Source organism: Pelodiscus sinensis, chromosome 6 (assembly GCF_049634645.1).
Source record: "Pelodiscus sinensis isolate JC-2024 chromosome 6, ASM4963464v1, whole genome shotgun sequence".
Classification (NCBI taxonomy): Eukaryota; Metazoa; Chordata; order Testudines; family Trionychidae; genus Pelodiscus; species Pelodiscus sinensis.
Genome location: NC_134716.1, coordinates 126,108,882 through 126,947,942, shown reverse-complemented (window position 1 = coordinate 126,947,942; position 839,061 = coordinate 126,108,882). Strand labels below are relative to the sequence as shown.

Below are 839,061 nucleotides of genomic sequence, written 5' to 3'. Positions count from 1 at the left end.
AGGCACTGCAGGGCCGAGAGAGAGCAAACGGAGGAATTGACAGGCGGTGGAAAGGAACAGCAGGTTGGAGCGGGAGGGAGTAGCTTGCGGGGCGGTTTTTCTGCGCCCGTGGCGACTGACGGCGTAAATTAAAACTTGCCTCCTTCTCTGGGCTGTCGGGCTCTCTCGTCGCGCTTCTGCCAAGCCTGTGCCGGGTGTGGCTGCTGTGCCGGAGAAGTCAGTTGGCCGTGACGCCGGCGGTTTGTTCTACTCAGCACTTGTGGGCTGCTGCCGGGTGGCGAGCGCTTTAATCAAAGTGAACTTTCCTTGCTCTGACCCGGACTTCCCCTCAGAGCCGACATCACGACTCAGGAGTGTTGTTTTCTTTCCCCTGGCCCTGTATAAACAGAACGGGGTATGTAGATGGCCAGGCAGGCCCGGAGGGGTGAGGGCATTGGTTAAATTGTGACACAGAAGCCTAGTGGAGGGGAGTAACTGGAAAGGTCCGTCGGGCGGGGGGGGGGGGTATGAGTGCGTGTCACGAGCTCACACCGTGCTGAGTCCACGACTCCCGTCCAAGTCTGTCAGTGGCTGGTGCTCAGGATTAGTCACTTTCTGTGGGGTGTGCCCCTCGTGGAAGGCAGGAGGGCAAAGTGCAGCGAGGGGCAGCCTAGGCGAGTGAGTGGGGCGCATGAGGGCCCCCCCTTCATCTCAGTGGGCCGCAAGGTTGTCGTAACCAAGACAGACTCCCGGGACTGAGCAACCTGCACGGACAAAAGCCAACAGAATCCAGCCACCCGGCGCATGGCCAACAGGAAACAAAATGTCTCCTGGGCCCCGCGTAGACTCCCGAAGAGCCATGGGCTGCGCACCCGTGGTGTAGTGGCACTGTGGGAGAGCCACGCAGAAGCACCGCCTCTTTGTCAATTTCACTCAGTGGTTTCCTGTGGCGGGGGGTTTGCCTCAGACTTCGAACTGCATCTCATCAGACAAGCCTGCCTCCGTTACCCGAGGCGTGGGTGTGAGCCTGGCAGGGCCACGCTCCTGGCCAGACACACCCAGAGCCAGAAGAGCAGGTGCCTTAGCCGAAAAGTGACTTCGCATCCCAGCGACAAGCTAACAGGGGAGCATCTCAGCTGCGCAGGGTGCGGGCTTCCCTTCTTTTCAGTGAGGCTCCATGCGGGCAGCGGGTGGAAGCTGGCACCTGACCCTCAAGTGTTGGCCCATTTCTTCGTGCTGTGCAAGAGAAGGTGCAAAAAATCTAAAGCCAGGACTCTCTGGGGTGACCCTAACAGCCTCCAGTCCTAAATGTTCCCCAAATCACCTGCCCTGTAGTGTCCTTTGCATCCGGGTGACAATTGGTTGGGGTCCCAAAATTATGAACTACTGTGTTACCCCTCTGAAGAGTCTGGCTATCACTAAGCGGTGTGCCAGCAAACTCTTCCAGACTCTGCCAATTCAAACCTGGCCTTGCTGGGAACAGCCATGCACCCGAGTTCCCTAGAGACGTTCCCCTGCATTGTCCAGCTCTCTCGTTGGATGCCTACTGATGGTATTAAGTTCTTTGCTCTTTTAAAGAGACAACGGACTGCAGCCCATCAGTGTAACTCTTCTTTCAATCACAGCACTCCATCGGATTCTAGCTGAAGTAAAACACATTTTATGAAGCCAAAAGTCATAGGGATCCGTGTTACAAGCCAACAAAAGGCAAAATACGCTTCTGGGACTAAAACGTAACTTCCTCAAGTTACAGATCTCAGCTGCTTTGGCCAAACGACCCCCCATTCTGTGATTTCAGGCACTCTGGCCCTTTAATCCCTCAAATGGTGGCAACCGGAAAGACTTTTTGCTTCCTCCTCCTCCTGGCCCTGCTGTAAGGTGGAACAGCTCCATGCTGTTCTTCCCTTCCAGTTGACTTCTCATCCCCAGGCTGATTCCGATGTAAACAGGCCGCCTAGTGTTTGGATTCTGTAAGACTTAATTTGCATTGGGGATAGGCAGATATTTTCCCTCCTGTTTGGGAGAAACCCTGTCTCTCTCCCTGTGTGTGGTCGCAGACGTTAAAGGGTAACGGCAGTGAGTGTCCACAGTTCCTCACGTAGTGCTAATGAATACATTTCACGGTGAGGTTAGGCACCAGTGTGCCACGAGCCTTGGTGAAAGACCTCGCTTGCTACACTTTTATAATACACATGGGACACTTTCAAGCAATCAGAGCCACATTTCTCTGGAGCAGGCGTGGCTCAGGCATTGCTTGCACATACATGGTAAGAACACGCCTGTAGCATGTCTGTAAAGTCCTTGATGGATTTATTGCGCATACTCCAATAGGCCTCTGTGTCCGTGTCTCCCCTCTGAACCCATCTCGGGGGTATCTCAGAGTCTGCGCTGTCAGTAGGACAGTAGTACCCAAACTGTCCAACTCCGCATGTCCTTGGCAGCTGGCTGGAACGCCAAAGGCCTGCCAGCCGATTGGGATTCCGCGAAGCAGATTGCTACGGCCTGTACAGGCTGCTAATACCAGCAGGAATCCAGCGTTGGGCTGGAATATCGCTCATGGGAACACCTGGGATGTCCCGGGGGCTGCCCTGCTGTACCGAAGGGAAGGCACCTGGGACACAGTGTAGAACATTAGCACTTCAGGGCTGCAGGCTGCATTTTGGCTGCTCCGTGTGGCCACCTTGCCCTCACTGTGGGTCACAGCCTTCCCCGGCAGCCGCAGGAGGCAGTTCCTCCCAGGAGCTCCCAGCCTGCGGCGGCTAGCGACGGGTCCAATTCCATCTTTTCCCCTGGTGCGTTCGTGAAAGATGGCTGTGCCTGAGGAACCAGTGCGTCTTGCTGCCGGTCCCTTGGTCGTGATGCGGCCATTTCCATAGTAACAAATTACGATCTAAGCAGTAGAATTACATCGAGGCAGGGAGAGGCACAGAGCCGCCTTCATTGGCTGTCTCAAACACGTAACCGGGAACCATCGCCACAGGCGCCAGGAAAACAACCCTTCTCCCGGGCAATGCGGCGCAGCGACCGTTCCCATTCCCTTTAGAGAGGCTTGGTCTCAGAGTTGCATTTTCTTCCCCGCTTATTCATTTGATTCTGCTCTTTGCTGACACAGCGTTGTTCTGACAAGAATTCCTGCGCTCCATCCTGGTGAGCTGCGTCTCTCTGCCTGAGTGTCGATTCCAGCCCATGTGCATTTTGGGCTTTTCTTATCCCCCACCTCGTAGCTGTCTCTGCTCAGCTTGTGGCAAATCATGTGTATTGCAAAGTTCTCACGCGTCATGGCTCAGGTGCCTGGACGCCTATTCCCTTGGGGGCTTGGCCAACTCCGGCAGTTGGCCATCAAGGCAAAGCCTAGTGAGCATTAGGCCAGAGGCAGAGCCTGCAAACAAACTTGAGTGGCAGGAACAAGCTTTGATTTCCTCCCAGCAAACTCGGTCCCCTTGGGCTGTCTCCTGTGGCGAACCAAAAATCAGCCTCTCTCGCCCACGCAGTAAGGCAGAGCCACCGCTGGCTTTAGAGAAGCCATGTTGACTTCCCCATCTAGAAGAGGAGCTGAGCATTCACACAGACCTTGCTGGGGTCTCTGCAGCCACTAGGCCCGGCAGTCAGAGCTCACGCTCCGCGTGAGACGGGTCCAAGCTTCACAGGACTAAGCCGGATCCGCATTCCTCAGTGTGCAGGGGGATTTGGATCCAGCGCTTGCCATGGGCACCTCCCTGCTTCTCTCTCATAACAAGAAATTCTCGCTGTCTAATTGCACCCTGGATTACGGTGTCATCCTTCAGGCTAAGGTTTTTTTCTGCAGGGGAGATGTTTCCTCCTTGTTTCTCGCTTTCCGCCCAGCCCCAAAGGCTGTGCCATGAGAACACCCTCTGGGCAGAAGAGCTGTGCCTCTCTTCCTTCCAGGCTGTAAATCCGAGACACCGCTAGAGCAATCCCGGGAGCTTCCTCTAGTGGGCGCTGCCGCTCATGAGCCAAGTCCCAAGTATAGGTTCCAGGCAGGCGTGCACAAACATCTGCAGAAGGTTAAAGGATCAAACTGCAGCGTGTTACTTTTCTGCAGCATGGCAGCCGTCAGCTCTCAAACGCGGATCAAAATGGACACCTTAAAGGGACAAAAAGCCTTTCAACTTCGAGGGTGTTGACAAGCAAATGGGAGGGGGGTTGCTTGCTTTTAAGCAATCCCGGAGACAGGTCTGCACAGAGCACAGGATCCAATGCCCTTTGGAGTCAGAGGCCGATTGACCGGAGATCTCCACTCCCAGAGTCAGACCCACCTCTCACTGTAGTACTCAGGGTGTTCGCGTGGCTTCATGGGTCCTGCGTGGGAGATGCATGGTGAATCGTCAGCCAGTTAGCCACTTGCTAGGTCATATCCCATCTTGATGTGCCCCGCACGGAAAGCAAACTTCCTGGCACAATAGTAGTTTTATGGTTAGAAGGATTCCATGAAATCTCTTACGTTGCTCTAGAGGAGAGGTGGAAAGGTTTCTTGCACATTTTAACCATTTTTACTCCTTCCGCGGGGGTGACTGAGAACACAAGAATATAACAACATGAGCCTTCGGTTTATCAAAGAAGGGAACAAACTGCCACTTTAATAGCATCTCCTTGCATGCGATGTCGTTCTGTGTGCTAACACGCTCCTTGCAAAACTCCTTGTACATACTGTAGATGAGTCGCCTTGTGCTCTGCATAGGGGCGGGAGCAGGAGATACACTGCTGGCCGCCTTGTCAAACAGCTTCAGCTTCCCCAAACCAGAGACTCAGAGGAGGAACCGGGTGGGCGGGGAGAAAACAGCAGCAGTAGTAAAAGTATAACTCGTTGTAACCGGTAAACGTTGGTATCCGTGTCCAGTGGTTAGCTCTAGAATTGCAAGCCTGGTTACATTGCACACACCCTGCAGTCACACCTTTTTCCAGAGTTGCCGTAATTGTTTTCTTCCTGTGAACTAGTGAGGAACGACATAGGCTGTTGTATCAAAATGACTCTCAGACCAGTTCTGCTCCCTTCCCCCACCCAAATCCAAGATAGCGAGGAATTGTTGACCATCACTAGTTTTGGTTTATTCGTTGTGGTTTTTTCTCCCCTCTATTTTTAAGCTTCTTTATCTGAACACACATAGTCCATCTTCTTCAAGTACTTTAAAGGGATGGTGTAGGAGTCTCTTGCCATCTTCCAGAAGGCTCACCGGCACCTTGCAGACACGTGCCGTACTAGAAATGTATTTGGTCCATGTAGGTGAAATCTGGCTACAGTTAATGAGGCTCCACACATAGGAGCTGGCAGAAGATGGCTACTGCCCCTTTTTATTATGAGGAGGGAGAAGGGAATTTTTTTGCACTAAGATTATTTGTTAACCGCATAATGGCCAACTTGCAGGGTTCATTAAAACCCAGGATGGATCTGCCATGGCAGAGTTCTACCCATGCAGGGATAGAGGCCAAATGCCAAGGCTGTATCTGTACAGTGAGTCACAGAGGTTGTAGGGATTTTTGTTCCTTCTGTGGGATTAAACTGGCCTCTGCTATCAGGAGTGGGATATTGATCTGTCATTGAGGAGTATGGAAGCACAGGAGACCTGAACTCTGGTGTCCAGACCCAGCTTAAAGGGTCTTTTCATCTCTTGTGCTCTGCATTCAAAACCAAGCCAAAGCATTTCCAAGGTATCAATTCACTGCATGAGGTCCGAGGCGGTGGAGAGCAGGAGGTGTTTGTGGGTCACTGCACTTGAGAACTTTTGGGGATCCGTTAAATGGAATTTCCTTCTCGGGGTGAGAACTCCCGACCTCTCTGTCGGTCTCAGTCCGAGAGATGAATTTCCCTCCCCCACTGGCTCTCAGGTGTACTGAGGTGGAGCTGAAACTGCCAAATACAAAATCGCGTTAAGGATAGGGTTCGGCCTAACCAATCATTTAATTAGGAAGAAGAGATGATTTTCATAGCTTGGCCTTGCTCCACGTTAAGAAACTGCGCGTCATTTGGCACAGCAAGGCATATTAATGCCACACTTCACTTGGCCATTTGGTTTCTTTTTGGTTTGGGTTTCTTTCCACTCTGGAAGTGTCAGCCTGTATCTTCTAACAACTGGGTTTTAATTTTCCTTTCCTGGTCAGAACATGTAGCACTCTGTTGTACTTCCACTCCCGTCTGTGTAGAGTATTGCCTTAAACAGATCGGCCGTGTTGTGTTTTGGGGTTTTTTTACTGTCCGTTTTATGCATTAATTTATTTTCAAAGGTGTTTTTTGGAAAACATGAACCGTGTATAATATTTTTTTAACATTTCCATTGCAGTATTTATCATTGTTCCTGGTTGTGTGTAGTGTAACAAAATTAACGATATTAAAACGCATACATATGAAACTTGCGTGCTTCTTTGGAAATAATAGTGCTGGTTCTTGGAGAGACGGAGGGGCTTTCTATTGCAACAGCAGTCAGGACAAGCATGTTTCTTTCAAACAACACTAGCGTCCCTGGGGTGCCCACCACCATTAGCAATGGCTGGCACCTGGTTTTGGTGATGCTGAGAATCCAGAATTCCTACAGAAGTCTGAGGCCTCTATGGAAAAATCAGACCCCAAAAGCTGTAGTCAGAGCATTCTTTGGAGTGCAGGGTTTCCAAGGGGGGATGTGACCAATGGGACTAGATCTCTAGCCATGGAGATGCTCGCTCATAAATTCTGGTGGGGTCCAGACTCTGGATTCAGAAGGAACTTCCCCCAGGGGTATATTGGCAAGGACCTCAGAATTGTCACTTTCTTCTGCAGCACTGTCACAGGGCAGGCCTCACCGCCACAGCGCCTCTTCTGGTAACGCTGGGAATTAGCTCTGAGTCCGCAGGGCGCCTCCCTCCGGTGGGTGTCTCCCCCAGTCCTTGCTCCATGCTCCAGTTCCGGACCCGCGTCGCTCCCTAGCCACGGCGTCCTCTGCAGGACACTCCTCCGGCCGTGCCCCCTCCAGCGGGGTCTCATCCCCCTTCCAGAGGTGATCGGTCTTTCATGCAGTGCTGCCACCGTGGCCAAGTGCAGCCTGAATCTAGCCCCTCCCTTCAGGAACCAGCCACAGTCCTTCCAAGCCACACGACCATGGCGGCTAGACATGCTGCAAGGAGGAAGGGGGAAGCACCCAGGCCCGCCCACTCCTCTAGGTCCCAACCCAAGGACCCTCTGGCAGCTGCCTTGTCCTGCCCTCCTGTACTCCCCTCTCCTGCCGCTCATTCCCTGGGCCACTTCCCCTGGGACCCTTTGCACCCTCCTGATCCTTGTGACAAGGCCACAGCCTGGCCAGGATCAGGCGGGAGCCTCCCCTTCTATCCCCCCACCTCGAGCCTGCCCAGTAATGCTCCCCAGAAGGTGCTTCTCTGGGAACCCAGTCCTGCACTTTCCCTGGCCAGGGCCTAACTGACTCTTTCTGCTGGGCCACTCCTTATATGCAGAGCTGCCCCAGCAAGCCACACCCTGATTGGCTACTAAAAAAGCCTCTCCCTCATTGGCCAGGGCTCTGCGCAGGCTCCCTCCAGCCTGCATTAACCCCTTCCAGCCAGTGTGGGGCAGTCGCCCCACTGCAAGCACCTGGTGAGAATCCATGGTTGGGATGCAGTGGGTCTATCTCACAGGGTCAGTTTCCCACATGGTAGAGGGCTTTGGGGATGTCAGTGCTTCCCAAGAAGCAATGGGCTTAAACTGCAGCAAGGGAGGTTTAGGTTGGACATTAGGAAAAAGTTCCTGCCTGTCAGGGTGGTGAAACCCTGGAATAAATTGCCCAGGGAGGTTGTGGAATCCCCATCTCTGGAGATATTTAAGAACAGGTTAGATAAATGTCTATCAGGGATGGTCTAGACAGTACTGGGTCCTGCCATGAGGGCACAGGACTGGACTCGATGACTCTCGAGATCCCTGCCAGTCCTAGTATTCTAGGATTCTATGATTCACAGGCTGCCTCTCTGGAGAAGGCTTAACCAAAAATACCGAACACACACCCACGCCCAAAAAAAAAACACCCCACCAGGGAAAAAATTCTGTTGCGAAAAAAGAAGGGGGGAGGGACCAAAGTTGTTGAGCAAAAAAAAAAAGGACCCCGAGAGTTGTTAAGCAAAAAACGTAAAAAAAAAAAAAATTTAAAAACCCAGTGTGGCCCCTTTAAGAAATGCGTTTGAGGCTAACAGGCTGCCATCTTGTCTCCCTGCTCCGGGCCAGACAGCTCCCCTACGGAACCAGGGAAGCACCCGAGATTTTCGCCTCCTGGCCTGGAAGAATACCAGACAATACCGGACATTTTAGGTGTATTTTTACCAGACAGGAGGCGAAAATACCGGACTGTCCGGGTCACTACCGGACTGTCCGGGTCACTACCGGACACCTGGCAACCCTACCACCATGTCGCTGTCTTTCCCTAGGATGCATCCCTCAGCTTACCTGGATCCAGTCCCTGAGGCTCAGCCCCCACCCCCAGCATTGTGGAGCCCGCGGTAGAGCTCCAGGCCTCCTGCTGCCCCCTGGGGGCTGGAGCGTACAACTCTACTAGGCTGGGTCCCCTAGGCTCTAGGGTGAGAGGGGAATGTGGGGAGTCTCTCCTCAGTCAGGGCCGAAGTGAGGGGTTTTTCCCACGTCTCACTTGTGTGCGGCCTCCGACTGATTTTTTGTGGGTCAGTGACCCCCTGACTCAAAAATGTCCCATCTCCCCTCCCCCCCGACCCTGGGCAGACACAGGTTGTACGTTGTGGCGTTTAGCAAGACGTTTGGCCCAGCAGGGGAAGTCACTGCCACTTACCTCCCCGGCAGGCTACATTTGCCGAGCCACCGTCTTCTGGCACACTTCAGGCAAAACACACGGCCTCTCCCTAGAAAGGAGAGGGAGATGCGGTTCCTTAGCATGACGGCACGTTGGGGTGCCCCCCGAGCCTGCACCCCCGAAGCAGCCAGAACAGTCTCCACCAGCCAGCAGACTAGAGGGGGGTTTATTGTTTTTCCAGAAGACAGCCCAGCATAGATGTGAGGTGGCAATAGGCGGGGGGCTAGGGTGCCCCAGACCCCTTTAGGCAGGATGCCTGAGGCCCGAGTCTCCAAGCTCCCTCCCTAGGCAGTCTCCATCATGTTTCCAGCCCCAGACTAACTCTTCCTCACCCCACGTACTTCCTTTGTTCCAACCTCCTTCCCTCTCCCCAGTCAGAACCGGTCGGGGCAGCGTCCGGCCCCCCTGCTGGGCCGTGCTCACAGACAGGGCCAGTGGGGGACAGCCCAAACCTAGCGACCAGCAAGACCCCTCACTACATCACACTTAGTCCCAGTTCTGGTTCGAAACAGGGACGGGATTCGTTCTCTTCGCTTCACGCCCCAAATTGGCCCCCACGACCAGCACAAAAAAAAAAAAACTAGAGCAACTCTGCTCTTCTCTGCAGCGTTGCCGTAGGCAGGTTGGTCCCAGGACGTAAGAGACGAGGTAGGCAGGGTGATATCCTCCACTGAAGAGGCTTCCTGACCCACCTTGTCTTCCTAAACACCGTAATCCAGCTGAATACACGCCCAGCGCCTGCTCTTCCAAGGGCAAACCCAGCTAACCCCTCAGCATCTGCAAGCGGCGCGTTGTTGGTGCGACCTCCAACAACGTCTCACTCTGCATCACGGAGGTCGTTAATGTGTGACTAGCTAACCAGTGGTCCTCGTGGTGAGTGTCCTTCACGGGGGCGGTGCAAAGACCCGGGTTTGGGTCTAAACCTAGGGTAGAATTTTCAAAGTTTCCCAGTCCCACTTTCCCAAGGGACTTAGACACGAAAAAGCCAATGGGATTTAGGCACTCCTGCAAATGCTACTCCCTGTCTCTTTCTCGAGCAGCAGGAAATGGGAATATTATGGCAGCGCTCTGGGGCCAACGTTAAGGTGGGACTGGGGGGTTATCCTGAGTAAACTAGGCTGTTTCCCTCGCCAAGGTAATATTGAACCACACCGCCATTGGGATGAGAAACCCAAACTCATTTTACATCCCAGCAAACTAACAATTAACTGTCCTGATGGCCGTAGCAAATGATCTGGCCTTGCGAAGTGACGAATAGCATTAGAAAGCTGCTGTTTGGAAGGGCGCTAAATGGCCCGGCCATTCCTGTCCAGCTGCGGCCTTGAAACGGCCTCAACAGCCCTTTCCCCAGTGATTGTGTGACTGTTTCTCAGAAAGCACCAGCGGAATGAGCACCGACTGTGACCCTCTTCTCAGCACTCCGTCGAAGCCAAGGACTGAAAACCCAGAGACTGACCCTCATCCTTAGGGCCGGCCTGTGTAGGTCAGGGAAAGAGCACAGGTTGGAGAAGCTGATGGTGCAACTTCCTGTACCGTGCGTGTCCTGCCGTGTCTCACATGGAGGACTTCAGGCTGGAGGGTTGTTTTTCCAGTACCTTTCACAGGTACTCACCTCATTTAGGATGAAATTCAGCTCGAGGGCTCGTTAAAATGCCATCCGTTTGCATTAGCGAGCTCACGTCAGTCGCCATGGATTTATTTGTCTGAAACCTGAGTGGAAGTCTCGAGGAGGCTGAAAAGGAGTCGATAATTATTGCATTTCCCTCCCCCTTTCCTCTTGCTTGGATTGCTTGGTACAGACGTTTTGCTTCCACTCAGTGACAGATGGTTTAGCAGCCAACAGTGATAAATGGATCTGGGCCCGGCACCGGGTCGGGCCAGGCGAATGTCCAGTAATACTGTATCGATAACATTGACTCTGGCTTTCGTTCCAGCCTCTGAGGTAAAACCCAGAGGGGATGATTCGGCTTTAAAGTGAAATCTGCTCTGCCTAAAATTTGCACTTTGGGGAAAAGTCAGTCTAAGCTTCACAATTTGAGTGAAGTTAGTAACGTAACTCCAGTCAGCACAGGGCTACTTACCAGGGGGCCCACCCTAGCCCGGGAGAAACTCTCCCTTCAGCTCCTCTTACTCATCTCATTCTGGTGGTCAGTTGTGGCTAGGGTTGCCAGGGTCCGGTTTTTGCCCGGACAGTTTGGTATTTTGGCCTTCTGTCCGGTTAAAAAAACCCCAGAGAATACCAGACGTAAAATGTCGAGTATTTTCTGTTTTCCTCGGACAGATGGCCAGCGGCATCTGCAAGGGTGGGGGGAGTGAGGAGCATGGTACTTTAAAGGCACAGTGGCCTTTTTTTTCCTGAAAAAGATGGCCAGCATCATCTGTCAGGGCAGGGGGAGTGAGGAGCGTGGAAATTTAAAGGTGCAACGACCTCTTTTTTTTTTCTCAATTTTTCCCTGCCAGTTCGGGATTTTTTGTGAAGGTATCTGGCCACCCTGGTCGTGGCAACATCGATCCTGGCTGTCGAGGAGACGAGCCCTAAGCCACATTCCTTCCCACGGCCCTCCTCTTCATCACCTGCTAGTGTGGACTCCGGAATCTCTATTAACGTTAAACACACCGTTTGGCACTGCAGGTCAGCTAGACATGAGGCCTACCGGGGCCTGTCATGAGCAGAGAGATGATCCCTCAGCACCGGTTGAACACAGGGCCGGCCGCCCCAAAGAGCAGCAGCTCCAGCTGTAGCTAAGGAAGTGACTCTGGAGTTTCCATTTGTCGGCTGCTGGCTGTAGTTCCTGGTGCCAGCCATTAGAGGGAGACAGGTTGGCACCCAGTAGGCCAGTGAGTTATGGGACTTCCTAGGGAAACCGACACGGGGCTCCCAGTCCTGGGCTTGACAGGACATTTAACAAGCCAACTAATAAGTGGGAGGAAGAGAGGTGTGTGGCCGCTGCTTCCCGCAGCTCCCATTGGCTAGCAAGGGTGATCTGCAGCCAATGGGAGCAGCGAGTGGCTATGGCTGTGGACACTGGTAAACGAACCCTCTGGCGGCCCACCAGCTGTTCACCTTGACAAACTGCATGTGGCCACAAGCTGGAGGTTCCCCAACTTTGGCTGAGAAGCATAGAACCCTAAAACTGGCAGGGACCTCGAGAGGGCATCACGTCCAGTCCCCTGCCCTCCCGGCAGGACCAAGCACCCCTAGACCCATGGGCTACATCTACACTGGCCCCTTCTTCGGAAGGGGCATGCTAATTTTGAAAGTGGGAATAGGGAAATCCGCGGGGGATTTAAATAAACATGGCCGCCGCTTTTCTTCCGGCTTTGGGAAAAGCCGGAAAAAAGTGTCTAGACTGGCCCGATCCTCCAGAATAAAGCCCTATTCCGGAGGATCTCTTATTCCTACTTTTCAAAGTAGCCACACATTCAAAGTAGGAATAAGAGATCCTCCGGAATAGGGCTTTATTCCGGAGGATCGGGCCAGTCTAGACGCTTTTTTCCGGCTTTTCCCAAAGCCGGAAAAAAAGCGGCGGCCATGTTTATTTAAATCCCGCGGGGGATATTTAAATCCCCCGCAGATTTCCCTATTCCCACTTTCAAAATTAGCATGCCCCTTCCGAAGAAGGGGCCAGTGTAGATGTAGCCATGGAGTCCAGCACTCTGGCCGTTAGTCATGTGGCTGTTTGGCTGGCTGAGTGTGGCTATTTGACCCGTTGAGTGTGGCTAGTTCACTATAGCAGCTACTAACGTGGCTTCTGTTTCAGAACCGGTTGGATCTAGACCATCCCTGACAGATGTTTGTCTGCCCTGCTCTGAAAAATCTCCAAGGATGGAGATTCCAAAACCTCAAAGCTCCTATCGCAGCCAGTGGAAGTTAAGAGAGTTCCCAGCACCTTCTACCTCCCCCCAAACCTCAAGTTCCCCTAAATAAAAAGTCCACTGAGGACTCCTTTGAGGCCTCTCTATTTTCCCTGGGAGTTGGTCAGATGCTAAGATGATGGGCAGCAATGCAAACCCGGAGGGCATGTCTACCCTAGGAAATTATTTTGAAATAAGTGGTTTTGAAATACCTCCTGAAATAAGAATTTTGAAAAAAGTGTCATTCCCCATGACAAGCAGGACTTGCCATTTCCAGATAACGAGCTGGGTGGTGTGGACACTCTGCTTGTCATTACAACGTAAGGGGAGTTCTTTTGAAATAACTCCCTAGTGTAGACCAGGGCTGAGAGCGCTAAACCTCCCGCTGCGGGGGCTGGCCCTGCCGATTTGTGGTGTGCTGCACACGGGGGTACAGGATAACCCTCAGAGCTTCCGAATTCCCCCTTTAACACAGTGGCCCGGTGCATAGCTCATTGCTAAGGGCACTGGCCTCGTCCCCCTCCTCTCTCTCTCGGTCCGTCAGACGGGGAGCCCTGCCCCGCTGCCTGGGGAGGCCTCTCCGTCGACGAGAGCAGCAGCCCACGCGGGAACGCCGCCCCCATGGATGTGTGCGCAGGCGGAGGGTTTGACGGGCCTGATCAATGCTCCGACACCGCGACAAAGGAGAGAGGCCCAGCTGGACCACAGGCGCGGCAGCCAGACAGGAACGCACGGCGATCAGCGCCGACCTCCCTTCGCTGTTAATTCCTGCCACGCTGCTCCCCTACTTTCGTCTGCACTGCTCCCTGGCCACGGAGGAACCTTCTGGGCTCAGTTTGCTGCCTTTCCTCGTGCACGTGGTTCCTAAGTCCCAGCTGCTGCCAGGCCCATCAGGAGCGAGTCAGCAGGTAACGTGTTCACGTAATGCCCCATATCATCAAATTCCCAGAAGTGCTGTCGCACCGGCAGAACTGGGCTTTCTGGAGTTGAATGCAGGGCGTGTTACAGTACGAGCTAAAAGTCCCCGCGCTCTTAGCCAATGGTGCAGCTGATCCTCAGTCTCTAGCTTGACGTGGGCGATCACTTTTCCTGGGGCTACTCGAGGAATTGGGGGAAGTCATTGGGGACTGGTTCCACAGTCCTGGAGGGGGCGGAGCCCCAGGTGGAAGAGGCGGGGCTGGGAGCTGGAGAATGTCTATATGAGTGAGAGATTGTGTGTGGGATGTGACACAGATGTTGTGTATGGCCCAGCAGCTGAGAGAGTGTGGGGACCAGCGTGTGTGTGTCTGTGCACAGTGACTCTGTGTGTGTGTGTGAGGCACAGAGGCTGTGGTGGGAGGGGGGGTGCACAGAGACTGGGTGTGTGACTGGTGTGGGTGTGTAACACCATGTGTGAGAGAGAGAGATGGCTGCTAGAGAAATCTTAGGAACAGGGCACGGCCTGTGGGAGAAGTATTCATCTCGGGCCCCATTCATACCTCAGACTGGAGCTGCTCTCTGCAGAGGTGGGGCACAGGGGCAGGGGGAGACCCCAGCTTCAGCACTCCCCTCCCCTGTACTCTCCCTTCCCCCACCCCACCCAGCTAGCAGGAGGGTCCTAGAAGCTGCAGGATGGAGCAGCAAGGTGGGAGGGATGCCATGCCGGCTGTAAGTATGTTCCCTCTGCTAATCAGCTGCAGGGTGGATAGAAACCTGGGTCGGGATGGGTTTTGCCCAGCCCTGCTCTAGCTGCCACTAGAGGGACCAGAGAGTCACCGCAAGCAGGACTGGGTCCGATAGCCACTCCAGGTCTCCCCGGACATTCTGCCTTTTAGAGAACATAAGAACGGCCGCACTGGGCCAGACCAAAGGTCCATCTAGCCCAGTATCCTGTCTGCCCACAGTGGCCAGCACCAGGTGCCCCAGAGAGGGTGGACCAAAGACAATGATCAAGCGATTTGTCTCCTGCCACCCTTCTCCAGCCTCTGACAAACAGAGGCCAAGGACACCATTTTATCCCCTGGCTAATAGCCTTTTATGGACCTAACCTCCATGAATTTATCCAGCTTCTCTTTAAACTCTGTTATAGTCCTAGCCTTCAGAGCCTCCTCTGGCAAGGAGTTCCACAGGTTGACAACATGTTGTGTGAAGAAGAACTTCCTTTTATTAGTTTTAAACCTGCTACCCATTAATTTCATTTGGTGTCCTCTAGTTCTTCTATTATGGGAACTAATAAATAACTTTTCTTTATCAGCCCTCTCCACACCACTCATGATTTTATAGACCTCTATCACATCCCCCCTCCGTCTCTTTTCTAAACTGAAAAGCCCCAGTCACCTTAACCTCTCTTCATATGGGACCCGTTCCAAACCCCGAATCATTTTAGTTGCCCTTTTCTGAACCCTTTCCAAGGCCAAAGTATCTTTTCTGAGGTGAGGAGACCACATCTGTACACAGTATTCAAGATGTGGGCGTACCATAGTTTTATACAGGGGCAGTAAGATGTTCTGGGTCTTATTTTCTATCCCTTTCCTAACAATTCCTAGCATCCTATTTGCCTTTTTGACCGCCGCTGCACTCTGTGTGGAAGTTTTCAGAGAACTACCCACGATAACTCCAAGATCTCTTTCCTGATTTGTCGTAGCCAGATTAGCCCCCATCATGCTGTATAGGGCACACTCTTTGAGGCAGGGATGGTCTTATTTCTTGCATCCTTGCGCAGTGCTCAGCACCATCCCGGTGTTTAACTAGCCACCATGACTCTGGATCAAAGGTGAACGGGCGCAAACGGGAGATGCAGTGACTCTGCTTTCTCTGTGGGGAAGGCTGCCTCAGAGCCCCGCCCTCTTCTTTAAGTGGGAGGGACTTGGCTGGAGGACCTTGCTAAGACAGTTGGAGGATCCTGAATGGGGCAACAAAATGGTGAGGAGCTTGGAAGGGGTGTCACATGAAGAGAGATTAAAAAGACAGGGACTTTTCAGCATAAAAAAGAGAAGACTAAGGGGGGATAGGATAGAGGTCTGTAAAATCATGACTGGTGGGGGAAAAGTGAATAAGATATTTACTTGTTCCCATAACACAAGAACTAGGGGTCACCATATGAAATGAATAGGTAGCTGGTTTAAAACAAACAAAAGAAAGTATTTTTTTCATACAACACAACGTCAACCTGTGGAACTCCTCGCCAGAGGATGTTGTGAAAGCCAGGATTTTAATAGGGTTCAAAAAAGAGCTAAATAAATGCATGGAGGTTAGGTCCATCAATGGTTATTAGCCAGCAAGTGCAGGGAGGATGTCCCTGGCCTCTGTTTGTCAGACACTGGGAATGGACAACAGGAGAGGGATCACTTGATGATTCCCTGTTTTCTTTACTCCCTCTGGGGCACCTGGCATTGGCTGCTGTCGGCAGACAGGACACTGGGCTAGATGGACCTTTGGTCTGATCCAACATGGCCGTACTTATGATGCCCCATCAGGCAGTGGGCAGAGCCATGCCAACCTGTGGGAGGATGGAAAATGCCGAATCGAAGATGGCCAGCTCCTAGACATCTTCCATGTTGGGTGCACAGTGAAATAACCGGTGATGTTATCCCAGGAAGAGCTACCTTCCCCAACGTGCAGGCAATGCCGGGGAACCGCAGCTTAGATGAACTGGTTCTGTCCTGTGAGCCAATGAAGAAGTGTAACCAGGTTTGTATTGTGGAAAAAGAATCCTAGAGACAGGACGCGGCCCCACCTCTCAGCAAAGTGACTTCTTTGCCATTGTGCTCGGATTAACGTGGCCACAAGGCAAAACAGACGAATGTGCCAAGCAGAAGAACAAACAGAGACAAGGGGACACCCTGCTCCTACGGGCAAGGGGAAGGCCCAATTCGGCCTTTGCCTGAGCAATCACAACTCCTCTCATAGCCAATGGGAGTGAAGATATTGATGTCGTACCCGAAGGTCTCAGCCAATGTGGGGCCCATAGGAGTGCTGGAACCTGTGTAGGAATGCCCGGCTCCTCCTATTCCCCCCAAGGTCCCATCCCCTGTCCAGGCTGGAAGCCCTTCTGCCATGCAGACATGAAGGAAAATGTAACTGTGCAGCCACACCAGGTGCCTGTTCCCCGCCCAAGCCGTACTCCTAAGGGTAGAGAGACGATCGCTCATGTGGGAAATCGATACAAACTGAATTAACGAACCTCTTCCATCTGCCGGTTTCCTTGCTGAGTGTGTCAGGATCTTATTAACCCCGGAAGCTGCTCCCCTGGGGCCCGTGCTCGGTACATCCAGTGCGGACTGAGACACGCTCTGTGTCGGAGCAGCAGAGATGCTCTCCCTGTCCTGCAGTGCCTGGCCGGCTGTGAACCCCTTCTCCAGCCTTTGGAGATCTCAGCTGAGCAGGAGGAGCAGGACCAGGCACAGGACTGGGGAAGGCCATGGCCTCCCGGATAGCAGTGCAAATAGCAGTGCGCTGCAGGACAAACTCGTCCACTCTGCCTCTGCCTGCATCCTTTGGTTAAATGTGTCCTGCATCCCTTGCAGGACCGAGATGTGCTGGCGCACCAGGTCCACATACGTGCGCCAGTGCCGACGGGTTCCCTGCAGCCGTCTGGGTGGTGGGGCAGGCGTGGCGCTCCCCTGCTGGTCAGCTGGTCCGGCTGTGGAGGACAAGAGGGAAAGTCGTCAGTCGTGCATGCTCACGCTTTCCCTGAGAGGGCCTGCCCTCCTTCTCATCAGGCAGTGCCTGTCCGAGGGTCAGGGGATGCTCATGTGCGTCTCAGGAAGGCATGGTGTGGCCTGGCCAGCAGCCACGGCCTCCCTGCTGCCCAGAAGGTGTGCAGGCCACCATCCTGCCCCCCCTCACACTCACCCTATGGCTGAGCAGCACAGACGAGTGTCAGGCCACGGTTGGGATTCCTGCAGAGAGCTGAGAGGCCTGAAGCAGTGTGGCAATCCCAGCGTCCCCAGCCCATGCCTGCACCTGTCATCACTGCCTGCAGGAGCAGGTGGTGCCGCGCAGCCGTGCAGAGGTAAGGCAACCCTCCCTGAGGTTGGCCATGTGTGTGCTCCCCCCCCAGGCTGTGATCAGCGTGACATGTCACAGCACTGCGCCATCCACTTTGCTCCCGCCTGCCCTGCCCTGTGCGTGTTGGACCCTCACGGCACTCCCCTGATGTTCTCTCCCCGGTGTCCGAAGATGTCTGGGACATCTTCCCCATGACACCCACGTGCTTCCAGAGAAATTGGAGCTGGCATGCAGTACTGGGATTCCTACTCCCTCCCCCCCCAACCCAATCCCCCTCTCCACCCTTCCCCCAGAGCCCAAGCCTCCCCCGCTCTAACCCAATCTCCCTCCCCCCACAACCATATGCCCGGGTCCCGGAGCCAGGCCACTGCCACCACTGCTACAGCCACGTGCGTCTCCCTCGTGGCACTGGGGCACGTGCGCTGAGCGGCCAGCTTTGAGCATGTGCTGGCCGGGACGCCATGCACACCTCCCCCCACACCCAATCCCCCTCCCTTCCTCTAGAGCCAGGCATCTCCCCACTGCCCCTGCTCTAACCCAGTTCCTCTCCCCCCCTTCTAACCTTATGCCCAAGTCCCAGAACCGGAGCCACGGCCGCATCTGGAGCCGGAACCGCCGCCACCGCCACCTGCATTCAGCAGTTGGCTGCTAGCACATGCAGGCTGGATGCTGAGTGCACTCGGAGCCGTGAGCAGAACGGCGCGGGCCTTGAGCACGCATGCAGCTCAGAGCGGCCCGGCCGTGAGACCAGCTGATTTGAACAGTTCTAGGTTTGTCCTGGTTCTGTCAGGAGCCACAATCTTTTTCTTGCAGCTCATGAGCCCCTGATTGGCCACCACTGCCCTACAGGTTTTTGTATATTACCATTCCTGATGTCTGATTTGTGTCCGTTGATTCTTTTACGGAGGGACTATCCAATTGCACGGATGTATATGGCAGAGGGGCACATCTTGGCGTAGATGACATTGGTAGATGTGCAGGTGAGTGAACCCGTGATGGTGTGGCTGATGTGGTTAGGTCCTGTGATGGTATCACTGGTGTAGATATGCGGGCAGAGTTGGCACCGAGGTTCGTTGCAGGGATTGGTTCCTGAGTTAGAATTACTGTGGTGAGGTGCATTTGCCATTCTTTAAAACCTTTAAACTAAAAACAGAACTTCCTGATTTAAATAAAAGCCCTGTCAATAACCAAAGTAATTCCGGAGAGAATGCAGGCACAGCAGAGCGGTGGCGATCCTGTTTAGTGCACTCAATGTAGCATATATGATTACCCGCCCTACGGACGGGTGACGTAGGTGTGCATTCGGTGCAAGGAGCTCCTGGCCTTCAGAGACTGCATATGAGCTTTGGAGTCCAGGGCAGCTGAACTGGAGGAGCTGAGGGAGGCTGAAAGGTTCGTAGATGAGGCTTTCTGGGAAACTGTAAAACTATCCCACCACCGGTCAGACAGCCCCTGGAGGATGAAAGGCTCAGGGAAGGAGAACAGTCAACTGGAGCAGAGGGAAATGATCCCGTAGATGGGACCCTCCTTCCAGAGGATGTTGGGGGATCCTCTCGCACTGAGGTTACATCCCCAGGGGAGGGAAGTCCAGTCGTTTGGAAAAGGCAGGTGTTAGTAATGGGGCATTCGATCATTAGAAACATAGATAGCTGGGTTTGTGATGAGCGGGAGAACCGTATGGCGACTTGCCTGCCTGGTGCGAAGGTTGTGGATCTCTCGAGACATCTAGATAGACTTCTGTGTCGTGCTGGGGAGGAGCCGGTGGTCGCGGTACATGTAGGTACCAATGACCTAGGGAAGGGTAGGAGAGAGATACTGGAGGTCAAATTCGGGCTGCTAGCAAGGAGATTGAAATCCAAGACCTCTATGGTAGCATTCTCTGAAATGCTTCCAGTTCTACATGCAGGGTCAGGTAGGCAGGCAGAGCCTCAGCGTCTCAATGCGTGGATGAGACGATGGTGCAGAGGGGTTTTGTTTATAAGAACCTGGGGAAACTTTTGGGATAGGGGGAGCCTATAAAGGAAGGATGGGCTCCACCTAAACCAAAATGAAACCAGATACTCCTGGTACTTAACATTAAAAAGGTTGTAGAGCAGTTTTTAAACTAAGGCCTGGGGGAAAGCTGACAGGTGCAGAGGAGCTCATGGATTAGACAGAGACATCTCGTAGGGGAGGTTCTATTAGTAGAGATGCTCTATGTTCTAGTCAGGAGGAGAGGATGGAAGTACGGGTGAGACACAAATGAGTAGTACAAATGAGAGACAACCAAATGAAAAGAGTGTAACACATTAGGAAATGGCAGACAGATAAACAGTGACAAATTATTAACGTGCTTATACACAAATGCTAGAAGTCTAAATAGTAAAATGGCTGAACTAGAGTGCCAAGTTTGAAAGGAGGACATTGATGGAATGAGGACAATCAATGGGACACAGTCATATCAGGGTACAAAATATATCGGAAGGACAGAGCAGGTCGTGCTGGTAGGGGAGTGGCATTATACCTGAAAGAAAATGTAGAATCAAATGAAGTAAAAAAATCTTAAATGAGCCAAAATGGTCCATAGAATCTCTATGGATAGTAATTCCAGGCTCCATTAATAAGAATAGCAGTAGGGATACATTATCGACCACCTGATCAGGACAGTGATAGTGACTATGAAATGCTCAGGGAGTTTACAGAGCTATCAAATTGAAGAACTCAATAATAATGGGGGATTTCAACTATCCCCTTATTGCCTGGGTACACATCACTTCAGGACTGGATGAAGAAATACAATTTCTTGATACCTTAAATGACTGCTTCTTAGAGCAACTGATTCTGGAACTGATAAGGGGAGAGGCTATTCTTGATAAAATCCTAAATGGAGCCCAGGATCTGGTTCAAGAAGTAAATATAACTGCACCGCTTGGAAATAGTGACCACAATGTAATAAAATGTAACATCGCTGTGGTGGGAAAAACACCTCAGCAGCCTGACACTGTGGCATTTAATTTCAGAAAGGGGAACTACACAAAACTGAGGAAGTTAGTTAGGCAGAAATGAAAAGGTACAGTGACAAAAGTAAAGTCTCTGCAACCTCCATGGAAACTTTTCAAAGACACCGTAATAGACATCCAACCTAAATGTATGCCTCACATTTAAAAACACAGTAAGAGAATCAAGTAAGTGCCACCATCGCTTAACAACCAGGTAAAAGAAGCAGTGACAGATAAAAAGAATATTGGGGAGATTCCCAAACCTGAGCCATTCTTTTTAGGAGACAAATCTGAGGACTTGTCCCAGATTGAGGTATCATTAGAGGAGGTTTTGGAACAAAGTGATAAACTTAACAATAACAACTCAAATACGAAATTGCAGAACTATTAACTGTGCGTTGTAACCTACCCTTCAAATCAGCTTCCATACGTAATGACTGGAAGATAACTACTATCATGTCAATACTTCAAAAGAGATCTAGAGGTGATCCTGGCAATTACAGACATGTAAGTCTGACGTCCATAGCGGGAAAATTAGTTGAAACTATACTAAAAATAAAATGTCAGACACATGGATGAACACAATTTGTTGGGGGAAAGTCAAGATGGTTTCTGTAAAGGGAAATCATGCCTTACTAATCTGATAGAGTTCTTCGAGGGGGTCAACAAATATGTGGACAAGTGGGATCAAGTGTATATAGTGTACTTTGACTTCCAGAAAGCCTTTGACAAGGTCCCTCACCAAAGGCTCTTAAGTTGTCATGGGATAAGAGGGAGGGTCATTTTGTGGATTAGTAACTGGTTAAAAGGCAGGAAACAAAGGGTAGAAATAAATGGTAAGTCTTCAGAATGGAGAGAGGTAATTGGTGTGTTCCTCCTATGATCTGCCTGGGGCCCATCCTATTCAATGTATTTATAAATAATCTAGAGAAAGGGGTAAACAGTGAGGTGGCAAAATGTGCAGATGATACCAAACTGTTCAAGATAGGTAAGACCAAAGCAGACTGTGAAGAGCTTCAAAAAGATCTCGCCAAATGAGGTGATTGGACAACAAAATGCCAAATGAAGTTTTATGTTGATAAATGTAAAATAATGCACATTGGAAAATGGAGTCCCATCTATAGATACAATGAAATGGGAACAAATATGGCTACAGCTATTCAAGAGAGAGATCTTAGAGTCATTGTGGAGAATTCTCTGAAAACATCCACTCAGTGTGCAGCAGCAGTCAAAAAAAGCAAACAGAATGTTAGGATTCATTAGAAAAGGGATAGAGAATAAGAATATCTTATTGCCTCTATATAAAACCATGGGATGTCCATATCTTGAAAACTGTGTCCGCTTTTTTTACAAAAGAGAAAACGCTCTGTTTCAGAAGCCCTTGTATTCCTTGTTCTACGAGGAAGAAGTGGGATTCCGAAACACGTTTTTTTTCTGACATTTCGGACAGTCTAAAACGGGCTTCAAAAAAGCTTCTTCTGATAAAAGAATCAGAAAAATGTACGCAACATGCAAAGAGCATGTTGCGTACCTTTTTCCAACAAAAACATGTAGTCTAGCTCTACCTTGCAGGGGGATGTGATAGAGGGCTATAAAATTATGACAGGTATGGAAAAAGTGAATGAGGAAAAGTTATTTACTTATTCCAACAACAGAAGAACTAGGGGGTCACTAAATGAAATGAATAGGCAGCAGGTTTAAAACAAACAAAAGGAAGTGTTTCTTCACGCAGCGCATAGTCAACCTGTGGAACTCCTTGCCAGAGGATGTGGTGAAGGCTAGAACTTTAACAAGGTTAGATAGATTCACAGAGGTTAGATCCATCAATGGCCATTATCCAGGATGAACAGGAATGGTATCCCTAGCCTCTGTTTCTCTGGAAGGGGAAGAAAGGGGAGGGATCACATGAGGATTACCTGTTGGGATCCCTCCATCTGGGGCATCTGGTATTGGCCACTGTGGACAGACAGGACACTGGGCTAGATGGACTTTTTGGTCTGACCCAATTTGGCCTTTCTTATATTCTGTTTTCCTTTGGGGGGGGGTTCCAAGACAGTAGCCAGTCACCCCTTCTAGGACAGTAGCCAATCTGCAACCACAACCAACATTCCTTAAGTGCCCCCTCCCCCCTGCAAAATTGATTGCTCAACCCCTCTGCTAGATGGTATCACAGAGCCAGATGAATAAATTCATCAGCATGAAGATGAAATCTCTGCCACAGAAAATCCAGATTTCCCACGCACCACACCCTGCTTTGTACACTGTGTTGCATATCTTCATGACTGAAACAACCAACCGAACAATGGAGGTGCTCGATGTTCTTATCACTTCTTGTAACTACTTGAACCATCTACTCACTCCCTTCTTTTTTTCTCCCTTTGCTCCTTCCTGCCCCTCCCTTATTTATTCTTGGAACAGGACTTCTAATACTCCAGGCATCTGAAGAAGTGGGCTGTGCCCATGAGAGCACATGACGCCATCTAAACGTTTTGTTAGTCTTTAAGGTACTGCTAGTCTATTCGTGGGTTTTTAAGATTTTCCTGTTAGAAAATCTTAGAGACTAACTCGGTTCCCTCTCTGAAGCTCTTGAATAAGCCACCACCTCCCTGTCAGACTCAGCCACCCAGAAATGGGAATCTTCCCCCTCAGGTAGGTTTTCTGGATGTCCCGCAGGTCGTCCTCATAGACTCGCTGGCTGTGTCTACACTGGGCCACTTATTCCGGAAAATCACCCGCTTTTCCGGAATAAGCTGCGAACTGTCTACACTGGCCCCTTGAATTTCCGGAAAAGCACTGACTGTAAGAAATCAGCTACTTTTCCGGAAAAACTATGCTGCTCCCGCTCAGGCAAAAGTTGTTATTCCAGAAAACTGTTCCGGAAAAGGGCCAGTGTAGACAGCACAGTAGTGTTTTCCGCAAAAAAACCCTGATCACGAAAATGACGATCGGGGCTTTTTTCCGGAAAAGCGCGTCTACATTGGCCATGGATGCTTTTCTGGAAAAAGGGCTTTTCCAGAAAAGCAGCCTGCCAATGTAGATGCTCTTTTTCCGGAAATACTTATAACGGAAAACTGTTCCGTTTTAAGCATTTCCGGAAATTCATGCCAGTGTAGACGTAGCCATAGACTTTAATGTCAGAAGGGACCATTGTGATCATCTAGTCTGATCCCCTGAATAGTGCAGACCACAGAATCTCACCCACCCCTCTTAGAATAATCCTCTCATCTAGATCTCAGATATTGAAGCCTTCAAATACTTCAAAGACCCCAAGATGCAGAGAATCCTCCAGCTGTGATCTGTGCCCCATGCTACAGAGGAAGGCAAAAAACCTCCAGGGCCTCTGCCAATCTACCCTGGAGGAAAATTCCTTCCCGACCCCAAATATGGCGATCAGCTAAACCCTGAGCATGTGGGCAATAGTAAGAGTCCAGCAGGCGGCAGCTAAGAGGGCAGGGGCAGCCAGCGGGGTGAGGAGCAGGGAGTCGGAGCTCAGGAACACCACGTCGCTCACAGCAAGCAGGCCCAGGAGAGTGCGTGGGCGCGTCAGCACATGCCGGTAGCACTTGGGGATGTAATCGCACATGCCGGCCACAAACAAATGCCTCACCGCCTGCCGGTCGCTGTCGTGGTAATCCCGAATGCAGTAACCCGCCGTGGCTCCTGGCATGCTGCCGTCCTAAGGAAACCAACCGTTAATTGGGCTGCTCCTCCGACAGGTCTAATGTTCACACCACTCCCTCCGCAAGCGCCCGCCCCTGCAGGACACAGGAAGCCAAACTCCCCCATACTGCAGATGCTACTCACCTCGGCCATCTGAAGTGGGAGGACAGCGGTTAGGTCTGGGCCAGATGTCTGTCCTGCTGCGCACCTTCGAGGCTCCTCCCAGTCCCAAGGTACCAGCAGGCCATGTTGGTTTGGACGTTCGGATTGTCACTTCCCCCATCTGAGCACTGGGGACATGACTAGGGACATGGGGCGTCATTCACAGAGCCTCCCTCAGCCTTCCCTCGTGACAGACGACCAGGCAGGACTCCTGCAGGTCACTGATTTGTTCATCGTTCGTCAGTCCCCCTCGAGGCCGGGCATGGGTCCTCCGACCACCCAAAGCTCTTGATGCTGCAAATTTCATGTGCCACTGCTCGGGATCAAGCCCTGGTTGGAAACTCACACTTGGAAGCCGGCGTCTGAAGGTTTCTGGCGTCATGTCTAGGGCATCGAGCATCGCAGCCTTTACTTGCCCATAATCTTTGGCTTCCTCGATGGGGAGCCCTCGGTACACTATCTGAGCCAGTCCAACCAAGTAGGGTGCTAAGAGCATCGCCCACTGCTCCCATGGCCAGCCCATCACCATCGACTCACGCTCAAAAGACTCTAAGAACGCTTCAGTGTCATCGTCAGCTCCCATTTTGGAGAGGTGGACCGGGGCGGTGAGGCCCAGGGGATCCTCTGCCTCCTAAGGGCTGCCCACCAGGCCGGGACCAGAGGGAAGCCAGCTGCAGAAAGCCCTGCCTTTGCAGTTCCTGTTGTTGAGTGGCCATTTGTCGTAGCTGTTGCCCATCCGCTGCATTAGCTCCTCCTGCTGTTCATGCTGGACGCTCAGCTGATGGATCCACCGCTCGTGTTGGCTTTGCTGGCTCTCGGTTAGATGCTGAACAGTTTTTTCTATATCCATGGCTGCCCCCCGGCCAGGGCGGTGACGAGGCCCCTTCCGTCAGGGGTTGGACCGTGCCCACATTCTCCACCAAATGGTGCCCAGTGAGGTGCGCCCTAGGGGAAGAGGGGTGTCCCCCTCGGGGTCAGTGGGTGGCCACTGAAACCCACTACACACAGTCTCGGAGCGGGGCTGCCGCACTAGCAGTTTCTGGCCCAGCCCCAGCGCAGTGCTGGGCGGGGCGGCCGTAAACGAGCAGGCAAACCAATGCACCACAAGTAAACACGAGCAGATCGTCTATCTCCTTGTTCAGGAGGGGTCCAGGCACCCGGCCTGTGGCAGCAGGGAGCAAGAGGGAGGGGAGACTACCACCCCATTTGTGGGCGATAGGAGATGCAGGTCCTGCCTTCACCACCCAGTCCAGGGCCCTAACTGCAGCTGAGCTGTCGGCTGCTGGGTGAGCAGGGATCTGTATCCAAAACACTCTGACCTTTCGTTGCTGGGCCAGCGTGTGCCTGTATCGCAGCCCGCTGACCCTCTGCCAGACCAGGGTCGGCTACGCCTGCGCCGGTTCCATTCCCCCCCGACCCCGAGACGTATCTGGCTCCTGGGCAGGTCCTCTGGGCAGTGAGGGTTGGAGTGCACCGGCCACATGTGCAGACTCACCAAGCAGTCCTCCGGCAGTTGGTCCAGGCCAGTCGTCAGCGCCCCCCGGCTCTGGTTCCTCACTGGGTTGGGCTGGGAAGGCTTCTGGCTCCCTTACTGGAGAGGTTCTGATTAGGCTTGCAGACCGGCCTTTAACGTCCCTGGCCCTGCCTCTGCACCCTGGCTCTCTCCCAGGTGAGCCCCCTGGGGGATTGTCTCCTTGACCCCATTCTACCCTCAGGTCCCCCTCCCTGTCCCGATCCCCCCATCATACCTGTTTAACCTCTCGGTCCCGATCCCACCCTTGTTTATGAGCCTCTTTCCAGCCCCGAGTCCACTCCCTTTCCTGACCCCTCTCCCTCCACCATCCTCATCCCCACCTCTGTTCTGACCTATTGTCCAGCCCTGATCCTACCCCCCTCCTGCTCCCACTGCGATGCCTGCTCCCCCTCCACCGTCCCCCCACATCGCACTGTTATTGCCACCCCCACGGGGTCCGTCACGCTCCCGCCAGCTGTGGGTGGCCCTCAGGGGGTGGTATTCGTGTCCCCCATTCCCGGTTCCCTAGGGGATGCCTTGTTCCCTCCGCCGCCCCCTCCCTCACTGGGGATGAGGATGAGCAGTCCAGCGCAATGGTTTCTGGCACTGCACCGGGGATTGGATCCCTGCCTGCCAGTTCGTTGCGGACACCTGCAGGGCCAAGGGTAATGTGCAGCTCGCCCTTCAGAGCTGGGGGGACTTTGACCGCGTTCTCGGGGCCACGAGGGCCCTGTTGCAGGAGGGAAGGGGGACCAAAAGGCAGGACATCACGGCCTACCACCAGACCCGCAAATTCCAGGACGCTCTTTTCATGGCTGATTCCCCACTCTGGCATGATGAATGTAGAAGTGGGGACCCGCGAAAGTACCCCAAAACCTTCTCTTTCCGGGCTTTGGTATAAAACTTCCCCCAAAATCCTAAACACCTAGATTTTGAGAATAAAAATCCGCTGCCACCATCAAGTGCTTTTGAACCCACAAACGGGGTGGACACTTGAAACCAACCCCAGGGCACCCTACACTCTGTTCCCCAAAGAGCTTGAAAAAGAAAAGAGAAAATGCAAACTTCAGTCTGTGGCTGCTAACCCCTGGTCAGAGGCATGCGGATCCCACAGACAGATTTCCCAGGACACAGAACTAAACCGACACCAGGTTAATAAAAAAGAAAGAACTTTTATTCTCAGAACAATAGTCCTGTTACAAGCATAGCTGGATTGGCTAGATGGTAAGAGCCACCAAATAAAAAACTCATGGGGAATTTTCCCATGGAAACAAAACTTGGTTATAAAAGAGAGGAAAACCCATTTCTAAATGCACAGACATCAGAGTCCCATTCCCAAACCATAAAACAATAAAACCTATCAGATTTATCTAGACTTTGCCCTACTCACAGATGGAGTCTTTTCTTGGAGAGGGACATGTTGTCTGTACCCCTCAGTATCTTGAGAGTCTGCTGCCCAGGGACAAAGGAGGGAAAAACCAAAAATTCCTTTGTCTCAGTTTGAAATCCCTATCTGCATTTCTATTGGCTGACTGCTACCTGGCTAGGTACAGTTAAGCCCTTAGCCCCCAGGCTACCTGCCTATCCCTCATGGTCATGACAGCTCTCCTGGCTTTCAGGTCCGGGAACGGCCTGTTGCGGGACCTGCGGGGGGGGGGCCGACGATCACCCTGCCCATGAGAATCCACCCCAGCCCTCATCATGAGAGATACCAACATCTCCACCTTAAATGCCCAGGGCTGTAGGGCGGGTCTCTGCAGGATCCGGGTGCTCACCTTCCTCCAGGACCGGGGATACTCGGTGGTTTTCCTGCAGGAGACCCACACGACTCCATCCGTCGAGGCTGGCTGGAGTGGGGGGGGACAGGGTGTACTACAGCCACCTCAGAGTTCAAGCGGCTGGGGCGGTCACCCTGTTCTCCCCAGCCCTGAGGCCTGAGGTGCTGGGGGTCACCAAAGTCATCCCAGGTCACCTGCTGCAAGTCCGGGTCCTCATGGAGGGGCAGACATTGAGCCTGGTCAACGTCTATGCCCCAAACATGGGCCCAGACTGGGTAACCTTTTATCAGCATATGGCCACCTTCCTCAGCACCCTGGAGGACCAGGACTATGCAGGACTCAAGAACTGACAGGTCACAGCAGGTGTCCTCAGGAAGAACATGGACCATCTCTCCCTGGTGGACATCTGGCATGACCACCGCCTGGACAACAGCAGCACCTTCACATTTGTCCAGGTGAGGGACAATCGGTCGAGCCGCTCCCAACTGGACCACATTTATCTATCTTGCTTCCATCTAGCACGAACCCACTCCTCCAGCGTTCGGCCAGCCCCACGCACGAAGCACCATTTGGTGGCCATGAAAGCCTCTCAGTGCGGAGAGGCTGGGTCCAGCCAATTGGATCTTTAACAATTGCCTACTGGAGGACTTAGACTTTGTGGCGTCCTTCCGGGAGTTTTGGCTGGCCTGGCGGGGGCAGTGGCCCGCCTTTCCCTCAGCTGGGCGATGGTGGGATGTGGGGAAGGTGTGCGCCCGGCTCGTCTGCCGCGACTACTCTCGGGGCACCAGCCGGCGGAGGGATGCAGTGATAGAGCAGCTGGAGCGGGAGGTTTTGAAGCCTGAGATGCACCTGGTATCTGACCCCAAGGATTCACCCCTCCACGAGGCGTACCGGGAAAAGCAAGAGGAACTCCAGGCCCTTGAGGACCACCGAGGTGCCTTCGTTCGATCCCACATCCGTCTCCTTTGGGAGATAGATCGCGGCTCCCACTTCTTCTATGCCCTGGAGAAAAGAGGGGGGCTAAAAAGCACGTCACCTGCCTTTTGGCAGAGGACGGTACCCCCCTCAAGGAGCTGGAGGAGATGCGTGGAAGGGCCAAAGCCTTCTATACCAGTTTGTTCTCCCCGGATCCAACCAAAGCCAACGCTTGCAGCGTGCTCTGGACTGAGCTACCAACTGTCAGCACGGGTGACTGAGACTAGCTACAGCTGCCTCTCACTCTGGCCGAGTTCTCGGAAACCCTCTGTCTTATGCCCACCAACAAAACCTCGGGCATGGACGGGCTGACCGTGCAGTTTTATCGCGTATTCTGGGATATCCCCTGGAGGATGAAAGGCTCAGGGTAGGAGAATAGTCAACTAGAACAGAGGGAAATGATCCCATAGTTTGGACCCTCCTTAGAGAGGATGTTGGGGTATCCTCTCGCACTGAGGTTACATCTCTGGGGGAGGGAACTCCAGTTGTTAGGAAAAGGCAGGTGTTAGTAATTGGGGGATTTGATCATTAAAAACATAGATAGCTGGGTTTGTGATGAGCAGGAGAACCGTACGGCAACTTGCTTGCCTGGTGCGAAGGTGGCGGATCTCTCGAGACATCTAGATCAGTGGTCCCAAACGCGGTGACTGTGGGTGCCATGGCATCCTCTGGGGCATTTATGTGTGCCCACTGAAACATCTGGGCTGGCCCCGCTCCCAGCGCACGGCACATGCATGGTGCCGGCCCTGGGCTCAGTGCGCATGGGCAGCTCCCATCCCAGGGCGCATGGCGCACGTGTGTCCCCACCCCCGGAAGTTTGGTGCGTGAGAGGCCCCACTCCCGGACACCAGCACATGAGCAGCCCCGCCCGTGGGCACCCGGGAGCCACGAAAGTTTGGGGACCACTGGTCTAGATAGTCTTCTGTGTAGTGCTGGGGAGGAGCCGGTGGTCGTGGTACATGTAGGTACCAATGACCTAGGGAAGGGTAGGACAGAGATACTGGAGGCCAAATTTAGGCTGCTATGAATGAGATTGAAATCCAAAATGGTAGCGTTCTCTGAAATGCTTCCAGTTCCATGTCCATGGCCAGATAGGCAGGCAGAGCTTCAGAGTTTTAGTGTGGGGATAAGACGATGGTACAGAGAGGAGAGGTTTAGATTTATTAGGAACTGGGGAAACTTTTGGGATAGGGGGAGCCTATACAGGAAAGATGGGCTCAACCTAAACCAAAATGGAACCAAACTGCTGGCACTTAACATTAATAAGGTCATAGGGCAGTTTTTAAACTGAGGCCTAGGGGAAACCCAATGGGTGCAGAGGAGCACATGGATCGGACAGAGACTTCTATTAGGGGAGGTTCTATTAATAGAGAAGCTCTATGTTCTAGTCAGGGGGAGTAAATGGAAGTACGGGTTGGATCATATGAGACACAATCAAATGAAAAAAAGTCTAACATCAGGAAATGGCAGAGAGATAAACAGTGAAAAACTATTAAAGTGCTTATACACAAATGCTAGAAGTCTAAATAGTAAAGAGGCAGAACTAGAGTGCCCAGTTTTAAAGGAGAACATTGATGGAATGAGGGCAATCAATGGGACACAGTCATACCAGGGTACAAAATATATCGGAAGGACAGAGCAGGTCATGCTGGTGGGGATGGGGCACTTTACATGAAAGAAAATGTAGAATCAAATGAAGTAAAAATCTGAAATGAGCCAAAACGTTCCAAAGAGTCTCTATGAACAATAATTCCATGCTGCAATAGTAAGAATATAGCAGTAGGGATACATTATCGACCATCTGATCAGAACAGTGATAGTGACTATGAAATGCTCAGGGAGATTAGAGAGGCTATCAAATTTTAAAACTCAATAATAGTGGGGGATTTCAACTACCCCTGTATTGATTGGGTACACGTCACCTCAGGACGATGTGCAGAGATAAAATGTCTTGATACCTTAAATGACTGTTTCTTGGAGCAGCTGGTTCTGGAACCCACAAGGGAAGAGGCTATTCTTGATTTACTCTTACGTGGAGCACTCGATCTGGTTCCAGAAGAAAATATAACTGCACCGCTTGGAAATAGTGACCATAATGTAATAAAATGTAACATCGCTGTGGTGGGAAAACACCTCCACAGCCCAGCATTGTGGCATTTAATTTCAGAAAGGGGAACTACACAAAACCGAGGAAGTTAGTTAAACAGAAATGAAAAGGTACAGTGACAAAAGTAGAATCTCTGCAAGCTCCATGGAAATAGACGTCCAGCCTAAAGGTATACCCCAAATTAAAAAACACAGTAAGAGAACTAAAAAATGACACCGTGGCTTAACAACCAGATAGAAGAAGCAAGTGACAGATAAAAAGGTATCTTGTAAAAAGTGAAAGTCAAATCCTAGTGAGAAAAATAGAAAGGACCATAAACGTGGTCAAATTTAATGGAACAAAATAATAAAAAAGCCAAAAAGGAGTTGGAAAAACAGCTAGCCAAATATGCAAAAAGTATTAGCAAATCATATTTTAAGTACATCAGAAGCAGGAAGCAGGCTAAACAATCAGCGGGGCCTTGGATGATCAAGATGCTGAAGGAGAACACAAAGATGATAACGTCATAGCGGAGAAGCTAAACAAATTCCTTGCGTTTATCTTCACTGCTGAAGATATTAGGATTCCCAAACCTGAGCCTTTTTTTTAGGTGACAAATCTGAGGAATTGTTCCAGATTGAGGCGTCATTAGAGGAGGTTTTAGAACACATTGATAAATTTCACAGTAACAAGTCACTGGGTCCAGATGGTATTCACCCAAGAGTTCTGAAGAACTCACATGGGAAATTGCAGAACTATTAACTGTGGATTGTAACCTAGCCTTTAAATCAGCTTCCATACCTAACGGCTGGAAGGTTGCTAATGTCATGCCAATATTAAAAAAGGGCTCTAGAGGTGATCTTGGCAATTACAGAATGATGTCCCTACCGGGCAAATTAGTTGAAACTATAATAAGGGATGATGTTGTCAGACACGTGGATGAATAGAATTTGTTGGGGGAAAGTCAAGATGGTTTCTGTAAGGAAAAATCATGCTGTAGAAATCTGCTAGAGTTCTTTGAAGGGGTCAACAAATATGTGGAGAAGGAGGATCAAGTGGATATAGCATACTTAGATTCCCAGAAAGCCTATGACAAGGTCCCACAGCACTGGCTATTAAGTAAAGTAAGTTGTCATGGGATAAGAGGGAAGGTTCTTTTGCAGATTAGTAACTGGTTAAAAGACAGGAATGAAAAGGTAGAAATAAATGGTAACTTTTCAGAATGGAAAGAGGTAACTAGTGGGGTCCCCCTAAGGTCTGTCAATTTATTTATAAATGATCTAGAGAAAGGGGTAAATAGTGAGATGGCAAAATATGCAGGTGATGCCAAACGGTTCAAGATAGTTAAGACCAAAGCAGACTGTGAATAGCTTTAAAAAGATCTCAGCAAACTAAGTGATTGGATAACAAAACGGCAAATGAAATTTTATGTTGGTATATGAAAAGTAATGCACATTGGAAAACAGAGTCCCATCTATAGATACAATACGATGGGGACAAAGTTGGCTACAGCTATTCAAGAGAGAGATCATGGAGTCACTGTGTTTAGTTCTCGGAAAACATCCACTCCGTGTGCAGCGGCAGTCAAAAAAGCAAGTAGAATGTGAGGAGTCATTAAAAAAGGGATTGAGAATAAGACAGTCTGGGGTACTAGAGATAGTCTGAAAAAACTCTGCCACGTCCAGCGAACGCGTTTGCTCTTCCTCATGACTTAACCAAGTAACCAACCAACCAACGGAGGTGCTTTTTCTTCTTATCAGCCGCTTGTAACTACTTGAACCATCTACTCACTCTCTCCTTTTTTTCTCCCCTGCTCCTTCATGCCCCTTCCCTTATTTATTCTTGGATCTAGACTTCTAATACTCCAGTCATCTGAAGAAGTGGATTGTGCCCATGAAAGCTCATGACGCCATCTACATGTTTTGTTAGTCTTTAAGGTGCTGCTGGACTATTCGTGTTTTTTTAAGTTTTTCCTGGAAGGGTATGTCTACACTACAGCACTATTTCGAAATAGTTAATTCAAATTAAGCTAATTTGAAAGAAGACATCTATACACAAAACCTATTTTGAAATAGCACATCCACACTGAATGGACCATGAACCGAAGTTAAGGCTGGCCAAAACCAGTGCCGGCAGAACAGCAGGTTAGGACGTAGTGTGCGGCACTAACTGAGCTCTGTGCTTAAAGGGACCCTACCCCCACCCCGGACAGACAGTTCTCAGGGTTCCCCGCTTGCTTGTCTGCCTCAATGAAGGACAGCAAAGCAGTCCTGTCTTGGAGTGCTCGGAGTGCCCGCACTCAGGACACCACAGCACTCGGCCACATGGAGCCAGAGCTGCCCCTGGGCACACTGGTGCATCTCGTGGGGTTGTTGCCATCAGCCTGGCTGCACTTGCTGCAGGCTCCCATCCGGGGGGTCCATCGAGGGGCTGTCAGGATCCAGGAGGCCCTGAGGGACAGCGTCCACCCCTCAGAGCCCTCAGAGCCTCCCCGGTCCTCCCCACCGGTGGCTCGTGCCCCATTCCTCCTTCACGTCCTTCCACTTACCCCTCTCTAGCCCCCCTTCCTGATGTCAAACAAACGACACGTATGTTCAAAAATAGAAACTAGGTTTATTGAACAAAACTGGAGGGGGGGGGATGAACCTCTGGGGAGCCTGGGAAAAGGAGGCAGGAGAGGGGAAGAGAGAGAGTGGGAGAGGAGGGGGGGAAACCTGGGAGGGGGGAGCTGGAAGGGGGAAGCAATGGGAAAAGGGGGAGGGGAAGCTCAGGCTTGGGGGGTCTCGCTGGACCAACTTGACTTTCATGCAAACCTGCTCCTGGGTTCGCATGTGGCCTTTGGTGGCCAGGCTGGCAGCTATCCTGCCATAGACGGCCATGTTCCTCTGTCTAGTGTGGAGATCATGGACGTTGGGGGCATCCCCCCCAAACCTGAATAAGGTCCATGATTTCCGCACTAGATGGAGGAACATGGCCGTCTATGGCAGGATAGCTGCCAGCCTGGCCACCAAAGGCCACATGCGAACCCCTAACAGGCTCCTGGGAGCTGGCAGACTGCTCCTGGGGAGCAGTGGAGGGCTGGCTGACAGGGACTTGCTGGCTCATGTTTGGGGCCACTGGGTCAGGGACCCACTGCTGGCTCTGAGCTGGCAGGCTTGGAGCTGGCACAGGCACTGTGGCCAGGGTCTACTCCTTTAATACCTCCAGGGCTGAGGAAGAGGAGAATAACTTTTCCTAGTTGTGCCCAGAGTGGCCACTAGGGCTCCCTGGGAAGGCTGGAGGCCCCCTGTTTTGAAATAAGTGTCTACACAGCATTTAATTTAATTCGAAATAGCTATTTCGAATTTGGCGTTACTCCTTGTAGAATGAGGTTTACCAAATTCGAATTTAATTCGAAATAGCGGTTTGCATGTATAAACGCTATTAAAGTACATTCGAAATAACGGCCGCTATTTCAAATTAACTTTGCAGTGTAGACATGCCCTTAGGATATGGGCTAATCCGCACTAATTCGAACTAACTTAATTCGATTTAGTAAATTCCAACTAAGCTAATTCGAATTAGTTTTTAGGTCTAGATGCACTAATTTGAATTAGTGTTTTGCTAATTCGAAATAGCGCGTCCACATTGAGTGGACCCTGAACCGGGGTTAAGGCTGGCCGGAAGCAGTGCCGGCAGGGCATCAGGTTAGGACTTAGAGCGTGGAGCTGCTGTCTCAGGCTAGCCGAGGGCTGTGCTTAAAGGGACCCGACCCCCACCCCGGACAGACAGTTCTCAGGGTTCCCCACTTGCTTGTCTAACTCGATGAGGGACAGCAAAGCAGTCCTGGCTTGGAGTGCCCTGAGTGCCCACACTCGGCACAACACAGCACTCGGCCATCAGCCCGGCTGCACTTGCCGCAGGCTGCCATCCGGAGGAGTCAATCGGGGCTGTCAGGATCCAGGAGACACTGCAGGAGAGCTTCCACCCTGAGGAGCCCGCAGAGCCACCCCAGTCCTCCCCATCAGGGGCTCATGCCCCATTCCTCCCTCACCTCCTTCCACTTACCCCTCCCTAGCCCCCCTTCCTGATGTAAAAAATAAAGGACACGTGTGTCCTAAAATAGAAACTCTCTTTATTTAACAAAACTGGGAGTGGAGGGGGAGATTAACCTCTGGGGAGACTGGGAAAAGGAGGTGGGAGAAGGGAAGAAAGAGGGTGGGAGAGGGGAGGTGGAAACCTGGGAGGAGGGAGCTGGAACAGGGAAGCCAGGGGAAGAAGGAGGAGGGGAAGTATCATGAGTGGTGTGGAGAGGGTGAATAAAGAAAAGTTCTTCATTAGTTCCCATAATAGAAGGATTAGAGGACACCAAATGAAATGAATGGAGAGCAGGTTTAAAACTAATAAGCGAAAGTTCTTTACACAGCACATGGTCAACCTGTGGAACTCCTTGCTGCAGGAGGCTGTGAAGGCTAGAACTAGAACAGAGTTTAAAGAGAAGCGAGTTAAAGTCATGGAGGTTGGGTCAATGGAGTGCTATTAGCCAGAGGGCAGGAACGCTGTCCCTGGCCTCTGTGGAAGGCTGGAGATGTATGGCACGAGACAAATCACTTGGTCATTGTCTTCAGTCCATCTCCTCTGGGGTACCTGGTGTTGGCTGCTGTCGGCAGACAGGCTACTGGGATAGATGGACCTTTCGTCTGACCCAGTACAGCCATTCTTATGTTCTAAGCTCAGGGCTGGGGGGTCTCACTGGACCAACTTGATTTTCATGCAAACCTGCTCCATGTGGCCTTTGGTGGCCAGACTGGCAGCTATCCTGCCCTAGATGGCCACATTCCTGTGCCTAGTGCAGAGGTCGTGGACGTTGGAGGCCTCCCCCCAAACCTGGATGAGGTCCACGATCTCCGCACTAGACCAGGCGGGTGCCCACCTCTTGTTACCCCGGGCAGGCTCGTGGGAGCCACCAGCCTGGTCCTGGGAAGAGGCGGAGGTATGGGTGGCAGCGGGTGGCTAGCTCGTGCCGTGCCAGGTGCAGGGTCTGCTGGCTGGGTGCTGGCAGACTTGCACCTGGCATGGGCACTGTGGCCAGCCCGTGCCCCTTTAAGGGATCCGTAGCCTGGAGGGTGCAGAAAAGTTTCCCTGGTTTAGCCCAGAGTGGCTACCAGGGAAAGCTGGGGAGGGCTAGCCTCCCACTAGTTCGAATTAAGTGGCTACACAGCCCTTAATTCGAGCTACTTAATTCGAACTAGGTGTTAGTCCTTGTAGAATGAGGTTTACCTAGTTCGAATTAAGTTCGAACTAGCAGTTTGTATGTGTAGCGCCTATGAAAATTAATTCGAACTAACGGCTGTTAGTTTGAATTAACTTTGTAGTGTAGACATATCCTTAGGGTATGTCTACACTGCCACCCTAGTTTGAACTAGAGAGGCTAATGTAGGCAATCAAAGTTGTAAATGAAGCCCGGGATTTAAATATCCCGGGCTTCATTTGCATCTTGCCGGGCGCCGCCATTTTTAAATCCCCCTTAGTGCGGACTCCGTGCCTGCGGCTACATGTGGCATGGAGTAGGAACGAGGTGTACCAGTAGTTCGAATTAGACAGCCTAATTCGAATTACCTACTCTGTGCCGCATGTAGCCACAGGCATGGAGTCTGCACTAACGGGGATTTAAAAATGGCGTCACCCAGCAGGATGCAAATGAAGCCCAGGATATTTAAATCCCGGGCTTCATTTGCAACTTCGAATGCCTACATTAGCCACTCTAGTTCGAACAAGGGTGGCAGTGTAAACATACCCTTAGAGACTAACTCGTTTCCCTCTCTGAAGCTCTTGAATAAGTGACGTTCTCGGGCATTCGCCCACCTGACTCCATATCAACTCAGCTGCTCCCAGCTGGGCTGTCATACCGGTAACAAAGAAAAACGTCCTCGAATATCTTTCCCACTAGCTCCTTGGGAGAGATGCGGTCGATCTCTCTAAACCCCAGGCTCCTGTACAGCCTCTTGCCCTCTGGATTCCAAATTCCCACAGTCAGGGTCACCCCCTTGTAGCCGCGCAGCTGGGCAAAGCGAAGGACTGCCCTGCACAGAGCTCTGGCAATGCCCCTCTTCCGATGGCTCCGTCTGACCGACAGCCGGGTCAAGCTCAGCGTGCGCTCTCCATCTCCAGAAGGGGCAGAGGGCTTGGCACCGACTGTGGCTACCACCTCCCCGTCAGACTCAGCCACCCAGAAATGGGAATCTTCCCCCTCCAGGTAGGTTTTCTGGATGTCCTGCAGGTCGTCCTCCAAACACAGCTGGATGAACCGACCATAGTAAGAGTCCAGCAGGCGCCAGGCAGCAGCTAACAGGACAGGGGCAGCCAGCATGGCGAGGAGCAGGGAGCCGGAGCTCAGGAACAGCGCGACGCTCACAGCGAGGAGGCCCAGGAGAGTGCGTGGGCGCGTCAGCACATGCCGGTAGCACTTGGGGATGTAATCGCGCATGCCGGTCACGAACAAACTCCTCACCGCCTGCCGGTCGCTGTCGTGGTAATCCCGAATGCAGTAACCCGCCGTGGCTCCTGGCATGCTGCTGTCCTAAGGAAACCAACTGTTAATTGGACTGCTCCTCTGACAGGCCTAATGTTCACACCACTCCCTCCGCAAGCGCCCGCCCCGCAGGACACAGGCAGCCAAACTCCCCCCCTGCAGACCCTGCTCACCTCGGCCACCTGAAGAGGGGGGACAGCTGTTAGGCCTGGGTCAGATGTCTGTCCTGCTGCGCACCTCTGAGTCTCCTCCCAGTCCCAAGGTACCGGCAAGCCCTCTTTGTTTGGAGGCTCAGACTGTTGTTCCCCCCCCCCCCCGAGCACTGGGGACATGACTGGGGACTTAGTGTGTCATTCAGAGCCCGCCTTAGCCTTCCCTCCTGACAGATGACCAAGCAGGACTCCTGCAGGTCACTGATTTGTTCATCGTTCGTCAGTCCCCCTCGATTTTGGTGCTGCAAATTTCATGTACTACTGCTCGGGGTCAAGCCCTGGTTGGAAACACAAACTGGGAAGCCGGCATCTGAAGGTTTCTGGCGTCATGTCTAGGGCATTGAGCATCGCAGCCTTTACTTGCCCATAATCTTTGGCTTTCTCGATGGGGAGCCTTCGGTACGCCGTCTGAGCCGGTCAGGCCAAGTAGAGTGCTAAGAGCATGGCCCACTGCTCCCATGGCCAGCCCATCACCGTCAACTCACGCTCAAAAGACTCTAAGAACGCTTCAGTGTCATCGTCAGCTCCCATTTTGGAGAGGCGGACCGGGGCAGTGAGGCCCAGGGGATCCTCTGCCTCCTAAGGGCTGCCCACCAGGCCGGGACCAGAGGGAAGCCAGCTGCAGAAAGCCCTGCCTTTGCAGTTCCTGTTGTTGAGTGGCCATTTGTTGTAGCCATTGCCCATCCGCTGCACCAGCTCCTCTTGCTGTTCATGCTGGGCGCTCAGCTGATGGATCCACCACTCGTGTTGGTTTTGCTGGCTCTCGGTTAGATGCTGAACAGTTTTTTCTATATCCATGGCTGCCCCCCGGCCAGGGCGGTGACGAGGCCCCTTCCGTCAGGGGTTGGACCGTGCCCACATTCTCCACCAAATGGTGCCCAGTGAGGTGCGCCCTAGGGGAAGAGGGGTGTCCCCCTCGGGGTCAGTGGGTGGCCACTGAAACCCACTACACACAGTCTCGGAGCGGGGCTGCCACACTAGCAGTTTCTGGCCCAGCCCCAGCGCAGTGCTGGGCGGGGCGGCCGTAATCGAGCTGGCAAACCAATTCACCACAAGTAAACACGAGCAGATCATCTATCTCCTTGTTCAGGAGGGGTTCCGGCACCCGGCCTGTGGCAGCAGGAAGCAAGAGGGATTTGTGCCATCTGATTTGTGGGTGGGTGGTAGGGGGGTAGAAGATGCAGGTCCTGCCTACACCACCCAGCCCGGGGCTTTAACAGCAGCCGAGCTGTCGGCTGCTGGGTTAGAAGGGATCTGTATCCAAAACACTCTGATCTTTCATTGCTGAGCCAGCGGGGGCCCGTACCGCAGCCCGCTGACCCTCTGCCAGACCAGGGTTGGCTACCCCTGCGCCGGTTCCATTCCCCCCCGACCCTGAGATGTACCTGGCTCCTGGGCAGGTCCTCTGGGCAGTGAGGATTGGAGTGCACCGGCCAGGTGCGCAGACCCACCAAGCAGTCCTCCCGCAGCTGGCCCAGGCCAGTCGTCAGCGCCCCCCGGCTCTAGTTCCTCACTGGGTTGGGCTGGGAAGGATTCTGGCTCCCTTGCCAGCTGGGCTCCGAATGTGCTTGCAGACCGGCCTTATTTCCCTGGTCCTGCCCCCTGGCTTCCTCCCAGGTGATTCATTAGAGTCCCGGGCTGCCCATCACGGCTCTGGGAGGGGCATTTCCCCCTCCGGGTTTGTGGGTGGCCACCCAGATCCATTCCAGAGGAGGAAGGTGTGGCTGCCGCTTTCCTGGCTCTCCCCACCATGCTGCTCCTGTGCCAGCTGGAGCTCTCCTGGCCCAACCACCACCCGCCAGCTGAGGCTCCTGCTGGTTCTGCAGCTTCTTCCCCCTGGACACCGCTGCTGCTTCCTTCCACCAACTGCTGCTACCTGAAGGGGGTGGGGACTGCCGGCCTGCCCCCCACCCACCGCTCCAGAGGGAGAGGAAGAGGACCCCAGCACCACCAGCATCCACCATCTGGGGTCCCCTGCCTCAGTTGGCCGCAACCCGCCTGCTGCGGCAGCAACACCACCTGCCCCCCGTCGAGGAGCGGAAGAGGAGGAGAGGCCAGCACCACCCGGACCAGCTGGACGTGTGGAGGGGGCTTCCAAAGACTGAGCTTTTTCACCTGCTCGCCTGGGGTGGTGGTGAGTTGAGTCGCTAAAAGGGGGGGGCCGAGGGAAAGACGCGGAGCCCTACTCCCAGCCCCGCTGCCCCCCTTCCTGCTGCCACTACCCCCATTGGCCCCTCCACCACCGCTTAACACCTGGTGTGCCCTTGGAATCTGGAAGGTGGGCGGGCATTAGCCCGTTCACATCTAAAGGACTTCTCCGCAGACTATGAGGAGGGTCCACTGAGCCCAGGAAATCAAGTAATTACTTGGGACAAATAAAAGGAAAACAGGGATGGGTATGAGGGTCAAAGGGCTGAAACGAGGGGACTGGATGAGGACACCGAGCAGAGAGCCCCAGACAGCACCCACTGCCCCCCGAAAGTCATGAGAGAGACAGCGGACGCCGCCCAGTGGAATTCTGCCCAGACACGTGAGCGGATGCAGGAACGGAAATAGTCCCCACAGTCGCAGGCCCCTCCCTCGGCCAGCCTCTGCTCCCTGGTCTTATAAATTACCATCTTGGCGATAGCCAGGAGGAGGTTGACCAGGAGGTCCCGCGACTTTGTGGCGCCTCGGATGGGGTGTGTGTAAATTAACAGGTGAGGGGAGAAGTGCAGCCAGAACCACAACAAAAGGTTCTGGAGAAGCCGAAAAAGGGGCTGTAACCTGGCGCACCCAAGGTAAACGTGCACCAGGTTCTCCCTCTCACCACAGAAGGGGCACGTGTCGGGGGTGGGGGTGAACCGCACCAAATACACGCCCGTGCTCACAGCTCCGTGCAGAATTCTCCAGCCGATGTCCCCGGTGGGCCGTGGAACCAAGGTCGAATAGAGGCTGGCCCACCGGGGCTCTCCACCCTCTATTAGTGGTAGGAGGTCCCATCGCTTGGTGTCTGGGCGGGACACGAGGGTGGGGAAGTGGAGTGTGTGAAGCATGAGCGTGTACAGGTGACTATTTGGAGCGGTTCGGAAGGGGATCGGCTGCAATGTGTGCAGCCGGCTCGAGTGACGAGGGGGAGGTTGTCGGGGAGGTACGCGGGGCTTAGGGCTGATGGATAGATCGGGTGGGCCGGGGATGAGGGACGGGCGGGGTGCACCCTCTCACCGGACCTTGTCGAGATAAACCCGAGTAGTGGGCGGCAAAGCGTCCTTCACCTCCAGAAGAACATGCCAGGGAGTACGTAGGGTGGAGAGCCCCATGCACTGGGCGAGCGCCCGAGGTTCCACCCAGTCTCCCCGGTCATAGTCCAAGAGGTCTCCGATCCTTCTGACTTCTGCCAGGACCAACCTCCGGTGCACCGAGGGGGACTCCACCGCCTGCACCCGTAGATGGGGGTTGTGTAGCAGGGGCTCCGCGAGGCGGTCTGCCCCCACAGTGGGTCCCAAGGACCTGGTCACCTCTAGCAGTTTCCAGGCCCGGAGGAGGTCCTGGTAGAAGGCCAGTAGCTCGGAGAAGTCTTGCAGAAGACCTCTCAAATAAAGGAGCTGCCGGTCATATCAGAGCCCTCAGAAGCGGCGAAGGAAGGCGTGCGCAAGCGTGCTCCACGCTGGACTACCTGCATCAAATAGAAGCCTCTGCAGGGCCCAGAGGTGGAGGATGTGAACCCGCATGTGCAAACACGTCAGGCCCTGCCCTCCCTCCTCCAGGGGGAGATGGAGAACCTCTGCAGAGACCCAATGCATTCCTGGCCAGAAGAACCGCAGCATTAGCTGCTGGATACGGGCCAGGAAATCCGGGGGCGGGACCAGGGTGTTGAGATAGTGCCAGAGCATGGACAGCACCAATTGGTTAAGTACTAGTACCCTCCCGTGCAGGGAGAGGCACCGGAGCAATCCCGTCCACCTCTGCAACCGCTCAACCACCTTGGCCTCTAAACCTTGCCAGTTTTCCGGCGGAGAGGGATGCGTGGCAGAAAGAAAAACGCCGAGATAGAGCAGCGGACCTGCACTCCACCTGATGGCCTGAAGCGCAGGTGGGAGGGGAGCCCACCTGCCACTCGGCCCCTACCACCAGGCCAGAGCTCTTGACCCAGTTGACCCGGGCGGAGGAGGCCGCCGAGTAGACGGCTTGGCAAGCCTCCACCTGCGCCAGGTCTCCCGGGTCCTGGACCATGAGGAGCACATCGTCGGCGTACGCCGACAGGACCAGCCTCATCTCCGGCTCATGGAGCACCAACCCTGTCAACCTATTGCGAAGGAGACGGAGAAAGGGCTCCATGACCAGAGCATACAGCTGGCCTGACAGTGGACAGCCTTGACGTACTCCCCGCCCGAAGCTGACCGGTGCGGTCAGGGTCCAGTTGAGCTTGACCAAGCACTCTGCGGAGGCATACAGCACCTGGAGAAACCCCACAAAATGGGGCCCAAAGCCGAAGGTCCGCAGGGTGCTCAGGAGGTACCCGTGGTCCATCCGGTCGAACGCCTTCTCCTGATCCACGGACAGGAGGACAAACGACAGACCATCCCTACACCTGAGCTCTAAGAGATCCCGGACCAGAAAAAGGTTGTCGAAGATGGTTCGGCCCGGGACGGTGTAGATCTGGTCTGGAGATTGAGATAGACCTGTGTTTGAGAGTGAGGTTTTTTTTTTTTTCCCTTCCCCCCTCCCCTTGATAGAGTTTGTGCTGTGATTGGTAGGGGCTGTGATTGGCAGGTGGAAACTGTTGGCTTCTAATTAAGTTTGAATTGTAGAAGCCTCTGCTGATTGGCTGAGCCTTGGTAGGGGGAGGGGCTTTATAAGGCAGTGGGCAAGCGACCAAGGAGCTTGTGAACAGGTGATTGCTAACAGGGAGTTTTGAGAGGGAGTTCTCCAGGTGAAGGAGAAGCAGATACAGGACTCTTGAGGGAAGTGTGTTTTGTTATTGGGGCTTTCTCAGTGTGTGCAGAGCTTGTGTTTGTTTGGTGTGTGGTGGTTTGTGGTTTTTTTTTTTCCCCTCCTCCCCCCCTGTTTGAGTGAGGCTTTAGAGGGAGAGTTCTCCAGGTAGAGGAGAAGTAGATACAGGAGTCTTGGGAGAAGTGTGTTTTGTTATTGGGGCTTTCTTGCTGTATGCTGAGCTTGTGTTTGTGAGTGAGGGTTGTGGGTGTTCTTGTTTGTTTGTTTGTTTGTTTGTTTGTTTATTTTCCCCTGTGTTTGAGAGTGAGGTTTTTTTTTTTTTTTTTTTTTTTCCCCTTCCCTCCTCCCCTTGATAGAGTTTGTGCTGTGATTGGCAGGTGGAAACTGTTGGCTTCTAATTAAGTTTGAATTGTAGAAGCCTCTGCTGATTGGCTGAGCCTTGGTAGGGGGAGGGGCTTTATAAGGCAGTGGGCAAGCGACCAAGGAGCTTGCAAACAGGTGATTGCTAACAGGGAGTTTTGAGAGGGAGTTCTGAAGGGGAGAGGGAAGGGCGGGAGGTTCTCTTGTCTTTCTTTTTAAATCCCTTCTCCAGGACAGCAGCGATGGTTGATGATGCGTCTGCTGCTGTTGTTACCTGCACGGCGTGTGCCATGTTTGTCTTCCTCCCGGAAGAAAGAACGGATTTCATCTGCACCAAGTGCAAGCTGGTCGAGATTTTGGAAGAAAAAATTAGAGGACTGGAGGCCCAAGTGTCGACCTTACGCTTGATCAGAGAGGATGAAGACTTCCTCGATAGAAGGCAGCAATTGATCCTTCAAGCACGGCAGGCAGAGGAGCCAGTGAGGGCAGTACGCGACCAAGAGGAGAACTGGCAGCATGTAACTTCTAGAAGGGGAAAAAGGCCAGCACGGGATTCCCCCGATGCTATAGAGGTAAGCAATTGCTTTCAAGCTCTCTCCACAGGCTCTGCAGTGCTGAATGCTCTGGAAGGGACCTCACAAGGTAGAAACCAGAAGGGAGCACCATCTACTGAAAGGCATGGGATGCGTAGTCCTAGGGATGGGGGTTCCACGGCCACCACCCCCAAAAGGAAACGACGGGTGGTGGTGGTCGGGGACTCCCTCCTAAGAGGGACTGAGCCATCCCTCTGCCGTCCGGACCTGGAATCTCGAGAGATGTGCTGCTTACCGGGAGCTCGCATTCGGGATGTCACTGAGAGGCTTAGCAAGCTGATCAAACCTTCAGATCGCTACCCCTTCCTGCTTCTCCATGTAGGAACGAATGATACGGCCAAGAATGACCTTGAGCGGGTTGCTGCGGATTATGTAGCACTGGGAAGAAGGATCCAAGACTTTGGAGCGCAAGTGGTGTTCTCGTCCATCCTCCCTGTTGAAGGGAAAGGACTGGGCAGGGATCGTCGAATTGAGGACGTAAATGCGTGGTTGCGCAGGTGGTGTCGCAGAGAGGGCTTTGGTTTCTTCGACCATGGGACTCTGTTCCGGGCGGAAGGATTGTTAGGAAGAGATGGGATCCACCTAACGAAGAGAGGAAGGAGCATCTTCGCGGGCAGGCTTGCGAACCTAGTGAGGAGGGCTTTAAACTAGGTTCGTCGGGGGATGGTGACCAAAACCCTGAGGGGAGTGGGAAAGTCAGATACCGGGAAGAAATGCATAGAGCAAGGAGCAAGAAAGGAGGACCCCAGTTTCGAATGGAGAAGATAGTGCAATCAACTGGTTACCTGAAGTGTTTGTACACTAATGCGAGAAGCCTGGGCAACAAGCAGGAAGAACTGGAGGCCCTGGCCCAGGCCAAGAAATATGATTTAATTGGGATAACAGAGACTTGGTGGGATGACTCGCATGACTGGAGCGCTGTCATGGAAGGGTATAGACTGTTCAGGAAGAATAGGCAGGGGAGAAAAGGAGGAGGAGTTGCACTATATGTAAGAGCACTATGATTGCTCTGAACTCCAGTATAAAGAGGGAGAAAAACTTGTTGAAAGTCTATGGGTCAGGTTTAAAGGAGCAAACAGCAGTGATGTTGTGGTTGGTGTCTGCTACAGGCCACCGAACCAGGTGGATGAGGTAGATGAGGCTTTCTTCGAACAACTGAGCGAAGCTTCCAGATCGCAGGCCCTGGTTCTCATGGGGGACTTTAATCACCCTGACATCTGTTGGGAAACCAATACGGCAGTACACAGGCAATCCAGGAAGTTTTTGGAGAATGTTGGGGATAACTTCTTGGTACAAGTGCTGAAGGATCCGACCAGGGGCCGTGCACAGCTTGACCTTCTCCTCACAAACAGGGAGGAACTAATAGGGGACGTAGAGGTGGGTGACAACCTGGGGAGCAGTGATCATGAGATGGTAGATTTCAGGATCCTGACCAAAGGAAGAAAAGAGAGTAGTAAAATACACACCTTGGACTTCAAAAAAGCAGATTTTGACTCCCTCAGAGACCTGATGGGCAGAATCCCCTGGGATGTTAACATGAAGGGGAAAGGAGTCCAGGACAGCTGGCAGTATTTTAAAGAAGCCTTATTGAAGGCACAGAAAGAAACCATCCCGACACGTAGCAAGAGAGGCAAACCTGGTAGGAGACCGGATTGGCTTACAGGGGAAATCCTTGGTGTACTTAAGCACAAAAAGGAAGCTTACAGAAAGTGGAAACTTGGACAAATGACTAGGGAGGAGCTTAAATGTATAGTTCGAGAATGCCGGGGGGTTATCAGGAAGGCGAAAGCGCAAATGGAGTTGCGACTGGCTAAGGATGTGAAGGATAACAAGAAAGGTTTCTACAGGCATGTCAACAAAAAGAAGGTGATCAGAGAGGGTGTGCGGCCCCTACTGGATGAAGGAGGTAACCTAGTGACAGAGGATGTGGGGAAAGCTGAAGTACTCAATGCTTTCTTTGCTTCTGTATTCACGGACAAGGTCGGCTCCTGGACTCCTGTGCTAAGCGACGCAAGATGGGAAGAAGATGGACAGCCCTTGGTGGGTAAAGAACAGGTTAGGAACTATTTAGAAAAACTAAACGTACACAAATCCATGGGTCCAGACTTAATGCACCCAAGGGTACTGAAGGAGTTGGCAAATGTCATTGAGGAGCCTTTGGCCATTATCTTTGAAAAGTCGTGGAGATCGGGCGAAATCCCGGATGATTGGAAAAAGGCAAATGTAGTGCCCATCTTCAAAAAAGGGAAGAAGGACGATCCAGGGAACTATAGGCCGGTCAGTCTTACCTCGGTTCCTGGAAAAATCATGGAAGGGATCCTAAAGGAATCCATTTTGAGACACTTGAATGAGAGGAAAGTGATCAGGAATAGTCAGCATGGATTCACAAAGGGCAAGTCGTGCTTGACCAATCTGATTAGCTTCTATGATGAGGTAACTGGCTCAGTGGACATGGGAAAGTCAGTGGATGTTATATACCTTGACTTTAGCAAGGCTTTTGATACGGTCTCCCACAATATTCTTGCCAGCAAGTTAAGGGAATGTGGATTGGATAAATGGACGGTAAGATGGATAGAAAGCTGGCTAGAAGGCCGGGCCCAGCGGGTAGTGATCAACGGTTCGATGTCAGGATGGCGGTCGGTTTCTAGTGGAGTGCCCCAAGGTTCGGTTCTAGGACCGGTTTTGTTCAATATCTTTATTAATGACCTGGATGAGGGGATAGATTGCACCCTCAGCAAGTTTGCAGATGACACTAAGCTAGGGGGAGAGGTAGATACGCTTAAGGGCAGAGATAGGGTCCAGAGTGACTTAGACAAATTGGAGGATTGGGACACTAGAAATCTCACGAGATTCAACAAAGACAAGTGTAGAGTCCTGCACTTGGGACGGAAGAATCCCAAGCATAGTTACAGGCTGGGGACCAACCAGTTAAGTAGTAGTTCTGCAGAAAAGGACCTGGGGGTTACAGTGGATGAGAAGCTAGATATGAGTCAACAGTGTGCCCTTGTAGCCAAGAAGGCTAATGGCATATTAGGATGCATTAAGAGGAGCATTGCCAGCAGATCCAGAGATGTCATTATTCCCCTTTATTCGGCTTTGGTGAGGCCACATCTGGAGTACTGTGTCCAGTTCTGGGCCCCCCACTACAAAAAGGATGCGGAAGCATTGGAGAGGGTCCAGCGGAGGGCAACCAAAATGATTAGGGGTCTGGAGCATATGACCTACGAGGAGAGGCTGAGGGACTTGGGTCTGTTTAGTCTGCAGAAGCGAAGAGTGAGGGGGGACTTGATAGTAGCCTTCAACTTCCTGAAGGGAGGTTCCAAAGAGGATGGAGAGAGGCTGTTCTCAGTAGTGACAGATGGCAGAACAAGGAGCAATGGTCTCAAGTTGTGGTGGGAGAGGTCCAGATTGGATATTAGGAAAAACTATTTTACTAGGAGGGTAGTGAAGCATTGGAATGGGTTACCTAGGGAAGTAGTGGAGTCTCCATCCCTAGAGGTGTTTAAGTCTCGGCTTGACAAAGCCCTGGCCGGGTTGATTTAGATGGGATTGGTCCTGCCTAGAGCGGAGGGCTGGACTTGACGACCTTCTGAGGTCTCTTCCAGTTCTGATTCTATGATAAGGGGATGGTTGGATGAAATAACATGATCTTGGTAACTAATTGACCATTCATTTCCAGTTGGAAATAGGTCAATGGAGGGATGATAGGAGTTGCTATAGGGAACTTTCTGGGTGTCTGGCTGGTGAGTCTTGCCCACATGCTCAGGGTTTAGCTGATCGCCATATTTGGGGTCAGGAAGGAATTTTCCTCCAGGGTAGATTGGCAGAGGCCCTGGAGGTTTTTCGCCTTCCTCTGTAGCATTGGGCACAGATCACAGCTGAAGGACTCTCTGCATGTTGGGGCCTTCAAAGTATTGGAAGGCTTCAATATCTGAGACATAGGTGAGAGGATTATTCTAAGAGGGGTGGGTGAGATTCTGTGGCCTGCACTGTGCAGGGGGTCAGACTAGATGATCATAATGGTCCCTTCTGACCTTAAAGTCTATGAGTCTATGAGTCTATGGGATGAACCACGTCCACCACCATGGACTTCAGCCTTAGGGAGATGGCTTTGGCGATGATTTTATAGTCCGTGCTGAGGAGCGAGATGGGACACCACTTCCTCAGATCGCGCAGGTCCCCCTTCTTGGGCAACAAGGCAATCACGGCTCGCCTGCACGATAAAGGGAGGACCCCACTCTTCAAGGACTCGGCCCAGACGCTAGTGAGGTCCGGGCCGAGGACGTCCCAGAACATGCGGTAGAATTCCACGGTCAGCCCATCCATGCCCGGGGATTTAATGGTGGGTATGAGACGGAGGGCTTCCGAGAACTCGGCCAGGGAGAGAGGCAGCTCTAGCCGGTCCCTGTCGCCCATGCTGACTGTCGGGAGTTTGTTCCAGAGAACCCTGCGGGCATCAGCGTCGGTCGGATCCGGGGAGAAGAGAGAGGTGTAGAAGGCACGAGCCCTCTCGCGCATCTCCACCGGATCCATGAGGGGGGTGCTGTCCTGTGCCAGAAGGCAGACGATGTGCCTTTTAGCTCCCCTCTTTTTCTCCAGGGTATAGAAGAAGCGGGAACCTCAATCCATCTCCCAAAGGAGATGGATACGAGAACGAACAAAGGCACCCCGGGATCGAAGGTCCTCAAGGGCCTGGAGTTCCTCCCGCTTCTCCTGGTATGCTCTGCAGAGGGGTGGATCCTCGGGGCCAGCGGCCAGCCTCCTCTCTAGCTCTAAAACCTCCCGTTCCAACTGCTCTATTGCCACATCCCTCCACCGGCTGGCCCCCCGGGTGTAGTCCTGGCAGGAAAGCTGCGTGCGCACCTTCCCTACATCCCACCACCGCCGTGCTGAGGGAAAGGCACACCGCCACCCACGCCAGGCCAGCCAGAACTCCCGGAAGGACGCTACAAAGCCCACGTCCTCCACCAGGCTGTTATTGAAATGACAGTGGGCCGGCCCCGGCCTCTCTGAAGAAAGAGAGGCCTTCATGGCCACTAAATGGTGGTCTGAGAACGGGGCCGGCCAAATGCTGGAGGAGTGGGCCCGGAAGAGATGATGATGAGACAGATAAATGCGGTCCAACTGGGAGTGGAAAGACGGATGACCCACCACCTGGACGTAGGTAGATACCGTTTCCTCGCCCAGGTGGAGGTCTCGCCAGATGTCCACCAGGGAGTGATGGTCTATTATCTCCCTGAGGACGTCCGCGACAGCTGAGCACTGCTCGAGCCCCGTATGGTCCCGGTCCTTGAGGGTGCAATTGAGGTCCCCACCTAGGACCAGGCACTCGCGAGGATCCAGAGGACTGAGGAAGGCAGACACCTGCCAATAGAAGCCAAAGTCAGGAGATAGAGCAGGGGTGATACTGCAGGTTAAGAGCTCGAGGGAAGGGGAAAGAGGCAGAGAGAGACAGAAATCCTAGCTAATTAGGGGCAGCCGAGATAGGGCGGCTGCAAAATCAAGTAAGGCCCAGGTGAAACTAATTGGGGCTGCCTGGAGGCCTATTTAAGAACTCTCCCTATGAGTGAGGGGGAGGAGAGCCGAGGAGGAGTGTGGAGAGAATTGAGAAGGAGTTTGGAGAATGGAGGAGGAGTTGGGAGAGAGGAAGACACCGGAGGAGCCAAGAGAACAGCATCAACTTTGTTAAAGTCTACAGGGAGACAACAAATCTCAAACCAAGGTGAGTGAGTCATATACTGTGACTCCTAGATTGTGGGACAGTGGGCTGAACAGGGGTCAGGGGCCCAGGAGTGGGACTGACCCTGCCACACTGGACGTTCTCCTCGCCCCTCAACGGGGCGGCTGCTCTGCCCACATCTCCAGCTGGGACTGTTCTACGGCAGCAGCGGGCAAGGACTGAGCCCCCACAAGTGCTTATGGGCATGCTCTCCCCCCCCCCCCCATTCCCTTGGACTTGGCCCTTCTCCCTCAGCTACATTGGGCTGGGGGGCCTCCCTCACCCTGTTCACCCTGCCCTATCCCCCACCACAGCAGTTTGTCTCCCTCCCTGCTGTCTGCCCCCTGTCCCCGTTAGCCAGTTTTCTTTTTCCCGCTCTCCCTGAGTTTGCTTGCCTGCCCCGTCCAGCCCCAGAGAGTTTGTTTATCTGCCCCGCCCCCACCCTGGTTAGCCTGCTGTGGTGTGTCCTGCCTTCCCAGAAACAGCTTTGCCCCCACCCCACCCTGCCTTCTGCTCACTCAGCACTATCCTTTTCCCCCAGCCTCCCGTTAGCCCTCTGCCACTGCCCTGTGCGACCTGGCCCCCTCCCTGATCGGTTGTGTCCCTCCCCTCCCCTTTTAGTTACTCCCATACACTGCACCCCCCCTTTAATGGCCCCATAGTTCCCCCTTGTTAGGCCCTAGATGTATAGGCCATGATGTATAGTTGGCCAGGTATGCATGGGTATTAGAGGTTTCTAACTAATAAAGGGGGGTTGGTTGCTTGGGCAAATAGTCTATGACGCGACGGAACTGTCTATATAAGCCTACCTGTAAATGAAATCGGGGCTGGTTCTCTTTGAAGACGGGCCGCTCTCTATTGTTGTGTGCACCATTCAATAAAGAGCTTGTGATTAAATCTTGCTGGTGTTGCCTGTCTCTTTGCGGTCAGACAACGAACAAAGGCCGTCCGGGTTCAAGTCCCCGACAAATTTGGCACCCCAGATGGGACGCGTCTGACTCTCCGGTGCAGAGGATCGGACTCCGAAGCAACGCAGCGCGCATCCTCCGGTTTTGAGGAGCCTTGCCAGGTGGCCTGATCCCTGCTCCGGCGATAAGGCGTGTCCTGTGAACCAGCTGAGGCCCGCAGAAATCCAGCAACATCACCTACCCGTTGTGTAGGATCTAGGACCTCAGGGTTAAAGTCCCTGAAGTATTCGGGGTTAAAGTCCCTGGAGAGGTAAGCGAGCGCTCGGCATTGAGAAATTGGGTTAAGGATCCTTTGGCTGGTAAAGATGGGACAGGGCGGCAGTAAGTGCCCGGGGGACGCCCCGTTGACCCTGATCCTAAGGGATTGGAAAGACATTTATGGAACGGCCGGTCAAGCAAAATCTAAAATGAAGGATTTGTGTCAAACACAATGGCCTTCACTCACTGCTAATTTGTCCCCGGATAATGATTGGCCAGACTGCGGGATGTTTTCCGTAGAAAGAATGAATGCCCTAAAGGACATACTGGTCAATCTTAGACCCGGACAAATAAAATATTTATTTGTATGGTATAATTACAAACCAAAGGAATTTGAAAGGGCTCTGCAGGCTGTGTGTGTAGAAAAATCTGTTAAACTTCTCCCACCCTATGCCCCAGAGGTGGTTAAAAAAAAAAAAAAAAAAAAAAAACATTCCATACCATTTTCTCTATCCATCTGCCAACCTGGGCTAATGTAAACCAATTGTTAAATACACTCCTCACGGAAAATGAGCATCAAAAGGTTAAAGAAAAGGCTGTAGCATATCACCAGAATCAAGCTTGGAGAGGTATGCCCACCGCTGAGCCTAACTAAGATCCAAATTCGGATGGGATGCAAGGGAAAAGTTTACCTGAAGTGGTTAGCATTGTGACGCGGGTGTACAATGAGAAAGAGAAGAGAGAGAAAAAAAGAAGGAATTAAGCGATTGTTGTTATATATGAAGGGAAACCTGCTTTAAAAATGACTCCTTGTTTCTTGCAGCCTCTTTTAATTATCTAGGCAAAGAAACAATAAAGTTTAAACATTTGGCTACAGACACTTTGTTAAACTTATTAAAGAAAAATAAGGAATTCTACTGAAACTTAATTGGTTAACTGCATAAAAAAATAAAATCTATACATTGTAAATTTGTAAAACCTGCACCCTAAGGGTTAAATGTGTCTTCCAAAAAAACTAATTATTGTTTTAAAGAAATCCAAGCCCAGAAACTTCACTGTTTTTCTGTTCAAAGCTAAGTTGATAGCACTTTTGGCTTGCTTTCAGATCCAAGGTTGTGTGTGTCTGCAAACTGCCTGTCTGTTCTAAAAAGGGGGAGCATGTCCCCCATAAGTAAGCCTGAAACATTGTATATAATTCTTTTCAGGAAAAAAAAACCTTTTTGCTTGCTGAAATATTAACTAGCAAGGGTCTTGTTCTAAAAAAAAGTTTCTGTGGCAGTAAATTATTTGAAGCTTCACACATTAAAGGAAAAAAAAAAGCCTGGTCTGCAGTACAAGAAGGAAACTAAGGCATGTCATCTTTAACTTAATAATTAAACAATAAAGTAATTTACTCAAACCCTCTGAAGCTAGTGTGCAAAACAAAAGCATACCATTAGGTAACAGCAGGCTAATCAAAAATTAGCAAAAAACATTGGTAAAAAAAAAAAAAGTATTCTAAAATATAATGCACAACCCCAGTGTGGGTAAAAATGTTTTCTTTGTCTTTCAGATTATCAAAAAGCACTAATATTAGCTAAAAAGTAACTAAAGAAAAAAAAAACATGGTTCTGTGTCATGACATAGTAAGTTTGTGTTCTGTGTTCTATCCAAATTTGTCTTGTGTGTCCTAATTGTGATATATGTATTTAAAACATTGTTGTGTGTACAATATTGTTGTTTTAATAAAAGAATAATTTAAATCCCTTAAATAATTTTAACTTTGTGCTTTACACAGATGGTTTTTGCTTTTCTAATTCTAGTGGAGTTTTAGTATCAGACTATGCAGTTTGTACTGTCTGGAATGTAGAGGAATCTGCTCCTCTACCTGCTGTTTTTTCCCTTCTCTCCTATGATTACCAGCTCCTTTGCCATCTCTTTCGGAACTGGCCCTCCTGCAAGACCACGCCCCAGAATCGGGAAAGCAGAAGTGGAGACTGGCAGGGTGCACCTTGCGCCCAGACCACTACTGGTGCAGCTCTGATGGCCACATTGTTGCCCCAGTGGTCTTGCTACTTCACCTTGCCTCTGTGCTCCATGGATTGTTACACGTTGGCAAAGGTAAAACAAAATTGGTTTGCTCCCAAATTCTCCCAAGCAGCCAAAAATTATTGTCTGGCTTGCCCTGTCTGCCAAGCCCACAACGTGGGTAAACCTGTAAAGACAGTTCCGGCAACCAGACCTCTGCCTTTGGGACCATGTCTAAATTTACAAATAAACTTTATTCAATTGCCTAAATGTCAATCTTTTGAATATGTGTTGGTTATTGTTTGCTTGTTTTTAAGATGGGTAAAAGCTTATTCCCTGCAGGAAAGCAGATGCCATCACAGTGGCAAAAAAACTTCTAAATCATTACATCCCATCATAGGGAATACATTTTGTAATTTCCAGTGATAAAGGTACCCACTTTACTGAACAAATTGTTTAAAAACTGGCAAAGTACTACTCTATCAGACAAGCACCGCACTGCGCATGACACCTGAAGAGCGCAGGAGCAGGAAAGAAATGAAACGGAATTTTAAAGAACAAACTTGCAAAAATATGTAAGAACTCTGGCTTAACATGGGTAGAAGCACTCCCGATTGCCCTAACGAGCATGAAAGTGACTCCTAATCGGAAAACTGAACTCAGTCCACATGAAATTGCATGTGGCCGACCTATAAAATTGTTAAGCAGCCAAAAAATTAACCTGGCTGATGCAACACTTATTAAAGAAAGCATAGTCAAGTATTGTCAGGAACTTATAAGGTGTGTACAGTCTTATCATTCTCAGGTTAAGGACGCCTTCCAGGAGGTCCTGACTGTGCCGTGCCATAAACTACAACCAGAAGATTAGGTTTGCGTGAAGGTTCACCAGTGGAAGACTGCCCTGGAACCCAGGTGAAAGGGTCCCTACCAAGTCCTTCTGACCACCCATACTGCTGTAAAGTGTAAGGAATTGTCCGCCTGAATTCACGCCTCCCACCGCTAACCGGTTCCAGTGCCTACACAAGTTGGCCCCAACAAAGAGCACTGCAGACCTGGTACCAGAAACCCAGGTCCAGAAGTAGAAGGGGATCAGCGCAGGCCTAGTACTGGCAATCCAGGTCCAGAAGCAGACGACGTCGGACTTCAAAGGAGCCACGTACGTTCACCCCACCGCGAACCAGGTAAACCAAAAGCAAACAACATCTGTGCCTAGGGCAAATGAACTGCTACCCCTTTGGGCGACCTGAAGCTTCAACTTTAACTGAAGAAACCTTAGACTGGTGGTGTCCTTTCCCGGAAGGAAGGCCTCGTTTTCTAACCTGGGTTCTTATGTTTTTACTATTATTATTTGTTATCTTTCTCTTTTGGTGGTATGGAATATAAAGGCTGTAAAAACTAACAGCTCTAACACCTTTATTCATCTTGCACATGAGCTAAAAGCTCGAATGCCAAAATTACATAATACGTCATGTTGGGTGTGTTCCCTAGTCCCAGTGGATAGTCAAAGAAGTCTGCTTAAGGTTCCCATTTCCCTTTGTGCAATAAACATGACATGGACCCCATCTTAAAAGAATTCCTCAGAAAATCTAAACATTACTTGGAAAAAGACTAAGATTAAAAATAAAGAATTCCTAAATGTATGGAAAAAACCGGACATTAGTGCCTATTAAAAAGGTCATTTACTAATTCTGGTATGCTTGTCGGAATCAGTCAGTGCACTTAACATTTCTCACGTCGGGTCTGCTTATACTCTAACTGAAAATAAATACCAAATTATCAATGGTACAGCTGACTTTCTGATCCCTAGGTAAATAAAAGTAAATATATCGTCCTGCGTACCTTCCTTCACACACACCCATTATAACTGTTCCTCTCTAAATTGTACTCAGCGCTCTCCTGGACCTAGCAACAAGTCTCTCTGTTTATGCTTTTATCCAAATGGTCCAACCCTACCCATTGGACCGGTAGGATAAAGTCTGTGAAACCAACCCTTATTTAAAGTGTACTGAGTGTGCGATAACAAAGCATATTTGACCCTTCCTCCTTCATGAAGTAAATCCTTCTACTTGGCCTGGTTGAAGCCACCTGTTGTTTACCGCCCTCATCTCCCTACTGGAAAGATTAGGAATATGAGGAACGCTAAAACAGATGCTAAAAAATCTCGCCCTCTTACTTGGCGGGCTGTAAATAATTGGACAGGTGTTTGTGCAGCATTTCCCAATGCTTGTGGAGGGGCCTTTTATCGAATAGGAGAAGGAGTAATAAGGCTTCAAGAAATCTTGGAAATAATGGCTAATACCACTGCTGATGCTTTAACTGATCTGGCTACCGAGCAAAAAAAAATCCGGCAAATGGTTCTCCAGAATCGCTTAGCACTAGACATTCTACTGGCCTCTCAAGGAGGAACATGCGCCTTGATAGGACAAGAGTGTTGTGTGTATATTCCCGACGTTTATAACGCCACTTGGGAAAGAGCGCATCATCTTATGCAGGTAGCAAAAGATCATGGAGGAAAGAAAGGGGATTCTTGGTGGAGCGACCTGTTTAGCTGGTTTCCAAATGTTGGTGGTTGGCTCCATAACTTACTTCGTAGCGCTGTCATTGTTATTTGTGGTTTGGTAGTTCTCTATGTCCTAATTCGTTGTGAATGTTAGATAGGCACTAAGGTGTGTTCCACCAAGCAGTAAATTGTTACAATGTGTCCCAAGAGTCCCTTCACGGTACTCTAGGGACAAAGGGGGGACTGTTAGGCCCTAGAAAAAATAGGCCTAGTGCAGTTATGCTAAAGCAAATGTAACAAAGGTTTCTGGGTAGTCCCTGGACAGAACTGGAGATAAGTTCAAGCAGGGATGCACCCTACACGCTTGCTCAAGTTGGCAAAATAAGATAAGCAAAAAGCTGCATTTTTGTAACTGCTGTAATAAGGAACAGTTTGTTTTAAAAACTAATAAGAAAACTCCCTGTTTCTGCTCTCCCCATTTGTTCCAAACTCCCTGTTTCTGTTCTCCTTTGGCCATAACGAACTGTCTCCTTATTGCCCAGTACCTGTCTTTTGGGCTAATAAAAAATTGCTGATGCATTATAAATTGCTTAAGGCCATAATGTATGCATGGGTATGCATGGGTATTAAAGGTTTCTAACTAATAAAGGGGGGTTGGTTGCTTGGGCAAATAGTCTATAACGCAACGGAACTGTCTATATAAGCCTACCTGTTAATAAAATCGGGGCTGGTTCTCTTTGAAGACGGGCCGCTCTCTATTGTTGTGTGCACCATTCAATAAAGAGCTTGTGATTAAATCTTGCTGGTGTTGCCTGTCTCTTTGCGGTCAGACAACGAACAAAGGCCGTCCGGGTTCGAGTCCCCGACACCCTGTACCCCAGTGCATCCAGAAGAGCCAGCCTCCGCCCAGCACCCGCTACTGCATCCCCTGCCTCATCCTACTAGTGCCCTTATTCTCTGTCTCCAGCATTGCAAGGAGGAGCCGTTGCTTCCCCTGACTCCCCAGTCGCACACACACACCCCCTCACGTCCCCTCCTGAGGCAGGGCGGTCGCCTTCCCTCCCTGTTGGGGGCCCGACAGACAACATCCCTCCACCCAACGACGTAGCTGCAGACGTAGCTGCCCAGCCATCTGAGCCCAGCGTCAGTGCGGGACCCCTCCCTACTCCTGTTCCCCTAGCCCCCATTTGGGAGGTGCCACAGCCCGGTGGCCCCCTGGGGGATTGTTTCCTTGACCCCATTCTACCCTCGAGTCCCCCTCCCTGTCCCGATCCCCCTGTCATCCCCATTCAACCTCTCGGTCCCGATCCCACCCTTGTTTATGAGCCTCTTTCCAGCCCCGAGTCCACTCCCTTTCCTGACCCCTCTCCCTCCACCATCCTCATCCCCACCTCTGTTCTGACCTATTGTCCAGCCCTGATCCTACCCCCCTCCTGCTCCCACTGCGATACCTGCTCCCCCTCCACCGTCCCCCCACATCGCACTGTTATTGCCACCCCCACGGGGTCCGTCACGCTCCCGCCAGCTGTGGGTGGCCCTCAGGGAGTGGTATTCGTGTCCCTCATTCCCGGTTCCCTAGGGGATGCCTTGTTCCCTCCGCCGCCCCCTCCCTCACTGGGGATGAGGATGGGCTTCTGGCACTGCACTGAGGATTGGATCCCTGCCTGCCAGTTCCTCGTGGACACCCAAGGGTAATGTGCAGCTCGCCCTTGAGAGCTGGGGGGACTTTGACCACATTCTCGGGGCCACGAGGGCCCTGTTGCAGGAGCAAAGAGGGACCATGAGGGAGGACATCATGGCCTACTGCCAGACCCGCAAATTCCGGGATGCTCTTGTCATGGCTGATTCCCCACTCTGGCATGATGAATGCAGAAGTGGGGACCCACGAAAGTACCCCAAAACCTTCTCTTTCCGGGCTTTGGAATAAAACTTCCCCCCAAAATCCTAAAGACTTAGATTTTTGGGGATAAAAATCCGCTGCCACCATCAAGTGCTTTTGAACCCACAAACGGGGTGGACACTTGAAACCAACCCCAGGGCACCCTACACTCTGTTCCCCAAAGAGCTTGAAAAAGAAAAGAGAAAATGCAAACTTCAGTCTGTGGCTGCTAACCCCTGGTCAGAGGCATGCGGATCCCACAGACAGATTTCCCAGGACACAGAACTGAACTGACACCAGGTTAATAAAAAAGAAAGAACTTTTATTCTCAGAACAATCCTCCTGTTACAAGCATAGCTGGATTGGCTAGAATGGTAAGAGCTGACTGCTACCTGGCTAGGTACAGTTAACCTCTTATTCCCCAGGCTACTGCCCATCCCTCATGGTCATGACTCTTGAGGGAAGTGTGTGTTGTGTTTGGGGCTGAGCTTGTGTTTGTGAGTGAGTGAGGATTGGTGTGTGTTTTTGTTTTGTTTGGTTTTTTCCCCTGTGTTTGTGAGGCACTTTTTTTTTTTTCTTTCCACTTCCCCTTTGCCCTCCCCCTCCCCTTCATGGAGTGTGTGCTGTGATTGGCAGGTGGAAACTGTTGGCTTCTAATTAAAGTTTGAATTCTAGAAGCCTCTGCTGATTGGCTGAGCCTTGGTAGGGGGAGGGACTTTCAGGCACTCCAGGCTCTTTATAAGGCAGTGGGCAAGCGACCAAAGAGCTTGCGAACAGGTGAGTGCTAACAGGGAGTTTAGAGAGGGAGTTGGGAAGGGGAGAGGGAAGGGCGCGAGGTTCTCTTGCCTTTCTTTTTAAACCCCTTCTCCAGGACAGCAGTGTTGGATGGTGATAGGTCTGCTGTTGTTACCTGCACAGCGTGTGCCATGTTTGTCTTCCTTCTGGAAGAACGAACGGATTTCATCTGCACGAAGTGCAAGCTGGTCGACATTTTGGAAGAAAAAGTTAGAGGACTGGAGGCCCAAGTGTCGACCCTGCACTTGATCAGAGAGGACGAAGACTTCCTCGATAGAAGGCAGCGTTTAATCCTTCAAGCACGGCAGGCAGAGGAGCCAGAGAGGGCAGTAAGTGACCAGGAAGAGAACTGGTAGCATGTAACTTCTAGGAGGGGGAAAAGGCCAGCATGGGAATCCCCCAATGCTATAGAGGTAAGTAATCGCTTTCAGGCTCTCTCCACAGGCTCTACAGTGCTGAATGCTTTGGAAGGGACCTCACAAGGAAGAAACCAGAAGGGAACACTATCTACTAGAAGGCATTGGATGCATAGTGCTAGGGATGGGGTTTCCATGGCCACCACCCACAAAAGAAAACGACGGGTAGTGGTGGTCGGGGATTCCCTCCTAAGAGGGACTGAGCCATCCATCTGCCGTCCAGACCTGGAATCTCGAGAGGCAGGGGTGGATATAGGGCAAGGCAAGCGGGGAAGTTGCCCCGGGCCCCACACTTCAAGAAGCCCCGTGCATGCGTCGTGGCACCACCGTGCATGCGCGTGGCGCCACTGCGCATGCACTGTGGCAAAGGGGGGCCCTGCGAAATTGTGTTGCCCTGGGCCCCACAAAATGGTCTTCTGCCCCTGTCGAGAGGTGTGCTGCTTACCGGGAGCTCGCATTCAGGATGTGACTGAGAGGCTTACCAAACCGATCAAATCTTCAGATCGCTACCCCTTCCTGCTTCTCCATGTGGGAACTAACAATATGGCCAAGAATGACCTTGAGCGGGTTACTGCGGATTATGTAGCGCTGGGAAGGAGGATCCAAGAATTTGGAGCGCAAGTGGTATTCTCCTCCATCCTCCTGTTGAAGGGAAAGGACTGGGCAGGGATCGTCGAATTGAGGACGTAAATGAGTGGTTGCACAGATGGTGTCGCAGAGAGGGCTTTGGTTTCTTCAACCATAGGACTCTGTTCCGGGCGCAAGGATTGTTAGGAAGAGATGGGATCCACCTAATGAAGAGAAGAAGGAGCATCTTCGCGGGCAGGCTTGCGAACCTAGTGAGGAGGGCTTTAAACTAGTTTCGTCGGGGGATGGTGACCAAAACCCTGAGGGGAGTGGGGAAGTCGGATACCGGGAAGAAATGCAGAGAGGAACGAGCAAGAAAGGAGGACCCCTGATTCGAATGGAGAATAAAGGGCGATCAACTGGTTACCTGAGGTGTTTGTACACTAATGCGAGAAGCCTGGGCAACAAGCAGGAAGAACTGGAGGCCCTGGCCCAATCCGAGAAATATGATTTAATTGGGATAACAGAGACTTGGTGGGATGACTCGCATGACTGGAGCGCTGTCATGGAAGGGTATAGACTGTTCAGGAACAACAGGCAGGGGAGAAAAGGAGGAGGAGTTGCACTATATGTAAGAGAGCACTACGATTGCTCTGAACTCCAGTATAAAGAGGGAGAAAAACCTGTTGAGAGTCTGGGTTAAGTTTAAAGGAGCAAACAACAGCCTTGATGTTGTGGTTGGTGTCTGCTACAGGCCACCGAATCAGGTGGATGAGGTAGATGAGGCTTACTTCAGACAACTGAGAGAAGCTTCCAGATCGCAGGCCCTGGTTCTCGTGGGGGAATTTAATCACCCTGACATCTGATGGGAAACCAATACGGCAGTACACAGGCAATCCAGGAAGTTTTTGGAGAATGTTGGGGATAACTTCTTGACACAAGTGCTGAAGGATCCGACGAGGGGCCGTGCGCAGCTTGACCTTCTGCTCACAAACAGGGAGGAACTAGTAGGGGAAGTAGAGGTGGGTGACAACCTGGGAAGCACTGATCATGAGATGGTAGATTTCAGGATCCTGACCAAAGGAAGAAAAGAGAGTAGTAAAATACACACCTTGGACTTCAAAAAAGCTGATTTTGACTCCCTCAGAGATCTGATGGGCAGAATCCCCTGGGATGTTAACATAAAGGGGAAAGGAGTCCAGGACAGCTGGCAGTATTTTAAAGAAGCCTTATTGAAGGCACAGAAAGAAACCATCCCGACGCGTAGCAAGAGGCAAACATGGTAAGAGACCGGATTGGCTTATAGGGGAAATCTTTGGTGAACTTAAGCACAAAAAGGAAGCTTACAAAGAGTGGAAACTTGGACAAATGACCAGGGAGGAGTTTAAAGGTATAGCTCGAGAATGCCGGGGGGTTATCAGGAAGGTGAAAGCGCAATTGGAATTGCGACTGGCTAAGGATGTGAAGGGTAACAAGAAAGGTTTCTACAGGCATGTTAACAAGAAGAAGGTGATCAGAGAGGGTGTGCGGCCCCTACTGGATGAAGGAGGTCACCTAGTGTCAGATGATGTGGGGAAAGCTGAAGTACTCAATGCTTTCTTTGCCTCTGTATTCACGGACAAGGTGGGCTCCTGGACTTCTGCGCTAAGTGACGCAAGATGGGATGAAGATGGACAGCCCGTGGTGGGTAAAGAACAGGTTAGGAACTATTTAGAAAAGCTAAACGTACACAAATCTATGGGTCCGGACTTAATGCATCTGAGGATGCTGAGGGAGTTGGCAAATGTCATTGAGGAGCCTTTGGCCATTATCTTTGAAAAGTCATGGAGATCGGGAAAAATCACAGATAATTGGAAAAAGGCAAATGTAGTGCCCATCTTCAAAAAAGGGAAGAAGGACGATCCAGGGAACTATAGGCCGGTCAGTCTTACCTCGGTTCCTGGAAAAATCATGGAAGGGTTCCTTAAGGAATCCATTTTGAGGCACTTGAAAGAGAGGAAAGTAATTAGGAATAGTCAGAATGGATTCACAAAGGGCAAGTCATGCCTGACCAATCTGATTAGCTTCTATGATGAGGTAACTGGCTCTATGGAAGTGGGAAAGTCAGTGGATGTGATATACCTTGACTTTACCAAGGCTTTTGATACGGTCTCCCACAATATTCTTGCCAGCAAGTTAAGGGAATGTGGATTGGATAAATGGACGGTAAGATGGATAGGAAGCTGGCTAGAAGGCCAGGCCCAGCGGGTAGTGATCAACAGCTCGATGTCAGGATGGCAGTCGATTTCTAGTAGAGTGCCCCAAGGTTCAGTTCCGGGACCGGTTTTGTTTGACCAGCACAATTGAGGTAATGGATTTCAGGAAGGCAGATTTTGATAAGCTCAGAGAACTTGTAGGTAAGGTCCCATGGGAAGCAAGACTGAAGGGAAAAACAACTGAGGAGAGTTGGAAGTATTTCAAAGGGACGTTGTTAAGGGCCCAAAAGCAAATAATTCCGCTGTGTAGGAAAGACAGAAAATATGGCAAAAGACCAGCTTGGCTTAACAAGGAGATCTTGCATGATCTCAAAATAAAAAAGGAGTCCTATAAAAAATGGAAACTAGGACAAATAAGAAAGGATGAATATAGGCAAGCAACACGGGAATGCAGGGGCAAGATTAGAAAGGCAAAGGCACAAAATGAGATCAAACTAGCTACAGGCATAAAGGGAAACAAGAAGACCTTTTATAAATACATTAGAAGCAAGAGGAAGACCAAGGACAGGGTAGGCCCACTGCTCAGTGAGGAGGGAGAAGCAGTAACAGGAAACTTGGAAATGGCGGAGATGCTCAATGACTTCTTTGTTTCGGTCTTCACTGAGAAGTCTGGAGGTGTGCCTAACGTAGTGAATACAAGCAGAGAGAGGGTACCAGAGTCACCAGGTCCTGATGAAATGCATCCCAGGATACTCAAGGAGCTGATAGAGGAGGTATCTGAGCCTTTAGCTATGATCTTTGAAAAATCATGGAAGACAGGGGAGATTCCAGAAGACTGGAAAAGGGCAAATATTGTGCCCATCTATAAAAAGGGGAATAAGAACAACCCAGGAAACTACAGACCGGTCAGTTTAACGTCTGTCCCAGGGAAGATAATGGAGCAGGTAATTAAGGAAATCATATGCAAACACTTGGAAGGTAATAAAGTGATAGGGAATAGCCAGCATGGGTTTGTGAAGAACAAGTCATGCCAAACTAATCTGATAGCTTTCTTTGATAAGATAACGAGCCTTGTGGATAAGGGAGAAGCGGTGGATGTCATATACCTAGACTTTAGTAAGGCATTTGATACGGTCTCGCATGATATTCTTATTGATAAACTAGGCAAATATAACTTAGATAGGGCCACGATAAGGTGGGTGCATAATTGGCTGGATAACCGTAGTCAGAGAGTTGTTAACGGTGCTAAATCCTGCTGGAAAGGGATAACAAGTGGAGTTCCGCAAGGGTCTGTTTTGGGACCCGTACTGTTCAATATCTTCATCAATGATGTAGATATTGGGATAGAGAGTACGCTTATTAAGTTTGCAGATGATACCAAACTGGGTGGGGTTGCGACTTCTTTGGAGGATAGGGACATAATTCAAAATGACCTTAGCAAGTTAGAGAAATGGTCAGAGGTAAACAGGATGAGGTTTAATAAAGAGAAATGCAAAGTGCTCCACTTAGGAAGGAACAATCAGTTCCATACATATAAGATGGGAAGCGACTGTCTAGGAAGGAGCATGGCGGAAAGGGATCTAGGGGTCATAGTGGACCACAAGTTGAATATGAGCCAACAGTGTGATGCTGTTGCAAAAAAAGCAAATATGATTCTAGGTTGTATCAACAGGTGTGTTGTAAGCAAAACTCGTGAAGTCATTCTGCCGCTCTACTCTGCACTAGTTAGGCCTCAGCTGGAGTACTGTGTCCAGTTCTGGGCGCCACATTTCAAGAAAGATGTGGAGAAATTGGAAAGGGTACAGAGAAGAGCGACAAGAATGATTAAAGGCTTAGAGAACATGACCTATGAAGCCAGGCTTCATGAACTGGGCTTGTTTAGTTTGGAAAAAAGAAGATTAAGGGGGGACATGATAGCGGTTTTCAAATATCTAAAAGGGTGTCACAAGGAGGAAGGAGAAAATTTGTTCCTCTTGGTTTCTGAGGACAGGACAAGGAGTAATGGGCTTAAAGTGCAGCAGGGGAGGTTTAGATTGGACATTAGGAAAAAATTCCTAACTGTCAGGGTGGTCAAATATTGGAATAAATTGCCAAGGGAGGTGGTGGAATCTCCCTCTCTGGAGATATTTAAGAACAGGTTAGATAGACATCTGTCAGGGATGGTGTAGACGGAGCTTGATCCTGCCTTGAGGGCGGGGGGCTGGACTCGATGACCTCTCGAGGTCCCTTCCAGTCCTATTATTCTATGATTCTATGATTGATTTGGACCAAAGTTGGTCCAGTAAAAGATATTACTTCATCCACCTTGTCTCTCTACATTTCTGAATACTAGCAGTTATGTTGCACAGGTAAGAGCTAAAATCTTGGCTATGGAATACGAATTGTGACTTAAGGATTTCTTGTTACAGTTCTCTACCAGCTGAGGTGAGGACAAGTAAAACTTTTATTCCACACTTGAGAGAATGAGTATGCGTGACATTGTTTTTACTAATCAAATTCGGGGTGTTCTGGGTGACAAGGAGTCAGCTTTACAAAGGACAAGAGCATCCAGTGTGTGTCACTCGAAAAGAAATATTAACTCCTCTCACTACCTTAAATTACACCTTTAATACCTGCTTCTTAGAGCAGCTGATTCTGGAGCTTGCAAGAGGAGAGACAGTTCTTAATTTTCTCCTAAGTGGAGTGCAGGATCTGGTCCAAGAGATGAATAGAGTTGGAATGCTTGGAAATAGTAGCCATAATATAATTAAATTTAACATGCCTGTGATGGGAAAAACACCATAGCAGCCCAGTACTGTAGCATTTAATTTCAGAAAGGGAAGCTACACAAAAATGAGGAAGTTAATTATACAGACATTAAAAGGCACAGCAACAAAAGTAAAATCCCTGCAAGCTGCATGGAAACTTTTCAAAGACACCGTAATAGAGGTCCAACTTAAATGAACACCCCCAAATTAAAAAACACAGTGAGTGAGCCAAAAAAGTACCACTGCGACTTAACAGCCAAGTAAAAGAAGCAGTGAGAGATAAAAAGACATCTTTTAAAAAGTGGAAGTCAAATCCTAGTGAGGAAAATAGAAAGGAGGGACTCGAGGTCCCTTCCAGTCCTATGATTCTAATATCTTTATTAATGACCTGGAGGAGGGGATGGATTGCACCCTCAGCAAGTTTGCGGATGACACTAAGCAAGGGGGAAAGGTAGATACGTTTGAGGGCAGAGATAGGGTCCAGAGTGACTTAGAGAAATTGGAGGATTGGGCCACAAGAAATCTGATGAGGTTCAACAAGGACAAGTGTAGAGATCTGCACCTGGGACAGAAGAATCCCAAGCATTGTTACAAGCTGGGGACCAACCAGTTAAGTAGAACTTCTGCAGAAAAGGACCTGGGGGTTACAGTGGATGAGAAGCTGGAGATGAGTCAACAGTGTGCCCACTGTTAGGCCACAGAAAATTGGGCCTAGGGCGGATAAGCTAAGACAGACGGAGAAGAGTCCAGCAAAGAGTTCTGGGTAGTCCCTGAACAAAATTTGAGACATGAGTTGAGCAAGGGCATGAGATAAGCGAACAGCTGCATTTTTGTACTTGCTGAGCTGAACTGCTTGCTTAAGAAATTGATAAGAAAACTCCCTGTCTCCTCATTGTCTGGTACTTACTTTCTGTCTTAATAAGAAAGTTGCTAATGTATCGAGGCCACCTTGTATAGTTGGCAAGGTATGCACCCATGCTAGAAGTTTCTAACTAACAAAGGAGGGTAGGTTGCTTAAGTAAATAGTCTATGACGCGATGGAACTGTCTATATAACCCTACTTGCTATAGAAATCGGGGGCTGGTTCTTGGTAGAGAGGGCTGCTCTCTATTGTCGTGTGCACTCTTCAATAAAGAGCTTTGTGATTAGACCTTGCTGGTGTTGCCTGTCTCTTTGCGGTCAGACAACGAACTGAAGCCGTCTGGGTTCGAGTCCCCGACACCTTGTAGCCAAGAAGGCAAATGGCATATTAGGTTGCATTAAGAGGAGCATTGCCAGCAGATCCAGAGAGGTCATTATTCCCCTTTATTCGGCTCTGGTGAGGCCACATCTGGAGTATTGTGTCCAGTTCTGGGCCCCCCACTACAAAAAGGATGTGGACACATTGGAGAGGGTCCAGCGGAGGGCAACCAAAATGAGGTGTTTACGTCTCGGCTTGACAAAGCCCTAGCTGGGTTGATTTAGTTGGGATTGGTCCTGCCTAGAGCAGGGGGCTGGACTTGATGACCTCCAGAGGTCTCTTCCAGCTCTATGGTTCTATGATTCTATGACCGCTCTCTTGGCCTTTGGGTCAGGGAATGGCCTGTTGCAGGGCCTGCGGGGGGTGCCGATCACCCTGCCTGCGAGAATCCACCCCAGCCCTCATCATGAGAGATACCAACATCTCCACCTTAAATGCCCAGGGCTGTAGGGCGGGTCTCTGCAGGAGCAGGGTGCTCACCTTCCTCCAGGAGCAGGGATACTCAGTGGTTTTCCTGCAGGAGAACCACACGACGCCATCCATCGAGGCTGGCTGGCGGCTGGAATGGGGGGACGAGGTGTACTACAGCCACCTCGGAGCTCAGACAGCGGGGGCGGTCACCCTGTTGTCTCCTGCCCAGCGGCCTGAGGTGCTGGGGGTCGCCTGCTGCACGTTCGGGTCCACGTGGAGGGGCTGACGTTGAACCTGGTCAACGTCTATGCCTCAAACTCGGGCGTGGACTGGGTAACCTTTTATCGGCAGACGGCCACCTTCCTCAACACCCTGTATCCTGATGAGTGTTTGCTCCTGAGCAGGGATTTCAACACCGCCCTTGAAGACCGGGACCATGCAGCACTCAAGAACTGCCAGGGCACAGCAGGCGTCCTCAGGAAGATCTTGGACCATCACTCCCTGGTGCACATCTGGCGCGACCACCACCTAGACAACACCACCACCTTCACATTTGTCCGGGTGGGGAACGATCGGTCGAGCCACTCCCGGTTGAACTGCATTTATCCATCTCGCTTCCATCTACCACGAACCCACTCCTCCAGCGTTCGGCCAGTCCCACGCACGAAGCACCATTTGGTGGCCGTGAAAGCCTCTCAGTGCGGAGAGGCTGGGACCAGCCTATTGGCTCTTTAACAATTGCCTACTGGAGGACTTGGGCTTTGTGCCATCCTTCCAGGCTCCCTCTCGGGGGGTATGTCTACACTACAAAGTTAATTCGAACTAACGGACGTTAGTTCGAATTAACTTTGATAGGCGCTACACTAGTGCTCCGCTAGTTCAAACTTAATTCGAACTAGCGGAGCGCTTAGTTCGAACTAGGTAAACCTCATTCTACGAGGACTAAGCCTAGTTCGAACTTACTAGTTCGAATTAAGGGGTGTGTAGCCCCTTAATTTGAACTAGTGGGAGGCTAGCCCTCCCCAGCTTGCCCTGGTGGCCACTCTGGCCAACACCAGGGAAACTCGTCTGCCCCCCTCCCGGCCCCGGACTCCTTAAAGGGGCACGGGCTAGCTACGGTGCCCGTGCCAGGTGCAAGCCTGCCAGCACCCAGCCAGAAGACCCTGCACCTGGCACGGCTCGAGCCAGCCACCAGATGCCCCCCAGCCCTCCCCCTCTTCCCAGGACCAGGCTGGCGGCTCCCGGGAGCTTGCCCAGCACCACAAGAGGCGGGCACCCGCCTGGTCCAGTGCAGACATCGTGGACCTCGTCCACAACCTCCGCACTAGGCACAGGAAAGTGGCCAGCTAGGGCAGGAGAGCTGCCAGCCTGGCCAACCAGGAGCAGGTTTGCATTAAAATCAAGGTGGTCCACTGAGACCCCTGACTCTGAGCCCTGAGCTTAGAATGGCCGTACTGGGTCAGACCAAAGGTCCATCTAGTCCAGTAGCCTGTCTGCCGACAGCGGCCAACCCTAGGGACCCTGGAGGGGATGGACCGAAGACAGTGACCAAGACATTTGTCTCGTGCCATCCCTCTCCAGCCTTCCACAAACTTTGGGCAGGGACACCACTCCTACCCCCTGGCTAATACCACTCCATGGACCCAACCTCCATCACTTTATCTCACTTCCCTTTAAACGCTGTTCTAGTTCTAGCCTTCACAGCCTCCTGCAGCAAGGAGTTCCACAGGTTGACTATTTGCTTTCTGAAGAAGAACAACTTTCTCTTACTAGTTTGAAGCCTGCTACCCATTCCTTTCCTTTGGTGTCCTCTAGTCCTTCTATTATGGGAACTAATGAAGAACTTTTCTTTATGCACCCTCTCCACCCCACTCATGCTTTTATAGACCTCTATCCTATCCCTCCTCAGTCTCCTCTTTTCTAAACTGAAAAGTCCCAGTCTCTTTAGCCTCTCTTCATATGGGACCTGTTCCAAACCTCTGATCATTTTAGTTGCCCTCCCCTCTCCCACCCTCTCTCTTCGCCTCTCCCACCTCCTTTTCCCAGTCTCCCCCAGTTTTGTTCAATAAAGACAGAGTCAATGTTGGAAGAAACGTTATCTTTATTTTGTACATCAATAAGAAGGGGGGCTAGGGAAGGGTAAGTGGAAGGAGGTGAGGGAGGAATGGGGTACGAGCCCCCGATGGGGAGGACTGGGCTGGCTCTGCGGGCTTCTGGGGGTGGAACCTCTCCTGCAGCCCCCCGATTACCCCCTCTCTCCAGATGGCAGCCTGCGGCAAGTGCAGCCGGTCTGATGGACGAGTGCTGTGATGTGCCCAGTGTGGGTACTCCGGGCAATCCAAGCCAAAACTGCTTTGCAAGCGGGGCACCCCTGAGAACTGTGTGTCCGGGGTGGGGGTCGGGTCCCTTTAAGCACAGCCCTCGGCTAGCCTGAGACAGCATCTCCACGCTCTAAGTCCTCATCTGATGCCCTGCCGGCACTGCTTCTGGCCATCCTTAACCCCGGTTCAGGGTCCACTCAATGTGGACATGCTAGTTTGAATTAGCAAAACACTAATTCGAACTAGTTTTTTAGTCTGGATCCGTTAGTTCGAATTAGCTTAGTTCGAATTAACTAATTCGAACTAAGTTAGTTTGAATTACCGCTGTAGTGTAGACATACCCTGAAGCTCTTGAATAAGTGACATTCTCGGGCATTTGCCCACCTGACTCCATATCGACTCAGCTGCTCCCAGCTGGGCTGTCATACCGGTAACAAAGAATAACGTCCTCGCATATTTTCCCCACTAGGTCCTTGGGAGAGATGCGGTCGATCTCTCTAAACCCCAGACTCCCGTACAGCCTCCGGCCCTCCCAATTCCAAATGCCACATCCAGAGTCACCCCCCTTGTAGCCACGCTGTTGGGCGAAGCGAAGGACTGTCCTGCACAGAGCTCTGGCAATGCCCCTCTTCCGATGGCTCCGTCTGACCGACAGCCGGGCCAGGCCCAGAGTGCGCTCGCCATCCCCAGAAGGGGCAGAGGGCTTGGCCCCGCCTGTGGCCACCACCTCCCCATCAGACTCAGCCACCCAGAAATGGGAATCTTCCCCCTCCAGGTAGGTTTTCTGGATGTCCTGCAGGTCGTCCTCCAAACACAGCCGGATGAACTGACCATAGTAAGAGTCCAGCAGGCACCAGGCGGCAGCTAAGAGGGCAGGGGCAGCCAGCAGGGCGAGGAGCAGGGAGCCGGAGCTCAGGAACAGCGCGACGCTCACAGCGAGGAGGCCCAGGAGAGTGCGTGGGTGCGTCAGCACATTCCAGTAGCACCTGGGGATGTAATCGCGCACGCCAGCCACGAACAAACTCCTCACCGCCTGCCGGTCGCTGTCGTGGGAATCCCGAATGCAGTAACCCGCCGTGGCTCCTGGCATGCTGCTGTCCTAAGGAAACCAACTGTTAATTGGACTGCTCCTCTGACAGGCCTAATGTTCACGCCACAAGCACCCACCCGTGCAGGACGCAGGCAGCCAAACTCCCCCCCCGCAGACCCTGCACACCTCAGCTGTCTGAAGAAGGGGGGACAGTGGTTGGGGTCCTCCATCTGGGTGGCCTGAGACCAGTGGGGCCCAACTCTCATGTAGGTGCCTCTTCTCTTGCCCCTGGGTAACAGCAGCGCATTCCCTCTCCTTCTCACAGTGACTTACTTGCCCCGTTCAGTTCCTCAGCTCCGTTGACGGCTCCGGCTGGTGCCCAGTGCTCCACGCTCACCAGGGTTCTCCTTCTGGCTCTGGGTCTCGCATCTCCTGCGTTTGTTGTCAAACCAAGACATTTTATACCTGCTGACCTTGTGTGCTCGTCAGGTCCTTGGCTCAGCTTTTCCTTTGCCCCTGCCAAGGCTGGGCAGCCAAGCAAGCAGCGGCTCGGAGCGTTGGGCACATAGCCAGTTCCCAGGCTCAGCAGGGAACTGACCCGACCCCTCATCCCGGACAGACAGTTCTCAGGGTTCTCTGCTTGCTGGTCTACCTCGCTGAGGGACAGCAAAGCATTTGTGTCTCGGAGTGCTCTGCTTGCCCTCACTTGGGACACCACGGCACTCTGCAACATGGAACCAGACCTGCCCCCGGGGACTCTGCTGCATCTTGTGGACACGGTGCCGGCAGCCTGGCTGCACTGTCTGCAGGCTGCCATCCGGGAGCACCATCGAGGGGATGTCAGGATCCAGGGGGCCCTGCGGGAGAGCTTCCACCCTGAGGAGCACTAACAGTCTCTCCGGTCTGCCCCACTGGGGGCTTGTGCCCCATTCCTCCCTCTCATCCTTCCACTTACCCTTTCCTAGCCCCCCGCTTCCTGGTGTCAAATAAAATACATGTATTTTCAAAAATAGAAACTGTCTTTATTTAACACAGCTGGGGCGGGAGATGAACCTCTAGGGAGACTGGGAAAAGGAGGTGGGAAAGGGCAGAAGAGAGGGTGGGTGAGGGGAGGGGGAAAGCTGGGAGGAGGGAGCTGGAAGGGGGAAGCAAGGGGACGAAGGGGGAGGGGAAGCTCTGAGCTCACGCTTGGGTTGCTTGCCGGGCCACATGTCTCCCAGCACGGCGGGTGCAGGAGCCTCGACATCCCCGTGGGGATGGGGAGGAGGGTGTGGAGGGTGAGGTGGGGGGTGTGGAGACTGAGGAGGAGAGTGTGGAGGTTGAAGAGGCAGAGGCGGGAGGGGGAGAAAGAGTGGGAGGAGGTGTTGGAGTTGCGGGGGGCAGCAGGTGCAGGACTGGCACGGGGCAGCACGCTCTGCACCAGGGCCTGCAGATGGTGACAGATGGCACGACCCTGGGCAAGCAGCTCCCGCTGGAACTCCCGTTCTCCCTGCGCCTGCTGCTCCATGACGCGGGTCTGGTCTCGCAGGGCCGCCAGGTGCCGCTCATGGTACCCCTGCAGTGTTGCGGAGGTCCGGCGGAGCCCTCAGGTGCGGGAGAAGTGGTCAGTTCTCCCTGGGAACACAGTGGATGATGCCCAGCCCCCCTGCGAGGTGAGGGCGACCGTTCCCTGCACCGTCAGAGCTGATGTGCTTGCACAGAGGCCATGGTCGGCATATCCGGCTCTGCCCGGGAGTGGGAACTGCCCCCAGACCGCACCCATGCCCCTGAGCTGTGTATAGTGTGGACGGAGTGGAGGGGGAGCTGTCCCCTGCCACTGTGAAGAGGGGGCGTGTGAAGGGAGGGCATCCTGCTGTGTCCTGCCCCGAAATTGGGAGCGTGTCGGGTCTCTTCACACACGTGTGACTATCGGGCCATGGCCCCTGTGTGGCAGGCAGCTCGAGACACCTGCCCAGGGGTGGCACAGCACGTGTCCGCACGTGCACAGGTGGCTGCGTGATCTGTGGGAGGTATGGCCCGTGCGTGTGGTCCCTGGTCTCCCTCCCCGCCTCCCCGCCGGGTAGGGAACAGTGCTGGCACTTACCTGGCATGGCCTCCCAGGATGACCCTGTGGACTCCAGTGCCAGGTGGTGGTGTCCCCTCTGGTGCACCCGGATCAGGGCCCTCAGCTCCCAGCTCACTGTTCCCCAGGCTGGCGCGGACCGCCCCATCTCCCAGGATTCGGTCAAGGGCAGGGAATTAGGGGCAGGTGGCAGCCCCTGCTGCAGCACTGCCCCGGTGGCCCTGGCGTACACCTGACGCAGCTTCTTCACTTTGAGACGAACCTGCTCCTGGGTGCACCTGTGTCCCTTGCAGGCCATGGTGGCTGCTATGCGGCTGTAGACGGCCGCATTCCTCCTCCTAGTGTGGAGATCATGGACGTTGAGGGACTCCCCCCAAACCTCAAGGAGGTCCATGATCTCCGCACTAGTCCAGGCAGGCGCACGCCACCTACAGCCCCTGGCTGGCCCTTGGGTGCTGGGGGACAGGCCGGGGGAAGGCTGGCTGCCACTGTCTGCCATTGTGCGGCCACTGCGTGAGGGTCTGTGGCTGCTGGCAGGCCTGGCTCTGGCACGTGCTCAGTGGCCGGAAGCTACCCCTTTAAGGGCCCCGTGGCTGGGGGAGAGGAGAGGAGTTTTCCTGGTTGTGCCGAAAGTGGCCACCAGGGGGAACTGGGGAGGGCTGGATGCCCCCAATTCGAAATAAGTATCAACACAGCACTTAATTCGAAATAGCTATTTCGAAGTTGGCATTATTCCTCATAGAATGAGGTTTACCAAATTCAAAATAAGCACTCTGCTATTTCGAATTAAATTCGAAATAGCGGTTTCCATTTGTAGACACTATTGAAGTTAATTTGAAATAACTGCTGTTATTTCGAATTAACATTATAGTGTAGACATACCCTTAACTCTTGCAAACCAGCCTACACGGCCACCTCCTTTTATCCCAAACCAACATACGCAGTTTTGATCCACCACCGACGTCTTCCCAAACCCATCAGACTGTGAGAATCCAAGACTCCTTTGCTCTAGCCTGAGAGACTACAGCTCCCATGAGCCCTTGGGAAAAAGAAGGGAAACTCTGGCTCTCTTCCAGGCAGTGCAGGGAGAGAGCTGGGGGGCTCCAAATTGGAGGAAGGAGCCAGATCGCTGGTGTGGAGCCTTTTCCAGTCCAGGAGCCGCTGTTGGAAGCTAGAGCCGGCGGGGGCTGGGATCTAGCATGCTGCTTCGGGTCCGTGGGTAATCGTCCTTGGAGGGAGAGACCCTCTTGTGCCTGGGGCTGAGAAGGGCCTGGCTAGAAGGTGCTGTGAGTAACTGTGGCTGTTTGGGAAAGAGCTGCCTGCACAGAAAACAGACTGGCTCTGGGTCCACAGAGAGGCCGAGTGATCTTCCAGGGAACCAGAGCTGCTGGCAGTTGGTGGGCCCTGCTCCAGTGGCAGAGGGATTTTGCAGGTGTTGCTGCCTGGACTCACACGCGAGCACTCAGCAGGGACCCAGGGCTGTCTCCACTCCGGCAGCAGACCTGCAAGCCACTAGCAGTGAGAGGGTGCTACTAGGGGGACTCCCCAGGGACCTGTGTAGGCATGGAAGGGTGCTGGGACCTGAGAGCACAGAGATGGGCTCCCAGAGAGCTAGGAGGGCACTGAGCAGGGCTGGGATCTGGGAGCACAGGGAGGGAACTAGCTGGGACAAGGCTAAGGCTGGTTGCTAACATCAGGACTGAAATGTGTGTACCAGTGTCCCAAAAGAGAAGTCGCAGGATGGAGGGACATTCTATGGTGGTCCGTCTCCAGGGGACGGTGTCCTGTCCTGTGATGCTGACAGACCCGGTACCACTGCAATGGGCATACAGGTTGTCATGAATAGGAGCTGCAAAGGAGAGTCTGACTTACCTGGAGAGTGAGGAAAGGGTTAAGCAACTCTGGAGATGTACCTGAGGGAGGGGACTTCGGGCATTCAGCCAATGAAATGCAGATAAGGAATTTAAAACTGAGAGTTTTTTTCTCTTCCTTTGTTTTGGATCAGAGCCGTTTTTCCCTAGCTAGCAGGAGAGACAGACTCCCCTTGGAACAGATTCCTTGAAATGTGTCAGTAGGCAAAAGTTTAGATAATCCGTCAGGTTTTATTGTTTTCTTGCAAATTATGTCTGAGCGGGCTAATTGTTTTTCTCTTTTGTAACTAAGGCTTACAGTCCAGGGATTCTCCCTGAGTCTATTTCACTCCATGGCTTTTAACATGCAGTCATTTACTATGCTTGAAACAGTAGTCTTGTTTTAATAATAAAAGTGTTTTCTTTTTGTTTTGGTTAACTAATATTGGTTGATTTTTGTGTTCTTAAGCCTTCCTGCTTAAGGGTGTGTCTAGACTACAGGGTTTTGTAGACAAAGGTGGACTTTTGTCGACAAAACTATACCTGAGTGTACACTGGTGCTGAGTTTTGTTGACAGAACGTCGACAGAACTCGGCAGTTTTGTCGACGGCTGTAAACCTCATTCTATGAGGAATAATGAGAGTTCTGTCAACAGAGGGCGTTATTGCATCTACTCTATCCTTTGTGTCTACACTGTCATGTTGACAAAGCAGCTTGCTTTGTCATCAGAACTGGATGTAGTCTAGACACTCTTTGTTGACAGAAGTTTTGTCGACAGTATCTGTTGACAAAACTTCTGTCGACAAAAGCCTGTAGTCTAGACATACCCTAAGTTACATGGGATGAGCAGAACCCCATTGTTCTCTGCAGATTATCTTTGTTTTCCCAACTCCAAGCAAAGTGGAGGTTGGGAAAGCGGGGAGAGCTTTGCCGCAGAGAGGAGATTCCCAATGATCTTGTCTGTGGAAAAGGTCTTATTTTAAATTTTGATTCATATTTGGTGGTGGGAGAAAACTGAATGTCTTTCTTTTTGGGTCTCAGGGAAATTGAGACAATTGAGACAATTGAGACAATTTGTCCCTGGGAGTTACAGAGACAGAGACCTGCCTGTCAGCAAAGTGTCTTCTTTTCCATTACCCTCGGATTAACGTGGCCAGAAGGCAAAACAGACTTGCAAAGTTGTGCCAAGAAGAACTAAGAAATACAAGGGGACAACCTGCTCCTACGGGCAAGGGGAAGGCCCAATTTTCAGCCCTTGCCTGAGCAATCACAGCTCCTCTCGTAGCCAATGGGAGTGAAGATATTGATGTCATGCCCAAGGACCTCAGCCAATGTGGGGCCCATAGGAGTGCTGGAACCTGTGTAAAAATACCCGACTCCTCCTATTGCCCCCAAGGTTCTGTCCCCTGTCCAGGCTGGAAGCCCTTCTCCTGCCATGTGGACATGAAGGAAAATGTAACTGTGCAGCCACGCCAGGTGCATGTTCCCCCCCAAAGCCTTACTCCTAAGGGTAGAGAGACAATCGCTCACATGCAAAATCGATACAATCTGAATTAACGAACATCTTCCATCTGCCGGTTTCCTTGCTGAGTGTGTCGGGAACTTATTAACCCCGAAAGCTGCTCCCCCGGGGCCCGTGCTCGGTACATCCAGTGCGGACTGAGACACGCTCTGTGTCAGAGCAGCACAGATGCTCTCCGTGTCCTGTAGTGCCTGGCCAACTGTGAACCCCTTCCCCAGCCTCTGAAGATTTCAGCTCAAGAATGCAAAGTTGCCCTTTGCGAACAGGGGCAACTCACAGGGAGTTTTGAAAGGGAGTTCTCCAGGTGAAGGAGGGGTGACTGCGGGACCCTTGAGTTCAGTGGCTGTCTGTAGTGTGTGTGTGTGGGGGGGGGGTTTGGGGGGTTACTTGCTAGTTGCCTGAAAAACTGTGTGCTGAGCTTGTGTGTGTTTGTCTGTCTTGTTTGTTTAAATATCCCGCACTTCATTAACATGATCTCGCCGCCGTGCTAGTTCGAATCACAGGTGATTCGAACCAGGAAGTGCGCACCGGGACGCGTTAGTACGGTCTAAAGCCCTTAGTCCAAACTAACATTATTCCTCAAAAAATGAGTAACGTTAGTTCGGACTAAGGTCTTTAGTCAGAACTAACACATCCTGGCGTGCACTTCCTGGTTTGAATCAGCTGTGATTCAAACTAGCGCGCCGGCGAGATCATGTTAATGAAGCGCAGGATATAGTTTATTAAGAACTGGGGACACTTTTGGGATAGGGGGAGTGTGACGGGCTAGCCCCATCTCTCTTTCCGTGCACGGGCGGGCTAGCCGCCCGCACCGAGAATGGGTGTGATGGGCTAGCCCCGTCCCCCTTTCCGTGCACAGGCAGGCTGGCCGCCCACACTGAGAATGGGGAGCCAGGCAATCTCCATCAGTGCTGCTGCGCATGTGCTGAAAGCCAGCGGCTGCATTTAAACGTGGCACCAGCTCACCTGGTGGGGGGAGAGTGTCCACGCCATGGAGGGAAGAGCAGAGGATGCCGAAGCAAGGGCAGGGCAGCCCCGTCCCAAGGGGGGAAGAAAGGGGCTGCGGGAGAGGCTGGCAGCAGGGCAGAACCAGCCAGCGACTGAGACAGACCGGCTGGCTCTGAGGAAGAAGTCGGGCAGGCAACGGTGAGTGACGCCGACCCCGGGCCAGAATCAGAGAGCCGAGCACATAGAAGCCTGGGCAGCGGTGGTCTGGAGTCCGAGAGCCATAAGGGGGTTCACCCCCCCTGGTACGTAGGAACCCTACACTGACCGGAAGGCCTAGAGTAAACCATCAGCAGGCAGGGTGGGACCCCTCCCTGAAATCAATGCGGGTTCGTCCCTGCCCCACAAGCCTTTGAGACTGGGGGGGGGGGGGTTAACCCCTTGACAGAGAGCCTTGACAGGAAGGATGGGCTCCACCTAAACCAAAATGGAACCAGAGTGCTGGCACTTAACATTGAAAAGGTCGTAGAGCCATTTTTAAACTAAGGCCTGGGGGAAAGCCAACGGGTGCAGAGGAGCACCTGGATTGGTCAGAGACATCTCTTGGGGGAGGGTGTATTAATAGAGATGTTTTATGTTCTAGACAGGAGGAGAGGATGCAAGTACAGGTCGGAACAAATGAGACACAATCAAATGAAAAAGAGTCTAACATGAGGAAATGGCAAACAGATAAATAGTGACAAATTATTAAAGTGCTTGTACACAAATGCTAGAAGTCTAAATAGTAAAGTGGCTGAACTAGAGTGCCCAGTTTTGATAGAATAGGCATCATGGAAACTTGGTGGAATGAGGACAATCAATGGGACATAGACATACCAGAGTACAAAAGTGATAGAAATGTAGCCGTGTTAGTCTGGGGTAGCTGAAGCAAAATGCAGGACAATGTAGCACTTTAAAGACTAACAAGATGGTTTATTAGATGATGAGCTTTCGTGGGCCAGACCCACTTCCTCAGATCAAATAGTGGAAGAAAATAGTCACAACCATATATACCAAAGGATACAATTAAAAAAAATGAACACATATGAAAAGGACAAATCACATTTCAGAACAGGAGGGGGATGCAGGGGGGGGGAGGAAGGAAGGTAAGTGTCTGTGAATTGATGATATTAGAGGTGGGGAGAGTGGGATGTCTGTGAGCTAATGGTATTAGAGGTGATTATTGGGGAAGCTATCTTGGTAATGGGTAAGATAGCTTGAGTGTTTGTTCATTCCTTTTTGGAAGGTGTAGAATTTTAATATGAATGACAGTTCAGAGGATTCCCTTTCAAGTGCAGATGTAAAAGGTCTTCGTAGCAGAATGCAGGTGGTTAAGTCATTGAGAGAGTGTCCTTTCTGGTTAAAATGGCAAGAAACTGTTTTTTCTTTGTGATCTTGTCTGATATCTGTTTTGTGGGCATTAATCCTTTGGCGAAGTGTCTGAGATGTTTGTCCAATGTACATAGCAGACGGACACTATGTACCTAGAGTTAAGTCACGGACACTATGTCCGTCTGCTATCAAATTTTAAAACTCAATAATAGTGGGGGATTTCAACTATCCCCGTATTGATTGGGTACACGTCACCTCAGGACGGTGTGCAGAGATAAAATGTCTTGATACTTTAAATGACTGCTTCTTGGAGCAGCTGGTTCTGGAACCCACAAGGGGAGAGGCTATTCTTGATTTAGTTCTAAGTGGAGCACACTATCTGGTTCAAGAAGAAAATGTAACTCCACTGCTTAGAGATAGTGACCATAGTGTAATAATGTATAATAAAATATAACATGCCTGTGGTGGGAAAAACTCCTCAACAACCCAACACTGCGGCATTTAATTTCAGGAAGGAGAACTACATAAAAATGAGGAAGTTAGTTAAATAGAAATGAAACGCTACAGTGACAAAAGTAAAATCTCTGCAAGCTCCATGGAAACTTTTCAAAGACACCATAATAGACGTCCAGCCTAAAGGTATGCCCCAAATTAAAAAACACAGTAAGAGAACTAAAAAATGACACTGTGGCTTAACAACCAGGTAAAATAAGCAAGTGACAGATAAAAAGGTATCTTTTAAAAGGTGGAAGTCAAATCCTAGTGAGGAAAATAGAAAGGACCATAAACTTGGTCAAATTAAGTGCAACAATATAATAAAAAAGTAAAAAAGCAGTTTGAAGAACAGTTAGCCAAAAACGCAAAAAGTAACAGCAAAATGTTTTTAAGTACATCAGAAGCAGGAAGCCTGCTAAACATCTAGTGGGGCCACTGGACAATCGAGATGCTAAAGGAGCACTCAAAGATGATAAAGTCATAGCCGAGAAGCTACATTAATTCTTTCTTTTGTCTTCACAGCTGAAGATATTGGAGAGATTCCCAAACCCGAGCCATTTTTTTAGGTGACAAATCTGAGGAATTGCCCCAGATTGAGGTGTCATTAAAGGAGGTTTTGGAACAAATGGATAAACTTAACAGTAACAAGCCACCGGGACCAGATGGCATTCACCCAAGAGTTGTGCAAAAACTGCAATGGGAAATTGCAGAACTATTAACTGTGCTTTGTAACCTATCCTTTAAATCAGCGTCCATACCTAACAACTGGAAGATTGCTAACGTCAAGCCAATACTTAAAAATGGCTCTAGAGGTGATCCTGGCAATTCCAGATTGGTAAGTCTGACCTCTGTATCGGGCAAACTACACTAAAGAATAAAATTGTCAGACACATGGATGAATATAATTTGTTGGGGGAAAGTCAGGATGGTTTCTGTAAGGGGAAATCATGCTGTAGAAATCTGCTAGAGTTCTTTGAAGGGGTTAACAAATATGTGGACAAGGGGAATCAAGTGGATATAGTGCACTTAGATTTCCAGGAAGCCTTGGACAAGGTCCCTCACCAAAGGCTCTTAAGTAAAGTAAGTTGTCATGGGATAAGAGGGAAGGTCCTTTCGTGGATTAGTAGCTGGTTAAAAAACAGGAAACAAAGAGTAGGAATAAATGGTAAGTTTTCAGAGTGGGGACAGTTAAGTAGTGGGGTCCCCCAAAGGTCTGTCCTAGGACCCACCCTATTCAATTTATTTATAAATGATCTAGAGAAAGGGGTAAACAGTGAGGTGGCAAAATTTGCAGGTGATACCAAACTGCTCAAGATAGTTAAGACCAAAGCAGACTGTGAGGAGCTTCAAAAAGATCTCGCCGAACTAAGGGTATGTCTACACTACAGCGCTAATTCGAACTTAGTTAATTCGAACTAAGCTAATTCGAACTAACGGATCCAGACTAAAAAACTAGTTCGAATTAGCGTTTTGCTAATTTGAACTAGCATGTCCACGTTAAGTGGACCCTGAACCAGGGTTAAGGATGGCCGGAAGCAGTGCCGGCAGGGCATCAGATGAGGACTTAGAGCGTGGAGCTGCTGCCTCAGGCTAGCCGAGGGCTGTGCTTGAAGGGACCCGACCCCCACCCCGGACACACAGTTCTCAGGGGTGCCCCGCTTGCAAAGCAGTCCTGGCTTGGAGTGCCCACACTGGGTACATCACAGCACTCGGCCATCAGACCGGCTGCACTTGCCGCAGGCTGCCATCTGGGGAGAGGGAGCAATTGGGGGGCTGCAGGAAAGCTTCCATCCCCAGAAGCCTGCAGAGCCAGCCCAGTCCTCCCCATCGGGGGCTCGTACCCCATTCCTCCCTCACCTCCTTCCACTTACCCTTCCCTAGCCCCCCTTCCTGATGTACAAAATAAAGAAAATATGTGGTCAAAAATAGAATCTCTCTTTACTGAACAAAACTGGGGGAGACTGGGAAAAGGAGGTGGGAGAGGCGAAGAGAGAGGGTGGGAGAGGGGAGGGCAACTAAAATGATCAGAGGTTTGGAACAGGTCCCATATGAAGAGAGGCTAAAGAGACTAGGACTTCTCAGCTTAGAAAAGAGGAGACGGCGGGGGGATATGATAGAGGTCTATAAAAGCATGAGTGGGGTGGAGAGGGTGCATCAAGAAAAGTTCTTCATTAGTTCCCATAATAGAAGGACTAGAGGACACCAAAGGAAAGGAATGGGTAGCAGGCTTCAAACTAGTAACAGAAAGTTGTTCTTCACAAAGCAAAGAGTCAACCTGTGGAACTCCTTGCGGCAGGAGGCTGTGAAGGCTAGAACTGGAACAGAGTTTAAAGGGAAGTGAGATCAAGTCATGGAGGTTGGGTCCATGGAGTGGTATTAGCCGGGGGTAGGAGTGGTGTCCCTGCCCAAGGTTTGTGGCATGCTGGAGAGGGACGGCACGAGACAAATGGCTTGGTCACTGTCTTCGGTCTATCCCCTCCAGGATCCCTAGGGTTGGCCACTGTCGGCAGACAGGCTACTGGGCTAGATGGACCTTTGATCTGACCCAGGATGGCCATTGTAAGCTCAGGGCTCAGGGTCGGGGGTCTCAGTGGACCCCCTTGATTCTCTTGCACACCTGCTCCTGGGTGGCCAGGCTGGAAGCTATCCTGCCCAAGCCGGCCACTTTCCTGTGCCTAGTGCGGAGATCGTGGACGAGGTCCACGATGTCCGCACTAGCCCAGGCAGGTGCCCGACTCTTGCGGTCCCGGGCAAGCTCCCGGGAGCCGCCAGCCTGGTCCCGGGAAGAGGGGGAGAGCTGGGGGGCATCGGGTGGGTGGCTCGAGCCGTGCCAGGTGCAGGGTCTTCTGGCTGGGTGCTGGCAGGCTTGCACCTGGCACGGGCACCGTAGCCAGACCGTGCCCCTTTAAGAGGTCCGGGGCCGGGAGGGGGGCAGACGAGTTTCCCTGGTGTTGGCCAAAGTGGCCACCAGGGAAACCTGGGGAGGGCTAGCCTCCCACTAATTCGAATTAAGGGGCTACACACCCCTTAATTCGAACTAGCTAGTTCGAACTAGGCTTAATCCTCGTGGAATGAGGATTACCTAGTTCGAACTAAGCGCTCCGCTAGTTCGAATTAAATTCGAACTAATGGAGCGCTAGTGTAGCGCCTATGAAAGTTAGTTCGAACTAACATCCGTTAGTTCGAACTAACTTTGGGTATGTCTACACTACAAGGTTAGTTCGAACTAACGGACGTTAGTTCGAACTAACTTTAGTAGGTGCTACACTAGCGCTCCGCTAGTTCGAATTTGAATCGAACTAGCGGAGCGCTTAGTTCGAACTAGGTAAACCTCATTTTACGAGGACTAACGCCTAGTTCGAACTAGCTAGTTCGAATTAAGGGGTGTGTAGCCCCTTAATTCAAACTAGTGGGAGGCTAGCCCTCCCCAGCTTGCCCTGGTGGCCACTCTGGCCAACACCAGGGAAACTCTATGCCCCCCTCCCGGCCCCGGACCCCTTAAAGGGGCACGGGCTGCCTACGGTGCCCGTGCCAGGTGCAAGCCTGCCAGCACCCAGCTAGCAGACCCTGCACCTGGCACGGCACAGAGCCACCCACCCGATGCCCCCCAGCCCACCCCCTCTTGCCGGGACCAGGCTGGCGGCTCCCGGGAGCTTGCCCTGGACCGCAAGAGGCGGGCACCTTCCTGGGCTAGTGCGGACATCGTGGACCTCGTCCACGATCTCCGCACTAGGCACAGGAAAGTGGCCGTCTAGGGCAGGAGAGCTGCCAGCCTGGCCACCCAGGAGCAGGTGTGCATGAAAATCAAGGGGGTCCACTGAGACCCCCGACACTGAGCCCTGAGCTTACAATGGCCATCCTGGGTCAGACCAAAGGTCCATCTAGCCCAGTAGCCTGTCTGCCGACAGCGGCCAACCCTAGGGACCCTGGAAGGGATGGACCGAAGACAGTGACCAAGCCATTTGTCTCGTGCCATCCCTCTCCAGCCTTCCACAAACTTTGGGCAGGGACACCACTCCTACCCCCTGGCTAAGACCACTCCATGGACCCAACCTCCATGACTTGAACTCACTTCCCTTTCAACTCTGTTCTAGTTGTAGCCTTCACAGCCTCCTGCAGCAAGGAGTTCCACAGGTTAACTATTTGCTTTGTCAACAACAACAACTTTCTCTTACTAGTTTCAAGCCTGCTACCCATTCCTTTCCTTTGGTGTCCTCTAGTCCTTCTTTATGGGAACTCAGGAACAACTTTTCTGAATGCACCCTCTCCACCCAACCCCTGCTTTTAGAGACCTCTATCCTGTCCCCCCTCCGTCTCCTCTTTTCTAAGCTGAACAGTCCCAGTCTCTGTAGCCTTTCTTCATCTGGGACCTGTTCCCAACCCCTGATCATCTTAGTTGCCCTCCCTTCTCCCAGCCTTTCTCTTCCCCTCTCCCACCTCCTTTTCCCAGTCTCCCCCAGTTTTGTTCAATAAAGACAGAGTCAATGTTGGAAGAAACGTTATCTTTATTTTGTACATCAAGAAGAGGGGCTAGGGAAGGGTAAGTGGAAGGAGGTGAGGGAGGAATGGGGTACGAGCCCCCGATGGGTAGGACTGGGCTGGCTCTGCGGTCTTCTGGGGGTGGAAGCTCTCCTGCAGCCCCCCAATTACCCCCTCTCCCCAGATGGCAGCCTGCGGCAAGTGCAGCCGGGCTGATGGCCGAGTGGTGTGATGTGCCCAGTGTGGGTACTCCGGGCACTCCAAGCCAGAACTTCTTTGCAAGCAGGGCACCCCTGAGAACTGTCTGTCCGGGGTGGAGGTCGGGACCCTTTAAGCGCAGCCCTCGGCTAGCCTGAGACAGCATCTCCACACTCTAAGTCCTCCTCTGATGCCCTGCCAGCACTGCTTCCGGCCATCCTTAAGCCCTGTTCAGAGTCCACTCAATGTGGACTTGCTAGTTCGAATTAGCAAAACGCTAATTCAAACTAGTTTTTAGTTCTAGACGCGTTAGTTCGAATTAGCTTAGTTCGAATTAACTAATTCGAACTAAGTTAGTTCGAACTAGCGCTGTAGTGTAGACGTACCCTTAGTGATTAGGCAACAAAATGGCAAATTAAATGTGATGTTGATAAATGTAAAGTAATTCACATTGGAAAACATAATCCTATTGGGGATTACTGTGGGTGCGGGGAGTTGGCCGATGCACCCACAGATGCAAAGGCCTCGGATGTAAGATCAGGGAGGGCAAGATCCGGCCCGTGGGCCACACCCAGCCCACCAAGGCATTTGATCCGGTCCACAACTCAGCCTGCCGCTTCACCGCTCTCAGGCCAATCAAGTGCTGGAAGCGGGGGAGAATGCAAAGTCATTCCCCGTCCATCATCACATGCGGCACCCAGAGGGATCAGCCCCTTTCTGCCTAAGGTCCCACTTTTTGTGCCCGATGCCCGGCCCCTTCCTGGACAGTAGCCAGCTGGCAAACACAACCAACATTCATGAAGTGCCCCCCCCCCACCCCTGCAAAATTGATTGCCCAACCCCTCTGCTAGATGCTGTCACAGAGCCAGATGAATAAATTCGTTGGCATGAAGATGAAATCTCCCCTGCAGAAAATCCAAATTTCCCACTCCCCGCACCGCCCCCTTTTCTAAGTGAATCTTGAATAAATAACAATTTTAAAAACAACAAATAGTCCAGCAGCACATTAAAGACTAACAAAACGTGTAGATGGCGTCATGAGCTTTCATGGGCACAGCCCACTTCTTCAGATGACTGGAGTATTAGAAGTCCAGATTCAAGAATAAATAAGGGAAGTGGGGAAAGGAGGAGAGGAAAAAAAGGAGACAGTAGCAGATTGTTCAAGTAGTTACAAGAGGCTGACACCTCATTGTGTTGGGTGGTTGGTTAAGTCATGGGATGTGGAACACTGTAACCTGCCCAGGGACTCATTAATGAATCTCGAAACCGAGTTTTTTCAGGTCAATTTCACAAGCCAAACACACAGGGAAGGGTTAGAATTTATCTTCATTTACAAGTTTGATTCTTATCAGAATGGAATGAACAGGGACATCTCCTGGGTTGCACCCTTCCTTGCACATCCTCATGACATAACCAACCACTTCCCTTTCTTATTCTTGGATCTGGACTTCTAATACTCCAGTAATCTGAAGAAGTGGGCTGTGCCCATGAAAGCTCATGACGCCATCTACACGTTTTGTTAGTCTTTAAGGTGCTGCTGGACTATTCGTGTTTTTTTAAGTTTTTCCTGTTAGAGACTAACTCGTCTCCCTCTCTGAAGCTCGTGAATAAGTGACGTTCTCGGGCATTCGCCCACCTGACTCCATATCAACTCAGCTGCTCCCAGCTAGGCTGTCATACCGGTAACAAAGAAAAATGTCCTCAAATATCTTCCCCACTAGCTTCTTGGGAGAGATGCGGTCGATCTCTCTAAACCCCAGGCTCCTGTACAGCCTCTTGCCCTCCGGATTCCAAATTCCCACAGTCAGGGTCACCCCCTTGTAGCCGCGCTCCTGGGCGAAGCAAAGGACTGCCCTGCACAGAGCTCTGGCAATGCCCCTCTTCCGATGGCTCCGTCTGACCGACAGCCGGGCCAGGCCCAGAGTGCGCTCGCCATCCCCGGAAGGGGTAGAGGGTTTGGCACCGACTGTGGCCACCACCTCCCCGTCAGACTCAGCCACCCAGAAATGGGAATCTTCCCCCTCCAGGTAGGTTTTCTGGATGTCCTGCAGGTCGTCTTCCAAACACAGCTGGATGAACCGACCATAGTAAGAGTCCAGCAGGCGCCAGGCGGCAGCTAAGAGGGCAGGGGCAGCCAGCAGGGTGAGGAGCAGGGAGCCGGAGCTCAGGAACAGCGCGACGCTCACAGCGAGGAGGCCCAGGAGAGTGCGTGGGTGCGTCAGCACATGCCGGTAGCACTTGGGGATGTAATCGCGCACGCCAGCCATGAACAAACTCCTCACCGCCTGCCGGTCGCTGTCGTGGTAATCCCGAATGCAGTAACCCGCCGTGGCTCCTGGCATGCTGCTGTCCTAAGGAAACCAACTGTTAATTGGACTGCTTCTCCGACAGGCCTAATGTTCACGCCACTCCCTCCGCAAGCGCCCACCCCGCAGGACACAGGCAGCCAAACTCCCCCCCTGCAGACCCTACAAACCTCGGCCGTCTAAAGAAGGGGGGACAGTGGTTAGGGGGCCTCCATCTGGGTGGCCTGAGACCAGTGGGGCCCAACTCTCATGTAGGTGCCTCTGCTCTTGCCCCTGGGTAACAGCAGCGCATTCCCTCTCCTTCTCACAGTGACTTACTTGCCCCGTTCAGTTCCTCAGCTCCGTTGACGGCTCCGGCTGGTGCCCAGTCCTCCACGCTCACCAGGGTTCTCCTTCTGGCTCTGGGTCTCGCATCTCCTGCGTTTGTTGTCAAACCAAGACATTTTATACGTTCTGACCTTGCCCGCTTGTCAGGTCATTGGCTCAGCTTTTCCTTTGCCCCTGCCAAGTCTGGGCAGTCACACAAGCAGCGGCTCGGAGCGTTGGGCACATAGCCAGTTCCCGAGCTCAGCAGGGGTGGCAGCCGTCTGGCTGCTTTCTCCATTGGGCAATGGGTCACTAGGGCACCAGTCCTCACACAGGATGCTGCAAATCACTTAGGGCATGTCTACACTACAGCGCTATTTTGAATTAACTTATTTCGAAGTAGTTCATTCAAATTAAGCTAATTCGAAATAACGCATCTAGACACATAAACTAATTCGAATTAGCATTTTTCTAATTCGAAATAGCGCGTCCATATTGAGTGGAGCCTGAATCGAAGGGAAGGCTGGCCGGAACCAGTGCTGGCAGGGCATCAGGGTCGGACTTAGTGTGTGGGGCTGCTGCCTCAGGCTAGCCGAGGGCTGTGCTTAAAGGGACCCGAACTCCCATCTCAAACAGACAGTTCTCAGGTTTCTCTGCTTGCTGGTCTACCTCGCTGAGGGACAGCAAAGCATTTGTGTCTCAGAGTGCTCTGCTTGCCCTCACTCGGGGCACCCCAGCATTCTGCAACATGGAACCAGACCTGCCCCTGGGGACTCTGCTGCGTCTTGTGGACACGTTGCCGGCAGCCTGGCTGCACTGTCTGCACGCTGCCATCCGGGAGCACCATCGAGGGGATGTCAGGATCCAGGGAGCCCTGTGGGAGAGCTTCCACCCTGAGGAGCGCTAACAGTCTCCCCGGTCTGCCCCACTGGGTGCTTGTGCCCCATTCCTCCCTCTCATCCTTCCACTTACCCTTCCCTAGCCCCCCTGTCACGTTGCTGGATCTTGAGAGGAGCAGCCAGATCACTGCTGCACCCATAGGTGGGGGTGCTGGCCCCAAAAATGGTATAGAAGGAGGCCATCTGAGGTATTGAATAGAAGCTTATTATCTGATAAGCCTATGTAAGCTATTTATGTGGTTGTATAATGTCTGTGTGTGTAGTTAGGAATCTGTAGTCTGTGTGGATACTGAATATTTCTCTGCATGTGGTTGAGCATTGGGCAGAGCCTGGGCCTGTGGACATGCTAATTAGCGAGGCCCTGTGGGACAATGGCTCTCAATGGGCCAAGGACACACCTAAAGCAGGAGGGCGGACACCTAAGAGCGGCCAGCAGAGAGAGGCTGAGGACCAGGTGACCTGCTACATACAAGAAGAGGCCAGGAAGGAGGTATAAAGAGGCCATGTGGTCGATGCCATTTTGTTCTCAGCTCAGCACTTCATCCCAGAGGCAGCATTGCAGGGATCGAAGAGCCCGGAAGACCTGTGAACCCATCCTGATGCTAGGATGTGCAACAAGGACTTTTAAACCAGCAGCTGTAACATCTCTGCTAGAGCCTGCATCGAGGACTGGGAGATTCGGTGCATGTAACGTACTATTCTTTAACAACCTTACTCTCATGCTTTTCTTTCTTGTGATGATAAACCTTTAGATATAGATGCTAAAGGATTGGCCCAGCGTGATTTGTGGGTAAGGTCCAGAGGGTAAATTGACCAGGGATCTGTGGCTGGTTTCTTTGAACTGGACAGAACTTGTTCAGGGTAGGTGGGATTGGGTGCTAGGACCCTCCCACCTGTGTATAGGCCCGGATATTGCTGGGGTGTCAGAGGGGTTTTGCTCGTGAGGCTTCAGGCAGGCAGCTGAAGCGCTCTGTGAGACTGGTTTGAGGCCTATTTGGAGAGGTCACCAGTCTGGGGGCTGTAAGGAGCCCCGGATTTGAGCAATTCGCCCTGAGCAGACGCCCTCAGTTGTGCCCGGATAAGGCCCGGTCCGTCATACCCCCCCCCCCCCCCCCCCCCGATGTCAAATAAAATACACGTATTTTAAAAAATAGAAACTGTCTTTATTTAACACAGCTGGGGCGGGGGATGAACCTCTCGGGAGACTGGGGAAAGGAGGCAGGAGAGGGCAGGAGAGAGGGTGGGTGAGGGGAGGGGGAAAACTGAGAGAAGGGAGCTGGAAGGGGGAAGCAAGAGGACGAAGGGGGAGGGGAAGCTCAGGGCTCACGGTTGGGGGGCTCACCGGGCCACATGTCTCCCAGCACAGTGGGTGCAGGGGCCTCAACATCCCTGGGGGGATGAGGGGAGGATTTGGGGGGGTGGGGAGGAGGGTGTGGAGGTTGAGGAGGGAGAGGCGGGAGGGGGAGAAAGAGTGGGAGGAGGAGTGGGAGATGGGGGGGCAGTAAGTGTAGGACTGGCACAGGGCAGCACGCTCTGCACCAGGGCCTGCAGATGGTGACAGATGGTACGACCCTGGGCAAGCAGCTCCCGCTGGAACTCCTGCTCTTCCTGCGCCTGCTGCTCCATGATGCGGGTCTGGTCTCGCAGGGCTGCCAGGTGCCGCTTGTGGTACCCCTGCAGTGTTGCGGTTTGTCCTGCGGAGCCCTCAGGTGCGGGAGCATGTCCCAGGTGGGGTGGTGCACCCTGCACAAGCAGCTGGTGCAGCTGTGGAGAAAGAAGAGGCTTGATCAGTTCTCCCTGGGGACACAGTGGATGATGCCCAGCCCCCCCACGAGATGAGGGCGACTGTGCCCTGCATTGTCAGAGCCAATGTGCTTGCACAGAGGCCATGGTCAGCATGTCCGGCTCTGCCCGGGAGTGGGAGCTGCCCCGAAACCACACCCATGCCCCTGTGCTGTGTATAGTGTGGATGGGGCGGAGGGGGAGATGGGGAGATGGGATCTGGGTGCACAGGGAGGGAACTAGCAGGTACAAGGATGAGGCTAGTTGCTAACATCAGGACTGAAATGTGTGTACCAGTGTCCCAAAAGAGAAATCTCAGGATAGAGGAACAGTCTATGGTGGCCCGTCTGCAGGGGACGGTGTCCTGTCCTGTGATGCTGACAGACCCGGTACCACTGCCATGAGCATACAGGTTGTCATGAATAGGAGCTGCAAAGAAGAGTCTGACTTACCTGGAGAGTGTGGAAAGGGCAGCACGCTCTGCACCAGGGCCTGCAGATGGTGACAGATGGTACGACCCTGGGCAAGCACCTGGGGGAGGGGACTTTGGGCATTCAGCCAATGAAATGCAGATAAGGAATTTCAACCGGAGAGATTTTTTTCTCTGCATTTGTTTTGGATCAGCTAGCAGGAGAGAGAGACTCCCCCAGGAACAGATTCCTTGAAATGTGCAAAAAGGGAAAAGTTTAGATAGTCCGTCAGGTTTTATTGTTTTCCTTCTTTGGGGGTTTGCAAATCATGTCTGAGCTGGCTAATTGTTTTTCTCTTTTGTAACTAAGGCATACAGTCCAGGGATTTCTCCTTGGGTGTGTCTAGATTACAGGGTTTTTTCGAAAAAAGTGGCCTTTTTTCGAAAAAACTTCCCCTGCATCTAGACTGCTGCCGCATTCTTTTGAAAGTAAATCAAAAGTACACAGCTATTTTTTCGTCCGCGGAAAACCTCATTTTATGAGGAAGAACGCCTTTTTTCCAAAGTGCTCTTTCGAAAAAAGGCTCTATGGAATGCAAACTGTGCTTTTTCAAGAGAGAGTATCCAGACTGCCTGGGTTCTCTCTTTTGAAAAAGTGGCTTGCTTTTTTGAAAGAAGTGGTTGCAAACTAGACTCTCTCTTTCGAAAAAGGCTTTTTCAAAAGATTGTTTCAAAAATGACTCTTTCAAAAGAGGTTTGTCATCTAGACGTAGCCCTTGTGTCTATTTCACTCCTTAGCTTTTAACACTCAGTCATTTACTATGCTTGCAACAGTAGTCTTGTTTTAATAATAAAAGTGGGGGTTTTTGTTTTGGTTAACTGGTATTAGTTGAGTTTTGTGTTCTTAAACCTTCCTGCCTAAATTACCGGGGAGGAACAGAACCCCATTGTTTTCCACGGATTATCTCTGTTTGTTTTCCCAACTCCAAGTAAAACAGAGCTTGGGGAACGGGGGAGAGCTTTGTCTCAGGGAGGAGATTCCCAGTGGTGTCGTCCCTGGAAAAGGGCTTATTTTAAATTTTGATTCATACTTGGTGGTGGCATAAAACCGATTGTCTTTCTCTTGGGGTCTCAGGGAAATTGAAACTGGACAAGTTTGTCTCTGGGAGTTACAGAGACAGGGTCTTACAGAGCTTATTCTGCTAGCCGGCCCCCATATCTACACTCAAAGTGCCAGGTTAAGGAATTGAGCCATGACATAGGTGTTCTGTGACTGTAGCTCCAACGGGGCACAAGTACCGAGCGTGGTCAGCGATAAACCTGACCGAGCATCGTCGCCACCAAACCGCGCCAGTAGCTTTTCTTCACCAATGCCATTGAGGTTGGCTGCCTCAACACACTGCCCTGTCTGCTAGGGTGCTCGCAACATCGCCGCCTTCATGATGCTCCGCAGCAAGAACCCCAAGTCCATTTCCAGGCCTTTTCAAAAAGCGTTTCACTGCGGCCAACCTAGGAGCTCCTGTATGTGGAACCCAGATTAATGAATGTTCAGTGTTCCTGTTCCGTTCGAGAGAGCACGCACTGTGCACTCATTAGCACAACAATCATTTCTTGCACACAATGTGCACTGCTGACAGCACGCCAGCGGGTCAATAGCCGTTGGAATGTCATGGCCAACTTTTAAACAAAAGCAATTCGCCAGTAAACCCACAGGGGTGCCGTATGCAGCCTGTCTCCCTTGCCTTTCTCTTACACGCTTTCTAATGCACGATTTCAGCCTCGCAGCCCCTACACTTCAGCACACGCAGCAGGACATGTTCCCCACTAAGTTCTCTCAGCGGTGGCTTCTCAGTGTGGATGGCCAGGCCTAGGGAGGGCAAGTACATCGCCTGTGCTGGTCAGAGTTTGTAAAACGGCAGCGTCTTCAAGCACGTCAGCCGCCTTGACAGTGGACTGTTCTGCTCAGTTGCTGGCCACACAGAAATCTGTCATCTACCTCCGAGCGGTGTAGGGATCAGGGCCCGGGCCTCCTATCAAACACATCGCTTGGGTCTGCATTGGTGAGTGGTGGAGGCCGCAGCCAGGCTGGCTGTAACTCCAGTGTAGGTTGATCATATTGCCCAATGGGAAAATGGAGCACCAGGAGGGGCTAGCCTGAGGTATCACCTCCCCCACATGGGGCTAGTCTCAGGCGCTCACAAGAGGGCCACCTGCCCTTCCTCCATGAGGCTGGGGTAGCTATTTGCTCGAGTCCTGTGCTGGAAGAGAACGGCCGCTGCCAATCCCCCCTCTCACAATGCTCTGCACCCTGCTTGTTGTTGTCGTTGTTGACAAAAACGGGCATTTATCCCATTTGCTCTTGCTCGCTCATCAAGCTGTACGTGAAGACCAGCCCTGTGTCCCCTCCCCCCTGCTTCTTTCTCCCCTCCCCCACAGAGACGCATGGTCAAATGCTGCAGAATACGTTGTGTGATGAGCTTCATTTTGTCACTTTTCTGTTGTAGGAAACTGTCCAAAAACGGGGCTTTCCAGGGCTGCCTCTTTGCTCCTGCTGTCGTGAGTCGTCTCTTGGCAATGGTCCCTCGTGCATGCTAACATGGGCGCTGCTCCACACCGCCCTCCATTAACGTGCACCCAGGAACCATTGGTGTATGGCAGCGGGGTCTACACAGCCTCAATAATGCAGGGCTGGCTTTACCATGAGGCGGACTGAGGCGGCCACCTCAGGTGCCAGACTGGGGGGGGGGGCACTAGGACCCAGAGTGTAGAAAATTGTGTCTGCTGCTGATCAGAGCAGTCCCATGAGAGTAGACCAGGAAGGCGGCAGAATTGAGACCTTTCAAAGTTTTGGCCCAAGCAAGAGGGTTTGGGGCGTCATTTGAGCTCCCCACCTCAGGTGCCAAAATTTTGTAGGCCAGCCCTGCGATAATGGGCACTCCCTTCCTCAGGGCCGCCCCGAGCCCTTTTGGGGGCCAGCACTGTGGGAGCTGGGTGCGCGGCGCCTGATGGCAGCTATAAGAGACACCACGTGCCCCTTACAGCTGCCATCAGGTGCCCCCAATCGGTTGGCGCCCCGGCAGCTGCCCGGCTCGCCCATGCCTCACTCCGGCCCTGCCCTTCCTGCACTTTAGCAACCACCCGCCCTAGTCTGCATGACAGCTCCATGCAGACCAGCTGTTCATACTTATTACCAGTGTTTCTTGTAAGCTGGGCTCTTGGGTGGCCGCGGAGGAGAAAGTCAAATGCTGCCCAGCTGATTAACACAGCACAGACAGCTAGGTTTTGGGTTTCTAGTGGTGGTGCACATTCACACATGATTTGGTGCACACTGAAAAAATATTCCATTGGTGGAAAAAAATCTGCACATGGGTGGCAAAGATTAGAGAGAACATTGCACATAACTCTTTCCGGTGTTTTTACAATGTTTATTGGCTAGACGCTACTTTAACTTTTTTGCAGGGGGGGATGTTTATAGGTTAAAACCTAAAATTAAACCTGTTGGTATAATGCGTGTGGGTTCCAATTCGCTTCCTCCTCTGACATAGAATCATAGAACACTAGAACTGGACGGGACCTTGAGAGATAATCAAGTCGAGTCCCCTGCCCTCATGGCAGGACCAAGCAGCAACTCCTCATGGAACGAGGTGTACCGGTAGTTCGAATTAGAGATCCTAATTCGAAATACCTACTCCATGCTGCGTGTAGCCGTGGGCATGGAGTTTGGACTAAGGGGGATTTAAAAATGGCGGCGCCCGGGAAGATGCAAATGAAGCCCGGGATATTTAAATCCCGGGCTTCATTTGCAACCCCAGTTGCCCTCATTTGCCTACCTAGCTCGAACTAACGAGCTCGCGTAGACATACCCCCTGACAGGTAGGAAATTTTTCCTAATGTCCAATATAAACCTCCCTTGCTGCAATTTAAGCCCACTGCTTCTTGTCCTGTCATCAGAGGCCAAGGAGAACAATTGTCCCCCCTTCTTCCTGTGACACCCTTTTAGATACCACTATCAAATCCCCTCTCAGTCTTCTCTTTTCTAACTAAACAAGACCAGTTCTTTCAGTCTTCCCTTGTAACTCCTGTTTTCTAGATCTTTCATCATGTTTACTGCTCTTCTCTGGACCCTCTCCAATTTCTCCACATCTTTCTTGAAATGCAGTGCCCAGAACTGGACACAATATTCCAAATGAGGCCTAATCAGCACAGAGCAGAGCGAAAGAATGACTGCTCGTGTCTTGCTCGCACACCTGTTAATGAATCCCAGAATCATGTTTGCAACAGCGTCACACCGTTGACTCATGTTTAACTTGTGGTCCACTATAACCCCTAGATCCCTTTCTGCCGTACTCCTTCCTAGACAGTCACTTCCCATTCTCTGTGTGTGAAACTGATTGTTCCTTCTTAACTGGAGCCCTTTGCATTTGTCCTTATTCAACTTCATCCTGTTGACCTCAGACCATCTCTCCTGTTTGTCCAGATCATTTTGAATTATGACCCTATTATGACATGTCAAATCACCTCCCAGTCCAATGTACCAAGCTTGGGGTGGCCCAAGGTGGGTTGTGGCAGCTGGTGCCCCAGGTGGAACGTGCCATCGGCGCCCCCACCTGCATGGCCCTCAATGACGTGACGTCATCATTGGGCGCCCCATTGAAGGCGGCGCCCTAGGCGATGGCCGAGTCGGCCTATACTCACCGGCCGCCCGTGACCAAGCTCCAATTCTTGCGCCCCCTTTTCCCCTATCCCAGAGTTTCCCAACCTACGGGTTGTGACCCAAATATGGGTCGCCAAGCGTCTCCCCAGGTGCATTCACATATTTGAAACGATCCCCTGCTGGGCGGCCCTGCAGCTGGCTTAGTCTTAAGGAGCCATTCACCTGAAGTGGCACTCAACTTAACTGCGACAAGGAGTCCTGTGGCACCTTACAGACTAACAGATGTATTGGAGCATAAGCTGTCGTGGGCAAAGACCCACTTCGTCAGATGCATGTTAAACCAATCAGTTGAATTGAATACCATTTCAGTGACTGTGTTTGGGAGCCGGGGGGGAGAGGCTGGGACTGCGCTGGAGGGGGGACTGGAGGGTGCCTGGCTCTGGGGTAGGAGAGAGGCTGTTTTTAGTAAATTTTGTGAGATCCCATTAATTTAAGTTCAAGTGAAACTGTTCCGTAAAATACTAAATTTTCCTTGGTTTTTTTGGATACTGGTTATGTTGCTAATATTTTTGTAACACCTGTGAGACTCCCAGGCCCAGCGTGTGTGATTCCCAGCCCCTCCAGCCCCCGAGTGTTACTCTCTGTGATTCCCAGCCCCGCCAGCCCCTGAGTGTTACTGTCTGTGATACTCAGCCCCGCCAGCCCCCGAGTGTTACTCTCTGTGGGTATGTCTACACTACCCTCCTAATTACACTACCCTCTGAAAACTTCTACGCAGTGTGCAGCGGCAGTCAAAAAGGCAAATAGGATGCTAGGAATTATTAAGAAAGGGATAGAAAATAAGACCCAGAATATCTTACTGCCCCTGTATAAAACTATGGTACGCCCACATCTTGAATACTGTGTACAGATGTGGTCTCCTCACCTCAAAAAAGATATTTTGGCTTTGGAAAGGGTTCAGAAAAGGGCAACTAAAATGATTAGGGGTTTGGAACGGGTCCCATATGAGGAGAGGTTAAAGCGACTGGGACTTTTCAGTTTAGAAAAGAGGAGACTGAGGGGGGATATGATAGAGGTCTATAAAATCATGAGTGATGTAGAGAGGGCTGATAAAGAAAAGTTATTTATTAGTTCCCATAATAGAAGAACTAGAGGACACCAAATGAAATTAATGGGTAGCAGGTTTAAAACTAATAAAAGAAAGTTCTTCTTCACACAGCGTGTAGTCAACCTATGGAACTCCTTGCCAGAGGAGGCTGTGAAGGCTAGGACTATAATAGAGTTTAAAGAGAAGCTGGATAAATTCATGGAGGTTAGGTCCATAAAAGGCTATTAGCCAGGGGATAAAATGGTGTCCTTGGCCTCTGTTTGTCAGAGGCTGGAGAGGGATGGCAGGAGACAAATCGCTTGATCATTGTCTTCGGTCCACCCTCTCTGGGGCACCTGGTGCTGGCCACTGTCGGCAGACAGGATACTGGGCTAGATGGACCTTTGGTCTGACCCAGTACGGCCGTTCTTATGTTCTTATGTTATGTTCTTATGTTCTTAATTCGAACTAGGAGGGTAATGTAGGCATACCGCACTTGCAAATGAAGCCCGGGATTTGAATTTCCCGGGCTTCATTTGCATAAGCCGGGCGCCGCCATTTTTAAATCCCGGCTGGTTCGAACCCCGTGCCGCGCGGCTACACGCGGCACGAACTAGGTAGTTCAAACTAGGCTTCCTAGTTCGAACTACCGTTACTCCTCGTGGAATGAGGAGTAACGGTAGTTCGAACTAGGAAGCCTAGTTCGAACTACCTAGTTCGTGCCGCGTGTAGCCGCGCGGCACGGGGTTCGAACCAGCCGGGATTTAAAAATGGCAGCACCCGGTTTATGCAAATGAAGCCCAGGAAATTCAAATCCCGGGCTTCATTTGCAATTGCGGTATGCCTACATTACCCTCCTATTTCGAAATAGGAGGGTAGTGTAGACATACCCTGTGATTCTCAGCCTCGCCAGCCCTTGAGTGTTACTCTCTGTGATACTCAGCCCCTCCAGCCCCCGAGTGTTACTCTCTGTGATTCTCAGCCCCGCCAGCCCTTGAGTGTTACTCTCTGTGATTCTCAGCCCCGCCAGCCCTTGAGTGTTACCATAAATATGAAAACAGGAGGGGGCACAATTTTATATTCTTGCCGCAGGCGCAAAATTAGCTAGTGACGGCACTGCCTGTCCCTCCTCCCCGCCGTTTTTGAATTGCCTTGGGTCACCAAGTCTTCCTGAACTGTCAAAATGGGTCCCCACCTGGAAAAGGTTGGGAACTGCTGTCCTAGCCCCAGAAAAACTGACACACGCCACATTCCTTCTCCGCAAGGGGGGAGAAAATACTCAGTGTGCAGCGGCAGCCAAAAAAGCAAACGGAATGCTAGGAAAAAGGGATAGAGAATAAGACAGAGAATATCTTTTTGCCTCTAAATAAATCCATGGTGCACCCCCATCTTGAATACTGTATCAAAAAAGATATATTGGCACTGGAAAAGGTTCAGAAAAGGGCAACAAAAATGATGAGTGTTTTGGAACAGGTACTATATGAAGAGAGATAAAAAAGACCAGGACTTTTCAACTTAGAAAAGAGGAGACTAAGTGGGGATATGAGAAAGGTCTATAAAATCATGACAGGTATGGAGAAAGTGAAAAAGGAAAAGTTATGTAATTGTTCCCATAACATAAGAACTAGGGTCACCAAATGAAATGAATAGGTAGCTGGTTTAAAACAAACAAAAGGAAGTATTTTTCCCACAATGCAGTGTCAACCGGTGGAACTCCTTGCCAGAGGATGTTGTGAAGACTAGAACTTTAACAGGGTTCAAAAAAGAGCTAGTGTAGCTGCAGCCCCCCTAGACTCATGCTCTGGGAATGCGCCAAAAGTGTCCCACAACCCGACTCTTTCAGGCCTCCGGGGAGCCAGGTTTTCCAGCCCTGCACAGCAAATAAAGGGCTAGCGCAGCCGCATTTGGGCAAGGTGCAAGGAAGTCTGCAAGGTGGGTGTTGGACTCAGGCTGGCATAATACAGTGCGGGTACTGAAGCCCCAGGGTTAAATAATTCCTAACCTGGGGTTACAGCTGAGTGAGGACATGACGCGAGCCAGGCTGTGCTAACTCACCTTCTATTAACCCTGGGCTTATATTGCACGGTGGCCAGACCCTACGGCACCGATCCTGCCACCTGCTCACATGGGTGCAGGCTCCACCCACCCAGAGAAATTCGCATAATCAGAGCCTCCGATTGCAAACGTCTTTGTGCAAGAGAAGTTTTCATTCATGTCGGGCGTGAGACCAAGCACGTGGCCGGGGACGTCCTAGGGATGTTAAATATCGATTCATTGAATAATCGAGTAACCTCGTGAAATTTGATCAGTTGGTCGACTTTTCTATAGTCCCCGAGGGCAGGGGTGGCAGGCACTGTATCAGAGGCAGCAGCGCAGGTGGGAGCTGGTCCGCGAGGGGAGCCAGTTTAAAAACCAGAGAAAGAGGCAGCAGCGTGGGGTGGCAGCAGCCCCTGTCTAGCAGGCGGTCTCAGCTCCTGGACCGAGCGCAAGCCAGAACTGAGCTGGGCTGCCTGCCTGCCCGGCTCCTAATACACTTTAAATGCAGAGCTGCAGCAGCGGTAGGTCCCGGACCCATCGCAAGCCAGGACTGAGTCAGCCTGCTGCAAAACGTACTGGCAGGGAGAGGGAAATGCCTGTCGTCTATAGGTTAATCATCAGAGGAGTAGCCACGTTAGTCTGGATCTGCAAAAGCGGCGAGGAGTCCTGGGGTACCTTAGGGTATAGCTACACTACCCCGCTAATTCGAACTAGCAGGGTAATGTAGGCATACCGCAATTGCAAATGAAGCCCGGGATTTGAATTTCCCGGGCTTCATTTGCATAAGCCGGGCGCCGCCATTTTAAAATCCCGGCTGGTTCGAACCCCGTGCCGCGCGGCTACACGCAGCACGAACTAGGTAGTTCGAACTAGGCTTCCTAGTTCGAACTACCGTTACTCCTCGTGGAATGCCTAGTTCGTGTCGCGTGTAGCCGCGCTGCACGGGGTTCGAACCAGACGGGATTTAAAAATGGCGGCGCCCGGCTTATGCAAATGAAGCCTGGGAAATTCAAATCCCGGGCTTCATTTGCAATTGCGGTATGCCTACATTACCCCGCTAGTTCGAATTAGCGGGGTAGTGTAGACATACCCTTACAGACTAACAGATGTGTTAGAGCATAAGCTGTCGTGGGCAAAGACCCACTTCGTCAGATGCATGTAGTGGAAATTCCAGGGGCAGGTATAAATATGCAGGCATAAGAAAAGAGTGCCAGTCAAGAGTGAGGCTGGAGATAACAAGGTCAATTCAGTCAGGGAGGATGAGGCCCACTTCTAGTAGCTGATCTGGAGGTGTGAACACCAAGAGAGGAGAAACTGCTTTTGTAGTTGACTAGCCATTCACAGTCTTTGTTTAATCCTAAACTGATGGGCTACGTCTACATTGGTCCCTTTTCCGGAAGGGGCATGTTAATTTCAGCGATCGTAATAGGGAAATCCGCGGGGGATTTAAATATCCCCCGCGGCATTTAAATAAAAATGTCCGCCGCTTTTTTCCGGCTTTTAGAAAAGCCGGAAAAGAGCGTCTACACTGGCCCCGATCCTCCGGAAAAAGCGCCCTTTTCCGGAGGATCTTATTCCTACTTCAAAGTCTTATTCAAAGTATTCCCTATTACGATCGCTGAAATTAACATGCCCCTTCCGGAAAAGGGGCCAATGTAGACGAGCCCATGGTGTCATAAGAACATAAGAATGGCCGTACTGGGTCAGATGAAAGGTCCATCTAGCCCAGTAGCCTGTCTGCCCACAGTGGCCAGCACCAGATGCCCAGAGGGAGTGGATTGAAGACAATGATCAAGCAATTTGTCTCATGCCATCCGTCTCCAGCCTGACAAACAGAGGCGAGGGACACCATTCCTACCCCCTGGCTAATAGCCTTTTATGGCCCTAACCTCCATGAATTTATCTAGCTTCTCTTTAAACTCTGTTACAGTTCTAGCCTTCACAGCCTCCTCTGGCAAGGAGTTCCACAGGTTAAATTTCCACAGTGTCAAATTTGCAGATGAACTGTAGCTCAGCAGTTTCTCTTTGAAGTCTGTTCTTGAAGTTTTTTTGTTGCAGCATGGCTACCTTTAAATCTGCTACTGTTTGTCCAGGGATACTGAAGCGTTCTGCAGGTTTTTGTGTATTGCCATTCCTGATATCTGATTTATGTCCATTTATTCTTTCAGGTAGGGACTGTCCAGTTTGGCCGACGTATATAGCAGAGGGGCATTGCTGGCACACGATGGCGTAGATTACATTGGTAGATGTGCAGGTGAATGAACCCGTGATGGTATGGCTGATCTGGTTAGGTCCCATGATGGTGTTGCTGGTGTAGATATGTGGGCAGAGTTGGCACCGAGGTTTGTTGCAAGGATTGCTTCCTGACCCATCAGTTTAGGAATAAACAAAGACTGTGAATGGCTAGCCAACTACAAAAGCAGTTTCTCCTCTCTTGGTGTTCACACCTCCACATCAGCTGCTAGAAGTGGGCCTCATCCTCCCTGATTGAATTGACCTCGTTATCTCCAGCCTCACTCTTGATTGGCACTCTTTTCTTATGCCTGCATATTTATACCTGCCCCTGGAATTTCCACTACATGCATCTGACGAAGTGGGTCCTTGCCCACAAAAGCTTATGCTCCGATAAATTATTAGTCTATAAGGTGCCACTGGACTCCTCGTCGCTTTTATAGGTTAATCAGTTGACCGACTCCACTTTCACATCCCTAGTACGTACCGAAGAATGGGAGTCAGAGAGCTCTGCTCCCGCGAAGGGCAAGCGAGCCGAAGGCATTCAGCAAGGCCACGTCACTTGCACCAGAATGTGGCAGACCCCTGGGGGAAAGGGACCCGCCCTAGGGCTGGGATTTTCTCGTGTGAATGGCAGCAGAGTGCGCTACACACAGGTTGGAGCCAGCACAAGGGCACTGACTCTGGAGGGGATGAATGTCCCGGCGCGTTTACTGTGACATCATCGGTGATGCAAGCGGGGCTGGTGAGTGGGGGAGGCTGTCACATTCAAGGAACACGCCAGGCTGGCACCCCAGCATGCAGAGCCCCTCTCCCCTCCCCAGCAGCCACAGACGTTCAAGGGGGCGGGGAATCCTAATCTAATGACGTTGAGGCACAAGAGCCTTTGGCCCATGACGTTGACCCCCCCAGGTGCCCCTGTGACCTGTGGAGCCGCTGAGCGCATTTGAAGAAGGATTCCCCCTCGCGGGCGTGTTTCAAGATGTTCCTCTTCGCCCGTAAAACCAAGACCCCCATCAGCACCTACACGGACTGCTACCGACCTCCCAATTCCATGCGAAAAACCTTCCAGGAGGCGCCGATGACCCTGTGGAAAGAGAACAAGTTTGTGACAGAGGTAAAGCTCCCCCCGTCGCAGGCAGCGTGCTCAGGGGAGCGCTGTCTGTAACACGCCAGAGCTCGGCGTCCGTGCGGCCCTGTCGCGCCTCAGCTTCCGAAGAGCTCCGCACGCCCCTCACATGCTGATTTCTCTGGCGTTTCGGGTGTCCTCATAAAACGAGGGCTGCCCTTGCCACCGAGTGCTTTGGCTGTGCGGGTGCGGTGGTATCAGTACCCCTAACGGTGCAGCTGGTGAGCAAGATGCAGGCTGTGGTGGTCCTAGATCATCCCTGATAGATGTTTGTCTAACTAGCTCTTAAATATCTCCAGTGAGGGAGATTCGGCAACCTCCCTGGGCAATTTATTCCAGTGCTTAACTACCCTGACCATTAGCAAATGTTTCCTAATGTCCAACCTAAACCTCCCTTGCTGCAGTTTAAGCCCATTGCTTCATGCCCCGTCCTCAGAGGCCAAGGAGACTGGGTTTTTTCCACAGACTTTTAACAACCTTTCAGGTATTTGAAAGCTCTTGTTATCATGTCCCCTCTCGGTCTTCTCTTTTCTAAACAAAACAAGCCCAATTCTTTCAATCTTCCCTCCTTGCTCATGTTTTCTAGGCCTTTAACCATTTTTGTTGCTCTTCTCTGGACCTTCTCCAATTTCTCCACATCTTTCCTGAAATGTGATGCCCAGAACTGGACACAGTCCTCCAACTGAGGCCTAATAGCACAGAGCAGAGAGGAAGAATGACTTCTCGTACCTTGCTCACAACACGCCTGTTAATGAATCCCAGAATCATGTTTGCTTTTTTTGCAACAGTGTCACATGGTTGACTCATGTTTAACTTGTCATCCACGCTGATCCCTAGATCCCTTTCTGCAGTACTCCTTCCGAGACAATCATTTCCCATTCTGTGTGTGTGAAACGGATTGTTCCTTCCTAAGTGGAGCACTTTGCATTTGTCCTTATTAAACTTCATCCTGTTTACCTCAGTCCATTTCTCCAGTTTGTGCAGATCATTTTGAATTTTGACCCTATCTTCCAAAGCACTTGCAACCCTTCCCTGCTTGGCATCATCTGCAAACTTAATAATCTTACTCTGTATGCCAATATCTAAATCATTGATAATACAAGTCCCAAAACACACCCCTGCAGAACTCTCCTTGTTATGCCCTTCCAGAATGACTGTGAACCGTTGATAGCTACCCTCTGGGTATGTCTAGACTATATGGCTCCGTCGACGGAGCCCCGTAGATTAGTTTACTAGACATAGGAAAAAGAAGCGGCGGTTTAAATAATCGCCGCTTCATTTACATCAAAATGGCTGCCGCGCTGTGCTGATCAGCTGTTTGGTGGCACAGCGCGGTAGTCTGGATGCTCCGTGGTCGATAAGGGAAGCCCTTTTTGACCACCCCGGTAAACCTCGTTCCACAAGGCATAACGGGGTGGCTTCCCTTGTCGACCACGGAGCGTCCAGACTACTACACTGTGCCACCAAACAGCTGATCGGCACAGCGCGGCAGCCATTTTGAAGTAAATGAAGCGGCGATTATTTAAATCGCCGCTTCATTTTCCTATGTCTAGAAACCTCATCTACACGGCTCTGTCAACGTCTCCCTCTGAGAACAGTTATCCAACAAGTTATACACCCACCTTATAGTAGCCCCATCTAGGTTGTATTTCCCAAATTTATTAATGAGAAGGCCATGCAAGATTATATCTAAAGCCTTACTGAAATCTAGATATACCATATCTCCTGCTTCCCCCTTATCCACACACCTTGTTATTCTGCCACAGAAGACTAACAAGGTGGTTTGATACAGTCTGTTCTTGACAAATCCATGTTGATTATTTCTTACCACCTTATTATCTTCTAGATGATTGCAAATGGACTCCTTCATTATTTGCTCCTTATCTTTCCTGGCACAGAATTCAACCTGTCTATCATTCCCTGGGCTTTCCCTATTTCCCTTTAATAGATGGGCATTATATTTGCCCCTTTTCAGTCTTCTGGAATCTCTCCTGTCTTCCATGACTTTTCAAAGATGGTAGCTAAAGGCTCAGCTATCTCCTCAGTCAGCTCCTTAAAGACCTAGTGACTTGAAGACATCTAATTTCTCTATGTAATTTTGTACTTGTTCTTTCCCTATTTTAGCTTCTGATCCTGCCCCATTTTCTCTGCCATTCATTATGTTATGCAGTCAATCACCACCAACCTTCTTAGGCTAGGTCTACACTGCAATGTTAAATCGGAAAAAGGAACGCAATTTGTACGCAAATTGAGTATCGTTTTCTGATTTACTTTCAAAAGAGGCTTTTCCAAAATTTGGTGCATCTACATAGTGCCAAATTTTGGGGAAAAGTGCTCTTTCAACACATCCCTTATTCCTCATAGAACCAGGTTAACAGGAATGGTGAAAGAACATGTCCACTTTTTCGAAAATGTTTTCAAAAAAGTGGACACGTTCCTTGGATGCGGTGTTCCTTTTCTGGGATACAGGAAAAGCAATGCAGTCTAGATGTAGCCTTAGTGAAAAACAAGGAAGTCATTAAGTACCTGTGCCATTTCCACATTTCCTGTTAATCAGTGCAGCTAATGTGTCTATGGCAGTTCTAATAGGAAGTCAGTATCATTCTGGCCATTTTAAGATGGGGAAACTGAGGCAATGAGCAGAGAAGTGATTTGACCAAGGTCCTCCAGAAGATCAGTGGCAGAGATGGAAACAGAACTCAGCTTTCCAACAGCCAAAGCTAGTCCCTGAGCCAGTTGGCCACGTCTTTATTTGTTTACCTTCCTCTGTGCAAGGGGGTGCTGCATGCCAGACCCAGACACAAAGCTTTTGTTTACAACAGCCTGTACTAGACTCCAGTGTCCTTTAGATCAGCCAAAGTGTGAACCAGATGTTTCCCTTGCAAGTGGTGCCCTCCTCTTCAATAGCTATTAGAAGCCAGGATTTCATTGGTCACTCTGAGAAGCACCTGGCTGTCGGTGCTATTATAGATCGATCCATCCCCTGCCTACTCCTAGCTTCTGGGGTGAGCTGGAGCATGAGTTTGTGTCCCTGAGCATTGTTAGATTGCACTGTCACAGCACATGCTGGGCCCTACGGTTCCCCCTTAGCTTTACCTGAATGAGGAGCCGACATTTGGGGGCACTTTGTAACCAACCCTGGTTACGGACACTCCAGAGGCAGATCGCAAGCTGGACTCTCCTGCCTTGTCTCTCACTGGTGAGTTTCCTTGCTGCTGAGGCTCTGTGCCTAGCCAAGCCACGATTGGCCTTTCGGAAGGTTCCCAGTTGTAGAGGCCTGCACAATCCAGCGCCGTGATGCTGTTGTCAGACGCCGTCTGAGTTGGATCTATGGATAAAAGCCCTGCAGCCCAGCCTCCGAGCAAATGTAGGATGAATTCATGCCAGCTGGTAACGTACAAAAGTTCCTTACGTTCAGCATGTTCGCCGCCGACAGGGCATAGGAGTCGCCAGACAGCTTCTGTCTCTACGCATGAACTTTCCACTGCCTCCCCCGATGCGTCTGTCCTTTGGCTGGGACACGGTACGGTACGGTACGGTACGCAACGCCCTCTGCTGTCGCAGAATGGTGAATGCCTCCATGAGAAACTGATTCAGAGCTGAGGCATAGAGAGAGAGCATCTTAAAATAGGGAGGCTAAACAATCAGCGCAACTCTTTTGGGGTATTGCAGGCCCAGCCCGCGCACTCAGTATGGGGCATATGACACACAGCCAAGCGGCACTGGCAGGATTTTGCCGTCGGCCGCATTGCCTATGACGCTAGCAGCTGAAGCACACGGCAAGGGGCAGCGCATGCTGCTGTATTCCAGGAGAGGCTAATTATTAACGATCTAATCCACTTCCCATTGCCCATAATCTAATCACTCATATTAGCGGAAGGCCTAGGACATGCCATGAACACAGCAAAGATGGTGACAGAGAGGCTGGCTCCAAAGCGCAGGCAGTCGTGGGCAGAAAGATCTGACAAGCCGTCTCCTTGGACAGACGCAGCGGTGGGGAGGAGAGAGGACCTGGGAGCAGGGGTCCAGGCCATATGGAGATTTATCAGCCTTCCAGGAGCTGGCGCTGGGCTCATTAGCTGGAGAAGGCTCTGGTCTGATTTCTACTGGCAACAATCCAGGCAGGGCGTCACGCTGCAATTTTGGGGTGACCCTCCCCGCTGGGACCCGTCCCAGGCTGGCCCGAGGCCCTGCCCAGCTCAGAGGTTAGGTGCTGGGATGGGGTAACTGCTGGTGCTTGCATAGTGCCCGGAGAGTCTCCTCAGTGCAAGTGCCTGAATGTCAATCAGTCGGTTTGCACACTGGACACGCTGCGTTGCTCCCCAGCTGGCCAGTCATCTAGGAGGTGGCAGGGTGCAGACCTCTCCTGCCAGCTGGCTCCTTACATAAGGGGGCGCTGCACTGGCCCTTTAAGGGTGTGTCTGTTCCACCCTGGCCCTATCCAGGGTTAAACCCAGCCCCGAGAGAGGGCGGATCCCACAGCTGAGGCAGACAGCCAATTAGGGCCAAGCTGGAGGCTATATAAAGAAGGGCTCCTAAAGGGATGGAGACAGACTCACTCTGGCTATGGAGCAGGAGGGACCTGGCTGCCAGGGAAGCTGGGGGCTTCCTGAGACAGAGCAGGGCTGGGAAGAGGCTGGCAGAGCTGGGGAGGGCCTGAAGCAAGGCCCGAGGGTACTAGGGCTGCCGAGAGGCAGGCAAAGGCAGCAGGTCCACACCCCCTTGCCTGTGCTGAGTGGCCATGTCAGAAGCAGTTTGCCCCCGAGGCAGGGGCTAGATGAGGACTGGCCGTGGGTCCGAGGGGATTTGGGGGTTCCCTGGGAGGACCCCAGAGTGCCGGGGCACTGACATTGGACAGTTCTAGGGGGAAAGGGCACCGTGGGCAGGAAGGGACACGGAGCGGAATCAGCAGAAGACCGACTGGGACACCGACCAGCAGAGGGTTCTCTGAGGAGGGAGCACTGATTCCCCTAACTAGCAGCAGGAGGCGCCGTGGGGCTGGGTGCCGGCCCTGTGACCGGGGCCGAGGAGAAAGAGGTTCCCTCAGGAGGCTCTCCGATATCCTGGCGCCAGCCCCGGCTGGAGAGAGAGAAAGGCAGTGGGAGCCATTTTGACTAGGTGGCTAGGAAATCGCTGAAGGTGGCAGATGAGAAACGCCAGGGAATAGCACCAACTCTGTGGGTGCTCCGGGACTGGAGCATCCACGGGGGGGAACCACTAGGATGCTCAGCATCCCCCAGCCCTGCCGATCAGCTCCTCCCTCCTGCAGGTCATACAGCAAGGGCGGGGCACGCTTAGGGAAGGGGAACGGGTGCAACTTTGGGGAAGGGGTACAGTTGGGGTGAAGCCTGCCCCCCCGTAGATCAGCAAGTCGATGCCTCCACACCAGGGCGACATTCCGGCCCGTCCTTCCCCACCCAGTCCTGCAGGGATCCCGCCTTTCTATTTTAGCTACAATGCGGCTGAGCCAAGCGACTGTGACATCACCGGTGATGCGCGCAGGGCTGGTGACTGCGGGATACGGTCAGATTTGGGAGACAGACTTGTCGCTTGCTACGCTACGCCCAGGAGTCTTGCTCACGGTCTCGCCGTTCAGCGCAGCTCGTGGCAGCCTCCGGAAATTAACGTCAGGCCCAAGTCCTTCCTGTCTCTCAGGGACCGGCGGAGACTTCATTGAGACTGAAGGTGGAATCCCGTCCCCGGGTCCGTGCGAGAGATGTTCCTCTTTGCGCACAAAACGAAGACGCCCATCAGCACCTACACGGAATCTTACCGACAGCCTTGTACCGTCAAACAGTCTTACAAGGAGCAGCCCTTTATGTTGCTGGAAGACAACAAGTTTATTACCTCGGTAAATCTTCCAATTCGATGGCTCGGTTAGCAGGATGGCTCCTGATGGTCTGTGAGTGTGGCACCCGGGGCTTGGGCTGTGTTAGAGGACATGGGCCCAAGATTGGGGCGTGCCTTCTGGGGGACATGAGGGGATGTCCTGGGGGGGCAGAGGGACCCAGGCCAGCCCCCCCGGGAGCACCACTCAGCTCTGTGCCAGCCCTATCACCAGCCTAGGTCCCTTAATGCAGCCCAGCCGTAGCTCTGCACTGGGCACCGCTTCTGATCCTGGCCCTGGCATCACCCCTAGCCTCAGTCCTGACTCCCACTGTGGCCCTGTCTGACAGTAAGAAGCACAATCCATAAATCCTGGCTGAGAATCACGATTGTCTAGGATTTATTTTATGTTCTATTGAATCCAAGGTTGAGTCTCCCCACGGGGGCAGAATAGGGCCCCACTGCATCTGCTCCAGAAAGCATGCCCTGTAAATATCACCCGGCCAATCCGGTTCAAACCGCCGCGCCCGGGGCAGAGAGTTGCGTGTCTGTGCATGTTTTGAGTGGTTTATGGTTGAAGAAGTGGTTCAGAGAAGAGGTGAGGGTTAGGGGCAATTTGCATGCAACGAGGACTCTTTCTGCGCTCGCTGCAGTCTCTGGCTAATGGGGCTTTTTTGGGCACTTAAGGCGGAGGGTGTGGATGGGAATTTGGCCTGTTAAGCGGGTGACCTCCTTGTGCTCGCCGAACGCCTTCATCTTTCTGAGATCAACCTGCGTACTCTGGTGAGTGCTTTTATTCCTATTCATCTTTCCCCAGTGTGGAGAGGGTGTGTCTAGACTACAGGGTTTTGTCGACAAAAGTGGCCTTTTGTCAACAAAACTACACCTGCGTCTACACTACCGCCGTGTTCTGTTGACAGTAAGTCGACAGAACGCCGCAGTTTTTGTCGCCGGTGGTAAACCTCGTTTTACGAGGAAGAACGCCTTTTTTTTCGAAAGTACTCTTTCGAAAAAAGGCGCTATTGCATGCAAACTGTGCTTTTTCGGAAGAGCGTCTACACTCTCTTTCGAAAAAGCGGCTTGCTTTTTCAACAGAACTGGCTGTAATCTAGACGCTCTTTTTTGACAGAGGCTGTGTCGACAGTATCTGTCAACAAAACCTCTGTCGAAAAAGGCGTGCAGTCTATACGTAGCCCCACTGTGCTGGGTGGTGTGCACTTAAACAATCCCTGCCCTTAACGAGCTCAATCAACGGGACAGGAGGGAAGGGAAATAGACATGATTTTAGTGGATTTGAACCCAGCTCTCCTTTAGCGTGGTGCCCTAGCCAGTAGGCAACCCTACCGTCTCTGAAGTGGCGACCTGTAGATAGCTCCAGGGATGGTGAAATGGCACCAGGTTTCATGGCGATGGGACAGTATTTTGCTGCAGCATCGTGTGTTGCAGGATTCCAAAGCAGTATCTACCTGTAAGCATTAACCCGTAGCCTACCAGAGTAGCCCTAAAACATCCAGAAGAAACCCGAGCAATGGCTGAGTTCTAGTGAGCTTTTTAATCAGCCCTTTTACAGGCCCTGGCTCTGGTCTGCGTTGCTGTGCGTATGTTAAATGAGTAAGCAGTCATGTGTGCTCAGACAGGACCGTTGGGAATCCATAAGTGAACGGAAGATGGGCTGTTTTCTGCCCATGTAAATATTACGACAGTTGCACGGTCTAGGGTCAGACTGGAAGCTAGGAATTTCTAAATGCTAACCCTGGCAGTACACCAATTCCTCCTTTTCAGCGTCAGATCCATCCCCTGCCTAAATAAAAGGGAACCTACCTCCGCAAAGCACTTTGATACCAAGAGATAAAAGAACCATGTTAGCAAGAGGTGATGCCATTCTATACTTTGAAGAAGAAGAGTATTAATATTTGCAAACTGAACTGCTAACAGGTGTACGGCACAGCTGCCTTCTACTGGCTGTATCCAGAACTGCTCCGCTGTGTGTCATAGGCCCTATATGGCTCACCACTGACTTTGATTTTCCTTATACTCAAGTGCAAGGGCTTTCAGAGAGTGAGCCTTTCGGCTCCAGCCCAGCGCTTGTAACATTCCGGGTGGCCGTGGTGATGCGCATATTAACAGCCGGGACATGCCTTGATGCCATGGACTCCCCCGTTCAATGCAGGCTTGCATTTAATTAGCTTCATCCCAACCAGCCCGGAATTCGCAAAGAGCAAACATTGATCTGATTTCATCCCCAATTCTCTGTTGTCTTTAGGGGTTAAAGATGCCCAGAGTAGAAAATCAAGTGAACCAAGCTCACCTGGAGAAGATGATTAAGCATGCGGTGCAGGAATACTCCTATAAGAACACGATAGAACCGACAGCCTACAGGCCGGAAAAGTACTGGGTAACCAGGCCGGAAGGTATTGCTGGATTATTTCAATCGCCTGCCCCCCAGCCCTGCTCTCTGTCCTTTTCTTCCGGCCGGTCTGTAGCCTGCTCCTGCCCAGTGACGGGGCTTGAAACGGGGGGGCTTAGGGGGGTCGCACACGGAGACTGCAGTACAAGCAAAGGCTGCTGGGAGCAGGCACAGTTCACATCCTCTCCGTCTCTCCTGCAAGAAACGCCACCCAGTCCTGTCCCACCCCCCGCACACACACAGACCCCTCCTCCCCAGTAGCGATACGGATGGGAGAGCCGCTTGCTTGCTGCAGGGCTCAACATCCGTGTGGTTCTCTGTCCCGGGGGTGGTCAGTCGGGCCCCGCCCACAAACCACTCACCAGTCAGGCCGGGATGCACCCAGACTCCAGCTGCAGGGGTCGGGATAGTCCGAGCTGGCCATGAGAACAAAAGGGATTCCAGCGTGCAGCCTGCCGCTTGCCCTGGGGCTTGGGTCTGTAAGTGCCTGCCCCTCCCCACAACACACGCCCATTGCATGGTGCTCTCCTCTTCCCCCCCCCCCCCACATCTTCTGCCTCCACATTACTACCCACAGGAGATGAGTGTGGGGAAGGGTCCCTTGCTGGGGGAAGCCAGCAGCCCAGCTGGCATGATGGGAAACCGGCCAGCTGAGCACCCCCGGTCTCTGTGAAGGGCCCCGAGCTGGCTCCCTTGCCGTGGCTCTCCTCCTGGCTGGCCCTTTGCTCTGCGGCCAGGAGGGAAAGGAAAATGGCCAGGGGCGGTGGGTATGCTAGGCAAGGGGAGGCGTTGCCTTCCCAAACTGCCAGCCTGGCCCCGCCCCCAGAACACCTGATATAGGCACATTGGGGGACCTGTGCTCTGGGCCGGGGAGGCTGGAGCCACGTGCCTGCCCCATGCTGGGGGGGGCAGCATGTTTCCCTGCTTCCCCATGAGGTGGGGGGGCAGGGAAGCAGCTTGGCTCCCGTGGGGGGCAGGCCTTTGGCAGAAGGGGAGGCTGGGGGGGCATTGGGGGCTTACCTCCCCCCGCCCTAGCTTCGCCCACCGCCCATGAAAATAGGACTGGCTGTGGCCCACTCCTGCCAGCCGCAGGGCAGCTGACATGGGACAGAGGCCTGCTCCCCTGACGTCTGCGGGTGCCGGGGGAAGCAGGAGCGGGCAGGGCGGCCGGCCCTGCCTTGGGAGGCTCCTCTTCGTGCTAGAGAGAGGCAAAGGGCTAGTGGGGAGGGAGGGTGATTTGAAAAGCCCGGCCGGGCCCCTCTCACCCTCAGGGCAAGACCAGGCGCACCCGGGCAGGGTCCCTCGCCCCTCCTGGCGCCCCCCAAGGGCTGCTCCGCAGCACAGGGCAGTTGGATGGTGCTGTTGTACCTAGGCCAAGAGTTCCCAGAACAGGAGCCCACTGTCAGGCCCCTAAATCCTTTATATTTTAGTGCCTGATTTTCCAAAGTGCTGGGGGCCAAGCGTGGGCGTAGCCATGAGTGGGCCTGAGTGGGCCATGGCTACAGCCATGAATCCAGGCTCACGTCGTATCCAGGCCCACCTCCCCCAGCTCTCCAGCCAGAAAGTACAGCTAGGACGCCAGGGCTCACGCACTCCAGCCCGGCGATCCAGCCGGGGAGTAGGGCCAGGGCTTACCTCACTCCACCCAGCGCCCGAGCCAGGGAGCGGGGCCGGAGCCTCAGGGCTTACCTCACTCCGCCCGGCGCCCGAGCCAAGGAGCGGGGCCGGAGCCTCAGGCCTTACCTCACTCCGCCTGGCGCCCGAGCCATGGAGCGGGGCCGGAGCCTCAGGGCTTACCTCACTCTGCCTGGCGCCCGAGCCATGGAGCGGGGCCGGAGCCTCAAGGCTTACCTCACTCCGCCCAGCGCCCGAGCCATGGAGCGGGGCCGGAGCCTCAAGGCTTACCTCACTCCGCCCAGTACCTGAGCCATGGAGCGGGGCCGGAGCCTCAGGGCTTACCTCACTCCGCCCGGCGCCCGAGCCATGGAGCGGGGCCGGAGCCTCAAGGCTTACCTCACTCCGCCCAGCGCCCGAGCCATGGAGCGGGGCCGGAGCCTCAAGGCTTACCTCACTCCGCCCGGCGCCCGAGCCAGGGAGCGGGGCCGGAGCCTCAGGCCTTACCTCACTCCGCCCGGCGCCCGAGCCATGGAGCGGGGCCGGAGCCTCAGGGCTTACCTCACTTCGCCCGGTGCCTGAGCCAGGGAGCGGGGCTGAAGCCTCAAGGCTTACCTCACTCCGCCCAGTACCTGAGCCAGGGAGCGGAGCCGGAGCCTCAGGGCTTACCTCACTCCGTCCGGCACCGCCAGCTAGGAAGAGGGCCAGGGCAGTGGGGATTGCCCCGCATCCCTCCTGTCCCACTCCCCCCACTCCATTGTTGCCCACCCACCAAAGTTGCCTCTGGCGCCCGGTGCTCCCACTGACGTCAGCTTCACGCCACTAACATCGGAGACTAAAGAAGGGCGTGTGAGGCTCGCTGCAGGCGCCTTCTGTTGCAAATCTTGCCCTCGTTTCTCCATCCCTGCTCACCCCCGCACCACGGCACTTTCCGCTGTGGTGCCGGCAGCCGGCTGCGGCGTGGGAGGCCCACGCTGCCAAGGAGGGTGCAGAGCCAGTGCTATTGGCAAGTCCACGTCCGACCTGTCCCAGAGACACGACGGTTATTTCTCTCTCTGAGACTCAGACGTAACGGCAGCAGTCGCAGGTGCCCTGTTCCCATGGGGCCTTCCAGCCCCCATGTCCTTCGTCACTGTAACTAACTGCTGCGCAAACTCCACCCGGGGCTCACTTCACAGCAGCCGCCTCGGGTGAGGAACGCGGCTCCTGGGGAACAAGGTACGGGGATAGTAGACTATAGAGTAGGATGGAAAGTGAGGAGGAAGCCGCTTGAAACTGAAGCGAGCGTTCAGGTGGGCAGAAGGCATTCCCTGCGATGTAATTCGGCCAGGACACTGGGGTTCGCATCCCTACAAACAGCGCCAGCAGGGCCATGAAGGGTTAGGGGGTCTTAGCTGTCAGTCGCATCCACAAGAGGGTACCTCCAGCATCCCAGAATCCCGTGCACCATGCTGTGGAACCGATGAATGTCTATGATTCTATGACCGGTGCCTCCAGCGTGCTGAGATTCCCCCGTGCACGATGGCCGGGCTGGAGCCCAGTTGCGTTGGATGGCAGGGCTGACACTGTGCATGGCAGGCTGTTTGCCTGAGGGTTTTTTAAACTCAGCCGCCACCCGGCAGCTTCAGCGAGCTACGTGGCACGGTTTGCTGGGGTCAAAAAGGTGATTCTGGGCTGCAAAAAGGGAGGGACCTTTGGAGGAGTGAATAGAGGCAGGGAGGTGACTTGGTCTCTGTTTGCAGCACTGGCGAGACTGTTCCTGGAACACGGGGTCCCACTCTGGTACCCACACGGTGAGACGGGTGTTGAGAACTCAGGCTACGTCTACACGGCAAGGCTTTTGCGCAAAAATGGGCCTTTTTGCATAAACACCTGTGAAGCATCCACACCTCAAATGCCCGTGTGGGCAAGTAAATCAGCAGTAAAATGGCAGAACGGAGGGCTTTCACGGTGTAGGTAACCCTCCTCCTACGATGCATAACTCCCTTTTGCGCGTCAGCTATTGCGCAAAAAGGCAAGTGTGGATGCTCCAGAAAGAAACCTCTATTGGAAGAAGCACAGGTGCTCTGATGACCATTCTGTGAGTGGCCACGAGAGCTTTCTTGTGCACGAGCGTCCACGCAGCGTGGATGCGCTCTTGTGCAAAAGCACATCACTTTTGTGATGCGCTCTGAGGGGTGGGAGGTGCTCTTGCACAAGAAGCATGCAGTGTAGATGTAGCCAGAGATAAAATGCTGCAAAAAGCCACCAGTGTGATTCCAGGGTTGGCATGGGTGATTGGCACAGCTGGGGCGTGGAGGAGGCAGGCCCCCAACCCCGCCCCCTCTGCAGAGGCCCCACCCTCCACTACGGGGAGGGGAAGAGACAGGAGGGGGCAAGTGTGTGTCCCAGACTCCGCAGTCCCCAGAGCACCACAGAGGGAGGAGGCCAAGCACAGAGGAGGGTGGGCACTGGGGGGCAGCACACGCCACCCCCAGAATCAGTAGGGATTCTAGGGGTGGAGAGGGGGCAGGGCTATGCCTGGTGGTTTGGGAAGGCAGAACCTCCCCCTGCCTAGCCAACCTAGCCAACCATGCGGGTTGGAAATAAAAGAAGCCTTTGAGGGAGAGGTGCTCAGCTTACGGAAAAGAAGCTGGTGCTGTTGAGTTACTGCATCTACAGACCTGCCCCAGGAGGAAATGGATGGGCTCTTTAATGGAGATGGCCTCTCTCCCACAACTGGAAGGGACCTTCATCAAGTCCAGTCCCCTGCCTTCACAGCAGGACCAACTACCATCCCTGACAAATTTTTGCCCCAAATGGCTTCTGCAAGGATTGAACTCACAACCCTGGGTTTAGCAGGCCAATGCTCAGAACACTGAGCTATCCTTCCCCCCTTTCATCTTGTGGCATCCGGCAAAGCAAGCAGCAGCAGCTGGAAGTTCCAGCCAGACACACGCCCGTTAGAAATGGCAGACGTGGGTGGCGACTGGAACAAACTGCCGAGGGTGGCAGCGGGTTCTCCATCGCTTGACGCCTTCTGATGCAGACTGGGAGCTTTTCTGGAGGAGAGGCTCTACGGTCTGGGGTTCCCTCCAGGAGCAACTGGGGGGAATTCCCTGGCCCATGTACTAGAGGTCCGGGTAGATGGCTCGTTTCTCACCTTGATGTCTAAGACGCCGCTCTTCGTCCCTGGGAGGAAACGTTTTTCTGTCTGTTCATTTCCTTTTCAGAAAAGTACAATCCAGTTTTTGTCAGTGGAGACAAGTACGCAACATGGCGGACAGGCCCCTACAACAGCGCGGGGTGGAATAAATACACCACCTACCTCCCCAGGCTTCCAAAGGTAAACCACGGGCCTCCAGCACACCCCTGCTTCTCTTCCCTAGGGAGGGGCTGGCGGACGGCGAGGGAAGGGCTAGGGAGGGGCTGGCGGACGGCGAGGGAAGGGGCTAGACTTTCAAAACTGCTTATGGCATCAGAAATGATGAGGGGTTTGGCACGGCTGCCATACGAAGAGAGATTAAAAAGACTGGGACTTTTCAGCTTAGAAAAGAGGAGACTAAGGGGGGATATGATAGAGGTCTATACCATCAAAACAGGGGTGGAGAAAGTGAATAAGGAAAAGTTATTGACTTGTTCCCATAACACAAGAACGAGGGGTCACTAAATGAAATTAATAGGCAGCAGGTTTAAAACAAAAGGAAGGTTTTCTTCACTCAGCGCACAGTCAACCTGTGGAACTCCTTGCCAAAGGATGTGGTGAAGACCAGGACTTTAACAGGGTTCAAAAAAGAACTAGATAAATTCATGGAGGTTAGGTCCATCGAGACTTATTAGCCAGGATGGGTCAGGATGATGTTTCTAGGCTCTGTTTGTCAGAGGCTGGGAATGGGCGACAGGGGACGTATCACTTGATAATTCCCTAATCTGTTCCCTCCCTCTGTGGCATCTGACATTGTCCACTGCCGGCAGACAGGACACTGGGCTAGATGGACCTTTGGTCTGACCCAGTCTGGCCGATCTTATGTTCTTATGACATCTCAGCCCCTGTGCCGCCACCTGCCGCCAGAGAAGGCCTGTACAGCTGGTTTGAAAATGTAACGCTCAATAACCCAGGTCAAAAGCCAGCATGACCCTTCTCTGAGCTTGCATAGCGCCTTCCCGCTGCTAAACTCTGCAAAATGGAGTCGGTCACGCCTCCCTCCACCCCGCGTGGTAAGCAAGGGCTTGCCTTCATCTGGCTCTCGGCCACCTTCTGTGAGGTGCTGCTCCCGCTACAAGATGGCTCCCCCCTCAGCGGGGAGAGCTGTGTTTCCAGACAGGGCTCAGCCCCGGCAAATACCAGGAGCTAGAGTCCGGGGTCGGTTTCCTGGCTGCGTAGTTCTGTGCAATAGAACCAGAAGGAGACGCTGAAGGTGCCCCGGGTTCTGTGGAGACTGGAATGACACAGATGTTGGCCCAGTTCCCAGTGGGCAAGTGTCCATGTCGGAAACGCCACCCGCTCACTAAGCAGCATAGAATCCGAGAATCCCAGGGCGGGAAGAGACCTCAGGAGTCACCGAGTCCAGCCCCCCGCCCAAAGCAGGATCAACCCCAACTCAACCATCCCAGCCAGGGCTTGGTCAAGCTGGGACTTAAACCCCTCTAGGGATGGAGATTCCACCCCCTCCCTAGGGAACCCAGCCCAGCGCTTCCCACCTGCCTAGGGAAATAGTTTTTCCTAATATCCAACCTGACCTCCCCCACTGCAACCTGAGCCCATTGCTCCTTGTTCTGCTACCTGCCCCCATTGAGAACAGCCTCTCTCCGGCCTCTTCAACCCCCTTCAGGGAGTTGCAGGCTGCTCTCAAATCCCCCCCCACTCTGCTCTTCTGCAGACTAAACAAACCCAAATCCCTCAGCCTCTCCTCATAGGTCATGTGCTCCAGCCCCCGAATCATTTTGGTTGCCCTCCGCTGGACCCTCTCCAATGCGTCCACATCCCAACTTGCTGAGGGTGCCACCCATCCCCTCCGCCAGGGCGTTAAGAAAGATGCTGAACCAAACCGGCCCCAGAACCGACCCTTGGGGCGACGAGGCTGGCGGGCTCAGCAAAGAGGCCCAGGACAGAAAGGAAGTTGCCTTCACATCCCAGGGCCAAGGGCAGGGCAGGGTGAGGGGAGCTCGAACTTTCCTGGCCCCTGCACGACGGGGAGGTTGCCGGCTGCTGGATTCTGCCACCTTTCCTTGCAGGAAGCCGGGATGGAGACCATCCTGCGCGGGATGCCCATGCAATACCCCCCGAAGCCTGACCGACTCAATAACTACGGTAATTACACTGGGTTCTCCGCTCGCCTGACCCGGGAGGGCAGGGATTCCGGGGAGCCAGGGGTCTGAGACCCTCTCTGGCTGGAGACAGGCGTCCCGCGGAGATTTCCTTGGGAGGTTTTTACATGCAGCCTTTCTGAGCCCTTCCAGCAAGCCCCGGGGTCCATTCCAGCGTAAGGCTCTGCTGTTGCTGCAGTGTGGGGCTGGGAAGGCGCTGCCCGGACTTGCCAGTTAACTGCCCTCCTCACCAACCCCACACGGCAGGGCCCCCGAGGTGATGAAGCAGAGGCAAGGAGGACGTGGCGAACACCCTCGGCTAGGAGCTTATGGCACTGCTAAGGCTTTTCATCCTGGAGGCTGGGGGGCGCTTTCGTAAACGGTCACTCCCCATGGGATGTTCTGGCCAGTCCCTTGTGCATTGACTCCCCTGCCCGGTTCGCCTGCAGGACCCTCCTGCAGCCAAGCACACACCTTTGCCGCTAGAGCAATGCAGTAGCTGGCAGCAGTAGTAGGTTGTTGTCCTGCCGGTGGACCAGCCCCTAGAGCAGAGGTGGGCAAGCTATGGCCCATGGGCTGGATCTGGCCCGCCAAGCCATTTCATTTGGCCCGTGGCCTCTACCCTCCTTCACCCACACCCCCAAGCCTGTGGGGGGGAGCGTACGAAGTCTCCTCCCCTGCCAGGGCTGCGCAGCACCAGAGGGAACCGGCAGCTGTTCAGAACGGCTGACGGTTCTGTCCAGGCGCCATGCGCCCCAGGCAGGGCAGGGCGGGGGCGAGAGACGTCTCATGCTCCCCCACCCCATGGGGGAGCACGCAAAGACTCCTCCCCCCACCGCCAGGGCCACGCGGTGCCTAGAGAGCACCGCCCCTTCCTTCCAAGGCCCCACCCCTTTTGCCTAAGGCCCCGCCCCTTCCCAGGCTGGTCTGCCTCCACTACCGCAAAATTCCCCTACAAAAATTATTGCCCACCCCTGCACCCGAGGGAGCTGTGGCACGCACACACAAGCGTGGTATGTTTGCTCTAGCCACTAGACCACACTCCCTGCCCCGTTCGGAGTCTGGGGCGTGGCTGTCCCTAGTGGCCGTGGGCTCGGTGCCCAGCATGCGGGAGGGCCCGGCGGGCTGTCCAGGGTGGCGAATGCCGGGCTCTCACAGCCGGGGGGCCGACCCCTCTCGTTTCAGAAAGGGAAGTGGTGGTCAACATGTTGAACAGCTTATCCCGCAACCAGCTGCCCTCCGTCCAGCACCAGACGGTCCTGCCCGGGCGCAAGCCCTTCCAAGGCTACTACAGTCCCTGCACCGGGCGCCACTACTGCCTGCGCGGGATGGATTACTACGTGGACGGCGCCCCCTGCAACGAGAGGCAGCTCAACCAGCTAGTGGAGAAGATTGTAAGGTTCGGAGGGCTACGCACTGCACGTCCCGCTTCCCGCTGGGCCCCGGGGCGGGGCAGAACCAGGTGGCCTTCCCCTTTGCTGGGCTCTGCCGGGTGCCCGGGGGTCGGCTCTTGGGCCCTGGCCCTGCCCGTCCCCCCCCAATGCTCCTCCGGGCGGGAGAGGGGGTGGCTCTCGGTTCCGGCAGACGGGCACTTTGGGAAGGGAAAGGCAGCGGTCAGGGGACACGGGCATTCTTGGCCCTGAGCCCAGGCAACGGACCGGAACCGGAGAGATGCTCGGGGGAGGGGAGATCTGGTGTGCGCCTTGATTTGCCTTCTGCTCCGGAGCCCGTGGGGGTGCCAGGGTCACGGTCTCCACCTCCAGGCGGGCTAGAAACCACCTTCCCAGTCGCACAGCGGCCCCGCTCCCAGGCCTGGGCGCTCGTGACAGGGAGCTGGCAGCGCCGGCATCTTCCCGGCAGCCTCCCTCCCTCTCCTGCCCCTTGCTCAGCCCCTTGGGTTTGCCCTGGGGGGGGTTCATTTGTCATTCCCTTTTGCCTCCATGCTCCCTCCCCATCCCCACTCTCTCCTCTTCCCTCCCCCCGCCCTCACCTGCCCTGTTCTCCCCTCTCCCCTTCCTGCTCTCTCCTCTTCCCTCCCCCCGCCCTCACCTGCCCTGCTCTCTCCTCTCCGCTCCCCCCACCCTTACCTGCCCAGCTCTCTCCTCCCCCTCCCTGCTCTCTCCTCTCCGCTCCCCCCACCCTTACCTGCCCAGCTCTCTCCTCCCCCTCCCTGCTCTCTCCCCTCCCCCCACCCTTACCTGCCCAGCTCTCCCCTCTCCCCTCCCCCCGTTCTCCCCTGCCCCCTCCCCCGCCCTCACCTGCCCAGCTCTCTCCTCCCGCCCTCACCTGCCCTGTTCTCCCTTCTCCCTCCCCCGCCCTCACTTGCCCTGCTCTCCCCTCTGCCCTCCTCCGCCCTCACCTACCCAGCTCTCTCCTCCCCCTCCCTGCTCGCTCTTCTCCCTTCCCCCCACCCTCACCTGCCCTGTTCTCCCCTCTTCCCTCCCCCGCCCTCACCTGCCCTGTTCTCCTCTCTCCCCTCCCCTCCCCCAGCCCCACCTGCCCTGCTCTCCCCTCTCCCCTCCTCCGCCCTCACCTGCCCTGTTCTCCTCTCTCCCCTCCCCCGCCCTCACCGGCCCAGCTCTCCCCTCTCCCCTCCGCCGTTCTCCCCTCCCCCTACCCCACCCTCACCTGCCCTGCTCTCCCCTCCCCCAGCCCCACCTGCCCTGCTCTCCCCTCTCCCCTCCCCCAGCCCCACCTGCCCAGCTCTCTCCTCCTGCCCTCATCTGCCCTGTTCTCCCCTCTCCCTTCCCCGCCCTCACCCCCCTCCAGCTCTTCCCTCCCCTGCCCAGCTCGCTCCTCCCCCTCCTCCGCCCGCTGGATACAACCCCGCCTCTGGCAGCCTCCCTTCGTGGGGGCAGTAGTGGCCTGAACTCAAAGCTGAGACGCGCCGGGATCCGGTTTCCCCTGCAGTTAAAAGTCTGGGGGCTCGGTGCCCCCACTATCTGCCCTTAGGAGTTCAGTGCCTGTGCAGTGAACAGTCACCTCCTTGTTACCACTGCCCCCCCCCCCCAGCGTCCACCCCGGCGCCTCTGACCCCACGCGGGCGGAGAGAGGGAGTCCCCGGCGCCCCAGCATGGAGGGAGCAGAGATCAGCAAGTGCGGGTGCCTAGTACCGTCGCTCACCTTGCCCCTTGCGGGTTTTTCCAGGAATATCCCATACTGCGACTGCAGCCAAGAGACGATGGGCTATGCACCCACGCACAGCTCGCCGCAATCTTTCCCGTATATGAACCTTAGGTAAGAAAGTTAACGCTGGGCTCAGTGGGACGAGGGGTCGGGGGCACAGCTCTAGAAAACAATATTTTACGCTGGGCAGAACAGCCTGGGACTCTTCCCGGCACCTGGATCTCTCCCCATTGGGGTGTCAAGCAAATCGTGCCGCATTGCCGCATGTCTTAGAGCAGCCTCTGAAGCATGGACTGGGGAAGGCAAGCCCCTAACCCCGCCCCCAGCCCCGCCCCTTTTACTGAGGCCCCACCCACATGGGACCCAAGATGACTCCTCACCCCCCACCAGGGGGAAGCGGGCCAGTGGGCCACCACCGCTGCCCCCCACAGCACAGGGAGGACAGGCGCACAGCCCCCCCCCAGAGCACAGGGAGGGCGGGCATTGGGGGCAGCAAGACTCCACCCCCTGGTACACCTACAGTAAGCGTTCTGGGGGGCAGCGTGTGGGCGGGGCCAGGCTGGCCGTTTGGGAAGGCAGCGCCTCCCCCTGCCTCGCACGCCCGCCGCCCCTGCTTCCCGGACTATAGAGAGATGAGGTGACGTACCAAAGGTCACAAGTGGCAGAGTTTGCGGGGGAAGGGGGGTAGTTGATTTTTAAGGGACAGCCCCATGTTGCTGTTCGTGCTACAAAACAAGGGGTAGGTAGGGACCAAGCAAAGGATGGGGGTTTGCTCTGCCCACCCTGGGGACCCCAGCTGAGGGCAAGAGCAGCTGTTGGGAAGTGGTTGCAAGAAGCCAGGGTGATGTAAAGAAACCCTGCAGGAGCTTGGGGTGGTGACTTGGGCTCAGTCCCAGCAGAGAGATCCCTCAGGACTACGAACGCATCGAAGAGTATTTAAAGGAGGCCGAAAAACGATTGCCTCCATGAGTTTGTTCCCTTTCCGTTAGACTTTCCTACGCACACAGGACACGTACGGTACTTCTCCTGTGCCTCAGTGCCCCAGCTGCAGGACACGGGAAGCCATTCCCAGCCTCCTCTACCGGAGTGGCGGCTGAAGGCCCAGCTGGGAAAGGCTGCCGAAGCCCCGCCCCTTCCACCCGAAGCCACACCCCTTCCCTGAGACCATGCCCTGCCCAACCCCAGCTGAGGTCCCGAGCTGCCGTGCGGCGCAGCCCCAGCCGCCGACCTGCTGCACGGTGCAGCCTCAGCCCCTCCTGGGCAGTGTAGACAGTTTTGGGAAGGTAATGCCTTCCCTTGCCTGCATTACCTGCCGCCCATGCTGGGCAGGCTTGTGAGCGGGTATTTACGAGTTAATGTCTCTCTTATGCTTTGAACTCACAAAGCCCCGGGCGAGTATTTGAAATTCCAGCACACGGACTCACAACACCACGGAGACAGGGAGTTAAGTTTTCGTTCCACTTTAACAGGTCCCCATGTCTACATTGTCTACTGCCCAGCACCTGGGTTATCCGGTGTCCCTCTTTCAGCACGCTGTTCTCGGCAGGGTAATCTGGCTGCGTCCTCTACCTGGTGCCTCTTCTTTGCTGCCCGTTTACTTTTAGGGTCCTGCCGCTGACGAGGCCCAAACCAGCAGGAATTAGGGTCTGGGGTGCAGGGGCTGTTTGACCAGATTTACCCTGGCTGTTGTCAGCCCTGCTCAATGCCAGGCAGCCCAAAATCACCGGTTGGCTTTTCTCGCTCCTGCCACACCCAGAGACCCGCTGCCCCAGATCCCAGGACCTGGCATTTGCTGGGGGCAGAATGCACGTGGAAGCATCGCTCTGTAGGAAAGTGACCCCCCCCCCCAGACTTAGGTAATCAAGCCCTACTTATTGCAATCGCCCCTAGCAAGAACTTGGGAAAGTGGATTTCCTGCATGCATGAAGAACATAAGAACGGCCAGACTGGGTCAGACCAAAGGTCCATCTAACCCAGTATCCTGTCTGCCAACAGTAGCCAGTGCCGGGTGCCCCAGAGGGGGTGGACCGAAGACAATGATGAAGTGATTGGTCTCCTGCCATCCCTCTCCAGCCTCTGACAAACAGAGGTCGGGGCACCATTCCTACCCCCCGGCTAAAAGCCTTTTATGGACCTAACCTCCATGAATGTATCTAGCTCTTTTTTAAACTCTGTTATAGTCCATATGCATGAGGCTTACGATCCCTCTGTCTTTCCTCCTTGCCCAGGTGGGACACGAGTCACTTCCAGAAGGCCGGTGGGCCGCAGAAGGATAGCTACGTCATTCATCCCGAGTTCGTGTCGGAGTCTTACCCCACTTCGCCGTGTTGGTAGAGAGCAGGGCCGGGCGCCCATTAAAATGGGCCTTGCCAACCGGGGCGTGCTCGTTCCTTGGGGTGCCGACTGGGGAACGTCCCCGCCTCCTGGCAGTAGCTTCGGGCAAGACGCAAAGGGAGCTAAGAGGAGGGTGGCCCGCAGCCTGCATCTCGCAAAGAGGAAATGGCAGCCTCAGGACCGAGACAGACTCAACCCCCAGGAGCATGGGACCCACACGGGGGCAGCAGGCGAAGGCGCGCAGGGAGTCTGTCTTTGCTCTGAGGTGTCCGTCAGGCCCTTCTCTGGCAGGGTTGGGAGCTTTTTATATGCTGCTCAGAGACCGGATTAATTAGCAGTTGCAGAGCTGAGCTCACCACACCTCCCCTGCCCCCAGAGGAAACGTACTGAGCAGCACAGCTGCTCTTACCCCCAACCCCCTTACTGCCTCTCCAGGGCTGGCAACGTTGCTGCTCGAGATGGTTGGGAGGGAAACAGGATTGGGGGCGTTCTGAGGATCTGGGGAAGCCAACAGGGTCTCTCTGGTGTCCCGGGGATCTGGGGAAGCCAATGGGGTCTCTCTGGTGTCCTGGGGATCCAGGGAAGCCGACAGAGTCTCTCTGGTGTCCTGGGGATCTGGGGAAGCCGATGGGGTCTCTCTGGTGTCCTGGGGATCCGGGGAAGCCGACGGGGTCTCTCTGATGCCCTGGGGATCTGGGGAAGCCGATGGGGTCTCTCTGGTGTCCTGGGGATCCGGGGAAGCCAACGGGGTCTCTCTGATGCCCTGGGGATCTGGGGAAGCTGTATTTGTCTACAATTCTCTAATTGCTGCTTCTCCAAAAGCCTTCCCTCTCCTGCTGCAAGTGCCGCTCTGCATACGTGTTGTAACACGGCAGGCACAGAGTGAGAGCTTCACAGCCGTTCCTGCACCACTTTCTGTAGCCACGTGGAAAGGTTCGAACTCAGGCCCTCCTGCTGTGAGTTTACAGGCCTCCCCACGCTGCTGCTTGAGCTGAATGAGAGTCTTCATGTTTGCAATATAGGGTATATGACACACAGTTGAGCAGTGCTGATTCCCTTCAGAAGAGGTCAGTGGTAAGTTCACAGCCTTGCCAGTTCATGACTGCATTTTGCTTTTCATTGCTTAAATATCAGTGTGATGGGTAACCATTTAGTAACAACGGTGCCAAAAGACCTACAATAGTTGATTTGTAACCAACTTTTAAAATGTGTCTCCTGGCTTGTATCTTCATTTCCTTCTCCCCCGACCCTGAACCCCAGACTAGTAGAGACAGCCTCTGTTAGTCCGAACTAGTTAAACAACCTTAACTCTGCCCCTGTATTCCTGGCTATGTTCTGCTCCTTCATATCTCACTCCCACCCAGCACATAAGAACTGATGCCCCTTCCTCTGCATAAAAGACTTTTATCACAAGCCGGCTGTGAGCTAGGGTGGTATTAATCCCATTGAACTGAGGCATGCAGCAGGAGGAGTGACTACTCCATCAGGACCGGAGTCCTGATCCCGAGCCCAGCATTCAAGTCAGCCTTGATGAGGGATGAGTAACTAAAAGAGGATGGCTAAGATTCCCATTTATTAAGGGCTTGATTCACACCAGGGCTGAGCTCTCTAATCAGCCTGCGGGATGTGGGGGGCAGGGACAAGTGGAGGCCTATCAGCTTACAGCCCTTAAGAACCAATACAAGAAAGTGCCAGGCCTGTCCAGAGTTTAGACAGGTAGAGAACATGTCTGGCATAAGAAGACTAAGCCCACAGAGCAAGCAGCTCACCCCACTAGTCCTGCTGGCCCATTCCTCCCTGGCGGCCAAGGAAGCCAGACTGTCGCACTGCGGCATCAGCCTTCTGCGTGGCTGGGCGTTTTTGGGAAGGCTGAGCCTTCCCTTGCCTACATTATCAGCTGCCCATGTTAACGGCCCTGCAGAGATGAGCAGGGCAGCACCTAAACCCCTTTAAAATCTGGGCTTTGAGCCCTGCGGCCTCTGTTCCCCATAAGCGGGGATCCTGTACCTCACAGGGGGCTTGTAAGGAGAAATCTATTAAATATTTGGAGGTTCTAGCCAACATTTCTCCACTGCAGCAAAAGGATCACTGGCTCCCGTCGGGTGAGCCCAGCCAGCCCTCTGGAAGTAACATCTTCCTCCCGCTGCTGACCTGGGCTGCATCTGTTCTGTAGCAAACCCCCTGCAAGCAAAAGTCCCCGGAGCCGCCTGTAGAAAAACACGCCATGGGCCCAGCCCAGTGACACAGCCAGAAATAGAAGTGATAATGACACCGGCCCGACAGATATTAAACCCATTCATCACTTCCCGCCAGGGCTGTTTAGAACGCTCCCGCGTTTGCCAAGTTCGCCTCTGCGAGCCGCACAGCTGCAGTGGGCTAAGGAGAGTCGGGTTGCGGGACGGCTTAGCGTTCCCTAGGGTAAAAAAGCCCTTCGGAGCTAAGATCAGGAGGCCAAGGAGCACCAGGGTATGCTTTGGTGTTTTAACCAGCTACAATTATAAACTCCCCCCAAAGAGTTGCTCCTGGAAATCTTCCCCGATCCTTTAAGCACCATGCCGGAGTGCACTACAAATCAGCTAGGAACATAAGTCAACATGTGCATGTGAGGTGCAGAAGGAGGGAGGCAGTAGGGCGAAGGAAACATTTTCCAGCATCATCCGCAACAGTCCCATGCCAAAATCTGCTTCAGGAATGTTTCTGACTGAGCAGCTCAGAGGCGCCTGCTGAACTACATCTTCCAGAGTGCACTTGTCTTTTCTGCTCTTGCTAGACCAGTGTTTCTTAAACTTTTTAAGACCGAGGAACACCAAACAATATTTTTTTTTATGCAGAACCCCAAGGATTTTTTCCTTGAGGAAAAAAAGAGGGCGCGGGGTTATTGAGCAGAGCAAAAAAAAAAAAAAAAAAAGGTCACCTGGCCCTTTAAGAGTGGCCATTTTGAACTCTATTTTCCACGGCACGCTAGTGTGACACAATTTAAGAAACACTGTCCTAGACCAAAGCCCGTTCAAAGCTCTGGAGTGTATTTTCACAGAATCAAATAGACTTTGGCCCCCAAATTCTCATGCCCAACAGGGTCTGGATTCTAGCTTAGAAATTAAGAACGGCCAGACTGGGTCAGATCAAAGGTCCATCTAGCTAGTATCCTGTCTGCTGACAGTGGCCTATGCCAGGTGCCCCGGAGGGAGTGAACAAAACAGGGAATCATCAAGTGATCCCTCCCATTGCCCATTCCCAGCTTCTGACAAATAGAGGCTAGAGACACCATTCCTACCCAGCCTGGCTAATCGCCATTGATTGACCTAACCTCTATGAATTTATCCAGTTCTTTTCTGAACCCTGTTAAAGTCCTGGTCTTTACAACATCCTCTGGCAAGGAGTTCCACAGGTTGACAGTGCGCTGCATGAAGAAAAACTTCCTTTTGGTTATTTTAAACCTGTTGCCTATTCATTTCATTTGATGACCCCCAAGTTCGTATCTTATGGGAGCAAGTAAATCGCTCTTCCTTACTCACTTTCCCCACATCTTGTTTTTGTAAATTACCTGCCTCTCTTTTGTCCCTCCTCTTAGACCCACGCTTGACTCCCTTCCGCTTCTGCCTCATGTCTTGCTTTCATTCCTGCAATTCAAGGGTTTGGGGAACAGTGAAACATGAAGATGAGGTTGAATCCTTCCCGCGTCAAGCATCACATTGGACCCAAACCAAGGCCCCTCCAAGCTGGCTATCCTGGGTCGCTCAGTGCCTGTCCCTGGTGTTAAGTCCTGTACCTTTCCTCTCTCTGAGTACAGTGATACGGAGCAATTCTTTAGGCTGTCTCATTGGTGTATGGCTCCAGGGGCCTGATAAATCCCCTGCCACAGCAGACGCTCTCCCTTCCGTCTTACCGCATCCCAGATTTCCGTATTCTCTTCTGGGTAACGTTTGAGAGAAGGGCTGGCTGCAGTCCCTGGCACATCTTGGCCTTGGTCATCACTTCACGCCACTCGACAGCTCGGATTTTCCCGAGGCATTTGCTTTGGAAGGGGAGGGGTGTTCAGAGGCTGCCTGTACCAGGGGCCAGCCTGCCACAGAGCCAGTCTCCTGGCAACCCAATGAGCGCAGCTGGCCCTGGTAGAAGCTGTCTGATTGACTGCGCTCTCTGACCTACACTCAGCAGCAATGGCAATTCAGTGGGCAGCTGCGCTTGTTTGTGTCCCTGTTCCAGCCCCAGCACCCGGCTCTGTCTAGGCTTCTGACCCTCAGCTACGCCTCCTGACCAATGTTCCCTCTAACTTTTTCCATCCATGTGCAGAATAAATGTTGTGTGCACCAAGACCTGTGTAGACGTGCACTACCAGTAAAACACATGCTGCTGGTAGTGAGCATTCTGCTAATCAGAAGGACGGCATTTGAATCTCACCTGGGTGCTTAGCTTACAGGGAACACTGCCCTGTCCTGCCCTGACAATGACAGCAGCTTTCCCTTCGGCTTTGGCTTCCGGCACTTGGCTCCGAGCTAGACTTTTGTCAGGAAAAACACTTGGTTTTGGCAACAAAAATCTTCCACCCCTGTGAGAGACTTTTGTCTTTTTCCCTCCCTTTATTGTCCACAGAATGCCATTATGAATTTTGCTGTCTGTTTGTTGACAGAAATTGCTTCTGCCTGTATTGCACAGGGCCGGCCCTGATGGCTGTGCTCAGTGTTTTGTGATCTCTGCTGCCCTGCAGGCAAAGCTCCGGGAAGTATCTGACAGCTGAGTGAGCTGCTCCCTTTGGGGAACAAACAAAGAGCAAATCATTGACATGCTCCTGTTCTGCCCTGCTGGGAACACAGCGGCAGGCAGGCTGTGCTGCTTTGCCATTCCCCAGCACACAGAGCTCGCAGAGCTAGTCATGGTGCTGCTCCTAACAGCTGAGGAGTCTGTGGGAGAACTCAGAAGGAATCCCAAGAAGCGCAGGGATCAGCCCAGCCTTCCCACCACTCTGCACTGAGGGATGCTTACCCACAATGCTTTGCTCTGTCTGCTGACAGAGTGCTACCAATGTGGCCATGACATGTCGACAACGGAAGGCAGGGAAAACAGTTTGACCGGTTTTCACTTTTGCCGACTTTTGCCTGTCGACAGCACTTTTGTCGCCAAACTTTCCCAGTGTCGACACAGCCTTGTCTACGGCATTTCCATCCGCTGTGCCATGGCCTCCACTCCCCTGCCTGTGAAGCTGGAGAGCTGCTCTCGCCGGCCACACCCTGTAAAGATGTTCACTGGTGGTAGGTTTTCAGGGCCGCAACCCGACAACATCCAAGTGTCAATGTCACACCAGCTCCATGTGTTATGGCCAGGCTCCTTCTGCGTCTCCACCCTGCTGTGTGCTAATGCATAGCCAGTGGGAGCTCTGCCTGTTGTTTGTACTCAGGCGGAGCGTGTGATGGCATGTTTACCTGGGGAGGAGTCTACCATCCTCCAGGACAGGCCCCTGGAGGCCAGATGGCAGGATGCAGCTCTGCTGTGAAGCAACGGGGCAGTAAGCATGCATCAGTCAGCCTGGGAGCTCTGGCCTAGCCACGTGGACCTCACAGTGAGGAAGCCATTGTTGGCATCTTCTGCCTTGTTCCCACTGACGTTAACATAAACATAAGAACGGCCAGACTAGGTCAGACCAATGGTCCATCCAGCCCAGTGTCCTGTCTGCCGACAGTGGCCAGCGCCAGGTGCCCCAGAGGGAGTAAACAGAACAGGGAATCGTCACGTGATCCCTCCCCTGTTGCCCATTTCCAGCCTCTGACACACAGAGGCTAACGACACCATCCCTACCCATCCTGGCTAATAAGTATTGATGGACCTAACCTCCATGAATGTATCTAGGGTTTTTTTGAGCCCAAGTCTTGGCCTTCACAACATCACCTGGCAAGGAGTTCCACAGGTTAACTGTGCGATGCCTGAAGAAAAACGTCCTTTTGTTTGCTTTAAACTGCTTTTGATGACGGGTCTGATCCTGCAAGGTGCTGCGAGATCTTCACCTCCACTGCAGGCACGATGGATCTTGGCAGCCGCGGGCCTTTAGGCAGTAAGGTCTTCAGAAGAAGGACTGCATCTTGTTAATGGGCACCCCTATGGCACCAGCGTCAGAACTGTACTGACAACTTCCCATGTATGTTAATGGGAGTTGCAGGTGCCCGTCTCCAGATCAGGCAGCTAATCTGCCTATGTCATTTGCATATATTTAAATAGACTCTAAACTTCTTGTACGAAGATTCTCCTAGTGGCCACTAAGATCTCAGTCTTTGCCTGGGTTCCTCTATATTTAATCATGCTTCATTAGGCAGCCTCCAGCCTGCAAAACAGGCCTCCCTGTGGTAAGTGGCAATTTGTCTGTATTATTGTCGTCCCTAGGGGCACCAGACGCGGCCCAGGCCTGCATTGTATCCGGCCCCAAAGAGCTAACCTTTTAAGACACGAGACACCAGAGGGATCCCGAGAGACAAGGACGAGAATGACACAACAGAGTCAGCATGACAGGCCGTGGTCTCAGCATTTCCATCAGACACAGACAGCAATCGATGGCTGATTTTTTTTTCCTGGTAACTCACAAAACCCACAGCTGCCGCTGACCGGCTTTGTCGACTCCAAGGTCAAAGAGGGAGTCTCTGGAAGAGCCAGGATTTGACCCTGCAGTGTTTTAACCACAAGCCTGTCCTCAGATTTGCTGCCCACTTCCCACTGGGAAATCAACCTTTCCATTTATAGGAGCGACTGATGCCTGCAACGTGTTGCAGCAGCCTCTGTGGATTCCACAAGCTGTTCTTTTACAAATTCTTGTTACAAAGCACATAGGAAGCCCTGCTCCACTGGGTCACACTGGGGTAGTCCAGGAAGACGGTGGGGAGGAAATTGGTCACATGTGTTGCCCACACTGAAAATATATTTCACTCTCGGAACGGGAACCAGGTGTATGTGGCCCAGTGGGTAGGGCCGCGTGAGGTCTGTAATTGACACAAGAATATTTCCAGGGGCGTGTATCAAAAAGATATTTATTCAAACATGTGCGCCACCCTCCTCCCCACATGAAAGTCCCTCCTCCATGTTCACTGCTTTGCGATGTTCAGCGAATGAACTGGTCCCATTCCGGGCCAAACCCTCAGCTGACATAAAGCAGTTTACCTTCATAGAAGTTAATAGGGGTATGTCTACACTACCCCCCCTAGTTCGAACTAGGGGGGGTAATGTAGTCATATGGAGTTGCAAATGAAGCCCGGGATTTGAATTTCCTGGGCTTCATTTGCATAAAGCCGGCCGGCGTTCCACGAGGCGTACAGCTAGTTCGGATAGGAAGCCTAATCCGAACTAGCTAGTTCGTGCCACGTGTAGCCGCGCGGCACGCAGTCCGAACTAGCCGGCATTTAAAAATGGCGCCGGCTGGCTTTATGCAAATGAAGCCCGGGAAATTCAAATCCCGGGCTTCATTTGCAACTCCGTATGACTACATTACCGCCCTTAGTTCGAACTAGGGGGGTAGTGTAGACATACCCTAAGTTCCTAAATTGGAGGAGCAGCCCTGGGATCTTTGGGCCAAATTTTCAGCAGGCGTAAGTTGGCGCAACTCCGCTGAAGTCACTGGATCAGATCCTCAATTCGCCTAAAGCACCCCAGTGCCACGGAGCTCAGGCCACTTCCTGGCACGGATTGGCTAAGGACCCGACCCACTATAAGAATCCTTTGAAAAATCCCACTCTGATCTATTTCTTCCACTGCATCCCACTTCCTCTGGTTTAACGCCTTTGAGCTGTGAGACTTCGCACCGGGTCTCTGCCGGACTGGATCCGTGCCCCTGCCGATAGCAATCAAATAGAGGAAATCATACAGCACACGCCCAGTCTTTCTGAATGCTTTCTGACCAATGCTGTCCCTGTGGGCAGACAGTGGACCCGCCAGGAAACCCCCCACCACATACACTGGGTCAGTCCGGGGGCTGCCGGTGTTTCCCCTGGGGTTTCCCATATTTCCTATCCTTGGTGCAGGGACTATTGCAAATACCGGGGTGATGCGGTCGAAGCCCAAACTGGAGCGTGCTGCTCTCTGGACTCGCATTGTCCGTACCTCCAACGCACCCAAGGACTTTGGAAAAGGGGCTGGCTCTGTAGTATTTCATAGCATCCCAGGGTGGGAAGAGACCTCAGCAGGTCACCGAGTCCAGCCCCCTGCCCAAAGTAGGACCAACCCTCATTTCAAATGTGTTTTCAGGCAGGAAGCCTGCTGGTTTGGATTGCCTGGGATCTGTGCACTGGCAGCTGTGTTGGGACTACAGTAAAACTCCAATAGTCCAGCATCCAATAGTCCGGCACTCCTGATAGTCCGGCATCAAAATGGCAAGAGCCTAGTGAGTGAGCTTCAGCAAAAAATGAGTCACAAGGTAACAGCGGCAGCAGCTGAACTGAGCAAAAAGGCTTAAAAAAACTAAAATATTACAGTATACTCTATACAGTATGTACAATAAAAAGGTACAATTAAGAACACTTTATATACAGTATATAATGTATACAGTATATATATATAACCATTTTATAGTACCTCCTGATAGTCCGGCATATCTGATAATCCGGCATCACCTAGGTCCCATAGGTTCCGGATTATCGGAAGTCTACTGTATCTGGCAAGGGGCTCACAAAAGGAGAAGTCGGGAGGGTGTTACCATAGTGCCTCAGCTTCATTTAATCCCTGGTCAGCAGCTCAGACCACTGCAGGGCGGCCTTGTGGGGTGAGCAGAGCTAGATCACAGGAGCAGCCCTGCTAGGAAAATGGAGTGAAATCGGGGCTGGAGTCCCTGGCGAATATTTATTCAGGGTCTGGCCCCGTTCCTGCTGCAGTGGATCCAGGCCAGCGGGTTACACAGGGTAATGGTTAACTCGCGCTTTCTGAGTGGTTTGCAACTTTTCCTCACTTCCTGAGCCTGGGGAGCGACTGCCCTGCCTTCCTGCATAGGGCTCCCCACCCTTTCTGGATCAGGTCCTTGAGAAAAGAGAGAAGCGGCTGAAGGCTACGTGTCCGTCTACCGACGGGCTGGCCAGCACCGCTGCTAAGCAGGCTGGGTGGGAGGGTCCCTCTCTCCGCACCGGAGAACACAGCACAGGCAGGTAGAACCAACAGGGACCAAGCGTTAATGTGCCCCCACAGGGCGTCACTCAGCTACAGAGCTGGGCTAGGGTGCCAGGTCCTGGAGTCCTGTGAATCTGAGGGGGGAACAGGACAGATGCCAACCCTAGCAACTGGACGCTAAAACTCAACAACGGGACCTTGCTGCTACCGGCACTTGGGTCTGCAGAGAGCCTGGGTCAGTGGTTGCGAGAGGGGGGAGCTGCCGGGAGCATAACAAACACAGTGAAGACTTTGTGGGGAGTCAGACGCCATCACCCTAGGAGGGGAAAATGTCCCAATTATCTCTCTGGGCTGCTAGATCCAAGACCCATTGCCTCAATTCCCGGTGAGCTGAGCAGACTAGGGAGGTGAAGGGTTAACCCGTGGGGGCTGGCGCAGCTCCCCATCTGCCATGGGCAGGGGGCTGCTCCAGCCCCACGGGTGGCCCACTGTGGACAGCGGCTGCTCCGGTCCTTTGGGGCAGTAAGCCCAGGCCCCCTATGGGCAGGAGGCCACTCCAGCCCAGCAATTAACCAATTACACAGGAGTTTACATCCCTAGTGGGGACATGCAGTAGCTGGGGGAGAACGTCTCCCCGCCACCGCCAGCCCCAATCTTGTCCAAACCCCTGTCCCAATCCAGGCCCTAGTAGGGGGAGTGGAGCAGGCTGATCCTGCCGTGTCCGGGATAGCCCAGCACCAATCCAGCTCTGACCCTGAAGTACTCCGGGTGGCCTTGAGTCAGAGACCCCTCCCACGGCCCCAATCAGAGCCCACACCCCAACCTCTGCCCCAGCCCTGAGCCCTTCAACTCCCGCCGCACCCTGGAGCCTGCACCCCCCGCCAGAGCCCCCACATCCCTGCACCCCAACCTCTGCCCCAGCCCTGAGCCCTTCAACTCCCGCCGCACCCTGGAGCCTGCACCCCCCGCCAGAGCCCTCACATCCCTGCACCCCAACCTCTGCCCCAGCCCTGAGCCCCCCCCACACTCAGAATCCCTTGGCCCCAGCCCTGAGCCCCCCCCCCCCACACTCAGAATCCCTTGGCCCCAGCCCTGAGCCCCCCCACACTCAGAATCCCTTGGCCCCAGCCCTGAGCCTCCCACCCCCACACTCAGAATCCCTTGGTCCCAGCCCTGAGCCCCCCCCCCCCACACTCAGAATCCCTTGGCCCCAGCCCTGAGCCTCCCACCCCCACACTCAGAATCCCTTGGTCCCAGTCCTGAGCCCCCCCCCCCACACTCAGAATCCCTTGGCCCCAGCCCTGAGCCTCCCCCCACACTCAGAATCCCTTGGCCCCAGCCCTGAGCCCCCCCCCACTCAGAATCCCTTGGCCCCAGCCCTGAGCCCCCCCCACACTCAGAATCCCTTGGTCCCAGCCCTGAGCCCCCCCCACTCAGAATCCCTTGGCCCCAGCCCTGAGCCCCCCACCCGCACACTCAGAATCCCTTGGTCCCAGCCCTGTGCCCCCCCCCCCACACTCAGAATCCCTTGGCCCCAGCCCTGAGCCCCCCACCCGCACACTCAGAATCCCTTGGCCCCAGCCCTGAGCCCCCCCCCACACTCAGAATCCCTTGGCCCCAGCCCTGAGCCCCCCCCCCACACTCAGAATCCCTTGGCCCCAGCCCTGAGCCCCCCACCCCCACACTCAGAATCCCTTGGCCCCAGCCCTGACCCCCCCCCACACTCAGAATCCCTTGGCCCCTGCCCTGATCCCCCCCCACACTCAGAATCCCTTGGCCCCAGCCCTGATCCCCCCCCACACTCAGAATCCCTTGGCCCCAGCCCTGATCTCCCCCCCACACTCAGAATCCCTTGGCCCCAGCCCTGAGCCCCCTCCCACACTCAGAATCCCTTGGCCCCAGCCCTGAGCCCCCCCCCACACTCAGAATCCCTTGGCCCCTGCCCTGATCCCCCCCCACACTCAGAATCCCTTGGCCCCAGCCCTGATCCCCCCCCACACTCAGAATCCCTTGGCCCCAGCCCTGATCCCCCCCCCCCACACTCAGAATCCCTTGGCCCCAACCCTGAGCCCCCCCCCCCACACTCAGAATCCCTTGGCCCCTGCCCTGGGCCCCCCCCCCCCCACACTCAGAATCCCTTGGCCCCAGCCCTGAGGCCCCCCCCCCTCCCACACTCAGAATCCCTTGGCCCCTGCCTGCATAGGCAGGAAACTAAGAGGATGGGGAGGGCTGCAGCACCCCCAGGCTCCCAGGCTCGCAGCCCCTGCCCCATGCGTGTGCCGGGGTCCCAGCTGCCATCCCCACACCCAGTCACGGCTGCCCCCCCCCGCACAGGTTGGCTCTGCTGCCCGCCTCAAGCACCAGGGGGTCCTGCTGCCAGTCCAGGATCCTGGCTACTAGCCCAGGGCACTGGGGCTCTGCTCCTGCCCTCAGCTGGGGGGAGGGGGGATGGGTAGAGGAAAGGGGGCTGGATTTCACCCCCCTTCCCGCACGCCACAGCCTGCCTGTTCACTTGCCACACTCCCTGCTGCAGTGGCTCCTCCACTCCCTCCGCCCCGCCCCTGTTTGCTCAAAAGACTCACCCGCCAACCAGGCCTTTCCTTGCTACGCTCAGAGCCCTGCCCCGGCCACAATGGGGGCGAGCTACAGGAAAATCTCCCTTCTCCGGGAGCAGTAGAGGGCTCATGACACACAGCGGGGCGCTCATGATGCACAGGGCCCAGTTTACCCCACTGCCCCCCCTTCCCCTGCACTATCATCAGCTCACCCCGGGGGGGTTCCCGGGCCTGGGGGGGCTGGGACCCTACGTGTGTCCCTGGGTGTGGGGCAGCTCCCCCTCCCCCGGCCTCGCCCCCACTGCGGGGGGGCCTGCTTGGGGCGGGGTTCTGGGCCAGGCCGCTGGGCGGCTCCCAGGCACCTGGCAGGGGACCGGGCTGCTCCCCGCGCGCAGCATCCCCCCCCCCCCCCCGCCGGGCCCGCGAACTACATCTCCCAGCATCCCCCGGGCCCCGCGGCCCCGCCCCCCGCCCACACCCCTGAGGAGCAGCCGAGGGAGCCAATGAGGAGCCAGGCAGCGCAGCCCCCAAAAGCCGGGCGGGGCCGCGCGCGCCCCAGTCACCCTGCAGCGGGGCTGAGCCGCGGTGAGTCTCCGGAGGGTCCCGGCGGGGGGGCAGGCGCTGGGCTCTGCTGGGGGGGGGGGGGAGCTGGGGAAAGGGGCCCCCCCAGCCGCACCCCAGGGGCTGCAAAGGGGCCACCTGCGCCAGCTGGGACGAGCCGCTGCAAGGAGGCTGCAGCCGGCTGGGCGCCCCCCCCCTCCAGCCCCAGCTGGGCACGGCGGGGGGGTCACCCGCACCCCCAGAGAGACCTGTCTGGTTTCTGCAGGGAGACTCCAGCCGGGGCTGGTGCGCCCCCCCCCCCATGCGGGACCTGCCCCCCCCCAGCCCCAGCTGGGCAAGAGCGGACCCCCCCCGGCAGACACTTTCCTGGCTTGCTGGGGCTTGCTCGCGTCTCAGCTGCGTCTCTGGTGCCCCCGCCGCCAGAAAGCGCGTTGCGAAATAGGACACACACACACACACACAGCCCCACTCCCCTCTCTCACTCTCACACACACACACACACACACACACACACACACAGCCCCACTCCCCTCTCTCACTCACACACACACACACACACACACATGGTCGGAGCCCCCCCCACACACACACCCTCCTCCCCCCCCCCACACACACACACGGTCGGAGCCCCCCTCCCACTCCCCTCTCTCTCTCACACACACACACACACACACACACACACACACTCTGTCGGAGCCCCCCCCACACACACCCTCCTCCCCCCCCACACACACACATGGTCGGAGCCCCCCTCCCACTCCCCTCTCTCTCTCTCTCACACACACACACACACACACACATGGTCGGAGCCCCCCCCCACACACACCCTCCCCCCCCCACACACACACACACGGTCGGAGCCCCCCTCCCACTCCCCTCTCTCTCTCTCACACACACACACACACACACACACACACTGTCAGAGCCCCCCACACACACACCGTCCTCCCCCCCTACACACACACACACACACACACTGTCAGAGCCCCCCACACACACACCGTCCTCCCCCCCTACACACACACACACACACACACACACACACACACACACACACACACCCTCCTCCCCCCCCCACACACACCCCCTCCTCCCCCCCACACACACACGGTCGGAGGGCCCCCCCCACACACACACGGTCGGAGGGCCCCTCCACACACACATGGTCAGAGCCCCCCTCCCACTCCCCCCTCCCCCCCACACACACACCCTCCCTCCCCCCACACACACATGGTCGGAGGGCGCCCCCCCCCACACACACACACACAGACGCCCGCACGGTCGGAGAGCGAGTTTCCAGTTCCCACGGCCAGAGCGTGGCCGGCTCCTTGCAGTTCGCTGCCGCTTGCCCCCGCCCCGGGAGAAGCTGTGGGCGCCTTTGGTCACTGGCTAATGCGCGTCTGTCCTCGGCGGGTGCCTCGCCCAGAGCGATTTCTTTAAATCTGGCCCGATCCCCACGCCCCGTGGAATCCTGCCACCCGCGTGGGAGCCGGCACTGAGTGGGGACAAGAGAATCCATAAAGGCCATTATTCGTGGGTGGGGGGCGCACTGGTGTGGCTTAGAGCAGTGTTTCTCGACTTTTTTTTTATAAAGTACCCTTTTCCAAAAAAATATTATAAGTACCCTCCTACTTACAGTTTTCAGACACACACAGGCTACGTCTAGACTGGCGTGACTTTCCGCAAAAAAGTTTTTCCGTTAATAGCATTTGCGGAAAAGAGCGTCTAGATTGGGACGGACGCTTTTCCGCAAAAGCACTTTTTGCGGAAAAGCGTCCGTGCCAATCTAGACGCGGTTTTGCGCAAATAAGCCCCGATCGCCATTTTCATGATCGGGGCTTTTTTGCACAAAACAATACTGAGTTGTATCAACACTGGCCCTCTTGCGCAAAAGCAAGGGCTTTTGCCCAAACGGGAGCAACATAGTATTTCCGTAAGAACACTGACAATCTTACATGAGATCGTCAGTGTTCTTGCGGAAATTCAAGTGGCCAGTGTAGACAGCTGGCAAGTTTTTCCGCAAAAGCAGCTGCTTTTGCAGAAAAACTTGCCAGTCTAGATGCAGCCACAATGTTCTTCTACCATTGCAACACATTTGGTTAAACAATTGAATCGTAGCCAGGCGGGCAACAAAATTTTTGGGTGTAAAAAGTGCAACAGTAATAAAGCACTGTAAAACTTCAAACAAAAATTCCGTTTTCTCCAAAATGCAGTTGTTGACGTACCCCCCAGATATCTCTCGAGTTCTCCTAAGGGTTCTCATACCACTGGTTAAGAAGCACTGGCTTAGAGCATTTGACTCGATCTCCGGAGGTCCCTTCCCGTTCTAGTCCCCTGCCCCCTCGGCAGGACCAAACACTGTCTAGACCATCTGTGATGGATGTCTGTCTAACCTACTCTTAAATATCTCCAGCGATGGGGATTCCACAACCTCCCCAGGCAATTTATTCCAGTGTTTCACCACCCTGACAGGCAGGAAGGTTTTCCTAATATTCAACGTAAACCTCCCTTGCTGCAATTTATACAGAACTCTAGAATTAGCGGCTTTTTGGCTCAGGAACCAGTGACTGGAGTGTGTAATTATTAAAACAACTTTTGATGAGGGGGGATGTGCTCTAGTCTCTCAGGCCAAGATGCCTTTTCCAGATGTACCTGGCTTGTTACTAATTAGCTGTGCATTTAGGACTATAATTACCAAATAAGTGGCTATAAAACATGCCCTGGCTGAAGGATGGAAGGAAAACAGAAACCCATTTGGCTGCCTTGCAGTATGCTTGATCTGGAGTCGGGGGGGAGTTAGCGCAATCTTGTTTGTTGTTGGCTTTGCAATATTAGGGAATCCTTGATGATGCTAATGGTTGTGAATTATGGTTGGATATTGTAGAGGTGGGAGCATCCAACACAGTTGTGAGGCCCTGGACTAAATACCATGTCTGTGTGGCTTTGGGAAGGCAGGGCGGAGAGCTGAGTCTGCAACCTTGGTGTATAATCCTTCTGAGTTGGTAAGTGCTGGAGCTGTGCTAATTTTCCATTGCAACTGTGACTGATAGCTAATCTAACTTGGACTGCAAACCCCTGAGGCCAGGGAATGTGCCCCTGTCTAAGCGGCCCAGCATGGCCTCCCGGCACTATAGAGTTGTGTTTTGCAAAGGCAGTATTGTGCAACCCTGAATGCTTGGCGTGGGAGTAGCTGGCTGTTGTAGCTAATCACCTGGTTTGCAGGTGTGAGTGTTCCCTGGGGCCAGGTTAGCTGGTGCTCTTTAGGAGACACAAGAATCTCTTTCCTCTCTCCCATTTACTGCTGCCTCTTGGGTCATAAACCAGCCGGCAGGTCTCCAGAGGGCTGGGAACAAGGGACACGATTCCCTGTATCCAGCCCAATGCCTTTATATGAGCACGTTGCGGACCTTTGGTGCTCCAGGGAGGGTTTTGGAGAGCTCGCAGCTGGAAGAAGCGGGTGCTGTGGCCGTTAGGCCGTAAACCAGTTGTCCGGCTGTGCTCTTTGAGGATCCTTCATTAAGTCTTTGAAGCTAGGAAGCTCCTGAATTTTTGGAGACCGCTGTGGCGAGCAACACCGCAGAATTAAGAGCGGAAAACCCTGCTCTGGAACTCTGAACCACAAGCAGCATCACATCTCCTCCCCCCCCACATTTGTGGGGGGCTTGGATTTGAGAATTGCTCCTCTTGCAGCATGCTGAACGTGGGGGGTGAAATCAGACGACCTAGTTGGTGCTGAGCTGGAAGCTCAGCTCTGCTTACATGCTGGTACCTGCGTCCGAGCCTGCATCCCTATTGAGGCACACCCTTCCAGAAGGGTCGGCCGGACATATCCTGCAGCGCTGCTGTAGCTACTGCTTGCTTCGTGTCCTTGACGAAGGAAAGAAGGAAGTTTGTTTGTGCCACCTAGAATATGCCTTGTCTTAACTTGCCCTCAAGGCCATGTTTCAGATAGTGAAGTCTTGTCAATTTCACAATCGAGGTATAATGTGCACAGCAACACTAAAACGCTGAGCATAGGTCTGTTGATGCCAGCAAACCTCCCAGTGGAGACGCAGCGTATACTGGCAAACAGATGCTTTTGCTGGTTTAATCTTAATCCAGTTCCCTGAGTGATACAAGCTATTTTGGTTTTTTTGCCAGTATAATTGCATCTACACTAGGGCTTGTGCTGGTATAGAGATGCAACTTTTTGGCAACATTTTTATCCGCTAATACTATGCCGGCAAGCTTCTAGTGTAACCCTGGCATTAGCATCAATGGCTTTTGCATACGATGATCATGCTGTCCAATTGGCCATCAGGTCGGCAGTAACACTGAAGAGGATGCCATGAGAGGAGATCGCAGTTGCATATTTTTTTGTTTTCTCCTTTGGCAGAAGTTTAAAGGGACTCTGTCAGCGCCTCATAAAACCAGATCTTGAATAGAAATGCTTCTGTTGGGAGTCTCAAAAAAGTGTGCAAATGTGGAAATAATGTAGGGAAATGTTATTTCTCCCCTATCTGCTGTTTTCTGCCAAATGCACTAGCAACTGGTCTAAAAATAGTTAAAAGTTGACCATTTACACTGAATCTTTGTACTTTGTTCAGTCTTGGGGAATGACACAGTCTTGCCAATCCCAAGCATTCAACAATGGAGATTTGCTTAAATATTAAAAGTCGTCATGATTTGGGCTGTTTTTCCTTCTGGTTTGAGCTTCTTGGAGTCCTGTTTTCGAGTTTTGCTCCATACTCGGGAGCATTGGAACTAACTAGGTCAGTGAAATCTGAAATTCTCAAATAGCATCCCAGCAGGAGATAGGGGGGTGTAAGAAAAACTGTGAGATGAAAATGCTGGGAGTTGGCAATGCTGCTTAGGGCATTTATTGGCAAAAAGCGTAATCTGTCCTTACAACTCAGTTTTAATAACTCCAAGTGACTGTAACTGCTCTGAGTAGGAACTCGAAGTCTCTCTCTCAAATTTCCCTTCAAGTTTTGCTGTTGCAGAGTTAACTCCTTTAAATAACTGAACCTGTATAGAAGTGCAAGATGAGACCATACAGGTCACATGAATTCCTATGATCTAGGTAGGCTTTTTGTCATCTTATCGAGGTGACGCTGCAGCGCTTCAAATATGTCATCTGTCCGTGCAGACTTAGTTAAGTGCCAGCAGAGACATGGAAGGAAGGAACCTTTTGGACCTCAGGAGGACATGGCTGCTGGCTTGTGTGTCTTTATTTAGCACCGAGTATGTTGTCCCTGTTTAGTAACTGGCTGACACCTTGGTAAATGCTTGTTTCCCATACGCCCAAGCTGCCATGAGCTCCGTCTTGCCAGCTGTGAGCTCAAAAAGCCAGGTGCTAGACCCCCAAAATTGTAAGTTGTTTTTAAAAGTGCCTTTTAATTCGCCTGACTCTCTTAGGACACACCCCCATGTTTTTCTCCAAGCCCATGAGAGCTAGATGTTTTTAAGTGAAAGCTGAGATTCTCAGCTAACCACACGACTGCAGGATTTACCAAAACGGTCAATACCGCAAGAGCTGGCAACCCTGCTCTGTCATTTAGATTCTTATGATGTATGGGAAAGAAGAAGAAAATAAATCAAGTCTTGAAGGGAGAGAATGAGTCGGGTGAATTGCATTTTGTCCCCAGGAGGTTGTCTGTGTAAAGAAACTTTTTAAGGTGCCATACCCTGAAAATAAGCTAATGTCACGAGCTGCTGCAAAACAACCTGCCTCCCCTCTCTTCCCAATACATGCTCTCTGTCGGTACTGAAGTCTTTCTTGCTTGGGATTTTTGCCAGTACATAGCAGTTGATCACACTTGCTTATCAGTGATCACAAAGAGGAGAGGCTGCTCAGCCCCGTGAAATGGGAATCTTAGCCGGGTTTATCTTTAAACTGGTTTAAGATGTGCACGAACATCCCTAATTTCTGTGACTATTTAACCAGTTAACCTTACCCTTAATGGGTGGGGCTTACCAGTTAAGGTTAATCAGTAGGTGCTGGAGCAGCTCCACGCCTGCCGCAAGCAGGGACTAGGATCCCAGAACAGCCCCTCCCCATGGTAGTGGGGAGGTCCAGCCCAGTGGCAGGTGGCTGGAGCTGCCCCTTTGCCCACCCACCCCTCTAAATCAGTTAACCAGTTAAAAGTATTGTTAGGCAACTACACGGAATTTTCCGTCCCTATTAGAAATGTAGAGGTAGGATCATTGCTAGACCCCGCAAGTTAGAGGGACACTTTTAAAGGGCAAGTACCAAGCTGCGTGGCTTGTGCTGCGGTTTCATGGGGCACATGAGGTGTCCCCAGGAGCCTGGTGGCATATAAATAGCAGGCGGCGGTGACTAGCTGAGTCACTCCTGCAGTGCAAGGGAGTCCAGCTTTGCATGCAGGAGGCAAGGTGCAGGGAGACGGAAAAAGCTGGGGCAATCCGTACGGGGCCGTGGGCGCTAGGGCTGGTTAATAACGAAGCCCCGTTCGGAAAGGCGGTGTTTCTGCTGCGTGCCTGGAGCAGCCACTACTTGGCAATCGCCTGGAAATCAGCATCCCCACGTGGGATTGGAGCGCCAAGCCTGCTCCTCCCCCTGCTTAATCAGGCTTGTTGCGGGTAGGGATATCTGTGGTTAACCGGTTAAAATCACCCTTATCAGGTGATGGTTACTGGTGGCCCTGGGTGAGCTGGAGCGCCCCTCCCCCTGCCTTCCATAACGTTTAACTGATTAAGCAGGCTTTTACATCCCTACTGGCCGGTTGCTTGAGCCCTGGCTGTTCAGTTGAAGTTGTACTAGGTGGCTCTTGTGGGAAATCAAAAGATCCAGGCATGATTCACTGGCTTGGCCTTTCTCTGGTGGCTGATCCCAGCTTGGTCCTCCTAGTTAACCGTTTTACTGCACGTGGCCGTGGCTTGTAGCGTCTTTGGGGCTGAGGTCCTTCCTTGCTCCTGCCAACCACAGTGGCCCTGGCAGAGGTGAGCATGTGGGAAATCGAGCCGATTAGAATAACCACTTCGGGACCTCTTGGCTCTTGCACACGTGCGCTTCAGCACCCCGGCGCCAGTTCTCGCGCAGCGGGCGAGAGGGGGCATTCGCGAGGCTTGTGTTTTGAACGCTCAAGTGAGGCAGCCTTTTGGGGACCGGTCCTCTTTCACAGGGATCATTTAATCTGAGTGAATGAGCAGGAGCCGTGACTGTTTGAAACGTCTGGAGTTCTAGGCACGGGGTGTGGAGTCTGTGGAGTTTACTTGCTGCTTTGTCGGTGAAGCTTTGTGTTGCTTACTTGAAACTATTGCTACATAGTCATGGGGTGGAATTCTTGTTTGCCTCGCCGGTGTCTTATGTTTAAAAAAATCTTTCTGTACAGAAGAGATCCCTGTCTCCTGAGCGGTTGAGACCTGATTTATCCTACCTTGCTGATAAAGACAAGTTGCATGTCTGATGTCTGTCTTTAAAATGACCTAATTACCAAACTGCAGTAAAACCAGTGCAGCTGCTGTGGTTAGACTAGTTTCCATTAATAAAAATGATTAGAAATCAAATTTTCTGTCTTGTGGAAATAATCTTGACGTCTGAATTATCTTTGTCCCAAGTCCAAAACAAAATGAGCAAAACTTGATTTTTTTGGCTTGAGCAAAACCATTTTTGTTTGAATAAATTCAAAATGTTTCATTTTGATTTCAGCCCCTTTAAAATGGCTTAAGTACATTTGGACCAAGACTTTGTCTGAAAATGGCAAAATGGGGTGTTCTGACACTTTGAAAGGTTTTGTTTTGTTTTTTCACATGAAATTTTATCAGATACGGTTTTGCAAACTACACTGGCATTTTCCAACCAAAAACTTTTCGGATGAAAACTTTCCAGTAAGCGCTAGGTAGAGCCTGCTTCAGTCAGAAGAAATCTAATCCAGGTTTTAACTTTAACCAGTGCTTTGTACTCTTGGCCACAGGTGGCATCAGACAAATATAAAGCACATCTTTGATCTGCGACAGAAATACATCCGCCAGGAAGGCTTGGTGCAGATTTTTTCTTTTGTGTTTGTTTTGATCCAGTGAAAAATAAATGGGCGCTATGCTATTGTTGGGACAAAAGCAAATTCTGCATTTCAAACGCTGGCACTATCAAAGCAAACTGTGATGGCAAAGTTGTGCGTCCATGGACAGCATCTCGTTCGTTTGCCTGTTCTTGTTTCTTCCCATACATAGAGCAACCCTGTGCTTGGTCGAAATGACTCCTAGAATAATGACACCAGACTACTTCTGGGGAAACAAATGATGATGATCTTCAATCTTCCCAGAGAGCACGCTGTGGTCAACAAGCCTCTTTAGTCGGTGACGGGTGCAGGAGATAAATGGCCTGTTTGCGTCCTTCTAAAATAAAACTAAGAGCATCCGCTGCTTGGATGCAAAGGCCAGAATTCTCAAAAGTAGGAGCCTAATTCCCCAGCTAGGCAGCCTCACTGGTGAGAGCTGCTGGGTGCTCAAGAAGCGAGTATCTCCCGTCAAGGAAACGAGACGAAAGGTCAGGACACAGTCTCTTGCAATGTGAAACACGCAAGCTCCGAAACAGAGGGGTGAGCTTTGGCAAAGCTCTCCACCTTGGCCTAGCTCCGCTCCCAGCGACGTTGATGGCAAACATCGCAGTGGCTTCGATAGGACTAGAGTTAGGCTAACGCGGCGCGTTCTTGAGAAGCCTTCGCTCTCTTGATGAGTGTCACCCAGAGTGTCTGTGTTGCAAAAGACGAAGGCTTTGCTCTCAGTCTGACATTACTAGGAATGGAACAGAGGGCTAACTTGCAGGACGGAGCCATGTAAAGCCTATAATGGCTATTGCAGTGCTCCCTGCTTTTGGCTGCCATCTCCATACACGTCAAACCCCTCCGTCAGACATGCTGTAAGTGGGGGGGAGAGATAGCTCGGTGGTTTGAACACTGGCCTGCTAAACCCAGGGTTGTGAGTTCAATCCTTGAGGGGGGCCACTTGAAGATTTGGGGCAAATCTGTCAGGGATGGTACTTGGTCCTGCCATGAGGGTAGGGGACTCGACTCAACCTCTCAAGGTCCCTTCCATGAGATATATTATTTTGACCTAGCAAACTGCTGTCAGGTTTGTGTGGCCAAATCTCCCTGCATTGCATAGGCCCCTTGCCTTCTCTGTGTGTGTGTGGAGGTGGGGGTAGGGGGGTGTGGTTGTCAGCAGTGAAATGCTTTACGTTTTGCAGGTGCTGACTTCTGGTGATGGCCAAATTTAATGTGGAGGTAGATTGGAAAGTGCTGTGTAAATGCTTATGACAAATGTCTACACCCCAGACTCCTGTAATTGTCAGAAGTGAACTGAACTAGAAAGTCAGTCGCCCAGATCCCTGCTCTTTGGAAAAGAAGTCACTGAGTTTAAACTCCTCCCATCTCTTCCCCCAAAAAAACTTCCTGGTCACAAGAGACTCTGAAAAGCACACAAGCTCTCTGGCTTTGGGAACTGCATTCATGCTCCGTTGCCTTTGTTTATTGCTTGTGTCCCAATGATCTATTAACGTGAGCGCTGGGTTAATAGCGGATCATCGATGGTTTTGGTGGATTCTCTGTCATTGACTGTAAAATCTACGCTGGATTTTTTTCTCCCCCCTAAAAGAGCTGCTCTGTGAATTGTTCTGGGGAAGTTTTACAGCTTGCACGGCACAGCAGATTAGAATAGGAGGTGATCATGATGGTCTTTCCTGTGGCTTTGGAATCGTTGAAATCCATGCCTAAGACTTGAAGAGAAAACGACCTCTTGCATCCCTTGTGAGTGTAAAGTGTGTTTTTTGTTTGCTTCTCTGTCTCCATCTTACTGTTACCACCTTCTCCCCCACCCTCCTGTTTCATTCGGTCTAATGCCGTTTGAGTGCTGGGAAGCATGGGCTGCTAGCTGTTACATGTCTGTACAGTGCTTTGTCGTTTGGAGCCCAGCTCCTTAATTAAGATTCCTAGGTACTGCCTAATATGAATGATTTAGAGTAAAGGGTTCTGTTTCCAGACAGAGTTGCACCGAGGCAGGATCTGTTGCTTTAATTTGCAGCTGCTGTGTGAGTTGCATTTTTATTACCTCTGTTGCACAAGTCTGGCTTTTTATAGTGGCTTCTCTAGCCACCGTGAGGTTCATTTGAATGGGGCCTGTCGGTCTCTAATTTGAGAGATCCTACTGACACCTTATCACTCTCCTATCCCATGGCTCGCAGCTGCTGCATGGTGCGCTGAGCGAGGGTCGCGTTAAAGCAGAGAGATGCCAGTTCTTCTGCAATGAACGCTGCTGGCAAGGTTTCTAATGGATTTCACCGGGTGCTGCTGTCCTCTTTGGGCTGATGGGAAACAAAACTGCCCCGTACACCTATCTCAGAGCTGGAAGGGAGAGGTCATCGAGTCCAGTCCCCTGCCCTCACGGCAAGATCAAGCACCATCCCTAACAGAATTGCCCCAGTTCCCTAAATGGCTTCCTCAAGAATTGAACTCACAACCCTGCCTTTAATAGGCCAGTGCGCAAACCACTGAGCTATCCCTCCTCCTGTAACTATATGGAGATATACCTATCTCATAGAACTGGAAGGCAACTGCAGTGACGAGCCACGGCAGGTGCTTGGACTGTGTGTGGGGGAGGCTTTTCTGTTCCTTACAGATTATGGGGAAATGGAAAGAAGGAAAAAAGCCAAGTGCGTGCGTAACCTACACACCTACTGGGTGTGGTTCACTGTCCCGTGGAGTGACACTTAGGCCGCTTACAGAGAGACACAATGAGTTTGCTCTACACGCTCCAAGCCAGCTGGCTTTTACTCAAGCTAGAGGAGGGATGGGCAGTAATTTTTCGCCGGGGGCCACTTCTGAAATCTTGGAGGTGGCCCTGGGCTGCACTGGAAGGGGCGGGGCTTCAAGCAGAAGGGGCGGGGCCAGGATACGTTCCTGCTTCCCCACCCACAGACCCCAGCTGTTCCCCCTAGAAGAACATACCCCCGGTGGTGAGAGGAGACTTGGCACGCTTCCCCCTTCTGGCCCCAGGTCAATCAGGGCCTGGGGGTGGGAGGAATGCGCAAAGTCTCCTCCCACCCTACCAGGAGCATGTGGCGCCTCTAAGCGCCACATGCTCCTTGCAGGGTGGAGGAAAATTCGTGCCCTCCCCCGTCCCAAGGCCCTAATTGGCCTGGGGGCAGAGGAGGGACAGGGCCTCTGCCGGCTTGGTGGGCCGCATCCGGCCCATGGTAGCCATTTTGCCCACCCCTGAGCTAGAGGCTCCTGTGCTAAGCTCCAGAGGTCCCAGGTTCGGTTCCGCCTGTAGGTGTTACTTGCTCACAGAAATAACGTGAGCCCCTCTGTTTTGAGCTGCGTGCCTTCAATGCCCACGGAGGGACAGCGATGAATGCAGGGATCTCCGCGGATTCGAAAGTAAGACTACTGCAAGCACGGCCAGCATCTGTACCAAAACTGTAGCAGGAAGCAAGGCAGGATGTGGGGAAGGCTGTAGGCAGAAGCTGTGCCGTGAAACAGGAAGGGTAGCCTCCTGGTTATCGTGTTGCATGCAGCGTTGTAGCCACGTTGTCCCAGGATATTAGATGTCCTCCTGTCTGGGAAAGACCCTCTTTGTCGTAGCTTAGCAGAAGCCCACGTTGGATCCCTTAGCACGTGGCTAAGGGATCGTTCAAGATGAGGTAGCCCGTTAATCCCCCCTGTGGTCATAGGACCAAAAGGGGCTACAGCTTTCCCGGGTGAGTATTTTGCAGATTTTGGCTAGTTCCCATCGTCTTGACCGTGACCCTTGTGGGATATAGAAGTGAGTGATCCCAGAAAAGATATTTCCTCACCCATCTTGTCTCTCTTCTGTGCTCCTTATTCTAACCAGGTTCCTTGTGTGTCGTTGGAAGAAAGCATTGCTTCGTGGGATTCCTCTGCACTGTAGCATGACTGATCCCATGAGGTTTCTAGTTAACGGGAGGGGCATTCGCCACGGGCAGCCAACAGTAAAATAAACTTCCAGAGGTGATCAAGGGCGTTCCGGATCTGACCACCTTGAGGAAACTCTGCAAAAGTTTCCTCTTGAACCAGACTTTCCACCACTGAATAGCTCCTGCCACTCTGGTCCCTACTTTTCTATTCAGTAAACCCCAGTCAGCCAAAGAAAACCCCTACGGGGAAGACAAATTTTAAACCAAACCTTTACCCTGAAAAGGGGAACCATTCCACGGAGTCCACGGCTGTGAAGTCTGCTCCATTATAAATTCTACTATCCCACCAAATGATGTTAGCGTTTTAATTGCTGACTAGATTATAGCATGGGAGGAAGTGATACTCTGGAAAGGAGATGGTGGTGGCCAAGCTACCACTGACTGGGTTTTGGGGGCTTTTTTAAATTTAATAGATCAGGTTTTCACTTCTTCTGGAAAGTTCAGAACCCCCCCTCTCCTGCCCCAAATTTTCTGGTTTCGGTGGAAACCCAACACTCCTTTTGTGAATGTTTCCCCTAAACGCAGCATAAAATTTAACCCAGTGTTCAATTCCCGTTTTGATATCATAATTCAGCATTTTGGTTTTGCTTAAATAAATAAAATGACCAATCCTCTCCATTAGGACAAGCCTGTGATTTTAATGTCTCCCCTCCAGGCTGCTCCCTGGGTATTGAGTTCCCCAAAACATTGGGAACCTTTGCTCCTTGTTCAAGGCCTTGCCACAAATCTTTTCCCTCTTTTCAATGATCATTCCCTTGCCAATCAGCTCCGTCTCTGCGCACAACACCCATGCAGTCACTATAATGCTTGTTGGAAAAATCAGGTTTTGTCTTGAAACTAGAACCAGTAGGCTTGTGGGGCAAAGTCAGTGTCCTACTGTCGTGATCTTATCTCAAACTTCACCCACAATGCATCTCTGGCTGTAAGCACTCTGACTTTCCAAACACGTAGCTTTTAATTCTCTCGCATGGACTGCTCACGTAAACAAAGTTCTGCCTGCAGGATTAGGGCCTTGGACAATATTTTCTTCAGGGAAGGTTTCTTATCCTAGCTTGGTAAACAGTAGTCCTGTAAAACACCCTGCATGCCCTTGAGATTACGTGAGCAACACTCTTCAGCTAACTTCTAACGGTAAAAGCACTCCAGCAGTAGGAGGTAGCAAGTTTACTCCTGGGGGAAATTCTGGATCAAAACCACTAATTTCTGGGCAGGATATTTTAAATTTCTGGGCATGATGGCCCCAGCCCCATGCATGGTAGGACTGTGTCAGCCATGGTGGGACTTTGCATGGCTGACAATGGGAGATTACAGATTCTGCGGGGAAGAAATAAAATTCTGTGGGGAATCTGGATTCTGCATGGCTCAGAGGTGCAGAATTTCCCCAACAGTAGAAGGTGCCCTGCCTCAAATGACAAGGGTGCCTAAGAAAGACGGGGGATTTGCTTTAGCAGCACCAACTGCTCCCTGTTGTTTTCCAGTCCTAAATCCAGCAATGGAATGTTTGCCCCATCGAGGGAGTGGAGAAATCACTATAGGGCTAACCTAAGGGTAAGGCCCCGTCCTACAATGACTGGGGACCCACAGAATATTCCGTGTTGTAGAGAAGAGCATCCGATCCTGACTACCCACAAAATATTCTCTGCGGTTTAACCAGTGAATTGATTAAAGTGCAGCTACCTGATGCTACAAACCCCTTTTCTCTTTACCATCATGCTTGAGGAATGAAGGAACCCAGAGCTCTGTGGATCTTGGCTGATGGACAGCTTGTTTAATTAACCTATCGCCCACCTGGGCTAATCCCCCCTTCGTTCCCCAACAATCCTATTATTAAAGCACCTGAAAGGCTAGAAAGCTAAAGGTCTGTGCCCCAGGTTGGGGGGGATTTCTCTAGCCCAGACTTGACTGGTGCTTTTCCTTCCAATCCATCTCAAAGCAGAGTTCGTGATCCTTCATTTTCTCTCAGACCCTGGCTTCTCACCTGCTCCTGAATCACTCACTTTCCCTCTTGCTGCTTCTCCGCTCTCAAGTTGCTGCTGACTCACGACATCTCTGTGCAATAATGTTCCTATTGTTTTTCCGTGAGCTGGCTGTGCCAACCTGACTGCATTGCTAATGTTACCGGAGATGGGCTCGCAGCCTGTAAGGAGAGGGACGTGGGCCAAACATAGACTGGAAGGCTGACGTGGGAGGGGGAGTACGGCATAGTGGACAGAACTACGCTAAGCCAGTTGAAATGGACGCAGTTCCTAGCTCTGCTACAGATTGCCTGTGTGGCCTTGGCCAAGGCACTTAATCTCCCCAATGCCATCTCGCAGCAAAAGCTAAAATTCCCCTATCTCACATGTTCCATTAATAATCCCAAGGGGGATAGATAATTGCTTGTCGGGAGTGCCATGGAAATCGATGAAATCCATTGTGACACTGTCTCCTTTGCATTTTAAATATCTCCTGTACATCTCTGGACTCTGTAAACATGACTTCAGCCTCACATGGCCTGGACTCTGGCGCCCAAGGGGTTAATTTGAGCTCCATGCCGATGTGCTCCATGAAAGGCTTTAACCTCTCTGCTTTGGGAGGGTTGGGTTCAGCCCGGGGGTGTAGAACTAGTTAGAACTGCAGGCTCAGCCATTCTTTAACGCTTATTTATTACTGGAAATGCTGTTTCCATATGGGCCGTCTTTGCAGACTGCGGCTGTGTTCTGTTTTCTCGGTGTAGTTGTTTGAGCACTTTGCAGTCACTAACTTCCCGGGAGCTGGGTGTGTGTGTGTGTGTGTGTGTGTGTTCGTTCGTCCAGTTTTAGAGATGGGGAAACTGAGGCACAGGAAGGTGAAATTTATCCAAAGTCACACAGCAGGTCAGTGGCAGAGCTGGAAATAAAACCCAGGAGTCCAAGCTCACAGATGCATATGCTAGCCATTAGGCAACACTTCTCCCCTCAAACACACAAGGGACTGAATTGATGAAGTGCAGTTCTCCTCAGGCTGTCTGTGAAAGGCTAATAATGAAAGCCAGCACAGAAGATGACCTTACCTACTGTATGGGGTGCCCACAGGTCAAAGCACAGTGAGCTGGGAGAATCCACATAGATGTACTCACGCCACATTTAACACAAGCATAACATTGCTGAGATGAAATTTTGTCGTCTCCCCCCCCCCCCCGCCCCCCCCCGAATTTAAGGACAAAGCTCTTGCTGAATCCTATGGAGCCAGGACTTTTACCAGATTCCAAGTTCCAGGGTGAAATAGTGGCCCGAGAAAAGGGGAGGGCTGCCAGCCCTGGGGGTGGGTGGGAAGCTTACGTCCACTCCTTCCCCCTGCTGCCCCAGTGGGGTTATAACTGTCCTGGTCCCTATTTTTAACCCCTTGCTGCCCCCTGTGGTCATTACCCTCCTTTTCCTTGTTATGGAACACAGTCGCTTTCCAGGCACATCCCATTGTCCTGGCACAACCAAACCCCGACTTTGCTTTAAGTTGTGATCAAGGGAAGCTGCCTACCGAATTTGGTGGGCCTACCTGTTACCATTTAGGAGGAGTTCCTGAACAAACAGACTCGCTCAAATCTGTAGTAGACCAAGACAAGAAAAAACGTTTCACCAAAACCCTTCTTTGTAGGAGAACATTTTGATGAGCCCTAATGGTCAAAGATCTTCTGAGGTAAAACTTGAGCAAGGAGGGGTAAGTGCATATAAGAGGCATATGACCCTCAGGTAAATAGACAGTTGGCTGATGCTTTCTCATGTGTTCAGCTGCCGTGCTTTTGTGCTTCTTCCCGACGTTCTCTCCCCCTTCCTGTGCCCTCTCCCGTTCTCACATTGCACTTTCTATTCTTGCGCTCCCTGGCTGTGCTAAGCGAGCTGGCGGCCAAGTGAAAGCCACGAGGATCTTGGCATATCCATGCCTCAAAATGGGATTGTAATAACCCTCCCTTGGCAGCTGCCGCATAACATAACTGGCTGGAGCAGAGCGTCCGGCAGGAGCAGCATAGATTGGCTTTTGCTCATTAAAGGAAGCCTTTGATAGGGAGTCACCAGCACTCATTAGCAAAACAACAATCCTTTCCCCACTCGCCTGAGCTGGGGGTGAAGGGAAACTTGGTTTGTCCAAATCTAAGGACACTACAGTGGCTCATAAGCCTCCCACTAGCTATGACTTGTCTTCATTGCAGAGGGAACTCTAGTTTCATCTGTCACCGTTCCGAGCAACAGCATCTGTATTTCCTCTCCAGGGTCCAGAAAGGACACCCACACGCTAGCACCCAGATCCCCAGCTGTCCCTTCTCTCAGGTGGAGACCTACATCTCTCTCTCTCTCTCTCTCTGCACAGATCCTTTGTCAGCACTGGGGATACGTGTAGACTGCAAGCTTTTTTCGAAAGAGAGCGTCCACACCTCAAAACTGGATCGAAAAAGCGATCTGCTTTTTCGAAAGAGCGTCCAGACTGCACGGATGCTCTCTCGAAAGAAAGCCCTGATTGCGATTCACAGAATGCCGCCAGGGCACTTGTGCTTTGTTTGATTGCCTCTTCTTTCGAAAAATGTCCCTCTTCTGCGTCCACGCATGCCGTTTTTTGAAAGAGCTCTTTTGAAAAAGGCGTTCTTCCTTGTAATTTGAGGTTTACCAATATAAAAAAAACCCTGCATTCTTTTGATTTTAATTGTGAAAGAACGTGATTGCAGAGTGGACGCAGGTGAAGTTTTATCGAAAAAAGGGCAGGTGTTTTGAAAAAAACAATGTGGTCTAGACATACCCTGAGTTCCCCAGAGAAGTCAGGTTGCTTAAACAGGCCTGTTGTGGTGGTCTCCTCAGAGGTTGTAAACCGTGTATTTGCTGGAGTTATAAACTTACCACCCGGTTCTAAGCAAGCACCTTTATTCTTAAGGTGAAAGCATTGGAGAGAACACATTAAAATGACAAAGAAGCCACACAAATGCTAATAGGCTTACCAGAGACCACTAGCACCAACAAGGGCTGTGGCCTGTGAACCACAAAGTGTTGTTTGTTTTTTTGGGGGGTCCCCTGTTCATAACAGCTGTTAGCTCCAAATAAGCACACCCATCAATCTGTGAGTCCCTCCCTTAATCTAGTTTGGACCTCTGATCTTGTCCTCATAACCTGATGTGCAGACAAAGTGTTTCTTCGCACAGCTTCAAAGGATAAGTCTGTACTTAGGTAATTTGCATTCTCCTTCCTTTGGAAATTTCCTAGGAGAGTCACTGAACTGTTCAGTTTTGTCTGGCGTGTTTTAAGAGTCCTTTGAAGCCAGTAACACTTCCCAGGGTTTACCTTAGTCTTGTCTCTTGTGAAATAAATTACATACAGTCCCTCCAGTAAAATATAAACAGTTACATTTTTTAAAACAATGAACTCATGCGAAACTTAATTCTTCACGGTTTATCCAGGATATTCCTCCCTCCACCTACACCCCCCCCCCACACACACACCCTTTAATTCAAGTATTGTGCAGCCCTGCAAGTCAGCAGCTATCTGATACATATCCAGGGTTTGGTTTTTTTTGGGGGGGGGGGGGAAGGAGGGGAGATGCAAAATTCTGTATCCATGCAGGGCACTGGGGACTGGTGAACACTTGACAAACTGTGCTCACTCAGCTGCCTGTCCAACTACTCAGCAGTTTGAGTGGTGTTTCACAGCAAGGCTGCTCTCACTGGAGGTGTTAACTATAAAGTTGTTAGTTGAGTGACGATAAGTTTAAACCCTTCTCCCAGCCCTCCCCCATCGCCGGACCTGCATAGATAAAACTAAGTTTGGTTGCTTGGAGATCATTGCCTGGTTACTCTTGTGGGTGTAATGAGCATTGCCCAATCAAGATGTTTCCAGTTCAGCATTTAGTCTTTGGCAAGCGAATGTCTGGCAAGCTAATCCAGACTTTTAAAACGAAGGCCTCACACACTGTTTCTGTGTTCCCTTCAAGACACATGCAATCTGGCTATTGTTAAACGAGAAAACTGGGATTTCCATTTTCCAGGAAATTCTAGTATTTCAACATTTGTTTTCCCATCCAGTTTGGGGTTGACTGTTGAATGGAAAAAAACTTTATTTCCATGAGACTTTCTGAATCAAAACATTTGGGTAATTGTAACAGGGTGGAACTCACCACATCGGTGCCTCCTACTGGTCGTGCTGGGAATTAGCTCTCAGACCACTAAGGCATCTTCTACAGCCTCTCTCCAACTTACAAACCGGCTACGGACCAAGCAGTTGGTTGTAACTTGGTTCGTTCATAAGTCGGACTCCATTGAGTTACATGCGACCGCCCAGTTCGTAAGCGCGGATCACATTTGTAACTCGGGGTCTGCCATTTATGGTCGCTTTGGTCGTCATAACTGTGAACGGTTGTAAGTCAACCGTTCGCAACTCGGGGACCGGCTGTACTAGCAGCCAACTGCAGTCCCTAGCCTAGCCTGAATAGGATGAAGTTTAATAAGGACAAATGCAAAGTACTCCATGTAAGAAGGAACAATCAGTTTCACACATACATAATGGGAAGTGACTGCCTAGAAGAGAACTAGGGGTCATAGTGGACCACAAGTTAAACGCGGGTCAGCAGTGTGACGCAGTTGCAAAAAAAGCAAACCTGATTCTGGGCTGCATGAACAGGAGTGTTGTGAGCAAGACATGAGAAGTCATTCTTCCGCTCTACTCTGCACTGATTAGGCTTCAGTTGGAGTATTGTGTCCAGTTCTGGGCAGCACGTTTCAGGAAAGATTTGGAGAAGGTCCAGAAAAGAGTAACAAAAATGATTTAAGGTCTAGAGAATTAACTATGAGGCAAAACTGAAGGAATTGGGCTTGTTTAATTTGGAAAAGAGAAGACTGAGGGTATGTCTACACTACCACCCTAGTTCGAACTAGGGTGGTTAATGTAGGCAACCGAAGTTGCAAATGAAGCCCGGGATTTGAATTTCCCGGGCTTCATTTGCATCTTGCCGGGCGCCGCCATTTTTAAATGCCCGTTAGTGCAGACTCCGTAGCTCAGATTAGGCTTCCTATTCCGAACTATTGGAACGTGGAACGAGGTTACCAGTAGTTCGGAATAGAGAGCTAATCTGAACTACCTACTCTGTGCCGCGTGTAGCCGCGGGCACGGAGTCCGCGCTAACGGGCATTTAAAAATGGCGGCGCCCGGCAAGATGCAAATGAAGCCCGGGAAATTCAAATCCCAGGCTTCATTTGCAACTTCGGTTGCCTACATTAACCACCCTAGTTCAAACTAGGGTGGTAGTGTAGACCTACCCTGAGAGGGGACATGATAGTGGTTTTCAAGTATCTGAAAGCATGTTACAAGGAGAGAGGAAAAATTGTTCTGCTTGGCCTCTGAGGATAGGACAAGAAGCAATGGGCTAAAATTGCAGCAAGGGAGGTTTAGGTTGGACATTAGGAAAAAGTTCCTGCCTGTCAGGGTGGTCAAACACTGGAATAAATTGCCCAGGGAGGTTGTGGAATCCCCATCACTGGAGTTATTTAAGAAAAGGTTGGATAGACATCTGCCAGTGATGATCTAGACCAGGGCTACTTAACAACGGCCCATGGACCGCATGCATGGCCCGTCTGTTTGTGGTTCGCAATGCAGTTTGGGTTTACGTGGGGCTCAACATGCGGCCGGCGAATGGGAGCCAAAACAAAAAAGTAGTCAATAGAATGCTCTTCCATTCATCTGCGTTTTAGTAATTAAATCCCCGGACAGTTATTGCTCATTAAAAGTGAAATGGAAATGGGGTAAATACTGCGTTTTATTAATATCGGCAGAAGTGACTGACATGGGGCCTGCGTGTTGTGTGCTCTTGCCTTAATCTTTGTATTCATGCTTGTCAGTGTGAAATAAACTCTTTGCATATATTTGCATATATATTTGCATGCCTAAGCAACCACACTTAAGTTGCGGCCCTCGGCATGTGCTGTGAGTATCGTTGTGGCTGCCGGGGCTTCCACAGTTGAGTGACCCTGGTCTAGACGGCGCTGGGTCCTGCCGTGAGGGCAGGGGACTGGACTCGATGACTCTTGAGGTCCCTTCCAGTTCTAGTGTGCTTTGATTCTAGCTTTTGACTCCAGGGTCTAACTGCAATCTGGATTGGTCATCCTCATTGGCATGTAGGGGCAAAGGGGGGAGGTGGACCTAGGCCCACCCACTGCTCTGGGTCCTGGCCCAGGAACGTTGCAGCTAGCAGCCATTTGCTGACCCTCCATCTGTTCCCCCGGCTTGCCTTCCCTGAGCCACTTCTCCCCTGCATAACCCTCGCACCTTCTCTGCTCTTCATCAGTACCTCGGCCAGTCCCCTCGCTCTCCTTCCCAGCACTGCTCAATCAGAGGTGCTCCTTAGCACCTAGTCCTTGTCCCTCACTCTCCGGAGAGAGACTGCCCTCTGCTCAGCAATCCTTTATATATCCGCTGCTCCAGCAAGCCTTCCCTTGATTGGCTCTCTCAAGAAGCCCTTTTCTAATTGGCTGGAGTTCTGTGCGGCCTCTCTGAAAGCCAGTGGTGGGCAGCCTGTGGCCCATCTTGGTAATCTGCTGGTGGGCCGTGACACTTTTGCTGCCGTTGACCCTCTGCAGACTCGTCCCCTCTCCCCAGCTGCCAGTGGCCGCTACTCCAGGCCAGTGGGAGCTGCAGGAAACGGTGAGCCACAGGGACATACACGTCACCGCTTCCAGCAGTTCCCACTGGCCAGGCACAGTGGTGACCACGGGGAGTGGCAGGGGGCCATGCCTGTGGATGGCTAATGTCAGCAAAATGTGTCTCGGCCCGCCTGCAGATCACCCCACTGGGCCGCAGGCCCTGTTCTAGGGATGTTAAATATCGGTTATGGAATAGTCGAGTAATCTCACGAATTCTGATTGGTTACTTGACTATTTTCTCATCCCCGGGGGCGGGACCAGTGCACTCCGGCCTCACTCCCGAGGAGCCCCCTGCCACTGTATCAGAGGCGGCAGGGTGGGGCGTTTGGGAGCTGGTCTGCAGGGGGGAGCCAGTTTAAAAACCAGCTCCCCTCACAGGCCATCTGCCTGTTGCCTCTTGCTGCCTCTGCTACAAAGGCAGTAGCGCAGGTTGGCAGCCGCACTTGTCTGAGCTCCCCGACCTGGCGAGGGCTGGAACGGAGTCGGGCTGCCTGCCCGCCGGACTCCTAATACGCTTTAAATGCAGAGCTGCAGCAGGGGTCGGTCCTGGAACCTGGCACAAGCCGCGAGCGAGGTGGGCTGCTGTCTGGCCTGCTAAAAACGTCGTGGGGCCGGGAAGGAGTGTGTCGTCTATTGCATTCATTAGAAGCTTTTGCTTATCAGTGAATCGACTACGCTGACATTCCTCCCCTGTTGTAACCCCTTCCTCCTTGAGTGGCGCAGCCCCCCACAAGGTCTGGACAACTTTTGGGAATTTTTTTGGCAAACTTTTTGACAGTCCTGGATCGAAAAATTGTTTTGGTCTGTGGGACCGAATGGGCGTGCTGCATTTTGGGTCCGTCGGACACGAAAACGGCATCTGCCTACAGCAGGCGTCCGTGAAGTTTTCCCTCGTGCCTCCTTTTGCTCCGGCCATGCCCCCATCTCCGCGCCTGGGAGTGGGGCCATGATTAGAGCTGCAGACGTGGCAGGGGAGTGGCCCAACTTCACCCCTGCTCCCAGTGCTGCCCCCAGCTGCAGCCGGTCTTAGGCCTCGACTTCTGGCTCCAGGCCTAGCTGCAAATCCAGCCCATGCCTCAGCCCCTGGGCCAGGACTGGGACGGGGCCCGGAGCTGAGCCATAGCCCATTGGAGCTGGGGTAGAGCTGAGGGTGGAGCACGGCTGGGGGGTGCCCCCCCATAAGGGTTAGCCCAGGCTCTGTTGTGCCTCCCCCATTCTCCTCTGTGCCCCCACTCTTTGGGGACCGCTGCGTTAGCCAGTAGAAGTAGCTAAAGCCAGGGACCTTTGGCCAGGCAATGCCTTTTCTAAAGTTCTGACTGGTCTTCATCCTCTCTGTGCTGATTGTTTGCTCATCCTTTATGCCACCCTCCATAGACTTTGCATCTCTACTTCACTCGGCATCTTGCCCTCTTTTCCCCAGCCCTGTACCCCTTTATCAGAGTCCCCTCACTATGCCCTTTGCTTTCCATTTAGCTGATCCCTCCTTCCCCCTGTAGATCCCCTCTAACATGCCATTTCCTTCCACCACATTCACTCTGCTTGTGTGTGCGACTCTTGCTCAACCCTGTTTACCTTGTCTGGTTAGCTTGTTTGTGCTGCAGAAATGGCAGTGCATGGGGGGGAGGGTGGGGTGGTTCTGCGGGAGCCCGTGTTCATTAAGCTGCTTCCCTCCTCTCCCCCCACCCTGTTCATGTAAACATGTAACCAGTGAAATTTACAGCAGTTACATGTTTATTTAAAAAAATGCTTAACATCCCTAGTGCAAAGAGGCCCCATGATGGTTTGGTCTCTAAGATCTCCTGTAATGTATTTGTTACAGGTTACTTACTTACATGTATTTTTCCTCTTTCAGACACCAGCGTTCAGGGCTTGAAGGGATATAGGGAAGAAATGACAGCTGCATAAACATCTCTTCCTTTCCTTTTTTGAGAGTCCGAACAGAACTCTGCCAAAAGTAACTCAGCTTTTCCAGCTTGTAGAAAACCAGCCGTCGGCTTATTTAGGAGAGCGCCTTCAGAAAGGAAAGCAGCATGTACACGTTCCTGCCTGAAAACTTCACCCCGGTGAAGCCGAAGCCGTCCAAGGAGCTGAAACCCATGATCGGTGCAATAGTTGTGGGGCTCATCCTACTCATCGCGGCGGTGGTGGCCTGGTGCTATTACACGGCGTCACTGAGGAAGGCGGAGCGGCTCAAGACGGAGCTGATGGACCTGCGGAAGGATGGGTTCGTCATCAAAAACCAGCATGGAGAGGTGGTCTTCAGACTGGCCTTCCAGTCGGGCAGCCTCGACCTGGAGTCCTGCTCGAAAGAAGGGGAGATTTTAACCTGCACCAGGTCGGACAAAGGGAAGCTGAATTTCTTCATTCAGACGGTCAAGCCCAAGGACACGGTGATGTGCTACCGCGTCCGCTGGGAGGAGTTTGTGGCGGACACGGCGGTGGAGCACACCATGTTCTGGGAGGACGCTCACTGGTACGGGGGCTGCGAAATGAGCGTCCAGCACTGGCCGATCAGGCTCCCCGGGTACCAGGAGCCCACGCCCTTTGTGACGAGCGACGTGTATTCCTTCAGGGACAGCTTTGGAGGCATCTTGGAGAGGTACTGGCTGTCCTCGAAAGCAGCGGCCATCAAGATCAACGACTCGGTGCCCTTCCACCTGGGGTTCAACGCCAGCGAGCGGTCGCTCTTCTTTCAGGCCAGGTATAAGGATTCTCCCTACAAACCTCCCTTGGGCCAGCAGCCTTTCCCGGAGCTGAGCTACCGCGTCTGCGTCGGCTCGGACGTGACTTCCATTCACAAATACATGGTGCGGAGGTACTTTAACAAGCCTTCCAAGATCCCGTCGGAAATCGCCTTCCGCTATCCCATCTGGTCCACGTGGGCGCTCTACAAAAACGATATTGACCAGGATAAGCTGTTGCGTTTTGCAGAAAAGATTAAAAAGTACCGGTTTAATTGCAGCCACATTGAAATCGACGACACCTACACACAGACTTACGGAGACTTCGACTTTGACCCAGTCAAATTCCCTAATGTGACTGAAATGTTCAAGACGCTGAAAAAAGAGGGATTTAAAGTTACCCTGTGGACGCATCCCTTTATAAACTACAATTCCTCCAATTTTGGCGTGGGAATAGAGCGGCAGCTCTTCATCAAGGAGCCGACGGGGAAACTGCCCGCCATGGTGAAGTGGTGGAACGGCATTGGGGCCATCTTGGATTTTACCAATCCCGCGGCCAGGGAGTGGTTTCAGAGCCAGCTGAAACAGCTGCGGTCCAAGTACGGCATCGCGTCCTTTAAGTTTGACGCCGGGGAGGTCAGCTACCTCCCGAAGCAGTTCAGCACTTTCCGGCCCTTGTCGGACCCCAATATCTGGTCCAGACGGTACACGGAAATGGCCGTTCCGTTCTATGAGCTCGCCGAAGTGCGGGTCGGCTACCAGTCCCAAAACATCTCGTGCTTCTTCCGCATCATCGACCGGGACTCTGTTTGGGGATATGAGCTTGGCCTCAAGTCTCTGATCCCTACCGTGCTCACCATTAGCATGCTGGGATACCCTTTCATTTCAGCTGATATGATTGGTGGGAATTTTTTCCCCAACAAGACGGAAGGGGCTGTTGAAATCCCAGACCAAGAGTTGTACATCCGCTGGCTGGAGCTGTCGGCCTTCATGCCCTCCATGCAGTTCTCAATACCCCCCTGGCTCTATGACAAGGAAGTGATCGAGATTGCACAGAAGTTCACAGAGCTGCATGAGTCGCTGGTCGCCCCTCTCCTGTTGGAACTGGCTGGGGAGGTCACCGACACAGGAGACCCCATCATACGGCCCATCTGGTGGATTTCTCCCAACGACAGATCCACCCATGAAATTGACTCCCAATTCCTCATTGGGGACACCCTCATGGTGGCCCCTGTCCTGGAGCTGGGCAAGCAAGAACGCGATGTGTACCTCCCGGCCGGCAAATGGCGCAGTTACAAAGGGGAGCTGTTTGAGAAGACCCCGGTCCTGCTAACAGACTATCCTGTGGACTTGGATGAAGTTGCCTATTTCCTCTGGGTCTCTTAACCGACAACTCCATCAGCTCTAAACTTTGTGACAACCATGCCTTACTTCAGGATCTGAAAACTAACCATTCTAAACGCACAGTACGTGCCTGGGAGGGGCTAGTGTGGGAATGGGAAACTAACAGGACTGTGGTTTTTAAATATCCTATATCTTGTCAACGAGACTTCCAGTTTGAGCTGGGGGTGGGTGTGTATAATTGCAGAAGGAATAATATCACCCGGTGCATCTAGGAACCCAACGCCTTTTCAGATCTCTGAATTGAAGAGGTAGACGCAGCCTTGGGCTTGTCGTGGCGTAGGCGGTAGTGATTTTTTTTCTCCTTCAGAAACGCGGCTCCTAGGGGAGGGGGCAGGGCTACAATATTAGCCACGGCCCCTTCCCCCCTTTCTACATGCAGCCTATGAATCCAAATCCCATAGTGCAATGCTCCATCTTGAGCGCCATGAAATGAAGCAATGCATGCTGGGGCCTGGCGTCCTTGGCCCCCGCCTCTCCCCAGAGCGAGTGTCGTTGCTGCGGTCCGCACGGTGTTAATGCGAAGGACGTGTCGTCCTGGAGTTGTTGCCAGTTTCATGGCTGGTCTGCAGCTGATCAAAGGAAAGACAGCCCTGATCCCAGGGATGAAAGATGAGTTGGAAGGGAACAGGAAGCACAGGACAGTGGGTTACTACAGCACAGCGGCCTTATATTTGATAATGTGGCAAGTATTATTTACAAGACTTTTTTTAAGGGATAAATCGATATATTTTTCCTTAGCACTGGACTGGACGTCAAATACCCAGTCCCCTTATTCTCTCGAGTCCTAGGCGGGCCAGGCTACTCGACTTACTGCACATATTTTAACTGTACGTCATGTATCAGGGCACGTTGCATTATCTCGTACTAGCCTGTGGCTAATACCTCCTGGAAGAATCTCTCTCCCCTACCGAGCAGCATTTGTCCTGTGTATCTTCTTTCACGGGAGTAAACTGGAGTTCTTTGTTGCACATTTATCCTGCAGATACTTTTTCCCTTTTAAAGAGGTGCTGGCGGCTTGGTTATTTGGTAGAGAATTGTCAGAAGCCAAGTAACGGCTCAAAAGCTGCATGTGCCACTCCCCAGAGACGGCAGGTGCCTACCCGCCGCACCCAAACGGATCCAATGGTTTTGCTGCTGCTCAACTTATCAGTATGGAAATTGATGACGTTTGCACTGAACAGGGCTGTGCTCATCCATTGTTTCCAAGGGGAGGTTATGGTACTGGAGGTCTAATTAAGCTAATATTGCACTGCAGTCTCTTTAGTGGTCTCAATTTTGTCTAATGTCTCTTGGGCCAGCTTTTCTCTGTGTTGCTATTTCTAACGAGCCCCGTGCTCAGGAGCTCCCATGCAGGCACCTGAATGAAGGGCCCATGGAAGCTGTTGGGTACCGAGCGCTTCAGAAAACATGGCCCCCAGAAGTAGGCACTCTGAAGTTTTGGCCCGAAGGTCAGATGGGATTGTGATGGTTTGTTCACTGGGACCCTCTTGGGACTGTCCCTTGCTGTGCTGGAATACCACTGTGCACCGCCCCTTCCTGCCCTCCTCGGTGCCCCTCAACTCTGTCCTGCTGAGCCAGGCCCTCGGGTCTGCTCCAGCCCAGACAGGGATAGGGGCACGGCCCTTGCCAGTGTAATCTAGACACTGAGATCAGCCGAGATAAAGGCTCAGCCTCCGCTCCCATCTGCACAGCCCCAGTGGGCCATGAACCCCAGATAAACCTGTCTTGCTCTGCGTAAAATGTTAAGCTTTTGTTAGCTCTTTTTCTCATGGTAAAGAGAGGGGCACAGCTGCTTGCTCCCTCCAGCTAACGGTTATTTACACTGGGTTTACTAATAAAGAAGTGATTTTTATTAAGTATAAAAAATAGGATTGAAGTGGCCAGAAGAGCTGGCACCCAGGACAAAGTAGGTTACTAAATACAATAAAACAGAACATGCCAGCTAAGCTTAATACAACATGTAACTAGCTTCTTTAGTGTATCTCCCCCTCAAAGTGGTTTTCATAAGCTGCTTTCATGGACTGGAACGTCTCCCCTTCTAGCCCCAATCCTCCCCCCCCCCCCCGTTCAATCTTTCATGTTTCCAGCATTTGTCTGGGTGAGGGAGAACTGATAACCTTGCTTACCTCACTCCCACCCTTAAACACGGTTTGCAGAAGGTGGGAATCTCTTGTTGAAGTTTGACCCTCCCCACTCCTCTCCTCTCCCCCCCCCCCCCCCCCCCGCTATTCGTGGGAAAGTACATGCTTCAAGATGGATTCCGGTATCAGGTGACATGGTCCTAGGTCTCAGCAAGACCCAGTCTCTATTGTTCATGGGCTGACCACTTGCCTGCAGGGCAGTTAAGCTTCAATCTCTTGGCTAATGAGCCATTATAGCCTTGAAATACCATTGATGGCCATCAATTAGCATGACTATAGTAACACAGGTCCATACACCCTATTCCTAACTTGCTCTACAAAGATGCTACATGCATACAAATGGGAAAGTCAGGCTGATCTCTTACAGCAGGGAGTTGCATGAAGCACATTCTAGCAATGTCATTCCTAATCATATTTTCATAAAGCATATGGAATGCCTCATGACAGCAATTATAACCTACCGCTGTGCGTGTTCCAGCCTCTGTAGAGCAAAGAATGAATGATTCTACCACTGCCTCTCCTACGAAGCCTCTCTCAAGCTGTAGAAATATACGGGGGGGGTTGCTCTGGAAGCCCCTGGTTCAGTGCCTGGTGTTGGCTGAGCTCTCAAGCCCCTAGAAAGACAGTGGCTGCTCTTGCACCATTGAAGTCAATGAGAGTTATGTCTCTGCCTTCATTTTCAGTAGGGTTTGGCTCTGGAACTGTAAGGCCAGGTCAGCTGGGGCATTCCAGCCGCCACCCATTTCTAGTCTCCTACCAAGGAAGATGCAGGGGCAAGCGCATGCCCTGTGCTTGGGCTCTAATTCAAGTGGTTCAAGCATAAATGTGCAGAGGAGAAACCCAGCCTGGGGGGAAGGATAGCTCAGTGGTTTGAGCATGGGCCTGCTAAACCCAGGGCTGTGAGTTCAATCCTCAAGGGGGCCATTTAGGGATCTGGGGCAAATCTGTCAGGGCTATGTTAGCAACATTCTCTTGCAAAGTGAGGCTGCCCTGGGCTACACCCTGTTGCTTGATAGTGCAGCTGGGCATGCAACAAATGGTTTAAGCCAAAGCTACTCCACCTGCAGCCTGTCTATTTGAGGCCCGTTTGGGTTTACGCAGGGCTCAACACACGGCCTGCAGGTGGGAGCCAGAACAAAAAAGCAGTCAATGTAATGGTCTGTTGCTACGCATTTGAGTAGTTAAATTCCTTGACTATCATTGCTCATTAAAAGTGCTGTCACATGGGTGGAAGTTGGGTAAATATTCCATTTTTAGGAAGATCAGCAGAACTGACTTAAGTGGGGCCTGTGTGTTGTGCGGTCTTGTCTTGCCTTAATCTTTGTATTCATGCCTGTCCGTGTGAAATAAATGATTTGCATATATTTGCATATACATTTGCATATACATTTGCATGTCTATGCAACCACACTTAGGTTGCGGCCCTCGGCACATGCTGTGAGTATCGTTGTGGCTCTCAGGGCTTCCAAAGTTGAATAGCCCTGGTTTAAGCACTGAAAATACATCACTTCTGCTTTTTGGGGGACTAACCCCCTCATTTTCAACTCTTGCTTTCCGCCCACCCCCCCACCACCCCCCTTAGATGTATCCATCTCAGGAGCAGTCCTGGGGTGCTTGGCTTTGCTCCCACAGCTGGATAAGGCCAGAGAGCAGCAGTACAGGCCATAAAGTCTGTGTCCACAGCAACGCGCTAACTGCGGATAGCTCTGTGCCTTTCTCCGCTGACCAGAGCAGCCTTGCCCCATTAATCTCTTGGCCCCGTGGGCGGCGGGCATGCTAGGCAGGGGAAGGCGCTGCCTGGCCCCGCTCAGACTCCGTGCCTAGTATGTCTACAGTAAGCGGAGTGCCTGCCCTCCCTGTGCTCCAGGGCTGGGGAGACTTGAGCTGTGCACTGCCTGCATTCCCTGTGATACTAGGGAAGGTGGGGGCTTGGCTCCCATGAGGCTGGGCCTGTTCAGAAGGGGTGGGGTTAGTGGCTTGCCTCCCCCTGCCCTACCTTCACCACCACCTATGCCAGGCATCAGCTGCTAGCATAGGGTTTGGCTATACTGCCTGGTGAAACGAGCCAATCCTCCCTTTATTTGAGAGGACGGTGATGGGTGTGACAGCATCCCTACAAAACAGCTGTCTCCAGGGCAGACAAGCTGGGGTACGGGAGGGAGGCAGGGACTCAGAGGGAGCCCATGCCTGGCTGTGCTTTCGGGATGAACTTTAACACTTGAGTTGCACAAAGCCAGAGATTTTCCCGTCGGAACTTCAAGTCCAAGTTTTCCTGGGTGGTGGCGGGAAACATTTGACCCTCTCCATAAGATTGTTGCATTTTTCGTTGCCTGCCCCGGAATGCCAGGAATGAAGCAGTGGGGTCACAGAAATGCGACAAAGTAGAACTAAGGCCTCTGTGTTGTCGGTTACTTGACTTAACCACAGGCTGCTCCCGAAGGCGGGGCACTCAGAAACCACTAGCAGCTGGAACTCTAGAGTGCTTTATAACTTGCTCTTGGTTGTGCAGAGGTTGACTAGGGCATGAGACTGCATAATGGTGCTGGAGCCTAGTGGGGGTGCAAAGATATTGCATTACAGATTGAGCCACTCTCATCCCGGCACCCTCGGGACCTGACCAGTGCCAAACCAGAGAAGTTGCTGGACCACCGGAGGTCAATATTGTCTAGAAGCGTTGCCAACACTTCCACTGCACACTGGGCTCTTAGACGTTGAGGGGTAAATTAGAGCGAAATGACAGCACCGAACACTGAGAGCCATGGCAGGTGGCTGCGAACAAACTTTACGGGACCACAGGAAACGTGGTCACACCCACGATAAGTGCACATCCGGCAAACTCAAATCATGCCAGACTATGGATGTTGCCAGATCAGAGCGTGCCGGACTAGAGAGGTTCAACCTATAGAAGCTGATTTGGGCCATTGTTGTGAAGGCCACAAAGAAACTCGGCCAGAAGACTCACCACTAGGCTACATCCAAGTGCTTGAAAAGGAAAGAATTTTATTATTGAATGTTTAACTATTTGGCTACATCTAGACTGGCATGATTTTCTGCAAATGCTTTTAACGGAAAAGTGTTTCCGTTAAAAGCATTTGCGGAAAAGAGCGTCTAGATTGGCACGGATGCTTTTCCGCAAAAGCACTTTTTGCGGAAAAGCGTCCGTGCCAATCTAGACGCGGTTTTGTGCAAGAAAGTCCCGATCGCCATTTTCGCCATCGGGGCTTTTTTGCGCAAAACAGTTTTCCGCTGTTTACACTGGCCCTTTTGCGCAAAAGCATTTCCGGAAAAGGGCTTTTTGCCCAAACGGGAATGTCAAAGCATTTGCGCAAGAAGCACTGATTTCGGACAGTAGAACATCAGTGCTTTTGCGCAAAATCAAGCGGCCAGTGTAGGCAGCTGGCAAGTTTTTCCGCAAAAGCATTTGCTGTTGCGGAAAAACTTGCCCGTCTAGATGCAGCCTTTGATTAGGAAGAAATTTTCTAAACACAAGAGCCTTTTCCACCAAACGCCATAGCCGTGGTGGCTGCTTGTCTCCCTGCAAGGAGAAAAATGAAATAGCTGCTTGGAAGCTGCAGAGGAAATGGTTGAACAGGAGCCGCGGCATTGCTATGTAGAATTTTTATCATATACAGTCTCCTACCACCCGAAAACAAGATGCCACGTGGCTCAGCTCCTTGATACTGAGCAACCCAATAGGGGCCAAAAAGGCATTGATCTTGAAGTTCCCCATCTCTACTCTTTCCAAGGAGGGATTGGGAATGGGCTGATTTTGTATCCTTTCAGAGCCCACGGGTTCCACGCTAAAATGTTCTGTGACTTGAGTTCTACTTATGGTACCCCTAAAAGGGATGAAGTGACCTAGATTGTGCTTGGTTTGTCAGGTGGGTAAGTGCACAAAATCCAGGGCTGGCTTCACAAGTCAAGGAAATAGCTGTGAAGATCGAGTTGGGTAGATGGGTTCTGACGTGCCACCCAACCTCTGTCTGTCTAACCCTGCCCCTGGGAATGGCTGAGCTACCGTTGGTTCAGATGATTTTTGTACTGGTATTTTATTTTAATCCGGCACTATTGTATTGGTTCGCACAATGCTGTAAATCCGCACATGCCTTCACGAGTCAGCTTCTAATGTTTGGTTTTTAACCAGTTGTCTAACTCTTAATTGCCGGGGGAGGGGAGGGGAACAACACAACTCTCATGTTAACTGAAACAGTTGTGGGAGGATAATGGGAATGTTAACTCGCTAGGTCCATCAGCAACAATTTGGTGGGAACAACTGCAGCAGCGGTGATGAATGTAGATCGGTTACTTTCATGGCCAACATTCTATACAAGTAAATCTGAGGGCAGGTTTACACTATGGGGTTAAGTTGACCTTCGTTAAGCAGCTCCTGCTACATGAATAACATACCTGCAGTGGACATAGCTTAGGATGACTTACTGCGGTGTCTACACCGTGCTGGGTCCACAGGACAAACTCTCCGGTCAACTTGTCTTTATGCTTGTTTCGGTGAATACCAGAGTCAGTGGAGAGCAATCCGGTGGGGGTGGGTTTTTTGTTGTTGTTTTTTTAAAGCAGGTCTTAACTAGACCTGTTAAATCAACATCCCACTACTACGCTGGTGGATCGATTGCCACACCATCGATCTCCCATGAGCGGAGACAAGCCCTGAGGCGGGAGATCTTTTTTTTTAATTGCTGTTTTTTGCACAAAAGCAGCAGTCAAGCCTGATTTCTGTTCTGTTGCTCTTTAAATCTCAAAGGTAGAAAGGTCCATCCTAAAACACAGCTCTGTTTGGATTGCTGGAGCGTGTGTGTCATTCATGTGATCTCTATTGTCAAGAGACACATTTAGGGCTGGGCTGGAGAAAAGCTTTCTCCCACAGGATAAGGGGAGACTCCATGTGCCAGTCTCGTTTTGGAAGACCAACAGAGCGAAGGGAAAGAGCCAGTTTTGCTCCCATGTCCATAGTTTGACTCTGGAATATCCTGGCTGATGTTGGAGTGGTACAGCTCTGGTCAAAGTGAGAGCAGGCCAGAAAATGCCCCATGTCCAGAATTCAGAAAGGCAATACAGTGTGTACTTCTGTTTCGTGGGGCTAGTTATTGGCTTAAAGCTAGGTCCAGGCTAAAATACCTTGCTCGTATTTCTGGTCAAGAAAAATAGGGTATTTTTTTGGTCCACAATATAGTAGCCCGGAAAATCAGCTGGGGCCCTAACCACTGGCTATTTAGAGCACAGGGTGTGTTTTCTATTTTAACATGACTGGTTTCACTTACAGCTGACTGCTGGGAAAAGACCCTGGCATGTATCTGAAGTTTCAGGACCAGACTGGTGCGAAATACAATTCACTTCTGCCTCCAATCCAGCCCCAATATGTCCGGTCGTGCTGGAATTCTGGCTGCCACATTTCAAAACTTTCTCTAACGTGAAGAGTAGAGGATTTAAACTTTCAGGGCCTGTCCATGGCTGCTTCTAGACTGGCATGATTTTGCGCAAATACTTTTAACGAAAAAGTTTTTCCGTTAAAAGTATTTGCGGAAGAGAGCATCTACACTGGCATGTGCCTTTGCACAAAAGATTTGCTTTTGCACAAAAGCATCCGTGCCAGAGTAGACGCTCTCTTGCGCAAGAAAGCTCCGATGGCCATTTTAGCCATCAGGCTTTCTTGCGCAAGAAATTAATTTGTCTGTCTACACTGGCCCTCTTGAGCAAAAATACTTGCACAAGAGGGCTTATCCCTGAACGGGAGCGTCAGAGTATTTGCGCAAGAAGCACTGATTTTGTACAATACAAAGTCAGTGTTCTTGCACAAATACTCGCGGCCGGTCTAGACAGGCGGCAAGATTTTGCGCAAAAGCAGTTGCTTTGGCACAAAATCTTGCCAGTCCAGATGCACCCCATGTGTCCCTTGCTGCAACTAGTGTTTCCTTCCAGCCTTTTCTTACTTTTCAGGGGAGTATGAAAGTTAGCCCTGGCTAGATCCAAATGGACATCACTCATGCTAACCAAAACCAGAGAGAAATGTCTTTGTTTAAAGTTGAGTGGTGGGTGGAAGGGGGGGGGGTCACATGATCAATGTTGTATCATGTTTCAAACAATTCATTTTTTAATAAAATAAACTTGCAGCCTCTTTGGTTTTGTCGTCTTCCTTCATGGGCAGTGGCACCGTACACCCAGACCGACTGCTATTATACTGAGAAGGGTAACGCTGTAGCCAGCTGCATGTCTTACACAAACTGCCATACAATCTCCCAGCTGGATCTCTTCCATGAGAAGAATGACTCTGGGCAGCAAAGGTGCTGAGACGCAGGGCGGTAAATTACACAGGGTGTTGAATGACGAGGTGGCGCAGAATTGAGGGGCGTAGTGTGGGGCTGGGTATATGGCGTGGAGCTGGGAATGAGGCCTACGCTGTCTGGAGTTGGTCTAGTTAAACCTGTTAGAATTACAGTACCGCAGTGAGGCCCCGGTTGGGAAGAGGGGTTATAGTGCTGTTCAAATGCAGATCCTGAGAAAACACCCTCTCCCTCAAAGAGCTGGCAGGGTGAATCGATGAGGGAGACTCAGGGTGAGCACAGAGAGGCAAGGGGGCCTTGCCATGGTCACTCTGTGGGACAGTAGCAGAGCTGGTAGCAGAATTGGGATCTTCTGAATCCCAGCTCTGTGCCCTACTCCATAGCCCCGGCTGTCTCTCCCAGTAGGGGCAGGAAAGGAGTTCAGGCTATGTCTACACTGGGGGGGGGGGTTATCCCGGAAAAACTCCACCACGTCCAGGGAATGCATCTGCTCTTCTGCCAAAAAAAGTGGAAGAGCAGACGTGCTCTTTCGGAAGCCCTGTCTGCCTCCTCCCATGAGGAAGAGGGGATCTTCCAAAAGAAGAGGCTTTTTCAAAATTTGGCCCAGTTGGGCCAAGTTTTGGAAAAGCCTCTTAGAATCATAGAATAATAGGACTGGAAGGGACCTCAAGAGGTCATCGAGTCCAGCCCCCCGCCCTCAAGGCAGGACCAAGCTCCGTCTACACCATCCCTGACAGATGTCTATCTAACCTGTTCTTAAATATCTCCAGAGAGGGAGATTCCACCACCTCCCTTGGCAATTTATTCCAATATTTGACCACCCTGACAGTTAGGAATTTTTTCCTAATGTCCAATCTAAACCTCCCCTGCTGCACTTTAAGCCCATTACTCCTTGTCCTGTCCTCAGAAACCAAGAGGAACAAATTTTCTCCTTCCTCCTTGTGACACCCTTCCTTCCGAAAAAACTGTTGGAAAAAGGAATGCAAATTGCGGCGCACAATTTTTGTACCGTTTTTTTCATCAGTGTAGCATAGACATAGCCTCAGAGCACAGCCCAAGCCAGCAGGAACGGACTCGCGCTGCAAGGTTAGAAGGGCTGCATCGGGGTACCTGGTTGTGGAGAGGGTGGCTAACGCCCTGATTCACCAGCACTTGTTCCCGTGCTTGTTGACTTCATTCGCAGCATTCCTGGGCGCCGGGGAGATAATCCCCATTGGTAAATATTTGAAGGCTGCAAAGGTTGGAGAATGGGAATTGCTGTTGCAGGGGCTTCTAACTGGGGACGACAGGGTGAGGTTACGAAAGGGGACAATGGAGGTGGAGTATGAAGGGAAAGCGAGACCCAGGTTGTGACTCGGTCTCCCTGGGGCGGAGGTGGAAATCCCATTGCTTGGAAGATTTAAATGGAGGGCATGCCCAACAGGGAAGGATCCTGCCTTGAGCCCCAGAGGAGTGGGAGAGCCTTCAGCCAAAGGCCCGTCCCTTCTCTAGCAGCTGCATGGCAGAGGGCTGCTTTCCCATCCAAGGCTTCCGTGTTTCTACAACTCAGCCGTACAGCGTGAGACGCCTGCAGGATGATCAGTGCAACATCCGGAGCACACAAGAAGACCCAGGCCCGGCTGCTAGGAACTTACAAATCGGCATGGACACGATCAATTCAGCACTGAAATATCAGCTGCTGCCTTTGACTACTCCATGCTGCTAGCGCCCAGCTATTGGCTCTTGCCTTGGACCTAAATTGTAAGCTCTTTGGGGCAGGAGCCGTGTAGCACAGTAGAAGGCTGGTCACTGAGGAGGGCCCCTAAGAGGTGTGGTAACAGCAAACCATCCAGGCAGGGCCGCATTATGACTTTCGTGGGCCCCTTCCTCCATTAAAAAAGAAATATATTAAAAATTATTTTTGATATAACTTTAAATACTTCAACGTTTTTTTTTTCTGTTCTAGGCAAAATTGAATAGATTTTTGTGGGCCCTAAAAGTTTCATTTTTTTCTGATGCGAGGAAAAAAATTAAAACATTTTCTTGGACCCTAAAAGTTCATTTTTTTTTCTTCTGATTTTAAAAGAAATTAAAACCTTTTTGTGGGCCCCTAAAAGTATCGTAGGCCCTAGGCACTGTGCCTAATGGATGTCAGCCCTGCACCCAGGCGGGAAAGCCAGGGGAGGATGCCCAGGGCTGACAGCAGGGTCTGCGAGGCCTCGAGGGGAAGGCTTGTGTCGCCCGTGATCGGGAGAGGGCGACTCCTTATGCGAAGGGCAGATGGTCGCAAGGTGCCCGACAGCTCTGGGAAGCGTGTCTGCATGCGAGCTCCCCTACCTGGAACACGGCTGGGAAATGGGGGTTACAATCCCTGCTCTTGCAGACCGTGCTCGGAGATCTTCAATAACCACCGACGGCCAGGTGCTCCGTTTTATGTCACTGCCAGCAGCGGGCGTGTCCGTTCCTGACGTGGCAGCAGCATGTGAGGGGACGGGGAGGCCAAGCGCTGCACAAGCACACCGTAAGCCACTCCCTGTCCTGGAGAACTTGCAACCTAAATAGCCAAGACCCACACGGGGAGGGAGGAGTCAGAAAGTGGGGAAGTGACATGCTCAAGGCCCTAGAGTAGGTTAGTGGCAGAGCCAGGAGATCTTCTGTGTGTTGGTCCAGCTCCCTACACGCTAGACCTGTCCAGCAGCCAGCCCGTCCTAACCCCAGGGTGGCCCAATATTCCATCAGGTTTGCACATAAACCACTTTCACGTGACTGAAACACCCCCAGGCCTGCCCCTTTAGCACGGCGGAGCCACACTGGTGGAACTTGAACAACTTGTCCTGAGAAACGCCTGCTGAGACCATCTCTGCGCCCGGCGGTGAAAGGCCGGGAGTCCCTTCTTTGACGACCGGGGCCCAGGAGCTTTCAGCCCAGAACTTTGCCCTGGTGCTGCTTTGCTTTCAGGGCCTCCGAGTAAAGGCTTCTCTTCGCTGGGCATTTTGGGGCATTTTTCTCTGGGTTAGCGGCGAGGAGTCCTGTGGCACCTTATAGACTAACTGAAGTGTAGGAGCATAAGCTTTCGTGGCAAAGACCCACTTTGTTTTTCATCAGTGGCCAGAAAAAACATTTTCCCCCTTTGCTCTGTGCTGCCCTTTCCAGCCCCCACCCAACAGCCCGTGGGTGTCTGTGCAGCACCTAGCACACTGGGGCCTAGGCATTACCACAGTGCAAATAACACAGCAGCCTCACCCCTACCTGGGGCACCAGGACTGCTTCCCCTCTGGCTGGAGGAGAGCAGTCAAAGCAAAGCCTGAGCAAGGCGAGGCAGAAGCACCTTAAAAATGGTGGGGGGCCACCTCCCATGCCATGCTCCCCCCCATCTGCTTCCCTGTTCTGCCCCTTTTCCCTGAGCCCCTCCCCGCCCACTGCCAATTCCCCTGTGGCCTTGCCTTCATGTCTCCCTTGCGCACGCCCCTGCTCAAGCCTCCCCACACTGCTGACCGTCACAGCAAGTAGAAAGTGAGGGAGCCACGGCCCCCTACCCTGCACCTGACTTGTGTCTGAGCAGCCCGGGAGAGAGAGAATAGTTTCTAGGCCAGAAGAGAGGCGCATGGTGCGCATGTTGCGTTCCCAGCCCTGCTGCATGGCTCAGCCTCTCTCCTCTTCCTATCCCTGTCTGGCCAGTCCTGAAGGCTTCCACAACAGGCTGTGGCAGGTTTTCCCAGAGCACTAGAATTGGAAGGGACCTTGAGAGGGCATCAAGTCCAGTCCCCGGCCCTCACGGCAGGACCAAGCACCGTCTAGACCATCCCTGACAGGTGTCTGTCCAACCTGCTCTTAAATATCTCCAGAGATGGGGATTCCACAACCTCCCTGGGCAATTTATTCCAGTGTTTCACCACCCTGACAGGCAGGAAGTTTTTCCTAATGTCCAACCTAAACCTCCCTTGCTGCAGTTTAAGCCCATTGCTTCTTGTCCTGTCCTGAGAGGCCAAGGAGAACAATTTTTCTCTCTCCTCCTCGTAACATCCATTTAGATACTTGAAAATCACTATCATGTCCCCTCTCGGTCGTCTCTTTTCCAAAATAAACAAGCCCAATGCCTTCGGTCTTCCCTCCTAGGTCACTTACACCACTTGAACCCGGCTCAGATCATTTCTGCCACCGCGTGCAAAGACACCTCCGCCCACAGGCCAGCCTGCAACTCGCCTAGCTGTGCACTGGGCCCTCCTTTCAGACTGGGTCTAGACCACCAAAATCGGAGTCTCTAGGGAGCCTGGACCACTGGCATGGCAAGGTATCTGCAACGTGACTCAGACTGGTGACTCTTCCCCACACTTGGCTCTATTACCTGAAAAGTGAAAAGCCTTTGGGCTCATCAGCCCTAGTAGCGTCACACTGGCCCGCCCACCATCCCATGATTTCAAATAGGTAGTAGCGTCACACTGAACCTGGGAAAGCACCAGCACGTGGTAATGAAGCCAGTTGACAGGCCTGACTCTGCTGGCCAAAAGAGTGGTGCATCACTGTCATAGAATCATAGAACCATAGAACTGGAAGAGACCTCAGAAGGTCAAGTCCAGCCCCCTGCTCTAGGCAGGACCAATTCCAACTGAATCAACCCGGCCAGGGCTTTGTCAAGCTGAGACTTAAACACCTCTAGGGATGGCGACTCCACTACTTCCCTAGGTAACCCATTCCAGTACAACAGGACCGTAGCTTCAAATGTGCTTTACGTGTTTCTTTAGTGGGTTGCTGCAGTTCATAACATCGCAGCTCTAAAAATTCCTTGCGTAGATTTTTAAGATGCACAAGCTGTGTGTTCCGCTTGCCCCTTAAATGCTTGGCTCGCCAGCCACACAGTTTTTAAAATAAATTCTGCAAAAGAGCCCCCTTAGCTAAAATACACAGTTTAACTCTAGTGACTAGGGTATACAAAACTCGCTTCCAAAGTCTTCCCATTCTAAGCCATTATGGGGGCAGATAGCTGGACAAATACGTTTCCCTTTTTTTACTGTTGTTTGCTGAACTAGTTTTTAAAAGAATCCTCCACCAAAATCAGTATTTTATTAAGATATAAAATCCTTTGTTATGCCTAAAATCGTTGGCAACAGCTGGTGACGTTTCATAAACATGTCTATCATTAGGGCGATGACACACACTAAATTAGTGTTCCCTTTTTCTAATAACAATGAACTTTGTTATGCACACACTAAACCTCTGTGACTGATTCATTTAACATCATATTTTGGATTCAGTGTGTTAATGTGGAATGAATAAATCTCTCGCAGTCTTCAGGGTATATCAAAAACCCGTGACAGACATTTTTTATTCCCAAATCTAGGGCTTTTAATTAGGTACCTTCTGCATGTTCAGATTCACAATCTGGAAAACATGCTCCATTTGCTCTACAAAGCAATTTTGGAAAAGTGGGTGCTTTTTTTTCAAAAATTTGCTACATTTGGGTTCTGGGGTTTGGCTGAAAGGGGTGAACAGAGAGGGGGAGGGAAGAGAAGAGGAAAACAGTGGGGGGGGAGCTGGACAGGGTTAGGGGCACTGTGACCAATGGGAGCTGTGGGAGCTCGTTCTCGTCATGGGCCCTGGAGACTTGCCAGGCACCACGGAGAGGAGCATGGACAGCGGCGAAAGTTTTAAACCCAGCTGCCGCAGTGGATTGCTCTGGCCTCGCTAGGCCAACGTTTTCGGCCGTGGGCGGCACTTCCAAGGTGATGGCTACACATGGCCACAGGTCTGGAGTGGCGGGCAATCCATGGGGGATTTGGGTTAGGAGCCTGGTCTGAAGGACAGGAGGGACGAGCTGCATTTCAGACCTGCAGTAAAGCCACTCTCAAAAGAGCAAGAAACAGGAGTCAGCATCTGCTCAACATCATGAGGATGGCTCCAAAAATCCTGTGATTTAAAAAGCAATAAGGTTACATTGTGGTTGTGGGCCTGTCTTCTGATTTTTACCTCCTGCGTTTTTTGTGTGTGTGTGTCTGTGTCTGTGTGTGTCTGAGAGAGAGAATGAGTGTGGCTCACCGTCTCTACATCTGCCCAGCAATTAATTCTGCCTCTAGTCAATCCTGCCCCCTTCTCACAGCAGTTCTGCCCCCCGCAGGCCTCACCAGCCCTCTCCCTGTTCTGCCCCATAGCAGTTCTGCCCAGCCCCACCCCCCATCAGGTCAGCACACCTACTCCGTTTGGTTGTACCCCTCACAGCTCCACCTCTGGGGTTCTTCCCCCCAGCCCCACGGAGGTTGCAGTGGGGCCCCATTCCAGGATTCCGGAGGCAGCTCCAGGGGCTTTTCATTCTCCCTACCATGCCCGGCCAGCACCAGTGCAGATGTAATGCCACCCTTACATCTGCCATGCTGTCAGATGACCGTGACATTGACCAGCATAGACTGTGAATTGGGTAGGGCCGTAACCGTTGACAGGGCAGTCTGTTTACCTGGTGAGTTCAGAAACCTGCCTCACTTTTGCAATAACAGATTTTACTTACTATTTTTTTTTCAGAAATAACAAAATCGAAGCCGGAGGGACGTTACCATGTGAGGGTAGCAATGGAACCAGCGGGAAAGGAGAAAGCTCTTTGCTCCCTCTCCTGGTGAAAAGAGAAAAGGGCTGCCATCCAGAGCTTTATTTGCATTGGTTACCTACCGCAGTTCCTTACATGACACTTGGGAGGTCACCATAAACTTGGATTTTCGGGGGGGACGATGGCTTCCCGGATAGGCTGGCAGACAGGACAGAGTTTTTGCCTTGTAACAAGGAGCAGATTTCTAAGGAAGCAGGGTTTGCTGCTAGGTCTAAGGCACCAGGCTCCCCTCCGATGGAATCTTAGGTGAGAGATGATGTAGGTGGAGAACTTTGGTGCATGAGCCAGCTGTTGTAAGACAGTAGTGAGGCCCTGCCTATCCAGCCCCTTAATAAAACGGACTCACGAAGCTGGGTTCAGAGGTGGGAAGACTCTTGATCTGCAGCGTCTTGCAGAGCCAAGCCACAGGTGCGGCGTGGTGGGTGAGTGAAATGGTTTGTCTGTTTCTGGTGGGATATTCTCACTGGTGGATGGGAAGGGAGTTAAATGAGTCCTGCTGAGTTTATTGGGCAGGTGCGGGGAAGACGGGGGGGGTTTCACGCTTTACGAATTCCTGGCGCTTGGGCGGTCAGATCATTCTGCCCATTTTACAGACAGGGAAACTTAGGAAGAGAAGTGACCTACCAAGGTCACCCAGCAGGCCAGCGGCAAATCCAGGCCCAAAATCTCGGTCTCCTGCATTCTTCGCCAGTGCCCTCTCTCTAATCAAAACCCAGCAAAATAGGAAAAGCTCCTTCAAAGCACTCAAGGACTGCAGTGGCTTCAGGATTTCATTCTTGGGGTCAATGGGCTTTAAGCATGTGTTGAACTGGGGCCCGAGCTAGGTGAGTGTAGGTTTAGTGAAGACAACAGTCACTAATATTTCCTGGGGAGGGAAGCCATTGCCATACTGTTACTGAGCGCACCTGTTTGTGCTACTGCCTCCAACCCCATCCCGTGCGGTCATGGCAAGGACTCAACAGACCCTGCAGAAGTATCACAAGCTCCTTTTCAAAGCACTGCTCCGCGCTGAGCAATTCCTCAGCCAGCAACAAAGCAATTTGAAAATAAAATAAAAATATTGGCGCCACAGAGTCAGTGGCTAATAAAGGAAACCATCGAACGGCCCCTTTAAAAAAGAGCATCAAGGTTACATAGGGCTGGGAAGTAGCCCAAGTAGAGCACTGATGGTGTAGCGGTTAGCATGGCCGCCGTGCAAACAGCCTCTCTTGGTTTGATACCCAGCCAACGCAAGGTGTGTCTCAGCTCTTCCCTTTCTTTAGACCCGGTGAAAGCCAGGACTACCAGATAAATTCATGGAGGTTAGGTCCATCAATGGCTATTAGCCAGGATGGACAGGAATGAAGTCCCTAGCCTCTGTTTGTCAGAAGCTGGGAACGGTTCACTGGATGATTCCCTCTTCTGTTGATTCCCTCTGGGGTCACCTGGCACTGGCCGCTGTTGGTAGACGGGCCTTTGGTCTGACCCAGCGTGGACGTGCCGATGTTCTTAGACTGTGTTTCTATATATCTAAAAATGAAACCACAACCAAGCAGTCAAGCTTTGGACCTGGACCTTTTGACGGACAAACTGCATACCAAGATATTTTACATGTCCTATTTCTTACCCCACGAGAATAATAATCTGCCATTGGAATCACGATCGCCACTGAGAGCCGCATAGCGAGGCATGTTTATCTCAGACACCAATCGCTCCTAGTTTTTCAATCCATGGCCCGTACACAAAGCTGAAAACTGATGGATCCAGTTGTTACAAGACCCAGAGGAAATAGGCAACTTCATCCAAGTCCACGGGATAGTCCGTTAGCAGGACCGGGGTCTTCTCAAACAGCTCCCCTTTGTAACTGCGCCATTTGCCGGCCGGGAGGTACACATCGCGCTCTTGCTTGCCCAGCTCCAGGACGGGGGCCACCATGAGGGTGTCCCCAATGAGGAATTGGGAGTCAATTTCATGGGTGGATCTGTCGTTGGGAGAAATCCACCAGATGGGCCGTATGATGGGGTCTCCTGTGTCGGTGACCTCCCCAGCCAGTTCCAACAGGAGAGGGGCGACCAGCGACTCATGCAGCTCTGTGAACTTCTGTGCAATCTCGATCACTTCCTTGTCATAGAGCCAGGGGGGTATTGAGAACTGCATGGAGGGCATGAAGGCCGACAGCTCCAGCCAGCGGATGTACAACTCCCGGTCTGGGATTTCAACAGCCCCTTCTGTCTTGTCGGGGAGAAAGTTTCCTCCAATCATGTCAGGTAGTATGAAAGGGTATCCCAGCATGCTAATGGTGAGCACGGTAGGGATCAGGGACTTGAGGCCAAGCTCATATCCCCAAACAGAGTCCCGGTCGATGATGCGGAAGAAGCACGAGATGTTTTGGGACTGGTAGCCGACCCGCACTTCGGCGAGCTCGTAGAACGGAACGGCCATTTCTGTGTACCGTCTGGACCAGATGTTGGGGTCCGTCAAGGGCTGGAAGGTGCTGAACTGCTTCGGGAGGTAGCTGACCTCCCCGGCGTCAAACTTAAAGGACGCGATGCCGTACTTGGACCGCAGCTGTTTCAGCTGGCTCTGAAACCACTCCCTGGCTGCGGGACTGGTAAAATCCAAGATGGCCCCAATGCCATTCCACCACTTCACCATGGCGGGCAGTTTCCCCGTCGGCTCCTTGATGAAGAGCTGCCGCTCTATTCCCACGCCAAAATTGGAGGAATTGTAGTTTATAAAGGGATGCGTCCACAGGGTAACTTTAAATCCCTCTTTTTTCAGCGTCTTGAACATTTCAGTCACATTAGGGAACTTGACCGGATCAAAGTCAAAGTCTCCATAACTTTGTGTGTACTTGTCGTCGATTTCAATGTGGCTGCAATTAAACTGGTACTTTTTAATCTTTTCTGCAAAACGCAACAGCTTATCCTGGTCAATATCGTTTTTGTAGAGCGCCCACGTGGACCAGATGGGATAGCGGAAGGCGATTTCCGACGGAATCTTGGAAGGCTTGTTAAAGTACCTCCGCACCATGTATTTGTGAATGGAAGTCACGTCCGAGCCGACGCAGACGCGGTAGCTCAGCTCCGGGAAAGGCTGCTGCCCCAAGGGAGGTTTGTAGGGAGAATCCTTATACCTGGCCTGAAAGAAGAGCGACCGCTCGCTGGCGTTGAACCCCAGGTGGAAGGGCACCGAGTCGTTGATCTTGATGGCCGCTGCTTTCGAGGACAGCCAGTACCTCTCCAAGATGCCTCCAAAGCTGTCCCTGAAGGAATACACGTCGCTCGTCACAAAGGGCGTGGGCTCCTGGTACCCAGGGAGCCTGATTGGCCAGTGCTGGACGCTCATTTCGCAGCCCCCGTACCAGTGAGCATCCTCCCAGAACATGGTGTGCTCCACCGCCGTGTCCGCCACAAACTCCTCCCAGCGGACGCGGTAGCACATCACCGTGTCCTTGGGCTTGACCATCTGAATGAAGAAATTCAGCTTCCCTTTGTCCGACCTGGTGCAGGTTAAAATCTCCCCTTCTTTCGAGCAGGACTCCAGGTCGAGGCTGCCCGACTGGAAGGCCAGTCTGAAGACCACCTCTCCGTGCTGGTTTTTGATGACGAACCCATCCTTCCGCAGGTCCATCAGCTCCGTCTTGAGCCGCTCCGCCTTCCTCAGTGACGCCGTGTAATAGCACCAGGCCACCACCGCCGCGATGAGTAGGATGAGCCCCACGACTATTGCACCGATCATGGGTTTCAGCTCCTTGGACGGCTTCGGCTTCACCGGGGGGGAGTTTTCAGGTGGGAGAGTTCCCACAACAGTCTCCTTTCTCGAGCTGCTCTTTCTGAAACGATGAACGGGCGGCGTGTCCATGGGACCTTGAAGCTGGACTTTGTGGCTGGACGCTTTGTTTCGTACCGTGCTGCTCGTCTCTGGTCGGGGGGCGGGGGAAGAAGAGGACAATCAGTCGGCGTGTCCCCTCTTACATTCTGTTCACTAGCAGCCGCGTGAAGGGTATTCTTATGCCGCTCCGCCACACGTGGATATGCCTTGATTCCTAGGAGAGTCTCTTGGTTGCAATTTGGCAGCTGAGCCAAGCTGGGAGGAGGGGAGGCAAGTTAAGCGATAGCGCTGGGCAGAAGCAGACAGGACTCTGCAGACAAACAAGGATGAGCAGCGGAGAATGCAGGCTGGCAGCTCTGTCATGTTCTCTCGCTTGTCGTTTTTTCAGTCAAATAGATTCCTGGCTGTATTTCCCCCACTCTCCCGGTAGGTTTCTGACCTCCGCGCTGTGCTAACTGTGAGCATGCAGGCAGCTAGACATCCGCTTCTCTGGATCAGTGACAAAGTGAGGAATGAGCAAGAGGGCTATTTATAGCCTCACCGTGTAGGCCCTGATTCAGCAAAGCACTTAAGCAGGAGGGTTGTAGGACACCAAGAGGTCGCGTCGATCAGAGGGAGGGTGCTGAGGCTTGCTGGCTGTGGACAGGGTCCGTTTGCTGAACGGCGGAATCGCAGACGGCACTGGAGCGTTCAGCCACATAGGCACTGAGTGGTGTGTGGCTCCATTGGCGCTGGAGGCAGGTCTCCACCCATTCACTCTGCTACCTGCAGGGGAGTGGCTCCCAGGTTACATCAGGATAGAGAGCTTGACAGACACCTTGAAGGGCCAATAGAGCAGAGTTGGTGGGAACCTTTCTGGGGAAAGCATTCTTGGATTTTTAACTGGGATTGAAGGAACGTGTTAAAAGTAGGACTGCAAGGGGCCTGGAACATAACATAAAGAATGGCCACAAAGGTCGATCTAGCCCAGTGTCCCGTATTCTAACAGTGGCCAATGCTAGTTACCACCAGAAGGAATGAACAGAACAGGGAATCATCATGTGATCCCTTCCCTCTCACCGATTCCCAGCTTCTGACAAACAAGAGGTTAGGGACACCTTTCCTACCAATCCTGGCAAAAAGCCATGGATAGACCTATCCCCCATGAATTTATCTTCCAGCTCTTTTTGAACCCTGTTTAAATCCTGGCCTTCTCAACATCCTCTGGCAAGGAGTTCCACAGGTTGACTCTGCACTGCGTGAATAAAATCTTCCATTTGTTTGTTTGAAACCTGCTACCTATGAATATTATTTGGTGACAGAGCAAAGGCCTACAGGGAGAAACCACTGGGAGTTGAACTCAGGATCTCCTGTTTATTAGGTAAGTGCATTAGCCAGCTAAACCATAGTGCCCTTCTCAAATCTGCGGTTCATTTAGTCCTGCTCCCTGCACTGAGACAGGGTCAAGTAAATCTTCACTAGTGGTTCTCAACCTTTCTGGGCTCAGGCCCCATGGTAAATGCTTTCAGCCTGTCATGACCCAGTATTTAGTCTGGGGGTGGGGCCCTGCCTATCACTTGCACCTCAGTGGGTGCTCCATCAGCTCTGAGCTGTGGAGCTGGCTGGGCTTGGCTCTCTGCTCCCAGCGGTGCAAGCCAGACCCGGACCATCCCTGACAGGTGTTTGTCCAACCAACTCTTAAAAATCTCCACAGAAAGAGATTCTGCCACTTCCCTAGGCAGCCTCTTAAAGTGCTCCTAATCATAACCTACATCTCCCTGGCTGCAGAGTAAACCCATTCCTTCTTTTCCACCTTCACTGGACATGGAGAGCAATCGCTCACCATCCTCTTTAGAAGAGCCTCAAGACCCGGAGTTACTAACTAACTAACTAGCACAATGGGTACTGGACTATGATCAGAGCTCTCAGGTGCTACTGCTATACAACTAACTAACTAAGGGTACATCTAGACTACATGCCTCCGTCGACGGAGGCATGTAGATTAGACAGGTCGGCAGAGGGAAATGAAGCCGCGATTAAAATAATCGCGGCTTCATTTAAATTTAAATGGCTGCCCCGCTCTGCCGATCAGCTGTTTGTCGGCAGATCGGGGCAGTCTGGGCGTTCCCCTGTCACCAGAAAACCCTTTTGTCGACCGCCCCATTATGCCTCGTGGGTCTAACTGGAGTGGGATGAGGCATAACGGGGCGGTCGACAAAAGGGTTTTCTGGCGACAGGGGAACGTCCAGACTGCCCCGATCTGCCGACAAACAGCTGATCGGCAGAGCGGGGCAGCCATTTAAATTTAAATGAAGCCGCGATTATTTTAATCGCGGCTTCATTTCCCTCTGCCGATCTGTCTAATCTACATGCCTCCGTCGACGGAGGCATGTAGTCTAGACGTACCCTATGTTAACTAAGTTAGGGCTACTCCAGTTAGACATAAATTATTTTTTGCTCAGTGCTGATCTTTTTTCCATTTCAGGCCCTGTCATGGCAAAGCAAAAGATCCGCCAGAATGTTTTCTGAGCTCTTATTAGAAACACAGCAAGTCATTTAGGTTAGTTAGTTAGTTAGTTAGTTGTATTGAGGTAACACCTGAGAGTGCCGGTTATAGTCCAGCATCCACTATGCTTGGTGCTGCACAAATACAAGGAACAAAAGCGTCCCTACCCCAAAGAGTTTACAATCTAGGTATTTTCTATAGTTGCAAAGTAACAAACAAAAGAAAATGGGGAGCAGGAAATAAACACACAGGCTCAGGAATTTTAGCACCAATCATAGCAAGTAAAAAGACAGCATACATAGGCCTGGCCAATAGGAAAGGATAAAAATCTATCAGCACCCCACGCCTTCCAGCTTCCTTTAGACTAGTGCTGGCTGGAAGTTTTCAAATGAAAACTTTTTTGGTTTTGTTGTTGAAAACCAGCATTTTTTTTTCAAAACTGGACATTTTTTGTTAAAATATTTTGGATTTTTTCCCCCCAATTTTTTTTCTATTTTTTTCCCTCCGTGAAACAAGGAAACACAACAAATAATAGTTTTTTCTTTTCTTGTATTTTTTCAGTTTGTCTTTTTGTTTAATGCACTCGGCCCCTGTTTTCAGGGGCAAAGTGGGGGAAGGGTGAGAAAAGGGAGGCAGAAAGAAAAAAGGGGAGGGGGGAAATTAAGACTTTCAAAACAAGTTTTCAGTAAAACGCTGAGAAAGTGAAAACTTGTCCCCCTTTCAAAACCTGCAGAACAAACATAAAAGTTTCACAATTTTCAATTGTTCCCCCTCCCCACTTCCACTTTTCAACCAGCCCCTTTCACAACTGAGCCTTATAGCATCCTCTCTGCTGTGAGTGAGAGGGGCAAGGCAGTAGGGGGCACAGTGCCACAGGAGTGCCCGTTGCGTGTGGCTACATACTGCCCCCTGCAGTTCTCAGTTAATATCACAATTTCTCGAGGCAACGATAGAAGGTGTAGACTAGGACGCTGGGACCAGCAGTGAGGTCTCAGGGAAGGAGGAAAGCAAAAGGGAGGAGCAGGGAGGCGCGTAGAGAGAAAGAGACAGAGGGTGCCTCACTTGCCAGGTCCAGCTTCAGTGATATGAACGGAGTCACTGGTTCTCTGGATTTGCACCAGTGCACATGGGGTCAGAGTCAGACCCAATGTGCATGAGGGAGCCCGGGGCAGGTCCAAGCTGGAAAAGTCCCCCCTTTCGTCTGTATTACAGGACTGCCGAGCACCATCCCCCATCCTGAGGGGCCTTGTTCTTTCAGGCTAGCCCTGAAAAGAGCTGCCTTGGCCCGGGGAGTTTGCAATTTGTCTTTTTTCTGTGTCCTTGAAACCTTCCAAAAGTCCTTCCATTGCAGGAGGGAAGGGAAGGGGGGTGGCAGCTGGCAGAGAGCTCTGCAGGGGCAGAAGACAGGCCCATCCCTCTTCCACACTGACAGCGCCAACCACGCACGTGACAGCCCTGACCATCTCCCCACAGCAGCTGTGCCCGTCCGTCAGCAGGGATCCAGATGCTAGCGCTCTCCGGAGGCGGCTGCTGTCACGGGGTGGAACATCTCGGCTGACTGGCAGATTTCGGCAGCAGCTGCTGGAATCCATCATCCTGTGGCAGAGCAGCAGAGGCAGGAGGGGAGGAGGGGCAATGCAGCAGCTGACGGGGGGCTCATTGCTGCTGAAGAGGGATAGCTCAGTGGTTTGAGCATTGGTCTGCTACACCTAGGGTTGTGAGTTCAATCCTTGAGGAGGCCATTTAGGGATCTGGGGCAAAATCTGTCTGGGATGGTAATTAGTCCTGCTGTGAAGGCAGGGGACTGGACTTGATGACCTCTTGAAGTTCCTTCCAGCTCTAGGAGATAGGCATCCCCATTCATTTACAAGTGCTCTGAACAAATGTGGGTGAGGAGCAGAATGCAGACTCAGCACCTTTCAAACCAGCATGCTTGGCTAGCAGGGCTAGCAGCAAGAGCAATGCCCCCTCTGCAGGCACCCTTCCCTTCAGAAACCCACGGGGCCTTGCAAACATGACCCTGTCCCAGAACTGGGATACCAAGAGACCAGAGGTTCCAATCCAGCCCCAGCTGGCAGCGACCCTCTGATGGCTATTTAGCACAAGCGAAATAAGTTCAGTGGGTCTCAGGTCTCGGCCTGCCTCCCAGGCTGGAGGTGTCCACATCACCAAACCTCTCCTTCTGGCATCACAGACTGGGCAGAATCTTTCAGGCTTGTCCAGAACCAGATTAGATGCAGAGCGCTGAGCTGACAGATGGAAACTCTCCACTAGGAGGCGCTACAGGGGCTATAAGAAAATTATCCATCTGTGGGACCCTGTAACGATTTATCATGTTATCATGTATTAAAACGGTTATAATTAGCCCTTTATCAACTAGTTTTAGTTGAAACCGTAATACAAAGCAAAGAGCACACAACACGTTCCCACAGCAGTCTGGCAAATAGGGTACCTGTGGCTGGCACGTAACTTCCTATGAGGGGGTTTATTAGTGAAGGAATCTGGGAGCACGTTTGTTTTCTAGAGGTACAGCAGACATGATAAAACAGGCATCAGCTACCGCTCCGGACTGGGGAGAGCTCCATTTCTCCCAACAGATGCTGACAGGCTACCAAGCCGATGTAGCTTCCCATGGGCAAGCGATAAATCACAGGGTGGATACAGAGAGTGCCGTGACATTCACAAGGACTCTCGATGAGCTGTCAGGATGGTGATCACAGCCACCTACCTCCCTGTTCAGAACAATACGGAGCACTCCTCGAGCACTCTGCCACGTCAAAGCTGGGTGTGAGCATTAACTAACCATGGCCACAGCGTACCCGGGCAGCTGCTAAGGGGCAGCTTTGTCTCTAAGGATGCAGCTGTGCTCGCACCTGCCAGAATGCTGGGAGATTTCTTGTTCCCCTTAGACCTCTCCGAGACGTCTCAGTGCTGGAGAGATGTGCCTGGCTAACAGCACTAGAGATTCACACCTGTGTCCGTCCGGAGCAGTGCAGACGTTCACAGCCTCCCTGCCAATGTGCTTCCCTGATGTCTTACGATGATCACTGCTCTATCCAGAGGGGAAATGCAAATCCAGGCTCCTTGCACCAGGCAGTCCTTGGCCTCTTTGCCCAGGTGCAAAGTGCCACTTGTGTTGTGGATACTTAATACTGAAACCACCAGCTCTGTTCACAGAGAACTCTTACCTGGTCCAATCCCATCTCAGAGTGGAAAGGCTTGATGTCCCTTTACCGAGGGCTTGCGTCCTCCAATTGCCCTTTGCAGGGCTAAGAACAAAACTGCCCTTCTAATGAATTACATGTAAGCTTATGAATTGCAGACCGCTTGTTATGAATGGAATTTTATAAATGAAACAGCGTGAACCACTTTTGGATGAATTTGTCCGTAGCCTGTTAAGAACTGCCTTTGAAGGAGCTGCTGCTGTAGCTTTATTTTAAATATATATTGTAACTAAAGGGACTCCATATTGTAACCAAAATCCCTTTTTAAATGTTGTGCTACCTTAACTCTGTTTAAAGTTGTGGGGGTGAAATGAAATCAGTCCCGAATGCCAGCCTGTCTCAGTAACCAGCTGTCAGCACCATCTTGATGGCCAAAGGACAATGCAGGTGAGCCCTGCAAAAGAACCCTCGCAAGCAAGAGAGACACAAAAGCCCCCTCAAAAAAGATCAAAGTCCCATCTGCCATTAAGAGATGGCTCATGGTCTTCCAGGGTGTGTCTACACAGCACCGTAACTCGAAATAAGATATGCAACTTGAGCTATGCAAATTGCGTATCTTATTTCGATGCTATTTGGAAATAGCTTATTTCATCATTCAGCACCGTGTACCCAGCGCCAAATTTCAAAGTAAAACGCTATTCTGAAACGTCCTTTACTCCTCGTAGAACGAGGTTTACAGGGACGTCGGAATAGCAAGCCCAAAATTATGGGCTTGCTGTGGAGACTCAGGATAGCTATTTTGGGATACTCCGGTATCCCGAAATAGCGTTGCAATGTAGACATACCCACCAGGCCCTGGGGCAGTGGGACAGAACAGGATCTATGAACTTGTGGCCAGACAGCCTGCCTCCATATCATCCATCTTATTTGCCTCTCTGAAGCACAGGGCAGAGAAGGAGCAATAATATCAGCATAGTCTATGCTGGCTCATCTGATCCTGAGAAGCTGAAACACAGATATGTGGATAGAGAAGCAGCTAAGTCAATAAGCTGGCCTCGAGGCTGCGGCTGGCATCTATGTTGATTCGAACACACACAGTCCCAGGAAGAGGAATTTCCCACTGAGAAAACAATGTCCTGTACTTCAAAATTTAATCATCTCAAATCTCTCTTACAAGTGTAATTTAAGTTCACAACTCCCTTGTAAGAACTGGTCTCACAGCAGACAGACCAGCATCAATTGGCAATTAAGATAAGAAAGAGAAATACGTGACCCCATGATTATAAAAGATGGGCCCAGCACACACTCACTTTGAGTGTCATTCTACCCTCTACCTGCTGGTCGGGTTAGGTGTTTGACCTCCCGAGGTTCTATGGGGACGCCCACCTCGTATTTTCGTCTTTCCTAGGAATTGAGGGACCGGCCCTGGCCTGACATGCTGGAGTCGAGAGGCACAGAAGGGGGTAAAAATGGTACCTGGATGTGGTCCTCTGTCTTAAGTGTACACATAGAAAGAGTAAGCTGTTACTTGGTACCATTATTTCTATTTTTCTATCTTTATCTTCTTTGTAACCATTTTTAAGACCTATATTTTGCTAATAGTTAAGAAATAGAGCAATAGCCATTGTAACCATATGATTTATAAGCTTCCTCAATAAACCTGTAACTGTTTAAGCTTTAACCTGACTCCTTCAGTTGCTGTAACAGAACCAAGCACAATTTAAAAGAACTTCAGCCGGTCATAAAGGGACAGATATAGGGAGAGCTTGGGCGTTTGGATCTGTGTCACTCCCAGGTGACAGGACCCACTGGGGCATCTTTCAGTCTTTCCTCAAGGCTGCCCGCTGCGAAGGAATTATGGAATTCTAGCAGCTGAAATCTAAGATGTAATAAGCTCTTCCTATATAACGGGGCGTCTGTTGGCCTGCTGGCCACCCTCTGCGATGGGACCCCGGTCCTAGCAGTAAAGGCACGGACGTTAAACCTTTTCTCGGAAACATACACACACACACTGCCCTGACCGTCGGATGACAGAATTGGCGTAGTCGGCAGGATTGTGCTACTGGTTCACATACAGCAACATGAAGCCTGTCATGATAGACATGGAGTTTAGTGGTATAGAGAAAGGGTTTGCCCAGGAAGGCTGGGGCAACCCAAAATGGGATAGAGAAATGTTAGGAAAGGATTGGGGAAATCCTGAGGATTTGTGGGTGCAGTTCTGTAAGGATAGAACTGCCTGCAAGCTAAAGAATGGGACAAATCCTGAGTCTGTGGAAAGGAGCCACTTTCCATTTAGCAAGGAAAACAGGATCAGGCCCAGGCAAGCAGGCAGAAAAAGGAAAACAGGATCAGGCCCAGACAAGCAGGCAGGTAACAGATAAGATTGAAAGCCTTGTGGTAGAACTGAGAAAAAGGCTGTAAGTACTGGAAATCTAAATCCTTAAGCATACTTACAAGAGTAATATCTGAAACAAGGCCAGTTTTTATTTTAGAGATAAGAAAGTGTTTTAAGAAAAGAAAAGAGAAACAGAGAATTTAAACTCTGCAGAGAATGGAGAGCAAATGCAGTTGTGCAAATGCTAAAATGGTGTAGATAGAAAACTGTGGTTTCTTTACAGTCATTCTGAAGGAAAAATGGGCCCTTTTTCCAAAGGAATGTCTGTAAATAATCCAGGCAAATTTGATTCAAATCTGTACATTTGATTAGAGAGACTGCTAAAAGAACTCTAAAGAGAGGGGGTTCTATTGGAACTGAACTACCCCAATGAATAAAAAGGGAATGTAATTGTTGTACAGCTATGTAGAAATAGTGTAAGAAAGGTTCAGAGAGAATGTATGTGTATCTGTGTGTAGATATATATATATATATATAGTGTAAGTAATAAATGAAGTTTTAAGGTCCAGTAATCTTGTTTGTTTGTAGGTTTAAAACAAATTGGTTTGGTAAGACCATTCTAGTCCAAGTTGTTTAATGAAGGTACAGGAAAACTGTAAGCATAAAGAAAGAGTTACACTATATGCAAAGTTTAATGTGGCTAAGTAGTGTTGTAAACAAAGATTGCACATTTTCCTGTAAACTATAGAATGAGCAAAGAAAAACTGCAAACAAACTAAAATGCTGTGAAAGCTCCAAGAGCCACAACAGGTTGTGATTTCCTTTGGGATGTAAATGACCTAGCTGGCAGCACAAAGAAGCTTTGCAGGTAATAGAGAACAGAAAGTTCAAATTGTAGCCCTCCTAAAAAGGAAAGAAAAAGGAGGTATTGGTATTGCTATTTTAGTCCCAATAGGAGGTTGGGTATACTAGGAAAAGTTTAAATGTAAGCAGTCTTTTAAGAAGGCAGAGAGAAGACTGAGACAATTGGCATTTGTAAAAGATGTTACCCCTTGTGAACAAAATCTTGCAAAGGTTCGGGCATAGCCCTTGGTCTGATCAAGTGTTAATTGCTATCCATACAATTTCAGACCTACAAAACAAATTGGCTAACTGCTTGTGTATATGTAAACCCTCAACTTCAAAGGAGAGGGAAACAGCTGCAGCTTTTGTCTTCTGTGGAAAACCTGTAAAGAGGTGTTCTTCAAAATTGGCTGATACCTCTGCTGCAGACTTAGAGAGGTAGAAATGCATGTCCCTCAGTACCCAGACAAAGCTAGATTCCCTTAAGGATGGGTGCTGAGAGTTAAAGCAACTCAGATTTATTTTTTGTTTTTCTTCCCTCAGGAATATGTTTAAGAAAAGGACCAGGAGGTATGAGGTTTAGTGAACAAGCTCACCCTCCTTACCAAATTAATAGTAGACAAACCTGTCTCATTGGGAAAAGTCATTTAGCAGGAATAAGGAAAGTAGAGCAGACATTGGAAAGTTACTAGGAATGAGACATTTTCTTTGAAAGGACAAAGCAAGTGATTTGAGGGAATGTGAAGATAAAAGGTGGACTCTGTGGGAGTGTGGAAGGAATTAAGTGATGGTTGTAATAGGTGAAGGGAAATCTTGTTTTAAGAATGACACCTTGTTTCTTTGCAGCCTCTTCCTTAAGCACTGTGCAAACGATCTATGCAAAGAAACAATCAAATGTAAACATTTTGTCTATGAACACCTTTGTTAAATCTGCAAAGGAAAATTAGGGATTCTACTGAAACTTAATTGGTTAACTGCATAAAGGAATGAGCTCTCTATATTGTAACTATATTTTGTGGATTTCAAATGAACTAGTTTATTTTGTTTTGGATAATGTCCTCTTGCTTAAAATTGCAAACAGACAAGGCACAAATTAGTTAGTGCTTGTGTTGGGCATTCAACTCTTAAGGACATTTAACTTTCTAGAAACCAAATTATTAGTTTAGAAACTCGAGCTTTGAAACTTAACTGTTTTTTTTTCAAGGCTGACTTGATAACACTTTTGGCTATTTCAAAGGAAAGTGGACAGGGAAGGCTGTTGCTGTTTCAGCAGACACATCCATTGCACCCCTGACCACAAACATAGAAAGAACAGCTCAGCTTGCAGAGCTGGCAGCAATCAATTAGCTTGTGAGGCAGGGGCCAGTACCATCTACACTAATTCCTATGCTGTATGGGCTGGAGCCACCCAGTGGATAACTAATTGGAAGAATAATAACTGGGAAATAGGAAAGCCTGTTTGGAGATTGGAATATTGGAAATGGATATACCAGCATGCAAACCCACATGCCTTAAGCATAAGTCATGTGTCCAAAAGAATAATACTCTAGCTGCACAGTTAAATAACCTAGCAGATGCAGCAGTACAAATTTTTGCTGCCCAGGTGGATTGGGAACGCCTGTACATTTGGCTACATGAAACCTTGGGATACACAGAAAGCGATGAGCTGGTGCGGCAGGCACATGCCAGGGGGTGGCCTATCACCCACAAACAAGCCAGAGATCTGGTACAAGCTTGCACCCTATGTGCTGAACTCAGGAAACATGTAACAGAAGGGCAATGGTTTGCCAGACTAAGAGATGGAAAAGCACTATGGGCAACCTGGCAAGTAGACTATATTGGTACACTACCCACCAGTAAGCAAAGGTGGAAGTATGTTTTAACTGGAGTGAAAATTGTTTCAGGAATTGGTTTTACTTACTCAACCCCAGTGGCAACAGGGTTGTTTACAGTCATGGGACTAAATGGCTTAATAGCCCTGTCCCAACACCCCAGTTTGGGAACACAAACCCATGTACTGCACTCCTACAAAGGAAAAGGAGTCTGGACCACTGCAGACGCTGGGCTAACACCAATAACCATTACTGAGGCTTGGATTGTATCCAAGACCGGCGAACCTTATGTTTTATCACAGGAAACTGAGGCAATGACCCTGAACAGTGCTCCAGTGGGATGGATCCCTCCCAATGCTGGTTGGATCCGGGAAACCACCATGAACTTTTGTATATATATATACCACTTGCTGTTGTAGCGCTTGCAACCACTGTTGTTAGGTACAGACTATTGAAATGAGACATGGCACTCCAATTCGCCATGGTCTTCTTCCTCATCCCAACTGCTACTGCTGTACCAGAACACCTTACTTAACTCCTCCACTGGACTGGGAATCGAGTTTGTCCCTCTCAACCCAAATGACTGGTGAAACAAGAGTGACATCTTCAGATGGGGACCAGTATGGTTCGATGACAGCGACTACCGCAGTCCTCAAAATAACTTTGGGGGGAGGCAAGGGAAGTGGCAATGAACGGAATGGGATAAGACATGCTGTAACTAAGAATGTAAATAACTCATGGCTAAATTGGTTAGCCCAACAGCTAGAACTTTCCTTAACTCCTTTCCTACACTCTATTATGACCACTGTTTTAATTGTTTTGATTGTTGTACTCCTTTTCTGCATAACCCTATGTATTGTGCAATACCTAGTTAATGTAGCTATCTCTTGTGTGCACATTTGATACAGCACCAGGAAAGATCCCTAGTCAATTCCTAATTCCTAAACCCTCTAATCAGGCCATTGGGTACTTTTAAATTCCTCCAAGGTGGGCAAGAGGCACTGGCAAGCCACCATCTTGCATTCCTGGGATGTGGTGTGTCGTATCAGGGGGTGGAATGTGGCCAGACAGCCTGCCTCCATATCATCCATCTTATTTGCCTCTCTGAAGCACAGGGCAGAGAAGGAGCAATAATATCAGCATAGTCTATGCTGGCTCATCTGATCCTGAGAAGCTGAAACACAGATATGTGGATAGAGAAGCAGCTAAGTCAATAAGCTGGCCTCGAGGCTGCGGCTGGCATCTATGTTGATTCGAACACACACAGTCCCAGGAAGAGGAATTTCCCACTGAGAAAACAATGTCCTGTACTTCAAAATTTAATCATCTCAAATCTCTCTTACAAGTGTAATTTAAGTTCACAACTCCCTTGTAAGAACTGGTCTCACAGCAGACAGACCAGCATCAATTGGCAATTAAGATAAGAAAGAGAAATACGTGACCCCATGATTATAAAAGATGGGCCCAGCACACACTCACTTTGAGTGTCATTCTACCCTCTACCTGCTGGTCGGGTTAGGTGTTTGACCTCCCGAGGTTCTATGGGGACGCCCACCTCGTATTTTCGTCTTTCCTAGGAATTGAGGGACCGGCCCTGGCCTGACATGCTGGAGTCGAGAGGCACAGAAGGGGGTAAAAATGGTACCTGGATGTGGTCCTCTGTCTTAAGTGTACACATAGAAAGAGTAAGCTGTTACTTGGTACCATTATTTCTATTTTTCTATCTTTATCTTCTTTGTAACCATTTTTAAGACCTATATTTTGCTAATAGTTAAGAAATAGAGCAATAGCCATTGTAACCATATGATTTATAAGCTTCCTCAATAAACCTGTAACTGTTTAAGCTTTAACCTGACTCCTTCAGTTGCTGTAACAGAACCAAGCACAATTTAAAAGAACTTCAGCCGGTCATAAAGGGACAGATATAGGGAGAGCTTGGGCGTTTGGATCTGTGTCACTCCCAGGTGACAGGACCCACTGGGGCATCTTTCAGTCTTTCCTCAAGGCTGCCCGCTGCGAAGGAATTATGGAATTCTAGCAGCTGAAATCTAAGATGTAATAAGCTCTTCCTATATAACGGGGCGTCTGTTGGCCTGCTGGCCACCCTCTGCGATGGGACCCCGGTCCTAGCAGTAAAGGCACGGACGTTAAACCTTTTCTCGGAAACATACACACACACACTGCCCTGACCGTCGGCTGACAGAACTAAACCAGTTTAAAAGGTGGGCGCAAAACTACAGGGTCAGGTCTTTTGGTTCTACAATCATTCTCCAAGAGCATCGTGTGGACCGACACGACCTGGCTCCCCTCCTCATGTCTAGATCATCTGGCCAGTAGATTAGCATGAGCGACTGAGGCTGGTAATTACAGCCCGTCTGTAGAACTGTGTGTATGAGGGGTGGATAATTTTAATAAGTAGGGACAGTAAATGAATGCTGCATTGACAATAAATGTGGCATATTGCCTTGTCCCCCAAATGGGATTCTGCTAGTTCCGTTTCTCTTCAACTGTCGCTTTATGGGAATGGAACCTCCTTCTTGATCCAAAGTCCACTCGCCAAGGAATTACAAAACCAACATCTTCCCCCATGTCTGGCTATGGGTGCAAGCAGTCCAGGCAGCCTTTTGATGTCTCACCTGAATGAGGGCACCTCGGGCATCTCCTCATGCCATTGTCAGACGATGCTTGAGCATAGAGCACCCCCTGCCGGCTGGATCCTGGCCACCCATGCCCTTCCAGCAGCAAGTGGCAGAGAGGAAAAAGTGTCACTGGCTGATTGACCAGCACACCGTCCAGCAGCCCAGTGCCTTAGCAAACACTGGGAGATTGAATTCAGCCCTGAGGTTAGCCAGGAGCTCGATCTACAGTGGTGATGCTACAGCTGATGAAGTGGACCAGTGAGCCATGCTGGGCTTCTCCAGAGCCTTGTGCTCATAAAAGCAGCACACAGGTTGCAACAGAGAGCTCCCTGCAAAATCACCAGGGTGGGTTTTGGGCTGGGCAGCTTGGCGGTCGTGGCTCTCATCACGTTTTATCAGCTCACAGTGTCCCGTATGTTCTTTGCCATCAAGGCCCCATCTTTGTCAGAGGATCCCGGGGGCTGAGACAGCCGGTACGTGGAAGATGCTGGGAACAGGCAAAGAGCCGAAACATCCTGCTCCCCCCAGCTCCAAAGAAGGATGAAAGGGAGTGTCAGGCCTCAGCGGACATTGTGTTCAACGGGCGGGAAGAAAGGCAGTCCATGAAAAAAACCCACCGGCTTTTCATTCAGGCTGCTTTGAATTCAGGTCAACAGCCTGGGCTCTCGCCATCCTGAGAACGACAACCAGGAAGCAAAATGGGTCTCATCTGTGCTGGAAATAAATCTAATGGAAAATCTTTCGTCAACAAAGCTGCCCTTGAAAACCACAGAAAGACGCCGCAGCTCGGGTGCTCAGGGCCCGTGCCACGGGGCTTCAGGGATTCCCACGCTCCACACAGCGCTGCCTATTCTCCCAGGAGAGTGGCGCGTGGCTTGCCTGCTAGTGTCTAAAGCCCCCAATAGTGTAGGACAGGTCCCCTTGAAAGACTTCGGGTCCTCGTGCTTCTGCTTTTAAGCCCGGCTCAGGAATGTATGGATTAGGATGAGATCTGAATGAGAAGCAGGTTGACCCCCATCTGCCTTCTGCTGGGTTTCTTTCACCTTTCCCTGAAGTGTCTAGAGCTGCCATATTGGATATAAGACACTGAGCAAGATGGGCCTCCGCTATGATACAGGCTGGTCTTTGCTATGCCGAGGTGCTGCATCCCACCCAAACAGCTGAGAGAAGCAGGATTAAAAAGGACAGCTGCATAAACCACGGGATCTATGCAACAGTCCATCCATGTGCGGAATATTTTGTATGTGCACTGAGGCATGTGCAAATGTGCACCACCAGTAGAAACAAAACCTAGCCGTGGGTGCTCTGCTAATCAGCTGGGCGGCATTGGACTGTCTCCTGAGCAGCCGCACACGTGCATGTACACTCGCCCCGTGTGAACATGCCAGTTTTAAACCAACCCAGACTCTGCTCTGGGGGATCCATGCATGACCATATCCTGCTTCTGCCCCACTGCCCTCTCCTCTAGGATAAGGAGACACACATCCAGGGCTGGGACAGAGAGCTGCTTCTGGGGACAACCTACAAATGGCCTGAGTTTGGCTTCCGGAAAGTGTATCTGTTTTTCCTGCCCGGAGCAGTGTTAGGAAAGGGTTTGTCTGAAGTGACACAGGATCATAGAATCATAGAATACTAGGACTGGAAGGGACCTTGAGAGGTCATCGAGTCCAGTCCCCTGCCCTCTTGGCAGGACCAAGTACTGTCTAGACCATCGCTGACAGACTTTTATCTAGCCTGCTCTTAAATACCGTATTTTCCGGCGTATAGGGCGACTGGGTGTATAAGACGACCCCCTATCTTTTTAATTAAAAGATAGGGTTTCATCTTATACCCCAGCGCCCCTCCGCCTCCTTTGCTCCCGGTGTCCCTGGTCTGCTGGAGATGGTCCCCAGCAGACCAGAGGCACCGGGAGCAAAGCCGCCAGGAGCGCCTGGGCTGCCCTCCCCCCCCGCCGGAGCCCCTCCGCGGCTTTGAAAGCCTCGGGGGAAGCCGGCGGGGGGGCAGCCCAGGCGCGCATGGGCTGCCCCCCCGCCGGAGCCCCTCCGCGGCTTTGAAAGCCTCGGGGGAAGCCGGCGGGGGGGCATCCCAGGCGCGCATGGGCTGCCCCCCCGCCGGAGCCCCTCCGCGGCTTTGAAAGCCTCGGGGGAAGCCGGCGGGGGGGCATCCCAGGCGCGCATGGGCTGCCCCCCCGCCGGCTTCCCCCGAGGCTTTCAAAGCCGCGGAGGGGCTCCGGCGGGGGCGCAGCCCATGCGCGCCTGGGATGCCCCGCCGCCGGCTTCCCCCCCAGGCTTTCAAAGCCGCGGAGGGGCTCCGGCGGGGGGGCAGCCCATGCGCGCCTGGGATGCCCCGCCGCCGGCTTCCCCCGAGGCTTTCAAAGCCGCGGAGGGGCTCCGGCGGCGGGGCATCCGGCGTACAAGACGACCCCCGATTTTTGGGGGATGTTTTTTAACATCAGAGGTCGTCTTGTACGCCGGAATATACGGTATCTCCAGAGATGGGGATTCCACAACCTCCCTGGGCAATTTATTCAGGTGTTTAACCACCCTGACAGTTAGGAACTTTTTCCTAATGTCCAACCTAAACCTCCCTTGCTGCAGTTTAAGCCCATTGCTTCTTGTTCTATCCTCAGAGGCCAGGAAGAACAAGTTTTCTCCCTCCTCCTTATGACACCCTTTTAGATACCTGCAAACGGCTCTCATGTCCCCCCTCAATCTTCTCCTTTCTAAACTAAACAAGCCCAATTCTTTCAGTCTTCCTTCATAGGTCATGTTCTCTAGACCTTTCATCATTCTTGTTGCTCTTCTCTGGACCCTCTCCAATTTCTCCACATCTTTCTTGAAATGCCCTGCCCTGAGCACCTGCTCCACACTCCTATTGGCCAGAAACCAGCCAATAGGAGCTGGGGAGGGTCAGTGCCTGCAGGTAAGTGCCATGCAGCATGGTCCAAGGTGCCAAGATAGGCAGGAAGCTGCCTTCACACCCCTACTGAAGAGAAGCCATGGCAGGTAAGCCTGTGACCCAATCCCGTCCCAGCCCTGACCCCCTCCAAACCCAGTGTCTCCTGCACCCTAAATCCCTCATTCGTGGCTCCATCTCACAGCCTTATTCACTTTTTCCGCACCAGTCATGATTTTATAGACCTCTGTCCAATCCTCCCCATGTTGTGGTGATCATCGCAGCAGTGGCAATGTGACTCCAGGTTTTGTATCTGGTGTTGCAGCAGGGTCTGGTGCTACGTTGAGTTGGCGTCTACTGCAAACAAAATAAGCCGTACGGAGAAAATCCCAGCACCTAGAACTCTTGTGGCATCCCTGACAAATATCCATCTATAAGGCCATAGCCTGTCTTCGACATCAGTAAGCATCTCACAACCACAGGCAGCTTTGCCGTGGAGTTCAATCAACAGTGCGCTGCTGCTGTGAAGAGCTTTTATTTGTGCCGTCTCTTTAACATCCAGTAGATGGCAGCTCAAGGCAAGCATCTACACTCTGAAAGGATTGGATTTAATACAGCTCCTCCTAGTCTCTGGTAGCCTAGCAGATATTTCCTGTGGAGCAGAGGCCAGTGGATGTAAGTGGGGCTCAGACAATGACTAGCTGAAGAGACATGTAGGGGGAACGGAAGGAAAAAACGGCACCGTCTCACTTAGAATTATGAATAAAGCTCAGTGCAGAGAGAAAGTTCCCCCGGCATGATGTGATCGCAGGATCGGGGCCTTGGTTTGAAAATATTCTATGGTGGGGAGATGGGGAACCAAGGGGAAACTAAATCTCTAGAGCTACCACATAAAAGAAATCAAACTACCGTTCATCAGCAGGGGCAAGATTTTCTTCAGCTGGGACAAGAGAAAGAAAGTTTGAAAATTGCTGGTGTATAGGGTCTGAAAGCCCAGCATGTCATCTGCTTGATGATTTCTTCTGCCATCAGGTCTGCCCCGGTTGCAATGCAGCTGGGCTTTGGTTGCACTGCTGGAGATGCCCGCACTGTCCCTGGTTGGAAATGCACACGCTCGGACACTCCGGCACATCTGCATCCAGAGACCCAGACCTTTAATCTCTAACTCTGCCTCCTCTAGATATGCCAATCGCATCTGAACTGGCAAGAGAGGGAGGAAGTGATGAGGAGGATGGAGGAGATGTTAAGGCTCTGTCTATTACACATGTGCAAAGCAGAATGAATTCATGGCCTTGGATACAGCATTAAACACACACACACACCCCATCACCAACTGAGCCCCAAGGTGTATGTAAGTACCCGGCTTGATTGGAGCCAGCCACTAGAGGAAGTCCTTGTCATGCATACTAAGCATCCAGGCCAAAAGTATCCTGGCAGATCAGTGCAAATGCTTTCAGGGTCATAACATTTTCTAAGTATTGGCCCCGGGGGAAAACATTTCACTCCCTGCTCCAAAGGAGCTATTTCCTCTTTGCTTGGTGACACCGATGTCTCTGCATATGCAACTCCAAATTCAGTTTGTCTCCTTTTGCTGCCATGTCCTATTTGCAAGGCTCGGAAAGCTCTATATTTCTGAATGGCAATGAGCAACATCTGCAGCGACCTCCAGCTCAGATAAAGAGTTCTGGAGCTGATTTCGGGAAGCTTTCCTGAAACCTCTCTGTACCACGCACAGTTGGCCTGGTGCATACGGCAAGGAGGAACCACCTTCCTATAATGCCGCTGCTGAAGGCAGTTTAATGCACTAGAGAGCCCAACAGAAAGGAAGGATGGTCCAGTGATTAGGGCTGTGACTCCTGAGTTTAGTTCCTTGCTCTGCCACATATGTTTTATTTGGCCTTGGGCAAGTCACTTAATCTCTCTGTGGCTGGGAATGGTGTGGAGAAACACATTAAGATTATGAAGTATTCTCAGACCTTATGGTAATTGGGGCTGTATTCTACCCAAGATGGATGGAATAGTCAAGGACGATTCCTACAAAAATGGCCTGTACTAGCTTCCTGCTGTCCCAGGAAGAGGGATGAGACTGAGTACTTTCTCACTGAAACAAACACCCTGTTTCAGATGAGGGAGGTGAAACCACTAAGTAAACAAACGGATTTCCATTTGGCTAGGAATGTTTAGTCTTTGTTTCTGAGAAGAAGCTGATTAGGTTAAAAGGAACAGCGGGGAGAACGGTTTTAAGGAGAAATGAAATTCCTTCATGGCCATGTCTCAAAAATGCCTGACATCATCTGGTGCAATCTGACCCATGTCAATGGAATACGAAACAAAACTGAGCACATAAGAATGACCATACTCGGTCAGCCCAAAAGTCCATCTAGCTCAGTATCCTGTCTTCTGTCTGTGTCTGGTGGCAAGTACCCCAGAGGGCGTGAACAGAACAGGAAATCATCCAGTGATCCCTCTCCTGACAAGCCATTGGTCTTATGTATTTGTATGAGCTCACATCATCTGACAGGAATAAGTCTGCAGAGCTGGGGTGACTCCATCCAGGAAAGGAAATTGCCTCTAGTCTCCCTTCAGTTTGGCGACCGAATTTTAACAAGGAGGCACCTTCTGATCGCATCGACACTTGATGGCGATGAATAGTCCATTCTGGTGATAGTGACCCCTGTGATCTCGTGGATAAGTAAGATTGCCAAGACCGCTGTCCTTGTGGGTCCCATTTGATCAGTGGGTCACAGTAACAAGCACAGGAAAAATTGTGTGGTAGCAACCTGCATGGAACTTGAAGCAAGAAGCACCGGTTGCAGGTGGGAAGCATTTGGAGGAGACATTAGGAAGCCAGTCTGTGTGCACATGGCTGGAATGCTACCTCCAGTTGCAGCATTTCTATAAATAGTTCACTTAGTAAAGAGCCATTTTAGTTTTAAAAGTATGGTGTCCCCTTATGTTATTACTCAGCACATGGTACATGAAACGTGGTAGCAAGGCCTAGTGAGACCCACAACAAATAGCATATAGTGTGATGAACAGGCAAGCCAAGCAGCATCTAGACACAGTGCAAAAAGTCAGCCTGGAGTGACTCAGACAAACACGAATGCTGGACGTCCAGGTGTACAAAAGCCTTGCATGTGCATGGAAGCAAAATCTGCATCTGTAACCAGCTCTGGCACTGGGGCTGTAAAAATGAAGGTGAAGCTTTTTGACTCTTTCATGGGGGGCGGGAGGGAGTGGATGAGACACTAGTGCCAGGATTGATGCCCCACACGTGTGAACAGCTGATGACGGAGTTTGATCAATACTGTGACTCCAGACAAAATGAGACCATAGAGAAATAATGTGGGTTCTTTTAACTAAGAAGCAGAAAGGGGAGTAGCTGCTAATGTTAGATAGCTGAGAACTGTGCCATCCACTTGGAACTTTGGTGCCGCTAAAAAGTCTCTAATTTAAAATAAGATCCTTTGTGAGGCGTGATTTCAGCTCGCAGGAATGATCAGATGGAGACAGAGCATGGAGTGGAGAACCACAAGTGCATATCCAGTCAGACCAGCACACTTCCTCCAGATGTATACTCCCACCCCGGGCTAAAAGTCTCCCACCTCAGGAGAGGGAAAGGCACAAGGCCTGACACTAGAGGGCAGGCACTCAGAGACAGACATAGGTGCAGCTAGCCCTGCAGCTCATGTTCCCTGTAAGCTGGTAGCTCGTGCAGCTGCTCAGGAGAGATTCAATGCCACCCAGCTGATCAGCAGAGCGCCCACAGCTAGGTTTTGTTTCTATGGGTGGTGCCCATTTGCACATGCCTTGGTGCACAGCAAAAAAATTATTCCACCCATAGTTGGAAAAAAAAGTCTGCCCATAGATGGAAAAAGTTAGAGGGAACATTGCCTGCACCCATGACACTAGGCACTGTCTGAGGATGGGTGAACCCCTGATCAAAAGCATCATGGTAGCCTTTGCCGTGTGTCTCGTTTCATAGCCCCTGCTGAGACCGATGCCAGCAGCACAGGGAAAGGGGAAGATATACCTCTATATCCCTGAAGAACACAGGGAACATCTATTTAGTTCAATGGTTTTCAACTGGTTTTATTTGCAGGCCCCAAAAGCAGTGGCTTTCACACTTGTTTCTCGTGCCCTAGTTGAAGAAAACCATTGATGCTCGTGACACAACATAATTATAGCTTTTGACTAGAGTGTGGTCTCTGTCGTGGGGTAGCAATGAGGGATCTGTGTGCAGGATGGGGCTCTGGGTTGGGTGGTGCTCAGGGCTGGAGTTTGGTACTCATGGCTGGGCATGGGCTCACTTCCACAGGCTCTCGGTCAGTGGTGCAGTGGGGGTGCTAAGGCAGCATCCTGCCTCTCCTGGCACCACGGGTCACGCTGTGTCCCAGTAGCTCTGGCTCCAAGGTGGAGGCACACAAGCAGTTCTGCACACTGCCCTCTCCCCACCCTAACCGCCATTGGCTGGGAATTGGCCAATGGGAGTGTGGCGCCCGTGCTCGGGGGGGCGGGGCAGCGCACAGAGCCCCGTGTCCCTCCCCCCCCACCTAGGAGCCCGACCTGCTGCTGGCCACGTCTGGGATGCAGCGTGATCTACAGGACCAGGACAGGCAAGAAGCTGCCTTCGCTTCCTCGCTAGGTCCCCCGACGGCAGGTCCCCCGACGGCACCAGGTCCCCCGACGGCACCAGGTCCCCGACGGCACCAGGTCCCCTGACGGCAGGTCCCCCGACGGTACCAGGTCCCCCGATGGCACCAGGTCCCCCGACGGTACCAGGTCCCCCGATGGCACCAGGTCCCCCAACGGCACCAGGTCCCCTGAAGGCAGATCCCCCGATGGCACCAGGTCCCCTGAAGGCACCAGGTCCCCCAATGGCAGGTCCCCCGATGGCACCAGGTCCCCCAATGGCAAGGCGACCCAGTGCCTGATATTGTGCCACCCACGGCTGGTTGTGCCCCATTGGTTGCGCACGCCCTGAAGTATTTCGAATGGACGTGTGGACCCCTTTGGAAATCTTAGGCATAGTCTGCGAACCCTCCAGTTGAAACCCCCTGTTCTATGGTAATAACAGCCTTTCACTGGCCCCTTAGACATGGTCAGGGTCCACAGACCACAGGCTGAAAACCACCAGTCCTGCCAAAGTACTTCTGTCCCACCCTCCGCTTGCCCACAGCATCCGAACACCTCACAATCTTCAATGCATTTCTCCTCACAGCACCACGGCAGGGAGGTGCTGCTACCTGCTTTTACCGATGGGAGACTGAGGCACAAAGAAAGTGACTTGCCCAAGGTGAGCTAAAACAGCTGTGGCAGAGTGCAGACGTGAACCCAGAGCTCTGGTTAGTCCCCTCCCCACTGGACCCAGCTACCTCCATCAGCTTTCTACTGACCTCTGGCCTGACTTATGGGAAATCTGCTGTGTTTGCCGACAGCCCCTTTTTCGAAGCACTGTAATTCAGCACTTACAAAAGCCACCTCTGATCAGCCCAGGCTCTGCTAGGACTTGCAAACTCAAACAGCCAGCGCCAAGCTGCTCTAACCTCGCTGTGTAGCATTAACAGACTCACTCCCTGTCCTGAGTACCGGGAAACCGGCTGCTCCTGCAACTTTGCCAGCACTTCCCTTTCTACCCCTAAGCATGCCTCCGGATCAGTGGCCAGCCCGGCCTCGTTAGCATTCTCGCCTCATCACTCACAAAGCAGCTCTAGCCATAGAGGAGCTGAACTGTGCAGCCTCGGACTGCATGGCTGGTGTTTTCCCTGGTCTGAATTCCCTTTCCCCTATGGGAGCAGCAATTCCTGCTGGGCGTGGAGCAGGAACCCCCTGTGCACAGCAGCCGGCTTCTCTGGGAGGCAGGAGCTGAGCAGTGTGTCTGGAAGCTGGTTCGTTGCTGGCTCGCCTGCTGCCAATTCCACAGTGCTACAAAAAAAAAAAAAGTTGGGGATTTTTTTCCTCGTACTTTTCCTTTTGCATTCATTGTGAATGAAAGCGAGGGTGAGAAGAAGAAACCAGCTCCTACTCTGCAGGCTAGTCTTTCTTTTCAGGGCCTTCTCTTCCTCCTTTGTTGCTGGGAAACAATGGAGCTTTTCACGTGGAGTCTGAGTTGGATATGCCTTCTTCCTTGGCTACAGGGTAAGTGTTTCCCCTTCGTGGTAGCTGAATAAGACCCCCTTTGCCCGGTAGACCTGAGTCCAGTTTGTTGCTACTGTCGTCTGCATTTGTTTTCTTGTAAAGCTCCTAATCCACTGGCAGTGAGATGTGATATTCTGCAGATGCGCCGCCACATCGCTTTTCACAACAGCTGGGTTAAATTACAGAAAGCCACCGTTTCTACCTGTAAACAGGCAGGCATCGCATGGGACCAGAGAGCACTAACGATGGGGTCTCAGGTGCTCTGGGTGTTAAGAGGCTTTGCTGGCTAGTGGCTTGCAGTCAGAGCTCGTACTTTCTGACCTTGGGTAATTCACTTAACCGTCCCGTGCCTCAGTTTCCCCACCTGAAAAATTTGTCAGAATGAAAAGACTTAGTATAAGTGTTCAGGGAGTGCTGGGCAAGATGCAGAGTTGCTGGAGTTTGAACAGCTCCAGCTCTCATTGCTCATGAGGGATGCTTTTCTTTAATTCGTCCGTTTTTGAGACAGCAGACAGAAATCACAGTTGTTTGCAGAGATGAGACAAGCCGGAGCTTAGGGGAGACTCCAATCCAAGCCAAACCAGCTTTTGGTCTGCAGGGTCACAGCCTGCCTAACAAGATTTTCCAAAGCCACAAGGAAAGCTATCTGCATAGCATGCTCCTCGGGGTCGAGATCCTTCCCTGCTGTCACTTAGTACCGCAGCAATGGGCCCAAAGGGGTCCTGTCCCCCGGTCAGAGAGGGCCACCAAATGTGTCATGGTAGGCAGCAGCAGAGTTAAACTTGGGAGGAACCCAATGTTATGTCCCTCCTTAAAAAGTCACTAGCAAAACAAGCAGGGACAGATTCACCTATTGGGGAAGAAAAATCCTGTTTAAAAAGTTACCGTATTTTCCGGCGTATAAGGCTACTGGGCGTATAAGACAACCCCCTAATTTTTTAGTTAAAAGATAGGGTTTCGTCTTATACCCCAGCGCCCCTCCGCCTCCCGGCTTTGCTCCCGGTGTCCCTGGTCTGCTGGAGACGGTCCCCAGCAGACCAGGGACACCGGGAGCAAAGCCTCTGAGGACGCCCCGGCAGCAGGACAGCCCAGGCGCGCCAGGGCTGCCCCGCCGCCGGAGCCCCTCCGCGGCTTTGCAAAGCCTCGGGGGAAGCCGGCGGCGGGGCATCCCAGGCGCGCCTGGGCTGCCCTGCCGCCGGACCCCCTCCGTGGCTTTGCAAAGCTGCAAAGCTGTATACCCGGCGTATAAGACGACCCCCGATTTTTGGGGGATGTTTTTTAACATCAAAAGTCGTGTTATACGCCAGAAAATACGGTAACTATACATTTAACCGGTTAATCGGGATCCCAAGGCAGGGGGCTGCTCCAGCCGGGCCAGACCACCTGTTAACCAGTTACCCTGCTAAGCATGCCTAGAAGGTGCTTCCTTCTGGGCAACCAGTTAACCAGTTAACCCTTTACATCCCGAACAGCTATAAGTCAACTGAAGGGCTCTGGGTTCTGATGGATGAACCTCTCCAGCCGTTTGCACAATGCACGTCGCTGTCAAACTCCGATGCCTTTTGCCCTGCGTAAGCCCCACCTGGATTTCCCCCTCCATCTGGAGCAGGCTGAAATCCAGGCAGGTTGCTCTCCAGCTTGTGATGTGACACCACAGGATGAGAGCTGCGCTCTGCTTCCTGAGCTCGGAAGCGACAGTCACATGAACTGCCAGGAGATAAAGGACGTTTTCCCCTTTCTCCTGGTCCTGGCTGGGTAGCGTCACAGCAACCCCCTTTCCATTTTCACCACTTCCAATTTTCATTGTTAGAAAGGAAGCTCTATTCACGTTTACACTAACACCAGCCCTCAGTACATGCCCCAGTGCCCGACACCTTCTCTATAGGCCACCGTTGTTGGATGACTAAAGAAAAGAAGCAGCAAAAGCATTGCTTTCTTCTAACACTGACCAAGGCACTTTATTGGAATAAAGAAAAACAAAACCATCCCTAATTGCTTCTGTCTCTCTCTCTCTCTTTCTCTCTCTCTGTAAAGAAACTACACACACCCTTATCCTTCCACAGGAACTACCCCAGCTGACAGGAGAGCAAGTTGTGGAGACGGCATCACTGACACTTGGGGCTGAGAAAGCCTTCACTGAATAGCTTTGCAGTGGGCCTCATATACTTGAAGGCTGTGTCTACACTGGGCCACTTATTCCGGAAAATCAGCCGCTTTTCCGGAATAAGCTGCGAGCTGTCTACACTGGCCCTTGAATTTCCGGAAAAGCAACGATGCTCTACTGTACAAAATCAGCCACTATTACAGAAAAACTATTCTGCTCCCGCTCAGGCATAAGTCCTTATTCCGGAACACTGTTCTGGAAAAGGGCCAGTGTAGACAGCCCTGTAGTCTTTTCCGGAAAAAGCCCCGATCGCGAAAATGACGATCGGGGCTCTTTTCCGGAAAAACGCATCTACATTGGCCACAGATGCTTTTCCGGAAAAAGGGCTTTTCCGGAAAAGCAGCCTGCCAATGTAGATGCTCTTTTTCCGGAAAAACTTATAACGAAAACTATTCTGTTTTAAGCATTTCCGGAAATTCATGCCAGTGTAGACACAGCCGAACTGTTTCTGGTTCTAGGTGCCCAAAATCAGCACAGGAAAGAACAAAAGTAAAGTTTCTGTGGCAGAGCACAGGGTGATCAGCATTGGTGTCCCTGGCGGTAGCCGCCGGCTGCTGATCCAGAGAGTTCTGCGTACACCGCATCCTTAAGAAGAACGTAGGGTAGGGGAATCAAAAGGCATCACAGGAGTAGCTGCCAGTTACAGGTTTGGCCTGATTCAGCAAAAGTTCAAACCATCTAAAGATCACTGGTCTACAGCATTGGGCGCAAAGTCTCGGAAGAACAGATTTTGATACGGGCAATTTCGGATGCAGCTCTTCCTGCCGCTACAGGACTATGTCTACACTGGCAGCTTCTTGTGCAAGAACATCTTGTGCAAGAGTTCTTGTGCAAGAAGTCTTGCGCAAGAAATGTCCGCACTGCCAGGTGCGCGCTGTGCTTTTGCGCAAGAGCTCCCATGGCAGTGTGGACGCTCTCTTGCACAAGAAAGCTCTGATGACCATTTTAGCCATGGGGTTTTCTTGCGCAAGAAATCCCTGCTGAGCATCCACACTGCCCTCTTGTGCAAGAGCTCCTGCGCAAGAGGGCTTACAGCTGATAAAAAAGAGCGTAGCTCTTGCGCAAGGAGACCTCTCTTACCACGCCGTGCTGTAAATTTACTTGCGCAAGAGCAGGCAGGCAGTGTGGATGCTCTGCAGATTCTTGCACAAGAACGGCCGTCCTTGCGCAAGAAGCCGCGAGTGTAGACATAGCCTAGGGGCAGAAAAATTGCAGGTGGGACGTGGAGGCTCAGAGGCGGCAGCAGAAAGAAAAAGAAAAGGAAATGAACTCCTTGGCTGAGTGCTGGTGGGGCAGGCCGGGGTCTGAGCTGCTTTTTATCTGAACTGTTTCTCTGCAGCCACCACTGTTTAGATATGAGGATAATTCTCACAGGGGTGCCTCACACTCTTTAGAATACCGGCGCATTACGCCCGGCCTAAACCAGAGGAATGAGCCAGGTTAAAGCCGCTCAAACGTCTGTCTGTAAACCACTCAGCAGCCGCACGTGCAAATGCTCTACTGAGCTACCACAGATGATCTTTCATCAGGTTGAAGAACCAGCTGCATCTTAACTAGCTCATTCTGAACCGGTTCAGCACCAGTGTGGCCACAGATAGGCTGGAACAGATCAGTTAGTTTTACGGCTGTCCTTTTTGAAATGCAAAAAATTCAACACCGCGCCCCCGCCTCCCCCTCCCCCCAGCAACCACAAGCCTGCCCCCTTCAATCGCCGGTTGTAGTGATTCAAACCCTCTCCCACACACACATGCTGTCGGGTTGTCGACAGACTTTGCTGGGCCCTGGGCAAGGTGGGGAAGAGGGTGGCTCCCAGAAAGTGCAGAGTGTCAGGCAGAAGGGGCAGGGCTGAGGGCTAGCCTCCCCCAACCAGTTCTTCCATGCCACCCGGGGCGCCAGTGGTGATTTAAAGGGCCCAGGGATCCGGCCACCACTGCTGTAGCAGCGGGAGCAGCCAGGGGCTCTGAGTTCTTTTAAATCACCAGGTCCCAAGACAGCCCCCAATTAGGGTTGCCAGGTGTCCGGTATTCACCCGGACAGTCCGGCATTTTCGCCTCCTGTCCGGTAAAAAACATGCAGAGAATACCGGACACCTAAAATGTTCGGTATTTTCTGAATTTTTCCCCAGCCAGCAGGCAAAAATGCCGGGCACCTGGCAACCCTACAAATACTCAGTGCCCGGCCTCCCCTCCTGCCCCCCCGAACCCTCTCCTGGCCCCCAACATCCCCAGCCCCCATGCTTACCTGGTTCCCTAAGGCTGCTGGTATAAAATGGCTGCCGGCCAAAAGACATAGGGGAACCAGGGTCTTAGTGCTCAACTGCCCCCCGTTTCTATCCCTGCACTAACTCTTAAAGGGGACATGCTTTTAATGCTGTTTTATTTTAATTTTTTTGTTTGGCTTACTTGGAGACCTTTTTTTTTTTTTGCTTAACAACTTTGGACTCCCCCCCCCCTTTTTTTCCCCCCTTCAACAGAATTTTTTCCCATTTTGGGCTGGGGTGGGCTGTTCGGTATTTTTGTTTCAACCATCTGGCAACCCTACCCCCAATGGCGCCATTTACCCCTCCTGAGTTTGAACCTCCTGGATTTCCTACTTGGGGTCTGCTTACAGCTGCATGACCTGACTCCAGCGGCAATTCTTAAATGCAACAGAGTTTGAGCGGCTTGCAGCTTTGCCTTTGGGACAAGGAGTTTGTTTTAAAAAGAGGAAGGCAGGATGATTAAGAATAACAAAGGGTTGGGCATTCCAGTCATTGAAGGAACATTAGATCATCATGAAAACATTGCCGGGTACTCCACTTAAAAAACAGGGTGAAAAAAGAGTAGGAGTGAGCGTTGTGCTGCTGGGATTTGCATTTGGATCACTGTGTTAAATGTACAAATGTTCTTGACAAAGGGGTGAACAGGGACCAGTGCTTTTTTTGTGACAGTACCGGCACCTCCAGACGCAGTACCAGCACCTCCAGTCAGGGCTTATCTGGAAAGAACGGAGTGTACCAGCCCCTCTGTATGCAAATATCTGACAGTCGACTGAGCTGTGTGTCTTAAAGGGGCTGTGTTTCTTAAAAGGGCAATGCTGGCCCCAACCCGGCTTCTTTTTTTTTTTTTTTTGCTCAACAACTTTTCCCTTGGAGTACCGGGCACCTTTACAAAAAAAGCAGCACTTTTTTGTTTGTTTGTTTGTTTACAAAAAAAGCACTGACAGGGACTAATCCAAAGCTGACAAAGGGATTTAAAAAAAACTGGGTGACTGGGCAACGCAAAGGCAGTGCTGATAAGTGCAAAGTAATGCACGTGGAAAAATAGAAAACTAACGATAGATACAAAATAGCTGTTACCACTCAAGAAAGAGATCTTGGAATCATTGTGGATAGTTCCCTGAAAACTTCTGCTCAATGTGCAGTGGGAAGCTAAAAACCAAAAAGCTCACAGAATATTGGGAATCATTAGTAAAGGAATAGATAATCAGACAAAATACCATATTGCCTCTACATAAAGTCATTGTATGCCCACATCTTGAATACTGTATGCAGATCTGTTCACCCATCTAAAAAAGGATATTGGATTTGGATAAAAGATACAGAAAGGGCAACCGGAATGATTGCGGGTAAGGAACAGCTTCCATATGAGGCTAGATTAACAAGGCTAGGACTTTTCAGCTTGGAAAAGAAATGTCTAAAGGGTGGGGTGGTACATTGGTCGTCTAGAAAGTCACGACTGGTGTGGAAAACCAGAATAAGGAAATGTTATTTACTCCTTGACTAACATAACACAAGAAGCTGACCCAATTAAATATATCGGCGGCAGATTTAAACCAAACAAAATAAATTATTTTTTCATAATCAACGTGTAGAACTCTTTGCCAGGAGATGGTGGAAAGGCCCAAACTGTATCACTGTTCCAATATGAATAAAATAAGTTCAAGGAGGGTAGGAAGATCAATGGTTACTAGCAAGGCTCGACAAATATACTCGCCCGCTCGCCCGTGGCGAGTAGATTTTACCAGCTGGCGAGTGCAGGGGCGGACTGGCCCGGTGGGCCGTTGTGACGGGCTGGCCGAAGCCCACACTACGGGCGGCGCGGCCCCATCCAATCCGCCGGCTGGCGGAGGAGCAGAGCGCCGCCGGGAAGGGGGAAGTGCAGCGATTCTTGCCACTGGGCTGCCTGTGTGCAGCTCCAGCGCAAGAAAGTGGGGCAAGAGCCAGAGGGTGGGATGCTGGCAGACGCTAGGACGCTGGCATGACATGGCCCCGCCGATTTTAAAGGGCTGCGGCAGCTCGGCACTGGCCGCGTGTCCCTGGGAGCTGGCTGCGGCACGTGGCATGGCCAGGCCCCACCCTGCCGGCTCCAGTCCTGCCACGGCTCCAGCCCCCTCGCCAGCAACAGACCGCTCCCTGTCGACCGCCCAGCTCGCTACACCTGCCCCATGCCCCTTTGTCTCTGCGCCGCCTGTTCCCCCCGCCACCCCTGCTCCCCTGCACCCCGAACCCTCTGCTCTCCCTCTTCCCTGCGACTCTCTGGCTTTGCGCCGCCCTTGCACCCCGCACCCTGCTCCCCCCGATCCCTGCCCTCCCCAACTCTGTGCTGCCCATTCCCTGCACTGCCCCTAGACCCCGATCCCTCTGCCCCTCCCGTTCCCTGCGTCCCATTCCCCGTGCCTCCACCACACCCCGCACCCTGCTCCCCCCGATCCCTGCATCCCTCTGGCTCTGTGCCTCCCGTTCCCCACGCCACCCCTGTGCCCCCCCCACTGTTCCCTGCACCCCTCTGGCTCTGTGCTGTCCCTGCACCCTGTTTCCCCTGTGGGTCGGGAGTGAGGGGTGCTTGGCCATAGGGAGGGGCTGGACAGGCCAGGGAAAAGGCTGCTGTGACCCAGCAGCGAGTGAAAGGGGAGTTCACTTGAAGCGCCTTTGCCTTTATGGAAAAAACGAATGAAAATGCGATTTGCTATTTATAGGGCTAAAATGTGGGAACAAAAACGAAAACAAACAAACAAAATCCATTGCAAAATGCAAACATGTGTAAAAGACAACAACAAAAGGGGAGGAGGGGGTGGCTAAAAAATGTTTTGCTTGGGGGCAGGAAAAAGCCTAGAGCTGGCCCTGGGGGAGGGGAAGGGGCTGGGCTGGGCTGTGGTGGGGGGGGGGAGGGAAGGGAAGGGGCAGGGAAAAATATGGGGAAGGGGCTTGTGCTGAGGGGAGGGGGGAGGAGGTCAGGAGAAGAAGACAAAGAACAGGAAGGTACCAAGGGACAGGGTGCAGGAGAGACAAATCCCAGGGGGCCAAGTGCAGACAATGAGGAAAAGGGCAGGAGGGGAGGTGTCAGGGGGAGGGGGGAACAGGGTGATGCTGGGAGAGGAGAGGGTAAGGGCACTGGGGGCTAGAGGGGGGAGGGGGAGGTGCTGGGAGAAGACTTGAAAGAAGGGGTGGGCATAAGGAAGGTGGGGATGGAGCAAGGCATGTGTGAGGGCACAGGGTCATGAGGGGAATGGGGGCAGAGGCTGCTGAGGGGGTGGGTATCAGGGAAAAAGAGGGCAAAGGGGACAGGGGCAGTGAGGGAAGGAGGAGGCACCAGGAGGGTGCAGGTACCAGGGGATTGTGGGGATGAAGCAGAAGGCAGACACCTGCAGGGGACGAACCAGCACCAGAGGAGAGAGGCAGGGCAGGTGTGTAGAGGGAGGTGTTAGGAGAGGGGATGAGGAGGGGTAGCTCACATGATCAGAGTGGGGCTACTGGAGGAGTGGGCACAGGGGGGAGAGAAGGGCTGGCGGAGGGGGGGCAGGTCTCAGGAGGGCTGAGGGCAGTGAGAAGGGCAGGAGTCAGGACAGCAGAGGAGGGTGAGGGGTTGGGGGGCAGCAGGCACCAGGGGAGCTGATGGAGCATGGGGAGGAGACAGGGCAGCAGAGGGAAAAGGTAAAGGTTTATAAGATATTTATTAATAACGTATTAGTAATTACTGTTCTTATTGTTATTAGGAATTTATGCCATTAAAAAAACACTTTTTGGGGGGGAGGGTGGCGAGTCCCTTTTTTGTCTGGCGAGTAGGGTTTTCCATAACTTGTCGAGCCCTGGTTACTAGCCAGAATGGGCAGAGATGGTGTTCCTAGCTTGTTTTCCAGAACTGGGAATGGGCAACAGGAGATGGATCATGATGATGGCCTCTTCTGTTTATTCCTTCTGAAGCACGTGGCATTGGCCACGGTTGGAAGACAGGATACTGGGCTAGAAGGACCATTGGTCTAACCCATTAGGGCCATTCTGATTTTCTTATATAGAGCTAAAATGTATCTGTTCCCTGCTGTAACCCACTAGACCCCACACCCTTCCAAAGCTGAGACAGAGCTCAAGAGTCCTAGCGGGGTCTCTCTCTCTCTCTCTCTCTCCACAGAGTTAGTAACAAAGTAACAATATACATTAAAAATGTAAGGCTAGCCAGTGTCTCTTAAGTGACTTGCCACAAGATCTTCAGTGGTGCAGCTGAGTTAGTCTGTAACTGGAAAAATTTAAAAAATAACAAGTAGTCCAGCAGCACCTTGAAGACTAACAAAACACGTCAATGATAACATGAGCTTTCGTGGGCATAGCCCACTTCTTCAGATGAAACAAGAGTTAGTGTTAGAGCTGAGTGGGTCTAACATGTATTTTGTTTTCTTTCTTTTATATAGGAATTAGATACAGTGCTCCTGTCATCTAACTGCTAAGTTGTCTGCCAGACAAAGTAGAGTTTTTCAGAGCCTTGGTAGCATGTGGGGCGGGGGGATGAGGTTGGTTACCCCCTTCCTATTTGGCGGTTGGCTTGTATTGGGCATGCTCAGGAAAGCTAAACGTACATAAATCCATGGGTCCAGACTTAGTGCATCCGAGGGTACTGAGGGAGTTGGCAAATGTCATTGTGGAGCCTTTGGCTATTATCTTTGAAAAGTCGTGGAGATCGGGAGAAATCCCGGATGACTGGAAAAAGGCAAATGTAGTGCCCATCTTCAAAAAAGGGAAGAAGGATGATCCTGGGAACTATAGGCCGGTCAGTCTTACCTCGGTTCCTGGAAAAATCATGGAAGGGATCCTTAAAGAATCCATATTGAGGCACTTGGATGAGAGGAAAGTGATTAGGAATAGTCAGCATGGATTCACAAAGGGCAAGTCGTGCCTGACCAATCTGATTAGCTTCGGGAAGTCAGTGGATGTTATATACCTTGACTTTAGCAAGGCTTTTGATACGGTCTCCCACAATATTCTTGCCAGCAAGTTAAGGGATTGTGGATTGAATAAATGGATGGTAAGATGGATAGGAAGATGGCTAGAAGGCCGGGCCCAGCGGGTAGTGATCAATGGCTCGATGTCAGGATGGCGGTCGGTTTCTAGCAGAGTGCCCCAAGGTTCGGTTCTAGGACCGGTTTTGTTCAATATCTTTATTAATGATCTGGATGAGGGGATGGATTGCACCCTCAGCAAGTTTGCGGATGACACTAAGCTGGGGGGAGAGGTAGATACGCTTAAGGGCAGAGATAGGGTACAGAATGACTTAGACAAATTGGAGGATTGGGCCACAAGAAATCTGATGAGGTTCAACAAGGACAAGTGTAGAGTCCTGCACTTGGGACGGAAGAATCCCAAGCATAGTTACAAGCTGGGGACCAACCGGTTAAGTAGTAGTTCTGCAGAAAAGGACCTGGGGGTTACAGTGGATGAGAAGCTAGATATGAGTCAACAGTGTGCCCTTGTAGCCAAGAAGGCTAATGGCATATTAGGTTGCATTAAGAGGAACATTGCCTGCAGATCCAGAGATGTCATCATTCCCCTTTATTCGGCTTTGGTGAGGCCGCATCTGGAGTATTGTGTCCAGTTCTGGCCCCCCCCACTACAAAAAGGATGTGGACGCATTGGAGAGGGTCCAGCGGAGGGCAACCAAAATGATTAGGGGGCTGGAGCATATGACTTATGAGGAGAGGCTGAGGGACTTGGGTCTGTTTAGTCTGCAGAAGCGAAGAGTGAGGGGGGATTTGATAGCAGCCTTCAACTTCCTGAAGGGAGGTTCCAAAGAGGATGGAGAGAGGCTGTTCTCAGTAGTGACAGATGGCAGAACAAGGAGCAATGGTCTCAAGTTGTGGTGGGAGAGGTCCAGCTTGGATATTAGGAAAAACTGTTTCACTAGGAGGGTGGGGAAGCACTGGGATGGGTTACCCTAGGGAAGTAGTGGAGTCGCCATCCCTAGAGGTGTTTAAGTCTCGGCTCGACAAAGCCCTGGCCGGGTTGATTTAGTTGGAATTGGTCCTGCCTAGAGCAGGGGGCTGGACTTGACCTTCTGAGGTCTCTCCCAGTTCTATGATTCTATGATTCTATGAACACTGCTGAAGCCTCTGTCCTCAGTCAGCCCCCTATGCTTTCACTCTCCCCTCCCCCACATCATGGGATGCACAGGTTGCTCCCCCCCCCAACTCCACCAAAATCTGAAATGATGCCCCTGAGCTGCCCCCTTTGCCTCGCAGTCAGCGGGCCTGCGCGCCGTGTTCTGGCATATTGGTTGGCAGACAGCTGCTGTGTTTTCACCAGGTTTGATCCGCTATTGCTTAAACTGTGGCAGTGGGAACACTGCAGCTTCTTTCGCTGGACACTGACATTTTGAACAATTAGCTACCCCGCAAAATTGTGATAATAATGCAAATCTTTAGACACACATAAAATACTCCAGCAATTTCAATTATTTTTTCTGGCAACTGGCAAACCCATTAAAAAAAAACTCAGCTAAGGGCTGGCTGAACACCGGCCAGGTGGGAGCCCTAGTTAGTTCTCCGAAGGCTGTCCAATAATGCCAGAATATCTTCCAGAACGCATTGCTTCTCAGCACTGGGTACCCAGAAGGTGATTCAACCAAAACACTCCGTTCTGTAGTGTAAACAAGGCCTAGACGTTTCCACTAGGCTAACAGCTGCCTATTTATTGTATTTATTTCTCCCCCACCCTTCCAACAGTCCTGGCCTGCTCGTATCTTGAAATTCTTCCCAGCCTGAAGCAAAGGAAATGCTGTTTGTTCTCCAGAACTCTCAGTGCGCTCACATTCTCTGCTGGCGTGGAATCAATGGAGTTACGCCAGCAGAGAATTTTGGGTCACTGTTTTTCATTGGAAATTCCCTGCAGTAAATCTGAGCTCTGGGTCTGGGTGCAGACTTTTTCTTAACATGAGGAAACTCTTGTTTGTAATTCGGTGACAAGCTCGCTGCTGCGAATGGGGTTTGTTCATTATCCTCACTCGGCTCCTACTGAAGCCAGTAATAAAATTCCCCCTTACTGTGCTGAGTAGCTGAATTGGTGCTCTTGAAATAACCCTTGCAGAGCTCGGTTGTGCTTAAGGTGGGCATTCCCAGGCTAGCTCCAATCTAGCTAGCCTGGCTAACCATAAGAGCAAAGACAGCGGTGCAGGCTTCATGCAGCACCCATACACGCCTGCCAGGAACCTTGGGTACATACACTGAGGGCTACGCAGGGATATGCAATTGCTCAGCCCTTTGAAAACCCTACCACTTCGTTATCTCTTTGGCTGTGTCTAGATTGGCCAGTTTTTCCGGGAAATCAGCCGCTTTTCTGGAAAAACTTGCCAGCTGTCTACACTGGCCGCTTGAATTTCCGCAAAAGCACTGACGATCTCATGTAAGATTGTCAGTGTTCTTGCGGAAATACTATGCTGCTCCCGTTCGGGCAAAAGTCCTTTTGCGCAAAACTTTTGCGGAAAAGGGCCCATGTAGACAGCTCAGATTTGTTTTCTGCAAAAAAGCCCCGATCGCAAAAATGGCGATCGGGGCTTTTTGGCAGAAAAGCGCGTCTAGATTGGCATGGATGCATTTCTGCAAAAAGTGCTTTTGCGGAAAAGTGTCCATGCCAATCTAGATGCTCTGTTCCGAAAATGCATTTAACGGAAAACTTTTCCGTTAAAAGCATTTCCGGAAAATCATGCCAGTCTAGACGTAGCCTATATGTCTTAGGCTACTAATTTTAGTCCCTTCTTAATTGCTCAGTGCCTCTCTGACCTCTCTCTACAAGTAAAAGCTCTTCTTTCCAACCCCTTTACCATATGCAAAGTGCTAGGATACATTGAGATGTGGAGCAGTAGACAGGACCATAGGTGCCTCACTTCAGGCTTCTGGGCAGTGCCTTAGGAGATACGCTCCTCAGGGTGCCTTTTGAGGGACCGCATGCAGGAACGTCAGACTGGTGCTATGCCGAGGCCTGAATTACCTGGGGGCAGGGAGTAAGAGGTTTGCTGGTCAGAGGCTAATCGTGCAACCCTGTCTGACTCAGTCCCGCCAGGTGCTCACTTCCGGTTAGAAGCAGGATCCTGCTGCATAGCCTTAGTAGAGAGATGCCTGGCCATTGTATCATCCCCGGGGGGTCCTCGCTGTAGCCTTGACTTGTGTGATCAGCACCCTCCTTAGCCTCGCCATATCCCTAGGGCCCCAAAGGCATGTCTACACTAGGAAATTTTTCAAAACTATTTCGAAATAGTGTGTCCACACTACAGGGAAGCCTCAACATGAGTCTGAGGCAGGCTCCCTTCCTGTGGACGTGCTACCGTGACTGAGAGCCCCAGGAAGCACTGGGGAGTAATTACTTCGAATGACCCTGGGGAGTCGTTATTTTGAAATAGCAGCAATGGAGCATCCACACCTCTGCAATTTTGAAATAGCTATTTTGAAATAAGGGTTCTTCCTCGTGGAAAGCAGGACTGGTTATTTCGAAATAATGGGCTTCGTTGCAAGGACGCACCGAAAATAACTCCCTCATGTAGACCCGGGCTCAGGCTGCACTAAGCTGAGCCACTCGATGGTTCTTTCCTAGTGAATTGAGGGGGGACGTGTCTATCCACCTGGCTGGAGGAGGGGTTGTGGGAAGGCGTTGGATTACTACCAGCACCTGTGTGATTTAGTCTGAGTCTGCACTGCAAAGTGGGTTGCTATCTGAGGGCTCAAACCCAACACCCCCAGCCATGCTGCCGAACCTGAGTTGAAAGCACCATTACCTCAGGTGAGAGGCGTTCTGTGTGTGGACAGGAGTAGAGTTAGGGTAACACCCAGGTAAGAGCCTAGCTAACTGCAGGGAAGAGTTATGCCGATTTAACTTCTGCTTCCTTTCCCCATTTCTCTGCTCCATGCCTGGCTTTTAGACCAGCAGCCTGTACTGAAAAAATAGTTTCAATAAATAGCGGAGAGCTGTCTGAACATCCACATCGGGGGGGGGGGGGGGGTGAAACTGACCTCCATGTAGGGGACCAGTAGACAGCCTATCCACCACTCAACATCCTCAAAATAGGCCCTAATCCCCCATAAACCTTGTGCTGAACTTGGCACAGTGACACATTTGAGGCGCTGTGAGAGATAGACCCACAGACCCACCTATGGCCTAAGGAGCTGTCATCAGCAAATGGCAGCCCTGCAGTATTTTTCAGGGATGGTATTAACCCCCAAAGCCTTTGATGGCGATGAATGTTTCAGGCTGATTCTGTCCTGGTTATTTTTAGTAAAAGTCACGGACAGGTCACAGGCTATAAACAAAACTTCACAGGAACCTGCGACCGATGACTTTACTAAAAATAAGTGGGGGACAGGGCTAGCTAGGGAGAAAGGAATGACAGCTGGGGTCCCATGGGGGGGGGGAGCTGACAGGCAGAAACCCCCTCCAGGAAGGGGTACAGCTCTGGCTCCAGTGGCTGCAGACATACGGGGGACACATTCCCACAGCAGGGTATATAGCCCTTTCTCCATAGCCGACTGCCACGGCAGGGCAATAACACATGGTCCTGGCTCCATCCCCAGCCATAGGCACATGGCCCCAGCTGCAGGGAGGGGCATGGCCCTGGGAAGCCACAAGAGGGACACATGGCCCTCTCTAGAGCCCCAGCTAGGGAGGAGGGGCACAGAGCCCCAGATGTGCCCCCAGCGGAAGCTGTGGGACAGGGTTCCACAACAACGCTGGTTCCAGCCTCCACTGCAAGGCAGGCGTACATGGCAGGGCTAGGCACAAAGTCCCACCTGCAGCCTGAAGAAGCTCAGGAGGTTCAGTGAAGCCACAGAATCTGTGACAACCGGCACCTCCATGATTAACGTGTCGCTTTATTAACAATTAACCAGAAGCTGGGTTTTTCTTCGGATGTACTTTGTGACTGTGTCTGGGCTGGAAAACATGAACAGGCAGACACATTTATTAAAACCCGGCGGTGTGCGCAGCCCTGCTGCAGGAAGAGGAACCACCCAACCCGTACCTTTACCTCCGGCAGGGGCTGCGACAGGGGTATTTTAGTTCTTGACACTATGCTCCTTCCTCTCCTTCCTGGCAGGCTTTGACAAGCAGTGAAATAATGACACTGCTCATTAAAAGCCTCACCATTGCCTCTGCCTCCAGTGCCGTGGATGGGACAGATCCCACTGCCTCGCTGCTGTTTCAGGCTCTCTTGCAAACTCACTTGCAGTCGCATTCTGAAGGTTTTCTCTGCCACCATAAGCGTTAGAGACTCCTTTTTTCTTTTAAACAAAAGCTGAGAGGCTGGAGAAGAGATGAAAGGCCTGTCAGAGCCTCTTCCGGCAGCTAGTGTTTCCTCAAGAGAACAAACATGTCCTGTGCTTTGGACAATGCTGGTGTGCTGGTGTTCTGTGGTCACACAGAAGTACAGTTTTTCCTTTGGGTTTGAGATTTGGAACCTACTGCTCTTTGTTGTTATATCTTCTTTCCGTCTCTTGTCTGCAGCCTCATCGCTCAGCATTAAAGGGTAACATTGCCCCTGTTCAGGGAGCATGAACATACCCCAGGTAGCACTGGCCTCATGCCTTAAAGGGGTTTGAAATCTGGATCCAAATTTCTCTGCTCTCTAATTCCTACTATTTAACCTCCCCCCTCCTCCCCACACACACACATGCACCTGTATTATTAACCTTCAGGCTCTGAGCTTTAGGAATCTGCTTTTGCGTTTACATCCATTTGGAACAGGACTTTCCACTGCTGTCTTCCAGACTGAGTCGCTTTACAAACAAAACCCTCCTCACCTGGCAAAATGCCCTTTGACTTTGCAGTGCGTTTAATCTAAGAACTGTTGTGCTAAGGCCCAAAGGACAGCTACCAAACCAGCCATCCAGCAATACTGCCACTTTCTCACTCCTTGCTGATCCCTTTGCTGATTGCCTGCGTGACGGCGCGTTGGGGTCCCCCGTCTCCTGCACCCCGAAATGGCACAAACAGACTGCACCAGCCGGTGGAACAGAGGAAGTTTATTGCCTCTCCAGGATACAGCACAGCACAGATGTAATCTGGTCACAGAGCTGGGCTAGGATGCCTCAGGCCCCCTTGAGATGGGGGGAGACTGGGCCCCTAAACTCCAGCCCCTTTCCCTAGGCTGTCTCCTCCATGCTCCCAGACAGCCACTACCCAACACTCTTCCAGCCCTGCCCCCCAGCCAGGGCAGCATTCCACCTTCCTTTGTTCCTCTCCATGGGGGGTGTCTGGCCATACCGGTTGAGAGGTCCCTTTGCATAGTGACTCATCCTGTTTTGCTGGGTCGTGGTACCCACGGCAGCCAGTGGGGGTTACCCCAGAGCCAGCAGCATAGAAACCAGCCAGGTACCCCCACTATGTCATAGTCTGTGACCAGGTATGATTTCCATGGAGCGGTGCTGCGTTAAAACAACTGAGAATCTGTCCCAAGAATTGCTTGCTGTCTTTGACACCCCCTGGTAGCACGGGGAGAGCGAGCTGGATTCATTCTGCCACACGCGTCAGCCGCAAACTTGCCATGGCATTTCCGCTGCCATGTCTTCATTGCCAGGTGTGATGGAAGAGGCAGGAAGACATAGGGGTGGATTCACCTCTGAGCTGACAGAGGGGAGGCTGTTTGAATGTTCCATTCAGCCGCTCCGGCTAGTAGATTCATGAGGCATGATTTCCCTTTACAGAAACTATGTTGATTTGCCCCCAGCAAATTATGTTCATCTACGTGTCTGGCCATTCTGTTCTTTGCTATAGTTTCAATCATTTTCCCTGGTATTGAAGTTAGACTTACTGGCCTGTAATTGCCAAGATCACCTCTAGAGATCTTTTTAAAAATTGACATCACATTAGCTATCTTCAATCATTTGGTAAATATGATGATTTAAAGGATAGGCTACAAACCACAGTTAATAATTCTGCAATTTCACATTTGAGTACTTTCAGAACTCTTAGGTAAATGCCATCTGGTGCCGATGACTTGTTACTGTTTAGTTTATCCGTTTGTTCCAAAACCTCCGGTAATGACACTTCAGTCTGGGACAGTTCCTCAGATTTGTCACCTAAAAAGAATGGCTGAGGTTTGGGAACCTCCCTCAGATTCCTTTGTCTTAGCCTTTCATCTTTTGATGATAAAAAAAATCGAAGATAGCAACAATTATGGTGGTGGAGGGAGAATCATAGAATCACAGAACCATAGAGCTGGAAGAGACCTCAGAAGGTCATCAAGTCCAGCCCCCTGCTCTAGGCAGGACCAATCCCAACTAAATCAACCCGGCCAGGGCTTTGTCAAGCCGAGACTTAAACATCTCTAGGGATGGAGACTCCACTACTTCCCTAGGTAACCCATTCCAGTGCTTCACCACCCTCCTAGTGAAATAGTTTTTCCTAATATCCAACCTGGACCTCTCCCACCACAACTTGAGACCATTGCTCCTTGTTCTGCCATCTGTCACTATTGAGAACAGCCTCTCTCCATCCTCTTTGGAACCTCCCTTCAGGAAGTTGAAGGCTGCTCTCAAATCCCCCCTCACTCTTCGCTTCTGCAGACTAAACAAACCCAACTCTCTCGGCCTCTCCTCATAAGTGATATGCTCCAGCCCCCTCATCATTTTGGTTGCCCTCCACTGCACCCTCTCCAATGCGTCCACATCCTTTTTGTAGTGGGGGGCCCAGAACGGGACACAATACTCGAGACTGGACACAATACTCCAGATAGATGATCCTAGACAATGAGTTTATGTCTTCTCTGATATTGCTTAAGAGCTGCAAACCCACCTCAAAAAGTTCCTCATGTTAATAGCAGAGGTTATAGGTGGATCCATCCTATGAGTTTATGAGACATAGCATTGTCCTGTGTCATGTCCTTGTAGCAGCTGTGGACTGGCTACAGAGCTTTTTTCTTAGCTAAGTACACACACAATATGTTTGTCATAGGGTCCTAATTTCCAGCCAGACGTGACTGAGGTTAGCTTAAGTATTTTAATATACAGCACCACCTAGTGGCTAAGCAGTGTAATACAGAAAAAAACAACCAATGGTCTGGTAGCACTTTATAGACTCACAAAAATATATAAACAGTATCATGAGCTTTCGTGGGCACAGCCCACTTCTTCAGATGACCAAGTGGGCTGTGCCCACGAAAGCTCATGATCCCATCTACATGTTTTGTTAGTCTATAAAGTGCTACCAGACCATTGGTTGTTTTTTTCTGTAACAGACTAACTCGACTATGCACTGACGCTCCAGTGTAATACAGTTTAGCATTCCATTACATCCCCTTCTCAGTTCTACATTCCCACCATCTATGTCATCTGAAGAAGTGGGTTGTGCCCACGAAAGCTCATGATACTGTTTATATATTTTTGTTAGCCTCTAAGAGTATGTCTAGACTGAATCCCTCTGTCGGCAGAGGGATGCAGATTAGGCCGGTAGACATTGCAAATGAGACAAGGATTTAAATATCCCACACCTAATTTGCATAAAAATGGCCACCACGTTTTTCCCAACTCAGCACTTTGTCGGCAAAAAGTGGCAGTCTAGAGAGGGATCTGTCAAGAAAGAAAGCCGTTTTTGACAGATCCCTTATGCCTCCTCCAAGGAGGTTTGCAAGATCTGTCAAAAAAGGCTTTCTTTCTCGACAGATCCCCTTCTAGACTGCCACTTTTTGCCGACAAAGTGCTGACTCGGCAAAACGCGACAGCTGTTTTTATGCAAATTAGGCACGGGATATTTAAATCCCTGCTTCATTTGCAATGTCGACCTGCCTAAATCTGCATCCCTCTGCAGAAAGAGGGATGCAGTCTAGACATACTCTAACGTGCTACAGGACCATTGTTGTTTTTTAAGTTTATTTACTTATAGACTAACACGGCTACTCCTCTGAGACATTATCACACTGTGTTTGAAGTTCAGTCTCTTAAATATCTCTGAATCACATGGTTTTCTAATTACACAACCCCAATGTATAACCGCTTAGTCATCTGGCTGCCCAGATGCCATAGCTGGCCATGGCCGTCCTAGAATCCTTGAGTCATAGTTATCTTGTTTTGCATCTGTCATCTGTTGATTGTTCTTTCTGAGGAACAAACTATAAATGTCAGTGGTTTCTGCTGAACTCTTCACTGTTGGTCTCGATCACATATGACCAGGGTGCTGAATTATTTTTCTTTATAACCGTTGAAAATGTCCCTCCTCTTTCTCCATCGAGTTAGACACGAACACAGTCTCCAAGTTCTAAACCTGGCATTTCTGAGAGACGTCTGTTGTAAAAATATTCATAAGCTCTTCTAGACCTTTTATCCCACTTGTCTGCTTTCGGGTTGGCCACTTTGAAGATAGAACCTTTTCCAAAGTTGGAACCATATCTCTGAGTTGTCTTCCCATCAGGAACTGTGCTAGACTATAGCAAGTAGCCACAGTTGGTGTTGATCTGTAATTCAGAAGAGCAGGGGATGAATCTTCCTTCTGTAGGGTATTCTTGGCTGTCGGTACAATTTTCTCAGCCTCTTCATTCACTTGTGGGTTTGGTGAGCTACCAGTTATATGATCAAAATTATATTTTGTTTAGAATGACATACTCTGCTCAACTGAATTGTGGTCCATGGTGTCATTATCTGTGCTGGAATATCAACATGAGCAAAAGTGTCATTCAGTTTCTTGATAACATTGCAACATGTTATGTCTTTCAAGTACATTATTTCTGTATCCCTGAAAAAGCAGTCCATGACAACTACATAATGACGTGAATTTGCATAAATCTGCAGCTAGTGTCTTCGTAGGTCTGTCTAGTAGGGTTGTTGTTAAATTCTTTGTATTGTGTTGCTCTGTTAGTTCTACAATGTTCACATGCAGATACTTTATGTTCTTGCTGATGCCTGGGCATTACACTGATTGGTTGGCCTGTTCACAGCATTTAATTAATCTTCAATGTCCATAATGGATGAGGTTTAGGATTTCTCCTCTCAGTTCATTTGGAATTATGATGCACCTTTAATCACAAGTCCATTTGATTTGCTTAATTGTCCACACAACACAAAGTAGTCTGTTGTCACTTCCTTAGTGTCCTCTAAACACCTGGGCCAGCCGTTCCAGTGTTAGAACTTCCTGAAGTTGTATGACTGTTGAGGTTGCTTTTTGTAGCTGGCTTAGCTTCTGTTCTGACAGTGGGCAGTATGTGTTCACAGCAGGCATGCACACCTTTCTCTTTGAAATCACAGGTAATGAGAGTGTGACATCGTATCTGCTGCTATCAGTTTTTTCCCAGGAACATATTTAGCAATTTGGTTAAATCACATTGATCTTATCGGTTGACATTGGCATCTCAGGGATGCTTGATCCAGGGCTTTTCCTTTGATGAGGGTTGTAAGTGGTTGATGGTCTGTATCCGTGTAAACAAATCCCATCCACACAAATATCTGTAAAAGTTCTCCCATGCCCATATGCTCTCCAGGCGCTGCCTTTCAATCTGTGTATATTGCTTTTTGGCTTCTGTGAACGCTCGAGAGCAAAAGTGGATTCCACGCAGAGCCATGTTTTTTCAACAATACGTCAACCAGGCCATAGCAGCTTGTTCTGCGCTAATCATTGCAGATTTGTTCAAATTGTACTAATTAAGAACTAGAGTTTCTGAGATTGTTTCTTTTATCTTTGTGAAGGCAACATCATGACGTGGCTTCCATAACCAAGTTGTGTTGGATTGCGCAATTCATTTCGTGGTTTTATCTCTTTAGAAAAATATTGTAGGTATTGGCTGAGATAATGGACCATCCCTAGTACACATCTCAGTTCCTGTACATTCAATTCATAGAATCATAGAACTGGAAGGGACCTTGAGAGGTCATCAAGTCCAGTCCCCTGCCCTCGCAACAGGACCTAGCACCACCCAGGTCATCCCTGGGCAATTTATTCCAGTGTTTCACCACCCTGACAGTTAGGAACTTTTTCCTAATGCCCAACCTAAACCTGCCTTGCTGCAATTTAAGCCCATTGCTTCTTGTCCTATCTTCAGAGGCCAAGGAGAACAAATTTGCTCCCTCCTCCTTGTAACACCCTTTTAGACACTTGAAAACCGCTCTCATGTCCCCTCTCAGTCTTCTCTTTTCCAAATTAAACAAGCCCAATTCTTTCAGTCTTCCCTCATAGGTCATGTTTTCTAGACTTCTAATCATTTTTGGTGCTTTTCTCTGGACCCCTTCCAATTTCTCCACATCTTTCTTGAAATGTGGTGCCCAGAACTGGACACAGTACTCCAACTGAGGACTAACCAGCTCCCTCCTCCTTGTAACACCCTTTTAGACACTTGAAAACCGCTCTCATGTCCCCTCTCAGTCTTCTCTTTTCCAAATTAAACAAGCCCAATTCTTTCAGTCTTCCCTCATAGGTCATGTTTTCTAGACTTCTAATCATTTTTGGTGCTTTTCTCTGGACCCCTTCCAATTTCTCCACATCTTTCTTGAAATGTGGTGCCCAGAACTGGACACAGTACTCCAACTGAGGACTAACCAGCGCAGAGTAGAGCGGAAGAATGACTTCTCATGTCTTGCTCACAGCACACCTGTTAATACACCCCAGAATCATGTTTGCTTTCTTTGCAACGGCATCACACTGCTGACTCGTATTTAACTTGTGGTCCACTATAACCCCTGGATCCCTTTCTGCCGTACTCCTTCCCAAACTGTCGCTTCCCATTCTGTACGTGTGAAACTGATTGTTCCTTCCTAAGTGGAGCACTTTGCATTTGTCCTTATTAAACTTCATCCTATTTATCTCAGACCATTTCTCCAATTTGTCCAGGTCATTTTGAATTATGACCCTATCCTCCAGATTAGTTGCGATCCCTCCCAGCTTGGTATCATCTGCAAACTTAATAAGCGTACTTTCTATACCAATATCTAAATTGTTGATGAAGATATTGAACAGAGCCAGTCCCAAAACAGACCCCTACAGAACCCCACTTCTTATGCCTTTCCTGCAGGATTGTGAACCATTAATAATATTTACCCAACCTTTACTCCAGATCACTCTGTCTGAATTTAAGCCCAGGATGTAATTTTTTCCCCACATCTTGTGCATGCAGCCTGGAATATGTCCCACTTATCCTGGGAATTACAAGGAGGAGGGAGAAAAATTAACTTCTAGTGATAGGACAAGAAGCAATGGGCTTAACTTGCAGCAAGGGAGGATTAGGTTGGACATTAGGAAAAACTTCCTACCTGTCAGGGTGGTGAAACACTGGAATAAATTGCCTAGGGAGGTTGTGGAATCTCCATCACTGGAGATATTTAAAAGCAGGTTCAGTAAACATCTATCAGGGATAATCTAAACAGCGCTTGGTCCTGCCATGAGTGCAGGGGACTGGACTCGATGACCTCTTGACGTCCCTTCCAGTCCTAGTGCTCTAGGATTCCATTTTACCTCTGGCTCATTCTCTTGTTCTTACATAACCTTGTGTGGGCAAAGCCCCACTTTGTCAGATGCTTACGCCCAAACAAATCTGTCTGGGTATGTCTACACTACCCCGCTAGTTCGAACTAGCGGGGTAATGTATGCATACCGCACTTGCTAATGAAGCCCGGGATTTGAATTTCCCGGGCTTCATTAGCATAAGCGGGGAGCCGCCATTTTTAAATCCCCGCTGCTTCGAACCCCGTGTAGCGCGGCTACACGGGGCTCGAACTAGGTAGTTCGGACTAGGGTCCTATTCTGAACTACCGGTACTCCTCGTGAAACGAGGTGTACCGGTAGTTCGGAATAGGCACCCTAGTCCGAACTACCTAGTTCGAGCCCCGTGTAGCCGCGCTACACGGGGTTCGAAGCAGCGGGGATTTAAAAATGGCGGCTCCCCGCTTATGCTAATGAAGCCCGGGAAATTCAAATCCCGGGCTTCATTAGCAAGTGCGGTATGCATACATTACCCTCCTAGTTCGAACTAGGAGGGTAGTGTAGACATACCCTTATTCTTTAAGGTGCCACAGGACTCCTTGTTGCTGTGGCGGATTCATGGCCATCCCTCTGCCTCTTGCCGGTGGAACCTGAGTATAACGTGGCAGTGATACAGGGGCAAGCCACAGTCCCTCTCAACCATGCTACACTGTGGCAAGGTGCAGTGCAAGGAAGGGGGGACCCACACCTACCCTCTAGTCTGGGTCCAAACCCAGGAACCCTCTGACGGCAGCTATTTGTAGCCCTCCTTCACTCCCCTTGTCTGCCAATATTCCCTGGGCTACTTCCCTGGAGCCCTTGCACCTTCTTAGCCCATTGTAACAGGGGCCAGAGCCTGAGAGGTGTCAGAGTTTAGCTTCCTTCTCTCTGCTCCCCTGACCCCGCCCAGCACTGCTCCATCCAAGATGCTGTGTCTTCCCTGGGAACTAGTCCTGCATCCTCGCTGGTCAGGGCCCAATTGGCTTCTGCCCTGCTGAGCAGTTCTTTATATCTGAGTTGCCCCAGCAAGCTGCCTCCTCATTGGCTCCTAATAAGCCTATCCCTTATTGGCTGGGTTCTTTCTAGCCTGTTTTAACCCTCATCTTCCAAAGTGGGGCAGCCGCCCCACTACAGATACAAATATTTAATGATGACAAGATTGCTGTTTCCAATACTGATGATCCCTCCAGGTCACAGCTGAAGCACATTTGCAGAGATGGAAGTAGAGACTCTTAGAGCTCTACAAATCTGTAGGTAGACTGTTTATATCCACGTATCATGTTTGTGGATCATGGATCGGAGGTGGATACAAATTTTGTATCTGTGCAGGGCTCTAGAGATACTTACTCTGCTGTTGCCCATACTTCAGGCTTAGCACTTCACTGTCCAAGCCTCTCTAACCGTCCTTGTTCACCAGCATTAAGCATTTCATTTATTAATATTTACATGACATAACATTTTAGAAGCTGGAAGTGCACTTTACCCATTCTCTTTTCAGTAGGTTCTGGGGCAGCCAGAAAGTCCCTTAGGCAATGTTTTCCCTGAATTAATAATAAAGTCTAGCAGGCACCTGGAGTTTCCTACAAACAAACCTAAGAGTTCTTTAATCTATTGTTTCCCTTGCATCCAGCTGTGCCCGGAGTTCTGTTTGCATGGTCGCTCTGTCCCTTCACATATTGAGCCAGTGACTTGGTGCTAATGAAAAGTATTGTTCTTTATGCCAAGAGGGGAAATTCCACAGAGATGGGTGTAAAGATTATTATCCAGCTTTCTAAGGCCATCCTTCAGCGTCCTTCTTGCTCTTTACATTCCAGAATTTTTCCATCAGGCTTTACAGGTTTTAACTGGCAGGCAAAGGTGGGAATTTTTCGCTCCTGGGGGAATAAATGAGCAAATTCTTAAAGCTACAAATATTTTAAATAAGCTAGGGGAAATGGGATGAAAATCTGAGAAGTATGTTTCCGTTCTTCTTTCTTTAAAACCAAATTATTGTTCAAACACATTATTGTGTAATTATTGTTACACAGCAGGAGCGACACATTTATTAGAGATATATAGTAGAGGGCTCAAGGGATATTTCAGGGTGCTCATTGGTTCAGAATAACAGTTGATTTTGGAATGAATACAATGACAATCCTTTCAGTTGAACGGCTGGTACGTATCCCTTAAGGATCCCGGAACCGTTGGTGCTCCCAGCAAAAAAACGATCGTTACAGAAGCTCAAAAGCTAATATTATTGATACTTGGACTGCCTTTCTAGTTTTGAAAGGATTAAGGGCAGTTAGCTTAGCTCTATGGACCATCACCAGGTGTATCACCCAGTTGCCAGGGTCTTGTTGGGTCTGGAACCCTGACATCTGTATTCAATCTGTATAATTGATTGACTAGTTGTGTCACCTTATCTAATCATTTCCAATGTTTTTAAGGCTGACTGGTTTATTCCCATTGTTGCCACGGGAATCATAGAATCCCAGAGCTGGAAGAGACCTCAGGAGTCATCGAGTCCAGCCCCCTGCCCAAAGCAGGACCAACCCCAACTCAATCATCCCAGCCAGGGCTTTGTCAAACCGGGACTTAAAAACCTCTAGGGGTGGAGATTCTAACACCTCCCTAAGTAACCCATTCCAGTGCTTCCCAACCCTCCTAATGAAATAGTTTTTCCTAATATCCAACCTAGACCTCCACCATTGTAATTTGAGACCATTGTTCCTTGTTCTGCCATCCATCACTATGAGAACAGCCTCTCCCCATCCTCTTTGGAACCTCCCTTCAGGAAGTTGAAGGCTGCTATCAAATCCCCCCTCACTCTTCTCTTCTGCAGACTAAATAAACCCAGATCTCTCAGCCTCTCCTCGTAGGTCATGTGCTCCAGACCCCAAATTGTTTTGGTTGCCCTCCGCTGGACCCTCTCCAATGCATCCACATGTTTTCTATTGTGGGGAGCCCAGAACGGGACACAATACTCCAGATGTGGCCTCACCAGTGCCGAATAAAGGGGAATAATCACTTCTCTAGATCTGCTGGAAATGCTCCTCCTAATGCACCCTAATATGCAGGGGCGGTCCGTGACTATAGGCCAACTCAGCCGTCGTCTAGGGCACCACCTTCAATGGGGCGCCCGATGATGACATCACTCCGTTGACATCCGTGCAGGAGGGGGCGTCGATCGTGCATTCTGCCTGGGGCGTCAGCTGCCGCAGCCCGCCTCAGGCCACTCCTGATAATATGCCATTAGCCTTCTTGGCTACCAGGGCATACTGTTGACTCCTATCCAGCTTCTCATCCACTATAATTCCCAGGTCCTTTTCTGCTGAACTGCTGCTTAGTCAGTCTGTCCCCAGCCTGTAGCAATGCTTAGGATTCTTCTGTCCCAAGTGCAGGACTTTGCACGTGTCCTTGTTGCACCACATCAGATTTCTTTTGGCCCAATCCTCCAATTTGTCTAGGTCATTCTGGACCCTATCCCTGCCCTTCTGCATATCTACCTCTCCCCCTACCTTAGTGTCATCTGCAAATTGCTGGAAGTAGTCACAGAGTCAAGCATAGTGACCCAAAGTGAGATTAACTGAGCTTGTCAACATTTGTTGAATTTCTATGAAATTTTTCATAGGAAAAACGTAATTCTGATAGGGAAAATATCAACTGATTTGTGTGCGGTTTCTCATTGACTCTATAGCTGGCTGAAAATTTCCAGCTTTTTCTTTTTAATCCTTACAAAAATTTAAAAAAATCAAAAAATGGCTGTGCAAATTGTCATGATTTTTTCTATTGGCTTTATATATTATTGACAATATTATTACTTCTTTCCACCTTGGTTCTGGGTACCAATGCACCATGCCTTCCTCTAAGAAATGCAACCCTAGGAAACTAAAACGTTAGAGGGAAGCTATTTTTTCTTTTGTATGTAGAATATGAAAATGCAGCAAGAAGTGGGGAGACTAAGAGTCTCTTTTCGTAGGCATTAGCTAACGACTGATGCTCTGCTGACCTGTGTTTGCTGTATGCATGTAAGGTACTAAACTGTGCTTTGATTGTACTGCAGTATCAGAGGGGCAAAGCTTCCTTATTAAGAACATCCGGCTGGAAAAGTGCATGCAAGTCACCCACCATGACAGCGACCAGATCAGCCTGGCTGATTGCAAACTGCACTCCCAGCAACAGCAGTGGAGGTGGGACCCCAGCACAAAGTCTATCGTCAGCCTTAAAACCAAACAGTGCCTGACTGCTCACAAGCCACAGGCGTTGACAGCCGCCCACCTGGAGCCATGTGGGAACAGGGAGCGCCAAACATGGGCTTGCAGCAAGAAGGGACACGTGACCTTGCATGGCCTGGGCTTGCATCTTAACGTGAAGCAAGGCCACACGGTCGTTGTGTCCCGGGAGAAAGATAAGTTCAGCAAGTGGAAGACCTTGTCAGATGAAACCATCTGTGCTGTCAACCCCACGGCGGCTCCCTGGAATGGCAACCTCATGGCGGAAGCTGCAGATGCATCGATGTGGGTTCATGAAAGTAAGAAGTGGATGTAACATTAGCAACCCACTTAACTTTTGGGATCCATCACCTAGAATCCATCTAACACCTGCGCTTAACAGGCTTGTAGCTCACGCAAATTCATTCTCATACATGATTGTTCCGACCCTCATCCTGTGGGATACTGAGGAGCTCTAGCAACATCCCAAACATCCTCAGCTAACCACTAATATCAGTGGGAAATGACAGTTGCTGAGCCCCACACAAGAGGTGGTGCTATATCTCTCCATATATATTTTAGATTGTTTGAGCATCTATCTGTCCGTCTGTCTGTGAGTCGGTTTGCTCAAGAACTCCTCCTAAACGGTAAAAGCTCGGACCACCAAATTTAGTTCGCAGCTTCCTCCTTCCCTAACTTAAAGCACGGTCAAGGTTTGGGTGGTGCCAGGATAATGGGATGTGCCTGAAATCCGATTGTTTTCCACAACACAGAAAGGGAAGGGTCTGATAGGAGGGACAGTTATGCTCCGCAGTGACCAGAGCAGGCAGCAAACGGGGGACAATTATACTGAATAGCGACCAGAGAGGGGCAGTCACACCAGGAAGAGCTGAGACAGAAGCTCTCCATATTGCTGGTCACTGGCCCAGATAAGTAGACATCTGACATATTTGGTGTGCATTGCCGTGATAAAATACTGGCACTTCTACCAGGAATCAAACAGTTTCTTGCTCAGAAATCTCCAAGGTACTCAGAGTTAGAAGATGAAAACTGGATTTTGGATGTGGCTTTTCTCATTGACATCACTGTTCACCTGAACAAGTTGAACGACATGTTGCAGGAGGGGAAATCAACTCTTGCCTACACTAATTGCTAGCATCAGAAAATTCATGCTACACCTGAAGTTAATGTCAGCTCAGTTTTAAAAAAAAGAAATGAAGGCTCAGGTTCCATGATTCTACATACTGGAACTTTAAGAAAAACACCAGCAATCGCAAGACGTGTGAGGAAATTGAAAGAACCGGCAATGCTGTTGGGAGATTTTTCTTTTTGTTTTCAAACAAAGTGTAACCTCCTGGCTATGAGTTCATAGCTCTGCTGCCCTGGTTCTACCTGCAGGAGCTGGGAAGTGCAGCTCCTGCAGTAGACAGAGTTAATTTCTAGGAAGGAGAAACTAGTGTGGAATCCAGGGCCAACCTGCAAAAAAACTAGAAAAATCCTTTTGCGTCCCTTGGCATCACCATTCTTATTAGAGACTGGGGGGGTAATGTGGTCTACTGGCCTGAGCACAGGTGTGAGAAGCAGGAACACCTTGGTTCTAAATTTGACTCTGCTCTGGTACCTTTGGGCCAGTCACTTCTCTTCCCTGTGCTTCCATTTCCTCATCTGTAAAATGGGAGCTACGCTTTTAAGTGACCGTTGCCATCTTAGTCAGAGAGGTTAAAACAGGTTAGACAAACATCTGTCGGGATAGTCTATCTAATACTTCGTCCTGCCACAGGGCAGGGGACTGGACTGAATGGCCTCTCTGGGTCCCATCCCGACCTACATTTCTATGATTCTATACTTTCACTAGTTCCAGTGTCTAAACTCTAGGGCTGTGTCTACACTGGGCCACTTATTCCGGAAAATCAGCCGCTTTTCCGGAATAAGCTGCGAGCTGTCTACACTGGCCCCTTGAATTTCCAGAAAAGCAACGACGCTCTACTGTACAAAATCAGCCGCTATTCCGGAAAAACTATTCTGCTCCCGCTCAGGCATAAGTCCTTATCCCGGAACACTGTTCCGGAAAAGGGCCAGTGTAGACAGCCCAGTAGTCTTTTCCAGAAGAAAGCCCCGATCGCAAAAATGGCGACCGGGGCTCTTTTCTGGAAAAGCGCGTCTACATTGGCCACAGACGCTTTTCCAGAAAAAGGGCTTTTCCGGAAAAGCAGCCTGCCAATGTAGACGCTCCTTTTCCGGAAAAACTGAAAACGGAATAGTATTCCGTTTTAAGCATTTCCGGAAAAAGGTGCCAGTGTAGACACAGCTATAATGGGTATGTCTAGACTACATGCCTCTGGCGACAGAGGCATGTAAATTAGACTACCCGACATAGTCGACGAAGCAGGGATTTAAATAAACCCCGCTTCATTAAAATAAAAATGGCCACCGCGCTGTGCCACTCAGCTGATTGTCGGCACAGCGCGGCAGTCAAGACACAGATCGTTCGGCAAGGAAAGCCTTTGCTGACTGATCCTGTAAACCTCGTTTCACGAGGCATAAGGAATCGGTCGACAAAGGCGTTCCCTGCCAACTGATCCGCATCTTGGCTGCCGCGCTGTGCTGACAATCAACTGAGCCAGCACAGTGCAGCAGCCATTTTTATTTTAATTAAGTGGGGTTTATTTAAATCCCCGCTTCATTGACTATGTCAGGTAGTCTAATTTACATGCCTCTGTCGCCAGAGGCATGTAGTCTACACAGCAGGGCAAAAGTCAAATTAAGCCACACAGCTTGAGCTACGTCAATTGTGTAGCTTAAGTTGAAATAGCTTGATTTGTCTTGATTTGTCGCCATCCAATCAGATTCATCCCTCCTTTCAACCCGTCTAGGTTATAAACTGGGAGGTGAGCTCATGATAAGAACTTTTCCCTTACAAAGTTGTCAACACCTGGAGCTCACATTTGTTCCTGACTCTTCTGTTCCGAAGACCAGAAAAGGATCAGGACATGCAGTGAATTGTACAGTGCTCTCTGTAAGTGGTCCATGTACTGTACTGGGATTTCCATCGCTTCCCTCAGGGGCATTATTTCACCCTTGCAAAGATTTTACTGATATTGAAGCTTCACTCTTCTCTTGGGTTGTTCGAATTGCTTGATAAATTAGTCCCTTGCTTCCCACAAGCCACAAGCCAAAATTTAGAGCCACTGGGCACCCCCAGCTTTTCATTCAGACGATGAAGCAGTCACTCCTGGAGTGCAGGTCTCCTTTTATTCCTTACACTTTTGGGTGTAACAGCGTCACTCCTGGTTACACACACACACACACACACACACACACACACACACACACACAAGCTGGCATTGCACCTCCACTCCTGCAGAAGTCTAGTGGACCGACTGCATCTCAGAGGACCTCCTCTACTTCTGCTACCCAATGTAGACTGACAGCATCAAGATCAGGAGAAGGGAACTCTGATTTGCTGCTGTCGTTAAGGATGTATCCTTACACTGCCACAGGCAGCATGCTAGTCCTATAGCCCCAGAGCACCTAAATAACTTCCCTGGTCTTTGTTACTTAATGCTTTCGGCTTCCTAATCGCCAGCGTTTGATAACCAAAAAGCTTGTGCCTAATTCATTTGTCAATTTTTCATTTATTTGGCCATGGCCACTCATTTAACATGGCAGGAAGGGGCGGGTGTATCTCAGCTCTGACTCCACCTGAATCCTCCGTCGTGTTTTTAACCGTTTGTTTGTATAGCACCCGTCCTCTTTAGACTAGATAGTCCTTGGAACGGGGACCTTGTTGAACCACGGATCAAAATCTGCCCTGTCTACCAGGCTGATCGTGCAAGGTGCTGAACACTCCCCGTTGCGTTTGATATCCATGCAAATTGAGGGCCACACCGGATCCGGCCATTGCCTACCACACAATCCAAATTGGGGGGCTGCAGGAGCAATCAGCCAGGGCAGGCTTTGTCCCCATGTGGTTTGCCGAGGGCCAAGCAGGCCCAAGTGTGCTGCATAGTGAATAAACAATAACCGTCGACAACTTTGTTTTTTTCTTTCTAAGCTAAAACCATCAGTACCTCAGCAAAGGTCCACACCAGTTCTAGGGGCTCTGCCCTGGAGTACCCTGCCTTCACGCTGGCTGAGTTTAACAGCACGGTGCCTCTGCCACAGAGCAATCAGATGACTCCAGCAACAGAGAAGGGTGGGTACTCTGTCTTCCTGAACGCACGTGTCCAAAAAGCAGCAGCAGCTTAGTGTGGTGGCCTCGGCACACGAGCACGGCCCTGTCACGTCTCACCGCTGTGAGGCTTGCCTCAGCAATGGGTAGCGGTGCACTGATGAGGATCTGTGGCTGCCCCACAGGTGCTACAGTTAGAGCTAGAGCAGCATGCAGGCATTCTTGGTGCTACAGCAGGGCCCCTGTGCTCTTCCCCATCTGAGAGCAAGGGCAAACCCAGCCACTAAAGGGTAGTCCTTGGCTATGTCTACACTCACAGCTTCTTGCGCGAGTAATATGCAAATGAGGCTAAGCGTGGACTATCGCTGAGGCTCATTTGCATACCTAATGAGCCACCATTTTTTTTCAGAAGAGGCTCTTGCGCATGAAGAAGCGTCTGCACTGCCCCTTCTTGCGCAAGAAAAACCCTCTTGCGCAATGCTGTTACACCTATTACTTGAGTAAGAGCCTCTTCTGAAAAAAAGGTGGCTCATTAGGTATGCAAATGAGGCTCAGCGATATTCCATGCTTAGCCTCATTTGCATATTACTCGTGCAAGAAGCCGCAAGTGTAGACAAAGCCCTAAAGAGGAAGGATAATGCAGCACAATGTGCCCCCTCTGTTTGTCAAGACAGCCTCCTAATACGTGCCTCTCTGCTCCTTCGCCCCTGCAGAGATGACTGCCCAGTTTAGATCTCAACCTGGACACCGAGGGAAAAATGCTGGGGCCAGGCCTGTAGGTATGTTGGGAAAAAAATGGGAAAAGGGAAAAGATAGGGTGGAGTGAGGGTTGCCAATTTCCTTCCTTTCCCTGCAAACAGGAAAGTGTTCCTGTGGGATGTGCCCTTACTCCGTGCCCACCAGTGCTGTCTGATGCTGCACTCCACACTTCATTCAACTGACTGCAGTATGTCCTAGGGGAGACATTCCTCCTGGGGATCACCTGTACTGCCGGCTTGCGAGTGTTGCCATGGCTGAGCACTGAAGCCCATTCCACCCTGAACTTAGTGCTGGTATCGAACGGCCATTGTCCCTTGCCCTGCCACCCCTTGCATCCTGAAACTTCGGTTGCAGGGCAGAGAATTCTGAATATTTGTTATCCTCTGAGAAAGGGAAGGGAGGAACCTGCAAAGAATAGGCTGTAAAAATGCAGCCATGATAATATGGCAAAGCTGGCACCTGACCTTATGAACAAGGAGTGCACAAAGTAAGTCATCTCCCCCACCTACATCCTCTGCTACTTTTGATGGGCTGGAACGACTCATTTTAGTTTGGAACAATGTTACAGGTGTCTGTCTTGAAAGAATAACACAGGAAAATGTTGTGTGATTATGCAATTTGGTTCCATTCCAGCCACCAACTGGAAGACAGCCATGCTGGTCCTCAGCCCCCTGGCATTTATACTGGGGCTGATCATACTGACGCTGAACGTTCGTTACAACAAGTAAGTGCAATGAAGTTTCTCCCTTAGCTGCTTTACTGTTGTCACAGCTCTGCAGTTAAAGGCCTGGATGCCACAAGGGTACTAGCATGTCAACCTCCAGGCCACAGGCAGGCTCTTGCCACATCCTGTTACTATGTCTAGAGCCCTGCATACCCATGAAGATCCACATCATATCTGCAGATAGTGGAGAGGATACCCATGCAAGGCTCTGCCCACCACCCTGCAAGGGGGGTGTCAGGGCAGGGAAAGGATGCAAGAAGCTGCATCCTAAATCTCCTTGCAGGATGGCCCAAGTGCCAGCCCTGCCTGGCCCCCCTTCCTCCTTCTGCCCCCACCTAGTAAGCACTGACCTGCAGAGCTCCTGGCACACTGTTAAAAAGGACAGCAGCCTCTACCAGTGTGGGTATTCAATAAGTAGCTCCAGATACGCCCCTCCCCCCTGCCCTCTTTCTGTATCTAGGAACAGAAATGGCAGCACTCAAGAGACTAATAATAAAATAGAACGTGACAACCCGCCTAGTTACACACACACACACACACACACTCTCTCTCTCTCCGCACTGCTGCCTACCTCTTCCCTGCACAACCCTGCCCTCATCTGTGATCCTTCCCCCTCTCTCCTCCAGATTTATTGTGCGGATGCAAGTAAAATCTGTAGCACGGATTGTGGATCGGATGGGGAGTTGAGCTTGGCGGAAGCGGATCCACGTTTTTGTATCCGTGCAGGGCTCTCTGTTCCCTCCCCTTCCCACCTCCAAAAGTTTTGTCCGTGTTCTGGTCATCTATTCCCCTTTGACTGCAGTAGACCTTCGGAGTTTCGAACACGTCAGGAATGGAGGATGTTTGGAACTCTGGACAAAACGTTTGGGTGTTCTTTCAAAATATTTCAGCTGAACAAGTGACTTAATACAGCTTTGAGACTTTACTGTGCAGAAGGAAAATGCCACTTTTTACCATCTTAAATGAAACACGCCCAAAGGTTTTTCGCCTGGTCAAATCTCTTTTGAAACTACTGAAAAATAAAGGGAAAGTTTAACAGGGTCTCATACTGCTTTGGCTTTTGGTTGTCTCTGCTGCTGCCTGATTTCATACTTCTGCTTCTGAATGAGCTGTGTGGTTAACTGGTCAGTTTGTAACTCTGGGGTTTGTAACTCTGAGGTTGCTGCAATGGTGGTCAACCCGCGGTTTGCAGGAATATGAGGGAAAGGGTGGGGAGAGGGTGGGACCTGGAGGGTCCAGCAGCCCCAGGCAAATGAGGATTGACGTGTATTTAAAGAAAGGACACGTGTGAGAAGCATCCGGATTGCACACAACATTGTGAGAGCCATGCGCTCCCTTCCCTTGTTACTTTTGCCAGTCATTTAATTTGCCCCTCATCATGAATCACTTTGTGCTGAAAAGGCATGATAAAGAAAAAGCAAGTGCAAAACCAAAAAACGTAGTAGTAGCAGCCAAAAAAAAAGGGAAGTCATTGACGAGGACAGGATGGCAAAAGAAAGTTCGGAGCAAGATGATTTTGTTACTGAACAGATGAGGCAGCCATTTTGTTTAATTTGCACCAAGGTGACATTGGTTCCAAAAAATACATTAGCAGACATTATGAAACCCGCCATTCTACTCTCAGCAAAATTTCCAGTAGTTTCTGCCACTGTGCTTGATAGCTTTCCAAGCTGAAGGAAGTCCTAGAAATGCAGAAGTGACTACTTAAACAAGCATTAGATGAGAGTGACACAGTGACATTGGCTAACTGTTGTACTGCTTGGTTGCTTGCAAAAAAGGGAAAGCCATTCTCAGATGGCGAGCGGGTGAAACAACGAATCATTGAATCCTCAGAGGTTTCATTGGATGGGTTTAAAAACCAAGTGTTCAAAGTGCAAGATGAACTTGCAAAGTGCAAAACAGAGCTGCTCATCTGTCAGAGCAGCTTTTCAGAACTGTACATTCCAGTGTAACTAACAGGGTAGTGCTGGAATACAAAAATATTAATGGTCTTGCTCAGCTCTGCATATGGGTTCGTTGTGTTGACAGTGACCTGAATGTGACAGAAGAATGTTTAGATCTCACAGGAATACACGGGCAAGCACAGGGCTCAGCATTTTTTTGCAGCATTTACCAATTATTTCAAAGAGCATGAGCTACCCTTTGGAAAAAATTGTATCAGTTACAAGTACAACTGATAGGTGCCCCTCCCTGTCAGGAAAACACCGTGGATTTGTGGGTTTGGTGAAAGCTTGTGTATAGGACATCTTCTCCCATTTTAATCACATTATACCCAAAAGGGGGTGATCTGCATGAGAAACTTGCTGCTGCTGCCATCCACATCCTACTTGTATGGATAAAGGCATTCACCCTCCAGGACTACTGATCCAGCAGTACGTTCAAATGGGAAAGCAAGTAGTAGACAGACCCCATTACTAAATGTGATGGGAAGGGCCTTGTTCACCTCGGATATAAATGACATTTGAAGTGAAATAATTGATTTTTTTGGTCCCGCTTTTTTCATCCTTCTAGGAAGAAGAAGCTCCTGTCTGCTTTGAAGAGCTACCCAGAGAGCTGTGGTAGAGCTGGCTTACAGGAGCACTCTCCATTAACAGTGACGGCAGGAAGCTGGCCACGCAGCATTGCAGCCTCTCATGCCCCTTCCTTGCAGCACGGGGAAATACTGATTGAGTGGAAGGATGGGACCATCACGCCCCTTTTTGATCATGCTAACTTTTAGATGGGCTACCTCAGAAGTCACTGAGCCCACTGCTTCTATGCTGTAGTGCTCTCTGATAAGATACTTCCACTGGGAACAAATAGCTTAATGTTTTATTAGGAACCAACACACACTGCTTAACACTTCAGAACAATTGCGTGATGCGACACAAAGTTGTAGCAGGCAGAGCAGATTGTGTTATGTTTGTGGTGCTTAAACTTTCTCAAGGGTTCTGATTGATTCTGTAAGATCTATATGTAACCACAAAGTGCCTTTGCTGGTTGCTAACTTTCCTCCGAGTCACATGGAAAGGTGAATAAACCAAACTCGGTAGGGTTAGTTTTGACTTCAAAGTAGAAAATTGGATTCCCAAGCCAGCTACAGAGTGCTCTTAAAAAAATCCTCAGTGATTTTGGCCATAAGAGAATCTGTGACTTATCAGCTCCACCATCAGCAGCCAAAAGCAAAATGACTGTCCCTGACATTCTCCAGCCATTTGCTGAAGTTTCCCCTCCCTAAAATACAGATTCTGTAAGAAAAGTTTTTTTTAAATAAAAAGACTTTGTATTCTACATTTTCATCCTGCAAAACAGCTGATGGCCGCACAGCTGACTCACCAAGAGTTTTATATTCCTGGTACACAACTCCACAGCACTCCAAATCATAAAGCAATTATTGAATGCAACATATGCAGTGCCATTAAGATGCAGCTACCAACCTTGGCTTCAGCTAATAAAATGTTTTGTTTTGGCCAATGGCTGTTCATTACTGTTGACTGGGTAGAAAGGTTACTTGAAAATGGCTCTATATTTTTGTTTTATATTCTTGCACTTAAAGCAATACCATATTTTTTACTTTGTTGATTAGGCAGAAGCTGAAAACAACAATGAAAATACGACTGTGAAACAGAACACATTGTTAGGTATTTTCTCTCTTGCTTGCTTACTGATTGCTGTTTTCAATCTTGCATCTTTATTGTTCTGAACGTTACTTACACAAACACCCTCCCTGCTTGCTCTCCGTCACTCCCTGGCATCACCCATAAACAATGGTTTGAAACAGTGTTCATAATAAAGCTGAGTTTAAAACAAAAATCAGGGAGGTTGAAATCATTTCTGTTAGTAAGGCACAATGCGCCGCTGTATCTATGCAATTCATTCTGTCACAATAAAATGGTCCCAAACCTACCAGGAGCTGAGCCCTCTCAACCCCAACTGATGTCAGTGGGCACTAAAGGTGTTCAGTGGCTTATACCTTGTGAGTTAAGGCCCAGACAAGAGTTCATTAGAACCCTCACCTCTAACGATCTAGCTTGTGTGTGTGCAGCAATGCCGGCTATTGCAGAGAATGCCAGATGTGCTCAATGGAGAGTGAACACATTGCCCGTTAGAGACTGCAACCCACAGGGAAAAGGAATATTAATGCTATCACAGCTACTGCAGAGTCAGCATTAGCTTAGCTTGCTGCCGCAGGAGGTTCTCAGCTCAATGTAGGCACAGACTCATTATGCCCCCTAGACCAAGTCTATTATATACTGACCTTCAACACGTTAAACAGCCCAAAATGAGACAACAGAAATAGCCGAGGGAGTTGGAAATTTTTGACTATATTTTGTTCATCTCTAACATCTTCTCTCCTAGGCTCCCCAAGCATTTTGCAAACATTAAACATACAGGATAAGGAAATACAATTCACATGACAACTGGGAAAGATGAAGCACTTTAACCAAGTTACCAGAAGCTGGGAATAGAGCCCAGCAGTTCTGGCAACTGCTTGAAATTCAGGGTCTAATTTTTTTAACTGTGTTTTATTATTAAAATTCGCCTTCTGCTCCCTTTCTCAACACTGTCCTTCCAGCATGAAGGGAGGTGAAGGATTTGATTTTCTCAGCCCTTCAATGCTTAAGAGACCTGACAAAAGCAACACAAGGGAGTAGTCATCAGTGCAGGATCTAATCTCCTTGCTCTCTTAGATCAGCCCACGCTTCTCTGTGGGAGCTAGGATAACCTAGGGGAGATGACCACACAGCGGGATGATATACAATTTGCATTTCTGTGCAACCCCTGTTGCATTCTTGCTAAAAGAGCAACCCAGGTTTCTTTTAAAATCCCCAGTTTCCTCCATGAAAGGATTTATGCTTTGGAACAGAGAAACTGATGCACATCCCTGAATGCAGCCTGCATCTCCTTATACCTGGCACATCGGCAGGCCTCTTCCAACTTCAGCCAACGAAACGCCTGGTGCTCATCTGAGAGCTTGATCTCTGTGTTATAGTCATTCATTTCTGCCAGCCAGTAAATGACAGTTTTGGGCTTGCTTCTGACAATGTATTGCAGTTCTTTCTTAAACCCTTCAATGAGTGTGAACTGATTGGAATTGAGTCCGGCTTCTTCCTGCGTCTCCCGCAGGGCTGTCTGCAGGTCATCTTCACCTGGATCCACATGGCCTGCCAAGAGAGGGAGGAAAATAAGTCTCTGAGAAGAAAACAATGTTCTCATTGTGTTTGTTAAATTGGCAATAGGGAAAACACATCTGCAGTATCTGATTTGCCACAAACAATAGCCCTCGTGTCCTGTCTTCTACAGCCATCTGCTTTAGAGATTGGAGAACACAAATTGCATTTCAAAACTTTTTGTGCCCAGCTCAAGCACTTCCTTCCTTTTAGGATTTTAGGAATAGTGTTCATCACACGTATGCTGACGTTGCCAATCAGCACCCAGTGCCCTATCTGTGCTAGAAGTCTCCTCCTGAATTATTCTCCTTTCCAGTTCTGTGCTCCTATCTGCAAAGTCCCATATGAAAAGACCATATTTCTGTCTAAAAGGAGAACAGGAGTCATCCATGTTGTACCTTAAGTGGCTTGGGGCTTGATTCTGCACCTCTTAAGCAAGCAAGCCTAACAAAGTCAGTGGGAAATCTCACATCAATACACAGTACTCATCAAAAGAGCTGCAGAAGCAAGCCCACAGGCACCAAGGAGGAGGAAGTCAAGCTTGATGCTCATGAAGGACATGCACCAAGCACTTGATCATCAGTTTTCATATGCAATCATGAAATCTTTGGAGTAGTGAATAAAACTCGGCTTCCCTTCCCACCCAGAGCCTCTAAGCAGTCAGGCCCCAAGACTGCTTCACAGCCTGGCAAAAGGGAGACTGATGAAGGAAGAAGGCTGCAATATCATCTTATGAGATGCCCCAAGCCACGCTGGTCTGGACCAGGTCAATGCTTGGGTGAAAGATCTCTAAGGAACACACGGCTTCGTGGGTCTATAGGACGTGCTTTCCTCTGAATGAGTAGTGAGCCAACGGTCTGCCAGGGCACTATGCGCAGGAAGTGCCATCCTTCATCCGAGACATTAATGCATTGGCCTGAGCCCTTACAATCATTAGCGCCTGGCATTTTTAATAAGGGAAGGGAGCTAACCCCACAGTCCAGGACCAACACAGCTACATTCTGCCTACTGACACTTCCCCAGGCACTTAGAATCAGACTTGGCATTCATCTTCACTTGTCCCAATTTTGGGGGTGTGTTAGTACAAAATAATGAATATCAGCGTAGTAATATTTCTAAGATGGTTTGGATGGAAGATGACACACAGCTGTAAGACTAATATCACTGCAGTGTTCTCTACTGGAGCAGCAGTACTGCAGGATGCAGTAGCTTAGAGTCAGCTTATTTCTCTTTCTCTCTACAAGCCCAGCCTCTAGCCAGACATGTTACTATTCTAGTTCTTTCCATTCACTCTGGATTCCTCAGCATCACAACCGTTATTTCATATCGGTATAAATATAACAGTCTCAAGTTGTTTTTACTTTCCCTGAGAAAAGCCAGATTTAGTTTTCTCATGAAAACTCCAGACAGGAACACAAATAGAACAAACCAGGCAAGCGCTCAGAAAAGCACAAGCAACTTGGAGTCAAAGTAACTGTCTGAAGGAAAACACTGTTATGGACTTCATTCATTTATGGTTTAACTCTGTTGGTTTCAATAGAGGACTGGAAGGGGATGTGACTTCAGAATTGTTGCTCTACTTTTGCCTGGGTTCTGACAGTGTTTGAAATCACCACCATTAGTAGAGCTGGGCTGCAGGGAAAATGCGGTATTCCTCTGCACACTTGCTCCTTGTCTCTATGTCAGGAAAGAAAACAGCTCTTACATCTGGAGCACAGGTGCCAACTTTCTTCTTTAGAGGTGGGTGCTTCACCCCGAGCCCCATTCTCATCCCTTTCCCCAAAACCCCACCCATCTCTTCCTGCCCCCACTGCACCTCTGACCCGGATGTTCTTGCCCTTGCTTTACTCGCTTCCCCAACTACTCTCTGCCCTTGCTTTACCCCTTCTTGCCTCCCTCCCCCTTCACAGCACCTGCTGCCAAGCAGCTGACTTTTTTTCCCAGGAGTGGTCCACCTCCAGAACACCTGCAGAATAGGTGCCTACGATTTGGAGTCAATTCAGTTTTATAGCATGGATCTATTCTGAAAAGTGACTAAAAATCAAAGAATTCCACTCTTGCAAGTTAATAACCCAGTGATTCCAGTTCAAACATGTTCAATTAATAAAGCAATAGATTCCTCCTCTAACTCCCAGCTGCATTTTTCTGGACAGGACCAAGGGCATTTTGGCAGCTGGAACTGAGTTAATAATGGTATTGATGTATGAGGCAGAAGAGAATCTGGGTTCTGGCTGTATGAACTCTGCAAGGCCAAGAAGAGATGCCGTACAGAACATGTGACAATGGGTAAACAGTTGGCCACTAGAAAAAGCAGTGGGTGCTACTTATTATGCAAACCATCATCATTATTGGTCCAAGATGAGTGATGAAGAACAGATTACACAGATTCAGTTTTCATTTCAGGGGATCCTGGCTGTAGCCTTCCCTCCCAGCCAGCTATGGAGGGAAAGGCTCATTTCCTACCTGTGTTTTTAACCACAAGGTTAGAAAGGTTCCCAGGATGGTATGGACCTAAAAAAGTCCTAAATGGCTCCTGGCTATCGGAGATGCTTACATTTCCCTTTGTGAGACTGTGGCACCTAGAGTCAGCTGGAACGCTCGTGGCTAGCATCAGGGCTTTCTCAGTGAGGAACACTCAACCATGGAACTTTCTTTATGCAGTGGATGGTCACAGTCCACCTGTGTTGCCTTTCCAGCACACTACAAATTCTACTTACCCATGGTTTTGGCTCAGAAGATATGGGGACCAGTTTGCATATCGGTTTCATTATATGAAGCATAGTTGCCAGACAAGTGCTAGCATTGTAAGTCCTCTTTATTTACTGCATATATGCTATGAGGGAGTTTTCAATAGTGCACTGTACAAAATAAATAATTCATAGAATCATAGAACACTAGAACTGGAAGGAACCTTGAGAGGTCATCGCGTCCAGTCCCCTGCCCTCATGGCAGGACCCAGTGCCGTCTAGACCATCCCTGATAGGAACTGATCTATGTGTGGTCAGCATGTGTAGGATGGTGTCTTCTGTCTGGGAGAGCCAGGAACTACCAAGACAAGTTGCATGGGCAGAGAGAGAGAGGGAATAAAATCTGACAGTTCAAAATGATTTCTGCACTGAATGCTCCCTCGCCAGGGTCTGAGGGAGGAACAACCAAATGCCTTCTCTGTCATTCACCTTGGGTGATGAGTAAGGTTACGATTTGGTCACGGCAGCCATGGATTCCACGACGTTACTGGACCTCTGTGACTTCTTCGGGTTCAGCAGCTAAAGCTGGCGCTAGAGGTGGGCCTGGCTCCTCCCCCCACCTTGTGGCCAAGGCTACAGTGGAGGCCGTGGATCCCTTCCCTCCCTGGCCCCAGCCATGGCTACGTGACTGTGGCTGGACTGCACATCATTATCCTGCAGCTGCAGCCAGCTCCAGAGCGAGGGCTGTGACCTCGCTGCAGCTACAGGAGCTGTGACCCCACCATGGCAGGAGGGTTCTGCCTGCCCTTCCTCCCCACACCTAGCCCTGTCCCTCCCCCTGGTTATTTTTAGTGATGTCACAGCTCCTGTGAATTTCTGCTTAGTGTCCCATACTCATTCATGACTTACCTAAAATAACTGTGACAACATCTTAAGCTTAGTGATGAGCCTCTGTCCTACGTCTCAAGGCATGGCCAGTGCCTGTGTTCCATTTAATCATGCATGCTCTATTTGCCATAGAGCTTGGGCTAATTGCAAACCCAAGTCTGGCCACTGCCCAAGCTTCAATGCAGAATCAGGTGCATGGAGTGGAGTAAATCGTGGGTGACACAGCTGTGGGGCTAACACAGTTAACTGTCTGAACAGCCCCAAAAGACTGGTAGCCATTAAATTATTTGCTCTTAGAGGTCTTTACATTCTCTAATGTCTCTGGTTCCTCGATACAGTGAACATTAGTGTTGCTCTCTTAGCATCATGGGAACATCACCTTTTGGCGGGGTCCAGTGATGAGTGCCATAAGATGTCTGCAGAAGAAGATATTCAATATTGTCACCAATTTTTGAAGAGGAGGATCCTGGCTGTAGCTTTCTGTAGATTATCAAGCCACACGCTCTTAGTGCCATGGTCCTCCTGCTAATTGCAACGAGAGCAAATATGAATGCAGAGGATTAATTGTTACAAACAGGAATAACAGCATTGTAATGTAGCTTCTATGGAGGAAAGTGCACTAGATATGAAGTTTGTGATGGGATACAGCCCTAATAGAAGTGAGAGAGAGCAAGGATTTGCTAAACAAACAAAAGATAACTTCCCCAATTATCACCCCTAGTATCATTACCTCCTAGATACCAGCCTTTCCCCTCACCCTCCTTCTGTTCTAAATCTGATGTGTCAGTTTTAGAATGTGTTCACTTTTTTTCATTGTATTCCTTTGATATATATATGGTCATGCCAATTCTCTTCCAGAATTTGATCTGAGGAAGTGGGTCTGGCCCACTAAAGCTCATCACCTGATAAACCATCTTGTGAGTCTTTAAAGTGCTGCACAATCCTCTCTTTTGTTTCAGCAAGGTCAAACTAACACGGCTACATCTCTATTACTCATTACCCAAAGGGGAGAGACTTCCTTTCTGTACAGAATTCTAGGTAGGGAAGCCCTCTATAGAGCTCTTGTCTTCACCTCAGCTAGAGTCATAATTTTAGGACCAGTCATCTAGAGGAGATGCAGGTTGCACAGGTAAAAGCAGAGTAACTTTTCTACAGTGCTTTGAAGGAGTAGCCTGGGTCAGTGGCAGAGCAGGGAAGAAAACTCTGCCAATGTGATTTTATTATGACTCTTGTACAACGTGGTGTGATTTTTAAAAGCTGCATGGAAATGTAAGATTCTCTGTGTTCATTCAAAAATTAAAATATAAGGCTATGTATACACTCGGGGCTTCTTGCGCAAGTAATATGCAAATGAGGCTAAGCATAGAATATCACCGAGCCTCATTTGCATACCTAATGAGCCACTATTTTTTTCAGAAGAGGCTCTTGCGCAAGAAGAACCCTCTTGCGCAATGCCATTACACCTATTACTTTTCAGGAAGAACAGTGTTGCACAAGAGGGTTTTTCTTGTGCAAGAAGGGGCACTGTAGATGCTCCTTCTTGCCCTAGAGCCTCTTCTGAAAAAAATGGTGGCTCATTAGGTATGCAAATGAGGCTCAGCAATATTCCACGCTTAGCCTCATTTGCATATTACTTGCACAAGAAGCCAGGAGTGTAGACATAGCCTAAGTGTCTAATCCTGTTAAAACAAAAGGAAAAACTATGTAGCATTTTAAAGACTAACAAGATGATTTAATAGGTGGTGAGCTTTTGTGGGCCAGACCCACTTCCTCACATCATATTCTGGAAGAGAATTGGCATGACCATATATACCAAGGAAAAAGGTTGGCTTAATCTTTGTATTCATACCTGTCAGTGTGAAAGAAGCTATTTGCATGTATATGCAACCGCACTTAAGTTGCGGTCCACGGCATGCACTGTATCATTGTGGCCCCTAGGGCTTCCAAAGTTGAGTAGCACTGCTCTAAGGGCATGTTTACACAGTAGGGCTAAAGCCGAATTAAGCTACTTAAGTTGAAATAGCTTATTTTGGCTTTTGGCTCTGGCTACACAGCAGGAAGTCCAAGAAAAAGCACACTTCCTCTGTCTTCTCTTACTCATCCCCCCAACTCCTCCCAGGGCCCCCCTTTCTCCCCTCCCGTCCCTCCAACCACTCCCAGGGCCCCCCTTCCTCCCCTCCAACCTCTCCCAGCCCCCCCTTCTCCCCTTCCATCCCCCAGCCCCCCCTTTCTCCCCTCCCATCTCCCAGCCCCCCCTTCTCCCCTCCCATCTCCCAGCCCCCCCTTTCTCCCCTCCCATCTCCCAGCCCCCCCTTCTCCCCTCCCATCTCCCAGCCCCCCCTTCTCCCCTCCCATCCCCCAGCCCCCCTTCTCCTCTCCCATCTCCCAGACCCCCCCTTCTCCCCTCCCATCCCCCAGCCCCTCCCAGACCCCCCCTTCCATTCCCCAGCCCCTCCTCTCCTCCCCTCCCCTCCCCTCCCGTCTCGTCTCGTCTCGTCTCCCCAACCCAACCCAACCCAACCCCGCCCCGCCCCGCCCCGCCGGCCAGGTCCCGCTCTCACCTGACTCTGGGTCTGGCTCTTGCTCTTCCGGGAAAAAGGGAACCAGAGCTAAGGGGCGTGGCTGATACTGACCGAAAGCGGCCTCGGCCAATCACACGTTCAGGGGCGAGCCAATGGCCGGGCTCGACTTGAGACGCTTTGGCTGGGATTTGGCAGCTCGCGGTCCGTCGGACAGCCCTGGCTTCCAATTGGCCAGTATTGGAAGCTCCGCCCCTTCCTTTGCGCCCCATTCGCTTGTTCCGGGCGCGGGCGGCGCCAGATTAGGCGCGAGCGTTCGAACAGGGCAGGCGGCGTTGCTATGGGGACGCGGCCTAGCCGCTGCTGTCGGAGCCTGCGTGGGGTGGGAGTCACGAGTCGGCCGGGCCGTACCCCCGGGGAAGGCGGGAGCGGGGCTGCCCGCAGGTAAGCAGCGCAGGGGCACCCGAAGGGAGGGGACGGGTCGGGCGCAGTTACCATGGAGACGATGGGTCTAGTGGAGCCTGACTTGTTTCGGTTCCGGGCGTCACCATGGAGACAGCGGGGCCCGGTGGGCGCTGCCCAATCGACCCGAGCATCGTGCGGGCCCGGTGGGGGCCTTGTGGGGGGCACGTCGCCGTGCAGAGGGCGGGCCCGGCTGCAGCGTTGGCAGGTGTTGGGGGAGGTCTCCAGCGGGCCCCGCGCTGCCCCGGCCAGGAGCCCAGAGGCCGCAGATCTGTAACGTGTTGGGTGGCGTCCAGAACGGGTCCAGCCCCTCGCCCCCTGCCTGAGGCTCTGGGAGGGAGGTGGGGGCAGGGGAGAGTCTGGGGGCAGGCTCTGGGAGGGAGGTGGGGGGCAGGGGGGAGTCTGGGGGCAGGCTCTGGGAGGGAGGTGGGGGGCAGGGGGGAGTCTGGGGGCAGGCTCTGGGAGGGAGGTGGGGGGCAGGGGGGAGTCTGGGGGCAGGCTCTGGGAGGGAGGTGGGGGGCAGGGGGGAGTCTGGGGGCAGGCTCTGGGAGGGAGTCTGGGGGGCAGGCTCTGGGAGGGAGTCTGGGGGGCAGGCTCTGGGAGGGAGTCTGGGGGGCAGGCTCTGGGAGGGAGTCTGGGGGCAGGGGGAGTCTGGGGGGCAGGCTCTGGGAGGGAGTCTGGGGGCAGGCTCTGGGAGGGAGTCTGGGGGCAGGCTCTGGGAGGGAGTCTGGGGGCAGGGGGAGTCTGGGGGGCAGGCTCTGGGAGGGAGTCTGGGGGGCAGGCTCTGGGAGGGAGTCTGGGGGCAGGCTCTGGGAGGGAGGTGGGGGGCAGGGGGAGTCTGGGGGGCAGGCTCTGGGAGGGAGTCTGGGGGCAGGGGGAGTCTGGGGGCAGGCTCTGGGAGGGAGTCTGGGGGCAGGCTCTGGGAGGGAGGTGGGGGGCAGGGGGAGTCTGGGGGGCAGGCTCTGGGAGGGAGTCTGGGGGCAGGGGGAGTCTGGGGGCAGGCTCTGGGAGGGAGTCTGGGGGCAGGCTCTGGGAGGGAGCTGGGGGGCAGGGGAGAGTCTGGGGGACAGGCGCTGGGAGGGAGTTGGGGGCAGGGGGAGTCTGGGGGCAGGCTCTGGGAGGGAGTCTGGGGGCAGGTGGGAGTCTCAGGTGCAGGTGGGAGTCTGGGAGCAGGCTCTGGGAGAAAGTTGGGGTGCAGGTGGGAGTCTGGGGGACAGGTGCTGGGAGGGAGTTGGGGTGCAGGTGGGAGTCTGGAGGCAGGCTCTGGGAGGAAGTTGGGGGGCAGGGGGAAGTCTGGGGGGCAGACTGGGCAGAAGTTGGGGTGCAGGGGGAGTCTGGGGCCAGGAGCTGGGAGGGAGTTGGGGGGCAGGTGAGAGTGGGGGGCAGGTGCTGGGAGGGAGTTGGGGTGCAGGGGGGAGTCTGGGACCAAGTGCTGGGAGGGAGTCAGTGTGCAGGTGGGAGTCTGGGGGTTTGGGGTGCAGCTGGGAGCCTGGGGGGCAGGTGCTGGGAGGGAGTTTGGGTGCAGGTAGACATCAGGGAGCAAGTGCTGGGTGCAGGCTCCATCTGGGACAGGGTATTGGCTTGCAAGAGAGGGTTTGGGTGCACTGGTGCTCATACAGTAGAGAATGAAGTGAGATACATCCAGATAATCCTGGCAAGTGATCCCCTCTACACTGATCTGAGCACAGCCACAAATGTGACAGTCCCAGCATACATTGCCTCATTCTCATTTGAACACTGGTGTTGAGAAAATGGATTCTAGTGGGCACAAACTCATCATGATTCAAGGGCCACCAGAGAGCTGCCAGGTGTCTTTGGGAAGTACCCTATCTTGGCTCTCAGCCAATTAATCTCATCAGGTCCTCCACCTTCTCTCACTGTGAATATTGTCCTGTGGACACAGGATCTCAACATTGCCCACAGAGATGATGGGTACCAGTGGGCACTGCCCCATCTCAGTCTGAGCTTTGCCTGAGAGGTGACCAGTCCTTATGGATGTTGCCCATTGTCTGTTGCAGTTTGAGTGTCACCAAGGATGTAACTGGACCCAGCATGGAATGTTCTGCCTCGGTCCCCTTGGTTACCCTGACCTTGTATTATGGCTCCTGCAATCTCAGGTGGGCTGCCACCTCTCATAACTATTAAGAAAACCAGGTTGGCTGTAATTTGTTCTACTTTATGCAAATGAGGTCAGACCCATGGATTCCTTCCAAATTATGAATATGACACCTAGCACGGGCCAGTTGCCTACTCAGATTTATATTCAGCTCATCATGACAAAATGCTTATTTAGATTGTGAATACTTTGGGGTAGGCGATGTCTCTCTTTCTTCTGTTTAGGCCAGGCTGGAGACCCTAAGGCCTGGGGGGCCAAATCTGGCCACTGATTTGCCTGGATTCTGCCCCGAAGACTCAGAGCTCCCCCACCTCCAGCATTGGGGAGCCCACACTGGAGCTCCAGCCCCTTGGCTCCCCTGCAGGGCTGGAGCGCAAGCACCAGCTCTCCATTGCGAGGAGAGACGGGAACCCCAAGTCGCATGGTCCGGAGACAGGCAAGTCAGAGCTGGATCTGAACCATAGGCTGTGCCTGATGGGGAACAAGGAAGCAGCTCTCTGCGTCGTCTTTCCTCCTCCCCGCGGATGGTGCAGCAAAGCACTTCCTGGAGGCTTTTCCCTCACCGCTTCAATTGGCTGTTATCATGGCTAATAGGAGCAGCAGGGGGTCATGCCTGGGAACAGTGGGGGACACAGAGCCACGTGCATCCCCGGGGAGCTGTGCCAAGTAAGCACCCCGCATGGCCCAGATCCTGTACCCTCACCCTGCTCCTGCACTCTACCTCCTGCCCAGACTCCATCCTCAAGCCTTCTTCCTGGCAATCCCCTCTCATACCCTGAACCCCGCATTTTTGGCCCCAACCCAAAGCCTAGGAGTGAACCACAAAATCTACTAGCTCAGCCCCCACCCGCAAAGGCTCTGGTGTGCGAGGTGAATGAGGGGACGTGTATTTCTGCTTCTTAGTTGGGGGGCCACGTCAGTGAGGTGTGGATTTTTTTCTTTGCTTCTCACTTTTGTGTGGCCTCCGATTTATTTTTCTGTCGGTCATTGGCTCCCAACCCAAAAGGTTCCCCACCCTTGGTTTAGGCAATACCTGGCACAATGGAGTCCTGGTCCATGGTAGGCTGTGAGGCACCACAATAGTATAAATTAGAACAATAATAATAAGTAGGAATAATAATAGAGATAAAAGGTTTTTTGCCTCCATGCATCTGGCCCACGGATACACACCCAGGAATCACTGAAATGAAGCTTGCTGACGGGAGAGGCCCAGTAGATGTTGGAAATAAATCTACTTCTGTGGCCCACACCAAGTCTGAGTGCCTGGCCCTTTCTCTTTGAGTGCATTTGTGGTAGTGACCTGAACATGTACCTCTCTGAAAACCATATGCCCTCTTTCCCATTCGCTCTGTAAGAGCACATTGTAAGGAGATGAACTGCTCATAACTGTGTGACCGAGAACAACTACATGTCAAAGCCTAAACGGAGTCTAATTTTTCTTCTCCATTGAGCTGGAAAATCTAAGCAATTGGTGAATGTGGGGGCTTTTGAGTTAGGGAAACTATAAATACAGAGGAAGCTGGTTGCCATGAGACTTAACCCAGTAAACACATACACAGAGTGAACAGATAACTATAAACATACAGCAACTTGTTCTTATGTAGTTACAAAATGAAACAAATATTCAAAACCATTTGGAAGAGTTGCCTATAAGAGGAGATCAGGCACAATTTTCAAATAATCAGCATCCTAATATAACTCACAGATTATTTTTCATTAGCATGTGGTTAAATATTAGACATTTCCCATCTCCATTCAGCTGTTGTTTTAAGCAGTTGTTGAGTATCAGCTGTGGAATGGAGTCTCTTCTGCTGAGGTCATCAGCCTATAATTAATATGAGAGAGTGATTATAATAATTAGCAGACTTTTAAAAGTTTAAAAAACCCTAAAATTATTTCAAAAGAAAAAAATTAGTGTTTGGTAGTAGTTCTTCAATCCATTTCAGATCACACTTCAGTTAGTAGTAGTCCATTTACCAGATGGGGGCGTGATCGTTAATATATAAGTAACGTAAGAATCAGAAACTGCTCTGCTCCTCTTCCAAATGCTTGTCTCATACTTGAATCTGTAAGCAGTTGTCCTTTTCCAGTGTTCAGCTTTCTTCCCTGTGTCTTAAAAATGGGCTTGTGTAATTCTTGTTCCAGCAGTAAGTCAGCAGTATATAAGTACACAGTGAATTACTCTGCTTTGGTAAATATTTTGTAGCTACAAATCCCATAACTAATTCATGGACAATTGTGGTTGTATTACTGTTACCCCATTCCCTTTCACATTTTTGCACCTGTTTGTTTCTCCTGCCCCCCCTCTCCCCCCCACACACACCTGTTGCATTCACTGTAGTTGTGAGCTCTTTGGTAGAGGTACTGTTTTTTACTATAGGTACAGTGGGTAGCACAATAGAGCCTTGCCATAAATGGCACCCCCTTGTGATGTAATACAGATAATAATGATAGGCAGCTACAAAGGGTCAGAGAAGTGTAAAATATCTTGCAGAGTGTTGTGCGATAATGCAGTTGCTCAGTGGTGCGCAAACTTTTCCAGTTAAACTCTCCCTTACCAATAATGGAATTTGTCTGTACCCCACCCCTCTTCCCATTACTGCACAATGAAGGCTTCCTCAGCAGTTGAGCTTGGGCTGAGGGTGGATCTGGGGGTAGACTTGGGGATGGGAGAGGAGCTGGGGCTAGTGGTGGGGCTGGTCTGTGGGTGGAACAGAGGGGAGGAGTGGGGCTGGGGATGGGTCTGGCATGAAGGTGGAGCTAGGCCGGGAGAGAAAGCAGGAGAGAGAGGCTGAATGAGGTCAGAGACAGAGCTGGTCTGGAGGCAGTGGGGGGCTGGAAGCGTGGCACTCCCTTTCTGCCCCTGTGGGGACTGGCATGGGCCCTTGCAAATGTCTCTCTGACATTCCTCTGAGCCCCTGTAAGTATCCCTCACACTTGCCTTTCACCTCTAGAATCCAGAGTTCATATTCAGCCTTGGGCCACAGCTAAAAATCAGTTTGGAGTTCAAATAAGCTAGAGATGGAGTAAGATCTATGAGGTAATATAGTTTATCTCCAGTCTGGCACCCTAGGCTAGTGCAGAATTGTCTGGCTAGATTGGTCTCATTCTAGTCCCCTATTTATACACATCATAAAACCACCAAGAACTTTGGCATAATTGGTAGTCAGTGCTTGGAGGTTCAGGGCTGGAGTAGTATTGTTGTAGATGACAAGTGAGATGTGTTGCTAGAACTGTGATCTGGAGTGGTAATATGCATAGGACGTGCATGTTCTGTCTCTCCTAGTTCCTCACTTTCATGAGCCAAGAATACTGCAGTGATAGACATCATGGTAAACAAGGTGCTCTCATGGTGTAGGACAGGGGTCTCCAAACTACGGCCCGCGGGCCGGATGCGGCCCGCGAGGCCCTCTCATCCGGCCCGTGGAGACCTTTTGGCATCCAGGAAACAATTTCACCATTCACACTAATACAGGTGTTCATGTGTAGTGTATCAATGTGTTATTAAATAATAACTGAATAAAATAATATTAAATAAATAATTAAAAACAACATCCATGTTTTGATTGTTTTTTATTTGGACCTCAAGTGTGTAGTCGGCCCCCGAACTGCTGTTTGATAGTTAATGCGGCCCTCGGGCTGAAAAGTTTGGAGACCCCTGGTGTAGGACATAGATCACCAACTATTAGTTCACCTTGTCTGACATCAGCTAAAATCACCACGAGTAAAACATTAACAATTAAACTAGGCATGTTAAATGGCATTTAATCAGCTAATTGACTAGTCAGTGGAATTTCCATTGACTAGTCGATTAGTTGATGGGAGGGGACGGGGACTGCAGACCCCGGGAGCTAACCCCACTGTGGCTCTGCCTTTTAAATGTATTAAGAGCTAGACTCTTAATACATTTAAAAAGCTGAAGTGCAGAGGGGGCAAGCTGGGAATCAACTAGCCTGGCTCCCACCCTGTCCCCTGCTACACCTCTGCCTCCCTTGCTCCCCTGCAAAGACGGTGCTGGGAGGGAACCGGCTTTTAAGCGGGCTGTCCCCAGCACTAGCTCCCGCTTCCCCCCTTGTTGCATGTCTCTGATAGAGGCAGCAAGAGGAGGGGAAAGCGACTAGTCGAGTCACTAGTCGACTATGCGATAAGCATATGCTTATCGCATAGTCGACTAGTCGCTTACATCCCTAAATTAAACTGTCATTAAGATTTAGAGAGACAAGGTGACAAGGTGAGTGAAATGTTATCTTTTATTTGACCAGTTTCTGTTGGTGAAAGAGAGAGGCTTTCTAATACCTTGGGATCGACATAGCTAGCACAACATGTTATACGTTAATCTTTAGAGTTAATGCCCCACTGACTTGAAGGCAGACATTTCATGCTTCCCTTCCATCTGTTGATTTGAAAGGCATTGTTGCATTGGTTCGCATTTTTATAGTTGTCACCATTTTATACCTCCATTTCCTTATGCCTGGCCTGGGAATAAAGATACTTTGGTTTGTAAAGTACTTTGAGAGCTGTGGATGGAAAGGACTATAAGAGCTAATTTATTAGTATGCTTATTTTTAGAAACATTTTAAAATAATGGCTCTGATCCTAGACCATAGTTTTGGGGCAAGAGGTGGATTGTCTAGCAAATTCCCTGGATTCAGAAGGTACAAAGTTTCCATTGGCATCCACTGCTGTTGTTCAGCTTTTCTCTATCTGTATGTCTATTTTTCCAAAAGCAAAAATCTAATGCCACACACTGGAATTCTTTTCTGATGACAAACCTTTTATGATGTGATCTTATGGTTAGGAGGCCACGATGATGTAAAACTAAAGAATTGTTACATCGTTATTTATCTGTTGTTTCATATATATGTATATGAGCTGTCTGTTCATAAGAACGTCCATACAGGGTCAGACCAAAAGTTCATCTAGCCCAGTATTCTGTCTGCCGACAGTGGCCAACACAAATGCCCCAGAGGGAGGGAACACAACAAGTAATCCTCACCGTGATCCCTCTCCTGTCATCCATTTCCAGACAAACAGAGGCTAGGGACACCATTCCTACCCATCCTGGCTAATAGCCATTGATGGACCTAACCTCCATGAAGTTATACTTGCACTGTTCAAGCAAGTATAACAGGCACAGAATTGTCTGAAGATTAGTTCTTAGTATAAGAAAGCATGTAGCACTTTACACTACTCCTTTGCATCTAGGTTATGATTATATTGCTTTTCAAATTATATGTATTGGCACTGAAATGAGGCCCAGTAGTTACTGGCACACACCCTTGCGTTCTGTGTGTGTAACATGTTACCCAAGGACATTCCAGCAAGCCCCTTATATACCCAAATGCCATGATATTTTTAATGACATACACAATAGTCAGACCGTCCCTTTTTAACATCTTGTCTGAAAGACCCCAAAATATAGAAAGCAAATTGCATGGAACTCATCTTACCGTTCATGTAAGGATAACAGGCTGAGCTGTCTCTAAGCTAGAGATCCTAGGTGTTTCAAATCTGAGACTTAGATGAGTCAATAACTATTCCTCTGTCAGGCTGCATGTATATTAATATCTAGAGTGTAGTAGGTAACAGACATAATGTACTTCATTTTTTTGGTATGACAGGCCTGCTTCAGTGTCCAAAGGACTGTCACTTTGCATGAGAAGAATGTGAGCATTACAAAACAGCTGAATCTTTGTGCCATCTATGAACTGCAGAGTTGCAAAGCGCCCGGTGTTTCTATGAAGAATAAACATCTATCAAATGGAGTGACAAATTGCTCCCTTTACCTAATATGGCTTGAGCTTATAAATATGTTTCCGTAAAGAACTCTGCTTGCACAGAACCAGATCCCCCTTTTCCAAAATGTATGTCATGGTCAAGTGTTTTAACAGCTCCTGGATTTGTGGCTCAGTCCTGTTCCCCCTGAAACTAACAGAGTTGTGCCTTTGACTTCATTTGGCAGCAAGATCAAGCTTTGATATTAAACTATTGTAATGAAGTATGTTTTAGATTTTTGCTTGAGAGAATATCATTGCCTCGTGTACAAAATGAATGTACTTGCACCCTGATAAAAGTTCAGAATTGATTGATGATTATTTATGATAGGAGAATTAGGGTAGTTTTCTTCCCCAGCAGATGGCACTGGAGCTAAGAATGTAGTGTTTCTGGAAACATGTAAATCACTGGGCTTGCCCACCACAAGAAATGGACAAAAAGCAATTTTCTTGAAGAATTGAATTTAAAAAAAAAATAATACTCTTTTTGCTGCCTAAAAATACTACATATATTAAATTATCCTTTTGTGGGGAAGAGCCATTCAATATTTTGTGCACTTAATCATGGAATATCTCTATATAAATATTAGGTATGTTAGTGTGTAGTTGTTTACACAATTAACCAATAAGCCTGGGCTTTTTGGTTAATCCTAATGACCAGGGCTCAACAAATCGCTATATCTACTCGCCCGTGGCGAGTAGATTTCAGCCGGTCAGCCCGGTCACTGGCGCTGCGCGCATGCGCAGCACCGGTCTGGCGCATGCGTGGTGCGGGGCTGGCAAGTAGATCTTGCCGTGGTTCGTCGAGCCCTGCTAATGACTATACCCCACCACTTGCTGCCTCTGTATCAGAGGCAGCAACAAGGCTATGGGAGCTGGCTCCCTGAGCCTGCTAGCTCTCATGTCGTTCCCCCCGTCCCCTCCACTCTGCTGCCTCTGATAAGAGGCAGCAGCGCAGGGGGGTATCCACAAGGCAGCAGCTCAAGTAGCAGGAATGAGCGGGTGCTCGGAGGAGCCAGGTTAAAAGCACTAGCTCTTGCAGAGCTGCCTGCCTCTGATAGAAAGGCAGATATAAAGTGGTGGGGGGGGGGGCGGCAGGCAAGAGTCTGTACACATGGGAAGCTGCTTTCAAGGTGGCTCCCCATGCATATTGACTCCCATGGAGCCACCTGCCCCTTGTACTGCTGCCTCTTTATCGCTGGCTCCCCGTGAGCACCAGCTCCTGCCTGCCCTCCCTGCCTGCATGTAAATGTGTAACCACTTAAAAATCCAGTGGTTACACATTTACAAAAATACACATTACTTAATATGCCTAATAAATACCATGATTTTTTATAGAATCTTGGAATTTAAAACTCTTAAATTCTGTACCCAGGGCAGTCTGCCTATTTTCCCTTCTTCTTCCACTCTCTATAAAACTGAACCTAGTTCAGTTATATGGGAGTAAATATTGTAACTGTTTGTTGTGCTGTTGTTGCTGTGCTTGTGTTTAATATTCTATATATTATAAAGATGGTAAATCTAATCTAGGACATAATCCTGCACTGGCCGAAAGGGGAATGGACAACATGGGATGTAACAGTTCATTTCCTTCTTAAACCTCTGTGATGCTTGGCATCTGAAATTAGTTTGCCAGCCCTGTGCTCCATTTATGCTTTTCATCACACAGACACAGTCATCTGTACCAGTAAGTGGGATCCTAACTGGAATTACTGTTCAAACATGTCGGCTGGGACAATGATGTCTTAAGTCTTCTCCCATTGACTTCAAAATACAGTAGTAGAGTTAGCAGAATGCTGAGTGCTTTTGAACTTCCCACCCATACTGTATGTGGTGGCTAGACTACTTGAGCTATTGGATTTCTCACAACTTTTAATTCTCTATTCATTTTTCCCCGCGGGAACTAATAGCACTCTATCTTTACTTGGCATTTCCCACAGAAGTATTGATTAGGACTCACTAATTAACAGTGGTTTTGCCTTCAAGCTTGATAAGTTTTATTGCTCAGCCACTGGAAATTTTATTCTGGTTGATCCTTCTTTTTAAATCAGACTCCTGCTTCTAAGTCTAATGAGGCTTTTAATTTTCTGTAATATCCTATTCAGTGAGCATATTATTAGACAGAAGGTATATTTTTATTAGACAGACATAGTTTGCCATTGATTTTTAATGATAGCAGATGAAGATTTGGTTTGTTTTTTCCAGAAAATTTATATTCTTAAGCAATATATTACTGTGGAAATGAATGTAATCAGCATTACTAGAAGAAAAAGGCTTTTAGTAACATGCAATTTCTTATTTGTAGGATGATGTTTTCAATCAAAAGTCTTTAGTCAGGATTGATGCCCCATTGATTTTAGATATATTTTCACATATTCTATAGACAAAGGATATAAGTAGTGTTAGCATTTGTTTATCTTATAAAACAAATATGAATTTTTGAAGACATTAATCATGCTAGAAATAATTAAATACACAATACACCATGGTAGGAAGACAGAGGTTTGAGAACTGAGAATTATTTTCAGTGAATTAAACTACAATTCTGGATATTTTTTGAATATTTCCAGAAAACTTGAGTATGGAGTTCCAATAACTTACATAGATTTGGAGAAGTACAATACATTTGATGAATAATACATTTCCATCAAATACATCTGAGAAAATCCACATGGTACACAGGAAATCTAAATTTAAAAAAGAAAGCATGTAACTATACCTATGCTCTAGCGTGTGTATGTATTCTATATATAATCCACATAATATAATAATCCTTTTCCTTTCTGGCTGAACTTTAAATGTGTCTTTATCCATTTCTTATACTTTTGTTAATTAACCGTGGATATCAGTAAGACCACATGCCTAGACATTAAGTTGAGTATCTAAAATTAGGCATGTTACATTCTGTAGTTGGTGGACTGGGTTTCAATACTCTGGTATTCATTGAGGAGACACCACAAGCACAGGGAGACTGCAGCAGTAAGTGACTGTAGATACATGTATATCTCTAGATGCAGGGTTTTTTTGTATGTATAGAAATAATTTGCTTGCCCTTTATTTGGTGTGTTTTTTCCATTTACTACATTTCAAAATGTTAGTCAGTCCAATCTGGCAGCCTGGATTTTAACTTATGCCTATCCTAATTGTAGATAATAACATCTATAGATAGGTAGAGAAAAGCTGTTTTTTCCCTTCGTTATCTTTGTCAGTTTCGACAGTTTTGTATGGGTCTAATGTTTCTTTTGTTTGATTTCTAATAGAGCTTAAAACGAAGATGGCATCGTATCTGTATGAATGCCTTTGTGAGGCAGAACTTGAAAAATATTATCCTCAGTTTGTTGCTCTTGGTCTTCAGAGGATAGATGAACTAGCCAAGATTGCCATGAAAGATTATACCAAACTAGGGGTCCATAACATGAATGATCGCAAACGCCTCTTTCAGCTCATTAGAATTATCAAAATTATGCAGGAAGAAGAAGAAAGAGTAGACATGACCAAACAAGATTTGCAACCATGTGACCTCTATGTCCAACCTCAGGTGACCAGGGCAGGTCCTCGTAGACAGCTACGTTTTGAGTCTCTCTTTGAGAAAAAGGATGGAACAATTAAAGACTGTGAACTTGCATTGCACAGTTTGCCTGAGATTTGTGCTAATGAAGAGAAGGAAAGTTTGGTGGAAATGTTAGGACATGTTCTGCCAGAGGACTCCAAGGACAATAAAATAACCAGAAGAGACATCCTGAATGCTCCAGGAATGTGCACGCAAAATGAACTGGGCTGTCCTACAACATATTCCTCAAATAATATTGCCCCTCTGTTGGGAGATTCTGAAGCTTCCGTCATACAAAGAGTAACTCATATTTCCGGATATAATTATGGACTACCTCATTCTTGTGTCAGGTAATAACCATTAACTTTTATTTCACTATGTTTGGAGTCAATTGATAAGGTTAATCACTTCTTTAGGAGTTTGAAAAAGAAGCTTCTTCATAATTCTAAAGGAGCATTATGTATAACTAGAAACAAACAATGTACAACTTCTGCAAGGGTGATGTAAAATCCTGGGGAGAAGGAAACATTTACTAACACATGGGACTTTCCAACATGGGTGGAAGGATTCAATTCAATTCACCAGCTACTGTTTACTGGAATTGGTTAAGAATAAGCTTTAGTATCTTTCAATGCTTATGCTTTTGTTTTGCATTTCTTCTGGTCAGTTTCTGATATTTTTCAGTATAAACCATCTTACATAATTAACTGTTTTTCACAAAATATTGCACTCCAGGCTGATATCAAATTGTCACAAGTTTTCCCTAAAAAAAGCGACCTACATTACAGTGGATATAGTTTTTGGTAAAAGAGCTCCCAAGCTATCACTTTTAAAAGACACTGAATAAATGTAATGTTTATGAAAATAAGAACTAGTTGTATTTGCTTAGGCTGGGCAGAGTGCAGGTAAGTACTGTATAAACATCACTAGCATGGAGACCTGCTGATGAACTTCCCTGCTGAACTGCAGCACTCCCAAGTTAATTCTTATCCTGCTCAGCAAGTACACCACTGTACTAAGTTACGGACCATCTCCCCTCTGTTTCAATCTAGAGAATTTCTTGAGCCTTGGACATTTTATGATGTGAATAGATAAGACTAGAGGAAACCAACAAAGTCATTTTCATTTGTGAACTAAATTAGAATTTGAAGCAGAGTTTCTAGAGGTGAATACGGACTGCATATATTGCCTCTGTATGACCCAAAGACAATTGCATTCTACAGGAAATACAGCTGAAAACTTGTTAGCATTTTCTTATATTTGCTTGGACTATTTCCATGCACACAAATCCATGTTAAGCCCAAAAGCACTATTTTATAGCCTAGATAATGTTTTTGAAAATATTTTTATGGGCTTGGTAAATTCTACAATGACATGATGTTTATAAGCCACCCAAGACTAAATTGCTGTCAAAAGCTAGTTTTATAACTGTACTTCTGAAAAATGATGTGAAATGTACTTTGGCATGGAGAATTTTTAATCCACATCATATTTGAATCTATTTTTCTTATAAACGGGTTTTATAAATAGAAAATTACATAATATACATTATCAGTTGTATTACTACGCAGTATTTAGACGCCTAAGTCAAAGATTAGGATCACATTGTTCTAGGTGTTACACGAACACAGAACAAAAAGACAAAAAGAGTTTATAGTCCGAGACAAGAGGCAACAGATGGATATATAGAGAGAAGAGTCTAAGGAAACAATGAGACAATATAGATCAGCATAGCAAGCAGTGGAATCAGTACAACAGCAGCCTAAACATTAAGAGTTTTAAGGAGGGATGAAAGGTGAATAATGAGGTTGCTTTGTGGATATTTATGGGAAGCTCCTCCTAAAGGTAAGGAGCATCATGACAGAAAGCTCAGAGATACTGGTTTGAAAATCTAATAATGGTTGATAGAAGCTGGCATCTTGGGCCAAACAGAAGTGGGAGTTGACATTTTGATAGTGAATGAGAGAGAATAGGTTGGATGGGGCTAGATAGTGAAAGCAAATAATATTACATTCTCAGCTATCATTCTCAGTTCAGCTACTGTAGAATGATGTCATAAAACTAAGGATACAGAAACATAAATAGCTCTTGTTACCATGTTTTACTATGTGTTTCGCTTACTCATAGCAAATAATTTGATGTTAATGATAGTAGAGAGGGTCATTTGTAAGCTTCTGCCCTTATCGCCTCAGCCAGGTTCCAAATTACCTCTCTTCTTTTGAAAATAATATAAAATATAGCTCTGTGTTCTCAGGTGGCATAATTATTTGTTTAGATTTCCTATAAAGCTGTCTTAAATGCCAAGTGTAGTTTAGAGCATGGAATTAAAACGGATATTTTGATCTGGTACAAAATATATATAAATAATAAAATGTGTGTCTCAACAAGACAAATTCTAAAAATTCGTTCTCTAACATCAATAAGGTTTTCATTGAAGCTTCAGGCACACCTTTTCACCAACCCCTCACTACTTCTCCTTACTTCCTGACTGCCTAGGAAAAGCCAAGGAGAAGAGGCTCTGACTCCTTCATTCTGTTCTGACATTCATCAAATCCAGGTTCCAGTGAAATGAGCTGGGAAGAAAGTTCCAGAATCGGTGACCCTTCACTGAGAAAATCTGGCCCCTATCATTATCCTGCTTAGGGCAGGAGGGGGACTTTCTCTAAAGCATATCACAATGATCTCAATTGCTATGTTCTCTCATAGGTTAAGAGGGTTTCAAAGGTGAAGAAGGTTCCATGCAAATATAGAGACTATAATCTGTATTCATGGGAGAAGTTCTTCTGAGATAGATTGTTGGGAATACATGTTTGACTAATAGCTATAGGATCAAGCCCTGTATTTGAATGGAATCATCTTTTCCCCTTGAGACAGCTGCTCTGAACATTTACCAGGAACTATAGTTAGATGAATCAAAACTGGAAATACAATAGCAGTGAAATAAACAAGCCTATGGTCCCAGTAAAAATGGAAGAACTGGTACAAATCCCCTTCTTTCATTGTTGTTTTTTATATACCAGAAGTCTAGCGCGTATATGCTTTAAAGTACAGGTTGAACCTCTCTCATCCGGCACCCTTGGGACCAGACCAGTTCCAAACGAGAGAGTTTTCTGAGCCACAGGGATTTAGTGTTTTCTAGCAGCATTATCAACACTTCTAACTGCTTACTGTACTTTTAGAAAACATTTAGGGGTAAATTAGAGCTAAATAACAGCACAGAACACAGAGCCAGGACTGGTGACTGTAAACAAACTTTATGGAGCCACAGAAAAATTGGCCACACCCATGAAAAGTGGTCATCTGGCTAACTAAAATCATTCTGGATGACAGATGTTTCTGGATAAGAGAGTTCTGGGTGAGAGAGGTGCAACTAGTAGTGCATTAACAGATTTTGAAAGAGCTTTCGTATATGAGGAAAGAAATTTTACTTTCAGGGAAGGCAAGGATTTGATTAAAGTGGTAGTTGATTCTAATTCACATTCTGAGCCAGGTGGAAAAGTGCTTGAAAATAGAAAATTGGAAATGACACGCTTTATTTTAATGACAGCATTGTATTTCAAGATGTTTTACACAGTAGTTAATCAGCTAGAGAAGAAATGATTTACTGTCTCCGAGGATGGTGGGAAGATTTGAAGGATTGACAGGCAGCACAAATGAACTTATATTCATTGTACTCCTCTCCTGCAGTCTTTGTTCTTCTTAGACTGAGCATTTCAAGTTACAATGTCTCATGATTGGTTTATGCAGCATCTAGCACATTGCGGGTGCTACTGTCCTACTACAACTAGTTATTTAAGAATTTAAGGGTCAGAGAAGTCTGAATTCTAGCAACACCATAAGGATGGTAATAGGCAGATTTACAGTCAAAGAAAATGTGGGAAGAAACAATCATCTATAATCAAGTTGGACTGAGATTTCTAGCCTTGGAATATAGGTTAAAGGTGAATTATGGAGTGTGAGAGAAATCAGAGGTGTGGGAGTAATAAGAAGTTTATGGTGTAGCTAGAAGCTGACAAAATAGTCACACAGACAGATGGAAAGGAAAAGGATCAGTGGGTATGTTGAAAAATATATAATGCTGGATGCCAACCACACAAGTTGTGTCCACATTTGAAATGGGCAGTCAGACAAAAAAAAAAGTGCTAATGGAAGAAGTTTGTGGTATTCCACTATGAAGGGAATAGTGGGAAGGTACATGCCTCTACCCAAATTGAAAAGGAATGGTTAGAAGACTAGGATTCAGAAAAAGAAGAGACTGCAAGAGCCATGGGATGCTTAATGGAAGTATTCAAGAAGGACAAAAGCAGATATTAATGAACACTGTGTAGAGATCTCTTGAGAGAGCTTGGTCTGTTATCACAAAGAATGTCATCTCCTGGGGAAGAATCTTATACAGAGTCCAAAGAAATTCCTGATGAGAACAAGCTCTAGAAAATGGAACTTTATGTTGCATTATTTTGGGTCATCGGTTTGTGGATACCTGAAGTTATGTTGGATCAGCAGTAGGCTCAGAGTTATAGGGAAAATATATATATATATATATATATATATAAATCAATGCTGTCACTTTAACAAAAGTACACAAAATAATTGCATCAAAATAATTGAAACTACAGAAACAGTCACGTTTATAATACCCAATTCTTGGAGATCTTGCAAAATGAGAGAAACAGCTGTCTTCACTGAATAGTAAGGGTACATCTACACTGCACCGTTATTTCAACATAGCTAGCGTTATTTTGAAATAACAATGTGAGCAGCTACACAGCCATTCCATAATTTTGAAATAATGGACAACTTATTCCAAAATCTGTATGCCTCATTCTATGAGAAATAACGCCTACTCCGAAATAGCTATTTCGAAATAAAGTGTGTGTAGATGCTCCACTGCTGCTATTTCGAAATAGTCCCTCACCAGGACCATTCTAAGTTATTCCTCCCCGGTGCCTCCTAGGGCTCTAAATCAAGACAGCATGTCTACATTAGGAAAGCCTGCCTTGGACTAATTTTGAGGCTTCCCTGTAGTATAGACACGCTGTTCCAAAATAAGCTATTTTGGAATAACTATTCTGGAATAGCTTATTTCGAAATAAGCGTGCAGTGTAGACATACCGTAACAGTTAACACTTGCGTTTATGGCCAAGTCCATGAATATTTTAAATTGTCTAGCATCCTTTTTTTTTTTTTTTTTTTTTTTTTTTTTTTCCAAACAAATTTGTGATTCTGTGTTCTAGATCTAATACCTTTGAGAAGGAGATGCCATGGACAGCGACTGACAAAATCCGAGTATGTGTCCGAAAACGCCCGCTGGGCCTGAGAGAGGAGCGGCGAGGGGAAGTTAATATCATCACAGTGGAAGATAAAGAAACTCTTCTTCTCCATGAGAAGAAGGAGGCAGTTGATCTTACCCAGTATGTTTTGCAGGTAATTTGTGCTCATTTTGCTCTTAGAACCTCTTTCCATTTAAAATACATAGTACAGGTTGGAACTTCCTGGTCCGGCACCCTGGGGACCTGATTGGTCCCGGATGAGGGATTTTACCAAACCAGTGGAGGTTATTTCTTGCCGCATTCCCTGCCCTGCCGCCCCACTGGGCTTCCCGGCTCTTCCAAGCAGCTCAATTGGGTCGCATGCTGGACTCCCACACCCTCTGTCCTGCATAATGCCAGGATCCCAAGGCCCCCTATCTCCCATAGTGTGCTAGGACTCTCTGATCCTGCAACATCTGACCACGGATGTTGCCAGACCAGAGAGTCCCAATTTATAGAAATGCAACCTGTAGTGTGCTTGTGGTGGAGTGACAGTGTAATGCATTAACAGTCCAGTATCAAATGAAAACAGGCTTGGGGTGTCAATAATGGAAATAGAAAAAAGATCTATCTTTCTTCTTCACATTAAGCACAAAAGTCTGTGTTCTTCTCTCACCCCCATATAAATCCATTGGAATCACTCCTGATTTACATCTATATGTGAGAGGAGAATTGAGTCTGAAAATTTAATTCCCAATAAATTGTTTTTAAACTATAATTTGCTCCCTGTCTACCTTGCTCCTTAAAACCTGAGCATTCCTTTTCTGAGGCTTGGATGCCAAAAGAGGATCCTTTGCCAAAAGCAGGGATAGAATGCTGTTGCCCGCTTGGTTCCCTGTTGCCACTTTCCACTGGACTTCAGCGCAGCAATTCTGTTTTCATGAGTCACACACACCCCTCTCCTTCTTTTCTAGTCTTCCCTCTCACTGCAGGCAAATACTTTACAAAGTGCAGTTCTCATTTGGTCTTTGTTCCTAAATCCTGGGCACCTTGTGCTGCCATAGTTCAAATTCTCATTCTGACTGACAGCACCAAGAACAGAACTGATTTCTAGAGAGCAGCAAGATATGCTGGCCTTACTGTGTGTTATTTTTATAATCCAAGGACTGGCAACACCTGTTCAGGGTCATAAAATTAACTTTGCTTACTTTCTCAGGCCCCATTCATATAACGCCTTGTACAGTCAGATACTTCCCCCTCAGTCTCCATGTAGGCGATCTTAGGCCTTTATATAGCAACTTTTGCCTTGGCAACTAAATGCTGGAATAAAGCTCCCCAATTAAATTATATTCTGGCAATACTATCAAAACAAATCTTGATATAAACCTCTGTAGTGCAAGTAGAAATATTACATAGCATTACTAAAACTGTTTTAGATTTGCATGTATGTTTGTATGGATCATTTATGCATACTTCATGTTGTCCTCAGTTCTGCAACACTTCTCTTTGAGATTGTCCAGCACTGTTTTGTTTGTACTATACTGAGGTATATTGTTATAGAAGCTGTCCCACTGGGACTTTCACTGAAGTGAGACAAGTGTCTTATAATGCTGTCCCAATAAGCAAAATATTAAAATCTGTAAGGGGCTGATCCAAACCCTGTTGAAATCAACAAATATCTTTTCATAGACTCCAGTGGGCTTTGGATCCGGCTGGCCCTACGTGCAGGAATTGTTCTCCTTCTCAGAGAGTAAAATCCAGTTTTGCATTCAAATACTTTGGTCCTCTCTAGCACATAGCATAGTACGTGTGTGGCATAGATACTGTAGATTACACTGGAATTGAAGATCATACCTGATTTTGATCCTGTCTGCTATATAATCATATTGTGTTGCTGTAGGTCAGTTCATTTTAGCAATAGATTAATTTTCTTTTTAAGTCACTCTCTTGCTTTTGTTTCTTATGGCTGCTATACATTCTGCTTGAAGATAAAGGTAGTGGTAGGAGACAGAATCTGCTCTTAATTTTCTCTTTGCATGTTTTGTTTCTTGGCGGGTTTTAGCTGCATGCTGCTAAAAAGTGAGTTTTACCTGGTCTCTCTGGACCCCCCCTTCAAAGCCTCCTGAAGTCAGTGGCAAGACTTCTGTTGACTTTAATTAGCATTGGTCCAGGGCCACAGCATGTGCTACACGTTATGGGGTAAATTCCTTTTTGTGTTTTTAAAAAAAAAATCACATTTATTTTTCAGCATGTTTTTTATTTTGATGAAGTCTTTGGGGAGGCATGTACCAATCAGGATGTGTATATGAAGACTGCTCATCCTCTCATACAGCACATTTTTAACGGGTAGGGTGCCATTAATTCCTTTTATCCTTTTCATTTTCATTTTTCATGTACGACTTTGGTTTGTAACTTTTAAGTTTTCTCTAAGAAACATTAATTTCACTTTTTCCACTCTATCCTGCTTTTTTGCAGTGTGTGTACAAAATATAGAAAAATGTCTGTGTATGCAATTTTGACAAGCTAAGGGCCTTAACCTGAAGTCCTTATTTAGGCAAAACTCCCCCTGTGTTTCATGGGAGATTTGTCTGCAGAAGGAGCGCACAGTCAGACACCAAGGCTTACTAGGGAGTAATTAGAATGAGAGATTTGCTCTAATTAGAATGAGAGATTTGGTGTCAGGATTCCAGGATCCCAATTCTCTGCTCTGTCGGACTTCCTTGTGATTTAGAGTAAGTCACACAGAACTCAGTTGTTCAGTTTGCCCATCCTTGAAAGGGAAATAAAAAACCTTCATGGGTCAGTTGTGAGAATGTTTGTAAAGCACTCTGAGATGTACTTATATAGCTCACAGTAATATAAAGGAATTGTAAACTTTTATCAATAACAAGAAAAATTAACCAGATGACACTTGGCGTGCGTCTTGATAACAAGTATCAGAGGGGTAGCCGTGTTAGTCTGAATCTGCAAAAGCGGCGAGGAGTCCTGTGGCACCTTATAGACTAATTGAAGTGTAGGAGCATAAGCTTTCGTGGGCATGCATCTGACGAAGTGGGTGTTTGCTCACGAAAGCTTATGCTCCTACACTTCAGTTAGTCTATAAGGTGCCACAGGACTGATAACAGAAAGCTTAATCAGTTGGGCAAGAATTCTACCTCCAGTCTTCTCATTGTGGGGTTTTCATGAATCAGGCGCTTGGGGGAAAGGGAAGGGAAATCTAAGAAGGGAGAGTAACCTGCTGGATAGTACAAGTTACAGATAATGAATTTGCATTTTATGGACTTTGTTCAGATAAGATTAAAGTGACACCCCCATAGATAAAACTACAGCAACTGACGTAAACAAACTTCAATGTGCAAAGTGTTGTGCTCGGTTTGTTACGCTTTTTTCATTGAATGGACCATGTTACTATAGGAGTAGCTTCATGGACAGCCTACTCCTTGCTTTCATAATCATGCAGACCCTCTCTCCTTCCATTCACAATCAATCCCTTCCCCCATTCATAATCCCATAACATCCCTATGGGAGCTACAATTGTTTACATGGAAAAGTAATACTGCAAAAGTATTTTAATGCATTTTTAGTTTCTTTTAATATGATTTATGCATCTGGAAACAAGGACAAGAGCCAGCACTGTGGTTCTACTCCACTCTCCAGCACGATTTGGGAATTTCTGATACAACGGATTATATTTTTCAGGATCCCAGAAGGATATGCATGATAAAGTCCCATCGCTGAGGATCAGCAGTATGTGTAGATGTTAATATTGTAGAATCTCTTTTAATAGATCTCCAATGCATTGGATGTGGTACTAAACATTTAAAAAAAAATCTTTACAGAGGCAACGCCACTTGCTTTGCATATGGACAGACAGGTGCTGGTAAGACCTACACTATGATAGGGAGTCACCAGAATCCAGGACTGTATGCACTGGCTGCTAAAGACATCTTTAGACAACTAGAGGCATCCCAATCAAGGAGAGAGCTCCATGTATGGATCAGTTTTTATGAGATCTACTGTGGACAGCTTTATGATCTGCTAAATGGAAGGAGAAGGTATTTAAATAAGACACATTTCTGTTAAAAAGGATGATAAATCAGTGTTATTTCATTATGTAGTTGGATTGCTCAATGGGAGTAGGCATGATAGAATCTCACCCTACATTTTGTAACATCAATAGATACACCCTCCTGTGTTTATTTCTACATGAATAAAATAAATGAAGCTAAGACACACATCTGAGATATGAGCTCTATATTATATGTGCTCCTCCAGGCTCCGCCTCTTGTGATGGATAGTGATAAGACAGTATCCTATGGCACAGTCACATTAGCTTTTCACTTTTCTTTAGCAAGATAACTGGAGACAGAACTGGAACTTTACACAGTCTAGGAGTAGTTGACTAGTACAGAGTAGTTGAAGATAAGCAGAATAAATTATTGATAGGTGTCCCATCAGGAAAAAATGCAAACTTCTCCTCAGTCTTCTTCCAACCCTGGAAGTGCAGAGGGACCCCCGACTCCCTAATATGGCTATTTACTAATCTCTTTTCTGAAGAGGGGTGTGACTTAGAATGTGGATATTAATAATTCTGTAGCAAAAGTGTCTGGGTGCTGTACAGTAGCACTAAACCCAAGGAAAATCAAAACAACTCAAGATGGTCAGGAGTAGAAGTCGTGAAATGTGATCTTCCTGATGCTGGAGCCAGCCTGAAACAAAAGCTGTAAGAGAGGTGTGATCTCTGAAATCTAAAGATGACAATTTAAATGCCATCGTTAATTATTTCAGTGCTGATCCATTTTAAAATGGAGGAGCATCCAGATAAAATTTAAATATATATATATAGAGAGAGAGCATGTGTGCATGCTATACCTATCTCATAGAGCTGGAAGGGACCTTGAGAGGTCATCAAGTCCAGTCTCCTGCCCTCACGGCAGGACCAAGTATCATCCCTGACTGATTTGTCCCAGATCCCTAAGTGGCCCCCTTGAGGATTGAATTCATAATCCTGGGTTTAGCAGGCCAGTGCTCAAACCACTGAGCTATCCCTCCCTCCAATGGTGCACTACCAATGACCCTTTAACAGTGAATTTTGAAAAATGAATTATACATCACAGATGGTATGTTAATGACAGCCTGAAGTGTAGCTTTGCTAATCATTCATCGCAGTTCTTCTCTAGAGCAGTGGTTTTCAAACTGTGGGGCCAGCTGCCACAGTGGGCAGAAAGGGAGTGCCACGCTTCCAGACCAGCACTGTTTCCAACCCTGTTCTGCCTCCAGGTCCAGCTCTGTCCTCACTCCATTTCCACCCCCAGACCAGCTCCAGCCACAGGTCCACTCTATCCCCTGCTCCAGCCTCAGCCCAGTCTGCCTTCATTTCCTGTATGTCCCCAGAGCACTTCTGTCTCTAATTCAAGTTCCTACCCCATTCCCAGTTACTTACTTACACACACACACACACACACACACACACACACTTCTGCCTTCACCCCAAGCTCCTCTGCTGAGAAGGCATTGGCTGTGCAGTCTTGGAGGGGGCACAGACAGATTCCATTACCGTTAAGTGGGCGGCGTGACTGAAAAAGTTTGAGTACCATTACATAGCACTGTGTAGGCAGAATCATTACTGTATAAAGCTGTCTTTAGAATTACCCTTTCTTACTAAACTCTGTTTCCACTGCAGACTTTTTGCAAGAGAAGATAGTAAGCATGTTGTACAAATAGTTGGCCTGCGTGAGATTCAAGTGGATGCTGTAGACCTATTATTAGAGGTAATTTGATGATCTATCCTTATTGTATCTTCTAAAGCCCCTGTTGTACTAACTCATCAAATGGGTTTTGGTGGAGTGGAGAAGGTCATTTCTGGCATATGCAGGTGTTGCTGTTCCAGATTGTGTAATGTGCACACTGGCATTCCATTCTTGGTTTCCAAAAGAGCAACAAAACAAGTTTGAACAGCTTGGTGGCCACAACAGAGCACTTTCAAAACTGCCTTTCATGAGCGTGTGTGCAGTTAAGTTACAATGACACACTTGGGGTTGTCACTTCAATAGCTACGCCTCAGGTGGAATCTTTGCCAGGAGGTTGAATGAAGCAGCCAAGAAATGGCAATATGCCAGCAAAACAAGCTTTGAAATACCTTAGAATAGTAAAAAAAAGCCATGTCCATATTTGCACAAGAGATTACTGCAGTAACCGTACATTACAAAAATAGATGCAAAAGGAAAATGGAAATAAATTTTTACAAACTGGCATGTACTGCCTTTGGCAAACAAGTCAAGACACAGATGGATGATCTGAAAACTTGACTTGTGCAATGTCCAATTTAAACTACTGTAAAATCTCAAGTATAATGCGCACCTATGCATAATGTGCACTTACCTTTTAAACATCAGAAACCCTGAATAAACTGAACTCTTATCTATAGCGCGCACCCCAACTTTGCCATATTTTGTCTTGCCTTTTTGTATTGCCGGGTAATCATGCATGAGCGCACAAGTATATAGTGCGCGGTGTTCCATGCTCTCTTTGGGATGCCATGAGTTGTTGGCGATCTTACACGACCGCTGAAAAACTGAAAGTTGTTAACTATGCTGAGGCTCATGGCAACAGAGCTGCCAGCCGTGAATATGATGACATAGCAGAGTCTAACATTTGGCTTTGGAGACGGCAGAAAGAGCGCCTGCAAGCACTGCCTAGGATGAAGATGGCTGAGCGAGGTAAAAACGCTGCATATCCTGAGTTGGAGGCCAAGCTGGTTGAATGGATTACTGAGTGTAGACAGCAAGGCGGTGGTGTTAGCATTGCTGAGGTTAGAATGAAGGCTTTGATCATTGCCAAAACGTGCGCTAACACAGCCCGGTTTAAAGCTTCATATGGCTGGGGCGATCGGTTTATGAATCGTCATGGCCTATCGGTCCGATGCCAAACAACAATCGCACCGAAGCTACTCATGGACTCAGACACCAAGTTACTGCAGCTCCAAAAGTTTATCATAAAGCTGCAGAAGCAGACCTTTCATTAATTGGTAACGCAGATCAGACACCATTAAATTGATAATCCCTACGACAGAACACTTGAACTGAAAGGTGCCAAGATCATCTCCATTGCTACCACAGGCCATGAAAAGTCTAGATTTACCGTAATGCTTGCTTGCATGGCCGACGGAACGAAGCTGCCTCCTTATATTGTGTTTAAGCGCAAGACAATGCCAAGGAATGTAATCTTCCCGAACACCATTCACATGCGTGTTCACCCTAAAGGCTGGATTGATGAAGCTTTAATGCTTGATTGGCTACGGATGGTTTGGGCGAAGTGGCTGGGTGGACTTATGAGAAAGCGATCTCTAAGTTTTGGATGCATTTCGGTGTCATCGTATGTCATCTGTTAAGAAAATGCTTCAGCAGGACAAAACAGACTTGGCAATTATTCCTGCTGGAATGACCAAAATGTTGCAGCTGCTTGATGTGACAGTTAAGAAGCCAATGAAAGATGCACTATGCAGGAAATGGAACCCCTGGTTGTTGGAAGGTGAACATACATTTACTGCAGGTAGATGTATGCAAACACCAACACTGCAAGATATTACCCAGTGGATAGCGGATGTCTGGCTTGAACTTGATCCCGCTATGATAAGGAAAGGGTTTCTGAAATGCAGCATCTCTAATGCTATGGAGGGCAGCGAGGATGATGCCCTGTGGATGGATCCGAGCGACAATGAATCGGCCGAGGGCGAATTACCGGTATGCGAAGATGACTATTTGTATTTCCTAGATTAAGATATCGAGGGCTATACCCTGGAAGATATTGCTCAACTGTTCTAGGAAGATTCTAACAAAAGCGAATTCGAGGACTTCGAAGATGAATAGACGATCAATTAACATACTGGTAATGGACACAAATCAGATATTAGGAATGGCAACATACAAAAACCTGTAGGGGAACACTTCAATCTCCCTGGACACACAATTGCAGATCTAAAGGTAGCCATCCTGCAGCAAAAAAACTTCAGGACCAGACTTCAAAGAGAAACTGCTGAGCTACAGTTCATCTTCAAGTTTGACACAATCAACTCTGGATTAAACAAAGACTGTGCTCGCTAACTACAAAAGCAGCTTCTCCTCTCTTGGAATTCACAACTCCAGATCAGCGACTAGAAGTGGGCCTCATCCTCCCTGATTGGATCCACCTTGTCATCTCCAGCCTGATTCTGGCCTGCATATTTAAACCTGCCTCTGGAAATTTCCACTACATGCATCTGATGAAGTGGGTCTTTGCCCACAAAATCTTATGCTCCTACACTTCAGTTAGTCTATAAGGTGCCACAGGACTCCTCGCCACTTTTGGTATTTGCTTGTTTGCGCTGCAGTATTGATTTCATTTGTTTAACTTACCTTTTTGAAACTGTCTATATAGTTGCTTGTCGATGCTAATAAAAATCACCTTAATCAATTGCAGGACACCAGAGGTTAATTGCCACGGAACCGCCAAATGAAAACTTAAAAAAAAAAAAAAAAAAACTATGGATAATGCGCGCCCTGGCTTTAACTCTTAAAAAAAAAAAAACAGGATAAAAGTGCGCATTATACTCGAGATTTTACGGTATAAAGGCAACAATGTCAGAAATAGCAAGGATGTAGGGACAGAATTACATCAAGAAGATCAAGTGGTTGCTTAATTTATTTTTCATTTGCCTTCATGGGTCCAGGTTTTTCTCTGAAGAGGCTTTCTCTAACTCCTATAGCTGTTTCATTTTAATCTCTTCCTTCTGTATTTTTGGTTGTGAGGGGCTTGTGAAAATTTGAAAATAAAGTTGATATAGAAATTTTGAAAAATTGGATTCTTCAGAATTATGATTGAAATACCGTGTGGAGTAACTAACTGGGCTGGCTGCTGCTTTTTAAAGGTACCTTTTTTCTGTTGATAAACAGCTGATGCTCAGCACAAACAGCGCGTCAGTCTTTCTTCTTTACTCAGCTGAGTAAGACATGGGTACAAGCTAGTTCTCTATGGTGTCGTGTACTGAGCAAGCTGAGGCTGAATCCAGTTGCCTATGGGATTTGTGTTTCATTTTTTCTCTGTAAGGAACTGAAAACTAGATCTGTACCTGATATTGTAGTTGTCTTATTATTTAAAACTTGGGACAGTACTACCCATTTAAATATCACTCAGACACTGTCTTCTGGGGTTTTGTTTTTCCATTTACTCTGAGCACAAGGTTTGCTGGAGACATTTCTGCAAATGTGAGTGCAGATCTGGTGTATAGTTGATAAATATATTCCTCTATATCATCATATCCTGCATCCGGAAGAGTTATTACCTGCTTTTGTTCAACGGTGTCTTTCCAAAACAGCTAATTTTGTATTGTCTATAGGCTCTTTTGAACACAGAGCCTTTAGACTGATTTGATAGTCTTGAGTCGCATGCTACCAATGTATTAGAGACTTCAATGCACACCTCAGGATTGTTTGATACTTACTGATGCACTGTCCTCTGTTCACAAACTGTCTTGCATTTAGTTCTGGTTTAACAGATATTCAGGAGCTACAGCAGCCAGCCAGATTGCTGATTTAGAGTGGCTCTCTCGTAGAAGGCAGTACTGTATATTTATACTAGAAGATTTACCTGGCATTGCTCGGGTCCTTAATTCAATTAATTTTTGTTTTTTTGGAAAATAAAATGCAAATGTCCCTGCTTCATTGAAATCATTGCTCGGGGGCGGGGTTGAGGGGGTCAGGGTGCAGGTTGTCCTGGAGAGGGGACTACCCAAGCCCTCTCCCATCATAGCAGCTTCGGGCCAGGTGATAAAGGGGAACAGGCAACATACGAATCAGAGTGGAGGGAAACTTGAGGTCTCCCCCGTTTAAAGAGCTGGCCAGTCCCAGACCGGGGTCACACTACATTACATGACTTTTAGGTTTTTGGCTGACTACACCTTTCAATGAGATTAGAACATGAATTTTAAAAAATATCATCCAGCTCACAAATTCTCAGGGGTAACTTCTGAAGCCTCAGTTTGTTGTTTTCATTTCTACCATGCGTTTATCCCACTTGATTTTGTATTGTAGTAATTTAACAAATAGGAATGAAAGTTCAATTCACTGACAGTCTTAGCTGTGATAATCTCACTTTATAAACATTTTGTCAGCCACGCTCAGTACCATTATATGGGGTTCTGAACCAATACACTGTATACGAAGACGGTGCATGTATTGTCTGTATAATTTACCTTTGTTTTGTCCTGATTGTTTTTCAGGTAATTTTGAAGGGTGGGAAGGAACGTAGCACTGGGGCGACTGGAGTCAACTCAGATTCCTCCCGTTCTCATGCTATCATCCAGATTCAGATTAAAGACACTGCAAACAGAATGTTTGGGAGGTGAGCTTGGAAGCTGAAATATTGGCTTTGATAGAGACATTTCAATTTCATTCTTTTAGCTTTAAATGAAACCAGGCACATCTGCAATGACAGGACAGCCATAGCTACTTAGTGAGTGATAGTGAAGAAGTCGAGTGCAAGGACTGTCAGGATGCAAACTGTGACTTGAAAGAGTGTTTGCTGAGCTCCTAGGTTGTGTAAAACAGTGACCCAATACCGGAGGCCATTACAGATTGGCCTCTGGTTGCAACAATAAACGGGTATCCCTCTCACCTAGTCAAAGAAAAGATGATCAACTGCCTGTTATGTCTGGATGTCTAAACATGTAGTAAGTATCAGAGGGGTAGCTGTGTTAGTCTAAATCTGCAAAAGCGGCGAGGAGTCCTGTGGCAACTTATAGACTAACTGAAGTGTTGGAGCATAAGCTTTCGTGGGCAAAGACCCACTTTGTCAGATGCATGTAGTGGAAATTTCCAGAGGCAGGTATAAATATGCAGGCCAGAATCAGGCTGGAGATGACGAGGTGGATCCAATCCAAAAGGCTCGCTAACTACAAAAGCAGCTTCTGCTCTCTTGGAATTCACACCTCCAGATCAGCTACTAGAAGTGGGCCTCATCCTCCCTGATTGGATCCACCTCGTCATTTCCAGCCTGATTCTGGCCTGCATATTTATACCTGCCTCTGGAAAGTTCCACTACATGCATTTGACAAAGTGGGTCTTTGCCCACGAAAGCTTATGCTCCAACACTTCGGTTAGTCTGTAAGGTGCTACAGGACTCCTTGCTGCTTAAACATGTAGTAGTCACCTTCCAAACAAATAAAATACAATCTTTATCCCAAAAAGCTTATTCTAATTTTAAGGCAAGACAGCAAGTCTAAACAACTAATAATGGGAAGATAGGGAAGGAAGGAAAGAGGATGAGTGCATAAGGTTACAAATACAGGATAGGTGGTTATGTAGGTGTGTCATGTTTTTAGTTGTTGAAAGAGTGATGAAACTGGGGTGAGAGAAAGGATGGATGCATGTGATTGTGGGAGAAGATGGGGAAATTATGGAAGGGAGAGGGAGAAATGACAGATTGGTAGAATAGCTAGCATCCAAAGAGGAAAGTTGGGGAAGAATAGGAGAACAAATGGAGATCTTGAGGGGAAAAAAGACTAGCAGGAAGCCATCTGACAGTTCATGGCATCTGTTGCTTCCCTTTGAATACATTTCATACACTACACTGCATTTCTGTCTGATTAGGACAGACAACATTGGAATGAATCATCTGTCTTAGCAGGAAGGAGACCCAAAAAGTTATTCTTTTTTTAAGTGATCTGTGTTCTCTCTCAAATTGCTGGCATTGTGATCATCTAGAGATGTGAATGCAGTACACTTGAAATAGGTATTCCATTAAACTGTGGAGCACTCTCATCACAAGTAATTAGACTTCTTGTTATGACTGCTTGTTACAGTGCCAGAATGCTCTGACTCTGTTCCAGTAGCTGCTGGTATTTCATTAATGGGATGCTTCTGAGACACTAACAGTGGGCATTTCACCCTTCTTTATGGTAGTGTGTTGTTGCTACCAGCTTTAAAAAATCTAAAGTAAAAGCATCTTTTGTTTTTTCTAGGATCTCTTTCATTGACCTGGCTGGCAGCGAGAGGGCAGCTGATGCCAGAGACTCAGACAAACAAACAAAAATGGAAGGAGCAGAAATAAACCAAAGCCTTTTAGCTGTAGGTTACTCACATTTGTAGGGAAGGTTTTAGTAATTATTGTTCTTTAGCCTGGTTCTTAGACTGACAGAAAACAAGTAACCTATGGATGGATCCCAGTGGAAAAGAACACGATATTAAATGTTGACAATTAAATTGCTCTCTAGTCGTGAGTCAGATCAGAAGAAAAAGACTTCGTGAGGAAAAATAACTTTTAAAACATTCTTACAGCCAGATAAATATAGCACTGAAAAATCAGATACTGTATAAGAAGTCCGTGTCATATTTTCTATAGCAGATTAATATTCTCTTTTTCTGTGAGACTTAATACAGGTTTGCAAAAACACTAAGATCCACTACTTAAAATTGAAGCGTATTTATCATTTATTATTATGGTGATGTTCTCAACTCTTAATTGTGTGCATATAAACACCATCTAATACCTAAGAACAAGTGGGTGGAACCATTGTGCACTAATATACCACAAAAATGTTAAAGGACAAATAAATCATACAATTTAGATCCAGGAGTCCTAAAACAACCTTATTTCCATCCACTTGAATCATATATGCAGGTAAATATTTTACATTTCACACTGATACGTGATTTTTATGTGGTGGACCCTATTGTAATATTTGTGTACAACACATTTATTTTGACATTTGAATGCAAAATTATGCCCTTGAAAAGTGAGAGGATGAAAACCATTCCCCTGACTGCCTCTGATCTCATACAGTAGAACCTCAGACTTATAAACTGATCAGTTAGCAACACACCTCATTTGGAATTGGAAGTACATAATCCAGCAGCAACAGAGACAAAAAGTGGAGAGATGAGGGGGTGGAAGCTAGTACAGTACTGTATAAAACTACTAAAAAAGGGAAAGTAACGGTTTTCTTGTGTATATTAACTTTTCAAAGCTGTATTATGTCAGTGTTCAGTTGTAAACTTTTGAAAGATCAACCATAATGTTTTATTCAGTGTTACAAACAGCCTCTGAAGCCTTTGTAACTGAGGTTCTATGGTAATTCCAAAAAATCTGAATGAATTGTTATCATTCTTTCTAGAAAATGTCCCTTTTAGCTAAGGAAAAAGCATGAGACTTCTCATGCTGAAAGGAAATATTATGAAGACATTTATAAGCTCATTGAAACAAGTGTTTAAAGAGATAATCAACTTGATATTAGTGAGTTTCAAAAAGAAGTCTGTTAAAAGAAGTAAAGCCCACCTTTCTACTTCTGTGGTTTTAGAATCAGATTTTTCTCTTTCTCCTGCTGTGTGAATAACCCACACAAATTAGAGGAAATTTGTGACTATACAAGACAGAGTGAAACTGATTAAGTACTTCGTTCACTACAACACAATTGGAGCATAACTTGAAAAGTGATTTTTTTTTTTCTTGAATCTTCCCTTCAAAATGTGATCACAGGGGTCTCCCATTGAACCCTGCCCTGAAGAAGAGTTTTTTCCTCAAAAAAGGGAGAAATACTATAGATCTTTAAGAGTAATTTACCACTAACAACGTACTCAGGGCCGGGATAGATTCTCCATCCCGTGAACTCTTTAAATCAAGGCTATGTATCTTGTCAAAAGATACATTATAGCTTACACAGAAGTTTGTGGGCTCCATGCAGAAACTCTGGCCTATACTGATAGCAACTTAGGCTAGGTGATTGTAAAGTTCTCTTTTGGCTTTAAAATCTATGACATTCACTAGAGACTTTGACGTTGATTTCATGTGGAAATGCTCAGATAATAGTCATGGTCAGCATTATAAAACCCTAAAACAAATATATAATCTCTTTCAGTTAGAGTCCTCTTAGGTGTAATTTCTAACACTAATTAAAATACATTCAGAAAAAAAAGTGTTTTGAAATGGATAGTGTCTCATTAAGAATGCAATGCCTGTTTCAAGCTAGAATTACTACCATTGTATTGTAATCTAAAGATATTTTCTCCTCTCACTCCTTGCGCTCGTAATGGCTTGCCTCGATGGGCGCACAGTCCATTTCCTCCATTGGAGAAAGTATCACTCCGGTACGGATTGTGACACTCTTCAGATTGTGCTGGTGCATGGTAAAAAGACACAGACATTTGAAAATGTCAGTCTTTTAATAGGCAACTAATAAATCAAGAGGCAGATGTTTCTCCAAGATTACGTGCTGTTCTTGCTGTTGATTATTAATGCGAAAATAGATGGTGGGTATATTTTGCAGGAAGGCACACTTGCATTTATCTGCTCCTGTCGCTTTAATTTTAATGGGAATTTTATAGCTCCAGTTCATCCTGTGTTGAAAATGTAGCCCTAATGTTTTATGTGTGTCAATTATGAAGCTGTCCAAGGGTGACTATCTTCTTATGAGATGGCAAAATAATCACTCAGACTTTGAGACTGCAAGTGTTACTGTGCATATGTTTAACTGTGGCTCTCCAGAAACTGGCAACACTCCTTAGCATAAGGAAAAGCATTCTGCTGTCTGTTCTAAGGATAGCAGGATGATAGGTGCTATTGCCAGATGGGGAAATGGGGAATGCTCATAGGTTTGTTTTGGGTGCAAGTTCAAACTCTCCTTTTATTGTGTGACTGATACACTTTCTCTCTCTCGTTTGTAGCTAAAAGAATGTATTCGAGCTCTGGATCAGGAACATGCTCATACTCCTTTCAGGCAAAGCAAATTAACTCAGGTAAAACAAAAAACCAAGCCAGTGGTTGACACGGCACTGAACAGAGCTGAAATGAAATAAGCCATGACTCTGCAACTGTGTATTGTTAACCCCTTACAGATTGGACACGTCCATAGCTTCCCAAGCATTCATTCTGATCATAGAGGAAGCAGCATTACTGCAGCTGACAACAAAAGCTATAGGCATTTACTTTTTGGGGAACAGTGTGGGGGAGAGTTTCCTAAACTCCAGGTTAAAGTTATTTTATTTCTGCATGAAGTTCTATATGGACACTCATGTAGATCTACTCCTTCTGAGATGTTCATATGGCGGACAACCACTTAAAGAGATAGTCTAGTGACTTCTTTGTGGTAACTATCATTCAAGCTTTTGTCCATATTGTGATACTCCAGTTGTAACGTGCTTTATTTTTGTAAACACTCATGCACTTTTGGGGTACCCAGTAAGAAAATGGGCTTGTTTAAAGGACAGATTCAACATTTGAATTTATCGTGATTTGTCATGTAAGATTTAAAATGGAGACAAGTTGTTCAGGCTGGAGAAGCGAGGGGCACTTGGTTCTAAGCTATTCAACTAGATTGTTTAAAAGAAATACATTAATTGCTAAGAATCTTAAGCTACATTTCTCCTCCTCCTCCAAGGTACTAAAAGATTCTTTCATTGGAAATTCTAAGACGTGTATGATCGCTAATGTGTCACCTAGCCACATAGCTACGGAACACACTCTGAACACGTTACGATACGCTGACAGGTAAGGGACTTAAATTTTCCAGATCAAGTGTCAAAAGAGTAATGGATAATTGGTTTGGTATGAACAATATTGGGATTGCATCAGAAGTGGTGAGCTCTAAGGACTAAGAACACAAATATTCAATGTACAATGCACTTATATACCCTTCATCTGCTCTGCTATTATATTGGGGCATCTGATTCTCTGGATCTTTTAAATTCTTCTTTCAGATAATTTGTGTCCTAACAGCTTGTAGTAATTAAAATCTCAGGGTACTCCTCATAATGGTAAGGTTGACAACCCAACATCCTTGACAAACTCCAGTATTATTTGTATTATGGTACTTCCCAGAATGTGTTAGATGCTGTCCCTATGCAGAGGAAGATGGATTTTGAACTCTACAGGGCAAGGACTCTGAATGTAAGCAACACAGAAGAGGGTGGAGGGGAAAGATAAGAGAATCAAAAATGTTCTTAATGTCAGATACCACTAAATGCCTTGTTAGTTGATTAATTTCCAATAGACATCAAGATAGAGGTGGGTCTTGAGGAAGGATTTGGAGGAGAGAAGAAGCAGATCAATTAAAACGGAAGGAAATTGTGTCAGTGGTATTCTTCACTTCCTAACTGTTGTGTATTGCTGTCATTCCCCATTCAAACTGCTGTTACAAATCTCCATAGATGTAACTGCATTTCAGTAGCAGATGATGCGATTCCTCCATGGATTAGCCAGCAATTCAAAGCCAAATTGTGACATGGAAGTCAATAACTTAATGTACCAATATATTTATTTACTTTCATGAGGTTGTAAATCATTAGAAAGCATTTAATTTTCTAATGTACAGCCCTTATTTTCAGGGTAAAAGAACTGAAGAAAGGGATTAAATGTTGTACCCCTGTCACAAACAGACGTCGGATAGCTGGAAATGTATCTCCAAAACGCATCCAAAACTCTCCTTCCGTGCAGGCAGGAGATAAGAGCTCTCCAAAAAAAGTAAAACTAGGGCTCCATCATCCTTTAAGTTCTTTGAGAATAAAGGCATCCCCTTCAGTGTTCCATCCAACCAATGTCCCATTTTCCTCTACACCAAAAGGAGCCAAGGGTCATACCCACAAAGGAAATCTGAGCTCACCGTGGCTCAGCCACAGCAGTCCGATTAAAGGAATGCTAAAGACAGGGCATCCCATGAAGAAAAAGACTGATGAGCTGACAGTACCATCTGAAAAGCATCATACCACAAGAGATTTTGTTGCCACAACTTCTGCAGTCTCAGAAACAAAAGAAAGTGGCCAAGGAGACCATTGTACTCCAAACAAACAGGCTGTCAGATGCCTGAAGGTACAGACGGTGCAACCTGTCCAAAAGCAGCTCATTTCCAGAGACGGCTTTTCCTTTGGAGATGGAAATCACCCATCAGACGGCAGTCAGCGCTGTGCAAATGTTTTTACTAAACAGTGCATTGAAACCTGGGCAAATCTCCCGCCACATCAGAAAGAAAGGGAACAACATTTGCGCCTTTATCACCAGCAGTTTCAACAGCCACCTATTCTACAACAGAAGTTGACCTATCAGCCACTTGAGAAGTTTTTAGCCCAATACAAACCCCAAGAAATTAGAGTTAAGCAAGAGCAAAGCCTCCCTCCCACTGACTCTCAATGCAAAGAGGGAATGCTGCTGGAAGAACTGGACGACAGTGATTTCAGTGAAGACTCTTTCTCCCCTATATCCAACCAAAGGAAGGTTAAAAGAAACACCAATGAGAGTAACCAACTTTCATTTTTCCTTCATCAGCGGGAAGAAGGAAGTGAGGAGGAGAGGAGCCAAGAGAGACAGGGTTTATTTTTTGAACATGCAACACGTACACAAGAGCATGGACTGAATGACAGCTGGGACTATGGGAGGGACTCTGCATTTCCAGAACTGGGGGAGTCTGTTCTAGATGGAGAGAGCAGTAAGACCCAACCCAACTGGAGCACAGAAGAGGACTTCACTATTGATACTTTTGTAAACAATAATACTGCAGAAAAACCTTGTTGCTTGCAGGAAGATGTTGTTCATAACTGGAAAAACAGCATAGATTTACCAGCTGATGCTAAACGATACAAATCTGAAAACAGACATCTAATTTCTCCTGGTGAAAGCTCCTCGTTCCCAGATAACAGGACACACAGTACACATGTTCCCTGCATATTGGATTCAGGGACTACAAAATACAACAAGATCAGCCTTCCACATTCACCAAGGGAAGAATCCATCAAAGATGGATTAACACCAGAGTCAGGAAACCTAGAAGGAAAGAAACTAAAAAATGGATCTAGCCCTGGTGGAGCTTCTAATATTTCCTCCGAATTCGCTTCTGAACAGATGGCCCCTCTGACCATGTCTCTCCTTGACAATGAGGAGGCGGCAGATCCAGAGAACATCCTTTCTGAGCAGGAAAAGGCTCTCCAAGTGAAACCGATGTTGGAAAGGAAAAGCTGTAGTCCCAACAAAAGATTAGAGGGAGAGGCCAGGCAGTTTCTTAAAAATAAAGCCTCACCAATGGGCAGTATGCCTGAGCTGGGTGAACAAATCTACCCATGTGAAACAAAGTCCTCTCTGCAGCACACCCCACAAACTGAGAACAAGCGGCTCTCCCAAGCCTGTCGGGGTGCAAAGCCTTCGTGTAACCTTGGAAGTTCATCTCCCTGGAATGCACAAAATTCTATGAAAGGTTTATTGGTTGGAGATGAACACTTGACAGAAGCATCTGCCAGGTGTGCCGGTGGAGAGAAAGATGGATTGTTTCTTCGTAACGTCAAGTGCAGAGAATCCTTAGATAACAGCAGGCATTACGATGCGGATGCTGAGAATACCACTGACAACCTGTTGAATGGCCCAGAAAAATCTAGCACGAGTAAAGGACCCAATGCTGTGCCCATGTCTCAGACTGCACATGCAGATTTGCTTGAAAAGGTTTATTTTTCATGTGCGCCATCTATTCTGAATGCAGGAAGAGGGGAGAGTATAACCTCCTCCCCCTCTAGAGAAAGCAGCCCGCTGCAGTCCAGATCAGAATTCAAGACCCAGGGCTTTAACCATTCAGAAGGTACCTTCAAGTTGTCATTCAGTGGCGAGGAAATAGGGCAGCTGAAGAATAAACTGATGCAAAGTATTTTTACACAAGACCATTCTGATGCTGCAGAACACGCTTCAAGATCCGTTACCAAAGAGATCAGATCATTAGCAAATCAGACCTCTTGCCCAAATCCATCCATCATTAGTGCTCAGATCAATCTGTCGGAAACATCGAACCAGCACAGAGAAGACCTGGGAAAGGCACAGTAAGTTTGTATCTACTACTCTATCTTACGCCATGTAGATTAGAGACAGGGAACAAACACATTGTACCTATGTTTTACTGTTTTTAGATAGTGCTATATGTACTATATAAACACACACACACTTTTTTGGAATCAAATATATAGAGAAGTTGTTAAATAACTACTACATCCCACAGGTAACAAATAGGAAACAGCCAGCCCAGCTAACCAGATAGTGAAATCAGATGCATAAAATCAAGCTAACCATTGCCCTCCCATTAGCTAACACAGTGTTTCTCAACCAGTGGTACGAGTACTAAGAGTATTCGAGAGACGTCTGGGGGGTAAGTCAACACAACTGAAATTTGGAGAAAATTGAATTTTTGTTTTAAGTTTTACAGCGCTTTATTACTTTTGTACTTTTTACACCCAAAAATTTCATCGCCCACCTGGCTACGATTAAGTTGTTTAAACAAATGTGTTGCAATGGTAGAGAAAAATTGTGGGCATCTGAAAACTGTAGGTACTGGGGGTACTTATATATTTTTTAAAGGGGTACTGTATAAAAAAAGGTGAGAAACACTGAGCTAACAGCTATGGACCCAGATGCACTGGATGTGATGCACCATTTCAGACAGCAGCAGTGCTTACTGACAAAAAGACGCATTCAGAGCAGTGGATCTCAGTGTGATCTGCGACTTGTCGGTGGGCTGTGGGCTCACCCTCCTCCCCCACAGCGGGCACTGGTGCACCAGCTCCGCTTCCCCACCGCACGGTTAGCACACCAGTGCCAGCTTCCCGGTGCAGGTGGGGGAGGGAGCCTCACGGCCCGGATCTAGCTTGTGGGAGAAGGGAGCAGCTCTGTGTGCTGCCGATGCCCCTCTCCCTGGCCGGGGCAATGGCAGTGCAGGAGCCTCCCTGCTGCTCCCATTGGCCAGAATCACAGCTAGCGGGAGCCATCGGCAGCTGGCTTTAAGCCGGCTCTCCACAAGCACCAGATCCGCCTTTTCCCCCTCCCCCACTCCCTTGCTAATAGAGAGGAAGCAACACAGAGGGTGGGGGGGCAGGCAGGAGCCGATTCTCTGCACATGCCAGCTCCAAGGACCTTCCTCTCCCCTCCTTGCTGCCTCCTACAGAGGCAACGGGAGGGGTAGGCAAGAGCTGGTGCCACCTCCCTCCCCGATGCTGCTGCCTCTGTTAGAAGCAGCAGTGCCGGGTGGGGGAGAGGCAGGGGAAGCAGCTGCGAAGAAGCAGGCCCAGGCTTGCCGCAGACAGAGGCTGTAAATTAGCAATAGGCCATTGGAGTCAACGGAGCAACATCCGTGTATGCAACATGAAGACCCTGTCGAGTATGTTCAGTGGCAGGGCTCTCCCAGCTGAGGCCCTCCCCTTAGAAGTGTCAGAGCTCACCAGTAACCGGGGCAGGCGGAATGGAGGGCTATGTAACCGCTGCTCTTTTTGTTAATTAGGCAGGTTGTGATTCAGGCCCATCGAGAGCAGCTGGATGAAATGGCATCCCTGTGTTTCAAGGAAGAGACCCTGATCAATCAGATGTCAGCAGCAGTAAGTGTTTGCAATGACGACCTCAGTGCCCGTTGAACGTCAGTAAGAACCCTAAAGAGCATTATTCTGAACTAGTGGCATCCTACCATCTATTCCTGTCCACAGCCTTCTTCCCCTTTTGGAGCCTAACTTGATCTGTTCCCGAGTCCGATTGCTAGGAGACTGCTCAGTTCCAAGGCTTGTTGTGCCTTGGCTGATCTCCACTCTGCCTGATACTTGGCTAGAGACTGAGAATGACACATTGACTGTGAACATCTTTTTCCTCTCTCACCAGTCTGCAGGGATATCACAGCATTCAAAACGCTACGTCCCCCTGCAGCGTGGCTCAGATGACAGTGAATAGCACAGACAGTCCCCACCCTGCAGACGCATGATGTCTGCTTGCACACGTCAGCCTCTCAGCTAGCGCACCCCAGATTTGCCGAGACCCGCACTGGTGGTGTGATCACAAGGCCCGTGTCTGCCTGGCGTGGCGTCAGGGCACAAGCTTTCCTGGATGCTTGGGCTTGTGTTTTTAAAAGGCATGGGCCTATCCCCCACCCACTGCCTTACCCACAGGACCACCAAGTGTCAGTTGGGATTGAGTCTGAGCTTCCTTACCAAGCCCACAAGTTCCTAACATGCCCCAGTGGATTCCGTTCAGCTCACAGTATAGAGGAACTCCTGGCAGCAGCCCACCCCACCACCTCCCCTGCCCCCCAAAATCACATGACCAAGCCCAACCGAGGGGGCCTAAGATTGAATGGGCAGCGGAAGCTGTCGCAGTGCCGATCCCCACCCGGTCAGGCGTGGGGCGCAGGGATAGGAATGGCCTGGCATTGCCTCTTTCCTGTAGATTGGAGACATGAGGGTGGGATTGTTGAACTGGAGAATGGCAAGAACAGAGCCCACTCTAATTGTACTTTTCCTACTACTGTATTTGGCACCCAGTAAATACAGTAATTGGGACTGTTACCAGCCCGATCAGTCTTCTAGCCCTCTTGGCCAGGAATAACTAGGCTGAAAGAAAAAAGTACAAGGGGAGCAGTAGCGTGGCCGACAGTGAAGAAGCCATTAAACATCAGTAGCTGCGGCCCTGAGACTTGCAAAAAGAGCTGTGCTGGTTTTCAAGGTCAAGCCTTTAACAAGCGACTATTGAATGTATTGGGGAACCTGGGAGCAGAATGCAAACCATGGTGTTTACTGCCTCCGAGGAGCAGCTCTTTTCCTTGCGACTCACTCTGTGCATGCTATGTGTTCCCCCTCCGCCAGCCAGCATTCATCTTGTCCATCTTGTTTTCCACCCTAGGACTTTGCAAGCTACGTGATCAAACTGGACGAAATCCTGGTACTAAAATCCAAGTGTATCCAAAGCATGCGAGCCCAACTTCAGCTCTATTTAACCTGTCCTGGCACAGAGTCTGCGCTGCAAAGAACGACAGCTCATTAGTCCTCTGGGATGAACAGTGACTAGTCACAGAAGCAAGTGCTCACTATTTCTCCACCTTAGATAGCCCTGCAGCAAGGGAGGTAGTTAGGGTAAGGTTTGGCGTGTAGGATTAGCATATTTTAGATAAATGTAAGTAAAGGAGAAATCTGTAGCGATCTGCTTGGAAGCCGGAGGCTCTGTTGTCTTAGGTGGCATCCTTTACAATAGGAAACAGGTGCTTTGAAGCAGTAATTCTGTCGGCTTCAAATGTACACTGCAGCAGCAGGTGTCTGTGCTGTTCACACTAGTTCCTCTCATTAAAGGCACTTGTGTGCTGCTGGCAAAGTGACGCAGCAAGGAAAACAGATTGAAACCATCAAAGGCTCTGAAAAGAGATGTTCCAAAGCTGCACGAGAAGTGTTTTAAGGAGGGAGGGAGGAAACGCAGGGGAACAGCTGTTTGCTGCAGTAAAATAACCGGGCAGATGTTGAATGAAAATCTCCTTAGAGCCACACTGGTTTATATTTTCAGAAGAACCAAGGAAGTAGCTACAGCCATTCTGGGTCTTCTTCTAACAGTGCAAATCTGTTGTCAGGAGGCGCTAAGAGATGGACAATACGTGACTTATGCGAAGGGCTCATCTGCAAAAAAAACTTCCACTCAAATTTGACATCACGTGCTGTATTGATTTGACATTGGTGCCAGCTACTGAGAGGGTCTTAGCCCAGTGGGAGGTGGGATGTGTGTGAGTCTCCCCACTGCTACAATGTATGCAGTAGCACAGTTCTCCCATTCAGATGCAGCTACAGAACTGATTTCCCCTCTGAGCCAGCTGCAAAATCTCTCCAGCTTGTGGTGGTTGGGTTTAGGTACTTGTTAGCCTCACCATTTCCTGAGCCACATAGATCAGAGCCATCAACTGGATCCCTGTACAGCTGCTACGGCCAGGTCTCTCCTGTCCCACATGTGCGCCGCACAGGAGTATACCAGCTTAAGCCATAGGTGACCTTGTAGAATGTACAGTTTAGATCATGTGCTCCAGAAACTGATCGTATTCTAAAGTCTGCTCTGAATATGCCTAGCACAGAGGGATCTGAGTTTATAAGGAACGTTGATAGAGCTAAAGGGGCTTGATCGAAATATTGCAGTCAGTCATAAATATCAGAGGTGAAATAAGCGTGTCCTTTGAGATTCAGAATTTCCAGGCTGCAACCTGCACTGAAGAGCCTGGATTTGTGGCAGGCATTGGTACGGTAACCTTCCAGCGTATTAGCCACGGGATTGGGGCTTTGCAAAGATAACATCCCAGTGCACATGTAACAACTTCAAACAAATGCTCAGGAACAGAATTCTAAGGCGAGAAATATGCGAAGCAACCTTAATTTCACAAGTGATCTTTCTAAGTCCTCTGACTTCCCTCGCTGTCAGGACTCCCTCTTCCATCCAGCTGGCTTGTCGCTGGCAGCAGAGAGCTGTTTTTTCCCCAAGAACTGAATGATAGCTGAGGGTTTTCCTGTGTTCAGATTACAAGCCAGCATCAAATCACACTGGAAACCAGCAGCTCCAGGAAACCAGCCAGCTTGCTGTTGCCTCTTAGAATGCAGCTTTCACATTTCAGGGAAATGAGGCATTCGGCCGTGGAGAGAGAAAGTACCTGTTTTATATCCTTCAAGCATGATACCTTGGGCATGTGCCAAGGCAGATATGTTTGATAGTCAACAGCCACGAAGAAAACCGTGGGGGAATGTGGATTACGTCACACTGGTCCCGAGGAGAGGTGGATGGTTCTAATTACTGGGTGGTAAGAGGAGATGTGATACAGAGTTTCTTTGGGAATTTTCGGTTAAAACACAATTGCTGGAAAGCCCCTGCCCTCCCACTCCGTCCCTTGTGCGTCAAGACCAGTTTCAGAACCCAGGAGTGGGGCCAAGATACAGCAGGCAGCCACCTGGCATTTTGCAATAGTCCTGCTTAGCCTTCTCCTGGCATAATTACAGAAGACAGCTAGGCACAGTGCAGGTTAGGAGTGGGGAGGGGAGGGTGTGCAGAAGTCACTGGAAATGGAAAGGGTTGCTCTGGGCAGATGGTTATATGCAGAGTGGGAAGTGAGCGCCTGCCAAGGCGAAGAATAGAAACAAGTGGCAGGACTCAGTGTCTGTGAGAAGCCGGGGGGGGGCCCAAAGGCAGGCAGGAGCACAGGTGAGTGACACTACCTCCATATGCAGGGAGAAATTTTAAAGGTTCGGCAAAGCAAAAGGCCGAAAGTTCAGAGGCAGAATGGTTGGGCGCGTCCCGGGTTATTTCACATGCCCGTTTCTCAGGGCTTGGCCTGAAGAACCCATTGATCTTACCATGCTCTAGGCTGTATCAGTGACACTGGATGAGCGAACCAGCCATCTGCCCAGGTGGTGAGAGCCAGAGTGATGCAGGGGGTTTACACCGGAGCTGAACCACCAGTGTAAGTCTGGAATGTGCTCAGTGCTCATAGCTAGAACTGGTACATTTCAGCTTTGCAGACTCATTTCACGGAGTTCACTGAGCAGTGCACGATTATCCCTGTGAATTTTAAGTTAAAGGGCAGCCGATTATTTCCTTGTCAAAACTGCCTAAATTTGAAGTTAAGTCCTTTTGGGTATTTCATGTGGCCTTCACCGGAGGTGACAATTTTTTGCTTTAAAATATTTTTTCTCCTGGTATTGTGTAAGAGACTCTCATAAACAGGAGCAGAAACTAAGGCACCAACCTTGGCAACACTTGCGTTGATTGACATTAAGCACAGCAGTGTATTACACACCCACTTGGTCAGAGAATTGGGTTCTGAGAATAGAGAGGAAACAGTAATATTAACTACTCCCGGTGCGGTCAGATGCACTAACAATATTTGTCTCCTCCAGTCATTGTGTTCTGTCACTTGGATGTTACTTTAACTCAGGTGTTCCACTTGGCATCCCTGCACTGGCTGTTGACAGCCGGGAAGTCTGTTAGAGGATTGCTGAATAGAGAGCGCACAGAGACTTTTCAAACACGTTTTGTTCTACGAAGCACCTGCCCACATAAAATCACGTACATGAAGAGCTAAAGTGAATTTGCTTTTGAATGTGAGTGCAGTGAGTGGATGTCAGGGTGTACGGCCGGCTTTTGTGTTGTGCTTAAAAGTACTGTATTTAAATTAAAATTCTATTGATTACAAAAGGCTCGTGTACATTACCCAAGACTAAACCGATTGTTGATCTAACCCAAGTAAACTGTGAAAGATGATACTCAGCGGGGGGAAGTACAGACACCACTTCCCCACACACAAGCCCAATGCTTCCTCTGACATCTTGGTACAGAAGCATCGTGCCAGTAACATGTCCAGCTGTGCAGTTGGAGGTGCTGCCGTCCATGTAGTATCAGGCAGAGGTTGCAGAGAGCACACCGGAAATCGATGGCTGAACAAATCGAAGGGTGTGAAGTTTAATAATGTGCCCTAGTATAACAAGCACCAGGATAGGCTGCCCTGGCAACCTGGTGCTTGTTTCAGCTCCACAGATGAGCAGAGGATGCTGAGGCAGAGTCACAGTGTTGCACTATGGAATGCAACGGCACAGAGCAGCAGCTGCCAACACCTCGCCCAGAGCCTGAAGTTTGGACCGCCTTCAAGCCATTCTCCATTAAAACTGGTGGCAGCCATATGGTTCTCTCTCAGCTAAAAGGCAAGATATGATTAGGATTGTGCAGCCTTGTCATTTTAACCCTGTGCCATTTGGAAGGCAAATAGGCCGTGTCTAGACTTGAAGGGAAAAGGACGTAAATTAGACACTTCCAAATTGCAAATGAAGCTGGGATTTAAATTTCCCTCACTTCATTTGCATAACAGCAGCCGCGGTTTTTTCCGAAACAGGGCTTTGAAAGAAAAATGGCTGTTTAGATGCGGATTATTTGAAAATAAATCCTATACAGGATCTTTTGAAAAGGGTTTTATTTTCGAGTGATCCCCATCTAAGCAGCCGTTTTTCTTTCAAAAAGCCCCATTTCAAAAAAAAAAAAATGTGGCCGCCATTATTCAAATGAAGTGCAGGAAATTTAAATCCTGGCTTCATTTGCAATTTCAACGTGTCTAATTTACGTCCCTTTTTCCCTTCAAGAAAAGGGATGTAGTCTAGACTCAGCCGTAGATTCTGAGGCCAGGAGCAACCACTGAGATCATAGTCTGAGCCCTGTAGAATACAAACAAACTAGAGACCTTCCCCAAAATATTTCCTAGAGCAGATTTTAGAAAACACCCAACCTTGATTTAAAAAAAAAAAAAGTTCAGTGATGAAGAATCCATCACAACCCTTGGTAGATTGTTCCAGTGATTAATTACTCTCTTCCTTATTGCTGGCCTGAATTTGTCTGGCTTCAACCTCCTGCCATGGGTTGGTGTTACACCTTTCTCCGCTGGCTTGGGGAGCCCATTATTTAACTTCAGTCACTTCAAATTAACACCCTCTTGTGAAACCGATAGAATGGAAAGTGTTTACGTTAGACTAAATCAACTGTCTTCAACTACAGAACAAATATTGAACATTTCTGGATAAATCTATCATTTCCATGTACGAATGGACCAGATACCATTGTCAGCATTCTTTTGTTTTAAAACTCCCTTGTCCTTAACACAGCTGGCCATACATTTCTCCTTGTGGCCCTTGATTTCCTTTTATCGCTTATCTACAATTCCTGATTTATATTCTGTACGATCAAGCTCACATTTCTACCATCTACTGTATCTTTTAGAAACTTTGCGTGCCCATCTGTCCATTTGTTCCAGAACTAAACAACAAGAGCTGTGGCCACCAACTGTAGCAACGTCCTCTTAACTTAAAGCAAGATCAGGATGTGGTTGTGTCAAGGCAATGGAATGCGTGTGGAAGCCATGCAGAAAGCAGCAAGCATCTCAGCCCTGGGGAGCATACACTGGCCAGCATCATGGTGCCTGCTGCCTCAGACTGCTCCCAGGGAGCAGCCACCAACTCTGCCCTACCCCTGGTAGAAACTGAAGAGCAGCCACCATGCTCCCCTTTCCCAGCCCAGGCCCAGAGAGAAGCAGGCCGACAGCCTGTACGGCATCCCCGTCACCCCCAAGCCAGTCCCAGGAAGAAGCCAGTAGGTTGGCTGCACAGCCCCCCTCTGCTCCAGGCAACACCAGATAAGTCATCTAGTCTGTTAAATAATTCAACCCCCGCCCCCCAGACTATGGCTTTTAGGGCATCTAATAAACCATTCATAAATGTTTCCCAATTACCATTCACGTTTTTCTGATTACATTATTCCTCCCGCTGATTTGGCTCATAATTGTTTTCATCTTTGTAAAACTGGCCCTATTAAAGTACCAAGTTTGCAAGTGTATATATATATATATATTACTGGCCTGGCCTGTATTCTTCTTGAACATTATAAATATGATTAAATCGTGATCATTTGCCCCTAAGCAGCCATTAACTTTTCCTTCTGTGATTAGTGCCGCTTTTTGTTCGGACGAGCTCTAATATACAGCTCCCCTGTGTCCCTGCAGCACTCTGGGTTAGGAAATAAATAGAATATTTAGCAATCCCAAGGCTAGAAGGCTTGACAGCCTAAGAGGGGCAGCACAAATCACGTCAGTTTAAGTCCCCCTATATGTTCCATAAGGAAGTGGCCACCTTATTGCTTAATGTGACTGGTTTCTGCTTCAGACCACAAACTACCACCCCTGCTTGTGCTCGGTGAGGACGTTGATCCATAAGCATTCAAGAGCATTTTCTTTACTAACAGTGACTCAAACACTTTTGGGGAGGGTTCCTTCCCCCCTCTGCTTTTGCCCATGTGGTCCTTCCTAAACAGGTTACGACCATGGACTAACGTTCCAGGAGCGTGACTGATGCCACCAGCTTTCAGAACATCTCATTTATGCTCTGAACAGGCACTTCCAATCTGTGACCCAGGCTCCCGGCAGTAGCGCCTCAGCTCCCTGTCCTTACAGAAGATGGGCCAGTGTTCCCCAAAGCCCAGCATCCTATGCCACTTACCTAGCCAACAAATCACTTCCGGGCTAACGTGCTGTCAGTTCCTGCTCCACACGCAAAGGAAGACAATGCCAGAGAAGACTGCTTGGATATTCAACACATCCTGAGATCCCTGCAGGGCATTCCCATTGGAAACGCTGGTTGTAGAGAAGTATTTGCAGAAACAAGGCAGGTTAAAGACACAGCAGGCAAGAGGCTTTTCGGTCATGTGGCCTAAATCTCACTTCCGGCTTAGGCTGTCATTGATTCACCTTCTCTCAGCCAAATCAATGGGCCGGGATCCAGTAATAGGCTGCAGGAAGAGAACCAGCTACAACAGTGGTTCTTTTGCACTACAGACTGGTACAGATCCGGACCAGCTGGCTACCAAAGTCTGATAGAAGGTAGATTTACTGGCTGCTGAGTGACTAGGTTTCTGTTCCCTGATTGATCAGGGCAGGGGCTGCTGCAGCACAATTAAGTCGGAGGGCACCTGGAGCCAATTAAGAGCACTCCGGAAGCAAGTGAGAGAGGCAGGCTAATCAAAACACCTGCAGCCCATTAAGAACCTGCTGGAGCCTTCTGCAAGAGCTGGGAGCGAGGAAGTGCACTGTGGAGGAGCAGGTACCTGAGCAATCTTTCCAGGAAGAAAGTACTAGGAGGGATCCCTTAGGGAAGTGGCCCAGGGAAAAGGCTGCAACTCTGGGAGTGGAGGAAACATTTCCTATTGCGACAGCCTTGGGGCCCCTGCGCGGGGATCTGATGTAGGGGGTGGGCTTGGGTTCCTCCCCACACCACTGCAGTCTGCCCTTGAGAAGAGAGATTGGGACTACAGAAGGGTTTCACCCCAGCCCATTGACTGGCTTGCAAGGAAGGTGGCTCAGAAGGCTGTGACCCTTGCCCCTAGTAAAGGTGAGGCTACATGGAGCACCACAGCCAGCCTCTGAGGCTAACTGCCTAGATGCACAGGACCCCCTGAATCAAGGCCGGAGCTTTGCCACAGGCTCCTTTGCACATAGCAACCCTTTGAGTGTGACGACCCCCCCATAAGTATATTAAGTGCTTTTAATTTAACAGTTATAAATGCTGGAGACAAAGTGGCATTTGGGGTGGGGGCTGACAGCTTGTGACTCCGAGGGGTCCCAACCCCCAGATTGAGAGTTCCTGAGCTACAAGCATGTATTGGGCAAATTAAGGGCTTCACAGGGGAAACAAGCCATGTCGGAAGGAGTGAGCAGTTTTCTTTCTTCTCTGGTGCAGCTTCCTGGATAGCCACACTGGAAGGTCTACCAGGCAGGTGGAGAGAGACACGAACAGACAACAGGCCTCTCATGGTCAAACCGCTGCTTTCAACTGCATCCTATACTGGTCTGACACAGACCGTCTTTCAGAGGATACGCACCAGGGCACTACAGAGGGCAAGTATTCTCTTGAGACCTTTCATACCAATATTCGTTGAGAAAAATATGACCCAGGCAAAAGCTGTGTCGAGGTAAACATGCCAGTCATTCACCTGCTGTTAGCTTCCCCCTCTCTGCTAGCAGGGGGGAGACCACCAGGACCCTCTGAATTCCAGGGCTGTGGAATCAGTTTCATGCCTGAGAATTTTGCTTCAAAAAATCTGAGTTGTTTTTTTTAAATGTTAAATTTCTGGCACTTGCAGTTAGGGTGCTTACGTGCCTCATGTTTTCATTGTTCTCTGCCTCAGACAATAGTTCCAGAGGGTTAACACTGAAATCTGAAGATGTCAATTGAAGTGTCAGATGTTTGCTATTTTCCTGCTGATTTTGTTTTAGTAGAAAAATCCCCAAGTGTGCTTATCCCAGTCCCCAACTTCCTGAGCTGGAAACAAATACCAGCCTATTGCACTGATTGTAGCAATATGTGTATGTGTGTGTGTGTGTAAACAAACCACTCAGCTTTCCTTAAGGTAAAAATGGAATTTCCTCCCCTCTTCCAGCAGATACTAAAGAGTCCAGAGGCCCTGCTATGTAATTTAGGACCAGCTGGCTAGGGAGGACAGTGGTTGGGTCCTTCTATGACGATTTTTGTTTAACATCCTGAAGCAGGTTGGCTCTATAAATGCCCACAGGTAAAGATCTCATTAGCTTTTCTAACAAGCTAGAAAAGGAGATTGAAACTGCTGTGCAAGTTAGCATGAAGCAGCTAACAGCTGCAGGGTAAATCAGTCACAGCAAGTTAGTGTGTGCTTGGAAACTCCAACAGGTGCTGACATTTACCCTCCAGCAAGACTTTTTTTTAAATATGCGACCAGAACCACAAAGAGGTTAATCTGTATAAAAGATTTGGTTAGAGTAGGCCATGCTTCTGCAGCAGTGGCATTTCATGCCTTAAGGGGAGTTCTTTGCTTTACAAAGATTTTTTTCATTGAGAAAAATTCAGCTGTCAAAACGAAAGGAGTAAATCCAGACACACATGCTTGTCTGCTAGCAGTGGCTCTTAAATACTGTTCAGACAGATCCTTGTGTTGTGCTCTGTCAACTAGACACAATCCAAGCACAGGGCATTTGGGCGTGGGAAGGATTGCTGGCTTTGGAGGCCCAGTTACGAGGGACTGATTTTGATTCTATCCCTCTTCAACTGTAACAGCCCACCATCTCTAATGAAGCCAGAGCACAAGAGACAGAGGGAAACATGACACTGGGAATTCCATTGTGGGGTTTTATTAGTCATTTTCTGCAGAATCAAAATATTTAGCAAATTAAAGATTCATCAAGACTGCTTATATCTTAGGTATTTAGATCTTTAACAATGTACAACATAATACACTTTGTACTATCAAAACCAACCCAAAAAACTGATTTTTATTACTAGATGTTATTGAATATGTAACTAAAGCAGTGTGAAAAATGTAACTAATGCAGTGAGTATATTATTTGTATTTAAAGAAAGTGCTTGAAAGAAACCCCCTGCTTCACACTGACTATCATTTAAAACAGACTGATTTCTTAGGAGGGCATTTGTTGAAATAGCCTATCCACCTGGGGCAGGAGCGGAAGAGATTGCAAATGCTCAGCTCTTGCCCCTTAGGCGCAAGACCCAGCCACTGGTGAGAGTCCAGAGCTTACCTGTTGTGATAAAGTTGTGTTTACACACCACTCAAGCACTGGACACCTATGCCTGGCAGAAGGGCCAAGGGAACGACTTCTCTTTATGCATAGTGACAGGTTAGAAACCAGTGTTCCACTAAGTTACAGACTACTTATCAACCCAATAAAAATAAAAATCCATTGCACTAAAGGTCAACTTCAGTTTATCTGAACTGCGATACAGTGTTTCAGTAGAAGCTCCCACCAGGAAAGCAGCTTCAAAGAACCAGAGCATTCTTGTTTTCAAACCAACTTTGTATTCCTCTATCCAAGAGTGAGAAAAACAATACTTCCAGCATTGGGTATGTACAATTCCAGTAAAGGTCGGGCAGTCTCAACTCTCCGTGGCCAAACCAGAAAAGGAAACTTAGGAAAGGGCACTTTAAAAACTGAATGTATGAAAAGAAGTTAGCTCTTGTCAGTGGGAAGGACGTGCTGGAGGGACGCACGCGGTGAGCTGGGTCGGGTGCGTTCTCCGATGTATGGGAAAGGCAGGGCGTCTTCCCAAAGACAGCACGCCACACTCTGGCTGAAGTGGCGAGGGTCTAGTTACACAGGCTGGCTGCCTTCCCCTGCAGGCGCTCTCCATCGTGCTCCAAGACTCCTGGTGTTTTCAGCTGGCTCCTGCACGGGCCATTAGATCTTCCAAAGCATTCTCCTGGTCGTTATGTAATAATAGGACTTCCTTTATGTCATTCAGTTCAAAGCCCATTTCTTTAAATTTGCTCATTAGCTGGAGAAGTTCTGTCATCTAGGAGAGAGAAAGACATTAAGTGTCTGAGGGGGGAGGTTCAAGGAGAGGCTCAGGGGAAGCAGACAGGACGTGGAATGCCATGCACAGCTCAACTCCTGCCACGGGCTGGAAGGGGGATGCTCAGTTCATGGGCAAAGTTCCCAGATGCCTCAAATAAACCAGTTCAGCCTCCACGTTTTAAAGCTGGGCACTAACATCACGTTGGCCATTCGGTTGTCCTCACCCACGGGGCCTTGCTGATCCCTACAAACAGCTGAACACGGGGTCAGACCGCTGGCGGCAGAGACCACTGCCCATGAGGTTTACCTACTGTGCCTCATTGTTTCCCCCGTCAATCTGTCCAGCCATCTAGTGTCTCTTGGCCTAGGCGGTGTCTACATTGGCAGATGGAAAGCGCTGCTCACAGAGCCTGCAGGGAAACTGCTGTAATGTCTCCACTGCTCCTTGTGATGGCGGATCGCAGCCACAGTCGTAGCTCTTGCAACGCCACAGGGAGCAGTGCATTGTGGGTATTCCAATGCGCAACTGGCTGCAGGGTGCTTTGGGAAGGGTTTACAATGCCGCATGGGGCAGGCAGCATCATGCGATGCAGGTTTCCCAATCCCACTGCTCCACAGTCATCTTACTACTGCAACAGATGCTTGTCAACTAAATGGAGGGTGGGGGAGAGAACGTGACAGGAAGTGTGTATGTGGAGAGGGTGACCATGTATTTTGGGCGGTCAGCATGCTGTCTTGTAAGTTCAGACAGTGGCAGGAGGGAGGGGGAAACCTGATCATCATCCCCTCCCCCCACAACTCTGCACAGCAATCTTACCCCCTCACATTCACTTGGCTCTGTGTCCAACAGCCTGAGCATTCCACCTGAATGGTCTGCTCGTATCCCGGAGCATGCAGGCTGTCCCACACGGAGCTCTGAAGGGGGAGAGGTGCATGCCTGCAAGGCAGCCAGCTCAGCGTGGCTACTGCCGGGATTAAGGGCCATTTCCAGAGACCAATCACAAAGCAGCCAATCACTGAAGTGTCCATGCGTCTCCTCGAGGGAGTTTACCTAGAGCGCTGGGAATGGATTTACTGCGCTAACTTGCAGTGTCGACATGGCCTTAAGCTGCTAGCTCTTTTAGACAGCTCTGTGGTCAGAGCATCTAGCACAACAGGGGCCAGGTCTGAGGCTATCGCTCCTAGGCACTATGGTAATAAGCAACAGCAGGCGAGCACACTTGAGCTGCGCTGTGTATATTGGGCTGTGCTGTGTGTATTATGCTAAAGACCATCACAGGAGCCTATATCATCCCACAGTTAGTGACCGGTCCCCAACCTGCTCTTCACTGAGGCCCCCAGCAGCTTGCCGGCTTTGTGAGCCGTTCCGTGGCAGCAGAGAGCCCGCCTGAACCTCTCCATGGCCCTGTAGGTCAAAGCTGCCTTTTCAATTTCTGCTGCATCCAAACGTTGTATCAGTACGAAGTCATGACCATGCTTGTTAGAAGCTAAAGGGTCATGAGGCTGAGTCTGGGAACCAAACAACAGCCCTTGCTAGCACGTGGCTCTTCAGAGCTGATGGAACTTCGGTGGGATTTACCCTGCTTCCAGCAGACAAGTGTCCACACACAGTGGCTGCGTCTAGACTGGCATGATTTTCCGGAAATGCTTTTAATGGAAAAGTTTTCCGTTAAAAGCATTTTCGGAACAGAGAGTCTAGATCGGCACGGATGCTTTTCCGCAAAAGCACTTTTTGCAGAAAAGCGTCCATGGCCAATCTAGACACACTTTTCCGCAAAAAAGCCCCGATCGTCATTTTTGCAATAGGGGCTTTTTTGCGGAAAACAAATCTGAGCTGTCTACACTGGCCCTTTTGTGCAAAAGCTTTGCACAAAGGGACTTTTGCCTGAACGGGAGCAGCATAGTATTTCCACAAGAAGCACTGATTTCTCACAGTAGGAAGTCAGTGCTTTTGCGGAAATTCAAGTGGCCAGTGTAGACAGCTGGCAAGTATTTCCAGAAAAGCAGCTGATTTTCCAGAAAAACTGGCCAGTCTAGACACAGCCAGTATGTCCATAACTGGGAGCCCTGAGCCTCAGCAGAGACAGCAAGTACTGACGGAAGTAGGAGACATCTGAACTCTGGAGTCACAAAGTTGTTTCGCTTCCAACCCACATCCCCACCAATTCCTGTCTTTCCCCCTGCTCCCCAGGGCTTGTTTAAGCCTCTCTTAAAGTGGAGGCAGGGATAGCTCAGTGGTTTGAGCACTGGCCTGCTAAACCCAGGGTTGTGAGTTCAATCCTTGCGGAGGCCATTTAGGGATTTGGGGCAAAAATTTGTCAGGGACAGTACTTGGTCCTGCTGTAAAGGCAGGGGACTGGACTCAATGACCTCTCAATGTCCTTTCCAGTTCTAGGAGATAGGCACTCTCCATTAATTTAAAAAAATTATAATTTAGGATGTCACCTAAGGACTGGCTATTTCCTGGGTTTAGGCAAGTACAATTCTGTGGCCAAGGCTGCAGGAGGGGCTGGGTACAGGTGCCTTCCTGCAGCCAAGTCCACACCACTCCACCTCACTCATGCCAGGGGCTGCCCCTCTTGCTTGCCTAACCCTCTAGCTGCCAGGTCCCATTCCCAGGAAAGATCAGGGGAGTCCACAGTTACCAGAAGCACAGGCCCTGAAAGAGCAGTCAACCATGTGGAAGAGATGGGGCAGGGCAACGATGGCTGCCTAGTCTTGCTATCCAAACCGTAAGTCAGGGAGTACAAGGCACAAGCTAAGGGCACAGCCTCATCCGTGAAGTGCTCAGGGCACAGGCAACAGCAATGAAAGCAGCTGATCTGCACAAGTGGAGGAAAGTTTTGTAATCTGAGCAGGACTGATCCCAAAGAGAGAGGTTTCCAAATGGCCAAACAGGCATTCGCTCAACTTCCATGACAAGACATGCTCTGAAAGTCAGTGAAATAACCTAGGCAAAGCACCTCCCTTGATGAACATAACCAGGCCCCCTCACCTTCTGCTCGGAGCACTGGGACATTTCCAGAACTGCTTCCACAAGGAGAGGATCAAAGCCCTTCTCACAAAGCTGGCTGTGGACAAACAGATAATCGAGAACCTGTGGGAGGGAGGAAAAAAAGTAGAGTCAGGAGAGTGGAACTCACCTCTATGCCACATACCTATGCACCGTAAACCGTAAGCCATTGACAGGGCTTCGCTAACTGCTTAGAGAAGAGTCTCGGGCTGCCATGTAGGTTTTTGCAGATACAGACTATGAGGAGTCCTGTGGCACCTTAGAAACTAACCGACTGATTAGGGCACGAGCTTTCATCAGTAAAATCCACAACAGCTTATGCCTTAATCAATCAGTCTCCAAAGTGCCACAGGACTGCTAGCTTTTGCTTAGAGAAAGCCTTGCCTCTGGGCACGAGCAGGTTCTCAGCATGGGAGCTTGTTCAGAGAAGCTGAACTAAACTCTTCTGGCCTTTCATTCTCTCCCTCCCTGGGCTTTGGTTTTCACTTTCAGACAAAGGCAGTCTACAAATTAGAGGTTGGGCATTGTTCTGCCTTTTAATACTAATAAAATTCTACCACCAAGTCAGTTTTTCAGAAGCGGCTACTACTACACAGCAACTATTTTTAACATCATACTGAGGGTTCAATGATGAAAATGAAAAGTCTTTTGAATCATGGGTTCCCCACAGATTTCATAGAGCTGATCCAATGTGAAAGCTATCACACCTTTTGAGATCAGTTCAGCTTCTTGGGTGTCTGCTGAGAAAAGCCAAACCAATCACAGTCCCCTTACCTCAGAAATTATTATCCAATATCTTACATGTTGAGGCCCTATCAAATTCATGGTCCATTTCATGGTCATAGGCGTTTAAAAATAGTAAAATTAATGGATTTCAGATATTTAAATCTGAAATGTCATGATGTTTTCACCGTAGTGGACCTGATCCACAAAGGAGCTGTGGGGGGAGTCATATTTATTGTAATGAGGGTGTTGCAGTATTACTACCCTTACTTCTATGCTGCTACTGCTGATGGCACTTCCTTCACAGGTAGGCAGCTGGAAAAAGGTGGCTGCTAGATGGCAGCCCTGCTCTGAATCAGCACTGCAGAAAGAAGGATGCCCTGGTATGGTACTGACACACTCACTTATGCGCTGCTGGACACTCTGCCAGCTGGTGTCACTGGCTGCCCAGTTCTGGAAGCAGGAGGAAGCAGAAGTGCAGAAGTAACGGTGGCAATACCATAATTTTCCTACAATAACTTTGCAAACCCCCCACAATCCTCTTTTGGGCCAAGAACCCAATTTGAGAGATCTTGGTCTCCCCTGTGAAGTCTGAATAGCATAGGGAAAAGGTCAGATTTCACAGTCCATGAGTTTTTCATGGCCATGAATTTGGTAGAGCCCTGGGCTGAGATTCAATACTGTTAAGAGGTAACATCAGGATCACCTCTAGAACCATTTTTAAAAATTGCCATCATATTAACTCTCTCTCAGTCATTTGGTACAGGAGAAGATTTAACAAACAGGTTACAAACCACAGTTGTTAGTTCCGCAATTTCACATCTGATTTCTTTCAGAACGCTTGGGTGAATGTCGCCTGGTCCCGGTGACTTTTTACGGTTTAGTGTGTTTTTTGTAAAGCCGAGGTGCTGACAGCGATGGCTGCATCTTTGGAGCTCCTGCCCTTTTGGAAGGGCTCTTACCTGTTCTATATTCTGTCCTTTCTTCTTCATAGCTGTTATGACATCTTCGTAGGAATATCCCATGTTGACAACTGTTTCCACACACTGCCGCTCACTGGCAGACAAGGCCTGCAGCACATCCGAGTATGTGGGGCCACTTGACCATTTAGTGCAGCTGTTATTACTGGGCACTTTAGACACGGTGAAGTTTTGGTTCATTATCTACAAAAGGGAAGCCAAGCACAAACAGAGCCATGATACATCTCTATCCCAGCATCCATGCCTCTGCCTTGGCCAGGGAGGACTATTCAGAGAAATCTGAGGGAGTTTTCTGGTCTTGTTTAAAATTAATGGAGCTGGGCTTCCCATATCGCCTTTGGGAGACTAACTGGGATGAAAATCAGTAGGAAGGCCAAAAACATTCCTGCCACTCCCAATGATCTTTCTTGGGATCACTCTAGACATTTCCTCACTTGATATCCCCTTCTACTTTGGAAGGTACTAGATTCTAGGTTTGCTAATTTAGCGAGCTCTGTCATGAAATGACAGTCAGCTAGAGAATAGGAGATAACAAAGATAGCATTTATGGAATAAGAAAACTCTTGTACAGGAGACCACACTCATGCGCTGGCTACTTTGACTGTCAGTACACACACAGGAATCATTCACTTCTTTCACACAAGAAAACATACCAACATATGGATAATTTAGGCCTGTGCTATACAACACATTATCTCACACAGGTAATTTGGAAACTTACCATAGGGAGTTCTGATTCCTTATAGTCTGGCTGTACCTATACAAAACAACACATGAATGAGAAGGTTGAAGAGATGTCTACTATGTTGGCAAGCAGAGTTTCTAATGAAAAGGGGCCTGGAAGGGAAGATGGGTAGACAGGCAACAATTGCCATACTGGGTCAGACCTGTGGTACACACCTATCATTGACAAGGAAACTTATTATGGAACGAGTGAAAAGGACACCTAGCGATTTATATTCATTGTTCTATTCATCACTGAGTCTGTCTCATCCCCTCTGACTGGTCTTCTCTCAAACTAAACTAGCCCAGAATTTTCTACTCTCTAGGGCTAACTACTTCCATGGCCTATGTCTGTATCCCTTCTGCTATAAACTTTTCTTAGCTAACATCTACAACTGACTACAGTATTCTGTGTGAAAGCATATTGGTGATTTCTCCATGACAGAATTTTAGTATTTCTACCCACGTCATGTCTGATCCATCCAAACAAAGCTTGCATTCTGACTAACCTATCACTGAGCAACGTGCATGGATCTGGCTGGAAGGACGAAGGGCTCACTGTTAACCTTTTCCAGTGCTGAAAATCAGCCATTATTTCCTGGTCTGTTTAGTCTCAGAGCCAATTGCTGATCCTCTCATCCCAGGCTCCACAAAGCAGCTTTAGGTTCTCCCATGACTGTTTAAAATATCAAAAGGACCTTGGGTTTGCCTGTTAGTTAAGTTCAGGAGCATTCACCTATCACATACTGGAACCGGATAAGCTGAGTGTCTCTATCCCGATTAAAGATTTACTCCACTTTCCCATATGCAGTAGAAGGGTGTTGCTTACTCACTACCAGTCCAATACAGACCACCATCCAGCTAGCTGGAATGCAGGTTTACTGCAGGCTAGGCCAACTCTCCCCAACAATGGGCCATGATGGAAACTTGCCAGGAGCTTGACAGCCTCATTGCACCTAATCCATGACGAGAAGCCCCCAGACCACACATCCCAGCATGCAACACTTCATCACAGTACAGTAGCTCAAAAGTTGGTTGCCAGAACTTTACAGGACTGGAGTGTTAAGTGAGCACACTTCCAAAATTCACCAGCACCAGTTTTCAATCTTATAGAAAATATTTACATGCTTTTCTTGTGGGGGTGGGAGTAGGACATGGATTAAAATTGAGCTAGCAGGAAGTTAGCATCTCAGTTCCCTGTTCAGAAAGCTATCTTCCCGCAGCTTCCTTTGAGCAGATGGTTAAAGCCATTTGGAGAAATGAAAGTACAGAGATTTCCAGCAGAGATTTGTTTGGCTATAGAAAGCATGGTATTCCAGAATGCTACATCCTCCATCACCCTTACTACAGTGCTGGCGCCACTGATAATCCTGGACTATATATGGCCCATACGCCGAACATATATGGTTTACACAAGAGACTTTAAACATGATGGCCAGCAAGCAATACCCAACTCACGGGGTTAGTTCAATTTCAATTTTACTTGTTCCAAATGGGCCATTCCCGCCTCAGAAGAACTTGACTTTACAATTATTCAGGTTGATATTACTTAAGTGCTGATGGGACAGTAAGCAGATTCTCTTCTGGGAGCTGATACTTGTCAGAGAAAGCTCATGTAATTGGATACTGATTTGTACCAGAAGGTCTGATTTCTGAGAGGCACAGGAGGTCAAACTAATTAATGGTACATCCCAGAGATCTTAATCTTGGGGGGACAAGTGGGGGAAGAGGGGAGTTCTTATTCTCCCCGCCTCCCCCCAAAAAAATTCACAACTAAAGCAAGAAACTAAAACACCATAAGCAACTAGTGAGAAAGGAACAACAAGTGAAAATCACTTCACTAACCTGCACTTGTTATAACCCACAAGCCCATGTTTATAATGTATATAGAGGAACATGGCTTACCACTTGCCCCGTGCATGCTTTGACAATGCTGTGTCCTCCTCCCATGCAGGCTGGGAACCACAACACTGATCAGATAGCAAATCCACTGGCAGCATCAAGGTAACACTGAAAATTCAGTACAGGTTGAACCTCTCTAGTCCAGCACCCTCGGGACCTGACTGGTGCCAAACCAGAGAATTTGCTGGACCGTGGGAGGTCAATATTTTCTAGCGACATTACCAACACTTCCACTGCTTATTGGGCTCTAAGACATCGTTTAGGGGTGAATTAGAGCTAAATGACAGCACCGAGCACTGAGAGCCAGGTCTTGTAGCTTTAAACAAACTTTACGGGACCAGGGGAAACTTGGCCACACCCATGATAAGTAGACCTCTGGCTAACTAAAAGCATGCTGGACCACAGATGTTGCCAGACTCGAGAGGTTCAACCTATATATAAATCTTAAACAGCACACATGGCAAAATTAAGCCTGCACTTAATTTGTCAACACAACATCCAGATCCATTTAATTTTAATCCACTAAACTTCACAAGCAGTTTTTCCATTTGTCGTCTTGCTTATTTTGCATAAACTGAATCAGTGGTGAAAATCACCACTTGTTTGGCGCTGTATGACATCCACTAGGGCACAGGCCAAAAATTTAGCATCTAAAGATCTAAGCTCAGAAGAAGAGGAAGCATGTTCTACAACAGAAGACAACATGTGTAGTTTCAGGGAAGTCCCAGTTTAAAATGGCCATAAAAATCTAGTCTCCTGGCAGTTATTAAAACATTAACAAGTAACTCCAAATCTAACCAGCCCAAGTCTGTCTCAATTATAGAAAAAGTAGTTATGACAGGTAACAATGACATATATGGATTATCCTAAGGTTTTCCAAATGGGGCAGATAATCCATCCGAAGACATACGAGAGAGATGCTGCATGAACATTTTACCCCAGATGTCAAGAGCTTCTCTTGAAGAAATCCTCAAAATCACATCCGACAACCTCTGGCTTTCAGCTGTACAACCACGATCTTCTGATGCTCAGGACTCAACTCTGTATTTAGTTATAAAACTGAACAAGATTATATTTCCCAAGTCCTTGAGACTGTAACATGGGAAACCAAAAAACCCTCAAGCTTTTAGAAATTAGAGACAGGAGAGTCCAGTCACATCAGCTTTACCTATTTCTCAACCCTAAAATAGGGTTCCCAACAGCATTTTTCTCCACAACTTTGTCTAAAATGTCTCAACTAAGACTAGACAACGAGACGCTCCTCCCCCTCCTTGGGAAACATTTCAAGTGTGGGAAGCTTTTCCTGCTATTCAGTCTAATTGATGAGCTCCTTCCTTACTTCAGCTCACATGTCCATAGCCTCCTTGAAGCATCCTTACAGAATGCCTGCCTCCTTGGTGCTTACAAGGATTTCTCCAGTGTAGAAGAGCCCAGCAATGGTCACAGCACTAGCCTGCTAGGTGCTTAGCAAAGCTGTTATTTAGATTTTCATCTCTTATCAAGTTCACTAGCGCCACTGGATATTCTATGGATCCCCTGCCGGAGCCATGTGTGAGGATAAGATAACACAGCCACATGAAGTGAATTAAGACAACAGCTGTCTCCATACAAAACAGTGACACACAGTCCTCTGAGACTAAACTCCCAGCAACCAAGGTTTCATCTTTAGCTGATCAGTTTTCCATTTAGAGCAAGATGGAGCAATGCATGATGGGACACATTGATTTAATGCTCAGATGTGGTCTGCTAACAAAGAAAGCTACGGGATGCATTTTAGAAATATGAGTGACATTCACCTTCCCCTTGAATATCTCAAATCTATTTTAATCTGTTAAATCCTCACCTTAGCAGCTGTGTTTTGAGATGATTGTTCTTCTGTACAAGGTGTTGACACAGACAAGGAAGGCAGCCTGGATGAAGAGGATAATGTTGATGTCTCCATGCCACTGTCCACATTTAAAGCAGAAAGTCCAACAACATGATGTCCGTTGAGTTCGCTAGCCTTACTCTGAGAGCAGGCCTGTAAAGAGCCAAGGAAAGTGCCATTGTGGAGACAGGTAGCGCTGTGGAAAGTGCTTGTAAGCTTGGACGATTTTTGATCGCTCTCATCTGAGTCGAGTTTGGGAAAGGAGAGAGATTTAATATTGCTCACTGATGTGATAGGGGAGAGGGACACTTTGGAAGACAGGGACATCTTTTCACAGTTTTCCAGCTGTGGCAAAGTGATAAAGCCATTGGGTTTGTGAAGGGGCTTGAAGTCCAAGGTAGCCCTTTCTAAAGATGCCAGTACTTCCTGATCTTGTAACACAGACTCATGCCCTACTTTGGGCAAGCTATTATCCAACAGTTGGGCGACAAATGGCCCAGTAGTACCAACATGAATTTCAAGAATACTTTTCAGTTCTTTTTTATCATCAATAGTTTTTAGCTCTAGTTTGTCAAATGGGTCTTCTTCACATTCAAAATCTGCTGGGTTGAAATCTGCCTTTGGGTAAGGTGGACTAAGGACCTTTTGCTTTATGGCACTGCTATTGGCCGGGGTAGGAGTAAGAATGTTATTATGCTGTAGACTAGCGAGAATAGGGTTAATGGAAGGCGGCATGGCCTCCGAGAATCCCATTTTGCTGTTGTCATCTGAAGCAGCCTTAGCATTAGCTATTGATTGCGCCTCCTTTCGCTCTGCTTCTCTCTGAGCTGATTGGATTTTTTTGATGTCTTCAGCCCACCCGATAGTTCTCTTTTCCAGGGAGAAGTCATACTGTCAGGAAAAAAGGAAATTCAAGCTAAGGAGCAGAATCACTACTTTATGGCAGCAACATCATACCATATGTAACAAGGAATGCGGAACAACCACCGAAGTATATTACCCAAAGGGTAGGGATTATTTCTTTTAATTAATATCTCTGTTACTTACCTATAGTCAGGTAAAAGACATTCTGTGTGTCTCTGGAAGCTAACCTTGGCTATATGCCAGTGGGTATGCTGTATTTTACCTTTTCCACATTATTTCACTTTAAAACGGTTTATGAAGATTAACACAATGCCAAAGCATCTATCTCCCACAAAAGAGCCCATGAACAGAGTAGAAATCAAGTGCCCTACTTAATGGTAGACTTCTACTACAATTTAGCTTCAGAATTTGCCAGGAGGTTGCACATTTTCTGACTGATGAACTGTCCACCAGCTACACAAGAGCAGAGTAACTTCTGGATTACTGCATCACTGGAAACATCATGGCATTTTTTTCCTCTCTTCAAAAGAGATTAAAGTCCAACTCAGAGTTTACTACCAAACAGAAAGAAGAGTACTAACCTATGTACTGCGGAGATGACAAGTCTAGAACCAGTCACCTGAGCCAGCCAAGAAGTCATAAAACTGAGATATTAGACACTAGTGTAGTGTGCATATTTCTACGGAAGCAGATCTGTGTCACTATTACCAGTATGAGAGAGTCCCCTGAGCTTTTTCACATTTCAATATGAACTCTTCCAAGGATCAGCTCTTACATAACCTGTCGTATCAAACATGCCCCCATATTCCCATTCCACATACCGCAGTAAAAATCTTTCTCCAAGGCGCACCATGTGAGGGTAATTTGATAACTAATAACTTGGTGATCAAGCATATAATTTGAAAATGTACATAGCAATGTGATCTATAAAGTTATGAACACGGGAAGAAATAATGACTGATGTTTTTACCAGGCAAGTCTGAGAAGGGAGCAAACCTATTTCTCAAAGACATAAGACAAGCTGACACCACCACCCATGTATCAAAGTTGACTGGCAATCATTGGTCAAGTGGCCATTCTTTGACAGCAAAGAGGGACAAGAACAATTTGAGACCTCACACCCTTAGAACTGAAAGCAACTTCAGGGATAACCTTCAGGAAAATGCATCTTAAAGGATGAATGGATTATAAAAGTGAGGGACAAAAACATCCCAGATACACACACTCATTCACTCCTCCTCAACCCCAGAAGATAAAGGAAGCAGTCTTTGGACTGTGAGAGATCTTGACTTGAAAATTGGATCAACAATATTGCTGGGACCTGTGGTAAGCATTTTATCTTGAACCAAGTCTAGTTTAAGTTTAGTTTCTAGAAAGCATTTTTCTTTATTTCTCTTGTAGCCATTTCTGACTTTAATGCCTTAAACTTGTATTCAAAATCTTTTTGTAGTTAAATAAACTTGTTTTATTCTTTAATCAAAACCAATCCAATGTTGTGTTTAAACTGAATTGTTTGATAATGCCAATCGAAGTAGCAAACTATTGAACACTAACTCCTTCCAGTGGCAATTGACCTTTAAAATCCCATCTGTGCAGTAGCGGGCTAGGCAGTGCAGAACATGCATTTCTGGGAATAATCTAAGATGGGGAATGTGTAGTAACCTAGGCTGCTAGGCGGAGCTGGTACATATCCAACAGGCTGCTGGGCTCAGAGCTGCTGGATCAGGGCTGTGACTATATACAGACATATTGTGTGAACTGCATGCTGTTTGTGAGAGGCCCATGTTAGGAGCTACAGCAGCAAAGCACTGAGAGGCACCCAGAGCTGCAAGACAAATGGGGAAAAAATCCCTCACTGGTCTAGACCACACCCCAGAACATAAGACCTGCCCACAGCCAATTTCCAGGACAAGAGAATTTACAGAGGCACGTGTAACAGAACAGCCCACAGCCAAAATTATCTGAAGCGCTAACGGAGTATGAGTGAACAGTGACAGAGTTCACTGCCCTTTTGGTGAGCCATGGTATGTTCCGAGAAAGCAGGCTTAGCCTGTGGCTAGTTAGTGCAAAAGACAGATATTTAGCAAAGTGGTCTTTGCTCTTTCTCAGTACTACAACATTTGACGTGCTGACAGCAAAAAAGCTTGACAAGTAAGCTGGAGTGGTCTGCTGCAGTTGTCAAAGGAAACAGTGTGCCATGATACATTGATTAGTAGCACCTTGACTTCACTTCAGTATGCACACGGAAGAAAGGGAGAGCTAGCACTACAGACAAGGTTAGCCATTTAGTGTTATAATGGATCTAACATGGCTAATCAACTCCTAGTAGGAAGTAAACTAAGACGACTTAACCACTGATTTGATGGGCTCTGTGGTCATGACCCAAAATCCATATTCCAGAGAACTCTGTAGAAATACCACATGGCATAAAGATGACCAAGCTACTGTGTACCTGCCATTCTCTTTGAGGTCAGGACTGGCAGTAAGCTGGACTTTGGTTCCAAATTTTAACCTGTGGTTGGACTCCTAGTACCAATTTTCAAATTATAAAGGACTGAAGGATTTTTTTAAAGTTAGTCTGCTTAAAATTAAGGCAACTTAAGACCATGTGGCTAGAAAAAAAGAGTGGAGAGATGTACTTGCTAAGTTACATAACTTGGCCACATGGTTGGATAAACAAATTGCCACTGAGAACTACAAAAGATAACAAGAGTTCGCCACTCAAAAGTAGGACAAGGAAATCAGAAGCCATCTATCATCATGAATATGCATCAAAGCACACAATCTACTTATCTATTCATCCACTTTTTACACGTTGAAAAAATGAGATGTATTTGGCAGTTAAAAAAATAAAATTCCACTAATTCCTAACAGGATTTTGCAATAGCACCATAACTCCTATATTTGAATTTTCCACTTTTGTTAAAATAAATCTAGATTTATAAGTGAAAACTGCAAAAGTATAGGATAGCCAGAGATAGACGGGGCAGAGTTAAGGTTGTTGTTGGAACCTGGACTCTGAATTTCCCAACTTTCATACTAAGAAGTTCTACTTAAGTGTATGGTTAAAACTTGAACTGTATCAAAGCTTTGCTTCAAAATTTCTTTGGCTTTTACTCCATTTTGATAAATTATGACATGTAAAGCATTTATGATAAGCACTGTAAAAAACGCAGTTACAGCAGGAACATAAAAATCATCGTAACTGTCTATGAAGCCTACTATCCTGTGCTGGACTAAGATCTTTCAGAACAGGGTGCAGGAAACTCCGTATGTGGACAATTTTAGTGCAACCAGGATAGCTCTGGCAAACATTTACAGAAGACCTAAATTTGACTATTTTAAGTTTATAACATACCAAAAATGAACAACAAAGAGAAACCAAACGAACAAAACACCCACTTACCTGTGCTTCTCTGACTAGCTGGGAAGAGTCAGGCAAGCAGAAACCAATGGGTAAGCCAACCTTGGCTGGTGTTTTGAATTTGTCTCCAATCTTAAATGGGACATCATCAAGGTAACTGACAGGCCCTAAGATCAAAAGCAAAGACTAGAATGTATTACGCATTCTTATCAGCATTCAAATATGGAAATACGAATCTATTTTATCTTTGCTAACCTACCTGCACTAAAAGGCAACATAAAAATGAAAGCAGCCAGAAAAAGCACACACACTGCGCACATGCTTGAGTTTGCTGCCCCACTTTTGTTCAAAAGATTTTGTTCTACTCAGTTTTCACATGGCTAAAAGGTTTATTTAGTATCAGATTCCCGGACAGATCATCAAGTAACATTTCCAACACTATTTTTTTACCTTTAATTTTGCATACACTTAGAAGCTATGATAAAACAAAAGGAAAAGGTGATGAGCTTTCATGGGCCAGACCCACTTCCTCAGATCATATTCTGGAAGAGAATTGGCATGTCCATATATACCAAAGGAATACAATGAAAAAAAGAGAACACATTATCTTTGTAATGGGTAAGGTCATTTGTTAAGCCTTGTCATCATCTACAGCCCCAACTTAAACCCCTCCAACGCATTATCAATAACTTACAACCTTTACTGGAACAGGATACTACTCTCTTGAGAGGCTCTAGGGGACAGACCCATAGTCTCCTATAGACAACCACCTAACCTCAGGAAGATTCTTACCAACAACCACAGGACATACCACATTAATACCAACCCTGGAACTTTCCCTTGCAACAAACCCCATTGCCAACTCTGTCCACATATTTACTCTGGTGACACCATCACTGGACTTAACCATGTCAGTTATATCAAGAACACATATTCCTGTTAATCCAGAAATATAATTTATGCCATCATGTGCCAACAGTGTCCTTCTGCTATGTATATTGGACAGACTTCTCAGGCACTTTGCCAAAGAATAAATGCCCAAAATTAGACATCAGATATCTTCACAAGGAAAAACCAGTTGCTTTTCATTTCAACCTACCTGGACATAGTCTTACCGACCTTACTACATGCATCTTACTTCAAAGAGACGAACACCAGATTACAGAGGGAAACTTCAGAACTTTCATTCATGCTTAAATTTGACACTTTACAAATGGGCCTTAACAAAGATGCTAATTACCGTAACCAATACAAAGATAGCTTTCCCACTTAGCACCCCTGATTAGCCACTCATTGACTCAAATAGCTATTCCCTTCGTCCCTCTCTCTCACTCTACCTTCTGTACATTTGTCAGTTTAATAATGTGTTCACTTTTTTCATTGTATTCCTTTGGTATATATGGTCATGCCAATTCTGTTCCAGAATATGATCTGAGGAAGTGGGTCTGGCCCACAAAAGCTCATCACCTATTAAACCATGTTGTTAGTCTTTAAAGTGCTACATAGCTTTTCCCTTTTATTTAAGCAAGATCAAACTAACATGGCTCTCTCTGTATTACTATTCAAGAAGCTATGATGACAGAGTTATGTTGGCCAGTGGCTGGAAGCAATCATGCTCCTGACCAATATGTGGATAGAACTATAAAAACAAAGCCACAGTGTAGATATAGCTATGCTGACATAGCTAACATTGTCTGCATAGCAGGTGTTCCTAAACCAACAGAATAACTTCCAGTGGGTTAGCTATGCCTATACTAGGGGACTATGCTGGAATAGCCTCTGTAGGGTAGACATATCCTTAGAGATGGAGATACACAGACACAGACACTTATTTCCAGTTGCACATGCATGTTATTTAGCTATGTCTCTATAACTATGGTGTCCAACCAGTTCTGAAACTACTGCTTCAGTGCCTACTGCTATAGCAAACTTGCCACACTCAACAGGCCAAATAGCCACATGTGGCTAGTGTGTTGGACACCATGGCTCTATAAAATAAAATCCTTAAGTATGAGTCATTATTTCAAGTTATTAAACACATGGATTTAAAAGCAGCCTCAGGGTTAGGGTGACTCTTTAGATACAACTTAAATTTGTGGTTGAAGGAAGGAATGGGGGCAAATCTTGTTTAAAAGCAAGTCCAGAGTTAGGAATGTATAGTGATGCTCATAAATTTCAATACAATTGCCTGGAAGTACCACACTGAACTTCTTACATGAGTGTCCCTTTTCATCAGTGAGAGTCTACACTAATGAAAAGGGAACCCACCTTCTGTACCAAAATAATCCCACTCCTTGGTGGTCAGTCAGCTGGTATATTGTGACCTACGCTTATCACACGATCACACAATTCTCACTGTTACCATGTCCCTCTCATCGCTCACAACCTGTTTTATCTGTTCTCTAGTCATATACATGGTTTTAAACTGTTTGAGGGGAGGGACCATCTCTGTGTCTATTTGTAAAGTGCAGTTGTGTGACCAGAATATATATAATAAACTCCAACAGCCACCTGCAGCTTTTTGACAACACCTTGTGGTGTAGCGGCGGTGCTGTCTGCTCTGTAACAGGGGGTCCCCCTGCACTGTGATGTGAGATTCTCACTGACTCTCCCAAATGTGTATTAGCCCAAGCATCTAATAAACCATCTTGTTAGTCTTTAAAGTGCTACATTGTCCTGCATTTTGCTTCAGCTACCCCAGACTAACACGGCTACATTTCCATCACTAGTGTATTAGCCCAGACACCTAGGCTCAGCCTCCCAGGGAGACAAAGGGAGAAAGGCAGACACAAACACCTGGCTGGGGGGCATGGCCTGGGAGGGAGGCAGTTGCTGTCTGGGAAGCATGGAGAGAAGAGGCTAAGCTGAGGCCTAGGGGCGATGGACCCCTAACCCTAGGGTCTGAGACATCCTGGCCCTGGCCCCTGTAGCCACATCACATATGTGCTATGCTATATCCTGAAGGAACAATAAACCCCTCTCTATTCTACAACTGGCGGAATCTGTTCTTGCTGCTACAGGGCTGCGGGATTTGGGGGAACCCTGACTGCGCGGTCACACCCCTACCCGGGAGAATTATAGGAGTTTCAAAAAACAATGTTACTTTGTTCAAAAGTGTATTAATCCCACTCCTATACTAGAATTCATTGAATAGTTCACCTGTACATTCACTTTTGGGGTTGGACTATTTTTGAAGACACAGCTACAGAGTACTGACACTACCTTACAGGAGAGGCTGGCAAAATAACTAAACTCTTCACAGCTTGAGCAATCCCAAAGATCACTAATGTGTCATTTCCGCCTGACAACTTTTCAGATTTAAATAGCCACTCATAAATACCTCCTGTGCTCCTCTAATACTGAATCATATAAAAGAATGCAGCCAAGCACTTTAATGAAGGAGAGGTTTTCAAAAAACAGGAACACCCTGTCACCTGGGGGCAGAACACTTTTAGAGAGCCCAGATGATGAAGCACTGCAGTACGAGGCATATCAGCCTGCTCTCAAATTAGTGCTAGACAGCTTTTCAGCTTTGAACCTCTGGGACTATCTTGTTTCTCACCATGATGGCAAACTGAAGAAGTCTCTCAGAGAAATTAATGGTATTTTTATTCATTATGCCCAGAGCAGAGAGAGCAATGTACTCAGTGAATGCTGAACAGCACTGCAATTTAGCTGTTTGGAGGGCCCCATGGCTGTTACCCCCAAGAAGGCACCTAATGTAAGGCTGTGCATTTGAACCGGCAAATAACACTCCGAAGTCTACACAGAGTCCCCATCAAATGTGAATGGTAATCACAACACATCTGAACCAGACTCAACTCCCCCGATTGTACAGGAGAAGTAATATGTTTTAATGGACCAACTTCTGTTGGCAGGAGAAACAAGTTTTCAAGTTTATACAGAACACTTCATGAGGTCTGTGAAACACAGGCCTGGACTACACTACAGAGCGAGGTTGAGCACTCCCAGGCAAAGGAAAAAAGCTAGCCTGTGACCTGTGCTAGGCCCCATATTGTGACAGGCATAAGCAGAAGTGTGACTACTGCTCTCCACCTCGTCTTAGCTGAGCACCAGGTGGAGAGAGTTTAAAAGTTACACAGCATTAAAAACAGCCATGAACTAGAAACAGCACACTTAGCACTAAGGTAGAGAGACAGTACAAAGACAGCGTGTTCTGCTCAGGAACTTGCTTATTGCTAGTTTCACCTAGGTAGTCAGCGTGAGCTCTATTACAAATAATACCAGGAATTGATGTTTATTTTCTCCCCAGTATACTGATTTTCTGAATCTGTGATAACCTCTGTTACCTGGCATTGAGCAAAGGTCTGTTATAGACCTAGGAAACATTCTCTCTCAAGGTATCCCTTGTAGGACATTTCTTCATGGGTTTATAGAACTAGCAGCCAACAGAAAATGGCTGCTTTCAGTCAATATTGGGATGGTGAAAGGCTCTGGAGTCTCCTGTTAATCCCAAGAGCCACCCTATCCCATTATAAGATTAAAAAAATCTGTATTAGAGGCAACAAAATGTTTTATGCAGTGTTTCCACAAAAATACTGCACTTCACTTACCATGAAAGTCAGATCCAAACTTCTTAGAAGCCATTTAGAATCTGAAAAACAGTTTAGAAGCATTAATAACCTTTCACATATGCAAAAAACTGTATTATGATGAACTTCTATTGTGTCTTCTACCCAAGGGTCTCAGAACGCTGTTTAAATGTTTGTTCAATTTAGCTCCACCCCAGATGTGAATAAGTAGACCCATTTTATAGCGTGCCAGACACATTGTTAAATAACTAGTCCAAAGTCACAATCATAGGCAGAATCGGGAAGATCCTGATTCTGTGTTTGAAGCACAAGATCATCCTTCCTTTCTAGCTAGTCTTAAGATACTAAATATTTATCCTAGATGAAGGGATAAAAAACAAAACAAAAATGAAGATTTGGCTCATTTGTGTCCAACCCCTATTTTCATGGATACACTTAGGAAGTAACAGCCCCTTTCAGGAGCACAGTCAGGAGACCAGAGAATTATACAGAAGCCAGCAATGAAACTGACATTTGTCCACATGACTTTCCATTACCTAGAGGGCAGAAACTACAAAGGGTGATTCCATAAACATTATCAGATATCTTAGAACATTTTAACAGGAAAATTCTCGTTAATATTAAAATCTCTGCAGAAGTTGGGACAGAGGCCAAAGTGAATGTAATGTGCCTACTATATGCACAGATCTACTGTGAACTATGTCACAGGGGGCAAACAATGTGACAAGTACAACAGAGCCTTAACTGACTAAACAAGCACAACATGCATCTGTTTTCACTAATAAGAATACAGTGTCAAGGTTATAAAAGGCCTTTGGCTGTGATTTCATTAAGAAGGTCTTTCTTTTGACAATAATGGAGGACAAAGGAGGAAAGGGAAGGAATCTGCTCTGGTGACTGGAGGAAGAAGATGGACTTAGAACTCCCAGATTTTATTAGACTTGCCAATGATTTGTATCTTAACACTGGCCACCAAGGAAAGCCACTTTCAGTACAACAAACAGCAAGCAGCTCCGAAACACCCCTTCTAAACCGAAAGCCTTGTTCTTCAAATGTTGCTTGCAAGTTGTTTACCTAGAAGACTTCCTGCCCTGGTAACACAGAGCATTAAAAAGCCTGAAAGGCTAGCTTTCAAATACACAGTAGCCTGGCTAGCTTTCAAATACACAGTAGCCTGGCTAGCTTTCAAATACACAGTAGCCCTGCATAAGAAAAATTGATGGTGGTTTAAAACAATGTAATCATGCTTATATTTTAATTAATGATTTTAAACAGCAGTTAATGTCTAATGTAGACAGGATTTAGATCCTAGAGTTTCATATTATGCGTGAATTGAGATCAGCACTTTTAAAAATTTTAAATCTTCAAACAATGGATGGGAGGGCCTGCTATGTAGTCTTCAAGGGACTTTAACAGTGTTCTGGCCCTACCTACAGTAGAAGCAAAGAAATCTCAGCTTTGGCTGGGGCAGACCTATTGTCAATACCCACTTACCATTGCGCATATTCCCAAAGAAGAAGGGGCCTAATATATTGTATCATTAGGAAGTTCTCCCTAAAATGTTCCTTTTCTTACAGTTAACCCCACTATTCCTGGTCAGACCACACGTATGGCACTCAAAAAGGATTATTCTCCTTCCTTAATGCCCATGCCCTTCATATTTGTGCACAGTAACATTCTGCCCCTTCACCCCCATCACCCTAATATGGTATTGACTAGAAGAAATATTGTGAACTTGGTCAATCAGCTTAGATTCCCTTTGATACGTCTACTTCCTATCAATGAGGAAGTATTTGAAGAGTATTCCAGAGAAAAGAAAAGAACCACCTAACATAATCCAAAGGTACTGCATGTGAAAACAACTAGAGGTTTCTGGTAAGGTTTTTTGGATTGGTGGGATTGGAAAGAGGAACAGAAAGCAACGTCTAATAGTCCAAAGAGTAATTCTGCTAGTTTACACCTCCCCAAACAAGGTAATTGTCCTGCAGTGTTACTTTTAAATAGCAAGAGACAAGATAGCTGTGCATTGTTTATTGTGAATTCAATTTAGTGAATTTTTAAGTGTAACATTAGTGCCTCTCTTCCTATCATTACATTTACCCTCCAAACTTCACTCCACTTTCTCTTGCTTTTCATTCCTCTACTAAGTCCTGGAACAGCTCCTCCTGCATTTCCTTCTCCTTCCTACTCTCACCATACCATCCCCTCATTCCCAGGTCTTGCAATTTGTTAATAAATATTCAGGACAGGACTAAATCTAGTATCCAAAAGGATGCAAGATAGGGACCACCCTGCCCCACTCCTGGAAATGTCCATGGGACATACATATCCAGGTAAGAAACCAATCTTCCCTCAACCTGCTGCTCCCAGACCAGGTTCAAGGTTACAAACTTTAATTGCCCCCATCCAGTTTAGAAGAGTTTGATCACCCATAAACTTCTTTATTTGCTGACTGGAATAAAGAACATTCTAGTCCATGGGTGGGCAAATTCTAGCCTGCGGTGTCCTCGTTCGCGTCGCTTCCCACTGCTCTCATGGGCCGCAAACAGAGATCTGAGGCCAATAAGAGCGTGACTGCCTAATACCTGCAGAGCCACAGGTAAATATAGTGACAGCCTGGCAGGTCACCATTTTTTTTTTATTGACCACTCATGTTCTAGTCCCTCTGCACCCCAGCTTACTCACAGCTCAACTGTCTGACAAGTTAGGAGTTTCTACAATTCTACCTTTAACCAATAACCTGGCTGCTGAAAGGGCGTCTGCTACTCCCTTTTCCCCTCTCCCCATACACTCTTTTGGTTCTTCCTCCTTTGAAAATAGCTCCAGTGCTGTCCTCTGTTGCTACTCAAGAGCTCTGACAATCAGCAGATGAACTACTATATATTTTAATGCAACCCAGAGGGCAATGAGCAACAGTTCTGCACATGCTCCAGGCTGCAAAGTACTGAGTTTCAGCTATCTGCAGACTCAGGAAGATAGCACTACCTCAGTTTATATTCAATTCTTTACTGTTCTAATGTCTAAAAATTGAATACCACAAGCTGGGAAAATGTCCTGCTCGCCATGAGCAGAGGATTCTTCTAACTCTGTTATACTGCGGTATAGCCACCTCCTCCCTCCCCCATCTTTTGTAACTGCATATGCAAGAGCTTTTGTGGAGGAACGCTGCCCTTTATGAGTATCTAGGGTCTATCCAAAGGCAGAGGAAATAGGGGTGATTTTAGCACCCTTGCTGCCTCACCTATCAGGCCCTGTATGCACGTCACTAGTATATAACTGAGAAAGAAAAGGAAAAAAAACCAACAACAACCAATAGTCTAGTAGCACTTTAACAAAACATATAGATGGTATCATGAGCTTTTGTGGGCACAACCCACTTCTTCAGAAGATCGGACTGAAGAAGTGGGTTGTGCCCAGGAAAGCTCATACCACCATCTATATGTTTTGGTAGCACTTTGGTATCATGAGGATGTGAATTTGAAGGGCAATAACTAGCCCTGAGTGACTCCACTCATGGACAAGCCCTTAGCCATACATATAGCAAACACTGGAATGGCAAGAAAATGCAGGACAGGGAGTTTTTGCACTGCAGGGATTGGCTGTTTGTGGATTAGCACATACAGTGTGTGTCAGGCTCCTTTTCAAAATAGGTTTCATTATAAAAACATCCTTCTCCCCACCATTCTGCAAATTTGATTGTGGCAGAGGGCAATTTCCTACAATGTCCTGGACAAAACGTACTAAAACACATTAAACCTTATCAACTTAAATGTAGTATCTTTTGGATCTATTATATTCAAAATACAATTGTGTATTATAAAACAGTATGTAACTTTTCCAGGAGACTAATGCAAATCTTGGGGAAGTTAAGACTTCAAAGAATTGTTTGGGACAATACAAGTTTAGCAGGTTTCCTAGGACATACTTGGAATGCCTCTCCCTCGGGAGCAAAAAAAGCTTGTTTCAGATGATCTGCTCCTGAAAACTTCATCTCAAGGATCCTCTGAGCTATATAAAGGGGGCTAAAGTCCTCATGAGTGTGCTAGTTTTGAGTGGAGGCTGTTGTGACTATATCACCACAAAAGAGACGGAGGACCGCTCACCACCCAAAGAGCCCTTGCTGGAAGTGGGGTGATCTCTGGCAAGTTTGTTAGAAGTGTCTGTTTTCTCTGTGGTGCATCGAACCCTAAAATAAATTAGTTTGAATGGAAAGAATTGTGTAGTGGCTTAACTGTGGGCAGTTCCGTTGTTCTTCGTTTCTGAACAGAAATCTAGCAGGTCTGTCTAGGCAGCGTGTCTTTTGCTGGAGATAAAACAGTGAGGGCAGAGACCGGTTCAGACTGGAAATACCCCAGTCAGAAGGGAAGGAGAGGCAGGTCCCCCAACTCAGGGGAGGCAACGGCCAGAGGAGCCAGAAGCCTAGATGGTGCATCCTTGTCAGACCAGAGGGGAAAATATAGGTGCAATTGTTCTGAACTGTGACATTGATCCTCTGAGACCGTCTGTTCATGGACTATTTCCATGTGTGCTGGTTCTCCTCTACCAGGGTGTGGTTTGGGGTACAAGTGACTGCAGCCGGTTTGTTAAAAAGATTATCTTAACAAAAGGTGTACGTTAGAGGCACTCTCCTTACTCTACCATATTTATATGGACTGGCAGTGCCATTAACAGTCCCCACCCTGCAATGAGCTTCACATAGGAAGATCCTGCAACCACTGGAACAGTCTCAATAACTAATAACAGTTCCTCATTAGCACCTGAAGCTGCCCAGATAAGCACCTTCCAGCCAGAGCCTGCCTCTGGTGCCCCAGCCCCACCCTCCCCCCCTTCTGCACCCTTACCCCCTCCCAGACCAGGCACCCCCCTCCCACACCTGTTTCAAAGTCAGAATCTTCTCCTATACCCATTCCCCCTCCCAGACTTTGCACCCCAGTCTCCTGCCCCAGGTGACAATCTGCTCCTTCACGCAAACTCGTTCCCAGATCCCTCACCCCCAATCCCTTACCCCAAGCTCCCTTCTGCACCCAACCACTATCCCAGATCCCATACTCCTCCATTAAAATCATGGAAGAATATAGTCTTTGACCACTTACCAGATTCTTCGAGTGCCCTACCCACCAAAAATTATTGTCCGTCCATCCCCCAAGCTAACTCCTTCTAAGTTTTTCCTCATTAGATAAGTAAGGTTCCTCTCTATTCCCATTCACTTTAAGCTTAATCACCAGGGCTCAACAAATCCGCTCGCCCACTCAACCCATGGTGAGTAGAGTTTGGCAGCTGGCGAGCTGTGATGGGGTGGAGCCATCACCCGTGCTGCACAGGCAGCGCGGCGTTCTGACAGCAGTCTGCACCGCTTGCTCCTGTGCGGCCGCCCAGCTGAGTGGCATGCAGGGGGGCCAAGTCCTGGGATGGGAGCCAGAAGCGGGGGTGGGGCCACACGCGGACGTAGGGCAGAGCCAGAGTATGCGTTCATCCCTGACGTCAGGGGGAGAGGTGTCGGCATAAGAGAGCACCGCATTCAAAAGGAGAGCAGTGGAGGAAGGCAGAAGGGAGAGGAGACACTTGCTATCCTGAGACACTTACTATCCTGGCAGCAAGGAGGGAGGAAGCCACTAGTTGAGCAGAGACTTATCAGGACTAGTCTTATTGGGTAGTCCACTAGTCACTTAAATCCATAGAATCCAGCCATCTCCTTTAAATGCAACTCTGCCAACACCAACTGCATTCATGTATCTGCTGTCAGTACTAGGGATGTAAAATCCCCTTTAATCAGCTAACCGGTTAAATGTAGTGTTTAACCAGTGAACAGATTAAAGGCGAGGTGGGCAGGGGAGAGCCACTGCAGCCCAGCTGGGCTGGAACAGCCCTCCTGTCCACCACGGCCAGGCTAGAGCAGCCACCCTGCTGCGGATAGGGACTGCTCCAGCAGGCTGGAGAAGCCTGGGCTGAGCCCACCATGGACAGGGGCTACTCCAGACAGCTGGAGCATCCCTGCCTGCGGCAGGCTCCGTGGAACTAAATCTGTGAAAGGCACATTGCCAATGTAGAAAGTCTATATTAAAATTTATATTGAAGGATCTATGTATCAGAGCATGTGACTATTTTTAAGAAGTCTGGATAGAGAGAGACTACTGTACTAATATAGTGTTGCATCTGCATTTGTAGAGTTAAAATTTATGTCAAATCATTTTGCCTTTTTTCAGTGGGGATTGAGGGTTGGCTGGACACAGAGCTATTAAGAGCTTCCCTAATATAAAACCGAAGCAGGAAGAGAGAAAATTAAAAAACAAAACCAACATATTAAGGAAATAGTTCTATGTAAGCCAGGAGTTACTGGATGATGTGAAAATAAGTTTACTGAGCCCAATAATATTCATGAAAAGCTCCTCATACCAATATTACTGTATAGCATGTCACTAGCAGTGGCAAAGATTCAAAAACTGCATGCTTTAGAGAGATGAATTTCTTTTAAACACTTCGCATCTTTTTATTCTAAAGAAAGCATATCAAGCATGTTATTATATTGCCTCTTTATGCCTACTGCTAAACCAACACCATTCATCAATGAAAGTTAAAGCTGAAAGCAGACCAAAAGAAAGTATAAATAAAAAGGCTTGTTTGAAAAGAACAGCTATTGAACAATACAATGACTGCATTCAACATGTTAAATATTATTAGATATTGCTATGCAACTATTCCTGCATAAGGTTCCATTGTGTTCCTAAAACACACTGGATTTAAGAGCACATCTCGTAAGTGGAGGTAGTTTGGGACCTTCAATACCTTTCTTAGTAGGAAATAGGGCAGCAAGGTAGGGGGCAGTTGGAGGCCAGGGTAAGCCCATGGAGAACTGCCCCTCCCCTCACATAATCCCCAGGAGGAGTCGCCTGTCAGGGAATGCAGCCCTGGCCCCTTGGAAGGAGCTGCCAGTTGAAACAGCATCAACCTTGCTCCCATGGGTGGCTCCAAAAAGTTCCTCCCAGCCTCCCACTCCAAGTCCTGAACCTCCCACCCTCTGCCCTGACCCCCCCCCCCCTTTGCGCACACATGCACCAAACCCTGGACCCTGAGGTCCTACCTCCTGCTCTCACTCCAGCACCCTCCACCCTGTACCCTATGCCCCCAACTCTCCCAGCCACATACCCTCACTTATGCACCCACTACCCTGAACTCCCCACCACTTGCCCAAACTCCAGCCCCCCCTCACATCCAAACCCCTGCCCTGACTTCTACATCCCCCTCCTTGCCCTGAGCTCTTGTAACCCCCACTCCCTTTCCTGACTTCTGCACATCCACTCCCACAAGGCTCCAAGGCTCCTCCCCTAACCCCTGCACCCACTCCATCCTCAGTCCCCAAGCTCCTGTGACTCCTGCTCCCCACCACCCCTGCCCTCAGCACCCCCACCTTTAATCCCCTTGCCCTGACTCCTGCACCCCCATCTCCAACACACCGACCCCCTGCCCCACGGCCCCACACCTCCCAGCTTCCTTGCGCCACACACACAACTCCCTGCTCTATACAATCATTTAAATAAAGCATGTACAATTTCCTTTTAATGTAATGTAAAGAAAAAGAAAAAAAGAAAAAGAAACCACACTTCAGGACCTGAGCAACACCAGGTATATCTGCTAGCTCCCCATATTTCTGAAGTAAAAAACAATCATTTCTGAAGATTTTTCCAAGCTTACTTTGTTCTAGAGAAGGAAAAGTGGAAAACATGCAGTTTAACATTAAAATTTTACCCACATTTAAAAAAAAACATCATATAGCTTTCTCTGGTCTATTTAACCACCACATATGAAAGAGCTGCTAACATTAAGATGAAGTGGAACAAATTAAACCTTGATTTTATTCTATTCTCCTTGCCAAGTTGACTGAAAAATACCAGATCATTCTGCACATGTGAAAAAGATCTGGAAACCAAGTCAGCGTATGATTAAAATGCTGCTCTAGTTGTTGCATTTTGGAGAAGACTGACAGGCAGAAAGCTGACCAGAATGTGCTCAGATATTACGCACACAGGAAAGCCTGCACAGTGTTTTCCCAAAAACACTCCAGATACCATTTCTAAATTAGCTTTCAAGACTGCCCCATAATACTAATTTTTTCTCTCTCACCCCTAAATACTAGGTAAAAGTGAGTGGAAAAATCCTATGCTAGTTGGGATTTCCTTATGCCTGTTGAGTTGAGGTTATCAGAAGGTCTAATACAGGAATGATCTGGGATTAGTTAATACTTTCTGTTCTGTTACCTAGAAGCACAGTCTGAGGCTACATCTACACTGCAGAGTTTTTGTGCAAAAACTCGCAGAGCATCCACACTACAAGGACGTTTTTGCGCAAGAAAAAGTACTGTAGACTGTCAGAAGACAGGGCTTTTTGCGCAAAAGTTATTCCTCTTTCCTCAGGGAATAAGCCTTTTTACACAAGAGCTCTTGCGCAAAAAAGCGTGTGTGGACGGACAACAGGGATTTCTGAGCAAGAAACCCCTACTGGAAAAAGCACAGGTGCTCTGACGGCCATTCACAGAATGGCCATCAGAGCTTTCTTGCACAAAAGAGCGTCCATGGCAGCATGGATGCTCTCTTGCACAAAAGCACATGGCAGTGTACACGCGCTCTTGTGCAAGAATTTTTCGTGGAAGATCTCTTCTGCAAAAAGTTCTTGCGTAAGAAGCCTGAAGTATAGACATAGCCTCTGAGTTTCTGGCTAACGAATGCCAGCCCCACTGCTTTTATTTAGAGATGAGCTCTGATCGCCTACCACAAACTATTACATTTAACCTTATAACAAAAATGTTATGATCTTTGGTTACACATCAATGATCTGGGATTTAAACTACACTGTTAAGTAATTCCACAAATTCAGTCTTGTGAAGGTTTAACATACCATGTTATACAAACTCTCTGTGTGTGTCAGAGAAAGAAATCTATAATGATACTCACTAAACTGTAAGCAACATTTTATTTCTAGGTGTCAGTTATTTGGGGTCTTCTGTATTTATAGCAGCTGCTATGGTTTTTAAATGAGTGCCTGAGTTATCAATTGTGGAGGTTTATTAGAATCTGGCTTTGTTTAACAAAACTATCTTAAAACCTACAAAAATTAATGCAGAAAAATAACTTTTATAGTAAGAAGTTCAAATATCAGTCACTGTTTCATAACAGTGTGAAATCATCACTCAGCATGGACGGACATAAGACTGTCCTCGAATAATAGGGCTAGTGTTTTGAATTATAAATCACATGCACCATCCTTTTCACCACATGCATAACCTCCTCCAATATGACAAAAGTTGTTACTATCAGTTTCACAGAGATATCAAATATAGGAATTCCACACAGTATGCTGTATTTAACTTTTCCACTTGAAAAAGTCAACTCTCCCAAACCCTCTAGTTAGATTTCAGATACATTTCCACTTTAGACAACCACAACTTTTCCACCAATCCCATATAGCTTCTGGCAATATCTTATTTCCCCCATCATATTACTTTTACCCCACACTCCGAACACCCCCCCTCCGCCCCCGCAAGACATCTTTCTAACAGCCAGGGCAACATAACTTTGATGAGCTTTAAACATACAGATCAATCATCAGCTGCAAAATTTCCACCAAATTCCAAGACACTTGGGAGCCCTTAACTAGTACTGAAGTCAGCAATAAATCTTCATATTTAATATGCCATTGACATTTCTTGATGACAGCTATATTAACAGGGAAGCTTTCCCATTAGGGACTGGATTCTATATTATTCTCTTCTGAACCATGCCTCACATATTAACACAGGAAACTAGAGATTCTGAAAATGTAATACTACTAAAAAATATGGGCTGAAAAATCATGAAATTATTTTTAAAAAATGTGATTTTTTTTGATTGAGCAACAAACATCTTGAATGACACTAAGCTTTTCCTAGTGAGGAAAATAGAAAGTAGCATAAACTCTGTCAAATTAATTGTAAAAATATAAGACAAGCCAAAAGGAATTTGAAGAACAGCTAGCCAAAAACTCAAAAAGTAATACTAAAATGTTTAAGTACATCAGAAGAAGGAAGCCGGCTAAACAACCACAGGGGCCACTGGATGATTGAGATTCTAAAGGAGCACTCAAAGACAATAAGATCATTGCAGAGAAACAAAATTAATTTTTCACTTCGGTCTTCATGGCTGAGGATGTTAGGGAGATTCCCAAACCTGAGCCATTCATTTTAGGTGACATCTGAGGAATTGTCCCAGATTGAGGTGTCATTAGAGGCAGCTTTAGAACAAATTGATAAATAGCAACAAGTCACCGGGACCAGATGGCATTCACCCATGAGTTCTGGAAGAACTCAAATGTGAAATTGCAGAACTATTAACTGTGGTTTATAACCTATCCTTTAAGTCACCTTCAGTACCGAATGACTGGAAGATAGCTACTATGATGCCAATATTTTAAAAGGGCTCTAGAGATGATCCTGGCAATTACAGACTGGTAAGTCTAACGTCAGTACTAGGTAAATTAGTTGAAACTATAGTAGGGATGATTAACAGGCTAATCAAATAGTCGATGCAATTTGCATCAACTGTTCGATTAGCTGATAAGGGCGCCTCCGTCTTTGAAGTGTCCGCTCTCCAGCAGACCAGGGAGAGGAAGCAAAGCGGCGGAACACGTGGGCAGCGGACAGCCCAGACGCGTCTGCGCTCTCCGCTGCCCGCGTGCTCCGCGGCTTTGCTCTGCTTTGCTCCCCGTCCCCCTGGTCTGCAGACCAGGGGGACGGGGAGCAAAGCAGAGCAAAGCCACGGAGCCTGAGGGCAGCAGGACAGCCACGGCGCATCTGGGCTGTCCCGCTGCCCCCGTGCTCCGCGGCTTTGCTCCGGACGCCTGTGGTACAGCAGCTGGGGCGCTGCCGGTTGGTCCCATAGCGCCGCTCTGGGCGCTACTGGACCAACCCGGCAGCACCCCAGCTGCTCTGCCCCAGGCGTCCTGATTCAGCCACTGCTGGTCAGTTTCAGCAGCGGCTGAATCAGGGCCTGGGGCAGAGCAGCTTGGGTGCTGCTGGGTTGGTCCAGTAGCACCGAGGAGCGGCGGTGCTACTGGACCAACCCAGCAGCACTCCAGCTGCTCTGCCCCAGGCGTCCCCAAGTCAGCCGCTGCTGAAACTGACCAGTGGCTGACTACAGGAAGCCCCTACCCCAGGCTTCCTGGAATCAGCCGCTGATCAGTTTCAGCAGCAGCTGACTTGGGGATGCCTGGGGTTCTTAAGTTGAATCTGTATGTAAGTCAGAAGTGGCGTCCAGATTCAGCCGCTGTTGAAACTGATCAGTTTCAGCAGCGGCTGAATCTGGACGCCAGTTCCGACTTACATACAGATTCAACTTAAGAACAAACCTACAGTCCCTATCTTGTACGTAACCCGGGGACTGTCTGTATCTAAAACACCAAAAATCAGTCCTTGTGTAACCACTGTGGTCAGGCTGAGACAAGTGAGTGGTAAGTCTGAATCTTAGGAAAATGTCTATGCAGAAATACATGGAAGGTGAAGACTATCGTAACACAACTTCTAAAAAGTTCTCTCTATATAAATTCTGCCAAATATTAGCCGAGGGAATTGACCATTGCTATGTCTTAAGGCAGAGTTTCTTAAACTGTGTTCTGCGGCACACCAGTATGCCGCAAGGCAGTCGGAGGTGTGCCGCGGAAATATGGTGACCATACATCCCTTTTTTTCCAGGGACAGTCCCAGATTTAAAGACATCCAGTGCTAGCGCAGCACAGCAGCAACTCCCCGCCTCCACTCAGCACATAAGTGGCTCCCTTGGTGCTTTGAGCGGGCAGCTAGGGCGGCTGCCAGTGGCACACAGCGTCCAGAGTTCCAAGCTCCCATGCAGCATGCACTGCCATCCGGCAAGCCCCACCCTCCCACTGCAGGACTGCCTCCTCCATGTGCCGCCAGCCCGGCCTCCTGCATCCACAGGTGGCCACCACCGTTGCCGGTGCGGGAGGGGCGCTGGTTGGAGCCGGTGAGTCGCTCCTGGGAGCTGCCACCAGAGTCCCAGCAGAGACTGCGCAGAGCCCGGCTGAAGCGCTGCAGAGCAGGGTACATTCGGGCTCTGCCGGTGTGCTCTGTGCATGGCCCTCGCTCCTTCATGTGTCCACCTTGACCACAAGAGTCAGGGGCATAGTAAACAGAGATCAGGGGGTGTAGGTAATGTGTCCCTAATTTTGGTTCAGAAAATATGGTCATCATACGCGGCGAGAACAGAGTTCAAATGGCCATCCTTAAAAGGGGCAAGCTTCCTCCTCTTTTTTTTTCCCTCCTCAACAAAAATCCTTGGTGTTCTTCATTGTTTAGTGTTCCTCGGTCTTAAAGTTTAAGAAACACTGTCTTAAGGGAAACATTATACACTTTGTACTGTTTATAAAGCCAATGAGCTGTGGTATCAGCAGTGAAACATTTTTTCCCTGCATGTAATACCCAAAGGTTCTACACAGCCAGAAGACATGTTATTAATTACCAGTACATATAGCTAGCTTTGATCAGATCCTTAAAGAGGCTCAGGGCAGGGGGCTGAGGAGGGGCTCAGCACTGGGGTGTGCAGGAGTCAGAGCATGGTGTTACGGGGGGGGTATAAGAGTCAGGGCAGGCGGTGTGGTGGGGAGCCACAGGGCAGGGGATTAGGGCAGGAGGGCCATGCTGTTGGGCCTGCGGCTCCCCACAAGCTTCAGAGCAGCTCTTATATGCCTAACATCCACCTGAGATCCCCAAATTATTTCTCTCTCAAATGTGGATACTGTGGTTGCATGCTGCCAAGCCATGGATTTTCTGCAGCCACAACAGCCTCCAAAGCACAAGCAGAGAGTGTGGGAGTGAGGAGAGGTTAAAGCAGATGAGATGCTGCTTCTGGGTGCCCTCTGTTGTTGTTTGCACTGGGGCTGGCATTGAGAATCAGTACCACACAGCCTCCTCAGAGGCTCCAAGAAGCTCTGGGACGTAGAATTTACTTGCCCAGAAGCTCCCCAGAGCTGGAGAATCTCAGACTCACAGGTGGTCAGTGAGTGCCTCACCCACCTTGCCCAAGACAGCAGGGCTTGGGCTTCAGCCCTGGGATGGTGGGAGCCCACTCCTTTGCGTCAGCACAGCCACCAACCTGTGTTCTGAGGCCACCAGAAATTTGTCTTGAGAACCCTTTATACCAGTGTTTCTTAAAGTTTAAGACCGAGGAACACCAAACATTTTTTTTTTTATGAGGAACACCAAGGTCGGAGGGAAAATTATTGTGGGGGAAAAAAAAAGTTGGGGGAAGTTATTGAGAAAAAAAAAAGGGTCATCTGCTCCTTTTGAGGGAGGCCATTTTGAACTCTGTTGTTCTCTGCAGCACACCTCTGACTGCCTCGCAGCACACCTGTGTGCCACAGAACAGTTTCAGAAACACTGCTTTATACTATTGTCCTTTAACACAGAAAAGGGTTTATTCCTCAGGAACTCTTTAGTCTCATGTTCTGCAATAGGAAGCAGCCCTACCACAGACTGTTTCACAAAAACAAGAAATACAGCTCAGATAGCAAATCCAATGACAGCATCTTGAAGATCCAGAAAAAGGAAGATACAGGCAACACCACCCTGATTCTGCAGTAAACAATGTTTATGTGAACTGCTGCACTTACTTAGCTATGAAAAATTCACCAGGTGTGATCAATCCCCAATCCTCAAGGCACTAGCAAAACAACTGCCTTAATTTAGGAAGCAGTGTCCCTCCAAGGCAAACAATTGCAAAACTGGCCATAATGGGTTATTTTTTGTTTGTTTTTTTAATCACCCCCTCCCCTATCTCCTAATAGACATGTCCCCACCCTTCTCCTGAACTGATACTAGCCACTGTCAGAGACTGGATACCCAACTAGATGGATTTTGGTCCAGATCCTGAAAGGTAATCCCTATGTTCTAACGAGGGATGTTAATGGTTAACTAATAAGTGCTCACTGGTTACCGTAACAGAATAAATGTGTGTAACTGGTTAAATGTTGAGTTTAACCAGTTAACTAAGTAAACAGGATTTTACATCCCTAGTTCCAACTGCAGTACTGAGTGTAATTACTTCCATTATTCAAAACAACTACAGTATCAAGTTTTCTGTTTGTTCATACAAGGTAACATGAAAGAGACCTCTTGATGACCAGGTGTAGGAAGTACATTATCATTTCAAGCTGCTTCTAAATAATAATTTTTAAAAACACCATGGGCTTCATATACCATTCTTCCCCATCCCCAGAGCAGAAAATTAAGTTCTGTAATAAATAAAAAGAACAGAACCTAATTCTTATACAGCCCTCTTAATTCTGTGTCAAAATGCTTTACAAAGGGAGGTAGAATCAATATTTCCATGTTACAGAGGAGGAAACTGAAGCATAGATGTAAAGTTATTTGCCCAAGGTCATGCAGCAGGCCAGTGGCACAACCAAGAACAGAATCCAATTCTTCCCAAGTCCCAGCCCACACAGAACGTTTTATGAAAATTTCCCAGAGTTGCTCTCATTGATGGAACTCAATTTTCTCCTTCCCTTCAACACACCTTCTTCCCCCACTTTCATGTAAAGGAAACATTAATGACCAATCTATTCTCCTAGCCTTTTGATTTGAAAATGAATTTTTGTTAAAGGAACAGTAATGCATACATTGTTTCATTGTATTAATACAGGCTTGCAATTACACGTATTTTTGTCTACAGGCTTGCAATTACACGGATTTTTGTCTACCTTCAGTCTCACTTAGAAATGCTAGTTTATGCTATGTATGTTAACAGTTGCTGCTACAGTTAAAAAAAGCAGCCACCACAGAAGTATTTAGGGTAAGCAATGATATAGCAAACCAAAGCTGCTATTTTTATAAGATGTCTTAAAAAATACATTCGCCTCTTTTTTCCCTTAACCCAACTGCACCAGACTCAATCCAGTTATAAAATGAAACTAAGACCAGAATGAAATTGTTGGTTGTGACAGCCACATGACTTTGACAGCTGACCCTTTAGATAGCTCCTCTGGGAAACCAACAGACAACTACATCACATGCCTGGTTGCAGTGTGTACAGTTAATGGTCATTACTGCAAAAGAGAAGTGGGGCAAACTAACCCTTGGACTTTCATCTAGAGACAGAAAGCTGTGATGGTGATTGTGACAAGTCCCTGCACAGAAGATTTCTTAATCCATCTTCTAGGAACCATTACCAGTCAGCCTTTCTTCCCCAGCATGTCTGAGCCAACCTGGCTTACCTTAGAAAATAAATCCAGTGCTAACATAAGTGTCATTTTTATGTCTACAGTATGGGTAGAACACAGAAGAATATGCATTCCAGGATTCCATGAAGGTGTAGGAATTAGGGATGTTACTGTGCAGTCGTTTACACGATTAACTGATAACCCTGGGCTTATCGGTTAATCCTAATGATTACACACACTCCCCCACCCCACCACCCTTACTGCCTCTATCAGAGGTAAGAAGGGGTGGGGGAGGCAGGAGCAGGTGTCCATAGAGAGCTGGCTTCTGCAGAGCTGCCTTCCCCTTGCTCTGAGGCAGCATCGTGGGCTAGGGCAGGGGGCCAGTACATGTGGTGTTGCCTCTTAAAAGCCAGCTCCCTGCAAGCACCGGCTCCCGTGTCTTCCCCCCGCCAAATATAACCACTAAAAAAATTCAGCAGTTACACATTTACACAAATACACATTAGCTAATATCCCTAGCAAGAATGATCAACTGTCCATGCTCCAAACTCCAAAGGAAACTAGGAGACCGCCATTTCCCTTTGCAGTACTAACCAGAACACAGCCCCATCTACCACCCTCGGTACGGAAATGACAGGTCTTTCCATTAAATGAAAATTTTCTCCAGAGTGCATTTGAGCTCCTCTTTTTGGACAGGTACCACAATATCTCCTTTCATGAGATGTCAGCTGTAAAACATTCAGAACCTGTACATTTCCTATATCTGTGATGTGGAAGATCAATATAAAGAAAGGAAGTTTCAAAGCAAGGGCACATTTATACTGCAAAGAAGAACTGGCGGCAGCATGTCTGAGCCCTTGTCAATTGAATTCAACTTGTCAGGAACAGGGCTGCTGGCTGCACCACCACTGCTGCATGCGGCCAGGGCTCCCTGGGGATGGGGTTGCCGGTCCTGCTGCTGCTCTGCCTGGATGGGGCTCACCGAGGATGAGGCTTTGACAGTCCCACTGGTCAGCACTCCCCTAGGGAAAGGGCTCCCACCTGGTTTGCACTCCTGGCCACCAGGACTCTGATCCAGCAACATCTTGACCAGAGTCCCAGATTACAGAGGTCTCTGTACCCACACTGGACCTCTCAAGCTACCACTTTGTAATATCACTCAGCTATGACTAAAGCAAAAATGAACAGCAGTATAGTTATAAAATTAACAGAAACCTCTGACCTCTTCTCTTCCCAATATAAAAAGCAGTTTAATTGCTCAATCTTCAGTGCTTGGCCACACAATAAATGCTTGTAATAATAACCAAGAAGGCAGCCACCATGTGTCAACCCATATCCTACGCACAAAGAGAACGCTTTGGAGTACAGGATATCTAAGTGAAATGGAGCCTCATCTCCCCTAGGACAATTCAAGTTTAGTGATTCCATTGTTCTCATCTGACAGTTTGGTGACTCGATGAGCAGATCGTTTCTGCCCAGTTGTAAGTACTGGAAGACTAGGAGGTAGCAAGCCCCGAAATAAAGATATTGAATACAGTGAGTGGCTCATCAGCTGTGTCCTGACCCATACTTGTTTTACAAAGGACCATTCAAGACAACTGTTGTTCTCTGTCAACTTCCCTATTCCAACGATTCCACAAATAACTCAGAACAGAAAACCTCTGTGGGGAACCTAGGCCTGCTGCAGACAAAGACTGCTCCAACAGAGGCTGAGAGCCATGAAAAGCCCCAGCAAGGGGACTGAGAGTCAGGAGCCAGCCCCAGCACAGGATTGGGGCATGGAGTAGCATGGGCTGGGGGCTGCTCCTGCAAGGCTTCTCCTTTGTCGCTTAACCAGTTAAATTTTAGGTTAACCTAACATTTAACCAGTTAAATGATTAATCGGAATTTTACATCCCACCTTTACAGACATCCGCTAAATCTGAATAAAAACAGTTACTCACACAAGAGTATGAAAATCAGCCATTTAAATATAGTTATGTGATTACTTGTAAAATGATTGCAGAAATGTAAATACAAAGAGTTTCCTGCCTGTCAGTTACACTGTATCCCTGTCAATAATGTTAATAAAATGCAGGACAATGTAGCACTTTAAAGACTAACAAGATGGTTTATTAGATGATGAGCTTTCGTGGGCCAGACCCACTTCCTCAGATCAAATAGTGGAAGAAAATAGTCACAACCATATATACCAAAGGATACAATTAAAAAAAAGTGAACACATATGAAAAGGACAAATCACATTTCAGAACAGGAGGAGGATACGGGGGGGGGGGGAGGAAGGAAGGTAAGTGTCTGTGAATTGATGATATTAGAGGTGGGGAGAGTGGGACGTCTGTGAGCTAATGGTATTAGAGGTGATAATTGGGGAAGCTATCTTGGTAATGGGTAAGATAGTTTGAGTGTTTGTTTATTCCTTCCCGGAGAGTGTCGAATTTTAACATGAATGACAGTTCAGAGGATTCCCTTTCAAGTGCAGATGTAAAAGGTCTTTGTAGCAGAATGCAGGTGGTTAAGTCATTGAGAGAGTGTCCTTTCTGATTAAAATGGCAAGAAACTGTTTTTTCTTTGTGATCTTGTCTGTTTTGTGGGCATTAATCCTTTGGCGAAGTGTCTGAGATGTTTGTCCAATGTACATAGCAGATGGATGTTAATAGTTACTGAAGTCTAGTCTTGTGGGCTTACACCATAATGACATATGCAAAAACCTGAAAACATGGAGAGATGTAAAGCCGTAACAACACACTAGACACTAAAATCTTTTCCCCCCTTTATTCCCATCACCTTCTCTTTTTTGTTTTAAATACTCCTTTTAACTCATGTGTCCATGAAGGATATACTAAGGATTTAATTTTTTCTACATTTAGTTATACAGAGTTATGAACACCAAATATACAAACTGTTCAGTCAACCACACACCTCATTTGAAACCAGAAGTACACAATTTGGCAGCAGCAGCAAACAAAACCCTCATTCCTCCTCCTCAAAAAAAACCCTACACAAATACAGTACAGTATTAAATGTAAGCTACTAAAACCATGGTGTCCAACATGCCACTAGCTACATGTGGCTATTTGGCCGGTTGAGTGTGGTTAGTACCCTATAGTGGCTACTGCTTCAGAAATGGTTGTACACCACACTACTAAAAAAAGGGAAAGCAACATTTTCTTTCTGCATAGTAAAGTTTCAAAGCCATGTCAAGTCAATATTCAGTTGTAAACTTCTGAAAAACCACCACAATGTTTTGCTCAGAGTTACAAACAATCCAGAGTTACAAACTCCCTTCCTGTGGTATTTGTAACTTCTTGGGTTCTACTGTATTTTTGTTGAATAAAAATTAATAATAGTAATGTCTGTTTCTTATTAGGGATTTAACTAACATATATTTGTATAAACATGTAACCGGTGGAATTTTTAGCAGCTATACATTTATATGTGGGGGAGGCGGGAACCGGTGCTCATGGGGGAGCCAACTTGAAAGCCGCTTCCCATGTGTACTGGCTCCCGCCTGCTGCCCCTCACTGCTGCCTCTGTGAGAGGCAGCAGAGGGAGAGTAGGTGGCTCTGCGGAAGCTGGCACACGAGCTCCACGCACATTCTGGCTCCCACCTGCCCCCCACACTGCCGCCTCTGACAGAGAGGCAGCAGGGATGGGGGGAGAAGCAGTCAGCTCAGCAGAAGCCAGTATGCTCAAGGGAGCCAGCTTGAAACAGTGGAAAACCAGCTAATGGCTCTTGCCTGCCCCCTCACGCCGCTGCCTATGAGAAGCAGCAGTGCAGGCAGCTCCATGTAGGGAGCCAGGATAAAAGCCAGCTCCCCACTGGCACCAGCTCCTGCTTCCCTCCTCCTCGCTGCCTCTGTGAGTGTGACTGTTACGATTAACCAATGAGCCCAGGCTTATTGGTTAATAGCCTAATTGCTACATGCTAACATCCCTATTTCTTATATAAAAACTTTCATCAGTAGAGCTCAAAACACTTCCCAGTCTAACGTATTTATCCTCCAAACATCCCTGTGAGGTAGGGAAGCATTATTACACCAGTTTTACAAATTGGGATTTGAAGCACAGAGGCTAGGTGATTTGCCCAGGGTGCACAGCAGTCCACAGTAGAGAAGGGAATAGGATGTGGGAGACCCCGGTTCAAAGTCAGTGCTCTAATGTTTAATTAGAAGCCATAATACTCTTTTCTAGGTTGCACAGAATATAGCACAGTTGGATCCATTTCCCACACACTCAGTGTGTTCCAGATCATTAAAGGTAATTTTCCCATTCTTACAAATGTCCATCACTACTAAACTGTGTAAATTAAAATACCTCCTATGATTCCACTTTAGCTTATCTTTGTACAGAAATCTGAAGTACTGCTTGACAACAAAATTCATGATATCGGGGTAACCCTCAGTTGTTCTGCTAGAAATGAAACCTAAATCCCATGTCACACATAGGTTTCTTTCACATGGTGTTTTACAAGAAGTCTAAGATTTTATTAAGACCTTTTTTTATTTTAAGTTTAGTGTTGGTGAATTGTACCCAACTGAAAATCTAAGAATCCTGCCCTCGATGGCTAGAATAGGTGTAACGTACGCACTGCCACACCAATGTGCCTCCCCATTTAGAAGCACCACTTCCTGATCAAGGAATGGAGGAAAGGTTAAGGCCATCACTACAGTATAAAATTCAGTTAATCACATGTCAATGCCTATAATTTGCTCCATGTGTCAGTGGTGTGCATTAGGGATGTGAAAGTGTTTACATGATTAACCGATGAGCATGAGGCAGCGGGGAGGAGGAAAGGGTGGCAGTAGGGAGCCTGTAGGTCCATGGAGGCGGCTTTTAAGCTGGTTCCCCGCACACGCTGGCTCTCACAGTGTGGTACATCATGGCATGGCTCCTGAAAGCCAGTAATAGTCAACATAAGCAATGCAGTGTCTATGCTGACATAGGTCAACCCAAACAACATTGATCTTGACTCTCCATCCCTCGTGGAGGTGGCATAATTAAGTAGGCATAGCAATGCAGTTATGTTGGTAGGAGCAAAATTTAAACGTAGACACTTCCATATTAGGTTGAAGTAAGCTGCCTTGTAATGAACTAAGTAGTGCAGCCTGAACCAAGTGTCCCTAGCCATTTCAATCTCTGGCTTCTTGAGGTCACCAATAGATGGGACATCTATCCATTCAGACTGGACTTAAACTACAGGTGGGCAAGACAGTCTCCATGGGCCAGATCAGGCCCGCCAAGCCAGCTGATCCGGCCTACAGCTGCCCGGCCACTCCTCCACCCACAAGCCAACTGAGACCTGGGTATGGAGGAGCACGCAACATCTCCTCCCTGCCCCCATCAGGGGCACACAGCATCAGATGGAACAGCCAGCTGTTCAAAACAGCTGGTGGTACTCTTTAGGTGCCACACACCCCTGGCAGAGTGGTGGCAGGGAGCAAAGACTTCACACACTCCCCCGCCCCGAGGACCTGATTGGCCTGGAGCAGGAGAAGTGCATGAAGTTTCCTCCCACTATCTGGGGCACGTGGTGCCTAGAGGGAACCGCCAGTTGTTCAAAACAGCTGGCAGTTCTCTCTAGGCGCCAGAGGATGAGAGGCAAACACTTCACATGCTTCCCCATCCCCAGGCCAATCAGGGTCTGTGGGCGGGGGAGCACTGGAAGCCTCCTGTCCCTACCCCTTCTGCCCAATGCCCCTCCCCTTCTGGGCTGGCTTATGAACAGTTTAGAAATTTGTGAAGAGCTCCTCCCCCCTTTCAAAAACCATTGCCCTGACAAACTTTTGAGCTCATGAGAGCCATTGCATAGGAAGAAAAAGCCAGGGAGCTAACAGGATCTGTTATTGTACCTATTTCTGTTGGCGAGAGAAGATTTTGAGCTATACAGAGCTTGTCTTCAGAGACACGAAAAACAATTCTATTTACATAAGAATGGCCAGACTGGGTCAGACCAAAGGTCCATCCAGCCCAGTATCCTGTCTACTGACAGTGGCCAATGCCAGGTGCCCCAGAGGGAGGGATCACAACAGGCAATCCTCACATGATCCCTCTCCTGTCACGTATTTCCAAACAAACAGAGGCTACGGGACACCATTCCTACCCATCCTGGCTAATAGCCATTGATGGACCTAAGCTCCATGAATCCATCTAGCTCTTTTTTGAACCCTGTTAAAGTCCTGGTCTTCACCATACTCTCTGGCAATTTAGCTTAAAAGCTTGTCTCTCACCAACAAAAATAGGTCCAATAAAGATATTACTTCTCCCATCCTATCACTCCAATATTAGAAGCAACATGGCTACAGCACTGCAAATATTGTATGGGAATTCAGGTCTCTATAAAACAAACCCGTAGTTAAAAGTTTCTAATCCCAATACTGGTTTCTGAACTATCCAGTACCACTAGCCAAATAATTTTTTTAAGTATAGTTCACATTTAGCCTCTTTTCTAGAAAGCGAAGCAATGATAACTTCAGGGGTGCAATTCATTTCCTTCTAAGATATCGATCTTCCCAGTTAATCTATTACTTTTATGACATCAGAGTTGATGACAGAACAGCTAAAATGTAAAGTATTAGTCATACATTATGATTAAGGTTAGAACAATAAAGCAACAGATGACATAATAACATTTCAAGATTCCTGTATAAGTATGGCACAAGTTTAAGGATCCTGAATCAAGTCTGCAGATTTTTCAAGAACAGCAAAATCAACTCAAATTACAGACTGTAGAGACAGTCCTTTTAAAATGCACATAGGTCACTGAAATTGGCTCACTCAGATAATATACCACAGTATCAAAGATTTAGAACTAGGGATGTTAAGCAGTTAATCGGTAAGCACACAAGTAAGCATGAGATTTATCCAGGGGTGGGCAATCAGCTGCCGAAGGGCCCGAAGCATTCAGCAGGGTTAGCCCCTGGTGGGCTGCCAGACACTTGGTTTACCTGCATGTCCATAGGTACAGCCACTCACAGTGCCAGGAGCTACCCATGTAAACCTGAGTCCCAACTCCCTGCCCCTCTCTGAGCCCCCCACAACCTTGAGCATCCTCCTGCACCGCAAAGCCCACATCCCCGACCCCCCACCCCAACGCCTGTATCCTTTCCTGCACACAATACCCAGCCCTGAGCTCCTCCCCAAACCTGGAGCTCCCTCCTGCACCCCAAACCCTTCAGCCCCAGCCCCACTCCAGAACCTGCACCCCAGCCAGAGCCCTTGCCTCCCAACCTTCTGTCCTAGCTCTGGGCCCCTGAACTCCAGCTCCACCCTAGAGCTTACACCCCTGCACCCCAAGTCCAAGCCCTCTCCCACTCTCAGAACCCCTTTGCCCCATCTCTGCCATGTGAATGTGTCTCACTCAGCTCCACATTGGTGCACATAAAATTCATTCCACTCAGGGGTGGGAAAAGCTAGAGGGACCACTGCTATGGTCTGCTTATTGCCCATGCCTGGGCTTACCAGTAAGCTTACTGGTTAATTAGCCCTTGTCAGTGTACTCCAGCCCCGCCACTGAGGGACCTCACTGCCACAGCAAGGTCAAACAGTTAAGAACAGTTAACCATTAAGTGCTATTGTTTAACCAGTTAACTATTTTAACATCCCTATTTAGAACTGAAATTGGATCTCTTCTACTTTAGAAAGAAAAAAAAAAATCACCAACACTGGCTTTTCGGAAAAGACCATCTTGTCTCAAGAATGCATCAACTGCAATTGGTCCTAAAGGCCCTGAACGTTGATGGCAAACATCCCAGTGGCTTCGATAGGACTAGAGTTAGGCTAACGCGGCGCGTTCTTGAGAAGCCTTCACTCTCTTGATGAGTGTCACCCAGAGCATGTGTGTTGCAAAAGACTAAAACTTTGCTTTCAGTCTGACGTTACTAGGAATGGAACAGAGGGCTAACTTGCAGGACGGAGCCGTGTAAACCCTACAATTGCTATTGCAGTGCCCCCTGCTTTTGGCCACTTTCACCAAGCCATCTCCGTAGATGTCAAACACTACTCACTCAAACACTGAATATGCAGACCATATCAGAGGACCCTGGCACTAAGCAACACAATAACATACCATAGAAGATTAGCCTAGGTGGTTCACATGGAGGTACCACATGCTCAACTCTGTATCAATCAACTGCAATTCCAGTGGTAGATTACCAACCCATAAGGCCTGAGGAAGGAATCATCATTGGTTTTGTGGAGCATGCTGAGTAGATATAAAGCAAAGGGGCAAGAAACCAAATAGTTTTGTCATGATACAGAGAAGCTCTTGTAAAGCAAAACAGCTCTCTTATTGTTTTCAAATAAGCTTCCTCTTTTCCTACAAATCTCTCCCTAAACACATTTCTTACAGAATTGTTCTATTATAGCTCCTCCAGATATTCCCTAACACATCACACATATTGGACTGAATTATTCTGTCTGTGTCATCATAACACTAAGATCTTTAGGGCAGGGATCCTGTCAAAGAGTAGTAGATGATCAAGGCCCTGGAAATTCATCTGAAGAGGGACCATTTACCTAGCAAACAATGAAAAAGGCAGGGAGGACGCAATGAAAATATAATTAAATAACAAATGGGCTAGAAAGGAAGTTTGTGAGCTCCTGTTATCTTTTTCGCATAAGGTTTGGCAAAAATTTAATAAATATAATATAATAGGAGATATATCATCTCATAGAACTAGAAGAGACCTTGAGAGGTCATCGAGTCCAGGCTCCTGCCCTCACAGCAGGACCAAGTACCATCCCTAACAGATTTGCCCCAGGTCCCTAAATGGCCCCCTCAAGGATTGAACTCACAACCCAGGCCAAGGCTCAAACCACTCAGCTATCCCTCCCCCCAAAGATATTTTTAATAACTGAAAGATTTTTACGCTAAGATTTTTTTTTCTATTGTATCCATTTGAATGTTCACAGTTGTCCAAAATTATGAGTTTAACTTCTTTATTAATTTAAATGTTTACACTTCCAGGAAACTACAAGGAAAACAGAAAATTGAGGAAACTGCACAAAAATGTAATGACTGTAGATGTTGAGATCCAAAAAGTTAAAGCTTTGTAACTATTACAACACGAAATCAATATCCTTAAATTCAACTCTTAAGTTCTCAATCCTCATTTTTCTTTACCCATCTTTGATTATTGTTAATGAAAATATTTTGTTCATTACTGTATATGCATACACACAAACTGATATTTACCAATATTAACCAGTAAAAATGTAATCCTTCCAAGGCTACTCATAGCACAAAGGGATAACCAAATCAAATGTAAAAGGTGGGGATTATAAACCCAATAAAAGGAAATAATATCTTGCAAAACATGTCTTTCCCCCTCTCCCCACAACGTATAATTTAAGTAACTCTTTAACTCACTGCCACAGGAAGATGCTGAGAGTTTAAGATTCAAAAGAGGTCTGGATATTACAGGTATATCAAGAGTTATAATTAATGATGAATTTTGTTTGAGATATTAACCTCATGCTTCGGAATGTAAATCATTCCCTAAAAATCAAAGATCGGAATGAAACCTATTGTGGGGACAAATATCTCCATCTGCCTACTATTAGGTTCTTGCACGTACATCTGAATCATCTGATTGACACATTAGGAATTATACTGGATCAGACCCATGTTCCTCTCTATACACCCTATCACTCTAGGTTTAAAAGAAAACCCTTTCAGCACCATATGCTGGATGATTATGACTAGAACCGGGCAGGAAACAGTTCTCTCATCCCATGGAATGTTGAGATTTCAGAAGTCTTCCTGATCCACCGTGGAATGCATCAAAACATTTTTCCCCACAATACACAGAGCAAAGCAGAGACCCACTCAATCACCTCAGGTGATTGGGGCACTTTTCTGGGATGTGAGAGACCCAGAGTCAAGTCTCTGCTCTGCATTCATCTATATAGCCCAAGTGAGTCTCAATCTCCTGTTGAGACCATCCCACTCGGTATAAATGAATACACATCGATAGGGACTTGAACACAGGTTTCCAACCATGGATCTGAAAAACAACTAAGCTTCTGTGGAAACTAGTTCACTCTTACAAAAAGTTCTGGTTTTGACAAATCAGTAGTTTTTAAATGTAAAACTATTCCCAATGAGCTCCAATTATTAATTCTTCCACAACGTCTTTAAAGGTACAATCACAATTCCTAAAAATCCAGTAAGATTTTTTTACCCCTCCAGCTACAAGATATATTTAACAGTATGAATTTTTTTTTTAATATTAGATTTGATCTTTTTCCAAAGGAAAACTGACAGATTACTACTTTACCTGTGCTAGTTAACATGACCTAAAGTTTTAGGTAGTGGGAGACCTAATTTAATTTTCTCCTTTTTGTTTTGTGTTTGACTAAGTTCAGACATAATTAAGTCTGGACATTTTCACTTTTCTTTCTAGTTACTTTCACTTCATGATATATGAACCACCACAATGCGGATAAGAAACATCACAAAAGGGATTTTTTGTCTGGATGTAAACAATACCTATTAGAATTTTTAATACCCTGTCAAATGTTTCCTCTATTTAGACTTCTTTTAAACAAATCCTTTACTTTGGGATTCTTGTTAGAGTTTTTACATTTCGCAATATCTACTTTGTTAGCTATGAAATACAGCACAAGAGAAGTGCCATTTAAACTTCAGATTCAATTTTTATACCCAAGCCAGGACTGACAATCAGAAGAACTGGATTTTGTTGCTCTGTCAGACTTCATGTGAAAGCAAGGCCTAGACACTTCTGTGTCTGTTTACCCATCTGTGCTGTCGATTGGGGAGGTGTATGATTTTTGCAAGATTTAGTTAAGACGACAAATGCTCGAAATCCTCAGTTTGGAAACCTATATAACTAGCCATATTTAATTGCATGTTTTCTTGTCATTACTATGATTAACAATTTTTCATAATTAAGTGCACCAGACAGTACTTTCAAAAGCAGTTTCCAGACATCTTAAAACAGGAGCTACACAAGCAGCCAAAAAAATAGGAAAAAAAGGCTCAGGGTTCCTGCCCCTGGCAGAGATTTGCTGCAGGCCAGACGAAATTGAGCAAGGGGCTGGAGGTTGCCCACCTGTCTTAAACTGTAAGCCTTGAAAGGAAGATAACATTTATATATAGATCGCCCCACTTTCACCAACACCTTCATACTTTCTCTCATTCAATTCCTTTCAAATGGGAAAAATTCCCAGCAAAATCCATATATCCAGCATCTTAACAACCTTCCAATTTCTCCATAAGATTCATCTCTGCTGCGATGCCTAGGAACCACTGCCATATGAAAATGGCTAAGCAGTTGTCACACTGGCTATACTGCATCTTTTGTAATACACATACCTCTTTAAATGTTGCCTGTTCTCTCTGACCCCATCCACCTGCTATGTCTGGTTACAAACCTAGATTGTGAGCTCACTGGGGCAGAGACTGACATTTAGGGATATGGTCTGAATCAGCTAACCCAATTGCTTAATAACCTTAAATATTTTAAAGGTTGCAATCAGCATGTAGGTATCATTCAACAATTCACAGCTGAACTACGAGAGAAAGTATTATTCTCACCCTTACAGTGTAGCTTCCTTTAGCTGAAGAGCCTCAAAACATATTAAGAGCATTCAGCTAAGCAGAGTAAGGAAAACCAATGACAAGGAAAGCAACTCATCACTGGATGAAGCGACTGTGACTCAGGAAAAGGAAGTTTCACTTTACTACACTAAACTGTGTCAGCACTGGGATAATCCAGCAGATCAAGAAGGTAAGTCCCTTCCTGCATTCTGCCCTGAAAATGGCAGCAGGTTTGACATAGGGTGGACAGGGAGCGGAAGTGAAGGGTTCCCAGAGGTGTGCCTTACACAGAGCAGGAAAAAATAAATTCCTCAGGAGAGAGACATGGAAGTCAATGACCATGAAGAGGGTAAAAGTCTCCAGTCATAATAGGGGGAGAGAACTAGAAGGATGTGTGTATAACTCTCACTCCCTGCTAAAACCCTGAGTGGGCTGCATCTGGTGTACACAGGTAATGTGTAGTAAAGAAAAAAGAGACTTACTACAAAGTATAAAAGGCAGGGGGAACCTGGGCTGCATGGGAAGGCTAACAAAACCCTGGTCAAAACAGGGAGGAGAGGGGGTCAGCATGCAGGAGAAGTAAGACAGTAACAGAGACCCTACACTCTAGATATAGGAGGTGTGGGGAGCCTGAGAAGAGTGGGGGGAAACAGAAGCTCTTTACTGAAGATTGGGGCGCTGGAAATGCCATCTCAGGATAGGGAGGGGAGGAAGGTGCCGGGAGGGATGGGGACAGGGACTCCTCTCTCAGAATGGGGGGGCTGGAAGAACAGGGGTGCCCTGGGGCATCCCTCTCAGGATGGGGGGGGGAAGAGGCGGGCAGGGAGCAATAGCCGAGGGGACGAAGGAACAGGGCTCCCCGCTCAGAATGGGGGGGGCGGGGGCTCCCCGCTCAGGACGGGGGGGCGGGGGCTCCCCGCTCAGGATGGGGGGGCGGGGCAGAGGCCGGGGGCTCCCCGCTCAGGACGGGGGGGCGGGGCAGGGGCCGGGGGCTCCCTGCTCAGGACGGGGGGGGCGGGGCAGGGGCCGGGGGCTCCCCGCTCAGGACGGGGGGGGCGGGGGCTCCCCGCTCAGGACGGGGGGGGGCGGGGCAGGGGCCGGGGGCTCCCCGCTCAGGACGGGGGGGGCGGGGGCTCCCCGCTCAGGATGGGGGGGCGGGGCCGGGGGCTCCCCGCTCAGGATGGGGGGGCGGGGCCGGGGGCTCCCCGCTCAGGACGGGGGGGGCGGGGGCTCCCCGCTCAGGATGGCAGCCGGGGGGGCGGGGGCTCCCCGCTGAGGTCACAGAAACTCCTAGGGCCCCGCACTCACCTGAACGGCGCCCCAGGCCCCGCCAACGGCTCCGGCTCCGGCTGTCGTTCTCAGCCTCCCCCCGCCCCCTAGGAAGCCCGAGCGACGTCTCCACCTCCAGAGCTGCGACGGGGCGACGCCATCTTGTGACTCTGACAGAGCGCCTCCCCTCTCCCCCCGCCCCCCCGGCGACGTGCTGCGCCCTACGCCAGACGCCTCACCTCCCCGGCCAATCGGAGGCGGGAACGCGCGATGACGTCTTCCCTCTCGACTAGGGGCGGGGTTTGGACTCGGCCGCGTCGGGGGGCGTGGCGCGAAGGGGGCGGGGGGTTGGAGCCTGGCAGCGGCGCCGCTGAGGTGCGAGGCGCGTGCCTTTCCCGCCTCGTGCCTAGCGCGCGAGCCTCCCCGTGTCCCGCCCATGCGCACTCCTGCCCCATAAACGGGGTCTGTGCTGCACCAGCAGGGGTAGCGCGCGGTGCCCGCAGCTGCTGCCACGTGCCTCAGTTTCCCCTCTCTGTAAAACAGGGCTGATGATACAGCCCCCTCAGGAGATGGGTTGGGCGCCCCAGCTCAGGACGGGCTAGGGCAGGGCGAGGTGTTGTGCTCCACCCCACAGCTGCAGCAAGGGGTGCCCCACATGCGTTTTGGGGGGGTCTAAGGCACAGCCCCCATTACTGCACCAGCTGAGCACCTCCTAATCTAAGTGTTTATCCTCCACAACCCCCTGGAAGGCCGATCCCCTTTGTACAGATGGAGCATTGAAGTAGTGGGGCTAAGCAATTTATACACAGAGTCAATGTTCTCCTTAATCTTTCTCATCCATGCAGGGATTTTTTTCCAGCCAGGTGCAGAATCATTTCTTTTATGTGCAGTGATGCATGTGCCAATTGCATCCCCAGTAGAAACGCATGCTGCCAGTGGTGGGAGCTCTGCTGATGAGCGGGGTGGCATTTTGAGTGTGTCCTGAGCAGCTGCCCAAGCTGGCTTGGAACATGGCTCTCAGATACATATTGGCTACGTCTAGCCTGGCATGATTTTCCGGAAATGCTTTTAACGGAAAAGTTTTCCGTTAAAAGCATTTTCGGAAAAGAGCGTCTAGATTGGCACGGACGCTTTTCCACAAAAGCACTTTTTGCGGAAAAGCCTCCGTGCCAATCTAGACACGCTTTTCCACAAAAAAGCCCCTATCGCCATTTTCGCAATCGGGGCTTTTTTGCGCAAAACAAATCTCAGCTGTCTACACTGGCCCTTTTGTGCAAAAGTTTTGCGCAAAAGGGACTTTTGCCCGAACAGGAGCAGCATAGTATTTCCGCAAAAAGCACTGATTTCAGACAGTAGAAAGTCAGTGCTTTTGCGGAAATTCAAGCGGCCAGTGTAGACAGTTGGCAAATTTTTCCGGAAAAGTGGCTGATTTTCTGGAAAAACTGGCCAGTCTAGACACAGCCATGTTGAACATTTTGTTAATATTCCTGAGACAAAACTGGGGAATAGAAACTGGGAGATCTTTCATGATATGCCATATTTCAGGAAGCATACATTAATTTTGATCAGATTAATGTTGCCCCTTCAGGGCAAGGTTCTCCATATACCCAAAATGCTCTCTGCCTGGGCTAGAATGGGCTCTAAATTAATGCTGATAAAATTCTCAGAAAAAATCTGTGGCAGAACACTCCAGTTAATGCCTCAATCACTGGTCAATCCTTCTTCCTCTGTTCATTGTGGGGGACTGCTGGGGGATTCTGTAATTTTCCTTTGATTACTCTTCGATGGTTATGCTTGTAATTTTTATCTTGGCTTCTCCCTACATGCTTGTGCACAAATCTTCTCTTTTTAAAAGACAAAACAAAAAGACTCTTTCAAATCACCACAAGAATATATTTCTCTGACTTCATGTGACTCTAGGCAGAAAATGGTTCCACGGGCTCAGGAACTGTTCTCCTTGCAGTCTGTGTGAATGGGACCCATCTCTAAATTCTCTCTTCTGCTGTAGTGTTAATTTCAAAACCACCATACAGAAAAGCCTGCAACTCTGAAGAAACATCTGACAGCATAAGAAATCCCACACAAGCCTGAGGTTTGGAGTACACAGGTCTCACAAGCCTGGGTTAGGCGGTACAAAGATCTGTGTTACCATCCATTTTCACCTCCCATATCCAAAAGAGACATTTAGAAAATTGGGTTTCTCTCATTATTTTAAATTTTCACCTTCTTAAGTAATGAAGGGAAAAAAACATGCAAGTTGATACATTTCAGGTGCAATATAACCAATAAAATATTCCACATATTATTTCAATACCCTAGAACAGGGCTGCTCAACTTTGGAAGCCCCAGGGGCCACAATGATACTCACAGCATGTGCTGAGAGCCGCAACTTAAGTGTGGTTGCATAGACATTGTCAACAGCTTCTACTGAAAATTAATAGAGGTCGGGTGCCTGATTCCCTTATGAAAACACCATCTGCAACTGTACATGTAACAGTGTTCTGTACAAAGTACACTGTGTCCCGTGACGATAAGGTTGAAAATATAAGTATAATCTATAGCGTGCACGGGAGGATGAAGAAGTACAGGCAGTCCCCGGGTTACGTACAAGATAGGGACTGTAGGTTTGTTCTTAAGTTGAATTTGTATGTAAGTCGGAACTGGTACCTATTGTAGGGGAAACTCTAGCCAAACATTTCTCCAGAGCTCAGTTTTATTCTCCCACACCTCACTTCCCTCAGTCCTTTATTCTCAAGCTGAGGTGTCTGCTGAGAAAAGCCGCTCCACGTCTCCCTGGTCTGCTGGGTGGGGCGCTAGCTTCGCGTCTCCCTAGTCTGCTAGGGGGAAAAGCAGCTAGTGCGGGGTTGCCTCACTCCGTTTGTAAGTAGGGATCCGATGTAAGTCGGATCCATGTAACCTGGGGACTGCCTGTATAAGGACAAAGCTTGAAAGATGTCCTTTTCAGGCCAGGCATGAATGCTGCTATGTGAGAAGAGACATCTGAGTAAGAAATCTGCAATAACCACAGGAAATCACGGAGAGGGCGGGGGGGAGGGAGAGAAAACTGAAACTATGTAAGGCTTCTGAACACTTTTGCGTCAAGACGGACACCAGTCTACAGTATTTAAAATAAACAAGAAAGGTTACCTGTGATTGGCAAGATATTATTCATTTGTCACCATAGCAAAATACGAGTAGCAATGTAAAAATACAGTATACATTGCAATTTGCTCCAGGGGATCCGAAATGAGTTAAATAGATAATGTCCCCCATTTCATGAGTGTTCACATTTCTGCAGTTTCCTTTGATACATCGGTTTATGCCCTTGCTCTATCCAGTGTTTGCTGCAGCGGTGGGGAGCCTAAGGCCTGGGGGCTGGATCCAGCCCCCAAGGCTCAGAGCTGCCCCCAAGCAATGGGGAGCCTGCACTTGCACTCCAGCCCCCCTGCTGTCCCACCCTCGAGCTGGAGCAGACAAAATCTACGAGCCTGGGCCCCCAAGGCCCTGGTGTGTGAGGGGAATGTGGAGAATATTTTTTTCCTACTCCTTGTCAGTCAGAGACTACGTCAGTGAGGGTTTGGTTTTTCTTTTGTGCTTCTCACTTGGGTGTGGCCCCCCAACTGATGTTTCTGTGGATCAGCAGCCCCCAACCTAAAAAAGGATCCCCATCCCTAGTTTACTGCAGTTAAATGGACTAGTCGAAAAGTCTGTAGGAACAGCAAAGAACTGTTTTTTATAAAAACCTTATGGATTCAAGTAACCATTTGTTAGACTATAGCACTGCACCACACACTGGCTACGTCTATACTGTGCATTGTTGCGCAAGACAATATGCAAATAAGCAGCAGAACGGCTCCTGTGCAAGAGAGTTTTTTGCGCAAGAAGGAGCAGTATAGACAGCTCCTTCTTGCGCAAAAGCCCCCTCTGCAAAAATGGCGGCTCATTAGAAAAGAGAAGATTGTGGGGGGACATGAGAGCCGTTTTCAGGTATCTAAAAGGGTGTCATAAGGAGGAGGGAGAAAACTTGTTCATCTTGGCCTCTGAGGCTAGAACAAGAAGCAATGGGCTTAAACTGCAGCAAGGGAGGTTTAGGTTGGACATTAGGAAAAAGTTCCTAACTGTCAGGGTGGTTAAACACCTGAATAAATTGCCCAGGGAGGTTGGGGAATCCCCATCTCTGGAGATATTTAAGAGTAGGTTAGATAAATGTCTATCAGGGATGGTTTAGACAGTATTTGGTCCTGCCACGAGGGCAGGAGACTGGACTCGATGACTTCTCGAGGTCCCTTCCAGTCCTAGTATTCTACGATTAGGTATTCATCGCTGTGCCTCATTTGCATATCTTCTTGTGCAACAATGAGCAGTGTAGACGTAGCCACTATGTTTAAGTAGGGTCACCAGATCAGAGGCTTATGGGCAGAGAGACAACAAACTTAGGGTCCATATTTAACATGTTCCTCGAACAAAAGAGAACTCTGAAACAGTTACAGAAGACATTAATGCCATGAAAACTGAACAGAAGAAATGTGATTTAGTCCTGTCTTGGGCCATATATACACTAAGATTTTTTTTTTTATAATTAGATAGCCAATACTTACTCTAGCACTTTATTAATGATGGGTCTGCTAATCCCACCTGTTATTAAGGTTGTCCAATATTTCCCATTATAAGACTTTGTCTTCAATTTGTGATAACATGCCAAATTTAACCATTTGGGCTGAATTTTTCCATGTTGGGTGTGCACCTCAAGCTGAACTTTTTTGGAAATTTCCAGCTATTTCAGAGGGGTAGCCATGTTAGTCTGTAACTTTAAAAGCAACAAGTAGTCTTGTGGCACCTTAGAAACTAATACATTTATTAGGTCATGAACTTTCATAAGTAAAATCCACATCATCAGATGGGTTGGAATGGAAATTAAAGAATCCAGGGTATATATACCAGCAAAAAATGTTACCTATCAATTGTAGGACCAATGTTAATGAAGTCAGGCTGGATGTGTCTCATCTGTAACATTTGATGTGGAAATGTGAATACTGAAGTCAGGAAATTGCCTTTGTAGAGCAATAACCAGTAAAGATCTTTATTCAAGTCTAAGTTGATAGTGTTGAACTTGTAAAAGAAGTGAATGTATTTGGGTGATAAAGTTCTTTTGTAGAAGAATGGCTACTTTTAAACTCATTAATTAATGTCCAGAGAGGCTAAAGTGTTCCCTTACAGGTTTATGTGTGTTACCATTCCTGATATCTGATTCGTGTCCACTTATCCTTTGTCACAGACTGTCCAGTTTGGCCAATATACATGGCAGAGAGCATTGCTGTCACTTGATGGCATATATCACATTAGTGGTTGTGCAAGTGCATGAGCACCTGATGTTGTGGCTTATGCGGTTAGGTCCTGTGATGGTGTCACTTGTATAGATGTGAGGCAAGTCAAATGGGTTTGGGGTAAATTCCTTGTTAGTCCCAAACTCCCCCTTCAGGGATAGTCTCCATAGTGGTGCAGGGACTGTTGGGGGAACCCAGGCCCACCCTCTGCTCTGGGTTCCAGCCCAGGGACTCTAATGGCAGCAGCGGCGGCAGCAACTGCTATTTCCTCCAACACCAGAGTTGGAGCCTTTCCCTGAGCCATTTCTTCCTAGTACAGTACCAGACCACATTCTTCCACTCTTCCTCAATGCATCTCTTCATTCCCAGTCCTTGGTCTCTGTCCCTGAAGGGAAGCCTCTTAAACTAGCTCCAGGGGGTCCTTAATGGGCTGCAGGTGTTCTGATCAGCCTGTTGTTTCTGGTAAGCTCTTAATTGGCCCCAGATTCTTTCTGATTGCACTGCAGCAGCTCGTGCCCTGGGTTACTGAAGGAACAGAAAACTGTTCATCCAGAGGCAAGCATATCTACCTTCCATTAGACTGCAATAGCCCACTGGTCTGGGTCTGTCATAGGCTGCTATAGATTATTATATGTTTTTCTCCCATCAGAGTCTTGGGACAGCATCGCTCCTACCCCCACATCTGAAGCACTGTGTGGAATATGAACTGTCATGGGATGTCAGAGTGGAAGAGGGCTGGTTCTTTGCTTAGAAGTCTCCCATGGTCCTTGAGGTTTTGTCACAGACCTTGGACTCAGTGACCCTCTTGAGGCTAGAGTGCTGCTCGCATGGGAAACAGGGTATGACTCATCTTTGCTTAGGGTTTCCAACTCTTCAGGATTGTCTTGGAGTGTCCAGGAATTAAAGATTAATCTTTAATTAAAGTTTATATCATGTGATAAAACCTCAAGGATTACATCCAACCCAAACCAACAACACTATCTTTAGTAGCGGCCCAAATCTAAAAGTCACCTAACTTGTGGCCAGGTTTACACTAGGGGAGAAAGTCAAATTAAGATACGCAACTCCAGCTATGTGAATAGTATAGTATCTCTACTGCAGAAGATTGACTTCACTTAATCTTTGTGACTGGAGTCGATGGGGGCGCGATCAGCAGTTGATTTAGCAGGTCCTTAAAAGACCTGCTAAATCAAACTCCAAGAGAAAAATCTATAAGGCCTGTGTCTTGGTTGACAGAAAAGGGTAACTGGACAAGATCTGGATTTTCCCAATCAGAGTCTAAGTTTGCTTTTTCTGACAGTATATTCCAGGTACATTACCTCGAGAAATCTCAAATGGCATTTGGCCAAGTTTGTCATGAGGATGGCTTCTTTAAGGGCTACAGGACTACCAATATATGTTTGAAGTGTGTCTCCCATTCACAACTGTAAATGACTATATTGTTTACACTCAGGCTGTTGCATTATTGACGGTATGGTTGCATCAGTCACTGGAAGCTAGCCATAGCCCCATGAAGGCTGAAAGACATGGTCTTGAAGTGATACAGGCTGAAAAATGTTATAAAAGCCATTGTTTCTCAAGGTCCCTTTGTTAAGGGGATCTACCAGTAGCCTTTGGTCAGATCTAAAGCTGAGATAAACTTTCTGATCCCTAATCGTGTTTATCAGCTTGGGGCATAGGATATGTATCAGACATGGACATTGTTATATACTTCGGTACTGCATATGAATTGGCTGCAGAGCTTGCTTATACACACCAGATATGTTTGTCATATCATCCTATAATGCTCAGGTATGGCTGAGGTTCGTTTAAATAAGATATTTTGCACACAGTGCCACCTATTGACTGAACATCTCCCCTTTTCAAGTTCTACATTCCTACCACCTATGGTCTTTACAACTATTGTACCACTTTGAAGTTCAGTACATATCAGTCTGTTAAGTGTCTCTGACCTGTACTGGTTTTCAAGTTACACGTTTGGGTTGTATAACAACCTGGTTATCTGACTATTAGTTGCAACAACTGGCTGTGTCATTTTTGAAATCCTCAGTTAATTAATAAATTATTGTCCATCTACATCTGCAGAGTTTACTCTACTAATTGTTCTTTCTGAGGAAAAAACTATAGATGTCAGTGCTCTTTGTTGAACTCTGCACTGTCAATCCCATGTTATCTGGGTGCTGAATTCCCTTTCTTTATGAGAGCTAGAGTTGTTCATCCTTTTTTTCTATCCAATTTGACACAAACAGGGTCACTAGATTCTAGAAATAGCAGTTCTCTGAATGATCTTGGTTGTAAAAGTATTCAGAAGCTTTTTTATACCATTTGGCTACAATCTTCAGGTCTGGCCACTCCAGAGAAAGATTATTTTCCAAACTTGGAATACTAGTTCAGTGTTGTCTTCTCATCAAGAGTTGTATGGGACTATATTGAGTAGCTGCTATTGGTGTTGATATGTAACTCAGAAGAGAAAGGAATTTGTTTTCTGTTGTAGGTTTTTCTTGGCTTTATGTACTGATCTCAGCCTCTCCATTTGCTTGTGGGTAACACGGGCCCCCAGTAATAAGAACAAAATCATATTTTGTTTGGAATGACTTAAATTCCACTGCAATAAATTGTTCTGGCCTTACTTCTGGTCTGTGCCTGTTCCTTGCTTCATCTCTGGTATCTGCTCTTATTCTGGCTCCTGACTACTGGCTCTGATCGCAGCTCTGATTGCTAGCTTGATTCCTGACTTTGACTCCTGTTCATACCATTAGGACAGACTGCCTACATCCAGTTCCTAACCCTGCTAGTGTTGCTGCTTGATGCTGGTGTGGTATGGTCAAGAATTGATTCTGTTGTTGCTGCAGCTGGGTTACTTTCTGTTGGCTCTGCCACTTCAGCAGCTTCTCCACATTCATGAAGAGCCTTGTGAGTGCTTTGGGGATTTTTTGCCTCTCTGCTTGCCTTCCTTATGTCCTGCAGCAGGACTGGGCTATCACACCTGCATTCTTCACTAGTTGTGAGTGGCTGGACCTTTGCCTTGTGGTTAAAATCTGTGCTGGCAGCAGCAGGGGTAGGGAATTTGGGCCTTCTTCCCCTAGGCTGTGTCTAGACTGCAAGCCTCTTTCGAAAGAGAGCGTCTAGACTGCACGTTGAACTTTCGAAAAAGCGGCTTGCTTTTTCGAAAGAAAGCATCCAGTGAGTCTGGATGCTCTCTTTTGAAGAAGCCCTATTTACATTGAAGAACGCCTTCTTTCGAAAGAGGAACTTTCGAAAGAAGGCGTTCTTCCTCGTGAAATGAGATTTACCGCCATCGAAAGAAAAGCCGCGTTCTTTCGATTTAATTTCGAAAGAACGCGGCTTGAGTCTGGACGCAGGGGAAGTTTTTTCGGAAAAAGGCTACTTTTCCCGAAAAAACCCCTGAGTCTGGACACAGCCCAAGCTCCAATCCAGGGGCTATCTTGTGGAGCATAAGGAAAGTATCTGCTAACTGCCCAGTTAATGCCCTCCTCTGGCTCTCCTCCTACTGCTCTGCCCCTCCTCAAGGTGCATCATGGCTTGCAGTTGCCCCGGCAACTCAGACCATGGGCCTCTGGAAGCTAGGGACTCCCAGTTTCATACAGTGGTTCTTTTCCTGGGGATACACTCCTGGCTGAATCGCTCTGTCGCAGTGAGTGCAGGTCTGTCTCTCTCTGCCCACCACCTGGCTTTGCTGAAAAGATTCCCTTTTAAGCCCTTTCTCCAGCTAGAGCATGCCCAGTGGTCCTTCCAGGGACGGGGCTTCCCAGGCCTAGAGTTTTTCCTGCACTCTCTCTCTTCAGAGTGAGGTTTGTCCACCCCCATCACAGGCAGGAAAGCGAAGTTACTCCCCTTGTGCAATAACTGTCGTTCTTCGAGATGTGTATCCCCATGGGTGCTAGGCTTGCCCCGGCGCCGCAGATCAGAGATTTTCAAAGCGGTAGTTGGCCGGACCGCGCATGCGCAGAGGGCGTCTCGTGGTGTTCACGCTCTTATGCACCGCGCAGTCCAGTTCTAGCTAGTTCCTCAAACCCGCCTCTGAATCTGGAAGACAGAAGAAAAAAGACTCCAAAGCAGGGAGGTGGGCAGGTAGTGGAGCACCCACAGGGACACATCTCAAAGAACAACAGTTACTGCACAAGGTGAGTAACTTCGCTTTCTTCGTCAAGTGATGTCCTCGTGGGTGCTCCGCTGTCGGTGTCTGACTAGCAATACGTATCCATGTATAGGCAGGTGGGATTCGGAGTCCCTTCTCTATTTGCAGATGAAAGCACGGCAGCTTCTACGGAATTATCCAGAAACCATCTGCGCTGAACAGCGTAGTGCCTAACAAAAGTATGATAGGAGGCCCAGGTGGCTGCCCTACAAATAGCCGCAAGGGGAACACCTCTGAGAAAGGCAGCCGAGGCTGTCATGGCTCTAGTGAAGTGAGTTCTAGGGTGTTCTGGGAGTGGTACATTATGTGTAGCATAGCACTGAGTTATGCAGGAGACAATGATGTTCGCTATTCTTTGAGAAGAGGCTCCCCTTTGACCACTCTGCAAGGGAGACTAGGAGTCAGTCGGTTTTCCTAAATGGTCTAGTGCATTCTATGTAGACTGCTAGAGTCCTATGTACATCTAGCGCGTGAAGTGCTGCTTCGCGGGGTGAGGCATGTGGGTTAGGGTAAAAGGATGGTAAAACGATCGGCTCGTTAACATGGAATTCAGAACACACCTTGGGAATAAAGGTTGGATGATGTCTAAGGATAATGCTGTCCTTACTGAAGATAGTGTACGGATATACCGCCATCAATGCGGATATCTCACTAGCTCTGCATGCTGAGGTGATGGCGAGAAGAAATACCAGTTCTAGTCAAAGTCTTGAGAGGTATTGTGGCTAATGGCTCAAATGGTGGTGCAGTGAGAGTGCGCAAACTTGTACTCTGTGCAAACTCCATAATGGGGGAGGAGTCCGAAGGGGGGAGGTTCAAATTAGTTAGACCCTTGATAAACCTCTTTGTGAGAGGATGGGCAAACACAGAAACACCATCAATCAATTGCCGAAAAGCTACCAGTGCTGCGAGATGGACTTTGAGTGATGCTAAGGCTAATCCTGTTTGTTTCAGTTCCAGTACATAATCCAATATGGTGTGGATGGGAGCTGCCTGAGGGTTCATATGATGCTCAGAACACCAATAGGTGAATCTTTGCCATTTTGCAAGGTAAGTAGCTCTTGTGTTCTGCCTCCTACTGTGTATTAGTACGTTTTTGACGTGAGCGGAGTATAGGGTCTCAGAAGCATTTAACCAGCTAGATACCATGCTGTCAGGTGTAGGGTGTGTAGCTGTGGGTGTAGAAGGCAACCATGGTCTTGAGAGATTAAATCCAGGAGCAGTGGGAATGGATACGGAGGAATTTGTTGCAGAAGGTATGGAGTGCGTGAGAAAGGCAATTGCAGAAAACAAATAGGTTTGCCAGATGCTTTCACCAAAAATCCCGAACATGGAAAAAAAACAAAAACAAAAACGGGAGACCAAATTTGGTTGAGCAAAAAAACCCAAGGAGATAAATTGTTGAGCAAAAAAAAAAAAGCGCAGTGTGGACGCTCTCTTGCGCAAGAAAGTTCTGGTGGCCATTTTATCCATAGGGATTTCTTGCGCAAGAAACCTCTGTTGCCCGTCCACACTGCCTTCTTCTGCAAGAGCTCTTGTGCAAATAGGCTTATTCCTCGTAAAAAGAGGAATAACTTGCGCAAAAAGCCCTGTGTTCTTACGATTAACTGTACTTTTTTCTTGTGCAAGAACACGCTTGTAGTGTGGATGCTCTGCATGTTTTTGAGCAAAAACAGATGTTTTTTCGCAAAAACTCTGCAGTGTAGACGTAGCCATAAAGTACTGTGTAATAGATTTTCTCTCTGTGTGTGTAATACGATTCTAGTGTAAACAGGGTATGTTGTAGATTTATCTTGATGTAGCTGGTCAAAGCTTGTCTTAAGCTTCCCCTTCATGGCTTTAATGAACATTGAAGGTGCGTCTACACAGCACCCTAACTCGAAATAAGATACGCAATTTGTGCTATGCAAATTGTGTATCTTATTTCGAGTCTATTTCAAAAAATGCGCTATTTTGAGCCATCCCTTAACCCTTGTGCAACAAGGTTTACAGGAATGGTGAAATAGTGTGCCTGGTATTTCAAAAAATATTTTGAAATAACGGGTGCATTTCTAAAATGTGGGGTAGCTATTTTGGGATACCTCAGTATCCCGAAACATCTCCGCTGTGTAGACATACCCTAAGCGAACTTTTTATTACTGAAAAACCAACTCAGATGACTTAACACAGTTGAAGAAAGCATGTTCCATGGTCTGTGATAATAATTCCAAACAATTGCCCCATTGCAAGTGTGGGACTATGTCTACACTATACTTTGGTCGGTGCAAGTGACATCAGTCTACAACTGCGCTGCAAGCACCAGTTCTCCACCATACTCCCTGTCTCTACATGTGTAACCACTGAAATTTTCAACGGTTACATATTTATCTGAATAAATGCATTTTAATATCCATAGGATGTATCACAGTGTGCTATGAGTTACCATCTAGTACAGTACCTTTTGGGAACATTTCACAGTGTGTTGCGGGGTAGAAATGACTCACTTCCTCTATCCCATAACATCTTCTATAGCCAGGTTTTGTTCTTTGTTTTTTAAATCCCGTAAAGCTGCATGGCATTTTTTACTGTCCCCCTTCTATGACAGAAGCCTGGAGCCAGCAAATCTCAGCACTGTTTTCATAGTCACATACTATAAGACAGACCCAACAAAGAAAGCAACTGAATGCTTACAGCCAGCAGCTAAAACCTTTCCTACATATCATTTGCAACCTGTCATAGACGACGATCCCTCGGTCTCACAGACCTGGGAAGGCAGGCCAGTCCTCACAGACAATCTCCCAACCTGAGGCAAATATTCACCATCAACTTCACACTCTACAATAGAAACACTAATCCAGGAACCAATCCCTGCAACAAACCCATTGCCTGCTCTGTCCATACATCAAAACTAGTGAAACCATCATCATAGGACCTAACTACAAATGCTCATTCATGTGCACATCTAATTTTTACAATATATTTTGAAGAGTTTGTTTATGGATTTGTTTGTGCAAAATAAAGTCATATTTCATGATTACCTACAGATACCAAATTTTGCATAAACAATCCTGCCACTTAAATTAGCTGAATGCACTACTTTTTACACTGGAATATGCTGGGTGAAAGGTTTAAATGTTTTTGTTTTTTATTGGAAAAAAGTCATGACTATTATGATTAGAGTTCATAAAAAATATTTGATAACATAATTAAAATTGAGTTGCCTATTCAACTATCATTTTAGTCCAAAGAACATTTTTAACTGTTACAAATCACAAAATAATTCAAATTAGTTACGGAAAGACTAATGGAAGCTTTACGAGTTTCTGATTCAAATGTTCTATGTATGGTAATTACTCAATAAAATGAATAATGTTTGAAGTTGAAATCTTACAAGTTTTAAAGAGTTCCCTTTTGCCAGCACATTAATAAAAAATTCTCTGACATATTTCATTTCTTGAACTTTCCTATAAGTGTAATCTACTCAAAATGACTTTGCCCAGTGAATGACAGGCCTCACCTCCTAGCGTAATATATGCCATTATGTGTCAATAATGCCCCTCCGTCGTGTACATTGGACAAACTGGACTGTCGCTACACATAAGAACAGCTGTACTGGGTCAGACCAAAGGTCCATCTAGCCCAGTATCCTGTCTGCTGACAGTGGCCAGCACCAGGTGCCCCAGAGGGGGTGGACCGAAGACAATGATCAAGTGATTTGTTTCCTGCCATCCTTCTCCAGCCTCTGACAAACAGAGGCCAGGGACACCATTTCTATCCCCTGGCTAATAACCTTTTATGGACCTAACCTCCATGAAATTATCTAGCTTCTCTTTAAACTTTATTATAGTCCTAGCCTTCACAGCCTCCTCTGGCAAGGAGTTCCACAGGTTGACTACATGCTGTGTGAAGAACTTTATTTTATTAGTTTTAAACCTGCTACCCATTAACTTCATTTGGTGTCCTCTAGTTCTTCTATTATGGGAACTAATAAATAACTTTTCTTTATTCACCCTCTCCACACCACTCATGATTTTATAGACCTCTATCATATCCCCCCTCAGTCTCCTCTTTTCTAAACTGAAAAGTCCCAGTCGTTTTAAGAAGAATAAATGGACACAAATCAGACATTAAGAATGTCAACACACAAAATGTGGGGGAGCACTTTAACCTCCCTGGACACACAGTTTCAGATTTGCAAGTTGCCATTCTCAGGCAAAAAACCTTCAAAAACAGACTGCAAGAGGAAACTGCTAAGCTGGAATTCATATGCAAATTTGACACCCTAAACCAAGGTTTAAATAGACACGAAGGCTACGTCTACACTGGCGGCTTCTTGTGCAAGAACATCTTGTGCAAGAACCCTTGTGCAAGAACTCTTGTGCAAGAACATGTCCACACTGCCATGTGTTTTTGCACAAGAGCATCCATGGCAGTGTGGACGCTCTCTTGCGCAAGAAAGCTCTGATGTCCACAATGCCCAGAGCTTACACTTGTTAGAAAAGAGCGTAGCTCTTGCGCAAGAACTCTCTTCCCACGCTTTACTGTAAATCTTCTTGCGGAAGAGCAGGCGGGCAGTGTGGACACTCTGCAGAAGAATGGCAGTTCTTGTGCAAGAACCTGCCAGTGTAGACATAGTCATAGAGTGGTTCTTGCATTACAGTGGGTAAATTCCCAGTCAGGTACTCTAACCTTCCAATCACTGTTGAAGATGAGCCACATCCACTCTGATTTAATTAACACTGATGTCACCCTGCCTTCTCTGTACCCCTTTTTTTTCTTCAGCATCTGGGCTGTGTCTAGACTACATGCCTCCGTCGGCAGAGGCATGTAGATTAGACAGATCGGCAGATTATTTTAATCGCGGCTTCATTTAAATTTAAATGGCTGCCCTGCTCTGCCGATCAGCTGTTTGTCGGCAGATCGGGGCAGTCTGGACGCGCCGCGTCGACAAAGAAGCCTTTCTTGATCGGCACAGGTATGCCTCGTGAAACCAGGTTTACCTGTGCCGATCAAGAAAGGCTTCTTTGTCAGCACGGCGCGTCCAGACTGCCCCGATCTGCCGACAAACAGCTGATCGGCAGAGCGGGGCAGCCATTTAAATTTAAATGAAGCCGCGATTATTTTAATCGCGGCTTCATTTCCCTCTGCCGATCTGTCTAATCTACATGCCTCCGTCGACGGAGGCATGTAGTCTAGACACACCCCTGATGAAGTGAAGTTGTAGCTCATGAAAGTTTATGCACTCACTAATACTCTAATAATTTCATTAGTCTTTAAAATGCCACTGGACTCCTTGTTGTTTTTATTCTCATGAATGTTGCAAGTAATATGACATATGATTCTCCTGTATGTGCAGACCTGCAGGAAGAGCTTAGAGTTGCCAGATGGTTTCAACAAAAATACCAGGCACACTTGACATTACATCACAATCTACAGTACATCTTAGTTAGAAAATACCGGACATTTCTATTTGCTCAGTTTGTTTCCCGAACAGAAAGCTCAAATACTGGACTGTCCGGTTGAAAACCGGACACCTGGCAACCCTAGAAGTGCTACACCAACAATGGATGTGATTTCTTGGAGGACAGAGTGCTGAGCACAATTCAGGATCGTTGGTGGTGTTCATGGAGTAGGGTATGTCTTCAGTCAGGGGTGGGGCAAGGCAATTACAGGCCCCGCTCCCTAATTACAGGCCCCGCTGGGGGTAGGAGCTCAGCCCGGCCTCTTCACCCCCCTCATGCTGCCGCTGGAGAGGAGGCAGCGCTGGGGCTAAGGCTCCTCAGCAGAGCCGGCGCCAGAGGGGCTGCTTTCACAGCCATGCGGTCTGGGGCTAAGCCTGGAGGCGCTGCTACTCCGGTGCCTCTGGGGGTGGTTCCAGGCCACCCGGCAATGGTGCCTCCGGGGCTGGTCCCGGGCTGTGCAGCAGTGGCGCCTACGAGGCTGGCTCCGGGCCGCATGGCAGCAGTGCCTCTGGTACCGGCCCCAGGCCGCAGCGCTTCTGAGGCCTGCCCCAAGCCGTGTAGCCGCAGCAGTGTTGCCTCCGGGGGCAGCCCCAGGCTGTAGCGCGTCTGAGGCAGGGCAGCCTGTGGCTGCTGGCCCCGGAGGCCAGCCCCAGGCCGTGGCAGAGGCGCCTCCGGCCTCCCAGGCAGCCGGTGCCTTGGGGCTGGCTGTGTGGCTGTGGCAGCAGCACCTCTGTCATCCAGAGTGGCCTGTGGCCACGGTGCCTCAGGGGCAGCCCCGGATTGCATGGCCACAGCAACCGGCCTCCAGGACTGCATGGCCACGGGGCCTCCCTCTGGGGTGGCCGGGAACTCGTGGCTGCAGCTGTTGCTGCAAGGAAGCACGAAGCCAGGTACGGTTCCCCCTCATGTCCAGACCCCCCACCCCACCCCAATCCTGTCCCTTCCGTCCCCCACAAAGACCCAGTACCCCCTGCTTGTTCCGAAAACCTCCCTTGCTCCCTCCACTTGGCCAGACACTACTCCCAGCCTGCTTCTGCACCCCAGCGCCCTCCCACATCCTGCACCCCATCCCTATCCTACTTGCTGATAGCTCTGTCTCATGCACTGACCCCTCATTTTTGTCCCTACCCCAGAGCCTAAGGAGGTCCACAGAATCCACTAACTCCAGAACCCCAGAAAAGTAAATGTGATCTATGGGAAGCCCTGAACCTCAGTTTCCCCCTTCCCTTCCCCTCACCCTTTGAGGTTGGAGCACCAGAGGAGTGAGGTGTCTCAGTTGGGGCCACATCAGTGAGCGTTGGGGGGTTTTGGAGGAGTTTTTTTGTTTCTCATTTGTGTGGTTCCCAACTGATTTTTTTGTGGGTCAGTGACCCCAGACCCAAAAAGGGTTCCCCACCCCTCCCATAAATAAAGAAAACATTGAAACCTTTTGTGTTGGACATAATATGTTACTTTATTTTAAAAGTAGTTTGATAAACTAACATGAGAACGTTAAAACACTTAATCTGTTTCATAATTTAAATTAAACTGTTCTTACCAGCTGCAGCTGGTTCAGAAAATAAGGTCACTGTACCCAGCAGGATAGTTCTCAACCCCGACCCTTTTGGGTCGGCTGATGGCCACTTCCGAAATTTGTGAAACGGCCCCCCTTCCAAAATTATTGCCCACCCCTGCCTCAAGTACTGATATGCATTGTGTAATGTGTTGTGAACTAATAAAAGATTGTTTCATTTTCAAAAAATAAAAATGTAGTGCGTGGAAAACTAGCGCAAAAAACAGTCAATGCAATACAAATTTCTAATACAGATGGAGAGTAGTAGGAATAAGGATGTGGCTGGTGATGCCGTGGGGTAGAATGGGGAAGTGTGGCAAGCTGTTACTATGGAGCTCTCTAAAGACTGCAAAGGCTGGGAAGTCTGGGCTGTTTGGAGCTGTAGGTCTACAACATTTGGGTTTGCCAGCTGAGAAGACCCATTATGTCCTGGGGTGCATCTCCCTTCCCTTTTGACAGAGGGACTCCAGGGTCCGATGGGAGACTCATGATGGAGCATACACTGAAGTCAGATAGGTGGCTTGTGCTGGGGATGGAAGGGAACAGCACCAACCCTAACGGGTTGCAGGGCCCAAGACAACCCCTCCTCTGCCCTAGGCCCTGCCCCCTTTTCCCACTCTCAACTACCACTTCTCCCAAGCCCTCCATCCCTTCTGCCATTCCACCTCTTCCCCAAACCGAATCTCCCAAGCAGCACAACTCGGGGATTTACAGGGAGCCTGCCGCTGGCCGCAGGGGTCAGTCCCTTCTCTGCACTAACCAGCGGCAGTGGGAAGCAGAGCAACCCGCCCCCAGCACATTCTGCTCTACACCACTGGTTCTCTCAGTCACGTGCTTGGGGGAAGAGGACTTGGAGAAAGTACAGCCACCCCCCGAGTTGCGAATGGTCGAGTTATGACCAAAGCTCCCATGGAGCGGTCGTAAAGGCGGTCCCCGAGTTACGAACGCGACCCGCGCTTGCAAACAGCGCGGTCGCTATGTAACTCAATGGGGTCCGAGATACGAACGGATCGAGTTACGGCCAAGTGTTTGGTCTGTAACTCGTTCGTAACTCGGGGACAGGCTGTAGTCGAACCACCCCACACAGTCACCAGCCCGGGGAAGTGGAATGACACTGGCAGAGTGGAGCAGGCTGGGTCATTCCACTTCCCATCGCTGCCAGGAAATGCTGGGGCAGGCCTGGCCCCTGCTACTGACGCCAGGTCCCCTGCTAGTTCACCAAGACTTGCGGCACCTGAGGCAGTTACCCCAACTGTCCTATGACTGGGATGGCTCTGGGAGGGCTGCAGTGGAACACAGATGGGGGAAGAGATTCCCCAGAAGAGGGTCACACTAGGGAAAGACAGGGACGTCATGCTGGACACAGAGAGGCAGAAGGAGGTCATGCTGAGGTGGGACAGAAGGGGAACCTGGGTGGTGGGAATGGGGGGGGATCACGCCCAGAGACAGATGGGCTAGAAGGGTGGGAGCACCCTGTTGGTGAGGAGGAAGTGGGGAGTTATGCCAAGATGCAGATGGGCAGAAGAGGGGAGCAATCTGGGAATGAGAAGGGGTGGGGAGATCATGCCCAAAGACGGGTAGGCAAAAGGGGGGAGCCACATGGGGGTGAGGAGGGAGCAGCCTGAGGGTGAGGAAGGGGGCAGAAGGTGGAGCAGCCTGGGGGCTAGGAGGGGAGAAGAGGGAGGCCCCTGGGGATGAGGAGGGGGCCGAATGGGGAGAAGCCGGGGGGTGAGGAAGGGAGCAGAAGGGGGATCCCCCTGGGGGTAAAGAAGGGAGCAGAAGCGGGATCCCCCTGGGGGTGAGGGAGGAGGCTGAAGGGGGATCCCCCTGGGGGCTAGGAGGGGATGAAGGGGGATCCCCCTGGGGGTGAGGAGGGGGCCGAAGGGGGATCCCCCTGGGGGTGAGGGAGGAGGCTGAAGGGGGATCCCCCTGGGGCTAGGAGGGGCCGAAGGGGATCCCCCTGGAGGTGAGGAAGGAGGCTGAAGGGGGATCCCCCTGGGGCTAGGAGGGGCCGAAGGGGATCCCCCTGGGGGTGAGGAAGGAGGCTGAAGGGGGATCCCCCTGGGGGTAGGAGGAGCAGGAGAGGGATCCCCCTGGGGGTGAGGGAGGAGGCTGAAGGGGGATCCTCTGGGGGTGAGGGAGGGAGCAGAAGGGGGATCCCCTGGGGCTAGGAGGGGCCGAAGGGGGATCCCCCTGGGGGTGAGGGAGGAGGCTGAAGGGGGATCCCCTGGGGGCTAGGAGAGGGCCGAAGGGGGATCCCCCTGGGGGCTAGGAGGGGCCGAAGGGGGATCCCCCTGGGGGTGAGGGAGGAGGCAGAAGGGGGATCCCCTGGGGGTGTGGAGGGGGCCGAAGGGGGATCCTCCTGCGAGTAGGAGGGGCTGAAGGGGGATACCCCTGGGGGGTGAGGGAGGAGGCCGAAGGCGGGATCCCCCTGGGAGTGAGTAGGGGGCCGAAGGGGGATCCCCCTGGGGCTAGGAGGGGCAGAAGGGGGATCCACTGGGGTGAGGAGGGGGCCGAAGGGAGATCCCCCTGGGGGTGAGGAGGGGGCCGAAGGGGAATCCCCCTGGGGCTAGGAGGGGCTGAAGGGGGATCCCCCTGGGGGTGAGGAGGGAGGGGCCGAAGGGGGATCCCCCTGGGGGTGAGGAGGGAGGGGCCGAAGGGGGATCCCCCTGGGGGTAGGAGGGGCCGAAGGGGGATCCCCTGGGGGTGAGGAGGGAGGGGCCGAAGGGGGATCCCCCTGGGGGTAGGAGGGGCCGAAGGGGATCCCCTGGGGGTAGGAGGGGCCGAAGGGGGATCCCCTGGGGGTGAGGAGGAGGGGCCGAAGGGGGATCCCCCTGGGGGTAGGAGGGGCCGAAGGGGATCCCCTGGGGGTAGGAGGGGCCGAAGGGGGATCCCCCTGGGGGTAGGAGGGGCCGAAGGGGATCCCCTGGGGGTGAGGAGGGAGGGGCCGAAGGGGGATCCCCTGGGGGTGAGGAAGGAGGCTGAAGGGGGATCCCCCTGGGGGTAGGAGGGGCCGAAGGGGGATCCCCTGGGGGTGAGGAGGGAGGGGCCGAAGGGGGATCCCCGGGGGTAGGAGGGGCCGAAGGGGGATCCCCCTGGGGGTAGGAGGGGCCGAAGGGGGGATCCCCTGGGGGTGAGGAGGGAGGGGCCGAAGGGGGATCCCCGGGGGTAGGAGGGGCCGAAGGGGGATCCCCTGGGGGTAGGAGGGGCCGAAGGGGGATCCCCCTGGGGGTGAGGAGGGAGGGGCCGAAGGGGGATCCCCTGGGGGTAGGAGGGGCCGAAGGGGGATCCCCTGGGGGTGAGGAGGGAGGGGCCGAAGGGGGATCCCCTGGGGGTAGGAGGGGCCGAAGGGGGATCCCCTGGGGGTGAGGAGGGAGGGGCCGAAGGGGGATCCCCCTGGGGGTAGGAGGGGCCGAAGGGGGATCCCCCTGGGGGTGAGGAGGGAGGGGCCGAAGGGGGATCCCCCTGGGGGTAGGAGGGGCCGAAGGGGGATCCCCCTGGGGGTGAGGAGGGAGGGGCCGAAGGGGGATCCCCCTGGGGGTAGGAGGGGCCGAAGGGGGATCCCCCTGGGGGTGAGGGAGGGGCTGAAGGGGGATCCCCTGGGGGAGGGGTCACGCCCAGAGCTAGTGGGTGTGGCCTTGGCAGAGCAGACGGAGATCACGTGGGGGAGGGGCTCAGCTCACACCCTGCGTTGCCTTCTTGGGCGGCCCGCGCGGGGCCTTGTGGGTTCAGGGTTGAGTCTCTCCCCGCCCCGGTCTCCTAGCAACCGCGTAGGGGCGGGGCGCTCGCTCCCCCCGCCATGGCTCGGCAGTTGCTAGGAAACCGCGCGACGGGAGCACTGCCGTAAACTGATCCACGGGGCGTAAAATGCCGTGAAGCCCGGCCGGCTGGGCCTACGGGCGGTGCGAGTGACCCGGCCCAGCTCCCCGCACTTATATGCCCCGTCCCCCGGCGGCCGCCTCACCCTCCTGCTCCATGTGGGGCCCGGGCCGGGGCCTCGGTGTCTCCCCCGCCTACTATGGCCAGGAAAACAGTTAGCAGGAAGCGGAAAGCGGCGGCTGCCTCGGCGGCGGCGCCCGGAGGACTCCGGGGGGAGCAGGTAACGGGGGGGGGGGAGGGGAGTTCTGGGAGGGGGCAGGTGACTGGGGGGGAGGGGAGTTCTGGGAGGGGGCAGGTGACTGGGGGGGGGAGGGGAGTTCTGGGAGGGGGCAGGTGACTGGGGGGGGGAGGGGAGTTCTGGGAGGGGGCAGGTGACTGGGGGGGGGAGGGGAGTTCTGGGAGGGGGCAGGTGACGGGGGGGGGAGGGGAGTTCTGGGAGGGGGCAGGTGACGGGGGGGGGAGGGGAGTTCTGGGAGGGGGCAGGTGACTGGGGGGGGGAGGGGAGTTCTGGGAGGGGGCAGGTGACTGGGGGGGGGAGGGGAGTTCTGGGAGGGGGCAGGTGACTGGGGGGGGAGGGGAGTTCTGGGAGGGGGCAGGTGACGGGGGGGGAGGGGAGTTCTGGGAGGGGGCAGGTGACTCGGGGGGGAGGGGAGTTCTGGGAGGGGGCAGGTGACTCGGGGGGGGAGGGGAGTTCTGGGAGGGGGCAGGTGACGGGGGGGGGAGGGGAGTTCTGGGAGGGGGCAGGTGACTCGGGGGGGGAGGGGAGTTCTGGGAGGGGGCAGGTGACTCGGGGGGGGGAGGGGGCAGGTGACTCGGGGGGAGGGGAGTTCTGGGAGGGGGCAGGTGACTCGGGGGGGGAGGGGGCAGGTGACTCGGGGGGGGGAGGGGAGTTCTGGGAGGGGGCAGGTGACTCGGGGGGGAGGGGGCAGGTGACTCGGGGTGGGAGGGGGAGTCAATAGCGGGGATGGGATGGGGAGGTTGCCGGGGGGGCCGGGTACCGGGGGGGGGGGGGGCCTCCAGGGCTGCCGGGATTCCTGCAGGGGCAGCGGCTCACGGGGACATGAAGCGGCTCTGCCTGGGGAGCAGGCAGTCGAGCCCCCCCCGACTCGTGGGTGCAGGGGAGAGGCCACGTCGCGGGGGTGTCCGGGTAGCAGGGGAAGGGCAGGGTCCAGGGCAGCGCTGGCCGGGGGGGAGGGTGCAGGTAGCCGGCCCCCCAGGCAGGTGTCGGCTCTCGGGAGAGAAGCGGAGGGGGGGGGCGGGTTTCATCCCCGGCCGGGGGGGGGGGGAACTAGGTGCTGGGACCAGCTGGCCCCGGGGGGCGGGGTGCCAATCGACCGCACGGGTCAGGCCCGGCAGCCCGGGGAGGCTTGTAACCGAGGTGTGGCGCCAGCTCGGTGCCGGCGTTGTGCGCCCGGGGGGAGAGGCTGGCCCCTGGCTAGCCTGCGGCGGGGCGGCTGTCGGACGGGAGCCAGGTTACCCCGCCTTGCTGACCTTCACCGCGGGCCTGCTGCTCAGGCATGTGGGGCCCCGCCGTGTCCGCTGGCGGGGGGGTCAGGCGGTCCCGGGCGGGGTGCCTGGGGGCCACCCCCACATCCCAGCGGCGCTGCGGGCTCCGGCTGCTGCCCGTGTTCTGGTTCCATCGTTCGAGCCCTGTAACCGACTCGCACTCCGGGGCTGGGGCGGAGGGAGGTGGGCGCTGCTGCCCCGTGTAGGAAACGCTCTAGCCTGTCTCCTGCTAAGCCCACCCCCCTCCCCTCTTCAGTCACGGGCAAGCCAATAGTGCTAGATGCTCCGGAGTGATTGTAAACGCAGTGGGAGGAAGTGCTTCGGAGCTCAGGTTACCACTCAGGTCGGTATTGAGCCAGGCTGTGCAGTTTAAAAACCCCCACTCATTTCGAGGGCCCATATTTGCTGGAACCCACCTGCAGCAATCTGGATTTGATACAGTTCAGTCAAAAATCATAGAATTAAACTTGTTAGACTATCTTGACCAGGGGACATTTTCAGCTCTTTGAAAGTGCCTTGGGATTTTCTGTTCCTCAAGGCATCTTTTAAATTTCATTTGAACAGCAACACCCTGCAGTCAGAATTGGCCTCAGCTTCTTTACATCATCCCTGCAAAAACAGTTGTCAAACAGATATGTATTTTAAAATCCTTAATATCACTGAAGGTTATGCTGGGATGGGTTTAATCCTCTTGTGTAGTATTTTAGGGCCAGTTACAAGAGTTCGTTCATTCATTGGTAGCTTCCTTTTTAATATAGAATCATACATTATTTAAAATATACTGTAACTACAGCATTGAATTTGATTGTCATTCACAGTATGGCTGGGATCACTCAGCTCACAAAAGGAAAAGACTCCCCCCAGTAAAAAAGTCTCTGGTGTACTACCTGAAAGGCAGAGAGGTTCGGATGCAAAACGAATCCAGCTACCACCGGTTGTTGCATGGATATGCAGCACAGCAACTTCCCAGTCTCCTGAAGGAGAGAGAATTTCATCTTGGGACTCTTAATAAAGTTTTTGCATCTCAATGGTTGAACCACCGACAAGTGGTGTGTGGGACAAAATGCAACACAGTAAGTCTTGTTTTTTCTTTGATAATTACAACTATTATTTTTATGCATGGCCTGTATGTATATTCAGCCTCTCTCCTTTTCCATCAGAGGTGTTCACTACTTTTAATGTTGGAAAAACAATGGCACAATTGAGTTCTGGTTTCTGTCATGAGGATGGCAAGATCTGTTAATGATTGGCTTTTGTGGAAGGTAGCTGTAGAGGTAGGCCAATTTAGTAACTAAAGCTAATAATAAAATAAGGTTTCATTTCCATTTCTCATTATTCATTGTTGTATATGTTGCTTTATCTGTACCATATTCTGTAAGTGCATTTAAAGGGGCATTGAAGATAAAAATTATACCCCTAAATGCAAACATTTTTCTTTTATGGTCATAAACTGCTAAACTCAATTTTAAATATCTTTTTTTTTTTTTCCATTTTAGTTTACTTCTGCTAGTTTTGTTCCACGTGAGCATTTAAATTAGATTACAGGTTGCAACTCTGTAAACTGAGACTCTGGTCCAGTAAGATCCATGGTCTGGAAAGACCATGGATATTCTAGGATCAGAGTCCTGATGGAGGGCTGGCACCCGAGAGCTCTGCGGGCCAACAAGGAAGGGAATGCCGGCAACGGGCTGGCTGGCATGGGGGCCGAGAGTCTGGTGTGTGGCAACAGGGCCAGAAATGACTTCCCTGATCCGGGACTGATCAGATCCCAAGGGTGCAGGACCTGGGATGTCCAACCTGTAGTTAATGTTGTTAGTTTCTGCTGAAGTGAAACACTTTAAGGTGCTTAGTAGTACAGCATTTGGATTTCAAATGCTGCAGACAGGGCCGGCCCACAACATTTTGGCCCCCTGAAGCAGGGAGCTCAAATGACGCCCCCGTGCCCCCTCGCTTGGGCCAAAACTTTGAAAAGTCTCAATTCTGTCTTCTTCCGGTTCTATTCCTCTCACGGTACTGCTCTGCTACCTACCCCAATAAAGGAGAACTAACGACTTAAAATGCCTTGTTCAAAAATTTTAAGTAAACACTTAACTTTCAGAAAAGAGAGAAAGATATGCACCAGCAGCAGACACAATTTTCTACTCTCTGGGTCCTAGTGGCGCACCCCTCCCCCCACAGTCTGGCACCTGAGGTGGCCACCTCAGTTGGCCTCATCGTAAGGCCAGCCCTGGCTGCAGACTATGAAAGTGAAATGTTTGAAGAAAATAGATACCTAAACATTTCTATTTTTGTTAGATGAAATCCTGGTTTCATGGAAGTCATTGCAAAAATCTGACTAAATTGGGGCCACGAATGCACACATCATGCTATATGAAGCACTGTGGAGAAATGTTGGCCTTCTGCTAAGTTAAGGGGACTCTCAAAGTGCTGGAACCAAAAGCTATTATGTCCCTTCTCAATCTTTTTTACAGATTAAACAAATCCCAGTACTTTCAATCTTCTCTCATTGGTCATGTTCTCTAGACCTTTAATCATTTTGTCGTTCTGCTCTGGACCTTCTCCAAGTTGTCCATATTTTTCATGAAAGGTAATGCCAGAACTGGATGCACATAACTCGAGTTGTGACCTAATCAGCGCAAAGCAGAAGAATAACTACTTGTCTGGCTTACAGTTGTCATAGAATGATTCTCTCTTCCCCCCCCCCCCCCCCCTTCCCCAGCAGTGTCGCATTGTTGATTTGTGGTTCACTTTGACCCCTAGATCATTTTTGGTAGTACTTCTCCCTAGGTAGTCATTTCATATTTTGTATGTGTGGAACTGATTGTTCCTTCCTAAGTGGAGTACTTCATATTTGTCCTTATTGAACTTCATCCTGTTTACCTAAGACCATTGCTCCAGTTTGTCCAGATCATTTTGAATTCTAATCCTATCCTCCAAAACACTTGCAACTTGCTTGACATTATCTGCAAACTTTGTAAGTGTACTCTCTATGCCATTATCTAAATTACTAATGAAGATATTGATTAGTCTCAGAACTAATTCCTGCAGAACCCTACTCATTATGCCCTTCCAGCATGACTGTGAACCACTGATAACTATTACCAGAGACGAGGAGTCCTGTGGCACCTTATAGACTAACAGATTTATCGGAGCATAAGCTGTCATGGTCAAAGACTCATTTCGTCAGATGCATACATCTGATGAAGTGGGTCTTTGCCCACGGCAGCTTATGCTCCGATAAATCTGTTAGTCTATAAGGTGCCACAGGACTCCTCATCGCTTTTGCGGATTCAGACTAACAGATACCCCTCTGATACTATTACCAGAGAGTTGTAATCCAACCAGTTACGCACCCTCTTGACAGTAGTTCCATCCATAATGAGAACTAGTGCCTAGTTGCATAAACTAAAATAGCTTCATCTACTACATATTTGAGAGAGTTTGTCCGTCGAAGTTCTCCTCCTAAATAGTAAGAGTTAGGAACACCATATTTGATATGCAGCTTCCTCTTACCATAGCTTAAAGCATGGTAAGGGTTTGGCTGTGCCAGGACTATGGGATGTGCCTAGAATGTGACTGATTTCTTATAACACAGAAAGAGAGGGGTCTGCTCGCAGGGCCAGTTATACTGTATAATGACCACTAGGGAGTAGCAAGGGGCCAGAGAGAGGGACCGGGATAGCTCTAACCCTGTTGGGCAGCAGAAGGCAGGAGTAGGGAAAGGGGCAACTCTCTCTCTATATATTTTTCTTTGTCTTCCTGTGAGACAGCCTGTCCCTCCTCCCCTAGTTGTGCCTGCTGGAGCTGCCAAAACCATGGACAGCTGCTTCAGTGGGCTGGGTTTGTCCTCTCCCTGAGGTAGTCTGCATACTGAACCCCTCATCTCCAGCCACAGCCACGCCTCTCCCTGCCATGCACCCTTTAGGGAGGGTGGTGGGGGAGCTGAACCTCTATCCCAGATTCATACAGAGATATTGCTGACCCAAGAAATGCCAGCTAAATCTTCGAGTAGCTTAAAATCACTCTTGAGCAGAGCCTAACAATGCCTTGTCCTTGCTCCACTTCAATTCTTCCTGCTCTGGGACTGCTGTTGGGTATGGATGGAAGAGTTTAAACTGTTAACAGGTGAACTGTTAAGATGCTTATTGGTTCTGGTAAATGGTTAAACTGCTGGGGGCCCATGTGGCTGCCCATGGAGCTTGTTTAACTGATTTAAATTTTAATTGGTTAAAATGTTAACCTTTTTTTAGGAGTTTTTACATTCCTACTGCTGGGACGTTTACATGAAGGAGACTTAGCAAAACACAACAAATCCTTAAAGTGTGTGTCCTTCTTTGCATGAGAATTGTAGGATGGGACTGCAGCAATCTTTGTTTCAGTCTGCATTTATCCGTATATTACAAAAGTACAAATAGGCTGCTGCCTTGTTAGCAGAGTTTTGTGCTAACCTTTGGGGAGGTATAAATGCCGGAGACTAATGAGGACGATTTAAATGTCCATATGAAGCACAGGCAATATTCTTTATTAAGAGAAAAAGCAAAAGATGGAAGGCAACATTGCTTCTTCATGTTTGTGAAACCGTAAGGAAATGCAAAACTAAAGGTTTTTATGGCACTTCAACTTGTTCACTTAATAGTCAATTTTAATGGGGTTTTAAAGAGGGGTATTAAGTAGTGGTTAATGAACTGATCAAATAGTCGATAGAATTAGTCTATATGGGGCGGAGGGTGCTTGCTGCTGCTGCAGCTCTGTGTTTTTAACGTAGTAAGAGCTGCTGGGCTCTTACTACATGTAAAATGTCCTGCCCCCAGGATCTAACCCCACTGCAGCTCTGCGAATCGGGGCTGAGCAGTCCTGGCTCGTGCTTGCTTCGAGACTGCTGCGGCTCTGCCTCTCTTGAACCCCTGCACCATGGATATGGTGATTTGGGGAGGGGAGGGGAGAATTGGCTTTTAAGTGGGCTCCCTCCCCCTCCCCCTGCACAGGCTCCTGCTCCTCCTTCCCCTCCTCCTGCATCTGATACAGATGCAGGAGCCTATGCATGTCGGGTAGTTGACTATTGACTAGTCATTTACATCTCCATTTAAAACTGGGGATGTAAACAGCGGATAAAAATATTAATGGTGTAACTGACACAAATTCCACCAGTCAAATGGTTAACAGCTCCTGCCCCATGAAGAGTTTAACCTGTAAGGGATAATGGATGAGCATGAACTTATTAGTTAACTGTTTTGACTGATTAAGCTCTTAAATCCGTAGTTTTAAACAGCACATTTAATGAGACAATCAGGGCAAAAAAGTCTTGCATGCACTTGTCTATTATTCATGCACTTTAGTCAAGTTAACGGATTCCCACAAAGGGTTAAATTGTGCCCTGTTGAATGTAGATCTGAAGTAATTCATTGACTTGAGTTGTTTGTGGTTCACATTGGTGTAAGGGATTTAGCTCCTATTGTTCACTGTAATGAAAACTTCTACATCACACCAACAGCTTTTTGCTGTTACATAAGATGGCTTTGGCTAGATCCTAAAATGAAAATGTATTGACACAGTGTTAACCGTGTCTGTTTTTGATGAACCTGCAATGCCTATGTTTGGTCACTTCCTAAGCAATGTTGTAAGGAATAGAGACTGCGGTGTCTGTTGCTATAACAACTGTCAAATACAGAAGTAACTTTTTGTTGGTCTCTCTTCTGGATTCTTAATTTTTCCTATAAATACCCTGTACAGCTTCTTGCATCTCTAAGAGCTTAATTGTTGTACTTAAATAGTGTGGATTTCACAATTGGCAAATTTTATTTAAAATTTGGCATCTATTTTATGTGTTAAAATATGAGAGGATCCTATCCTAATGTCTCTACCCAAACGCAAGCATGCAATAATTATGACTTCTCTGGGGCGAGTTCTTACTTTGTCATGATTGTATGTTGATGAGCATAAGGAGGACTCCAAGTGTCACCTGCAATAGACATAAACAAATACAGCTAGCAACTATCACCCTACCCTGCAACTTTGGGTGCTTTTCAAGCCTTCATTTTCAATGTAAAGTATTTTTACTGGGGGGGGGGGGGGGAATCCCGGGTTTTACAAAAAGTGTGGGGGGGTTTCTGACTCTTTTTTTACCTTTTGTATCATTGAAATATATTACAATAACTTGGTTTTTGAGGACACCCCACCCCTCCCCTCTGTGGGATGGGTGAGGGAGTGGGGGCCAAGGGCAGGGGAAGCGGAGGCTGGGGTGAAGGGGTAATGGGGGAATTAGGGACTGGGGTGCGATCAGGTCAGGCTCAGAGGGTTGGGGGTTTTTTGGAGTAGTTTTTGCTTTTCACTTGTGTGGTCCCCACTTGACACTTTTTTCTATGGGTCAGTGGCCTTTGAACCCCCAAAAATTTCCCACCCTGCCATAAATAAAGAAAACCCACCCCCACCTCACCCATTTCCCTGACCACCTCTCCCAAGATTGGATCAGTGCTGGCTTCCTGCGAGGTGGGGGGGGTGGTGGAATGGGATGATGAGGCTCTGTGCCGTTTCCAGGGAAGCGCACGCACGCTGCTCCTCCCCTCCCCACGGGAAAAGCCAGAGCGGAGTCCCGGGCAAGAGACTAAGCGGGGCGCATGGTGGAGAGAGTCCCTCCTGCCATCCCGGGAGAGCAGCACAGCCCAGGGGTGTTAAATCTTGGCACACCTCTTCGGAAAGGTTGCTGACCCCCATGCTATGGCATAGACACAGAGACTGGTTTGTATTCCAGTCTCTCTTGTGAAGGAGTCCTACCAGTTTGAGAGTTGACTTTTTCATAAAGACCTATGATGAGTTTAAAGAGCGAGGGCTAATGCATGATCTTACAGTAAGCCACTTTGTGTTGTGGTTTGACAGACTTACTGTCCGCTCTGTGATTTCACTTTTCAGCAACGCAGTCAGTCAACAAGAAATTCAAATGCTGACACAAGTAGCCAAAATGCATCTGAGTTTATACAGAGCTAGCAGTGTTCATTCCTTCAAGAGTTTAAAAGAATTGCTGTGCAAAATGAGTTAATCTGTTTTTATCAGACAAGGAACTATGCGATCAGTCAGTGTACATGCACAAGCCTGGGACCATATAAAATTAAGTTTGTGTCCACTTAGGCTGTTTATAAAAAGTACACTAACTAGAGAGTCCCACACTTTATTGGCTGTATAGTCCAGCCTACTTAAACAATGAGAGAAGCGTATTGATCTCTTGTCTATGATGCATACACAGCATCAGTATGCCAAAGATACATCTTCAGCACTAAATGAGCTGCCTGAGGTTCATAGTCCTCTCATGCCAGTGGAAATCAGATTTTCCTATTTTTTTCCAGTTGGCAAAACTATTGATTTTTGAGGACTGTTGATGCATAGAGCATTCTCTGGCGTTTATCAGATGGAGTGTTCAAAATGTATTGTATTACAGACTGAAAAATACCATTGACTTGTCCTTGCTTAACCCAGCTAAACATTTTTGGTTACAAATATAAAATGGGGCGTGCAAGTCGTGTAGGTGTGTTTAATGCACTGGTGAGTGTGGCTTCCCTTCTTGCTCTCTCTGAAAAGCAGGTAAAGAATTAGAATGGAACTGACAGAAGAACCTGTCAACTGATTTAAGTACTTCATTAGGAGAGGAATGATGGATTGTGTGACAGAGGCACTAACCTGTGTCTCTGGAGTTTTGGCTTCAACTTCTCTCTGCCAAAGGCATAACTGTGACCTTCGAGCAGCTCTCTTAATTGCTGTCTGCCTCCGTTTTTCCACTGTGAAGTGGAGCTCATTCCCTTGCATGGTCCGGTTTGATTGTAAGCTCTATGAGGTAGGAGCTGTCTCCCAAGTGCATGTGTGTCACTAGTACAATGAAGCCCTGATTGTTGCTGGGGCTTGTTAGATGCAATTGTAATACAAATTCTGAAGAATGCATAAAGTTAGTAATCAAAGAAGGCACAATGAGATGGGTCAAATGCAGCCAGACCTAGAGCTCTGTAAATCTGTGGATATCTCTGGCCATGTTTGTGAATCACGGATTGAAAGAATGCGGATAGAAGTTTTGTATCTGTGTGGGACTTCAGCTATAGTATCCATAAGCTAAAGAGGTATCGTCCCAGCACTCCATGTTTATAGCGACCCAGGCATTCTCTTCTTGCTCCTTGAGCAGCATAGACATCACCGCTTATACCCCTGATTCAGAGATAAGGAATCCTAAACAGTCTGTTGGGTCATCCAGTTTGTTTGTTCCCCATTGAACAGCTCGAGTCCGCTCCATTTGATACATATTAGGTGTGGTCCTTTGTTCTTGGTGGCTGCCAGAGCATTGTTTTATCTGGTTAAAGCTTGGCTGCGAAGTTACTGCATGCTGGCAGTAGATCCAAATCACTGCTTCGTACAGGTATACACACGTTCAAGTATAGGCAGCTATCCAGTGCTTAGCGTAACTGAACAAGCTTGCCCATCGTGGTTTTTGAGCCCCAGACCAATGTGAAAGTTCACCTCAAAAGTAATTTGAGAGCAGGATCCTCTTACTTGAGGTGAGAAGGGAAAAATCACTACAGTTGTGTAGAGGAGCCATTCTGGAACTTTAACCATCGTAGAGACCAGACTGCATAGTCACTGGGAAGAACATTTGCGTCCATACTTTAATTTTCAGTCACAAAGATGTCCTGGGTTTGTTTGGGACATTTGGCACATGATGATGGGGGAGTGGGGCATTTCTGACCTAATGGTCAGATGCTATAATTTGCTGGATTTCTAAAAAGTATGGAACTGAAAGCAACTAATTATTTAACACCTGGAATGCATGCATAATGGACGTGGCTGTCTATCTTCCCGTGTTGTGCACTGTTTAACAGCAGCGAATCCATCTTTCTGGCTGTATTAAAACCAATTCAATAGAAATGTCAGTGGCTGCATTTAGCTTTCTGTTGGTTCTTTCTAGTCCTGTGCTTCTATATGTGGTGATTATTCGATTATGAACCAATGTAGTGAAACCAGAAAGACCTGTTGCCGATGGTGCAAATTGAAAATTGGACATTGTAGGGATGTTACATTTAGATTGATTAACTAGTCATATTAGTCTATAAGAGTGCCTCCACCTTTGAACTGTAGCAAGAGCCCTTCTGGGCTCTTGCTACAGTTCAAAAGCGGAAGCCCCGCAGGGAGCACTGGGCCAGTGCGGGACTGGCCCCATGCTCCCTCTGGCTCCTGAGCCTTTAAAATGTACAAGAGCCCTGCTGAGGTTCTTGTACATTTCAAAAGCAGAATCACAGCAGAAATGACACAGCAGAGACTGCTTCAGTCCCCACTCATGTTGTTTCCTGCTGTGTCTCTACCTCCTCTGCCCCCAGCTCCTGCCCACCCCTTTTCTGCCTCTGATAGATGCAGCAAGGGGAAGAGAACAACTAGTCACATCGTTAGTAACTATCCAATGAGCATAAACTTATCGGATAGTCAACTAGTTGCTTACATTCCTAGGCCACTGCTTCCTCTCTTCACATCTGTCTCCATGATAGTCTTAGCTACTATGGTAAATGGGTAACTTCATATTGGCTAAAATGTGTACGGTACCCCAAAGAAATAGTCCCTGCCTGTAAGAGCTTACAGTCTACAGTTTAGATTCAGATCCTTATCCCCAGTATGCTGGGGGGAGAGGGAGAACCAGAAATGTAGAACAGGCCTGAGAACAGACTCCTACAGAAGGAGAGTAGGGGACTGCCACAGGCTCATAGCTGCAAATCCGCTGGTCAGACTCTGGAAGGGAGAAGGAGCATAAATCAGGCGATTCGTGGTGCTCTGAAGGTGTTAGGAGGGTCGGGGAGGGGTAGGAAACATAGTCTCCTGTGCCCCAGTGTGTGAGGCAGGCAAATGCGCCCCAGTGGGCTGTGGGATGCAGGTTACCGACTACTGGTCACTGAGATGGAGGGCCACTTGTGCAGCTCGTTGGCTGTTCTTGGTTGCCCATGGCTGCTGTAAAATCCACGACTGCGTTAAATGCTGTGGGGTTAATGCCGTTGTTTACCATTTGATGTTACTAGGAAACGGAAAAGAATTTCTGCGAGAAGTGATGAAGAAATGATACGTAAACATAAACTGCATTCTAAGCACCAGAAACTATGCTCTCCCCATCCTAGAATTGTCTGGCAAAGAGTGATCACCTCGAACATTTTCCCTCTTCTTTTCCCATTCCATTAATTCAGTTCCTTAAAAGCCTTGATACCATGTCTTTGAGTTAGGCAACCCTGGCTTGGCCATGCCAGCTTGCTTGGGCTAAGGTTCAGTCAAATTGTGGGATCTGACTGCAATTCAATAGTCCTTCAGCCTGAGCCCTGGTAGGGATATAATCTACTAGTCAACAAGTTACTTCCCCCTCTCCTGCTGCCTCTAACACAGGCACCGGGGCGGTGCTGGGGGAGCCGGCTTAAAAGCTGGCTCCCCCCAACACTGTCTCTGTGGGGGTGGTGGGGAGGCAGAGGTGCAGTGGGGAATTCGTATTAATAGGGACTAAAGCAGTCCCCACTTGTGTAGGGTCCCCACTGCTGCACCACTCCCTTTTGAAATGTACAAGAGCCTGGGCAACTCTTGAAATGTCCATGAGCCACGGAAGCTCTTGTACATTTCAAAGGCAGAGGTGCAGCAGAGTGCCCCTCTTATCAAGTAATCCAGTAGTGGATGGAAATTCCATTGATACTCAAATATTGATTTATCAGCTAATTAACATGCCTAAGTCCAGGGAGTTTGAGTCAGGCAGCATGGGCCAGCTGAAGGAGTGTAATTGCAGTATAAACAGACCCTACGTGAGCTGTGTTCAGACATAAAGGAACAGTCAAATGAACATTTGTTGAATGTTGGTCAAAAGTAACACCTAAAAAATTAATTTTTAAACAACTGATTTTTTTAAGGTAATTTTGTCCCTTTATAATCACACATGTTGCATTTCTTTAAACTATTTTTTTGTGGTTTAGCTTTGAATGTAAGCACACCATTGTGAGAACGGACAATGTTCTAACTCTGATCACGAGTGGATCAAGTGACCTGCCATTTTGTTTCTCTTCAAATTTATTATGTGAATTTGGTTTGATGGCTCTGTTTCTAAAACTTCAGGTATGTCTGTCTTTCAGCTCTTTGTGGTTGATGTTCAGACGGGTCAAATTACGAAGATTCCTATCCTGAAAGATCGAGAACCTGGCATGGTAAACCAACAGGGCTGCGGTATTCATGCAATTGAGCTGAACCCTTCGAGGACGCTCTTGGCTACAGGAGGGGACAATCCAAATAGCCTTGCGATTTATCGTCTGCCTACGCTTGATCCTGTCTGCGTGGGAGATGTAAGTTAGCATATTTGGGAAAGGTGCAGAGTCACTCAATAGGTATTACAGTGAAGTGTCAAAGGTTGAAAATATCACTTCCTGCAGAATTGAAATTGTCCGGGGGAACGCACTGGAGATATGAACACACATTTCTGTTTAATGTGGTCTGTGCACGTCTTTAAAATATTCCTTTTAATCTGGAAGAGTGAACAGGCAAAGAGTGGAAAGCATGAGTCTGTTCTACTGATTTTGGGTTTTTGATTCTGTCTTTAAGCAGTCTCTTCTCAGGAAGGCTTCACTGTAGAAACCACCCCTCCCCCCAATCCATTTAGAAGAGCGCAAGTGTTACCCTTCTGTTAGAAATTAGCAACACCCTAACTTGCTAATGGAGGTCACTGAAGCATAAACCAGGCTGTTCAGCATATGAACTGTATTGAGAAATGAAACTGGGAGATGATACTGTGCATGGTTCTTCCCTAGCCCAATGTGACATGCAAATGGATTCTGAGGGTTGGTTCTAACTCTGTATTTCTTGCCAGCATATGATGTAAAGTTCAACTGTACCATGCTCCATTTAAAAAAAAAAAATTCTTATGACCTTGTTTTTTAAAGAACTTCTCAAACAAAGCTGAAGGGAGTGTCTTGAAAGTTTTGTTCTTGGGCAGGACTTTGACATGAGCACCAATGAGTCACAGCCGCTGAGGTCATAATGTCTGTGGGAGCTAAGTGAGGGTGATTACCAATTGCAGGGTAGCCTAAGCATGTGACACTTCCTAGTCAGTTGCATAGTACTGTGACCAAAGTTCCCTCTAATCTTTTCCACCCATGTGTGGAATAAATTTTATGTGCACTGAGGTATGTGCACCACCAGCAACAATAAAAAACCTAGCTGTGGTCTCTCTGCTAATCAGCTGGGTGGCATTTGAATGTGTCCTGGGCAGTAGCACATGCACACAGTTTACAGGGAACACAGCCTCTTTTGATTTTAATAGGATTATTCCTCTTTTAAAGAATATCGGGCCCACAGTTCTCTGAACAGACTGCAGTAGCGTCCCTTGAGGAACCTAACTTTACTCTCTGGCTCAGAGGAGTTGCTGTGTTAGCCCGTAACTTTAAAAACAACTAGTAGTCTTGTGTCTACTACTCTAACAAATATGTATATAATCACGTGCTTTCAAGCTCATCTGAAAAAGTGGGTTTTGCCCACGAAAGCTCATGATACTACCTATATTTTTGTTAGTTTCTAAGGTGCCACAGGACAACTAGGGTTTTTTACACTATATGGGTAATTATTGTGAATGGAACACACATTTCCATCCTGACCTAGTTTCCTAGAGGTGCACGGCATTGGGGTGGTGAACACATAATTATGTTTAATGGCTTCTGCATATAAAATTTAGAACACAGTTGTTTACATCAGTAGTGATGTGCATCAGGAGATACATAGAAAACATGATAGGTTCATCCCTTCTTTCTGAAAAGAACAATCTATATGTATAAGCATTTGATTCTTCAGACTTAAATTCTGGAACTCAGTGAAGTTTTTATCTTCATCAAGAGGTGTTTTATTGACCACTGAAATTAAAGGGACACTATTTAAAATCTCTTTCAAAAAGTGAGTTAAAAGTAGTTTCAGGCAATCAACTAACATTTGCAAGTTTTATAGTGTTGCTGTCACAATTGCCTGTTTTTAAAATAGGCTTTTTGTACAGCAACAAAAGGAAAAGCCTAACTCCCCTGTTTAAGAGAAACTTTACAACTACTGTGCATTTATAGCAATTGGTAGGTAAAATAAACACTGATAATTTCACAGGCTGCTTTGTCCTTTTTCTCTCTTCAGGATGGACACAAAGACTGGATATTTTCTATTGCCTGGATCAGTGATACTATGGCTGTTTCTGGTAGGTTTATCTTCATGTAAGATTTGGATAGAGTGGTTGTTTAAGGTCTGTGTCTTAAGGAAAGACCGCGCAGTGTTAATGTGCAAGTACATGTCTGACAAGGGGATTGGAGCATCAAGATGATGTACCGGATGGAGGAGCAATGGAGCATATTTTTTTTGTGATGCTTCCAAATTAAAATATCTCATGTAAAGACACAATCTACCATTGAAATATGATCATGGTAACACCAAACTGTCTGCTGGAAACATTGTTTTAAAACCTATTTCATTTGTAGTGTGGACAGTACAGCGTGGCTGTACAACTAGTGTAATGACCACATGAAAAGCAAAAAGCCTTGTTAGAACTAGGGATGTTAAAATGTGGTAATTGACTAGTCGATGGAATTTCCATCAACTACTCAACTAGTTGATAGGCACTTTCCGCATTCGTTCTTTGAAAGCCCACTAGGGCTCTTGTACATTTCAAAGGAGGAATGTGGAACTCTGTGTTTAGTGGGCTGCACGTGGGTGCCTGCTTTGAAATGTTCAAAAGTTCCGAGCAGAGGCTTTTGTGCATTTCAAAGCTGTGGAGTCTGGATTCAGTGGGGAACTGGGTCCCCAGCTAACCCTGGTTCTGCATGGCATTTCAGCGGAACCCAGAGTCAGCTGGGAACTCCCCAGTTGACCCTGGGTTCTAGGGAAATGTCATGCGGAGCCTAAGATTAGCTGGGGAGTCCCCGGCTGTCTCCAGGCTCCACAGCTAACCTTTGGAAATGCACGGAGGTGGCGTTTCAAAGGGGCAGCCGCCACACAGCTACAGATCAGCTGTGCAGCAGCTGTCCCTTTGAGACACCATGTTGGGGTTTCAAAGCGGCAATGCTGCACAGCTGATCCACGCCTCAGCTGTGTGGCGCTGCCTCTTTGAAACGCTGCCTCAGAACATTTCAAAGGGGTAGCCGTGGAGCTGACCCTGGGCTCCATGGTGCTTCTGCCTTTTAAAGGAGCAGTGCTGCACAGCTGAGCTACCACTGTCCCTTTGAAATGCCACCTTGTACCATAGGTGGCGGGGGGGGGGATTGACAAATGCTTATCGGATAGTTGACTAGTCTTTAACATCCCTAGTTAGAACATGGGCACCTCTAACTATGACAGCCAAACCTGAAGTGAAGCTGGAGCCTAAATGATGTATGTGAATGAGCTTCAGAGGGGTAGCTGAGTTAGTTTGTAACAGTGAAAACTTAAACAACAGATAGTCTTTCGAGTGATATTAGACTAACATAACATGCACATGTTATCATGAGCTTTCATGGGCAAAACCCACTTCTTCAGGTGTGTGTGTGTGTGTGTGTGTGTGTGTGTGTGTGTGTGTGTGTGTGTTTTCACACAAAACCAGGTCTGTATCTACACTCTTTAGGAAAAGCAAGTCTTTTTCAATTCAATGAAATTATTAAATCATGCTTTAAACTCTCCCCTCCCTGCAAAAAGCTCCATACTGATGCAGTTATGCTGAGCGCCTTTAAATCTCATTAACGTAGTTCTTAGTGTGCATGAGGAAGAGAAGGTATCCTCCTAGGGGGAGTTTCTACATACCCATGCTTATTGTAGAACTAATCACTGAGTTGCCACTGGAAAACTGAATAAAATAAAACAAATCTTGACTGTCGGAGTGTGAAGCCTCCAGGAACATGTTCTCTTCAATACTGAGCAATGTGTAGTACTTGATTCAGCTCCTTTAGGAGGTAAAGTTTGATACCCTTTAATCTTTTTGTAGTCATTAGATATTGGATACCATTCCTCTGTATGTTGAGGGGGAGATTTGGGCTTGACTCTGGGTATAGCGCCTCCTAAATTCACCTGAAGCCTCAGTGGTGCTGTTTAAAGTGGCTTTTTTCCAGTCTTGGGTGAATTCTGAACAGTGTTGGTCTTGCAGGGAAACTGGTCCTGTTTTCACACTTCTCTAGCTGAGTAGACCTTTCCTTGACTGTTGGTCTCATCTTCCACCAAACCTGGGTTAGAGGCAAGGGCAGGACTGAGTGTCAAGAAAAGCAAGCTAATAAAACTGGAGAAAACCCTATTCAAAACAATGGGAGGCGGGGAAAGATGGGAACAGCAGAGCAATAAGAAACCTCATACATGAAGGCTGGATTTTTTTTTTTTAAACATCATGTTTGTTACCTGCACATAGCTTCATTGTTGTGAATTCAGGTCATTTATACCATGACACACTTCAGGTCAGGTCTTTGGCATGTGTCCATGGGGCATACAGTTTCTGCTGCCTGGGCATGTTAAGGCAACAAATAAATCCAAACATAAATACTGTATTTAAAATTTTAGTCAGCTTGCCAAGCTGTATTCTAGAGAGCTTGTTTATCTGTGGGTCCTGGTGCAGAAAATGCTATGGAATTTAAAAGCCTTTTAAATATGAAACTGGAATTATATTTTGCCATTAAAGTTGAGAAGCAGAAATATTTGAAATAAAGCTGCAGGAGGAGTTATCACATGCCTCTATGTAGGCAGAGAAACTGAAAGCAAAATTTCATACCACCTTTTGGCAGGCAGGTGAGCATGATGCGCTGAAAGGGAAAGGAGCTACTGGTCTCGTGTCAGGTCAGATGGCTAGCCACTTCCCCTAGGCTGGGGTTAGAGGCCTACCAGCCTCTGAAGTCTCAGGGAGACCTGTTGTATCCTTCTCTGGGGAATGCAGAGTGGGCTGGAGGATTGGCTTTCCGTGTCACTTTTTGCTGGTGTTTAGAGAGAGGTGAGGGTCAACTTCCACTCAAGTGTCTAGAGTGACTTATTAAAGGAATTCATAGACATAAAACTAAACCTCTTTTGACCTACGGTAGCCTTGAATGAAGAATATCAGTCATTATAGACAAACAGTAGGCTCTTCTTTGCTAAGAGCTTCTGATAGGATGAGTAATTCTCTAGATATTATAAGCCTAGAGTGACACAGTACTTCTGCCCCTAGCTTCAGGGTTAACCAGTTTAACAAGATACAGTGACGCATTTCTGTGTTAGCAACAATAAAAAGAACAGCTTCTTTATAAAGCATATCAGGGTGTTTAGAAATTAATGGGGTGCTATTGAATTACAAATCTCCATAACAAACATGATTATGTTCCATTTAAAAGCCATGGCCATATAAATTAATTGAGCGGTAAGAGACTTCTATCATAAAATGTTATTGGGAAGCCCTTCACTGTGATTGGTATTAGTGGGAACTGACTGGGTGTATTTGATGATAAAAGACAAAATATGTTGAGCCAGTAATGTCATGCTAGCATATCCATTTTATGCTTACATAAGTGTACCAAACCCTAAAATTTAGAGGGGTGCTGAGACTGACTTAGCCCTTTCCATGTTTAAAGGTACACTGACCTCATATGAGCAGAGCCATGTGTAAATCACCAATTCATGGAGAGCACAGAAATCATGAAAATTCCTCTTCTCCCAACACTACAAATTGATACAAAAAGTAACTTAAAGTTTAAGGATGACATGGATATTTATTGAATTTACTTGTAAATGTCATTCTATGCAAGCTCCGGAATTCCATGCCTTGCCATTAAAGGTATCGTGTATTTTCTTTAAAAATTTACAGACGGAGGAGGTATCCATCTGGTATTGCAAAAAGTGGAGGCAAAACTGAGGCACAGATGGAAGTATGTTGTCTCAGAGCTGGTAATAAGACTTAATTCCTTGTGCCCAGACTTCTGCTTCTATATTATCAGTGTAGGCCTCTTTAAATCAAGGTGACTTTTAGTCACACATTTTAAATTATTATGGGTAAAGCCTCTATTTAAATCACTCATTTTAATCACCTTTTCCACTTGTACTTATTGTCTACAGAAAGGTGCATTCTTACTGGTAGACAGTCATCAAAACATGTTGATTTCCAAGTCAATAGAGCCTGTATGCTAATTTGGTATGTCTTTTTGCTACTTAGAGGAGGGTACACTGTAACAGAATACCTTTATTTAAGCAGTTGTATAGCTTAGTATTTTCAATGTTCTCTAACTGCACGTTTTAGTGTGTTAGAAAATGGTGAATGATATATTGTCTGCCTGTTAGACAATTAACTTTTTGCTCATGATTTGTCAAGTTGCATTAGGAAGGTAACTGGAGTAAAAATATATTTTTATGAAACAAAACCATCTGAAATGCTTTGGCTGCACACACTTTTCTTACCAAAATACAGTCTGCATTTACAGCTAAAGGAATAGAAAAAGTAATTGTAGTCAGTGAATTAAACTGATTCTCAGGTCACCTTGGAAAATTTTCAAATTTCATGGAGTGACTAGAGCTAAAGTAAGTTCCTAGTTGCCTAAGTGTCTTGAACATGAGTCTCTTAAGTTACTTAGGCAGTTATTCAAACTTTTAACTCTCAGACCGGAAGAGACACAAGTTTCCCTGCTTTTTAAACTCCCAGTCGATTTCTCAATTTGGTGTGAATTAGAGTATTTTCTTCATTTGGACTTACTGTGCCTGCAGAGGAGGCTACTGCTGTCGAAAGCTAGTTTAGCACTTCAACAAATTCGGTACTGGTTGAAGTTCTCTCATCCAGGGCTCTATGGTCTGGCAATATCTGTGGTCCAGCAGGACAACAGATGTTGCTAGATCAGAAAGCCCTAGCCCCAGAGGTAGAATGTGGCTGGGAGTGTTGCTGGTCTGGTCTGTGGCAACCTGCAGGGCCTTTGACCTGGGGTTAGGTAGCCACAGGAGCAACTCTTCCAGTGTGGGACTTAGGGAACCCAGCTGAGAGCAGCTGCTATCATGCAGGACTGGCTGCAGGGGGCAGCAGAGCCAGGCAAGTGAGCCAGGGGAGGTCGGGCCTCTGGGCTGTCCTGGGGCAGCAGCCAGGAGAGGGGCCCTGGGAGATCCCAGATGCCTGACCTTCCTGGTTGGGAAATTCCTTTGTTTGGGACCACTTAAGTCCAGAGGGTGCCAGACCAGGGAGGTTCAACCTGTACTTAACTAGTGATTTCCTCAAATTCAGTGGGGTGAAACATCAGCAAACAAATTGTGCTTTGAGTGACTAACCTCCAGCCCTGACCTATTTTAGTTGTATGCAGTGTGGTTGTTGCTGTTGGTCCCAGGATATTGGAGAGACCAGGTAGATGACGTACAGCTTTTATTGGACCAGCTTCTGTTGGTGAGAGAGACAAGCCTTTGAGACACAGATCTTGGCTCTCCCATCAATAGACGTTGGTCCAATAAAAGATACTTCCTCGCCTCCCTTGTCTCATTATTATTGATTGGTGTTTATTAGATGCCCATGTCACAGCAGCATCATCTTGATGCATTGGGGTGAGAATACTGGTGAGAAAATTAGGTGGAACAAGTTCTAAATGGAATGGCTTTTATACTTCCTGCAATTTAACTTTAGGTATCTCTTCCTTCCGTATCTCTTGCAATTTGTTCCAACTTTGAACAGTCTCAGCAATCTTTCTGCAGTAAGTCCAAGGCTATGGAAATAAATTTCAGTATATTCAGCATATCTTCTACATTTCTCTTTAGTCAGATGTTGACTACTTTGGCTGTGAGATCTATTTTGTCATGATTTTCTTAACAAATTGTCATCACAATAGGCCAGTTCTTAATAAATAACTCAAAATAGTCAACTCTTGGATTTCATTGTACTACTTGGGGGAGAATTAGTTTAATAGAATCATAGGAATGGAAGGGACCGTGAGAGATCATCTAGTCCCCTGCACTCTTGGCAGGATTAAATATTAACTAGACCTGTGGTCACCAACCCATCGATTGCGATCGACTGGTCGATCGTGAGGCCTCGACCAGTCGATTGCGAGGCGTTCGGGCACTCCCACTCTCCGTCCTCCCCCCCCCCCCCCCCCGCCAAGAAGCCCCACTATCTACCTCTAGTGTAGTGCCAGCTTCCTGCAGGGTGGATAGAAGTCCTGGGTGAAGCCTGCGTCACTTCCCTTATCCCTGATATGATCCCTTATCCCTTCGTCTCTTCTCCACACGAAACAAACCTAAATTCTTTCAATCATCCTTCATCTGCTATATATTGAAGACATTTTTGTCTGATTGTTAAGAACTCCTAAACCGTAAGAACTAACACCACCAAATTGGACTGCCCCCGCCCTGAGCCTCCCACCTCCCCAGTTGCGCTGTAGGGAAGGAGTGAGTGTGGAGAGGCTGAAGCCCTCTCCCCCCATATTCGTACAGGAACATTGCTGGCTGTTTGCTTTTGTCAGAGAGCAAGGGGAAAGCGCACTGTTTGCTGCATTCCTCACTCTGGCTGGGGAGCGCAGGGGAGGGGGACACAGATGAAACCTGAACCCCTCCCCTACCTGTGCCTGCTAAGCTGCAGCGGCAATGGAGAGGCACTTCTCACCTGGCCCGAAGTTGCTGCGGTGAGAGGGCCGAGGTAGTACTCTCCTCGGAGTAGTTTGCATACTTGAACCCCTCATCCCAGCCGCACCCAGAGCAATGATTTATTATGAAGCCTGTACATTTTCATGTTGTTTTCCAATAAACAAAAATTGAGTTATGGACTCGAGCAACACTGGGTAAATCTTGTACTAGGTCATGGTTTTTTAGACCTTTAAATTTTGTTGCTCTTTTCTGGACCTTCTCCAATTTCTCACCATCTTTCCTGAAATGTGATGCCTAGAACTGGACACTATACTTCAGTTGAGGCCTAATCGGTGCAGAGTAGAGCGGAAGAATGACTTCTTGGGTCTTGCTCACAGCACTCCTGTTAATGCATCTCAGAATCTTTTTTTTAAAGCAACAGTGTGTCACTGGTTATACACATTTTGCTTGTTGTCTACTGTGATCCCTAGATCCCGTTCTGCAGTATTTCTTCCTAGACAGTCACTTCCCACTTTGTATGTATGCATCTGACTGTTCCTTCCTAACTGGAGCACTTTGCATTTGTCCTTGTTAAATTTCATCCTATTTACCTCAGACCACTTCTCCTGTTTGTCCAGATCATTTTGAATTATTATCCTAGAAGTGGCAATAAAACTTGTATCAGTTGTTCCTGTAAGATAAGTGGTTCTCAGCCTTTCCAGCCTACTGGTCCGCTTTCAGGAGTCTGATTTGCCTTGCTAACCCTGAAGTTTCACCCCACTTAAACTACTTGCTTGCAAAATCAAAAATGCAGAAGTGGCTTGGCTTACACTATTAGTGACAAGGGGTTTTCTCATTTTTTTTACCACAATTATAAAATAAATCAATTGGAATATCAATATTGTACTTGCATTTCAGTGGATAGTATAGAGAATAGTATGAACTCATTGTATGAAATATTAGTTTGTACTGACTTTGCTAGTGTTTTACAACAGGCGTCATATAAAGCACAGCAAATATCTAGATGAGTTGAGATGCCACGCCTCCCTCCCCCAACTGATTGAGACTGAGATAGAGAATCCAACCTTCTGTTGGTACACAAGCACATGTTAGGTGGAGTAACTTAGAGTAATTCACTATCAAGACTCAGTTAATTTTCTGTCTTGATTTGTTGCACACAGTTCAATTTCCTTGTTATACACTGTGTCCAGCAATGTTTGCTCTGCTGGGTGGGGCCTGATCATAATAATTGAACCATGTCAATGAAATGTTTACTCTCAACAAGAGAAAAGGGAGAGAAGTTCTTACATAAATAACTGAGCACTCTATAAGTTTAGCTGATCCTAATCGGGAACTCATCTGTAGCTTTACTGGATGAGGAAGAAAATCTTTCTGATCTAAGTTACTCGCTGATGTAGTTGAGTTTCAACACTGTTGGGGAGACCCGCAGTTGACTTTGAAGTTGTGGACATTGCAGATGATGGACATTCATCCCTGTAGTGTCTAAATTGGACCCTAAAACAAATTGATAAACACTAATTACTCTCAGAGTGTTGCTCAGGGCACTGTCTTCTAAAGTTCTAAAAGAAAGATTCATCCTTCTGCAGCTGTTTGTTATACAATCTATTCTAAACCCAGTTTTGTAGGGAAAATTATTGTAAGAGTTATCTAAATCTATTATTCTGAAAATCAAGATAAGCGAGCTTTTCCCCTTCTGCTCCATAAGAGGTTTCTGTCCTCCCTGAGCTCGCCTTAATCTGTTAAACCCTTATCTCCTGCAACGTATCAAACAACTTGGAAAAACCCGCTTTCACACATACCTAATAAAACTTTACTTTTAAACAGGAAATCTTCACCTCGGAAGCTTGCTTATATTGATCAATTAGAATGATTACTGGACTTTTGAAATTACAGTAAAAATGTAATGGATAAATACTCCCATCACCAATTAATATATTAATAATTTGAAATTCAGCAGAAGTCCAACCAAAACACACATGACAAACTGATCATTTATTAGCATAATAAAACCTGTTAGGCAGATTGTAAGAATGGTTCAAAAAAAGCTGACCCATAATGTTCACACATGGTAACATCAGTTTGAGTTGTCTTTTGAGGAGCATTTATGACGACGTTTGATTCTGACAATCTGGCCTAGCATCTTTGTTGCTGTGACAGGTTGAATCTCAGAAGTCCCCTTGAGGTTATCCCCTGGTCTGCTGATCATGCCAGTGATGCCTGCGTTCCTGCTCTCTGGGGCTTCCCACCACCCTGTCGGGCTGGGCCAGATCCTTTGGTCTCCCCCAACCAAAGTGCAGAATTGGAATAATTCCCCCCCTGCAGAGCAGCACAGACACTGAACCAGTTGCGTTTTGGGAGGGCTCAGTTATAAGGACTCAGCACCTAGGAAAACAGCCCTCAAAAAGGACCAAAACCCTAAACAAATCCATCTTACTGTATGTAAAAGACTTTCACAGTGAAAGCTCATAAGGTCTGCCCACTTCACCAATGAAAGAGACACACAGTGGTTGCTCTTTCCCAAGTGACAGTTCTTTACACTGGGCTTGATACTTAATAATCAAGTGGTTTTTATAAGAATAGGATTTAAGTAGTTGCAAGACTAGAGGCTTCACTCTAAAGGATGTTGTCCCTTTTTCCCCACAGTGTCTTGCTTTGACACCATTGTTGCTCCTTTCTGGTTGCATACTCTGATCCTTTCTTTTTATTGTACGATTCCCTTTCCTCCTCTCTCTTCCCCGCCTCCTCTCCCCCCATGCTCATTGTCCTCAGGAATATGTAAGCATAACACACAACAGAAATATTCTGAATTTAACCCACATGCCATTTGCACAGCAGCATTTGATCTGTTTAGAGGCTGAGGGGGGCGGCAGTTGGGTAACTAATGGATCTGGATTGGTACTCTCTTCATATTCTGTATATTTATACCTGCCTCTAGATTTTCCACTACATGCATCTGAGGAAGTGAGTCTTTGCCCACGAAAGCGTATGCTCCTATAAATCTGTTAGTTTAAGGTGCTACAGGACTTCTCGTTGTTTATGCAGATTCAGACTAACATGGCTATCGTTGTGATACTAATGGATTTTTGAGAGTTCAGTCAATCCAATTTCTGGGAAATGCTTTAAAACAGAGTTTTTGGACCAACCAGATGGTGGGATGAGCATGATGAGATGCATGGTTTTCCTGGAGTCCTAGGCTGGGTCCCCGTACCTGTGATGAGTTGGCCAGTCCTTTGCATCCGTTCCCCATTGCACAAGCTTCTAATACAGTATGAGCTATTGTCACCCTTATAAAGCTTGGCAGCCAAATCTAGGAGTGTTTTCCCCAATTCTTTCTTTTGAAAAGCAGCTTTTAACTACAACTTTTGACAGGTTCATGCATTCAGCATATTTCATTTTAAACAGTTTAAAAAAAAACAAATAAAAAACCAGAATTGTTTACTTATAAAGACTGTCTCCTCTGTCTTGCTTGCTTGCCTGAAGTTCTCATTGCACACTATAAAAAGGATACTCTTGCTAACTGGTGTTTGCAAACCCAGTAAGAGAACTAAAATGGCTGCTAGTTTGAAGATTCTGCTTGCTCAGTCTCTTGTCATCTGAGTTTGTGGGTACAATTAGGGCTTCTCTAAACACAGAGGTTGCACTGGTTTAACCAAAATCAGCTTAGAAACTGGTTTAGTTACCACAGTGCAATCCACTGTAAAACTAGACAGTTTTAAACATGTATCTGTAAATATACAGGCAGTCCCCGAGTTACGCGGATCCGACTTATGTCGGATCCGCAGTTACGAACGGGGATTTTCTCACCCCGGAGGACTGGAGTGGCGGGATGCCTGGTCCCGCCGCCCGCCTCCTCTGGGGCGAGAAAAGCTGCTCCCCGTCTCCCTGGTCTGCTGGGGGAGCTAGCAGGCCAGGGAGACGCGGAGCAAAGCCGCGGAGGACCCGGGGCCGGACCCGCGGCGCTGATCTGGAAGCGCCGCGGTCCTGCCCGGGTCCTCCGCCGCTTTGCTCCGCGTCTCCCTGGTCTGCTGGGGGGGACGCAGCTAGTGCCCTCCCCCCCCCAGCAGACCAGGGAGACATGGAGCAAAGCCCGGGGCCTGTGGTAGAGCAGGTGGGGCGCTGCCGGTTGGTCCCGCAGCACTGCTCCTTGGCGCTACTGGACCAACCCGGCAGCACTCCAGCTGCTCTGCCCCAGGAGTCCTGATTCAGCCGCTGCTGATCAGTTTCAGCAGTGGCTGAATCAGGACACCTGGGGCAGAGCAGCTGGGGTGCTGCTGGGTTGGTCCAGTAGCGCGGCCGCTCCTCCGCGCTACTGGACCAACCCAGCAGCACCCGAGCTGCTCTGCCCCAGGCATCCCCAAGTCAGCCGCTGCTGAAACTGACCAGCGGCTGACTGCAGGAAGCCCGAGGCAGAGTTGCTCTGCCCCGGGCTTCCTGAAATCAGCTGCTGATCAGTTTCAGCAGCAGCTGACTTGGGGACGCCTGGGGTTCTTAAGTTGATTCTGTATGTAAGTCGGAACTGGTGTCCAGATTCAGCCACTGCTGAAACTGATCAGTTTCAGCAGCGGCTGAATCTGGATGCCAGTTCCGACTTACATACAGATTCAACTTAGGGACTGTAGGTTTGTTCTTATCTTGTACGTAACCCGGGGACTGCCTGTACTACAAGCTAAATCCATAGAAGCCAGGTTTAAACCTACTGTAGTGTTCATCCAGGTGGTTTCCACTGGTTTAACTAAACCAATTTGAAAAAGCACCTTTAGTTACAAAGTGCAACTGTTCCAGCCATCTCTGAGCTGCTGCCAGATGTGGGTTCTCTGAAGATGCAAGCTCTAGTTTGCTATTCCTGACTGCTGCTAGAAGATCTCAAAATAGCTTGGTTGACTTCGCTGTATGTAGCCATTGGCAAATGTTAATGAGACCAATTAACTTCTATTTGGCAGCTTTCAGATACTATGCTCTTATTGGTCCTTATTAATATTTGAGGACTAACAATGTGTTCAGCTAGACTAACCGAATAGTACTCTGTTCTTACCTTCGTATGGCCACATCTTGCTTGCTTGACATTCGATCGTCAGTCGGGAAGCTGTGTGTGCCTAACACATGCTGTAGTGTCTTTTCTATCCAGGTTCCCGGGACGGCTCAATGGGTCTCTGGGAGGTGACAGACGATGTGCTGACGAAAAGTGACGCCAGACACAACCTCTCTCGGGTCCCTGTCTATGCTCACATAACTCACAGGGCGCTGAAAGATATCCCCAAGGAGAACACCAACCCAGACAACTGCAAAGTCCGAGCACTGGCATTCAACAATAAGAACAAGGTCGGTATGATACAAGCAGAGAACTTGAGACGAGTGAAATGGAAACCTTTCAGCCAGGGCCCATCCCCACCAGTGCTGATGCCCTGCTCAGCCCAATACCAGCACACACACCCAGTGTGGGGAGCAGCCATGCTAGGAAGGATGGGGCGGGCTGCGGGGCAGGCTGTGGAGCAGGGAGTTGCCATCTCTCCTGGACTGGTGGACTAGATGCCATTTGCTGCAATCCTAGGGCAGGGAGGGAAACTTACCTGCAGCAGGCGGAAGGTGCAGGCACCGGTCGGAGGAGCAGTAGGCGGTGGTGCTGCCAGCTGGAGTGAGGTGGCCCTTTTAAAGGGAAATCGCTGTTTATCTTCAGCCACCAGTTGTTCATGCCATTTGCAGCTGCTTGGTGAGTGGAGGCTGGGTGCAGCCTGCAGGGCGGGGAGGCAGTCAGATGATGGCACCAGTGCTGAGCCCCTGGGTTGGGGGGGGCGGCAGAAGAGACCCACAATCCTCCCTAGGCATACATAGCATATGGTGCCCCAAATGAATGGCGCTGTACACAGAGGTGTATGCCTAAGGACACCCCTGCTTTCAGATTGTAAAACTGGATACAAAATTCATCTGGAATCGCATTAGTAAATGATCAACAGACCTGTATTTGTGGTATGTTTTGGTTGCTGATTCTTGTGTCTTCCCCTTCTGATGCTGTCTCTTGTCTGTTTCTTTTGCCTTTGATTCAGCCCCTATCTGTTCATTAATGGCAAACACAAACTCTACATCTAGAAGGAAGAGCTGTCCTGTCAGTTTTCTGGTTTTAAGTTCTTTGGCCCATTTTTCAATGTCTCTACAATAAGTACAATAGGCAAAATACTAGGCTGGTTTCCCCACTCTGAACTGGCATACTAATTCCCTTGCTGTGTGCTTGTTAATAGCTTTGTAACTGATCAGTGCATGCTTATCAGTGACTAGTAGTGAGCATGCAACTGATTTGACTCCTAAGAATTAGTTTTTTGTTCTTGGTATTTCTCAAACTGTAAAAATGTGAAACTGTTCCTTACAAACTAACTAATACTAATTGTTAGGGAAGAGGATGTGTCTTCTAAAAGACTCGATTATTTTAACAAACAGTCACACTTACCTACAATCTTACTTAATATTTGTCATTGTTTCAGGGTCCAGTACTGGGAATTGCCAGTGCTCACTTGTAGTGCATTTTTACACGTGTGTGTGCAGGGGGCAGGAGGGGAAGGCACTTGATGTAACAAGGATCTTAGAGTCTCTAAGCTACTATTTGGCTTTAGGCTTTCCATTTCACTTCTGTCCCTTCCATGCTATTGTGCTCCACTGAAATCAGTGTGCAACTAAGGTTTATCTTGTACAAATTTATCAGTAGTTCCAGGTAGCATTCACCTGAATGTTCTGTGGCAGGGTCAGTCCCCACTCCTGGGTCCCAGGCCCCTGTTCTGCCCACTGTCCTGCAGTTTAGGGGCTGTGGTATGTCCCACTTGCCTTTTCTTGGCATTTGGCCTTCTGTCCCTCTGCAAAATAAAGATGCGTTGAGGCCAATGCCCCTGGCCAGTCAGGGCTGAGTAAACAGTCCTCCTCAGCCACCAGGTGAAGTTTCTGTCCATCTGTAGGAAAGGGAGCCTCAAAATGCTCCCTGCCGGAGCCCCTCACTTCACCAGCACTGCAGGAGTGGTTCTGCTCAGCTCCTCTTGATTCTCCTGATCAGTTGTTAGTTCCTCTCCATCTCCACTCTCCAAACTCCTTCCCCACTCTCCCTCATCTTCCCCCACTGGGAAGCTTTTTAAAGAGGTCCAGTGGCAGCCTGAAGTCAGCTCATCTGGCCCTTGATTGATTTATAGCCACCGCAGCTGCTCCTAATTAACAAGGGCCATTGCTGGGTGGTGGTTTTTTCCCTGGGTTGCCTTTCTCCTCTTCTATCAAGCCCTTTAACCTGTCCTGTCACAATTCAATTCAAGACACTAAAGTTGCCTTTAAGCAGCTGCTTTGCATTGAAATGTGTTTTGTTAGCTTCCATATTATTATATATTCTAACTTTTTTTTTTTCTTCTAGGAGCTAGGAGCTGTGTCCTTGGATGGGTACTTTCATCTTTGGAAAGCAGAACACACACTCTCAAAGGTAGTCCATCTCTTGTGTTGATTATACATTTCAATTGTTAACCTACCAGTTATGGTTGCTTCCCTACCATGTGTTTGTATAGACTCCAAACGCTGTGTCTACATTGGCAAGATTTTGCGCAAAAGCAGTCGCTTTTGCGCTAAATCTTGCCGCCTGTGTACACTGGCCGCAAGTATTTGCGCAAGAACACTGACGTTCTACTGTATCAAATCAGTGCTGCTTGCACAAATACTCTGATGCTCCTGCTCAGGAATAAGTCCTCTTGCATAAGTGTTCTTGCACAAGAGGCCAGTGTAGACAGGTAACATCAATTGCTTGCGCAAGAAAGCCCGATGGCTAAAATGGCCATCGGAGCTTTCTTTCGCAAGAGAGCATCTACACTGGCACAGATGCTTTTGCACAAAAGCAAATCTTTTTCGCAAAGGCACATGCCAGTATAGATGCTCTCTTCCGCAAATACTTTTAACGCAAGAGTTTTTGAGTTAAAAGTATTTGTGCAAAATCATGCCAGTGTAGATGTAGCCCAGCAGTGTCTGTAAAAACACTTGCCCTAAACCTTGATTTGAAGGCTGAAAAGTTTCATAGAAAAGGCTGTTTCAAGAGCACTGGACACATGAGTATTTATTTCCCTTTTGAGGGAGGGATGCTCCTAACTTCTTACCAATTTTGGACGAACTAGGAGCGTTCACTTGTCTTTTCTAGCGTTAGTTATATTTAGGATTTTCAACATGAGGAAGTTGCACTGGTTTAGCTTAGGTCTGGTCTATATTTAAAACTTATACCAGCACAGCTGTGTTGGCTAGGAGAGTGAAAAATCCTAGCAAGCAAAGCTTTGCTGGCAAAACCCCGGTGTAAATGCACTTATGCTGAGAGTATACCTTTTAACATTTAGCTTTTGTTGTTCAGGGGGTGGTTTTCCTATGCTGGCTGAATTCCTTGGCTACATCTACATTGGCATGATCTTGCGCAAATACTCTTTAACGCAAGAGTTCTTGCGTTAAAGTATTTGCGCAAGAGAGCGTCTACACTGGCATGTGCTTTTGCGCAAGAGCATCCGTACCACTGTAGATGCTTTCTTGCGCAAGAAAGCTCTGATGGCCATTTTAGCCATTGGGCTTTCTTGCACAAGAAATTCATGTTGCCTGTCTACACTGGCTTCTTGTGCAACAAGAGTGGGAGCATCCTAGTTCTTGCGCAAGAAGCACTGATTTCACACATTAGAACGTCAGTGTTCTTGCGCAAGAACTCCCCACCAGTGTAGACAGGCAGCATGTTTTTGCGCAGAAGCGCAGCTGCTTTGGCGCAAGATCACGCCAATGTAGACACAGCCCTTCTGCCCATGTATGCTCCATCTACAATAAAAGACTAATCCAAAAGAGACTCTAGTGTAGACATGGCCATAAGATGTAATTTCAAATTGACTTAGACTGGTACAAACTATTGTTGACGCTTATTTTCAACTAGGCTTACATTGATCTTCCTTAAGTTAATAAGGGACATATTTCAATAAAAATGTCTACACAGGGCGTTGCACCAGTTTTACTAAGCCTGTTTAACTAAACCAGTACAGTTTCTGCATGCAGACAAGGTCTAAACGCCGATCTCCCTCCCTTCCTGCTGTCAGTTGCAATTTTCAGCTTTTTCTCCCTTGACCGAGTGGCGTTACCACCTCCCCTGTCCCCCTCTCTCTTTCAGGTCTTCATTCTATAGGACAAACACCTTCTTCCAGAAGAGTTTCCAAGTCCATGTTACTACTTGAGTGTAGTCTCCTCCAATATGGTTTCAAGGATATTTAGGTTTTTTCAGTTGCTTGCATCCTTTCTTTCTCCCCTCCCGCTGGTACATTTTTCAGAATTAACTTCTCGCTCCATTTATTTCCAGCTACTTTCCACCAAGTTGCCGTACTGCAGAGAGAATGTGTGTCTGGCCTATGGTCAGGAGTGGTCAGTGTATGCAGTAGGATCTCAGGCACATGTCTCCTTTCTGGATCCAAGGCAACCTTCCCACAATGTTAAATCTGTCTGCTCCAGAGAACGAGGCAGTGGTAAGGAAATTTTGAAGTTTTAAATTGTTCAACTTTCCACCAAGGTGACAGTCAGGGCTGCAATAAAACACATTAGGCTAGTAAATATCAAAGCTTTTGCTATGAACTAGAGGTCAGTAGGCATATATGTAAATTTAAACTTTGCACCAATATTCCTCAAACAAAACCAATCCAACAGTGTCTCTGAAGCTTGTGGAGAGAAATAATCACCTAGCTCTTTAATCGGGCCTAATTAAAATTTCTTTGTTTAGACATTTTCATGCTTAAAGGAATGGTATCCCATCGGAAGCTTTTATTGTTACTCGTAACATAGATTTCAAATGCGTTCGATTTTCAGTATCTGTTAGTGCTCTGTTAACGTCTTGCCTTTGTGTTTGTTTAATCACCTTCATTCCCTGTAGTACAATATTGAGTTTCAACTCTTCGGGGGAGAGGATTTTTTTGGTTTTGTTTTTTAATTTGAAATCCACAAAGGACATAGTTTTCTAGGGTGTTTAATTTTTACAAGAGCCTGTTCTTACGCAATTTGAGCCAAATGTAAATTGTCTAACTGTAAATTTTTGTACTGTTTTGGATTATACAGGTTTTGAAAGTTAATCCTAAATCTGACTTGGATAAGCAGCCGTACTTTCACAGATGCTGAACATCTGTTGCACCCGTTAACTTCCGTGGGTTTGTGGATGCCTAACCCCATTGAAAATAAGACATATTGGAGTATTGGCCAACAGCTCTTTGCTGCTGAATGTTCCAGTTAGCATATCCAACACTATAGGTGCATTCTAAGTAACGCTTCACAACGTCATTTTGACATGAAAGGGATTAATATGTAAATATTGTTCTGAAAGACTCAATTATCAGGAATTGAGCTGAGGTTTCTGGGCTTTTCCACTGCACCGCTCGATGCCCTCCCCAAATCTAACGTTTCTCCATGTTGGTGTCAAATTGCTCAAGCAGTTGAAGGGGAAAAATGTTAGCGCCCTGAACTTATGGCAGGTCTGCGCTTGAAACACCACTGCAGAACTGCTTTAGTGCTTAAGTGAAGATGCTCCTATGCCAACGGGAGAGTTTCTTCTGTCCGTGTAGTTAGAACATAGGAATGGCCAGATTGGGTCAGACCAAAGGTCCATCCAGCCCAATACCGTCTGCTGACAATGGCCAATGCCAGGTGTCCCAGACGGAGTGAATCACACAGATCAAGCAATCTCTCTCCTGCCATCCATCTCCACCCTCTGACAAACAGAGGCTAGGAACACCATTCCTTACCCATACTGGCTAATAGCCATTTATGGACCTAACCTCCATGAATCTATCTAGTTCTCTTTTAAACCCTGTTATAGTCCTAGCCTTCACAACCTCCTCTGGCAAGGAGTTCCACAGGTTGACTATGCACTATGTGAAGAACAACTTCCTTTTATTTGTTTTAAACCTGCTGCCCATTAGTTTCATTTGGTGGCCCCTAGTTCTTATATTATGGGAACAAGTAAATAACTTTTCCTTATTCACTTTCTCCACACCACTCATGAATTTATAGACCTCCATCATATCCCCCTTAGTCTCCTCTTTTCCAAGCTGAAAAATCTCAGTCTCTTTAATCTCTCCTCATATAGGACCCATTCCAAACCCCTAATCATTTTAGTTTCCCTTCTCTGAACCCAGGATATCTTTTTTGAGATGTGGAGACCACATCTGGATGCAGTATTCAAGATGTGGGCCTACCATGGATTTATATAAGGGCAATAAGATATTCTCCATCTTATTCTCTTTTTAATGATTCCTAACACCTGTTTGCTTTTTTGACTGCTGCTGCACACTGTGTGGACGTCTTCAGAGAACTGTCCACGATGACTCCAAGATCTTTCCTGATTAGTTGCGGCTAAATTAGCCCCCATCATATTATGTGTACTTGGGGTTATTTTTTCCAATGTGCATTACTTTACATTTATCCATATTAAACTTCATTTGCCTTTTTGTTGCCCAGTCACTTAGTTTGGTGAGATCTTTTTGAAGTTCTTCTCAGTCTGCTTTGGTCTTAACTACCTTGAACAGTTTAGTATCATCTACAAACTTTGCCACCTCTCTGTTTACCCCTTTCTCCAGATCATTTATGAATAAGTTGAATAAGATTGGTACTAGGACTGACCCTTAGGGAACACCACTAGTTACCCCTCTCCATTCTGAAAATTTACCAATTATTCCTACCCTTTGCTTTCTTTCTTTTACCCAGTTCTCAGTCCATGAAAGGATCTTCCCTCTTATTCCATGACAACTTAATTTATGTAAGAGCCTTTGGTGAGGGACCTTGTACTTAGATTTCCAGAAAGCCTTTGACATTATATCTACTGGATTCCCCTTGTCCACATGTTTGCTTGACCCCTTCAAAGAACTCTAGTAAGACATGATTTCTCTTTACAGAAACCATGTTGACTTTTGACCAACAAATTATGTTCTTCTGTGTGTGTGACAATTTTATTCTTTACTATTGTTTCAACTAATTTGCCCGGAACTGACATTAAATTTACTGGTCTGTAATTGCCGGGATCGCCTTTAGAGCCCTTTTTAAATATTGGCGTTACATTAGCTATCTTCCAGTCATTGGGTACAGAAGCTGATTTAAAGGATAGGTTACAAACCATAGTTAATATTTCTGCAATTTCACATTTGAATTTTCAGAACTCTAGGGTGAATGCCCTCTGGTCCTGGTGACTTGTTAATGTTAAGTTTATCAATTAATTCCAGAACCTCCTCTAATGACACTTCAATCTGTGACAAGTCCTCCAATTTGTCACCTACAAAGGATGGGTCAGGTTTGAGAATCTCCCTAACATCCTCAGCCGTGAAGACTGAAGCAAGAATTCATTTAGTTTCTCCACAATGACTTTAAATGCTCCTTTTGTATCTCAATCGTCCAGGGGCCCACTGGTTGTTTAGCAGGCTTCCTGCTTCTGACGTATTTAAAAAACATTTTATTATTACCTCTTAAGTTTTTGGCTAGCTGTTCTTCAAACTCCTTTTTGGCTTTTCTTATTACATTTTTACACTTAATTTTGGCAGTATTTATGCTCCTTTCTATTTACCTCACTAGGATTTGACTTCCACTTTTAAAAAGATGTCTTTTACTGTCCTGGTCAGGTGGTCGATAATAGATCCCTATTGTTATATTCTTATTAGATCAGGGAATTACTATCCATAGCGATTCTATGGAACATGTTGATTCCTTTAAGATTTTTACTTCAGTTGATCCACCTCCCAAAGAGGTGATAACTATATTGACAGCCTTGCTGTCATAGGGGAGAGTGGAGTTCAGTATAACTGCACTCAAGTGTGGATTTTTCACAACTCTGAGCGACATAGTTCAATGACTATACGTCTGTAGTGTAGACCTGGTCTTAGATCGTAAGTGAGAACTAATTTTCACTGGGACTGGTTTATTAAAATATATTGATGTGTTTTAATCGTACTGTGTTTCAGTAACTATTTTGAATCGTAACAGTGAAAGTTTGTCCAATAGTGAAGGAAGGAGCAGAGGGGCTTCTACCAGTCATAGTATGACCTTGAGTAGGTCATAACTCTGCTTCCCAGTCTGTGAAATGGGGAAACTTCCCTGTCTTATAGGATTGTTGAGAGATAATGTACTAATATTCATAATGTACTTCAGACTCCTAATACCTTAGAGGAGTGCAGAATATTACTGTGGCACCCACACAGTATAGCAGTGGGCACATGAGAGATCTTAGTTTGTCTTCTCATCAGCTCTAGGTACAAACTGTGCTTTTGGTTTCATATTTGATTAATCCGAAGTACTTCAGACCCTTATGGACCAATTTGAAGTGCCATTTTATCAAGTGTGCTGTAAAACATCCTCTTGATAAACTGGAAGAATCAGTGAGGTACTTACGACCTTGTAAGTAAGAAGGATCTCAAGTTTTATTAATAAAAGCTATAAAATGCAAGAATTGTTTTGGAGGCTGTATGCCCTCCGCATGCATTCATCACCACCTACTTCCCTTGAGTGAGTACTCTCCAGGAGCAGCTTCAGAGGAACAGAATTAAAAGGGCATTTCCCTGGTGGATTTTTAAGCCTAAATGACTGGTTGGTCTCTTACTAACTATACTAGCCTCTGCTGCCTTCCACAGAGTCCAAACCCACTTACAGTGAATTTACCAAACCAAGCATGTAAAACAGATGCCTACAACTTGCTCTAATATGCTGTCAGCCTCATTAGCCAACTAGAGATTGTTCCTCCTTATACAGGCAGTCCCCGAGTTACGCGGATCCGACTTATGTCGGATCCGCAGTTACGAACGGGGATTTCTCACCCCGGAGGACTGGAGCGGCGGGATGCCTGGTCCCGCCGCCCGCCTCCTCCGGGGCGAGAAAAGCTGCTCCCCGTCTCCCTGGTCTGCTGGGGGAGCCAGAAGACCAGGGAGACGGGGAGCAAAGCGGCGGAGGACCCGGGGCCGGACCCGCGGCCGCTTCCAGATCAGCTGGAAGCGCCGCGGGTCCGGCCCCGGGTCCTCAGTGGCTTCGCTCAGCGTCTCCCTGGTCTGCTGGGGGGGGGGACGCAGCTAGTGCCCCCCCAGCAGACCAGGGAGACACTGAGCAAAGCCGCGGAGGACCTGGGCCGGACCGCGGCGCTGATCTGGAAGCGCCGCGGTCCGGCCCGGGTCCTCCGCCGCTTTGCTCCACGTCTTCCTGGTCTGCTGGGGGGGGGGGGGGAGCGGGAACGCAGCTAGTGCCCCCCCAGCAGACCAGGGAGATGTGGAGCAAAGCCGGGGGCCTGTAGTAGAGCAGGTGGGGCACTGCCGGTTGGTCCCGCAGCACCGGGTGCTGCTGGGTTGGTCCAGTAGCGCGGCCGTTCCTCGGTGCTACTGGACCAACCCGGCAGCACCCCAGCTGCTCTGCCCCAGGCATCCTGATTCAGCCACTGCTGATCAGTTTCAGCAGCGGCTGAATCAGGACGCCTGGGGCAGAGCAGCTGTGGTGCTGCTGGGTTGGTCCAGTAGCACTGAGGAACGGCCGCGTTACTGGACCAACCCAGCAGCACCCGAGCTGCTCTGCCCCAGGCGTCCCCAAGTCAGCTGCTGCTGAAACTGACCAGCGGCTGACTGCAGGAAGCCCGAGGCAGAGTTGCTCTGCCCTGGGCTTCCTTGAATCAGCTGCTGATCAGTTTCAGCAGCGGCTGACTTGGGGACGCCTGGGGTTCTTAAGTTGAATCTGTATGTAAGTGGAACTGGTGTCCAGATTCAGCCGCTGTTGAAACTGATCAGTTTCAGCAGCGGCTGATGCCAGTTCCGACTTACATACAAATTCAACTTAATAACAAACCTACAGTCCCTATCTTGTACGTAACCCGGGGACTGCCTGTACATAATTTCTAAAGATTTTTCTCCCATTATTGCACAAATTCTGGCTTTTAATCCCACTTGATTAGGATGAATTCAACTAAACTGCCATTTGGCTGCATATTATTTATACACAACTTTCACTTCTATCTTGAACCTTTTAATTCTACTTGTATTAAACTGTAGCATGCTCCTTAAGCGTCATGTATCCCAGCACGAAGGTGGAGAAGCTGTCTCTTGTGTTCCTCGGTGACGCAATGCGTTTCTTTGGGGATATACAAAACCAATTCTTTAAGCAGCAAATAGTGCAGTGATGACTAGACTTTAACCAAGTAATGCTACATACTTCTGCTTGGGTAAATTCACTTTCCAAAGCAGATTGGTTTAAAGGACTCATTTAGGTCACGGCACAAGCCTAGATTTTTTTTTTTTGAAAAGCAAAATGAATCCATTTCATAGAATCTAATTTAATGTCATGAAACTTCAAGTAAAACGTTATTGGGTTTGAAGCCTCAAATGGCACAATATTGAGTATTGGGAAGCAAAACACCACTGTGCACATTGGTGGGGTGGGGTGAAGTGCTAAAAACGGAAACTGGGTGCTGTAAACTAGTTGTAAAATTCTTTATCGATAATGTGATGTTTGGAACACCGGGAAATGAGTCTTTAAGGACAGACGCTCCTGCCTAGTGATTAATACATCTGCATATGGCAGCTGTCCGTTGTCATGTGTCCACTCCTGCTGCCACTGAAACGAAGGAAGTCTTTCTGTATTGTTTCCTTGTACTTCCCCCGTCTCTATCCACCTCTGTAGTTCACATCTTCTACTTGGATTGTAAGCTCTCTGGGGCAGGGGCCATCTTTTGTTGTTAAGCATCAGGGTGCCCTGCATTGTGAATGCGGCTCCTTGGCACGCTACTCCAATATAAATACATACTGGGAGTTGGATCAGATTCTTTGTGAGGAGGGGGGAGATATTTGCAATTGTAACTGTGACTGCTGTAACCGAAATAGAACTGGCATGTGCTGTCTTGCAGTGAAAGGGAAATAAAATAATCTGCCTACTAATCCACTATTATACCTCCAGGGGGGACCTAAAACAGCACCTGCCAGAGCATGCATCTCCTCTTAAATGTGATTGTAACATTCCTTTCTCTTTGACAGGTATTCGGTCAGTAAGCTTTTATGAGCACATTATAACAGTGGGAACAGGACAGGGTTCTCTGTTGTTTTATGACATCCGAGCCCAAAGGTTCCTTGATGAAAAACCCAACCACACCTGCCGTGGACAAAAACAGAAACTAGGAGGGAGTGAAATTTTAAAGTTGACGACCGGGAAAGGCTGGCTTGTGAGTAGCTTGCAGCTATTGAAACACTTCTATGTTGGGATTGATGCTGCAGGGCTTGAAGACAAGTTAATTTTACAATTTTGGAAACTACGTATCAGTTGAGCTCCACTAAAGCACTGACATGGGAACTGAAATCTGTTGAGCCGTTCCTCAGAAATGATGACCTGTGGGGAAGGTTTTTCTAACTTGTTGCAGTTCTTTGAAAATATAAAGTGCCATTTGCAATGTATTGTATTGCACTGTAAATCTAAGTGCTCTTTAAAATAAGCTACAATTTTAGACCAGGCAGAGAGAATTGATGGTGCAGAGACTTATAGCACATTCTAGTAAGTCTGAATTTAAATGTTAATTCTAATTCCTATTTTCCAGTTGCTCATAACTACCCATCAGTTACGGTTACTCTTGTTTTTGAAAGCTTGAGCAAAATATGGTGAAGCAGTAGTGAATTATGCAGTCTTGACAAAATATTCTCCGTGCAAAACCGCTACTAATGTACAAACTTCGTACGCTGCTATTTTGTAGTTCTTATTGAGATCTCCAAAATAAATCTTGATGCTGAGCATTGGTAGTGTGGCATTTGCTACACACGTGCAAAGTAAATCTTAGGTGGTCATAGTAGACTTAGGCGATTTGTTTGTGGTCTAGAAAACTTAGTCCTGGAGGCCTAGGTTAGGTGTCTGAATTCAGGAGTGATCAAGATCTGAAATAAAAAAGAAGTCTATACACCCACTGCTTCATTGGAAAAAAACGCTATTTCTATTTTATACGTGTCAAATAATATATTCTACTTTTATTACAGGTTGAACCTCTCTAGTCCGGCACTCTCTCTGGTCCAACAACACCTGTGGTTCGACATGATTTTACTTAGCCAGATGTTCACTAATCATGGGTGTGGCCAACTTTCCCACAGTCCCATAAAGTTTGTTTACAGCCACCAGTCCTGACTCTCAGTGCTCTGTGCAAACTCTTAAATACTGTATACAGATGTCATAGAACTGGAAGAGACCTCAGAAGGTCATCAAATCCAGCCCCCTGCTCTAGGCAGGACCAATCCCAACTAAATCAACCCGGCCAGGGCTTTGTCAAGCCGAGACTTAAATACCTCTAGGGGTCGAGACTCCACTGCTTCCCTAGGTAACCCATTCCAGTGCTTCACCGCCCTCCTAATAGTTTTTCCTAATATCCAGCCTGGTCCTCTTGTTCTACCATCTGCCACTATTGAGAACAGCCTCTCTCCATCCTCTTTGGAACCTCCCTTCAGGAATTTGAAGGCTGCTCTCAAATCCCCCCTCACTCTTCGCTTCTGCAGACTAAATAGACCCAACTCGCTCAGCCTCTCCTCATATGTCATATGCTCCAGCCCCCTAATCATTTTGGTTGCCCTCTGCTGGACCCTCTACAATGTGTCCACATCCTTTTTGTAGTGGGGGGCCCAGAACTGGACACAATACTCCAGATGTGGCCTCACCAGAGCCGAATAACGGGGAATAATGACCTCTCTGGATCTGCTGGCAATGCTCCTCTTAATGCAACCTAATATGCCATTAGCCTTCTTGGCTACAAGGGCACACTGTTGACTCATATCCAGCTTCTCATCCACTATAACCCCCAGGTCCTTTTCTGCAGAATTACTACTTAACCGGTTGGTTCCCAGCTTGTAACTATGCTTGGGATTCTTCCATCTCAAGTGCAAGACTCTGCACTTGTCCTTGTTGAACCTCATCAGATTTCTTGTGGCCCAATCCTCCAATTTGTCTGTCACTCTGGACCCTATATCTGCCCTCAAGCATATCTACCTCTCCCCCTCACTTATTGTCATCCGCAAACTTGCTGAGGGTGCAATCCATCCCATCATCCAGGTCATTAATAAAGATATTGAACAAAACCAGTCCTAGAACCGAACCTTGGGGCACTCCGCTAGAAACCGACCGCCATCCTGACATCGAGCCATTGATCACTACCCGCTGGGCCCGGCCTTCTAGCCAGCTTTCTATCCATCTTACCGTCCATTTATCCAATCCACAATCCCTTAACTTGCTGGCAAAAATATTGTGGGAGACGGTATCAAAAGCCTTGCTAAAGTCAAGGTATATCACATCCACTGACTTCCCCATGTCCACCGAGCCAGTTACTTCATCATAGAAGCTAATCAGATTGGTCAGGCACGACTTGCCCTTTGTGAATCCATGCTGACTATTCCTAATCACTTTCCTCTCATCCAAGTGCCTCAATATGGATTCCTTAAGGATCCCTTCCATGATTTTTCCAGGAACCGAGGTAAGACTGACTGGCCTATAGTTCCCCGGATTATCCTTCTTCCCTTTTTTGAAGATTGGTACTGCACTTGCCTTTTTCCAGTCATCCGGGATTTCTCCCGATCTCCACGACGCTTCAAAGATAATAGCCAAAGGCTCCACAATGACATTTGCCAACTCCCTCAGTACCCTCGGATGCACTAAGTCCGGACCCATGGATTTGTGTATGGTTAGCTTTTCTAAATAGTTCCTAACCTGTTCTTTACCCACCACGGGCTGTCCATCTTCATCCCATCTTGCGTCACTTAGCGCAGAAGTCCAGGAGCCGACCTTGTCCGTGAATACAGAGGCAAAGAAAGCATTGAGTACTTCAGCTTTCCCCACATCATCTGTCACTAGGTTACCTCCTTCATCCAGTAGGGGCCGCACACCCTCTCTGATCACTTTCTTGTTATCCTTCACATCCTTAGCCAGTCGCAATTCCATTTGTGCTTTCGCCTTTCTGATAACCCCCCGGCATTCTCAACCTATACATTTAAACCCCTCCCTGGTCATTTGTCCAAGTTTCCACTCTTTGTAAGCTTCCTTTTTGTGCTTAAGTTCACCAAGGATTTCCCCTGTAAGCCAATCCGGTCTCCTACCATGTTTGCCTCCCTTGCTACACGTCGAGATGGCTTCTTTCTGTGCCTTCAGTAAGGCTTCTTTAAAATACTGCCAGCTGTCCTTGACTCCTTTCCCCTTCATGTTAGCATCCCAGGGGATTCTGCCCATCAGGTCTCTCGAGTCAAAATCTGCTTTTTTTGAAGTCCAAGGTGTGTATTTTACTCCTCTTTTCTTCCTTTGGTCAGGATCCTGAAATCTACCATCTCATGATCAGTGCTTCCCAGGTTGTCACCCACCTCCACTTCCCCTATTAGTTCCTCCCTGTTTGTGAGCAGAAGGTAAAGCTGCGCACGGCCCCTGGTTGGATCCTTCAGCACTTGTGCCAAGAAGTTATCCTCAACAGTTTCCAAAAACTTCCTGGATTGCCTGTGTACTGCTGTATTTGTTTCCCAACAGATGTCATGTGATGAAAGTCCCCCCACAAGAACCAGGGCCTGTGATCCGGAAGCTTCTCAGTTGTCCGAAGCAAGCCTCATCCTCCTAATTTGGTGGCCTGTAGCAGACACCAACCACAACATCAAGGCTGTTTTTTGCTCCTTTAAACTTAACCCATAGACGCTCAACAGGTTTTTCTCCCTCTTTATACTGGAGTTCAGAGCAATCGTAGTGCTCTCTTACATATAGTGCAACTCCTCCTCCTTTTTCTCCCCTGCCTGTTCTTCCTGAACAGTCTATACCCTTCCATGACAGCGCTCCAGTCATGCGAGTCATCCCACCAAGTCTCTGTTATCCCAATTAAATCATATTTTTTGGTCTCCTCACCTCAAAAAAGATATTTTGGCCTTAGAAAGGGTTCAGAAAAGGGCAACTAAAATGATTCGGGGTTTGGAACAGGTCCCATATGAAGAGAGGCTAAAGCGACTGGGACTTTTCAGTTTAGAAAAGAGGAGACTGAGGGGGGATATGATAGAGGTCTATAAAATCATGAGTGGCGTGGAGAGGGTGAATAAAGAAAAGCTATTTATTAGTTCCCATAGTAGAAGAACTAGGGGACACCAAATGAAATTAATGGGTAGCAGGTTTAAAACTAATAAAAGAAACTTCTTCTTCATGCAGCGCATAGTCAACCTGTGGAACTCCTTGCCAGAGGAGGCTGTGAAGGCTAGGACTATAACAGAGTTTAAAGAGAAGCTAGATAATTTCATGGAGTTTAGGTCCATAAAAGGCTATTAGCCAGGGGATAGAAATGGTGTCCCTGGCCTCTGTTTGTCAGAGGCTGGAGGAGGATGGCAAGAGACAAATCGCTTGATCATTGTCTTCGGTCCACCCCCTCTGGGACACCTGGTGCTGGCCACTGTCGGCAGACAGGCTACTGGGCTAGATGGACCTTTGGTCTGACGCAGTACGGCCGTTCTTATGTTCTCTACCCCTAAATGTCCTCTTAAGATCCCACTAAGCAATGGCAGTGTAGATAATGCTGCTAGACTACGTTGACCTCCCGTGGTTCAGCAAAGACTACAGAGGTTCAACCTGTATACTCTTACATACAGTGTACACGCTGTGAACAGTGGGCTATGTGGTTGCTTAATGGAATGTGCATCTAACAAGATGACTTAGGAGATCAGAAATACATTATGGGTATAATTACGTAGATTTTTTTTTTTTGAGACTGGCTCCTTTTTGGTTAGTATGTCTACCTTTTTCAATCATCAGTGTTTGGACGGGGGGGGAGACTGATCCTTGATTGAGATTCCTGTGTGCTATCCTAACATACGTTTAGTACAAAGTAATAGACTGTCAGTTGGTCTAGTTATTAAATAATTAAAGTATGAGTGATAAGTGACATTTCCAACTTTATTTTCCTTCCCTTCCCCCCCAGTGTTCCTTCTGAGGAAATTTGGGCCATCAAACAGTTCTAGTCCCATCTGTATAAACTCAAGGCATCAGTGATGCAGAAAGTCTCCATAATCTGAAAGGGGATACATTTTGCTTTTATGAAACAAGCTTTTGTGTTTTGTCTTACTTGCAGCAATACTGACCTGAAATTTCCTTTAACAGAATCATGATGAAACCTGGAGGAATTACTTTTCTGACATTAACTTCTTCGCAAATGCTGTTTACACCCACTGCTACGACTCGTCTGGAACGAAGCTGTTTGTGGCAGGAGGTCCCCTTCCATCAGGACTCCACGGGAATTATGCTGGTCTCTGGAGCTAATGAGAACTTTTTCCAAATGCCCATCTTTATGCTGATTTCCACTTTGTCTTTCCTTTTTTAAACAAAGAAATTGTGTGATGACATTGTTTTCTGGTCTAAATGCAAGTTATTTTTGGCAGAGTTCTCTGTTCTTCTTCAAAAGTTTTGTACATCTTTTTTTGGCCAGATTTTGCTTTAACTTCCTTGACCCTTTATATGAAGGGTTGTTTTAAAATCCCTTTTTATTGTATTTACTCCAAATGACTTTTCCCCCACGTAGGCTAACTCAGCCATATGCCCCCTACTTTGCTGTGAGGTAGGATTCCTTTCTTATCGAGTGTTTGCTGCCAGGCTTTCTGTGAAAGTCCAGGAGCTGTGTGTATGCAGGTACTTTGTGTCGGTTACATTACCTGGAGTGAGGACTACTTGTAATTAAAAATATTAAAAATATTTATGAGATAAGCTACTATTTTATCTGCAGAGCCTGGCACAGGCCTGGCTTGATCTTTTATTTCTTTTTTAAAGTACAAGTCTAATGACACTGTATACATCAAGGAAAGTAAATGGAAACCATTGGAACCCAGGGACAGAGCACCAACAAGAATATAGCATCTAACCCAGAGTGTAGCAAGGCTCTCAGCCTGGCATCCTAACAGTGCAGGAGCAAAATGACTGTGTCTTGTTACCCCTTCTCTGTCCTGGGTGTTGGCGCTTCGGCATAGGTTGCCTGTGCTACCATGGGAGTAGTGTGACACATGACAGCCGTTACGATGGTGGTGTGTGGTTTATTGGGGGCACTGCAGGAAATGGCTTCCTGGATTAAGAGACAGATTTGCATGGGGGCTAATTCAGTCTGCCTATTTTCTAGGTTAGCTGGGGGTCCTCTGCGTGGTTGGGGCTGGATGGCTGGGAGGAGCCAGGACTCAAGTCCTGGGGTCTGGCTAAAGACACAAACCTCTTTCAGGCTGGAGACACTTTCCCCCTCTTGCAGTTCTCCAACCACCAATGAGTAATGTTAGCAGGAACAGTCTTTGCTAGCCAGTGACTACCATGAAAGCTGGTGGGCAGGGGGATACTTTTTTTTTTCTTCCTGGCCTTTGGAAAGAGTGGCATGTGCAGTTAGCTGTTACTATTAGCACATAGAGCTGTCTTGCTCTTCTTTAATGACTGTAACTACTTTAATGCCGTTTGAAACTTTTACCGGGTAGCCAGACTTCCTGTTCATCTCCTCATGTTAAGAAAGCACAGGCTGTCACTTGGATTTTATAGAAGACTTAGTCTTTTTTTTTTTTCCCTGAGCACCTAGCTTCTTGCTCCATCCTGCCTTGGACGTCCCAGGAGCTGTAGGTGAAAGATGACCGTCTGGATACACTGAGTGAACAAAATACAGGCCCAGTCATGGAGGTTTGTGCATTTCTGGTGAGAAGATGATCCTGTGTCTAGAACACAGGGTTCAGTGTTGGACTCCTAGTTTCTCTTCCTAGGTCTGCTGCCATTGCCCTGTTTGCATCACATCTGGGCCTCACTGTCCTGAGTCTAATATGCGGTTAATAGCTGAGCCCTGATTTCTAATTGGAGATTATCAAATGAAAGACATGGTAGTAATGCAGGTTCCCGATGAAGTTAGGGCTAAGGAGAGGGTCTGTACAGTAAGCAAACCTGGATTTGAAGCATAGTTTACTTAAGCTAATGCCTGACTTGTTTCTTGATTTGCAAAGTGATCTTTACTACTTCATTCCAACTTCTGGTTGCTTAATCTGCATCAAAGCAAAAACTGAACTTGAAATGTGGGTTTATTATGCCGTTTCCAAGTAGTAGCCGTTAAATTATAGGGCTGTAAATGAAGTAGTTCTCTCAGAGCATCTGTTAAACTAACATAAACATTCTTAGTATTTTTATACTGTCACCGGTATAAAATGATGAGAACATGCTGCTTCTGGGATTTCTTTTGAGTGCGTGGCAGGGCAGAGATGTAACATTTATCTCTGCCCAGAAACATGCAAAGAAAAAGAAATATTCAATCCATCAATATTCAATCAATGCGGTGACACTTCATCTCTGTGCAGAAATAGTTTCAAATCCCGTGTAAGATGGTGCGCTCTCCCACAGATAGGTTGTGTGGGTTTTTTGGAATGTTCCATTCCCAGGCAGGTCTTGTTTGGGGTCAGATTTGCACTGAGCGTTCCGTTCCAGCGGAGTCACATTTTACACGTTTTTAATGCTGAAGGGAGCCTTTTGGTCTCCATCTTACCCCCTTACAGTTACTCTTGTTAATCTGAAACTAGCTGTGAATCTTTGGGGAAATGGTTCTGTCCATGTTACTTTAAGCATTGTCCAGTGTGAGGAGGAGTGGTGGTGGTAAGGAGGCACCAGTTTTAAATTAGTCCCTTTCCCTGGGGTGATGGCAGGTATGCAGTTTCACATACTGGCCTTGCCCAAGCCTTCGGACAGTGTTGTTCTATTGGTGACTGTTTCCTGTTTGGGGGAGGAGGGAATTATCCCTTCTGTGAAAAGGCCCCCTCTTCTCCCCCCCCCCCCCCCCCACACACACACACACGGTAAAGGGAATAGTCATTCAGTGCTGTCCAATGCAAAACAAAAATTGAGAAATATTTTTCTTTATCCTAGTAATCATGTGTTGCTTTTAACGGTGCCCGATGATGAAGCTTGAGGTGAGCGTTTTAAGTGACTTTTTCCCTCACTGGAATGTGATCCCGATTATCCACAGTTAAATATTCCCTTTGCTCCATTGAGCAGTTATAAAAACTGAGGCTGGGAGAAGCCATTTGCCAAATGGCGCATGGTAAATCAAAAGCAGAAAGAGCCTAGACGTTCTGGCTTCTAGCCCTGCCTGTTCCCTTGCATTATGCTGCCTCCGCCACGTACATTTAGATAGAAATGACAAAACATGGTGGGGTGGAAAGTAGCGAAATGGGGGTCCAAATATGGGACACTGATTTGTCAGTCCAGTAGAGTCACAGCAACAGAGAGGCTGACGCATAGGTCCCAAGCAACAATAGAGAAACCCTACTGGCCTGAGTAGATTTCAATAGCTTTAAAATAGGGTCTGTAGACCAGCTAATTTTTCCAAGTGCTCGAAGTCAAATCTCTCTGGTGACCTTTTTCTTTCCCAGTCAGACTTGCTTTGAGGGAAAGAAGGTTCTTAAGGATCATTAGGACAGACAGGCACTTTTTTACTCTATTTGGCATTATTTTAGCATGGCATCCTATTTGCATCAGTGTCTCAAGCAGTTTCTTTCATCATCCATCACTTTTCATAAGGCCGCTCTAGAAATCCTGGTATCCTTGAAGCACCATCTGCGTCTGCTCTAATGCAGAATCAGATGAATTCTGTAACAGCGGCGGACCCAATATTAGCCAACTCGTGAGTACTGAGTGGCATCCCTACAGCAACTAACCAGTGTGCTCGTCATGTGAGAACCAATTTCCTTTTCCTACACTGTCCAGCTTCCCCCGCCCCCCCCATCGAGCTCAACATTACTCCCCCTATTTATCCCATGCAACCTTAGCCCATCGTGTCACTGTCTGCTCTGCCAGCCAAAGACACCTGACCCAGCTCTCTGTAGTGTTGCTCTGGGTGAGCTGATGCGGCTATGTGAGAGCAACCTCCCACTAGGGGCTGTGTGATATATCGCCCCGGCACTCCCAAATCAGAAGAGCCAGAGACCAAGCTCAAGTTTCATTGAGATTCGGCATTTGTGTTAATCTTGGACCTGTTCCAGTGTTGCCAGAGAGAGACAGCATAGACGTTTCTAAACTTTTTTTTTTAAACTTAAGACTAAAAATACAAGGTCCAGTTCAACACCCCCTGAGATTGAGGCAAAAATATGCTATCGTAATACCAATCCTTGATTGGTGGTAGTTGTGCCTTCGGGAGCGATTCGCTTCCATCTAAACCTTGCTCCCAGAGGTGCTGCTCCTTGTGAGATGTTTGTGGCTGCAGAGTCCTAGAGAAGACGTGGATTTTTCAGATACCCGTCTTGGCAGGGGTTTTCAAAGAAGCTCTGAGTGACTCCATTGATCATGCTGCACTTGTTGTCCTACAGGGGGTTCCCGGTCCAGAAAGACCCAGTTAAGGTTTTTCAGGTTTACAGGGCAGCTTTGATGGCCGTTTGTGGAGTGTTGGTTTCCCTGTGGTACCGGTGGTCAGTTGCAGCACGCCCGTGCCCTAATCTTGGGGCAGAGCGGAGGAGAGGGGAACGTAGTCAGGCTCTGCTTTAGGATGGTTTGTGCTTGTTGTCATCCTGAGTGTGCAAGTAGCAGCAGCAGCCACGGGGCAGTTGGAAGTGCCCAGAAAGGAGCGCAGGTTTGGGGTAGTTCTTGGAACCACCCGGAAGTTTTTATTTAATAGGGAGATTTTAAAAAACAAAGTTTGTGTTTTAAATTTAGGTTGATCGTGTCCCTTTGGGTATGTCTACACTACATGGCTCCGTCGACGGAGCCATGTAGATTTGTTTATTGGGCAAAGGGAAATGAAGCGGCGATTTAAATAATCGCTGCTTCATTTAAATTTAAATGGCTGCTGCGCTGAGCCGACAAACAGCTGATCAGCTGTTTATCAGCTCAGCGCGCTAGTCTGGACGCTCTACGGTCGACATCAAAGCCCTTTGTCGACCGCCCCGTTATTCTTCGTGGGATGAAGTTTACTGGGGCGGTCGACAAAGGGCTTTGATGTCGACCGCGGAGCGTCCAGACTAGTGTGCTGAGCCGAGAAACAGCCAATCAGCTGTTTGTCAATGCAGCGTGGCAGCCATTTAAATGAAGCAGCGATTATTTAAGTCACCGCTTCATCTCCCTTTGCCTATAACCGTAATCTACATGGCTCCATCGATGGAGCCATGTAGTCTAGACACAGCCTTTATGTGGAATCTATTCTAGCTGTTTCCTATGTGCTGGAGTTGATTGCTTGGGAATTAGGTAATCCTCGTAGCTTCATCAGTGCTGTCTCCATCAAAATCTCATGGTAATCCTGAATTGGATACTTAAATCAGTGTACTCACAAGCTGTCGGAGCCAAACCAGGTCAGTTCTATCCTAGAATCCCAAGGCCTTCAGAAGCCATTTTTTTTCAATCACTGCTCCTCTGGGGTGCATGTGAGGACCTGTATTTGCTGTAGGCCATTCACATGTACAGTAAGTGCTGTGGCTGGCATTTCACCAGCTGGGTAACCGTACTGATTCCATATAAATTGCCATAGGCATGGACTGAAATGAAACACAGGGCTGTGTACAACACTGGGAGACATGTACCATATCCTGTCTGTACCCCCTTCAAGCATTAATCCTCTGGTATCAAAACTTAAATCTGGGAGATAACAGGTGTGTTTTTGTTTTGTTTTTGTTTTTTTCCAGAAACGTTTTTCTATCAATTTCCTTGAATAGAAGGGAATTTTCAGGTGCTGAATCTTAAATCTCATTAAACTTGTACTTTTTGTTTACCTGCTCACCTAGTTTCCTTTCCTATTATGGGCTCCTGCAGTCTCAGGGTATATATCTATCAATATGATTCATCCAAATAATGAAAAGGACCAATCAGAGGTTAACGTGCCTTTCTTTTATGGTACCTTGATCTTTGTTGAGTTATCTGACAAACTCATCATTGTTGTTTTCTAAAATGTAAACCGCGAAGTTGCAACAAGTTTGTATTGTAAGTTGACATTTTTTCATTTGACGTTCAAGAATATGGGATAGACGCAAATCAAATGCACCAATTTGTCTTGGGATAAGTACTGCTGCAGACATCAGTGCTTACGTGTTTGGTAGTATGTACATAAGATGCTGGGTCTTCCCCCACTTGCCTGTGATGTATGTTAGTGTAAATGGTGCACAGACTACACAGAGTGTTTGAAATATGTGGTGATCACAACGTGTGGTTTGAGATTAGGATGTCTTACAGTGAATTGTAGTTCTTTTAAAATGTTTTTCCAAATAGGCTACACTTAAACATCTAGTGCATTGGAAACATCAAGACTCGTGTCATTTGCCTGCTTCCATTTTAAATTCAGGACCTAGCGTTTATTTGGAATAGGTGGTTGTTGTGTGCATGCGTGCACAAAAAAAAAATCTCAGCACAGTTTATTGTATCAAGATTCTGCACTGTATCAAAACAGTTGAACTTACCCTAAAGTGAAGGGGGTCGTCATCAGCCCGTCACGCCCGCCAGACTTCTATTGTGCCTGTCCTTTTCCAGCATTTTTCCTGACTTAGAAATGGCTTCATTTCTGGGATGCTGAGGGGCATCTCTTCCCACTCCCGGGATGCCATAGCAAAAGAGCCCTTGTTTGTGGCTTCCCATGCTTGCCTCTACCTATTGATCCTGCATTTCCTGTAGATGCAGAGGATGTAACCATCCAGTTGGGACTTGCCACTTAACTGCCAGAGCCGCACAGAACGCAGCACAAGCTGGTACCCTTGCTTAGCTTCCCTGCTCACAAAACAGCCTGCAGCAGGCTCTGCTCCTCTTCTTCCTCCACAAATTTAGTCTCCCCCGTTCAGCCTTTTCTCCCAGTTTCTCTTCTGTTAGGTGTGTGCGCTGAGTTCCTTTGTGGCCAGGTGACTTCAGCTCCTGTTCAGCAAAACACCGGGGCATATGCTTAGGCCTTGCTGAAGCTAATGAAACTGAAGGAAGGGGTTGAAGCATATGCTTAAGTACTTTGCTGGATCATAACCTCTCTCCTACAGTTTGATTCTTACTTTTTTCCTTCTCTGTTACCCTGCCTGGGTAATTCCCTGAATTGGTCTCTGATTTGGAGGGCTGTGCTCCCAACTGAATTCATGCGTGGCTGGGTATCTAAATCTGGCTGCTTTTTACTTGTTGTTCTGGGGATCTGTGTGTGTGTGTGTGTGTGTGTGTGTGTGTGTGTGTGTGTGTGTGTGTGTGTGTGTGTGTGTGTGTATATATATATAATCTCTTTATTCCCATTCTCTGCTCTTTTGACATGCTTTTGGGTCCAACCGTGTGAGACAGAGGTTACTTATTTCCATTGTGTACAGAAAGAACTTGGAGGAAAATGGGCTTTGTGTGCAGAGAACTGTAAAGGTACTTCTGATTCAAGTAGATGGAACATTGACATTTTCTTAATGGAATAAGAACATTAGTTCCTGAATTTTGCTTGAATCGCTTCCACTGGGGGGCTCGTGTCACAAGTTCCGGGTTCACTGAATGTTGCAATGTATATCAAGATTATTTTTGATCAATGCAAAATGTGCCTCTTGGGTTTCTTAAGTATAATGTATAGGTCAGTCTGTTTCACTTTGTGTCTTGATGCTAGGAGTTTAACTAAAGACTGATTTAATTCTTGTGATTCTTGCTATTCAATGTTAACATCCATAGAGCAATCCTCGCTGGCCTTTCTTGAGCAGCGTGCAGTGCTGTCTCAGTGCTGGAATGCAGAAAGGGGATCTCACTAACCATGGAACCCGCTGGGCTTTCTTTGGGCTAAGGAGAGGGGTTCTGTTAAGGTTCCGTGTGGTTTTTAGTACTTTTTAAATCCACTGCAGTTATTCTACAGATCCAGCATCTCTTTCTTCAAACATAATGTGGGATTGCAAAAATACAAATCCAGCAACCCATGATCTCCGCTGGCTGGCTTGCATAATTTTTTGCAGAATGAGGTGTCTTTTTTTTTTTTTTTTTCTTGTGGGGAAGAATTCAAAGTGGTTGCGAAGATTTGGCTCTGATGGTGACTGTCCCATGCAAGTTTCCTAAATGCAGTTGAATGTTTTGGCCTTCTCTCCAGAATGTAAGAGAGCAGTTAAAATTGAGCTGGGACTGCTTTTAGGTCATCAGTGTGTTGCTTGATCATATGGACAGCCGCCTACTGACATTTGGTTTGCAAGTTAACTTCCTTTTAATTGATCAAGGAATAAAATTTGTAACTGGTGATGGGGAGACTTGTGAATAGATTCATTTCCAGATCAAATTAAGAGGTTAATTTTCAATCTCTCATTCACCGGGCTACTGTGTCCACATGTCAGAAAGATGTGGCTCTCGGAAAAAGCATGTTCGTGCATGTGGCAAAGACCCATGCACTTTTAAATACCTAGATCTGTACATTCTCATCTGTATGTTAACCATTCTGTAGTCTGACAAATGGATCTTTTACTACTGCCCTCTTCTACAGAAGATTGTAACTAGCTGCAGTTTGTTCTTTCCACTACTTGAAGTTGTGTGAACTGAAATTGGTGAACAAAAGTATTTGTGCATCTTAATATGGATATCTCTAAATAAAATGTATTTGTATAGTGTTGGCAGTCCTTTTATTATTTAATTCTGCTGTTGTACATAAATTGGGAAACCACTCTTAGCAAGTTAATACAGCTCTTTGTACAGCTAGGAGCCAGAAGACACAACAAATTGCCATATTGCATAGTATAAATATCAGCACCATTCTGGGAATGCGAACTCCAGACTTGCTGCCTTGGTTGTGCTCCCTTCAAACCGGCAGGAGGCCTCCTTGCTGGCATGGGTGGTTGAAGGGGAAACGAAAGCTGAATTGCTTTTGGCCACGAATAATTGTTCAGGGAAGAACATCTCAAGGATGCTGCAGTGTAGACCCCTGCACAGATGCAACATTTTGCATCTGCATTAGGGATGTGAATGGGTAACTGGGTGATGCTTACTGGGTAAGTGTTAACCGGTGCCTGGGAACAGCCTGTTGCCTGCAGCCTGCTAGGGACAGATGGCTGCTCCAGCGTCACTGTGTCACCTCCCACCACGGGGCAGGTGGCCCCAGGCCAGCTGGAGTGGGCTACTGCCTTCGATCCTTCTTAGTTGGTTACTCAGTTCAAGGTTGGGTTAACCTAATGTTTAACCCATTAAGTGATTACATCCCTTGTCCATATCGGCAAAAATGAGCCATGTTCACGTGTATCCATGGGTACCAAGTGGATATTTACTCGGGAGCAGTCCTCTCATCCCCTCCTCCTAGCCAGAACATATCGCATGCCCTGCCCAACCCCAGCAGTAGTCTTTCACAAAGAAACTCCCCAAAAGGCAATGGCGTAGTGGATGCTTTCAACTTACCAGCTGGCTTACCAGAGGGTCTCAAAGTGCTCCCTAAACATGCCATAGCGATGATACTTCTGTCTCTCCCTCTTGAGCAGGAATAATCTTCGTTTAACTTGGGGGCGGGACCTGTTTTTTGGATTGGGGGACCCCCCAACCCATAGAAAAATTAGTTGGGGGCTGCACACAAATGAGAAGCAGAAAGATGCTTCTTCCCCACCCCCCAATTCCTCTCACACCAGTGCCTAGAGGGGTCCAGCCTAATAGATTGTTTGCTCCAGCCCCCAGGAGCGCAGCAGGCAGGCCGGAGCACCAGTATGGGCTCCCCAGTGCTTGGGAGGGCTCAGCCTTGGGAGTTGGATCCAGGCAAGCGAAGGGCCACTGGCCCTGAGGTTCATCCTGATTTATCCCGTTTTGGCTTCCCCAGGTAGAGACTACTTCAGGGTGAGCATGTAAAATTAGGCCCTGAGGATCTCTGGCAGGCTACCCCCAGGGCAGTGTTTTGCTCACCCAATTTCCCTTCTCTCCCACTCTCTAGCTGATTGCTTCCTCTCTACGTTTCCCCGCCTACCCCAACAGACTTGCTGCTCGTGGCTGAGGCGGCTTGCATGCTGTTTCTTAGAGCCCCCCTCTTCCCACCAACTCTGGGGGATGGAGTCTTCTCAGAGGGGGAGGAAATGCTTCCTCCCCATGAGGTTGAAAAGCCAGGAACAAAGCCCTGTACCTTGAGCTAGCTAGGAGCGTCTTCGGACCACCGCTGCTTGTGGACTCAGGAACCCTCCTCCCCATGGTGTCTCACTGCCCCGTGTTGGCTTCCCCTTGAACAGACTCCAGTTCGAAGTCGTGGCTTGTCTTGTTGTCATCCAAAGTGCTGTATGGACTGGCCCTCGCTGCCATCTCTCGGCACTATGCTCCAATGGGGGAGGCTTATGAGCACTGAAGGAGACGGGTCTAGAGCCCATAATGATCACTGCCGTGATTGCTACCTGCCAGCTTTCCTACAGTGGTGACTCTCCCGTCGTGTAAGCCCCCAAGTCCCTCCGAACCATTCCTGCTGCAGCAGGCGTAGGGCGATCATTCCCTTTTAGCCGTGTGAGCTCTGAGACCACCATGCTGAACTCCATGTAAGAACATACAACATCTGTACTACACGCCGAAGGGTCAGCCCCGGAATTAATGCCCTACACTTACTGTTCCCCCCTTCCTCCCATGCGGAGTCCTTTCCCTCCCTGGTGCTCGGAGGCCAGGGATCGCAGGGCTGCCTCTACGCAAGAGCCTTGCTTGTGCTTTGCACTCTTCCAGTGCGGCGTAGTTTTGAGTGTAATGTGGTGTCTCGTCTCTGCCAGTTGGTGGTGCCGTTGTTACAAGGCAGAGAATCACGGTGGAACAGCACCAAGGGGCCTCGCACATGGAACAGGCCACTCCAGGATGTGAGCTGATCAGATACAGTTTAGCTTGTTCTGCTTGAGCCTGGATCTACGTGTGCTGAGTGCTTCTGGGCATTCCCCGGCTGATCTCAGTGTAACTGTGTGGTGCTGCTTGCTGCGTTTGGGGGCCGGGAGCAGTCACAGCTTGAAAATTCAAATACCGCTGGGAAAATCTCTCGGACAATGGGGCTTCTTCCCCCTGAGAAGAGGGGTTTATTCTTAGTCACCTTCAAACTCAGAGCCAGCGGCGTCGACTCTGGGTGGGAGCGCCCAGGGAGGAAAAAATGACACGTGCTGAGCACAAACTAGCAACTCCAGGGCAGCCTCTTCCCCCTGCCAGTGACTCTACCCATCAACTCCCAGCACCTGCTGTGATCAGCTGTTCGTTGGTGTGCAGGAAGGAGAGGAGCAGGGAGGGGGCTTAGAGAAGGGGTGGAATAGGAAGAGGCAAGAGGGGGACTTGGAGGAACCACAGGACTGGAGGGAACCCCAAGATTGGGGTTGTAAAATCCCATTTCAAATGTTTAACCATAGAATTGAACTGGCCTGTCCTGCCGGGGCAAAGGGCTGCTGGAGCACGGTGGGCCTGCCTGGGTTGGAGCAGTGTCTCTGCCAACAGTATGGTGCGGGCAGGTGGATGCCCAGTGCACTGTGCTGTGGATGGAAGGCTGCTCCGGCCCAGCTGGAGCGCCTCCTGTCCATGGCAGGCCTGGCCGGCTGGAGCAGCCAGCAGCATGATCTGGCGGGCTGGTTAATCGTACGGCTCTTCCATCAACATAAGTAAACCACCCCCAACAAGCTCTGCTGCTGACCTAGCGCCGTCACACGGGCGCTTTTGGTGCTGGCTGAGGCTGTCTACACTGGCAGGTTCTTGCGCAAGAACCTGCAGCGCGTCCACACAGCCCGCCCGCTCTTGCGTCAGACGCCTTACAGAACAGCGTGGGAAGAGAGGGCTTCTCGCACAAGAGCGACGCTCTTTTCGAACAGGTGTAAGCTCTCTTGTGCAAGAGGGCAGTGTGGATGCTCCGCAGGGGTTTCTTGTGCAAGAAAGACCTATGGCTAAAATGGCCAGCGGAGCTTTCTTGCGCAAGACCGTGTCCACGCTGCTATGGAAGTTTTTGTGCAAGAACCCGCTAGTGTAGACGTAACCTGACAGTTGGGGCGTATCTCTTTTTCCCCACCCCGACCAACAAAAGCTTTACTGACAAATGCTAGAGCAGACATAGCTTTGGAGCTCGTAAGACTTGGGGAACGGCTGTAGCAATGGCATTTTTCAAGCACGTTCCCGTTATTTAAATTTGCTCGGAGGAGAACAAGCAATGCTTCTACAGGTCAGTGTTTGCTAGATTTAGAATCCAGCTCTGACGCTCATGGAGGCAGAGTGCAACTTCAATCGCCGTTCACCTAGTATTCTGCCCTGCCTTCCTTACTGAGACATTCCCCAAATGCAGGACGAGGCTGGCAGTATGCAAAGAGACGGAGGTTTCTTACTTGTGGTAGGAGTTCTTTCAGAATCCCTCTGAGGCTGTCTACACTACAGAGTGTTTGTGGAAAAACGGCCGTTTCGTCACAAAAACTCACGGAGCGTCCACCCTTCAAGTGCGTTTTTGCACAAGTGAATCATAGAATCATAGAATAATAGGACTGGAAGGGACCTCAAGAGGTCATCGAGTCCAGCCCCCCGCCCTCAAGGCAGGACCAAGCTCCGTCTACACCATCCCTGACAGATGTCTATCTAACCTGTTCTTAAATATCTCCAGAGAGGGAGATTCCACCGCCTCCCTTGGCAATTTATTCCAATATTTGACCACCCTGACAGTTAGGAATTTTTTCCTAATGTCCAATCTAAACCTCCCCTGCTGCACTTTAAGCCCATTACTCCTTGTCCTGTCCTCAGAAACCAAGAGGAACAAATTTTCTCCTTCCTCCTTGTGACACCCTTTTAGATATTTGAAAACCGCTATCATGTCCCCCCTTAATCTTCTTTTTTCCAAACTAAACAAGCCCAGTTCATGAAGCCTGGCTTCATAGGTCATGTTCTCTAGACCTTTAATCATTCTTGTCGCTCTTCTCTGTACCCTTTCCAATTTCTCCACATCTTTCTTGAAATGTGGCGCCCAGAACTGGACACAGTACTCCAGCTGAGGCCTAACTAGTGCAGAGTAGAGCGGCAGAATGACTTCACGAGTTTTGCTTACAACACACCTGTTGATACAACCTAGAATCATATTTGCTTTTTTTGCAACAGCATCACACTGTTGACTCATATTCAACTTGTGGTCCACTATGACCCCTAGATCCCTTTCCGCCATGCTCCTTCCTAGACAGTCGCTTCCCATCTTGTATGTATGGAACTGATTGTTCCTTCCTAAGTGGAGCACTTTGCATTTCTCTTTATTAAACCTCATCCTGTTTACCTCTGACCATTTCTCTAACTTGCTAAGGTCATTTTGAATTATGTCCCTATCCTCCAAAGAAGTCGCAACCCCACCCAGTTTGGTATCATCCGCAAACTTAATAAGCGTACTCTCTATCCCAATATCTACATCATTGATGAAGATATTGAACAGTACGGGTCCCAAAACAGACCCTTGAGGAACTCCACTTGTTATCCCTTTCCAGCAGGATTTAGAACCGTTAACAACAACTCTCTGACTACGGTTATCCAGCCAATTATGCACCCACCTTATCGTGGCCCTATCTAAGTTATATTTGCCTAGTTTATCAATAAGAATATCATGCGAGACCGTATCAAATGCCTTACTAAAGTCTAGGTATATGACATCCACCGCTTCTCCCTTATCCACAAGGCTCGTTATCTTATCAAAGAAAGCTATCAGATTAGTTTGGCATGACTTGTTCTTCACAAACCCATGCTGGCTATTCCCTATCACTTTATTACCTTCCAAGTGTTTGCATATGATTTCCTTAATTACCTGCTCCATTATCTTCCCTGGGACAGACGTTAAACTGACCGGTCTGTAGTTTCCTGGGTTGTTCTTATTCCCCTTTTTATAGATGGGCACAATATTTGCCCTTTTCCAGTCTTCTGGAATCTCCCCTGTCTGCCATGATTTTTCAAAGATCATAGCTAAAGGCTCAGATACCTCCTCTATCAGCTCCTTGAGTATCCTGGGATGCATTTCATCAGGACCTGGTGACTTGCTGACATCTAACTTTCCTAAGTGATTTTTAACTTGTTCTTTGTGTATCCTATCTTCTAAAGTTACCCTCTCTCTGCTTGTATTCACTACGTTAGGCACACCACCAGACTTCTCGGTGAAGACCGAAACAAAGAAGTCATTGAGCATCTCCGCCATTTCCAAGTTCCCTGTTACTGCTTCTCCCTCCTCACTAAGCAGTGGGCCTACCCTGTCCTTGGTCTTCCTCTTGCTTTTAATGTATTTATAAAAGGTCTTCTTGTTTCCCTTTATGCCTGTAGCTAGTTTGATCTCATTTTGTGCCTTTGCCTTTCTAATCTTGCCCCTGCATTCCCGTGTTGCTTGCCTATATTCATCCTTTGTTATTTGTCCTAGTTTCCATTTTTTATATGACTCCTTTTTTATTTTGAGATCATGCAAGATCTCCTTGTTAAGCCAAGCTGGTCTTTTGCCATATTTTCTATCTTTCCTACACAGCGGAATTGTTTGCTTTTGGGCCCTTAACAACGTCCCTTTGAAATACTTCCAACTCTCCTCAGTTGTTTTTCCCTTCAGTCTTGCTTCCCATGGGACCTTACCTACAAGTTCTCTGAGCTTATCAAAATCTGCCTTCCTGAAATCCATTACCTCAATTGTGCTGGTCTCCCTTCTACCTTTCCTTAAGATCATGAACTCTATTATTTCGTGATCACTGTCCCCTATACTGTCTTCCACTTTCAAGTTCTCAACTAGTTCCTCCCTAAAGCAGAAAAAGAGGGGAGAAGAGGTGGCGGAAAAAACTGTCAAGTGGCTGTGCTAAATGAGGCTAATAAAGGGAGCAGTAGGTGTTTGATACTTAGTTTTTTATGTCGTTTGGGTGTTGAACGTAATGGACCATCCAAGAGAGGTCTTTGTTTAGTCCTTGGCTAACTGTGTCAAATTTGCATATGAAGGCCAATTCTGCAGAAAGACACAGGAAGATGAGCTTGTTACAGCAGGACGATGATGTCCTGTCGAGTGCCTTTGGCTATGTCTAGACTGCAGGCTTCTTTCGAAAGAGGCTCTTTCAAAAGATCGCGTCTAGACTGCAGACGGATCTTTCGAAAGAGAAATCCGCTTTTTCGAAAGAGAGCACCCAGCGAGTCTGGATGCTCTCTTTCGAAGACGGCCTCTTTACATTGAAGAACGCCTTCTTTCGAAAGAGGAACTTTCGAAAGAAGGCGTTCTTCCTCGTGAAACGAGGTTTACCGCCATCGAAAGAAAAGCCGCATTCTTTCGAAATAATTTCGAAAGAACGCGGCTTGAGTCTGGACGCAGGGGAAGTTTTTTCGGGAAAAGGCTACTTTTCCCGAAAAAACCCCTGAGTCTGGACACGGCCTTTGTGAGCAAGAGGCGGGGGGAAACACGGGGGAAGTGTAAGTCCTCTGCTTAACAGAAGAAGCACCAATAACTTCTGCTGTCAAGACCAAGGGATTTCAATGCCTATTTTGCATCAGTCTTCACTAAAAAGGTATATTGTGACCAGATACTTAACATAATATTAAGACCGAGAATGAAAATCTAATTTCATTCTTCAATGGGGGATATTGGCCTAGAGCAGTGGTATGAGTACTGTTAGGGGTACTCGAGAGAAGTTGGGGGGAGGGGTGGGGCTTCTGCCAACAACTGAAATTTGGAGAAAACTGAATTTTTGTTGCAAGTTTTACAGCGCTTTATTCTTTTTGTACTTTTTTACACTCAAATTTAATCGTCTGCCTTGCTCCGATTAAGTAGTTTAAACAAATGTGTTGCAATGGTAGAAAAAAATTGTGTCTGAAAACTGTAGGTGCTGGGGGTACTTTATATAAAAAGGCTGAGAAACACGGGCCTAGAGGATGAGGAGGAATCATGATACATCTTGATTTTAATAAGGCTTTTGACAGTCCCCCATAATATTCTCATAAGCAAACTAGAGAAATGTGACCAAGTTGAAATTTACAATGTGAATGCGCATTTCATGTGACGAGACATTCCATGAGATTTATGAAAATATGCCCTATGATATGAATGACTGGGATGGGGTGAGGTGACAGAAGACCCCTTGGGGTGTTTCCTGGAGTGCTGACAAAGCTACTGAGACTTGCCTCTTTGCTCTCTGGGGCTTCTCAGCACCTGGTCCTGCTGGGCCAGCTCATCTGGTCTGCTTCCAGCCAAGGTACAGAACTGAGCTCACCGCCCACCCTTTCCCCCAAGGAGCAGTACAGACATTGACATTGGAGCGGGAAATTCTTCAGATCTGAGGAAAATGCAATTTGGGGCCCAGCTTCCTGGGATGCCACTTCCCGCACGGGATCAGAACACCAGCTCAATTATTTGGGTAAGCCCCTTTAACAAGGAAAGGAAGGTGTGCGCACTGATTGCTCCCCCAGGTAACAATTATTTGTACTGGGCTTGATAGTAAAAGTGATTTTAAGAACAAGCAGTCGTTTTTAAGAGGTTGTAGATGAAAACAGGCAGAGCAAAACAGATTACAAATTTAAAATAACAGGGGTCCCAAACTGTCACAATTGGTTGAAAGATCATTCTCAGAGTAGTTATAAATGGTTCATTGTGAAACTAGGGCAGTGTATGTAGCAGGGTCCTATAGGATCTGTCTTGAATCTAAAACTAGTCAATATGTTCATTCATGACAGAGATAATGGAATGGAGAGTACACTTATAAAATTTGTGGATGACCTCATGGTGAGAGGGGTTGCAAGCACTTTGGAGGACAAGATTAGAATTGAAAACGACCTTGACAAATTAGAGAATGGTCTAGACTGCTAAGCAAAACACACTGCGCCTATGGTAGAATTCTTTTCCAAAAGCTCTGACAAACTGCATGGAATCTGAAAGGCAAGTAGGCTGTGTCTACATTGGCAAGATTTTGGGCAAAATCTTGCCGCCTGTCTACACTGGTTGCGAGTATTTGCACAAGAACACTGACGTTGTAATGTACAAAATCAGTGCTTCTTGCGCAAATACTGTGACGCTCCCGCTCAGGCAGAAGCCCTCTTGCACAAGTGTTCTTGCACAAGAGGCCAGTGTAGACAGGCAATGTTAATTTCTTGCGCAAGAAAGCCCAATGGCTAAAATGGCCATCGGCGCTTTCTTGCGCAAGAGAGTGTCTACATTGGCATGGATGCTTTTGCGCAAAACCACATCTCGAGTGCAAAAGCACATGCCGAAACTTTTCCGTTAAAAGTATTTGTGCAAAATCATGCCAGTGTAGATGCAGCCCGATAGTTCTTCTTGATCACGCCTCATCCTTGCAGAGTCTGTGAATGGAACTGTGCTGCGTTGGCTTTGCAGCACTTACAGACGTAAAATGTAGGAAACACGCACTGAGTGAAGCCAGCTGGTCAGAGTAGGAGGTGCACATCCATTATTTGTTATCGTTTTGCTGACCCTATCTTTGAATCTAGTTCTGACCTACAAAGCACTGGGGAAAATATAGGAAGGAACAGGCCTGAGCCAAGGGAGAATAAGCTAGACAAGCCCATAGGTCGGAACACAGGATCAAAGCACTGGTCCGTTTAGTCTAGAATGCTCTCTCCAATAACCGCACGCACCTGCTGCGTCAGAGTGGAATGTAAGAATCCCCAGCATGAGCATGTCCTTGCCATCATTTTAAAAACTTCTTTTGAAAAGCTTTACAATGAAGTATTTGCTATTTCCCTCCCTTGTATTTATTGCCTATGCAGCTTAAACTCTGCCCCCACAAATCTTTCTGGCTTGTTCTTTTTTTCCCTTTCTCACTACCCTTTAGCAGTGGGGAGACCACGCTGGCACTCTGGCTCCCCTGCACAGGGCTGCGGCACACAAAATCTACTAGGCTCTGGTACCCAAGGAGAAAGTGGGGAGTGTCTTTCTCCTTCTCAGGGGGGGGTCCCGTCAGTGCAGAGTTGTGGGGATTTTTTTTGCTTCTCACTTGTATGCGGCCCCTGACTGATCTTTCTGTGGGTCAGCGGCCCTCAACTCAAAAAGGTTCCCCGCCCCCGCTCTAAAACGTTGGTCTTTGTTGCTGTACATTGCATGCCAAATATCCATCTTTGTTAGCATGGGATTGCCAAATGACGATTAAAGAATGCTAATAATACTCATTAATTGGGCACAAATTAGAGAGTGCAGACAAGTGTGTCATGGAGCTTGTGAAACTCTTTAGAGCTATAATTATTTCCCGGCCTCTAAATAACAAAACAAAGTATCAGTGGCTGGCTTGAGAAAAGGTGCTTTTCTCGCTCTTTCATTTCAATTTAGTTAGCAGAAAGGGCCTTTTAGACTGGGAGTTTTCCTGACTAGCGTGAATGGTCCAGGCCCCTACCCAGCAGAAGACATGGGAACACTTCATAAAAAGGTGTGCTCTCAACTTGAGTTAAAACAGCAGTGAAAACACAGCCACTAAGCTTTTAACTCCAGTTAGAAGCTCAATTCAAAGTCTCAAGGGCAGCCTGGAGTTGCCCACGTTACAAACCAACTTGCCATCTCTCTAGGCTATTTTAGCCTGAGTTAAGATTGCACCTTTTTATTTGCAGTAATAAATATTGTGGTAGGAAAGAGCCTGAGACATAAGCCTTGTTTTAAGAGACAAAACCTGCTCACAGGATTTGGCAAGCAGACGCCTAACAGTGCAAAAATATACACTTTCAAGACGTGCTAGTTACAGAATATTTACGGAAAGACAGCGGGGCTGACAGCCAGGGAGGGGGACTGGCTCCTGGAAGGGGCGTGGCCTCAAGCAGAAGGGGTGGGACTGGTGAAAGCCAGCCCTCCCTGCTCCCCCCTCCTCCCATAGCAGCTCTCTCAGCTGCCAGTGGCAGCGATTTAAAAAGACTGAAGCTCTGCTGATCAGCTGGGTGGCATTTGAATCTCTCCTAGGTGGCTGCCCAAGCACTCAGCTTACAGGGAATGTAGGCCAATCCCTTCTCTAGGCACTGGGTATGTGATGAATGTCCTAACGCAGTAGTCAACAACCAGAGCGGGATCGACTGGTCAGGGCTGTCCTTAGGATTAATGGTGCCCCTATGCCTGACTTGCTCTTCCACCCCTACTCCCTCCCCTTCGCAAAAACTCCAGCAGCCAATTCCCTCCCTCATGGGCTGCGTCTAGACTGACTGCTTTTGCGGAAAGCTTGCCAGCTGTCTACACTGGCCACTTGAATTTGCGCAAGAACACTGACGATCTCATGTCAGATTGTCAGTGTTCTTCTGCAAATACTATGCTGCTCCCGTTCGGAGAAAAAGCCCTTTTGCGCAAATGTATAAAACCAGACAGCTGGCAACCCTACTCTTCCTTACACCCTCCCTTTTAGCCAGATACTCTACCCCCAATCTGCTCCTGCTCCCACCTCCTGAAGTGTTCATGTGGCACCGGGTCCTCCAAGCTCTGGCCCAGGCTGGGTGGAGGATGCAGACGGGTGAAACACTGAAAATGTATTAATTTTTCATTTTTTTTTTATATGCATTTATATTTTTGAGCTGCAAAAGACAGTACTGAAAAAAACCGGGTTCCAACTAAAGTAAAAAGTTTGGGAAACCCTCATCTAGCCAGCTTTCTATCCATCTTACAGTCCATTTATCCAATCCATATTCCCTTAATTTGCTGGCAAGAATATTGTGGGTCACTGTATCAAAAGCTTTGCTAACGTTGGCACTGGGGGCTTTGGGAGGACCAGAAACAACTTATTTGAATATTCATTATTTGCTTATTGAATATGCAAATATGCAAATGAATGTTACCAGTTCTCCAAAAGCTTGTGAATGGATTTACTGGTCCCCGGGTCAAAAAGTTGGGAACCCCTGCTTTAACCCAAGAGCAGAGTCTGCATCCCCCTCTCCCGCACCTCTGCCCTCTGGCCCCAGCCTGATAAAAGCGAGTGAGTATGGGGGAGGAAGGGAGGACGGGCTATGTCTACACTGGCGCGTTCTCACGCAAAAACTCTTTTGTGGAAGAGCTCTTGTGCAAAAACTCTTCCAGAAGAGAGTGTCTACACTGCCATGTGCTTTTGTGCAAGAGCATCCATGCCAGTGTAGACTCTCTCTTGCACAAGAAAGCTCTAATGGCCATTTTAACCATAGGGCTTTCTTGTGCAAGAAATTCATGTTGCCTGTCTACAGTGGCCTCTTGCCCAAGAACAGTTGAGCAAAAAGGCTTATTCCTAAGCAGGAGCATCAGAGTTCTGGCACAAGAAGCCCTGATTTCATACATTAGAACGTCAGTTTACTTGCACAAGAATACACGGCCAGTGTAGACAGGCAGCAAGTTTTTGCACAAGAGCAGCCGCTTTTGCGCAAGATCGCACCAGTGTAGACACAGCCGGAGTGAGCAGGGGCAGGGCCTTGGAGAAGGGGCGGGAAGGAGGTGGGGCAAGGGTGTTTGGGTTTTAGGTGGATCCTGGATTGCATTTAAATTCAAAAAGCGATCTCCTGCTTAAAAAGGTTGGAGACCCCTGCAGTAAAGGGTTCAAAGCCTATGTGGAACGTCACCAGAGTTGCATGTTGTCACCCCTATTTGTTACTTCATCCCGCTGCTGAGTATGGCTAAAAGCGGAGATGTGGAGTATCAGAGGGGTAGCCGTGTTAGTCTGAATCTGACATGCATCTGACGAAGTGGGTCTTTGCCCACGAAAGCTTATGCTCCAACACTTCAGTTAGTCTATGAGATACGGAGGTGGAACTGTTTACAGCAGACATGAAGGAGATATGGGAGCGCATCTCAACTATACTACAGTTGCTCAGCAGCTCTACAGAGAGCTTCACAGAGCAGTCCACGTTGAGGAGCATGCTGGAGAGGCGTGAGCTTTGCGAGACTCCAAAGGGGAGGTATTTAGAAGTGGAGTAGCAGTTGCTCATAATGAACCTCTGGATTTAGTCTGAAAGGAAGGACCTGAACCATTTCAGGAAGTGCAGATTGCTGGAGTACACAGATGTTTCGTGACGAAACGTATCAAGTGTTGCAGCTAAGTCCAACAGGATGAACATATGTCCCCGGTCTTTGGGCATTTATAAAGGTGAAATAAGTATTTTTCAGTTGGCCTCATTACAGAAATGTAAAACTATTTGTAAAAGAGGCAGTGTGGCCTAGAGTGTAAAACAGAGCTTCATACCACCTGCTCTACCACAATATCCCTCTATAACCTCTGACAAGTCACTTTACCTCTGGTTCTTAGTTACTTCATCTGAAAAATGAACTTGCCAAAGAGCCATTTGCAGGATAGAGAAGGAGGTGGAGTAACCACCAGATGCTATTTCCTTTTTCATCTGAAAACTAGCCCTAGCTGGTTTAGAGACCGACAATGAAATTCACAGTTGTTTGTTTTTCGCTATTGATAAGAATATGTCTAGTTTTCAAACAAAAGCAATTTCTTAAATATTTTCATCTCCACTCTCAACCTTGAAAACTGTCTCTTACCCAAGATCGTGTAAAATGTACCTACAGTTTGAATTTTTGGATGTAATGTGACTGCATTTAGTAAAATGAGGAAGACCAAGAACCATCAGGCTCCACAAATATTTCTAAAAGAAACGTTTTTTAATCTTCAAACAAAGCATGTAATTTAATGCAAATATTCAGAGAAGGTTCCAAATGTCAATGAGACATAACCCTAGACATCTGAAACCATGAGAATCTATTTTTGAAGTTACAAGTTTTGGCAAACTACTCCCCTCCCCAGCTTTCTAATGGAACTGCATTGCGGCATTAATTGCCTCTCCCTAAATAAAAAAGAATTTGAGGGCCAAGACTGGAATATTGGTCCTTCACCATTGTAAACGCAAGCTTCCACTACCTGTCTTATGTTGTTTCTAAGGGCTTGTCTTTTCACAACAAAATTAACTACAATTATAAATCATGTGTTGACTCTCAAGTCCTGTCCACACTCAAAAACCATTAACTTGATTGCGACGGTGATTTTTCACTCAAGCTGGCTGTCCTGTCAGGTTGAAACTAGGGATGTAAAAAGTCATTTAAAAATGTAACTGTGTAATTGCTAAAAATCATAGTGGTTACACACACTGCTGGCTCTGCAGTATAAAACTTATATATAAGCTTTATACTACTGAGCCTGCAGTGAAGCATCCTGGGAGCGCCTGAGGAGCTCGGTGTAATCTGTAGCAGGCTGGACCTACCACACTTCCCATGGTCCCCTGCCTACAGTCCCTGATTGGCCTGGGGACACGTGAAGTCTTTGCCCCCTGCCTCCCAGTGCTTAGAGTGAACCACCAGCTGTTCTGAACTTGATTGATCTGGGGGTGGGGGAGTGGCAGATCTGGCCCATGGAAGCTTTCCTGCTCACACAGGCTGCGTCTAGACTGGCAAGTTTTTCTGGAAAACTTGCCAGCTGTCTACACTGGCCTCTTGACTTTCCGCAAGAACACTGAAGATCTCATGTAAGAAATCAGTGTTCTTGCAGAAATGCTATGCTGCTCCTGTTTGGGCAAAAGCCCTCTTGTGCAAATGCTTTTGCGCAAGAGGGCCAGTGTAGACAACGCGGTATTGTTTAAAGCCCCAATCGTGAAAATGGCGATCTGGGCTTACTTGTGCAAAACCGCATCTAGATTGGCACGGACGCTTTTCCGCAAAAAGTGCTTTTGCAGAAAAGCATCTGTGCCAATCTAGACGTGCTTTTCCGCAAATGCTTTTAACGGAAAAACTTTTCCGTTAAAAGTATTTGTGGAAAATCATGCCAGTCTAGACGTAGCCCCAGGGTCTAAAGGCTATGTCTACACTGTGTACTTTACAGGGACACAGCTGTGCTGCTACAGCCATGCAGCTGTAAGGCATGTAGTGTAGCTGCTCTTTGTCTGAAGCTACCCATACGGTACTTTTCGCCAGTAAAATTTTGTGGGTTAGGGGTGTGTTTTTTCACAGGCCTAATCCAGAAAAGTGTAATGCAGACCTTGGCTCAGTAGATAAGGAATCTGTTTAAGGTGAATTGAAATACATTACTGATAAAAGAAAACAAAAAACTGCTCTCCACCCACCTTTTTACTGCTGTTCAAATGTAATCAGACAGCTTAAAAAAACAAAGAAGAAATGTCAATTGTGAAATCAGCTTAACTTTTCAATGACCTGTTGCTTAACATATTTAATGGATCTTCTTCAGATCATGCAGAAGCATCCTCACCTGGCTTTACAGTACGTGTGGTCATTTTCACCTGAAACCAAATTTCCAAACCAGACTTTTTGATGATGCTAATACAAGCTGCCCCTCCTTTCCAGCCCCACCCCTGGGTGCTGACCTCCCCTCCCCTACAGCCCCCCCACCCCTGGGTGCTGACCTCCCCCCCTACAGCCTTTCCCCCACCTTTCCAGCCCCACCCCTGGGTGCTGACCTCCCCTCCCCTACAGCCCCCCCACCCCTGGGTGCTGACCTCCCCCCCTACAGCCCCCCCACCCCTGGGTGCTGACCTCCCCCCCTACAGCCCCCCCACCCCTGGGTGCTGACCTCCCCTCCCCTACAGCCCCCCCCACCCCTGGGTGCTGACCTCCCCCCCTACAGCCCCCCCCACCCCTGGGTGCTGACCTCCCCCCCTACAGCCCCCACCAAGCGGGGGTTGAGTCCCCTCCCCCTGCCTTGGAGCCGGTCCCTATCCCACCCTGGACTCCGAAGCCCCGCCCCCTCAGGAGCGAAGCCCCGCCCCCCGCGATGGGCGGGGCCGATGTCTCTTCCCGCTCCCCGCCTTGCTGGGCAACCCTGGTCACGTGCCGAGGGAGCGTCTTTGTCTCCTTGTGTCACGTGGGGGAGCGGGCGGGCCGGCTCGCGCGGAACGGCGCTCGGCGGCGCGCGCGCTGTGTGGGTCACGTGGCGGGGGAGCGGGCCGCGCGGCGCGGCGCGGCGCTGCAGCCGGGGGGGTCACGTGACAGTGGTGGGCGCCGCTGCTGCTTTGTGAGCACATTGGGCAGGTAACGAGCGGGCCGCGGGAGGGAGCGACTCCCCCGCCCCCCGGGGAGCCCGCCGGGCCGGGCGCGGGGCCCTCAGGGGGGCGTCTCCCTCAGCGCGGGGGCACGGCGGGGAGCGGAGCCCGGGGAGAGCAGCCCCCCCCGCCGGGAGCCCCCCCCCGGGAGAGCAGCCCCCCCCACCCCCCCCGCCGGGAGCCCCCCCGGGGAGAGCAGCCCCCCCCACCCCCGCCGGGAGCCCCCCCCCGGGAGAGCAGCCCCCCCCACCCCCCCCGCCGGGAGCCCCCCCGGGGAGAGCAGCCCCCCCCCCACCCCCGCCGGGAGCCCCCCCCCGGGAGAGCAGCCCCCCCCGCCGGGAGCCCCCCCCGGGGAGAGCAGCCCCCCCCACCCACCCCCGCCGGGAGCCCCCCCGGGGAGAGCAGCCCCCCCCCCACCCCCGCCGGGAGCCCCCCCCCGGGAGAGCAGCCCCCCCCCACCCCCCCCCGCCGGGAGCCCCCCCCCGGGAGAGCAGCCCCCCCGCCGGGAGCCCCCCCCGGGAGAGCAGCCCCCCCGCCGGGAGCCCCCCCCCCGGGGAGAGCAGCCCCTCCACCCCCTCCCGCCGGGAGCCCCCCCCCGGGGAGAGCAGCCCCTCCACCCCCTCCCGCCGGGAGCCCCCCCCCGGGGAGAGCAGCCCCCCCACCTCCCACCGGGAGAGCAGCCCCTCCACACCCCCCCGCCAGGAGCCCCCCCGGGAGAGCAGCCCCTCCCGCCGGGAGCCCCCCCCCCCCGGGAGAGCAGCCCCCCCACCCCCCGCCGGGAGCCCCCCCTCCCCGGGGAGAGCAGCTCCTCCACCCCCCCCTGCCGGGAGCCCCCCCTCCCCGGGGAGAGCAGCCCCTCCCCCCCCCCCGCCGGGAGCCCCCCCCTCCCCGGGGAGAGCAGCCCCTCCACCCCCCCCCCGCCGGGAGCCCCCCCCTCCCCGGGGAGAGCAGCCCCTCCACCCCCCCCCGCCGGGAGCCCCCCCCTCCCCGGGGAGAGCAGCCCCTCCACCCCCCCCGCCGGGAGCCCCCCCTCCCCGGGGAGAGCAGCCCCTCCACCCCCCGCCGGGAGCCTCCCCCCCGGGGGAAAGCAGCCCACCCCACCGTGAGAGCCCCCCGGGGAGAGCAGCATCCTCCCCCGCCGGGAGCACCCCTGGGGAGAACAGCCCACCCATTCTGCTCTCCCCACCCCCCCTCGGGTTGGGCAGCCCACCCATTCTGCCCTTCTCTCCACCCCCTCTTGGGGAGAGCAGCTCCTCCATCCGCCTTCTTCTCCCACTTCCCCTCAGGGAGAGCACCCCCCCCCTTCTGCCTTCCTCTCTGCCCCCTTGGAGAGAGCGACCCCCCCCACTCTGCCCTCTTCTCCCCCGTTTGGGGTGAGCAACTCCCTCATTCTGCCCCCCCGTGCCTCACCTTGGGGTGAGCAGCCCCCCATTATGCCTTCCCCGGTCTCCTCTCAGGGAGAGTAGCCCCCCATTCCGCCTTGCTCCACTCCCCACACCCCCTCATTCCTGGGGAGAGCAGAGCTCCTCCATTCCACTCTTCTCCCCACCACTTCCTTGTTCCTGGGAATGGCAGAGCCCCCCCATTATGCCCTCCTACTCATCCCCCACAGAGAGAGCAGTGTCCTTGCTCAGGGGAGAACTGAGCCCCCCCCATCTACCCCATTCCGTTTGCAAAGGGGGGGGGTCCTCGTTTGCCACTCATCTCCCTTTTATCCTGAGAGAGAGAAAATAGAGTCCCCAGAGTGAGAGCCAGGTCCCTTTCTCCATCTATTTCCCCTCTCTCCTTAGATAGACACTACAGCTCCTCATTGCCACTTATCTCCCCTCCCCCAAGAGAGACATGAGAGATTCTCCTTGCCACCTGTCTCTTCTGCCCCCTCCCCATGACCAGCATCGCCCCTGCTACCCATCTCTCCCCTCCAGATAGAGAGCAGAGCCCTCTTTCACCATTCTACCCCTTCCAGGAGGGTAAAGCCCCTTCTTGTTTGAGGGGACTTGAGGGTAAGGGGGAGAAGGCCACCAGAACCTCATCCCTTCCCATCTTTCTCAAAGAGGAAGGGGTAAGTGATTGGGGGGAGCAGAGTGGATTAGAAAGGTCCTTCCCCCACTTGTGGAGGCCTTTTTCCAGGCTCGAGACTCTCTTCTCTTCTGTATACCTTGTAGAAAGCTCTAGTTTTTCCTTTCTGATGCTCAAGAGGGAGTGAGGGAGAGCAGTTGGGGGTGTGTCTGCTCCTTTGTCGTCTCTATCTCCTCCTACAAATTGGGGATGGAGGAATCAAACCCTCCTGGTATTATTCCTCCACCCTGCCAGAGAGTTCCCATCTTCCCTTCCTCCTAATCTCTTGCACCCCACACCTCCCTGTCTTTTCTCTGGGGAGTGAGAGCTGTCCTCTTTCTCCCTGCCTTTGCCTGGTTCTCCCCCCATTTTAGGGTTGGGAGCAGTGCTAGTTTTGGAAGTGAGAAGCCTATGTCAGCCCTTTCCACACCCCCAATCAGCTGGTTCCTCTAAGAGCATCAGAAGGACCATCTGGGTCAGACCAATGGTCCATTTAGCCCAGCAACCTATCTTCTCACAGTGGCTGTTGCCAGACTTCACAGAGAATAAACAGTGCTTCATTCCTTGTTCAGTCTGGTATCTGCTAGTGGAAGACTTTGGAATAACCAGTGGGGTTGCCTTGCTGACCAATTGGCTAAAATTAGGGCTGTGCATTCAAGCTTATTCCTCTCCATCCTATGTATTTCATTAGGCCTAAATTATCTTGTCCCCATCTTCCCTATGCCTTCTTAGAGTAGGAAGGGGTCCTTGCTTACTCCCCTTTGGATTTGAACCCCGGTCCTTGTGGTTTTCATTTGGGGGAAAGGGCTCTGTGTTACACCTCTGAGCCCCAGTGAGAGGCATAGGGAGGGGTCCAGAGAGTGTAGGATAGTGTTCTTACATTAAGCAGAGGGAGAGGACAAGCAGATCTGTAGGGATCTCCTCCCACCCCACTCTAGCAATCTGATTTTATTATTCCCACATCCATTTTCACTGTTAGAGGGGCATCTGTTCTCTTCACACAGACTTGTGCCTCTATGGGGCTTTGGTCTCCTCCCTTTCACCAGATTTCTGGCTCTCCTGTACCTTGGCTGTCAAGGAAGAGAGGTTTCTGATTCTCTCTGGTCTGCCTCAAACTCATGTCTCTTTTTACTGTGAAAAGAAAGTCTGTTTTTCTCTGCTACCCCTGCTGAATTCTGTTTTTTTGTGTGTGCTTGTTTTTTTTCTTTTTTGGGGGAGGAGGGGGGAGTCTAGTCACCTCATTGCTGCCATGGTTGCTGGGAATGTCTGAGGTATGCTTGTGCTGGGGGGCAGGGTTTTGGACAAGGTCTCTGATTCCCTCAAAGTGATGGTATGGTTAGGGCATGTCTTTGGTCCCTTTTTAAAATTCTAATGCAGGCTGAAGGGGAGCTGGCATTGTAGGGAAGAGGAGGCAGAATTGTTATTGAACTGGATATTGTGTGGTTTCCATACTGCTTTTCTTCCATTGTTTCCTGGGTGCTCCCCTCTTCGTTTGTGAGGGAGGTAGCGAATCGTGGTCTACTGATTATCAAAAGGTTGCCCAAACAAATAATATTTTCTTTGTTGCAGCAACTGCAGGTTGCATGAGGACAAGAAGGCGAATTATCTTCTCTACATTAACACACTGCACATGGCCTTCCTTTGTCCCCAGTGTTTAGGGCTTTCTCAAATTCAAGGGTGTGAAAAACGTATCGTGGACTCTGATATCTGGTCCTTTGTGTACTTTTACCTTATGCTGTACACATTGCATGGGGGAGACCAATGCTTCTACAACTGGGAGTCCTGACCCCAAAGAGCATCATGGGAATGTCTCAGGGTTATTGCAGGGGGTTCTGGTATTGCTTTCGGAGCTGGGTGGCCAGAGAGTGGCAATTGCTGGCTCTGAAGGCAGTGCCCTGCCAGCGACAGCACAAGTGGGAGTGTGGCAAAACCGTATCATTCCACCTTTCCTTCTGCGCTGCCGCCTGCAGTAGCCACACTGTGGAACTTCACATTTAAATGTCTGAAATTATGAAATTTACAATTTAAAAAAATCCTGTGACTGTGAATTTGACCAGAATGGAATTTGGTAGGATTCTATCAGTTTTTGCTTAGCTATTGGGGAAACTGGTTTCTAGAGCAAGATTGTGCGCCTGCGTTTAGTCACTTATGTTTAGAAAACAAATCTGCACTTTCGTTGTTGTTAGTGAAGAAGATTACCACAGGAAAGAGTATAAACCCCTCTGCTGGGAACTGGCTATAGAAAGGGAACTGCTGTCATTTCAGTTTTGCCTGCTTTCAAGTCAGAATTTGGCTTAGACAAAATTTGGTACTGAAATGTCTGCAAATGCGGTACTTTATGTATCTGTGACTTTTAAAAGAAACTTTATTTGTGGATAATCTAAGCCAAGGATGGGCAAAATATGGATCTGGCCCATTTAAGATTTCTTCTTGCCAACCATGACTCTCTGGACTGCTAAAAGTCCTGTGGCTCCCAGCATGTCTGCGTGCCCCGGCAGGTGTGTGTGGGGCGTGGAGGGGGAGGCAACTCTATGCGCTGCTCCCTCCCCCAGAACAATCTTCACAGCTCCCACTGGCTGGAAGCTGGCCAATGGGAGCTCTGGGGGCAGTGCTTGCAGGCACAGGCAGTGATGTTTTCCCCCTCCCCCAAATGGACGTGCAGAAACATGCCAGCAGCCTGCTTGAGTACCCTGCTGTGCTGCCGGCCTATGGCAAGTATCTCCCAGCCAGAGCTTGCACCTTGCACCCCATCCGCTGGTGCAGGTCAGAACCCTCTCCTGCACCCATACTCCCTCCCAGACCCCACACCATTCACCCTCTTACGCCCCATCATTCTGTACCAGCTCAGAGCTTTCTCCTGCAGCCAAATCCATTCCAGACCCTATGCCCCTTCCATTAATATTGTAGAAATGTGCAGCCTGTGATGACTTACCAAAATTTGTGGAGTCCCTCCCCCCATGAAAATGATTGTCCACTCAGTAAAAACAGTATACCCAGATATGCAAACACTTTTTTTAACCTGTATATTATGTAAATTAGCTTTAATAACATGTGTGAAGCTTCTCTCTTCTAGTTGTGTTGACATCTTAAGTGTGGACACACACCGCCATCTTGCTTATTTATAATTAGAGGAACAGAAAAAATCCTGTGAAACAGAAACGAAGGGTCCTGTGTTACAGTGTGCATACCCTGGCTGGATGTGCAGCCCACTGCAAGTGCTTCCCCTTGTCACCAAAGAGCAATCTGTCCCCTAGTCATCTTAATTTGAGTAAATGATGGATGCTTATAATAAAGCAGAAGATCAAAGGAACAGCCTCTGGGGTGGTGTTGGCTGGTGAAATGTAGGGGCCCTCCTGGTGTGAGAGCAGCTGTTTTTTTCAAGGAGAGAAATTGGAACTGGATGCGAGCGAGGGCAAGAGAGGGGGAGGACGTGCAAGACAGGAGGAGCTGCACTTTCCGTTGAAATGGAGCCCTTCCCAGCAAATGGCATAAAATCAGCCTCTGGAAAGGTCTTGTTTTTAATATCTGCTAGCTCCTTTTAGCAATTCCCTTGGTCATATCATATTTCCCAATGGAATCTGGGTCTGGATTCTCATCGGACTGGCCCTGTATTTATATGGAAGCTCCAGTTAGGTATGGTAGTTTCATTTAACTTTTGCTTAAAATGTTCATTTTAAGCTTACACTATACAACTTGAACAACTGAGACTTAATTGGTTTGTGGTGCTGGAGGTGGCTTTTTTTGTGCTCCTGAAGTGTTATGTGCAGGTGCTGTAGTAATTAGTGTAAATACATGCTGAGAATGTATAATTTGGGGAAGATGAGCAAAGTTTATGTTTATAATGCCCCTGATATTTTACAGAATGCCAGCTTTTACGGATGTTGTGAAAGCTCTGTTCCACTTCATACTAGTTACTGCCTTTTTAGCTTGTTAGTACAGAAAATGACCTTTAGAAATGTTATGATTACAATAAAGCCAAAATCCAGGAAATTCAGAAATGATGGCCAGTTCTCTGTTTACCTCGTGATTCTATGAACAGTGTTCCACTTCCAACCTTCCTTTCCCCAAACCTCATATTATTATGGATGATAGCAATAATACTTCAGAGGGGTATCTGAGTTAGTTTGTGACAGGAAAAACTTAAAACACAACAAATAGTCTAGTAGCACCTTAAAGGCTAACAAAACGTGTAGATGGTATCACGAGCTTTCGTGGGCAAAACCCACTTCTTCATATAGTATTAGGTTATAGAATTCTTGCTTATTTTTAGAGCTAGCAACATTTTTAATATGAGCACAGAATCTAAGCCAGTGCAAAAACAAAAACAAGGAGTTTGTAAGTTTTAGTCTGGATAAGAGAAGAGGGCAGAGATAGGGTCTACAGTGACCTAGACAGATTAGAGGATTGGACCAAAAGAAATCTGATGAGGTTCAACAAGGACAAGTGCAGAGTCCTGCACTTGGGACGGAAGAATCCCAAGCATTGTTACAGGTTGGGGATTAACTGGCTAGGTACCAGTTCATCAGAAAAGGACCTGGGGGTTACAGTGGATGAGAAGCTGGATATGAGTCAACAGTATGCCCTAGTAGCCAAGAAGACTAATGGCGTATTAGGGTGCATTAGGAGGAGCATTGCCCGCAGATCTAGAGAAGTGATTATTCCCCTTTATTCAGCACTAGTGATGCCACATCTGGAATATTGCGTCCACAATTCTGGGCTTCCCACTAGAGAAAGGATGTGGGCACATTGGAAAGGGTCCAGCATAGAGCAACCAAAATGATTAGAGGGCTGGAGCACTTGACCTACGAGGAGAGGCTGAAGGATTTGGGCTTATTTAATCTGTAGAAGAGAAGAGTTAAGAGGGGATTTGATAGCAGCCTTCAACTTTCTGAAGGGAGGTTCCAAAGAAGATGGAGAGAGGCTGTTGTCAGTAGTGACGAACGGCAGAACAAGGAACAATGGTCTCAAGTTACAGTGAAGGAGGTCTACATTGGATACTGAGAAAAACTATTTCACTAGGAGGGTGGGGAAAGTACTGGGATGGTTCCCTAGGGAGGTGGTAGAATCTTCATCCCGTGAGGTGTTTAAGTCCCGGCTTGACAAAGCCCTGGCTGGGATGACTTAGGTAGGGTTGATCCTGTTTTGGGCAAGGGGCTGGACTTGATGATCTCCTGAGGTCTCTTCCAGCCCTATGATTCTATAAAGTCTGAGAGGGTAAATAACAGCTTTCAAATACCTAAAAGGTTGTTGCATGGAAGAGAGAGAGAAATTATTCTTCTGGACTCCTGATGATAGGACAAGAAGCAATAAGCTTAAATTGCAACAATGGAGGTTTAGGTGGGATGTGAAAAGCTTTCTAACAGGCAGTGTGGCTGTGGCCATTTTGTACCAAAACCCCCTTTTCTGCAAGATCCTTATGCCTTTCCCAGAGAGCAAAACCCCCTAGTGCAAAAACGGAACAAAAGAGAACTATGCAAATGAAGCATGGGAAAATGCTAATCAACGCTTCATTTGCATTGCCTCTTACGGCAAAAGTCATAGTCTAGCCATAGCGTGGGGGTTAAGTTGGTATAATCATGTTGCTCAGTAGTTAATCAACTCTGCAAGTTTGTAGTGTGGACCTGTGCCTAAGGCAGAGTCTGTACTTACCCGCAGGGTGATGCTCTGCAGGTCAATCTTCTGGCATTTGATTTAGTGGGTGTAGTAAAGACCCACTAAATCAAACTCTGAAGGTGCCTCTACTGTCGCTGGTACCCCATCTCCCAGGGAGTAAGGGAAGTTTACAGGCCCGTTTCTCCCATTGACGCCGCCCCCACAGCAAGAGGTCAAAGTTCAAATTAGTGTACATTAACTCCAGCTACGCAGTTAATGTAGCTGGAGTTGTGTATCTTAATTTAAACTTATCTCCTAGTGTAGACCTGATCTTAATTCATCCTAACTGAGCATTGCAGGAATTTTTTAAATTGTGCTGAAAATTCAGTTTACTTCAAGTCTGCACAGGGTGTATACATGGCCAAAATTTATCAGTGCTCCTAATAGTCTGACTGTGGTTACCTTAAACAAAGCAAAATATTTTTGTTTTGAAATATCAACATTATAGACATTTTACCCAATTTAATAACAAAAATCCTTTTCTTATTTCTTTAGGTAGTAGTATGGTTTAGCTGTAAAATTCAAGTTTTGCAGCTGAGTCTATTCCCAAATAGACTGCCACAGTGTGCAGTGGCAGTCAAAAAAGCAAATAGGATGCTAGGAATTATTTAAAAAGAGATCGAAAATAAGACGAAGAATATCTTACTGCCTTTGCAAAGTCGCGGGGAAGCCGGCAGCGGGACAGCCCAGGCGCGCCTGGGCTGCCTCGCTGCCCGAGCCCTCCCGCGGCTTTGCTCCGCGTCTTCCTGGTCTGCAGACCAGGGAGACGCAGAGAAAGCCTCGGAGTACACGGGCGGCAGGACTGCGAGGTCCCGCAGTCCGTGTCCTCCGGGGGAGCTCCGTTCGTAACTGTCGGGGACTGCCTGTATAAAGGAAATTGCTGTTGACTATTCATTTTACTTGATCTTAAATCTTGTACTATACATAGCTGTCAGCTAGACCAGTTTCAGCAAAATGTGAAACTTTAACTTACATTGGGCCAATCTCTGCTTTGTTTCAGTGGTTCAGTTCCAGAATACTTCTGCTGAAGTCATTGTAATTGTGATGGCAGAATGTGGCTTGCAGTCCAAGCGCTTGTCTACACTATGGGCATCACAGTTGCAGTGTCCTGGTGTAGATGCTTCCTATGTTGACAGAATGGTTTTTTTCTCTATCAGTATAGGTAATCCTTCCTGAATAGTGGTAGCTGGGCCGATGAAAGAATTTTTTCATTGGCCTGCTGTGTCTACTACACTGAGGGTAAGATCAGCTTCACTATGATACTAGGGGATATGAATTTTTAACACCTCTGAGCAGAGTAGACTGATTAAATTGCTTTGATTTCAAAGAGGTGATTTAAATCATGATTTTGGAAAGCCTTGATTTAAATAAGCTTTTCCATTTGTACTCATTTTCTAAAGAAAGGTGCATTTTTATTGGTAAATATAACCTTTAAAACATGATGATTCACAACTAAATGAAGCCTTTACACTACATTTGGTACATCTTTTTGCTCTTTAGGAGGTACATGATAACCACATTTACATAAGGAATTGTTTAGCTTTATATTTTCAGATTTTTATTAATTGTGTGTTTGTGGTATGTTAGAAAATAGTGAAGGAGCTATTGCCTACTTATGTAATTGACTCTGCTCTTGTTTTGTGACAAGTTGCACTAGGATGGTAACTGGAATTTAAACATATAACAACATATAAAACTTTGTTTTATTTCATATCTTAAAATATCTTAAATGCTTTGGATAAATAGATTTCTCTTACCAAAACGTGTTTCTCATTTACAGGTAGATGACTTATTAAAGGAACCAAGGGATTAACTGTAGTTAGTGAATTAAACTGATTATTTCAGGTCAGGGGAAATTTTCAAATCTGCCAAAGTGAAAGTGACTGGAGATTAAGTTCCTACTCACCTAAGTCTCTAGAAAATGAGATGGCAGTCTACTAAATTACTGAGGCTGTTCTTCGTACTTTTCAAACAAGTAGGTATCTCCCCTCCTCCTCTTTTTTTTTTTTTATTCATATACTGGAAGAGGAGAGAGGCAAGTTTTATTGCTTTTTTTCGTCTCCCAGTCAGTTCCTCAACCTTGAATGCATTGGTCCAAAAGATGAAAATATTCCTTTTGTCCTAGGGATGTAAGTGACTAGTTAACTATCCAATAAGTAAAAGCTTATCAGATAGTCGACATACTAGGAGACTTGTCACTTCCCCTCCCCTTGCTCTGTCTATCAGAAAGAGGCAGGAAGAGGAAGAAGGGGTGGTGTTGGGGGAAGCTGGCTGAAAAGCTGGTTCCTCCCTGCTCCAGCTCCATGGGACAGGGCAGGGGTTGCAGTGTTGGTGTTTTACCTTTGAAATGTGAAAGAGTCCCTGCTGGGCTCTTGTACATTTCAAAGCGGAAGTGCCCGCGTAGAGCCCAGGGTCAGTGCCATCGATGACCATTCAAGCAGTACATGTTCGCTGATGTTTTTAATAAACACTGAACTGGAAGTAGTTACTAGCTAAGCACCCAGAAACAGTTTGCTCAAGTGCTTAACCAGCTTTTGATAGCAGCAGCCTCTCCTGCAGGCACAAAATAGGGATGTTAAAATTAGATTTTTTAACTAATCAAAGGGTCGATGGGATTTCCATCAACTATTTGATTAGTTGATAAGGGCGCTTCTGCTTTGAAATGTAGCAGGAGCTGCCCAACAGGGGCTCTTGTAAATTTCAAAGTGGAAATGCCCACATGGAGCCCAGGCTCGGAGGGGGACTCCCTGCTGACCCCCGCCTCCATTCAGCATTTCAATCTTTGAAATGCATTAGAGCCCCTGCTGCGGTTCTTATACATTTATTTCAAAGGCAGAATGCCGCGCGGCGCTTCCGCCTTTGAAATGTTGCTACATTTCAAAGCGGAAGCGCCCTTATCGACTAATCGAATAGTCGATGGGAATGCCATTAGTTGATTGATCTAATTTTAACATTTCTACTTTGTGCCTGTAGGAGAGGCTGCTGCTGTCAAAAGCTGGTTTATCACGTGACCAAACTATTTCTAGATTCTTAGCTAGTAACTAATTCCAGTTGAACATTTTTTAAAAACATCAGCGAACATGTACTGCTTGAATGGTCACCTCTGGCACTGACATTCTAGTGGCTGGCATGAGTGATGAGTCATATCACATGAGCATCATCTCTGGCAGCTGGACAGATTACCTTGATGAAATTGGGTAATATTGGTGAGAAAATGAGTTGGAGCAAGTGCTTGATCCATCTGCTGTTTAATGCCGGCAGTTCAAATTTGTGGTTATCATAGAATGATAGGACTGGAAGGGACCTCGAGAGGTCATCGAGTCCAGCCCCCGTCCTCAAGGCAGGACCAAGCTTCGTCTACACCATCCCTGACAGATGTCTATCTAACCTGTTCTTAAATATCTCCAGAGAGGGAGATTCCACCACCTCCCTTGGCAATTTATTCCAATATTTGACCACCCTGACAGTTAGGAATTTTTTCCTAATGTCCAATCTAAACCTCCCTTGCTGCACTTTATGCCCATTACTCCTTGTCCTGTCCTCAGAAACCAAGAGGAACAAATTTTCTCCTTCCTCCTTGTGACACCCTTTTAGATATTTGAAAATCGCTATCATGTCCCCCCTTAATATTTTTTCCAAACTAAACAAGCCCAGTTCATGAAGCCTGGCTTCATAGGTCATGTTCTCTAGACCTTTAATCATTCTTGTTGCTCTTCTCTGTACCCTTTCCAATTTCTCCACATCTTTCTTGAAATGTGGCGCCCAGAACTGGACACAGTACTCCAGCTGAGGCCTAACTAGTGCAGAGTAGAGCGGCAGAATGACTTCACGAGTTTTGCTTATAACACTCCTGTTGATACAACCTAGAATCATATTTGCTTTTTTTGCAACAGCATCACACTGTTGACTCATATTCAACTTGTGGTCCACTATGACCCCTAGATCCCTTTCCGCCATGCTCCTTCCTAGACAGTCGCTTCCCATCTTGTATGTATGGAACTGATTGTTCCTTCCTAAGTGGAGCCCTTTGCATTTCTCTTTATTAAACTTTATCCTGTTTACCTCTGACCATTTCTCTAACTTGCTAAGGTCATTTTGAATTGTCATAGAATCATAGAACTGGAAGAGACCTCAGAAGGTCATCAAGTCCAGCCCCCTGCTCTAGGCAGGACCAGTTCCAACTAAATCAACCCGGCCAGGGCTTTGTCAAGCTGAGACTTAAACACCTCTAGGGATGGAGACTCCACTACTTCCCTAGGTAACCCATTCCAGTGCTTCACCACCCTCCTAGTGAAATAGTTTTTCCTAATATCCAACCTGGACCTCTCCCACCACAACTTGAGACCATTGCTCCTTGTTCTGCCATCTGTCACTATGAGAACAGCCTCTCTCCATCCTCTTTGGAACCTCCCTTCAGGAAGTTGAAGGCTGCTATCAAATTCCCCCTCACTCTTCGCTTCTGCAGACTAAACAGACCCAAGTCCCTCAGCCTCTCCTCATAAGTCATATGCTCCAGGCCCCTAATCATTTTGGTTGCCCTCCGCTGGACCCTCTCCAATGCGTCCACATCCTTTTTGTAGTGGGGGGCCCAGAACTGGACACAATACTCCAGATGCGGCCTCACCAAAGCCGAATAAAGGGGAATGATGACTTCTCTGGATCTGCTGGCAATGCTCCTCTTAATGCAACCTAATATGCCATTAGCCTTCTTGGCTACAAGGGCACATTGTTGACTCATATCTAGCTTCTCATCCACTGTAACCCCCAGGTCCTTTTCTGCAGAACTACTACTTAACCGGTTGGTCCCCAGCTTGTAACTATGCTTGGGATTCTTCCATCCCAAGTGCAGGACTCTACACTTGTCCTTGTTGAACCTCATCAGATTTCTTGTGGCCCAGTCCTCCAATTTGTCTGTCATTCTGTACCCTATCTCTGCCCTTAAGGGTATCTACCTCTCCCCCCAGCTTAGTGTCATCCGCAAACTTGCTGAGGGTGCAATCCATCCCCTCATCTAAATCATTAATAAAGATATTGAACAAAACCGGTCCTAGAACCGGACCTTGGGGCACTCCGCTAGAAACCGACCCCCATCCTGACATCGAGCCATTGATCACTACCCGCTGGGCCTGGCCTTCTAGCCATCTTTCTATCCATCTTACCATCCATTTATCCAATCCACAATCCCTTAACTTGCTGGCAAGAATATTGTGGGAGACCGTATCAAAAGCCTTGCTAAAGTCAAGGTATATAACATCCACTGACTTCCCCATGTCCACCGAGCCAGTTACTTCATCATAGAAGCTAATCAGATTGGTCAGGCACGACTTTCCCTTTGTGAATCCATGCTGACTATTCCTAATCACTTTCCTCTCACCCAAGTGCCTCAATATGGATTCCTTAAGGATCCCTTCCATGATTTTTCCAGGAACCGAGGTAAGACTGACCGGCCTATAGTTCCCCGGATCATCCTTCTTCCCTTTTTTGAAGATGGGCACTGCATTTGCCTTTTTCCAGTCATCCGGGATTTCTCCCGATCTCCACGACGCTTCAAAGATAATAGCCAAAGGCTCCACAATGACATTTGCCAACTCCCTCAGTACCCTCGGATGCACTAAGTCCGGACCCATGGATTTGTGTATGGTTAGCTTTTCTAAATAGTTCCTAACCTGTTCTTTACCCACCACGGGCTGTCCATCTTCATCCCATCTTGCGTCACTTAGCGCAGAAGTCCAGGAGCCGACCTTGTCCGTGAATACAGAGGCAAAGAAAGCATTGAGTACTTCAGCTTTCCCCACATCATCTGTCACTAGGTTACCTCCTTCATCCATTAGGGGCCGCACACCCTCTCTGATCACCTTCTTCTTGTTAACATGCCTGTAGAAACCTTTCTTGTTATCCTTCACATCTTTAGCCAGTCGCAATTCCATTCGCGCTTTCGCCTTCCTGATAACCCCCCGGCATTCTCGAGCTAGACCTTTAAACTCCTCCCTGGTCATTTGTCCAAGTTTCCACTCTTTGTAAGCTTCCTTTTTGTGCTTAAGTTCACCAAGGATTTCCCCTGTAAGCCAGTCCGGTCTCCTACCATGTTTGCCTCTCTTGCTACGCGTCGGGATGGTTTCTTTCTGTGCCTTCAATAAGGCTTCTTTAAAATACTGCCAGCTGTCCTGGACTCCTTTCCCCTTCATGTTAACATCCCAGGGGATTCTGCCCATCAGATCTCTGAGGGAGTCAAAATCTGCTTTTTTGAAGTCCAAGGTGTGTACTTTACTACTCTCTTTTCTTCCTTTGGTCAGGATCCTGAAATCTACCATCTCATGATCACTGCTTCCCAGGTTGTCACCCACCTCCACTTCCCCTATTAGTTCCTCCCTGTTTGTGAGCAGAAGGTCAAGCTGCGCACGGCCCCTGGTTGGATCCTTCAGCACCTGTGTCAAGAAGTTATCCCCAACATTCTCGAAAAACTTCCTGGATTTCCTGTGTACTGCCGTATAGGTTTCCCAGCAGATGTCAGGGTGATTAAAGTCCCCCACGAGAACCAGGGCCTGCGATCTGGAAGCTTCGCTCAGTTGTCCGAAGAAAGCCTCATCTGCCTCATCCACCTGATTCGGTGGCCTGTAGCAAACACCAACCACAACATCAAGGCTGTTGTTTGCTCCTTTAAACTTAACCCATAGACTCTCAACAGGTTTTTCTCCCTCTTTATACTGGAGTTCAGAGCAATTGTAGTGCTCTCTTACATATAGTGCAACTCCTCCTCCTTTTCTCCCCTGCCTGTTGTTCCTGAACAGTCTATACCCTTCCATGACAGTGCTCCAGTCATGCGAGTCATCCCACCAAGTCTCTGTTATCCCAATTAAATCATATTTCTTGGTCTGGGCCAGGGCCTCCAGTTCTTCCTGTTTGTTGCCCAGGCTTCTCGCATTAGTGTACAAACACTTCGGGTAACCAGTTGATCGTCCTATCTTCTCCATTCGAAACATGGGTCCTCCTTTCTTGCCCCTTCCTCTCTGCATTTCTTCCCGGTATCCGACTTTCCCACTCCCCTCAGGGTTTTGGTCACCGTCCCCCGACGAACCTAGTTTAAAGCCCTCCTCACTAGGTTTGGAAGCCTGCCCGTGAAGATGCTCCTTCCTCTCTTCATTAGGTGGATCCCATCTCTTCCTAACAATCCTTGCTCCCGGAACAGAGTCCCGTGGTCGAAGAAACCAAAGCCCTCTCTGTGACACCATCTGCGCCACCACGCATTTACGTCCTCAATTCGACGATCCCTGCTCAGTCCTTTCCCTTCAACAGGAGGATGGAGGAGAATACCACTTGCACTCCAAATTCTTGGATCCTTCTTCCTAGCGCTACATAATCCGCAGTAACACGCTCAAGATCATTCTTGGCCGTATCATTAGTTCCCACGTGGAGAAGCAGGAGGATGTCCCTATCCTCCAAAGAAGTTGCAACCCCACCCAGTTTGGTATCATCTGCAAACTTAATAAGCGTACTCTCTATCCCAATATCTACATCATTGATGAAGATATTGAACAGTACGGGTCCCAAAACAGACCCTTGCGGAACTCCACTTGTTATCCCTTTCCAGCAGGATTTAGCACCGTTAACAACTCTCTGACTACGGTTATCCAGCCAATTATGCACCCACCTTATCGTGGCCCTATCTAAGTTATATTTGCCTAGTTTATCAATAAGAATATCATGAGAGACCGTATCAAATGCCTTACTAAAGTCTAGGTATATGACATCCACCACTTCTCCCTTATCCACAAGGCTCGTTATCCTATCAAAGAAAGCTATCAGATTAGTTTGGCATGACTTGTTCTTCACAAACCCATGCTGGCTATTCCCTATCACTTTATTACCTTCCAAGTGTTTGCATATGATTTCCTTAATTACCTGCTCCATTATCTTCCCTGGGACAGACGTTAAACTGACCGGTCTGTAGTTTCCTGGGTTGTTCTTATTCCCCTTTTTATAGATGGGCACAATATTTGCCCTTTTCCAGTCTTCTGGAATCTCCCCTGTCTTCCATGATTTTTCAAAGATCATAGCTAAAGGCTCAGATACCTCCTCTATCAGCTCCTTGAGTATCCTGGGATGCATTTCATCAGGACCTGGTGACTTGCTGACATCTAACTTTCCTAAGTGATTTTTAACTTGTTCTTTGTGGTTGGGTATCTCTTCAGTGTTTCTTGAAGTTCTTTCCAGACTCAGCAATACCATAGCACTCTTTCTCCATTTGGTGCAAAGCTATGAAAATAGGTTTTAGTGTATTCAGCTTATCTTCTGAATAGTTCTATCTATTTTGTTGTGACTTTCTTCACAATTTTTTTTATCAAGAGACCAGTTCTTAATAACATCTTCAACTATTGAAGTCCCTCATACATGTTGGACAATTCGTTTGTATCATCTTGTTCTCGTTGAAGCTGAAACAATGTGGTGGTTACACAATTTTTCAGACCTTCCATCAACGCTTTGCTTTATTATTGGAGTTAAGTCATTGGCTGAAAGATGCACCAAATGGCCACTACACATGTATGTTGTAAGTTTCAGGTTCTCTTTGTTGTCTTCTAGATTTCTTCTCATCTTTGTTACCTTTGCCGTTGTCTGTGATGAGGCTATGCACTTGACATTGAATGTTTGTTCATAGAGCTTTTTGTGCTGCTTCTTTTAGATATTCTGCTGTATGTGCATTTCTTGATTCCAGCTATTTCTGCAAAACAGACAGTCCCATCTTCTGTTCGAGTATTACTTACTGGTTCATTGTATACATTGCTCCACCGGTCAAAGACCCAGATTAAGAAATTTCTCATCAGTGTTTTTTGCATCCTGTTCAATTTCCTTCTCAGACACTGTATTTAGCAATCTTTCAGGAATGTTTGCTCTGCCAGGTGGTATTTAACCATGTTGTGATTGAACCATGCCAATGAAATATTTAGTCAGGAAAAAGATGAAAAGGAGAATTTGTTACTTAAATTATGAGGACAGTATTTGTTTGGTATAGGTAATTTATTGTCTGATGTATGTTTAGTTAACAACACTGCAGAGAACTCTTAACTTGTAGACATGACAGATGATAGACTTTCATAATCCCTTATATCTAAGACGGTTTCTGCAGCAAATTGGTAATAAAAGTCACTCTCACTGAGTTATTGTATTACCTTAAAAAGAAAAGAGAGATTGTAAATAAATGATTTCTACTGCACGTGCTTGTACCAAGTTAAGATTATCTAAATTTATTATCTCTAGCAACATATCAAATTGGGGGGACGGGACTTTAAATGTTAAAATTCATAAATGTCTAATAAAACTTTACTTTTTAAACAGGAGATCTTATTGTAGGAGGTTTGATCATATCGAGCAGTTAAAATAATCTCCGAAATTCAGCAGTAATAGTACGAACATAATTGATATATTCATGGGAGTATTTTTAGAACTCAAATATTTTGAAATTCATAAGTAATACACCCAAAACCAAATGCATGATAAGTCTGTTATTTATTAGCACAGTAAATACGGTAGGCAGTCTGTAAAAATGGTGTTTTTAAGTAAGTTTACTAACCAACTAGATGGAAAATTATGTGAGCATGTCTGAACTGTCATGGTGTTTTGTGCCTTTGTCTCGTTGTTTACATTTGCCATGTGTTCCTTGTTTACCTGGAGGTTTAGAGGTATTTAGAAATACTTAGAAAATATTTCTAAATGCAGTGTTTTTTTACAACCTCCAGCCAAGCTAGTTTTCTCTGTCTCCTTCCTCCCAATTCTCACCTAGAAAAAGCAAAGAACAACAGTGTAAGGAATGTCTACACTACCAAATTTTGTTGACACCAAAAGTCAACACAGGAAAAATCGCCAGAAGGTGTTCATACTTGCTTCCTCTGTCTGCAGATCATGTCCACATTAGGGGACTATTGATAGTGTGAGCGATGCACTGTGTGTATGTGTCCCATTCCCTCAGTGAAGTGTTGTGAGATGGCAGAGCTGTGCATCTTGGGATTCCCTCTGAGTTTTCCCACAGCCACCTCAGCTGCTGAGAGCGCTTTATTCCTGGTGAGCAGCTGTGTGCCTTGCGGCAGTGTTCCTAGTGCAGGGCAGAACAGGAGCACTCGAATGATTTGCTCTTTGGTCCCTAAAAGGAAAAGCTCTTTCAACTGTCATATTCCTGGACTTTTGAAAGGGGAGTGCATGTCTGCAGTGCAGCAGAGATCAAAACACTGAGCAGAGTCACCAGGGCAGGCATTGTGGGATATTGGCAGAAGCCAGTTCTGTCCACAAAACAAACAGCAGAGTCTACACTGGCTCGTCACTGATAATAAAGAGAGGGGAAAAGAAAAGTGTCTCATCGGAGTGTAAGCTTTTTGTCTCTGAAACTGTTTTTCCTGACAAAAGTTGTGTTGCCGTGTGAACGCTCTCACTGTTTTGTCGCCAAAAGTCAGTTTTTGGTGACAAAACCTTGGCGTGCAGACGTGCCCTTTGATTTCTGCTTGTGTAACCCACATGCTTTTTTCACTGCACTATTTTTATTTGTTTAGAGACTAAGGGAGGTGGTTGAGGAATTGGTTGGTTTGTTTGTATCCCTTTCTGTGCACATGTGAAAGGAGACAGAACAAGGCCATTTATTTGAGGTGCCTCTAAGTAAGGGCCTGGTTGTTGGTGAGCAAATCATTGTTTTTCCAGAAGCTGGAGAGTAAATTTCCATGGTGGGTGGAGTCATAAAGCTCATAATTTGAGAACTAAAGCAGTCAGATCTCAGCTAGGAAGAAGCTAGAGGAGCATGAGACCATCCAGATGAGTTTGGTGGATGATCCTGGTGAGACACATGATGATGTCCCCTGGAGTCAGAAGGTAGGTCCCAACGTGAGGGATGTGAATGGTAAACCAGTAAGCATCACCCTTACCATTAATCGGCAGGGCTGCTCCAACTTGGCTCTAGAGCAGAGCGGCTCCTCTGCCCCACTTCTGTTTAATCGGTTAACCTGTTAAACATAAGGTTTAACCGATTAACTAATTGAATGGGATTTTACATTCTTACAACACGTGATGACTTTGGCCAGTTGGGACATAGGATCTGCCTTTTAATAAGGCGCATGTCATACTGTGCTATATTTATAAAGCTTGACCTCAAAAGTTAGATGTGTTTTCCCTGATTCTTTTTTTAAAATATAGGAAAGCATCCTTTAACTAGGTGCTTTAGATAAGGCTTCATGGATCCAGTGTTTTTTTTTTTTTTAAATGTAACTGTTTAAAGAGCTTTTAAGTTCAGACCTTAACATATATAGATTTCATTTTAAATGTCTTTTTTAAAGAAATCATAATTTAAGTAATGAAATAATCCAATTTAAGTCAAGGAAAGATTTGATTAAAAAATAAAGCTTTTTAAAAAAAAATCCACCTTGGCCTTGCATGATGTAACTGTGTTGATCTACGTTTTAAGTGTATAGCAGGGTGCAAGAGTTTACATCTTCAGTGACATTTATTATTTGTTGTTGATTTATTTCTGAAATAGATTTTTGTTTTGGCTTTCGATTGCACATTTTTCTCTTGTGTTGGGGGTGCAGTTTGGGATGTGGACATGTGAGTGATCTCTGTGGCAAAACATTATGTTTAGGTGCTTAATTACTTTGGGGATGAGTGTGATATAAATGAGTAGTACTGTATTGGCCAGCATTGTTCTTCACTCATGTGGCTCAGTTGGTGCAGATGAGTCTCTTATCCAATGGAAACTAAGCATGGGGGACGGAGGAGGGCTGGCTGGTTGAGTCTCAATCCAGATAAACTTGAGTTATGAGTCTGGGGGAAGCAGTTCAGTGGATGGAAAGGTTGTGTTGGATGCTTTGATGGGAAGAGTTTGCCAGTTTGTGACCCAGGTTTATAATCAGACTTATGTTACATTCCCAGCTGGTTGTAGATGTCCAGATAGTAGCAGTGAACAAAAATGTTTTTTTAATCTGCTTCTGACAAGAAGAACCACCTCTTCTGCAATGATCAATGCTTAGATCAGTGTTTAGATTGCTCCAGTGCACACTATGGGGGGCTAACCTGGAGGATCAGAATGTGGGTGCTCACTTCGTGATGCTTCTTAGAAGGAGTGTTTTAGACAGTGAGTTCTGTCATTTGCACTGGCTGCGACTTTGTGGCAGGAGCATTTCAAGATGCTGGTTTTTGTTTTGTAAAGACCTATATGGCTTGGGACTTTCCACATTAACTGAGACACAAACTGAATGTATGGTACCATCAAAGCTGAGTTGTTTGAGCTTAGTGGTTACCCAAAAGGAGGTTGCTAACAGGATATTTTTGGTGAGTGCTCATCATTTCCAGAGCTTGTTTTTCCCTTTACTTGATGGAGTCTCAATCCGTTGACCTTCAGAGTGCACACAAGGTCCTTCTGTTCTCTCAGGCTTTTGAAAAGGAGACAGGTCAAGATAGGGATGTAAGCGACTAGTTGACTATCCGATAAGCAAATGCTTATCGGATAGTCAAGTGGCAACGTGACTAGTTGTGCCCTCCCCTGCCCCCGCGCTGCCTCTGTCTGCAACCCCTGTTCGCGGCAGCCAGGGCTGGCCATTGGCAGCAGCCTCTGTCAGCAGCCAGCCCTGGCTGCTGTGAACAGGTCCTGGTGCCAGAGCAGTCTCTGTTGGCAGCAGCCAGCCCTGGCTGCCATGAACAGGGGCTAGTGCTGGAGCAATCTCTGTTCGCAGTGACCCAGGCTGTCGGTTTCAGCGCTATCTGGGACGCTGATCGCTGAGCCTCTGCATTTTAAATGTAGTAAGAGCCCAGCGGCTCATAAAATGCAGAGCCATAGCGCAGGTGGCTCTGGAGCTGGCATGAGCCAGGACTGCTCAGTCCTGGCTTGAGTCAGCTCCTAGAGCCCCTGCTGCAAATCTGCAGAGCGGCGCTTACCGACTATCGATACAAATTGTATCGACTATACAATTAGCCAGATAATCACATTTTAATATCCTTAGGTTAAGATACCCAAGTGAAGTTACTTGTGATTTTGGTGGTGGGAGTTACTAATTATTTCTGCAGAATTAGTAGGGATAGCTCAGTGGCTTGAGCATTGGCCTGCTAAACCCAGGGTTGTGAGTTCAATCCTTGCAGGGGCCATTTAGGGATTTGGGGCAAAAATTTGTCAGGGATGGTACTTGGTCCTGCTGTGAAGGCAGGGGACTGGACTTGATGACCTTTCAAGCCCCCTTCCAGTTCTAGGAGATAGGCAATCTCCATTAATTTAAAATTGAAATGGTGAGTGGAGTTCATACTTGAATCTCTCTCTCATATTTATTTTTAAATGCACAGCGAAGATAGTAAGATACATTCATGTTTTAACAGAATCCAAACTTTTGTGGCTGCAGAATAGAGACCTTGTTGGTTATCTCTGTACTGGCAAAATGTACAGTGACGCATAATACCATGCGAGTAGCTCTGGTCAGGGTTCAGTCATTTTACTACTGTCATTTGCAGAGGGGTAGAATTGCCAGTGTGTGTCACAGTTAAGGCTGGGCAGAGTATTTGGGACCTGATATACACTTTTGTAAAATATGAGAGTATAGTATTTAAAAAACTTTATTTTGTGGCTTTTGCTGCTCACATATTGCAGAATTTGGTTAATGTGAAATTCTGAAAGTGGAAACACACGAGATTCCATTTTCTCTGTTAACTAAAGTGCAAAAAACCAAAAACCCCACCCCACAAACTAGATTGCAATTGTGGTGAAAATTGCATTAGATGGTTAACATTACTTCAGTTCTGATAATCTTCTAATAATCTCGGTGGTTAGAAACATAAGGAAGTGAAATCTTAAGTCTTACTGATTAATTCACAGGACTGAAAGGGTATGTCAGTTTTACTGTGGAAACTTAAGTTTCTGTATTACTGCTTTTCCCCCTCACTTGTGCTCCCAGTGTTCTATAGGATTGCTCGTGAGTCACTGAAATGAAAGGAGTGCAGAATATCCAGTTTTGATTTTATTACTTTTTTCAGTAAATAGACTCCTCCTCCCCACCTCTCAGAGAGCAGATCAAATGTGACAACCGTACATTTTTAAACAGTTACATGCTGTTGGCTACAGGAGAAAATGTGGTGGTATTTTGGGCAGAAAAGTCTCAAATGTGTCAACCCCTTCCCCTTTTAATTTTAGCTAGTAAACAATAGGGATGTGATAGTGCATCCATTTAAATGGTTAACTGATGAGCCTGGGAGCATTGGATAACCCTTATTGTAACACACAAGACTACTGCCCCTCCTGTCCCCTGCTGCTGCCTCTGAATTGGAGGCAGCAGCATGGGGACCGGAGGGGGGGGGGGGGAAACAAGTGGGAGTTGGTGCATGCAGGGCCAGCTTTTAAGCCGGCTCCCTGTGTGTACTGGCTCACCTCACCCCTACTGCCTCAGAAAATTTCAGCAGTTACACATTCATAAAAAATGACTTGACATCCCCAGTAAACAAAAATGTGAGCAAAAATAGTGCATTGAGTGACTAGGCTTGTTGCAGTCCAGCACAAGTGAATTTCAGACACTGAGTCAGTTTGTGCAACTGTTCTCTCTGCTTATAAAAGGGTAGTAAATGTTTATGGGATTGGAACCGAATTTAGGAGAGACCAGATGGAAGAGAATTAAGTGTCCAAGGAAGCTGCCAGCAGCAGGATTCTGCTGTGAGGGAATTCAGTGGGCAAGAACTGGTTGGTGCTTTCCCAGTGCCTTCCACCCAAAGACCTTGTTGGGAGAGCTAATCATTGCAGCGTCTTCCCCTCTGCATTTCACATGGGAGAGAATGGAGCACCTGAGTGTAAACCCTTTTATGTGTTTTTTTGGTGGTCTCTTCTTTCTGACAGAGCAGCTAGCTGTTAATGGGATGCACTCGATGATAGGAGTTCAAACTGGATTGGCTATGGTGTGGACAAAGAAGCGGATGGGTGGTGTGGCAACTTTCAGGGAAAATAACAAGTTCTGTACTCTTGAGACATGGAAAAGGTGCTTATTTTTGTGTCTGCATTTCTGTTGCGTGTGCAGATTCATGTACTTTGGGGCAGGGAGCAAATTTTAATTTGGCACCATAGGTGTGCCTGGCACTGACAAATGAACAAAAGTCCCTGTGTAGAAGAATTTATAGTGTAGCTTAGATGAGCCATGATGTGAAACAGGAAGAGATGAGGTTAGGCAGAGGTCACAATGATTGTCTTCCCACTCTCTGGGGTTGTGTCTTTGTGTTTTTTTTTACTATGCCTAGCCTAGCCCAATATTAATTGGGCCATTCTGGTTTTATTATAATAGTGTAAAGTTATGAGATCACCTGGTTTAAGTTTGTGTGGGAGTATCAGTTAGCATTGATAAGTTACTGGTGTAATGTAAACTTAAATATAAACAGCAAATTTGGGGCATAAGTTTTTCAGATGTAAAATGAGCCACTCAGCATTTTTTTTTTGGGGGGGGGGGGGAGGTAGAGTGGGGAAATAACCTCTTGGTGACTTTGTGAGATTTCAAAAGAGGAAAGGAATGGATAGTTGTTTAAACATGCTGTTAATTCTGCAATTTAACAAAATGAATGCATTGCAGCCTCCAGTTTCTGAGAAATGTGAGCTGTAGACTTTGTGGCTTTTCTGCCAGACCAAGTGACCTCACATAAACTAGCTTATAAGCTGACTTTGGTGAAACTTAAAAAACAAACCAACCCAAAACAAAACACAAAATGTGCACATACATAAACCCCTCACCTTGGTTGTAGTGAAGCCTGAATACATTTTGCTAAAGACAAATGTATGAGGGAGTGTAAACAGGATTTCAAAATGGATTAGTTCATCCACAATTATGTTTATAGTGGTTGTTTCATTTACAGGGGCAGAGACAACAGGAAAGTCTAGAGCTCATGTTTCTCAGCATTTTGGGGCCCAGGCTGGTGATGGTTCACCAGGCTTAACTCATTGAAGCCAGTGTGAGTTCAGAGTGCACAGTGCTATGCAAAATAGGGCTCAGGCCTTAATTGTCTCAAATTTTGTTGAAATCCTGGGCTAATTATACATTAAAATGGTCACATCTACTTCCCTGTGGTTCTGAAATGTACATAGTTAAAAACCAAAACAAAATATTTTTCTGCTAAAGGCATGCTGTCAATTAAGATATGGCCCAAAACTGGTCTCAGGTTTCATAGAAACATTTTACAATCAAAGAATGTTTCCATAACTTTGTTTACAAACAAGAAAACAGTTGGTTTTACGCTACTATTTCTCTCTCATTTGAAACCTAAACATGGGAGCACTGAGAGTTTGCGAGTAAGTAACATTGATTTTCATTGATCAAACTGAGAAATGCAAAAATAGCACCTTTGTCAAACTGGGTTTTTAAAACTCCGGTCATCTGAAGAAGTGGGCTATGCCCACGAAAGCTCATGATAGCATCTACATGTTTTGTTAGTCTATAAAGTGCTACCAGACCATTTGTTGTGTTTTTTTTTTAAGTTTATCCTGTATGGACTCACTCAGCTACCCCCTGAGTTTCTGGGTTTTTAAAATACTTCATCTCTTAATACTGAGATGTCTTTGAAAATCCCAGACTCTCTTCCCAAAGAAGCCTGTTAGGCCACTGAATACTATTGAATTTCAAGGCACTTGAGTACCTATCTCCTTAAACTGCTTTGTAAATCCCATCCAGAGAAATGTTTATATACAACACATGATTTATAAGTTGACAGCACTGTCCTCTGAACTCTTAAACAGCCAAATATTGTTCATACCTCCTGTCGTCATTCCATTTCTGATGAATTTAATGGGTCCCAGGAAAATGTTTTTAAAGGGCTTTTCACTTGAGATGTCTCCAGTGTAAAGTTAAATCCTTCTCTGGCTTCTCATTAAATTTGCAGTTTTTATTTTCATACACTAGTTTTCACTAGTCTCTTTTTTTTCCTCCTTATCACCTCAGGTCACTGATTTCCTGCCAGCCTCTCTTTATTTTTATTTTATTTCATTCCTTTTCATTTTTTACTTGCCAGTAGACATTGTAACAGAATTAATGTTTGTTCTAGGTCAGGGCTACTCAACACACAGCCTGTGGTGCGGTTTGGGTTTATTCAGGGCTCAGTGTGCGGCCCACGGGTGGGATCCTTTGAACATGGCCGCCACTGGGAACATGCTCCACAATGATGAGTCGATGTAATGGTCTTTTGTTGAGATGTGTTTTAGTAGTTAAATTCCTGGACTGTCATTGCTCATTAAAAGTGCTGACACATGGGTAGAAATCAGGTAAATATTGCATTTTATTAATATCAGCAGGACTGACTTAAATGGGACCCGCCTGTTGTGTGGTCTTGCCTTAGTGTTTGTATTCATGCCTGTCGATGTAAAAAACTATTTGCACATATATATTTGCATGTATGTGCAACCACACTTTAGTTGCTGCCCTCGGCATGTGCTGAGAGTATCATTGTGACCCCCAGGGCTTCTAAAGTTGAGTAGCCCTGTTCTAGGTTCTTGACCTCAATTCTGACTTTAAGGTGGGAGTTCTTACACAGTGTTCCTTCTAAGGTGCCCCCAGCACAGTTTCACCTCTGACGGGGTGGGGCTGGTTAATGACCTGTGAAGCTGTGCTGCCCTGCAGCTTAGAGGGAACACTGGTTCTTAACCTCACTGTTTAAAATGGTATCTGTAATTTTGGAGAAGTCGGAGTAATTTTAAAGGAGGTTGGTGTATTTTAGGGGTCTGGACTTGATCACTTCCTGAGGAGTCTTCCAGCCCTAGGATTCTATGATTGCTGGAAACAAAATGATACGTTGAGTAGTGTTCTTTCTCTCTCTCCTCCTTACCTGTGCAAAAAGATTCTACCTACAGCTGATGCCATATATCCATTAAGCCATTAGGACCCACCCCACCTCCCTACCTTCAACTGATGCCATCTTCAGCCCTGGGGAAGCTGGTGCTGGCTGCCCATCTGCTCCATGGGTGGGGGGAAAAGGGTAGGTGTGGGTGGTACTCCAACCCAAAATCCCAGGCTTTGGAGGAGAAATGTTGTCAGCCGACGGTCAGGGCAGTGAGTCCCTTAAGACCGGCTGAAGTTCTTTTAAATTGTGCTTGGTTCTGTTACAGCAACTGAAGGAGTCAGGTTAAAGCTTAAACAGTTACTATTTATTGTTACAGGGTAAACTTAGTTGTTAAATGCTACTGCTATGTTACAGATAACACAGCCACTACAAAGGACAGGACAGAAATTACACTAATAAGTCACTTACAGGTACCATGAAACCCTTTGGTTCTCTGAGCTCTTATTAAATGCATGCAAAATAGACACATAGCAGGTATATTCTCACCCCTGCGTTCCAGACTTGGCGTGGCCAGCGTCTTTCTCTCAATCCCTCGGGAAGAAGTAGGGCGAGGTTGGGCGTCCCACAGACCTCGGGAGACAATCAATACCTGCCAGCAGGTATAGATGATTGGAGCTCAAATAGGGTGGGCTGCTGAACCTCTTTTATACCCCTTGGGTCATGTAGGCTTCTTCCTGGGCTCAAGTGGCCATTAAGGAAAAATGGCTTTGAATGCCAAGTTTCCCACGAAGGGTGCAAAGCATAATTTACACCTGGGAAAATGCAGACAATGGGCACCTCTGGTATGTGATGGACGAAGATTCCTCTCCTGGGACAGTGCAGGCGTGTCAATTACTGGTACTAGCCATCAGGGCGACGGGAGGCCCCGGGTCATCAGCTAGCCCATTTACTGTCTGGTTTCTGTTTATGGTAGAGTCAGGGACAGGCAGCAAACCTGTGTTCCCAGGGCATCAAAGGCTGACTGCCTTTCTCTTGCTCTCTGGGGGGGGGGGGGAAACAAGATGGGGCTCGTGGAAAAACAAGATGGGGTTTTGTGTCTGGCTACATTCCACCCCCTTGACACGCCTCACTATGTCCCAGAACGCAAGATGGCGGTGATGCCAGCACCCTTTGCCCTCCTTGGAGGAAGCTAAAATCGCCCTATCAGCAGGGTCTGATCAGATAATTTGGATCAAGGGATTGATTAGGATCGCTTCCCAACGCCATATACCAGATTTGTGCAGAGGAGGTAGCAGTGTACACAAAATGCCTAACAATACATAGAAGCATGCAGCAAGCAATTACAACAAGTAAAATGGTTAACATAGTATTTACAATAGAGTGAAGGAAGGGAGTTAACGAAAGTCCTAGGTGTTGGGCTAGACAATCTAGCCATGAGGCTTTACATTTTTAGTTATAGCATGTGTTATCCCATACCATTCATTGCCACTTCCCTTGCCTCCCCCCTTGACCTCCCCCCAGAGTTATTTAGAGGATTGCGGTAGTCGCTGTCATCGAACCATACCGGTCCCCATCGGAAGATGTCACTTTGTTTCACCAGTCATTTGGGCTGAGAGGGACAAACTCGATTCCCAGTCCAGTAGAGGAGTTAAGTAAGATGTTTTGGTACAGCAGTAGCAGTTGGGATGAGGAAGAAGACCATGGCGAGTTGGAGTACCATGTCTTATTTCAATAGTCTGTAACTAACACCAGTGGTTGCAAGCACAACAGCAAGCGGTATATATATACAAAAAGTTTATGGTGGTTTCCCGGATTCACACCAGCACTGGGAGGGATCCATCCCACTGGAGCACTGTTCAGGGATATTGCCTCAGTTTCCTGTAATAAAACATAAGGTTTGCCGGTCTTGGATACAATCCAAGCCTCAGTAATGGTTATTGGTGTTAGCCCAGTGTCTGCAGTGGTCCAGACTCCTTTTCCCTTGTAGGAGTGCAGTAAATGGGTTTGTGTTCCCAAACTGGGGTGTTGGGACCAGGGCTATTAAGTGGTTTAGTCCCATGACTGTAAACAACCCTGTTGCCACTGGGGTTGAGTAAGCAAAAACCAATTCCTGAAACAATTTCCATTCCAGTTAAAACATACTTCCACCCTTGCTTACTGGTGGGTAGTGTACCAATATAATTTACTTGCCAGGTTGCCCATAGTATTTTTCCATCTCTTAGCCTGGCAAATCATTGCCTTTCTGTTATGTTTCCTGAGTTCAGCACATAGGGTGCAAGCTTGTACCAGATCTCTGGCTTGTTTGTGGGTGATAGGCCACCCCCTGGCATGTGCCTGCCGCACCAGCTCTCTGTGTGTCCCAAGGTTTCATGTAGCCAAATGTACAGGTGTTCCCAATCCACCTGGGCAGCAAAAATTTGTACTGCTGCATCTGCTAGGTTATTTAGCTGTGCAGTCAGGGTGTTATTCTTTTGGTGAGCTGCCACATGACCCATGCTTAAGGCATTTTGGGTTGAATACTGGTATATCCATTTCCAATATTCCAATCTCCAAACAGGCTTTCCTATTTCCCAGTTATTATTCTTCCAATTAGTTATCCACTGGGTGGCTTCAGCCCATACAGCATAGGAGTTAGTGTAGATGGTACTGGCCCCTGCCTCACAAGCTAATTGATTGCTGCCAGCTCTGCAAGCTGAGCTGTTCCTTCTATGTTTGTGGACAGGGGTGCAGTGGATGTGTCTGCTGAAACAGCAACAGCCTTCCCTGTCCACTTTCCTTTGAAATAACCAGGCAGCCTGTATTTACATATAATGTTGAATTTAAAAGCAAGCTAAACGTGTTATCAACTCAGCCTTGAAAGAGACAGTTAAGTTTCAAAGCTTGAATTTCTAAACTAATAATTTGGTTTCTAGAAAGTTAAATTTAACCTTAAAAGTTGAATGCCCAACACAAGTACTAACTAATTTGTGCCTTGTCTGTTTGCAATTTTAAGCAAGAGGACATTATCCAAAACAAAATAAAACTAGTTAATTTGAAACCCACAAAATAGAGTTACAATATATAGAGCTCATTCTTTATGCAGTTAACCAATTAAGTTTCAGTAGAATCCCTAATTTTCCTTTGCAGATTTAACAAAGGTGTGCAAAGACAAAATGTTTACATTTGATTGTTTCTTTGCATAGATCGTTTGCACAGTGCTTAAGGAAGAGGCTGCAAAGAAACAAGGTGTCATTTTAAAACAAGATTTCCCTTTACATATTACAACCACCACTTAGTTCCTTCCACACTCCCATGGAGTCCACTTTTATCTTCACATTCCCTCAAATCACTTGCTTTGTTCTTTTAAAAATGTTTTTCATTTCTAGTAACTTTCCAATGTCTGCCTTATTCCTTCAACTATGCCTATAGGGCTCCAAACTTTTTGCCTTCCCCTTCTTATGGTCCATCCTAATTCCTGCTAAATGACTTTTTTACAATGACACATGTTTGTCTACTATTAATTTGGTAAGGAGGGTGAGCTTGTTTACTAAGCCTCATACCTCCTGGTCTTTTTCTTAAACATATTCCTGAGGGAAGGAAAACAAAAAATAAATCTGAGAGTTGCTTTAACTCTCAGCACCCATCCTTAAGGGAATCTAGCTTGTCTGGGTACTGAGGGACATGCATTTCTACCTCTCCACGTCTGCAGCAGAGGTATCAGCCAATTTTGAAGAACACCTCTTTACAGGTTTTCCATAGAAGACAAAAGCTGCAGCTGTTTCCCTCTCCTTTGAAGTTGAGGGTTAACATATCCACAAATAGTCAATTTGTCTTGTAGGTCTGAAATTGTATGGATAGCAATTAACACTTGATCAGACCAAGGGCTATGCCCCAACCTTTGCAAGATTGTGTTCAAAAGGGGTAACATCTTTACAAATGCCAATTTCTCAGTCTTCTCTCTGCCTTCTTAAAAGACTGCTTACATTTAAACCTTTCCTAGTATACCCAACCTCCTATTGGGACTAAAATAGCAATACCAATACCTCCTTTTTCTTTCCTTCTGGAGGGCTACAATTTGAACTTTCTGATCTCTATTACCTGCAAAGCTTCTTTGTGCTGCCAGCTAGGGCATTTACATCACAAAGGAAATCACAACCTGTTGTGGCTCTTGGAGCTTTCACAGCATTTTAGTTTGTTTGCAGTTTTTACTCATTCTATAGTGTACATGGCATGTTACAGGAAAATGTGCAATCTTTGTTTACAACACTACTTAGCCACATTAAACTTTGCATATAGTGTAACTCTTTCTTTATGCTTACAGTTTTCCTGTACCTTCATTAAACAACTTGGACTAAAATGGTCTTACCAAACCAATTTGTTTTAAACCTACAAACAAGATTACTGGACCTTGAAAACTTCATATTATTTACACTATATATATATATATATATATATATCTACACACAGATACACATACATTCTCTCTGAACCTTTCTTACACTATTTCTACATAGCTATACAACAATTACATTCCCTTTTATTCATTGGGGTAGTTCAGTTCCTATAGAACCCCCTCCCTTTAGAGTTCTTTTAGCAGACTCTCTAATCAAATGTACAGATTCGAGTCAAATTTGCCTGGATTATTTACAGACATTCCTTTGGAAAAAGGGCCCATTTTTCCTTCAGAATGACTGTAAAGAAACCACAATTTTCTATCTACACCATTTTAGCATTTGCACAACTGCTCAATTCTCTCCATTCTCTGCAGAGTTTAAATTCTCTGTGTTTCTCTTTTCTTAAAACACTTTCTTATCTCTAAAATAAAAACTGGCCTTGTTTCAGATATTACTCTTGCAAGTATGTTTTAAGGGTTTAGATTCCCAGTACTTACTGCCTTTTTCTCAGTTCTATCACAAGGCTTTCAATCTTATCTGTTACCTGCCTGCTTGTTTGGGCCTGATCCTGTTTTCCATTTCTGCCTGCTTGTCTGGGCCTGATCCTGTTTTTCTTGCTAAATGGAAAGTGGCTCCTTTCCACAGACTCAGGCTTTGTCCCATTCTTTAGCTTGCAGGCAGTTCTATACTTACAGAACTGCACCCACAACTCCTCAGGATTTCCCCAATCCTCTTCTAACATTTCTCTATCCAATTTTGGGTTGCCCCAACCTTCCTGGGCAAACCCTTTCTCTATACCACTAAAATCCATGTCTATCATGACAGGCTTCATGTTGCTGTATGTGAACCAGTAGCACAATCCTGCCGACTACGCCAATTCTGTCAGCCGACGGTCAGGGCAGTGAGTCCCTTAAGACCGGCTGAAGTTCTTTTAAATTGTGCTTGGTTCTGTTACAGCAACTGAAGGAGTCAGGTTAAAGCTTAAACAGTTACTATTTATTGTTACAGGGTAAACTTAGTTGTTAAATGCTACTGCTATGTTACAGATAACACAGCCACTACAAAGGACAGGACAGAAATTACACTAATAAGTCACTTACAGGTACCATGAAACCCTTTGGTTCTCTGAGCTCTTATTAAATGCATGCAAAATAGACACATAGCAGGTATATTCTCACCCCTGCGTTCCAGACTTGGCGTGGCCAGCGTCTTTCTCTCAATCCCTCGGGAAGAAGTAGGGCGAGGTTGGGCGTCCCACAGACCTCGGGAGACAATCAATACCTGCCAGCAGGTATAGATGATTGGAGCTCAAATAGGGTGGGCTGCTGAACCTCTTTTATACCCCTTGGGTCATGTAGGCTTCTTCCTGGGCTCAAGTGGCCATTAAGGAAAAATGGCTTTGAATGCCAAGTTTCCCACGAAGGGTGCAAAGCATAATTTACACCTGGGAAAATGCAGACAATGGGCACCTCTGGTATGTGATGGACGAAGATTCCTCTCCTGGGACAGTGCAGGCGTGTCAATTACTGGTACTAGCCATCAGGGCGACGGGAGGCCCCGGGTCATCAGCTAGCCCATTTACTGTCTGGTTTCTGTTTATGGTAGAGTCAGGGACAGGCAGCAAACCTGTGTTCCCAGGGCATCAAAGGCTGACTGCCTTTCTCTTGCTCTCTGGGGGGGGGGGGGAAACAAGATGGGGCTCGTGGAAAAACAAGATGGGGTTTTGTGTCTGGCTACAAATGTATACGCTACAAGTCTAACAATAAATATTGTCATGTAGACATTTCTCATTTTTCAAATGGGCTTTTATAAATGAGTAGGATAAATTTTTTTTTTTTTACTTTTTGGTTAAAAGTTCAATAATTACAATGATCAAGGGAGCTTCTGCTTTACACGCTGTCTGTCTTTTTTTTTTTTAATTTGACCCTGACAGTCAGTGTATTGCTGTATATGTGACCTCATGTTCACTTTCATGACCACAGCCTGATGTTACAAACTCAGGATTATGACTTCATTGTAAGGTCAGTCAGGATAACAAAACTGATCACTTACCTAATGCCTCTTGCCTGTGGGTCACTATGCAAAGGCAGGTGAGCATTATTCTCATATATTGCACAAGGGAAAACTGAGTCACATAGCCGTTGCCTGGATACTGTGGTGTTTGGTGTTCTATATATAGAACACAAATGGGATATGTAACTTGCCCAAGGTCATGTAATGAAAGAGTGGCAGATCTGGCAGTTAACATCTGCCTGGCTATATGAGCTTTGGGGTGGGTGGTAAACGAAAAATTACCCAGATTTAAATGTCCGGGCTGTTGTCAAACACAATGATTTGTTGAGAAATATTTTGTGTGCGCTTTTTTTAGTTTCACCTTATTCTACTGAAATACCTTCTCTTTAAGGTAGTACTTAAAAATCCCTGTTCTTTGGAGGAAGTGCTGACTGTGCTTGTAATACACAAAGGCTATTGTGTGTTCAGTACACCTTAAAAATGACAAATGTGCAACTGTGCGCTTTACACTTACCATAAAGCTGTTCTCTTAATTCATTTACAATGACAGCATGACTTTCCAGCTATTACAATAACGTACAGCCCTCTGTCACTGTGCCAGTATCTTACAGAAGGCTGTCCAGAAAGCGATGTTAGAAATAAGTATATGGGTGGCAACAACATATGGTGCAGATCAATGTTTTAGCAAGTTTTTGGTTTAAAATTCGGTTCTTCTGCTTGATAGTCTGTAGCCAAAGTTCATCAACTTGTAATGTTTTGTCTGTTTTACCATGCTTCCCTCCTCCCTCATATATAGCATTTTTTTAAATTGAGAGTGTTGGGTACAAATTTCCCACAGTTCATTTACTAGAACAGTTGAAAAGATTGGATGTACGTTTAAAATATTTGTCTAGTGACTTTTCTTATAGGTGCAAAAGTGATACAGATAGGACCTCCCTGGTCCAGCACCCTCGGGACCTTGACCTGGTGGAGCTCCCTTGCCCCCAGGCCTCCCACGCCCTGTTCCGCTGGCCACTCCCTGCCGCTGCCTGGGGACATCAGGCTCCGCTCACCCTAGGGCTGCCACAGCTCCAATGGTGTGGGCACCTAGCCCTCTGGTCCAGCAATATCCATGATCCTGCCGGACCCAGAGAGTCCTGGGACAAGAGAGGTTTAACCTGTACTTGTAATTGTAGTGATCGTCTGACAGATTCTCTTCGATTGCGTGGTTGTTTTCAAGTGCAGAGTGTGGGTGAAATCCACATGAGTAGAGTTGAGGGTGAAATGGTGTAATAAAACAAAGTAGCTCTTTTATAACTTGGAACATAAAGACTGCAAGTGGGTTTCTATAGCTTTCAAAACCCCCTCATCTTGCCACAGATGTGCTGCTGTTTAGGTTCTCCTAGTGGTCAAATATACAGGTGGCTGCTTGCATCTCTTTTTAGTACTGAAATCAGTAATCAGATTTTTTTCTGACAGTATAACCTCTAGCTCCTCTGTTGTAAATTAAGCACATGGAAATATTTGACTTGCATTTGGGAGGATGTACTAGATTGCACCCTGCCATGTATCTGTAAGAAGGATTTCTTGAGCCATACAGAGAGGATGAAGGGACAGAATACCTTCTGCCTAAATCGGGGGGGAGGGGTCCAAAATACAGTGGGGGTGGTGTGTGCTTACAGGGTGGGGGGAGGGAGAGAAGAAGGGAAAAGTTGTGTGGGTCTGTTTCCATATTGAAGACTTCCATTGTAGATAGAGGGCAGTGATACATGGGCAGAGTTATGATTAGTTTTTAAATTTTAATTGTGACTTCCCTGACTTTCCAATGTCTGTTGAAAACAAAGTATTAATGGATTTTAGATTATTGTATCAGATTTAATTTAATAATTTGGTGTAAGAAATGCTTTAGAGAGACAAGAGGTGTTTTACTCCATAATTTTAATTAAATTGAATCTTGGAGCTTGGGGGTGGAGTTGCAGTTCTGGTCAGGGAATTTTTGTTCTGTGTGGAGAAACTTTTAATGGTGCTTTTCGCTTGTTTATTTTTGTCACGTCCCAAGGGTGCTACATGAAAATAAAAAACCCTCTTCTGTTGCTTTTTAAGGCCTTTATTCCAGCAAAGGTCACAAAGGAGAGCTAGAATGGTATAATTTGTGTGAGGGTGGAGGGTGTTCATGTGTGTTTTTTTTTTTAATAGTAATTTCAACTGCAGGCTTGATTTGCAAGGTTTCCACAAACCCTACTCAGTGTTTGATGTCTCATGCAACTTACAAGTTTGGCAGCTGATGCTACTTGGAAGTTCTTTCTTCCATGCAAATCAAGCAGCTTAGGTGAATTCCATAAGTTCAGTATTTTTCTTTGGTGCTCAGGGTGATTACAAACTCAGTTGATAGTGCTTGTACAGCTGCAATTTCTGAGAAGCCTCGTAAGTAGCTCTCTGAGGATTACATTTTATGAGCACTCATGAAAATTACAAGCTCCATTGGCATATGGAATGTGGTTTGTAATTTTCACGAGGTGGATAACAGAAGTTTAAAACGTGGCACATGGAACCTTAGACAAAGAGCCACCTTGGTTCAGCATAAAAAAGAAAGGGTTCACAAAATGCCATAGTGTAGGTGTGTTAGATATCCAGAAAACAAGTTTTGAGGAACTTGGTGGAAAAGTTGTCATAAATATTAAAGCCCATCAATGTGAAAGAAATGTGGGGAATTGTAATAAATACTAATTAAAGGGCAACAGGCTACAGTTCCTCCGCGAAAAAAGATTGCAAGAACCATGAAGTAGCCTCTGTGGAACTTTACTAGAGACTAGCTTAAAGAGTTAAGGAGAGGAGATTAAAACCTTGTACTGGAATTGGAGAAGGGGACGGCAGCTAAAGGCTCACGTTAAGATTTGCAGAGGGAAAGCTAAAGGATGGGGGGAAAAAAGCAGACGCCAGTCAGTGCAGGCCTAAAGGAGGAATAAGAAGTGCTTTTTTGAACATCAGGAGGAAAAGAAATATAAAGAGAAGACGAATAAAATTTTACTGAGATATTTGACTCCTTTAAACATTCTTTTCTTTAAGAAAGATATAAAAAGTTTGAATTAGGAAGTAAGTCAGACCCGATAAGACAGATATTGGTTGTGTTTGTTTGTTTTTGTTTGTTTAAAAGGAGGTGGGGAAATGTGAACATTCATCAATCGGCTGATCTAGATTATACCTGCTTTTAGTTTATATTCCACTTTGGGTAGGCACATAACTCTCATAGCCCTACTTCTGTGCAGTATTTTGTGGATGGAACCATAGAAATATGACTGGAAGGGACTTGAGAAGTCATCAAGACCAGCCTGCTGTGCTGAGTCAGGATCAAGTAAACCTAAATTATTCCTAAGAGGTGTTGGTCCAGACCTATTCTTAAAAACCTCTGTGGAGTTTCTAGAGCCTCCTTGGGCTCTCTTTACTTATTGATGGGGTTGTAGAAATTAATCATTTATATCTTGAGGATGGCAGCATATCATGTTTTGGTTTAGTGGAATATGGTGGGAAGGAGGCGTCAATATCTGTCCTTTTAATTCTCAGTTCTAGAATCATAAACATATGAATGAGATTTGCAGATGGTATTAAATTTTGCAAATGACAGTGAAGACAAAAAATAAAAAGATTTTGATCAGAAATAAGAGATTCAGTTTAGAAAAATGCTGGTGTTACTCCTGGGGGAAGCAATACAGATTCAGGTAAACAGATTCAGTGACAAGGGGGAATCTTGGTAAGGAAAGTGATCTAAGAGGCAAGATAGGAATTGGCAATATGAGTGTTTGCAACTAAATAGTCCAGTGCAAAGTGGGTAGAGTATGCAGAGTGATTATTTAAGACACCAGACAGATAATGTTCCCTCTTTGTATAGCTCTGGTGTAATTACACTAGGAATAGTGTATTCTCTTTTGAACATGTTTGTCACCAGAAGGATACTGATACATTGGAAAGAGTTCAGAGAAATAGATAGGAAATAATCAAGTGATTGGAAGAATTGATTTCGGAGGGAAGATTTAAAAGAGCTAAATATATAAAGCTTGACTAAGATGACAGAATACTTGGCAGTATCTATGATAAGCCTACAAATATTTGAAGGTTGTGTGTTTCAGAGTGAAAGAGGAATTGTTTAGAAGGGTTCAAGGATGCACAAACAGTAATAAAGAATTGAAATTAAGGGGAACAAATTTAGATTGACTTAAAAATCTCAGAAGGTAGCCGTGTTAGTCTGTAACTTTTAAAGACAACAAGCAGTCCTGTGGTACTTGAGGGTGTGCCTACATGGCAGGGCAAAAGTCAAATTAAGCTATGCAACTTGAGCTACATCAGTTGCATAGCTTAAGTTGAAATACCTTAATTCGGCTTTTGGTGCTGTCTGCACAGCAGGAAGTTGAAGGAAGAACACTCTTCCTTCGACTTCCCTTACTCCTCATGAAATGAGGGTTACAGGAGTTGGAGTAAGAAGTACAGCTTGCCATTGTTTTGAAATAACAGCTTGCAGCGTAGACACGCTCTTGGTTACTTTGGAATCATGTAGGTTATTTTGGAATAATGCTGCTATGTAGACATGCCCTTAGAGATAGATAAATGTATTGGGTCATTAGCTTTAGTGGGTAAAACCCACTTCATCAGATGAGTAGTCCTGTGGCATCTTAGTTGTAACTTAGAACACTGTTCTATAGAGTGACTATTGAAGTTAGTGGAAATCTCACTGTTTAGCTAATTTTCAACTAATCAAACAATACCTCATAAGTGCATGTCTGTACTGGTGGACTGCATAGGTGTGAAAAGCAGTGTATGCTAAAGTGCTGTGCTTTAACTCCCTCATGCAGATGCTCCAGGGTCAAACTAAAAGGCTCCTACTTTCCATGATTGTTGTCCTCCTGGAACAGGACTCCATTACTGTAAAATAGCAACCTTCTGGTTTGTATCTGCAGTGCCCACATGCTGGAATTACACCACAGCGCTTTGGTGAGCACTTTTATTCATTCCCTAAAACTTAGTCCTTCTCTCTTCTGTTCCCATGATGATTGTTCACACCTGAGCTCCTGACAAAAGTTCTAACCAAGAACTTGGCCTTCTGATAACTTTTCAGTTGGAAAAGTAAACTTTCCTAAACATACCCTATCTATGAGTTTTCATCAAGATCATGTGCACAAGGTAAGCTCCAGGTTGGTAAAGCAAGTAACTTTTTTAATATGGGCATAGAAACAGCTAACTTCCCCTTCAGCTCCTAGCCATTGGGAGTAGAAAGTGACTCACTGAAGAGAGAGAGTGTGTGTGTGGGAGGGTGTTCGTGCTAGGGATGTAAGCAACTAGTTGACTATCCGATAATATAAGCTTTATCAGAGAGAGGCAGCAAGTGCAGAGGGGAGAAGGAGCTGGCTTCAAAGCTGGTTCCCCCCAGCACCGTCTCCACAGGCGGTAGGGGAGGTAGAGGCACAGCGGGAAACAGCGCAAGCTGGGACCGAAGCTGTCTTCACTTGCGCCGCTTCTGCTGCGATTCTGCTTTTGAAATGTACGAGAGCCCCAGTGGAGCTATTCATCGACTAGTCAATTAAAGACGCTTCGCAGGAAGCTTGAGGCCAGTGGGATACTTCCCCATGGTCCCCTGCAATCCCTGTGGGGCTTCCGCCTTTGAACTGTAGCAAGAGAGCTGCACAGCCACAGTTCAAAGGTGGAGGCGCCCTTATAGACTAATCGAATAGTCGGTGGAAATATCCCATAGACTATTAGATTAGTTATTAGTCTACATTTAACATCCCTAGTTCATGCCTGATGTGTAGGCAGAACCCAGCTGGTTTCGTCCCTAAAGGAGCACGTGGCAGTGCACTACTGAGTATCAAAGCTCCATGCCCACCTTCCCTTCTGCCTGGAGCCCCATGGTTGGCAGGCTCTGGAAGGTTTAAAATATGCGGGCTGTAGCCAGTAGGTTGTCTTGTTTGGGGAAGGACAGCAGTGTGGGGAACATCAGGCTGCTCCGAGTCCAATGTGCTTTCCTTGCCCCCTATTGACTGCTGGGGACTTGGCACACTCGCCCCACTGTTGCCTTGGCCTGACCTAGACCCCTGGCTGGCCACAGTCCTGTATCCTGCTTTTGCACGCCATAGTTTTGGAACCTTTGGCTTGGCTCAGCTCGTAAGATCTTTGGGTCAGGAGCTCTCCTGATTTTTGTGTCTTGTGCCATGTCAAAACACGTTAATGAGCAACAAGAAGCAATTTGTTGGTATTGTGCTACTGCTGGAGAAGTCCACCTTGTGCTACACAGTGTGCAAATACACACACTTCACAGTATCTGACCACCATTGGGGTCACCAGCAAAACCTGAAGATAATAAAAATCTATTAAATCAGATTTTAGACTAACATACCTACTGGATGGGAAGACTCTTTAGAAATAGACAAGCTCTCTTTCCAGCATTTGCTGCGGTGACATTTCTGATGACTGGTAATTTAGCCATTGGATTTTATGTTGGAAGCTGTAACGCGATCCGCTGAGAAGGTTGTAGATCTGTGTTAAGGTGGCTCTCTCTGGTGCAAACTTTAAGCAGCCGCTTTTTCATGTACAGACCTATCATTCACCTTTTAGCGTTTTCCATTGCTAATGTGTATTTGGGCTAGGCGCACTTAGTGCAGTGGCATGCAGTGGTTTGGCATACACATTTTTGCTTCTTGCGGTTCAAGAGTGTCAGATATGTTTGAATCCTTGCTTGCTATTTATAGATACTGTTGCTTGTATCTGTTTCTATTCTAGGAATTCATTTGGAACCCGTTCCAGAGGAATGCTGTTTAGAAGTGCAGGGGGGAGTAGAAAGGGGGTGGGGAGAACAGACACTGAGCATATTCCTGTTGTCTGGTAACAGTGTGCACTGTGTTGGCCTCCCTCTGGTGCCCTATTGTTTCTTGGATAGCACCTTGTTTACAAGAACCACGGTCCAAGTGAATTCCCAGCATTGGAAGTTTTCTTGTCTCTTTGGTGCAGGGATTGTGCGCGCTTTTTACTGTGCTTTGCAGCAGCTACTTTTGTACTCTTCAGTTTGCAGTCTGTCCTCGAGTCTGTTTTCATTTGTGAATGGTGGTAAACTGCAAGGCAGGGCTACTCACCATATGGCTCCCAGGGCTTTCAAAGTTGAGTAGCCCTGCTGCAAGGGATGCGTCTAAGTCAAGAGCTGAAATCCCCATTCTGTAGTTTAATAACTGAAGTTATCCGCTCCCCTCTCCCATGGTAATGGAGAATTCTTTGTATTCTGTTAATACCTGCTTGAATCTGATGAACTGACTTAATCAAAATATTCAGTGTTCTTAAAGCTTTTCGCAGTTTAGTAGCTCATTTGTTACATGAATCATCAGTCCTGTTAGTAGTTGGTGGCATTGTTTCTTCAGTTGAATATGAATCGCACGCTGCAGTATTACTGATTTTGATCCTTACATTTCTGATATGTCTTTAGTTTTGTTTTTTATTGATGTAAATTGTTTACCTGTTGAATTGTGCCTCTTACTTGCTTTTAAAGTCTTTGTATTTTATACCTCTTGGAGAATAGGTCCATCAATGGCTATTAGCCACGATAAGGGGTGGGCAATGAGTTTTGATGGGGGACTGTCAAAATTTGGTAAGTGGTCAAGGGCTACACTTTTCTAAGGGTGGTGGTGCTGGGCCTGGGATGGAGGTTGGGTGCAGAAGGAAGTCAGGGGTAGGAGATTGAGGTTTAGGGGAGAGTATGGGGTTTGAGAGGAAGTTTGAGTGAAGGAGAGGGTTGTAACTTGAGGCAGGGGTTTGGGGTGCAGGATCCAGCAGGGGGTATGGGTGCAGGAGAAGATTCTGGCCTGGAAGAGGAATGTAGGGGGGGTGCAGGGTCTAGGAGGGAGTTGACATGGGGTGGAGGGGTGCAAAAGGTGGTGACCTGGGGCAGGAAGTTGAGGTGTGGGATGCCAGATGCAGGCTCTGGCCAGGAGGTGCTTACCTAAGCAGCTCCCAGCCAGGGCACCGGGACCCTCAGGTAGGCTCCCTGCCTGCTGCAGCCACGTGCCACTTGAAGCAGCTGCCTGTTCATGTGCCTCTGTGTGCTGTTAGGGGGAATGGGGGAAGACTTTACACACTGCCCTCACCCCCAGCTCAGTCGGGAGCTGCAATGATTGGGCTACAGCGGGAGCAGTGTTCAAATTGCCCCCCCTCCCCGTTGGTTTGACTCCGCATGGTCATTCTTATGTTCTTTTAAAAGAAGTACCAAAAATGTATGTTGGACAGGATCTAAGTAGTGGTACTTGTGAAGCAAGAGAATTCATTATGAAAGCTTTGTAAACCTCCATTGTAGGTCTGTCTAGCTGACTTGATCTGTAGGTTATCCCTTCTTGCTTTATTGTGGGTAAAACGAGGTAAACACCTGGTTTGTTGATGGCTATCAACATGCTGCTGTGGTGTCGGATACTGGAAAATGGTTCCTTTTTAATTTTTTTAATAGCTTTGTCCAACAACTGGAATTCTTGGCAAAATGCAAGCCTGCAAGTGCCCTTCATCTGTGCTTATCACTAATGTTCACTGTTCTGCAGTTGCCCAGGCTTGTACTGCTTTCAGATTGTCCTGCTGATGTGGTCATTAGGAACTTGAGGGAGTAATGGCACTGAGAAGAGTCAGTCATAGCGTAGGCAGCAGATGGACAGGCTTTCATATGTGGCAGTGCACTTCTGACTTGATCTAAACTGTCTCTGTCACTTAAGTCTTACCAGTGTTACCTGTCATCGTAGTAGATGGAAATGCTAAGGTCATAAATCTCCATTAGCATTTTGAACAGATGATTGGCTTTCCTCTGTGGCTGAGAGCTCTGTGCCTCCCCTGTGTGTTTCCCTTTGCTCCATGGGGGATTGCTTCCTTTAGCTGTAGTAATCCTGCAGATGCTATGCAGTTGGGAGCTCACCTAGTCTGCTGCTGTTTCCTAAGCTTAAGTCGGAGAGGTGGTACGAAGGGTTACACAAGTCTCCAGGGATAGCTTTCAGTAACTTGTTGCTTTGCCATGTGGGTTTTTTGGCAAGTGGCCAGCCCTGACCCTTCCTAAATAGTGGGTCTGGGTTCTTCATGGATGGATTACAGTAGGATTGACTGGACAAATGAAGAGCATGCTTTCTTTCCTTTTGATCTTGATCAAGTCACATTGCCAGATCTTGGTTTCCTGGTGAAAGTGGAGAGAGTTTGGATTATGGATGTTAAATTTCAGTTAATCAAGTAGTCAATGGAATTTCCATCGACTACTTGATTAGTCGAGAAGGGCGCTCACTATCCCGCTGTGCCCCTCTCTTTCCAAGGGAGAGGCATGAACTTGGAAAGAGACAAATGCAAAGTGCTCCACTTAGGAAGGAAAAAAACATTTCACACATACAGGATGGGAAGCAACTGTCTAGGAAGGAGTACGACAGAAAGGGATCTAGGGGTTATAGTGGACCACAAGCTGAATGAGTTAGCAGTGTGATGCTGTTGCAAAGAAAGCAAACATGATTCTGGGATGCATTAACAGGTGTGTTGTGAGCAAGACACGAGAGGTTATTCTTCCACTCTACTCTGCACTGGTTAGGCCTCAGTTGGAGTATTGTGTCCAGTTCTTTCTTGAAATGCGGTGCCCAGATGTGGAGAAATTGGAGAGGGTCCAGAGAAGAGCAACAAGAATGATTAAAGGTCTAGAGAACATGACCTATGAAGGAAGGCTGAAAGAATTGGGTTTGTTTAGTTTAGAAAAGAGAAGATTGTGGGGAGACGTGAGAGCCGTTTTCAGATATCTAAAAGGGTGTCATAAGGAGGAGGGAGAAAACTTGTTTATCTTGGCCTCTGAGGATAGAACAAGAAGCAATGGGCTTAAACTGCAGCAAGGGAGGTTTAGGTTGGACATTAGGAAAAAGTTCCTAACTGTCAGGGTGGTCAAACACTGGAATAAATTGCCCAGGGAGGTTGTGGAATCCCCATCTCTGGAGATATTTAAGAGTAGGTTAGATAAATGTCTATCAGGGATGGTCTAGACAGTATTTGGTCCTGCCGTGAGGGCAGGGGACTGGACTCAATGACTCTCGAGGTCCCTTCCAGTCCTAGTATTCTATGAACTTCTAAGTTGATTCCTCCCAGCACCAGCTCCTGCTCTCCCTCCTTGCTGCCTCTCTCTTATAGAGGCAGAAGGGGTGGGGAGCAACCAGTCGAGTGACTACTCGATTATCTAATAAGCTTATGCGTATTGGGTAGTCGACTAGATGCTTACATCCCTAGTTTGGACCACATAGCATATTAGCTTAGTAGAATTTGAAATTCAACTATGGGACCAGAAAAAGCATGAGCCAGTGTGATGTCCATATTCTGGTAAGATCACTTGAATCTCTAGAAGCTTATGCAATAGTTGTGCTGATCAGGTAATGCTAAGTAGAGATGTTAACTATTGGGTATTTGTGTACATGTGTAATGGCTGGAAATTGTAGCGGTTACATGTTTACAGGTGGGGGGCAGGCAGGAGCTGGTGCTCGTAGGGAGTTGGCTATTTGAAGAGGCAGCAGCACCGGGAGAGCTGACATGCGCGGGGAGCCAGCTTAAAAGCTACTTCCCGCATATACCTGCTTCCGCCTGCCCTCTCGGGCCCCCTCCCCCGACTGGTGCCTTTTAAACCAGCTCCCCTGCACTTCTGCCTCTGTGGGAAGTGGGGGGCAGGATGGGGGTAGCAGGCAGCTTGGTGAAGTCAGCACACACAGAGAGCTGGCTCCCTGTGTGTGGTAGTTCCCATCTTCCCCCCCCCCCCCCCCCCTTTTGCTGCCTCTGTGGGAGGCAGAGGAGGGTGGGCAGGTGGCTTGGCAGAGCTGACATGCATGAGAAGCTGGCTTGAAAGCCGGCATACCTGCATGTACTGGCTCCAGTCTACCTCCCTCACCCTCAGTGCTCCTGTCTCTATCAGAGATCCTGTCCCCGGGAGCCCTGGCCGGCTGGTGGCAGCGGGCCAGAGCCCATGCCTGTAATAGCAGGGCTGGAGTCCAATGATGGTGGGGCTGGAGCAGAGTCAGCCAGAGGGAGGGACAGTGTCTGGGAGGCCAGTGGTGGGGGACCTCCCCTGATCTTACAAATTCCCTCATTCGGGATGGGTCCGGTCCTGAGGGTGCCGCACCAGGGAGGGTCCAACTTGTTCTTTAAAGGAATGGCTCATGTGTTTGAATCTCTCTCATAGCCTCTGTAGCAACAACTGATGCAAAGAATTAATTTATCTTCTCTGCAGTGGCCTTATCTTCCCTGAGAGCTTCCTTAGCTCCTCAATTGTCCAGTGGCTCCACTGGTTCTGATGTACTTAAAGGGAAAAAGAATGGTTGTTTTTTATGTCTTTTGCGAGTTGTTCTTCAAATTCTTTCTTGGCTGGCCTAATTATACTTTTACACTTGACTGGCCAGAGCTTATGGTCCTTTCTGTTTTCCTCAGTAGGCTTTGTTTTTTTAACTCTGCCTCTGTTACTCTGTTTAGCCATGGTGACATTTTTTGGGGAATTGTCACTGATTTTTCTTTAATTTGATCTCTCTCTCAAACAGTTTCTATGCCGAGGACAATAGTGTGCTTGGGAAGACAGACGATTCCTGTGCTGACAGGTTTTAGTCTCTTCCCTTCTTTAGACAGAAGCACTTCAAAAAGTCTTCTGTAAACGTGGATGTCTTATAAGTACACATTACTGAACACTTAACACACAACACAGACATTTAGGAATTAAAGAACATTTCTCAATGAGTGTAATAAATACATGACCATGGTTTCTCATTAGATCAGGAATAGAATACATTAGAAAAGATCAAACTAAGAGACACACTGACAGAATCTTTCCTTGAGGGTTTATTTTTAAAAAACTTGTGGTGAGTTGTTTAATATTTGTTATGCTGGTGTCTCAAGGCCCAAATTGGGATCAAGACTACTGAGTTTGGGAGGATGCATTAAGGAAGATTGGACATTCAGAGTAACAGTGCAGAAGGTTTTAAAAAAAAAGCATGCATTTTAGGGATGTAAGCGACTAGTTGACTAGTCCCTTGACAAGTTGCTCCCCCGCTTGCTGCCTCTGATAGAAGCAGCAAGGTGTGGGAAGTAGGAGCCAGTGCTGGGGGGAGCTGCTTAAAAGCCAGTTCCCCTCAGCATCGTCCCTGTGGGGGGCAGGGCACAAGCTGGGAATCAGCTGATTGCCAGCTCAGGCCCAATCCCAGAAGCTGTGCCTCTGCCAGCTCTTAATTACATTTAAAAATCAGAAGCACAGTGGGAGGGACCCGGTGCAAGCTGGGACAGCTGATTCCTGACTCTCACAAGGTCCCTTCTGCTGTGCTTTAGCCTTTTCAATGTATTAAGAGCTGACAGGCTCTTAATACATTGAAAAGGCAGAGCCACAACGGAGTTAGCTCCCAGCCCGGAAGCTAACCCCTCTGTGGCTCCCCCACTTTATCGACTAGTTGATGGAAATCCATCAACCAATCAGTTCATTGACTAAATTTAACATCCCTAATGCAGTTGTTAATTTACTAGGCACTGTTCACAAACAAAACATGTAGCTAAGACTTAAAGTTGAAAGTATGTTTCAGTGGAATCAAATTAGCACCCAGCAATCATTTTACTTTCTTTATAGAAACTCTCTACCTTTTAAAAATAAACTTCAGATTTGGATTTGGAAATGAATAATTAAAACATTGCAAACAGTAGAAAACTTTTTATGAGTAGAATTGAATTTATTGATCTCTTTTGGTATATGAAATTAGTTGATTTAGGTGTAACTTTTTGTTGTAGACCTTTCAAATTTGTTCCAATAACAATATTGCATAAGAATGAATGTGTAGGTTTTTTGCAATAACTAATTTATGGTATATGTTAGTTGAATTGGAAATGGGATTTTATAATTGCCTAGTTTGAGGTATGTATGTTTGTAAGTGTGCGCACACACGTTTTAGGGGGAACATTAAGAGTGGGTGCACAGTATAAGTAGAGGTAAGATGATGGTGAGTATTGAAAGATTATACAACATTGGGGAATTGGTGTTTTGTCTGTTGATTGCCACACACATCCTTTTTAAAGGCAGAATTTTTGGGAAGAGTATTTTTTGGGGTGGGCTCAATTGGACAGCTTAGAGAGACTGCAGTACTTCATTTTTCCACTTTCAAGCCATGTACACACCAATGTGTTGAGCGTTGTCTACCTTGGTTTGTTATCAAGGGAGTCAGGAGAGAGGCTTTCCTCAGCCAGTCTCTAGAAAGAAGTGAAAAGCTGACAAAGTTAGCTTCAGCTGAGAGAAATAAGTCCTCAATTTCACAATCTTTTGTAAGCATCTAATCATGTGTAAGCAAGATGGCTAATTTCCCAGTTTCCTCCCTGTTTCCTGGTCTGTCCATAGAAGCTCCCTGACCCTGTTGCTGGGTTGGGCCGAGTGATTTCCTGTGCCTTCTCCTCTTGTCTCTGATGAGTCCCTCAACAACTCTTTTCTTGCTTATCTTTGTGTGCGGGGTACACACAGACTTTTTCAAACATTGCTTAAGGATTTTGTACCTTTATACTGCTTCCTGTAGACCTGTCAGTAAAAGCCACTTCTCTTTAGCAAGGATACCAAAATAAATGTCAAACTGTAGGCCAAACGCATTTGGAGAGAGAATCCAAAATTATGAAACCTTTAAAAAGTTACAAGTACTTTTTTCTGGTGCTAAATTTTACTAACGCTTCTTGTGATATTGTTCCCTTCCCCAAACAAACCCAAAGGCTGAGAAATTCTACTCTGTAATAAGATGTATAAACCTTTGGGAATTGATTTCTTTTCAGGGAAGTTGAAGGTTGGCACATGAAAATTGAACCTGCATTGGGAAACTAGCTAGCGGCATTCAACCTTTACTGTGAAGCAGTTATGGTTCTTCCTTAATAGTTCTCTGGCAGTCTTGTACTCATGGTAATACAGTAAAACTCCAATGGTCCGGCATCTGATGGTCCGGCACTCCTAATGGTCCGGCACCATCAGGAACCGGGAAGTGCTCCAGGCAGCCGGACCATTGGAGCTGCTCTGCTCCCAGGTTCCCTGATTCAGTCGCTGCTAAAACTGACCAGCGGCTGAATCGGGGACGCCTAGGGCACAGCAGCTGGGGTGCTGCCGGGTTGGTCCCATAGTGCTGCCCCTCGGGGCTGCGGGACCCAACCCAGCAGCGCCCCACCTGTCCCCCATTCAGCTGCTGCTGAAACTGACCAGTGGCTGACTCCAGGAAGTCTGAGGCAGAGCTGCTCTGCCCCGGGCTTCCTGGAATCAGCCCCTGATCAGTTTCAGCAGCGGCTGACTTGGGGACACCTGGGACAGAGCAGATGGGATGCTGCCGGGTTGGTTTCACAGCACCAAGGGTTGGCGCTACCAGACCGCCCCAGCTGCTCTGCCCCAGGCATCTGGATTCAGCCGCTGTTGAAACTGACCAGCGGCTGACTCCAGGAAGCCCGGGGCAGAGCAGCTCTGCCTTGGGCTTCCTGGAGTCAGCCGCTGATCAGTATTAGCAGCAGCTGACTTGGGGACACCTGGGGCAGAGCAGCTGGGGTGCTGCTGGGTTGGTCTCGCCGCGCCAAGGGTCAGTGCTACCGGACAAACCCAGCAGCCCCCCAGCTGCTCTGCTGCAGGCATCCCCGATCCAGCCTCTGCTGAAACTGACCAGCAGCGGCTGAATTAGGGACACCTGGGGCAGAGCTGGACTATCGGAAGGGGGGGCTATGAGGGGTCTGGGGCAGCATCCCCCCCAGACTCCTCATAGCCCCCCTTTCCAATAGTCCAGCAAATCTGATAATCCGGCACTCCCTGGGTCCTAAAGGTGCCGGATTATCAGAAGTTTACTGTATATAGGAATTCCAATCAGGGCCCAATTGTTCTAAGTTCTATACAGTTAACAACATTAAACATGAACTTAAGACTTGTTTCTCTGTAAGTGCCCTGGTTGTCTCCATTTTGAGGTTCAGCTAGCCTCTGTACTTGGAGACTTTTACAAGTTAATTCTTTAGCCTTTGTTACAGGTGGGAAGGCGTTTGTGAGATGGTACTACAGTTGTGTTTTGCATCATGTTTTGAAAGTGCTCAGATGGGTTTCCTTCAGATGGCCTCCAATGAGGAGTTTCTCAGTACTTGAGAAGCAAAACAGTATTCAAAGTGATGGATTTTTAGCTAGTAGATGAGTTTCTGTTGGAAGGAATTACATTGGCCTTGGAATGATTTGCTGAAACTTCTCCCATATAGCACGGTTGTTACAGTTGTAAAGGAAAGTTTGACTGCTGCTTTATAGCAATGTGAAAGTCCAATCTATTGTGTTACTGGAACACTTTCCCCTTCCTCTAACACTTGTGCCATAAAAATCTGTAGCTTCACATGAATGCATTTTTTTTTAAACAACTGTTCTGGGTGCACATTGGAGAAGCAGTGTATCTGGAGTATTTGTCATTGCAAGGTCAAATACGAACTGCAATCAAGGGACTTTCGCAGTAGACCAGACATAAACCTGGACTATATCGAGACCCAAATCCATTTGTCAGCTTTTGGTAACTGTCCTGAATAGATCTTTAACCAGCAGTTCTATCCCTCCCAGCCCATCTTTATCCTCCTCACTTGATCTTGAAGTCAAGATGTGATGCTTGAATTTGTGACACATTGGTCATTTCCATGGCAACAGACTGTCAAAAGGATTTGACTAACTTGCAGGATCAAGCTGAGGAAGCCAGTCTGTGAAGGAGAGAGGCTCTTGCTAAACCACATCTTAAATAATTAGCAGTATCCACTTAATACTGAGAATTCGCAGCACCGTACCAAACTCTGATTTGGAAAGCAGAAGGTGTCAACTTTCTGGTGGTAGTTACTAAACCACTGTAACATTTTGTTGGCTGGTGCACACAGCTTCCTCCCTCCGCCATGCAGAGGCTTTAGGTTGGCTCCCCACTGCTTCTCCTGCAGCAGGGTGGGGAGGCGGGAACTGACACTCATGGGCTGGATCGGGGAGGCTGGGGGCTGGATCCAGCCTGTGGGATGTAGGTTCCCCATCTCTGCCTTAAACAGGTCTTCAGTGAATGTTTCCAGGGTATGTCTGTGGCATTGGAGCTACCAAAATACAAGCTAACTACAAGAGAACTTCAGCGTTCCAAACACCTGGGAAATGGAGGTTATTGACAACTCTGGACAAAAGATTATGGTTGTTCTTTCAAAAGTTCACAGCTGCACATTTGCTTACCACAGCTTTGGAACTTTACTATGCAGAGAAAAAGTGCTGCTTCCCCTTATTTTATTTTTTTTTAGTGGTTTACCTTTAACACAATACTATGCTGCACTTCTCTCTCTCTCTCTCTCTCTCTCTCTCGCTCTCTCGCTGCTGCGTGATTGCACCCTTTGAGTTCCAAATGAGGCATGTGGTTGAGTGGTCAGCTCATAATGATGAGGTTCAACTGTAATATTTATTTGTAAGGTTCCATCTGCACAGGGCTTTCCTCTGTGGTTTGTGAGAAACATGTTTAAATGTTAGCCTCTCTGGAGGGCTGTAATATAGTATTCTAATCCAGATTACTGGGCTCAATGCAGGAATAACAGCATAGGGCGCAGGCGGCTGTGAATGTGCAGGTGGCCAGATTAGATGATCTGACAGTTCCTTCTAGCCGTAAACTCCGAGGAACATCTGTGCAGCCAGCCCAACATCATCAAATACTACTGCAGCAAATCTGTCCCTGGGTCTGCTGATGGGGCTGTGTAGATCTCTGCTTGAGTCTGGCCTTGTGACGGCCCTGAGGCTGCACCCCCGTCCATAGCAAGATGTGACTCCACCAGCCAGTAGAATAGAGAGGGTTTGTTGCCTCTCAGAGATACAGCACAGCCCGGGTTCAATGTGGACATCGGAGTAAGGGACAGGCAGCCTTAGCCCTCTTAGGGTAGAGGTCCACAGGCCCCTGATCCCCCAGTACCCGATTTAGTCCCATCTCTTCATGTTTGCCCAGCCAAGACTGCCTCTTCTCAAAAACCACAGAACGCTCATCCCCCCCAGGTAGCCACACCCCTTCCTTTGTTTAAACCCCTTCTCATGTCCAGGTGAGAAACTGCCGCTGGCTATTGCCTACGTGCTTCTGCTCAGGGTGGACCCTCCCCCCCCCCTCCCGCTATTTAACATCCCTAGAGCAAGTGATAGAGGGAAGGGGGATTGGAGTGAGTGCGGGTAGGAGCCTCAGGGTGATAGTGTTTCGGTTTGTGTGCTTAGAGCAGTGTTTCTCAACCAGTGGTTTGAGCACCCTTAGGGGTACTCAAGAGAAGTCTGGGGGAGGGGAGTACGTCAACACAACTGAAATTTGGAGAAAACTGAATTTTTGTTTTAATTTTTAAAATGTTTTATTATTTTTATACTTTTTACACCCAAAAATGTCATCGTCCTCCTGGCTACGATTAAGTTGTTTAAATGTGTTGTAATGGCAGAAAAAAAATGGTGTGTCTGAAAACTGTAGGTACTGGGGGTACTTAAAAAAAAAAAAAAAAGGTGTTTTTATTTTATTTATTTATTTTTAATTAAAAGGTTGAGAAACATTGGATTAGACTATTGGCAACCCTAACCTAGGTGTAATTGTTCTTGTTTGCAGCTGAGCCAGGTTACAACACTGGCTTGCTGGTCAGTGTGGATGAGGTCAAGCTGAGCTTATAACTGTGTTAAAAAATAGCATGTTACTGTAGGTCTCTAATTGGGGCTCATACTTTAAAACAAACTTTGTTAAAACACTAACAGTATTGGGCTTTGTGCATGCTGGCAGGCCAAATTATGCTGTCCAACTTGATTTCCCAATAGAATTAAAAGCATGTGTGTGTGTATGTATAAAGAGTTTCACGCTAGAAAAGTAAACATGGTTGTGAATGGGGATTGTCGCCCAGCTGTGTAATAAAATGGCTTATTTTGGTTTGTGTAGGCAGAAAAAAAGGATAACTATTACAAGGAACTCTGTGTTAGCCTAGGTATCTGAAGGATAAAGTCTGGTTCTTTAACCTAGTTAAATCTGTTTGTTTGTACAGATAAAAAAGCCATGTTATAAAATAGCTAAGCCACAACCATATGTTAAACATAGCTCTTTCCATAATATAGAGATGGATTTATGTAATGTGGGCAAACTTAGACACTAATTCAAGTGAGAGCCTAGCTTTAGAAACCCAAATCTTTTTAGCCACCTAAACAAAAATGGGCAATCTTTAGGGGGCTGAGTCCATACAACTCGAGTGAGAGTTGCAGGTGTACAGCATTTCTTAAATCAAAATGGCCCTGTTTTATTTAGGTACATAACTTCAGGTACCAAAATGTGAAACTATTAGCCTCAGTCTTTGAAATGTAGTAATGCTCTTTCCAGAATCTGTGTATGTAGGACCTTACTCGTTGCTTAAAATTGGATTCAAATTGCAATGTCCTGGGTAGTACAAAACAAAAGCGACTCAAAGGTGGTATTAGTTTACTTGAACGTAAAATCTTCAGCATACTGGAATTCAGAGGGGCTGCTCTTTTTTCCAGGCAGTATAGTTCCAAAAATACTCATATAAAGAAGTGCTAGTGCCTATTTGCAAGTTTACCATCAGAGAACTTTTATCAAAGGAAGTGACTTTAAACTCTGCTGCAGGTTTTTGTCTTGCAATGTATATTTGAAGTATTACCGAACAGCCAAGATGACGCAGTGTCTGACATAACTGTTGCACTTTTTAGTGTAAATAGTGCCCACTACTACTTAATATGTTAGTTTTTATGTAGATCATAGTGTCAGCTGAGCTTGAAATTACATATCCTCTGTTTTGATCTGGGTCTTATGAATGCAAAACTGCAGCTGCAGTGAAGTGATCTGTGTACACAAACTTAGCCTGAAGGAAGGGTTGGCTTAGCAAGACTAAACCAGATGAAAAAGTCTATTTCAGATCATGCTACCATCAATTCCTGGTAAAGGCAGCCTTTTTCAGTTCAATATGTAAGATCTCAGGAAATACTGTGTTTCTCTTTGAATATGTTTGAACTATCACATCAGAATTCTTAATGGCTGAGTTCAGTTTTGGTCCCTAAAAATTGTATTTTTGTGTAAATGGAAGAGGAGAAGGAAGGTGAAAAATATTAAATTAGACCAGGATATAGCAATAATAGGATTCATATAAAATGCATAGATAACCTCTAAAAAAGGCTTCTGACTACCGTAGTCCCATATTTCAAAGAACCGGGCATATAACAGTGTTTCTAATTTCTGTAGCTATTGCAGATGCGCTTTAGAATATATGTGCATGCTGATGGCCAGTTAGGCACTGACTTTGCCCTTTGCCTAAGTAGTCAGTAATTGTCTCTGTGTATGTAGTTCTGCATCTAGCTGGTTGAAAAAGTTGTATTTCCATTTTCATCCCTTTATGGTCAGAGTTAGGCAGTAAATCCTGTGGACGAATTTCTCCTTGTTTGGATGTGTAATACATGCTTGAACAGCCAGATATGTATCCTGTGTTAGCCAGCTGATATTTTTTTTCTTTTCTTTCAGATTTTCTATTTTGTACATACATTGTTTTGTATATACTGTATATGATGACTTCGGTGGGCAGTGAACGGACCCGGGGCACTCGGGATAAAACACAGATTTCAACCACACAGCCAACACAACCACAGAAACAAGTAGTACAGGTAGGTGTTGTGTAACATCTGTCCCTCGGGTTGAAAGTAAATGCCCTATTATGATCTGTAACCATCCCCTAGGTGAGTGGTTCTCAAACTTTTGTGATTGGGCCCCCTTTATTTCTGTTGTGATTCATGCTGTCCCCTTCTCCTCTCCCCATCCCCAATATACAGTCACTCATCTCTGGAGGCAGAGCGGAGAGCAGCAACTGCTGGCTGAGTGCCCAGCTCTGAAGGCAGGGCTGCACAGAGGTAAAGGATGCAATATCAAAAAGATATTTGTCAATCTCACTTGTCACAGCTGACTTAGTGCCAATGCCTCCCTTACTTCTGTGCTGCTGCCACTGTGGGGCTGAGAGCAGGAGCCCTCTACCTGTAGATGAGGGATGGGCAGCGGGGGAAGGAAGGAGATCCTTGACCTCCTGGCATGTTCCAGGTGAGGGAATGAAGTGGTGGGGGAAGGAGAGCCTGAGCTGCCTCGTGGTGACGGACTGTGGGGCGTGGAGGAGGAGAAGTGCACCCTTTATCCCCCCACCTTTTGGATTTGCACGGCTCTTCTGCATGAGCCCCAGCCATCCAGAGCTGACAGCTAGAGCTTCCCCCCCAAAAAAACCCAACCACCCCACACACAATTCTCATGTCCTTTGACCTATTCCCTCACCTCCCCTGGCAGGCCTGTCCTGTAGTTTGAGAACTATCTCCCTAGGTTTAGTCAGGGCTGAGAGGGGAAGAGAAGAAAGCAGTGTGTCAATTTGGCAGTCATGACCGGTTACTTGTATTTTAATTCTGTATTGGGTTACTGTATTTAAACTGCTTGCTGGCTTCAAGTCTGGGATCTATATTTCCACATCCACGCTAGACTTGTGTCCTTCATGAGTGGTACAGAACGGCAAGGCTGTTAGCCGCTCTTTTGCCAGGATCTTATCCCACAGGCTCTTCACATCTTTGCAGATTTCCACTCTATCTACTATCCTGATGTTAGAGCCATGGTTCTCAACCTACAGGCTGCTTGCGGCTCATGGCTGTGGCCCATGTGGCATCCTCAGGGCCACGTAAGTAGAATAGTGTCTGGATGTGGCCCACAGAACACACACACAGCTGCATATAAAGCCCACAATGGTGAACTGGTTGAGAGCCACTGTGCTAGGGGAGCTGTAGTTAGTGCTGGAGCTGGGGTGGATGAGAGATGCGTCAGTGGCCGATAGGGACCACACTCAAAAAGGTATCTGCAGCAGGGTCCAGAGAGCCTCCAGGTCATAAACAACCCTTCCAGGAGGGGTGTACCCACAGGAAGTGGTACAATGAAGCTTGATTTTAAAAAAATGTATTTTGAGGTTCACGCCGTTGACTGACACACACTTTAGGCACTCTTTTATTTCATTGCTTAGACTTAGCAACCTTGTAGTCATAGTTGTCTGGGCGAGGGGAGGTAGAGATGGTGGGTACTAATAGCCAGATTTTCAAAATGGCTTGGGAGCTACTGTTCTGCTGGGCTGACAAGAGCCAGTCTGTTTTAGCTCTGCGTATCCCAAAATGCAACAGGCTACTAGTTCTCACCTAGGGATTGGTATCTCTTGTTGGTTCCTGGATTGATTTGTGGTATGGAGAGGCTGGCACAGGCTTGTTAGCTACTCTTTTCCTAGGATCTTATCCCACAGGGTCTCTTTTAGCTTATAACCCCAAGTTTCCCCCTCTGATTGCATTTGTAAGTCTTTAACTTGGTGTCTCACTGCACAGACCTAGAAAGTGTTTTTCATGAGTAGAGCTTTAGTTTTATAACTTGACATCTTGGATACAGTAAATATTCCTACGTAGTGTCTAAATTCTTCTCTCTCCCTTTTCATAAGGTGATGGTGGTTTGGTCAATTGAAGAGTTGCTTGTTTTAAGTACTAACTATTCTGTTCTCTGTGTGCTGTCTTCAGATATACAGTAAAACTCTGATGGTCCGGCATCTGATGGTCCGGCACTCCTGATGGTCCAGCACCATCAGGAACCCGGAAGTGCTCCGGGCAGCTGGACCATTGGAGCTGCTCTGCCTCCAGCTTCCCGGATTCAGCTGCTGCTAAAACTGACCAGCGGCTGAATCCGGGAAGCCGGGGGCAGAGCAGCTGGAGTGCTGCCGGGTAGGTTCCGTAGCGCTGCCCCTCGGGGCTGCGGGACCCAACCCGGCAGCACCCCAGCTGTCCCCGATTCAGCCGCTGCTGAAACTGACCAGGGGCTGACTCCAGGAAGCCCGAGGCAGAGCTGCTCTGCCCCGGCTTCCTGGAATCAGCCCCTGATCAGTTTCAGCAGCAGCTGACTTGGGACACCTGGGACAGAGCAGCTGGAGTGCTGCCGGGTTGGTCCAGTAGCGCCGCTCCTCGGCGCTGTGGGACCAACCTGGCAGCTCCCCAGCTGCTCTGCTCCAGGCGTCCCCAAGAGCAGCTGGGGTGCTGCCGGGTTGATCTCGCTGCGCCAAGGATCGGCGCTACCAGACCAACCTGGCAGCACTCCAGCTGCTCTGCTGAAGGTGTCCCCAATTCAGCCGCTGCTGAAACTGACCAGCAGTGGCTGAATCAGGGATGCCTGGGACAGAGCCAGACTGTCGGAAGGGGGGGCCATGAGGGGTCTGGGGCCAGACCCCTCATAGCCCCCCCTTCTGATAGTCCGGCATATCTGATAATCCGGCACCCCCTAGGTCCTAAAGGTGCTGGATTATCGGAAGTTTACTGTAAATTGGTATTTTTGATTGGAGATGCATACAAACCAAAATCAATGTGTTGTATTTCACTTAGTCACTTTTTGTTCATTTCTCTGATTCGAGAGAATGCTGCTAACCTCAGAAGTTACCTCAGAACTCCATAATATAGTGTTGATCTTAATTTGAATTGTATAAGAAATTAGATTACACAATTTTCCTTCCTCTGGATGGTAATCAAACTAATATATCACTGTTACACTGGGTTTGTTACATGTTTACTACTTGATTTTGTGGGTTTCTAGTTAGACAAATAATTAAAAATCCGAGTGTGATTGTTGTTGTGAACATCAAGGTTTTTTCAGACGGGTAGCTCTTAGCTGCCTTGTGTAAAGTCATAAGAACTAAAAATAGGGGTGCTACCTTTTGTGGGCTAATTCAGTGCTAGTTACAGAGTTGACACATTCAATTAAAAGAGCAAATCAGACTGCAGATATTGAAAGTGACACTTCCCATGACTAATGCTCGTTTGGTAACACTGCTTTTGGGATATGTAATTCAAAATGGGTGCAGTTCCGCTGCTGTACTGATAGGGTTCAAGACAGGGTTCAGGGGCTTTTTCCTCTGTCTTCTAACTCTGGGTAGTGGAACAAAGATTAAATCCCTAAACTCTGTGTACATACAGATGATACTGATATGAGTGATGTTGCTCCCATTGGGATTTGCAAGTCAAAAAAAATCCTAGTATAGTTAAGGCCTTTATTGTGTGTGTGTGTGTGTGTGTGTGTGTGTGTGTGTGTTTCACACCTTGTGTTACAGTCAAACTCTAGGGATGTAATATCCCATTTAATTGGTTAAATGGGTAAACACAATATTACCACTGTGGAGGTGTGCGTGGAGGGGCTGCTCCAGTGGAGCTGGAGTGGGGTCCTCTACCTGCTGGGGTTGAGCTAGAGCGGCTCCTGCCACGGGTAGGGGCCTCTCCAGCCTGGTGGCTCCTAGCCCCCCTTCGGGGACCACCACAGCTGCCCCTGCCAGCCCCACGTGGGGATGGGCCTTGGGCAGAAGGCTACTCCTGGGTACCAGGTAACTGTTTAACAGACAGCCCCCCCCGCCCCTTAGCATCCTTATCAAGCTCCAAGAGATTTTGCTTTTGTTTAACAATGGTTGGTCGTCTTTAGAAGTATTGAGCATTGACAGAGCCAGCGGGTTTCTTGTTTCTGGGCAAATAGTTTTCTCTCTTCAGGCATGCTACTGTTTGTTGTGTTTACTGTCTCTAAATTTTTCAGTGAGGTTAAACCAGTGGACAGGTTTTGAAAAATAGGGGAACAGGTGCCATAGCATGACAAGAGTATAGTGCCTCTAGATAGGCCTGAACAAGTGGTTTTTACTTATCAGAGCTTTGTTCCTAAAATTATTGGTGGACCTTGCTTCTTTACAACAAACGTGCCTAGCAGTTCTGGGGTGTGGTTTGATGCTAGTCGGATTTGAATAGCTTAGGTGTTTTAGTTGGGGCAAAAAATGGTCTGTCGGATTGAAGATAGAGCTGGGAGGTAAGAGCTCCTGAATACACTCTCACTTCTGTCACTGACTTGCTTTGTGTGGCTAATAGATGTGTAATACCTTGAAAATGTAAAGGACTGAGTATTGTTAACGATACAAATTGATTGTCCTCCAGCCTGGAATCTGAATCTTCATCTTTGCATATGGCACGTTCCTCAAGGAACAGGGACAGCTGCCGTGCCTCCTCAGTTAGTCGGCATCTTAGGGTACATCTAGACTACATGCCTCTGTCGCCAGAGGCATGTAGATTAGGCTACCAGGCATAGGAAAATGAAGCAGCGATTTAAATAATTGCCGCTTCATTTAAATGTACATGGCTGCCGCGCTGAGCCGACACACAGTTGATCAGCTGTTTGTCGGCTCAGCGCGATAGTCTGGACGTGCGGGTGTCGACATCAAAGGTATTTGTCGACCACCCAGGTATGCCTCCTGGGATGAGATTTACCTGGGTGGTCGACAAATGCCTTTGATGTCGACACCCGCACGTCCAGACTATCGCGCTGAGCCGACAAACAGCTGATCAGCTGTTTGTCGGCTCAGCGCGGCAGCCACGTAAATTTAAATGAAGCGGCGATTATTTAAATCACCCCTTCATTTTCCTATGTCTGGTAGCCTAATCTACATGCCTCTGGCGACAGAGGCATGTAGTCTAGACGTAGCCTTAGGGATGTATGTTGAAAACACTTTTTAAACTGTTCTACTCAGTGTTTAGACTTGTTGCAGGAGTGATAGCCATCTGCCTCCTTTAGATCGTGTGTAACAGCACAAGAGTGTTCCCTGAAAGCAGGGCACTTGTGCTGCCGCTCAGGAGAAATTCAAATGCCGCTCAGCTGATTAATAGAGCGCCCACAGATAGGTTTTGTTTCTATTGGTGGTGCACAACCGCATGTGCCTTGGTGCACATAAAATTATTCCACACATGTAAAAGATTATAAGGAACATTGTTGCAAGTCCGTTCTTCTTGAAGTGTTGGCTACTTTGACTTGCAGCCAAGGAATAGAGTTTTGCTGTGCAACCTTTCTGAGGTGGCCTCGTAATAATGAGATTCACCTTGACTGTGGGTTTTTTTGCATGGATAATTATGGTTCCCTTCTTCACTAAGACGTCTCTTAGTATGTCAGCATCAACTTGGACCTCCATCATCTCCACAAAATTGAGTGTGGTATACAGCAGGAAGCAAAAGTTCCTGTTTTGGCAGGGAATGGAATGGAAGTTTCTCATGGAGGCTCTGGGTCCCTGAAAGCCACATGATGGATCAAAATGTAGTATTACCCTGATGTGGCCACTAATGTCCATGGATGGGTGCTGCTTCACCGAAAAAATGAGGACAGCTGCAGTCTGTTCTATGTTATGCCAGTGTGGGTCTGTTGTTCAGAACTATAACCGAAGCACCAACCGTTTTAGCAACAAAACCAGCCAGTAACAAAATTATTCAATGACCTATTGAAAGAAAAGCTTTAACGCTTACAGAGAAAACAAGTGAAAATGTGAGATGTAATACTATACCACAGTCGAAGGGCCTGCTTACGCAGTGACAAAGCTGCTGTGTAGATGGTTAGTACGAGATAAAAGCCCTGAGCTCTATAGGTCTTTTATTCTGTTACGGGGCGTGATTGGGACTTATCTAGTCCCTATATCACAACTGAAGTGTAGATGGATTTATCCCTGAAATACTCCCTTCCCAACTTTTAAAGCTGGTTCAGATGAGGCTCTTTTATTTCCTTCCTCATGTAACTTCTGAGCCTGCTCCTCTTGAAGAAAAAAACTTGGTGTGTTAGCAATGGGAGGGATATTACACAAGTACAGCCACAAGTTTGTTTTGTATTTTAATTAAGCTTTTTGGGACCCTTACTGGATTTTTTACACTTTTCAGGCAACAGCAGAACAGATCCGCCTTGCTCAGATGATCTATGATAAGAATGATGCAGATTTTGAAGATAAAGTGAAACAAGTACGTTCCCCATGTTACTACTTGTACGTTGGCTTTTATATGTTGCTTTAGTCTGGTGCTTAACGGTTTTATTTGCTCATGTTCCAGAGGACAGAGTGATCTCTCTGCAGCTTTCACATTGCATCCTCTATCCTTCAGTGTACTCCCTTTAAGTTTATTGGTGGCAGTAGGGATCTGTGGGCGCCTCAGCATGCCCTGAAGGTTAATGAATCCAGGGTGTGATGGGAAGCAAGTTTGAATACAGGCGTTCTCAGAGTCCTGTCAGTAGCCACCTCCCATTTAAATCAGTCTAAACCAGGGTTGGGCAAAATACGGCCCCGGGGCCAGATCCGGCCTGCTTAACAGTTTTATCCAGCCCACGGACTGCAAGTGGCTGCTTTGTGTTTATATCCTGCTACCCGAATTTCCAGGCAGTGTCTCAAGCATCAGAATCTTATTTAAATGGCTCCCAGTTGCAGCACTGCCTGACACAGACTGAGCAGTGAGCCTTTTAAATAGCTGCAAAAAGCCTGGGCAGCTGCCAGGCAACATGGTAGCAGCGGGGTCAGGAGTCACACGTCCTTTACTGTGTTTTTAATTCAAAGCCTCTAGCCCCAGACAACACTGGGGAGATGCTAGTCCCCTGTCCCACCCCTGCCATGCCAGGCCCCTCCCCTTCTGGGGTGGAGCCAGCCCATCACCACATAGCAAAATTCATCAAGTGGTTCCCCCTGTGAAAATAGTTGCCCACCCCTGACCTAACCACTTCTGCTGATAGCAATTGAGACTATATTGCACAGGGGTAGGTGGGCAGATAGTCTCATACCATCTGTGGCTTTGTTGGTGCAAATCAAGAGCCAGAACTCCACTCAGAGGACAATAAGCGGTCAGTGCAAATTTTGGTGCACTGATGTTAGGCTCTGTCTGCTAAATCCTGTGCAATAACCAGATAGGTGCAGGAGCAGCCTAAGGCCGGCTGTGGCAGCTGGTGCCCCAGACGGAAGGCGCAATCGGTGCCCCCGCCTGCATGGCCGTCAATGGCCATGACGTAATCACAGGGCGCCCCGTGATGACATCATCGGACACCCGGGCTGGCGGCGCCCTAGGCAACTGCCTAGTTTGCCTAGGCTCATGGGCTGCCCCGGATAGGTGCCTTCTGCACTAGCTTCTGATGATCCAAGTTAAAGCACCACGTAGATCATCTAATTTCAGTGTGTCAAACGTGGACGCATGGGAGACTGTAACTTAGTGAAATTGTCACATCACACAGATGAGTATGAAATGTGTGTCCCAGATAGGAGTGGCCTAAGATATTTCAAGGTCTTCAGACTATAAATCTCAGGGGCAATTTCTAGCCTCAGTTAAAGGTTGTCAATTCTTCCGATTGCTTTTTCTCATCTACCCGTGTTCCATTGGGCTTGTCTTATCCACTGATTCCTCATCCATGCCCTAATATATGGATACTGCGCCCCTCCAATGCACTGCTGTTGCTTAATAATCTTTAAAATAAAGAGTGTATTTAGCTCTTACCCATACATATACATGGGAAGCATTTTTCACATGTAAACTGCATTTGCTAACACCTTGGCTGACTTTTAGGAAAAGTGGAAATTTAAACGTAGCTCAAAGGTGAACTGAATCTTAAATTTTTTTTTTTTTTAACTGCATGCCCAGATCATTAAGCACCTATGTGGGCTTAACACTGCAAATACGCCGATTGTAAAATCAGACTGCTTCACATTAGTTCCTTTTCCACTTGCATACCAGGATCTGGATACAGGCTTGAGGGTTCTAGTTACCCTGCAGTAGTGGGTAATCAGGCAGTGCAAAGAGTTCAGTTCCTTGCTGTGCTTTGGGTGTTGATTATCACTTGCTGTCAAGTGCCACTATTGAGGTTATTGTTGAAAACTAGTCACAGCTTCCGCCGGTGCAGAATCCAGCAGTCCACCTGCTTAGAGGCCCAGGTTCGGGTGAGTGCATGGCTGTTGCTTTCCTCCATCCAGAGGCATTTTCACGGTTTTAATTTATAAAGCCTGGTTTGAGACATTGTCTTTATCCCTTACTTTTTCCTGATTTCTACATTACACAATTGTCTGACTGTGCTCAGTTGCCATGGCAATAGGTGCACACCAGGAGCCAAATTGTGTACTTCAAGGTCAAGCCAGAGGTCTCTGCTCTCACACAGATTAATGCTACATCTGTTGAGTGTGGAAATCAGTAGGATTCCAAGACTCGGCATAGCAGGGCTACACTATCTGCATGGACCAATGTGGCAGAGGCTTCTAACCTGCATGGCATTTCCGGAGGGGGTGTGTGGGGCTGGGTTGGATTTGTGAATCTGCCGCTGTAGAGATTATATCTTGTTAGTCATCTCTCCTCCCCCTGAAAGTGCACCACAGTGACTGCTGTGGCTGTAATGTTCTGTGGCCTATTATGGCGAAGGTTTCCTCAGCTCTTGTACTTCTCTGGTGTGCACAGATGCCTGGGCAGGGACAGAACATATGACTGTAAGTCACTGGTCCCCAAACCTTTTATGTCACTGTCCTCTTACCTGAGGCCACATCTGGGGGTGGGAACTGAGGCCTGGGCTGTGACTGGAGCCAAAGTGGAGCTGGGGGGCAGAATGGTACACCCTCCCTGCCCCCTGGTGAAGGCTGGCTTGGGCCCCCTCCGGCCCTCAAATGTTCCTCCTCACTCCACTAGGGGGTGCACCCACAGTTTGGGGATCACTGGCCTAAGTTATAAATGTAAATAAAAATCAAACCCAGAAACCTGTTCCCATCTCTTGAGAAAGGTAAACCTTTAAAAGTGGATCCTCCTCCCCCCCGGTATGTCTGGGCATATGGTGTTAGCTCTGGGATCTCAATCAGTATTTTAAATGTATTTTAAAAACAGCATTTCAGTTCATCTTTGGTACAGCAGCTATGTTCTTCTTGGGAGAGTCTGCAGGGGCACGTATTCTTGTCTTGTTGCCTTTCAGAATGATTCGAAACTAACGTGTCTAACTCTTTTTTTATTAGCTTATGGAAGTGACGGGGAAGAACCAGGATGAATGCATAGTGGCTCTACATGATTGCAATGGGGATGTGAATAGAGCAATCAACATACTGCTGGAAGGGAGCTCAGACACAGTAAGGGTCTGCTTGTGAACAAAACTGCATATTTTTGTTACGGTCCCTTTTCTGTTTTCTAGGAATGGATTGTTGGGGAATAATCCACCACTTGGCCGTAGGAGCCTCCAGCTCCTTTATTGTCGTCTAGATCTCCCTCAAACAGAAATGAAGACCAGGGAGGTGTCTCACTTATATATTGTTATAATAAATTTGGACTGTCCTTGGAGTGGAAAAATCTTTCATGCCAAGGATGTACACAAGAGAAGCGCAAAAAGGAGCATACATATTGAGAAACGTGGTCACCCTTTTTAGCATCTTCAAAAGAGGAGAGTTTCCCAACCAGCAAGCCGGAATCATTAGTCAGATTCTTAGAATAATAACCTGATCCTGAATAATGTATGCATGATGTAGTATGTTAACGTTTTATTGTAACTTTGCCTTAACAAAAAGTTTAAAAGACAAAACTTAGGCACGCACAACAAAACACCCAAACCAAGCTAGGCGGTTCCTCCCAGTACCGTCTCTGCAGGGGGGGGGGGGGGGGGGGGGAGAGGCATAACTGCACCTCTGCCTTTTAAATGTAGTAAGATGCCTTCCGGGTATCTTACTACATTTAAGATGCAGAGGCGCACTGGGGATAGTGAGTGTCCCCCCTCCCCCCCGTCGATGAATCAAGTAGTCAGTGGAAATTCCATCGACTACTCAATTAGCTGATTAAGCGAAATTTAACATCCCTAGCACAGCTACAGGCTAGGGACTGACTGGCTAAGCGGCAGTTCTGCAGAAAAGGACCTGGAGATTACAGTAGACGAGAAGCTGGATAGGAGTCAACAGTGTGATGTCATTGCCAAGGCTAACGGCATATTGGGCATTAGGAGCGTTGCCAGGAAACTGAGGGAAATTATTCCCCTCTTTGGCAGTGGTGAGGCCACATCTGGAGTATGGCTTCCAATTCTGGGCCCCCCACTTCAGAAGCACAAATTGGAGAGAGTCCAGTGGAGGGCAGTGAAAATGCTTGGGGGCTGGGACATGTGACTTATGAAGACCAGCTGAGGGATTTGGGCTTATTTATTCTACAGAAGAGTGAGGGGGGATTTGAGAGCAGCCTTCAATACTTGAAGGAGGTTCCAAAGAGAATGGAGAGAGGCTGTTCTCGGGTGACAGATGGCAGAAAGTGGAGCAATGGTCTCAAGTTGCAGTGGGGGAGGTCTAGGTTCAATAGGAGGAAAAACTCTTTCCCTAGGGGGGTGGGGAAGCGCTGGGCTGGGTTCCCTAGGGAGGGGGTGGAATCTCCATCCCTAGAGGTGTTTAAGGCCTGGCTTGACAAAGCCCTGGCTGGGATGACTGAGTTGGGATTGGCCGTGCTTTGAGCAGGGGGTTTGACCAGAAGACCTTCTGTGTTCTTTTCCCACGTGAGGATTCTATGATTCATGTCACTTGACTGCTGAATGCCTCTGATTGGCGCTAAGACTTTTATATAAATAAAACCACTTCAGCAGCACCTCTGGATCTGGTACTTAATGGCAAATGCAGTCCTGTGTGCTACCATGTCTGTAATGACTCAGTCAAGTGTCTCAGGCAGCTGGAGATAATCCAAAGTAAACAGCCTTGTGTGTTTGCCATGAATGGCCAATTTTCACTACTGTAACAGGAGAAGCAGTAGACGCTCTGTATAGCTCCACAGGTGCACCCCTGCACTTAGCAAATGTAAAATGAAGATGAGGTCTGTGCCCTGAATGGTTACAGTTCAGACTCTAATAACGGAGCGGTAGGAGATGGCAAATACCTACTTGTTCACTAATAGCCTCATTAATGAGGATCAGTTTAAGAGGCAGGCAGAGGAATATCGCTAAATGTGTTTTAATAATATGCAGAGTAGTATAGACTTCATGTCCCAAGAAGTAGAGTCTTAATGTGGCTTAATTGTTCCTGCAGAGCCTTTACATTTATAAGATGGGAGAAGGGCTGCATCCTCACCTCATCCTAAATGGGAAGGGAACCCTGGACTACATTTCCTTTTTAAACTCTCTTCCTTCATCTCTCTTGTATCAAGTCAGTGGTTCTGCTTTGATGTTGCTATGAGCCAGTTATTCTCGTCTCAGTTTCTAAAGCATAGAAGTCAGAAACTGGGATCAGTTTCTAGTTGAGAGGGCAGGACATGCTTCAGTATGCAGAAACAAGCAAGCTGTATGCAGCCTAGACTATGTCCAAACATTGGGGTTCTCTGAAGTGGGCTATTGCTAAGGCTGCAAGTCTTTCACGGAGGCCACAGAAGTTATGGGATTCTTTGACTTTTTGGGACCTTGTGACTTGTGCAGCTGCTGGTGTGGCTGACCCCAGGGCTGTGCTGGCCACTGCTCCTCTGGTCCCAGGGCTAGCTGGGCTGGCTTCTATTCTGGAGCAGTAGCCTACGGGCAAGGGTGGTGCCCCTGGCTGCCTGCAAGAACGGCAGCAGGACCCTGGGCCTCCCCTAGCCAGAAGGAACAGTGTCCACTGGAGCTTGAGCATCTCCCCTTCACCCCACTACCAAAGACTTAATTAGGGGTAGTTTGAGTAAAGGTCATAGACAGGTTACTGGCCATGACATTTTTTTCTTGCCCGAGACATGCCCATGACTTGCACTAAAAATACCCATAACTAAATTGTAGCCTCAACTATTGCGTGCTGCACAGTAAGTGTTACGTCAAGACTAGCAGAAAGCAGCACACCTTGAATGAGTGTCTTGGATATCTCTCGGATCAAATACGTACTTGAAACAAAAAAAGATCACACTTTAATGGCAGCAAGTACTGATTTCAGTCAGACTATAAAAGCTTGAATGTTTATGGCCTTCATGTTGAAAAGACTTGCTTTTTTTGGGTGACACAAATGGACTAGAGAACAACACTGTTGTCTGTTAGACTATTTCCCTCTATTGATCAAATTAGATAGCTTAGGAAAGAGAAGCTTTCTGTAAATCAGAGCCACTCCAAATCCATCCCTCACCATAGAGATGTGCTTAAAGGCTTGGATGGTTGTACACCAGCAGAGTACTGAGCTGGCCTGCTGGGAGCCAAGATATACATTTTTTATTACATAAAATGAAAGGATTTAAAGCTGCTCTTTAAAATTTATTGCTGTGCATATTCACCATCTTTCTCAATTATTTTTGAGGCAGTCGCTTGGTGGTTCACCCAGGATAATTAAGAACTGGGTACTGTCTGCCTAGCCTTCCCTCTACAACAGGTGTGGCCGATGTGAGCCTGAGAAGGAGCCAGTTTACCAATGTACATTGCCAAAGAGATACGGTAATTTGTCAGCAGTCCCCGTCATGTACCCCATCATATGGTAATTTGTCAGCAGTCCCTTCTCTCCTGTCTCCAGCATCTTTTGCCCACCAGTAGCCCCACCGATCAGTGCCTCCTCTTCCTTCCCCGTGCCTCCTGCCCACTGCAGTCATCTGTTTCGTGGCACTCAGGAGGCTCTGTGGGGGGAGGGAAAGAGCGAGGGTGCAATACGGAGCTGCAGCCCTGGAGTTGCTGCCTGAGCAAGGAGCCACACACTAATTTCAGAAGAGCCACAGATTGGCCATCCCTGCTCTACAAGCATATGCTGCCACGCCACCAACCTTGGCAGCCATAGAATTAGAGCAGCACCATGCTTTGCCACAGAAGGACCTTAAAGCCAGTGGCTGTTGCTGAATGAGAGGAGAAAATTAGATCATAGGCCCCTAGTCATTATTACCAGGCGCGCATTTGCTTAGGTATCCTGGTTAGAGAAACTTCTCCAGATGAAATTTATCTATTTGCAGGATTAATTTTTTAGTTGGGCAGAGTTGTCCTTATCTGTTGTTACAACTGCCTCCAGTGGTAGGTGAAATGAGAGAGCTTCAGCATGCAATGCTATCAGTGCATTGGGGGTCTTTTGCTGGAAGATGCTGTAGGGCTGGTGTGGGAAACCTAAGGCCCAGGGGCTGGATGTGGCCCCTGGCTTCTCTAGATCCAGCCTCCGAGTCTCAGGGCCCTCCTCAACATTGGGGAGCCCGTGCTGGCGCTCCAGCCCCCCCGCTGTCCCACCACAGGGCTGGAGCACACATCATCTACTAGGCTGGGCACTCGTAGGCTCTAGTGTGTGGTGGGAATTTCTCCTTCTCAGTTGGGTCCATGTCAGTGAGGGTTTTTTGTGTGTGGCCCCCAACTGATTTTTTTCTGAGGGTCAGCAGCCCCAATCCAAAAAAGGTTTCCCCACCCCGGCTATAGGATGTCAAATGTGGTCACGGAATTCTAGTTGTTCATTAGTGCTATGCTTAAAATGCTGCCGTAATCTGGCAAATGGTCTATTTAATGTGACCGAGAAGGCAGAAACGCAAGACAAAACGGTTAAAAGTCCTATATTTAGAACATCCAAAAGACTGCTAGAGAATTCAGGGGCGGCCCGTGAACCTAGGCAAAGTAGGCAGTTGCCTAGGGTGCTGCCGGCCTGGGCACCCCGTGATTACGTCATGGCCACTGACGACCATGCAGGCGGGGGCGCCAATTGTGCCTTCCGCCTAGGGTGCCAGCTGCCACAGCTGGCCTAGGGCTGCTCCTGAGTGAACTTCTTTGAACTGAGTCTTCTGTACAGTCTGGCTATTTTATACTTGCTTTTGTAGCGCCCCCTCTCCACCTGGTTACCTTCTTTAAAGCCAATCTCCTTACAGGTTTCGATGGATAGGTCTGGGTTCTTCTGGATCCCGCCACCCACTCAGCTTTATTTTTTCTGATGGATTTATTTGGCGGTGCCTCCACCCCCCTCACTCCTTCCTGGTAGGGTCACCAGGGCAGCTTGGGAGAAAAATTCTAGCCCAGGGTAATCCCCATGTATTTGCCCGATAGTTGGAGACTCCCAGAAAATAGCACAAACACATACACTATAATAAACACAAGTATATTAAACAGGAGACAAATAGAACAGAACAGGGTAAAACACTATTTTTAGGGTCACCGGTGCCCAGCAACTGTAAGATCAGTGTCCCGTTGGTACGTGTACTTTGTTGGGGCCCATGATGACTGTTGACCACAAAATTCTTCTCTGCAGTGGTTTAGCAGTGGGGCTGACTACCATATTTTCCGGCGTATAAGACGACTTTTGATGTTAAAAAACATCCCCCCAAAATCAGGGGTCGTCTTATACGCCGGGTATGCGGCTTTGCAAAGCCGCGGAGGGGCTCCGGCGGCGGGGCAGACCTGGCGTGCCGGGGCTGTCCCGCTGCCGGGGCGTCCTCAGAGGCTTTGCTCCCGGTGTCCCTGGTCTGCTGGAGACGGTCCCCAGCAGACCAGAGGCACCGGGAGCAAAGCCGAAGCGGCGGCGGGGTGCTGCGCTTCTGAGGCTTTGCTCTGGCAAAGCCTCAGAGGCGCGGGACCCCGCCGCTGCTGCGGCTTTGCTCCCGGTGCCTCTGGTCTGCTGGGGACCGTCTCCAGCAGACCAGGGACACCGGGAGCAAAGGAGGTGGAGGGGCGCTGGGGTATAAGACGAAACCCTATCTTTTAACTAAAAAATTAGGGGGTCGTCTTATACATCCAATCGCCTTATACGTCGGAAAATACTGTAGGTCCAGTACAGCCCAAAGGACTCACAAATGGGAGAAGGCAGCACATCCCTCCACAGGTTTAATATGCTTCAGGTAGTAAAATCCCCAAACAAATTCCCTGACTTGCTAACTAAAAATGGGTGCACTCACACACTCCATGAATGAGCCTCAGGTTGAGAGATGACTCGGTCACTGCAGAGGGGCTGGTCTCTGCTGGCAGGGATCCTCTTCAGGCAGGAATCAGGCTGCTTCGGTCCCAGAATTTCCCCTCCCCGCGCAGGGGTGCAGAGCTCAAGGTGCAGGCCACACAACTGCACCAAAATTCGAACTACAACCTCCTAGCCCAGCATTCAGACCCACACAGCAGGCAGCAGCTCTGAACTCACCGCTAGAGCAGAGCTGACCATGCGGTGACTGGTCTCACCCAGGGAGCTGGAGCCAACTCAGCCTGGTTGGGGAAGCCTCCCAGCAAACTCCACAAACTGGGAATCAACAGTGGAGACCTAAAACCCAGCTGAGGGATCCTGCCGTCAGGTCCCTAGAGGCCAGTTCTCAGGGGGAACCCTGCATGCAGGCCTGGGGCTTACTAGCTCCCACACAGCCAGCCTTCCCCTTGCCCTGGCTGGCTCCAGACTCCCCCAACAATGGTCTCTCCTTCCCCCTGGGAGGGGCATCTCACTCCCTATGGGTTGCTGGGCAGACTCTGACCCTGGTAGGGAGGGGGAGCCAAGGCAAACTCAAGGAGTCCTGTGGCACCTTATAGACTAACTGAAGTGTAGGAGCATAAGCTTTCGTGGGCAAAGACCCACTTCGTCAGATGCATGTCATCTCTGCAAAGTGGGTCTTTGCCCACGAAAGCTTATGCTCCTACACTTCAGTTAGTCTATAAGGTGCCACAGGACTCCTCGTCGCTTTTGCAGATTCAGACTAACACGGCTACCCCTCTGATACAAGGCAAACTCAGAGCCTCTCCCTGAGCTGCCAGCAGACAAGGCCCCGGGAATCTTAGGGTACGTCTAGACTACATGCCTCTGTCACCAGAGGCATGTAGATTAGGCTACCAGACATAGGAAAATGAAGGGGTGATTTAAATAATCGCCGCTTCATTTAAATTTACATGGCTGCCGTGCTGAGCCGACAAACAGCTGATCAGCTGTTTGTCGGCTCAGCGCGATAGTCTGGACGCGCGGGTGTCGACATCAAAGGTATTTGTCGACCACCCAGGTAAATCTCATCCCAGGAGGCATACCTGGGTGGTCGACAAATACCTTTGATGTCGACACCCGCGCGTCCAGACTATCGCGCTGAGCCGACAAACAGCTGATCAGCTGTTTGTCGGCTCAGCGCGGCAGCCATGTAAATTTAAATGAAGCCGTGATTATTTAAATCGCCGCTTCATTTTCCTATGTCTGGTATCCTAATCTACATGCCTCTGGTGACAGAGGCATGTAGTCTAGACGTACCCTAAGTAATCTCCTTGGGGGTTATACTTTATAAGCACCTCCTCCAGTAGTTCTTACACTCTCTTCTGGGTGTTCAGAATGGAAGGAAGGATTAAGCTATGGTCCTTTGTCTGTAGGGTTGTCGGATGGTTGAAACAAAAATCCCGCCCCCCCCAAAAAAAACACCAGGAAAAAATTCTGTTGAAGGGGGGAAATAAAAGGGGGGGGGGAGAGACCAAAGAAAAAAATTAAAATAAAACAGCATGTCCCCTTTAAGTGAGTGCAGGGATAGGAACAGGGGAGTAGTTGAGCACTAAGACCCAGAAGAAGCATCGCTTAAAGGGGAAGGGTAAGCTTCCCCTAGGTCTTTTGGCTGGCAGCCATGGGGAACCAGGTAAGCATGGGGGCTGGACTGGGGGAGTTAGGGCAGAGGGGGGGGGGCGCTGAGTGTTTGTAGGGTTGCCTGGTGCACGGCATTTTCACTTCCTGGCTAGGGAAAAATTCAGAGAATAACAAACATCTCAAGCATCTGGTATTCTCTGCATTTTTTTTTTTAAACCAGACAGGAGGCGAATATAGCGGACTGTCCGGGTGAATACCGGACGCCTGGCAACCCTATTTGTCTGACTTTCTTCAGTCGGGGCTGTAACTTTAAATGGCCAGCCTCCGTCTTCATGCCTGACTAGCTGGTTTGCTGGCTAAACCATCCGAAGTTAGAATGCAAAGGGGTCCTTCCTGCCACTTAAGATACCAGTAACTTCACCAGGCCCCTCTTATTACATTGGTGCCCAAGATTAGATCTGCCTGGCATTTGGTCATCTGAAAACCTGGTTGCTTAACTGACTTCTTGGCAATGAGTGAGTTACCTTGTTGCTGGCTTTCCGCTCCTCTAAGATGTATCCTGTTAGGGGATACCAACATTAGCCTTAAGACATTCCTAGGGAAACCCAGACTCTTGGGACTTCTATCTAGAGCAGTGATGGCAGTCTAGGTCAGTGAGTGAGCTGCATGAGGGACCCCCCTTCATCTGAATGGATTGCAAGATTGTCCTGGCATAGGGTCGTTTTGCTCACTGCGCTGGCATACCTAGAATTTGCAGGCTGTGTCGATGGAACCGTGGCAGCGCTTTGACTGGATGCAGAGGAAGTGCACGGCTCTTAGTGTTGTGTGCAATTAGCATGCACCTCCTTTCACTTGCTCTTGCTTTACGTGTCTGTCACTTTTTAGTAATACCAGTAGGAAAAAAACTATGCAGCTAGAAACCAGCAGAATTTGGCAATCCTGCGGTGTGGGCAGTGGTAAATCAAATATCTCGTGAGCCATTCGTAGAACCTCGAAGGGCCTCAGGTTGCCCGCCACTGGTCTAGAGAAATTATTCTTTCTGTGCATAAGTAACATTAAATAACTTAACGAACCCTTCCCCCCACACTTCAGCTAGTACTTCTCCACTCTGAAGAACTTCTGCTGAAGAGGGGACTTGATTGCACAATATCACTACCCTGTTACTTACCCTCATAAGCACCTGGACATTTTCAGCAGGAATTGTACTCTTCCCACCAATGAAGATAAATTCTCACTAACGAGGAACTGTGCTCCTTTGCTTCTGAAGCAGACTTTGCCGTAGCCTGTTTCCAGCAAAACATCTCTGCCTATATTGTGGGACACTAATTCCATGGACTCGTTAGAAAATAGAATAGATGGAGGCCTTTAAAAGATTCTGCCGCCAGTGCCTAGTTTCTGTTAGCCTTTGCACACAGCTTATGCCTGAGCAAACTAATGATATCCCCTTCTGAGACCCATCCCTTGTAGGGTGACTCGTAGGTTGCCTGCCCTATAGGATTTCCTTCCTTTTCAGAGATGTCTCAAACATGTTTCAGCATGTAAATAGGCTTCATCTGCCATGGCGCTTGGAATCTGATGGTAATCCTGCATTGGTGGATAATCAAGCTTTCCACCACATACAAACCAATGTCCTTTGCATACTGTGTCACCTGTTTGAGCAACTCCTAGTCCAAGCTCCTGTTAGCTTAGCAGAAGCCCACTCCTATGGTACTTAGCCTGTCGCACCTGAGGTGAGTTTGGAATATGATTGTAATCATCCTCCTGTCCCCCAATACCAGCTTGCCTTGAAAGGCAGCCATCATAGTAACTTCCTCTAATGTTAACCCTTTCCAACAAAACCGTTTCTGAACTTTACTTTTAAAGCATTACGTTTATTGGTATTTGGTTTGTTCATAACTTGATAATATTAGGGACTCTCATGCTGTTTAGCCAGCTTGTCACTGCTCATCCTCAGGAGATGGGACTTAGATTTGAGTTGAATGGAAATTTTGCTGGAGATGTTCAGGAGAAATAATGGCAGGACCTAGAGTTAATGGCAGCCACACTTTGTCTTCCTTATGATTGCTGCCATTGCCTCTCTTGAGATCAAAGCTTCATCCAGCGTTTTAGACGGTTGTTGGAGGGACAGATTGTTTGTATTCTGTCTATTTAGACTGTAAGATGTTTGAGTCTGGGACTTGATTCTCATCAATGTCTCTCTCTCTGTGGGTGGGTGGGTGGGGGTGCGTGCGCACTGATACAGTGCATATTGCAGCTACGACTCAGTAGCCTAACTGTACAATTACATAATATAGTGTCAACTGCCATATTATTCTGAGCAGATTTTTTTTTTAGCTATTTCATTTTAAACTCCTACAAATGTTTTGTAATTCCTAAGGGCCTGACACAAATCCTGGATTGAACTGTGGGTTTAAGAGGAGAGTCGAGGTCTGACATTCAAGCTTTGATTCTCTTTCTTGCTTGAGCATTGCAGTGCTTTCCGAGCCCAGCAATGTGACATGTGATATGCTACAGCCTTGGGCTTAGTGGGCTGACTTGTTTTGGCCCCATTTCCCCACGCTATTGTTCTGATACTCTGATGATCGGTACTTAGATTCCAAGAACGCCAAATTCATTGTTTTTATTTTCTAATGATCCATCTGCTCTTTCATTGACCACCTTCTCTCTACTGCAAACGGGCATTCTCTCCTGTCCTGTGAGAGATGGAAAGCTTCAGTCCTCTTTGTTTCCATTCAGACCTCTGAAAACAGTTGAGAGGACGAATATCTGCATCTTAGCAGGTTTTCTTCTATGCCGTCTACCTACACTTCTTTAAAGTAACCTGAGCGGTAGCCGTCTAGAGTTGAGAGGTGAAATGCATGCTACTCATGTTCCATGAGGAAAACCCACTCTCAAGAAGATGCATACTCTGCCCTTCACACACTGTGATGTTTTCCTTGCTCTGTGTCCTACTTCAGCATGTGTAAAGTATCATATACCCACACAATTTTATACACATAAGATCCATTTATCTATGAATTGGGGATTGGGCTGGAAAGTTTTGCAAAGTTATCTGGTTATCTCTGCTTTTTGACTTGCTTTGTCTAATACTTCTCCACCCAAATAGACTTCATGGGAGACTGTAGGGGGAAAGAAGAAAAGCCTTGGAAAAGAGAGCTCAGAAAACAAAGAGAACAGAGAAAAGCGAGGGGACAGAGAAGTGAGCCGTGGACGGGGAAACTCCAACAGACGGGGAAGAGGAGGCAGCCGTGGCCGAGAGTGTAAGCACAGAGACCTTAATTTTTAAAGCTTCAGTTGCTTTAGTCTTTCTCTTTCTTGCAGCTGAAATTAGTTGAGTTATGAAAGAAAAGAGAATCTAATGGAATAAAGTCCAGCAGAGCCTCAGAGTGCATTTGTGGACTTTGGGGTGAGGTGGGGCGGGCAACAACAGGTATGCATAATGCTCTTACATGTCTGGGTTTTGAGAGGATTTATTTTTTATTTATCTTTTTTGAAGGCAAAAAATTGAATTTATATAAAATACCTTCTGCTTTTTATGATCTTTGTGAGTTGCTGATCGGCACTTAAGATTGAAATAGAACTTTTGTAAGGACTGTGTGGTGAATATTGTGGAGCAGATAAGACTGGATATGTTTTCCGTATGTTTCTTTTAACAAGTAAATGGCCAAGTTTTGATTCCATGTCGTATGAGAAGGAGGACTTGAAGGGTGGCTTGAGATTTATGAAATGTTTTTCCCCATAAGGGAAAATGAAAAGGCCTTGGTGTATCGTGGGGATTAATTATTGGCCACACATGCACAAAAGATAAGCTTCCACACAAATAGAAAGGGTTTGGTGTGAACCTAAACCCTCTTATAATTGCCACAGTGTATACAAGAGCAGCGATTAAAATAAATTGCACAAAAGCTTGCTAATATGCTACAAATACTATTTCTAAAGTTAGTACAGCATTAGATCACCTTTGTGTGTGCTACCCATTATTGAAGCCATTTGCTAAAATTCCCCTAAGCATATTATTAAAAAAACAAAGTTCATATAAAATAAATATATATTTAAAAAACCGCTCCATGCATACAAAATAGTACGCTACGCCCACACACTCCTCCCCTTATAGGGAGGAGAGAGAATGAACCACACGTGACAGATGTTAGTCAAATTGCTTATTCACTACTGAAAGACCTTCAGATGCTACACTGATCGGGGTGCTTTAAGCCCTTGTATAGAATAGTATCTAGAATGATATTATTTCATTTAATGATCTGGAAGATGATGTAAAGAGGGTATTAATGAAATTTGCAATTGTTTTTAGAACAAATAAGGGAATATCCGGGTTTGTACACACAGAATCTCAGTGTATGGCAAGCTAGTGTGCGCCATGTACTAACTGACCATATTTCTACCATGTGCTGTGATACTTTTAGTACACGGTAGCAATGTCCTTAACTGGTGTCAGGCAGCAGGCTTGGAGCATTGTAGATTAGCACCCTGGCTGGTTGAACTGTTCATGTAGATAAGCCCTAATTGAGCAAAACAAAAATGAGTTAACCAGAGCTTATTTTGCTAGACCCAAATGCAACTTGGCCTTCAAGTTTTGGGCTCTGTGCGAAGTCTGGGACATCAGGTTTTCAGATATGGTTCTAAATTTCGCCAAATGTCCTCTCTGCTCCTTTATATGCATGTAGTTATATTCCCATATCGGCCCATGTTAATGGATGTTTGGCTGCATGTGAGTATTTCCCTGTGTGCTGTCTCAGTTCTGCGCAGACAGCTGGCACAGCAGACCACGAGTGAACCACCCAATGACCATAAGATCCATTAAGATGTGAAGTATCAGAGGGGTAGCCGTGTTAGTCTGAATCTGCAAAAGCGACGAGGAGTCCTGTGGCACCTTATAGACTAACTGAAGTGTAGGAGCATAAGCTTTCGTGGGCAAAGACCCACTTCGTCAGATGCATCTGACGAAGTGGGTCTTTGCCCACGAAAGCTTATGCTCCTACACTTCAGTTAGTCTATAAGGTGCCACAGGACTCCTCGTCGCTTATTAAGATGTGAAGGCACTTGGTCAGGTTTGTCAGAGAAGCATGGGCCTAACTCCCTGGATCAGTGTCTGCAGTTATTTTAGCGCACGTATACCTCTGACAAACTGGCTTAGTGAGTGGCGGGGACTTTCCATTTTCCCCTCGGCCAGACCTAGACTTTCCTTCTAAGATGCATCTTTACACACCAGCTGAAGTTACGAATTACTTCTGACACACCCCTCAGACGTATACTTCCCATTACGTTGTACTTGTTGGTTTGAGCAAAACATCTTTATTCATCATGCTGTTACTCTGACTTTGTCCGTAAGAAGAGTCCTGTCCCTGTTTGCTTTGGAGAATGTGTTTGGTATGGAGGTGTTCTGGTTCCATCTTTCTGGGGTGTGTTTGTGTATTTTTGAGCCTCACTCTTTAGGAATGTGTGTGTTTGCAATATCAGCCATGTTGTTGCTAGATTCTGACTGCTTGCAAGTAGGCACCACCTGACTTTGCTTTATATCAGCAAATCTTGACGACTACTACTTTAGTTCAGGTCTCAGGCCTTACACCAGCCCTATGATACAAGGGCTTATATTTCAGGCCCGCTTCCTACTACACCCCATTGCAGGGCTGAGTACAAGTTGTGCAGTGCAGTCTCTATTTAACAATAACAAGTGCTGTAGTAAGTGAGTCATTATTTTCCTTCAGAGAGCCCCTCCTTTGGATTGCAGCTGACATTCAAAACATCCAGCCAGAGGCTTTCCACACAACGTAATTGTAGTGTTCTTGTGAAAACAAAACAAAGCCAAAAACACACTGTCTCCTGCAAGTTAAATGTAAAGGACTGGGTTGTGGTGGGCTGTGTGTGAGAAGTGGCGGATGGGGGAACCATGAAATGGGAGGTTTCTTCCCCGCCCCCTTCTAGTTCCTCCTGGTTCTTCCGCAGTAGACAATCAAAAGGTAGCTAGTGCAGGGAAGACTCAGTTTAAGACTAGCCTCAGTATCTGCTACTTCAGGGAGGTGGTCTAAAGATATGAAGGACTAGTCGACCAACCGATAAGCAAATGCTTATCGAATAGTCAACAGGATAGTTGACTAGTTGCTTCCCCCCACTTGTTGCCTCTATCAGATAGAGGCAGCAAAGGGGGGAAGAGGAGGAGGGTACTTCAAAGTGGCAGTGCCGCACAGAGCCTAGGGTCAGTGGCTCCATGCGGCGCTGCTGCTTTGAATGCCGCGGGGAACCTGGGATCATCTGGGGACTCCCCAGCTGACCTCAGGCTCTGTGTGTGGCACTGCCACTTTCAAATGCCACGTGGAGCCCGGGATTAGCTGAGTCCCCAGCTGATCCTGGGCTCCGTGCGGCATTGCTGCTTTGAAATGCTGCCACAGCATTTCAAAGAGGCAGTGCCGTGTGGAGCCCATGGTCAGCAGGGGAATCCCTAGCTGACCCTGAGCTTTGGTGCTTTCGCAGAGGCGCCCTATTGACGAATTGAATAGTCGATGCAAAAATGCATTGACTATTCGATGTCAGTTACCCGATACTTAACATCCTTAGTGCGGTCACAACCCTGTGCTCCTTCCCACTGGAAGCCGAGCAGGCCAGGGGAATGTGGTGCGCAAGAGAGTGGCAGAGCCTCTGTTGCCCCATATTTTCCCCTAGAGCCCTAGGAGTGATTCCTACAAAAGGTGATCTCCCTGCCCCTCACTTCATTCTACAGTGCAGGATCCAAGATTTATGAACTTAAATTTAGGCAGCCAAATCCATGTTTAAGACGTTTAAATAAATGTATTGATTTGAAATGAGTTGAGCACTTACAACTCCCATCATCTCCACCATTCACTTGTGGGACCAGCTTAGTGTCTCTGAAAATCCAGCCACTGGTTTAGGTGCTTGTTAGAAACCGACTACACTATCGGTCGTTAGTCTCCATTGGCATCAGACCTCTTACAAATACGAAGATAAAATTTCCTTCCTTATCAGTTTTCTGTCTTCTTTCCCCAGTTCGAGCAGAAGAGAATGGAGTGGACAGCAGTCAAGGGGAGAGGCCTTCGGACCGTGGAAAGCGTGGCCGAGGGAGAGGTAAGGTGGTATTGCTGATCTGTGGCCAGTCGCAGCTTTTCTCTTGTTCCATTGATAACCAGCTTTTTTAGATCGCAGAAGGAAGAGGAATTTAAAAAGCCCAGTGATCTATGATATAGTTTGTGTCTTTTCCTTCCAACCCTCCCCCTCTCCACTTTTCTGGCCTCTTTGTGCGCCAATCTTCCCCTTCCTTTTCCCCCAGCCACTACACGCGCCAATCTCCCCCTCCTGTGGCTACTATGACCTACCACCCTCCTGCTCCTGTACCCCACCTCCTGCCCAGATCCTGCACCCTATCCCTATCCCACTCACTGGCAGAGATCAGGACAGGGGGGTGTGCACACGGGAGCAGGGAGGCCGTGCACCTCCTGCCCCTCTCGAGTATTTGGGAGTGGGGAGGCTGCATGGTTGAGGGCAGAGGCAGGCGGCCATGGCAGCATTAGAATGCAGATGACATGATGTCACTGTCACCCTGCAGAAAAGTTTTTTTTATATGTATAGCGGCACAAGGGGGTGAAGAGGTTTCACTTACACTTGTGGCAGTCCCTCAAAGTGGGTTCTGATGAGGTTAAGAACACCATCTCTGCTTTGTACCCTATGAGGAGCATCGTTCTTGTCTGAGGCTAGGGCAGAGAGAACCTGGAGAAATGGGAGGGAAGAAAGGGGGGATCAAGAGGTGTGGGAAGTTATCTGGATTGTGTCTTACTGAAGATAAGGGAAAAGGTTGAAATCTGGATTTACTGGGCATTTAGGGGTCAGTGAAAGTTTGTTGGTTTAGTCTTGCATAGAGTAAGAGAGCAGAGGTTTGGGGGTGGAAGAGCAGAGTTTGGGGGTGGAAGAGATTTCCTTAGCATGGGGGAAGGGTTCATGGGGAGTTGTGGTGTCTTGTGCGTTGGAAGAGAAGTGGTTGTTGCTAGCAGGAGCAGGAATAAAAATGTCAGAGCTAATAAAAGCAATAAATAGCATATGTCTAATTTCACATGCACCGAATACTTGTGCAGTACTCTGTATTCCTGGCATAATACCTGATGATAATCACATGTTCAGTGACACATGATAACAATTAATCTGTATCTAACCCTTCTCCTTTAAGAACTGAAAGGAAACAAGGCATATAATTTCCAGAGAGGTGCAGGAATGCAACTAGGTTGTGCATGTGAATCAGCAAATACCAGGCTGAAAATGTGTACAGAATAGCTGTTCAGAGAGGGGTACATTACCATTTTCTGAGGTTTTTACACCTGAAAATGAGAGTTTGATGGGGTTCAGTTTTTGGTTAGAAAACGAAATTTCTGTTTAAGCTTCTGAGGTATAAGGAAAATAATTTTTTAAAAAAGATTAAAATAGGAGTTTTAAAATTAGCGGTGGTCTCCTTCAGGTTGAAATGTTTTGAAAATTAGTCTCACATTCACTCCATTCTTTATCTTGTGAGTCTGTCTGTGTGCAAGTCCGTTAGCACTTAGGAAGAGTTCTTAAACTAAGAGCACCAAATTTGATATACAGCTTCCACTTATCCTAATGTAAATCCAGATCAGGGTTTGGTTGTGCCAGGAAAACAGGATGTGCCTGGAATTTGATTGTTTTCCATAACATGGGAAGGGAGGGGGCAGTGAGTGCAGGGGACAGCTATCCTGCAGAATGACCACTGGGGGCAGCTGCACCACCAGGACAGTGGCCAGCTGGGGACAAGTGGCAGCTTGCCATGTTGCCTGCCACCAGCCTAGGTAAGTGGCCCACCTGCCTTACACCCCTCACTCTCAGCCCTCAGTGCCAGACTGGGGGCGGGGAAGCCCCACTGCTAGCACCGCTTGGCTGCCCAGTATGACTGAGGCCTGCCTACGCTCCTCTTTTCCCAGCCCCAGACTGTGCCTGGAGAGTGCTGGCAGGATGCCTACATAGTCACCCCCACCCCCAGGTGGGACCCAGGCAATGCTGGGTAAGTTTTCTAGTAATTTTAATAAAGTAGGCTGGTGTTACTCTAGGAACTCAGACAGTAATGAGGCCAAGTGGAGTTGGGCAACAAGATAGTTTCTGAAACTGTCTCACAACCAGGTAGTTAAAAATCACTACCAGAAAGTTAGCATATCTTACTGAGAGAAGGAATGGCTTTGTGTGTGCCATCTTCAACCAGATGCAATTCACTGCATTGTATGGTACTTCGCTATTTGACAAATAGTGCACAGTCACATAAATGAGCTAATTGAATGAAAGGCCATCTGTAGCTCTTAACTATTCATGATAAATCTCTTCTTATTGCTTCTGGATCAATGGCTGATAAGTGCATTTGGGGGGAGACAAATACGTATGGTTAACATTTACTAAAGTAATCCTTAAAAGCTGCAGGGATGGCTTAAATCTGTACATTGCACTTCCTCACTGTTAAGTCTTCTCTTTTTAAGATTGTGACGAACTTCAAAAAGATCTCCCCAAACTAGGTGATTGGGCAACAAAATGGCAAATGAAATGTAATGTGGATAAATGTACAGTAATGCATATTGGAAAACATAATCCCAGCTATACATACAATATGATGGGGTCTAATTTGGCTACAACTATTCGAGAGAGATCTTGGAGTCATTGTGGATAGAGCTCTGAAAACATCCACTTACTGTGCAATGGCAGTCAAAAAAACAAACAATGTTAGGAATAATTAAAAAGGGGTAGAGAATAAGACAGAAAATATTCTATTGCCTCTATATTAAACTATGGTATGCCCACATCCTGAATATTGCGTACAAATGTGGTCTCCTCATCTCCAAAAAGATCTCTTGGCATTGGAAAAGGTTCAGAAAAGGGCAACAAAAATGATTCGGAGTTTGGAATGGGTCCCATATGAAAAGAGATTAAAAAGGCTGGGACTCTTCAGCTTAAAAAAGAGGAGGCTAAGGGGGGATATGACAGGTCTATAAAAGCATGACTGGTGTGGAAAAAGTGAATAAGGAAAAGTTATTTGCTTATTCCCACAATGTAAGTGGGACTATATAGGGGCCACCAAATTAAATTAATAGGCAGCAGGTTTAAAACAAACAAAAGGAAGTTTATCTTCACTCAGCGCATAGTCAGCCTGTGGAACTCCTCGCCAGAGGATGTGGTGAAGACTAGGACTTTAACAGAGTTCAAAAAAGAGCTAGATAGATTCATGGAGGTTAGATCCATTGATGGCTATTAGCCAGGATGGGTAGGAATGGTGTCCCTAGCCTGTTTGTCTGGAAATGGGTGACAGGAAAGGGATCACGTGAGGATTCCCTGTTGTGTTCCCTCCCTCTGGGACATCTGGAATTGTCCACTGTCAGCAGACAGGACACTGGGCTAGATGGGCTGTTGGTCTGACCCACTGTGGCTATTCTTATGTAAGACCATATGACCTTCTCTGTCTTTGCATATTAGCAGAAATATATATATTTTTTGCAGCCAGCTTAATGTAATAAGCTTGTTTCTTGCTGTTTTGATTAAATACAAGGAAGTTAAGATAAGGGATAAAGTTTCCCTTTCAATAGAGAGCAAATTGGTTACTTATGATCAGTGTAGCAACCCTCACTTTATGTAATCCAGTAATAATAATGTTCAAAGGCATCCCATGCAGCATTTCTATCTGCATTTTTAATGCACGTGTCACTCAGGAATCTAGGCACTAGATACAAAATTAGAGGTTGGGTAATGTCTGTGCAGTGGACCTTCTCTCCCTTCCTTTTTTTTAAACTGCCTTGTCAGGCAGGAATAATTTCCTGGGTTTCCTAGGAGAATTCTTGCTGGCCCATCATGTTTCCCCTTTATAGGGAAATACCTGATTTAAAGATATAGTGTAAACCTCTTTCAAGTGGCAGGAATGGGGCTAATTTTGTGGTGATAGTGGTGCATAGACCTCCATCGAAACCCTTGCCCTCAGATTTGCACACTCGCGTTTGTAGGCTGCATGATTATCCAGCTGAGATGCTGTGTTCATCTGGATGATGATCTTTCCAACTGCATGCACTGGACATGGTGCTATGCCTGTGGTTCTCAAAGTGGGCCAAGGGACTGCCCAAGTAAGCTGCTGATGGGCCTGCACTGTTTTGTTTACCTAAAGTGTCCATAGCCACAAAGCCTTGCAACTCCCATTGGCTGTGGTTCACCATTTCCAGCCAAGGGTCTAGAGCAGGAGTGGGCAAGAGGCAGCTAGCAGGCTGGATCCGGCATGCAAAGCTGCTGGATCTGGCCCAGGGCCGCCTCTCTGGGATTCTTACGACACAGCAGCGCATGCTGTTTTAAACAGCTGGCTGCTAATTGCTGTGCGGGGTGGGAGAATTTGTGTGTTGTCCCCACCCTTAACAAAATCCTTTAGCTTCCATTGCCTAGTTTCCGGCCAGTAGGAGCTGAGAACTTTTGCTGAGGCAGGTGCAGAGTGAAGCCTCCTTCCTCCCTCCCTCTTCTTCCCCGGCTGTCCGTGCTGAAGCAGAGCTGCATGGTTCAGCCAGCCCAGCAGACAGGCATGGAGCCTGTCTCAGGTTCCTACAGGGCTGCTGGCTGGGAGCTGCCTAAGTAAGTGTCTCCCAGCCACAGTCTGCCTCTAGCACCCCTCCCCCTCTCTGCCCATCAACTACCTGCCCAGGTCACCAGCCCCTCCTGCCCCGTGTTACCACCCAAACCCTCTGTATCCCTCTGCCCACCTCTTCCAGACCCTGCACCTCCTCCTACCTCTTCCCCCAGGTCAGAATCCTCTCCTGCACCCATAACCCTCCCCCCCGACGCAGCACTCCAAGTCCCTGCTCCACATCATAACCCCTCTTTCACTCAAACTCCCTCTCAGACCCCATACCCCCTCCTGCATCTCAGTCCTGTATTCCAGGCTCCCTTCTGCACCCCCACCTGCCATCTCAGGCAACGTGCCCCCTCCACAGAAGTGCAGCCCTTGACCACTTACCAAAATCTTCAAGTGGTCCCCCCCATTAAAAATTATTGGCCTCCCCGGTCTAGAGGAGAGAAACAAAAATGATAAAGGTTTTAAAAAAAACCTGACCTATGAGGAAAGGTTAAAAAAATTGTTTCATCTTGAGAAAAGAAGTGTGTGGTGCAACCTGATGAGTCTTCCACTGTGTTAAGGGCTGTTGTAATCAATTGTTAAGGTAGGACAAGAAGTAATGGGCTTAATCGGCAGCAAGGGAGACATAGGTTAGATATTAGGAAAATCTTTCTAACTAAAAGGATCATTAAGTTCTGCAATAGGTTAGTTACCAAGGGAGGTTGTACAATTCACATCCCTGGAGGTTTTTGAAGACTAGATGACCTCTGAAGAGCCCTTTCAGTCTTTTGAGAATATCTGAGCAGTCTACAGCAAATATGGCACGGAGAACTGCGTAGCAGGACGCAATTTTGTTAAAAACCCTACTTATAAAAATCAGCTTCCTTTTTTTTGGTTTGGCTTGATTGTGCTGGGATAATGGGATGCGTGTGGAATTCGATTGTTAGAGGGGAAGGGCAGGGTCTAGCAGGAGGCAGTTATACTTCAAAAGGACCACGGTGGAGGGGGGGGACACCACAGGGCCAGAGATGGGGGCTGAAACAGCTGTAACTTCCTTGGGCCCGCAGGGGATGGGGCGCAGAAATGAACAGCTATCTACTATATATTTCAGAGTGTGTATGTCTGTGTGTCTGATGCACGCCTCTCCCCTGGCTGTGCCTGTTGGAGCTGCAACAGCCATGGACAGGCGCTTCTCGCCAGGCTTAGAGCAGACTGGGATTTTTCTCTCTCCCTGGGGCAGCCTGTATCCTGAACCCCCTCATCCCCAACCCTACCCCAGAGCAGTTATTTAAACGACGAAAAACAAAACTTATTTGAGTTAAGGACCCTAGCAATCCCAGATAAATCTTCTAATAAAAATATGCCCTTTGTCTTTGGTATCTTTTTAAAGTTCAGGAAAGTTTCTGTTGGAAGGAGGCTGGCTGGTTTTAAAAAGCTGAACCTCTGAAACTAAAAGTGCATGTCTCCACATTTTCTTGTTTTAAAACTTTAACACAGTTGGCACCAAGTGTGTTTTGGATTAGCTTTGCCAGAAATAGTAGGAATGTCATTTGTCCTTCTAAACTATCTGAACATATGAAGAAACTTGAACATAGGGCAGACTTTCTGGAGGCCACACAGGCGTGAAACATGTCTAGTTAAGCTACAATGGGTTCTTCCTTTTAAGTTGTGAAGCTGAATATGTTGAAATCTTTTCTCTTTTGTTTCTGATTTAAACTAGCCTGCTTTGTGTGCTACATAATCCAAATTTTGTTCTAACAACATGATATTGAGAGCTTTAGAAAAGCAATGTGTGCATGTTTCTAAAACTGGTTACAACCCTAACAAACTGCAAATAAAACTGATCTAGTGCTTCTACTTATGCGATAATTAGTACAGAACAGTAATTCTCCGGGTAGAAGATTAAAAAAAAAAAAAAAGTTAAGGTTTAAGGTTTTTTTTAACTTGGTAAAATGGATTACCTCAAATATTAGCTTTCTTTACTAAGCTTGTGTTATCAGTTCAAAAGGAGCAAGACATCTTTTTCCACCTGATAACATGGCCTGTTGCCTCTGTTTGTCGGAAGATACAAAACCAGACTCACGAAGGTATATGTTTGTGTGATAGCAAACCACTAAAAATAAACCCAGCGACTTTTCAGAGTCATCCGTTTCCATTTCCTCTCCGCTATTCATAAGTCCTTAAACTTTTCCATCTAGTTTAATCTTGTCCATGTCAAAAGCTGAGACTAAAAAGCAAGCTAGTGTCAAGCTGGGGCTCTAACTCACTTGGTATACTGCCTCTAGTCTGCAAGCTAAGCACTCTTCGTTGGTTTACCAATTGAGACACCAAAACTTAGTGGGATAGTCTGACTTAAACTTTGGGTGCTAGATGCTATGTTTTATGTGGAGGCAAACACTAGGGTGTGATCCTCTGAGTATCTGTGTGTGTGTGGAACTCTCCATGGACTTGATTGTGAATGGAGAATGCTCAATAGGTTAGAGGATTCAGGTGTCCTGTTCTCTAACTGAGTTGCTATAGAAAAATCTCTCTTAAATGCTACAAATTAAACTACAGCTGGTGTGCCAGTTTGATTAAGTGTGTGAGATATATTAGAGAACAGGGAAAAAAGGCCACCTGGCTCAATTAGCAAAATGTGGGAACAAACTAGAGTAAAATGTCAAAATGAGTTAAAAATACAATTAGTGATTTAGGGGGAAAATCAATTTACAAGGGTTTTAGAGAGTCAACTTAGAACAACCCAACACACTTTCCATGGCTGGCTTCCTGTGAGCAGAGAGGAATAGCCATTATTTGGCTTGACACTTGAATCTGTTCACAGATCTAGGTGTAAAGGAAGCTGAGAAGTCAGGATTAGGAGTAATCATTAGAGCTGTAGTTTTATTCTTTGCCTAGCATCCCCATTGCTTGCTTTTATGCTCAGTAGGCTGACTAATTGCAATAAGGGTCCATTCATGCAGCCTCCTTGAGAGAGTTTCAAGTGTGCTGCTGCAAAGTTGCTTGTTCTTTTTGGGGGGGCGGAGGGGGGAGCAGATGTCAATTTAGAGACACAAAATTGCTGTGTTGCCACAGAATTGCTGTGTTGACTTCCTTTTTTTTTTTTTTTTTTAAAACTGACCACTATGGTTCATTTTTTGTTAGAAACAATATGTACAAGGGCAGTCCATCAAATAGCATTAAGGGTTTGCTTTTTCTCCCTTGGATGGGTGCTGTATCACAGCACTGAAAGTTCCATAGGCACTGCAATCTGTTGGTCATTAAGGGACTGTGTTGAGAAAATTTCCTAATATGGGGTGGGGGAAACCTGTAATGCCAAAGCGACTCATTAGTGATTTCTGCACAATTTGCAGGTGCTAAGCACCTGTAGGGATCAAGCGCGTAAATATCCTTGGGGCTGAGTTTTCAATTCAGAGTCATGAGGGAGAACTTTTTGGTTTTAAAAAATGGAAAATATGACCTGGGTTGCTTCCTGGGAGAATGGCCACTCTTGTCTGCATCCCAGAATATTCTTATGCGTCCGAGTAGTTCTGATTCCACTTCCAATAGAATTTACTGTGATGGAAGCAAAGATGTCAAAAGATTGTAGGTGTTCAGACTGTGCATAGCAGAACCAGGATGTGTTGTCGTGAATGAGAGCAGCGTGTGTCCTCTCTTTAGGAGTTAGCCTGCCACTTTTGATCACCAAAGCCCCTCCGCAGCAATCTCCTTGCATCACTTCATGCTGGAAGTCTCCCAAGAGACAGGAGGTATTAGCATTAGGGATGTAAGCAACTAGTCGACTATCTGATAAGCAAAACCTAGTTGCACCCCTCCCCCCCCACTTGTTCTCCTTTTTTGGGCAGATGTCAAGTACATTTCAAAGACTGAAACACATGAAGATTAAAACTCTGACTCTCCCATTGGCCACAAGCTCCATGTGGCGTTTCAGTGTTTGAAATGCAGAAGAGTCCGTGCTCTTAATATGTTTAAAAGGCAGAGGTGGAGCGGGGTTAGCTCCTGGGGTCGGAAGCTTACAATGCTGCCGCTCTAGTTTCCTCCCATATCAATTAATCAAGGAGTCAATGGAAATTCCATCGACTACTCTTTTTGCTAATTAAATGCAATTTAACATCCCTAGTACAGATGTGGTTGCCTCATCTCAAAGTTATCTTATCATTGGAAAAAATTTCAAAAAGAGAAACAAAAATGATTATGGGCATGGAACGGCTGCCAGATGAAGAGACGTTAAAAAGATTGGGATTTTTCATTTTAGAAAAGAGGAGGCTAAGGGGGATATGATAGAGGTCTATATAAAATCATGACTGGTCTGGAGAAAGTGAATAAGGAAAAGTTATTTACTTGTTCCCATAACATAAGAACTAGGAGTTACCAAATGAAATTAATAGGTAGCAGGTTTAACACAAAAGGAAGTTTTTCTTCGCGCAGAGTCAACCTGTGGAACTTCTTGCCAGAGGATGTTGTGAAGGCCAGGACTTCAATAGGGTTCAAAAAAGAGCTAGATAAATTCATTGAGGAAAGGCCCATTAATGGCTATTAGCCAGGATAGGTAGGAATGGTGTCCCTAGCCTCTGTTGATCAGAAGCTGGGAATGGGTGCTGGGTGGACTTGCTTGATGATTCCCTGTTCTGTTCATTCCCTCTGGAGGCACCTGGCATTGGCCACTGTCGGAAGACACGATGCTGGGCTGGATGGGCCTTTGGTCTGACCCAGTGTGGCCATTCTTATGTAGTTTGAATAAGGTGAGAGTTAGAGCTTGGTGAACAGCGTGTGGAAAAGAATGGACACGCAAAGGGCAGCTTGTGGGAAATAGCTCAGAGACCAAAGTAAGGGAGGGAAACAAAGGATTGTTGAGGCTGAGGTTGATACAGCAGAGGGATGAAAGAAAGTGTGATAAGATTAGGCCAGAAGTGTAGTTGAGGCTTGTTGTGCAGCGCATTGGAGTCAAGCACAAGAAATGGAAAGATAAGGACGTACACTGAACTTAACTATAATAGCTTTACATCTCCATAGTAGATACGACTAATTTGGTTTGAGTAGATTCTAGTATAGTTGCTCACCCAAGTTTAGTTTGTGTGCTGAACAGATTGCTAGGTTGATTGATACACACTCAACAGTAAAAATACTGTGTTATGTATAATATACCTAAGACTTTATATTGGTCCTTACCTTGGCCTGCTTGATCTCTTCCTCTGCTAGTTTTAAGAGGAGAAATTGTTATTTTATTATACTACTAGATATTGGGATGAACTAACATTTTGTTCTTTCTATGGGTTAGAGGAAGATTTTTTGCTTTGAGGAGGAGGAAGTTGTGTTTAATAAATTCTAATATTCTTTCTCAAACCCAGTATTGGGCAATCAGCCCATCTGTACAGGTGCTGTTTAAGGGTATTCTCTCTTCTTGTAGGGTTTGGACGTGGCAGAGGGCGAGGAGCTGGGAGATTTTCAGCCCAAGGCATGGGGTAAGTGGTATGCATTGTTCTCAGGGAAAATTGAACACAAGAGACGTGTTAATTGCTGTCCAATCTGTTAATACTGATCAGTATCTTCATCAACGATTTAGATATCGGCATTAGAGAGTACGCTTATTAAGTTTGCAGATTATACCAAGCTGGGAGAGGTTGCAGCTGCTCTGGAGGGATAGGGTCATAATTCAAAATGATCTGGACAAATTGGAGAAATGGTCTGAGGTAAACAGGATGAAGTCTAATAAGGACAAATGCAAAGTGCTCCACTTAGGAAGGAACAATCAGTTTCATACATATAGAATGGGAAGCGACTGTCTAGGAAAGAGTATTGCAGAAAGAGATCTAAGAGCTATAGTGGACGACAAGCTAAATATGAATCAACAGTGTGATGCTGTTGCAAAAAACCAAACAGCTGATTCTGGGCTGCATTAACAGGTGTGTTGTGAGCAAGACAAGAGAAGTCATTCTTCCACTCTACTGTGCGCTGATTTAGGCCTCAGTTGGAGGATTATGTCCAGTTCTGGGCGCTACATTTCAAGAAAGATGTGGAGAATTTTGAGAAGGTCCAGAGAAGAGCAACAAGAATGATTAAAGGTCTAGAGAACATAACCTATGAAGGAAGACTGAAAAAATTGGGCTTGTTTAGTTTGGAAAAGAGAAGATTGAGGGGGGACATGATAGCAGTTTTCAGGTATCTAAAAGGGTGTCACAAGGAAGAGGGAGAAAACTTGTTCTTCGTGGCCTCTGAGGATAGCAGAAGCAGCAGCAAGGGAGGTTTAGGTTAGACATTAGGAAAATGTTCCTAACTGTCAGGGCGGTTAAACACTGGAATAAATTGCCTAGGGAGGTTGTGGAATCTCCATCTCTGGAGATACTTAAGAGTGGGTTAGATAAATGTCTATCAGGGATGGTCTAGACAGTGTGTGGTCCTGCCATGAGGGCAGGGGACTGGACTTGATGACCTCTCGAGGTCCCTTCCAGTCCTAGTATTCTATGAATACTGTTTGACAAATGTATATTGTTGTGAATAGAAAACATTCCAATCTGTGAAAGTATCTGTGAAATACAGGTTTGATTCGTTGTACGCAGTGTGACTGTTGCCATCTCTAGGCAAACTAACATTGTCATGAGTACATGGGATGTCAGTGACACTCAACAATAAACAAACAAAACCCCTCCCCCAATCCTCAGGAAACTGAGCTTGTCGACATTCAACCCAGCCCCTAAAGAGAAGTTCAAGTTTACCAAGAGGCTTTGCAGGTTGAAAGTTCTGCTTGGCTGGTTGTAGGTAGCCCAGTTGGAAAGCAAATTTGTTTGACTGTAGTTTGAAGCAGATAGATTCTAAAACAAGCCCTCCTTTCCCCCCCCAAAAAACAAAAACACACAACAAAACAAAAAACCCAAACGAAAGACAAGTGACTAAAATCTGTTTTATCAAATAGTGGGGGAGCTTCCCTCCATTCTTAATGTTTTATATTTTAGACACAGTTCTTCGAATGATATGTCCCTTGGTGCAGAGTCTAAAGAACCTTCTGTCTCTGCTGAACTCTCAACGCTTGAGGATTTTTCATCCAGACAGAAGAAATGTAACCTTGCTGCTTCTAGCCATTATTTGCTCTCCGCAACTTTGTGGACAGTATCAGTGGTGTCAAGATAATAAACAACTTTTTCCCCTTCTGTTTCATGCCATGGCTCTCCCTCCTCTTTCCTTCCAGATGATCCTTTCCCTTGCTCTCACCCCTTTTTATACCCCATTCTTGTATGATAGGCTGAAAAGAAAAGCCATTTTTTCTTTACCAAAAATCAGCTTCCAGGGTACCATTCGGCTATCTCTTAGATGTCAAGTTTTTTTGGCTTCATTTGGAGCTTCATTCAGTATTTCAGAATACTTCCCTGCCACTGTCGTCATCTTATCGATATGCTCGGTTGCCCTGCGTAAAAGTTTTGCACCCTAAAAACATTTGGCTTTGGATTCTAATGAGTAGGCTGCTGCTGAAAAATGATCAATTGATAAGCTTCATGTTGTGATTGTATACTAGTTTTTAATGCGGATGGAAACGGTTCACCTGCCGTTGCAACTTTTGCAGGAACTAGGTTCTGTTCGCATTCTTTACAGTGCCTTTCTTATACTGTCCAGGTTTTTGGTGCCCTCCCCTCTTCATGTGAGTAAATAAAAGACAAGAACTGTTTAAAAATCTGATATAAATATAGATCATAAAGTGGAGCATTTCATTGCGTGTGGCTTTTTATACTCGCTTTCTACTTATTTTTGTCCTTCCTATCCTTTTTAAACTCTAGGACATTCAACCCTGCAGACTACACGGAGACTTCTGCCACAGATGGCTTTGGGTCGAAACCAGAGGTTTGGGAGACTGGTCAGAATGATGCAGATGATGGAACTGGTAAGATGGCTTCCCAAAGTGGAAGAACTGGAAGGAAATGCTGTAGCAAGCTGCCATTAAAATAACAGTTCTGCTGTCTTTTTTTCCACAAATATCTGAAAATATTGACACGAGTCACCTGCCATGGCTGTTTACTCACACAGTTTGCAGTTGTACTCCAGCCTCAGGGTGGCTGAGCACTTACAGCTCTACTCTTGGACAATTCTCATTTGCGAAACTATAAACACTTCTGCACAAGTCAAGAGAGTGCTGAATGGAGCTGTTCTGCCCACTTCCTTATGGTAATTTTTTCCCAAAGCACACGAGTGATTTAAAAGCACAAGTCTCATTAAAAGTTACTGGAACTTGTGCCCCTGTACATCATGACAATTCTGAAATTCCTGCCCTAGCCATACAGAAAGGCAGACAAATGAGTTTGAGGTGTAGGAGAGTTGCTAGCTCTTGCTATCTTCCAGAACTGGGAATCATAAGAAGTGTGAATAGGCCATAGAGTAGCTACACACAGAACCACCTGTATTTTTGTATGAAGAATGAGAAGGTTTCATATTTATTGGTGGAGTCTTAAAAGTGCAGTGTTCATTGCCAGTTAGAGACAGAGTCACGGACACATGGTTAAAAGGGGAGTAGTCTTATCTGATGACTCAAAAGCAAAGAACATAATTTGACTTATCAGAAACTCGGAAAGAGAACAGGATAACATGCTGCCTCTTTGGAGATCCAGGTCAAGAGATGTGATGAGGACAGAACAGATCCTGAGTCATGCTGGAGAAACGCACTAGGTACAGTAGTACAGTTGGGAAACAGCAAGTGGAAGAAAATGAATGACTTTAGCACCTGAGGAATTGCTCACAAGATAGAATAGTTCTAGACAAGTCATCTTTTTGACAACCCTCCTACTATCTAATGAAAGGAAAATAAGTTTTGAGTCCAGAAGAGGTGGCAGAAGTGATACCACACATGGAAATGCTTTCTGCAACATTAACATTGGTGTTTGCTAGATAGAGGCAGAGAAAAGAGCTGGGTGGCAAGGCATGTTGTAATGAGTTTAGAAGCAGTAACATTGTACTTTAGTGAAGAAAGGAAAAGACGCAATGAGAAATTGGTAATCTCATCTTCACATCCTCATGAAGAATAGAGAGCTAGAGCCATTCTTGGACAGACTACTGATACTCAAAGTCATGGCATGGTATAATAATGGAGGACTCTACCCAGATATCTGGATAACAAGAATAGCTAAATATGACCAAGCACAGACTCCAGAGTTACAAAGGGGACATTGGTGACCCGGATGGAGATGCTATTCTTATCTACTTACCAAGAGTAGAAAAAATCACTGAAAAATGGTATGGGGGTCATAGAGAGGTGGTGCTAATTGCTAAAGCATGAGCCTTTGCAGTTCTCTGAGCTCTAAATGAGCTAGAAAATATCAGGACGTGGAAGTTAAATTCCAGGAAACCAAATTTGGGTGAATATGGAAGGCTGTTGAACATGGCGCAGTGGGAGAAGAAGGCTGGAACACCATAAAAATTGCTATACCGAGGAGCGGAAGATTAGAAGAATAAGAATAATGCAAGGAAACAGGAATGCATTCAGAGGAAAGATCTGCTGCAAAGGGCAGCAGAAAAAGCAGAATGAGGCATCCTCTCTAGGTAGGAGTGTGAATATTAAAAAGGGCTTTTACGTGTCTAGCTGTAAGAAAAGTAGTACTGGGTAGCTACCTGGGAAACATTAAACTATCAATCCTAAAATGATTGAAATGTTTTGTATTTTTAGACAATGTCCTCCTAATCTCAACTCAGTTTTGAGATCTTCATACTTGTTAATTTGCCTGGCACTAGTCAGACTCAAATTTCTCAGCTTTTAAAAAATTCGTAACTTTTAAAATCCATTTACACTACCGATGCCTTAGAATATGTCATTTTGGGCTGTCACAGAGCGCAGTAGAGTTGCAAAAGGCCGCATGGATCCTCTCAAGCTGCATCTTTCTGGGGTATCCAGCCATCAAGTTCTGTGATGTTACAATGCAACACCGAAGTATTGCTGATTTGCGAAGAGGAAGGGAATCTAACTTCTTAGAACCTAAAAGACGTTTTAAACATACCTATTTTAAATAGAAGAGGGGAGCTGTTTATAACACTTTCCATACTATTTGCTGCTTATGTTCGCTGTTTTTATAATAGAAGTAAACGCACTTACTTTCTTGTGCCTCCTTGCTATGGGAGAAACCTGTAAGCAGCTAGATGATCATGCGATCCTGAGCAATAAACAGCATGGGTTTTTTCTAGAGCAAGTCATAGCTTACTCAGTCACTTCATCAGTGAATGAGAAGAATGCAGTAGATATTACCACATATTTCCTGAAGTACAGATATTGTGCCTCACACATTTACTAATAGTTGTAATTCAGATTGACTTGGCTATGTACAGTCCCATGTGACTTAGGAAACCGACTGAAGAGTCACAAAGAAAGAAAGCAATAAAATCACAGTGTATCAGTACTGGAGGACGGAGGTATTGGGGTCATTGGGTTTTAGGCCTATTGTTGAAGTGGAAAGAGCATTTTCATGAAAATGATAGATTATACTAAATTGAAAAGAGCTGTCAATTACAAAGATAACATAAGAGGGGAGCAAGAGAGGATAGATATAGGCAGGGATAAAATAAATTTTATGTTCATGCTAATGTATCTGGAGTGTAATTCAGCAAGAAGAAAAATCCCAAAGGTGCGATCAGCAGTCAGAAATTAGAAGGAAAATAGTTGCAGTTACATCAGCAATAAATAGTAGAATGCACTTTTATTGGCTCACTGAGATGCTGCAAAGCAGAGAAAACCTGCTTGTATGGAAGAAAAATCGAAGCGCCCACAGATGGAAATCCAGGATGAAATTTGAGCAAACATACTTGGGAAAAACAAAGTACAAACTTTCAATGGAAAGAAGATGGTTGTAAAAACTGCAGTGTCCCAGAAGGCCTAGGGCATTGGTGGACAGAAAATTATGTAAATTTGCAATGCTGAAAGGTGGCATTAAAGCTTATTGTGGTGGTGGTTGTTTTTTTTAACTGCAGAGGCATGAACACATTAGAGAGGACTTGTTGTACTAGTAATAAGATCATAACTGGAACACTGTATGCAGGCCCTTCAATGTAGGAAGATGTTGGCAAATAGGAATTGATTCATAGAAGAGCAGCAAAGTAGTCTGAGGCTGCAGGGATTGACTTTGGAAGCAAGAGTGAGAACGAAATATGCATAACTTGGCTAATTTACCAAAATGCGTAGTGGGGAGACATGCTTGTTTGTGTACGTTAGAAAGGTGCTGGTTCAGAAAACAGGCTGATCCAGTGGGGCTATAAAATAAGAATAATGGGATGAACCATTAGGTTGAATGTCAAGGAATGTCCTGACCATTGGATCTGTTGGTTTAGAAATCTCCCAAAGGTACTGATGGAAGCCCCCTTGCTGGACTTACGTAAAACAAAACTAGAAAAAGCACTTGGAGCACTATTATTTATTATTAAAGTACTGATACAAGACACAAAATACAGTGATCATCCTTGCCCTGAAGAGCTTTACAGTCTACACAAGACAGACACAGAGTAGACAGGAGGCTGCATTCAGAGAAAGGAACAAAAATGCATATAGAACATATCCTGTAGGGAGCAATCCTGCATTGGCCAGGAAGAAACAGCTGATCTTACTTCCACATCTAAATTATACTACTCACATGGGCACTTTCTCCTGTCTGAAAAGCCATGGACACGTGGGCTAGCTTGGGAGTTTGTCCAGGAACTGCAGACCCAGTGAATTTTCCCTGGGAAGGCCAAAAATTACTTTGCTGCAGGTACATGACTCAACACTTAATATGGAAAGCTTCAGTGGAAATCTATTTGGTAGTATGTGATTGAGAGACATTTCAGGCAATTTTATATTGCTCCACAGAGCCAGCCCAGAGTGGACATTATCTTGCTCAGGACCTGCCAAATAATTGTGGACTCCAAGGTATAAGTCCTCTTTCTTTTTGGGGGGTTTTACATGTGTTGGGGGCAGAGCTGTTCAGTGGCAAATCAGCATTGTTCGATCTTACTGTCTATGGCTTAGCTACAATGTATAACACATAGGAGGAATGAACTAAGATATGTTGATATATAAATCTATATTAATCTAATTAGAGCACGGATTTGATGCTGTCTTCAAGGAGCTCTATTGCTTTAAAATTCATTCCTTGCACATTGTTCAGAGCTGCGTACCATAATGTAGTTAAACGGAAGTGTCTTGTGGAGCTACATTTTGATAAGGTGATGGAAACTGAAACGTTACTGCTGGTGGGTTCTTTGCTGGTGGTGGTGTGCTTAGTTTGGGGGCCCTGTTACTGCGGTAGCTTCAAGTGTGTGTGCTCTAACACCTCAGCCTTTTAATTGCTTCCCACTGTTTTGTGCCCCCACTCTGCCCTGCAGGTTCCTGTGGAAGAGGCCAGGTTTTAAAACATTAAACACATTTCCTACTGCTGTGCCATTTCTGCAAGCCGTAGTCTTCCTAGTGCACCGCACAGCCTGGGTTCTGCAGTTTGTGGTGTAACTGGCTTGGCACCGTGCTATTGCTAGAGTGGCTGGCCAACTGCTGCCCTGCAGTGGGAATGATATTTTTTTCCCTGTAAAATGTGTGTCTCAACCTCCTGGGGGAAGTGGAATGGGATTCTCCTAGCCTGAGGAGACAGCCAGAATGCAGGAAGGGCGTGCCAAAGAGGGGCCATTGCTGTGGGCATCCAGATCAAGAGGGCATGGACCAGTGACACTCAGACTGAAGATCGTGAGCCTCAAGTGGAGCTCTCTTGCATCTCCCTCAGCTCTTTACAGCACGTGATATTAAAACGCTGTGTGTGCTAATGATTAACCAGTCATGATGCTTTTAGCATGTTGTTTGCCAAAGTAGTTGAGAAAATAATGGCAATAGAATCATACAGCTGGAAGGGACCTCTAGAGGTCCTGAATTCCAGTTCTCTGCACTCATGTTAGGAGGAAGCATCATGCAGACCATACAATGGTCCTGACCATAACTTCCGTCACAAACTGCTTTCCTACCCGTAATGAGAAATGAACGGTCAGATGGCTTTTAATGTGCGCACTGCAATATGATATTGGACCTTTAGGGTTTGTGCCTAATTTCTCTTCTCTCCCAAACTGCAACAGGAGCATGGAAGAATTCGATAGAAGAATGGACAGCGGAAGACTGGAATGAAGATGTAAGTGTATCTGGATGGGCAGATGGCAATTGTTCACCCTGAGCTGTCTGTGCATCTCCTTTAGAAGTCAAAACATAACTGTTCTGTGCAATACTTTGCAACATCTGCAGGGGGTTGGTTCTAGCCATTTTTTACGTGAGTCCTATTCAATGGCGGTCATAAATACGTTCTTTGAATTTCATTGTGTTCTTTCATTCAAGGGTTGTAAAAATATTCTTTGAGTGCCTGCTCATGTTGATTCCATTCTAGCTGTGCATGCACCCACTTGCACAGTTGTTGATACCGTGCTCATGTGGTACCGTGCTCATGTGGTGGTGTCTCATGTTGCTGGATCTACTTGCTCTCCATTCCTTCTTACTGCCGGTTGTTAGAGCTCCTTCCTTGCTTAGCAAGAGCTAGCAGTTTTTCCTCTTAATCAACCGTGTGCATGAGGGCCTTTTATAAATAGCTTGTGTATAGTATTTAAGTCTGGATGAATGGATGAAGCTGGCACTACCTCCACTGTCGCTGGAGGTAGGTAGTGCAGATTGGGGGTGGGGGAAATAAGAGGGAGGCCCAAACACCTTGCGATCGACTGGTTGAGCCCTTACGATCGACCAGTCGATCATGATCGACGGGTTGGTGACCATGGCTCTAGAGGGCACCACAGCTCACCCTCTAGATACCACTAAGGCAAAAATCTCATATGCACTGTGCACACGTGAGTGCGTGCACACCTAGCACGGAATGACTGAGCAACACATCTCAAAGAACAAAGATAGGTAATCATTTTTTCCTCATTTTGTCAGGTTCGGTGAGCTATTTGTGAACATAAAAATTTTACAGATTTTTTTTTTTCAGTTAAAATATTTTCATTCTTAACCTAACTCTACTGTTCAGCACTTATGGAAGTTAATCCTGAGGACAGGACAGTAAGTCCTGAGGACAGGACAAGGAGTAATGGGCTTAAAGTGCAGCAGGGGAGGTTTAGATTGGACATTAGGAAAAAATTCCTAACTGTCAGGGTGGTCAAATATTGGAATAAATTGCCAAGGGAGGTGGTGGAATCTCCCTCTCTGGAGATATTTAAGAACAGGTTAGATAGACATCTGTCAGGGATGGTGTAGACGGAGCTTGATCCTGCCTTGAGGGCAGGGGGCTGGACTCGATGACCTCTCGAGGTCCCTTCCAGTCCTATTATTCTATGATTCTATGATTCTATGAATCATGCTCATTCATTCCCCTGGCACTATCTAGAGCTTATAGTCTTAGTAAATAATGTTTTTTATATAATGATTTTAATGAACTAGTAGTTTAAGTATTAAAACTTAGTGACTGCCCAAAATTTCATCAATTTTTTCTTTTCATAAGATCTATATAATTCTTTTGACTTTTTCAAAAAGTCGTCTTTGTATTAAGAGAATATTTAAAAATATTAAACAATGCACATTATTACATTATCACATTTTTTTGTTACATCCCACCCATGCACCCACCAACCTGTGTCCATGTATTTTTCTCAGGACAATGACCTTGCTTCATATCTGTAAAACACTTAGCACGTGTTTTGTGTTTGAATATTAATGCCTATAAACACAGGCTGTGCAACCCAACAAAAACCATAGTGTGTATGTAGGTTAGAGAGGAGTTGAGGTGGGGAATTTGGTGAGAAAAGTGTTGTTGTTTTTTTTGTTTGTTTTTTAAATTGTGGTCCTGCTGCTCTCTGAGGACATCAAATATTGTAAGCCCATTTTCCTAAGAGCAGGAGTTTGCCTCAGAATGTTTGACTAAGACTGATGGTGGTTTTGGCTCTTATTGAAGAGTCATGATGTGTGTCACTTCAAAGACAACATCTGTAAATTCTCTCTTAGCTTCCAAGGAGGTTGTATTCTAGAAAGTATTAAGTGTGATAGAGGTGCCAGATAGTATTATCCTATTTGCATTCTTTAAAGGTGTCAGTGTTTGATTAGAAATCTCACCTGTATTTCTGTAATGTCTGAGGCATGGTTCTGTTAGTATAGTCCAATCACTGGACTTATTACAGAAGCAAAGTCTGTCCTGTTAAAAGAATTCTGTGCAGGTTAATCTCTCCATCCATTTGGAGCAGCATTGAATTCATGTGCTTCCATGTGGGCGCCAAAGTCTGTCTGCATGGAGCTTATTACAGGATTAGGATCTAACTTCGTCTCACCAGGGATTCCTCTGTTCTGGCCTGCCAACTAAGCACTCATGCAACAAACTAATGACTTTAGTGGCTGGTCTTTTACAATCTGTGAGTGTTATCTAGTCTTTCAGTGGCCAAAGCATAGATACCTTCACAGGGAAAAAGTATAGGCTATTAAAGGTCTTTTTAATCTGGGGAAGAAAGGCTTAGCTAGAACCAATGGCTGAAAGCCAAAGCTAGACCAATTTAAATTAGAAATATGCTTTAGCCAAGGGCAGGTTATATTCGTCACATGTAAGCTATTAGACTCAGTACAGTGATAACTGCATGAAATGTAATGGCCTGTGATATACACGGGGGCAGGCTAAATGATCTAAAGGTTTCTTCTGGTCTTAAACTCTATGAATCTAGTAGACTTATTCTACAATCTGTTTAAAGAGTAATAGACACTTGGAATTCTAATATATGATGGTATCTTGCTCACCTTGTGTGCCTAATACGTGAAATTGTATTTTGTTAAAGGGACAGTGTCAATATGAAGTCAAGTCAATTTAAAAGCCAATATGTTTTCAGGTACTACAGTTGGTCCTCATCGTCTTGCCGGTTTTTGCTACCGCTCTTCTATTTTAAATAAAAATTGCTATCAAACGCACGAAACAATTTGAAAAATAAAGCGATGTTGTTTTTCTGGGTTCTGTTAATTACCTTCATTTTACTTGGAGCAACGGTAGATCTGCTTTTAAAAATGGACAGAAGTGTGATTAAATTGGCAGTGTCCCTTAAGAAGGATTTAAGACCGCAAGAAAGCTGTCATTTTCATTTAATTTTGATCTTAGGCCTCAGAACCATGTTGCTGGGAGGGATGCCTCTCAGCCCAGGTAGACAGACTTGTGCTCACTTGGCTTGATTTAGCTTGTTGCAAATAGGATTTGTGGCCTTGCAGCCCTGGTGGACTACCTGAACTCAGACCGGGGGGAGGGGAGCTAGTGAACCAGAGCCATATAGTCCACACTATTTGTAGTACTCTAGCTCAAGCCAAACTAACGTGAATCTGTCTATCCAGCCTGAGGTACACTCCCAGCTGCAATATAGATGTACATATCCATTAGGATCCGGGTTTTGCTGGCTTGTTACTCTTAAACATTGTATTTTGCGTCAGTTCTTAAATACACATCTTGAGTATTTGCTTCCATGCCACATCTGCTGCACGCGGGAGAGGATTGTCGGCTGGTAGTGCGTGTATACTTGGTGACTAGGCAAGTGTTACTACTGGAACTTTGCTGATGTTTGCATTTGAAGGAATGTCGCTGTAGGAAGGGGTGGTGCCCCTGTGAAGTTGATTTTTAAAAACCATTGACCATTGTTTGTCATCTGCCTATTTCTAGGAATTTGCTCGTACCTTAGTGAAGGGCTTGTTGTGTAGCACAATTGGTTATCCCAGACATGTACTCAGAAGCAGATAAAGTTACTTCTAAGAAATCCTGTGTAATAAAAACCGTTTCAGCTGCTGCACATGTCATGGACTCTGACACATGTCATAATCTCAGTGCAGGCTCAAATCAGATGCTTGTTTACTGTTTGCCACAATCCATAGCTTAAACTTAAATACAGCAGAGCTACTAACCTGCCTTTTGGGAGTTGTTTTGCTTGAATAGAGGACTTTTTTCCCCTGCATGCCCACGAGGCACTTCTGGCATTGTTTCAAGTCTGTCAAGCTCTCTAGTTAACCTGATTTCACAGTTTGTCAATGTTTTAGTCACAGTGGGTCTTACTCCAGGTTAAGTTGGCATGGGAAACTATTAGTGTTATGTTAAAGCTTTAATATTTAACTAAGGGATTGCAGACCACAACCTACCATTCTGCTGACCTCCTAATGCCATTATAATGCAGGAATCTTTCAGCAGCATTGTAAGTACAGTACAGTCTGTACTACAATAAAATGTTATAGGGGGAAAGGAGCTATTGATGGAGCAGGCCCTTTGCCATGATGTGATTTGGACTGAAATTCAACTCTTAACCTTCCTTCTCATGGTTCATTATGCATGTAGTACTATGCGTGTGTTATGAGGCTTTAACATAACAGGTGTAGTTGGACACTCTGCCCCAAGGAACTAGTACTAATAATAACAGGCAAAGATAGCACAGGGGAATGAGGGAGGGGCTGTAAGTTTCACTCTCATAACTCATCAGTCTTTGCATGAACTATTCACCCAGCTGTCAATCCGCTCTTCCAATACAACGGAGCTAGATCTTAGCCTCTCTTGGTGGCAGGCATTCACGTTTACATCAGAAGTCAGTCCAGGCATGCAGTGCACAATTTGGATGAGAATTGTTTCATAAAAAAATCCCCATCAGATGAGCAGTCTTGCATTTCGATTTAGTTTAGCAGTCTTGCATTTCGTATTTAGGGCTGTAATTCCCAACAGTGTCAGTGGAACTGCACTTGGTGTGGCAAAAATGAATTTGACTCTTTGCTTTCCAAGGCCTCAGTGGGACTATTAATAGTGTATAAAGTTAAGAATGTGTGTAAGTCTTTGCAGGAGTTAGGGCTCTCTCTCTCTAGTGAAATCCTTGCTAATTCCTTTTGTAGGGCAGCTGCCCTTAGGTCTACAATTAAAGTTGTATCAGTGTATACTGAATTAGTTAAGGCGGAGCAGTGTTCTGTGTGTGGGCACTCGTATTTGTTTGAACTTTACTTGCATCAGTTGAGCAGCTGATATATATAAGCACTTATATTGATGCAACTGTGTCTATACTGGAGGGAGTAGCATCAGTTGAGCAAAAGTGGTTTCTTAAGGCTTATATAAAAACACAAACTTTTCTTGCTTTATACTGGTGTAGTTAAACCAGTACATTTCCACTAAATTGGACACAGTTATATCATAAAGATGCTGGTGCTGATGCTGAACTACTATAGCTTATTCCCTGTCTATTATATATCCAGTATATGTCCTCTTTATGCCATTGTAACTGCATCTGCATTAGTGTCTCTGATAGTATATCTGGGTTAAAAAAATCACACCCCTAACAGAAGCAGATGGGCTTGCACAAAATTTGTGTAGACCAACCTATTGAAAGCAGTGCAGAATAGGGATGTTAAATTTAGTTTAATCAGCTGATCGACTAGTCGATGGAATTGCCATCATTAGTCGATAAATGGAGCCACTAACCTCACTGCAGCTCTGCCTTTTAAATGTATTAAGAGCTGGCAGGATCTTAAGCCATGTAAAAGTCTGAAGCGCAGTGTGCGGGACCTGGTGCAAGCCAGGACAGTGGATTCCCAGCTCGCGCTGTCCCTGCAGCTGCGCACAAGCCTTTTAAATGTATTAAGAGCCTGCCAGCTGGTGCACAGCACTGGGGACCTGGTGTAAGCCGTCAGGCTCTTAACACATTTAAAAAGCAGAGGCGCAGCGTCTAAGACTGGGCGCAAGCTGGGAATCCGCCGATTCCCAGCTCACGCCTGGTCCCCGCTACCCCTCTGCCTTCCCTGCCCCCTGTGGAGACGGTGCTGGGGGCTTTTAAGCTGGCTTCCCCCCCTTGCTGTCTCTTATAGAAGCAGCAAGCAGGGAGAGAAGCGACTAGTCGATTATCCGATGAGCTTATGCTTATCAAATAGTCGACTAGTCACTCACATCCCTAGTGCAGAACTTGGGTATAAGGTCTTTCTAAAAGTGGGCTGTGTTTTCTTGGTTTTTTAAAGGTAATCTGCAGTGCACATTGTTACTATGATTTGGTGTTACTGGCTTCTTTAAATTACATATCCAGGGTTGGATTATTTATTTGAGTACTGCTGTATGTAAAGTTTCAGTGCACATATAACTACGATGCACTTTCTCCCTCCTCCTCTCGTCCCCCTTTCTCAGCTTTCTGAAACAAAGGTCTTCACTGCTTCCTCTGTTCCAGCGGAGAATCACATCACTCCTGGGCAAAGGTAGGGAGAATTTACATCTTTGTTCCAGTGACTGTTCTCACAGCCTAAACTTTTTCACACACTCCCCGTTCAGCAGTTGAAACTACATTTCCATTGGATAGAACACTAGAAAATAGTCCTGCATTTCCCCCTGGGAGATTGTATGTATGTGAACAGACAAACTGATGTCTAATCAGAATCTTTTGAGTGAATTTGTTTTAGTATTAGTTCTTGATTTTGTGTGCTGTTAGGCTCTGACTGCACCCTATGGTTTCTTGTATTCTGCTATGTGTATGAAAGGGGTGTGTTCTAATAAATGAGGAAGGTAGAGGAAATTCAGGCACTTGGTTAGGGTTCTGTTCTGCTGCTGCCAAAGAATTCTTACGTGATTATACACTGGTGTCTTCAGTGCTATGTGCTTGAGTTTTCCCGTCTATAAAATGGGAATATTGCTCACGGAAGTGTGGAAGCTTGACTCCGTAGTATTTGTAAAACACTCAGGTTATGGGTTATGTAGTTGCATAAAGTGTGGATCCACTCAAGTAAGCAAACACTTTTTCTCTTAACTACATGGCTGAGTCACATTAGTCTAAATGAGCTTATCAGGTAAGCCAATGGGCATTTAACTACTATGGCAGGAGTGGGCAATCATTTTTAAAAGGAGGCTACTTCAGAATTTTCTGAAGTGGCCCCGAGCCATCCCAGAAGGTAGGGCCAGAAGACTTCTTGTGCTTCCCCAGACCCTGATTGGTCTAGGGTGGGGGAACATGTGAAGTCTTCCCCTTTCCACCCTGCCCCTAGAGAAAATCGCCAGCTGTTTTAAAACAGCTGTCAGTTCCCTCTAAGTGCCCAGCGGAAGGAGACCTTGTGCGCTTCCTCCTCCCCCCCCCCCACCAAGCCAATCAGGGTCTGGGGGCAGGAGAGCACGCAAAGTCTCCTTGCCCCCCGGAGCACACGCCAGCTAGAGAGACATGCTTGCTGTTTTAAAACAGCCAGTGTTTTTCTCTAGCCACTGCCTACCCCGGACAGGGTAGGGTGTGAGAGACTTCACGTGCTCCCAGACTCTGATTGGCCAGAGGGGCGGGGAGTGTGCAAAGTCCTCTCTCCCCCCTGCCAAAGGTGCACGGCAGCTAGAGTTAAATGTCATCTGTGTTAAAACAGCTGGTGTGTGTGTCTAGCTGGTGCGCCCCCGGGAGGCGGGGAGGAGGAGAGTTCACATGCGCCCCTGCCCCCAGCCGCAGGCTGGATCCCCTGGCTGGGCGGGCTGATTCGCCCCATGGAGGGCCTACTATGGTGATAACTGTTTTGGACACACCCAAGATGAATGATACTGAAATTGCACTGCATTTCGCTTGGAAATGCTAAAATACAGAACATAATTCAGAGTGTTCTTCAGTTCTGAAGCTGTAAACATGGCCGTGGTAATAAGACTGGTAATGCTTGAGCAGTTGGCAGGACCTTGCCATCTGAGTAAAGAACTGGATTCTCACTCCTCATCTGAGGTGTGCTGTGTGATGCAGAGACAAGACCCAGAAAGGTTAAACATGTGGTTAGCATAGTGTCCTTCTTGTGGATCTTCGTTGTTTGATTTTCTTTCACTCCTTAAATATCCCAGTTTTGAGTATTTAATGTCTCTCTTTGTTTCTTGTAGCATTGACCTAGTTACCTTACTTCAGAAGCCCGTTTCTTCTAGCCAAGAAACAGAAGGCAACTCCTTTGAGTCTCCCCAACAGCAGAGCTTTAGCCAAGCTCTAGTCTTCACGAATTCCCAGCACAACACCCAGATGGCACCAGGAACTGGCAATTCCAATGCTGTAAACTCCTATTCTCCTCAGACTCTGGTAAATTGATACTGGCTTTTTAAAGACTCAACATCTTAAAGAATAAACACTTTAACCTTAACTTTTTAAGTTAGTTTCTTGTTTTTTACATCGGTTTTCTTTGCAGCACTTACATTGCAGGTGGTATGGAAGTATATGAGAAGAACTGGACTAAGAATAGTGATAGAAATGTAGCCGTGTTAGTCTGGTGTAGCTGAAACAAAAAATAGGACTATGTAGCACTTTAAAGACTAACAAGATGGTTTAATAGGTGATGAGCTTTCGTGGGCCAGACCCACTGCCTCAGATCAAATAGTGGAAAAAAATTGTCACAACCGTATATACCAAAGGATACAATTAAAAAATTTGATTTGTCCTTTTCATATGTGTTCATTTTTTTTAAATTGTATCCTTTGGTATATACGGTTGTGACAATTTTTTTTCCACTATTTGATCTGAGGAAGTGGGTCTGGCCAATGAAAGCTCATCACCTATTAAACCATCTTGTTAGTCTTTAAAGTGCTACATAGTCCTATTTTTTGTTTGGACTAAGCATATCCTTACTTTTTGGGGAGTGGAGGGTTAGGGATATCAGATGGATCTTTTTGTGCTTATGAACTAGTTATTTGTCAGTCCAAGTGAACTGCTGGTATTGGCTCTTCAGAAAAGAGCGATGAGTTTTCTGATTTAAAATGAAACTATTTGTTTATAAAACATTGAATTCTAGTCCAGAAGACAGTGATGTATTTTCCAAGCACATATCTGACTGATCTGTGAGGAAATGAACTGTTTCTGAGTTTTCTGGACTAATAGAAAGTTGGCTACCCTTTGTTAGTTTTAACAGAGGTGGAGATTAGATACTGGAAAACGTTGTCAAACAAATTAAATACTTTTGTCAGTAACTTTACCATTATATTTTTCTAAGACAGTATATAAACAAAACTTCCTGGCTCAAAACCTTAGCTTGAATAACTGAGTGTAGTTCTGTTAACAATGGTAGAGCTAAACCAGTTACACTAGCTGGGCATCTGGCCCTATATTATTAGTGCTCAGTTGGATTTTCTTGCTGAGTTCTAACTTTTAATTTTACTTAGAAATCTGTGATAAAGTATTAATTGAATTGTTGCCAACTGGAACTATTAACTCTGACTTCACAGGTTTGTTCATGTTCACGTTTAATGACATTTCCCCCCCCCTCATTTTCTTGTTAGTCTTCAGTCCTCTGTTCTGGGTTTGGAGAACTTGGATCCTCTAAATTGGCCAACTCCACTGGATCTCCGCTCTTGGACCAATTGAAGTCTCCAGGTTTGGGTCAGTTCCCCTCTCAGAGCTCTCAGCAAAACAGCAGTAGCTCCACTGCCACCACTGCTACCACCACATCATCCTGGGATCTAAAACCCCCTATTAGTCAATCCTCTGTCCTCAGTCAGTTTGGTGAGTGTTTATATAGAGGCCTGGGGGTTTTTTTAAGCCATTGACTGAGAAATGTGTGGCACTTCAGTGTTAGACTATACATAAGAGATTTTAAAAGCTGTATCGAGAAATGGCTTCTCTCTTTAGGAATTAGATTCCTATGGGAGAATAGTAAGCGTGGTCACATGATGGTGTTTCAATTTACAAAAGGTTAATAAGGCTTATGTTTACACTACAAAGAAAAGTCAGAAAAAGATACATAAAGTGCGAACCACAATTTATGTATCTTTTTCCACTTTCCTGCTGAAAAAGGCTTTTCTGACATTTGGCTCGTCTACGTGGGGCCAAATATTGGAAAAAAATACCCCTCTTTTGGAACATGCCACCTTCTTTGTGAAAAGAGGTTTACAGGGATGTTGACAAAATGAATCCGCTTTTCCAACCTTTTTTGGAAAAGCGGATGCATTCCTTGGACACGGCAGAGCTTTTCTGGGATACTTCTGGAAAAATTCTGAAGTCTAGATGTACCCTAAATGAAGATGTTACAAACATATTAGACATGAGTACAGTGAACCCTCGCTACTTCGCGGTTCGACCATCGCGGATTCACGACTTCGCGGACTTTTTTCATTACATTATGTATATACGTGAATCCGCGATGGTCGAACCGCGAAGTAGCGAGGGTTCACTGTACTGTGAACATAAAATTGATCCTTACCAAAACTTTAAAAAGCCTCGGGGGAAGCCGGCGGGGGGGCATCCCAGGCGCGCCTGGGCTGCTCCCCCGCCGGAACCCCTCCGCGGCTTTCAAAGCCTCGGGGGAAGCCGGCGGGGGGTCATCCCAGGCGCGCCTGGGCTGTTCCCCCGCCGGAGCCCCTCCGTGGCTTTCAAAGCCTCGGGGGAAGCCGGCGGGGGGGCATCCCAGGCGCGCCTGGGCTGTTCCCCCGCCGGAGCCCCTCCGCGGCTTTCAAAGCCTCGGGGGAAGCCGGCGGGGGAGCAGCCCAGGCGCGCCTTGGATGCCCCCCGGCCGGCTTCCCCCTAGGCTTTGAAAGCCGCGGAGGGGCTCCGGCGGGGGAGCAGCCCAGGCGCGCCTGGGATGCCCCCCGGCCGGCTTCCCCCGAGGCTTTGAGGATCCTACTTCGCGGATTTTCATCTATCGCGGTCGGGTTTGGAACCTATCTACCGCGATAAACGAGGGTTCACTGTAGTATATTTATAGGTGACTTCAATAGAAGGCATTACAGATAAGTTGTAAGTGACTTGTTTGGCACTTCTCACAATTGGCTAACCATTGCAGGAGATGGCTGACTGGAGGTGGGGCAATTCTGTAGTGTCCTGGAAAGCCTCATCTGCGTACCTCTCTGCCTCTGTTAGCTCCTTCAATTCAGCAAGAGGTCGATAAAATCATGACTGGTGTAGAGAAAGTGAATGAAGAAAAGTTATTTACTTGTTCCCATAAGAGAAGAACTAGGGATCACCAAATGAAAAATTTTTCTTCACGCAGCACATGGTTGGCCTGTGGAACTCCTTGCCAGAGGATGTTGTGAAGACCAGGACTTTACCAGGGTTCAAAAAAGACCTAGATCAATTCATGGAGGTTAGGTCCATCAGTGGCTATTAGCCAGCATGGGTAGGAATGGTGTCCCTAGTCTATGTCAGAGGCTGAGAATGGGTGATGGGAGAAGGATTGCTCAATGATTCGCTGTTCTGTTCACTGCCTCTTGGGCACCTGGCATTGACCACTGTTGGCAGACAGGACACTGGGCTAAATGGACCTTTGGTCTGACTCAGTCTGGCTGCTCTGATGTTCTTATTAAAAAATAATCCTAAATCTATATTACATCTTCTTTTCTGAGTTTTCAATCCTAGATTTAGTTAATAGCATCTTACAATGGGTTCTCCAGCTCTTTAATAGTATGGATCACATCTTAATACTGGGACCTCCTGCCTAGTGCATACTTCCCTTTCTGCCCTGATGGAGTAGTTCACAATTACATAGACCCTTCTCTGGGCAGGGGGTTGAAAAGACAGTGCTAAGAATTGTTTGAGCAGTATCTGTGCTGTCATTTCCACTGGTACTCTTGCTGCAAAGAATTAAAGATCCTGATTTTTTTGCCAGTATAGAAGCAGCCATTGTGGTAGCTACCACACTGATCACATAAAGTAATATTAAAAAAATATTTTCATGTGTTTTCAGCTCTCTTTTTTTTTTTTTTTGTAATGTAGTTTAATAGCTAGCAAGAATGGGAAACTGGTATCATGTGACTTACAATGTTCTTTTATGTTTGTGAGCCATGTTTTGAGTAACTGATTATAAGTTTGTCCTCTAAGATTGAAAAATTGTGGAGGGGATTTATAAAGGGCAGTTCAGCATCCAACTCAAACTGCAAGTCAGTGGAAGCTGAGTATCTAAATCCTGTTTGAGCCTTTGAAAGGCTCCTCCTTAGAATCAGGAAGACCAAAACATCTAATTATAGTGTGTCTAACATGACAAAGATTGTCCAAAAGTCACGAGTGTTAGCTTTTGCTGTGAATTGCATTTTCCGCGTTTAACTGAGCCCCACTTTCACACAGACCCTCACGTTGGGGAGTGGTGCAGGATCCGGCTAAAATAATACACAGCATTACTGCTAGGGACTTGGCTATTATGCAGCTGGTATGGCCATGTGAATAGCTGCATAATTCCCTATAAAAATTGCCATATAGTCCTATAGTTTTAATTTAAAAAGAGGAAAATGAAGTTGCCAGGCTCTGTGGTTGCAAAAATAATCTTCAAAATCTGAAGCTCATGTGAACGAATGTGGTGACATCTGACTGGGTCTGCGCACAGTTTGCAGTAGTAGCTCTGAAAGGGTGAATAGAAGCACTGAGTCTTTAACTACAACACAGAAATGGAACATAAAAGCCCTGGGAGCAGACTTTAATGCTACCATTATTATTTTCTTTTCCCAAATGCTGGCTAGACTTTAAATCCCAGCCTGAACCATCCCCAGTTCTCAGCCAGCTGACCCAGCGACAGCAACAGCAGACGCAGGCAGTTCCTGTTCCTCCTCCTGGATTGGAGTCTTTCTCCTCCCAAGTAAAACTCCGAGAACCATCACCCGTAGACAGCTCTACGGCTACAAGCAAAATGCTGCAGCTTCCCAGTATAGCTATGGAGAATCAGGCAGTGTCCGCCCATCAAACGCAGCAGAAACAGATCAAACCACCAAAACGGAGGATACCCCCAGCTTCTAAGGTGGGTAACACACCGGAGGCAAATATAGGCTTAATTTATGTGGGAATGAGGGGAAACTTTGTAGGGCAGTCCTGCTGCACTTCTAGTTATCACGTAAGGAATTTTAAGATGGGTGATTTGTATAGTCCAAAAGACAGTGATGTGGTATTTTCCAAGCACATATCTGATTGCTCTATGTGGAAATAAAACCTTTTCTGAGTGTTTTTGGACTAACTAGTGATGGGGAGTTGTATGAGTCAAACAAAATATTCTTTGGGGTAGGCACAGAGGATAGTGGCACATAATCTTTTAGGCCCCCAAAAAGTAGGGACCAACTAAGTTTTAAGCTGGAGGGATTCTAATTAAGAAAAATTATTCAACGCCATCTGAGAAGCAGCTGCAGTGACCAAAAGATACAGGTTAAAAGCCAAGGCTGTGAGCTTGCAGCCAAGTTAGTTACTTTGTGTTCTGTATGTTTATCGTTTCCTAGAGTCCAAGGTGATTCTGGCAAGTGATTTTTTTTTTTCATATGTAAACCATGTAGACACAGGATTTTGTTTTTACTTTCAGATCCCTGCCTCTGCAGTGGAAATGCCTGGATCAGCTGACGTGACGGGATTGAATGTCCAGTTTGGAGCTCTGGAGTTTGGGTCAGACCCTTCTCTCCCAGAGTTTGGGTCTTCCCCCAGCAATGAGAATATCAGCCAGGTGTCCAGCAACAGCTTGTACTCAAAACCTGTAAAGTACGTAAGAGTTTCGTTCCCGCATCCTGTGGTGGTCTCTTGCACTAAAAAAAGGCATGCGTAGATCAAGGTCTCTTGTGCCAGAGAGCAGGGAGGTCCCTTTTCTGATGGCTAGAGAAACATTCTGAGAGAGGAGTTCGAATGGAGCTGGGAGTGGGGGGACAAATTGAGCTTAATGCTCCTTTTGCCTTCCACATTGTTGCTTGATCATTTTTAAATATGCTGATTCCCAAAGTGGTTGGCTCCCTCCTAGCCCATCTTTTCTTATAATCGACCCAGCAGAGAGAAATGCATCACAGTGTCCATCTCTGTCAGCAGAATGACACTATAAACTGAGGTTTGACTTCACTGTAAGCTCAGCCAGACTCTGAGGTAGGCAGAAATCCCTCATTAGCATGTTAATATTTCCTGTAATAAAGGAAATGCAGACATTGCAACCCAAGAGTATGCTTACTCTTCAAATGTTCTTTTGTTTCTGTATAAAATCTTCCTTCAAAAGTTTATGAAGAATTTGCAAGAAGATTTGCAAAAATAATTTCTTCAGTTTGTCATACCCTTTTTAGCTGTTTTAAAAAAGCCAATACAAACCTTGAAAACATTGCAGAGCAAATATTGCAGCATTGTGCTGATATATGGGAGCTTGAAAGAGACTGGATTAAAAAAATGGAGGGATACCTAGTTTCTGTATCCAAGATGTGAAATATGACTTGCTGTGGTCACTATATTAACAGTAATATCTCTATCACAGTCAAGAAAATGTATATGTTGAAGGACTTTAGTTTTTAAAAAGTGCTTTAAGACCGATGTTACTCAAGCAATACTGGAAAGGTGACAATTGTAAGGAGTTTAGAAAGATCTAGGGCGGGGATGGGGAACTTTTTTTGGGTCAGGGGCTACTGACCCACAGAAAATTCAATAGGGGACCACACGCAAGTGAGCAACAAAACAAAAAAAACCCAACCCTCATTGCCATGGCCCCTGACTAAGAAGGCTACTCCCCACAGTCCCCTCCTACACCAGAGGGACCAGAGGGAAGCCCAAGCTAGTATTTTGTGTGTTCCAGCCACATGGTCGGCAGACTGGAGAACCAGTGCGGGCTCCCCAATGCTGGGGGGAGCCCTGAGTGTCGGGGGCCAGACCCAGGGCCTGAGGTTCCCCACCCCGGATCTAGGAGCAGGAAACAAATCTTCATCTGTGTGTGTAAATGGTCTTGTAGATTAGCAGTATTGCGTTGTGTAATAATACCTCTTACTTAGTACCTTTTGTGAGAAATCTCAAACCATTGAAAGTACTGACCAGAGGCCTCAGTCTAATCAGACCCCATTGTTCTGGTACAAACTCATGGCAAGATATGGTGTCTGCCCTGTGAATTAAACCTTACAATTTAAAATCCTAAGAAATTGCTTATAAAGTAGAACGCTAAGTCTAGCCAGGAGAATAATTCTCATAGCTAGCCTCTTTGAGGGGAGGAAGAATGGAACATGGGATGAGAAAACATTGTTGTCCTGGGAAGGGGAATGGTCCCTGCTGCTCATTGCAGATGGTGGCTCTGAACAAAGAGCCGCAGTAACTTTGCCTGGGCTCACATTAAACTCTGATACGCTAGGAAACCAGAATGTGGCCAGTTTCTAGCTGAGCAAATGGGTATCCAGTTCCAGATGGTTGTACAGGAGCTGGTAATGTCATGAAGTTATCTGCAATGACATTTAACAAGGTGGTAAATAACTTTTACTTTTTTCAGTGATCCTTTGAATACCTCTTTGCCAATATCCAATACAGTACAGGAGTCCACCTTCACAACCTCTGCCATCACCTCTTCCAGTTTGACCTGCTCATCCCAGAGCACTAGCCCCGTAACAACAACTTCCTCCTATGACCAGACTTCTGTGCATAGCAGGATAGCATACCAAAGCTCCATGGCTCCATCGGAATCCACCTCTGTTGCAGTCACGGTGAGAAGATTTCAGAGACCTTGAATATTGAAAAGATTGAATTAATTACTGACAGATTTGGGTGTGACTGATATACTATGGCAGTAGATCTGCTTCTTTGTAAGCTCCATAATAGTACTGATGCTATGAGACTTCAGTGGCTAACAGTGAGGATGTTCTGTTCTGTTAACATCTCTTGGACTGGTTAAAAGGAGTCTTTGACACTTCCCATCCCCTGAACTCGGTTCTTTGCTGTTGCTTTTCTTGCCCTTTGGTCCTCAGGTATGCAGACCTTTGATGTTTCTATGGATTTAGATTTAATTTGCTTTTCAGTCTGTTTCTAGCTAACACTCTCATTTTAGTTGACTCCTTCTTGAAACTTACCATATTGGTTTTTAAAAAGTAAATTGATATTCTGTGGCCACCATATCGTCTGACCAGGATAACTCTGGTATAGAGACTGTTTATTACATTTGTACAGCAGATAGCGCAGAGGGAATGACCTGGTTGTGGCCATCAGACGCTACCACAGTGTTAAAGTTTAATAAATAATAATTAATTAAAAAACTAAAGAGAAACATACACATCACATTTAGAGACCATACACATTGTATTTTAAAGATCACAAGGTCAGCAGGTCCACAACTTGCAGCCAAGATTTTAAAAAGAGCTGGCTGAGGAACTCCCTGGGCTGTTAGTGATTTAGTGTCAGTCTTTGGGAAAACACTAGGGCAGTTCCAGAAGACTGGATGAAAGCTAATGTGGTGCCCTTACTTAAAAAGGGTAAATAGGCTGACCTGAGTAATTATAAGCCTGTCGGTCTGACATAGATCCAGAGCAAGATAGTGGTGTAGCTGATATAGGACTCAAATTCTAAAAACTTAAAGGAGGGTTAATGCCAATCAACATAGATTTCTTTAAAAAAAACAATCCTGCTAAACTAACTTGGTATTTTTTCTGATTAGAGTACACATTGGGTTGATAAAGACAATAACGTTCATGCAATATATATAGATTCCCATGAGGCGTTTCACTTGGCACAGGGAGACATTTTTTATTACAAATCTAGAACAATGTAAAATTAACATGTCGTATATTACATGGATTAAAAGTTGACTGACTAATAGGTCTCAAAATGTAAGGGTAAATGGGGAATCATCATCGAGAGGGTATGTTTCTAGTGAGGTCTGGCAGGGATGGGTTTTTGGCCCTACCCCAGTGGTTTTCAACATGTGCGTAGTGGCCCAGTTACGGAACATAAGGCACTGGGTCGCCTTGCTCAGCACCCAGAGGCCCTGGTACCAGCTAACGCTGGCTTGTGACCTGCACTTTGAAAACTATTGGTGCTAGTCCTTACCTGTTCTGACACCGTGCTCTGCCCCAGAAATGGTCAGTGGCAGATCTGGCTCATAGGTAGGGGTGCCACAGGGCTCCGGGTGCTGCCCTCACCTCGAGCACCCCTTCTGCGCTCCCATTAGCTGGGAACCAGCCAACGTGGGGTTTAGGGGGTTGGTGCCTGCAGGCCTCCTCCTAGAAGCTGGCTGGACCTGCTGCTGGCGTGCACCGTGGCCCCCGGCGCTAGACCAGGCGGGAAGCCTGCCTTATCACTGATGGGGAGCTGCCGAAAGTAAGCTCGTGCCCCAATCCCCTGCGCTGGTCCTGAACTCTCCCTCAACCCTGGCTCCATCCCAGAGCCTGTACCCCTAGTCCAGATTCCTGATGCCCTCCTGCACTCCAACCCCGTGCCCCAGCTCAGAGTCCCCCTCATACCTGGCCCCACTCTGCAGCCCTCATTCCTGCACCCCAACCCTCTGCCCCAGCCCTGAGCCGTCTCCCACATCACAAATCCGTCATCCCGAGCTCTCTTGGATCGTGGACATAAACAATTTTCTTCAACTGGGTGGCCTCAAAATAAGTTTGAATGCCACTGTCCTACGCTGTTGGAACAGTTTTATTAATTACCTGGTGGAAAATATAAAGTGATCACTGATAAAGCTTGCAGATAAAATACAAACTGGGGGAGTGGTAAACAGTAGAGGATAGGTCACTGGTTCAGAGCGATCTGGATCACTTGATAAACTGTGTGTAAGGAAGCAAAGTGTGTATTAATGCAGAAAACTATCAGGAACAAAAACATAGGCCTTGCTTACTGGATGGGGTACTCTGTCTTGGGAAGCAATGATTCCACAAAACATCTGAGGATCATGTTGTCTAATCAGCTGAAAGTGAACTCCTAGTGTGAAGTTGTAGCCAAAGGAGGGAGGGAGGGAGGGAGTGTGTGTGTGTGTGTGTGTGTGTGTGTCAGTCATGTGTTTTACCTCTGCGGGTTTTTTTTGGTGCTGATAGGACTGCTGCTAAAATACTGTGTCCTGAGCTAATGTCCACAATTCAAGAAAGATGTTGATAAATTGGAGCAGTTTCAGAGAAGAGCTACAAGAATGATTCAAGGATTAGAAAAGATGTGTATAGTGATCTACTCAAGGAGCTCAGTGGATTTAGCTTACCAAAGAGCAGGTTAAGGGATGATGTGATTATGGTCTTTGTATACTCCTAATTTAGGTACTTATTTGATAAGACTATTTAGACTAGCGCAGGAATGTGTAACAGGATCCTGTGTCTGAAAGTCAAAACTTCAGACTGGAAATAAGGCATACATTTTTAAGTGAGGATAATGAACCATTGGGAACCACTTACTAAAAGTTGCCATAGATTTTGCTCTAGGGATTATTTTGGGGCAGATCTCTGGCTTGTGTTAGACTGGAGGTTAGGTTATTAAATGATCACCATGCTCTCTTCTGGCTTTGGCATCTATAAAACTGTGAATCCTGAATGACAATAACATGTTTGTATTTCTCCATAGGATTTCCTTGCAACAATTTCAAAGATAATTATGTTCTGGTCTCTGTAACTTAATGGCTCAATCACTCTCTGAACCAAGTCCTGTGCGGTAGTGCTCACAATTATAAACCTAGAGCATCCACGTCTATGGACCATAATGATCTGAGAAACAATGGTTTCCTTTGAAACCCTATCTCCCAATGGAGTTCTACCCTCTCTTTGTAATTTGCCTAGGTTGAGTTGTGTGTTCTATTAGACCAGGGAGACAGCAGTTTCTCACGTGTCCCATCACTCATTCACTCTTGTTTCACTTTTACTCCTGTGCCTGGGGTATGTCTCTCAAACATTGTACCTACCTAAGGAATGGCACTTGATTATTTTACATCCCTCTTGACTTTTGGTTTGGAAAGAATATAAAGTTTTGCAATGAGCAGCCTGTTAAATGTCTGAAACGTTGGGTTTTTAATACCACCTCTGTCAGGCGGCTTACTCATTTGTTTTTCCTTTGTTTACAGAATGGGCACAGTGGTGTTCGAACACAGCCAACTCTTGACTGTAAGTTTATAAAGCTCCATTATATAGAGAACTATTTTTCTGACCTCCCCCCACCCTTCAGAATGCATACAGTTGTGATCCTTGATAGCTTGTGGTTTTGTACAACTTTCCCTGTTTAGTTTTTGGCTGAAAATGTTGAGTTTTAAACTTGGTATCAAAAAATAAACATGCAGTTTGCACAAGCTGCTCAGGTCTTTCAGAGCACAGGCCACTGCATCTGTAGCAAGCGTGGTCCCCTCTGAATCCCTCCACAAAGCACCAGCCCTTAAAGGGACAGGGCACAGCTAAGCCAAACATTCCCTTGAAAGCTGCTGTAATGCCCCAGTGTTTCTGTTAACTATGTACAACATACAGTCCATTATTTGATTTATTGGTAGAAGATTGCAAGTTGGACAAACGTGTAACTTTCATTCTCAGTTGAGTCTTTGGGTCTCTCACCTGTCACAAGTTCTGGTACTGATGGTGGAAAGATATGCATTTCTCCTCAGTTTTTCATATTCAGCAGAAAAATGTGTGGCAGTTTTAGTTCCACTCTTCAGCTGAACAGAAAAGTGAAGAAATGACCGTTCTGTGTGAGCAGTAATAAAACCTTGTCACGTCAGGCCACTGGGCATATGGCAAACTGTTCAGAGAACATACTAAATTAACATAAACTATCCAGCATTATAAAAAGCTTCATTTAGAGCAGTAGATGTGTCATAAGTCAATATCATTTTACCAGAATTATGTCAGTGTTGGCTAGACAGTAGGACAAAAATAGGCATTTAGTATGGCATTAACAAACATGAGGGTAACCAAATAGTGTTACATGGCTACATTTCTATCACAAATAGTGTTAGTCACTAGTCCCCTCTTTGGGTTTAGGCACAGATAAGTAGGTGTCTTTAAATGTTCATATATTGGTGTCTGTGTGGCTCTTCTTTTTCTAGCGGAATGGCCTTGAATGTCGGTGGATTGTTCTGGTGATCTGCCCTCTTGTGCACTGCTGGTTTCAGGTTCCATAGTCTCAATTTGGCATTCATGTTTTTCAGTGGCTGGTGCAAATGTTACATCAGTCTAGTGAGCAGTTTCTAAGTTCACGGGTCAGTCACATCGTCGGTGAAATGCCTCTACCTCAGAATTCATAGACTCTGAACTTTGGGCAGTATCTGGTACCATCACATAATTCACTTCATCTTCATTCTCCTGCTCATAATCACTGCAGTCCAAATGCTTGTCCTCACTTTAATCTCTTGTTGCGCCAGTTTGCCTTGGTCTCTTGTGTTTGCCTTGGTGGTGGTGTTTTAAAAAGTGGTTTTACATCCATGGACAAGAAGTCACAGGAAACTAAAAGATGGAGGTGAAGACCTTTTAGCCCTTCCTTTTCCATCCTTTGCCCTTTGCTTTGTAGACTGGACTATCTCCATTCCATTTGAATACCGTGTGACTCTGATCTTCCCAATGGGATCTTAATTTTCTTGGTCATCCTTTCTGGAAGGTTCTGCACAAGCATTGTCACCGGGCAGGAAGGCAACAACATGTACTTTCTGATCATAGTGATTTTTTTACCACAAGCAGCTGATTTTTTAAAGACACTTTGATGCCAGGTCATAAGCTTCTTTCATCTGCTGTTATCATTTTTCAGCTTAATCTTTATGGTACCCAGGTCTACATGCAGAGTTTGTAGGTAAACCAAAGGCCATGCCAGTGGTCAAATGTGGTGAACATCCATATAATATATAGAGGGGAGAACTCTATAGCTTCATTTTGTGTACAGTTTTAGGTCTAGCTGACATGATTTAAGGGAGAACTTCCAGCTTGACTTTGATTCTTCTGGCCAAGTTCTCAGCCTAGCAGAAGAGATCTGCCTGCCCACTGTCCTTTGGGTGATATGGAGTTGTGTGCGATGTGAAACTGAAACATTAATGCTAAAGCTTTCAGAATAAAATGTTGGACATTGTCATGATGAACACGTTTTTTGGGAACCACATTTTGAAACTTCTTTCAGTTGAAGCCCTGCTGTGTAGATGCACCCATACAGACTAGGGATGTTAAAATGCATTTTATCTGTATAACTGCTGAAAATTTCAGCGGTTACGTGATGAACGACAGGCATCTCCCCAGCAGCTGGTGTGCACGAGGAGCCCGCTTTTAAGCCGGTTCCTTGTGCATACCGGGAGCCTGCATATAACTCTGAAGATTAACCGATGAGCCCAGGCTTATTGGTTAACTGTGTACACAGTTACACTTTCCCATCTCTAGCACAGTCTTTAACATAATGTTTGATCTTCACTTTCATCTGTCTCCAATTAAACCAATCTCTTGCAAGACTGATTACTGGAAAACCAAGTTACAAAAGAAACTGCTGTTACTTGAAAAATAAAATAGAAAAGGCTGTCAATAGCTACAAGAAATGATAGGACAGTTAAAAGCAGAGAAAGTAAAGTATTCCATCTGTTTCCAGATGCAGTGGCACAACTCACACATCAGGTTGGAGATCTTACCACGTCCCCCTGTCTTCTTTTCTTTGTTTGTTTTTTACCCCCTAAGGACTTGCCTTAATGCAGAATTTTAGCAACAGCTGGATTTTCATTTTGGAAGCTCAAAAGATCTTTTGAAATTGGCTTTATGGTGAATTGAATACCCATGGAGAGGTGCCTTCTGCTGTCAGAGGTGGTAATAACAGCAGCTGACTAATATAGCTTATCATCTTTGTACATCCATCGTCATCATTGGCAATCCCTTGATTCCAGGATGATCTCTACCACAGGTTTACCTATGGCTCCTGAGATGACTCAGGAGTCGGATCATGGGATCACAGATCACCCACAGTAGAGAGAGACATTTCCAGGTGAGCCAGCTGCCTGCTGGGAGAAAGCTCTTTTCTTTTTTTCCTTCCTTCTCTCTCTCTTTTCAGCTTCGAGAGCAAGGCGCTTATCCTTGAAGTGGGCCACTGCCTGATGGAGGATGTGGCACCATTGAGGTCAGTTGGTGACTTGCTCCTCTCAGCTTGTGATGTTCACATCCATTTTCCTAGATACACTTTCAGTGCGTCTTTGTAATGTTTTCTCAGACCACCGCGGGGTCTCTGACTGAGTGAGCTGACAGGAAAGGGCTTATTTTGGGAGGCGAGAGTCTGGCATCCGTACACCATGTCCAGCCCAGCGGAGTGGGTTCATGAGGATTACTGCTTCAATGCTGGTGACATTAGCGTTGGAGAAATTGCTGGCTTTAGTGCAGCGATCTTGCCACTTGATGTGAAGGATCTTCCGGAGGCTTCGTTGATAGCACTGCTCCAGACACTTGAGGTGCTGTCCATAGGTCACTTAGGTTTTCATCCATAAAGGAACTTAGGAACAAAAGCTGTCTTACAGACCTGCATCTGGGTCTCCTGCCATTGGTCACGGTCTGTGAAAACACATCTGAGCTGTTTCCCAATGGAAGCACTTGCTCGCTGGATTCCGTGTTGGATCTATCTCACTGTCGATTTTTGCATTTTGAAAGGATTGGCTACCGGAGTAGCGGAAGTGCTTGGCTATCTCGGAATCCTGCCCCTCAATGGTGATCTGTGGCCAGTCACATGCAAGGCCTGATGCAGGCCGATGGGGCACTTCAGTTTTCTCGCTATTGAGAGTCCTAGGCTTCAGTAAGCTTGTGCAAGGAAGTGACTGGGAGCCATTCTCAATGTGTGTGAGGATGGCACAGTCGTCAGCATACTGAAGAGTACTGGACACCCTGAGGAGTTTAGACTTTGAGCAAGATATCAAATATTAATGAGCCATCCATCCATTCTGTATAGAATGTCACCACCCATGGGGAGGCAGTCTTCATCAAAGACCAAAATGACTGCTAAATAGATGGAGAACAGGGCTGGGTTTATAACACATCCTTGCTTAACCCCCGTTTTGATTACGAAAGGGTCCATCTCAGGGCAATTCAGATCCAAGGGACTGTACAACAGCATTGACCTCTTTGCTTGTGTCTCATGCATTCTGCCATGTATTTAAGCATCTCAAGGGGCACTCTGGATAATGTATCTGGCTCCATGTTGGATTGCCCTAGATACCCAACTTTGAAGTTGAAATCAGCTATTTTTGCAATCTGTATGCTATGGTCTGGCAGAAGCAAAAGTCTAGTTTAGCAGGCAGTTGTAAGTTGCGAAAGATTCAGAGTATGTGAAAGTGGTCATTGAATTTGTCATTAACAGCAACAACGAATGTTCTTGACCCAGACCCAGTTACTCTGTTTACCTTCTTGACAGTAATACAAGACTGCATGTAGTCCCTTATTAGAAGCATCCACATAAAGGATAAGGCAAAATCAGGATATGCTGTTCTTGGTGGCTGTATCAGGCAGTCAGTCGGTTGTTTTAATACTTTTTTGGCGATGCTCAGTCCAGATGTGGCTTTTAGAAGGTAGCTGTCTAGATACCTTTCCTTACCCCTCAGCTTCTCCTTTTCTGAGCCATAAAGGACAATGTTGATTCCAGTGAAACAATCAACAGGTCATACAGTGGCTTTGCTATTCTAGAGAAGTTTTGAATGCATCTTTGATAATAGATGAGGAAGCCTAGAAGCTCACAGAATTCCCCTGTGATGGTTGGTTGGTTGTGAAGGCATGAAGAGTCACTGTCAGCTGGATCCATCTTATAACCTTCAGCAGGTACCACTACTCCAGCTAATGGAGCTCTGTCTTAAGTCACATTTACAAACTTTCACCTTAATCCTATGATCTGCAACTTGCAGTGCTCTCCTTATCTTCTCTGCCTGTTCTTCAAAAGGGCTGCTGTCCAGAAGCAGGGAAACAGGGAAATGCTCACCTCAGGCCATCTTCCGTCAATTTCTGCCTCGAGGGGGTGGATTTACTGCAGTGATGGGGAAAACCCTGATCTGTTGCTGTAGCAAGTGCCTGTACTACAGTGACATAACTGGAGTACTGCATCTTCTCCAGCTGTAGCACTTGTACTGTAGACATATCCTAAATTGGGAACTCTGGGATGCAGATGGGTGTTCAGTGATCAATATAGGCTGTCCGGGTAGATCAGGTACAGTGCCGATTTTGCCTTTGCTCTCTTGCGATTTCCCTGCATGACCCCCGACGGGCTGCAACATCTGAAACAGTGATGGCAAGTATTGCCTCTGCCAGATTGTGTGCAGCTAGCACATCCTCTTCTCTGCGGTTGCTTGCCTGCATGTCTGCTCATACGTTCAGTGCTTTTGCTTGCTTCCATACACTCATTTCAGCTTCTGCACTCTAGAGTTCATCCGTTCTGGCTTTAGCTCCCTTCTTTCATCCATCGACAAGTCGAGATTCTCTTTTCTGGAGAGGAGGTTCTGGCTCCCTTTCTAACATCTGCACTGTGTAGAAGCAAGTGCACGGAATGACAAGTTCCTGCATTAGCGTGCGCTCCATGTCCCAACTTCTGCTGTTTCTCTACTTTCTCCACTACCGCTGCTTAAGAACATAAGAACGGCCATACTGGGTCAGACCAAATGTCCATCTAGCCCAGTAGCCTGTCTGCCGACAGTGGCCAGCACCAGGTGCCCCAGAAGGGGTGGGCTGAAGACAATGGTCAAGCGATTTGTCTCGTGCCATCCCTCTCCAGCCTCTGACAAACAGAGGCAAGGGACACCATTTCTATCCCCTGGCTAATAGCCTTTTATGGGCCTAACCTCCATGAAATTATCTAGCTTCTCTTTGAACTCTGTTATAGTCCTAGCCTTTACAGTCTCCTTTGGAAAGGAGTTCCGCAGGTTGACTATGTGCTGTGTGAAGAAGAACTTTATTTTATTAGTTTTAAACCTGCTACCCATTAATTTCATTTGGTGTCCTCTAGTTCTTCTGTTATGGGAACTAACGAATAACTTTTCTTTATTCACCTTCCCCATACCACTCATGATTTATAGACCTCTATCATATCCCCCCTTAGTCTCCTCTTTTCCAAACTGAAAAGTCCCCATTGCTTTAGCCTCTCTTCGTATGGGACCCGTGCTTCTCCAACAAGGTCCTGTTTGCAACTTGATTGTCTTCTGCATCACAGTCCGAATAGCCTCTCTGAATTGAACAGAGGAACATGTTTAAGGACAGGATTATATCTTGGGTCAGAGTCAACTCCTTGCGAGTCAAACAATACTTTGTCTCAAATGAAGTGAGCTTGGACCAGGAAAACCTGAGGTGACTTTTAGCTCTTGTGCTGGGCTTAAGAGCTACAGATAAATTTCAGTTGCTGCTTTTTCCTGGGCCTTCGAGATGGTCCTCAGTTTTGGCGGGCTGTTAGGTTTTTTTCCTTCCAGCTAGCTGCTGAGGCTCATTCAGAGAGTCCTAATTAGTCTGTCATCTCAACATTCTCCTTACAAATCCCAGTTTCATTTCGGTAAGTCAAACTGCTTAGCCTCACTTCCTGCCCTTTTGGTGGGAGTTCCCAAACTGTCCTGTTGCTTTCAAATATGCAGTATTGTTTTAGCCTTGTCAGTCCCAAGATGCTACAGGTGGAACCTCTCCAGTCCAGCAACCTCGGGACCTGACCAGTGCCGAAACAGAGAATTTGCCAGACCAGGGGAGATCGATATTGTCTACCAGCATTACCAACACTTCCACTACTTGCTGGGCTCTTAGAAGACATTTAGGGGTCAGTTAGAGCTAACTAACAGCACAGAACCCTGACAGCCAGGACTGGAGGCTGTAAACAAACTTTATGGAGCTGCAGGACACTTGGCCACACCCATGATAAGTGGACATCCGGCTCACTCAAATCATGCCGGACCATGGCTGTTTCTGGGTGAGAGTGCTGGAGAGAGAGGTTCAACCTGTAGCACAGATAAGGTGAAGAAAATAATACCTCACCCACCTTTGTGTCTGTTTTTCTGGTAGGCAGTGACATCATTTCCCCAGAGTTTGTCGTTTAATTTCCTGAAACTGACTTGACAGACCTTCAGTTCTTGAACGAGCAAGACACCAGTGAGCCATTCCCCTGTGAGTGCTTCACTTGCCTACTGGCTAGCAAGGAAATGTTGAATCCGTTGTATCAACTCTGCTCCCAGACATGCAACACTGAACAATCTTGGAGTTGGAAGGGATTTCCTAGTTTTTCTTTTTTTAATTCTCATGCTCCCCTTCATGTCCATCAGGCATTTCTTACCAGTTTTCCAGCTTTCCAGTTGGAGAACAGAGATCATCATCTTGTTTTCTTCTTGCTTACTGAGTTCTAAAAGAATGGAACTTTGTTTTCTCATGTTTTTTTATCAGCCAGCCGTCTGTGTTGCAGCAGATGTCTGGGAATAAGGTTGGCTAATGAGCTCCCTCTGCTGGAGGACTTTGTCTGTGAAGTAGAGCAAAATCCATGCTGATGTACAGAATGTGGCCTTTCTGCTTAATCTTTTTTCATGTATTACTGGTGGCATCCCCTGTAGCTCGCATCCTGGAATTCCTATAAGTATCAGAACACTAATGCTTTTCTGCCGTGTGTGAGCATGTCTGTGTACTTTCTATGGGTAGCAGCAGCACAAATTGATCTCCTGTAAAGTTCCCCCACTTGACCCTGCACCTTGAGCTTATCCTAACTTTGGGAAGGTATACAACTCTCTCAAAAAAACACCCCAGGGTTGGTATCACAAATAGAGCACTTTGCCCTTGAAGCACTCCGTCGTTGTCATGTTTTGTGAGGCATTGGGTATCCACATCTGCACACCTGGAATGTTTTCATCAGCACAAAATTCAGTTGAAAGATGAAAAAAGCTTCTGGGTCTGCCGATTTACCACCTTTGAATCTGTTGCTTTCCAAATATCTGGTACAATACTGTTCTGTTCAAGAATTAGTGGACAGTCCAAGTGGAAGCTGCCCCAGTGAGCTGTGCTGTGAAAGCTGCCTTTCTGTAGTGGAGTGGCCTGCTTTCTTATTTCTTGGATTTGTTCATCTCCCAAGTTACAAGTTCTCTGCAGACCCACTTGGCTCCTTTTTTTGTTTCCAGTTCTTTGCTGTGCAAAATAAATGATCCTTCATTAACTTGGATGCTCTTAAATTAATGTAATTCTTCTAGTGTCTAGCTCATATAGAGTCCCCTCTGCTCACCTCCAGCCCTTGGTTTCTGTTAATATCACTGCCTTCTGTCACAAAGGTTTGGGGATCACCTTTGACACCTCCCACCCTTGGTTTACATATCCAGGCTATTTTCAAACCCTTCTTCCTTAACACTCTTAAACTCTGACCTTTTTCTTTCTGTCCCTGCTGTTAAAACTCTAGTTCAAGTCCTGATCATCTCCCATCACCACCTCTCCCATCATACCTTCCCCAGCCCCTTTTGTCCTTTCACAGTATGGTTGCTGGGTTTGTATTCCTGCCTGTTCCCCTAACTGTGTCACTTCTCTCTTCAGTTCTCTCACCTGGTTTTCTTGCTCTGAACACACCTTGTTCAAGCATCTTGTCCTCCCTGTCAAGACCCCTCTGATTTTCCTGGCCTGCCTCTTAGGGCAGGGCAAAAGTTGAATTAAGAAATGTAATTTCAGCTGTGTCAATTGCATATCTTAAGTCGAACGATCTTAATTCGACTATCGGCACATTCTGCACAGCCGGAAGTCGAAGGATGAACACTCTTCCTTCGACTTCTCTTGCTCCTGGTAAAATGAGGGTTACAGGAGTTGGAGTAAGAAGTCCTCCAGCTCGACATTATTTCTGCTGTTGTGTAGACGTGCCCTTAGTGTCATCCTTGCTGCTTCCTCCTCTGCCATGGATGCCAGTGATTAGCTTCTGTACCACTCTTCACACATGCGGCACCGTCTCCAAATCGTTAGGGATAATCACTACCACCTCCTTTAGACACCCCTTTCAAGAGCCATTTCTGCTGTGACCCGAACAAGCATTCAGCCAACCAGCAATGGCTTGTGTGTCTGTCAGCAACAGCTGGTCTTATTGTTTTCAATGGCATCTCCATGAACCATCAAGTAGTGGTGTTTTTATTTGTTACTACATGTTTTGATTTTCATCACCTTCCCCTCTCTTTGAAACCAAGCACTGTGAGTATCGGAAACAGACTGTACGATCTGGAGGGCAGTCAGTGTTAATGTTTGTCTGTCTAGCGCCCCACACAAGGGGAGGGCCTGATCCTGATTGGGAGCCTCCAGGAGATAGAACAAAACAGCAAACATGGAAAGACAATGATGCTTATCTTCCAAGCACATATCCGAATTGTACTGTGGACACTTAAGACTGAGTCTTTTCATTGCTCTTGTATTTTACAGTCCAGTTTAATAACTAACTCTTCAGGGCAGTCTCACAAGCTGTGAGTTACAAAAGACATGGAGTAGCAGGAAAGGAGTAACCACCGTGCTGAATTGTAGCAGCAAGTGGCTGTTCACTGTACCTGCTTGTGAATTTTAACCAGCACAGGTTGAAACTCTCTGGTCCCGGCAACATCCGTGGTCCGGCATGATTTGAGTGAGCCAGATGTCCGCTTATCATGGATGTGGCCAAGTGTCCTGCAGCCCATAAAGTTTGTTTACAGCCCCGAGTCCTGGCTCTCCGTGTTCTGTGCTGTTATTTAGCTCTAATTTACCCCTAAATGTCTTCTAAGAGCCCAGCAAGCCATGGAAGTGTTGGTGATGCTGCTAGACAATATTGACCTCCTGTGGTTCGGCAAATTCTCTGGTTCGGCACTGGTCAGGTTCCCAGGGTGCTGGGCTAATGAGGTTTAACCATAGTTTGAGAACGTCTGGCTTTCCATATTGCAGTTGACGTTTTTCACGAGACGTCACACCACAGTGGCATAGATTCAACAGGATAATCACATCAGTGTCTTATACTCCTTCAGCTTAACATTACAGCGTAGTGATCCCCGGAAAGACACATCTGAAGTAAGTAGGTGACTTTTAACTGGTGGTGGAGTAGAACGATTCTCAGCATTTCCCATCTCTCTAGGATGGTGTCATGGAGGGTGGTGTGCTCGTCCTTCCCCCACGGAGAGCTGTTGAGTCCCGGGGGTCCTTGAAACCATGCCCTAACCGCGCATGTACCATAACTCAACTGCTGTTCCAAACCCACGACCCTTTTGCTGGGGCAGTGTGGCCTAGTAGCCAAAGTCAATAACAAACGCCCCTCCCTCTGGGGCAGTGCAGCCTAATAGCCAGAGTCTGTAGCAAACGCCCTCTTCGCTGGGGCAGTGTGGCCTAGCAGGCAAAGTTGGTAGCAGCTGGTGCAGGTCCCGTGGGTCGGGGAGAGGGACCCGGGCCCTCCCTACTCCACTGGGTCCCAGCCCAGGACCTTATTAGCAGTGGTGTGATCCATTGCTAGCCCAGCGGAGACTCCCTCTGCAACATGCTGAGCTCCTCAGGATACAATCTCCCGCCCTGGGCTACTTCCTACAAGTCTCCACTGGACTCCTTCCAGCGTCCTTCCTCCAGCTCCTCTGCCCAGATCAGTGTCTTGCTGGCTGGTCTCCAGGTTTGGTCCCACTAGCAGTTCGCCTCCTGGAGCTCTGGCAGTACCTCCTTGGCATACCTGGGCTGCAGTCCAACCATGCCCAGCAGGGCTTCAGGGGTGGGTCGTCTTCAACCCGGTGAGCCTGGTTAGGCTTGGCTTCCCCAGTGAGGGGCTGGCGCACCCCGTCACAGATGGGTAAAAGAAGGCCGCGTTAGTCATCTGTGTGGTCACCGAAAATGGTCAGTGAAATGTTAGTAGCTTGTTTCATTGTCAGCATTTCCCAGATATTTCTAAACCATTTATTAAAATGCTTCCCTGCCGTTCTGAACCAGTAAGCTCTGTGTGCTATTTCCGTCCCTCTGAAACTCACTAGAGGAATATCAAAACCGCATAATCTTGTTTACAAATAGAGTATTTTTTTATTTCTGCAGCATCATAGAGATGCCTGAGCCCCTGTAGGCAACTACAACAGATCCTTATCACACTTACACTTCCAGTTAGACTAGGTGCCACAAGAAGAGCAGAGTGTTACGAGGGAGGAAGATGAGTGAATTGAAAGATGTGCGGGGTATTACCTTAGTTACATACGAGCCATTATCTCCTTTATTATGTTCTGTTGGACTTGGTGTCTAGAATTCTTTGCTCTTGACCAATAAAGCCATTATGCTGGAAATCTGAGTGAGCAAAACCACTCAGAGTGAGAGAGAGAACAGGAATGGAGGTCACCTACTCAAAATAAGTGAGCCGTATCGTGGTTGTGAATGGTGTTCTGGGCATGAGCAAAAGCGCAGGGTTGTGCGAGGAGATTGACGTGGGATTCCCAAGGCAAACTGTGTTGGCAGAGTGTAGTGGCACAGTTAGGAGAGGAACAGAGATGTAGGCCGAGATTGGGCAGGTCCTTGAAAGGGGGGAACAGGAGTTAAAACTGATGTGGAAGAAGATTGGACTCAGTGAGGGGGAAAGTGACAATAGGTAAATAAAGAAATGTCACTCATTAAAAATCTGTCGTTGGAAATCCTAGGCCTGCAAAAGGCAAGTACTAGATGGCATGTCTGTAAACTTACTCCAGTAGCTGAGTCCAGTGGGTCACAAGGTCATGGGCACCAGTTCATCACTCGTTGGTAAATGGACTGGAATGTGCTGTCTTGCCTTTGACGTACTCTGTTCCTGAATCAAACAGGTGGGGTTGTGTGTGCTGGATTTCCTCTGATTGGCTTTTTCTAACTTGCAGCTACTTCATCAGTTCCAACGTCTAAGACAGAAACCTCTCCCTCGCTACCTGCAGCGGGGCCTCTCCCTAGCACGGCGCCCACCACTGCTTCGCTTCTGCCTTCAGCTCCACAGCCCACCGCAGCGTTACCCAGCTTGCCCCAGTCCAGTGACTTGGCCAGCAGCTCACTCTCCCAGTTAAGCAGGTACAGTCGGAGGACAAAGGGAAGCGGGCTCAATTTGGGATTAGTGGCAGTGTGCGCAGAATAGAAATGGGTCAGTGCACCAGGTGACTCCAGGTAAATGGGGCCCCTTCTCTTGTTTCAACCTGAACTAGGACAGGTGTAAGAGACCCAGGCTAATGTTTCTGGTTGAATGTGTGAACTACGTACTGCGTTTCAGTGATCCTGTGCCCACAGATCTCTGTTCTGGGAATCTCAGAACTTTACAGCAATATTAGACTTAAGGGTCTGCTGCAGTGGATTCCAAATGAGATGTTCATACCTTCACTTGTTTTTTCTGCCACCTTGTCCATAGCACCGGCTGTTGAGTTGGCTGGCTGTTTAGCGTAGTAATATCCAGATCTTTAGCAGTTTTTCTTCTGACCATTTTTAAATGTTGCGGATGTTTAAATCTTGGACTGTCACCATTTTTAAAATAAAAAAAAGTCTCCGCTGGGGCTGGGGGCTGAGTGGTCCTGGTTCCATTCTTGCTAGGATGTTGCCTTGAGGAAATGTGAGCTGTCCGCTTGGTGCTCTGGGGAGTTCAGTCAACCCCCAGTCAGCTCTTACCCCAGCTGTTTGCGTCCCACTGCACGTTACTAAACTTCTTTCTCAGACAGGTGACCTCTTAAGTCAAACGACTGCCTGTCTCAAGTTTAGCAGTGGATTGAACCAGGATCTTATGGGTTTTGTCTCTCTCCCAGCTAGTGCATAGTCGTGTCCTGTTGGACAGCCAGTGTTGAGTAGTTTTAAATTCCTCAAGTAATTGGCATGATTCCTTTCACCCGAGACTCCATCTCTACCATCTCTTATCCAACAGGGATCCAAAGTGCTCCACAAATTACGGACTAAGTGCCTGGCTAGAAATTGGCATTGGGGTGTGGAGCAGACTTGGAGTCATCTGAAAAGACAGTGATGCCTGATTTCCAAGCACATAGCTGACTTGCATATGCAGGCACTTTTGAGTCAGAGTCTTTTCAGTAGTGGGGAGTGTGCCTTTCCCAGCCTACCTGTGCATGACCGAACCCATTCCCTCCTTCCGTCACAGCCTCTCCTCTTCCTGACAGAGAGGGAGGCACCAAGAGTCTTAATGAAATTGGCTTGCAAGGCTGTGAAGGTGGATGCTGCTCCTTTTCCTGGTCATGCGCCAAAGAGCCTGGTCCTGAATTCCCTTCTCTAGCCACTTCCCATTTGGTTATAAACATCACTGGTGCTTCTCATGCCATCCCCAAAGAAAATATCTGTATTCATGTTGAGGATACTTGTCCCTCCTGCCCCGTACGACATGAGTGGGGCTTTCTTAATGCCACACTGCTGAAGGGAGCATGTAGGCGCGAGAGTTGTGGACGGTTGGCTTTTTTTCTGGTGCTCACGTTTTGTTTGCTCCCTATTTTGCTCAGTCCTTATTTTGCTAGGGTGGGATAGGTGTGGGGTGGGAGGAAAGGTGAAGCTGTTGGCCTTAGGCTTTTTAAATGACCAAGCTTTAGCCACCTACCGAGAAGGCTTGAACAGGGCTGCTGCCAAAAGCTGGTGCTAGAGATGTCGTTGGCATCCCTAAACGTAGACACTCTACAGGAGTCCATCTCCACGGTTGATACAATTTTTGAGCCTTGTCCCCAAAGATTAAAAGGAGCTTGAAGATACTAGTTGAGTTGTGCTGGCTGAGGTGGGACCGTCTAACTCAAGGTGGGGAAAACCAAACAATAGAGTACAAGAAATAAGAGTTAATTGAAAAAGTTAGAGTTAGTCGTTCGAGAGTGGCTGCCTAAAATGTAGGAATTGGGAAGACCAAAATGCCTCCTGCTGTGGCATCAGAAGATTCACATCTAGCAGGAAGAATGTGGATTACTTTCCTTAACTTCTGCAAGGAGGCTTCTGAGGATTGTCTGCGTCTGAGAAGTGTCCTAAAGAATGTGAACCACGGATGGTGAGAAACAAGCTTTTGACTCTTCCAAAAGGAGCTGATCTCATCCTTGGTTGATTTCAAGGTTGAATTCTGTCCTTTTATAATTCTGCATCTCGCAGGAGAGACGAGACTTTTCCTTTGTAAAGAAGATGAGGGATTTAGACCTTTAAATAATCCCATCAAATGATGTGTACTTTGACAGTCAAGTTTGTCGTCTTTAATTCAGAAAGTGAAGGCTAACCTAAAAAGCAGTGAAGGTTTGAAAGCTTAGAAGTTGCTCCAGAATCCTAATCTGATACAGATACATGCAAACACCTATTGTTTACTCTTTATTTTTATTTGAATAATTTTTCTCACTATTCTTCCTATATCTTTTCACACTTTCTACCTAGAATTTCTATAGTTTGTTCTGTGTAATTGACTCTTTAACATAGTCTGATTCCCAGAATTTTATTGTTTGAATATTTAAAAACATAATTGGAATGATTTTTTATGTAAGACTGACCAAGTGGGTGAGGTAATATTTAGTGTTGCCTATGCATATTGTGAGTAATTAAAATGGAATTAGAGGCTTGGGGATGTGATTTCAGTTTGATATTGGAATTCCCTTTTGGTGGTCCAAATGCCAAATATTCTTCCTGCTTTTATTTCACCCTTTCTAATCTACTCTTTTTTGGTCCCCATTTTTCTGAAGGGGGTTGAAACTATTAGCACAGTTGTGGTGTTACCGACCCCACTAATACCCTGTAATGTGCATTTGTGGGGCCAGTGTCATGCAGCTGAATTCAAAAGGGATTCTGTTTCTCTAAGAAACTTTTACTTTGACAAGCACTAATGAGTAGCGTTTTCCACATCAGTCACAATTACTTTCTTGTAACAGACAGGAGTGTAGTTAATTGCCATTCTCCATTGAAAGAAGCTCTTTGACTTTGTTGCTTTTAATCCCAGAACAGGGTTTCCATATATCTCAATAACTTTTTAGTGTTTAAAAAATAATAAAACATTAAAAAATATTTTGAGAAGCGTGAGCAATGTCAGGATTAGACTGTAGAGTTTCGTTTTTATTGATTAACCCTTTAAAATGTGTCTTTCTAGTTCCCTCTCCAATCATCAGAGCAGCCTCTCATCTGCTGCAGCCCTGTCTGCGAGCAGTTCACATGCGGTAAGTCCCGTTTGCATCCGAACAGCTAGTAAGCCTGCATTGTTGCCTTTAGGGTTGAAATGTGTCGCCTCCTTATGCTAAACAATCTGTTCCACCTTGCATTTGGAGTAGACTCCCCAGACCTGAAGAAAGGCTTTCTGTAAGCTCGGAAGCTTCTCTCACTAACTAAAAGGTCTTATCTCACCCACTTTGTCTCATTAAATCTCCAGTCAGCTTTCCTGATCGAAAGGTTAAGATGGCTGTCAAGCTGTCCGGAGTGTGAGCATCAACCTTAGGGCAGACTGGTATGAAGCAGGGCCAAAATCTCACACTAGTTGTGACTTCTAGTCGTAGATTTCACCGATCAAGTGTGAACTCCTAAAGCACCTGGATATATAGAGTCTATATCCAGGATTCTAACAAATTCATGGCCCTGGAAAGTGTGTCACGGACAGTAGAATCTGGTCTTGTGTGCTTTCACCCTATGCTGTACAGATTTCATGGGGGAGACCCGTGTTCCTTGAATCGAGGGTCCTGCCCAAAAGGAGTTGCATGGGGTGTGTCAAGATTCTTTTTAGGGTTCATGGGAGGAGGAATGAAGTGAACAAAGTCTTTGTCCTTTGATGTTGGAATAAATTGCCAAGGGAGGTGGTGGAATCTCCCTCTCTGGAGATATTTAAGAACAGGTTAGATAGACATCTGTCAGGGATGGTGTAGACGGAGCTTGGTCCTGCCTTGAGGGCGGGGGGCTGGATTCGATGACCTCTCGAGGTCCCTTCCAGTCCTATGATTCTAAGTTTCACTCGTTTGGTATCAGTGGGCCTTTTTTTGTGTACCTACAATAGGAAGCCAGCCTTTACATTAGTTAATGCTTCTTTCCTGTTTGGTGAGTTACACAGATACAGAGGGCTACAATGCAAATATTTTAACGTGTACTCCATGTTATTAGGTTATATTAGGTGAGCTTAGTACATGCAACATCCTACAAGCATTTCATAAAGTCTAAATACTCAACGTATTTTTAATCAATCTAATGCCTATTTTAATAACACTGACACAGAGGAAAGCCAAACTGGTTGGGCATTCATCAGTGTTTAATTGGGGCCTAGGCGTGAGCTGCCGGCATCTCAGTGCCTTTTTAAAGGATCAGCACCCACCGGGGACTGAGACAAGTTCTTTATCTTACTCGGGAAGAGGGTGAATTCCCCAGCTCTCTAGTGGTATAAAGATCTTATCTGTAGTGCTAATGGCTTCTGATTGATTGGACACTAAACCCACCATTAGTCTAGCACTGTTTTGCCTGTCCTGCACCTCAGACAAATGTAACTGCAGAAGAAACTTTCATCTCAGGAATGAGAGAGAGAATGAGACACATTTTTATCACAAGTTGCATTAAAAAGTCAGAGAACAGTTGCTGTTTGAAGCCGCTCTGAAGTTTGGATTGTTATAACGCGTCTTGGTGGAGCTGAGTTAGCAGGCAGTGTGCAAGTGACATGGTCTAAGGTATATGAAAAGCACTAGAATTATAGAGCTGGAAGAGACCTCACGAGGTCAACAAGTCCGGCCCCCTGCCCAAAGCAGGACCAATCCCAACTAAATCAATCCAGCCAGGGCTTTGTCAAGCCAAGACTTAAAAACCTCTAGGGATGGAGATTCCACCCCCTCCCTAGGTATCCCATTCCTGTGCTGCTTCACCCTCCTAGTGAAATATTTTTTCCTAATATCCAACCTAGACCCCCCCCCACTGTAACTTGAGACCATTGCTCCTTGTTCTGCCCTCCATCACTAATATGAACAGCCTCTCTCCATCCTCTTTGGAACCTCCCTTCGGGAAGTTGAAGGCTGCTCTCAAATCCCCACTCACCCTTCTCCTCTGCAGACTAAAAAAACCCAAATCCCTCAATCTCTCCTCATAGGTCATGTGCTCCAGCCCCCTAATCATTTTGGTTGCCCTCCGCTGGACCCTCTCCAATGCGTCCACATCCTTCCTGGAGTGGGGGGGCCCAGAACTGGACACACTACTCCAGATGTGGTCTCACTCTGTTACTAGACTGTGTCACATGGGTATTATTGTCACCTGTATGTTGGTGTGCTTCTGGTGGTAAGGCAACCGGTGTGATTATACTAGAGCTTGTAAGAACTGACACACTGGGTCAGACCAAAGGTCCATCTAGCCCAGTACCCTGTCTGCTAACAGTGGCCAATGCTAGGTGCCCCAGAGGGAGGGAACACAACAGGTAATCCTCACATGATCTCTCCCCTGTCAGCTACTTCCAGAGAAACAGAGGCTAGGGACACCATTCCTACCCATCCTGGCTAATACCATTGATGGACCTAACCTCCATGAATCTATTTAGTTCTTTTTTGAACCCTGTTAAAGTTCTAGCCTTCACCGCATCCTCTGGCAAGGAGTTCCACAGATTGACTGTGCGCTGAGTGAAGAAAAACTTCCCTTTCTTTGTTTTAAACCTGCTGCCTATTCATTTCATTGGGTGACCCCTAGTTCTTATATTGTGGGAATAAGTAAATAACTTTTTCTTATTCACTTTTTCCACACCAGTAATGATTTTATGGACCTCTATCATAGCCCCCTTAGTCTCCTCTTTTCTAAGCTGAAAAGTCCAAGTCTTTTAAATATCTCTTCCTGTGGGACCCATTCCAAGCCCCTAATCATTTTGTTGCCCTTTTCTGAACCTTTTCCAATACCAATATATCTTTTTTGAGATGAGGCGACCACATCTGTGTGCAGTATTCAGGATATGGGTGTATCATGGTTTTATGTAGAGGCAAGAAGATATTTTCTGTTTTATTCTCTATCCCTATTTTAATGACTCCTAACATTGTTTGCTTTTTTCAGTGCCGCTGCACACTGCATAGATGTTTTCAGAGAACTATTCACAATGACTCCACGATCTCTCTTGAGTAGTTGTAGCCAAATTAGTCCTCCCTCATATTGAATATATAGTTGGGATTATGTTTTCCAACGTGCATTCTTTACATTTATCAGCATTACATTTCATTTGCCATTTTGTTGCCTAATCGCTTAGTTTGGCGAGATCTTTTTGAAGCTCTTTAAAGTCTGCTTTGGTCTTATCTATCTTGAGCAGTTTCGTATCATCGGCAAATTTTGCCACCTCACTGTTTACCTCTTTCTCTAGATCATGTATAAATAATTTGAATAGGATGGGCCCCAGGACAGACCCTTGGGGGACCCCATCTCTTCTCCACTTGGAAGACTTACCATTTATTCCTACGCTTCGTTTCCTGTCTTTTAACCAGTTATCAATCCACGAGAGGACCCTCCCTCTTATCCCATGACAACTTACGTTATTTAAGAGCCTTTGGTGAGGGTCCTTGTCAAAGACTTTCTGGAAATCTAAGTGCACTAGATCCACTGGATCCCCTTAGTTGCCATCTTACTCTGTGATGGGCTGGCTCAGTGTATGCAGCCCCGAAATGGTGCATGGTTTGGTTATGGTTAGCACAGGGCTTTTCTATGTGGGTTCAGTATATGTAACTGTGTTTAGAAACCATTGTCCTCTCTAGTCAGCAAGTACCTTGAAATCTTAGGCCAAAATTAGAGTAAGCGAGAAAGTCAACTTAAGATATGCAATTCCGGCTATGTGAATAGCACAGCTGGAATGGACGTACCTTAAGTTGAATTTCTTCAGTGTCCCAATTGCAGGAGGTTCACGGGATAAACTCTCCCGTTGACTTTCTTTGCTCCTCGTGACCCGATGGAGTATCAGGATTGATGGGCACCATCAGTGGTCGATTTAGCAGGTCCTTGCTAGACCCACTAAATCAAACTCTGGAAGATCGATCTCTGGAGTGTTGATTTCGGGGTAAGTGAAGACCTGGCCTTACTGAATCAAACATTTCCTCTTCTAGTTCTCTGCTCTGCCAGAACTTTACCTTTGTCCTTATGGCACATAAATTGCTCTCAGATGCTGTGCTGCAAGCCATGCCCGGTCTGGCTTGCATATCTGTTTAACACATCTCCATTACCACTGAGGGCATCACGGTTTTCAGTTCTTATTTCGTTTCTAAGTGCTGCAAGTGGCCTGAAGAAATTCTTTTCACTGGAGCCTTCTCTCTTAAAGCCCATATCCTTTTCCTTAGATAAACCTCTAGACTCTTGCCAAGATAACACAAGTGTGACCGTATCTAAGTTAAAAGGAGCATTCTGTTGAGAGCCAAAATGTCCATATTTAACATCATAAAAAGGCAACTGAACTGCATGTATGTAATTGCAACTCAGGCCAGGTGACATACCTTTCATTCTCATGGTGTGAGTTTCTAGAACCTCTTAATGGAATTATAGCCTTTGGCTCACCCTTCCCTGTTGAGTGTGTGTGTAATACAGATGATAATGTTCGTATTCTCTTGCAGATCATGCTGTGATGTTTAAACTCAGGAGTTTTGTGTGTGGTTGGTCTGCTCTGTGATCACTATTCCTTTTTGTCTCCTTTCTAGCACACTAGTGTTGAGAGCACAACTTCGCTCCAGCCCTCAACAACCTTTTCAACTGCTTCAACCTCCGCCACTAGCACCACCTCCTCCGTTGTCAGCATGGCAAGCAGTATGAACACTACGAACAGCCTTGGCCTGAGCGTTACCAGTGTGTCTATGCCAGCTGCTTCTACACGGGCAGCTCCCTTAGTGTCTTCAGGTTCGCAATATTAACAGATCACGTGGCTAGACAGAGGACTTCAGTCTGCGGGGCTGTCAGTTATGCGTTGCGCCAGCAATAACTCCGCTAAGAATTTTATGCTCTTTACAGACTCGCATTTTTCAGCACGCTTTACTTGCTGGCCTATGAAATAAAGTTGCCTGCTTTTATGTGTTGGGAATATTTGCTAGGTAGTACTTAGCATCTTCGATCTCCAAAAAGCTTTATAAACAATAACCAGAGCTGCTCTGAATTTAGAAAGTGCGGCTCTGTAGGCAGTTGGTTTACAAACATGGTCAGCTCTTGGCTTTAATTCACACTAGCTTCAACTTTACACTCTCCTCCTGTGCTCCATGTTCATGTGGCAGTGTGAGAATCCACTGCAATGCCAGCCTTTGTTTCCCCAGACCAAAGCATTGCTGCCTCGGGGAGGAGGTGCTGGACTCAAGGGTTGCCCACGCCACGGCGAACATGCCACTCTCCAGAGCTCTGCTGGGGAAAGGAATGCCTGACACTTCACTTGGTGGGGTGGTGGCGCTCGTCTTTTTCAGAGAAGAGAGATGAAGAGTCAAGTTGCAGTGGGGGAGGTCTAGGTTAGAGATTAGGGAAAACTATTTCCCTAGGAGGATGGGGAAAAACTGGGATGGACTCTCTAGAGAGGTGGAGGAGTCTCCATTCCTGGAGGTTTTTAAGTCCCGGCTTGACCGAACCCTGGCTGGGATGATTGAGTTGGGGTTGGTCCTGCTTTGGGCAGGGGGCTGGACTTGATGGTTCCTGAGGTTTCTTCCAGCCCTGGGATTCTGTCATCTTGTGCTCAAATGGAGGCAGCACGGGGCTTTAGTTGCCAAAAGGAAATGTGGTGGGTCAGGATATCCTGTAGGGAAAGTGGTGAAGGAACTGAGCAGTGTTCTGGCTGAATTCCATGCGCCAGCATTTCTCTCTTGCCCTTCCACTCCCCTGCTTGGGGAGACTAATTACCGGCCAAAGTGCATTTCTCCCTCTGTGGTCCTCAGCCCAGCCTTGTTTCCTAGCATGAAACCAAAGCTCTCTCCTTTGCTGTCCCTGGTCATAGCTGAAGCCAGCAGTACCCACAAAAGAGCACTAAAAATTTTAATTCTGATATTGCTGACTAGTGATTTCCTTGCCGTTGCATGACCTGGGGCGGGGAAGGATGTATTGAGAGCAGAGAGGTTGCTGTCAGCTGCAGTGAAAATGAGGCCTGGACTCTTCCTCAGAAAAGGGGCTGGGTGGAGCAGTGGACCCATAGCACTTCCCATTATTTCCGACTCCTGCTCGGAGAACTAATCCACCAGACCCAGACGGATCTCTGGGCCCCTGGAGGGTCCTTGCTGTGGTCTGGGTCTATTTCAGGTGTGGCAAGCTTGCAGTGGTTGGTCAGCACTCCTTTTAAGCACAACTCTGCTGTCCAGACCTGTGTTAGCACAGCGTTCGGGGCAGGGCAGCAAACTTGTCTCAGGGCTGAGGCCTTTCCTTTGAGGCTTGTTCAAATGTTTGTATTTTGGTCCAACAGGCAAAGCTCCCCCTAACCTGCCCCAAGGAGTGCCACCCTTGTTGCATAACCAGTATATTGTGGGACCCGGAGGACTCCTGCCTGCCTACCCAGTAAGCAACTTCACTGTACCTGGCCTAGATTACTTGGCTCCTCGATGTCAGAGGGTCCCCCAGAGTTGGGGTCTTTTTTGGCACATGCTAGGTGCTGAAGGGGATGGGAAGTGTATTGTGAACAGGTGTGCAATTCGTTGCTAAATTCATAACAGATCTTGCGTTTAGGGGCTTGATTCTGCTTCCACTGAAAAATGAGGGTTTTGCCTTGTTTTTAGTGGGGATCCGTATCAGGCCCTTTCAGCTGAAATAGAATCGTTGGGGTTGGATGTTCAGCATTCTGGGATAGATGGGGTGTGCCAGGCTCAAAACCAGCCACATATCCCGTCAGCCGCATTTTCAGATTGCTCCAAGCATGTTGACAGCTGACTTCATCACGGTGATTGCACCACTCAGTCTCCTCGGTTGGAAGCTTAGTCCTACCACTGGTTCTTTTCCTTCTGCTCCTAGGGCAGTGAATAGTCATTCCTTAGTCCTAACAAGGAATTGAAGGGATTATAGCTTGTAAGTGTAAGGCCTGTTTCTTGGATGCTGGGGAGCAGTAATAACAAATAATGCAGGTAGAAGATTGATTAACTCCTAGCTCTGAATACCTTTTATTACCAGTCCGCTGGGTACCCTTGAGAACTGCACTGGCTATAGTCTCAAGATCTCAAATCTCAGCGTGCAAAAGGCTGTGGAAAATCAAGAGTTGTAACTGGCACGTTAACTGCACTAGCAGCTGGAAGTACAACTACATTGTTTTGATAGTACAAAATCTACCATAGCCTGGCATTTTTAAAATAGGCTGGGTCTGAATTCATCTGTCCTAAACCCCCTAGATGGACTGATATTAGAGAAGTGTTATAACGTCGTTGTATTTTTATCTGTCTTCAAGCAGATCTATGGTTATGACGATCTTCAGATGCTCCAGTCCAGGCTGCCGATGGTAAGTAAACGAACTAAATGGCTTTTTTGCACTATAAGGGTATGTCTACACTACATGGCTCCGTCTACGGAGCCATTTAGATTTGTTTATTGGGCAAAGGGAAATGAAGCGGTGATTTAAATAATCGCCGCTTCATTTAAATTTAAATGGCTGCCACGCTGAGCCGACAAACAGCTGATCAGCTGTTTGTCGGCTCAGCACGCTAGTCTGGACGCTCTGCGGTCGACATCAAAGTCTTTTGTCGACCACCCTGTTATTCCGCCGCTTCATTTCCTTTTGCCTACAACCCTAATCTACATGGCTCTGTCGATGGAGCCATGTAGTCTAGACACAGCCTAAGAGAGTTAGCCTTTCAGAGTCGTCCTTCTGCCCAGCAGAAACCACTTCCCTTATGGGGATTAAGAACTTTCCCTGAGGCTGTCAACGTGATTATCTGGAAGGTGTACGTTCCTTACCGTTCTTCTCCAAGTAACACTCCTATGGGCACTCCTCTCACTTCAGGTACATGTGTGGCTCCTGATTGGAGGTTTTGAGCGAGTGGTGACCATTCAGCCCTCACACATACTGAGGCTATGTAAGACTGTGTAAGGCAAGGTCTATGAGATGGGAGCCTTGATGGCAGATCTCCCCTCATATTATGATGATCTTTATGCTACATCCTGAGTTGCTACCAAAGGGTACATCAGATCGTCATCTCAGCCGTCTATCCGTCTACTGCCATACCCGCATTTATTCTCTGCTGGAAACTGGTTTTCTTAATCTGGATGTTTGAAGGGCCTTGCTCTTTGTCTGGGCAGGACGAAGCATTTGAGGAGATTGCCTAGACTTTTCCTATCCTTTGCAGATAGATCGAAAGGGGTTCCTAGCTCTGCTCAGACTTTTAAAATGAACAGTGGGGTGTATCTTTCCTGTTACGAGTCTGCCGGTTCTTAGCCCCCCTACTCCTCCCCAAGGATGAGAGGACGTTCAGCCTGATCACAGGCAACACCTGCATTTTTGAAGGGTGTTCCAGTACTAGAGGTACGTAGAGCCTCTAGTTGGACTTCATCCCGTACTGTTCCGCAACATTACTCCCTGCTCTGTGCCGTCAAGTACGTTGCAGCCCTCGGCTCTTCAGTGCGACCGTCAGTTCTGGACTCTGATCCAAAGTTCCTTCCTTCTGGGAATGCTGCTTGGAAGTCACCTGAAATGAAGCACCCGTAGGGATGCTGTCCCAGGAAGGGCTACTCGGCGCAGTAACTATTGTACTTCAAGATGAGTGTCCCTGCGTACGCGCCCCTATCTGCTCTCCTTTGCCGCTGCCTCGTTCCCTAGAGAGAGCCTGCATAGAGAAGGATCTGAGAACGGTTCACCTGTGCGTCCCTGTATAGTCTTGCTCTCTGCCACAAGGAGGGCCAGAGTGTCTGTGCAGTTGTGCACCGTGTGGCCAATTGGGGCTAAGCCCCTCGGTTCTGCGCTTCTTGGTGGGGTTTTCTTCGTGTGCCTCAGAGGCTCACGGTGTCCCTAACACTGCCACGCAGGCAAGGGCGTCCCGCTTTCCCAGCCATTTTCATCATAGGCAAGTCCAGGGCGTGGGAGGTCAGCCCCTACATTCGACCACTGGGCCTCTCCTGTTTCTTGCAGGCAGCCCACCAGCCAGGAGGAGTGTGGGGGGAACCCGGTCCTACCCACTTGCTCCGGGGTCCGGCCCAGGGCCCTATGGGGGTGGGGGGTAGACCCGAGTGGGTTGTGAGGCCTGGCTCTTGCCCCATGGAACAGTGGCCTCTCTTTGGGCTACTTCCCCAATCCCTCCTGAGTGCCTCCTCCCAATGCCTTGGGTCAGGCTTTGTTGCTGGCTGTCTAGGGTCAGTCTCTTGTGCTGGGCTGCTCTGTTCTCCTTCCCTTCTCCTCTCGTCCGTCCCTTCACTCCTTCCCCCCCTCCTTGTCTGAGGGAGGGATATTTATGGTGCACTCATCAGCCTCAACTGGCCTCAGGTGTTCTGATCAGCCTCCCCTTCAGGCTGATGACAGAGGGGCTTCAGGTGTTGAACTGCTGGGCCACAGTCTTTGGCAACCTATCATGGGAACTTAAAACTGCGTACACGGGATCTGGGTATCTGCCTTCCATTATGCTTCAGCAGGCCCTGCTCTCAGGCTGCCACACATCCTCCCCCTGCTCAACACCTGGGGGTGGGCAAGTTGGGTCGTTAGGCAGTCCATGCGGGATAAACCATCGGCATTCCCGTGGCAGCTTCCTGCCCTGTGTTGCTCTTGGAACTGGTAGGGTTGGAGGGATATAGACCAGCGGGTCACCCTGGCATTTTTTCCCCTTATTTCGTTGCATCCACTGGAGCAGGGCATAGTCCGTTACTAAGACAAACTTGCGTCCCAACAGGTAATATCGTAGTGCCTCTGGCCCATTTCACGGCGAGGCATTCCCTTTCTACCACAGCGTATTTCCATTCTCTAGGTAGCGATTTTCTGCTGAGGTACAGTATTGGGTGTTCTTCTTCCCCTACCATCTGGGATAACACTGCCCCAGCCCCACCTCGGATGCATCCGTTTGCAGGATGAACTCTAGTAAAATCTGGGGCTATTAATACCGGGTTGTTGCAGAGGACCGACTACAAGTCGGTGAACACCTTTTCCGCTGCATCCAACCAACTGATTACATCAGGGCTTCAAGCTTTTATTAGGTCTGTCAGAAGACAAAATATGGGATAAAAAGACGATAATACCCCACAACTCCTAGGAATGCCCATACCTGCTTTTTGCATTTTGGCTGTGGCCACTGTTGGATAGCTTCTAGCTTATTCAATTGGGGCTTCCCCAGACCTTTCCCTACCACGTACCCAAGGTACTTGGCTTCGGTAGATCCTACAGTGCGCTTTGCTGGATTTGCCGTGAGGTCGGCACTCCTGAAGGTCTCCAGTGCTGCTTCTACCGTCTATGGGTGTCTCTCCCAGTCTGAGGTATGGATGACTACGTCATCTAGGTAGGCAGCTGCGTATCCATGAGTTGCTGGAATGTTGCTGGGGCCCCATGGAAGCCAAACAGGAGTACTGTGTAATAGAACAGACTTTCTGGAGTGGAGAACGCTGTTTTTCTTTAGCATCTTCTGCAAAGGGAATTTGCCAGTATTTCTTAGTTAGGTCTAGTGTGTCAGATATCGGGCATCACCTAGCCAGTCCACTAATTCATCGATGCGGGGAATAGGATAGGCGTCGAAGTGGGAGATTTCATTCAGTTGTCTGAAGTCGTTGCAGAAGTGGGTGGTGCCATCAGGTTTTGGAACTAGAACTATTGGGCTGGACCACTGACTGTGAGATTCCTCTATAAACCCCTGTCACCAGCATCTTTTCCACTTCTGCTCTGATCTCTTCTCTTTTTGCAGCAGGGACCCGATAGGGTCTCAGCATTACTTGGGCCCCGGGGCAGTGGCGACATGGTGCACGGCCTCCGATGTTCAGCCTGGTTTCACAGAAAACACACCTTGGTTTCTGAGAATCATTTCAATTACTTCCTCCTTCTGCTCAGGTGACAACTCAGGGCCGATCTTCATCGATTCCAGGGCTTCTGTCGGGAGGACTGGTTCCCTCTGAGCAATCACACAAGCCTCGCGCTCTTGTCAGGGCTTCCGCAGGTTTATGTGATAAATTTACTCTTGTTTCCAGTGCCCTGGTTGCCGGACTTTATAATTTACTTTTCCTGCTGCTTCGATCACCTCTGCCACTGAGCTAATAATTTACTTTCGGTAGTGGGCACTAGCACCATGACCCGGTCCCCTGGCTGGAATTTCCAAACTTTGGCCTGGCGATTATAGCATATGTGTTGGGCTGCTTGTGCCTTCTCCGTATGCTCCCTCACAATTGGGGTAACTCGGGCTACGCGATCCCTCATTTGTAGTCCACAGTCCACTATGTTCTTCCCCTCAGCCGATACTTCTTCCCAGCCCTCTTTAGCGATATCCAAGATGCCACGCAGGTTCCGCCTCTACAGTAGCTCGAATGGGGAGAATCCAGTAGATGCTTGGGGTACCTCTTGAATTGCAAACATGAAAGAGGGCAGCAGCAGGTCCCCATCTTTCCCATCTGCGCTCACCACCTTTCTAATCGTGGCTTTCAGGGTCCGGTTAAATCTTTCCACCAGCCCATCGGTCTGGGGGTGGTAAACTGATGTGCGCAAGGTCTGGACGTGCAGCAGAGAACACAAGTCCTTCATTAGCTTGGACACGAAAGGAGTCCCTTGGTCAGTAAGGATCTCCTTTGGGAGCCCCACCCGGGTAAAGATCGCCACCAGCTCTTTTGCGAAGGTCTGGGAGGCCATGCTTCGTAGCCGAACCGCCTCCGGGTGTCTAGTAGCGTAGTCGAGGACGACCAGTATGTATTGGTGACCCCGAGTTGTTTTCTCCAGCGGCCCCTCCGAGTCCATCACGATTCTTTCAAACGGGACATCGACGATGGGTAATGGCACTAGCGGGGCCCTAGGGCGAGGGCTCTGTAACAGGCACTCAGGACAGGAGGTACAGTATCGCCAGATACCCTCGTACACCCCCCCAGCCAGAAGAACCGGTGCAGGATTTGTGCCTGGGTCTTCTCCACCCCCAGATGCCCTCCAAATAAGTGACTATGACTCAGGTCCAGAACAGCCCGCTGGTGCCTTTGGGGGGCCAAGAGCTGATGCACCTCCTGCCCCTGTATGTTGGCCACATGGTACAGGAGGTTCTTTCTGAGTATGAAATAGGGACCAGGCCCCCGGGTTTTCCCCGCTACAGGTACCCCATCTATTCAGCTACTTCCCTGCTCACGTTTTCATATCTAGGGTCCTCTGCCTGGTCTCGCCCAAAGGATGCCCTCCCAGGGTTGGACAACTCAGGTCCCTGGGGGTGTCTCTCCCTGCCTTCAGCTGGCTCTGGGTCATCAGAGGCCGTGTTAGGCCCAGGATTCCCCCTTTCCTCAGGGTCCTCGCTCTCCCGAGACTCTGTACCTTCCCCAGCATCACTTGGGTGCCTTGGCCCGCACAAGCGCCCCTCCGGGCCTGGAGCAAAATGTGCGTGTTAAAGCCTTGGCTGCTCTCCTCTGCTTCTTTGTCGTTTTGTCCTTTCCAGGGGCAGGGAAAAGTTCCTGGTCCCAGTCCGCAAACATGGGGGCAGAACACAGTTCAGTATTGGCCTCCCCTGTCTCCAGGGCTTCCCCAGGCTCCTGCTGGGGAAGAAAACCCCTGAACCCTGGGAAGTCCCTGCCTATCAACACTGGGTAAGAAAGATGGGGGTGACCCCAGCCCGTACCTGAACCTGGGTCCCTTGGACTTCCAGGGCATTGGGGTAGAAATTGACGGTCCCATGTACACAGGTGACCCCAGTCCTCCCTGCCGGTAGTATCTGGTTGGGCTTCCTGGAAATCAGAGTGACCGCACTCCCTGAATCCGAGCGCCACGGTCTCTACCCCATCCACCCTCACTGGCTTAGTATGGTTGTGAGGGGCAGCCGAACCCCCACGAGACTAAGCAGGAAGCATGGGTCCCCCCCAGCTCCCAAGATAGCACTGGATAGGCTCCTCGAGGTTGGGGCCCCATTCCCCACACCCATAGTACCGGTACGCTCTCCTCTGCCTACGAGGGGTCAAGGGCCTGGCCTCAGGGCTAGTCCTTTTGTTGAGAGTCTTTTCCTCCCCCATTGACCCTCGTGGGCCTCCACTCCCTCCCTCCCCCCTCGTTTTGGGTCCCCCGGGCACTTGAGCCCCTGGGGGCGGAATTGGTAGTCTACCTCCCTAGGAGGCCCAGCCAGTTCCCTGGGGGCTAGCGGTCGCTCCACTAGCGAGAGCATCTCCTCAAAGGTAGCGGGGTCTGGTGGCCTCTCCACATGCGGAGATCGGCCGGCAGCTTCCGACTAAACTGATTGATAATGAGAGTCTCCAGGCTCTTCTCTGGGCTACATACATCAGGTTGCAGCCATTTCCGGGTTAGATGGAGTAACTCAAACAGTTGGGCCCTGGGGGGTTTCCCCTCTTGATGTTTCCAATCATACCTCTGGGCCCAGGCCGCAGCATTTACCCCAGCATGGGCCAGGATCTCTTTCTTCAGCTAGGGGTAGCTAGTTCCAGCCTCAGCAGGCAGGTCATAGTAGGCCATCAGGGCTTCCCCCCAGAGGAATGGCTCGAGTATGCTGAGCCATTGCCCCTCTGGCCATGCCTCACGGTGGGTGGTCCGCTCAAAAGCCTCTTGTCATCTCCCTGCGTCATCTTGGGCAGGCAGTTACTGGCTTCCGAGGCTACCGAGCCCATCGCCTTGGGGGGGTCGGTCAGCGTGCGCCCCTACCCGGTCCACCACCTCTCGGAGGAGAGTTCGCTCTGCAGCCGCCTGGTTCAAAAGTCACTGGTTTGTCTCTTGCTGTAGCCTGGAGGCATCCTGCATGACCTGTACTAATGCCTTCACCAGGTCTTCCATTGTGCGGTACCCAGCAAACCCAACACCACAGTGCACCCTACTTCCCTGGAATTTTTTTTTGGTTTGGGGTTTTTTGTGGGGTGTTTTTGTTTTGGTTTGGTTTTGTGCTCTCACAAAAATAGGGAAAAACCCCGCCACACGGCGATTATGATCCCGCCCTGGCACCGGTTGGGGCTAGGCCCCTAGGTTCTGCGCTTCTTGGCGGGGTTTTCTTCGTGTGACTCAGAGGCTCACGGTGTCCCTAACACTGCCACGAAGGCAAGGGCATCCTGCTGTCCCAGCCCTTTTCATCATAGGCAAGTCCAGGGCTTGGGAGGTCGGCCCCTACGTTCGACCACTGGGCCTTTCCTGTTTCTTGCAGGCAGCCCACCAGCCAGAAGGGGGTTGAGGGGAACCCGGTCCCACTCACTTGCTCCGGGTTCCAGCCCAGGGCCCTATGGGGAGGGGGGTAGACCCGAGTGAGTTGTGAGGCCTGGCTTTTGCCCCATGGAACAGTGGCCCCTCCCTGGGCTACTTCCCCAACTCCTCCTGAGTGCCTCCTCCCAATGCCTTGGGTCAGGCTTTGTTGCTGGCTGTCTAGGGTCAGTCTCTTGTGCTGGGCTGCTCTGTTCTCCTTCCCTTCTCCTCTCGTCCGTCCCTCCACTCCTTCCCCCCCTCCTTGCCTGAGGGAGGGATATTTATGGTGCACTTGTCTGGCCTCAACTGGCCTCAGGTGTTCTGATCAGCCTCCCCTTCAGGCTGATGACAGAGGGGGTTCAGGTGTTGAACTGCTGGGCCACAGTCTCTGGCAACCTCTCCTGGGAACATAAAACTGCATACACGGGGAGCTGGGTATCTGCCTTCCATTAGGCTTCAGCAGGCCCTGCTCTTAGGCTGCCACAGCTGCTAGCGAGACTTCTCAAGGGGCGCATGCACTCTGGAAGTGGAGCACCACAGGGTGAGAACCCCACATCGTAAACCCTATGATCAGAAATCCCAGTGCACTCCTCGTCAGTGAGCGGGGGAACTGTCTCGGGTGGGCCCTGGGAACGAGATGTGAATTCTAAGACTTACACTAACTTGCCAAAGCTAATGTCTTACAGGATACAAGCCTGTAGGTGCCTTGCATTGCTGCTGCATCTAATGCGAAGCAGAATACAAATGAAGAAGAAATGGAGTTGCAGGAAATATAACACAGGAAACTAGCCCACTGATACACGGGAGAGTTAAAGTACTAGGACTGGAAGGGACCTCGAGAGGTCATCAAGTCCAGTTCCCTGCCCTCATGGCAGGACCAAGCACCGTCTAGACTAGTGGTTCCCAAACTTTTTGGCTTCACCACCCCCCTTTTTGATTTTTGAAAAACCCTCATGCCCCGCCTTCCCTTCCCCCCAAATAGCAGCAAAACTTGTTGAGCAGAAAAGAAAAAAAAAGAAAAGAAAAAACTGAACAGGGCAGCAAAACTTGATGGGAGGGAGGCTGGGTCACCTCACGCCCCCTGCAGTTTGGGAACCCATGGTCTAGACCATCCCTGACGGGTATTTGTCTAACCTGCTCTTAAATATCTCCAATGCGGGAGATTCCACAACCTCCCCAGGCAATTTATTCCAGCGCTTCACCACCCTGACAGGAAGTTTTTCCTAATGTCCAAACTCAACCTCCCATTTAAGCCTATTGTGTCTTGTCCTGTCCTCAGAGGTTAAGGAGAACAATTTTTCTCTCTTCTCCTAGGACCATGTTAAATATACATGTTTCTGCAACGGGTAGGAAAATGATTCCAGTCATTAAGCTCACTCTCACACATAGGTCCCAGAGGTAATTGTAGGGACTTCTCTTCAAGGAGCTTAGCAAAAATAGAGAATGGGGGTTTTCCCTTTCCCTAAGGTGATGGTGGGGTTTCCCTACGACACAGCACCATGAAAAGGCCCCCCGAGAGCCTTTCCTACACTCGCCATGCTTTCCTAGCATCTGCTTGTGTTTTTCTTGCCTTGGTCTGAGTAAGGGAAGAGCCTTTACAAATAATGTAAAAGGTTCAGCAGAGACAACCCCTTGTTGCATTCCCTGGCTAGGCTTGTCCTGATTGTGTGATCTGCCACCCGTTGCGGATCTGGCGATATCCGGGAAGGCTCTAATTTTGTTTCCAATTTCCATCCATTATGATTCTGCCCTACTTTGGTTGCCCCTGAAAACTGCTGCCTCTGGTTAGATCCTTAAGCCAGTGATACTCAGGCTTGTGAACTTCAGCTTTAACCTGTCTCTTGCAGCTTTGCAGCACAAGCCAGCAAAACAGTCTGATTTAATTAACCAGGGTGTTTTTACTGTGGTGTTAGCAGTTGTAATTGATAAAATAACATGGTCAGTCATTTTCCTCTGAGAATGACACCCTCCCCCGCTCTCATCCATCTGTCCCTCCTTTGGGTAACATTGACTGCTAATTTGACTTCTGAACCACTGAGGTCCAGGTACCACCACTACCTTAGCCTAATACAAGTTACATTCCATTGATAAACATTGTGAGGCTCACAGAAGCATTGGGAACAGCAGCTCACAGAACACATTCATTCCAATCAGTTCATTTTTTTGTCAAACATTTTATTTTAAAAATATAATAGCTATAGGTAAATAAATATAAATAAATATAGCTGTAACAATCCCCAGTATCACACTTAGGATTAATTTTTGACAATGCACAAAGAAAATAAATAACATTTGAAACATATTTTTCCCATGCAAAATAGACTGTAACATTTTTTTTTAGCTTTTGGATGAGGCTGTGTACATAATACATGAAGTGCATTCATATAGTTCTGTAGCTTCTTTTGTCTTCAGAGCACTTAAAGCAATCAACCCCACCCACTAAAGTATATGCCATATTATCCATTTTGTAGAGGAGAAACAGTCAAAAATATATGGAATGGAAAAGGGTCACAGGGTCTGTTATCAGTTTGAAGTCAGCTGCTTTCTTGCTCCCAGTTCTTTGCTTCTCCCAAACTTCTCAAATACAGTAAAATGTTTGTCACCTAGTTTTTCATCATGACCGTGAGCTTGTCCATATATAGAAAACATCTCTGCGCTTCCAGTCGGACAGTCTCCCAGGCACAGGTGCTGTATTTCTTCTTCTCGAGGAAATCTTTGATCCTCTGGAAGTATCTCTTCAGTCTCAGAATGGGGCGCCCTCCCTTAGTAGATAGGCATTTCTCGAGGTGTTTGGTCTGCAGATGGAGCCCATTCCGAAACAGCTCCACATCTCCCTTTTCCCAGCGAGTTTGGAGCAGGTTCCTACTGAAGATGCCAAAGAGCTGCTGGAGAATTTCATGGGCAGCCATCTGGGCATGCTGTGGAAACTTGTGCTTCAGCACCTTCTCAGGAAACTGGAAGGCTGTCAGGTCTCCCAGACACTCCAAAGGAAATGATCTGCCCGTTTTTTGCAGCAGTTGTAGGCTGTACCGGTTAAATTTGCTTTGCTGGTGATGGAGTAGGTTACAGTCCAGTGACATGACTCCAGCGGAGAACAGCAGTAATTGGCAAAGCTGCCACAGGCACAGGCGTCCTTGAGTCTTGGTAGCCATGATAATGTCTCACACAGCTTAAGCCAAAGTAAGTGTGGCCTGAGAGATGCCTGCGATCTGTGCAAGCCCTCCATGTCCCCGACTTTATTTGCTGGGATATTTTTCCTTTCATCATTTTCTAGCTCTTAAAATTTCCCTGTTTTCATTTTCACTTTCCATTTGGTGACTTCGCATCTTCTGACAATTCCATACCTGTGTCCATGGTTTTCCCCCGCGCTTTTAAACGTCTCCTTTCTGCCCGACATCGTTAGAGACCCTGGGATGTTTGACCTCTGACCTTTGTACAGGAAGCACAGAAATGTTGGAACCGCTCAGGCACTACGCTTCTCCAGCAGAGTCATGCAGCCTGGGGTGTTGCCTTCTGAGATCTACATGAGTCAGTTCTTGGACTGTGGAAACCTAATTATCTTCTGACTCCCAAGCTGTTTCCATACAGCAGTGTTCATTTTGAGTAGGCAATCTGAGCTCTCGGACTTGTACCTGCAGCCTTCCTACCTGTCAGACTCACGCTGGGCAGGGATACGGGGGATCGGTATTTCATAGAATCATAGGACTGGAAGGGACCTCGAGAGGTCATCGAGTCCAGCCCCCCGCCCTCAAGGCAGGACCAAGCTCCGTCTACACCATCCCTGACAGATGTCTATCTAACCTGTGTTTGAATTCCCACTCTTGGAAGTGCGCCGAGGGCACCGTGGGGAGCACTCTTGGTGAGTCAGTAGGTGTCGTGTTCATCCCTCGGCATTCAAGCCGCTCGCTTGGAGGAGGCCCCTAGGTGGGAAGGTAATTATGACTCTTGCAGAGAGTGTAGTGGCTTGTCTCCGTGCTTTCTGGTGAACTGGTCTGGACGCTGTGATCCAGCTGGGGTGATGCCCTTCACTTGAAGTCTCTGTTGCACTGGTGTCTGTGTACATGTGGCATCGTAGTCTGTTGGCAGACTGCCTTTCCGATGAGCTGCAAAACCAGTGTCTTGAGCATGTGAGGTCATTACAAATCCCAAAGTAACATTTACAAAGAATTGAGGGGATGTCCTTTGGCCAAATTCTGACGGAGGCCGTTATAGCCTACCTCTGTGAGCTCCTATTTTTAAATTGAAATACGATTAATAGCGGGCTGGAAGAACACAATATGAAGATGTAATATTCAGGGTAGTCCAGGGAGGTTGACTTTGTAGGTAAAGGACCATTGTCAGGTATTTCAGGCTCTACATCGCTGGCTTTCTTATTAAATGTCTTATAAAACTGTATGCGGTAGCATAGCCTTGTTGGAACCAGGATACTAGACACACCCACCTTATCTTTATAACCTTTTACTGAATACAGTGGAACCCAGTTTATCTGACCCTCCATTTACCTGAACAGCCAGAACATGCAGGGCCAGAAGTGGGTAACCCCTCCAGTGGCCACTAGATGGAGATGCATCCGTACATGGTCCTGTTCTCGGGATTATCCAGTTCTTTTGATGATCCACTCTGGCTCCGGTTCCAGGCAGATCTGATAATGGGACTGCATGGGCCTGTTTATTTACCTTCTTAAAACATCATCCCAAGCAGAGCCTTGTGGGCTTTTGAAACTTTCCGGCTGTGGCATTTGCAGTCTTTGCTGCGGTGTGACAGCTTATGAGATCTAGAAAGTGAAACTGGCTAGAAAGGAAAGTGAAATTGATTGCTCATGGTAGAAACTTGGGAAGGGGGAAAGTGAACAAGCAGCTTAGATGATGAAAAGTAAATAACTTTTAAAAATTCTTATATCAAGCCTATTGGAAACATAAATAAGAATTTGCATTAAAATGGAGGGGGTTTAACCTAGTGTGCTTAATGGCCTTTAAAAAAGCACATTTGTAAACCAGACGTAATGGGAGCAACCGGGAGTTCCTAGCCGTTGCTCGGTCAAACGGGTGTTACACAGGAAGATTGTGGATAAACTACAGATCCAGTGGTTAATAGCAACCAAGGAAAATGCATTGTATTGGGGTAAAAACAACGTGCCCTTTTCTGGCACCTGATACTTGTACTGGAGTAAATGGCTTAGAGTGATTTAGGTTGTTGCTTTTGTGCGAGTCATTCAGTTACATGTCTAAAAAGAGGAGCAATGCAGTAAGAACGATACAGCTGTCTTCCCTCACCTCTGAGCATCAGCATAACAAACTCCTGCCGGACCTGCGGGGCTGTTCTCTCCAGAGCTCCACTATGGGGCAGCTCTCTGGGATAATGGATGTGGTGGTAGACTCCAGTGACACCAGGACTAGCAGGGGGCAGGTTTAACCATCCCATAGGTTTTGGAGAACTAATTGTGGATGATGGGGTGCTCCCACCAGCTATGAATGGGCCCATTCTCCACACCTCCAGCGTGCATACTAAGGGTTCTCTATAATATTTTGTGGGGCCATTGGAGTAAGGATACTGTAACTGCTTCAACAGTCTCTGATCTGGCATCAGACCAGCATTTCCCAGGTTAGGTAGCATGGCTCCATTATTTATTGACTCATTTGCTCTGTTGTCTTGTGTAACTGTGTTGCTGCTCCATGTCTGTGTTAGAACTTTTATATCACCTCGATATCAGCCCTGTAGGGTCTGTGTTTTGTGATCATGCGGACTTGGCGCTCCTCAATGGCTCATTAAACCCCACATTGTGTGTGGCCAACAACATAACACCTGAGCTGTTTTTAAGAACAAAACCCCATGCCCCTTTCCTCCCCGACACACTCATATGGGTAAATGTGGGTTTGCTTTGTAAACAACTCACACAATCCTTTGGGATATTTGTCTGTGCTGTTTCTCTGAGGACTTTTTTCATGGGGCTAGAAGGGGAAGGAGAATCTGGATTTTACTTGAAGTGGTGTGAAGGATAATGGGATGTAGCGTCCTTCCCAATGTTGTTCTGCAGAGTTGTTCACATACAGGTGTGAGTGGATAATTGTTGTACCCCTCGACTGTCCCCAAGGAATATCAGGCACTGGGTCAAAACTCATGTTCCTCTCAGATTCCCTTGAAGCTCCTTGTGGTGTTTATCTTGCAGAGGGATGGTCTGGGTAAAAAAAACACTTGAATTTGACAGGGTTTTAGCCGAGAATTGGTAGTGATCATGACATTGAATTCATATTGGCAATGACAGTCACATGGGATTGCAAACTGGCAGGGAGATTGGTAAGCAAACGATATTGACAAATGGCCATATCCGATTACAAGAAGGTGTCCAGGTGGTCCTGCAGGACTGTTAAGCTCTGACCTATTTAGTGTACCGCAGAGATGGAGAAGAGTTTGCCGTAGCGCTGCTTAGGGCAGGGTAGGAAGGAACCATGAAGTATGAGAGCAAAACAGTCTCAAAGAGTTTTGTGGCTAGATATTTACAGGATCTTGCATCATGTATGCGGGAGGGGGGAGAGGATCATCTGGATGCAGCCTTCAAATCGTTTCCTTTCCCCAAACTAAATTAACCTATTTTGGTGGGGACACACAGCACTGTGGGGTGGGTGAAGGGCTTTTTGGATGGATGGTGTGGGCGCGGGTTGGGTGAGACCGGGAGTGGGGCAGCTGCTGGGGTGCTTATGGAGGGGCAGAGGGGCGGGAGCGCCATACAACTGACGGTGCTTCTCCTACATCTCTTTGTGCTTGTGATTTGGAAACTGTCTGGGACACGGATCAGCTCCCATTCCGAGTCTGTACCGCACCTAACGGAATAGATCCTGACCCTCTGGGTGCGACTGTAGTAGGAAAAATTTAAACATATCCTCCGTCTGGGATAGTAACTCTCTGTACCCTTCTAGCACCTGGTTCTTTTAATACAGGGGCAGGCCAAAAGTCTGCCAAGCCGCTGGATCTGGCCTGCAAGAGCCTCTGCCAGGCTCCCTGCCTGCCCCACTCCTGCTCTGCGCTCAGAGCATCTCTGAACATTGCAAGCCCAGGGGCGGGGAGAGCGGAGGCTTCACATGCTGCTCCCATCCCCAGCAAAATCTGGCAGCTCCCATTGGCCAGATTCCAGCCATTGGGAGCTGCCTATTTGCAGGACAGACAGCGCATTAGGTACACTCCCCTCCCCAGGCTCTCAGCATCCAGAATTAGCCACACATGGCCCCTGCAGCCAGTGCAGGGACACCCTGGCTGAGGAACCTGCTGGGCTGCTGGCTGGGAGCCACCCAAGTAAATGTCTCTTGGTCAGAGCCTGCGTCTGGCACCCCAGCACCTCCTTCACCCCAACCCTCTGCTTCTGTACTATAACCCCTTCCAGACCCTGCACCCACTCCTACAAACCCCTCCCAGACCTTGCACCCCAATCCCTGCCTCAAGTCACAGACCCCCTCCTACACTCAAACTCCCTCTCAGATCCTACACTCCCACGCCCTTACCCCAAGCTCCCTTCTGTGCCCAACCTCGTCCATTCATATCATGGAAGAGCGTGGCCCGTGACCACTTACCAAATTCTCGGAGTGGCCTCCTATTAAAGTTATTGTCCACTCCGGCTTTAATATATGTTGGCCCCATTTCTTAGCTAATGTCTGGAGGTTTTCCAAGGCAGGACTTGTGTTTCAGAGCTGGGACACTTGCCATCAGCCAAGGAACTTGTTTTTAAAGAGAAAGCATCAAACATGATTCAGAAACAGGGCTCTGTAGAGTGGCGGATTCAAGTGCTGCCACTCCAAATCTTCCACTCCGCCACAGCTTGCCCGGGTCCGTGGCTGGCCATGCTTCCCTGATTTTGCATGTATGACAGGAGAGAAGAATAAACCCATTTTGTCTGTCCCAGTGGTGTTGGGATTCTTCTGCTTCCATGAGCCTTTGCATGGGCATAAGGCAGCATTCGTGAAACAGGCTGGCTTTGTGATGCATTTGAGTATTAATCAGTATTGTCTTTTTCAGGATTATTATGGAATTACATTCCCTGCTCCTGCAACCTTGACGGGCAGAGATGGGAGCCTTGCTAACAACCCATACTCAGGTTAGTACTAATTCAGGATGAGGATGATGGGGGGTAGAAGCATTTTAAGGTGCTAATGGGAATGTGAAGCCAATTCACAGGTCTCTTCATGGCTTTAACTTGGGAACTGCAGTCCATCCCGAAGCCAAGACAAGGTTGTTCCTTACAGTACTGGGTCTGGGTTTAGATGACTCATTTCTACTCCGCTTGACTCTGTTACTCCTGGTTCGACCCTTTCAGACCTCTCAAAGGCCCCTCTCTCTACAAACCATTGCATCAGTATTGTCTGTACTGCGCTCCCACCTACAAGCTCCCATCAGGGTCTGTCTCTTGCCGTGTGTGCACGAAGGAAAAGGTCGTCTGTATCCATCACGCACTCTAAGGACTTGTATGTCTCCTTTCCAGCCCTCAGTTTTCAGACCCGTGCCTGCCCAAACCTCACAGGGCACCCGAATCTCCAGCCAGTAGTTTGCTCCTCCTTTGACAAGAAGCCTGTTTCCAGGTTGTGCCTGGAAATCTATGGTAGGGCATTGGGAGTCTGAACACGGCCCCCACAGGGCTCAGACTCCGCTCCTGCGCAACCCAGCATGGCTGGGAAAGAGCAAGGTGCATCAGTTCAGCCTCGCACCTGAGAAGAGCGCCCGCTCGTAGCTGGGATGCTTTCTTTGCATCCCTTAAGGGGCACCTGCAGGGACTGACGGGCTGCTCTCTTGGAGGCTGGCCCCAGGACTGGGTCGATTGCCCCGTGCTACTAAAAGGCCTCTTGTGGGCTAAGCAGCAAATTTCCCTTCCCGTGTCTTGAATCCATTGGCCTGAGATGCAGGCTGGCCTTTCCTGACCGTTATCTGCTCTCCCCAGAGCCTGGTGCGAGGAGGAGCCAGAGGTCCAGCGGGTCTGGTTGCCAAATGGAGGCCTGGCAGTGACCTGCGGGTTTTTGCCAGGGCATGTTACCATCTGGGCAAGTGAATGGTTCGCTCTTTGGCCACTCAGAGCTGATGCTTCGAGTGCATTTCCTGTAAGGGTATGTCTGGACTGCGTCCCTCTGTCGGCGAGGGATGCAGGTGAGGCAGATTGACATTGCAAATGAGGCAGGGATTTAAATATCCCATGCCTAATTTGCATAAAAATGGCCGCTGCATGTTGCTGACTCAGCACTTTGTCGGCAAAAAGCAGCCGTCTAGGGGGGGCTCTGTTGAGGCAGAAAGCCTTTTTCGACAGATCCCTTATGCCTCGTTTGCAATGTCGACCTGCCTAATCTGCATCTCTCTGCCGACAGAGGGACGCAGCCTAGACAAACCCCAAAGATCTAACCCACAGGGACGGGTCCATCTTGGTACCTCCATTGTCACTGGGGGGGGCTGAGGCACAGAGCTCCCTCTGGGCCAGCGCCACACCGTGAGCGGCCAGAACGGCACCCAGGAGTCCTGACCCTGTCCCTGCCCTGACGCGAACACCACACGGCCTCTTGCCTGTAGGACCTGCCTGGCCTTTGCTGAGGAATGACCCTCCTGAACAGCGGATGGATTTTCTTGCAGGTGATGTAACAAAATTTGGCCGTGGGGATTCTGCCTCCCCTGCTCCCGCCACCACCCTGGCCCAGCCGCAGCAGAATCAGACGCAGACTCACCACACCACTCAGCAGCCCTTCCTAAACCCTGCGCTGCCCCCCGGATACAGCTACACTGGGTTACCCTATTACGCCGGCGTGCCAGGAGTACCCAGTGCATTCCAGTACGGGCCCACCATGTTTGTAAGTCCTGGGACCTCAGCTTTACACTCTTTGCTGCCCTGTTTGTGCTTCGCTAGCTTTGCCTGGGGGCGGTCCTAGCCCTTGACCACTCCCCTAGCCGGCAGAGCAGGGCCAGTGAACGAAGGGCCAGCTCTCATACGGCAACGTGGCAGGCAACGTTACAGCTTGACGTCCACGTTTGTCATCTGCTCTGTGGCTTCTGTGTACGATGACAGAGCCCATGCAGGACTGGGGGAAATTCCAAGGGCCAGGACTGTAATATCTAACTTGTGCAGGCAATGATGAATGGTGTGGAGTTACAGCACAGAGCTTGGTAATCAGTGTCAAAATCTCTGCGGGGCTGGGGAGTGTTGGTTCATCCAGGAACTGCAGAAGTGAGTCCAGTAGTATTACACCAGCACCTGGGGGCCAAGTCTGTGGAGTGGAAGAGGCCCTGGGAGGGGAGGGGTGCCCGGGGAGGAGGAAGAACTAGAGGCAGAAGTGCAGAGAGTCTATTACAACTAGCCAATTAGCCTGCCATGAGATGGGATTTTCAGGTCTCTCCTCCATGTCGGTCTTCTCTCCTGAGCCTCTGGGCTCTCGCTCCATGTGTCTCTTTCTCTTCCTCCTACTGCCTCCCCCTCTCTCTCAGTTCTTGTCCGCCTCCTGCCTCTCTCTCCATCTCTCCCCCTTCTGCCTCTCTCACTCTCCGCTCTCCTCTGTCTCCGTCAGGGATGCACGCTTGTCCAGGCCCCGCACCCCTTCGCCTCCCACCATGGTGCTCGGCTGACTTCTGCGCTGCTTAGCCAGGCTGCCGTGCGGGAGCAAGCAGCGCAAGCGTGCTGCATGGGGAGCGCAAGCGTGCTGCATGGGGAGGGCGGACCCCAAACAGCCACTTGCGCTGCTTGCTCCCGCGCAGTGGCCCGGCTGAGTGGTGCACAAGTCGGCCGAGCGCCACGGCGGGAGGCAGCAGCGCCGCCCAGAGGGAACAGCCAGTGTTTCAGAATTAGTCACAGACATTGGGCTACTAGATATATGATGCTTGGATCCAGGCTTTGTATGTTTGTGTTCAAAGTAAATACCAGGCTCCCTGAGTTACGGGATTGGGGACTCCGGTTTGTGCTCTCCTGGCACTGTTGGTTTTCTAAACCTATAAGCTGATCTGGGGTGGGCCTTACCCAGCACCGAGAGCAAAGTGACCCTGGGTCCAGGCTCCTTTCACAAGAGGGGCGACCTGTCATGCTCTTGCGAGGCTGCACCGCAGTCTGGTTGGAAGTTGGATTAGAGCTCCTGGGGCCTGCATCCTGGTCCCGTGCTCAGAGCACTAGGTCCTGCAACTCTGAGTTACTGCAGTAGGAATCAGGGATTTCCTGGCACGCCAAAGCTGGGAGCGGCAGCCCGGCGCTGCCTGCGGAGAGGTGGGCTGATCTTCCCGCTAGAGGGCAGTGGGAACTGGCTTTTGTGCTGGTCTCTAACTGAGAACGCCTTTTGCTCCAGGTACCTCCAGCATCAGCCAAGCAGCCCGGTGTCAGTTTGAACACCGCTTCCACCCCGTTCCAGCAGGCGAGCGGCTATGGACAGCATGGCTATGGAGCGGGTAAGGTTACTCTGGTGGGCCGTGCGTCTAGGCCACTGAATGTCACGTCCCCAGAGCAGCTGGCTCACTTTAGCACCATGCCTTGTCCACCTTGGCAGGCTATGATGACTTGACGCAGGGGACGGCGACCGGAGATTACAGCAAAGGAGGCTACAGTGGGTCATCTCAAGCACAAAACAAATCTGCCGGCACTGGACCTGGGAAAGGTAACAGAGAGGGGGACCCGAGGTGCCCAGGCTCTTGCAGGGCAAGCTCCCAGTGTTCCCAGTGTCAGGTCCACATGCCGACCAGCTGTCAGTGGGGCAAGCCCCACAAGGTTTCTCCATCTCCCGTTCAAAGTGCTTTTAATTTCCCAAATGTTCCTTCTAAGCCAAGGGCTCAGTTTTTCAGGTGGCGTGTGGCTGGTGTCCGTGACACGGGAGAAACAACCAACCGTTCCCTCCGCCCGTGGACACTCGTGTTGAGGCATAGTGGCTCTCCACCAATGTTAGGCCCTGAGCCCAGAGCAGCTGTCTCCTTGCTGAAGTGGTTCATGATTAGGCTCCAGAATCAAAACCTTTTGAGGTGAAGGGGGCCAAGTTTCAGCTCCCAGTTAGTGATTCAGACTCTCTGGAGACTCCATCAAGAATCGTGCCCGCCCGTAGCTGGGCGGCTTTCTCTGCATGCCTTAAGGGACAGAACGCTGATTTGGAAGCTGAAGTTCTGCATGTTAGTGGGACCACTTGAGGCGTGTAGAGTGCCCTACCTGGTCACCAGAGAGCTCTTCCTCAGTACCTGCATCCTCCGCCTTGTTCACATGTCCCTGGGAGCAGTGGGCGCCCAGCCAGCTCAGTCCCTTTGTGCATCGGCCACTGACCTTGATCTTTGTTTCTTGAGTAAGTGAAATGGCTCAGGTTGTGAGCCATGAGTCTAGGGCAGACTGGGAGTGAATGGCCAGCCTCCCAGCGGGCGATGCCCTGCTTGGTTCTGATCCTGCCACGCTAGTTGCTTCAGTAACCGTGGACTGGAGAACCACACGGTGTCTTTTCACAGGTGCCCTAATACAAGGGGCCCACTGAGTTCTCCTCATCTACGTGAGCGTTCAGCGCCCTTAGCTCCTACCTGGTGAGGCGAGGTAGCTTGTGGAGAGAGGGCGTGGGCCAGCAGGCCCTGGGGGCGCTCGCTCCTGCTTTATAAAGGGAGCTCAGAAAATCGGCCTTTGTACTTTCTTATGACTCCTATTGTGAGGAATTAGAGGGGCTGGAGTAGCCGCACAGACGGGGGCAAGGAGAAGAGAGGTTCAGGTCGGGTTGCCTTTGGCTCTTCGTCGTCAGCGGCTTTTTGTTTTCCAGGTGTTTCTGTGACCTCAAGTAACACAGGTGTGCCTGATATCAGTGGCTCAGTCTATAACAAGACTCAGGTGAGGAGCTATGGCTCATTCTTTGAGAAGCATGAACATGCCATCCCATGCCCACGGGTAAGGTGGTCGGCCCATTGGCCAGTGTCATTTCAGCAGGACTCGTCCTCTCAGGGAGCTTCTTGGCTGCTGGTGATCTTTCAGCCCCGCTCCACGGGGTAATCATACTCTGGCTTCTCCAGCAGTCACTTCGCTGATTTGAGAGGCGGCTTCCTCACGTCTCCCTTGACACCACTGCCCCTCTGCATCTTTAGCCTGCTCTTGCCATACGCCTCACGACAAAGGCTGCTAATGTGGACGCGCAGATTCCTGTACGATTGCCCGACTTCCGTTGAGTCCCGGGGCGCTGTCACACGCCTCAGGGCTGCACGGTCCTGCTGCGGGGCCAGAACATCCATTCAAGGCAGACTGGACTGTGTGGACATGCGCTCCTGTCCAGAAACAGATCAGTACTGCTGGCCATTGACTTCCTCTGTTCCTCTTGGGCTGTGTGTGGTACCAGGTCTCTCCATCTTCCACCCAGTGCCGCTGTCTTGTGCTGTCTGCGGTGCAGCCAGTCCCCCGTTCCAGGGAAAGGAAGGGCTGTGGAATGAATGGGGCTAAATACGAATTCCCTATTGGTCTCTGGAGCGTGGAATCCCTGCGCCCTTTAAGTGCCCGCGGGTGGGATCTGCTCCTGTGTGTCTGATGTGCGGGGCTGTACTTTTCTGAACCAGGGCAGCAGACCTCAAGTCTGCTGGTCACCACCAGGTGCGAGGGGTTTAGTCCTGCTGGGAGCTCTTCCGCCATGTTTCCTGAGCAGCCCTGACTGGCTTAAATATTTCCCGACTTGGGGCTGTGCATGTTGATTGCCAAGAACCAGTTGCTCCGCTGCACTGCATGGAATGCGCAGGAAATCCCTGCACGTCTCAAGCCTGTGAAATGGTTTGGAGAAGCCAAGAGGCCGTTGTCTGCTGTTCACAGCAGGTGCAACGTCGTGTCTGTCGTGGGTGATCTTGGGTCACGGGCAATTACAAGGGCACTTGGGGGAGGGTCTAACCTCTTCCCTGTTGCCTTCCCGCAGACGTTTGACAAGCAGGGATTCCATGCTGGGACACCGCCTCCTTTCAGCCTGCCGTCTGCTCTTGGATCCACTGGCCCCTTGAACCCTGGTGCTGCCCCAGGTTATGCTCCAGCCCCTTTCCTGCATATCCTGCCTGCACATCAGCAGCCCCATTCCCAGATGCTGCATCACCACCTTCAGCAAGACGGGCAGGTGAGTGCCAGTCCCTGCTGCTTTGCCGAGGCCCTGCTCAAAGTCACTAGCTGCTCTTTGGCTGATAGTTGTGGCCAAACTGATCCCACCCACCACAGGTTCTCTGTCCTGTTCCTGTCTGCTCTGCCCATTCGCTGGGTAACGCAGGCTGAGCTTCCATGTAGCCAGGGGCGGGGTGGGGGAGATGCATTCCCAACAGGCTACCATGGCTTTGTGGCAGCCTTTCCCTCCGTGCAGAGGCAAGCAGCCCTTGCAGCCAGCACAGTGACACTTTCCTTTCCTGGGCAGGCCACAAAGTTGTTTACAACTGTCACAATGGTTCTGTGACCATACAAGAAATACAGCTAGCAGCAAAAGAAGCCCCCGCCGGTTCCCCTGGTGGCATCCTGGCCCTCCCTGGCAGCTCCTCCGTTGTCCATCCAACTTCAACTTTCTTGGCTTTACATGCCTCTTCTGAGTAGTTTTCTGCAGGCAGGTCTTTTCCCGCTCCCAAGTTCTCCCTGAGGCTTCTGGACAAGGGATCCAGGCCTGGTGGCATCTGCCTAAACGTGTACTCCCTTTTCATTTCTCCCCAGGGTGGATCTAGCCAGCGCAATCAGCCAAGTACCATGCAGCAAAAGTCTCAGGCTACCAAAACCGCCTATGGCACTTCTCCATACTGGACAAACTAAAACCCGAAAAAAGGAAGGGGGGGCAGGAGGAGACTGAGAGAAGAAAAAGCCGATGCCCATTCCTGGAACTATTAAGAGAAAAAGTAACTGCTCAGCCAAACGTCTGTGCGGGGAGAACTGCAGCCAGCCATCTTTGTGACTCTCGCCCGCTTCCTCTTTGAGTTGCTATTGTATGTAATATATTTATGTATGTATTTGTAAATGTAATAGAGCCTAAATGTGGTTTCTGCATCTTTGCAGCCTGTTTTATTTTCTTTGTAGGGAGAATTAATTATTCACTTCCATTCTGCACCAGGGCATCGCCCTTTGTGTTTTATTTAAAGCTCTATAGGCTTTACACTGTCAAAAGACAAACTGTGCCATTTTTGTTGAAGGAGCCCCATTAATTTAACACAGTTCTTAGTTCAGGCAGATGGGAAGGCCTGACCCAAAAGATGAATCAAGGGTTCTGTTGGTTTTATTTTTTTCTTTCAGATGTAGCTGTTACTTTTTAAAAACCTGTTTTGTGGGCCCTCCCCAGCCTCCTCCGCCACCTCTGGTGCAGAACACTAACTCTCGTGGACAGTTTTGTTACCATGGCCACGAGCTGCAGTGTCATCTTTTTATTTCACGATTTTTAAATAAATAAAAAAAATTGGACAGGGTTTTTTGTTTCTCTAGCAAGAGACTTTGGATGGCTCAGTCAGTGTGTCCTGGACACTCCTTGCATCATTAGGCAAAACTATGTAGCGGTTTCTTAAATAAAAGTCTAAGCTGTGTTTTGTACCTTTTCTTGTCCCAAACCACCCCGCCCAGGATACCCAGAGCTAATGGATGGAAACTTCTTATCCCTCCCCATTTTTTTAAATACTGATGGAGGAAGCTCTTGGTCCTTCCTATCCTGCACCAGTACGGTGAATGTTTTAGAAGTTTCATTTCTTTTTAGCCCTTACTCCATCTAATAATAAAGATCTGAGCGTATAACCGGTGTTTGCTGTCTCCATTCACAAAGACACAAGGAGCAGGTGGCTTCTAGAACCCTTCCCCTTCCTGCTGACAAAGGGACAGGGCTGAGGGTGTGGGGTTTTGGGGAGAAGGGGTGAGCGAGATTGCACTGCTTGTGCCTTCAAGGGCACTGGTGCCTGTTCAGGATTGGGTACTTAGCTGGATCCCTGCTAGTTGGATGGAGCGCTGTGCGGATTTGTGAGACTCTACAACCCCATTCAACGGAAGTAGCATCACCCTTCTTCATTGCATTGCCTCCCTGCTTTTTCAGCAGATGGACATCATGCTGGTCCTCTCCTCTGCATTTTGCTCCCCCAGAAATGTAGCTTAGTGGATAGAACTGTTGGGCCTTTTAAAAAAGCTGTCAACATCCAAGGATAAATCCTCCTTAAATGAGAGAAAAAACTGGCCCCATGCTGCAGGATATGCTGGCAGCTCCAGCCAGCATGAATGCACTGGAGCCATTGATCAGAGCTGCCTTCCAAAGCTCTTAAAGGATGAGGCAGGAGCTGCTGCTGCTTGGCTGAAGTCCCAGGAAAGTCACCGGAAATGTTACTGGCTCCTTTTGCAGTGGGGACTCTGTCCTGGCATCTTTCTTCAATCGTAGGATGTGGAAGAGCAGCCTCTGACCGGAGTCTGGGTTTAGCCTAAGGTGGCTAGTTTTGAATCTTTAATACACATCTTACTGTTGCCTTCAGCTCCTGACTATTGCTGGCAGAGGCTGCTAGGGTACAAGCAGCATCTTACTCTAGGCTGAATATGGCCCTGGTAAGCCATGAATACAGAACACTTAAAGGCCAGCTGTCAACCCAACTCTGTTAGCTCTGGATCTAATCTGTGTGCACAAATAAATGCTCGATCAAGGTTGAGCTGCAGTTGGCCAGAGGTGGGCAGCAGAGGCCTTTTGCTGTGTGCTAGACATCACCAAGGAAGACTATGAAGCTCCTGAATTTTAGGATTTACTTAGGGCTGTCTAATTGAGGAATGGCACTTTGGCTTGGTGTTTTCATGGTGGATCTTCAGTTGAATCACGTCTCCAGGACTTATGTACTGCCAAGCGGCAGAACACTCTTGTGCCATAGCATTTTGCCCTGTGCACACTGCATCTTTTAATGCTTCCAGGTGGGAATATGCAAGGTCAGCTTTCTTTCCAGTTACCTCAGTCTGTCAGTTAATGACTCTCCCATAGGAAAAATGGGTGTATGTTTAGGGGCCAAACTTTACAAAGGCAATGCAAGCCTGAAAACTGCTTTTCCTTCAGGCTGCCTCTTCACTTAGGCTCTTCTGCATCTGATTCCAACATGAAGCAGAGAGTGTTCGTGGTTGTAGGAAGTGCTTTCTGGACTAAACCTAGAGACTGGTAAACACTAGGAACCACCAGTTCATGGGAGGTGGAAGGGAGGAAAGTTAGAGCTGTAATTGCCCTGCTGAATGTGGTATTCATAGGCCTCTCTAGGAAATTCAAACAAGTAAAATTTATACAACCTCTGCTTACCAATTCTCATTCAGCAGGCTCTCCCAGCACCATTTTACAATGTACGTGGTGGGTGGAGATGAATGTCACCCACTACTATGCATGGCTCCAACCAGTTTACTGAGCAAGAGGCCAGGTTTGCTCTCCCAGGGCACAAGAAATTGTCTTGAGACCATGGTCCCTGTAAGCTGTGCGCTGGGGTGGCCACATGGGAGAATCAAATGCTGCCCTGCTGATTGATTAGTAGGTGTGCTCAGCCTCGGGTGGTGAATGTAGCATTTATTCTGCACATAGATGGACAAAATAGAGGGACCAGTATTGGGAATCTACACGATGAGGCTATGGCGGTCAAAGAGATGTCACTGGTGGGCTTTGTTTGCTGACCATTATAGGCGGGTGCTAGACAAAAGCACCACAAGGCTGTGCCCTAACCGTGCAGAAACGGGAACAAGGGTTTAGTAGCATTCCACAGTGGAGCAGTGCAGCGAGCAGCTTCCAGCATGAAAGGCTAAGCCCTTCCCTTTTAGGGCAGTGTGGTGCTTTTGTTGACATGACTCCAAGTTTAGAGCTACCTGGCTCCTTCATTTGTCAGCTGACTCAGCTACTAATCGCAATTAAGGCTTCTGGTATATGCACTGCAGTTAGCCACATAATCTAGGGTGCTGTGGGGTTGCAGTAGAGATGTTCGCTGGGCTCAAGCATGGACTAATGCCAACACTGCCAGTAAACCCCACAGCTGGCCCTGGCACTGACTCAGGCTCCCAAGGTTTAACTGCAGTGCAGACTTGCCTTCAAAGTTGAAAGGCAGCAGGTTTTCTGGCACTGTGAAAAGCACTAGCAGCAGCCCTGCCTCCTTGCTACTGTACTGACCAGGCTATAACACTTTGGCTCAGCTAAGCTGGGGGGAATGTAGGTAGTTCCCACACCTGCAAGTCTGTGTTCATATACAGCTTCCAAAGCTGCTGCTTTCTTCACAGGCCCTGCAACAGCTTCAGTTAGTGATGAGTGCATGGGGGTGGCCGACCCATTCCAGGCAACGAGCCAATACAGCAGTGGATCCAAAGAGGCAGGGCAAAGTTGTCAACCTCTCCCCCCCCCCCCCCCCCCCCCCGAAAAAAAGTCTGCCCTTTTAAGAAAACACATTTAGAGGCTTTTTGGCAACATCAGGCTCCTGGCAGCTGATGCCACCTTTATACTCCCTCTTTAAGCAGCCATGCCGGACAGTTCCCCTGCTCCAGTGAGAGCCAGGAGGAACAGGCTGTTTGGGGGGGGGGGGGGGGGGGGGGAGAAGAGGAGGAGAAGACAAGAACCACATGCAGCTCCCCAGCTACAGATTGGCCACAGCTGGACTAGATCTTCTCTCCTGTTTGCATAACAAATTGGTAACTGCCTTTGGCAGCAGCCTGACCATGGTACATAGACATGGAAGTACTCCATTAGCTTTGATACCAATCGAATGTGTCCAATGCAGGGCTTTTGTTTAAAAAAGTCCTAGTACTCCAGGGAAAAAGTTGTTGAGCTCTGACTGGAGGTGCTGGCATGGAGTACCAGGCAGTACCATCTGCCCACAGCTGCACTTATACAGCAGGCACTTGCATGAAGACAGCTTGCTACAGCTCAGAAATACCTCACCTAACAGGTGAACTGTCCTAAGCAACACTTGCATGACGACAGGTCACACGTAGGTATTTGCTCAAAGAAATCGGCCAGTTCACATGAGCACTGCCTCTAATTTTAGCAGGTGTTTAGAACATCAGCAAATTATAGGGGAAGGGACCAGGGAGACAGTTTCAGAACAAGCAGGCAACCCTGGCCCACCACGACACCAGCCTTCTTCAACTATGTCTTGACGTAAGAGCAGACAGAAGCCTAGCAGGGACCCTAGGCCAGTTTCTGTGCTGCAGATTTTTAATGAGAGCCAAGCACTACTACAAATGTTACAGTAACTGCAACAAGCTCTGGCCCTAAATTAAATAAATTTTAATTAATGGAGATTGCCTATCTCCTAGAACTGGAAGGGACCTTGAACCGTCATCAAGTGCAAGTCCTGCTGTGAAGGCAGGTACCACCCTTAACAAATTTTTGCCCCAAATGGGCCTCTTGAACTCACAACCCCAGGTTGAGCAGACCAATGCTCAAACCACTGAGCTATCCCTCCTCCCCATTAGCCCTGGATTAGCAAAATACATTTAGGCAATTGAGACACTGGATTAACACTAGTCTTGGTACCCGGATCGTACTAAGAAAACAAACCTGCATTCTACAAGTGCAGAAATCCTCTCAACTTGATCAGTTACACTTACCCTTTCCACTTCATGGCGCAGTTGGACTAGATCAGCTCAAGGTCCCTCCCAGCCTTACCTTTCGGTGCTAAGAGCAGTTTGCCAATCGTAGTGCTGTAGCTTAGAACACAGGGCATTTCTCCAGTGTCCTCTGGCCATTCTTAAGGATGTTGAGATTTATTTTCCCCACCTTGACATTAATGCTAAAAGCTAACTCACATTTTGGGAGCAGGTTCTAGATCTTTCAACCAGTCTGATGGCTAGACGGACCCTCTTTGGCAATCAGAGCTTTTAACCTATGCAATAAACTGGTCTGGTTGACAGACATAATACAGGGATATTTTTATTTCACATTTTATTAGTAGACAGATGTGCAGAAAAGACAAAATAAACTACTGAAGGAAAAGACAAACACAAAATGCATCAGTTAATCCTTTCTGGTAAATTATATTGAAGAAAAAGAAAAAAACACCTAGGATTTTCAGCTAAGAAAACTACTAAGAAAATCTAGTGCACCCTGCTGGTTTCAGAATGGTTGAAAACTGCACTTTAATTATAAATGTAAACGTCAACATTGGTTGGAGAGGAGGAGTTAAGAAAAAAATACACCGGTCAGGTAAACATTTTCCTCAATCTCTTAAATAGTTTCATAGTCATACTTCGGTTGTTTGTATCTTGAAAAGGAAACCAGCAAGTCAACAAGCGATGACACTGCAGGGGGCAGGAGGGAGAGAAGTTAATCTTGCTAATGTAGGAGCTCTCAGAATAGGTTGTTAAAAAAAGGGTAAAAATCATAATGCATCTTACAACACCAAGCTTGAGAATACAAGTCACTGGAGAGTACACAGTGAAGACTGTCAAAGTACAAGGGAAAGATCCTGAAAGATGCAGTATCCCCAATTTCAAATCAAGTCATCAGCACAAATGGTGTTGCATTGATTGGGTTGTTTGCTTCCCTGTCTTAAGTGACACCCATCCCCTTCACCACCATCACTGCAAAAATAAAAGTGAGGTTAGTTTCCCTAGGAAGCACCAACTGTCTCAACGATTCCCATAGAGTTTGAGAGCTAGGAGCTTGGTTCTTCCAATCTAACTATACTGTACATTCCTACGGGCTTTTAAGAAGCTAGCACACACCAGGTGCTCAATCTGGAAGTGCACATTTCAGACACTCTTGCTTTAGTGGTAACTTCTCTAAATGCACACAGTCGCTAACTCCAAAGTGCTGCAGGAAAAAGGTTTCCCCTCCTGGAGAGCGTGGGTAAAGGTTTGTGGGACTCTGCAGAACCCAATCGACTGCTTTTGGAGAAGTGCTAGCTCCTATGGGAATGCCAAGCATGCAGGCAGCCTGTTAGGTCCTTGCCTCCAGCATGAAGATCTGGGTAGGGGGAATGCATATTTATGCTGGCGGCTGCCTTTAATCAAAATACAACAGGGTGCTTTTTCTGGTCATGTTGTTAAAGATGACTCAAAATGCCTGCTACATCTATCCTTACCTCCCCCACCCTCACAGGCAAAACTCCCACTGACACCAGAGCAGCAGCACGGGCTGCAAATCACCCCCACGCCACTAGAGTAGGGATTAGAAGCTCAGTATACTGAGATGCCATCCTAGCCCAGGGGGCAGAAAGTCGTCCCGAAGATGGACGCAGGGCGCCACCCTGCAGCCGACCCATAAGAGTACTTGATCATAGGTCTGGGATGGGATCTGGGTGAAGCAATCAAATTCTTCAGAAAATTCAAGTCCGGGATGGTCGTAAGCCCGGAGGAGCTCCTGGCCGCCTGAGCTGCCTGAACTTTGCATCTCACTAAAACACGCTGACAGCCTAGCAGCAGCCGTTTCCAAGCCAAAGACACTGAGCTACCCTCCGCCCATGGGGTGGGGTAATACGCATCTTGTTCCTGGCTGAAGCGGTGGCTTGAGGATCAAGGGCTACGTGACCCAAACAAAGCTTGTCATCGGGATCCCCTTTCCCTCTCCAGTAACGAGGCCAGTCTTGGCTTGACTCCGAGAGGCCTGGGGAAGGTTGGACTGGTAGTTCTAGGTCTTGAGGGCCTTGTTGCCCAATGGATTTTTGGATGCTGCCTCAAGCCCCCGAGTTTCCAGCAGCAAGTTGTGGGGGAGAGGAGGGGGGCTACCATTTGCAGGCTCACAACTCTCGTCTCCCCCCTTGCAACAAACCAAAAGAAAGATGCTGAAAGCCAACAGGCATTCCGGGTGCAGAACAGAGCACGTGGCAGCTATGCCCAACGCACAGGCTGGACTCTCGAGGTGTAGCAGCTTGTTGAAAATGGCAGATTCTAGACACTGACTAATACTGGCTGACGGACCCTGCCACCACTTGGAAGGAAGCCGATTTGCCTTCTGAAGGACGTGAAGATTTAAGTTGGTATTTTCACCACTCCCTCCCCACGTGGGAGCCAGCAGCAGAGCTCAGCAGCATTCTAACGAACAGCATCGGTAGTTTTAAGCCCCAACCAATCTGACAAATAAATAGGAACCCAGGGCTCAGTTATACACATGTGAAGCGTTAAGTGTTTATTCAGGGTTCAACATCACACACCTTGTAAAAAAGGCAGTTGATCCTGCCCTCTGGACTCAAGGCTGTCTACTTCCTAACTACAACAGGCTGAAAAGGAGTACTGTACCTTTCAGTAAGAGACATTCCATCAAGCTCAATACACAGCAGCTTACATTCTCTGCCCCAAGCCTTGAAAAAAGGAAAAAACCACCACCACAAAGCTACACAAATGTGCACACGCTAGTATTGTAAATGGAGCAGCTAAACCTTGGCAATTTGCTTTTTTGTGTGGTTTTTTGTTTGTATTTTCTTCCCAGTAAATGCAGCACTTGTGAACTCCTAACGACCCAACTTCCAATGGTTCGTTTCCAGCGTTAAATACATTAAACATCTCAATGCAAGACTGTGTTTAATTAAAGAATCTAAACACAGACCAAACCTGTTTCACCGTGAACGTTTCGTAGAGAAGCAAAAGGGGGAGTTTTTCTTAAAAAAAGAAATCATAATACAGTGATGAAGGGGTTAAGAATGCAAGAATTCAGACATTCTGTGAAGGGTCTCTCTCTCTCCCTCTCTCAGAGGTCCATAAAAAAGAGCAATCAGAGATCCGTACAGCAGGAGACAAGAGTTTGTTGATTTCCCCCGTGTATTTTTTGCTGGACTGTTGCTAGGTTATCACTGCTCCCTTTGGGCCTGAGTCGGCAGGGCAGTACAGGGGTATGTAGGGAGCAGGTCACGACTCTTCGTTGCCAGAATCATCATCATCATAACACTCAGCATCTTCCTCCTCCTCGTCTTCATCGTCAATGTCGTCGTCATACAAGTCGTCATAAAGCAAATCTGAACTGTTGTCATTGGAAGGCACTTTAGTTTTGATGCAGTACTCTGCCAGCGTAGTGGGGACCTTCACACCATCCTTTTCCGCCTCAGCCTTGGTAGCCAAAACCTGTTTCCTGCAAGGCAGAGAACAGAAAGCAGCAATGTGATCACAGGTCTGGATTCCGAGGGGGTGGTAGTTTTCACTTCCAAACACTTGCAGAAAAATCGCCCAGAAGCAACATAACCCTGGTCCCTGGCACAGACACAATGAAGTCATTTCAGCATGCACATTCCATAGGAGGCCAGCAGTTGAGTCAGCAAGAGCAAGTGCAGCAAGAGCATAGCAAGTGCAGCTAAAACGCAAATTTGTTTTCCTCCAATCACTGGTTCCGTCCCAGTGAACTCTACCACTCCAGCAACACAAGGCAGTGTACTGTGACGGTCAAATATTAGTAACCTGCATAAGCTAGTCAGAGGTAGTAAGTTTCACTGCGTTAATCTTCCTCTTTCCAAAAAAAAAAAAACAAGATGACAAAGTAGTTTCCTCCACTGGGTCTGGCTGCCAAGTAAGTTTCTCAAAGCATGTAAGTCCCACTAGAAGTGTTAGGATAGATTTCAGAAGTGCTTAGCATTGCTGTGCTCCCACTGAAGTAAATGCAAACAGAGCTAAGGCAATGCCAAGTGCCTTTGAAAAGCCAGTCTAAGTAAACGTTAGCTGCCTTGAACTACAGCTAGTCCTTTCTAGCAGCACTGTTGGGAAGCCCGATGCGGGTGTGTAAATAGTCGCTTTTACAGAAATACTGGCAGATTAACCAGCTGATATCTAGGGCTCGGCCTCTGATGCGTCACACGCCCTTTGCCTTCTGCACATTTCGCTGAGGAAAGGCGCATCCATCTCATTCTTATACCATAACATTTTGACCTAAAACCAGGGAGGCCACTTCAACTGGTGCGAGTTGGAGCTATATGACTGTACATGGGCAGCGGCTCTTGCCCCAACAGGTATGCAACTACGAGGCTAATTTAACAACCGTCAGTCAGCTGCAATTCAGACTCTTCAACATATTCTTCAAGTGCACCCCAAGTAAAGTGCAGCATCTGTGCACATCTAGTCGCTGCCAGCTGCGTGAGGGAGAATCCTACACAAAGGCTCTGGGAACTAACTAACAAGAGGGCCTTACTGAAGAACCGTTGTAAAGGCAGTAACTAACGACTTCTAAGAATCACTGTTCTACATGAACGACAGGCAGCATTTTAATCAGAAGTTTGAAGTAGGGATGTAAGAGTGTAGTTAATTAACCGATTAGCAAAAGCTTAAAGGTTAATGCTAGAGATTACACACATTTTTTCCCCTGTCCCACTAGTACATTTTCTAGCAGACTGGCCAGCAGCCTGGCTCAGTCCCATCTCACAATGGGTCCAGGACCTACCCCTGCTGTGGCTCTGCATTTGAAGTGTATTAGGAAGCCAGGCAGGCAAACAGCCTGGCTCATGCCAGGTCCAGGAGCTCAGACCCCCTTAGACAGGGGCTGCTGCCACCCCATGCTGCTGCCTCTGAGAGGCAGCGGTGCAGGGCGAAAGGCAGCTGGTCCGTGAGGGGAGCTGGTTTTTAAACTGGTTCCCCTTGTGGATCAGCTCCTGGTGGCACCTGATGTTGCTGCCTCTGGTACAGTGGCTGCTGTTCAAGCCCCTGGGAACTATAGAAGAGTCAACTAACCAATCAGAACTCATGAGGTTACTCTACCATTCAATTAACCAATATTTAACATCCCTAGTTTGAAGCAGATTTTGTTAAGTAAGGTTACAAAATACACAAACAGCATTTAAAATACACAAGGGACAGGAGTACAGCCTCAAGGGAATATGTGAATCATGGAATTAACAAAATCCCAGTAGTAATGAATTATTCACCAAGCCACCATTCAGCCACAACAGGAAAGTTAACCAGACAGGGATTGGTCAGTGGCCAAAGGACTTTTGTCAGATTGTCTCAGTATTGTGCCAGAACAAACAGAGAAGTCAAAAGATATGTGGACTGTTTTATATCAGCAGTCAGCATCAACAGCAATCCGAGGGTGCTAGAATGGGGACTTCTACCCCCAAGAGAGAAACTCATGAAGTTCATCTTCCAAAAGAGCCAAAGTAGCCATCTTCCAGAAATATTCAGGCTACAAGTGACAACTTATTTGCATTTGCAGTGTTGTCGGTCCCAGGACAGCAGAGTGAGGCAATCTCTTTTATTGGGCCAGACTTGTTGGTAAGACAAGCTTTCAAACTACACAGAGCTCTTCTTCAGGTCTGGGAAAGGTACTCTGTGTCGCAGCTAAGTCCTAGGTGGAATAGATTGTCTAGCATGTCCTCGCTGCAAATTAAGCCCGTTCCCTCTCATTCTGCCTTTAGTGGACATACAGAACAGTTGATCACTATCCTTTATAAACAGCCCTTAACATACTAGAAGGCTTATCAGGTTTGCCGCACTGCCCCTAGTCTTCTCAAGACTAAACGTCCCCAGTTTTTTAAACCTTCTTGCACAGGAAGGTTTTGAAACCTTTTATCATTTTTATTGTTCTACTCTGGACACTCCCATCTGTCCACATTTTCTCCTAAAGTATGGCACAGTACCCCCACTGAGGCACCAAACAGGGTAATTCTATCTGTGTCTTACACACACCACTCCTGCTAATACCGCCCACAACCATATTAGCCATTTCTTTATTGCTGCTGCATTAAGTTGTTGGTTCATTCAATTTGTGATCCAGATAACCCCTAGATTCTTTTCAGTAGTACCACCACCTCGTCAGTTCTTTCCCACTGTGTAGTTACACATTTGATTTCACCTCCAGAAGTGTAGTACATTGCACCTATTTTTATTCAAATTTCATCTTGGTGATTGCAGACCAATTCTCTAATGTGTCAAGGTCACTTGGAATTCTAATCTTGTCCTCCAAAGTATTTGCAAACCCTCCCAGTTTGATACCTGCAAATTTTATATGGACTACTCTCCACTCCACTATCCAAGTCACGTATGAAAGTAATGGCTACTACTGTACCCAGGACTGACCACTGTGGAACAACACGAATTATGCTCTCCCCGTCTGACAAGCCATTGATAACTAGTCCAAGTACAGACTTGCAACCAGTTATGAAATTTACTGTAAGGTGGATGCATATCAACCATGTTTCCCTTGTTTGCGTATGAGAATGTCACGTGTGACCATCAGGAGACCTTATTAAAATCAATATATAACACATCTATAGCTTCACCCCAGCCACTGGACCTGTAAGCTTGTCAACAGTAAAGTAAGTTAGTTTGGAATGGCTTGTTCTTGACAAGTCCATACAGACTATTCCTTATACTGCTATGATCATCTTCAAGGCACTTAGTAATTCATTTTTTCCCCCAGTATCTTTCCAGATATCACTAATTAGTCTAATTCTCTGAATCGACGTTGTGCCTCCATTTTAAAGATTGGTACCATGTTTGCCCTTCTCCGGTCTTCTGGGAAACTTACAAAAGCTTCCAAATCTCATGGAGGAGGATTGCTAACAGTTCTGAAATTCCTGCAGCTAGTTCTTTAATTATTTTAGGATAAATTTCAGTAGGCCCTGCTGACTTGAATGCATCAAACTTATGTAAGTATTCATTAGCCTCTTTCCTCCCTGTTTTGGCTTTTTCTCCCCTTTGTTGATATTGTGTTGAGTATCTTATTAACCACCATTTTAGCGAGACGGCTGCAAAATAGACATTAAACATCCTAGCTTCAGGATGGCATCAGTTATTAGCTCCTCTCTCATTAAGTGGATAATCTACAGTTTCCTTGATCTTTTTCTTGCACCTAATTTAAGAATCTTCTTTCCTTCATTAGGTATAGCATTTCTGATTTTGCCCCTATACGATATTTTTGGCAGACATCCTTGGTGATTCATTTTTATTACTACTTTTGTAGGATTCCTTTTTGAATTTCAGATCATTAAAGAGCTCCTGATGGAGCCATACTGGGGTCTCTATTCTTCCTATCTTTTCTTCACATTGGAATAGTTGCAGTCATACTTTTAATATTCAGCTGACACTCTCCTGGCCTTTATCCCTTAGATTTTCTTCCAATAGAATCCTACCTACTACATCTGAGTCTACTAGAGTCTGGTTTTTTCAAGTCCACTGTTCCTTTGTTGCTGCTTTCATTCTTTCCTTTGAATCATGAAACCTCATCATTTCATCATCACTGACACAAAATTGCCTTCGATCTTCAGAGTCACAGCCAATTTCTCCCTGTTGGTCAGAATCAGGTCTAACTTACTGGTCCCCGATTTCATCCTCCACTTTCTGAAACAAGGAGTTGTCCAAGAACTTACTGGAAGTGTGTTTTGCTATGTTACTTTCCCAGTAGATGCCTGGGAAGGTCCATTAGTAAAAAGTCTTCCATTAGTAACAGGCCTTGTGTGTTGGATATTTCTATTTGTTCTAGAAATCCTTCAGCCACCTTCTGATTTCCTGGTCTACAGTAGAACTATTCCATGAAGTATCCCCATTCTCTCCTCCCTCTTATGTTTATCCAGACACTTTCAACTGTTCTGCCTCACCTTCAAGAATATATACAACACTTGTTTTGAGGTTCAAATGGTGTACAATGCAATACCACTGTGACAGTTCTCCCGTCTATTTTTTATGAAAACTGGCTTATGAATACACATATGCATAATAGATACTTTGGATAAAGTCTCATGTAACTTATCAACTTTAATGTTAAAATCTGCTGGATCTGTATATATTTTGTTGCACGTGTGATTCTTGAAGTTAGAAATATGTAGTATGAGACTGTTTATAATTTTAAGTATGCTAATGAGAGCCATTACTGATGCTCCGCTCCCTCCATCAAGCCTTAATGACAGAGTGATTAACTTAACAAGTTGTAAACAGCTTTGTTTATCCTTCAAGTCCAAAGGTAACTGGACTATAAGACATGTGACCATGCCACCTGGTACTGTGATTTCTTTGACCCAGATAGTTTTCCATGGAAGGGAGAATGTAGAACAGAAGATTCCTGCCCTGGGGAGAAGACTATTTAAGCAATGGGAAGCTATAAGGTCTGTCTTCGGCTGGTGTGACACTCTAAAAGAGGGCTGGGGTCCCAAGTCAGAGTGAAAAAACTATCTTTGACCTGAAGATCATGTCTAGAACAAGAAGTTCCTCACCTTGTGTATTAACAATGGTTCTTCAAGGTGTGTGTCTCCACACAGGTGTCGGTGCGTCCTCGTGCAGGTGATCAGAGATTTTTACCCTAGCAAGCGTCACACACAGCTGCTCTCTCATGCTACTGCATCTGTTGTTGTATGCGCAGCGCAAGTCCCTCCATTCCTTTTCCTCCGAGGAATCCCTTAACAGACTCCAAAGTAGAGGAGAGGAAGGGAGGGTATGGAGCACACCTCTTGAAGAACTACTATCATTACCGCACAAGGTAATTTCTCCTTTGAGTAGTGTCCTTGTGGGTGCTCCACTCAGGTGATTACAGCTGTACATGCATTACGTAGAGATGGGCTTTGGAGTCGTGTCTGAGAGGTGGCAAGGACAGCAGTGCCCATGCAGGTAGATGGAATTAGTTCCCATTACAATGCATGGTGCTACACAAAGGTATGATGGGAGGACCAGGTAGCCACCCAGCAGATGTCTAGGAGGGGCACATTTGAAGAAAGGTAGTAGATGTCGCCATTGCTTGTAGTGAATGAGCAATGATCCTCTAGGGTGCACTTATTGTGGAGCTTGTAACAGGTGGATAAAAGCAGATATCGATTTTGATATGCGCTGCATGGACATGGCTGCTCCTTTGGAAGGTAAAGTGGTAGATATAAAAAGTCTCAGACATTTGAAATCTGCATTCTATTTGGACAGTACAAAGCACAACTCAACTTACATCCAGGATGTGCAGGATTGAGTCCTTAATGGAGTTAGGAGGCTCTGGATAGAAAGTGGGTAAGTATATACTTCATTAATATGAAAGGAGGAAACTACCATCGGTCGAATTTTGGATGCAGACATAAGGTAATCGTATCTCTTGAGAAGATCCACCATGTAAGGTGGATCCCGCCATGAGGGCTGCAATCTATCCTACCCGTCTGGCTGACGTAATTGTGACTAAAATGCCACTTTCACAGTCTTATGGTGAAGAGCAGGTTGTTACAGGTTTGATGGGAGGCCTTATCAGGGTTTTCAGGACAAGTGGTAGGTCCCTTGGTGGTACTGGCAGACTTAGGTCAGGTGCATCTTGCATAGGCCAGAAAGAGTGCTTCGTAATAGTGTGAGCACACATGGAAGTACCACCCACTAAGTCACAAAAGACTGCAATGGCTGCTAGGTGAACCTACTATGGAGCTGATTGACAACCCAGCCTCACTAATGTCCATGAGATATTCGATAACAGCAAGGTAGAGTGGTTGCAGTAGGTTGTAATTGACACTACTACCACTCCTGGAATTGCCACCGTTTACTCTGGAAAGTATCATGTAGAAGGGTGACAGCTATTCAACAGGACCTGTTTTACCCTGTTGGACCCGGTAAGTTCTTCATGTCAGAACCATGGAATAAGTCTGAGCGCCCGGGGATTGCAGTGGCAGATTTGGGACAGAAGGTTGGGAATGACTGGGACAGGTATCGGTTTGTGGCTCAAAAGGTGCTGAAGGTAAGGGAAACATGGTTGCCTGGGCCAGCATGGGGCAATCAGGATTACTGTTGCAAGATCTGTGCACATCTTGTGAATTACCCTGGAAACTAGGGGAAATGGTGGGAAGGCATACAGAAGTGGAGCTGTCTAGGGTAGGAAAAATGCACCCCCCTCCCCAGTGAACTCCTGACATCTCCAGCTCTGGAGCAGTGCTATGGGCACGTGTAGTTGGCTCTAGTAGTGGAGAGATTGTTGGAAATCCCCATTGATGAAATATGTGGAGGAGGATCATGGGGTTAAGCTCTCATTCATGTTCTGAAAAATGCCTGCTCAGGCTATCCACCATGCTGTTAGGATGGCTTGGCAGGTACCTTGTTAGTGTTACGTTGTTTGTTATGCACCAGGTCCAAAACTGTATTGCCTTGGCACGTAACAAGCATGATCAGGCACTCGCCTGTCGTTTGTTTTGTTTTGTTTTGTTTTGAACCATTTCAGGGAGTGATGTCCGTGAGAAGAAGAATGGTTTTGCTGTGAATTATCGGAAGCAAGTGGAGGCGAGTATTGTGAACCACTCTGAGCTTCAATATGTTGATTTTCAGGCACGTCTCGCACTGTGATCACCCTCCCTGGACTGTACAGTGACCACAATGAGCACCCCAGCCTGAGAGGGATGCAGCGGTGGTTAGCATGCAAGACGAGTCGTGCTGTTGGAAAGGTACTCCCGAGAAAATTGTGCAGGGATCTCCACTAGTGGAGAGAGGCGAGTACTGGAGGGGGGGGGGGGGATTGCTTGCTCAGGCTGTGTTGATTCAGCATGTACACTGTTGCTAGCCATCCCTATAAGCAGCACATGTGGAGTCTTACAAACTGTCCCATGTATGTGGTGGCTGACATATGCCCCAGAATTTGAAGGCATGCACAAGTGTTCGTGAAGAGAATGTGCAATGTTGCTCTGAAGAAATTGCACTGGTAGATGGGAAGGATGGCCTTGGCTCTGATGGAATTCAGCAATGGAAGGGTAGAACACGATACTGGTAATGACCCTCTACTACTGTGAATCTGAAGAACCTCCTGTGAGAAGGAAAGACAGTTGAAAGGATGTGGAAATAGGCATCTTGAAGGTCGAGGGCTGAGAACCAGTCCCCCTTGTGCAATGCTGGTATGCTAGTCCCCAATGTCACCATCTTACATTTCTGATGGTAGATTAATGTGTTTAGTTTTCTGAGATTGAGGATGGGCCTCCAACCTCCTGTCTTCTTTTGTGTAAGGAAATAGTTTGAGAAGAATCCTCTCCCGTGAAACTGGTTCTATGGCCCCTAAGTTGAGAAGGTTTTTTTTTTAACCTCTGCTTGTAGCAGGTACTTGTGAGAGGGGTCCCTGAACAGGGATTGAGAAGAGGAAAGGGTAGGGAGCATAGACAGGAAGGGAATGCTATAGCCCGATCTCTCAATCTTGAGGACCCATTGGTTCATGGTAATGAATGGTAAAAAGGCCATAGACGGTGACCAAAAAGATGGAATGACTGCATTGGCTCTAGGCGGGGAGGTTGCTCAGACCCTTGACCACACTTTAAAAATTGCGACTGAGGTTAGAATCATAGAACACTGGAACTGGAAGGGACCTCGAGGTCATCAAGTCTGCCAGTACCATCTAGACTATCCCTGATGAACATCTATCTAACCTGCTCTTAAATATCTCCAGAGACGGAGATTCCACAACCTCCCTACGCAACTTATTCCAGTGTTTAACCAGCTGACAGGAAGTTTTTCCTAATGTCAAACCTAAACCTCCACTACTGCAATTTAAACCCATTGCTTCTTGTCCTATCCTCAGAGGCCAAGGAGAACATTTTTTCCCTCCCTCCTCTTTGACACACACTTTTAGACAGCAATTTTCAGGTATCATGTCCCCTCTCAGTCTTCTCAAAGGACCTTTGTTGTTCTCTTTGCAAGGGGGTGTCTCATGGCCTCTGATATGGTGCATATTGTCTCCTTTTATTGAGGAGTATACATCCCCAATGTGTGAAGGGTTGTGTGGGAGTTCTTCATTGAATTTGGCTGCAAACAGATGGGTTTTATTAAACAAAGTCCTCTGGTTTGCAGATCACGCAGAATCTCCAAAGACTGTAACTAGGTAGTAGGGCACATCACAACAGCTGTGGCTGTCGCCCTAGCAGCCGTATATGCCACGCCGTGAAGGAGCAGCTTGAGTCGATACCATCATCTCCACCAGTGTTGAAGAGGAGACATCCAACTCTATCTTCAGTGCTGGGTGGGAGCCCGTACCCATCAGTGTGGAAGAGCTCAATGTATGCTTCGTCCCAGACTCCGCTCTCTTAGCCAGTGCCACTGCCCCACTTAGCGGTGCTGGAGGCCTATAGAACCGGGAATGGGTGGTGCGGGATGTTGTCAGCACCACAGGCAGTGACTGTACTTGTGAGTCCAGGGCAGAGATCATAGAATCATAGAATAATAGGACTGGAAGGGACCTCGAGAGGTCATCGAGTCCAGCCCCCCGCCCTCAAGGAGCTCTTTTCCTCAGAGTCGAGAGTTCTGCCGGTGCCAATTTCTTTGAACCTGGCAGTTGAAGGGACTCCATAATATATTCTTTAGTCTCATCTTATCTCAGTGCTAGCATTTCTACGCCGCATGGCCTTCGCCCAGACACCTTATGTAGGAGACATGCTCATCTGAAATGGCCGTGGGGCCCCTGCAAGTGTCACATTTCTTGAATCCAGGGGAGACTGGAATTTTGAGGAGGTTGGGGTGACGGGGAAAGAAAAAAAATGGGTTTCTCAAAACGGGTTGGTCTAAGAAAAAAATCAAGGTGACTAAAAAGAACTGAAAATATTCAGAAAAAATTCTCTCAGGAAAAGTCACACTGCTAAGAATCTCAGTCTTCTACCGATGATGGTAGGAAAGGAACTGAGGGACTCATGCCGCACGTGCAGGCAACTGTGCCTGTACAGTGTGTGAAGGCACTGCTAGGGTAAAAACCACGGATCGCCAGCATGAGGACTCACCAACACCTGAGGGGAGCACCCACAGGGACACCACGTGAAGGAGAACAGCTGTTTAGGGTAAGAATCTGCTGGCAATAAGTTTTAGTGGATTAGAAGTGTTTTTTCATTTTATAGTACTTTATTTTGATCTGTTTACACTTGCAACCACTTAAATCCTGCTGTTTGTACTTCATAAACTCTTGTTTACTATCAAGCCCAGTGTAAATAATTGTTATCTTTAGGGGTGCGGGGGGGGGGACAGACAGTGTGCAACTCTCTCTTTCATTGATAAAGGCAGTGAACATCCTCATGAGCTTTGTGTAAAACTTTTACCCAGAGAAAGACTGATTTGGGGTTTTGATCCCTTTTGTGGGTTGGTTTCCTGGGTGCTGAGTCCTAAAGCATGAAGTGGTTCAGTGTCCGCACTGTGCTTCAGGGGGTGGGGTTGGTAACCACAATTCTGTGGCTTGTCTGGAGAGACCAGAGAATCTGGCCCAGCAAGACAGAGTGGTGGGGAGCCCCAGAGAGCAAAGTGGTGGGAGTCAGTGGTATAATCAGTACAGCAGGGAACAATCCCAAAGGGTCTTCTATGACTGCACCCCTATCACAACCACCTTGCCCCCCATCCTTCCTCAAGAAGCTGTTATCCGCAACATCAGTATTCCAATAATGAGACTCATCCTACCAAGTCAGTGATATCCAGCTGTTATAATTTATGTGTTAACGTCCAATTCTTCCTGTTTATTCCCCATACACTTTGCATTTGACTGTACACAAAGATGTTAAGCAGATTTCCCCACTGATTTACTCATTGCTCTTATGACCCCACTGTAATTTTCTATCGCCCCTTCAACATCTAGCTCCATTAGCTTCAAGCTCAGGCAGTTCTAAAATAAGTGGTTTTAAAACGTATATGTAACAAATTGAATTGCTACAGCGTCTTCTACCCAAACAAACTTTACCTAATGATTTCAGCATACTCTTTGTCTTTTCCTTTACTGTCTCTCCATTTCCTGAACATGACTGATGCATCCACGTTGGCTGGAGAGAAAGTGTTGGGCTCATTAAGCAAGGAGATTACACTCAGTAGGATAGTCCTGGGGGGGAAAAAGAGCAACATTAAGTTACACAGGTTAAAGCTAAGCACTCACAGATCTATGGTATAAGTCTTCAAGGTAAATTATGGCTGTCATTTCAGGAACATATTTAGAGCTGAAGCAAAATGCGGGACAATGTAGCACTTTAAAGACTAACAAGATGGTTTATTAGATGATGAGCTTTCGTGGGCCAGACCCACTTCCTCAGATCAAATAGTGGAAGAAAATAGTCACAACCATATATACACCAAAGGATACAATTAAAAAAATGAACACATATGAAAAGCAGACGGACACTTTTGGCACAGCCGCTATGTACATTGGACAAACATCTCAGACACTTTGCCAAAGGATTAATGCCCACAAAACAGATCTCAGACAAGATCAAAGAAAAAACAGTTTCTTGCCATTTTAACCAGAAAGGACACTCTCAATGACTTAACCACCTGCATTCTGCTACAAAGACCTTTTACATCTGCACTTGAAAGGGAATCCTCTGAACTGTCATTCATGTTAAAATTCGACACTCTCCAAAAAGGAATGAACAAACACTCGAACTATCTTACCCATTACCAAGATAGCTTCCCCAATTATCACCTCTAATACCATTAACTCACAAACATCCCACTCTTCCCACCTCTAATATCAATTCAGACACTTACCTTCCTTCCTTCCCCCCCCCCCATCCCCCTCCTGTTCTGAAATGTGATTTGTCCTTTTCATATGTGTTCTTTTTTTTTTTAAATTGTATCCTTTGGTATATATGGTTGTGACTATTTTCTTCCACTATTTGATCTGAGGAAGTGGGTCTGGCCCATGAAAGCTCATCTAATAAACCATCTTGTTAGTCTTTAAAGTGCTACATTGTCCTGCATTTTGCTTCAGCTACCCCAGACTAACACGGCTACATTTCTATCATATTTAGAGCTGTGAGTTTAAGGAGAATGTAAACTTACAAACCCCAGTGAAATGAAAGCACAGTGAACAGCATGACAGGATTTGTACACTCACGCCACCACTACCCAGGAGTTTCATAGGTATGTGTGGGAAATAGAGGAGAATGGGATGGTAGAGAACAAATAGGTAACACCACCGAGACTGTAGAATAAAAAGTTGTGGGAAAAGTTTTGCCATCCAGCAAATATTTAAGACTTTGGAAATTGTTCCTGATAAGTACTGGGGTGGACCCAAGATCTTTAAGTTTTTCTAACAAAATAATGCTAGAGATTGCCCCCTCACACATCTCAGAGTAGCCAATAACTCAGAGGTCAGGACACTCACTTGGGATATAGAAGACCCAAGTTCCAGTCCTGCATTATCTGAAGCAGAAATGTGAACCTGGACATTTCCCACATCTCCACAATATGAAATATCTAATAACTCAACTTCTGACGTGGCAACGATGCGCTGCTTAATATTTGGTTCTTTTCTTTAAAAATATATTAATAGGTTATCGCTTATAATTAAAGAAAAACACTTCTAATTTGGTGCTCCAGGCACCCCCTAGTTTGCCAATAGGGTTAGGCCGACCCTGCTCAGGGAATATTCTTCTTATCAGGCTAAGAAATACAAGTCAGACCTGCTAGCTATATTGCTCTGAAGAGTGAAACATTACCACTGGGGTGAGACTACTGTCCAAGAGTGGGTTAAAGTGTTACGCCTGTAACAGTATATTTAGGATACAAGTTTCCTAGGTAGAAGCCTTAGTAAGCAGGCATTAAGTATGGTATATGTTTCTTGAAAAAAAACCTATGTTATTCAAAATCAGACAAGTCAGCCTGCCCAGATCCCTGACTGTTTCCATTGCTTATTCTGTAAGTGTTACAATTTCATAGGGACTCAAAATAGCAGCAATTTAAAAAACCAGCCAGATACATAAATGTAAGCCATTCCCACATTAAGGCTATATTTACACTACACCTCTCTTGCACAAAAGCCTATGCAAATGATGCATGGATTAGCATATTGCTGTGCTTCATTTGCATAAATAGGGGGTGTTTTGTGCATGAGGCTTTTGCACAAAAAGGAGCTCTGTAGATGGCTCCTTTTTGCGCAAAATCTTCTTACACAAAAACAGCTCCTAATTAATTATGCAAATGAGGTGCAGCAATGTACTAATCTGCACTTCATTTGCATAGGCTTTTGCACAAGAGGTGCACTGTACACTTAGCCATAGTGTGGCACTATCTCCCTCTAGTGGTAGTTACGCTCCAGGAAGTTGAACTTGCTACAGCCTTGGCTAAGGGATATCTTTTAGCTCAAGTTGTAGAGATCCAGAGGTCACAAGTTCAATTCCCACTGTTGACAACCCACATAGGGGTCAGCATTCCTTAGGGCAGTGTTGCCCAAATGGTGCCCCACAGAACCCTAGGGTTCCACAAAGTGAAACTAAAGCTTCCGTGAGAAAATTCTATTCCCCCACCCTCTGCAGAGCCCATAGGCAGCTCCCATTGGTGCTGGGCCAGTAGGGGCGGGGTCTGGTGAGGTGCCTCTCTGGCTGCTTCATCACCCACCACCACATGCCCCCTCCTCACTCTGCAGGACTGCCCCTGACCCACGGGGCCTCCAGTGCCGCACAGCCACCGCCTCCTCTTCCGAAGGTTGGGGCGCACACATGCACGCGCACGCCCCTCCTCCCCCCCACACACCACCCTGACCTGATACAGCAGGAAGCCTGACCTGGTGCTGCAGCTGCACTGAGATTCCTGCTGCATGCGGGGGAGGAGAATGAGCTCTCTCTCCTGCCCCCTCGCTGTGGGGAGAGGGGGAACAAGAACATGCTGCTTGGAGGCTTTCCCTGCTGCAGCAGGGTGCCAAGCCAGGTAAGCGTCCCCCCCTCATGCCCAGACCCCGCACCCAAATCCCCTTCCCTCACTCCCCTCCCCCTTCAAGACCTTGCATTCCCGGCTTGCTGACAGACACCCTGCTCCATATACAAGCCTGTTATTAAGGGTGGCGCAAATTCTTTTGAGTTTAAAAGGGTTCTGTGGCCAAATAAAATTGGGAAACACTGCCCTAGGGAAAAGATGGATAAATGGAAGCCATTCCTTTTCATATCTTACTTTAAAATAAACCCTGTATATAATGTGTATCTAGGCAGAAGACAGTAACTGTGCATCAGCACAGAACTTTGTGATACATGCAACAGGACAGGAACTTCCTATTGCAACAGGAAACATGGTAACAGATTGGACTCCCTCCAGGTTAGCAAATTATGTTTTCTAGTTATAAATATCAAGAAGATCACATGGAGATGTCACTGTAATTTACTGAAGACCAGAAAGGACCATTCAGTTTTGGGTGCCATGGGGAAACACCTGGCCAACCATCTGCTTAGTACAACACTTGAAAGGACAAAACAGACCAATACTGGAAGACGGGAGAAAATAGGGAAAGAGGCCCATGGTACAAGCAGAGAGCATAAGATGCCTGAGTCAGAATCCTGGTCCACAGGCGGGATCTCCTTGCTTGCTTTAGTCTACCTCAGCTGGATGGAAGGTCTCTTTTAAAGAGGATCTTCCTACCCTCCAGATCTGGAAATACTAACCTTAACTTGAGACAGCAAATTAATTCTGAGCAAGTTTTAACACCATTTTACATCACTACACAGAGTGGAAAATTCAACAAGGTAGCACGGTATCTGAACACACTGCACTCCACTAACTAATGAGATTAGAACAGAAAGATTAGAAAGGCAAAGGCACAAAATGAGCTAAATCTCGCTAGAGACAAAAGGGTAACAAGACTATGTTCTAAGCAAGAGGAAGACCAATGACAGAGTTAGGCCCGTTGCTCAGCGAAGAGGGAGAAACAGTAACAGGAAACTTGGAAATGGTAGACGTGCTAAACAACAACTTTGTTTTGGTTTTCGTCAAGATGATGAATGGTGACAGGATACCCAACGTAGTGAATGCTAGTGGAAATGGGGTAGGTTTAGAAGTTAAAATTAAAAAACAAACAAGTTAACTTTAAAAAGTTTTAAATTACTTTTAAAAAGTTAGATGTCAAGTCACCAGGGTCTGATGAAATGCATCCTAGAATACCTCAAGGAGCGGATGGAGGAGGTATATGAGCCTTTAGCTATCATCATTAAGTCATAAACGTCAGGAGAGATTCCAGAAGACTGGAAAAGGGCAAATGTAGTGCCCAACTATAAAAAAAGGAAATAACCACCCAGGAAGCTACAGAAACCTGTTGGGGAACATTTTAACTTGCCTGGGCACTCATTAAGTCATTGTATTTCAAACCAATTTCAAAAGCCAGCTTGGACAGGGAAACTACAAAACTTAATTTCATTTACAAGTTTGATTCCTACAACAGAAGTCTAAACAAAGACACTTGCTGGCTGGCATGCTACATTTCACATCCTAATGACAAACAAACAAAGGGTACTAAGTATTCCTATCAGCTTCAGGAGGTAGTCCAGAACAAATAGACTAGCAGTACCTTAAAGACTAACAAAACATGTAGAAAAGCTTCAGAGGGGGTAGCCGAGTTAGTCTGTAACAGGAAAAACTTAAACAAAATAGTCTAGTATCATGAGCGTTCATGGGTACAGCTGAAGAGGAGAGGTGTACCCACAAACGCTCATGATACCATCTACATTTTTTTTAGTCTAAGTTTCTGCAAGACTATTTGTTGTTTACGTTTTAAAGACCAGTCAGTTTAACTTCTGTGCCAGGGAAGATAATGGAGCAAGTAATTAAGGAATTCATCTGCAAACACCTGGAATAAAATAAGGTGATAGGTAACAGCCAGAATTGATTTGTAATGAACAAATCACACCAAATCAGATAGCTTTTTTTGATATGGTATCAAACCCTGTGGATAAGGGAAAAATCAGTAGACGTGGTATACCTAGACTTAGTAAGGAACTTGACACAGTTTTGCATGACCTCCTTATCCATAAACTAGCCTCTTCTAGGTTGTATTACCCTACTATAAGGTGGGTGCGTAACTGACCAGATAACCATTCCCAGAGAGCAGTTATTAATGGTTCACAATCATGCTGGAAGAGCATAACAAGTGGGGTTCCACAGGGGTCTGTTTTAGGACCAGTTTTGTTCAATATCTTCATCAATGATTTAGAGTAGTCTCTCTCAACCAGTGGTAAAAGTACCCTTAGGGGTACTCGAGAGAAGTCTAGGGTGTATGTCAACACAATTGAAATTTGGAGAACTGACTTTTTGTTTTAAGTTTTATGGTGCTTTATTATTTTTGTACTTTTTACACCCAAAAATTTTATCGCCCGCCTGGCTACAATTAAGTTGTTTAAACAAACATGCTGCAGTGGTAGAAAAAAAGTTGTGTGTCTGAAAATAGTAGGTAGTGGGGGTACTTATTTTTTGTTTTAAAAAGGGGTACTTTATGAAAAAAGTTTGAGAAACACTGATTTAGATGATGGCATAGAGAGTACGCTTATTAAGTTTGGAGATAATACCAAGCGGGGGAAAGGGGGAATTAATGGCTGGAGGGGGTTACAAGTGCTTTGAAGGATAGGGTCAAAACTCAAAATGATCTGGACAAGCTAAAGAAATGGTCTGAGGTAAACAGGATGAAGTTTAATAAGGACAAGTGCAGAGTACTCCACTTCGGAAGGAACAATCTGTTGCACACGTACGGAATGAGAAACAACTGTCAAGGAAGGAAGGAGCCCTGCAGAAAGGGATTTAGGAGTCATAGTGGACCACAAGTTAAACATAAGTCTGACACTGCTGCAAAAAAGCAAACATGATTCTGGGCTGCATTAACAGGAGTATTGTGAGCAAGACATGAGAAGTCATTCTTCCGCTCTGCTCTGCACTGATTAGGCCTCAATAGGGATATTGTGTCCAGTTCTGGGCACCACGTTTCAAGAAAGATGTGGCAAAATTGGAGCAGGCCCAGAAAAGAGCAACAAAAATGATTAAATGTCTAGAAAGCAAGCTGTGAGGGAAAACTGAAAGAATTAGGCGTGTTTAGTTCAGAAAAAGAGAAGATAGAGGGGACAGGATACCAGTTTTCAAGTATCTAAAAGTGTCACAAAGAGGAGGGAGAAAAATTGTTCTCCTTGGCCTCTGAGGATAGGACAAGAAGCAATGGGCTTAGATTGCAGCAAAGGAGATTTAGGTTGGACATTAGGAAAAACTTCCCACCTGTCAGGGTGGATAAACACTGGAATAAGTTGCCTAGGGAGGTTGTAAATATCTCCAGAGATAGAGATTAAGAACAGGTTAGACCAGTGGTCCCCAACCTTTTTGTGGCCAATAGCACATTCATGTTTTCAGAACAGTGTGACAGGCACCAACAAAAGAAGGCATCAAATGTGAAATTGAAGGCTATTTTCATATTAAATGTGAATTGGGTGAATACCAGACATTTTACGGGGGGAGGAGGGGAAGGAGAGAGAGAGTGTGAGGCCAGGGGTTTGGATTGTGCCTCAGAACAGGGGATTGGGGTGCAGCGTCTGGGAGGAGAGTTCTGTGGGTGAAGATATCGGAGTGGGAGTAGCTGGGAGGGCTGGACACTTACCAGCGAGATGCGCTACTCTCCTGTTTCTCCCACAGGACCTGTCTGGCCATGTGCTTGGGGATTGGTAGGTTCCCACAGCTGCCATGGTCCAGGTCCGGCCAATGGGCTTGAGCAGGGGGGGCGGAAGTGGCCATGAGGGACCCTCCCCTGCCGGCTTGCAGCTCCTGCACCACAAAGGGCCCCGCCACGGCTGTTTTGCATTGGGAGGGGCAGGCTGTTGCTGCCTCGCAGCCGGACCCGACCAGCGCGGGGTTTGCTCCAGCTACTGAAGCGCCTGTGCAGGCTGCCTGCTGCAGTGGAGGTGGGGCTCGAGCCTCCAAAGCACCTCGTCTGGCTCCCTTGCGGGCCCCAGGCTGCCGACCCTGCTCTAAGCAGTGGTGAGCGAGAGTAGTTTTAAAATGCTGGTGCGGGCGCACATAAATGCCCCCGCAGGCGCCATGGTGCCTGCGGGCACAGTGTTGGGGACCACGGGGTTACACAGACATCTATCAGGAACGATTAGACCAGGAGCAGGGAACCTTAGGCCCAGGGGCCAGATGCAGCTCCCAGCTTGCTTGACTCTGGCCCCCAAGGCTCAGGGATCCCTGCACATTGGGGAGCACATGCAGGCACTCTAATGCCCCTGCCACGCACCCTCAGGGCTGGAGCACCCAAAATCTACTAGCCTGGGCCCCCATAGACTCTGGTGTGCGAGGGGAATGTGAGTGCCATTTTCCTTCTCAGTGTCTTTTTCCTCCTTACTTGTGTGCGGCCCCTGACTGATTTTTCTGTGGGTCAGCAGCCCCCGATCCAAAAAAGGTTCCTCGCCCCTGATCTAGACAGTGCTTGCTCCTGCTGTAAGAGCAGGAGACTGGACTCAATGACTTCTTATTGACAAATTCAGACAAGCCCTTTTTAGAGACTGTTGCCAAGCCAGTTTTCCCCTGTCCGTCTGAGTCCAGGACGTATGTACCTGGAGAGAACTTTCAAGAAGTTTACATGTGCATAGGCAGTGGTTCCACATTTTGTTACCTGACATTCTGGGTGGGGTTCCACCTTTCAGATGGCAGTTCTCCACTTTGTGGATCATCTACAGGTGGGTGAAGAATTGAAATACATACATCTCCATTCTGCAAGACAGAGGTGAAAGAGTCAGTAAACATTAGCACCTGTGCAGTTGTACCTCAGTTGTGCCAGAAATCACGTCAAATTCTTCAGCCATTTTACATATTTCAATGGGAGGTTTTTATGCATAAGGACAATAAAGATCAGCGTTTCAGCTAGTGACGGGGAGTATGATGTAATCAAGCCAGGGAAGTCAACGACACACCCAGCGGATCAAATGTGGTGATGAACGTTGGTCATGAGCAGTGCTCCCTCGAATTTTCACATACGTGCAGAATGAATTCTGTTTTGTACACCAACATGAAGGTGGCTTGTGATACAATAAATTAATGTGGTAGAGGTGGGGCCGAGGGGTGTGGAGTATGGAAGGGGGAACTCAAGGCTAGGGCAGGGGGTAGGAGTGACAGCTCTAGGGCTTAGCTGAAGCCAGGGGAAAGAAAGGGACAGTCCTTCAGCTGCAGCAGGTCCTAACCAGGCAGCTTCTCTGGGCGCCTGCACAAGTGCTTAATAGGTGGTTGAATGGCTGTGCCACTTACAGGGAACTCTGGTCATTTGCCACCTGATGCATGCTGCACATACACTTCAAAGGCAGAAGAGGAATCTAGTTTAGTGTAAAAGTTATATTTAGTGGCAAGCCAACATACTTTAATGGCTACCAACTAGGGTTGTGGAAGTGTAACCATGTGCACGGTTAACCAATGAGCGTGGGCTTGATTAAATGCATTTTAACAACTCTACTACCAACCAATGAGAATCAACATTTCTTTAGGAAAATACAATAGAACGTCAGAGTTATGAACACCATAGTTATGAACTGACCAGTCGACCAAACCCTCATTTGGAATCAGAAATATGCAAGGAGGCAGCAGCAGAGAGGGGAAAACCTACCAAAGACAGTACAGTACTGTGTTAAACCAACTACTAAAAAGAAAGGGAAATTTTTTTGAAAGAGGTGACAAAGTAAGGAAACGTTCTGTGCTTATTTCAATTAAATTGAGACAGCTACAAGCAGCATTTTTCTTCTGCATACAAAAGTTTCAAAGCTGTACTGGACATAGACTTAAACTTTTGACATAACTAACATTTTAAGTAGGGGTTTGGAATGGGTCCCCTATGAAGAGAGAGTAAAAAGACTGGGACTTCTCATCTTAGGAAAGAGGAGACTAAGGGGGGGGGGGGGGGGGGGGGGGGAGGAGACAATATAATCAAGGTCTATAAAATCATGACTGGCATGGAAAAAGTGAATAAGGAAAAAAGTTATTTACTTGTTCCCATAACAGAAGAACTAGGGGCCACCAAATGAAATTAATAGATAGCAGGTTTTAAAACAAACAAAAGGAAGTTTTTCTTCACAAAGATCAGCCAGCCTGTGGAACTCCTTGCCAAAGGAGATTGTGAAGAAAGAAGTCGATAAATTCATGTAGGTTAGGTCCATCAATGGCTATAACCAGGATGGGTAGGAATGGTGTCCCCCCACGCCCCACCGTTTCCCCCCCACGCCAAAGAACCAACTCAAACTCCTGCACCCTCACATCCACAGACATGTGGCTTGCTCAGTACCCCAACCCCAACACTCCCCATCCTGGAGCCCTCTCCCAGAGCCAGCATCCCCTTCACCTCCTCCTGCATCCAAATTCCCTTCCAGAGCTTGCACCTCTCACCCCTTCCCACCCCCAAATCTCTCATTCCCAACCCAGAGCCCACACATCCTGTCAACCCAGTGAGGGTACGGCTAGACTGCAGGAGTTTTTCTGGGATTCTAGAAGTATCCCGGAAAAACTGTTCTGTGTCCAGGGATGCATTTATTCTTCCGCTTTAGTGGAACAGCAAACATGCGCTTTCCATGAGGAATAAGGGGACTTCCAAAAGAAGGGGTTTTTCTGACATTTGGCCTAGCCTAGACAGAATTGAAAAAAGTGGCAGTGTAGCCCTACCCTAAGAGTGTATATGGGCTGGGGATAGCAAGTGATGTAGAGGAAAACAGAGGGCGGGGCTTCAAGGAGGGGGTGGGTTTTTAGGGGAAGGATGGGGCAGTAGATCTTGGCTTGTTCTGACATTTAAAAACCGATCCTGGATGTAAAAAGGTTGGAGACCACTGCCTTAATCAAACCTGGTAGCAGTGGTAGCACCAGTGCTTCTTCCATTGCCAGGTCAAGAAGAGTTGTAAACCAGCCCTTCATTATGGCTTGTCTAGCCATGACTGGTATTGGGAAGGGAAGCCCTCTCCAACATGGAGTCTAGGTGGGCCCTGATAACGTCTATTACCTGAGAAGGATCAACTGTGGGTTTCTTCTCATTTATGAGGAGACCCAGTCTGTGAAATGGAACCCTGACAAAGTCCATGTGACGCACAACCTGTTCCCTGGACAACCCTCTGATCAGCCAGTTGTCCAGATAAGGGAGTACTTGCACCTTATGCCTCCTCAAAAAGGTCTTTACCAAAAGCATGGTAGCCCCATGGCACCACAGAAAGGCCAAATGGGAGGACTGCAAACAGAAAACGATCCTGGCCTACTGAGAACCTCAGGAATCTCCTGTGAGCTGAGATCAGATATAGAAGCAGGCAGCCTTTAAATCAAGGCTAGGGAAGGGATGAGAGAGGCCAGGGTAACCATCCTGAACCTTGTGTTCTTTAGCAAAACATTCAAGTCCCTTAGGTCGAAGACCTCCTTTAGACTTTAGGATGAAGCAATACCGTGAACAGAACTGTCTCCCCTCGAACACACTGAACAGGTTCAACCCCCCTTCCCTCCAGTGCACTAGTGAAGACACTTCTTGTCTTAACAGATGCTCATAAGAGGAGTACCTTAAGAGGGATGGGAAAGGGAGGTGGGGATAGCATATCCGCTTTCCACCAGGCCAAGTATCCAATAGTCCAAGGTGACCCGGGACCAGGCAAGATAGAAATGGGACAGCCGGCACCCAAACAGACATTATCACAGCCACTGGACACTGTCCTTGGGAGTCATTTCAAAATCGAGGACTTGGGCTGTTGATTAGGAGGTGGGGGTGGACCTCTTGGTTGGAGTGCAACCTCGACCCCCTGCAACTGTTTCTGCCGTTGTTGTCGTTGCAGGCTGCAAAATTCGTGGCACCGAATGCCGCTTGCAGCACTGTGTGGGAGACCACCCTGCCTTCTTCTGACAAGGCCTCAAATTCCTGCCTAGACCCCTGCGGAAGGAGGTCTTTAAACGTATTAATGGCAGACCACGTATTATACATGTATCTGCTCAGCACTGCCTGCTGATTGGTGATGTACAGTGGCAGCCCCCCTGTGGTGTAGACCTTTCTGCCTAGCAGATCCAATTTTGGGGGGTCCTTGTCCTTTAGTGTGGGTCCAAGCGGGCCTTGTGTCTCCTGGCTAGCAATCTGGACCACCATTGAACCTGGGGCCGGAAAAGCAAAGCTATGTTCGTGTCCTGCCTGAGGAACAAAGTAGCACCTTTCCAACCCTTTTGGGATCAGAAGGGGTGTCGTGATCTCCATCTATGAGGTGGCCTTGGAATGAACCAACTCAACCTCTAAGTCAGATGAACAGTCCAAGGCAGACCACAGCAGTGCCGATGATGGTGCCAGTGAATGGCACAACTGTCTACGCTGGGCGATCACCACTAGTTTTCCCCTGTGGACTGGTGCCGATGTCACTGGGGGCATCAACTGTGCCAATGGTACCTTGGCTGGCAGACATTCAGCAGGCACATGTGGGTATGGTACAGAGGCACCGCATGCACCAATGTAGTCAGGCTGGGTGATATGGCAGAACTGCAGAGGTAGATGGCCTGGCAGGGATGGATTCCCTCAGAGCTGTTATAGGTGCAGGCACTATTGTCAGTGCTGGTGACAGCATAACTCATGCCACTGTCAGAGGTGCCGCTGTCATTACTGGTGATCGTATTACAGTCTGGGCTGCACTAAATGGCATGGTACCAACAGCTGGGTCTGGTCTAACTCCAGCAAAGGCTCAGGGCACAGTGCCAACCCCAAGAACCAGGCCCACAGATGAGGTGAGCTCAACAAGCTCTCAGGCTGCATCAAGGTCTCAGGGGTTGATGGCTGCCAGACCCCCTTCTACCACAACATCTGGTGCTGGACTCTCGACACATCGAGCTCACCCAGTGCCTAGCTGGCACGGGAGCATCCTGACAAGTACCCTTCCACCTGGCACACTGTGACTGCGTCTGTCAGGGACCACCCCCTCTGCTGTCTCTTGGCACTGGAGACCGGGAACCGTGCCTCAGGGCCAAAGGTTTGGCCAGCACCGTGACTTGTTTTGATGCCGCAGATGGTTCCCGCACCGAGGCTGGTGTGCTCTGCGCCGCTGGTGCCATCTGCTTAAGAGCGGACTCCATTAAGATAAGCCTCAAACTTTAATCCCGTTCCCTCAGTTCTTGGTTTGAAGCTCCTACCAAGTGGCCCTCCCCGAGACACTTTAAACACAAGTTGTGCGGGTCACCGAAGAGCATAGGTTTTGAGCACTTGACATGATTTGACATGCAGCCCAGGCATTCCCTCCCCACTAGGCGAGAGATTAAAGGGGAAATTCCCCTCACAACTATTAACACTATAAAGAGCTTTAACTAACACCATATACAAAAGGCTAAGGGTTAGACTAACAGTGTAGTCAAGCACTCCAGCTACCATCGTAAGTGATAAGAAGGAACTGAGGGGGAGGAGGGCCAGGAGGCATATGATAGACTGGCACCACTCCAAGGGCTCCCTGGCTGGCACAGCAGATACTGCTAATGGAAAAAAGCTCAGGATCCGTGCATAATGTGTGCACACCCCTAACCGGAATGGTCATGAGCAAGCACTAAGAAAAATAAGGTACTACACTTTGGCTTTTTTTGATTTCAGGAAACATATAGAATCTAATAAACTATCTTGTTAGTCTTTAAAGTGCTACATAGTCCTGTATTTTGTTTCATGAAACATATAGTGTTTACTTTTACAGCTTGCATATCTTTGCTCAAAAAAATGACCTCCAAGAAAGAATACTGAGTTTTAGGCTAGTTATAGGAATGTCAGTTTCCCCGCTTTCCTCCCCTACTCCAATTACTGGGGAAGGTCTTTCTACTTCAACCCAACAAGGGTTAAAAAGAAAAAATACTTCGGTGGTTCAGAAAAGGGAACCAGCACACCCTTCACATGCTCCCACTTTCTGAAAGAGGATTTGGGGATTCTGAATTCATAGCAAAATCCACTCTCTATTCCACTCTCTGTGTAGCCCACACACCTTCTGGTTGTGGTGCAATGTCCCACCTAGCAGCACTGAGACCACATACGGAAAGAATGAGTTTGCTCTACAGCCTTAGCTGGGAGGCAGCTAGCTTTCAGCTCAAATGGTAGAGGCACGCACTAAGTTCTAGAGGTCCAAGGTTCAGTTCCACCCGACAGTGTTATGTATGGATTCAGTTTTTAAAGCTGTAGTTAATTCAAATGATTCACTCTTTCAACTGTTAATTTTGAGTTATTAATCTCAGTTAAATAGAATACCCATTGCATTTTATTAAATATTCTGTATGTTCTACATTTTCACAGAACACTAGAACGGGAAGGGACCTAAAGAGGTCGTCGAGTCCAGCCCCATGTCCTCAAGGCAAGGCCAAGCACCATTTATATCACTCCTGATAGACCTCTATCCAACCTGCTCTTAAATATCTCCAATGATGAAGATTCCTTCACCACCTTGGGCAATTTTTTCCAGTGCTTCACCATCCTGACAATTAGGAAGTTTTCCCTGATGTCCTACATAAATGTCCCTTGCTGCAATTTTTAGCCCATTGCTTCTTGTCTTATCAGAGGTCAAGGAGAATAATTTTTCTCTCTTCTTGTGACACCCTTTTAGGTATTTGAAAGCTACTATCATGTCTTTTTTCCAGACAAAAACCCAATTCTTTTAGTCTTCCTTCGTAGATCTGAGGGTTACTTTTATTCTCTTCTCTTCCTTTTTTTCCTGTTAAAAATCCTGGATTCCCTTTATTCTCTCCCACTCCAGCTCATCGGAAGAAGTGGGTTTTGCCCACAAAAGCTCATGATACTATCTATATTTTTGTTCATCTCTAAGGCAGAGGTGGGGAACCCTTATTTGCAATCTACAAGTATAGATTGCACTCAAACGCCACAATATAAAACTTTAGAACCCGAATCTACTCAGTCCTACTTAATCAACCAATTGCTAAGATAAACATTAAACATTCAACTTGCATGATAAAGATTGCACTACTGAACTTTTATTAGGTTTGAAATACTACTGATATTTGCACTGTAAAAAAACTCATCACAATATAAAGTGACTACTGTACACTTTCAGGGGGGCAGCCATGTAGTCCTTCAGCAAAAACAAGGAGTCTTGTGGCACTTTAAAGACTAACATTTCTTTGAGCATGAGCCCACTGTACACTTTGTATTCTATGCTGTAGCTGAAAAATATATTTTGAAAGTGTGGAAAACATCAAAAAATATGTAAATAAATAGTATTCTGTAATTGTGCTATTAATCACAATTTCTTAAATTGCTTGTCAGGCCTTTTTTTAAATTGATTTTAAGGACTAGAAAATCCGGTAGTGTTGAAGAAGAATCCTGAGAAAGAAAAATGCCTTCCTGGCGACATTTAAACTCCTGTTCGAAAATGTAAAAACTAAAGGAGGTGGCAAAGTATCAATATTTTTCAAATGACACTAATCACCAGGTACTATCTGAACCCACTACAGTCCTTTGTATTAGAAAGCAGCCTCCTCCTCAACATCAAAAGATCATACTCCAAATTGATTTCATTTGCTAGTGCAGATTTGGAAAAGCCATGAGTCAAATAGATAAGACTATCAGCAGCTCAATAACTAACCTTCACTCTAGAGGAGATTACTGAGAAAATAAACAAACAATCTGAAAGAAGTGGGTTGCACCCACGAAAGCTCATGATACCAGCTACATGTTCTGATAGTCTTTAAGGTGCTGCTAGACTATTTGTTGACTTTTGAGAAAATGTTTCAATACATTTGTTCAGGACTGGGCATTCAAAAAGAGCACAATGTATTTCAATGTTGGAGTGAGGGCATCCAAGTCTAAGACTTGGGCCGGAGTCCTCATTCCTCAAGAGACCAGGCAGTATGCCTAGAGACCCTCATAGAATCACAGAATACTAGGACTGGAAGGGACCTTGAGAGGTCAGAAGTGGGGAATCCACAACCTCCCTGGGCAATTTATTCCAGTGTTTGACCACCCTGACGGTTAGGAACTTTTTCCTAATGTCCAACCTAAACCTCCCTTGCTGCAGTTTAAGCCCATTGCTTCTTGTTCTAGCCTCAGAGGCCAAGATGAACAAGTTTTCTCCCTCCTCATGACACCCGTTTAGATACCTGAAACTGTTATCATGTCCCCCCTCAATCTTCTCTTTTCTAAACTAAACAAACCCAATTCCTTCAGCCTTCCCTCACAGGTCATGTTCTCTAGACCTTTCATCATTCTTGTTGCTCTTCTCTGGACCCTCTCCAATTTCTCCACATTTTTCTTGAACTGCGGTGCCCAGAACTGGACACAATACTCCAATTGAGGCCTAACCAGCACAGAGTAGAGCGGAAGAATGGACTTCTCGTGTCTTGCTCACAACACACCCGTTAATGCGTCCAAGAATCATGTTTGCTTTCTTTGCAACAGCATCACACTGCTGACTCATATTTAACTTGTCCACTATAACCCCTAGATCCCTTTCTGCCGTACTCCTTCCCAGACCATCGCTTCCCATTCTGTATGTGTGAAACTGATTGTTCCTTCCTAAGTGGAGCACTTTGCATTTGTCCTTATTAAACTTCATCCTATTTATCTCAGACCATTTCTCCAATTTGTCCAGGTCATTTTGTATTATGACCCTATCCTCAAGATTAGTCGCGATCCCTCCCAGCTTGGTATCATCTGCAAACTTAATAAGCGTACTTTATATACCAATATCTAAATCGATGAAGATATTGAACAGAGCTGGTCCCAAAACAGACCCCTGCGGAACCCCACTTGTTATGCCTTTCCAGCAGGATTGTGAACCATTAATAACTACTCTGAGTACGGTTATCCAGCCAGTTATGCACCTACCTTATAGTAGCCCCATCTAAGTTGTATTTCCCTAGTTTATTGATAAGAATATCATGCAAGACCATATCAAATGCCTTACTAAAGTCTAGGTATACCACATCCACCGCTTCTCCCTTATCCACAAGACTCGTTATCCTATTAAAGAAAGCTATCAGATTGGTTTGACATGATTTGTTCTTTACTAATCCATGCTGGCTGTTCCCTATCACCTTGCCACTTTCCAAGTGTTTACAGATGATTTCGTTAAATACTTGTTCCATTATCTTCCCTAGCACAGAAGTTAAGCTAACTGGTCTGTAGTTTCCTGGGTTGTTCTTATTTCCCTTTTTATGGATGGGCACTATATTTGCCCTTTTCCAGTCCTCTGGAATCTCTCCTGTCTCCCATGATTTTCCAAAGATGATAGCTAGAGGCTCAGATACCTCCTCTATCAGCTCCTTGAGTATTCTCGGATGCATTTCATCAGGCCCTGGTGACTTGCAGGCATCTAACTTTTCTAGGTGATTTTTAACTTGTTCTTTTTTATTTTACCTTCTAAAATTACCCCCTTTCCACTAGCATTCACTATGTTAGGCATTCCTACAGACTTCTCGGTAAAGACCGAAACAAATAAGTCATTAAACATCTCTGCCATTTCCAAGTTTCCTGTTACTGTTTCTCCCTCTTCACTGAGCAGTGGGCCTACCCTCTCCTTGGTCTTCCTCTTGCTTCTAATGTATTTATAAAAAGTCTTCTGTTTCCCTTTATTCCGGTAGCTAGTTTGAGCTCATTCTGTGCCTTTGGCTTTCTAATCTTGCCCCTGCATTCCTATGCTGTTTGCCTATATTCCTCCTTTGTAATTTGTCCTACTTTCCATTTTTTTATATGACTTTTTTTAGTTTTAGATCATTCAAGATCTCGTGGTTAAGCTAAGACGGTCTTTTGCCATATTTTCTATCTTTGACACATCGGAATAGTTTGCTTTTGGGCCCTTAATGTCCCTTTGAAAAACTGCCAACTCTCCTCAGTTGTTTTTCCTCTCAGTCTTGATTCTCATGGGACCTTACCTATCAGCTCTCTGAGCTTACCAAATCTGCCTTCCTGAAATCCATTGTCTCTATTTTGCTGTTCTCCCTTCTATCCTTCCTTAGAATTGTGAACTCTGATTTCATGATCACTTTCACCCAACCTGCCTTCCACTTTCAATCAACCAGTTCCTCCCTATTTGTTAGGATCAAATCGAGAACAGCTTTCTCCTCTGGTAGCTTTTTCAACCTTCTGAAATAAAAAGTTGTCTCCAATGCAGTCCAAGAACTTATTGGATAGTCTGTGCCCCGCAGTGTTATTTTCCCAACATATCTGGATAGTTGAAGTCCCCCCATCACCACCAAATCTTGGGCTTTGGATGATTTTATTAGTTGTTTAAAAAAGCCTCATCCACTTCTACCTGGGTAGGTGGCCTGTAGTAGACTCCTAGCATGACATCACCTTTGTTTTTAACCCCTTTTAGCCTAACCCTCAGAAGGAATGCCTTCCTCATTTTCTATTGAGTCCATTAAGCATTAGTGTAAGTCAACATCATTCATAATAGGAAAGTCTGTATTTAGGTCATGGTTAAAAGCAGGGAGGGTTTATAAGGTGGAAAATTTGAGGGGGAGGAGCAGTATTCTTGGAGTGCATTTATTTCTCAAGAGGAGACTGGCAAGAAAACAATTAAACACACTGTGTGTTCTTAAGAATAGTCAAAGGTGGAAGGTTCCCCGGGGATTGGTCTGATTCACACCAATCTAAAATTTCAGAATGGGTTCTCAACTTTGAAACAAGACTGAAGGTACTTGTGAGAGTTCTGTGACATGCACACAGTCAATGTGAAATGCTGTTGGACGATCTCCAGTAGCAAAAGCTTCAAAGGCTAAAAAAAGTGCAAAGAAAAAAGCAGGTCACAGAAAAGGATGAGTTTCCATAAAAATCCAAAAATCAACACTAGGTGTCACATTTGTTTACACAGAAACTGCTGGACCTGTCTGAGCTGCTTCTTGGATATAGCTCTCATGAGACCAAATGCAGACTGAAATATATTAACCCAAATAAAATTCCAACACAAATAGTTATTCAGGACCAACATGGTCCTTGAAAAAAAAATCACCAGCACATATGACATACTGAAATGAGAAAGGGCCTTCCTCTAAGTGCTCAAGAAGATAAAGCAACCAGTATAATATCATGAAATGATTTACAATACAGTTAGTGATGAAGAGTAAGGATTTTTAGGAAGCACAAGAGAACATAACTGGGGAAGAGCATTCACATTTAGTTAAATTTAAGGCAAGCTTTCACCTTACATTTGAGAATCTCAATTCTCTAGCTTGCTTACACAGTAGACAAAACAATCCCAAATCCCAATAGTTGCTTATTTATTGCTTTAATATCAAAAGAGAAAAGCTTCAAAATAAACACGGTGTTGATTAAATTTAAAGTTCACTGTCCTTCATATCTCTGACTAAGCCATGTCAGATAAAGCGGATTGGTGAAGTTATTGGTCTTAAGATTCAAAATGGAGCTGGATTGGGGGGGGGGGGGGGCTGGTTACGGCCAACATTCAAAGTAATAGCAGTTTCACAACTATGCTAAGTCTGAGGCAGTTACAACTCGGGTTATCTGCAACAACTGAATACCACTCTTAAACAGAATGCTTACAAGAAAAGTCTAGGTTTAGTTTAACTACTAAGCCTAAGTTAACAGCTAGAATATGGCTTAATTGCTACTGAAGACATGTAATGCATTCAACATTTGTTTAAGTTTCATATCTAAAACCATGTCTGTTACACACCTGAAGAGAAAACCACCACTAAAAAGTACCTTACCTCATAAATGTTGGGGTGCCACATTTTGGTCAGGAATCTGAAGGTAGGTGGTGAATATGGATAGTCGATAGGAAATTTAATGTGAGCCTGAAACAAATAAAGTTAATCTCAGTTTTCATGTAACAAAAACGCACAAGCGACAAGTAAATTAACCCATATTAGTCTTTCACAGTAGAAGGTTTGGCACCAAAAGTGATTTCAGCTTTAAAGGAAACAAAGCTGTCCATTGAACCACTAACAAAAATCATCATTTAGCTACCACACCAAAGCATACATAGTTAGCGCTATTGAGTTTTGTGAGCAGACTAGTATTTGAACAGGAGAATTTGAAGATCAAGACAGATTCATTGGACTGGTAAACTCTGAAATAGTTGCTTGCTAGTTTTCCCGTCTCAACTTTACGTAGCTCTAATAAGAGTCAAAGTTCTGAAAAGTCTTAACTGTTTTTTTTTTTTTTTTTTTAAACAGGCTTTGTTAAAAATCTCCTAAATTCAGTGGCCAATATGATCAGTTTCCTTGGGGTTCTTTTAGGTCTGAAAAATTGGTAAAGTTTTTTGACCCCAGTAAGAAAATTTTTGTAGTGTTCAAGGCACATTAAAGGGGCTAATAGGATCACTGCATAAAACGATAACTGAAGAACATTTATATCAATAGCTGTGCACTAAACAAATACTTCAATTTGATTAGGAACAAGGAATATTTATTTGCAGTTTTGAGCGACTTGGTTGATGGAGGAAGCAGAAAATCTACTTCAGGCAAACTAACATGTCTACCAAGCTGAATATACTACATTTGTTGCCATGATAACCAGAGTACTTCAAGTTCAGATATTAGAGGGCTTGTGTGTTTTGCAGGCTTGTGTAATCCTGTGAAACCAAAATCTTGATAAGAGAAATGTATTGCACTAATGGTGGATGACAACGCCCATAACTTTAGATGGACATCTTTTTAAATAAAATGAAGACAACAAGTAGACCTAGAGTTCTCAAACTGGAGGTTCATGAGGCTATTATGCGGGGAGTTGCAAACTGACCACCCAAAATACCATTTTGCCTCCAGGATTTATAATAGTGTTAAATATTTTAAAAGTGCTTTCAATTTATAAGGCAGGGTCACACTCATAGGCTTCTCCTGCTAACATCCTAACATGCTGCTGGGGAGGTTCAAGACAACTGCAGCCTAAACTTTGTTTTTGTGCCTTCAACTTGGAATCTTATTTGCATTTAAACACAGGGAATTTAAAAAATTGAATACCGTTTAGACAGTTCTATTTAACTTTGACAGGCACTTTCCTACTGCTGTATTGTATTCTATTCCACTCAGATTACACAGATCGAAAGACAGATCCCAAATCCACACCCCAGCCAGAGCCCCTACCCCGTACCCCATTTCGTGAGCATTCATGGTCCTCAATACAATTTCTATAGCCTGATGTGCCCCTCAGTTTCTGGGTTGCCAGCAAATTTGTAAGGTAAACTGGAGGGGTATTCAATAATCATTGAACTGCTTGTTAAGACACAAACTTTGTAGAATTGAACAAATTTAATGCATCAAGAATACAAAACCAAACCTTATGCACTCAACAGTGCCACAACACCAGGTTAAGAGTATCGATTAGGGAACCTCTTTTTGACGTACAGGCAAGCAATTGATAGATTTAGTTTATGTTGTAACCAGTCATGTCTTTACAAAAGATCTGAAGGCTATAGAATTTGGAAACAAGCAATTACTTGCTGCTCTGTTACTGAGTTCATAGAAGTGCTCTAGTGTAGCAACCCAGATACAAAAAGTGGCTTTTCCCGTGTATAGTGTTTTAGCACCAGGAGTTCACTGTGCCAGTTATTTGAGCTGTAATCAGAAGGATTAAGTGCTCTGGGGAAACCCAAATGATCTAAGAAAGGGGGAATTTTACAATCAGGTTTACCTCTCCTCCTGATCATTAGCTTGAAAAGTGAAACTGAACTCTTATCCAGGACAGTCACTAAAGTTTTCACAGCCAGGTTCCCAAGTATGAGTCAGCATTTTACTTTCCTAATTGAAGCAATAAGTTTAAAGCAGCCATTTGATTATTATTAAAATATTTCATTTGAATGGGTGAAGGAAGCCAAGCGTCTCAGGGATTAAACTGCCAGATGGCTGGTGAAGACACTCATTCATCGCCATAGATGGGAATCCAGCACTGACTATTATTTAATCCAGGAAATATTTAGTGTCAGAAGACCATGGGCTACATTAAATTCATGCAAACACAACCAGGAGTCCTGTGGCAGCTAATAAATCTGCTGGTCTCTAAGCTGCCGGAGGACTCCTGGTTGTTTTTGCAGATACAGGCTAACAAGGCTAACCCTCAGATATTAAATTCACATTTGAGTGGCAGTTTGTCACCTGACAAACAAGTTTACACAACCCCACTGACCTTCAAAGAATGCAGGGTATTTGGATATTTTATGTGAAACCCTGAATTTTGATAAAACAGGTTCTACTTCATATATTGTCAGAGTAGCACAAGCCTGAAGCTGCATGCCTTTGGTCAAATTAGACCTGTCCGATGGACTTCATTTTTTTAAAAAGAGTACCCAGAAAGCCTCAAAACACAAATTAGTAAAAACCATTAAGTCTGACACCCAATATTTCTCCCTTACATTAACTATAGATAAGTGACCAGAGTAAATCTTAACTTCACAGATTTGACCACTTAAAATAAGGATAATATTGATTTTTGTCAATTCAGAGGCATGTGGTAGTTAGGAAGTATTGAAGTAAGTTAAACATCACTATATATGAAATGATAAAAAAGTGGGTTGGCTGCAGGTTCCCTCCCATGCAATTATTTGATGCTATGTAAGGACTGTACAGTCTTCTCTTCAACTAGACTGCTGCCACATCACAGTATGTAATTTAAACACATTTGTAGAAAACACATGGCTATTTTAGTGACTGCTTCCTGTTTATTGCCCTACATGTCCGAAATGCTGTCAGTGTTCCATATTTAGAGTACATTATTTGGCTTTGCCTGCATTTTACGGATACTCAATACCTCCATATTTAAATTGACTCAAACAAAGCACATGCACGTAGGGAAGCTTTCCAAGGGAAATCGCAGAAGCAGCTTTTAGCTAAGTTAGTTATTTGAGCATCATATTGCATGTGTTTTTAAAAGTGTTTAAACTAAAAGTTTCCAATCAGTTCTCAAAGGCATTCAAAGAGCCAATCAATATGCATAGGCTGTGGAAATTGCCATTTTTCATTTCTAGAATGTCTCCATCCAAAAATATTTACATATCACTGTTCCCTCTATGAACAGCACTAACATTAACATTAATGAACATTATGAACATTAATAGTTCAGGGGTTCTCAAACTTGTGATACCACGACGCCCCTCGAGTTGCTCGCAAACCTCTCCCTCCCCCCGGGGGGTCAGGACCCACAGTCTGAGAAATGCTGCAATAGTTAAAATTTTTTTTGGGGGGGGGGGGGGGAGGGTGCACATTTCATGCAAAAACAAGCATTCAGAAAACCACTGAGCTGATTTTCAGACCTGTGGAGGAACAGTAGTTTCCATAATCAATAGAAGCAGCAGAAGTTACATTACCCATAATAAAAGACAGGACTATGCAGCACTTTAAAGATTTGACACTTTGTAATGGGTGAGATAATTAGCATCTTTGTTAAGGCCCATTCATAAAGATAGCTTCCAATTATCACCCATAATAAAATTCTCCGACAAACCTCTCACCCTCACTCCCTCTGTTATAAAATTGACAAATCAGATTTTAGATGTGTTCACTTTTTTTGATTGTATCCCTTTAGTATATATGGTTATGCCAATTTTCTTCCACAATTTGATCTGAGGAAGTGGGTCTGGCCCACGAAAGCTCATCACCTAATAAACCATCCTGTTAGTCTTTAAAGTGCTGCATAGTCCTGTCTTGTTTCAGCAAGACCAGACTAACACGGCTACATCTCTATTACTACCCATAATAAAGTGTTAAATAGTGGTCATCTAGGTACTGTGTGATATCCTGCAGAGGCTAAAAGCTCTGGATACAGCAAGAAGGAGTCTTCACTTGTACTCTACCACAAAAGCATAACTGGTAAGAATTGTATGCCTCTTGTAGAGGCGGTTTTCTTTCTCCAGAAAAAACTTTGGAGTTTCACTGCAAAATGTCACTGGTAAGTGTACAAACTCCCACGTTTTTTTTCCCTCCACAAAAAAAAGTGACTTTTTCCACTTTAATCAGCAACTGCAGACATGCCCTTAGTCTCCATCTATGTCAACTGCTCTGCAGTAGAAATATCAGTAAAAGCCTTTACACAAACAAATCTTACTACACAAACCAGTATTTCCATTTTACATAAGTGCAAGAGAAAGCATAATACGCTCAAGCATGTTAGCTTGTGTTATGCATCTCATATAGAATATTCTATAAGAGCTACTATTTTAACAGATTTCTCTTTAGTTCAATGACTCAAACTTTCCAGACTTTGAACACCCTCAAGTTTTATCTCAAACTACCTGCTGATAAAATCAGATAATAAACAAAAAAGTGTCACTGCACACTATTGCTGAAAAATTGCTCAATTTCTGATTTACCATGTTGTGAAAAATCAATCTGCTGGAAATGTAAATACAATGTTTATATTTCATTTCCTGACTTCATTAGTGCTTTTTATTAAACCTGTGGCAAAGTTAGGCAAATATCTAAATGAACCGGTGTACCATATGGAACAATTCTGCATAACCCCAAGGGTATAGATACCCTGGTTCAGAACTACTGTTTTTAGTTTACCAAAGTACAGAAGCATGGACAGCTGGTGTCCTCCATCCTACAGGCGAGGATGGGCACTAGGAGAGATGACACTTCATTCCTTCCTCTCACTTAGGCCAGGTCTACACTGGCAGAGAAATCAATGCACCATTAATTCAACATACCTTGCAACAGTTTTCTGGGGCGGCCCCACAGCAGGACGTTAACAGGAGAAACACTCCCATCAAATTCCCATTCTATTCTTGAGAGCAAGGAGTTTCAATGCAGACCGGGGTGCCCTCAGCGTTCAATTTATTGGGTCTTTATTAGACCCACTAAATCAAATCCCAGATGATGATCACCGGAGCAGTGATCCTCCGGTAAGTGAAGACAAGGCCTTAGGGCTGTCCCTGATGCCTGAGAATCCATCTCACACAGGCTTCTAGTAGGGAGAACACTAATTTGTTTGTCAGAGAGGCTATCCCAGGGCATTACATGCTAAATACTGTCAGGACCATGAGTAGGAGGATTGCTACACAGGAAGGCAGTAAATGGGTGCTAGACACCAGCGATCTGATCTATATAGACAACAGCAGAGGTACTTGAAACAGTGGCTGTGCTAAACAGATGACAGCTACTCAGCATATCATCCATTTCCCCTAAAATCAATAGTGTTCTGCTTACTGATGCCTAAAACTTTCCCTGGAATTTGGGGAGTGATCTGATATGGCATTCAAAAGCCACTGCAAACCCCATCAAGTTGAGTGCAAAGTCTTTGCAAGCCTATTGGACAAGCTTGTTCCAAGTGATTTAGTGAACTATTCAATTGCTTTTCACCTCTGGACCCTATGTTTCAAGCCTTGGTTGAAAAAAGGCATACCTGAACATGAGTCCCAAGTATAGCAATCAGCTGCATTAATAAATATGAAAAGTGAAGTAAGTTATCGTATTTTTTTTAAATAAGCAGAAAGCACCAAGTCAGAACCATCAGCGATAGCTAGGCCATCAACTACAGGCAGTCCCCGGCTTACGTACAAGATAGGAACTGTAGGTTTGTTCTTAAGTTGAATCTGTATGTAAGTCGGAACTGGCGTCCAGATTCAGCCACTGCTGAAACTGACCGCCAGTTCTGACTTACATACAGATTCAACTTAAGAACCCCAAGCTTCCCCAAGTCAGCTGCTGCTGAAACTGATCAGCGCTGATTCCAGGAAGCCTGGGGGAGAGCAACTCTGCCTCGGGCTTCCTGTAGTCAGTGCTGGTCAGTTTCAGCAGCGGCTGACTTGGGGACGCCTGGGGCAGAGCAGCTGGGGTGCTGCTGGGTTGCTCCAGTAGCACCACTCCTCAGCGCTACTGGCCCAACCCAGCAGCACCCCAGCTGCTCTGCCCCAGGTGTCCTGATTCAGCCACTGCTGAAACTGACCAGCAGCGGCTGAATCAGGATCTGGGGCAGAGCAGCTGGCATGCTGCCGGGTTGGTCCAGTAGTGCCCAGGGCGGGCGCTACAGGACCAATCCGCAGCGCCCCAGCTGCTCTGCTCCAGGGTCCAAAACAAAAGCCTGGTCTGGTGGGGGGGGGCCACACTAGCCGCGCCTCCCCCCCCAGCAGACCAGGGACACGGGGAGCAGAGCCGCAGCGGCAGCGGGGTGCCGCGCCTCTGAGGCTTTGCTCTGGCAAAGTCTCAGAGGCACGGGACCCCCCCCCCCCCGCAGCTGCGGCTTCCGTCCTGGTGCCTGTGGTCTGCTGGGGACGGTCCCCAGCAGACCACAGGCACTGGGACACAAGCGGCAGCAGCGGGCGGGTCCCCGCGCTTCTGAGGCTTTGCTCTGGCAAAGCCTCAGAAGCGTGGGAACCCGCCCGGTGCCCCTGGTCTGCTGGAGACGGTCTCCAGCAGACCAGGGGCACCGGAGCAGCTTACGAACGGGGCTCTCTCGCCCCGGAGCTCGCAGGTAGCAATCTGCTACCTCGACCTCCGGGGCGAGAAAGCCCCGTTCGTAAGTGCAGATCCGAAGTAAGTCGGATCCGTGTAAGTCGGGGACTGCCTGTATATAAGTTAGAAAAAACCAATGGCTGAATGAATTCAGCCAGCCAAACTAATGCTGAGAATCCTGAATGAACATGCCCATTGTACAAAACAGAACTAGAATGCAACTGTTTAATGCAGGGATACTCCCAAAGAGGACTCCTAAAGGAAAAAATTGGGTTTATATAATGTTTTGATTATTTAGGATTCTGAAGGTGGCCTGCAATTCATAAATCTAATCCTGAAAATTAGATATCTAGTGAAAAAAATGCATCACAGAAAATTATAATTAAGCTATTGAAAAGAGTAAGGAATTTTTAGTCAAACTTTGCACAATACTGAAAAGCTTAACACTCAAGATAAATCTTTGTTGAATACCTACAATCCTCCCTCTTTTCTTAATTAAGGTGAATGAGCTCATGATACATAGGGTAGTTTTTATAACTACAGTAGACTTCCAATAATCTGGAACCTATGGGACCTAGGTGGTGCCGGATTATCAGATATGCCGGACTATCAGGAGGTACTATAAGCTGGTTTTTTATTTACACACACACACACACACACACACACACACACACACACACACACCCCCCACACCCCCAGTGTACATTATATACTGTATATAAAGTGTTCTTAACCCTTTTTATTGTACATACTGGATACAGTGTATTGTAATGTTTTAGTTTTTTTTAAGCCTTTTACCCTTTTTGCTCAGTTCAGCTGCTGCCGCTGTTTCCTTGGGACTCATTTTTTGCCGCAGCTCACTCACTAGGCTCTTGCCATTTTGATGCCGGACTATCAGGAGTGCCGGACTATTGGAGTTTTACCGTACTGTTCCCCATACACAAGGTCTGCTAGGAAAACCTATCTGGACACTCTTGGCAACATCCAGGTTAAACTGGTAGGAAAAAAAAGTGTCCTTTGTACATTTAAAAATAATGGGTGTAGTAAGATGAAGGCCTAAAACATAAGCCCATGCAGCACAAGCCTGGTTTGAGACCTAGCTAACAATAGACAAAAGTTAGCTAACAAAGCAAAGCAAAGCTGTTAGCAAGAGGCTGGCCACACACAACCTGGCATGAACACAGCTGAGTGCGCAAAACACTAATTGGTGCTAGGTACCAACTGCAGAATAATAATTGGTACTGGTCATAAGTTGAAATCACATATCGCCAGCTCATTAAAAAAGATCTTGGTACCCACTCCTCACAGATACAGACCAGCTTCAGGAAAGGGTCTAAAGTGACAGCATGACGGAGAGAGATGATCTATCAAACCACAAGGTGCAGGGTGATATCTAAGTAGCATCAGAGGTTCGTAACCTAATACATCAGCCGTGAGGTGTGATTTGTTTGTACCTGTATATAAGGTAGTGTCTTGGGGAGACAGTGGTGTCTTGGGGAGACACAATCTTTGTATGACCTGGGCGGGGGGGGGGGGGGGGGGGGAGTGAAAATTCCCCACTGACTCAGTCATTCCATTGTGGCAAGTACATGTGCGTAGTGGTTCAGTAGAGTCTGACAACTGTTACTGTACTTCACTTAATAAACCTGGCCTGGCACCTTCGATCCTTATCTGGTTTGTGGTCTTTGGGGGCCCTCTTGAGGTCTGGTGTTGTCACTGGGCCCACATCATGGAACACACACATGCAAACAGCCTTCTGGTTATCAACAATGGAGCCAGAGACCTGTGAGGACGCCAGGGCAGTAAATCCACCTAACTACAATGGGCAAACCCTTTTTCACGTAGCATTCTGAAGTTCACTTAACACAAACTGAAACTTCTATATTAAAGCTACAAGCTTTTTGAGAATGGAACCATGTTATAGGTTTGCACAATGCCCAGCAGGAGGTCCTGATTCTGATTAGAGCCTCTAGGAATCGTCATAACATTAAAATTTACAAGACAGTAATATAAAACTTAATTTTGTAGTTTGTAACTTCATAAGCAAGAAATAGCCTACAGAATAGGGATGTTAGATAGCAAGTCACCAAATAGCCGTGTAACTGCATCAATGTTTAGTGGTTACACGACTATTCGATAGTCCCCAGTGGAGGGGCCAGCAGCCAGTGTGCTCCTAGCCCCACTCCCCCAGCGATTCCCCTGCCACCCTGTGCTGCTGCCTCTGTATCAAAGGCAGAAGCATGGGGTGGCAGAAGGGAGCTGGTCTGTGAGGGGAGCCAGTTAAAAAGCCAGCTCCCTGCGCAGATTGGGTATCGCTTACCCTGCCCTCCTCCCCCTCCCCCCCCCCCCGGCCCGGCAACTGCCTCCAATACAGAGGCAGTAGCCTCTGTCCATGGGGATCTCAGACCCTCTTCCACAAACAAGGGCTGCTGCCACAGAGTAACCAGTCTGTGGCAGGCCCAGGCTTGGTGCAGACAGAGGCCACTCCACAGCAGCCTCCCCTATCCCTCCCCTCTGCACTGCTGCCTCTAAATAGAGGCAGCAGGGGGGGGGGGGGGGGGGAGAAAGGCTGGTCCTGTGGAGCCAGCACATGTGGAGAGCCAACTTAAAAGCTGGATCCCAACTGGCACCTGCATCTGATACAGAAGGGAAAATGAGTAATCAACAGGATTAACCGATAAACCTAGGTTTATCAGTTAATTGTGCAGTCATCTACATACTGACACTCCTACTACAGGAAATGTTCATTTCCAATAAATAGCATGCCAGTATTCGGCTTTAGATGAAGCTTACCAGTCCCTTTGGGCTGCATTCCCATGTCCATCTTCAATTCACATGTATGGGCAGTTATGGCTTGTGTGACAAACATGCCAATGCTTTCCAACAGTGTTTAAAAAAAACCCAAGAAAACTAGAGACTATTAGAACTGGAAGGACCTTGAGAGGTCATCAAGTCCAGGCCCCTACCTTCAGCTGGATGTTTGTCTAACCTGTTCTTAGAAATCTCCAATAAGAGAGATTACACAGCCTCGCCACACAATTTATTCCACTACTTAGAGAAACTGCCTAACTGTGAGAGTGGTTAATGTCCAACTTAAACCTCCCATGCCACAAGTGAAGTCCATTGCTTCTTGTCCTATTATCAGAGGTTAAGGAGAATAGTTTTCTACCCCTGGGGCTGTGGAAAGTCTGAAGGGGACCACCATATATTGAAAATGTGCACTGCCTGCAAATCAAAAGGTACTATGTGCTGGATGGATGGATACATGAAAGTAGGCGACCTGTAGGTCGAGGTTTGATAACCAATCTCCTTTTTTCTAAGACAGGATGGTCACCCTATTGACAATAATCCCTGAACCATTGTGGTCATGTGTAATGTTTGAGTTTTCTTAAAAATCAAGAATCCGCCTTCATCCTCCCATTTTCTTTGTTGTGAAGTAAAGGAAATAGAATCCCATATGACACTGGGGCACAGGTTCTATTGCTCCCAGTTGGAGCAGATGGTTTAGCTCCTATATGAGGATGTTCTCGTGAGATCCCTGAATATGGACGGGAGGGTGGTATGAAGGAATAAACGAAAAAGGGGATGCAGAAACGATTCCTAATAATGTCCAATACCATCTGTCTGTGGTGAAGGAAGACCATTTGGGTAAAACATGCATCCGGTTGCCTTAGAAGTAGTTGGGTTATTGTACCCTCGACCTGAACTTCAAAATGTTTGCCAGGAGCTCAAAGGTTGGGAGGTTGAGGGTTGATCGGCACTCTTTCACCTGGTCTGGCGCTGCCGTCGCCTGGCCTCATATTGCCTCTGTGGCTAATTAAAGGTGTGGGACCTTATCGCTGCATCAAATACTTTCCCTGCTTCCTTTTTGTTGTAGGGATATGGATGCCTAAAGTTTTCGGTGTGGCACACGAATCTTTAGGAGTATACAGGGAAGCATGCATGGTGTCACTGAAGAGCTTTAACCCTTGGAAGGGAAGATCTGCCACTGCTGCCTGCCCCTCAAACGGCAAACCAGACAAATGGAGTCAGGAGGCTCTCATTATTACAGCCGTGGCAATGAAGTGGGATGCTGTTTCAGAGGCATCCAAGGCAGCTTGTGCAGTGGTGAGAGATATGAGGGCACCCTCATTTAATGTTGGCCTTGAATTGCTGCTCCCTTTTGGTGTCAGGGAGACTTTCAATAAATTGTGACAGCTGTTTGAATATGTGATGTGTGCACTTTGCTAGAAGGGCAGTATAGTTTGCAATCCTTAGCTGCAGGGATGCAGATGAGTAGGCCTTTCTGCCCATTGAGTTCAGACGTTTCCATTCATCACATGGGATGGTCTTGGTGGCGTTTTGCTTTCCCCTCTTGCTAATAGCATTAACTACCAGTGAGTTCGGGGAGGGGTGGGAGAACAGGAAAAAAAATAAGTCAGCCTCTAGATGCCACGTAGTATTTCCGGTCTGAACTTTTACAGACTGTGGGGCAGTGGCAGGTGTCTGTCAGATGTTCTTGGCAGGGGTCCATCAGGCTTGGGTCCATTAGCAACACCAATCGTGTTGAGGAAGCAGCATGCAGGATGCCCATTAATTTGTGCTGGGTCTCAGGCAAGCTCACTAGAGAGACCTCTAGCACATCTGCCACCCTCTAAGTGCAGTGTTTCTTAAACTTTTTAAAATGCGGAACACTGGGGAAAAGTTGAGCAACACACAACACAAAAAACAAAACAAAAAGTCACAGCCCCTTTAAGGGCTGTGCATGTTGTCCCAACTGAGTTGCCGTCTCCACCTGGGGGGGGGGGGGGGGAGAGAAGGCAGCAGTACACCTCCGACTGTCTCGCAGCACACGGTTTAAGAAACACTGCTCTAGTAGAGTGCCTGCAACGACTTGAAGTCATCTCTTGATGTGGGTGGAGGCAGCACTGTAACGTCATCAGGTGACAAGGATGAAATATGGGTGCATGGTGGCGAGGAAGCAGAGATCCCCTCCTCACTTGTAGCAGATTCTTCCTCCTTTTGGCATGCCACCTACTGGAGGGAGGACAGAGCTGGAGTCCAAGATGTACCAGAAGGCAGCAGCTGAGGCTGCATTGCTCTATATAGTGCCCAGGGATCCCTGTAAGGCCTGTTGGTGGACAATGGTGCAGGAGGCAACAGCTATAGTGGTGGTTGCCATTGAGGTGGTGGTTGTGATTGTTTGAGGGAAGAATGCCTGAGGGTATGGGTACCCACAATAGGCTCTTCATCTCCATCACTGCCTAGCTTTCTGGTGTGGAGAGGCTAAATCTGGCCAAAATTGGTGTAGTGTTGATACAGAAAAGTGGGGTTGTCGGTACCGAGATGACTTGCAGCTCTTCAGACGTTGTAAAAGGCTGCGGTACCATGGCCGCCGGTGCCACAGTCAGTGCCAGCAGGATCTGTGCTGCTGCGTGTTTGTTACTTCAGTGCCAGGAGCAACACGGGCACAATCAGTGCCCAAGAGTATTGTGGCTTCTTTGGTGCCAACAATGAGATGGATGGTGATGGCGGTGGCGATTTAGACTTGATTCGTGATTAGGAGCTAGTCTTCGGAAGGACCTTAGACCCTCGGGTATCTGATGGTCCCGGTGCCTCAGCTATGGAGGCATCTCTGGAGGAAGTTTCTTTGAAGGATATTGACCTCTTGCTGCTGAATGGGCTCGCTTCCTGGACTGTTGGTCTGAGGCAGAGTTCTTGGTGCCAGATCCTGATGAGGCAGCTTTATCAGAAATTGCCACATAGGATGGTTGTCTTGGCTGTGTTGAATCTTCAGGGTCAGAGGCTGGATGCACGGTATTTTCTAATAAGAGTTTTAGCTGAAGTTCCCTTGCCTTTCTTGTGTGTGCTGCAAGTTGTTTGCAGTGCTGGTACTAGGTGGTAGCATGAGCTTGCTCCAGGCACCGAATTCACTGTGAATGTCTGTCAGACACTAGTATTGAAAGCTTGCAAGACAGGAAGTACTTAACTTGGAGAACCAGGCAGTCCAGGCAGAAAAACGGCCAACTGAGAAACAAAGGGCCCCAACAGTAAAGAAAAAAATGTTTTAACTACCTACAGCTATTTAACGGTAATAACTACAAAAACGATCAACACTAACTCAAATTACAAACTGCCAGCAGTTGTTCTTATTTCCCTTTTTAGATATGGGCACTATATTTACCCTTTTCCAGTCTTCTGGAACATCTCCCGACTTCCATGACTTTTCAAAGAGGATACACAAATGGACAAAGGTGGCAGCTAACCTTCACACTAACCAAGCTCGAAGGTACAACTATACCATACTTATGATAAAGTAAAATATGGTCCTCAATAAAACAATGGGAGCACACATGCTCTTGCTGTTAAACTAAAATGCTTTATTCAGCTGAGTAGAAGAATGGAAAGGATTCTTTGAGTCTCTCTTGGTACATTTCCAGTCTCTTTCATGAGATATAAGTCTCATTCCTTCTGTATGGGCTCTCTAGCAATTTGTGCAAATTGAACCACATTTGTGCCTTTCCTTCAAGTATCATCAACAAGGAAGGGGTGGAGATCTGAGCAGTTATTCTATCATTGCCCGACACTAACTCAAAGATAAGGAACTTTTTTTTTTTTTTTTTTTTAAATGTTCTCCCTTCATGTCAGGAGTTGTCAAACTCAGAGATTTAGCTTTCAATTAAGTCACTTCTACGGTCAAGTGAAATTTTATGAGAGACCGAACACCACTGCTCAACTAAATATTGCTATTAGGTATGAATGATAACATGGCTGATTCAAATCCTGATGAGCCAAGGATAAACTGCTCTTGAAATAAGAGGTCAACTAAAGACACCATCTGCAGTAGAACTACATCTACTGTGGTAACTCATTGTCATCTTCCTTACATTAAAGAGGAGTTTGGCCTTAAACACTGCAAATGTGTTTAAAAAATATTTGAGCTTTGACAGCTTGCTGTAGAGCAGTTTAAAATGGCAGAGGTATGCTAAAGCAGAGTGATCTGTTCTCCTTGGCAACAGGCCAACTGCATATTCCTAAACCCATGCCCTTCCCCTACCACATTATTTATTCTTGTTGCTTCGTCAGCACTGGGATCAGCACATGGCCACCACTGTCTGCAGTAACCAAGCCAACTCTGCAATGCCCACTTTTCAATGCAAAGGCTTACTAGCTCAGCAATATACACTACCAGTAAGAACTAGACAAAGCAAGGGCCTATTGAAAAGCTGGACAGGACTAGTGAACTGTTCAGTCGGTTATATCCCAGGCTCAGAAGTGAACGGCGTTCACATGCCCAATGTTAGGAATACGTACACTTTTCAGCAGCACAAGCAGAAATTAAAAAAACCAAAATGCTATTAAGTACACGGGAAAATTGGAGTTATTTGGCCTCTTCTGTATGAGTCACTAGAGGCTCTGCAGCACATGTCTAGTAACTGTGTTGACGAAACCTTAAATGGAAGATCATTTTACATAATTCAGGCAATGTCACATTAAAAATGTGGATTTGTTTTAAGTTTAGTTCAGCATAGGCAGCATTAGGGAGAGAAATTAAAGTTAAACTTTTAATCTGATCAGCAATCTAGCTTTTATTATAAAAAAAAACCCATGCTGTCCGTGTATTAGAATTTTCTTTCAGGTCAGAATGAAGGTAACATGGCAAGCTATTTGATGGGATACATACTTGCTATGTTTTTATTATGTCAATCTTTAACCATTAGTAAACCTTCCCGAAAAACATTTACACAGATTGTCTCGCCTTCACTCACCTCAAGCTAAGTATCATTCCCACTCCATCACAAATCTAAAAAGGGAACATTTAAAATGCTTGAATAAGCTTTATAGCAAAATGTTTTGAATGCTGATAAAACTAAGTGACCTAGGATAATCTAGTATCTAGCATTCTGCACAACAGGCCATACATTTCATTAAACATGATTCCGACTGACCCTCCCACAATTACAAGAATTTAATCAGTCAGTTTTGAAGTCTGACCAGTAACAGCACCTATCTTTGTGGCAATCATTGACCCTGAATTCTCCTCCTCACGTAATTTAGAAGCATGTCCATTGCATTAACTAGACCTGGGATTAACTCTGCTCAAATTCTTACACATCATGTCTTAAACCTTTCCAGGAGCGGGAAGGCCTTGTTTGGACACAGACTGGCTAACCTTGTGAGGAGGGCTTTAAACTAGGTTCGACGGGGACAGGTGAGCAAAGCCCACAGGTAAGTGCTGAATGTGCGGGACTGGGAGATGGGTTGGAAATGGGGGGGGACTACGGCCTATAATGGCAAGGAGAAAGGAGAGTCAGGGCACAACAGGGAGGCAAGATCAAATCAGCATCTTAGATGCCTATATACAAATGCGAGAAGTATGGGTAATAAGCAGGAAGAACTGGAATTCCTAACAAATAAATACAACTATGACATCATTGGTATTACAGAAACCTGGTGGGATGGGACGCATGATTGAAATGTTGGTATGGAAGGGTACGGCTTGCTCAGGAAGGACAGACAGGGAAAAAAGGGAGGAGGGGTTGCCTTGTATATTAAAAATGTACACACTTGGACTGAAGTTGAGATGAACGTAGGAGATAGCTGTGTAGAGAGTCTCTGGGTTAAGCTAAAAGGGGTAAAAAATGAGGGTGATGTCATGCTAGGAGTCTACTACAGGCCACCTAGCCAGGTGGAAGAGGTGGATGAGGCCTTTTTTAAACAATTAACAATACTATCCAAAGCCCAAGATTTGGTGGTGATGGGGAACTTCAGCTATCCAGACATATGTTGGGAAACTAACACAGCGGGCCACAGGCTATCCAATAAGTTTCTGGACTGCATTGGAGACAACTTTCTGTTTCAGAAGGTTGAAAAAGCTACCAGAGGAGAAGCTGTGCTGGATTTGATTTTAACAAATAGGGAGGAACTAGTTGAGAACTTGAAAGAGGAAGACAGTATAGGGGACAGTAATCATGAAATAATAGAGTTCATGATCTTAAGGAAAGGTAGAAGGGAGACCAGCACAATTGAGGTAATGGATTTCAGGAAGGCAGATTTTGATAAGCTCAGAGAACTTGTAGGTAAGGTCCCATGGGAAGCAAGACTGAAGGGAAAAACAACTGAGGAGAGTTGGAAGTATTTCAAAGGGACATTGTTGAGGGCCCAAAAGCAAACAATTCCGCTGTGTAGGAAAGATAGAAAATATGGCAAAAGACCAGCTTGGCTTAACAAGGAGATCTTGCATGATCTCAAAATAAAAAAGGAGTCCTATAAAAAATGGAAACTAGGACAAACAACAAAGGATGAATATAGGCAAGCAACACGGGAATGCAGGGGCAAGATTAGAAAGGCAAAGGCACAAAATGAAATCAAACTAGCTACAGGCATAAAGGGAAACAAGAAGACCTTTTATAAATACATTAGAAGCAAGAGGAAGACTAAGGACAGGGTAGGCCCACTGCTCAGTGAGGTGGGAGAAGCAGTAACAGAAAACTTGGAAATGGCAGAGATGCTCAATGACTTCTTTGTTTCAGTCTTCACTGAGAAGTCTGGAGGTGTGCCTAACGTAGTGAATACAAGCAGAGAGGGTAAGTTTAGAAGATAGGATACACAAAGAAGTTAAAAATCACTTAGGAAAGTTAGATGTCAGCAAGTCACCAGGTCCTGATGAAATGCATCCCAGGATACTCAAGGAGCTGATAGAGGAGGTATCTGAGCCTTTAGCTATGATCTTTGAAAAATCATGGCAGACAGGGGAGATTCCAGAAGACTGGAAAAGGGCAAATATTGTGCCCATCTATAAAAAGGGGAATAAGAACAACCCAGTTTAACATCTGTCCCAGGGAAGATAATGGAGCAGGTAATTAAGGAAATCATATGCAAACACTTGGAAGGTAATCAAGTGATAGGGAATAGCCAGCATGGGTTTGTGAAGAACAAGTCATGCCAAACTAATCTGATAGCTTTCTTTGATAGGATAACGAGCCTTGTGGATAAGGGAGAAGCGGTGGATGTCATATACCTAGACTTTAGTAAGGCATTTGATACGGTCTCGCATGATATTCTTATTGATAAACTAGGCAAATATAACTTAGATAGGGCCACGATAAGGTGGGTGCATAATTGGCTGGATAACCGTAGTCAGAGTTGTTGTTAACGGTGCTAAATCCTGCTGGAAAGGGATAACAAGTGGAGTTCCGCAAGGGTCTGTTTTGGGACCCGTACTGTTCAATATCTTCATCAATGATACAGATATTGGGATAGAGAGTACGTTTATTAAGTTTGCAGATGATACCAAACTGGGTGGGGTTGCGACTTCTTTGGAGGATAGGGACATAATTCAAAATGACCTTAGCAAGTTAGAGAAATGGTCAGAGGTAAACAGGATGAGGTTTAATAAAGAGAAATGCAAAGTGCTCCACTTAGGAAGGAACAATCAGTTCCATACATACAAGATGGGAAGCGACTGTCTAGGAAGGAGCATGGTGGAAAGGGATCTAGGGGTCATAGTGGACCACAAGTTGAATATGAGTCAACAGTGTGATGCTGCTGCAAAAAAAGCAAATATGATTCTAGGTTGTATCAACAGGTGTGTTGTAAGCAAAACTCGTGAAGTCATTCTGCCACTCTACTCTGCACTAGTTAGGCCTCAGCTGGAGTACTGTGTCCAGTTCTGGGCGCCACATTTCAAGAAAGATGTGGAGAAATTGGAAAGGGTACAGAGAAGAGCGACAAGAATGATTAAAGGTCTAGAGAACATGACCTATGAAGCCAGGCTTCATGAACTGGGCTTGTTTAGTTTGGAAAAAAGAAGATTAAGGGGGGACATGAAAGCGGTTTTCAAATATCTAAAAGGGTGTCACAAGGAGGAAGGAGAAAATTTGTTCCTCTTGGTTTCTGAGGACAGGACAAGGAGTAATGGGCTTAAAGTGCAGCAGGGGAGGTTTACATTGGACATTAGGAAAAAATTCCTAACTGTCAGGGTGGTCAAATATTGGAATAAATTGCCAAGGGAGGTGGTGGAATCTCCCTCTCTGGAGATATTTAAGAACAGGTTAGACAGACATCTGTCAGGGATGGTGTAGACGGAGCTTGGTCCTGCCTTGAGGGCGGGAGGCTGGACTCGATGACCTCTCGAGGTCCCTTCCAGTCCTATGATTCTATGATTACTATTCCCCCACCCTCACAGAAATACCTTCTTATGGTCTCCCCAGAGCCCTGTTCACCAAGCCTTGGAGTCAAAATTCTCAGTCTTGAGCCTCTCCCTCATACAAAGCCAAAGTACATGTCTGATGGGTATTATTTCCCACAGATTATACTGAGCACATGCACTTCAGAGTTCCCCATTCTCTCCTAAGCCCCAAGACGATCTTATGTCATCATACACGGATATGTCTTTGCTTTGAAAGTTAGGATGGGCAAATGAAAGCAGGAAAAGCCACAAAGAATTTTCAACTAATTTTCATGCTTTGACTGGAGAACTTCCACAAACACTTAGGTGTTGCCAAAAGCAGTGGAATGGTTCTCTTACTTGGACATGTCTTTAAGGTGACTACATTAGAACTGAGAAGACAAAAAAGGACAGACAAAAAAGTTTTAAACGTATCCTCACCTATAGGGAGCACACAATCATAGAAGTGGAAAGGACTTTGAGAGATCATCTAGGCCAGTCCCCCATGCCAGTGGTTCCCAACCTTTTTTATACTGCAGACCAGCAAACCCATTCACAAACAGTTGGTGGAACGGTAACATTTTATTTGCATATCATTATGCAAATAATGAATATGAAAATAAAATGTTACCGGTCCGTCAAGAGTCCCAGCCCCAAGAACCGCTGCGAACAACCAGCTTCAGCATCCAAGAACATGCATCTGACAAAGTGGGTCTTTGCCCATGAAAGCTTATGCTCCAACACTTCAGTTAGTCTGTAAGGTGCCACAGGACTCCTCGCTGCTTTTGCAGATTCAGACTAACACGGCTACCCCTCTGATACTTCACATCAGTGAAGTTTTCCTGATGTCCAATTTATACTGCCCTTGCTGCAGTTTAACTCCTGAGGATAGAACAAGCGATGGTCTTAGAGTACAATTTCTCTGCTTTTTATGTACATCAAAAAGTTGCAAAGAGAAAGGTTGTTCCCCCCTCCTCCCTCCCTATCATCTTCTCTAGACTAAACAAACCCAAGCAAGAGGGCGGTTTAACCAAACTCCACTAGCATGCAGTCAGATCAATGCCTTTGTCCTGCCAAAGCGGTTGTATCTATTGGCTTGTGTAATGTTACATAAGTAATGTGTCACAGGTCCATTGTACTGCTTCTGAAAGACAAAGTGGAACATCACAGCTTCCCAATGATATTTTCCTCCCAGCTAGGTTCAGTGTAGGATTTGTCAGGTTATTCTGAGATATCCCTGATCCATCTTGCTTTTTTATGCAAAGATGTTGTTTGTGTAGGTGTCATTGGAAGCTATTACTCCAGGATCCTGCCTCTGAATAGAGACAAGTTATATTCAACTGGCAACATGTTGTATGACCTTGAACAAGTCACAAACCATTCCCGAATGTAAGATGCCAATCCCATCCAATGTGGGAAACAGATACTTGGCTATAACTCTAGTCTAGGAGTTACACAGTACTGTTCAGCTGTAAGTATAAAGCTTCAATAAGCATCTTGAAGCCTAGCTTCCTCCTTCAAATGACCCATTTCTTCATGCAGAATAGAAAACAGAAGCAAAGAGCTGTAAACAAAACAGTGAAGTTTGGCATGGGCCTCATTAGTTCTACTTCCACTTTAAGAATATTCCATCAACTCAGTGATTCAGCAGAGATGGACATGGTTTAAGAGATCTCTTGTAAGCTTGTTTTAAGTAGGGGCTTTGAAAGGGTGAAGTCAGTGTTATCTCAAGAAAGCAGTATGAAAGGCAGAGAGGAGGGAAAACTTTGAACAACTTCAGGAATGGTTAAGACTCTAAAAGCATCAGTTTATGAGCAGCCTGGCACTACACACTGGTTAGATAAGAAAATATTTTTCAGAACACACAGGCGTAACTCAATAGAATTTCTACTGCCAGCCCATTCCTGGCAGCAAAGCTTGGCTCTGATTAAGCAACTACCATTGGTATTAGACATTCTGCTTTCCCATTAAACAAGTAGAGAAGTTAGACATTTTACAGTGACCTTCATAAAAAGTTATATTCATCTACCCACTGAGGACAGCAATCAATATTCAACTATAGCTGCTTTTAAGAAAAAGCACTAGAATTCCCGAAACTTAGCAGTGTTTCTTGCCGACATTAGACAATCACTTCAGTGTAACAGTGAACAGAAGCCAATAATAGCATCTGAAAGTTGCTCAGACGAGAGGCCCACTTGTGATATCTGGTGTGGTGGGGACAGGAAACAGGCAGTGTACATTAGATACTAAGTATCAGAGGGGTAGCTGTGTTAGTCTGAATCTGCAAAAGCGACGAGGAGTCCTGTGGCACCTTATAGACTAACTGAAGTGTAGGAGCATAAGCTTTCGTGGGCAAAGACCCACTTCGTCAGATGCATGTAGTGGAAATTTCCAGAGGCAGGACTAAATATGCAGGCCAGGATCAGGCTGGAGATGACCAGGTGGATCCAATCAAGGAGGATGAGGCCCACTTCTAGCAGCTGATCTGGAGGTGTGAATTCCAAGAGAACAGAAGCATAGATACTAAGGTTAGATACTAAGGTTATGCTCATACAGTGTTAGAGGGAGCTTTCCAACCTGAGTCTGTATACCTGTGTTAGTAGGCACTACTGAATGAAAGGGAAAACAAAACAAAACAAAACAAAAAACACAAAAAAGAGGTATATTAGACTGAGATTTGATGTTGGGACTTGGGCTGGAGTTCGGGTTCTCAAACTTTGACAGTGGTAGATTTGAGTCGTACCATCTAAACAAACACTTTAGCACTGGAGCACAAGCTTCAATAGCACAAGTCTCTGCACCTGGGTTGGGAATCTTACTCCCAGATGCTGTGATCCAGCCAGCTGTGTAGGTTCTCAGCAAATCACAAGTAAGATTCTAAGCACTAGGATTTGTGCTGAGCCCTAACAGCAATACTGTGAAAAAACATTCCATGTTACCATCATCACTATTTACACAATTCAGAAGTCCAGAGATGTCATTTCTGAAGAGCTGCCTGAGTAGGATTGAATTCTGTTTTCAGCCAAATTTTGTTTGATCTATGGAACTGTATTTTTAACTTCCAATGATCGGGCTAAGTAATTTTGCTTCTTAAAAGCAGATTCTGTGCTATGCAATGGCTGAATCTGAAAAGAAAAAAAAGGGAGGAGGATGCATGTTCTCTTAGACTAGTTTTTAAACACTGCTCTATTTTGATCATATGTTTACTTTATTCAGAGTGATTCAAGAATAATGTAAGTGAATATTTTGTACACAGACACTCAAACAGAAGCCACAACTGAATACACATTGATTTTTTTTTTAAATCTCAGCTCCCTGTTTCTTCATCTTATTTTTAACTGCTTTCCTCAGACAGTTTTGCAGAGTTCTCCTAAACTGACAGGTTTGATGAGCAATTCAACCTCCTCCTTTGCTCTGTGGCTGTATATGTACAAATTGAGGTGAAATGGAGTAGATGCAGTTAGTCAATCTTACAGGTATGCCATCCTTTCATTCACAGTAGACAGGAAATGGTTTGCTTTAAAAGTATCCTTTCCTTCCACTTGGTTTAAAATACATTCATTTAAAGTAGTCTAAAAACATACCAGCCTAACCTCTGTACAGTTATAGTGTCATTCACTAACTACCTTGATTCCATCTTTCCATATGCAATTCAGAATCTTAAGCTTTCCCAGAGGGACAGCCAGTCACATGTTCAGCTAAAAACAGAGCGGGTCTTGATGCAGTCACCTCTTTCATAAGCAGACTTCCCTCTGCTGAAAGCAGCAAGGGAAGCGAATTATTTATAGAACTGCAAGTGTAAACCAAAGCACTACTGCTGCAGTGTTATACAACTCAGCATTTCTCACCATCAGTTCAGGCAGCAATTCTTTTGAGAGAAGAAAATTCTGAAGCTAGAGGCACTATTTAAAAGAACAAAACAAATATGGTTTCTGAAGCTTTGTGTGATGCGTCAGATTACTTAGGTACCTAAATACAAAAGCTATTTGAAGTCACCTTTTAACTGCCATGCTAGGGATGTCAACTATAGTGTTTTTGTGTAAACATATAACCACTTGAATTTTTACCAGTTACACATTTGTATGCTGGGAGTGGGGATGGGAGCTGATACTTTTAAGTTGATGCTCCCACCTACACTCCCCCTCCCCGCCCCACTGCCTCACATACAGAGGCTGCAGGGCAGGGGGAGGAAGGGGTGCACACAGGCTGCTCCACAGTGCTGGCTCTCTGCGCATATTGGCTCCTGCTCCCCCCCCCCACCCCCAATACCTGCTGCCTCTGTGGGAGGCAGCAAGAGAGGGGCAGTGGCTCTGTGAATCCAGCTCCCCACGGGCACCAGCTTCTGCCTCCCGTCCCCTTGCTACCTCTGATACAGCAGCAGCAAGGAGAGAAGTGTGCATGTGTATTCGCTAGAATTAACGGATAAGCCCAGACTTATTGGTTAATCACTGGATTGCCTATATGCTAACATCCCAAGGCAATACCAAAAAAAGTGAGACCAAATAAGAACTGGTGCTATCATTCTATTGTGGACATGAGTGAGGAAGCTATGGGGGAAAAAAAAGAAAAAAACAGGTAACATTGGCAATAATAAGCAGATCTGGTCTGCAGTGGAGCTTCCTGCAGTAAGGCATAAACAGTTACACTGCCCCTTATAGAAGTGTGCTGAGTCTTGAGGATTTTTATATTAAATCAGAAAACTTTGATTTCCTAGTCCTGCTGAACACTAGGGTACATAAGGTGACATTCTTCTCAGCAAGTTAGACTAGTTACACATGTACAATGCTGCTCAGATGGTTCATGGCATTAACTCAAGTGACATGCCAACAATTATCTACTCATGAAAATCTGTATTCATGGTAAATGAACAGTGTGCTGAGCACCTGGCATTTCCAGAAGCATCTGCTTTTTCAGCTAGATCAGTTTGTTCAAATTTATGACCAAACAAATATAAAAGTCTCCATGATGGAGACAGACATCTTGAAGTTTGACAGGTAGTACTTGCTTTGTAAGAACAGCTGAACAATGATCCCATTTGCCAGATTCCACTTCTGACTTGCAATAGGTTCATATTATCTACCCATCTCCTCCCTCTTCCCACTGCATGATTAGAGGATGTTCTGGATAGTTCTAACCAGATTAATGACATAGCTTTATTCATAAATAGGTGATGACTTAGTTCAAAGCAAGCTGTATCATAACAAATATGATAAATGGGAAAAAAAGCTGACACACTAGTGAGTGACTTTCAAAAAAGAAACTGCTCAGAATTACCTGAACACTGCATCTTTTCTGTTGGTAGCAGGTAGATAATTAAATTAAGACAGACATCATAGGGAGGTAAATTAGTCCATTCTTGGCTATAACAGTAACTGAAGGCATTCAGATATTATAGAGATGGGCTGTATTTGAAGCTTTGATGGAATCTAGAGTGTGCTAAGTATTATTAATACACACCAAGGTGGTCTTTTAGCTCTGAAAGACAGCAGCAGTGAGGACTTGCTACTATGATTTCCAATTAACGGCTTCCCAGGTGTAACAAGTGTATTAGAACAGGCAAATTTCATGCATGATGTCTCAACTGCAACTTCTACAGAAAGCCTGTGAATGACTTCTGTTGCTGCAGTACAAAAGAGAAAGCAGCCTGCTCCGATCTTTATTATTTGTACTACAGTAGCACCTGGGGGCCACAATTCAGATAATTATCGGATCAGGGAGATCCTAAACAGTCTCCAACCAATATCTTACAAATGCAAGTACCAGAAGGGACAACAGGTAAACACAGATGGGAAAGCACATGGTAATAGTGAGGATCTTTGCAATAAGCAGCAGTTAATGCCATACCAGCGACCTAATCATGGTCAAACACCGTATACAATCACAGCAGAAGTTAAAGGATCTGAAAGAGGAAAAATGTGTTTGTGCACATTCTAGAAATATAGGTCCGCAAGGGGAAAGCATGAAGGAACTCAGGAAAAAAAAGAGTCGGACAAGTGGATAATGAAGACCAGCATTGTTGGTGGAGTAGAGGTAGAGTCACTGGCTCCGCAACAAAGCTTTATAGCTGCATTGGGCTAAGCTATGAACGTGGAACAGGTCATTTGTGTTTGATACAGCAGAGAAGGGAAAGCCAGTGAAGGGAAGCAGAGGGGGTAACAGTCAAAGTGACAAGCAAAGAAAGTCATCTTTGCAAGAACTTTCTGGATAACTAATCAGGCCAAGATGGCACTGCTCCAACGCAAAAATAATTTGCAGTAGTCAAGGTGAGACTCTGGATAAGAGATTTAAACTGTCTGGACAAAGATGAAAGGCTAGTTCTTAAGAGGCTATTCATGAAAAAGTGGCAAGATTGAGACATGAACTGAACGTGTAGGTCTTCTAGAAAGATGAGTCTGAGGATGCCTAAGTAGTGGTCATAAGCAATGGCTGCAGTGACAGAAGAATAGGGAGGTTTGGAGAAGATCTGTTTTTGCTGGGTTTTGCTTATGTGAGTGGCTGGGCAGTCATGAGAAGAGGTGAGGGAGATTTTAGTTTGGACAGAATGAAGCCGGTCCAGAGCAGAAAGGCATATCTTCGAGTTGCTAGCATAGAGACAATGACTACTGATGAAGGAAGGACATGCCAAAAATGTGGCGTATAAGGAGAATAGACCCACAAAGCCTTGTGGAACCCCCACAAAAAGTTGAAGTGGGGAAAAGGTGGGTCTCCCAACGAAAACAGTGAAAGGATTGGTGAGAGGTGGGAGGAAAACAGAAGTAAAACCACAGGAGAGTCACAAAATCAGAATGACAACAGGATTTAGAGCAGAAACAGAAGTGCTGTAACAAGCCCACACAAGGAGAGGCATACCTGATGTAGGCTCATGGGGGTGTGTAAATGAACACCCTAAAGACCCTGGAGCAGATAATGCAAAAAGAGAAAGGAAGGTTTCCCAAGAAGTTCCTAGTGAAGACAGAATGATTTCTGTTGGAGAGAATCTGCCTTAGTTGTGTCTAGACCTTGACAATGTGTGTTGTCTGGAGAGACAGAGATAGAGACCTTTTTTAGCATTACATTGTCCTTTTTGTACCCACCAGGCCTCTAAGCTTTCCTCCAGTCTCCACAGGGGCTATAGGAAAAAAGGGGAATTCTCTAGAAATCTGCTGTGGGTACAAAACAGTGGCAAGATGGGACTTTATAGCCCTGGAGCTCCTGCAAGAGTCTGCGATGTTGTACTCCTACACACCACAAGCCACACTGAACAGAAAAGCTCAGATAGTACTAGTAACTCGTGAGATGCTGTCAGGATTTCTAGATACACTTGTACCTAGTCCACTGCTTTTTGCCCATGCTTCTCTTCTCCAGTGAAAACAGCTCTAATGCTTCCCCCAATGGAAACAAACAGCTGTGCTCCATGCACTGGTAAGGTCCAATAGAAGTTACATCTCAAGAACTGCCTCAGAAAAACTGGACAAGCATTTGAACTAGTATGAAAATTCAAGAAAATTCTACATTCAAGAGATAGAGAATAAGCTGATGTTAACCCTAAGTTTCAAAATAAGGAAAGGTAGAAAAATAATCAGAATCAAAGTTGTGCAATAGTTGCAACCACGTTGTTTCATTATTGCTATTTCATCTTCTCCCTCCTGCAGTTTTGTTAAACTCACTTAACATCTTATCTTAATATTAAACAAAGCTTTTTGGTCAAAGACAGCATCTTACGTTTGTATCTCACCTAGGGCAATGGGGCGGATACATCCCTCTGGGCACTCTGGTTCAAAAGTACTTTATTTTGATATTGCAGTAGGTCCCAAGATCTGCTTGGTCTTTGCCAAACAGATTCTGAACATTTTCTACAAGTACCAGTCCAACCACTGGTATATTATCCTAGATGCAAAATATGGAGGGATTATTTATATGCAGCAGTTTAGGACACTGGCAATTCTACTGCCTAAATTAATCTGATTTTACCTCTCTGTTTCAAAAGGAGAGCCACTGCCAACTTTAATTTATTGTGAACTATCAGAAACAATATATTTCTATCCATATCGATGGCATAAGCCTCTAAGTCCGTGGTCACCAACCAGTAGATCGCGATCTACCAGTCGATCTTGGGCTCCCTCCAAACTGCGCACCTGCGCAGTACTTTTAAATCAGCATAATAGCTGGCTGTGTTGGTCAGCCCAGGTGCACCCTTCTCTGTGGGAGGGGGGCGTCAGCCCCAGATGAGGCTCCCGCTGGGGCTTCCCTGCTCCACAGGGGAAGAGGGGAGGAGTCCTGGGAGGAGGCAGGTGCAGGGGACTCCCTGTTCTCAGTGATCTTGAGTGTAAAAAGGTTGGAGACCGCTGCTGTAAGTACTACAACAAAATTAGTGACTGGATCACAATGGTATTGATGCTTCAATCATACCTTATAACCGCAAGAGAGAGAGGGGTTACAGGTACTTGGAGGGTAATTCACTGCTTGTAAAAAGGTGTTGGAGTGACAGCTTTGGAAACGAAGTCATGTCCACATTTCAGCCAGTAGAAGCTCTCTCATACTGCCAAAATAAGTAATGGATGACCTGGAGGAACCTCTAGTGGTAATAAAAGGAGACTGGTATATATAAGTACCAATTCTTGGTGTTTGCAGTAAACACAAACAAGCTTGTTAATTACCTTTCTACCTAGCCACTGAGAAATTGACAAACTGTTACAGAAAAACTAGAATGCTTTGAAAGCTGCCGATTAAGAGATTATTGGTACCAACCTGGGCCCAAATTCAAATGCTAAATTTTATACCCTGTTGCCTGGGCATAATACAAAATGGAGTCTGAGGGGTTCTTTCCCTCAGAGCAGTTTTCCCGCCAAAACAGGTAGGGGAAGGCTGTGCACCCAGCACTAAACCTGTGCACTCAGCACCAAAGGCTATGCACACCGCCCCAATTGTCTGCGTGCGCACCCATTCTTTGCACACGGCACCCAAGTCTTATGCACCCAGCTCTAGTTCTCTGCACCCCGCTCTCTTCATGGTTTTCCCGCCATGAGGTGTTTATATACCCTTGTCAAGGAGCATTCGTGTTCTTTGGCCCCCCTTCATATCCTGTGAGTGTGTCTGATCATCATTGTTCCCCTGCGTCATCGTCTACCCGGAGGAGGCCAAAGTTCCAGCCTGCAGTCTGTCAAGACTACCCACTGCTAGTGACTAACTGGAGTAAGGGAAGCCTTTTCCGCTCCCACTAAGACTTTGGGACTTATAACACTGTCTCGCTTACGGATACTCGGACAGGATCCGGTGCCCACCAAGCGTCAGCTCATAGGAGGCGAGAAGCATCCATCGAAGGATCGCTCCGTTTGTCCTCCCTTAAGGCTTTTCACGAGCCGCGAGGTTGAAGGTCACGGACATCGAACATCAATCGCCGCTTTGAATGTAATGTATACCCTTGTGTGTGTGGGACTATCTCCTTTTCTAGGGTTAGGGTGAGACTGTTGCTAAGTTGTATGTTGTCTGCTGATGTTTGATCTTACCTTTAAAATATATGGTTTGGTCCTAAATTCTTGTTGTTTGGTGATTTCTAAGCTGTTTCCCTGGTGATTAGATACAGGATACCAGGCCGAATCTGGCTTCTGTGGGAGGGCACCTTAGGCTTTAATTGCATAGCTCACAGCACAGCAATTGTTTACCCCAGCTCTCCGGGTAACAACCCCTTTACTATATGGGTTGGACCTCCTTGGTCCAGTACCCTCAGGATCTGATAGGTCCCAAAAAAGGGATTTTGCTAGACCAGGCAAGGTCAATTCCAACCCCTCTAATAGCCAACTGCCACGCTCCCAGGGCTCTCTGTTTTAGCAACATCTGTTTTCCTGCTGGATCAAGGATGTTGGACCAGAGAATCAACTTGTACTATGCCGTGAACAATCCAATTTCCCCATCCTCCTTAGAGATCAGGTCAGATATTAAGACATACATTTATACTGGCATGAGGGGTTACAAAAATGTGCATTACTATTACACCTAGGAGCCCTATCCATGGACCAGGACCTCAATGTGTTCAGCTCTATGCAAACAGTGGTAAAAGAGCCTACACAGGAAGAGAGACAGACTGGAAAGTATAAGGAAACCATGAAATATAACATGATAAATATACTCTGAAATTATCACTCCAGTTCAAGGTTTCATATAGTTACCCACTTTTTATACTTCAAAGACTGCATGCTAAAAGTAACATTTTTTCACTAGTTAATATTGTACTTAAATTTTCTCTTTCGATATTTTAAACAGTTTAAATGTCTACACTGAAGAAAGCTTACTTACATGGTCAGGATACAAAGGATGATCTAAGCAGTCTATCACATACCATGTAGTGTCTTTGGGGGAAAAAAACCCCACCACTTCCTTCCTAGCCAGTGGCAGGAGCAGATACTAAATCAGGTAGGCATAGAGTCAGCTGGGAACAATTTCCACCTGTTCTCCTGACCCAGTCATGTAAAAACTCAATTTGGGATTTTAGCTATGGCAATACCTACTGGCAGTAAAGCATTTGGTATAAAGAAAGCTAACCTAATTCAAAGGCTCTGTACAGCCACCAAAGTGTTTTTAAAAGCAAGAAAGTTCAGGGATGCAATAGGATAACTCTTCACACACTTAACCAATAAACCCATAAAACTGTTACACACAGGCTTCCAACCTGCTCCCAGGGAGTCAGATGCTGCCCTGCACGGCTGCCTCTGTATCAGGGCAGCAGGCAGGAACTTGTACACACTGGGAGCTGGTTGTTGCTCCATGCTACAAATGTCTGTATCTGCTGAAAGTGTCAGGGGTTACACAAATACCCAATTCCCAGTTTAAAATCCCTAGTTATTACATCTGAGCCCCAGTTATGCAGAAGCCACATTAATGGTTAGTTAATATGAATAAGCCAAAGTAAGCATTTAGAATCATAGGACACTAGAACTGAAAGGGACCTCGAGAGGTCATCAAGTCCAGTCCCCTGGCCCCCATGGCAGGACCAAGCACTGTTTAGACCATCCCTGATAGATGTTTGTCTAACCTGCTCTTAAATATCTCCAGTGATGGAGATTCTACAGCCTCCCTAAGCAATTTATTCCAGTGTTTAACCACTCTGACAGTTGGGAAGTTTTTTCTAATGTCCAACCTAAACCTCACTTGCTGCAATTTAAGCCCATTGCTTCTTGTCCTGTCCTCAGAGGCCAAGGAGAACAATTTTTCCTCTCTCCTCCTTGTGACACCCTTTTAGATACTTGAAAACGGCTATCATGTCTCCTCTTGGTCTTCTCTTTTCTAAACTAAAGAACAAATCTTTGTTTTCGCTCATAGCTCATGTTTTCTAAACATTTAATATTTCTGTTGCTTTTCTCTGGACCGTCTCCAATTTTCTTGAAAGGTAGTGCCTAGAACTGGACAATACTTCAATTGAGGCCTAATCAGTGCACAGTAGAACAGAAGAATGACTTCTTGTGTCTTGCTCACAAAACTCCTGTTAATGCATCCCAGAATCAGGTTTGCTTTTTTTGCAACCACAGTCACACTGTTGACTCATTTTAACTTGTGGTTCACTATGACCCCTAGATCACTTTCTGCAGTACTCCTTCCTAGACAGTCGCTTCCCATTCTATGTGTGTAAAACTTATTGTTCCTTCCCAAGTGGAGTACATTGCATTTGTCCTTATTAAACTTCATCCAAACAAGCTTCATGTGTTTATCCCAAGTGTTCACTACTGGAAGGAACATCAATTTTTCTGCTACATAGTACATGTCAAGGAAAACGAGAACAAGCAGCTGCCACATTCAGTGAGACAGGAAGAAATGAAATAGGTGGAAACTGCTCAAACAGAGCAAGAGAACTTTCTCCCAAGCAGGCAGCTAGCCTGCTACAAAATGTCCATCTACTGAGAGAGAAGTTGCAGTTCCAAGACTGGACTCTCCTCCAGACCCATACGTAAATCCAAAGTAGACAATCTTCAATTCAGGGATTGTCAATGAATGAATGGATGGTAAGGCTCTCCACACAGACACACGCTTGGAACGAAGACAAGCTAGTTCATAAGAATGAACCCCTCATCAGGAACCAATTAACCACATTACTAAAAGAATTCCAAAACTTTCTGGACACTTGAGGTACATTTTGTACCTCAGAACAGCACCCTGGAACGCCTATATTCACCATAGTCATAATCATTTGTTTTGTGAGGTGTATGCCTTGGGAGGTGTCATTAGTAATTCTTCATATGCTAAACATTAAGATCCCGTTGGAATATATGTGCTATCATTGTATGTGAGGCTATGAAGGTTCGCGGTGTGTTACTGAAATATGTTGTGAGGCTGGGTACACCCAAAACCAAGTTGCAAAATGTAGTGATGCCTCATTGAAGGAAATCCACTTTCCCAACCACCATCTCAAAAGACTCATCCATGATACGACTTATTTCAAGAAGTGACAAAAGCAGAATGAACTTGGCTATATGGCCCTGTAGGCAGCATCGGATACAGGAGGATGAAGCTGAATTTCAAGTATTAAAAGGGTTAAGGATCATTTCAGCATTCTTCCTCACCACCAACTCCAAACTAGATTTAGTCAAAGCATTTTTTAAAAAGATGTTTGGTTTTCATGACTATGAAACAGCTTCTTTATGACATCAAGATATAGAAACCATAAGTCACTAAAATGACAGACCTTGAGAAACAGGCTAACAAAAGTCATTCTCAAGATCTAAAATCATTAACAGAATTGAGGAGAGGCTGAAGTTTCCTTTCAAATCCTGACATATACAAGACAGGTGAGGCAGTATCTTTCACAGGTTCAGCTTTTGTCCCTTCCACCACCAAGACCCTGAGGAAGAGCTCTGAAGCATGCCAGCATGTCCCTTCCACTGACAGAAGTTGGTCTGAAAAGTTCCTGCCTTACCTACCTTGTCCACATCCAGGGATCAAAATGGCTATAGCACCAGTGAAAGCCATTTTTAAATCCTGTCAGAAAATACAAATTATGACCACACTACTTTACAGTATCACCTTTTGAGAACTTGTCAACATGCTGTACCAGTTTGTGATTGAATCCTTTTGAGTGGCAATCTTAATGTAATCCAGGTTTTAAGTAGAAATACCTCCAGACCATTTTGACGAGTGATAAGTCCATGGGTTTTTTGGGGGGGTTGTTAATTTTTCTTTTTTAAAATAATTAAGTTTGTGTTCTAGCTCTCCACATGTACTCCCCAAATAAGCTACGAAGTAATTAGGGAGTCACATTTGATTTCACACGTGATTTCCAGGCCTTCAAAAAATAAAAATCCTTTTAACTCGTTAAAATTCTGTCCTGGAAGAAGTCTGATATCTTAAAACAATCAAGATAAACTGATCATTACAGCAGAGGTAGAGTGGGAAGGTATCATTTTGAACAGGGGACCGGCAAATGATTTGGCTTGAGGGCCGCATCTTGTTATGGAAAGTCATGAATGCTCACGAAATTGGGGGTTGGTTTGTAGGAAGGGCTGAGGTAGGGCCCAGGATGAAGGGTTTGGGGTGCAGTAGTGTGCTCCAGGCTGGGACCAAGGGGTTAGGAGGGTGGGAGAGGGATCAAGGCTGGGGCAGGAGTTTGTGTGCATGGGTGTGCTCCTGGCTGTGGTCAAAGGGTCTGGTGGGGAATCAGGGCCGAGGCAGCTTGGTGGGGGGGAGGGGTGCAGGCTCCAGCCAGTGCTTGCCTCAAGCAACTCCCAGTAGCAAATGTCCCCACTCTGGCTTCTATGCTCAGGTGCAGCCAGGCACTCCTACGCACAGGTGCCTCGTCTGCAGGCACCACTAGGCAGGTTCTACTGTCTGCAGTTCCTGGATTATGGGAGCTGCAGAGCTGGGTCTTGGGGCAAGGGCAAGTGCAGAGCCCCCAGGCTGTCCCTATGCATAGTGACTGGAGGAAGAACATGCAACTGGTTCTGGGAGCTGCCTCAAACCATGGTGCAGGTGGAGCCAGGCAAGCCCTGACCACACACCCTGGTAGGGGTCCGACAGGCCAGATGCAGTGTGCAGGCTGTAGTTTGCTCACCCCTGATTTAGAAGCTACTTTTGCTATTGTTACACACAGTGGTGGCAGGGAGGAAAACCATCAGGCTATCCTGTGTACCCTGACCAAAAAAATAAAATAAAAATCTTACAGCTCACAGATGGGAGAATCTCTGGCTCAGAGGCCAGATCTGGCCCCCTGCTTAATTTCATGCAGCCTATGGCAAGTCTCTGAGAGCCCTCTCCCTCTGGCCCTGGAACGGCAAGCACTGGTTCACCCCAGGCTTTATACTGCAGAGCCTGCAGTGAAGCCTCACCAGCCGTGTGGCCAGAGGCTTTGTTATGGGCTCAAAGTCGGTACCCAGGGAGCCGGCCTGTAACCTGCAGCAAGGGAGACAGGCCCACCACAGATGGGGCTGCTCTGGCCAGTAAGAGCACCCCCTTCCTGCAGCAGGCCCCATGGGGTGTACGGGGAGCTGCTCCAGCCCCTACCAGTTAACCCAGTAACCATTTACTTCCTTATTGCAAACCACATTATAAATGGTAGCGAGGTTCCCAGGCTAGCCCACAAAAGCCTGTTTAACCCATAATGTTGCTGAAATACTTTATACTTGCAATGAAAAATAGTGGACGTAGTTTTTCATTTCACCTTGATTGCTGGTACTAGAGGAAAGGCAGGTTTATTTACAGGAGGATGAGGAAGTAGGTGGACAATCTGAAGGGGACTTCCAGGCATCCCCGACACCACCCCCACAATCTTTGTGCCAGCTCGTACAACCAGCCCCATTTCTCTCCCCCCACCAACCCCTAGAGGGGGAGAGGAGCCACATAGCCGTTGGCTGCAAAGAAGCAGCAGTGACCCCTTCAAAGCACCACTTTTCTCTAGCCACTGGCTGCACAACCATTCCCTGCTCCTCTGGAGTCCTCCGGCCAACACTTCTGCTGCTTGTCACCACCTGTGCCTCGTGCCTGCTCCCTGAGGCTGCAAGTGAGCTTTTGTTTGTATGTGCGGATTTTACCACTTGTCAAAACTGCAAGAACAGCCAATACCCACACCCCACCATGTTAAGTCTATGTAGAAGCAGTAATAAAACAGAAGACATATGAATAGGAAGGGGAGTGCAGGAAGGGAAAAAAGAAGAGGTTATATAGAATGGAGTTCTGTCATTCTTTGTATCATTTCACCGCTTATCCAGATGTATTTGGAGCCTATTTCCACGTTTCTTCAAATTCAAATAGTTGTCTTAACAGCCAAAGAGAATAGTGGGTTGCTAACTCAGACAGGTCTGAACACTATGGCCATTCTGGGCACATGTCTATTTTTCCATTTTTAAAAAATTATGCACTCCATGATCCCTGCAGCCCACAAACACCACAGTCTTTGTGGTGGAGTTAAACTGAGCTTACCAAGTAAATAACCTAGGAGCTAATTTTCAGCTGAGGTTTGGCTGCTGAAGCAGAGCCCTACTGTAACTCATGTCCACCTCTTCCCACAGCTGCCTAACTGTTGGACAGTCCCATAGCATATGAACTTTTTTGGTTACAGGGTCCACAGAAGATAAGGGCTTTGTTTTATGAAATCTGTGGTGCCCACTATATTTTAAATAAAATCTTCTGTTGTACAGGTTGGACCTCCAGGGACTGGCACCCTTGAGACCAGAGCGGTCCCAGACCAGGAAGCTTGCTGAACCGGGGGAGGTCAGTGCTCCCCTAACTGCCAACTCGTCTTTGGGGCTCAGAAGGCTGGGGCTCCACGCCCTACTAAAGATGGCCCAGCTGAGACTCCCTGCCCATCACCCTGCCTCGGGGGTTCCCCAGCGCCAGGCCACCTGGCTGCCAGCAGCCCCGCTGGAGGGAGGTCTCCAGGGTTCTCCAGCCGGTGGCCCCACTGCCCGCATGACCCCACTAGCGCCAGGAGTTCCCTGGCCAGGGCACAGGCTCCCCCATGCCATCTGGCCCCCTGACGCTGGGGTTCCCCTGACCAGCCACTGCTGGCCCAGACAGGATTCTGCAGACCCGATGTTCTCTTTGGTCCAGCAACATCTTGCAGCAGCGGTCAAAAAGGCAAATAGGATGTATAATTATTAAGAAAGGGATAGAAAATAAGACAGAATATCTTACTGCCCCTGTATAAAACTATGGTACGCCCACATCTTGAATACTGTGTACAGATGTGATCTCCTCACCTCAAAAGAGATATTTTGGCCTTGGAAGGGGTTCAGAAAAGGGCAACTAAAATGATTAGGGGTTTGGAACAGGTCCCATATGAAGAGAGGTTAAAGCAACTGGGACTTTTCAGTTTAGAAAAGAGGAGACAGAGGGGGGATATGAGAGAGATATATAAAATCATGAGTGGATGAATAAAGAAAAGTTATTTATTAGTTCCCATAATATAAGAACTAGAGAACACCCAATGAAATTAATGGGTAGCAGGTTTAAAACTAACAAAAGAAAGTTCTTCACACAGCGCATAGTCAACCTGTGGAATTCCTTGCCAGAGGAGGCTGTGAAGGCTAGGACTATAACAGTCTAAAGAGAAACTAGAAAATTTAATGGAGGTTAGGCCCATAAAAGGCTATTAGCCAGGCAATAGAAATGGTGTTTCTGGCCTCTGTCAGGCTGAAGGATGGCACGAGACAAATCGCTTGATCGTCGTCTTCAGTCCACCCCCTCTGGGGCACCTGACATTGGCCACTGTCGGCAGACAGACTACTGGGCTAGATGGACCTTTGGTCTGACCAGTACGGCCATTCTTATGTTCTAACATCCATGGCCTCGCCAGACCAGAGAGTCCTAGATTTGGGAGGTTCAACCTGTAGTAAATGTAGACAGAGCCACAAAAGCATTGGTAACAAATTAAATTCATTCTGATAGTGGGATTCTTTTAAGGGCTGTGATCAATCCCTTTCACAAAGAATGCCAGGCTAATGGAGTTCCTCTACATTAATGAAGCATGACAGGGGGACATATTTGGATAGTTTATGAAGCATTTCAAAGATTCCCAGTAGATGTGGGACCCCTGGCAGTCCTTGAGCATCCTGACCAAACTGATATATTAGCAAAACGTCTTAGCACTGAGTACTACCACTCCACTGCGGATGACCGGTCACACTGTCCACTTTTAACACTAAAGCGGCAAAGTCCTCGCTAATTAACAGGGAAATGCCCTGGTTGCCCAGTTTTTCCAGGTTATAAGTTTGTTCCCATCCACAAGCCTGAACTTCCCCAAAGAAGTGTTTCAGCAGGATAGTGAAGATGAAATTGGTACCTTTTAGCTAAGACAAACTAGGCCATTTTGCACAGCCACCAGGGTAGCACTTTACAAACAATTATCGCTTTTGATGCTATCAGTTAGGTCAGTAGGAACTACTACTTTTAAAAAGCTACTGCAACCCAAAAAGAAAAAAAGTTCACACCAACACTGTGGTGTAAACTTCGATTCCCCCTCCCTCTCCCATGGCCTTCTCTATCATTAAGTAGCTGAGCTTATGAAGTGTTCTTGGTAGTTAGTGCTCCAGAAGTTTTTCATGTAAAATCAAGTTTAAAAGCTATAAATATGGCCACACCCTGAAGACCTTTTCTCCCAGGCAGACCTGTGTTTGTGTTCTTACAGGTACAGATTTTAAACCATAACCTATTTACATCATGAACAAGCTCAGTTAAGTGAAGGAGACTTGGAGTTAGAATAACCTAACTAGCCAGTTTGATTTTAATACATACTTGTATGCATTCAACTCTAGGGATGTTAAAATGGAGGTTGTTTTAGTAATCGAGTAGTCGATAATTTTATTGACTATTCAACTGAGGAAGGCAGCCCTGCTCAGTACCGGCTCACACTGGGACCAAACCCTGCTGCAGTTCTACAATTTAAAAGACAGTAGGAGCCAGGCAGCCTGCCTCCTACTGTGTTTTAAATAGCAGAGCTATAGCAGGGTTTGGTCCCCAATGCAGCACGAGCAGGGCTGCCTGCCCAGCTGGTAGCATCTCCAATCCATAGCACTTGGCTGCAGACAAGGGCTGCTTAGAGGGTAGCAACCCCTGTCCAGGGAGGGAGGGTCCCCCAACTTCACTGAGACCCCCTCCCCCCAGGGCCAGGTGCTGTTGCCAGAGCAGTCTCCCCTGCACTCCCTCTGCAGGGAGTAGAGACTGCTGGGGAAACCAGCTTTTAAGCCAGTTCTCCTCAGCATCAGCTACTTCCTTCCTCCCTTTGCTGCCTCTGATATAGGCAGTAAAGGCAGGAGGGGGAAATGCGAGCAGTCAACTCTACTATCCAATAAGCTTAAGCTTATTGAGGAGTCAATTAATCGACTAGTCTTACATCCCTATTCAAGTCAAACTGGATATTAATTTAGATTATTGGATTTATAAAGCCGCCAAGATTTTTGGTTTTGAGATTACTGGAAGGATCAAGTAACTTAGTTTGGAATTCTCACATACACACCCTTTCCATGAAGACTCAAGTTAGTACAGGCAGTCCCCAGGTTATGTACAAGATAGGGACTGTAGGTTTGTTCTTAAGTTGAATTTGTATGTAAGTCAGAACTGGCACATATTGTAGGGGAAACTCTAGCCAAACATTCCTCCAGAGCTCAGTTTTATTCTCCCACACCTCACTTCCCTCAGTCCTTTATTCTCAAGCTGAGGTGTCTGCTGAGAAAAGCTGCTCCGCGTCGCCCTGGTCTGCTGGGGGGGGGGGGGGGCGCGCTAGCTTCGCGTCTCCCTGGTCTGCTGGGGGGAAGCAGCTAGTGCAGGATTGCCTCACCCCATTTGTAAGTAGGGATCCAATGTAAGTTGGATCCATGTAACCCGCGGACTGGACTGCCTGTATTACTAGGCTTTGGAGTAAAAAACAACAACAAAAAACCCCACCTATCCAAATGCTAATTACTGCTACTTCATCATGTAATTGAGCTTGCTGATTGGTGAAGTGCTGGATACAGGCGCTTTTACTGTAATGGGTTTAATCTGCAGAAAGGAAGTTATAGTTAGAAAGCTTTTCCAAATATAAGGATAGTTAAACTCTGGGTTAGGTTTCCAAGGGAGAGTGGAGAATCCCAGGCATTGGAGCTTAAATAACCATTTGGACAAGATTCCTGTCAGAAGTCATATGGTATATTTGATCCTGTCTCTGCAAGGGAGGCTGGAGTTCACCTCTCATGATCTCTTTTCAGGCCTACATTTCTACAATAAAACAAGTCACTGCTTTTCCACAGTGAATGGGGAAAAATTAAATTATTTAAGAGGAGTGCTAGTAAAGAGAGGCTTTAAACAGATTCAGTTAATGAAAATCCTCCAGTTGAGTGTAACAGAGTGGAATACATAAAATAAGGTCATCTCTGGAAAGCAAAGGAATACTAGAGAAGGTTCTCTCATGGTTCTAGGTTTGTACATTACACAATCACAACACTTTCTCCCCAAATCATGAATATCTAAAGTTGCAACTAGTGACATTCTTGCACCTTCTATAGCTGTGCTTCTCATGTGCAAACTACTGCAGTGTGTTGGTTGCTATGGGAAACTGCCAATAAGCTCAGTGAGAGGAAAAGATGCATTAATACCAGGAAAAAGAACCAGTATTTATTTAGATTCACGGGCTTCTGTAAAGTAAGGACTGATTTAGCCGCTTGGAATTCTAAGAGCGACATCCCAGTGTCAACAGATGCTGTTAAGCTTAGTTTGTATCCACACACTGGGAAACAGTGATATTAGATTACTTGTATAATTAATTGTTTATTAAACAGTGAAATGATGGCTTAATATGGAGTTCTTGTATGGCTGAGGGAAAGTGTCTGTACAGTCTTACACTTATGAAAGATTCAAACCACATAGTTTAAAGAAGGCATTCCACTGAAAATTGGTGTCATCGCTTCAGATCTGACAAACTAGAGCTAGTTTTCAGTATCCTACACATGTAAACACTCAAGAGTTCAATGACCAGTCAAGTGCTGATGTAGCTGTGTTTTTCCTCATTAAAAAAAATTTTAGATTGAGTATGTACCAGATTATTTTGATGAAGGCTATGGTTTTCATGTGCAGATAGTGCACACACAGAATAGACCCTGATTAGACCTTTCAAAAGCTACTATAATAAAATCTTGCACCTCTTGTTTTCCAAAGTTTTCTAAATTCATAGAAAGCTCATCCACATAATTTAAGTGTTTGCAGATTAAGCTGTAGCCTTTATCAAAACCAAGTGGTATGTATTCAATCTCCAATGATAACTGTTGTTCAAATCCGAAAGGTATGATTTTATTTTATAAACACACAACGACAACCATTCCACCCCATGCAAGAAAGCTGGAATATTTTAAGTTGGTCAGTTTAATTATCTTTTCTTTAACTTAAATATAAGTTGTCAATATAAGACCAAACCAGCCATTTTAACCAGATTTAAGTTTGATTACTTCAGCTTTGGACATTTTAAAACTTGTCTGTTACTAGAACAAAAACATGCTATATCCAATTCTGTTGTCCATAAGTTTTCAAAACTATGAAACCAAACATGAGAAAGAAGAATTCTGCTCACTCATAACTCAGTTACTGTAAAATTATTTGTTTGCCTCAGAGGACAATGCATGAGGCTTGCCAAATAGCTCAGAGAATTTTAGTGTTATGTAATACACTAGTCAATTTGCCTACATTTGCATCCACACAAGCTGTACAGATAGAGCAAGTGAATTTGTACAGCACATTAATATCTAGAAAAATCTTCAATCATATAGTGTAATTCATTTTACAGATTTATTATATATAATGCTACAGCACGCACAGCTCCCAGTCAGATAAGAGCCCCACAGTATTGGGTGCTATAAAAAAAAAGTTAAAAAAACAACCAATAGTCTGGTAACACTTTAAAGACTTACGAAACATGTAGATGGTATCATGAGGTTAGGCCACTTCTTCAGATGGTCAGATAACACACTGACCGGAAGAGTTTAGAGTTAGATTTTTCTCCTATTCAAATGGTATTTGTACGGATGTCAAAGTTTGTCCCTTATGTCACAAAATCCTCTAACAAGAGTGTGGAGACAAAAATTCAGCCCCAATGCCTATATCTATATCTATATCTATTAATGCAAAATTTTGCATATATGTTCAGCAGAAAGTAGATTTTAAAGTATTTTAGACAATTCCATCTCAAAGGAGGGCATTTCTTGCTTTCTGGTCAGTTTTGACTATTTTATTCTTTTGAATACTGTGTTGCTGAAACTGAAATGGAAAGGGGGTGGGGCAGAGCAGGGAAAAGTTCTTTTGTGCTCAATTTGTTAACTGTTGATAAAAACATTCCTTGAATAAGTGGGTACAGAAAATCCACTAGCTAAGCTATAGATTGTGCACTGCATTTATATTTGGCTACTTGTCTGAACTCACTGAGCTCTGCTTTACAAAGCTACCAAGTTCTTGTGAGTGGGAGAGAAGCATTACTCCACCTTCAGAAGAAAATTGTATTTCTATAGTGGGAGTGTTTGTTCCTTGTGCATGTTTGGATTAGAGCCCATTCCTCATATAGGCTCATTTAAATTAGACAGCTGTTTCTTTTTTCCTAAAATGAACTAAAGCTGTACCTGACCACACCACAGTTATGAAAGCAGCTAAAGAGAGTACCCATGCCAAAAACTAGATATGCAAGATTTGGAACAAAATTGCCATTGTTTTACGGCCTCAAAGGAACACTTCCACAACAGGGTGCCTGTCAGACATCCGTGTAAATAAATAAGCATACATTAAGCTACACTTTAACAATCTTTTTAAACAAAAAGATTGCAAGAGATAAAAGTGGAACATAGCAACTTTACAGAGCACAGAAATACTATGCAAGTTTGACAGGATTCCAGGTTCCAGTAGCCTGGATCTTCCCCATATGAAAAGACAAAAGAATTCGATGTTGGAGAAAGTGACCTCAAGTAGTATGAGCACGGAATATGCCATTGCTAACTGTCTGATGTTTACTGGGACACTGATCCTCAGTAAAGAGATCGTATGCATTAGTATGAGGGATTTAGCATTTTATTTTAGATACTTTTATCAGTACAGAGAAATAGTAATCTGCTGTCCTCATGACAGATTGAAAATCCTTTAGTTTCTACTGCAAGAAAGAATTGTTCAGGAAATCAGACAAAAACAGCTCATGTAGCCTAGATAATGGTATGTGCTGCACTGTGTGTATCACACAATCAATTATGTATTAGGCTTTACTGCATACGTAATAGCCCATTATTTTTCAGACGGAACAAGCACAAAAAACCAACTTACAAGGCAGTATGTCCAATTATACCCAAAAGGTAAATCACAGTTCATTTGCTTTTTAACTGTGATTAGAGTTGATTTTAATATAGCTAGAGCAATAAAACAGATTAATGATCCTGTGAGTCTGCATCACTAGTTTGTTATTTTGTACAGTTCAGTTGTTTAACACAAAAAAGCCGTAACAGCAAGATTTTAGTTTGCAAATTAAACATGTACTGGAAAGTCAGATCAGTCAGCATTTGCCAGAGGACGTTAAATCTGTTTAATGTTAAAATGAATATAGTTTTTAAGTCAACACTTCATCTAAAAAACTGAATACAGCAAATAAGTGCATCTCTGTATAGTCTTAGATTTTTCACTAATGACATCATGAAGCAAAACACATGAACTATGCTCTAAAGTTGCTAAATGGATCAGAATTTTGATACCCATTTAAGATTAAGTTCCTTAGGTCAGTGATTCCCAACCTCTTATACACCACAGACCAGCAAACCCATTCACAAACTTTTGGTGGACCGGTAACATTTTATTTGTATATTCATTATGCAAATACTGACTATTCAAATATGAAAATATAATGTTACCGGTCCGCCAAAAAAGTTTGTGGGTTTGCCAATCCATGGCATAAAAAGCCCCAGCCTCTAAAGTCCCTCAGTCCCCTGACCCCCCATCCCTCCCAGTGCCAGCCACCTGTTTCTACAGGCCCATTGCACCCAGCCTTATCAGGGTCTGCCCAGTGCCAGGTCCCAATATTAGTCCCATCCCTAATGGGGGACCCCCCTCCCCCGCGTCACCCAATGTTAGCCCCCCACCTCTTAGAGCCCTCCAGTATTAGCCCTGCCCCCAGTGCCAGCCTGCCTTCCCACCTAACACTATGCTGCCTCCCAGTTGCCAGCTAAGCACTGCTGCCTGGGTCCTGGCTACTCTAAGGCTGCTGTGCTGGGCTCTGCGTGGCCCTCCCTTTGTGCAGCAAGCCACTCTTCCACGGCTGAGAGGAGAACCCGGTCCTGCCCAGTGCTGGTTGGCTGAGGTACGCTCTCAACAGCTGTAGCAGGAGGAGAGGCACTGGACAGTGTATTCCAGCCCACAGAGCTGCCAATGGTTCGTGGCCTGACACCAGACTGTGGCTCAGCAGTTGGCAACTGCTGCCTTAGGTGAAAAAGGGAAGGTAGGCAGTAGTGTACATCAAATACTAGAGAATGTGCGCTGGGGGAAATCATACCCTTGAAGCTTTATTCAACCAATTCGTATCACTGGAAAGCTTCCCTGTTACAGGTAAGCAGCAGTTAAGATCTAAGGAATTCTGCACCAATCAGCAAAGTCAGTTTCCAGGAATGAAGCTTGTGTGTAAACATTACTATCAATTATAGAAGAGCAGAGTCTAGGGATGTAAAATCCCAGTTAATCAGTTAAAACATAGGTTTAACTAGTTAACCAGGAGGCAGAGGCAGTAGCACAGGGTGGTGGCAGCAGCCACGGTTCATGGGGGGAACAAAAGAGGGGCCCCAAGCTCCCCATGGACAGACTGCTCCATGAGATGCTGAGCAGCCTCTGCCTGAGGGGGAGCTCAGATCCCCCCCAGACAGGGGCTGCTACCGCAAAACAGCCCCTGCCCATTGTGGGCCCAGGCTCGCCAGACAGAGGCTGCTCAGGGACATGCGGAGCAGCTGCTGTCCGTGGGAAGGTCAGACCCCCCTGCCACCAGGCAGCCTCCACTGCCCTGCCCCTCTGCTGCCTCTGATAGAGGCAGCAGCACATGGAGAGGGCAGGCAGAACCCTGGAGCCAGTGCTAGGGAGACATTCCTGTTTTCCTCCCCCTTGCTGCCTTTGATACATAGGCCGCAAGGGAGGGGAAATGCGAGCAGTCAACAAGATTAACCAATATGCTTAGGCTTATCAGTTAATCATCTAGTTGACTACTCAGTGACATCCTTAGTAGAAACATTTGAAAGAAATACAAAAGCCAGCAGCATACCTTTGCCCTTAAAGAGCCATGCAGAAAAAGTTAGCAAACAGTGCTATGCTAAGAGGAAATAGAAAAGAGCAAGCAAACACACACTGGGTCTTCTGATAGGCGTTAAAAAAGCAATGCCAGAATAAGTGATCTTTTGTAATCAATTTTAACCATCAGCTATCCAGTAAATCTGAGCCATGGTCACTTTGCCCTGGGGACTCTTTACCATTCAGAATTTCACCTCCCTTTTTATAAGTGCAAGGAAAAAAAAATGACTGCAGAGTCCCACTAGTCTCATGACTGTGTGGATATTGCTCAACGTCTACAGGAAAAAAAAAAAGAATGTTCAGAATTTGAAGGTACCCAAAGGAAGATGAGGAAGCTTTTTGCTGGAGAATACTACTGAACAGCATAAGCAGACCATCTAATGTACATGATGGACAGGCTTCAAAAAATTTGAGGAAAAAGGGTAAAAAAAATTCTAGAGTCAGTTGTCAAAGCCTCTTGGAAGTTTGGAGACACCTATAAGGCATTACACAACCAGGGTTTGACATCCACCTCATTATAATACAAGTGGTAACTCAAAACTTCTGGGATTTTAGCACTAAATATTAACACGTTTGAAAACTGATTGCAGAAAAACAAACAAGTCATAAGCAGCCTCTGTAAATAAGTGCCAAGCCATATCAAAGCCAAAAGCTTAGCGGGATTCAAAAAAAGGGTTAGACATTTATATGGATAATAAGAGCATCCACGGTTACATCAGCTGAGATATAAAGTTTACAAAAAGGATTAGAGGGATACCAACTCTCATGCTTAACTGCAGTGCCATATCAGTCTTATGAAGCCTTCATAATTGGAATGGAGCATTGGAAGCTATCCTATTGTTCTAAAAATTATTAAACAAGTTACTAAGGGTTATCTTGGGAACTGACTTTAGTTGACAAGCTCATTTAACTAAATAGTTTTAAGTGTGTACAGTTATTTCAAACTAAACATGGTCAAAGCCAACTGTGTCTATATCCACTTTTTTCCCCTCAGATTTGCAGCAGTAACTTAACAGGCCTAAAAGGTAATACCTTGTTACCTCAGTGTAATTCCTTGTGTAGACCAGCCCTAAAAGTCAGATTGTACCCACAACTTAACAAGGGAGCACTTCAGTGCTGTTGTCTGTGATTAAGAGGTATTTGGGGCTTGTCTAGGTTTTTAAAGGTTCATCTTTTAAACCTCCAAAGGCTTCTAACTCACCTTGACTATACGATTTTAAAATATGTTAAAATGCTTTTACATGCACCCTTCACTTACCTCAGTGATTTCACTGAGGTCAGGGTATTCTTGTGTTACTAAAATAAGTTGAATTTATAATTTTTGTTCAGCACCTTGCATGCTTTCCAAGGGATGCTTTATAAAGATCATAATTTAGAGAAAACCTTAGTTTGGGGCAGGCAACAAGCAGCCCGGATGCATTTCACTAGTGTTAGCCCCGGTAGGTTGCTGGCACCTTATTTACCTGCACATCAGCAGTTACAGCTGCTTGCAACTCCTGTTGGCCAGGAACAGCGATCCTCAGCCAATGGGAGCCACAGGAAGAGGCACGGTACAGGAGACAGTTTCCCACAACTCCTATTGGCTGGGAATAGTGATCTGTGGCCAACAGGAGCTGCAAGCAGCTATAACTGCTTATGCACAGGTAAATAAAGTGCTAGCAGCCTGCCAGTGATCTACAAGGGGCTAACCCTGGTGAAATGCATCTGGCCAGTGGGCCACTTATTGCCTACCCCTGCCTTGGTCACTAGAAGCACTAAGATTCACCCATCAGAATGATGGGGTCTGTCTGATACAAGATACGATGGCAATACTAAGTTTAAACACTTACATCTCAACACCCGGGAGTACGTGTGTTCATCCCACATGCAAAGTTCTTTAAAGGGGCTTCATGCATGGGTTAGCCATCTTTTTAAAGATATTTCATTTCGGTGGCTCTTTAGCAGCTTCTCTCCATCACCACAGAAAGCCACTTAAAACTGAAATAAAGCTGGCCATTTCAGAATTCTGATAAAGAAGTTTTAATTGTCAAATTAGAGCCAGCTGAAACACCAAATTCTGAGAAGAGCATGTAGAGAGCATGGAAAAAACTTGCGCAAAATTTCAGCGAGATATGGTATGCTAAAACTCACATTGCTCCTGAGGCCAGTGACAGCCACACCATGTTTCTTGTATCTCTACTTCCACCATTTTAATAGAAAGTGTAAGATAGATACTATACAAAGTTCAAAAACAAGATGACTAGACCAATCCAATCTGAACAGGGCATTTACTATCAACTGAAGGTAAGTTTAACATGTTCATGTCCAAGTCTTATGATAAGAACTGTAACTAAAAGCCTGAAAAAAAATTTAACAACTCTTGTAACCCTGAGGTATCATTATCCAAATAGGCAGAGCACAAGCTCAAGTCAGAATATCTGAATTATATTCCTCAATCAGCTACTCTCACTGTTCAATTTTAGGCATTTACTCTATGTGAATTTGCACATCTTATTTTAGCAGTGACTTTGAAAATGAGACTTTTACACTTTTACTATAGGGCCTATTTTCATACTTACTGAGCACTCACATATTCAACTGTAGTCTGTAGTAGCAGCAGAAGCTTCTCAGTTCCTCTGAAAAAAATTCTTAGTCTCTGCATCTCTGAATCTTCTTTATTTGTATTATCAAAGCAACTGGGAGCCTCAGTCATGTACCAGGATACAACTGTGATAGGCACTGTACAAAAACAGGACAAAATGATGGTCCCTACCACCAAAGAGCTTACAATCTAAAACGTACGACCAGAGTGTTATGGATATAAACAGATGGGAAAATACAAGTAAACAGTGAGACCACAATGGTCAGCATAATAGGCAGTGGTCTCTGCACAGCAACAGCTTAACCACTGCCAAGTTTTTTGTAGGCCTCATAGCAAAGGACAGTTTTGAAGAGACTCAAAAGGCAAACAACGTAGGAGTTTTGCTTATTTACTAGGATTTCCTCCCATGTACGTGGGGCAGACGTGAAAAAGCACAAAATATAATGTGTGTTTAGTGGAGACTGCCATCATTCCTGATCAGAGGCCAGCATCAACAGCAAATGAGAGAAGACAGGGATTAACTATAAAGGGCCTTAAAAATTAATAAAAGCAGCTTTGTGAATTACTGTGACAACTGGACCTGAGGTGTGAGCTTAACTGTAAGATGTAAAGTTCATAAGATGTCATAACCTAAAACAAAAGTTGATGGGAAATAGGATTAGTCTGAACAGAAGAGATCCATTTCTACAATTCAAGGATTGTGTTGAAGTTAAACAATAGATGTGAAGCCGAAAGTCAGAGCCAAAATTGTTGTCAGTTCTTAAGCCTAGTTGGTAGATACAATAATGAGGGGATGGACTATTAAGGATCCAAAATATTTTTCTACCTATCACTCCTTTTGTGAGGAAAAAGGAACAAATATAAACACATGTGGAACTGCAGACAAAGGCTATTTGAGCAAGCCCCACTATCATAGTTCTCCCCTTCACAGGTTTCCTGGAACTACGGGCATTCATCATCCAGACCTTAAAAGGTGTCCTGACAAGAACTGGCCAGGGAGAGGCAATAAGATGAAAGTCACCCTCACCAGTTCCTGAATCTCAAAACTGAATTGAGTTTTTCCCCTTCTAAAAACTTTACAGCCAAATGGGAAAGCAGCAAGGGATGCTGCAAAAATGAAATCATATTTTGTATTGTATATTTCAAATGCTTTTTTGTATTTTAATAAAAAAGGTTAAGATTTTTTTATAGGTGTTTGTGCCACAGTACCAGGCTTAAGTATCTACCGTCTTCCACAGTATTCTTGCCAGCAAGTTAAAGTATGGATTGGATGAATTAACTATAAAAAGGTGGACAGGAAGTTGGCTGAATCATAAGGCTCAACATCCCAATGTCTAGTTGGCAGCCGGTATCAAGCAGAGTGTCTTGGGGCTGGGATGGATTTAACTCAGCAAGTTTGTGGATGACACTAAGCTGGGGAGGTGTAGATATACTAGAGGGTAAGGAGAAGATCCAGAGCGGCCGAGACAAATTGGAGGATTGGGCCAAACGAAATCTGATGAGGTTCAACAAGTGCAGGATTCTATACTGAGCATGAAAGAATGCCATGCATTGCAGAACAGCAACTGGGAATTACAGTAGATAAGAATCTGGATACGAGCTGGAGTGATTATTACCCTTTATTCAGCCCCAACTTGCATTACAGAATGGATATGGACAAATCTCAGAGTCCAGCAGATGGCAACAATGATTAGGTGGCTGGGGCACACTACTTATGAGGAGATGCTGAGGCAAATGGGCTTTTTTAGCCTGAAGAATAAAAGAGTGGTGTGGGAGAGTGGATAGCAACTTTCAGCTATCTGAAGGGGGATTTCTAAAATGATGGAGCTTAGTGGCAGAAGACAGAACAAGGAACAATCGTCTCAAGCTGCACTAAGGAGGTCTACATTAGGGACATTAAAATAAATTTTTGTAAACGTGTAACCACTGACATTTTCAGCAGTTACATATTTACATTTGGGGGGCAGGCAGGTGCTGGATGTTTTTTAGCCTGTTCTTCCCCCCTCCTCCAACCACCAGCTCCTGCCTGCCCTCCTCTGTGCTGCTGTCTGTGGGAGGTGGCTCTGCAGGAGCTGGTACGTGCAGGGAGCAGACTGAAAAGTAGACTGCACACAAGCACCTGGCACCAGTCTTCCTCACCCCCTGCTGCTTCTGATAGAGAGGTGGGGGAGCGTGGGTGTGTAACCGTGAGGTTTAACTAATGAGCCCAGGCTTATTGGTTAACTGTGTACACATTAACATCCCTAGTCAAGGTTGGATATTAGGAAAAAAAATATTTCACTAGGAGTTTGGTGAAGCAGTGGAATCTCCATCCTTAGAGACCGATGCTTTTTGGCCCAGTTTGACAAAGCCCTGGCTGGGATGATTTCGTTTGGGTTAGTCTTGCTTTGAGCAGGGGTTGGACTAGATGAGGGCCTCTTCCAACCCTAGTATTCTATGGTATGTATAAGTCTCTGGACCTTGCTGAACTCTGTTTAACCCTGCTAAATGGAGATTGGGCTAAACCATTAGCCCTTTTAATCAGTTTCAATTGAGTGTTTGAGATGTATGGATGAAAGTTACAGAAACAAGTCAACAACTAGGTTAGGAAATCTTATTCAAAATATTACTAGCCTAAGGAATAAGTTTCCTAGCCAGAATGAAATAGATGTTGGTTTTGCCATACATCATCTTCACATGAAGAATTGTTTTCTTCCAAACCATAAGGACTTGTCCTTTAATTCTAAATGGAAGCTCCAATGCTGCCAAGTATTATTGCCCATAGATTTATGGATGTTGCCAGTACAGATTATGTGACACTTTACAACAAGTCTAGATGACATTGTTAAAAACGTCTTCAGCACTCTGTATGAACTAGAACAGTGGTTCCCTACCTGTGGTCTGCAGACCCTTGGTGGTCTGGCAACAGTACTGCAGGGGGGGTCCATGGGCAGTTTAATAAGAATCTTGGGCCCAAAAACCTTACTTTTCTTTTTCTTCTCTTCCCCCACCCGGGGGGGGGGGGGAGGGGAAGAGAACCAGTGAAATGTTAATACATTGAAAAGGGGTACATTATTCTCAAAAAACATTGGGAACCACTGAACTAGAATACTCATATTGCTGCCAGCCATGGAGCTGCACCATAGAAGTGCAGAAAGTGAGCAATTAGGGAAGAATTTAGTTCAGAAGATACCTTAGACAAAACCTTAGCACTAGTAAAGCAATGAGACAGCTTTTAAAGACATACCAGCATTTTCACAAAGTTATTTTATTGACCTAGGAATAAATACATCATGTTCCTAATAGATTTTGAACCTACCACCTCCTTTTGCCCAGAGCTATTTTTCCACTGAATGCTCTTTCACAGATAAATGTGCATTAGAAAAAAATCTCTGCTCCCATCTGAATACTGTGTTTAACCATTACAACTCAATCACTATTTCTCTTGCACAAAGGCACTGTACAAACACAGGTTTGGATACCAGTTATTGACAAATCAGAGACTCAGAAAGTTTATGGCTAGCCCATAATTTTATTCTGCCAAGATGTTAATGCTTAGAGTTGCTTAACATGAATTGCTGCCCACATAAATAGGTGATAGCTGTCAATTACAAATACATCCTTATGATAAAAGGCAAACTATTAGTTCAAACTTTTAGTTTATTCAGAGGTCAAGTTTTTGTTGCCAAGGTACATAAAGTACTTTACAAGGAAAGAAGCAAAAGATTAAAACCAAGTCTACGGATTCATGACAAAGTTTGTTGTTGTTTTTCTATCTACTGCTTGATAAGAGATGTATGTATTTACAGCCATTAACTAGCATCAGCTTTACAGCACTCAAAAAGGGAAAATGCTCAATGCTTGGTCCATCTTAATTCAGCTGCATTGGGCATTTGCATTCTAGTGGTCTTGAGTTTAGGGGACTTGGGTTGGGAGGAGTTGTATAGATCAGGTAACTAATGTTTCTCTCAGCGCACAGGATGGACTCCATCAACTCCAAGAATACAACCATCTCATGTGCTGATGGAATGAAACCCTGCCTACTTAAATGATCTCAGATCCCAGGTGCCAGCCTAGCCTGTATGAGTATACTGAAATTTTATAGTCTAAAATCTGAGTTGGCCAACTTGGGCCAGCCATGGGTCTTTCAGTGAAGATTAGAAATATCCAAAGAGGTACCCAAGCACCACACAAATTGTTGAATCCACATTTTCTGTGGTAAGAACAGAAGAAATCACAGAAGTTCATTCTTTAATAATGTTTTATACATTATCAAAAGAAACGTAGAATAATTTTTAGTACCTAACAGAACTAAGACAAATCAGACATTATTAATATCCATAAACATTTTTAAAAATTGTTTGTTCTGTCAGAGTTCTATGGGTGGACATTTCCATAGTTACCTGCATATTTTTATCTTGAAAACATATTCAGCTGCTTATATATGGAAGTGTAGCCACATAAATGTTATAATCTGTTTTAGATGCAACTCCTTTATCAGAGCATTCATGAACAGTTTTGTACTGGTAACCTGGATTACTAGAATAAAGCATCAAATGATAAATTGAGACAGTAACCAACAAGTGTTCCTTCATTGTACTTATTAATACAAGCAAAAACTAAAAAAAACTTTGATAGTATAGTTCTTAAACTCTCCATCACAATCAACTACCGTATTTTTCATCTTAAAATGATGTGCATTAAGCCACTGCATATAGTAATCAATGCTTATTTAAATTCACTAGTTTTAAAAAAAATTGGAAATACTAGCTCTTATAGTCATGAAAAGAATTACCTGCAGGTCATCCATGCTGTAGTTTTCTTCTTAAACACTCTAAATGTAGAGACTGGCTTTCTGCCCAAGTGTTTCAAACTCAGTGTTATGGCACCGATTGGGAACTTGCACTTCAGCACGCATAACATGCCTTCACCAAACTATAACCAGCAATACTGTTCAAGCAATTTTTAATGTATCAGTTTATACAGAACCACACTGTGCAAAGCAGGTACCTAGCCTTGTGGTTACAGAACCTTTAAGTAGTAGCCACATTTGGAAGATAAATATTTCCTCAAGCACTACATGCCAAGGACAAACATACACATTCTCCCACTAGACGATTAACTCAAGTAAGTTTTGAGTTTCTTCATTTAAATCATTGTTCTGGGTGGGGAGAGAGTGAGACTGGGAATGAAGGGTTCAAGGAGAGAGGACAACTGTGATTAGTGGACACAGCCAAGAAGGAATGCATGTCCCCCAGATGGGTGACAGTCAAACTCTGAAATACATAAGAGATAGCTGTCCCTTTCTCTACCCCTACCACCTGATGGCCCAGTACCCATCTCTGGCCTCTTGCTTACCCTTCTGAGGTCATTCTGTAGTCTCTCCCTTTCCATTTTATGAGGAAAAAAAAAATCAAATTCTACTCACATCCCATATCCTGGCACAACCAAATCCTGACCTTGCTTTAAATTAGGATATGAGGAAGCTGCATACCAAATATGGTGGTCCTAGCTCTTACTGCTTAGGAGGAGTCAGACAGACAGATTTCTAAAATGGACTGTAGGTTTGTTCTTAAGTTGAATCTGTATGTAAGTCAGAACTGGCATCCAGATTCAGCTGCTGCTGAAACTGATCAGTTTCAACAGCGGCTGAATCTGGACGCCAGTTCTGACTTACATACAGATTCAACTTAAGAACCCCAGGCTCCGCGGCTTTGCTCTGCTTTGCTCCCCGTCCCCCTGGTCTGCAGACCAGGGAGACGGGGAGCAAAGCAGAGCAAAACCGCGGAGCACGCGGGCAGCTGACAGCCCAGACGCGTCTGGGCTGTCCGCGTGCTCTGCCGCTTTGCTTCCTCTCCCTGGTCTGCTGGAGACCAGGGAGAGGGAGGGCCCCGTTTGTAACTGCGGATCCGACATAAGTCGGATCCGCGTAACTCGGGGACTGCCTGTATACAGTATGATTGGGTACTGTTTCTCTACTTCCAGAAACTTTCTTGGGAACTGGACTTCAAAGCTCAGGGAGGAAGGAAAGTCAGCCTGGCTATAGCCCAAGAAATACCTGCAATATCTTAATTGTAATACCTGACCTTCAAATGGAGGTGTAGGGGGAAGGAAGTAGAAAAATATAGTTCCACTAAGATCCATACAGAGTCCTCTGGCACATCTGTTGCAGAGGCAGCAAATGGGAGAATTTTGCCTCTGTTTAAAGTCAGTCTTACCAAGAACAGACTTGGACATGAACTGTACGCCCTCTCCCTCTTCCCCTCCTCCCCCGATGTTTGAACTGCATTATATCCCAAGAGTATAAGTCTCCTTCCCAATTTAAGATTTTCACTTATAATGAAGACAATGCAAGTCTTTCCTGTGTGAATGGTTTAACCGATTGGCTTGCTAAGAACACAAGGTAGAACAAACAGGGCAGTTCAAGAATTCTTTGATAGATTTTGCAGACTCTTGACATCCTGAGTTACTACTGGAAAGGAAAGGAAAGTGTGATAACTGGGGATTGTTTAAGAACATTTTACTATTTGCTCCACAAGACAGACCTACAAAACTACAAAGAAGAAGGACACACTGGTTAAAAAAAGCTTAACAAATAAAAGCAACTAAAAAAATAACAGATGGACAAAAATGCGAGTTGACAGTAGTGACTAAAAAGCTAGGAACTGAAGAAAATTGAAGTAATCAAAAGGACACAAGGAGAAACCCATGTCTTTCCACTAACTCTTGCAACATAGGGAAGTTCCAGGAAGCTAAATACATCGTGCCAGTATTTAAAAGGGGAAAACAGAATGAACCAAGTAATTGATGGTGTGTTAGCCTGGTATCCTGGACAAAATGGAGCAGGTGGCATGGAACTATTAATAAAGAATTTAATATCAATCAATACTGTTTGTGGGAGGAAGATCCTGTCAAACTAATTTGATTTTTATGGGAGTACAGGTACCTTGATAAAGGTAATTTGGGGCTGATAAAGGGAAGAGTGTTGATGTAATATAGACTTCTGTAAGGCATTTGAATTGATGACAACATTTTCATTAACCAAATAAAGAACACAACAGGAACAGCACACATTAAATGGATTAAAAACTGACTAGTCTGAAAATGTAACCATAAATAGAGCATCATCATGAAGCAGGTATGTTTCTAGTGGGGTCCCACAGGGATTAGTTCTTGGCCCCATGCTAATTAGCATTTTAAAAAGTTACCTAGAAGAAAACAAAATGATGGAAAGTTTGCAGATGACAAAGATTGGATAAATAATAAAGAGAACAAGTACAGAACAATCTGGATGCAAACAATGTGTTTTAATGAAACCAAAAGCAAGACTATGAACAAAGAACATAGGCCACACAAAGAATGCAGGACTCCTGACTCAAAGACTTGGGGGGATATGATGAACAGCAGAATGGAAGCCCCAAGTGTGATGTGGCCAAAAGGGCTACCTGTATCCTAAGTGTGTGTGGAAAGAAAGAAACAGGGGAATATCCAGGAGGAGGAGGTTATATTAAGTCTGTACTTGGCACTAGTGAGACTGCTGCTGGGATATTATATAGTAAACTTCCAATAATCCGGCACCTTTGGGACCCAGGGGGTGCCGGATTATCAAATATGCCGGACTATCAGAAGGGGGGCTATGAGGGGTCTGGAGTGGGGGGGATGCCACCCCAGACCACTCATAACCCCCCCTTCCAATAGTCGGGCTCTGCAGTACACCCCCCTTCCAATCCGGTAGCACCGATCCTTGGCACGGCGAGACCAACCAGGCAGCCCCCCAGCTGCTCTGCCCCAGGTGTCCCCAAGTCAGACGCTGCTGATACTGATCAGCGGCTGACTCCAGGAAGCCCGGGGCAGAGCAGCTCTGCCTCGGGCTTCCTGGAGTCAGCCGCTGATCAGTATCAGCAGCGTCTGACTTGGGGACACCTGGGGCAGAGCAGCTGGGGGGCTGCCGGGTTGGTCTAGTAGCGCCGAGGAGTGGCGCTAGGGGACCTACCTGGCAGCACCTCAGCTGCTCTGCCTCCGGCTTCCCCGATTCAGCCGCTGGTCAGTTTTAGCAGCGGCTGAATAGGGGAAGCTGGGGGCAGAGCAGCTCCAATGGTCCGGCCGTCCGGAGCACTTCTGGGTTCCTGATGGTGCCAGACCATCAGGAGTGCCGGACCGTCAGAGTTTTACTGTATCTAGTTCATACTTCAAGAAGGGTGTTGATAAATTGGGAAGGGTTCATGCAAGAGCCATAAGTATTAAGAGATTGGAAAGCATGCCTTAGAGCAGAGAAGCAATCGTTTTCAATGGGGGCAGCACGCCAAATGGTGTAAGTGGTCAGCTGTTATACGTTTCTACTATATAAATGGAGCAGTTGTGGGGTCAGGAATGGAGTTTGGGTGTAGGAGGGGACAGTGTGCCAGGTGCAGGCTCTGGCCAAAAGACACTTACCATAGGTAGCTTCTAGCCAGAGCCCCACCTCCCAGAGCTACACATTCATAGAGGATAGGTCCCTAGTCTGTCTGAAGCTTGGAATGGGGGACGATTCCCTGTTCTGTTAATTCCCTCTAGGGCAGTGGTCTCCAACCTTTTTACACTGAAGATCACTTTTTAAATCTCTGAACAGGCGAAGATCTACCGCCCCACCCCTTCCTTGAAGCCCCGCCCTCTATTCTCCTCCTGTCCATCACTTGCTATCCCCAGCTCTTACTTAAACTGTTTATCAGTGTATTTTTAAATTATGCGATATATAAAATTAAAATCACGTGTTTATAGTTATGAAATAAATGGTCTGTTTTTTATTCATGCTATTTAAATCTAAAATGAAGCATTTATAATTATACATTTTGTGGGGGCAGAGTTCTGAGGCTGGGGGCAGGGGAGAGGGAACAGGGTGCTGGGAGGGCAGAGGACAGGTTCTGCAGCAGGGGACAGAGTGCCAGTGGGGACAGCGTTCTGTACCTGGGAACAGGGGAGTGGGGACAGCGTTCTGTGGCTGGGGAGTCCCCTGCATCTGCCTCCTCCCAGGATTCCCCCCCCCCCCGAGGGAAACCAGCACGTGCCTTCCCCGGGGCCAGCCCCACCACACAGGGGGCCCCCCCGCGCACGCGTGCCTGCCCCAAAGCCAGCCTCCCCCCCCTCCCCCCCCAAGCGCAGGGAAGCCTCCCCCGGGGCTGACTCACCCCTCCTGTGCGGTGCAGGGAACCGATGCTCCCTCCTGCAGTACACCCGGCAGAGCAGCTAGCGCACTTCCGGAATCGCCGGAAGAGGCGCTAAGCTGCGGGACTTCTGTCCATCCCCGGGAAGCTGACACTACCTCCATTTTCACTTGAGGTAGGTAGTGAGGCTTCTCGGGGGTGGGAGAGAAATGGGGGCAGGGTGGACAGGATGCCTCACGATCGACCAGTTGGTGATCACGGCTCTAGGGGCACCTGGCATTGGTCGCTGTCAGAACACAGAATACTGGGCTAGATGGACCTTTAGTCTGACCATTCTTATATTCTGTTCACACAGTGCTCAAACTGGCCCACTGCTGGAGCCAGCATGCGTCTGTGACATGCACCTTTGGGGGAAGGTGTCTATAGCCAGAAATCAGCCAATGGGAGCCACAAGAGCAGAGGGCTCCCCTTCCCCTAAGGGGCATGCCATACACACACCCCTCCTCCCACACCTGGCCATAAGCAGCCTGTGCAGCCACAGCAGTCAAGGAGCCTGCCTAAGGGTCCCACTGGGATGGATCTAAATGTTTGGCAGAGTGGATTTTACCCAATCCTGCCTTATAAGCAGCTAAATAGTCTCAAGGAGTTCAGCCTAACAAAGAAAAGTTTAAGGTGTGAAGCAATTACTGTCTTTAAGTACCTATAGAGGTACCAGAAACTTGATCAGAGATCTTTATTCTAGTAGACAAAAATATAACCAGATTCAACAGCTAGAAATTGAAGCTAAACAAGTTCTGATGGGAAATAAAGTGCATTCATTTCAACAGCAAGGTCCGTTAATCATTGGAATAATTTACCAAGCTGAATTTTTCATTTGTCAATTTTTAAATTACATTGCATGTTTTTCTTAATGTGTGTTCTCTAAACTGGGACTCTCTGGTCTGGCAGCAACCATGGATGTTTCAAGACCAGAGAGTCCTGGCTAGCAGGGAGCTGGTGTGAGGAGGATTGGGGGGGGGTGGGGGGTGGGGGGGGGGGGGGAGACGGCGCGCGAAGAGAGAAGAGGGGCACTAGTGGCCACTTCCCCTGGTCTGGCAAAATCCCTCATCCAGGACCAGTAAGATCCTGGGGTGCTGGACCAGAGACATCTAACCTGTGGTACAAACAGGAATTAATTCACAGAAATTCTTTGTCCTGTGTTATACAAGATGTCAAACTAGAGGATGACAGTGATTTGTCAGACTTTTAGTTTATGAATCTACGGACAAGGTATAGGGCACATTTCAGAGGACTGCCTTACTAAGTCTCAGCCGGAAAAGTGTCTGGCCCCCATCTAGTAACACAGCTATACTAAAAAAGGGACTCATGAAGGATACTAATGGGTTCCTTATTGACTTCTCCTGCTTCCAGGAAGTTTCCTCTAGAAAAGATGATCATTAAATCTTGCTGAGACAGCAGTAACAGGCAGCATGGAGTCAGTGTCACAAGAGAGAAGTTTAGAGTTTGTGTTGCTAGTCATTTTGACCCAGACAGATTTTTGCACCAGGAAAAGCCAAAGATGTTTGTATGGGACAAGCATCAAGGTGAATTTTGAACTGCATGTAAGCAGAAAGTTGCAGTAAATCAGTATTTATGTTCTAGATTTTGCTCTCATGGTGTTGCCTGAATATTATGAGGAGTGACAGACAGCATTTGTTTACAGCTGCCACATACAAAGTGGACATATTCCTAGAATAAAACTGAAGGATCCAGACTTCCACTCTTCAGGAAGGAAGTCTGAATTTTATCTTGAATAAATAGCAGCTCATAGCCAAAGCTTTCTGGACTTTCCGTTTATTTGAAAAGGGACAAGAAAAGCAATTTCTTTTAAGTTTCCCCAACTATTTCCATACATAATATATATGGCTCTTATACCAAGTTTAAAGACTAGACAAGCCCACACACTACTTCTTTTGAAAAGAAAAATGCTCATTATGAACTTGGAGTTTTCCATCCACAGTGTTATGGGGGGGGTCCCTCCACCCCGTGCTCCATGAAAATTGGGTTATGGATATGAATGTGCATAACTGGAATATAAGCATATCAATTCTACAAGTCTCAAGGGTAGCAGTGTTAGTTTAACTTTAAAAAAAAAAAATGAAAAAACCCCAAGAGATCCTTGTAGCATCTTAAATTTGTTAGTCTCTGAGGTGCTACAGGACTACTTGTTTAAGGGTTTTTTTAATATCAATTTTACAGTTCTGCTGAATCTGCTTATCCTATTTTTGTGCATATATCATTCTTGTAAGTGAAGTTAGAAATAGGATATGTGAATCTGTTTATAATTCTAGATGTGCTAATAAGGGCCATGATAATGTTTTAGAAATAACTCTGTACTCAAACCAATGATCTGTGAATGGTAGTGTTTGTCTTGTAAGCCCAAATTGTGATTGGTCCTAGAAAGACATGCAACATGCCACCTGGTACTGGGAACCATCCTGAACCTGGTATTTTTCCACAGTTATGGAGGGTGCTGAACAAACAGTCTCTGCCCTGGGGAAAAAGGTCTATTTAAGCAATGGGAAGTCACCAGTCTTTTGTCTTCAGATGGCCTTTAAAAGTGACTGGCCCACCCTTAGAGGATACAAGAACTTTGAAGAAGCTGTAAACCCAGCCCATAGTAAATCAACTCAGACTTGAAGATTTTTACCTGTCCAAGATGAGGAAAATCCTGCATTGGCATGTTAATGAGGTCTTAAACACTGGATACACCTCTATTTGGAAAAGTTTTACTTGCCTCTTTCAAGCATGCATCTACTATAATGGATTCAATTTTTTCCCCAAATTAACATTAATTTGTTAAGTGGAGTTTTTGTTGCGTTGCATAACACAGGTAAGATTCTAAAAGACACTCCCTTATAATTAGTGTAGTAATTAGGTTAGGACCCAATATCACCACAGCTCTGAGAAATCTGAGCTGCAGCCTGCTATCTTCGTCATGGGCAGCTGCCATAAACAAAGGTGAAAAGTCAATCCATTTAAAACCTCTATTTTCATTCCTTTTGTTTGTGGCACCTGTGAGGTAATACACAGAATTTAAAAAAAACACCACAGAAAGCCTTCAGCTCAGATCTCTCAGGATCTCAAGTTGTTCTATTAAGATCTAGCATCAGTTATGTTTAATAGTCAAGGTGTTAAAAAATGTTTGATAATTCAAAAAAAGTTGTTTGCAGTTTACCTTTGGCAGTACAGGAATTCCTTGTTTAATACGTGCCAGCTTAACACGTTTTCGTGATAGCATATTTTTTGGGGGAACATTTTTTGAACATGACCCATCCCCGCAATAACAGGGAATAAACTTAATATTTATTCCATCCGACTCTTTGCCCAGAATGAAGACAAACATACCCATATATTGAGAGTGACCCATATACTGAGAATTACACAGAACTCAAATCTAAAGTCATCTGAGAGAAACCAAGACTCAATTCAGGATTCTGAAGAACAGTACATGGTTAAAGCGGCGAGGTGTCCTGTGGCACCTTATAGACTAACTGAAGTGTTGGAGCATAAGCTTTCGTGGGCAAAGACCCACTTAGTCAGATGCACGTAGTGGAAATTTCGAGAGGCAGGTATAAATATGCAGGCCAGAATCAGGCTGGAGATGACGAGGTGGATCCAATCAGGGAGGATGAGGCTCACTTCTAGTAGCTGATCTGGAGGTGTGAATGCCAAGAGAAGAGAAGCTGCTTTTGTAGTTAGCGAGCCATTCACAGTCTGTGTTTAATCCTGAGTTGTGTCAAACTTGAAGATGAACTGTAGCTCAGCAGTTTCTCTTTGAAGTCTGGTCTTGAAGTTCTTTTGCTCAGGATGGCTACCTTTAGATCTGCAATTGTGTGTCCAGAGAGATTGAAGTGTTCCCCTACAGGTTTTTGTATATTGCCATTCCTAATATCTGATTTGTGTCCATTGATTCTTTTACATAGGAACTGTCCAGTGTGGCCTATGTATATAGCAGAGGGACATTGGTTCATTCTCCTGCACATCTACTAATGTAATATATGCCATCATGTGCCAACAATGAGTATGGGCGGCTCAAGACACAGATTTGTGATGTGTGGATGGTGCAGGAGTGTTGTGGGAGAAGACTGAGGATGTGGGGATGCAGGAGTTTGGGGATGTAAGAGGCTCAGGACAGGGGGTTCCAGTGTATGATAGGCTCAGATTTGGGGTCAGGTGGTGCAGAAGTGTTATAATGCTGCAGTGAGATGGGGCTTTGGCCCCAATTGGGGGTTGTTGACCAGGCTTTGTTTTGAAATAAAATATGTCAAACTCAAAATGTTTTAGCATTATCTTTATTTATGAGAGGGGCGGGGAACCTGTTTTGAGTCAAGGGTCACTGACCCACAGAAAAGTGTGGCCCCAACTGACAAGTGAAAGGTGCCAAAAAATTAAAATAAAATAAATAAAAAAACACCCTCCAAAACCCCCAAGCCTCATTAATGTGGTCCAAACTGTGCTGATGGGGGCTGGGGACAGGGTGCTAGTGGCTGCTGGGGCTGGGAGAGGGTGCTGCTGGGGTGGGTGGCAGGAAGCTGGCACAGGTGGCCGAGTGCTGGGGCAGGTGGCAGGGTCCTGGGGTCAGGGACATGGTGCTGCTGGGTGCTGGGGACAGGGTGCTCGTGGGAGAGGGGGGAAGGAGGGTCTGAACAGGGGCAGAGTACAGGGGCAGCTGGGACCAGTACCTGGCAATCCTGCAACACCTCTGGGTTCTGGGAAGTGTACAACTGCACTTCCCCTCTCCAAATAGCTGGCACGCGCACGCTGCCTGAACAGCAGGGGCTGTTGCACCCCAGCAACTTACTTCCGTGATGCCAGCCTGCGGGGGGGAAGGGAAGAGCAAGGGGATGTGTGGGAGTCCCTGGGCAGAGTGTGCTGCCTGCACAGTTAGAACTGTGCAGCCCCGGGTCTCCTGACCTCCCACCCCCATTTCATCCATGAGGTCTTTGAGGCAGTAAAGAAAAAGCCACAGTGAGGGTCACAAGCTGTTCAAAACAGAATAAACAGTCAAAGAAAGTGTGAATGGGAGGCCTCAATCTCAATAAGCAGTAAAGTCAACTGCTAGTGGCTCAAGCTGAAGACATGGGGCCTGAAACTGATCAGCGCATAAGAAACTAACATATCTAATGTTATAAAGAAAATCTCAAAGTGAAACAATGACTGGAATCACTGAAAATATGCTAGTGTAAAAGGGTTAAAATAAGTATAGTGCCCAATATTTGTTTGATAACAGGATAGCATGATGGAATAAGCTAGCATCTGAACTTCTGAAGTGTAATGAAGGAGCACTGAATTCCTTGCTGGAAGAAGTTCAATCAAGTGAAGTGTCTGAAGCTGTCACCATGACTGGAATGTCCTTCGCCATGAGTTTGTCTATTTTTCTAGATACACATCCCCAGGCATTTTAACAGTCACACATTATACAACAGAATATTTGGAGTGACTGGAAGGAGACTACCTCTTTTTGTACTACTACATGTGACATGTCAACTCCAGATAAAAAGTTAAAAAGCAATTGACACTGGAATACTTAAAAACAGATCCTGAAATCTGGAACCTTCTTAGAAAAATGTTTGACTAAAGAGCAAGTTGACAAGGTCTATTGGAAGTCGTTTACCACCACAACCCCCCTGCCAGTTTGTGGGTTTACAGCTTTTCCTTATTGATAACCAAAATCTCTCTCCCTCCTATGTCAGAGACCCATAAATAGGAGAAGTGAATCTGGCCATAAAGGAGAAAGCCAGAATGGACTAAAGCAGTAGTTCTCAAACTTTTTGGTCCACAAACCACCTTGCTCAATGTAACCCTTTCCATGGACTACCAGCCAGCCACACACTTCTCGAAATACCTTAGAGCATAAAAACAAATACACAGCTACTAGCAGGCTGTGCCTCAGGCTCACTATGTTCGCCAACCTCACTCCTGTCCCCCAGCCGGAAAAACTGTTATATAGAGAGATAACATAAGGGGGGGGTGTATATAACCGGCAAGAATGAAGATATCAAGAATGAAGATATCAAAATTACAGTTTAAGTGCTTTAACGTTATCATGTTATCTAAAACTAAGTTTAGTAAACTAAAGTAAAAACAACATAATATCCAAAACAAAAGGTTTCCATGTTATATATGGCAGAGGTGGGGAACCTTTTCTGGGTCAAAGGCCACTGCACTGACCCACGGGGAGGGAAGGGGGGAGGAGAGAGAAATCTGTTAGGGCCCACAGAAAAAAGTTAGAAGCAAAAACAAAATAAAAGCCACAAAAATCAAAAAAATTCCTAACCTTCACTGATGTGGCCCCCAACTAAGATACCTCATGCCCCTTGCACTCCAGCTCCATGGGGGAAGGAGGAAAAGGGACGGGAGGGAAAGGAGACAGGTTCAGGGCTTCCCATAGGCCAATTAACTCTTATGGGGTCCTAGGGCTAGATTTTGGCACTGGAGTGGGGCCAAACATGAGGGATTCAGTGTGCAGGAGGGGGCTGCTTGGGACTGGAATAGGGATGCATGGTCAGGACAGGAGTTGAGGTGTTACAACAACATTTTAGGATTACAAAAATTAAGCATTTATGAATTTTATTGAAAACAATTTTCATTTGTGTTTTCCATGATAAGTGTCTGTGTAATACCATCTTAGCCAGAAAGTGGGGACAATGAGGTCATTACTTAGCGCTGCGCGCACAGGCAATCAATAGTGCAATCACCTGTTATATACCACCGTAAATCCCAGTACTCGGGAAGCGTGGGTGACTGAATATGAATCTACTAGCGCCGCATCACAGAGTTTAGCATTTGTTTATCATCCTTACTTATTTGTGGTCTCCTTTTTTCAGTCTTCAGATATGAGACTTATTAGGGGTTCTGCAAAATTCTTTTGAGTTTAAAAGGGCTCTGTAGCCAAATAAAATTGGGAAACACTGGTATAGTCAATTAACTGATAAGCAAAAGCTCATAGGTTAATGCTACAGACTTTACATCAGGTGACTGACTATCTTTTATTGGACCAACTTGTCAAGCCTCAAAGTACCTTCTCAAGGCCTGAGGAGGAAACCAGAGAGTATGTAAATGAAATACAAGGAAGAACAGATTGTTAGGCACAAGGGGTTCAATCAGGTTGTAGAACACCTAAATGAAAAGGGCAATTAACACTTGTGAAGTTCTAGGGCAGAGAAGGATAGCAGGAAGCAGGATGCAATCCAGAGTGTTGTAATGAATCATACTAACAATGCTGTCAAGTCCATGGCTTTTAGTATCCAGGAGAGCTCTCAATTGGATTTCCTAGGCTCAACTTTTGAAGGTGTCCTCAAAGGAAACGTGCACAACAAGGACTAAGAGGCCATATATTGAGTGATCACTTTGTCAAAGTGGCACGTTAGAGAGTATGAGCTTTTGTTGGTAAAACCTACTTACATCAGATGAGCTGGAGTGCAAACAACAGAAACCAAGATAGATATATAGGTATCTCTCTCTCTGCGCGCATGCACACACCAAGATAGATATATAGGCAGGGCTTGACAAACGGTGGCAAAATCCGCTCTCCAGCCCCACATCGTGCATGCGCGTGCCGGTGAATGGAGCAACCGGCTAAAATCTCTCCCTCTCCCTCTCTCCCTCTGTACAGGCTGGTGAAATTCCTTTGTAGAAGAATGGCTATTTTCAAATCCATGATTAACTTTCCTCGGCACTCAAAGTGTCCCTTACAGCAGAGGAATCTAAGACCTGCTTATCTGGATCTGGCCCCTGAGGTTTGGGGCTACTACCCCCCAACATTGGGGAGCCCATGCTGGCACTCCAGGCCCATACCTCCCCTTTAACACCCACCACGGGGCTAGAACACCAGCTCCCCACTCTGTAAGGGGGAAAACCCCAGGCTTCAGTCAGGGAAACCAGAGCCAGATCTAATCCACAGGCTCTGCCTGGTGGGGCGAAGTGGCAACTCCATGTGCTGCTGCTTTCCCTCCCCTTAGCTGGTGCAATAAAGCACTGCCTGGAAACTTTTCCTCCACAAAAATCTACTAGCCTGGGCCCTCAGTGTCTGCTGAGAGGGGCAAATGTGGGATTCTTCCTGCTTTTCAGTCTGATGCCATGTCAGCGAGGTAGGTTTAGTTGGTTTTTTTGGGGGGGGGAGGGCGTGCTTCTCACTTGTTTGGCCCTGACCAGTGTTCCCTGTAAGCTGAGTGCTTAGGCAGCAGCCCAGGAGAGATTCAGGTGCCGCCCAGCTGACTGGAAGAGAACCAACAGCTGACCACAGCCAGCAGCATGTGTTTCTATTGGCGGTGCACATCTGCATGTCTTGGTGCAGATGAAATTTATTCTGCACATAGATGAAAAAAGAGACCATTGCTCCTGACTGATTTTTCTGTGGGTCAGAGACCCCTGACTTAAAAAAAGTTTTACCTCTGCCCTTCAGGTTTGTGTGTTACAATTTCTGATGTGTCCATTCACCTTTGTCATAATGACTGTCCAGTTTGGCCTATATATAGGGCTTGATAAATGGCGGCAAAAACTGCTCGCCAGCCCCACACTGTGCATGCGCCAGAGTCACATTGCGCACGCTGCTGATGAACAGGGCGCGCGGCTGAAATCTACTCACCACGGGTGAGTAGATTGTATAGTTTGTCAAGCCCTCTGTGTGATTTATTTACTTTTAGAGAGAAGCATTGCAAGCATTTGATGGCAAATATTACATTAGAGAACGTGCAGTTGTATGAACCCCTGATGTTGCAGCTTATGTGGTTAAGTCCTGTGATGGTGTTTGTATAGATATCTGGACAGATTCCACAACAGGGTTTGTTGCAGAGGTAGGTTCCTGAATGAGTATGTCTGAGATGTGATATGTGGCTGCTGGAAAGTATTTGCCTCAGGCTGGGGTGTTGGGAAATAGGCCAGTCCTCACCTACAGACAAGGACTGTGAGTGACTGATCGTTTTCTAGGATAGATTGTAGATGGTCAAGGATACACTGGAGGGGTTTCAGCTGAGGTTTGTAGGTGATGACTAGTGGCGTTCTGTTATTTTCCTTGTTGGGCTTGTCTTGAAGTAGCTGACTTCTGGGTACTTGTCTGGCTCGGTAAATCTGTTTTCCTAGGTGAGTATTTATGTTTTAAGAATGCCTGATAAAGATCTTGTATGTGTTTGACTGTGTGGGGGACTGGAGCAAATTGAATGGCATCTTAAGGCTTGGCTATAGACAGACAATTAATCCCTGTGGTGTGTCCTGGATGGAAGCTAGAGACATGTAGGTTTCCAATGGTGCTAATGTGGTTATCGTATAATTCTACTGTAGTGTCAAGGAAGTGGATTTCTTGTGTGGACTGTTCCAGGCTAAGGTTGATGGTGGGATGGGAATTGTTGAAATCCCTGTGGAATTCAAGAGTCTCCTTCCTATGGGACCATATTATGATGTTGTCATGAATGTAGCATTAAGTAGAGTAGGGGACGAGAGCCAAGGAAACACTGTTCAAGGCCATCCATAAAAAACAATGGCGTACTGTCAAGAGTGTTTGCTTACGAATGATAGGATGTTGTCCTATTTTTCTGGAGGTATTTATTGATTCTAGAATGCCCTGGATTTCACCTACATAGCAGTTGGGACATTTGCTATATGGTATGAAGTACACTACATGTTGCAATACATGTGTAGGACCAGGGATACTGAGAGTTAGTGTGGCCCCCTGATCGTAGTAACAATGGAGATGCTTGGGTGATTGTGTACAATACCACAACTCCACCAAGTACACAAACTCATAATCAAGTCAAGGATTAGAGAAACTAAAAAGGTATTAACCTTAAATTGTTACAAATAACTTATCACCATATTCAGTGCTCTGTGCAATTCTGCAATATTCTGCTCCCTCAGTTGGGACTTTGACCACCTGTCAGTTTCACATCAGTGTGTCTTATATGCATGGTAGGACCTCTCAGCACACCTATAAGCCATGACCGTGCCTACCTTCAGCCTCTCAAAATTCCACTTTTGTCATGCTGCCTACAGAGAATCTAGTTGACTTGTATAAGAACTAATCCTCATCAGGGATGCAAGCGACTAAATCGACTAGTTGACTCACCACACTAGTCTAGTGGTCACTTCCCCCCCCACTCGCTGACTATCATAAAGAGGCAGCAGGGGGAGGGGGAAAGGGGCGGTGTTGAAGAGAGCCGGCTTAAAAGCCAGTTCTCTCCTCCTCCCTCCCCGCCATCTCCAGTTCCATGGGAGGGGGCAGGAGCACAGAGGCAGCCAACTTTGAGATGTGTAAAAGTCCCCGCTGGGGTTCTTGTACATTTCAAAGGCAGAACACAGAAGTTCTTAACTAACTGAATAGTCAATGGAAATCCCATCAACTATTCAATTAGTTAATTAATTGAAATTTAGCATCCCTAATCCCCATTTACTGCTCCCTTCCTTAACTTCTGTCCACCTGCCTATCCTTAAACTATGAGTGTGTCTGGATAGGAACCGTAACATCTTAAAATAGCTAGAGGAATACAGGCAGTCCCCGAGTTACGCGGACCCGACTTACGTCGGATCCGCACTTACGAACGGGGCTCTCTCGCCCCGGAGCTCGCAGGCAGCAGGACCACCCAGAGCGCAGCGGTCCCACCACCTCCACCTCCAGGGTGAGAAAAGCTGCTCCAGGTGCCCCTGGTCTGCTGGGGACCGTCTCCAGCAGACCAGGGACACCCGGAGCAAAGCCTCAGAGGCGCGGAACCCCGCCGCCGCTGCCGCTTTGCTCCGGGTGTCCCTGGTCTGCTGGAGACTGTCCCCAGCAGACCAGGAACACCTGGAGCAAAGCCGGGAGGTGGAGGGGTCCCGCGCCTCGCCGCCGCTTTGCTCCCCGTGTACCTGGTCTGCTGGGGGGAGGGCGCAGCTAGTGCCCCCCCCCCAGCAGACCAGGGAGACGTGGAGCAAAGCCCCGGGCCTGTGGTAGAGCAGGTTGGTCCCGCAGCACTGCTCCTTGGCGCTTCTGGACCGACCTGGCAGCACCCCAGCTGCTCTGCTCCAGGCTTCCTGGAATCAGCCGCTGATCAGTTTCAGCAGCAGCTGACTTGGGGATGCCTGGGGTTCTTAAGTTGAATCTGTAAGTAAGTCAGAACTGGTGTCCAGATTCAGCCACTGCTGAAACTGATCAGTTTCAACAGCGGCTGAATCTGGACGCTAGTTCCGACTTAGATACAGATACAACTTAAGAACAAACCTACAGTCCCTATCTTGTACATAACCCGGGGACTGCCTGTATCTAGGACATGAAATATGTAACTTTGCACACAAGTGCGATTTTTAATTCAACCATGTCCTTTTAAATAATTTAAAATGTTGTTTTTCTACTGAATAGGTCAGTTTCTATATACTAACTCCTGTGCTCTTTCTATTAATATGAAGGAAGTCACACCCTTTATATAAACTCATCCTGGGCACCTGAACTAATTTTGACTGACACCAAAATCAGGTTCATATGATTATGGTAGAGAAGCTGCATCCAGAGACAACTTTCCTATTTTTTAAACTCAAGAATATTATTCATTTCCCTTTCCAGATTTGCCCTAACAGTGTGGTAATGTTAATTATCCCTCAGCAGGGCCATTACTTAGAGACCCAGTTTTAAGTACTGTCCACAAGCCATTTCATACAGAAATATTATTCAACAAAACAAAAAACAAACTTATATAAAACTTAGTAGAAAATTACACCCACATCTTAGTCTGCCTATATTTTCTTGTGTTTCTGTTTTGGGTAAGATTAAAAATTAGACACGTCTGATACTCTTCTCAAAACCCCAAATCTCATCTCTCACTTGCCTCACAGATTCTCTGGTACAACCCACAGAGCCAGTCATGCCTGGACTGGATCTTCAGATTAGATTTCAGTATCAAGATCACCACTTCCCAGTCATAATCTTGTTGAGAAATCACAGGCCAATCCACTCCAATAGACAACCTCCTTCCTGAAGCAAATTATCTTCAGCAGCCACACATCACATCTCAGACACACTCACCCCAGAACCTACCCCTGCAATAAACCCTATTGCCAACTCTGTCCACACATCTATACAAGTGACACCATCACAGGACCTAACCACATAAGCCACAACACCAAAAGCTCATACAGCTGCACAGCCGCTAACGTGAAATACACCATCAAGTGCCAGCAATGCCCCTCTGCCACCTATACTGGCCAATCTCAATGACAGAGGATTAATGGACACAAGTCAGATATCAGAAATGTTCCCTTACAGGTCTGTGTGTGTTACCATTTTAACCTGCCTGGGCACTCATTAATGGATTTAAAAGTAGCCATTTTTCTATAAAGGAATTTCACAAGCCAACTACAGAGATTGTGGAATTGACCTTCATATGCAAATTTGGCACAAAGACTTGAACTGAATGACATATTATAAACCAACATTGCTTATGTTCAATAACCCATTGACATCAAAAGCTAAGTATGGGACATTTCCAGCCTAATTAGCCTGATTAACACCAGGATTACAACTGACTTCTCTTTTCTCCCTCTCCCTTCTTCTGAGTGTTCACTTTTTCCCCCTCCTTCACAGGCGACGATCTTGAGTGAAGGGGGTTTTACCCACAAAAGCTCGTGATCAGGACTCAACAAACTGCGGGGAAAACCACTTGCCAGCCCTGCACCGCGCATGCACCAGACCTGCATTGTGCATGCGTGCGCCGCCGGTAAATGAGACGACCGGCTGAAATCTACTCGCCCATTTGTCAAGCACTGCTCATGATCCTATATATTTGTTACTCTAAGGTGCCACAGGACTACTCATTTTTTAAGTTACAGACCAACAGTCTATTCCTCAGAGGTAATTAAAACAATGGTCAGAATTCTCCCAAAGGGGGGGGGGGGGGGGGGGAAAGAAAAAAGACAGATTCCATAAAAAACTGCATTGGATTCCAAAGCATGTTAATGGCTAGCAGCACTCCATTCAGAGGGCAAAGAGTTTATCTGATGAACCATTCATTGCACGCTAGCCTCGACTATCCTTACACCGGTACCCTAACATCATTTCTTCACCCTCAGATTTCCTTGATACCTTGCAAATAGAGACAATCAGAAACACAAGAGCTAATGGTGGAAAACAGACTGGAATAGAATTTCTTCAAGTTTATACTGAAGCTATATTACAAGGAAGGATGATCTTCCTATCAGCCTCCAATAAGTAGTGCCCTACCAAAACCACAGTCCATTTTAGGCATTTTAAAAATAGTAAATCCCATGGTTTCCACTATTTAAATCTGCAATTTCATTGTGTTATAGGGATCCTGACCCAAAAATGAGTTTGAGGTGATGTTGCAAGTTTGTTCAGGGGGTGGGGAACTGTGGTACTGATTCCCTTACTTCTGTGCAGAGCAGGACAGAAATAAGGATGGCATGGTATGGTACTGCTACCCTTATGTCTGCACTACTGCTGACGGTCAACAGATGCCACTCTAGCTACCCAACTCTGAAGGACTCACAAAAGGGTGGTAACACTGCAATCCTCCAAAAATAAACCTGGGACCCCCTTCAATTCCCTTTTGGATCAGATTTCCTAATTTGAGGAACCACTATTTACCCCCATGAAATCCACATAGCACAGGGTAAAAGCAAATAAGATATTTCATTGGAGTGGGGTGAAGCAGCAGTGAGGGGTGTACTTTGCATGTAACCTTTAAGGCTAACCAATGATCCCAGACTCACAGTTTAGCCCAAAACATCCCTATTACAAGCAGGCTTCTGGTACACATGGGAAACCAGCCTAAAAGCTAGCTCCTGATGCACATCTGATCCCAGGAAGCTGCCTGCCTCCCCACGCTGCTGCCTCTGATACAGAGGCAGCAGCACAGGGCACCAGGTGAGAGTCAGTACACACAGGGAGCCAACTGCCACCCCACATGTAACTGCTGAAATTTAACTACACAAACACACACACACACAGCGCAAAAGACTAGCATCCTACTTGATGGAAAGGAATATGCATTTGCTGGAATCTTCTTAAACATGGGGTTGCTCCCCCATGCCTGCCAAGTAAGAGCCACTAAGAAGTCTACATGAACTCCTGTCATCCAGTATATTCCTTCAAGAATTACTAGATACCTTAGAGGCATTTCAACCTGAGACCTCTTCTCAGCTTGTGACAGATTAAGCAATGGCACTTGAAACACTGGACAAAGAATTGAGTATTTCAGAATGATCACCCTTTGCACCAACAGATAATAGGCATGACTAGCACTGAAGAAATCCACCTGGATACATTTGTTCTAAGTAAAGTATCAAAATTTCCAACCAAAACTTCCAATCCTGAACAAGCACCTAGAACAGTGGTCCCCAACACTGTGTCCACGGGCGCCATGACACCCACAGGGGCATTTGTATGCGCCTGCCAAGTGCTCGGGGCTGGCCTGGCCCCGGGCACATGGCGCATGCATGGTGCCGGAGCTGGCCCCCGGCGCATGGCGCACGGTGAGCACCGGCCCCAGGAGCGCCGCGGATTGGCCGCCCGTGCTCTGGGCACGCGGCGCTTGGGGGGCCTGCCCTCTGGCGCCCAGCAGGTGAACGGCCACGCCCCCAGCAACCTCAAATGGTTGGGGACCACTGGCCTAGAACAGCGTGGGGGAGTCATAGGGACCTTCACCCTCAGCTGCTGTGTGAGGAGACTCTCAGTCAGAAGGTAGAACAGAAGGTTGATCAGTCGACAGGGACACTGCATAGGACAGACGTGTCAGCACAAACTCAGAAGCAGCCAGTACAATCCATCTTGGGGAAAGGGGAGCCCTAGAGCCAGTGCCATGAACCACTCCCTGCACCCCAAACCAGCCTCTGCCATTGTGTACGTGCAGGGGTTGGAGGTAGCCTCCCTCAGTGAGGCTCACACTGGAAATTCCCATCACCATCTAGGTACTGGTATAGTGTCCTGGGTAATTGAGGCACATATATGGGTTTACTATAGCATAGAATTCACGCAGAATCATAGAGTACTAGAAGTGGAAGGGACCTTGAGAGGTCAAAGTCAAGTCCCCCACCCTCATGGCTGGACCAAGCACTGTCCAGTCAGTTTCTCAAACTGTGCTCCATGGAGCCCCAGGTGCTCTGCGGAGCCCCAGGTGCTCCGCAAGGTTGACAAACTGGAAATATCAATAGGTATAACATACAATCAGTGGACCGCTGGGGTTCTGCATAAATTTTTATGCATGTAAAGGGCTCCGGAGCCCAAAAAGTTTGAGAACCGCTGGTTTAAATCATTCCTGAGAGATGTTTGTCTAAGCTGCTCTTAAAAATCTGCAATGATGGATACTGCACAACCTCCCTAGCCAAAAAAGTGAATAAAATCCCCACTTAGTACAAGCCAAGGGTCAGCAACCTATGGCTCAGTACAGAACCAAATATGGCTCTTTTGTCATTCCCAAAGTACACGTAACTTTTTAAATTAAAATGAAAAATTCATTCAAAGTTTTAAAGGTGCATAATTACTCATGTCAAGATGGTCTTTGCCTATTTCACCTTTAACCAGAGGTGAAAGTAAGGCTGTACACCCCAGCAAGAACTGGCTGTGCTCCAGCAAGAGCCAGCTGGGAAAGACTGCTCATTTAAAAGACCTGCTGAGAGCATGCTGTAAGGGACATGTGCATACTCCAAGTTAGGATAGAGAAGGGCTGGTGGCAACAGATGCCTCCATCTGGCTGCAGCAGCCGAGCTCCAACCTCCATTTGACTGCCACAGTCTGTACCCAGCCACCACACTCCTAGGCCAGGCCTGGTGGCCCCATGACTGCAACAACACCGTGTGCACAGTGGCCTGGCCTGAGCTCTGGCTACGGCAGCCTAGCCAACAAGGTCCCAATTGGGGCTCAGCCAGCCATCTGGCTACAGCATCCTGTCCCCAGCACCGATCCTGGGGCAGGTCACACAGTCCAACCCCCATCTGGCTGCAGGAAGGCCTGGCAGCCCTTCTTCTATGGCATGGGTAGGAGGGTAGGCCACGATCTGGCCGTGGCGATCCTGGCCCACCCCTGGCCAAGTAAGGTAATCCAGCCCCTAGAGCCCCCCACCCACATACTCTGCTTCCCACCCCGGCACCCTGCCCTGCCCCCTGCACCTCACACCCCAGCCTCCTTCTCTGAGCCCCTTATACACCCCAATCTTGACTCCTGCAATCCCATATCCACACACTTCACCACCAGCAGCAGAAGTCCCATTAAATGAAGTTTATGAATAAAATGTTCATCAATAATATTAACTTGCATATTTTCAATTATGCAAATGGGTATTCTTATACTGGCTCTTTGTTAACCACTTGTTTTGAATTTTAATGTGATTTTCAAACCAAATGTTGTCGAGTCCTGGCATATACTACATCTACACTAGAGATGTAGACATGTACAGGCAGTCCCCGGGTTACATACAAGATAGGGACTGTAGGTTTGTTCTTAAGTTGAATCTGTATGTAAGTCGGAACTGGCGTCCAGATTCAGCCGCTGTGGGGAGAGAGGGGAGGGGGAGCATGCTTCAGAAGGATCAATTATTTTATGGGTCTTAAGATCTACACACAGCTATTAGGTGAAATGACAAGCAAGCCATTCCAGCCACCCTTCACCACTCTGACCATGTTACCACCATCAAGCTAGCCCAATGATTGGATGGGATCTGCTGATGAATGAACAGATAGTTGAAGCTGAGCAAGATGGGCATTCTGTTGACAGGCAAAAGAAAGCGCTTTGAGAACTGCAACCAAGGGAGACTGCACCATGGCTGCAAAGGTACATTCGATTGCTGAATCCAGTAGTTTATAGACTGCTCCTGGATTTTTTGCCAACACCAAGATCACACAAACAAATACTGCTTTTCATAATTCCAGTTGGCCAAGACACCCAGCTACTGCAGAATTCTACAGCTCAGCAACATAGGCTGCCATAAGCATATCAGGGTTCCATTCCTCTGTCGGCATCCCATAAAATGCAATTAAACTCAAGGCACTTATCCTTATCAAGTCCTCATCAAGGCACACAGTGGCCTGGACCCAGCATATCTGAACAACTGCCAAGGCTCCAGGATGAAGATCTTAGTCTGCAACTCCATTCCTCAGGTAAATGGAATTTGCTTGTCATGGTAAAGCCAGCCTGTGCAGGAGACAGTCAAATTGTTTTGGGACCGGTTCTGTTCAATATCTTCATCAATTATTAGATATTTGTATAGAGAGTATGCTTATTATGTTTGCAGATACCACCAAGCTGGGAGGGGTTGCAACTGCTTTGGAGGATAGGATCTGGACAAACAGGATAAATGATCTGAAGTGAATAGGATGAAGTTTAATAAGGACAAATGCAAAGTACTCTACTAAGGAAGGAATAATCAGTTACACCCATACAGAATGGGAAGCGACTGTCTAGGAAGTATGACTGTCAATTTGAGTATGGTGTCCAGTTTTGGGTACCACATTTCAAGAAAGATGGAGAAATTAGAGAAGGACCAGAGAAGAGCAACAAGAATGATTAAAGGTCTAGAGAACATGAGCTATGAAGGAAGACTGAAAAAGTTGGGCTTGTTTAGTTTGGAAAGGAGAAGACTAAGAGGGGACATGACAGCAGTTTTTAAGTATCTAAAAGGGAGTCACAAGGAGGAGGGAGAAAAATTGTTCTCCTTGGCCTCCGAGGACAGGACAAGAAACAATGGGCTGGTTTAAACTGCAGCAAAGGAGGTTTAGGTTAGACATTAGGAAAAGCTTCCTAACTGTCAGAGTGGTTAAACACTGGAATAAATTACCTAGGTAGGTTGTGGAATCTCCATTTCTGGAGATATTTAAGAGCAGATTAGATAGACATCTGTCAGGGATGATCTAGACAGTACTTGGTCATGCTGTGAGGGCAGAGGACTAAACTCGATGCCCTCTTGAGGTCCTGTCCCGTTCTAGTGTTCTATGATTCTCTCTCAAGAACTCCCACAGGAAGCAAAGTATATCACAAACCTCACCACCTTTTGCTCCAAGTGCAAGGTACACTTCTTTGACCTGCCTTCTCGAACATACAAAGCTGTGTATTTAAAAGAAATGCCCCAAACCAAAACAAGAAACATTTACACAGTACATATTAGTCTTCCCTCAGAGGGAAAAGCAGAGAGAACAAGCCACATATGACAAATGTTTGTGTCATTACTTTGTGTGCTACTGGACAACACTGACACTATGGTAACAAGAGAATAAGAACATTCTATATGTATATGTAGAGAGAAAAATGAAATAATTCTTTTCCGGTTTGCTTAATATAACACCACACACATGTATCATAGATCAACTGTACCAAGCATAGAAAAAATTGCTGCCTAGAAGAGCCCAAACAGGAAAGGCATAGTAACTACAATATAGCGTGGAGAAGAGCATGAGTCCCATAATCAGTCATTGCTTTACTTCATTACAAGTCAACTGTGGCCTCTTAGGTGAAACCTAAACTTAAGTGCATTTCCAAAAAGAGTACTTTCATCAGCTTCTCCAAGAATTTTACAGCCCAAAGACAAATGCAGGACCCAACAAGTAACTAAAGTAAACATACACAGAATACTGGAGATCCATCCGCTCTCCCTATTTTAATAGAATTGGTGAGTAACCCTAAAGTATAGGTGTGAAAGGATAACCCCACCTTACATGATGCAAAGCTGACCCAGTTATTAGGAAGCAGCCCCAGTTTCGGCTCAAGTAATAATAGAGGTAAGCCTAAAAATGTACATATCACACTGATATGACTAAGTCAATCATTCTCATTGCAAAAGGAAAGAGACATGTGTCAAAGTACTTCCTTCTTTCAAAAGAAAGAAAAAAAATTAAGCTAAACTAAATGTGACTCAGATTTACTCACCAAGCTAAAGACTGTTAATGTTTTGGTTTCCCAGAAAAAGATATCTACACCCTGATCCACATGCAGTAAGTGCAAGGAATCTGACAAACATGTTCAAGTTTTTCTTCAACTTGGTAGAATTCAAAGGACACCTCCTAGCAGGCATAAAATGGAGCAGTCTGAAGTCACTTTTTAAAAGTGACCCCCCCCCCCCACAATAAGCTACAGGAGGTGACGCCATATCAAAGGCTGCTGGACATTGCAAAATTCTGACAGGTCACATTTGGCCATCAGCTTTACTCTTTGCAGGAGCCAACCCTCAAAAGATGCTGTTTGTAGTAAGTAGATTGTAACTTCAGTGATGGAGGTACAGTGAAGTAGCTAGTCTACTCCAATGTCTCTACATTTTCAAGACTTGTACCCTCAGTTACTTTCACATAACCGTAATGCAAAAAGTCAGAGGACTTGTTTATTCTAATCATAAGAAAAATAATGGCTATGCAGTTTTCTGGAAGATCAGAAGGGGAACTGAAAGCATTTCTCTGCTTCTGCATTGATGTAGGTTTATAGCCCTTTTAGCCCCGGTCTCTCCCCTAATTTTGGAGGAGGGGACACACTTTGAGATAACAGGTAAATGATAAACCAACACATTCCTTCAGCAGAGAGAACCCTCAGAATACCCATCCTGGTAAAAGGTGCAGCTAGAAGCAGTTAAAAGAGTGGGGAGGAGGGTAGTCACAGGGCAACAGCCACACTCATATATGTTGTCCCAAAGATAGCATGGGGAGAAGAGACAGGAGAAGGCCATAGGTGTTCCTCATCATAAAGCAGACATCTTTCTATATGGTGTTGGCATGGATACATTACTTGAACATGGGATGAAGGAACCCTCCCAACAGGACCATCAGGAAACAGAATGGAGGCCATTCCAAGCAGTGGATAGATCACTACCACTGGAACAGCCCCCTTCTTTATGCAGAATACTAAATCACCATTGCCAGTGTAGGAGAGGACAGCCCACATGGGTTTTTCCAAGTTAAAGCGGACACCTTATACAGAGTATAAGGAAACTGAAAGATACAGGTGGTCACTGGGGATAAGAGGAGCCCTTAGATCCTTTACTTTGAAAGGACCCCTTATGCAGAGTGCAGGGGAATCTGGACAACCAAGGGGATGAGAGTTAACATCTATTTTGAAATACCCTTCTGAAAGGGTATTTTGGAAGGGCCTCCTAGGGATGTTAAATATCAGTTAATTGAACAATTAACCAATAAGAATTTGTGAGGTTATTTGACTATTTTTTAGTCCCAGGGGCCAACAGCCAGTGCACTCTGGGCCCACTTTCAAGAAGCCCCCAACCACTCCGCCCTGCTGCCTCTGATACAGGGGCTGCTGCCACCCTGCGCTGCTGGGTGCGCTGCAACAATGCGAGGCAACAGACAGCCAGTCTGCAAGGGGAGCTGATTTTTAAACTGGCTACCTTTGCAAACCAGCCCCTGCTGATGAGGCAGGAGCATGGGATGCCAGGGAGGAGATGATCCACAAGGGGAGCCAGTTTAAAAAGGATCAGCTGCCCTTGCAGACCATCTGCCTGTCACCCCTGTGATACAGAAGCAGCAGTGCAGGGTGGCAGCAGCCCCTGTTCAAAGGCAGGGCCAGGGCCTAAGCTCCAGGACCCAGCATGAGCTGGAACAGAGCTGGGCTGCTGGCCAACCTGCTAAAAACTTTACTGGCATAAATGTGGGTAGTTATAGTCTAATCTATAGCATTAACTTATAAGGTTTTGCTTATTGGTTAATCAACTACACTATTACCTCCCTAAGGCCTCCCCAGAGGCCATCCATGGTCAACAGAGGTCATATGATTTGAAGTGCTCCCTATTAGAGGCTATGGGAACCCGAGGTTAGGGTCTCATTCTGAATTAATACGCAGAGTTCCGGTCCCTTGCCTAGAAACAACCTACCCACTAATATGCAGGCCGTCCCCCCCTCAGGGAGGCAGGAGGAACCGGAGCTCATACCTTAACTTGAAAGATCACCAGTACAGGACACTGATAGTTCTACTGGGAGAGGTAGAGTGAAGTCTGATGGCAATGTCAGAGACCCCCCACTATACAGGGCAGAGGATGGAGTGGACTGAGAGTTATGGGAAACTCAGGAGCAAGCACAGGACCGACACACATCTTACCTCAAAGGAAACCCTCCACCCCAAACAGCAGCAGGGGGAAGAGGCGGGGGGGGGGGGAGGGGGAGAAGAGGAGAGACAGCACTGCTCCAGTAAAAGGGCTGGGGAGGAGAAGAGACCCCGACCCTAACTCCCACCCCAAGTGCATAGAAAGGGCTGAGGACAGGGGCCCTCTGCACCTCAAAACACCCCCAAGAGTGGGGGCCCTCTTCACCTCAGGACTCCTGCCTACATACACACACGGGGGGAGTCCCTCTCCCCCTCACAGCAAGCCCACCCCCACAGTCCCTCCACATTGGGGGGGGCCTTCACCTCATAGCATATCATGTGCACACCGGGGGGGGGGGGAGATTACCTCATCTTCCCACTTGCGCAGAGGGGAGGGGGGGCTCTCTACCTCATAGCACGCGCCCCCCCACTCACACGCAGAGGGGAGGGGGGCTCTTTACCTCACAGCGCCCCCCCCACACACACACACGGGGGGGCTCTTTACCTCCCAGCGCCCCCCCCACACACACACGGGGGGGGCTCTTTACCTCCCAGCGCCCCCCCCCACACACACACGGGGGGGCTCTTTACCTCCCAGCGCCCCCCCCCCACACACACACACGGGGGGGCTCTTTACCTCCCAGCGCCCCATCCACACACACACACACGAGGGGGGGCTCTTTACCTCCCAGCGCCCCCCCCACACACACACACGGGGGGGGCTCTTTACCTCACAGCGCGCCCCCCCCCCACACACACACACGAGGGGGGGCTCTTTACCTCCCAGCGCCCCCCCACACACACACACGAGGGGGGGCTCTTTACCTCCCAGCGCCCCCCCCCCCACACACACACGAGGGGGGGCTCTTTACCTCCCAGCGCCCCCCCCCCACACCCCGGGGGGGGCTCTTTACCTCACAGCGCCCCCCCCCCCACACACCCCCGGGGGGGGCTCTTTACCTCCCAGCGCCCCCCCCCACACACCCCCCCGGGGGGGCTCTTTACCTCCCAGCGCCCCCCCCCCCACACCCCCCCCCGGGGGGGGCTCTTTACCTCCCAGCGCCCCCCCCACACACACACAAGAGGGGGGGCTCTTTACCTCCCAGCGCCCCCCCCCACACACCCCCGGGGGGGGCTGAGCCCGCGCCCGGCCCTACCTTGAAGTAGCCGCCCTCGTAGAGGGTGTTGGGGGGCCCGAAGATCGCCACCTCCCAGTTGTAGAGGTCGGACTCGTCCACCAGGGTGATGCGGAAGCCCTCGACCGGCTCCTCCTGCAGCGACTTCAGCTCCAGCATCAGCGCCTTCTGCGAGCTGCTCACCTGCTGCTGGGCCATGGCGCGGCGCCGAGCGGGCCCGGGGCGCCCCCCGCCGCCGCCCCGGGGCCCCCGCTGCCGCCCTGCCGCCCGCGCTCCGCCGCCGCGGGGCCTCCGGCCCAGCTCCCCGCTCGCGCCCGGCTCCGGACCCCCCCGGCCCGCGCCGCCACTTCCTTTTGTGACGGCGCCGCTCGCCGCTGACCTCAGCGCGCCGCGCCGCGCCGGGCCACGCCCCCCGGCCGGGCCACGCCCCGCCCCCTCTTAAAGAGCCCCGGCCCCTCCCAGCCAGTGGCGCCCCAGGGGGGGAGCAAAAGGGAACCGCCCCTCCCCTATCTCTGGGGGGGTCCCTTCCTGTTCAGCCCCCCCCCGCTTCACAGCAGGGCCCCACTGGTACTGGCCCAAAACACCCTTGCCCCGCCCCTTCCCTGAGGCCCCGCCCCCTGCTCACTTCATCCCCGCCCCCTCTCCCCCACCCCCACCAGTCCCCCCCCCACACACCCTGGGGGGGGGGGGTCAAGAAAAGGTGAGGGCTGTGGGGGTGGGGCCAGACATGAGGGGGTGCAAGGTGCGGGAGGGGGCTCAGGGCTGGGGTACAGGCTCTGGGGTGTGGCCAGGGATACGGGCTTTGGAGCGCAGGAGGGGGCTCAGGGCTGAGACAAGGGGTTGGGATGTGGAAGGGGGATCTGGGCTGGGGGGGGTTTCAGGTGGGGCTGGAAACGAGGGGTTGAGGATGCAGGAGTGGGTTCAAGGCTGTGGCATGGGGCTGGAATGTAGAAGGGGGCTATGGGATCTGGGCTGGGGGGGGGGTGTCCAGGTTTCAGGTGGGGCTAGAAACGAGGGGTTGAGGATGCAGGAGTGGGTTCAAGGCTGTGGCATGGGGCTGGAGGCTGGGCTCTGGGATGGGACCAGGAATAAGGAGTGTGGAGTGCAAGAGAGGGCTCAGAGTGGGGGGTGGCGCCACGGGGTTTGGAGTGTGGAAGAGACTCAGGCAAGAGGTTGGGGACCGTGGGTGTCCAGGGCGATTATCTGGTTGGCCTGGTGCAAGGTGGTAGCAGGAGCTGGGCCCCCAGCGCTCACCACAGTGACAGGAGATGGAGCAGGTGCCCAGCTCCAGCACAGGGTTGGGGCATGGGAGAGGTTGCTGGGAGCGGGATCTAGGTGACATTTACTTCAGGGGTCTTGCTGAAAATGACATGTCCCTCGACATGTCCCTCGACTTCTGTGCAGAGACGTGGGCAGACAGCTCTGCACAGTGCATGCTGGCACTCCCTCCCCTCTCCCCCAGCTTCTATTGGCCACAGGTGCTGCTCAATGCCTCTCTTTACAGGACTTGCATTATCAGCCTGATAAATTACTTGCAAGGTAACAGTTACCGTGGCCTGCAGCTTCAAGGATGTTTGGGCTAATCTGTATGGCCCTGTCTGCATAGGAGACTGACTTGATCAAAGCCAAAGGTAACATTAAGAGAGCGGGCACACTGTCAGCAATTTGGAAACCTTTGGCCTCAACCATTCTAGTGATCTATTGGTGTGTTCCCCACTCACAGTCATCAGTATAGCTGAATCAATGCAACCCGTAAAATAGGCACAAAAAGCTGCTGTTTGCATCAATGAAACGTAACCACTGCTTGGCATCAGAGTAAAGTTCAGCAGCGCAAAATAACATTTTACCTGTTACTAGCAGTTTGCACAGATGCAGCTATAGGGGTGGCTATAATTGGCAGAAATTCCCATCCATCTATGGCAGAGATTCCCAAACTGTGGTCCGCCATGTTACCAACTCTTGTGATATTGTCATGAGTCTTGCCATAATTAGTGATTTTCTTAAAATTCCCAACTTCAGGAGACATGATAATACATGTGACTCTCAACATTCATTTGAAAGAGAAAATAAAGCTTTAGTCTTCATGATAGCAGAGAATGCTTGAAAATGTGACCAAATGCATCCTGAAAGCTAAAACAAAGAGCAAGCTATGAAAACTAACCTCAGAAGTAATTTTTAAGTGTTTAAGGCTGGAATAATGATTTTCTTTCAGGGAGGCAAAGTCGGCACGGCAATATCTTTTATTGGATTTACCAAATACTTGATATGGGAATATTGCATATACATTTCTGATTTGAATAATGGCTTATTTTTTATTTTCTTGTAGACTTCCCGGAAGATGTCAGGTCATTCAAAGGTGAAAGAGACAAATCTTTCAAGCTACACAGAGCTCTTTTTCAGGTAGCGCAAAAGCATGTTGCTCTCACCTACAGAAGATGGTCCAATAAAAGATACTAACCCACCCAGCTTGTCTCTCGAACATCCTGAGACCAACATGGCTGCAACAACATGAATTTTCATAAACATTTAAGGATTGGCAATACTGAGTCTCATAGGAAAATAGCAATCAGAAGAGCATATTCTACTAATCCCCCGGAAGATCCCTCTCTTCCTTGTTCCAAGTGGATAATCCAAAATTTATGGGAAGAAATTAAGAGCAAAACTAGAGCATGTGTTTGACATTTGTCTTGCTCATACTAAAGACAAATACTTGTTATTGTTACAAGTATGTTGCATATTCATTGAAGGAAAGGGACTTGCTCCATACGACAACATGTCAGGAATATCCTCCAGACAACGTCTCCATTAAGAGGGGGTCCGTACTAAAGAAAAGTTTGGGAGCCCTTTATTTATTCCATTCTATTGCATTGGTAAGTTCATTGTCAAACAAGCAAAGGTCATTTTTCCAGAGAGAGGCCTTTGAATGACCTGACTTCTTCTGGGAAGTCTACAAGAAAATAAAAAATAACCCATTATTCAAATCAGAAATTTATATGCAATATTTCCACATCAAGTATTAGGTGGACTTGGGCCTATGGCTGTTTCTTGATCACAGAAGTGCCTTGATTTACCCCCGTTCGATCCAGAACTGTCCTGGAGTACATAGCTTGTACGTGCACTGGCTCCATTACACCCGGCTGCAGGGCCTTAGGTACTGGGACAAACCTATGAAGGTGGAAGGGGGAGGAAAGAAGTGGAAATAGTTTTGTGGTTAATAATGCAGTCACCTAAAAAGGGTCGGGACAGGGCTATGGGGCAGGAGTTAAATACTATAAGTATGTAAGAGAAGAGAAAGAACACAGAGTTAGTGAAAGATGGCAGATTCCACGGTGATATAAAGGAAATCCTTTTTCCACACAGCTGTGAAACTCAGTGCCACAAGCTGTTGCGGTGGTCAAGAATTTAGCAAGATTCAAAGAGACACTGATCCTATAGATTGATAACAAGAACATCCAGTCAATGCTAAACAAGTATTGACATGGATCAGAAATCTCATGGTTGAAGTCTTAAACCATCTTTAGTAGGGACTAGGTTGAGAGCTTCAAGTGGGGCAGATTACCCCACAGCTGCCTACGATAGGGTTCTTGCACCTTTCTCTGAAGCAGCTACTACTGGCTATTGTTGGAGTCAATATACAGCACGAGATGGCCCATGGGTCTGATGCGGTGTGGCAATTCATATCTTTGTTTTCCTCTCCTTTTATCCTTACCACTGCTGATTACTTTTCTATGGGAATCAAGGTTGCACGGGTCTAAGGTAATTAACAGATATATCTTCTCCAGTTTGTTACACGCAGGGGTGAGGGAGGGTGACATTCTGGTAGTTGGAGCAGAGTCAAAAGGCAGCACCAGAGTCATGCTCAGGAGAGAAGCCAGTTGGCAAAGCCAGGAGTCAGGACCCAAAGATGTTGGAGGAAGGTAGCTGGAGTGGGAGCAGGCTTAAGTTGTAGCAAGGACTAGTGCCAGAAGCAGCTCCAGCATAATTGCAAGCCTTGAATACAGTAATTCCTCATTTAGCCCTATAGATATGTTTCAGAAAATGATCGTGTTAAGTGAAAACGTTTTATGCGGGGTCAATTTTCCCATTGAAAATAATGGAAAAGGTGGGGGTTGCGTTTCAACCGGGACATAAGGCTGGGGGAGAAAGGGGACTGGGTTACAGAAGGCAGGGGAGGTGTTTGGCTCTGGGGAAGGGAAGGGGAAGACAGGGGAGGGGGATTGGGTTGGGAGTATGCCCCTGTGATGGGTCTGCCAGGACCGACACTGCGTCCGGCAAGGGGGAGTCAGCAGAGAAAGGTGCAGCGAGCCGCGAACCCTCCGCCGCTTTGCAGGGAGGCAGGGAAAGCCCCGGGCAGCCACTGGCAACGGGCTGGCTCAGAAAATCATGTTATTCCGGGGACGGTCGTGTAATTCAAAAAACATTTCCTAAAAAAACTGTGAAAACGTGTTAAGCAGGCACATGTTAGATGAGGAATTACTGTACACTGAGCACCACATGTGCTGCTGCTGTTGAAATGTTTCAGGGGGGTCTACTGGCTCTTCTGTCCAGTCAGGGAGCACAGGCATTCAGTGAAAACTTTCTGCACCCTGCCTGGCTCAATGGGCTGCCAGGTGACCACACCTGGCGTTCCTGACGCACCCTCCCTGAATCACTCCCTTCTTTGCCAGCCGCAGCCAGGGTAAGGGTGAGGTTGGATTCAGCCAAATTGCCTGGTTCCCTCTCACACGTGCAGCTGGCAGCCTCACATGTTGAGAGGGAGAGATGTGAAACTGCCTTTTTGGGGGGTGCTAAGGGAGTTCCTTCTTTGTGGGGGTGGGAGATCCACAGAAGCCAAGGACAGTGGGAGTATAGCTTCTGGCTATGGATTGGTGGTGGAGGGGAAGGGTAGTCCTTTGGGAAGCCTGGGTGTTCTTAAAACTTTATTTGGCACTCAGCAAATATTTTCTTCAGTAGACATCTGTGACGGCACGTTGGGGGTCCCCCGTCTCCTGCACCCCGAAATGGCACAAACAGACTGCACCAGCCGGTGGAATAGAGGAAGTTTATTGCCTCTCCAGGATACAGTACAGCACAGATGTAATCTGGTCACAGAGCTGGATGCCTCAGGCCCCCTTAATATGGGGGAGACTGGGCCCCTAAACTCCAGCCCCTTTCCCTAGGCTGTCTCCTCCATGCTCCCAGACAGCAACTAACTAACCCTCTTCCAGCCCTGCCCCCCAGCCAGGGCAGCATCCACCTTCCTTTGTTCCTCTCCATGGGGGGTGTCTGGCCATACCGGTTGAGAGGTCCCTTTGCATAGTGACTCATCCTGTTTTGCTGGGTCGTGGTACCCACGGCAGCCAGTGGGGGTTACCCCAGAGCCAGCAGCATAGAAACCAGCCAGGTACCCCCACTACGTCACAACATCTAAGGATGGATGAGATGGAAGAGGAGAGTGGCCACATTTTACTAGTATGTTTGTTTATGATTTGTATTACCATAGCACCCTAGCTATAGACTTCAGCCGTCTGGGTTCACTGGTGTGGTGTCCTGACAGGTTTCCTGCTCCTTCAGTGATGATAACTGTTTGGCTTCACGCAGTCATGGATTTGCTCCCCGTTTACTGTGTTAACAATGTGCAATTAGTCACACAGCAGACTCCAAGAGAACCCCCAAAGACAAAACAACAGATAAGGCTTGAAGGCACCCGGCCAGGTTTATTGTAGATGAGGTACGGTCCTAGCTTTGCCAAACCAAAGGGTCTACAGTTAGGATAACACATGCCCATTATAATGGACCGACTCAGTCAGCACCAGGCAAGGACAACTCTTTGGGGTTCACTTTTATACACAGGTACAAACAAGTTACACATCACTCCTGATGCATCAAGTTGCCACCTCCTGTTGCTTAGTTACCACTCCTTACCTTGTACAAGGGAGGTTCACTCTCTATCTGTCATGCTGTCAGTTTAGACGTGGTTCTGAACCTGGGTTGGTATGTTCCTGTTATTTGTGGGGAGGAGGTTGGTACCAATATGTTTCTCAATGAGGTGTTCTGTTACCAACCCCTGTGGAATGTGCTTACAGCCTGTGCCGAGTACCTCTTAGGACTGAGTGTTTCTGTAACATCAGCCCTGTTTTTGCCAACTTCTGTGACGAGGCTTGTCTCTTCCTCACAGCTTCTCTTCGCTTTATATGAGCAAAGTCTTGACCATTGCTGTCTGGGCCTCAGGCCTCATGCCCAGCCCGTCTTATGTTTCAGGCCCTCATCTGACTACACAGACCAGGATCCACAGTACCTGTGCTGTAGAAACAGAATAAACATGCGACCCAGGCGCTAAAGGGCTTACAATCAGAGTATAAAACGAGAAACAACAGATGGATACAAATACACGGGGGCAATGAGAAAGTATCAATCAGCATGATAGACAGTGGTCGTCGCAGCCCACCAGCAGCCAAACCGTCGTCAAGATTTCGGAGCATTTGGAGAATGCGTTGGAAGGGGGTAGCTATGTGAACACTCACGGGCAGCGCCGCCCACGTATGAAAGGCAGCCAGTGAGAAAGCACACAGCTCATTTAACACCGTAGCTGTGCGATGGAGACAGGCGTCACAGGCCGATTGGAGGTGAGTGCCGACAACGAATGAGAGGTGATAGGTGGGGAGGCGGAGGGGGAGAATAGACCGGGAAAGGGCTGGAAAGTAAAGACAGGCACTTTTATGTTTTATGCAGTAGAGAAGTGGGAGTCAGTGGAGGGATTCCAAGAGGGGCGAGAGGGTCCAAGCACCGGGCAAGGCAAAAGATCGTTGCAGCAGCATCTGTATGGATGTGAGGGAGACAAGACTGCATTCGTCAAGGCCTGAGAGAAGGCTGCTGCAGAAATCAAGACACAAGACGAGGAGAGCTTAGATAAGATTTTTAGCAACGTGGCTGAATAAGAAATGTCGTGTCTTAGAGGTGTGATGCAGGAAGAATCAGAAAGACTGAGACAGAGCTAGGGGTGCACATAAGGGGGACACACAGGGACATGGCTTCCCCAGGAACCAGCGGGACCACCAAACCCCTATAGCCCTAGACCTGACTCCTTCAGCCCTCGGGGAAGCTGGCAACTCCTCCAGCACTGGGGCCAGGGACGGCAGGTTTGTAGAAGTTTTGGTGGTGCCTAGAACGGGCCCAAATCCCTCCCCCCAACCTGGCTAAGGCTCTGGGAGGGAGTGTGGGTAAGGGAGGGGTGCAGGCTCTAAGAGGGAGTTTGGGTGCAGGGTCTGGGCTGGGGATTGGGACACAGCAGGGGGTGCAGGGTGCAGGCTCTGAGAGGGAGTTTGGGTGCAGGGTCTGGGATGGAAATTGGGACACAGGAGGGGGTGCAGGGTGCAGGCTCTGAGAGAGAGTTTGAGTGCAGGGTCTGGGATGGAAATTGGGACACAGGAGGGGGTGCAGGGTGCAGGCTCTGGCAGGGAGTTTGGGGGCAGGAATTGGTGCAGGGGAGGGGGTAGAGTGGGGGTGCAGAAGGCCCATGTGACTCACGACCAGGGGGTCTAACAGACTTGCTGGGGCCCCGGGCAAAGTGGGGGATGGTGCTGGCTCTGTGCTCCTAGAAAGAGCAGGTCTCGGGTGGAAGGCTGGAGACGAGCCTCCCCCTGCCAGCCCTTCAGCACTGCCTGGAATGCATCACCCAGGGCTTTGGTGGCCATTCAAAGGGCCCAGGGCGCTGGCTGCTGCCTCAGGAGCAGTAGCGGTGGCTGGAAGCCCCGGGCCCTTTTGTTGTGAAGATCAGGACTTGAACAGGGTTCAAAGAGGAGCTGGATACATTCGTGGAGGTGAGGTCCATCAATGGCCATTAGCCAGGATGGGTGGGGATGGAGTCCCTGGCCTCTGTGTGCCAGAGGCTGGGAATGGGGACAGAGGAGGGATCATTCAATGATGCCCTGTTCTGTTTCCTCCTTCGGGGGTACCTGGCATCGGCCACTGCCGGCAGACAGGACACCGGGCTAGATGGGCCTTTGGTCTGATCCAGTCTGGCTGCTCCTATGTTCTTATGAATCACTAGGCCCTAAGACAGTTGTCCTCTTTGCCCCCCACATCAGCAGGCCTGCTCACCGCTTATGGGTGGGGATTTGGGGGGCGCTGATGGAACATTGGTATAGAGAGGGAAGTCGAATTTGTGTTTGAAGCTGAGACTATCCAGCGATAAGATGTAGGGCAGAGATGGGGAACCTACCCCTGCGGGTCCCTTGGAGACGGTCCATACAACTCAGGGCTCCCTCCCTGCAGTGGGGTGAGCTCCCCCGTACCCTGCGCTCAGGGGTAGGTTGGTTTGTTAGGCAGACACTGAGGTTGTGTCTAGACTACAGGGTTTTGTCGACAAAGCAGCTTGCTTTGTCGACAGAACTGAATGTAGTCTAGACGCTCTTTGTCGACAGAAGCTTTGTCGACAGTATCTGTCGACAAAACTTCTGTCGACAAAAGCCTGTAGTCTAGACGTACCCTGAGTGTCCAACCCCAAGGGTGAATCCCCGGGGGGGCCTGGCGTCTGCTTTGAGGGTCTAAAATATCCCACTTGTGGCACAGCCTCATGTGTGGTCTTCACAACCCTCCACAAGCTGCCATCTCACCCACAAAAAAAGGTTCCTCTTCAAACCCGTCTGCCTGTAGGGTGGGCTGCTACAGTTGTTACTTTGAGTTAGAGAACACGAGAAACACAAAAACTTCTACAGTGACTGGCCAACTTAAACAACAACAACAAAAACCAAAACCGAGAAGTCCCGTGGCACCTTAGAGACTAACAAAAATGTTTAGGATCATGAGCTTTAGTGGCTAAGACCCACTTCATCAGATGAGAGCATCTTAGCACCACACCGAATCCCTCAGGAGTCAGTGCCAGACACGGCTTCTCCTCTACAATCCAGGACCTTTCCAACCTCTTCAGCAACCTGTCAGGGTTGATGTTACCTTCCATGGATCAGCAGTTAAAGCCAAAAGTTGCTGTTCTGGCTAAAGCAGGCCTGCACAACATACAGCCCACGGGTCGCATGTGGCCCGAAGAGGCTCACTGTGTGGCCCACGACGACTTTCGGAAATAACTCTGAGCACCCACACTCTGGCTCCGCCCCCTCTTCCAGCTCCTGTCCCAGGACTCGGACCCCCTGCATGTCGCTCGGCTGGGTGGCCACTTACGTGGCACAGACTACTGTCAGAACGCTGCGCTCCCCGTGCAGCACGGGGGTCGGCGCTGTTGGCGTGCAGGGCAGGTCGCCCCGTCACAGCTCGCCAGCTGGTAAAATCTACGCCCCGTCGATATTATAACTTCTATCAGAGTTCTTTCTTCTCTTCGTGTGTGACTGTGAGTCTTCCCTTGTGTGTGAATTTATTCAACACACTCTTGACACGCGTGGTTTTTTTGCTAGACAAACATTTTTAGCCTGCGTATTTTTGGGGAGAGCATCTGGCAACCCTACAGCTGTTTTCTTTGGAGTAATATGGCCCTCGCCACTTTCCGAGTGGTGCAGGCCTGGGCTAAAGTTTAAGCCTGAAAAGGTCCATTCGGGACTTGCCGGAACACAGGGTAAAAAGTAGACGCCTTTGGCTCTCCTGAGGGATTCAGCCTTGGGTGGCAGGATTCGGCTTTCTGCCCTAGGCCCCAATGAGTCGAATGCTAGCCCCGTGGAAGCCCAAGCCCCACTCCTGTGGGCTGAACCCCACGCAACTTAGCTTTGCAAGGCCCCCCGCGGCACGTGGCCCCTGTCAATTGCCCTTCTTGCCATCCTATAGTGCTGGCCCTGGATCCATAACAGTTCCCTCCTGAACCTGAGGCCTATATCCAGCCGTAGAGCCTTACCTGTATTGTATTTGCACTGACTAAGTGAGATCAAAGTCTGGTGGAAATTGCAGCTGGAGCAAGAATTCAAGTGTCCCGTGTCCTTGAAGGAATTCTCTGCTGTTGAGCTAACGGAGCAGCTGCAGGAGAACAAGCCAGAGGAGTGTCTGTTACATTTCAGCCAGGCTTTGCTGTACAGCTTTCCTCTGGACCAAGGGCAAAACCTGAGTTCCCTCACAGAGGCTGACAGACAAGCTTTCCCCTGGTCACAGGCTGATGGGGCCGCGTCTTTTCTCACCCACACCAGTGCAACTCCGGTGGAGTTCTCCCTGATTCACACTGATGAGAACCATCACACGCAGGTGCCACATTTTCGGAGCCATTCCACGTCCCCGATCTACCTCCTCAGGCATCTCATTGCTGAGCGTAGTTCCTGATGGGATTAAATCGGGGGTCACTGTGTCTTCCAAAGCATTTGCTCTGCCATTGACATGAAAACCTTTGCAGTAGTAGGAGTCTTTAATCCCGTTCTCAAACTCTCCATCCTCAGTGCCTAACAGCGGCAGTTCTCAGGGGCACACAGTGCCATAAGCTGTCCCTGTGGTCTCCCTGCAGTGCTTGTGAGAGAAACTGTAAATTCTGCAGAGATTAGACGGGGCATGGTGGTGCTAGATGGATTTTTTTCTCCCCCCCAAGAAGCGTTCAGTTCCATATTCTGACACTTTATTTTTCAAATACACCCTTGGCCTCTATGGAGGTCGGGCACTATGCAGGGACTTATACTGCCCTGTGACTGCGTTGAGGGGTGCGATCACCCCCTCCCACCGGGAAGGGGGGGGGTCGGCAAACCCCGTCGACGGATTCTGGCCTGTTGGTCCCAGAGCCTAGTCCGGATTAGCGTCTTTAGGTGCGATCACCCCGCTCAGCCGAGCCTGGGGGATCCGCGAACCCAGGGGTCGCCTGTCCCTTTGCGTGGGGCTTTTCCCCGCGGTCTCAGCTGGAGGTTCCCGCTCACCGGCGCTGGAGCAACTCTCAACTCCCTACGGTGGTAGGAGGGGAGGGGGACCCGGGCCCACCCTCTCCACCGGGTCCCAGCCCGGGGCCCTAAGCACAGGGGTCTGCTTGCTCCCTGTGCGGTAGATGTGGGATGCACTCCCGAAACACATCCACCCACGGCCACCAAAAGGGCCCCGCCCCGGGCTGCTTCCTCCCCCCCCATGTATCCCGTTGCCCTTCCCGTGAGGTCCCCGTAGCCTACCGTGCCTCGGTTGCTCGGCAAAGGAGGAGTCCGCCCTCCGTAGCAGGGTCCGGGACCGTCGGTAGCCCGCGGCTGTGGGGGTCTTCGGCCTCCCGTCTCCGGGGATCTGCATCGGGGCTCCGGGCTTCCTGGGGGCGGCGTTGCCCCGCACCCGGCCCCAAACCCTTCAGGAGCCGGCCTCAGAGACCGCTCCCTCCCACGCTGCCGGCGGGCCCTTTTCAAACGGCCCGCCGGAGATGACGTGCTCCCAATCGCCGGGCGCCGCGGCTGGGGGCGCTGCCTCTCTCAGCCCCCCTTCGTGCTCCTCCGTGCGGGCCGCCATCGGCCCGTCACATGTCCTCATCGGTGTAATATCCAAGGGCGTAGGCCAAAGCTGGAAGTGCTGCAGAAACAGGGCCCTAAGAAAGAGAGAAAGCGGCACGTCTGTCCGCACTGATCCTGCTTGACGTAGGGAAAGAGCAGCAGTCACAGATGCTCCCATGACTCCTCCATTCTAATTGCCATTCCCAGCAGCCCACACTGAACAATGATTCTCAGCTGTCATTCCGCCCAAGTCTAACTGCTCCATTGAAACTCTCATTCCCAATTGCCCAAATCTAGCTGGTGCCGGAGCAGCCTCTGTTCGCAGCGCACAGGCCTGGCCGTGGGCAGGGGCTGCTCCAACAGCATTCCCTGTCCATGGCCAGCCCAGGCCGCTGTGGACAGGGGCTGCTTGACAGCAGCAGCCCCTGCCCAGGGGAGGGCCCAGCTCCTCGCTGGGACCCCCACAGACAGGGGCTGCGGCCACAGTAAGCCTCAGCCTGCTGCAGACAGCCTCCCCTTTTCTGCCACTGCCTCTGATAGAAGCAGCAGGAGGAGCAGGCGGCACCGGAGAGACAGTGGTGAGGGAAACCGGATTTTAAGCCCGCTCCCACAGCACCGGCTCCTGTCCCCTCCCCCCTTGCTGCCTCTCATAAAGGCAGCAAAGGTGGGGGGAAAGCGAGTAGTCAATATTTATGCTTATTGGGTAGTCGACTAGTCCACTACTTGCTAACATCCCTAGTCAGAAGGTTGACCAGGACTCAGTCCACCCCTTCCTCCATGTGGTGAGGACACACACTAGCCCTTGTAACCTGAGCTGAGATTTCCCAAGGAGGAGGGAGAAAACGTGTTCATCTTGGCCTCTGAGGATAGAACAAGAAGCAATGGGCTTAAACTGCAGCAAGGGAGGTTTAGGTTGGACATTAGGAAAAAGTTCCTGCCTGTCAGGGTGGTTAAACACTGGAATAAATTGCCCAGGGAGGTTGTGGAATCCCCATCTCTGGAGATATTTAAGAGTAGGTTAAACAAATGTCTATCAGGGATGGTCTAGACCCGTGGTCACCAACCAGTAGATCGCGATCTACCAGTAGATGTCAGGGGCTCCAAGAGTAGCTCTTGAGCCATCTCTGAACTGCGCACCTGCACAGTACATTTACATTAGATTTCCTCAGGTAATGTAGGCGGGGCTTCAAGGAAGGGGCGGGGCAGTAGATCTTCGCCTCTTCTGAGACTTAAAAAGTGATCTTGGGTGTAAAAAGGTTGGAGACCACTGGTCTAGACAGTATTTGGTCCTGCTATGAGGGCAGGGGACTGGACTCGATGACCTCTCGAGGTCCTGACCAGTCCTAGTATTCTATGATTCTGTGATTCTATGACTTCAGCCCAAACACATTGTTTTGGGTGAAATATAAAACAGATTTACTAATTACAGAAAGATGGATTGTAAGTTGTTGTAAGTGAGAGGCATAAAAGGTCAGAGATAGTTACCGCGATAAAAATAAGGAAGTAAGCACGCAGTCTAACTCCTGAACGTCATTCGATGATGCAGAATTTGGATGCAGTATTCTCACTCCACTGGAGGCTGTAGATAAGTTACAGTTCTTAATATACAAGTTTCCACTTTAAGCCTAGTCTCCTCAGTTCAAGTCTTTGTCTCTCTAGCATTCTTGCTGCTTCCCACATAGATGGGGAGGAGAAAGGCAGAAGTGTGATGCTGCCATCCTCTATTTTATATCTTCAGTCCAGGTACCGGGAACACATTTGCCCATTCATGTCCGGGTGGACTTTGCTGAGTCAGAGCATTGAGCAATTCCCCCAATGTGTGATGCTTGCCTACCCCTCTTACAACACTGTCAGTCCCTTAATTACAACTCCCCTGCTGATTAATGGTCATTTAACACCCTCCTGGGAGCAGGTCACCTCCTTTGTTGTCCCTGGAGAATTAGCCATGGAGACTCTCAAAATTGCAACATATTTCAGTAACAACCACCTCATACAGTCTCATAACTTTATGAATGCGAATGAAATACATACTTGGACAGAGCAATGGTTTTTAGCAGGTCAGGATTATGACAGGGCACTCCATATGCTTTATGAAAATATGCTTATGAATATGACATAAGTGGAATATGCTTTATGTGAAATACATCATGGAAGGTATCATTGGAAAAGCTGCAAACTACTGAACATGATTTCCCCCATTTGTATGCCTGGATCATTTTTATAGATCAAGTTAAGAATACGGAGCTGTGTATCTGTAACTGCAGGGTCACCGTTTTGGGTTGCTCCCTCTGTTTACATGTCAGGGCTATAATGACCCATTAGCCAAAAGACAATGGAGCTTTACCTTCCCGCAGACCTGTGGGTCAGCCCATGGAGCATGGAGACAGGAATCTTGCTGAGACATGTGACCATGTCACCTGCTACTGGAACTTTTCAAACTGCAACAACGGACTCCTGCCTTATGCAATCTCTATTTAAGTGTGGGGAGTGAAGTACTCTGGGTCATCAGTTCTCCCAACATCACTGCTGAAAACATCTCAGACTGAACCGGGGGAAGGATTGGGCCCAGACCAAGAGGTTTTTCTCTCTGTGAAAGAAGCTTATTAGAACAACTTTGAGGGTAGATGTTATATGTAACCAATTTCTTATGTCTACACTGCAACACTGTTTTGAAATAACGAGCACTATTCCAAAATAATTTAGTCTGCGTCTACACAGCAGGCAGTTATTTCAAAATACTGTCAAGCTGGAGGACTTCTTACTCCGACTCCTGTAACCCTCACAGTATGAGGAGCAAGGGAAATCGGAGGCAGAGTGCTCTAGACGCTCCCTATTTCAAAATAAGACACACAATTGATGTAGCTCAATTTGCGTAGCTTAGTTCGAGTTAAACCCTGCAGTGTAGATGCACCCGTAGGGCATGTCTAGACTACATTTTACTTTCAAAACAAGATATGCAAATTCGGTCGCTTTTTTCAAAAGAGTTTTTTTTGAAAAAGCAAGCAGCTTAGACACGGTTCTTACGAAAAAAACCTTTTTTCGAAAGAACCGTTTTCCTCAAAAATTGAGGTTTACAGGTTCTTTCGAAAAAAGGGTTGTTGCTTTTTTTAAAGAACCACGTCTAGACGGCTTGCTTTTTCAAAAAAAAAACTTTCGAAAAAGCAATCGGAAGAAGATATGCAAATTCCCGTCGAATTTGCATATCTTCTTTCGAAAGTAAAACATTAGTGTAGTAAGCCTAGCTTGCATTTCCGTTTTATTTTTTTAGCTCACAGAGCAATGTGGGTTCTATCTCCCATGATCACGTATCAGAGGGGTAGCCATGTTAGTCTGGATCTGCAAAAGTGACAAAGAGTCCTGTAGCACTTTACAGACTAACAGATGTATTGGAGCATAAGCTTTCGTGGGCAAAGACCCACTTGGACATGCATCTGACGAAGTGGGTCTTTGCCCATGAAAGCTTATGCTCTAATACATCTGTTAGTCTATAAAGTGCTACAGGACTCTTTGTCCCATGATCACTTGCATCCTACATTTTTATACTTAATAAATCACTTTTGTTTATTAATAAACCCAGTGTAAATAATTGTTACCAAGGAGGGAGGCCAAGGAATCTTACATATCTGTCTTTACATTGAAAAAGAAGGCAAATTTCACCAGCTTATACTATAGAGATCTCCTTGCAACATAAGACCAATTTATCCAAGGTTCAGCTCCTAGAAGAGCTATGTGTTTGAGTGCTGGAGACAGGCATCTCACTGTACTATTTTCAGTTAAGGTCTGCACCTTTGGGGGCATGGCCAAACCCTGTGTCTGTATTGCAGCAGCCTAGTGTGTCTGACTCAAAAAGACAGGGTACTGGGGGTCCACTCTGGCCTAGAAAGCAGGCTCAGTGGGGTCTCAGCACATCAGGAACCAGTCCCAAGCTGGTCCTAACCCGTCACAATGATATTTTATATGCAGTGTTCTCTATAAGCTGGTCGCTAATGCAGCTGCGCAGGAGAGATTCAAATGTCACCCAGTCCATTAGCTGAGAGCCCACAGCCAGGCTTTTTGTTCCTTCTGGTGGTGCACATTCACACATGTCTCAGTGCACATAACAATATTTATTCCACACACAGATGGAAAAGATTAGAGGGAACATTGCTTATATGGCATGCTTTGTTTGAAAAATGTAACAGGGGGGAGTATGGGGGGGACGGACAGGGTGGAGCTGTGAGGTACAGAGTGCCTGAAACAAAACTCCATGCAGCACCGGCCTGGTTTGAGGCATGAGGCGTAGCTAACAATGGATACAACTTTGCTAATAGAAAGAAAAGCTAAGCTGTGAGCAAGAGCCAGGCCCTTACTTACAGAACTTGACACGAACAGGGCTGAGAGCGTAACACACTAATTGGGAATAAGCCCAGGTGCAGAACAGTACTTGGGAGTAGGCATGGACTGTAAAACAGCAATTGGTACTGGTCATAATTGAAAGCACATTCCAAAAGGATGTTAACACCAGCTTGTTAAAAAAGACCTTGGTACCCACACACCCCACAGATACCGACTCAGGTGCTGGAAAGGTCTAACATGACAGCACGTTGGACAGAGATGTTCTAATTGAACCACAAGGTGCAGGGTGATGGGGGGTATCTAAGTTACATCAGAAGGGGGCAACTTGACATGTCAGGAGTGATGTGTAACTTGTTTGTAGCTGTATATACAGTGGTGTCTTGGAGCGACACTGAGTGAGTAAGTCCACTATCAGGGGGTACATGTGCGTAGAGGTTGAGTAGAGCCTACTGATGACCATTATAGTACTTCGTTTAACAATAAATGTGGCCAGGCGCCTTCGATCCTTATCTGATTTTGTGGTCTTTGGGGGCTCTCTCGGAATCTGCTGTGTTGACTAATTGTGCAAGTCAACACGGCACATATGATTGAGCACACATGCATGCAGCCGAATGGATATCATCACTGACAGAGTAGACGATCGGTTAGGACACCACACCAGTAAATCCTGACTACTAAAAGTGCCACGATAATCAAAGCACCTTTCCTTACAGCCAGCCTTAAACAAAAGGGCTGTGTCTAGACTGCATCCCTTTTCCGGAAAAGGGACGCAAATTAGACACATCGCAATTGCAAATCAAGTGGGGATTTAAATCCCCCCCCCCGCTTAATTTGCATAAACATGGCTGCCGCTTTTTTCCGGCTTGGAGCTTTGCCGGAAAAAAGTGCCAGTCTAGACGGGGATCTTTCAGAAAATAAAGGCTTTTCCTTTTTTTAAGAGGAAGAAGGGATCTTTCGGAAAAGGCTTTATTTTCCGAAAGATCCCCGTCTAGACTGGCGCTTTTTTCCGGCAAAGCTCCGAGCCAGAAAAAAGCGGCAGCCATGTTTATGCAAATGAAGCGGGGGGGATTTAAATCCCCACTTCATTTGCAATTGCGATGTGTCTAATTTGCGTCCCTTTTACGGAAAAGGGATGCAGTCTAGACACAGCCAAGGTGACTAAGCTAGCCTGCTGCTGGGAATGATGGAAAAGTTCAGTTCACAGCTATTCATGAGTTAGCCGCCATCCTAGAATATAGAAACAAAGTTCTTTTGTGAGGCAGAATACGAAGAAAGCTCTGGTATAATTAAAGGGCTGGCTGAAATGTTTCCATGAAAGCTGCTTTTAGACAGAAAAGTGGGGTTTTTATACAAGATTTTTCACACAAAAGTGTCTGTTTTCCATAGACAATGTAGACTCTTCTTCAAGAAACCAAATATCCCCAAATGTTTCAGTTTCTGGCCAACACTGGAAATATTTCAATTTTGAATGGCTGCCACAAGGGAGTTGTAGTTTGAATGCCTGATTCCCTTATGCTCCTTGTGGGCTGGGTTTCCCAGACAAACTACATCTCCCATGATGCATTGTGGTAGCACAACAAGAAGGGAAAACATTGTGTATCATGACAGATGTAGTCCAGCTAGGCAGCCTGGCTCATAGAGGAAAACAGGAACACGAGGCACCCACACTACAACTCCTATTAAGCACTGTGGTGGAATATTTCAAATTGAAATTTTATTTTTTCAACCAAAAAATGTTTCGTTTCCCATTTTCACTAAAAAATCAAACATTTCTTTGGAACATGTTAAAGAAAACTTTGTATTGTGTGTGCATTTGTGTTGGTCAACATGTTCCATAGAAATGTTTTTAGTCCAACCAGCGCTAGCATTTAGCTATTACACTTATGCCCTTTCCTACCTTCTATGTGCTGCAGAGACTAGTAGCCATAGAATACTAGGCCTGGAAGGAACCTCGAGAGGTCATCGAGTCCATATTGTGTCCAGTTACTGTGCAGATTATTAGAAGAGACACCCTATACTCACCCGCCTACACGCGCACACACACACACACACTGAGTGCCCTCCAAGAGACCATACTTCAATTCTTTCTTGTTCTCAGTCTGACTTAAGAGTCGTCCTGATTTAAACTTCCTGTTTGCCTTTTGTGAACTGAAAGTGTAACAAAAGAGGGGGCACAAAATAGGAAAGACACTAAGTCAAGGAATGGAAAAAGAAAAATATCTTACCAGAAAATAAGAATCCCAGGTATATAGTTAATTAATCTGAAATTAACAGACCAAGGGCAGGTCAATACTATGGGGCAATGTTAATCTAAGGTGCACAATTCCAGCTACATGTACAGCGTATCTGGCGTCAAGGTACCTTAAGTCTAGTTGCTGCGGGAGTGTTGCCTTATCCCCCTGAAAAAGATCCCAAGTACTTCTTTTAAGTACAGAAAAGGGGGACAATGTGGATAAATCCCTGTAATATACTTTGTATTAAGATCTTGTCCTTTTAGATATATCTTTGTTAAGTGTTCTTACAGAATCTCTGTAACATTTATCCTATATAACTTTGTATTAAGATATATCTTGTAAGAAAAAAATGTCTTTTGACCTCTCCCCTTTCCTTGATTGCCCTGTTGAAATGAATGAGGTGTGAATGGAGAATGAAAGGTGAGCACCTCCAGCAGCAGTTGCAAGGGTGGAGAACATCTGGAAGCCAGATCTAAGACAATACCTGTGCAGTGAGCTCATTAAGAAGACTGGACATACGGATACCTTGGGAGTCAAGCAGCAAGTGCCTGCCCTTGGAAGAACTCTCTTTGAAGCAGCATTAAGAAAGGAGAAGTGATGACTAATTGGCTGCATGAGAGGGATAAATAGGAGTCAGCTTGCAGAGGGACCCTGGGTTTTTGTCTTGTCAACATGGGAGCTCCACCCCCTCCCCCATCTAACTCACCTGGCCAGTGCAGTTAGGGGGAGCAACTTTTGGTAACAACAAGACTGAGTGTGGTTGTGTGTGTGTGAGAGTGCATGAGTGTAATGTGTCAGATGCATATAAGTATTGATTGATCTATGGATGTTCAATAAATGTGGTGTGTTGCCTTATCCCCCTGAAAAAGATCCCGAGAACTTCTTTTAAGTACAACAGGAGGCCTCCTGTTGAAATTTTTATGCTTCTCGTTCCGGTGGAGTCGATGAGAGAGCAATCAGTGGTCAATTTAGTGGGTCTTCACTAGACCTGCTAAATCAATTCTTGGAGGATCAATCACCAAAGTGCTGCTCTCCCGGTAAGTATAAACATGCCCTAAGATCCTGTCCATGCACAGGTGGCAACGAGAGGGCATGGGTAGCCAGCTTTAGGAGTTAACATCAGGCACAAGCCAATGATCCAGGGGCCAGGAGCCAGGCCAGATTGGAATGCCAAGAGATCAGAATCAAGCAACAAACCTGAGGGCCAGAACCAAGGGACAGATGCCAGAAGGCAGGTAGAGTCAAGACACCAGGAGGTCAGGATTAGATGGCAGAAACAAATGAACACCAGGGAAGTACTCCTTAGCAGAGTAGAAACCACTTGTGCCAACAACTTCCTGCTGCCTCTTCTGGCTTAAATAGGGGCAGCAGACCAATCAGAAGTCATGGCACTCTCCTAATCACAGAGTAGGTTGTTGGTGTCCTTCATGGGGGACTAGTCCCAGCTACTGTTCATGATCTGTTGGGTAGAGACTGGCGTATTATTGCAAGGACCCCACATTAACTCAGCTTCAAGACCCATCAGGCCTGACAATAAAAGTTGAAATTCTCTGGCAATATTGTGTAGATCTTGGATAAAAGCTTCTCTTCAAAGACTTCTGCTACGGTCTCATCACCTGTTTTTAGTGTATTTCTTTCTCTTCTGTTTCCTTTTTCCTGGGTGCCATGCTTATGAAAGATGCTAAACTGAGAATCAGATCTTCTCCTTAGCAACAGAACAGGTCCAGAGCAAGATGCTTTGAAAATGCAAATTGCTACATCAGTGCCAAAGCGTATCTTTACTGCCCCATCAGTTAACAGACCAGAATGATGGATATTTGAAGTGGGAAAGATTAGTAATGTCCCAGGTTGTTTGTCCTTCGAGGGCATGATTAGCCCCTGCCTGTATCATACTCTTCAGGGCTTTAGCTGATCCATTTTTAAATAACTCAAACAATGAGGCATCTAATACTTCCTCTATGAGACTATAAATTCTTTAGCTTACATTTTCATGTGTTCCATTTCATTCCATTCCTCTGCTCTGTCCAAACATCTGTCACCTAGAGGCTTTGCAGGTTGGTTTCCTAATGAAGGAGAAATCCGTGACACGGAGTCCGAGTGTTTTATTAATGCAACTTATTTTATTTACACTATGGGTGCATCTACATTGCACCCTTAGCTCGAAATAAGCTACACAATTTGAGCTATGCAAGTCGCGTAGCTTATTTCAAGTTAATTTCAAAATAGCTTATTTCGTAATCTGGTGCTGTCTACACAGCGCCAAATTTCAAAATAAACTGCTATTCTGCAACATCCCTTAATCCTCATGGAACTAGATTTACAGGGATGTCGGAATAGCAAGCCCATTATATTTTGAAATAACAGGCTTGTTTCAAAGATGCAGAATAGCTATTTTGGGATACCAGAAATATCCCAAAATAGCGCCACTGTCTAGACGTACCCTATATATGTCAGTCCTGGAGCAGAGAAAGTCACAAACAGCACGCAGACAAACCGTTTTTTTCAGGAATCTCAGCCCACATATAAAATCCACATGCACAAACAGAAATTCTGCCATAAGATCTGGGTCTACTTACAGATTAAAGTACAGAGTAAAAACATTTCCCTTGAACCCTCTCCACAAAACTAACATCTCTTCAAAGACTGAACACTGCTTGTATGCTATGAAAAAGAATGTCTAAGACTATATTTAACAGCGTCATCTGATGGTTTCCACCTGAGCTAAGGCTTTACCAAATTCATAGTCAATTTTGGATTTTTCACAGTCGTAGGATTTTAAAAACTATAAATTCCATTATTTCGGCTGTTTAAATCTGAAATTCCACAGTTGTAATTGTAAGGTTCTGGAACCAAGAAGGAATTGGGGAGAGGGTCACTAGTTTATTTGGGGGAGGGGTTGCGGTGCTGTTGGTAATGGTGCTGTCTTCAGAGCTGGGCAACTGGAGTGTAGCATCTGTTGGCCAGGAGTCCAGATTTTGAAAGCAGCAGCACAGAATTGAGGATGGCCTGGTATTATATTGCCACCTTTATTTCTGCGCTGCTGCCAACAGCCACTGCTCTCTGGCCACTAAACTCTGAAGACAGTGTCAAAGTCAGGGTGACAATACTGTAACACCCCCTCAAGTAACCGAATGATCCCGGTGCAACTCCCTTTTGGGTAGGACATTGGGAAACACTGGTCTCCGCTCTAAAATTTGAATAGCATTGGGTAAAAGCCCACAAAAGACCGTATTTCCCAGTTCGTGACACATTTTTCATGGCCATAGGCCTGCCAACGTGGGGAAGGGTAGGAGAACAGCTGCCCTGGGGCCCAGCAATTCAAAGGGGCCTAGGGTTCCCAGTGGCCGCTGCTCAGTAGTTGCAAAAACGGCTGGGAGTCCTGGTCCCTTTAAACTCTTGACAGTGCACTCTGGATGGCGTTGAGAGGCTGGCTGGAGGAGGCTAGCCCCAACCCCACCCCTTCCACCTGAGGCTCCACCCCTTCCGGGAATGTGCGCCTTGCTCTGGGGCCCAGCAATTCTGTCACCCCCCTGCATGGCCATGAATTTGGTAGGGCCCTAACAGAACAGTAGATTTGGCTTCCCAGTGACAGTAAGGAGCTGTGGTAGGTTCTGGCATGGACTGGGGGCTAGAGCATTCACCTAGAGAAAGCAAGGTGGTGGGTTCAAGCCTCTCTCTCCCCAGCAGGCAGAGTGGGCCCTGGAGTGATCCAGGGGATAGTAAAGAGCCCAGGGTGGTGGGTATGAGTCCTACAGCCCAAGCATGCCACACTTTTTCCCCACTCTGGGAGCAGCCAGACAGCCACCACAGAATAAGAGACTGTCGGCAGGGGGGTATATATAGTTACTGTATTTGGGAGACAGATTTTTCTAGCAGTTAGTGAAAGGGACCGAGACTCAGGAGCCATGAGTCCTATTCTCATCTCGCGTTAGGCCTTAAACTTCCCCTTTCATAAAACTACCAAACCACACTTTGCAATCTTCCTCAGACCACAAGGTGCTGCCGGAACTGAAACGCGCTGTCCAGACAAATCCTCAGCACTTACTAATGGAAGTCACATGCACTTATTGATGTCAACATGGAACCACTGAGTAGGTGAGTTTGAGAGAAATTGGTACATAAAGCAGAAGAAAAAAGTAGAACAATAACAACAAAAAAACGGCTTCAATTTCTTCTTCCGTATTTTGATTTCTCCCTTTTCGTTCTTGTCTTAATTTGAATGGAATTAGGTTATACATTTGCTTTCCTTTCAACTCTAGCTTGCTCTTTTAAAATTCATGAGTTACATCGGGGGGGAGAAGGAAACGGGGAATGACAACAGCGTGCAACAAAATGCTCTGTTCTTACTCGTGGCGTTGTGACGATTAATAAATAACAAACAAACACATTAGAAAGTTATTTTATCTGCAGTTCCCAGTACCCTGCAATTGGGAGGCTTCTGCCCCGAGGACTCTCCTGAAAATCCTCCAACAATGGCTTCTCTTTCCAAAGTGTTTGGAACCCACAGATCAGAGTGTCTTTTACCTCAAGTGCCTGACCCATATAAGAATATGAACCCTGGTACCTTCCCTTGCAACAAACCCCGTTGCCAGCTTTGTCCACATATTCATTCTGCTGATACCATTATTGGACCCAACCAAGTGAGTTATAAGATCAAGAACACATATTCCTGCGCATCCAGAAATATAATTTATGCTATCATGTGCCGAAAGTGTCCATCTGCTATGTACATTGGACAAACATCTCAGACACTTCGCCAAAGGATTAATGCCCACAAAACAGATATCAGACAAGATCACAAAGAAAAAACAGTTTCTTGCCATTTTAACCAGAAAGGACACTCTCTCAATGACTTAACCACCTGCATTCTGCTACAAAGACCTTTTACATCTGCACTTGAAAGGGAATCCTCTGAACTGTCATTCATGTTAAAATTCGACACTCTCCGAGAAGGAATGGACAAACACTCAAACTATCTTACCCATTACCAAGATAGCTTCCCCAATTATCACCTCTAATACCATTAGCTCACCAACATCCCACTCTCCCCACCTCTAATATCATCAATTCACAGACACTTACCTTCCTTCCTTCCCCCCCCCCCCCCGCATCTCCCTCCTGTTCTGAAATGCGATTTGTCCTTTTCATATGTGTTCATTTTTTTAAATTGTATCCTTTGGTATATATGGTTGTGACTATTTTCTTCCACTATTTGATCTGAGGAAGTGGGTCTGGCCCACGAAAGCTCATCATCTAATAAACCATCTTGTTAGTCTTTAAAGTGCTACATTGTCCTGCATTTTGCTTCAGCTACCCCAGACTAACCCGGCTACATTTCTATCACTCCGCTACATATGACAGCGAAGGCATTTAGGGTCAAGTTTCCAAAGATAATTAGGCCCCTAACTCGAATTAAAATCAACAGGCGTTATGTATGTAAATACCATTAAAAATCTGGCCTTTAGCTCAAGTTACAGAGATTTATGCTCTTACCTCTAGAAGTTCATGCTTCAGTCCCTGGTGTTGTCTATAATGAGGGTCACTGCATCTGCAAAGCAGGTATGCCTGAGACCTGGCTGCTTCTCAGCAGGAACACTGTCGAGTCTGTGGACTGGCTCAGCTTTGATGGTGGTTTTAATTCTATGGGCACTGAGCTGCTAGGAATAGGACGCAAAGCCACTGAACCAAGAGACTGAGTGACTATCACACAGTCACAACTTTTGGTAACTAGGACTGCCATCAAACCAGTGATCCAGATTGAAAGTCGCTGGAATCCCAGATCCAGTCACGGAGCCTCCTGCTCCCTCTTTCTCTCTGGGGCCAAGAGGTAGCTTGACAGCGGGTGCAGGGCAATGGGGGAAGAGAGGCAGGCAGGGTGTAATGGGGTGCACCAACCCCACACTGGGCCAGGCCTGTAGTCTCAGTCAGCTCAACCAGCTAGACCTGTTGTCAAGGCTGTTCACCGCTCTGGCACTCTGAGTGCAGAAAGCGGGGGCCTACAAGAGGCCTTAAAAATCATAGAATCATAGAGCACTAGAACTGAAGGACCTCGAGAGGCCATCGAGTCCAGTACCCTGCCCTCAAGGCAGGACCAAGCACCATCTAGCTCATGCTTGATATGTCAGTCTAACCTGCTCTTGAATATCTCCAGTGATGGAGAGTCCACAGCCTTCCTACGTAAGTTATTCCAGTGTTTAACCACCCTGACAGGTAGGAAGTTTTTCTTAATGCCCAACTTAAACCTCCATTGCTTCTTGTCCTGTCCTCAGAGGCCAAGGAGAACAATTTTTCTCCCTCCTCCTTGTAACACCCTGTTAGATACTTGAAAACTGCTATCATGTCCCCTCTCAGTCTTCTCTTTTCTAAACTAAACATGCCCAATTCTTTCAGTTTTCCCTCACAGCTCGGCTACGTCTAGACTACATTCCTTTTTCATAAAAGGGATGTAAATTAGACGTATCGCAATTGCTAATGAAGCGGGGATTTAAATCTCCCCCGCTTCATTATCATAAAAATGGCTGCCGCTTTTTTTCCGCACGGAGCTTTGTCGGAAAAAAGCGCCAGTCTAGACGCTGATCTTTCGGAAAATAAAGCCTTTTCCGAAAGATCCCTTATCCCTCTATGAAATAAGGGATAAGAGATCTTTCAGAAAAGGCTTTATTTATGAAATAAGGGATAAAGGATCTTTCAGAAAAGGCTTTATTTTCCGCAAGATCAGCGTCTAGCCTGGCGCTTTTTTCTGACAAAGCTCTGTGAGGAAAAAAAGCGGCAGCCATTTTTATGCTAATGAAGCGGGGGAGAGTTAAATCCCCACTTCATTAGCAATCGCGATATGTCTAATTTACATCCCTTTTACGAAAAAGGGATGTAGTCTAGACATAGCCCTCATGTTTTCTAGACATTTAATCATTTTGGTTGCTCTTCTCTGGACCTTCTCCAATTTCTCCACATCTTTCTTGAAATGTGGCACCCTGAACTGGGTTTTCAGGAGAGTCCTCAGGCCAGAAGCCTCCCAATTGCAGGGTACTGGGAACTGCAGATAAAATACTCAGTTGGAGAACTGAGGCCTAACCAGCGCAGATCAGAGCAGAAGAATGACTTCTCGTGTCTTGCTCACAACACTCTTGTTAATGCCTCCCAGAACCGTGTTTGCTTTTTTTGCAACAGCGTCACACTGCTGACTCATATTTAGCTTGTGGTCCATTATGACCCCTAGGTCTCTTTCAGCAGTACTCCTTCCTAGACAGTCGCTTCCCATTCTGTAGGTGTGAAACTGATTGTTCCTTCCTAAGTGGAGCACTTTGCATTTGTCCTTATTAAAAATCATCCTATTCTCCTCAGACCATTTCTCTAGTTTGTCCAGATCATTTAAATTTTGACCCTATCCTCCAAAGCACTTGCGGCTCCTCCCAGCTTGGTATCATCTGCAAATTTAATAAGCATCCTCTCTATGCCAATATCTAAATCTTGGATGAAAATATTGAACAGAACTGGTCCCAAAGCAGACCCCTGCAGAACTCCAATTGGTATGCCCTTCCAGCCTGACTGTGAACCCTTAATAACTACTCTCTGAAAATGGTTATCCAGTCAGTAATGCACCCACCTTATAGGAGCCCCATCTAAGTTGTATTTGCCTAGTTTATTGATAAGGTCATGCGAGACCATAGCAAATGTCTTACTAAAGTCTAGGTATACCACGTCCGCCACTTCTCCCTTATCCACAAGACCTGTTATCCTATCAAAGAAAGCTAGCAATTTGTGATCCTATCACCTTATTATCTTCCAGATGTTTGCAGATGAATTCCTTAATTACTTGCTCCATTATCTTCCTTAGCACAGAATTTAAACTGATTGGTCTGTCATTTCCTAGTTACCCTGCCTCTGTTGACTTCTGCTTTAAAAAACTCCCCAAGGTCACAGATTGTCTGACCCTGGGAGATAGGCTGCCACCACCAAGTAAAAAACCCCGTTCTTCTTGAATCCAGGAAGAGAGTACTTGGAACTTCTCCCAGAGGGGTACCCCAAGCTCTTTTATCACAAGAGAGCTTGAAAAAAGAAAACAAATGGCAATCTCTGATAGCTGACCTGTCAGTCTTAAGCAAGCACACACAGCCCTCCTATTTCCTTCCAGTACCCAAGAATCAAATTAAAAAAGGATGATTTCGTTACCAAAACAAAAAAGTATATTTGGCAAAGCATATTTGGTTGCTAGGTGTTTTAAAGCAACCGAGAAAAGAACCAATTAAAACACAGAGAATTTCATCTCTGGCATTCAGCTTAAAGTTACAGCGTATGGGAGGAGGCACATGGAATTAGCACAGAGAATTTTAACCAAACAATAAAAAAAAAGAAAATAACTTGATTGCATCTAACTAGACATTCCCTATCTACTCACGTATCTGTGCTTCAAGGTCCAATCCATTTCCATGCCCCGTATTCTTTGTAGGCATGGTCGTCCTTCCTGGTTTGATTCATCTTGTTCCCACAGCTCCTAGCTTAAACTCACGCAAAGGGGGGGAAAAACAAGCTGGGCCCCTTTCAATTCAAATCTCAACACCTTTTCCCATTGGCTCCCTGGTTCCCTGCCAACACTCCTAGCTACCTGAGTTTAATCCTCTAGTCACCGAATACTGGGATGCCCGGAGAAGGACAGCCCTCCTCTTATCCATCACACCTGTGCATGGTGTCAAGTCTGGCAGGAGGAATTAAAAGGGCTCAGGTGAGGCCTGACTGGGAAGCGGAGCAGATTTGCTGGCTCTAGCTCAGAGATCAAAGCCTGGTTAGAACCAGGGAGCTCACGGAGCTGGCAGACAGAAATTCCTTGCAGGCAGAGGGGCCCACAACAGGGCGTATGAAGATGTGGGGAGGGAAAGCTGGAGGAAGTGAGTTTGCTTAGGGTTCTCTGTGCTGGTCAAGGGGCCTCCAGGGAGCAGGAAAACTGGGCCAGAGACTGCCCAGTCTGAGAAGTGGAGAAAATGCCCCAATAGCAGAACCAGCAGGGGAAGAAATGAAGCTCTGCAGTGAGTCCGTGGAAGAAACTTGCAGAGGGGGCCGATACATAGAGCCCTGTGCAGGTGCAACATTGGTATCCACATCCGCATCTGTATCTGCAAAAAATGAGCCGTGGCTATCCCTATCCGTGTCTGTGGGTTTGCAGGGCTCTCCGATACCGTGGGAGCCCAGGGAAGAGGCTGCAGGAAAAGCCTGGCCAGATCTACACTAAAGAGAAAGGTCGAATCAAGATATGCAACTCCAGCTGCATTAAGTATGTAGCTGGATCCGATGAACCTTGTTTTGAGTTTCCTCATTGACCCCAGTCTTAGGATCTTAACTAGACCCACTAATTCAAACTCTGGAAGATCAATCGAGTGGTTTTCAGGTATCTAAAAGGGTGTTATAAGGAGGAGGGAGAAACATTGTTCTCCTTGGCCTCTGATGATAGGTCAAGAAGCGGTGGGCTTAAATTGCAGCAAAGAAGGTTTTGGAACTTCCTAACTGGTTAAACACTGGAATAAATTGCCTAGGGAGGTTGTGGAATCTCCATCACTGGAGATATTTAAGAGCAGTTTGGATACACATCTATCATGGATGATTTAGATGGTGCTTGGTCCTGCCGGGAGGGCAGGGGACTGGACTCGATGACCTCTCGAGGTCCCCTGGTTGGCTCCAGACTTCCCCAACAATGGCCCCTCCTTCCCCTCCTGAACTCCCTGGGAGGGGCATCTCACTCCCTATGGGGACCGGACTTGATGACCTCTCGAGGCCCCATAGTGTTCTATGATTGTACGATCACGATGGTGTCGATCTTCCCCGGAGTGAAGCTGTGGCCCCTAAGAGAAGGCAAGTTAGGAAAGGGGCCAGGGAGGCAGAAATGGGTCTGTGTAGCCAGGCCTTAGCTGTTTTGGTCCCAGGACTGGAACCGAGAGGAAAGGGAAGGCCTGGTTTCTCCTACCACCCTCTGGACACAAAGGCTATGGACGACTGAAACCCTTCCTACTGGGAAGTAAGGACTAGCAAGTCTGGAGTTGAAACAAAGGCTTGATGTGAGTGGACTTGTTTGTGGGACTCCTGCCTTACTCCAGAAGAGGGGGAATTGTGTGTCCCAACTGGATAGCCAAGCTGCAAGAAGACGCTGGAATGGTTGCAGGAAAGAGGTGCCAAGAGCAGGACAGCTGTCCAGCCGTACAGGTTGTGCCGGCTAGTGGGAGACCCTTGAACATGTAGCGCCCCCTCTCCACCTGGTTACCTTCTTTAAAGCCAATCTGCTTACAGGTTTCGATGGACAGGTCTGGGTTCTTCTGGATCCCGCCACCCACTCAGCTTTATTTTTTCGGATGGATTTATTTGGCGGTGCCTCCACCCCCCTCACTCCTTCCTGGCAGGGTCACCTGGCAGGAAAATTCTAACCCAAGATAATCCCCATGTATTTGCCCGATAGTTGGAGACTCCCAGAAAATAGCACAAACACATACACTATAATAAACACAAGTATATTAAACAGGAGACAAATAGAACAGAACAGGGTAAAACACTATTTTTAGGGTCACCGGTGCCCAGCAACTGTAAGATCAGTGTCCCGTTGGTACGCGGACTTTGTTGGGGACCTTGATGACTTTTGACCATAAAATTCTTCTCTGCAGTGGTTTAGCAGTGGGGCTGACTAGGTCCAGTACAGCCCAAAGGACTCACATGGGAGAAGGCAGTACATCCCTCCACAGGTTTGATATGCAGCAGGTAATAAAATCCCCAAACAAATTCCCTAACTAAAAGATGGTGAACTCACACACTCCATGAATGAGCCTCAGGTTGAGAGATGACTCGGTCACTGCAGAGGGGCTGGTCTCTGCTGGCAGGGATCCTCTTCAGGCAGGAATCAGGCTGCTTCGGTCCCAGAATTTCCCCTCCCCGCGCAGGGGTGCAGGGCTCACGGTGCAGACCACACAGCTGCACCAAAATTCGAACTACAACCTCCTAGCCCAGCATTCAGACCCACCCAGCAGGCAGCAGCCCCGAACCAGCAGACAGAGCAGAGCTGACCATGCGGTGACTCCTCTCACCCAGGGAGCTGGAGCCAACTCAGCCTGGCTGGGGAAACCTCCCAGCAAACTCCACAAACTGGGAATCAGCAGTGGAGACATAAAACCCAGCTGAGGGATCCTGCCGTCAGGTCCCTAGAGGCCAGTTCTCAGGGGGAACCCTGCATGCAGGCCTGGGGCTTACTAGCTCCCACACAGCCAGTCCTCCCCTTGCCCTGGCTGGCTCCAGACTCCCCCAACAATGGTCTCTCCTTCCCCTCCTGAATTCCCTGGGAGGGGCATCTCACTCCCTATGGGTTGCTGGGCAGACTCTGGCCCTGGTAGGGAGGGGGAGCCAAGGCAAACTCAGAGCCTCTCCCTGAGCTGCCAGCAGACAAGGCCCCGGGAATCTGAGTAATCTCCTTGGGGGTTACACGCAGGAGGGAAGAGGGGAAGCGGATGGCAGCACAGGTACGGTGAGCAGACAGCTCCGAAACGGAATATCCTAGTTCTCAGGCCTAGGTTTTGCTTCCCTTTCCATTATACCTCAATTTCTTCCTTTTGTGGGGGGAGGCCTGGGATATCGAAGGGTCAGCAGAGGGGGATAGGAGAGAGGAGCAGGAGACGAGACAGGAGGAATGGGTGGGTGGATTGAGTTGCTCTTCTCCGATTTCCCGGGAAGCCTCCAGCCTCAGCTCCTAGAACTTGTAGGGGGAGGCAGGAATTTCAGTGCTGCTCATGAGCAACAGCATTTGGAACAGCTACTTCTGGGGGTGAGGGATATTTCTAGCTCCCTGCCAGGAACAAAGGCAGCAGCCTGTTGCAAAAAGCAAGAAGAGACCCACTGGAGCTAAGCAGAAGGCATTGAAAGAGTTGCCTCGGTGCCTAGAAACCAGGTGCTGCATATGTACCAACCCTGTGGTCATCCGTGGGAACAGAGCCTCTAGGATCTTTGATTTCAGAAACCACTGCCTCTGCCACGTGAGTTAAAAAACAATCCCCGGTTGCTGTCACTCCGTGGGCCGGCCTCCAGAGGCCACGTAACCAGACACTGCCCGTAAACGTACCCAGTTAGGCCTCGCTGTTCAGAAGCTCAGCTCCCAAGCAATGCTTTGAAAGCTAAATCGAAAGAGCCAGCCAATAGCACGGCGGTGGAATTGGCTTGCTAATGGTATTTATTCACTTTTCAAACAGGAGCATTGCTGACTTGAGACAAAACGGAGTCAAGGGACTTGGGCTCACTTGCGCCAGGGCTGAATTTGGCCCTTCCCACAATAAACATGAGCCGCTTTCTAAGAAAAAACCAAACAAACTGCAGGGTCAGCACTAAGCCCCTTCCATCCATAGGAGAACTACATTGATGGGTCCAGGGTCTAGACAGCAAAATTTCTCCCAATATCCACAGCAGGTTGTGAAGGCCCGGACTTTAACAGGGCTCAAAAAAGCACTAGATACATTCATGGAGGTTAGGTCTATCAATAGCCATTAGCCAGGATGGGCAGGGATTGTGTTCCTAGCCTCGGGTATGTCTACACTACAGCGCTAATTCGAACTAACTTAATTCGAATTAGTTAATTCGAACTAAGCTAATTCGAACTAACGCGTCTAGACCTAAAAACTAGTTCGAATTAGCATTTTGCTAATTCAAAATAGCATGTCCACATTGAGTGGACCCAGAACTGAGGTTAAGGCTGGCCGGAAGCAGTGCCGGCAGGGCATCAGGTTAGGCCTTAGAGCGCGGAGCTGCTGTCTCAGGCTAGCCAAGGGCTGTGCTTAAAGGGACCCGACCCCCACCCCGGACAGACAGTTCTCAGGGGTTCTCCACTTGCTTGTCTGACTCGATGAGGGACAGCAAAGCAGTCCTGGCTTGGAGTGCCCTGAATGCCCACACTTGGCACATCACAGCACTCGGCCATCAGCCCGGCTGCACTTGCCACAGGCTGCCATTCGGGGGGGGAGGTCAATCGGGGGGCTGCAGGAGAGCTTCCATCCCGAGGAGCCCGCAGAGCCACCCCAGTCCTCCCCATCAGGGGCCCGTACTCCATTCCTCCCTCACCTCCTTCCACTTACCCCTCCCTAGCCCCCCTTCCTGATGTACAAAATAAAGGACACGTGTGTTCATAAATAGAAACTCTCTTTATTGAACAAAGCTCAGGGAGACTGGGAAAAGGAGGTGGGAGAGGGGAAGAGAGAGGGTGGGAGAGGGGAGGGCAACTAAAATGATCAGGGATTTGGAACAGGTCCCATATGAAGAGAGGCTAAAGAGACTGGGACTTTTCAGCTTAGAAAAGAGGAGACCGAGGGGGGATATGATAGAGGTCTATAAAAGCATGAGTGGTGTGGAGACGGTGCATAAAGAAAAGTTCTTCATTAGTTCCCATAATAGAAGGACTAGAGGACACCAAATGAAATGAATGGGTAGCAGGCTTCAAACTAATAACAGAAAGTTCTTCTTCACAAAGCAAATAGTCAACCTGTGGAACTCCTTGCTGCAGGAGGCTGTGAAGGCTAGAACTAGAACAGAGTTTAAAGAGAAGTTAGATACATTCATGGAGGTTGGGTCCATGGAGTGCTATTAGCCAGGGGGTAGAAATGGTGTTCCTGGCCTCTGTTTGTGGAAGGCTGGAGATGGATGGCACGAGACAAATGGCTTGGTCGTTGTCTTCGGTCCATCCCCTCCAGGGTACCTAGTGTTGGCCACTGTTGGCAGACAGGCTACTGGGCTAGATGGACCTTTGGTCTGACCCAGTGTGGCCGATCTTATGTTTTTATGTTCTAAGATCAGGGCTCAGGGTCAGGGTCTCACTCAACCACCTTGATTTTCATGCAAACCTGCTCCTGGGTGGCCAGGCTGGCAGCTCTCCTGCCCTAGACGGCCACTTTCCTGTGCCTAGTGCGGAGGTCGTGGATGTTGGAGGCTTCCCCCCAAACCTCGATGAGGTCCACGATCTCCGCACTAGACCAGGCGGGTGCTCACCTCTTGCGGTCCCGGGCAGGCTCCTGGGAGCTGCCAGCCTGGTCCCGGAAAGAGGGGGAGGGCTGGGTGGCAGCTGGTGGCTGGTTCGTGCCGTGCCAGGTGCAGGGTCTGCTGGCTGGGTGCTGGCAGGCTTGCACCTGGCACGGGCACCCTAGCCAGCCCGTGCCCCTTTAAGGGCTCCGGGGCCGGGAGGGGGGCAGAAGAGTTTCCCTGGTGATGCCCAGAGTGGCCACCGGGGCAAGCTGGGGAGGGCTAGCCTCCCACTAGTTCGAATTAAGTGGCTACACAGCCCTTAATTTGAACTACTTAATTTGAACTAGGCTTAGTCCTCGTGGAATGAGGTTTACCTAGTTCGAATTAAGCGCTTCGCTAGTTCGAATTAAGTTCGAACTAGTGGTTTGCCTGTGTAGCGCCTATTAAAGTTAATTGGAACTAACGGTTGTTAGTTCGAATTAACTTTGTAGTGTAGACGTACCCCTCTGTTTGTCAGGGGCTGGGAATGGGCGACAGGAGAGGAATCACGTGATGATTCCGTGTTGTGTTCCCTCCCTCTGGGGCACCTGGCATTGGCCCCTGTGGGCAGACAGGACACTGGGCTAGATAGACCTTTGGTCTGGCCCCGTCCGGCCGTTCTTGTGTTCTGTTGATCTTTCTCAAATCTAAGCAACTTTCTTCTCATTCAAGGCCCTTGACAGCCTCGCTTCATCCCACCTAGTGACTGAATACAGAACCAGTCATGCTCCCAGCTGAGCCCTAGGTGCCTACAGGGCAGGGATGGGCAATCATTTTTGCAGGGGAGCCACTTCACCAATTTTGGTGGTGGTGGCGAGCCAGCCCTGGAAGGGGCGGGGCATTAGGCAGAAGGGGCGGGGCCTTAGGCAGAAGGGGGAAGTTCCCTCTAGACACCGCATGCCCCTGGTTGGGGACGGGGGAGAGACTTTGTGCCCTCCCCTGTGGGGCGGGGGAGCACGCGAGGTCTCTCACACCCACCCCACCCTGCCAGGGCAAGCGGCACTTGGAGGGAACCGCCAGCCACTTTGAACAGCTGGTGGTTCCCTCTGATGCTGGCTGCCTCCCCTCCCCCCGGCAGGGGGTCTGGAGACTTGGTGCGCTCCGTACCCGAGGCCCCAATTAGGTGGCTGCAGGTCGGAAGAAATGGCTTGACGCTGGCTCTTGCCCACCCTTGCTACAGAGGCTGATCCAGTGCAAATTGTGAACAGACATGTGGACACACACTCTCGCTTCGCTCCCCCCCAGCCCCGCTTGACACCAGACTTCTGTTCTTTCTCTCACTCAATCGGAATGAAAGGTCATTCTGACAGATTAGCTGTTTGCTGCTTTGGGGTATGGAAAGACGCGCTCAGAGCAAGCGTGCAGAGAAGGAGAGGCCCTGACCCCAGGAACGGAAAGATCACCCCTGTAACTGAGACGCCTCTGGGAAGGTAAATCTTATCCCTTCTAAAGAGGACACTAAGGAGCTGAGGAGCAGAGCTCAAAACGCCACAAAAATATGAAACTCTGAAACTGCTTCTCTTCAGACGCATCTGGAGGCTCTCTCGGCATCTGGTTCTAATATTCATTTTTCTTTATCCACTGTGCAGCTTTAGTAAAAGATGCTAAAAGGAGAGTCCTGGGAACTCAAGTCCTCTGCAGGGCCAGGAGCCAGTACAGTCTGGGTGGCTCTGGAAAGAATAGCAAGCTTTCCTATAGTGCAAAATCCCCAGGAGGTAGGGAAGTGCTACCGTCTCTGGGTTAGAGATGGGGAACTTTGGAACGTAGTGCCTAAATACCTTTGAGGAGCTAGGCTTAAGTGACTTGCCCAAGGTCCCAGGGGAAGTCTGTGGCAGAGCAGAGCTACACCAGGTCTGATCTCTCTGTTTTCTGTCTCGTCATTTATTAGTGATAGACATTACAAATGGCAAGGATCAGGGACCTCCCAGCCTCTTTGCAATGCAGGATTTTCCCCTTGCGAGCCCTTTCCAGGCCAGTCTGGAATGGCTCGGCGTGAGCCCATCCCTCGGGAGAATGGTACACAATCTCACCCCAGGAAGCTTGTCCTGATATTTAACCTGTGTTGTTGGTGCTTAACTTCATCCCATTGATCCTCTCTAGACGCTCTCTGCCCATTTGCTATCACACCGACCTGGGTGTTCACATGCATCAGTAGCCTATTTCCCTTTAGTGTTAAACAGAGGTGCAAAAAGCCACACATTTTTTTCTCTCCCTCCTTCTACATTCCCTCCTGGACTGGTTCCATGGAGGTGATGGCTAAGATCCTGGTGTTTATCAAATATTTGCTCACTACTTTGATTTGTCCTTGTGTGCAACATAATTCCATTCAAATTAAGATAAGCAGAGACAATTTTTTTCTTTAAAACCTAGTTTCCTCCATTAAAATTCATGCAGGACTCGGGGCGGCTCCGCAGCTGATAAAAGAGGGTTATGAAAATGCCCTGCTGTTACGCTATTATTTATTCATCATCAGAATAATAAAACACATTAGAACAGTCTTTCATCTGAGGCTCTGAGGACTGTGCATTTGCAGTGTTTATAAACAGGTGGCCTCTTGGAAGTTCTCTCCCTGGGAGGCGTCGTTCCAAATGGGTTGCAAAGCAGGTGAGCCTAGGAGTTATCATTTATTAACAGGGATTGTTCTAGTCGCTCCTGTTCATCATACTGAAAATGTTTCTGTTTACGCCAAACTCCTGTCTTACTGGGAGGGAAAGGAGCGGGATTCTGGGCATCTGGGCTCGATTGTAATCTCTGACACAGGCCTGCCGTTTGGCCTTGGGTGAGTCACTTTGCCTCCCCCACCTGTGAAAGGAGGATTATGAAACTTGCCTCCTCGGTAAAATGCTTCGTGATACAGAAATGAAAAGCGCTAATAGGGACATGGCTTCGTTCTTACTTGGGCAGGGAAGGGAAAGAGATGACAGAACTTTTCACCTCCCAGGTAAGGTCTTGAAACCATCCCGAGTGATGAAAACTTGCTCCCGGCCGTTGGCTGGCTCAGTCCCATTGCTACCAGTGCAGCGCTTTCCCCAGGGCGCCTACCATCAGCCCTGTCCTGACTGGAATCTCAGCAGCAACAGCAAGGTAGAGCTAGGTCCCATCTTGCCCTCTAGCACACGGGTGTGGACCTGCTGCCTTAGCTGCTCAGTGCCTGTTTCATTTGCACTCAGAAATCTTCAGCCTGTTTTCCAGGGTAAGAAAATGAGGAGAGATTCTGGAGTAGTTCTCTTCAGGCCTCTGCTTATCTCTCAGCCTTCAGACAAAGCCTCTCCCCTGGAGAGCAAGCAGCTGTTCCTTTATCAAGGCTCCACACTAGGTTTATTCACCCTGAATTCTCCTATCTCAGGGACCCTGGCTGAATTAGTTTGGCCTGACGCTATCTTCTCACATCATTTGTCAAGTGCTGCGCCTGCCTCCCCCGGGCTCCGTGCCCATGACAGAACCCTTGCATAGCAACACAGTTGGAAACCCGGCACCCGCTCAGGCCGTAGAATCATAGAATCATAGAATAATAGGACTGGAAGGGACCTCGAGAGGTCATCGAGTCCAGCCCCCCGCCCTCAAGGCAGGACCAAGCTCCGTCTACACCATCCCTGACAGATGTCTATCTAACCTGTTCTTAAATATCTCCAGAGAGGGAGATTCCACCACCTCCCTTGGCAATTTATTCCAATATTTGACCACCCTGACAGTTAGGAATTTTTTCCTAATGTCCAATCTAAACCTCCCCTGCTGCACTTTAAGCCCATTACTCCTTGTCCTGTCCTCAGAAACCAAGAGGAACAAATTTTCGCCTTCCTCCTTGTGACACCCTTTTAGATATTTGAAAACCGCTATCATGTCCCCCCTTAATCTTCTTTTTTCCAAACTAAACAAGCCCAGTTCATGAAGCCTGGCTTCATAGGTCATGTTCTCTAAACCTTTAATCATTCTTGTCGCTCTTCTCTGTACCCTTTCCAATTTCTCCACATCTTTCTTGAAATGTGGCGCCCAGAACTGGACACAGTATTCCAGCTGAGGCCTAACTAGTGCAGAGTAGAGCGGCAGAATGACTTCACGAGTTTTGCTTACAACACACCTGTTGATACAACCTAGAATCATATTTGCTTTTTTTGCAACAGCATCACACTGTTGACTCATATTCAACTTGTGGTCCACTATGACCCCTAGATCCCTTTCCGCCATGCTCCTTCCTAGACAGTCGCTTCCCATCTTGTATGTATGGAACTGATTGTTCCTTCCTAAGTGGAGCACTCTTAGGAGGTTTCTCCTTATTAAACCTCATCCTGTTTACCTCTGACCATTTCTCTAACTTGCTAAGGTCATTTTGAATTATGTCCCTATCCTCCAAAGAAGTTGCAACCCCACCCGTGTTCATTATACCAGTGTTCCTCCACCAGTGGTACGAGTACCCTTACGGGTCCTCGAGAGACGTCTGGGGGGCACGTTGATACAACTGAAATGTGGAGAAAACGGAATTATTGTGTTCAGCTTTACAGCGCTTTATTATTTTTTGTACTTTTTACACCCAACAATTTCATCGCCCGCCCGGCTATGACTAAGTTGTTTAAACAAATGCGTTGCAACAGTAGAAAAAAAAAAGTGTGTGTCTGAAAACTGTAGGTACTGGGGGGACTTACCATTTTTTTAAAGGGGTACTTTATTTGAAAAGGTTGAGAGAGACTGCAATACACCACGGCTACTCCTAGCTCCACCCCTGCCTGCACCTCAGCCCTGCGCCTGCTCTCATTCTGTGGGTGTATATCGCTGCGAAGTCACTCTGGATTTACACCAGAGTAAATGAGCAGAATTTGGCCCCTCTCTCTAGTTCTTCACCCTGGTCCTCCAGCTTTCTGCTTACTAGTCCTCTCTTCTCCTCTAACTCAGCGTCTTGCGCTCGTTCGATTTACAGCACAAGCTCCCAGGGGCTGGGTTAGTCTCCACAAAGGCCCATTCCAGCCTGGGTGAAAATCCTTTGGCCTCAGTGGGATGAACTTGACCTGCCTGTGTTTCCCCTGGGTTCTCCAGCTGGGGCTCACCATGCCAGCGCCAGAAGGTCGCAGTCCCCTTCCTTTTCCTTCTGGCCAGACGGGAGAGGAGTCCACAGACGTTCTGTTTGGAAGATGTGGTCCCCGTTTGGTGAAGCCTGGGGACTGCTGCTGTGAAACCCGGGGGATCCCACCAGCCACAGCAGCGCACGCCCGCTGCTCCAAAACCGGCCACGAATTAGCCATCAAGAGACATGAGCTAGCTGCTGCCCAGGTGACCTCATGTCGTCCTATTGCTCCTGCTTCCTCTTCCCTTCTCCTTTCTTGGTTGCTGCTGATGTCCTCTGTGCCCGGACTGCAATGTCTTCTGGCGAGAAAGGCCGTCTCCGCTTGTTCTCTAGTGCGCCGTGCACAGCTGTGCTGCTCGGGGGTGAAAGTAACTGAAATTTCTTGCAAGTACTGCCCTATCGCAGCCTGCCCCTGTTGTGGGGGTGGGGGGGACTGGGACAGGGGGTTGGGATAGCACAGTACTGCCATGTCACATCGGACCAGCCCTGAATGTATTCCACCTGACAAGAAGTAACAACTGGAAATGGAAGAGGATTTGTAATATAAAATACTGAGAATGGAAAACTCACGTAATTAAAGCAATCACTCTGATTTTCTGTTGTTATCATTACATCCCCATAGGGAAGTGTCTGCGGGTGTGGGGAGGCTTACGACAGGAGGCTGAGGATTTGGGGGGCATCGGAATCAGGGCAGGGTATATAGGGGGGTACAAGGGTCAGGGTGTGGGCATCTCAGGGCTTTGTGTGTGGGGGGGGTAACTCAGTGCCATGAGAGGATGACTGTAGCAAAGGGGTCTGACACCCCACCGAGACTGATTGCAGATGGGTGGAGCTAGGCCAGCCATGCCCACCCCCTCAGAAACAGAGGGGCAGGACAGGAAGCTGAAAAGACAAGCCCTGCAGGAGGGGTGGGTGGAGACAGACAAGACAGATGGGGAGAGATGACTACCGACTCTTACCCTGATAAATGGGTGATTTTATACTTAGCATTTATAGCGCTTCTCATCTTCCACCTGCATTGCAGCCCTTAGCAATGCATCCTCACCAGTCCCCGTGGAGGGAGGTGAGCGTTTTCATTCCTGGTTGGCAGATGGGGAAACCTGAGGCAAAAAGGTCAGCGGCTTAGCTGAGGTAATGCAGGACGGCAGAGGGGGAGCTTGCAGGAGGATGCTTCTATCCGGTGCAGGACGGACCGAAACTCCGTTCTACAAGTCTCGTTTTCTTTTCTTTTAAATCGGTCATTTATTTTGCTGTGTCCGTTTGCACTTGCAACCACTAAAATCCTGCTGTTTGTACTGAATACAGTTACTCTTATTTCCTCTCAAGCTCTGTGTAAATAATTGTTACCGGTGAAGGACGGATTTATTTGTGGGGGTTGGTCCCATTTGGGGAGTTGGTGTCCTGGAGGCTGTGCCCGAAACTGCATTCTCCTCAGAGCTGAAGGGATTCAGTGTCTGTATTGCTCTTCGTGGGTCGGGGGAAGAGGGGTGGTCTCAGCTCGGTGCCTTGCCTGGGGGAGTCAGGAGATCTGGCCCAGCAGGACAGGGTGGTGAGAAGCCCGAGAGAGCAAGGTGAGTGTCGGTGACTTTATGAGCACACCAGGAAGCAACCCCAAAGGGTCTTCTGTAACCGCACCCAGTCACACAGGCGGTTACCCTTATCATAGAATCATAGGACTGGAAGGGACCTCGAGAGGTCATCGAGTCCAGCCCCTCGCCCTCAAGGCAGGACCAAGCTCCGTCTACACCACCCTTAGGGCTCTTGCTCAAGTTTCTCCCTCAGGTTTTGTCTCGTTTGCTTCCTCCTTCCCCTAGAAGTGTCTGTATTGCAGAGGTGCTGCCTCTACACCCTTAGCAAAGGACTCTGCTCTACTTTAGGAATGAAAGGGGCACTGGGTTTCTATAGTGATGTAAATATGCTAGAGAACATTTGTGCAACCGGAGTTGGTTTTCAGGTGGCAGAAAGTCAAGATTTCCTCATCCTCTCTGCTGCCAAGAGCACAGTTAGTATTTGGAAGTAGGAGGCTCGGGGGCCAGGATGGCTTGTTGCACAACAAACATACACAGCACAGTTCTCGACTGTTTCCATTATGTGTCAGCAAAGGGCAGCAAGGCAGAGAGCAAAGAGCCAGCAAATAAAGGCCTTCACTGTGCATTGCACAGTAGCAAGTAAATACGGTTCAGGTTTTGCTCAAAGAGAACCGAGTGAGTCACAGACACAGACCAAGTGGACTCACATTGCTGGCCAATTTGGCAGCAGCTGATTTAATGCAGGAATAAATAAACACAGCATTTGCATTTTCTTGATTCTTTCCAAGAAAATCTGATTGTAGGAGTTGAACCTCCCAATAAAAAGCCTGGTTTTTGGGGGAAACAATGAGATTCCGATTTGCAGAGAATGAATGCAGTTTTATTTGGGTGGTGGAATCTTCACCCAAACAGGTCAAAGGATTCTTTTAAAGGGGTACTGTCCTCTTAGAAACCAAAAAATTTCAAGAAATGGATTAAAAGTAGGTCCATGTCCTATCCCTCCCTCTGAGTCCCCGAGCATGTTGTGGGCAGCTTTATGGTACTGCTTTAAAATGTTTTGTGCTTCCCTGTTGGTGGGAACAGGTCTCTTATCTGACACACCAACAACAGGAAAAACAAACTGACCACGCAGAAGAAAAGGTGAAAAGTCCTGTCACAAAGTAAACAAATCCAAAAAATAAAGAAAAAAAATCTCACTTGCAACATTCCCTGGAGCCCCCCAATAGCTCCCCACACTCCCACTTAATTCAGGTCAGATTGTTCTCTGCATGTCATTTCCAAAATTGCTGACCCCAAATCTTCAAAATCCTGCATCGATGCCTTCTGCCCGCATATCATGAGACTGGCTTAAAATTCATGAGAGTTCAAAACAAAAAGATTTGGGGATTCTCTGTATTTGCCTTCAGATTTTGAAGGCTGTAGGGATCGTGCTTTCAAGCTGGACTTTGTAACTCTGAGGGCTACTCGAAATTGTGAACAAGCAGAGCGCTTCATAATCACTGAACTCCAGGATGTGGGACTTTAAGGAAGGCAGGAAATCTGGTGAGACTTGTGATAAGGGTGAGATTTGGTGAGCCAGCATTGCTGTGGTGCAACAGAGACGAGAAATGCTTCCCAGAGCTTGCTGCTGCGAGACCGAGGGGGAAGACAAGACACTACAGGTGCTGACTCTGTGGGCTCCGCGGCTGGAGCACCCACGGGGAAAAAACAGTGGGTACTCAGCACTCGCCAGTGGCCCTGCCAACGAGTTCCTCCTGCCTACTGGTGGGCCCTCCCAGCTGCACCTCCACCTCTCTCCCAGCGCCTCCTGCCTACCGTGATCAACTCTTCAGCAGCATGCAGGGGGTGCTATCGAAGAGGGGACAGAGCAGGGGCAGGAAGAGGTGGGATGGAGCCTGGGAGGAAGGACTGGAGTGGAGCCTGGGGCAGAGTCGAGCACCCCCAGGAAAAGACACTGTCAGCACCTGTAAGACAATGAGCCAGGTTATCCATTCCAGCCAAAGGAGGGCCTAATTCAGAAGGGCATGTGTTCAGCACAACACCTGGGTCATCTCATTGACTTCAATAGGAATATGCCCATCTATCAGGTACTTATCGAGGCCTGATTTCCTTAGCACCTCACAATGTATACTACGCTTGTCCTCACAACACCTTGGGCTTTCGGGCAGCACTATTATCCCCATTGTACAGGCAGGGAACTGAGCACAGAGAGGCTAAGTGACTTGCCCAAGGTCACAAAGGGTCTGTGACAAAGCTGGGATTTGAACTCAGGTCTCCTATGTCCCAGTCTAGCTCTGGCCTCTCACTGTTGTTGTTAGGCAGACACTTAAATACCTTGCTGAAGTGCAACCAAAATTGCTAAAGTGCCTTTGGTGACAGATTAGCTAGATTTTTAAAAATAATCTGTTTTTTACATATTTTCCCCCTCTGGTGTGTCACTACATAGTCACCTGGGTGCTTAAAATGTGCATTTACGTGATGTAACATATTTGGACTTAAGTTTGGAGAATAATTATTGCATTCTTGAATGTCTTTTTACCCTTAAACTACTACTGTATACTTACCACTCAAACAGGTTTGTGTCTGGGAATTATTAATAATCTCATTGTCCAGGTGTATAGCACTATGAACAGAGGTCTATAAAATCACGAGTGATGTGAAGAAAATGAATAAGGAAAAAATATTTGTTCCCATAATATAAGAACTAGGGATCACCAAATGAAATTAATAGGTAGCAGGTTTAAAACAAACAAAAGGAAGTTTAGCTTCATGCAGTGTACAGTCAACCTGTGGAACTCCTTGCCAGAAGATGCTGTGAAGACCAGGACTTAGAGGGTTCAAAAAAGAACTAGATAAATTCATGGGGGTTAGGTCCATTAATACTTATTAGCCAGGATGGGTAGGAATGATGTCCCTAGACTCTGTTTGTCAGAGGCTGGAAATGGATGACAGGAGAGGGATCATGTATTGATGATCTGTTCTGTTCACTCCCTCTGGGACATCTGGCATTGGCCACTGTTGGCAGACAGGACACTGGGCTAGATGGATCTTTGGTCTGGCCCAGTCTGGCCGTTCCTATGTTCTATACAAGGCAATTATTAATAATTTCCAAACAAAAACCGATCATCCTGAAAGATCCCAAAGCCCTTTACAACCCTTGGAGGAATAGTTTATTCCAGAGCTGAATGGTATCTTCTGGGCTAGGACCAACAGCAACACTGCATGCCAGTTTAGGACAGGAAGTGAGAAACCATGCCATAGCCAATTGAAACTGCAGGGTGGAATCAGAATGCAAATCCCCAAGTGAGACTTTGGCCAGGACACCTGTTGGGAAAAGTGCCACATGCCCTTGGATGCCCATGAGTGGTCAGGATTTTGGTTTTACATCTCATCACAAACGGAGAAGTAATATTAGCACCTTACGCATGTTTCCACCCGGGTTGCCAAGTCTTGGCACTTGCCTGTTGTTAGCCTCCTGTTCCCGGTTCTGCATGCCGCAGGTTGTGATGTAGGGTCCGACAGCACAGAGAGGAAGTTTCAGCTGTTGCACATACTGGGTGGGAGCAGGGCATTGATCAATAAAAGCATAACATTGCGGTTTGCATTGCTAGCATCCTTATCACTATGCTTGTGCCTTAGCCTGCACACATTGAAGGAACCCTTTTTTCTAATCAACGGTTGGTGCTTGGTTTTGGCTCCAAAATGGGGAGGAGGAAAGTACTGGTGTCTTCTTATCATGGGACTGTCAGCCAGCCTGTGGCGTCTGAGTATTTGAAAGGCATTGTCTAGGAAGGAGCATGGCGGAAAGGGATCTAGGGGTCATAGCGGACCACAAGTTGAATATGAGCCAACAGTGTGATGCTGTTGCAAAAAAAGCAAATATGATTCTAGGTTGTATCAACAGGTTTGTTGTAAGCAAAACTCGTGAAGTCATTCTGCCGCTCTACTCTGCACTAGTTAGGCCTCAGCTGGAGTACTGTGTCCAGTTCTGGGCGCCACATTTCAAGAAAGATGTGGAGAAATCGGAAAGGGTCCAGAGAAGAGCGACAAGAATGATTAAAGTTTTCGAGAACATGACCTATGAAGCCAGGCTTCATGAACTGGGCTTGTTTAGTTTGGAAAAAAGAAGATTAAGGGGGGACATGATAGTGGTTTTCAAATATCTAAAAGGGTGTCACAAGGAGGAAGGCGAAAATTTGTTCCTCTTGGTTTCTGAGGACAGGACAAGGAGTAATGGGCTTAAAGTGCAGCAGGGGAGGTTTAGATTGGACATTAGGAAAAAATTCCTAACTGTCAGGGTGGTCAAATATTGGAATAAATTGCCAAGGGAGGTGGTGGAATCTCCCTCTCTGGAGATATTTAAGAACAGGTTAGATAGACATCTGTCAGGGATGGTGTAGATGGAGCTTGGTCCTGCCTTGAGGGCGGGGGGCTGGACTCGATGACCTCTCGAGGTCCCTTCCAGTCCTATGATTCTATGATTCTATGATTCTAAGGTAACACGAGACACACCTCTCACCGGCAACCAACAACAGAAAAGCACGGAAAGTGAAATCAACCCGGGTGGGCACAAGGGGCAGTGTGCACGCGTATGTGCATTCGCACAGGTGGGACTTGGCGTGGTTGGCTGGAGTGCTGCATGTGATGTCTGATAGCGGCATACTGTCAGGGGTGACAGAGCAGTGGTGTCTATCTTTGGCTTCTTTCCTCTTAACCATTAGAGCTAGTGACTTGGAGGATTGATACAGACCACGTTGGCAGCTACTGCATCCTGCCTCTCCCAGCCTGGGAAGTGCAGGTGAGAATTGCAAACCACAGCTTATAAATGCCGCAGAGGAAACACTGAGGTCTGCAAAGGTTTTTCTAAAGCGCACAGTGAGCCCAAATGACAGAAAATACAAGATATCATGGAGTTCACCGACCACCCTGGAAAAGTGGCTCTGGAGTTTTCTGCTGAAGTCATTGGCACCCCGGCTGAAATCCCCCCTCTGAACAAAACAGGTTCACAGGTCCAAGGCTGTAGGCAAGAGATTACCAAATGCATGCTTCATTTGCCTTAACATACCTGCTGCATTGTTGCTAGCTAACTCCTTGTTTGCAAAGGGCTTTGGGATGCCTGGGGTCAGAGTCTGATCATCTCAGTTATGCTGGTGTAAAACTGGAGTAACTCCACTGAAGGCTGCAGATGTACCCCCATTCCTCTAGATTCACCTCTCTGGGAGTAAAATGAGACTCTGGTTTGCGTAGGAAAGGTGCTAGAATTTGGAACTACATCCTATTTGATTTACTCCTCACCACGTGGCCTCATTTTATCTCGTCTGTTTACTAGGTTTGTATATCTGCTGGTTGCCAGCCAGGCACACCACTGCAGAAAGCACAGCAGATGAATGCCTAATGTCGCCCAACAGAGCCAGGGGCTTATGGACCACTTGCCAAAAGTCCAAGGGCTAATTTCCATAAAATGGGACAGCCGCCACTCTCCCCTGGGAGGTGACCTGTCAAGGGAAAAGAAAGGGACTTGTTCATGTAAGAGAGACAGAAATAAGTGCCAGGCCTTTTTTCTACATCATAATCATTACAGGTTGGGGATAGGGGGAGGCAAGAGACAAACTTCTCTCTTCCCCTTTGCAGTCCTTGGTAGCAGGAGGGTGCAGATCCAAGTCTGCTGTGCGGCTGAGAACCCGAACACAAGGGAAAAAAGGGCAAAGGTGTTGCCTGGGGACAGCATGAGCCCACCAAATGGGCAATGGAGAGAAAGAAAGAAAAAGTCAAACAGGGAAAAGCTTGCTAGAGACAGCAAAATCGCCTCCTTTTTCCCTCTCAAGCCTCCCAGTTGCTTAGTCAAAAGAAACAGAACAAAACCTTGTTGGCGCTTGTCAGTATTTAAATGGGTGATGAAACGACGGATGCTTTTAAAAACAGCAAAAAAAAAAAAAAAAAAAGTGAGCAAAGGCTAGAAAAAAAGCAAAGCTCAGAGAAAACGAGGCCAGTTGGCCAGGGAGGGATTTAGTGGTTAGAATAAGCTGGGAGTCAAAATGCCTGGCTCTGGCACTGACTTTGGGGCTAGACTCTTCGCCACTCTGTGCCTCAGTTTCCCCACCTGTAACATGGCAACATTGACTCATGAAGGAGATTTGTGAAGTCACTTCATACATTGTAAATAGCTAGTAGATCGTCAGTTGAAAGTCCCAGCAGAGCTGTCAAGAGGCAGCATCATGACGTAGTGGGTAAGGCCTGCTCCTTGGATTGAGGAGATGCAGTGTGCTTCTGTAACCTTTGGCGGATCACTTCCCCTCTCTGTTTCCACTGGCAGTCAGCAGTTGTGTAACTGTGTTTCTGAGTTCCTTCAAAACTCTTGGGTTAACACCACCGGGTTCTGGAGACTTATTAATTTGTATCAGTTTCCAAACCTCCTCTATTGACACCTCAGTCATGGACTGGTGATCCGCATGTCATGGTTTCAGCAGCTCTTCTCCCCCACTGGCATGTTCCACATTCCCCTGTGAATACCCTTTGGTAGCTTTTGCATGGGATATTGTAGGGGAAGTTTTAATTTTCTGTGGCTCTCTAGCTCATTACACTCCTACAGACATTGCATATGCTGCACTGTGCTTATTCCCACAACTGGTGCATTACAGGGCAAGTCCACACTACAGGTTCAAGTTGATCTCAGCTATGCAATTTGAGGTGCATTGGCAATGTAACTCAAGTTGATACAGCTTAGATCTACTTACTGTGGGGTCCACATGAGAAACTCTCCTGTCTACTCCCTTTACTCCTCTAGTTCTGGTAGAGTATCAGAGTCGATTTTTGAGTGAGCAGAGGTCGATCTAGTAGGTCATTACTTCACATGCTAAATTGACTCCTCCCTCCCACATGGACTGATCGCTGCAGCATTAATCTTAGCTGTAGTGGAGACGAGCCATTGGTTTTGCTCCTCCCACCCAGTACTCAAATGAGCATTCCCTCCACATTTATCACACCTCATTTTTTTCTTTACAGACAGCTTCCATGTGCCCCCCAAGCCTGTGACTTTATAATATCTCCAAGGGGCTGGGTTTAACCTAAAGGAGCTGACACTCTACCTTATCCCTATTGGGTAGCACTGTAAATGTTAGTAAATGTTACTTGAATTTTTTTTGTATTCTCCCCATCTGCTAATGAATCACTCAAATAACTCTTGGTCCTCGCTATTTCCCTTTGAGTTCCCCTGCCTGGGGAACTGTATACATTAGCCCTCTTGCTTCTAGAATAAATTCAGGCAGCTGGCAAATTACTTTCATTTCCCCTAAAACTGTACTTTTAAGAAGTTTTTCAGGCTCTCCCTTTTGTGCACATTCTACTAATAAATTTCCATACTGCATTCTTTTAGCTCTTCATAGGTCTGATACTTTGCCTAATCTGGTCCATTGCTTCCAAGGCACTCACATCTCTTCAGCCAACGATTAGATAATTATAAGATGTCAACCCTTGTTCTTCCTCTTTTTTCCACCCCCTCTCTCTTCTTCAGATACAGCTCTATCTATTCTTTCCCCCTTCTTCCTATTTTAAAGCCATTCCTCACCCCTTGGATCTTCTTCATTTCCTAACATGCCTGCCAACCTTTCCCTCACAGCCTGTATTTCCAGCTCTGTTCAGCCACCCTGGAGTAGCAAACCCCTCTCCTAGACAGGAATCACCCCAGGTCTAGCCCTTCAAGTTCTCGTCTGTGCTCAGCTTCCTGGTTTTATACTAACCAGCCTGCTCCTATGCAGCTGGGCTTCTTAATTTATTTAAAACTGGTTCTCCTGGCAGATGCAGCCAGGTACAACAATAGGCCTCTCAGGCTCATATGAACACTGTCAAGGTCTACAAGGGGTTCACAGGTTGAACTAAGGATGTTAAAAGGTGGGTAATTCACTAACCATGTTGTCAATAACATTTTTATCAACGACATGACTAGTCGATAAGGGAAGGCTTGCTCAGTCCCAGCTCACGTTGGGTCTAGGAGCTACCTCCACTGTGGCTCTACATTTTAAATGTAGTAGGAGCTGGGTGTGCAGGCAGGGGTAGGACCTGGACCCGGTGCAAGCCGGAACTGAGCTGGGCTTGCTCAGTCCTGGCTCATGCTGGGTTCAGTAGCCCCTGCCCGCAGGTGGTCCCAGAGAAGCACATTCTCCCTTGTCCTCCCCCCATGCTGCTGCCTCAGAGCCAGCTATTAAGCCAGCACCAGCTACTGCTTTTGCCCTCCCTTGCTGCCTCTGATGCAGAGGCAGCGCGGGGAGGGGGGAAACGAGTAGTCGATTCAACTACTCACTTACATCCCTAGGTTGAACCTCTCTAGTCCAAAACTAGGGATGTTAAATGTAGTTTAATCAACTAATCGACTAGTTGATCGATTTTCCATCAACTAGTTGATTAGTCGGGGAGCTACAGCAAGGTTAGCTCCAGGCCAGGGAGCTAACCCTGCTGCGGCTCTGCCTTTTAAATGTATTAAGAGCCTGTTGGCTGCTAGACGATACTGACCTCCTGTGGGCCACAAAATTCTCTGGTTCGGAACCAGTCAGGTCCCAGGGTGCCAGACTAGAAAGGTTTGATCTGTAGCAGATTCACCCAGCATTGCTTGGGTCCTTAACACAATTTTTGGGGGGAAAGTAAAAGGAAAATGTACTTGCATTATTGAAACAATTGTATTTTTATGAAGTTAATGTTAGTAAATTTTAAAAATCAGAATTCCATCAAGTATATTTTTTCTTCATCCCTATAAACTCTTATCATTCACTATGTTTTAACAAAACAAGGCGATAGCCAATTTGTTTTCCAATAACATTGTCTTCTAGTTTTCAAATCTTAAGCATTGCTTTAGTTGTGCGAAAACAAAGCTCTACTGAAAATGTCTCCATTTTATCTCTTTTCTGTAAGGTTTATTGATAAGCAATCCTATTCCCAGTTCCTCCAATTTTTTCTGGCTCATCTTGGATCAGTCTCTTTCAATATTTACTCACTTATGTCAATTTTGAGGACTATACTTGATTTGGTGATTCTCTCTCTCTTCGTTTGGGTTTCATAGAGTCAAAGAATACTAGAACTGGAAGGGACCTTGAGAGATCATCAAGTCCAGTCCCCTGCCCTCCCGGCAGGACCACGCATCATTTAGACCATCCTTGATAGATGTCTATCCAAACTGGTCTTAAATATCTCCAGTGATGGAGATTCCACAAACTCCCTAGGCAACTTATTCCAGTGTTTAACCACCCCCAGCTGTTAGGAAGTTCATAAAGCTCCTTTGCTGCAATTTAAGCCCACTGCTTCTTGTCCTATCATCAGAGGCCAAGAAGAACAATTTTTCTCCCTCCTCATAGCACCCTTTTAGATACTTGAAAACCGCTCTCATGTCCCCCCTCAGTCTTCTCTTTTCTGAACTAAACAAGCCCAATTTTTTAGTCTTCTCTCATAGGTCATGTTTTCTAGGCCTTTGATCATTTTTGTTTTATAAGAAGCAATCCCATTTCAGGCACATCACATTGTCCTGGCACAACTGAAAGCCTTACATTTCTTAAGTTATGATAAGAGGAAGCTGTATACTGAATTTGGTAGTCCTAGCTCTTACTGTTTAGGTAGAGTTCTTGGTCAAGCAGACAAACAGTCCAGCTCTCTAACACATATAATAGATTAATATCAGCTTTCATCCCCTACTTCTGCCATGCTGCCGAACATCCCCTGGAGTCAGTACTATGGTGCCTTCTACAGAACAAACAACAAAGAATATATAAGAGCAAACTCCAGCCTTTGAAATTCTTTACCTTTGCTCCTGGAAACAGGGAGTCTAACCTTTGGCTTCTTGAATCCAGCTCTTCCTTTTCCTCTAGTGTCTCTTTGATGAGGTTAAAAAACGAGAACATGCATACCTCCAAGTCTCTGTCCTCACTGGAACATATCATCAAGTTGGAATGTGAACTTAAGGAGTTGCATTAACTAACATGATACTGACCGCAACTTGCAATTAATATAGAGAGGGATACGTGGTGTCCAGCATAAGGATGTAAAAGACCAGTCAACTATCAGATAAGTATTTGCTTATCGGATAGTATTTTGACTAGTCGAATAGTCGATATTCTCTCCCCCCCCTTTGCTGCCTCTATAAAATGGAGGCAGCAAAAGGGGCAGGGTTGGGAAGGGGTACTTCAAAGTGGCAGCGCTGCCACTTTGAAATCTCCAGGCGGCTTTTCAAAGGGGCAGCCACTGCATAGCTGATCTGTGGATAAGCTGTGCGGCTGCTGTGCCTTTAAAATGCCGTCTGAATGCCATTCAAAGGAGCAGCTGTGGAACCCGAGAACTGCTGGGGACTCCAGAACCCGGGATCAGCTGGGCTCTCCCAGCTGACCCGGGGTTCCAGAGAAATGCTGCGGGGAGCCCGGGATCAGCTGGGGAGTCCCAGCTGATCACGGGCTCCACGCGGCACTTCCCACTGGCCCCAGGATGTACGTGGAGTTCTGCATTCCTCCTTTGAAATGTACAAGAGCTCCAACAGGAGCTCTTGTACATTTCAAAGGAGGAATGCAGAAGTGCCTATCGACTAGTTGATGGAAATTCCATCGACTAGTCGACTAGTCAATTAACCACATTTTAATATCCTTAGTACAGCGCTGTCAGCTGGTCATGGTTAATGCTCACACCACGTGCTAGGTAGGCATTTTTATTCCCATTTTATAGATGGGTAAACTGAGGCACAGAGCAGTGACACTGCCCAAGGCCAAAATGGGACAAAACACAGCGACTTTTAAAGAGCACATGGCAACACTACACAAACAGATCTGGCTAGGAAGCAATGGACACTTGGCATGAGATTTAAAACTATCAGGATCTCTTTTTAAGGTCAATGTAAATAGGCAGAAATTGATTTATGTAAGACTAGCATCAAGGAGTGATAAAAAAAAATGCTGGTCAAAATATGGTGAGTCAGAGCTGTAATATTAGCTTCTTTGTAAAGGTCAGTGTATGTACACAGTATAAACACTGGTGCAGGCTAAACAGGTGCATTCTTCCCAATCATTTAAGCATACTTCCCTGGGTTAAGTTGTTAATTATGGCAGACCTGCTCCTGCCACACTCAAAGAGCTGCCAATTATCCTGATGACCTGGCTGAGCTAGTTTGTAGCCTCCCACTGCCCTACGCTGAGATGATGTCCTCCCAAAACTCAGCAGACCCTGTACCCTGGGTTCTCCTCCCCTTAAAAGGCAGTGCTATGTGGCTGTAATAGGCACTACCAGTGAACTGAGATCTTTAGGGAAAATCAGAGTGCTCAGTGTATATCAGGTTCTATTGCTTTGCATTTTCAATGCTCTTACAAAGACAAGGACTAAAGCTAAGAGCTGTGGACTGGCTGGCTCTGACAAGCCAAACCCCCTCACCTGGTAGTTTTTCTATCATAATTCTGTTAATACAACTTCATCTTGTGTAGTGCTCGCATCCCAGAAGAGAGGCCCGCCCATCCTGTAAGCAAGGCCTATGTCCTTTGTTCCTGGAGAAGGCGCTCAATTTATATTTAGTTGCATTAAAACATACATGGTTTGCTCTGTGCCCAGCTTTCCAAGTGATCCAGATTCCTCTGTATCGGTGACCTGGCCTCTTCGTTATTTACCCCTTTTTGTGTCCTCTTCAAACTTTCTTCATTATTTTATATTTTCTTCCAGGTCATTGAGAAAAATGATCCACCGGGCAGGGCCAAATCCTTCCTGAAAACCTGTTTCAGGCTGTCTGCAGGCTCATTTTGTATTTAGGAGTTTCCCTCTGCATGAATGAGACTAGAAACTTACTTTAAAAAAAATCTGAATGTGTCATTCAGGCTACATAAATATGTGATGCAAGCTAGGTGCCATACATTGGACAAGCCTGACTTAGCAGTGTCATTTGGAGCCTTTAGGTATAACTGTAATACAAATAAATAATAGGACTATTGATTAATTACGGTTCACTCATGCTATTAACTCAAAATAAATCACAGTTAAAAAATTGAAACGTGATTAATTGCACTGTTGCACAATAGAATACCAACTGAAATGTATTAAATATTTTTTATTTTTTTACATTTTCAAACATGTTGATTTCTATTATAACACAAAATAAAACCTATCGAGTGCTCACTTTATTATTTTTATTACATATATTTGCACTATAAAAATGATAAAATAATTTTCAATTCACCTCCTACAAGTACTGTAGAATAGTCTTTTAATTGTGAAAGTGCAACTTATAAATGTAGATTTTTGGTTTTATTGTTACATAACAGCACTCACAAACAAAAAAAATGTAAAACTTTGGAGCTTACAAGTCCACTCAGTCCTACTTCTTGTTCAGCCAGTCACTAAGACAAACAAGTTAGTTTACATTTACAGGAGATACTGCTACTGGCTTATTTACGATGTCACCTGAAAGGGAGAACCATGCTTTCACCACCATTCCAAGGACATGCTTCTATGCTAATGATGGTCATTAAAAATGTGTTAATTAAATTTGTGACTGAACTCCTTGGTGGAGAATTGTATGTTTCCTGTTCTGTTTTGCCCATATTCTGCCATATGTTTCATGTTACAGCAGTCTTTGCTGATGACTCAGCACATTTGTTTTAAGAACACTTTCATAGAAGATTTAACAAAATGCAAAGAAGATGCTAATGTGAGATTTCTAAAATAAAACTACAGCACTCAAACTAAAGTTTAAGAATCTGAAGTTCTGTCCAAAATCTGAGAGTCTGAAAAGAGCAACACTCTCATGCAGAAACTACAGAACTTGAACCACCGAAAAAATCAATCTTCTGCTGGTAGCATCTGACTCAGATGATGGAAATGAACATGTGTCGTCTGCTCTGTTTTGGATCTTTATCAAGCAGAACCCATCATCAGCATGTTCTCTGGAATGGTGGTTGAAGCATGAAGGGACATGTGAGTCTTCAACGCAGCTAGCTAGTAAATATCTTGTGAGGCTGGCTACAACAGTACAAGCAAACCCCTACTCTCACTTTTAGGTGAGTGACATTGTAAACAAGAAGAGGGCAGCATTATCTCTTGCAAATAGTAACCAAATGTAATTGTCTGAGCGACTGCCTGAATGAGAAGTAGGATGGAGTGGACTTTAGGTTCTAAGGTTTTACTTTTTGACTGCAGTTGTTTTTGTACATAATTATAATCTGTAAGTTCAGATTTTATGATAAAGAGATTGTATTGCAGTATTTGTATTTTTCAATTCACTTAATACTATTTCTTTTGTTTTTACAGTGCAAATATTTGTAACTATGTGAACACTGTACACTTCTGAACACTTGTGTTCTAATTGAAATACATACATTTGAAAATGCAGAAAACATATTTAAATAAATGAAATTCTATTAGTGTTTAAAAATGCAATTAATCACACAATTAATTTTTTTAATCGCTTGACAGCCCTAATAAATTATAATAGTCTACCTGGAAAACTGGGTCTCATCTTATGGTTCCTTATCACAGGTTATGAATAGGCCTGAATATTTTTTTGATTGGAGATGCATATTTCCACAATCTGATTTTAATAAAACTTAAATGCAATATAGAGGGATTCACGTTCCAGAATTTGCATCTGGTTTGAAGACTTGGAGTATAAACTCCCTGGAGTCTGGGTGGCGTTTGGCCCTGAGGATGTGGTTTGGTTCACTATTCAGAGAGGAGACTACCTGAAAAAAATCAAATCTGATTAGCCTGCATGGAATTTTTATCATCTCAGAACACCTGGCCCATACTGATATTAACAACGTAAGTCCACAGTCCACCTGTAGAATTTGTTGCCATGGGATGTTGGGAAAGCCAAACATATAATTTCATTTTAAAAAGAATTAGATTGGTTCATGGAGGATAGATCCGTCAATGGCTCTTAGCTTAGATGGGGCTGAGATGCAACGACATCTCCAGGTGTCCCCAAAAGTTAATCCATTTCTTGAAATTGTTTGGTTTCTAAGAGGACAGGGGATGGTTCTCCTGAAATTGTCCTGTTCTGTTCTTGCCTTCATGTGGGACTAGCCGTTGTCAGAAATCGGGATAATGGGCTGGACAGACCACTGACTTGAAGCACAATGGCTGTTCTTATGGTATTTATGATGAGAGCTTAGGCGGAGGCCCCATCGTGCTAAAGGTTGTGCAAACACCTAGAAATAACAATACTTAGCTTAGCTATGCTTTCCATCAGTAGGTCTCGAAACACTTAATAAAGGTGGTCAGTGTTATTATTTTATATATGGGGAAACTGAGGCATAGAAAGCTGAAAGGACTTGCCTCATGTCACTCAGCAGGCAAGTGACCTCCCCCGCTCCACCCCTTCCCCAAGCCCTGCTCCGCTTCCTTACCCTCTCCTCCAGGCAATGTGGCCCTGGTCATTAGATGGGCTGGGCACAGGAGCCGGATGGGCCCTGCAACCTACTCTGCCCTACCCTACCGTGGTGTCCTCCCAGTCCACTGTGCCTCGCTTCTCCACAGAGGTGGAACACCTTGGGGCTGGAGCGTTCTGCTTCCCACCACTGCTGAGAAGCTGCACGCAGTGGGCTGGGATAGGGCAGTGAGGTGGAGCAGAGCAGGCTGCTGGGTTGCTCTGGCTCCCACCTCCAGCATGGTGAAGGAAGAGGTGATCCTTGCTGCCACCATGCCAGGTCCCATAATCCCCTGGGGTGGCCTCTGTGGGGGCCCCAAAAGCACGGACCCTGGGGCAGCTACTGATGGGATGGCTCTGCTAAAAACCCATTGTAGGCAAACTGGACCAGATTGTACTGTGTACTCCCGCCCTATTGGGAATTTGCCAAGTCAAGTTAGGTTGCTGCTGTCTTTCCTTTGTGCTCTCCACAGGTTAGATACGGGACGTCTACCCACATTAATCATGAAATGCCAGACTAATTCTGCTGAGTGCATTCGGCTGCTGAGTTTGAGCTACACGGTATGAAATATGCAGTGATGGGTACGGTGTAACAACTGTATCTTTGCAAATCAGGCTTTGTGTGCAGTACAAACAATTCTTTTCCCAATTTTAATCTTTGGCTACGTCTAGATTGCATCCCTTTTACGAAAAAGGGATGCAAATTAGATGTATCGCAATTGCTAATGACGTGGGGATTTAAATCTCCCCCGCTTCATTAGCATAAAAATGGCTGCCGCTTTTTTTCAGCATGGAGCTTTGCCGGAAAAAAGTGCCAGTCTAGACGCGGATCTTTATTTTGGAAATAAAGCCTTTTCCGAAAGCTCCCTTATCCCTCTTAAAATAAAACTGGTTCCCTTCCAGTTTGCAAGTGGCTCTCTGGATATGTCTATACAGCAAAAAAAAAAACACACAGCTGCAATTCTCAGAGCCCATGTCAACTGACTTGGGCTCATGATCTCGGGCTAAAAGTAGCTGGGGAGATGTTCCTACTTGGGCTCTGAAAACTTTCCAAAGCAGGCAGGTCTCAGAGCCCAAGCTGAACATTTACATGGCTACTGAATAAACAGCAGGTTTAAAACAAACAAAGGGAAGTACTTCTTCACCTAACACACAGCCAATCCACAGAACTCTTTGTCCCAGGATGTTGCGAAGACCAAGTCTTTACCGGGGTTCAAAAGAGCTGGATACATTCATGAAGGATAGGTCCATCAATGGCTATTAGCCAACATGGGCAGGGATGCTGTCCCCACTCTCTGTTTATCAGGACTAGGAATGGGCAAGAGAGGAGGGATCACCTGATGAGTATCTGTTCTGTTCACTCCCTCTGGGGCAACTAGCATTAGCCACTGCTGGAAGACAGGACACTGGGCTAGATGGAACTTTGGTCTGACTCAGTATAGACGGTCTTATTTTTAGTTCATGAGCCCAAGTCAGCAGATCAGGGCTCTGAAACTCATCGCCATGACCAGTTTTTCCTGCAGTGTAAGGCATACAGGAAACCCCTGTCATTTACGATGGATGCGTTCCTGGTACCATCACAAACGGTGAACATTGCAAATACTGGGAGCTGCGTTTTCAGGCTTTTCTCTGCCACTGTGAAGGCGAGGAGCCGGCTGGCTTGTTTCTCTTCAACAACCGCAGAGAGCCCCACAGCAGCTCTTTCCTCCGGGAGCAAGGGCTTGAAGAACAACCTCTCAAATCATGAGTTGGCCACGCTGGTAACAGCATCTGGGACGAGGGTTCTTCTCGCCGGAGCCGAGGTGGATCAGAGAAAGGATCCTCGCAGAGCGGCCGACGTTTCCAGCCGGGCAGCGTCCAGCCCTACGGGAGGGGTGGCCATTCTCTGGTTCTGGACCCACCAGCGTGGGCACGTGCCGGCGGCGAGGCGGAGGTAGGAGGGCGGCCGCCCAGGCGTTCCCACACGGCTGGGAGCCGCCAGACCTCGCGTCCTTGCCCTCTTGGGGGAGGGGGTCACTGGGGGGAGGGGGTCACTGGGGGGGGCAATTCTGAAGAGCAGAGTGCCCTGCCCCCACAAGCCACACCCCACCCCACTTATCACCTCAGCCCAGTCACGCCCACAGGGGCGGGGCTCTTCCCTGGGGCTCCTCCCCCCAGCCCCGGGCCCCATCCTGTCTCAGTGTGGGCTGGGCCACAGCTAAGCCAGGGGCCCCCTGGGGGGAGGGGCCAGAGCAACCCCTCAGCAGAGCCCGCCCCCTGCCGTAAAGCGCCCTCACTCCTGGCGCCTGCTGAAAAACGACCCGCAACGTTGCCGGAAATCGGTGGGGGGGGGGGGGAGAAGAGGCCTTCCGTTGTCTCTCAAGCAAACCTGCTGCCGGCATCCGTGGGCGGGGCCAAGAGGAAAACCCCGTTCCGGGTGGCCAAAGCAGCCAATCAGAGGCGAGGAGTCGCCCGGTGAGCCAATCGGGAGCGGCCGAGCGGGGCGGCAGCAGGGGTGGGTGAGCTCCACGTGCGGGGCTCGGGGCGCGCTCCGCGCCAGGGAGGAAGATGAAGCCGCCGGCGGGCGGCGACTCGGTAAGACCCCGACACTCCTCGAGCCCCGCCTTCCCGGGTGGGGGCAGTGTCGGGTCGGCGGCCCCCCTGGCTGGGGGGCGGTGCCGGGCCCCCGTCGCTGGGCCTGGGGGAGGCTCCGCGGCCGCTCGCTTGTGACACGTTCGTTCTCCCGCCGCCTGGATGGGCCGGGGGGGGCGGGGCTGGGGGGGGGCTCGGCCGGGGGGGGCGGGGCTGGGGGGGGCTCGGCCGGGGGGGGCCGTGGCTGGGGGGGCTCGGCCGGGGGGGCTCGGCCGGGGGGGGCCGGGGCTGGGGGGGCTCGGCCGGGGGGGGCCGTGGCTGGGGGGGGGCTCGGCCGGGGGGGGCGGGGCTGGGGGGGCTCGGCCGGGGGGGGCCGGGGCTGGGGGGGCTCGGCCGGGGGGGGCCGTGGCTAGGGGGGGCTCGGCCGGGGGGGGCGGGGCTGACCCCCCCAGCAGCCTTTAACCCTGAGCAGTGACCGCTCCCCCCTCCCCGCCTGTGTTGCGAGGCCGAGCGCAGCGACCCTCGCGCCACCTTCCCCCGGCGCTGCTGCTGCTGCTTGGGGCCCCGATCCTGCCCGGGCCCCGGGGAGGGATCCTGGCCTAGGCTCGGCGGTGAGCTTGGGGGGGAGTTTTACAGCGCCCCGTGCAGCCCTGTCACGGCAGCTGGACCGGGACTCCGGGAGGAGCTTGCAGGCACCAGTCTCAGTGCCAGCAGCGTGGTGGGGCTGCCGTCCCTCCTGGGTATTCATAGAATCACAGGACTGGAAGGGACCTCGAGAGGTCATCGAGTCCAGCCCCCCGCCCTCAAGGCAGGACCAAGCTCCGTCTACACCATCCCTGACAGATGTCTATCTAACCTGTTCTTAAATATCTCCAGAGAGGGAGATTCCACCACCTCCCTTGGCAATTTATTCCAATATTTGACCACCCTGACAGTTAGGAATTTTTTCCTAATGTCCAATCTAAACCTCCCCTGCTGCACTTTAAGCCCATTACTCCTTGTCCTGTCCTCAGAAACCAAGAGGAACAAATTTTCTCCTTCCTCCTTGTGACACCCTATTAGCGGATATGTGTGTGTGTGTGTGTAGGGGGGAGGCTTAGTATGTTGGACGGTAGAAAAAGGAAGCTAGTGAATGATTTGCCTGGCAGGCAAAATTCTTTCCAGCGCTGGAGTTCTTGTTGCTCCATTTCTGATCTGTGTTGTGAGTGCAAAGGGTGGTCATTCACATTGTCTCTCTAAGTTGTGGGCCTGCCTATTACAAAGAAATAGGGCTGGAAGGGACTTGGGAGGTCATGTAGGATTCTCTCTCATTCTGAAACATCCCTAAGTATTTTACTGAGGAAGGATGAACCAGCAAGCAGGGCGCTAGTCATAAGCCCTGCGCTGCCCCTGGCTTGTTGTGTGCCCTTTGGGCAAGTGATTGAATCTCTCTGTGCCTCAGTTTCCCATCGGTACAGTGGGGACGCGACATGGGTGTTGTGAGGAAATAGACCCTGAGTTGCTCAAGCATTATGGTATCCAAACACAGACAGGCAATGTGCGTAGCTAGCAAATGCAGAAAGAATATCCACTAGTTACTCTCTTTGCTGTGTTTCTCAAACGTGTGTTACTGCAATCGCAGTTAGTTACACCTGCAGTAGGGCCTCGGAGTTTCCAACACCAGAGTTATGAACTGGCCTGTCAGCCATACTCCTCATCTGAAATCAGATGTATACAGTCCGGCAGCAGCAGCAGTGCCCCCTCCCTCCCCAAAAACAAGCACAGTGCTGTGTTAAATGTAAGCTATTAAAGACATAAAGGCAAAGTTTTAAAAACAATTTGACGAGGTCGTTTTGTTTCTGTGCTTGTTGCGTTGACATTCAAATGTTTAAAAGTTGCATTTTATTTCTGCAGTTGCAAAGCTGTGTTAAGTCCATGTTCAGTTGCACACTTTTGGAAGAACACCTGTAATGTTCTGTCTGGGGTTAGGAACGTTTCGGAGTTGCAAACTCCATTCCGGAGGTGTACTATACCTGAAGTCAGCCTGACTGAAGGGACTATGCTTTTAAATGCAGTGCCTCAGTTTCCCCTTCTTTAAATGTACAGATCTCAAAGCAGTTTTTGTTTGTAAAGTATGTTTCAGATGGCCAGGCTCTGGGTAAGAAGGAAAAGACGTTTGATAGTCTGGGTATATAAATTGCCTTTGCCTGGGGCAGTGCCTGCCTCCTCACCCCACACTGGCTCTGCTTCAGCCCTTTTGTGTGCTGCAGACAATGCTATTCAGGTCCTTTAGTCCTCACCTTGTCCGTTGAGACGACTGTACTATAAGGAGTCTGTTGGTGTGGGTCCTGGAGGTGGCTTGGGGTGTTAAGGTCACTTACCCATTATGACGTATGGATGTTACATTGCGGTTCTCTGGCTAATTGTGTAGTCGATACAATTTGTATTGACTGCACGATTAGTCGATAGGATCGCTCTGCTGAGTTCGTGCTGGGTCCGGGAGCCACCCGTGCTGTGGCTCTGTATTTTAAATGTAGTAAGATCCCCTGGTTCTTTCTACATTTAAAATGCAGAGGCGCAGCGTCCCAGAACAGTGCGAGCTGGGACTGCTCAGTCCTGGCTTGTGCTGAGTCAAACAGCTCCTGTTCGTGGTGGCCAGCCCTGTTCAAGGTGGAAGCCTCCCCTCGCTGGCTCCTGTCCTCTCCCCTTGCTGCCTCTTACAGAGGCTAATCTTATAGAGGCAGCAAGGTGGGGGAGGAAGCGAGTCTTTGATGCTCCACATGACTACCTGATACACTTACGCTTATCGGGTAGTCGACTGCTCTCTAACATCCCTATTACGATCTGGGCTGAAATTCACTCAACCTAGAGGCTTCTTACTGGTTTTGCTTTGGTGACTCGTGCTTTCTCCCAGTGGCATTTATGATCAGGCTTCTAATGGGCTTGTTTTCATCATTGCAGGCCTTTGACAATGTGGAGGAAGATGTGGAGGCAGAGGAGGAGAATCAGGGTGTCTCCAAGAAAGGCAAACCCCTGGGAAGGAAAAGGGCATCAGCCCCGGAGGGAGTTGTGAAGCCGGTGAAGCTCAGCCGGGCTGATCTGTACAAGCCGCCCACTAATGAGGAGCTGAACCAGCTGAAGGAGACAGAGAACCTCTTCCATTCCAGCCTTCTCCGCCTTCAGGTCAGGAGAAGCCAGGGAGTCAAATAGGATGCAGCTAGTGCTGCATTTGACTTGGTAGCCTTATTCTTTTCAGCCGGCAGGGTGTGCTAGGTAGAGATTAAACGACTAGTCAACTCTCTGACTAGAGAGAGAGGCAGCAAAGCGGGAGCCGGCTTAAAAGCCAGTTCTCCCCAGCACCGTCTCTGTAGGGGGCAGGGGGAACTGGCACCCCTTCTGCCTTTGAAATGTAGCGAGGGTAGGATTCTTGCTATATTTCAAAAGCAGACGCGCTGTGGGGAGCACGGGGCGAGTAGGGGCCTCAAGCAGTCCCCCCGCCGGCCTTGTGCTCCCTGCTTTTGAAATTTACAAGAGCCCTGCAGGCTCTTGTACATTTCAGAAGGGAAGTGCACAGGGAACACAGGGCCAATAGGGACTGCTTGAGTCCCGTGCTCCCCTCAGCGCTTCTGCCTTCGAAATATAGCACTGGGGCTCTTGCTACCTTTCAAAGGTGGAGGCGCCCTTATCGACTAACCAAAAAGCCAATGCAAATTCCATCGACTATTCGAATAGTTGATTCATCTAAATTTAACATCCCCAGTGCAGGGGCTTGGGGAGGCTTGTGCAGTTACTCAGGAGAGATTCCGGTGCTGCCCTGCTGATTAGCAGAGTGCCCACGCTGGTAGGTTTTGTTTCTACTGGTGGTGCATGTTCACACTTGCCTCAGTGCACATAAAAAATGATTCCACATATGAGTGGTTTAAAAAGAATCGATCCATGGACGGCAAAGATTAGAGGGAACGTTGACTGGTACAATTAGCAGCAGCACAGGGACCAGCATGGGCCAGCGGAGGATTCTGCTGGGAGAGAAATGCTTGTCATGCACTCCTATTACCCGTGCAGCCGGGTGCTGGAGAACCTCCTGGGTCTGCCTGAGCTTGGGGCTGGGAGTTCCCTGTCTGGGTCAGCCTGGGAATGCTGGTCGAAGGGCAGGGGATAAGTCAGCAGTGGTTTCCGTGGCTGAGGCTGCCCTGTGGGGCCTCCCTTCTCCCTGCAGATTGAGGAGCTGCTGAAGGAGGTGAAGCTGAAGGAGAAGAAGAAGCAGAGGATCGATGCCTTTCTCCACGAAATCAACACCCTCTTGAGTGCCGTCCCGGAGACCCCCGAAACCGATGTACGTCCGTGGGCGGCCGTGGGGCTGTCTGATTATGAACACACGGCATGGGAAGACGCCACCTCCCACTGGCTTTGCCCTTAGTGTTTTCCGTGTCGTGCTTAGGACTGCCGAAGGGTGCAGCCGGCCCGGCCCCTGCGCGGCTGCTTCCCCTCCGGGCCCATGTGGCTGGGGTGCTTACATCTGCCATCCCCACCCGGTAGCCCAACGGGCCATGGAAATTACAGCTGGGGTGTGTAGATGGAGGTTACAGGAGATAGGGCTGGCAAAAATGGGGAGGGAGACCCCTGCTGGACCTGTTTCCAGCCACTGCGTTAAGGCCTTGTGGTACAGGGTCCCACGCTCCCCCCGTGGTGCCCTAAGCAGTATCTTGGGACGTGGCAGGATCCCAGCTTGCTTAGCGGAGTCCTACTAGCACAGTGGTCCCCAAACTTTTGAGGATCACTCCCCCTGCCCTGTCTGTGCCCGGCCGGGAGCCAGGCCATGGCGCAGTTGGGGAGCGGGACCGAGGCTGGGGGCAGGAGCACAGGGGGCTGGCAGCGTGCTGTGGCCCGTGGCCAGGTGTGGCTCTGCTCTCGGCCTTACCGTCCAGCTGTGGCCCTGGGATGGGGACAGATCCGAGGCTGGGGGCTGTCATGGGGCTGGGAGTGGAGTCGTGCTGAGGCTGGGGATGGGGCTCGCACAAGACTAGGAGCTGGGGACGGGACTGGAGCAGGGGCGGGCTGGCTCAGGCCCCACCTCACCCGCTGGGGGAGGGGCGTGCCCCACACTTTGGGGACCTGTGCACCCTGCCTGGGTGAGCTCAGCTATTGCCGCGGGCTGGAGTGTGGGCAGTCCTTCACCCCTCCCCTTCCTCCCCAGCTCACCGACCAGTCGTGGCTGCCCAAGGGCGTGAAGGTCCCATTCCTCCAGGTGCCTTTCGGCGTGAAGGGCAAGTTCCGCTTCCTGCCGCCGGCCGCGGTGAAGGTGGTGGGGAGCTACCTGCTGGGCACGTGCATCAAGCCGGAGATCAATGTGGACGTGGCGGTGACGATGCCACGGGTGAGTCCGAGCACGCCAGGCTGGTGTGGTGCCACAGCTGAGCCTGTGACCTCCAGGGCGCCGTGGCTGAGGGCTTGTCACGGAGTGCAGGCACAGGGCAAAGCGGCACGGTGCATGCAGCCCCCAATTCCCTACCACGTGAGGCGTCAGTTTCAGGCCTTGTTTTGGACCGAAAGTAGTTGAAGGAGTTGGGTCTCCTCCTCTGTCCCGGCTCCTCCCGATCTCACCAAATCAAACATCCCTGGTGTTTGATTTCCAGTACGATTGAAGAAACGGCCTATCCCCTTCTGCCTGCATGGGGACTGGGCCTTACTACCACCGAGTTTGGCCGCCGCCTGGCTTCCTTGCGCTTGGCCTGGCCCTGAGCCTGCCTCGAGGAGCGGGAGAAACTTTCACACCGTTCGCTTGCGCTTGTAGGAGGTTATTGCCCAAGAACGCTGTGCAGCAGGGCTGCCTGTCCCGTTCTTCGGCGCACTCCTCAGAACCACCCTGGCTTCCCGCGAGTGTGACCTGCCTGGGCTGGCTGTCGGTCAGTCAGCAGAACAGCTGTGCTTGTCCCTGCTGGAGGTGCGCAGCCTGCTCACGCTTGCCAGGGTGGTACTGTTAGAGCAGGAGCAGAGGGCCCTGGGTTCCACAGCGCTGTTTTGCTGGCTGTTACCTTCCCACCCCAGAAGTAGCTGCATGTCTCCGGCGGAGAGAGGGACGGGTGTGTTAGGCTGAACTGGAAGCTACAGGGACAATTCCTCTCTCCCCTTCTTGCTCAGGCAGTCCTCCAGGACAAGGACCACCTGAACCAGCGATACCACCGGAAGAGAGCCCTGTACCTGGCCCACATAGCTCAGCACCTCTCCAAGGAAAAGCTCTTTGGCAGCGTGAGATTCACATACATGAATAGCAACCACCTCAAGCCAATCCTGCTCCTGCGGCCTCAAGGTGCCATGTCTCATTGCCCATCCTTCTTCCTCTCCTCCGGCCTCCTCATCCCCAGGGCTCTTCTCACCAGGGCAGGAACGTTGCAGAGCTTGGCCAGCGGGGGGCGCCATCCCATCAAGCGATGCCAGGCCTGTGTGCATGCTGCAACCTCTCCCCCGCCTCCCAGGGTCTGACACTGGTACCTCCGTGCGGACCCACTCCCGGGGAGAAAACCGGCCCGGAGTCTCCATGTCTCGGAGTCGCTCTGCGAGCCGCGCTTGGGCTCTCGTGGAGCAGTGCGATCGACAGGAACTGGCAGTGCAGAGGCACGAGCAGGAGCCGGCGGCTCTGTGGGCTAAGGACTCTGGAAGTAGCCAGCCTAAGTGCCTGGGCAGAGCACCGGGGGGAGGGGAATGGGCCTTCTGTTGTCATCCTGGATCCGGGGAGGTAGGAGTCGGGGCTGCGTTAGCGAACAGCACGGAGCCCAGTGAAACGCCACCGTGTGCACCCCAAACACACCCTTGTGGTCTCCCTTCTCTCGCTGCTTGTGAAGCACCCTCTGTGCCCAGGCCAGCTGGAGCCAGGCTCATTCTGCTCCTGCTGGGAACGCCAGGATGATGGGGAAAGGCCGGGGGTCTGGTGCCTCTGAGGAGAACGGGGTGGCTTCCCTCCCCCCGGATTTCCGCCCGTGTCCCCGTCTGTAACCTCGCTCCCCTTTGGTGCTGGCAGGTAAAGACGAGAAGCTGGTGACCGTCCGGCTCTATGCCTGCCCCGTCCCCGGCTTTTTCAAGCCCAGCCGCCTGTATCCCAGCAAGAACAACGTCCGGACGGCCTGGTTCCTGGAGCAGGGCTCCCCCCAGGCAGGTAAGGCCTGGGCACGCAGAGCTATGTTGTGGCTGACCGGCCCGGACAGCTCCGGGGGGGCTGGGTGCGTGGCTGACCCAGGCATGGGAGCCCTGGGGAAAGCGGAGCAGCATTTCCTGCAGGGAGGGGTTGTGGTGGAAGCAGCAGCAGAGACGGGGGAGTCGGTCGATGGGTCTGGTCCGTGGGCTTGGCACGCCCCATATAGGGGCCTGGAGTCACCGGAGGGTTTGCCCTCACGTTACACCACTTCCTTTCATGGCTCTTAGGCCACGACAACGACTCCTCCCCCCGCAGACCTGGGAAGACAGGGCAGGGGGCTACAAGGCAGCGGCTAAAGTCTGCCGCGCTCCCCCGCTGCCCTGCTCCGGCGCCGAGGGGCAGGCCCAATCTGCCGGCGGCCCCTCGCAGCGCCGCGGGTTCCGTGGCCGCTTCTGAGGAGAAGGGCGCGGGGGCTGCCTGGGGTTCCAAGCGCCAGTATTTCACCTGCTGGCTTGTTCCCTCCGCAGGAGCCGCCGAGCCCCCCACCCCCCACTACAACAACTCCATCCTCTGCGACACGGTGCTGGAGTCCAGCCTGCTCTTCCTGGCTGGCGCCGGCGCCGATTTCCCAGGCATGCAGGACGGCGTCACCCTCCTCAAAGTCTGGCTGCACCAGCGGGCGCTCGACAAGGTAGCCTGGCCGGCGGGGAGGTGGGCTCTGACGCTCGCCAAGGGGGGGCCTGGCTCCTTCCATTCCTACCTGAGGGATGGGGAGGAGGGGGGGCGTTGTCCCTGGCCTGCTCTGCCTTCGTGGGCGCGGTACTCTGCGGTACTCCAATAGCTCCCCCTTCCCCCCAGGCCAGGTCCCTGCTCCGTAGATGGGGTAAAGGATGCACAGGGTCTCCCCCTCCCCCCCCCCCCCCGTTGTGGCTGAGCTATCTGGCCCTGCCTGGTCCCTCAGAATCCCATGATGCTTGATTCACACCAGTCCAAGTGGCTGGTTGCGCCCCTCACCAGGCGTTGCCCCGGGGCAGGCTGGGGGAATTGCGGCCTGGTGGAAGCAGGCAGCAAGGGGCCCTGGTGTCGGTGTCAGAGCCCGGCCCTGCTGCGCTCCCTTGGTGACTGTGCTGGCTCCCCGGAGAAGGGACTCGGGAACCCCGGGAGAGGAAAGGCGCTCGGATCCCCAGCACAGGCCCAGAGGCCAGGCGGCTGACGCTGGCAGTGTTGCTCAGCGGAGCCTGGCGCTGCAGCGAGCCAGTCTGCGTTCCCGGGCTCTCGGGAGCTTGCCTCAGCCCTGCGTCTTGTCTCCACAGGGCTTGGGGGCGCTCGGCGGCTTCCTGGCCTCCATGCTGGCGGCCTACCTGCTGGCCAAGCGCAAGATCAGCCAGGGGATGAGCGGCTACCAGGTGCTGAGGAGCGTGCTGCAGTTCCTGGGTGAGGTCCCCGGAAGGCAGCGCCGTCGGCGTGGGTCAGAGCCCCGCCCAGAGCCCCAAGGTGCAAGGCTGGGGCCGAAAACTCGGTGCACTGCCCAGCCCTATGGGGGCGTGGTGGGGTCTGGGGGACAGACGTGCCTCGGTCCCTGTAGGAACAACTGCCCCATGGCAGAAGGGTCAGAGCCCTGAGCGTGACAAACCAGATCCTCTGTGGCCGCCCACCTGGGGTGCGGCCGGGGGAGGCTCTGTCTCTTGACGCCTAGCGAGAGCAGGAAACCGCAACAGCCTTGTTTGTCTGATACTCTGGGAACTTACGGCCAAATGCACCCACGTGCGGCCCGGAGCCTGCCCCCCAGGGCGAAACGGCTGTACTGGGAGAGAGCAGCGTGTGTTACAGCCCAGTCCCGGGGTGCGGTACGACTGACTCACCCTCGCACGGAGCACTGACCCCTTCTTTGTGTGCAGCTACCACAGACCTGAGTGCAACGGGGATCAGCCTGGCGAAGGATGCAGGCAGCTCCCTGGTAAGGAGCCAGCGCAGCTCATGGGAGCCTGGGGTAGGACGGGGGCGGGAGGGGGGGCTCTTGGGCTTGCTTGTTGATTCAGCGTCGGACTGGACGAGTCTCTTAACCTCTGTGCCTCGGTCCAGTGACGCAGATGCCCCCAGCACTGGGGGGAGAGGGGGTGTCACAGCCTGCCCGGCACAGGGGCTGGGCTCTGCGTTGGGGTGTGGCTGTTACGGGGCTTGGGGCAGGGCCGAGACTCAGTGTCTCTCTGCGGGGGAGCTGTCCTGGGGGCTAAGCCGCGTTCTCTCTCTTCCAGCCCAGCCTGGATGACTTCCACCAGGCGTTCGACGTGGTCTTCGTGGACCCCTCGGGACTGGTGAACCTCTGTGCCGACATGACCGCGAGCAAGTACAAGCAGGTACCGGCTGCATTGCTCCACGGCGCCCCGCATCCGCCCCTCTGCTGGCTGGTCTTGCCAAGTGGCTTGGTCCCGCCAGTTTCCCCTTCCCGTGGGCCCCCCTTTTTCCCGAGTGCGCGCTTTCAGCCGGGCTGTACTAGACAAGGCGGAGGTGGAACGATGCAGCTAGTGCATTGACCACGTGTGCCGTGTGCTGCCTGGGAAGCTAAGCAGGGTCAGGCCCTGTCTATGCTGGGATGGGAGACCTCGGAGGAATGTGATTCTCTGGGCCAGGCTCTTCCTCTCAAGTGAGAGCGGAGCCGGTGTCCCCGCAGGGTTCTCGTGGTAGCCGTGCTGCTTAACGTGCTGTTTTTAGATGCAACCTAGACCCAGGCGCTCTGCCTGCTTGTGCTCACTGGAGATCTTGGGCACTTTGCACGCACAGGAGCTGAGATTTGAGTATGAACATCCCCTGCCTTATCCCTCTGGGGATGCCGTTTCTCTCATAAACCGTCGTCTTCTGTCCTATTCCATGTTGGTTTTTATGTCCCGCTGTTCACGGTAGCATCCGAGAGCCTTCCAGTGGTGCACGAAGCAGCGCGACTAGCATCTTGTGTGTGGGTTGGTCTCCTGGCCTCTCCCCAGAGGGAGGAAGAGTGGAGTGTTGTGTTTTGGTAGGGGAGTGGGTGGCGGTAAACGTGTCTCTTGCTGTGTGCGCTGAGCCGTGTGGCTGATGAGGCTGAGAGTTAATGAATTAGGCTCTGCCCTGCTGTCCTTTGATGCTCAAGCCCACCTGGTCAAGGAACAGCAAAGCAACCAGAGAAGCTAGTAGACAGGAGCTTTGCGCGAGAGCTCTTCAGGTGAAGGAAGAATGACTGTGACCCTGGGGTAGTTTGTCGGGTTCTCGCTTGCCGTGTGCGTGCTCGATTTAAAAACGGTAGTGTGGGCTGTTCTCGGAGTCTAGCAGCCTGTGAAAATCTGATAGACGTGCAGCAGTAGATCTAGTGTGTTGCAAAATAGATATCTTAGCATTGGAAAAAGTTGCCCTTTTCTGAACCAAGACATGTGGGGAGAGACTGAAAAGACTGGGACTTTTCAGTTTAGAATAGAAGAGACTTAAGGAGGGATATGATACAGGTCTATAAAATCATGACAGATGTGGAGACAGTGAATAAGGAAAAGTTGTTTACTTGTTCCCATAATATAAGAACTGGGGGTCACCACATGAAATTAAAACAAACATGAGGAAGTTTTTCTTTACGCAGCGAACAGTCAACCTGTGGAACTCCTTGCCAGAGGATGTTATGAAGACTAGGACTTTAACAGGGTTCAAAAAAGAGCTAGATACATTCATGGAGGGATGGGTCCATCAATGGCTATTAGCCAAGACGGACAGGAATGGTGACTCTATCCTCTGTTGGCCAGAAGTTGGGAAGCAGTGATGGGGTGGAACACTTCATAATTATCTGTTCTGTTCACTTCCTCTCGGGCACCTGGCATTGGACCCTGTTGGAAGACAGATGTTTGGTCTCACCCAGTATGGCTGTTCGTATGCACTGAATGTGGCATGTACAGTTATTTGTCTGCACGTGCAGTAGGGATGTTAAATAGTTAACCAGTAATCATGAGGCTAACTGGTTAACCGGCCCTTGCCAGTGAACTGTGGCAGCTCTCAGCAAGCTGTAATTGAAAACAGTTAATCAGTGAAGTGCTCGTGTTTAATAGTCACTTCCCACCCCCCCTTGCTGCCTCTATCAGAGGTAGAAAGCGGGGGAGGAGCGGGAGCCAGCTTAAAAGCCAGTTCTCTCTCCCCCCCTCCCCCCCCCGCACAACGCCATCTCCATGGGGGGCAGGGGAATAGCAGGGACCACCCAATGAAATGAATAGGCAGCAGGTTTAAAACAATCGTCGTTCCCCCACACAAGGCTCAGTCAGTCCGTGGAACTGGTTGCCGGGGATGTTGTGACGACCAAAAGCAGAACTAGATTAAAACCAGAATTATTCCGGTTCATGGAGGATAGGTCCGCCAGTGGCCATTCGTCAAGGTGTCAGGGATTCAGCCCACTGCTCCTCGGATCCCAGCTGCCAGAGGGTGGGACAGGACGACGGGACGGATCACTCGAAATAGCCCTGCTTTGTGGTTTCTGGCCTTGGCCGCAGTTGGACGACTGGATCGCGGGCTAGACTGAGCAGTGGTCTGTCCCAGTGTGGCCGTTCCTACTGTCATGTAGATGAAAGAGCAGCTCCTGTCACTTGAGTGGAAAATGGCGAGGCATAGGGAGTCCTTCGCTCCCGGGGAAGTTGGTCGTATGGTCTCGGACGGTTCCATCTCCTGCATGGATGAGCTTCCCCTTCCCTATGAGATCTCGTTTGTGCCCAGGAGCGTACTGTCAGCCCCCGTCTTTCTCCTGGAGCTGTGAAGGCCTGGACCTAAAAGACCTGTGGAGCACCGTGGGGACAGACCGAAATGAGCCGTTCTAGGGGAAGCCAGTGTAGGGAGCCCAGGGCGGGTGTGATGGGCCCCAGAACCTGTGTTGCTGAGTTGACACCTGGCTGCATTTTATACTAATTGGCAGGGCTCTCCGAGCGGCAGCGAGCCCCACTCGCCAGCTGCGCGGTTCTGTGCTCTGCACATGCGCAGATTGCTCTGCGCCGGCTCTTCCGGGGTGTAATCTACTCGCCATGGGTGAGTAGATTACGTTGTTTGTCGAGCCCTGCTAATTGGAATCCCCTAAATGCTTAAGGGTTCGTGCCCAGGCATGCTGCATTGCTCACTTCAGAGGTGCTGCACAGAGCTGCTGTGCTCACTTCAGAGGTGGCTGCATGTCCGTGGTAGGGGAAATCGATCCCTTTTTGTTGGTAGTGTTGCGCAAGCTGCTTTGGGCTCCTTGGGCAAAGGGCCGTTAGTTAAAATTTGCTCTGTAAGTTTTTAAGTGCGTTGCGCTGGTGAACATCTCTAGACCAGCGTTTCCCAATTGTATTTAGCCAGGGAACCCCTAGAGTTGCTTTAAAAAACAAAGGCCCCCATCGTGTTTCCTAATCCCCCCCAAAGAAAAGCCCTGCCACCACGCTGTCTCTTTAAGAGCGGACGGGGGAGTGCCAGCTGTTTGCGGAACCCTTGCTTTCACCAATTGGGAAACACTGCTCTAGACACGCTTCTCAATGCGCAGCGTGGGATGCTGCTCCCAGGTCAGTGGGCCCGAGAGAACCAGCCACGGGGGAGAGGCATCCAAGTCCCGGTCCCCAGGCCTAGCTGCTGCTGCTGGCTCTGACCCCAGAGCCGTGTCAGACGCATTCGAGGTGGATCGGAGTGCTAAGCACGGGTCTTTTACCTTCTTCCCGGAAGCAGTATTGGCTCCAACCTGGAGCCCTCTGATTTAGGGTGTCTCCTGCCCAACAGTGAGCTCTGGCCCTGGGGAGGCTGAGAATTGGTTGGGCTTGGAGCCAGGTCTCCCCTTCCCCCTCAGTGAGGTGGGCTGTGGGCTGTAGCTGGCCTGTAGGGGTACGTCTACACAGCAGCGCTATTTCGGAATAACATAGCCCACATCTACACTCCAAGCTGTTCTGTCGAAATAATGGCAAGCTGGAGATCTTACTCCGACTCCCGTAACCCTCATTTCAGGAGGAGCTAGGAGCAAGGGTGCGCTGCCTCGGACTTCCTGCTGTGCAGACAGCACCAAAAGCCAGAATACGCTGTTTTGACCTAAGCTACATCATGGACGTAGCTGCCGTTGCGCCGCTTAATTCGGCTTCAGCCCTGCTGTGTAGACGAGCCCTAGATGACCAGAGCGTCTTCAGGCGCTGGAGGGTCTGCTCAGGCTGCCAGGGGACAGAACTCTTCCCCCAGCCTCTGTTCACGGCTCCCCCCTCCCACAGGTCCAGCTGGAAGCCAAGCACTCGATGGACGTTCTGGACGACAGAGCGGTGGATGGATTCCAGCTACTGCTCATGACCCCCAAGCCCCTGATCAGAACCTTCGACCACGTGTTCCAGTGAGTCTGGTGGGGCAGGGATGGGTGGGGGACCGGTCAGAGAGCCGCTGTCTGGCCCAGGCTCAGTGGGGGATACTGGCAGAAGCATGGCTCGGATACGGTCCGAGTAGCTCAGTGATCACCCTCTGCTCCCGCAGCTGGGGCGAGCTGTGTGCATCCCAGCTGTTGGGTGTGGCTGGCCAAAGCGGCCAGTTCAAGGCCTGATTTCCCCGCAGCCACGAGGGCTGGGAACTTGCAGTACGCACCGTGAGAAGAGGGGATCCCCAGCTCTAGCTGACCTGCTCTGTATCCGCCTTCACCTTGCCAGCTGGCTGCTCTGGCTCCAACCCTGCCCTGTTTCACCCTCCCTGCACCCTCCTTAGCAGCATCCTGCTGGCATGGCTGCCTCGAAGTAGCTTGGCAGGAGGAAGCCGAGGGGCACTTCCCGGGGTGACAGGGGCTCTGTCTTCCCTCTCCACAGCCTGAAGCACGTCTCCAAGCTGCAGGGGGCCTGCAAGAAGATGCAGCTGCTGCACGAGCTGATGGATCGTGGCGGGAACTACGTGGCTGCAGCCCTGCCCTTCGTCACCTCGCTGCTGGCGCGAGGGCTGGCCGAGAGGGCGCTGCTGGTGACGCACTCCCTGCCCCAGGCACCAGAGGTAACAGCCTCCCCTCCCCCACCCCAAGCTGCCTGTGTAATGCATCAGCTGCTCCTCGAGCATCCCTGGTAGGGAAGCCTCCTCTCTTGCTGACTCTGCCCTCAGCCTCCTGTCTTCTTCCATTGCTGGGCTGCCTGAGAGAGGTGGGAAGAGAGAGTCCTTGCCTATACTCTTTGGGGGGGGGGGCAGGGGGACAATGTTCCCCCTAACTTTATCCATCCACATGCAGAATAAATTTTGTTGTGTGCGCTGAGGTCTCTGCAGGTGTGCACCACCAGTAGAAATACATGCTGCTGGCTATGGGCGCTCTGCCAGTCTGCTGGGCAGCATTTGAATCTCTCCTAGGCAGCTGCCCAATTGCTCGGCTTGCAGGGACCAATGGTGGGCGGGTGGGGGTGGGGATGCTAGAAAACTCAGGGGGTGGGGTGCAGCCGATGGTGCTTTTGCTGGTTTAGATCCAGCCCAGCGTCACAACTTGTAACTGCCTGTAGTAGGGATGTAAGCGACTAGTCGACCAGTCACTCGAGTAGTGGCTTTCCCCACCCCTGCTGCCTCTATCAGAGAGAGGCAGCAAGGGGGTGGGGTGCAGGAGCCAGTTCTCGGAGGCGTAGCGGGAGACCAGGCGCGAGCTGGGACAGCTGTTTCCCGGCTTCCTCCTGGTCCCGCTCCCTCTGCTTTTTAAATGTATTAAGAGCCTGGTGCGAGCCAGACATCAGCTGATTCCCGGCTTACGCCTGGGCCCCCAGCTACACCTCTGGCTTTTAAATGTGTTTATGAGCCTGGCGGCTCTTAATGCATTTGAAAGGCAGAGCCACAGCAGCGTTAGCTCCTGGGCTGGGGGAGAACCCCACTGCGGCTCTGCAGTTCCCCCCCTTATCGACTAATTGAACGGTGGATGGAAATCCCTCCAGCTCAGTTGGCTGATCACCTGCGGTTCAACATCCCTTGCCTGGAGCTGTTTGTGGGCCGAGTCAGGTGAGGTTCCCGCCAGCTCCCAGCGTGGTGGTCTCAGCAGAGAGGCCGTGGGGGAGGCAGCCCCCGTCCCTTGTCGTGGTGGGGATTGCTGATGAGGGGAGCGAGAGAACTTGGGTTGCTGCTGCCTGGGCGGTGGCTGTATGGAGCCCCCGGTCCCCGTGCCCAGCAGCACTGCAGTAGAAGCTGCCTCTTGCATGGGGGAGGGCTTGTGCGTGCAGGGCAGCCCTGGAGCACAGATCCCCAAGGGCAGGCTTCTGGGGGGCACGGGTGCCCCGGCTGGTTCCGCTCTAGCCGCGGTGGCCCCGTTCATGCTGCGTTCCCCGTTTTTCCTCAGTGGCCCATCGGCGCGGAGCCGCCGAAGCACAAGGACGCCGGACCCCTCTCCTTCGGGCTCTTGCTCGCCCCCGCGTTTGCCGCTAGCGTTTTGGAGAGGGGACCGGAGGCGGATCGACCGGAGGTGAGGACGAAGCTGCTTCCTGCCGGCGAGGGGAGGGCAGGGGACTGGTGCTCATGCTGCACTAGCCCCCAGGAACCTCTGTGCTTACGCTGCGTAGTCACCAGAAGCCTCGCTCGAGGGCCTGTTGTGCAGGGTGCTGTCCAGCGGGCTCACGAGGCCGGTTCCCTTGCACAAGCAGCTCCCCCTGCGATTTCCGAGGCAGCGGGCAACGCGGGAGGGGGAGCAGGTGATCACAGCATGACGGCGTTGCAATAAGCCATGGCCCCGGCTGCCGACGCGCCACTGAGCAGCAGCAGCCTGTTAGAGGGGTCGGAAGGAGGATGGCGTGAAGGCTTGGTGGGTGGTAACTGGGAACGCCGCCGCCCTGGCCTGAGGGCAGGCGGGGGGTCAATGGGGCACGGTGCTAGGCGGAGCATGACTGTGTGTGTCTGTGCTGGAGGAGGGGCCGCTCGGGAGGAATACATGGGGGGCAGTGTGGTCCAAGGGGTGAGCCTGGAATAGGAGTGATGGAGCCGAACGGAGACCCTGCACCTGGTCTCTTCCGCTCCCCCTCCCCGGGACCAGGCTCGGACCTACCGTAATAACGGAAAATCCTCAGGCCGTAGTGCAGTTCCGGGGGAGGGGGGTGTCTGCTGCATCAGGTTTAGCCAGATCCGAGGCACTCGGGAACCTGGAGCAACACGGGACCAGATCAGGACGCTGTGGTCGCTCCCTAGGGGCTGGCTCTTCTGCCTTCCAAGCCCCACGTCTGCCCTGCTCAGACCTGCGTGGCCCATGCTGAGTGTCCCACGTCCCGTCTTGCCAGTGTGTGGGGCCTTGCCTCCGTGGACGAGGGGAGCGCCATCTCTGTGGCCTTGCTGGCAGCCAGTGAGAGGGGTGGTGCTTGAATGCCTGTCTGGGGGCACGGGCCTGAGGCCCCCCGAGGGGGGAGGGGAACAGCCAGCGGTCACGTCCGACCCCGCGGCCCACTCCCCTGAGCCGCGCGCTGGGCTCTCCGCAGGCGGCCGAGTTCCAGAGGTTCTGGGGGGAGAAGTCGGAGCTGAGGCGGTTCCAGGACGGCTCTATCTGCGAGGCAGCGGTGTGGGACGCGGACACCGCGGGCCAGAAGCGCCTCATCCCTGCGCAGATTGTCAAGCACCTGCTGCGCCTGTGAGTAGGGGGCGGTGGCGCCGGGCTGCCTGGTCTCCCCAGGAGCCATACGCAGCGGCCTAGCCACTGGGTGGCCCCGGGTGTGCTCCGCGGGGCTGTACTGGGGCTGTGCCCGGGTCATGCCGAGGCCTGCGCTGGCCTTGGGGCTGTTGGGTCTAGAGACTTCTGGGTTCTGTCCCGAGCTCTCTGTGACGTTGTGGGGTGGGTGAGGGAGTCGCCTTGCCCCCTCTGTGCCTCAGTTTCCATATCTCTAAAAGGGGGTACAGTCTCGTGTGTAGAGGTCTCTGAGACCGTAAGAGGGCAGGTGCTGTTTCCACGCAGGGTGTGTGTCCGCCCAGCGCTCTAGATACCCACAACTGGCAAGTCGGGCTCCGTGTCCAAACACGAGCCCCTCACCCTGAGCATCCTGTAGCTCTGCTTGTCCCTGCGCCCCGCTGAGACCAGCAGCCGCAGCCTGTGGTGCCTCCAACAGGCTGGGAAGTTTGGCCGTGAACCCGGCAGGCCTGCCGCTCGCTGTGCTCTTCCAGCAGCTCTCAACCCACGTTCCTTTCGGGGTGTTCCTGGTAGCACCTGTCCTGGGCAGGGGCGGGACGAGGTGACCTGCTAGATCCCTCCCATCTCGTATCCCCAACCTTCCTGGGGCGATGAACTCACAGGGCTCCAGCAGGGTGTTTCAGCAGGAGGCTGGGCTGCTGTGCATCTCACGCCTCTTCTTGCTCTGGTTTCTCTCTAGCCATGCAGATATTCCTGAATCCTCCATCTGCTACACAGGGGCCGTGCTGGAATCTGTGATCAGACCCGTGCGAGAGGTGAGGCCTTCTCTAAAATTCACGGCCTGGGACGGGTGGTTTCTTTCTGGGGCTAGGGGAAGGGAGCAAGGTGTGAGGGGTTTAGCTCTGGGGCCCCAGAGACTCCTGCCTTGCTACTTGTCAGGTGCCGAGGTTAATTTCCTGGGCTCTGTGGCTCCTTTCCTGCTTTTCCAACCCTGGGGCTCCTGGTCGCCTCCTCTCCTTCCGTCTCGCTTCCCTGCAGGTCTGAGACGAGCTTGCGTTGCTCTGGTTCCTGAAACCAGCTTCCCTCGCTCCAGGATTGCTAGTAACATTGTCTCCCGCTATACAGCCCCCTTTCTCCCATCTTCCTGCTGGCTCTGACTCTACTCCCTCCCCAAACCACGCTCCTCATCTGCTCCTCCCAGGAGCTGGGTAATCTCCCTCCCTCCATAGGCCTATTCCTGCGTCCCGGGCACCTCCCAGTTCTCTGCACATCCCAACCGTGCGGCCTGTGCTAGGGAAAGTCTTGTGCTTCTCTTTGGGCTTTCGCCTTCCCCACTCTCCTTCAGATCCCTCCCTAAAACGCACTTCCTACATCTTGTCCTCCGGGAGCCCTTCTTTCCCTCCCTTTTTAAAGTAGCCATCCTGGGGCCCGCCTAGCTTAGGTTTCTCATCTCTTACATATTAAGCTCTTCCAGGTAGGGTGAGTGTCTGTCTGTGAAGGACCGCATACGTTTCTAACACTACCGCCGTGGGTCTTACTGCCCCGGTTAATCCTCACTCCAGAATTGCCCCCGTCCGTTTATAGCAGCTAGACTAGCACTGCTTGGCTCCAGCAACTGGGCTCTTCTCTTTCTGGAGCCATGGCCGGCCTGGGTTGGTGGGACCGATGTATTACCACAGGGAAGGCTGGTGTGGCTTTTCCACCAAGCAAACCCATTTGCTCCACAGAAAAGTGTCTTCGGTGAAAAATTCAAAGCAGAAATACTTCAGTCAAAACCAGAAATATTTCAATTGGAAAATGCTGCTGCTTTGCCTCAGGGGAGTTGTAGTTTGGATTCCTTGTACTCCCATTCTCTTCTGTAGGCCTAGGTCTGTGGTGGGACTACATTTCCCATGATGCTCCACAGTCTCCCCTCATCATGTGAGTCCTGGGGCAGTATAGCCCAGTGTGGGGAGTCCAGCTAGAGGAGACTAGGAACATGAGGAAACCAAATGACAACTCCCAGGAGGCACCCAACTCTTGCTCTAAACAGAAGTAGCTCAGGGTTTTAAACAAAATAACTTGGGTTGGGGGCATTTTTTTAATCAAAATTTTCCATAGAAAGCAGATACTTTTTATAAAAAAAAGTCCCTTAATCAAAAATCAGATTTTCTGTTGGAAAATAGTTTAGGTGGAAAACTTTCACCTGGCCCCGCTGCTCACCATAAAACCTATAAAAGTGCAGTAGGAAACAGTCTTGCTGTGACCCTGGGGGATGATTTGAATGGGACCCATCTCTAACACCCATAATCCAAAGCAGATCTGCACGGCCTGTGGCTGTTAACCTTAATGCTAAGAGATGGTCACGGAGGTCATGGAGGTCTCTGGAAGTCCCAGAATCGGTGACATGTTCTGCTTCAGCTGCAGGGCGGTGGGGTGGGAGCTGTCAGCCAGTGAAGGTCCCTGCAACTCTTAGTTGCCCCCGGCTGCCCAAGGGGCTTCATTTTGTCAGTTATTTTTAGTCAGTGAGGGACTGGTTGTCGGCTTCTGAATTTCCATTGGTTGCCCGTGACGTGTCCCTGATTCTTATTAAAATCTTAGCCTTACGTATCTCCCATGGGCTCATTCGGGGGGTTCCTTAGACTCTGTCCCTGGCCTGCAGTCGTCTCTGCCGGCCTGAAAACGTCTCCAAGTGGCTTGGTGCTTTTCAGCGTCAGGAGTCGTAGCGCTGAGAGGGCTGCGTGTTGCCCTTTTCATTCTCTTTGGGGGTGGCTCTCTGGCTCTGCTAACATTATCCCCCACTTAAGCTGTGTCCTGTGTGAAGAGGAGGCTTGAAACTGGCATTAAGCGGGTCGACTTTGTCACCCGATAACCGGACGGTGTATTCCTCTGCCTCATCCAGAGTCCACTTGGATCAGCTTTGGTTGGGATGGGTGGCGCTGGACAGAGACCTACTCCACAACCTGGGAGCCACAAGCCCCGAGACCTGTTCTGTGGCCCAGTCTGTATGTCCTCCATCTGTAGCAGGGGCCAGGCTAGTGCCAGGGTAGAGAATAGCTCTCACGTTCTGGGGCCTGGAGTTGAGGAGCTGCGAGGGTTGTGCACAGGCGCTCCAGTACCTCTTGTCTCTGAGTGCTGCCCCTAGCAACCAAGTGGAAGGAAGCCATGCTGAGCCTGGGAACAAGGGCAGGAAGGGTCTTGAGGTGCAGGGTTTCCTAGCCAATAAGGCTGGAAGGTACTGATAAGATGACCTGTTGCTTAACCCAGGCCTGTGGTTCCTGTTTAACATGGCCTTCAAGCCTGGGCACATCTACATTGTGATAAGAGACCCTTAGCTGGCTCGGGCTATGGAGCTAACTGTTGCCTTGTAGGCACTTGAGCTGCGAAGAGGGGAGGGTCTCGGAGCCTGGTCTCCGGCCCGAGCGTCTCCTCCATGCGTCAGAGCCCCGCAGCCTGCGAGCTCGAGCTCTGAGACTAGTGCTGCAGTGGAGACAAACCCTCGGAGGCTGTGGCTCTGGTTTGCTTGTTAGCATGTCTCCAGCGTGCCGGGGATTTTGGGAACGTTGAGCAATGAGAAGTAAACAGACTGTCCTGCTAGCTTGGGTTGGATCCTCTTCTTAAAGACATTGCGCTGCAATTGCCAACTCAAACCTGCAGAGGGCGCTGCTGCTCCCCATAAACTCAGACATCGTACAGCTGTGTGTGTTTGCCTCTGCACTGCTCTTTTGAAATCTGCCTCCATTCCCTTTGTTCTAGGTGCTAGGGGAGGGATAGAAACCCCTCCCTCCTCTGTGCTGACTGTGTCCCGCCACTGGGCTACGTAGGCGCCCCCTCTGCTTCCTCTCCCGTCTCAGCGTCACAGTCTGCAGATAACTGTCCCGTTCGTCATTGCTTAGCCAAGCTGTACAGACTGGACCCTTCTCCCTTTCAACCTTCAGCCCGCTCATCGTATGTTTCTTTTCTCTGAGCAGCACCCTCTTAGCGGCTCTCTCCAGAGACGTGGTACCCGGAACGGAGGGCAACCGCTGAACGGTGTGGCGGAATGGGCCGCTGCCTCCCTTCTCCAGGGTCCAGTGCCTTCCCCTGGCAGCTTTTCCTTCATTTGCACCTGTGCTGCGTTGCCATTAACGTATCTAATTTGCTCTCCACTGCTGCTTCCTCCTGTGGGGGCGGCGGATTTCTCAGCCTTGCTGCTTGCCTCCGCTTCTCCCTGAATGCCTGCAGTAGAAATCTTTGTGCTGCCTTTAGTCCTTTTCTAGGGAGCGCTCCCCCCACCTCTGAAAAGCAGCCACTTCTGGGGTGGGACACGGCAGCTGTTGAACAGCCCGCGGCAGCGCTGCTCCTGGCTCCTTGTATTCCTCCCAGACGTGATGGGGCATACCTGCCTGGTGGGCGGGTGCCGGGACAGTTACACCTGAGCCTTGCCACCTGACCCGCTGGGGTGCTCTCAGCCTGCAGGGTCTGGGGAGGAGGCCATGGTCAGCATCGTCCGCTCCTACGACGACTTGAGCCGCAAGCTGTGGAACCTGGAGGGGCTGCCGCTGACGGTGACGGCTGTGCAGGGGACGCACCCGGCCCTCAGATACACGGACGTGAGTCTAATGGATCTGGGAGGGGGGAGCGTGAGCAATGGGAATGTCTCTGTCGCTTCCCCCCCCCCCCCCCCCCCGCTGCCCGGAGGGTGGCCTGGGTAACGTCCCGCCAATGGCGAGGCGCCAAATGTAATGAAGCTTGGAGCCGGCAGTGGCAGGCTGGGGGCCGGGAATGGCTGCTCTGAGGTACTGGAAGGGGCCGGAGGCTGCAGCTGTTGCTTCAGACCCAGCCTGGCCAGGGAGCAGCGCTTGGTCCCCTTCTGCCTAGGGGCTGAGCCCCCGACCTTCGCAGCACTGCCTGGGCCTGTCGCAGTGAGCGGAAGAGCTGGCTCGGGAGGCCAGCGTGGGTCTCGCATGCGGCTGTGGGGAGCACTAGGCCCCAAGCCAGCCCTTGCCTGGTGGCGTCGCAGGACTTGGCGCTCCAGCCTCTTGGCCACGGCGGGAATTGTTCTGTGACTTGCCTGGGGGAGCGGATCGTCTCCTGGCCCTGTAATTTGTTCTGCAGCAGTTCTCACGGCCCTGTCAGGGAGAGGGCTCCGCTGCGCTGGGTGCTGCACGTACGCTTGCGCCCGAGCACCCCAGGAGCTGCCCTGGAGGAGCGGAGCCAGAGGTTTCTCATCTGCCACCCTGTTTCTGGGCGGCTTCCCCAGGCGACATCCCACCCGTGCCCTGGGGCAAGCTGAGGTGCCAGTGTCGTGCGCAAGGCTGCTTGCGTGGCGGTGCTCTCGCTGGCTAGATATGAGCCTGGGAGGGACCTGTCTCCTGGCTGTGTGCCCCCCGCTTTTCCCAGTATCACCCCGTGAAGCGCCAGTCTGCCTGTCTCCTAGGTCTTCCCTCCAACCCCCATGAAACCGGATTATTCGTACCACGCGAGGCTCAAGGATAAGGAGTCGCTGCTCCCTTTGCCTGAGAAGCCCTGCCCGGCGTATATAGCCCCAATGAAAGGTAGGTAAACTGAAGCACAAGGCAGGGAAAAGACTTTCCCGCGGTTACATGCAGAGTCCTGCATCTGCGTCAGGGCTGGGAACCAAACCTGGGAGTCCTGGCTGTAGCCAGCGAGCGACCCGTCCCCGCATGTCGTGGCCCGGTCTCTCCCTGCGGGCCTGGGCTCACCGAGTTCTTGTTGCCACTTTAACCCGTCAGTGGTGTGCCACATGGAGGGGAGTGGCCAGTGGCCACAGGACAAAGAAGCCATCAAACGCGTCAAAGCCGCTTTCCACCTCCGGCTGGCCGAGATCCTCCGTCAGCAGCACCATCTCCTCTGCCGGCCGGCGGCCACCCACACCGACGTGTACAAGGTACGGGCAAGGGATCTGGGCCGGGGGGAGGGGGGGTCAGGGATCCTGCTCTGGTCTGGTTTCAGGAGCCAAGAATCTTTTGTGCCAAAGGGGGGGGGGGTACAGTTCCTGGCACTGCTGGCCATGGAGCCAGGTTTCTGGCTGGCGGGTCGCAGGGGCCACCAGGTGTGCGGCTGGCTTGCAGCTCTTTTCCTTGGAAGGCTGGTCCCTAGGTGTGTTCCACCATGGGCATCTGGAGCTGGAGAATGCCGGAAGCAGCATCTGTTGGTCCACACGTGTGCTCTGGCTCAGCTTGTTCTACTGCACGGTCACGATCAGCGTTCCCTGTAAGCTGAGCGCTTGGGCACCCGCTTGGGAGAGTCCAATGCTGCCCAGCTGATTAGCAAAGCACCCACAGCTGGGTTTGTTTCTACTGGTGGTGCACATCCGCACATGCCTTGGTGTACATAAAATTATTCCTCACATGGACGGAAAAGATTCGAGGGTACGTTGGTTGTGATCATAACCTCCATTGTCAGAAGTTTCCTCTTGGGGAGCTCTCCTTACCCTTTTTTGGGGGCTGGGCTATGCGCAGGACTGATCAGACCCAGTCTGGGGCAGCCCCCTCGTATGTCAACCGGACTCAACCCCGATGGGGATGAGCACTCCTTGCTTTCTCAGGCAGCAGGGAGCATTGAGACTAAGCCACCTTCAAAGTGGATTTGGAGGCAGAAAGTCTGATTCAGCCCTGCCTAAAATGAGCAAGTCCCTAAGCCCAGCCCAAGAAAACTTCGGACCTGCTAAGTCTTAGGAGTGTGAGCAGAAAGCCCACAAGTCTTGGAGTCCCATTGGCACCTGATGGTGATCCGGCAGCATCAGTACTTCCCTGCCACCTACCAAAGAGAGATCACCGGGAGCACTGGTCACCTGCAGTACCATCCAGGTCTTCCCTGGCAGAGGCACAGACGGTCTCCACTGGTTCTGGGGGGTTGGGCAGACGGGTCCCCCCCTTGCTCCAGGAAGAGCTGTGACACTCCTCCTGAGAGAACTTTCCTTCCCCCTTCCGGTTCCTCCCTCTCCCAGAGCCTTCGGACTGCTTGCGAGGTGAGGAAGGAGGGGCATCCGTGGGGTGTGAGGAAGGGGCCCATTGGCGGGCATGGGGGGCTGCCGCTGTGTCCAGCACAAGGCCTGTTCCTGGTTAACCGATCCGCCTCCCCTTTAACGAGCGAAGCTTATTGGTGATGGTGAATCAGGAGTGGTGGGAGGCTGGAGAAGACCCTTCCCCCCCATTTAAGCAGTTAACCAGTGAAACATAATGTTTAATCGCTTAACTGAACGACATTTTGCTTCCCTATTCCGCACCCACCATTTTTCCTCAGGGGTGCGCCAGCCCCAAAGCACCCACCCACCCACCCACCCAGCGGGTCTGCTCCTTCCTCTCTGCTTCCGATTTTCTGTGGCTTGGTGGCGGAGGAGGACCTGGAGGGGTGGTCAGCCACCCCACCTTTATGCCTCCAACCAAGGGGAGAGAGATGAGCCAGGCGTGTGCAAACCCTGAAGAATTCTCCAGCTCTGGGCGCACGGAGCACATTTGTACCCACCGTGGAGGACGGAGGCGGGCCACACATCTCCAAGAACCTCTGGTTCAGGGCTGGGCAAGGACCTCTGGTTCAGGACTGGCCCGCCTAACCATTTGTTCCTGGCCCACAGACTGCCCCTGGCTGCTCACTGTTTGTTCTGCTGCCGGTACCACACGATTTCCTGGACATTTTCCACCTCCAGGAAGTTCTGTGGCACCAGCAGCAGGACATAAATCGTGAGCAACGAGAGGTGGTTTGCGGGCCGGATCAAATTCTTAGGCAAGCCAAATCCGGCCCGCAGCCCGTATCATGCACAGCCCTGCAATAGATGGTGACATCATTTCGTTAATAAGAAATGTCTGGGCCCTGACTGCTTACCAAATTCGTGGAGTGCCACCACCGCCGGGTGAAAATTACTGCCCACCCCTGCTCTAGTTACTATTTAAATATTTTACATTTAAATATATGGAGATAGAATCATAGAATCATAGAATCATAGGACTGGAAGGGACCTCGAGAGGTCATCGAGTCCAGCCCCCCGCCCTCAAGGCAGGATCAAGCTCCGTCTACACCATCCCTGACAGATGTCTATCTAACCTGTTCTTAAATATCTCCAGAGAGGGAGATTCCACCACCTCCCTTGGCAATTTATTCCAATATTTGACCACCCTGACAGTTAGGAATTTTTTCCTAATGTCCAATCTAAACCTCCCTATGTCTACACTTGCCACCGCTTTTGAGAGAGGGATGCAAACGAAGAGATTTGAAATTGCAAATGAAGCTGGGATTTAACTATCCTGTGCTTCATTTGCATATTTTCATTATGGTGTTATTTCAAAATAACAGACACTGTTAAGACGCAGTTATTTCAAGAGAAAATCCTTCTCCCGAAATAACTTATTCCTTATACAATGAGGTTTACCAGTTATTTCAAGAAGAGGGTTTTTTCTTGAAATAACCGCATCTTAACACTGTTATTTTGAAATAGCGCCATAATGCGAATATGCGAATTAAGTGCGGGATATTTAAATCCCGGCTTCATTTGCAATTTCGAATCTCTTCATTTGCATCCCTCTCTCAAAAGAAGGTGCAAGTGTGGACATACCCTCATAGAACTAGAAAGGACATTGAGTCTAGTCCCCTGCCCTCACGGCAGGACCAAGTACCATCCCTGACTGATTGGCCCCAGATTCCTAAATGGCTCCCTCAAGGATTGAACTCACAACCCTGGGCTTAGCAGGCCAATGCTCAAACCACTGAGCTACCCCTCCCCCACTTTCTCTACTGCATCCTTGCCTTGGGGTACAGGTGTCCGAGGGGAAAGGCACCTTGGCTCGGGCTGTAGCCACGTTCAGTGCACAGCTTTTGTACGTTGCATGGGGGCTCTGGGCTCCCCCTCCCCATGGCTCACTCTCCCACCCTCTCTCTCAGGATGGCTACGTGTTCCGTCTCCAAGTGGCCTATCACAGGGAACCCCAGATCCTGAAGGAGGTGGTCACTCCGGAGGGGATGCTGAAGTATCGGGACACCGAGGAGTCTCGGCAGCTTGAGTTGGAGACGCTCCACCTGCCCTATCTGACCAGCTCTTTGCATGGGTAAGGAAGGGGGTGTGCCCCACAGGAGAGAGCAGTGCATTGTGGGTAGGTGTGTCCCTTGGGGCCTGGAGGAGCCACGCTGAGTTTGCTTAACCAGGGCGAACTGCAAAGAATGGGGCAGACATTTCCCCAGAACTGATGGTGATTTCTAATCATTCGATTCGCCAAGCCAGCAGTAAATGCCTTCCTTACCCAGACGCCAAAAACACAGCTTCCTTAAAGCAACCCAGCTCTCCCACCCAAACAGGCAAGTCAAATACAGTGAAGATTACTGAAAATCTTGTTCCTTGTATATAAAGTTCTACTGGGTCGAAGGGATCACAGACATTATCTCCCAAGTCCGTGGATAGTGAAGATATTACCCAAAGGGATGCTTACAGCCAATTGTTATTAACTAAGATTCCTTTTTAAAAAAGGATTGTGTATTGTGGTTAAAAGATCACTACACGCTACGGATACAACTAGCGCTCTTAGCTGGTCAGAGTAGGGCTGAGGAGCCGCTGAGTTGCGAAAACTGCTTTTCAGACTCTTTGTCAGGTGTAGCGGGTTCATGCACTTTTCCTTTTCGCCCGGCTCTTCCTTCCTGGGTGGCCTCCTGGGAGGGAAGTAGCCGGCTGCTCCGCACAGTTCGTCCGCACTCCCCTTCGGGGGGAGAGTCCATGTTGTTATATTTCAGGGTCCTCTTTACTCCCGGGGACCCCCAGTTCTTTCTCTCGGGGACTCCTAGCTCCCCTTGTACCATCCTGGCCTCAGGTCTTCTGCCAACCCCTTAACAGCCCCTCTGGGCAGGCCGCAGGACCTCTAGGCCCCTACTCCCTGGCCACAGACTTGCTTCTGCCTTCCTGGTTGCCTCCCGGACTTATGGCCTGGGGCTTCCCTGGCTCAGCCTCCCCCAGCCTACTGCAGCTGCCTCCTGTGCAGCTGTGGCTGCCTCCTATGCTCACCCAAGCCCTTCATGGCTGCCTCCTATGCAGCATTGGGCCTCCGGCGTGTAGCCTGGGTTCCTCCTGCCTGAGCCTCCCCAGTCTTTCCCTCCTCCAGGGACCCTCCTTCTTCCCTGGCCATCAGGTCTCCTCCAGAGCAGCAGGCAGGTCGCTCGCTCTCCTCCCAGGAGCTGTTCTTCTAGCCCTCGGCTGGGCTCTCCTCCCTCCAGCTCCTTGGTCCCTTAAAGGGCCAGGGCAGGGCAACACCCTGTCACACCAGCCATAGTTCAAAATGTGCAGTCCACATTGTGGGTTGGTCCCGATTCTTCCATGAGAATTAGCAGTGAAATCCAGACTGGAGCGGGAGACTGCAATGGCATGACTCAAGTGTCCCTTGTTGAAGCTTCAGCAGATCTGAGAGAGAGATTTTATAGATCTCTGGCAGGCTACCGATAGCCCCGTGACCACAAGCATTTCCTGGGGGAAGCTGTGTGGCTTTTCAAGAAAAAAACCCTCCTGTTTCTTGTGTATACCCAGGTAACTAGTTGCATTCATCAGCGGAAAGTAATTTTCTATTAAGCTGTTCTAGACAGACTGCTACAGACTTCAAAGGGAAGCATAGACGCCCACACTATTACAGCCGAGTTCCCGTTGAATGTTAATATTCCTTTCACCACTCGCAATAGATCATGGTAACAACCGGGAACCTTTTGGTTACATTGTTCACCTCTAACAAGATATAAATAAACACCTTTTAGTATTTACCGCTAATTCTCTAGCAATGCAAGTTTGCATCTCAAAGCTCTACTCTATCCAACAAGCCTTCATTAGCTAGTGCAGGTTGGACCCGCGGAGGTCAATTCTGGTCCCCCTTCCTGGCTCCCAGCCCCAGCTGTCGCCAGCCCTCCGGGCTGATGCTGATCCCACGCGGGCCACTGGCCTCGCTAGGGCTTCTGGCCCCGGCAGGGTTCCTGGCTACAGATCCTTTTGCCTCCCAACCTCTGGAGCTCTCTGGCCCTGGAGCATGTGTGGTCCCGCCAGACTGCGGATGCTGCCAAAGCAGAGGGTCCCGGTTTTTAGAGGGCCATTCCTTATGGAGAATGAACTTAATTCTCATTTACATATGGTATTGCTATGTCTAGAAAGGTAGCACTTGGGTTATTCAGCCTGTTGGTTGCTGATGGCTCAGTGTCTCAGTAGGGAACTGGTCTTCGAATCCTAGAATCCCAGGGTGGGAAGAGATCGCAGGAGTCATCGAGTCAAGCTCCCTGCCCAAAGCAGAACCGACCCTTTCAGCTCCTCCCGTCTGTAAGGGATGGGCAGAGCCCTGTGGGAGGGCAAGGAAGGGAGTTGGGTGCGTTATGGGTAGGGAAGTGGCTGGCAGCTTTCTGCTCCCTTCCCCTCCAGTGAAGGTGGCGGGTGGGTCTAGACACTTTGCTACCCAGAGACTAACAGCAGTGGCAGGAGCCAGACTGCGGAGGGCGGGAGACTGACCCGTTACCCCTTCCCGCTCCAGGGAACCCCTGCAAATCCAGTGCTGGCAGCAACTGCCCCATCCATTCACAGCTGTGCGCTCAGGGGCCATGGGGGTGGCTGGGCTATTGAGGCAGTGCTCTGCCTTTTAATGGCTGCTGCTTTTCTCTCTGCAGGCTGCAGCAGCAACACCCGGCCTTCGGCGGCGCCTCCCGGCTAGCCAAGCGCTGGGCCCGCGCCCAGCTGCTGAGTGACAGCCTCTCGGACGAGTGCGTGGACCTGCTGGCGGCCTCTCTGTTCCTGCACCCCGCGCCTTTCACCCCGCCGAGGTGAGCGCCAGGGATCCTTGGCCTCGCCGCCTGGTCACTGGTCGCTGTGTCACTGGCCGCTTTAGGTGGAGGACCTGAGGGCTGGGCTTGGTGTCTGCCCTGGGCACGGGGAGGGAGGTGGCTGGTCAGTGGGGCTTGGTGTTTGCTCCGGGCACGGGGAGTGGGGCTGGGCTTGGTGTCTTCCCTGGCACGGGGGAGGGGCTGGGCTTGGTTCCTGCCCCGGTCAGGCCCACGGTCACTAAAATGGCTTGTTAATGAAGCGCAGTTAGGACCAGTTGAGTCCTGAGAAGCTGGTCCAGAGCCACCATGGGCTATGAGACCTTTCCCTTGCTGACCCCTAGAAGAGTGGCTCACTCCAGCCCTTCTGCTGTAACCACTAGACAGAACTGCCCCTCTGTGGGTGAGGCAGACACGGGCGACGGGAAGGCCTGAGGAGAACGCTTTGTCCCATCCTTTGTTTTGAGTTGCAGGGACGTGACCGGGGAGAAGCTCCCACCAGACCTTAGCGAACGGTCCCTTTAATGGTCCCAGAGAGGCCGAAACATCCACAGTCCCTGGCCGTGAGGCGGCTCCTTCCTAGCTCCCCTTGCTGGTGCTTCCTGTAGGGCTCTGCAGAGCTGGGCTCGCTGAGGTACCGCGGCCGGGCCCGGCGCTCGTCTCTGGGCGGGTGGAGCAGTCTCTCCCCGTGACAGTGGTTTCTGTCTTGCCCGCAGCTCCCCGCAGGTGGCCTTCCTTCGCTTCCTCCACCTGCTGACTGCCTTCGACTGGAAGAACAGCCCCCTCATCGTTAACCTGAACGGCGACCTCAACGGTGAGTCGAGGGCGGCCCACGGCGCTGCGCAGCCCGGCTGCCCTTCGCTCGGGCGCGGCCCTGAGGAGACGAGCGACTCCGGCAGACCCTGCCCGGCCTTGTTCTCAGGGAGGGCCCTGCCCGTGGCACTGTCGATAGGTGGCGCTGGGTGTGGGGACTGGCGACGTGGGTTGGTAACGGGGCCTGTGGAACCTTCCTCCACAAGGTCGTGGGGCCCTCTCTGACCCCGCCAGCCTGCCTCTCTTGTGGCTGGTGGGCAGGCTGTGTGGAATAGGCCCGATGGGGCCTCGCTTCCTCGTGGACAGGTGAGAGGAGAATGACTGTCGCGGTTGGCGATTTATCCATGGGGGGCCTCTCCATGTCAGGAGAGAGGTGCATTGAGGGCTGTGTGGGGGGAGGGAATAGCTCAGCGGTTTGAGCATTGGCCTGCTAAGCCCAGGGTTGTGAGTTCAATCCTTGAGGGGGCCATTTAGGGATCTGGGGCAGATCTGTCCGGGATGGTGCTGTGAGGGCAGGGGACTTGACTCAATGACCTTTCAAGGTCCCTTACAGCTCTATGAGATAGGTATATCTCCATATAGAGTCTATAAGCCTGCATACTGCCCTGCCTTAGGGTCTCTTTACCTCAGTCACACCCCCTCCAAAGACTCTTCAGTCAATCTCTGTACGTGTGGGAAGAGGAGCAAGCCCCTGGCCTTTCCCTGTTCAGAGGCGGGTTGGGTTGGCCATTTCGAGGGTGGAAGTAGCTCCCTTGCTAGGAACCCAATTGAGACCCCTGCTGTCACTGCAGCCCCCAAGCTGGGAGAAGTTTCTCTTCAGCCGCGGCTGATCTGGGCCGGTGTGAAGGTGGGAGCTGAAGGCACAGCTGGGAACAGCTTCCCGGGCAGAGTGGTTAGGTGGGAGCCAGAGTGGCACGTTCTCTCCCATTCAAAGAGCCGGGCGCTTGGGCTAGATTTCCTTGGTGGGCTTGAATGTCTTAATCGCTGCAGTGTTTGGGGGCCGGGCAAGGGAGGTTCTTTGCATTTTATTGCTTAGCAAGTTTCCTAGGCCCGTCTCCACTCGGGTCTCAGGGGTAGCCATCTCGTCGTCGTAAGCAGAGGGGACGCCGGAGCTTTCTGAAGCTATTTCAGCTGGCGTCAGAGATAGCTATGGGGCATCTGACGCCGATGGTGGGGTCAGCGGTACCGGAGATTCCAGCACTAGTGCGCAGCAATGGTGTGCAAATCCCGAACTTCAGACAGGCGGCGAGTGACCTTGGAGCCAGGCTGGGGGCAGCATCTTGGCCAGGATTGGTCTGTGGGCTTCGTGTGCTGCTCCCTATTCTACCAGTCCCCTCGTTCTGCTTCCACACTTCGGGCGTTGGCTTCGACCAACTTGAGTCAGAAAATGCAGAGCTAGGGCTGTCGCTCATCCCAGACCCTTCCCGGCTCGGCCTTGTTTACGCTGACCTGTTCTGAACACCCATGCTCCAGGACCTGGCTTACCAGGGGAGACTGAAGGAGCTTGGCTCATTTAGCTCAGCAAGACAAAGACTTGGGGGAGTCTGGCAAGGCTCCCTTTTTTTTTTTTTTTTTTTTTTTTTTTTTTCATCCATGCGCAGAATAAATTTTATGCAGGCATGTGCAGATGTGCACCACCAGAAGAAATACAGGCTGCCGGCTGTGGGCACTCCGCTAATTAGCTGGGCGGCACCTGAATCTCTCCTGGGTGGCCGCCCATTGCTCAGCCTCCGGGGAACACTGGGGTCCGGTTGCGCTCTGTAAATACACGGGGAAGGGGGCCAGCTTCGGGGCGGAGGAAGAGCTGCAGAAGCTAAAGGGTGATGTTGGCCCAAGATCTAAGGGGAACAGACTGGCTCAGGGTCAGTTTCTGCTGGAAATGAGGAGGAAATGCTGGAGGAGGGAGGTTCTGGACTCTCCCAGGACTTACCATGCAGCTTAGTAGGTTTACGCAGGGGGTTGTGGGTCTGGGTTGCCGGAGATAGCACAGGACTGGATTCCATGACCGGGGAGGCCCCGGCCAGCCTGGGGTTCTGGGGTGAGGTTCCAGAGAGGGGCCCCCCCCGCTGACTGTGGTGGGCCTGGGCAGAGGTGAGGGGCAGGGTTTCTGACGCTGGCTTTGGCTCCGTTCCCCAGAGGCAGATTACGCCGAGATCAGGAATGAGTTTGTGGCTGCCCGGCCTCACCTCCCCGTCATGTTCATCGCCACCCCCAGAGACAAGCGGAGCTCGGTGTGGACCAAAGAGCGGCCTTCTGCGCAGGTGAGAGAGGCTGGAGCCCCCGCCGTCCTCCACTGCACTTGGGGGCTGGAAGCCCCCCCCCATGGGTGACTTCTGCTCCCCCTCAGATCTCCCGCCCTGGACTGGTCCCATCTCATCCCCTCCTCTGTCAGCGTTGTTCCAGACGCACCTTGTAGCTGGGCACAGGCATTGTGCAGTCTCTACCCTCCCCTCGCTTGCACCCTCTCCTCTCTCCCTCCCCCCCAAATCCCTCTCTTGTCTGGCTGAGGCCCAGGTGTCTCGCTGGGTGCTCCCCCTCCCCTCTCAGCTAGCGAGGTGTCCCCCCCCCCCCCCCCGCAGTGCAGGGGGCTGTGTGATGCCCCTTGGTCCTACCCTCCAGCTCTTTGCCCCTCCCAGATCCTGCAGCGCCTTCTGGTGCTGGCGCTGGAATCACTCCGGGCCTTGGAGGAGCAGCTCATGGACCCGCTCGGGAGCCAGGAGGTGAAGGTAACTCCGGAGCAGAGCGAGCCTGTGGAGTGGTGCTGGGGAAGGGAGCTGCCTGTTACACCCACACACCTAGTGTGGGGGCTGAGCAATGCAAGTGGGACCTAGACCACAGCAACAGTTAAGACCAAGAGACCTCTACAGCAGGGGCTGGGAGCTTCCTGGCTTTTAGCTCAGAGGGTAGAGGCCCCTATACTCCGCTCCAGAGGTCCCAGGTTCAAATCCATCCGGTGGTGGTTACACCTGCACTGCCTCTGGGGTTCTGCATCGGTGGCAGCCATGCGACTCTTCCTCCTCCCCCTTGCACTGAGCCCCAGCCCTGCCCCATAGGGACTGCAGAGGGGCCAGTGGCCTCTAGCTGTTTCTGCAGCTGGAGTTAGGGCCTGTGTCCCTTCCCTATGCTTTATGAGAGTGGCCGCGTGGGTCAGACCAATGGTCCATCTAGCCCAGTGTCCTGCCCTCCCGCAGTAGCCCATGCTCAGTGCTCCCGGGGAATGAACAGAACAGGGCCGTTAGCGAGGATCCCGCCCCTGTCGTCCAGTCTCCGCTTCTGGCAGTCAAAGCCTGGGGTTGCATCCCTACCCTCCACGAACACGTTCCACAGGTGGGCTGTGCGTTGTGCGGCACAGCGGTGTGCAGCCTCTGGGTCGCGACCCCCTTGGGGGTTGCGGCTGTCTTCTGCGGGGGTCGCAGTGCCGGGCCAGCTGCCATGTTTTCCCCGGTGTGGCAGGCGAGCGGGCGGCATTTCAAGGCTTTCCCCCGCTGCCCCCGGGGGTCGCGCTGGGAAAAAGGTTGCGCACCCCTGGTGCGGCGAAGTTCCTTAAGTTTGTTTGGAACCTGCTGCCTGTTCGTTTCATTGGGTGCCATGGCGTACGGTGGGGGGGGAGGGAGGAAAAACCCTAAAAATATCAACAATATTTAGCCCCCCTCCCCAAATCATTTCTAGGAAAAGGCCGTTTGTGTAGGAAAATCTGTCTTGAATTTCTCTTCGCTCCCGCCCGGCCTCTGCTGCTCCTCTCCTGCTGCCTGTCTGAGTTCCTGAGCAGCACGGAGCGGGGCCGGGGCTGTACTTTGAAAAGAACCGCTCTGGGAATGGCTGTACGCCGAAGAGCCCAGAAGAGGGCAGACACGCTTCTGGGAAAGCCCAGGCGCTGATACAGTCAGTCCAGCTGTTCTGTATGTGAAAGACTCTTCACGCTAGGCCAAAGCCACGGGGGGTCAGTCGTGCTCCTCCGCAGCTGTTCTCTGCCATGGCTGGGGTGCGTAATGTTGCCCAGAGGGTTAAGCCACCAGCCTTCCTGTGTGGTAGGCGTGGGCCATACAGAATTGCTTCTTCCAACCTTGACGTGCGGCCACCTCTGGGGTGCAGCGTGGCAGCAGTTTAACATTGGAGCGCAGCAACGTGCCCCCGCCGTTCAGAACAGGCGCATCTCTCTGAGCTTGCAGGGGGAATTCAGGGAGGGTGAATGTAATGACTGGAGAAGGAACGTGACCAAAACATTGGAGCTAATGAGTCTCAAATTTTAACCTGTCAGCAGGAAAAGTAGCAACCCTTAAAACCAGGCTGGGGCATTTGTCTGGGACTGACTCATAAGGAGGCACGCCCCTCGCTCAACATCCGATGTCACTTTCGGCAGAAATCGTGTCCCTTGGAGGTCTCCTAAACACGTCCCGGTCCTGCTGGGCCCTACTTAACCTGCAAGTCTGGGGCGCCCCCCCACCATGGGATGGGTGTATTTTGAGGTCAGAACAACAGAAACTCTAGGGAGATCTGAGAGTCACATGCCTTGGTGCAGGAGGTGGTGCTAGTGGGAGCCAGCTTAAAAGAGCTGCAGTGAGCCCCCTTATCGACTAATCGAGGAGTCGTTGGAAATTCCATCGACTACTCGATTAGCTTACGAACCGCTATTCAACATCCCTAGTTCTGAGTCTTTTTTTTCTGTTTTTACCCTGCTACTGTTGGTGGTTCCTCTGATAGAACCTTCCGTGGCGTGGCACCTTTGTTTGCTTGTTCTTAGGGTGCATGTCTCTTAGCTCTTACCAGAGAGCAGATAAGAGGATCTGTGGCCCCCATCCGGTTAACTTCCCTTGGTGACGAGATCCCAGTTGAAACCCGAGCAGGCACCTCCGGCACGGCCTGGGGAATTGGAGATATTTTTTATAAGGACTCTCTGCTTGTCTTAGCGATATCTGTCATTTGATTCCTTGGTGTAGATCGAGAAGGTGGTTCGGTCTCTTAGCCACCTTGAATCATTGCCTCCGTCCTCTTCATCCGATAGCAGCACTTATTCCACCCCCAGCATTTCTTTCCGTTCGAGTATGTCTGAGCCTTCTGGTTTATTCCACATCACAGCCCGTTCGGATTAGCATTAACACCTGATGCTCACTTGGCTGCCCTTATCCCTACCCTGCAGTCCTTGGCTGGCTGACCTCCTTGGGTTACCTCCCCCCTCTTCCGTTTCCAGAGCTGGTCTGTTTTTAAAATCTCTGGGTCTAGCAGCTGCTTGTTCCTTGAATTCTTGTTTTCAGAGGAATTGTAATTTGCAGGTGCTTTTTAAAGGGGGCTTTATCCAGAGCTTTACCCAGCAGGATGCCTTATATTTTGGAGGTTGTGGCATAAAGGGAGAAAAGCCTGCAAGATGATGTTGAGGGGAGGAAGAAATTGGGCTTCTGATCACGATGAGTCGCCTTCAGTGACTTCTAAGGAGGCTGCTCCCAGCGCTAAGCCTAGGCCCGGATTCTTAATTCTGGGTGCTGCAGTGCCGAAGTCTCGTTTTCAAAATTGGCCTCGGAGCCTAAGTGGCCCAGGGGTTCCGTGGGGCTTCACTTGGTTGGCGTTGCAGCCCAGAGCGGAGCACTGCTTGAAGGCCTCTGATAAATAAATGTGCACAGGTTCAGGCCCCAGATGTGTTGTGTTGTGTTTCTCTTGAAGGCTGTGTGGATGCTGGAGTGCCGGCTTCCAAGGCCTGCTGCTAGGAGGTGCTAAGCACCCCCCCTCCCCACTCTTTTGAAGCTAGCAGGGCTTAGGAGGAGGCCTGGCCTCGTGGTGCAGAGAGTGGAGTGGCGTTTTGGGAGGTCTGGTTTCAATTTCCAGCTCCCTCACGCACCTCCCGTGTGGCCTTGGGCCAAGATTTGTAAAGCTACTGAAGTGTCATTAGCGTTTGGCTTTGCGTGATGTGCCGCGAGGCCTGAATGGCTTTAAAAATCTCTCGCGTGGCCCAGTGAAACCAGAGTGGTGCCGTTTTCTTTCCCCGAGGCCCCTCTTCACCCTCCCCCCACCCACCAGCCTGTTGCTTCCGACCGTCAGCTTTTCCGCACAGGGAGCGTGTCTGTTACTGTGCGTTCGTGCTGCTCCTGGCTTGCTCAGAGACGGAACCTCTGTGCACCGCTGCAGTGCAAACAAGGAGCAGTTAATGACCCGGCACGCCCTGTAAGCTGGGGCGCGACGGGTCTGTTTGGGCAGAACACTCACACTTTTTCAGCTTGCCGTGAGAGATGGCAGACACCCAGCTTTTTAAATATGAAAGCAAAAATAAATGAGTTGCACATGGCTGAGGATGGATACCCAGCCAGGTTGGTCTTCTAGGTAATGGTCAGTGACTTCGGCCCTGAGTCCATAAACTGACCCTCGCTGGGAGGCAAAGGGTCTGCATAGACACAGGTGTCTGCATGGACCTAGCTGCAGGACCTGAGCTTAATTTTACCCAAGTGGTACAACTAAAAAAGAACAATTTTTTGGAGCTGGGTATAGCAACAGATCAGGGAACCCTCCTCCTAAATCCAAGTTGGGTTTGGGTTTTCATAAGGTGCGATAAAGCTTTGATTTGCATTTTGTTTTTCGAACCAGCTCGGGGAGAGTGTGCAGCGCCAAGGAGTCTCTTGTAAAACTGGCTTTTGTTTAATCTTGCCTGCTCCTCTTACTCATGTGAATGGCAGTGTGGGAGTTGGCAGCTGCCTTCTGCAGAAAATAGGAAACCAAGAGGGGCAGGGGTGGGGGGAAAGCTTTAAGTGCAAATTAACATGTGACTGGCCCAGCAAAGTGGAGATGTGACGCATGGGAATTGGTGCCAGTGACAATCGTGTGTTGTCATCTTATCGCCTGTGCTGTCAAGTTGTGCATAGGTGTGTTCTGATGCCTTCTGCTGCCTAGGTAAGGACTGCAGGATTTGTGTGCGCCCACAAGGGGGCAGCGGTGACCCTTGGGGGTCATGCCTTAATTTGTGAGAGAGGCATGTCTGAGTTTCCAACACCAGTCGCTTTCCTACCTCAATCCGTGGCGCTTCGTGGACCCTGCGTGTTTTTCAGGAGGCCTGTTCTTTTGGGGCTCTTTCATTTTGGGTGCTCAGCTTTGAGATGGACAAGGCCAGAGATTCTGAAATTCTGCGCATCGGCGCAGCTACCGATGGCGCTTGCTGACGGTGTGAATGTCAGGTGTAAACGCAAATCAGGCCCCAGGTATCAGCCATTGGGCCTCTGGAGATGCCCGAAATTAGAGGCTGCTTTTGAAAACTTTTTTTTTTTTTAAACTTTACAGTTAACTTCTCTGTAGATTTGGGAGCTTTCTTCAGGGAAAAATAATAATGGTAGTGCCAGGACACTTGCCAGACTGCTCACTGCAGCTGTTTGACCCCCTGACATATTTGTTTGGGGGCGGGGGGTTACACTAGGGAACTTGTAACCGCCTCCCCTGGGAAGTGGTTCCAGTGTTCTTGTTGAAACTTTTGCAAGCACACATTGGCCCCACTTTCTGTGGGGCAGAAGCCAAGTCTGGAACGCTCCACCTTGAGCAGGGAGAACTTCAGAAAGTCACGAGTGACGGGCACCGACGTTAACAGGGGAAGGCTCGGGGGCAGCCGAGACTCCAGCTATCAGTGGTGCTTCATCTATAATCCCCTCTGCACACACTTTTAGTCCCCCCCTCACCCACTGCGTGGCTGGGGGTGTGACTCGGTTGGCCTGTGTTGCTGCAGAGGCAGGTGGAGTTGTTCCTTGGCCGGGCTCCCAGCAGCTTGGGCGAGGCCTTGCATTCCACCGGGTTAGGGACTGACAGCTACCGTTGGGTATTTCTGTAGCTTTCCTCCCTGCTTCACCTGGGCCCCTCTCACAGGGTCTTGATGTGTTTTGACGTCTCTCCCTGGCGAGCTTAGTGGAAAGCTGCCTAGAATAACCCTCAGGAGCCACCTTGGTTGGCTGCTGCTTTGTTTCCATGAGGAGGTTGCCTCTGGCGTGGGTCGGCTTTTATGTGCAGCCACTCAGCTGGAAAACAAAAGGCCTCTGGAAGCAGGATGTGGGAAAGGCGGCGGCAGCGCCCTTGCGCCTTGTGGGACTCTGGTGTTGCCGGGACGTGTGGTCCAGCCCGATTTGGCTCCTGAGCCCCTCAGGCCTGGCACGAGGGCGGAGCTTTGTCTCCACGCGTGGTCGGAAAGTGGTGGGGTTTCCAAGATGGCCGCCCAAGGGACGCCTCCCAGCTCTGACCTGCAGTGCCACGTTTGGGGATGGGGGGGTTTCTAAGGCCCTACCAACAGGGAGTGCAGCTGAGAGAAAGCAACAGCCATCGCCTTGCCTCCTCTCCGCTGCCTTGCCTGCTTCTCTCTTGTGTGACCCCTCTTCCTTCCTCTGCGTGGGCTCCCTGCCAGCCTGACTCTCTCGGGCTGCCCTTGGTCCCATCTGCTCTGGCCTGGCTGGCTCCCTCAATGAGGCAGGCCACGGCGGCCTGTACTGGGAGGAGGCAGGGCGAGCTTCCCATGTGGGCTAGTGAGGAGGCAGGGCAAACCGTTTGTATTAAGACCACAGGAGTGGTGATAAGTGGGGAAATGGGTGGAGAGAGGGCGGGGCCGTGCTGCCATCTGTCACCAGAGGGACGTCATCACCGTGTCTTCTTCAGCTGCACCGTGGCTTTCCTGCCGGACGGGTTCAGCCTTTGGCATGCCTCCCGTTCACTCATAAGAACATAAGAACGGCCGTACTGGGTCAGACCAAAGGTCCATCTAGCCCAGTAGCCTGTCTGCCGACAGTGGCCAGCACCAGGTGCCCCAGAGGGGGCAGACTGAAGACAATGATCAAGCGATTTGTCTCCTGCCATCTCTTTCCAGCCTCTGACAAACAGAGGCCAGGGACACCATTTTATCCCCTGGATAATAGCCTTTTATGGACCTAACCTCCATGAAATTATCTAGCTTCTCTTTAAACTCTATTATAGTCCCAGCCTTCACAGCCTCCTCTGGCAAGGAGTTCCACAGGTTGACTACACGCTGTGTGAAGAAGAACTTTCTTTTATTAGTTTTAAACCTGCTCCCCATTCCAGGGACCAGCTCTGTCACTTCCCCTCTGCGTGACGTTGAGTGAGTCTCTTCCCCGCTGTGTGACACCATTTCCCTCCTGTCTTGCCTACGTAGATTGGAACAAATAACAGAGCAGTGTGCAAACAGGAGTTAAGTCTCTCCCAACCTGAGAGGTTTTATCCTCTTTTTACAGGTGGCTAAACTGAGGCACAGAGAGATGCGCTCACTCGCCCAGATACTAGGATCCTTAAGTTCCTTGCTCTAGCTAATGGGCCTGTGAAGGTCAACAGGCAGGCACTCCAAAGACTTCAGGGCAGAGACGCTTTTAATGGTAGCTAGAGAAAAGAGCAAATTCCTGAGCCCACAAATCTGTCATGAAGCAACAGCGCTGACCTGCTGTATGGCCTTGGGAGAGATGGCACTGCCAACCGAATCAAACTGGGATGTGAAATCCAGACTGCTGCAGGTGCTGGGAAGTGTATTCGTTTTAAAGCAAACGAATCCAGCAGCTGACATGAGCACTGAGCTCACAACAGCTCCCAAAGTCTGAGTCTTTCCCAGGCTCTGCAATGCTGCTACCGCCATTCATTTCTCAGCCCTTCCAGTGTGAAAAAGCAGCAGAACACTGTTGACTTCCACTGTTGACTGCACTGTTCATGGACTCAGAATAAGAAATTCCTTGTTTTGCTTACGAGGCCTCAGCCAGATTAAAAATGCATAGCTGAGATTTTCAAAGAAATCTAGGGAATGTAAAGAAACTCACCATAAACATCAGACCAAGAAATGTATCTGAAGCCCCAAGACAGCTTTCAAAATCTCAGTCGACGTTGCAAAGGAAAACGAAAATCCAGGAAAACTATAGCGTCTGCTAATATTACAATATTCTTAGGATATTAAAGCCAAGAGAACTTTAAAAGTCAAATATATTTTTGATACTAGTAGCTCACTTTTTGCATTTCTCTTTGGTTGGGCAATGAAAATAGACTCATTTCACATTTACGTCTAAGTTTCTAGTGAATTTTCCTTTTGAGTTCTGGTTCAGCACTGTTGTGTGGATTGCAAACACTACAAGATGGAGATTTATTTGGTTAAAAAAGGTATTTTATTAAAAAAAAAAAACCCCACAACTCTCTGCTGCTCTTCAGAGTTCTGTAAACTCATTTTAATAAGGACTCTTTTGGGCCAGTTGGAAATGGCAGCTTCCTTCTAATATATAGACTGACGTAGTAAATCTTTATCTAGCTGCCTGAGGGTTGTTAAAACGTTTAACTGTTTTAACCTAGGTTCCACTGCCGCCATGGGGCTCCACCGCAGCTGTAGGGTCTCGCTGCTGGTCCTGCTGTTTCTGTAGGGTCCACCCCACCAGCCCCGGCTGCTCTGGCCAGGCATAGCTAGCTGCCTCCGGAGTTAATTGGTAAGCATACCGGTAAGACTCAGGCAGGGGGAAGCTAACCTGCTAACCATTTAACATGCCTACTGCCTGCTCCGCTTTCTTTTCACTTTAGCAGTTGGTATGGAAATTCTTTCTGATGCTGGGAATAAATATATCCCTGGTGCACAGACTTTGAGTTAAAATGAACCCCTGAAGCAATGTCTGCAGCTCAGTAAAGCCACGCACAAAATGCCTTGGGGATATCTGGAAGGAGCTATAAAGGAAGCTGTAGGACCACGTATTGGGAAGAAGTTACTAGGGAAGAAAAACTCAGTGAGAAAAAATGAAGCCCTTGCTCTGATGGTCAAAAAGTAAAGTTAAATCACAAAGACTGACAAAGGAAGAAGAATACCAAAGACTTTAATATAATGATAAAGAATAAATGCAGATTAGCAAATTTTGAATGGGTGAATGAGAGCTGCAAAGAAACTGAACAATTGGGTAAAGATCAAGTGAGATGTATCAGAAATAAGAGCTTTTAATGACAAAAGAAAGGTGATCTATATGATCCTCGAGGACATCCATGGACAACGTTTGACAGACCCTAAAGATATAGCCGTGTGCCACTTGTTTTTATCAAGGAATTACAAGGTGGTGGTAGGCCTGAAAAATGTCAGCTTGAAATCAACCAAGCAAGCCCGTTAGTAACGGATAAAGAAACCGTGGAAGCCATAAAAAGACTTCAGAATGGAAATCCACTAGGATGTGATGGAATATTGAACACCATAGGTGATAAAGGATTGAAAGCCCTGTCGGAGGTTATGGAAGATGTGTTTGAGATGGCAGAACGGCGTGAAGATTTACAGCATCATTGCGTATCCCCCAAAGAGCAATGCTATGGACTGCAAAGACTACAGAACAATAAACCGTGGTTCCCAACCTTTTTGAGCATACGGACCCCTTTTCAACCAGTTAACATTTTATGGACCCCCACAAGGAGGGCGGCAGGAAGTGGCGGCCAGCATATTCCTTGGTCCGTGCTGCTTTCTCTGGCCCCTGCCTATCCACGGAGGATACGGCGAGGGGGCTCTCATGGCCAAAGGCAGCTCCTGCCCTGGCACTCTGCCCTTGGCCGAACATGGAGCCCTGGAGGAGAGAAAGAAAGGGGGGAAAAAAAAAGTAAGGATCGGGACTGGGAGGGGGAGAGGGCTGTAGCATACATAGCCGTGCAGCTGGCTGCAGGAGGCCGGATGGTGCTTCCTGGGGTATCAAGATCCCATCCCGAGGGCAGGAGACAGTGTGTGTGCGGCCGGTCGCGAACAGCGAGCTCTGGGCGAGAATCGCCTGGCGGAAAGTTCCAGTCCGGCGGTGGGCCCGATCCTTGCATTTCTTTTTCTTTCCTAACCTTTCCACAGACCCTTTACTGTACTGTCACGGGCCCCCAGGGGTCTGCGGACCACAGGTTAGGAGCCAATGGCCTAGTATCATAGGCCTCTAAGATACTTTTGCGAGTTGCTCAAGACCGAATACAAGGCAAGAGCAGTAAGCAAATCAGCGAACAACAGTACAGCTTTAAATGTGGAAAGGATGCAATAAACATCATTATGAACTTGAAGCTCGGATTAGAAGGATCGGCTGAGATGGGGAAAACTGGTGACATTATACAACTTTCTCTCACTCCTCTCTTGATCTCCATTAAGTTTCCATTTTCACCCTCCCATTGCAAATCACTTTCTGACGCCAGCATAATAGTTTTATTACTCAGCCTTCATTTCCATCCACCTCTACAGATCTTAATCTGCTGAGCAATTTGTAGTGGTAGATTCTATCCAATGCTTTTTGGAACGCAATGAAACACAAGCACAGGTTGAACCTCCCTGGTCCGGCACCCTCAGGACCTGACCAGTTCCAAGCAAGGGAGTTTGTCGGATCAGGGGAGGTCAGGGCTGTCTGGGTGCTCCCAGCTGGTTCTTCTCCTGGCTGCCGGAACCTCTCTGGTCCAGACCACGGATACTGCTGTATCGGAGAGCCCTAGCAGTGGCTGTTGGCTCGGAGTCTAGTGGCAGAGGGGCTCACAGTCAGCAGCCCTGCAGGCAGGGAATGGAGCCCAGGAGATACAGGCAGGAGGGGGCAGGTGGCTGGGAGGAGAGCCTTGGTCTGGCAAACTCCCATGTTCTGGTCAGGTCCAGAGGGTGCCGGATTAGGGAGGTTCAACCTGTGCTTGTGTTTCGTTGCGCTCCAAAAAGCATTGGATAGAATCTACAACTACAAATTTCTCAGCGGATTAAGATCTGTAGAGGTGGATGGAAATGAAGGCTGAGTAATAAAACAATTATATTGGAGTCAGAAAGCAATTTGCAATGGGAGGTGAAAATGGAAACTTAATGGCGATCAAGAGAGGAGTGAGAGAACGTTGTATAATGTCACCAACTTTGTTCAACATGGATAGTGTGTGAGTTAGGAAATTATTTGAAGAACTAGAAGGAGGTATTCGGATAAATGGAAATGGTTGGTTAATATTTGCTATGCAGATTGACCGTACTGTTGGCTGATTCAGAAGGCTTGATGAAGGTAGAGAAGATATGGCAGGGGAGTATGGTCTTGAGTCGAATGTGGACAGGACATAAAGCATAGTGCTATGCAGCGATCCTGGAAAACATGCAATATCCCAGTGAAGATTGAATGCTGAATAGGAAAAGCAAAAGACCCTGTAGAAATAAACATCTGGTGAAGAGAGATAAACGGAAGACTGAATTCTGACCCTTAAACATGCTTTTGGTCTGTGTCAAACTATGACTGTGAAACATGGACATTAAAGACAATACAATCCTTTGACTTAACTAGTGTTCATAGAAGAATTCTGAAAACACCATGGACAGACTGCGCAACTGATGGCAAAAGTATTGGAGGTGATTGGAAATCAACAAATGCTAGTTTGCGATTTCTATGGAAGGAGCTTTGCAGGGCATATTTTAAGAGGGTTGGTGGGTGATACATATTTACGGGCGTGGGATGGAAAGTTCAGGGCAGTGGAACGTGAGGTAGAAAAAGAAGATCTTGAGTGGAGGAGGTGGTATCCTGTGTGGATCAAAAGGATTGTTCATCCGCAAAGAGATTAGCAGAATAGGCTACTGTGGTTGCAGACTGCCAGTGCGGGAGAAGCCAAGTGATAGAGGCAACCCCTTGCAGCTCCTCTCCTGCAGAAGCCACGTCACGCCAGGGCCCTGTTCTCCAGAACCACCCGCCAAGCTCTTTTGTCTGGCTCTGCCGTTTGGTACAGCCGCAGCAGTGTGTGGCTGGCTCCATTCATCAGACCAAGGGCTTGTCTGCCCTCCAGAGGCAAGCCTGTTTGAGCTGTACAGCCTGTGTGATGCTGTACAGGGGCGTTAAACTGGGGTAGCCTGGCCTTAATTGGGGTCCTTTCCTTTGGGCATTGGCTGGCAGGACCTGAACGTGAACTTTTGTGGTTGGTAAGCCTCTCGGGCCAAAACTTGAGCCGTGTGCGGAAGGCTACAGCAGCGAGAAGCAAAGCTGTGGCTTGTGGAGGAGCTAGCTGGATGGACGAAGCTCCCCGTGGTTGGGTGTTAACATTGCAGTGCTCCGGTCCAGGGGCTTGGCCTTAGTTTTGGCCATTTTGGCAGGAGGCTGAAGATCGAATGGGCCACAGAATTGGAGCTCTCCTGTCTTAGAGCTGGCGCCTCCAGACACGTTAGCAGGGCGGCCCGGGAGAAGCCTGCACTGTGACCTTTGACGTGGTAACAGGAGATCGGAGGTTTCCAGAGCAGCTGGGGATGGCGCCCTCCTCCGCTGAGCCAGAGGGGGCCTGAATGCGGAGTAGGGAGCAGCTCCCCAGCCCAGGCCTTGCGGCTCCCCGGCCTCTGCCATGTTGTTGAGATGCTTGGGGCTGCAGTTCAGACTGGTCCGTGGGGCTGAGTGCCACCCTCTTCTGCCCATGCCCCAGAACTCTCTGCCAGGGCCCTGCCTTTCTCCAGGAGCATCCTCGCTGTTTGGGCTCCTCCGGGAGGCAGCAGGGAACACGAATCTCCTGCCCCTTGCAGCTCCTCTCCTGCAGAAGCCACGTCATGCCAGGGCCCTGTTCTCCAGAGCCACCCGCCAAGCGCTTTGTCTGCTGCCGCCTCCTGACAGGCAGGGCGGCCGGAGGCCTCCCCGTGCGAAAGGAACTCGGGGGCCGCGCTGCGGCAGCCTGTCCCTGGAGGCAGCTGAGGCCCCTTTGGCCTGACCCCGCAGGGTAGGCCACGAGGCCGTGAAGAGTTACCGGCTGTGCGACACAGCCTGGCTGCCGAGCAGCCTCTGAGCCCCCCCCCCGGCCGCATGTAGCCTGGGTGGCGTCCCCCAGCTCCTGCGTTCCTGGTCGGTGGGTCCATGCTTGGTGGCGCCGCTGATGAGCTGCTTTTTCCATTTTAACGCTGCTGTGGCCAAATCCCCACGCCCCCTCTGTCCAAATATTTATCTGTCTGGCGTGGCTCCGCTCTGTTAATAATAAACCCGCCCCCTCCTGTGCGGGGCGGGAGCCGCAGCTGCCCTGTGAGGGCCCCGCTGGGGCGGCAGGAAAGCCTGAGGTGGGACCCTCACGGGCCCGGGCGCAGAGGCTGAGGGGCTCGGGGGCTCTAGGGGAGGGAGCTGTCTCTGGAGGTCATAGAGCCCTAAAGACGCCGTTCAGCTCCCTCTGCAGGGAGCATGTTGATGCTGACAGTCCACTGTACCTGACGTCCTCTTTGTCTCCCTAGTCAATGTCACCCTCGAGCTCTGTGATCCTTAGGTGCCTCCTAACTGAGAGTCCCTGGCATCTGGTCCTTCTCCCAATCAGTTTTCTCTTTGCCGGGCCTTACACTCATCACACACACGTGAAGGAAGGCGCCTCCTTCCCCCTCCCCCAGATAAGGAAAAGTTATTTACTTGTTCCCATCACATAAGAACTAAGGGTCACCCAATGAAATGAGTAGGTAGCAGGTTTAAAACAAAAGGCAGTATTTCTTCACACAGTGCACAGTCAACCTGTGGAACTCCTCGCCAGAGGATGTTTTGAAGGCCTGTAGCCTCTGATTGCTAGAAGCTGGGAATAGATGACGGGTGGGATCGCTTGGTGATGCCCTGTTCTGCCCATTCCCTCTGGGGCACCTGGTATTGGCTGCTGCCGGCAGACAGGACACCGAGCTGGATGGACCTTTGGTCTGGCCGTTCTTCGGATGGGAGAGGAGGTGCTTGGTTCCTAGGTCACTCTCGGATCTTCTGGCCAGGGCTGCCTGAGGCTCTAGGGCTCCCTTGTGCCTCCCCTCTGAGCTGGTGGTATTGCTGATGTGTATTGCTCCCAGCTTCCGTGGGCCTGGGGGGCGAGACGCAGAGTCCAGCTGGCCCCCTCCCCGCCACCTGCTCAGCACACAGAGGCTAGATCTCTCAGCAGGCTAGGGACCCCCGAATGGTGTGGAAAACAGCTGCCCTGTCCCTTGCCCGGATCGTCCGAGGTGGCCAGTGTACAGCTGGCTCGTCTCAAGCTGCGTGTGGGCGCGCGAGTTCAGCTTGTCCTCTGCAGCCAGGCAGTGCGTTTTCGTCCCCTGTTTTTATTCGCCTCCTGCTCCCTCGATCTGAACTTGGCACAAGCCTCTCGTTCCCTTTCCAGAGGGGAAGCCGGAGCACGCGAGCCAGTGGAAAGGAGTGCGTTTCGGAGGCTGGGCTTTTCCCGTGGCTCGCTGGCCCGTCCTCTAGCCCCCTTTCCGTTCCCCCTCCCTTAAATGTGGCGTGTCTCTCCCAGATGTGCCCTGGGCAAGTGGGGCAGCAGCTGTCCCACAGAGAGACAGACCCGTCTTACTGTCCCACGCTGCGCGAGACGCTGCGTTTAAGCCATCGGCGTGTCCGCGTGGTGCTTGGCTCCGCTGGAGGGTTTCCCCAGCCCCCGCCGCACCCTTCGGGGAGGGCTGCTTTGTGAACCCCTGTCCCCCCGGGGTAACCATACTGCAGTGCTCTTAGGATTGTCCGTTCAGAGGCTGTTGAAAGGCTTGGGGTAGATGCTGTCAGCCAAGGCGAGGGGCGATGAAGGGGGTGTCTGCACACCCATGAGACGCCCGCCGCTGGCCCACGCCAGCCACCTCACGCTCCCGGGGCTGCTGTATTGCTGTATTCAGGGCCCGGGCAGGAGGCTGGGCTGTAGGGCGAAGCGAGGGGGGAAGGTCCCGGAAGCCAGAAGTCGAGAGAGCTGTGAAGTGGCCCTGCAGCCTGAGCTGCCCAATCCTGAATCAGCCGGCGGGTTCTTTGCTGTGTAGACGTACCCTCAGCGACTGGTCCATGGTCTCACAGAAGGACTGTGAGCTCCTGACTCCTCTCTAGTCCGGTCCCTAGAGGACACTCCCCGTCCCCTGCGCTAGCCATGTGTGTTGATCATAAAGCTCTTTCAGCAAAGGCACTGAAACAGCTGCCTGCCCAGAAGGGGTGTCACAGAGTTAATGATGCAGCGGATGGTTTCCTCCTCCCGGATACCTGCACTGTACTTTACCGATTGCCAGCAGCGTTACCCATCTCCCTTTCCTCCCTCCCACAGATGATCTTCCGCCCACCTCTGGATTTCTACGACATCCTCATCCACCTGAACGCCAAGCAGATCCCCAGGCACCTGGAGGGCGTGGACCGGCCGGTGAAGTCGTTCAGCCGGGGGATGCTGAAGAGCGACGCTCCAGTCCAGACCCTCCTTTTCCCAGTGGTGGGGTACGATCCGGTGCAGTGCTACCTCCAGGAGCTGAGGGTAAGGGTGGCTGTGAGCCCCAGGCTCTGTGCGCGCTCGGTTGCTCTGGGTGGGTCTCTTGTGTGCGGAGGGACTGGATATTGGTGCCTTTCCACCGTCTGCACGTAGCGTGTGAATCCCTGTTCCACGGGAGTGGGGCTGTAAGCCCATGAAAGAATTTGCCGTGGCCGATAGCACCTGGAGCCCTGAATAGGGACCTGGCAATCCCAGTGCGTCGGCCCAATGGTGTCTTTCCAGTGCAGTTAATTTCCTGTTTCTAGCCCCCTGACCTCTCCCTGGCGGATGCTGGTTCAGTTGGTCACTGCAGAGAGCACTCTGCCAGCACCCGAGAAAGGAGGAGGACACGGGGTTGGGGGGGAGGGGAGAGGTGCTAAGTGGCTCTCAGGACTGGTCATGGGACAAATGCTCCCCCCCCCAGGCGGGGCTACAGGGTCGCCTGTGTGACATGAGTGGGATGCTGACGGTGTGCTCAGTGCAGAAGCTGCTGCAGCAATTGGCCCCTTGGAGTCTCAGCGGGGAAGCTAAGGACTGAACGTGGGAACGCAAGTCCTGGTTCGTGTGTGGAGTGGGGCCTCTCCAGGGCTGGGTTCGGGCATGCTAGCGAGGGAAACCTGCTTGGGGATACACAGAGCTCGGCAGTGCACCATGTTGCACTAGATCCCGCGGGCAAAGGCCTGATCATCCCCTGCTGTGCAAGCTGCCAGGCAGGCACGTGGCAGTCACCGGGGAGCCATGTCAAATCCGGGCAGCGGATGCTTTGCAGGCCTGCAGCCCTGTCCCGCCAGCTGCGGGTCCAGGAGGGCTCTGGTTTGGGCAGAGTCTGCGAGCGGTTCCCAGCATGGCCTGGAAGATCTGGCGCAGAATGCGACAAGCAGGTTTGCTAGTAACAGATTCCTGGCAGTATGGACAGGCCAAGAGAGACAGTAATGTTCATAGACCCATCCCCAGGGAAAGACCTGGTGATCCTGGCCAAGGGTGACTCCCTCCTCAAAGACCAGACGGATGGGAAGATGGGCCCCTGCTTAAGGTGGAACTTCGAAGCCTCTTCTGCACCCCTCCGGGCAGCGATGGTTTCCTCCTCCTGGGCCTGGCACGGACTTTTTACTTAAATGATTCCGTCCCAAAAGTCAGAGGTGCTGGTACATGCAGAGTATCTAGGGGGCAGGCTCTTCGGGGACATCCCTATCGTGGTGCTGGAAAACGAGACTCATAGGGCCCCTCAGTTATGCAGCTGGAACCCCAGTTCTCTCCAGTCGATGCCAGTGGCAAAGAAAGGGTGCTGTGCTTAAAGAAGCACACGGGATCTTTCCCAGGGGGATAAGGAAACCTGCTGCATTTACTGAGCATAGCTAGATCAATCCATACTTTATCATAAGCTTAGGATACATTACACACACACACACACACACACACACACACACACACACACACACACACACACACACACACACACACACACACACACACACACACACAATCCATACTTTATCATAAGCATAGGATACACACACACACACACACAATCCATACTTTATCATAAGCATAGGATACACACACACACTCACACACACACACACACTAACTATGTGGAGCCGGGCTTCTGCTGATCTGGATCGATGCTGCCATGTTGACAAGACGAAACCCGGGGTCCCCCTGCAAGATCCTCGTATTGATCCTTCTCATGCAGCCAGTTAGTCGTCACCTCTATAGGCAGTGAGATACTTATGATGCCTTTTTTAATGCTGCTTCAAAGAGGGTCCTTCAGGCTCTTGCTGCTTGACTCCCAAGGTGTGTCTGTCCAATCTTCTTTTCAATGAGCTCACTTCACAAGTCTTATTGTCTTTGGATCTGGCTCCCAGTCCCTCTCTACCCTTGCAACTGCCGCTGGAGGTGCTCCCCTTTCAGCCTTCTCCATTCACACCTCAGTCGTTTCAACAGGACAATCAAGGAAAGGGGAGAGAGCTATTCTACTCCTAGAAAATGACATTTTCCTATTCCTAAGGCCTATAGCATAAAGGGCTTAATACGAAGTTTCTATGGAAAAGACTCCATACAAGGTTTCTCTTAATACAAGGGATTCTATAAGAAGGCTTAATACAAAGATCTAGATAGATAGATTTAAAAAAAAAAAAAAAAAAAGGAAAGGACAAGATCTCTCTCGATCACAAAATTACATGAGAGTGATACATGGTTCTCTGGAAATGTTAGATATTTATCCACAAGGGCAGAGTTATCCACAATTGTTCTGACACAGTATTAACTGGCTTGAGCTCAGAGCAATTCGCGCTCCTCCATCGCCCTAGCCGCAGAGTGGAGCGACAAGGCTGTTCTAATGACAGGCACTTATGGCGCGAAACAAGGAGGTACCACACCACGTTACGAGAGGCCACCTTGCCACGTTCATGGGCAGGAAACCGTCTGCACCGTGCGAGCTCTCGGCACCTGAGGCAGACTGGCTGAGCAGACTGAGGATAGAGCCAAAGAAGCAGGGTCTGTGCTCAGAGGTCTTCAACTGTATGCTCCGAGCCCTAGGGTCACCCTTTTCCTTCCGGATTCAATGCTGAGATTCCCTCTTTCTGCCCCAGATGGTAGCCCTGGATATGCTTGTTTCATGGCTGAAGGGGCTGGCGGCTGCTGTCCTTCCCACTATTGGCAGTGTTCCCCCTGTGCAGTTCAAAGGAGACTGAGAAGACAGCGGAGTACTTGGCAAGCCTGGGTTTCAGGTTTGGTTCAGTGGGCAGAACGCCCTTTGTTTCCCCCAAGCTCATGGGATCTTCTGTGCCGAGGACCAATCCTTCATTCCAGACCAGGGAAGTTGAATCTACTTGCTTGGTATTTGTGAGGCTCCTGCTAAAACAAAGGCGGCTATTCAGAGGCCCGAATGGGCATGTTCAGTTTCTAGGAAAAACTAAACAAATAGGGCATCAGAAGTGCTAATACATAAACAAACTGTGACACAGTTGGTATCGCAGAGACCTGCTGGGAAAATATACACGATAGACCAGGGGTGGGGGGGAGGAAAGGGAGGAGGTGTTGCCTTATATATTAAGAATGCACACACTTGGACTCAGGTGAAGATGGACACAGGAGACAGACTTGATGAGTCTCAGGGTTAGGTTGAAAGGGGTAAAAAACAAGGGTGATGTCATGCTAGGTGTCTACTCCAGACCACCTGTGCAGGCAGAAGAGGGGGATGAGGCTTTTTTAAACAACTAACAAAAAGATCTTTGTTTCGGTTTTTGCCAAGGAGATGGTTGGTGACGGGATGCCTAACATAGTGAATGCTGGTGGAAATGGGGTAGGTTTAGAAGTTAAAATAAAAAGAGAACAAGTTGAAGATTTCTTAGAAAAGTTAGTTGTCTGCAAGTCACCAGGGCCTGATGAAATGTATCCCAGAAACCTCCTCCATCAGCTCCTTGAGTAATCTGAGCCTTTAGCTACCATCTTTGAAAAATCATGGAAGTCAGGGGAGATTCCAGAAGACTGGAAAAGGGCAAATCTAGTGCCCATCTATAAAAAGTGAAATAAGAACAACCCAGGAAACTACAGACCGGTCAGTTTAACTTCTTCTGTGCCAGGAAAGATAATGGAGCAAGAAATTAAAGAACCTGTCTGCAAACATCTGGAAGAAAATAAGATGATTGGTAACAGCCAGCATGGATTTGTAAAGAACAAATCATGTCAAATCAATCTGATAGCTTTCTTTGATCGGATAGCAAGTCTTGTGGATAAGGGAGAAGCGGTGGATGTGGTATAGCTAGACTTTAGTAAGGCGTTTGGCATGGTCTCACATGACCTTCTTATCAATAAACTAGGGAAATACTGTACAACCTAGATGGGGCTACTATAAGCTGGGTGCATTACGGTCTGGATAACTGTTCTCAGAGTAGTTATTAACAGTTCACAGGCATGCTAGAAGGGCATAACAAGTGGGGTTCCGCAGGGGTCTGTTTTGGGGCTGGTTCTGTTCAATATCTTCTTCAACGATTTAGATGATGGCATAGAGAGTACACCTAGTAAGTTTGCAGATGATTCCCAGCTGGGAGGGATTGCAAGTGCTTTGGAGGATAGGGTCAAAATGATCTGGAGAAACTAGGGAAATGATCTGAGATAAATAGGATGAAGTTTAATAAGGACAAATACTCCACTTAGAAAGGAACAATCGATTTCTCTCACGCAGGCCTTCTAGAGGGTCATAGTAGACCACTAGTTAAACAGGAGTCAACAGTGTGATGCTGTTGCAAAAAAAGCAAACGTGATTCTGGGCGGCATTAAGAGGAGTTTTGTGAGCAAGACACGAGAAGTCATTCTTCCACTCTGCTCTGCGCTGGTTAGGCCTCACTTGAAGTATTGTGTCCAGTTCTGGGCACCACGTTTCAAGAAAGATGTGGAGAAATTGGAGAGGGTCCATAGAAGAGCAACAAAAAAGATTAAAGGTCTAGAAAACATGAGCTGTGAGGCAAGGCTGAAAGAATTGGGCTTGTTTAGTTTAGAAAAGAAGACTGAGAGGGGACATGGTAGCAGGTTTCAAGTATCTAAAATGGTGTAATGCGAAGGAATTAAAATTGTTCTTGGTGTTTGATAGGACAAGAAGCAATGGGCTTAAATTGCAACAAGGGAGGTTTAGGTTGGACATTAGGAAAAACTTCCTAACTGCCAGGGTGGTTAAACACTGGAATAAATAAATTGCCTAGGGAGGATGTGGACTCTCCATCACTGGAGATATTTAAGTGCATATTAGACATATCTGTCAGGGATTATCTAGAGAGTTTGGTCCTGCCATGAGGGCAGGGGACTGAACTCGGTGATCTATCGAGATCCCTTTCAGTTCTAGTATTCTATAAAGATTTGGTCTAGAATTGAGACCCAGTGTAAAGATTTGCAGAAAGATCCTGTCCAGGCTAAGGTGGGAACATGTTTGGAATTCCTGCATGAAGGTCTTAACCCTCAAACATTAACATTTCAAGTGGCTGCAACTTCAGTATCTCCAGACCACAGGGAAACACAGGATTGTGCCCCACCCAGATTTTTTTAGAGCAGTGTCTCTTGTCAACCATACCCCCAATTTGCAGGGTTCTCCCATAGTGCTTAATATCTTAACTGAGAACCTTTTGAACCTCTGTCAGAAATGTCCTTATTTCCTCAAAAGTGGTTTTAGTCATTGCTCTCACTTCCCCAAGAGGAGTTTCAGTCTCATCCGGAGAACCATGGTGCTACATCTGCCACCAGGAGAAAGTTTTTCAAGAAGCAATGCAGCTTCCATGTCCAAGGTAACGTCCGTATTCCAGAGGGCAAGAGTTCCATCTTCCTGTCCCCATCCTACTGCAAAACTTGGGCATACCCTGGAGGTCAGGAAAGAGTTGGAGAGCTGCCTCAAAGATACAAGAGAGTTCACAAAATCACGGACTCCCTTGGTTTTATTGTATCCATTGGTGAAAGGTCATTGTTTTGTTCCAGCCACTGACGTCCAGGTGAGCAAAATGATGCAAAAACCGAAGTTTTCAAGGCCAGAAACTCAGCGCTCTTCCAGAGGCTTCCCAAACTGGAAGATCTTGTGGACTCGCCTCGTAATGTGCAGAAATTTACAAGCTTCTCGGAGGCAACATTTGAGCAAAGGTTTCTGCATATTTGTGGTTCTACGGGTTGAATCTATTTACTCAGCTGCATAAAGTTTCATACCCTCCCTGGCTGCAGACTGCTACTGAACAGCCGCCTCGCTGTAAGGGGTCGATGGATCTTCTGTGCAAGGAGGAAAAAGAACTTATTTTATCATACTGAAATCTTCTTGTCTTCCGGTGGGCAGATCTCATACAGTGGGTTGTCTTTTGTAGCAGTTTGTCGAGAGGCAGAACCATCCCTGTCGGGACAGGAAGGGAGTAGCCAGCCCTTGGAAGACCCTTCTAGATTTGAGATGCTTCCATGCCTTGAATTCTCTAAGGATTCACTAATGGTTATTGAACACCATTAACTTCATCCATTTTAATACAAACATTTACCACTGCAGAACAACTGTTATTTCCGCCTTTAAGAAAGGGCGGGCAAACACCTACTTAATTCATTGGGAGAGGAGGAAAAAAATAGATTTCTGTGGATGAAGGGCGCTTTTGTCCTGCATATGGTGGAGTCTGTGGACCATCCCTCTAGAAGAAAGGAGATGTTCCTGTTCTGAACAAAGGCCTCTCTGACAGCAGAATCTGGCAAGTGGCTTTAGGAAATTCTCTGTTGTCATGTTACTAAACAAATATGTGACTTGTAGGATACGGGCAGATGTGCCAGGGCGCACACACACTGATGCATTTATTGGAACAGCTTGTCTCCCACGTTCTCGGAGACTAACCCCAGCTAAGAGGATAATTATTAGTCACTTTTTGTGGTGTTTATTTTCCACTGTTTTGCAACACGCTCCTAGAAATTGCAGAATGCGGTCTGTATCCCTGGAGATTCGGTGGAGCATCCTTCCAAAGGAAGGGGTGAAAATTCAGTCGTGGACATTCAGAGCATCAGTAAATGGTATTAGTGGGAACAATCCTTCAGGTGTCAGGGAGATGGACCAATGAGACTTGTCCGTTTCTGTCTTGTGGGATTTGCTGGTTCATTTGGCAGCCTGTTTATTCAGTGCAGCCCAAAGAACGTGGCTGGTTTCCTTCTGCACTCGGCACATGCAGAACATTAGCAGGCCTGCCCGTCAGTTTTTAGTGTGATGCACAAAAATGTCCTTTTTCACAGTTCCGGGTGACTTTTGATCCGGGTGGACAAATTCCAGCCGGGGTATGTTTTCCCCTTTCGAATGCCGCGAAGCAGTCCCCACTTGGCTGCCTACACGTTGTCAGTTCGCTCCTTTCACTGACCCTGCGAAAACAAGGGCCAGATATGCTCCCGAGCCTCCTCGTGCCAGTCGAGACCGTGACTATCCAAGCCAGGCCCGCAAAGTGCAAACAGCAAGGCTGTGTCTACACTGGCGCAATCTTGCGCCAGAGCTATGCAAATGAGGCTAAGCGTGGAATATCGCTGAGCCTCATTTGCATATATAATGAGCCACCATTTTTGTGGAAGAGGCTCTAGTGCAAGAAGGAGCTGTCGACACTGCCCCTTCTTGTGCAAGAAAAACCCTCTTGTGCAATGCTGCTACGCTGATTATTTTTGGGAATAAGGGCATTGCACAAGAGGGTTTTTCTTGCACAAGAAGGGGCCGTGTAGACAGCTCCTTGCACAAGAGCCTCTTCCGCAAAATGGCGACTCATTATATATGCAAATGAGGCTTGGCGATATTCCACGCTTAGCCGCATTTGCATAGCTCTGGTGCAAGATCGCGCCAGTGTAGACCTCGCCCAAGTGTGGTCGCTTTGAGGAAGAATTGCAAGCACAGAGCTGCAGTTAATTTTAATTAGGATTTATAGGCAGGTTGTTAACGAGCACACTTAGCATGCTCACAGCACCGGATGAACCTTAATGAGTGTGTGTATTTGTGCTGTAGGAGTGTGGACTGCTGGGCCCTTTCCAAAGACACAATGAGAGACGGTCCCAGTTGCAGGGAACTCCCCGCCTGAAGCCAGTCATGGTGCAGTGAGTGAGGGCTGCAGCAGGGAAGTGAGAGCGAGGGGAGGGGTGCAGATGTAAAGCAAGGTCACACAGTTTAAACCAGCCTTCATGCCCCTTATCCCTCCCGACAGTCCACCCCCTGCCTTCGGCACAAGTCCGGCTGCTCCCACATTCCTGAGATCAGAGGCTCCCAGGTGGCGGAAGCCCAACATTTTAGGTTCTTGTAATTTTTGGTTGCCTAAAACGATTTCACGGAGAGCTCTTCGTGGACAGCTCTCCCCCAAGAACAAGCCCAGCTGTTTTTGTATCTTCTGGCTTTGCAAGCCCAGAATTGGAGCACTTGGTTAGGCAGCCTGGGACGCCGACCCTCTTTGCTTTCAGTCTAGGGACACGTACCCTGCAACGAGCACAGGGGCTGCGAATAACGTAGACGTTCGAGGCTGCGATTTGCAGGTAGCGGAACGTTTCTGAATTCCCGCCCTCGTGTTCTCTGATTTCATGTGGCGGGAGGAACAGAGGTTCTGCGATTTGCTCTTCCGTAGCGGTTTTGACTGGGTGTCGAGGGACGTGATCATTCTCTTCTGTTTGGTGCTAGTGAGGCCACATCTGTTGTATTGTATCCAGGTTTGGGTGCGTGCCCCCCCATCACAGAAGAGATCGGGACAAATTAGAGACTCCAGTGGAAGGCAACCAGAATGATGAGGGGCTGGGGAGCATGACCTATGAGGAGAGGCTAAGGGAACTGGACTTATTTAGGCTGCGGAAGCGTAGAGTGAGGGGGAATTTGAGAGCAGCCTTCAACTTCCTGAAGGGGGGTTCCCAAGAGGCTGGAGAGAGGCTGTTCTCAGTGGTGGCGGATGGCAGAACAAGGAGCAATGGGCTCAAGTTGGGGAGGTCTAGGTTGGAGATTAGGAAAAACTATTTCCCTAGGTGGGTGGGAAGCACTGGGATGGGCTCCCTAGGGAGGGGGTGGAATCTCCATAGAATCATAGGGCTGGAAGAGACCTCAGGGGGTCATCAAGTCCAGCCCCTGCCCAAAGCAGGACCAATCCCCACTAAGTGAAGTCATCCCTGGCTGGGATGACTTAGTTGGGGCTGGCCTGGCTTTGGGGGGGGAGAGGGGGAGTTGGACTCGGTGACCTCCTGAGGTCTCTTCCTACTTAATCATTTATGATTCAGTGATCGTCCCTTTACTAACTGTGCTGGCCTTGGTCACCCAGATGAAAGACGCTCTTTGTGTAAATAAATGAAGAGCAATAACTTTATTGGGAAATGATCCGTCTCAGTGCCGTATCCTGTGGAGGCTAATGACTGTCGTCCGGCTGGACGTGCCCATGTAGCTCCCCTGAGCCCTGCGCAGGGTCAGCTGGGTGTCACTTTGGAAAACTGAGCCTTAGACTCACTAGGGCTTTTTCTGGGTTGTCAGACACAGGGTTCCTTTTTATGAGGGGTGGCTTTCCTTAGAGAGAGGGATACACAGACCCTCCCCTCCCCCCACAATGTATACTTAAATGTGTTCCTGTCACAGGCTTGTTTCCCTTCCCTGGTGTTAGTCTTTCATCCAAGAGGAATTTGGTCAGAGGTGGGTCAGTGCCAATGTTCCCACTAATTTTTTCTGTCCACTTGTGGATTTTTTTCTGTCGATGTGCAGAATAATTGTACGTGCACCGAGGCCTGTGCAAATGTGCACCACCCAGTGGAAACACCAAACCTAGTGGTGGGTGCCCTGCAAATCAGCTGGGTGGCTTTTGAATTTCTTCTGGCCAGGCGCCCAGCTTTCAGGGAACACCGCCTCTGACCACTCTAGTTTTGCCCAGGTCTAGTAAGGTGTGGGCGGTCAATTTTGTTGGGGGGGTGGAGGGGGACACTGTTGGTGTGGGGGGGTGTGTGGGTTTTTTTTTGTTTTGTTTTGTTTTAATTAAGGTTGTTTGGCAAGATGTCCCTTGACTGGCCTCGCCTGAATGAAACCGCCATCAAAGGGATGAGCTGGCGGATATCAGTCCACTTCTATCCCATTAAGCCAAGCACGCCCCCCTCCTCTTCGAATCCCCCCCCCCCACTTCACGTTCTGATATACAGCCCCGCCTTCCAGGCCCCAGTGGCTCTGCCGCTCCCTGTTGATCTTCTCTTGCCTTTTAAAGACGCCACTGGGCCCCCACTCACTCAACCCCAGTGCCAGCGACGGCAGCTTGGTTCGGCACTTCCTCCCACTGTGGCGCGTTCCTCTCTGCTGTGCCCACCCCTGCACAGACAAGCTCCATTCAGAGACGGCCGGCAGAGCTCGTCTTAGGGCCCGTTCCTACTGCGGTGTGCATGGGGGTATCAGATCAGCGGAAGCAGCGAGGAAGCGGAGCCCTTAGGATAGTTTATAGCGAGTGCCCACCGTGCAAATGCCCCCGCTGTTGGCTGTCTCAGTAGAGAGGTGACCAGAGATGGCGCGGACTTACGTTGTACCCCTCGCCGGCTCCCTGCCCCCTGACAGGCCACCTTAGCAGGGTAGGGCGGGAAGCTTGGATCGCCGCTGTCCAGGTTGGAGCGGTGGAGAAGTGGCGGACTTTCATCTGTAGGGCTAGAAGGACGTGATCCCTGGCTGGACGCTGAATAACTCGGAGCACAGTTAACAACCGGGCTGATTTACCGGGGCTGCTGGTGATTCTCCGTCGCTGACCGTTTTAACATTGCCACTGGGTGTTTTTCGGAGCAGTCGGCGCTGGGGGGAGTTTGTTGTGGGGCGGGTCCCTGGCTCCGGTCATGCGGGAGGTCAGGCGCCCTGACAGGAGTGGTGCTTTTGGGCCTTGGCGTCTGTTCCTGGCAGCTGCTCCCAGAAGTACAGTCCTAGTACGTTCCTCCCCGAGCTTTGCCTGGCTGTGAGATCGGAGCCCTGTTCCCAGTGTCGAGAGATGCACGTTCCGGTAGAGCAGTGGTAGCTCTTGGAGTCTGTGACAGGGGATCCTGACTGGCTTGGCCAGGAGGCTGCTATCAAGTGCAGCGCTTCAGCTGCCCTTCCGCCTGCCCTTTGCCCTGCCGCTGCCTCCTTCCCTCCTCCCCCGCCCCCCCCCCCCGCCTCCTGCTTGCTAGGCAGGGCATGGAAGGGAGAGGAGGGGGCACTGATGTGCGGGTGCTCCCTCCCCCACCCAGTACCCTATCTTCACAGAACAGATGGGGGGGGGCACAACAGGACTTGGGTTGGAGGGAATTTGTGGGCTGCTTTTGGGAGCGGGCCAGGACCAGGGATGAGCCTGCCTTACTCCATAGCACCACCACCCAGGAGCTGCCTGATGTAAGCAACGCCCAGCTGGAGCCAGCTCTGAACATCTGCCCCTGTCAAGATCCCCCCCTCCTGCACCCCAGCCCTGAACCCTCTGGACCCAGACTCCCTGACAGAGCCTGAACCCCCCTCCTGCACCCCAAGCCCTGCCCCAGGCGCAGTTGAGAGCCCCCCCTCACACTCCAAGACCAGAGCCTGTCCGCCAGCTCTCTGCCCCTGCCTGGTGAAAGGGAGGGAGGACGGAGTGAGCAGGGGCGGGGCCTCAGAGAAGGGGCGGGAAGGAGGCGGGGCCAGATGTTTGGGTCTGAGGTAGATCCTGGATTGCACTTACATTCAAGAAGTGATCTTATGCCTAACCGGGTTGGACGCCCCTGCGGGAGACCCACGCGTGAAGTTGGTTACTTAGCTCGGTCGTCAAACCTCCTCCCTCCCCCAGGCCTGCTGCACTGGGAGCCGGGTCATGTGGGCACAAGGCCTACAAGCCTGGGGGGTGGGTTATTCATCTTCAGCAGCAAACGTTCCCTTCTGGCAGGCCCCTGGGGGAGGAGAGGCTGGGGCCGGTCGGTGTCGATTCAAGCCGTGGGAGCAAGCCCCTGCAGTTGCAATGGCAAACGTTGGCCAGGAGACTGAGCTGTCCCGTTACCACGACCCCGGGTGTGGCTTTACGGGGACGACTCGTCCCTTGTGCCGGTGTTTCCGTTTCAGGGCAGCACGCCTGGAGCAGTTGCGTGGCACTCGGCCGTGGGGGAGGAGCTTTGTGATTTTTGGTGCTCAAATCTCTGAGAGCCGGCTTCCTTGGCCCTCTTTCCAGAGCAACCTGCCGCCCAGAGAGAGGAGTTAGCCTCTTGGGGGCAGAAACTTCGTAGCAAGGCAGGCTGTGCATGTCACTGCACAGGGGTCTGCAATTTGGTCCTCCTGCCGATCAAGGGGAGCACTGCATGCTGGGAACCGGACTCTCTGTGGCCTGCGCCTCTCTACGTCATGTGCAACCTGCTCCATCTGTGTCCAGCCCCGTGAGCGGGAGATGAGACCTTGTTTCGAGGCGATGCTGTGGGATGGGTTGGAGTCCCTCATTGGCTCCTCGTTCATTGTGAGCTAGTCTCCCTTGGGAAGCCACCCCTGACGTGACTCCCTTTCAAATCCTCTTCCAGGAGGCCTTTGGAGACCTGGCTTTGTTCTTCTATGACTTGCATGGCGGGGAGGTGATCGGAGTTTTGTGGAAACCCTCAAGCTTCAAGCCCCAGCCTTTCAAGGTGAGTGTTTTGAGCCTCTGCTTTTAGTTTCTTGTTCTGGTGTTCTAGGGAGCCAGGAAAGGACTGTAGCAACCCTCGTGTCACCTAGTCCGACAGAGCAGATCTCCAAATGCTTTACAAAGGTGGTCAGTATGTCATCTGACACTTGGGGAAACTGAGGCACGGAGAGGCAAAGTGACTTGCCCAAGGCCACCCAGTCAGTGGCAGAGTTGGGAGCACAACCCCAGGTCTCCTGAGTTCCAGTCCTGTTCTCTATCCGCTATGCATTACCACACATATTGTTTGACCAGCACTAACACTGACCTCCTCCACTGCCCTCCTGGAGAGTAGACGAGCACTGTTTCTATTGACAGGTAGGGAAACCGAGGCAAAGAGCCCGATTTTTTTTTCAAACGAAGCCTGTGTTTGGGGTGCCCAGCATGACACCCCCGGGCTGGATTTTTCAGACACGCTGGCAGTCTGTACACTAAGTATGTGTCCAGGACGGCAGGCATGAGAATGCCAGAGCCCACGGTGGGTTTGTGCCACGCTGTTCAGTGCAAAGCTATTCCGCAACAGGGCGTAGCTTGCAGAGTCCCTGGGGGATTGGGTCTGCCGCACAGGCGTGAGCGTGATTCATGCCTGAGGAACTCCTCAAAGACGCAGAGAAACTGGTGATGAATGTGCCCTCAGTCCTGCCGGCAACCCTGGCTGGTCTGCCGTCCCTCTCACGCCGTAGGATGATGTGTAGCTCCTCTCTCTGCGCCCGGGGCACTTGCTACCCAGCCGCGTGGTTGCGGTGAAACGAGCCGCTCCCCGCGCCCACGCCTGGCTTTGCACATGGGCATAGCTCTGTTGAGGTCAGTGGAATTCCATGCTAACAGCAGCTTGCAGGGTCCGGTGCTTAACCCCGGTAACAGCTCAAAGCAAAGGCAGCTCAGACACTTTGCCCCAGTGCATCCTCACCTCCCAAGATCGTCAATCCATTCATTTTTCCCAGTGTCCAGCAAGCATGAGTAAGGGGCAGTTGTGATTGGATCTTGCCCCCTGGGTATCCTCAAGGGTTGCTTGATTGTCTGTGCTCTGAAGGGGATGCTCTTGCAGCCCTCTGGCTTACACTGTGTATTTTGCAACTCGCTTGACCGTAATGGGAGCTCTTAAAAGTGAACCTGGGGCGAGCGCGAGGGGCAGGATTGGCTGAGCTGGGGTGGGACCAGATAGCTTGGACGCTGGTGGCATTTCCCCGTCATGCGGGGCTCGCGGCTCTAGTGGGGGAGTGAGTAGGGGTTGCATCCGGAGAAGAATGCAGCATTGCTGGGCACAAAATGCCAGCGTCAGCCCAACCCATGCATGTGTGTTACAGGCCTCCAACATGAAAGGAAGAATGACGACAAGTCTAAGGGAGGAACTAGTCACCGTTCCCAACGTGGAAGCCATCCTGGAAGACTTTGCGAGCCTGGGAGAAGGTCTGGTGCGGTCAGTAGAGGCACGCACAGAGAAATGGACAGTCTAAATCCATCAGGAGCTCTCCTTAGGCCTCCTGTACCATCTCGGTTACCCTTTCTGTCTCTAAATCTCTCTGGGGGAAGAAAATTCTTGAGCAGAATCTTGAATCCTGTTTATCTTGTACACCTCTCAATCCTAGCCACCTGGCACCTCTTGAAAGAGGTGTTTTTTTCAATAGAGATAAGAGACCCGCTCTAAGATAATCTCAAGGTGAGATGAATTGTTCATGAGTGTTCCTATTTGTTAATCACAGTGACTGTTTATATCATGTCTCAAATACCTGCTGGAATGTAAAACAGGAAGGGCGTTTTCTAGTATAATAAAGTTATTTATAATAATTGCTTTTATTTTTGTCTCCGCGAGCATATCTCTGGTAAGAGCACTCCTCCTCCATAGGGTGCATTTAAAGAGAGAGCAAGATTATTCAGAGTACTAGTATGAAAAGCAGAGGGGACATGAGAAAAGTCTGTAAAGCAATAAATAGCCAAGAGAAGATAGATTATGAACCTCTCTTTTCCCTGTCCTGTAGTGCCAGAACAAAGGGACAATCAATGGAATTAAAAGGGGAGATATTCAAAACTGATACAAATAAATATTTTCACATACTGTGTGATTGAACTGTGGAACTCCCTGCCACAGGATGTTGAGGCCAGAAACTTGGCAAGATTAAAAAAGGGATTGGATGTGCAACGTTGAATATTCTCCGTATCCCTAGAGTTCCTGCCAACAAGCATTCTGGAGGAAATGGTTCAGGACTCAAACCAATCTTTATCTGCTAAAACTCAGGATGAAACTTCATATGAAGGCAAAATATCCCACAACTGCCACAGGTCTTGCACCTTCCTCTGAAGCAACTGGTGCTGACCACTTATGGAGGGAGGATGCTGGGTTAGATGGACCAGCATGGCAGTGCCTGTCTTACTGACATTGTTTTCAGAAGTCGAAAGGCATCTCCTGAGATGCACGTGGTTTTTACGTGTTGGGTAAGTTAATATTGTTAAGGAGCTATACATGCCAGGTGTTAAGCCACCCCCCCTCCCCTCCAAAGGGTTAAATTGACTCTAAACACCTTTTAGTTAGAGCATTCCCCTCCCACCCACCCCAACACTGTTTGCACCAGGACATTTTAGCGCAATTTAGCTGTGATGTCAAATACACTTAGTGGGAGAAACACGTGTCAAATCTGAGAAGCAGAGCAGTTTCGTGCCTTTGCTGTGATTTTGGAAACTGGGGGGTGATGCTGACAGGCCGTCGCTGGGTTCCATTAGCAAAGGAAAGAGGTTGGAGAGTTAATGCTTTTAAGTTTTAACTTTCAAGGCCCTTCGCAGTGGATCGTCACCTGGTTGCTCATCTCTTAGAGCAGGGGTAAAGTAAGTTGTTATGGGATAACAGGGAAAGTCCTTTCATGGATTGATAAGTGGTTAAAAGTCAGGAAACATAGGGTAGTAATAAATGGTCAGTTTTCAGAGTGGAGAGAAGTAACTAGTGGGGTCCCCCAAGGGTCTATTCTGGGACCCATCCTATTCAACTTATTTATAAATGATCTAGAGAAAGGGGTAAACAGCGAGGTGGCAAAATTTTTAGGTGATACCAAACTGCACAAGAAAGTTAAGACCAAAGCAGACTGAAGAGCTTCAAAAAGATCTCGCCAAACTAAGGGATTAGGCAACAAAATGGCAAATGAAATTTAATGTTGATAAATGTAAAGTAATGCACATTGGAAAACATAATCCCAACTGGACATACAATATGATGGAGACTAATTTGGCTATAACTACTCGAGAGAGATCTTGGAGTTATTGTGGATAGTTCCCTGAAAACATCGATTCAGGCTATAGCTACACTACAGGATTTTTGCACAAAAATCCACGGAGCGTCCACACCTCAAGTGTGTTTTTGCGGAAGAAAATGTACAGTAGAACAGCAGAACAGAGGGCTTTTTGCCGTGTAGGTATACCGCTTTCTGTGAGGTATAACTCCTGTTTGCACAAGAGTTCTAGTGCAAAAAGATGTGTGTGCATGCTCTGCAGGGGTTTCTTGTGCAAAAAGAGCCTATCTGAAAAAGCACAGATGCTCTGATGGCCATTCTGTGACTGGCTATCGGAGCTTTCTTGTGCAAGAGTGTCCATGCAGTGTGGATGCTCTCTTGTGCAAAAGTGCATTGCTTTTGCGATGTGCTTTTGAGGTGTGGATGCACTTTTGCACAAGAAGTTTTTTGTGGAAGATCTCTTCCACAAAAAGCTTCTTCCGCAAAAAGCCTTCATCGCAGACGTAGCCTCAGTGTGCAGCAGCAGTCAACAAAGCAAACAATGTTAGGAATCATTAAAAAAGGAATAGAGAATAAGACAGAAACTATCTTCTTGTCTCTATATAAAACCATGGTGTGCCCGCATCTTGAATGCTGTGTTCAACTGTTGGTCGCCTCATGTCAAAAAAGATCTATTGGCATTGGAAAAGGTTCAGAAAAGGGCAACAAAAATGATGAGAGGTTTGGAACGGGTCCCATAGGAAGAGAGATTAAAAAGACTTGGACTTTTCAGCTTAGAAAAGAGGAGACTAAGGGCGGATATGATCATGACTGGTGTGGAAAAAGTGAATAAGGAAAAGTTATTTAGTTATTCTCACAATATAAGAACTAGGGGTCACCAAATGAAATTAATAGGCAGAAGGCTTAAAAGAAACATAAGGAAGTTTTTCTTCACTCAGCGCACAGTCAATCTGTGGAACTCCTTGCCAGAGGATGTGGTGAAGACTAGGACTTTAACAGGGTTTGAAAAAGAGCTAGATAGATTCATGGAGGTTAGGTCCATCAATGGCTATTAGCCAGGATGGGTAGGAATGGTGTCCTGTGGCCTCTGTCTGGAAATGAGTGACAGGGGAGGGATCACATAAGGCTTACCTGATTAACCGGGATTTCACATCCCCAGCCTTTGCAAAAGCGTTAACTGCCTGGAGTTAACCAACAGTCAAGTTATCCCACATGGTGACAAGCCCCCTCATGCACTAGCCAGTCTGGAAACTGAGCGACCCGGAGCTGTGTCTACACGGCAAACTGCAGCTGTTGCAGCGATGCGAGTCAGGGATGGGAAGAAGCGTGGCCCTGACCACGCTGGGCCAGCCCTTGGTGTAGACATGCGGGGGTAGAGTGTATTTTGCTTGCGGGGGGACTGGCGTAAGGGAGTGTAGCTGGTATAATCAGTGCCCCTAGGAAGTGTCCTTTGCCTCTGTAACATGCAGGTCTAGCTGTTCGACCAAAGCCGCCTAAATGGAGGCCTGGCCTTGGAGTGATTTGTTGTGCTGCAACTAGTGTGTGTGAAATGCTTCCCCAAGTTAGTGCAGGGGAGAGTCTACGCCAGTGTTTCCTAAACTTTTCAAGTCCGAGGAACACTAATCAATAATTTTTTTTATGAGAAACACCAAGGATTTTTTTTGTTGAGCAGCAAAAAAAAAAAAGGTCGGTGGGGAGACGGGGAAGTTATTGAGGGGGGGAAAAAAAAGGGTCAGGGGAAAGTTATTGAGCCAAAAAAAAAAGTTGCCTGCCCCTTTAAGGGTGGCCATTTTGAATAATGTTGTTCTCTGCGGCACACCTCCAACTGCCTCACGGCACACCGGTGTGCCACAGAAAACAGTTTAAGAAACCCTGGTCTGTGCGGTGGTGTGAGCCACAAGCTATGCGGCTGTGCCCCTGCCTGGACATTTCCCCCTTTGCTTCTCCGGGGGGAAGAATGATGTCACAGCAACCCAAAGCTTTAAGCATCCCTTGCAACCGTAAACAGGGAAGCCAAGACGGAGTCAGAGGTTTCCACTGAAGGGTGTGTTGGATCCAGCCACTAAAGTGTTAAAGGGAAATGGTCATCTTTTGTAAGTGCCCTCAATTGGCTTCCCTAGAAATATTTTGGGGTTATGTAACAGAATTTACTTTCCTGCACTTTCACTGGTGGCAAAAGTTCCTCTTTTGTCTTTGTATTCTTGCCAGTGGTATCAAGCTGCAGTGTGGCCGGCTCCCATGAGTCTCCCGATCTTTAGTGCTTTTCTTAAAGCCCCAGCTTCTCGAGTCAGGTGATTAGACTCTCAGCTCTCATTTAAATAGGCACGGCAGGTGAAGGAGTATCTTTTTTTTTTTAATTGGGCTATTTTCTGGTGGTAAGAGAGACGAACTTTCGAGCTTACACCTGAAGAAAAGTTCTGCGTCCTGTCAAAAGCTTGTTTCTCTCAGCAAGAGAAGTTGGTCCAATGAAAGATATGGTTACCTCCCCCCGCCCCGCTTGTGGGTCTCATATCCTGGGACCGACACAGCTACAACACTGCATACAACAATTGAAAAAGAAAGAAAGTTTCTAACATGTGATTGCAGAGAGCAGCTGGGAAGTGCGATTGAGTGTATTCGAAAAGCTAATGGAAAGAAATCCAAATGTGTTGTTTTAAAAAACACATCTTGCTTAATGCATTCCCCCTAATTATTAGGGGGTTTTAGGCCTGATTTTACAGCTCACTTGGGTTTGCTTAATGCAGAACCAGATCGTAATTTTGGAGTGAGGTTTGCTCACCAAGAGTCTGAGCCTCTTCTGTTGAGAAATCGGGTCTCCATGCCTACGTTTACACAGGTGCCCTCTTTTCTTTTGTTGATCTTAGTTATACACCCCTGCCTCCGTAAGCTCCGCTCCAGAGCATCTGACGAAGTGGGTTTTCCCACAAAATCATCTGCCCTCATCAGTCTGAGTTTCTCTTAGGTGCCCCAGGACTCCTGATTGTTTTTGCAGATACAGACGAACGCAGCTACCCCTCCGACTTTCCAGATTCCAGGGTGTCTTCGTCCAGTTCTTATTGGGACGGCTGTGCAGGATCCCAAGCTGCTACCGCGGCTTAGTGATGCAGAAGAAAAGCAAATAATAGCAGGGACCCTGGAGACTGACAATCTTCCCACAGCTATCGCTCACTGTGCTGGTGACTCACCAGCGGGTGCTCTCACCTGAGCCAGGGACGATGCTTCCACCGTACTTTTTACTTTTCAAATAATTGCAAAACTATCAGGCGCTGGGTACATGTATCATTATCCTCTATCTTCCACAAGATAACTCGTCTGCTGCGTGCTAAAGAGCTAATGCGCTCTCCCACGGTTCCTCCTTGACCCCCCTGATAAGAAAAATCCCCTCCCATCCACGCCAAGTCTGAGTAATACATCTTGTGCCACAAACTAGCGGGGAGTTGGGTTTTTGGTCTGGGCCCTCTGCCTGCTCTATTGTGCTCCATACAGAATGAGGCACCCTAGGCCTTCCCCCGAGTGACTTGTTTGAGATGAAGGGACCCGAAACCTGTAAGAACAAGAGTGAAGTGTCTGTGGGCTGACACCGCCATGAAGAAATGCTCAGAGCTACTTGGATGGCTTAGGGCAGTGGTCCCCAACCTTTTGGGGCTGCCAGGCGCCTGGGGGTGGGGCTGCGCATGTGCCATATGTCCGGGGTGGGGGCCGTGTATGCGCCGTGCACCCGGGGTGCAAGAAAGGCTTGGGCCGGCCCTGATCGCTAGGTGGGTGCACATAAATGCCCTGGCGGTTGCCATGGCGCCCGCGGGTACCACGTTGGGGACCCCTGGCTTAGGGTCTTCCGTCCCTGTAAATATGCCAACAATAGCGCTTTCTTGGTCTTAGAGGCCAGGATTTTTGAAGGGATTTTTGGGTGCCTCATGTTTTCAGTTGCCCAAGTTGAGACTCCTTAAAGGGGTTTGATTTTTCAGAAGTGCTGAGAAGGCCCCCTCTAGATATCTGGCTGCTTTGAGGTGTCGTTTGCTAGACACCTGGTTGCCAGTCACTTTTGGAAACCTCAGACTAAATTTCCACATCTCAGCAACTTTCTCTGCATGAGGAGAAAATGAATTCCAGGCTCAGCTGGTTGGGGGATTGGCCTATTAAGAAAGGGACAGAGAATATCTTAATGCCTCTATATACGTGCTCTGTATAAATCCATTCAGCTTAGAGAAAAGGAGACTAAGGGGGATATGATAAAGGTCTATAAAATCATGGCAGGTGTGGAGAAAGTGAAAAAGGAAGTTACCCTAAGAACTAGGGGTCACCAAATGAAATTAATAGGTAGCCTGTTTAAAACAAGCAAAAAAAATTTCATGCATTGCAGTCAACTTGTGGAACTCCTTGCCAGAGGATGTTGCGAAGGCTGGGACTTTAACAGGGTTCAAAAAAGAACTAAATAAATTCATGGAGATTAGGTCCATCAATGGCTGTTAGCCAGGAGGGGTAGGGATGGTGTTCCTCACCTCTGTGTGTCAGAGGAGAAAGACCACTTGATGATTCCCTGTTCTGTTCATACCCTTTTGGGGCACTTGACATTGGCCACTGTGGGAAGACAGGACGCTGGGCTTGATGGGCCTTGGCTCTGATCCAGTCTGGCTGCTCTTACGTTTCTTACAATGGGTTTCTAGCATACAGAGGAGCTGTGTGTGTCTGAGTCCCGTTCCTGCAGCGGAATGAACCCTGTGTCTTTTTGGTAGTTCCGAGTGCATCCGCATCTCCTTGCTCCCAGGGAAGGCCTGGAGAAAGGCCCAGGCAGGCAAGGGAAAATCCCAGAGGGTGGCAGGGGTCTTGGCTGGGAAGACGGATAAAAGCAAAACAAAACTTAGTTGACAAATCAGAAGTAGGGACGTTTTGGGTAGCACCCTGAGGCAGAAACATAGACCACGTGTGAGCATCAGGCGCGTGATCCCAGCTCGTGGAGCTGTGTTTCAGGGGTGATGCAAACCGTACGGTCTGGCAATTTCCCAGCTAGATGGGACAGAGCTCTGGTGAATGATACAATAGGAGCACACCAGAGAAACCGGCTGGGTGACACTAGATGCTGCAGGATCGGCTATTTCTCCCCAGCGCCCTAGCAGCATGCCCCCTGTCCTTCCTGTCTAATCAAGCCCTGTTAAGTCTGCTAGAGGAGCTTGCGTTCATAGATCAACTAAAGTCAGAAATAGCATGGGAGACTGCCCCAGTTCTATTAGGGCTCTTGGTAAATGAACTCAGCAGGATCCTTTCAGTGCTGACAAGCTTTGCTCGGTGTGCCCAAGTGCGGGAATCCTTTCTCTAGTTATAATGTAGGACAGATAATCGGTCCAGTGATTCACCTTCAGTTTGGAACGGTCAGGAGAGCACAGCCTCTGGGAAATGGAGGGTTCCTGCGTAGCAGGCCTGGGACGGCGATGGAAACAGTGGGATTGCACGTTATTCATCGATGGATTCAAGTTGAAGACGACACCCCCTGGACCCGACACGCGAGTATTCTCAGTCACGGCGCTGTTTTTGGCCGATGTTGGCGGTATCCAGCGGTGGGTTTGCGTGGCGTTCATAGAGCAGGTAGAGGTGAGCTGAGCTAGCTGTTGAAGGCGAAGATGGACCCATGTCTGAGGAGCGGGCTCTCACTTTAAAGGCACAGGGTTCTGCTGGGGCAGCTGTGCGCCTTTGAGACATTAAGAAGACTGGAAAAACTTCAGATGCCAGCCTCTGCAAAAGTCTGTCTGTCTTCCCCTGAGTACATAGGAATAAGACTACGGGGTTTTTGTGGGATCCTCCGCGTCCAAGGAACACGTTTGCTCTTCCACTTTTTTTCACGGCAGAGCAAATGCACTCTTTCGGGGAGCCCTATATACCTTGTTTCACGAGGCATAAGGGCTCCACCAAAGAGGAGGCGTGTCCGCCATTTGGCCCTGTCTAGATAGGGCCAAATGGCAGAAAAGCCTCTTCTGGAAAAGTGATCGGAAAAAGCTACGCAAATAGCTACGTCTCGACTGGCATGATTTTCCGCAAATGCTTTTAACGGAAAAGTTTTCCGTTAAAAGCATTTGCGGAAAAGAGCATCTAGATTGGCACGGACGCTTTTCCGCAAAAGCACTTTTTGTGGAAAAGCGTCCGTGCCAATCTAGATGCGCTTTTGCGCAAAAAAGCCCTGATCGCCATTTTCGCGATTGGGGCTTTTTTGCGCAAAACGAATCTGAGCTGTCTACACTGGCCCTTTTGCACAAAAGCTTTTGCCCGAACGGGAGCAGCATAGCATTTCCGCAAGAAGCACTGATTTCTTACATGAGATCTTCAGTGTTCTTGCAGAAACTCAAGCGGCCAGTGTAGACAGCTGGCAAGTTTTTCCGCAAAAGCAAGTGGTTTTGCGGAAAAACTTGCCAGTCTAGACACAGCCCTATAGTTTAGACCTAGCGTGAGCTGCCTGAGGGGCCCTCCTTCATCTCAAGGTAAGACTATTGTAACCAAAAAAACCTTACAAAACCACTAATAGTCGAGCAGCACCTGAAAGACTAACAAAACATGTAGATCGGTGGTTCCCAAACTTTTTCACATCACTCCCCCCTTTTGGATTTTTGAAAACCCCTCACGCCCCCCTTCCAAATAGCAGCAAAACTTGAGCAAAAAAAAAAAAAAAAAAAAGGAACTGAACAGGGCAGCAAAACTTGATGTGGGGGGAGGCTGCGTCACCTCACGCCCCCCCGAATTTCTTTATGGCCCCCCAGTGGGGCATGCCCCCAGTTTGGGAACCCATAATGTACATGGTGTTATGAGCTTTCGTGGGAAAAACCCTCTTCTTCAGATGACTGGAGTATTAGAAGTCCAGATCCAAGAATAACTAAGGAAAGGTTTTGGGGGAAGGAATAAAAAAAAAAGAGAAAAGGAGGGAGGAAAAAACTACTTGAACCATCTGATTGTCTCAGAACGGAGGAGATATCTGCTAATCAATCTTGCTGACAAAGGCATAACCGGATCCAATGGCTGGAAGTTGAAGGCAGGCAAATGTATCCTTGGAATAAGAGAATTTCCTGGCAGATGAGGGTGGTTACGCGGGGAGGTAGCTTGCCAGGGGCATGGTGAGATCGCTGGGACTTGGCGCCCTTAAAATAAGATCAGATCTCTCTCTCTTTCTTTCTCTCTCGGAGAGGCTCTAATCCAGTTTCCGGGAGAGATTCACCAGCTGTGTGTGCAGAGATTCAGGCGGGAGGGCCATGATGGCCGCTTCTGGCCTTTGGAATATGGGAACCTCCCTGTCCCCCCTCCATCCTCGGCCACAGGGCAGCAGCAAGCTCTTTATTGACCGCAAAATGCTCCTAAGGTGGGCAGCTCAGGACCTCAGCCTGCAGGGGTCAGGAAGCCTTTCCTGGCCCGGTGTAGTCTGTGTCTCCCTGTTCTCCCTAGATCTTCCTCTGGCGTATCAGAGATTGGCCACAGGACCCCGGCCGGGGGGCACCAGTGCTCTGCAGTGGTTCTGGGAGCCCTCTCGGATGCCTGTTTTGTTCCTAGGCTGAAGGTCCAGCTGAGCTCCAGATTGGAGGTTGGGAAGGATTTTCACCCCGGTCAGGTTGGCAGGCTGGCTGTTAAACCCAGCAGCAGATCAGTAGCTGCTCAAAGGATTTTCCCTGGCCGTGATAACTCCCGTGCCCGCTTGTGTCCCTCCTGGCCTGGACTCAGACCTGACCTTGCCCCAGTTCGGACCCTTGGCTCTGACTCTTGGTGACCAATTCCGGCTCCCACCACTCAGCACACCTGCCCCGCCCCATGACCCTGTGGCAGCCTGCCTGGCTCTGTGGTGACTCGCTTAGCAGAGGGCCGTGGTGTTGGGCATGCTGCTCTACCTGGGAGCATTTTGTGTTGGAAACACTGCACGGTTCCCCAAAGCAATATTGTGCAAGAAGAGATCTGGCCGGGAAAATGTCGGTTTTGGCTTTTTTCCCAATTTGCGATGAAACGTTTGCCAACACCTCATTTTCCATGGCCCCACCATCCTGTCCTCTGATCAGCTCTGCTAAAAACCAAACTGGGCCCATTTTCTTTGCCTGCTCTGAAAGTGCCGAGGCAGGTTTCTGGCCTCCGGGAGGCGCTCTGTTGGCCGGGAAGGGGCTGTGTGATTTAGTCTACGGCTGCATCCAGGCACGGAAAGGGTTAAAATCTCCCGGTGGGCCCTGGAATTCTGTCTCCTCCCTCTGCCCCACCATTCTCCTCCGGCTGGGCGGGACCCGGCGTTCAGCCAGGTGTGGGCGCTGTTCTCTATTGTGGGGTTTTCCCCTCCTCTGGCTGAGTTCACCTTCCTCTCTAGATAGGGCTAATTATTATCTGGGGCACAGCTGCGCCTCGTGGCTCCAGCAGGCAAATTCATTAGCACCACGTTGGGACACGGTGTCAGCGGGGCCCAGTGGAGTTACCACGCTGCAGCGGCGGGGTGGATCCGCTCCTCCCGATGGAGCAGCTTATACGGAGGTGGCTGATGTTGCATCTCCTCCGCCCTGGGTCGTATCAGAACAGGCGGAGCGAGGTGCCGCCTATACAACAAGCTTTGAGGCCCATTCAAATCACTTTGTTATGCCTCGGAGACAGATTAGTGAGTTTATCTCCTGGCTTACCCAAGTGCACTGATCAGCAGTTTAACACCGGGGCTGCTCCTGTTCCACCTGTGTCCTGCTCCTGAATGACCCTCTCTCCTAGTCAGGCTGAGGGCGTTAGGAGGCATCGCGCTGACTGTGCAAGAAGACAAAGGTTCATGGGACATGGTGCTGCAGGAGCAGGCGGAGGGAAGGTTTCCATGGGTGGAGCCTCGCCCTCTGCCAACAGGGGAACACCAGGAAGGGTGAGAACCACATAGAGCCTGAGTTTGTAACTTTTACAGACTTTGCTTTTCCGTAGCAGACTTATCCGCTGGATACAGCCACTGGGGCACACTGGGCTCTTGACTGCACGGGGGTGTATCTGCAGCAACTCCAAGTATGGGGCTAGCCCGTCTTGATCTCCAAATACAGCCATACCCGATGCAGGGATCCTCAGTGCCTCAGCTCCCCTGTGCCCTTTCAAGTGCGTCTGAGGGAACGAACAAAACCAGTGATCACCGAGTGATCCACCCTCTGTCATCCACTCCCAGCTTCTGGCAGCCAGAGGCTAGAAACACCCAGAGCGTAGGGTTGCATCCCTGCCTGTCTTGCCTAATAGCCATTCATGGAGCGCCCCTCCGTGAACTTATTTCATTTTTGAACTCTGTTACGGTTTTGGCTTTCACAACATCTCCTGGCAAGGAGTTCCACAGGTTGGCTGGGCATTGTGTGAAGAAGTACTTCCTTATGCTTGTTTTAAACCTACTGCCTACTCATATAATTGCTTGAGCAATGGAGTTGTGCAAAGGAGTACTTTTCGGCAGGGGGGTGCTATGGCAGGGGTCAGGAAGGGATCTCTTGCCACGCAATGTATCTGGGAGAGGGTTTTGAATTGTTTTTCTCTGAAGCAGCGGGGATAGGTTTGGCCATGGCTGGAGACAGGACAATAAGGAGAATGGGCCAGGTGTTTCTCTCGTGTGCTTGGCCGGTTGGTTCTTTCTCAGTGATCCGGGTAAGGAAATGTCCCCCAGGTCAGACTGGCAGTGATCGTGGGGGTTTTCGTCTTGCTCTGCAGTGCGTGGGTGCAGGTCCCTTGCCAGGACTGTCTGGGTGTCCTTCACTCGTGCTGCAGGGCCTTGGGGCTCAGGTGCATCTCGACCCCGCTGTGGCACCCAGTAGCCTAGACCAGTGGTGTGCAGCCTGCGTCCTGAAAGCAGCATGTGGCCCACTGAGGTTCTGTGGCCTGCGAGACGTTTTATTTACGGGTGCTCGTGCCCAGGGCTCAATCAAACTCCGGAAGATTGATTGTGGTAGCGTCAATCTTCTGTCTCGTGAAGACAAGACAGTGAATCGCTCAGTAGCATGCAGGAAGCAAGGAGCTGAGGTCTCCATCTCGCATCTTGAGTACTTGACAACCTCTTTAAACCCAGACTATCAGGAATGGTCAAGCTAAAGGAGCACTCAGCGAAGACCTGGCCATTGCAGAGAAGCTAAATGAATTGTCTGCATTGATCTTCCTGGTAGCTGATGTGAGGGAGATTCCCACACACTCTTTGTAGGCGGCAGAGCTGAGGATCTGCCCCGGACTGAGGGGTTGGTAGAGGTTTTGGAACAAATTGGTAAATAGTAAGAAGTCACCAGGATCAGATGGTACACCCAAGAGTCCAGATATGAAACTGAGGCGCTAGTAACTGGTAGACGACTAATGAATAGCTAACCTAATGCCATTTTTAAAGGGTTCTAGAGGTGATCCTGGCAGTTACAGAGGGGTAAGCCTAACTTCAGTGCCATGCAATGTGGCTGAAACTATAAGAAAGAACAGAATTATCAAATCACGCTTCACGAATCTACTAGAATTCTGTGGGGGAGTCAACAAACATGTGGACAAGGGGGATCCAGTGAATATGGTGTACTTGGCACTACTTACTCAGGTAGGCTTGATAAGGTCCCTCACCAAAAGCTCTTAACTAGAGTAAGCAGCCATGGGAGTCCTCTCAGAGATCAGTAACTGGTTAAAACACACAAAACAAAGCTAGGAATAATGGTCAGTTTTCACAGTGGAGAGAGGTCGATGCTGGGCCCCCCACGGCTCTGGGTTGTGTCCAGTGTTGTGGCACACAGTGAGGTGGCAAAGTTTGCAAATGGTATTAAATTGTTCAAAATCGGTAAGTCCAAAGACTGCGAAGAGTTACAAAGGAATTTGACAGAGCTGGATGACAGGGCAACCAAATGGCAGATGAAATACAGTGATAATAACGGTAACATAATGCACGTGGGAAAACATAACCCCAACTCTACCTATAAAATGTTGGGGTCTAAGTTAGCTGTTACTACTCAAGAAAAAGATCCTGGAGGCGTGAATAGTTCTCTGAAACCATCCCTTAGCAGCACTCAAAAAAGCAAACCGACTGTTAGGAACCATTAGGAAACGGATGGAAGATAAGACAGAAAATAATATGATGCTGCTATATAAACCATGGTGCACCCGCACCTTGAACACTGTGGCTATGTCTACACTGGGGGGTTCTTGCACCAGAAGTACGCAAATGAGGCGAAGCGTGGAATAACGCTGAGCCTCATTTGCATATCTAATGAGCTACCATTTTTACGGAAGAGGCTCTTGCTCCAGAAGGAGAGTCTACCCTGCCCCTTCTTGCACAAGAAAAACCCCTCTTGTGCAATGCTGTTATTCCTGAAAATAATCAGCGTAGCTGCATTGCGCAAGAGGGCTTTTCTTGCTAAAGAAGGAGCAGTGTAGACAGCTCTTTCTGGCACAAGAGCCTCTTCTGCAAAATGGCGGCTCATTAGATATGCAAATGAGGCTCAGCGATATTCCACGCTTAGCCTCATTTGCATATTTCTGGGGCAAGAACCTGCCAGTGTAGATGTAGCCCCCATGTAGTTCTGGGCACTCCATTTCAAACAAAGATATACTATGTTAGAACTGGGAAAGGTACAGAGAAGGTCAACAAAAATGATTAGGGGTAGGGAATAGCTTCCCTATGAGGAGAAATTAATAAGATTGGATTTGTTCAGTTTGGAAAAGAGACAATGGAGGTGGGCATATGATAGAGGTCTATAAAATCATGAATGGTGTGGAAAAACTGAAAAGGAAGTGTTATTTACCCCTTCACATAACACAGGAACCAGGTGTCACCCAATGGAAATTAATAGATAGCAGGGTTAAAACAAAGAACAAAATAAACCAATATTTCGTCACCTAATGCAAAGTTAACCTGTGGAACTCCTTGCTGGGGGATGTTGTGAAAGCCACTACTATAACTGCCTTGTTCTGTTCATTCGCCCCGGGCACCTGGCATTGGCCACTGTCGGAAGACAGGATATTGGGCTAGATGGCCTTTTGATCTACCACAATATGGCCCTTTTGTTGTTCTTTAAATAATTTCTCCAGTAACACTCAGTAAGCCCCAGTCACTACTGGGAGCCAGGAGAAATGATCCTTTCTCCAGCATGACAAGTTGACACAGGGAGTAAGATACTCTCCCTGCCTTGAAGCCATTCCGCCTGAAGACAGGCGGACAAGATGAGACGCACGGCAGCAGTGCCACTGAGAAAGCACCGAGCGATTGCTGGTGGTGAAAACAAGGCCAGCAAGGTTCTTGCAAGAAGGGGGCTTTTAAGGAGCGTGGAGAAGGACACCGATAAGTTCCAAGCGGGAAACGCTTCCTGCCGCCGTCCCGTGTGCCTAATGAAGCCAGGTGAGGGCTGGCTGTCTAGAAGGCACAGGAGTGGCCTCTCCTATTGCGGTTGCTTGTTGTGTTTTGATATCACCATGCCCTCTGCCTTGCCTCTCGACCATACACTCTGAACTCTTGGCAGAGGGCAATGTTTGAAATGTTCCCTATACCCCCGTGTGACGTAGTGGGGTGGCTGTCTGTCTTGTACCCCGGTGTTCTCTCTGGGCTGTGTTGTCCCAGTGTTAACATCCTGGCTGTGTGGTTTGACTCCCAACGATTCACCCCACACGTGTATTGGCCCGGACACCTAGGGCCTGGGAGCTGGGACAGTCTCGGCTGGGCCAAGAGTGAGTGAGGATGTTTTAGATAGAAATTGGAGAGGGTCCAGAGAAGAGCAACAAGAATGATGAAAGATCTAGAGAACATGACCTCTGAAGGAAGGCTGAAAGAATTGGGTTTGTTTAGTTTGGAAAAGAGAAGACTGAGGGGGGACATGAGAGCCGTTTGCAGGTATCTAAAAGGGTGTCATAAGGAGGAGGGAGAAAACTTGTTCATCTTGGCCTCTGAGGATAGAACAAGAAGCAATGGGCTTAAACTGCAGCAAGGGAGGTTTAGGTTGGACATTAGGAAAAAGTTCCTAACAGTCAGGGTGGTCAAACACTGGAATAAATTGCCCAGGGAGGTTGTGGAATCCCCATCTCTGGAGATATTTAAGAGCAGGTTAGATAAATGTCTATCAGAGATGGTCTGGACAGTATTTGGTCCTGCTGGGAGGGCAGGGACTGGACTCGATGACCTCTCGAGGTCCCTTCCAGTCCTAGTAGTCTAGACCAAGGAAGGGGGGTTCAGAACCCGTGAGCCCTTTCTCCCCGAGAGGAATAAGGCATCTGCTCTTGATGCCTGTGTTAACCTCACTCCTATGCTACGCGGTGTCTCTGAGAGGCACTCTACTGGCTGGCTGAGAGTCACATCTGGCTGCGGATGGGAGGGCAAGGTCGGGGGCCCCCGACGTGTCGTCACACCATGGTGGCCCGATACAGGGCCCCTTGCAATGGGATCAGGCCAGTTTTGCTTTGGCATCACAGATTGAATCGCTGTGGAAATGTTCTTTCCATTGCCCGACAGTTCGCTCTGACATGCTCATGGTTACTCCTAGACAGGCTATAAGGAAAAAAAAGTTTTTGTTGCATGATTGTGTGTGATAATTATTCTTTTGCATCTACAGCCCTGTCATCTCCAACTATCCTAGCTCTTCATGAACTGCTCTTTACGACCAATCCAGTGAGGTATGTATCCTGAGCCTCATTTTACAGATACATAAACAGAGCCACACCAGGGCAGAGTGACTTGGACAAGGTCATGGAGTGAGTCAGTAGCAGAGATGGATTAGAAGCCAGGTGTCTCTTGCTTCCTTGGTTTTGAGAGGGAGGTGGGCTGGGTGGGAGGAACTATAGCCTCACACTGATAGGATTCTCCTAACGGGACTGCACTCTGTTCCAGGCTGATTAGGAATATTCTAATGGGCTAATGCTTGTACCCAAAGAATAAAGTTACAAGAAGCAAAAGGCACCCGTTTCTGTCGATTGCCAGTGGGTGTTTGCATCTCTAACACTGCAGCATTTCAGGGAAAACCCATGGTAGAGGAGCAGGCCGTAAGGTCCTTGATCGTTTTTCAGCTCCAATAAGCAGCTAATGCTCTCCAGGCAGTGTTAGCACAACATCTGGCTCCAAGGATGGAAACTGGGAAGCAGGGTGGAAACTGGTGAGCTCGAAGCTGACTGTTTTCCCCAGCTTTGATGATTAAGTAGCGCCATGCGTGGCTGGCATTAGCGGCTGGGTGTTCCTCCAGGGGAGCCTCCCCAGGAACGGCCAGGTGGCTTACCGACAGGTGGTGGAAGATTATTAGCCGCTCTGTGAAAGGGCCAAGCGCCAGGGAGGGGAGGGAGAGGAGAACCGGAGAGGCAGGCTTGGAGGGCGTCTTGGCCATAGATGCTAACGCACAGCAAAGCAGCTGTCGGACTTGCGTGGCAGGGTAAAAACACCGAGCAGACGCGGCTGCTTCTGGCTTCGGACGTTGGGTTTATGCTTCTCCTCCCGGCTGATCTCCATGTGATAGAAGAAGCGAAGAACTGGCCCCCTCAGCAGGAAGCAAAGCGGAGCCAGCTCCCTATACGTGGTGGCGTCTCAGGGCTGTAAAGCCGCTAATAGTAGGGTTTCCCCAGCAGCAGGGTGGAGCCGGCACTGCCTTTGGGATGATGGGGTTTTTCCATGCCTGGAATGAGAGCAGCCAGGGCACGGTTCCAGGGGGAGAGACACGGCCCAGCCAGGGCCACAGGGGTGGGGAGCCTGGCTGAGAAGCTGAGCTGTGAGCAGAAGAAGGGAAGATTTTGTTAGGGAAGATTGTGACTTCGGGCCAGCCTCTCCCAGGCATTGATGCACCTAAGTCCTCTGGGCCTTGGAAGCACTGAGGCCTGTTCGTGGAACGCTGCCCGGGGCAGGGCCTCAGGCTAGGACAGGAGCAGCGAGGCCCTGCTGGAAGGGCGGTGGTCAGACTGGGTGGTGCCTGGATTCGAGCCGTGAGCCCAGCTCGCTGTAATAGGTACCGAGAAGGGCCAACCTCACAGGGGTGCTGCTGACAGTCCCAGGCTGTCGTACCCTCCAGGCTTACAAAGCTCCAGAGGAAGCATCTGGGAACATTTTCGAAAAAGGCCGAAGTCCCATTTTCAAGGCATCGCAGCGACTTTGGCTCCTAAGTCCCTTTGGTGCCTCACGAGCCGTAAGCTGCTACAGGCCCAAGTCATGTGTGGCGATAGGAGTTAGGCTCCTAAGTCACGCTGAAGATGTCGCCTTCTGGCCCTTCTTAGCTGCATCGTCTCCTCCAAGATCAGCCCCACGGACCTGTCCTCCCAGTCTCTGGCAAACATGGCCCCAAGTGGGACATGTGGCCCGTACGCAGCTGAACGAGTCCTAGGGCAAGGCAGATGTAACAGCCCAGAGCAGCGCGGGCGGAGGAATGGGCCTGGTGGGGGCTGGTGCGATTGGTAGCCCGGAGGGCGCCTGGAACCCAATCTGCTTGTGACTGAAGCGTGGGCCTGCCAGCCGGGTGCTCTGGGTTTCTTGGGCATCGCTTTGCCACGCATTCCACGGTGTCTGCTCCTTTTCCCAGCCATTCTGGGTGGGGTTAATCTGTGATTTAAAGCTTCAGCCGGGACCTCTGAGGCACATGGAATTTGCAATCGGATTGGGGGTTAACACTGGGGGCATCGGCAGAGGGTCCTTTTGAGGCTTTGGGGGCACCTTCAAAGCTGAAAAGCAAGAGGAAAGTTCACAGGGGAGGAACCGCCCTACAAGGAAACAAATTAAAGCAGCAGTGAGCAGACTGTGGGCATGCAGCCCTGCTAGGTTCTACGTGAGGCCCGCTCACCCCTCTTGGCCTCCTCCCACCAGCGCCTCTCATGCCCTCAGGGTCCTGCACTTACCTACCTCTCCTCAGCTCATTCACAGCCTTCAAGCTCTGAGAGGCCGGGGAAGGAGCAGGTTTGAGGCACGAATCAGTCGATTCACGGTGCTCCAGAAGTTCGGGGAGGGAGGTGGAAGTGTAGGGACAGGAGGTACTTAGGAGACAAGGCAGGGGAGAGCCCAGGTTCATAGGGTTGCCAGATGCTTTCACAAAAAATCCCGAACATGGCGGGGAAAAAAATTGGTTGAGCAAAAAAACCAAAAACGGGGGACCAAGTTTGTTGAGGAAAAAAAAAAAAAAAAAGTTCCCTGCGGCTTTAAATTCCTGCGCTCTGCATTTCTACCACCCCCTCCAGGAAAATGTCCCCACCAGCCTTCCGTCCAAGAAAAATTTTACATTTTCTGTTTGTTTTTTTTAACCAGACAGAAGATGCAATTACTGGACCGTCTAGGCAAAAACCAGGCACCCGGCAACTCTATGGGTTGGGATTTGAGGGAAGGGCTAGAGGGGAGGCAGGACCTGGAGCAGAGGGTCGAGAAGCCTCTAGCAAATGAGAAGTGACACACATGTGAGGTGGTCCCTGACTGCCCAGACACCACTGTGAGAGCCGTGCGCTTCCTCCGCGGCTTTCTTGCTTTTGCTGGCAATGTAATTTGCCCCTACTGCTGGCTCAGTTTGGGCTGAAAAGGTGTGATAAAGACAGAGAAGCAAGTGTAGTGCATTTAATCCCATTCTTGGTGCCCTGCCTAGTGCATGTGCCCGATTTCAATCATGCGGCCCACTGAGGCTACGTCTGCACGACAGCTTTTTTCTGGCAGAAGATATGCAAATGAAGTGCTAATTTGCATATACGGTGCTCTCATTTGCATATCCTTTTCTGATCCTTTTTGCGGAAGAGGTTTTGCCGTTAAAATGTAGACGGGGCCATTTGTCGGAATAAAACCCTTATTGCGGAAGAACCGGTAAACCTCGTTTTTGGAGGAATAAGGGCGCTTGCGCAAAAGGGAGTTTTTTCCGACAAATGGCCCCATGTACACGGGGCTTTTTAATGGCAAAAACCTCTTCCACAAAAAGGATCGGAAGATGATATGCAAATGAGAGCACACTATATGCAAATTAGCACATCATTTGCATATCCTCCACCCAAAAAAAAGCCGTAGTGTAGATATCGCCTGAGCCGAAGCAGGGCCACTCATGCAGCCCACATACTAGCCTTGTTTGCCTAGCTCTGAATGAAATCAAACGTGCAGTCTGCACTCTCCACCCATCCCGCGATGGGCACATTCAGAGCCAGCTCTACGCTTTGTGGCTTCTAAGCAGAGCAAAGTCGCTGGCAGGAGTCCCTGTGCGCCAGCATTGCTGGGTCCCACCCTGACTCTGCCTGCAGATCTTTGTGTGCAGGCAGGCAAACCTCTTCTGCTTGGAAATGGAGCAAAATCCTCCACCCTGCTGTCCTGCTTTGTTCGAGGCCTAGTGGGAAGGGCTGTGACTTCTCGTGCTGACTGGGAGGCGGTCAGGTGTCTGGCGCACATGATTCCAGGAAGCACGTGTGGCCAATAAAAACATCTTAAGCCGAGAGAGTGAGGTGGGGGAATGCAGGTGTAAGACAGCAGCACACTTCTCTGCCGGAGAAATGAATGCAACAGGAGACCCTAGTCTCCGATGACATGGAAGTGACAGGGAGACGGTAACGTCCCTTCTGCTCTTACTCCACTCTGGAGGTTCAAACGGCAAAGCCCCAACAGGGGGACTAATGGACATGCCTGATAACCCTAAATCCTTCCACTTGAGCCCGAAACACAGGCATAAACTCTGCCTTGAGAGGGCTCGGTGCGAGCAAAGCATTTTGGGAACTGATATGCAAATGGGGTGGGCAGACCGAGCGTTCCGAGCATATCACTACCCAGCATGCCCTGCCACCTCACAGCTGTTCTGCACCAGGAGCCAATGGGAGGGTGAAAGCGAGCAGTTCACACTGATAAACCCTCCCAAAGCCAGCCAGCCGTACAAAGCAGGCCAGGGACTGGCGAACCACCGATTGGCAGCTCAGCTTGAGCTAGGGTTGGTTGAGCAGCTGGAAGAGCTGAGGACAAATGTCATCACGCCGGCTCCTGATGGCTCTTGGGTGAAGGGAGTTTGGTGATTTCAGTCCAGTTGGCCCATAGATCCGTAGTGTTGACATAGACCCAGCTAGGGAGCATGGCCCCGGAGCTCCGGAGAGCTAGCTAGCAGGCATGGCTCTGGGCGGGCCAGGTGGAGCAGTTGGGAAAGTTGGCCTAGGATACCTGCCGCCCATGGGTTAACCGGTTAAACTCTTACATCTCTAGTAGAAGGCAAGAAGATTAAGGGGGGACATGATAGCGGTTTTCAAATATCTAAAAGGGTGTCACAAGGAGGAAGGAGAAAATTTGTTCCTCTTGGTTACTGAGGACAGGACAAGGAGTAATGGGCTTAAAGTGCAGCAGGGGAGGTTTAGATTGGACATTAGGAAAAAATTCCTAACTGTCAGGGTGGTCAAATATTGGAATAAATTGCCAAGGGAGGTGGTGGAATCTCCCTCTCTGGAAATATTTAAGAACAGGTTAGATAGACATCTGTCAGGGATGGTGTAGACGGAGCTTGGTCCTGCCTTGAGGGTGGGGGGCTGGACTCGATGACCTCTCGAGGTCCCTTCCAGTCCTATGATTCTATGATTCTATGATATTTTCTGACATCTTATCCCTCCTCCTTTCCTAATGGTTCTTAACATTTCCGAAATATTATTTTGACTAGCTCTAACCTGAAAGCAAAGAGAGTCTGAGAAATCAGCTCCACCCTCCTGTGTGCCCTGTTGTGTCAAGTTACACCTTGAATTGCCGCAAGTCATTTCCCTGGCTGTTTTCACAGGATCGATATTTAATTGGCTTTCGCGTAACACTGGTAGTGACATTGACCAATGGGTCCTGGGAAGCAGCTGCACAGTGCCGGGAAGTATAAAAAGCGATGAATTGAACTAATACCAGAAGAGAAGAGCAATCACGTCTACTCGTAAGTTAAGACAGAGAGAGAGAGAGATTAAAAAAACCCCACTTTTATTTAGTCACCTTTCATCCTGACGGTTCTCAACAATCACACAGTAGGCAGGACCTTGCAAACACTGAGGTCTGGGAGAAGCTCTCTTGAATTTCAGTCTATAGCCAGGTACTGCAGCCCAGTCACTGCTAAAACGGCTCCATTTCTGGGCTTGAAGGTAACAGCCGTCAGGCGACGGGGGAGTCTCGGAAGCCAGAATGCGTTGGGTTCTGCAGGCCGGATTCTGCCTCCCCCCACGCTCCTTGACTCGGAGGAGACTCACAAAGGTCACCGGTTGACGACAAGGGTGGCTGATTTGTTGCAGTGGCAACAATCTGAGGGGGTGTCATGAAGTCGCAACACTGAGCCGTCAAATTTGTCCCGGATGCCCCATCGCCATGATGGAGGGGTGATTAGGTCAAATCTGAGGGTGCTGCAACCCCACGGCCCAGGTGGTCATGCCCAGAGCAAGGAGCCAGGCACAGCCCTGCCGGACAGGAACTGCCCCTGCGGGACGATGTGGGGAGGCTCCTAAAACCTCCTCCATCACCAGGTGAGGATTTGGACTGTGGATCTGGGTCTGAGGGTGCGCCTGTGTTTGGTCAGTGCCCCCTCAGCGTGGGTGGGCGGAGGCAGTGGCGCCGGAGGGAGATACATAGATATTGCCTTTAAAGAGGTGCAGTTGAATTTTCACACCCGTCACTTGACTCACCCTTTCCCCCTGAACCCATGACTCTTACCGTGGCTGCTCTGTGATTGTTTTTATTTAAAAAAGGGGGAAAAGCCTCGACAAATCTGCAGCCCTCATCACGAGGTGGTCCGTCGGGCCAAGGAAGGAGCCTTTTAAATTCATGCGCTTTTCAAACTTCTTGTCCTCGCGCCCCGGTTGAAGAAAATGGTGGATGCTCAGGCGGAGAGGGATGAGAGCAATGCTGAGAGGATGAGGCTGCAGCCGCTCTGGCGGTCTGGCCGGTGCTGAACCTCGGGCTGAGGAGCTGGCTGCGGTTCCCCTCTCGCCGTCTCAGCTGCTCCCACTCCATCCATGGCCCCTCAGAGTGCCGCGGCTGCCTTGTCAGCCTCCCCCGGTGCTGCGTCCTTGGGCCTTGTCTGCGGAGGCTGAGGTAGCTTTGAGGAGCAGTGGGCGCTGTCGGGCTCACAGCTCAGGGTCTCTTTCTGGCCACCTCATTTTAGGCCTTATGACCTGGCCTCTCCTCCCTGGTTTGTCATTTGTTCTCCTCTGGAGCCGGTGATAGCCGGGGTCCACCGGCCCCTGCCCTGGCGAAGGAGCTAGGGTGGGCTTACGCCCGCTGTTTGCCTGGGCCCCACAAGAGACACAGCCCCATGTCGCTGACTCTCAGTAACGCTCTGACCTGGTTGCAAAGGAATGACGAGGTTCCCCAGTCTGGGCCGCACAATGCTTCATCCAGCCACAAGCCCTGGAATTTCTTACTCCTCGAAAGAGCACGGCTGAGTTCTGCCGGTTTGGCTTTGGGTTTCTTTGGACTCGTGAGCACTGAGCATCCATCGCACCCAGGTCTCTCTCAGACTTCGGCAGCCTTCCTAGCCGCTCTGCCTGCTTCCCAATTCTGCACCATTCTAGAAAAGCCCAGGGCGTCTCAGGCCGTTGCTTGCAGACTGGTTTGGCACTGAGACCAGACGCTCAAATTCTTGTTTAATCTGCTGCCTGCCGGTAAACGCCTGTTGTGTCCCAGCCTGGGGAGGCTGCCACTGAGCAGTGGCTAGAGGGATCACTGGCCTTTCTCACCGGGGGGCTGTGGGCCTGGATTTTGTAAAGCCCTTTGGCGAGGCCAGAGGAAAGGCACCATTGACTGAAGTGCAATACGGCTGCACGTCAGCCCCAGGGATAGTCATGAATTGGGGGTTTGGAGCCAGTACTGAGTCTGTAGACCAAATGGATTTTTGTACGCGCTGGTCATTTGCAAAGAGGCTCCAGGTTACAGACTGATAAAGGGAACAGCCAGAGAACTTGTGATTTCCCGCTTCTCCACTGTCAGAAGCCAAAGTCTGTGGGTCTGACTCCATTCTGCTTTGGACCTTCTGCAGTCATTTAGGAGGTTTAAAATGCTACCAAATGCTAGGGTTCTCCAGGATGTTTGCCCAATTACACAGGACAACACTGAATCATCTATCTACGGGTACTTTTATGCCCCCTCCCCCATTCTTGTAGGATCTGAGCGCATCATCCCAGTAAGTTAGGTCAGTGCTATGACTCCTGTTAGAACCGGGGACATGAGGCACAGGCAGGCAAAGTGACTTGACTGTGGTCACAAAGGAAGGTCTGTGGCAGAGCAGGAAATTGACCCCCGTCTCTCAAATCTTAGGCTGGCATTCTAAGCAGTGGACTCCCCTTCCCCTCACACTCTGCCCTGGTCTTCAAGCCCAAATCTTGCTTTGGTTTTGGAAAATTGCTGAAGAAAAACCCCAACCTTGGAAATGATCGTCTTAACTTTCCTATCAGAAGAGTAAAAGGTGACTTACCAAGTATAAGGGACTTCACGGAGAGAAAGCAACGGGTATGAAATGGCCATTTCACTTAGGGGAGACGGATCTTTATCTTTCTCATCACAAGAGCAAGAGGTGACTTAACAAGTAACTTCATGGAGAGAAAATAACAGGAACAAGGGAGCCCTCTAACCTCGGGGAGAAGGGCATTGCAAGGACTGATGGCTGGAAGATAAAGCCAGACCACTCCAAATCAGAGATAAGGGGCAGGGTTTTCACAAGGTAATTTCACAAACTATTGTAACCCAGAGGCAGAAACCATTGGCAGGGGGAGAGTGAAATCCACCCTACAGCCTCCTCTGAGAGCCAGCTGGCTTTTAGCTTGTGCCGTAGAGGAACGTGGCGTTGGCCCCTACGGTCGCAGATTCAGTCCCTCCCGCTGATGACCCGGGTCCCTCGGCTTTACACTACCATGGAGAAGTGGCGGAGTCCCCATTTCTCGATGTCTCCAGATAAGGCAGGCTGCATTTCTGGAAGATATGCTGGAGCCTATACAAGCATTGGCCTCGATCCACGGACGAGATTCTCCGGCCTGCGTGATGCGGGAGGTGAGACGAGACGAAGTAACGACACTGCCCGTGACACAGAGTGGGGGGCGTTACTGTGGCGTGAGGCTGCGGCCAGCCAATTGACCGCAGTAGTTCAAACTCGGCTCTAACGACCTAAATCCCCACTGTACAGTCACGGCTGAGCCGTGGGTTGCTGGGGGTCAGATCCCTTTTCATTATCCAAAGCATTTGCCAGGTCTGGATAGCACAAGGGACTGCTTAATAGTAAGAAAGTCTGTTACCTCTAGGTCACACATCTGAATCCAGATTAGGCTGTGTCTGCACTGGTGCGATCTTGCGCAAAAGTGGCCGCTCTTGCGCAAAAACTTGCTGCCCGTCTACACTGGCCGGGCTTGTCTACACTGGCCCCTTTTCCGGAAGGGGCATGTTAATTTCAACTATCGTAGTAGGGAAATCCGCGGGGGATTTAAATATCCCCCGCGGCATTTAAATAAAAATGTCCGCCGCTTTTTTCCGGCTTTTAGAAAAGCCGGAAAAGAGCGTCTACACTGGCCCCGATCCTCCGGAAAAAGCGCCCTTTTCCGGAGGCTCTTATTCCTCTTTTTCCAGAGGATCGGGGCAAGAGGCCAGCGTAGACAGGCAACATGAATTTCTTGCGCAAGAAAGCCCTATGGTTAAAATGGCCATCAGAGCTTTCTTGCGCAAGAGAGCGTCTACACTGGCAAGGATGCTCTTGCGCAAAAGCACATCTCTTGTGCACAAGCACATGCCAGTGGAGACGCTCTCTTCTGGAAGAGTTTTTGCACAAGAACTCGTCCGCAAAAGAGTTCTTGCGCAAGAAGCTGCCAGTGTAGATGTAGCCTTAGGGTATGTCTACACTACAGAGTTTTGTCGGAGAAACCTGAGGAACATCCACACTGCAATCGTGTTCTTCTGAAAGTAAATCGGAAGAACAGAGGGGTTTTTCCACCATTGGTAATCCTCTTTCTACGAGGAGGAAGCCTTTTTCCAAAAGAGGCTTGTGTGGACGGGGAAAAGGGAATTCTTTCAGAAGAAGAGAAAGAGGAAAAAGCACAGATGCCCTGGTGGCCACTCCGTCCGTAGTAATCACAGCTGAAATGCGAGAGAGCGTCCATTCAGAGTGGACGCTCTCTTTCGAAAAAGCAGATCGCTTTTTCCACGCACTTTCTTGTGTGAACGCTCTCTTTCAGAAGAAGTTTTTTCAGAAGATCTCTTCCGAAAAAAGGTTCTTCCCAAAGAAGCTTTCAGTCTAGACACAGCCGTTGTGGCTGAAAACAGCGACCGGGTAACAACTGTTTGGCGATAAGGTAAGTTGATGGGTCTCCAGCCAGCTCCCACTAAACAGGTGTCCAATCACAGGTACCAAGAGAGGGGACATCTGTTCCCTTTCCTGCCACAACGATTTTTTTTTTCCAGGGGAGAGTTCTATGCTGCCAGGATCGAAAAGGGAAGCTTGAATTGTCGCAGCCCATGCGGCTTCTGCTCTTTGGCTCAACAAGACTCCAGGCTCTTGAGTGGTCAACACCAAGCACTGAACAAACACAAACAACCATTAAAAAACCCCACAACTTCTTACTTGTCACCGTTTGTGCTTTTCATTCACAGGGTACTCCTGGGTAGTAGGCATGTTGATTTCACTTTCTCCTTCCCCTGTGTTAATCTCTGCTGTTGTATCTGGGGCTCTGCCATGGCTAGGTGGTCTTTATCAATTCCCACCCTCGCCAGCCTCTGTTTGAGTTGAAGATATTTGTCATCCTAATGAAAATGATTCCCATTCATATTGGGCTTGGTAAAACCTTTAAAACGGCTCGAGAGTGGGACCCCCGCTTGATATTTAAAAATAGGAATTACTCTTTTTATGAAAAATGTTATAAAAATAGGAATTACTCTTTTTTTTTTCATAGAGGTTAGGTCCATAAAAGGCTATTAGCCAGGGGATAAAATGGTGTCCTTGGCCTCTGTTTGTCAGAGGCTGGAGAAGGATGGCAGGAGACAAATCGCTTGATCATTGTCTTCGGTCCATCCCCTCTGGGGCAGCTGGTGCTGGCCACTGTCGGCAGACAGGCTACTGGGCTAGATGGACCTTTGGTCTGACCCAGTACGGCCGTTCTTATGTTCTGTTCTCTAAGTTCCAGCACCCGGGGGTGGGGGGTAGGGAAGTATTGTTCTGAGTTTTAAAAAAGCACAGCAAGGTGAAACAATTTTTCCTAGGGTCACAAAACTGGGATCCCATGCACGTCCCTGTCTCTCCAATTGAGACAAGGGCCCTGTGTGATCATTCAGCCCTCCAGGGACTTTCTCCCTTCCCATGGCCCTAGTTTGACAAGATAAAAATGCAACTTGCAGACTTTATGGCCAGAAGGGACCATCGTGACCATCTGACCTCCCGCACATGGCAAGTCGCACGACCTCACGCACCCCCTCCTGTAATAGGCCCATCGCCTCTGGCTGAGTGCCTGAAGTCCTCAAGTCATGGTTTTAAAGATTTCCAATTATAGAGATCCCACCCTTTGCACTGGTTTAAACCAGCAAGTGACAAGTGCCCCACACAGCAAAAAAAAGTGAAACCCTCCCCACCGTCTCTTTCTGTCTGGCCTAGGGGAAAATTCGGTGATCCGATAGCCCCTGAGCATGCAAGACCACTAGTCAGACAGCTGGGGCAGGATTCTGCGTGTCAACTCAGAGCCGTCCCCATCCCGTGACCCATCTCCGGTCATTGGGGATATTGGCTACAGACGGGCCAGTCTAGGCAATGCCATCAGACCAACCCCTCCCCTTTACAGAGGACGCCTTGAAACACTGGACTAACGAGACTAAAACGCCCCAGTCGTTTGCTTCGCTGGTAGCTCTAATTTCAGAAAAAACTGTAATGCCCTTCAGCATAGGAGGAACCCAGCCCCTGGCTTGTGGGAGCGACGAGGAAGCCAAATCACAGCCAGTTATTTAATTATCTCCCCTGAAAATCTGCACACGAAGTGTAGAGTAACCCTTGCAACTGGCTCTTCTAGGCTGCAGACGGATCTCTTACAGCCAGCATCCCTCCCGGCAACGAGCCCTGGGAAAGACTCTGGTGAGAGTCCGGGAGAGCAAAAGCATCGCGCTGAAGACCCAAGATGTCTTGCGTCTCGCTGCTTCGGTGGAGGAAAAGCAGCGCAGGGCTGCTTGGAAGGAGCAGGAGGGCGAATGGCTTTTATCCAAGTCCCTCTTGACATGTCTCTGCTCAATTTGAGGGCTTTGCATGACTATCACATTGGGTGTGGGGGAGGGGTCCCAGGCTGCTCTGCTCCCGCATCGCTGCCTTGAAGCGGCGCGACCTGGCTGGGCGATGGAGCAGGCTGCTGAGGGGACCCGCCCTCTGCTGCCACCCCACACCAGGGCCCCCAGGAATCCCCTGGGCCGCACTGTTCAGGGGAGGGGTGCAATGGGGAGAAGGCAGAGCAGTGTTGGGGCTTGGGGACGGGAGGAGGCTGGGCCTTGAGCGGCGGACAGGTTGCCTCAAGCCCCACATCGCCCTAGGAATGGCCCCGCCCAGGGAGCCTGCTCCTAGCCCCCCATTGCAGTAAGTGCCAGGGCCAACCCCGACTCAGTCATCCCAGGCAGGGCTCTGTCAAGCCAGGACTCAGGCTATGTCTAGACTGCTCGGTGTGAGCCAAAGTGACAGGCCACCTCCGGGCAGTGACTCCCCTCCTCCCGGGGTGCAGGAGGAACGGCCGAGTCAACTACCCTCAGTGGCGGTGCAAACCCAACCTTGTGACTCCTAACGCAGCGCAGTGGAGAGGTGCTCACCTGACCGTTAGCACAGGGAGGGGTCAGGTTCCGGGTTTGTCTCGCACCCAGCAAATACGAGGCTGGGTGGGAGCAGGTGGGCGCATCCCCAGATCCATGGTCTGTGAAGGTACAAGGTGGAGAAGCTGGCAGCTGAGCCAGGTCATTCTGCAAAGGGCTTATCTGCCCAGGCTCTGTAAAGATACTGGGGGAGCAGAAGAAACTGCTTAGGAGGTACACAACAGGGGCACAACCCTGTTAAAGTCCTAGTCTTCACTGCATCCTCTGGCAAGGAGTTACACAGGTTGACTGTGCACTGAGTGAAGAAAAACGTCCTTTTGTTTGTTTTAAACCTGCTGCCTATTCATTTCATTTGGTGACCTTTAGTTCTTATACTGTGGGAATAAGTAAATAACTTTTCCTTATTCACTTTTTCCACGAGTCATGATTTTATAGATCTCTGTCATATGCCCCCTTAGTCTCATAGGATCATAGAGCTGGAAGAGACCTCAGGGGGTCATCAAGTCCAGCCCCCTGCCTGAGGCAGGACCAACCCCAACTCAATCAACTCAGCCAGGGCTTTGTCAAGCCGAGACGTAAACACTTCTGGGGATGGAGATTCCACCCCCTCCCTAGGGAACCCAGCCCAGTGCTTCCTCACCCACCTAGGGAAAGAGTTTTTCCTAATATCCAACCTAGACCTCCCCCACTGCAACTTGAGACCATTGCTCCTCGTTCTGCCACCTGTCACTACTGGGAACAGCCTTTCTCCATCTTCTTCAGAACCTCCTTTCAGGAAGTTGAAGGCTGCTGTCAAATCCCCCCTCAGTCTTCGCTTCTGCAGACTAAACAAACCCAAATCCCTCAGCCTCTCCTCATAAGTCATGTGCTCCATCCCCCTAATCATTTTGGTTGCCTCCGCTGGACCCTCTCCAATGTGTCCACATCCTTTCTGTAGTGGGGGGCCCAGAACTGGACACAATACTCCAGATGTGGCCTCACCAGAGCCGAATAAAGGGGAATAATGACATCTCTGGATCTGCTGGCAATGCTCCTCTTAATGCAACCTAATATGCCATTAGCCTTCTTGGCTACAAGGGCACACTGCTGACTCATATCTAGCTTCTCATCCACTGTAACCCCCAGGTCCTTTTCTGCAGAACTGCTACTTAGCCAGTCAGTCCCCAGCCTGTACCAATCCTTGGGATTCTTCCATCCCAAGTGCAGGACTCTACACTTGTCCTTGTTGAACCTCATCAGATTTCTTTTGGCCCAATCCTCTAATCTGTCCAGGTCACTCTGGACCCGATCCCTGCCCTCCAGCATATCTACCTCTCCCCCCAGCTTAGTGTCATCTGCAAACTTGCTGAGGGTGCAATCCATCCCCTCATCCAGATCATTAATAAAGATGTTGAACAAAACCAGTCCAAGAACTGATCCCTGGGGCACTCTGCTAGAAACCAACCGCCAACCTGACATCGAGCCGTTGATCACTACCCGTTGTGCCCGACAGTCAGGCCAGCTTTCTATCCATCTTACCGTCCATTTATCCAATCCATACTCCCTTAACTTGCTGGCAAGAATATTGTGGGAGACGGTATCAAAAGCTTTGCTAAAGTCAAGGTATATCACATCCACTGACTTTCCCACGTCCACAGAGCCAGTTGCCTCATCGTAGAAGCTAATCAGATTGGTCAAGCACGACTTGCCCTTCGTGAATCCATGTTGACTATTCTTGATCACTTTCCCCTCTTCCAAGTGCCTCAAAATGGATTCCTTGAGGATCCCCTCCATGATATTTCTGGGGACTGAGGTAAGGCTGAGCTGTCTGTAGTTCCCTGGATCGTCCTTCTTCCCTTTTTTAAAGATTGGCCCTACATTTGCCTTTTTCCAGTCATCCAGGATCTCTCCCGATCTCCATGAGTTTTCAAAGATAATAGCCAAAGGCTCCACAATGACATTTGCCAATTCCCTGAGTACCCTCGGATGCATTAAATCCGGACCCATGGATTTGTGTACGTTTAGCTTTTCTAAATAGTTCCTAACCTGTTCTTTCCCCACTAAGGGCTGTCCACCTCCTTCCCCTGCTGCGTTGCCTAGTGCGTTTGTCTGGGAGCTGACCTTGTCTGTGAAGGGAGGTCTCCTCTTTGCTAAGCTGAAACGTCCAGCTCTTTTTAATCTCACTTCATATGGGACCCGTTCCAAACCCCTCATCATTTTAGTTGCCGTTTCCAGTGCCGATATATCTTTGTTGAGATGAGGCGACCACATCTGTACACAGTATTCTAGATGTGGGCGACCATGGATTTATATAGAGCGGGGTAGGCGATCATTTTGGAAGGGAGGCCATTTCACAAATTTCGGAAGTGGCCATGGGCCGACTCGGAAGGGGCGGTGCCTCAGGTGGAAGGGGCGGGGCTGAGAACTACCCTGCTGGTACGGTGACCTTATTTTCTGAACCAGTTGCAGCTGGTTAGAACGGTTTAATTAATTATGAACCAGATTAAGCGTTTTAACTTAGTTTATCAAACTTCATCTAATATAGAAAGGAGAATGTGTGTATGTTTGTGCTCTAATAACTTGGACACTGTAAGAGCTACCGCAACCCAACTTTGCATGGGATAACCTTGCCTCCAGGAGAAGGTTTTAAGGTACTGTGGGAGGGCGTGATGGGGGCCCCACTCCCCCTCCCACTGGCTCCGCTGGCGGCAATGAACTCCCAGGCTGCTGCTGTTCTGGGCCTGTGGTGCTTGTACAGAGGCGGTGTGAGGACCACCCTCACGGCACAGGCATGCCTCAGCTGGCGTGCAAACCGGCGAGCAGGTGGATCCGGGGAGAGCAGGGACACCGGCGTGGAAAAGGGCGCCGACGGTTAAAACCGGCGCCGGGTCAGACACAAGGGGGGGAGAGAGAGAAGGAAGAAGGGGGCGTGGGGTCGGCTCTTTTGCACGCTGCTACCCCCTCATCACCTCCTTAACTTCCAGCCTGTGCCCCACACAGACAATCTGATTTTCTTCCACCACATCCTTCCAGGTGCCACCCTATCTAATACAGAAAGGAGAATGTTTGTGCGCTAATAACTTGGACACTATAAGAGCTACCGCAACCCAACTTTGCATAACCGACCCTCCCCCCCCCCCACTGGCCCCTAACTCCATGCGCACAACGGCTCGGGCACCCGCCCTGCCCCCTGCGGCACCTGCAACCCCGGGCGCGAGCTGGGGCGCTCCTCCCGCGTGTCACCTCCCCTCCACCCGGGGTCACTCCCCACCTGCTCTGGAAACCAAAACCAAAGCCAGGCAGCCTTTGTGCTCAGCTCGCTGGGCTTATCGGAGCAGAAGGAATCCGTGTGCCCGCTGAGCGCAGGGCGGAGGGGCCGGGTAAGCCCTCGATGCGTTACACCGCTGCGAAGCCAGCCGGCTGCTGTTCGTACTGTGAGTGGGGCTCTTCTGTGCCTGGTTCCAGCCATCGGGGCGAGATGTGAGCTCTGAGCTTTTGCTTGGAGCTTTTGCGTGGATCCCTGAGCCAACCTTGCAAAGAGAAGTCCCCTTGCTACTGGCCCATGACTGTACTGTTCTCCTGGGGGCTGGCTGCTCGGTCCTGGGGGGAGGAGGGTCCTGCTGTTCTCAGAGGGTCAAGTGTGGCCAGGAGCCATCAGCCCCCAGGGTCTGTGGCTCTGGGGGTCCCTTGGCTCAGGGTCCTCTCCTTTCCTAAATTTCCTAAATTTTGTTCCTCCGGTTTTCCAAGCAACACTGGGGAAGTCCAGCTAGTTTAAATAAAGTAAAATATTACGTCCAACACAACAGGTTTCGCTGTTTTCTCATTACTCATGGGAGGGGTGGGGATCACAAAAAAATCAGTTGGGGACCACACAAATGAGAAGCAAAAAAAACTCCAAAACCCCCCAACTGAGACACCTCACTCCTCTGGCGCCCCAGCCTCCCAGGATGAGGGGAAGGGAAGGGGGAACTGAGGTTCATAGATCAGATTTACTTTTCTGGGTTTCCGGAGTTAGTGGATTTTGTGGACCTCCTTAGGCTCTGGGGTAGGGACAAAAATGAGGGGTCAGTGCATGAGACAGGGCTGCCAGCAAGTAGGATAGGGATGGGGTGCAGGATGTGGGAGGGAGCTGGGGTGCAGAAGCAGGCTGGGAGTAGGGTGTCTGGCCAGGTGGAGGGAGCAGGAACAAGGGAGGGTGTCGGAGCAAGCAGGGGATGCCGGGTCTTGGGGGAAGGGAAGTGAAGGGATTCGGGGGGAGGGGAGGTCTGTGCATGAAGAGGATCCTTATCTGGCTTCGTGCCCCCTTGCAGCAACAGCTGCAGCCATCCTGTCCCGGCCGCCCCAGAGGGAGGCCCCGTTGCCTTGGCCACATGGTCCTGGAGGCTGGAGACACCGTTGCCACGGCCACGAGGTCCGGGGCTGGCCCTGGGGCACCATGGCCACAGGCCGCCCCAGATGCTGGAGGAGCTGCTGCCACGGCGACGCATCCTGGGGCCGGCCCTGGAGGCGCCGCTACCGTGGCGTGGGGCCAGTCCCAGAGGCGCCGCTACCGTGGCGTGGGGCTGGTCCCAGAGGCGCCGTGGAAGCAGTTGAGGAGCCTGAACCCAAGCGCTGCCTCCTCTCAGTGGTTGTGCGGGGGGAGGAGGGGCGTGGCTTCCCCCGTGGCACATGCCCGTTAGGGGGCGGGGCCTGGAATTGCCACGCGGGCCGGATCTGAGAGGCTCTTGCCCACCCCTGAGCTAGACACATTCAGAGCGGAAGGCAGGCATTTTTAACAGGGCGTGTAATTAACCAGAGGAACAATTTGCCAAAGATTGTCCTGGATTCTTCATCGCTATTTTAAAATCAGGGTCGGCTCGTCTGTTAAAAGCTCTGCACCGGTTCAAACGGGAATTAAGCAAGGAAAGTTCTTTGGCCTGTTATTCTGCAGGAGGTCAGACGAGAGGATCAAAAGGAATCTATGATCCGGGATGCAGAGAGGGCGTTAAAGGGGAAGGCTGGGTGGGACGCTAAGGACCAGCGCCTAAAAAAAAGTCGAGGCTTTCTCCGGAGCCGGAAGATCAGCTCAGCTGTGCAGCATGCACGGCAGCCTTCTTTTTTCCCCACCCTTCCTGCTGTGTCCCAGTCTCAAACATGCCCTGGCAAGACAGCGGGGCAAGGACGGCAATGAGTAGATAATTGCCCAAGGGTTGATGCTTCTGCCAAGTTTTAAGACCAGATTTGCCAACCAGTTTTATTACGAATTTCCACTGAGCTATTGCCGATCCCCTGGGAAGACTTTGGTTCTCAGGCCAAGGAGTGGCACCCAACTGGGTGGCCGAGGCCCCAGAGGAGCTGTGTGTCACCTTGGCGGCTCCAAATCGGCGGCGCGCCATTGGAAGGGTGCTCTGTTTTACCCGGCTGTTACACAGCTGAGGAGCTGACCATGGGGCGGGGCTCGGAGCTAGCAAAACACCTTTTCAGTTACGGCACACAACGAAGACAATGGCCTGTTTTCTGTCCAAAGACCCGTATGTCCAAATAATTGAGTGGGGAAGTAACGACGAATGTGAAAGTAATTGATAGCTGTCACCAAACACCCACGTCTTCTTCCTTCCTACCCCCCGGGCAGGCCGGTTGTCCTGGGAATAGGACGGATGACACGGGTTCTCGGTTATTTGCATCTGGCTGGCATCCGCAAGGCACGAGACTCTGCCGTCACACACACACACACACAGCAAGACCCAGTCCCTGCCCCAAAGCGCTTACAGTCTGCGACCCGCTCGCCACGCTGGCCTTTTGCAGATGTAAGTAATAACTCCCCCTGGTCAGCTGTTGTTAGTAGGGCAGGGTTATGCAGAGGTGCAGTGAGGGTGTTACGTGCCCAAGGACAAAGGCAAAATTTGTGCCCTCCCTCCGCTGTTGCTGCGTGGTGGAGCCCCAAACCTGGTGCACGGGTGAGCCGAACCCTGAGGGGGGGGGGAGCTTGTACCGCGTCTTTCCCCACGCCCACCAGTTTGGGGCTGGATCCCTGCATGCACTAACCCACCAGCAGAGATGGAGATGTGTCGGGCTGGGAGTGGAGAGGCAGGCAGGAAGATCTAGCCGGCAGTGGCGGGTGGAAGAGCAGGCGAGCCAAGGGATGACAGGGGGAGCGGAGGGGGACTAAATTGGTGCCCTCCTAGCATGGCGCCCGGGGGCGACTCCCCCTCACCCCCTCTTGCTATGCTACTGGGGTTATGAACCCCATGTGACAGATGAGGAATTGAGGCACAGGGAGACAAAGGCCCAGATCCTCAAAGGTATTTAGGTGCCCAACTCCCATTGGTTTCATTGGTTCATGGAAACGGTTCAGGAAATGTTCAGAAAAGGGCAACAAAAATGACTAGGGGTTTGGAACGGGTGCCATATGAAGAGAGATTAAAAAGACGGGGACGTTTCAGCTTAGAAACGAAGAGACTAAGGGGGGATAGGAGAGAGGTCTATAAAATCATGACTGGCGTGGAGAAAGTGAATAAGGAAAAGTTATTTACTTGGTCCCATAACATAAGAACTAGGGGTCACCACATGAAATTAACAGGCAGCCGGCTTAAACCAAACAAAAGGAAGCATTTCTTCATGCAGCGCACAACCTGTGGAACTCCTTGCCAGAGGATGTTGGGAAGACCAGGACTGTAACAGGGTTCCAAAAGAACTAAGTACATTTATGGAAGTTAGATCCCTCAATACTTTAGCCAGGATTGGTAGGAATGGTGTCCCTAGACTGTCAGAGCCGGGAAATAGGTGACAGGGGATGGATCACTGGATGATTCCCTGCTTTGTTCACTTCCTTTGGGACAGCTGGTGCTAGCCACTGCCGGCAGACAGGACACTGGGCTAGAAGGACCATTGGTCTGACCCAGTCTGGCTGTTCTTATGATCTTATGACAGAGCAGGGACCCCGTTTACAGACTAGTACCATAACCAGTAAGCCATCCGTCTTGGCAGAGGCTCTGTTCCATTAGGTGCTGTCTGACACATTTGAGAAACAGGCTACCCCCCAGAATTGATTATCTAAATTTCTTGTGGGAATCATGGTAGAAATGAGCCTTCTGGCGTGATTTAGAGCAGAAACCAGTGGCTTTCTGTGTCACAATGGACATCCCACTTGGAGGGATGGAGTCAGGCCATCTCCTGGAGCCTGCATGGGGTTGTTCACCATTAGGTGGGTTGTAGTCTGCTATTTTGCACAGCCCAGCTTGGCCAAGTGACACACTCTAAGTTATTTTCTTTGCTCCCCCCACAAGTGAGTCCCGTGAATATCCTGGTAAGTTTTGTGCTTTTCTCTGCACTCAATCATTGGAAGAACAGAAGAACGACCAAACTGGATCAGACCAAAGGTCCATCCTGCCCAGCATCCTGTCTGCCCACAGTGGCCAATACCAGGTGCCCCAGAAGGAGGGAACACAACAGGTAATCTTCCCCTCCCCTGTCACCCACCTCCAGAGAAACAGAGGCTAGGGACACCATTCCTACCCATCCTGGCTAACAGCCGTTAATGGACCTA

At 48.2% G+C, this 839,061-nt stretch overlaps 15 protein-coding genes, 3 long non-coding RNA genes and 4 other non-coding genes across 42 annotated transcripts; 12 read left to right on the top strand and 10 right to left on the bottom strand.

Moving 5' to 3' along the window:
* Positions 1 to 36,522: 36,522 nt before the first annotated feature.
* On the bottom strand, positions 36,523 to 37,648 carry LOC142829779 (N-acetyltransferase 8-like). The gene has a single exon (XM_075931196.1). It carries the CDS (start codon positions 37,315 to 37,317, stop codon positions 36,628 to 36,630), a length of 690 nt encoding a protein of 229 aa, XP_075787311.1. The 5' UTR covers positions 37,318 to 37,648; the 3' UTR covers positions 36,523 to 36,627.
* A 29,408-nt stretch (positions 37,649 to 67,056) lies between these two features.
* On the bottom strand, positions 67,057 to 68,864 carry LOC142829778 (N-acetyltransferase 8-like). Its single transcript, XM_075931195.1, has 2 exons — positions 68,702 to 68,864; positions 67,057 to 68,437 (listed from the first exon to the last, which is right to left on the bottom strand). The coding sequence occupies exon 2, from the start codon at positions 68,426 to 68,428 to the stop codon at positions 67,739 to 67,741; it is 690 nt and encodes a 229-aa protein (XP_075787310.1). The 5' UTR covers positions 68,429 to 68,437; positions 68,702 to 68,864; the 3' UTR covers positions 67,057 to 67,738.
* A 14,078-nt stretch (positions 68,865 to 82,942) lies between these two features.
* On the bottom strand, positions 82,943 to 83,675 carry LOC142830021 (N-acetyltransferase 8-like). The gene has a single exon (XM_075932861.1). The coding sequence runs from the start codon at positions 83,630 to 83,632 to the stop codon at positions 82,943 to 82,945; it is 690 nt and encodes a 229-aa protein (XP_075788976.1). The 5' UTR covers positions 83,633 to 83,675.
* A 14,083-nt stretch (positions 83,676 to 97,758) lies between these two features.
* SPMIP6 (sperm microtubule inner protein 6) lies at positions 97,759 to 118,763 on the top strand. 2 transcript variants are annotated; one of them, XM_075932796.1, is made up of 7 exons: positions 97,759 to 98,119; positions 106,221 to 106,368; positions 111,191 to 111,303; positions 113,193 to 113,268; positions 114,450 to 114,663; positions 116,412 to 116,501; positions 118,619 to 118,763. In XM_075932796.1, the coding sequence occupies exons 1-7, from the start codon at positions 97,985 to 97,987 to the stop codon at positions 118,722 to 118,724; spliced, it is 882 nt and encodes a 293-aa protein (XP_075788911.1). In that variant the 5' UTR covers positions 97,759 to 97,984; the 3' UTR covers positions 118,725 to 118,763. The 2 variants fall into 2 exon arrangements, with proteins under 2 accessions (XP_075788911.1, XP_075788912.1); XM_075932797.1 differs by having other exon boundaries at positions 97,760 to 98,119; positions 114,450 to 114,658.
* A 12,086-nt stretch (positions 118,764 to 130,849) lies between these two features.
* On the top strand, positions 130,850 to 159,286 carry LOC102454978 (myogenesis-regulating glycosidase). 4 transcript variants are annotated; one of them, XM_025184599.2, is made up of 3 exons: positions 133,965 to 140,658; positions 146,457 to 146,519; positions 153,326 to 159,286. In XM_025184599.2, exon 3 carries the CDS (start codon positions 153,504 to 153,506, stop codon positions 155,538 to 155,540), a length of 2,037 nt encoding a protein of 678 aa, XP_025040384.1. In that variant the 5' UTR covers positions 133,965 to 140,658; positions 146,457 to 146,519; positions 153,326 to 153,503; the 3' UTR covers positions 155,541 to 159,286. The 4 variants fall into 4 exon arrangements, with proteins under 4 accessions (XP_075788905.1, XP_075788906.1, XP_025040384.1 ...); XM_075932790.1 differs by lacking the exons at positions 133,965 to 140,658; positions 146,457 to 146,519 and adding an exon at positions 130,850 to 130,936; XM_075932791.1 differs by lacking the exons at positions 133,965 to 140,658; positions 146,457 to 146,519 and adding an exon at positions 132,771 to 133,914.
* A 12,817-nt stretch (positions 159,287 to 172,103) lies between these two features.
* MYORG (myogenesis regulating glycosidase) lies at positions 172,104 to 174,914 on the bottom strand. Its single transcript, XM_006123009.4, has one exon. It carries the CDS (start codon positions 174,407 to 174,409, stop codon positions 172,316 to 172,318), a length of 2,094 nt encoding a protein of 697 aa, XP_006123071.2. The 5' UTR covers positions 174,410 to 174,914; the 3' UTR covers positions 172,104 to 172,315.
* Positions 174,915 to 195,867: 20,953 nt separating this feature from the next.
* LOC102448411 (uncharacterized) lies at positions 195,868 to 232,173 on the top strand. 2 transcript variants are annotated; one of them, XM_006122982.3, is made up of 6 exons: positions 195,873 to 196,710; positions 222,580 to 223,047; positions 226,782 to 226,922; positions 227,612 to 227,677; positions 228,291 to 228,381; positions 230,893 to 232,173. In XM_006122982.3, the coding sequence occupies exons 1-6, from the start codon at positions 196,656 to 196,658 to the stop codon at positions 231,098 to 231,100; spliced, it is 1,029 nt and encodes a 342-aa protein (XP_006123044.2). In that variant the 5' UTR covers positions 195,873 to 196,655; the 3' UTR covers positions 231,101 to 232,173. The 2 variants fall into 2 exon arrangements, with proteins under 2 accessions (XP_006123045.2, XP_006123044.2); XM_006122983.3 differs by lacking the exon at positions 227,612 to 227,677 and having other exon boundaries at positions 195,868 to 196,710.
* Positions 232,174 to 232,666: 493 nt separating this feature from the next.
* On the bottom strand, positions 232,667 to 239,754 carry NUDT2 (nudix hydrolase 2). 2 transcript variants are annotated; one of them, XM_075932794.1, is made up of 3 exons: positions 239,668 to 239,754; positions 237,486 to 237,628; positions 232,667 to 233,525 (listed from the first exon to the last, which is right to left on the bottom strand). In XM_075932794.1, exons 2-3 carry the CDS (start codon positions 237,619 to 237,621, stop codon positions 233,212 to 233,214), a joined length of 450 nt encoding a protein of 149 aa, XP_075788909.1. In that variant the 5' UTR covers positions 237,622 to 237,628; positions 239,668 to 239,754; the 3' UTR covers positions 232,667 to 233,211. The 2 variants fall into 2 exon arrangements, with proteins under 2 accessions (XP_075788909.1, XP_075788908.1); XM_075932793.1 differs by having other exon boundaries at positions 237,486 to 237,631; positions 239,668 to 239,739.
* A 159-nt stretch (positions 239,755 to 239,913) lies between these two features.
* On the top strand, positions 239,914 to 282,411 carry KIF24 (kinesin family member 24). Of its 3 annotated transcripts, XM_075932789.1 has the most exons (14): positions 239,940 to 240,069; positions 242,106 to 242,204; positions 251,238 to 251,877; positions 256,762 to 256,951; positions 259,025 to 259,122; positions 260,616 to 260,831; positions 262,460 to 262,547; positions 267,032 to 267,153; positions 268,772 to 268,877; positions 271,470 to 271,541; positions 272,183 to 272,292; positions 273,129 to 275,594; positions 277,043 to 277,136; positions 278,425 to 282,411. In XM_075932789.1, the coding sequence occupies exons 2-14, from the start codon at positions 242,186 to 242,188 to the stop codon at positions 278,563 to 278,565; spliced, it is 4,362 nt and encodes a 1,453-aa protein (XP_075788904.1). In that variant the 5' UTR covers positions 239,940 to 240,069; positions 242,106 to 242,185; the 3' UTR covers positions 278,566 to 282,411. The 3 variants fall into 3 exon arrangements, with proteins under 3 accessions (XP_075788903.1, XP_075788904.1, XP_006123046.2); XM_075932788.1 differs by lacking the exon at positions 242,106 to 242,204 and having other exon boundaries at positions 239,914 to 240,069; XM_006122984.4 differs by lacking the exons at positions 239,940 to 240,069; positions 242,106 to 242,204 and adding an exon at positions 250,734 to 250,956.
* Positions 282,412 to 287,217: 4,806 nt separating this feature from the next.
* UBAP1 (ubiquitin associated protein 1) lies at positions 287,218 to 334,630 on the bottom strand. Its single transcript, XM_075932792.1, has 8 exons — positions 334,468 to 334,630; positions 306,423 to 306,463; positions 301,891 to 302,015; positions 297,597 to 298,511; positions 293,850 to 293,885; positions 293,111 to 293,311; positions 291,408 to 291,509; positions 287,218 to 288,410 (listed from the first exon to the last, which is right to left on the bottom strand). The coding sequence occupies exons 2-8, from the start codon at positions 306,454 to 306,456 to the stop codon at positions 288,273 to 288,275; spliced, it is 1,551 nt and encodes a 516-aa protein (XP_075788907.1). The 5' UTR covers positions 306,457 to 306,463; positions 334,468 to 334,630; the 3' UTR covers positions 287,218 to 288,272.
* A 19,941-nt stretch (positions 334,631 to 354,571) lies between these two features.
* DCAF12 (DDB1 and CUL4 associated factor 12) lies at positions 354,572 to 405,320 on the top strand. The gene is made up of 9 exons (XM_075932785.1): positions 354,572 to 355,000; positions 357,105 to 357,359; positions 367,404 to 367,610; positions 369,433 to 369,493; positions 380,945 to 381,138; positions 383,198 to 383,263; positions 385,145 to 385,307; positions 391,815 to 391,999; positions 396,916 to 405,320. Exons 1-9 carry the CDS (start codon positions 354,920 to 354,922, stop codon positions 397,072 to 397,074), a joined length of 1,371 nt encoding a protein of 456 aa, XP_075788900.1. The 5' UTR covers positions 354,572 to 354,919; the 3' UTR covers positions 397,075 to 405,320.
* On the bottom strand, positions 385,230 to 420,386 carry LOC142830002 (uncharacterized). Its single transcript, XR_012905011.1, has 5 exons — positions 420,262 to 420,386; positions 419,790 to 419,820; positions 419,647 to 419,678; positions 406,099 to 406,209; positions 385,230 to 385,364 (listed from the first exon to the last, which is right to left on the bottom strand). It is a non-coding gene; the product is annotated as an uncharacterized LOC142830002 (long non-coding RNA).
* Positions 420,387 to 420,423: 37 nt separating this feature from the next.
* UBAP2 (ubiquitin associated protein 2) lies at positions 420,424 to 575,770 on the top strand. Of its 9 annotated transcripts, none has more exons than XM_075932782.1 (29): positions 420,424 to 420,568; positions 471,908 to 472,047; positions 478,153 to 478,230; positions 481,230 to 481,340; positions 491,761 to 491,914; positions 495,672 to 495,749; positions 505,652 to 505,706; positions 508,011 to 508,114; positions 512,051 to 512,110; positions 513,298 to 513,350; positions 519,357 to 519,424; positions 521,055 to 521,244; positions 522,435 to 522,528; positions 525,600 to 525,874; positions 526,424 to 526,596; positions 528,338 to 528,548; positions 531,881 to 531,920; positions 543,542 to 543,725; positions 546,742 to 546,808; positions 551,264 to 551,459; positions 552,991 to 553,082; positions 553,960 to 554,010; positions 568,834 to 568,912; positions 570,427 to 570,641; positions 572,118 to 572,217; positions 572,316 to 572,423; positions 573,549 to 573,616; positions 574,677 to 574,868; positions 575,444 to 575,770. In XM_075932782.1, exons 2-29 carry the CDS (start codon positions 471,949 to 471,951, stop codon positions 575,537 to 575,539), a joined length of 3,291 nt encoding a protein of 1,096 aa, XP_075788897.1. In that variant the 5' UTR covers positions 420,424 to 420,568; positions 471,908 to 471,948; the 3' UTR covers positions 575,540 to 575,770. The 9 variants fall into 9 exon arrangements, with proteins under 9 accessions (XP_075788897.1, XP_075788896.1, XP_075788893.1 ...); XM_075932781.1 differs by having other exon boundaries at positions 522,435 to 522,534; XM_075932778.1 differs by having other exon boundaries at positions 420,425 to 420,568; positions 522,435 to 522,657; positions 553,963 to 554,010.
* Positions 437,318 to 452,543, bottom strand: LOC112545780 (uncharacterized). Of its 2 annotated transcripts, none has more exons than XR_003089325.2 (3): positions 452,466 to 452,543; positions 437,855 to 438,060; positions 437,318 to 437,453 (listed from the first exon to the last, which is right to left on the bottom strand). It is a non-coding gene; the product is annotated as an uncharacterized LOC112545780 (long non-coding RNA). The 2 variants fall into 2 exon arrangements; XR_012905010.1 differs by lacking the exon at positions 452,466 to 452,543 and adding an exon at positions 438,162 to 438,296.
* On the top strand, positions 521,950 to 522,030 carry LOC112545782 (small nucleolar RNA SNORD121A). Its single transcript, XR_003089327.1, has one exon. It is a non-coding gene; the product is annotated as a small nucleolar RNA SNORD121A (small nucleolar RNA).
* On the top strand, positions 525,999 to 526,084 carry LOC112545783 (small nucleolar RNA SNORD121A). The gene has a single exon (XR_003089328.1). It is a non-coding gene; the product is annotated as a small nucleolar RNA SNORD121A (small nucleolar RNA).
* Positions 541,038 to 541,116, top strand: LOC112545784 (small nucleolar RNA SNORD121A). The gene has a single exon (XR_003089329.1). It is a non-coding gene; the product is annotated as a small nucleolar RNA SNORD121A (small nucleolar RNA).
* Positions 544,641 to 544,722, top strand: LOC112545785 (small nucleolar RNA SNORD121A). Its single transcript, XR_003089330.1, has one exon. It is a non-coding gene; the product is annotated as a small nucleolar RNA SNORD121A (small nucleolar RNA).
* On the bottom strand, positions 562,438 to 568,839 carry LOC102450014 (interferon kappa-like). The gene has a single exon (XM_006122990.4). It carries the CDS (start codon positions 563,979 to 563,981, stop codon positions 563,433 to 563,435), a length of 549 nt encoding a protein of 182 aa, XP_006123052.1. The 5' UTR covers positions 563,982 to 568,839; the 3' UTR covers positions 562,438 to 563,432.
* Positions 575,771 to 580,609: 4,839 nt separating the features above from the next.
* Positions 580,610 to 689,168, bottom strand: UBE2R2 (ubiquitin conjugating enzyme E2 R2). Of its 3 annotated transcripts, none has more exons than XM_075932786.1 (5): positions 688,842 to 689,159; positions 612,914 to 613,000; positions 601,896 to 601,993; positions 594,240 to 594,374; positions 580,610 to 583,754 (listed from the first exon to the last, which is right to left on the bottom strand). In XM_075932786.1, exons 1-5 carry the CDS (start codon positions 689,016 to 689,018, stop codon positions 583,535 to 583,537), a joined length of 717 nt encoding a protein of 238 aa, XP_075788901.1. In that variant the 5' UTR covers positions 689,019 to 689,159; the 3' UTR covers positions 580,610 to 583,534. The 3 variants fall into 3 exon arrangements, with proteins under 3 accessions (XP_075788901.1, XP_006123057.2, XP_075788902.1); XM_006122995.4 differs by lacking the exon at positions 688,842 to 689,159 and adding an exon at positions 657,529 to 657,677; XM_075932787.1 differs by lacking the exon at positions 580,610 to 583,754 and adding an exon at positions 587,273 to 589,004 and having other exon boundaries at positions 688,842 to 689,168.
* A 5,201-nt stretch (positions 689,169 to 694,369) lies between these two features.
* LOC142830001 (uncharacterized) lies at positions 694,370 to 729,750 on the top strand. Its single transcript, XR_012905009.1, has 3 exons — positions 694,370 to 695,425; positions 710,735 to 710,841; positions 725,663 to 729,750. It is a non-coding gene; the product is annotated as an uncharacterized LOC142830001 (long non-coding RNA).
* Positions 729,751 to 744,149: 14,399 nt separating this feature from the next.
* NOL6 (nucleolar protein 6) lies at positions 744,150 to 804,504 on the top strand. 2 transcript variants are annotated; one of them, XM_075932774.1, is made up of 26 exons: positions 744,150 to 744,280; positions 747,218 to 747,439; positions 748,473 to 748,589; positions 749,451 to 749,630; positions 750,395 to 750,563; positions 751,272 to 751,406; positions 751,913 to 752,076; positions 752,699 to 752,819; positions 753,284 to 753,342; positions 753,641 to 753,742; positions 757,598 to 757,713; positions 758,174 to 758,351; positions 759,661 to 759,783; positions 760,784 to 760,932; positions 761,666 to 761,741; positions 765,357 to 765,497; positions 766,325 to 766,442; positions 766,641 to 766,795; positions 769,786 to 769,949; positions 772,522 to 772,674; positions 773,388 to 773,485; positions 775,621 to 775,745; positions 776,121 to 776,210; positions 790,414 to 790,614; positions 802,573 to 802,674; positions 804,017 to 804,504. In XM_075932774.1, the coding sequence occupies exons 1-26, from the start codon at positions 744,254 to 744,256 to the stop codon at positions 804,164 to 804,166; spliced, it is 3,435 nt and encodes a 1,144-aa protein (XP_075788889.1). In that variant the 5' UTR covers positions 744,150 to 744,253; the 3' UTR covers positions 804,167 to 804,504. The 2 variants fall into 2 exon arrangements, with proteins under 2 accessions (XP_075788889.1, XP_075788888.1); XM_075932773.1 differs by lacking the exon at positions 744,150 to 744,280 and adding an exon at positions 745,783 to 746,054.
* The last annotated feature ends 34,557 nt before the right edge of the window (positions 804,505 to 839,061 follow it).

Excerpts from the sequence above, each read along its gene's own strand:
- LOC142829779 (XM_075931196.1), bottom strand. The coding sequence starts at position 37,317 with ATGCCAGGAGCCACGGCGGGTTACTGCATTCGGGATTACCACGACAGC.
- LOC142829778 (XM_075931195.1), bottom strand. The coding sequence starts at position 68,428 with ATGCCAGGAGCCACGGCGGGTTACTGCATTCGGGATTCCCACGACAGC.
- LOC142830021 (XM_075932861.1), bottom strand. The coding sequence starts at position 83,632 with ATGCCAGGAGCCACGGCGGGTTACTGCATTCGGGATTACCACGACAGC.
- SPMIP6 (XM_075932796.1), top strand. The coding sequence starts at position 97,985 with ATGTTCCTCTTCGCCCGTAAAACCAAGACCCCCATCAGCACCTACACG. Across the intron at positions 113,269-114,449 it reads TGACCGACTCAATAACTACG|AAAGGGAAGTGGTGGTCAAC; the intron begins GTAATTACACTG and ends CTCTCGTTTCAG. Across the intron at positions 116,502-118,618 it reads TTCCCGTATATGAACCTTAG|GTGGGACACGAGTCACTTCC; the intron begins GTAAGAAAGTTA and ends CTCCTTGCCCAG.
- LOC102454978 (XM_075932790.1), top strand. The coding sequence starts at position 153,504 with ATGTACACGTTCCTGCCTGAAAACTTCACCCCGGTGAAGCCGAAGCCG.
- MYORG (XM_006123009.4), bottom strand. The coding sequence starts at position 174,409 with ATGGACACGCCGCCCGTTCATCGTTTCAGAAAGAGCAGCTCGAGAAAG.
- LOC102448411 (XM_006122982.3), top strand. The coding sequence starts at position 196,656 with ATGGAGCTTTTCACGTGGAGTCTGAGTTGGATATGCCTTCTTCCTTGG. Across the intron at positions 223,048-226,781 it reads ATCGATGTGGGTTCATGAAA|CTAAAACCATCAGTACCTCA; the intron begins GTAAGAAGTGGA and ends TTTCTTTCTAAG. Across the intron at positions 228,382-230,892 it reads CTGAACGTTCGTTACAACAA|GAAGAAGAAGCTCCTGTCTG; the intron begins GTAAGTGCAATG and ends TCATCCTTCTAG.
- NUDT2 (XM_075932794.1), bottom strand. The coding sequence starts at position 237,621 with ATGGCACTAAGAGCGTGTGGCTTGATAATCTACAGAAAGCTACAGCCA. Across the intron at positions 233,526-237,485 it reads TCACTGGACCCCGCCAAAAG|GCCATGTGGATCCAGGTGAA; the intron begins GTGATGTTCCCA and ends CTCTCTTGGCAG.
- KIF24 (XM_006122984.4), top strand. The coding sequence starts at position 250,872 with ATGTTACATTCTGTAGTTGGTGGACTGGGTTTCAATACTCTGGTATTC. Across the intron at positions 262,548-267,031 it reads CTGTAGACCTATTATTAGAG|GTAATTTTGAAGGGTGGGAA; the intron begins GTAATTTGATGA and ends ATTGTTTTTCAG. Across the intron at positions 275,595-277,042 it reads GAAGACCTGGGAAAGGCACA|GCAGGTTGTGATTCAGGCCC; the intron begins GTAAGTTTGTAT and ends TTTGTTAATTAG.
- UBAP1 (XM_075932792.1), bottom strand. The coding sequence starts at position 306,456 with ATGGCTTCTAAGAAGTTTGGATCTGACTTTCATG. Across the intron at positions 298,512-301,890 it reads AGCTAGTCAGAGAAGCACAG|TATGACTTCTCCCTGGAAAA; the intron begins GTAAGTGGGTGT and ends TTTTCCTGACAG. Across the intron at positions 291,510-293,110 it reads AAGGACAGAATATAGAACAG|GTTCTCGATTATCTGTTTGT; the intron begins GTAAGAGCCCTT and ends TCCCTCCCACAG.
- DCAF12 (XM_075932785.1), top strand. The coding sequence starts at position 354,920 with ATGGCCAGGAAAACAGTTAGCAGGAAGCGGAAAGCGGCGGCTGCCTCG. Across the intron at positions 357,360-367,403 it reads GTGGGACAAAATGCAACACA|CTCTTTGTGGTTGATGTTCA; the intron begins GTAAGTCTTGTT and ends TCTGTCTTTCAG. Across the intron at positions 392,000-396,915 it reads CGACCGGGAAAGGCTGGCTT|AATCATGATGAAACCTGGAG; the intron begins GTGAGTAGCTTG and ends TTCCTTTAACAG.
- UBAP2 (XM_075932776.1), top strand. The coding sequence starts at position 471,949 with ATGATGACTTCGGTGGGCAGTGAACGGACCCGGGGCACTCGGGATAAA. Across the intron at positions 525,875-526,423 it reads GGATACCCCCAGCTTCTAAG|ATCCCTGCCTCTGCAGTGGA; the intron begins GTGGGTAACACA and ends TTTTACTTTCAG. Across the intron at positions 573,617-574,676 it reads CAGTCTATAACAAGACTCAG|ACGTTTGACAAGCAGGGATT; the intron begins GTGAGGAGCTAT and ends GCCTTCCCGCAG.
- LOC102450014 (XM_006122990.4), bottom strand. The coding sequence starts at position 563,981 with ATGGCTACCAAGACTCAAGGACGCCTGTGCCTGTGGCAGCTTTGCCAA.
- UBE2R2 (XM_075932786.1), bottom strand. The coding sequence starts at position 689,018 with ATGGCCCAGCAGCAGGTGAGCAGCTCGCAGAAGGCGCTGATGCTGGAG. Across the intron at positions 594,375-601,895 it reads AACCCCACCCAGAATGTCAG|GACTATCCTACTGAGTGTAA; the intron begins GTAACAAAATGT and ends TTTCCCCCCCAG. Across the intron at positions 583,755-594,239 it reads GAGTATGCTGAAATCATTAG|GAAACAGGTTTTGGCTACCA; the intron begins GTAAAGTTTGTT and ends TCTGCCTTGCAG.
- NOL6 (XM_075932773.1), top strand. The coding sequence starts at position 745,830 with ATGCAGAAAGAATATCCACTAGTTACTCTCTTTGCTGTGTTTCTCAAA. Across the intron at positions 747,440-748,472 it reads CCAGCCTTCTCCGCCTTCAG|ATTGAGGAGCTGCTGAAGGA; the intron begins GTCAGGAGAAGC and ends TTCTCCCTGCAG. Across the intron at positions 790,615-802,572 it reads GCTACCTCCAGGAGCTGAGG|GAGGCCTTTGGAGACCTGGC; the intron begins GTAAGGGTGGCT and ends ATCCTCTTCCAG.